General features: G+C 38.5%; 2 protein-coding genes, 4 long non-coding RNA genes and 1 pseudogene across 15 annotated transcripts; 4 read left to right on the forward strand and 3 right to left on the reverse strand.

Moving 5' to 3' along the window:
- Positions 1–262,337: 262,337 nt before the first annotated feature.
- On the reverse strand, positions 262,338–264,867 carry LOC125753925 (uncharacterized). Its single transcript, XR_007406833.1, has 2 exons — positions 264,653–264,867; positions 262,338–262,779 (listed from the first exon to the last, which is right to left on the reverse strand). It is a non-coding gene; the product is annotated as an uncharacterized LOC125753925 (long non-coding RNA).
- A 63-nt stretch (positions 264,868–264,930) lies between these two features.
- LOC118352662 (uncharacterized) lies at positions 264,931–267,851 on the forward strand. Its single transcript, XR_004810153.2, has 2 exons — positions 264,931–265,316; positions 267,126–267,851. It is a non-coding gene; the product is annotated as an uncharacterized LOC118352662 (long non-coding RNA).
- Positions 267,852–306,229: 38,378 nt separating this feature from the next.
- Positions 306,230–306,388, forward strand: LOC112672656 (U4 spliceosomal RNA; annotated as a pseudogene).
- A 38,056-nt stretch (positions 306,389–344,444) lies between these two features.
- SORCS1 (sortilin related VPS10 domain containing receptor 1) lies at positions 344,445–859,401 on the reverse strand. Of its 5 annotated transcripts, none has more exons than XM_025467145.2 (27): positions 858,829–859,398; positions 667,167–667,234; positions 582,425–582,524; positions 531,175–531,333; positions 514,589–514,662; positions 488,381–488,445; positions 473,009–473,127; positions 470,425–470,514; positions 464,063–464,242; positions 455,420–455,566; positions 447,638–447,740; positions 447,302–447,378; positions 445,149–445,240; positions 443,701–443,808; positions 441,853–441,970; positions 439,873–440,003; positions 438,374–438,487; positions 425,656–425,827; positions 405,293–405,479; positions 397,519–397,652; positions 395,237–395,360; positions 388,477–388,589; positions 385,635–385,766; positions 375,864–375,963; positions 359,281–359,386; positions 358,998–359,158; positions 353,834–357,180 (listed from the first exon to the last, which is right to left on the reverse strand). In XM_025467145.2, the coding sequence occupies exons 1-27, from the start codon at positions 859,396–859,398 to the stop codon at positions 357,116–357,118; spliced, it is 3,609 nt and encodes a 1,202-aa protein (XP_025322930.1). In that variant the 3' UTR covers positions 353,834–357,115. The 5 variants fall into 5 exon arrangements, with proteins under 5 accessions (XP_025322934.1, XP_025322930.1, XP_025322932.1 ...); XM_025467147.2 differs by having other exon boundaries at positions 353,834–357,449; XM_025467149.3 differs by lacking the exons at positions 353,834–357,180; positions 358,998–359,158 and adding an exon at positions 344,445–344,625.
- LOC112672621 (histone H1.8-like) lies at positions 570,738–571,968 on the reverse strand. The gene is made up of 2 exons (XM_035707618.2): positions 571,950–571,968; positions 570,738–571,324 (listed from the first exon to the last, which is right to left on the reverse strand). Exons 1-2 carry the CDS (start codon positions 571,966–571,968, stop codon positions 570,747–570,749), a joined length of 597 nt encoding a protein of 198 aa, XP_035563511.1. The 3' UTR covers positions 570,738–570,746.
- Positions 809,176–818,063, forward strand: LOC112672306 (uncharacterized). The gene is made up of 3 exons (XR_003144178.3): positions 809,176–809,483; positions 815,496–815,846; positions 817,737–818,063. It is a non-coding gene; the product is annotated as an uncharacterized LOC112672306 (long non-coding RNA).
- A 192,174-nt stretch (positions 859,402–1,051,575) lies between the features above and the next one.
- LOC112672308 (uncharacterized) lies at positions 1,051,576–1,137,403 on the forward strand. Of its 6 annotated transcripts, none has more exons than XR_004810172.2 (7): positions 1,051,576–1,051,727; positions 1,051,998–1,052,286; positions 1,053,359–1,053,426; positions 1,067,525–1,067,589; positions 1,078,468–1,078,546; positions 1,079,598–1,079,646; positions 1,080,389–1,080,475. It is a non-coding gene; the product is annotated as an uncharacterized LOC112672308 (long non-coding RNA). The 6 variants fall into 6 exon arrangements; XR_004810170.2 differs by lacking the exon at positions 1,051,576–1,051,727 and adding an exon at positions 1,051,738–1,051,897; XR_007406689.1 differs by lacking the exon at positions 1,051,576–1,051,727 and adding an exon at positions 1,051,738–1,051,897 and having other exon boundaries at positions 1,080,369–1,080,399.
- Positions 1,137,404–1,146,993: the final 9,590 nt, after the last annotated feature.

The following is a 1,146,993-nucleotide window of genomic DNA, read 5'->3' on the forward strand; positions in this document are numbered from 1 at the left end:
TCACCTGCTCCATGTACCAAAAAAAAAAATGTTTTGAAGCATAAACAGCCCTCATCACCCACACTGACAAAATATAGGATCTGTCATTGGTTTATCTGTACCTAAATGACAGGCAAAAAATACAAAAACAGATTGTAACTAACCTATTACATTATATTACCTGTTCTATTACACTGTCTGTCTTAGGGACAACAGTTACAGTGTAACTTTCAACTAATCCTTGGTTCTCACTAGATCTGTTTCCTTTCATATACAGAACAGAGAGAGGGAAGGGCTAGAAGCCCCCTGTCATTCTTTATTTGTAAGCATTACCCAGTGTCTGCTTTGTCAGTTGCATGACCACAATATAGAAAATATATTGTTTTCTCTACTGGAAGTCTGTTTATTTCATGATTATTCAATGGTAAGAGAAGAGACAATGAAATTCTGACTAGAAGAACCACATCGTAGAGTAATGACATGGTTTTTGGTGGGTGCTCTAATTTTTTAGATTTTAATTTCAAAGTATCTCAAGCCAAGGACGAGAGTATATCTCTTTCCTGAGATGGATATATAAGAGGCAGTGAAAGTTAATAGGGATGACTTGTTCCTAAAATCCAGAGGCCAAAGCCACATCTTTGCACCATACTCTAGCTGACGAACAAAACATTTCCCACAGCAAATACTAAATTTAAATAGAGACTGAATATCTGTTTTCATGCTCTTGACCAAGCCAGGTATCTGTGGTTGAAAAGTAAATTAAGATTGCCTTTAAAATAATCTATTTTCAAATCTAAAATGTGGAACAGACTCTAGAAATATAAATATCCATATGGAGTAACCAAGATAAACTATTTAAAGTTATTTTTGTCCTAGCAAATATGGGATATACGGTCACTGCAACCAAAGTGGACAAGCCCCTTCTCTTTCTACCCAATGGAATGTGTCTGCGGTCTTCCTAAGAAGCAAGTTGGAATAGAGAGACTTCAGGACTAATCAGATTTGGTAGGCACAATTTGCTTTCCTGTTCATACCTGGGAACAAAAATCAGACCTAAATGGACTGATCCAGAATTAAAGACTTTACAAATCAACAGTATAAAGAATGCCACCTTGTTACTGATCTATGTGAAGCATTTAACTATGCTATTTTTTTAAAGGCATTAGTGGATTTACTTGGCTTTTAGAAAAGGCTTTTAACAATGGAGGTTGGTTGCAGATTTCTACTTTGATGCATCTTTATTAAAAAGGCTTGAATTTAGACATATCTAGAGAGTGCCACCTTGTGGACAAAAGGCAGTAGAGGTAGGTGGAGAAAAGCTCATACAGGATGTGTAAATCTTAACTGTTTGTTCCTAATTGCTGTTTTATATTAACCTCAACAATACAAATAGTTCTTCAATCACACACAGAGACTATAATCTACGAAAAAGTGGTTCAAATCAACCTAAATATTATGCGTAAACCATCCCCTCTGTTTTGTTATTATGTGGTTATTATATAAGGAAAAATATAGTGCATTACATTAAAAAGGAATCACAGGTGCACATGTATTTATACAAAATGTCACTTTGGTGGTTTGTCAAACACACAGAAACAAAGTCAGCAAATCTTATTTAAGATTTAAGTACTAAATTTACCTCTACCCTCACATTTTGATCACTCAGCTCATCCTCAATCCCACATAATTATTAATTCTCAGGTACTTCGATTGTAAAACAGCATAAACATTGCATTCTTTTTATGAAAGAATAATGTCATTATAAAGGAAAGAAAATACAGTACTGTGGTGGGTTTCCATTGGTGGCAACCTCTCATTCAATGCATCTTGTTAACATTATGCAGCTTTAATGCTGAAAACAAACACATCACAATTCTGGGGATAACTGATTTGATCCGGATTTTTATAATCTGCAAACACTATACTGTCTTTGATTCTAGAACGATAAACTGGAAAGATGTCAAATATAGCCAAATCCTTTCAAAGAAATGTTAGTATTACTGTATGTCTATAGCTGTTTATACTTTTTTGATATCTTAAGTTCAACTCTAAATATTTGACTGCTTTGGGCTCTTCAAAAAATCAAATACAAGGACTTGTTAGTAATTATAACAAAGAAATCAGTTTCTTCCTTATTTACCAACTATTTTATGGATTCTGATTAAAAAGATAGTAGGTAAGTCAGCTGAACTCTATTCTAGCCTCAAATAAAAAAAACATCTGGAGATGTATTAGGCTGATCTGTCTCATTAAAGAAAAAACTGCTTATTTCTCTTTGAAGTGTGCACACTTGGTGTCCTCTCTTCCCAAATACCCTAACTCTGAGCCATTGTACATCCATGTCTCCACCTGTCCTGGCCAAGTCCCACAGGTACATGTCACAAGGGAAGGAGTCAGAGAAGGGAGTTTAGTTAGGAAACATTTTCCAACGTCCTTACCATTTATCCTTTTATCTTTCCGTCTCCTCCATGAAGCCATCCTTGATTTCTTTAGAATTCATCAATTTCCATCCCTTTAAATCTCTGTACATCTTCATCACACCATTAAACTCCTAATTACATAAAATCATGTTTCGCCCTCTTATTGTTTTACAAGTGCTGATCTTGATCTCCTGCTAACTGGTGACCAACTTGAGAACAGGGATCCTGTATTTTATTTTTTTCCAAATCCTGCACAGCATCCATCACAGGACTGAGCACAGCCAGTGTTCCACAAATATTTTAAATAGAATGAATTTGGAGTATGGCAAGGCCTTGTCCTTGTCCTGTTGAATATTTGGGGAAATAACTTAGAAGGCCAAGAAGAAAAGCTTTTCAAGTTTGCAGATATCTTTAGGTTGGGAATGAGAACTCATAATCTAGTGATGGAGACAGTATGCATTCAATTAATTTATGTGTAATCAAGTACTAGAGATATGAAAAAATACTGCAGGGGAATTTAGGATGGAGAAACTATGTGCCTGAGCCCAGAAATACTCAGAGAGGATGTCTGAGCTGGGAGAGAAGGGCATTCTGAAGACAGGTGGCAACTACAAAACAAAAGAACAAAGTGATCCAGAATTATTTAAAGAATTGTACATTTGAATGGCAGAAATGCATGCAGACAGGTGAGCCTTGTAATATACTACTCCAGGAGAAATTAAATACAGGTTATAAAGAGCCTTATTTACCTTACAAAATGCTTTAATTCAACCCATGGATTCTGTCCACCACAGTGTGTTTCCAACACTATCATTCTAAAATCCTTCTTTGTGTCTTGAATGAAATGTTAGAAAAACCACTTAATTGGTCTCCCTACTCCCAGGATTTTTTCTATATAATGAAACCTCCACTCAGTCTAATAATACCAAGGCACTTGTGGTTTCTTGTTCCTATCAAATTGAGAATAACCTCTCCAACAGTGAGTACTCTCTGCTGTAGGATCATGACCTAATATCCTGCACCATCTACATGATTCCTCATGAGACAGTCAAATCCAATTTCCCCTGGCACCCAAACATATTTCAGATTTTGGATTTTTCATATTTTCAAATTACTCATGGCTTTCATTTTGTTTGAAATACCCATCTGCTTACGAAATTATACCTCCTTCAAGTCCCACCTTGAGGGATAAAGTTGACATAAATCATCCCCAGAAACTCACTATACCATGGGACTGCTACCTCCTCTGAATCTTCGGACCTTTGTTTATGACAACTGCACATACACTTCTTGTCCTATGTAGGAGTTATCTGTGTTCTTATCACATGAACACCTTATCAATCTCACCTTGTTCTCTCCTTAAAGGAAAATATGTGGATTATAGTAATCTACGCAGACCCGAAAACAGTTGGTATAGCATCTTGCTGAGGTCAACTGGCAGCATTGTACAATTTTGTCTGTTTGCTTGTGTTTTTTTTACTCTTGGTCATAGCGTGATGGGCGCTGTGCTAACACCAAGGATGTGTTGCAGGACTTGACACCATAACCTCCACAGAGTTCACATAGAGAAAGTGCATCATGTATGTACTTAATAGCATAATGCATAAAAAGGAATTGAGAAAGCTAATAGAACTGCTTAAGTGTGAGTTCATTAAGGAAATAGCAAGATTTTGGGGGTCTTACTGCAGAGGTCTGGTCCATGACTGGAGTGATCCCAGGTAATTACATAGAGGTAGAGCAGTGAAGGGGATGAGGAATGAGCAGATCCAATGACACTCCCTACCAGGATTCAGAGACTGACTAGAAGGGCCAATGAAGCCCTCCCCCTCCTTTTTAAAAGATTTTATTTTATTTATTCATAGAGACACAGAGAGAGAGAGAGGCAGAGACACAGGCAGAGGGAGAAGCAGGCTCCATGCAGGGAGCCTGACGTGGGACTCGATCCAGGGTCTCCAGGATCATGCCCTGGGCTGCAGGCGGCGCTAAACCGCTGAGCCACAGGGGCTGCCCCAATGAAGCCCTTTTTAAAAACAGAGCAGTGATTTTCTTTATGTTTACAAGGAAGCACATACTCTTGTAGAAACTTTGGGAAACAAAAAATTATCTATATAGAATTTTTAAAATCTGATTATTTGAGATTGTGTTATATAATGTTTTAACCCTGTCTTTTCTTACCTAGTAATATATTGGGAAGATTTTTCCCATGCTTATTAGATAGAGAATAAATAAATAATGGTTCCAGGGTGCTGGGTCTATGTACCATACTGTGCACCATAACTTATTTAACCAATTGATTTGGATGACTTCATTACTTCTGGGTTTTCAGCAAGGGGCAAACAATCTGTTGCATTTTCTAAATTGAATTAAATGGAACTCAGTTGTCAGGGGAAAAACTATGATTATGACTACTTAGACTCAGCTCAAACTTACCTCAAAATAAGTTAGTATCATGGAGAATATTTCTGCCTAATTTTTCTCCTTTTGTATTCTGGAAATATAACCAAAGAAGACATATGATGAGAACCTACGTTGATGGGGTGTGTGTTCTTCTGTAGTGAAATCAGCTGTTCATTCAATTACCTTCAAAGACAACCAACCCAAAGCAAAGATCTCCCTGAAGAGAAAGTGTACCTTATTTCCCTATTAAGCACCAGTGGCTTTTCCAAGATGGGCCAGAGATAGGAAGGTAAAGGAGCAGTTGCCGAAGAAGTCACTGGAAAAGTGAAAATTTGTTCCTATTGACACAAGTTTCCTTCTCTGAGGTTGTCTTGTTCAGAAAGGAGCACATACTAGTCCATGAGCAGGTTCCTTTATCTACATCTGGGTGTCATTAAAGTACACCTGTTAATATCCACTTTGACTAACCAGTGTAGGATTTGTAAATTAATAATAATAAATTTACCTTTAAAATTGATGAGGAAGGGATGCCTGGGTGATTTAGTCAGTTAAGCATCTGCCTTTGGCTCAGGTCAGGATCCCTGGGTCCTGGGATTAAGCCCTGTATTGGACTCTCTACTTAGCAGGGAGTCTGTTTCTGCTTCTCCCTCTCCCTCTCCCCTCCCCCACCTCGTGGCTCATGCTCTAATAAATAATATCTTTAAAAATGACGATGGAAACCTAATAATTAATATATTTGCCCGAGTTTGCCATCAGAAGATTTTTTTTTTTTGGTGGAATAAAATTTCAGTTCTATCTGCATGTGGATGCTCAAGAAGCACATTTATAGATGGAAGGGGGTCAAAAAAAAGGTTAAAGAAAGACACAACCTCAAACTTATCTTAATAGTGGATTTTATGATTCTCTTAGAGTCCCAATATGTAATCCTATGTATGTCAGATCAAGATATATATAGATGTAGACATAGAGCTACAACCCTATGTACAAACATAAAATTGAGTACTTAGCCATAAGTCAAAAAGATGTGGTAAGTGTTTTATGTATATTGTGTCACTTAATTTAGCAACTGAAGGAAATTATCATACCCTTCAATCTCTGATGAAGGAAATGAATCCTGGATTTGCCACTGACCTTACAGCCAGCCTATCTAAAACCAAAGACCACATTCTCCTAGTACTACTGCTAATAGTACTGATGCTATATTTACACTGTTCACTGTATCATTATCATTTATTTCATACTTAGCATCTATTTGTTGAGTGTTTGCATTACGTTAAGCTAAGCAATTGATATGTGAGATTTATTTATTTATTTATTTATTTATTTTTTAATTTTTATTTATTTATGATAGTCACAGAGAGAGAGAGAGGCAGAGACACAGGCAGAGGGAGAAGCAGGCTCCATGCACCGGGAGCCCGACGTGGGATTCGATCCCGAGTCTCCAGGATCGCGCCCTGGACCAAAGGCAGGCGCCAAACCACTGCGCCACCCAGGGATCCCCTGTATTTATTTTTTTAACTTTGAAGTGACCCTTGGACTCCGCTCTACTGGACGCCACTTGCTTGGTTGTTTGATTGTTTTTCTTTTCTTTGGGGCACTTCCTCTTCCCTAGTCCATGAGGTTCTTGTGGGGCTGCCAATAAAAGATACTTGCTCTCCTTGATACAAAGGCAGGTATGAGGCTCAATCTAGCACAGCCAGGTTCTCTCCTCCAGAAATGAGAACAACATACACCTGGAGAGGGATGATATTTGGAGTCCAGTCATCTGTTCAGAAACACCTAGCTCTGCTGTAGTTCTTGCACTTTCCGACAATGCTTAGTTGCTCAGTCCTCCCTTTGATTTTGGGGAATATCCAATAAAAAATAACCTATTTTTCCAATATAAAGTTTGATTCTTGTCTCTTGCATTCACATTCAAATTACTACTCTCCAATTCACAAATGAGGCCAGTGAGATGCAGATATAAAACTGTGATGGCAAGATGTGGAGGGGACAACCATAGACATTCACTCAACTAGTGAGGATTTGAACACTGCTCAGGCTGACTCCCAGGCCTGCACTTAGTTGTGCAGCTGTGTCTGCTCACGCTGTACCCAGCCCTGTGTCAGAGGCCTCGGGAGGAATCCGATAGATTTCACAAGTTAGAGGAGACTGAAGGACACTGAAGGATGTATCCTCTTTGGATTAGAAGCAGCTGCATGATGCATCATCTTCAGCATGTTGTCAGGCAGAAGTGTGGAACGGGCACAGCTACCACCACCCACATGCTCAGACGGAGGTCTGTAGACCACCTGCCAGGCTGGATGCCAACTTGGATCATGAAAAATCTGTGGGTTCCAGGAAGGAGCCAAAGTGGTTGGGGCAGCTGAGGAAACTCAGGGGCTGAGGACATGGCTGTTTTACCAAACAGTATGGAAATATTTTGTTCATATTTGTTTTGTTTTTCAATTACAGATGTGTTCATTCCAGCATGCATGGGCCGAGTATCTGAGCTGGGTGAAAGGTGATCTTGGAAAAGGCCCAGAAAGTCTCCCTTGAGACTTCTGTCTCTCAAGCTGAACTTGCAGTAAGGAAGAAGCTGTTAAGGATGGGCAGAAGCTCAAGCTGTCCTTCCCAGAGGCAAATTCCTACTGCCCCCTACTGCCTCCCCTCAAGGCCATGTCTTATAAATAGCATTTTACTTCCTGTTTGAAACTACTTCCCTAGAGACACACACCCTTCTGTGCCACACAGATTCCTGGTGAAACAGACTATGTTTCTATGTGTTTGCCTTCTATGTAGATATAGTTCAAATAGTGCAAGGTGTTTTCTAATGTCCGAATAGAAGCCACGGTGCTGGCTGAAGCTCCCCATGCCTCTTAAGAGGCCTGTTTAAAATATACAACTCTTGCTTGCATAAGAAGGCAGGCTCACACCTTCATTCTTTTCCTCACTCATTTCTCTCTTGGAAATAGCAAATAGCTTGTTCTTCCATGAGGCTCTCTGCATGACTTCCCACTCTCCTATGTGATTTTCCTCCATAAAACTGTTAACTAGTGTCAGAAACTAAAGCAGATGAATAGGGCCTGAGGGGACGGCATCCAATGTGTTGTGCTCCCAGACATCTTCATTACTTTAATTACCTAAAGTATATATATATATATATATATATATATATAGTTTGGCAGGGTAGGAATCTTATTTCTCAGCCTACATGAGGACAATGGCTGGGAGATAGGATTCCAAAGCCTGCTACTTGTAGATTTCCTTATTTATTTTTTCTAGGACCAGACCAAATGACTTTGATGTGTATATGGTATATATCCCTTTAAAGTGGCTTAGGGGCTGGGCTTTGGACCCCCTGGGGAACTGAGAAAGGAAACAGCAATGATATTCATTATAGGTCTAGTCTACTATGTACTGTTATTCCCTTCAGTGCATGGTTATGACGTAGCTACTAGGTGTCAAGCAGTGTTCTAGGTACCAGGAATGCAAGAATGAAAAGATAATCCCATTCCTTGGTCTCATGAAGCTGATGGATTATCTGGGGTAGGAGGAATAGGAAAAAGTGATCAAAACCAAATACATGTACTATTTCTAGAAGATGAAAAAGAGAAATGTGAAGAACTGGGGGCAGAATATTTCAGGACTATAAAAGAATATAAAAAGGCCCTAAGGTGGGAGCCAGTGTGGCATAGTCAAGAATGGCAAATAACATGAGCTGAGCAGATGGGACTAGCATCATATTTGACAGCCTAGCTCTGCCACTTACCAGCTGTGTGAATTTAAAAGAATCATTTCACATACCTCACCTCCCATTTCTACATCATTATATGTGGTTAATAATACTTCCCTTACAAGGTTTTATAAAGTTAAGTTTCAGAATGTAAATTGACCACTTAGTGCTTAGCAAATATAAGGATAAAAATAAATGGCATTGTCTCTGACATCGTTATTAATTTGTAATATCTTTCCTTGTCTTCTATAGTATCCTACATTCCAAAGCGAATCATTATTCTCTAAATGTGCTATTTTTCTAATATGCTATCCTTCATCCTGAATGCCATACACAAAACACTCCCCACTGCCATCTTGCCATCTTGCCATCTTTTCTACCATCCTGCTCCCAAGTTCTATCATTTTTGATGGCTCTTGGATGGCTCTCTCTTAGCATCTGACAATCATGCTGATGTCAGCATTGGTTCATGAACCAATGATGAGGTATATTACAGATCTCAGCTTAAATTCATATTGTCTTATCAATGTTAGGCACATCAGGGTACATCTCAAGGTTCTACGTGGTCAGGGCTCCCAAGGTCTTTTTGCATGGGACTTGGTTAGGAAGGTAATGCCCATTCCAGGTAAGTAATAGGATTTTTATTTTATTTTTTTCAGTGTTAAAGCATTTTTTATAATTATAGAAAAATGTACTTCAATAGAATTTACCATTTTAACTATTTTTAAGTGTTATTGAGCACATTCACATAATTGTACAATCATCACCACCATCCATCTCCAGAACTTTTTCATCATCCCAAACTGAAACCTCCTACCAACTCAACAATGCAGTAAGTCTCCATTCTCTCCTGTCCCCATAGCCCCAGGTAACCACTATACTGCTTCCCAACTCTATGAGTCTCACTGTTTCAGGTACATATAAGTAGAATCATTTACTGTTTGTCCTTTTGTGTCTGGCATGTTTCATTTAGTGTAATAGGCACAGTCTATCCATGTTGTAGCATGTTTCTGAATTTCATTCATTTTCAGGGCTGAATAATATTCTATTGTATGTATTTGCCATATCTTGTTTAATCATTTATCTATTGATGGACAGTTTGGTTGTTTCCACCTTTTGGCTATTGTGAATAATGCTGCTAAGAACTTTTGTGTACAATACCTGTTTGAGTCCCTACTTTCAATTCTTTCATGAAAATATCCAAAAGTAGAATTGTTGTAACATGTGGTAATCCTTGGTTTAATTTTTGAGGTTTCACCATATTGTTTTCCACAATGACTGCATCATTTTATATTTTCACCAGTAGTACACAAGTGTTCCATTTTCGCATGTTCTCTTTTTTTGTATATATTTTTTTTATTGGAGTTCAATTTGCCAACATATATTATAATACCCAGTGCTCATCCCGTTAAGTGCCCCCCTCAGTGCCTGTCACCCAGTCACCCCATCCCCCTACCCACCTCCCCTTCCACCACCCCTTGTTTGTTTCCCAGAGTTAGGTGTCTCTCATGTTCTGTCTCCCTTACTGATATTTCCCACTCATGTTCTCTCCTTTCCCCTTTATTCCCTTTTACTATTTTTTATATTCCCCAAATGAATGAGACCATATAATAATGTTTATCCTTCTCCGATTGACTTACTTCACTCAGCATAATACCCTCCAGTTCCATCCACATTGAAACAAATGGTGGGTATTTGTCATTTATAATGGCTGAATTAGTAGGATTTTTTATACAGAAAACTCATTACAAAGATGTGGGAGAAGTCAAAATATCAAACAGTAGCCCAAGTCAGAAATAAGCAAAAGCAGAAAGTCACAATAACCCTTGGGCTGGAGGGATCATGGGAGGAAATAGAATCACTAGAGCCCAGAGACTGGTTACCCTCAAGGGGCAGAAGTGGTGGGAGGAGGGGCCAACAGCAGACTATAGTTCCTACTAGGAACAGTGCCAAGTCAGAGAGTCAAACATATCTGAGGCTCTCCTTTTCTCAAGTTCAGGCTCTTGTCAGTGTTTGCTGTTGGCTAAAGCTAGCTGGAGGCCAGGTGGAAGAAAAGTAGTCTGGGAAATAGTTTGTAGAGTTCCATCTCCTGTGATATGGGGTGGAGCAAAGGATGGATAAGTGAAGCACTTTGGGAACAAACCAACAGACAGCAGAGAACAGATCCCAGGGCTGCCACACTATATAGTACACATCACAACCTGAGCATTAGCACACATAGGTGCTTTGGAAGGAGAACAGGTACCTAGGAAACAATTCATCAGCAAACAAGAGTCAGATACACATACCCGCTGAAGGAGAAGAATGATCTGTGAGGACTGCACACTGCCAGACATTCAGCTTCTCCCAGCCTGAGCTTAGCCCCAGGACAGAAGCCTGAGCCTTAGGAAGGCCAGTCTACAAACCAAACCTGGAAGAGTTGATTAATTACATCTGTAAAGTATTAAGAGTTTCAAGCCGTGCTGGTGTAAACTATGAGTAACAATGTGACACAAGGTACATCTGTGAGATTAGCTCCATGTTGGCAGAAATTAGAGTGATTTGGGGCATAATAAACACTAATCATTCTTGTAGTAAAAAAATTACTGCTCTCCATGGATACCTTAATGCCCCAGACCTTGACTGCTAGACACCCCAGGGCAGGTACCAGCAATATCATCAACACAAGCAGTTTTATTAGATTCCAGCTGTAATGTCCACATAATTACTTGAACCAGACGTAAATGTCAGATCATCAAATTGAACTGGATCAATAAGGAAAAAACAAATAGGAATACACAGCTGATAAGGGTTGTTCATGAACTAATGATAATACATATCATAAATATGTTATCTGAATACATTATAAATGTATATATGCATGGTATATAAATATGCATTTTACAGAATTCTCCTTCATTGAATTTAAGACACTGTATATTTTTAAAGGTTTTATTCACTCATTTGAGAGAGAGAGAAAGCATGAGCTACAAGCAGGGGAGGGGTAGAGGGAGAAGCAGACTCCTTACTGATCAGGGAGTTTGATGCAGGACTCAATTCCAGGACCCTGAGATTATGACTTGAGCTGAAAGACACCCAACCAACTGAGCCACCCAGACTCCCCAAGACACTATATATCTAATTCATATTCTAATTTCAGAGATCTTAAAATAGAAAAATGCATCTTAGAGTCAATGAAACATGTAATATATATCTAACTACATATACAGATTTATAATAAATAACCGTTGAGGGTTTATATCAGGCACTACACACCAAGAGCTTTTACATTAATTGATCTTTACAGCAAATCTGAGGGAGAGTAAGTGCTTTATTTCCATTTTTCAGAGGATGAAAGTGAGGTTAATTAAATAACTTGCCCAAGGTTACCAAACTATTAAGTGGTGTGGGCAGAATGCAGATTCCAAACTCTGTTTACACTACTTCTACATGAGACACTTTTAAAAAAGATTTTATTTATTTATTCATGAGAGACAGATGGATTGAGACGGGGAGAGAGAGAGAGAGAGAGAGAGAGAGAGAGAGAGAAAGGCAAAGACACAGGCAGAGGGAGAAGCAGGCTCCACACAGGAAGCCCGATGTGGGACTCGATCCCAGGACTTCAGGATCATGCCCTGGGCCTAAGGCAGGCACTAACTGCTGAGCCACCCAGGGATCCCCTACATGAGACACTTCTTGAGAGCTTCCAATAACTTAGAGTCTGGGAAAGACTTTACAAAGAGGATATAAATCTGATAATAACAGATTGAGCTGCTTAGACTTTCTGCTTTCTTATAGTGAATCAGTAGCTACATTCATTGGACCTGTGAATGTGTGTGTGTGCATACACACATATCACACACATTCACACCATGATGTAGTCTAAGGAAAGTTGGATTTCATGTAAGTCATGTCTGTATTTTGTTGGTGGGCCTGGACTATGTATCTCTCATCATCATATACCTCACAACACCCATTCCTCAATCAGTGCCTCAGTAAAGGTTTTCTCTGTAAGTTAATAAGTTAAGCTTTTGTGTGCATGTGGTGGTTAGGGGTGCATTAATGCTGGGCACAGAAGGTCAGAGAGACATTTCCTAGTTCAATCAGAACCTAATCAACATAATATGGGTATAAGGAGAAGGAGATGCCAATTAGAAGGCTGTATCTTTTTTTTCTTTTTAAAGATTTTATTCATTTATTCATGATATATATAGAGAGGCAGAGACATAGGCAGAGGGAGAAGCAGGGTCCCTGTGGGGAGCCCGATGTGGGACTCGATCCCAGGATCCCGGAATCACACCCTGAGCCAAAGGCAGACGCTCAATTACTGAGCCACCCAGGTGTCCCGAGGGTTAGATCTTTTTTAATTATACTGGGATACTTGCAAAAAAGGGGGGCTGTCTCATACATTTTTCACCAGCTAAAATGATAAAATATTGATTCAGGACTCACAATTAATCCTTATAAGCCAACCAAGCTTTTAATAATTCAGTCCCGTCTCTCAGTGGTCTTGTTTGTTCCCTCCCCATAGCTGAACAGAAATTGCTTTCTGGAAAGATGGGGACCATTTTTACCCAAGAGCATCAGCTCAAATTCCTGTAATTACACATCATGGTAAATATTAACTCACTCTAAGTGCTTCGCCTCATTCCCCAAACATTTTTTAAAGCAGAAACTCAGGCAGTTCTTTTCCTTCTGTACCCACTTGAAATCCGTTTTCTTTTGTATGTTCATTGAATGTCTTCTTATTTTGACTTCTAATTAGCTCTGAAGCCTTCTGAGTTACAAAATACACTGTAGCTTTCAAGATAAGATATAAAATTACATGTGGACAGTCTCTCAAAAGGCTCCATATTGAGTAACAGCAATCTAAAACCCTGATTCTGTCATCAACCTGCTTTGAGAATGTTAAGTCTCCTTAGTAGGACTCAGTCTCCTTATTTTAAAATGTAGGACCCCTCAAGGCTCCAAAACTTTTTTTTTTTTTTTTGGCTCCAAAACTTTTGACTTAAATAACTTGCTTAAAGCTAAGTCTAATTATTCTATCAATTCAGGTACTTACAGTTCAAGTAAATTCTGTAGATCTCACAAAATAGTGGAGGCAATATCTTATCCAACAAAAAGGATTTCTTATTTCAATAGAAAAGATGCCAGATATGAGGTCTTTCAATTCCTAAAGATTACTTTTCTTTTGGTGATATGGTGTTTACTCCACCTCCAAAGTAAATTCTTATTTTAGCCATGTGCTCAGTATGTTCTATTGATATAACAGTCATTGCAAACACACACATGTTAATTTTTTGTTTTTGTATTCTACATGTTTTAGTTGGCAGGGTAAAAACACAGATTGTCATATAAATTTTTATGCTTACAATCCCCATCCAAGTGTGTCAGTTGCATAGGCACAGTCTTGGAGGGAGGTCTCCAGATACTGGAGTTAAAATATTTTAAATCAAGCAGATAGAATATTCCACCTCTGTCCCCTAATCTCTAAACTTCTGCAGTTTCTTCTCTTCTTTCCCTAATCATATTCTTATTTTCCCCCATTCTTTGGTTCTGTTTTCTTGCTCGGACAACTGCAAAACCCAATGATGAGGCAAGGTGGCTAGGTTGGAAACTTCAGTTTGAGCCTGCCTTAGCTACCAGGAAGTAAGACAAGTTGGGGTTCAACTTCAGTAATGATACACTCTTTCAGGCTGACAATCTACATTATTACTTTCTCTTTTGCCTTGATCCATTAGATTCACCAATGAGCCTGACTTTTTTTTGGCTTTCTTTTCTTATATATATCCAAATATCTATCTTGCTGTAAGTCACCTCAAATTATTTGCAGAGGGGAAAAAGCAAGTCTAGTAAATGTTGTGAGCCATTTCCCTAAGTAAACTACAGCTCAAGTAATAGACTTACAGAAAAGCCAACAGGGAAAAGGTTCAGATGTAGTAATTAGATATAGTAATTATGTGCATCAATTTCCTAGATAAAACCCCAATGCATTTAAATAATTATATTGTATACATATTTTAAATACTAAGAAAATCTTCCTTCATCTCTGACCTAAGAAAGTATTATGAGTGTCCTATTAGTAAGGCTAAAATTGAAGAAAAATAGGATGGTAGTTGTAGTCCTGACAATTTTCAACGATATCTATCAATGTGTCCACAAGGCCTGGATTCAGTCTTGCTTCTGATATACATTGAGATGGTCAAGTCATTCTGGTATATTAAATTCCAAGTTTGTTCCTTCATTAGTAAAATGGAGATAACAAAAACCTTGCATTTGTTTTGAAAATTAAATGAAAGAATATATAATGCTTGACTGAGTAATGACACAGCTGGTAATTGTTACTGCTACTACCACCATTTCCTTCTGGGTCTGGTGCCTGACATCAGGACAAGCATATGTGCCAATTGCTGCCCTTTATTGGAACTAAAGCCCGTTTTGCCTCCTCCCTCAGCTGAAGGTCATTGATCTTTTCAGGAAACCTCTCAAATTCATGTCAACCCTTCATCCAGTACTGGTCTTCTCAGCAGTTGATACTGTGACCTTGCAAATGGTAAGAAATGGGTAATTAGCCATGCTCTTAAGTCATCCAAATAATCTTACCAGTCACTTTAATGTGGGGTGATAAAATTTGTAATTTTTATGAGGCTTACCCTGCAGATCCTAACTATAAAATATGCCACAGATAGATAGTGGATAACTGGAGAAACTGCTACCTGAGATTTAAAATACGCCCCTAACAAGCCCAGCTCCACTCCACCAGCCATGCTTCAGAATCACAGAGAATGAGTACCAGTGACAATACAAACATCCGTAGAAAGAGGACTCCTTTACCCCTGCTCTCTTCTTGCCCTTATTCATGGTTTAAGATTCTCCTAAAGTAGCCTCACACAAATACCATCAAGGTCTAGTGGTTAACATTGGGCAAAACAGAGTGTGTATCTCAACAATTTATTATCAAGGCCATTTTCTCTTAATAATGGACAAAATCCATCAACAGCTCCTTTTAGTTTTTATGAGTGTAGATTATAGCAGAGACTTGAGACATTCAGACCCCTGACTTGGATTTTCCTGGTATTTTCACCCTTGACATCACAGACCTTTTTTTTTTTTTTTTTTTTCCTTTTTTAGGATCTAGTCTAGATGCTTGTTGTTCAAAGTGAAGCCCATGAACCAGGAGCATCAGCATCACCTGAGAGCTTACAGAAATGCAGAAACTCAAGCCCTAGCCCAGACAGAAACTCAAGCCCAGCCCAGACCTGCCAAATCAGAATCTGCATTTTAACAAGATTACAACTGATTTGTATTCACATACAGAAATGCACATTTTTGGGTCATGTGTCATCATTTTGAAATGGGGCCAGGACAGTGGTTCTCATAATGTGGTCCCTAGAAAAGCATTATCATCATCACTTGGGAGAATGTTAAAAATACAAATTATCGGGGCATCTGGGTAGATCAGTTGGTTGAGCATCTGACTTGATTTCTGCTCAGGTCATGATCCCAGGGGGTGTAAGATCAAGTCCCACGTGGGGCTTCCCACTGAGTGTGGAGTCTGCTCGTCCCTCTCCCTCTGCTCCTCTCCCACCTGCCTCTTTCTATTAAATCAATCAATCAATCAATCTTTTAAAAAAAATACAATTTTGAGGGGCTCCATACCTACTGAATTAGAAACTCTGGAAGAGAGACTCATTAATCTGTGTTTTAACAAGTACTACAGGTGATTCTAACATAGGCTAAAAATTGAAAACCTTTGCTCAGGGGGAAATACCAAATTTATAGTACGCTCATAATCTATTTTCCACAGATTATGGATCAGAGATGGGCTTATGACTCAGACCTACACGATGAGCACATTCAGGGATAAGAATGAGACTGAAACGGTACACTTTATTGCAGCTGAGATCTCTCTTGTCTAAATACAAATCAAGGTACATGCAATTTGCAGCCAATGTGAGTGAAGCCAGATTGAAAACTCAAACTGTATCCCTGGTGATAGGTGTAGATGAACTTTTGGATATTAACTACTTCTGAAGCATGCCCTATCTCCTGACTTCCATTCACATATGCTAATGTGTTCCTTTATACGTTGAGCTCATTTGCAATGGATCACCTCTTCTTTGAAACATAGAAAATCCTGGCATTTAAGGTATCTCTTCCATCCAAGGGAAAAATCAGAAAAAGATAATACCTTTGATGAAAGGTTGCTCAACCTATATTTTCAAACCTCTAGTGATCAGAAATTCACCTACTTCAACGACACTCCATTCCAACATCCCAAAGACGATTATTAGAAATGCCCTTCTTATATTGAGCTGAAGCCAGAGAAAAGTTATATTTACAACAACCTAAAACACCTGATTTCCTCAAACAAGAAACAACACTTTAAACATTTGAAGATACATCTGATGCTACCCTCTCTTCCTAAGTAAACATCCAGATTTCTTTTCCACCATAAATGATTTTGAATGCCCTCACCATCCTAATTGCTTGACCCTGAATACTTGGAGCTTTATCATGTTTTCTTAATTAGTACTTTGCAAACGAATGCTGTAGTCTCTTTCTTGGAACAGTGGATTGAAGCATATATTAGGGAATTTGACTCTTCATGTTGCTGCCAACCCATATTTGTGAGGCAGTGATTCTCAATTGAGTAGGAGAGAGGTTACCAAAAATCCCTCGGGAGATTTTATACACCTCTGTCACCCCTCACAGTTACTCTTGATTAAAAACCAAAGAAGTTTCAATCTGTTTTATAATCTAGATCTGACACTTATCACTCTTCTGTTGCAATTGTTTCATTGATACTTTCTCTTTGTGGTTATTTGCAGCTTCTTAGCCAGTTAATTCAAACTTTCCTTCCCCACTTATCCTTAGCTATTCTACTTTAAGGCTTAGTTTCTACATTTATAATATGTGGATAGAAATCCCTTTCTCTTGGGATACTGCAAAGATTCAATGAGATTTATTATATGTAAACTGATTAGTTTCAATGTCTGGCATATATTCAGTGCTCAATGATATCTTGACTTAAAAATAATATCATGAGGGCTTTCATAAACTGATCTATATATATCTTTTAGTTCTTGTATCCTAAATTCCAATCATTTTCAATGTTGCATAACGTTTATCACATGCATATTTTCTCTTAATGCTGTAGTTTACAGTCCGATACAATACTAGCCTTTTCCACATATATTTTGTATTCTATTTTCACATATATTTCTATTCTACAAGAAAATTACATTATGCACTTGTCTACAGTTTCTGCAGACTAAAAGATGGTACCTCACAATGATTAAAATTCAATTTCACTTCATCAGATGAGACAGCTTACTCCAACATTATTTTTTTTATCCCAGCTCTGTCATATGCTTTATTAATTATATCTTTTCTGCCATCATTCTTCAAGCCCTAAGTAAATAGAACTCTGATAGTACAAAGTTTCTCATATTTAGAAGCTTATCCTCTAAGAAAGATGGAATCTAGTCTAAGAATAATGGCAAAGTAACACACTAACAAGATAGAACATATGTACATGACAGAATAAATATATTATGATGACTACACAGGCACTATATGGAAATCTGGATAAATAGAATTATCAGAATAGGAAAATCTTGGAAGGTAACTTAGAAAAAACCAGTTTTGAGACAGAACTTAAAGTATCTATTTGATATGGACCAATATAAGAGGAGAGAAGGGAATTATTGCAGGAAGATGTTTGGAAATGGTTGGAGGCAGGGATGAGCAAGTTTTATATTATGGAATTAAAGTTGATATAAGTCTTTATTTTCCTAAGGTAAGTAAACACTTTTGTTTGGATTCTCTATTTCTGTTTGCCTAAATTTTCAGAAGTTCTGAATACATAACACTAATTCATAGGTGAATCTTTAGCATATGCTAACCATTTTAGAGATGTCTGGTCTGGAATGATATGTGATTGGTCCACATTAGGAATTTGCATTCCAAAGAAAAATACTGCCAAGGCAGGGAAATATTTTATCCAAATCTTTGGAAGTGAAGAAAGGAGAGAATTAAAATTATGATTAAAAAAGACATTTACATGTTTTGCTCTTTTGATTAATCTTCTCTGTATTGTATGAATACCCACAATATGCAATGTACCATCTGGAAAATCAAACACAGGAAAGCTGCCGGGATACTGTTTTATAAATCTCTTGATTCCAACATTTTCTGGTCTCCAAAGTATTATAAAATAGACATAGAATCAGCGGACTGTCTTCTCTTTTCCAATTTTCTGACTTATATAAACTAGTTTCTGTTATGAATTTTGGGCTGTATCTGCAATTCCCCAAAACATCCAGATTTAAATATTTTTAAGCAATTACTTAAATATGGTACAAAATGATATCAAATCTTTTCATATTCAACATATTTCTTATTAAAAAATCATAGTGGGTAACTAATTTGTGCAAAGCTCTACTAATTGCCACTGGAAATTTATAATGCATTAAGAGTGCTAAAACATGTACACCATTATCAAAAATGCATGACAGTATTGGATAAGAGATAAGAAATTCAATTTCCAATCACTGTCGTTAAGGAAATCATTGGGAAAGAGGTGAAATTTGAATTATGAGTGGGTAGAAAAAATAGTATGATTGAAGTTGAGGAAGACTCGCCAGGCAATGCAGATGGCAGGAGTAAGATGCTATCTTGTTAACTGTGAAACATTTTTGTGGATTCCTAGCAAAATGAATTCAGATAAACTAGGTAGGTCCTCAAATATCAGATAGTCAAAATTGGCAATAGACCAATTATCTTCTAGTTTTGCATTTAGAGTGTGCGTCTTGTTTGGCAGGGCTCTTTGTTTATCTTTTGAATGACATTTATCTCAGAAGAGCAGGGAAATATCACTGCTTTCTTGCCCTCCATATACTATGCCAATTACGCCATAAAATTAGATTAGATACATAAACATCTAAAGCCAAAACTAAAAATATATTCTTATTTATAATAAAATAGTGAAATCTTCACTTAAGAATAGAAAAAAAAAGAATTATTAACTATTAAAACCTCTGATAACTTGTGACAAAGATTTCACTCAACTTCCTCTTTTGTGTCATACCATTTTAGATTGAGACATGGAGTATAGTAAACACTCCTAATTTAGAAATCAGTTCCTTGAGATAGAATTCAGGGAAGCACAATTCCCAAATCAGGTTATTTTTTTTTTTTCTGAATTAAAATTGGACCAATCTACAACCAAAACCATCAATTAAGTTCTTAAAATAATTATGTCAGCTAACGAATGCATAAGTACACAATATCAGAAGGCTCTAAATCAGTAACTGATCTTAATGCACAGTAGAAAGTGTAACAGGACAGTATTCTAAGAAGCTGGTTCTATGTGAGTAGGAACCCTCTCTGCAAATTTCAGATATTTAGACTACCCAGACTTTTATTCCGAGGTGTTAACAAAGACCAGTTGTGTGTGTGTGTGTGTGTGTATGTGTATCTGTGTGTGCATGTATATGTGTGTATAGAGAGAATATTAAATAACATATAAATATTAAATGATATTTTGTGTAGGTTTCTGTGTTCTTTATTCTTATTTCAAGGTATTTGCTCTTTTAATGAATCAATTGTTATATATATTTTATCTGCATAACTCTATATTATGTTCTAATTCCTCTCTTCATTCCCAGCATATAGATATAATTAATATTAATTGTCTAATGCATATCCTTCCACAGTAGTTTTCTATGTACATATATATGCATAAGTGTGTTTGTCTTTTTCTTGTTTTTTTATGAACTAAAATTATACTATATATAAATATATATATATTCTTATGTATATTTTCTCCTTGTTAACAGATCAACACAGGCAGACATAACCTGTTTTTATTAGTTGCATTCTGTTTCATAAAATAAATCCCTACAACTTCTTCAAATATTTCCCCTATGATGGACATTTTTTTCCACAAGTATTTGATGTCACAGTATAGTAAGAATTCTCATAAACATGTCCTTAGATACTGATATTTTTATCTCACCATGGTAGATGACTAATTAGGGGATTGTGGAAGCAAAGCAAAGGCATTAAGATTATAGATAAGGCCATTTTACCATCCAAGAATGTGGTTGTAGAAAATCATACTCACACCAGTAATCTATGATAGTGCTTTTGTCACTACACTTCTTCATCACTGCGTGAAATTAATCTTCTCCATTTTGCCACTGGGGGGAAAAAATGACACAATCTCTCATCTTGCCACTGGGGGGAAAATACAACATATTATTTTAATTTGTGATTGACCAGAAATTAGTGAAATGGTACAACTTTCCATTTGCTTATTTCACATGTGCATTTAATTTCTTGTGAATTTTACATTCATTTATTTATTTATTGTCCAAAATTTATTGTCCACTTTTTCTCTTAAGATATCTGTAGGCCTTCATATATTAAAGATGTTAGTATTTTGTCTATTTTATGATATCCATATTTTTTCTCTTCAAAAAAATCTTTTTACTGTTTTTGATTAATTTAGCCACATAAACTGCCTAACTATAAATGTTATCTAATCTTTCAGGTTTGTTTTCTTGCTTTGCTTTATACTTTATGGCTACTCAAGTTTGTGCTTCTCTCCACAAAAGTATTCAAATATTTTCTTATATACATTCATATACTTTATATTTAAAGCTGTAATACATTTTGGGTGGTGTGTGTGTGTTGCCTGTGATATGTGATTAGGTATACTTTTACATCCTTCAAATTGAATAATTATATCAATTAGGATCCTGCCTGTCATGAAAAAGATGGTGCATTCAAAAAGACTAGAAAGCTTAATAAAGAAACTACTGATAAAGGTGAGGTGAAATTGCAGGAAACCAATAGTGAAGCACCTTTCCTTTCTTCTACCTGGAGCATGAAGGACAGGAAAGTCAGGAGGACAGAGTGGGTTACCAGAACCCTGCAGGACAGGGATGAAGCCAAATCACAGCCCAGCAGGGAGATACATGGAAGAATAAATACACCAATACTCCAATAAGTATTCCTTCCACTCTATATTTCTCTCCTTGGTGCTTTTCTTTGGGTGAACTCTATAAGAATTCATAGAACAAGGGGTGGTCTGATGGGTGCAGTTCACAGCATTGATCTAGCTCATCAATTAGAGAAGTATGGAGAGAGGATCCAACCTGGCAGCTAGTACTTACAGGCTACTCCTGAGTACTTAAAATACACTAGTCGAAAAAGATGCCATGTATACAATAGATATTGATGTCAAAGAATTAGTAGGAAAAACAAGCAAAAGAGAATGCGTAATTAATAACCATTGCATATTGAAATGGTAATATATTGAATTAAATGAAATATGTTAAAATTAATTTGATCTGTTGTTTTCTTTTTCAATATAGCTCCTATTTTAAAATTATGTATGACTTATAGCAATGATATAGACAAATAAATGGAGAAAACCCAATTATTATAAAAAATCTGTCTCTTCCACACAATGCAAGTGCTATTCCTCACATATATTAAATTTCCCTTTAAAATTTGTTCTTGAACTCTGTATTCTGTTTCGCTGATCCCTTATCCGTTTGCCTATCTCTATTCTAATAACATAATGTTAAGATTAAAAACGTTCTCTAGAAAATTCTAATGTGAAAGAGATACAAATGCTTCCTCACTTTCTTTTTTTTCTTCCTTGTTTCCTACCAATTTCCGTATATAAATATGTATATATATATACATATATATATAAAATACACATAAAATATATATTAGTTTATGTAAAACTGAAATTGGCCTAGTATTTTCTTCTCCCAAAAATATCATTTGGTAATCTGAATCAAAGCATATTTAAAAAATCTGGTAACAAATTTTATATATATATACATTTGGAAGGAAATGGAATTTTTAAATTGCTAATTTGTACCATTTGGTGAAATGATTTGTTACTCCATTTATCAAGATCTTGTTTAATGTTCTTCTGTATCATTTTATAAATTTCTTTATGTTACATGTTATATAATTGTTATTAAGTTCACTTCTAGGTATTTCATACTTTTTGGTCATATTTTTTTCCCATTTTTATTCTTGACATTGTTTAAATAAAGAAAACTATTGGGATTTATAGATTTATCTTGTAATCAAATGACTTATTACTTCCATATATTAGGTTCACCTGAGTATTTTAAAAGCACAGGTATGTTATCTATGTTTCAAATTGATTTTCTTTTACTCATGTATTGACTATTTTCAATTATATTAATTATATAAAACATTTAGTACGATGGTGATTAGTAGTGGTATAGTAGCCATCTCTTTTCTCATCCAGATTTCAATGAGAATGGCTTTATTATTTCATCTTTAAAGGTGATGTTTGCTATTAGTTTTGGGTGAAGAAATTAGATTAGGTATATGTGGTTTCCTATTATTTGTGTTTTATTCAAAATAATTACTTTTTACAATGAATTTTTGTTCTCCTTCAACTTATTGATATAGTTATTTAATAAGTTGTAGGTGTTATTTTTACTTTAATTTAAATATACTATTAATATTTTGATATTATTCATATCTTACCTCAGATTGATCAATGTTGGCATTCCTAGGATAATCCCAACTTTCTCATAGCATCCTATTCCTTCAATATATAATTTATTAATATTTATTTAGCATGTTCACACCTGTATTTATAAATTAATTTTGTCTGTAGTTTTTGTACTGCATTTCCTAGGTTTGACTAAAACAATTTGGATTACTTATAAAATTACCTGGGGAAATCTCTAGATTTTTCTTTGGTATGGAACTATCAGAAGTATAAATCATCTTAAAATCAATTCTTAAGGGATGCCTGGGTGGCTCAGTGATTGAGCGTCTGGTCTGCCTTCAGCTCAGAGCATGATCCTGGGGTCTTGGGATCAAGTTCTGCATTGGGCTCCCTGTAGGAGTCTGCTTCTCCCTCTGCCTGTGTCTCTGCCACTCCCTGTGTCTTTCACAAATAAATAAATGATTAAAAATAAATAAATAAATAAAATAAATTCTTATGTAACTCTTAAGAAACTTATGACTCCTAAGCCCATCTGAACTTGGCACCTTTTAAGTTGTAATATCTTAAAAAAGGTTTTGAAATTTCCTTATGCTGATTTGTCTGTCATTTTCCTTAATCAAAGTGACAAAATCACCCTTTTTTATCAAAGTTTAAATATATTTTTAAAGGGTCATTCACAATATTACCTTTAACTTTCTGTAATTTTACATAAATCAGGTTAAATTTTATTCTTAATGTTGTGTTTTTCTTTCTTTACCCAAACCAACCAGCATCTCAAAGAGTAGCTAGCTATTCATTGTATATAATATTACTGCTTTCTTATTTCATTAATTTCTCTTTCTGTCTTTATTAAAAAGTCTTGTTCAATTTGGGGGGCTTAGTTTTAGTTTCATTTTACTAGTTTCTTATTAGTAATAACTTGCTCAAAACTTTCTTTTTTTAATTAAAAAATACTTAAAGCAAAAGTATTCTTCTGAGTCTAGCTTAAGTTAAGCTCATGTTTTACTATGATTTGTTACCTTCATTAATTCTAGATAGTTTTTAATGCTGAGTTTATCATCACTGTGATTAGGAAATACTCAGAAAATTGTTTCTTAATTTTTTAGGGTAAAATTTGTTCTCTTTTATTAATGTTTAGAAGTTGTGTGTTTATTTTTTCATTTTTGGTATGTAGTCTTATTGGACTGTGATAAAATGATTTGGCCTATGCAAAATCTTAATAATTTAGAAATTTAGATTTTCTTTGTTCCTAACTATACTATATTAGTGAATTTTTCTGTAAATAGTCCATTGACTTAAGAAAAGAATATGTATGTATGTGATCTCTTTGAAAATACTTGTATATTATTCAAATTTATGTTTAATTTTTGCCTACTGGATTTATCAATTTCTGTAAAAGACACATAAATAACTCCCTTTATGTATTTTGCTGCTATAAGATTTGGTACAAGACAGTAATGACCACTATATTACCATAGATTTTTTTTCCCTTTAAGATAGAAAGTTGTGGCTTTTTCTTTTTTCTTTTTTTTTTGTGTGTGTGTTTGTCTTTTTCTTTAACTTAATGTAGTTAGTATTAAATAAAGCATTGATATTAATAAAGCCAATTTCTTCTTTACATTTACAGTACATAGCTACAGTAAGTACAAGGTATATATTAGATATATATGTTTGTCTGTAGGCATGTGTTGATTTTAAATAAATTTTTCAACACTTTATTGAGGTATAATTGCTAAACAACTACACACACTTTATGCAATCTGGTGAGTTAGTACATATGCAAACACTTGTGATAACATCACCATGATAAAGATAATAAATGCATCTGACACCTTCCAGAGTTTCCTTGTGCCTCTTTCTTTTTTGTTCATGTCAAAAACACAGCATGAGATCTATTCTTTTATAAATTTTGGAGTCCATGATACTGTGTTGTTACTGTAGCCATTGTGTAGTATAGCAGATCTCTAGAATTTATTCATCTAGCATAAGTGAAACTTTATACTATTAGAATAACATTCTCAGTTCCCCCACTCCTCAGCTCTTGGCAGCCACTCTTGTATTCTCTGCTTCTTTAAATTGGACTATTTTAGATAACTCATAAAGTGGCAAAGGGCTCGACAGATGTTTCACCAAACAAAACATACAAATGGCTAACAGGCATATGAAAATATGTTCAACATTATTATTTTAAGTTAACTTTTCATCAAAACCTAACATTCCTAAAAGCTCCAAATCATAAGGGCACAGCTTGCTAAAAACTTTTATGGAGTTACTATACTTTTGTAACCTCCAACAAGATTAAGAAATACAGTATTTCCAGTGTCCAAAAAAACTAAACAGACCTTGTTTCTGGTTCCAATTATTTCCCTTTAAATAAACATCTTTATGTACGTACTTGGCAAGCAGACTGTAAGGTGCCCTTCCCCCCCTCTTCTACTCTCTAAACCAATGATCTTGATTTACTTCTAACCAAAAGAAATGGTAAAAGTGATGAGATGTCACCATCTACTAGGTATATTATATGTGACTTCGTCTTGCTAGTGAGTTAGCTCCACAGACTCTTTGCTGGCTTGACAAAGTGACTATGTTGGGAAAACCCACAGGTCAGAAATTAAGGGCAGCCTCTAAGAACTGCAGAAGTCTCTAGGACCAGAGGGTGGCTGTCAGTTGACAGACGGAAGCCATATCTCTCATTCCTAAAAGGAAATAAATTCTGTCAGCAAACTGAACAACTTTGGAAGCAGATTCTTCCCCAGACATAGCACCAGAAGACAATAAACTGAGTAGATAGATACCTTGATTCCTTCTTTGTAATACTTAAGCAGAGGATCCAGCTAAGTCACTTGAGCTCTGAACACACAGAAAATTTGAAATAATCAACATGCGTTGTTTTGGTTCTCTAAATTTGTGGGAATTTGTTATGTAGTCATTATATATATATCTCCCTATTCTGAATAATATCACCATAGTTTTGTGTGATTAGAATTTTATATCAATAATTTAATTTAGTGATTTAGTGTGTGGTCATTTGTATTTGGGTTCATTTGCTCAGCGTTATGTTGCTTCTGTAGTTCTTTGGTGCTTTAATATATATAAACATTAGATTTTATCTGCATTTTCTCCTTGTTTTTTGATATTGTATTTATTCACGAGAGACACAGAGAGAGAGACAGAGACATAGGCAGAGGAAGAAGCAGGCTTGCTGCAAGAAGCCGGATGTGGGACTTGATACCCGGACCCCAGGATCATGCCTTGAGCCAAAGGCAGATGCTCAACTGCTGAGCCACCCAGGCATCCCTGTCTTTGTTTTTATGGGAGCACTGGCCTATTATGTGGCTCTCCATATGTACCTGTGGTCAGTACTCGTTACTTTACCAGTCAGAGTGAAAGCGGGTGACCAAAAGGACTCATAAGGAATACCTATTTAATTGGTCATCTTTCCTGATTCCCCTCCATTTTAGTTTATGACTAAATTATAATGTATGCTTTTTATCTTTGAATTTTTGTTTAAGTTTGAAATTATGCAGACAAATTAATCTGTAATTCAATTCACAATTTTAATATTTTCCCAAGTTATTTTGAGTGAATGCTACTTAGAAATCCTGGTTATAAAAAGCATTTTATTTTGCCACTAGCTAACATGGAGTGTTCTCTTAGAGCTGTAAATGAGCTCAATATTCATTATGCAAATGACTAGAACCAGACAAAATTAAATGGGTTCAGTTTTGTGGCATCATTTCAGGGATCTAATTCAGGGGTTTCAGGCCTCTAGGCTAAGGGAGTCGTGTTTAGCCATTCTTGAGAAATAATAAAACATTTTAAAGAGAAATTTCATTGTGAAGTGTCTGACCTAAAGAGAGGAAGGGTTGCAGGGAGATGGCGCTAGGAAGTGATGTAACTCCATCATATACTGCTCTGTGCCTGAAGGCGACTTTCATGGTCTATTCTGCTGTGTTTAGTTTGGTGATCAACTATTACCCCTCACATGGTAAGGACCAATTATCTATTTTTATCAGCTTCCTGATGAACTAACAGGGAGATACATATTCTCATGTATTTACTTTTTGAGAGATGGAACAAATAGAAAAATGTTCCTAGCATACTTAGTACAAAACTAAATCTAAGTACTATTTCTGGCTTTGCCACCAAAAAGCTGTATATCTTTGAGTAAATAACTTCAGCTTCCTGGCTCTTCATTTCCTCCTCAATTAAAATACTGTTATCATGCTACAATTAGTAATAATAATGATAGAAGAGAGATGGATGGACCAGACAATCTCACAGACAACTAAAACCTCAGGAACTAAGATGGAAAGATTATTGAGCACAATCTGATTCATAGGCCTTATACACTCAAGGGTGGAAACTATGCTAGGTAAGTTAAGTAACATCTCATGGGACTAGCTAGTGACTACACCCCAGTTTTCTTGGATTCAATTTTTTTCCATAATATTCTAATTTCTAAATGTATTTAAGGTTCAAAAAGTCTTTTTTAGATAACATAAAAAAATCCAAAAGGATCTGCAAAGTAATTGGCAGCTATACTGGGGGGCAGGGGGAAACGTCTGGAACTCTGTGAGTGAATAAAACAAGTTAATCAAAGAATAAACATTTCTGGTTTAGGGATACTATGTGGAAAATTCTATGCATTCTCTTTTCTTATTCAACAGTGCTGTACCAGACATTAACTCCAGCACCCCCAGGCATATGTAAGGATCAGTTGTAACATAATAATCCTAAATATGGCTTAACAAATCGAAGTTTTGACAATAAGGAGTGCTTCTTCACCAATTTCAAAGAAACCAAAATGTTTTGCCAGTGATTTTTCTCACTTAAAAAATAAGTGAATGGGTAAAAATAACAATGAAATTAGATTTTATGTTTAAGAACATGCTTTCAGATATAATATCATTTATTTATCATTTTATTATTATTGCCAGATATAAAATTCATCTGCATTTTTCAGATGGAATTTTGCCTCTATTTTTGTAGCATCACAAAGAAAAACAGGGGACCCCCTATAATTGGCTCAGAACATCCAAATAAGTCCAACTCTTCAGAGAGAGCTGTAATTATTTTGATGAGGTTGTCTAAACAACCAGCCATCCTGTCTTTGCAGGATTAGATATAAAAGAATCTGTTATTTCTCTAATTCCTTCTGCTAATCTCAAGGAATTTTTTCCAAATGGGAAGGAAAAGTTCATCACTTTTCTTACAAGCTGTTTTATAAGTACTATTATCAAAAGAATTGCAATTTCAAAGTAATCAAAGATGTACTTTAGCAGAACTAACAAATGCTCAAGATTAACATTTCATTGGGTTCTTAGAGTACCAATGCATGCAGCTTACATGCAGCTCACACCTACCATAACTAGCCTCACATCCCTAATTCCCTCAAATTTACCCAGAAAAATCTTTTTGCTGCTGGGTGTTGAGACCCAAAGATAAAAACCAAACAAAGTCAACTGCTGGTATAAGCCACCAGAAGGACCCTGAGGAAATCTGCATCTGTCAGGCAAAGCCTGACCTCACTTTCCCAGATCCCACTCATGGTATTATTTTGACAAATAGCCATTTTCACTATGCCATGCTTTATATGACATCCAGCAATGTTGGTATATGTCTGAGACTTTTTCCTGGGCTTCAATGACTATTTTCAAGTAACTTTGACAGGGCTCCTCAGCCGTTGTTTTGGAGACAAATCAGAGAAAACGATGTCACTATAAATCAGAGTGGATTTTGGTAGAACATTAGGAAGAACGTCTTATTTGCCTGGGATAAAAAACAGTAATGAGGGACTGGTGAACACTGAAAATCTTCCAGAGTAAAAGAGACAAGCTCCATTTCAAAGTAAGCCTGAAGGTAGGGCTTCTATCAAATGGTCTCTTCAAATTTTCATCTGAGAAGATAATAGTTCATTTCAAGTATTACTTCTCAGCATATAAGCCAGAAACAGGCTCAAAGAAGAGCCTCATGGGAGGATTGTTTCTTTGAGTAGTGAAAAGTCACCTGCATTGCTTTTAAAGAGTTTCCAATCTTGTTCTCAAGTCCATCCCCAAGATTTAGCCTATCCCAGTGTTCAAAAGAGATTAGCTGAATAAAATTGTAAAGGAAATAACCATTGTCTCTTATTTTATGGTATCTCAGTTCTAAAAAGGTAAGTGATTAATCCAAGGCCACATAGCAAGACTTGAAGCTCACTCCAATTGAAAAAAAAAAAAATCATGCTTTAGCAGAGCAGTGTACGGAGGAGAAAGCCTTCCAAGAAGTCTCCATATCATACCTCCAATAATTCAGGCCTGGAGTGTGAAGATCAGCTCTTTTTCCTTTAGTCTTTGCTGAGGTACTTTCTAACCAGGCATTCAGGAAAACCTGATATTGGCAATAATTCTTTCTCGAATCTTCCTTTATCAAAACCCAACATCTCATTAGCCTATCGAGTTGGCTGCTCACTTTCACTAATTAAGGTGGTTTTTTTTTTTCTCTTACCCTAAAGAAATAATAACCAGCTCCTTATTTGCATTTCTTGTGAAAAAATCTTTCGCTTAAACCCCAGCTTGCTGTATGTGAAGTGCATGTATTTTCGAACCTGAGAGTTAATCATCACCCAATTATCATCTTTGGCGTTACTTGAGAATTTGTTTTTCCTATTTTCTCTACACCTGATTTATCACAGAGAACAAACTTGTATAAGGGCATTGAGTACGCATTTGCCATATATTTATCAAGATAATAAAGAACATTATCCAGATGGACTTAGGGGATGAATACAAAACAGGCAAATAGTTAATAGAGTAAGAAAATAAATGAATATTTGGACATTTTGCAGCATTGAGTCTTAGATGGGAAAAGACTCTAAAGGTCATCTCATCCCTCTGTCACTTGGTCACTCTATGTATGCTTGCAAACACCAATTTTAAATCTCTACCATTTATTCTAGGTTTCCCTCTGTCTTGTCCAGCACACCAACTTACCATAATAGTTTGCCTGGTGGGATGAGCCAGGCACTTATCCCTGGTATGTTTTTACCCTTAATTCACTCTTGTAAAGTCAAGGTTTTGCAAATGTTCATTCACTCTTATCCTTGGGCACAGAAGCATAAATGCCACAGTGAACTCCCTAGTTCAGGACATTCCTTCCAACACCTGCTACTATGTAGACCCAACCCCAACTCATCATGATAACCCAGATCTGCTACTTCCATCAGTATAGTGACCCTTTCTTATGCCTGTTCTTCTGGCATAAGAAATCCAAAGCCACTAGAAAGAAGTTATAACTTAAAATTCAATAGAACTCTTGACGTTTCTAAAAGAAGCATTCTTTCTCAAAGATCTACAATCAATAATTTGGCAAAGCTTAAGGTCTGGAGGACAGAAAGCATTAATTCTATAAACACATCATCAGTAGTAAAATGAGAAGACCCAATCCTACTTCCACTTCTTTGTTCCCAGACCCATATATACTAGCTATTATGGTCAATGTTGATCCATTGAACAGACTGTATTTTGGTGGTCAGCGTCCAAATCTCCAGGATATTGCTCTTGAACTATCTCCTTAGCTGAATTTTTATTTTATTTTTGTTTTTTTTAAAGATATTATTTATTCATGAGAGACACAGAAAGAGAAGCAGAGACATAGGCAGAGGGAGAAGTAGGTTCATTGTGGGGAGCCCGATGTGGGACTCCATCCCAGGACCGCAGGATTACAACCTAAACCCAAGGCAGACACTCAACCATTGAGCCACCCAGGTGCCCCCTTAGCTGAACTTTTAATAATGCATTCTACTGTTCTGTCTGGATGAAGGGATTTATGGTATGACCAATGTATCTGTTTTCATGAACTCATTGTTCATAGTCCCTTTGTTGTAAAAGGGTCCCTTGTTCTGGAACAATGGTATGTAGGCTACTATGATAATGAGTTAGGTATTTTTTAAGTTCCTAAGTGGTAATGGTAGATGCACTGCTGATAGGGAAGGAAAATCCATAAATGCAGTAGAAGTCAATTCTTTCCCTTTCTGAGTGGAAGGAATCCAATTGAAGTGACCTACCACCATGTGGATAACTGGTTTTCTGGAGGAATTATGCCATATGGAGGGATCATCCTTACAATGGACCTAATTTTCAGTGCAGTCTGTGCTGTGGCTTCAGAAAATGAAAATCTCCTTAATAGCTGCCCCAGAGGCTCTCTGGCTTTAGTGTGCTTTGAGAGAGCAGTTGGCTGCCCTAAAGCTATCATCATCTTTGTTCAAGTTTTCCAATAAAGAACCAAATGAATTCACATTCTTTAAAATTATCATTTCCTCCACATCATTCAAGCCCTCGGCTACTGCATAGCCAGTGCCTTACATTCCACCTGCACTTCATTCTGATTACTCACAGCAAAAGTCCCAATGATAATGACACCATTGTCACTAGTCATGAGATCCTTGTTGTCATCAGATCAGGGAGTAAATCTAACACCAAATTCCCATCTCCTTTTTAGAGCCACCCCTAATTCCAAATTCCACTGTCCTAGTCTGCCCTCTCACACAATGCAGGGTCTAATGTGAAGAGGTTTAAGCTATCATTTTATCCAGAGTTCTATCCCAGGGAGCAGGATTGAGGGAGAGAAAATTGAGGTAGGAAGCAAGGAAGGAACAATATGAGAATGTGTTATAGAGTCAGGTTTGTGTAACAAAATTCTGCCCCTTGACCTCAGTGGTATGGTCATAGTTGAATTCTTGACCTATAATATATCATTGACAGACTTCCTCAAAACCTCTCTTTCACTCCAACCCTTTTCCTACTTGTGTTCTAATACAAAAATAAAATGTGGTCTATAGTTAGAAAGAATACAGCAGAAGCTCAGAGTGAAACAAAGACAAAAGATAGAGGCAGAGAAATGCTTTTTCCTTATAACCTAATCTCTAGAGTCCAGAAACTACAAGATAACCAGTTTTCTGTCAAGGAATTATACTTCATTGCTTGAGATAACTTTAACGAGAATCTGATACAAGAGGGAAAAAGCCCTAAGCAACTATTTTCTATTCATGGCTAAAGTTTGTCTCCCAGAAAACTCCAGACCTTGGCTCTCTATAGGATACTGGTGAATGAGGACAGGTGAAAGAATTAAGTGTTTGAAATTATTTTATGCACCTTTTTTTGGGAGTTGGCTTGTTTCCATTTTTGTACGACATAGGGCAGATTTTAAGTTGACCTCCATGATTCCTGCCTTCTAGTATCTGCACCTTGGTGAGATCCCCTCACTTGTGTAGATGTTAAACCTGGAACTTGCTTCTAATCAATGAAATGTGGCATAGGTAAGGGTCATTATATAAGGATCTAGTACCTATTTTGCTAGAGTGTCTAGTTCTCCCTTTTTGGCCTTGAAAGAAAATGTTGCCATGTTCTAAGAGGGCCTATGGTGAGAACTGTGTGACAAAGAATATAATTGGTCTCTAGTTGTGAAAGCAGGCACTGGTCCAAAGTCAGCAAGAAGTCTGGGACTTACATCCGTCAACTGCAAGGAAATGAATCTTGCTCACAGCCTGAGTAGGTTGGAGGTTATTTCTTCTCAAGCCTAAACTCCAGACGAGAATGCAGCATGAGTACCGCATGCATTATAGTTTTATGAGACACTAAGAACCTTGCTAAGCTGTACCAAGACTCCTAACCCGAAGAACTGTGAGATACTTTATATTTGTTGTATTAAACTTCTATGTATTTGATAATTTGTCACACAGCAATGGGAAATTATTATATATAAGAATAGACTAATTATTGAAACCATACTATCAGAATATAACTGTGACCTGGGTCATTGGAGAGGAATATGAAAAAAGAGTATTAAAGTCAAGGCTCTTACTATGTCTCCTTAAGTCACTCCTTATGGTTAATTCCAGATGCCATCTCTTCAAGGTTGGGATTCAGAGCCACAGTGAAGTTCTTAAAGAAGAAGATATTTGCTCATCATGACTCTTACACTTTTCTCCTATGGACTCCCTTGAACAAGTGTGAAATTTTTTTTTAAGATTTTATTTATTTATTTTAAGCGAGAAAGTGAGTGAGAGAGTGTGCACAAGCAGAGGGAGGAGCAGAGAGAAAAGGAGAAGCAGACTCTGCTGAGCAGGAAGCTCAACACAGGGCTTGGTCCTGAGACTCTAGCTAGCATCATGATCTGAGCAGAAGGCAGACACCTAACCAACTGAACCACCCAGGTGCCCCAAACAAGTGTGATATTTTTGAAAAGAAACAAACAAACAAGCAAACAAACACCTTACTCTTCCTAGAGTGTGGATCAATAACCAATTTTAAAACCAAATCACTAGGCCTGGTTAGATTTTTTTTTTTCAAATAATATCAGTGACAAAAGATGCAAAAGGACCAAACTGTCCAGGTAAGTGTACACTCAGGTGATACCAATGGTGTCACTTTCAATTTGTCAGAAGTAGGAATGTTCCAGGAGATATGTCTTAAACCTTTATGACTTCTTAAACTGAGCACAAGGAAAAGAATAGGTGATCTTTTTTCTAAAGGACTTTTTTTTTTTTTTTTAGATTTTATTTACTCAAGAGAGACACAGAGAGACAAAGAGAGGCAGACACATAGGCAGAGAGAGAAGCAGGCTCCATGCAGGGAGCCTGATGTGGGACTCGATCCAGTAACTCCAGGATCATGCCTTGGGTGGAAGGCAGACACTCAACTGCTGAGCCACCCAGGGGCAGAAGACTTTGTTTTATCAGAAGGTGTAGTAACACAATCATAGCCTTTGTGAGCTTCTTATTAGAATTTAGGCTGAAGTCCCACTGATGTAGCTTTGTCCTTCACTAACTAAGGGAAACTGAATGAAACATATAATTCCTTTAACACACCTATTTAACGTTAACAGTTTTTATTTATTTATTTTTATTTGTTTTTTAATTAATTTATTTTTTGGTGATACTTTTTAAATTATGCTCTTGTGACAAGGCTTGAAAGAGAGGTTATATACTGATTAAGACCAGGACTTTTGACATCAGGCAATCCTGTATTTGATGTAAAGTTCTAACTTTTGTTGAGTCTGTGTCCATGAGTGATTGCCTTAACCACACTGTCAACTTGTGGTGTGTAACATGGACATTTTAATTCTACCCTTTCCAATTGTTATGAAGACTAAATGACATAATGCAGGAAAGCACTGAGTCTAGGCTGTTCTATATAGCAAATGTTCAGTAAATGTTATCTAACGTATCTAGATAATATATAGCATACCATGAATGTGATATTTAGTTCCTTTTTCTATATACTTTTATCACCCTTTCCTGCGTGCCATTCCTACCTTAATGTTCAGAGATAATTCTTCCAGAAGGTCCTGGTATGCCATAAAGTTGTAAGAGACTAAATAAAAAAGGTGTTCAATCAAACATCCTCTGAACATGTAACCCCACTAAAATCTAGAAAAATGGTATGTCCAAATTTTCAAATTGTTTGGAGAATTAAGTATAGTGTTTAAATTTCTCCTTCCATTTCGCCTGGAAACTATAAATGCCTATATTCCAGTACAGAGTAAGTGTCTATGATGTGTATGTTATTCTCCCAAATACCACGTGTAATTAAAAAAATGGAAATGGTTTCCTGACATAATTTTATGTTCAATGGAGTTGAAGAAAACATTTATTCAGTATGTCAAGGAAAAATTTAAATGCCTAAATTATAGGTGAAGAGAATAACTACCCCATTTGGGTTTTATTCATTTGTTTGCCTTAAAAATTTCTGAGCTCTGAACAAAAAGCCTTAACAAACATGAATACAGTTGGACCTCCCACTATTTTTTAGAGGTCCATGGAAAATGGAGGATAGGGAGAGCGATAAACTGATGTAATATTAATATAGAAATTGAAAAATTGCCATAGATTTTTAAAGATTGATGATGGAGATAATGGAAATAGGCTTTATTGTATTGACTGAAAATAGAATAAAATGCCAATATTCCAGATAGATAAGACAGTGAATAGTGAGCACTTGATTAAGAAGTATATTACCACCAACCTCCTACTTTTCATTTGAGAAGAAAAATGAATCATATAGCAAAGGCAAATTTTGAATATCTCATGGAACATTTGTGGTTAAAGATTTTTCATGTTCCTCATCAGGATGTAAGATATACAAAAGTGTTCTTAAATAACAATTTTTAATTAGAAAGTTTCAAACTGTTTTTCATGTACGTGAGATTTATAGCACCTCAAAACAAAGTAGTAAATTAAAATATCATTATCTTTTGAATGGTAGAAGAAGAAGAAAATGAAAGAAGGAGGCAAGCTCAGAATCTATTAAATCACTAAGTAGCTCGCTGGCTTTATTGGACCATGGTAACAGATCCTTTTTTTTCCCCCTTGCCCAACACATTTTTCTGTTTCTGTTCTTTGGTAACTCACAGAGTTACCTTTGATCACATAGATTGGCAGGTGAGTCAGGTCTGTGGACTCATACAGTGAATAGGACATGGGACAGTCATTCAAGTCTAGAAGAATCAATCAGAATTTATCTCCTGGTTTGACACATGGGCCCTATGGAAAGAAACTCCTTCTGCTGCAGCTGCTAAACTGGAGCTGACAATGGTTATACATCTATAATGTTACGAAAGTATTGCTCTAAGTAAAAGGAAATGACATCAACACATCGCGAAGTTGGAAAAAGGAGAGATGAAATATGAATAGAGTCAAAGAGACAAAGAGAGAGTCTTCTGGAATGGTGTCCCAGATTGCAATCCTTTAAAGCCTAATTCCTACAGAACCTTCTTCATTCTACTAATTTCTCAGTATCTTTCTCAACTTTATGAGCCCTTTCTTCATTAAGCTACCATGAATTGGGTTTCTGTTCATTGCAACTGAAAGAGTATTGATGGGACAAGAATATACTTTAAATATGCATTCCACTAAATTCTCTGACATCAAAGAATTTCACTTTACTCCAGGATAGCAGAAATCTAACCAAGTATGATCTCCAGTATGAAAGAAGTTAGAAATTTTGAAAATCTTTCTACTAATTCCTTAAATTTTAGCACACATCTCACATTTACACACTATACTTTTCCTCAGAATATGTTTCTCTCTCTGACTCACTAATCGTAAGCGTAGAAACTTCTGTATAATTATATTTAGATGTTCAGAATGATGGTTCAAAAGGCTAAGAACAAGACAGAATTAACTCTTAAAATGTTTATAGATTCACTAAACATAAAGTCCCTCAATGAGTAATTTACATCCTAAGGTAGATGAAAGGATCACACTAGTTCTGTAGATACTGTCATTCTCAAATTAAACCATACAAAGACATAAACATGAGAGTCAAGGAAAGGGGAAAATAGCTTTGGGAAAAGAGCCCTATTTGTGTCTTGGTTTCCATGGAGTGATAAGAAAGCATGTTGTAATCAATCAGCACACAGCTTGTGGGGAAAGACTCTAGGTTCAAAACCTGGCTCTGCCTCTCCATATACAAACCACCTAAGTCAGTTGCCTCACATGTAAGACAGGGCTAATACTACTTACCCATGTGATATGATCACTGAGAGGACTCGTTATCTACAGGATCACTACAGTACTAGAGAACACTTACTAACTCCATTTTTGTCCTCCTGCCTTGGTGCCTGGGAGGCAAATCTTTGTGCTCTGGGCAACCAGCCTCGTCCTCTGGCTTCCAATTAGGTTTGTGGTCCAGAAGACAGCTCTGCAGGAGGGTAGAAGTCACAGGAGAAGTGAGATCTATGTATATACCCCTGCAGCAGCCCCCTGCCAGGCCACAGATAGGTCACAGTGCAGTCCTCTACCAAAAGGCAAGTTGGTACTGAGTGGCCCCCTTCCACAGCCACTGTTGGCCAGGTTCCGGTAACCTCACCCAAATCTTACTGCTTATGAGTCTAGCAGCTTCCTTCTGTTGCTGACTCTGGAGTACTTCACCCTCCCCTGCTGTATCCCCTTAATTCTGCTCATGTTTTTGTAAATAGTCCTTCATTAAACTCTCTAATAATTCCTTTTTGGTCTGCTGTCTCTTTCCTGATGGATCCCTGAGCAACATACACTTAAGAAGGATGTCCATCATGCAGTCAATATTAAATAAATGTTACCTTTTATTAGAGAAACACAGTGGCGTCTATTCTTATAAATTGAAAAATCATCACAAGGACAAAGAGTAAGATTATAATTCAAGACTGAACAGGAGCAGAAGGACTACTTCATTCTAGAAGCAGTGCCAGCATGATTGCTGCTTGTAAAAAGCAGGCAAGCCATGAAGATTGAGATATGCAGTAAATGAGAATTTCTGAGTGAAAAAGAATAAGTAGTTTGTTATGTTAAAGTTTTAAAACACTACATTCTTTTATTCCAATAAAACAAAATGCATGAGTAACAAAAACATAAACAAAGAACCATTTTGAAAAATGTTATTCTAAATTCTTTTTGAAAATAGGCACACTGGAGTAGGGTTAATTTTTTTTTAACTACACTGACAAATACTCTTGTATACTCAGTTATATAACTTTGCAAAGATCTTAGAGGAAAAACATAAATCCAGAGTAGGTCTGAAATCTGGATTTACCACATGATGACAATTATGCCAATTTACCTTAGAGAACATATCAAAAGAAAGGATTACGGAAGTAAGTGGTTGCAGAGGTTTGCATCTTTCTTTAAAAACTGGAGGGAAGTGAATGCAATGAATGGTAACACTGTTATTTGTAGAAGAAATAACAAATGACCATGAAAATGCAGATAATCAGGATTCATGCGCTCATATTCGGTATATTTAAGGAGGTGGCTCATAATGTACGATGGTATAAATATTAGAATTTTAATTTATTAGAATTTTTAATTCCTTATAAGCAAAGATAATTATGCAAGTCCTTTAAAAGTCTTGCCGTCTATTTTTAAAAGTTGGATTGAATGTTATCAACATCTTACTAAAGGGAAATTTCCTAAAAGTAGAAAGAAATGCAAGACAAAAGTGCTGGTTTGTTTCTGTAAGTCTGCCAAAAGGATTACATATTTACAAACAGAATATTTTCTATTATTAGGTTTTTAGTATTACTGCAAAAATTCAATGATTTTTCCACTTAATAGGGGGAAAAAACCCCAAAACCTTCCTATTCCTAGAGAATTGTTTCGTCAGTGGTAAAGAAGAAAAACGACAGAAAGAGAGAGAGAGAGAGAGGGAGAGAAATCATAGTCTTCTCACCAGAAATCATTGCCAGGGTGAAAAGGTAATATATTTCATCTCCCAGTCTATTACAATTTTAAAGTTTTTATTATTTTTTTTCTTCTTCACGCTTCTTTTTTCCAGCTGCCTGTTTTCTCACCAGCTCTTCTGCATTGATCAGATGTCATCGCTATTATTCTCTCCTGTTAAAGGTGACGGATGTTTCTAGGATATTTGCTTTTGTTCTTTATGTTTTGGTAAAGATAATTCAAGCAGCCTCTCTTTAATCAGATCAAGTTTAAGGTAAAATAGGGACAATGTTCTACATGCATAAGCAATGGGGATAAGCGGAATGGAATAGATTGAAGGTAGCATTTAAACTTACAGAGACTGGTTTTTATAGGGCTGCTCAATGAACTGGTAAGCTATTTGTGTGCTAAGCATCCTGTGAACTAAAGTAGCCTTTTCCTATTATGCTCAAGTGGGGAAAAATAACTATATATTCAATGCTAACTATATAATACAACCTAATAGAATCTTCCTCTGCAAAGTACTAAAATTAGATATTGAGAGCTATTGGAAAAAAAAATCTAGAACTATTCCAAGTCATAATGCTACTTTAATAAAACAGGAGGAAGAAGCTGTTAGCAGGATATTAATTTAGAAACCATGTTTGCTCATAGGGGCCTGGCTAATGCTTCTCCGTGACCAATTTCTACTCTATTAGATTCAGATCATTCTCTCTGTGTTTGATAGCGAAACTTAGTTTAGGCTCTGGGTAATGAAGTAAAGGAAGAGAAGAACGTCAAGTCTTCTTCCATGAAAGCTGAATGGTATTTTCTATATAAACACTTGAAATGAAAAATGACAAGTAACATCATGCTGGCATTAGAATTAGCAGGCTTCAGTTTGTGCAATTTGCAGCAATAGAGGAAGATAAAGGCTTGATAATAGATTGGGGATCTCTTAAAACAGGGAAAATAGTGAAAAGAGGTTCTGTTTGGCATCTTACTTTCCTGCCTTGTTGGCATGTGAAGTAGGATGGTTGCAAATTAAACAACATGTTTGGTGGTTTATACCATTCCAGACTGAATTTCAATGTCATTGGGCTGTGAATCCTTTCCTAGATTTGTGACCACTCCATCCTCACATTATCTCCCTCTCACACCTCCAGGGAAGAGGAAAACGTGTGCGTGTGTGTGTTTAAGACTTAGTGCAATAAAAGACCTTTAAAACCAGCCAATATCTAATCTCTCATAAGATCACTTTATTAAAAACATATTTTCCTTTTATGAGCACCAATCTTCCCTTGGATAGCTTACATGCAGGCTGAGGCTGGCAAGGCCCTTTGACTGAGTGGAATTAAAGGTATTGATAGCTATCTCAAGTTGAGGGGCATTGGACTGGTCATTGTATCCCTCAATATTTGTCAATTTGACTAAACTTCCAATGTAAGAAGCCTAATTCCAGAGAGATTGCAACTGCCCTGTGATGAGAATTATCTCAATATTGTAAGAGCTTTCCTTTGATTGGAGCAGATATCTAAAAGCATGCAGCCTAGAGCATGGACTATAAGATAGGCAATGGGGGAGGGGAGGAGTCAGCAGAAAGGGGAATGGGGAATAGGAAGCAGAAGAAAAACATTCATCTATTCCATGTTCAGTGTACATATGCTGAGCTGCTTGTGTGGCAGGTGTTCCACCTGGACGCTGATACAGAGGATGGACACTCAACAAGTAGATAGGCCCCCATCCTCACTGAGCTTTCATTCAATGAAAGGAAACAAACAAATAGTAAGTAAATGAGATAATGTCAGAGAGTGAGAAACGCTGGGGGTAAAGTAAGAGAAGCATATTGTGGAGCATTCTGGGGGTAGGGCAGGAGGGATCACTCCCCTTGAAATGACCAGATATAACCTTTTTGGTGAAGGGGCATTTGAGTTGAAATTTAAAGGAAGAGAATGAGCCACTCTTAAAAACTACCAGGGAAAGAGAGTTTCAGTCAGATAAACCTCAAGTGACGATTTTTCCCCCTCCAAATTCAGAATGTCAAAAGAAGACAAGACGGTGTGGATGAAATTTAGTGGGGAGAACAGCAGGAGATAAGCTCGGACAAGTGGATAAAGCCAGATACAGAGTTTCAGACATTATGTTAAAAAGATTGATTTTATGCTGAACTGAATGGTGAGCAATAGGAGACTTTGGAGCGGGGGACATGAGTCAGCCTGGGCTGTCATAACTGAATACCACAGACTGGCGGCTTAAACAGCAGAAATTCATTTTCTCACAGTTTTGGAGGCTAGAAGTCTAAGATCAGAGTGCCAGTAGGCTCGGTTGCTGGCATAGTTTCCTTTCCAGACTTCCAAATGGCCTCTTCCTTGCTGTGTCCTCACATACCCTTTCTTCTGTGCGCACATACTCCTGGTATCTCTACCTCTTCTTATAAGGACACCAGTCCTGTTGGATTAGGGCTCTCAAGACCCTATTTAACTTTAAATCCCCCCTCACAGGCTCTATATTCAAATAGTAAGAGTTAGGGTTTGAACATATCAATTTTGTTGGGGGACCCAAGTAAGTCCATAACACGTGGGCTGGGTGGTCTTACCTTCTACTTGTAAAATATGCCTCTGACTGCAACGTAGAGTTCAGATAGGGGAAGGGGTCACAGCAATGGAGAAACCAACGCATCTTCTGTACTTTATGCTAATATTCCCCAGAAGCCTCATCGTTGTTAGAAATAGGTAAACAAAGAGGAAGACTTATTAGCTGTTCATGTTTGACATGAAGGTCAGGGTTCAATCCAAAGAAAAGAACCTTGGATATACTCAAACAAAATCCACAAAATTCTTTTGTCAGTTTATTTTCCTCTTGTGGTAAGGATTGTAAGGTCATAGTTTTTCTTTCTATAAATTCCAAGAAAGGCCCTGTTGGATCATCAGCAACAATATCAACATTGTAAAAGCCTCATAGATCAGAAAGGTCTGGCATGCCGTTGTCATTCTATCAACCAAGAAGTGATTTATTGTCTGAGCCCCATTTACTGTGGTCCTTGCAGAGCTAGGATGATGCCTCCTACACATATTGAAACAGAGAATTATTTTCCTAAACCACACCCAACTGGAATAGAAAATGAGAGAAATAGGATAGTAATAACAGCTATAAAATTAGAGCCTTTGATGAATGCCACTAGATGTTTCAAAACATCATTGCCTTGAACCCTGAGGACAAAACTAGGAAGTAGGTATTATTAATCCAGTCTTAGAAATGAAGAAAGCGAGACTTAGAGGTCTGAGCAACTTGTCCAAAACCACAAGATAAGTAAGTTTGGAGCCAAGTGCAAACCTTGATACATCTCAAAATCTTGATTCTGAGCTAGTGTAGTGGTACATACTGTACACATCATTGGGGTTTTGCTTCTGAAATCACTCAATGCAGCAAATGTTAGCAAAGTTCTCCTAGATTTGAGATGATCACAACTATATATGCAGGCTGTGAAACAAGTTCTTGCCTATCCTGATTAAACAATATATAAGCATATTTTATGGGTACATATTATTGTATAGCTTATGGAGTACCTCAACATAAATAATCTCACTTGCCTCTCACAATCCTTGTGTGCCTGTTAAAAACTGCTTGTTCTAGTTTATATCTAAGAGAAGAGGCTGTAAGAGTCTAAGTATTTAACCCATGGTCCTACCACAGCAGATTGGCAGGGTTTGAATCCTATGGCAGGATCCTCTCTTGTAGGCCGATGTGTTTTGCACTGATCATAGTGTCCATCCTATAGCACCTCCCCACACCCCTGATCATCCGTAGCCCTCTCCCTTTATACCTGCTAACTTCGGAACACATACAGCTTACCAAAACTGAGCCATGGAAAGAGTGAGGCCTAGGAAATAGGAAAATATTGTTTGAATTCCTCCTGCCCTAATGACCTCTTTTGTGACCTTGGCCCTTTACCTAACTTAAATTACTTAATTGCAGGGGCACCTGGCACAGTCAAAAGAAGATGCAACTCTTAATCTTGGGGTCTTGAGGTCAAGCCCCATGTCAAGTATAGAGGTCATTTAAAAAATAAATAGATATATAGATAGACATAGATATAGATAAATAAATAGCATTCTCAATTGTAAAAGCTTCAAACATTAGGAATTTCCACCTTCTATAGAAAGTGGTTTTTCTTTTTTGTTACATTAGACCACAAAATGTCATTTGCCAGCCTTATGCACTTGCCTGGCATGCACTCCTAGTGGTATGCTGGAACAAAGCAGCTTAGGCTGTGTAAATGATGGTAGGAACACTTACATATACCTGATTGTGTATTGACATGGAAGGATGTGCATGACGAACAGGAGACATGGCATGATCTTAATTCTGTTTTTTTTAAGTGTCTATAATCTCATATGGGACTCTAGGTACAATAAGAAAATACTGCATTCCTCTCTCCTATTTGAAGAGCACTGTTCTTTTTTTTTTTTTTAATTTTTATTTATTTATGATAGTCACAGAGAGAGAGAGAGAGAGGCAGAGACACAGGCAGAGGGAGAAGCAGGCTCCATGCACCGGGAGCCCGACGTGGGATTCGATCCCGGGTCTCCAGGATCGCGCCCTGGGCCAAAGGCAGGTGCCAAACCACTGCGCCACCCAGGGATCCCCTTCTCTCCTATTTGAACACCCACCCCGCTTGAGGCTGGTTATACCCCTAAATCAAAATGTAATATTGAATAGACTCTATAGCTTATCCAGTCACTCTCAGAAAATATTACTTTCTTATTGCCAGAAAAATCTCATTTATGTAATTAAAATGTTCAGTGTCATGTAGTGGTCAAAATTTTGAAATTCATTTAAGTTGGTACCTCTCCCCTCTGTAAATGGAACTCACCCTGTGAGGAAGCCTTCACTGAGAAATGCTGGCATAGGTATTATCTTCTCTCTTTATTGGAGACCCTCCTCTCTTCTGCCTCCACTTCTAGAAGGAGACAGGAAAGCAATAAGGAAAAGTCTTACTAACCACTATTAATGCAAGTGCCATTTGTTTTCTCTAAACCAGGTAACTACAGTCAATTCATTCCTCTCTGGGGTCCTCTGTACCTTCTTAAGAAATATCTTCCACTGAAAATCTTGTAACTACAGCTCTGTAGACTCACAGAAATATACCTCCACTGGTGGAATTGGCGGGGGGCGGGGGGGGGCACAGCCTCGTTCTTCAGGCTAAGGGCTCCTGAGTCCTCCCTGTGACTCTCTCAGACCTTGCCAGGCCTGCTCTCTCTCACTCATAGTTCTTATCTCATCAAGTGAAAACTTACACATTTGTTCTGCCATTTAAAAAAACGTGATTGCTTCTCAAACACAGGCTCCCCAAATCTCTGCTAGGGCCACTTTTGATTTTCTCCTTGAGAGGAAGCTTGAGGTGAAAGCAAATTAATTCTTCCATCCCTCAAGGCATGGAAAGAGGGAACTCACAATTTTCTCCAGAGGAATCCTTTCTCTAAACTCCAGCATTTCCTTTCTTGGCCTTTTCAAAGTCTTAGAGGATGGAGATGGGTGCTCAACTGTTGAAGCTTCATAATCAGCTAGTTCTTCCAAGTTCTCCATTGTTCATTGAGAGACTCACTTTGAAATGTGAAGTTATTGACTCTTACAGCCACAGTGGAGTCAGAATATTTATAGTCATGGAATATATTGACAAGGATATACAGCACTTTATAAACAGAGGTTATATGTTTGGGGAGTGGATTTAGATGGAAGGACGTTTTCTGTACAATTTGCATTTCTTCCCATTGAAGATTGATTGTTTTATAATTAAAAAATAATATACTTTTTAAAAAATAGCTTCTACCTCAAGAATTTTTGTACATATAGAGGGGCTTAGCATATACATAAATCTTTGTTAAATGGTAGCCATATTACTATACTTACTGGTGTTATAATTATACATTTAGAATATACTTACTGAGCACTTCTACACAAGGCGTTCTGTAAATTTCTGGGGATATAGCAGTAAACAAGACAAACTCATTTCCTGCCCTTGTTTCTGTAAAGGGGGCTGGGGAAAATCAAATAAATAAATAAATACAATGATTACAAATCATAATCAGAAAAAAAAAGAAACAATAAGGAATTGAGAGAGAATTCAAATGATGGGGGTGATCATCTGCTCTCTCTAGGATGGTCAGAAGGCTGCTCTGGGCACATAGATTTAAAGTGAGACCCAAAAGATAAGAAATGTGGGGGAAAAGCCTGGAGAGAAACATTACTCTTGGAGAGAAGAGCATTTCCCAAGGCAGGAAGTAACTTTCTATGTTTGAGGAACTAAAGTAAGACCATTATAGTGGCTGGAAAATAATAAGCACTGGAGACTCTGATATAAAATGATAATGAGAGAGAGAGAGAGAGAGAGAGAGGCCCCCCAATATACAGCCCCATGAGCCAGGGTCTCATCTGGACTTCAATCTAGGTAGTTTTTTTTTTTTTTTTTTTTTTTTGGAGGAGTGGAGGTAATCCATTATAGCATTTCACAGGATATAAACCTGAGGTGACCCAATGCAAGAATTCCTGTGCTCCAAAATCATAAAGGTTTATTTTCCTCATCCTTTAACTAATAGGATGCCTTATGAAGACAAAGGTAGTCAATGTTGTGTTGACTGTTTTATCCCCAGAACTCATAAAATGATCTTGCATAAGTTAAAACTGCAATCAATGCGCTCTGGAGGAATAAATGAATGATGTGAATACTACGTAGTGACTAAATGTTTGAGCTGTGGAACCTCAAAGACCTGGATTTGAGTTCCGACTTTGCAAATGTATAGCATGTGTGGGCTTGGACAAATACATTTAACACTTAGAGGTAAAGGCTAAGGGAATGATGGGTTCCCTGAAAGATGGCCTCCCAGAGAAGGAGCTGGTCTCCTACAGGGAAGGACCATTTGAGAACTGAAACCTGCTCCATGGAAGCTGGCCACTGCTGGGAGCATTGGACATACAATCATGGCCACGGCTGTGAGGCCGTGCATCATGCGGGAGCCATGTCACACAGGGAAGGGACGGGAGTCTCCACCAAGAACCAGGGAAAGGGAGACTGTGACCACACAGCTGCAAGCAATGCTTTGACTCCTGCTCCTAGACATGCGTGGGGAGGGGCCAGGAACAATCTGCAATCTGGGATGCAGGAATAGGGCTTTGGAGATCAGAGATCTACTACATCATAACAAGACCACCTCTTCCTCTTCAGCAGCTGAAAAGCTCCACAATCTGTGGCCACCGCTCCTCCCTGCATGTGACACCCAGTCCTGCCTAGATCCCTGTACCCTGCCCAGAGCACAATGGATAGTGAGTGACACATACCTTTGTCTGCCTTTGAACTCATTTCTCAGCAAACACTAATCCTAACCTGGGAACTGCATGCTGTCCCATCTTTCTTCCTCCTTTACCTCTTCACTACTTTAAGAGTCATTTCTTATCAGTAAAATACATATAACAATATTATCAACTTCATATGGTTGTTCCGGTATTAAACCAGACAAAGCAGGCAAAGAGTTTCGCACCTTACTACCAAACTTGTTTGTATTTATGATTTGGATATTTTTTCAAAATGGATTTTTTGCATCAATTTTGATTTTTTAAAATCTTGTTTGAAAATATTATTTATCCTGGTGACTTACTTTTTTGTCATTTTCTTAAATTTTGCTTCTGAATTAGTATTGTACTTGCCTCACTCTAGTCTCAACCCTGGCTTAGGTATATTAAACACTAAATAAGTATTACACATTGTTTTTTGTTGCTGTTGTTATATTTTATTAGTAGCTTTTACCTCTCTCCTTCTCCCCCTTTCATGCCCTGCCCCTCAACTTCCCTCTTTCAATTTCTCGGGTTGTTCCCCTTCCTTCATACACCCACATGCTCATACACACACATGCATATGCTGCAAAAAGCTACCATCACAGCTGCATGGTTATTTATTGACATAGAGCTTCATTTCTGAAAAATGAAAAATGTATAGGACATTCATCATAGACAGCCCTTTCATTTTTAATTACTCCCTATCACAGCGTACAGACACCTTGTTTTATAAAGGACTCAATGCTGAAACTGCTGCATAAAAAAGCTTTATCTGTCACTAACGTGCTATTGCTATAAGCCACATTTCTGTTTAATCTGATCAACAATGTCAACAATTCTAGGATTGTATCTCAGGAAATAGGCACAGATTTAGAGCTCAGCATAACCTCATATAATGCCCAACCTGAGAGAGTAGTCATGGAGAAGTTTCTTGACCCCCATTGGCACTCTTGAAGGAAGGCAGTGACCAGATTAGGAGGAATATGCTTTAGGGAAGGAATTGCAAACAGCCTCCCTATGCATTAAAAAAAATGTACATACAGGTAAGAAAATGGCCATTTATTTTATATCCATTTATTTATGGATTTCATTAATTTTGCCTACATGATTTTAAAAATATCAATAATTAATAGTAATATTTCAGCAGCTATGAGGTTTAACTTTTGTTCTCCACTAAAATTGCATGCTAATGTTTTCTGGCATATTTCATACAAAATTTTTGGTAACTATGGTCATTGCAAAGACAGCACAGTGTGGGGAAGAAAGGGAGGAAGAAGCAAGAGAAGAAGAAAAGAGAAATGTAGAGGTAGAAGTGGGTGCTTATAAATAACAGAACATTTGAAAATCAGTTTTGGTTTTACAGAGAATAGACCTAGTCCTAAAATAAATCCGGGAGCATTAAAGTCAAAATTGTAACAAAAATGAAATGTGAAAACCATGCTCAAATGCAAGCAATGATACCTGGATTTTTGTGCTTCCTGCTAACAAGGGGTTTTCACTGATTGATTGCAGAATCTGAATACTGGCTGAAATCTGATTTAAAAAAAAATCTGGGAAGAATTAGGATTAAGGCAAACCAAAGACATGTGGGATCACTTTCAATTAAATGACCTACTGAAGAGCAAGAATTAGAGTCTTGCATATGCTGGCAAAACATCCTGATCATCTTAAAATAGGTGCTGTCTTGAGAGCAGATGGAATTTATGAAGTCTTTCATTGGGTGTTGTAAAATACATCTTTCTATTATCAGGTTCTATAGAATCAGAGAGTACCAGAGGGAAGAGAGGCTTTCATGAATGATTAAATAATCAAAGGAAATAAAATGAGGATGAGCTACCAGCAAACCCAGGAGGGACATATTATGGGCATAATAAAAGCAACCTGATATAAAATCCTTGGGAATAGTTGCCATTTGGGTTTACAGATAAGTGGGGGAAAGAATTAATGCAATTCCTGAAGTTGCTGACTTTCTCTGGACCCTACATGTGAGCAGTCTCTCTTAGGATCCTGTGTATGTAGTCTATTCAGAATGGAATTCTTTCACTCAGGATACTGTGAGTCTGTCTAAAATGAATGAGACTTCAGATTTCACCAGTGAAGAAAATATTTCTAGTTTTATTTAGGGAAATGCTAAACACCAGGTTGATTTACAATATGTAACGGGGTCAAGCAGATTTTGTTGTTAAAAAACTGTGTTTCACCTTATGTTCACCATCCACAATTTATATGTATCTTCCCTGACCCCAAAGTGACATACTATGCACTGTTTATAGGCTAATAACTAACCCATAAAAGGCATCATGTGTTCTAGCAAACTTCTAATAAAAAATAATTGTCCATAGACAGAATAAGTCTTAGATGTACATTTTAACAGAAAATTAATTCTAATAATTTGAGTTTTGAAGACTTAACAAAGACAGTATTTTTAAATTGAATATCCTAATGAAAGCGACAGCTGGCCAAAGCCATAATATGCTATTTTTTAAAATATTGAGAGGTAGTATCTTTTACAGTAAGTTAAACATTTTGTATAGACTACATTTTTGGTATATTCTGTTACAATACTTAAAAAATTTAAATTATCTCCAAATTTACCAGTGAGTAGCCCTGAAGGATATATTCAAGCATACCCAACCTCTTGATTATTGTTTAAAGCATAACAGGAAGAGAACCACTAATAGCTCATAGTTAGACTCCCATTAAAATGTATCTAACTAGAGAGCCACCAAATCTAGTGCCCAGCTGTCAGTAAGGCAATTACAATCCACCTTCATAGTTGCCATATAAGTGAGGAAGAATAAACACTATTCTGTATATTCATTTTTGTTTGTTTTTAAGTGAACCCACAGAACCTTATTTAGTATCCTAGTAAAAGACATAAGGTGATTCTTTCCAATATTTACCAGGAAAAAGCAATGCAAGGAACAATATAGTCTTCCAAATTAGGAGGTGAGTGCTGTGGGCCTGATACCAGGAGGAAAATATCTCCGTCGTTTGGAGAGAGACCAATTCTGAGACCCATTGTAAACCTTATTATGCCACTGTTGTAGAGATAAATGCTTACCACAGAGCGGTTTTTCTTCATCCGTAAACATGTTACCAGAGATCAAAGACATTGTCTCTCCTTTCAAAAGTATTCAGGACCCATTGGCATTTGGATATCATTGTGATGGAATAGCTCCAGAAAGACACAGAAATGAGGAGCTGTTATTTTTTCCCCCTGTATTTTCTGAAACCTTCAAACAAAAGTGAAAATAGGTGGGAAAAACCATATCCTCAAATTCACTGTTGGAGCCATTTGCTCAGATCCCACCACCCCCAGGGATTTTTCTATATCAAAAGAGAGAGCTTATGTTTTGCTGGGGTGGGCTTGAGGGTAGGGAGAAGGCAAAATGCAAGTTTAAAGAGTATTTTCTTACATCTAAGAGGCAGCATCTGAGCTGCTCTGCCAGAGGGACACAGGCTTATCCAGGTGATATACAGAGTGCAATGCAGTAACACAGGAAGCAATGTTTATCACAGCTCAGTGATATGCAGACCTGGGTGCTACGGCTTAACTGAAGGAATGGAGAAGTCTAATGTACCCTTCGGAGATGTGTAGGGGGAGGGTGAGAAGGAAGGAGCAAAATATAAACCAATAGGATTGGTCTAGAAAAATCTAGAAAAGTCAAATTTGAAAATGATCCAGGCATCACAATTAGGAATTCTTTCCCCCAGATTTCCAGGTCTTTTAGTGATGTCAGCCAAGGACTTCAGTCAACCTGAAAATCCTGGAAATTTAATCTTTACAGAGTAAAACTGAATATATCACTGCTTTGTTCAGAAACCTTCAGCGCTGACTCAGCCATTTGACCATTAATCAAATACTTGGCTTGACATCCCAGGCCTTGAACAAACTGTTCCAAACTACCTTTCTTCTCTTTACTACTGTAAGCTCCAGCTCTACTCTTTTTTCTATAATTTTTAGCTTTTCATTCCATTGATACTGCATTTTGGCCTATAATATTCAGTTCTTCTGCCTAAGTGCGAAGCTGGCCCAGCCCAAATGCTACCTCTTCCATAGATCACAAGATTTCCTCCAGCAAGAAGCACGTTCTCCTCTTTGCTGCTTCCTTCATTTGCTCTGGGAGAGTCCACAGGATGGAGAAAGAAAAACACAGGATATAGAATTAAACTGGAGTGGAATGGACTTCGCAAGCTACTGAGCATGTCATCTTTGACATTTCAGTCTTGCTTCGTTTGTGTTTCCTCATCTTTACAATGGGAATAGGGAAGCTCCCAGTCTTCCAGAGTTGCTGTGAGGAGTGAGCACAGTAACATGGCCAGAGTGCTAGCCTAACTGTCCTTCCGAGTTCTTCCCCACAGCCCCCTCCCGTGTAAAGCCTCCTTCTGGAAAAGAGTTGTTGAAGCTTACCCTGTGGATCCAGCTCCTCTCCATGTTCAATCTCTGTCTCTATTCTTAGTTGTTTTTTTTTTTTTTTTAATTATTAAAGATTTTATTTATTTATTTATTTGAGAGAGAGACAGACAGAAATAGCAACAAAGAACACAAGTGGGGGGAGAGGGAGAAGCAGACTCCCTGCTGAACCGGGAGCCTGACAAGGGGCTTGATCCCAGGACCCCGGGATCATGAGCCGAAGGCAGACACTTAACCAATTGAGCCATTCAGGCAGTCCTCCGTCCCTAGTTCTAAGCCAGGGCCATCCAATGAACTTCACACTCAATATACCCCAAATTAAACCTATCATCTCTCCATTGCCTTCCTCCAAATCTGTACATCATTTTGCATGACCCATTTCTCGGGATTCTGACACAAGTGGAATCATAGAGGAAACAGGCTCAGAGAGAACCAATCTGTCGGAGAACACATAGTGAGTAGAATATGCACTCATTGAAATTAAAGGCCTTATTTTTCTTCCTGAGGGCTGTATGTCTATGTCACAGATCATACAGTACCAGGTGCTTTGTAAATGTTTTCAAATAAATGAATGGGGGGAGGAAAGACTCCAGACCTCTCAGTTCATTATCCGGTGGTGTTTCTATTACATTATGCCATTAGACTTCCCGTAGCTATTTTCTGGTTATATTCTTTTCTCTGGGCTTCTCTGGAGAGATGAGGGCAGGTGTTGGCACCATTCATAGACACCCTTTCAGTCACGAAGTCTACTCTCTTGGAGTGCCTTCTTGCAATACGAGCATTCTGACATGCTCACTTTTTTACTGGTCATACGTCAGTGGGTTTAATTAACTTTTTTAAAAATGGCACTAAATTTTGTTTCCCCAGGATGGAATATGGACTCTGGTGGTCCACTGCAAAATCAATGTCTGTGTCTGGATCTTTTATAAAATATATAGCCCCTAACATTGTCTTTCAGTGAGTGATGCAAATGACTTCCTTTAGGTCTTTAATCATTTTGGGATGATAATACCTCTTAATCTAGTCATTGCTGAAACTCTGCTCACTAAAGAAACTGGTTGTGCAAAGAATTGTCCCCCATGGGGAACAGGCAAAAAATCTCCTCTATGTCACACAAAATATAGTAGCTGTTTACAAATGGGATACCAATTATTTAGTGGAAATTACATACCAAACACTTTGTTATCAATGTTTTAAGCTTATAATGCAAAAATACTGTATGTGGTATCTTGATAGCACTTGTCCTTCTAAGCAAAGGAGGAAACCCTCCCAAAGTATTCCCTGGACATATCTGGGGGTCCTTCATGGATGTTTTTCAGTGCCTATCAACCTTTCTTTTACCTACAGTTACCAGGAGGAATTTTCCCTGTCCTTTTTCCTTTCTTCAAAATTCTAATCACTAATATGGCTGCTCAAAGATGCCCCACAGCTGCTTCTACTAATCATGAGAAAACCAATGTCTGTGCTGAGAGTGTTGTATTTCTATGTTCCCAGAGCTTGCAATCCCAGTGTCACCAGCTCAATACTGGGTCCCCTGCAAATGGGTTGCTCTGTAATGTATGAGTATAATCAACCTAATACTCAGGAAAGCCCCATTTAATTGCTCTTGTATTAACTCCACTTTACAGATGATTGAACCAGAGGTAAAGAAATTTTCCCAAGTCACAAAGTTAATAAAGTGTTAGAACCTAGATAATACCTCCAAGTGATTGGTACTCTCCAAATGGCATCTGAATAGTATTACTGAGTTAAAATCACTTTTAAACTCAAACCATATCCTTGATGATATATCACATGAGGAGGTACACTTACACATATACAAACATTTTTTGTGCTGTAGGTTTAAGCACCAAATTTGAGTTTTATTTATTTGGACTCTGTCATAATGAGTACTCAGGAAAGACAAAGAGATGAGAGGGAAGATATCATTGGAGGGAATGGAGGGAGAGAGAGAAAGAGAGAATAGACCACAGCAATTAGCAATGAATTTAAGTACTCTTGTTAAATCTTTTGGAAGCAGAGTCATAAAGTGGAAAGGCCCTGAACGTGTGGCCAGAAGACTTGAATAGCTCTCTGGCTATAGGTCATCATTGTTTAAATCTAGAGAAGCCAGATTTTTGGACTTTAGTTTTTTCATTCTGTAATGGAAAGAAGGGTGGCATTGGTCATATATTTTTTTGGGTTCCTTATTCCTCTGGTACTGTATGATGCAGAATCAGCAAATACACACATGGATATTTATGCCATACACACACACATTCACTTACAAATATGTCTTAGTTATTTTTCTTTGTCAACATTTTAAACTGCCTCCTGGTGCAGAGAAATAGGCAGGCTCTTGGAAAACTTCTACCCATTTGAAAGGCAGAGTTAGATGCATATAGAACAGCTAGAAAGGAGAGTGGCACAAGTCAAGGAATTACCTCTGGCTTGTGAAATTTAAGAATGTTTTCTTGTAGCAATGACCTTGAGTCTTAAAGGTCTTACCACCACAATCTGAGAAATGAAATCTCAACACCTGCTGCGAAGAGTTCCAGTGATCCTACAGAAGGATAAGGACTTCTGTCCGAACTATTCACATATAGATTCTGGGTCTGGGTCTGCACATGCTCTACTCACAGAAACTGATTCGTATCCAGATCAGCCTGCAAGAGTCTGGGAATGGTGGTTTCAAATTTTCTAGGCTCTCCAAAGATAAAATAAGTAGAAAGGAGACTGACACACTCGATGCAACACATGATACTAGGTTCAACAATCATGATACTACTACACATGATAACTAGGTTCAACAATCATGGTATGATATGAACATTGCCCATAAACATTACCCTTGAGAATGACATAAGTTTCCCCATGGTATTATCACTTTATAAATTCAATACAGTCAGATTTACTTCAGTCAATTTTACAAAGCAAACTCTTGGGTTCTAGTTCTGCACTTGTATCTTTAGTCACAAGATTTTTTTTTCAATAATTACTACCATACTCAGGGACACAGAAGGTTAAAATCTGCAAGGAATTGAGAGCAAGTAAGTCTCAACATTCAGAAAGTGAAATGGCGGGATAAATAGCTTCAATTTATGTATTATTGTTAATTTACTATTATTATTATCCTGTCAGTATAAATGCATTTGTAAATTCTAAATGCTCATTAAGTTTAATTCTAGTGAATTAATTAAGTTTATTTTGTGTGTCCTGGTGCTATGCTCAGTACTGAGACCATTATAGATATGTAGCAAGCATGGATCATAACTTCAGGGAGTTTGCACTTGGCTTGGAAAAGAAGCATGAGTACATATATGCGAGCTAGAAAAAGCAAAGTAAATGGAACACACAGATTTGCATTTAGGGAGTTCCTAGAATGGGGAGTGGGTCCCTTTTAACCAGGAGAAGTTAGCATCTGAGATAAACAAATGTGATGATATATGGAAATGAATACATACTTTATAGAACTTTTGCCTCTCTGCATGCAAATAATCAGATTTCTATTAGTGTAATAAAACAGTACTTACTTTTCCCTTAAGAGTCAATTGTAATATGTTTTTCTGATATTCATCTGACCAGACCTGCAGTCGATTATTATTTGCCCAGTGGCATCAAGATAATTTTTAAGATATTAGTTTTTTTTTTTACTTAGGGTATTTTCCCCTTTATCCCTATCTTCACCCCTACTACAGGCTATGCAGGTTTTAGTGTTTTCTTGTTTCTAGAATTTTATAAGTATAAAGTAAAAGCTTCAACGTTAAATGTTTCCTTCCATTCTTTAAACTCAGGGCAGAGAATGTTCTCGGGGTACTGCAGAGGAAGGGGGAGAGCTCAACCTTTGAAGATGTAAGAGGAGAAAGGGAGATTTTCCCTCAGCCAAGTAGGAGTTAGGGGTCTCCGGGGTTTTCATTTCTGATTCTGGACATCAATCCAGTGTGATGGTGAAACACCTGAAAGGTAACGTTGGACAAACTTAAGGAGGCTAATCCCTGGCCCCTTATTCTTCCAGACGTGGTAAAGCATCACATGTCAGCATGTGGCATGGGATCCACGAGCCAGTGTTATTCCATGTAGCTTGTGGGCTTGAACGATAAGGCCAACAGCAACAAGCATGACAGACTGGAGATTAGAACTTGCTGGATTTTCCCAGAAGCACATAAACCTTCCATGGATGAGTGAGATAGAATTCCCCACCCGTGTTCTCTTGCATACTTGAGTTAGGGAACTAAGTCACATCCACCACATACATTTCTCCAACAAAAGTAAATATTGATTTGCAGCTCTGTAAATGAGAAAAAAAATATTTGCAAAGGGAGCTGTATGGACTTAGAGACAAGGAAAATAAAATCCTGCTGACAGATTTATCTCTAGCTATTGCAGAGGAGCATACACTGGACCCAACCACTTCAGGGAACATGAGCTTTCTCATCTCATTTTATCTCTGACCCGTTGTCAGACATCATTTCATTTCCACAAAAATGGGGAGACTTTTATTTGCTACTGTAAAGTTTCCCTAAAGCCATTCTGCTTTAATCAGAACCTCAGAATAGGGAGAAAGGTCAGAGGATGATTTGGATCTATGTAGTCCAGTCAGCTCAATGCACAAAGGCGTGATTTTAAGTAACAATCCCATTTTGGAAGTGTGTACACAGTTCTGAATCGCTGACATGAAAAGTTTTTTAAAAGTCTGTTGGATTTTTAGTATTTTCCTCTAAAGTAGGAAATGTCAGGTACATAATATAGGCCTTGGTTACACCGAAAGAAAGAAAGAAGAAAGAAAGAAAGAAAGAAAGAAAGAAAGAAAGAAAGAAAGAAAGAAAGAAAGAAAGAAGATTGTTTTATCAATCTCATATGCTGAGGTGGTTTCTTAATTCATTTTTTACACTGAAGGTCTGTCTGGAGAATACATATTAGATTGAAGAGACAGAATTAGTTTTGATAACTATAAATTCCTATAGCAGAAACAATTTTAAAAGGATACAAATGAATTTAAGATAGGTTATTGATCATGATTTTCAATTGTGAGTGGATACTTTTTGATAAGCAAACCTGTTGAAGACTACTTTAAAAACAAGACAGTAAGGAGCTTCACAACTCAGCCAAACTTATCTATTTAATTTCAAATAGATTTTTTAAAAAGAAAATTGTCATAATATCTAATGATTCGGTTCCAAGTCTAAGAATACAACTTTTAGGGGCAGCCTCATGGAATGATTCAAATATGCCATATCGTGATTAATTCAGAGAGACATAAAGACAAGCTCCTGAGATGACCCAGAAAGTAGCTAATCATAGTGAAAGCATAGATGGCGAAATGACTTAAATAATTTAAATAATGCTGTTTCATGGAATATGTGGAAAAAGTCATTAGGACTTAACATCTCATTAAATGAGAAAGGAATGTCATAGCACTGATTCTTTTGAATTTTTTTAATGTAAAAGTATATGTTTGCATACTTTTAATCAAAGAATGCAAGGTAAACAGATACTTTGCATTTTTACATATTTTTTTAACTTGTTTAGATTATCTATAGCATATAGCCAAAACATCAAACTATTTAATAGGATCATTTTTCTCACCTCACTTCAATATGAGGTGCATCTCTTTGAGTGTTTGTAGTTCCTTTAAATTTTTCATAAATCTCTAGTCAGAAATAAGATATTCAGATACTTTACACATTAGGGATATTCACATTTTTAGTCTTTCCTCACTGCACGGCATCACTCTAGCAAATGGTGTCTATTTTATGGTTCACTATCTTTTGACTTCTCTCTTCCATGTTTATCCGACACAGCCTACATCCAAAATCAGGCTATAATGTAGACAACTCCCACACTATCATAGTCAGCAGGGCAACACTGACAATGAAGGAAACATGCATGAAGAAAAGTAAAAGTAGCAACCTCATAAACCACTGCTCAGGATCTCAGGGTGACAAGGCTGGATTTAAGGTACACACAGCTAAGGAAGGCCAGAGAAAGAGAAAGTCAGGAGATGGGGACTGACTGCAGAGCTGATTGGAGATAACAGTCAGGATTCCTCAGAGGATCCTGAAGCCACAGCTGCTTCCAGTCTAGCCAATAGCTTCTTTATCATTTCCAGTTATATCAGAATCTTATGTTGATATAGAGTTGGCAAGTATGTTTCAAGCTGCATGTTAAATTCTAATTAACTGGTAATGAATTACAGAACTTTTAGGAGCAGGGAAACACTGTATCCCATTTTGTTTGGACATTCCTATTTCATGTTTTTTTATTCAAGCATGTTTATTAAAAGCTATTACTTTGACTCTCATAAGAATCCTAGTTTTAACAATCAATTATGTTTTCACCTTATCTACGAGGAAGGAGTTGAGTCTTCTTAAAGTCCACTGATCAAATCGTGAAATCTCCCTAGGGTTAAAAGTAGTTTAAAAAGCTAAGAAAGTTGGCAGCATAGCATATGTACCTTGTGTTTGTCATGTCCATGTTAATGGATGAGCCAGATAAAAATACTTTGTTTAGCTAGAAGAATAAGAAGAATCAAGGAAATAAACAATATGGGGAGACAACTTGAAAACATATTCTATATTGATATATATAAATAATATTTTTTAAATGTGATATGGTAATTAGAGTAAGTGCTTAATAAAAGTTTAATATCATTTTCTGGTTTCATTGTAAGACACATTTTTTTTCAAATCTAACACTATTAAAATTAGGAAACATCCTACAATTGATGAACCCTTGTAGTTTAATTACTGTAATATTTGTTCCTATTGCTACATAAAATCATAATGCATTGTACCTGTCCTGATTTACTTTCTCTTTTAACAGCCACCATCATCCATTTAGGCTCTGGTTCCTATAAAATTCTCCCTGGAGTGACCCTTAATGAATGACTTGAAAATGAATTTATGTAGAAGGAATTAAGGTGACAGAGTAGTAGGGAGAATCCTATGTTTTCCTCATCCCTCGAATACAGCTGTATAAATATCAAATCATTCTGAACACCCAAAAACTTGATTGGACAACTAAGAGAACAAATTGCACAACTAGAGGGAGAAAAGACACAACATCATGGAAGGTAGGAAGTGCAGAGACATGATTTGGGGAGAAAAGAATTGCAGGTGCTGTGGAAGGGAGGGAGCCCTGATCACAGAGAGGTGGGAGGGAGAGAAAGAGAGAAAGGATTGCACAAGAAAACACTTCCCCCAAACTACTGACTGGGAAGATGAGAGGGGCTGATTATCGAGTTTTTACAACCAGCAGAGCTCAAAAACTGAAGTTTTAGAAGTCTGCACAGGGGTCAGTATGGATCCCAGCAGGTGCAGTAGTGCTCCTGTAGAGAAGAAGGGCAGAGGCAAGGGAGTAGACAACATGATCTGAGGATCCCCTGGACCACATTGGGAGAGACAGTTCCCCTTTTTGGAGTGCATTTGGGAGAGGTGGCCCTGCCCCTCAAGGGACGAAAGAGTCAGTGGCCACCAGTGTGCTGCTCCATTCATCAGCCTAAGGGCAGAGACATCTGCTGACAGCAGCTAACCTGGGAACCAGCTTTTTGCTGCACTTTACTCCAAACTTCAAGCATCTGTGCATTTGTGCAGCTGCCTTCTGGGACAAACCTGCACCAGTCCTAGAGCAGTGAGATTCTCCTCCAGACAATCAGCCTGAGTCTATGCTGTGTTGGATCCCTAAAATTTGGAGTTTTGAAACTCAGCCAGTGTGCCTGAGGTAAAACACAGGTGCACTGTGCTACCAGGTGAGCAGATGGCTAAGACACAGACAGGATGAAGGTAGGGATCTGAGGGATGTGTGGAGGACAGGAGGGGAGATTGTTCACTAGACAACAGTGGGCACAAACTCCTCATTCTAGGTACAAGAGAGCAGGTTGGCACCATTTTTATGCCATACCTATCAGCACAGACTTCAGTGAGCAGCACAGTGTTCGTAGTATAGGTCAGAGCTGCTTACACCAAGCCCTCCCTCCTTTACACTATGCAGGTGCTTTTTTCCTAGGACAAGTGTGCCTGAGAGCCAGAGCAGCAGCAGGCCCCCTCTCCCCAGAAGACCAGCACAAACTTCATGCATGTACCAAGTCTACTGAGCATAGAGTGTTGCCAAGTTTCAGCTCTCCTGAATATAGGATCCAGCTTATTTTAACAAGTAGACCAAAGCTTGTTAAAACTCACTTCACATTGGACAAAGTCCAAACACTTCCATAGAGCGAGTGGCATATAGAGGGCTGACAAGAGGGAAAGAGCATCCAAAGCACAATAGTAGAGTACATGCATACACCAGAAACACTTTTTAAAGCACCAAGCACTGCACAGTGTATGACTTCTTAATAAAGTCATTACTCTCAGGAGCAGGAAACATAATGAGCTTTCCTAACACAGAAAAGAAGACAGAGACCTAGACAAAATACCAAGACAGAGAAATTCATTCCAAAAGAAAGAAAAAGAAAAGGCCATGCTCAGGGAACTAATAAAAAAAGATATAAGCAATATGCTTGATCCAAAATGTAAAACAACAATCCTAAGGATACTAGTTTGCCTTCAGAAAAACATACAAGACACCAAGGGATCCCTAACCATAGAGATAAAAGCTCTAAAAACTAGTCAGCCTAAAATAAAAAATGCTATAACCAAGATGTGAAACTGACTAGATGTAATGACCACAAGGATGAAAGAAGCAGAGGAACAAATATGTGATACAGAGGACAAAATTATGGAAAATAATGAACCTGAAATAAAAGAGGGAAAGAAAGATAATCAATCAGGAATGAGACTTAGGGAACTCAGCAACTCCATAAAGCATAATAAAGTTTGTATCATAGGGGCAGCCCGGGTGGCTCAGCAGTTTAGCGTTACCTTCAGCCCAGAGTGTGATCCTGGAGACCCGGGATTGAGTCCCACATTGGGCTCCCTGCTTGAAGCCTGTTTCTCCCTCTGCCTGTGTCTCTGCCTCTCTCTTTCTGTGTCTCTCATGAATAAATAAATAAATACAATCTTAAAAAGAAACAAACATTTGCATCATAGAAGTCCCAGAAGAAAAAAAAGAGGGGAAAAGGGCCAAAAGGTTTATTTGAGCTAATTATAGCTGAAAGCTTCCCAGGGAAGGAAACTGACATCCAAATCCAGGAGGCACAGAGAGCTCCCATCAAAATTAGCAAAAGCATGCCAACACCAATGCATCTCATGGTAAAATTTGCAAAATGCAGACATAAGGAAAAAATCCTAAAAGCAACAATGGAAAAGAAATCCATAACTTACATGAGAAGACAAATAAAGTTAGCAGCAGACTTATCCACAGAAACTTTGCAGGCCAGAAGAGAATGGCATGATGTATTCAAAAGCTGAATGGGAAAAATATGCAGCCAAGAATACTTTATCCAGCAAGGCTGTTACTCAGAATAGAAGGAAAGATAAAGAGTTTCCCAGACAAACAAAAACTAAAGGAGTTTGTGAACACCAACCCAGCCCTACAAGAAATATTAAAGGGGACTCTTGGAGTGGGATAGGAAGACCAAAAGTGACAAAGACTAGAAAGGAATGGAGAAAAAGCTCCAGAAACAATGACTTAACAAGTGATACAATGGAACTAAATTCATATCTATCAATAATCATTCTAAATATAAATGGACTAAATGCTTCAGTCAAAAGACATAGGGTATCAGAATGGATAAAAATACAAGATCCATCTATAGGCTGCCTACAAGAGACTTGCTTTAAAACTAGAGACATCTACAGACTGAAAGTAAGGGGACAAAGAACTGTCTATCATGCTAATGATTTCAAAAGGAAGCCAGAGTAGTAATTCCTATATCAGACAAACTAGATTTTAAACCAAAGATGAAGAAGGGCACTATAGCATCAAAAGGGATCTATCCAACAAGAAGATCTAACAACTGTAAATATTTATGTCCCCAACTTGGGAGCACCCAAATATATAAATCAGTTAATAACAAACATAAAGAAACTCATTGATAATAATACAATAATATTAGGGGACTTTAACACGCCACTCACAGAAATGGACAAATCATCTAAGCAGAAAAACAACAAGGAAATGGCTTTGAATTACACACTGGATGAGACAGACTTAACAGATATATTCAGAACATTTCATCCTAAAGCAGCAGAATACACTTTTTTTTTTAGTGCACATGGAACATTCTCTAAAATAGATCACATCCTAGGTAACAAATCCACCTTAACAGATACAAAAAGATTAAGATCATGCCATGCATATTTTCTGATCCCAACACTATGAAACTCGAAGTTAACCACAAGAAAAAACTTTAGAAAGACAACAAATACATGGAGGTTAAAGAACATCCTATTAGAGAATGAATAGGTTAACCAGGAAATTAAAGAAGAGATTTTAAAAATACATGGAAGCAAATGAAAATGAAAAAACAACAATCTGATACCTTTGGGATGCAGCAAAAGTGGTCATAAGAGGAAAGTATATAGCAATACAGGCCTACTTCAAGAAGCAAGTAAAATCTCAAATACAAAACCTAAAATTATACCTAAGGAATCTAGAAAAGGAACCACAAATAAAGCCTAAGGCCAGCAGAAGAAGGGAAATAATAAAGAATAAGAGCAGAGATAAATGATATAGGAACAAATAAACAAAAACTACCATAGAACAGGTTAATGAAACCAGAAGCTAGTTCTTTGAAAGAATTAATAAAATTTTTAAACTCCTATCCAGAGTCATCAAAAAGAAAAAAGAAAGGACCCAAATAAATAAAATCATAAATGAAAGAGGTCACAACCAACAACAATATAATTATAAGAGCATATAATGAAAAATTATATGCCAACAAACTGGGAAATCTGGAAGAAATGGATAAATTCCTAGAAACATATCAACTACCAGAACTGAAGCAGGAAAAAATAGAAAATTTGAACAGACTCATAACCAGCAAAGAAATTGAGTCAGTAGCCAAAAATCTCCCAACAAATAAAAGTCCAGGGTCAGTTGGCTTCCCCGGGGAATTCTACCAAACATTTAATGAAGAACTAATACCTATTCTTTCCAAACTGTTCCAAAAAATAGAAATGGCAGGAAAACTTCAAAACTAATTCTATAAGGCTAGTGTTACATCGATTCCAAAATCAAAGACCCCACTTAGAAAGATGAATTATAGCCAATATCCCTGATGAACATGGATGCAAAAATTCTCATCAAGATACTAGCAAATTGAATCCAACAGTACATTAAAAGAGTTATTTACCATCACCACGTGGGATCTATTCCTAAGTTGCAAGGGTGGTTCATTATTTGCAAATAAATCATAAACCACATTAATAAAAGAAAGGATAAGGACCATATGATTCTCTCAATAGATGCAGAAAAAGCATTTGACAAAGTACAGCATCCATTCTTGATAAAAACCCTCAACAAAGTAGGGATAGGGGGAACATAACTCAAAATCATAAAAACCGTATACAAAAGACCCACAGCTAACATCATCCTTAATGGGGGAAAACTGATAGCTTTTCCTCTATGGTCAGGAACAAAATGGGGATGTCTCTCCTTACCAATGTTATTTAAGATAGTAAAGGAAGTGTAGCCTTGGCAATCAGACAACAAAAATAAATAAATAAATAAAAGGCATCAAAATTGGCAAGGATTAAGTCAAACTTTCTCTATTTGCAGATGACACGATACTCTATGTATAAAACTTGAAAGACTCCACCAAAAAAAAAAAAAATATGAGTACTAAAACACAAATTCAGCAAAGTCATAGGATACAAAATCAACATACATAAATCTATTGTATTTCCATACATTGATAATGAAGCAGCAGGAAGAGAAATCAAGGAATCTATCCCATTTACAATTGGACCAAAACCCATAAGATACCCAGGAATAAACCTAATGGAAGAAGTAAAATATATACTCTGAAATATACAGAATACATATGAAATAAAACGAAGATGACACAAAGAAATGGGAACACATTCTATCTTCCTGGATTGGAAGAATAAATATTGTTAAATATTTAACAAATATTGTTAAAATGTCTATACCGCCCAAAGCAATCTACACATTTAATGTAATCCGTATCAAAATACCATCAGTGTTTTTCACAGAACTAGAACCATCCTAATCTTTATTTGGAGCCACAAAAGCAATCTGGAAAAACAAAAGCAAGGTTGATGACCTTATAATTCCAGACATCAAGCTATATTACAAAGCTGTAATCATCAAGACAGTATGGTAAAAAAAATAAATAAATAAGATAAACACATAGATCAATGGAACAGAATAGAAAACTCAGAAATGTACTCACAACTATATGGTCAACTAATCTTTGACAAAACAGGTAAGAATATCCATTGGAAAAAAGACAGTCTCTTCAACAAATGGGTGTTGGGAAAACTGTATAGCAACATGCAGAAGAATGACACTGGACCATTTTTTTGCAACATACACAAAAAATAAATTCAAAATGGATGAAAGACAGAAGTGTGATACAGGAAACAATCAAAATCCTAGAGGAAAACATACACAAAATCCTAGAGCAACCTCTTTGACCTTAACCATAGCAACTTCTTACTCGACACATCCCTGTAGGCAAGGGAAACAAAAGCAAACACGAACTAGTGGGACTTCATCAAGATAAAAAACTTAAAGTGAAGGAAACAACAAAAGTAGAAGGCAACCTATAGAATGGGGGAAGATATTTGGAAATGACATATCTGATAAAGAGTTAGTATCCAAAATCCAAAAAGAACTTATAAAGATCAATATCCAAAACACAAAAAATCCAGTTACCAAATGGGCAGAAGACATGAATAGACATTTTTCCAAAGAAGACATACAGATAACTAACAGACCTATGAAAAGATGTTCAACATCACTTATCATCTGCAAAACAGAAACAAAACTATGATGAGATACTACCTCACACCTGTCACAGGAAACACAGAAGTTGTAAGGATGTAGAGAAATGGAAACCCTCTTTTACTCTTGGTGGGAATGCAAACTGGTGCAGTCACTCTAGAAAACACTATGGAGGTTCCTTAAAAAACTAAAAATAGAACTACCCTATGATTCAGCAATTTTACCACTAGGTACAAACACTAGGTGTTTACCCAAAAGATAAAAATACAGGTTTGAAAGGGGCACGTGCACCCCGATGTTTGTAGCAGCACTATCAACAATAGCAAAATTATAGAAAGAGCCCAAATGTCCATTGACTGATGAATGGATAAGGAAGATGTGGTATATATATAATATTACTCAGCCATCGAAAGAAAGGAATCTTGCCATTTGAAATGAATGTATGGAGCTAGAGTGTATGATACTAAGTGAAATAAGCCTGTTAGAGAAAGACAAATACCATATGATTTCACTCAGATGTGGAATTTAAGAACAGAGATGAACATAGGGGAAGGGAAAAAAGAGAGAGGGAGGCAAACCATAAGAGATTCTTAATTATAGAGAACAAACTGAGGGTTGCTGGAGGGGAGGTGGGCAGGAGGATAGGCTAAATGGGTGATGGGTATTAAAGAGGACACTTATAATGAGCACTGGGTGTTATATGTAAGTGAGTAATTACTAAATTCTACTCCTGAAACAAGTATTCCAATGTATGTTAACTAACTAGAATTTAAATAAAAGCTTGAGACAAACAAACAAACAAACAAAAGGAAGTATATTTATATTCCTTGGTTTACTGCAGGACATTTTCTGGATCACACCTTCGTTTGGACTCCTCCCTATACTAGGCAATGATGTGGACAGCCTCTCAGCTCAAAAAAAGGCAAGGAAACAGAATCTTCTCTAAGCCTCCAGCAGGAGAGACAGTCCTGACAACACTTTGATTTTGGCCAGTGAGACCTGTGTTGTATTTCCGATGTGAGAAGTTTAAAATAAAGTATTTGTGTCGTTTCAAGCCACTAAGTTTGTGGTCATTTGTTACAACATCAATAGAAAATGAACACTCTTCTTTCTGCACTGCTTAAAGCCCTTCAGTGGCTACCATTGTACGTAGGCAAAGTTTAACATCCAATTTGGCATCCAGGATTTTGCATGATCTACCCTGTGCCCAATGTCTGTCAACTCCCCTTTCTGTCTCTGCTCTGGCCTTCCTCAGATGCTCATGCAAACCAGGCTCCTTTCCTCTCAAGCTTTGGCAATGCTATTTCCTTTCCCTGGAACACTTATCCCTCTTCTTTTCTGTTGGCCAACTAACTTCAACTCACTTTCAAGTTCTAGTTTAATATTTCATTTTTCCTTAGGAAAGACTATCATGATTTCCAGACAGCTGAGCAGTTCATCAAACCTGATAAAAATTTAGGAAACCATTATATGTGATTTAATGTTTTAAGTCTCCTCTGCTAAACGGCAAATTCTGTGAGAGCACAAGTCCCCATTCACGGTGTTCATTCTTATGAACCTAAGCCTAGCATAACACCTGGCACAAAAAAAAAATATTTCATAATTGAATGATAAATTCTATGAGCTGACACAGATGAGATTAACTTGAGGATCAAGGAAGTTAACTTGCCCCAGATCATGCAGCTGGTAAGGAGCAGATCCAGGATTCAAAGTAAAGTTTTTTTTTGTTGTTAAAGTTTGAATGCTTACCATAAAACACTCTATTATATTGCTTCTTATAGGCTTGTAAAGGTGAACTTCTGAGCATAATAAATATACATATAGAAATGTATAAAATATCTGATAGGGCCAGATAGAGAAGATATCTGGTATGTAAGCAAACAGCTCACAGAAAAAGAAAGATAGGAAGTAAGTACGTGCACTCATAGAAAAAATACATGGGTGAAACAGACAATAGCACGATCATGAGAAAATGGCACTCTGTCCTCACCTGAAATGCCAGAATTTTAATCAAGTGAAAATAATTGATTAAATTTCTGATGGTCTCTCTGATTTTAAGATGCCTTCTCAGTATAAACAACATCAACAGTGCATTGACCTGATTTTTCAGGCCCCATGCCCTGCTATGGTTTTATTAAATGCTACTGAGAAAGTTAATTTCCCTAAATTATTCAAGTTCAACTCCTGTCCCTGAAAACAAAGTTATCCTGCCTAACCATTAATAAATTGGATGAATGTTAAATAGCACTTTAATTTTGTTTCATTAATGTTCATTAAACAACCAAAAAAGGAAGGAAGTTGATTATGTCAAGCTCACAGGTTTTAATTAAAATGGAAAGAAGCAGGAGCTCCTAATTTGCAAACACAGAGCTTCAGACAGCAAACAGATAAGTTTACTGTGCACACCACGGGAAGAAAAAAATTAGCGGTTAATTAAAACCTCAGTCATTTAAAATGTCTGTACCACAAACACAAAATGCTACTTTGCATCTTCCCATAAACCACCAAACTCTATAGAATGTTTTATATGAGGAATCTTAAATAGTGATGATGCATTTTGTTATTGTACCTTGAATCATATGTACTTGAGTACCTAATGGAGGCAGCACATTGGTGGAAGCTGTACTTGCTAGGAATCAGAAAATGTGGTTCCAGTTCCGACTTGACTTTTATCTGATTCATGGTGCGATTTGGAATAATAATGTCACTAAATCTTCCTGTAACTCGGTTTCCTTTACCAGAAAAATGAAATAATAACGTGCTCTTAAAAGAGTAGTTGTCTTTTTAATTTGATTTTTATTTGCTTGTTTGTACATTTTGGCAAATAGATGCTGGGGCTGCATTACACCTGGGTTCTCATCCAAGCCAATTCAACATCAGGAAAGAAAATACAGAGACTAGCTCACTTTGTCAGCTTGACCCTTGAAGAATCTGATTCAGATTCAAGGTGTCAGCCTGTCAACTCAGAGGCTGTCTAAAAACCGCAGACTTCGTTTTATCCTTACTGCCCGAACAGACAAAGGAAATATGCAAACTTTTCAATCCTGTTTCACACAGCCAAGGAAAAACAGAAAAGTTATGATTCCTTGCAAAGTAACTACTTTTCAGAGCACGACAGGTGAAAATACTCTATGTTACAGATGCATTCAAGGGAAAAATAGTATATAATTTGAATCCCATTTCAAAAGTACTTGGAGAACTTGCTATTTAAGAAAGACTCACAAAGAACACATGAAAGTATAATTTTTTATATATGTATCATATAGTCTATTTTGCTTCTTTTAATTTTATCTGCACCTTAGGTGTACAGAATTAAATAATTAAATTAATTTAATTAAATTATTACCACTCATCACTAGCCCTGGCAGTGTCCTTCTATTTCATTGCATTATTTTCTCTCTGTTTCTCATTCCTCCTGCTCTTCCCCTCCTTTTTAAAGGTACTCACACTAGTGTTTTTAAAATATATCTTTCCAATTTCCCTTCTGTGTACCTATTTAGATATATGCGTATCCTTGAAAAATATATGGTGCTAACGTGCAGTTTTAATTTGCATAAATGGTGCTATAAATCTTATTCTTGCTTTCTTTTCTTATTAACATGTTTGTGAGATGTAGCCTAACTGCAATAAATCTGGTTCTTTGCTTCTGACTCTGCATCATATTTTATTTTATGTGTATAACATATTTTATTTAATCATTCCCCTGGGAATGGGCATGTAGGTTGCTTCCAACTACTCACAATCGCCATCAAAAGAAAAGAAGTTGTTATAAAGAAATTTTGTACATGTCTTTTTATGAATTTACACAGGCTTATTTTGGATATAAACTAGGGAATAAGTTATTAGATTTAATGAAATTATTTTATATATTCAGCCAGTCTCTTCTTCAGAATGAATGGACAGTTTAATCAGCCACCAGCAATTCACAAGAGCTTATAATAGTCTCAGTATTAATATTATATTAAAGTAATATTATATAATATTGTAATTATGTAAATTTTACATAATAATTTATTACATTTACATTATATCCACATATATAGTTATGTTTACTTAATTTATATACTTGGGTACATATTTATATCATAATAGTCTCAGCATTAATATTACATTAACATAATGTTGTAATTATGTAAATTGTAAATAAGTAAAATTACATAATATGTTATATTTGACAACTTTGTAATTTTGTCATTTCTAGAGTTAAATTATCTTTTGCTCAAAATTGTCTATTTTATCATAGTTATATAGAACATGATCATATTTCTTCAGATTGTGAGATTCCTGCATGTTTTATGTGTATTTCTCACCTGTAGTTCATTATTAACTACAGTTCTATTTTTCTAATTTTAAAACAATTATATTCCTGGAAAAATCTACTGGTTCCTGATGTATTAGTTTAACATATTATTTCTTCAGTTAAATTAATTTAGAACTTTTATACCTATATTTAAAAGTAAAATTGGCCTATGATTTCTCTTCTTGTAGTACTTTTAACTTATTTGGGTATTGAGATTATTATTAATTTCATGAAAAAATAAAATTACTTCCTTATTTTGCTTTTCATAACCTCTTATTAAGATTGGGATTATTTGTTTCTTGAAAATTTAGCATAACTCACCTCTAAACCAGATTTGGTCTTTTTGATTAAAATGGTATCAGAGCTTTCATTAGTAATTAAAGTTTTTGTTGTTTTTATTATGTGATTCACATTTTTATATTATATTTAGCCAATTTTGGCATTTTGTGTTTCATGAAACATATCAAATTCATCTAAATTTCAATATTTATTGATATGTAAATTGATAAATGTCTTAATTTTTAAATCTATAATACATGTAATTATTTAAGAAGAGAGAAAAATGTAAATAAATAGAAAAGAAAGAAGAAATTAATAAGGGAATGGGGCACCTGGGTGGCTCAGTTGGTTAAGTGCCTGCCTTCAGGTCAGGTCATAATCCCAGTATCCTGGGATGGAGCCCTGGTTCAAGCTCCCTGCTCAGAAGGGAGTCTGTTTCTCCCTCTCCTTCTCCCTCTATCCCTCTTCCCCCTCTTGCTCTCTTTCTCTCTAAAATAAATTGAGAGATAAAATTTATCTCTAAATAAAATATTCAAAATAAATAAATAAAATCTTTAAAACAATTTTTAAAAAAGAAATTAGTGAAGGAATATATTGTTGACTATAGTGTTTTATCTAGAACATGATTTTTGAACCTTCTATGTATTTGCTTATTTGTGTTTGCTTGATCTATTACTTTTAGAAAAGGATATTTTAAATTATTGAACTATAATCATTCACTTACTTTTTTCTAATATAGTTCTGTCATCTATTATCTATGAATTTTAAAATAGTATTGAATACATATACATTAATTATTTTTATGTTTCTATTTGTATTTTCTTTTTCATCTACTCTTATATTATATTTGATTGGCTCTTAAAATTCCTAGCCTGAATTTCTTTGAGTTTACACATTATTTTCAAGTAAATTAAAAAATAATTGTTTAGCTAAATTTTTTGTATAACAACATTAGTGTATCTCAATTTTTATTCATTTAGCAATCTATCATGTGACTAATGAGTTGAGCCTATTTACAATCACTGATATATTTGATTTATTTCTGTGTCTTATTTTGTATTTTCTACTTGCATTGTCCTTTTGTATCTTCCCAAATCGTCTCCGTTTCTGCCTTTTAAAAATAGATGTAAATTTTTTTCTGTAGATAAAAAAAAAAGTTACTCTTTAATTTTTATTCTTTAGGGGGTTCCTCATAAATGAAAAAAATATTCCCTATTAATATCCCTTTTTAAAGATTTTATTTATTTATTCATGAGAGTCACAGAGAAAGAGGCAGAGACATAGACAAAATGAAGAAGCAGGCTCCCCACAGGGATCCAATGTAGGACTCGATCCGCAGACCCAGGATCACATCCTGAGCCAAAAGCAGATGCTCAACCACTGAGCCACCCAGGTATCCCCCTATTAATATCCTAAGCTCAAGAATATTTCTGCTTCCAAATTGTAATCATAACCATAAATCTAACATACTCTCTCCTCCAGTCCCTTTATCCCTAATATCCTCTCCCACAACCACGGTATAGAACTTTAGTAAAACATGATCTGTTATGTGGTGAATTGTATCTCCTTGCCATTAGGCTTGGCCTTATTAGGCATAGGAATTTGGACAAGAAACTAAATGTGCCAGACTGAGTATCCTCATTTGTAAAGTGTTAACATTTTATTCATACACCTACCTCATAAGACTTTTTGGGCAATCAAAGAAGAGAAATTGATTCATGCACAGGGATACACATGTAAATAAGGTTGGATGCCCAGGGTCATATGTTAGCTGGTAATATGGATTGACTGTCTAGCTTCTCAAAGAAGAGCATAGGCACTTGCCACACACAGCAAAAATATATTGATGACTGTACTTGTTTCTTTAAACCTAGGGCACTGCCCAAGAAGGCAGTGGCTATGCGAGGCAATTTGGCATTTTGAGTTTGGGCAGCACCATAAAACTTCACCTACTTCATGTTTTTCCATGATCAACATACTAGTTTCTCATTATACTTTAAACATATCATTAAAACCAAAGCATGCGGCAGCCCAGTGGCTCAGCGGTTTAGTGCCACCTTCAGCCCAGGGCCTAATCCTGGAGATCGGGGATCGAGTCCCATGTCAGGCTCCCTGCATGGAGCCTGCTTCTCCCTCTGCCTGTGTCTCTGCTGCTCGCTCTCTCTCTCTCTCTCATTAATTAATAAAATCTTTTAAAAAATAAAAAATAAAAAAATAAAACAAAAGCATGATATCTGAGAAACTAAGTCTTTAAGACTTACATACTTTAATATCTCAGATAATTCCAAATAAAAAGCTCTAGACATTTGGGGAGTGTTAAAAATAAAAAAGTATAAAAGAATGATTCTCACTGTCCTTTTCCTCCCCAGACTTGGCTGACATGTAGAGAGACCCATCTACATGTCCTGGATCCATTCCCCACATGCCCTAGGCCCTAGGATCTGCTGTTATGATCACTAATTGAGCACTGCACCCACAATAAGATGGACTTAAAAACAGGTCCTCATAAACCGTGAAACAGACGAGAGACAGTTTTCATTTGGAAATTTCTGGATTCCGGCTACATTGAACATGGTCTAGATAGGAACATACATACATACACCATTGGCAGACATATCCTATTAGCTCTCTGAACTCCTCTCAGAGAAGGTAGAGGGGTGCAGCTAGGGAAGGGCAAAAACAGACCCTATAAAGCCTGGTGTTTAAGGGCCCAGTACCTCAGAAATAAGGGTATTACTCATCCCAGGTTTCTCTAGTATCATTTTAGTCACCAACTCTGAGAGGAATTCTCTCCAAAATCATTTAGCTTTTATTTTGTCACCCGTGAGGTAACTTAGTGAAGCAGCTCCTCTATGTAGTGTAACAGATAACCTAAGGTGTTTTATTTATTCATTGGTACCTGATTTTGACATTATGTCTGAAAATTTTGATTCAGTGGTTCTGATAGAAATATAGATAGATAGATAGATAGATAGATAGATAGATAGATAGATATTTAAAATCTCATATACTGTTCTTTATAAAACCACTTTATTGAGGTATGACTACCACACAAAAAGTTGTATCTATTTAATATATAAAACTGATGAGCATGAAAATAAGTATGCATCCATGAAATCTTCACCTTAAACTGTGTCATAAATATATCCATCACCACAAAAAGTTTCCTCTTGCCTTATTTATTATTTATTTATTTGTTTATGTAAATATTTAACATAAGACCTACCACTTTAGCACTTTTTAAGTATACTATACAGTATTGTTAATTAGAGACTTCACACTTTCTGGTAGATCTTTCTAGAGATGTCAGTTGGACATTTAAAAACTTGTTAAGAGGGCAGACGTCATGGTAAGGGTTCGTTTCACACACACACACATACACACACACACAAATGGACACAGCAATCTTCTGGAGGTGATGAATATATTTATTTCCTTGATTATGGTGATGGTGTCACAGGCATATGCATGTATAACTCCTCAAAATCAAAATAAGCAGCCTCATAAAAATGTGAATATTGACCTGGTGTAAATTCCTTATTTTAAGTATAACTCAATTAAGCTGAAAAATTATAATAAAAGCATATGACCTGTAAAGTTCAGACATTAACGTTTTTTAAAATGATTACAAGTGGTCAGAAGTATAGTACACTTTGTGGAATTTAGTACCTCATGAGATTATCACATTAGAAATTGTAAATTGTGAGGCGCTATATAATATTACATAGGTTTAAAAAAAGGCCAATAGGTTACACTGACACTGAGATAGAGTGAAAAGACAAAAAGGTATTGAACCAAGGGTCAAAAGAATCAAACTAAATTAGAGTCAGAAAACAACCACTAGCTTTTGACTTTTCTAAGGGAACGCAATTCACTTTCTGCATCAAGTTCCCTCTGTGAAATGAGAGATTGAGAGATTACAATTAGATCATCATCCTCCTTTTATTCCTAAAATCTATATAATGAATAAATAAAAAGTCTGCAGTGCTGTATCATACCAAAGTCAAGTGCCCATTCCTAAGCCATTCTCTCAATTACAAGAATCTCTGTGTAAGTTACGGAAAAAAATGGACTTCATCTTAAAGTAGTCTACCTCATAGGATTGAAAAGGAGGATTATTGATTAGTTGCTCTCAATAAACTAGTCTCAAATGTGGGATTTGCTAGGGACAAAGTCTAATTATATTTTAATTGATCTGTCAACCAACTCAAGTGAATGTTTTTAAATTCAGTAGATACAAAGAAACACACATGTAGGAATTTCATCATGCTCTCCCACTCCAGTGTTTCCAGCTCTAGAATTCTATTAGAATTCTGAATTGGACTTTGGACTTTACAAGGAAAGGTAGAGTGGTGAAAGCAACACCTGTGAATCACAGGGATTGGCTTCTACCTGCTTCTTGCTGCTTGGTGAACAAAGGAATTTACTTACACTGTCTAGGCTTCTGTGTCCTGTGTTGAAGGAAATAATGGCAATCATATTCGTAAGAAAAGAGGTTCTCATGAAAGACATAGTGAGAAATAAATATAAAAGTGTTTCAAATTATTTTTTAAAGCCATAGACATTTATACACTAATGATGACATTTTGAAACCTGTTTTAACCCAATCTTTGCTCTCTGGGTGAGGTCAGGCTTAGATACGTGTCTGTTGGGAAAGGGAGTAAGAACAGCAGACAGAGAAGCATTAAAATAGTGCTCATTATAACTAAAAGTCCAACAGTAGAAAGGAGTCACTGTGATTAAAAAAAAAAAAAATAGAGGAATGCGATCACAGATTAGCTGATTTTAAGTGTTTGTAAAACATCTGTTTGTTAGCTACCGTTTTCAATCATTAAACAAGATGTTTGTTGTCCTTTCATTTCCATAAAACTCTATTCTAATAGAGTGCTATTGCATGTAAAAAAAAAAACAAAAAATTCATGTTGTTATGCATTTTAGATAACATTAACCCTACATATGTATATTTAGCTGCATATATATATATATATATACACACACAATATTTCATGGCACATGAAATCACAGTTGAATTTGGGTTATATGGAAGTAAGATTCTAACAACCAAGAAGAAAACTGGAGGTATAGAACAGGTTTGTGTGTTAAATACAAATGTGCTGTGAAGGATAGAGAGACAAACAATTTTTATTAAGCATTTACCATTTGATAATTCACCAAATCACTATGCCGGATGTGTTTTATACAGTATCACATTTTATTCTCCAACAAATATATACTTGTAGATGATTCTGAGATGTGCCTAAGGTCACAGAACTATTCTAGTACATATTGTTAAATCTGAGATTCGAACCTCTTGAGCCCATCTGATGTCCAAGGTGAGAACTTTCCTCTCCTACTGTGCTGCATTCCAAAACATATATCAGTTACCTTCAGTACTTTATGTCCCTGAACTTTCCCTTTGCCTTTTTCCCAACCATCTTTAAGAAGAAGTAAAGGGTATTAGGGAAGAATGCTGTCTATTTGAGTTAAATCCCTTTATACACTTTTTGACCTTTACCCTTTAATTCACCATGATGCTTATCCTCACAGACAAGCTATTTGCTCATGTTTCTGCATCTTGTCATCAGAAGTAGAAAAGTTTTGTGACAATTAGGACATTTAGCCACCAAACTTCCAGTCCCTGTGAATCATACATTAATTAGTGCCAGACTGGATACAAATTGTCAAAATACCCAGATGAATTGCACAGATGCTGAGGCTAATCAACACCTTATTTTACTCTCGATCTATTGAACAATGAGGTTAACTATGTTCCATTAAAACTTACTAGATTGAGAAATGTACCAATTTAATGTAGCTATTGAACCTGTCATCTTGTATTCTAAAGAAAGGCATTCTTACTTCTTCATTGTTTCCAAAAACATTTACGCTTCGATCAAACTAGCAATGGGGCAATACCCTCTTTCCCCTTCACATCAGACACAGTTCATAGACTTATCTTTCAGGGCTCTGGGTATTTTATTGAAAAACTTCTCTGTTGTTCTAATTATCTAGAAGAGCTCTAGATTCTATTATATATCAAGTCATTAGATGGATGAATTATTCTCAGAATTATGAAAGCAGTGAAAAAGTACACTTCTCTAGCAGCTATAAAACAACTTTTTAAAAAAATACTTTATTTATTTATTCATGAGAGACCCAGAGAGAGAGAGAGGCAGAGACATAGAGTGAGAAGCAGGTTTCCTGAGGAGAGCCTAATACTCCATCCCAGGACCCCATGACCATGACCTAAGCCAAAGGCAGACGCTCAACCACTGAGTCACCCAGGCATCCCTAAAACAACTTTTTGATAAAAGAAAACAGTACAACTCTCTGAACATGTTGTTCTCTTTTTCTCAATAACCTAATAAATGCAACTCAATTTGTTATTTAAGTATACACATTTTACCCCATATACCAAAACATTCCAAAGAAAATAGGTATACAGTGGATAACCATAGCCAATTATGAGATTCCCTCAAAATTAAGGACTCCGAGTTGAGGCTATGTATTAGTTACGGATAAAATGGATATTACTTGGAAGCAATGAGATGGGATTGACTTGCATCAGAAAGGATGCCTTATAATGCAGATTTAGGGGGAAAAATTGCCACTATTCCACCTGTCAAAACAGAATGGCAATCTGAGAGAGCCACTTCACACATTTTCCCATTTGGGGTGACAGCTGATTTTTTGTACAGATGGTAACACTTCCTTCATGTATAAAGTCATCAGCCACTCCTGCTAGAAGGGAGGCACCTGCCATTTTTCTACTAGCATCTAACACTGACTTCTCCATATGCTGCAGAAAAGAATTCACAGACTCTCTTTATGTGGCCCAGTGGCTTTCTAGACTGATAGAGGGAAGTTAAACAGCTGAAATTGTCCCCACACAAAGTTGATGTCATCCTAAGAAGTACTGACAGTGGAAGACCAGGGGGGCCAATGGAGTCATAATAGGCATAAGGTAAACAGAGTTACATTTTTTTTATCTTAGTCATCGATTTCCAACATTAATGTTTGTGAAAAACAGTTTTATGAAATAATAATTCCAGAAGATACTCAATTAGAAAAGGTTTAACTGAATTCGTAAATATGGAGAATACTCAAAATATATAGTTCTCTTGTAAATACACATGGTACTCTAGCCTATTAAGGTACTGAGAGTTCTAGAGGGTTTTTAAAATTTCTGTTTACCTTTTGCTACCACTTATAAAATGTTTTTGAACACAGAACTTTTTTAAAAAGCCTATAGAATTATTTTCTACCACAGATAGCTGTATTATCTCATACAATGCAAGTATTATACGTAATTTCTATATACCAGTCTCACGTTATTCATGCAAGGACATTTGAACCTACCTTCCCTCAAATTATACAGAAACTTTGTCTTCAAATAAGCTCCATCACAACAGAGATTTTTTGGTTTTTTTCTTCTTTCTCTATCATTGTATCTTTAATGTTTAATGGAATTTTTGACACATTGTAGGTGTGTCATAAATATTTATTGAATGCATTGTAAGGTCTTCTTGCCATTGGTCCTACTTATTCTCATTCCTTTGTTTTCTCCTTCAACATCTAAAGCTCTCTTGGTCTAAGTCAATTTGCTTGGCTTTTAGCTCTCTCACCTTATCTGAGTTTGATTTTTGGGTCTTCTTTGTAAGTCATCTAACTGAATCTGACCCACTGCTTTTCCTGACCCTATTCCACCTGCTTTACTTGACTCACGTTCTACTCTGACCCCTGAAACCTGTGTCATTTCTCTGCATGCTGATTCTTGTTTTGCAGTTCTGACTTCTGTTCTGATACCACCCCCCTTTAGTTGTGAATACACAGAACACCATGAAAGTCAGAACAAGAATGAAGCTCACCCAAAGAAGATAGGCCAATTGGACTTGGAGACACATCTAAGTGTCTCAGTGGTGTGGGTCAGAAGTTTCCAGAAGAGTCTGCAGTCTAGAACTCCCAATAGGGGCTTATTGAGTAGTGTGTCAATAAGAAGTAAACCAGTGCCAATGTGCAAGTTAAGGAAGCTGGACATATGATAAGTTTTAATATAAGAAATAATCATATCCAGAGAAAAGAAACTAATTTCAATTGAAATGAAAATTAGCTTTTACCTACCATGTGCAAAGTTGTCAGGAGAGCCTACATGAGTAACAAAGGGGATACCAAAATAACTTACAGCTTAAGTCTGAAAGTGTCTTAAAAGCTTGATTCTTCCAGAACAGGAAAAATCTCCTATCATGTAGCAATTTGTTGGGCTAGATGTATGGCTCCAGGACCTTAACTCAATCAAGTAGAAATGCCTGATGGTTATGCCTTTTTGTTCTTCTAATTTTTTTTATTTTCTTTTCACAATGAGAAAAAACATGTACCAGAAATCCAGAGAGGCGCCACTCCATTCCCACCATACCCACAGAGACTCTCAGTGTGAGCCAGTGCCAACTGCTACTGCAGACAATAGTCAGTGTAAAGGAACATGTTGGACTGCTGCTTTACGAAGGCGGTGCAGTCAGAATAGAATAGAGCCTTGAAAACATTTCTGTCCTTCTATAATTCAGGCAAACTAGATGCTGAAACATAATTAAGGTTCAGCCTCATTTCTGTTCCCTCACAGAATCAAGCTACAATGAGAGACATAGAAGCAAGAATAGAAAGGATGATTGGTACCCTGAGGTGGCATGAATATAATGAATTAATTTCCCTACAGCATTCTTATGACTAAACGTGCCATGCTGAACGTGGTGAGCCTGTGAACAAATGCCAGTCATTCCACAGCCGCCCCAGCTCTCTTATTATGTTTAAAATAGAGTAACTCCCATGTGCACAAAAACATATGTATGAGGATGTTTATTGTTTTATTGGTTTTAGTAGCAAAGGATCACAAACAACCTAAATGTCTTTCAGTAGGAGATAGGATAAATAAACAATGGTACATAAATGGAATAATCTACAATATTAAAAATCATTGAATAAATTTGTGATATGCTATTACTGAGAGAAAAAGGAAGGCATAGAACATTCCCCAAAATGTGCAAGTATTTTTGTATTTTTAGCATATACCTGTGTGTATTATATACATATAAACATATTTATGTATGCGTGGTATCTCTTGGCAGATGCAAAAGAAATGGACAAACTGTAACCTCTGAGAGAAAGAAAATTTTCAGTGTATAACCTTTTGTACTTACTTTTATTAAGAAAAATAACCCACCCAAGTCAGACACCAACATGTATATCCCCTCTCAAAACAAAAAGGAAGAGAAGAAAGGAGGGCCATACATCACACTTCCTTTTAGAATGTCGAATGTTTGCTGTCATGATTAATCCATCTTACATTCTACATAGGAGGAGTCTTCAGCCTAGAGTGCAGGCCAACAGAGGATTCATGAAAACTAAGAAAACTAAGTGAAAAAAAAATGAGTGTATCTGCTTATATCTGTTTTTCCTCAGGAGAGGGTTCAGAGCTTTCATCACATTCTCAAAAGAATCTAATAACTAAAAATATGATAAGAAATACTATTCACCTTAGGCAGACTTTAAAGAAAAGCTTTTGTCAAATTTTGTCAAATTTTGCCAATTTTTTAGATGACACATAATATTATTTGGTAAAATAGCCATGTGGCATCTTTCCCTGGCAGCATGATAAATATTCATCTTTTTAAGTGAATACCATTTTTTGTAGTTTGATCCCATAGTTCTGTGATTTGAATTTATAACAGTGATGCTCTGTGCTTTTTAAATGAGAAATCACAGACCTCTGTGGTACTTGCCAGCTGGCTACAGATTCCTTGAGGCCACAGAACAAATAGAACACACCTTTGGGTAGCATCCATTCTACTCAGGAATTGTAAACTTGTATTTTATAGTAGAACAAAGTTAAGTTGATTATGTATTATTTAAACTTATTTTTAAGATGACACTTAAGATGAAAAACATTTTATGTACCAGGGAGGGGTACAATTCTTGGCTACACTCTCAATACTTCCAGCTTTTGTGTTCCTCTACAGTAGTTTGATGAAAGCTTTTGAAAAGGTCCACCTTACATTTATTAGCATCCTACAGTCTACAGGGCATTTCTGTTCCTTTATTCTGTCCTTACTTTCATCATTCAACCCTTGAGTAGATGTCAGGCACAAACATACAAAGTGTTTGCCTTCTTGAAGTTAATATTCTAATCTAGACACATCATTTCCTTGGAGCAAGCATACAAAGAATATTAAGTCTGTAAATAACTGTCCTTACCTAACAGTAATTAAAAATAATCAAAAGACAAAACCTGATCAATTTTTACTGCTTTGTAACCTAATAAGGCCTGAGACATGCTATTTCCTCTATTTACTGGAATTTGTAATTTCTTAATTTATGTTCTTTTGGTTGTCCATTCCTCTAACCTAATAAATCAAAATATACATGATATTATAAAGAGAGGAAGACTTCCATCCTAGCATGAAAGAAGTCACCACTCCATCCTAACAAGAACTTAACAAACTGAAGAATCAATAGCTCTTCATAGATCCCCCCGAGAAGTGAGATCACAGGGCAAACCAATGCCCTTAAAACTGAGAAGACACAGGTGCACACAGAGAATTACAATACAACCACAGTAAAAATTCATGGATAGAAATCTTTCTGGGAATAATTGCTGAGACAGGAAACTGTGACTATAATTGACAAATTGCTGGACACTCAATGTGGACAATTCTGAGGGTAGGAACTCCAGGAGGATCCAGTCACATGTAGGGCCCCACAGTTCTGTTAGTTTTGTTTCCAGGAGCTTTACCAGGTCCTAAGAGCATAATCTGACACAAATCCCCTTATGCTTCTGGCAAGGGGGGTTGGGGAAGAAATCGTTTTGTAATATGCCATAGTATTCTGTTTTTCTAACCAGGCATACCCTCAACAAGAAAGACAAAATACAAAACAAAACAACAACAAAACACTGTATTACTAGATACTAACCCATTATCATTTACATTAGCAGCCAAAAAATGAAATACTTGGTATAAATCTTAAAAAGTATGCACAAGATCTATATGAGGAAAATTGTAATACTCGGTTGAATGAAATGAAAGAACTGAATAAATAAAGAGAGAGTCCATGTTCATGCTTAAGAAAACAATATTGTCAAGACATTAATCCTTCCCAGCTTGGTTTAGATTCAATATGATCCCAATCAAAATTCCCTCCAGTTACTCTGTATATATCTGAAACTTGATTCTGAAGTTATAGGGAGAGACAAAAGATCAAGAATAACAAATACAATATTAAAGAAGAACAACGTCAAAGGACTGACACTACCCAACTTTAAGACTTATGTAAACCTATACTAATTAATATGGTGTAGTATTAGTGAAAGAAGATATAAACAGATCAGTGGAACAGCATAAAATTCCCAGAAACAGACTTACATAAGTATAGTCAACTGATCTTTGACAAAGGCAACAAAATACAGCAAAGGTAATGATGCTGGAACAACCAAACATCCATATGCAAAAAAGAAAAGAAAGGAGAAGAAAGGAAAGGAGAAAGGAAGAAACAGAAAAAGGAAGAAAGAAAGAAAGAAAGAAAGAAAGAAAGAAAGAAAGAAAGAAAGAAAGAAAGAAAGCAGGAAGGAGGAAGGAGGGAGGAGGGAAGAGAACCTAGATATAGATTTTCCACCCTCCACAAAAAATAACTCAAAATAGATCACAGACCTAAATATAAAACACAAAACTATAAAACTAGAAGATGACATGGGAGAAAACCTATATAACCCTGTGTACGGTGATGACTTTTTAGATCTACCACCAAAGGCAAGATCCATGAAAAAAGAATCGATAAGCTGCACTTGACTGCAATTAAAAACTTCTGCTCTTCAAAAGACAAGGTTAAGAGAGTAAGAAGACAAGCCACTAATTGGGAGAAAATATTTGCAAAGATACATCTGATAAGGGACTGTTAATCAAAATATACAAAGAATTCTTAAAAATAATAAGAAAACAAATTACCCAACTTAAAACATGGCCAATAGACCTGAATAGGTATCTCATCAAAGATGTAGAGATGGAAAATAAGCATATGAAAATATGTTCAACATCATGTGTCATCAGGGAATTACAAATTAAAACAACAATGAAATATCACTACACACCTATTAGAATGGCCAAAATCCGAAACACTGACAACTTCAAATACTGGCAAGGATGTGGGAGCAATAGGAACTCTCACTTATTGTTGGTAGGAATACAAAATAGTATAGCCCTTTGGAAGACAGTTTGGCTATTTCTCACAAAAATAAACATAGTCTCACACTAAGACTCAACAATTACTGCTTGGTATTTACTCAGTTGAACTGAAAGCATGTTCACACAAAAACCTAAACATAGATGTTTATAGCAATTTTATTCGTATTTGCCAAAACTGGGAAGCAACCAAGTTTTCCTTCACTAGGTGAATGGATAAATAAATGGTGGTAATCTGACAATGGAATATTATTCAGTGCTAAAAATAAATGAGCTATAAAGCCATGAAAATATACAGAGGGATCTCAAATGAATATTTATTAAGTGGAAAAAGCCAATCTGAAAAGGCTACATACTGTATGATTACAAGTATATGGCATCTGGAAAAGGCAAAACTATGGAGACAGTAAGAAGGTCAGTAGTTGCCAGAGTTGAGGGATGGAGGGATAAATAGGCAGAGCAAAAAGGATTTTAAGGCAGTGAAACTATTGTGCACCATACTATCAGAGTGAATACATGTCATTATACATTTGTCCAAACCCATAGAATGCATAACACCAAGAATGAACTCTAAACTACGGACTTTGGGTGATAATAATGCATCAATGTAGCTTCATCAGTTTTAGCAAATGTACCATCTAATGTGGGATGTTGATAGTGAGGGAGGCTGTATTTGTGTGGGAATAGAGGATATATGGCAACACGATACTTTCCACTCAGTTTTTCTCTGAATCTAAAAAAAAAAAAGGTTATTAATTTTAAGAGAGGAAATATGGAAACTACTCTCAAAGAGTCCAAGCAATTTTTATATGCGTATGTCTGATTTTAATTGATGGACAGAAAAATTAGCCCTTTCAATCAAAGAGTTTCTAGTGGAACAAAAACATTTGGTTAATCATATAGAACTTGGTAGAAAGTACATCTATTGGTACAAAGTTTTTACTGCTTGCTATAAACACAGAGAATCTAGTTAATTATATGCAAATAAGCCTCACTAACAAACACCTAAATAACTCAGCCTTGTCTTCATTAAGCTAGAAGATATAGTACATTTCTCAGGAAATTAGACAAGGAATATTAATCAAAGATGCTTGTAAGCCCTAATGAGTTTATTGATTGTTGACCTTGATGCTACAACCAATGGCAGAAACCCCAATGACAAGAGTTATTTGAGCAAGCAAATCTGATCTTCGAAAATTTAGAATAAAATTTGTTGTTCGTATTTGTGATACCTTGTCCAACACTTTTTGTGCAAACTTTCTTTGCAGAGAGAAAAATCTATATTCAATGTTGCCCATATTGTCTGCTTTGCGCCCAAAAACCATGAACAATTTCTATTTCGCAGCAATCTAGAGAGCATTTGTGGCTAGGAGAGCTAGAAGTTACTCTGTGAGCTAAGGGCAGAGGAAAAGAGCAGGCAGCAAATAAAAGGCACAGAACTGAGAAGCAAAACTGAACTTCTTCATTGCTGGCAGTTGACCTTGAAGCTGATTTCTCCCTTACGCCTGTATTCTCAGAATTCAATAGCTGCTTTTCACGTCCCCTTGGCTAGAGCGGATGGAGAGTATATCTTGTCACTAATTGGGCTTAATGTTGGCTAAGCACTTCCAACATCGACAACAACTCCTGAAACATGGCTGCCTTTCTGAACAGTAGTTGCTTGGTTACTTTTCTGTAATAAAACACTCTGTTCTCTACCAGCTGATGACTTGATTGAAAGTTTCAAAGAGTAATTTAGCCCTTGTTATTTTCCATTGTAAACTCCAATTGGGTCTTTATCCAATTCCTTGATACGATTGATTTATTTCAAATAAGATTTCCCATGTTCAAGCACCACAATTAGCTGCTGTCACTATTGATCCTCAAACCCAGGGATTTGTACATGGCTTCAAAGTTGACCACTGACAGTTTAGCACCAGTACATTAAATCTAAATGGAAAAAAAAAAAAGAAAGAAAAAAGCTGAATGAAAAGTGAAGACAGTGAAGAATCTTCTGGGAAAGAACTTCCTTGTAATAGTGCTAAAAGTAGCAACCATGAGTAAAATGTTCATAATGTAGTAAAACATTATTCTATGAACTTTATATGTGTTAACTGTTTTAATTCACACAACAATCCAATAAGGAATTACTCTTATTATCCTCATTTTTCCAGTAAGGAAACTATAATATAAAGAGGTTAACTGCCTGATTCATAGATATACTAAGTGAGAGAGCCAGGATCTAAACCAAAGTAATCTGGCCTTAGAATTTCTGTCCTTTACCAGTGGAATCTACAGCTCCCATAGTTGATATTGAATGAGTGACATTATTTTTTTTAAGATTTCTATTTATTTATTCATTCATGAGAGACAGAGAGAGAGAGAGAGGCAGAGACACAGGCAGAGGGAGAAGCAGGCTCCATGCAGGGAGCCTGATGTGGGACTCGATCCCGGGTCTCCAGGATCATGCCCTGGGCTGAAGGTGGCGCTAAACCTCTGAGCCACCCAGGCTGCCCCGATTGACAACATTATAATTAATAACGCCTGCCAGTTCTGATAAAATAAGTGTCTTTCATAGGTATCTCCTGATGCTACAATTCTGTGGTCCTTTACTTGTTCCAAGCTTTGAAAGTGAATTGACTGATAGTGATCATATACCTAGTAAATGGGAGAATCAGAAACAGAACTCAGATTCTCTTTGTGCTTTACTCAAGCTCTACTGGGCATGTAGAGGTTGAACCATTGTGATATTTGATTATTTTTTATCTCCATGACAGTATTTTCTTATGGTTCAATCTAACGTGTGAAGATAACATAAAGAGACAGAATTCTCTGTCAATAGAATGATGAATGACTAATTTGGGATAAATGTTCCTTAGTTTGAAGAGTTAACATCTTGGGTAAAGCAAAATTCCTCATCATCAAACTTCCTACGTGCAGTGTGTGAATGCCAGAACCTTTGCATCGGAATCTGCTCTGAATGAGCAGATTCACCTGTCCAGAGGCAAAAGTAGTTATTTGAGGTCTTATCTTTCTGAATTATTGATTTCTTAAATAATACACTCTCCACAATTGTAGGACCAATGGGTCACCAGGTAGTTGCATGGAGTTTGTTCTTTTGATTGTCAACTCATCGAATGAAGCTATGTGATGTGGATCTATGTGTCACAGTGCTTAGACATGGTTGTAGGACAGAGCTTAAGGTAGACAGCTCTCACCTCTTCCTTAACTCACAACCAGTTCTCCCTCTGATTTCACAGAAGAAGAAGTGTGAAGTTCTCACATTTTTTATAGCCTCCACATATCTGAATCTTCTTGACAGGAATGACTATGCCATTAATCTTTGAATTCTCACATGTAGGAGATTACACTTAGTTAGCAACAATAAAAGCATGAGAATGAGGGCATGGATATATGTTTACCTCAATAAATTCTCAAGTCTCCTTTAAAGAATTCCTATGCTATGGGCCTTTCTTCTGAATTTCCCGAAGATCTCATACTAAATACAATAACATGTGAGATTCAGCTGTGCTCATTGATGGTTCTTTTTTTTAATTATTTTATTCATTTATTTATTTGAGAGAGACAGAGCCCAAGCAGGGGGAGGAGCAGAGGGAGAGGGAAAGAGCCCCAAGCAGACTCCATGCTGAGCACAAAGCCTAACATGGGGCTCCATCTCACAACCCTGAGATCATGACCTGAGCTGAAACTAAAAGTTGAATGCTTAAACAACTGAGCCACCCAGACACTCCATTTATTGTTGTTTTACTTCTATTTATTCTTCACTGTTGCTCATATCACATAGTATTATAATGGAATTGTTTTGATGTATATTTTTTTTCTGTCACTCTGATTGTTTTGAGAATAAAGGACAGGTCTGATCAACGTTTCTGTCTCTAGTACAAACCCAAACATATTTGCCACAAATACACACAATGCTTAACCATTTAGTTAGTGCTGAAGAGAGGACTTAAATTTAAGGTGAAGAATGAGGGATGCCTGGATGGCCTAAAGGTTGAGCATCTTCCTTTGGCTCATGGAGTGATCCCAGGTCCAGGGATAGAGTCCCACATCAGGCTCCCTGTAAGGAGCCTGCTTCTCCCTCTGCCTATGTCTCTGCCTCTTTCTCTGTATCTCCCATGAGTAAATAAATAAAATCTTTTTTAAAAATGAGGTGGAGGATGAGTAAAAGACTGACCGGTCTTGTCCTCAGACAAGTCTCTGAACCAAGAAAGAGGAAGGCGTTCATTTGAAAAGGCATTACTTTTCTATTTAGATTAAATGCAACTGGAATTTTCCATAAGCAAACATGACAGGAAACCCATGGGATCTGTCCAAAATATTGAAAGATTCCAGGGAACATGGCTACAGAAAATGATGGGAATAAAATTGCTTCAAGTTTGTACTTAAGTTCAGATCTTTTCATATACTGACTATAGTAGGACACTGTGATCAAACATGGCCAAACTTTTACACACAATTTCTGAGAAGTATTAGCATGTTTAGTTTATTAAATAACAAGATATAGACCAATATTCTGACACGCATAAAAATAATTGTGAGCATCTTTCTCCCAGGACAAACTCAGAATACCTGCCCATCTTTTCCAATTCCTACTTTAACTTGTGAAGGAGGGCAACACATAATCGCTCCTTGAAAGACTATGCTATGAATAATAATTTATTAAAAATCACTTGGCAGAAGTGTTACAGGGTAGATTTTATAAGAGCTATTTTTAAAACCCATGCTCATTTTTTTTTGTGTGTGCTTTTCAGCTCTGCATAAAAGGCTTGCAATAACTCCACAAACCTCATCTTCTGTCTACAATATAAGTGGTTGCTATTGAGAAGGTCAAAGTTACAGTGGCATTTGAGACTGTTTTGTAGAAAAGCTTCTTTTAGAGATACAGGCATATTTTGCTTTTATTCATCTGTGGGGTTTTTTGTGCTCCTTACTCATATCCATAAAAAAAATATATATATATATATCTTTCAAATTCAGGCCAAAGGCTATTGGTAACTACAGGTCTGAAAGGGAAAGAGGTGACTATACACAGGTACCCCAAAAGCATGAATAACAAACTATCTGAATATTCTCTTTACCAGGTCATCACCCATCAACATGGTACATAGAACCAAGGGATTATAAATTTAAATTTACCAATTATGATCTATGTTAATAATATATCCCAAACTATGTTTAAACTACTAAGCATTTATGAGAATAATACTAAGGAAAGTAGAATTTTTTTTTCTTAAACTTGGCTAGACTTTTTCTGAATTTCATAAATTAAATACAGGATAGGTTAAGGGGTCAAATACTTTGAGAACAAAAATCAGGACTGTTGCTTTTGTTTTGGTTAAGACGGTACAGAGTAATGGTGAGAATGACAGGTCCCAGGATCAGATTCAACCTGATTTCAAGTCCTACTCATTGGACTTAATTAGTTGAGACACTGGGCAGAATGTTCACATCTAAGCCCGTGTAAAATTAGGGTAATAACAGTATCTCATTGAAGGCGGCCATATGGTTCAAATGATGTAGCTCTTGTAAAGGGTTTAGCATAGTGCCTGCTGCAAAAGAAAGGATCAACAGATGCTAACAACTGTTCTGTTATCTGACACTAGGTAAGAGTACACACATCAAGCCAGAAATAATGGTGTTCTCATCACTCTTAAAAATTTCAAGAGAAGGAAAGAACTTCTATCATATGCCATCTTCCATTCCCATGGGTCAATTTGCCCAACTCCACCTCCACATCCTTCTCAATAACATGACAGCCAGTACTTAAGATGCTTAAGTCATGTTTATGTGTGTGATTTACTCCTCAGTGTTTTGATAGATCCTGCCAGATGCATAGTTAGAATAGCCAAGTATTGCATGTTTAGCATATGTTCTGCACAGAGTTAAAACTTTAATATAGTTATACTTAGTCTTAGAAACAGCATTTTGAAATAAAATAGTATTAATCTCATTTTATAGATGAGGAAGTTAATGTGTAAACATGCTCAGGGGATCCCTGGGTGGCGCAGCGGTTTGGCGCCTGCCTTTGGCCCAGGGCGCGATCCTGGAGACCCGGGATCGAATCCCACGTCGGGCTCCCGGTGCATGGAGCCTGCTTCTCCCTCTGCCTGTGTCTCTGCCTCTCTCTCTCTCTCTCTCTCTCTCTCTCTCTGTGTGTGTGTGTGACTATCATAAAAAAAAATAATAATAAATTTAAAAAAATAAATAAATAAACATGCTCAGGTGTTTGCCTCAGGTCCCCAGAACAAGTATGAGGACTTCTAATACAGTTTTAGGTTCTGAAGGCATTGAACTTATCACTATCTTTGATTCCTTACAATCCTCAGCTTCTTTGGAAATGTTGTCCAAACCTATCGGAAGAATTCCTCATTTAATCTGTCAATCAGTCTACAAAATCAACAAGCATTTTAAGAGCCACATACTCTGAAAGCAGAATGTTAAAGATTTAAAAACAATGAAGGCAACACGTCTATCTTCAAGAAATTCTTATTCTTTTATGTTCATGATTCAATATGTAGTTAATTTTTAAAATTTAAATAAGAAAAGAATACATATTCTTTGTATTATAACAAGGGATTATAACACCACTTAGAACATTGGGATTATTATTAATAATTGCCAACCTTTTGCAACATCACCTATAAATTAAGTTCTTTACAAAAATTATGCCATGCAATTCTTTCACCTAACCTATTTTCATTGAATAGACACTATTATCATTGCCTTTTATAATTATAAAAAAATCATGAGGGCTTAAATATGTTAGAAAACTTGCTCATGTCCGGTAACTAATAGGTAGCAAAGTTAAGATTTCAGGGTGATACATTGAATTTCAACTACAAACTTATTACATTTAACTAAAATCCTAGTAAAACTTACATGCTTTAGGATTCAAACCATTATGTATTTTTATTTCTATCTCCACATCTCTCAGTATAGGTGTATTATATGTTACAAATGTTCAACAAGTATTTGTTGGAAAAATAATGGGTAACTATTACATGAACTGCAATGACCCTAGGGTGAATTCTGAGAAGGCTATAGAAAAATCAACCATCTGTGTCACTGAAAAATAATTTAACTGAAAACAAATCAAGGGATTCAATGAACAATGAATGATAATATAGTGTAATAGTACTTTCCACAAACCCTCAAGCCACTATTAGTTGTTAAATTTATAAACTGTAGTGATAAATTGCCCATAATTATCAATCATCAATCCATACCTTTCTTTCTTGGAATCAAACTATATCTCCCCCATTTACCTAGAAACAATGGTAGCTATAAGATGTTTTTTATCCCAAGGAGGATGCTATTACTGCATTTCACATTTGTCATAGAAAAATGAGACACCATTCCTCAGAAAAAAAAAAGAAATTAGCATAATCCATCCCAGCATAGGATTACATGGCTATTCCCAGCATCAGCTGGTACAACCCAACCCAGGTGAGACTAGCATAACCCACACAGCTGAGGCTATCAGAGCCCACTCACAGAACAGAATGGCACAACCCAACTCAGTCACAGGACTGAACATCCCCATCTAACTCATCCAGGAAGAAGATTGGCAATACTAATTTCACAGTATCCCTGTGTGAGCACAGTATCCCAAGGAGAGTATTACCTCTCCCAAAATGAAATCAAGTGACCATTCAGCTGAAAGACATACTATGTGATATTTGGGCTTTCAAACTCTAAAATCATAAACTAATATAAAATCAAATCATGATAGGATTCCATCATATGATATATTTTACTTCTACCTCATCCAATGTGAAGTTAAACTACAATAGCTAAACTTGTACCCCTCTCCTTTGATGATGATAAGGAAGTCAGTTTGAAATTCTAAGCAAACAAGCCTTTTTTATTCCATCTAAAAATTCCAAAATGTCTGTTGGTTGCAGCAGGCTGCATACAGAAGAGGGAACAAGAGAAATTATCTCTAGGAGCTCCCACACCAAAGCCCTCCAACTCTTCTACATTCTAATCCAGTTAAAGGGAGTGAGCTAATGGTCATATAGCCACTTGGTGTTTGCAATGTCTTGTTAAGAGTTTTGAAAGATGAAAGCTTAAGTAACTTTACATGAAACAAAATATTTGTGTGTGTGTGTGTGTGTGTGTGTGTGTGTATGAATGCCCATCAACTTGGGGTAATTCGGAAACATGAGTCTGACCCTGAGTTGAAAAAATTGCCATTGTTAGTAAAAGACAACTATTGCATGAAAAAAAAAATCTGTTGTTTGGTACTCTGCTCTGTTGATGATTCAGAGAAGTAGCCTAAACCCTAAAAAGGGAATTTCTGTACCCATGTTGTGATATGGTGAACGTTACAAATAGCAAAAACAGGATTGGCTGTGAGCCCACCTGTAACCTGAAGAAATGCACAAAATTAATCCACCTGTTATAGGAATCCAGATGCATATATGAAGGGAAATGCTGCAGGTAGTTATCACCAGTGAGGGACTGACTCCCCCTGCTGGCTATGCAGGTAGTTCATACACAGGAGTCCAGGATTTAAATGGTAGCTTCCCAGTGCTAGGACTCTGTGTTTGGCCTCTTTTCTGTATACAGTAAAGCGAGGGAGGGGGCAGAGAGTGTCTCATCTGAAGACAGAGATCACTCCTGTGTACATTCAACCCAGAAAACACAACCTAAGGTACCTGGATGACTTGAACCTAATCTCCTTTTTGCTTGGGAACTTCAAGTGGGTCTCAATATGGGGAAACTCCTTCACCTGGTATGAAATAATATGGTGAATCCCCTCATGGAAATATTTGACAGGCCGAGAGGGAGTCCAGGAAGATATCAGATATACCAGCCATTTGGTAGCAAAAAGTGTGGTAGAAGGCAAGGGAACTGGTCTGGGCTTCACTGTCACTAAAGCCCTTCTCAGATTCAGGTTTTTGGTCCTATCTTCCTAAGACACTGAAAATTTATAAATAGTGTCAACTTTTTAAATGGAAAATTGTTTCAATGGAGATTTTAAAGCACCAATGTATTAAGTGGAAAATTTTTAAAATTAACTCAATTTGCATAACATTTTCTCATCTTATAATGTGAATAACTCAAGAAATGGGACACCTATACCTTGGTTTATATTGACCATGAGATGCTGATTGTAGGATTTGTACATTATCCTTTGCAAACTTGTATCGGCTCCGTTTGTACTTTCTGTTAATGTTTTTCTCGTTTGTGAAAGAAATTCTTTTCTAATACCAATATCTCAGCTTTTCGAACATGACTGGCTAAAAGATTCATGTTCATTCTTAAGTTAGTGAGGTAGAAACAGGGCTGATAAGAGGAAGAACTGAAGAACTATTATGTGTCAGTTCCAGGATCAAATGCAGGGACACACTTAACAGTGCCTTGGCGAACTCAAATTTAGGTGACTCTGCATATTATCCATTTTCATAAGGAAGGCTGCTCATGTACAGCACAATGTATCCTCTGAGGACCCTGTTTGAACAAGATTACATCCAGCTGTTCCATTTGGCAGAGATAGGGACGTATCTAAGTGTCCCTGCTCCAGAGTGACCATAGGAAGCTCAAGCCAGGGTTACAGCCTTCTCTGGCTGCCTTGCAATTAGCTAATACAAAAATCTCCTCAGTCAACTCACAAGCAAGCAGTAAAAACAGCAAAATTCTCTGTTTTCCTTCTTTTGGCTTGTCACAGAACCAAGACGCTGGAAAAAGACCAAATCTGCGTAATATCACACATATTATTTGGTACTTCTAAAGAAAGTTTGCAACAAATGTTTCTATTAGAGGGTCGCTAAAAGGTACGTGCTCATTGAAATCTTGAGGAGAGGGCCTGCATGAATCAAGAGATGCTTTCTGGCTTTGGAGAGGCTTTGTCACAGACAACACCAATGGAAACAGAGCTTACCCGCTGATCCTCCGACAAGCTGAGCAAGGAGAGGCTCCCTATCTCTATGCCTACCCCGCAGACTAGCTTTCAGGCATAAAGCACTAGGGCTCCTACTGCTTCAGGATAAAGCAGATCAGATGCTAATGCTTCTTGTCTGTGTACAATGTCTCAGAACATGTTCCCATAGAAGGGAAGCGGCTTTCAGCTCAGAGAAATCCGGCTTTATCTGCTCTGCTGCAGTGTCATTAAATGAATACACTCGCAGAGGTGATAAAGGAAGGAGGTAAGGAGAGGGGGTAGAAAGAGATGCAAACTGATGAATGAAAAGTGAGCTTTCAGGCTCAGTATACAACATCTGCCTGTGGTCAAATGAGGTTTGAAAAGTAGAGAGGACAGGCAACTGCTCACTGGGATAAGTCCCTGAAGAGGGAAGATACTTCTTTAACCCCAAGACATCACTGGCAGGTAAAAGACCCTCAAATAAATACAGCTAATCCTCAAACAGTATGGGTTTGAAAAGGACAGGTCCACTTATATGTGGTTTTTATTCAGTTAATATAATACAGTACTGTAAATATATTTTCTCTTATGATTTTTTAAATACAGTGGGTATTTTAAGATTTTTATTTATTTATTCGTGAGAGACACAAAGAGAAAGGCAGAGACATAGACAGAGGGAGAAGCAGGCTTCCCTCAGACAGCCTGATGCAGGACTCGATCCCAGGACCCCAGGATCACTACTTGAGCCGAAGGCAGACACTCAACCACTGAGCCACCCATGTGCCCCTCTTATGATTTTCTTAATAATATTTTCTTTTCTCTAGCTTACTTTATTGTGTGAATACAGCATATAATACATATAACATACAAAAAGTGTTAATCAACTGTTTTAGTAAAGTCAGCAGTAGGCTCTTAGTAGTTAAGTTTCGGGGGAGTCAAAAGTTGTATGTGGATTTGTGACTATGTAGGGTGTCAGTGCCCCAGCCCTGCCATGTTGTCCAAGGATCAACTGTATTTGAAAGGATCTGAATTAAAGTCTTTAGTGTTTGCTGAAGGATTGCAGAGATTACTTAATTCCGCTGCTTTTAAAATCAGTATGTTTGAAATGCATGCTGCTAGATGAACATCTCCACCAGAATCACTTGGACTTTAATTCAGCTATACAAATTACAATCCCTGGGGTAGAGTCCAGAAGGAAGGCCCCAACCCAGGCACCCAGGCCTGGGGGAATATTAGACATCCTGATGTTGGATATCCACTGCCGCAGAACTTGCAGGGAGGATTTATCCCTGAAAAACTATTGGATTGTCCCTCTTCTGAATCTGGCCATTCATGCCCTGCATCTTTCCGAATTTTTTATTGCCTGATATCTTTTCCTTAATTTCTGTATCTTGAAATTGCTTGTTTAGATATATTTTCCTGATATGTTTTCCACCCTATGTTTCCAAGTGCATCATTGACACCAAAACTACCCTATGAGTTTCAGGTCTATCCTCGCAGTGCCCAGGCCACAATCCAGAGGGGTTCTTTTTTTAAAATATTTTATTTATTTATTCATGAGAGACACACACACACACAGAGAGAGAGAGAGAGAGAGAGAGGGGCAGAGACACAAGCAGAGGGAGAAGCAGGCTCCATGCAGAGAGCCCGACGTGGGACTCGATCCTACGTCTCCAGGATCACGCCCTGGGCTGAAGGTGATGCTAAACCACTGAGCCACCCGGGCTGCCCTCCATAGTGGCTTTTAACAGGATTATCTTCAGAGCCTGCCTGACTTGGCACTATTATTCCTCTAAGCCTTCAGAGAGGTTTCAGCATTAAAGAGTACCCCTACTCCCATTAGAGAGACATTCTTATTAATGGTGAGCAATTTAGCAATATTTATGAAACAAGATTTTTAACTATATTTACTTATCCAGTAAATACATAATTAGTGACATACACTAAGATGATAGTATTCAATCTATAATGGCAAAAAATTGAAAGCAACTTCAATGTATATTAAGTAAATTTTTATATTCCAAATAAATGAATGATATTAATATTTAAATATATTTGCCATGTAATATGAAGGGAAATCTTTTTTAAACAATGTTAAATCCGATCATTTAGTTTGGGCTCTACAACTTCTGTTCCCAAAGCTACCAGTGCCATTAAAAAATGAGAGTAAGGGCTCCCTGGGTGGCTCAGTGGTTTAGCGCCTGCCTTTGGCCCAGGGAGTGATCCTGGAGACCCGGAATCAAGTCCCACATCGGGCTCCCTGCATGGAGCCTGCTTCTCCCTCTGCCTGTGTCTCTGCCTTTCTCTCTCTGTATCTCTCATGAATAAATAAATAAAATATTTTTTAAAAAATGAGAGTAAGAGTAAAAAGGAGAGAAAGGAAGGAAGGAAGGAAAGAAGGATGAAAAGAAGAAAGGAAGGAAGGAAGGAAGGAAAGAAGGAGGGAAGGAAGGAAGGAAACTAAAATTTAGAACAGGCTGTAGGGAAGAAGAAAAGAGAGCAGGAAATAAAAATTAATAAATAAAATTTATTAAACGCCAAAATAGGTAGAATATGATTCCAAAGAGTTCATTAAACAGGCTGTCACTCAGCCCCCACCAGCAGGCCCCAGAATGCTCTCACCTACACGTAATTCATAAGGGACTCAGTGAAGTCACTGGCCTAGCTGCTGGACATGAAAGAGCTCTAAACTATGAGCATTGCCAAAGGCAGTAGAATTTCGGAAAAGAAATCTCCCCTCCTCCCCACAAAAAAAAAAAAAAAAAAAAAAAGGATAAGAAAATAATGCAGTTTTTGGTGTTTGCCACATAAAAGCAGGTTTTCCCCTGACCTAACACTCTAGTATAAACATGGTTGCAGGAGACAAATTGAATAATAGCTGTAGAAAATTCAACTATGAGAATGAGTCTTAGACCACAAACAGAGGTGCAAAAAATAGAACATTCTTTAATTTTTTGTATTGCACTAAATTTCTATTTCAACCCTTCCTCTGCCAAGGTATAGGAATACCAGATCTATTTCAATTTATCTGCCCTTCACAGCTTTTTCTCTCTACACTGACTCTGAATACCAAGTCATGAGGCCTCATCATGCTGTTAGTTCAGCTTGTCATTGTTAAGTCATCCTTTGTAACCGTCCACAAAACCCCTTTATATTAACCAGCTTTTTCTATTAACTTTGTGCCATTCATGGATACAAAGGAATCTTCCTGACACTTCTGGGCCTTGCTATGCCCTGGAAATATCTGCAAAACTGCCTAAGCTCCATTTGTCTAGGCACAGCAGATAGTCATTTACTTTCTAGGAGGTCTTAAGAGTTACATGTTGGGACACCTGGGTGACTTAGTGGTTGAGCTTCTGCCTTCAGCTCAGGGCGTGATCCTGGAGTTCCGGGATCAAGTCCTGCATCAGGCTCTCTGTGTGGAGCCAGCTCCTCCTCCCTCTGCCTCTGTCTTTGCCTCTCTCTGTGTCTCTCATGAATAAATAAATGAATATCTTTAAAAAATAAAAATAAGGGTTAATTACATTTTAAATATTAAAATTTTAAAAATATTGACACAAGATTTAAATAGACATTTCACCAAAGATGTACCAATGGCTAATAAGCACAAGAAGGGAAGCTCAGCATCATCAGTCACTAGGGAAATGCAAATTAAAACATTAATGAGACAATGGGGGACTAGGTGGCTCAGCTGGTTAAGCATTTAACTCTTGATTTCCGCTCAGGTCCTGATCTTGGGGTTCTATGATCAAGCTTCGCTGTCTGGCTCCATGCTCAGCAGGAAGTCTGCTTAAGATTTTCCCTCTTCATCTCCCTCTGCCTTCCCCTCCCCCCCACTCTCTCTCTCTCTACTCTCTCTCTCAAATAAATAAATAAATCTTTTTAAAAAAAACATAATGAGACACCACTAGAGTGGAGACGATGATAGTAGCTCATTTTAGTTTTAATTTGCATTTTTAAGATACTGATAGTACTAAATGTCAGTGAGAATATGAGGAACCCAAAATTCTCTTATACTGCAATTTTGGAAAAAATTTGGTAGTTCCTCAAAAAAATAAACATGTACTTCCCATACTGCATGCCTACAATTCCACTCCTACATCTCTTTTCAGAGATATGAAGACATATGTATGCACAAATGTTCATTGCAGCAATTATTCATAATTGCTAAAAAAAAATGTTTGTCAATGAATGAATAAATGAAATTTAGGATAGCAACAAAATGGAAAACTACTCGGTAATGAAAAAGAACTCATTATTTTTACAAGCAAAAAAAATGTGCCTTCAAAAATGTTCCATGAAACAGAAGAAGCCAGATACAACAGATGATATGGTGCATGATTCCATTTATGTGAAATTTATTTATAAAGACAAAACTATACAAACAGAAAGCACAGTAGTTTTTTCTTGGGGCTAGGATTAGGTGGAGAAATGACCTTAATACACTAGAGGGAACTCATTTGTGTAATGAAACTCCTCAAAAACTAAATAGAGATGATGCATGTACAATAATATAAATGTATCAATAATAAATTATCTGTACATTCACAATGCATAGAACATTTAGATAAAATGGACAAATTCTTAGAAAGACTCAAACTACTTAAACAAACTTCAGGAAAGAGGAAATCTGAATAGACCTATAAGATATAAAATGCTTAGGAGCACCTGAGTGGCTGTCAGTTAGCATTTGCGTTTGGCTCAGGTCATGATCCCAGGGTCCTAGGATCCAGTCCTGAGTCAGGCTCCCTGCTCAACAGGGAGTCAGCTTCTCGCTCTCACTCTGCCCCCTCTCCCTCCTTCTGCTAGTGCTCTCTCTCTCCCTTTCTCTCTCAAATAAAATAAAATATAAATATATAATATAATGTAAATAAGATATAAATATTTTATTTATTTTATAAATAAAATCTCTGAAAGAAAGAAAGAAAGAAAGAGAAAGAAAAAACTGCCTAAGTTAGTAAATAAAAAAAAAATTCTCTAAAGAAAAACCCAGAAATAGTGTCATTGGCAAATTCTATCACACTTTAAAAAAAAGAGAGAGAATTAACACCAACACTGTACAAATTCTTCCATAAAGCAAAAAAGGGAACTCTTCTCTATTCGTTTTTTTAAGATTTTATTTATTTATTCATGAGAGACAGAGAGAGAGAGGCAGAGACACAGGCAGAGGGAGAAGCAGGCTCCATGCAGGGAGCCCGATGTGGGACTCAATCCTGAGTCTCCAGGATCACGCCCTGGACTGAAGGTGACACTAAACCTCTGAGCCACCGGGGCTGCCCTCTATTCATTTTCTGAGGTCAAGTATTTGGACTTACCAGCCTCCCAACTATGTGAACCAAATCCATAAATCAATTTCGGTCTGTTTTTTTCTCTCACATTCAATATATATATATATATATATATATACACACACACACACACACACACACAACAGGATATAAATAAATATATATAATATACATACATATACATACACACAGAAACATATTAGCATAGATACACATTTGTATGTGTATTTTTCTGATTATCCTTTTTTCTGAAGAACCTTGAGTAGCATAATCCCTTATGAATATAAATGCAAAAATCCTCAACAAGTATTAGCGAAATAAATCTAGCTATATATAAAATGATTATATAGTATGACCACACACGATTTATCCTAGGTGAGGTTGGTTCAATATATGGAAATCAATCAATGTAATGGAGCATATTTAATAAAGGAGAAAAACTCACAATGATCTCAACAGATGTAAAAAAATCATTTCACAAAAATTAATATTCTTTCATTATAAATACACCCAACAAACTAGAAGTAGAAGAGAACTTCCCCAACACGATAAAGAATATGTATGAACAAATACATAGCTAACATCATATTTAATAGTGAAAGACTAAAACATTTTCCTCTAAGATCAGGAATAAGATAAGAATGTCAACACTCATGAGCCATTTTAGTTCAACATTGTAGTGGAACACTAGTAGCATCCAAGTAGAGAAGAAAGAAGTAAAAATGTGTCTAATCAGAGATGATGTGATATTGTATATTGAAAATCCTAAAGAATCCACACACAAAAAAAGGTATTGAATCTATTAAATGAATTCAGCAAGATTGTAGGTTACCAGAGAGAGAGAGAGAGAGAGAGAGAGAGACATGGAAAAAGTGATGATACAAGAAAGCCAAGGAACAGTAGCAGGAGAGAAGTCCTTGAGTAAACAAGAAACAATGGAACTTAGAACCTGAGTGTCAGATCTGGCTGGTCACACATACAGAGCAATGAGAAGAAATACCAAGAGTGTGAGTGCGGTTGTATAAAGGTTGGCAGATTCAGTGGTGGATGATGATGCTTTTCTTTATGACTTCATCAAAAGTGCAGGGATCTGGTGGAAGATATGAGGTTTAAAGAAAGAAGACAAGTAAAACATTCTGGGAAGAGGGAAAGTGATCTGTCTGGGGAAATTTAGAAGAGTATTTGGGCACTTCTGATAAGTTCTGAGTCCACACTTTAGATTTGTTGTTAAAAATTTAAATTGAATCCTAGCAGTAAGGTTATATGATTTCTCTAGACTGCTTTATGGAAACAAAAACAGAGTAGGGAGAGTTAGGTTTAGGAAATATTGAACTTTTGTGAGATGCATGGTGGTAGGAAGGGTGCAAGGGAATTGAAAGGAAATTAAAAATAAATGACAATGATGGCGGACTATGGAAACTAAGCTTGGTAAGAGGGACTGCGTGCATACACCAGGAGAGAGTGGAAAATGATGGGGGAAAATGGGTGAAAAGTTCATGTGCAGTTGAGCTGTTGTCATGGAGGGAGTAAAATAAATGAGCAGAAATACAGGAGGTGGTGGCCAGAGACATTTGAAATTTTGGAGATGGTATCATTATTACTAGTGGTGTGTAAGCAATGAATTTAGGACTAGATAGCCAAGGTAGGATGGTAAAAATATGAGAGCCCAGGGTGTACTAGAGAAAAGCCCATTACTGCCAATATCACCAAGAATTATTTCAAATTATGAGTCAAAAGAAAATCAGTGAACCGGGTGCTAAAATTGCAGGATTGGTAGATGATAGCAATAAGAAGGAGGAGTAGGTAGTCAAGGGCAATGACAAGCCCTTTATAGGAACAGGAGTTTTTGAGGAAGAAAGATCTAGAAATTACTCTTAGAATCAAGAAGTAATCCTGGTTCTGGAATTTGTGGTATAAGAAGTATACAAGTAAAAATACAATACAACTTCATAGAGCTGCAAGTGAAGCCATGGATTCAGGATGGATTCAGTATTCACAAGAAAGATACCAGTAACTTATACTAAACAAAGCAGCAATAAAATATAATCACCCTAAAAAAAAAAAAAAGAAGAAAGAAAGATACCAGTAACTGAAGAAATTAAAGACATGGGGGACTTACATGCTGACAGATTATGAGATCCTGAGGGTTTTGAGTCTTTGAGGGGAATGAGGTAAAGTGTAGAATGGAATCAAATTGGGGTATATACATATTCATATGGGAAATAAGCCTTCTATACATAGAAATATGGAATTCTGGACTTCCCACAGTGATGGAGGTAAAAAAAGAATATAAAAATGGTTCTTTCCAAATAATTTACCAGACAAAGGTGGAAATATTCTAATGATATCCTCTCCTAGAGATTACCTGAGATAATAAATCATAGTCTTCGAGTCATGACATGGGTTAGTGGTTTACCAAGAAAAAGAAGACCTAAGGAAACACATTGTTTCTTATTAAATGATATATGATAGCCAGGAAGAACATGTGAGGTACTAAAGCTTCTGTCTACATTCAGAATTCGTTTTTAGTAAATCACCCTATGTCAGCCCTGCAGAAATGAATCTGTGCCCACTGTACTTACAAAACTACCTTGGATTTTGTGGAAGAACTCTGAATCTTGATGATTTGATCAGCCATTCCTTAACTGGGAAAGCCATGGTTTTACTCTTTCTCTATTTTTTTTTTTCATGAGCCTATTCCCTTGCATGTGGGTAATGCAGAAGGAACAAACTGAAATTAGCATGGCATTTTAGCAAAACAGCACTGGTGTGCTTAGTGCAGTCTATGAAATTTAAAGAGGACCTAAGTAATTGGGCCGTGGAGTCCTAACATCTCCTCCACCTCTCCTCCTAACACATTCATTTTCAAATGTCAACGTTAATACTTTTCCACCTGAACTTGCTAAAATGGTGCAGGAGGATTATAACCTTATCAATAAAGTCAGAATGAAAAAAAAATGCACTGCAAGATTTAATTTTCAGATCCCATGAATTTCTATTGATTTGGGAGTACACAGCCAAGAGTAGTGAGAAAGTAATCTGCAATTTGTATCAAGGATGCCTATTTCAAATGCCTTTGTGTTCCCAAGCTGTTATATCGCAGAAAAATGGTAACCCTGCTGATGGGAAAACTCATGAGAACCTTCCTAGATAATGTATTTTCCTAAAATTAGTTTTAAATGTGAGAATAAGAAATAGTGATAACCTAGTAATGCTGTGAATGTATATATATTTTTTAAATGTAAGTGAGGCAGTGAAGATTAAAAAAAAAAAAAAAGATCACATTCAAAATGACCTTACAAGAAAAACTTATATGTGGAAGAAAGGTTTTCTTGTAATTGTATCTTAGAATTTATCCTTCAGGCTTTAAAAGGCCAATTATTAGAATTAAATAAGAACAAGTAAAAAAAATAACTGCCAAAGAAATAATTTTGCCTAGAGATATGGCATTGTATATTTCCATGTGTGTCTGACTTTTCCAGTTGAACTAGAATAAAAGCAGATGAGTAAATTTAGAGACTCAAACAAATGAGGATCATGCAAATAGTTGCTTCAACAACAGTGTTTACTCAGTTTCCTTTACAATATCTAATTTGGGCACTTTTACTTCTAGATCAAGGGTAAACAGAACAAAGAGTGGGAGCAAATGAATAGTGATGTTTTCTTCCTCATCTGCTGTGGGAAGAATACACAGGCAGCAAAAACATGGTCTCTGCCAGCAGAGAACTTATCCTCTACTTGCAGAGAACTTATATAAGTATACACATAGAAATCTAAAAGTTGCTCGAGAAAGTTCTTAGAGTTCAACATTGCTCAGGGTGAGTTGGAGGAGGCTGTGGTCCAGAAGGGAGATTGCCTTAAATGAGTGAGGGCACATGGTCTAGAGAGGAAGCGTTTGAGTCTAAGAATTTGAACAAAGCCCAGATAATGAAAACCTCAGGTACATAGGATACATCACTGTTTCTGCTCAAACAGCAGCTTTGCCTTAAATTATACATTGGTATGCTTGGATTTGACAAAATGAAAACATGTTCTTGATCTAATAAGTTATTTTGAAAACACCTTTTTTTTATTTGCTAACATCATACTAAGAAAATCAATATTTCTCTGGAGTCTCTTAAAAAAATAATGTCTAAGAATTTTTTGTTCTTACAATCTTTTGGTTTATGGAGTCCTTTGACCTTAAAAATGCAGAAACACATACAACCAAAATGAATTTTGCATACTTCTGGATAGTTATGGGTTCCCTGAATCACTGGTGGATCAATACACCAGGTTAAAAGTCTATAGATTGCAATTCAGTAGTGCATAGTTTCTGTAGAAAACACAGACAAATACAATGAAATGCACAAATTTCTCTCTCTGAAAATTAATATATTAGGTTTTATGAAGAAATGTTTATATTGATTAATATATTGTCTTTCCCTCTAGTATTTTTCAAAGTATTTTTATGAAGGATGTGAAACAAATACAAAATAGATAGAATAGTATATATGAATTCCCATACACCTATCACCTAGCTTCAACAATTATGAACTCCTGGTGAACTATGTTGAATCTATGCCCCATCTACTATCTCATCATCCATATTATTTTGAAGCAAATCTCATCTACCATATAATTTCATTCATAAATATTTTAGTATGTATCTCTAAAACATAAGGACCATTTTCAGATCTAAGAACAATCCCTCTTTATACCAAAAATACTTTATTTCTTAATATAATCAAATTACAGCTGTTTTCAAATTTAGCTGTCTTAAAGAAATCTTATTTTTGCCATTTATTAGAATCAGGATTCAAATAATACCCTCACACTGGGATTAATTGACACGTGCTTCAAATCTTTTTTTACTCTATATTTTCTCTCTCCCTTTCCTCTGTCTCTGTCCTACAATTTATTAGTCAAACAAACTAGGTCATTTTTTCTGTGGAGTATTATAAAATCAAGATTTTGTTGACTATACTCCATGGTAGAGTTTAACATGTTCCTTTGTTATCTATATTTCTTATAAATTAGAATTTGGATCTAGAAGCTTGATCAAATTTGATCAGATTTTAAGTCTTTTTTAAGACTGTTTTATAAATGATGTGTTTTTCCATTAGAAAGCAGAAAATATCTGATTGTTGCTCTCTCTTTTTTCCTTTAAGAGTTTTATTTTATTTTTTTATTTAAAGGGGAGAAGAGCAGAGGGGGAGGGAGAGGGACAAGCAGACTCTGCACTGAGCACAGAGCCCAATGCAGAGCTTGATCTCAGAACCCTGAGATCACAACCTGAGCCAAAATCAAGAGTCAGACGCTTAATTGACTGAGCCACCCAGGTGCCCCCTCTCTCTTTTTTAATATAGGCAGTCTTTGATGTTGAATGTTTAGACTCATTTCTTGATTAGAGATTGAAAATGTTTAGTATTTTAACATTAACATTCATTTTTATTCATTATTTCCCTTCATCTATTTGGTTACTCAATTAGACAATGGCACAGCAAACCAGCATAAATTCTGGACTCTTCCTTTATTTAGCACTTTCCAAATGATGAACTGATTTCTACTATATTTTAATGATAAACATTATTTCATTAAGATCTACTATTTAATCAGCAGGAAAATGCAAATTAAAATCACAAGAAGATACCGCCTTACACCTGTCAGAACAGCTAGTATCAAAAAGATAACAAATAACAAGTGTTGCTGAGATATGGAAAAATGGGAACCCTCATCTACTGTTGGTGGGAATATAAATTGATGCAACCACTATGGAAAACAGATTTTTCCTCAAAAAACTAAAAATATTATATGAGGGGTGCCTGAGTGGATCAGTTGGGTAAGCATCTGACTCTCAATTTCGGCTTAGGTCATGATCTTAGAGTTGTGAGATGGAGTCTTGTGCTGGGCTCTACACTGGACATGGAGTGTCCTCAAGATATTCACTCTCCCTCTCCATCTGTCTCCCCCCTCTCCCCACCCTTTCTAAACAAACAAACAAACAAACAAACAAAAAACATATGAATCAGTAATTCCCCTATTGGTTATTTACCCAAAGAAAGCAAAAACAGTAATTGAAAAAGATATATACACTTCTATATTTATTGCAGCTTTATTTACAATAGCCAGAATATCGAAGCAACATGATATTGTTGCTATATTCCCCTGATAGATGAATAGATAAAGATGTGGCATATGCATACAATAGAATATTACTCAGATATAAAAAAAGAATGAGATCCTGCCATTTGTGACAATATAGATGGACCTATATTAAGCGAACTAAGTCAGAGAAAAACAAACACCATATGATTTCACTTACATATGTATCTAATAAAACAAATTAACAAGCAAATAAACAAGACAGAATCATAAATACGGAGACCTGGTGGTTCCCAGAGTGGGGGGTGGGGGGTTCAGGGGATTGGCAAAATAAGTAAAGAGGATAGAAAGGTACGTATTTCCAGTTATAAAATAAGTAAGCTATGAGGATGAAAAGTACAGCATAGTATAGTCAGTCATATTGTAATAACATGGTACAGTGACAGATGGTATCTATACTTATCACAGTGAGCACAGCATCATGTACAGAACTATCAAATCACTGTATTGTATACCTGAAACTAATATAGTATGTCAACTATAATTCAATTAAAATCAGATTTAAACACATTTGATATGCTTTAATTGTTTCCTGTTGTTCTCTTTATAGAGGATCAAATTCTCACATCATTGGCCAATTTTTTTGCCTCTTTTTTTTTTTTTTTATAAAAAAAGATTTGTTTGTTTTTAGAGAAAAGAGAGAGAGCACAAGCAGGGGGAGGGACACAGGAAGATGAGGAGGGGGAGGGGGAAAAAGAATCCTCAAGCAGACTCCTGCTGAGTGTGGACCTTGATGCAGGGCTTGATCCCACCAACCTGAGATCATGACTTGAGTCAAAATCATGAGTCAAAAACAAAACAAAACAAAATCATGAGTCAGACATCTAACCAACTGAGCCATTCAGGCGTTTGAGTGGGAGCCTCTTAAAGTTGACTCCTGGGTGGTTGTGACTTGACTCTTGCTACTTCCTATAAAAATATTTTTCTCATAATAGGAACGCAATGAATAAACAAAGAAAGGGAAGCTGGTTATCAGTCAGTAGTCACTAATTGAGCACTTACAATTTGTAAGCTTAAATTTAAGGACATTACAGGAGAATACAAAGACATTCTTTGACACTTTGAATGAAAAATAATTGTGGAAACAAAACATACAAATGTGGATTTTATAAATGGTGATGCCTCCTTGAACTGAAAGGTCAGAGCCCAATGAGAGGTACAGATAGCAGGTACCATGAAGTTAAATGAAGAGATTTCCAAAGCACCAGAGTGCAAAGTTACTGCTGCCACCCTTCAAACTACATCCAAGACAATCAAGGAGCCCCAGTGACAGAATGGTAAATGTCAGGTTTGGCTTTTGCTGAGAACTTGTGTTCTATCTGGTAAATGTGTAACTCTGTATATAGTTTCTATCATCAATGAATGTAAAACATTCAGCAGTTTCCTCACTATTTTGTTTCATTCTCCACAAGGTTGTGTTCACCTGTATATGGAACATATGTTCCCTGAATCTATGCATTTGTATGATATCTAGTAATTAACAATGGTCCATTTCTTTTCTCTAGTAATAGACTCTACCTCCAATTAAGCAATGCTCATTCGAGAAAGACCCCAGCCAGTCAATGTTGCGAACTCAAATGAGAGCAGATATATGTCAGTATGGGAGAGGCAACTGCTGATCTAATATTATTAAATAATATACTTTTTAATGCAACAGCAATTTAAAATGAGACTGTGTCTCATCTTTCACTGATTCCCCAAAGGCCTAGACTAATACAGTAAATTGTGTAGAGAAATTAGGCGCTAGGCTTACTAGTCAGGACGTGGAAAGAGATTGTAAAAATGTCCATACTGCCTTTACCTTACACCCCCCTCAAGAATATAAAAGGCTTTAGGTGGGAAGGCTAGAAGGGAAAGGGCAGTGTTTGAAGAAAGATATTAATGTTACTTGCTGTGTGTTCTTTCTCTCCAGAGAAGAGGAGATTGGAGGACTTTTCAATCACCCTGTGCCCAACCAGATAGGCTTCAAGGGAGTCTGGAGTATTCACTGCATTTCCTCAAGTGTGGGGATTTGTGACTTGGCTTCTGATGCACTCCTGAGAAAAAATGGAAGTGACAGCCTGGCCACAACTGACAGAGCAAAGAGAGAGAGGATTTATTTAGAGAGAGCAGGTACTGTGCTATTTATATTGCCAACCATGAGGGAAAGTAGAGGCAGACTTCCTCAATTCAAATTAAGACAGAAGGATTGCAGAAGACTGTTCAGTGACCCTGAAAGATACCATCTGGAATATAAGGACCATGGTGACTTGTGTTTGCCCCACACTTGGGTGTTTAAAGTTGAGAGTTTATGACTCCGGAACTGTGGAGTATGGAGGGCTGTGTTGAAGATCAAGCTGCCTTTTCCTTCACATTTTGTAAAGTAAAAATCTGCATATTTTCTGGAAATTTGATGTGGAACCCCAGAAAGTGAAGTGGACTGAGTTCTTCAATTCCTACAAAAGAACACAGAAAAAGATAAAGGGGCTCCACTTACAGCAAGTGGAAAGTGGGTCATAACTAACCAGACAAAGGAGGTACAATAATCAGGAGGAGGAAAGGACCCAAGCCTTGAAGATATTTAAAGAACTTGCAAAAATGTCTCTGAAGAAAAGTCATCTTTGGTCAACTCATGCCAAGAGGACACTGACACTAGACTGCATCTGTACTAGCCATGTAAAGCTTTACACTTCTCTCCCTAAACTCTCCTCCCCTAGACCCAACCCTGGAGGAGTACAGATCAGCAGCAAGCCAATGGTATAGGTAGTGAATGAAAAGAGGAATGAAGCCAACCAAGACCCCCTTCTCCACTGCAGTCTTCCAATCTTGAAGCATGCTGGATCATGGGAGGGGAAAAGTTTTAGCTTTGAAAAATTTTAGAGTTGTGACATCACGTCATTAATGCTTGAACATGAACAAAGTTCTTTTTATTGTCTCAAAATAACTGAAATAGCCAAGAGGTCTGCCTGAGATTAATCCAGAGACTGAGGAAATGGGGAACCATAAGGCAAGTTAGTGGGAAAAGGCAAGGAAGAATGACGTTTTCATGATTGCACCTTAATTAAGTTTAGCTCTTTCCAAAATCTGGATATGTTCAACTATTATATCCAATGGGTAGGAAATAAAGGACAAGTTCAAGGAGAAAGCATAATGCCTAGTAGATGGCTCTAACTGTTCCCAGAAATTCCTAATTTAGGCCATATGTGGTAATGATATTTTATTAGACATATAATCATTCAAACTTTCATCATCTACTGTATGCCAGGTACTGTTTTGAGTTCTAGGGATATGACAATGAATAAGACACATGGACCTATCTTTTAATAAAGCTTAAATTGTAGCAGATGGAGATATGATAACTTAAAAAAATAATGGGGTGCCTGGAGGCTCAGTCAGTTAAGTGCTCGACTCTTGATTATCAGCTCAGGTTTTGATCTCAGGGTTATGAGTTCAGGCCCCACATTGGGTTCCTTGCTATGTATGGAGCCTACTAAATAAATATATAAAAACACAAATAAAAATTAGGAATTTTAAATTGTGGTAAATGTTACAGAAAAATGACAGAGAAATGTGACAGAGAGTAACTGGCATGTGTTTGTGGGGAGGGAGGGTTAACAAAGCTAATCATGGAAAATCTCTCTCAAGAGATGATTGATGAGGTAAATAATGAAGAAGCAAGACAGGAAAATCTAGACGATGGGTGCTTTTAGTAAAAAGAATGTCAGATATAAAAGGCCCCAATACAGGGAAAAACAGGGTGCAAAGAAACCTATAAGTCTGAGGCAGAAGAATTGGAGGGACAGTGAAATAAAACTGGGAAAGGCAAAAGGACATAAGATCTTGCAGACCACAATAATGCTATGCTGAGTATTTTTGCAATGTCAGAATTAGGGGTATTATGCAGACAAGTTACGGAGATTAAGATTACTTCAGATCACAATATGGCACCACACATGTGACAGCCTTTCGAAATAGAATAAACCATGAAACATGCCCTTGTAAATCTATGAATAAGCAATTGCTTGCTGCCACTAAGCACCATGTGACTCTTGAAATCCTCCCATTTCCATGCCATAATTACCATTGACACAACTCAAAGCATATCATCATGTATCTATGTGCCATGGACTTGCTGAGGCATGAACTCCAGCTAGAAAGAAAACCATCTACCTCAGATACACTCTCGCCTTGTATCACACAAGTTAATTTCTGACATTAGTAGTGAGGAGATGAGTTCCCAAGGTATCTCAGACAAGCTACTGGATATAGTTGTCTACACAATGAGGTTGATGAGTTAGTTCCTAAAGCATTCAAAGAACCTCTCCATCGAAACTTTAATTCTAAGATAATTGCTTTATTTTTTTTTTAATTTTTATTTATTTATGATAGTCACACAGAGAGAGAGAGAGGCGCAGAGACACAGGCAGAGGGAGAAGCAGGCTCCATGCACCGGGAGCCCGACGTGGGATTCGATCCCGGGTCTCCAGGATCGCGCCCCGGGCCAAAGGCAGGCGCCAAACCGCTGCGCCACCCAGGGATCCCAGATAATTGCTTTAAAAGTATTCCCTCTCCATCAGAACTTTTTGCTGGGGTTGTTTTAAAAGATCAGTCATGGTAGGATGCAATATAACTATTATCTTCAATAATCCCAGAGTCTATGCATCTTAATTGTAAAGTAAATACTTTTTAAAAAGTTTTTCTATAATATTCAAAATCTCATTCAGAAGTATATATGAGATATGTATGTGATATATGTTATTTTTAAATATATCTTTATATCTTTTCATAGATTGTAAATATATATAGATGTGAATATATATATACATACATATGTATATATATTGCCCTTGCACAACTACAAAATGCTCTTATAAGCTCATTATGAGACAAAATCAAGATATACCTTACTATGTCTCACCATAGGCAGACATACATATCTCCCCTACTCCCCAAATCCCTATGGAAGGATGAAATGCAAAAATACCATACAGGATTAGTTGTGATTGGCAATGTACCTTCTAAGAAAGACAGATTAAGACTTAAAATAAATCACCACCAAGAAGTAAGCAAAATTCTCCTAAACCCCAGACTTGTGTCTGCAAGGTTAGTGGTTAGAAAAGTCTTTGGACTTAGTCTGTTGTTGTATTTCACATAGAATTAGCTTGAAGACATCTAGAGAGCTCTGCTGTAACTTCTGAAGCTCCTTGAAAATATTTTAACTTAATCTCCCAACCTCACCCAAGTCCCAGTAAATTTCCTAGGGAAATAAGCCAGGAAAAAAAAAAAAAAGATATATATATCTTTTTAGCATGTAGACTTCTTCTTCAATACTAGAACCCCACTCCCCAAACTTCACAAATTTTATATCCATTAGACAATAATAGCTCCAGAAATGTAGAGAACCTAATGGCATGAATCCCTCTACAGGGGACTGGTGAGGGATCATTTAAAGTTTACTATGTTTGGGCAGCCTGGGTGGCTCAGCGGTTTAGCGTTGCCTTCAGCTCAGGTTGTGATCCTGGAGTCCCAGGATCCAGTCCCTGTTGGGCTCCCTGCATGCAGCCTGCTTCTCCCTCTGCCTGTGTCTCTGCCTCTCTCTGTCTCTGTCTCTCATGAATAAATAAATAAAATAGAATCTTTTAAAAATAAATAAATAAAGTTGACTATGTTTGAAGTCTGTGTGGGAAGTTCATCAGCTGTTTGTTTTAACATCTTAATTCTTTGATTCCTTTCTGACATTCACTAAAATTGCATCAGTGCTGGAAACGGTGCAGGCATTTGCATATCCAGGTTATAGTCGGTGGGGGTTTTTCAATAGCCAGTGAAAGTGATTTTACTACTGCTTTCCAAGCAAGCTGAGCCCAGGGTCCTCTAGGACCAGGGTCATGCCTGAAAGCACTGCGAATTGTGCTGGTTCTCACCAATATTCTAGTGACATTATCCTTGATTTCCTTTTTGTAAAATAAGGAATGCATAGAGTAGATGCTCATTAAAAGTTCATCTCCTAAAAAAAAAAAAAAAGTTCATCTCCTCCCACTTTCTTAACTGAGATCTTTCTACTTCTGGGAATCTCTAATTGGAATGCCAAGACAGACTAGTAAGGAACCGGTGTTGATGGCTGCCCTTATATCCAGAATACATTAATTTTTTTTTTAATTTATGATAGTCACAGAGAGAGAGAGAGAGACAGAGACAGAGACAGAGAACAGGCAGAGGGAGAAGCAGGCTCCATGCACTGGGAGCCCGACGTGGGACTCAATCCCGGGTCTCCAGGACTGCGCCCTGGGCCAAAGGCAGGCGCTAAACCGCTGCGCCACCCAGGGATCCCTATATCCAGAATACATGGTACAGCTTTGCACGATGCCTGTTACATGGTGGTTACTCCATTGTTACCTATTGAAGAAACATGAATAAATCTTTTAGACAGTTGGCACCATTTTAAACATGCAATGCTTTCTAGCAAAATAATAATCCACAGGATGTGTGTTTCCAAATTAAAATACACACCTAATTTTTCATGAATTCAGCTCAACAATATACATGAAATGAGCAAAGGTAGGGTAAGACACAGATAAGACCTGATTATAACCCTCACAGAATCTGCAACTACATCGGGGAAACAGACATGTTAAATAAAATGTGTAAGGTGGTAGGATGCACACCACTCTAGAGATAGTACAGCAGCAGAATGAAGAGGGAAATCTCAGCTTGTGTGGCTCAGGGAAGGTTTCTTAGAAGAAAGGGGCAAGTGCCCAGCAGGCAGATCAATTTTGGGGCAAAGGCACTGCAATCACAGGAGACAGCATGTGTCAGGACACAGAGGCATGATAGCATGGTGCATTTGAGGATTCTAAGTGGTTTACTATGGCTGAAGAACTGAGAGGCATGTTTTGTTTGTTTCTGATGAAGATGAACAGATAGAGGCCAGGACACAGAACTTTTTACATACAGAATTTGGAGTTTACCCTAGAGAAAATGAGGAACCATTGAAGATTTCCCAAGCTGGGCCAAGATACTGGTAGATTTGGGTTTTAGAAAAATCATATAGTAACTAAATATACATAGGAGGTGGGTTAGACAGGAGTTTGAGAAATTAGTTGCAAAACTATGGGTAAACATAGCATAATGTAGAAACTTGTCAAATCACTATGTTGTATCCCTAAAACTAATGTAACATAGTGTGTCAACCGAACCTAAATTAAAATATATATTTTTATTAAATATATTATTTATTAAATAATATTATATTTTATAAATATTAAATAATAATTATATTTATATTAATTTATAGATTTATATAAATAAATATATTTATTTATATTATATTTTAATAATATTATTATATTTTAATATTATTAAAATATATATTTATTAGTATATATATGGGATATAATTATTTTAGGGCAACTTCACCTAAAATGCTTTTTACTATCTCCCAATATAGGTTATCATACGACTTATGATCTCAGAGGATGCTTTTCAGGGTGAAATTAGGTGCCATCAATAATTACTTGAGAATAACAGAAGTAAACCAGAATTATCCCAACAAACCAAGACATGTAGGATGATCTTAAATTTAGAGTACCTCAGGTACTTAAATGGCACTGTTTTCTTGAGGGTCTATAATACCATAGTTTTCATGCATTGCTTTTCTTGTCTATTGCCCTCACTGAACTCTATGGTCACTAAGGAGGGAGTATCTTTCATTATATTTCTAGTCCCTAATATTGTACCAGCCCATGTGAGGTTCCCAATAAATTTGATTGAAGTTAACTGAAAATCAGTGAATTAGAATTTAATTGTAATTGGAATTAGAAGAGTTGATACTGGATTGCATCAGACTGAAAGAATTTTTCATTTTGGTTATTGACATTCTTGCTCTTGGCTACAACCTCCATTCAATAAATGTCCTTAACTTCTCTGAAACTGTAGTTTCTAGTCTGTAAAATGATGATAGGTATTTCCGACTTTCCATATAATGCAGAATATCAGATGAGACAACAGATGGGAGAATGCTATGTACATATCAGGGTTAACTAGCTTTTTTCCATACACTATGTTCCTAGAACATGATTTCTTTCTTCTATTCTCCATAGCCACTTGCAGAGATAGAGCAATTACAATATCTAGTCAATCAGAAAAGAATTGGGGAAAATTATTTTTTCTCAATTTTGCCTGTTAGCCCCCTATCAATTTTGTACTTTGCTAACAAAGCAGAATGCCTTAGATTTTCTTACACTTTAGAAAACAGTAATTCTAAAAATCCCAGCAACTTAATTTCCCTTCCATTAACATCTATTCAACCAAAACTACAAACTAATAGTCATTACTGTTTTTCTCACCAGAATTCTAGATATAATTTTTCTTCACAAATGAAGTGTCTGACTTGCAAGGAAGATTACAAGCAGTGCTTGTAATCCCTGCTTTGTTTTCATACTCTAAGAAACAAGGGTCCCTAATCAAGCCAACTAGTTATTTTTGCTTTCAGAGAATGAAGAATATTTTTTTAATGTTAGTTTGAGGCTGTAACAAGACCCATAAAACCCTAATGCAGCTTAAATTTGATGGGTGTGATTAGTTTTATTTATTTTTAAATTTCTATTTACCTATTTGAGCAAAAGAGAGCAGCAGAGGGAGAAGAAGAAGCAGACTCCTCACTGAACAAGGAGCCCAACATGGGGCTTGATCCAAGGATCTGGAATCATGATCTGAGCTGAAGGTAGACCCTTAATCAGTTGAGCCACCCAGGTGCCCTGATAAGATTAATTTTAATGTTAAAGTTATTCCAAACAGGACTGGGGTGGGGTAATCTGTATTCACTTAAAGAAAAATACCAATACAGAAATTGGAGTTACCTTTTGAAATATCCTCATTTGAGGGCCACCTGAGGGGCTCAGTTGGGTAAGTGTCCAACACATTAGGCTTGGTCCCAGGAACCTAGGATCATGACCTGAGCTGAAGTCAGACAGAACCAACTGAGCCACCCAGGTGCCCCTAAATAAATCTCTTAAAATAGATAAAATAAAATATCCTCTTTTGATTTTTTATCATGACCTAAGATTATTTTAGCTAACAGTTCTCCCTACCATGTCTGACAGTCTTCAACTATAGATATTTTGCTTATTATGGTGATTAAATTACTTTAAATGGCCAATCATATTCTCCTACATTTCTCTTCTTTTAAATCATCATGGCTGTACGGTGAAGGTAATTAATTAACTCTCTGGAATTGGAGAAGTATTGACCAGATACCCCAGTAGAGCAAAATTAATATTTACAAGGAAAGAGGCCAGAATGGAGGTCCTGTCCATTTTTTTTTAACTGTTGCCAATTAGGTAACCAGCTCTTAATATCTAAGTACTACTGTCCTGCAGAGCTCTTACTGACTAAAGACCAAAGGTTCTGGCTCAAAAAGTTTTTATAAACTTTAAAGACAAGACTGATCCTTGCTTGTTTGGTTTTATAGCACTGGAGATGAGGGTTAAGTCCTCAAACCTTCCTCCACTTAGAGAAACAAAGTGAATAAGAGGTCCAAAATCTTCTCTGACATTTCACAGCACAGATGGGGAAAGGAAGAGTAAAGGGGAGAGGAAAAATTAAAATAATCTCTTCAAAAGTAGATTTAAACTCTACCACTCAGATATTCTATGCTAAGCACTATAATTTCTTTCAGATTATTTTATAGGCAGGTGTCATAAGGGAGGGTGGTAGACACTCCAATCTTCAGGAACTGATGTTCTTCCTCACTGAATAGCAAAGTCTGATCACCTATAGTGAAGAAAGCCTTGTACTGTCTGGGAAGAAACATATGAAATGAAGAACTCATCTCTGATGTCATAAATTTTTGTGATCCTTTAGAGGAAGCACATATACACAGGTATGACTTTTGTAAACCTCTACTGAATTAAAGGCAAAAATTCATTCATGGTCAGTTGTGTTTTTTTATGGTCAGTTGTTTTATATTTAAATTATTTACATTAATTGGGGTATAGGTGGGAAAAATCACTATTTTTTTTTACCAACAAAGTCACTACCTATGACAGGTGCTAATTCCAAATGTAAGGATACAAACTGGCTTTGAGATGTATTGACTGAGAACAAGATTGAGATCCCTAAGATCTTGACTTTCGTCTAGGCTCTGTTCCAAAAGGGCTGTGTGACCCTGAGCCAAGGCATTTCTCTTCCTTAGACTAAGATGGTCACCTAGGGAGATAGAGATTACATTTTTACATTCTTTGAATTCTAAAAGTCTGTGATACATTGTGCCAGAGGACCATGAATATCAGTCAATATCCAGGCTATCATATCTTGTTAAGGTATTTTGGTGCCATTGATTTACTGCTTTTCCCATATTAGGGTTGCTTGCAGGAGGTGGACTATTCCTTCACAGTTTAGACACAATTTAGGATCCCCTTGTGTTACACAATATTCCTGCATGATTAAATTTTAAGTAATGTTAATGGGTAAAATTCTAGATGTCAGAATACTGGGATCAATATATAAGAACTTAGTCTTCATTATTTCTTTAGGGGAACCATAGATAAGAGATCTCCAAGGGAGAGCTGACCTTCAACTTCATCTCTACATATACAACATTTCAATATTTTGAATAGATCCAAAATGCAAGCACAAAGAATATTTTCATTTTCCATTACCATGTGTGAAACCAGATACCTCTTTAAATAGAAAAACTACTTTGGAATTCTGTTTGCTGGCTGTGGATACTGATTAGCTCTCTGCGGAAGAATTTTTGTTTCAAGTATAAGAAGAAAAATGCTTATTGTCACTAATGAGTACTTCCATATGGGAATGATAAAGATCCCTATTACATTTGGTCCTTAGGCTGCCCAAAGCCTGGGCTATGTCCTCTGAAGTTTGAGGGTGAGACTCCAGGCTGAGGTCTGCAGTAATTTAGACAAAGCATTGGAAATGATCTTAGCCATGCTAATACAAATGGGTTTAATTGAACCATTTGGTTTAAGGGCCAAAGCAAATCAAATATTGTGAGATGTTTCAATTATAGTGATTGATTCTCTTGAAAGAAAGGTTTCATATGCAATAATTTCATTCTATGTTCCATTTGCTTCTCTGAGCTCTTAGAAAACCCATTCAATGTCAAGTTTCCTTGCTATCATGAAGGGTAATTAGATCTCACTGTGGTATGGATGACAAGCACCATTTTATTGCAGCACACGTTTACCTGACTTATATATGTGGACAGGGTATCCAATTTCACCTCTCTAGAAGTCGTCCTCAACCTATGTTGCAGATAATTCACTCGGATAAAGGAGAAAATATTAACATATGCTTGTATTTATTTAAAATCAAAAAATTAAAAAAAGTAAGTTTTACTAGTATTTATATTGCTTCTATAGTTGCTGTTATGGTTACTGGTACACTTACCCAGCATATGTGATAAGAGATGTCCTGAAAGAAAAGGTGACTTAAAAAGTGAAAAGATTTAAACTATTAAGCATTTACCCAAAGACTATTAAAAACACAAATTCTAAAAGATATATGCACCCCTATGTTCATTGCAGCATTATTTACAATAACCAAATTATGGAAGCAGCTCCAGTGCCCACTGATAGGTGATGAAAGATTTATATTTATGTATGTATGAACATATACATACACAGCAGAATATTACTCAGCCATAAAAAAGAATGAAATTGTGCCACTTACAACAACATGGGTGGATCTAGAGAGTATAATGCTAAGTGAAAAAAGAGAAAAACAAATACCATATAATTTCAATCATATGTGGCATTAAAGATACAAAACAAACAAAGAGACAAACCAAAATCCAAACTCTTAACCACAGGAAACAAATGGTTCTCTGGTTACAAGAGGGGGGGTGGTGTTGAGTGAAATAATTGAAGGGGAATAAAAAGCACACTAATTTTGATCAACACTGAGTAATAGAATTGTTGAATCACTATATTATATACCTGAATATAACACTGTATGTTAAATGTACTGGAATTTTTTTTTTAAGTTAAAGGATTTAGTAAAGGCACTCTAAAATCCTTGTTTATGTTCAATGTTTTGCAACTTAATCCATTTATGGCTTTCCAGTTAAGACAAATAATAGGGAAATTAACTGATTTTACTAACTCTCACAAAGTATCTGTGTGGCTTGAAAAATACATAGAAAGTCATTGGGGATTAAATAAAATATTTATAATGTAAGCACAAGCAAACAACAAGAAAATAGCAAAGGACACTTCTCAGAACTAATTTAAGTCCCCTCCTCTCCACTTTTTACCCTGTACCTGATGTCTAAAATACTTTACCTAAATCTCTATTATTCCAAATTAAAATTTTCTTTGACAACCCCCTTCAAATTCCATTCTATCCATCATACCTAAACTTCTGATTACAGACTTCCATGGATTGACACCTCCTTAGCTGAACTCAGAGCCTAAACTGCCAGTCATGTTCCTTTGATAATTAAATAGGCAGGGCCTTATGATAGTTATTCTACTGTTATTTAACAATGAGTTTTTGCATCTTCTTTCTCCAGTTGTGATGGAGTATATGAGTTTTGTGTTCCCCATTAAAGGACTTTCTGTCCAATAAAACTATGCAATGAGGAAATGTTTTATATCTGCACTGTCCTACGTGGTGAACATTGGGCACAGGTGACTTCCTGAGCACTTGAAAAATCATTAGTGCAACTGAGATTTTATTCAGTTTTAAATAATTTCAATGGAAACAGGTTCATATGCCCAGTACCTATCATATTAGATACCCTGAATCTAAAACATGGTCTTCTTTATATAGTAAGTGTTAATTTTTACTCCTTTCCTTCAAAGACAAGAAAAGCCTCACTCCGTTACAACCTATGCCTCAGTGTCCCCCAAACTGAAAATCTGATATCACTTATTAGTGAATCCTTTTCCTTACTTGAAAGCTGCCTTGCTTCCAAGTCACTGAGCAGTTTGGGAGCAAGTCTTAATTTGTCACAAAGATTCTACTACATTCAGCTTTATATTTTTCACTATGTAGATGATTTTTGAGAAACTATTTAACTCTCAACTCTCTTTTCACTCTGAATCTTGACCTTCCTTTTTCACATGTTGCACATGCAAAAACATTTTAATATCCACCTCATTAAAATGTGTAATTGGAAATAAAAGTATGGATCAGCCACACACACACGCAGAGTATTTTTTATGACGTCATGATTCAGTTCAGAATATCTGTGCCTTTTTTCAGAATAAAAATGATTTCTACATTAACATTCTCACATCAATTGGCTATCATCAAACCACAAGTTCACAAGTTCACAGAAATTAGACAGTAAAGAGAAAGGCCTCAAGCAAGAGAGGGTAAAAACCAACTTAATATTTTCTCATTTTAATTTTTAAAAAGTAATAACACAGATACGTATTGTGACATAGGAAAATTTGGATGTATATAAACGAAAATGTTAATGGTAGTTTTATCTAGAGGGTAGAATTTCTAATGGCTCCTTTAACATTTTCATGATTTTCAAGCATACTAACTTATAAAAATTGAATATATTTTGCATGTGTAATAAAAACACTCATAAAAATAAAATAATGAATGCATACACATTTTGTAGTCTGGTATGTTGATTATATATCAAGCTATTAGGAATTTAGTTATCTGATACTTTGCATCTCACTTATTCTCTGATTTCAGAGGTCACATCTTTGGACATATTCCTCCAATCTCCTGAGGAAGCTCACACATGGTCACAGCACATCGGCCTTTTGATTCGAGCATATTGCTGAAGCAGCTGTGCCCAGCACTGCTCTCCACTGTGTCACCAACTCACTATTTTCCAAACTCTTTCCTAAACTTTTCTAATCTAGCAAGTCTTTAAATCTCAAATAGTTCCTGGTCATTCATCTTGGACAGTTTTCTCTACACTTGTACCTCATAGTCAATCACTGAGCCCCCATTATAAATGGTTTGACTTCCTGTCCATTTGTTCTCAGAGCCATCCCCTTCATTAGCAGGAAGGATTGAAAGAAAACCACAATCCAAGAGAAACAGATGCAGTGAGCTGGAACAGGGAAACTACAGCTGTGCCATTACCACATTCATTTATCAGTTCATTCCCCAAGGTCACATTTGTGGCTACATACCAGATATTTATTCCATATCTAGGGAATGATAGTGAGAGGGAAAGACCCAAGTGTCTGCCCCAGTGTTTGACTCTGGTTGAGCCATGACACTTCTCTAACTTGTGCTCTCTCTTCTGCTCTCTAGGGCTTGGAGGCTCTCAAAGGTCCTCTTTAGCTCTATATCCCATGGATTTATACCTTCTTTTCTCTCTATTAAGAGAGAAGTATTTCTCTCAGATAGAGAAGACTATGCTTGTATCAACTCTAAGACAAAAACACAATTATGGGGAAAATAGAAGGGGAAGAGGAATGTGAACTAGAGAAGCTTCTCTTACTGTGTGTCCTGTGAGAGTCCTCCATCATCTCTAGGAATAAATGTAGCAATGGTAATGACATTTCCTGTTAATGACCTCATAAATATTTTTACTATCTTGTCTTGAAATGCTAGCCATTACTGAGTCAAGTTAAAAGAAAATGAAGTCATCCCATGATATTTGATATCTGGCTAGGATAATGGCCAATGCTGTCTAGGAACAGGACCACATACTGTGTATTGTTTTTGTATATATTTGTATTCTAGAGTGCAATGGCTTCAGTTCAACATGGATATCTAAAACTTTGCATCTTCTGGTCCCATACCTAGATACAGCCTTCAATTTCTATTTGCTTGGAATGTCCATGTGATTGAAAGTATAGTTCCCACACAGGTCATTAAATGAATTTCTCCTTGCTGAGGCTATCATTAACAGACCTTGATTGTCTGTGTTGCAGTGTTAAAAAGTTAACGGTCATATACATGTATCTCAACAAATCAAGTTAATGATCTGAAATGTTATGACATTGAGCAAAGTGAGGAATAAGGGGTTAGAATCACACACATAAAATATGAAAAATGTTTTGTGGTCAGGCAATCTACTCTAATTAAAAATAAACTATTATAAGTACACTATCATGAGATTTAAAATGAAATGCAATGAGGAAAATCTTCCCATGCCTCATCAGTAATTAATTGGTGCTCTTTTAGTGAAATACGGAAGTATTGAAGGACCTGCCATCTCTAAATAGTGTGATTAGCAGAGCCTGGTCTGTAGACAGCAAGTCTGCTGTAGTTAGTAAACTGCCCCTTACTTACAAAGTGGTTGTTTCTTGGTGGACATAATTCTAGAGATGTTACTGCATATAGAAGGATTTTCAAGACATTTTGTTTTATGCTTGTTGTGTAACTTCCCTTTGATACCCCCTTAAGAAAATCTTCTGTAAAGATGTACATGATCGTTTCAAATCTTTTGGAGTTGTTATGTGGCCATTTGTTTGTATCACTGTGTTGAGACCAGACCATTTCTGTGGTGAGAGCAAAACAAGCCAGTTTTATTTAGATTACCCATGAATGTTGGTGAGGTGGAACAATGAAGTACAAATTGCAGTACTGACTTTTAAGTCTAATATGCAAAACTTACAAAATATCTTTCCTATTGCCCTCTGAACAGTAATGATTTCTGATCTGAAATTAGATGCAAACAATTCAGAAGAGTGATTTTATTATTACCATCTGTTCCTAGGGTGTATTGGAGACTGTTTTTTGTGCCCAAATCCATTTCCAATCATTTCTGACTACCGTACATATTTTTTCCACCCCAATCCATAGAGGGTTATAATTTATGATTATTATTAATTTTAATAGCATGAAATTAAATAATGTAAAAGAATACCAATTAAGAACATTCAATTTCAAGGAAAAGCAAATCTGACTGCATTTTAATTTTGGCAAAATAGCTTAAGGATTTGATATTTCAGAATGTCCTTTATTTGCACCATTCTTTTTGGCTCATCTAAAATGGATTTTTCAAATTATTTTTTGAAGTGACTACAACATGGCCCTTTATGTCAAACGTCTTTATCTGGAAAACTCTGACAGACCACTTCTGTCTTAGGAAGACATGACATGACGGAAAGTGGAATTTTATAGACCTGAATTCAAATTCTGACTTTAATTTTAAATTTTCAATCTCTTTATCTTTTTAACTATGCAAAGCAAGGCATGTTATTTAATTTCACTGAGACCCACTTATCTACAAAGTAATATTTTTAAGAGTATTAGATATATAGATTTACATGGAGACATACATAAATCTGAAAAATATAATTTTTTGCTTCTCAGTTCAAATTTTTTAAATTCCAAGAACTACTTTTTGTTCACAGAAAATAATATGGTGATTCACTTTATCTGATTTTTTTTTTTACAATATTACTCTAATAACATTATCTCCTTTGCTATTTGGGTAATATTTTTCTTTTAGTTCAGAAGAATTAGGGGGATTTTTTTCTCTTTTGTGAAAAAAATTTTCTCCTTCCAAAAAGGAAATCGCACTGATTTTGATAATCCTCTACTTGACATTAGCCATTCTGAATTAGCAGCTGAGCTACTATTTTTCTGTAGCTAGATTTGAAGTTGCCTGCAGTTTTGTGGAACCACTTTGCACAGCAACATAAAAATGTATATTATATATTATATTTATATTATAAATATAATAAATATATAATAAATATATATTTATATATGTTATATAAATATATAAAATATAATAAATATATAATATTATATAATATATATATACTACCTATATATATATGCACTTGAAGCTCTGAGCATGTACCTGATCTTTCCATGGAGCATTTTATAATTTTATTATTTAATTGATCTAGGGTCAACACATATTTGGTCAGTAAGCAAGATGATGTTACAAATGTCTGTTCCCCCTATTCATACAATGTAGGGGTTCCTAGTCTGTAATAATCTGGATCTGAGTAACCAGTAGTACAAATCAGGATGGGGTGAGGGTAGCAAGCCAAGAGGTAAGCCATTAAAATGAAGGTAACTTCATTAAATCTACTTTATGTACATGGCTATCGACCTCTGCTCCTAGCAAATATCTAGATCTTAGCCAGACCTAATAACACAGACCTTAATAATACAGACCTGTATATCCATTTCACCAACTTATGCAAGAGACTATTAATTGCTTTGAAGGAAAAGTCACAATATAATCAGCCTGAGATTATGATGAAATCATCTCTCTTCAAAATACAGGATGTAAAAATGTAACTCAGTGATTGAGTCTTGTTCCATATAACTCTGAGGTAAATAGGTTTCCTATGCCTTGGGGTAAAGACGACGAATGAGAGAGCTCAGTTGCAGGACACGTAGTGGGGTGCCTCAGATAATTCCAGGGCATAATCTTAAAGTCAACAAAAGATATGTCAAGCACAACTTCATTCCTGGCTTGCCTACAAACAACTGGCTAAGTACTTTCTTGAGAAGTCTTAAACTGTTTCCTCTATTATTTTTTTTCTTCAGAATCTTAGCAATAAAAAATCTTATGTATCTTCCAAAACAATTTGGGTCTATACAGATGCAAGTGTAGCAATTATTCCCCTTGCTTCTGGAGGGATTAAGGGAGAAAGTTTTAGAAAGCAAATAATCAAACATAAAAACGTAATTTTATGTATGTATTAAAAAGACAACAGTGGTGTTTATTGCACAAATTACAGAAAGTAAAATTTAACAAAATCTGTGTGGCTGGGGAAAGAGGCAGGTTTTGTTTTCCAGTGGTAGATGGTGGATGGCCATATCATAATCTGGAGGAAAGTAGGTGGTTTTTTTGGTGTTGAGATAGATTGGATTAACCAAATAATCCCATTACAAGACAGAGCAGAAGAAGAATATTTGCTTGCAGTGTAGTAGTCCAAAATAAGTGTGCAAGCCTCAAGAAACTACAAATATTTGTCTTGTGAGGATACAGTCTCAGGACCCTACCATTAAATTAGGATGCACCCTCAGTGCATCACCTATGCCCCAGCTTCTTGTGATGCTTTAGCACATTAGTTGACAGTTCTTTGCTCCATTAATGAATCACTCATGACAAAAATAAGTAGAACTGAAAGTAATTTTTAGATGGCCTGAGAGTGACTTTTAGTCACTGTAGATGTTTTGCTTTAGAATTTAAGAAAGCCTTCCCTGCTGCATTGGTGTGCTTGAGCTTGTTAGTAATGGAGGGTAGTTGGAAGAAAGGCAGGTTGGGGCAAAGGGCTCCTGTCCTAAGAGGAAACCACCTGTGAAAGGAAAAAAAAAACCCCAAAACCATCTGTTATTCTACACCACTCTGAAAATAGCCCTCCACCCTTTCCCACATAAACAACTACTAGATCGTTAGATGAGCACATGGACAAAAACCTGACGAGGTGACAGGCACATGGAGGGCTAAGCAGCCTAAAACAGCCCACCAACATTTGCATAGAAACCCCTAGACTTAGAAACTCCAAAGGCAACCGTCCCAGGTCTCCTCCCTCCTTGGGAGTTTTGTACTGCGGCCCAATAAATGTTGATTTTCTGCTCACCATTCTTCATCTGGTCTACCTCTTCATTCTTTGAGGTGGTGTGACCAAAAACAGAGGGCACTAAAGGAAAAGAAATCCTGAAACATCAGGATCAAACTTCTATTATCTTATTACCTTTCCATAAAATGAAGATAACAACACCTTCCTCAAAAACATGTCATCAGACATGTTAAAAGACACCTCCAACTACTTTCATTTTGACCTCAGTTTGTACTTCTAATTAAATTCCTCTTTCCAATTTATCTCTTAACTCAGGCAAAAGACCCTGTGGGCAAAGCATCCCCTGATGGGAAGCAAAACTACCCCCTTAAACAATAAGGACTTGAGCCTGAAAGTCCCCGCCCATTATTGACTTCAAGATAAGGATAAACTTGACCTTCACTTCCCACCTGCTGTACCCACTGACCTTTGTCCCACATTTTCCTTATATACACCAAGTAGCGTTTTTTGTACTTCAGAGATAGTCTTTGAAACCACTCCAGTCTGCTGTCTTCCCAGGGTTGGCCTCACTGGAACAAATCCCATTCTTGTTTCGCCACCACCTGTCCCTCTGCCTTTGGATTTTGTTAGCAGTGAGTCTGTTTGGGACCCCTGGAGCCAGGCACTCTTGCACCCTTGTACCCCAGTGACAATGTGACAGCAAATGTAACTCTGCCCACCTAGAAAAATCTCCTGCCACTTTCCAACAGCTAAATGTGTTCCTTAGGATTGCATTTTAAACAACTCTTGTGGACTAAAAATATATTTGTTGGTTTTAAGAATACCTATTTGGATCAGAGACACTAATGATGATACAGGAAAAACTACTTGGGAAAACCAATGATGGCAGTTTTGTTTTGTTTTTTGTTGTTGTTGACATTTTTTAAGCACCAAGGAAAAAGAATAAACTAAGTATTTATGTGGGTTTTTATGCCCCCAATAATCAATTTTAAAAAGGTTCCACTTGTGAAAAGTTTTGGAGAAAGCGAACGCATTTGGGCAATGGCCAGGAGAATTTCAGTAAAAGTTTGAAGAACGAAGCAGAGAAATAAAACTAAACAACTTATTTTTTTAAAAAGACGTAGACAGAGAAGAATAGCAGAATAACAGTAAATGGTATACCTAAAAATCAGTTTTTATCAAACATTAAAAGGTGACTTGTGAGTTAAAACAATAACAAATATTTACCCAAATTTCTGGGAGCTTTTCCAAGCTACTCTACAATTTAGAATTGGTGGGATTTTACTCCTTACACATTTTTTTAATAAGTTGTTAGTAATGAAAATAATATATTATTGTTATTTTTAATCTCACAATGAATCATTTAGAATGAGTTCTCCAAAAATAGCTTCTATTACCTCACATTAAACAAACTACTGACAGTTATTATTTTGAGAACCAGCATATGCCCTTGTACCGACTGTTCTGTAATAGAAAAAAAAATATTTAAATTTAGAATACGAAATTATTTTTTTGGAACCAGGTGGCTTCTGGTATAAAAATGAAACGAGTGTTCAATGCCGCTTGGGGAATTACAGAAGACAAACATAGGATGTTAGCGTAAAAGAGATTTTGGCCACCTGCGTTTTGCAGATGAGGTTATTGAGGCCCAAAGAGATAAATTGTCTTCCAATATGGGTACTTAGAAAAAAAAGAGAGAGAGAGAGAGAGAGTAGCAAAGTAATTGCTAATCAAATTCAAGAAAACAAATTTGAATCAAAGACAAAGCTGAGAATAGAAGGAACTGTCACAATTATTAACACAATCAGCCTTTAGAAGTCAGAACCATATCTATGCAAATATGAGGCTGAGTAAGGGTGGTGGGCATTATAGATTGAGTAGAAACATTAGCTTCTCTGCATGGCTCTGAGCAGAAATAAAAGAAACACAGATTTTTCTCCATAAATGTAGAAAATGTTTGACTAATCTCTGATTGCTATTTTGCCCCTATGGTCCTACCTATTATTAAGTTTCCTGGCAAATCAGATTCTTTCATTTGCTTTGGCTATAATCATATGAATTACAGGTTTCATTTAGACTCATCTCACCTCTCCCAGTAGGAAATATCCTTCTGTCATTTTCACCAGACAAAAATAACATTTGTCAATATGAATAAGGAATCAAATATGCTCAATTACACAGTTGATCTCTATGGACATCTGAGAACCTTGTGCCTTGCCCAGAGCTGTGTCCAGATGGAAAAATGCATGATGAATATTTGATTTTTAGAACTTCCTTTTGGGTAATATGCACACGATAGCTATCAAGACCTGTTATACCCCGCATTCTGTTATCAAAAACTACACCTTTGCCTCCCTAGGCTATTAATCTTCCTGAGACCTCAAAATTGCTGAACAGTATTCAAACTTGAAAATAGATTATTGGTTTTGTAAGAAGTTTCATTTCCCATTTATTCTGACATTTCCATTTCAGCCCTGCATTCTAAATGACTACACAAGAAGCTTAATGAAAACACTTTTAGAATCTAACTAGCAAGGTGGACACACATGTACAGGTATGGTGCATACTTATTAAAATCATTATGAGGATGAAGGGGAGACAGAGGAATGGCCATTGCTTTGTACAATCTATGGCCAGATGGGACTCCATGCCCTTGTACCCTTGTAATGGGTGAAGTTTCTCAGCGACTTGTCTGAAGCCCTATAAATTAGGAACCAACTTATGTATCACCTCCTGCAAAAAGCTTCTCAAATAATTTACTTTTATTTTTTATTTTTTTAACGATTGTATTTATTTATTTGAGAAAGAGAGACAGAGCATGAGTGGGGAGGAGGGGCAGAGGGAGAAGGAGAAGCATGCGCCATGCTGAGCAGGGAGCCAATGTGGGGCTTGATCCCAGGACCCAAGGATCATGACCTGAGCTGAAGGCATTTGCCTAACCGAGTGAGTCACCCAGGCATCTCAAATTCTAAATAATTCTCAAAGGGACATTTAGAGGTGGGTAGTGGTAGAAGGGAAAGCATAATGAAAAAAAAAGGATACTTCAGAAAATAGGAATGAGGTAGCTTATTTTCCTTATGCAAACTACTGCTTGTCTTATTAAATGTGTGTGTTCTACAATATGAAGCAGCTCACAAAAGTTTTTAAATAGCCCAAGGATTTAAACATTTAATGACAGAGAACTGTTAACCTAAGCTATAATCTAAAACCAAAGAGAATGGTTCCTTTCATTTCTAAGAATTTAGAAGCAGTGAAAGCCAAACCCTATAGGAAAGTAATGAGCTTCACATTTTGTGCATGTATTTTTACAGATATCCTTAAGGCATGAGAATTTATCCTTTCACCAGAGACTATAATTAATATTTCAAGGCTGAATTAGATCTGTTCACCAAAGATGGAACAGAAGACCCCAAGGAAAACACTGTTGGGAGGAGGGTGTATAAAAAGACAAGATACGGTCTGAAAATGTACTTTAAAAAAAGTATGGGAAGCTTCGACAAGAAAGGAAAATGCTGCCAACTTTTTCCTGAGAAAACCTAACAGAAATTCCTGTCCAGGTCCCTTTTGCCTGAGGTAAATATTTAAAATCTAAATGCAGTATATTCCTTTTGGAGGTAGACTATCAAATCGCTTGAGAGTCTTTTTTTTTTTTTTTTTTTTTTTTAAGTCTTTGAATATCACACACAGAACCAAGCAAATCCAGAGAATAGTTTAAAAGGTAAAGTTTTCCCCTATAGCCCAAGTTAGTCTTCCCAGGCCTCCAACTTAACGTAATTCCCCAGTCCATAAGTAACAAAACAGATGTCTAAATACTGATTCACAAGAAAAAAATCAATCCCCCGCAGGCCAACTCTACCCTGGAGATAGTTGGTTTCTGCATAGAGTTCTTATATTTAATAACCATTTTAGAAATAGCTTCAGATAGAGAAAGCAATTAGAACCCTGGCATCTCAGAATAAGGATAACCTCTTCATTTAAAATAGAATATACCAAAACTGACATAATTCTTATTTAAGTCCTTTTCATTGACACTGTTTTATTTGGCTCTCTGAGCTCATGGTACATCCACAACTGGCAAACTATAACCCATGGGCCAGATCTGGCCTGCTGACTACTTTTGGATGGCCTATGAATGGAGGATGGTTTTTACATCTTTAAACCATTGAAAAACAGTGAAAACAAACAGTATTTCACAGCATGAAAAAATTATGTGAAATTCAAATAGTATACCTAAATAAAGTTTTATTGAAAGAGTTCTGCTCATTCATTTATGTATTATGCATGATTACTTCACTCTATAACAGCCAAACTGAGTAGTTATAACAAAGAATGTATGACCCACATAGCCTAATATAGTCACTATCTGATCCCTTACAGAAAAAGGTTGCTGATCTTTGATCTACAATTCTGATTTTCTGGAACAGAACTAATTTTCAAAGTTATCTTCTTTTGTGAATGCATGTGTCCTAATTGTTGGATAAAACGTGTGCTAACTCTAAATCTTTATCTGTATGTTATAAAATGACTTGACTCTCAAAATAATCAAGTTTGTGACATTAAGTAGGCACCAAGAACAGGAATTTGTTATATACTGAGTGAGCCCTCTTTCACAATAACACCCTAGAGAAGAGTCCAAATTTTGACCCATTTTCATCTAACACCAAATGACTGGGAGTCATTCATAGTAAAACACCCATAGGAATGATCTGTGAGTCAATTCATTTAACAGCTGTGTTTAGAAAATCATCCACATTCTCTCGTGTTTGGACTTAATCCAAAGAATGGGACAGTTTCTACCCTCAAAAAAACTTACAACATATAGAAGAACACCTAAGATGAGAAATCACAGTAAGTGTCTGGGTAATAAACTGATTCTACAGTTTATATGCCATTATGGGAATTTTTTATAGGTTGTTGGCCAAATAAGGAAAATAAGCACAGAATTGTTAGTGTTTTATGAAGACAGGTTGGCCCAATTTAAAAACAGCCATTTATTCCAAATTTGTAATCTTTATAATTTGTTAAAGTTAAAAGTCTTCATTTTATGAAATAATGATGATATAATTATAGGAGATGGCATTTTTATTTCTATTTTTTTCTGTTAGTCTTATGTATTATAATCTTCTATATTAAGCATATGTCCAAAGCCCAAAATCAAAATTATAATTAACAATCATAACAATAATATAAAAACTCATGAAATCCTGAAGTCTGGAAACTACTGGTCTGGATGGCAAGACTAGAGTGTCCAAGAAATACAATAGTTGGTAAGGCTCAAAGGTGAGTTTGGTGTATTCAAATTATCCAGAATCATGACAGTCAAGTGGAAATTTTTAAATTTAATTTGTAAGTCAAAGGGGAAGGCATTAAATTTTTGCATTAGAGAATAATATAATTAGAGCTGTGCTTCAGGGTGATAAATTTGGCAGCAGCGAGGATGGGTGAGTAAGAGACTGGAAGTGGGGTATCATTTAGGATAAGATGGTCCAAATGAAAAGTAATGAAGTCCTGAAACTGATAGTGACCACAGGAGTAGAAAGGAAAGAACAGAAAGCAAAGATCAGATACTTATGGAGTCAAACTTGACAGGACCTTGTGACAAACTAGATAGAAGAAATGGGAGGACAAAGTCAAAGAAGATGCCATAGTTCAGAGCTAGGCAACCAGGTAGACATGCATGCTATTAGAAACTGCAAATGGTAAAAAAGAAACAGATCTGGGAGAAATCTAAATGCAATATGAATTCTAAAATAAAGAACAAAACCTAGGCTAGATATAAGGCATAGGGTATGGCCACTGGAAATATGAATTTGATTATGTAAATGCTGTAACACTACTGTGGCCTCTTCATTATAATTTCTGCCCACAGGAACAGAAATCTAAAGAATTGTATTTCCAAAAGACTATGGCATTTTACAAATTGAAGTAAACAAATACAGTGAGAGCTATCCTTCCTTAATTGACAAAGTACCCTAGAGGAAATGTAGATCATAAAAGTTGAGCATCTTTACAGATTCCTTAGTTTTCTGGACATGCTAACAGCTCTTTAAATTCCCACAAGAAACCAGCACTTTCTGTGTATATGCTGCCTGGCTCCATCAGCTACCTATTTGGCTCAGAGAAACAGTCTGTGTGCTATAGTATAAAACTATCACTCCCACTGCCTAGTTACCAGCACCTAAGACCATGGATCATAAATAATTCTAACAATTCTAAACTTCAAGAATGTAATGAATTATGAGCTTTTCATCAGAAGACATGAGGATCAATAGAAGCAGAAGGTTTCTAGATAAGCACATTCCATAATTACTGCTTAGGACTGAATAAATCAATTTAATACCACACTTCAGAAAAGTTTTCAAAATGTATTTTCCCCCAGATTTATTAGAGTAATGCTGTATTGGTTCATGGCTCCATCCCATCTCCTTCTTAATATAACCTTTTAAGGAAATTTAATTTCTACTTCAAAAGGAGTTACATAAAACATCAATTCTCTGTAACTGGATTTGACACATTTCTGTTTTATTTTTTTCCCCTGGAGGAGATGAATCAATCATCCAGTTACTTCTCAATTTATCTTATTTTTTCACTGTGCCGCTAACTTAAATTTATCAGGCTTATTTTGCAATTAGATAATAAATAGGTATTTAAATATTCTTTACTTACAATCTAATCGCCTAGGTAATGAGGCTGAAATAGACTGCATGATGCATGACAAGCTAGCCACTTCTTTCACATTTAATAAACCTTTTTTAGAGCAATTAAAAATGCATACTTACTGATCACCTAACCAGTCTACAATACTGTAAATAATTGAACATTTTAATGCTCAGATCCAATAACTGTAAAAAAAATTATTTGGGTTATTATTTCTGTTGTAAGAGCACATTAAAGATTAGCAGAGACCATAATTCAAATGTATATATTTGATTTGTGATGAGTGTGTTTGTATTATAGTATATATAATTAAAAATTCACTTGTCTTCTAAAGGATTGTCTGCAGCATATAAAATAGGATTGTTTAACAGCTCAACACTGCAAAATGCTTCAAGGTTAAATAACTGATGATGTTTTTGAAAGTGAAAAAAGAATATTGATAAAACTAGTGCCATCAAACTCTTCAAGGCTTTCTTATGTTCTTGTCAAATGACTATTGTATTTGTTATTTTTAAGTGTGTAGGACTTTTAAAAAATATTCTATAAGAAAATAAAATGAGAAATCTATGAGTATACAAAGTAAAAAATAATCAGGATAAATATCAGCAAGGTCTTGTAGAAGAGATCTTAGTTATTAAAGCAAGTTGTCAATAATGCCCACAGAAATTCTTTTGCTATTGAATTAGATATTAAAGATCTATGAGCCAAAGAAGATCAAGAACTCAGAGTGAAAGGGGAGTTCACTTTCACTGAAATAACAGTGAAATAACAGAGCTTGGTAGTCAAAAAACTCCTTCTTACCCAAAGACTTGAAATGGAAGGAATAGCAAGTGAAGGCTCTCTCTATCTATCTTTCTCAGTCCAAAGGACCCCACAAAGGCACAACCTCTCCAAACCAGGGTCCTAGGCCATATCATTATAACTCAACCCTAAGAAAAATCAGAGCATTTGGAAGCGAATGGAAAATTGGGGGGACAGGGAAAGGTAATCAACATAGTTATAGAAATAGCTCTTTTAGAATTTTCAATCAGGCAAGGATTTTTTTCTAAGCGAGATGTTGAAAGAAACATTTGGGGAGAGTGTCATATTGCTTTGTATCATGTATTTTTTTATCCCTGACAGTGTGAAGCAGTTCCTCACTCTGTAGTTTGTTTTATTTTGCTTTATTCTGACAAGCAATTTTCAGAAGACGATGATTTTATTCTTTAATTATCAGGGCTTTTTAAAAAATCTTACTTTTTTTGTTAATCATATATTGAATAAAATAAAAGCCTGGAAATGGAGTAGTGATTCTTCATTCTTTATGAAATGTTTCTAATAAATAAAGAATCTGGTATTAAGAATACATCGTGGAATACCTGGCTGGCTCAGTGGCAAAAACATGCAAATCTTGATCTCAGGGTTGTGAGTTTGTGCCCATATCAGGTGCAGTGATTACTAAATAAATAAATATATTTTTTTAAAAAAGAAAAGTTCCCATAGCAAAACAAAGATACAAAATAAGAATTTTGTCTAACCTTGGAAGTATTAGCCAACATCCTGAATTTTGCTGGATTAAAAAAGAGGCTGGTCCTTCAAAGCACTATAAAAAAGGCTTTACTACTATTTAAAATATATATATATTTATTTATTCATGAGAGACAGAAACAGAGAGAGAGAGAGAGAGGCAGACACAGTCAGAGGGAGAAGCAGGCTCTATGCAGGAAGTCTGACATGGGACTCGATCCTGGGACTCTAGGATCACGCCCTGGGCCGAAGGCAGCACTAAACCACTGAGCCACCCAGGCTGCCCAAAAAAAGGCTTTAGAAATCAAGAACTTGAATTAAATAATTAGTAACTCACAGAAGTTCTAACTACAAAGTAACATATTCATATGCATTCCAATTTTCATTCTCTTTCTTTCATATTTTACATTAGATGTGATGATTGTTAATTTCTGAAAATGACACTTACCAAAACAAGTGAAGGCAAACAAATAGAAAAAGATGGCTTTGAGTTATCAATGTCCCAGGGATTAAGGTTGTAATTGGAGTTAAGGACCAGTTTCTACCTTGAAACACTTACTAAAATTGTGTTGAGATTGATTCTAAGCATGAATTAAACTGGAGGTTCTCTTTTCAGATACTCACCTGAAATAATGAGTTTCCCTCCCCTTCTCTGGGCCTTTGTACCATTAGCATGGTTAGTTCAGGGTGACTTTTCTGCCAATATTACAAGTGCAACTAATCTTACCAAAGGGAAGATATGTTGAAACCTTTTCATTAAATCACATGTCTGCTTACAACATCCTTCTCAGCCACAGTAAACAATCTTCCCAGGGAGAGGAAAAACAGAAATAGAAAGAGAGGAACATCTTACAAGAAGGTTTCTGAACTCCAGACACACTGGTCCTTCTTGCATGGCTGCTTCTGACTCTGCACTTCATTTAAGCTCTCTTGAGCCAGGGTAACAGGAGCAACCTGCTCAGTACACAACCTAGTCAGCTCAGTAATTTAAAAGCTTTGTAAGTACCAAAAATAAAAAGCTTTAAAAATAATAAATCTAGAAAGCGACAATCGGGAGGAATCACATCCCTTTAGGGAACAGACTATAACCAGAATAATCATTGTTTGGAAGGGACATCTACAATAGCCCTAGTTATGAAAGAAAAGCAAAAGAAAAAAAGAAAAGAAAAGAGAGGAAAGGAAAGGAAAGGAAAGGAAAGGAAAGGAAAGGAAAGGAAAGGAAAGGAAAGGAAAGGAAAGGAAAGGAAAGGAAAGGAAAGGGAAGGGAAAGAAGAGAGAGAGAAAGAAAAGAGGAAGGAAGGAAGAACGGGAGGAAAAGAGGAAGAAACAAAGAGAGGGAGAGAGAGAGAGGGAGGGAGGGAAGGAGAAGATTCCCAAGAAGTCACACTGGTTAAAAAAAATTGAATGATTAACGTACAGAAAATTCTTCTTTAGAGGGTTTTAGGACACTCTCAATGGAAAATTCCAATCTGACCATAGTAGCACCCAAAAATATTTTAACTTGTATATATTTAGATCTCAGGTTCTGAAAAAAAAAAAAAAAGAAAGAATTAGAGTGAGCCTGAATTGTTCTAATTATTTTATAGAAAAATATTATTTTATGATATTTTGTGTCATATTATTTGTGTTCCTTTTCTACAAAGTCTTACCCCTACTTTAATGAGGAGGGGAAATGCAGTGCAATAACGTAAAGTATTGGTTTGAGGGGATCCCTGGGTGGCGCAGTGGTTTAGCGTCTGCCTTTGGCCCAGGGCGCGATCCTGGAGACCCGGGATCGAATCCCACGTCGGGCTCCCTACATGGAGCCTGCTTCTCCCTCTGCCTATGTCTCTGCCTCTCTCTCTATCTCTCTCTGTGACTATCATAAATAAATAAAATTTAAAAAAAATAAAAAACCCTTTAAAAAAAAAAGTATTGGTTTGAAAGTCAGAAAAGCATCAGTTTCATGTTCAAATCTCCTTTTTCTAGCTATGGAATCTTAGGAAGGTAATTTAGCTTTTCATGCTTCAGTTTTCTCACCCTTAAAATGATAATAATAATAATAGTGATCTAAAAAAATTTTTTTAATTAATTGTGGGTCTTAAATGAGATAATGTAGATGCTTCCTGAAATGGATATGTTCAATGTTACATATAATTCTCATTCTGGTTTTTTTTTTTAGATTTTATTCATTTACTCATGAGAGACACAGACAGAGAGAGGCAGAGACCCAGGCAGACGGAGAAGCAGGCTCTATGCAGGGAGCCAGGGAGCCCAATGCGGGACTCGATCCCCGGTCTCCAGGATCACGCCCTGGATAGAAGGCGGCGTTAAACCGCTGAGCCACCCGGCTGCCCGTCGTCATTCTGCTATTGATAGTAAGATTTTTACTGTTGAAAATTTACATAACCCTCATACTCCCTAGGGAAAATATATTATACTATGTAAAGAAAATAGAGACATCCTTAGCTTCAGGTTCACATACCATAACTATCTTAATATTTTTCCCCTCCATGTTGGTTTAAAAAAGGAATATTGGTATTTGGGGAAGGAATTTCTGTACTATGACTGCCTTTCCTTATCTGCATTAGAACACTTTTAAATACATCTTACAGTAAAATGGAAAATAAAATAAGGAATATTCAAATTATATTTATCAGGGAGAGGATTAGTGGAAAACACTCAGACCAAGTGATACAACTGCAAACGTGTGAGTGGCAACTTGACCTTCCTGAGACAGGAACCATTAAGAGAAAAAAACCAAAGGCTCTTTTTAAATAAAGTTCTGTGAGATCTCCATAAGTAGACTCTTTACAGACTTAGTGAATTTCTGTTAGTACTCAAAAAAATATTTTATTCATAGTCCAAAGGCACCATAAAAATCAAAAATTCTCGGACTTGAGAAGGTCTTTGTCCAACCTTGAAAGGACATTAAGAATAAATCAATGCCTGTCCTTGCAATTTTATTTAAATTGCAAATTCAAATCTCTCTTCAGTACAGGGTTTTCTTTTATTTGTTAATGTTATCCTTGCTCTAGAAGGAGAATTCATGAGTCCAAATGCTCTACCTGATGGGTAGACAGACGTCTCCAGAGGTTACTTGCAAGAGTCAGGGCAGAATAAATCTGGAATCAATCCACGTCTGGAAAAATTTTGGAGAAACATTTAAAGATTTAGTGTTTTCATGGTCAAGTTCAGATCATTGCCATTTCAAAGCTTGTCCTTGATTGGCAGTGTAGCTACCTCTAAACAGTTTTCATCTCAGGAAAGGATAAGTAGGTATAAGGAATCCATCAAGGCTTCAGTTACTACTAATGCTGCAGAGCTGGAGACCTGAAGAAGTTTCAAGCAGTAGATTGTAAATGTTGCAGAGAGACCCATCTATGACCATTTAGTTCTGCCAGTCAAGTCCACGGTCCAGAAGCAGAAGAATCTCTTTAATTTCTACCAATCTCATTTGATAGATCAGGTAACAGCAGAGAGAAATGGACCACAAAGGACTTTTTAATGATATACAACGATAGGAATTGAAACAGTCATTTAGTCACTCCTCCAAACACCTGACGTTTATTGAAAACGTGCAATATATGTCACCCAGAGAGTTTATAATCTACTAGAAGACAGATGTGTAAACATCTAATTACGTAAGAAAGATTTTTGGAAGTGTGGTTATTAACTGACTACTGCCTAGGGCTGTGGCATGGCTCCTAATTAAAAAAAAAAATACATTCACATTACCACCAAAAATAATAAAAATGAAATACTCAGGAATAAACCCAATAAAAAATGCACATGTCTTTATAGAGAAAAGTGCAAAATTTAAAGTTACTTTCCTAATTAAATTAATTAAACCAATGCAAATTATATTAAAATCTAAATAGATTATTTCATGAAACTTGATGAATCTATCTCTATCTACCTTTCTATCTGGCTTGCTACCTAGCAACACAACACCAAGAATAATAAAGATAACCTTGAAAAATAAGGGTGGAGAGAGAAAACTTACTCTACTATATATCAACATTTATAACATCATTGTAATTAAAATACAGGATAGTGTTAGCAGAGAGATAGACAAATTGACCAGTAACTAGACAAGTAATTACAGAAAGAAAAAAACAAACCTCATGAATCTATTAATATTTCATTTGATATCTTCTTTATTATATCATTTAACAAATATCAAATTATATATTATTTAGAGGTAGTATTACTTAATAATGATGCTGAGATAATTACTCATATGGATCTGTACTTTAAATGGTACACAGAAATAATTTCCAGACATATTAAACATCTCTATGTAAAAACAAAAAAAAATTTTTTTGAAAAGAAACTGTAGGAACACATTTAATGACCAGGACATTGAGAAAGACTTAGAAAGACAGAAAAAAGTGTGAACTTTAAGGGTAAAGATTGATACATTAAAATAATTATGTAAAGGTAAAACATTTTTATAATAATTAAATAAAACCCTGCAAACAATTTTAAGATGGTATCAGCAACACACAAAACTGACAATGTTTTGTGTTTAGGATATATAAATCTCTTTCTCCCTCATACCTTATAAATCAATAAAAACTAAATAAAATAAACAAGGAATATGAATAAACAATTTACATAGGAGAAAGCACTAATGGCCAGGAAAAAATGAACATATGCTCAATTTCACTGGAAGTCTAAGAAACGAAAATAAAAACAATAATATATCATGACCATAAGTCTTTCTTTTTGTCTTAAATCTCAAAATGCCACATATTGCCAAAATCACAGAGGAACTAGAATTCTTACACTCTATTGAAGGGAGTGTAAAGTGTTCTAAAACTATTATTAAAAAGTATTCTAGCAATATTGTGTAAAGCAGAAGATAATAGAAGTTCCATCTACAGGTAATTCCTTTCCTGAAAAATTTTAAGGAATGTTCAGGGAGACATATGAAGAATATTTTTCATACCATTGTTTTCAATAGTGAAAAAAGAGCCCAAATATTTATCACAGGAGAGAGGATAAATATATTATGGTAAAACTTCATAATGGAGTACCACATAAACATTAATGCAAATGACCAATATCTCTATTTATACCTACACCTATATCATTACCTATTGGCCTAGGTAAATCTCCAAAAGTAATTTTAAGTAAATAAAGAAAGTTATAGATTGGAAATATACTATACATATAAAATGTAACAATGGAGAATATGTGACTATACTACATATTTTATAAAATATATGTTAAAATGCCTATATATTTTGTTTTCAAATTATAGAAATGTTTATGAGGAAGATAAACAAGTCCAAAAAAGAGATTACCTTAGGAGTAAAAAAGAAAATATTGGAAAAACATACAAAGACAGGACCAACCATACCTATAAAGAGAGAACAAGAATAGAAAGCAAATGTGCAAGCTATATTTAAAATGGAAAAATATAAGATGTGTTAAAATTGGGTGATAGGCACAGGTGCTGGTAACATTCTCCAAACTTTCCCTTATAGTTGAAATAATTCACTAAAATTACTTAAGAGGTTGACTCAAAATTATTAAGAATTTCTAGGCTAAAATATTTGAATTTGAACTGCTTAATGGGAAGTCCATGAAGGTTCTTAAATCATAGAGTAGCTAAATAAAGATCCCAATTTCCTCAGCTTAACAGCAGAAAGTTTTCATTTCCTGCAAATAATTATGATCAGCCCTGACCGATTTTTTGAACTCACATAAAGAGCTGTATTCTTTACATCTGTACTTGCATGTTCTACCTCTAAACGTCCCAGATAGAGTTCCTGGACTTCCTACTAAGGTGTGCTTCTCCTTTAGTCTTCTCATTTTCAAATAATGGCAATCCCATTATCTGAGTTGCTTTAAAAACCTTGGAATCATTTACCACACTTTTGTTCATTTGCCCCATCTTCAAATTGTACCAGCTCTAAATCAAAATATGCTCAGGTTCTTAGCATTTCTTAGCACTTCTATTACTTGTACATTTCTTCCAAACCACCATCTCTCTTGCCTTGGTTCTTGAAATGACCTCCACAGGGGTCCCTCTATTTCTATTCTTAATATTTTATATGTTAAAACAGATCCAGAATTATTCTTATGAGAAAAATAAGTTAATTTCAACACTTTACTTAAAAAAATCCCCACTACCTCCCTGAACTGAATGCCATGGTGTCACTCAGACATCTATCTAATGCAGTAAAAGCACATTTATTTTCCCAGCTGCTGGGAGCGTGGGCTGCTAAGAACTTATATCTGAGTCTCTTTCCAGTAATTGTCTTTGGCCAAAGCAAGGAGCCTCACCCAAGCCTGGACTCCCTTCCCAGAAGCAGCTCCCATCTAATGGCTGGTTAATGTATGTGTACAAAGGTCCAGACTCTTTTGCCTCAATTTGGAACTGAAGGACCCACTTAGCTCTAAACTTCCTCATATGATTTTTGGAGGTTCTATTGCAATTACATCATGGTTCAACTTCTCTCTTTGCTAAGTCCCACTTCCCTCACTTCCTTCAGGTTTTCTTCCAGAGAGCACTCCCCTGTCGACCTCCTGTTCATCTCTGCTTGCAAATCCCTGCACAATTTGCTTTCCTTCTACTCCCTTGCTTCTTTTCCTTTACTCTCTCCCTCACTCCTGCTCCAACCCACTGGTCTGCTGGACGTTTCTGGGAGGTACAAGGCACAGCCTTACCTCAGAGCATTTCCACTCATGCTTACCTTTGCCGGGAATACTGCAGAAATACCTTACTCCTCTGTCATAACCTTCAGCTCCCTGTGCTCAAAGTTTACTGCATCTTATTTAGAAATTGTAATCCTCCTCCACTGCCCGACTCCCACATCCTATGCCCTTTACTTTGCTTTTTTCCCCCACATTGAATTCATCACAATGTTATATCAATATATCTTATGTGTTTAATATCTGTATCTCCACCTGGAACAAAGATCGAGGGCAGGGGATTTTGTAGCTGCTCTATTCCCCAGGGCCCAGAACATGACCTAACTAACACACATTGAATGAATCAATGAATTAAAGTGCATTCAGGACCAAATTAAAGAGGATATTCGCATTTCAAAGAAACTTCCAAATGATTCTATTTCCTGCCCCAAATGTTTCCATTCCTCCTCAAATAAGTGGTTCTTTGAAATAATATCCTTACCCCAAGTACACCACAAATGCTCCTGAGAAGGTAGGAATTGGTACCCACCTGGGAAAATATAAGTAAATTTTCATTAAATCATAGGTTCCTAAATGGATTTTTTTCTTTTTGTTAAACTAAATTTTTGTAATAAATAAGATTATTCCCCTTACCTTCCCAAATATGGGGGTGGGTAAGGGAGAGGCAGAGGAAGGGTTGATTTTAAAAGAAGTCCCACATCACAGTCTTGAGTACAAGGATTGAAGCAAAGGATGGCAGAAGTTTCAAGGCTATAAAAGTGTAATGAAAGCAAAGATCCAAGCTTACTCCTTACTAATGGATGGCTCACAGGTCACAAAGTCATCAAAACTTACATTGCTTACTCGGCATTGATTTAGATATTCCATACAAGAAAAAAATTACCTCCCCAGAGTCTCTTTGATAAGATAATAGCAATATTCTGCATTTTGAATACATTTAATGCATGTCTAAAATGATTTTATATCCATTATCTCATATGATCTTCACACAAAGTCACTAGCAAAATCAATAGGACCAACTTTATTCCCATATGACATCAAAGGACAGTCAAACACAAAAGCTTTGTTAAATGTTTAAGATCATACTAAATTCATCAAGGACTTTGAATCTTTCTACTAAATATATTGTTCCTTACTGCTTTCTGTTAGAACTGCTGAGCTCTGAAAAGGGGACTGAAAAGCTCCAATGGATAATTATGAATCTAAGATCAAAAGGTGTTTTCAGGTTTGTGTCAGAAAAGATCTGTTAAAAAAAAAAAAAAAAAAAGCAAACTATGAAGACATTAAAGAACTACACAGGAAAAACCATAAGCTCACAGTGGGACGGGAAATTTTTTTTAAAAAAGGCCTTTCTTGACAGGAGATATTCAGTACAAGTAAAATTGTCATTTATTGCACATTAAAAAAGTATATCCCCCTTTGTTTTGTTTCTAAATTACAAGTAACATCAGTCACTGGAGAAAAGCAGTAGAGCAGAATGTCTTAAATCCCCTAGATTCAATAAAATTCTTAATTGGTATAATTCAGAGTACCCTCCCCTTAGATTTCTTAAAATCTCATTTTATTATAATTGAAATTTAATCAACATGCAGTTCAGATTACTTATACTTGTGAACAAGTTATTAAGACAGTGCTTACAGGATACCATAACTACCAGTTAGTTAAGTAAAGGGGGGAGAAAAGGCAAACTCACTCTTAGTGCTCTGGAGAAGAAATAACAGTGGCTTGACTCAGAATTTTATTTTTAATGACTGTGTGTAGGTAGAATTTAAATCATTTCTCAATTATCTTCACTCATCTGCCTAAGATATAACAAGCTATAATTTCTTTGCCACAAATGTATCCCACCAAGTGAATATAAGTTTGTGAAATACTCTACAGCATTAGTCAGGTCAGTACTAAAAAATATCCAGTCCTACCTCACCCAATAGTCCGTGATTACTGTTATCATCATGTGTTCAGCAAGCATTTAAGTTTTTGAATAAATAATTTTTAAAAATTGAGGAACACTGCTAACAGTCCACCTTGTGAATGAATATACAGACATCCATATAAAGATAAAACACTGTAAAGAGAGAAGAAAAAAATCTATGATGGACAAGGGAATGTTGGGCTTTAGCTGTGCCATGTGGTTTTTAACCACAGGCCACCACATTCTTGGTCTATTGGAAAATTAGTATGTACGTGGGTCCCTAATTTCTACCTCTAGTCTAGACCAGCATTTATCAAACCATTTATGGTAAAGGAAAATTGTTCCTTTTTCTTCCCTTTCAAATCCGCCACTGATGGATATTTTTGTAAAACACAGTAAATACATAGATTACTAGAAAAATGAAATAAAATGCCAAAAATGTGTTAAACTCAGCCCTTTTTCATTATTAGATTCAAAAGGCATAAAATTGCCCTGGCAAATTGCCATAAAACTATTTAAACGCTTATGCTCAATTTTGGTACTTATCATGGACTAGCGACAGTTTGAAGACTGACAACTATCTGAGGAACACCTACCATATAGCACTAATATGTTGCTTAGAGGTCATAATGAGAATGTTAATGGTGATAGGTAAGGGTTATGAAAGTCTTACTACCTGTGAGACTTCGTGCTAAATTATTTCTACACATTCTTAAATGGAAACTCGGGCTACTCTCATAGTTGAGCTATTGTAGATAATGCTGATAAACATAGGGGTGCTTATATCTCTTCAAAATTAATGTTTTTGTCTCACCCTCACCTTTGATGTCTAAGTCTTTGGCCTACTTTTAGCAAGAATCTTGTTTGATTCAGAAAGAATCCTCCTAAGATCGAGGTCTTCTCTTAGTGATTTTCCATCCACTGGGCTTCTTGCTCTGCTCCTTGTCTACAAATTCCCAACTGTCTTCACTGTACTTGGATTTGAGCCTTATCTCTCTCCCCTATTATGATAGCTTTGAACAAGGTCTTCCTTACTGTTGTAATAAGTATCAGAAGAATTATTTTCTTTAAATGAAGGTAAGCCTTTCTTACCCATAAACCTCAACAAGCCTTACAAGGAAAACAAAATGTTGAATGTGTATTTTAAGTAAATCACATAGGCAGTACACCAGGGTGGTTAAGAGCATGAGCACTAAAGACAAACTGTACCATTTACTGGCTATAGGACTTTGACCAATTCTATGTAGAAAGCACCTCTATTCTTCATTCATCAGTAAAATGGGAGTGTGATACCTCATAAGACTGTTGTTAGATATCAAGATGTATAAAACGTGTACAAAATTGCCTATCTCAGAGTAAATGTTTCAGTGTTAGTTATTTTTATTCTTATCACACTCCTACTCAAGTAAGGGTTTTAGATATCAGGTATGAAATGTGATACTCTTGAAAAGTTTTTCTTATTGTATAAAATCCTGCTCCATCTTATGGATCATTCATCCATAAATATTACTGATGAATACTCAGGTGCTCTAAAAATCACCAACATTTTTTATCCTTCATTTGGATCACTTATTTCAGGGCTTGGCTAAGGAAAATGTATTTTTAACCAATTATTGATTTTTACTGGGTATAAACACAGGCATTTTCCTTCTTGCTATATTCCCATAAGGAAAACCAAGCTTCAGAAAAGAAAGCTTGCTTCAAATCATTATATTAATATAGTGGCCCTTAATAAAGGGGAAAGGAGAAAAAATGAGTGGGAAATGTCAGAGAGGGAGACAGAACATGAGAGACTCCTAACTCTGGGAAATGAACTAGGGGTGGTGGAAGGGGAGGTGGGCAGGGGGTGGGGGTGACTGGGTTACGGGCACTGAGGGGGGCACTTGATGGGATGAGCACTGGGTGTTATTCTATATGTTGGCAAATTGAACACCAATAAAAAATAAATTTATAAAAAAATAAATAATCTAAAAAAAATAATATAGTGGCCCTTTAAATATTTCATAGTACATTTTAGCCTTTGGTTACATTACTTAAATTCCTAACTAGAGGGGCAATTTGCACACTTCAAATCCCTGTCAATTGCAGGTGAGAGGAAAATATACCACATAATTACTACTGACCAAGAAATAACTTTATTTGCATAAATGGACATCTTTTGCATATTTGTATTCCTTTTTATTATGGAGTCACATGAGTAATAAAGTTGTAAAGGGCAAGAGGAAAATTGTCTCTCCCCACAGATCTCCCAGGGTATTACCAGAGATTCTGTGATAGAGCGTACCTACTCTTTGAGAGAAAGAGAGAGTGTCAGAAAGTTTGTCAAGCTTCCAAGGCCACTGAGCCAGATGGATGCATGACACATTCTATCATTTTGGCAGCCAGAGGCATCTCATGATGTCCAGGTGTAAAGGGAGATATTTAAACCACACTTGGTACCTTTCTGAAAAAGTCTTCATGCAACCAGTACCACAACCAGTACCATATATAACATTACCCTTTCAAACTCATACCCTAACACATAGACACATATTTGCAAGTCTAGTAAAGAACAGATCACGGCAGGACTTATTTCAGAATTCACTATGTCTTTACTATTTTCTAAACTGATACTAACCTCCAGGATGGCAGAAATCACCTTTCCTTTAGCTGTACATCAACCACATTATCAAAGCTTGATGCTTTGTGCCCAGAGGCATTCAATATATATATATATAATTTAGCCAATTATTGTTCATCTCTAGAACCAGAAATGGTGTGTTTATTTAGGGAAAAGGGGACTTTGATGACTTAAAATCTTTATATAAATAAAGATAAAATGTACATTATTTCATTATATTAGTAATCATAGCTCTGTGAATACAGTTACACAGAGATGGCTTTAACATAATCAAGGACAAGAAATAATTGTCTCCTCAGTCCAAAATGCCAACATTTTGCAAATTATGTCACAAAAATCACCATAGAAACATGGTTTTTTTCTTTCCCAAGACCAATTTAAAGGAGGAAGTATACTGTTCAGTTTCAATAATGCAAGTGAGTAGAATTTGTCCTTAAAAGTCATGTTGAAATTGTTTTTAAAGTTTGCATGACTGTAATTACCCTGGGGCTGAATGTTGTAAACACAATCTATAAAGCAAAACAAAACAAAATAAATAGAATTAGCCTCACTCCTCAAATGATTATGCCTTCTGACTATGAGGGGGGAGGATTTCTTTTTTTTTTAAAAGCACATTCCTCTTTAGATTGCTAAACAGAATAGCTCATTAGAAGGACTTCTCCTAAACAGAAATATGGAAATCTAATGGTCTCCTTTTAAATAAAATAAAAATTGAAAATAGATAATGCGGTGGATTTTTAAAGTGTTTATCAGAGAAGGAAAATTGAAGTAATGAGGTCCTAATATGTTTTCTGCGATATTTAAGATTTAATCCATATCAAAAATAAATAAATAAAAATAAAAAGGTTTAACACATATCCAAAGACTCCCTTTTGCTAAGGCTTTATGCATGTATATATGTATCGTAAATCATCAACAAAGCTTGTCTTTGTAGACTGTATGATAGAAACCTATGATAGATATAAGTTTATCATAGATAGCTCTATGATATAGAGCTATTTGGCTAGCTCAGTAGAATCCAGTTCCCACTCTCTTCTTATGAGACCATCTTCATGAATCTGAGCAACTACGACCCACTCAAAATTGGGCTGGTTTCTGGTTATACTATGGTGGCACAAAAATAGGCTAAGTCATAGATACCTATGGAAATAAAGAAGCCTTTGTCTTCTTTAAAAAAGAGGTGAGAAACCAGAGTCTAATATCATCAAAGGATTAGAGTGAACCAGCCCTACCTCACCTAATGATCTTGGAAATATCAACATATATGGATGAGAGTTAGGGAAGAACTATTGACACAGGAATGCTAAAGGAAATGGTAAAAAAAAAAAAAAATAAATAAAGGAAATGGTTTTGTTTTCTATTATATCTACCTGTATGTGCAGCTAATACAAACAGGTAAAAATGTCATGCCAGTATTAGAGGTTCTAAAATCTATTATTCAAGGCAACTTAGCCCTAACTTGTGGTCCTCCTACAACCCACTCCTGTAGAATAATGTGTACAAATTTTATTATATTCAATCATCTTATAAATATCTGTTGTGCACTTACACTTTAGCAGACACTATGTGAAACACAGAGAATAACCCCTAGTTGCTCAGAATCTCATGGTAACATGTCTAAGGAAAACAATTGTGGTAATAAAAAAAAAACACCCTGTTATGTAGAAGCACACATAAGTGTGTGTCAATTCCTTATTGTCAATTCCTTATTGAAAATCCATGGAACACTTCAACAGACAATCAATCGATGTATGTATTTACAAGTTGAAGAAGAGATGGAGGATCTGTGAAGCTTAATAGTTTAACTCTCCAGATTAAAGCCATCCATGGATTCTTATTGCTCTCAAAACTAACTTTAACACCTATTAGTAAAGTACTTAGGGTCTACAGAATTTGTCTTCTCATGATTTGTTCCGCATTATCACTGGATTTTATCCAGTATGTTTTTAGAATATGCATTAATAAGTATTTATTATGCTTCTACCATGAACTAAGAATTGTGTTAGGCCCTGAGAGCACAATTGTGAATCAAAGAAACATACTGCTACATGGCATCTAAAGTCTAGTGGGGGAGAAAGACAATAAGCAAGTGAATACCTAAATAAAATTATGCTATATAGAAGGTGTGATGAAATAAAGTGGGAGTTAGTCCAGGGATAGGAATTGGACTTACTGAGTAAGCAATACTTAAAACAGAGATCTGAAGCTTAAGAAGGAACTTACCTTGCTAAAAGTCTGAAAAACATATTTCCAGTCTTAGGGAACTGTTAATATAAAGGTCATGAAAAAAATATAAAAATAAAGGTCATGAAATAGAAATTAGTTCACTGTAACATTTAAAAAAAAAGTAATATTAGGAGGGAGGGGTGAGCTCAACAAAACAGAACTTTTTAGGTCCCTACTAACAACAAGGCATAAAATAATATGCACTGTATTCTTTCTCATACTGAGATTTCGCACATATGGTCCCCTCTGCCTGACCTAGTCTCCCTCTCCCGTCTTCACCTGCTGTTAGTCACTGATATGAGAGACCAGGTATGAATTCACTTTTGCATCTTCAGGGCTTGCTTATATTATTCTGTTCCATAATTGAAGAATGGAAATATGGCAACCATCCTCTTGCTTAATAAGACCTTGAATACACTGTAGAAAAATCTCTTCTGAATTTTAGTGAGAACATAGCAAATAATATTAAGATCTGATGAAATAGGAGGGAATTAACTCAAGTTTGAGGAAGGAATACACCTGCCCTCTTTGAGAAATATATATACTATGTATATACATATATATACACATATATATACATATATATATATACATATATATATACTCTTTACTTTTGAATTAGCAAAGTCTAATTCTTTACCTTTTGCACACTTGGTATTTTAAAATCAATATTTTGGTCTTGATCTATCCCACCACTTTTGAAAAAATATATATAAACATAGGTATATTTCAGTTTTATAATGTGAAAAAAATGAACACTTTTGCATTAAGTCACCAAGGATATTGAAGAACACCAATGCAGATACAATTCCAGTGAACACTCAGCCTGTCTCTCCTTCATGAAGATGATTATTGTTTTAATTATGAATGGGTCATTGGTTATTATATAGTCTATAGGATGCACGTTACAATCTAATGATACACTTCTAATGATGCTGTCATGGTACTTACCACCAATGAGAATGTATCCATCACTGCTGTTATTGTTAAGGATATCCTTAACACATTTCACAAGGAATTCCCTAACTACAAGATGAGTCTTCATAGAGCAAATTTCCAGAACAACTGGTGAGCAGAAGCATCACACTTTCTCAGTGCAGAGAACTCCAATTGTGCAAAGGGAAAAGGAGCCAGTTGCCATGAATAATGACTAATTAGGAAAATTTTGACAAGGGTATAATTTCAATTGGTGATTTTCAGCACTGAGATAATTTCATGCTTTGTGAAAACCATTTGGTGAAAAGTTAATTCAAATCTAAACTTTATTTTTGTAGGAATTCAGTGAAATTGATTTGACATTGGCTAATGGTTTTTTAACAAGCAATCAAGATGAGAGGCCTTTAGGGAAAAATTTTTAAATCCCTCTTTTTCTTGGTTTGCTTATCTCCTTTTTTCTCCTATGATCATTTGACTCTTAACTATAGAGAAAAACTGATGATTACCAGAGGGGAGGTGGGTGAGGGAATGGGTTAAATAGCTGAGAGGATTAAGAAGGGCATTTGTTGTGATGAGCACCAGATGTTGTATGGGGGTGTTGAATCATTAAGTTGTATACTTGAAACTATATTATATAGTATGTTAACTACCTGGAATTTAAATAAAAACTGTAAGAGACGCCTGGGTGGCTCAGCGATTGAGCGTCTGATTTTGGCTCAGGACGTGATCCCGGGATCCAGGATCGGACTCCCTGTGTGGAGCCCTGCTTCTCCCTCTTCTTGTCTCTCTCTGTGTCTCTCATGAATAAATATAAATAAATAGATAAATAATAAATAAATAAATAATAAATAAATAACACTTTGTGAAAATCTCTTTTTCCTATGTGATATCTCGGTAGTATCAGAAAAACTTTCACTGCTATCAATAATATAAAAAAACATATAATTCAATCTTGGCTAGATGGGTGTGGGAAAAAGCCTGTATATTTATTTAACCTTATTCACTGTTCTACAAGCAGAACATCTGTAAACATTCATTTGATTTAACTTATGTATTTGAAAATTTCAATTTACTACATTTAAGACAGTCTTTGAATACTTAAATGTGAGATAGATAAACCTCTTTACAGAATTTGGCATCCAAAAGTAATATCAAATTCTATACAAATTCTCTACTTCTTGAGATATTGGAAGGGAATTGTATTTTTAAAACTTGATCCAGCTAATGTAATTATTCTTCCCTTTGTAGCAACTACTTTCAATGACAAATAGATCATTTTAAATCCTTTAATGCAATGAGGATTGTGATGAACATTAAAAAATTCACAATTCCACATGTGATTCATATTCTATGCTGCAAAATACCCTGTAAGAAGTGTTTTAATCAACTAAGTAAAGAAATATTGTAAGATCTATTCATGCCCTAATAGAACAGGAATTGACAAATATTCTATAATTGGCCAAATAGTAAATATTGTAGACATTGTGGGCCATACAGTCTCTATCATAACTATTCAGTGCTGCTTTTATAGTTCAAAAGCAGCCATAGATAATAGGAAAAGGGGTGTGTTTGTGTTTTAATAAAACTTTATTTACAAAAATAGGAGATGAGGTGAATTTGACCCATGGGCTAAAGTTTACCAAATTCTCCTATATAGGAATAAGAGATAGTTTATATTAAATATGTTATAAAGGCGATTTTATCATATTGAAGCCATTAGCTTTTATACAAGCTTCAGAAAGGGCCAGATATTAAATGACATTTCATAGTAATATTTCATATATATCTGAAAGCAGGTCTCAAAGCAATTAGTAATACTTTGTAGCCATTTGTGCTAACACACAGTAAAAATATTGCTTTAAAGTTATTGCAGATTTTTAAAATAATTTAGATCATTCCTTATGCACAATAACTCAAAAATGCACAGCCAACTCCCATAAAGTCTACTTCCACAATCATTCAGATCTGTTCACTGCTCTGTATCCCTACAGTGGCTCACATCATCAGCATCATCTCCTTTCTTGACCACAGAAACAGTTTCCTAACTTCTATCCCTGAAGTCAGTTATCCATTTTGTTACACAAGTCCCTGGCAATTCTCCATTCAGTTGCCAGAATGATCTGTGATAAATGAAAATCTAATCATATATTTTCTCTCCTGTTTAAACATTCCAAAGCTTCCAACTATGTTCAGGGTAAAATTGTATGTTAAGGTGGCTTGCAAAGTCTTAGCTTGATCTTGCCTGTCCTCTTGAGCACTGTATTCTTTCAACTCATCATGATCCTTTTGCTTAAAGACATTTGCACATATGGTTCACTTTGCCTAGACTTCATTGGTAAATAATGATCTCCCCACCAAGCTCCATGAGAGGAAGAGTGGTAATGAATATTTCAGCACTTGACCCAGGGCTGACATAAAATAGATTGCTGATATAATAGGTCCTCAATAAATATATGTAAGCCATGAATAATTGAATGAATGAATGATATTCTAGAAGATCTATTTAGACATTTGTTCAAGATACATCATAGTGGAAATGGGGCAAAACCATTCATATTGCTCTTACCCATGGTTAATTATATGTATACTGTTGTTTCCTAGTTTATATTTTTTTTCTGTAAAATCTTATGAGTTCCTTTCCCTTCCCCTGCCATATAGTATTTCAATCAGCTTTCAAAATACCCAACTGAGATTTTGTAACTTTTTTTTTCCCAGACCTCTAATACTAATTATCAAGTAGGATCTTTCATTCCCTAAAGCATTCCCAATCTGAGATCCTTGCAGAGAGTTCAGAATAATGGAAAGCTGGACACCTTCCCAGGTCTTAGATTCAACCCGCTGATGGCTTACAGTTATAAACTATTCAGAGAAGCAAAGCTGTTAGATCAATTTGTCTTGTGGAAGTTCTAAGACAGTTGGCTCATGAACACTTTCTGATATGTTCAGCAGTCTACAGCTCTTTTGCTGAGTTGACGAGAGATGTGATTTCCCAGATGTTAAAACAGCTGTCATATTCACCCCTAAGGGATCACAGCAATTGCTAAAGTTTTGCATTTTTTTTTTACCTTCTGGATGAAATTTGCAAAATGTTTGAAACTTTGCCCTATAAGAACTGATCTTCAGCATTAAATGTTGCTACAAAGCCTCTTATACATTTGTGAGCTGTGTGGGCGCAGTTGTGAAATTAGGGTAGAAAGGTCACAAATGAACTTGGGATAGGATTTGTAGGGGATACTTTTATTTCTTGATGCAGTGGACTGAAGAGTATCTTCACTTCAAAATTCAGATAAAAGCCCAGTATTTAAAGAGGGTGTATTGGGGTGGCTGGTTGACTCAGTCAGTGGAGGATATGAGTCTTGATCTCAGGATTGTGAGTTTGAGCCCCACATTCAGCACAGAGTTTACTTAAAAATAAAATCTTTTAAAAAAATAAAGATAGAAGGCCCACTGGAAAGAAATTTGAAGTGCCAGAAAGACACTAATATGTATCTGGGGCTCAATGTATCTTCAAATCCCTATGCAAGTCTGAATATATACAATCATAAGTTAAATATTCTTGATTAGGAATCTAAGTGCATTCAATTATTTTTAACAGTTTCTTATAGCATCTTTGTGATGATAAGAGGAGAGGAAATATATATAACATATATATTCAGATATATTTATATATAATATATAATTATAGATATGTTATATCTATATAATATATATATTTATTTATATACATCTGAATATATATGTTCACAAATATTTTTGGAGAAAACAGAAATCATATTATCAAAATACCTTATTTTGCCAATAATTAACTTAAATAAAAATATGAAATGTTAAATAATTTGCCTAATATCACTGAACCAGTGGCACAGTCTGAACTAGCAACTAGATATCCTGATTAATATCTAAGCTATTTTCCATTATATCACACAGATAGTTGTATTTTTAAAAATCCCTTCAATTCTATCATTTTGCAAATAAATTCTAGTTGAATTAAGATGCATGATGGTTTATTTTTTTCACTGTACTTTAAAAATTACAACTCTAAGTCTCATGCAACTAAGATTTCCTTCCTCTTGTCTCAAGAAACTGAATAAGAGTCACATATTAATTTATACTAATTAGATGCATTTGACATCCAAAGGAATAGAAGCTTTCAAAACATAAAGAAACAAGAAAAATAATTCTACGTATTTAAAAAACACACATATATATTCTTTTCAGAAAGAAAGATTTTTGTGCTAAACCAGAATGAACAAATTGCAAAATAAAAACCTAGGGACATTTTACTCCAACTAATATTTTATCTTCAAATGCAGTTTTAGACATTCCTGCCTTCTGGTCTCCTGAAACTAGGACAGGTTACTTACAGTAAACCACCAGGGTAGTTCCTAAAGCCTCCAGCTCTGTATTTACATGTACAAAGCAAGCATAAACTTACATATATAAAGCAAGCAACATCCAAAGGGATGTTGAACAAAAAAACATTATTTTCTTGTGAAGACAAAAAGTGACATAAATGTACATCAACAGGTTCTATCTACATAAAGGAGAAAAGTTTTAACATAAGTGGAGGTGACTGATATAATCCCTACTGTTAGTAATTACAGTAATAATGACACTAATACTGCCAGTAATTGTGGCTATGTTTTCCATTTTGCCCCAAACCGAAAGAAGTTTTGACATATCTACTTGCTATATGGATCCTGTGCAATGGAGCAGCTGATAAGGATCCTTGTCCTAAAGGGTGAAATGTTTTATACTTTGTCACACAATTATGCAGTCATACATTGATTCATATCCTGAGCTGAAGGAAGTGATCTAGAGAAAGGACATTAATTTATGAAATCTCTTGGATTAGGAACTCATCCCAAAAGGGCATTCAGGACTGCAGATTGAGCACTTAACCCAACCAGAAGCTCCATATTAGGTCATCTGAAGTCAAGATGGCACAGTTGCTGATACAGAGTGAATACTAATAAATAAAACTAATATTCCAAGTTGGTACAGGTGTTTTTTTAGATTATTTCATTTTATTTTCACATCAACCCCTAAATCCAGGTCAACATGGGAGAAGACAAGCTGAGGGATGAGAATGACACATTGTTAGAAACTGCTTTTGGGTTACAGAGATGTTCTGGATGAAAGCTATTCTTCTGTAAGGTATCACTGACGAGTTACTGAGGTCACTTCCTGAGCTTCTGGACTTCATTACTCAAAGTAAGTTCCTCCCCCTAGACAATCTCTGTCTTCACCATCTGATAGAGCCTAATTCTGTAGAAGAAGCTACCAGTGAGGTATCTTGAATACATTATGTCAGAGAAGACATTGAATATGCTTGGGAAGAGGGAGTATTATTGCACTGTCAACTTTCTACCCCTTAACCTTGTTTAGTGAACATGTTAATCACTTTGATGGAAGTAAATGTCTTTCTCTTCATAAATGTCTAAAATTCAGGAGTATAACTTATGTAAGTAGGCATTATAACCTCATGTACCTGCCACTCTTCCAGTTTGTCTGAATAACCAAAGAATATTTTGAGAGAAAACTCAAGGTCTAAGAAAGTTGAAAACTCAAGACTTTATGAATTGACTGGTCTTTTAAGGATATACTTAGAAATGGCTGCTGTGTGGTTTCTTTTTTCTTTCACTATTTGTGGACAGAGCTGAAAGCAATAATTAGTTATGGTCAATACATCATCACATGCCAATAATTCCTATAATTGAGAAAAGCAGCTCAATACATTTGAAGGCAGTACCATATTATAAAATGTACCCAAACTGCAGAATGTCATAACACCATCAAATAAGAGCACCACATTGTAATTCTTGTCCTTGATAATGGTATGATGACAATAGCATAGCTGCTTTCTTTTTATCTCAAGAAAAGTAAGAGTTGAACTATAAAAGATCCAGAAACATAAAGTAATTCATAAGTCTGGATACAACATTTACAATGAAGAGGTTTCACATAGAGGTTCTAAGGAGGGATAAAAGCTAGGACAGACTTAATCGAGGGATTTAACTTTGTGAAGGTCATACACTAACATGGCTTCTGTGTGTGCTCATTCTCATTCTCTCTCTCTCTCCCCATGATTTTACAAAACTATGGGCTAAAAATTACTTTCTCAAATTAAAGGCCTAACATTCAGAGAAGCTGCACTGAAGAGTTTCTGTAAGCAGTATGTAAGCAGTATGTATTTCAGAGTTAACTTTGGTAGATGACCTTGGGGATATGGTATTCAGGATTTCCTGATTTGTAATGCTTAATTTTAGAACCTGGAGGGACTTTAGATAATTATCATTTATCAAGCACAGATGATGAGCTAGGCATTTTATTTAGATTATTTCATTTTATCCTCACATCAACCCCCAAGTCCCTGAAGACTATTATTATTTCTATTTTAAGGATACAATATACAAGGTTTGGTGAGGTCAAGTGATTTATGCAAGAAAAGATCTATGACTAGTGGAATTGAACTCCCCTTTGAGGCTTTAAAGCCTGTACTTTTAGCTTTTGTCTTTGGGTATCACTTAGTCTAACCCCTATTCCTTCCCCTAGGAAAGATTTTTTTCTTTTCAAAAATAAGATTTTGAAACATTACATAATTGACTAAGGTCATATGACAAGTTCATGATGGAAGTGAAATGGAAATTAGTGCTATTAATTCAGAACAGTATCCTTCCAGTCACTTGATGTTATGGCTTTAGTTTAAAGGACACGAGTGCCTGCCAGGAGGTCATGTGGCATAAATCCTCACCTGGTAGGTGATCTTAGATAAGTCAATCAGTCTTTCTGTGTTCCATTTACTTCGTGTTTAAGATGACGACATTGTGCTGTTAATGAAGACTCTTACCATTTCTAAAATGTGACACTTCTGTTTCTGTGGCCTATGATGCTAATGTCAATTTATGTAGCAAATGCCTCAGCTACGATCTCAACTTTGAGCAATAAAATCAGTAGAGTATGATTTCTGGGATTATAGTCATGGTCTAAGGACCCCAGACTCTAGGTTCCAAACTGAGCACCATTTCCTAATTATGAGAACTTGGAGAATTTCCTTAACAGTTCTAAATCCCCAATCTCTGATTTGTAAAGTGAAATCAATCATCCCTACATCAGAGGGTGGTAAGGTTTAAATGAGATATCTCACACAAATTCTGAAGAACTGCCACTCAACAAGTGGCAAATGGTGATGTGAGGATGTTGACAACAATGGTGAGGAGGATGGTGACATTGAGATGTGTCATCCAATAATTACAAGGCTTTTAAGTCTGTTTTTATGCTGCTAACCATAACATAAATTTCTTCCCAGTGTGGAGATAATCTTTTATAGTGATGTTCTGCAAAGACTTAAATTAAAAAAAAATTCTAGATGGAGGTGAATGATTGCAGTTGTAATTAAGGCTGATAGAGACAGAAGTCCTAGGACTAATTTGACTACATTCTCTGTGTCTTGGTTCCCCCAATCTCTCCTTCCCCTCATATCCTCTCTCTCTTCCACATCCCTCCATTCTTTTATCTGATTTAAATGGATGATTTCCCTAGCAAAACAATAATAATGAATTTATGAGGGGATCTGAAGTTATACATAAGATATGTAAAATTATTACAAAATATCTAAAATTTATACACTCTTAGAAATATTTATATGTATGCATTTGTATAAAATTTCACTCAAATGTTAATATATCTGTATTATGGAATTACTGGTGATTTTAACTTTTTTCTTTATAAATTCCTGCCTTTCACAAATAAGTCTGCATTACTTCTAGTTTATTAGGGAGACTTTAAATCAATAAAAGTCATAACGAAAAGACTAGAATTAATCAAAATGTCTTAATGCCTATTTCTAGATGACAGGATTAAAGATGTTTGCTCTTTATCAGCAACTGTTTTCTAAATTTTCTAGTTGAGTGTGTATCTTTTTAAAATTATTTTTAAAGCATTTAAAACCACATACAAATACTGTATTATAATTGGGTAGATTTCTACCAGTATTCCCCCACTTGATTTATGGGCTTAAACAGCTCCACCTGAGACACAGGGACATCTTCAAACCTCAAAGAGGTTTCAAGTTGTTTGACAGTAAGCAAGTTATTTATGTCTCCCTTTCCCTTCCTGGGTGATCTAAGATAAACACATCCCTTTCAGAGTGATCATGAGGATTAACTGAGAAAATATACATGGAGTGTCTGTAACAATACTTGTCACTCAATCAACTCCAAAACATTAGCACTACCCCTGATCCAACATGCTCTCCGACCTCTGCTGCTGTCTACAGAAAGAAGACAGAAGCCTTCAAGCCAACAAATCGCTATAGAATTCAACCTTCCCTGGAGTCTCTAGTACATCTCTGCACTCCCATCCCATTGTAACCTGTTAAGAGTTCTGCAAAAGATCATAACCATTAAGATGACACCACATAATCGAAGAATTACTGTGTAAGTTAACAAAGCCGGTATAAATGTCTTCAAAAGCACAAATAGAGAGTTGAATTATGATCCTGAATCAAAGAACTGTTTACCCCTGTGCTTCTTTTCAGGCTTAAGTGCAGGACAATTTGTCTACACAGAGTGGTCTCAATGCACGGTTGCTCTATCAGTACTGTGCCCTTCTCCAATGGTGTGGCTTTGAAAGGAATTGCTTTGGGTAAAAAACATCAATTCACTACACATTTAAATTTCACACTGTTCTTTCATCGTCTCTGCCACATGAATTCTACTGCTCCTTGTTTACTGACAAACCAAAACAGCAGAATAAACTTAAACTTGGATCTAGCTTCTCAGTGCGAGAAAAACTTGAGACTTGGGGCTGTCATCTCACCTGTATCCAAATGCCTATTTGATTGGGAAGATGCAAGTTCTACCACAAACTTCTTGCTAGAAATCGTAGTGCTACTAAATCAGAAACTGCAGTAACTATTTTGCTGAGGCCAAAGGCAAAGCAGACATTTTCCCCATAGCTGATTATCATGGGGTGCATCCCAGGTCCCAGTATATAGAAGGCATTTGACGTTTATTTGGATACATGGGAAAATATACACATAATTAATAGTAGGTTCTCATTTGGATTTTAGTTTCTTGAATAGTGAACATTAAGTGTTACTAACCACCTGCTCTATACGATGTCTGAGCTTGGTATTCTTAAATCTATAGTTTCTATTTGAGAGGCAGTAAGGCTGGGAGCATGGGGTGCTGCAGAGAAGGGGAATATAAAACCCAGTAATAAATGAAAAAATGTCAGAACTAAATAATTGTCTCAGGAACAATTTTCAGGAATTATTAATAATTACATTATTTTGCTTATTATAGATCAGACATTTTAGTATTTTATTATTTCATTTAGTCTTCCCACACAATTGTCTTCCATTTATGACTAGTGTTTCCATTCTGCAGATGATGGAACAGTTTTGCTGTTGATAAACAAACCATAATCATTTTATCATTCATTTTACATTTTATTATTTATGGGAATGGTTTTTCATGGCTTCATGATATCTCAGATCTCTTTTGGGAGGTTCAAAAGCTGGGTGATTCGAGAATTGGAAGATGAAATGCTCTGGAGTCTTTCATCCTCATGTCAGGCTCCATGATGACTTACAAACCAATAGGCTTGTCTTCCTCAAAATATGTCACCTTGGTTTTGGCAGACTTCTCACCTGGTGGCTCAGGGCTCCAAGAGCAAGTATTCCAGAAAGCAAGGTATAAGCTGCATCATCTTTAATGACCAAGCTTCGTGAGCCATATAGAGCCATTGCTTTTGGTTGAAGAATCATAAGCTACCCATACTCCAAGGGAAGGTTCATAGCCCCCACTACTTGATGGGAGGAAGATCAAAGACTTTGAAAACTATTGGACATCAAGGAGTTAAGGAATATGGCATGTTTCAGACATGGAATTGGGGCCTAGTTCTTTTAAATTCAATGCACAGGCCATTGGTCTTCTACTCACATGGCAACCTAAGGTTTTCATGGAGGATATTTTTGGGATCAGTTTCAACAGCAAACAAAAAAAAAAAGGTATGGGGAATGTTGTAATTAACTTAATTTATTATTTAAGAGGGTTCAGTTTATAAGGTAAAATATTCCCCCCAAAACCCTTTTGTTATGTACATCTTCCAACAAATCCTTAGAGGAAAAAACAAGCAATAATGGTGCATTACAGCTCAGTCTGCCTGAATTATAACAAATATTGAGTTAATGAAGTCTGAACTAATCAAGTTTAATGCAGCAATAATTGTGCAGTCCCAGTGAGAGAAAGAAGAATGGTCATTTAGGCTTTATTTGATTTTAGAAGAGTATGCTGTGGCTTTCAAGATACTTGCTAAGCAACTAAGGATGTGCACATGCAAAACCCTCAATCCAGTATTTGTCAGGAAGACAAATGTATCATAGTTTGGAAGACTTTCACTGATGAACTCTATAGAACACGGCTCTAATAAAAATCAGAATCCACTTCTAGACTTGTGGGTTATTTTAATTGCTTGAGAAATCCAGCTCAGGGTAGGCAAATTTGTTTTATAAGAGATGGATAGTAAATAGTTTTCACTTTACAGGACATCTAATCTCTGTTGTACCTACATAATTCACCTGTCATCACCCCCAAAGCTGCCACAGACAGCACATAAACAAATAGGAATGTCTGCATTTAGTAACACTTTATTTACAAAGACTTGCAACAAGCCAAATTTGGCTTTTGGGCTATAATTTTCTGATCCTTGTCCAAACCTTTCATTTTACAAGTGGGAAGACTGATTTTCAAATCACTAATCTGAAAAGATACATGCACTGAGGCTCAAGGACCACAGTTTATTCTTCCATTGAAACTAAAAACATGGATGAGATAGTAGAGATCTAAAAAATATCAATATGCCTGATTTCCTAAGTCATAAATTGTCCTCTGAGTTTCATCATCGTCAATAAACATTTATTGAATATCCTCCTGAATGCAAAGTTCTGTTCCTTGCCTTTGGCTTGTCAAGTGTCCCTTTAGCTAGGTTATATTCACTGTACTGTTTTGTTGTTGTTGTTGTTGTTGTTGTTGTTGTTGTTCTGTTTTCTTGCCAAAGATATTCAAAACCCCGTCAAATTTCATCAATTTTCAGTATGCAAGTTTGAATTTGTTTAATTTTCTTATATTGAAGTCTCTAACATTCTTTGAATCTCTTTACCTCTACTTTATTAAAGGATTCAGAAAACCAATGATAGTGGCCTGTTAATGATGTCAAATCTCCTAGCTATTAGCTGTCAATATTTTCTACTCATATCAAGCATCAAACATCTCCATCTGAGCATCTACAAGACAGAGATGTTTGCACTAGCCAGGGAACAACCATCTATTTCATTGCTCTGGCCCATGTCTATTCTTCTGAGAATCAACATCTGAAAACACAATAATCTTCCAGGTGTATGCTCCACTCAAGAACACTTGACAAAGAGTGATGAAGTGTAGTTTTGCTCTTCAGTGATTAACTGTATCAAATAATAAGGAAATATTTCTATCCTGGCTAATTTGTGGGGGAAAGTGAATATATAAAAGAATGTGACAGAGACAACATACAGATAGCTAGCAGACACATGAAAAGATGTTCAGCTCATCAGCAGGGAAATGCAAATCAAAACTACAATGAGATACCACCTCACGCCTGTCAGAATGGCTAAAATCAACAACACAAGAAATAATGAGTATTGGTGAGAATGTGGAGAAAAAGAGACCCTCATGCACTATTGGTAGGAATGCAAACTGGTGCAGCCACTGTGGAAAGCAGTATGGCGATTCCTCAAAAAAATTAAAAACAGAATTACCAAATGACCTAATAATCCACTACTGGATATTTACCCAAACACAACAAAATCACTAATTTGAAAAGATATATGCACTCCTATGTTTACTGCAAAATTATTTACAATATTCAAGGTATGAAAGCAACCCAAGTGCCCATCGATAGCTGAAGATATGTTATAGATACACAATGTAATATTATTTAGCCATAAAAAATAATGAAATCCTGCCATTTGCAACAAGATGGATGGATCTGGAGTGTATAATGTTAAGTGAAATCAATCAGAGAATGACAAATACCATGATTTCACCCACATGTGGAACTTAAGAAACAAAACTAATAAACAAGAAAAAAGATGCAAAAAATTAGAAAGGAAGACAAACAAACCATGAGAGACTCCTGACTCTGGGAAACAAAGGCTTCAGAAGGGGAGGTGGGTGGGGGGATGGGGTAACTGGGTGACAGGCATTAAGGAGGGCAGGTGATGAGATGAGCACTGGGTGTTATACTATAGGTTGGCAAATTGAATTTAAATAAATTAATTTTTAAAAAGATAAAAGATACAAATAAAAATAGATTTTTAAAGACTTATTTATCTGAGAAAGAGAGAGTGGTGGGGGAGGGGCAGAAGGAAAGGGAGAGAGAGAATCTACAAGCAGACTCCTCAGCTTGGACTTGATCCCAGGACCCTGAGATCATGACCTGAGCCAAAACCAAGAGTCAACCACTTAACCATCTGAGCTACCCAGATGCCTTGCCCCAAAATAGATTCTTAAATGTAGAAAACAAAGTGGTGGTCACCAGAAGGGAGGTAAGTGGGGGGGTAGATGAAATAAGTGAAGAGGATTAAGAGCATATTACAGTGATGAGCACTGAGTAATGTACAGCATTGTTGAATCATTATATTATAAACCTGAAAGCAACATAATACTGTATGCTAATTATTCTTGAATAAATAAAAGAATGTGACAGTTTAGAGTAAACCATCTTTGTGGGTATATTGCCTTTCTTAAAGTCAGGTAGAGATGTATAAAAGAAAACTTTGTCTTTAAGACATAATTGAATAAATAGCTGAACTCTGTTTTGCAGTCTTTGGGGCCAAAGAGGACATAAGCATCAGCAGATTAATTGCTGATACTTCTGATAACCTATTTATGTTCCATCTATTGAACAGAGGAAATGACCAAAACTCATTAACTTGGCATTCAAGGTACCCAACATGCTTACTTTAGTCTTTCTTTTAGTCAGTTCTACTGTCTGCAGTTTTTTTTTGTTTGTTTTTTTTTTACCAATTCTATATTTACCAAACTACTTTTTGATATGTCAATTCACTATTTCTCTTGTCTGTAATTCTCTTCCTCCCTGTCCAATATCTCTTAAACTTTTACCCTTTCTGGAGGATCTTCCAAATGTCTATTTCATCATGGGATCGATCATTCTTGATCCACCCGGCTAATGTTATTCATCCAGGTAACTTCTTCCATATTTAACTCAGAAATCACATTAATACTATATTTGTTACAATATTTAACACACACTGTTTTGTATTGTAATTGTTTATATGGATCCTTCAAGATTTTTATTTTATGCACCTCTGCATCTTATTCAAACACAAACAGCTTCCCCCTACTATAGATAATTATAAATAGTTTAAGGATGAAAGGATAGTTGGATAAAGACATTTTGAATTTTGCCTCAGGGATTCAAATTTTGCATTATTAATCTTCATAATGACATTGAGAACATCTCTTGTATATGTTAGAAAGAGATGTGAAATTTAATTTTACATTTATTTTTTAAATGCCTAAACATACTCTATCATTTGAGAACACAATAAGACAACTCCTTGTGGGGCACCTGGATGTTTCAGTCAGTTAAACATCTGACACTTGGTTTTGGCTCAGGTCATGATCTCAGGGTTGTAAGATCAAGCCCCACATCAGATGCCATGCTTAGCAGGGAGTCTTCTTGGAATTCTCTCTTCCCCTTGGCCCCCCTGAAATAAATAAAATCTTTAAAATAGAAAAGACCACCTCTCTCAGAGAATGAGCCATGTCCCAAGACACTTATAAAATAAAAGAAATTATAAAAATCCCAAAACTAATTTAACCCTAGAATATATTTTATATTCTATAAAAAATGTACTCAGTCATGACTAATAACTAAAAAAGATTAAACTTTGATGAATTTTATCTCTCTCCTTTCACACAACACATCATCTCATTTACTCCTTTTTCTTTTATATATGGTCCATTTTAAATCTACTCAAATTCCTCAAGAAATTGGCAAATTTATGGTAATAAATAATATTGTTTCATTATTTGGGAACAATGTTCTGAAGATAAGATTTTTAATATTTGATCTAATAGAACTCATGCATTTTTATTAAAGCCAACCAAACATTGTCTACATTGGCTGGGTTTCATGTAGATTTCAGTGGCCATGTCACCACATAGTATTTCCATCTTGCCTTGATTGAAGCTAAGCCCATGTCCTCATCAGATTATTCTTAATATAAGAAGGAATTTAAATGTTAATGCCCACAACTTGTAAATAACTCTGAATCTACCTGTCCCCAAGGAAGTTTAAAGCAAGAGTTTTGTCATTTATTATTAATCAAGAGAGAGTTTGGGGTTTTTTTCTAAAGATTTTTTATGTATTTATTCATGAGAGACACAAGAAAGAGAAGCAGAGACGCAGGCAGAGGGAGAAGCAGGCTCCCCACAGGGAGCAAATGTGGGACTAGATCCCAGATCCCAGGATCATGCCCTGAGCCGAAGGCAGATGCTCAACCACTGAGCCACCCAGGTGTCCCAATCAAGAGAGAGTTAAAGTGAGAAAGTCAGAGTATAAAAAAGTCATGGATCTTTCATGTTGAAGACAATTGGAAAAGTTCAAAACCATAAGAGAGAAAAATGCAAGGATCCTTGGAAACAATTCTTGCTAAAGTAGCTTTGGTTCTGGCTGCAGTTTTATCCGAATGATGTACAGGATATTAGCTGACTATTGTATAGTGAAGTGGAGAATACTCTTTTTTTTCTGGAACTAAACAACTGATGGTAAATAGACCCATTTTCAGATTGCCTACCAGAGCCACAGCCCCCTTCTGTGTAAACTATCTCACCCACAGCTCCTATTTATTCTTTGCAAAACCCCCTAAAGATTCTATGACCTTGTCTTATCCCCAAGGATGATGGGGTTCTAAGACAATAATACCCCAAACAGTAAACTTTCAGGTTATCAGGTGAAGTGTTAGAGTCCCCCCCCCAAAAAAAATAATGTTCTGAGTCAAATAGAATCTCAAGAATTCAAGCTAAAATCAACACAGCAGAAAATCAAAAAAGCAGAAAATTAAGCTATTAGCAGATTGAAGGATAATCAAAGAATACCTTAAAACAGAATTTGATCCATGACAGTCCTCATATGCCAAAGCTGTGAATGAACCAAAGTTATAAGCAGCAGCATGAAGGAAAGATCAACAGTATATGGCAAGGGAAAGCTATCAGAAAAGGAGAGAACTTAGACATTTCAGTGGTCCCAGCGTTACTGAATTTCTTTCCCTCCTGTTGGTCTGTCTTGTCAGTTGCATCATATTTTACTCAGAATTTAGATTCTATAGTGAGTGCATACAATATACACTGAAGACAGTCATCTTTTCCCCTGAAAATTCATTGGGAGAAATGCCACTACAGATACTAAAGTATCTCTTTTTTCCCCTTCTTTTTCTTCTAGCTTTGGAGCACATCATAGTTTATTTCATTGAGTACCAGATGAAGTGACTATCTTTCAGAGGAAATTGTATGTGAAAAATATGCTTTTTTAAACATCATAATCTCCTCAGGGTTTTATGTGATATTCTTGCTATGAGAGAGAATGACCAAGGAGACAGAAGATTCCTATCTTCCAGCTCATTCTCACTCCTGGGTGTCTATTTTTTAAATGGAGCAGTCACAAGAATGCCCCATACATTCTGAATGTTCCACTTCTCTCCCCTCTGAGAAAAGCAAGTACAGTGGAATTTGCACAAATTGACAATGCCTACCTCAAGATGTGCCCTGGGTTATCATACATGTGTAGCTTCCTAAATAATCCTGGTGCTTTAAGTAAAATGAGAAAGCCTCAGTCCCTTGCAACCAAAAGAATCTAATAGAATGGGAAAATCATGTGGTTTATCACTTTATCTTCTTACAGAGAAATAGACAATCAAATATCTAAAATTAGCCCTGTTCGTAAATCATCAAGTAGAATTGGAAAGTATGTAGCCTAAAAAAAATGCTATACTTCTGAGATGAAAAATCAATAAGCTAGCTTGTGGTTTTATTAAAAATAACCCCTTATTTCTAAGATGGATTTGCCCATTATTGGATAGTCACTTCTCTTCCATTTCACTTAGCATACTCTACTGGACAAACCATGTGCTCCCCCCTCACCATCCTTTTGGCCCACCTTGTATTCTAATCACTGCTGTAGCAACCAGCCTCTTGCAGGTGTAACTACAAAGCATCTCACCCAGGAGCGCCACTGCTCTGGCTCTTTGCCCTTTTGCCTCTTTGGCTTTGCAATGTTGGTATTATTGGATAGCTTTGGAAACCAACCAGCACTCACGCACATGCAGACTAGAAGGGAAAAGGAGTTAACATCCCAATTAGGTGGGTGGAGGGAAGTGCCCAAAGATAAATTTCCCTTTCTTCTTTTCCTCCAATGAGTAATCCTGAGGCATATTCAATGTGTTCCTTAGTCCACATCTATACAAAAACTTTCTCCTTTTTCCTGATTTCCTCTCTCCTGCCTTCCATTTATGCTTCCTGAAATCACTTCCCAAAATAAACTACAACATGAAAGCTCTTGGTGAAGCCTTGTTATCCAAGAGTCCTCAAATTAAGACATACCCCAAAGTATGAGAGAGGATATGGAAGACAACTATCTACCGAGAATATACTATGTATGGGATGTTCAACATGTGTTATGTCATTTAATCTTCTTCCCAGTCTTATTGGTTGGGTATTAGGACTTCCTTGCTTCTCATGAGATAGCTGAGATTCTCAAAAGTAATCGGATTTGCAGAGGTCACACAGCTAATTAGAGATAAAATAAGGACTTTAAATAATTTCTCTGATTCCAAACTCATCTTCTTTCCACCATTAACAGAGTCTCCCTGTTATATAAATGAGCCAAGGTTGATTTCCACATATTCATCCATTGGTAGTTTAGTTTCTCATAAGAGACTGAGACTCAATAGATCAAAAGCCTACTGGCATCAATTTCTTTTAAACACATTGTTATTTTAGACATTACCTAAATAAGCAGATTTTTATCCACTTAGAGTCTGCCTACTTTGCATACCCATGAAACTTTACCCAACATATGCTGCTATAGATAAACCCTATGGCTGTGCATACCCCAAGCTGCTGCTACCTTTTGCATATTTCTAACTCAGAGACTTTCCACCATGCTGCTGAGCAATGTCACCCATTACCTAGATAGATATTAAGCCTCCTCTCTTATCCACCTCTCCTGGGAGTTCTTTGCCCTGTTTCCCTTCCGAGTGGAGTTCCTCCTCCTAAAGTCTCTATGTAGTCTTTTTTTTCTTAAGTCTTTTTTTTAAGATTCTATTTATTCATTCATTTTTTTAAGATTCTATTTATTCATTCATTAAGAGAGGAGAGAGAGAGAGAGAGAGAGAGAGAGAGAGAGAGGCAGAGACACAGGCAGAGGGAGAAGCAGGCTCCATACAGGGAGCCTGACGTGAGACTCCATCCAGGGTCTCCAGGATCACCACCTGGGCTGAAGGCGGCGCTAAACCGCTGAGCCACCCAGGCTGCCCTCTATGTAATCTTAGGCTGTAAGAGATTTCTGCACCTGCAAACCTGTCAGAGGGTCACCAAAACAAACCTTGTGTGTGCTACTGCCACCTCGTGGCCATATATTTTTGGGGCTCCGTTCCCAATTCCTCAATGTCACACACTCTGTTCTCTAGCTTGACTATGCTTCCAGTCCCTCTGGCTAGTATGATAAAAGTTCCCCTTAAAAGTCAAAAGTGAAATTGTGGAGTGACAAAAGCAACACTTATTTGAGAGAAAAATGAACAAATCTATAAAATGTATTATACAATTTTAAAGCTTTTGTGCCCAGTTTTGGCCCAAATCTAAAGTATTTTATTCTATTTTATATAATGTATGTTACTAATTTTCATAAGGCTTATGTGCTAACCAAGATTCAATCCACTTGATTCAAGGACATGAGCTGGAACAATTTAAGACCTTAAACACTTTTATTGCCATCAAAGTTTCCAAAATATTCCAAAATGTCATAAGGTTTTACAACCTGACTTGAGTCATGATAATCCTCAAATTACTTATCACAAATAAGAATAATTAGTGTATGGATTTAGAATAAAAGTGCATCCAAGGAAATTTTGAGTATGTTTTGGTTTATCACAGTGAATGAACTTATGACTAGAATCTACTAGATGAGTGCCAGGATGCTAAATATCCTGCAGTGCATGACTGCATCATCCAAAAGTATTATTCTAAATCCTTCATGACTTTTGAATATAACTTATTTTCAAAGACTTTAATTCTTCCTCATTTCTCCACTTCAAGATTTCACAATTTCTCCTGGCATATTTTCCCTATTTCACATAAGCATTATCTTTCCTTCTTATATTATACTCAAATCTAGTTGATTGATACTTAAACCGATACAGTTTTATTCTAACCTGTACTCATATAATTTTATTTTAAATTCCTGACTGTCTCCTATGGAAAAGCTTCAGATCTTTTACATCTAAATTAGTTAATTATAAGTGGTGCTACTATTATAATCTAATATGATCATGCATAAGTATTTTTATACATGTAAATTTGTATTTTTCTCTTTCCTCTTATTTATCCTTCATACTACAGGGTTTTATATTATTTTATTATGTGTTTAAGTGGGTTATATTATTTACGAGTATCATTTTGTGACAGTAAATAAAATATAAAAATATTTATAACAAAAAAAGGGAGTAGTTGGATCTGGTAGGTCTGAAAACCACTTTTAGAGTCTATTAGAAAAAGATCATCTTGGATGCCTGGGTAGCTCAGTGGTTGAGTGTTTGCCTTTGGCCCAGGGCGTGATCCCAGGATCTAGGATGGAGTCCTCCATCAGGCTCCCTGCATGGAGCCTGCTTCTCCCTCTGCCTGTGTCTCTTCCTCTGTCTCTCTCTCTCTCTCTCTGTCTGTCTCTCATGAATAAATAAAATCTTAAAAAAAAATAAAAAGGCCCTCTTACCTCTTACTGGCTGTTGGCTTAGTGATTGTGTGTTCAAATATTAAATTTGAATGCTGTCACGGATTTTTATATGCAAAAAAGCATTCATGATATTTGTTTCATTAGAATGAGTTTAGGTTGAAATGAAATAATACATGCCAGGGTGCTAGGCTCATACAGATAGTCCTTCCTACACCATAGTTTCAAATTCTACATTAAAAAACAGATGTTCACTCTTAAATAACAACACAAATCACCCAATTTTTAAAATAGGCAAGACATCTAAACATGTATCTTGCCAAAAAAGATACACAAATGGGAAATAAGCATGAGAAAATACTTAACATTACTCGTCATTAGGGAAATCAAATTAAAATGATGAGATATCCCTGTAGACCTATTAGAATGACTCAAATCCAAAACAAAAAACAAAGAAACAAACAAAAAACCTGACAACATCAATTGCTGATGAGGATACAGAGCAGTGGGGACCTTTTATCAATTGTGGGAATGCAAAATGGTACATCCACTTTGAAGAACAGCTTTCGGCAGGCAGTTTCTTACAAAGCTAAACATGGTCTTACCTACAATCCAACAAATGTACTTCTAGTTATTTACCTAATTTTAACCTGTTTCACACATAACTGTGTAACTTAGTATTTACAAGCAGCTTAATTCAAAATCACTTAAAAGTGGAAGCAACCACAAGATTCCTTCAATAAGTGAATGGATAAGCAAATTGCAGCACATCCACCCAAAGGAATATCATTAAACTGATTTTTTAAAAAAAGCTCTTAAGTCACCAAACACATGGATGACATTCAAAAGCATATTGCTAAGTAGAAGAAACTGTTCTGAAAGGGCTACATTATCTGATTTCATTTAGATGACATTCTAGAAAAGGCAAAACTATAGAGACAACAATCAGATCAGTGGTTGGCAGATGTTAGATAGGAGAAGTTTGAAGAAGTGATGCACAGGTTGTTTCTCGAGGTAGTGTAACTATTCTTTTTTTTTTTTTTAAGATTTCATTTATTTATTCATGAGAGACACACAGAGAGAGAGGCAGAGACATAGGCAGAGTGCGAAGAAGGCTCATGCATGGAGCCCAATATGGCACTCAATCCCACATCCCGGAATCACACCCTGAGCTGAAGGCAAATCCTCAACTGCTGAGCCACCCAGGTGTCCCAACAGTGTAACTATTCTAGAGAATAGTGTAATGGTGGTGGTACATGATATGTGACATTCACCAAGACCTACAGAACTTTACAGCACAAAGAGTGAAACTTAATTTATGCAAATTCTTAAAAATCATTTAAGAGGGCAGCTCCAGTGGCTCAGTAGTTCAGCGCCACTTTCAGCCCCAGAGTGTGATCCTGGAGACCCAGGAACTAGTCCCACGTTGGGCTCCCTGCACGGAACCTACTTCTCCCTTTGCCTCTCTCTCTCTCTCTCTCTTTCTGTCTCTCATGAATAAATAAAATCTTTTTAAAAAAAAGAAAGAAAGATTTAAAAAAATCATTTAAGAAGTCGGGGCATCTGAGAGCAGAATGCAAAATATGAAAAAATCTAAATGTATTGAAATGTATGAAACAATCTCATTGAAGAGGATGGATGAAAGGTGTTGATAGAATTAAGGGAAGGAGTGGACTCTATAAGACTAAAGGCAAAAGAAACTCTATTTAAGAACTATACTCCAGCTGAAAAAGTTGTTTCCCATGGAAATATGGCCTAACAATTCTGAAACCACTCTACCTATTGTTAATGGGTTGAATTGTGTCTCTCCCAAGGAATTATGTTGATGTTGTAACCCCCAGTATCCGTGCGTGTGACTTTATGTGGAAACACAGCTTTTGCAGATGTAATCAAATTAAGATGAGGTCATCTAAAAAAAATTAAAAAAAAAAAAAAAGATGAGGTCATCTGGAAGGGCCCTAATCCAGTATGACCTGCTTACCTATAAGAAGAGATGAGATGCAGAGATAGGGACAGAGGGAAGACAGCCACATGAAGACAGAAGCAGAGATTGGAGTTATGCTATCTCAAACCAAGGAATACCTAAGATTATTAGAAGCTGGAGAGATGGGGCACCTGGATGGCTCAGTCAGTTAAGTGTCTGCCTTCGGCTCAGATCATAATCCCAGGATCCTGGGATTGAGCCCTGCATCAGGCTCCCTACTTAGCAGGGAGTCAGCTTCTCCTTCTCCCCCTGTCCCTCCCCCTGCTTGTATGCATACTCTCTCTCTCTCTCTCATTCTCTCTTTCTCAAATAAATAAATGAAATCTTAAAAAACAAAAAACAAAAAAAACAAAAAAACAAAGCTGGAGAGACAAGAAAGGATCCCTCTCCTAGAGGCTTTGGAGGGAGTATGGTCTGGTCAACATCTGGATTTCAGTCTTGTAGCAACAAAGTAGAAATGTATTATAACCCCATAGTGTAAAATAAATATCCATGAGTACACACTAATATAAATAAATACATGGGGGAAACAACAAGAGAGAAATTACAAATTTCCCATGCAAAAGAATTCCAAGTAATTTATCTAGGTAATTATCCAAATTTGGATAATTTATCCAAATAATGTATCCACTTTTAAGGGGGTTTAGCTTAACTACCCATTCTATAAGTAACATTCAAGAAAACCTAGGCACAAAGTCAAGCCATCTCCTAGATCTTGGCTACTGGCTGTGCTTTGTCAATGTTTGTGACTTAAAGTGATGATATCATGTGGCCTACAGATAAAATAGAAATGCCTGCTCGTGGAATGTTCATTTGAGTCACTTAAGAGTAAATATGGCATTGTACGTCAATTCCAAACTTATTGAAGCACTATCACCCAGTAAAATGGTGTTAGTAATCAATATTTCCTACATAGAACCTATTACGAACTATCTCCATATAAACCTCAATATAATAGAGAAAGTTTCTTGTTTAAATCAGCTAGCCCACCTCGGTAGTTGGGCAGACAAGCTACAATTAATGTAATAGAAATCTTGTCCTTATTTATCATCATCTCTGCTTACCCACATGGGTAATTATAACAGCTTTATTTCAGTTTGAAAGGATTGTGTAATATGGAAAAAATTCAGAGAATTATTATACGTCTGTGTACTTTTGTTTCCAATACCATCTGGACAAGCTCTAATAATGAATATTTTCAAACTCTGGAGTCTCCAAAATATATGCCATCATCAATGCCTTTAAACGTGTAACAATAATGTAATCAAACAAAAGCTAGTACCACATGAGTGTTTCAAGTTCTACCTCCCTTTGCCCATTAAGAGTAATTTTGGCTTGACTCTCAATATCCTTTTCCCTGCCCCCAACCCTACATTTCAAGAATGGGATTGGGAAGAAGACAAGAGACTTCTGGAGGGCCTTAGGGAAATTATTGTTGCAGTAACACATTCTATCTCATGGTGCTCCAAAACCCAAGGAAAGAACTTGCGTCATGTTCATGTTGCCCTTGGTTTTTAGATTGTTTTATTTTTAAATCTATTGCATCTATGAGAAGAATCAAAGAAGCAAAATGAAACATTTGCTGGGGGGTGGAATCCCAGTTTTACTCCTCATTGGTTACAAAGGCTTCCCTACTTCCACTACATTAAAAATTATGGTTAGCTCAGGTGGGAATATACCTGTCAATATTTGATTCCAGCTCCTTCACTAGTTGAGATTTAGATCCCAAATTTCTGGCTTTTGGCTAAATTGTTTCATCTCTCATTATCTCACATTCCTCATGTGTAAAATGGAGATAATAGTAGTGCATAGCTGATAAGACTAGTAATAAGAAAGAAACTGTATAACCTGTGTAGAAACAACAGGATAGAAACTGTATAGTAAGCACACAAGAAATGTTAGCCAAGATTACATTTTCCTTTATATCACTTCTCAAAAATTTTCTCTATCTCATTGTTTTGTTAAAGCTTTTTACCTGTAAGGAAGTAAGATATTTATATTAAACAAATATGTATTTCTTTTGTAATAAATTTGCCTTTATTGGGACAGCTAAGTCTTGAAAGTATAGTTAGAATGTTCAACCCAACGTTTGTGCCATTATATTGATTCCTGCTCCTGACTGGCTACAAAGATGATATATTTTGTATTCAGCGAATATAAAATGTAAAATAACCAATTAAGAGACATATCTTAATTTAAATAAAGGGCTTTCTAATTTTCTTTGCTTTGATGAAATGATGACACCCATCAAGTTGAACTCATGTCTATGATGCTTAATACTTCTGATGTAGGCTGGCCACCGATACAGAAAGAAAATTAACCCAAATGGAGCTGTCACAAATGGTTCAGCCAGCAGCAAGAATACTCTTTGAGCTGAAAAATCAGCCAATAGGGAAAATATACAACAATAAAAATATCTCTCATCATTTAGATCTTTTAAAAAATATTATTAACTTTACAGAAGCAGCTGAACCACAGTCTGCACCCAATTGCTGACACTTTTTTCTAACCATATTGAGAATCCTTTCTCCCCAAGATATGCTTTTGCATCTTACCGCTTTGGGGAACCAATGAACGAAAAACAGTATTATTTATGTTAATTGTGCTGTGAACTGTATTAATAAAAGAGTTTAAAAAACATTTGTGATATTATGCATTTAAATTCTGTCTGTATCTTCACCCTTCGGTGACAGCAGCATTTGCACAAATGGTAGAGGACTGAAAATAAATTCATTTTTTTGTGACAAGCTTGCAAATGTGAAGGAGAATATTAATGGCAAAGCATGGACGAATGGAAAACACTGAATTTTCACAAAAGAAAATTTCAAGTAGCAATGCACCCAAGAACAGAATTTAAGGGTAAGCAGGTAATTCATCCAGGTGAATTTCTATAAATTAGGCCTGCAGTAATGCAGCTGCCCTTGCTTAAAATTGAGGGCTACCCTGAGTGTTACTAAGGATATTAACAATTGATCTCTTCTTAACTCAAAGAAAAACAAAACAAAACAAAAAAATTCTAAGTAAAAAATCTTCCCAAGGTAGATGTATAATTAATAGTAGCTCACAGGAAGTAGAGGAGAACTCATTAACACTGTTCATACTTCCACTTAAATAGCTAGCATTCTATAGATGCCATTGGCTTCCATGAGTTGTATGCGATAATTATTTAAATAAATAATCTCAATTTAATCTTATAATAATCCTTTATGTAAGAAGGGCAAATATTATCTTTCCAGAGTTAAGAAAACAGACCGGAGACGTTGTGATTTGCCCAGGTTGACAGGCAGCTATTCTCTGCATTCAGACAATTAACTTTGTGAGAACAAACCCTTTCAGAGAAAATCCGTAGATACTGCTAAATCAAGTCTCTCAGGTTAGTCAGTCTTCCATACATTTACTGACTAGTAACATTTTATCTGTTTCAACAGAGATACTTTCTGCCATATACAGTATACTTCTGGCCTCATCACTATTGCTACATAACAATATTACCACAAACATAGCTGCATAAAATGACACACATTCACTATCTCACAGGGTCTGTAGGTCAAAAATCTGAATATGATTAACATGGATCTTCTGCCTAGGGTCTCATAAGGCTGCAATAAAGGCTAATTTGTCTGGGGTTGCAGTTTTACCAGAGGATCAACTGGGGAAGCTTCTGCTTTGTAAGCTCACTCATGCCATTGGAAGAATTTAACCTTTTGCAGTTGTAGAACTGAGGGCTTCAATTTCTTCCTGACTATTGACCAGAGGCCATTCTCAGTTCCTAGAGGTCATCTATGGTTCCCTGCAATATGGAATTCTCCAACAGGGCCACTTGCTTCCTCAAAGCAAGCAAAGGAGGGAGAAATTCTAGCAAGAAGAGCACTACAATCTTGTGTAAATCATATAATCACATACAAATAATCATGCACATCCTCTCATTTATCATCTTCGACTAGAAGAAAATCATATGTGTGGTCCACACTCACGGGTAGAGGATCACATAACAGTATGAATACCAGGAACCCGGAATCTCTAGGGCTACCCTAAAAGCACATTTGCCACAATCATTATCAACTTATCCAATGATATGAGTTATTCATTGTATTTTTGCCCTTATGAAAAGGTTAGAAAAAATTTAAGTGTGCTGATGTTACTGATAACAACTATTAAATATAACAATTCCATACAAAGCTAGAAACTGTTATATAAATATTAAGTCTGCCAGGTGCTATAGTTTAAATTGAAATGAAGAAAACAGGAAATTAAACATGTACAAAGTTCTAAATATATATTGACATGGTATCTTAAAGAAAATTGGGAATTTATAATTTGTTGTAGCTCTCTTAAAACTCTTATAAAGTATAAAGATACAGTTTAATTTTTGTACAAATTTCATACAATTACACATACATTCACTGGACGTGAAAGCATTGCTTCTAGTTAATAAGTGGCCAAAAACTCAAAAGTAGATTCTGCAATACTTACTAGAGGTTTTTTCATCTCAAGGTTTTACTATCAAAGCTTAGATCTAATTATGGTAATGCTGCTTAAAATTGTCCAAAGGCTTTCTGTTGCATATAAAATAGAAAATCCCTAATAGTGCTGCAAAGAAGTGTAATCTGATTTCTGTTCATCCTCCCCATACTCTTACCTCAACACTGTTGGCTTCTCATATAACCTACACCCTTGGTATATATCACTTGGGCAGCAATGAATGCTCCTTCATCGCTCTCTGGTTAATTTATCACTTACTAATATTGCAAGTAGGCTTTTCTCAGTAAAGGCAAGTTATTTTGTTAGTTCCTTGTTTAAGAGTGATGTTCCTTTCCTTTATAGAATTTATCTCAGCTCATAAGTATGTACTCATTTAAAAGATGCATGGTTTGATAAATGCCTTCCAAGCCATTAGAGCAAAAGTTGGTAAAGGCAGGATTCATCAAGTCTAGTAATGTACATTACTGTATCCTTAGTGCTTGGCATTGTACTCAAGACATACATGATCAGTAAATATGCTCATAGATGAATCAACCAACCAACTGACCAATCTATCAGTGATAACCAATGCTTTTACCCCTTCCCATCTCCTAATTCAATCTCTATTTTTTGCCCCATTGAAATCATTGATTTTTCTATGTACTTTTATTTTTTTAAGATATTATTTATTTCTTTGAGGGACACCTGGGTGGCTCTGCCATTGAGCATCTGCCTTCGGCTCAGGGTGTGATCCTGGAGACCTGGGATCAAGTCCCACATCAGGCACCCTGCATGGAGCCTGCTTCTCCCTCAGCCTGTATGTCTGCCTTGCTCTGTGTGTCTCTCATGAATAAATAAATAATTAAAAAAAAAAGATATTACTTATTTCTTTGAGAGAGAGAACATGAGCAGGGGGAGGAAAAGAGGGAGAAGCAGATTGCCCACTGATTAGGGAACCCCAGGTGGGGCTCAATCCCAGGACCCCAAGACCATGACCTGAGCTGAAGGCAGACCCTTAACCAATTGAGACACCCAGGTGCCCCTCTATGTACTTTTAGAAGTAAACCATAACCCATTATTATTATTATTATTTTTTAAGATTTTATTTATTTTATTCATGAGAGACAGAGAGAGAGAGAGAGGCAGAGACACAGGCGAGGGAGAAGCAGGCTCCACGCAGGGAGCCTGAAGTGGGACTCGATCCTGGGTCTCCAGGATCATGCCCTGGGCTGAAGGCGGCGCTAAACCGCTGGGCTACCAGGGCTGCCCCATAAACTTTTTTTTTTTAAAGAACTTTATTTTTTTTTTAAGATTTTATTTATTTATTCATGATAGACAGAGAGAGAGAGAGAGAGAAAGGCAGAGACACAGGCAGAGGGAGAAGCAGGCTCCATGCCGGCAGCCCGATATGGGACTCGATCTTGGGACTCCAGGACCGTGCCCTGGGCCAAAGGCAGGAGCCAAACCACTGAGCCACCCAGGGATCCCCTAACCCATTTTTAATATGTAAACAGGATGTGGGTTTTTGTTTTGTTTTGTTTTGGAGAATAAAAGGATGTGATTAAAACTTTGAAATTACAAGTACTTAAGAATTTTTTGGGGGGGTGGGGAGGTGGTCTATTTTCAATGACGATTCGGCATTAAGCTTCTAGAAAGAAGAAGGTAATAGGAGGGAAGTGTCTAGAAGGAAGAAGATACCGGAATTTCTTGTATCAATTTCATCATGGGAAAGTAGGGCCCAATCTTTTATCTTCTGTAGCTTGCAAGAAAAAACTTTTGTAATTGGGGGGTGGGGGTGGCTCTTGTTAAAGTCTTTGTTTTCTCCTGAATTTTTTGGATTGTAGTAAAGTAGCAAAATCTATTTTTTAAGAAATAAATTTCCTGAAAACTAAATATAGGAAGCAGTCCTCATGGAAATTAAATATCTAAAGAGATTCCACTTTTTATATTAAAAGGAAATTTTAAAAGTAAAAAGAAACAAAGTTTTGTATCATGATCTCCTATTTAATCAGCAATTACATTCAAAATCAGAAGAAAGAAATTCACAGTGATTCTGAGATGAGTCTGCATGATTTACCCATTGTTATTTCATGCCAGTCTTGACATGGAGATTTAAATCTTAGAATAAATGCTGATTGTATACAGATCTCGGATAGCCACTCCCTCCTACATTCTATAATAACTATTTCAGCCGAGTTTCCCATTTGCTAGCTCTATAAGCGAACTACATGGGTTCTGCAATTGCAAATTGTTTTGTTGACCAGACTTAAGCAAATATGTGTTAAAATCAAATGAGTACATCACATGGGTCTTTTTGGATATCCCCTTTAACCTCTAACGAATTTCTGTAGAGAAAATTTGGTTAAACTATCTCCATTAAACCCAGGATGGATGTTGCAATCAAAATCACAAAGAGTAAACACATCTGCTATATAAAAGGAAGCAACAGTGTCTGGAATCAGCTACCCTTTTCTCCCTACTTCTGCTGCACAGAAAACTAGAGCAAGACACACTTTTCCCCAAAGCATTAATGGTACACTTAATCCAAAGAAAGAAGGTTCTTAAAACTTCAAATTGATTTTAACATTATTTTCTCTACACATAGCATCTCTGCTAAATTTCCCCCATTGTAACAAGACATTTGAGTCCCCAAACCATTTTTTATGTCATTGTTCAAATCTTCTATTATCAGTATTATTTGAAGTGAATGCCTAGATTTTAATGGGAAATGTTGCAATTATGTCTAAGGTTTTTAATCTCTTTGTAAGTAGGTTGAGCTTTAAAGAAATCTAGACACTTTTCATAAGGAAACAGAGGATTTATCTTCAGAGAGATCAATAGGGCAGAGCTTTCAAGCTGCCTCTAGTTACAAAACAGAAAGAAGTGTGAAGGCCATTTATTCGGAGCATTTGTTCCACACTGGGTCAACCAAGCCCCAAGCACCTGTTTTCTCTATTAGCACACACAGTGCCTGAATTACCCTGATTATTGTCTCAATTCTTCCTTTTACTTTGCCTATGGGGACAGTCTGCCAACATTCAGGGCTTCAACCAAGAATGACAAAAACCCACAGGAGGCTCCATTTAGCTCTTGCCAGCCAAGGAGAGAACTGGAGCAGAAATATGAGCTACTCATTAGACTTTCCCAGCCTTTATCTATCCTTCAAATGTATATTATAGGTCAAATCACATAATTCACGTCAACTGTCCTCTAAGGCAGCTATTTTAAATAGCACCCAAATTTCCAAGTAAATGAGAATTTACTGAATCAAAGTTCCCGAATCTATCAATAAGGTGTTGGCAGTTTCAGGATGGAAAGTATCACTGAAACCTCAACAAGAAATGCATCAATGGACCTGTTTTGCTAGATTCCAAAATATGTGACTGCGGGATGTGGGATATGTGGGCTTGAAAAGTACACAGTTCAGCATCACTTCCATTTCTACATCCAAGTAGCTAAGAAGAGCCCATCCTGCCCAAAATGTGGAGGCAGTTAGATAGGAGAACAGGCTATAATGACATACATGGGGGTGCCTGGATGGTTCAGTTGGCAGAGCATGTAACTTTTGATTTCAGCATTATAAGTTTGAGCACTATGTTGGGTGTAGAGGTTACTAAAAAAATAAACTCTTTTAAAAAAAGGACATACATGACTTTATTTCTGTCCCTGCCTCCAGCCTATATTTTAAAAGAATACAATTTGATTAGGAAAGGAAGGGTACATATACAAATGCTAAGTAAAGGATTGAGGAAAAAGAACTTTAAAATCAGATCAACAAAAATGGTTTATGTGTTAAAAGAGGGAGAGAGTATTTCTGCAGAGTCAAATGGCAAAGTAAGATATCAGAAAGACTTCAGAGAAGTGTACCTGCGAAGAATAAATTAGGAAGAAAAGGGGACACATCATGAGCAAGGTATTCAAAAAATCTGAGCATCTTTGAATGTGATCATCTTCATTCAGTTATAGTAAATCAAATAAGTAATTTTTTTAACAAAAGACTTTACTCAAATAAAGAATGAATTTAGCATTCTTAAAGTTTGCTATCCAGTGCTAACAAGAATAGAGTGATTACTTTTAACAGCTGTAGGAAAGACTAAGCATGAGAAAGACAAAAAAGAACAAATGTCCAAACTCCAAAGAACTGGTACACTAGTTTCCTTATGCTGTTTAACAAGTTATCACAAACCTAGTAGCTTCAAATAACACATATGCATTTTTTTACAGTGTTAGAAATCTGGGTTCAGTATAAATGGGTTTTCAGCTCAGGGTATTACAAGGCTACAGTGATGGTATCAACCAGTCTGTGATCTTTTGTAGAGCTAATGGTCATCTTTCAAGTTCCTGTGCTTTTGGGCAAAATTTAGTTCCTTATGGTTGTAGGACTAAGGACTTTGCAAGGGCTTACTCAGTTCCTTGCCATGTGCACATCTCCATAGGCAATTCACAACACAGCAGTTTGCTTCTTCAAGACTAGCAGGAGAGTCTCTCTCTCCAGCCTGCCAAGATGGAGTCTTAGATAAGCATTCCATCATCTTTGACATTTAACGCAAGCAATGACATCTAATTACCTTTGCAATATTCTGCTGGTTAGTAATAAATTACAGATCCCATTCATACTTAAGGAGAAGGGTTTATACAAGGGTATGGATCACTGAGGCATCGCCTTACAGTATGCCCAATCCCACAAATGGAAATAACAATGATATCGACCTAAAGGCACAACTGGACACTTCTATTTGAACAAGTATGGACTATGGTAATTCATTTTCTTTCTGTGTTTATAAAGAATAAAATTTACACACAGTAACAACCTTAGACTCAGGCAACTGGACACTGTCCTGGGTCTTATGCTGTTGAATCCCCTCTTATGGCACTCTCCAGCTCTGTCCCTCCATTTAGGAAGGGGGGAGCGTGTGGGGCCAAAGAAATAAACCCAACTTGAGCTTACATATCTGTTTTATGCTGCCCTCTAGGTACTTGAGTCTGCAGAACTCCCTAGCTGAATAGCACCAGGCCTGCTTCCTATAGCATGTAGTCCTTTTCCTCAGTCTGCACTACAAACCTAGAGCACCCTAATGATGTACATACCTGTAAATCCTGAGAGTTAGTCAAGAGGTGGCTCTTTCCAAGAAGGCACTGGCTGACAGGACTGGGACTTATGGTCTGAGGTCTCCACAAACATGCTCCTGGATCTCTACAGTACTGCCTGGAATGAGGGGAGAGAATTGAAACTATAGACATTAGATGAAGGACTCTCCATTTGTTCTCTTTCCCTGTTATCAGTGGGCCTGTTTACATATACAAAACAGAAATCCCACTTTGACCAGGTAATTTCATTCACGCTCATGGTGTGAAGTGACAGCCGACTCAAATATTTTCACTCTATGGTGAGTGAAGAATGGTCTCTTGAGAAGTTGAAATAAAAATGCTACCTCATCAATAAAAGCAAACACATGAAAACAAACAAACAAAACCTCACAACTGTTCAGGGGAAAAATAATTCCCATAAGGTAACTGATACTTAAATGTTTTATACCATGCATTTTTTAAGGAAGTGAAAGGATATATGAGAATGAATTTAGACTCTTATGATATAAAGCATAAGAGATACAATAAAATATTGAATATAAAACTCAAAAGAGATACTGGAGAAAAATTTCTCAAAAAACACATTAATTAGATATACTGTTCAGAGATGAAAAAGACATGTCTGACTTGGGGCTTTAGTGCTAAGCACATGTGCTTTTGTGCATCCTCTATTACTAGAAGAATGCAAGAGTATCAGGTATTAATGCTACCCCTTGGAGGCTGTCCTGCCTGTTTACAATATGGTATTGGAGAGGTTTGAAAACTCAATAGCTCCCTTCCAAGTTTTCGGTTTCCAACTTCATGGCCATTCCAGATAAACATCTGTGCTTCATATCGTGTGCTGGGCACATTGCTACTGATGTGATATCAAATGGCTTTCCCTCCATCTGTTGCCTGCTGATATAACACTTGATTAAAAAAATTTTTTAAAGCAGTTCAGTCAAATCTCCACTTCCACAACATTTGACCCCTAAGAGGAAAGAAAATCTGGGCGAGAACTCACTTAACATTAATAGCAAAATGAATTTGCATAGATTGGACTTTTTGTAAGTTATTATCATTTAAGTGTCTTGGGAGGTATATATAATAATTGGCCACAGTTTTCACTTATTATATGCATCCTCACGCTGAAAACTTATGGCAGAAAATACATTTAATAAAAAGCCACAGAGAGTGTAGGTGTGTATGCATGATGTTACACAGAATTATTCACTCCTTAGCCTATACCCTTTTTTCTTTTACCAGGAGTATTCTGACAATATAGCTGGGTCACATCTAAAGAATAGTGAAAGTTAAGAAGATAAAGTCGAATGTGGTTAAACTTTTCACTTTAGTCTCATCAGTACCGACTTAACCGCCAGTTCAGCTTGCCAAACAATTTTTTAATTAAAAAAGTGCCAATAATTTTTTTCATGAGACCCATGGCTTGAAAGTTTGTTTCCATTAATTAAACAGAACCTATCTACTCTTAATATGATCATTGTTTATTACAAAGGCATATGCAATTGCTAATCAATGTCCTTCAATATTCTGATACTACTTATTTCTTGTAGCTTGAGTTCTCCAGAAGTATTTTTTGAAAAAGAGTTAACAGGGGAAATCAAGCATGAGAAGGGGTGAAAGGGCAATTTTTATTGTGTAAGCATTTGGAAGGCAAAATTTATAAACTGATTTGCATAAGAAACAGTTTTATGATAATCTAGCATCAGAGAAACAGCTGTCACAGATCCAGAGAGAAACACAATTATCCATTATATATTCTTGCCTCCTTTGTCATAAATTAATTGGTCATATACAGTTGGGTTTATTTCTGGGTTTCCTATTCTGTTCTAAAGGTCTATCTGTCTGTTTTTATGTCAGTACCATACTGTTTTGATTACTATACCTTTGAAATAGAGTTTCAAACAGGAATAGTGATGACGCCAAATTTGTTCTTTTTATTAAAGTTTGCTTTGGGTATTCTGAGTCTTTGTAGTTCCATATAAATTCTAGGATTCTTTTCCTCTCTATTTCTGTGGAAAATGCCACTGGAATTTTGACAGCAGTTGTATTGGATCTTTAGATCACTTTTGGTAGTATTGACATTTTAACAATATGAATCCTCCCAATCTGTGAACATGGGATATCTTGCCATTTGTTTTTATCAACTTCTTTCATAGATTTTGGCATAAAAATATTTCACCTCCTTGGTTAAGTTTATCCCTAAATATTTTATTCTTTTTGATGCTATTGTAAATCGGATTGTACTTAGTATCTTTTTTGCATAGACTGTTCTAAGTCATAAAAATGCAACCGATGTTTGTATATTGACTTTGTGTACTGCAAGTTTATTTCATTTATTAGTTCTAACAGTTTTTGTTGTTGTTGTTGTTGTTGTTGTTGTTGTTGTTGTTGTTTTGGTGAAGTCTGTAGGATATTTTATATACAAGATGTCATCTGCGGAGACAATTTTACTTTTCTGATTTAGATGTCTTTTATTTAATTTTCTTGATTAATTGCCCTTGCTAGAATTTCCAGGACTATGATGAGTAGAAGTGGTGAGAGTGGGAATACTTGTTATTTTACTGATCCTAAAGGAAAAGTGTTTAGCTTTTAACCATTGAGTATGATGATATCTGTGGGCTTGCCATTTATGACCTTTATTACGCTGATGTACATCCCTTGGTTTTTATTATTATTATTATTATTATTATTATTATTATTTTAGAGAGAGAGTGAGTGCAAGCAGAGAAGGGGCAGAAAGAGGAAGAGAGAGAGAATCCCAAGCAGGCTCCAAGCCCAACTCAGGGCTTGATCTTAAGATCCTGAGATCATGACCTAAATTGAAATCAAGATGCTCAACCAACTGAGCCATCCCAGGCACTTCTTTCCTTTATTTTTTAACCAGAATATTTCAAAAGTTAACACTTGAAAAAAATACTCCTCTCATCATAAAGAACTAATCATCCAATAAAAAACAGTTACAAATTTAAGCAATTAGAGGTATATCATTCTCTGCATTTATCTCTATTATAAACCTATTCTTTAAAATATCACTGTAGATAATTTTTTAAAGATTTTATTTATTTATTCATGAGAGACACAGAGAGAAAGGCAGAGACATAGGCAGAGGGAGAAGCAGGCTCCCTAGGGGGTGCCTGATGTGGGATTCAATCCCAGGACCCCAGGATTACAAACTGAGCCAAAGGCAGATGCTGAACCACTGAGCCACCCAGGTACCCCTGTAGATAATATTTTTTTTAAAAAAAGGAAAAGCTCATTTTCACCAGTGATATTGAGGTATGTTCAATCTATCTTTATCAAACTCGTGAGCAATCTTTAAATCAATGCTATCAATTGAGGTCAATAGATTGCATGTTATATATGATAGAAACAATTATTCTCCTTAGGGGAACCTTGTTATTTAGAGCTTCTGCATCCATTCTCCAGGAAGGACTGGCAGCACACTACTAGTACTCACTGCACCTTCAGTATGTGAGGCAACGCTCACTTTGTTGGAAGAATTCAGTTCTTTGCAACTGCCAGAAAAGGGCTTCAGTTTCTTGCTGGCTGTTGGCTGGAAGCCACGCTTACTTTTAGGAGCTGCCCACAATTTCTTGTTATGTGAGAATTCCCAAAACAACCACTTGCTTCCTCACAGTGAGCTAAGAAAGATTCCAGCAAGATGGGCTACTATTTTATCAGGTATAATTATTTACATCCCATCTTTGCTATGTCCTATTGTTGAAGCAAGTCACTGGTTCTTCCCACATCCAAGCAAAGGAAATCATGTGATAGCATGACCAACAGGAAGTAAGGATCATGGGGACCACCTTAATTTCTGTCTGCCACATAGGGGCAGGGCAAATATTTGTTGAAGTGAACCAGTTCCCCCCCCCCCCCCCCCGCCAAAGAACTCTGCCTCAGTTAGTCCTCAAATGCAAGATCAAAATGGGGGTAAGAAGGGTTTTAGACATTACATGCAAAGTTAGGGAAGTGAAGATTGGGGAGAGGATGGAGACATTAATTAAAACGTGTAATTAGAACTTTGGTTTGATCAGTTTAAAATATTCTATTCCCTCATGTATTTATCTATATTATGTACACTGTTTAATTCAAAGGAAAAAATGCAAAATACAATGACTAAGATAGTTTATAAGGATTTCTGAAGATCTGCTTCTGTACCCATTTTCTCTGAGCACATCTGTCAAAATACCGTTTCTATCAGATGAGGTAAAAAGACTTCTGACATTTCAAATGCATCACCCTAATCAAATACTCATCCTCCCGATTGATTTCAGAGAATGTGTTACAGACCTAAGGAATGTTCCAAATGCCTAACGTTTCAAGCACAATAGACCAACCTGGAAAAAAAGTTAGGGATAAAACTAAGAGGCCAGGGGTTTTAGATCAGGTGCCTTCATATTTGTCATGATAAAGGCAGGAACTTGTCCATATATGTTTTTGGAGCAAATGAAAGCATATATCTGTGCAGGAATAAAACAACAACTCTTTGAATGACACATTTTAGTTTTGCTATTTGTAGTGCCAATTCAAAAATTGTCTGGGGCAAAGGAGAAGCTTTCTGTGTAAAACTTAAAACTTTCATTGGTCAGAAGATATGAGCTGCTGGTCTTCCTAGACTCTAAACTGTCATGGTAGAGTGACTGTACTGCAGATACTAGGTTGATAACATTTACTCTATTAAATATGACTTAGAAAAAGTAGTTTAACTCCTTTAAAACCCAGTATCACTCTATAAAACGAGAATATATGTCTATCATTTCCATAGTCAGCCAATTGATCTTTAAAGACATTGTTTTGGGATGGGACATCTGGGTTGCTCAGTCAGTTAAGTGTCTACATCTTGGTTTTGGGTCAGGCAATGATCTCAGGGTTATGGGATCCAACCCTGAGTTGGGCTCCTTGCTCAGGAAGCAGTCTGCTCAAGATTCTCTCTCTCCCTCCCCCTGCTAGCACACACATGCACGCACACACATTCTCTCTTCCAAATAAACAGATCTTTAAAAGATAATAAAATACAAAATAAAGGCATTGTCTGGGAAGCTTATTTAAAAATACTGACTCACCAATCACTCTGCTAGAAATTGAGACAGCAGGATGGGCTGATCTGAGAATATGTATTTTTTTTAAAAAAATTTTTCCCCAGGAGGTTATAATGTAGGTTTGGAAACTGCTGATCATTAAGTATATTTTATAATCAATACTTTGTGATTCTCCTATCAACAGACTACCAGGTCTTACAGGTCTTAGGTAGAAATGCTAATCATGAAAGTGTGAACCCAAAGGTTGACTTGATTTAGAAAACTAAATTATTGGTTCTTATTGTAAGAATAATGAGAGGATTTCTGGCTGATGCAGAATTTGCCTCCATTTTAAACTCTTGTTATTTATTTTAGGTTGTGATTACTCTCCTTTATTTACCCACACCATAGACTATTTGTGTCCCCCCAAAATTCCTATGCTGAAACCTAATCTTCAATGTAATGTTATTTGGAGGTTTGTTCTTTGGAAGTGCTTAAATCATGAGGGTGGAGCCCTTATGAATGGGATTAATTAGTGCATTTATAAAAGAGACTCCAGAGAGCTCCCTGTCCTCTCCTCTGTGTGAGGACACAGCACAAAAGATGGTTGTCTACAAACTTGGAAGTGAGCACTCACCAGACACTAAATCTGCTGGCACATTGATCTTTGACTTCGCAGCCTCCAGAACTGTGAAAAACTCATTTCTGTTGTTTAATAAGCCACCCAGTCTATGGTAATCTGTTACAGCTGCCTCTAAGGACTAAGACAATCTATTTCAAAACCTTAACTTCCGGTCAGTCATCATCATTTTTCTGAAGGAATACTTCATCTTACCTTCTGTTTTATTCCTTGCCTACAAGTTCCTTGTCACTTGGAGCTAATACTTTTGTACCAGGTATTCCAGCCCTAGTTTATTTGCTTTCCACTTTGATTCACAGCACGTACACAAAGAGGATGCCAAAACTCCCACTATATAATTTGGCGTTCATAGGATCTGGGTTGCATTGTACCTGTGGCATAGGTATGGGGGGATCAAATGGACAATAAGAAATGTTAGAACAAAAGGAAAAATGGAAATAAACTTGAAACCTACTAAAGTGATGGAAACATACTTTCATATATGGAATGATGATCTGAGTTTATGAAACTCGATTCCCCTTCAATAGCTTCTGCTTCTCTACACACTTCAGGCATTACCCTTTAGCAAATGCAAAGGGTTTTTGCATTTAGACATTTTATTTGGTAGGTAGAATAATACCCTTCCCCAAATATGCCCCCCTTCATCATAATCTTAGAAGCTGTAAATGTTACTTAATATGCAAAAGGGACTTTGTAAATATGATTAAGTTAAAGACCCTGGGATAAAAAGATTTTAGTGGATTACCTGGGTAGGCTGACTCTAATCTCATGCATCTTTAAAGTTGGAGAACTTTTGCTATAATTAGAGAACCAGAGAAATGGCAGCCTAAGACCTCACTTGCTATTATTGGGTTTGAGAAAGAAGGAAGAGGGCCATGAGTCAAGGAATCCAAGATCTCCAGAAGCTAGAATAGGTGAGTAAACTGATTCTCCTCTACAGCCCCAAGGAAAAATGTAGACCTGCCAATTGCTTTATTTTAGCCCAATGAGGACTTTTAACTTACAATTATAAACACAAAATGTGTTGTCATTTGTGTCTTAAGCCTATAAGTTTGAGGTAATTTGTTATAGCAGCTAAACAACAACAATTTACCACCCAATAAAATGCTCACCATTTCCCTTGAAACTTCTTCAGCTGACTGGTAAACAAAGAGTGAATACCTCCTCCAAATACTTTGCTTTCTGAAGTTTTGCAACTTTGTTCACAAATGGTTTAACCATTTGTGATTTCCCCACACTCTTTGCCTCTCCATTTGATCCTACATTTCCTTTAAATTCCAAAGTCCTACTTTATTAACCTTGCTCATATTACATTAAATGCTGTGTATGTTATTTAAATATTCATAGCACTGTATTCACCATTAAATTCACTTTTTTTATAAGCTTATCTTGTTGGTACTTTTGTCAGTATTTAACTCTTAAAAAATATTCTTTAAAAGGCAAATTCTATCTCATAACAATTTAAAATCCCAATTATGCCCCAAAGGGAGATAGAGTAGCTCTGTATTTAAATACTATAAACATTTGCTATAAAACCCATTCACCTGGAGGCAGAAGTCTAATTTAAAAAAACAGCTATTTAAAGATAAAGATGAGAGAAAAAATATTTTATGACAGCTACTTAACCAAAAGGGGAAGGGATGATGAATTACTGTTATATAATGCTCTAGTCAAAGAGGGGAAGTGTGCTTGAGAAATGGTAAAGCAAATGACAAAGACCTTGACTGGAAATTCCATCTCCTAGAGAACAAAGCAATCTAGGAGAGCAGTAGTTCTCAACCAGTGTAATATAACTGCTAACAAGACATGTGACAATGTCTGGAGACATTATAACTGGAGGAAGGTGCTACTGTCATCTGATGGACAGAAACCAGGATATTGCAAAACAGCATGCAATACATAGGATGGCACCTCACAACAAAAACTTATCCAGCCTAAAATTCAATAATGTTGAAGTTGAGAGATTTTTTTAAGAGACACAGAGAGAAAGAGAGGCAGAGACACAGGCAGAGGGAAGAGCAGGCTCCATGCAGGGAGCCTGACGTGGGACCTGATCCTGGGACTCCAGGATCATGCCCCGGGCTGAAGGCAGGCGCTAAACCCGCTGAGCCACTCAGGGATCCCAAGTTGAGAGATTTTGATGTAGAGAAACTGACTTTGGCCTAAAAAGGAATATTGATTGGTGAAATAAAAGTGGCATAATTTCACAATGGGCTTTGAAATAACAGTTAACTGTGAATAAAATTAACAATTTCCTTGTTCAGCTCTCATATATGTGGCTATCAAATGTCTAACATGGATTTTCAAGGAGCCAAATTTTTCTATATTTAGGTCATAGGAGTGATTCCATAACATTTCACACTGGAAGGATGTTGGCTTGAGAGGATTGTGATGTTTTAAGAAACATAATTTGAAGTCACGGGTATAAAAGGTACCAACACAGGGAATGTAATTTAATGGTATAAGAGCATTGTATGGGGAATCCCTGGGTGGCTCAGTGGTTTAGCGCCCTCCTTCCGTCCAGGGTGTGATCCTGGTGACCTGGGGTCGAGTCCCGCATCGGGCTCCCTGCATGGAGCCTGCTTCTCCCTCTGCCTGTGTCTCTGCCTCTCTCTCTGCATCTCTCATGAATAAATAAATAAAATCTTTAAAAAAAAAAAAAAGAGCATTGTATGGTGAAAGGTGGCAGCTCCACTTGTGGTGAGCATAGACTACTGTATTGAGTCATTGAATCACTGTGTTGTACACCTGAAACTAACACAATGTGTATCAATCATACTTCAATTTTTTTAAAAAAGGAGAACATATCATTCTAACCATGCAATTGTAAAGCACCTCAGTGATATAGAAAAAAAGAAACCAGGGTGGTTGTGTAACAAAACCCGTAAAAAGATCAAATGAATGAGGAAATATAGAGACAATATAAAAAATGATATCATGACAAACCTTGATGACTATTGTCAGCAAAACCAAAACTACTTTGTAAAAAGCATTAAGAAATGAGAAAACATCAATTGTTTTAATGTCAGTGATTGAGAAAGATACACTTGAGCTATTCAACACCTACATTTTCTGCCTTTTCTGATAAAGAAAATTACATGCAAGTAATTGTGGTAAATGGTTAGGGAAGGTCTAAAATGGGTGAGGAGACTAAACAATATTATAACAATTGCAGTCTGAAGGACTGCATCCTGGGATGCTGAGGGACCCAAGTGAGTTTTCCAGTCTAAAATCAGGCTCTTGGAAGAATCATATAGAATGGGAATGATGCAAAGATACTGGAAATGGGCTGATGTCTTTTCAAGACTCAGAAGGAAACAGGTAGAGTTTCAAACTTCTCACAGGCAAACTTTATGTCATTTCCAGGAAAAATTCAAGAAAGATGTTTTAATGGAGTGGTGTGTGAGCATTGGGAGGCAGAAATGGATTTGTTAAATACATGAGTAATTGAAAATGAGCAGTCTCATACTAATCACATTCCATTTTTTGTAGAATTGAGAGATAGTTAAGTTAAACATTGTACACATGGGATAGCTGGGTTGCAGTAAATTTGGAAATCTTTTCTTGATATCTATGTGTAGTATATAAAAATGAGTTTGAAACAAGGAAAATTTAGGAGATTCATAATTGATTAAAGTTCCCTATTTAAAGAGTAGCGCCTAAGGAAATGACTCCTAATTGGGCTTATCTCAATCAATATTTTAATCAGTGATCCTGCTGAAGGTGTTGGAGACCCTATTTATCAAATTTGCAGAGACATAAGCCTGAGATTATTATGACTACAATACATAAAATTATCAGGATCTTAAATTAACTAGATGGAATCTTAGAAAAAGAAACATAGTAAATCTTCACAAATTCATAGTGTATTAGGGTTGGAGAAAATTTTAGTTGAAATCTTCTTTTGTAGGCAAAGAAAATAGGCCACAGAACGTTAACTGTAAGTAGTTCACATATGGCTTACAGGAAAGCAGGAACCCAATGAGTTTATAGGAAGATAAAGGGCTGATTCATTTAAAACATGCACATACAGCCACAATAGGGATGATTGTCTCAAGCAATTATTTACATTTCAATAATTTACAAATTATTGAGCTAGCAAATATAGCAGAAACGAAACAAACTATCAAAAATCAAAAGACCTACTGCATCCTATTCTGCATAAGTAAAGCTATAGCTATTGATGACAAAAAGGTAACCAGGTCCAGATTTCTTCCCTTTAGTTTCAGTACATTTAGGAAGTGTACTATAGCTATTTACAGACACTAAAAAGAGAAATCAGTCTCCCTGTATACTGAGGTTTTGTTTTTGAAAAAATGATCTACATGGGACTAAACATAAAGAATGCCTTTGTAAGGCAAACAGATGTGCTGGGGCGGGGGCGGGGGAAGAAAATTAAACTTTATTGTTAGCAATGCTTATTATAGAAATGAAAATACACTATGATACCCTGGGTTCCTGGGTAATGCCAATAAAATGTATGTGCTGGCAAAAGAACTTGCTGTCACTACCAGATAACATCAGATCAGATCGAACAGAAAGCCATGGGCTTTTAAAAAGTCTTCAGGTAAGAGTGTTGATAAAACAAACAAACAAAAACAAATTAGCAACTATTATGATCATGAACAAGTACCATCATGATATGCCGTAAAAGAAATAATTTCAAAATCAAAAAAGTAGGACAGGGAAATATTAAAGAACCATTTAAAATTAATGGCAATAGCATTAAGAATTGACAACGTTCTCACTTTGCTATAAACCAGTAAAAGTAGCACTGGGAAAAAGTTCTCTATAATCTTCATACCCCCTACTCAAAATCATACTGTCTAGAATAATCATCTTAAATGTTTTGGAAATCATATCCTACCATACTGGACATAGAAGACCTTCTCTGACAGAGGGAACCATTCATTAAAAGTCACGACTGTCACTCACATTATGTATACTTGAAACAATTCCTGAATTGAAAGATTTACCTCCCCTCATACAAATTTCCTAAATCTCTTCAAACCTTGCTTGCCCAGTCCTCAAAGTGAGTGACATGGTTGGCAGGCAAAGGCATTCACTTAGTATCTGAAGGAAATGAGATTATGCCTCCCTTCAAAACCCCTTAGAACCATTTCAGTTATTAGAGATTATTTTGTTATTATCAGTGTTGAAATGTTTTCTATGGTAAGAGAATGGCAAATGTTACATTAGCTACAGAATTAGGAGTTTTGCCCAGACTAATGAAACTGAAAATAGTTTTAAAAGTCAGAAAAAGCTTTATGTTGTAAGTAGATGGCATAGAGCTGTCAAAATAAGAATAATTTTGGAGGGGATGGTTGTCGGTGGGAAAGGAAAGAAAAAGAGTTTAAGAAAGAATTGTAGCGGGCAGCCTGGGTGGCTCAGCGGTTTAGCGCTGCTTTCATCCAGAGTGTGATCCTGGAGACCCGGGATCGAGTCCCACGTCCGGCCCCCTGCATGCATGGGGCCTGCTTCTGCCTCTCTGTGTCTCTCATGAATAAATAAAATAAAATCTTTAAAAAAATAAAAAAGAAAGAAAGAATTGTAGCAAATTGCATAATCCAAAGGAAGGCTCTCTAGATCCACTTTCTCCAAAGTACTAACTTAATTTGTTTCTGGTCTGAGCATCAGTTGGGAATTCACTTCAAAAGCATGATTTTACTTATAATTAGAAGCTTATTACACTTTATGTGTAATAAGATAGCTTATGAACAACCACTTAAAAAAGGGACTGGTAATCTTTTATTACATTAAAGATCTCTCCTAGGAAAGAATTGCCAGTGTTCATTCAATGTTGATGCCACTGCAGGGCTAGTATTTATGCAGAATTGTATAGAAAGAGCAGATCTCATTTCATAAGTATTCTTCTTGAAAAAATATAGGGGTCTCCCATAGAGAAGCCCCACGTCGTATATTATTCTTTTCAACCTAAGTTCTAAATATATTTGCTATCTGCAAAAAGAGACTAACTGGAGTTTAGCCACTGAGCAGTACATAAGGACCTAGTTACACAGCACTGTCTTGGTAAAGGCGGTCAACTAAGTCTCATTTGAATTTAAAACTTGAAATGACTGTTCACTCGAAATTACATAAGATTTGATTGAGTTACACATTTCCATCCTTCATGCTCAGTGTATATGTGTGGCAATGAGCCATCATTCCTTATAATAGACCTTCTGTATCCCTTGCTACATTTTTTAATTATAAAAATGGATTCTATAATCTGTTATGGTCTAAATATTTACCTTGTGTGAGTACGAATGATCATTCCAATTCTATATTTATGCGGCACATTTTGTTTCCCTCAAAAATCACATTACTTCAATTCAACCTGCTAACATAATTAACTAGCAATCATTAGCCCCCACATCTTGTACTCAACTCACTTAAACAACTTATCCCATAACACTAAACAGAAAAGCCCTGGGAACCTCTACTCAGAAACGAAGAGATGCTACTTCTCTCCCACAAATAACATCTTTTCAAGCATGTATAGTGTCTCTATAATCACACGCATGATATATTGTCTGACAGAGTGAGCTGTTTTTCATGCATCATTCCAAACCATGTCATCTTAAGGGCATCAACTTAGACTTCTTTGAATCTCTGATATACACTATAACGTATTTGGCTTAAATGAGTATGAAAATCAGTTTGGCAAAAATACACCTAATTATTACTGTAAGATAAGTAGCTATCTAACTTCTGGAAAATTGCAAAATGGGATCTGTTTAATGTTAAGGTCCCAAATATTAAGTGACTTTTCCCTTCAAAGAGTCAAGAAAACTCTCATTGGTAAGTACTGACATCCTAAGTCACATGGCTGCCCTGCTCCAAGTTCTATCAGAAATGGATAGAAACTTAGATGTGATGGATTCTATTTGAGTGAAATAATGACACAAAAGAATATAAACTCTATGCTTCTATGTATATAAAATTAAAAACAAAAACAAAAACAAAAAAACCTAAACTATTCTATGTGCCAGAAACCAGGATGGTGGTTGGTTGCCTTTGGGGAGAAGTTAGAAAAGGATGATTGGGAGTGGTTTCTAGAATGCAATAATGTTCTGTCTCTTGATTTTTGTGGTGGTTACATGGGTGTGTTTATTTCATAATAATTCACAAAACCTTTCATTTATAATTTGTGAACTTTTTGTGAAGGTTAGATTTCATTACAAAATTTAATATACACAAATGCCTAAGCCTACTTCCAACCAATTAAATCAGAATCTCTAGAGATTGAGCCCAAGCACTGGTAATTTTTCAAAGCTCAGAGTGCTGATTATGCTTTATTTGCTTCCCCACTCCTGGCCATTCTTGGATTTGTACTGTGGGAGGCTTACAGCTAAGAACTGCCTTACCCAGCCCCCTTACCCACTGTCTTACCCACCCCCCAATGGATTTGGGAATAGGAGAAATCTGGAGAAGAGGAAGGATATTATAGGATTCGTTCCTTCCACCATGCTGTCGTCCTGATTGACTGTGATTCTGGGTATGGCAGTGTTTCCTCCAGTGACCACGACAGTGACTTTTACTGGGCTCAAATTATACTCTTCCTTTCCTTTGCTTCATTGGTCTAGGTGTAATAATGGCATCTGAGAAGCCTGGCTCTTGTAAAAAACCTATTTGTGAATTTTCAGGTCTGACCATAGGCAATCACAAGTGCTTTTACCTGGATGGGCCTCATGGGGGAAAGTTGCCCTGCCCACACTTGACTTCGTATACAACTAATACATTCCATGCCCTGGAGAGAGTGGAAGGCAAAGGCTCAGGCCTCTCTGGTTGGACATGTTCTTAACACATTTGTATTCCTATGCCTTGTGACTTCATTCCCAGGTCTCTATCTGGGGCCTGGGGCATAGGTCTTCTTCAGGTGCTTCCACTGAGACTCCTTGGGGGAGAACAGAGAAACCCTGAGATGTTTGCCCACCCTATCTCAATACCTAACCCTTCATTCCTAGCCCTTCTCACTTACCCACTCTCTCCCCATTTCTCCCCAACTCAAGGGTCTATTAAACTGCCACAGGCTTTTATTTGGGGCTCCCTCAACATTGAGATGACCTTCACATCCAGGCTAACCTATTTGACTCTTGACTGGAGTGCCATTCCATGTAGAACAACGGAACACCGAGAGTCTAGATTTTTTCTGGTTTTAGATTTTTGCTTGTCTTACCATCTCAGTCAACTGACTGAGGCTTAACTCTCATTCTTGGCTTGTTCCTTTAATTGGATACTCCAACACTTGGCAGTTCAGCTCTCCCTCTCTCAGCTCAAGGGAGCTCCTGACAGCACGTTGCTGCTGATACTGCTAGAGGCTTCACTATCATTTGGTGGTTCTCATAATCCTGCCCACACCTCTGTAAATAATAACTTTATTGAATTCTTTTCAGTTATTCCCATAGAGCATGCCATGTATCCTGAGAATCTAAATGATACACTACCTGAACAGTTCCAGTGTGCAGTGTTGAGCAGTACTGATGGAAAACTTATGTGCCATTAGAAAGCATAAGCACTTGACCTTTGCATTTGTTTCCCACATCTCCCATAACAAGGTTTCATAAACTGGGCAGTAGTAGCAGCATGAATTTACTGTGTCAAAACTTTGATGGCTAAGAGTCCAAAAACCAAGATGTTGGCAGGGCCATGCTCCATCTGAAGCTGCTAGGGAAGGATCTGATCCATACCTCTTTTCCTAGCCTCTGGTAGCTTCTTGGCTTATAGCAACATACATCCAGTTTTCACATGAGGACTCTTGGATCTCTGTTCAAGTTTTCCTTTTTCTTTTTCTTTTTTTTTAAGATTTTATTTATTTATTCATGAGAGACCCTGCAAGACAGAGAGAGAGAGAGAGAGAGAGAGAGAGAGGCAGAGACACAGGCAGAGGGAGAAGCAGGCTCCATGCAGGGAGCCTGATATGGACTCAATCCCAAGATTCTAGGATCACGCCCTGGGCTGAAGGCAGGCACTAAACTGCTGAGCCACCCAGACATCCCAAGTTTTCCTTTTTCATTAGGGCACCACACATACTGCATTAGGGGCCCACCTTTTTCTAGTATGGCCTTACCTAAACTAATACTATCTGCAATGACACTATTTCCAAATAAGGCTAAATTCCGAGGTGAGAGAGGTTAGGACTTAAATATATAAATTTTGGGGGTGCACAATTCAATCCACAACATCCCTGTAAGGGAAATGAACTTCTGTTTCAATGTTGTTGCTCTTACTTTTCATTTCTTCCTTTGGGAAAATGATCTTAGTAAATGTGGTTCAAGTGGTGCTGATACCACTTACTGACTCCATGTAGAACAATGACCCAAATATGATTACTCAGAACATTCCATCTGCTGGGCTAAATTGATCATTAGTTCAGGGATGGCAACTGACTCCGGAGAGACCAGTGAGAGGAATCCCCCCTCATACTCTAAAGCAATCAGAAAAAAAAGTAAAGGTCCGAGAACTATCAAAGCCTAGAGCTGCCAGTGCCCCTCTTTGTATGTAAAGAACTTGTCTATAAAGGAAATAACCTTGAATAAAACAACTCCATTGCTCAAGAAAAGCACTGCTATAATGATAACATTTGAACTCCAGTACGGTGAGGTATACCTTCGACTTCCAAATAGGGGAACCAACAAAAATACTCTAGGCTTAAATTAATACTCTAGTGTTTCTTTTTTTCAATGATGTCCAAAACAAAACCAAGTCCCAAGCTCCAGGGCTTCATCTAACTTCCATGCAAATGACTAGATCTGTGGGTTGTTTTCTCAGTATCAGAAATCATTTGCACACCTCTTTCTTGACACTTGTAAACAGCATAGTCCTCATATATATACCCAGGATGACACAAATAGGTGTCAATTTTAAGGCATTGGTTCTAAAACTTTAGTGAACTTCAGTATTACCTGGAAGGCTTGATTTAAAAAGAAAAAAAAAAAAAAAAAGGAGAGATGGATTCCTGGTTCCTGTCCTCAAAATTTCTGGTTCCATAGATTTAGGGAAATTCTTGAGAATTTCATTTGTGACAAATTCACAGGTGATGCTAAAGCACCCAAGGCTGGTGATCCAGGAACTACATTTTAAGAGCTACTGTTTCAGAGAGATCATTTAGGTAGTAGTTTGGTGGATGGAATAATTTCAGCCAGGAGAACAGAGGATTATATTACCTTTATTCTTCTTATCAGTTTTAAAATTACAACTGATTCAACGAAAATGTTATTTGGTATCTGGCATCATATAAGTGTTTCTCTTTTTCAGTGATGTCCAAAACAAAAGCAAGTCCCAAGCTCCAGGGCTTCATCTAATTTCCATGCAAATGACTAGATCTGTGGGTTGTTCTCTCGGTATCAGAAATCATTTGCACACCTCTTTCGGAGTAGTACTTCATTGCTACTAAACTGATGAAATTTTCCATAGCAGAACTCAAGCTGTAACAAATCCCTTGAGGCTAAAGGAATCTATTATTACCTAGCATCAACACCAACTGAAAAATGTAATCACATGCTGCCTGTTCATGTATGATGGATCAATTCTGACACCAGGCACTCACCTATGACCTCTCTAATGTGAAAGCATTCCTCCAGGGATATTCATTTCGATGACAACTTTTCCTGAACCTTAATAAGGTCAAAGTGTTTGATCAGTGAATATATTTCTGGATTCAATATAGTATATACTTCAATATAGTATAGGCTCTCAGAGAAGACAGGGGAAAGAATGTAATGACTAAGACTCCAAATTCTCAAAGCCTCAACACTCAGTGGCCTGGTCCAAAGGATCTAAGATCTAGGAGCATAGTACTGACCTAGGAATCTAGAGACCCACCTTCCATAATGGTTTTAGCAACAATGGAATGGATTACCTTGGACAGTTACCTAACTTTTCTGAGCTAATCTGAAAAGACAATGAATTAAAATACTTGAATTCTATATTTTCTTTTATCTCTTTGTGTTCTGCCTATGTATAGTTTTGATTCCAACTGGAGAGGTGACATGCTGACTTGGTATCTCATTAGATAAAGGGAAAGCAGGGTAAGGGAGTTCAGAGAAAACCAAACCAGATCTGGATTCAAGCACAACTGGCTCTGAATCATGGCTCTGCCACACAACTGTATAACCCCAGATATATTTTCCAAATCACTGTGAGTTAGAAATTCCTCATCAGTAAAACCGAAGTAAAAATACTTACCTTGAGGGTTCTTATGAGGATTAAAGATAATATATGCAAAGTACTATGCATGAGTTTTCAATCAAGGGTCGTATAAATCACTTGGCATCTTAAAGAATTTCTGGAAGTAGAAGCTTCTGAATGTGGAACAGATTTAAAAAAAAAATAAAATCCAGCAGCATCAGGAACCAGCCCAATAGAGTAGTGTTTCTTTGCACTGATGAAGCATCCAATGTGTGCTGGGTTTGACCCACATTGGCTTTCTACCTTCTGCTTCTGCATTGCCCTGAATTATTCTTGCTCTTCAGTTCTAGCTTTACCTTGGCTTCATTTCTATTTCCCTGTAATGGCTAGCACCTGTCTCTATTCTCTCCAGCTTTGGACTCCTCTTTAAATGAGAATTTTGGTGCCTGTCACTGGCTCACAACATGGCTGCTATACCCCTCCATTCCACCTAAGCCTTAGTTCTAATATGCATAAGGGTTTATGTAACCAGTATTCTTAATAAAAATCAACTAAAATGAAACACTGTGTTTGCAGCTTACTGATTCCTCAGTGCCAGTATGAAAGCAAAAGAGCAAAATTGCTGCTATGACAGCAGCAACAGATAATGGAAATAATCAGAAAAGCCAAAGCAAGACTGGAAAGGAGCTTTAGAGGCAAAGGAACGGGTGCCCACAGGACAGTGCTGTGGGCAGATACCCATTTCTAAATTTAATGGTGAGAGACAGAGACATAGATCTCCATAGAAAAGATTATATCCTATAATAAATAACAAGAGACTGGCATTCCCATACCCTGGTAACCAAGACAAGGACAGGTTCTGCAAAATCACTCTAAAGCTGATAAGACTTTGAACATCTGAATGTAGCAGTCACTCTGGAATCACCAAGCCTAATGTTGCATTTCTGATAGCTATAAACAAACTAGAATTATTCAGCAGGGCAGTCCAAATGTCTGAGCCACTCCTAAATCGGCCTAGAGGTAGGAAGATGATCTTAATGATGTATGACAAGACTTGCATTACAAAATCATTTCAATTACTGGACACGTTAAAAAAACCACTTTGCAGCTGTTAGAAAGATTTACAAATAGACTTTAAATACATCTAATGGAGAACAGGCTTTAACCTTCCTGTTCCAATTCTAATTTCACTCTAACCTTTGGAAACAAGCTGGAGAACTGATCCAGGGATGAAGATAGGATGTTCTCAGGGAAACTGGGATGAAACAGAGGCAAATAAAGCCTTCACCAACTGAGAAATACTTCCTTATCAGAGTCACATCAAGGACCAGAGGATGTCTCATTATTTATGTTGCAAATTGCACCAAAATCCTAACTCAACTTAAAAACTTCACTCTCTAGGCCACTAAAAAACTTCTTAGAGACCCTTCCATAGAATTCTCACTGGAATACTCAACTCTCTGACTGCCTCCACTGAACCTGTGCAGCCTTCCAAAGTGCAAGCTCTGTGTTTAAACACGAGGTGCATTTTTACTTATCACAGGTAATTTACAGAATTACCCTTTAAACTGGGTAATAATAACATTAATAATAATGGTAAAGAACTGCACGAAACCTAACTCTCTGGATTGTAAACTAGAAATAAAGCCTTCTAATGTAAATTTGTTTTGAGGTTTGACAAAACCACATTCCTCAAATGACTGATTCGACACATTAGAATAAGAATAGCTCTTATTATTAAGGGACATCCTCAGCTTGAATCACACTGCATTATTGTTCTCCAAAGGCATCAAGGTTTTGCTTTTTGATTCTCACCAAAAAGAGTGCCTTGAATCTTCTCCAACTACACTGTCTACCTAAGTTTTAAGATCTAATTCAAGTCTCCAATCTTCCATGTATCTTCTGCATACCCAAAACATATTGATTTCTCACTTTTCTGAACCATCAAATTCAATGATTCTTCTCATTTTGACAATTATATAAACCAGTTTGCCCTATTCAACTGCTTCAACTGAGCAAACCAGAAATGAATGTTTGAGATGATAAAATGTTTTGTGTATTGTGTTGTTGTTTTTGTTTGTTTGCTTTTTGAGTAGAGTTGCCACACAATATTACATTAGTTTCAGGTGTACAACCTAGTGATCTGACCTGATTTTTAAATCTCTTTGTTATTCAAGTCCCAATGCCATGAGATCCACAAAGTAGTGTAAAAAGATAATTCTCAATTATATATCTACATTTAATAAATATTTTCTCACCACAAAGACAGCCATAAATACAACTTAAAAACCAATACAAGTTAACTCATATTGTAAGCATAAAAATGAACAGGATATTAAATCTGTTTTCCTTGGTTGCAATTTATAAGTTCCCATAACTAAATGCCAGGAATAGGGACAGCAGAATAACACAACCTGGTCTTTGTCTGTCTACTGGGCCTGTTTAGCAGAATTCTCACTGTCTTTGAGGTACCACTATGGTATAGAGATCCAGGCCCCCAGCCTATCTTGAGGAAGATGGAAAAAACAGAAAGGAAAACTTATCTCCCAGCAATCCTAACAAAAGCCTTATTCATCTTATTGACACTGATTACATGCATATCATTAAACCAATTACTTCAGCCAGGGGCATGTGATATTCTCTTTGGCCAGAATAAGAAATATACCCACCCCTAGGGCTGTCAACTTAGACTCTACAGAAAACCTACAACCTGAAAGTGGGATAACAAGATGGTTCTCAGGAAAGCTGAAGCACTGTTAGAAGAAGAGTGAGCAGTTCTGGGTCATATAATACAATACAGGTCTCTGCTACAGATGCCCATTTACTTGGTTAATATTTAAATCTGTAGATATGGAAACCCTCTAAGTCTCCACCTTGTACTTTCTTTTTTATTTCCTGAAGAAAACATCCATGACTACGTTGTATAAAATTAAGAACAATTCTTTGAAGAGCCACAGTTCACTGAGTTTTCCCCATTATGTGACCTATTGATTTCCCCAGATCATTCAGTGGTATGACTGGAATTCCTAAAGTCCATCTGCCTGGGCTATGATTAGGCCAGAGAGGAGATCAAAGGACAAAGTACCAGTCTGATTTCAATCTTCCCACACAGAATATACCACAGAGCTTTGGAAGGTCACGAACAGTAAAAAAATAGTCTTCCACTATGAAATTATTTTTCTTTCCACTAAGCATCCTGTAAAAACAGGATGCTAAGAACCATAGTCATTATGAATTCTCATCTCCACCCCATATTCTCAAAAGCAGATTTCCATTTTGGTTAATTACATGCTGCTGCTGAAAATATTCAATTTAGGGTCCAGTTTTCTCACTCTATTTTCAGTCACACTTTTGTATTGTGATTTATTTACTCTAATTCAAATCAAATTAGATGTTGTTCTTATTTCTTCAAAAAAAGAAAATAAACCCATGCACTACAAAATGTCAGCAATGTTGTAGAAAAAGAGCAACAGCTAATATTTACTGAGAACATACCATAAAGCAGATACTGTTTTAGTCTCAAAAGATAAGGGCTCTGCAGGGAATGAAAATAGGGCAATATGGTAGAAAGGATGACATAGTCAAAGGAATTTTTTTTTTCAAAAGGCTATAGTAATGTTGAAATATCAATGTCAAGAAAGATAGACAAGGCTGAATAAAGGGAAAAAGCATTTCAGAGAAATTAGTGCAAAGACACTGAATATTTCTGTCCTCCCCAAATTAATATGTTGAATCCCTATTGTAATGGCATTTGGAGGTGGCCCACCATGACACTATATGAGAAACTGGGCTCTCATGAACAAGAGTTTAGTTTAGTACCTTCGTAAGAGGACAGAAAGCAAGCTCTCTTTCCATCATGTGAGAACATAGCAAGAATTCAGTTATCTACAAAGCCGGAAGTAGGCTCTCTCCAGACACCATATCTGCTGTCACCTTGATTTTGATATTTTTAGCCTCCAGTTTTCTGAGAAATAAATATTATATAAGCTATCCAGTTTCTGGTATTTTGTTATAATAGCTGGAACTGACTAACACCTTGAAATGTGACCAAGGTCGATGTGTTGAAAATAAAAGAAGTAATTTGTGTGTGTGTGTGTGTGTGTGTGTGCGTGTGTGTGTTGTTTTGGGGTTTTTTCTTGATTACATTATACTCAGGGAAGACTAGAATGAAATGAGTTCTGAGACTGGTCAGAGGCCTGGTCTTGTAGAATTCTGTAAATAAGAATAAGGGGTTAGATTAAAATTTGAAATTCCATCTGAGGGTTTTATTTGCAGCAACAGAAGTCAAATTATCTGTAAGTTTTTTAAAAGACTTATCATAGAAAGTATATAGAGAAAGGGTTATAGTAGAAGAAATTGAAAGCCAAATATTCATTCAAGATAAGTAAGCAAGATAGGATGATTATTTGGATGAGAGCTATCACAATAGAGAGACAAAAGTAGGGATGCCTGGGTGGCTCAGTGGTTTAGCGTCTGCCTTTGGCCCAGGATGTGATCCTGGAGCCCGGGGATCCAGTCCCACTTTGGGCTTCCTGCATGGAGCCTACTTCTCCCTCTGCCTATGTCTCTGCTTCTCTCTCGCTCTGTGTGTGTCTCGCATGAATAAATAAATACAATCTTTTTAAAGAGAGAGAGAGAGAGAGGCAGAAGTGGATGAATACTTGATACAGAAGTAAAATTAAAAAAAAAAAACTTTGGTAGTGGATCTTATATGGTAAAAGGAGGAAAATGTAAGGCCGAAAATTATTGACATAAGCAACTGGGTGGGTGATTTTAATGTTTACTTGAATGGAAAAGAATACAAGACAAGTAGAGTAAGTCTAGGCAACAATCGAGAATTCTAGTTCATAACTTTTAAGCTTGAGATGTCTATTAAATATCTAAGCAGTATGATAAGTAGGTACTTACATATACTGGTGTAGCGTTGAGAGAATAGATCATGCTGTGACTAGTAAATTTGAAGGTTCAGGGAAAATAGATGCCATTTATAAATAAGAGGCTAAGTTTATCTAGGAAGAATGAGTAGTTAAAAAAGAAAATTACCCCATGGTTTATCACTGAACCTGGGACAATGCAACATTTGAAAGTTGAAAAGAGGAGTAGTTAATAAAGTGGGTCAAGAACAAGAGGCCTTCAAAGTAGAAGAAAGCCAGGAGAATGTTCTGTCACAGAAGGCAAGGGGAAAGATTTTGAGGAGTAGTGGAATCACCAGCCATGGTTAGTGTTTATGTAAGTTTAAGATAAAGAGAATTAATTATTGAATTAGCAACATAGATGTCTTTGATAGCTTTGGGAAAATGGTCTCAGTGGAGTGGCAGGGATAAGAGAACAATCATAGCAGTTGATAAAAGAATGCAAGATGATCATGTGGAAATAGCAACCACATCCCACACTATTAAGAATCTCACAAAAAAGGAAAATTTTAAAATAGGTATTGGTAACAGGAAGTCTGGTAGAGTCCACAGAATGCATTTTAAAAGAGGAAATATTTGAAAATGGTTTTGTAATGATATGGGTAACTAACCATGGAAGGGAGAAATTGGTGCTCGGGAATATGTGTATAAAGCAGGAATGAGGCCCTTGAGCACAAGGGTATAGATTCAGGGGTCCAAATGGAAGGGTCAGCCTTGTCTAAGAACAGAACAATACCAGTCATTGTAAGATGAGAGTTTCAGAATGAGTGGAAACTCAGGTAGGTCATTGGTAAATGTGATGGTGGAAAGATGAGGAAGTGTCTATTGATTTATAAGCTCAATAAATTATGAGGGAAGTTATCAGCTGAAGGTAAAGAATTATTAAAATGGAGGACACTTGAGGAGAGCCAATAAGGTCATATATAGTTGTTTGGAGAGTGGGAAAATATACATAGTTGACATGTATAATAGGATGTCTGGAGAATACTGTGTTTGTGTTTAAGATAGAAAATGAATAGAGTAAACAAAATCAGTATTTTAATTATTCTTCACCAATCCTTGCCATCCCCTTATAAGCAGGAAAGAAAGCAATGTTTTGAAGTAAGTCCATTATTTCTGTAACAAAGATATAAGCCACGAAAAACCAAGGAATGGGGATCCCTGGGTGGCTCAGAGGTTTAGCACCTGCTTTTGGCCCAGGGCGCGATCTTGGAGTCCCGAGATCGAGTCCCACGTCAGGCTCCTGGCATGGAGCCTGCCTCTTCTTCTACCTGTGTCTCTGCCTCTCTCTCTCTCTCTGTCTATAATAAATAAATAAAGCCTTAAAAAAAAAGAAAGAAAAACCAAGGAATGTTTTCTCAATAAAGGACAAAAAGTTGTAAATATTGACCATCCAGAGCCAGAAGATACTGATAAGGGAACACTGAACTTTCAGAGCAGAGAGAAAGGTAGGAGGCTCCATTGTACACAAAGAGTAAAGCCTTTCCCAGAAAGTAACGAGCAACATGCAGGACTGAAGATTAATATATTAAAGGAGAGTGAAGCTTCTTGCATCTACTAAGAAATGACAACCATACTAGCAGTGTGTACTTTTTATAGTGATTACCTAGCCCACAACTTCTGTCTGGTATTTTCCCCTGCTCAACCCAAGGGATGGGATCCTGCAGCCTACTTGCCCTAATGATCTTCTCTCCATGGTCCTTGCCAATTCACGCAGAGATGGATATCTCATCCAAATTGGTCAATCCACTTTGTCTTGGTTATTTGAAGATTTTATTTATTTATTTATTTATTTATTTATTTATTTATTTATGACACACACAGAGAGAGAGAGAGGTAGAGATATAGTCAGAGGGAGAAGCAGGCTCCTCACAGGGAGCCCGATGTGGGACTTAATCCCAGGACCTGAGATCATGACCTGAGCCAAAGGCAGATGCTCAACCACTGAGCCACCCAGGCATCTCTGTCTTGGTTATGTGAATCAGGATTAATTGCTGCTTATCATTGGCTCATCATTTGGGTTAGACTTGCAAACTCAGGACCTAAAGAAAAAAGGAGAAATGCTGATAAAAAAGCAGTCATGAAACTGTTTCTAGAAAGGAAACTCATTCTTTCAATATGTTTTTGTTTTTGAGAGCTTTATAGCCCCAAGTTTCAGGCCTCCTCAGACTTGATTTCACTCCCTAAACTAGGGTTCTGGGAGGAAGTCCTACATTCTTATGATCAAGTCTATTCCGTGGTTAAGCATTTTGAGTAGGTTTTTGTAATTTGTAAAAAGAGATAAGGCTAAAATTGAGCTTTAAGTACATCAGCAATAATAAGACTCTCCCAAAAATCATAAGATATGATGAGGAAATAAAAGCTCAGTGTGGACTGCCACGTGCTTAGTCACAGGATATAGAGAAGAACATAAGTAGAAATTCAGGTTCTATCAAAACAGGACTCTTTTCTCAGCCATATTCAGCTGAGAGATTTCATCTGCTACTTAATTGGGAACAATAAAAACGCAATATTCCTCTCTATAAAATCAAAGTTGCCTTAATCAAGCTAATATAGAAAATGTAGCACAATATATATACTTATTCAACTATGTGGATTCATGCAGTCTCAATCTTTCTGTTGTTTTCTTGAAGTTCTAAACACTGAAATATTTTCTAGAAAATGTTAAAGATAAATAACTCAATGGAATGGCTTTTTCATAGATATGATTCTTATGGTCAGAGTGGATAAAATAAGATAAGCAGTATATCTGGAAAAGAAATATTTAACCACACATATCATTTTAGATGCATTATGAGTTGTATTGCAATTAAATATTGAGATGAATCCTGGCATCTTGGAAGAGACATGGGAGAAAAAGTTCCAAGGTAATTGCCATTGCTGCCAAAATCTGCTATTAACTGAAACTTGCTCTTTGATGTCAGCATGGATGCCTTGGGAAATGCATAGGAATCCACCATATTTTCCCTACCAGGTCTCCCTATACCTTGCATGTCACCTTTCTAATCAAGAACAAAGACAAGACAGACTCATGAACAAACTCCAAAAACAGGAAACAGAAGTTTTTTTATTTTAACATTGTCAGTACTCTGTTGTTTTGGATTTCATCCATGGAGTCTGTAAGAACTTTGGGAATTCTGCTAGTTTTTCTCATTTGCAGTTGTTTTTTTTGTTTTTTGTTTTTTGTTTTTTTTTAATCTCTAAGTAGATTTAGTTAATCTCTAGTAGTCATTTGTGCTTTTACAATTTATTATAATCAATGCAGAATTTCAATTTACTCAACTCAAAGTTGGCAATAAAAATATTTACTCAATATCTACCTTAAAGGTTTGCTACTATGTAAGCTACCAGAGTGAATCTTTTAAGCAAGGATTGGCATTTAATTGAAAGCAGAGAACTAAACCTTTATTTCTATTTTAACTATTTTAATGTTTCGTATGAGCCTGCAAAGATGGACTACTTAATCTTTTAGTCAATTTAAAAATCTATACAAGCAAATGAGTAATAAATGTGAAGGGCACTGAATTGATTCAATTCAATTTGACAAACATTTATTGAGTAATTATTATATGCTGATCTGTGCAATAGGTACAGACTGTGAAATGTTCCCAGATCTTGAGGTGTTCATAATCTTGAAGGGAAAGAGTTTTATAAGGAAATATATATTAAGGAAACATACTACATAAGTCACATAATACATTAGTATATAGATATATGTTTACACGTGAATGTGTATATAATTTCAGGTGAAGATAAAGAATGGTTACAAATAGATAGGTAACAGGAAGAGGAGGTGGATATTCTAGCACGGTCAGTCAGATGAGAATTCTGAAAAGGTAACATTTTTAAAAGATGCAAATGAAGTGAGCAGGTGAGCCATTTGAAGATGTAGTGGAATAGTGTTCCAGACAATAGAATAACATGCTGCTAAAGTACAATCAAGTCAGTGTGCTTGGGAAACCATGAAATGGCCAGTGTGGCTAAAGCAATATGAATGGGGAATAGGGCAGGAACAGTGGTAAAGGTGGTAAACCAGGACCAAAAAGAGAGTTTTCAGTCACAGAATTTTATTCTGAGTGTGATGGGAAACCACTGAATGGCTCTGAGAAATTAGTAACATGATGTGATTTTTTTAAAATGTCACCCTAGATATTGCTTGGAAAATTAATGTGAAGAGGGCCAGGAATAAAACTGGGAGGCCAGGTTAGAGATCAACATAACCAGCTAGCTCAGAGAGAATGTCTGCTTGGATTAGGGTGTTAATAGGAGAAGTGGTCAGACTTGGGATAGGTTTTGAAAATAATGCTCATGCAGCTTGTTGATTGGAGATGTATGTGAAGAATCTAGAATGACATGCTGGCTTTTTACTTGAACAAGTCATTTAAAAATAGAGCTTAAAATTCTATGAAAGGAAAATTTGTGAGAAAATTAGTAAGGTATGTTTGTCAAGGATGTATCAGAAATTCTGCTTGGGACATATTACTATCAAGATATTCAGTAGAAGATGTTGAATCTGCAACTGGATGCTCATGCATGGAGCTCAAGAGAGAGGTCAGAGCTAGAAATAAACTGGAGAGTCATCAGCAAATGCATGACATTAAAAGTCACAAAACTGAATTAAATCACTTTTGGAGTGAGTATAGCATGAAAATAAAGAATAATGAGTAACTAAGATTAAATGACATCATGTATGTAAAACAGAGCCCAGTCAAAAATGACTTTAGGAGTTTGGGCATTGATAAAGTTATGATCTAGGAGGTTTAACATAAATGATGGAAGATACATACACACACACACTGAAAATTCCCTATACACCTCAACAGAACAAAATAGTTACAACTTTTTGTATTGTCCTTTACTATCTTTTTTCACATATCTTTATATTTTTTTGTAGAACTATAATAATACACTATATAACTGTTTATTACTCAGATATGTATCATAAGCATGTGACTCATACTGAATGAAGGGCAAAGAGTATAATTTCCACATGATGGAAGAAACTACAGCAAAGAGTTCAATAAATATTTGCTAAAGTAGTGAAAAAGTAGGTGTACTCCATATCCAGTCTCCAAGTCAAAGTTCTATTTATGAATCACTAAAGGAAAAAAGGTCAGAATTGCCCCCTATACTCATTCAAACTCCTTAGGAATTGGAATTATTATTGGAATACTATTTTCTCTTTGAGCAAATGTGTCACAAAGTCACAAAGGCAAGATGGCTGTGCACATTCCTCCCAGCTTCCACATGACTCACTTCATTTAAATAAAAACATATCATTTAACTGTGAAAGTAGAGCCTCCTAATCCAGGTATTTTGCTTTGCACCCCCATTTGCTTTGTAAGAAGATCTCAGGTGTGTAAGAGTAGTAGAGATCAGTCCATGTGACACTGAAGCATTTTCCAAGGAGTAGATTAGCACACTTGGCACATGGCCTTACTAACATTGCTTATAGTAAGTTGCTTTTACTAGGGAAAATTAAAGGGAACTCTCCCTGGGAGAACTATTTTAGATAAAAATATCCCTTGTGCTATGAGGATACTTAGAGAAATCTATGGTACTGTCACTAACTGATGTCATTCCATATTGATAACAGATAATTTTCTCAGGAACCCAAACCAGAAAGACTGTGTGTGTGTGTGTGTGTGTGTGTGTGTGTGTGTGTAACAGTTCATACTAACTAAAAGAATGAGAATCAAGTACGACAATGACAAAATTCAACTGACCTCCCAATCTGGAAGAAGCTCAGATCTGCCAACAAAGCAGGGGAGTCATAGGGATGCTGGTATAATTAAATAAGCAATGAGTCAGGGCAATAATCAACATAACATAGGGACTTGCCACACCAAACATATTGGGAGAGGTTCTATTGACGGAGGATATGACACCAAAAGACAACAAGAGTAGACAAGATAGAGGCCAATGTTTTCAATGAAGTCTCAGTCTTTTAAATTATGGGAGTGAGAAAGACCTGGGCTTGAGTCCAGCTCTTTCATTTACTAGTTGAATGACCTTGGCCAAGCAAATTCTACATTTCAGTTTCCTCATCTATAAAGGGGAATGGTAACAATACCCAGTTTATGGAGCTGTTAGGCGGTTTGTAATGACAATGCAAGCACAATACCAGGCATTTATTAAAAACCCAATAAAGGTTGGTGGAAGTGGTGGTAGCAGTCCATGTTCAATAAATGTGGTGCTGGTCTAGGAACTGGACTAAATGCATTTAATCCTCCTAATAACCTTATGAGATAAATGCAGTCATTTTCCGCCCGTAGCACATGAAGAGACTGAGGCACAGAAACCTAAATTAACTTAACTGTGGATCTCTGGCTTACATGTAGTCTAGTGAAACTGAAAGCAAGGCCAGATGGCTCTAGTATCTAGGCTCCTAACAGCTAGGGCATGGAAATAACACCAGTAGATCTATAGAAGAGTAGTAGTTTATTAAAAAGAATTAATATCATCCTTCTTTAATAATACATTTAATAATTCATTCATTTATTCCTAAAATGTAAAATAAGTATTTTCTTCCTGTCAGACACTCTGTGACATTTAAACAGCAGTGACTGTTCACATTAGCCTGAGGATATCCATATTGCATACATGCACTGGGATTTGAATTCAAGCTCTGCTGGTGCTGTGGGACATGGGGAATGTTGCTTAACTTCTGCAGCTTCAATTTCCTCTTTGGTGAAACTTCATAGCATTGCTATGAAGACTAAATTAAAGAGGATAATCACATAAGACACCCAGCATATCATAGAGTGTGTGATAAACGTTAAGCCTGCTGTCATCTCTCTTTCTTGTAAACTAGTTGGGTTGATTTGTAACTATATCTGAAAAGTTAAACCAAACAATGGAAGTTTAGGGATACCTTAACATAATACATGCAGTTTCAAATTTTTTCCTTCTGTCTTTCCTTCTGCCCGTTTTCCTTCCTTCATTGTGTTGTCTACCCACTCCATGTACTATATAACCAATGCATACCATGTCTTGTGCATAGCACCAAGGATATAACAGACAATAAATATATGATTAAGTGCCACACTTAGTGTTCCAGAGGGAGAGATCACTCTATGCCGAAGCGATCAGGGACAGTCTCACACATAAGGGTTTGCTCTTGAGGATGAAAGGCCTGGATAGGGAATAATAGTCTAGGGTAGGGGGTAAGGATAGAAAAAAATTAATTAAAAGCCTGAATGTGTGAGGTACTTGCTTGTCAGTAAAGGGACATCATTTGGCTTAAAAAAACAGCTCATAGAGGACAACCAGTATAATGAATCCCCCCAACACTCCTATGGAAACGTATTTTTAACAATAACCTTGTAGTGAAACCCAATGCATAAACCAGATATGGTTGAGGTATTCTAACTGAAGTCAGAGGGAAAAGTCCAGAGATCTTTCCAGGAGCGTGTCTCTAGCTCCAGGACATCTATGAAGATTCCTTAGCAATTTTTAGAATAAAATGTAAAGTAAAGAAAAACAAAATCTCCCTTAAGAGAGTAATCAAAGTTTAAAAATTCATCTAGGAACAGCCTAAGGAGAATTGAGTGCAAGTCTGAGGAAGCTTGTACACAATAGAATTGAATGTAAAATTTAAACAGGAAAATAGTATAATGAAAGTCATGTTGAGGAAAAATAACCTGACTTAGATGAACAGTCTGACTTGGGGAACTAAAATGTTGCCTGCAAGGTGATTAAATGGATTTTACTACAATCTAGTTTTAAAGCACCCTAAGATTCATGGAGGGAAATCAAGAAGGTCTGAGTCGTAATAAGGATCCAACCACAAATTTGCATAAAGCTCTAAGTGTCTTCTTCAAAAAGGAAAATGGAGCCCTCCTACTATTTTCTCTTCACTTTTGAAGTGTGAATGAACACTTTTGTGTATGAAATCAAACACATGAAACCATTCTTCCATAATGATTTCTCAGATCCACGACGATGTGAACCTCCCTCAGTAGTTTATATCTTTATCCATAAATCCAGAATCTCAAATACAGGCAAAATTGCACTCAGTAAAGTAGCATTTGATTTTATTCAAAACGTTTCTCATTGAACAATGCTAATAATCTGTTGCTTTTAGATTGATAGTGCTGATTGGTTTATCTCTTAAGGAATTCAAATAAAACCTCTGAGGTATTTTCCCAACTTATTGCTATTCTCTGTATGGACCATGTAGTAGGTAGAATAATGAGCCCTGATAGATGTCCATGTTCTAATCCCTGGAGCCTTTGAATAGGTGACTTCACGTAACAAAAGGAAAATTTTCTGTTGTGATTAAGCTAAAAATCTTTAGTTAGGAGATGGTTCTGGATTATCTGAGAGGCCCAATGGAATTATAAGAGCCCTTCCAGGGATGCCTGGGTAGCTCAGTGGTTGAGCGCCTGCTTTTGGCCCAGGGCGTGATCCTGGAGTCCTGGGATCGAGTCTCACGTCCGGCTCCCTGCATGGAGCCTGTTTCTCTCTCTGCCTGTGTCTCTGCCTCTCTCTCTCTCTCTCTCTCTCTCTCTCTGTGTGTCTCTCAAGAATAGATAAATAAAATCTTTTTAAAAATTTAAAAAAATAAAAAAAAAGAGCCTTTCCAAGTGAAAGAGGGAGGAATAGTCAGAGAGAGAGGTGAGATTGAAAGCTAGAGCCACATTTATTCCAACTGAGAAGAACTTCATTGGCTACTTCTGGAAGATGGCAGGGAGATTACAAGCCGAGGAAGGTGAACAGCCTCTAAAAGTTGAAAAAGGAAAGGCTATAGATTCTCTTCTAGTTTCCAGAAGAAACAAGGTCCTGTCAACACTTACATGTTAGCCTACTGAGAAACTCATTTTGTTCTGATCTTCAGAGCCCTACGATTAAAAAAAAAAAAAAAAAAGCGTGTTGTTTTAAGCCACCAAGCATGTGGTAATTTGTTGTAGCAGCAATAAGAGACTAATACAGAACAATCTCAATATCTAACTTGAAAGATCTTTTACTAGAGAGAAAATCTTGAAGTCAAAGAGGCTCATTGACTTGTTCCAAGATTATATTCTTAAAACATCTCTTTTCTGGCCATTATTCTTAAAATTTCCCAATGATTAGCTATGTCCTCAAGTATTCAAACCATCTTGAAAACAATACTCCGAGGCACTAATCAGTTGCATGTTTATGAAAAAAGTAATAATCCTCTCTAGATTTCAATTTCAATTTCTTTAAAACAAGTTTAGTAAAAGCACCCACTTCAAGGTTTTTCTAGGGGAAAGGGAGACTGAAAGCAAGAACTGTATAACTTAATATGTTCATCTTAAAAATGTGTACATAAGAAATATAACTACTCTGTATTAGACATTTTCTTAAACTCAAACAGTACAGTCAGGGCCTCTATGTCAAGGACCTCACAGTCTTACACATTGCAGATGTTCTATCAATATTGGCCCTACGGTGTTAGCATATAGTAAGTACTTATAATGATGACATTTAGCCAAATTTTTGTGATGTTGGAGATAGTAAATGTCAGTAAATATTTACCAGCATTGTTGGTAAATATACATTTAGCTAATAAAGACATGGTGGATCACTCAATAATTTTACACAGTATGAAGTATCTTAAACACATGCAAGGATACTGTAAAAGTGTATCAATATTTTCTCCATGATTACACATAACTCATCTAATTATTGAAAATTTACTACAATATGGTCTGTGTCATGGTGATAGTAAATCCTACTATAATAGTTATTCTTGGCTTAAAGTCCTCTGAAAAAAATTCCTTTGAGGTTGTAGCATACCACGAATTGTCTTTTCTGGTCCATGATGTTATGCAGAAGTATGAATGTATTATCAATGTGCACTAATGCTCAAATTAATGAGCTGTAACAGCTTGTCTTATATGTCAAATTGACATGAGGCAGTTAGCAAATTCAAGGAAATTTCTAAGCAAAAGGGAGATCCTTACTTCACTCACCTCCAAATTTTTCCAATGTTCAAGTCTCCCCAGCAACAGCAACATGCATGCACTCCATAGAAGCTGCAAAATGGAAAGAGGAATACAAATAGAGTGGTATACTGTCACTTCAGTAAATCACACCAGCCTTGAAGGCTGGGGAAGGTAGTAGGGCAAGCTGGACTTTCTTGAAGACAAGATTAAAGTGCAGTTCAGGGAAAAGTCACTGAAATGAATACTTCATATTCGAAGGCAACATATATTTACAGAAAATGAAATCTTGGTTAAAACATTTTTGAATCATGTCTAAGTGTTCCCTATAAACTAGAAAGATTTTGCTTGATTTACTTGGTTCAATTTCTAGGCTTCTTCCCTCTCTGTGTTAATGGCAAGCTATCAATCATCAAAGCTGTAATCAGATTTTGCAGAAGGCCACCGGCATCATTTTCAATCATTTAAACTTTGCCAGCCTGCCTCCCTTCTTTATGAATCACAGAGATTAATGTGAAAGGATTTTTAAATGCATTTTAGAAAAATTAGCAAATTATGAGTGTTCTTTAACTCACAGCTCACCATTTCACCAGGCATTATGCATAGTCTTTATTGTGGCTTCTAACAGCTTTATTGCTGGGAGGAAGAAAAATAGCAAAGGCATTCTATACTTAACGTTGGGATGGCTCTTTGGACAGATAATGCATATATTCAAAATAGAAAGCTTTAGATAAATGTGCTTTGGCGGTTATATTTTTCCTCCAAGTGATTTTCCTGAATAAATACCTCCCAAAGTAGTCTATGGTTTAAATAGAAACTTTTTTTTTTTTAATCATGTAAATTTTTTTTTTCTTTAGGCTGGTCACCTTTTGAAATTCACAGACTCTTCAGGTGCAAGAGTTTTGTTTCAAATTAAAAAAGAACATTTTTAGATTTCAACCATAATGTTTTATTTTAAAAACTTTTTTGATCCACTGAAATCAGATTTGTTTTCCTCTTTATGTAAACACTGCATGTTCATTCTAAAATAAGAAATGAAAGAATGAAGTAGAGCAATAAATTTAAAGTGACCTAAAATCCCATCAGCATGGTATCATCTGTTAATTTTTAGACAGTTATTACATATATGTAGATTTATTTTGATCTCTTTATTCTTCATCATTCCTTCTCTTTCTCTTATTTTCTTTTCTTTTTTTTTCTTTCTCTTATTTTCTTAAATATTTTCCCTTTTGTCCTCATACTTCAATACCCTCATTCTCTTTGTTCTTCCTCCTTAAAACTAAAGTTAGCAGCTTGATGAGTTCCTTCATATTTTCCCCAAATTCATATAAAACATACAAATAATTATATAGAATATACACATACATATGCACACACACAGCAAGCAAAAAGTCAGCAAAGATATACTTGAACACAACAATAAAAGCAGTCATTTGGATATAATCAATATCTATAGGCTAATTAATCTAACAATAGCAGAATACACATTCTTCTCAAGCTAATACTAAATATCCACCAAGAGAGACTCTGGGCCATAGAACATACCATAACATATTTAACATATTTAAAAGAAATCATGCAATGTCTTCTTTCAGACAACAATGGAATTAAACTACAAGCCAGTAACAGAAAGACGACTGGAAAATGTCAAAATATGCAGAGATTTAAAAACATAAATCTAAATAACACAGGAGTCAAAGAAGAAATCTCAAGAGAAATTAAACATTTTTTAATTAAATGGAAATGAAAATGCAACTTATCAAAATTAGTGGGATGCAGCAAAAGCAGTGTGTGGAGGGAAATTTATAGCTTTGGAGGTATATTTTAGGAAGGAAGAAAGGTCTAAAGCTAAGCATATAAGTTTCCACATTGGGAAACTAGAAAGAGCAAATGCAAACAAGTTTAATCACTAATTAATAACTTTCCAAAACAGAAAACACCAGACTTTGATGGGTTCACTGGTGAATTCTACTAAACATTTAAGGAAGAAATTATTCCAACTTTCTAAAATCTCTTAAGGAGAACAGTAGCAAAAAGAATACTTCCTAAACTTCTGAGGACAGTATTATTTTAATACCAAAACCAGACAAGAAATTACAAGAAAACTACATGCCAATATTTCTCATGAACATTAATGCAAAACTCCTCAACAAAATATTAACAAATCAAGTCCAATAATGGATAAAATGAATTATACATTATGATTAAGTGAGCTTTAATCCATGAATATAAGACTGTTTCAACATCTGAAAATCAATTACTATAATCATCATATATAGAAACTGAAAGAAAAATCACATAATCCTGTCCAAAAACACAGTAAGAGAATTCAACAAAATCCAACAGTGATGCAACATAAAAACAAAAAACAAAATACAAACAAATATTAAAAACTAAGTAAACTAGGAATAAAGGAACAATCCTCAACTTGATAAAGAACATTTTAAAATCGTATAGTTAAAATCAAACTTGCTTGTAAGAAATTTGCACTTTCCAGCTAAGATCAGAAACAAGGTAAGGATGTCCCCTTACACCACTTATTTTCAACACTGTGCTGGAGTACAAATACCTAATGCAATAAGGTATAATGGCGCCTGGGTAGCTCAGTCAGTGTATTGTCTGTCTTCAGCTCAGGCGTGATCCCAGGGTTCTGGGATGGAGCCCCATGTCTGGTTCCCTGCCCCCTAGTCTGCTTCTCCCTCTCCCTTTGCCACTCCCCCTGCTTGTGCTCTCTCTCTCTCACTCTCTCTCTCTCTTTCTCTATGTCAAATAAATAAGTAATATCTTTTTTTTTTAAAGACCTTTTAGGTATAGCATCAATGGCAAGATCTATGAAAGAAATAACCGAGAAGCTGAATTTCATTAAAATGAGAAACTTTTGCTCTGTGAAAGACACTATCAAGAGAATGAGAATACAAGCCACAGAATGGGAGAAAGTATTTGTGAAAGACACATCTAATAAAGGACTGCTAAACAAAATAGACAAAAAACAAAGCTCAACAATAAGAAAACAAACTAGATTAAGTAATAGGCCAAAGACCTTAACACATACTGCATCAAAGATAGACAGATGACAAGCATATGAAAAGATGCTCCACATTATATATCAAAAGAAATACAAATTAAAATAACAATGAGATACTAGTACATACCTATTATTTTTTTTAATATTTTATTTATTTATTCATAGAGACACAGAGAGAGAGAGAGAGAGAGAGAGAGGCAGAGACACAGGCAGAGGGAGAAGCAGGCTCCATGCAACAAGCCTGATGTGGGACTCGATCCCAGGTCTCCAGGATCACCCCCACCCTGGGGTACAGGCGGCGCTAAACCGCTGCGCCACTGGGGCTGCCCTAGTACATACCTATTATAATGGCCCAAATCTGGAATACTGAAAACACTGGTGAGGACTTGGAACTAGAGGAAATCTCTTCATTACTGAAGAGAATGGGATTGGAAAATGGTACAGCCCCACTGACAGACTGTTGGGCAGCTTCTTAAAAAACCAAACCTACTATTACCATATGATCCAGCAGGTGTGCTCCTTGGTAATTACCCAAAAGAACTGATTACTTATGTCTACACAAAAATCTGCTCTTCATATTTATAACAGCTTTATCAATAATCATCAAAATTTGGAGGCAACCCAGATGTCCTTCAATAGGTGAATGGATAAATAAACTATGGTACATCTAGACAATGGGTTATTATTCAGTCCTAAATTCAAATGAATTGTCACATCGTGAAAAGACATGGGGGAACCTTAAATGCCTATTATTAAATGAAAGAAGCCATCTGAAAAGGCCACATACTTTATGATTCCAACTACATAACATTCTGGAAAAAGAAAAACTATGGGCACAATACAAAAATGAGTAGCTGCCAATATTTGGAAGAGTGAGGAAGCAAAGATTAGGAAGAGCATGAAGTTATTTTAGGGCAGTGAAATCTTATGATACTATAATGATAGACACATATCATTATATATCCAAACCCATAGAACATTCAACACCAAGAGTGAACTCTAATGTAAACTATGGACTTTGGAGGATCATGACATGTCAGCGTAGTTTCAATGATTGTAACAATTGTATAAGTCTGATGGACGATGCTGTTAATAGGAAAAAAAATATTCATTTGTGAGGGTGGATGTATATGGGTAATCTCTCTACATAAAAATGCTCTTAAATAGTCTTTTAAGAAGCAGTTTGAAGGATAATTTTGAGTCTGTGAGTAAGAGAAATTAATTTGTTTTTGGATATATAGTGAGGCCAGAGAGCCATTGTCTTAACTCAGTGTTTGAAATTATTCAAAGCTTTGTTTTATTCCTTTAAGAGGGATTTCAATGTCCAGTTTGCTTCTATTTGCAGGAAGTAGCACATCCAGTTTCAAAGCTTAGGTTGCCTATTAGTGTCCTTTCTACTTGGTGGGCAATGAATTCTAATATTTTGTTTTCCTAGATATTGTAAAATTATTTAAAGCTCTGCTTCATTTCTCAGCCATGATTTTTACTTTCAGAAATCACAGGGATAACCAATGTTTAGAAATTATCTCAAAGGGAAAAACAGCACCAGACAAAGTCAACTTTTAAAAAAAAATTCCTTTGTCTTCTAAATTGGCTCAACAAATTAACAGTGTCTTTGATACCTCTCTCGTTCCTTCAAAGAAATTCCTATTTAATACTTGATTTAGTTTAATATTAGTTCTTAGCGGGAAAGCCTGTCTGAAAAAAAATAAATAATCTGGAAGCAGTTTCCTTTTGTAAATTTTCCCTCCATGTCCTTGTTCATTTTTTTTCTTTTGGATCAGTTGCCTTCCAAAATAAATTATTATTTATTAATATTGCATAATGTTTAGATCATTTTAATTAGCATCAGTAACTATACCTTTCACAAGTGAAGAAAGCTTTGCTTTCCTTTTAATATTTTAACCAAAAATATTTAATGTTTTCCTATTTGTGAAATACTACACAAGGTGCTAGGAATACAGTAAGACAGTGAGTGTGTGTGTATACATACTATATATATATATAATATATATATTATATATATAAATATATATTATATATAATTATATATATGTCTGTGTATATGTGTATATACATATATAAATATATATATTAGGGAGCTACTATATATGTCTGTGTATATATGTATAGTAGCTCCCTAATATATATATTTATATATGTATATATATGTATTTATACACATATATTGACATACATACACACACATATACACATATATGTATATTAAGTGGAAAATGCATAACCCTTATTCATATTTCAGCCAGCTAATTCCTGGCCTGTATGTGCCTTTTCATGACATATCCTTCCTAGATTTACAGAGCTCTCTTCTGAAATACTATTTCTTGAGCATTCAGACTTAACTTGTCGGGAAAATTTCTGCAGAGCAGCTAGATAAACCTTATGTATTTGAGGGTCTTTGATTTATTGTTTCTTCAGTTTCAAGGGGCTTCTCAAAGGGCACTTTAAAATTAGTATTAGAATGAAGTGTGCCCTTGGAAAAGTAACTTTTATACACAGATGGACCATCTGTCTTTGTTCTAAAGCAATATCATATAAGCATAAAATAATCTTCATTGAATTCTCTTGGACCATATAACATTCTGGACAACTGAAAAGACTCTTTCCTGGAATTAGATATGGAACACTGCAGAATATTCCTGGCTCTCTTTGGTTGCAGGAGTACATTATGTGCTAGGGCCAACACTTTTATGGCTCAAGAAAGTCATGATCTGCATCATCTGGAGTTCAGAAACTTGTTTAAATATTTCGGAGAAGAAATAAATTGTAGGCAAAATATGATATGAATGCTAGCATGCAGGAGCTCATCTAAGACATTGATAGTCTCCCATCTCATTTGTTTTAAGGATAAATCTATTGCAAATAGAAATCCAATGCTTTTAACAGAGTAGATGCTGACAATCTAAAACTAAGTGGAACAAACCGCCTCCAATACATTCATCAGTCAGTGATCATTATTATTTCATTTTATCAAATTCCCAGAAATAAACTTGAATTTAATTCATAGAACTTCAGGAATCTGCTATTAGCAGAGTAAAAGCAGCAATAACTTGATCTTACCGGGTACATTATTCACTGCTATAATATGAGCTATTTGATACCCAGACTTTGAACTTCATCTCAAACTAGGCATTTGATGAAGTTAAAAAGAAAAAAAAAATGAAAAATAGTATCTTTGTTTACATATTTACTATTTTAATAAGAAAAAAATAGAAAATATTGGCAAATAATTTTTAAACGCTGTTTTGGGTAGATTTTAAATTATGGAGTCTATCTTGAAGGCTAGGATTCAGTTTGTTAAAGTTTTGGCATCGTGTAGAATACTTACCCTTTTTTTAATCTCAAAAAGTTGCTCAAAAACAAGAGGATTTTAGGTAGGCTTTAGAAGCCACACGTGGTAGAACCCGAAGGATTTTCTACATGTCCACTTTGGCAAATTGCCACATTCTCTTACAATTGCTAAAGTTAAGAAAGTAACCCAAATTGGTGGAGCCCTTCCTAGGCCTCAAAACCCTCCCCTCTTTAAATGAAAGTTTGTTAATCCAAACAGCACAATTATTTTAAAATGAGTTAATCAGAGGGTGACTATGTCAGCAATTTCATCAATCTTGTGATAAGGTAGCATCACAAATGGCCCCTCAATGTCATTTAGTCGACTCCATTGTTTTGTTCATAAGGAATCTGAACCCATAGATATTTGAAAAGTCACAGTGATCTAAGTAAAAGGAAAGATTTTGTTCCATTGTTCTTAGACTAGGACTCTTTCTACTCCAGTACACAAGCTTGCTAGCTTGAGCTAGCCCAGATTTTAAAATTCCATGCTGAAACTTCCATTACACATTGCCCATCCACAAATTTGAAATGATATTGAGAAACTATGCTGTTTCAAGAGATTTTCATAAGCTAATAAGATAGAAATAGATTAAGTAATTTCACCTTAATGTCTAATCTGGCATTTCTCCTAAAACCTGTTTGTTTGTTTGTTTGTTTCTATCACCATCAGATTCAAATACAGTTATAAATAATTTTTAGAATTACTTGTCTGGTGATCCTCTGGGTCCTGTCAATGAATTGGGATTCTGAGAACCCAGGAGGAATAATCTTTATATTGTCACATACTTCATGGCATCATTTATTTACATGACTTACAGCATAAACACATTTTAAAAGGAGTCATTATGAATTTTCCAACATACCAAAGAATAGTTAAGTAGTCTGTGTGACCTATCAGCATATTTGGACAGGGAGGGTGGGGTAGTGGATAGGATCATGTATACCATGACATGTAAATGTTCACAGGCCTATGTGGTTTTCTTCAGAAAAATGAATTTCACCATTCCTATTCATTTTCATGCAATATTTTAATTGTGATAGAAGCACAAAATTGTATAATGTGAGAAGTAATCAGTTATGTACTACTCTTTCAAGAAGCCTACTGAAGATTTTTAATAATCACAAGATGACATGAAAATTTCTGCTCTATAAAAGCAATAGAGCTCTTTTCTCTTTGACCTCTTTCATTTAAATTTTACCCAGAACTTCTGAGGTTAAAGGAGAACTTACAATTTGTCCTTTTTACCTTTTTCATTAATAGCATACTATTGCCTACATATTGAGTCCAAGGCAATAGTTTGGAAATATACAAATGTAGCTCTCATTTTAAGTGAACAAGAAGAACTGTAATTAAAAAACCTAGGCATCCAAAATGACTGCACTTCATAATTCATTCAAGAAAAGACATATCCTCACTACTCTACTATTGTATTGTCCATGGCTGATTTTTAAAATCATCAAATGGGTATTGAGTCTTTGCCATGTCCCAAACATTGTGCTTCCCATATTCTAGTAAGAAGAGAACAACAATGACAAAAAAAAAAAAACATATAGCATGTCTAGGGGTGGCACATGAGAAGGAAAATAAAGCAGGAGAAGGGACACTGAGAATGAGGCACTATGTGGGTGCTATTTTATATACAGTCATGGGGAGAGAACTCTCTACTAAAGTGTTATTTGAATAGAGTTTGGAAGCCAATGGAAGAGTGAATCATGAATATGTCTGGAAGAAGAGCATTATAGAAAAGAAAAATACAAGTGCAAAGCACACTCCCTGAACTGGGAGTGTGATTAGCATGTTAGAGGAAAATAATGGAGACCAAGGTAGCTGAAGAGGAATGACTGAGAGGGCAAGTGGCAGGGCATGAGGTAGGATAGATGCTAGGGGTTAGGTCATAAGACTTTGACTTTTTCTCTAAGATGGAAAGCCATCTGGTTTTGAAGGGTTTTGAGTATAGGGTTAATAAATAATGGCTGATGGAGGCATAGGCTAACCAGATAAAAGTGGAAACAGGGAGCCAAGTTAGGAGTCTACTGTAATGATCTGCATGAGAAATATGGCACTTGGCCCAAGTAATAACTGAGGAACATATGGTCTATTCTTTCTCAGGAGGCCTTCCCTAACCTGGTAGACTCTACCTACTCAAGCAGCCTTCTCTCTGCTGAATCTACCACCAAGAACTTCTGGAGTCTGCCACATTCTCTTTCTCCTCTCTAGCCTGGACCATCACCACTACTGTGATGAGCATGATAAGCACTGAGGTGACTCTCAACTCTATTCAAATATTTGGAGACCTAGGGAAGCTCACAAGTGCAGATTATTAAATTCATTCTGTTCTCCCTATGGACATCCCCCCACCCTCTTTTAGGTCTGCTTGGGTCTCACATTATTAGGTTTCTTCCAGACTGTAGGAGAAAGCACCTGTGCCACTGGTTTTCCCCTCCACCCATACCTATAGAGAAGGATACATGTATGAGCAGCTCTTCTCCCCTCCTTCCTTTTAAAAGGAACAAAAAAGATAAAAGAGGTAACTTCTGGGATAAAAGGCTTAACTTTTGTTTAATGATCTTTGTGGCATATTATTGTAGTTTTTAAGTAGGAAGAGTTTGCCTAAGTATAATAGGAATGCTTTTTCTCTAAGGGAGGAGAAATACAAAGATCTGAGTCTGAGCTTTGTTCTTTGTTCTTTACAGACTTGCTAAAGACAACTGATGGCTTTGTTAAAGAAGTCAGATATCTACTTTCTCATTATTTGGGGTAAAACATCCAACAATTCAAACCTATTGACTAACTTGGTTCATGGTTCATCTTTCTTAGAGATCTTTTGATCAAATATTGAAGTATTGACAGTCCAAGACTATTATGATATTGTCATCAACTGAAAATCAAGAGCTCACAGTTGTCGTCCAAGGATTTAGTGAAAACTAATAACATTTATACATCTCTCACTCTTTCTCAAAATTATTATCTCTAAATATACTATAATTACTTATACAATTTGTGGAAAGGCCATAATAAGCTTGTGGAAGCTTACACAAAAAGACTCATACCATGAAGCATATTTTTGCAGTCAGCAAAAAGGATAGAGTAAGGATCAAATTCAAATCAAATCATCTCCCCTATAAAAGCAACAAGAACACCGTCAAAAACAGAATCAAAACTTTTTAGAACTCTGGAGATTAACCAAAGGTATGCAGCAATCTGGGGAATGCTTAGTACAGAAAAACAGCTGACTCTCAGGAAGAACTCCAAGATTTGTGGCAATTTAACTTGCACTATTCCCAGGTCTACCCTCCCCAGTATCCTTGAAAACCGAAAGTCCATAGTCACAGTAAAAAACAACCAGGAAAAGACAGAACAGTGTTAGAGCTACTTCAAAGCCCACTTTCCATGGGTTTCTTATTATTTGACCTGTCTTTTGGCTTCCTGGAATATCACTTTTGCCAAAAGGACTTTATTTTACTGGACTCAGCATACACAATACAAAAAGCCTTTTGTCCCAAAGGAATTTTTTGAAAACTGTATGTAATTGTTAAACATTAAGGCTGCCTAAAATTCTTTAACAGGGTAAGTAATTGGCTAGCCAAAATTCTTAGTAGGAAAAGCTGAGGAATGAAATGTCCATAAGTGGATTTGAAAAGCTCAAAAATAGTTCTGGGAAACTAGGTCGTGCATATGTATTAGGCTGTGAATATGCTCAGTAAAGACCTAAGAAGGCCCTGAACTCCCACTTCTGGCTAATCTTGAGGCTCTGTGCAAGCAGAAATTGAAGTTTAATAAGGAATTGTAAACTGTCTGGCTGAGTGAAACACCAAACCCACACATGGATGTCTTAACAAAGACTAAGAGACTTACTGGCTCCAGACATCAAAGAAAATACCTGTCCAATCATTGACTATTGAGCCAACAGAGCAAAGGCTTTAATGACCAGAGATGATAAAGAATACAAAAATCACATAATTTTAAAAAGTCAATAAACAAACAATAACAATAAAAACAGGAAATGAGAAGAGTCTGATTTCCAGAATTGACACATTATACTATTTAAAATGCCCATTTTTCAACCAAAAAAAACCCAAGTTTTGCAAGTTAATAAGAAAGCATGTCCCATAGAGAGAAAAATACAGCAACCAATAGAAACAGAACCTGAAGAAGCCTAGACATTGGGTTAACTAGAAAAAGACTTTAAATCGGGTGTATTAAGCATCTTTAAAGTTCTAAAGAAAACTGTGTCTAAAGAAATAAGGGAACTACAAAAATGTTATCTAACCAAATAGAGAATACCAAAAAATATATAGAAGTCAATTAAAAAATATGGATTGTGGAGTTCAAAAAGATAATAACTGAAATGAAAAAATAATCACCACAAGGGCATAACAGATTTTAACAAGCAGAAGAAATAATCAGCAAAATAAAGACAAGTCAGTTGAGATGATCCAGAGTGAAAACCAAAGTGAATGAGAAAACTGAACAGAGTGTTAGAAATCTGTGAGATACCATCAAATACCAATATATGCATACACACTCTGTAGTAATCTCAGAGCACAAGAGAAAGGATCTGAAAGAGAACTTAAGAAATAATGGCTAAGATATGCCAAATTTAATAACATTAAACCATGTTTCCAAGAACTCAACAAATTCCAAGTAGAGAAATTCAAAGATCTCTATACCTAGACATAACATAATCAAACTGTTGAAGAAGAAGAACCTTAAAAACAGTAAAGGAGGGACATCTTTCCATGTACAAGGGTGTGTCGATAATCAACACCTGATTTAACATCAGAAATCATGGAGACCAGAAGAATGTGACGTGACATTCAAATTGGTTTAAAAAAAAGCTGTCAACCTAGAATTCTATATAAAACCTAATTACCCTTTAAATATGAAAGTAAGGGATCCCTGGGTGGCGCAGTGGTTTGGCGCCTGCCTTTGGCCCAGGGCGCGATCCTGGAGACCCGGAATCGAATCCCACGTCGGGCTCCTGGTGCATGGAGCCTGCTTCTCCCTCTGCCTGTGTCTCTACCTCTCTCTCTCTCTCTGTTACTATCATAAATAAATAAAAATTTAATAAATAAATAAATAAATAAATAAGAAAGTAAAATGAAGAAAACATTCTCAAATAAAGCTAAGAAAATTTGTCCATAGCAGATCTGCCATAAAGAGGCAGATTCTTAGGAAATCTAAGTAAATTCTTAAGAGTGGAGAGAAACAAAGACACTATAATAAATCCCCATAAACAATTAATAACACTATTAAAATGATGATTTAGGTAAATATAAAAGACAATAAATATCTCTTTGATTGTAACAAGTTTTTTTCTATTTAATTTAAAAAGATAACTGCATAAAGTACAAATTATATCTAGAATGATGTATATACAATGTACAAATATGCAATTTATAAGACAATAACACAAAGAAAGTAGGGAATGGGGGCTATCAAAGGGTAAAATTTTGCCATATCATTATCATTAATCATAATCCTCAGAGAAGCCACTATAAAATAATTTTTTCATAATATAGTAAAGGAAATGAAAAGGGAATTAATATAGGATGCTAGAATATATACATTTAATACAAAATAAAGTAGTAATGGAGAAATAGATATGTGAAAAAATAGAAAATAACCAGTAGCAGATATAATTATATTAAATTCAAATGAATTAATTATACAATTATATTATTAATTATACAATTATAATAAAGAGATTGGTACAAAGGTGTTTTAAATGATCCAATATATACTGATTCAAATACACAAATAGGTTGAAGGTAAAAAGAAGAAAACATATACATACCATGAAACATCAACAGAAGAAAATTTGGAATGGGTATACCAGTATTGGACAAATGGACATTAAGACAAAATTGTTTTGTAGGGACAAAGAAAGGCATTTTATGATAAGCCTAGCAACCTGTTTAGAAAATATGTAAGCCTCTAACATAAGAGTCCCAAAATACACGAAGCAGAAACTGACAGAATTGTGAAGTGAAGGGAGAAATAAACAATTCAGTAATGATATTTGCAGACTTTAGTACTACAATAATGTATTGAGTGACAAGACAGAAACGAACTGTCAAGATTACATAAGGAGAAACCAAGTCATGTAATGAGGCCAATGTTACCCTGATAACAATACCAGACAAAGATTTAAAAGGAAAGCAAAAACAAAACACTAAACACCAACTTTCCTCATGAATATTGCCACAAAAATTCTCAATAAAAATAAAAAACCTAGAAACCCAGAAACACATCAAAAACATACACCATGACCATGTGGAATTTATCTCAGGAATCCCAGACTAACTCAACATGCAATTAATTAATAAAGAAAAACCTACAGGATTAATAATGGAGAAAACTCAATACAAAAAAAATACAGAAAAATCATTTGATAAAGTCCAATATACTTTAATCAGAAAAGCTTTCCACAGACTGGGAATAGAACTTCCTCCACATGAAAAGTTATCTAAGAAAACCCATAATAGGGATCCCTGGGTGGCTCAGCGGTTTAGCGCCTGCCTTTGGCCCAGGGAACGATCCTGGAGACCCAGGATCGAATCCCACGTCGGGCTCCCGGTGCATGGAGCCTGCTTCTGTCTCTGCCTGTGTCTCTGCCTCTCTCTCTCTCTCTCTCTGTGACTATCATAAATAAATAAAAATTTAAAAAAATTAATCTTTAAAAAAAAAAGAAAAAAGAAAACCCATAATAACTATATACTACATGTTGACAGACTGAACACTTTCCAAGATCAGGAACAAGCCATAGATGTCCATTCTCACCACTTTTATTCAACATTGTACTGAAGGTTGAAAAATTAGGCAAGAAAAAAAAAAAAAACACAAGATATTTTGCTATTTTGGAATGGAAAATTATTGCTATTTGCAAATGATGTGAACTTACATGTAGAAAATTCTAAGGAACCCATCAAAAAAGCTATTAGAACAATAAAAAAGTATATCAAGTTGAAGGATAAAAGATACAAAATTCAATTGTTCTTCTATATATTAGAAGTGATGAATCCAAAAATGAAATTTGAAAAATAATTCTTTCTGAAATAGCATCAGCAATAAAATACTTATGAATAAATTTATCAACTCATTCCTACAAAATAAGAGTAGTTTAAGACATACACTGAAAACTGTGAAATGCTGTTGAAAAAAAAATAGTGAAGTCCTCGATAAATGGAAAGACTTAATGTTGTTAAAATTGCAATACATCTCAAATTCACTATCAAAATTTCAATTGCCTTTAATTTTTTAAAAATTTTTCTTTTTTCACTTTTTAATTGCTTTTTTGCAGAAACTGACTGATCCTAAAATTCATTTTGAAGTGCAATGGACCCAAAATAGCCAAAACTTGAAAAAGAATAAAATTGGAGGACTCTCTCTACCCAATTTCAAAAGGTACTACAAAGCTGCATAATCCAGATAACAATAGTACTGGCATAAGAACAGACGTATAGATCAATGGAATAAAATTGAGAGTTGATAGACTGGTAGATAGTCAGGTAATGAGACAGATGGATATCCACATGCCCATGATCTCACAGAACCATTTATATATATGTGTGTGTGTTAATAATGTATACTGCTGTCAGTATACAGTTGACCCTTGAGAAATACAGAGGTTAGGGGTGCTGACCCTGCAGACAGCTGAAAATCCATATTAAACTTTTATTCCCCCAAAACTTAGCTAATAGCCTTATCAATAATGTAAATACTTGATTGACACATATTTCTTATAACACATTATGTACTATATTCTTACAAGGCTAGTAAGAAATGTTGAGAAAATAAATTTGCAGTACTGTATTTATCAAAAAAAAAAAAAAAAAGCCGATGGATATGTAGACCTGTGTGGTTCAAACCTGTGTTGTTCAAGGATCTACTGTATTATTCTTGAAATACAGGTTGAGGCTATGACTGCAAAAAATGTCCCCACCAGGTAAAAGTATATGTAAACTTCAATAGAGTCATTTTACATATAAAGAAATCAGCCCTGCCAAAGAATGTAAGTGCTTCCATGCAATTGATAAAAATCAACCTAGATGTAGGGACTACTGGGTAGCTCAGTGGTTGAGCCTCTGCTTTTGGCGGGGGTTGTGTAATCCCTGGGTTTTAGGATTGAGTCCCATATCAGGCTTCCCCAGGGTTGCCGGCTTCTCCCTCTGCCTGTGTCTCTGCCTCTCTCTGTCTCTCATGAATAAGTAAATAAATTTTTTAAAAATCAACCTAGATGTTGATCCAACTAGACTTATGAAATTATATTTTTTCTTAGTATCATCTGATAGTTCTAAATAGGCTTTATTAACTTTTCTGCAGTTATATCCCCAATAAGTGTAGAAAATAAAGTTAGCACTATCCTAGTAAATACATAAAGAAAAAGTTAAATTATCTTTTTAAGAGGCAAAATAAATATAATTGGACAGAGAAAGCAATGCAGCAATCTTTCTGATAATTGGACAATCTTTATCTGTATGCAATAATGCAGACCTTCTTCTTTACCAACCAATGTGCCTAATTGGCTTCTACATTATGTGGGCTACAACTTTCCTTCTAGCCACTGATTGGAAATATATTATATCATTGTCCTACTTTAAAGATCGAGACACCTGCCTTGAGCTATAACAACTGAACAGTGAATAACAAGGCAAATAAATTATCAAGCCCCAGAAGCCTGGCTTCTGTAATGAAGTCCTTTGTTACTTTTCAAAAGTAATCCTTGGGATATGCAGAATGGGAAACAGTACTTTTATTGATGAGAAATGAAGATTATTCTCTTTCCTATGATGAAAATTTATGAGAATGGCAAAAAAGGAATTGCATAATGCCAATGTGTTAAACAGAAAAGTCTTTTCTCCCCAAAGTATGCTGTCTGGAGGGAAAAAGTGAAAGTTCGTTTCCATAAAGCCCACGGCTAACCCAGAAGATTAAGATGATGTTGCAAACTTAAATTGCTATTTCTTAATTACATGGTTCAGGTAAACAAATGTCAGCTAGGATTATTTATTAGTTTAAAAGCCCCCCTGAGGTCTTTGCTTATTTTAGTCTTATATCACTGCATAATTAATTACCACAAATTTAGTGCCTTAAGACAAAACCTTTTTTCATAGTTTCTATAGGTCAAAAGTCTGGATATGGCTTAGCTTAGTCCTCTGCTCTGGGTCTTAAAAATACTATAATTAACAATTCACTGGGACTACATTCTCATCTGAAGGCTTGATTGGGAAATAATTAGTTTCAAACTCAATCAGGTTGTTGGCAAATTTCTTTCTTAAGGTTGTATGACTTGAGTCCAAACTTTTTGCTTATGGACTAGAAACCATCCTCGACCCCTAGAAGCCATGCATGGTTCCTAATGTCCCCTATAGTATCTTACCACACAGACTTCTCCAACATGCTACTTACTTCTTAAAACCTATAGAGTCTCAATCTGCTAAAATGGAATCTCATAATAAAATATAACATCCCATGATATTTTCCATATAACATAAACTAATTAGGGGAGTGAGACCACACCTTTTTCATATTCATAGGAAAAAAAACCCACAAGTCCTGCCTACACTCAAGGGGATCACACAAGCCTAAATACGTCAGAAGATAGGGATGGTTGAGTATAACTCTATAGTCTGCCTACCACACTGCTCTTTGGCTACTTCAAAACTCGAAAACTTATTCCAAAGACCTAGAAGTCAAAAAAAATCTATCCTCAAAATAAGGCAGACATTTCTGGGACTCATTTTATGCTTCAATAACTAATAGGCATTACTTCCTTCAGGAATACCACTGCAATAACAACCAGTTAATTGGTACCGACATGCTGAAACACTAATTTCCTCATCAACACCGCTATTGGTTATATCCATGAACCTCGCATCAAAACTCCAGTGATAGGAATACAAATACCACTCCTAAATAGTGATCAATTTAAAAGATAGCAACCACAAGCTGCGGTGTAATCTCCCATGGGAGGATGATGTGTGTATCCTTATGCCTTTGTATTCTGGGCATAACTTCCTTTTGATTCTAAAACTAGTAGGCTCAGCTCTTGGTGCCTTGAGGACCCAATTAATTGAAGGCCAAAATAGAACATTCTCTCTCATTTTTTTTCAACTGCAATTACCTGAAGCTGAAAACACATGCACCTGTGGTATCCTAGGGATGAGTAGAACCATACCTGTCACCTGTACACCTGTAAGAAGGCGAAAGTCCAGAAAGCCCCACAGGTGCTTGTCTTGCTTTAACAATATTTATATATGCTTTGTCTTCTTTCATTTTGAGGGACTAAATTATGCATCAGACTCAGGTCTCGAATTGATGACAGGTTGATTCAAAAGCAAGCATTCATTGCTGCTTTGACCTAGCAGTGAATCATTTCCAAAGCAAATCTCAGTTCTGGCAAAATTGATAAATTCTTAGGGAAAAAAAAAGGCATGAAGGTCTCAGGTGGGAAAAATACAGTTGTGGACCGAGGGGGTAGGGCAGCTTTGGTTTCCAGGAAACACCCAATGTATTCATAGGTATTTGTTTTCCTTTGTAATTCTTGAAACTAACTTTCCAGGCTGACCTATTTGAAACAAAGAATTAGTCCCCACTGGCATTTAAGCACAGGTCATTATCTTGTTAATATAAAGCATTTTAAAAGATCTTTTTTTTTTTAACCTCCCTTGCTCATTAAGAAAATAAAAAGGATGGTAAAATTGTTCTCTACAGACGTCTCAAAACCCACTCCCCTCCCCCTGCAAGCAGCCTTCAGAGGTGAACTCATCTGCTCAATATTTTCATCAAACACAAGCTTGTGGGTGTGGGGAGAGGTGAGATAACTCCAGAGAAGAAAGTACCTCCTGGTTTGGGCGGGAGGTAGAGTGAAATGAGAGAGGGGGATGTAAAAGGATGGTAAATGGCTTAGAGGCACAATAATATATTTCCAGTGTTTTTAATGAATTGCATTTTAAAAGATGTCAGTTCGGTAGTTCTCAATCCTGGCTGCACATGAGAACTACCTGGGGACCTTTTAAAAATGCTAATACCAGGGCCTAATCTAGACTAATTATACCAGCATCTCGAAAGGTGAGGCCCTGGTATGAGCTTGATTTGAAAGCATCCCAGGTGATTATAATGTGCAGCTATGGTGGAAAAACCTCTGCTTCAAGCTAGAAAATATCAATTTTGTACGAACACACATGCCTTCCTCTGTGCTAATTCTCTTGGGCTACACTTGCAAATGCTGGGGCACATCCACAAATCATCACCAAGTTCTCTGAGGTGGTGCTCTGAATAATTTTTTTGAGCTTTCAAAATTATGATGCAATCCTCTTGACTGATCTATGATTCATAGGCTTTTAGAAACCACTGCTCTAGGCTGATGATCCTGCTTTTTTCTTATTAACCAATAACCATTTGGGGTTTAGGATAAAACATTGTCTTGGAAAAATTGTTATTTACTAGACTCACTAACGTTTATGTCCTATCAATTTTGGGCTTACATATACATAGATACATAATACTTGGTTCATGTCCACATATTACCAGCAATCTGGGAAGCCTCTTATTTAGTGGTATTGATGGGGGAACAGAGGACTAGCAAAGGACAAAGCATATTGACAAATCCTCGAAACAGGCAGAGTGACATTTCTCTATGGACTCAACTACCTCTATGTTAATACTTTGCTAAGGGCGAAAGGCAATCTTAGCCTGACCTCCAGGGTCCTGTAAGTCTACTTTAACATATAAAAATTCCTTGAAATTTCCTTTATCTATAAACCCCCCAAGAAACGTGTTGGCAATCATCCTCCAAGCACATGGCCCACTGATATACATCGGAAGGGTCTCAAGACTCAGGTTTTATTAGATGGTAATAAGTGACCTTTACCCAACAATAGTTAGCCCCCTCAAGGATCTGGAAACTTTGCTTCCAAAATGCCTATCCTCAAACCCCTCCCAACTCCCAGGTATATAATCAGCCACTCCTCACAGGCTTGGGGCAGCATTTCTTCCTGCCCATGGATCTTGTCCCCATGCTTTAATAAAACCACCATTTTGGACCAAAGATGTCTCAAAAATTCTTTCTTGGTCATTGGCTCCAGACCTCATCTATATTCCTCATCAGTATGAGTTATTGCTCCCCCATGGGGAGCTAGTGAAGTTAGATAAATCCCACATAAGGAGTACACATAAGAGGAAGCTAAGATTAGAGATACTAATGAAAGAAGTATGCAGAGAGGTGTTTACAGAATAAAAACAGAGAGATAAAAGATTAAGGTACCTTGGGAAATGGTAAACATGTTATGCTGAGCCATAGGGTTAGAAAATACTGAAAATAGAGCCCAAGAGATGATTGAATGCCAGCATTTAGGGTTTATATCCTAGAGGCAACAGATCATGGTGTAAGTTTATGAGAACGTATTCACATTTATTAAAGTGGACAATAACAACTAACCACAAACAGGCACATTTTGTGACTAATTATTGATAGACCTATTAGCCAAACATGAGATGAATATCTATAGACTTTGTGTGAGTCAATTGGACATTTATTCAGCATCCATATTGTCTATGTACTAGCTTTTTCCATCTGCTTCTTGTCATATTTTTGCAAAGCAAATATACATACACGTGAACACATGCATAATTCAATGTGAGGTGAAAAAATAAATTCTTTCTACATGTTGCTTGTCCTCTAAAAAGGATCATGCCAAGAGGGTACAATAAAAATATTCAAAATTGTAGCTTTGGGGATTTTAGTTTCATTCTAGTAGCACTTAGCAGTGTCATCTTAGGAAGATTGCTTCCAATTCAAATAGTAAATTTCTACATATGCACACAGAGGTGGGGGGAAGTATGAGAGGGAGACAGTGGTGAAGGGGGGTGAGAAAGAGAAAGTCTTTAATATTTCCAGGATTATATGGCATAAATGTTTTATGCCTTAGTGGATGTACCTAGATACTCTTCAATGAATAAACCTTACCTTCCTGCTAACAGTAAGATCATCAAATATCTATTTTCAAGCGAGTTATTAGAATACATTTGAGATCAATTGGCTGACAACATGATTATTCGCAGTTTGCCAAAATTCAGCCTTTTCCCTCACAATGACCACAATCTAAAACTCTGAAAAACATATACAGGTGCAAAAAAAAAAAAAAAGAAGGAAAAAATAAATACCAACTGGTCATAATTGATCATAGCACATCTGTAGAGCAGTCTCATCCTATTTCCAAATTAAAACCAAGCTATTTTCGCTACATTTAAAGACTTCTGTATATTTACCATGGATTGAAAAGCAGCTGTTACTATCTTTCAAAAATTGCATAAAGCAGATTAAATGATTGCTTACCACAGTGATAATTTTCAGGGAAAAAAGTGGGGCACCTGGATGGCTCAGTTGGTTAAATGTCCGACTACTGATTTTGGCTCAGATCATGATTTCAGGGTTGTGAGATTGAGTCCCATGTTGGGCTCTGTGCTGGGCATGGAACCTGTTTAATTCCGATTCCAATTCTCTCTCTCCCTTCCCCTCTGCACTTCCCACCATTTCTCTCCCTCTCAAAAAAATAAAGAAAGAAAAATTTCAGGGAACTATTTTTTAAATTGCATCATAATTAACATACAGTGTTGTGTATGTTGATATAATGATATAATGATTCAACAGTTCTATATATTACCCAGTGCTCATCATGATAAATGTACTCTTTAATCCATCACCTAGTTCACCCCCCCACTCTGATAGCCATCAGTTTGTTCTCTATATTTAAGTCTCTTTTGTCTCATTTTTTTTCTTTCTTAAATTCCACATGAGTGAAATCATATGGTATTTGTCTTTCTCTGACTGACTTATCTGACTTAGCATTATACCCTCCAGATCCACCCATGTTGTTGCAAACAAAAAGATTTCATTCTTTTTTTTTCTCTTTTGTGGCTAATATTCTATTCCACACTCATACACATATTACTTCTTTATCCATTCATTTATCTAGGACACTCGGGCTTCTTCCATAATTTGGAAATAATGCTTCAATAAACATAGGGATGCACATATCCTTTCGAATTATTGGCTTTGTATTCTTGGGTAAATATCCAGTAGTGGAATTAGTGGATCATATATATAGTGACTCTATTTTTAATTTTTTTGAGGAATCTCCATGCCGTTTTCCACAATGGCTACACCAATTTGCATTCCCACTAACAGTATCCAAGGGTTCCTTTACAGAGAGAGAAGAACTTTTATTCTATGTATAGATATAAAAAGATGTTTCATATATATATAAAAGTTATATATGTAAAAGATGTTTTATATATAAATATATATATATATAAGTGTTTTTAAGCACTTTCTTACTTTCAGGCACTCCAGTCTCATCCTGTATGTTTCTCCACAGCAGTCCTAGAATCAGCCATTTCTCTAAGGATCTAAGTTCCTTTTAGTGGAGAATGGTATTAGAAACCAAATTCTGCATACTAGGGGTGCTCATCATTGTTCCTGTGGTATCATTTCTTTTAGGCCTTCTCAGCTGACAGAGCAAAGAATTGTTCATGTAGGTATTAGTCCATGTGCATGCATCTACCTATATAGATGTGTTTCTATGTAACCATCTCTATTTAAAACTAAATCTAAGTTCATATCAATGTCTCCAACTCTAACTTATTACCACAGGAATCATTCCTGCCACCTCTTCTCATCTGTAAATTCCCATTCTAGCAGTGAGAAACCTAGTTCGCATGAGGTCATCCATTTATTTAATTGTTCAATTCTGTTGTATATGTATTGTAGTATCAGACTTGTTAATTTATATCCTTCTGAGAAACTTTCTCAATGGCATACAGTACTTGCATACAGTTTCTTTCACTTGTTTTTTACAAACTTCATTTCCAAAGTTATTTGTGCTAGCACTTTCCCCTACTGCCTCAGGGAACTGCTTCATATTTTTGTAATACAGATTGTTTTGGTACATTTCGCATTCCATCATGAAATCCCTCCACTTTCTATATGATTTTTAAAATTTGTATACAGTAAGGTTTATGCTTTGTTATAAAGCTCAATTTTGACAATTGCATACTATCATAAATCTGCACTTATTATCACACAGAATAGTCGAAGCACCCTAAAAAGTCCTCTGTGTGTCATATACTTAATCCCACTCCCTCCTTCCAAATTCGTGACAATCATAAATTTTTTTAAACTGTCTTCAGGTTTGCTTTTTCCAGGACATTAGCTATTTAGAATCATATGATATCTAACCTTTCTTGTGGTCTTCTTTTATTTAGGAATATCCATCTAATATCCATCCATGTCAATTCATTACTTGATAGTTCATCCATTTTTATCACTGACTATTCCATTGTAAGGCTATACCAGTTTGCTTATGCATTCACCTATTGAAGGACATCTTGATTGCTTTCAGTTTTTGGTGATTATGAATAAAGTTGTTATGTGCATACATAAGCTTTGTGGCAAATGTAAGTTTTCAAATCAGTTGTGTAAATACATAGGAGCACAATCTCTGCACCATGTTATAAGACTTTATTTAGTTTTGAAAGAAACTGACAAACTGTCTTCCAACATGGTTGTAAATTTTTGAATTCCACCAGAAATGAATTAGAGTTCCAGTTGCTTCACATTTTTGCTAGCAAAATGTTTGCTATTTTCCTTTTTAATTCTCATTTACTCAATATGTTCTTCCTTCTTTCTTTTCTTGCGATTAATATGTTGAAGAAACTGGATTTTTCTTCTCTGCTATTTTATGGATTTTTATGATTTGCATCCCCATATTTTTCTGTCCCTTATATTGTTTGGAATTGAATATTAAATCTTGGAGTATTATCAGATTTACATTTTACTTTTTGGCAAAAACACTTTATAGATTGTTTAATATGTTATCTATTGCAACCAAAATGGTCACATATAGTTTTTGGTTGACTCTTTTTGTGACCTTAAGCTTGATCAATAAACTTAGGTATAGTCATTCTGATGCATCATTTATTATAGTCCTTATCAGTTTATTTTGTAAATGCCTTGATCTATTATTATCAGTTGTCTCCCATTTTTGACCAGTGTCCCAAGGGAAATTATTCTGACTTCAGTATTTTCCACCTCTTAGTTCAACTTCTTATCAACTTTGCTGACAAGTATTAATTTTAAAATAACAAAAATTTGTTATATATTTTTTTAAGATTTTATTTATTTATTCCTGAGAGACATAGAGAGAGAGAGAGGCAGAGACATAGGCAGATGGAGAAACAGGCTCCATGCAGGCAGCCCAATGTGGGACTTGATCCTGGGACCCCAGGATCACGCCCTGAGCCAAAGGCAGACACTCAACCGCTGAGCCACCCAGGCATCCCCAAAAATTTGTTTTCAAACTATAGGACACTCATTGGATTCAGATATAACCCCCTAATGGGATTTTTTTTTCATGGCCCACTGTCCCATGGCAATTCTATACCTTCCACCAATTTTACTTGCTCTACTCTTTAAATAATTGTGTCATTTTATGTCCTCACTTTATCTCTTTTGGACCACATTTTTGCCTGACAGAACCGCCTCTAAAGTGTTTCACATCATAAATCACCACCTGAAGCTCTTTCATCATTCTTCTCTTTTCTAAACTGCCTCTGATTTATTCATTTGACATCTTTCCATCAATGTATTACCCCAAACCCAAAGCCATATTATAAAAGGACAATTAAAATTGACATCTATCTCAAGGGATTATCTTAAAGATGAAAGGAAAATATATATATATATAGTTCCCATAACATTTTTAACACATAATACTTAAAAATTGCTTGCTTTTAAGTCCCCCAATTTTATGACTTTTCTCAAGAAAACTTCATATATATATATATATGAAGGAAGGAAAGGAAGAAATGGCCACTGTGTACAGGTCTCACTGGCATCACTAATGTGTTAAATTTTTCATTCTTCTAAACTGGTAAGAGTTTCTAGCCATAAAATTGTCTCTTTGAGACCTCAAATGAGGTATTAAAATTCAGTTTCTCTCCAAAGTGGGGGAAAAAAATTAGTTTCGCTTTAAACCCAAATGAATCAGAATAGCTTACTCTTTTCCAAACTAGATACTTTGCTGTTGATATTTTACTGTTTGAGACCTTAAGTAGTTTTCCACCCACAGGCACTACTCATTTTCCAGAAAATTTGAATTGATATAAATTTCACTAGAGACTATCACATATAATAAAATAAAAACATATTACAATCACTTCCTTTCCATAGTCTATTAATTTAGTAATCCTATCAAAAAGCTATTAAATTCCATCTGTCAAGATTTTTTTTTATAAACCAATTCTATTTATTGTTCATGATTTTGTTACCTTTGAGAGGTTTTTACAGGTTCTTCTTTTTAATAGTTATCCCATTATTGAAGGATTTAAGTTACATTCACTGAACCATAATTACCATGATAGCAGTTCTTTCTACCCTGGAAAATTGATACAATGTTGGCATTCAATTTTGTCATTTCCCAGTTCTCAGTAAATTTTCATAAATAACCATCAGCAGTGGTTCAGTAAGTTTTCAACAAAATCCATTAACACCTTAGCTGGTAGATCATTCAGACCTTGCACGCTTATTTTGCCCAAGTGTACCCTTACCTGTTTTTAATCAACAGCTATTTTTGAAAGTATTATGTTATATTGAAATCTTAGAGTAAGAATAATGATTTTGTGTAAAGTAATTTCTTTGCATGAAATATAATTCTTGTATTTGTACTGTACAATAAGAGTGCCTGTATTCTGAGGATAGATAACATAGGTAGGCTTATAACAAATAGTTTGTGGTTTGTATTTAGAGAATATCTCCTCCCTGGCTATGAGTAGTCCAACTTATACTTTTCCCTTTTGGTTGTATGGAAGATATCCGATTATGCCAGCAAAACATCTTTAGTCTGAATTTGAAAATAAATCACATTTATCCAAAAAATATAAGGAAATTTTACTAGGCTAGATAGCAATCTGCAAAAGACAGAAGCTTACAACTTTACCTCCAAAATCTGTGAAGTGATTGGAAAATGGTTCTTTGCAGATAGTATTAAGGTAAGGATCTCAGGATGAGATTCTAATTTAAGAGTCCATATAAGAGAAAGAAAGGTGGGGGAAGGAGACCTGAGACAGGAATACAGAGGGCAAGATCACATGGGGACTGAAGAAGAGATTAAGTGTGTTACTATAAACCAAGGAATGCCAAGAGTTTCTGGTCACCAAAAGCTGGCAGAGAGACATGGAATAATATTCTTTCTGAGCCTCCAGAAAGAACTAATCCTGCCAATACTTTGATCCTGAACTTCTAGCCTCCAAAACATGGAGAGAATATATTTCTGTTCTCTTTAAGCTAACCATTTTGAGGTAAATTCTTACAACAGCCATAGGAAATGGCTACATATCCTTTGGGAAGAAATGATAAAACTGTGGTCAATAATATTTAAATATACAGTCACTTCTCAGCCTTTTGGCTCAGATCAAGTGTAACAATATCTAAATATACAAATATATTTTTTAAAAGATTTTATTTATTTATTCATCGAGACACAGAGAGAGAGAGACAGAGATACAGGCAGAGGGAGAAGCAGTCTCCATGCAGGGAGCCTGACGAGGGACTCGATTCCAGGTCTCCAGGATCAGACCCCGGGCTGCAGGCAGCTCTAAACCGCTGCGCCACCAGGGCTGCCTTACAAATCTATTTTTAATCAATTTATGTTCAAGTAAAAGTGTGAGGTTATTTTTTAACTAGAATTTTTATAAAGCTGATACTTCTTGGTAAGAGTTCTTAATTTCTTTTTTTTTTTTTCCAGAGGCCTTTTTACCTACAATCCAACAAACTCACCTTGAGGGTAAATTGGAAAGGTGGATCTTTCCCGAGACTTGGCTAACATTATTTGTGCTCAGAACCTACTACTTTATCCATAGAAAAATAGGATTAGTGAGGGATTTGAGTGTTCAGCTATTTGTTGCCCTTACTAGGTATTGTCACAATTCTGATCCTTACCCAATAGACTTTAAGAGAGATTGAAAACAAATGAATACTTGCAAAACTTTAAAAATTATTCTATGGAGGAAAAAATGAAGGTCTCAGTTGAATATCATTGCTCTATAAAGAAACTAAAATATTCATAGATCCTAAGTTGCATGTGTTTTACTGCAAAGTAGTAAAGTAACTCATCCAAAACTATTTTTCTAAGTCTTTAAAACAGGTGAAGTCATCTAACTGGTTTCCAAGCCAAGGCACTTTCTTAGAGCAATAGTTTTCTCTTCTCATGTATGTGTGAGAATCTAGAAAACCATGTTGAAACTAGTATAGAATATTTTAAAAAACAAAAATTTTAACATGCAGTGATGGCAAAGGCACAAGGAAACTTCCAGATGGATAATGGACTTGAAAGGGGAGATGGAAGATCTCAATGAGAAAACAAGAAATAAATCTATCATCTATCTATCTATCTATCTATCTATCTATCTATCTATCTATCTATTTATGAGGCAGGGCGGGAGGGGCAGAGAGAAAGGGAGTGAGAGAATCATAAGTAGACTCCACACCCAGCGCGGAGCCAAACACTGGGCTTGATCTCCTGACTCTCAGATCATGACCTAAGCCAAAATCAAATCGGACACAACCAACTGAGCCACTCAGGCACCCCTCAAGGAATCTATTTTGAAGTGACCTGTGATGAAAATTTAATTGTTGTGGACAAGACATAAGATCACCATTCATCAATAGGTTAAGTGAAAAGAACTGAAGAAAACATCTACAGATGCTCAATAAAACCTGCAGACATAAGTTCATAAAGTAGTGATGTTTACTACCATGACACATCATATATACTAAAAATGAAGATATAGAAAAACAAAATGCCATACGGCTATAACTAGAATTATGTTTAGGTAGGTAACAGAAATTCTAAAACAATGGTACTTTAAGCAAAATAAAAATCTGTATTATATATACATATATTTTTAAATCTGGTTGATCAGTCCAGGGCTGGTGTGTTACTTTGTTTTTCGAAGTTTCCAGAGATCCACATTTCCTTTGGTATTCTACTGCACTGTCAAAAAGGAATGATCCACATTTTTATGACCCAAGATAGAATTTGTATGGTAAAATGATCAGCAGTATTATTATATTCTAAGGTACAGAGTGGGAAAAAATGAGGAAAACAGGCCAATAATGCCTCACGTCTATCTCTTAGGAATTTCCTCAAGATTGATAGAGGATATGCTTATATTTCATATAGCTGCATGGAGGTAGAACTTATTGTCTTTATTCTAAGCAATAATGGCCTGTCAAAAAGTTATATTATAGGGGTACCTGGGTGGTTCAGTCACTTAAGCATCTGCACTCAGCTCAGGTAATGATCCTGGGGCCTGAGATTGAACCCTCAGCAGGGAGACTGCTTTTCTCTCTCCCTCAGCCCCTCCCCACCCACTCATGTTCTCTCTTATGCATTCTCTCTCTCTCTCTCTCAAATAAATAAATAAAACTTTTTTTAAAAAAAAGTTATAGAAGAGATGAATGGTTAGATAGTAACATATGACATATATAAACCCTGAAATAAGAGAAAATATTTTTCCAACTATCTATCACACATATACTAAAATTGACTAAAATAAAATAGATTCTCCAAAATAAAAGTAGTACTCTATAAGTTATATTCAATACAATTAAAACTTAATCTCAAATGATAGGAAACAAAATCTCCAATTTAAGAATAAAGAAAAATTATAATTGCAATAATGAAAACCTATCTCTGAGCAGTTAAGGTACAGATCAATAAAAAAATTATAGCTTTTAATATTTACATTGTAAATAGAAAGTGACAAGAAAAAATTAAATAGTAACATTTAAAGCAAAGAGACAGCTGGACTGGCTATATTAATAGCAGAAAAGTAGATTTTAAAAGATGAGAAATTAAATAGGATAAGGAAAAACACTGAATAATGGTAAAAAAAAAATCTGCTCTCCAAAAATAGGTAACAATGTCAAATGTGTATCCACTTAATAACAGAGTTTCAAAATACATGGAGCAGAAATTGAAAGAACTGAAGGGAGAAATGGACAAATGTATAATTATAGTTGGAGGCTTTAACACTCTTCTCCCCATAATCAAAAGTAGATTGAAAATTAGCAAAAATATAAAACTGAGCAACATCAACTAATAAGATTTAATTGATATTTATAGGACACTCAACTAACAGCAAAACACACATTTTTTTTCCAATTGCACATGAGACATCTACCAAAATAAATCATATTTGGGGCCATAAACTTTAACAGGTATAAAGTATTTGACATCATACAAAGTATGTTTTCCTAGTATATGGAATTAACCTAGAAATTAGTTACAAAAAGATAACAACGATCTGAGAATATTTGGAAATTAAGGAATATATACCCATAATCTATGCACCTGTGTGAGTCTCATGGGTTTTAGAAAATATTTTCAATTAAACAAATATGGAAGTACAGCATGTCAAAATTTGTGGAATGCTACTAAAGCAATAAATAGGAAGAGTTTGATAGCAATAAAGCTTATATTAGAAAAGAAGGGGGTAGAGGAAATGGGAATATATTGGCCAAAGGGTACAAAGTTTCAGTTACCCACGATGAATAAATTCTAGAGATCTATTTTACAGCACGGTGATTATCGTTAGCAATATTATATACTTGCAGTTTGACAGGACTACTGATATTAAGGAATCTCACTATAAGAAAAAGAAGTAACTAAGGTGATAGATATTTTAACTAGCTTAATAGTAGTAATCGTTTCACAATGTATACATTTATCAAAATATCCAGTTGTACAACTAAAATGTAAAGCTGAGGAAGGGGGGAGTTTTCAAAGCAATAATCTTATTTTTTTTCCTTTCAGAGTTTTTATTTAAATTCCAGTTCACTAACATATAGTGCAATATCAGTTTCAAGTGTAGAATGTAGTGATTCATCATCAAGTGCCCTCCTTAATACCCATCACCTATTTAACCCATTCTCTCACCCACCTCCCCTCCAATAACCATTGGTTTGTTCTCTATATTTAAGAGACTATCTCCTGGAGACACCTGGGTGGCTCAGTCATTAAACAGCTGCTTTTGGTTCAGGTCATGATCCTGGGGCTCTGGAATCAAGCCCCCCGTCAGGCTCTCTGCTCAGTGGGGAGTCTGCTTCTCCCTCTCCTTGTGCCCCTCCACCCATCCTCAGCTCCCTCTCTCTCTCTCTCTCTTTTTCTCCTAAATTAACAAATAAATTTAAAAAGAGTCTATTTCCTGGTTTGCCTCTCTTTCTCCCCCCACCAAGGTTCATCTGTTTTGTTTTGTAGCTTCCGTATATGAGTGAAATCATATAGTATTCGTCTTCTCAGACTGACTTATTTCATTTAGCATAATACTCTCTAACTCCATCTCCGTCATTGCAAATGGCAAGATTTCATTTTTTGATGGCTGAGTAATATTCCATTCTATACATATGCATAACTGCATGTACACACACACACACACACACCACACATCTTCTTTATCCATTCATCAGTCAATGGACATTTAGGTTCTCTTCATAATTTGGCTATTGTTAATATTGTTTCTGCAAACACCAGGGTGTATGTTCCCCTTAGAATCAGTATTTTTGTATCCTTTGGGTAAATACCTAGTAGCATAATTGCTGGTTGTAGAGTAGCTCTATTTTTAACTTTCTGGGGGAACTTCCATACTGTTTTCTACAGTGGCTATATCCCACCAACAATTCCCCTTTCTCTGCATCCTCACCCATAGCTATTGATTCCTGTGATGTTAATTTTAGCCATTCTGACGGGTTTAAATGATAGCTCATTGTAGTTTTGATTTGTATTTCCCTGATGATGAGTGCTGTTGAGTATCTTTTCATGTAGCTGTTAGCCATCTGTATGTCTTCTTTGGAAAAATATCTATTCATGTCCTCTACTCAATTTTTATTTGGATTATTTCCTTTTTACATGTTCAGTTTGATAGGTTTTTTTTTTTTTTTTAGATTTTATTTATTTATTAATGAGAGACAGAGAGAGAGAAAGAGAGACAGACAGACAGAGGCACAGGTGGAGAAGCAGGCTCCATGCAGGGAGCGTGACGTGGAACTGGATCCTGGGTCTCCAGGATCCGGCCCTGGGCTGAATGCGGTGCTAAACCACTGAGCCACCCAGACTGCCCGATAAGCTCTTTATATATCCTGGATACTAACCCTTTATCAGATATGTCATTTGCAAATATCTTCTCCCACTCCAAAGGTTGCTTTTCAGTTTTGTTGATTGTTTCTTTTGCTGTTTAGGAGCTCTCTATTTTTATGAAGTTCCAATAGTTTATTTTTGCTTCTGTTTCCCTGGCCTCAGGAGACATATCTATTAATAAGTTGCTACAGCCAATGTCAAAGAGGTTACTGTCTATGTACTCCTCTAGCATTTTTATGGTTTCCTGTCTCACATTTAGGACTTTCATCGATTTTGAATTTGATTTTTGTGTAAGATGTAACAAAGTGGTCCACTTTCACGCTTGCATTTTGCTGTCTAGTTTTCCCAGCACCATTTGTTGAAACAACTGTCTTTTTTCCACTGGATATTCTTTCCTACTTTCTCAAAGATTAATTGGCCATAACTAATGGGGTTCCTTTCTGGGTTTTCTCTTCTGTACCATTGATCTATGTGTCTGTTTTTGTGCCAGTACCATACTGTCTTGATCACTACAGTTTTGGAACATAACTTGAAGTACAGATTTGTGATGCCTCTGGTTTGGCTTTGCTTTGTCAAGATTCCTTTGACTATTTGGGATCTTCTGTGGCTCTGTACAATTTTTTTTACTGTTTGTTCTAGCTCTGTGAAAAACACTGGTGGTATTTTGATAGGAACTGCATTAAATGTGTAGATTGCTTTAGGTCGTATAGACATTTTACCAATATTTGTTCTTCCAATCCATGAGCATGGAATGTTTTTTCTATTTCTTTATGTCTTCTTCATTTTCTTTCATAAGTGTTATATAGTGTTCAGAATATAGATATTTTACCTTTTTCATTAGGTTTATTCCGGGGCATCTTATTGATTTGGGTACAGCTATAGGTAGGATTGATTCCTCTTTACAATCAATATTTCTGCTGCTTCATTATAGAAACACAGTAGGTTTCTGTACATTGATTTGTAGTCTGTGACTTTACTGAATTCATTTATCAGTTCTAGCAATATTTTGGTGGAGTCTTTTGGGTTTTCTATGTAGAGTGTCATGTCATCTGCCAATAGTGAAAGTTTGACTTCCTCCTTGCTGATTTGGAGGTCTTTTATTTCTTTTTGTTGTCTGCACAGACTCGCACTTCCCCTTCTATGTTAAATAATACTGGTGAGAGTGGACATCCCTGTCTTGTTTCTACCATAGAGGAAAAGCTTTCTGTTCTTCCCCATTGAGGGTAATATTAGCTGTGGGTCTTCCATAAATGGCCTTTATGATGTTGAGGTATTTTCTTTCTATCACTATTTTGCTGAAGGCTTTTATCAAGAGAGGATGCTGTACAACATCAATGCTTTTTCTGAATCTGTTGAGAGGCTCATGTGGTTCTTATCCTTTCTTTCATGAATGTGATGAATCACAATGATTGATTTCTGAATATTGAACCACCCCTGCAGCCCAGGAATAAATCCCACCTGATCGTGATGAAGGATTCTTTTAATGTACTCCTGGACTTGATTTCTAGTACTTTGTTGAGAATTTTTGTATCCACGTTCATCAGGGGTATTGGCCTGTCATTCTTTTTTAACAGGGTCTTTTTCAAGTTTTGGATTCAGGATACTGCTGGCCTCATAGAATGAGTTTGGGAGTTCTCCTCCCGCTTCTATTTTTTTGGAGCAGTTTGAGAACAATAGGTATTAATTCTTCTTTAAATGTCTGGGATAATTCCCCTATGAAGCCATTTGCCCTGAACTCTTGTTTGTTGGGAGATTTTTTATTACGAATTCAATTTCTTTGCTGTTATTGGTCTAAGTTTTCTATTAAAACATAAAAATCAGTAGTTTATATATTTCTAGGAATTTATCCACTTCCTTCAGATTGTCCAGTTTGTTGACATAAAATCTTTCATAATATTCTCTTATAACTGTTTGTATTTCTGTGGTGCTGGTTGTTTTTTCTCCTCTCACATATGTGATTTTATTTACTTGGGTCCTTTCTTCTTTCTTTTTGATAAGTCTGGCTTGGGGTTTATCAATTGCATTAATTTTTTCAAAGAACCAGCTCCTGGGGCACCGGTGGGGGGGGGGGGGGGCTCAGTGGTCAAGTATGTGCCTTTGGCTCAGGGTATGATCCCAGGTTTCTGGGATCGAGTTCCGCATCGGGCTCCCCATGGGGAGTCTGCTTCTCCCTCTACATATATCTCTGCCTCTCTCTCTACATTTCTCATGAATAAATAAAGTCTTAAAAAAAAAAAAAAAGAACCAGCTCCTGATTACATTGATCAGTTCTGGTTTTTTTTAATGTTTTTTTTTATTTGTTTATCATTTATTTCTGCTCTGATGTTTATTATTTCCATTATCCTGCTGGCTTTAGGCTTCATTTGTTCTTTTTTTAGCTCCTTTAGATTCTTCCATAGGTTAAACTCTTTGAGATTCGTCTCACTTCTTGAGGTAGGTCTATATTGTTATATACTTCCCTCTTGTGACCACTTTTGCTGTATCCCAAAGGTTTTGGACTATCGTGCTTTCATTTTCACTTGCTTCCATGTATATTTTTTATTTCTTCTTTAATTTCTTACTTGACTCATTCATTCTTTAGTAGGATATTCTTTAACTTCCATTTATTTTTTCTTGTATTTGACTTCAAGTTTCATAGCACTGTGGTTAGAAAATAAACACTGGATGATCTCAATCTTTTTGTACTTGGTGAGCCTTGATTTGTGACCCAGTATGAGATCTATTCTGGACAATGTCCCATGCACACTTGAAAAGAATATATATCCTGCTGCTTTAGGATAAAATGTTCTCAATATATCAGTTAAGTCCATCTGGTCCAGTGTGTCATTCAAAGTCACTCTTTCTTATTGATTTTCTGCTTAGATGATATGTCCATTGCTGTAAGAATGCTAAAGTCCCCTACTATTATTGTATTCTTATCAATGAGTTCCTTTATATTATTTCTATATTTGGGTGCTCCCTTTTCGGGGCATAAATATTTACAATTGTTAGGTCTTCTTGTTGGATAGTCCCCTTTATTATGATATAGTGCCCTTCTTCATCTCTTGTTATAGTCTTTGGTTTAAAATCAAGTTTGGGGATCCCTGGGTGGCGCAGCGGTTTAGCGTCTGCCTTTGGCCCAGGGCGCGATCCTGGAGACCCGGGATCGAATCCCACATCGGGCTCCCGGTGCATGGAGCCTGCTTCTCCTCTGCCTGTGTCTCTGCCTCTCTCTCTCTCTCTCTCTGTGACTATCATACATAAATAAAAATTAAAAAAAATAAATAAAATAAAATAAAATCAAGTTTGTTGGGGGACCTGGGAGGCTCAGTGGTTGAGCATCTGTCTTCAGCTCAGAGCATGATCTCGGGGTCCTGGGACTGAGTTCTGCACTGGGCTCCCACAGGGAGCCTGCTTGTCCCTCTGCCTATGTCTCTGCCTCTCTCTCTCTATGTCTCTCATGAATAAATGGATAAATAAAATCTAGTTCATCTAAGTATTGCTATTCTAGCTTTCTTTTCATGTCCATTGGCATGATAAATGTTTCATCATCACTCCACTTTCAATCTGCAAGTATCATTAGGTCTAAAGTGTAGATAGCATATGGATGGGATATTTTATCCATCTGACACCCTATATCTTTGGAGTGTTTAGGACATTTATATTCAGAAAATGATTGATAGTTATGTATTTAGTGCCATTTTGTTACTTGCTTTGCCATTATTTCTGGAGTTTTTCTCTGTTCCTTCTAGTCCTTGTCACTTTTGGTCTTTCCTTTTCACTCAAAGGGTCCCTTTAATATTTCTTGCAGGGTTGGTTTAGTGGTCATAAAATCCTTTAGTTTTTGTTTGTCTAGGAAAGTTTATCTCTCCTATTCTGAATAATAACTTTTCTGGATAGAGTATTCTTGGCTACAGATTTTTCCCGTTCAGCACATTGAATATATTATGCTATTCCTTTCTGGTTTACCAAGTTCCTGTGGAGAGATCTGCTGCTACCCTTACGGGTCTTCCCTTGTAAGTTAGAGACTGCTTTTAGGACTTTTTTTTATCACTAAATTTTGTAAATTTAACTACATTATATCTTGGTGTTGGCCTGCTTTTGCTAATTTTAATGGGAGTTCTCTGTGCCTCCTGGATTTGGATCTCTATTTGCTTCCCCAGATTAGGGAAATTCTCAGCTCTTATTTCCTCAAATAAGCCTTCTGCCCACTTTTGTCTCTTCTTCTTCTTCTGGGATTCCTATGATCTGATTGTTATTATATTTTAAGAAGTTGCTGAGTTCCCCAAGTCTACTTTTATGATCCATCATTCTTTCTCTTTTGCTCAATTTTATTATTGCCCATAATTCTGTTTTCTGTATCTTTTATTTGTTCCTCTGCTTCTTCTATCCTTGTATTCATTACATCCAGTCAGCTTTGAATCTCAGTTATTGCATTTTTCATTTCTGCCTGATTTTTTTTTTAGCTCTTTTATCTCTGCAGTAAGGGTCTCCCTCATGTCTTCCATACTTTTCTCAACCTGGTAGGTATCCTTAGGATTGTTGCTTTAATATCTGTATCAGGAGCACCTGGGTGGCTCAATTGGTTGAATGTCTGCCTTTGGCTCAAGTCATTATCTCAGGGTCCTGGGATCAAGCCCCACATCAGGCTCCTTGCTCAGTGGGGAGTCTGCTTCTGCCTCTCACTCCACCCTTCTCCTCTGCTCATGCTTACTCTGGCTCTCTCACTCTTTCTCTCCCTCCCAAATAAATTAATACAATTAAAAAAAATCTGCAGCAGGCATATTACTTCTACCTGTTTTGATTAGATATTTGGCCATGACCTTTTATTTGTTCTTTTTTTTTGGTATGACTTCCTCCATCTTGGTATTTTGTCTAGGTCTCTTTCTTCTTTGGTGTGTTAGAAAATCCTGTTATGTTTCCTGCTTTATGAAAAAGTGGTCATATAGTATCCAGGCCTATGGCTTCATAGTGTCTCATGTGTGCTCCATGCATTCTGCTTCTGTGTTTTGACTGCTCTATCCCTTAGGTCAGTCCTCTGCAGAGGTCTTCCTTGCCTGCATTAGTCAGTGTTTGGACTAGAGTGTGGTGAGTTTGAACCAGATGTGTTCTGGTCTGCTTGTTAAATGACACCTGATGCTATTTCCACTAGAATTGAAGCTTCGCAGAGGCTATGGTCAGTAGACATGGTGCATGAGGGTGTTTGTGCTGGTCTAGGGAAAGGTACTCGTACTTAAGCACACTTGCCCAAGAAAAGCAGTACCAATGGAGCACAGGGGGCAGGACTTGGTGTGAGCAGGTTAGGCAGCCAGTGTTGGCACTGTGTGGTTTCCTGAAGTTGGTTTATGCTGAGAGGTGGGGGATGGAAATGGCACCAGCCATCTCTTGTCCCCAGAGAGAGGAATCCATGCTTGCTCCTCTCAGGGAACCCTCTCAGAAGAGAAATAATTCCTCTTTGTGCATCTTAGGTATTTTTCAGATTTCTGTTTTCACATTGTATGTCTCCATGTTGTTTGCCTACCTAGAGCAGCACAGTACACTTTGGGCTCTATCTTAGCCAGGCTGGTTGAGTTTTAAAACTCCAAATTTTAGTGACCTTGTATGGCAAGGACCTGTGCTTGTCTTCTGGGGGAAGGTCTCATTATACTGGGAATGATGCAGGTTTGACCCAGAAGGGCAGTCATGCCAGAGCACAGAGGTGTGGAATTTGGAGCAAAGCAGGCTAAACAGCAGTGTCTGGGTTAGCCACCCTCCGCAGATGTCTCTGTGCCTATCAAAGCAATAATCTCAGATTTTATCTTAAGAAATAAGAGAAAGTAGAACAACATGAATCCAAAGCAAGGAGAATAAAACAATGAAGTATAGAAACTAATGAAATTGAAAAATAGATTCTTGAAAAGACCAGTAAAATTGATAAACCTCAAACAAGACAAGACTAACTAAAGAAAAAAAAAACAACAAAACAAATTACTCCTATTAAGACTGAAGGCAAACTATTACTAGAGACTCTGAAATATTAAAACCATAATGAAAGAATACTAAAATAACTCTGTACATTTGATGAATTAGATGAAGTTGTCCAATGCCTTGAAAGCCACAAATCACCCAAACTCACTCAAGATATATTGGATAACCTGACTTTTCCTGTAATTGTTAATATATTGAAATGACAGTTAAAGTCCTTCTAAAATAGGAATCCTCAGGCCCAGACAATTTCACTGGTTAATTCTACCAATAACTAAATATGTCAATTCTACATGAACTTTTCCAACAAGTTTCAAACAAGAGAATATTCCCTACTCATAACGTAAGGCCAAAATTAATGATACCAAAACCAAAGGGTACAACAAAATAATGCTACAGGTGAATTTATCTTATGAAAAGATTCCAAAGTCCTTATATTCACTAATATAAGTGAATCAAATTTAGCATCATATAAAAATAATACATGATGACCAAGTAGAGTTCATTTCAGAATGCAAAACTGATACAACATTCAAAAATCAATGTAACCTAATGGAATATTATTCAGCCACCAGAAAGGAAGAAAACTTACTATTTACATTGATGTGGTTGGAACTGGAGGGTTTTATGCCGAGCAAAACAAGTCAGTCATAGAAAGACAATTATCACATAGTTTCACTTATATGTGGAATATAAGAAACAGCACAGAGAATCATAGGGGAAGGGAGGGAAAATGGAATGGAAAGAAATCAGAAAGGGAGACAAACCTTGAGAGACCCTTAACTATAAGAAAAAAACTGAGGGTTGCTGGAGGGGGGTGTAGAGAGGGAATGGGATAATTGGGTGATGGGCATAAAGGAGGGCATGTAATGTAATGAGCACTGGTGTTACATGCAACTGATGAGTTACTGAACTCTACATCTGAAACTAATGATGTATTATATGTTGACTAATTGAATTTAAATTAAAAAATCAATGTAATCTACCACAGTAATAGTCTAAAAGGAGAAAAACTATGTAATCATGTCAGCTCATGATAAAACTTTTGACAATTCAATATTTGTGATAAAATTTTCAACAAACCATAATTTCTAAAAAAATGATCAAGAGCATTTATGCAAAAGAAGAAGCCTACAGCTAGCATCAACCTTTGCTATAAAAGACTTAATATTTTTCTTCTATTATCAGTATCAAGGCAGGGTTGTCCATTTTCATTGTTACTAATCAACTTTTTATGAGAAGTTCCAGCCTAACAAGCCAAGAGAAAAAAAAATAAAGGAATACAAATTGGAATAAATAGGTGTCCCTATTCATAGATGACATGTCTACCTAGAAAATTTCAACAAATCTATCAAAAAGAAATTTCCAGAACTAATCTGGGTTTACCAAGGTCACAAGATGCAAGGTCAACACAATTAATCATATTTCTATACACTATTAATGTATAATTATATACTGATAGTAAATAATCTCACTTAAAATAGTTTCAAAATATTTTGTTATGAATATAAGAAAACATCTAAAGGATCTACATGCTGAAAACTTCAAAATGCTGATAAAAGAAATCAAATGATCCAAATAAATAAAAGGATATACTATGTTGGTAGATTTGAAGATTCAAGGAAGTTCAGAATCTGTCAGAAATCTACAAATAGGTCTAGATATCTTAAATTCAGTTTCTCATATTCTCCTTTCTACCTTCTGTCCAAATTCAAGTCCTGATCATAAAAAAAGGCAAGAGAAAAGGAAGCCTCCATAAAGTATTCTGCAACTTCTTGTGATCACTGACAGATGTAAAAGGGTTGCCCTTGGTTGGATAAGGTCAAGTTAAGAGCTTTGGAAGCATTTGTGAAACAAGAAAATCGATAGTTTTGTGTATTTAATGTCTCATCTGCAAGCAGAGTCACAGAAGAAAAACAATGCCACTTTGGATGTAGTGTTCTAAAGGAGATAAATCCTTTCAAAGGATCTAGTTGGAGGTATACATTATCTGAGAATTGGCAATTTAGCACGAGCTGATAAATCATTTCACTTGACTGAAAAACGTGTAGAGAAGAGGTGATAAAATGGCACCCAATCCACACTCTCTTGATGCGCATATTTTACTTGGATGACTGATGGCTTTTTTCACTCCTTCTCTGTAACATAAATTTAATGTACTATTTCTGATATGGGAAGCAATTTTTTTCACTCACAATTCAACCACGTTGAAAATATTAAATGTCAACAAGTTTTGTCATTGTTGGTTTTCTCTGGTAATAGTAACGCATTTCCCATGTGGTTGTCCCACATCCAAGTGGAACATCCCCACACATTCACTCTTGGCTTTACTTCAACATGCGAGTATAGATCCAAAATATATCTGCAAGTAAGAATAATTCACAAACCCTTATACAATCTCCCTTTACAATAGAACTCACATTTATTATGCCCTTTACATTCCATCCCTTGCTATCTTAACTCATGTCCTACATGCTCCTGTCTTATCCTAATACAAGTCCCTTAAGAGATGTTCCCAGTCTTCTTTCCCAACTCCAATGCTATGCTAGATTGTTTTAAAAGATTTTATTTATTTATTTGAAAGATAGGGAGCCCAACCTCACATGAATCCTAAAACTCCAGGATCTTGGCCCAAGCAGAAGGCAGATACTTAACTGACTGAGCGACCTAGTCACCCTGGATTTTTTTTTAAACACTGTTCTATTAATAGTTTTCTCTCTTCAAATTAGTGGTTCTTTATTACTCTTTTAATCAATCAACACCAATGAATACATTCAAAACCCTCTGTAATCTGGCCAAAGTCTGTCCTATATACACAAACATACTCTACACTCAGCCACACTGAACTATTTTTCATTTCCTGAACAAATTAGATTCATCTTCATAAGTTACTGATATACATAAAGTTCTCTCCCTTCTAATTTAATCGTATCTACTTAAATGCTTCCCCCATGAAGCCTTCTCTCATCATTTTACAGATAAAGGTGATCTTCTAGGTCTTATTATTTACATAATATTTTCTATTTAAGTTCTGTGATAACTACTGGTCAAACATCTAACAGAACAAAATTATTGCCCATTTTCTATCCCTTAATGATTACAAAGGTCCCGGTCTCCTTTCTAAATCTAGGGATGCTTAGTCTATTTCTGGTACACAGAAGTATTCACTAAAAACATGTGGAAAGAGGGAATATAAAGTCAGCCATGATATATCTAGATTTATAATACGTATTTCCCTCCTAACACATAAAATACTTAAATTTAATAATTATGTCTTTGTTTTAACAAATTTTCTCTCACAGAACACCCATTTTAAAGTACAGATCCCACTGGGAGAAGAAAAAGATTTCCTGATATTTTTTATTTATCAGATTTCTATTTTTGATAAAAATTGTGTCCCTTCATAGAAGAGCTCTTTAGAGGTATATGAAGGGGATCTGAACTCATAAAGTGAAGTCCTGAAGACAAAGGTGTCTTGGCTTTGACACTAATGAGAGGTGTGGTGTACAATAATAAACAGATATTATATAAAATGAGTAAGGAGGGCTAGAGAGCGATAAAATGTTAACCCATGAAGGAAAATAATAGCAGAATTAAGCGTTTAAGAATGGCACATAAAGGGAGTATACTAAAAATGGCAGTTGTGCATTTGAAACAAATAATCTTCCCCAGATAGTAGGAAATGGGAATTTAAAGAAAGCTAATGTTTACCAAGTTCCAACCATAAGCTATGTACTTATATCCATTATTTTATTTGGTCTCCATGGAATATAGATATCACTACCCTCCTTATATAGAGACAAGAAGTGATATTGATATACTTTTTAAAGCACAAGCTATTTGGGCAGCCTGGGTGGCTCAGTGATTTAGCGCTGCCTTCAGCCCAGGGCCTGATCCTGGAGACCCAGGATCAAGTCCCACGTCGGGCTCCCTGCATGGAGCCTGCTTCTTCCTCTGCCTATCTCTCTCTCTCTATCTATCTGTGTGTGTGTGTGTGTGTGTCTCATGAATAAATAAATAAAATCTTTTTAAAAAAAATAAAGCACATGCTGTTAGAAACGATGTAACAAGGTTTTGAAACCAGTTCTGTCTGATGTTAATTCTATACTCTTTTCAGTATATCACATTGATCTAGCAGAGGTTATTTTTCCAGGATAGCTTAATTTAAGACATGACTAAATTGTGGTACATTAAGATTAGGAGGAGGTAACTTTGTATAGTAGGCATTAATAGCTGATGATAGTACTCTGAGTTCAGATTCTGCATCAGCAGATCTAGGAGAGGCCACTAAAAATAAGAGTTCTTGGGGCACCTGAGTGGCTCAGTCAGTTCAGTGTTCAGCTCTTGGTTTCAGCTCGAGTCATGATCTCATGGGTTGTGGGATCAAGCCCCACCCCAGGCTCCACAATGAGTGGAGCTTGCAGATTTTCTCCCTCTGTCCCTCTTCCCACTCTCACACACACTCTCTCTCACTCAAATAAATAAATGAATCTTGAAAAAAAAAACAGCACCAAAAATATAATAAGAGTTTATTGTGTATTAAGCTTATGGAAAATTCCTAATGTCGGTGACTTTTTTAGCAGAAATGAAATGAGCACTGTGATTGCTGAGATTCTCTGGCCTAGAAACTATGTCAACATCAACAACAACCAGCTAACCTAATGAAAATTCAAACTCATTTATTCTTAAATAACACTTTTTAAACAAGGACATCTGGAGAAATCTATTATGGAGGCAATTTTTTTTATACACACTTCAAAACTAGTTCACTACAAAACTCATTATGAGAATTTACAATAATCACTATTACTCAGCACATTTTAAGGGCTGAGCACTGGACCAGACTTTTAAAATATATCATCCCTAATTAAGTCTGGTTAACATTTGCCGTTCTTTCCTGCCTAGATCAGCAGGGTTCATTTGACAGATCACTACGAGCACAAAAGTGTTCCCTTCTTCCCCAGTTTGTCTCTTTATAGCTTCTTCAAAACCAGTACAAGTATTTGAAGAGGGCCTTACCAAATAGAGGATACTCTGCAGTCAGAGCTACATGCTATCCACCAGAAATTCCCATATGGTTTCCTTGAATCCATTTGTAAGAAATTAAAGAAGCAGCCCTGTGGCAGCCTGTAGAGGTACTTGAATTAGCTAAGACACCACCTCTGAATAGTTATTTGGCAATTACAGAATGTATGGCAATTAAGAACTGGGCCTATCAGTTGACTAATCAGTTTCCCTTTCATCTTTCTTTTCTTTGGGGTGTATATCAAATTTATCAATTCACATTGCTTAAAACATTCCTGTGTATTGCCTGTTTTCTTAGAATGTCTAAAATACAAAATGTCTTCCTGACCTAGCATCATTCTACTTTTTCAACTTTATCTTCACCATTCTGTCCACTGCTTACACTGTCCTCATTTTGTTGTTTAGTCTCTGCAGCCATTTCTTCCACTATCTTCACTTCTTATTCTATCCGCCTAGAATATTCTTTCCTCATTGCTTCTCAGGCTTAGTCTTCCCCTGGTAGGTCTCAGATCAAATGACACCAGCATGCCTAATGATAGCTCTACCTTACCACCCTGGTTACTGCCTTCAGAGACTGTATCACAATGTCTATTAGCTTTTTTTCCTAGCTTACTGCAATTCTCACCATACTAACATTGCATTTCTCTCATAATAGGATTCTTTTTGATTATATCATTAAGTATGTACTGAGCACCTATTATGTGTCAGGCACTCTTCTAAGTGTTGGACATGTAGGAGTAGACACAAAGTCCTTGCTCCTAAGTTTATATTATGGGGGCAGGGGTTGGTGGACAAAATGCAATCAATTCTCATTATTAAGCAGTAGTTACATTCTATAAAGTCACCACAAACACTGAATCAATGAATACTTAACCATTGTTCCTAAGGGAAAAGAGGTTAGATACCTGAAAGCCTCTGATTACATTTTCATCAAGCAATCAATACATACCTTATTTTATGTGTGTTTCTGTTTAGAAACACCTTATTTAATATATATTATCCATTCATTAACAGTGAACTCATAGCAAGCAACTAAACTAAGCTTATCTAATACAGGTATTTTCTCTTTAAGGAATAGTAGAGCCACTTAAGTGATTTTAAACTGTGAACTCACCAACAACAGACAAAAATGAGAAAAATCTGGCACTAATCAACTACAAAGACAGTTGTTTACAGTTTGAGAGCTGAAGTAAGAAATCAGACCATCAGGTTGTCTGACCTCAGCTAGGACATGCATGCATCATGCACTCCAATTTTTCACCACTTTGCACATGTCTGTGAATGGCCATGAAAATGCTGAAAGTATTGATTTGGGAATTACAAACCCATTTTATCAGGGGGAGAATTCACAAATATGTAATCTGTGAATAATGGAAGATCAACTATAATTACAGATGATTGCAAAGATGAGAAATACTAAGAAAAATTTAAAGGCAGAAAAAGGAGAATGAACGCATTAGTCCAGGTGTCTTAGTCAGGGAAGGTCACCCAGAGGAAGTAAAATTTCAATAGTCACTTAAAATGAAAGACAAATTGTGCAGGTATTTGTGGGGGAGAATATACCAAACAAAGGGAAGACCAAGTGCAAAATCTGGGGAAGATGTGCTTAGAGTTGGAGGTGGACAAGGAATAATAGTTTGGGGCAAGGGGTGGGGGAATGGTGAAAGCAAACCATGTATGAGGTCACGATTGGGCCTCTGTTACCTAGAACAAGATGGGAAAATCCCAAGAGAGTTTTGACCAGTTATATCAAGTTCTAAAATTTTTTAAATGTCCTTGCTGGCTGCTCAATGGAAAATAGAGTCTAAGGGTCAACATTGGAAACTGAGACCAATTGGGAGTAAGTACAATATGCCAAATAAGAAAATTTGATGGTTTAATGTAGCCTAAGAGGAGAGATAATATTTAGAAGCCATGGAACAGGAAATATATTTCAGGTTTGCCATTAATAGAATATATCCTAGACTGGATTTAGGGAAATGCAGTGAGATGGAATGAGGGAAAGAAGGAGGGAGAATGATTACAGAGGAGTGCAAGATTTTTAGCCAGATCAACCAGAATGAAGTTAGCGGATGGAGAAGGGAAGAAGAATAATAGACTGGAAGATATATGGATGATGAGAGGGGAAAAAATTTCCATTGTTGCAGTTAATTTAAGTACCAAGTCATCAGCCCAGTGAAGAGGTCATCAAGGAGATAGATACCTGAAGTTCAAGAAACAGGTCCACAGGAAAGATCATTTGTGAGTCAACTCTTTATACATGACATTAGAGCCATAAGTCTGAGGAAATTGACTAGGGAGTGCCAAACCAGGAGGTGTGAAGAGGTCAGAGGACAATGGAACACAAGTTTCAAGAGGGCAGAGATCTTATCTGTCTTATGCCCTTAAAACCTATCATCATTTTCAGGGCACCAGGGTGGCTCAGTTGGTTAAGCATCTGACTCTTAATTTCAGCTCAGGTCATGATCTCAGGGTTGTGAGATCAAGCCCCATATCCATCTCGGTGCTTGGGTGTGGAGCCTGCTTCAGGTTCTCTCTCTCCACCCTCTCCCCCCACAAAAACCGAACATTTCAGTGTCTACACAAATATATCCTCAGTGAATGTTGAATTATTTGAAAATACATTAATATTTTGTGTCAATAAAAATATATACAATTTCTTTTTTATTTTGCTTTTTAAAATATCCTGTAAATATATTTTCCATATAGAAAATATGTATGTAGAGAAAATATGTCTGTAGAGCCAGAAAGAATAATTCTGCAGTAGCTAAGACCTTTGGATTATGTTTTTTCCAATAATTTCATTTTATTTTAACAGAATTCATATATTCTTAGGCCTTGCTTACTGTTCAGAAGAAATGGTTTCTATAAATCTAGGTTGATGATTAGGGTAAAAAAGAATTGCCTCCAAAATGTCAATCAAACAGAGGAAGTTTATTCTCCTGTTTGACTTTCCACACCCACTTCGAAACTAACAGCTTTCTGAAATAACAATGGTAATTACTGTTGTTGTTACCAATGTTGTGAGCTGGTACAGAAGCAATTTTAAAATGTTAATTCTTATGTTGGCTCATCAGCATTTCATCTTTTTTCAAAGGTTATCGTATCCTCCTAATTGAGCAGCCTTCTCTGGAGAATGAGCCCATCTGACTCATCATTAGAATACAGCCTGAGAGGCATCAAAAGGAAAAATAAAAGAGACAAGGCAGCACCAAGCCCTGTTGTAGCCTCTTCCCCTATTGCATTGTACATATCAGAGATTTAAAATTTCCAAAATAAAAGTGCTGTCTTGAAGATTTTGAAATCAGAGTACAATGATAAATCTCCCTGCCCTTGTCTGTAAATTTTCTTGTGCAGCTGAGCACTTCTCAGCATAATCAGGACTTGTATTTAGTAACTGCGTTTCCAGTTCAGACCTCAAGACTGAATTACTTGCCCGGGCCTACTCACTTTGAAGAAAGGTCCCCATTCAGAGCCAGAGACTTAGTCTAAAGTTCTACTAGCTTATACATAGCAGCAGAAGCGCAAGCTTTTTTTTGTTTTTAATCAAGTGTGGTTACTGATTTTGGTCCACTTATAAGCTCTTAGTGAACAGTATTTTATTCGTTTACCCCTGAATCTCATGGCAAAGCACTCTTAAAATGTCAAATGAATGTATGCTTAAACTAGCTGTATCATAATTTCACTTTGGCAGTTCTGATTTCTCCAAGAGAGGAGTCCAGTTAGCATTATCCAATAATCCCTAGTTAATCAAGCATCTCTGATGAGATTACAAGAACAAAGCTAACAACTTGAGACAGGTGGACATGAGGACTACTTATTTCAATGAGTTCTTGAAATCGTGCCTTGACAAAAGCCACTTTTCCTGATGTCAGATGGAAGATGAATAAGATATCATGTGTCTTCCTAGCTATCTATATCCTGAGACACAGGTGCCTCTGAATGGCTCACAATTGCCTTAATTTTCCATTCTTGAACAAATAAATATCAATTAAAAGCACTATTTATATGCTTTGATGGAATATGTGCAAATGTGTTGTCATGGGCATTATCATTTCATGGTAAAGGCATCTCTAACCCGTGGCACTATCCTTAGTAAGGATTCAACAAAGGCCTTTTACTGCTTCGAGTAAATACAGCATCAGAAGATCTAAAATATTAATATATCCTTTCAAATCAGCTAAGGATGAGGGCGTTCCTCTGAGTAGGAAAGCCAAGTGGGAATAACAGACTCTGGGTAGGGCATAAAGGTGAAAGTAAACGTTTGCACTCAAGTGAATTACAGATAAAATGAACAGTTGATAAATTTTTAGGTGCAGGAAATAAGTGGTGAGCTGTCTCACAGAGAAATTGCTAGGAGGGGAAGAAATCCAAATATGGCCTTATAAAACTGCTCTAAATCTGAACCATAGATTATCTTTACAGGAGCAGCAGGACCCTGTGTTGTGTAAGCCTCACTAACTGTAGGGCTCTCATTTTATGTCCCTCCTATTGTTGCTTAGTATTTAAAATAATTCTTTTTGAAAATGCTAATCTCTCATGGATGCACTATTAGAAGGCTAAGAGAGGCTGGGTATAGTGATGGTAACAAAAGTAAAAGTTAAGAGAAGGAAAACCCAGTGCCTACTTGGGGGGCTTGTTACAAATTCCTATTACTGGCCCTCCCTTCAGACCTACTAAGTCTGAATGCATGAATAAGAAAACCCAGAAACAATTTTTTAAAAACATCCCAATGAGTCTCCAGATCATTCAATATTGATCCTTAACTTGAGAGGAAGTTACAACCCAGAAATATCACCTTCATTACCTTCTCTTTCTACCCAGCTCACTACAGATTCTTTTCTGCGAGATATTCTGGGTTCAACATTTTCTTTACATAGATTTTTTTTCCGGAGTTTTTTCAATGGATCTTGATTTCACCACATTTCTATCAATAGTAAGAATTCTAAGCCTCAAAAAAAGTATATTTGAACAGCCCTTTACCTAGCCAACATCCACCTATCTTTTGAGACTCAATTCAGATGTCAATTTCCCCCCTAAAACGTCCCCTATCTCCCACTAAATTAGGTACCCCTCCTCCATATTCCTGGAACGCGCTGTATTTACCACCGAGACACTGTGTAGTACTGAGATGTACAAATCATCTATGTACTTGTCTGTTTCTTAAACCGAGAGTCCTCCGTATCAGATTTTGCACTATTTGTCATTCATAGTTTTACCTTCAGCTTCTCAAACAGCACCTGGGACATGGTAAGTACTCAATAGTGTTGGTTGAAAATAAATATGCATGCATAGATGCAAGCATGAAAATACGATTCTGAAAGAATCATTGGACTAAGCAAGCCTGAAGCTGCAATTTTAGGAACTAGAGCTCCAATTTCTAGTTGACACTTAACAACATAGAATTACCTAGGAAACAGATCAGATTATTGGAGTTCTAGGACCTTGATAAAATAAAATCTAGTAGTTATCTTGTCATGGCATCTATTTCCCAAAGCAACTGAAGGAAACAACCAAACCCATTATTCTTTTTTTCTGGTTCCAAGATTACTAATGTCTCGGGTGTTTTACCAACAGCAACTAACATGCTTTTACACCAAATGGGTTTCCTATTTGCCATGAAATGCAGACTGGAAAATACAATTAACCAACTAACAAATATAGAGTAATAAAAGAAGAACCAAAGATACTGGGGAGAGAAACTCCAAACTGTTACTCTACCATAGGCCCCTTATGCTTTTAGAGTATGCTACCTGGCCAAGATGGAGAGAGATTTTCCTACCAAGGTGAAATAAATGTTACGGCCACATACATATATACTAAAGCAGTACACTTAACTGTATACAGTCAGACATTTAAGAAAAAGTATTTTTCCTAGTGTTAAAAGGTGGGGGTTTTTTGGTTTGTTTTGTTTGTTTGTTTGTTTGTTTGTTTTACATGGTATGAGGTTAGATTGTACTAGGAGAGCAAGTTTTCAATGGAGGGCAACTTTCTAAGCTCATTTCCAATGGATGGCCTCAGATTCACTAGCTCAGACACTAATGAGCTATAGTCTAGCTGCTTTCCCACAAATCACCAATTAAAGGTAGCCTCTCATTGGTCGAGGTACAGCAGAAGAAAATAAAACAAGCTTCCCTAGTACCAGTCTGCTGAAATTAAGTGGGATATAGATTGACTCATGGTAGCTTCTATAAAAAAAATCCATAAATAATGTCTACAGAAGATCAAGATGAGAAAAATGGCCTAAGTCATCTAGCTGACGATTGCCCCTTCAAGACTCTAATTTTTCTGCCCTAATTTAACACTAGAAAAACATGTAACTTTATCCAGTGCATAGTTAAAACATTTTCAAACTCACTATAACGATTCTGGTTTTGTTTGATGGTTGCTTAATGGCATAAGGGAATCAGACTTTTCTTTTTTAAATTATAGTTTGAAGGACCAAAATTAACTTGTATACTCTTAGCTCTAAGACACATATTCCTCTTCTGTGATGTCCCCCCCTTCAAGTGAAAATTTTAAGTCAAGCACATAATAGGATTATAGCTCCCCAAAGGAAAGCATAGGGCCAGGAAATCTCATTTTGATGAAGAATCTCAGGAGCACCTGGAGACCCATTCTCTAAACTCTTTTTTTTTCTATTTTTTTTTCTAAACTCTTTCTAACATGTTATGTTATGTTGTTATGTTTCTAACATAACATGAAAATGAGTGCCCTCGCATAACTACAGATCATTAGTAGATTAGGAAATCATGGGGAGAAACCAACACTAACCATGCACATAAACCACACCGTGCAAAACATGATTTATCTTCCCCTCAAAATGGAGGCAGCTAAGTGATACAAATGGTAGATTATTCATAATTCTAATGCCCCATCCTTCCATAGTCACTCATTTTTCATCCATTCTATATAATTCTATTGAAATCCAAAGGAAATTTTATTAATATTGTCATAGGCAGTGTTTTAGAGGGCTTTTTAACTACTAAGCAAAATGTTAACATACCTATAATCTCATTTAATCTTCTCAATTTATAGGACAGGAGTTCTTCGCATCCTCATGCTTTCCTTCATTTTATTTTTATTTTGAATTGAAAAGAGTACACAAATGATAATATATATATATTTTATTGGTGTTCAATTTGTCAACATATAGAATAACACCCAGTGCTCATCCCGTCAAGTGCCCACCTCAGTGCCTGTCACCCAGTCACCCCCACCCACTGCCCACCTCCCCTTCCACCACCCCTAGTTCGTTTCCCAGAGTTAGGAGTCTTTCATGTTCTGTCTCCCTTTCTGATATTTCCCACTTATTTTTTCTCCTTTCCCCTTTATTCCCTTTCACTATGTTTTATATTCCCCAAATGAATGAGACCATATAATGTTTGTCCTTCTCCGATTGACTTATTTCACTCAGCATAATACCCTCCAGTAAATGACAAAATTTTTAACAGAACAAAGAAAAATACAGTAAAATGTGATTCTTTTTACTTATGATCTATGGTGTCCCAGGCAACTTCCATAGTGGAATGATTACAACCAATTTTTTATTCTCCCAGAAATATGCAAGAAAATATATTTTTCATGTAAATGGGCAGACACTGTGCATTACATTTTACAGATTGTTTATAATTAACTGCTGATTTTTAACATCCTGCCTTTTTGGCACATGAAGCTCTATCAGACTCTTTTCAATGGCATCATAGATTAGATGTACCATTTCATCTTGATAGATGCCCAGCACAATAAAAATACAATAAAAACAACTTCTTAAAAACATATTAGCTAATTTAATCCTCATAATAACACAGTGAGATAGATGCTATTAATTTCAATATATGGATGAAGAAATAATCTTGAAAGATGAATAACTTATCCCAAGTCACAGAGGTAATATATAAAATCCATGTACTTAATCATGATGTCTGAGTAGGCATCCTGTTTATTTTCTCTCTCCTCTCTTTCTTGCTTTTTCCATCACTCCTCCCTACTCCTCTATCATGCACACATATTACCAGTTATTCTCTTATGATGGTTGGCCAGGTGTGTGGGCAGAGCTCAGTTATGTTAAGTCCAGAGTCAATGGGCTTCCAAACCTTAAAAGAGCCCCTCAAGAATGAATTGCATTGATACAAATTCCATCACACCTTCCCAAGAAATTCTGCTACATACCTTATTCTTAGTAGAAGAAGTCACTACCTATAGCTCATCTCCCTGCATTCTCCTCCCTCCTCCCCCATCCTTTTGTTCTAACTATCTTTAGTTGTGGTCAATCCCATATAAAAAGTAGATACTTTTGATTCAGAAGGAAATAAAGATACACAACCATGAAAGCAGATCTCTTTCTTATCAGTAAGATGCTCAATTTCCATTTTGTCTGCAATCAAATCATTAAGTTGTTTTGACTTTTGTGTTTTATTTCACATGTTAATTTGCTTTTCTGAAGATGTCAGATGTAGTTTCTTCATCTCTGAAGCTCTTGCTCTTCTCTGCTGGTCTGTCCTGTCAGCATCCAACTCTACATGGGACTGGTTGTAGTAGTTCCAAAATGAACCTGACAATACTCATAGCTATGAGGTAACTGCATCACACATTGCATCATACCTCTGGTTTTCCTGTCCTTGACTCCTAGAATAATACCCATTCACCAAATGACCAATGTCAGATTGGCAGAATGAGTAGGAAACTAGGACTGTGAGGAAATAGTATTAACAGTAAGAAAAACTAATAATAATTGAGAATTTACTATAGCCAACTATGTGTATGTATTAGTTTGCTAAGGCTGCTGTACTGAAATGCCACAAACTAGAGGCAAAAAAAACTTGAAATGCATGATCTCAGAGTTTGGAAGGCTAGAAATCTAAGATCAAACTGTTAGCATGATTGGTTCCTTTTCAGGATTGTAAGGGGCAAGGGCAAACTTTGGTGTTTCTTAGCTTGAAGATACATGACCCTAATCTCTGCCTTCGTGTTCAGAGGCTCTCTGTGTGCCTATCTCTACATCCAAATTCTCCCTTTGCATTAGAAAACTAATCATAGTGGATAAGTGCCCTAAAGAATTATTTAAACTTGATTATCTCTATCTAGACTATTTCCAAATCAGGTCATGATCTAAGGTCACCTTCTTAGGGGTTAAGGCTTCAATATGCTTTTTTTATTTGGGGGGAGGGGCACAATTCAACTCATAACATTGTATTATCAGGGCAGTCCATGTGGCGCAGCGGTTTAGCGCCGCCTGCAGCCCGGGGTGTCATCCTGGAGACGCAAGATCGAGTCCCACATCGGGCTCCCTGCATGGACCCTGCTTCTCCCTCTGCCTGTGTCTCTGCCTCTCTCTCTCTCTCTGTGTCTCTCATGAATAAATAAATAATAAATAAATAAATAAAATATATAAATAAATATTTATTTGAATGTTTATATATAAATAAATAAATAAAATCTTTAAAAAAAAGTATTATCAAATTTTAACTACTCTTGAGAAGTATTATCATCCACACTAAAAAAACAAAAGCAAAAACCAAAAAAAAACAAAACAAAACAAAACAAAAAAAAAACACAGTATACTGAGACTTAGGAAGATTAGTAATTTACCAAAGGTTATACAGAACATAGTAGGGCTCAGACTTAACCCAGGGCACATGAGTCTACATCCTGAGTCCCCAGTCATCATGCATTATTGTCTCTACATATAATAGTTTCCTCTTGTGTAGACTTAGCTGGGCTAATATATATTCTCTAATGTAGCATCACCTGTGCATGCGAGGGTATCTTTACTCCAAAAGCATAATTCAGTTCAAGTAATATCACCCATTAATTTTATCTGTTTATTTCAGAGATGAAATTCTGAGTGACTACTGCCAAAGAGGGTTCACTGTTATCCACAAGAGAAGAAAAAATTATGCCTTATTCCTAAACTGCAAACTGCTTTGATGGGCAAAAACTTTTACCACTTAATACTATTACATGTTAATTGTGTGCCAGCTCTAGTATGAGTATGTCTAAAACAAATCCTTTTGTCAACCTTCCCTTTGTTTTCAGGACAAAATCCATAGTTCTAAATATGAAATTTGAAGATTTGCTTTTTTCTCTAGACTTATCTTCAGAATCACCTAATATGTGTTATCTCCAAAAACATGACTTTGCCAGAAAGAACTTTCCCCACCCCATCCTGCTTTCCCTTCCTCTCAAATACCTCAATGTCCAAAAGGCTGCTCATCACTTCAGAATCACATCTCTTTTTATCTCCTTCAGAATGTATTTCTTGACCACCCCCAACCCCTCACCCTCAACATCCCTGATGCTAGGCTAGATGATCTGCCACAGGGCCTACTTTGAGTATATCTCACAGATTACTGACCAGACATAGGTATTTATTAGCTTGTCTGTATCTTTTACTTGACCATGAGCATCTGAAAGACTGGATCCATGACTTCAGGACCAGATATTCTAACTTGACAAGGGGTCATTACTAAATAAATGTTATAAAAACTAGGCTCAAGTTCCTATTAACTGAAGCAGCTCTGAACACCTAAGAATATTTATTTTCAAAAAGGTAAAAAAATATCACTAGTAGCAAAAGATCAGTATATTGAAAATTACATGACATTGATGAAAGAAATTGAAGAGAAATTAATGGCAAGGTAACTGGTGTTCATGGATTGAAAGAATGGTTAAAATACCTGTATTAACCAATGTAACCTACAGTTTCAGTGCAATCTCTGTCAAAATTCCAATATCATTTTTCATAGTAATAGAATAATCCTAGAAATTTATATGGAACCACAGAACACCTTGAATAGCCAAAGCAATCTTGAACCAGAAGAATGAAGCTAGAGGCACCACACTTCCTGATTTCAAATTATTTTACAAAGCTAAAGTAACCAGAGCAGTATGGTATTGGCATAGGCCAGTGGTACAGAATACAGAGCTGAGAAATGGATTCACACATATACAGTCAAGTAGTCTTTGAGCAAAGGTGTGAAAAAACAAAAACAAAACAACAACGACAACACCACAATGGGGAAAGATGTAAAAAAAAAAAAAAAAAAGTGAAAACATCATCAATAAATGGTGTTGGGAAAACCAGATATCTAATATCCAGTTTTAAGAATTAAACTGGACCCACATTTTACACCACTTACAGAAATTAATTTGAAATGAATAAAATTTCAGATGTAAAACTAAAATTCCTAGAAGTAAACATAGGAAGAAAGCTTTTTGACATTGGTCTTAGCAATAATTTTTTGGATGTGACCCCAAAAGCATAGTCAACAAAAACAAAATAAGCCTACATCATATTAAAAAGCTTCTACACAGCAAAGAGAACAATCAACAAAATAAAAAGGCAACCTACAGAATGAGAGAAAACATTCACAAGCCTCCAATAAACGGTTAATATCCAAAATATGTATGGAAGTCATACAACTTAATAGCAAACAAAAACAAAAATTAAATGATCTGAAAGTTGAATAAAGGATCAGAATAGAAATTTTTCCAAAGATTATATACAACTGGCAAACAGGAGAAAAAAAAAACAAAAAACAAAAAACAAATGGCAAACAGATGCATAAAAATGTGCTTAATATCTCAAATCATCAGGCGTATGCAAATCAAAACCACAATGAGATGTCAGTTCACACTTCTTAGGATGGCTTTATTCAAGAAAAGCAACAGATAAAAAATATCAATGAGGATAAAAAGAAAAGGGAAGTCTTATACATTGTTGAATGGGAATGTAAATTGGTACAGTCATTATGGAAAACAGTATGGAACTTCCTAAGAAGTTCTAAAAATAGAACTGCCAGATGATCCAGTAATCTCACTTTTGGATATATCCAAAGGAACTAAAGTCAGGATCTTGAAGAGACACCTGTACACCCATTTTTATTGCAGCATTATTTACAATAGCCAAGAAATGGACACAACCTAAGAATCTGTCAAAGGATAATGGATAAAAATGTGAGATGACAGATTATAGATAATGTAATATTACTCAGCCAAAAAAAAAAAAAAAAAAAGAGTAAGATCTTGCCTCTTGCCATTTGTGAGAACATGCATGGAACTAGAAAGTATTAAGCTAAGTGAAATAAGTCAAAGAGAGAAAAATACCACATCATTTCATTTATATGCAGAATCTAAAAAATGAAAAAAATGAACAACCACAACAACAAAAGACTTATAAATGCAGAAAAAACTGGTGCTTGCCAGAGGGGAGGTGGGTGGGGGGAAGGGCAAAATAGGTGAAGGAGATTAAGAAATACAAACTTCCAATTATAATATAGTCATAGAGATAGGGCGCCTGCTGGGTGGCTCAGTCTGTTAAGCAACCAACTCTTGATTTTGGCTCAAGTCATGATCTAAGAATCATGATATTGAGCACCACACTGGGCTCTGTGCTGGGCACAGAGCATGCTTAAGATTCTCTCCCTCTTCTTCTGCTCCTCCCCCACCTCATTTGCACCATCTCTAAAGTATACATATAAAACAGTCACAGAGATAAAGAAAGATAGGACAAAGAATATAGTTAACAATATTGTAATAACACTGTATGATTATATATGGTGACTATATTTATAAGAATCAAATAATGTATAGAATTGTTGAATCATTATGTTGTACACCTGAAACTAAGACAACATTGTATGTCAACTGTTTCAGTAATAAAAATTTTAGGGGCACCTGGGTGGCTCAATTGGTTAAGTGCCTGACTCTTGATTTTGGCTCAGGTCATGATCCCAAGGTCATGAGATCTTGTGCTGGGCTCTGCACTGGGTGTGGAGTGTGCTTCAGATTCTCTCTTCCTCTCCCTCTGCCCCTCCCTCCCTTCCTACACAGTGCGTACTCTCTCTCTCTCTCTCTCTCTCTCTCTCTCAGAAGAAGAAGAAGAAGAAGAAGAAGAAGAAGGAGGAGGAGGAGGAGGAGGAGGAAGAGGAGGAGGAGGAGGAGGAGGAGGAAGGAAGGAAGGAAGGAAAGAGAGAAAGAGAGAAAAAGAAAGAAAGAAAGAAAGAAAGAAAGAAAGAAAGAAAGAAAGAAAGAAAGAAGAAGAAAGAAAGAAAGAGAAAGAAAGAAAAGAAAGAAAGAAAGAAAGAAAGAAAGAAAGAAAGAAAGAAAGAAAGAAAGAAAGAAAGAAAGAAGAAATTTAGCAAAGGCAAATTAGAGAAAAAGAAAAATGGGGAGAGAATTCATGCCAGTTACTTTCTAACTTCATTGTGCATATGCTTCAGAGTCTTCCTTTCGGAGTTCTTAGGTGAGACAAAGACATTTGCCATTTTAATAGGCATCAGGAGTGACTATTATAAGCACTAAACTCAGAATAATTGCTGTAGGCCTTATAGTGAGTTGATAACAAAAAAAAAAAGGCAACACAACTATTGCCCCCTTTTTCTTTTTTTATTCCTTTTCAAGGCATAATGTTATAATTTAAAACAAGAGCAGATTCATTAGTCATTCTAGCTGCATGATTTTCTCCTTGTCACACATCTCCACTTTCCTTTGTGCAAAGCCTGGTTAAGTCATTCCTCCTACTTCTAATTCAACACAAAGCCCTTCCTGAAAACCTGAGCTTCATTACTTAATTACATGTCATGGGGGCTCTGATTGAGAAATTCATCCAAAGACATTTTATTAAGTTGTCTTGAAATAAAGAAGAGTTGTAGCTAAAGACATGAGTTTGTAAAAAAATCAGGTAATGAATGCAGGAAACTACCTCCCATTTCTGAAAAGCAGTATAAAAGTATCTTTCTTAAAGATGATCATAATTAGAATTTTTTAATGTAAATTTATTCCTGGCCTCAATAGAAAAGAACCATAAACACAGATATGAGAGCATTTGTTCAAATAGTTCCATCTCAAAAAAAAAAGAAAAAAAGAAAAAGAAAAAAGAAAAAGAAAAAAAAAAAGAAAGAAAAGAAAAGAAAAAAGAAAAGAAAAGAAAAGAAAAAGAAATCTGACCCTGTGTTGGCAAACTATCCAAGCTTCCACCTCTTAAACACCCTACAAATTCTCTATCTTTAAAGGGTGTTAAAATAATCAAATCTATTCCCTGGATGAAAGATGCTGCTGCCATAAAGTACAAATGCTGTGAGAAATCACAGGCCCCAGAGGGTTCCCCTGTCTCTGGTGGTTTACTAGTTTTATCACATTAACAAATCACTTAGTACTTACTCCAGGTCAGCGATATTATCTAAAAGGAATTTCACATCCAGAGATTTAAGAGAATTAGGAACTCTAACAACCTCTCTGGCTATACACCCAAAGTAAAATGAATCATCTTTCAGGAACTGAAAATGACTTTAGGAATAAATATAACCCTGGTGGAAGATTAAAGCCTATCAAGAGAACATGTTGGCTCCATACCCAAACACTCCACAACTACTTCAAGAACTTTTGCCCGTCTATACCACAACAAGCTGGCCCTTCTCACTTTCCAAGAAGTGTGTTTAATCTCTTGATACAGAATGCTGGAGAGCTCTCCAGAGTGGATTTGTGGACCCCTATCCACTTAAGATTGAAATGTCATCAAGACACTTAAGATTTATACCTTGATGATTTGAACAGTTCTGAAGAATTCAATGTTACCTATTTTGTAAAAAAGAGAAAAATAGGAGTTAGCAGAGTATAGCATGCAAAGGGACTTCTTAGTAATAAACTAAATTAGAGCCATTTAAAGATATTGAATATTATGTGTCAAGAACTGTTCTTTTTATGTATCAACTTTCTTCACACTCCTGACAACTCTAGGAAGTAGGATTATTCCATCTGACTTTGCTCAGAGGTACGAGGGGTTGAGCAACCTGCCCAAGAGCATACTACCAGTAGTAGCAGAACAGAAATTCAACCCGGTAGGCCTGATTTTCAAGCCCAAATACTTAACCACTGTGTATAGTGCCTCTGCCTACCTCTCATGAGTGCCCCAGTATCCCCAACTCCTTCATAGTAAAGGAATGAAAAGTTAGTCTTCATGAAGATGAGATTTTATAGAAATTGCAAACTATTTCATTTACAAAGGACCCCGAATAGGGCTTGAGTTAGGAATAGATTTTAAAACTCCTCTGCCAAAGTCAATGTGAGCTATTTTGAGCTTTAAAATAATTTTCACTCTTGAAGTTTTCCCTCGCCTATCTTCAGAGCAGTATTTGTAGTTCTGAGTTTTGACAGATACCCAATGAGCCAAAATTCTGTTGGAGCAGCTGTTCTTGAAGCATTTCTAGATTGACTGGAACCACGAGACATTGAGTACACCCTATTTGTTCATAAGCATTGAAAATGGAGGCTGTTTGTTGCTTAAAATCTCCAATGACAGTTGATCAAAATTTACCAGTGTGATATATGTGGATGACAGACTTCTAGGCTTTTAAATTGGTTTTCTTGAATTACAATGCACCTCGAGGCCATCCCAAACACTAATAGTAGCTAGCGAATTTTTTAATATATAATGCAAACAACGGTGAATATTTGTCATCATGTGAACCAGAAAGTGCTAATACCTCTATATTCCAGATGCTCCAGATGGATGGGTTTATTAAATTCTAACGGTCTCCTTTGACAATCTGGCATGGAGATTTGACTATAGAGTTAAAAGGTTTTTCTGGCCATTGTGTTAATGGGTAAATGAAATCCCAAGCTTGCCAATACTGCATCTGTGTTTCAAATTATGATCTTCAGTTATCTTAAATTCATGTTCAATGTGTATTTTATAATTATTTGAATGAACTTAATTAACTTTTCCCCCTATTATAATTTTGGTGAATTCTTTGCTCACAACATTAAAGTGCTATTAAATTCACGTGTAGCCTACTATTTCTGCCAAACATATCTTTCTTCATACCAGAATTTCTCAGACAGAAAGAAACCCTTCAGCATTATAGTTTGGTTCAGCAGGTGTTCTCAGGAAGTTCCCAGATTGAAAGACATACAGGCTTTTCTCTACAATAAATTCAGATAGGATAAATCAGAATTTTATAATCTAAAGAAATATGGAAATGAATCTAGTTCAGAGGTCTTCAAATCATGCTCAGTGGAATTCTATTGTTTGGTAGATTAGCCTCAGATGCAAAGCCAATTTCCCAAGGAATGCACAACCTAAATGTGGAAAGAACTTGAATCTCAAATTATATCATGGAACCTACCCTAGGACCCTCTACCTCTGTATTTCTCATCCATTTTGAGTGGTTTCTTCTGTGACCCATCAAAAGCATCCTAACTGATATTCCCTCTAAACTTCTATTGTCCAATATAGTAGCCACAACTCCTGGATGTGAGTAAGATGTACTGGCCAAAGCTGAATACTCATTTGAACCAAAACCATAAGAGCTCCACTTTTCCCTGACATTTAGCAGTGCATGTGCACACACACACATCACATATTCAATTTCTTAACTCCCTGTTTCATTAACAGATTAACTCAACTTTTAAAGGGAAAGAGATTATCATACAAGTTCTGAACCTCAATACAACAATTGTCAAATTGAAAGAAAATTAAATGGAAGCAATGTAAAATTCTCTCCAACCATTCATCAAGCTGCTCTAAGGATTGGTTATTAATGCTCTTAACTTGCATTCTGATATTAATGCTGTATTGGGTTTTGTTTGTGCTTTCTTTTCCCTAGCAAAAGGAATATGTGTGGTTTCTTTTGTGAAATTTCCAACATAAACCAAATATGCTTTTTCTACTAGCTTTATGTCTAAGAATACATACTCTCTTGACAACTCAAGTCTTGAAAGTTCATCAGGACTATAGTTCCTTTGCAACTATACTTTAACCCGTGTGTGTGTATATCAACACACCACATATACATCAAACTATCTGATTCAGTTTGCATCAAAATGGCACATCGTTTTGTGACAATTTCTAATTTGCACTACTTGTTCAGGTGAAAGCAATCTTCAGAAGAATTAATATGTGCATGTGTGTGCTAAACTATGTTTTACTCCAATTAAGCATGTGAGAAGCTCGTGCTAAGATCTCCAGTTTGTAGTCAAAACACAGTTCAATAAATTTGCTAAAACTTTCTAGATCTGTGTGGTTTCATCATTTGTTATTATGAATTTTGCCTATGTTTTCTGCTCTGCTCTCTTTTCTGAGGTCTATGCTCAGAGCCTTCTGCTTTGAAACAATGACAACATTTAAGATGTTGCTTGATTCAATTCCAGATATGTGATTTGAATAATACCAGTTAGCGGTCCTACTGTGCTTTAGTTTTCAACAAGTTTCTTTCTATACTTCCTCATTTACAAATTGGACGTAAGAACATATGTCAACAAGAAGTGACAGGACTTTTTGCCCCCTCTGTGTTTAGTTCTCTAGAAAGGCAGACTATTCCCTAGAGCAGTGCTGATACGATCCCATGATCTAGGCTTTCAGATTTTCTTCCTATTCTATTTTACTGACTACTTAAGCACACTCTCATCTTCTTGGAGAAACTGGGAAGGCAGATGATCAGTTAGTACATCTTATATGATCACACAAAATCCAACTCATTTTGAGTTGAATTCCTCAATATTAAGGAAAATAACTCCTAAGAAATACCAAGGTGGGGCAGCTCCAATGTAGCTCACTCATTAACACAATAACATCAAGGACTCGTGTAATCTCCCTTTTCCCCTTAGCCATTTCAGTCTGTTGGCTCTGTCTTGACAGTCATCAAATGGGTTCCACAGTTCTAGATACAGCTTTCAGATAAAAAAAATTTCAACAGAAGGACAATGGTCTTTGTGTCTGTTATTTCAACTAGGGCAAACTTTCCCAGAAGCCTTTTCCTTGCCTGCCATTGGTCAGAATTCTATCATGTAATTATTTCCAAACACAGGGAAGGAAAGAGGAAATTACTGGGAATGGCTTAGTTGGATATAGAACCACACTTAGAAGAGTGAATTCACAAGAAAAAGCATTGTTTTATTAGAATCTACTGGAGAGGCAACTGGCCATATCTACATGTCCATTGAAGTGTAGAAGGATAAAGGCAGTTATTGTGCTTTTACTCAGTAGCTCAGAATTCATGTCCAATTGCAAACTCAGCAAAAACACACCAAAATACACTGAAAAAAAAATGTACAATTTCTTAAATCATTCAGAGTAACTAGATTAGGCCAGTCTAAAGAAGGTAGGGCAATGAATTCATTTCAAATATGGCATGGTTATAGTCATATTTTCCTAATGCTTTGTAAGTCAAATCTGAAGAAATATGCCAAACATCCAGAGCTGCTCTAAGAAAGAAGCAGCACCCAGCTGCTTAACTGTGATCCAAGGGGCACTGCAAGTCTTCTCCAGGGCAAACACAGCTCCCCAAATCCCGACCATCAGGGACTCCAGATTTCTAAAAAAATGCAAAGAAGGCATCTTCAAACATAAGCAGTATCAAGTTGAGAAATGAACCTCACTCTTTATCTCTATGTACATTTTAATGTGCCCTGCTCCTGAATATAATAAATTTGCAACATATTTTTTTAATGTAATGCTAAAGTACAAGGGAGAAAATGTGGTTTTCATAAATATTGTGGAAACATCTAGGGAATGCTTGCTGTATTGGGATTATTAGTTTTTCAACAGTGTACAGTTTTTATAATGATGAAAAATTAAAGTATAAATCTGACTATCATCCCATTTAGTTACAGACCAGTATCACACCTATGTACTGTGTAGATACCTAATACTACTGGTTTTATGGTTATGCCTAAGGCTGCCATCAGCCAAGGGATTCTGGGAAAATGAAGTAGTGCAAATACCCACTTTTCCCCTTAGTGTAATTTTCCTTGTGTACAAGAGATAGTCAATGATCTAATGATCTGTTACACAACCAGAGCCTTCTCTTAGCTTTCACCCCCTGTCAATTTGTCTTCTGACTTACTGGGAAAAGAATTTCTTGAAAGAATGTGTGAGTTAAAAGAGCAAATGTAGGAGGTCAAATCTTTTTTTAATTCAAGAGTAATATTTTGTAATATCTAGGGGTCTTAGTGGATCATAAGCCACCTAGCTCAAGTTGACAAATCCTTTTGCAATTCAAACTTAAGTCCATTTACTCACAGGGTTCAGTTCAAACTTAAGTCTATTTATTCACAGGGTTCAAAGTCCTGTTTAAGGGAAGAGTTTGAGCTAAACCAAAAGAACCCTTAATTTCTGCTATTAATCATTCCCAGGCACACTTAAGACTAGCTCATAACAGTACATTTTTAAATTTCAAATATCATTAACATCCTAAGTATTATTGATTTTCCTACTGTTTGCTAAACCAGAACTTTTTTTGCTTCCCCAACAGATTCTTAGAGCAGAAGGCAGCTCTGAGGAACTTAGTCCATTTCTCAATTCTAATTATTAAACTTGACTCTATTTCTAAATCCTCCCTAAAAGTGAAATTTTTAGCTAAATCTCTATATCATTGAATCTCTAAACTGTTACAACCGTATTAGATACAACCAGAGATCCTTTTTCTTTTGGAAACCAACCCGCAAAATCCATTATCAAATGCCAGATAAATGCTGCCCCACTGTTTTAATTAAACCAACCAAATTAATTAGTTCCTTGGGTATCTTCTCACTCTAGTCACACGATGCAAAGGTGATCCACTGGGGATATTACTGAGTGTTGTTGGTATACAGAGTGACTTCACTCAGTTTAAGGTCCTAGAGGAACTAATGTTCCAACAAGAGGTCAGGAGACTCAAAATAGTCATTTACTTAGCCATTACTGTTTATTACTTATGTCTACCCTCAGAGCCAGCAGCTGGGCAAACTTGGGCCTATTTCTTCATCTATACAATGAGAGAGCTGCTCTATATCAAAAGCTTCTTCCACCTTGAAAATTTGATAGTTAAATGAATGATAACTGGGACACCTGGGTGGCTCAGTGGTTGAGCTGCTGCCTTTGGCTCAGGGCATGATCCTAGGGTCCTGTGATTGAGTCCTGCATCAGGCTCCTCTCGGGGAGCCTGCTTCTCCTTCTGCCTATGTCCCTGCCTCTCTCTGTGTCTCTCATGAATAAATAAATAAAATCTTTAAATAAAATCTTTCAATAAATAAACAAACAAAATGAACAATAACTGTATCTGCCAAACTAATCAAAAATTGGTTTTACAAACAGTCATGGAAATATTTCTGAACAGTGAGGATAAAGGACATTATCAAAAATGTCTTCAGGAAGGTTTCCTTAGCTGACATTCTAGGAGACCCCGGAGACCATGGTCATTTGCACACCTGTACTTCAGGCAGATAGAGCAGTAACTTCTACAGAGTTCTTTTATAGTTTTACCAAGTTCTTCCATGCCTGTCGCACTGATGGACTCTCAAAATAAGCCTGTAAAGTAAATGGTTCATGTTTCCCATTTCACAAGTAAGTAAATTTGACTCAGCTAAAAAAATAATAATTTACTCAAGCCTTAACATTTGTACATGGAGAGCAGGGCTAAGGATTTTGCCATGGCAACACATTTAGAACATCAAAGATGCTCCCTGAACTTCATTGTGATGGCAGAGACTGTGTACAGCCCTTCCCCTGGTCTGGGTGCCAGTATATCTCTGATGATCTAGCTCTCTCTTGTTTGCTAAGTTGTCATGCAATTGAGGGATATGGCATTTTCCAATATCATCTCCCCATTAAATAATGCAGGCCAGGTCTCCACTTCTCAATGTTTTTTGTCTCTCAGTAGTTCTTTTTTTTCCCATGTAATTACATTTTTTATTTGACTTTTTTAGAAAGATTCAATTCATTTACTTATTCATGAGACACAGAGAGAGAGGCAGAGACACAGGCAGAGGGAGAAACAGGCTCCCTGCAGGGACCCTGATATAGGACTTGATCCCAGGACCCCAGGATCACAACCCCAGCCAAAGGCAGCAGCTCAACCACTGAGCCACCCAGGTACCCCTATTTGAAGTTTTAAAAGAGTATTATATTCCCTTCCTCCTGTATTTTCCAATTTATTACAAATATGTGGAAAATATGTGTTTTTACTTGTAGTTGGTTACTTTAATGAAATATCTGCTTATTCTTATCAGTTTTAATTTTGTACACCTTGCTTTTATTCTATTCTTTAACAAAATAAGACCAATTTATTGTAAAATAAATTTATGCTTAGTATCAATGAAAAATGCTAAAAGCAAATAAGAAAAATTTAAATCCCATTCATGGTAGTTCCATTCAAGTTACCATTAATGGAAAGATAAACTTGAAAAGTATTTTGATATATCATGATACAAATTTTCTTTCCACTTCTTTTTTCTGTGTCTTCATGGGATATATTTTTTTAATTTCTTTCTGCAAAATTGGAATTCTATAGCATATACAATTCTATCTTCCCATGTTTGCTCAATATTCTTCAGGTCATTTCCTCATGCCGTTTCAATGTGTTTTCAATGACTATATATTTCAATGAATGGATATAGCAAAACTTAATAGCAGTAAGTGAGTTGAATAGTGGTCCTCAAAAAGATATAGTATAGTCCGATCAGAAACTCTGAAACCTGAGAATATTACCTTATCTGGAAAAAGGATCTTTTGGTAGATGTTATTAAATTTGGGATATCATCCTGGATTACATAGGTAGTCCCTAAATCTAGTAACAAGTGTCCTTAGAAGGACACATACAGAAAAAAAAGGAGGTAACATGACCATGGAGGAGGCAGAGAATGGAATGATACAGCCACAATTCAAGGATTTCCATCAGCCACTGGAAGACAGAAGATGCAAAACTCAAATTCTCCCCTACAGCCTTGCCCACACTGATTTCAGACTTCTAGCCTCCAGATTGAGAGAGTTCTGTTCTTCTAAATCCCCATGCTTGTGGTAATCTGTTACAGTACCCATATCCAACAAGTACAATGGCTAACCTAATATTGTTCAATGTTTACACTAGTTTCAATCTTAAAACTATAAATAACACTATAGTCTGCATTCATCTGATTTTGCACTAGATTGTAACTGCTAGATGAGAGTATATGAAAAGGGTATGAACAGGGTAAGATCATTTCCAGAGAAGTTGTACATACAACAAAATGTACTCCCAAAAGTCATAGATGATGTTCTCTTTTCACTGTAACCTTGTCTATAACATATAATGTAATTTCGCACATTTGATGACAAATGTTTTGATATTTTAATTTAAAATACTTTAATTATTGGCATATTTGGATATGTTTTCATAAGCTTATGAACTATATTTATTCTTTGATTTATTGTTATTTAAAGTCATTTCCTTTTGGGTTGTTTATACAGGAACTCTACGTAGTATTAGTGTACTAATACTTTGCCTTGTAAATGTTAGCAAATTTGATTTTTGATTTGATATTTCATTTGATATTTCATTTCATTCTTTCAATTTTATCACGATTCTATCATAATTTATGCAAAAAACTTTTTCCTTTTGAAGTAGTCAATATTATGTTATTTCACCATTTTGAAGACATGAATATAAATGCATATTTCACACTTGCATGATCATATCTTGCTATTGGAGATACTTGATCCAAAAAAATGAAATTGAAACATACCCCAAAATAGGTTAATGGGCTGAAAATTATGCATTTGTGTGATAAGTTTTGGTTTAGCCTGAAAAAGGGAGGGTGTTTACAGGTAACTGGGAGCTGCATGGTAAACCAATTAACAACATGATGTGGAAGCTATTTTTAGCTGAATGAACCCAGTTTCTGACCCCTGTGAAAATAATTACAGGTACCAGCTTTCATAACTGTTGACATGTTTTGAGACATGCGGACACAAGCAAGACAGTCTCTGGAGAAGAGCTATCCTCCCCTTTCTGCATGGATTCAGCAGCTCAAACTATCAGGAGGCAGCTCTGGAGGCAGATCTGTTGCTGTCTCACAGGAGAATGTGGAAAGAGTGGCACTCCTGTGTCACATTCCAGTGCGTTATTGGTCATCAGGCATCATTTGAGGGAGAGAGTTATCGACACGGGAGAAGAACGAAACTAGATGCTCCATGGCATGTGCAACTAACCGATGGGCTTGTGAACACATGCCCACAAGATTTTCTAGGAGCTGAAGGTCCTATGGAGACATGAAATGACAAGATGGAGCCAAGTTTGTGTCAGTTTCACCTAAATTTAGCAAGTCCTAGGGAAGTTTAACCAGTATGAACATCGTTCCTCTAAGGACCCCTCTCAAACTCCAGCAAAGTGAGAAGAACAGGAGTTCTTCCTGTATTGGCCAAGTGTCTCCAATGTTGACTAGAGAAATGTTTATTTAACTGCTAAGATGTCTAACTGTCCCTACAAAAATAAGGAAGTATAAAAGATCCAAGTATGGGAAGCTGAGGTCCTGCCATAAATATTTACACATGTAAATATTATTACATCAATTCATAGCATCTCTTGAGACAATGCAAGATATTTCAATTGAACAATTCTACAATTAAAAAAATGTTTAAATTAGATGTAAATACGGGTCTGGGTATTTTTCCCCTTATTAAATCAATAGCTATGTCTCTTCATTTTTTATTTTTATTCAAGAGCACATTTGATGGGGGGGGTACTTCATGCAATTTAGAAGAAAGGTTCTGTGCTTTCTCTTTATTCAGGAATAGCACAAATAATATTCATTTTGATTTTTTTCTTTTTTTTTATAGTAATATTTTATTTTTTTATTTTTTTTTAATTTATTTTTTATTGGTGTTTAATTTACTAACATACAGAATAACCGCCAGTGCCCGTCACCCATTCACTCCCACCCCCCGCCCTCCTCCCCTTCTACCACCCCTAGTTCGTTTCCCAGAGTTAGCAGTCTTTATGTTCTGTCTCCCTTTCTGATATTTCCCACACATTTCTTCTCCCTTCCCTTATATTCCCTTTCACTATTATTTATATTCCCCAAATGAATGGGAACATATAATGTTTGTCCTTCTCTGACTGACTTACTTCACTCAGCATAATACCCTCCAGTTCCATCCACGTTGAAGCAAATGGTGGGTATTTGTCATTTCTAATAGCTGAGTAATATTCCATTGTATACATAAACCACATCTTCTTTATCCATTCGTCTTTCGTTGGACACCGAGGCTCCTTCCACAGTTTGGCTATCGTGGCCATTGCTGCTATAAACATCGGGGTGCAGGTGTCCCGGCGTTTCATTGCATTTGTATCTTTGGGGTAAATCCCCAACAGTGCAATTGCTGGGTCGTAGGGCAGGTATATTTTTAACTCTTTGAGGAACCTCCACACAGTTTTCCAGAGTGGCTGCACCAGTTCACATTCCCACCAACAGTGTAAGAGGGTTCCCTTTTCTCCGCATCCTCTCCAACATTTGTTGTTTCCTGCCTTGTTAATTTTCCCCATTCTCACTGGTGTGAGGTGGTATCTCATTGTGGTTTTGATTTGTATTTCCCTGATGGCAAGTGATGCAGAGCATTTTCTCATGTGCATGTTGGCCATGTCTATGTCTTCCTCTGTGAGATTTCTCTTCATCTCTTTTGCCCATTTCATGATTGGATTGTTTGTTTCTTTGGTGTTGAGTTTGATAAGTTCTTTATAGATCTTGGAAACTAGCCCTTTATCTGATATGTCATTTGCAAATATCTTCTCCCATTCTGTAGGTTGTCTTTGAGTTTTGTTGACTGTATCCTTTGCTGTGCAAAAGCTTCTTATCTTGATGAAGTCCCAATAGTTCATTTTTGCTTTTGTTTCTTTTGCCTTCGTGGATGTATCTTGCAAGAAGTTACTATGGCCGAGTTCAAAAAGGGTGTTGCCTGTGTTCTTCTCTAGGATTTTGATGGAATCTTGTCTCACATTTAGATCTTTCATCCATTTTGAGTTTATCTTTGTGTATGGTGAAAGAGAGTGGTCTAGTTTCATTCTTCTGCATCTGGATGTCCAATTTTCCCAGCACCATTTATTGAAGAGACTGTCTTTCTTCCAATGGATAGTCTTTCCTCCTTTATCGAATATTAGTTGACCATAGAGTTCAGGGTCCACTTCTGGATTCTCTATTCTGTTCCACTGATCTATGTGTCTGTTTTTGTGCCAGTACCACACTGTCTTGATGACCACAGCTTTGTAGTACAACCTGAAATCTGGCATTGTGATGCCCCCAGATATGGTTTTCTTTTTTAAAATTCCCCTGGCTATTTGGGGTCTTTTCTGATTCCACACAAATCTTAAAATAATTTGTTCTAACTCTCTGAAGAAAGTCCATGGTATTTTGATAGGGATTGCATTAAACGTGTATATTGCCCTGGGTAACTTTGACATTTTCACAATATTAATTCTGCCAATCCATGAGCATGGAATATTTTTCCATCTCTTTGTGTCTTCCTCAATTTCTTTCAGAAGTGTTCTATAGTTTTGAGGGTATAGATCCTTTACATCTTTGGTTAGGTTTATTCCTAGGTATCTTATGCTTTTGGGTGCAATTGTAAATGGGATTGACTCCTTAATTTCTTTTTCTTCAGTCTCATTGTTAGTGTATAGAAATGCCACTGACTTCTGGGCATTGATTTTGTATCCTGCCACGCTACCGAATTGCTGTATGAGTTCTAGCAATCTTGGGGTGGAGACTTTTGGGTTTTCTAAGTAGAGTATCATGTCATCGGCGAAGAGGGAGAGTTTGACTTCTTCTTTGCCAATTTGAATGCCTTTAATGTCTTTTTGTTGTCTGATTGCTGAGGCTAGGACTTCCAGTACTATGTTGAACAGCAGTGGTGAGAGTGGACATCCCTGTCTTGTTCCTGATCTTAGGGGAAAGGCTCCCAGTGCTTCCCCATTGAGAATGATATTTGCTGTGGGCTTTTCATAGATGGCTTTTAAGATGTCGAGGAATGTTCCCTCTATCCCTACACTCTGAAGAGTTTTGATCAGGAATGGATGCTGTATTTTGTCAAATGCTTTCTCTGCATCCAATGAGAGGATCATATGGTTCTTGGTTTTTCTCTTGCTGATATGATGAATCACATTGATTGTTTTACGGGTGTTGAACCAGCCTTGTATCCCAGGGATAAATCCTACTTGGTCATGGTGAATAATTTTCTTAATGTACTGTTGGATCCTATTGGCCAGTATCTTGTTGAGAATTTTTGCATCCATGTTCATCAGGGATATTGGTCTGTAATTCTCCTTTTTGGTGGGGTCTTTGTCTGGTTTTGGAATTAAGGTGATGCTGGCTTCATAGAACGAATTTGGAAGTACTCCATCTCTTTCTATCTTTCCAAACAGCTTTAGGAGAATAGGTATGGTTTCTTCTTTAAACGTTTGATAGAATTCCCCTGGGAAGCCATCTGGCCCTGGACTCTTGTGTCTTGGGAGGTTTTTGATGACTGCTTCAATTTCCTCCCTGGTTATTGGCCTGTTCAGGTTTTCTATTTCTTCCTGTTCCAGTTTTGGTAGTTTGTGGCTTTCCAGGAATGCGTCCATTTCTTCTAGATTGCCTGATTTATTGGCATATAGCTGTTCATAATATGTTTTTAAAATCGTTTGTATTTCCTTGGTGTTGGTAGTGATCTCTCCTTTCTCATTCATGATTTTATTAATTTGGGTCTTCTCTCTCTTCTTTTTAATAAGGCTGGCTAATGGTTTATCTATCTTATTAATTCTTTCAAAGAACCAACTCCTGGTTCTGTTGATCTGTTCCACAGTTCTTCTGGTCTCGATTTCGTTGAGTTCTGCTCGAATCTTTATTAACTCCCTTCTTCTCTTGGGTGTAGGATCTATTTGCTGTTTTTTCTCTAGTTCCTTTATGTGTAAGGTTAGCTTTTGTATTTGAGTTCTTTCCAGTTTTTGAATGGATGCTTGTATTGCGATGTATTCCCCCCTTAGGACTGCTTTTGCTGCATCCCAAAGATTTTGAACGGTTGTATCTTCATTCTCATTAGTTACCATGAATCTTCTTAATTCTTCCTTAATTTCCTGGTTGACCCTTTTATCTTTTAGCAGGATGGTCCTTAACCTCCACGTGTTTGAGGTCCTTCCAAACTTCTTGTTGTGATTTAGTTCTAATTTCAAGGCATTATGGTCTGAGAATATGCAGGGGACAATCCCAATCTTTTGGTATCGGTTCAGACCCGATTTGTGACCCAATATGTGGTCTATTCTGGAGAAAGTTCCATGTGCGCTTGAGAAGAATGTGTATTCAGTTGAGTTTGGATGTAAAGTTCTGTAGATATCTGTGAAATCCATCTGGTCCAGTGTATCATTTAAAGCTCTCGTTTCTTTGGAGATGTTGTGCTTAGAAGACCTATAGAGTATAGAAAGAGCTAGATTGAAGTCACCAAGTATAAGTGTATTATTATCTAAGTATTTCTTCACTTTGGTTAATAATTGATTTATATATTTGGCAGCTCCCACATTCGGGGCATATATATTGAGGATTGTTAAGTCCTCTTGTTGAATAGATCCTTTAAGTATGATATAGTGTCCCTCTTCATCTCTCACTACAGTCTTTGGGGTAAATTTTAGTTTATCTGATATAAGGATAGCTACCCCTGCTTTCTTTTGAGGACCATTCGAATGGTAAATGGTTCTCCAACCTTTTATTTTCAGGCTGTAGGTGTCCTTCTGTCTAAAATGAGTCTCTTGTAGACAGCAAATAGATGGGTCCTGCTTTTTTATCCAGTCTGAAACCCTGCGCCTTTTGATGGGGTCATTAAGCCCGTTCACATTCAGAGTTACTATTGAGAGATATGAGTTTAGTGTCATCATGATATCTATTCTGTCCTTGTTTTTGTGGATTGTTCCCCTGGACTTCTTCTTAAAGGGGAATTTTAAGAGTCCCCCTTAAAATTTCTTGCAGAGCTGGTTTGGAGGTCACATATTCTTTTAGTTGCTGCCTGTCTTGGAAGTTCTTTATCTCTCCTTCCATTTTGAATGAGAGCCTTGCTGGATAAAGTATTCTTGGTTGCATGTTCTTCTCATTTAGGACCCTGAATATATCCTGCCAGCCCTTTCTGGCCTGCCAGGTCTCTGTGGAGAGGTCTGCTGTTACCCTAATACTCCTCCCCATAAAAGTCAGGGATTTCTTGTCTCTTGCTGCTTTAAGGATCTTCTCTTTATCTTTGGAATTTGCAAGCTTCACTATTAAATGTCGAGGTGTTGAACGGTTTTTATTGATTTTAGGGGGGGATCTCTCTATTTCCTGGATCTGAATGCCTGTTTCCCTTCCCAGATTAGGAAAGTTTTCAGCTAGAATTTGTTCAAATACATATTCTAGCCCTCTGTCCCTTTCGGCGCCCTCGGGAACCCCAATTAAACGTAGGTTTTTCTTTCTCAGGCTGTCGTTTATTTCCCTTAATCTATCTTCATGGTCTTTTAATTGTTTGTCTCTTTTTTCCTCAGTTTCCCTCTTTGCTATCAACTTGTCTTCTATGTCACTCACTCGTTCTTCCACCTCGTTAACCCTCGTCGTTAGGACTTCTAGTTTGGATTGCATCTCATTCAATTGATTTTTAATTTCTGCCTGATTAGCTCTAAATTCTGCAGTCATGAAGTCTCTTGAGTCCTTTATGCTTTTTTCTAGAGCCACCAGTAGCTGTATAGTAGTGCTTCTGAATTGGCTTTCTGACATTGAATTGTAATCCAGATTTTGTAACTCTGTGGGAGAGAGGACTGTTTCTGATTCTTTCTTTTGAGGTGAGGTTTTCCTTCTAGTCATTTTGCTCAGTGCAGAGCGGCCAAAAGCAAGTTGTATTGGGAAAAAGAGAAAAAGAGAGAGAGAAAGAAGGAAAGAAAAGAGAAAGAGAAAAAAAAGGGAAGAAAAAAACGAAAAAAAAAAAAAAGAAGAAAAAGAGAAAGAAAAAGAAAGGAGGAAAGAAAGGGGGTGGGGGAAGGAAACAAATCAAAAAGCAAAAAAAAAAAAAAAAAAAAAAAAAGAACCACGGGGAGTATCTTCTGATTCTGTATACTTTAAGTCCTTTGGCTTCCCCTGGAACTTGTCCGTCTAGCTGGTGTTCTGGGGGAGGGGCCTGTTGTGCTGATTTTCAGGTGTTAGCAGTTGGGGGAGCTGCTCTGCCCCCTGCCTGGTGCAGGGCTCAGTGGGGTTGTTTACCCCGTGAGGCCGCAGGAGGAACAGCCCCAGTGGCGGGGCAGCTCTGGAAACCTGGATTCAGCTCCGGCAGGAACTCCGTCTGCAGGGCCTGGAGGCTCCGGGCGGGGCCGCTGATCTGCTCAGCTGGGGCAGGAGCGTCCTCGCTGTCCTGGGCCCTCCCGGCCTCTGCCTGTCCCGGGGGAGGCGGGATCCTGGGCTGTGTCCCGGCTCCCTGTGCTCCGGAGCCTGCGCTGGTGGATTCGCGCTCCCGGGCCGCGCAGCCCCCTCCGCGGAGCCGCCCCGGAGCCCCCCCGAGCTGCTCCTGGAACCGCGCAGGCCCCTCCGCACGGAGCCTCTTCCTCTGCCCGAGCCCCCCGAGCTGCTCCCGCCCCGCAGCCCCCTCCGCGGAGCCGCCCCCGAGCCCCCCGAGCTGCTCCTGGTCCCGCCGCCCGCGCTGCAGCCCTTAGGGAGCTCGGCGCACTCTCCCGGGGCGCAGGTGTCTGTTAGTGTCCCCGGAGCCCGAGGGCATCCCCGCCCTCCTGGGTCCTGCTCCACCTCCCCGCGAGCCCCTTTCCGCCCGGGAAGGTCGGTGCAGCTCCTGCTTCTCCCGGACGGGGCTCTCCTGTCCTGGGGACACTCGCCCCGGCCTCAGCCCGGCTCCTCGCGGGCCCCTCCCCTTGGAGGCCTTTTGTTTCTTTATCTCTTTTTCCCCGTCTTCCTACCTTGATAGAAGCGCGAACTCTTCTCCCTGTAGCGTTCCAGCTGGTCTCTCTTTAAGTCTCAGGCCGAATTGATCGATTTTCAGGATAATTTGAAGGTTTTCTAGGTAATTTGGTGGAGACAGGTGATTTGGGGACCCTACTCTTCCGCCATCTTGCTCCTCCCTTCTTGATTTTTTTTCAACATCAGAATTAATCACCAGACACTAACCTGTGACATTCTGAAAACAGGCCACTCCACTGTGAAAGTGTTCTTTCCAGATAAAAGATTACTATTGCCTCCCTTTTTCTGGCAACTCAAAGAATATTTTTAAGGGAAAAGTCTCCAAAAAAGCCAATGAAAAGGAGGCTAGATTTTCTTTCCTTGCATTTCCTGAATTATCTAGGTATTTTAAAGCCAAGAAATTTTTGTTTATTGGGGACTTTTAGTGGACACCAGTGGGAGATTTTTTTTCCCAAATGAAAGGCATAGTTAAAAACACAGACAGCTACATGTATTTGCCACAATATTGAGATCATCATTTGCTTGAGATCTTGTTCCCATCTGTTAGAGCAAACTGGTTTCTGGTCAACTTCTCATGCTTGCCAAAGACAGAAATAAACTAATTTTTCTGCAGTTTACATCACTGATCATTTCCTTTGTAAAATATCTCCACCTCTTTGGCACTGAATTTTCCTTCTCCCTCTTCTAGGGCTTTGGCTGTTCTTTCTCAGTTTCTATCACTGGACACTGTTATTTCTACTCACAAGATGCAGACATTTTTCAAAGTTTTATTTTCAACCTCTCCTTGTATTCCCTCCCCATCTCCTCCCCAGTCTCTCACTGGTCTCATGTGTCCCCAGACTTTGGCATTCACCTCATTGTGGATAGCTGCAATGGTCTCTAGCCACATTACATCCCCACCTACCTGTTAGACAACTCTTCAGAAACCATGCAAACAAACCTCAACCTCCTTTACATGCATTATACTCCCTGTTTCAGTTATAGCACTACCTTGTTCCTAACCACCTGTGCTGGGAATCCCAGAATCCCAGCCATTCCTGACCCCTCCCTGCTCATTCATTTTCCTGCCTAAATACTCAGGAGCCAAATCTTTTACATTTGATCCCAGTAGGATTTCATAGTTGTCCCTCTAGATATATTTACTACTTAAAACAAGATTATATCTTATTAAAATGACCATGACAGTTACAATCACCTGTCACAACTGGAACCCATATTTCCTGTACCTTCTCCCAAACAAAATGGGCTGATGTTCTGCAGAATTCCACATTTGTATACATTATACAAGTGCCTATTAGGCAACAACTGCCTGCTGTGTAATGTATAGAAGCATAGACTTCTCTCTCTCTTTTTTTTTTTTAAGATTTTACTTATATATTCATGAGAGACACACAGAGAGAGGCAGAGACATAGGCAGAGGGAGAAGCAGGCTCCCTGTGGAGAACACAACACAGGACTCGATCTCAGGACCCCAAGATCACTCTCTGAGCCAAAGGCAGATTCTCAACCACTGAGCCATCCAGGTGCCCCAGAAGTGTAGAATTCTGATTTCATTACTGCTCTGCACAAGTTCCCTATTACTTTCATCCCTGGCATATAAATCTTTCCAACAACCCTATTATATCTGTCCATCTGTCTTTCCCTACTGTCGTTTTTTTCATAGAACTTTATTTCTCAAAAAGAGGGAAGAATCTAAAGTATTAAAATAACCCTCTAATTTTTGTTTTGGAGGGAGAGGGTATGATGACAAAATAGTTCATATAAAAATTTCAAGCATAATTGCTATAGATCCTTCATCTTGGGACTTGTAGCTCCAGGTTCCAACTGCATCCCCAGTTAATGCGAAATCTTCTGGGTCTGGAGAGGCACGAGCAACTGGAATGCTGCTTTATATTTACCCCACAATAAATATAAAAAGTCAGTCTTCCCAGTGGAAAAGATTCAGTCCACCTTTGCAACTGTTTCTAATGAGAATGCTAAAAAGAAGAGCTTCCCCTCTTCTAAATTCTTATCTATTGCCTTACTTTTATTAAAAAAGGACTAATTTTCTAATGCATCCCCTGTGGTAGGTTAAATTCTAAAGAGTCCTCCCACCCCAGATTTCTGTCCTCTGGTTACCCAAACACTTATCTCGATACTGCAGGAAAACTTTGCAGATGAATTACTAATCAGTAAATATGAATCAGCTGATTTGCAACTAGGGCGCTTATCTTTCATTATCCAGTTGGGTACAATGTAATCACAGGAGCCCTTAAAAGGAGAATGGGGGGCAGCCTGGGTGGCTCAGTGGTTTAGCACTGCCTTCAACCCAGAGCATGATCCTGGGGACCCAGGATTGAGTCCCACATCGGGCTCCCGGTGCATGGAGCCTGCTTCTCCCTCTGCCTGTGTCTCTGCCTCTCTCTCTCTCTCCTCTCTATATTCTCGTGAATAAACAAATAAAATCTTTAAAAAAAAAAAGAAAAAAAGAAAAAAAGGAGAATGGGAAAGCAAAAGAGTCAGGTGGAGAGATAGGAAGGATGAGGAGACAAGCCACTCACACCCAACCGCCACAGCAGGAGACAAGGGAGGCCAAAGGCAGCCTGAGAGGAGGCTAGTCCACAGCTGACAGCCAGCAAGGAAAGGGGACCTAAGATTGCAAGGAATCAAATCTGGCCAACGCATTAACTGAACCTGGATGTGGATCCATGTCCAGGGCCTCCAGAAAAGGACACAGCTCTGTCTTCCCTTACTACAGCCTTGTGAGATTCCAAGCAGAAAGCCAGCTACATGAGACTGCACCTAGACTTCGACCTACACAACTAGATGGTAGGTGGGCATGGTTTTAAACCACTAAATTTGGGATAAATCATTTGAGATAGAAATCAAATACATCACCCCCTGCATACACTGCTTTCTTTCTGCAGTGGATTCTACTTTCTAAACTGAGATACTGCTCTGTGGCCTAGTTACAGCCTTTCCACTGCCACATTATTGTCTAGAAATGCCTCGGGCCACTCACCTACGCCCAAGCACCCCCATATAGATTTCCCTCTTCACAGTCAATGTTGCAGCTGGACCAGCCCTTGTGCTTCTTATTATGATTACAAGACACACCTCAGCCATAACTATCAAATAAATGAAAAACAAACAAACAAACAAATCTTATTACACAGAAGTCCTGGAGGGTACGCTGTATACCCGGGGCCCCATAGCAGGGTGGAAGGGAGAGGGAGCCTTCGCACGCGCATACAGCATGCAGGCCAGCATTCTGCTTTTATGGGAGGCCGGTTTCCTCAGGGTTTCTCAAGTGCACTCTTTATTGGTGAATGTAAAACATATGAGTGGGAAGGGAAAACTAGCAATCAAATGGTCAGTTACTGCATCAACCAGAGATCTCTAAAACAGAGAAACGTCAGTGGAGGAAGCCTGGCTGTTTTTCTAGGCCCATATCTGGCAAAGTGTGTACTGGGGATAGCTGTGTTGGAAGTGGATGCTTCCTCTAAGCAATCAAAAGCTTAATATCAGGCACTTGTGTTACCAAAAATAAATAAAAAGCAACTGTCAGTTGCTTGCACCAGATACTTTCTCCTTGCTTCCCTTGTCTCCCCACAGTCTGATCAAATCTTACCCTCCCTTCAAGAGTACTGCTATCCTACTCATGAAGTCTTTGTAAACATGAGGCCTCTCGCTGCCTCTGTGACATCACTTCCCCAGCATACTTTTTTTTTTTTAAGATTTTATTTATTCATTCATGAGAGACACAGAGAGAGGCAGAGACATAGGCAGAGGGAGAAGCAGGCTGGTGTCAGACTTGATCCCAGGACCCCGGGGTCACACCCTGAGCAGAAGGCAGATGCTCAACCACTGACCCACCTAGGTGCTCCTCCCCAGCACACTTAATACTACTTTCAAGACACTTATTTACTGAATAGGACAGTCATTTAATAGTATAGTTATTTAAACAAACCATTATTTCCCCCTCTAGATTCAAATATATATGAGGGCAATCTGAATTCCTATTTTCTCTTTTTCTCTGTCACCTTTTGCTGTGTAGCAAAAACTCCAATATCTTAGTGGCTTAAAACATTTATTCTCCTGCTCTTGATCAGGTTAAAAATAAATTAGCTGATCTCAAATGAGCTCTGCTGGGGAGTTGTGCTTTTGCATAATGGGGCCCAGCTGTTCTAGGATACAGTCTGGTGTTGGGCATGGATCTGCTCTGTGTATGTTCATCTTAGGTCTAGGCAGAGGGGGAAGTATTCCAGCAACTTGCTTTATGTGGCAGATTTAAAGACACAAGAGTGAGTTTGACAATACCCACGCATGCCATTCTTCTGCTTCCATCACATCCATTAACAACTCATTTGCCACAGGAAGTCACATAGCCACCACCAAAGGGAAAGAAAGTATATACACCACCACATGCCAGTTATGAGTGTAGATGTAGAATTCTATTATAGGGAAATGAAAAATTGGAAACTTCCATTTGATTTACCTAGGTATTCCTCATGATAATACCTTTATTCTTCCCCCAACCAATATAAATAAAATATTTAACACATAACCTTCTGTTATGTTAGGTGGTCAGGAAGGAATTGACTTAATCTCTCCTTGTGAGCACAGTTCTTTTCTCCATATCTGCTCCCTTCCTGATCACTCAAAACATGCATTCCCTTTATCATACACTTACATACACTTGCCTATGTTCTGTTAAGCATTCAGTTCATTTATGATTTTAAAAATTATTTCCCATATATATGTTTCACCTCCCCAGAGAAGTGACGAATTCCCAAAAGGCAACTCTGCTTCATTTGCTTATTCTAAGGCTCCCGCACAGTGTCTAGCCAAGGGCTGAATAAAAAAGTAGATATCCAATATGTTTCTGATGACTGCTATTTCACAGTAAAAATGATGGCTCTTCTCTGGGAATTTTCAGAATCTGTTCCCTGCCTTACTATACAGAAAACATCAATGGTGTTCATCTCATTACAAACGTGAGTGTCAGCTTTAGCTGTATTTCATTTAAAGGTGAATAATGATACATAAAAGCTTCCATAGAGCCTTAAAAAGCTGTTATGTGACATTCCCTGCCATTCTGAGCTTGTTCTGTCAGAGTAACTGACACTGTTATTGAAATCCCCACTGGTAGAGAGCACAACTGTACTGTTGAGGAATTAAAGAAATTATTTCTTGTAACAAGTTATTGGTGATAATCTTATGCTACTATTTGTTTGTTGGACACTGATATTGAGTTGTTGAGGCAAGGCAGCAAGGAAGGAAGCACAGGGGTTGGGAAGAGTGTGAGTGCTGTATTTGATTACATTCTACAGGATGGAAGTGAGGGCAGGAAAAGCTCTTCAGCACTCCTTTTATGCAGCAAGGTAATCTCATCTCCTGACTTCATTATTATTCATAGATATGCCTCTGACAGGTTAATAAACCATTGCAAAAGGCTTTGGCATTGTAATCCATGCTATTAGGAAGAACCATGACATTAGAAGTTAAGCTGAACATGTTTCTTAAAGACCTCCAGCTATTTTATGCCTCAGCAGGTGACTGAGTCATGCTCTGGCTTCATCACCACATCAGCTGATACCAGAGGTATTGGCACAATAATTGCTTTGGTAGATGCATATGAAAATGAGTGGCTCTCCTTAAACCAGAAGAGCAGAATCAGATGTGTGCAACGTTCACAGCAATACATCAAGGTCACATGTTCAAATTGACTTACATATAGTGTAATATGATAACATTATATAGGCCTGCAGCTACTATGGAATCAGAGAGAGAGAAAGAGGGATTTAATGAGTGACTGCCTGCCCACTAACTTCAAAGTTTCAAAAGGACAGAAACTCTATAAGCATCTTTATGTTGGAGATTCTAGAAATCATGCTACAAAGTATATAGGAGTTAATGCCGCCGCCACGTATATTGCATTGACTGGTGTTACAATGGCTTTAGGCAATCAGTTAATCTCTCTGAGGCTCTAATGTCTCATCCATAAAATGGAAAACTGTCTTTTTACCTGCCTTCTCTACCTCCTAGTATTGTTGTGAAGGTTGCATGATGTCATATTTAGAAATGGCCCTGTAAACTTGAAATAATCACATATAGAGATCGATGGTTAAAAGTTTGCATTTATAGGAGAGGCAAATAGGATACAGAGAAACTGACTTTTCCAAAGCAAATATTTATTGTTATCTGTATATACTTATCAGATAGCAATAATAATTTTTAAAATTGCTAGCACTTAGTGGAAATTTACTAATGTGCAGACATTCTTAAGCCTTCTATATTATAGTACCAAAATTAATCTTCTCAGAAACAAACTACGAAGTAGCTACTGTTATTATCTCCATTTTCCAGATGCAGAGTCTCAGAGATTTTAAGTCACTTTTCTAAGGTTATACAATTAGCAAAAGGTGGGGCCAGTATTTGAACCAAGAAGTTTACATTCAAAGTCTCTACTTGCTGAACAAAATTACAGTAGTATTGTTTTTACAGATATCCAAGATCTGCTTTTAATCAATTTGTAAGAGTTTACTGGGTGTCTATTATGAAAGCTAGAATAGTGCTTTGTACTTTTTGGAAGTCCCATAAGGAAATGTGACCTTCTTCTCGGGCTATTCATTCTTTCTCCTCTGGGTCGTTTATAGAAATTTGGTGGTGATGAATTTGTTTTATTTTGTTGTTTTGTTTTAGTGTGTTTTATTTTCCTCATAGCTCTGTCAATCAGTTTGCTGAGTATTATATCTGAACAGTAAACGAGCTGATTCATGGATCAACTGAACATGAGCTGATTCACATTGTCTGTGAATCAACCACACTGAACCCTGACTTTTCATGCCACAAATACCTTAGAAATGAAGGACCTTTCCGTCAACATGAAATTAATCACCAAGCTAAGCTAGTAGTTTCCCTAGATTAAAAATACATTGTGATTTCTATGCAAGTCTAGTAACAACCTGCCCTTGCTAAAACCACATTTAGTTTTTTTAAAATATCTCTCCCTCAAAAAAAAAAAAAAAATCTCTCCCTCTTTCCTTCTGTGTCTCCTATTTCTTTTCCTCTTTTTCTCTCTCTTGCTCTCTCTCCCACACATACTCTCTCTCTCTCTCTCTCTCTCTCTCTCTCTCTCAGCAAATTTCTTGAAGTGAATTGCTTTTTGACTAAAAGATTTAGGCTTAATCCTATAGATCACACTTTAGCTTTGTTATTAAACATCTGAAATATAACCTCCTTTTTGGTGAGGGGAAGTCTCTTATACTTAACCCCTGCCTGTTCCCTTGCCAAAACAAATGAGAGAAAATATAAGGCTAGAGAGAAATATTTCTGCAGAGTTGCTCATAAAGTTGAAGATTGCCAGGAAGTCTTAGAGGACATTGTCTCTCTTTTATTTAAACACATGGATTAGGTTAGTTACAAAGAGTCAGCCGCACCTTACTGACTTCCCCTGCTACTGCATCCCAGGCTGGGCTCCTGAGAAATATGTTATATAAGTATACGGGAAGAATTATGTTATATAACTATTAATATTTCTGCTTGACAAAGAATGAAAAATATATATCAAAGTGACACCAAGTGGCTACTTTGCAGATTGGCCATGAGAATTTTTGGCATAGAACTGCACTTATAGGGATATCCAAATCTGTAATATTCTCATACACTTTGTTTTGTAGAAATCCTAAGTGTGCTAAGTTTTCTAAGTAAGTATGATACGTAGAGTAAACCACTGTTGTCTCTACCTACTTAATATTTCACTCCAATTTTTGGACCAAGATCACAGCTTTTATCTGAGGAATCATCTTTCCTCCTTTATATATGTTATTGGTGGGACTTCCCATCAGGGACCCCAACATACCTTTTGGTAATGTGAATCAGGCAGGGCTAATTCTCTGTCCCCAGAATTTATCTCTTGAGAGGAATAATGTAAGGACAAGAAATGGATGGAGCTGATCACTCTAAACTCTTAGAGATCTAAACCAACTTTCCGTTAAGTCTGGTTATTTCTATTTAGAAATTGTCCTTTTTAAGATCTATTTATTCATTTAACTATTTTCTGTCCTTGAAGTGCTCACATCTTCTTTTGATTTTCTCTACAAGCTTTTGTCAAATTTAAAAGAAATTTAAAACTAAAAATCTGGACTTAGTAAGGAGAGGCTATTCAAAAGGAATGGAAAGGGATTGTTTCAATAAGGAGAATGCTCAGACCATAAAATATCCAAGTGTTCTCAAAGGTTGGGCAAAAACATTTTCTTTTATAGAGAGGAGTAAACAAATTTAGAAAGAATCAGGCATAGAAAAGTGAGGGGAAAGGCTGGTTTGATGGATAGATTAGAGAATATTTTACCCTAAGAGTAATCTATTCCATGAGGGCTGTCAAGCACAAGTTGGTTGAAGGTTCAAGCTGAGGATGGGCCAAAGTTCAGGGACCTGGGGAAGGAAAGAAACTTAATCAAATTTGATGAATGACCCATTTTGTTCCAGATGATCAGTGGGGATGAGCATTTCAGCTCATCCTTTAGGAGGCAAAAAGAATAGGAATTTGGAATGTTTTTATCTGGTCTTCTCATAAGTAAACAAGAAGGGTATCTGTGAGTCTATTTAAGTTCTATGGGGATGGGTCACTCTTTAAACTGTTTCCCAGAACATAAAAGGATCAGAGGATTTCCTAAAAGTCATTGTTTTCCAGAACTGCAGAAGTCCTGTGAAATTCAGTATTGTTAGTTTCCATTGCGTGCAACAAAAAAGTAGAAAATAATGCACTACTTTAATTTCCAGATTATTTGATCTAGAGTTGCCATTAATTTCTTATGTCAACTGATGTCTGGTGCAGGAAGGATAGAAGGGAGGGAGGAAAAAAGGGAGGAAGGAAGGAGGGAGGAAGGGAAGAGGGAAGGAAGACAAGCATGCTAACTTTAACCACATGATGCAAGCTGAAGAGAATGACTTTACCCTGGACTCATAAAAGGGTATATTACTCACAATCTAAAAAATATGCAAACCTGCAAAGGCTAGCAGAGACCCAGATTACTACTTTACATGCTTTATCTAGCCTGAGAAATCTTTGGGGACATTCTGACCATCTCTTTAGTGCATCTCAGAAAAAAACTGCCAAAAGTTTGCCTTGTGTATTCATTCTGGTGTAAGAACTACACACACATGATGTAATGAATTTCCCCAAATGCCTCATCCCCCAGAATATGAAAAGAAAGGACATGAAGTGTGAGATACTTTGATAATAAAAAGACCTTTCCTCTTGAGTTCATTTCCTAGTCTCTGCTGCCAAGCCTTGCAGAGAAGATATTGTAAATTTTTCAGTATCATTCTAAATAGGATTGCATGCTAAAATAATCCTTTAGAAAATCTGGTGGGCCCATTGCATGATGATCCATAATCACTCTAGAAAGAAAATGAAGAACAATTTAACATATCCTCTTTCTTGCAATAAAGCATATCACAATATAGTATCTTCTTGGAAAAAGTGAGAATATGAAAATCTCATCACTACTGCTTTGACCACCATTGTAGATGGTAATTGATCAGGGAAGAGAAAACTAATAATATTCAAAGAACCATACAACATCAACGTATTTTTTAAAGGAAAGGGAAATAATCACACTTGGCTCAAAATACCTATAAGTGCCTCATTAAAATCTCAAAAGTACGTTATGAATTCCCATTTGTCCCCTAGGACATGACTTAATTATTCCTGGCTTGTAAGTGTTCATCACCTCTTTATGCCTATTTTAACCTCTTTATGCCTGTTCTATGAAGTTCCATCATGAACAACAATCCGCTTCTCTTAATAGCACCTCCTTTATAGAGCACATCATTTCCATTTATCTGCTCTTGGACTGTGTGTTAAATCCAACTAAATCAATTTTAACAAGCCCCTTCTTCAATTCTGAAGAAGCAATTAGCACCCAGTGATGTCACCCAAATTCCGGTAATTGTGAAGCAAATGTCTTCCATCTTTTCTCACAGGTTTTAAAATTCTGACAACTTGGCATTACTGATCCATTTGCAAATGGAATTTAATTTGTCTTTTTTAAAAAGTCCCATTTTCCCTAAGAAGTGTGAGTTATATAAGAAAAGAAAATATCCTGACACCCAGAGAAATATCTATGAAGTATCTTGGCTTTTATGCCACTCCTGCCTCAGAGGCATTCTCTTTTTAAAGATGGGGACCAATTCTCAGAGAATATGGTATCCGATTGGCCTTCCATTCATCCCTATATTGATTTGTTGTGGCCTAAGTGAAGGATCTTCACTACTCTTCTTTCTGGTTTTTTGCTCCCTTAATTCTGGTCTCATTACATTATGCTAATCCTCATCTTGCTGACTTTGTTGCCTATTAGACCACATGCTGAAATAATCAAAACCCTTCAGTGTCTCAATGTCATGGACTTCTTGTTTTCCCCTTACTGAATCCCTCCAATATCATTTCAGGCTTCCAGATGACTGCAAGTCTCCCTTCTCATCCCAGCCTCCCCTATAGGAAATGTCATGGGGATGACAGTGAGCTCTCAGAAAATGTGGTGTCTTTGGTTATTTAATAGAGACCTTGTACACAAAGTTCCCATTATTTTCGAGAGGAGGTAAATTTGGTTTCGATTTGGGAGTGGATTTCAAGTTGTCTCAACTCCACCTCTAGAGCAAGGCCCAGAGTCTAAAAGCATGTCCCCATGTTTGAATCTACTTTCATTATTATTGAACACTTAATGCCAAGTAAGACTGGAAGATGAAAGGAAGAGTAAAAGGAGCACAGAGAGGACTCCATACTTCCCCACCTACACTAACAGTAATAGTCCAGTAGGGAAAGAGAGAGAGAGAGAGAGAGAGAGAGAGAGAGAGAGAAGAGAGAAGATTTTAGAAAGCGATCATTTTGAAAAACATGAGTTTTCAGAGATTCTTTGGATAAAGCAATGAAGGGAAACATAGCTGGCTCATGAACAGACCCCTGAGAATGGTGGGTCTGCATGCTTTCTGGGCCTCGGAGCCTTAAATCCAACCCCCATACTACCTGTACTTGTGCATTTTTCTTCAAACCATCATTGCATACTTTGGGTTAAATCATTTTTTAATAGAAGTGCTTCAAGGAGTGTTGTCATTCCAGTAGCAGCTCTGACTTTAGTGTAAATTCGTTGTTTACTTTTCCTTCACAAATAGGTTAGACCAAAAATACTGAGGAGACAGAACATGAGAGGGATATATACTCCTGGAGCATAAAGTACCTTGAAGAGGAAAGTAGGCACAGGTTTAGAGACATAAAAGCCTGAGGTGAAAAATAGAAGGACAAAGAACTATAGAGACACAGGATGCTTCCAGAACAGCTCTTCTTAGTTTGCCTGGGGTCAGCCATCTGCTCTGGAATTGGAGAGAAGTTGTACTCCTTTCTTTTTATAATCTCTGCCCTCGTGTGCTTTCTGTTTATTTGCTTTCTACCTTCTTTCTCTTTCACTTTCAACTCATCCTCTGCTCTCCTTCTCTTCTTTCCCTGTCTTGATTCTTTCACCCAAAGGTTCAAAAACCAAGCCACTATTATGCAGATTGAATTGCATTATAAGATAAATCAGTTTGGAGTTCTGCTTTGACAAAAAAAATATATATACAACCCATCAATCTGAAGAAAAAGTATTAAGAGTTTGTAATAACCAAATTACAATCAGATTTTGGGACAAAAAGAGTGTGCAAATTGGGTCTTGAATTCTTCTGTTTTCCAAGGCACAGATTACACATCCTCTGATTTTTAAAATTTTATTTATTTATTCATGAAAGACACACAGAGAGGCAGAGACACAAGCAGAGAGAGAAGTAGGCTCTCCGCAAGGAGCCCAATGCGGGACTCAATCCCAGACTCCGGGATCACGCCCTGAGCCGAAGGCAGAAGCTCAACTGCTGAGCCACCCGGGTGCCCCACATCTTCTGATTATACTGATCCCGATGGAATGATTTTCCCAAACATAGCTGACTCTGAACAACATGGTCCGCGCCTCAGCTCCAGGACAAAAATGTTAGAAAATTATTGAAATATAAGAGATCAAACACACTTTTTTCCTTCCCAAAATTACCACAGCTTTGACTGTTTCTGTTGACTATAATCATCAGATGTAATTATGTTAGTACAACTGTATCATAAATACTTCCCTGTTTTTGTTTTATTGAATTTGCTTGGAATCCATCCAAAATACTTTCTATTCTTGATCACTTCATTACAACTGCAAAAGAACATATTCAGGGCTTAAATCCTCTGCCCTGAGATTTTGTGCATGAACATTATGACCCCATAGGTTGGCCAGAGATGAAAGAAATAGACCTTTCCTTTATAGAGAAGCTAATTCAGCAGAACAGAGTTTTTCCTCCAAACGTAACATTTCTACATATTGTTGGTTACTTCATGGGTATGTGGCTATTCTTGACTTTACCCCATAATTAGATTAAATAATAACTGCTGATAACCCTTTAGCTTATCAAGGTTTAAATTCCTATCATGTAAGCCACATTACTAGACAAAAAAGTGTAAAGATCCAAAAACTCTAGAGCTACAGCAGTATTCTGTGTGCTAGTGTTTCAATAGAGAGTTACAGGTGTGGGTCCCTCCTGTAGAGCTACTATCCCCATTACAACGCATTAGGCCAAATCCTGACATTAAGTAGCTTCTTTCTTCTCATCCTCATTTAAGCTTTCCTACTGCCATTGAATTTTTATCTACAACCACAGAGAAGTACAATTTAAACCCACAATTTCATTTTGGTCATTTTATAATTAACTCTTCTGACTCCCACAATAAACTGGCATTACATAAAACAGACAAAAGATAGTATTATTCAGGAAGAGGTATTAGATCATAGGAATTATAAAACAATGCCATTTATTCAATAAGGTAAATTTCATTGTGAACTAACAAAAACATCAAGATAATTTTACCACCATTTAAGAACAAGTCAGCCCTTAAAGAGCTAGCAGATGATCCAGCTTGGATTTAGAGGTCTTCGTATCATCTTGTTGCTTCCTCTAGGTCCTTCTTGGTGCCCTCTTACCTATTCATTTAGGCAAGCAAGATGCATCCCACCAATAAGATGCTTTTGGAAGTGCTGTTTAGAGGGCAGAATGAATTTATGCAAATCAAGGAGGAAATAAGAATACAGAATTTGTGTTTAGCCTTACCTACAGAGGTCTATTTATCTCTAATCTCTGGCAGTCGGACTGATAGACTTACCTGCAGATTGACCCCATAAACAAAGTTCAATTCCTCAAATGCTAAAAGAACCTTTTCTGTTTAGAGTTTCATCTCTGGACTGTTCTTTATACTTTAGTCCTATTTATGCAAGTCAGTTTAAATGTCCCTTCCTGGACTAACACAGATCGTATGGCCTCCTGATAAACTCTCAAAGCATCCTCTGTGTTTCCTGGTAACAACCACACATTATAATAAATTCAGTTCATAGCACAGCACAAGAGATTTGAAGAGAAGACACTTTCAAGCTGGCTTCTAAAATTAGACAACTGTCTTCAGAGTTTCTCTGAGTCCTGTAAGGTGTGGTAGCCTGCCAAGTGGCACTGTCTTTGAACATTCTGTGGTCACTATGAAGTTCTCCAAACACTCATGATGGATTCATTTCCACCTTTGGCCCTTGGTGTCAGTGAACATACATGAGAAAGAATTTCACCCAAAAGTGGAGTTAAGTTCCAGGATGGGCTGGGCACACTAAAGAAGTCTAGTCTTGAAGGAGAGAAACAAAGAAAATTCCCCATGTGTATAAACAGTGATGCTGCAGAAATGAACAGGTTAAATCACAAGGACAGAAGGGGATAGTGATTCCAAAACTGGTGTGAGACTCTCTCTTTTTTTTTTTTTTTAAGATTTTATTTATTTATTTGACACAGAGCACAAGCAATGGGAGTGAGGGAGGCAGAAGGAGAGGGAGAAGCAGACTCCCCAGGGAATGGGGAGCCTGATGTAGGAATCCATCCCAGGACCCTGGAATCATGACCTGAGTTGAAGGCAGATGGCTGAGCCACCCAGGCACCCTTACCACATCTTTAACCCAGACTCTGCTTCTATCAGTTGAGGCCCCTGGACAAATATCTTACGAAGATGTGATTCTCTCTTTCTGAGGACTAACTTTCATTTACAACATATACTGTTTTGGGGGAGAAGACAGTAAATATATTATCAGATTTGTCACAAAAGGCAGTTGTTTCTGCTCTCTGTCACATTTGATATCACCTCTTACGTACTCCATTCAGTTACCTGCTTTTGTTTTCATTTTTCAAGGAGTTTTCTGGCCACTAAATAATTGTGCCAATCAGCCCATTCTTTACTTAGAGTTTCTAGAAACGTGCCAGGAAGTGAGTCCTAAATTCTTTTGGCTGTAATTTCCATTTTAGTCTCTGTCTACATGGCTTTCTCTTGACTATTAGATTCATCTCTGGGTCCTGATCATTTCCTTATTCCTTTCTCCTTAATTACTATTGCTGGGACTTAAGAAATTCCTAGCTAAAACTCCTAACTCCACCTTTATTTATGGATTAATTTTATGGTATCACACAACATTTTGTTAGGAAGCTTTTCTCCCAAATAATAACATTTGTTGAGTCTTCACTATGGAAACAGGCACTGTTTTGAACATTTGCTATGTATTCACTGATTTTATCTTTATAGCAATTGTGGTGAAAGAAATCTGTATTCTATAAATGAGGATACTGAGGCACAAATGCAGCTAGTAAATGTAGATTAGGATCCAAACCCAATCTGTCTAGTTTCAGAGCCCAAATCCTAGCTTCATCATTTTAATAAAATTTAAGTATTATTGATGGGGTAAATATATGCCAGCTCTATCACAAGATACTTACAACAGAATAGCATTTCAGACAAAGTTAAGATTCAAATATAAAGCTTGTGTTGAAGTCACTTAATTATCAATTTAAACTTCTGAAATATAAATTAGATTATAATAGAGCTTAATGGAAGGTCTTGGTTTCATTATTTAGGGACAATAATTAGAGTCAACAACAGAATGGCTCCTAGAAGATCAAAAACACAAGCAAAGATTTCCATCGATGTCTAGTGTTGTGGAATGACTATCGTATTTAGTGTCATGATCTGCATTTAATTTTATCTCCAACACTTAACTACTTGTATGATTCTTAAAATTTTACTTTTCTAATACTCCATTTCCTCATGGCACTGGAAACTAATGTTTTGCTGACTGTCTACCACATGCCAGGCTCCCTGCTGGTGCTGTATTTGCATTACTTCATGGAATTGTCAAATCTCTTGGGTTTAATATAGTCTCCATTATCTAGGTTGGAAACTGAAAGGTCAAAGACTTTAAGTAACTTGACCAGAGACAATATTCAATAGTATAGCTAGATTTTTAATCTAGTTCTGCTTGGCTTCGAGATCTTTAGCTGGTACCATATCAACTTGGAGAGCACGACCTTCAGAACTAACTAGCTATTTCCTCAGTCTCAGGTAGCCATGGACAGGGCTTCTCCTACCTCTCCTTGGTCAGGGGCTGACCCTGATAGGAAATATGGCATGAAGAGAAGAAAATTCAAAAGTCTAGAGCATGTTAATATTCAAGACAACACTTTAAACTTTAATGCCAGCATTCTTTTTTTTTTTCAAAATGTTAGATTAAAATTTTTTTTTTTTTAGATTAAAATTTTTAATCTAATGACACTCAGAGAACAATTAGACTTGAAGTACTTTTCCATTTCCTGTATTTGTTTAACTAGATTTCAAGAATAAATAGAGATTGTTCATACTATTACCTGATCTCTTGTCAGCCTTAGATTCTACAGATACCAACAGTCAAGGTTTATAATTTCAAGACAAACAATAAACTGGTAATGTGTCTCAAAGTCTGCCTATTTAAAAAACTGTACAAACATTACATTATAGGTTACATTATAATACAAAATGCCCATCTGTATCTTAAATGCTCACCCCAAAATATAAAATTGTACTTAAACAATGAGCTAATTGTTATCATTTAAAAATCATGTTTTTCTGCTATGGCAAATAAAAGTTAAGAATAGTTTAATGATGATTGTGATTTTATAATTGTAAAATTAAGAAGTTTCAAGATATCCTATGATGTCGAGTTTATTGATAAATTATAATGGAAGAGACTTTAATACTTGCTAAATCAAAATTTAAGAAAAAAACATATTTAGTAGATATTCTCCAAGAAGCAATTGACCAATGCCAAATAATCTTAATTTTACTTTACTATAAAGAAATAATTGTGGTCAACATCTTGCTAATAGGCACACCGTAATTCAGAGTTCTAAACATCGGATGTTCTACTGGAAACCATAAAGACCTCCTCACCTATCCTCCACCTGGCCTTTGCCCACTTATCCTCCACCTGGCCTTTGCCTTTTATAGGTCCCCTTGACTTAAGTCTAGAGTCAGTTGTCCACTGAACCCCAACACAGCCACCAGAGTCTCTTGAAACCACCATCATCACTGCACATGATACACTCTATTATGATATAATAGAGCTCCCTGTATAATATTATGTATAATTAGCCTCTGTATAATATGTACCCTATATAATATATTTCTCTGTTATGTGTAATATAGCACCCTATAGCATATTTTCAGGTCTCTGATGACAGTTACTATATATTATCTATCACCTGCCTCAACCATTCTAATCAGAGATGAGCAACTTATAAACTATCAGTAAATTTTTTCAATGATCATAGAAGCCCCCTGAAAATACATTCATAGAGTTGAGGCATCTAGTTTGAAATACATACCATTAACATTATCATGTATAAACTATCTATCCTAACTTAAATACCACAAAACTCTGAGAGTCTCAACTAAATATTTACCCAGAAAAATTTTAATGTATCCTTTTGATTCTCTCTTTATTCAGGTCATCAAGAACATAAATGGAATACATATGCAGAATATAAATTTATTCTATCTAAACATGATATTCTAAAAAATGTGGATATCTCCTTAATCAAAATTAAAGAATATAGGGCTCTTAACACACTCATCAGACACATGTATCACAAACTGACTGTGATCCTTTCTTTGCAACATTTAATGCAGAGTTTAGGGAATTATTATCCAATTTTTAGGTCTCCTATTTATCCACTGAGGTAATTACTATAAGGTAATTACTGTATTATTTAAAAACTATTCCTTGATCTTTTGAAAGCTCTAGACAAAAAGATTATTACCTATAGAATTTTGTATAGAAATTAATACAATAATATTTCCAATAATATGAAGTCCTTATTAATTTGAAATACCACTAATTCCAATTTTTTTCAGAATTTGAAATAGCCATGACCAGAAATTAATTTGTAGTTTATCTTTACAAACCTTATGTAATCACACACATAGACATAAACACACATATTATATACACATTCAACAGGATAATTGATATTGACAAAATTATAATATTAGAGTAAATATGAATAATACAAAACCAAATTACTCCCTTTGGATTTTCCTAAAACCTGCTTTTGATCTAGCTACACAAGAAAACATATCTGTGGCAGAAAATTAGGAAATTAAGAATTGTCACCTCTTTTCACCTTCAGATAGATTGGACTATTGGTATTTCAGTTGACATCATTAATATGTATATTTAGCTGAGTTCTTTTCAGCCATCTCTAACTTCAAGATATATTTTTCTCTTTGATTTCTTGTGTTTCACTCTTTTCCTTATGTCATATGCTAACCAAGTGTTCATGTAATTGCTCTCAAGAACTGCAGGGGAAGGGTACTTGTGTGGCTCAGTGGTTGAACGTTTGCCTTTGGCTCAGGGCATGATATCAGGGTCCTGGGATTGAATCCCACATCAGGCTCCCCATAGGAAGCCTACTTCTCCCTCTGCCTGTGTCTCTACCTCTCTGTGTGTCTCTCATGAGTAAATAAATAAAATCTTAAGAAAAAAATGCGGAGGAATAGGAGGTAAGTTATGGCATTTTAATATAGTTGACTAGACAGGATATAAGAGAACATAAAGTGGTGTTAAAATAGTAAGAAAGGATGTTATTAACGCATTTAAGAAACAGGCAATGATTATAAAGACCAGGGTATCTAAGAAAGATTTCATGGAGAGATGACATGAGGTTTCCCTTATTGATCTAATAAATCAATGAAATTTTAGAAAATAGACAGTAAAAGTAAGAATCATTTGTACAATCTTCTCAGAGGAAGAAAAACCAGAATTCACTGTGAGGGGGAGAAAAAAAAGGGCAAATAAGTCCAATAGTTTGAATAGGTCAGAACCAACTATGGAATCATGTGTGCCACATTTGGAGGTTACATAAGACAAAAAAGTACTTTGTCTTTGCCCTCACGAATCTCATGTTTCTATGGAAGAGAAAGCTAAGGAAATAGTAATGTCAACAATAATTATGTGGCAATATAATAAAGGCTATGGTCAAAACACATTTGAGTGCCATGAAAATACTAGGAGATGAGAGATTTGCTCTGCCCAACAACTGATAGGAAAGTCACTGATTAAAGCATTTCAAAGGCTAGTAGATTTTTGACATTGTATGTGTCTGGCATCCATTCACCCATATATCAATAACTATGCTTGTATACTAATAACTGAAATAAATGTTGTTGTGTGTTTTTTTCATTTGTTTGTTTTCCAGCGAGAAATGATCCTTCTTCTACTTCTATCCCAAGTTTTGACAAATGACCCATGCCTGGTCAATTAGATGCACTCCATGACACTAGTTGGAGTAATAGATTCAGAGATGGGCCTGGGAGCCAAGCCAATGAAAGGCAGGTGTGGGAATTGCTGATTATGCTCGGCTGATGAGACAAAGCCTGGAGCTACATATACTTTCACAAAGTGGAAACCTGCTTAAGAATACAGCCCAAGAGAAGGACAAACTGATATATGGAGACAAATAGACTAAGTTCTAATGACATTACGTAAGGTCCTGAATACAGTTGTGAAGAAAGCAAACTCCAACGTGGGCTTCTCAGGGGCATGATTTTGAGAAGAGAAGGTGTGCAAGAAAGTCCCTTTTGCTTAACCCCCCCCCTTTGAGTTTTGCATTCAGCAAAGAGGAGAAAATGTTGAGTGTTATAAGGAATTAATGATGAGCAGGTTATTCTCAATGAAGAGTCAAAAAACCAAAAAACTACACATTAGCCCAAGTGAACAAAGAAAGAAATTTTCTGAGAGAGCCTGTGGTTTTAAGATACTATGACCAGCAACATGTGATTATGTATTTTGCTTTCGAACATACCCACCAATCACAAGAAACTCTATTCCTCATTCTGTGAAACATCACCACTAAACTGATACTGTTTGTGCTGATAAAAATCCTCTTAGAGACTTTCCTTTGTTTGTTTTGTTTCAGACACAGAATTTTTTTCTCTGTGCAATTTCTCTTATTTTCATTGACATGCCAGCGGTATGAGAGAGAGATTGGTGTGATTCCACTCATTGGCACCTCCTGAAATGAAAGCTGCCACATAATAATTACTGGTGAGAGGGTGCCTGGTTGTAGAGTCGCCAGTTCCAACAAAATAGAAATGAGTTTTACTTAATCTCCCTTTTCAGGAGGCTATTTGTCTCATTATAGAATCTGGAAGTACCTTTTTTTTTTTTTTTTTTTAAGGGAACAGGATGAAGATGCAGTAAGGATTTGCATGCTTTCATTGAGTAGAGAACTAGAAATTGTTCCTGAGCTGGAAAACTATTCAGCACTAATAATACCAGAGGGAATGAGTAAAGATAATAAAAGGTATTTGTCACTATGAAATGCAGTGTCTTTCTTTAATCGGATTGTAAATCCCCTCTGGGAAGTCTAAAGGTACCTTTAGCCATCAACACAATCTGGTTAGTTCAATGAAACAACTGGTTATTTAAAAAGGCTCCCTAGGAGGAGCCTGCTTCTCTCACTGCCTATGTCTCTGCCTCTCTGTGTCTCTCATGAATAAATAAATAAATCTTTAAAAAATATAAAACTAACTACCTCAACAGCCACTGTTAATGGGACACTGGAGCAAGCCATGGTTGTGGTAGATTATGGGGACAATTATGCTGACATTACTTACTGATGGTTTTTCAAAAGGGCTAGAAAATGAAACAAAATTGAATAGAGCTGCAGAAAAAAAAATGATTATACCAGCATCAGCTTCATTAACACAATCCCACAATGTGTTCATTGTAAATAGAGGCTACCAAAATGCCAAGTAACAACTTCTGAATTTATTCCAACCAGTGATTACTAACTAGTTTTGTAAAACTGGGTGTCAAGGAATTCATGAGTTCAGCTGCTCTTTTATATGTTTTGCTTTTGTCTCTTTTGTCTTTTTTGCTTTTTATTTTATTTATTTATTTATTTTTTTGAGGGTAGCAGTTGTCAGGTTGTGGTCATGGAACAGTGGAAGATTTAGTTCTGCCATCCTAGGTAAAAGGTCACCATGAGGAGGACCATCTTACAGATCATTTCACCACAATCTATTGTCAGCATCCATCTCATTTCCTAGGCTACTTGTGGGCATAGAACGAAGCTTAGCAAAAAATAAAGATAAAATAAAAATAAATGCAGCTTTCTTCAAACAGGTCAGAGTCCTAGAATAGCCCCACATTGAGCTCCACACTCAATGGGGAGTCTGCTTAAAGATCCTCCCTCCCTCTCCTCTCTCTCAATCGCGGTGACTCTCTAAAATAAATAGATGAATCTTTTGAAGAATATTTGATTTCTTCACATTTTTGGTGTCCATTCTCCTTGAGATAAGTATATCAAATGTATCAACTATGAAATGAGAAAACAAAAAACAAAATTAACTAGCTTACTGTCACACACAGATCTGATCTAAGAACTATTAAGTAAAACTCTCCCCTTAATGGAGACAGGTTGAGAAAAACACCTTACCCTATGCATACAGTTAGAATACATTAATGATTTGCACGAGTGAATTAGGCTTCTTGCATAATCAAGTCTATCCTTTATCATTTCCTTGCCCTGACCAAAATCTTGAGTCAACAGGAAAGAATGAAGTAGTAGTATGCTCCACTGGAAAACTTACCCATAGTTTCTCATAGTTATCCAATTTATGGAATTATGAGGTTCCAATTTGGTTTTGATTAATTTTCACATTTCCATGTGTCTGCAAGATAGCTCCGCTCTGAATACCTCCAACAGAACATGGTCAAATGAAATCAACCACAAATCGACTACAACTTCACTGCAAATCACCTCTTCAAGACTTCCCTAGGTTTGCTAATGACTCCACTATTTAGAAAACACTGATTTAGACTTTTTATATTTCTTGCCATTCAACCAAATTCTCCTTAATAATGATGTTAAACTTATCAAGACTCTTAAATCTGTGTTCCCCTTTATATTTCTGATGCATTCATGATAAGATTCTCATAGCTTCTTAGCTGGAAAGCTTAACTGAGCTCTGGTTTCCTCTCTCCCGTTTGAATCTACCCAACATTCCACGGCTCTACTTCCAGGAACATGGGTCCCACCTTAGTTCAAAACTTCCTATGACTTCATTTACGAAGGCATTAGGCCTAAATAAAATAATCTGTGGACAGAATTATTAGTATACTGTTATGAAACTGACAGGCCTGCCACCACCTTTGCCTTATTTCCATGTTTTAGCATTTTCCCCCTAAAAACCGGTAAAGAATGCCTGATGTACATGCATCTATAATTGTCTTCTAGAGCTGTGTTGCACTAGACAAACGAATAAACAAAAATTTGTTAAAGGCTAGATAATGGTTTCATATTATTTATGGAACAGTAATAATTCCTACACAATCCTAACCCTTTGCCAGACAATGCTCTAAAAGCCTTACTAAATTAACTCATTTAATCATTACAACTCTATGAAATGGGTAGAATAAAGAAACAATACCATAGTTCCCTTTTTCCACTGTCAGATTAATCTTTCTAAATTGTAGCTCAAAACATACCATCACCTTAAACCTTAAATATTTCTCTGTTGATTTATAAGTTCAACTACGTAACGTGGAAATCTGAGTCCTGGATGTTCTGACTCTAAGCTGCCTTATCACCTTCTACTCCACCAGCACAAGGCCACATCAAGGCCTCCTTCCATAAACACATCTCCTGCTTCCCTACTTCCACACCTTTTTCCAACTTCCTTCCACTACTCCCAAATCTGCAAAATGAAATTACATTCAGCCTTCATCCACCATTTTTTTCTACCAGTTGTTTTTCTGAAGATTTTAATTAACACGTTTCTAAGTGATTCTCCTTCCTCAATACCTAATATAGCACTGCAAATCTTTTAGCATTGATCACTTTACCATGTTCCCTTCTGAAATATAGCAATTTATGAATTTTTTTTCTCCATTGTGGTGGAAACTCATTGAAGACAAGTCTGTGCCATTTTTTTAAATCTTTTTCCCCCCGAGGACAATGTGTTGTGCCCAAGATTGCGAATCCGAGAAGCCACCAAGGAGCCGACACCGATGCAAGCGCACAAGGGTTTATTAGCAAGCTCGAGCTTGGGTCCAAGTATACCCGACACAGCAGAGCAGGGACTTGGACCCCGAAGTGGGTTACAGCTGGTTTTTTTATAGGCTGGTCTAGGGGATTTTCAGAAGGGATGGAGGAATTTCTCAAGTTCTGTTTACATTTTGATATGGGGCTTTCAAGGGCATTGAGCTCTGTTCTCATTCTAATATGAGACTTTCTACCACGGGTGTGGGCTCTGTTGTCTTTCTGTTATGGGATTACCTGACATTGAGGACATTCTGCAGTTTTCCTCATAAAGTTCAGCTCTTATTCACAGGGGCTTAAGATGGCTAACTTGTGCTAATGCTAAACTTGAGGTGGAATGGCCTTGATTTTTCTCGGCCTCCACAAATGAGTATAAATGATTAGAACAGCACCTACTATATGGTAAATGCTCAATATAGTGAGGTATTATTAGCTAGAGAAACTACTGAATTTTCATGAGAAATTCAGCAGCACCATGGTCCCTTTGTCACCAGCGAGATCCCAAAACCTGATGTGTACTGCCTACCTGCTTGTACTTACTGACGTTTGTCCCACATTTTTCCTTAAGCTCTGATTTCCAGCTTATCTCTTCACTCAAGCAAATGAAAACCAAAACTGTCCCCGAGGGCTAGCAGTGCTCAAACAAGACTTTCATATGAGCCAGACCACCCAGACCAATTTGAGCTTATTTCCTGACTCACATCTGTGAAGATGAACCATGGAGTGACCTAGAATGACCACCAGCTACCTTTAGCTCATTATAATACTAAAATCTCCATTCCAGATAAAGATTTCAGCCTCATTTGCATAACATACAGTCAGTATAGACAGGTTTCCTTAAGACACATGCAGGGCCTTTATGCCTGCCCCTACATTTGATAACAGGGCTTCCCTATCTAAATATTCATCCTAACCCTAATAAAAGGAACCCCCTTTCACCCTTTCTGGGGGAGTCACAGCTTTGGAAGTCTGTCTCTGTGATCTCATTTGCTGCAAATCAGATTTTCTTTGTGCAACAACACCTGGTGCAGTTTCTGACTCACCAAGGTGTGAACTCACATTAGGTCAGTTACACATTGACTTACATATGGCTATTCCCATTTTAGAAGTGAAGAATCTGTAGCTCACACAGACTAAATGGGGTTCTCACATTTTACACAGCACACAGTGGCAGTGCAAGCAAGGTTTTGAACCAAGATATTTTTTACTTTAAAACTGTCTCCAGCTAGACCCCGCTGTGGTGCCTAAATGGGATGTCTCTCAATCAGATGTGGGCCCCCAAATGTGGAGCGATGATCCAGTGGAAGCTGGTGGGGGAGAAAGTGGAAGAATCCACCTGGAGAAGAACAAAGGAGATAGAAGTTTATTGAATACACCGCAAGGGAGCTGAGGGCAGGGCAGCAGCAGAGGTCGTGAGTTGAGATCAAGAATCAGATGCTTAACCAACTGAGCCACCCTGATGTCCCTTGTAGGCTTTTAAAGGGGGAAGATGAGGAGGTGGGGTGCTGTATGAAATTCTCCTTTTTTGGGCCTGGTTGTCCGTAGCCCATGAATCCATGGGTATTTTGAGGAGGGGCACACGATGAGCCCTTTCTACATTCCATTGCTCAAGGCCATTTGCCTGAAAGTGGCTCCACACCCAATACCTGACCTTTTTTTACTGCTCACCTGCTTGTACTCACGGACATTTGTCCCATGTCGTTCCTTAAACTCTTCTTTCCAGATTATCTCTTTATTCAGTCAAGAACCCTGTGCGCATAACACCCCAGGATGGAAATGGAAAGCATCCCTCAAGCAGTAAGGACTCCAGCAGGCAGGAAGAGCTCTGGTGGTCCAGGCCACTCAGACTAGTTGGAATGTAACCCCAGACTCACACTTGTGCAGACACACCATGAAGTGACCTCTAGAATGACCAACAATTACCTTCACCTCATTCTAATACTAAAATCTCCGCCCAAGGAGGAGCACAAACCTCACTTACAGAACATACAAGGTACGTGTAGGCACGTTTCCTCAAGGGGCACACATGGCCTTATGCCCACCTCACCTGCCGTGACTAGGTTCCCCTTTCTAAACTTTCACCCTAACCCTCAATAAAAGGCACCCATTCCACCTCGCTCAGGGAGTTCCAGCTTTGGAAATCATTCCCTTTGTTCTCTCATTGTCTGCAGAGAAAGTTTCCTTAGGGCCACAACTCCACCTGGTGTGTCTGTGACTTACCAAGGGGCCAGCTCACATTGGTTCATTTACAAAACCAATGCTCTCTTCGTGTATTTTGCTGTCTGACAACACACATCGGTTAGGTTAGTGCTCATGTATTAAGTTAATTATGGATTCTGAAGCTAAAAGTAGGATTAAGGGTTGCTGATCCAAATCCTTAATATCAGGCCAAGTGTGGCTTGTTAATGCTAAAAAGAAAAGCACAGGCCTGAAATGAGTCATTTAAGCCAAGTCCCCAAACTGGGGCTTAATACCTAATCAAAATTTCAACCTCCCCAGAAGGGCGGTCTTAACTGGCCAGGAATTTCCTTTTTAACACCAGTGAGGTAACCTGTCACATTCCTTACCCCCACCCTGACCCCCTAACAGCTGGTAGACCTGACAGATGAGGTCATCTGCATGGTGACACCCCTTTTCTTTTCCCCTAAGGGACATGACCTTGTCTCAAACAATCCTTCCTTTTTTTTTTTTTTTTTTTGTTATTTTCTTGCCTCACCTTCCTTCCTATAAAAACCTCCCATTCCACACAACTCCTTGGAGTTCCCCTCTACTTGATAGATGGGATGTTGCCTGATTCATGAGTCAATCTTTTTTTTTTTTTCATGAGTCAATCATTAAAGCCAATTAGATCTTTAAAATTTAGTCAGTTGAATTTTAACATAGCCTTTCCCAATTTTCCGACCTCAGCTGGACATCCTACAATTCAACTCAATTCTGACACCGCCCGGAGACAGCCTCTGATTCTGTGGATTATGGGCTCCAGTCCCACAGGACTGCCTCACCCTCCCCTTTAGATGCCAGTCACAATCTCAGGTCCTTACCTGCGCTTCTGACCCACCAGCTATAGATTGAGTTTCCAACGACCCCCTCCTTGGGTTTGATTAATTTGCTAGAGGGGCTCAGGACTCAGAATAACATTTTATTTACTGGATAATGGTTTCTTATAAAAGGATATAACTCAGAAACAGCCAGATGGGAGAAAAGCCTAGGGCAAGATGTGGAGGAAGGGCAGTTTCCACGCCTCTCCTGAGCATGGCACTACCCAGGTCTCATTTTCATTAACCCAGAAGCTCTCCAAACCCTGTCCTTTTCGGATTTTATGGAGGCTTCATTACTTAAGCACAATCAATTAAAGCATAGGCCATTGGAGATTGATTCAAACTCCAGCCCCTCGCCCCTCAGAGGTCTGGCATCCTTTGGTGCATTCCAAAAATCACCTCATTTACATAACAAAAGACACGGGTCTGCTCATCATTTAGAAAATGCCACAAGTTTCAGCTCTGTGCCAGAAATGAGGACCAGATATCTACTTCTTATTATAAATCACAATTTCACGGTTGTATATAAAGTTTTACAGGGATGCAGCCAGACCCCTTCGTTTACATATTGTTTATGGCTGCTTTCATGGGCAGTTGCTTAGTTATTACAGAGCTGTACAGTTGTGACAGGGCTTAAAATATTTCCCATCTGGGCCTTTACAGGAAAAAAAAAATGCTGACCTTTGGTCTCTGTCAGTGATTCTCAACTCTGTTGCATATTAGAATCACCTACCATCGGGTTCTCCTACCTCTAGAGACTCATTACATTGCTCTGGAGTGGGAATGTGGGCATTTATGGTTTTTAAAAACCTTTCAGGTGATTCTAATGTGCAGTCAGGCTTAAGAATCACTGGCTAGGAAATGCTTTTACAAGCTGATTGTGATAACAATCAAAACCACTGGAGACAAAATTAGAAAATATGACCAAGTCCCAATTCAGAATTTTGTAATATGCCTGGTTGGTAAAGATACTGGTATGATTTACTCAGTGATTGCATGAAACTCGCAATGTATAAGCACTAATTTTCTGGCCCTGATGATAAAGCCACTGGAAAGCAGAGAGAGGAGCCCCATAATAAAGTCTGGGATGAGTCTAACACCTACTTGATTTCCCTAAACAAAACTACATTTTATTTCAGACGATCAGACAAAGGCAGTTAATTAGAAGATCATTTATGTCTTGATTAGAAGTCTTACTCTGTGAACAGTACAGAATGCCATTTACATTAAACACAATTGAAACAAGAGGAACTCTACTTCAGTGCATTTGTATTATTGATCATCTACCTAATCGGCTTATAATTGTAGCTACTGTTGTCATATTTATAACATAATGAAGAATAATTCTTTATAAAGAATAGGCCCCCTACACACAAACACACACACAAACACACACACAAACACACACTCACCCTCCAGTCCCTATTTATGCAGAAAAGTTTATAAGTCATGCAATCACAATTTTTTTGGCTGTGAGTATGTGGAGGGGTATACGTGTGTAGGTGAGAGAGAGAGAATCACCTAACAACACTATTATGATATTCTATAGCTTGTGTCCTTCTAATTTTATAGAAATGTGGTAGTCCCTGTGAATTACAAAAAGAGATCCAGGGCAGCCCGGTGGCTCAGCGGTTTAGCGCCGCCTTCAGCCCGGGGCCTGATCCTGGAGGCCTGGAATCGAGTCCCACGTTGGGCTCCCTGCATGGAGCCTGCTTCTCTCTCTGCCTGTGTCTCTGCCTCTCTCTCTGTCTCATGAATAAATAAATAAAATCTTTAAAAAAAAAAAAAAAAAAAGAGATCCAAAACGGAATCAATCTGTGAAGAGAATTTCTCTAGAGTTTCCATACTCACTCATCTCCTAACAGATACTTTCACCCCAATACTTCCCACAGAGTTTAGGGAGTTCATAGAAATGTAAACTATTAGGAAGGATATTCAGAGTACAACACAACCAGAGTCTGGAATTTACTATCCAGTGTCATTAGAATGAGTTATGGTAGCCAGAGAGAAATCATGCCAAAAGCTTCCCTACTCACTGTGAAAGTATTTACAGTCTTGCTCATCACTAAGACCTATGCCCCTAAGATCCTCACAGAGAGTTGGATCCTGTGTCACTGAAAGAGAGGGGAGGCCACAATGATAATGGAGATGATAATATTAACAGAAATCATTTCCTTCCCCTTAACCCTCCCTTCCCCCCCACCCCCCCACAACCTGTATGCAAGGAACTTCTACTGCTCAGAGGTCAAGGGAAGAAATAATATACCCTTCTTCCTCTCTCTCTGTTGGAAGAGGGATCACTTATTTGATTGGTGAGACCACAGAAGGACTGCAGTCACTGGTCCTTACTTCTCTCTCAGGCAGCACTGATGTGTTAAAGGCTGACTGTGTCACCTGAGTCTCAGAATCTTGCCCTTTTTGTGCTTGATAAGGTGTGAGGCTGGCCACCACCTTCCACAGATCCAGTTAGGTGAAAGTGTGCTCTGCAGATGCAGACTCCTTCCCTACCCAAATTTTAGGTTTAGAGAGGAGAGAGGATCTGTTAGGAAACCTAGATTCATGTTCCGGCTATGTTTTTGAACCAGAAGAGGCAGAAATAAAACTGGCCCACTGATTCAGAATTTGGAGTGGAAATGCATGTAATTAACTAGCAGTTTCAAACCCCCAACAATACCGTTTGAGGTGTTTACTATTCTTCCCATGATTCAGGGCACAAGTTCTTTATAATAATCCTATGAGGTCACTCAAATAGGTACTTGTTTCAAATCATTTTTGAAAGTCTGGCTATCCCTTGTCAATGCACTCATACATCTGCTGAAGAATCTACAGCAACTTATTTCTCCGTCTGCCTATCCCTCTACCACACCTCCAGCAAACTTATTTCTTTTGACAACATGCATTGATTATTATTCCAGAGAAGTTCTCAGTCCCTTAACTAAGCATGAGGAGTCACGAACTGCTTTTAAGAATACACCTAGATGTAGAAAGTGGAAAATAATGGGACTGCCAGTTTCATTCTTTAAATAAGTTATTGACTTTTTCTACCATGTGCCAGGCACTGGAGATACAGAAGCAACACATCTGCTGTCTCTACTTTCAGAGACATCATGTCCAATGCTTAAAGTTTAATGGTATGTTATCTTGACCAATCATTGGATCTTATACAAGTCCCATCTTGTGCTTTTGTTTCCCTGTTCTGTGCTGCCCCATGATGGTCCATGTGGTACCTTGAGAAGAATAATATGCTGATATAATAGTACAGCTGCAGAGAAGAAAGGCAAGAGCAAAAGCCATTTGGGGAACTATAATGGGAGTTCTATTTCTCGTTCCTCATCTTTGCTTTATTCTAAGTAAGGATGTGAAGGGGATTTTGCGGAATCTGTTCCTCTTCTTTGCCAGATCACAGAACAAGAAAACTACCCATCAGATGGAACAAAGCAACTCATTCATCCTCATGGCAACTAATGAGAAAAACAAAGAAAAAAAATTATAACTTCAAGTAGGAATAGAGTACTAGAATTTAATAAGCTTTTAAAAGCAAAAATTATTTCTCTATTCAACTGTCTTAGAGAAGAATTAGCTAAAACTAAAAAGTAAATAAATAACGAATATGAACAAGACTGAAGATAGTAAATAGCCAGAATTGTTTCAAATTACTACTGAACATTTTTTTAGAGATGGCCCTGAAGCATCAAAGACTCCTTTAACGATGCAGCAATCAAATAAACACAATTTGCACAACACTCTGCATTATTAGTATTTTAGTAATGAGAAGCACTTTTCAGAGATTGGTTCTACATTAACATACTGGAAGGCAGATGGTCATCATAATTTTAAGAACATCATGAGTTAATCTTGGCCGTGGCTTCCTTCAAACATTACAAATCACGCAACTTTAAAATCTGCCAGTTAGGGTGCAAATTGTATCTTTTATGTTCTTTTTTTTTTTTTTTTTAATAAGCTCTAAAGTTTTCTTCTTGAAGGAATTAATCAATCTCTCACGGATTGTGGAGCAAGCACGGAATCTGGAAGAGGTCTGCTCAGTTTGGGTAATTGCACTGAACACTGTAATCTTCACTAACTTAGTCATAAACATTGATCTGATTTTTGAAAAGAACTAGAAGACAACCATCAAATTATATAGGCCCACAGTACGTCGGCATGTTAACAGTATATTAGTGCAATTTTGGTTTTGGTGGTTGTTTCCTTTTATGTATGTTTTCCTTTATGACTTTTATCATGACATTCTATTTACAGTTTTTAAAAATCAAGTCTGAAATCACCAACTGCTCCTTCTCTAAGAGCACACAGAAATGTAAAAAAAAAAATCTATTTTGGAATCCTAACGCTGCTATTTCTCAGCTGAACGTCTTTGGAAAAGTGACTTAACTTCTCTGAAGATTTCTCATCTATAAAATAAGAATAATAGTACCTACCTTAAAGGTTAGCATAAGGAATAAAGAAATTTTATAATATTCTCACTTCTCCAAGCAGCCCACATCAAACCAATCTTCACAGTAATTCATATATTTCAGCATTTTCCCAACTATTCTTCTCTGATATGTGTATCAGTTCTCATGGAAAAAGGAGATAATTTTGCTGAAAGATATTTTCATTGCTGAAAAATGCTAGAAAACAAATTATTTATGGTTCTCCCACTGAGTTCAGGTTTTAGGCTTGAGATGTGAGTTTTGACCCTGGAGTGGTAATGGTTAATGGCTGCCAAGAAATGCTGCTGGCCTCTAAATATATAATCGTTTACCCATGTGAATTATCTCCTCATGTTTGTTGAGAGAACAGTGCTTACCTGAAATGCTGCAGTTATCATAAAATCATTCTTCAATAATACATTCTGGGTGAAGGGGGATATATCCGTCAGACAGGATTCTCAGGCCATAAGATTTAAGTAATCAAGTCAAGAAATCAATGGGTTTTATAGCTCATAATGGATAAGTTCAACTTTCACTTAAATAACCTGAGTAGCTAAAAGCTTTTGGTAATTTTCTCATTATAAAATTCAGTTGTTTAAAGACAAACTGTTTTTCTAAAATCGACCAAGCATATTCTATAAATCGCAGTTCTGGCACCTTGCTCTTACAACCCCATATAAATACCTTCCTTTCTGAAGTAGATTTTGGATTCATAGAATATTCATTTGTGTGCCTGGACACTCCATCAAACAAACAAACAAAAATTCTGCATGATTAAACAGAATATATTGTTCTGCCTCTGTATTTGCATAATAAATCAGACCCACACTGTGGGTCACTGAGTGTTAGTTACAGCATCTAAGAAGTTGTACCTTCAGCCTAGCTCTCAATTTTCAAATTAAAATAATTTTAAAGGGATACAAAGTTTCCACATTATTGAATTGCAAATGAGTATTCAAGAACATGTGAACTATTTTAATATGAACAATGCAGCTATGTGATGCCAAAGTAAATAATTCTATCCATTACACGGTTCAGGGTTTGACCTACTATACAATGGCTCATATAGCTACTTTTGAGATTGAATACTCTATTAGGATAACATAGATATAAAATTCTTTCACAGTCCAGACTCAAGTATCAACAATAGGATGTTTTTGCTTACATCACTCTGTGTTCCGCTTATTGCCTGTTTAGGTAAAAAAAGGCCATAGTATCCTCAATAGAGGTATATATCAAGAAAACTGGACTCAAGTCATAACACATTCAACTACTAAGTGTTTAATTTTTAAGATATTAAAATTGAAAGTAACAATGATCCAAAACTGATCTTCTTTCTGTTCGTAATTAACTATGTAAAGCATAATATGTGAAAAAATGTTATTCAGGGCCTCTGTGATAGTATGGCAATTGAAATCTATTTTACACATGGATACTTGTCAACAATGAAGAAATATCTTGAATGTAAAACATACAACTAATAATAGAGCACCTCTATATTAAAGTGGGTACTTCCAAGTTGGAAGCTAAATTATTTCAAGGTTTCAGATTTATCTGATCATGTCTGAAATGGGTAAGGAAGGTCCTCCAGAAGTCTATTCATATAATGGATCCAATAGCTTTCTGAGAAATATCTAATCTCAAGAGAAAAGAGGGTTGAGCATCATTAAGCTGGTCCAAGAACAATAAAATAATGCCAAAGAAGAAGAGTGGTCTTGAGTAGAGAAGAGTATTGATCACTTACAGTTTTATAATCCAATTTTCATGAATTTATGTCTGACAGTTGAGTAGATTGGTTAGAATTTTTTTTAAAATCACTAAAAAAAAGAACTGTTTTATTGAACTTTGTGAAAATATTAAAGAATTGAAGTAGTTCTACATTGTACCTGGGAAACACAGTAAGTCAAAAGTAGGGGAATGGCTATCATCTCTCTTGGTCTTATATACGTGGATGTGAAATATGAAAGTTCGTGTGAGTGAAGATATAGACCAGAGAAAGCAGGAAAGAATATAGAACATCAATAAATTTTTGGTGGCCTTAACAGAAGACAATGGAACAGAGCAGAAACAAACAAACAAACAAACAAAACGGATAAAACAGATAGGACAGATAGGATGCCCCTGGAAAATGTGGTGTCAGCTTTGCACAGTGGCAGTATTGTAGCCAATGAGGTTTATCCGAGGCGCGATTATTGCTGATTGAAAATGTGATGTCTATTTGGGTTGAACTACATGTTTGCAACTTTTCTCCCTCTGATTTTATAATATACAAACAGTATAGGAAAATGAATAGAAAAGACACATATTAGAGCAAATATAATTCACTTCTGACCTTACGAAAATCAGGAAGAATTAGAGGAAAATGGAGTTCTTGTAGGTGAATACAACAAACAATAACCACAACAAAATCTTATTACTGATATAGTGATCTCATGTTTACTCTTAACTGGGATAATCTCGTTAATTTCATATGTTTACCTTAGCATACTGTAATTACCCTAAATACAATTCTCATTGCACTCATTGACTTATTCCTTGAATAAACCATTTCTCCCTAATTACTTAGAAGTCAGCTTTTCCTGTCATGTCTCTATCTGCAAATATAGGGAGTGGCACCCTAGAAATATGAATCATGAAGCCAACACAGTATCTAGACAGTCTCAGATGTATTTGTTCTTAGTTGAGCGCTGATGATTCTTGGCTTACTTTTTCCCCCCTTGAATTTCTTTAATACATACTACAGCAGCCTACCTCCTCCAGAAAAAGTCAACACAGTGATTAATACTGACCCTTGGGGTATAATTTCATGTCATTAACAGAGTGAAACCAACAGCAGTAGCAAAGTGATGCATTTTTTAAGCTTCTCTGCTCAGCCCCATTTCTATGATTTTTAATATGCCATTACAAGTCAAGTTTTGTCATTTTCTCAGAAAACTGAATGTCTGGGATGATATTGCCTTCATTTATTGTTGCTCCAACAAATATTCATGTCTGCAATGTCATCAGACAGGTCCCTAAAAATTGCACCACAACAATATAACACAATTGAGTTTGGTATTTTGGTATAAAAGACATCAATGCCAAGGCATTATAAAAGGAAGAGTCCTTTGTTTGAAAATTGTATAGGTAAAATTAGTTAGGGATTTGAGCTGAACATTTTAAGGCAGAGTGCATCAGCTCCGTATCTTTAATCAGTTTCTGAACATTTGAATCCCCACAAATTGCATATTACCTGACACATAACAGATTTTCGAGAAATGTATATTGAATAAATGAATGAATAATTCCTTCAATTTTGAGAGTGCAGGAGAGTTGCAAGTGCCTAGTTTCATTAGACTAAATAGCCTCTCTAAGATGGACCATAGAGGATGGAGTCAGATGACTGGTAGTCATTATGTCACTGCTTGATTCCTGGCACCAGTCACTTGGGATTTATCTGGTTGGTTTTCTTGTTCATTCTGCACCTACCTGTCTGTCCAAATCCCATGCTTCGTCATTGTCTCCGCCATTTCACTCATCTGACCAAAGCTCCTCATTCCCTATTGCAATACCTGTGAATTTCAATTCCTTTTCTTGACTTTTATGGATGTCTATGATTTGTGGCCTATTGTACCCCATTTCCCATCCTTCTCTTTCCAATGACTTTATCCTTTCCTTGTCTTAGTGTTCATGCCTTACTGATCCCATTCAACAACCACTCCTATCTCTGCAATTTACATCGTAAAGCTCTCCATTGTTACAAACACTCTTCCTTTCTGTCCTTTCAAATGCTAATCAGTGTTCAATACTTTGATACAGGGCTTCTACGAAGTCTTTTCAAACTCATTGATATCTCATTAACCTTTCAGTCATTCACTGTTCGTTTACTATGTGTTGAGATATAAAGTTACCAGCTGCCAGGGATGCAAATACTAGTATAATGTAGGTCCAAGTTTTGAAATTCTTATATTTTATTTTTTATTTTTTTTTATTTTTTATTTTTTTATTTTTATTTATGATAGTCACAGAGAGAGAGAGAGGCGCAGAGACACAGGCAGAGGGAGAAGCAGGCTCCATGCACCGGGAGCCCGACGTGGGATTCGATCCCGGGTCTCCAGGATCGCGCCCTGGGCCAAAGGCAGGCGCCAAACCGCTGCGCCACCCAGGGATCCCAAAATTCTTATATTTTAATGGGAAAGATGAACATGTAAATAAATGATTACAATGTAGAGAGATAAGAACAAATCTGAATATATACAGATGGCTACAGGAGCACATTTATAATTCTTAAATGTCTTTCACATACTTGAGACACATTGTATATTTATTGCCTTGTCTTTTGATGTTGTATATGCGTTCAGTATGGTTTTCAGGACATGAAGCTTGAGGACAAAAACAATGTCTGATTTTACTATGTTTGTGTGTTCTTCCCACTGCTTAGCATAAGGATTCTTACTTGTTGATTTTTCTTTTCTCCCTGTGGTTACCTAGATTTATAGAAATTAACAAATTGACAAACAAAACTATTATTTTTTGGCATCATTCTTCAATATGTTCTCTTTTAAAAATCCTTTGATTTATACAAGGAGAATAAGCAGATAATTCATACAAGGAGAATAAACTAGAACTACAAGTATAGAAAGATACTCACAAATTATTAAAGTTTTGTAAGATAAATTAACGGGTTATCATTTGATACAAAATTTTATAGGTTTAGAATATTCTGGGTTATATATTACATAAATTATACTATATTTGTTGGTAAATAACATCTACATTGTACCTGGGAAACACAGTAAGTCAAAAGCCACCTGGGTAAAAGCCATTTAAATACTAAGGGTTTATAAGAAATCTAGAGGCATGTATAGCACCTCAAGAATTCTGTCAGAGAGTCATTCATTCATTCATCCCACTGGGGATTCAGCAGTGAACACAATCATTGTTATTCTCTTGAACATTTATTCTAGCTATATTGGGGTTTGGAAGTAAGAGACAAGTGGAAATAGATAGGTAGACAGGTGGTTAGATGACAGATAGAAGAGAGATGCAAATACTAGTATAATGCAGGTCCAAGTTTTGAAATTCTTATATTTTCAAAGAGAGATGAGAGATAAAGAAATGTAGAAAGACATATGTGTATAAATATATACACATAAGCATACACATACATATTAGAGCAGGTAGTGATAACAATTAAGAACAATAAAGCAATGTCATCTGGGTGGCTCAGTGGTTGAGTGTCTCCCTTTGGCTCAAGTCATGATCTAGGGGTCCTGGGATCGAATTCCATATCGGGGTCCCTGCAGGGAGCCTACTTCTCCCTCTGCCTATGTCACTGCCTCTCTCTGTGTCTCTCATGAATAAATTTTTTAAAAAAGAACAATAAAGCAAGATAAGATAGTTTGACATTTCTAACTTTCTACTCCTCCATATTAGTCAGCAATATCTCGATTCATGTTCACAGGATGACTACAGCAGTATCATTCACTCATGTGATAGCTTTTTTTTTTTTTAAGATTTTGTTTATTTATTTATGAAAGACACAGAGAGAAAGAGAGAGAGGCAGAGACACAGGCAGAGGGAGAAGCAGGCTCCATGCAGGGAACCCGATATGGGACTGGATCCCAGGTCTACAGGATCAGGCCCTGGGCTGAAGGCGGCACTAAACCACTGAGCCACCCGGGCTGCCCATGTGATAGCTTTTAATAGAGGAACTGTAAGAATAGAGCGGGGATGGGTAGATCTTTTCCTGAATCTTTCCATTGCATAGGATGTTTCCCAGAATTCACTCAGCCAGCCTCCCCCTATTTCTGGTCAGGCAGCAATGAGTCACATGTCCTCCCCTACACCAATGATTGAGAATGGTGGGAATATCGTGACTGGCATAAAAATGGTTCATCCTCTGGAGCCACACAAGGGGTGCACATTCCTCAAGCACCATGCTCAGTTTGACCAAATCAGTCCTCTGTTATCAGGGAAAGGAGGAGGAAGATGGCTTTAGAGGAAGTCAAAAAATATTGCCAGTCACAATTAATTTAGAAAGTTAAACTGGCTGCCCAGAGTCACATGGCTATTAATTTGCAGAGCTCTAACTGGAATCCAAGTCTTTTGACTCAGGTCTCAGGGCTTTTTCACTACTGAGCACACTGTAGCTCCCTGCTGTCTTTTTCTACAACATATGCACACACAGCTAGCCTAGTCACGAACTAAATGTGTGTGGAAGGAACAGTTGAATGCAGAGAATATACTGAATAGAAACACTATCATGTTTCTCCAGAATGTGTTTGGGTTTTTTAAAATACATTTCCGTTTTTCAATTGCCTTCCTAAAATGTGTACACAGAACTGAATACAGTGCTGAATTTCAGGGGTTTTCTTATTATAAAACAAAGGGTTAAACCTTACAATTTCAATGGCCTCTCAGCTTTATGTCCTCTAAGTGAAGATGTATTCTTACTTTCCCCAGGGAAAAAAATTCTTATTCCTAATCAATAGATCTCTAAGGACCTTAATATTTCCTAAAAATGCATTATTTCAGTCTCATTATAAACAAATTATTAAATAGCTTACTTTTTCAGAGGGATACAGCATTATAGGAGCTTGCATCCTAGAACAGGAACACGTATTGAGGTAGAGAGAAAACACACATCTCTACCAGGACCATTTTTCAGCTAATCTCATTCCATACCAATTTCCCGTTGGCTTTCGGCTTGACTTTCTGTACGTGTAAGAGATTTTCTAAAAAAGTGGATAGACCCTGGACTTCCCATTTTACCTCTATCACTAACTTGGTAAGTGGGCTTACCAAGTCATGTGATCACTTATAATCTCGATTTCTTTCCTTTAGAAAGAAACTAGCTGATCTTTCTTGTTGACTTTTGGCTAAGAGCACATGTGATTTTTATATGTGATAATAAATACACAGTACCCGGCACATAGCTATCATTTATTAGTTATAACTACTGTTTTTAATAATACATTGCAGTTTTTATGTCTATAATTTTACTTTATTCCTTAGTAACTTAGTTTTATCCACTAGTCATGCCTTACTGGATCATTTCTAAGAGCTTAGAGAGCAAGAAAAACAACAAATTATTTCTTTATTATTTTTGCTTTGCAGATTTCTTGATGCACAGCAATTAATAGTAAATATATGTTAAGTTAAACTATCTACATATGAATGAATATAGTGCTTGCTGTGGACCCTCCTCATAAAGAAATGATCAATAAGTAACACCAAAACTCAAAAATCTTCTGAGTTGATGGTCCTAAAATCGTAGATTTTGAGTAGCTATGAGTCTTATAAATGATATAGAAAGCCCTAAAAAATTTCATTTTTTCCAATTAAAGCTAAAATAGGGATAAATAACAAAAACTGATATGAAGTATTTTCTCAATCTGCAAAGACTGAGGGTTTTTTGATATAAAATTCAAAGAAGCTAGCTAGTAGAACCTCTCATTGTGGAGGCCGAGAAAATTAAGGCCATTCCACTTTGAGTTCAGCGTTATCACAAGTACAGCTATCCCAGGCCCCTGTGAATAAGAGCTGAACTTTACCTTACTTCAGTTACAGGAAGAAAACAGCTTACAGCTTAACATCCTAGAAAGCCACATATTAGAATAAAAACAGAGCCCAAGCCAAGGGCAGGAAGCCCCTATTAGAATAAGAACAGAGCTCAATGCCTTTGAAGGCCTCATATCAAAATGTAAACAGAATTTGAGGAATCCCTCCACCCCTTCTGGAGGTCCCCTAGACCAGCCCTTAAAACTAAGCTGAAACCCACCTCCGGGTCCAAGTCCCTGCTCCGCTGTGTCGGGTACACTTGGACCCAAGCTCGAGCTTGTAAATAAACCCTCGTGTGTTTGCATCGGTGTGGGCTCCTTGGTGGTTTCTCGGATTCGGCACAACATTCATGAAATGTTGGACAGAAAACTATCAGATTTAGCCAAGGTATTTGAAATGAAGTCCTGTGTGGAAATAGGAGGAAGTACATTAATCCGGTTAAGTCTTCTCTTATTTTATGCTGGAAGAATAAAAATTACTTTTATCAAAAGTATCCTTTGATGTTGATGGCAGTTCAGTTGCCCTCCCAAAGCAAAAGTTCAGTGTGGGGGTTGGGGAGGTGGGGGGGTGCGAAGTTTATATTTCCCATTCAATTATCTCCAAGGAAGACATATGAAGCATATATTTGCATGAGTCTAAAACACCAGCCTCAGGGAAAGAAACTGAAGCCTATCTGCTTGTGAACAATGGGCTGCATTTCATGCTTTGTTCTAGCAGGCAATGGACTTTATTCAATCACTGAAGAACAGTAGCTAATTTTCCCTTCCAGTCCCCAGGGCACACTTGGTATTAAGTGAAAACAGTAAACTGGCATATAGAAAGCATTCAATAAATGGTGGAGAACTTCTTATCTAACCTTTGGATCAGCCCTATTGAAGTAGGCTTTATTCTCATTTCATAGATAATGAGATGGAAGCTCAGGTATATTATATACATTTGACATCCAACAGACCTGGATTTGAATCATAGCTTTGCCATATTCTAACCCTGTATCCTTGGGCAAGTCTGTCCTCTTTCCACTACTCCGTAATAAGTCCATTTTTTCCCTCCAACAGACAATTGACTTCCATGGAACTCATATTTTGTGAACCTTCCACATCTACCACCCGATCTTTACTTTGAACTCCATGGAGTGGGTACAGACCCGCACTGAGCTCTCTGGATTTATTCTCAACACTTCAGGATGCATAACCTTGCTCTTACACTGTTAGTGCCAAGGGGATTTAGAGCTTATTGTTCTGCTTATGGAAAGCTTAAACTTATGGGCTAGGGCATTGTTCCAGCTTTTCATAAATGATTTGTCTTTTTGATAAAATTTCATCTGATAATTCATAAAAAATGAGGAAAAGCCATCACCGCAGGGCACCTTGGGTAGATCAGAGCCTAATATCACAGAAACTTTTCTCCAATCTTTTTAGATCATCAAGCTAAATAATGGATCTGAAGTTTTCCGATGTCTTTTCTGCCGTGAAGTTTAAATTAGATGTGGTCTCCCCTGGGTACCATTCAAAAGAGTCCTAATGACAGTGTAAAAATATTGAAAGAAGCTAAACGAGATTCTTTTATTTAAATATACATAACTATATATGTACTAACTTCACTTGATTGAAATGAAAAGGAAAGAGCTAACTTCAGTGTTAATGTCACTCTCTCATTGCTTGACTTTATATGTAAATGCCAATAATTCTGAGGTTTTGCAAGATGGATATTTATAATTACTGCAGATTTCATTAGCTAAAAAGCCAGCATTAGAAGGTAAAAATTAGATTTTAATGAACAATTCTTTGGAAGGATGTCATGAATTGGTATCTGGAGGATATAAGCACAACTTAAAAATCAAGCAGATTAAATGAGTCCAGAAAGGACTGTCTAGAATAAAGATTAAAATAACTTCAAAGACAGGCCCCTCTTGAACCACTTTTCCTACCCCCTGGGGAAAATGACACAGTAAGAAAAGAAATAAGAAAGAATAAGAAATGTAGGCTTTAAAAATGTAATTTGTGTTTTAAGGCTTTTTATTTGATGGGGAAAATTTCGGTTGACAATTTTTACAGTTGTGATTTAACACAGCAAATTAAAGGGTTTGGCAGCAAATAAATAGATTCACAATGATTGGTGCTGAAATTCGATGGCCTTCCACAGGATATTGTCCAAACTCTGCCTTGTCAGACTTCATGAATCCAGCAGCATCTCGGGCGAGGTTAATGATCAAAATAAATTTAGGGTATGGGCTTTGCAATCAAGCCGAGCCTGGGAGGAGAAGATCTTCTGCTGAGGATGATAGAAATAATAACAAGTAATATTGTTATCATAGCCAAATGCACAGAGCAGTTTTCTATGCCACATACTGTGCTGAACGTTTTATATACATAAAGCATGTTTACTTGAAGACATGATTTAACAAGGAGATTGAAGAGCCGAAAAGTAAGGAGAACCTTGCTTTGTAGTCCTAGTTTATTTCTGTTGAGTATTGTGTATTGGGTCATAATAGCTTCACATCAGTTAGACTTGAAATTGCATTTATATTTTTAAAATAAAGTTTTTTTAAATATAAGAAATGGGAAAAGAACCACCTCTATCTATGCAGTGGTAATCATGAAGCAAGAGCATTTTATTCTAGAAGCTAACACTTACTTATAAGAAGTTATGGAATCTCTATGGCCACCTAACAGTATGTGCTTGGCAATAGATTATAGTGAGTGTGTGTTACTCTGGCAGAAGACTGAGAATTATAATTCAGTCTAGGTAGTGGGCCAGTAATTCTCAGCTCACACTCATGGCCATTCATAATCCCCTTCCCTTTTGCTAAAATACATCTTCCTTTCTATGGTCTCATTCGGAAATATCTCTATCTCCTGTGATTCTTATTTTATAAATAGCAAGGAAAGGAGATTCTTTATGGCTCGGTCTTTGATTATTCACAATTCTGTCGTGGGCACTAATGGCAAATCATTTCAAAAACTGACCCCGCTTACTTGTTTGAGATATTCTGGCCCTTCTGGAAAGTTCATGTTTGGTGTTGTTATTATTTTTGTGGAAGTGTGTGTGTGTATGTGTGTGCATGTGATGATTAGTGAATGGAGTTATAATTACAACAGGGAGAAAACAGAACATGTTAGCTTCCCAGCCTAGCCCTCAGGTATCTTCTATTCCTCTGCAGATCCTACTTACAAAATAACTGGGCTATTCCTGGTATTTGCTACAAGATAGTCTCTTCTGCCACGAAACCTCTTGCTTGCCCAGACCTCTAGTACTTTCAATATCTGTCCACTGAAATAACCTATATTTGGGGGGTGTAGGTAAAAATGACACCATGTCTGTCAAGTCATCCATTAACTGTTAGTCAAATTTTCCATTCTAATACCAAAACCTAATACCAATCCCATGGAACTCCTCTATATGATACATCGCTAGTCATGCACTTTCTCTTACCGACTAAAAGGACCTTGAGGATGGCATCCATGATTTATATGTCTTTATCCTCATCATTGCTCCTTATTCAGAGCTCTGCATTTTGAACACATTCAATGTTACCCAGTGATATATACCTAAAATAAAATTGAAGTCCTATAGAATTCTGTCCTTCACAACTCCATTAAAAAAAGAAAAAAAAATGGTTCCTATAAACAAGAGGAATTCCTTATTTCGTTCTGCAAACCTGGGGTCAAATGCAAAAACTTGGCTGTCAGATTACCCATATCAAATCCCAGTTCCTTGTCTGGGCAAGTTACTTCTCTTTTCCTTGGTTTCCTCATATGTGAAGCGAACTTGATAATAATAAAACTGATTATTAACACCAATCTTATAGGGCCATCAGAAGGTGTAAATACATTGTTACATATAAAGTACTTAGAGGTGTGCTCACCCAGCATGTGGTATGTGCTATATAAGCATTAACTGCATTGCTATTATATAGATGAGAGATTTCAAAGTCTCATCCACAGACATCCACAGGCTAGATCTGTCCTTCAACCATGCTGTGTTTTACATAACACTGTTGTTAAACACAATAATTTTTAGTTTGTTGCCAACACTTAAATAGGATATTTCACATTAAACCCAGATTTCTGGATTTCTTTGGGAAATCATGGAAGGCTTGGTTAACATTGAAACCTTTGTTTACTAAATGGAAAAAATTCAGCTGGAAGCATGTAATCTCTGCCCTGTGTAGGCAGTACAAGTGTTTTCTAGCATTCTAGGCTTCACAGCTGCTTGTGATTCTCTACCCAGGATCCTGAACACCACATGCCATTCCTCACATCACACCTATTCTGAGACTTTTTTACGCTATCTAGCTGGAACATGTGGGCACTGGATTTAAAAGTCTGAAATTTAAAAATAAATAATAATAATAATAATAATAATAATAATAATAATTTGGGAATACATGACTGATAATCACTTCTACAAAATGACAAGCCCTGGATGTTAATGTTACTATTGTAATAACTATGACCTTGACTGTCTCTACCATTGCTGCTCCACGTATACTGAGTACACATTATTTACCAGGCACTGTAATAGATGCTTTACATAAATCATGTCTGCTACTCATGAGAAACTTGCAAGGTAGGTAGCATTAATTTACTTATTTTATAACTGAGGAAATGGAAGGAAGCTCAGTAAAATATAACCACTTGCCCAAGGTCAATGATGTTGTCAGCAAGGAAGCACAGGACTACCAAGCTCCAAACTCAATTCTTTTCCATCATATTCACCTATCTTCCTCTTGTCAATCTTTCTGGTCCTCTCCCACAATATTTATCTACATACCAAGGAAGACCAAAAGAGGTTAATTTTAGCTTTATTGTACATGAGGAATTAAAGCATAGACTGACCCCTAAGGAAGAAAGAGACAGAAATGAGTCAGCATTGCCCTGGGACAAATGCAGACCTGGTTTCTCTATTAGAAGTACTATGTAGGGCAGCCCCGGTAGCTTAGTGGTTTAACGCCGCCTTCAGCAAGTGCGTGATCCTGGGCATCGAGCTCCCTGCATGGAGCCTGCTTCTTCCTCTGCCTGTCTCTCTCTCTCTCTCTCTCTCTCTAATAAATAAATAAAATCTTTAAAAAAAAACAAAAACAGAAATACTATGAAAATTAACTCAGAAAAAGATTTTGCCATTATCCATAGTAGAGCCTCTTCCAATTGAATCCTCTTCCAATTGAGACAAAAACCTTTAAAGATATAATTTTCCAATTGCTAATGCTCAGCCCTATTTTAGAAAATATAAAACTTCTGCTTTGAAAGCATAACAACTCATTTCTAATGAGGCAAGAAACAATGTATTTCCATTAACATTACAAACTGCGATGGGTATTTCAAGTAAGGGAAAACTCACTACATGTATAGTGAATTAGTTATCCATTATTCATTCTCATTAGGATATATAACAAACATTTTCATAATTTTACCAAGAATAATTTTCAGTTGCTGGTTAATTTTTGTTTACAGCTTTATTGAGCTCCTTGGAGCTCAAACTATTATTGTTTTTCTGGATCATTTGTAATATTACTAGAAATTATACTTTATGATATCTGTTGGAGAGAGGAACCATTTTCTGCAAATCCTGACTACCTTTTCTGATTCTCCAAGAAGCAAAGTATTCAACGCCATGCTTTAGTTTCAGAATCAATTACTCGAGGTGCCCTGAAGTTGTTTTCTCTACTTCTCTCTCTGGATAAAAAGGAAAGCAAGCTATGAATTGCCACAACAATTGTATGGCTGCTCTGATGTCCAGTTATCAAATCATATTTATGCTGGATTAATTAATAATATTTTCAAAAGATAACATTATATGTAGATGAGCTGGATAATGTTTAGGAGAAAAGAAACAAACAAAATATTGAAATATTGCAGGGATGGGACACCTGGGTGGCTCAGTGGTTGAGCATCTGCCTTTGGCTCAAGTCATAATCTCCACCCTGGGATGGAGTCGTGCATCAGGCTCCCCAGAGGGAGCCTGCTTCTCTTTCTGCCTATGTCTCTGTCTCTCTTTCTCTGTCTCTCATGAATAAATAAATAAAATCTTTTAAAAAAATATTGAAATATTGCAGGGACATCACTTAGAGACCAATTCCTGCAAGCTCCAGAATAATTAAATTCAAAGAGTTCATGAACTCTTGAATGTTGATGGGCATTCCACCATGGCAGTCACTAAATAAATTCACCCAAATTATTTACAAATAAATGAGCTTTTGCTTCAGAAAACAGGAAAACTATATATATCAAAATTCTTTATACTTGTTCAAATTTCCATGCTTGCTATGCTCTGAGCAGGCGTAAAAGGAAGGAAAACCCTAATAAGTAACACAGAGGAAGAATCCCTTGATCTCTATTTAAATGACAATGAGAATTGATAGCCATAAGCAAAGTAAACAAGTGACTAAGCTCTGAGTTCTATTGGAATTCACCTGACCCTTATTCTGATTTTGCTAACTCATTCTACAGTAATTGAAAATGTCACAAAAATAATTCCTCCCTTACTATAGTGTGAGATTAAGCAATTACTGTAAATAAGGAATAATCAAGTTCAACTATTTTAACAATAAATTGTCATAATGCTGTTTTTAATCTATATGTACAAAATAATTTATCATTTATATAGCACCTTCTCCCTTGAATATGTCAACACATCAATCTGGTTTTCTGTCTCCTGCAAGTTTTCAATCATCTTTACATGAGCAAACAGTCACATTCTAAGGGAAGCAAACATCCTAATATATTCATGCTATTATTGTTCCTTGGAAAAGATCCAGAGCCTCAATAAGGCAGTGATTGGAAATGCACAAAGTATTTTAATATCCTAATTATTTTGATTTAACTTCCTCTAATAGTTTAAATTGATACTGAATTTATTTAGAACCCATTAGGTTTTTTTTTTTTTTCAACAGATCATAAACACAGACTGAACTTAATCTCAAGACAAAATTAATTATTCATGCTTCAAATTGCCAATACACTTTCCAAAAACCTGCCACCCCCTTCTGCATTCAGGCTTTTATTTTAATTCTTTTTCCATTTTAGGAAAGTAATTACTGGCAATGTATATGTCATTCTGAAGAGAAGTGAAGCTTTCTACTTACTGATCTGAACACAAAACAGACACTCAGAGCCACAAGGAGAAAAGTTAGTAGTTGTCATCAATTCGAGTTCATTATGACAGCCTACCATCATTCCCCTGAAGCTAAGTTACCATGTAAAAAGGACAGAAGTTACAGGAACCATCTCTCCTGCATTAATAACGGGAGAATCAATTATTAAATTATCTCACACACTACGGAAGACTCAAAGTGGTGTTTTCAATGAACACAGCGTACATCTTTATAAGTTAATTCTCACCTTTTGTTTTTTTTTGCTGAGTTCAAATGGCTGTTTTCAAGAGGAGTAGGTGTTTGATTCGATGAAAACATTACATATTCAGACTTAATAGCCAACTATGGCAATCCAAATCTTTTTGACCCCTGTTTTCCCAAACATGAGTAGTTAGATAATTATAGCTACGATTAACCAAAAACCTACCAATACCACAGATGGTGCTAAGCATTTCACATGCATTATTAATCCATTTCGATTCTCAAAGAATCTTATGAGATTAAGTTCTATTAGTATCTCTATTTTACAAAGGATTTTTAAAAATCTAAAAATCAGGAAGGTGAAGCAACTTGCTCAAAATTCTACAAATTGTAAGCAACAGAGCCAGGTCTGTTTACCTTTTAACCCTGATGTGAATAACTACATCATGGTGCCTCTCTGCTACAGGGGCACGTGTACATTTAATTATTCATTCAACACTTAACGCAAGACATCCTTGTGTAGGGCTCTGGTATATGCCAGAGGCTATGAAAAATACCAAGATGGTTAAGACATGGCCCCAGTGCTCAAGAAACTCCTAATGTAAGAAAACAGGAATACTTAACAAATATATGTTTTGTTTGTAAGAAATGAAATTGGTGATTTTGAAGAAAATTAATTTTTTTCCTTAAAATAAGAGATAGCCAATAATGTAAATAGAAGAAAGTTAAGAGCAAGGGCATACACCATCTAGATCCATGAGGCAGTATCTAGACATGCAGCCCTGGTTAGCCCTGTCACTCACATCAGCATTACCTTGGCAAAATCTTTGACTCTTGGCCCAGATTCCTCAACTGTGAAGAAGAATTACTGATCAAATTAAAACAAAAACAAAAACCAAAAAAATACCCAAAACATACTAAAAACCACTTAGGAAAAGAATACAACGTGATCCAATTATGGAATGATATTATCTCTAGGTTCAGGGACACTGTTCATTTCATCTCTGTCTTCTCTTGTAGGGGACAAGAATTGCTTTTAAAAAGCTGGAATGCTGAATTGTTTTGTGTTACTTTCTGGGTGAAGGAAAGATTTTTTTTTTTTTTTTTTTTTTTGGTCTATTTTTTCTTTCCAGGCTCATGTTCCTTAAGCAGAGAGGGTCACATCAGAGATATTACCCACAACCCAGGGCAGAGAAAATGGTGACATAAAAGACAAATAACAGGATGATTCAACAGGCCCATGCTTCTTTTATTCCTATAGAGGTAACAAATAGAGAGTAACTATGCACATCATCTGTCCTGATATGGGATGTAATCTATTTCTGTGCTTGCCTTTCTGGTATTCTGAACAACTGCCCTGGTGGGCCCTGCTACAATGCAGGACCAGCATGCCAAGGATATGATCCCAGTAGATTTGACTTTGGCATAAATTATAAGCTTCCTGAATCATTGAGCTCTCCCTTTCCTTTCCTTCTTCTTCCCTCCAGTGATTTACCCTTCTCTTTCACATCCTCATCTTCACAACCAACCTCTTGTTCACTTTTTTGCCTCCCATGCTGCCTTCGTTGGCCGGAGTTTGACTGTTAATGAAAATCTCTGAAGCTGACTTTTGACTCTAATACTTCATAGCTGCTGTAAGTTTAGGCTGGTTACTTAGAGATCTATCTATCTATCTATCTATCTATCTATCTATCTATCTATCTATGAGCGAGAGAGCCAGCAGGGTGATGGACAGAGGAAGAGGTAGAAGGAGAGAAGCAGAGTCCCCTCTGAGCACAGAGCCTGAGGTGGGGCTATACCCCTTGATCCATGAGATCACCACCTGAGCCAAAATCCAGTCAGATGCTCAATCAACTAAGCTACTCAGGCACCCCTGGGCTAGTTACTTAAAAAGTAGTAAGGTATCTTTATTCCTAAAATGGGAAATATATAGTCCACTGTAAGAATTTAAACAAGCTAACATAGGTAAATGTATTTAGCACAGTGCTTGACACATTAACTTGTTCTATTTTTGACAGCACGTCTAGAATTTTTTTTAGGTGTGGCTCTCTAATTCAATTTTAAGGATAAAAATATATGAGCTATTCATTTTTGTATTCTCCATAGTGTCTAGTAGAGTGCATTCATATAAGAGGTGCTCAGTAATATTTTTTTGTATGAATAAACGAATAAATAGGTGAAATACTTGGTTCCTGGAGTATAGCCTATGGCAAAGCTTCATCTAAATATTTTACTTGTTGGTTCTTCTGCCCCCATAAAAGTCTGAAATTTGGATTATCTCCCAGCCTGTGAACAGTTCCTTCCCTTTTCATATTCCACTGCATGAACTACTCAGCCAGGATTCAGCTCTCAGCCCATTGTGGCCCATTAAGAAAGGACAAAACTCACACTGGCAGTGCTCAGGCAGTTAGGACTCCAAGATACACAGCAGAACAGGAGTCAGGGCATTTGGTGGATTGACAAGAAGATACATTAACATTTTAAGAGTAACTTTGAGGCAAGTGTGCAAAATAATGTAGTTACCAAACACTCAAGATATTCTTTCTAGAGGGAACAAAGCAGTCTTCTCTTGTATACAGATCCTGCCCCTGCTAAGACAGAGACATGTCATGGAAATCATCCTGACCTGAGAGTGAAAGCAGGAAGACTGGAATTCCTGAATGGCTTTCTATGAGCTTGGGGAAATGACTCCTCTCTGCTGCACAGTTTCCGTTGTGCAAAGGAGAGTAAACCAGATGTCCTCTCAGATTCATTCCAAAATATACAGTTGTGTGAATATAAAATGTATAACACATATGATAACGAATAACATAATAAGTCAGACCAGCATGAAGAAAGAGGTGGTTAAAAATAGGAGAAGTAGGAGTGCCTGGCTGGTTCAGTTGGTAGGGCATGCAACTCTTGATCTCAGGGTTGTGAGTTCAAGCCCCACAATGGGTATAGAGATTACTTAAAAATAAAATCTTTAAGAAAAATAGGAAAAGTGTTTTGAAGTCCACTTTAGAAAAATAAAAGCCCCATTTCAATGGATCACGTTCATACAATTCAGTCAAGATTTAACATTATCAAAGAGTCACTTGATTTGGAGTCAGAATATAAGGGACAGAGGAAAAGATGTTAGGTCCCAAGTGACACAAATTAGAGCCCATTTTGAAATAGTGCAAAAGATAACCTTTTTTTTTCAAAAAAGTTTAAAAAGTTAAAATTTCTATTGAACTTAGAGAAACAGTGTACAATATTGTTCTTATAGGTTTTTGGGTAGAGCAGGTAATGGAAACAGGCTTTTTTTTTTTTTTTTTTTAATCATTGCTATCCCAAGGAATGTGAATTCAAGGGTAGGTATCTGAATTTAAGCAGTTCCTATTGTTTAAAATCTGGGAGCTGAAAATTCTTCATATGAAATTCAGATAGGAACAATCTAACAATTTTCTATAGTCATCCCAGGACCCTTTGATACCCATCATCCTCCTCACCTCCTCCAACACCCACACAGACCAAGTATCCCTGTCTCTTCCAAAGAAGATGCTATAGGGGAGAGGGGAGGATAAGGCAGTGAAGGAAGCTATTTTCCATTTGTAACTATTTCCCAACAATATGCAAACGTTCCAAGTTGCTTGGCAGTATGCTGCACATAAAATTAAATTTGAAGTGCTAATTTGGCACAATTTTTTATTCATAACACCAATTCTCAACATTAATTTTGACATGTCCTTTTTTTTTTTTTTTTTTTTTTAAGATTCCAACTGGAACTGAAAAAAATCACTTGGCGAAAGAAGTATCTGGTAAGAAGTGTGAAGTCCCTGCTTCTGGCTACAGGTGAGCTGTGTTCCCGCCTGGGTAGGTGGGAGCTTCTTATTAGGCTTAGGAGCCAGCTCTTACTCTGTCTGCCATTGATTCCAGAAAGCTGATAAATGGCACTTATTTCTTACTCATGACCTAGTTTGTAAGCTCATAAATCACTGTGAGCACTCTGAAATTCATTTGCTGGAGCCTCTACTTGATAAACCAGAGTTAGGTACCTACATAGGAGAGGTCAGGAAGTCTGCTCAGAGATCTGGGTTTGACTCGGAGAGGCTATTAGGTTGAGAAGTAAGTCATTTCTGTCATTAAACACTGGCCAACTGGAATGTTTAGCATTAGAAGTGTATGTGCATGGTTGTGGCCAAGGAGGGGGGTTGTTTGTGCTTGCAGCACAGAGGAAGTAAGGGCAATGCAGAGGGTAGTTACGTAATAACACTAAAAATCAGCGTACGTAATGAATCACCCTAGCCTGTGTCTTAAACTAGTTTCCTGACCCATAAACTCCAAGCCTCCCCATATCACCTCTCCATATGGTCTTTTCCACATCTGTATTCCCCATGTATTAATTAAAATTCTTACTTATATTTCTATTTTCAACTCAATATCTGCCTCAAGTCTTGTCTTTAAAAATATCAACTGTGAAATTAAGAAATTTATGTTCTGCCTATATATTTTATAATGTATACAAAATAAACACAGAACTACTAGAAGTTTTTTAAAAATGATCTGTGTGGCATCTGAAATCATGTATTTCTCATTAGTAAATTGTTTACCACACTCTGGGAAATTGCTCTAGAAGATTCACCATCAGTGACATTAAAGGTCAGAGTACTACAAAAAAGCAAAGTTCTTCATGAGTGTTTTTGCCTGTTGTACTACTAAGACCAAGTAACCAAATGGAACACTGCTGGGATTATGTTGCAGAATTCAGACTTGCAAGGGGCCTCTAGAGACTTAAAATCCAGCTGAGAAACTTTAATAGATAAGACTCCTAGAGTACATTAGTTAATCCAAAAGAAAATGGTTTATGATTGGAAAGGCAATATACCAACACAGAGCAGTGTTACCAATGAAGGATTTTAGGCTATTGAGAGAAATTAGCTCAACGGTAGTTCTTTTACCTTTGGGAGAAAGTGAGAGGCCTAAAGTTATCAGCAGTATTGCAAATGAGTCTTGGATCAAAATTGGTTATAAATGACTTTCTAAACCACACTATATTGAATTCATTTAATTAATTCACTTAGATTTTTCACAGTGGAACAGGCTTGGCTTATAGGCACAGACCTTGCTCAGAATTAAAGGTAGAACAGAAAGGATGAGGCCCTGATTTTACTGAGCATCATGTATTGGGTACGGTGGCTCTCTTGGTCTTTAGGAACTCCTGAACTCTAGCCATTTACCCTGCTAATTGTGCTTACTGAGCTTGGAGTGAGATCAAAGTGCTATAGGCAAGTAGCTTGGTCATGCTCTATTAGCCCATATCATAAGAAGTCTTGTGTAAATGGGAGCTTTATGCCACAAGCAGAGCAGAGGCAGAATGTAGATGGCTTGGTCCAACTCAGCTTTAATCCTGGGAAAAGTCTGTATGCTTGCTCTAGGGTCAAAGAGGAAACAGAAGAATATTCCTGAAAGTGCTAAAGCCATTAGTCCATACAACAAATTTTACTACAAAGACATGGATGATATTTGGCTACATGAAAGCAGAATATTTCTGATCATAACTATATTTTAAAATGGATTTGTTTTGATTTTTAAAATTCAACTTTACTCTTTTAAAATTCAAAGAAATATTGTTATCATCTTCATTATAATGCATTATCTATAATGTAACATAAATTATATGCAACAAAATGCACTCATTTAAGTGTATAACCAGAAGGGTCTGAGCTATGTACTTGTGAAACTAACATCGCAATCAAGATAAAAAATATCAATCACACCAACTTTATCTTCCTATCAACACTTCTCTGTGGATTTATATTTTAAATGGTTTTATTGTAGACAGTTTACAGTTGGCACTCCCTTTGTCCAATTTGAAAAAAATCTATGCTTTCAACTATAATATCTATATCATTTAAATTTATGATTTTCAAATATGAATAGGATTAAATCCATAATCTTTTGTCTCCTATTTATCATGTCTCTGTTTTTCCCCCCTCTCTTTTCCCTTGCATTTTATTGGACTGAATTATTCTATTCCACCTCCTCTGTCAGTTTAGTTGGTGCTTCAGAGTTTATAATATGCATCCAAAATGTAAAAATGTATGAGCCTTACTGGAATATTCTTTAATTTTCCTCTTCGTGTTCTTTGAGATATTCTTGTCATACATTTTTCTACATATATTATAAACCCCACAATGCATTGCTGTTGTTGTTTTAAATGGTTGTCTTTTAAAGACACCTAAAAATGATGGAAAATAATTATTATATTTATGATTTGTGGTGATCTTCATTCATTTATATAAACTCAGGTGTCCCTCTGGTGTTATTTCCTTCCACCTAAAGAACTTTTAAAATACCCTCCATGGTATGAATCTGTGGGCATGAAATTCCTTCAGCATTTGTTGTATGAAAATTTTTCACTTCACCTTAATTTTTGAAAGATCTTTCTTTTCATGGTCGGATATAGAATTCTAGGTTACCAGATTATCCTCACAGACACTTGCCAGTTTGGCTCCAAGATCTTCTGATGTGCATACTCTGTAAGACATCTTCAGTAATTCTTACCCTTGTTCTGCATTTCCTATGTCTGTTTTCTCTGTGGTAATTCTGATCTTTATTCCTCTGTATTTCAAATGTCTGTTAATATCCTGGTGCTTTCATGTTATTTTTCCTTTGTCACTCTTTTTTATCCATTTGATTATGATGCCCCTTGGTATGGTTTCATATAATCTGTGTGTTATAGTTTGCATCAAATCTGGAAAAATTTGGTCATTATTTCTTCAAATATTTTTCTGCCCCTCTCCTTTGTTTTCTGAGACTCAAATTCTATGTATGTTGTACTAAGTGGTATTGTTCCATAGGTCACTGAGGCAGTGTTCTTCTTGTAGACTTTCTTTTTGTCTCTATGTTTCAGTTGGGGTAACTTCTAGTATTCTTTGTTGAAGTTAGATCATATTTTCTTTTGTAATCTCTAATCTTGTATTAATTCCATGCTGTGAATTTTTCAATTCAGATATTTTTTATTTCTAGATGTACCATTGGTTCTTTTATATGTCATTTCTTTTTTTTTTTAAGATTTTATTTATTTATTCATGAGAGACACAGAGAGAGACAGAGACACAGGCAGAGGGAGAAGCAGGCTCCACGCAGGGAGCCCAGCGTGGGACCCAATCCCAGGAATCCTTGGGCTAAAGGCAGATGCCCAACTGCTAAGCCATCCAGGCATCCCTATATATCATTTCTTTTTATCATGCTAGTCTTTAAAAATTTTTGCATAGCCATAAAAGTTGTTTTTACATCCTACTGAGCTAGTTGTATTATCATTTGTCCTTTCTGGATTTTTTAATGCAGACTTAAGTTTTTATAACAGCTTTAGATTCACAGCAAAATTGAGAGGAAGGCACAAAGATTTTCCATATACTTCCTGCCCCTACACATACGTGACCTCTATCATCGATATCCTGCATCAGAGTGGAACACTTGTTACAACTGGTGAACCTACAGTGACACATCATTATTACCTACAGTTTATAGTTTACAATATAGTTCACTCTTAGCATTGTATATTCTATAAGTTTAGACAAATATATGATGGCTGGCATGTATCTACCATTACTGAAACATACTAAATATTTTCATTCCCCTAAAAATCCTCTGTGCTCAATCTATTCATCCTTCCCTATCCCCAAACTTTGGAAACTACTGATCATTTTACTTTCTTTGTAGTTTGCCATTTCCAGAACCCCATATAGTTACAATTATATAGTAGGCAGCATTTTCAGATTGACTTCTTTCCCTTAGTAATATGCATTTAAGATTCCTCCGTGTTTTTTCCTGGCTTTAACAGCTCATTTCTTTTTTAGCATTGAATATTTCATTGCTTGGATGTACCATAGTTTATTTATCCATTCACCTATTGAAGGACATCTTGGTTGCTTTCTGGTTTTGACAATGATGCATAAAGCTGCTATAAACATCTTGTGCACGATTTTTGTGCACATATAGGTTTTTAACTCTTTTAGATAAACAACAAGGAGTGTGATTGCTCAATCACATGGTAAGAGTATGTTTAGTTCTATAAGAAGCTGCCAAATTGTCTTCCAAAGTGGCAGTACCAATTTGCATGCCCATCAGTGATTAATGAGAGTGCCTATTGCTCCACATCTTCTCCAGCATTTGAGGTTGACATTCTTCCATATTTTGGCCATTCTAACAAATGTGTAGTGAAATCTCATTGTTATTTTAATTTGCATTTTTCTGATGACAAAGATGTGGAACATCTTTTCGTATGCTTATTTGTCATATGGGTATTTTCTTTGGTGAAGTGTCTGTTTGGATCTCTGGTCCATTTTAAAATAGGGCTTTTTGCTTTCTTATTCTTGAGTTTTAAGACTGTTTTACATATTGTGGTATCAGTCCTTCATCAGATATTCTCTCCCATTCTGTGGCTTCTGTTTTCATTCTCTGGACATGGTCTTTCTTTCACAGAGCACAAGTTTTTAATATTAATGAAGTAAGTCCACCTTATCAATTCTTTAATGGATCATGTCTTTGGTGTTATATCAAAAAATGCACTGCTGTGCCCAACTAGGTTTTCTCTGAAGTTATCTTCTAGGAGTTTTATGGGGTTTTGTGTTTTATGTTTAGGCCTGTGTCTACTGTGAATTAATTTTGTTAAAGGTGTATGGTCTGTGTCTAGATTCATGTTTTTGCATACTCATCTAGTTGTTTTAGAACAATTTGTTGAAAAGACTATTCTTGCTCTATTTTCTTGTCCTTGTTCCTTTGTCAAAGATCAGTGGAGTATATTTATGTTATGATTATATTTATGACTATGTGAATTTTCTTTTCTTTTTTCCTTAAGATAGATTTATTTATTTATTTATTTATTTATTTATTTATTTATTTATTTATTTATGATAGAGAGAGAGAGAGAGAGAGAGGCAGAGACACAGGAGGAGGGAGAAGCAAGCTCCATTCCAGGAGCCTGATGCGGGACTCGATCCCAGGATTCCAGGATCGTGCCCTGGGCCAAAGGCAGGTGCCAAACGGCTGAGCCACCCAGGGATCCCCACTATGTGAATTTTCTATTCTCTTTTTTTTTTAATGGTCTTTTTTATTATTATTATTTATGATAGTCACAGAGAGAGAGAGAGAGAGGCAGAGACACAGGCAGAGGGAGAAGCAGGCTCCATGCACCTGGGAGCCCGACGTGGGATTCGATCCAGAGTCTCCAGGATCGCGCCCTGGGCCAAAGGCAGGCGCTAAACCGCTGCGCCACCCAGGGATCCCCTCTATTCTCTTTTATTGATCCATTTGCCCACTGTTTTACCAACATTACACTGTCTTGATTATTGTGGCTTTATAGTAAGTCTTGAAGTCAGGTATTATCAATCTTCTTACTTTGTTTTATTTATCAAAATTGTGTTGTCTATTCTGGGTCTTTTGCCTTTCCATATAAACTTTAGAATAACTTTGTCAATATCCACAAAAGAACTTGCTGAGATTTTTATTGTGATTGCTGTGAATCTATAGGTCAATTTGGGAAGGATGGACATCTTGATAATATTGAACATGGGATATATCTTCATTTATTTAGTTCTTCTTTGATGAATCTGTTTTTAATTACTAGTCTTTCTCCTGGTTACGGATTGCCTTTACTTGCTTTTTGACTTGCCTGGTAGTAGCTTGATTTTGTGGAAATTATATTGCTGAATGTCTAGAATTAAAAGAGCACTGGGATTTATTCTGTCAGGCGGTTATTACTTGTTGATCCATATGATCCCTTCATGGGTATGATTTAAGTTCGTTTTGTTTTGTTTAGGTGGGTCTAGAACTACAGTAGCTTTCACTTCAGGGTAAGTTCAGCCTTCCTCCTACAATATAAGATATTTGGAATTCACTCATTGCTGTGGGCATCACAAAGGACTCTCCATTCTGGATGGTTGAAGCTTGAATATCTCTTTACCCTCTGTGACATTTGAGTCTGGTTCACCTTAATGTTCTGCGATCCTTATTTGTTCATCTCTTTGGTTTCATGCTGTAGAAGGGTAGCTTATTACTTAATAATTACTCAAGAAGGGATGTCTGGGTGGCTCAGTGGTTTGGCGCCTGCCTTCGGCCCATAGCTGATCCTGGAGTCCTAGGATTGAGTCCCACATCCAGCTCCCTGCATGGAGCCTGCTTCTCCCTCTGCCTGCTTCTCCCTCTGCCTGTATCTCTGCCTCTCTCCCTCACTCTCTTTCTCTCTCTCTCTGTGTCTCATGAATAAATGAATAAAATCTTTAAAAAAATAAAATAAAAAATAAAAAAAATAATTATTTAAGAAGATCCTTATATAGATTTCTAGAGTTCATTTTTTACATAGCTCTGTTTCAGAGTTCTATGTACACTTCCAGAGGCCTCACCCTCGAATTTTGATCTCTATGCCCTCCATTCAGCAAGTTTACCAGCCCCTGTTCATTCACTCTTCCCTGTAGCATTGTTCAAAAATTGCCCCAAGAAATTTATCCAGGGAAATTGTAGAACTCACCTCATTTATTTCCCATCTCTCAGGCATTATATTACAGCATTTCCTAGTGCCCAATGTATGAATTAAGTCAGTTAATATATTTTGCCCAGTTTTATAGCTGTTTGTGGAGGTTTTTGATACTTCATTATGGCCAAGAATGAAAGGAATCCCTTTACTTCCCATATGTATTTTAAATTTTGATGAAGTTGAGTATGTTCACAAGATAGTCTGAATTTTCAACTTTCTGAATCTCATATAAAACACTGAATTTTGTATTTATGTCATGCCAAGTAGCTAATAAACCATAGTCTTTATCTTTTCCAAAGCCATAGAGAAATTCCATTGTTAGAAGAGAATAAAAGGAACATTTAAGTTAATCCTTGCATGATATCTGGATGACCTTCTACAGAATTCTTCTGTCTTATTAGGAGCTTATATCTGAACATCTGTAATGGTGTGGAACTCCATTCTTTCAGAGGAATCATATCCCATGGTAAGACAGCAGTGTTACAAAATGCCTTCTTAAGTGAGCCTAACTTCTTTCCTCTTGTACTTTCCAATATCTGACCTTTTTGCCAGACACTAGAATCATCTGGAATGTAATTTTTTAAAAAATCATTGATATCGTACCTGCTTCCAAATCAGATTTGAAGCAGTATATTTAGAAGATACGCATGGCAGATATTTGATGGTTAAGAATAGCTCTCAGGTCCCTTAGGCATACTCTAGCCCAAATTAAGCATTCCTGGTCCCTCAATTATTTCTCATATGAATAGAAAATAGAGCCTTTATAAAAGACAATGGAGAGTAGAATGGTGGTTGCCAAAGGCTTGGAGGAAGGGGAAAATGAGAAACAGATTTCATATCAACTTTATATTCAGTGAATATAGAGTTTTAGTTTTGCAAGATAAAAAAGTTATAGAGAACTGTTATTCTACTGTACTGTGCACTGAAAAATGATTAAGATGGTAAATATGTTATGTATTTTTTGCCAAAATAAAAATAAATTACAATGGATCCATGTAATAAAAGCAGTTAAAGAAATAAACAAAAATAGAGATCTCTTCCAAAGCTCATGGTGATGTTTTCATTCTATAGGCATAGACGGTAGATCTTATCAATGGACATTGTCAAATCAAACTTTGTTTTAGAGATCTTTTGAATCGGCAACAGAAAAGAATAGGGAGTTCGGATCATGGCAGGGGCTCCAAGAATGAGGGAATCAGTTAAGGCAACTAAGTCTGCAGAACCAAAATTGCAAGCTCTACTGTTGCTACTATACTGACCAGGGATTTAGGGGGTTTTATAGTAGATAAAAATCAACATTTTGACTTCAACTTAGAAGCTGACACAGAGCCAGTGTAAATTAAAACATTAATGTCTGGGCTTCTGGGTGGCTCAGTTGGTTAAGCTACAGACTCTTTTTTTTTTTTTTTTTTAAACTACAGACTCTTGATTTCAGTTCAGGTCATGATTTCAGGTCCTGAAATTGATCCCCGCATTGGGCTCTGTGCTCAGTGGAGAGTCTGTTTGCCTCTCTGCCCCTTACCCTGTTCATGCTCTGTCTCAAATAAATAAATAAAATCTTTTTAAAAATATATATAAAGTTAATGTCGTGGGCTGGAAGTCAGCTAGCTAGCTCTGGAATAAGCTACACACTAGATTCAGACCAAGGAAAGCATCTGTGTCATCCACAAAGTGAGTTTACCTTTGAGCTCTTACTGTGACAAGCCTCGTCACTGAGTCGGGCCACATGACACTGCACACCATGGTTCTGTGGTCTTTTGAGAAGATTCTGTTGTTCTGTCCATGCAGCATCCACTTCTCTCTCATCTAGTTTGAGCATCTGATTTTCATTTTGGAAACTCCCAATCTTAGTATATGGATGATGCTGACCTACTCCCATACTCAACTAGACAGACAACCTGGGCCTTGTCAATAAGTGAATTTCTGGCTGTAGAAATAGATTCAGGGATTGCACATAATCTGAGCAATGACTATAAGACTCAAATTTTCTGAAATTACTGAAAAAATATATTTCTTCAGCTACAGTTACTAAGCTAAAAGAAGATAAGTTTCTAGAAGCCATTGGAGAGACAGAGAGTGAAGTGGAACCAAGGGACAGGTAAGTTCCAGGTGACACTTTTGGACTTCTGGATTTGGCTGTGCCAAGTCCAGGGGTTTGAAATTCCCTTTTGTGCCTAAGTCAGTCTGAGCTGGTATTCTGTCCTTTACAATAAAGAGTGATTTGAAAATAGTACTACACCAAGTGAGATTATTCCATAGATGTTTCTACTCATTCCATATGTTTGTAACTCATGCCCCAAATTAGTTTATAAATTCCTAGAGCTCCAACAGAAGGGCTTGCTCTCCTTTGTTATTTATCATAATGCATATCACAATCCCTGGAACATAATAGATAATAAATAATTGATGATTAACTTCTATTTCCCTCACCATCCCCACATTAATTGCATTATTCCTGAGTTTGGAAGTTCAATGTTTTTCTTTTTTAAGACTTTATTTTTCATTTATTTGAGAAAGAGAGAGAGAGAGAGCTCAAGTAGAGGAAAGGGAAGAGGGATAGGGAGAAGCAGACTCCTCACTGAGGGGGCAGTCCTACTTGGGTCTCAACCCCAGCATCCTAGGATCGTGATCTGAGCTAAAGGCAAACACTTAACCAATTGAGCCACCCAGGGGCCCCTCTGGGTGTTTTATTTATTTTTTTCTTTGTTTTCTTTCTCATGAAAGTGAAACTCTAGTGTATGTCTTTAGAAAATGTATTAGGTTTTTCTTTTGTATCAAAACCAAGTCCCCCAGGAAAAACAAGCAAACAGGCACAAGAATAAAAATCGATCTCTTTAGACATCTTTATATCTCAGTACACCGTCTCTCTGCCAAAACCTAGATGATATGTTTTAGAACTTCTATTGCAGACACGACCTAAACATTGCTTTCTATGTTAGGGATTTAAAGATTCCTAACCATGAGTATACCAAGTCTTCAAACGTGCTGTATGTTTCCATTAAATGCTTTGAATATTTAAGATTAACATGCTTCATTTTCTTATATCTCTAGGAATAAGTAGGAAGTGATAAATGGATATTTTAATATCAAAAGGAAAGAGGGCCTTGAACAAGTAGATTGCTTGAATCATAACTTCAGTTTACCTATTGGCTACAACAGGTTTTTTGAAAAAAAAAAAAGAGAGAGAGAGTGAGGGAGGGTGAGGAAGGGAGAAAGAGAGGAGGGAAGGAAGGAAGGAAAGAAAAAAGTAAGGAGAAAGAAAGAGAAGGAAAGAGAGAAATAAAAAAAGAAAAGAAAAGAGAAAAGAAAGAAAGAAATTACAAAAGACATGGTAGTTGTCTTAGTGATTTAAGCAATATGGTGGTGGGGGCAGGAAGGGTTTGTCTGGTCCTATTCTGGTGATGTGATTGAGAGTGTTAGATTGTAAGCTGCTGGGGTTTGAATCATCACTAATTAGCTGTATCACTTGAAGTAAAATAGTCACCTCACTGTGACTTTATTTTCTCCTCTATAAAATGCATTCATCTTAGAATCTACCTCAGTGGGTTATTATGAACATCAAGTAATCCAATACACATAAAACTTGTAAAACAGTGCACAAAGTAGGCTTTCAATACATGCCAGCTTTATATTACAGAGGAATGTAAGGATGAGTAAAGGCTCTTTGCATAGGGAAAGAAAATCCTCCTTAGTGAAAGATGATTAAAACAAGGAAAAAAAAAACAAAAAACAAAAAACAACCAAAAACAAATAGAACAAACAAGCAAAAAAAAAAAAAAAAATCCTCTCATTTTCTACAGAGTGTTCTTCCTTTCTTTCCCTTAGTGGGTGGAAAAAGGCAAGACATTTCTGAACACAAATAAGCAAGAGCTACGTTTATATGGGTAACTCCTATAATCTTCCCTAGTTGCTAAGAACTTCAGTGCTGATGCCCCAGATTGGGGAATATCATTTCACGTCTATTTTGATGTGCCATGTTTATTTTCTCTGTTGGTATCTTAAAAGAATGGTAAAAGTCAATATTGATGGAAACTGTGTACATTTTTCTCATTGTTTTGGTAGTAACATGCTATTCACTAGAGGGTAGAGAAAGATTCGTTTCTTTTAATTTGAGTGCAATGGACTAGTGGAACAGGTAGAAAAATAGGTAACCCATTTGGGCAGGGACACCCCCAGTGTCCCTGTGTGTTGGAAGAGGTCATTGAGAGGACATGCCTGCCAGTTGACCAGCAAGCTAACCCTGTGCCCCTTTGCTACTTCACTTTGCTCAAACATGGGCACTGACTGATAATTTGTAGAAGTGGGGCTTAGCTGCTGGAACTCATCCTCCAATTTACTACCAAAGAGTCAATCTTTGCCCCTTTCTGAACTGAGCCCAATAACAGCATTGCCTTATTCATTTATCCTCAAATTTACACTTTGCTGCTTTACTGCTTATTTACAAATCCAGAGCTTGCATTTCCTTTCTCTATTGTTTCCTTTTCTATTTTACTGGGGGGAGACTATAAGACTAAAAAAGTCTTTTTTATAAGACTATAAAAAATGATGGAGAAGGAATTTAAGGTTTTTCTAGGAGACAGCATTGTGTAGAGTAGTTTTATTCAAATTTAACTTTTAAAGACACACACACAAACAACATTTCTTCCAAGTCATTGAGATTTCAGTTCATATCCCAACATAAGAATCATCGATAGGAGGGAGAAAAGAAGAGACATAGGAGTTATCTACTTCAAAATCAATGGCTAGGATTCTCTTGAATTCCTACATGATTTTTTAAAAAAATTGGCATACATTAAGTTCACTTTCATTCATTAAAGTTCAATGGTTTTGAAAGATATACAATGTATATATTCACAATTGCAGTATTGGACAGAATAGTATCACCTTTCTATTCAACCCTCCCTCCTCTTCCCTAGAATCCTTCGCATCCAGTTTTTTAAATATTTTTTTTAATTTTTATTAATTTATGATAGTCAGAGAGAGAGAGAGAGAGAGAGAGAGGCAGAGGGAGAAGCAGGCTCCATGCACCGGGAGCCTGATGTGGGATTCGATCCCGGGTCTCCAGGATCTCGCCCTGGGCCAAAAGCAGGCGCCAAACCGCTGCACCACCCAGGGATCCCTGCATCCAGTTTTTGATGATTATGAATCAAGCTGCTATAAACATTTGTGTGCAGGTTTTTGTGTGGACATAAGTTTTTAACTCATTTGGGTAAATACCTAAGAGCCTGATTATTGGACATATGGTAAGGCTATGTTGAGCTTTGTAAAAAACCGACAAACTGTCTTCCAAATGTCTGTACTCTTTTGCATTTTCATCAGCAATGAATGGGTGTTCCTGTTGCTTTGCATTTTTGCCAATGTTTGGCATGGTCAAATGTTTTGAAATTTAGGCATTCTAATAGGTATAAAGCCATATTTCATTACTTACTTTGCAATTTCCTAATGACGTCTGATGTTAAGCATCTCCTATGCTTATTTCCCATTTGTGTATATTCTTTGATGAGAGGTCACTTGAAGGCTAGGGTCCCTATTTTTGTGCTTTTGTCATCTTTGGGTTAAGAAGTTTTCCTTAGAGTCTATATTTGCAGTTCTCTTAGCTGCAATCCCCTATTATTATCCTGCAGCCTTGTTGGTATGGGGGTTAAGTGTGGGGAGTGAGAAACATTCTTTGTCCCAGACTTTTAGTGGATCTATGTTCCTAAGCTGTGACCTCCACAGGGCTGCTTAGCATTTTCCCCATTAGGTGAATAGGAAAGCTAGAGATGTTTGGAGTGGGGGAAAGCCTCCAAATCCAGCTCACTGAAGGTTCTGATAAAGTACTTTGCTCCTGAGAGCCAGCCATTGTTATGAAGATTCTGGGGGTTTCCACAAGGATTACTTATCCTACCTCTGGCAAAGTCACGGGAGTATCTTTCTTGGTTCTTAACCACGAGAACCTGGAAGTCAAACTCAAAAAATTGGGGGAGCCCCAACTCAGCACCCCAGGAGTCTCTTCAACGATTCATCAAAATTACCATCAAAATGTTTTTACCATGTTATGGCTCTCGTGGATTCTGCTCCAAGTAAGCGTGTTTTGGCTATGACTTTTGGGGTTCATTTGTTCATCTGTCTCAACACGTTTGGGGTGGTAGTTTGCCTGTGACTTCCGTTCTCTGATAGGTCAAAGAAAAGCCTTTGTTTCAGTTTGTTGAAAAGCTTTTGTTTCAGTTTGTTGAGGTTTCTGTTGCTGTTGTATGGATGGCAGTGACAACTTCAAATCTCTTTACAGGTCAGAGCTAAAACCAGATGTCTATTTCATTTACTTCATTCTTAGAAGAGCCCTTTGATGCAGTTTTCCCCATTCCTACTTCCCCATTTCCTACAAGGAAAATAGTTTTGACCAGGGCAGCTGGTAGCCTCGTAATCAATCCAGAGCAATTTGCACACTCAGGTTTCAGGGTTCGAGGCCAGTGTTCTTTGCAACACACTTTCATCTTCCTCAATACTTTTGCAAAACAGGCTAATTATGCATTTGTTCCATCAACAAATGTTCCTGCATACCTAGTGTCCACCAGTATTCTCAATGCTCTGCTATAGCAGTGAACAAAACAGCCAAGGATTTCTGCAAAGGGGCTCACATTCTAATGAAGGAGATAAATGATGTAATTTATTTGCCTTATTTGTGTTTTTATTGGTGTTGTTTAGAGAGTTATATCATAAGAAAAATAAAGCAGGGAGGATTTTAGACAAATATGTTGATTATTGGCTATCCTTCCGATGGAAAACTGGGTTTTATGTAACTGATTCATAGACACTGTAAGTATGATTTATGTTAGAACCTGCCTTCACATTTTACTGGTTCAATCATTAATTGATGAGTTAAATGAAATATTTGATATCTGTTAATTTGATGTTGTATCGCTCCAGGCTATTCAAAGAAACTGAACCAATAGGATACATAGACACACACACACACACACACACACACACACACAGATTGAGAGAGAGAAAGAGAGAGACAGAGCAAGAGAGAGAGACTAAGAAATGGAGAGACAGAGAGATTATAAGGAATCAACTCATAAAGTTAGGAAGGCTGGCATGTCCAAAACCTGGAGTGTGGGCCAACAGGTTGGACTCAGGAGAGCTGTTGGTGCAGTTCTAGTTTGAAGGACAGCAACCTGGAGATCTAGAACTGATGGTTCAGTTCCATTTTAAAAGAAGGCAGCTTCTTTTTATGCTAGTCAAAACTTCAACTGATTGGATGAGGCCCACCCACACCATGGAAGGCAACCTGAAGTTCACCAATTTAAATGATAATCTCTCCAGAAACATCTCCCAAGTCACACATTAAAATGAAGCATCGTGGATATTCATATGAAGCTGAAAGGTTTTCAAATAAATTATCTTTTAACCATCACAAATATTTATATGAAACAGAAAGGTTTTCAAATAAATTATCTTTTAACAAGAAGGATAGGAAGTGCCAGCAGTAGTGTTGAAATTTCAGAGAACCCCATTGAGATTTAAGTGAGGCAAGTCCTATAGAAAATTAAGGGAAGGACATTATAAGCATTGTTGGAGTTTATTTCTCAAGGAACAGGGAATAGGCTAGTGTGGCTGGAGCAGCAAGAACACAGAAAAGTGAAGTGGGGTCAGAGTGGCAGATGCAGAGTCAGATCACAGACCATTGAAAGGACATGAGATTTTGATTTGAGTGAAATAGCAAGCCGTTCCATGGTAGGAGCAGAGAAATAATATAATTTTATATTATGATTTTATTGATATTATTTCAATGAAAGTAGTCCTAAATGGCAGAAAGGTAGGCACTATTTCAGACATGTCTCAGATGTCCTTTGAACTGAAGTTCAAAGCATTTAAGTGAACTATTAAAGGTCACAAAGGTAGCAAGTGACAGCCAGATCTGATTTTCTTTCCTTTCTCATAATATGCTGATGTACAGGTCGTTCTGTACCTTTTAATGACCTGCAGGGCCTCCAGGTCATTATTTGGTCATTTGGGGTAATGATTATTAGATCTATAATTTTGAATTCTCAGAAAGGAGAATCAAATTAGTCCAAATTTGAAACAATCCATATCTTCTTTCCCTTTTTTGTGAGCTCCAGACTAGGATTTATATGCTGTTATGGAAACCATTCCTACCTTCTACTAATGTTCTTTGCTTAAAAATGTCAGCTTGTTCATTTTCCCAGATTTCAATCTACTTAGTGATATAAAGAAACATGTTTTTCCCCTTTCCTCTAGAAAGGAAGGTAAGAAATATTTCCCTGGATGATGCTATTACAATATTCAACAGCAGGTCCCTGGAGAGCAAGGATAATTCAAAATCTTAAATAAGATATTCAATTTGAGATTAGTTAAGTGGCTATTTGGCTAAAAGGGATTTGACAAACAAGAAGCACTTCTATATCTTCAGGTAAAGGAAATATTCAGTTGGATTTAATTAGCAGCGGGATTTTTCTGGCACCTCTCCATTATGAACCTTCAAGCATTGAAAGGATAATTAAAATTTCTGCAGGTTAATAATCGCAATAAAGTTTCATTTTAAAAATGAGGATTCTAAGCTCAAGTGTAAACACTGGTGTGAGATTCCCAAGGGTATTTCCTCCAAGATCATAGTTAATATACAGACTGTAGTCAAGCATTTTATTAACAGTTGTGGTCTTGATCAATTTGCTTTAAACTCACACAGCTTTCAAGTCCTGTAATTTTAGGCTTGGGAGAACATGCATCGTGAATAATGTTGGCACTGAGTTTCTTCAAAATTTCCCAATAAGCACGTTATCCCCAATAAGTACAGAAGAAATATTTACAGTTTAGAAGAGTACTCTTTCTTTGTATTGTTTTTGTTGGGATTCCTTTGTAGAGAGGTGGTGGCTCAGGACCAAGAATGCCATTGACCCAAATCATCATGATGTGAGAAATAGGAGTGTTCTAGCATAAAGAGGTAGTGGGTAGCTAGTCTTTCACTATGAAACCTCATTTTACATATTCTGAGTGTGGGAGGACATGCTTCTACCTTCTTTGTCCTTTTATCTCTCACTGTTCTTATCCCTGGTTGATAATCTACTACTAGATGACAGGTATTAGAAAGTTCGTTCTTTCTTTTTTCTTTCTTTCTTTCTTTCTTTCTTTCTTTCTTTCTTTCTTTCTTTCTTTCTTTCTTCTTTCTTCCCTCTTTTCCTTCCTCCCTTCCTCCCTCCCTCCCTTCCTTCCTTCCTTCCTTCCTTCCTTCCTTCCTTCCTTCCTTCCTTCCTTCTTGCCTTCCTGCCTTCCTGCCTTCCTGCCATCCTGCCTTCCTGCCATCCTGCCTTCCTGCCTTCCTTCCTCCATGAAGAATGTGAGTGTTCAAGGCAAAAGGTTCATCCTGGAGAAATATTGCTGCTGTGAGGTGAAGTCAGCCCTGGTGAAGGAGTGATGGAAGGAAGGAGGGAGAGACACTAAAAGAAAGTGAGCTGCAGGTGGACATGTGACACCAACAGAAAGGGACACAGAGAGTACAGGGGGAAAAAGCTTTCCTCTGTCCTTCGGGATATTGTGAAGAGTACTAGAGGCTTTCTCAGAGTACACTGTGCCTTTCCACAGTTAGAAGCCATTAAGTGTAAGTTACCATATCTATTTCCAAAAGTCTAAAAGAATGTCTTATATATACCCATTCATCGCTTAGTTCCCTCCAATGATATGCTGCAAGCAGCTCATACAGATTCATGAGAATCAACTGTCAAATTTTCAGGAATTTTGTGAGTCAACTCTTAAACCACTGATAGCTTATAATTGGCTATGATGGATTTATTGACACTGTGAAGTCAGCAAATGCTGCAAATCAGGGACTGCCCTCACCTACACAGAGAGCCGGATGAAACCTTTTTCATCACAGCACTAAAGTCTTGCACTCACTACTTGACTCCATAACATGTGGGTTTGCCTCCCTTTCCATCCCATTTATAATCCTCCTTTAGATATCACAGAAGACATAACTTTCAAGTACAATGTCCCAGACAGTCCACATCCTTCCTGACTTCTCAGCATTTGCGAGTATACTCTGACTCCGCCTACCTTTCTTCCCACAATACTGTTATCTCTTGGGTCCCATGCAGTTCTGAACTCTCTTAGTTTCTACAGCTTTCTTTCTTCTTTCCTTCCCAGACTCATTCCTCATGAGTCTGAACTTAACCGTCTGCATTCTTTCTTCCTTGGTCAACTCATTCATTACCTGGTTTATGTTCCTCCTCAGTGCAGATGATGGCCACATTCACCCCTCTATCTCAGGCTCACTGATTAGTTCCCGATATTTCAACAACTTGTTGATGTTTGCACATGGACGACCTGCTGATAATGCACACTCAGCCTTTCCAAAAACAAACACACTATCTCCCCATCTTTCTTCTGCTCATTCTTAGACTTTTTTATTTATCCAACAACATCATCATCAGACCAGTCCAGTTTACAATATCTGATGATCACATGTAATTTATAAATAAATAAATTGAATGTCTTTCTTCCTTCCTCCTTATATAATTTATTGCATGCTTTCCTGAAATCTTTCTTCAAAATGTATCTTGCATGTGTTGCCTCTAACATTTCTCTTACTGCCACATTGTGTTAGCTAAGATCTGCTTGTTTGGTCCCTTTCACTACTGCACTGGTTTTCTGATTTGTTTTCCTGTCCCAGACACCTGTTGGGATGGGAGACACCAGGTATAAAGTAGAAAATCTTTGGTCATTCTGATGCTCAACTACTTATATTGGTTTTAATTTGGGTCCTTAAATTACTCTCTTTCTCTTCAAGAGATGGAACCTAATTATACTCCCCTTGAGTATAGGCTGGACACAGTGACCTACTTCTAATGAATGGACTAGAGCAAAAGGAGTAGTATGAGACTTTGGGGACCGCTCATTAGAAGTTCCAGGCTTCCTCCTCACTCATTTTATCCTGGATCATCCATGCTAAAGGATGCTAAAGTCAGCCTCTATGTCATACAGAGAAGTCATTTAGGAAGCCTTGTAGAGAATTCCATGTGATGAGAATCTAAAGATTTCTGTATCCTCCAGCCCACTCAAGTCCTGGCCAAGCGCCTGATTGCTACCTCATTACTGCCTCACTAACTATTCCTGGATTCTTGCCCCTTGAAGATTGTGAGACAATAAATGTTTGTCATTTTAAACTGGTAAATTTGGGGGTAATGTCTTATGCAGCAGTAGATACCTAAGAGACTTTCTGTCTATCACTCTATTCCAAAGCAAACTTTGGAATTTACTGCATGCTTAAAAGTAGAATTCTGACTATGCCATATTATTGTTGAAAATTTCCAAAGGCTTTAGATATGAACTTTCTACTAGACACAAGTCCTGTCTTTTTTGTCTGGTATTCAAAGACTTCTACAATATATCACCAATTCAACCTTTAAGCTGTATATCCCAGAAAACTCACTACTGGAGTCCATATTTCAGCATATCTGGAAGATCATCCTCTCTGTATAATAGGCTCTGTATTTCCTATCCCATTCCTATTCCTACAGAGGAATGTAATGGCTTTGTTAGGATAATTACAGAGACTTTTAGCTTCACCATCTTTTTAAAGCTTCCTCATTGAGGAAATCCAGATATTAATGCTTAAGTATAGCAGAAGGATAGAACTTTGAAGGAAGATGAGGACTAGAATGTACTTCAGGCTATCTGTCCTTTTGCAGTTGAAGACACTGGAATTATTCTGTTTTACTTGGTCAGGAGTGTGACTCTGTCCTCTTTCGCTGCTCTTACCCTTTATTGCCTATGGCTTGGGTTGATCTCTCAGGAGCTGCTACTTTTTGGAGTACCCTGTCTAAATATCCATTGCCTTGACTCCTACTTGATCATGACACTTTGTTCCAACCTCCCAAATATTAGAGAATTACTCTATTCCCAGTTTGACAGTAGGAATGACTAGCTTTTGTTTTCTTCAATAGCCAATTTCTAATTCTATAGCTCTTCTACTTAGACTTATAATTAAATTCAGTTCAGCATCTTAGTTTCATAAAAAACAAAATATCCAACACACTCTCTCTCCTTCTCAGAGGGTCTCCCAGACACCTTCACCCTGCCTGGAGGTTTGAGAAACAATATAAAAGCGGTGAGTCTCCCCTCCACCCTTCTGGAAGCTTCTCCCCATATATGGAGTAATGGCTTCCTGGAGTTGATGATGATTATTGCATGTACCATCTGCCTAGAAACATTTCTCCCTACTCCCTCTCTTTCTCCCCTGCTCTTTTATCTTGTTCTTGCTTTCAATTTGTAAATCTTTATTCTCTGCCTTTTCCTTCTCTCTTGTTTAAGTGCCATTCTTCATGCTTTCACCTGTGGAAAATGTGCTTCTGGAAAAAGAAAAGCCAGTTAGTATTTTTAAATTTTAGTGAAAACGATACAACAGGAGTTCAATCCTTGTGGATGAGCAGCTGCTGTTGCAAGGGCTGATGTTTTTTACTTCTCCTGCTTGGTATCTTTGGGTTCGTAGAGGGGATATCTCCAGTCCTGATGTGCACTGCCCCTTGAGCCATCTTGATTTACTCATATGAATAAATTAAGGCCTATTTTTACTCAATTCTCTCATGAGAACAGAGTTGTCAGGTGAGCCAGCCATCCAGCTATACCTTTAAGGTGGGCCATGCCTTGTCAATCCTTCTCACCCCCTGAAGTATCAGACTCTGCTAATTTTATATCTGGAAGAGGAAAAAGAAAGGTTATATTTGGTTCTTCAAGCCGGTTACATATTTGTGTTATATTTCTTACACAATGAACAACTTTCCTATATGAAGATAATTCCTAGAAAGGGGCAACTTTCCTATATGAAGATAATTCCTAGAAAGTTTCCTTCAGACAACTGAGGGTCAAGTGGCTTGCCAAGAAGACCAAAAAGAAAGGAGAATCAAAGGGACAAACAAGAGTTTACCCAATTGTCATACCAGTTCAGAGTCCAGGGAGTTACACTGATGACATGTGATGAAATTAATTTTATGTGTCAATTTGGCTCTGGTGCCCAATTATTTGGTCAAAGACAGTTCTAATTGCACTGTGAAAGTTATTTTTTAGTCATGATTAACAATGAAATCAGTAGACTTTGAGTAAAGCAGATTATTCTTCATAATGTCAGTTGGCCTCATCCAAACAGTTGAAAGCAGTAAGAGAAAAGACTGAGCTCCCCAGAGGAGAAAGAAATTGTGCCTCCAGATTGCCTGATGAATCAAGACTGTAACATCAACTCACCAGAATTTCTAGCCTGCTGGTATGTCTTGCAAATATCAGACTTGCCAGCCCCAACAACTGCATGAGCCAATTTAAAATCTCTCTATATACATATCCCATTGGTTCTCTGGAGAACTCTGATTAATATATGACAATACTGCACTAACGCCATGCTTATCATCCATGACCTGAAATAATCAGGTAAAGGAACATTTGGCACATTGTATTGCTACCAGTACTGCTATTACTAGATTTCCTGGCCAGCATTTATTGAGTTCTTACTATATACCAGACTGTGCACTAAATATTTTCCATAGATTATATTTTTAAACCATACATGACTCATTTGAAGTTGTTGTACACCTTATTTTGTACAATTGGATTTAAAGAGAAAAAAGAAATGAGAGTAGAGGAAGGGCAAGGAAAGAAATGAATCACTTGCCTATGCCACAGTCATTTAAGAGGAAGATCCAGTACATAAGTCCAGATTAACTCTAAATTCACATTGATACCAGTACACTGAATTTAGAGGCAGGAAAATCCATTAGTAACTTGTGAATTGATGCTCTGATATTAGGGACTCCAAGCACATCGACAGAAATCCAGTTTAGTAATCCTATTTACCAGCATTACGACTGCAATTTTTAAGTAGCTGGCCCTCGTGAAAATGGGTTACACCTGAACTGAAAAAAATAAAGATGAACAGTCTTCACCAAAAGATAATCCATAACTCAAACCTCCAGATTTGTAGGTTTCTTTAGAATAATTGAAATATAGTAGGTTCACACTCCACTTAGTTTATTTATGTGGCAACTTTGGAGCATCAGGAGTTTTACATATGTGAGGTTTTATTAGTTTTCATTTTAAAATAACTAAACTATATCATTGTAAATGCCAAAATATTTTTTAAATTATTGTCAATGGGTTTTTCGAAAATACACTATACTTGCCATCCCCTTCCTCCATAAAGAGACTCTGAATAATACAAATGCATCTTTCTGATGTAGATCATCATTATGACTATATATCTTTGTTCATAGAGACACCTTCCAGAACTAAGTAATGATGTACTTAGAATTTTTTCCTCGGCACTAAAAAGCCCCAGGTGTCTAAGATTTTATATTTTTGTCTACTTCTTATGTTTCAATTTCCTTATACTATCTGCTGGAACTGCTCACCATAGCTGTCAGAGGGTCCTTACTGCCTCTTGCATGCAATGTATCTAAATCTGAAATCAGTATCTTTGCCAAGATCCTCTTTTGCAAATAGCATCATTATTCTCCAAACTCCAAATCTGGCATTACTGTTTAACTCCTTTTTATTTCTTGTTTCTCATGTTTGACATATTGCCAAATCATACTGGATCTACTTCCTCCTATTAATACATATCATTCTCAGGCAAGATTTATGGAAGCATAAATGTTCCCTCCCTTCTTTTCATCCATGTGTTAAAGAGATCATTTGGAAAGCAGAATCAAGTGAATAGGGAGAGTCTGGCCAGAAGCAGGGTTTAAGCAGTCTGAGTTGACATCCACAATCAAGAGTCCTGGGTGGTTGGTACAAGCCAGAATGGAGAATACAAAAAGAGTTACCAGGAGCTTGGGTTTTGCTGCAAGAGATGCCAAAATAATCAGGAGAAGGAGAAAATTGGGACATGTCAAAATGCTTTTGAAAATTGTTGTTAGGGTTATGAATCATTTCCCCAATAATGGTCCTTGAAAGATGCAAGCAAAGGTTAGAATTGCTTTTTAAAAAATTGCTGGTTGATAACAAGGCTGCTGCTTTGGAAGCTACATACCTCAGAGACTGTCTTGTGGTTCAGTAGTTAGATTGTTTGTTGAAGAAATGAATGGGTACACAAATGCTCTATTTTTCACAGATTGGGGGCCATGCCCCATCCTCAAAGCCTGGGTTTGAGGGCAGTCACTTTTCTCACCTCTCCTGGATCCTCTTCTCTTCACTCCAAGGATCTTGGTTGTGTTCTATACAAATGAGGGTGGAAGAAGGTATCACAGAGAAAGGAACAGAGACTAGCAATGTGATATCAGAAAGAGGGTTTAATCTGGATGCAGGAGTCTTTTGCTCTGTTGATAGCTTGCTATGTGTCCATGAGAAAACAGCTGGATCTCTATCAAATGAGGTGATTGGCCAACTTGATAGTCTAACATGATACATAGCACTTAATCAGTGCTCAAGAAATACTTAGAGAATTATTTTTTAACTTCCCTTCTAGTTCTAGAATTCTAAACCTATGATTCTAGCAAAGCAGTTGTGGCAGACATGACTCTTAATAGAGATATCCTCTGAGTGCTGAGAATTTTGGATTCAGGCTGAGTTTTCTGCCTCTGCTTCCCATGAGTGGATGGATGGTGGTCCCATTTGAAAGGTCTCTGAAATTACACAGAATGGGCACGATGATATGGTTAATAAACTATCCTGGTGTTGCTTTTGTTTTGTTCCTAAAAACTGCCTATCACACATTGTACCAAAAAGAGTGCATCTGCATATACAGAGTAAACAAAAGTGCTTGTTCACTAAAAAGCCTTCCCTGAAAAAGAGTCGAAGGTGAGTTGGTGACATGTTTACTGGCTTTATTTGTTACCCTCTAAAACTACACAGAGGTAGGCCCCAGATCAGTGCTGATGGCAAAGAGAGACAAATGGTACGGAGAACAGGGGGGAAAAGGAAGTGCAGACAAAATCTATCTGGGCCTACTAACAGATGAGCAGTTACTCTCATTTGCTTGGTTCTTTCTTCATGTCACTTTCTGGGAGATTGTCAAAGAGATTCAGACATAACCAGAGAATCCATTCCCAGAGGGTTTGGAGAAAGTGGAATCCATTTTATCTCAGAACCAAGACTATCAGGGTTGAAGAATATAGTAGAAGTCTCCAGCTCACTTCTTTAGTCCAGGAGAAATTGTGATGCTCTTAGCTCTGGTTCCCATGTGCCTGGGATTAGCTCTTAATGCTTGTTTTTACTGAATCCCCACTAGTCTCTTGTCTTTACCACATGGCTCAGGCCTAGGTATTTGGCCTTTGCCTCAGCATTTTGCTTAGATTCCAGACCCTGCTCTGTCCTGCTAACAGCCCACTTGAAATGGAACCTAGATGCTCTGATTTGTTCCTGTCATCTTGTCTTTCAGGGTCAGACCTCACCCACCTCCCAAACACGGGTGCTTCAGTAGAGTTTTATTCATAATAGACCTATACTGATGGCTGAGGACACGCAGAGGCCACTGGGATCATAGCCACCAGCTTGGCTTCTAGGATAATCACTGACCAGAATCTTCAAGGACATGTTTCACCTATGGGATTATGCCTAACACAACCTAAGATTTTTATGCCTCTATGGGTACTACATTCAAGTAACAGCCATTCAGCTGGGTCAGTGTCCTTTCCAGTCTTGCTGTCTTTGTCCTTCCCACCTATATCTCATGCTGACTCAGTAGGACATCCCCAACCAAGTAGTTTTTTTTTTTTTTCCTATTTGTAGTAATACTGGATTCTCATCAGTTAAAACACAAAAACAAAACTCTGCTTCCTCAAATATGCTCATACATAATAGAGCACAAGGCTTCATTGTGAGTTATTACAAGAAACTTCTTACTCCATGGGGAAAGGTCATGCCCTGCAGTGAGGTTGCAGAGGCATGAGGATCACAGTAAATAGTCTACACTCCAATGAGCTAAGCCATGTCTGTTTCTATGGTGTACTCTGGGTGATGTATGAGCTCCTGGGTTTCAGATATCTTAGTGTTGGTATTTGGAAAACACTTCCTCTATATCCACTTGTTTGCCAAAATTAGTAGCAAATATCACTTCTTTCCTCTGGGAGAGCTTAGACGGCCTATCTTCCCTGTGTACCACATCAAGTAAGGTCAAAGGAATAAGTCTTCATTTGTGTAACTCAGCAGCAAAGGCTGAGATGAGATTTGATGTGTGCTGTCGAAAGAATGGTAACTCTTCCGGTGTAAACTCTTTCCCACAACCACACGTGGCGCAGGGAACTGAGTAAAGGTACAATTTCTCATTTTAAACCATCTCCTGTTTGTGGCTTACCTGTAGAAGGACTGAGAGGGAAGAGTGGGTAAAGTGGAAGGAGGAGTGGGTATGTCCTTTAGGAGTCCTGGGTTAAAATTCAGACTTTATTATTTTACCAGCTAGATGACCTTGGACATGCACCTTAAACTTTCCAGACACAGATTTCTGCATTATTAAATGAACTTACTACCTTAAAGCATCTGCAGGTTTTAAATCATTTATTCCTTATAACATAGCAGATGTACCACACATCACCAACTTATTCTCTTCTCCTTTTTTGCCTTATTGTCCCCTTGTTACACACACACAAAATTGCCATATCCACCTGTCCCATAGCCCCAACACACTTGTATATAATGCATGAAATTAAGAGGCTAAAAAGAAGAAATAATGCATGTAACACATTTGTAAATACATCTAAAAATTAGGAATGATATACTGGGCAGACCAAGAACGGATTTGTTTCTCTGCCATAATTAAAAACAGAAACCGGTAATAGTTCCCCACCCTTCTAGATCCTGGGAGCATTTCCAGATTATTTTTTGGGGGGGAAAAATCTCATGTTTTTTCGTTATTCTTGCTAGTCCAGCAATTTACCTCCCTCCCAAAACCAAATGCAAATGTGCGAGAGAGATGCATTTTACCAGTTTATGTCCACCCTCCCTCCCTAGATGCCCAGAGATTTAATTCCATAAATCCCCAGGGACATCTATCCAATCCCAACCAGGGGGAAAGCTCTGCAGAGCTAGAAGGAAGAACTGAATCTTTTCTGGGCATTTTTCCAGACAGCAGTTTGGCCAGGCATGTCACTGAGGATGACTGTGTCTTTGTTTTGAGCCATCTGAAATGCGGCACACTGCAGGATTCAGAAAACAGTCCTCCTATCGAGCAGCTTTCTTTTCTTTAGTCCAGTGCATGAGAGGCTTTGATTTAGAGGAGATCCAGGAGCATTTCTAAGCTGTCCAAGCCCCAGGCCTGTCTGGTCTTTGAGTCTCCACCCACCCTTTGGGTCAGCCCACACCACCAATTACCCAGCCACCTACTAACCACAGCGATGAGTTTAAAATATTGCTCATCTTGTAGGAAGCACAGCACAGAAGGAAAAGTGAACTTTTTGATGTCATACAGATCTGCTACCCTGTGATCATGAGTGAGTCATGTTACTTCTCTGAGCCCTCTTTTCACCAAATGTAAAAGAAGAAACCCATTCTTACTTTGGGAACTTGTGTGGATTAAATGAGACAATGACATATTAATAATGTTACAAAAGGCTAGCTGCTTTGTTATTGTCGTTAATATGTTTTTCACTCACAACTTCCTCGTTCTATGCTTTTGCTTCATTCACATCTTTTATGTAACGCTGAACTCTTGGCTTAGGAATTAAAGCCATGATAGCCTTTGGCTCTTTGGGCTTAGTGTTCAAATATATTCACACCAGTGCTTGGACCTAGACTTTACACTATGAATTTGGTTTGCTTCTACCTCTGGCTGTCAGTGTGGCCTTTGTGTTCTGGCCTGGACAATGAGAACATCCTGCCTAGTTATTTAGTGAGCATGTGGTTAAGCCAGTCCCAGCCATTTGTCATGTGCATGCATGTGTGTGTGTGTGCGCACACGCACCTGTGTGTAGCATTATATATTACATGCTGGTGCTATTAGGAGGTAGGGTTGGCATCTTCTTGTGGCCAGAAGATGGTGGGGAGAGTGAATACCTGCTGGTTGAACAATTAACAATACTACAGAAATTAACTCAGGGTATCCTCCAGAAGCGTCCACATTTTTTTTCCTCTAGAAGTAACTCTTCTGTTTACGCATACCCTCCTCCAAATAGTTAGGGTACTGACCATGAATATGTAGGAGTGCGAAATATTCTTCAGAGAGCGCTGGCTTGCAATACTCAATATGCAACCTAACCAACAGGTCTAGACTCACTAATAGGACATGTTTCTGTACGTGTATGGCCTGTAATTCATTACTGTTACTTCATTATTGTGTATGTCTATGGTGGAGGTTCTTTTCCACAGGTATGTACATATATGTAAATATGTATGTATATTTACATTGTATTTATACTTTAAACTTTTGTTAATCATGTAAATGTATATGTATGTATGTAATACCTATACCTATATACACATGCCTGGTAACTTACAGAGCTTAAAGATTTTAAACTTTGAAATTTCATGGATTAAATTGCGAGTATGAGAGTAGCAAAATAACGTTTTCATCTCAATATGAACTTAAATTGAAAAATGGGATAAAATTTGTCTTTTTATGTATAGAAACTATTTTTAATTTATTAAAGGAATTTAATTGAACAATCTTGAACTTTTCTACTATTTAAACTACATAGTAGGTTAAATATATTATTCATAATAAGTAGTTGCATAATAAAATAAGCAAATATAATATAGATTAACTTCACAGTGTATTTCTTGTAATTTTTGGCTAAAATAAAACTTTTTCAACCTTACAACTAATATATGGTCATTTTAGAAAAATTTAGAAAATATGCAAAAAGGAACAGAATTTTCAAAACCTAGAATTTTATGCATTAGAAATAAGCAGTGTTGGGGTGTCTGAGTGGCACAATTGGTTAAGTGTACCACTCTTGGTCTTAGTTCAGGTCATGACCTCAGGGTGGTAAGATCAATCCCTGTGTTGGGCTCTGAGCTCAGCACAGAGTCTACTTGAGATTGTCTCTCCTTCCCCCCTGCCCCTCTCACTCATACTCACTCATATTCTCTCTCTCTCTAAAATAAACAAATCTTTTTTTTAAATTTTTATTTATTTATGATAGTCACAGAGAGAGAGAGGCAGAGACATAGGCAGAGGGAGAAGCAGGCTCCATGCACCAGGAGGCCGATGTGGGATTCCATCCCAGGTCTCCAGGATTGCGCCCTGGGCCAAAGGCAGGCGCCAAACCGCTGTGCCACCCAGGGATCCCTAAACAAATCTTTTTAAAAAAGGAATCAATGTTACTATATTTGAATCTCTCAGCCTGTCCCTCTATATTTTCTGTATAAATTGCTTTTATACTATGTAAAGTCTTAAATTCTGCATGCTTCTAATATCGCAGGAAAATGTTCTCATGCCATTAAGTATTCTTTAGAAAAATAGTTTTAGTGGAAGCATTCTATTTTATTATATGGACATATATAAATTTATCACTAATTAGTTTATAAATACTGTTTACTGCATCCTTTTTCTCTACCTGCAAGCTGTATTCATGCTTCCATTGGCAGGGAAATTTCATGATGCTGTCTGTATGTGCATACATTGAAATATCTTACTCAGGATTGCCCATAAAGTGTTTTTATGATCTAGATAGTTTATTTTTAAATATTTCAACATTTTCCCTGTTTCATTCTTCATAGAACATTTATGTAAATGTCTTTTTCATACTATTCTAACAAAGTTTTGACCACAATTTAACATTCTTTGAGCCAAAGACATTTCTAAACACAAGTAGCTATAGTACATAGAAGCTAAGTGATGCTCTGAGGTCTGTGTAAGTGGTCAGGCTGCTGGCCTCACAGCAAAAATACTCAGGCTGGTGTGATGATAATGAGGATCGGTGCTCTATTCTTTTTTTCCCTCCGAGGTCAAGTTAGACTCTTCCTTCTATCAGTATATCCAAATTACTTTTAAACTAACATCTGAATTACTCTTAGGCATGTGACAAAACTTTTCTGAAGATGGACATTTATTTTAATGGGATTGATAGAGAATTCGAAGATAATGTAAAATTTGTGTGTATGTGTGATTCTGCCAATAAGAAACCTTAATCAGACGAAACTGGACTCTGCTGGATTCAGCTACATAACCACACACACATACCCTTCTAACATCTACCAGCTACCCCCATTTGCCTCACGTGTTCCAGTCCATACCATCCATTTGGTGCTACTGCTTTCTTTTGGATTTCAGGTAACTCTCCTTCTTTATAATAACTCACTTCACAATAACCCATGCCACAATAACTCACTTTACAATGCTATAAGCACTCTAATGCCCACTTTCATAAACCAACACTGGGTCTTTTTCGAGGTGTTTTATCTGTGTATTTTGTAAGCATTTTACACCATGGAAATGTGTTACCATTTTTGTTTCATTTTGCTATAGTCTAAATGTTTGTGTCTCCTCCCAAACTCTTATGTCCAAAATTTCATGCCCAGAGTGAAAGTATTCGGGGGTGGGGCCTTTGGGGGGGTGATTATAGCCTTTACAGAAAAGATGCCAGAGAGCTCCCTTACTCTTTCTACCCTGTGAGGACCCAGGGAAGAAATTCTGTGTATGAGATGGAAAACAAGTCCTTGTTCTCAGACTTCCAAGCCTCCATAACCATGAGAAATAAATGCCTGTTATTTTGAAGCCACACTGTCTCTCATATTATAATAGCAGAATGAGCTAAGACAGGTTTGTATCTTTTTTTAATGTGTCTTAGTATGACGCATTACATATGTGATACATTACATGTGAAGTTAACACATAAGAAAGTTTGTGTATATTGTATGTTGTGTCTTGGTCCCATTTCTTTTCCTAAGCCTTGTGTTTTTATTGTGCTATTCTGCACTGTGAGGTCAGTTTTTAGGAGCATGCATACCACATAACAAAACTAATCATATATACAATTCCTTGGAGAAATGCCTGTACAGGACCATTGTGAAAGCTAATTTTCCCTAAACTCAGAAGCATTTCCAATTGCTGTGCTGAGAGGTCCAAAACTGTTTGTTTTCTTTGAGGTTGATCTAAGATGGACACGGAACAAGTTGGGACAATGTATGTCTCTGAATGGCTGGCTTTTTTTCAGCTTTCAGATCTCCAAGAAGCCGGGGACCAACTCCCCCTCTCCTGGCCCCAACCTTAGTCACTCTGCTCTCTGCTGTGTTTTCTTTGATTTTTACTTATCAAAATTATCTTAATGTATGATAACATTGTATATGTTACATTACATGTTACCTGTTTATTATTCCTACTAGAATATACACTCACAAGGGCAGACAGCTTATCTGCCTTGTTTATAGTTGTATTATCACCACCTAAAGAAGTCTGCAAACACATGGGGATTAACACATGTTTGTATTTTGTCAACCAAAGATTCCTTTTCTGGTGTTTAACATGAAAACTGTAATGCCTATTTCCTTGTATAGGTCCATCCAGAATTATTTTGGGATTTTCCCTGTTATGAAAGTGTCAGGCTTACATGCATTTTCACACTATTAACTTCTAAGAAATAAGTAAACACATAATGATTCAGAAGCCAAACTTAGGCCTTTGTTTATCATACTGTTTTCTAACCAGTTTTTCTTCTTTTTCTAAACTACAATTATTTCACTTAAGTTAATATCTAAGAATAGGCCCCTGAATTCAGCAGCTTGAGTAGTAAGAGAGAGGAAGGGCAAGGATGTTGTTGGCTCTTGACAAACACCAACTGAACATGTAATTAGACGTGCTGGCTGGGTAAGGGGAGTTGGGCCAAAGGCAACTTAGAGACTTGCTCCTGACACAAAGCTGAAAATGAGTTTCAGCAAACATTTATCTAGTGCCCCCTGATGGCAATGTCCAGTGCTAGAGGCTGAAGGAGTAAAATGAAAAATAAAATAAACATCCTTTGCTACATGAATGTAGAATTCGGTGAGAAAGGTGTATAAAGGGGCCCACGTAAACAGATTCCCATTTGAAATACATATTGTTCAAAAGGAAATACTATTTAACTACTGTTTAATGAATTGCCTTTGGACTGGGGGGAGACTTTGGATTTGATGTGGGCTGAACCTTAAAGAGGGGCCATGCCAGTCACCTGCCTGTGTCCTCTCAAGCCATTCCCCACTCCTCTCTGCTATGCTTTGTATTTCTGGAACCTGTATTTATTTCCCAGAGTCCAGTGCCCACTGTCTTGTAGATGGGTTTGGCCGGTGGGAAGCTTTGGCTGAAGGTGGGAGGGCCAGAGCAAGGGGAAGAATAAGTTCCCTCTCTCTATCTCCTTTGCTTGGGCAGCACACAGCAGATTGTAGCTGTGACTTCTCTGTGGTTCCAGAAAGTACCAGCCATGTCCTCCATGATTTCAGTGTCAAGCTGATGCTCCTGGTCCTGGGCTCTGAGAGTATTTGTGTCCTTCTAGCCCAGGGAAGGCACAGGCTCCCCTCTACTGAGGCTCATTTTGGTGTTGCCTCACTTGCTTTGATTTGGCATCTTGGCTCTTCAGTTACTCAAGCAAAAAAATTCCCTGTATTAATTAAATCTCCTCTGAGATCTCCAGGGATGATTTTTGTGTGACTGCCTACAATCTCGGTGAAATAGTAGATAAATTCCTGATGGGGAAGTACCACACAGGCTCTTGTCTGGAAAAGAATGAGGGCCCAGGAGGAAGGTTTAGCCCACAGGAAAGGAGAAGTTCAAGGCTACCTAAAAGCAGGGATTCTCAGACATGCGGAGACCATGTTGTTGAGGCAAAACCATCCTGAGCCTGGTGGGTCTTTGGAAGGCTAAGGAAGGTTCTCTTTCTACAAAAATATCAGGGCGAAATGTTGCCCAAGAAGGGATGCCACCTACGTAGGCAAGCCACAAGGCTAGAGGACTTTGGATGCAGTCCACCTCTTTGTTGTATGGGAAAGTGCTTTGCTCAAGGTCACACAGCTGGCATAGCTGGAAGGAGAACTCCACTCTAATTTCAGGGGCAAAGCCTTTTTGATGATGTCACCGGAGCCTTTACCTCTCCTCCAGTTTTGGTTCATTACATCACATGCAAGTTTGCTCCTTCTGTAACTATAAGATTCTAAACAAATTTGAATGGGTTGATCACATATTAATAATTTCTAATTTTGAGCTAAACATAATAAGCATGTTACTCATTCCAAAGTAACCCATTTGGGGTGGTTTTTAAAGTAGAATAAAGTAATTTAATAAAGCAACAGACATTATGTAGTCAACTAAAATGCAGGTAGAATTCAGGTAGTAGAATATATCCTTTGTTAACAAAACCAAAAACCAAACAAGCAAGCAAACAAAAATAAACCTTCGAGACTGCTATTTACTACATTCTCACACAATTAGCCTTTAAAAAATCCTACAGTTGTATCAGTTCTGTATGAAGACTGCCTGTCATGGTTTGGTTTGAGATAAAATAAACTCCTGGAGGCCAAGACTTTAGAGACATTATCTGTTTAATAAATATGATTGTAAAAGCAATAAACAAGAGCAAGTATACATTACACTACATAGTATTTAACAAAAAAATACATCAAAAAAGTCATTTTAAAATTAGAAGTAGTTCCAATACTATAAGAAAACTTTCTCTCTTTTTTTTTTTTTAAATTGGCTTCCTATAAAAATAAGTTGGCAAATGAGGGATTTCAATGCTCAGTTGGAATCCTGGAAAACACAGAACAGCTGCCAAACACCCCATTGCTCTCAAAGTTGCTGTTTGGAACTTCTGAAAAAAAAGCAAAGCAAACCTCTGCATTTTGGACAGTGAATCCAATTAGGAATAAGGCAAAGGAGAAAATGTTGGTTGGGTAGTTCAAGGTAGAGCACGCACGATTTGCCTTCTGGGATTTTCGGAAAATGTTTTAATATCAGATTTTTAGCTTGCCCTGAATCCACATCCATCCCTCCCCCACCACTCCTCTGGCCAGAAGCCCACCACACTCCTCATTGTATTGTTTGCACCTGCTGTTAGTGAGTCAGTAGGCACTTGGGTCCCTCCCATTTGTAGGCTCTCATTACTACCTTCTCTTTGGGACTGAGCTGGAGTGGCAGAGTGCAGCAGTTCCCAAACTTCTGTGTATATCACAATAAACTGAAGATCTGGTGAAAAAAGACTGCTGGGCCCTACGCCCTGGAGTTTCTGATTCAGTAGGTCTGCAGTAAGGGAACCCCAAATTTGCATTTTCTAATAAGTCTGAGGCGATGCTGATTCTGCTGGGTCCAGGTACCACACTTTGAGAATCACAGAGCTAGATCATAAGAACAATGAGGTCCCCTCTGAGCAGTACCTTGCCTTGCTCATCTCCTACAGGTGGGAGGGAGCTTTGATGAGAGGCACATGAGGATGCTGGAGATGCTGAATAAAGAGCTGGCCATCTGTAATCATGTTCCAAAATGCCAGGCATCTCATGTCTACCTCTATTTTTAATTAGGATTTATATACCCATTTTTTCTCATGTTTTCTCATGTATTCTTCCATTTATTCCTTCCACAAGTAATTTTCTTAATACCTATTCTAGGCAAGGCACTGTGCGAGATTAAGAGGGTTATTCCCTTTTTCATAATTTTCCAATTAAAATTAATTGAATTGCAACTCTGAGGACTCCCTGTAATGTTTTGAGTGAGCCTCTTGGTTTCCAAACATTTTGTCTTCCAGATTAAACTTGGAAGGCTCCAACTGAAGCGGATCGATGAGGATGTTTCCTATGGGATAGGAAGCCTGGCAGGTTGGGGATCAATTGAGTTCTACAAACAGATGGCTGCCTCAGGCATAATCCATTTCCCAGATTCATACTGGGCATCCTCAGCCACAAAAACTTCCGTTTGATTAACTTCTGACTGCAGCTTTGCTACTCTTCCCCTGCCTGAGCTACATAAGGGCAGGGATCGTCAGGATCTTTGGGACACCCCCATTATCACCAGGACCCTGTCATAGACTGTGATTGGCTTGGGAACATGGCCCAGAAGGAGGCTGCTCTCTGTGAATGGTTTTCAAAACCGCTTCCTCCTATATTTTAGAGTGGGCTTTGCCCCATTCATAATCCTCCAAGGACTTCTGCTCAACAGACTTTTGTTTCCTTCTTTCTCTGGGCCTTCTTTGATTATTGCCCTGGGCAAATGGGGATTGTTTATACTCTGAGCCAATCTGCTTTGTTTAGACATCTACCTCCTCCCTTTGAAGCTTACTAATTTTTCCTTTGCCAATACTATGATACTCAGAGATCAGAGAGCACACCTGTGAAACGTCTGGGATCATCCTACATAATCAAAATCTTATCCTAATGTAAGATAAGACTTCCATATACTCTCGTATTTTTTGACACTCTTAAATATTAAATCCATTAACCTGCTTCTTCTTCTGGTTAAAATCAGTTTTATTTTACAAATATTTTTACTGTACTGTGAGAGAACAAATACTGGGTAATAGCAACCATTACAGAAGGAAATTGCCCTGCCACATAGTAACATGTTTGAAACATTTCTCACAAGCATATTCTGGAATCTGCACATGAGATTTTTGTTAAGGTGTGAGAATACCACCATTCATCTGTATGCTTTCTTTCCCAGTGTACATGGCCAGGTTTGAATTGCTTTGCATACATCAAACTCTTTCACACACTTTGCATGTTTCCAGGTGGGACAAGGCAAGGCTATTTGGAAGAGGCAGGTTCTATAGGAGAAGACAAAGGAAACATGGAGCCGAACCCTGCAGGGCAGGATGCAGCCTGGTCAGTGTGCAGGAAAGCGGGCATGCTGACAGATCATAAAGTTGTGAGTGTTCGGGGGGCGGCGGGCAAGTCTGGCAGAGGCTAGGCCAGTATTTAGGGAACACCAAGGTTAATGTCTAGAATTCAGTAACATGTTTGGGAAGAAAAAGGAGGAGGAGTTGAAAGACAACTTGGAGTTTGGAAGGAAGAGGTACAAAGACATCAACAGAATCATGACCACACCTGGGTAGCAAACAAATGGGGAGGCCAGACGCTGGGGCACTGGGATTCTATTTTCTATGTTAAGTTGGGATGGGAGTATAAAAGCTACCAGGGGAAGCCTTGGTGACAGAAAGGGGTGAACAGGAAACAGAGGTCCACGTCTGACATGTTTGCCCCTCCTGCCTGCCTTCCCTACTCTGCCTGCGTACATGGAACTTCACCTGGCTCCTTCTTCCCTGTGGCCACACAGAATGCAACACGCAAGCAGCCTTGTGGCCACTGCTGGCCGCCAGAGCTACCGGAGAAAACTTAGAAAAGAAATTGGCAATGAGGAAAGTGGGACAGAGAAACAGCTCAGGGTTTCACACTCCTGTGCATGTCTTTGTGTCTTATGAAAGGGGCTGGGGTGGCTACTCCCCCCCATCAGCCTCTAGTGCTAAAATAGCTGTTAAATCTAGAGCCAAGAATATTTCCAAAAACACATGCAGATTTCCTTGGCCTCTATATGTTATGAATTTTCTACAAACACGACCGATCAGAAAAAAGAGAGAGAAGAGGAAAGGGGGAGGGGAGTGTTTTTTTCCATTAAAATAGAGCACCTGTACACTGCCCCTCCAGCATGTTCTCAAGGTATTGTCCACATGCACAGGCTTAAAGCTAAAAACCCTTGTTGTCTGTGTCTGAAGAATTAAAAAGTCCCGATGCAGTGAGTGTTTGTTTGTCTGTTTGTTTGGATTTTTGATTGTTTTTATTTTATTTTTGTTTGTTTTTGTTTTTACTGGCGTCCTCCATTCAAACATTTACATAGGTAGGGATTTCTTTTGTGCTTTGATTCTCAGCAACTATGGAAATACTTCCTGGCAAAATAGGAAACAGAACAACAAAGGAAAGAAAAAAACATAAAGTTAGTGGTCATGAAGGATGGTGCACTTGACAAGAGCGAAATTCTTTCCTGATCAGCAGGTCGCCTGTAGCCTTTGGGGGTTTTCCTTAAATTGCAAATTGTGCCCCAGCAGATCCCCGCTTTGGCGTTGAAGGTGGAGTGGCGTGTCTTGCTCTTTGCAATCGGAGAGATGAGTCACCAGGTTGAGTAGAAGGGGAGGGAGGGGAGGGTAAAGCTACTCTCCTAAGAGAAAACGTGTAACACTTACTCATTTAATGACACTGACAATGGAAAGGTGTCAGAGACTGTGCAATGTGCTGCGGGATGCTCCTGGTGTGGGAGGGATTGCTACTCTCATAAAGTCAACAGCACTGTGCTTCATACCCCGTGGAAATGGGATTGAAAACCAAATGACCCACAAAAATGCACTTAGAAGCTTTAGAAGTAAATAGGGTAAACGCTTCTCTGGACTTGAAGACAGAGAAGCCTTTTCTTTTGAACCTAGAGCAATTACACATTTATCACCCTGTCTCCCCAAATAAAAGCAAGCACGCTGTGAACACTGGACCCCAGATGTGGCTCCAGCTGCTATTATTACCTCCGATACAAGCCTGCACTGAAATTTCGCCCAGTGCCGCCACAGTACTCTTCCACAGCCATTGAAAGAGAGGGCCATATTTCCATTTAGGCGCTCATTTCCCCTTCTAAGTAACAGATTAAAAATCTTAGGTAGTGGCCTTCTAGACATTATTTGGTATTCAGACATTAGAGCGAGGCACGAATGGTTATCTAAGGATTTATCCATCTTGGTCAGCAATGCAGGACTTGAGGTGGCAAGATGACAGCTTCAAGTCCTGGCACCAACAGACAGGAGGAAACAAGGGCAGCCATGGATCACAGTGGTGGCTTCACAGCTTTGTCTACTTTCCTGGAAAATTTTCTCTGCCATAGATAGTAGACTTAGCAATTACGCCTGAGACTCTAGACCTAGCTGTTGGGTTCCCAGCTTACTTCATAGGCAGAGAGAGAGAGAGCTCGCTCTAGTGATATATGGTAAGTCCACTGTAAGACTTCAGGATAGGGGTAGGCAAACAGGAGGAAGAAATCTCCCCATCTGCTCTCTCACAGTCTAACTCTCCCAGTGGTCTCCCTTAGGAAACCTCTCTCCTGGGATGTTCTGCAAATTTTATACCTCTTGTCCTCAAAATTCTCAGGTTTCATATTTCCTGGGGGGGGGGGGTGGTGGTGGTGGTGTAGTTTTTAGATTCCAGCTAATTAAAAAAAAAAAAATCCCAGGGTGATCAGCTTGGCCCTCCTCTATTCTGTCTCATGATGTCACTTCTCTACAAGTATTCTAGAGCAATTTGCCCTCCAAAAGAGTTGTCTCGGGCCCAGGCTGCTCTGTCCTATCCTGTCCTTCCCTACCCTGCCTGGCCCTCCAGATCCCCAGAGCCAGCCTCTGAGGCCTATCCTTCTTGTACATTGTTAGAGCAAATGCTCTGCTCTTTGCCCATGAACATTCTGAAGCTCCGTATTTTAGAGCAAGAGTTTTTGCAAAAGGAGGAATAAAGTCACGAGAGAGAGAAAAACAAAACACTACATAGGAGCAAGAAGGCTTTTTTTCCCCCTCCTTATTCCAATGGCAGGAAGCAGGGGGAGAGACATCTTAGCTGTTTGTCTCAGGAATGTTAGAGCAGGAGAAAGTGGTTACGTGAAGCCAGAAAGGGGTTAGATAGAGTCAGCCGCAGACTACCCAGGCTGAACAGCTGATGGCTACTAGGAATCATTTACCTATGAGCTGTGATTCCACCTTCTCATCTATCAGTTGGCCAGGCCTCCTTAGTTCAGTCTGAGGGATATGGGCCCTGCTTTCAGGGTGAATGACCCGACTGACCATCTCTCGTTCTTTCTCATTCTGCATCTGGGCATAAACATTAATCCCCGGGATCTTCCTAAAACATTAACAGACAGCATCATTGCTATGCACGGGAGCTGTACATCACGGCAGCACATGCTTCTGAACCTGTCAGGGAGAGGGAAGGGCGAGGGGAGATGTGGCTGGGGGCCCGCATACCTTTTAAACTTGTAGATGACGAACACGGCCAGCCCCACAAACACCACTGAGAGCAGCATCAGCATGGCAGATCCACTGTGGGTCGGAGTGAGGTCCACCAGTGGGGCTAGGGGAGAACACAGGCACGGTCATGGGCAGAGATGCGGGCATGCCTGACCCTGTAAGATGCTCACACTCTTCATGCAGAGGCATCGTGAGTCCCAGGAAAGCACCAGGAAAGCGCGGCCTACACACACTGATGAGGGTCACCCGGCAGACTTGGGGGTGCATTTGAACCTGTCCGAGCCCCCAGAACGCTCCAGCTGGCCTATTCACCAGAAGCAAAGACCCTGGAGCCAGGCCTGCTCTACAGCATCCTGGCCCTGTGCTTCCAGGCAAGTTATTTCACCTCAATGGGCTTATGTGGTGAGAGAATAACAGCACGGATCTCATCGGGTTTGCGTGAGAACCAGGTGAGTTCATGTACGTAAAGCACTGCTAACAACGTGGGACACACATTAAGTCTTTCATAAGTATTAGCTTTTATTACTATTGCTGCTGCTATTCCTTCTAATCAATATTGATGAGACTATAATTATCACATTTTCCTGTACTGGAATGTAAGCTTTTCTCACACTAAGCAACGCGCATCACCAGAAAAACCAACAGGAAGATTTTTATGAATTATCTGCTCTCACTCCTGTCCTTACACCTGTCATGTGAGACAAAGACCTGGAGAGTAATGGAGCACGCTTATCTTTTCTGCACGCAGGAAACTGATGGCTCAGTGAGTATTTCACAAGCGCAGCCATGGTGGTGCAGGCAGAGGGGTGTGCAGTCCAATATTGTCTCTACAACTTTCCAAAGCCCTGACAGCCATGCCAGGAAGTGCCAGCCTCTCAGATGCCCTAAGTTCTCCTCTTGGACCAAACAGATGTCTTTGCATCCATTAAAGATTCTCTCTCCCTGAGTTTACCCTTAGATCGTAGCTCTCGGGAGCTTCTCTTTCCACCTGCAAATCCTCCCTAGTCTTAGAGTCAAATCTGTTGTGCTTTAAAGACTCTGTTTGCAATTAATTTCCACCCTCTCAAAAACTGACATTTTGCAAAAACAGCATAGCTCAAGCATAAAAGACAAGCCACATGTACAATTAGAAGGCCTGGATGCTGAACTTGACCTTCCACCATTTAAGTAAAGTCTGATGTTTAGAAATATAGGTGACCTCCAAGCACCATTTTCTGTTGTTTTTTTTTTCTATTGAGAACCAAGAAGGCAATGCTCTGGTCACCTGGGTACAAAAGTTCAAGAAGAGGTGCCTGTATACTGATGGACTCCAAAAAGACTCGAGGCTCCAATCAGTGCAACTGGAGAGCATGATCCAGATACCAAATAGTTTTGGTGGGAATGAGGTCAAGCCCTCTTTCTCAGAAAACAGGTTTAGTTGTTTTAGTAGACTGAACTTTTAAGAAGCAGGAAAATTATGCAACCCCTTGATTCTCTCTCTCTCCTAAGTCAAGCAGAGCTTATGCTGTGCAGGGCTCGTGGGTGAGTGAGTCTGTGTGTGAGGAGGCCGCAGGCAGACACCCAAGGCACATGTGCTTCTAGGTCAAAATGAGAAAACAGAAGTGTCTTTTATTTACTTAGGCAAATATGGCACCATCAGCAAAGGAGTCCAGAAATACTTCAGAACTCACACCACAATGGGTAGGATGTCACTGGAGAAAGGGACACCGTCGGTTTTTCATAGATATTATTGCAATCGACTTCCACAAATGGAAGGCAAGGGCTGTGACCTCCACTGAACAGATAAGAACAGGGAGGCTCTCACTGGTTTATGTCCTTCCAGAGCACTCAGAAGTAGGAAATGGAAGAACTAAGACCTGAACCTGAGTCCTATCACAAATACACACCCACACAGAGCTAATTTCAGTGAAGATACTAGAAATTTAAGAATATATTTCTGAGACAGGGAATTAGGGCTCAAACTATAGTGTGAGAAGCAAATTAAGTGACCCAAGTTAAAATATCATCAAGTCTTAAAAGGACTAATTAGAATCCTAAAGCATACACTCCTATGCGTAGGTGATGTGTGTACGTACATAAGCATATGTGTATACACATGCATGCTCCGTGTGCAGGGAGAAATGTACCCAGAACCTGGCTGCAACAAACATCGACCACAGACAATATTATTCTATTTTTATCCCCATCCAGTCCCCACAACCTCAACGGTTGGATTATTCTGAAGCAAATCTTAGCCATCATGTAATTCCATCCCTAACTGCAAAAGATAAGGTCTTTCTCTTGACATTATCACAATACTGTTATCACACACAAGGAAATAAAAATGGGAAGATATTTTATAAGTAATCTTCTGAGGCAAACCCTTAGCTTGATGGGGAACATATGTGGGTTCAGGGAGGGGCCTCTCTGTTTAGGATGGTTGGAGGCAGGTTAGCTTTATTAAGCTAAACTTCTAATTCCTAGCTGCATGTTCTTTCAGAATAAGCAGAGAGCAGTGCTATGGAGTAACCAGGAGGGATACTAAGCCTGCTTGAAAGGGTTGGCATTTGAAATAAATGGAAAAGTAAAGAGAGGAAATTGCTTTGGCCAGGCCCTTGCTACCAGAAAAAGCAAACACACACACACACACACACACACACACACACACACACACACACACACACACTCTTTCCCTTTTCTTCCCTTCATCCTCTTTCTCCATATCACAAGCTTCTGTCATTCAATTTTAAATCATTCCTACTTAAAACATCATCCAAAAACAAGGAACATTAGCACTGGTAAGTAATTAGCATAGTATTTCGGGAAAATGAGCTTCTGTATTCTGAGTTCTGAGGCGGCTGCACCCCCCTCACGTAGCCTCAGAGGCAGGCAGGCGGGCAGGCAGCAGCCGGCAGAGCAGGGGCAGGCCCGACGCCACTGCCCTGTGTTCTGCGGTGCTGCTTGCTCACCTGCACCTGAATATAAGCGGGCCTATTACTGCCGCACACAACAGCAGCTGCATTATCTTAGTGTGCCCGACGTTTAGGTGAGTTTGTGTGTATTCTGCTGAGGAATGGAAACTTGTGATAAATGGGCTTTAGCTTGTTGTGTGGAATTAGCATAAATTAATCCCTCTCCAGTTGCAGCCTAAACAAGGTAGAAGCGTTAAGGAAAGTGCTGAGCAGTTTATTTGCCATCATCCACACACAGAGTAAATAAAGCATGGGCATATCAGTACTGTAGGTGACTCCACATTTCCTTTTTTTTTTTTTTTTTTAAGAGATGGAGTGGGGAAGGGGTGGAGAGAGAGAATCTTAAACAGGTTCCACACCCAGCACGGAGCTGGATGTGGGGATCGATCCTTACAACCCCGAGATCCTGCAGCTGAAGTCAAGAGTGAGATAGTTTACTGACCAAGCCACCCAGGCACCACTAACTTCACATTTCTAAGTCTGGGCCCTGGCACACACAGTTTCTGAAATCCTGGGAGAACTTAGAAATGCAATGAATTATGTTCTATTCATGAGGACCTAGGGTGATTATAACAGCAGCACTGCTACAGAAATGACAATAGTCTTCCTGTGAAAAGTGACTGAAAGATATAGTAGAGTGCTAAATAAATGCTCACAGCCTGTGTGCACAGCAGCAATCTCAAAACGTCATGTCTGGGGTGAAGAAATTGATATGGTCTCATTTTGGAATCAGATTCTGAGTCTGCCACTTGTGGGCTTAAGTGACTTAAATAGAACCTCAGTTCCATCATCTGCATAATGGAGATAAAACTAAGTGCTAGTTTTAGAAAGTTGTGAGAATAAAACAAGATGGAATTTTTATAGCACTTGGCATAGTGTCCAGCACATAGTACATACTCAGTATTTGTAACACTGTCATATCATTGTTAGTCCCAAAAGATGGTGAGAGTCCTATGGTTAAATAATTTTGGAAAGTGGTATATACAGCATTCCTGAGGATTTGCAATCCTCATCAGTAATTAAAAGTTCACAGCTGTCCTAGGGGGCACTTGGGTGACTCAGTCAGTTCAGTGCCTGACTCTTGCCATGATCTCAGGGTTGTGGGATCGAGCCCCATGTTAGGCTCTGTACTGGATGTGGAGTCTACTTGGGATTCTCTCTCGCTTTCCCTTTGCCCACCACCCCTGCCTCTAAAATAAATAAATATACCTTAAAAAAAAAGTTCACAGTAGTCCTGCAGGAAAGAAACTCATTGAACTCTATACCACAGTGTTTCTGAAACTCATATGGCCACAGCCCCTTTGCAGACCAAGGTGACACACAACACGCTTGAGGAAAAGCTTTACCTGGGGTACCACTCTCCCCTTTGCTGCAGCCCTCCCTTTTGTTGAGTTTATTTCCAAGTTGTAGCATCAATAATGTGGTGGCATTAGCTGGTGAAACCATGCTAAAAAACCCTATAGTTCTTTGTATTCACTCTCATTCCATCAAAGGGACTTTCTTGGAGAACTTCTACCTGCATTCTGACTCTGAAACCCTGAACTACATTTTTAATCTATTTCTACATTTCTAATCCAAAAGTTAGTGTGGTCAAGAATTTACAAAAGCAAGTTTTCCAAATCTTGATTTTCTTTTTGGCTCTCCTGCCTCCAAGGCAGAACTATGCTGGGCTTTAGTAACATGCCTTGAATATCACAATCCATGTGGTCTGAAATCTCTTTTTCAGAAATTAAAGTGATATGGGAATGGCACAAAGTTTATTTAGAAAACAGAAAGAACAAAAGGTTTTCATTTACAAAGCATTCTTTCTTGGCCAACAGGCCTTTCTGTCAGTTCAAATCCAAACCCAATCATGACAGTCTTTTTTTTTTAAAGATTTATTTATTTATTTATGAGAGAGAGAGAGACAGAGAGAGAGAGAGGGGGGGGGGCAGAGACACAGGAGGAGGGAGAAGCAGGCTCCATGCCAGGAGCCCAACATGGGACTCGATTCCAGGACTCCAGGATCATGCCCTGGGCCAAAGGCAGGTGCCAAACCGCTGAGCCACCCAGGGATCCCCTAATCATGACAGTCTTAAGGCCTGTCATACCCTTTTGGGATGAAACCATGATCCTGGAGGCCTAACGGCCAGTGTGAGGATTCCAGAGAAGGCTGTAATGACCAGTGAAGCATTGCTGCTGGTTTTAAACTGAAGATGAGTCTTCAAGAACATCCAGTCATAGAGTTTAGGTCACTTGGTCAAGTAATGACAACTATGGGCACCTCGAATACCAAACTTAATTGTAATTGACAGGAAGAGAAAGATGCATTTTAGTTTTCTAGGGTTGAAAGTCAACAAGAAATCCTGTTTACTTTGTAGTGTTTCTCAAATTATAAGTTTACAGACTACCTGATTCAGAATTACCTGGAGAATGTGTGAAAATGCAGTCTCTTAGGCTTCAGTTAAGAAAAAAAATATCTGAGAATCAATACCAGAAATCTGTATATGTAACACACTACAAATGTCATTGTTATGCATACTAGTTTGAAAGTACTACATGTTAGGTCCCACCTACTATTATTCATAAAGCAACCAGTCCTTATTTTTAGGGTATGCCTGACCTTTATGTTCTCGGGGTCACTAACACAAAATGAACAAATAAAAACATACCCCTTGATTATTAACAGTCGCTTAATCTGGTTATGACTTCAGGAGAGCCTGTGAGACTACCTAAAAGCATGTGAAGTCTCCCCCAAGAGAGTGTGGAAAGTGATCACATTGCTGGGTCAATTTTCTACCCTTCTCTATGTCCAAACCTTCTGCAATTTGATTTTGAAGGTTTTTTGCACCAAGAGGTGAAATCTGTTTCCTCATCCCTTGAATCTGGGCTAGTATTATGATATCCTGTGGCCATGGAATGAAATGGGAATGAGGGTGTGCTGATTGTAAGCGAGGCTTCTGCACTTTTGCTCTCTCTCTCTCTTGGAATCCTATCATTATCATGTATGAACATGTCCAGAGTAGCCTGATAAAGTATGACATACCATGTGTAGGAGAACTTTCTCCTAATCAATCTTGTTCTAGAGCAGTGTAGAGCCAACAGCCGCCCATCACCTGGGGCAGCCCAGCTAAGACCAGGAGAACTCCCTACCTAATGACCAATAGCTGACTGTAGACACATAGTGAGCACAGATAAAACCAGGACCATCGAATTAATCCATAGACTCAACGGCAATAAATAAATGCTCCCTGTCAAGCCACTGAATTTCTGGATGGTCTTTGTTACACAGCAATAGCTTACTAATACTGTCTCTGTTCAAAACTCTTCCCTTTCAACTGGGTAAACATTCAATTAACCAATTCTTATGTTTGGGCTCTACATTACTCAATTCTTGCTATGGATCTCTGCCCTCATTGGCAGGGTGGCAGGATATAAGTAAGATAATCCTAACTATTCTCTTCTAAACCACAACACGTTAACTAATGAAAAGGAAGGCTACTGAAATTTATGCACACATTACAGATATAATCCAGGACAGTTCTGGTCATTCTAGATATAAGAAACTCAGTGTCTAAAAGGTAGGTCCTCATAGGTTTTGGTGTCTTCTTTGTCTTTTATATGTGTTCTCCTGCCTTCTGTTTCCTGCCAATTTCTCCGGACAATATGCCTTGCCTTTCCCTTGGGGAACTGTATCTCCTGCATCCAAATTACTTATTACTTCTACTTATTTCCAATGTGATACATTTTTGTACCCTGTCTCTGAATTGTTCATCTGATCATTCCCTCTTGACCATTTCCCACCCAAGAATTTCTAGAAACATCCTCAGGCTGGGCCAACTCAAGACAGTTACCAAGTAGATATTTCAGGCTTTTTTATGGGTCCAGAAAAATCTTAGAAAAAAAAAAAAAACAACGGAAAAGAATCTATTAGAAACTAAAAAGCAACCTCAGTGCTGGCCCCTAGTATATTTATGAAAGCATCACATTCATGTAACTGCACTGGGGAAAGGGGGATGTTTAGGTATTTTGGTACCTATTCTTTCTTGCCATAACACCATAATGGCTTAGCAGTTGTCAAAAGCCACTGGGTCCACATGTTGTGAAAAAGTCTAAATATTTGTGGAGGAAAAAAATATATATATTTATCTGGGGGACAAAAAAGTAGAAGAAAGGAAAAATACTACTAGAATGACTTTACTCACAAAGACTTGTAAATAACTGTGTAGATAACAAGGAAGCCAGAGACTAAAGGGACGGATGAATTTATTGGCCGTGGAAGAATTTCACTAGCACTAATTTCACCCCTAAATGGAAAATGTTATTGCAACAATTTATTTCACTTTACAGTTCAGAGCCTCACAACTCCACAAAGTGGCATCTGCATCCATAATGATGTGGCTTACATTATATTGTATTTTTCTAAGCTTCTCAACTAATGCTAATTCTGCCTTCAAGTGGAAAGGATCCTTCGCAATGTGAAACTGTCAGGCAGAAATCATGCTGTTTCCTGATCTAGGTTGAAATTCTGGTTCCTTATCCCCTCCCACGTTTACTCATAACATATCCAAGGGAAGCAACTGAAGCCCGGAAATATTAATTCTCTAATATCTCTGTGATAATATCTTTTTATTACACCAAAAAAAAAAAATAGAAAAGAAAAGAAATTGAACCAGTCAGCAGCAACCACGGAGGGCCAAGATCACACAAGATAACAGTTTTATTAAAAACCCACACATACCCTTGACAAAGGACAGCTTTCCTAAACCTAAAAGCTTATATCAGGTGACTGCCAGACAGACAGGAGGGGGTAGGAGCAGTTACTGTGTATGTATTAAAAATTTTTTTTAATTCAACCTGGAATTTGAGGCTCTTCCTTTGAGAAATATTAACCTTTCTCATTTTTTATGATATGTATCCAAAACTCTAGAAGAGCAGAGACCCCACTGGAAAGCTGAGGGTGGAAGGGCACCCAGATTCTCTAACACATGCAAAATTACAGGGAGATGCAGATGTATCATTTTCTGCTCACACTAGCACATTAATAGCATCTAGATAATATAATTTGTTCAACTTTCATAAAACTCATGGCTATTCAATTACATCTGCCACTAAGATTCTAGTTCACTCTTTAATCATTTTTCAACTGCCTCACAGTCACAGCTCTTGGCTGCCCTTTGCCATTCATCTAAGTTATGGATATAGTAGATCTCAGATTCAGAGACATGCTCCATTTTTTTCCCCTTCCTCCCACTGTCATCTACCCATTCTGCCAATTAGGTTGGCTCCAGATATGCAGAAAAATTAGATTTTAATGTTTATTACTAATTTCCTCCTACACCTAATATCACAGACCCTTCTTTTTCAATGCATGCCTCTCTTTTAGTCAATGCCCTGAGCTGTAAATCAGATTTATTGCTGGTGAGAGACTTGCACCTCCCCTTGTTATGCAGATGGAGGTGTGTCTCTGGAATGTTCCAATGGAGTGGTTGGTAAACCTGGGGATAGGCCTAGCCGTTTATGCATCATCAGAGGCACTTGTTAAAAACACAGATTTCCAGGTATTATTCAGTGGGATTCAGATTCAGGGTGTGTGCAGGGAAACCTGAAAAATCTCCGTTTTTGCAAATCTGCCGAAATAACCACAATAGAGTGGGGGGCAGGGGAGGGAAATAAAACAACAAGAACAGTTGTTTTATCACTGGAATCATCTATGCTGGTTTATATGGAGTCTTTCCAACCATATCTCTTTTGAGGGAATGATCAGTTCCAGCCCTTCTAGGTCTTCTAGGTCCTCTGTGGAGCAGCCCCTACACTTAAGTTTTAGTTTATCTGTCCAATAAATCACTCCTGTGAAATGCAAATCATCCCCACAATGCTGTTGTTTGTAATTTAGTGTGAATCAATCTAGTTAGGTTTTGTGTTCTCAAATAAGATGCCAGTGTTACCCCTTGCTTGCTGGATGAGCAAGTTCCATTCTTGTACGGAATCTCTCTTCTTCTACCTTGAAAGAATCAACACATTTTTAAGTTACTTTCCCCCATTCCTACTCTCAAATATCATCATTGAATTTATTCATGACCACAGGTCCTCACAGCACACAGATAAACAGGGTGTGAAGTAGCTTGAAAGATTTGTACCAGCAATTAGGGCTTTAATCTATCCACTGCCAGCCTACCCCTCCTACTCAGGAACTTGCTAAAAGGTGGTAAATCAAAGCTCTGAGTTGAATGTGCAGTCTGCTCCTGGGCTCACCTGAGTTTCATCCTCTTATTCCCCAGCCTTGAAGTGGGGTTTTCCACTCTTATGCTTTATGACATCAAACCCAACATGAATCTTTGGCAATGCAAAAAGAGGCTCCTACTTCTAGGTCTCTATTTCTATCAGATAAATTATCATCTCTTGCCTCTTAGGTTAAAAGTGTCTTGTAAAATGCGTACATACTCTGATAAAAAGAGAAATGATTATTGACTGATGCCCAAACTTTTTATTTAAAAAATCCTTCCATCTGCCCCTTCTTTCTTTTTCCATATTCATCATACTTTGTAATTTCAAAGAAGCATTAATGAGAGTTGTCTCACTGGTCTGTGTGGATGATGAACCACAAAGTTTATAATATAAATGAAGTATCAAATAATGGCAGATTTGATTTCCCTGAATTTATCCCTCTCTCTTTCCTCTGCTCATAATTTTCCCTTCAATAGTATACCAATTAGGATATCTAAGGATATATATCTAGATATTCCAAACCATGTCAAACTATGCATCACTTTGTACAGAAACCACATGTGACCTTGCTCTGCCTCTGCTCAACACAGTCCCTCAACCTGGTATGCTTATTTTCTCTTTCTCTCTCTCTCTCTTTTTTTTTTTTTAACTCATATCAACATTGAGGCTCATCTTTATTGAACCTTCTGCATGGGATATTCTTCATCTTCTTTATTTAGAATTAGTAAAGCTTCATGCAAATCATTTTTGTGCCTCAGGTCAAGCCAGTGTGGATTGAGTGAGGGTCCTAGCTCATCTCACATCCTCAGACGAACCAGGTTTTTTTTTTAAAGGAATCACTGCAAAGTGAGGCACAGAGTCATGTGAGGCGTAAGACAATAAATCTGAAATGGACCTCGTCCTTCAGTAAATTCCAAGTTATTAGGGGCAATGAGAAAACTATTGGCATTTCAAGGGTATTTTCTTAATAGCTCAGGCTTGTTCTTCCATAAGGACCTGCAGAGATGAAATGCTCTGCATCAGATTTGAAGCCTTCTAGTGAGTCTTACTGGAAAAACTCTCCCTGGTATGACATCATAGCTCTTAAAATGTAGGAGAGTCGAGATTCATAAAAGTAATCTAAATAAACAAATAGTTGAAGGCCAGGGTAAAATCACGGATGAGGGAGAGCTCTGGGGAGATGTCACAGAAGATGTGAAGAAGGGTCTAGTTTGATGGGGTCAGGAGAGTGCAATCAAAGCTGTTGATCCTGAGCTCTGCCATGAGGTGAGGCTGCTCTCTGACAGGGGAAACACTCCTGCCAGACCAAGGCTGATAGGTAGACTTGCTGCAGTCTCCTTCAGGAATAGCCCTCCTGCAGGTCCTTCTCTCTCCATCTCTAGGTTCTCTTGTTCCAAGACACAGAACTCTAATTTTTCTTCAACCTAGTAATTTCTCACAATGTGTATGTAAATGATTATAATACCTCCTGAAGGGATACCTGACATAAGAAAAACACCAAGATGCATTTTCCTCAGATGCTTGTCGGGTAAATGAAGGCAAGGCTCCCCTCACGGGCTATTTGGTAAGAAAGAGCATGTCATGGAACAGGTTCACAATTGAATAAACGGCACAATTTACAACTGAATAAACTAAAGATGAACTGAGGAAAGGGGATTTTTAATCTCTCTCTCTAGTGGTTATAAACTGATTACATACCTAAATACTTATAAAAGTAGTAGTTACTGAGCACTTAATATGTGCACGTTCTCTGCGAGGTACAATAGTTACCATCATCATCATCAGACAAAATAAGTTTTAAAAATCCATGTGAGTTAAGAGAAGGGATAGATGATATCCAGGTAAGAGTCTCTAGAAAGACACCAGGCAAATGTTGGTGAGTTGAGCCTTAAAATACAAAGAGACTTAGGAGATGGAAAGAGGTGGCTAATGGGGGAGAAATATTCCACTTGGGAACAGCATGAGCAAAGGTATCCTTCAGTCAAAATACCAGTGTTTCTAGTCCCGGACCCAGCTTGATCGATTTCTACTCCTGGGCTGTGTAACATCATGGCCTGTGTCCACTCAACACAGCTGCTTTTAGGTCCCAAAAGCCAAAGAGAGCTATTCCGCTCATAGCCCTCCCTCAACTTCTCCTGAACAGCTTCTCATTCTCACCCTCTTCACATGCAATTTCAAATCCCTTTTTCCCTCAAAGAAAATTTCAGAAACACAGTTATCATGAGTGGCTGGGCTCTCAAGAGGAATTGAAGAGAAAGGGAGAAGCACAAGAATTGATAAGAACCAAACAAGGACAGCATTCTATGTTTACCTCAGTGTAGACACCAAAGCTAATGAATTCCCAGGTAGACCATGGGAGGAAACAGCCTAAAGCCAGTCTCTAATGCCATCCAGACCTAGAAGTGCTTACCTGGTGTTCCCATAAAAGCAAACAGGGAACTGAATTTAAAAAAATAATAAAATAAGGCCAGTAAATTCCTGAAAGGAGACAGTTCTTTTTCCTTGGAGACAAACCAAATTACGCACTGCCTCTCTCACTAGCAACACACTCTGGCTCAAACATTTTTAAAAGAAGGCTGCTGAACATCTGCTGGGCAATTAATGGAATGCAGCAGCGTGCTGTAATAGTCCCTGGGAAGGTATTAGCAATCCTGCTTATGAGACATGAAATGTTGCAAACAGTGGTCCTCTCTCTCTCTCTCTCTCCTTTGCTCTCTCTCTCTCTCTTTTTTTTTCAATTTTTATGTCCTCCTGCCTGCAGGAGGGATGAAAAGAAGGGAAAGGGAGTGAGGTAGAAGTTTGGCATCATATATTCTTCCTCACTGTGTCCTCTTTTCCCCTGGTATCTTCCTCCTCCTCTTCCTAGCCACCCAAATAAGAGTGTGCTGATTTTCACTTACAGAAATTGAGGCAAGTGTCTCTATCCACTGGTCTCCCACCTCAGTGTCCCCCTTTTTCTAGGTATAAAAGGAGAATACCCTCCACAGTCTTAATAGACATAATCTACTACTCTGTTCAAATAGTTTACAACAATCCAGATGGGCCAGGGCTAACGTAGGGGCACTCTCCAGTGGGAGACTGATCCCTCACTTGTTTCACTTCCTCACCAGGGGCATTGAGGAGGGCCCATCTTCACATAAACCTTGTCTTTTGTGGTGAAAGTCAGCCTGAGAGTGATGCTGCACCTTTGTGTGGGGCCAATTCTATCATTCTTTTGAGGAACCTGGCAACACTCAACGCAGCCAATTTCCAATTCCATTATCCTGTCCGCCTTTGATGTCTTCTCCCCATATTCTTCAAACTGGAGCTGATTATTCACATACAAGGCTACATCTACTGCAGGCACTGAGCCAGTCATCATAGGAAGATCAATAAGGCCAGTTATTGAGGTTTGGAATTATCCTGCCAAAAGGTCCTACTATTCCAATAGAGAAGAACCGTGAACAACCCATAATGGTTGGAAGTCAAGGACTTTTCTCACTTTCTCTCAATTGCCTAGTCTAACACTGGGGTTTGGCCTCAACTGCATTTTTATTTTAGTCTCTTGGTAATCCTGCATCATACTGATCTCTGTTACCAGGTGTCTTTAAATCTTAGGGTGTTTACATGAGCTCCCAGTAACATAGCTTCCTTTGGCCACCCTCTTCTTCCCAGAGATCAGAGTACTGCTTCCCAAGTTCCCAGTGATGGAATGAACTATGAACATTAATTGGAGAAGTTTTCCAGATCTTCCCAACTTTGCTATCTGGAACTTACATTGGTGGAATTAAGCCTTCATGGTTATCGGGAATGGACTTTCTTTCCCACATGAAACTATGAATTCCACACGGATGCCTTTGCATGCCTTTGCTGTGTTGGTTTCCCTGGCCAGGCCCTGGCTAAATCAGCTTCAGCTAATTACCACTTTTTTGATCCCTATTTTTCAGCCTGATCTCTGCTCTACCAATGGCCATTATAGGGAAGCTTCCTTAAGTAACATCTGAAATAAGGTTTCAAATTCAGCAAGATATTCAGAACCATCTATAGTGTGTGATGTGAAAGCCAGTTAAATAAAAATCAAGCACATAAAATAACTGATGGAAGAGAAGTATGGCAGGAAACAAATGTGTGAAATGCAGGTGGCCTTCAGAGCTATAGGAGTGAGCTTAGTTCTCTGCCTAATTTAACCTAAGATGGTCCCCTTTCTACCAGAGGCCCCTGGTAAACAGTAGGGGACTTCTTTCTAATAAAATCAAGTTACTCCACAGCAAAATATGTTGTCTGAAGATAGCATTCATTTAGAAACTGACTAGCTGTAAACCAAATTTTGTACTACAAGGGATGGTCTAGTTGGCCACATCCCTTCAAATCCAGAATTCATTATGGAATATCAGGCTCAGTTGTTTTTTACCTCTAAACTGAAAGGGAGCAAGTAGCTCTAGCTATTATAGGAGAGGATGATAGATTCAGTCTGCCACCTAAACAGGCTGGGCTGTCTAATTAGATTAATCAGTAAGTCTATTTAATATTTAAAAAAACCTCAAGTTGTTACTTTGCATTCATTTGAAAAATGTGTCAGTGGCTTGACTATCAGGATGACTACCACTGATGTTTTTGAACTCTGCTTCCTGGGATAGCCAGCTATATGTCATTGCCATGTGTCACCATCATTCACCAAAGACCATCATTCACCAAAGACCACAGGTCAACCTTTTGGTAGAAACAGCTAATCTATATTTTCAAATGCCTTGAGAAAAACTGGCAGCTTTCTTTCATGTCTTAGGGTTAAAGGGTGCTGTCTATGTTTTGCTAAATTGTTTTCTATTTCTCACACCTTCTCATTTTCTTTTTTAAATTTTTAAAATTTAAATCCAATTTGCCAACATATAATACCCAGTGCTTATCTTATCATGTGCCCTCCTTAATGCCTGTCACCCATTTCCCCATCCTCCCATCCACCTCCCCTTCAGCAACCTTAGTTTGTTTTCCAGAGTTAAGAGTCTCTTATGGTTTGTCTTCCTCTCTAATTTTTCCCCACTCAGTTTGATCCCCTTCCCTTATGGTCCCTTTCACTATTTCTTATAATCCACATGTGAGTGAAACCATATGATAATTGTCTTACTCTGACTGACTTATTTCACTCAGCATAATACCCTTCAGTTCCATCTATGTAGATGTAAATGGTAGGTATTCGTCCTTTCTGATGGCTGAGTAATATTCCACTGTATATATAAGCCACATCTTCTTTATCCATTCATCTGTTGAAGGACATTGTGGCTCCTTCCACAGTTTAACTGTTGTGGGCAATGCTGCTATGAACACTGGAGTGCAGGTGTCTCATCGTTTTACTATATCAGTGTCTTTGGGGTAAATGCCCAGTAGTACAATTGCTGGATCATAGAGTAGCTTTATTTTTAACTTCTTGAGGAACCTCCACACTGTTTTTCCAGAGTGGCTGTACCAGCTTGCATTCCCACCAACAGTGTAAGAGGGTTCCCCTTTCTCCACATCTTCTCCAACATTTGTTGTTTCCTGTCTTGTTAATTTTAGCCATTCTGACTGGTGTAACACTTTCTCATTTTCTTCATGGCATTTTCATCAGCAATACAATTCAGAAAGTAGCATTTGTTAATTTGTTCCCTGCATGGCTTCCTTTCCCCAGTGATGGAAGCTTCATGAAGGTACAGACTATCCTACGCTGAAGACATTGCTTGGTTGAGTTAGCAGGTGCTCAGTAAATGCCTGTTCACTGGATGAATTAGGATGGCAGGCTGGAGAATACAAAATCGGCCCTCCTCAATCTTTCTAGCTCTTAAGAGTCATCCTTCTCAAGGGATACTCTGAATTGGTCACACCTCATTCAAACATCTTGACAGCTTCCCAGAGCACACCAAAGTAAGTACAAACTGCAGCCTGGCATAGTCCACACTCCCCTTCCATATTCCATGCTCACAACAGTGACTTTTAAATATTTGTTTTATATTTTTAAGGCAGTGGAATTTTTTTCTAAACAAAGTATTTCATGAAACCCTAATAAACAAACAAAAAAGATATTATCCAAACAGAAAAGAGGTCAGCAGCTAACCTGCTTGGCTTTCTTCTAGGCCTAGGCACTCCAGAAATACAAAGAATGGAGAATCTCCAGAAATCTCTAGAAATCCAAAGAATGGAGGTGGGAACTGCTGCTATTTCCACTTATCCAGCATCCCCAAAGCCCTGGAGACTTTCATACTCCTTCCTTGGGGTTTTGGTGCCTGAAATGGACTCCTGAGGTCAATCCTTTCCATCCTTTCCCAAAGGCCACCTTCTCCGTGAAGCATTGCTGTATCATTCTGACTACTCACACTTTCTTTCTGCTTTAAATTTCCTATACAACTTTGATTGTTAATAATAAAAAAAGAAGGAAAATAATAGCTTACTATGTGCCAAGCACTACTCTGAGTGCATTACCTGAATTAACTTCATCCTCATGCAATCTCATGGACATAGTGCTCATGCCATTTCTAAGCCTACAAGAAATTAGGTCTCTTCTTAAGATCTACATGGCAAGTAAGTGAGGGAGATAAGACCAATGATCTGGCTGCAAAATTGTAGAATCTAAGTGCTTAAGTATATTGCCTTTCTATATAAGCATTTATTCATTTTGCTCATCAAGATACCCTGCCATTGCCCACTTTCTGCACCACATCACACCACCATGACCATTACCATCAAACTATACCGCACCACAATCAAATTATATGTTTTTTGAGGATAAAGACTATTTCCTATTGGCCTTTGTATTCCATGCAGCACCAGCACTGTACTCTGAAAAATAAGTACTCAATAAATATTGTTAATTTATTATTAACATAATACAATAACATCTATTTCTATACACTCGCAATTACCTGAATTATCACTGAGATTTCTATAGAGCCTTAGCAGGAGGATCTCCCCCGCCCCAACCTTTTCCAGGTGAAGAGACAGAAGCTTAATGCTACTAAGATCATGCATGGCTCATTCAGGATTAATCTTGGTTAGGGCCCTGTGCAACTTGTGAGTCCTACTTAATCCTACTCATTATCTCAAAACTTAAAGAAAGAAAATTCTTCATAACGTAAACAACTGAAAATAAGGTTGTGCAGCAAGATCGGAAAAAAGTTATTTGTAAGGTTAACTTTATTTTTGAGACTTCTGTTGAGATGCAGCATGCCATCATTTCAGGATTAAGTATCTAGTTGATTCCCTGACAGTTTTTGCCAGCGACTAGGTAAGAAATTCACCTTATTCTGCTGTCTTACGAGTCCCTATTAGGGCAAAAATGCCAAGCAAGGGAACCTCCAAAGACTGGTGCTCTTATTTGTCATGAGCGGTGCCATCATTTCATCTATGCTGAAAAGGGAGACTGGGATCCCTCTGTGCTAGAGCCACCAGCCAGAAGCCAGGGACCTGGAAACTGACCTGCTGTTAAGTGGGCTGCGTGGACAAGGATTTGGACCCCGGGCTTCAGCTCAAAGTGCACTGAGTTTTGGTTGAGCTTGTGGATCAGCAGTTCTGATATCTGAAAGAAGAAGTGTTACAATGAGTGCCACCAAAATCGCCATATCAAGTATAAACAAAAATGCTGAGAAATATTGACTGTAGTTACCAAGGCATTCTAATATTATACCTGTGAATTATATAAATGAGTCTTGTATGATTTTGAGTTTTTATTTTTATTTTTTAAAAGATATTTATTTATTTATTTATTCATTCATTCATTCATTCATTCATTCATTCATAAGAAACACAGAGAGGCAGAGACATGGGCAGAGGGAGAAGCAGATTTCCCATGGGGAACCCAATGTGGGATTCTGTCCCAGGATCACACTGAACTGAAGGCAGATGCTCAACCACTGAGCCACCCAGGCATCCCTGATTTTGAGTTTTATTCCAGAATATGCATGCATAATGATTTTTAAACCATCATCTGAGTTTACATCCTCATTGCTACAAAATGGGACAAACTCTTAGTAAACACAAACATTTCTGCTCTTAAAAAGTCATCCTGTGTTTTCCTACAGAAGTCACCCAGTTGTTGTTTTTTTCTTTTTTTAATATTTTTCATTTATTAGACATTCAGAGAGACAGAGAGAAGCAGGCTCCATGCGGGGAGCCCGACGTGGGACTCGATCCCGGGTCTCCAGGATCACACCCTGGGCTGAAGGAGGCACTAAACCGCTAAGCCACCAGGGCTGCCTTCACCCAGTTTTTTGAAAGAGCATTTGTTATACATGGACACTTAAAAGAAGTAATTATGTACAATTTATACATTCTGGTAAGATTTGTATGCATTTATTTTACTTTTTGAGAGCAGACTCCATCTTATTCCTCTCTATGCTTGCTTCCCCATCCCCTAATTGTACCCTGTGGCTTTCACAGAATAGATACTTTATGAATATTTATTGAACGGTAAATATAGTTCCACTAAAATAATAAATTATACAGTTGGAAAAAACTGTAAGCACAGTCTAAGTAATGCATGGGCTGATCCTGGTTTCCTGCTTAGGGACATTAGCTGAGCTGCTCTCCGCTGACACATGTGTACTGGGCAGACCTCTGGCATTCCAGGCCATGAAATATTTAACCCCAACAAAGGGCAAAGAACCATGTTTGGGTAATAACAGCATAAGGACAGGTTTTATAGAAAAGGTAAAACTCTGTTCTGTTCACTTGTCTAAAGTAGAAAATCCAGCTCAATTTTCTTATCCTTCTGAACAATTTCTGAAAAACTATTAGGGAAAACTATACTCCTATTATTTTTCTAGACTCTTTATTTTTAATATTTTATTTAACATGCTATTGAGGTCTAATTAGATGCTTTCTGAGCACCATTTTTTCCCCTTTTATAAAAATTTGTTGAGATTCATTTAGCGCAGTGAGTTGCCAAAACAACACCTTTGATTGATCCTTTTATCAATTAAGCAGGGCCTGACGGGCTTGGTTTGGATGCAGAGAGTCACTGGCAGACCCTCCGATGGGTAATGGAACTGAACTGCCCTACAGATGAACTTCTTTGCTTAACAACAGGAACTTGGGATGACTGGCGGTGACCCGTGGTTGAGCACCTGGGATCCAGTGCAAGCTCAGCATCTCAAATGCTTTCATTTGGCAAACCATGCAGAAAAACAAGGTTGTCACACAATTATGTTGAAAACAACTTTATCCTATATGTTTGGCTCTATATTACTCTTTTTTTCCTGGGCCCTGGGAATCTTCTGGAATGCTCCAGCTTTATAGAGACAGATTTCTAGCACAGACTATGTAGAAAGTTTTTCCTTTGTGATCTCTAAAGTATTGCAATATATAGGTTCTTATTCTATCTTATAATTCAATTGGTAAGGTCTTTACAGGAATCCGACAGGATGTTTGGTAGAAATTAATCAGAAAGGTTTTGGCTAACGAAACAGACACACAGACACACAGTCAGAAATGTGTGTGTGTATATATGTGTGTGTGTGAAATATACACGTTTACATACAAATATATATGTGTGTATGCATATATACATTTATTTTTGCAGAAAAATATTTTTATTCAAATGGGAAAGACTTGTCAGAAGTAATTAAAGAATTGCTCTGTTTTGCTGAGTCCATCATGTGGCCAAAAGGGAAATATGTATTCGCAAGAGAAAGATCTCTCAACTAGTTGAAGTGATATTTATTTCTTATTCCTGAGGATGTTTTTTCCTCAAGTGAGAGGTACAAATAACTAAACCAGAAAGTAGGGTTCGTCAGAACAGCATATTTCTAATTTATAATCTCCATGAGAGTTCCTTGTGAAAAATAATTAACTTCTTGGATTTGTTTTGGTTTATAGCATTGGTTCAATGGATTTATCTGTATCATTTACAAAATTAAGCAGGCTATGCCAAAATAATCTGGTATGTTTCATGTATTTAACTTGCATCAAAGGACATGCAGTAAAGAACCCGTATCTGTGGGAAAGAAATTATGCACAAAAACAAAACTAAATGAAATGTACGTTGCATACAATAATCTCAATTAGAACCATGTAATTCTCTACTCAAATAAACAAGTAGGAAACTGTTGACAGATTTTCATAATTTTAAATGTTTTTCAAGCCACTTGCAGAATTGTTTATTCTGTATTTTTCCATTAGATCATGTGCTGTTATATATTTTATATATAATATACATAAATCTTACATATGCCATATATATCACACATATATATTGAACACGTTATATTTGCAAAGTTGCACATTTCTGTCTTTCTAACATAGCATGTCTTAGGTATTAGGGCTGGTATCTCTACGTAAAGGCCCATGGAGCTTACAGGACATACCTAAGTTTACTCAGTTAATATTTGAAGAGCTGACACCAGACTTCAGTTATGTTTGACTCCTAATCCTGGGGCATTTTCATTAGAAATATTTTCCTTGAACCAGCTGGCAAAAAAGAGAGAGCAAAAGATATGGGGAAGAGGACTGGCTGACCAGGCTTAGGATATAAAAAAAAAAAAAAAAAACAGAAAAAAACCTGCAGCATTTCATTAATTATGCTGCCATCTCTTATTCATCTGTGAGATGCACAACTTGTAACACCAGTCCCATGTCAGCTGACCAGTATGAGCTCCGTGACCAGGCAATTGCCAACCCTATCCTCTGGACTGCCACATTCTGTTCACCAGTCAATATAATTTGCAACATCTGGGAGAGACTTTGGCTATGAAAGGAGTGGAATAAATTGGAATCTGTCAGACAGGTGGCAGCGGCCTAAGTAGGAAGAACAAAACCTTGCGTGATAGAAACTAAGTGGGATAATGTGTGACTGCTGGGACATTGAACTGCTAAAGCCAGTTCAATATATTTATTTTTCTCTCTCCATCCAGGGAAAGTGTGTTGTCTTAGCAAATTTTACGTATCCTTTGTGCTGTGATCCCTCTTCTGCTGCTCACCAACAGAGTCCATTTTCTACTCTCCTTCAGCTAAATAATCATGACCAAAGAAACATGTTATTCTTGGTATCCGCCTACTGGTAGACTCTGCCTGGGACTCCAGTACAACCAGTTCCTACTGCAATTAAAGTACCAGTTAAAAATGCAGTGGGATGCAATAAAAACACTTGGAAAGCCACTATCTGCAGGGCGTAGCAGGAGGGAACAGATTCCCTTCTGTATCCTCTTCACAATGTATAAAATTTAGGTATGGCAATCAGAACAGGCTAGGTTAGGCTGGGGTAACAGTGTTAAAGACACAATTGGTCACATGGTTCTGCTACAGAAGAGGTGCCTGGTGCCACCCTACCATGTATCCAGAAGGAAATGAGCTGGAAATAGCCAACAGCAGTGATGGTTGCCACACAAAGAACACATTTGACACCTTAACAATGTTTAATGAAACCAATAGGAGAAAACACACTCTCAGATTATATGAATGAAGTGTCAAACATTGAAACGTGAAAAAAGAGAAGTTTAAGAACAGAGCAGTTGGTAAATTTATGGAACATATAAGCCAAATAAGTGGTACAAGGTGAAACTCTAGGTGCAAAATGGTCTTTGGCAGGTTTATCAATGATAGAGCTATACTGGGCCAAAATACTAACATTTATCTCTGAGGTGGGCAGGAGGATGCAAACCCTGCTGAACATAAACAGCATTCTGGTGCCACGTTCAGAGATACTTACCTGTAATGACCTTGAAGCTGACCCACTGGATCATTCCTGATCCTGTTACATTATTAAGCTCCTTTGAAATAGCAGTTGAAGAATCTTCCTTTTGGATTCAACAAAGAAAGAACTTTCCCAAATCAATCATACAGCCTAATTTTTGGATTAAATCATGGGGGGGCGGCGGCCAATGGAACAAACACTAATTCTAGTTAACACTAGCTTACCCAGATCCCTTCGTTCTTAGCACAAAAGAATCATCTTGATTAAAGTGACTAAGAAGTTGCCTGGGTGATATACTGAAGAAACACATTGGCTATACATATTTCCTGTATTCCCCATCACCTGCTCTAAATTTCTGTCTCCCTTTGCCATATTCCTTCCAGTCCAACTCTTAACCTAATCTACTCTCTTTCTTTTTTTTTTTTTTAAAGAATTTTATTAATTTATTCATGAGACACAGAGAGAGAGAGAGAGAGAGAGAGAGACAGGCAGAGGGAGAAGGCTCCATGCAGGGAGCCCGATGTGGGACTCGATCCTGTGACTCCAGGATCACGCCCTGGGCTGAAGGCAGGTGCTAAACTGCTGAGCCACCCCGGGATCCCCACCAAATCTACTTTCAATGATAGTTTCCTGCTTTAATGATCTTCCTCATTAACTCCAGAGTATTTCTATGATTCAATTTCCCATGTTAAAAAAATATGAACAGGACAGATTATGTGGGTAATAGTCTGAGATTATCAATTATAGTTCATAATGAATCTTTAATTCCTTAAAATGTCAATTAGACTGTTCCATTTTCATAGGCACCTTTCCTTTTCTCTGGATTTTGGTTGTCCATTGGTCAAAGCATATGGTAACAGAAAGAGCCAAGGAGGAAATTCAATGTTAATGGTTGACAATTTTTTTCATATCTTTTTGTTTCTTTTAAATGTTTTCATGCCCTTTAAGGATTCTGCAAGACAACATGCAGGCTCCATATCTCTCCAGCACAGTATCGCAAATAATCTTGACAGAACATGATGGTCTTTCCTCCCTCCAGGAGAGCCAGATACAAATCTGCTCACCTCTGAGGACTCAGAGAGAAGCACAGCAGTACAGGCCTGGGGGAGGGGGAGGTTGCTCCATACCTGAGCAGCTGGGGCAGCAGGATGCACTAACCCTGATGAGGTCAGCTAAGGGCAAGTGAGTCTTTTCTCACTCCCCAGAGATCTGAAATAAAGACTGGTGGAACCCTTCCAGACAGAGGTCACTTGATTAACCCTGCCCACGTTATCCTGATAACAAGGTCAAGTACTTCTCACTGTGAGGAATTTTCAATTTATTTCACAGACAAGATAGCTTGATCTGAGCCAGCATGGCTTCTCCCCTGGGGAAGCTAAAGGGAGGAGAGCCCAGAGCCCTTTGCAGAGGCCTCACCCTTGCAGGCTTCCAGGCCCATCTGGCTGGGGTCCCTCTTCTTTCTCTGCTGGGGGTTCTGCGTGGAAAGCTTACAAGCAAGGAGCCAGAGCATTAAGAGAGGGATAAGGTCAGCCCTTCCCAAATTCCATCTGGGATTTGGAGTGCGGACCTCGAGGGGGCTGCGGGGAACATTTCCTTCTGTTGTTTGGTTCTGCTTTGCATTCATTTAAAATTTCTGTGGAATTTATTACAGAAGGAGGCAGCTGCTTTTGTCTGCCTGCTGTCTGTTACCTCTCTCTCTCCCCATATCTCTTTGAGGAGCCATATCCTTCTCCATTCTCTGGAGGAACCATGTCTTCTCCATTCCCTTAATTCTGAAGAGGCTTCCTGAATCCCTGACCCAGGCAGCATATAAAACATCTGAGTGGTTGGAGCCAGCCCTCCATCCCTCTGACTACAGGACAGGGTAAGGGATGCCCACTTCACCCAGGTTGGGCCAGTGAGAACCGTCCACCCAGAGCTCTTGGGGTGCTCTCAGGGGAGAGGCACTGCTTTTCGGATGGGGCTGGAGGTGGATTAGACAAAGCCCGGGGCCCTATGTGGCCATCCTTGCCCTCCTGCACCCTGGCTTCATCCTCAGGCATATCCTTCATGTGGTAATAAAGAAAAGAGATGGGGAAAGAGGGAGAGAAGGGAGTATTTGGTGGTATTTTTGAGAGGCTCTGAATTCCCTGAATGAATCCATGCTTGAACTGTATCCTGGACTCCCCTATTAGGTTCGCTCACAGCTTCACTGTTTTTGCTTAAACTGGTTTGAATTGCCTATCAATTGCATCAGAACTTTAAGAAAAAGATACAAAAACTCATAACAAAGCATTTGTCTGGGCAGCCCCGGTGGCGCAGACATTTAGCACTGCCTTCAGCCCAGGGCGTGATCCTGGAGACCCTGGATCGAGTCCCACGTCAGGCTCCCTGCATGGAGCCTGCTTCTCCCTCTGCCTGTGTCTCTGCCTCTCTCTCTCTCTCTGTGTCTCTATGAATAAATAAATAAAATCTTTAAAAAAACAAAACAAACAAACAAAGCCAAAGCATTTGTCCTTTGCTTCCTGGTGCAACAGCCTTGGTATTTTCAGGCCCATGGAAGCAAAGTGGCATCCAGTCCACATCTGCAGCAGGGAGGAGTGGGGCGGCCACGGGCTTGAGTTCCTTGCAGAAACACAGCTAGCGTATCATTCTCTGGAAGAGCCGTGTCACCTCAGGCAATCACTTCTCCATGTCTGGGCCTGAATTCCTTTACTTTAAAGGTGCCGAGTCAGAGAGAAGAGTCAAAGAACCCCCTTCAGTTGAAAACTGCAGGTTCCCAATGGCAGCCGCTGTTTCATAGCATCTCCACACATGGCTCACTTTTATATGTCAACTTTGTTATTGCACGTTTTATATCAGGGTGAGAATATTCGCCACAACAAGGACACTCATTTCTTATGTGCTGGGTTCTGTATTTGTTTGGGTAGAGTCCTATATAAGGCTGATGGACTTGGGATTTCCTTAAACAGATGTGCAATGCTAGCCTGGTAGCTTGCTTTCCTTCATGCTGCAAATCCTCGTGAAAGGTCAGAAGGGTCCCCCTGGCTCCTGTGTGGTCACTCAGGCACACTGCTTCTGTTTCTTGCTGTCCTTGTTCTCTTCTCGATTTTGTATCATTTCATGCAGTCATCTCCTGCCAGCCTCTCTCTTCCAGTATGTGCCCTTAACTCTACCAAATAGTCCCTTTCACAAACTTCACCTTCCCTTTTGCATTTCCAGATATTCTGTTCCTATCATGAGATGGCCACATATATCTCCAGAATTTATTCACCACTTATTGAACATATGTAAGGAGCCAAGTACTTTGCATATCATTTCTTTAATATTCTCTCAAACATCCTAGTAAATGGGAACTATAGATTGTGTCACTTTGGCGAACTTATATGACTTTCCTAATCCTAAATTACTTTATCTATAAATAATAGATACAGTGGATATCAGAGGTGAAACTAGAAACTTGGTTTATATTTCTCCACTACCGTGTTCCATTTTTTGAAAGGTTTTATTTATTTGGGGGGAGGAATTACTGGGAGGAGGAGCAGAGGGAGGAGAAGCAGACTCCCCACTGAGTGTGAAGCCTGATGTGGGAGTTGATCCCAGGACCCTGAGATTATGACCTGAGCTGAAGGCAGACGCTTAACTGTCTGACTCACCCAGGCACCCCACTCCCGTCTTCTTTCTAATAAAATGGCTGGTCTCCAATAATGTGTGCCAAATGCTAAGTCACATAGCCTTCAAACAAGCCAGCTGCCTTCAGAGCTCTGACTCAATGGTTCATCAATGACATCAGGCTGCCTCAGGGACTGTCACTCAACTCTCAGAATGTCTTTGGAGGGGGCAGTCAGATGAGAGAGAGAATGAAGGGAAACAAGAACTCCAGAGAAAAGAATCAAAACAAGATGCATTCCAACACAAGCAAAAGAAGCTTTACAGGACACACCCTTCTTCTTTCCACATGTCTCAAGGGAAAAAAAAAAACCCTAGGAAATATGATACTTCTAGAAAAAAACGGAAAGTGTGAGAAACAGAGATGCACAGATGATGTGATGCCTCAGATATTGGCTGGCTCTAAGTCCGGACTCTCTTCCATCCTTGAAAAGATGATAATCTGGAATTCATGGAAGATCCATATGATTTCTAGAGGAGCAACCATTGTACACGCTCAAATCTGAAGGTCTTGGATACTCATCCACCTCCCCTCCAGTTTCTCAGCAGTGCTGGGATAAGAGGCAATCCATCTCATTCTCCCACAAAGTTGCAGGTGCAGATAAGAATTTGTGGAAAACAATGGGAAGCTGAGTGCCAGAGCTGAGCAGAGTCACATGCAAATCCGAGGAACTACCTGCTGCTGGCTCTTCAATTGCAGTTCACTAGGAAACGGAGTTCAACAGGGCTTTCCAGGGCAGCTTTGTTCTTCATTACTTGCATGTGGAGAAAATTACAGGGGTGAACCTTCTGCCAAGTGAGAGAGCTCAGTTGAAAGGAGGGTGTGTGCTGGGAGGTGGGCCATGCTGTAATTTGGGGTTGTTGTTAATAAGGTTGTCATGGGAGGATCTCAAGCCATCCTTGAAGACTGGCGATCATGGAACTAGATTATGGGCTCATTCTAAGCAAATTGAAAAACTCCACATACTGGAGGGGAAAAAGCCAGTATTTATTCAGTGTCTGAGAAGAATCTTATTTTTAATCTTTCTGCCAGAAAGCACTGAGAAACCAAAATCATGCCGTTTCTAACAGGGTAACCAGACCAGGACTGATGATTTTAACTGAATGGATGATGAAGAGGAAGGGGAAGGAGAATGGGAAGAGGAAGACGACAAAGAGGAAGTATATAATAATCATCCTCACTATACAGCTTAAAGACTCCTTTGAAGGAGGAGAGGGGGAACCAGAGATGGAAGGAGGCAGGAGACACAAATGTGTATGTGCACACACACACGAGCACACACATGCGCACATACACACACAGTCTACTACTCCAGAAGGTGGCGGACATGGAGAAAAGATGGACCCTACACAGCCAGGAGAGGTCGTCTGGAGCCAATATTACTTCGTTTATTATAAACACAAATCAGGTCATCTTAGCATGATGATAATAAAGAGGATTCATGATTTGTACAAAAGTCATACCCTTTAAAAACAATATGCATAGCACATCATTGGATTCTAATGACACTCGTGATGGAAGTGAGAGAAGGAATAAATGGGTTCAACTTCCATGTATTATTCGGCAACTTGCCTTTTTCCCCTGTTAATATCTTGGACAGTTTGTCCTATAGATTTATCGAATTCATTGTAAATGCTCTACAGTGTGGAGATATATTCTGAGTAGGTTAGCCACTGCCTACAATAACCACACTTGCACGTGTTTTGTGGTGAAGCCGTAGTTAGTATCAGCAGACTGTGGATGAGAAACAGAGGACAACAGAGTCGAGGACTCCACAAATAGCCAGCACCCTCACCCTCAAGGCCATATCCTTCAGAGGGGCTCAGAGTTGCTGCTTGCGGGTGGTGAGGCCCCAGCAGGGGGTGTGGCTCAGCTGGCTGTGGAAGCTGAATGTCACCTGGGGGGGACTCACCTGCTCCAGATCTTCAGCTGACCTTTTGTTTTCTCCAGTCGGATCCTGATAGGGTAAGACAAAGAGCTCAGCGGCGGTGGGTAAGCCAGGGAGCACCGCCACCAAGATGTGCTGGCCTGGGACCCCTGTGGCCTGAGGGAGAAACAGAAGCTCATGTAAGTCCCACAGGAAGAGCTGGTGAGAACGCATGGAGTACTCAGTGGGCAGGAGGGCGGCACAGAGACACCAGGGGTGGGGTGTGCAGGTAGGCAGGCAGGCAGGATGTGAGCCTCCTGGATTGGGCCATGACGTGGGGCGAGGCAGCGGAAGCCTGTGCCAATGGCACCACCAGGGGCTAGGATACTGATTTCTCCCTCAGGGATGTGGGTGCTGCATCTCTATTTCTGCCGCAGCACAGATGGCAGATGCAAGAAGGTTAAACAGTGGCTCAAGGCCATCCAGGTAGCGTGTGGTGATGCTGAGTTTGGAACTTTGGTCTGACCACGAAGCCTTTCTTCTTAAGCAGTGCTCTACTGCCTCCCTTCGCCTGACACTTCACATGCAGGAGCCCCTATCACAGCTAACATTCTGTTTTATGGCCCTTCCAGATTTTAAACTCAGAGATTGTATCTGAATCATCCTCATTATATGCAAACCTGTTGACTCAATGACATCTGATTAAGGATTTCATCGTGAAACATCAGCAGAAAAACCCCATTGGATGAGGTAAAGGGAACTGATTTTACATCCAATTCTGTTACACAGTAAAAAGGAAGAAAACTGCAAATAAATTGGCCCCAAGTTGTACCTCTTGTAGGGTTTATTGGAGTCCTCTTGACAGTACGGTACCTCAGGGCTTAAGGAAGTAGCCAATTGTAAATGCTCATCTCAAAGACAGGGTGGGACCCTAGGAACTAGGGGCTGGCTCAGCTGCCTCCTGAGATGGGGTAAACAGGGAGCCTTTGAAGCTGGAAGGAATCGACTCGCTCTACCCTATCATACCCTGTCCTGAGAGATGTTGAGCCAAACTGTTTATTCTGCCTTTATCTGATTATGGTACACAGCAGCCTGGAAATGTTGATGAGCAGTAATTTCTAGCCTCTGGACAGCTGGTGGAAAGGTAGAGGCCCAGGGGATGTGTTCCCTAGGCTACAAATGTGAAGAGAAAGCATCCTGGAAGACGGGTCACTGCTGAGCTAATGCCTGGTGGATAAATCACCCGGGAGAATGGGGCAGCTACCTGGGAGGTCTGTAGGGACATGGATGCCTAAAACACTACAGATGGAAGGAAGGGGACTGTGGACTCATCAAGGGGTGTCAGTCATCTCTCTTGGACAGCACAGGAGAGAAACCAGTTGTCACACCAGGGACAAACAGCTCCAAGGGCAGAAGGATCTATTCTGGGGGGCCTGTAGTCTAGTAGCTGCGTCCCCTTGGGGCCATGGTGTTTAGCCACACAGAGGTGGTGGATGACGAGGCACGAAGGCAAAGGTGAGGTGGCCTTTCCGCAGAGGTGCATGAAGACGGCAGTTCTCCACCCCACAGTTCCACGTATCCCTGTTTCCCCATGTGAGAAACCAAATGATGGCCACAGACTGGAGAGGTTAGGAAACCACGAGGGTAGTCTGACTCCCGGGTTTGACCTTTAACAGTGTGGTTGTGGACAGAACAGCCGAAGTCTCCATGTTCACTTTCCTCATCTGCAAAATGGGAATGATTACAGTGGCTGCGTCATAAGCTACTTCTTCTGTGATTAAATGTGCTGAATAATACAAAGCACCGAGGAGAGGTTTGGGAATACTCTAAGTGTGAAATAAATATCAACAAAGAGCATGGCGTGAGAATGGGGAAGGCTAGCCCTTTGCCAACGGGCTGGATGTAGAGATCTGTTTTCTGAGCAGGCATTATCTGAATGCTTTTATCCCATCAGCGCTTTGTGTCACAAGGCATCATGTGCTGGGTACAGGAAACAATGTATAAAACACCCTAAATTGATTTTCCTGTTAGGCTAAGAAGATGCCCTGGGGAGAGAGAGCTCATCTCTGATTTTCTGGGTTTGTACAATAAATCTGAGCAGCTCCATGAGCAGATATTCTGTTTCTCTGCTCACTCATGAAAGTGGAGTATGTAGGGGGTGATGTGCCTAAAAGAAAGTGTTTTCTCAAACTGTCAGCGATACTTACTCAGACAGGGCTAAGCTTCACCGCCTTGGTGTTCTCCCAGAAACCACAGGGGACCATGTTTTATGTGTTCAATCCCAGTCACTGGACTCAGACCCTTCGCTTCAATTCAATACCTTCATCACTTATCGGCTGTGAGACCTAAGCAAGTTATTTAACCTCTTTGAACCTCAGTTGCTTTGCCTGCAAAATGAGGACAATAATACCTTCCTCTTGGGGCTGTGGCAGGAGAGACATGCCTTTGAAACAACTAGGACAGAGAGAGATGACTGACCATCCAGGGCTGAGTGCTCACTGCCGGCCAGGCTGGAGCCCAGGGCTGCTCTCACTAGGTATACTCACGCTGCGTCCCATCAGTCCTGGGAACAGTGGCGGATTGTACACTTGCTAGTGACCTGATCCAGAACATGCCTTGTGAAGATGACTGTCTTTCTTCTCAAGGCAGGAGGAAAGTTTCACAAGGCACAAGGGCCATGTGTTTGATCCCAGTTTCATCCCTCCACCCAGAGCATCTCGGCTGCATCTGCCCATGCAGGATTGGCCATGCAGACAGCAGGGGGTTAGCCAGACCTCCGGTGGGCTCCAGCCCTTCCCAGCAGTCTTTGCACAAGGCTCCCTCGCCATGCAGCTCTTGGAGGATAGAGAGATGTGCTCCGGCGAGAGAAGAACCTGCCTGCACTCACCTCCACCAGGGATTTTTTGATGACTCGGCTGATGTCCCTCCTCCACTCAGGGATATCAGGGTTGTAGTCGTCCAAGTTCGGAGAGAAGGAGAGGCGAAGAGATCGAAATTCCTCTGGGGATACAACAGGAGGGTGATTATGGAGAGTCCAGTGGTTTTCTCAAAAGTGTGTTACATTTTATGCAAAGCCTTACTAAAGGGCCCTTTCCCTCCACACTCGCCAAAGGGAACCTTCCAGAAGGCAAACTGGATATCCCATTTGAAATCTGCTGTCTGTCCCAGCCCTCATTTTCTAAACCAGAGCCCTAGGTCTGGCCCAGGCCTCGCTCTGCAGCCTTTCCCCACTGGTCCTAGTTCTAGACTGAGCACTCCAGGACACAAGAGCCTCGGAATGCCCCGAATACACTGCAGGTTTGTGACCTTGGCCTCTGCACACACTGTCCCCCTGTACAACACCCATCCTTCCTACCTGTATAACACCCATCCTTCCTACCTGCCCTGCACACATTATTCAAGCTCTAGTTGGAGCACTTCCCCATGGCATAATCTCTCCTGCCATGATGCAGTGTTCCTTGTTATGGCACCACTGTGTTGTGCACATACTCCCATTATCGCTGTATGATTATACCATTATTATTATATGATTACATGATTATAATTATGATGAGAGTCATTCTACTGCTATGTTTTGTTTGAATGGAGTTTTATTTCATGGAACTTTAAACTCCTTCCCTCAAAGAATTTGTTCGTTGTCTCTGTGGCCTCTGAGTCCGTCTTGGTCATCCTGAAAGTAGGATGGGATTGTCAAAGCAGAGGTCCTATGAGGAGAATATGGGAAGCCTGAGGAGCACGGAACACTGCAGCATGGAGAAGCGTTCATGACACTTATGGAAGACAGGGAGGAAGGCTTGGTAACCACCCTGTGGTGTCAGGAAGGCTCAGCAGGACTGGCTGGGGGTCTCTGTGCCCACATCAGTGACGGAGGAGTCCCCTGAGCATCAGGAATGAGTCTGCTTTCATGTCCCTGTAGCATTTAGGTCATTAGCTGGGATCAGCACATGGGAGGAGTGGCCTTGGCCCAAGCAGAGCGATGGGTTTCAGAGCCCAGCCCAGTACCAGTCAGGTCATGTCACTGCCCTAAAATCTGCTAGTGGCTCCACATGGCTTTCAGAATAAAAGCTCAGCTTCCTAACCACAGCTTTCCTAGTCCACATAAGCTGGGCCAGATTTTCTCTGCTACCTCACATCTTGAGGTTCCTGGGTGTAGCACGACCATATCCATCCCCATGCTCTTCCGTGCTGCCGTGTTCCTTCCCGTGTTAGTGCATTTCCACTTTCCCAGATACAGCACAGTCAGCTCCTTCTCATCATCATTCAGTCTCTCCCGGGAGAAACCTCTGCCACTAGCAACCTGAGTTATCCTCCCTTCTGCTACGTCAGACGCCCTTCATCATATGACCCTATCTGTTATCTTCATACTTCTTGCCACTTAACTGATTTTGTCTTTAATGTCTGTCTCCCACACGGGAATAAAAGGTCAATGAGGCCAGGAAGACCATGTTCCTGGCCCCGTGAGATGGTGCCCAGCACATGGTAGGTTTTTGATCATTATCTAGTCATTTAATTAAGAAGTTTGTTAAATAAATAAATACACAAGTTACACTGGAGGCTCTCTGTAATTTATGCATTTACTTATTCAACAAACATTTCTTTCTTGTTTTAAGCATGTCCTCATGCTTCAGTAGGGGCTCAGTGACATCGGCAATGCTGATTATACATTCGGGAAACATAATAGCCCACTTGCGCATTTCCTAACAACGCTAAAGACGTATCAGACACAGGCTTTGAAGACTCTTAAATTATAAGGAGCGTATTATGGCAGTTAGCCTATTTCAAAGGTATATTTTTCGAAGCTTGACTATTTTATGAGATACTGGTCACCTGTGTGAATATCACCGCTTTGGTTCTGGTGGAGAATAATGAAATGCATCTTACTTAGCAGCATGGTCAATGGGAGCACAAAGGTATCACCCACTCAGCCCTAACTTTTCACTTTAAAGATATAAACCAATGTCACTTTCCCTTTCCCTGAACCTCTTACTAAATCATAGAAACTTCACTACAAGGGAAGCTGTTTATCTTAATAAAAAAAAGAAAGAGAGAGAAAAACCATGCAGCTCTCTCTGTAATAACTTAGCATGCCCAATAGCAGGACACAGGCGTGCTATACCTATGTTTACTCAACAAACAGGGGATACATGTGGGAACACTGAAAAAGGTAAACACCAGTGATAAATAAATACATAAATACACACACACATGAAGAGTTGAGCCTTGAACAATGTGGGGGTTAGGATGCCATCCCTCACCCCAGTAGTTGAAAATCCACATTTAACTTTTGACTCTCCAAAAGCTTACCTACCAATACCATACTGTTGACCAGGAGACATAATGATAACATAAACAGTCAATTAACACATATTTTCTATGTTATGCTTCATATACAGTATTCTTACAGTACACTTAGCTAGAGAAAATAAAATGTTATTAAGAAAACCATAAGGAAGAGAAAATATATTTATAGTACTGTACCAAAAACATATTTATATATAATTTATAATTATAATTTATAATTTATATATAATATATATTTTAAAATATATATATTTTATATATATGTATATATATACTTACCAAAAAAAATCCATGTATAAACGATCCTTAAAGTTCAAACCTGTGTTATTCAAGGGCCAACTCTGTGTGTGCATTTGCAACTGCTGAGGCAGATGAATTCTCACATTTACATTTTCTTTTTTTGTATTTAAGAGCAAACTTTGCCGTAAAGCAAAGGAAGAAAATGATACAAACTAGATTTTCTTTCCTACAGTCTGTTTTGTGGGTTTGAGTGGACAATGTTTCCCCTGCCTGTGATGGCCTCACTGTTCCCCTCAGCTTAACTAAATTTTAGACAAGTTTCTTCCTGACTGCAGGTCTCTTACCTCCCTTTACTTATAGCATTTACTTTAGAAAACCTGCAATTGTAAATTCCTTCCCTGTTCTTTTGAGATACACATCTTCTCCAACCCAGGAACATCTTTCTCAGGGACCTGGGAGCCACCTTTTTGAAAAGTAACCATTGAGGGCTACTGGGTGGCTCAGTGGGTTAAGTGTCTGCCTTCCACTCCAGTCGTGATCTTGGGGTCTTGGGACAGAGCCCCATGTAGAGCTCTCTACTTAGCAGGGAGTCTGCTTCTCCCTCTCCCTCTGCCTCTGTGCTCTTCCCCTTTCTCTCTCTCAAATAAATAAAATCCTCCCCTCCCCAACAAAAAAGAAATGTAACCATTAAGAAAGAGAGAAAATTAGTATGGAGGTTCCTCAAAAAATTGTAAATAGAACTACCTATTATTTAAGAACTCCATTTCTGAGTATTTACTAAAAATAAACAAAAATGCTAACTTGAAAAGATATCTTCACCCCATGTTCGTTTCAGCATTATTTACAATAGTCAATATATGGAAATGACCTAATTATCCATAGACAGATGAATGGATAAAGAAAGTATGGTATATACATAGAGTGGAATGTTATTCAGCCATAATGAAAAGAAATCCTGCCATTGGGTGACAACATGGAGGAACCCTAAGGGTACTGTGCAAAGTGGAATAAATCAGACAGAGAAAGACAAATACTGTATGATCTCACTTACATGTGGAATCTAAAAACAAAAGCAAAACCAAAATCTCAGATACAGAGGACTGATGGTTGCTAGAGGTGGGGGTGGAAGGCAGGCAAAATGGGTGAAGGGATCAAAAGGTACAAACCTCTGGATATAAAATAATAAGTCATGGGGATATAATATACAGCATGGTGACTATAATTATTAAGGCTGGATTGTATATTTGAAATTGTTAAGAGAGTAGATCTTAAAACTTATCATCATAAGGAATAAAAGAATTGTAACTACATATGGTGCTGGAGGTTCACTAGACTTGTGATTATTTCACAATATCTACAAATACTGAATCATTATGTTGTACACTTGAGACTAATATAATGTTATATGTTGATTGTATCTCAATAAAAGAGTAAGATTGATATACTACTGTCATGTATGCTAGAAAGGGAGTGGAGGGGAAGGAGATAGGACCTCTGTCTTCTAGAGGGTAGGTGCCTAATTTCCATAAGCACCAATTAACAAACACAGATGATCTAATCACATTGATAATCCCCTCACTCCCATATTCCTCCAGTACTTTTCCACTAGGTCATCCCAGGGTTTAAAAATATTCCTGACTTTGGGAGTCCTGGGTGGCTCAGTGGTTGAGAGTCTGCCTTTGGCTCAGTGTGTAATCCTGGTCCAGGGATCGACTCCAGCATCAGGCTCCCTGCAGGAGCCTGCTTCTCCCTCTGTCTCTGTCTCTGCCTCTCCCTCTGCGTCATGAATAAATAAATAAAATCTTTAGAAAACTATTCCTGACTTTTGTTTTAGTTGAGATCAATCTTGCCTGTTTAACTCTGTGTGATATAATTTGTCTTTAATAGGTCACACATGTCATTAAGATTTTCCAGTAATACATAGGAAACTCTGACACTTCATCTGACTGAAGACAAATTGACGATGTTTGCTCAGAAATTTGGTTTTAGGAGGGAAGACCACTTCCTTGCTTAAGCTTTGGATGAAGAAACTGTTTTTTTAGTGAAGGTAACTCATCTGATAGAGAGTGATCCACTCTTGGAGGACACCTTTCAAGACATTTTAGGAAGAGCAGTAACTAAGCCTGGTGAGGGAGCAAGGTCGTTAGAAATATTACCTCTGGATTCAATTCTAAGGTTCTATTTGTTTATTACAGTTATCTCACATTTTCTCATTTGTAAAATAAGAGTAAATATAGCATATTTCTCATATAAGTCTGCTCAGAGGATTCAATAAGACGTCCTATTTATCAAGTGTTTAGAACAGATGCTGATAAGGCCTTTGTCAATGTTAATTTCTACCACTACCATCACTGTTACTACCAGAGCTGTCACTGAAGAGCAGAATGACTTGAAAGCAGTGATTTCCCACTTCTGGGCTACAATCTCCTATCTGTGAAATGATGGGATGGGCCAGATAAGCCCCCAAACCTTCTGGGTTTAATGTTCTCTCCATGGTTCTGATGAGGTGACTGATAGGTTTAATCAAGAGGGCATGTGTTGGGAATCATCGGTCAGTGCCTGTCAGTGACACCCAGGATATCCAGGAAGGAGAGCCTCACATGGAACAGACATGAGAGCTGGTTAGTGGGGTAATTTCAGAGCATGGGGCCTGTGTCTAGATGGACCGTGTGAGGAGCCCAGCTCCACCATATATGAGCTGGGGCAAGTTGCCTGCCCCACCGAAGTAAGGAGAGGAATAACATCACCTACCCTATGCTAGGGTTGCTGAGAGGATTCAGGTGCATTCCCAAAGCACAGAAAGGAGATGGGGAAGGAAAGAGAAGCGAAAGCTCTCTTCCATTCTGGCCACCTGGCTGAGAGGTCTCCTCACTGATGGGACCTTGTGAGGAAAACCAGAGCCCTGGTTTGCTTTCACTTACTGTTTGGGCTTATGGAGCCTCTTGTAGGGGGCCCGGGTGGGGGATGGGGCAGGAGGAGGTAGGAGGGAGGAGATATTGTGAATGTAACACTTGGCATGGGAGGAACATTGTCCTCAAACTTGTTCAAAGTTGCTTACAAATTACATTTTGAATTTGAAGGTCACGTTGGCAGAATGAGAAATGAAAAAGCAGAACCTGCATCAAGGATTTTGCGACTGGGGCAACTGATTATTTGGACCACTGGCTAGTTTGTCTCTGTCTCAGTCTCTGTCTCATCCTTCCTCCTTTTACTCTTTCTCTGCACAGCATTCATCTTTCTTATATTAAATTCTTGTTGTTTTTTTTTTTAACTTTTCCATGATGCGTAATTTTACATTCTTACTATCCACTAATAATACTCAGTGCAAACTTATCTTCCTGGGCAGGGAAAAATTACCAAAATGAGATCCAATTTGTATAAACTGCTCTTAATCCCTCATTTTCAGCTGGGGATCCTACCTTTCCACTTTGGTAAATTTTCATTTTGTGCAATACTGACTATATTTAACTTCCCCCACTGATTAGAAGATTTCTGTGTAGTTGTTCTTTCAAACTCATATCCCATCTCTGGCAATATGTGACATCTGCTTATTTGGGGCCTCCATCGCTTTTAATCCAGCAGGGTTTGTTTGTCTGTTTTGTGTGTGTGTGTGTGTGTGTGTGTGTGTGTGTGTGTGAGATACATATTTGAGGAAGAGATTTTCAGGATATTTAGATACTGAGAGATTCTTCTTAATAATCAAGACTCTTAAAAGTTGAACTTAAAAAAAAAAGCCTCAATATCAACTCTTTTTTTTTATAATGGGTTTTAGTTATTCGAACACCATAAAAATACTAATGGAATGAAGTAGCTTTACCCGTAATGAAACTCATTCTGCCCCACTTCAGGTGAGTGAGGGTAGAGTTGCCCTATGTGCACCTGAGCCACTTGCAGAAAACAAACTTATAAATGCTCTCGGGGTCTTGTGACCATAATTGTGCTGGTGAACCACATCTCTCCCAGAGGGCGAGACCAGACCTGACTCGGCTCTTTCTCCACTATTCTCCGTTCTCTGGGTAGAGGCCTGGTGGCTTCTGGTACCCTACAAGCACATCGCCTCATCTGAGCTTGGGTCCAACCAGGGCTTGATGCACAGGGGCACTCACCATACACTGCGATGGTCTTTGTGTCTTGCAGGATGGCATTCCCAGCGGACACCTGCACTGTGATGGTGTTCATCCCTTCAGAAGTAAACTTGAATGATATGCTTCCTTCCAGGGTGATCAGAGGCTAAAATAGGTGAGGGTATACAGAGTGAGTGGACAACCGTTCAGTTCCAGAAGAGATAGCCACTAGCTTGGAGCCACCAACAAGCCAGTTAAATTGGCACAGGATTTTCCTGGTGTGTCTCAGTGCAACTGGCTCCATCTGAGCTTCCCCATCAACTCCAGTCCAGGCCAGAAAGGAGCTATGAGAGCCATGACCCCACATGACTCTGCCCATCCCTTGTGAATGTGACACCTTTCTTCTGGTGTCATCCTGATTCAGGGCTGCTGAGATTGATAGGTCTTGCTCACTGGTGGGATAGATCTCATACTCAAATCAGATGAAAACAGGTAGTTCATATTAACCCAGATTTAAGCAAATCTTAAGATTTAAGAAAATCTATAGGCTTCCAGTCGTTCATCTCCAGGGTTTACTATTCATAGAAAATGACAATGGAACACAGCAACCATGCACACCAAGAATGTTCTAGTTGGACTGGAGTGGCCTTGTGTGGCTTGGCCCCTCTGAGAAGCCCTATCAGCAGTTTCTGGAAGTAGCTGCTATGGAAACAAGTACTAATTGGATAGTGGTTTGAGGGCTGGAAAAAAAAAAAAAAAACCCACAACAATTTGGAGTAGTGCCTGTAATATAATCGGACACTGGGGTCCTGGAGGAAAAGATAATTAGCCTATTGACCTCCCTCAACTCATTCCCCATAAACATTTCTTTCCTCTCTTTTCTTAATTAATTTTAAAATCCAAATTCATGTAACTCCCTATATGGCAGAGGGAAGACTAAAGCCCAGCACAAGACATAAGAAGTCTACTCAACATAATCTGTTGAGAATTTGGTTTTCTCCTGTAAGGTCAAAAAACATTTAAAAAGGAGACACAGGAGAAAGTTCTTTAGTATATTCACCTCCTAGCACTAGATTTTAGGCAAATAACTTAGATTTCTCTTCTGTCACTGTAGGTAGTGGGCCCAATGTGGGCCAAATTTATATGCATAATTTCAGAAGAAATAATAAGGAAGCCTTCTTTTTAGAGGAGTTAAATTAGCAGTAGAGGTGAAGAGTTTCCTTCCTCTGCCAGGCATGTAGCAGGTTTGGCATCAGAAGAGATTTCATCTCTGGGCCTGTGCAAAATTATGTCTCTAGTTAAAGCCAACACTCAGCTCTGGGGTAGAAAAAGATTTGTATCAGAAGAAGATGCACTGTATTTGAAGAGCAAAGTCACCAAGTTCAAGAGAGCAGCTCTGCTGGAGAAAGATGAAGCCTTCTAATCCTGAGCAACTCCTGTAAGTGCCCTTTGTGGGGGCTTTAGACTGGACCGCCTGAACTGATATATAGAAGCAAACTAATCCCTGAGAATGGAGGAAATTCAAAACAGAGCTTGCGGCCTGGTAGGAGGGCAAGAAAAATCCCCATAGGTATGGGAAGGCCTCGGATCTGGCCTCCACATGAAGCAGTCGAATGAGGCAGGAGGAAACCACTTCATGTCTGTCCGCCTGACTTTTTTATCTGCACAATGAGGGACTTAGAGTAAATAAGATTTAAGGCCTCTGCTGGTTTTAGAGTTGCTGCTGACTTTTGCTCATGGGGCATGTTTTGGGAAAACATAAAGGGTGAAGTTGAGAGAAAGGAGAGGCCACATGAGGAGGGCCGCACGGGGGCTGGGTTGTAATAAACAAGTCTTTGTTGCTTTTGACCATCTGGTATCCACTGGCTTTTTTCCTTTTGAGGACCATTTCTTAGTCCATGTGGTTCCAAGGAGGCTGACTTCAACACCTCTTCTTCCACCCAGCCCTGGGAAGGCGAGATCACTAATGCTCCATTCTGGGACTTCTTTTCAAACTTCTGTTAAAGCCAGTTTATGTTCTCTGCTCAGCTGTGAGAGTATAAAGCTCAGGCTGCTGCTAAGGGTCTTTGCAAAGGGAAGTCCAACTGGAGAAGAAGGCGAACATAGAGGAAGGCAGAGATGAGGCGTAGAGGTGGCGTGGTGAGACGGGGACAGAGGGATAAAAGGAACACACGGATGAGACTACTGGAGCACTATGAGCCTGCTGTCCCCGAAGCTAGGACTACCCCTAGACTCCTGAGTTCCATAGTCACTTTCACTTCCTTTATTTCCTCAGCCAGTTTGAGCTGAGGTGCCAAGGGATCCTGTGTGGAAGGCTGACCTACCTCGGTGTTGTTTCCGTACCACCACACGTAAGTGAGGGTGCCCACTTGGCTGGGCCACAGCACTGCCGTCGCGTTGACCTCTTTGTTCTTTGTGGTGACAAAGGGAAGAGACAGGTGTACATGCTCCAGGGGACCTGAGGCATAAGAGAAAAGACGAGGCATAGAGAAGGAAGAGCTTTCTCTGCTTCACCTTTCCTGCTCTGAAGAGAATACATATTCATTCTGGAAGTCTCCAAAACATCAGTCATACTCCCTATGGAAGGTGCCAAGGGGCTTTCCCTACCTTAGAAAAAAGATATAATGTGACCCATTGTGTCTCAATATTTTCTATTTACTGATCTTTCTTCTAGGCCTAAAACTTGAGTTATTTATGTGTGAAACTTAAAATAAAATACGAGTAATTTATGAAGTCCTCAAATGAACAGGCATAATATGAGAATTCAAAGGAAGATATGAAGTGTTTCCAAGAGGTCAAACCCATGGTGGTAAACCAGGATGATGAAAACCTCATGGACTGGATGTGGTGACAGCAGGAGCTGGTGGCAGTGGTGGTTACAGCAACAAATCCCCAAACCATTTTAGATGTAATTATTCTTGAGGCTTTGTTGGCATTGTAAAGATCTATATATGTGTAAATCTGTATTTTTATGTATGAGAGCATGTGTGAGTGTCCCTCTGCATGAGTATATGTAACACTACCTGGTTCAAACTGTTTGGTGTTGAGTTCAGCTTGTCCAGGACCACATATGTGTGAGCAAGGAGAGGCAGCTCTGTGGTTCTCAGATGTATTCAACTAAAAAAGGGGATGATTCTACCTATGGAGGCCCATTAGACAGAAGCCTTAATCAGATGCCCAAACCCACAAAGCTATGAGTACCCTCTTCACAGAAAACCAGTAGGGCTCTTCCTCTGACCCCTGGTCTTCCCTTTGAGCTGCTTCTCCCAGGCAAAATGCAGTTTCCTTTGAGGTGAATGTGGCAAAATTCTGTCATCCCATCATTATTCCATGAAGTGGAGAAGAAAGTGATAGCTTTCCATCTGATTTAATCACCACTTAACGTGTTTCCAAGGGTATATACTTTGGTCTTTTTTTCCCACCATATACTCAGCATTGTGCTGAGTAATATCATCCACACCCTGGCCTTCAACTATAAAGGACATGCTTAGAACTCAAAAACCACCTACTTAACTCGGGACTCAATTAGAAGCCAGATGTTGAATAATGAATAAGAAATTCATTATTTCCCCCGCATTCTGTATTCTCCATATCTTGATGAATGAAACCAATATTTATCCAGGGGACCAACCCAGAAGCAGAAAGTCAATCTGGATTCCTTATTCCTTGTCATCCAGTCTATGTTGGGAATCAATAACTTGGTTTCATAAATATCTCTCAGTTAGAGTTCCCCTCACCATCTCCACTCCTTCCCTGGCTCATGCAGCTGGGCTGTCATGACCCGCACAGATCTTCCTGCCTCCAACCTGCCCCCACACTAATAATCCACCCTCTGGCTACGTGTTCAGTGCCTGCATTCCTAAGTAATAGATAAGCTGCACCAACTGCCAGGGTCCTCAGCACCCGGAATAAAACATACACTCCAGGGTGAGAGTAGAGCAAGTGCAAAGACCTTGAGGGGGAGATGGTTCTCCATGTTTGCAGAAGAGAAGAGAGCCTAAGTGACTGCAGTAGAGAGATGGAGGGAAACAGAGGGAGCCAATGAGATCTAAGAGAGATTCAGGACACAGAGCATGTTGTTTTGTAGGCTCTGAAGTATGCATATGTGTGTTTGTCTGAGTAGACACATTATACGTTCATACGATATATGGTGATGACTATGTACCTTTTCATACCACAAAGTGTTGTGAGAGTGATGTTTCTAGAAAGCCAAGTTGATCAGACTACTCACTTGTTCAAAATTAAAATTCCCATTACCTAATAATGATGACGATAGTTAACACATACTGATCTAAAATTTGTGAGACAGAGAACACAGGCTGCAAACTTTTGGAGGGTAAGAGTTTCTCCTATCTTTGGGTATAAAAAGATTAGAAGAGTTCCTGAGATGTAGCAGATAATCGAATGTTTGTTGGGTAGATGATAAAATTTCTCATTTCTGCTTTTGTCTGTGCTTCTCGCTCTTCATCGAATTAGAGGCTTGGTGACCAGCATACAGAACAGAATTGATTTTCTGGCTTATAAGCCATATGATAAGAAGTAGTTGCTCATAAGTCAGAACGGTTCAATGTACTAATAAAAGGGCAGCATTTACTGAGTGATGACCGTGTACCACATATTCTGCTAATGACTCTTTTTACTCTCATTTGCTCCTCACAACAACCTCATGAAGTAGGCACTACTATCGCTTCCATTTAGAGAAGAACAAACAGAGGAAAATGACTTTCCCAAGGTCATGAAGCTAGGAAACATCAATTCCAGGGTGTGAGCCAAAGTAGTTTGATTTTAAAGCCCATGCTCTGGCCAGCTGACAAATGCTCAAAAAGATCTTTCCCATCTTCACAAAAGAGCTATTGAGAGTCAGTATCTACCGATCACTTAAATACATGCCAGGCATTAGCAAATGCACTTTACACATGCTCTCATTTCTTACATGGCTCTTGCTGTTCCCTATCACTCGGTCTGCTCCAGCAGGCTATGCCCTGTTCTCCCCTGCAGTCTTGGCTTAGACACCTCTCTGAGGGCACCTGCCAGCCTTCAGTCTCCGCTCCAGTGACCAGGCTTCTGGAATGTCCTTCCTGTCTCCCCTGATCTGAGTGAATGACTCCGCTAGAATGCAAGGACTAGATAAGCTCTCTTAGACATGCCAGTTCCATTCTAAAGGGGTTCAGCATTTTTGTCTCTCTCACATTAGTATTTAATATTTTTTTAAAGTCAGTCAGAACATCAAAATAAGAATGGTGCCGGTGTGTCCTGTTAATAACAAAAATGGGATCTTTTCAGTGAAATGTGGTCATTAATTCATTCAATAGTTTTGGAGTGTTGCCACATGTCGGGCATCATTCTAGGTGCTCGAGACACCTGGTACTTGGTGGAGGTTATGTATTATTGAGGGAGGGAGGCAGGCACTGAACACATAGAGCAGAGGTAGGTGCTATTTTTGTCTCTCAGGAGGAATGACATTTGAGCAGTGACCTGAATAAACTGAAGGAGTTCACCACATACTACCTGTGATGCTCCAGGATGAGGGTAGAGCAAGTGCAAAGATCTTGCAGAGGAAGTTTGAACAGCAAGAAAGCCCCAGTGGCTGCAGGGGAGAAATGGAGGGAAAGAGTGGAAGCCAATGAGATCTAAGAAGGATTCAGGACATACAGCATATCGGCTTGTAGGCCCTGGAGGATGCATATGTGTGCTCGTATGAATTCATTCTTGCATGTTTGTACATTACACGTTCATTCAAATATGTGCGATTTACTTTTCATATTCTCACCTTGTCCTCTTGTAGTCATTTAATTTTCATGTGTTTAACACACCTAGTTCCTACTGCCCAAAAGCCTATCTTTTAAGCATCTCTTCTATGTGCAGAAGGTGCAGTCTGCACTAAGTGAGTTGTGGAAGTGGAACTCCAGCCCCTGAAGGCCCTCAGCTGGCTGGCTGCACTAAATCCAGAGCTGAACAAGCCAGCAGATGTGGCTCCATCAGACAGGTGCCTGTGATGCACAAAAGGGACGGCAGGTGGCGCTGCATCACTCCATATGAATCTTCCTGGCTAGGTGGGTGAGGGAACTGGGAAAATACTTGTGTGAATTGGGTCTCCCTCCTCTTTTCTTGTTTAGCCTTAATGTGCTACAGGATGCAGCTGATGTTTGTGAGGCTGAACATTGTGTGTGTGTGTGTGTGTGTGTGTGTGTGTGCGTGCACACGTGTATGCACACACGTAATGATTGCTCTGGACTGTAATGACTGCTCTGCCATTTGTTTTGGAGACTTCCTTTGACCACCAAATTAAATATTGTGTATGCGTTACATTGCTGATTGTCTGAAATGTTTAAGAGCGTCTAGAAGAAATAAAAGTAGTTCAAAGAATAAAGATGAGGTCCTAAAGCAGAGTTCCTTAAACTTCAACATACATAAGGATTATACTAAACTGTTCAAGGCAGATTATGATGCATACTTCTAGGAATTCCCATTCAGCAGGTCTGGGAGAAGGCACAGGACACTACATTTTTATCATGTGATTCTGGGGCAGGGGACTCATTAAACCACACTTTACAAAACTCAAGTCTGACATTCTCTGGCCAATATAATAATCATATGAAAAGTTGTAAAGCCACAAAAATTGATCAAGAAAATGATCCATTTACCGTAAGATAGGAACAGAAAGACATCTACCTATGTAGAGAGGTAGTTGGAGAGAAGAGATGGGAAGAACTAGAAAATCCGTATAATCTTTTTTTTTTTTTTTTAATCTCCCATTCTGCAAATTTGCATAGTTTTCAGTGACTTTTTTCTGCAAGACTTGCTGAGGTGGGGTGGCTTTCTGAGCAGAAATCTGCATGTCCTCTAAATTCTACCTCCTGCCCCGCCAGCCAAAGGCAACACTGGCTGCACCACATGTCTCCTTAGTTTGCAAACTAGCAGAGCACAGTAAATCCTATCCCCAAGGACTTTCCAAATGTCAGGCTACAACAGATTACCCAGCCTCCCAGTGAGAAAGGCCGGCCCACTCCTGGAAACATTAGAGCTGGCACATCATCTCCATTTGTTTCTGATAACCTTTGCAAACCCATATTAAAAAACAAAACCAAAACTAAAAAACCCTCTGATTTGGAACGAAGTCACTTTTCTGACCTGGAGAGTACAGAGAGAGCATGCCATCAAGTCAGGCATTGGGGGTGAATTGCAGCAAAAGGGAAGGGGTATTGGTGAGAGAGGCAGAGGGCAGGCTTGACAAAGGGAACCAAGAACTGCTGCTTAGAACCCACTAAATAGAAACACACATGTTATTTTGTGATGGTGGAAAAGCAAGCTTTACTAGTTGACAGATCACAGCATATTTTGCTGGAAAGAACCTTTGAGAAACAAGATGTGTGTTCCTCACATGCCAGGGGAGAAAACCTAAGCTCAGAGAAATGGAGTGAGTTGGCTGGGAGTCCAGGCCAGCATCTGTACCTAACAACTCCCATTCAATTGAGTGTTTGTTTTTTTCTAAAAAGACCACCCAAACCCCTCTCCCCCCACACTGTGGCACCAAAAGTTGCCATGATCCTCTTCAGGTTTGAGGTCTGGGGGAATGTTGATCAATTATAGTCTTGTTCTGACTCCCTGTAAGTGTAAAACAGTGTCAAAGAGAAAGTACTTCTCCAATCTTTGCTTTCTCCATCTGAAAGACATGCTTGTCATGGTAGAGGTGTCAGGTGAGGCAAAGGAGTCCTGCTTTGATACAGTTAGTACAAAAGAGTTAATTCTTAGGCCCAAAGTTAGGCTTAGGAAGGGGTTCCATTATATGAAGTATGCTTATCCAAACACTTAACCTAAGATGAGGCTAACAAAATTAAAATCGGAACACAAAACTTTCCATTATAGATCATCTGCTACTAGGGTGAAAGTCAAACTGCCGAGCCACTCAACTAGGCTAATGAGGAAAAAAAAAAAACAAGAACAAAGAGCTTTATTTCTTTTAGAAGTCCTGGCTTCAGCAACCTCCGATCTTTGTGCTGTTTTCCTTCCCAGGGGTGAGCAAACCTAGCAGAGGGCCAGGGTAGAGAACTAGCCCTCAAGGGATATGATCATTTTTCCAGGTGAGGAAGAATCCAAAGGGTGACCAGGAGGGCAAGGTGTGGATGATCTATGGGAGAGCCTGAGAAACAGAGACCAAAAAGCTGCTGAATTTGAAATCAGTATTCACATACAGTTAGAGTGTGGAAGATGTTTCATACATATGCAAGATATGGAGCAAAATCACCGTAATTCTTCAGGAGAGCAGCTCTCAAACAAAAATCCCCCTTGTAGAATAAGTCAGGATATGACAGGCTGCTATGCTAGGTAGGTGGCCATTCTCAGCCAATGTACTGGCGTTTATGTTGTTAGTTTTGCTACCAATAACCAACGTTGGTGATGTATTTCTGAGAGATTTGCTGACTGTTACTTAGTAAGGAAGATTATTTCTTAGAAAGAGACAACTCCAGAAAGTCCATACAGGTCAGCCCTGGAGGTGAGGGTAGCCATGGTGTCAGCAGGAAGGGAGCCTATGAAATGTGCCCCTGAACCTATGTAGCTGTATAGCAAGTTGCTCATGCTCCTTTAGGACAATCTGCAAAGTGGAGGGGACAAGGCTGTTGGAGATAAGTACTGTCACTGACAACAACCTTAGTGATCAAGAGACAGGCAAACCTGAATCTAAAGCCTGGCTTTGTAGGCTGCAATTTCCTTTTTTTTTTTTTTTTTTTTTTCAATTTCAAATATATTATTCAAGCCCTCTGATGCCCACTGTTCTGGGTAAATGAGGGTTTCTAATAGTGCCTTCTTCATCAGGTTATTTTGAAAAGTGAAATCATACAGGTAAAGAGCTTGCTTAGCTTAAGGCCCAGCACATAGTAATTGCTTAATAAACATTAGCTGAAAAGACGCAGGAGGAACCATGCAGGTTGGGAATCTTGTGAGGATTTGCTTAAACCTAAAGAAGGGAGGATGTGTTTCTTCAAAGCACCTTTGTCATGAATGTGTGGGAGAGAAAGACGAAGAATCACTAATACTGCCGGAATTGTCGGTAATGAACAATTGCTCAGGGACTCCCTAAATAGTCTTGTCCTCCCACTGGACCACCGTAGCTTAAGAAAAAAAGATTCTAGTTGGTATGTTCTATACTCAGTTCAGTGTGCAAGATGCAGGTAAGAGGCATGGAATATGGCCCAGCCTTAATCCTCTTGGTCTAGAATTTAGAATTAATTTGGACAAGGCCATTCATAGAAGGAGCTACTTTCATTTTAGAAGGCCAGCACCCTATCCATTAGGTCACTGGGGCTTCACACAGCTACTTTTATTTTAAAGCAAAGCATTTCTGTAGCAACTGAAACAAGTCCTAAGCCTGTTTGGGGACATTCACACACCTGCCACAAGAGGCATTTGTGGCACACAGTTGTACTACACAGAACTTAGAAGCTGTCACAATCTCCCCATATTTAGTACATCTTTACATTCCTTGATGGGACAAACACTTCAACACTTCTTGGAATTACTTCTAAATGCAGCTCTTTCCCTCTCTCAACATCACCTTCCCTCTAACACCAAACATAACATATAAAAAAAAAAACAACAACAGGAAATACTTTACAAAAAGGAGCAAAAGTCTTTAGAAGTGTTATAAACAGTGAGATGTATCATGAAAAGAGAAGAATAACTAGATGGGTAGAAATTCCATCACTTGCGCTAATTCTCATTGTATTAGATTGAGCCATATGTGAAAATTGTTTTCAAATGGTTTTGATTAAGAAAAAAAAAGGCAAATTCACATGCAATCAGAGAGCTCAGCAAGCTGCTCTGGCCCAGCCCCCAGACCCAGGTATGCAGTCTCGGAGGCCCCTGGAAAAGGCACAGTATGTACAGCGTGCATAATTTCAAGCAACACAAATTCTAGGATTATTCAAGTTCCACTCCCTGACTTTCTTTGTACTTTCTCCCTGCTTGGCTCTCTTCTTCTCCTTCCCCATCTCCTTAGAGATAACTGGTGAGCTGCTTCTAGACATGAAACTTTGGGTTATACTTTAAAAGGATGCAATATTTTAAATATGTCATAAACCAACAACAGTAATAACATACAAGTTACATGTAAGTACAGGACGGCGCTGTCAGAGCCCAGACTGTTGTCCACCTGCACGGTCACTCGGAAAATGCCCACGTTGTGATAGACGTGTTTGATCCCATCTTCCATGGAGCTGAGGTTGACATAAGACACTGCGATGCCATCACCAAAATCCACTTGGATGAGTGTCCTCTGGACGTCACCCTGAAAAACAGCCCACCATCAGAGAAGGGGAGTTGGTGCTGGCTGCCTCCCTCCAGAGGCTGGGGCTTGTTCTGCTCCCTGGCTCAGGGCTAAAGGCAGACTCTGGCTCCCTCCGACAGCTGGGAGCATCTGTCTGCCTCTGATAGAATCTCTGTGACAGTCCCTGGCAGACAGGAGCTCACCAAGATGGATGTTCTCCAAACGTGAAGGGCACCGACATCCGAAAGTTTCAAGGTTTGGAAAACTAAGTGTTTGATAATCAGCTCCAATTTGATATTCAATTTCCCTGAGGCATCTGTTTATACTGTTATCATTCACATGAATAAAAGGTGTCCACACACAGCTTTAGAGATTAAGCTTCCCTTACATGGTCATAGACCCCTTCCCATATATTCAGGACCCCTGAATCCCATTCTTATTTCTGGTTCCCTAACTATGTTAGAGGAAATATAAAAGACACCTTACCTCATACCTGATATGACATTGGACTCAACCCTATCATTATTTAAGACAATGATGGTTAATTCTTTTATACTTTGGTATTTTGTGCAATCAAAATGTTATCATTTTATTCTTCATGGAATCTTAGTGGGGAGAGAAAAATAGGCAATGCTTGCCCATTTTATAGGTAGAGAAACTGAAGTATGGAAAGATTTATTTATTATTTATTTATTTATTTATTTAGTATGTTAAGATTTAATTATCAAAGTTAATACAGCAGGTTAGCAGCAGACCTAGATGTGAATCCATCTCTCTGGACATGCATTTCATTCATTATAGATGGATAAAGCACAGATGGCTCCTCCAGGCTTGAATCCCAGGGTGCCATTAACATGCAGGCTTCATGCAGACTCCTTGGGTCTCAGTTACCTCATCTATGAAATGGGCATAGATGTCTTAACTCAAAGGTTTGTTATACAACATGTGAGTTAATTAGTCATCTGTAAAAATCTGGATCAAAAAAATGACTGTCAAAACCATGCAACTCTAAAAGGCGTGCCATACTCCTTTTACAGCAGGACTGGAATCATACAATTCTAAATTGCCTCCCATGGGAGGCAAGGAGAAGAAGGATAAAAGTCAGCTTTCCAAAATCCCACACCTGTAAAAAAAACACTTTTGGAATAACTTTTGGAGATTGTTGAAAAAGTGATTGTTGAAAAACACTTTTGGAGATTCCTAAAGAAACCAGCTTCCTTCTCATGCAGCCCATCCTTTATCAAGTTCCTCTTGTTTTGTTAGCTTTTCCCATTTTTAGGAGGAAAAAGCCCTAAAAACATACATATATACACACATACAAAAAAAAAAAACCCTTTGAAGTAAAAAAAAGTATTTTCGATTAAGTAAGGTTCATATGGTATCATATTTTTTGAAAAGGCCAAGTTTAAAATGCTGACATTTAAAAGATTAATTCACAGGGAAAGGAAAAGCAGTTCAAATTCTATGAATCTCTGTGACCTACTCTTCTGATCTATGCCCAGCCAAGCATTGTGTGTGTGTGGGGGGGGGGGGGGGCGGGGAGGGGGGTGTACTCAGGGGCCAACTCTCTGGGAGGACATGTCGGGTGGGACAAAGAAACTCCATTCAGAACTACAAGAGCAATGATCCACAAGCCCAGACAGTGTGTAATTATTTGAATTCCCTTCACCAATAAACATAAATGTCAACCATTCTTTCTGACTTGTCCTTCATTTGCACAAATCAGACTGGTCAATTTCTCAGTGCCATTTCTGGTCAGTTCTCCCCTGTTTTCTAGATTGTCCACAGAGTTGCTGCCAGCCAAACCCAGGTACAGGCACAGAGGAAGAAACCACCTTAAAATCTACTCGCATTTTTTGGGACGAGTATCTGAGCAAAATACAGGAATAACTACCTGGGTTAGCCACGGAATAAAACAAGCAATATCATTTCTGAGAGGGGGACGGGTAGTGAACAGGGAAGGAGAAAAAGGGAGAGAGGGAGAGGGAGAAAGGGAGGCAGTGAGGGAGGGAGGGAGGATAGGGAGGAGAGAGGAGGAGGGAGAGGAAGAAAGTGAGGGAGGAGGAAGGGGAAAGAGGGAGGGAAGGAGGCAGGGAGGGGCAAAGAGAGAGATACTGAGAAATAGAGAGCAGACATGACATAAGGGTCACCATGGGCAAGAGCACAGAGGGGAGGCTCACAGGTCAGCCCCCACAAGTGACAGCAGCTACCCACACACCTGGGAAAAGTCTGGCTGGGGCTGCCCTCAAGTCTCCCTGCCTGGCTTTTTCTGTCTGGTATTCACCAGTCTGCTTTGGTGGGCCTGGACTTCGATCTCTTTCCACTACCTAAAAGTCCTCCCAAGCTCTGTCTGGATGTCCACTGTGTGTCATGCTATTCTCTCTGGCCTGACAGTATTCCTCATTATCCATCCTGACAAGGTTCCCCGTGTATGTAGCAGGTGAGAGAGGGGAGTCACAATGTTGGGACTGCTCTAGCAGTAGAGCTGCCTTCAGAGGAGTCATGCTTTTAGAGTCGGTCAGGTATTAGGAAGCTCTGTTGATGTGAATACAGGCCCCTGGGCTTGCTTCTCTGCACAGGAGACAAAAGCATCAAGGGGCCAAGGCAGAGGATTTCATCCCTGCTGTTGCAGCTTTGCCCACTCAAGTGAAACAAACTAGATGTCATGCTTTTGCCTTCAGAGGCTCTCAGGTGCTTCACAAGCCTAACACGGCTGTCAATGCATCTTTTTTGGGCTCATCAGTCATCAGCCTCTGACTTCCTTGGGCTGTAATTATCATCTGAAACAGGGATGGCAACTCCTTTCAGAGAATAGGAAGGAGATCAAAGGCAAGAGAGCCTAAGTCCTAGATCACCATGGATTTCTGGTCATTCATTCATTCATCCAACCAACCAACCAACCAACCAATCAGCCAACTGGCAGATATTTATTGAGTGTCTATCTTATGTCAGGCATGACATGGGAAAATGATGGCAAGTAAATTATAACAAACCAAGCAAAACAGATATGGTCTGGGCTTTCATGAGCTTCTAGACTACTAAGTGAGACAGATGAAATAATCACAGATAAATAAAATGTTTTTACAGGGGAGGATATGAAAGAAAGTACACGGTATTGTAAGTTGCACAGTAGGGAAAGGCAGAGAGCTAAAAACATGATTTGATTGAGAACTTCAAGGAAAGATTCCCAGAAGTTATATCTGAGCTGAGATGATCTTAAGGAAAGAAATAACTTAATCAAACAAAGGACACAAGTGAGTGAGATGAACGTAAGGAGTTCAGGCAATGGTGACAGAGGGAACCAGAAGGACCTATGGCAGAAGGGGGATAGTACAGTCATAGGAAGCTGAAGATAAAGACACTGTGGGAACAGGTTATGAAATCAGACTGAAGGGGAGAAAATGACATTTTAGAAATCGTGGCTGAGTTTCTGATTTTCATTTTCTTCCTAAGAGCAGTAGGAAGCCATTAAAGTGTTTTAAGCAGAGATTTAGCAGAAGATGGCATGATGATGTTTTTAATTCAAAAAGATCACTCTGGTTACAATATGGAGGGTGAATTGGAAGGAGGCCCAAGTATTCTGGGAAGCTAATTAGGGGTAGTTCAGGGTAGATGATGGTAGATTGAAATATGAGTTGCAACAGGAAATTATACGTACCTTCCTGTCAAAATTAACTCCCATAGTTTATTGGTTTTGAAACCAATGAATCTCAGATTTTGATATCATTACCTCTTATAGAAATTAAAAGAAAACATACTGGTGCCCAGCTACCACCCAAGACGCCCCCTTTCCTCAGGGCCTCTGGGGAAGATCTTGGGTTGGTCCTGCTGTGGTCTGAGAAGGTCCACAGCAGATGCTGGGTTGCACCACAGGTTTTGTCCCTTGGGATCAGATTGTAGAATATTAGGTTTTCTCATCATTTAATCTATCTGAAGATGAGGACCACTCAACACAGGCTGATGTGACCACATTCCATTTTGATGTGGGGGCAACACTTCTGTAGGATGTTTTAGGATGCTAAGTGTGAAGGGGGCATTAATGAAAGAAAGAATGAAAGAACTAAACTCGTTTTTAAGTGACTGGTGCATAACTACAAACAAAAGATCCACAATGCATGTAGTCAAGGTTCGTTAACTTCTGCAGGAAAACAAGTTGCTGACTAGTACCCGAGTAGTTTGTATAAACTCCTGGGTGCTGAGATGTGTCCTTACTAGGTGTATCCTCAGTACCTAACACGGTGCCTTCAGGTCACTCTTTCCCATTCAGTAGATTTTTTTTTTTTTATGATAGTCACACACAGAGAGAGAGAGAGAGAGAGAGAGAGAGAGGCAGAGACACAGGCAGAGGGAGAAGCAGGCTCCATGCACCGGGAGCCCGACGTGGGACTCAATCCCGGGTCTCCAGGATCATGTCCTGGGCCAAAGGCAGGCGCCAAACCGCTGCACCACCCAGTGATCCCTCCCATTCAGTAGATTTTGAATACGTATGTCTGCTTGTTCATCCAAGTGCTTTCTTATATATTATCTCAGTTGGCTGTTAGGACTCCAGGGAGAGAGCAAGAGCAGATGTGCTTTTGGTTGCTCCCCCAGGAGAACTGGGACAAAGGCAGGTTAAGCAGGATGCCAGCAGTCCCCTGAGGCATCCTGTGAGGCTGAAGGAAAAGTTTAAGATGATCTGTGGTTTAACTTTATCCATGCAGCTCGGTCCTTGGTGAGCTTCTTTAATTAAAAGTTACTTGTAATACCTTTCAGAGTTAAAGGTGAGAACAAAAGCAAGGCATCACTTTCTTTTCTTGTCAGACTCCATCCCTGGTTTTGACTCTTTCCGCCTCTCACAACAGCTTTGTTTAGAAGTGGAAAGATGGATCGGCATGAACGCCACACTGTATTCTGAGGTCTTCCCTCTAGTGAAGCATATTGTGTTCAAGCCATAAGGAAGACAGAGAATATGGGGAACAACAGGTATTCATAATTCAGTAGTCAGGAAAACGTGCTGTATAATTGAGAGTTACTTTAACTTAATAAATCACAAGTCATCATTCCCAAAATGGCACCTAGGCTGGCAAAAATCTAAACTGTCATATAAAATTTTTTAGACCTACTGCCCTTTTGTCACCTGCCCTGATATAGATATAGAACTGAGAATATTAGCTCAAAAGATGTGCCCAAGAAAAGCACAAAAGCCACATGAAATCCATATGGGGATTCTCCAAGGGAAGCACTGACTTCGGTAATAGAAAAACAAATATATCAAGTGGCCACTAAGGAGCCAAGATTAACCCGAGGAATGGAAGGTGTGTGAACCTATCAGTTCTTGCAATGTGGCTTGGGAGAAAAATGGGAAAACAAATGCTACAGTAACTCAACACTGGCAGCCTCATCCAAAAATGAGACTCCGAGACATTCCTGAAGGCATTATAGACTCACTGCAGATAGGAACGTCAGAGTCGGGGCCCAGCAAAGCTCAGGCTTGCCTCAGACTTCACTGGAATTCAGTCTTGAAAGTGATCTTAAAGTTCACGTAGCAAAAACTACATTGTAGAGAACTGACTTCATTAAAATCCATTTTTTTTTTGTCAAAAACAAAACCACAACAGATAACAATATATGTACTGTGTGTGTGTGTTTGTATGAGCATAAAAGTGCTGGCAAATGTAACCCAGTCTGTTAACACTGACTCCCCGGGGACGGGGGGAGAAGTGAAGTGAGGGGCAGTGAGAGACAGCATGTAGGATTAAAAGAGGGAGGGGGGAAATGAGGGGAACTAGAGAGTTCACCAATTTTAAAAGGAGGGGGTGGTGTTGGGTGGAATACGATATGATGCAAGGAACATTGCAAAACACATTCTATTTCTACCATTACTGTAAATATTTAAATATTGATTAAGTATACGAGAAATAACCAGAAGTAACACAGATTGATAGCAGATTGATGAGGGAATACAACCAACTTTGGTTTTAGATTTTTCTTTTTAATGCTTTTTTGACCACGAAGTAAGATTAAAAAAAAAAATGATTAAGCAGCATTGAATGACAGAAACAAAAATCAGATATTTCAGCCCTTTCTTTTTTCTTTTCTTTTTTTTTTAAATTTATTTATTTATGATAGTCACAGAGAGAGAGAGAGAGAGAGGCAGAGACACAGGCAGAGGGAGAAGCAGGCTCCATGCACTGGGAGCCCGATGTGGGACTCGATCCCAGGTCTCCAGGATCGCGCCCTGGGCCAAAGGCAGGCGCCAAACCGCTGCGCCACCCAGGGATCCCTCTTTTTTCTTTTTTTAAAGATTTTATTTATTTATTCATGAGAGACACAGAGAGAGAAGCAGAGACACAGGCAGAGGGAGAAGGAGGCTCCATGCAGGGAGCCCAATGTGGGACTCAATCCCAAACCCTGGGATCACACTCTGAGCCACAGGCAGAGGCTCAACTGCTGAGTCACCCAGGTGTGCCTCAGCACTTTCTATCTTAAGAGTAAAAATATTTAAAAAAAAAAAAAAAAAAAAAGTAAAAATATTTAGCAGAGTGGGGAGCATGAAGTAAAAGTAACCCACCTATTCTTTGCATACCCTACTCCAGGTACATTTACTTAGTTTAGACTCAGGTTAGTGGAGTCTTGACAAGAAAGAGGAAAGGAGATCACTACAGTACAATGAGCTCTGGCTTTCAAAGAAGAGATTTCATCAGCTGGTAGAAATAAGTTCAGGGGGAGAAGTGCTATCCACCTTGTGCTTTTCAGTAAGACCGACCCTATGGCATATGACTTCTGATATAAAGTATGCAAGTAGGATTGTTCTAGAACATCCCCTGGTGGTCACTACGGGAAAAGATAGAGAACATTTCTTGAAAGTTTACTGTGGCAGAAATATTAACTGCTCTCTACATAGTATCTCATTTAATCTTAACCCTAAAAGATTGCTAAAATTTCCCCAGTCACAAGATTAGTTTGAACCAAGTTCTCCTTAACTCCAAGTTCAGCACTCCTATTTTATTGTCCTCATTCCCAGTGGGAGCTCTTAAAGAATGGATTCACTCATATGTGAAACCAGAAAACTTTTATAAGCTTCAGTAACCAAAACCCTTTAGAGGAATGCCAACATGGATTAAATTCTTCATTAAGTAGTGATAAAAGAGGAGCCCAGTGTAATATGCCAGGCTCTATAAAATTCTGTTAGCTGCAAAACTTGTTTGTAAAGACCCTGCCCCATGTGAATGCTCAACAGAGTGAGAGGACTATAACCAAGAATCAACTGCTGTAACTGTGTCAAGCCTGTTCTTTTACAATGGTAAACTGAGTGCTTGCAGCATAGACAACACCAGTCTATGACAAAAAGTAGCTGCAAATGCCCTATCTTCTGTTCCTAAGCAAGTCCTGGGTCTCTCTGGTATCCTTTTCAAGAGGTGCTACCATTGTTGAAAGCTAAGGCTGCCTCACTAGATAAGCTGGGAAAGTATTTCCTGAATATTTGGTTCAATTCATGCTCGATGGGCTTCTCTTCAGCTTCAAAACTGAGCTCTGGACAGAGTCCCAAGATACTTAGATATTGGCATAATTAAAATTAAAGAGTCAGTCTCTCTCCTTGTCTATTCAGAGACGGTTATCTATAGCATAGGTGCCTCTCTGAAGATGCCGACCCCCCTGCCAAAAAAAAAAAAAGGCAAAAAATGGCAGCAGTGGGCTTGGATGCTCTGACTGGAAGGAAGAATATTCACAACAGTGAGGATGGCAGTGCATACATGGGGTTTTATTTTTTATTTATTTTTTAATTTTTTTATTGGAGTTCAATTTGCCAACATTTAGCATAAGACCCAGTGCTCATCCTGCCAAGTGCCCCCCTCAGTGTCCATCACCCAGTCACCCCAACCCCCCGCCCACTTCCCCTTCCACTACCCCTTGTTCATTTCCCAGAATTAGGCATACACAGGGTTTTAGATTTCACCAGAGAATTCATGTCTGACAAGGTCAGTGATGTCAGAAGACCAGACTATGGATCTACCAAACCACTTGCCTGGTTCTGTATTTTACTTTCTCTAGGATGAAATGCAGATGGCTCAGCCCTTCCTTGAGGACTCTGAGCCTTGAGACTTGCCTCATTAAATATCCAAATACTTCTGCATCTAATGCTCAGACCAAGAATTTCCAACTGAAGAATCATCACAAAATGGTTTAATCCTTCACTTGCAAATGAGCCACACCACTATGTGTTTGAATGAAGAGCGAATTTCCACATTCCTTTTTTATGTCTTCTGTACTAGGTGTCTGGCTTAGAATGGAACAGAACCCATAAGGCTGGAGGAACATTTGGCTTGTGAAGAAGATAAATAATTGTAAGCTGAGGTCTCTTTACTCTATCTAGACAGTGTGGTAGAGAGAGGTCAGAACTTTGACCCATTATGTTTTAAAAACACTTTTTAGGTAATAAAGGACATTACTATACTGTTACCACTACATAGTGACTTTATGAATCAGCTCAGCAGGATTTGGTAGGAAAACTATGGTGCCACCAAATAATAAAAACTATAAAGATGTTTTTGGATGTCCTTAAAAGTCACTGTAAAGGTAAAGTATTCAGGTGTGTAATAAGAATAAGATTATGCTTTTTAAAAAAAGAAAAGAAGGAAGATTGCTTTAGGAATAAACCTATGCAATAAGTTTTTCCTACTAGTAAGATATGTAATGGAAATATGTAAGGTCAATTAGAAGAAAGAAGAAAAAAGAGAAAGCCATGGAGAATTTATAAAGGGAATATAAGAAACACATAAAATGAGGAAAAAGGAAATTCAAAGTACTCATAAGCCTACCATCCAGAGAGATCACCATTAGATTGGTAAATACCACATTAACAGATGAGAAGCATATGAACATGCACACACACACAAACAACACTGTCATGTCATGCTTTCAAAATTTCTAAAGAGCTCTCAGAACTTTTATATCTAGCATCACTTGCTAGACTTAACCAAAGTCATAAGATCTTATCTATGAAATGGATATATGATTTCTTACCCTGGATGTTACTTCATCACTTTTCCAAATTATTAGGTTCTTGAGAGGTCTCAGTGACTTTACAGAGCTCTACAGAGATACTGTACATGGCAGTGCCCTCCAGAAGTCAGGTAGTAAGCTGGGAGTTACGTGCCCTTTGAAATTCACTTTATATTTAAACCTCAATTTCTTTACTTATAAAGATAGGCAGAATGATCATGATCCTAATCATCAAATCTAGTGTAGGTGACCATCTGCTTTTATAATTCTACTATTCGTGTTATGGGTATTATTGAAGATACACTCATATTCCAGCATGGAATAAAGGCAGTTAAAATAATCTCAGCTCTCAGGTGAAGATGGAGAGCTCATTTAAATGCTGTTGGGTGGATGGCAGAAATTTTCTATCACCCATAAATGGTGGATCACACTAAGGATGAACTGATACGGCCCAGAGTCACAGGATAACAAAGGGCAAAGTGCAAAGCCAGAAATCTGAGGTAGTCACATACTTGGGCAAAAATTGTTTTGTTTGGGTGAAGTTCTCATTCTGGGGTGGTGGCCACCCCTCTGGATGGAAGGGGGGCACCAGTGCTGCATGGCTAACACAGACAGGCCGAGGGACTGCAAATCCATCTGAAAATAATTTCCTATATGAAGACGATGACCCCCAGTCCTTGGAATGTGCACTGAACTGAAACTCTCAGAAATAAGCCATGTATCGCTCCTTGCTTACCAAGGGAGGGAGAATGAAGTCCTTCGCAAACACAGATTCCCTAAAACTGTAAAGAAGAGCAAAATGCCAATGTTTGTGGACCAGAACTGAGGAAGGAAAAGCAGGGCCTTAGGAAGAGTTGCTCACCAAGCCAACCTGAACTTCAGCTGCTAGGCCTCTGGCTAAAGACAACCTATACTGCCCGCCTCATTTCCCTCTTTCCTTTGTAACCCGAAGCAGCCAGGGAGAAGAAATGAAGTGGCTCAATTACCTTGCTCGACTCAAAGAGAATAAAGCTGAATGGAGTAAGGAATAATACATGAGAAAGGCTCTTAAGTCTCCACGGCTCATTGAAATCATCTCCCGTTCCTTTGTGTGGAAGACCGAGGCTTCTGAGTCAGATCTGGGCCCGCTTTAGAAAACTCATACCTGCCTAGATGAACAGTGCTTGCGGACTCTTTGTGTAGTTTCTAAAAGCCCTGATTCTCCCCCAGATGAAAAAGTAGGTCAAATTCTTTTATGAATTCAACAAATGAGGGTCTCACAGCAAATTTTATCAAGAGTCATCTTCTCTACCATCCGACGGCTGGTAGCATCCTGCAATATTTATGAAGTGTTATTACATTGTGGTTACTTTTATGCTGCCATAAGTCTTTCAATGTATGTGAAATTACATATCATTGGAATTCATTTAATGAGGACACAGCCTTCACGTTTTAGAGTTAAATCTCACAGAAGAAGTTATAATCATGAATTTTCCTTATTAAGTTCCAGTCTTTGTATGTAAATTGAAGTATTAAGACAATGAGATACAGATCAAAGTTTTAATTTTAGTCCCTTGCCTCAGATTTAATTTAAAAGTCTTAAATTATGCAGCGAATTGCATCTCTTTATTCTTACAGCTGTTTAAAACAGATTTAATTATCTTCTGTAACACGCAGACACTACTTCTGCCTAGCAGTCCTCTCAAATGAATGCCTTCCAAATCGGTTTTGTTGAGTTCTTAAGACTGATTAGGCCCTTTGCCATCCATCCTGTGCCTTCAGGTTCTCACATTGGATTTCTCCAGGAAGCGGAGTTATCGCATTGAAAGTCTATAGGCTCATTAGGTGCTCATTAGTGGTCCAGAGAACATCCGTCTTAAGCAAGTCTCCAGAGAGAGATGCCACCTCTCATTGGATACCTGGATCTCAGTGCAAAATACCTTCGATCAGCTTCCTCAAATGCAGGCGTACTTGGAAAATGTTTGGCTAGTTAGATACAACTCTATGGACCCTTCCTCTCCCCTCTTTGTTGATTTCTGGATCAACTGTTCTTTGCCCTCAAGGAAACAGTGATGCATACATGCAGAGTGTATGTGAACATGTGTGTATGCGTGTTCTTGGATTAGCCATACTGAAGGAGTCTGGGATGGAAGAAATATTGTCTCCTTTGACTTATTGCTTCTGATCAAGGTTCCTTCATTACAGTGCAGGAGAGAACCCTGAAAAAGGGCAGGGATATACTTCCCAACAATGGGGCTTTTCATCAACTTCCATTGAATTATGTGGTTCTCTGGGTAATGGGTGTGAGCCAAGTTTTGGGATTTTGATGGAGTCATGTTATAGAGCCATTTCTGTTACCTAGATGCGGAGGGTGGCCTCTCGTGCTATATTCAGGAAGGGATTCTATCGCTTGCATATGTCAAATCTGCAAAATTGTGACTTGGTTACTGTGCATGGAGTTGCAAGCTAGCATCAGTGTACCTAGCCTTTGATTATCTTCTGTCAATAAGAAGTTCTCTTTTGCTCTGATTTTAGCATGGTTTTCATTGATACTCTTATGTTAGAATTAGGACATGCATTAGTACTGAATAAAGGAAGGGGTTTAGATTTGAAATGAAGACTTTAACATGTTTTGGATGTTATTCACATTTTAAGAGTCTTTCCCTTTTAAGTTTGGGCTTTATCTCCACTCTTCTTGGGGAAGTCTATCCAAATCCACACACATTTATTGAGTTCCTATCAAGGCATTAGTCACAGTGAGAGGAGATGCTAGAGCTGTGACCAGGCATGGCATGATTCCTACCTTAATGATATTTATAATGTTATGGGGGCTGCCAAAAATATTTTTTACAATCTAATGCAATAAATTAAATTTTATTTTTGTTTTGAATGAATATAAAATATTTACTATTTTCTATTTCATGCAGTTAGATTTTTATTTAAAACTTGATAGACAGGAGGGCCTAGTTCATCTAAATACATAATTCCAAAAAAAGAATATGTCTTGAAGGAAAAGTACATGATATAAAATTGAAACTTGGTAAAATATGTGTTGAAGAACAAATAAACACATACACCTAACTACTTGGTGGGACAGTTCATTGCTCAGGTCACTCACACTTCAGTTGGTATGCACAGGAGATGGAGCCTACACAGAGGGGTTCGTATGCACATACCTGGGGACAAAAAAGGGGTGATGCTTCAGTTCCTAACCTAACTCAACCCAACCCCACAGAGAGAAGACAAGTCTATGGGAGAGAGTGGAATTATGACTAAGCCATGAGACACAGAGGCATAATTCTTGCCCAAATGACAAAATATGATACTGACCTGGAGAGTCTTCTGCCAATCAGAATGTAGTGGGTACCTCTTGGTCCCCTTGTCACCTTGAGGACTTACTGCTCAAGGAGTATCAGAAGCTTGGCATTAGTGTCACTACTGCTATGAAAAATTGGCACTAGGTATGGTGGCAAGAGCCAAATGTTATATTCAAAGTAAATTTAGGACTATCAAACCCAAATGAGAAGTAGATTCAGAGATTTGAGGGGGATAATACAGACCCCATGTATTGCCAATGGTATATGTCAGGGGTATTTGCTTTTGTTTTGGATTTGATAGCCTAATTCATACCCAAGACTCTGGAGAGGTTTGGTATACAAGAATGACAAAGTCCTTGAGTGTTGCATTCATATCCTATGTTTTACAGTGTTCTTTAGAATGGATAAAGTAATACCAGATACACAGAAGCCATTCAATAAAGATGTAATTTTGCAAAGAGAAGGAAACCTAGAGAGGATCTGGAATCTCTCTTTGCTGAAATGGCTTTTAATGAACTAATCTCAAGCCATGAATACTCTAAGAAAATCCAGGAGGAAAATCATGTTTTATATATTGACTAGTGTCTAAGAATATAGCAGCAGCCATAGTATAGGCCAGATTGGCTAGGGCATAGATAATTTTGCCGACTCTTTCTATCCTTGGCCTTTGTTACTACCTGTCCCCAGTGAAGTGTTACTAGGGAGCTTAGGAACTACATGAAATTATTTCCCAGAAAATAGTTCTTTCCACCAAAGAGAAGTAATAAAAAGGTAGGATACCATAGAGCCTGGATTTGACTCCTGACTTGATACTTCAGTTGCTGTGTAATCTTAGGCAAGTTCTTTTGCCTTTCTGTGCTTTGGCTGTGCCATTTGTAAACTGCAATGAGGACAATAACACCTACTCACATAGGGTTGCTATGGCATCTAAATGAGACAATCCGAAAAAAGCATTCTCAAACTGGACTACAGTTAGTGCTCAATAAGTGTTGGATATCCAGATTGTTATCACTGTGTCAAATTTCAATGCTCCTCAGCTTCTCAGAGCCACTCGGCTTTCCTTTGTTTTGTATCACTCATTACATGCATCCCCCATGCCTATGTGTAGAATCCCCAGAGGTTAACAGGGAAACAGGTTGTTTCTGTAAGGAGATCTTGTGAATCAGCACAGAATCCCACAGCTGAATGTGAGGTCCCCAGGGCCTCTTGATGGGGGGACAGTCTTTTTGGCTTCTACTCTGCCCTAGGAGATGAGCATCAAGGGGCCAGGTCTGACAGCTGAAGACAGCAGATTTCCTCTCTGCTGTTGTAGCTTTGCCCACTCAAGTGGAATGAACTAACTTGTGATTTTTTTTCCCTTCTTGTGCCCAGAAGGCATGAATTTACACATCTTAAACCAGATTCCCCAATCTGTTCTCACATCACTCAGCCAAATCTGAGATGCCTGATGATCTTTGTTACACAGAAAGCAAAGCTGAATGGAGGAGAGCCTGGCCTCTGTCTCTGGAGGGTGGACAAAGGTCAAAAGTGACCAGGTGTGAGTTCCTGTTTCAGATCTTGCCCTATTGTGTTCTTAGAAACGGAACAAAAATCTGAATTCTGAAGCCTGCTCCAGCACAAACATCTGCTGCTTCAAAAGATCATGTTCTTCTAAGTTATCATAACCAGGTTCCTTTTATCTCTGGGAAAGGGACTTCATATTCACTATACAGGGAAACACAGGGTATAGGATTGGCTCAGAAAATAAATCTTTCCCTAAATGTCCCCAAAGTTTTCTTTCTTTTTTCTTTTTTCCCTAAAGACTCAAATACAAAATGTATAAATAAATGCTATTTGAATTTCCCAAATGAGTTTTAAGTAAGCTTTTGGCTGGGCATAAAAGACATAAAGAAACATATGTAAATTGAATATACAGCTTGATTTTTTACGAAATGAATGCATCTATTAATCAACAAAAAATTAAAAATTTCCAGTACCCCCTTAAACTCCCTGCCACTTCCCCTCTAAAGGTAATACTCTCACTTCTATCACCATTAACTACTTTTGCAGTTTAAATAGAATCATACAATACATATTTTTCAGCCATTTCTTTAGCATAGTAGTGGATATGATATTCATCCAAGTTTTTGTAGGTAGCAATAGTTTGTTCTTTTTCATTGTTCTGTCACATTCCATTTTATAAATATACTATAACTTATTTCTCAATTGTACAGTTGATAAATGTGTGTATCCAGTTTTGATCTCATGAGTAAGTCTGCTATGTATATTATTTTACACACATCTGGTACATATTTGTATTCACTCTGATGAGTGTATACGTAAGAGAGGAAATTCTGGATCATGGGTTGTGCATATATTCAGAGAAGAGTACAGCAGTTAGTAGTCAATGTCAAACAGATTTCCAAAATGGCAGTAATAATCTACACTCCAAACACCATTGTAAAAGTGACTGTTTGCTCCAACAACAACACGTGATATTATTGGTCCTTTAAAATATAAGTCTTCTGATGGGTAGAAAGTAATATCTTATTTTAGTGTTAAGTTGCATTCCTGTGATGAGCAGTGATGCTGAGAAGTTTTTATACCTTTATCAGCTAATTTGGTTCCTATCTTTGAAAAGCCCATTTAAGTCATTTGTGTGTTTTATATTGAGTGGCCAGAATTTTTCTTACTGATCTGTAGAAATCATTTCTAATTTTCTGGTTATGAGTACTTTATTGAAATTATGTATTACAAATAACTTCTTACCCTCCAGGGCTTTCCTTTTTATTTTCTAAATAGTGTATTTTAAAGAAAAGAAATTCCTAATTTAAATGTAGTCTAATTAAACCATATTCTTCTATCTATTTAGTGGATTACGTTTCTTATTTTAAAATAATCTCTGCCTAACCCAATGTCATGAAGATGCTCTTCTGCATTTTCCTTTAAACACTTATGTTTTATCTTTCATAATTAGATTGACAAACCAGTTACAATTACTTGTGTTAAGAGATCAAGATTCATATATTTCCACTTGGATTTTGATGTCATTACACACCTATTGAAAAGATTATAATTGATCTACTGTACTAAAGTGTCTCATTTGTCATAAAGAGTATGTGTGCATGTCTGTGTGTGTTTCTTGACTCACTATTCCCTTTCTTGATCAGCTTATGTTGGATATATACATATATATCACCACACTCTCTTTATTACTATAGCTTTATAATAAATCTTGATATCTGTAATGTAAGCCATTGATTAGGTTTGGTGTTGGGAGTCATTTTTAAGATTATCTTTGCTATTCTTGAGCCCTTGCTTTTTCATATGCCTTATGAACATGTCAATTTTAACCCACAAATATATGCTAGAGACTTTACTGAAATTGCCTTGAATGTAAGATCAATGTGGGGAAAACTGGCATCTTTTCATAATATTGCATCTTCCAATTTGCAATTATCATATATCATATATCATATATCTCTCCATATATTTATGTTTTTCAAAATGTTTCCCAAAAGTGTTGAGTTTTCTGGGTAGAGATATTGAAAATAAGTTGGTAGTTTTGTCTGTAGGTAAGCATTGTTTTTATGCTATTATAAAGCATATTATATATAATAGTATATAATATACAACATATATGGTGTATATATCTATGTGTCATATATATATATATATATATATATATATCGTTCAGAGGATTTATACATCCAGATATATAGACTTACTCTAAATCTAGAGTAATTAAAATGTATTTTAGGGGCACTTGGGGTTTAACGTTGGTTAAACGTCCAACTCCTGATTTCAGTTCAGGTCATGATCTCAAGGTCATGAGATGGAGACCTGTGTTGGGCTCCATGCTGGTAGTGGAGCCTGCTTAAGATTTTCTTTCCCTCTCCCTCAGCCCCTCTGTCCCCTCCCCCACCCCTCCTCCTGTTCCCATGCTCACTCTCAAAATTTTTTTTAAAAGTGTTTTAAATTATCACTTAACACAGGTTTGAGAATCAAAACCAACAGGACAAAATAAAATATCTAGAAATAGATCCACACAGATATGTTAAGTTGATTTAGGTCAAAGATTCATAGCAATTCAGGGTGAAAAGCATTGTCCTTCAAGGGTGCTGGGTCAATTGAATATGCAAAGAGAAAAACATATAAAACCTTGGATTTATTCAAAACAGATTATAGACTTAAAGAAAAAAACTTGTGGTGTTATTTCTTCACAATCTTGGGTTAGATACAGCCTTCTTAAGCAAGCTACAAAAATCACTATTTTATGCAATTAATGATAATATTTGGGTTCATATATACCATTTCAGTACTTATTCTATTAGTCTTGAATATAAGTATGTTCCTTTTTCCTCTTTCCTGCTTTTTCTTGGATTAATGAGGCACATTTAATATTATTCCAGTTTCCTGCCAATAGTTTGATAGTTAAATGTTCTCTGACTATTCTTTTAGCTGTTTCTCTAGATATTAAAGTACATATTCTGGACATGCTGGCATCTAATATAAATTAGTACTTCTACTTCTTCACAGACATTTCATGGAACTTAAAACACCCTGACTCCATTTAATACATACTGAATTATAGTTGTCATGTATTTTAATTCTACACATATTTAAACTCACAGTGGATTATCATTATTGGTCTACAAAGTTATTAATTTCAATTTACCCGCATATATGCCCTCTTTCTTGCTCTTCATTCTTTCCACTATTGTGCTTTTGTCTGGGTTTCTTTTTCTTTATGCCTGAAGAGTTACCTTTAGTGTTTCTTTTTATAAAAATCATCTTATATGACTCATCTCGGTTTCTGTTTGAGAAATGTCTTTATTTTACCTCCACGTTTGTATTTTTTTCCTCTAGCACTTCAAAGATGTCATTCCAGTTTCTTCTGTGCTGCTTTTAAATTTTTCTCTTTATTTTTTGATTTTGGTAATTTGAATATGATACCTAAGTGCCTTTTCCCCCTTGTATGTATCCTGCTAGAGGTTGTGCATTCTCTCCAATCTACATTGATACTCTGATACCTCCTGTCAGTTTAGGAAAATTCTTAGATATTATACCTCAAAATAGATTCTGACTTCTTATCATCCTTCTCCACTCTAGAACTCTAATTATATCTATGTTAGCCATTTCCCTGTTTCCCATGTGTCTCTTATTACTCTTTTCTCTATTTTATATCCTTCCTCTCTTATGCTCCAAATGTTATACTTCCGACTGTCCTTTCTTCCAGTTAACTTATCTTCTATCTGTCTGGGTTTGGTTGACTGTCAATCCATCTAACTTCTTAGTATCAGTTATTTTTTAAAAAAAGATTTATTTATTTATTTATTTTAGAGAGAGAGTGTTTGTGCACATGTGAGTGGAGGTAGGGGCTGAGGGAGAGAGAGAATCCTCAAGCAGACTCCCTGCTGATAATGGAGCTGATTTGGGTCTCCATCCCATGACCCAGGAGATCATGACGAGCCAAAACCAAGACTCCAATGCTCAACTGACTGAGCCACTCAGGTGTCACTTAATATTGGTTATTATATCTTTATTTCTACAACATCCATTTGTTACTCCCTATTACTGATGACTGCTGGGGATTGCATTTTCTGTCTTGACCTATATTCATGAACATACTAATCATATATCAGACAACTGTTCTCTTTTTTGATGCTTTTTTCCTCTTCTTGGGTCCTGTTTCTTGATATATATGTAGTATTTTAAATTAAATGCCCAATATTTGATGTGAAAAATATGTGATTTACATTATTTTCCTCTAAAGAGGATTCATTTTAGCTTCTGGAAGATATTTAGAGTGTGTATGTGTGGGGGGAATCACTAATGCTTTCAGATACTGAAATATAATTCCAGATTGGGTTTCAGCATTTAGAGAACATGATCTGGTTGTCATGTGTCCTTACTCCTAGGATGGAGCCTTCCAGGAGTTTCAAGAATCTCGTGTTGTATTATTTATCAGGGATTTCCTTCTTGATAGTCTCTGAGCTCTAATTTTTTTTCCCTCAAAATGTAGTACTTCTAACAACTATGTATGACTTTTCATCCTTATAGTAACTACTTTCCATTCTGCTTATATCACTTAGATATTGTCAAACAACTCAGAGAGAAAAAAAAATGCACAGAATATTGTACTACCTCTTTATGCTTCTCTTCTCTCTGGGATTTTATCTGACGTCCATTTTTATCTTCCCAGCCTTGAGAGCCTTCTGCTAGTTGTTTAGCCAAGATTTTCTATATGGCCTTCTAACTAGGAATCTGAAATCTGACCTCTTCAACAGTATGATGTATGAATTGGCAAAGTACTTGAGGGGAAATACAGCATGAATTGTTGGACTTGCTATAATGAATTTCCAATCTCTGAAAAAAAGAATTTTGCCCAAATCTTTTTGATACTTCTCTCATGCTCTTCTTCCTTTCTCTCTCCTTCCTCCCTCTCTCTTTTTGTCTCAGAACCTCACTCCTGCTCTAAATATATACATATATATTTGATTTGCTGCAAGCTAATATGTCATAGCCTCAGGCAGAAGTCTAAAGTTTTATTTCTGTAAAATTTGAGCAACTCCAATTAGCCTAAATTGGTCTCTATCTTTCTAGTTCCAACTGCAAAATTTTCGGGAACCTTGTATTTAGAAGAATGTGTGTGGTAGAAAGGCACTTATCAAGGAGATAACAGAAAGGGGTATTAGGTTAGAGGGATGGTTCTCAAAGTGGTCATTGGTCCAGAAGTATCAGCATCATCTGAGCTGTAATTTCAAACTCATTATTTCACAGTTGTTCCTGCTACAGGAATTAAAATACCCATAATGTTGATCAATCCTGACAAAGTAATCCTAAATGCTTCATCTTCTCCCTTTCAAGTGAAACTCCAGAGCCTCTGAAGGCTACTCTCTCCCCCTTGGCTTTGCCCTTGTTTTGTTCTGTTTATTCTTGAAGCACAACCATGACCTATAATCTTGTTATAAATGCATATTCTTGGGCCCCACCCAACCTACTGAATCAGAATCTTTGGTGATGGGTCCCAGAAAACTGTTTTAACATATTCACCAGGTAACTTTCATTCATGCTAAAGATTGAAAACCACTGAGCTATCAGGAGAAGCTGGAAGTCAATGATGTAGATCTTAATCCTGGTATCAGTATTGACTTTTTAAATCCCTTTCTGTTCATAAGGCCTACCACAGTGCTGCCCATATTTAAGTACTCAGAAAACATGGCTGAAAGCAAGACTGTCTGGCTTGATAACTGAGATCATTTAATGAAATTGTTGATCCTTTAGAGAACATCATCTTCCTTTCTAAAATGATAAAGATGCCTATGCATATTTTAAAACATATGGTATAGATTTTATCTTATACACTATCTGAATATTCAGAAATCTCAGAAAATCACAATTTGTTAGTTATTGATGCTCATAATGATATTGCTGAGGTGTTACAAAATTACAAACTCTCAATTCCCAAAGAAAGCATACTCAATTACATTTATATTAGCTTTGGTGTTATGTATGACCAGCATGCTGTCTTTGGAAAAGAAAAGCTAAGACGTCAGGGTGACAGAGGAAGACAGCATTAGTAGCCGTTAGGTTGAACATGTATGTTCAACTATTTTTGGAATACTATTGATGTATTCTGAGAAAACTTTTGGCTGGAAGTGCCAATAAGGCACAATTAAATCCAAAAAAATCTTCCAAGATAAGAAGTGATATATTGAGACTGAAGAAGGAGTTGCAGTGAACTGAGAATAATTGAGGAAATGTGGCAGGGAAGGAGAAACAAGAGCAACAACAACAAGCCAAGGAACCAAAAGCAGAAAGAAAAAAAAAAGTCAACAATATTTAAAATGAAAAAAAAATAATAAAACAAAAACATACATAGACCAAATCTGATTTTCTGTCCTAGAAGATAAAAATGGTTTGGGATCTGGTCCTACCTCTTCCAACTGCACCATGAGGGTAACATTGTGCCCTTGCTCTGCTGTCAACTTTCCATCAGCGGTGACAATCCTCAGCCCCCGTGGGGCCTTCCCAGGACACTTCTGCGGTTTGGCAGTGTACTGTTCTCTTACTCCATCCGTGCAGTTATTGGAAACCACTTTCCTGTACCTAAATGGAGAAAAGCTCAAGTTGTAATCCAGCTCATTACCATTTGGACCACTCCCACTTTTTTTAAGGCTAGACCTACTACTGTGTAGCCCGGAGGGCTATTGGTAACTACACTTCATGGTGCTCTGAGGATTAGAGCTAATTCCTATAAAGTACCCAACAGAAAGACAAATCATCAAAGTAACATATTGGACCTATTGTTAGCACTTTAATATAACTCTTTTATTTAGTCCATCAATGAATCATTTCACTTCAGAGCCATGGGAAATGCACAGCAGTAGAAGACATGGTCCTTGCCCTTACTATGCTTATAATCTTGAAGTGATATATACGGATAATCCAGGAGTTATTTTAAAGGTTATATAACTGAGAGTTAGAATGAGTAACATATATTGCAAGGGAATTTGAAATTCAGACAAAGAATAGATTGCTATGGATTATGTGATTTAACATTAGATTCCATAGAGGGTGCTATGGTCATGGTGTAGCACAGAAAGTTGGCTAAATTTGATAGTTTCTCCTCAATATATTATGAGGGACTGTAATGGCTAAGTACTGAAAACTCATATTAAGGAGACCAGTTTGCAGATTGAATAAATCTTGCCTCCTCCTTTTATTTCTTATTTTAGCTTTACTAGGGGAAAAAAAGGATTATTCTACAAATTTGTCCTATGTAATTTATCAGATTCATAAAAAAATTGGAATTGTGGTTTTAGGACAATTAATCCTTAAGACTTTGAGCTTCAGTGTTGTCGTTCATCATCTTTTTGTGTGGGGTCCACAGTAACCACTCTGTGTACTCATATACCAGACTTCCCAAGCCTACTTACTAGAGTGAGTGTTTAAGCTCAAAGTGGAAGTAAAATCTCAGGTCTTTCCACTCTTCCAGACCCGAAGTTGAAATTTTTAATATCAAGGGCTAGGTAGGAAATGTTCTAGCTTTGCCAGCTATATGGCCTTTGTCACAAGTACTCAACTCTGATTGTAGCATGAAAGTGGACAGATAATGCACAAAAGAATGGAGACAGCTGGGTTTCGGTAAGGCTTTATTTATAGATATTGGCAGTGTGCCATACTTGGCCTGCAGGCTATATAGTCTTCTAACACCTTCAAATCTGGCCAATGCCTTTTCCTCTGTTTCTGAGTCTTACGATCAGCTACCAAAGAGCATGGTTGAGAAAGTCAAATTAAATATTGTCTGGGAAAGTACTTTGGATGCTATGGATCACTACAAGGTCAATTATTAATATTTAATTCACCTCATAGGGTAGTTGTATAAATTAAATGGATTAATGTACACAGAGTATTTAAAACCGCCCTGATGATTAGCAAGTGCCTATGAAATGTTGCCAGTTATTTTTATTTAATATTATTTCTCCTACCTGTTCATAACCTTCATGGTTTCCAAACGTCCTTAGGATAGGTCATAAATCTCATAATCTTGTCCATGAAACCCTCCACAGGCTAACTGTACTTTATCTCTGAATCCTTACCAAGAAGCTCATCTTCCCTTCAAACCTCTCAAACCTCTTGAAAGTACTTATTTTCTTTTGCTCTTTCTGCTTCTGTATCTTCTTCATGCTCTATCAGCTGCCTAAAACTTCCACTCTAAGTTACAGCTTCTCTCCTCGGTCTTTTCCTGACTGTGATAGTAAAATAATAGTGAAATAAAAAGAAGTTCACATTTAGAGAGTACTTACTATATTTGCACTGTGTTAAGTTCTTAGCATGACTTTTGTCAATTATCTTCAAAATATCCCAGAGGGTTCTGTTTAAGGAAGGTATTCTGATTTTCAATTTACAGATGAAGAAATTAAGATTCATAGAAGTTAACCAGTTTTCTCAAGATCACCCAGTCAGGACCCCAGACAATTTGCCTCAAGCATATCCTTGTCTTTAGGCACTACTGTACCATCTCTTTAAATGGAAGGAGATTGCCCCTCTCTTAAACTCGTAAGGGATCCTTTAGATTTATTGATAGGAACCCCCTTATGTCTTGTAGGATTGTCTCCCTGTGTGTGACTATGAACTTTAAGTTCCTTGAGGGTACCCTTGCCCCTAGGGATATGCAAAGCTGACAATCAGGAGGTCCATACTGGGATCACTGTGCCACATAGAAATGCTGAAATATCTGCACGGCAGGTGGTTATTACCACTGCCCTCAAACCCTTCAAACGCCTCACTAGAACCAGCAGCTACTAATCCTTATCTTCAGAGCCCCTGCTTCTCCTCACACTAAGGGGTTAACATCCAGCACATCAGATAGCTTTGAACTCTGCTCCTGCACTAGGATCTCTACCCATTTCAATTGGTCAATATCAAGTCTGAGCATTTTTATTTTATTTTATTTTATTTAAAGATTTTATTTATTCATTCATGAAAGACAGAGAGAGGCAGAGACACAGGCGGAGGGAGAAGCAGGCTCCATGCAGGGACTCGATCCTGGGACCAGGATCACACCCTGGGGCCAAAGGCAGGCACTTAACTGCTGAGCCACCCGGGCTGCCCAAGTCGAGCATTTTTAATATCACTCTACTATTTAAGAAAATCCACTGTAGGGATCCCTGGGTGGCGCAGCTGTTTGGCGCCTGCCTTTGGCCCAGGGCGCGATCCTGGAGACCCGGGATCGAATCCCACATCGGGCTCCTGGTGCATGGAGCCTGCTTCTCCCTCTGCCTGTGTCTCTGCCTCTCTCTCTCTCTCTATCATAAATAAATAAAAATAAAAAAAAAATAAAAAAAAAAGAAAATCCACTGTAGGTGCTTATGAGTGCATGCCGATTAAAAGAGAAAATAATCACAGGTGGGAGAGAAAAGGAAAAAAAAACAAAAGGATATCCGCACTAGAGAATGCTGACATTCTGGCACCAGCAATGGTAGGTAGCAAGAAAATGACCAGTAATGTCACACAACAATTATGGATTCCCACGGAGTCTGTGCATCAGAAACTCCCTGTGTGTTTCAGAGGCAAGGCACCATGCAAACCAAAGGCAGGTTATGATTTTTAATCACTTAGCATCCAAGCACACCTGTGACTGTCTTGACGCTGCTCTAGAGGCATGGGCTCGCCATCACCACTGGCATCATGAGCTGAGCACATTCCTTTTGTTTGGCGCTGTTCCCACCAATCATTGCCCCAGGCTTTCCACCCCCCCCCCCACCCCATCCTGCAGCCACAGTTCTGCTTAAATCCTAAGCACGAATCCATTCCCCCTTCTGCCACAGAGAAGACTATTGGTAATTTTTTTAAAATGCTTATTAAAAAGCATTCTGAAACCATTTTATTTCCTGGATGAAAATGGCATCACATTAGCCCTACCAGACCTGTCCCTGAAATTTAGAAGAAAATTGTGCAGAAATACAGAGTTCATTTACTCAAGTAAGCACACACCTGCTTTTTGCATTACAGAATGGTTCTATTTTCATCCCAGCAGCTGTCCCTGGGTCTGAGTTACATAAATGAATAATGCATTTAATATGTTATTAAATGGGGCCGCTACCTCCATAATAACAAGGCAACTTATGATTATGTTGGACCTAAGCTCTGAATATTACTGGGATGCATTTAGTTGGTAAAGCATTCTTCAATCCGCCAAGAAGAAAAGTGCTTTGTAATGGCAAGGGAGTCTTTGTACAATTACTGAAAAGGAAACATTCTGCAAATGTGCCTTTGATATTACCGACCGCTTATCAGTAGATAGTGTCTTAATACTTCAACAGCCCCAATTTCAGCCATTCTCTTCCTTTCCATCTTGAAACCCCTTTGTCACCTTTTCCTTTTTCACCCCACCTTCTTTGATTTTTCTTCTGTGTTGTCTGTCAGTCTTAAGACAGATGAAGGCCATAGTTTCTCTTCCTGAGTGTTAAAACTGGAAAAAAAAGCCATGAAAGTCTTCATATTCTGTGATTTTAGTATTTAGTAGTTTTGTTTTTCTTGTGATTTGGTGCGGTGGCGGAATATGGATGTTTATGACCATTCACTGTATGTTAAGGTGACAGTCTAGCCTAGCTCAGTGCAATCCTTTCTGTCCTTTACAATCAGTTGCCGGCACTTTTGAAGTAAATGGATGCCAAGATCCTCCTCCCAGGGGTCTTGATTTAATTGAGAATTAATTAAATTATGATTTAATTGAGAATCCTGGGCATTAGTGTGTTTTTGTTTTTGTTCTAAGTTCCCCTGGTGATTCTTGTGTGCATCCACCATTAAAGACCACTGCCCTGGTGGTTACAGCTATAGTGTGTAGAACCAAACTGTCAGAGTTTAAATTCAGGCACTTACTGTATGAACCTGGGCAGTTACCCAATCTTTCTCTAATGCTTTGGTTCTCTGCCTGTCAAATAGGGATAATTACAGAATCTTTTCAATAACCTTAAGAGGATTAAAAGAGATACTGCGTTCAAAAGGACTTCACATAGAGTCTGGTGCATTATTAGAAACTTAATAAATATTAAAATATCAGTAATTAGTTTAAAAGTTAGCATTTAAAGTATTAAACACAAACTTGCTATTACACAGCTAGTTCCCAGGAAAAAAAATGTGGCCTTCTTACTGCCAAGATTATTTTAAGATCAAGTCATCAGACCATGTCAATTTCTTTCTTAGACTCATTCGCAACTTCCTGGGGGCTTATAAAAAAAGGGTCAAGTTGAAGTTTTAAGTACAGCCCTCAATTTATCCTCAGTGCATTTGTCCAGCTTCAGCTCTTTCCCAACATGCTTCCTGAACCCAGGCCATGCTCAAGTCCACAGGCTTTCTTTCTTCCTTTGATTTATTCTTTCTAGAATGCTCTTTCCTCCTGTCAAGCTTTTACTCATTCTTTAAAAATCAGCTTAGAATTCCTGGTTCTGTATAAAGTTGCCTCTTGCCTTCTTAAGAGTAGTTATCAACGTCATGACCATAGGTCTTCTTGTAGTGAGAAGCAGAGATTACTGTCACTGAGCTATGTTATCCCTCCTTTGTGCTCACAATGTGAAGAATTTAAATGGTTATTTTCTTGGATCGTACTATGTGCCTCTGCTTTCAAGGGTAAAGTGCCATGTCACGACGCTCAATAAAACAAAATAAAACAACAAAAAAAAATGGAGCAAGCCTTACAGAAAGAGAAGGGGACTAGCTGTGGATACAATGTATGACTAAGACTTAATATCTTCCTGGACCCAGTGTGCCCATGTTTCAACAAAAGACCTGTGTAGGAACCGTAACACCAACATGCAGAATGAACGAGGTTCCATGGCTGACTGAGAGGGTTCTCCCAGTTTCTCTCTTCAAAGGAACAGTTCTCAGAACTTCCTTTAAAGTGAGTAAGCAACCTTGGGATTAGGAGACCAGGAGGAGATTAAATGAGGGGGAAAAATTTCCCTCTAATAAGCAGGGTGGAAGCACAAGTCATTTATTTTGACTAGTAAACGGAATGTGACATTACTTTGAATGCCAACTTGATGAAACAGGGCATATGGCCATGTTCAACTAAATGACTTAAAATCAAGAATCATGAGAATGACTCATGGAATCCACACTTTCAGACAACGAGTTGTACAACTATTTTATGTAAAGAAATTTTCTTTGTTTTCCTGAGCACCTGTAGTCCTAGGAATCAATACTGAATCACTTCAAATTGGTCATGGATATGTCAGAGTCTGAAGGGATAGCAGAGATCATCCAATACAACCCTTCCATTTTTCATATATGTAAAATCAGATTTTAGAGTTTCCCAAGGTTACATGGGAGCAATTAAAAGCTCTGGGCCTCTGGACAGTTTGGTGTCTCTTGCCACCTGGATGAGAATCATTAATGCCAATACCATTGATGTGGGTAAGAACAGCTATATGAGGAACTAGGTCTCCACATAGTGATATTCACATTCTTTTTTCATTTCCCAACCCAGTGTCATCCCATGAGAATATGGAAAACCACATCTAAGCAAGGTGCTCTGAAGAGTCAACTTCATGGAAACAATTATTGGGTGTCTGCTGTGACACCAAATGGTTCTTTGCTAGAAAACCTCTACAATAGGCCCCTGTCATGTTGAGTCTGTAAATTATGCAAGTGGTTTCCTTTCTGTGTACTTTAAACACATGTGGCGCTTTTAGAACCAATTATTCTCCATGGTGCACACTGACAAATCTTGCTGAGCAGCTCAGACTGAACATCAAAATCTCCTCCAGGCATGGGAGTACGGTCACCTGGGAAAAGACCATCGCCCTCAAAGCCCCTGGAAATGGCAGCTCCAGGGCGATGGCAGGCCAGCCAGGGTCTATGTGTTCTCATGGCTCATACAGAAAGGAGTATGTTTCTAGAAAGCATTTTTAAAACATTCCAAATGTGTGTTGGTAGTATGGAGATTACTGTTTTGCTAGAATTTATGTGTATTTATATATTTTTTCCCAGACCCACTAAATATTCTTATACAAATACTGAAATAATGTTAAAATTTAATGCAAAATTAATGCTAAAAATCTGTAAGCCTCCTGAGTAAATATCTTTGTAGTATATTAAGAAACTAACCCTGAGGAACAATAAGAGCTGTCATTGTACGTTCTTTTAGGAGAGATTAATGGCTTCTCAAAAGAAACTCCACAGACGGAAATTTCTATACACAGACATTTTTTTTAACACATCTAGAAATATCTCTAGCTTAATAGCAAGAAGAAATCTGTCCCCTGAGAAGATTATCTTGGTTTCTTATAATACACCAGCCCAATGCCCACTTTATTTTATATTTACACAATCTTTTACGGTTGGCATGAAACAAGCAATGTCCTAGTTAATTTAGCAACTTAAATTTGCAGCATGTTCTCTGGATCCAAACCGTATAAACAAGATTTAACCAAATATAAGTACAACTAGAGATTGTACTTGTGTATGTGCAAACTGAGATATTTATAGACTCAGATGGAGAAACAAAGAGAAACAAATTTAGGGTAATTTCAGCACTAAAATGCAAGAAAATACACAAATGAACACCGATTTCATTCTATTTGGACAAAATGAACTTATTCAACTAATCAGGTAAATGTGGTATCTGCCTTGAGTGGTAGAGAGGGACACACGTATGTTTTGATGCCTAGTAGTCTCTGATCATGTGACTCTAGAGTGTAGGCTGGTGATTATTTGTTTTATAGATGAAAAAAAACAGGGGCTTAAATATGTCCTAGATCTCAGTACTGCAGTGACTATTAATGTCGAGACCAGAGATATACAATAAAACGATGTCTCCCCTTTTTTTTTTCCTTCACTCCAGAGCAGCTGTTAGATGATGACTATTGGTGATGGTATCTGCATTTTGCAGAGTGACTACCATTCACTGGGCACTGGGCTATCTGCTTTATAGACAGGGCTGCATTTAAGTCAAATCCCAAGAGCAGAGAGCAAAATTTTATAGGTTAAGAGGTGAAGCTATTTGCTAAGATAACAGTAAATGGCAGAAGTCATTTAAGACCCCTACCTGTTTCATTCTAAAATATTTCTCTTTTTCACCAGACAAAATATCCCAATTATACTTCACTTCCTGCCCATAACAGGCTGTGGCCTTGCTCCGTATCAGCCTTCTGGTTTTCCATAGAACGGCGTGGGGGAAAGTGTCAGGGCAAAGGGTGAAAAGAGGCAGGAGCTTACAGTGGAGAACATGGAAGATATTTGCTCACATGTGGTTCCATGCTGTGAACCTTAGAAATCAGATGCCACTGTTCCAAGGACTAAGGACAGGTAGTGCCAGCCACCTGGAGGGACATTTTACACTCATTTTAGCCCTCATTCCAACTCTCTTTTCTAAAACCTAGCCAAGAACTAAAACAAAAGTTGCACAACTGTTCATGTCTATACAGTGAAGCTAATATACATTTTGGCATCTCCTAAAAACAGTATTTCTATTAGGCATAATAATAACCGATGCTAGGCTTTTTCCATTGTGGTGAAGTAAGCAAACCCACAGACACTGCTATATTTACAGGGTAATAAGGTGACTGTGCAGGCAACTATAACCATTTATAAAGTGAGATATTAACAAAAAACAAAAGGAGAAGGAAGGTTTACCTGTGTGCTTTGAACCAAATTCTCAGAAGGAGCTGCTGGGAGATTTGCTTGTTAAACTTCACTGACAGGGGGCGGTGGTTCAATAGACCCTTTCAGTTCAAGATCTGACAACCTGTCTACACCATGTGCTCTGCTGGAAGGGGTGTAGTGAAGCAAGAGAGGTGCTTGGGGGTACCACTGGCGAATGCTCTCATTTGCGGGCCGACCTTGCCCTTGTGATCCCTCTCTATTTCATCCCAGCCTGACACTGATACAGGATCCATTCTGACAGAGCACAGGATGCCTACAGATAGTTCAAACTGACATGGGAGAGACCTGGGGGTGCAGGGTGGCACCTTGGTCTATCATCGACTTCCAGGGACTGGCATTAGGTGATCCTTTCAGCCTGGTCATCTCTTACTCCTTTTGCCTAATGTGACCTTCCTCACTTTGTTACCTTGGGAAATCTCACTCAGCTTTCCCTTATAGAATCCATTGGAATTTGTATTTTAAAGGAGGATGGTGATTACTACAAATGAATCTGTAATGTGTGGGGCTCCTGGAAGTGTGTGAGCCAGAAGCTAGAGTTTTAATCCTTATGGGGAAATATTTGGCAGTGCCTGGATCCTCAAGTCTAGGAAGTAAGAAGTTGGCTAGGTGGGATTTGCCTTACAAGTTAGCAAAAACACTTCTAATTGCCAAAAGAGAATCCAATTATCTTTGTGTTTTTATAACAATTATTATGATATGAGGATGTTAATTGCAACATTGTTTATAGCGGCAGAAAACAGAAAATAACCCAAATATCAATGACAGGAGATGACCGAGCAATACCAGGTACTTTAATACTCTCAAATTAAAAGAAATTAGGGGGATCTCTTGGGTGGCTCGGTGGTTTAGCACCTGCCTTTGGCCCAGGGTGTGATCCTGGGGTCCCGGGATCAAGTCCTGTGTCGGGCTCCCTGTGTGGAGCCTGCTTCTCTCTCTCTTTGTGTGTCTTTCATGAGTGAATAAATAAAATCTTTAAAAAAATAAATACAAGAATTTAGATGGAATAGCCCTATATACTCTGTCTTGGAAAGTTGTCTAAGGTATATTTCTGAATGAAGAGGAAAAAATAATAATATATCTAATGGGAAATGACATGCAAGAACAACATCCCATATTAATTTTCTATTATTTTTTCTTGGCAAGATTATTTGATGGCAAATGCAAAGTGTCTGGAAGCATACACAGCAAAGTGACCGCAGTTATGTGAGCAAAGGGGGCAGGATAGGAGTGATGAACTAAATTTGTTTTTTAAGCAGAAAACATGCATACATTCCTTTTGTAATTAAATGTTTTTAAGTAAAAAAAAAAATAAAAAAAATAAATGTTTTTAAGTGAAAAGCTAGGTGTTTGATGGCAACAGTATACTGGTTACAACATTAAATACTGAGTCTGTGCTTATGAAATGCCACCAAGTCAACACATAGCCAAATAGCCAAAGGGCTTTTAGGGTGAAGGGCTAGAGGGACATTGCATTGTTTTTCAATTTTTATCTATACACTACCTCTTGCCAACTTATAAGTTGGCTACAGACACAGTAAATAGGAATTTGATGGGATGAGACCTTCTTTGAAGATGATTTTAGGTACCTGTACCAGCAAAGGGTCTCTTTACTCTTAATGCAGAATATTTAGAGAGGCAATATGCCCATCATCTTCATATCCATCCCCCTGCCTTTAGCCCTTGGGGCCCTGTGAGAGTGGTCAGTCTTCCACCCATGAGTCCTTTGCCTTTGAGAGCAGGGCACTTATCCTACCTGCTGATGGCTGGAATTTATTATGTCTCCCCTTTACACAAGCTTGCTCACTGATGGGGGTACTATTCTGGACAAAGTCCGAATGGAATAGATGAAATCAGGAGATGTAGTCACTTAACAAAAATTTTGGGGGGTCAGACACTAGCATATCATAATACCCACTTATATGAACACCGCTCCCTAGGGAGTAAGGTCTGTGATTAATAAACATCACTGTATTGACAAACATGTATATACTTGGACACTTATTGCTGAATCACAGTTTTAATTGAAATCTTAGTTTTATGGGGCAGAGATGAAAAATTCCTTTGAGTAGATTATTTATTGTGATTTAATAATCTCTGATGTTTTATTTTAGAGGAGTTAAGAGTTTATGTGAATTTCACATACTAAGTTTACCAAAGGAATGGGGAAATCTATTTAGGGGTAGCTTAAAATGTGTGAGTGTGTATGTATGTGTGTGCGTGTGTGTGTACTCTCAATAAACTGAAGAGTGAGGGTTGCTGCCTACACCCTGCCCTATTCCAGTGACTTGAGTAGCATGTGGAAGAATTTGGACCCCTCTGTACTGGGAACTCCCCTCATCAATACCAAAGAGAAAATGTTATAACTTCCTTGACTGATTGAGTTAGTGGAAAAAAAAATCAACTCAGAAACTAGCAGGAGAGGTTTCCAATGTCCTTTACAATATCTAAACATGCTGGTGCATGCAAGTAATAAAACTTGGTTCTCTGGCTCTCCTTCACCATTAAGCGTACTCATTTCGGCAGCCCCCTTTCTGGTTTTCCCATGGTTCTGCATGGTGAAGGCCTCACCAACCCACTGCTATCAAAAGGTCATTTGTACTTTCCTTAGGTTTTATGTTATGGTGCAAATAAACCACAGCTTATTCCTGGATTCAAAAGTTCTACGAATCTCCAATATCAGAGATAAGAACATTTGAGGGCACAGGTCTGTGCTGTTTCCCTCCTTTACAAGATTATTATATGCTATTTTGCTCATTTTCTTCTTAATTAAGAAAATTTGTAAACATTTCAAGTACAGATGCACAGAAATGGAAATGTGGAAGTCCTCACCCCTGTGCTGCAGTTGGCATGAGACTGAGAACAATTTTCCAGTGGAAAAGGCCTGCTTGGTGAGGCATCCCCCTCCCTCTCTTCCCTCCCCTCTTCCTCAGTTCCTCTGTTTTCACATTTTAAGATCAGGATTTTCAAATATGCACAAATGAGAGGAAATAGTTAAAATAAATACTCCTGGCCCCTTATTAATTTACTTTCAAACATTTTCAATATTTGTCTGTTTTTTTAACATTTTAAAACAAATGTCACACACGTATCCTTAAAAGATAAAGTTTTTTCTTTTCTAGTCAAACCAAAAAACCATTATCATGCCCAATATATAACTATTTTATTAATATAATAAATATAATATGAATGTTTATATTTAGATAAAGCCTAATATCACCTGTGATAGTTAAGCTTACGTGTCAATGTGACTCGCCCATGGGTGCCCAGATATTCAGTCAACCACTATGCTGAGTCATTCTGTGAAGGTTGTTTCTCGTGAGGCTGGCATTTACAATAAGAGGCAGAGTAAAGCAGATTGCTCTCCCAATGTGGATGAGCCTTGTCTAATATGCTGAAGGCCAGAAAAGACCAAAAGGCTTATCCTTTCCTGAGCAAGAGGGTATTCTTCTTGCCTGATTGCTTTCAAACTGGAAATTCATCTTTTTTTTCTGCCTTCACACTCACACTGAGAAACTGGCTCCTCCTGGGTTTTGAGCCTTCTGATTTCAGACAGAACTACATCATCAGCTTTCCTGGTTCTCACACTTTCAGACTTGGACTAGAAACAAACTGTCAGCTCTCTTTGGTGTCCAGCTTGCAAACTTGGACTTGCCACTTCCATGATCACGTGATCCAATTCCTTATAATATATGTGTGTGTGTATAGAATCTCCTATTGATTCTATTTCTCTGGAGACTCCAGATTAATACATCAACTAATCACCAGACCATATTCCATTTTTCCATATGGCTCAAAGATGTCTTTTTATATATCATTTGAATCAGAATCTAAATAAGTTCCATACACTATTTTTAAAGTCTATAAATATCAACTATACTTATGAAATGAAATGTTTTCTTTTTTATTGTATTTCTCAAATAATATTGGATAAGCTCTACAACACAGAACATTAAACACAAGTTTTTAGAATCTGATTCCATTTTTATAAAGATAAGAGTATGTGCCTTAAATGCATCAAGATTGGACACAGGGAGAAAATAAAATACATTTCAACTAATAGCAGTATACTCTTAAAAAGTCAATGAGCTTCTTTGTTCACTCTAGCTTTCACATCTATAAAATAAGAAATGCATCTATGAAATATTTACTTAGTCTTCTTCACAGAGATGCAGTGAGGAGGAAAGGTAGCCTCCCAGAAACATTTCTGAAATAAAGTAGCAAAAAGTGAAGGAATTTATAGATTATCATTATCATGTGCATCCAAGGAACCTGTTTCGTTTCTTTATTTACAACTGAGGTCTTACTCTCAGATGAAAATCGTACTATTAATACAAATCTGTGCTGTATTACTAACATGAACAAAAACAAATACATTGTGCTATAATAAAAAAGGCCTGGTTGTCAATCAAACATAATTCTGGAAGTTTAACACAGGCTGAGAAACCATACAGGTTGACCTCTCAGGTCGCCACCTCAGACACTCACCCAGTACTGTTGAGATAACTCTGTCCTAAGCTGCAGTCCTTTGACAGAGAAGATGGATTGAACCAAAATGCCGGCAGACACTGACCATTGCTGTGTCGCTCATACCCATAGTCACTGTGGGGGAAAGAGCCAAGAGAGACTTTTCAGTAGGTGGCAAAATTACTGGGAACAGTTTCATGGTAGCCCACAGCCAACTTCCAATCTAGCCAATTAGTCGAAAAATAAGAATTCACTGAATCAATATCTTTCCCAAAATGGATCTGTTTTTTTCCCCTGTGGAATATCTGTCAACTAATTACCCATGACAATATCCTACAAAACCCATTTTTAGAAAAGCAAAATTGAAAGCAACACAGAAGCCTGTGTAGACAGAGGCTCAATGACCAATAATTCCAAGTAAATGGCTTTAGGTTGAGAGAGTAGACTATGTTCTCATTAAGAGAATACACAGTATGGACGGTGGTTGGGCCCCAAGAAAGCTGCAATTAGAAAAGAGACATTGGTGAAGCTCAACCCTCAGTGTAAACATCACTGAAACAAACACAGCCACATGTGGCACAATTCTCATTCCTGGTGATGTCTTTGGGGTGCTCTTCCAAGACATCTGGATCTACCACATAGAACTGAGCCAGTTCTCTCCATGCATACTCCATATGCTTCAAAGTCATGGCAGAAAAGGAAAATGTCCTTGAGGACTGTCACGAGCACTCCCTCAAGGAAGTTTCATCCTCATCAGGTAGCATTGTCAGTTGGGACTAACTGCTCTAAATCGTCTCTCGACTTTGGAAATAGTCAAAGACCTTTCTCTCTGTATCTTCTCTTTCTTGCCTCCAGGGGCCTCTGCATGGCCTGATATTCTTGGCTTCTGGAAGATGAACTTGGGCACAGAGGATGACAACAAATTGCATCTCCACATGCACAGACAAATCACAGACAGTAACCAGCAAGCATTAGTATGAATTGGCCCATCTGTGTAATGGAGGTGAGATGCTGGTACACAAGGGTCAGGAAGGAAGAAACAGGCTTGGCCAAGGGGCCTGTCACCAGGCAGCTGGCACTTAGAATTCTGCACAGATCAGCTTGGTGCTGGTGCTGGTTCAACACAGCATGGATAGAAGACTTCAGAAATGCTGCCTACAGGACACCCGATGTTCATTGCTGGGAATTACTTTACAAATGTCGAAGAATGGCAGGCAAGGTCATGTGGGAGACCGTCCAGGGGGTCCTTTGGTCCTGGGTGCTACTAGATATGTGAAGCTAATTACCAGCCATCTTGTGAATTCTCTTTCAGCCCAAAGAAATTCCTAGTGTTTCCATATACGCATACATACGGCTAATACACTATGCTGTCTTCAAGAGGTAATTCCATAAGAATATGAGGCTTGTCACTTCACTCATATGTATATGCTACTACTATTTCAAACCTTAGCTTTCGTTAAGGCCCATGTGGATCTGATACATGGAATGAATCATTCCACGGAGTCCCGGCACAAGCTTACCAGTCAAAATCGGCCTCTGTGCAGACACAGGGTTCAGATTCCATAGCTCCTGCATATTTGCCTTGCATACACTTACGCTCTGATTTTCGCTTCTTATATATCCTTTTTGCTCCCATGATGCACGCTTCCCCCTGTAAGGAGACAAGCATCTCATGCAGTTGGGCACAGAGTTTGGACCTTCTCTGATCCACATTGGGACATTCAGGGAGATGTTTTCTAGCTTTAGTGTAATCTGGACACAGGTAGCCTGCTTTGTGCTACTGGCATTTTCTTTTTGAGGTCTAGAACCTTGGTATGGAATGCAACTATAAAGACAATCCTAAGAAGCATTGAGGGTGTGTCAGAAACATCCTGAAATCTTTATGTATTCGGCAAACATTTACTTGGCAAGGTATGAGGCACCATGCTACGATGGACATACAGATGCCTAAGATTTGAGCTATAACAAATGCATTGCCAACAAATCTATGGTAATTAAGTTCACTTCATCTATAATAAAAGATTTATGCATGTAATCATTTATGAGCATCTGAAAGAAGAGTATTGCTAAGAAATATAAAGATCCATTTTGCTTCGATTTATTATGCCTCTGCCCACACAACTTTATAGCACTTATTTTATGTCCACCTACCAGACAACTGAGAGAACTAAACTCAGTGTTTCTCCACAAGATAAACAAACGCTTTGAATATCACAGTGCCTGTGTATCCCAAAAGGGGAAATAGCAGCAACGTAAATGAGCAATAATTTTATTGTTGAGTCTTCAAAAAGACTATATGATTCTAGCTGATGCAGCCCCAACTGTCAAACACAGCTTTGTGTCTGAGGGCAGAGAAGAGTTCTGTGTGGGCTAGTATAAAACTAGATTTCTTGAGCAAATTCACTTTGGTCAGTTCCATCACATATACATATCTCTATATAAATATATTACAGTTGACCCCTGAGCAACACAAGAGTTAGATGTGCTGACCCTCTCACACAGTCCAAAATCCACGTGAAACTTTTAACTCCCTCAAAACTTTACTGCTAATAGCTTATCATTGACTGGAAGCCTTACTGATCACATAAACAGTCCATGAACACATATTTTGGATATGTACTATATGCTGTATTCAATACAGTAAGCCAGAGAAAAGAAAATCATAAGGAAGAGAAAATATGTTTACAGTACTGAATTATATTTACTGAAAAAAAATATGCATGCACGTGGACCCGCATAGTTCAAACCCACGTTGTTCAAGGGTCAAGTGCACTTAGTCTAGCTTTAAGGATATGATGTGTCACTGTCTGAATATGCTGATGGCTGTGCAGTGGGAATGTCTGCTGTGTCCTTGGAGAGACTTGCAGAATGACTTCCACCCTGGGAAACTGAAGGAGAGATGCTTTCAGCTAAACATTCTGATACAAGCTGATCAGCTGAGGGGCCAGAATGAAGGAAAGCTTTCTATTAATAATTCTGCACCCTTCGTACCTTGGAAGGAGGCAAGAAGCACTACCTAATCCCAGAGAATCACAGGGTGACAAGGAAGGATTTTACTGGCACCTCTCACCAAGTGTAATTTTATTATTTTATGTCTCTGTTTGCATTGCTAGATAAAACTGAAGATCTTTCCTCACCCCTGCCCCTATCCTCCAACCACAGGACATGCTCAGATAAATTCTATTTGGATCTACGTGCTGAGTTGGTATTTCATTTTGCGTTGTAAGTCTAAGCCAAGCACATTAGAATTTTATCTCATTATATCCTAGTACAATAAAAAAAGAAATTACTTCACAACAAGTCATAAATGTTGAGTTTGTTCACTGCTGTGGAACACAAAACGTGTAAGAAAGCAGCAGATGTAACTTTAGATGTAGCCGGAGAGGTAAACCATAGCTGTGAGGAACCCCAAATCCTACACTCACGTGATTGACTGTCTTTCCCCCAACATGCCTCATGCCTTCCACCCAGGACCCTACCTCAGCCCTCCCCCTTCCTACCTGGCTGTGCAGCTGCCAGGGTCTGTAGTCCTCCTCGGCACACCGTCTGTCGAAAATGGACTTGTAGTCCACTTTGACCAGCTGCCATTCAGAGCGGTGGCTGAAGTGTCCAAACACTCTACAGAGTTCACAATGAGAAAAATAATCACAATGGTAATAACTCCAATAGCTAACGTTTGCTGGGCGTTTACCACGAGCTTAGCACAATGCTGAACACATTACAGTGATCAGGTCACTTCATCCTCAAAACACATTTACGAGGAGGGTGACTATTATTGGCTCCGTACCACATATGAGTAATTTGAGGCTCAGAGAATTTCGCTTACATGCAAAACACCAAAGCCAAATCACTAAGAACCAGTAGAGTCAGAACCCAGAATCTAGGTAGAGTCTGACTACAAACCCACTTCTGCATGTTGTACCACAAGAATGGTTGCAAAAAAAAAAAAAAAAAAAAAGAAAGAAAACAATCACAAAGCAATCACAAATGCTGCCTTTTATGTGGTCCAGGATTATATTTTTATGTCCTTTGGCTAATGCCCATGGTTCCTAGTTTCCCTCCAATTTCACCTTCCTGTCAGTCCCTAAGGAGAGTGGGCACTGAGCTCGGTAGTGAGTACTATGTCCTAAACTCGCATTCTACTCTCCTTACCACTCAAACTCGGGTATCTAATCAGGTGTCTGAATCACCAGTCAGAGCCATCTGTGGATAAAAGCCACAAAGTAGCCTTTGCAAGCAGCTTTTTTTTCATCTGTGTTCTACAAATATGGAAACTGATTAAAGACAAATTATGGAAAAAATAGCTAATCTGGCTGTGTGTACTGTGGGCAAAAGTGGAGCTATTAGGCTTATTAAATTTTTGTGGATTTTTTCTATCATTAAAAGGATGGAAGAAAAAATTAGAAAATGTGCCAACTAATTCACTATGATTCTAAAATTTTCATTGATGACAGGGTTGGCTACTTTAAAACCTTCTCTCTCTTTTCCATGTCCAATTTTCCAGGGGAAGAAAAAAAAAACTCTCATAGTTCCAAATTTCAAATTCAAAGCTCATGTTTTGAAACCCTTAAGCAGGCAACTCATTAATCAAGTCTTTCACAAATTAATGATCATCACTTTCCAGACAAGAATGAGTGCAAATACAATTTCACAAGAACAGACTGTTCTCACAGTTTTTCTAATATGCCTCACAAGTGGGTTAGGTAAAGAGCCAGGGAAAAAGAAAATCCTTTGTGGGGTTTTGATCAAGCTCTATGTTCTGCCTTAAAGTGAGATAATTCTTATATGCCTGTGATTTTCTGTATATTGAGTTTACTATTAAAGTTTTAAATGTACAGTTTTATTTTCTATTGAAATAATCAATTCTAATTTCCCTAAGCCCCCTCAGTATAGGAAGAAATTAGCTGTGTCCTGCTGCTGCCAACCCTCAGTGTGGGTGTCCTAATTAGTAAAGAGCCAAGAAAATAGTCACCCACATTTTTCTTTCTCCTTTGCTGAGAAACCTTGAAATCAGATGTACTGACCTTGGTAGCAATTTCAAATCTAACCAGGTTTGCTAAAAGCAACACGTTTCTGGGGGTGTGTGGGTGGCTCAGTTGATTAGGTGTCCAAATCTTGGTTTTGACTTAGGCTGAGTTCTCAGGGTTGTGAGATTGAGCCCCACATGGGGCTCTGTGGATAGCATGGAGTCTGCTTGAGATTCTCTGCCTCTGCCCTTCCCCCTGCTCATGCATGCTCTCTCTCTCTCTTTCTCAAATAAATTAATAAATAAAATCTTTAAAGAGAAAAGAAGAAACATGTTTCCGGATTTATATTAAAATTTGAAGACATCATACTTTTCCACTTACGTCATGATTAGAGTCTCTTCCCCAGGCTCACCCAGAACTCCATCCACAAAAAGTGGAATAGATGTGAAACTATACTTGTTCCAAGATCTCCCTTCATCAAAACTCAACCTAATGAAAGAAGAAATAACAGGCATCAGATCTCAAAAGAAAAAAAAAAAATCCTTTCAGAGGAAAGATACTATCAGCCAGGAGAGAATACATTTTAAAAGTACCCGGGGCACTGTCAAAGTAAGCCTTTTATATGAATAAGTATTCTTAATTACATCAGAAGGTAGAAATACAGTTAGCCAAGTGATTTGGGACCCAGATGTGTTATAACAGCCGTAAGGGGAAAGCCGCATGGAATGGGAATAATAATAAGTCTTTGATAGAATTTTTTTTAATTTGGATATTTTATTAGATCTCAGATCTCAATGTGACCCTTTCCAAAACACTGCAATCTAGCAGCAAGCCTTACTGGTAATTCTGAAGAGCAATGGCCTTATGAGACCTACTTAGATGGACTTGAACCAGCTGCCTCTAAGCAAGCAAACCCTTAGTGGCTTCCCTCCTACACTGTTACGAATCCTAGCTGACTCATTGAGGGAGTGGGTACAGAGGACTGGCTCTCGAGAGTAAGAGAGGTCTGAAACTCTGCTGGTCACATAGGATGTTTCCTTTGCTCTGCCTTTCTCGGTGGATTTCTTCCCCCATGCTAAGTTTCCATTTCTCTTATTTCTGCAGCTTTCCCGTCAGTCTCCAAAGTAACTAACACCAGAGGGAAAATCATGCTTTTGGTTTTGAACAAGCTTGCATGTGGAGAGAGACCCTTTCAAAAACACAGATGAAGGAGTCTACTAGAAACCATTCTGGAAGTTAGGCCTTGCACGTCCATCTGTGTGAGACCTACAGGTAGAGTTGCAGATTGTCACCCCACCTTCTAAAGGAAGCTAAGGAAGTAGGATCAGGGGAAAGGAGACAGGAATAGACATGCCCTGAACTACTGATCTCTGTGCAGAACACATATAATGAATACACGTTAAGCTACTCTTAACTTCTACCCATTGTATACCTGACACACCGCTGTCCCTGTGAATATACCTGAAGGAATAAGGAAGGTACTGGGGAGGGTCTTGACATATTTGAAAAACATCACACAGCAACTCTCTCAGGGGAAGAATCGATCTCAATCTCTCTCTCTCTCTCTCTCTCTCCCCCCTCCCTCCCTCTCTCTCCCTCCTCCCTCCCCTCCTTTCTCCTTTTCATCTTCCTATCTCCTTTCTTCCTTCTTTTGTGAAACTTCAGGCAATATAATCTTATTTTAATAAAGGCAAAGGTATAAATTATGTTCTAGTAGCCATTGACGTTTTACTACAAACACAGTCCCTATCTGATAGCCTGAGTACTCAACTGGTCTTAGCAAGATGGAGCCATCCAGTGCATGACTCATGGGCAACAGGTATCCTTACCAGAGATGTCGAATTGGGAGAGATGTGTGCTTCATAGCAACCAGAACTCCACCCTGATCCAGATACAAAACACTGTGTTCTTCTTCAAAGATCTGCAAGAGGAAAACACATACAGATGGACACATATCCACATCCACACACACTCAGAATTAGTCTTTGTTAGAGCAGAAAAATCCCTCCCACAATAGAACAGGGTCTCCCAAAATCTTTGGAAAGACGGTTGCACACAATGCTTCCTAAGGTGGGCTGCACATACCACTGGAGTTATATAAAATGACTTTAGGTGTGACACAAAAGAAATCTGAAGAATTAATAGTTATGTATTCATGTTTATATTCCCATCTTTTTTTTTTTTTGCAGTAAGTTTTGTTGATTCCCACTGATGACCATGTCAGAATACTGGGTAGCCATTATATTGTGTAGCATCTGTAGAAGGAAGAAATCTTAGAGACACTTTACTCCAACATTCTCAATTTTACAGATGAGAAAACTAAGGTTTAGGAAGATGTGACTTGCCTAAGGCCATACATATAGTAACTCACAGAGCTGGGACTTGCAGAATTACGATGTCCTTCCCAGAAGTAATTGTTTCAGAGTTTCCAAGTGTTACAGAGGAAAGTTGTTCTTGTCTAATTCATAGATTCTCAACCAAGCCAAAAAGTAATTCTGATCAAAGTGGAATCAACTTTGGGTAGATGTGTCATTTAGGTTTTTCTCCAAATGTGGAGAAATCAATTTGAAGTCAAGTGGAAACGGGCTGCAAACAATTTCTGTGTCCTCTCCATAAAGGATGTGTACTCTTTCCTCATAATTGCACTGTTAGTATTGGCTTGTCTGTGGCTACACTACAGACATAATTATTTTCCCCGTTGTTTACCTCTTACACCTAAGGTGTTATCTCAGGACTACAGATGTTGAGAGTTCTTTACTTGGTTTAGGGTGCTGGGAGAAACAAAATGGGATCCTGGCTCTTGAACTATTCCCCAGAGGCAGGTTAATAGTGCATGTACCTACATATCTCCAAGATCAATAGCCCTGAGGTTTCTTTTTTTTTTTTTTTAAGATTTTATCTATTTATTCATGAGAGAGAGAGAGAGAGAGAGAGAGAGAGAGGCAGAGAGAGAAGCAGGCTCCATGCAGGGAGTCTGATGCGGGACTCGATCCCGGGACTCCAGGATCATGCCCTGGGCTGAAGGCAGGTGCTAAACTGCTGAGCCACCCAGGGATCCCCAGCCCTCAGGTTTCTTAAGCAAATTTCTTCCCTGCTTCTCTCTCTCGTTAAATCATGTGAATCACACCGAGGACCTATGAAGGTTCTGAAGCTAGGAAATGGTAACTGGCCATAACACGGACATCTCTGTCTAAAATTTACAGCAGAGTGTTCTCATTTCTGTGTGATTACCTGTGCATTAGATTTCAATTTATGGTGCTAGTTATTGTATGATAATTAAACGTCAGTAGGTTATTAAAATATATTTATTGAAGTGTAACAACCATGCATTAGGCACATATCTTGTTATGATTGCTAAACCTCATTAAATGCCTGTTTTATAAGCTATGGGTATCTAATTTTCATTTAGAAGAAAGAGAGGAAGCATTTAAGCTAAACACATTGGTTTAAAGTGATTCCATTTCTACCTTTCCTAACATATGCACCCTGATGGTTATTACTCTGTCTTCTGCACATGAAATTTAAACATTTCAGGATACCACCTGGGTAATGGCTGTTTCTGTGTCACTGCATTCCTCTCTACTCTGACTCTAAGGCAAGGGAAATTTATGGAGACAACCCAGTGTTGGGTATATAATCTACCCCCTAGGCCCCATGTTCCCTACATAATAACCTCTTTGGAATCCTGATTTTCTTGGAAAAAAAATCAGTTAGATTCAATTTGGTTTCATTGTCACTTATAAACTTTCTTAGATACAGGCTCTGAAAAAGGGTCATTTTTATTGAAGGACAAAAAACAATCACGTTGCATAAATATCTGCTAAACTCAAAGACTTCTTTAAGACTCTCATAAAACAAAATAGGAAAATAAACACATCGATGAGCTTTAGAATTTACATAGGGTCGAATGAGTTCCCAGAACTTAACCAAGTTAAACAATGTTTATGTCATTTAAACACCTCTGCCCGGGATGCCTTCTTACCTGCCTCCAGGTGTTCCCTGCATCTGAAGAGACAAACATGCTGATGTCGCTGTCTGATAATTCAGAACCAATATTACCTAGAGAAAGCACATCACCATTAGTGGGAGAGATTTTTGCAAAAGCTTACAATGGGCTATACTGGCAATCTACGCTGCCCTGAGATGGGCTGAGACTGTAAATATTATATACGAGCAGGGTTTTTCAGTATAGTTGCTTCAGTCAATAGTTGAGGCAACTTGCAAGATATTTTTGCTTGCTTGTTAAGTTCCCAACACAGATATCTAGATTCTTAAAATAAATACAATTTCCAACAGCAAGCCAACCAGGCAAGCTTACCTGAAGCCACTATGATGCTGGGAGCTGTGTCTCGGCTGGCAATGATCCCTGACGTGTAGGGATTCTCGGAGACCTTAAGGTGGAGGTGTAGTGAGCAATAGGGCTGAGAAGAGGAGAAATGAAGGTCATAAAAGCTTATAATCTCAATGGTCATTTAAAGTCCAGATTCAGAGGATCCAGTCATTCATCCAACCATCCCATCTAGCTATCCATCCATGCACTCATCTTCCATTCAGCAGATAACTGGTGTCTGCTAAGTCTAAGGCAGGTACCAAACTGGGGAATGAGGGAGTATCTTCATTTTGAGTCTGATCTACTGCCTTGATTGCCATTTGGTCATTCAAGTATTTTAGTACTCTATGTGTAAAACGGGGTTATGAAAGACTTACATTGACTAAAATTTGGTCTCTGCTGTCATGAAGTATTTAAGATTTTTCTACTGAATATCATAAAAAGAGACTATTGCAACAGCCATAAGGTCAGTAAAGATGAAATATGAAGTTCTACAGGCTGACATGACTATGTCCAACTTTGGATCAGGGAAGGCTTCAAGGAGAAAATGGTGCCTGAGGCAAAGACCAACCAAAGACCAGATAAATAATATTTCAGGCCTGAGTGATATCAACAACAAAGGAAAGAAGCAGAAGAGTTTAGACATGTAAGACTGAGGAGGAAAAATGGGATATCAAGTCAGGAAAAAAGTTTTGGTCAGGCTGGGAGGGCTCTGAAGAAGTCAGCAGGCACCTCTTGGCCACTGTCCATTGGAGACCTTGGTCTCAATTGTACAGAAGAAGCTGTATGGCATGTGAAACTCTCTTAACATCTACCAGGCAATCAACACAGTATCCATGTCAGGGTATTATCAGAATCAGTATTATTCAGTATAAAAGTCAAGCTTGTAGACAAAATGCACTAGTAATAACAATTTAAATGAAAATTTAAGGGACTTGTTATCTGTGTGCAAAAATCTCGATCAAATTCTCTGATTAAGATATCAACAGTTTTCAAACACAGGATAATAAATCTTATATAAATTTCATTTAAGATAGTTCTGGTACTGAGTTGTCAAAAACTACAAGTTTGTGTCTGAACCCACATCTCTTTTCATCTCTCAAAAAGATTATTTTCTAATCTTATCGGCTTGAGTTTTTGGAATCACCAATGTATCTCTGTTATTACTTTCATTCTGTTCTGTAGGTCTCAGCCGGCAGATATTCAGAGAGCTACAGAGATACAATGATTAAATTTATATGGGATAGAGTAAATGACAAACTAAAAATGAAGCTCAGGAATAAGAGCAGCCAAAATACTGGTGAAATGAAACAGTAGATCGAAACAGGGCTATTCCCCACTGCCAACGTAGAGAGTAAACTCTCAAGGGATAATGAGAGTAATAAATGATGGGTTTGGCCTGAAAATTTCATGGAAAGCTTTCCAAAAAGGAATTTTCACTTATAATGTTTCATAAAAGTAGGGAAGACTGCTACTATAAAAGACTCAGTTGGACCTAAATGCTTGGCTTCCTTTTGCCCAAGAGGAAGACGGGAATGGGCACTGTTATGTTTGTGGGGGTTCTAGGACAGTGCTGTTCTACTGACAGACACTAAGGCAGGAGAAAGTGGAGATGTCAAGCCATTTCTCCGTGAAAGTTTTCCTGACAGCTGCAGCCTATCAGAATCTCCCCTTCTCTGATTTATCTGAACATGTGCAATCTCATATTACCTATTTGAGGTATGAATACTTTTAACTCCCTAAGAGATAAGCTCTATAATTAAAGAGAAAACATCAAGTACTAATATGAATTATCTGTGGAACCTAGCATCAAATCTAAAAAAAGGCAGCCAATAAACGCTTGAAATATCAAGCAATGCTTTATGCAGGACCTGAAAGACCTTTGTTGACTATTTTACTCAGAACAGTGCTAGAGGTAAGTTGGGCTAACTTATAAACCACATAATCAGATTAATGTGGAGTATTTCCATGGTATTCCAAGAAGTACATAACTCTTAGAGGATTAGCCTTGTCACATGGGCTTCCTGGAGGGCCTTTTGTAACACAACAGAGCAGAATATCCTCAGCTAAGGGAGCTCCCGGTTTGCAATCTTGAGCCAGATGCTTGCCACATACTTCATCACTTAACAGCTTAGAAGATTGTGAAGCTCAGTTGCCACCTGACCGGATCAAGGATTATTCGATATAGGGTGCTTGCCATTACAAAGGAAAGACGGCATTTTCAATTGGCCATCTCAGCACTGCTCTGTGGCTATGGCTTTCAGGGGCCTGAGATAAATTAATTTGAGAAAAAATATACCAATTCGGGCCATAGCAAAAACATTAGAAGTGCTCTTTTTGGTGCACTTTTTTCCTGCACTCTCACATTTGCAGTACTGGATTGCCCCCAGCTGGTATGAGGAGAATATTCCCTGACTTTTTTTTTTTTCCTTCCATTTTTTTCAAGGCAGATAGTCTACATCAATGCTCAAAGAAAAACAATGTTAAGTGATTCATCTTTACTTTTTTGAGTTAAACTTTTGTACTCGACCAGTTTTGGAGATCTGTCAAAATCAAGTCACCAAAAATTATAATGGCTATCAAGCCACTGCAAATTCCTGTGGGACACCACTGCTGACAAGGCTCTCTAATTGTTATACATACATTGCCCAGGCAGGGGGCACTCCACCTACCTCTCCTTTCCTTCCTTCTCTCCAGCCTTCTTGCATTCTTTTCTCCCATTACCAACCATGTCATAAATATCTGAGTATCTTTCCAGAGTTATCTCCCATTTAGGAGAGTCAAAGTACAGCTTGTCGCAAAGGCAGCTATGTCCCTTATCTTTCCACATTGAGAAAATGCAGAACTGTCCACGGAAACCACCAGGACCCAGCAGCTGACTTACAGAGAAGGGAGGGAGCAGCATGTGTGTTTGGCAACTGCTCTTTGTGTCCTTGCTCAAACCCAGTCACGGGGCATGGCACATCATCAACTCTTCAATATCAGGAGCAACTAGATCTTTGTCTTTAATCTTTTCACCATCAGGTTTTGAGTTTGAGGATCTGAGGCAAACTAAGGACTCTATCCCAAGAAAAAAAATACATAAAGGCAAATGCACACTGAGTTCTGTGTTCAATTTCAGGGAGTTCGCAGACTTCCTGAAGCCCAGCATGGATCTCTAGGTCCTAATTACCTTTCTCTTGCCTTATTCTTTTCTTTCTCATATTTAACCAGCAAAATCCTTTGGCCACTGCTAGTGCTCACTAAATGTCTGTTGGATTTAATTGATCCATTCATTAACTAGCTACTGCTTTCCTAGCACTGTGGATGGCCAACAGAGAATTACTAAATGACAGGAGATGTGCCTCCCAACATGAATTAAACATACAATAAATTAAAAAATAAACAACAACAAATTGTTAGATTATTTGAGAATCAGCTTCTCATTCTACTTCTTCTTTTTCCCAACCTCTTGCTAACAGCCTTTAAGTCTTCATGGTACCCTTATCCCTAGGGCTCCTAATCTGAGTATTACACTGAAAAGCCAAACCGAACCTTTTCTAAATAACAAGGCAGCAGCTAAAGTCTTAAATAGTATCCTCCAAAACCACTCCCTGCACATACACATTTGCTGTTTATGGCCCTGAACTGGAGCTAGAAATCCATTCGATTTACAGTACAGAGTCAATGGCAAAGAAGAGAGAGGGCTCCAGGCCAACAGGAGGAGTCTGGGGCATTCAGCTCCACACCAATCCAACATACATGCAGAGTCACAGCCTGTGCAAGCGAGTGGAAAACACAGTCAGGAATCTCCTGGGGAAGCGGGCTGCCTAGCTCCAACAGAGAACCGTCAACTGAATCCACAAAGAAGTCACTGCCTCTCTCCACAAAACACTATGTTTTCCCTAGGGACCCAAAGAATTTGACACAGGCTCAGCTCGCATCTTGCCTCTTGGGAGCCCAAACCAGAGGCTTTGGAGGCAGGTGGACCATGACCTGTAATACCCCATCTAAGTGTACAATGTACTCTTCTGAGAAAAGAAATCCTAGCTGAGCCCTCCAGGCAATCAGTCTAAAAGTCCTAAAAATACAGCCGCAAATTACTCTGGATGTCTTATTTCTCTAGAATACATTGTACCAGGGACATTCTGTTTGGGGCTGTAATTCTGAACCTGTTCCACAGTTGTAACAGCCCTGCTGGAAAAACTGCTTTCTAATCACTAGGCTGGGCTTTCAGTGACACTGTCCCTTTCCAAGTGCTCACAATCTAAAATCACTTTTTATCTCTTCTCTGCCACCAGCTCCCAAGCCTAAAGAAGGTTTTTAATGGTCCGGGTCTCCTATAGCTCAAAGATTTACTTTCCTATTTTGTGTCTTTGGCAGATTTTTATAAGTGATTTCGGTCCCTGCCCCTCCCTCTGCCCCCCCACTCCTTTTGCCATTTCCTTTCCTCAGCCTGTTTTGTAAAACTCAGATTGAAAGTACATCAAACAGGGTTAATGAGGGAGGCAGGCCAAAAGACTCCTGGGTACCATACATCTAGAGCCCATTAATTCATCTTTCCTGGATCTTAATGAGCCTACTGATTTTGTTAACTGAAGGGTCAACCTGAGCCTCTGAACTTCGGAAGTGGATATTATGACAGATCCCTCAGTGTGGCTGTCAGTGGCAAGGGAAAGTTTCCACTGAGGTCCAAATGTGAAACTGAAACTACACCTGTCAATGAAGCATGGACTTTAGACAAACAATACTCATAACATCAACACACGCTGAACACCTGCCCCGCGGCATGAGTGATTCTTGAGCTGATTCTTTGCAGTGGCCAGAAAGACGGCCACAGTACCTCAACAGAGCTCACATTTTATTTTATTTTATTTTATTATTTTTTTTTTTCAGAGCTCACATTTTAGTAGGAGGAGGGAGACAAGACAGTCAACAAACATCTGTGCTGATTTCAGAGAACTAGGAGGGTCATGGATAAAAAAGAATCAGGCTAATACCACCATAGAGGAAGCTTAAGAAAGTCTCTGAGATTAAGGTAATCAGGCAAGGATCTGAATGCCAAGAAAAAGCCAGACTAAGGAAATGACATTTTAAGAGAAATAATGGTGAATGCAGAGCCTAAGACATAAAGGAGCGCAGTGAGCTCAAGGAATGGAAAGAGGTGGTGTCCTCCCAAACAGTGGCTTATGTAAGGGAGGAGGGAGAGAGGCTGGAGAAGCAGGCTGAAGACGGTCCATATGAGACCTCGAAGGCCACAGTATAGTACCGAAATTTTATTCTACCTTAGTAAGAAAGTCATTAGAAACTTTAAGTAAAGGAGGGATAAAATCTGATTTTTTAAAGCTCAAGTTGATCTCATTTACATAAAATTTGAGAAAAGAGAAATCCAACCTACAGTAAGGAAAGCGGATTTGTGGTTGTCTACAGCCGGGGGTATAGAAACTCTGACTGCAAAGGGGTGCAAAGGAATTTTTGAGGGTGATGAAAATGTTCTATCTTGACCATGGTAGTGGTCACATAGGTATCTACATTTGTCAAGATTTGTCAAACTATACTCTTAAGACGAGTACTTTTTTGATATAGTTTTTCGGTTTTACCTCAGTAGAGTTGGATTACAAAAGAAAAGATCTCATTGGCTGCTGTCTAGAGAAAAGACTGCCGGGTAGAGACAAGAGGACCAGTTGGGAGTCTGTCACTGTAGGGCAGGTGGGAATGATGGTGGCTTGGATTAGGACAGTCTCAGTGGAGATAGGTAAGCAAGCTGCTACTGCATTTATATTTTGGAGGCATGGCAGTAAGACTTCCTAAGCACCTGGGTGGCTCAGTTGGTTAAGCATCTGCCATGAGCTTGGGTCATGATCTCAGGGTCCCAAGATCCAGCCCCACATGGGGGGGGTGTTCTTGCTCAGCAAAGAGTCTGCTTCTCCCTCTCCCTCCACCCCTCCCCTGGCTTATGCTTCTCTCTCATGCTCTATCTCAAACAAATAAAATCTTTAAACGCAATAAGAAGCCTTCTTAAAACTGGGCTGGAGGTAAAGCAGGAAGCACTACACTAAGTGCTTTGTGTCTGAGGCATTTCTACTGACTCATTTATGATGCCAGAGTGATCACAGGCAAGCCTGTTTGGGTGCTATGGTTAATTCTCTCTCATGGGCATTTAATCTCCAAGTGCATGGTGGGATGGAGGACCACATTGAAGCAATGGTGCATCTCATGCTTCTTTGGCTAAATACCATGATGCCTTAACTTGGAATAGCTAAACTAGGAAGGTGGCTCTGTTTTTTAAAATGCTACTGAACAATGCCTTGTATAGAGTAGGTATTCAATAAATAACTGTTACATTTACTTGCTCTGTCACTGGCTTTGTGCACTTACTATTACAACTGGCTTTTTTTCCCCCCCGGTACATTACCAGTAATAAGGATGGAAGCTGAGTGGGAGGCTGAATTTTAGACTGCTTCCCTGATACACAGTGACAACTGTGATATCCTTTGCAACTAATAAGGTCAAGCCATGGCTGCTGGCATCTTCTCGAGTAGGAGGGTGACCTGCCTACAGCTGTGTGAGATGAACCTGCAAAGTGACTGTTCAGACTTCATGGGACAAAGCAAGCTGAGTGTGGATAACATCAACGTTGGAATTGTATGAAAACTGTGAACGCTGATACATATTCGTGTGTGTGTCCACAACCAAATCCTTCAAACTAAAACTAAGACATCTCCCCTCAAAGTTTACATACAGATCTCTCCTTTAGATAAACTGTTTCACAGAAATTAGCACTTAGGTATACTTTGTTTTGCAATTAATCTCTTCCTCCCCTCCTTCTGTGTTCACTCAGTATCTATTCACACATCAAGCTTGGGGCAGCATCAGAGCTACTATGAGGAGTGAGATGTGGCCCTATTATCTCTCATTAGTAATCTAGTCTCTTTCAAGAGGACTGAAAACTCCTTGAAGGCAAGACTCAACTCTGATCCCCTTCCTGGACACCTTCATATAATAAAAGAAGACCATACTTCAAAGCAATGGTCAGTAAGATTTTCTTTTTTTAAGGGCCAGGTAATAAATACTATAGGCTTTATGGACCATACATTCCTTGCCATGTCTATTCAGTTCTGCCATGTGGGCAAAAGCAGCCACAGTCCATTTATAAACAAACATGACCATGTTCCAGTAAAACTGTACTTAGAAAAACAAGTGGTAGGCCATATTTGCCTCCCAGGTCATATGGTCTAACAACCCCAGCTATACAGAATGAGACACAGATGAACAGAACGTATTACAAAGAGTATATATGAGGGTTTGGATTAGTTCTTATCCTTGTTTGAGGCATAAACGCCTCTGAAAATATGATTAAACACCTTTGCTGGAAAACACATCTACAAAATTTACATTTGCTTTCAGTTCATCAATTCTACAGCTGAATTTATGTATCAGTGGATATATAACAAGTCATTCATGGGAAAGTAAGGGTGCATATCCCCAACATAGATGGAAACTATCACATTCTCCCTTAAACTATAACTTGAGGTCCTCAATAGAACTTGGCTGTAAACTCAGAATCCTTGATGTGATGCCTTCCTTAACCCCCTCATGCCCTCTTATCTTTCCAGTACATCACAAAAGGCAGCATAGTGACTCTTGCACACACTCTGCCTTCATGCTCAGTTCTGTCCCCTTTTGTTCACCAGTTAAACAACAAGCCTTGGAACCACCTTCATCTGCTTGTTTAGTATCCACTTTCGCCCTCCAGTGTGTGCAACATTCTTCTCCAAGGTGAAAACTCACCAGTAAGCAGTGCACAGGGTCCCCCCTTAGATCCGTGTCCGGCGCCTGCAGCAAACGCCAGTCTCGGCCTTTGTTATATGTGATGAAAGTCTTCACTTGGTTGTCAATCTTCTTGTTAGCCAAGAACATTCCCTTTATCCCTGCTACCTGGGAAAAATTGACATGGCTGAAAAATACATCAATTTGAGCTAGGATACATTGGTTTACTTAAAAAATAAGCATACTGTCAAATTCAGCTGTAAGGACTTGTCTTAGCGGAAAGAGAGGGTGAGGCTGGGGGAAGAGGGGTAATGCTGAAGTATAATGACTCCCTGAACTGTGGGACACAAAAGCAATAGATCTATGCCCCTTACAATGTGGCAATTCTATTCTAAGTTTGATGGAAGCTTCTTACTTTGTCTAAGGTAGGTTTGTGATAGTTCGCAGTTGCCTGGAGTTAAAAATCTGGTGCTTTCAGTTCTGCTGCCTGGCAAATGATGCATAAACAGGGCTACTTTAATTTTATGTTAGGCATAGCACCCATGGACTTAAATACTTTATTTTCTTTAATCTTTGTAACAATTCTCCTAAGTATGACTTAATTTTTTTTTTTTTTACATATGAGGAAACTGAGGCTCATCCAGGTAAAGTGACTTCTCCAAGGTCATGCTACCTAAGGTCACACAGAGAGTAAGTGGCAGACCTGGAATTTTAACCCAGAGCTGATGGCTTCATAGACTATGCTCTTAATAACTATCTAAGTCGTTGAGCTATTTACAGCCTTGGGCAATTGAGAAAGGTCAGTTTAAAGCTCATCATCCAATTGCTATTGCTTTTCCCCCTTTTTTTCTTCTGTAAAAAGATGGCTCTATTAAGCCATGGAAATACACTGAACAAAAGAGAAAAGCTTTTAAAGGTAAGAAGCAGTGGTTTCCCTAAATTGTCAAATCATTCCCTCTTCCATTCCTGTAACACTTGTTCGATGTTCCCACTGTCAAGAGTCCTTATTAATTACTTGGCTCTGACAATATGATTGCCTTCTCTCTTCCATATTTGAGGAAAGAGGTAAAATTGGTAACTTGACAAAACCGTGTGATAACAAATTGTTAGTTGTGTACCATATTTTTCAAGAGTCTTTGAGTGTATTAAATACTTCATACCTATTTTACTCTACTTGGAATTATGACAGCCCAGAAAGACTGGGGGCCAGGGAAAGAAGGATTTGAATACATGCAACAGTGCAGTACAGGCCATCTCATTCAATTCTTAGTAACCATGAGATAGAGTTACCAGCTGCCACATTTAAGGATAAGGAAACAGGTGAACTTAGAATGAGTGGCTTTGTAGAGCACAGATTGGGAGTAAGTGGATAAGCTAACAAGTATATTTGAACCCACTTATCTCAGCCTTTTAGAGGAGAATATGAAAGTTTTTAAGCAAAAGGATGAAAAAATAGCATGAGTCAATGCCATTCACCCAGCACTATGCTCAGGGCCTCTGGCATTCACTACAAACCTGCCTGACAGCTACAGCCCAGATTCTATGAATGAAGAAACTGTGGTGTAGACAAAATTTAATTGCTTATGATAGAGAGTTGGGGTGCACATTCAAATCTGTCTGATTTCCGGTGTTCTTTTAACAAACACAGCTCTGAATTTCTCAACTCAGAGGTTGCGTTTCGATCAACAGAATATGTACATTTTACCTTGGCTTTTGACACAGTCAAACCTCATTAGTTTGTACCTGCTGATCTGGCATATGGGATAATTTAGAGTTGGGCCAACTTTGCATTCCTTTGGAATGACAAGTTTGTTAAGCAAATAAATGGTATAAACGAGTAGCTGGGAGGAATACTTTAAACTACTTAGGAAAACAAGCCTCTTTCTGGGCCATCGACAGCAAGCCGACAGTTTCTTATGCATTGTTGATCCTCAACAAATGTGGAAGACATAAATTCCAGGAGCACTGTACCTCCCAAGGATGGAACGATAATCAGGAATAGTATTTACTTATTCACTATACCAGCTCCATAAGGACTGCTCACCAGGGAACCCCATATTGCTTTTACATATGTTCCAGAGGCTGTTACATATTTAAATATGATTAAACTGCCAGTTCTTTAAAAACGAAATTTCATAAATCATAATTTTCACAAAGTCATACTCATTTTTCCCTCTGCAGCATACTCGTCTGTGAGAAACAACGCTGTCTTAACCATTCAACACTCTAGGTTACAATAAGTACGAAAGAATGAAATTATTACCTATTCCAGTAGTTCTGTTGCCCATTTTCCTTCCTGCCCTCTCCCTCTTTTGGCAAGTGTGTCAGAGCAGGGTTATACGTGTTTAGGAGCTGGTTCATTTGATTTGCAGAAGCTGTGACTTTACTGGCCCCGGCTGCTTGGCATTATCAAATGCCACTTGAGCATAGAGCTGCGCTTTGTAATTCATCTTTGGCAGCTTGGCCTTCAGGTTTATCTTGGGGAATAAAAACTTGCCAAAGCTGAGGAGGCAATGTGTGACAATAGGGGATGAGCTGGCATGGGTCTGCTTATTTTCCTTTTGCGGCCAAGGCACTTTATCTGTGAAAATCCCATTTGTGGTGGCTTTTTATTTTTCTTGCTTTTTTTGGTCTGGTCTGCAAAGATGGTCACCCCTGCTCCTAAGTTTTCTGTGCCGTCAGCTGCTCCTTTTGCTCCAGGCCTGAGAAGCCCATCTTTGTGTTTTTGTGTCATGGTGCACCTCTATGCACAAGGCACTTCCCTTAAGGGTTTTTTTTTTTTTTTTTGTGAGGTCTCACCTGATATGTCTTGAAACTTCTAGCTTCTTGCTTTGTATGTAACTTTGGAAATCAAGGAGCAGCATCAGTGCCCCATATGTGGAATGTGTGTGCACATGTATGTGTATACATAGGTATAAGGTCTGGGGTTCCACTGAGGATGGGGGACGTTTATGTTACCAGATAACCTCCCTCAGTATTCACTCTATGTGCATATTTGTGTGGAATGGAGCGGGGGCTAAGAGATGGCACGGGACTGGAAAAAGTAATAGTCCTCAGGAAGATATTCACAGTGACACAGATTTTGAGGAAGGTACTCCTATGGGAATACCACATCTTACTGTTGCGAGTTTGTCTTCTTTTGGGGGAAAGACCTGTTACCTTTTTTTACCTTTCTGAATTCTTCAGAAAAATGCTGAGGGTGTTAAGAAGCCACTTATTTTTCTTTGCCTCTCATATGGGGAGTTTGATTCCAGAAGCCTCAAAGCTAATTAGTTATTATTTCTTATTCTCTAATCTCATATGAGCCAAAATAACATTTTGGTTAGATGTTAAACATGAAGTGTTACAGCTCAGAGCTCAGGCCAACACAAAGCACATCAGCACACTTACTGTGCCCTAGGATGATAGCTTCAGAGTGTCGCCCTCTTCTCTTTTATTTTACTCCCCTTGTTCACATGGGCTATCTCCCATTCCCTTGAATAACATGCTGATATGTCTCTACCTATTCACTTCCTTTTTTTTATATGCATCTCTAGAGGGTGCTTGTCTGTCCCAATCTTTCTTTCATATCCTCCATGCAGAGGCTAAGCTGGGAAGACCCCTGAACAAGAGTTTCTACTTGTTTCTGACTCTACTGCTAATTGAGAGATGATCCCTCTTACCCTCTTGATCTCAGACCTCGGTGTCCATCGAAAGATGAATGGATAAAGAAGATGTGGTTTATGTATACAATGGAATATTACTCAGACTTCAATTACAAATCCAAAGTGTCAAAATTTGAAGATAATAAAAATTATGAATCAATAAGTATGGCAAGAAAGAGAATATATCTGTGACCATAATTTCTTTCGGTTCTGGACATAGGATATTTTTATGTTCTAAAGAGAGGATCGCAGCCAGAAGAGACACATACTCAGAGGGAGAGGGGCCAGGGGTGCCTCTGCAGTCAAGGAGACCACTCCCTCTAAAACGTCCAGGTGTTATTTTCTTCCCTATTTCTTCCCTTGCATTCCTCTCCTACAGAAAGAATAAACTTAAATGTAATTCGATGGTACATTCTACATCCTATAAGAAACATGCCCTGGAATGGAGAGCATTTTTCTTCTCTACCTCCTATGGTGGGATTGTAAGAAGCACCTTCCCCCAAGAAATCAAGGTGTAAGTAGGTCATCATAACTGTTGAGCTTTATCTTTTAAAGAGGGGGAACTCATAACATGCAGAAGACACGATGTGTGTAACTAAACATGCACTGCTCATTGGTTATGTCTTCCATGATGCCCACTGTGCTTATTCATGTATGTGCACATTCTGTGCATTCCGAATTTTCCAGCCAAGTGGCTTCACTCCCAACACAACCCTTTCCACTTGGCTGGGGTGAACTGTCATTGTCCATTAAGCCAAAGTGCTCTTCATCATCATTAATTAATATTCCCTTCCCAGAGGAGGGAGGATATTGTCCAAAGCTGTCAGACCCCCTCTCATCATCCACACCAGACAAAAACACTAGGAATCACACGTCTCAGACACACTCATCATTGTCTCCTTTTCTCTGGCTACCATCAAGCGTGCTGTCTTCTGTTACCCATCCCACGTGATGCCATTGGAGCATTTGTGCTATTCAGGAATGACAGAATTTTAGGATGCTTGTTTCTAGGCTTCTCTTATGAAAACACATCCACCAGACAAAATTGGGAGGCACAATGATAGCACTGCCTGAATTTAGCTGTAAATGCAGACTTAGGACTTGGGTCAGAAGGTGGTGAATAGGTCCAGAACTATCATTTGTGGATTATGTTTATGTTGGCTTTTTGCCAAGACTGTTTTCTTTTTCTTGTCTGGTTTCTTCTACTTTTGGTAAAGTCTAATACTATTTATCCTGTCCTTCAATGGCCTTCAGTCTTAGGGCTATTACTGGACCACAATCAAATACAAGCCCAAATCTTTCCAGAGACACCAATAGTTTGTTGTTATGAGTTTGCATACTCTAGTATTTATTTATTTATTTATTTATTTATTTATTTATTTATTTATTTATTTATTATTTATGATAGTTACACACACAGAGAGAGAAAGAGAGAGAGAGAGGCAGAGACATAGGCAGAGGGAGAAGCAGGCTCCATGCACTGGGAGCCTGACGTGGGATTCGATCCCTGGTCTCCAGGATCGCGCCCTGGGCCAAAGGCAGGCGCTAAACTGTTGCGCCACCCAGGGATCCCCATACTCTAATATTTAGATACTAAATCTGCCACTTACTAGCTTTATAATCTTGAAAAAAATGGTAACATTTTCTGAGTCCATTTACTTATGTTTAAAGTGGAAGTAATTAGAGTCCCAGTATCATAAAGTTATTATAGGATTGAATGAGATAATTATGGAAGGCTCTTTACACAATACCTAGCACATACTGGCATCCACAATTTTATATATTGTTATAATCTCTCATCAACAAAAATCACTATCCAGCATTTTTGCTCTTTGGCCACCTTTCTTGGCTCACATTTCTTAACTCTTTCAATGTGGTCCATGTTCAGTGACCAAATGACACTGAACAAAATACTCTGGTATTTCAATAATTAAACCATGTAAGATGGTCACTCAACACTTTGTCCCCAACATTCCCTATGTTATTACATACATACAAGTACTTCTAGGGCAGAGAGAGCCATATTTGTTGTAAAGTTCCAAAGTGTGATGTGAACAAAATTACTGAATTTAATGAGAAATCTGCTTCCTTTTGGATTTCCCACAAAGACTCATCAACAATACATATCCTTGATACACAGACTCACACCATTATGTATTATATTACACAGTCTGCCTCTACCACAACAGCTTAAAGAGCGCACAGGAATGACAGGTAATTGGCATGCAGAAGGATACAAGCAAAGAACTCACACCACTCCCCTCAGTCACCCCTAAATATGAGCAGACGTGCACTCCATATATTCTATCTTTGTCACTCCTACCTCATATGTTGCTCATCTATGCTCCTTATTAATTCATTTATGGATTTTCTTACTTTTCATTTATCTCTAAGCACTCATCATTCATTGCAATTCTACTGGGAAATTCATGCTGGATGGCTTTCAGCTTCCTGCTAGCCAGAACAATCAGATTTAAGGAACATTTGTGCCAGGTTCCATGTCAGCCAATACTCTTTCTATCTAGGTAATCAGCAGATACGGCACCGCCGTTCTGATCACATCAATTTCAATTCAAGTTGCTGCGAACTGTCAGGCTAATAAAACCAAAGACTCTTCTTCCGGGGTCCTGGGATGCAGAACACCTTTACATAATGCAGTCACACCACTGCTTATAGTGATGATAATAGGAGCCAACAGTTTCCCTACAGATACTCAACTGCAAGAGAGACATAAAAGGAAAAACACAAGGATTAACCAAGGAATGATTTGCCATGTCCAGAAGTCACCCTTTTTCCTCTTCTCATTCCATACCTGTTAGCAATGTCTGAATTCAGAAAACCATTCATGGAAACAGATGTATATAACAGAACATTGCAAAATCGTTCCTGTCCAAATATGTCATCTCTTTTATCATCAAGGGACTAATTAGAATGGTCTTTGTTTTGGCAGAAAACAAAGTTTATCTCCCAAAAAACTCTTCCACAATAACTTGAAAAGAGGGGGGAAGTTATTCTCAAAAGGAAAAATGCAACCTGAAAATCAGAAAATGTTTTTGGGAGAACAAGGACAGAGTCAAGGCCAAGGTAGCAAACCAGGTGATTCATCCGGGGCAGCTGCTTTGACTTATCAGACTCTTGAAGCAAGATATTTCCATTCTAAGTGCTGGGATATGGCGCAAAAACACATGGAATTTCAACAGAATGCTTAAAATTTAAATGTTTGTATGACATTTACAAATGAGGAAAGAAGCATGGCAATTTACACTTGTTTATAACAAGATGACTAGTTGGCATTAAACGATGTCCTATGGCCATGCTAAGTGCAATACAGGAAGAAACAGAGATCCAAAATATTGGAAGTGTGTTGGATATTTAAACAATGTGGGTAGATTTTAAGACTATAAGAATAGAACATTATATTGGGGCTTAACCTCATTGGAATATAATATTAATTATGCTATCTATAATTTGTTGATCATTGATGCATTTCTGGCACTGTTCATAATACATACGGTAAGAAGATTAACTTAAGTAATCCTCAGAAATTCTATCAAGTAGATACCATGTATAGCTCCATATTTTAAACAAGGAAACTGAGGCTTGGAAATTCTTGGCTTTGTCTCTAGAATACATACATCTGGTGTAGCAAGGATTTAAATCCAGGCAGCCTGACTCCAAAATTTATACTGTAAATCACAATTTTATCCAACATAAATTTGAAACTAAATCACCAGAATATGTAAATGTTTTCCAGAATACATGTTCAGTTTGAGGCTGAGATATATGATACTACTATATTTATCTAGAACCTGGACAGAAAAAGAGTGGAAAAACCTTGTGAATGTGTAAAAAAGTTTGCAGTAGATTTTTCTAAATATATACAGACAGACTATGTCTAATGCTAGTTTGGGCTTTGAATGGAGCATATAAGTTTGTTAATATAACTTTATATATACAAAGAAGTTTAGATACTAGAAGATAATCCCCAAGAGCTCCTAAAGGAGAACGGGGGAGTTGATAACATTAAATGGAATTACAATGATAGGTTTAAATTATTAAATGAAATTGGTTCCTTTCTTCAATATAATTCCCTTGCTTCTAGTTATATAAACAACTTCCTGACTTTATGAACTTATAATCAACCAAAAGATAGCATCATTAGGACTGTACATATTTGAATCGGTTTTAGATGTTTTTTTTTCCAGATAGGATATAAGTAAATGAGTACATTTCCCAAATTCTGAATACATTTTGTAATGGCTCATTATAACCCATTATAAATCCTTCAGAGTGCAAGATAAGACTGACAAATGGCTAAAATCCATCCTCAAACAGCAGCTTTCTTTCTCCCTAGCTGTGCTTTAAATGGCATTTGTTATGAAAGCTAACCGTTCTAACATAAATGATTTTATTTTGTATCCTGGTCATTTTGAGAAACAAAGGTCCATAGTTGTTTTAGGGAAGTTGTTTTTTTGTCTCTGCCTCCCCCCTTCCCATTTAGGAGAGAAAGACCTAACACTTTGCTCTCACTCACTGGCCATCTGAGGAGATGATAATTAATCAGTGAAAGTTATCAGGTTAGAAAGGTCCAATGGCTTAGGAAAATAATTATGTGAGAACATTAAGTGATAGACAAGTTAAATTCCCTAAAAAAAAAAAAAAAAAAAAAAGAAGAAGAAAAGAAAGGTCCAATGGGAGCATCTTCTAGTGCAATGCAAAGATGTCTCCCTCATGCTCACTGGCCCTTTGCTCACACTATGACACCCTGTTTGCCCACTCTCTCCAGGTCCCGAGACATCATGGCCTGTGGATTTCATCAAAAAAGGATGCCTCCCAGAGGTGATGTGTGGATTGTAACTTAACCAATAAAAATGTTCTACGAATCCTCGCCTCCCCCAAATGAAATGAGGCCACATAAGGAATTGGACTTAAAATGACGGAGGCAATGGCCAAAGGCAGGCCTTCACCTGCCGGCCCAGACATTGTAGTGGCTCAGGACCACACACACTTCGTGACATACCTCATAGAGGTCGATCATGATGTTGCCCTCTGGACCTCTGCTGCTCTGAACATTCTCCAAGGCCAGCGTGAAATAGACCCCACGGGTGTCTGAGATATAGAGGTTGTATGTGTCATTCTGGTTCCATTCTTGAACCGCTGCAAACACTTGATTCTCATCTGTGCTGATGACATGCATGTCCTGAGGACAAAGAGAAGTGAAAAGGATGATGAGGTTCGTACATTAACATGGCATATGTCCAAAGAGAGCAGAATCTCGTGAAGAATACCAGACTAGGCTCTTAGGCACTGTCATGGAAGGTGAAAATTTTCCTTTTGCATATTTGTGAAATAATAATTAATAAGGAAAGTGTTAATCATATATTTCCTTTGTTATATGTAGGGTTAGGCAGTAAGATCATGAGAAAATAGGGCAGAGAGATGCTTGGTAGCTCACTTATTATTTAGTTACCTCATTAGATAACTGAAGAATACTTTCAAGTGTGCATGACTTTGGAGAATCAGTCATCCTGATATTCTTGCCAGGCACAAACATGGTACATGTTCAGAAAGCTTATGTGGGGCAGAAATGAGGAAAAGTTGGAGAAAGAGAGAGAGAAAACCAACAAGTCCTGCATCTCTCAGTGTGGTCCCTGGGCCACCAATGTGGGCATCACCTGCAAGCTTGTCAGATACACAATCTCAGGCCTCACTTATTGAATCAAAAATCTACATTTAAATACAATCTTTGTGTAATTCATATGCACATTAAAGTTTCCAAACCATTCCCCCAGGCTTAGCACCTCCCAGAAGCCCTTGAGGAAAACACTTGAGAACCCCAAAGCACTAATCTTTCAGGTCAATAAGTGTTCAAGGACTTAGTGGTTTATCTAAACCTTTACTCTGAGAAGTTTAGCAGGAAACCTTAAGTGAGAGAGGGAAAAAGTAGCCTGCTTTCAGACTCTGGTAGTCCTGGAGATAAAAACAAGGCAAAGGTAACGTGGAGGCAGTGAGCAGGCGTGGGGGAGTGGAGGAGGCAGGGGATGAGTCCAAATCCTTTCTTCCCCATCAAAACTCCAGAGAAGTGGATGTCTGGCGGGGAGGATAACACAGACCAAGGCTTGTTGTCTTCTGTGCAAATGCTTTGGCAGCCGTCTACTGCCTTTGCTCAAGGCAGTAGACACTGGTATAACTTTCAAAAACCAGAAATCAAATCAAAACATACAACAGAATTACATGTAAACACAAAGAAAGAAGAGCAATAAGGAAAGATTCTTAGCCCATGTGTAGCTTTAGTACTCAAATCTTCCCAGATGGATCATCCTCCACCCTTGAAAAGCTTCAGGAGATCTTTCAATCTTCTTTGGCAAGAATTTCAGTGCTAGAAAGTTCTACCTAACTTCTAACCTAAATTTCTCATTGTAATACATGTCCGTGTTCTCTCAACCAAACAGTCAGCAATTCAGGTTGGAACCTGCTCTAAACACAGAGGAACAAGTCTTTTCCTCCTTTACCATGATCACAGTGAACTCCTATGATCCCAGAAGGAAGAAGTCTTTATCCAAAGAGTTTTATATTCCTCACCCCTACTTGGGTCTTATGTGCCATACTTTAGTGTTTGGTAATGATTTTATAAAAAGAATACAGAGCGGGAGGCCAAAAATGAATCCTTCCCATTAATTCAATGTGGATCAATAATGTAAACTTATGTTTGGTATGGAAGTTGGCCATTGCTTATATCAGCCAAATGTTTATTTCCATTTCTTCTAATAATGGTAGTTGATGTTCTTTGAAAAACACCCTTATGACTCTCAGACAAATTTCCTCCCTGTACTTAGTCTTTGCTACTTTTTTCTATCCTCAGCACCAGAAAAGCTTGTTGGCCTAGCATTCAGGATATTCAATATCCTTGACCACACTGGTTGGATCAGTGTTGGGTATGCAACATTAAGTCAAGAAGACATAATTCTAGAATGATACCAGTATTATCAATAAGTTAAAAAAAAAAAAAGTCTAGATCTGATGGAGACACATCTTGGAGGGGAGGCAGGGGAGGCAAGGGATGAAACCAGTCCTGAAGAAAATAGGCTCAAAAGGGAGATAGGTCACATTCTGTGAATGCTTTTGGATCTTTGATTGTGGACAACTAAGAAGCCTGCTGCACCTGTAAACCTTTCAGTTAGAGAGAACAGTAGAACACAATGGTTAAAAGAATGGACCTTGAAGTCAAACTACCTCTGCAACATAGCTATGTGAACTAAACTCTTTGCCTCAGAATTTCTACCTGCAAAACGGATAGCAGTATGCCCTCCATGGAGTTGTGAGGATTAAATCACTTACTAGGTGTAAGTGATTAGCATTATAATAGTGCCTGGCACAGAGTATCTGTTCCATCCATGCTACTTATTTTCAGTTACATAAGCCCTTAAATCCCCTTTGTTGATTAAGCAAGAGTCATATGGCCTTTCTGTTCACTGCAAATGTTGGGGGACTGGCTAGTATACCTAATAAGAAATAGTTCATGCAAGTATTTTGGTTCTTTCTAACAGAGGGAGTTAGCTATAGAAATTAGCCCAAGGGCCATTCAACAACTGAGGGCCAAACTTTCTATGGGTCCCCACTTCCTAAAGGACAAAGACCCAAATCCTTATTCTGGCATTTAAAATCCTCAAATAACTGCTTTCAATTCACATTCCCCCACCAGTAGGATGCAGTATCTTCCCTGAATTCAAGTTAAAATATTTAAGCACAGATCTGGCCCCCCACAGACCATGGACAACATACCTATTGCCCACCTCTGTGCCTTTGGAATGAGTTTGTGCACTGGTGAACCTTTGAAGTCCAGGTCACCACAGATATCTTAATAAATGCTAGGGACAAGAGTGCATCAACTATATTATCCCAACTCATATAAATCTTTATTTTGTAGTTTTGGAACCAAAACACAGGGCTTCAAGGTCACTTAGAGAACTAGTTGAGTAACAATAACAGATTCAAATGGCCATTTCTAGATAAGGGCCAAGATCAGATCTCTCTCTCCATATAATCTAATTACATTGTAGAGACTTAAAAAATGTTGGTCTCAGATATCTTAATTGAAAGATCTGACATGTTTAAATGTCATCTTTCTTTCTTCTTCTTGTCTACATTCTTCTCCATCAGGAACATATGCTCTTTCTACACAGAGTGACACTTTATGTTGAATATTTTTACTAAGACACAAAATTTTAAAATGAGAAGTGACCTTTGGAATCTTTTACTTGAGTGCTTTCCAAAATCTGTTCCATAGGACACCAGCATTGATGGATTCTAATAGACTTTTTTTTTAATGGATCCCTTTGTAAAAAGCTTTGATTAATGCTGAATTATATAGTTTTCTTGCTCACAGGACATCCTAGAGCTTTTGACACCAGTGACCTACAGATACTCTTGAGGCAAGGGACATAGAATGGAGTTTATTTTTTTCTTAAGCTTATTTGATCATAGAACCAAATTTTTGTGAGGCATCTCCAAGGATATTATATTCAGAGTAATGTTTACTTTAATTTAAAAATATAAAAACTAAAACAACAAACAGACAAAAAACAGAGAAAGAGAAATTGATAAGCCAGTCTAAGGCTTCAAAGCAGGTTAGCGACAGATGCAGGGCTGGAATCTGGGCCTCCTGCTGTCAGCCTCTGCACCACCCACGCCCCTGTTCCCATCGATCCCCCACCACACAGACAACTAGATCCATACTGATAATAATATTACCTTGCTTTTATAGAGTATCTGTCCTCCAAAATGCTCAAAGCACTTTCATATGTATTGCCTCATTCATCTCCCTTGAGTAGCTCAGAACAAGCTCCAAATAAGGTAAGGGAAGGAAACTGTCACCAGGACTCCCAGTCTGGGGGGCCTCATGCTTTTAACAGCAGCAGCGGCATTAAAGTCTCCCCATCCCCCTGGTACCATATTATCATTATCATTATTATTATTATTTTTTAACACAGCTCAAGGTAACCATGGTCTTTCAAGAGTTGATACAATGGCAGTGAATGATTACAGAAAATTTGAAGATGAAACTGTGGTTTGTCTTAATTCCTTTGGTGGGTACGAAGCTTTCCAGCTAAGGCAGCCCTGGCTTTGATAGAAGGCCATGGAAGTACAGGCACTTTTCTGGCAGATCACTCCACCCAAGCTGGGGCTATTCTTTGATGGTGTAATGGCATTGTAATAAGGCATCTCATTGCCTTAAATAATAAACACTTGCTTGGATCACATAATACATTCATTTGCTCTACTGGCTCCTATTTTTCTGGGGAGAAGTGAAATTAATCATTGCATTCTACCCTCATACCTGGGATGAGACTAGTAATGGAGGATGCTCATCTGGTATAGAAAGGGGAGGGGACAGACAGCAGATTCAGGCTCAAAGTACAACTTTTTCTTCCAGACTGGCTGGATGTCACTGAGGGCAAGTGTACACAGTGATCTGTGTGATGGTTATGAACAAGCAATGCAAAGTATGTGTTTCCTAACACTCTAGCAACAGATCCAAAGATGTTTCTTTGGTTTTAAATGGCCATTTCCAGGGCTCCTTATGTCCATGGGACTTTTTGACGGCCCTGCAGTATATCAAAATTTGTGTGTGTGTGTGGGGGGGGGGGGGGATCTGCTATCTTAATTAAGCTATTAATTTATTTCAAGAGAAGAAAAGTATAATACAAAGGATGCCAGTTTAGGAGCTCAGGAGACTTGAGTGTTAGCCTCAGTTAGGCTATGAACAGCATTTGGTTTAGCTGGGACTTATTCCACACAAAGAGTATATTCCCAGGAGAGAGAGCACAAGAAGAGTGACTCAGATCTGCTGCTTCCTGATTGGGTCTCAATTCCCACACGCCTCTTGAGCAAGAGCATCTCCCTGCATTGACTTTAATTCTTGTTTTTAAAGGTATAAATCTTGCAAGCTAAACTACTGCATTTACTGATCAATCAAAGTAATAGCAATTTATTTCAGCACTCAAGAGGGGGGCGGGGACCCAAAATGGCTCTGTTGGACTTACTGAGAAGGCATGATCATGTCCCTCATGGACCTTCCTAAAAGATTATCCAGGGTAATTTTAACAACACTCAAATTTAGCTTTACATATGGACTTTACCCAATTATCATCTAAGGCACAACTCCAAAGTTGTAAGTGCTTGTCTTTTTGGAAAACATTTTAAACTGAATCAAGAGCAGGGAGCATTTAAATGTATACAATCACAGACATATAGTTCTGGGCAATTGCCACTGTCATTAGTCTCTTAGTGGCTGAAAATAGTAACTGCTATCATGGATATCCTCCTTTGGAGTCAACAGTGCAATTTAATGTGTGCTACTATTTCGAATGAGCTGGCATCTCAGCCCACCTTACTACTGCTAGGCTTAGGGGCAGAGTGATGGCCAAGAAAGAGAACTCTGCCTGGCGAGGCCAGAGCAACTGGTGACCATTGGCTCTCCTGGAAGAGGAGACCTGTGAAGCCCTTGTTTTATATCTATCACATGATTTTCAGGCAGCTAGCTGGTGTTGGTCCAGGACAGCATACTACGAAGTTATGGATAAATACACAAGATAAGGAGTCATGAACATTCAATCAAAAAAAAAAAAAGTTCTCTATGTTCTCTGTCCAACCCAAAGATTTCAAAGCTGAGCTACAGCTATATTTAAACCTACACTGTCCCTCTCCTACAGCCATATATACCTCCCTTGTTCTAAGATAAGGCACAATATATTAACTATTTCAGACCACAAATACACAGCTTTGAGCTACCAAGTCAGTTTGACCTCCACTAGGTGGCGCTCCGTATTAACGCAGTTCTTCAGTGTTTCTGGAAAGACAGCCCAGGGATGTCAGCAGTTGAGAGGGTCTTTAACTTTCGTCTGTCATTATTTTCAAAGGAGTAGGTCTTTGGGGAAATCCAAAAAATTAGCTGTGCCTCAGAACTAAGTCAAAGAGTCTCATAAATCCTATTGAGAGAAAAGGCAAAAGTTGGATGCCACATAGATGCACCACCTCTCAATAATTAACAACAATAAAATGAAATAGAAATGTATTACACCTGTTTTACTGATATAATGTGTATCCAAAGCCTATTTTCTGCCTTGCTAGAATACCCATACCTTCTACTTGAAAATATTTACTACTGAAAAGTAAAAGCAAATCAGTTAATCTATTCAGACGCATCTATAGCAAGAATTAGAGAGAGAGAGAGAGAGAGAGAGAGAAGCTGAAAAATAGTCATAGGAGATGAGAAGAGATAAATGATTATGAGAAACTGAAAGGGTCCTTGGGAAAGGGGTGAAGGCAAGAATATGGGAATTGGAGAAAATATGGAAATGAAGAAATCCATTTAGGTCATACCTTAGGCAAAGCATATTTGGGCAGCTTCATTTGGGCAAACGCATTCCTTCGGTAGGACACGTAGTAATGTGGCCGTCCTCCTGATGTCAGCTGGATGATAAACACAAAAGTAAGAGGAGCTACTCTAACAGTTACAGGCCATAGAAAAAACAGCCGTGAATGGCAGGGGCTAGCTGCCAACCCAACAGTGTGCATGACTATTGTGGACAAGTGTAAAGAACTAGAGTTCCATTCAAAAACAACTCATACAGTGTATGTGAGTTGGTCTGAGGCCCAAGCTAAACCCATAACATGAAAATTTAATTCTTCAGTTTGCACTGTGGCTCAGAAGCCAGGCAATATTTTCAGTGTCTTTTCTTTTTCTTCTTCTTTTTTAATGATATAAGCCTCAGATGATATTAACTTAATGTCCATCAGAAGTCTCTAGCTGTCTAGCCCAAGACTATGGACGTGCAAACAGGTCCCCATGCCATATAGGAAGGAAATGGCCCAGAGCTGGAGCCTCTCATCTCTGAACATTGAATGCCATTTGATGCAGTCACACTAATGACCATAAGTATGTCTCAGACACGGCACTGCAGCTGACACATTAGATGGAAAGCCAGCCAGGATCGTGGTCCACAATCATTATAAGAGCTCTATCTCCCAGAGGAGAGCTGTGAGCCACCTCCTCCAAGTCTGCCCAGCACATATAGCCCAACAAACCCCGTGGGTGCCAGGGAGGGCAAGAAGGAGTGTGGTCTCCATCTCAACATGAGCACTGTTTAGTGCAGGTAGTGTCAAGGGCTGCACTGCCAACCTCTCCTCTTTGTAGCCACTTTTTTTTTCCAGCTTCATTGAGATATTATTCACATATATTTGTTTTAAGATGTACATATGATTTGATACACATACATACTGCAAAATGCTTATCACCATAAACTTAGTTAACACCTCTTTCTCCTCATTTAATATGATATTTTGTGCATGGTGATAACATTTAAAATCTACCATCTTAACAACTGTCAAATATATAATACAGTGCTGTTAATTATAGTCACTATGCTTTACATCAGATCCCCAGAAGTTATTCATCTAATAGCTAGAAATTTGTCTCCTTTGCCCACATCTCTCCACTTCCCAATCCCTATCTACTATCTATTTCTATGGGTTGGTGTAGCTATTCTTAATCCATGTAAGTATCTGGAGTTAGAGTATCAGCCAGAGTTCACATACTTAGATTGTGTCAATAAATGTTCTGGGCGAATGTCCGTCAGATTCACAAAAAGGTGACCAGAAGTTATCATATTCACCGATATGGGGTCAGATAACCTCCTAGTCTCTGTGATGGGTTACAGGACCACATTCACAGTGGCATGGGTAGAAAACATATGACACTCTCATTGCAGAATTGATTCCCATTTGTAAGTCATATATGTGGATTATAAACCATTATTAGAAAACAGAAAAGGTTCCTGGGAGAAACAGTGATAGAAAAATGAATTATAGATAGAAGCAAAACGTGCTTCCATTTTAATGTCACTTGATAATTGGGTGCTGAAGTTATCAGAGTACTCATTATTCATTTCCCTAAAGAAAATTGAAATATGTGTGTGTATGGGTCTGTATAATCATTTGTGAAACATTTTAAGAGAACATAAGCTGACGTTGGGCATTTTGAACATCTGCTTCCTCAAAACATGAGACTGAATATTCTGAATTATGATTTCTTGTCCAAATAAATAGAATAGTGTTTAGAATATGTCTCAATCATATTGAAATTGTGTGTGTATATATAGTGCACATGTGTATAAATATATAGATAAGTAAATATATATATAAATATACAAACTATATAAACTATTTAGCAATTGTACTTTTGTTACTCTTATTATGGGAAGCAATAAGTGAAGTCTGTCCAAACTTAACTAATAACTGAAGCATTATCCAAACAAACCTAGAATTTTCCTTAAATGCTGAAAAGAAGCAAAGCATTCTTGCTCCCTGTCTCTTCTAACCACTCAACCTCAAAAGGTTTCCCACTCTCTTCAGGGGTGAAAAAGCCACCACCTGAGTACATCTCATCTCCTCTATTTCTTATCCTAATCACAGTCAGAGCATGACAATAATGGCTGATTACTCTCCACCTCGCCTCTGCCTCCCACCACCTCCAGCTACCCCACAGCTTCCTGTTCCCATCTATTTCTCTATTTTTAAGGTGAGTATTGGGGAACAGGCTGATTGGTTGACTGTTCTGATAGGAAGAGACTGATGCATCCGCTCAGTCCCATGAAGGCAGAGGAGGGGGTGAACAGAAGTGTGCATCATTCTGAGACAACCTCCGGACCATTCGCAGTGTTTCCATGACCCCGTGTTGATAAAGTCCTCCAGACGTTGCCCAAAGGAGCTAATTAGTATTCTGTGAGCATAGAAGCTTTGACACTCAGTAATGTTCCTTTTGTCAAAGAGATGATTTTTTTTCCTCTTTTTTTTTTTTTTTTTTTTTTACTCGTAAGGGGTGTAAGCAGGCAAAGGAGGCTGCATTAGGGACCAAAGCAGGAAAGAGAAATGTCTGAGACAATCAGCAGAAGTGGATCTTTCATACCTGAACAAACACGTAATCATCCTGGACAATCAAAGAGTCTGGGTCAATGTAGCCTGGGAAAGGCTTATTTCTGTTGGCCTCTGTGCAGTTCTGCATTCGGCAAGTTAGGTACTGTGAATCTGAAAAAAAAAAAAATGGGTAGGGGGGATGTATACACCCAGTATTGGACTCGGAGTGGACATTTTCCATTTCCCTTGTCATCTCCAAGTCTTTAAACCAACCCCACATTCTTTAAATGTATTATTCTTACCATTATTATTGTTAAAAGTAGTGTCATTATTATTTTACTCACTTTCTAGCAACACCATCACCACCATGCCCCAGTGCCTCCACCATATCTTGCCATCTTGGAATACTAAATTCTCATTAATTAATTCTCCCCTCCCAAACCTAAATGAAAACATTTTTTAAAAACTGGCATTAATACTTGTGATTTTTGTGATTATTATTTTGCATTTGTAGGCTCTTCTTCCACACTCTGACCTTTGACCAACAGGCAGGAAAACATGGACATACATGTAATCACCCAGTCATCTCATGAAAGAAATGCACTGTTATAAACAGGAAGATTCCATATAAGATAAAGGCTTTTCTTCTATTAATAATTGCAAGCGAGACAGAATAGAGAGGAGATTCCTGACCCCAAAACTCTGTTCTCTTTTTACAGATGAGTAGACTAAGACCCTGAATGCCACCTGAGACTCGACTGCAGATGGTAAGCTATCAGTTATAATAACTCTTATGTAGATTTGATATCTATTGGTGGAAGTACATTGTATCAGGGAGGCTACCTTGGTTTTTCGACTACAACTATTCTGACCTGTCTAGCTGTCACTTCTTTACTTAAAACTCCTTTTGCCTCATTGCATTTAAAATAAATTCAAACCTTACAGGACCACCACTCCAATTTCTCCACATGCCAATCTCTTCTTCTATCTGTGATTCTTCTAATCTGGCCTCCTCTATGTTTGGAAATGGTGCCAGACTTCCTACTACGTAAGAGACTTTTTATTTGTACTCCCTCTGTCTGAAATGCTTGTCTCCAGGTTGCTCACAAAGAAAGTTCTAGATTTCAGCCCACTATTACTTTTGAGGGTCTTCCATGATTAGTATTTTATTAATTACTACCACATACCATTTTATTAATTCCCTTCATGGAACTTATCACAATATAAAATTATCTCCTCCTTATTTATTTCTGTCTTTCTCCATTAGAATATAATCTCCTTGAAGACAGTAATGGGTCAATAAGTAAATACTCATTGGATTGTGCCTCTTGATTGAAATACATATTTTGAATGAAAAATAAAGCTGTTTCACTCTTTTTTTTTTTTTGATGCTGAATGAATGGATGAGTTTGATTTTAGGACATCACGATATATACAGAAATCCACTCTTCCAAATTAAAGGAAATCAGGAGATGAAGACTTACATGAAATGGGGTAGGCAATAGTATTGCATTGGATACAAGGATTCACAAATGACTTCCCTTGGGGAAATTTCCCGGACCATCTTTACCTAAGGAACTTGGGTAAACCTACATTCTAGAAGGAGGACCACTAGGGAGCAGTATGCACATTTGCTCCATCTGACCAATGACTGCTGTAATTGCTGATAAGGTCTTAGGAGACTAGAGGAGAGCTTTACCTACAATATTTCTTCATCCCACTGCCATTTGTGGGGATGGGATGGCTCTGAAATACTTTAAGATGTCTAGTCCCAGTGAAACCATCTCCAGAGGTAAACTAAAGAAGAGCCATGTACTCACTCTTACTTACCTCTGTTTTCAAACATTCTTATAGTTTTATTTTTGGGCATAACTCAAGATCTTTCTCCTTGAAGACAACTTCTGTGATTCAGTCCTTCCCTATCACTATAGCACACAAAATCATTACCTCACAATTTCACACTCCATCAGATCCTTCTACAACTTTTAATAGACTTCCATTTTTCTAAAGGCAGCTTGGGGTCACAGAAACAATGGACACTGGCAGCTGGGAGACCTTGGCTTGAGTTCTGGGTTGGTCACTTACTAGCTGTATAGTTCAAAAGAAATAATCTCATCTTCCTGTCTTGCCACCCTCATCCATTAAATGGAGATGCCAGTTAATGTCAACTTTCTTATAGTTTGGCTCTAAGAATTAACTGAATTAATGTATATGCTAAATGTTCTGAAACTCAAATGTGTACAAATGTTAGTTGTTATCAATAGTGGTAATATTCCTATTCATTTCACAATGATTAGATCAGTTTGGGGGCCATAGTAAGTCCTTTAAAAGGCTAGTTAAATTGGATTTGAGTACTCCAGTTATGTTTCTGTATCAGTTATGTTTCATTGGTGACCTGCCCAATATCCATTGCTCCCAGCCTCTTTGATGGAAAAGCTAGTACTGGATTTGTTGGCCTGTCCTTCCTTCTGTGTGACTGGCAAGTGCTCATATGCAAAGATTAATCCTTTTAGGTCTACACCCATTCAACCCATTCAAGGTCTTCCAACTGCCCTTGCCACTGGTTATTTCAGGGAAGGGCATTAAAATCTTGTTGTAGTAAATAAGAGAGGGAGGGAGGTCTTTTAAGGGGTTAAAGGGGAGGGACCAAGAGCTGCAGGAGAAGACTCTCTTCTGCCTCTCTAGACACTGCACCCAATGTGATGCTAAGGACTGCTCTAGCCTTCTTTTTATAGAGAGGAGCCAATCTTATAGTTGAGCTTACATAATGAGATTGCAAAGAGATGAAAAGGACCTATTTCCTGATGACACTGAGTTACTGATTGTACTGAGCCCAGAGCTGCTCTTTCTCTGTGCGTTTTATGTGAGATAATGAATAAAAACAATGATTAACCAAACTGAATCAAAGGTTCTTGATTAAGAGGTCTTGGTCTTCAAATTACAAATACAACTTCCAATCAGGATTTCTTAGATTGCCACCTAATGAAGACTTCCTAATAAATACACAGTGCTTATTTTATTTGTAATGGAGTCTAAGAGTTTCTTTCTTAAGACTTTAACCTCCTTTTCAAAGGTTCTTGAAGAAGCATAAGATGGAAAATACAAAGATCCACTTTATATAACTCAACTATTCAGAAATTATGAATCTAAGGGATTTGGGAAGACAATAAAAGAATGGGGAAACTAACATTTGTTGAGCATATATGTACCAGGTACTCTGAAGCATGTTCACCTTTCTTTCATACATTTAATCTTCACAGTACATAAATATATCGACTAATTTTTTAGATAAAGAGAATGAAGCTTAAATGGATTATGATTTATAGAAATGGCATAATGGATTTCAAACTTGGTTGGCCCCAAGCCTTTTATTTCTACTACTCTATGTTGTGTGAAAAATGTCAGTGAGTTAGGGTCAATTTTTATTAATTATATTTTGTCTTTGATCTAATAAGTATCAATGCATATACCTAGATACCAAAAAAAAAAAAAAAAAAGATCAGCGAATTTATATTTTTTTGTGGAGTAATTTGGGAATATGGATCAAGATCCTTGAAAATGGTATCTTTTGACCTCATGTTCATTTCTGAAAATTCTACCCAAGGAAAAAGATTTAGCTATTTCAATATTCATTAGTGTTATTTATAATAAAGAAATAAAAGTGAATGGCCAAAAGTGGAGGAATGATTTTTGAAAACTTCAGAACATGCACAGTTTGCTATTAAAGAGCATACTGGTATTTAGGGAAGTGCTTAATATATTTCACATAGTAAAAATAGGTTAACAATTAATATTGTATGAGTGTTAATTTCTTAGTTTTAAAAAACAGATTTTAATTGTTCAAGATGTAAACATTAGGAGAAGCTAGGTAAAGCTGTACTGTCATGGTAACTTTTCTGTTTACCTAAACTTATTCCAAAATAAAAGTTTTTAAAAAGTAGGTTACCAAAATATGTGCGTATCAACCTGATTTTGTGAAAGTTGTATATATAGATATCTACATATGTATGTTTGCACTGGAAAAATGAATAAAAGATATATATGAGATGTCAACCATAGTCTACACGCAGTGCTGTGAGAGAGGGAGACAACCTGTGTGCAAATCCCTGGTCAGCATCTCTCAGCCAGAGCCTGGAGGGGGCTTGGTCTACAGCGGGCTTGTGAGATCAGTTTCACAAAAATTAGAGAATCATCTCTAACTCATCGACTTTTTATCTTCCTCCACTCACCATGACTCATATTGAAGTGGAGCACCATGAGCAATATGTGCAATGAGCCTGTTTTTAGGCAAAAAAAAAATACAGAAGGTTCAGCTGGATGACACAAGGAAAGCCTCAGAAAGAGGTCTTAAAACCATTTCTTGCTTAGAGTGGCTCAAAGTGAAATTTGCAAGCTGAAGGGGAAATGCACAATTTTGAGCTGCCTGTCCCTGGTAAAGAGCTCCTGGTTTGTTCTCTTTCTCCTTCTAATGGAAATAGAAAGAAATTGGCTGCACTTCATAATGAGGGACCAATCACTCTTAGGCCCCTTGGGGCTTGCTGTAATAGCATTAAGTATGATGAACTCTTTCCATATTCAATTCTAGTGAGTGTATGATGCGATTCCATAGGAAGTATCTTGTAATTTGGCATTAATTAACGTCAATTAATGCATGCAACTGCTAGACTCTAGAATTAATTTCATTACTTTTCCCACACAGATGTTTTCCTTGCCATAGGTAATTAGGGCCCTGTGCTGCTCTTCCCAGGCATTCTCTCTCTGTGCAACAGCTGCTGCTTGGCGTAAGGCAGCTCCCACCCCTGCAAAATCTGTGATCTAGGGTAAGGCTGCCGTTCAAAGGCTAGGCTTTGAGCAGAGGGACAGGGCTTTAAATGCAGGTTCAAGGCCTGCTAGCTTGGTAAACCTAAGCAGTCACTACAGGTCTGTGAAGGCTGATCTGTAAAATGGGAACAGGTGCGAGGCATCCTGCAAGCAGTTGTGACAACAGGAGACTGAAATCCTGAAACCCACGGAGTCCAGGGCTGGGTTAGTCAGTGCTCCAGTAACGGCAGCTCTGGCTGCTACTGAAGCGCAGGCTCTTTGATCAGCAGTACTGCCCACTGTGTCTCATGGGAAAAGACTGCAAAGCGCTCCCAGACGCTTCCATCTGACTCAGTATATTTCTTCATCAATGTTTGGTTTGGGTCAAAGACTTTTAAAGTAATTTTTTTAAAAACACCATGAAAAAAATATTCTCCTAGCATAATTAATAGCCAATGGTGTGAGGTCACAGTCAGTAGGCAGAACCGGAACATAAGGAGGGCTATGGGGAGGACCCAGGGATGTGCGGGTGCCCAGCACACAGGGCCAGCCAGCAGTGCCCATACCACTTTGCAAGTATGCCCCTCTGTTGGTAGTGACATTCGGGTCCTAGGTCTATCTCCACCACACCATGTGACTCAGAGAAGGCCACTTACCAAGTTAGGCTTCTGATTTTTTTCTCCATGTAATAAGGGTTATTAGAACTTTAGAACTCAAAAAGGATGTTAAGAATCAGACATTACTTTACCATCTGACAGGTCTTTATACTATACCCCATTGAAACCTGTCTGCTTCCCACCTCTGCCCCAACCAACAAACCTCTGTGATGTGGTTGGTGAGTCTGTATCTTCAGGGTGTCAGGGTGTCTGCTATTTCTAAACAGCACGTTCATTCCTGGCTGACACCCTATGTGCATTCAGATGGTTACTCTGGTTTGAATTGCCCTTTCCTTGCCTGCCACCCTGTCCAAATACTTCCTGGGCTTTCTTCTGCAGAGTTTTTCCTGAGGCTCAGACTGACCTCTCCCTTCCCAGAATCTCTCCAATGACAGCAGCAACAGCATTAACCTCCAGAATAACCAGAACAACCTCTCCTCTGGGCTAGGAGCCATGCTAAATGGATTGCATGCTTTTTTTCTTTTAAACTTTGTAAAAAAAAATCCAGAAAGTGGTACTTTTCACAGATGAAGAACTCCAGATTTATGGATGAGATTTGTATAAGCTCATATGCTAGTAAATGACACAGCAAGAAATGCATCATAGATCTCTAGGACTCTACCACTGTGTCTATCCTTCAACAAATATTTATTTAGCACCAAATCCTTTCACGTACCTTAGTATTGTAAAAGTTTCATTTTAAACAAAACCATAAGCTCTGTAGGCAGTCACGAGAACTTTAAAACTCTCCTCATCCTCCACTAATTTTCAACCTTGAAACAGGGCAGTTTTTAAAGCCCATGTATCTGTATATATATCTTCCTTTGGTCTTTACGTTGTTCTATTATTTGTTTCAGAACCTTCATATTAAATGTTCCCACCCAGCACACACACACGCATGCGTCGGTATGCTTGTGCTCACATACGCTTCATTACCATCAGGGTTCTTGAACCCTCTGTGACATGTACCAGTTAGAAATTGACATCTGCAAAGCTGAAATTCCAGCTGTGGCCCCTGAAGAGATTAAGTGCAATAAATTTCTGTAGAAATGATAAATTTAAGATCAAATGTTCTCCTTTGACATAATGAGATCATAGCATTTCTTTCTTCTATGTAATCTCTTGATTCTGGTCCTGTATAACTTTCTAAATGTTGTCTTTTGTGGTTAGCCTTCTGATATTCAGGAGGCCATGATTACTACAGGAAAATGTCTGAGATCTTAAATTTTTTGCCAAGCACAGGATTAGGAATTAGGGACACGAGAGAGAACAGAAGGACATAATAATAGAAATACAGAAACATCACTTGCCAACTACAATGCAGTGTGATGATTGTTTTCAGGAAGGAGCAGGTGCTGTGAGCTCACAGGTGAGGGACACCCAAATTTATACCTCTCCACAGATGGTCTACCTTGTGCCAGGACTTCTCCTGTGACTGCATAGACTGCATCTATTTTATTTTGTATCACACAGAATTGTGGGCCTGGTATGCCTTCCTGGCCTACAGTACTTTTGGGGATAGAGACCACTTTACAACTCACTCTAGAGCACCTGTGTCGGGGTACAGCACCCATGGAAGGCTTCATGAAGGAGCTGAGAAAAGCCTGGAAAAATTGGAACAGTGACAGGGTAAGTGATAAGGATGAGTCCAGAAAGAAAGAACAGTGGTGAGAGCACAGAGGGATGAGGGGGAGGGTGTAAGATGTGTTTGGGGAATACTCCCTGTCTGTTCTGTGAGAGAGCCACACTGGAAATTCAGTTTAAGTTGAGAACAGACATAAAGTTATCTAGACGATCATACTGAGCGCCATGAAGAACTGAGAAGCACATTTGTTTGAACAACTTTCCAAATTGAGTTAACAAAGACAGGAAGAGATTGGGGGAGGGTACAGGAGGGAGGCATAGGTAGGAGGTGGGGAGCAAATGGTAGGAAAGAAAGCAGGAATAAAAGTGGGAAGGACAGGGAGAGGAAGGGAAGAAATGAAAGCAGTTTGGTGCATGGGGGAGAAACACAGAAATTTTTCCAGGGTGTTTTTGGGGGAAGGGTGTACAGTATTTATTTCGATGTGTTCACATGTTATATGGTCAATTTCAGGATAAAGAGTCAGTTTAAGGGATTTTCTCTGAAGCAGGTGGGTATGTTCAATCCACTGTTTCTTCACTTAATAACTTTCGTTTTTAAAGATTTTATTTGTTCATTTGAGAGAGAGTGAGCGAGAGAGAGCACAGGCTGGATGGAGGAGCAGGCTCCCCACTGAGCAAGGAGCCCAACATGGGGCTGGATCCCAGGACCCAGGGATCACAACCTGAGACAAAGGCAGACATTGAACCACCCAGTTGCTCCAATAACTTTCTATTTTTATCATCCTCAACACCAAACATCATACTTGGAACATGGTAGATGTTGAACTAAGACCAATAAGGTACAATTTCTGCCTCTCATGGTGGAATAAAAAAAGATGACACACTGACCTGTCCTCTCTATATTCCAGCTTCTCTGTATTCCTGACCTTTTTGTTGTACCCTGACCCATGCCAAGCATGGCAATATTCCGTATCATTTGCATGTGCTGTTCCATCTGTCTAGAATGCTATTCCATCAGGCTGTCTCCCTTACTTCCATAGGGACGTGGCTCAAACATCAAATGCCACCTTATCAGAGATTCTTCCTTGACATCCCCTCCACCTCCATTACTACTCCCCTTGCTCTGCTTTGTTCTACTTCCTGGAACTTACTACCACTTGGCATGATACACTCGCATGTAACGTCTTCCCTAACTACGAGCTAAACTCCATGGGAGTGGGGCCTTTGCAATGTTCCCTACGATCTCTCATTCATGTCTAGGACAACACCTGGCACAGCACACAGGTCCAACAATATCCGTTGAAGGAATGATGATTAGCTTTGGGGTGAACCAGACCTGGCTTCAAATTCTAGCCCTGAGGCAATGGCAAGAACATTTAATCACTAAAAGCCATGTTTTCCTCAAAGTTACGATGAGAAAAATGACAATAGAGCCTATTAACAAAAACCAGTATAAGTAGTACAGCTGAAAAGTACCTAGTGAGTAGGGATGATAGGAAAATAATGTGTGATACTAGCATCATTGTTGCTTAAGAAAATACAGAACAAAGGAAGGAAATGTATGCATAAGTGTCAAGATCTTTAGGGCACCTTCTTTTTTCTTTTCTTTTTTTTTTTTTTTTAAAGCAGGAGTGAGAAGCATGATGAATTTTCCAGATGCTTGGAAATTGCCACACATGTTATACGGACTAGAGCTACTGTGTCCTGGGGGATCCTGGAAACCCCAGAGGAATGCAGATCTCTGTCATAGAGTGAAGGCCCAGGAATAACAGATTTCTCTTGCACACCTCTGTCCTCTCTTCTGCAGCCTGGGAGGAAAGGACACAGTCCTTCTCACCGCTGGCTGGGCACACAGCATGCAGGGCAAAAAACCTACTCTGAAAGTTGCCCAGGTGAGCCCGTGGCTGCATGTCCCTGTCAGGTTTTCATTGCTGTGTGGGGAGGCCTGTATTATCATGTTTCATGCTTTTCTGGTTGGTTTTCAGGGCTGTCTTTAAGACTGCTAAATTAGGAGAGGCCAAGCTGAAATCACTAATAGTTGAAATCAAATGGCTTTTGCAATATGAAAAATGGGGTCAGAACGTGATGGCCAGGGAAAAAAGCCGAGTGCCAGGTGCCGGCTGCAGGGACAGTCGACAGGGGAAAGGTGCTTGTTCAGCATGTTGGGGAGTAGTAGAGAGTGATCAGAATCTGCAGCTGCCCCAAACTTCTAGCCTCTGCCCAGGCCCCACCCCACAAACTATTCATAAATAAACCGACTGAAAAGAAGGTAAATGAGAGTCACGAAATGTGGAGTCTAATAATGCCAGTTGGTTGGCTAGTGTTGGAACCTTCACTGGCATGGGAGCAGCCAGTTTGATATTTTTTAGATTTGTATAGAAATGCCAAAGTGTTCATCTTCTCTGGAATATGAAAGAGATTTAATATCTTTTGAAGGTGCACTGATAAAGAAATACAAATAGCCAAGAAAAATAAATAAAATTTCTTAACGTCATTCACAATTAAGTAAACCCGAATGAAAACAGTAAGGATATAGTTCTTTGCTCATCAAATGAGTCATGCCAAAAAAATCTTTGATAATGTCTTGGACTATTTATGGCTTGCAAACAGGAGCATCCTTATACTGACAGTGTGCAATGCTACAGTCATCTCAGAGGACAACGTAACAAGGTCTACTAAAATTTTCAATCACATACACTCTCAGACCCGGGGATTTGCCTTCAAAAATTTCTCTTTTCAGCTCTTTTGTGCTCACTGCCTGCACAAATTTGAATGCTTCCTAGACCAAGAAGTAATCTGTGTGTATGTGTATGGATGTATTAGCACTGTGTGAGAGAGCCAAACCTTTACAGGTCTATTAATGAGAGAAGGGCTAACGAGAACATAGGTGACAGCACAGTGGGGTTTTTTGTAGTGAACAGTCATGAAGTGGCCACACTTATATGTGCTGATATAGAAAAAATTTAATTTGCTGTTATGTTCACCAACAATGAATTTGGCCTAACAGTTTTATAACATGAACGTTTGCTGAGTGTGTACATATGTGTACATGCATACATATTCACCTGGATAAGCCCAAACAATTTTGGAAAAAATACAGAAGAAATATTTTAAAAAACATAACTACCTCTGGGAAATGGGAATGGAGGTCAGGAAGTGGATGTGACTTTTCACTTGATGCACCTGAGCATGGCTTATCCTTTTAACTGGCATCGCTGCTACTTTTGATGTTATAAAAGTGATCTATTTTTATAGGAAGAACTGAAAGCACCCTACAGGTAACATATTGAGGCCTGATGAGAACTGAGGTCTCCATCACAGCCCCTCGGCAATGCAGTCACACTCCCCCAAGCCCAGGGCTGCACTCAATATGGAAGTTAACCGGAGCGCTGGAAAATGGGAAGCAGAACGGGATATGCAGTTCTCACCCAAGATCAGAATTTGCAGGACGGTGGTTATATAAAGTTGTGAATCTCCTTTGATTTTTATTTCAGCTTGCAAAATGCTAGTCTGTGGTTCATTTAAGCAAGAGTTTTTGGGCAGTCATTTTCACAGTTGGTTAAAGGGCCAAGGTTGTTTTTCCCCAGTGAAAGAGATTAGTCTTTGTGCAAGTGGTTACAAGGTTACTTACTCATGCAAATAGACAATGAGCTCAGTAATTGTCCCCTGTCCCCTCTCCATGCTAGCATGGATCACCACCAGTACGGAAACAGTCATGTCACTGGCTAGGCCTTTCATTTCAGAGGTGAAAGGGAGGAGCAATAAAGGTCAAACGTGGTACTGCAGGTTTTCTTGCAAGATGATATTTACAGATGCGCATAAATATAGAACTATGCATCCCTGTGTAATTGCCATGTGAAGAATTCTGATTAAAGTTACATTCTTTTCCCCCAAAATCACATATATGTAACATGTAGGACACGATATCAGTGAGTTAGTGAGGTTCTTAACTTCTCCATCGGCCCTTCAGGACTCTGCAGACCCTATGGTGAAAGTCCTTCTTTAAGAAGACATGCTACACAGATAAGGTTATGTATTAGGTCAACAAATGGGTCAGTCTCTGAGCTTTGTTTGTACAAAGAACCAAAATAAAATGAGATATGGCTTTTCACAAAGCTTTTAACCCAACGGTTGATCAACATTTTCTAACTACATACATTATGTACATATACACAAATGTACCTGTTTTAGGTGAATCAATAGGATAAAGGTTTCCTTTTTACAGTTTTAATGCAATGGGTAGCAGTTTTAATGTACTAGGTACATATGATGCCCGAGTGCATGCACATTCATAAACACACACAGATACACACACACACGCACACACATACTATCTAAACAATAAAATCTTTGTCTCCAGGATGAGGACCTGTCAATTTGTCCTCAGTTAAAAGCAGGGGCCAATAACAAATGCCACATCCAATAAATATGTTTGAAATTTTCCAATAATAATTCCTGTGATTGACTGCAATTGAGGTTGCTCTCCCCAGCCCACCTCCCAAGGCAGAGAGGTAATGCAAGGAAGAGTAACATCCTTGGCACACTGTAAACTACTAGACAGTCAGATCCCAGAGCACAGGGGTAGAAATGTCTGTGGCAGTCATAGACTGTCACAGAGCAGGACAAAAGCTCTTTCCAGAACTTACCTGCCCTCTGCTATGGAGACTTCAGTGGAAACAGAAATCAATTATAAAGTGTAATCTAGGGAAATCTGAAATGAGACTAAAACTGAACTTTGAATAACAAGCCCAGATATTTGTAAGCCACCCTATGAGGATGAGCCAAATAAGAGAGAGAGGGATTTTTCCTGTGTCAAAATAACAGAATTCCGGAATCCATTAAAATCAGAGAGAAATTACTTATTCAATGTCAGAAATATTGTATTTTGACATATACCCTATTAGATGTATGACCTAGAATATAAACAATGGGCTGCACAGACTTAAATTTTGTCCTAAATAATACTGCAGGGATAGAAATACAAGAAGGATCTCAATCAGAAAATAGAGAAGTAACACACGGACATTGGAATTTCCTGCAGCAACTGACCAGCCTGGAACCTGAGTTTAATAAATACGGTCTCCTCTACATACACTAATACCTTACTACTCTGATCAATCTGCTCTTTCCTTCTTTCCTCTTCCTCTCTGTTTCTTTGACTGGTGTCCTGGTTATCAAGTACCTTGAGGAAGAGGAAGAAGAAGGAAGAGAGAGAGGGAGGGGGAGAAAGACAAAGAGAGGGACTGGGTATGATACTGAAAAAAAAAAAAATATATATATATATTTTTATACCCAGTCAGGTCAGGCATTATGCCTAGATCCTTTATTTCAATTGGTAGGTAATTTTTTTTTCTGTTTTGTTTTGACAGGGATAACTTTTCAAATTAAATCCCTTTATTGAATTTTCACTCTTGGGTAGTTTCTGAAGATGCTGCCTTTGCAAAAAAGTAAAATAAAATAAATAAAATTAGAACTGATCTATTTCATGCCATGTGAAAGCTGAGCCCAAGATGACAGTTTGGCATTATCAACCTTCATGGCTGCAGGGAGCATAGGAATAATGTCGGGTGAAAGAAAACGTGCACATCAGAGTAAGCGAGGGACTTATTGTTTTCAGGATGTGGGGTTATGTGATTAGATGCCACAAGCCAGAGCAGTATTATCCCCAAAAGTTTAAAAATGAAAGCAATCTGGGATGTTGCCAATTCCATCTGGAGCTTCCTAAACAAGAGGTGCAGTCATGGGAGACAGACCCTAAAGCTCTTTCATTAGTTTTTTGTTATGGGACTTGGTTACTCTTGAACATGTTCTGCTGACCAGCAGCATGGGCTTCGCTTGGGGACTTATTAGGAATGCAGACTCTTGGGTCTCTATTGAACCAGAATCCACATTTTAACACGATCCCTTGTTGAGCCATGTTATGTTCAGATGTGAGGCGCAATGCCCTAAAAATTTCCGACAACTTAATAAGTGACTTGTTCAATTGGCCAACTATGTATTCACTCACTCAACAAATATTTATTAAGCTCCATCTACACGACCCTGTGGCACATGCTGGAGACATGATTATGAACAAAGATACACATGGTCCCTTCTCTCCTAGAACCTGGAGGCCAAGTCATTGTAATTAATCACTACAGATGGTCCAGATATAAACACCCATTTCTATTTTTTTAACTGGTTATGTGAAATAATTTTAGTCTCACATAAAGGCTGCAAAAACTAGTATAGAGAGTTCCCCTGTACCGTTCTCCTGGCTACCCCCAAAGGTAGCATCCCGTATAACCATAGAATGAAAGCAAGCAAAATATGAATTGTTTTAGACTGAGAGTTCAATAAATGGATTGTCCTGAGAAATGGATGCCTTTTCTGTTTTTGATATTATTCTACAGTTTTTTGCAACTTTCCTGTGAGCCGAAAATTATTTCAAAATAATAAGTTAAAAAAATAGAAATGGATGTTTACACCTGAACCACCCATAGTGATTAATTACAATGAACTGGTCTGGGAAGGGAGAAGAGAAGAGGACAGTCCATGTGGAAGAACCAGCAGGTATCAGAATCTTGTGGTGAGACAGAGGGCCCTGCATGTTCCAATGAGAACAAGCCTACAGGCCTGTAGACAAGGAGTGAGGAGAAGACAGAATGAGATGAGCCAGGAAACAGGCAGGTACTGATTATGCCGGAGCTACAGGTCAAGGTGAGAACTTTGACCAAATGTCATGAATCGTTCTGCCTAAGGAAAAGATTGCTCTGGCTCTTGTGTAGTAAAAACTGAATTTTGGAATCCAAGATAGCAGAGTCAGTTCTAGAGCTGAAAGGGTTGCCACCAGAAAGAACCCACTGAAGGGGTGGCTCTAAACTTTCAGCACATTCTGTGTCAGGCACAGTGCTGCACATAGTACATATGGCAGTCCCACCTGAGTTTATTTTTATTTTTTTCCCACCTGAGTTTAAAATGGAAAAGGTGAGGTCAACTTGGACCCTGATCTGTCCCCTCACTGATTCTGCCAAAGAATATATTCATTCCCCAAAGGGGGAGCAAAACCTCTGGAGATGAAAATTTTCATGCCCTGTGCATAGTAATGAAGTAGATGTGGTTTCTAGAGAGTTTGGAGCACAGAGGTGACCTGCTTCTTCATGCGGTAAGCTGGTAAGGGATAGGTATCTTCCGCTTTTGCATTCAGATGAGCTGAGGGCAAGTGGACAGGAACAAGAGACAGTGACAATGAAGTTATTGGACTGTGAGGGATATTTGTGAAACATAAAGTCTCAAAATTAGATTATCACCTTCTGGCTCAGTGCTGGACCCCCTCATTGGTCTGGGCTACCTGCAGATTGTCAATTCTCCTTCTTTTCTCTACACTTGAGACAACTTCCTCCTCCCAAATGCCATCCCTCTAGCCTTTCCTCATCTCACCTCTTTTTCTTCTACATGGTTCCCCTTTTCTCTTTCTTTGAACCCTTTCACCTGTGGTGTCTTATCTTAGGTCTGGCAGATTCCTCCCCTCCTTGGCCCTTCTAGAGATCCTCTGGATCAAAGAAGAAGAAGGAAACATATGAAGTTGCTGCTGTTGTTTAAATATATTAAACTTTCTATGTTTTGGTTTCCTCTTCTGAAAAATCAGAAAAATAACCTACAAGTTGTTGTGGGGATTAATTGTGATAAAATATATAAAGTGATTAGCATAATTCCGCATATAGGTAAGTGCTCAGCCAATTTTTAGCTAGGACAGGAATCACTCTGATTAACATTTCATTTACAGATGGAGAAGCAGAGGCATGAAGAGTTTAAGTAGCCTTTTTAAGTGACTAATTTTTCACAATTAGTAAGTGAATTTTTGAGTCCACTGGACATGGGTTTGGATCCGGGACCACATTTTTTCTGTATCATGTCCCCAAAAGCTGCAATGTCCATACAAAGTGCAGGCCCTACAGCAGCTCTGGCTAAGAACTACTGAGATGCCACTAAACCTACTCAACGGATGCTTCCCTCTACCTGTTAATGATGAGGGATGGTTCTCTTGTCCCTGTCCTTTCCAAGTGCTTTGTGACTTTCCAGACAAAACATGGAGACACTGCCTAGACCGTATCTGATAAAATAAGGAAACTAGAAAAACAAATCCAAACAAAACGGCAACAATAACATAATAATAACAATAGCTACAAAAACACTTCAGTAGTAAGAAATTGGGGTGTTTCCCCCAAACCTGGAAAGAAAAACACCTTGATTGGATAAGTAATGTTAGAAATCATTAAGACAATTCTGGATGACTAAGGACTTGGATTATTACTGCTGTGATTTTCCTAGACACAGACACAGCTCATGGCAAATTGGTAAAACTAGCATCACTATGAAAATCATGGGGAAGTTGAATTACTTACGACCATCTACAGTTCTGGCCTCGAGATGCACAAGGTCTGGTTCCTTATTTGACCCCATTACGGACCTAAAAAATGGAGAAACAGGAAAATGAATACCAACATTAATGACTTCACCATGTGCCTCAGAGAAACTCAGCTGAGCCCCTGGCCTACTAACATTCACAGAATTCAAACACCACAATCCTTGGAATACATCTACTGTATTTATTTATATGGTCTGACAGTAAAATTTCCACTTCAAATAAAAACTATAATGGAACCTTTATTTGATGAAGGCCAGCCCTAACTCTGACAAGGATGTTGTGTTATTAGCTCAGACTTGCAAATAAGTCCAACACATGGCATGTGTGTCCTCCTGTGACAATCTCACTGACAGTATATTAAACTTTCAAGACTTATCAGGCAAATTCCAGGCAGGCTGCTTTAGCTGGGTGACTTGAACAGTGATTTACATAGCAAGCTAATCTAATTAATTTTTCCATTTGAAATGAGGGCAGCCCCTGTGGCCCAGTGGTTTAGCACCGCCGTCAGCCCAGAGTGTGATCCTGGAGGTCCGGGATCGAGTCTCACATCGGGCTCCCGGCATAGAGCCTGCTTCTCCCTCTGCCTGTGTCTCTGCCTGTCTCTCTCTCCCTGTGTGTCTGTCATGAATAAATAAATAAAATCTTTAAGAAAAAAAAAGAAATGAGCAGTACAATGTCCCTCTATCCTACAAACTAAATCCATGTAACCCCACCAATGCAGTGGGCAGTGTGGCACAGGGTGATCATTCTCTGTATTGTTGAACCAGTGTGAGGAAATGCAGATGCACCTCATTTAATGATACATGCCTGAAACTATATGTGTAAGTAAAATAAAATAAAAAGCAAAATAAAAGTCTATTTTGAATGCCTTGGAGGCACTTATTATTTAGTGTAATCTTGCAGTGAGCCATATTAAGTAGAAAATAATTATTCTGTTACCTGAGCTATAATAGATAGTCAAATGTTGAATGAAAGAAGGAAGGAAATGAACAGAAGGAGGGGGTATATAATGGTCTGTGAGCTCTTTGAAATAAGTAAATTAATCATTGTCCTAAGGGCATTCCTAGCACTCTTCTTATTTGAACTCATTTTCTCAGCTCAAAGAGTCTGAAGCATAGCTAGCTTAGTCTCCCCTCATCTTAAGAAAGAAGACCCCTAAAGGCCCTATTATCACTGTCAGTAACTTTTCTCTGATTGATGCATGGCCTGAATTTCAGAGTCTGTGCTTGAAACATTACACCCTGCTTTCTTTTTCCAGGCAGCAGAAATGGCCTAATAAGGATTTAATAATAAACCTAATGGGTTTAATAATTTTACTCAAGGAGACAGGGGCCCAGCCCTTGGCCACTTCACATCATTGGAATCTGAATGTGGGCAGTTGGTGACATTTTGACCATCACTTCAGTCAAGTACTAGAGCACCTGTTGGTCTAGGGATGGTGGTTCTCCATTTCCCACACAGAAGCACTGACTGGATCCATAGGCGACCTCTTCTGACAAAGCCACATTCGTGATATTAAAGAAAACAAGCTCCCTAAAAACCTTCAAACTAGAAATTGCAGCACCTGTTTTTTGTAAATTATTAATGGATAGTTACAAACTGCTCATCTCTCACCATGCCTGCTACCCTTAGTTTCTTCCTTAAAATGACTAGCACCTATGATGCCCAGGAGAAGGCTAGCATTCCAGAGGCACATGTTAAAAACTAGCATGCAGACCTATCTGCTTGGCTAATGGTGAGTGTCAATGGGAGACCAAATAATTACTCTGCATTCGCTTGCATCTTTCCATGTGCTCATGGCCCTGAATCAATAATAGCAGTTGGCTCTTAAGATCTTTTGTTATTTCTAAAGACAGGATGTGTTGTTTCATGTGATGTTTCTGCTCTTATCAAATCACAAAAAGAGACAGGAACAAAACCGAGTCCCTTGTTTCTCTGGAGTCTACTATGGCTAACCAAATCCCCTTACCCTGGCCATTTTTTTTTCCCATCTGGAGTAAAACAACTACAACAAAATAAAATTTTAAAGTCAAACTACAATGTTTCCAACAACTTTTATTTGCTACTAGGCTCATCCCTTTTCCTAGTAGTCTGGGAGGACCTCTAGATCTGCAGTCACAGATCATAAAGAATTATTACTGCTTTTACTTCATGGCCCTGGTAAATTCTCAAAAGCTGAAGCCAAACAATGCTAAATGTCTGCAGAGGTGCTGGTTTTAATGGTCCTGTCATTGACCAGACACCTTGCAGAAGCACATCACCGCAGTTGACCACAAAGTATCATTCTCTAGCCTATTTATACATTCTACTTGTGGCCCTGGCGTTCAGCGGTTATCTGTGTATATTATGACCAATTATTGTGCTTTGCTTACTAATGGTGACAATAATGGTAACAGGTGGTTTGCCACGGGTTGGCAGGAGGAGAAAATGGGGCAGGATGGTTAAAGGATACAAACTTTCAGTTATAAGATGAATAGGACCTGAGGATGTAATGTACAGCTAGATAAGTATAATTGATAATACTGTATTGTATAACTGAAATTAGTTAGGAAAGTATAACTTTAGCTTAGAAAGAAAGAAAGAAAGAAAGAAAGAAAGAAAGAAAGAAAGAAAGAAGAGAAAGAAAGAAAGAAAGAAAGAAGAAAGAAAGAAAGAAAGAAAGAAAGAAAGAAAGAAAGAAAGAAAGAAAGAAAGAGAAAAGAGAAAGAAAAAAGGTAAATATGTGAGATGATGGATCTGTTAACTCAGTTGTGGAAATCCATTCACACTGGATATGTTTCTGAAATCATCACATGGTATACTTTGAATATAATTTTATTTGTCAATTACACCTCAATAAGGCTCAAAAATAACAGCAAGTTAAAAGTGCATAAACATAAAATTTAATCCAAAATGTTCCCCTGATATCTTCTTTTTGCAGTGAGAGCTTAAGAATGTCTTCAAGTATCTGTATCCATCATGACAGTAAGTCTGACTTTTGGTATTAAGCACAAAGGGTTGGACACCCTTGCTTTATGCTTTTAGATTGCCCTGTATATATGTATTCCTGTCATGGTTCATAATGGTTTGCTCGATCTCTTTGCATAAATGCCCCTTTTACTTTATTGAGCTCCCACAATGCAGGTGCTCTGTTTTATTATCACCAAATTCTCTGTGCTTACTAGAGCATAGAGATGAATGTTTCCTCAGTAAACATATAGACAACATTTTTACACTGGTTAGTATCTACTATAATATCTGATATATTGGGTTATTCAATTCTGGGACTCAAAAAGAACCTCTCTGCAGTATGAGATGAAAAATTTTGATCCAGGGTCCTTTAATTATATAAGAAGGCAATAGGTGGCTGTATCTAATATATCTTTATATTGCCTGTGTATTTGAGAAAATGAATTCCCTTTTTGAACTAATTTTCACAGAAGGGCAGGGAAGTCTTCATGTCTTAGCAAGTGTGTGTGTGTATTTAGGGTCTTTGGAATTCCCTTCTACCCTTATTCTACCTTCTTAACCCTTTTTAAAAAATGTTTTTGTTATTCTGTTTTTTTAATTTTCATGTATACAATAAAATAATTCAATAATCCTATACATCTTTCAGTGCTCACCAAGATAAGTATATTCTTACATCCCTTTATTTCACCTATCCTACAGTCCACCGTCCCTCTGGCAAACACCAGTTTCTTCTCTGTATGTAAGGGTGTTACTTTTGGGGGCACCTAGGTGGTTCAGTTGGTTAAGCAGCTGCTTTCAGCTCAGTTATGACCTCAGAGTCCTAGGACTGATCCCAGGGTCCTGGGCTTGAGCCCCAATTGTGCTCTCTGCTTAGCGGGGAATCTGCTTCTCCCTCTGCCACTCCTCCTGCTTGTGCTCTCTCTCTTTCTCTCTTTCAAATAAATAAATAAGATCTTTTTTAAAAAAGTTTTTTTTTTGTTTCTTTTTTTTTCTTTGACATTTGTTTCTGAAGTTCTACATATGAGTGAAATCATATGGTATTCATCTTTCTCTGACTGACCTCTAGATTCATCCATGATGCTGCAAATAGCAAGATTTCATTTCCTTTTTTTTTTAAGGCTGAGTAAAATTCCATAGTATACATATACCATATATTTATCCATTCGCCTACCAATGGTAACTTGGGTTGCATTCATACCTTGGCTATTACGAGCAATGCTGCAATTAATTTTTAATTGTCAGAGTGGCTAAAATAAAAAGTATAAGAAATACCAAGTGTCGGCAAGGATGTAGAGAAAAAGAAATCCTTATGTACTCTTGGTGGGAAGGCAGGCTGGTATAGCCACTGTGGAAAACAGTGTGAAGGTTCCTCAAAAAATTAAAAAATAGATATGATCCAGTATACTGGATGTTTTAATCAATAAAACAAAGCTAAAATAAGTCTTCCTAGAATATATATCTTAAAGCACTTAGCAGATCCTTTGTAGATAGCAAGGGTTCAGAAATGTAGCAGATTTCTTTCTTCTTTTTTTCCTTTCTTATTTTAGGAGGTAGATAGGAAATGTAAATATTCACTTGAAAATTTTTTATTTATTTATTTTTAATTATTTTTTTTACTCACTTGAAAATTAAAGCTAATGTTGGTAATAAAAATTTTTTGAGATTTCACGGGTCCCCCGTTAGCAAATATGATTTATCAACATGATTTATCATCATAAATCAAAAGATAAAAAAAGAGTCAACCGCCCAGAGAGCAACTATATGAATAAAATCACTTTTTTATTCAGTGAAACATTCCAAGCCCCTAATATATGGTAAGAATAAGGCTATGGATTCCCTGTTCCTAAGAACTTTTGAACTAAGGAGGAGCTCCATAGTCACCCATGAAACAAAAGTTTTCATAATCAAGGTGTTCTTTGAAGACCTAGGAGGAATCATCTTTCACTTGCAGATAGAAACCTGTGGGAGAAGGAAGGGCCAGGACTCCTTTACAGTAAATGAATTCCATCTTCAAGAATATGCAATAATATGATCAATGGACAGAAGGAGTGGAAAAACATTCTCCTTAGAGATGAATAGCAAGTAAAGATGAATCTGCAGGTCAGAGAGAGGATGGCGCATAAAGGCATCTACTAGCAAGTCAACAGGTCTAATGCTTTCAGAGCAGCAGTAGAAAATAAACATTAGGCAGAGGTCCAATCACAAAGCATCTTGTGCATCATTCTAATGTTTTTTATTTTATCCTACAAGCCATGAAATATTACTAAAGTATAAGTTAAATGGGCAAGACTATATATAGCTAAAAGGAAGAACTTCTGGCCTCATATAAGTGTAGGCCTCCCTGTGCACCTAAAGCATTAGGTGAAGGCCCTCAGGCCATGCTAGATCCAGCTCTGTTGTTGAAAACAAGACAAAGCCAGCCTCACACATCTATGTTTCCAGTATCTTAAGTTGCTGTTCCCACAGAGGAGCCATTTTTGAATAAAATCTAAGGACTTCTAGAGTTAAGAATGCAAATAAAACAATCACTCCCTGATATAGTGCACCGTGATATTAGCAGTGCAACATCAGCCTTCTGAAATGCAATCAGCCAAATGCAGCCTTTGTAGATGTTTTCTACAGAGAAACTCAGAAATGTCACTAGTTAATCATTCTCTTGGCATTTTATCTGAGTTTATACCAGTTTAATATAGTGCTCAATAAATGCTGCAGAGCCACAAAATGTCCTGATATAGATAACCGCAGAACAAGTATTAAAAAATAAACACCGTGACGGGATAGCACCTATTTATTCAGATTTAGAATTGCAGTTAATGGTATATGGAAGAAGGAACAGGGATCTGCAGACTAGCAGAGGCTGGGGAGCTGGAGACACCTGCCTTCTTTTTGTTTCAAAGGAGCATGATATTCTCACAAGCTCTCTCCATAAATGAAGCCCAAAGAAGCAAGTGGTTCTATCTGCCCCAGAGAGAAGCAAAACCTGTCCAGGTATAAGTGGCTGGCTCTCTAGATTTCCTCTTCTGTAGCCAAGAGTTTCCCCTTCCCCTGGCATCATAGGCTGTCAAGACAAAGATCATCAGGAAAGTCCTGGTGAATGCAAGAACTCTTATTCTAGAACAAAGCAGCTTATCCTGAGGTCTCATCTCCTCCCCATGCAGGGATAATGGGCTAGAAAAAAAAATAATAAAAACCTGCCTAGGGGAATCCCTGGGTGGCTCACCGGTTTGGCGCCTGCCTTCAGCCCAGGGCGTGATCTTGGAGTCCCGGAATCGAGTCTTGCATCAGGCTCCCTGCATGGAGCCTGCTTCTCCCTCTGCCTGTGTCTCTGCACTCCCACCCCAGGTCTCTCATGAATAAATAAATAAAATCTTTAAAAATAAAAATAAATATTTAAAAAAAGCTGCCTAAATGTGTCGTTTTAGCCTCTCTCTCTTAATCCTAAGACATAGGCTTGCTTGATTTCTTCTGGGATCCACACTGTCACAGTGGTTTCCCAGAACAAAGATAGCTGCTACAAATAAATAGAATGACTAAAAACAAACAAAGAGATGCTTTGTTTCTTAAATGCATAATGGCTACTGAGAATCAGCAGGGCCAATATCCACAGGAACAACAAATTCTGCATTTTGCCATCTTTACTCCCTCAAACTAGAAGCCTAACTGTTGAATTATATGATGTCTGCAACAAAGTGTATGTGAGTGTGCATGTGTGTGTGTGTGTGTGTGGGTGTGTGTGGTTATAGGAGCAAGGTGAGGAATGGGGTATCTGACTCAGAATGAAGGCATACATAAAGCTCAGGAAGGTAGTAAGGGAATAAGGATGTTTGTTGAACCAAGTGTATGGTGGAAAACAAAAGTGACAGTTGCAAGAGCGATACTGAGCAACAAGCAACATGCTTCTTCAGACATCAGAAGACCAGATCTAAGTCAGTTGGACAAGCCATTCTGCTGCAGTACTGCCCCTCCCCCCACTTTCCCTTTATTTTAATGGCTTTACTCCCAAAACCATCGATTCATTTCCCATTTTCTTATTTCCTCACTGTTTGGACCCATCTCCTTGCTTTCCTTGTTCCCTGAATACAGATGAGGGGATCTAGAGAGGCACCAGGGAAGATGACCAGATCACCAGTCCAGTCCTCAAACAGAAATCACAGTGCCAGTGAGATACAGAGAAATATACTGAAAATGATCAAACAGTTTGGGATTGAGGTGAAAGAGTAGCTCACAATATTTTTAAAAATAAGGTTTCTTTTTATCTTTTCAAACTGTGGTGTTATCATACTCTATGCATTTTTTAGCAACTTGTTAATTTTACTCTAATCCATTTTAGAGACTGTTCTATGCCAGAACATAAGATTAATGGGCTAGATCTCTAACTACTTTATTGCAATTTATTAAATGAAAATATCCAATTTGTCTATCTATTGTCTATTGATTGACCCAGAGCAAAAGTGCATAATAAATGAAAAAAAGCCCTGGAAACACACAGACAAAATTCATAATAGTAGCCATCTCTGAGAGGTTTTGGAATTGAGGGTGACAAAGAGATCATTATCCTTATCAGTAATTTAAAATTTTTTACAACATATTTACACATTACTCTTATAATTAATATTAACAAATCTGTACTATTACGAACAACAAGAAAGTTTCTTCAGTTTGGAAAACAGTCTGAGGAGACATATCATCAACGTGTGTGGTCACAAAAGGATAGAGAGAAGGAACGAGTGAAGGTAGGATGGAGAGGAGACCTGAAATATTCTCTAATCTCAGACTACTCACAACTCTGCCACTATCTTCCTATGAGTACTTAGAAAGCTAGTGCTGTGTAAGAGCTATGGCAGGGAGAAAACAATGCTAAGGACACCAGGAAGTGTGTGTTTGTGTTGTTCTTAAATTTGGAGTGAAAGGGAAAATGTGTGGACCCACATCAGGCTTAGGACCAGAGAGACCATGTTAAGAGAAGACAGGAGAGGAAAGAACATTACCACTTCCCCTTTCTTTCCCTTTCTGTCAAGGACAAAAGTCTTCAGACTAGAAGGTAGAACAAACCAGCATAAAAGGATTGAAACCTGAACATTTTGCTGCTGGAGAGAATTTGGCCCAGGGAAATTATTCTCTATTAGGGTATTCCAAAAACAGTAATATCCAAAGTTTTAGTTTGAACATACCAAGGAAGAAAAACAAGAATGAGACATGCCAATATATGATGACTTGTTGGCTGTAAGTTGAGGAAATGTACGAGTGTGCTTATGCTTTAATGTAAGAAAATATACACAAAATAGAAAGTAAAAATAGCCAAAAAAAAAAAAAAAGCCAAACCCCACAGGAATTATAGTATCTTCTCCCTACATCTCAATGAATCATTTTCTACACCCCTGGCGCACTGCTGCAGCTACCTCACCATGGAGACTATTGCTCTAGACTGTGGATTCATGGGTTATCCTTAATATTTAGCACTCAGAAGTGCAGACAACTGATTCTCAATTAAGTTTTTTAATGAATGAATGAATGAATTCAACAAATATTTATGACTACTAATAATACGCAAAGGCAATTCTAAGGTGCTGAGGGCTTGGGAGTAAATTAAATAGAGGATAATGCCTGTACTTCATGAAGCTTCCATTTCCATACAGAAGGTAGGGAAGGTATAAAAAAACATAAATATATATCAGGTGGTGATAACAACATTTATTGAAAGTTGTGTAGAAAAAAATATACAAACTATAAGATGGTTTAACTACATCAAAAACACTACTGTCATATGGTGTTGATCAAAGGCTGGTGTCCATCTGTTAAGTGTAGAATCGATATCATACAGGGCTTGCAAGGCTGTGCCCCTGTTGGCATCCTGCTCATCAACTGTCAACAACTTGGATAAGAATATCTATTGTGTGCCTACAAAATTCACACATGACACAAACTGAGGAAAAATAATGACTAGATAACAAAGGTGGTGGTAGCTCTAAAAGCAAGTCACTTGCCGAAGGGCATGTAGCTAATAAATGATATAATCAGATTGGAACCTAGGCTCTCTAATTTTTCTACAGCTCCATGTATCATCTGTAAAAAGGATAAAATAAATAAGATTATTGTGAAGGGTACAAGAAAAGAGTAGGTGCAGCATCACTATTATCAACAGTATGAATTAAACGGTCCTTTAGAGATGAAAAGTCTCTTAGAGATGAAGTAGTCCAAACAGCACATGTCACAATTAAGGAAGTCAAGGCTTCAAGACAATAAATATCATGTCTGAGGTTACACCACTCAAACAGCATCAAGGCTAGAAATACTAAGCCAGGGACACCTGGGTTGCTCAGCAGTTGAGTGTCTGCCTTTGACTCAGGGCATGATCCCCAAGTCCTGGGATTGAGTCCCACATCGGGCTCCCTGCATGGAGCCTGCTTCTCCCTCTGCCTGTGTCTTTGCCTCTCTCTGTGTGTGTCTCTCATGAATAAATAAATACAATCTTTAAAAAAAGAAAGAAAGAAATACTGATCCAGGTTCATGACTCCCTCCGATGATCTTTCTTCTCACGAAAAATAATTCATTTCTCTTAACTCCTTAGTGTCTCCACAAAGACACTGTTGACTCAAAAGACAATGTGTATGTCTTATACTGGAAATACAAGGAGAGATGATGGGAACAATTCAGATAATTTGACATCCTACAAGGGTCATGGGCTGCTATGGCTTGGTTGTTTGTGTCTCCCCCAAATTCATATGCTAAAACCTAATTTCCAAGGAGATGGCATTAGGACGTGAGCCCTTAGGAGGTGATGAGTGCCCAAGTGCAAGAGGCCAGAGAGGGCTCCCTTGCCCATTCTAGCATGGAAGAACATGGCAAGAAGGTAACTAACCATCTGCAACCCAGAAGAGGGCCTTCATCAGACCCCCATCATGCTGGCAGTCTGATCTTGGACTTCTGGTCCCTCAAACTGTGAGAGAGAAACTTCTGTTGTCTATAAGCCATCCAGTCAGTCTGTGGTATTTCGTTAGAGCCACCCACACGAACTGAGACATGTGTGGTGGGCATTAGGTTTGCATGGGCCTACGCGTATTTGAGAGGGTGCCATGTCTTGGAGTCTGGAAATAGCTTGCAAATAAGTTTAGTTTAGATCCTCAAATATCAGAGCCTCTAAGTGTGAAGGAGGCTTCTCTGCAGTTACTTGAAAATAACTAATAGATTTAGACCCTTGTGAGAAACACAATGTTAGTCTCCACACTAGACTGCCAGGTCCTCAGCCCTCACCAAAGGCTTGTTTAACCATCCTCGAATAGCTCTGCTCTACTTTTTCCTTCTTTCTTTCTTTCTTTCTTTCTTTCTTTCTTTCTTTCTTTCTTTCTTTCTTTCTTTCTTTCTTTTTTTTTAAATTTTATTTATTTATTCATGGAGACACCAGAGAGAGAGCCTGATGTGAACTCGATCCCAGGACTCCGTGATCATGACCTGAGCTGAAGGCAGATGTTCAAGCATGAGCCACCCAGGTGTCCCATCTCTGCTCTACTTTTTGAGCCTGTTATGAAACAAACACATTCTTTTGTTTTGTTGTATTATAGATACTGCAGAAAAAAATACCCCAAGAGGCTCTAGCTCACAAGCCCCTCAATGTAGAAGGGAAAGTGACCCAGGCACAGTAGAGATAGTAAAGGAACAAGGACAGAATCTGGTTGGATAATGAAGAAATCAGATTCATCCTCACAGCACGGGCCCAAGTTCCTGGGGTGTCAAATGGCAGCTACTCTCCTCAGTACTCTGCTTATTTACAAGGAATTTCTAGAGTTTTGAGTACGAGGTATGCAGAGATTTGGAACTGGGCAAATGTCGTGATGATAAAACCTGTGAAAATACCTTGAAGGCCGTGCTAGTGGCCTTGGAACTCATATTTAACTGCGTGGCCAAGGAAACAAATGTGATTATGGAAAATGAGAAACACCTTCTAATTTTGTTTAAAAATTCATACTCTGCTAGTGATGCAAATTCTACAGTTCTAGTCAAAAACATCTTACAGCAACAGAAAGAGAAGAGAGAGAGATAGGGAGGGGAAGTTGGAATGAAAGGAAAGGAGAGGAAGAGGAGGGAGAGGCTATGAAAGAGGAGATGAGGAAGAGAAGACTTGAAGAAAAGAGAGGTAGATGGCAGGGTAGAGATGTGATGAGGATGACAAGAGGGAGAAGACAGAAGAGATTCCCTTCTAGCTGGCCATGCTGCAGGTCACATTCCTGTTGGTCTTCCCCCACCACCCACCCCAAATTCCACCAGCTGGGAAATAGGCATATATTATTCTTATAATTGGCATAATTTCTTTTTTTTTTAAAGATTTTATTTATTTATTCATGAGAGACACAGAGAGAGAGAGAGGCAGAGACACAGGCAGAGGGAGAAGCAGGCTCCATGCAGGGAGCCCGATGTGGGATTCGATCCCAGGACTCCAGGATCATGTCCTGGGCCAAAGGCAGGTGCCAAACCACTGAGCCACCCAGGGATCCCAAGCCACCCAGGGATCCCCATAATTTCTTTAAAAAACACTGCTTTCAGGAATCTAATCGGAAAAACAATGCATTTTCATTTAAAACATAATGGAAAGTGGACCAAAGTATAAAAAAGGAAAATAAAACATTCACACTGTCCTTCCATCTGGAAGCAGTCACCTTTAACATTTTGTCATTGATCCTTCAGAGTTCTTTTTTATGTTTCTGTAGGCATTCCTTTTTAAAAAAAAAAAACAAAAAAACAAAACAACTTTTGTATCATACCATCAGCACAGCACAGCAGAACATACTATAATACTGGAGCAGACTATTTTGCCAGCTGTACAATATTCTGTAATTTACCTAACTGATAGGCTGACCATGGACTATCACTCGTGTCTATCCATAATACTGTGCTGGTTATGTTTGTAGGTAAATATTTGCATATCTCTCTTATCTCTCAGTTTTTCAATAGGCAGAATTATTAAAAGAGGGAATTTTGCTAATTCAAAGAGAATGAACATTTTTTTAAGACTCCTGATAAACTGTCCAACTGTCCTCCAGAAAGTTTACATAAGTTACACTCAGAAGAGCACATGAGTGTCCATTTCCTAAGCCTTCACAAGGCTAAGTATTATCTTCTCAAAAAACCTATCCCTTTAATAGATTAATAAATGGCATAGCATTTTAAAAATTTAATTTATTTATTCATGAGAAACACACAGAGAGAGAGAGGCAGAGATACAGGGAGCGGGAGAAGCAGGCTCCATGCAGGGAGCCCGACATGGGACTCAATCCCGGGTCTCCAGGACCACGCACTGAGCCGAAGGTGGCGCTAAAGTGCTGAGCCACCCGGGCTGCCCAATGGCATAGCCTTTTTAATTTTTATATCCTTTTAATTTTAATTTCCTATTTGTGAGATTCAACCTTTTTATGTTATTTTTTTCTTTTATAGATTTCCTGTTCATATTCATGGGTCTTATATCTACAGAGATGTTTTTAATCAAGTTTTCATTTATAAGAATGACTGAAATGTTTAGGATATTTATCCACTTCTTGGGCTGTCTTTTTCATATATATATATTTTAATTAGTTCATTTGGAGCCTGAATTGTTTGGGGATTTAATTTTATTTTATGTAAAAAAATTTTTAAGTAATCTTTACACTCAAATAGGGCTTAAACTCACAACCCTGAGATTAAGAATCACATGCTCTTCTAACTGAGCCAGCCAGGCACCCCTGTTTGGGGAATTAAAATCGCTGTTAAACAACAGAGGTCAGTCCTGTTTCACAGAGGTTTGTTTTTTGATGGGGAGCAGAAAACCTTGCTTTTTTCTTTGGTTAGGACAAAGAAGATAGGGAAAGGGGTGTGTGTGTGTGTGTGTGTGTGTGTGTGTGTGTAATGGTGAGTACCTCCAAGTCGCCCTCCTGAGGGTGAAGGTGGTGTGAGGTGCCCAACTGAACAAACTGGGGGACCCCAGAACTACAGGTTCAGGGGTGAGGAATCCTCTGCTCTAGGACAAATAAAGGGACTGCATCATTAGGAAAATCCATTTTGTTCTGAGATCTTCATCTCAGGTCAGACCCTAAAATGTTCCTCTAAAAATAATTTTATTAGACAGCAATATCTTGCCCTTAATTAGCAGGTAATGCCTTAATGGCATACTGGCATCTAACAGGGATTGTGTGCCTATGAGCTCAGAGTGAGAGCACAGAGTTCCCTGAGGTGAAGAAGAGACAACAAACATAATCCAGAATTGGGCTTACTCACCATTTTTTCTGGTCACTTTGTTAGCTGAGCAACTAACCGATGGCATAAATAAGTAAATGGTCAAACGGGACAATTATTCCTTACAGAATTCCAATTAATACATATATAAGAAATGATAGAAATAGAAAATTTCTATTAGGACACCAGAGAAATCATTGCTGAAGGCAAAATTCACTGATGAATATTGAAATTAGTGAGTGAAATGCATAGCTTTACAGTATCCCTCCCAAAATATTTATTAATTATTGTAGTGCTTTTAGCATATGTTCATATAATTTTTGATACTCTTCCTGCCAGGAGTTGGAGATTAATTCTCCTTCCTTTGAGTATGTACTGGACTTAGTAATTTGCTTTTAACCAATAGAGTACAGAACAGGAAAAACAGTAACTCTGCAATGGAGAAACCTAGCAGATCCCACCTTAATCAAGTGATCAAGGTTAGTTAGCATCACTGGTAAAAAGACATATTGATATTTTGCACTGTTTGATATGATGTCATAAGAAGGGCACATCATTTCTGTGATATTCTCCCCAACAACCTATAATCCTGTAAACATGAGAAACTATCAGACTAACCCAATTTGAGGGACATTCTAAAAAATATCTGACTAGTACACTTCAAAATTGTCCAGGTCATCAAAGACAAGGAACAACTGAGGAGCTGCCACAGATCTGAAGAGACTTAAAGATATGAGAAATAAGTGCCATGTGGGGTTCTGAATTGGATTCTGGATCAGAAAAAAAGGGATATTATTTAAAAATCTGGGGGAATCCAAATAAAGTCTCCAGTTTAGTTGATAGCCTTTTAGTACTATTAATTTCTTAGTTGTAAATAGTGCTCCACAGTCATTAAAACATGTTAACTTAGGAGAAGCTGACTGAAGATCACATGAAAATTCTGTCTTATTTTTGCAATTCTTAATTGTAAAATTACTTTGAAATAAAAAATTAGGGAGAAAAAAATTATACCCAAATCTTTTAAGGTTATACTCAATTACACCAAAAGTACTACAAGTAGGAAAGTGACCTTTTCTTTCTATTTTTCCTAAATCATTGTCACTGCATGGAATGGATGGATCACGTCATTTTATCATGTAAAAGCAGGTTTAAAACTACTGTAGCATTTCAGTTGCTGTAAGTTTGTGATTCATAGATTTCAATAATCACAACAAAGAAAGCTATTCTAAAAAAGATAATATTGGAAAAGTGGCTCTTATTATTGAGATATTCTCACTATTTGTGTAGAAATAGAAAACAATGTGGACAGCCAGGAATTTTACTAATTCTGGGCTGCCCTCATTACTATAGGAAGAGCCTGTTGCAGCTGACAACATAAATATGTTGGCCTAGGAACTGATGCAGTGTGAGGGTGAATGGGAAGGTGTGGCTGAAGTGGCTGTACGCTGCATCTGCCTTGGGTTCCTCTCTCTTAGGCAACTTATTTTCCTTGGCTACTGAATTACTCAGGAAGGCTAACTGCTCATAAGAGGCACATTCTAGAAGAGCTAGTTTGTTCCCTGGGTTAGTGATGCAGAAGCTATCCCAGGCACATAAATATTCTAACAAGTTTCATCCTGTCACAAGAGAGTCACAAAATTGCTCTGTTCAGCACATGATAATGGCTCTGTAATTCAATTATTGGTAGAATTTGTCTTCTGGTATTTATCTGCCTTAAACTTTGGGCACTCATGGAAAACCCTTTACCATAAATTTCATCAATGCTGCAGCAGGTTCTGTCCTATACCTCAGGGTACATCTTGCCATGCCTGTGAAAACCTTGACAGCTTTCTCTAAATTATGGAATTGCTTTGTTTAGGGATGTTGATGTTTAAAGTGCCAGAGCCAAACAATAAAAAACAGTGGGACAGATCCATTCCCTCTGGTTATTGTCTTTAGAGAAAGAGAGATCTTGACAGACAGAAGACAAAGTTCATTCTCAATCCAAAAGACTGTTTTCAGCCATTTATCTAGAATTGTGAAGAAGGGATTCCTGCAACTCATAGGAGGTCAGATATGATAGCCTTAAAGTTTTCTAAGAATCCTAATAACATTTTTAACACATTCATGAAAACATCTGGGCTGGTCATATATGTGGATTCACTAGTCTCAGAGTTGGTTTTAGGATCTTTCTCTGCCCACTCCACCTCTCCTTCCTATCTAGTCAAATAAGCCAATTTCTGGGTCTTCTCTACCACTGTTTAGAATTTACCATCCCGTATCTCATCAGTTACCTACTAAGACAACCTTATCTAATCTTTGATTTGAAAAGTAGATATCTATAGTTACCTCAATCCCCATATTCATTTTCCAATTTTCACATATTCAATATTTATTGAGCACCTACTCAATTTCAAAATGTTCATTTTTTTTTCCATTTGAACATTTCTTAAATCAGTAGGTACCTTACAATCATCAAAATAATAACGTTTAACTGGCAGGGTTTTTTGGACAATACACAAAATAAAAGTGTATCTTCATTCAATGGGATTTTAGAGTTGATGATATATGGTATGTGCCAGGCAGTGTTCTAGGTACTTCACTCTACTAGCTCTTTGATCAATTTTTTCTCATCTTTGTCCTATCAACAGACAAGTCCCTCTCCTTAGAAACCATTCCCCAGGAACACTGCTATCATAATTTAATATGGATATATATTTGTGCAACTATCTTCTTTTTCCTTCTCCTCTTTCCACTTCTCAGTGTTTCAACATGTGTTAATAGAGGCTGACCTTACATCTCAGTGTTTTGAATATAAAAAGGGGAAGCATGACTCAGCTAGAAGAGGATTACCACTTGAAAACCATGTGACATATGCAAATTTTATTTATCTTTTTGGGGAGGCATTAATCATGTTTTAAATTATTTGGGAGACAATCCCATTATTGTAGGTGGAAGCATAATTGTGTTTTTGTTTTTATTTGGAGATTATATATGGTTTTACAAGCTGCACCAGGTACCAAGTTTTCAAAGGATAGACTGTAGTGATCTTATACTGGATCAGCTTGGCCAACCTACAATTGTATTTCCCAGAGTCTCCATTTGTTTCAAAGTAGAACTGACCAAAAAGAAATACATGTGAGGAGTGGAAGACAGGAGAGGAACAGCAGCCAGTTCACTCTGAAGGCAATGTAGAGAGGCAGTGACAAAGTGCTGGCAGGTCTCCATCTGTCTTTGCTCTTCCCTTCCCAATTCCCGGTCTGCCTCCTCTTCCAGGCCGCAGTCTTGTGCCCTCAGGCTGCAAGCCAGATGGAAGGCTGCAAACTCAGATGGGGGGAGGCGGGGTTCCACTGTAGTTCCATCTCAGCAGCTGCAAACCCCTTGAGGGTAAGGGCTTCTTTTAATGCATACTGTTTCCAGTATGTTTTCACAGCCAGGAGTTAGATCTAAAAATTACTCAATTGATATAGATTAAATGAACTGAGTAACAAGGGCTTTTAGGTAATCAAGAAGCTATAAAATTAAACACTGCATTGATTTATTCATTGTTCCTGATTCTGGGGCAATAGAAAGGTAAAATATGTGTTTGCATTAAAAATTCCCATCTGAGGGGCAGCTGGGTGGCTCAGTTGGCTAAGCACCCGACTCTTGATTTCAGCTCAGGTCAGGATTTCAGGGTCGTGAGATGGAGCCCTGTGTGGGGCTCCTTACTGGGCACGAAGACTGCTTGATATTCTCTCCCCATCTGCCCTTACCCCCACCACTTACATGTGCTCTCTCTCAAAAAAAAAAAAAAAATTCCCATTGAAAATATAAATTGTGACACGGGATATCAGAATGAGATGACTCCCATATTCCTGAAATGAATGTCCAATTCTTCCTTATTAACTGTCACTTAAAAAGGACTATATCCTCATCATGTATTGCACGTGTCTAGAGTTGAACCCCAGTTCCCATTTTAATCCTGACAAGTAGATAAGGAAGACCACAGGATGACTGATACACAGATGAAGACAGTAAGGCTTAAAGATGCTAATTAAATAGCTTATTGTCACACCCCTTGAAAACAGGATTCTAACAAAGTCATTCTGTCTCCAGAGCTTTCACTGTTAAATACTAAACACCATCTCTTACTGGCTTGAAGCAACACACAAAGGTGACCTATGACTAAATGAGCAAGAGAAATAACATACTCAGGTGCTGTATAAACCCACAGGCTCCTGAACTTGAAGGCTAAGTGAGGTCTGATCTAGGGCATAAGTCAATTTCTCTTAATATTCTTCTAAATTAGGAAACCATGAAGAAGAGGATTTTTTTTCCTGTCTCTCTTGTGCTCCTTCACTCCCATTCCCTGCACTCTGCTATCACAGCAGTTGTTAGTGGGAACCTGGAGAAGTGACTGAGTCTCAGCCGCTCGCAGATGGAGGAGCTGCAGCCCATGGAGACAGGAAATCATCAAGATAAGGAGGACAGGGATCAATGATGGCCATTAGTGAATGAAGGCTATGGGAAAAGCGATGGGCTCACACACTGTAGCAGGGGGAATTTAACTTAATTTGTAGGGAAAATTCGATCATCATAGGGAGAGATTACTAAGTGGAGGAAAGTGCAAGCGGATTAGAAAATCGCGCTCACGGGGAGATCATTAACAGAAAGAAAAAAAGTATAAAACATCAGGCCTCTCAAGGATAATGAAAATTCTCTTATCTAGCACGCGCAGCACAGGGACAAGAAATGCCCCGGTGCAGCTCCAGGGATGTGATCTGAGGAATGAGTTCCCACCACTTCTCCCTGCTTCTGACCCAAACCACAGGCATGAGTTCAGCTCACAGGATAGGTGGCCAGGAACAAGAGAAGACTGTCTGGGAGGAAGAGGGAGAGTATTAAGAGAAGAGGAAATCAAGTCAATACTCCGAAGAAAGGCAGGTCCAGGGTTCTTCCCCTGAACTCCATGCTCTTAGCTGTGTAAAGGATCTGCCAGTTGGGGCACTCTGGGCAGCAGTCACTTTGTCCTTGCTTAAATGGATTTCATTACCCTTAGGACAGCCTCTTGGGTTAATCAACTGCCTACTGCATAGAAAAGTGTTCCTTTTACTGATGTAGAGTTCTTCCCCTTTAATATATCCTTAGATGGGCTGGGAGTCTAACCTTTTTCATGCTGGAAAGAAAGATAGGTCATCTACTAATGGCTCTCTGATGTGACAAGCAAAGTCCATTCAAGATGTGTTTCACTCTGAATGTGTATGTGGGTTTATGTGTGTGCATGTACATACATGTGCATATGCAATGAATTTCAGTACTGTGTGTGTGTGTGCATACACCAAGTGTCTACTATTCCATTTACTGTCATACAGATGATAGAAAGATATTAAAGACAGGTCCTTAAGGAATTATCTATTAGCAAGAGAGGAAGTGAGGAAATAAAAAGATATGCAGAACATACTAAGTGCTAAGTTATCTAATAATAATTATGATAATATGTCATTTTTTCATTCTCAAAAAGTGCCTTGTAAGAAAGAGACTGAAGCTCAAGGCAGGTGAATTAGTTTCTCAAGATTGCCCAATTAGTAAAGAGCAAAGCTGGAATCTGAAACTCAATATGCTGACTCTCAGCCTGTGCTCTTTCCACCAATCATATATATAGACTTACAGTACAACACATATAAGTTATGATGCACTGAGTTTTATTTGTGACATAAGCACATTTAAATTCAAAGAAAGAGATTTGTTTTGCCTACAAAAACAAGAAGCATGAATTGAAGAAGGTTCCAAGGGTAAAGGCCATAAAGATCCACTATTGGGATCCTAATAATGGCAAAGATCCTCATCCATTGTCTTTGTGGTCAAAACCAAAACTATCCTAACACATAGTAATTGCTAAAATTTAATCTCTGCTAAAAAACAAAATAAGGACAGTTTATTCCCAGGTAGGAGTATTTATAAATAATCATAGAGATGTATAGATTGGTTCATAGACCAGTGCTTCGAATTATTTACCTGGCCTTAAAAAAATATTTATCTGGCCTTTTGGGAATTTAGCATATAGAATTAGGAGTATGGGGTGGGAGAGGTCAAAAAACTGTGCACTCAAACTCAGGTGGCAAGAATCTAGTTATGTTCTGACTCATTATGCTGTAAGCAATGAGGAATCTCATTGCAATGTTTGATCAGGGAAATGTTTGATCAGGGAAATGCTTACAAGACTCCTGAGGCAGTGGTATATGAGGAGAGGAGGGCTTTTTCACTATCCTTAATGAGCCAGGGTAATGCGAAGGAGAACAGAAGAGGAAGTGGGCAGGTGTAACTTCACAGAGGTAGGAGTGATGGGGATTAGAAACATGACATTTGAGATGAAGAGAACAGAGATGAATATGGTTCAAGTGCTAAGGGTGGGACACAGGGTATACAGAAATACAGAAGCCTATAAATAAAAATCTGATTCTGAAGAGTGTGAGATATTCTACTCCCAGCTCAGCATAAAATCGAAAGCTAGTGATGGTGTTTGTTGAGAAGTTCACTGCAAATAAAGGGAATACCTGCTTTAGAGCTTTAAGTGAAGGATGAAGCAGAGTATCTTCAAAATTCAAAAAACAGCCTTACTCCCTTCCAATTACAGTACACCTAATTTTCTAGTTATTTTGGTAATGTAGAATTTTACATTTTTATTCTACTTCACTAGTTTATTCTATTCTATTTATTTTATTTTTGTAATATCATTAGACTCCAACCCTTTTCCACCTTGCAAGACATGGGGAAGGAAAAGTGCAGAAGATTCTCTTGTGGAATCCATTACAACTATCTGGGGAAAGAGAAAAGAATTACAGACAGTTCACACCACACCGTCTCTGTCCCTTTGGTGTGAATGGCTTAGAAGTCTTGAAGGTGCCATGCTCAATGGCCAGCACAGCTGAAGGAGGAAGAAGAAAGGTCACAGACCTGCTGTATATACAAAAAACTACCAAATAACAAGGAAAAAAACAAAACAAAACAAACACCTCTCACTGGCCCAGCAGCAATATTCAACGAGGACTTGAGCAGTGGTAGCAGTTTGAGTCAGAAACAGAGAGAGAAATTGCCTTAAGTTCTGAAGTGCTTTCTGGCATGGTCAGATAACACCAGCCAAAGTTTATGGATCTGTGTCTTCTGCCTGAGGTTAGGTGAGAAAACACGGGAGAGGGATGACAGGCCAGGTATAGAGACAAATGTGACTTTAATGATTGGGCACAGGGCCCAATGGGAGTGAGGCCAAAGGAAATAAATGCCTGCTAACATAACAGTTCTGAGGAAGAAGAAAGCTCTGTGGAGCAGGGTCCTCAGCAGAGCTTCAAGAAAGCTGGTGCTCAAGCCAGGCTTTCTTGGTCCCTAGCACAGTGGGGCTTGTGAAGGTACACGGAGGCACTATGGTGTAATTAAACAACACAGTCTCTTCAGCCAGTCATATCCCGGTTTATTTATTTATTTTATTTTTATTTTTTTTTATTTTTTATTTTTTTCATATCCCGGTTTAAATTCCATCATCATAACTGATGAGCACATAGCATTAGTCAGGATTATTTAACCTCTCAGGATTTTACTTTCTTACTGATCTTCTTACTTCTTCTGGAGTAAAACTGGGAAAAGACCTGCTGCTAGAGACCACCAGGAAGAAAGCCTGCCTGAGGGTAAAGCTACCACCAAGGAGGGCGGAGTTGACATATCAAGACAGATCAACTCACTGAGCATCCGAAATGAGTGGAGACTGGATAAAGTTGGACCTTTTGACTTTCTAGATACATGAGTTAATACCTCTTTTAAAAAACCTTTTTCTTTTTTGTTAACCAGGTTGCATTTTTCTATTACAGATAAAAAGTTTTGATGACTAAATTATTTCAGGTCATTGATTTGAGGATTGACTAAAACAGCGTATGCAAGGCGCTTAGCATAGGGGTTGGCACACAGTAAGTGCTCAATAAATGGGACCTCTCGAAGATACGGAAGGGAGAGTTATTCATATTGGCTGGCACTGAATCATGGGAATGAATGATAATGTGTAAACATGCTCAGAAGCACTGAGTATGGACTTGCAAGTATTCTTGTACCTCTCCGCTGAACAATACAGCTGTCACATGCCTGAAACAAGACTGGCATTCTACAATACAATAGTTCATTGTTGAGTCAACTCTTAATTTTCTGTGTGTGAATTATTCACAGAAAATATATAATCACCATTCAGTTGTCCCTACTTCCAGCCAGTCCCCTTTTATGTCAGAACAACATAATCAATAAGGTAAGTCTGAACCTATTTTTAATTAAGTGAAACAGCTCTAAGGTTGCCTTGTCTTTTGCATAGATAATAGATTGCTGAGAGGTTTATAATGAAAACTGCCTTCCATTGCTTTGTTCAAAAGTTGAAACAGATCCCAAGAAGGACACATTCAGCAACTGCTAATAGTGAATTTGGCTTTTGGCAGGACCTTCCCTTATTCAAATATTTTGGATACCACTGATCATCCAACTCTATGCCCTTGTCAAAGTCAAAGCAACACCTTGGCTCTTATCTATTGAACTGTTAAACTAACAGCTATTATTGGGAGATGCAGGTCAGAAATAAATCTTAAACATAGAGCTGATTTTTACTATTGCAAGCAAGGGCCATGGGCCCAGACAGACCAAGTTTCAAAACTTGGCTGTATCATGCATTATGTATGTTATGTTGGATAAAATACTTCACTTTTCTATTTTATCAAATTGAGGCTAAGAATCCCTATCTCACAATCTTGTTATAAGGATCAAAGGACATGATTTATCAGGTGCCCAGGTCATTCTATAACTTAAGCCGCTGAGCCACCCAGGCTGCCCCAGTCATTCTATAACTTAATAGAAATCCCCATTATGGAATTTTATTTTGCTGACACTTTGTTCTCCCATCTGTACTTTTTTTCCCTAATGAAAATCTATTCTCCCTTTTTATGATAACAGAATCCTGTTTTCTCCTTCTTAGTAATCATCTCTCCCCTAACCTTGAACCATGCGGTTGGACTAGGACTCAACCTCATCTCCTATTTCAATTCCCTGACCTACATGAGTAGTCTACCACCTTCTATAGCCTTGACCACTCAGATTCAATCTCTGGAAATATAAGGAAAGAGGCAGGTTGGTTATATGGGGCTTCTAAACTGTTAGAAAGTGGACTAAAGCTGATAATGTCCATCATTGCCACAAATGAGAAAACCAACCTGAGGATAAAGCCAAGTAGGGGGAAAACAAAACTAATAGATATAGAAGGTCAGCCACTAATAAAAATATTATTACTATTAGTCAATGGGCATTTAATACAATTCTTAGGTTCCAGTCATGTAAACACTTCATGAGAAACATCTCATTTAATGAAGTAGGTATTAATTATCTTCACATCACAGAAGTGAGAAAAACAACAACTGAGGTACACAGGAGTAACTTCTCTGTGATCCCTTACTGAGTAAATGGTAAAGCTGGACTCACACCTCAGTATCTCTGAGCCCCTTAATCTCCAGGCTTTAATTCCAGTGTAACTGATCTCTGACATAATAAAGAACAAGACTGCTATCACAGTTAAATAAAAAGGACACCTACTCTATTAAGTGTAACATCGTACTAAGATGTGTTTTATAAACTGCTATATAGACATGTAAATCAGTTTTAAAGACAATATGAACTCCTTGGAGGAAAGTTCATATTTATGTTAATTGTGGCAGTGCTAATAGCAACCACTGTGATAACATAAGAATAAGCTCTTATGTTCCATAGTTATTTTCCAATTGCCATCGACTAGTATCAGAGATGGCATTGCTATTGCCACCCAAGTAGGTATTTCTCAAGTGGACTAGGTGATAAAGGAAAAGACATGAATTCATCTTCATTTTTCTCTATGGGAAATGCTATGTTATTACCTAGAGTCACTTACACCAGAAAATTTATCACTAGAAAAGTTGCCTCCATCCTTCCACACCCCCACAACCAGGCTCCAAGCAAAAATTATTAAAGGGGGCCTCTTTTAATTAAGCTTGCTGAGTAATCCTAGATAGCCCCATAGTTCCTGTGTAATTTGAAGCAATTGGTTTCCAGGAGTGAGTCTAATAAATATTGCTTTGACTGACATCTTTGCTGCCAGCCTCAGGAAGTTGCTCAGTCAGAAATACAGACCATGTGGCCAGAGATCAAGAGATTTTCATCAACAGTCATGTGTACTGTGCAATTTACAAGGTCTCATGCCTCTCTGGAAAAACTAACAGAGCTTAAAGAACCCACGGGGGCCATCTGCCAAGCCCAGTTGGAGAGAGACTCATGCAGGCTTGGTGGCCAAAAGAGCTTCGGGTTTTCTCTACTCATCTGCCTGAATGGGTTGGATTTCCAGTGGCTCACAACTCCAGCCCAGAAATAAAGGCCAAGAGGCAGAGGCAATGAAGTCCATTGATTTAGCAGAGCATGGACCTTGGAGCCAGACTGCCTGCATTTGAATCCTGGCTCTGCTATTTTCCGGCTGTGTGACCTTGGCTAAATTAGTTAACCTCTCCATGCCATAAGTTTCCCATCTGTGAATGATGATAATGCAAGGCTTACTTCATTAAATTGTTAGGGGAATTAAATGGCTTAAGTTTGAATCATGCTTATCACAATGTTAGGGGCTTGAATGGGGGAAGATGTGTCTCTCTGTTCCCAAAGGTAGAAGGAGGGGCATTATTCATTTTATTTAACAGACAGATTAATCAGAATTCATCCACAAGCATTTTTATAAAGATAAAGATATTAGGACATTTGGTTACAAGGGCTTTGCTAATCAGGCTTTCAGATAAAAGACCCCTACTCAAAGAATAGATAAGAATGGAAGCAATTAGCATTGGCCAAAGCAAGGATGAGGTCTGTTCACTTCATAATGCTGTGTATAAATAAGACCATTAGTGAGCTACAAAATATTGTGTACCATGTACACTTACAGGGGAAAATATTCTCATCTCAATTTTGTTTTTTGTTTGTTTGTTTGTTTGTTTTTGGTCCATCTTTTTAGTTAACTTTTTTCTTTGTTTCTGTTGGGAAGAACACATGTCCATCTAGTCCTCTGTGAAGTGGAATTTCCTACTTTCCTTGGTTGGGTCCACAGGCAATTTCAAGTCACTTGGAAGCAGAACTTGAAAGACTTGCCCCTTACACTTTCTCATTGGCAAACTATCCACTCCATTTCCAGGTTAAATTAGGTGGACCTTATTCATTTATTTTAGCCCTTCATTTGTTTATTTTCTGAAGCCTTTCTTTGCACACATTGCACCAAGTAAAGACAGAATGAGAAAACAAAAACAGAAACAAAAAACATGGTCCCTCTTTCCATAGAGTGACTTTATAATTTATGGGCAAAATATACAGAGATGCAAGGTGTCACATGAATAAGTGACAGGATGAGCAAGAGAGAAAGAGAAGAAATGTTGACCAAAGATGGGAGACTCAGTGACAGCTAGAGTGGAATTCCTAGAGAAGGAAGAGGCTAAACCCCGGGAGAAAGGCTCAAGCCAACGCAATGGGAAAGAGGTGAACCGCTTCCGTGCCAACAAAAGCCTTCTTGAGTTATAAATGTCTCTTTCTGATGGGAGAAAATAAGGCATCTTTCCATATAGAATTCTCTATGTGTTATCTTTGAGCCCATTTGTTTGCAAATGACTCGCCCTTTACTTTTTTGGGTGGTTTCACCAGCGTTTTAAGACATTCTTCTAATGCAGTTTCTCTAGCTTTCTACTCCCATGGGGGTTTTTAGGGCAGCGCTTGAAAATAAGAAATATGAAAATGCATTCCCCTTAGAAGTGAGAGAATTGGGGTAGGTGTGGGGAGCTATCAGGGGCCTGTAAGTCCAAAGGCTCATAAGAGGCAATGTGATTTCAGGAGGAGTAAAGGGGAGACACCTTTCAGAGTTGCAGGGAGCCTACTGGCCCCTAAAAACTCAGGGTTCCAATGATTCTGAATGATATGGACATGAGATATTGAAACCTTTGTTGGAGCTAGTTCTTATAGTACTGTTTACACAAGCAAAAGTCTAGAAACAACCTAATGTCCTTTCCATGGGCAGATTAGGTCAAGGAGGGTAGAGTCATATGTTTTGGTAAGGGTTAGGCTATAAATTCAAAAGGGAATGATAGGTACAGTCAAAATTACACTAGAATGCTTCTTACTTTGTTCTTACTGTCCCAGGATCTAGGCCTTTAGAAACTCAAAAACCCAAAGGAACTTATATTATTCCCTTTCTTTTCAGCTGTGGCTATGGGTTCCCATGGAAGGAAGCCACGTCTAGTTTAAATGGGGGGATGGGCCCAGGTGGTAAAGAAAAGAAAGAATATTACTTTCTTTTGCTGTTCCTCTGTTGTTCTCCCCCATGTGCAGACACAGCAAGAAGGCAGCCCTCTGCAATATCCTGCACTATCCTCTGAAACATCTTGCAATATCCTTTGAAATATCCTGGTCTTCACCAGGAACTGAATCTGCCAGCACCCTGACCTTGGACTTCCTGGCCTCAAGAACCATGAAAAATAAATGTGTTGTTTATGCTGCCAACTCTAAGGTATTATGATATAGCAATCCAACCTAAGGAAAAAAAATATATGTTTGGTAATACATAGAACATTTATGGAAAGAAATAAGAAACTAAGAATGCTGGTTGTGCCCCAATGAGGAGACGTGAAATCAAGGAATGGGAGGAAGATCTTTTAGACTAGTAAGATCTACTTATCTACACTGAAAACCCTTATTTTAACTTGTAAGATATGTAACTGTCTATTTTACAAGTCCCATAAAAATAAAACAAAACAAAGCCCTTGTTACAAAGCCCTTGTTGTTCACGGTTCTACAGGATCTATTTTGGGCTTACTGAGTAATCTGTGGCACAGCTTTAACATTTCCTTGAAATATTGACTATTCCAATATCACATACTGCCCTAGGGCAATGTGGGCATATCTCAATAAGGACAGATGTCACATGACAGATCTGGGTGAGGAAAAGACCCCAATGCTCATTTACTAGGTGATCTCTTAGTGGGGTACAAAATAAAATGAGACTTACCAGTAGAATCTGTTTGGTACGACCCCTTCCTGGATAAGCTGCCACCTTCTCCCAAATTCAGCAGAGCTGTATAACTGTAGAGAAGAGAAAATACTTAGCATCATGACCCCATGGCACACCAAATATACAAATATTAGTTCACTGGATCAATAACAATAAATAACAACAGCAATAGTATCTATCATTTGTTGAGCACCTGCCATATGCCAAGAGAATGATCCAAATATCATCACTACTCCTCACATCCATTTTGCAAGGTAGATGTTAGTATCTCCACTTTACAGCTGAGAAAGCTGAAGTTCAGGAAGATGATGTGATTTGCTGGAAATCATATACCCTCTAAACATTAGAATGAGCGGGGATTCATCCCCTTTTCTACTTGGTGACAAAGTCATCAGCACCACTTGACCTATCATATGTAGATCATTGTGCAGAATATAAAGAAGTGCAAATTGGAGATGTGGCTCTCCAGGAGTAGACAGTATAACCTGAACTAAAATAATGAGAAATGCACGTGGCCACAAGTGACAGAGGAATGCCAAGGAAGGAGAATCAGAAGTCAGACAGGGATGCTTCACAGATGTGTGCAGATTCAGCTGAGATCTGAATGAATGGCAGCATTCACACCAACAAAAATGGGACAGGCATTACAAGAGGAGCAACGTGGGCCCGAGGGGTTAGATACACAGGGATGGTATACAAACAATCCTGGCTCATCTAAAGAAGTGTAGATTGGAAATGTGGGAGGCAGCTTGGAAAAAGGCTTTCAAAAGCAAGTTAGGGAGATAGAACTGATCCTGCAGTCCAGAGGAGCCAGTGTTGGTCGTTCCAACAATAGCCAGAGAAGCTTCAGGCTATTCCAGCAGCCCTCATGGACTACACCTTCCCTGTGATCCAAGTGCTTCCTATGCGTTATTTCATCTCATCCACACCCCATCCCTGTGATGATATCTGAAGTTATTTTACAGAGAGCTCTACAGCTGTTAAGAGTTTAAGTCCACATGTGACATTGCTTCAATACTCTCCGAGGGCAATGGTCATGAGACAGGGTTTAATGCTCCACATACTCCATCCCGTCCAAACATGATTCTTCTTTTACATCCTGCTCTTTATCATGGCTCATTCCACATCTCTGCTGTTCTCCAATAATCTTTACAACTCCATGGAAGTGTCCTCTGATGGCAGCCTGGAGATTCCTGCAGCTCCAGGTATTCTGGTTCCCATGGGCTACTACTGGCTACTGATGTGATAAATATCATTTGGAACATCTCCTTTCTATGTGCCTGATCTATAGCCCACTGACGCCTCCAATCTTCCCCCAGTGCATTCACCAAATCCCACAGTGAATGGATAATGAGTCATACCATACTGAGTACCATGATTACCCAGCCTTGTCCTCTCCCCAGCTCCAGCACTCAGTAAAGGGTCAAATGACTCACCAAGTGATTCGCCAAGGTTGCAGATGTGCCGGGCAAGTCATAGGAACAGGTCAGCTCAAGTGAGTATTTACCAATCCTTGAAAGACGCTACCTAACAACATTGTGTCCAATTGGATTAAAACATGTTCTGAAGCCAATTTTTTATTTTCAAAGCTGAAATACGTGATTAACTAAGCAAGCAGCTTAATTGGCTCTAACTACACAGTATTTGGGCATTTGGTCAAGGAGAATTCGTGGCTTTTTCTTTCAAGTCTTACTATTTTTGTCTTCTTCATCGTGCCTGGGTACATTTTATGCTTGATTCCTTTTAAGAGTGCCAAGGAGAGATGGGGAGGCAGTTCCTCTCACAGAGATAACAGAGGATGAGACAACTCACTCCCTCTTAACTCAGAACCCAAGCATCCAGAGCATGCACATCTTGCTTCTTATTCACTAGCATGTCCTAAACTCTTGGCATTTGAATACAGAGACTTGTAGAACAACAGCAAGCACCCAGTCTGGGAGGGTCGGCTTCTTGAAACTCTCCCCTTGCTCTAACTTTTTTTAAGCTCAGAGCTGTACTTCTTCCCATGAGTTTAAAGAGAATAGAGTTCACACCATTCTGTGTGCCTATGTCTATATATAAATGTATGTTAATATCTATATTTATATATGAAGATTTATGCAAATGTAACAGAATCAGGATGGCTTGATATAATAACAATTCTGTGCATGAGGCTGGACTCATATATGTTGAAAATCAAATATTAACTCTGAGGGCTCATATGGTGACACCAAGGAACTCAATCCCTGCCCCCACATAGCATTTATCTTTGGGAGGAATTATTAGGTGCCAGCATATGTGTTTGTGTGTGTGTGTGTGTGTGTGTGTGTGTGTGTGTTTTCTCAATGTCTTTTTTAATTGATCCCCCTAGGCTTGGATTCAGAATCTCTGGACCAGTCAAGTATGTCCCATGATATTTGTTTTTATCCTCTTCAAGGGGCTGCTTTGTTATTTGTGAGCATCCAGAGGGCCCTCAAGCAGTAGGTGTATCAAACAATCCAATAAACCAAGCCTCTCTCATTCTACTCGGTGACATTCTTTTCAGTTTTCTCTCTTAAAAGGTATCTCTTGGTGCTGGTGAACTCACCTCACTTTCTCATTCACACCTGAGCAGACTTCCTGTGCTGTGTCTTCACTGGTGTTACCCACTCTGGCTGAGGTGGCTTCAAGACTTGCCAGTCTTCTTTTTTTAGGTCCAGAACAAAATATGCCTTTTCTATGAATCTTCTACATGCTAAAATTCCCAGTGGCCTCATTTTAGAAGTTCTATGGTTCAACAGATGGTATCAAACTACAGGCCACATATTTATACTTAATTTTCTTAGTAACTTTCCAAGAGAGCCATCTATGAATGCAAGGCAGATATTTCTTCCTATCTAAAGTCACTCTAAAATATCTGAGACTACTCCCTGCCCCTTTTATAAGACTATAAAGCTTACAGGGATGGCGAATTATTTCCTTCTAGAAAGCAGCTAGAACATAATAGATGGGCAAGGGGGAAAACATATCAATTTTGTGACATACAAATTCCCTAGTGATGATTCTATCTAGTAAAGTATCCAGGTCTCCCAATGGGTGGACAACGGCAACTTATCAGAGGATTATGTTTTATTTCCATGGGTCCATAGTAGAAGCCTATTCCTAAGAAACAAACAAATGAACAAACCAGAGCTATAAATATCAGTACATTTGAAACTTCCAAACATTTGGAAGCAGGGTCCCCCATATCTACCCTTGGCCAAAGTTGCTCTATTTACACCACCTACTATTTCAAATATTTTCCCCTTATTGTCCAGCCTAGGGTCATACCTAAAGGAGAAAACAGGAACTCACAGTCACTCAAGCTAATGTGTTAATTAAACCTTCAGAGTCTGACAGCAAAGTTCTCCACAAAGAAGAGAAAAGGATCAAAGCCTTTTACCCAATGACACTGTCTCAGCCGCCAGTAGAAGGCTTTTCTTGCAAAATGAGTCAATGTCCTTTAATAAAAATCACAGAGTTAGCAGCACCTAAATAAGATTTATTTCCCTCTCTGTCTCTGGCTCTAAGGTTTCTTTTGACTGTCAGAACACAGACCTGAGAACTATCATTACTGTATGTCACATCAGAGAAAGCAGAGCAGCTTTCTCCAGCAATGCTAAAGGGGGAGGGGAGGAGGAGGAGGAGGAGGAGGAGGAGGAGAGAGAGAGAGAGAGAGAGAGAGAGAGAGAGAGAGAGAGAGAGAGAGAGATATCAGGGAGAGGAAGATAGAATATATGAATTAGTTTTAGGAGGGCAGCATTCATCTACTAACCTCTGCCATAAACCCCAAAATGCCATTCTTGAAGGGATTTTGGTATTGTTTTTATTGGACTGTGGTACAAAATATTGGGGAACATTTTCGAAGTAGAAATTTCAGAAAGGGAACAGGGAAAGGACTCGTTGCCTAAGAATGCAAGGCAGAAAGTCCTTCTTGTCTCAAATCATCCTAAACTATCGGAGACCACTTCCCTGCCTCAGTAAATAGAACATAATGAGCACAAACCCAATGCTCATCTATGCTCAAGATCTACTGTCAGCCTCAGGGCCTGACCCTCCACTCTGTCATTATGCTAGTCCCCGACTGTCAATACTTCTCCCTCCTGCCAGGCTCTTCTCCTGAATGGTCTCTCTGTTTCCTCCTTCTCCTCCTCCTCCCTCCCTCCCTCCCTCTTTCTTTCATTACTTATATTTTTTTCCTCCTTTAGACATCTCTCACATTGGCTTGTGTTCTTGCCATCTGCCTTTGTCTGCTCTAAGAAGACTACAGATAAAAATACAGTTAATTGCAAAGGATGCAATGGCAAGGGTTAGTTTTGTTATGAGCTTTTAACCAGTTGTTCAGCCATCCCTGGTACCATCCTCAGGAGGCTGCAGAGCTGCAAGCTGGATCAGGAGCACTGGCTCCGAGGGAGGGGAAATTGGGATGCCACTAGGAGACAAAGAGCTTGGGGGTGGGAAAGACTGAGATTCATCAGCCTTTCTCAGCATTCCTGATCGACAGCCAATTAGGACTGGGTGGGAGAAGGGAGGCACGAGAGCAGCTGTTGCTAATGCCCATTTTCCACCTTCTTCTCATTCAAACGGTGGTTGAAACCCTAGCAGAGTAGCAACTTTCTTTGAAGAGAAATTCAACTTCCTTGTGCTGATGGCAAGAGCTCATACTCATCACTGTCCCTGCAAAGTCATCTTAATGTTTCTAAATCAGATCAATGTAGCCCCTCTTTTAACATCAGAGACAGGTACACATTAGGGATTTTGTTCTTGGCTAGGAAGTTGGTACAAGGACACAATTTGGTAAAAAGGAAGAGTGATAACATCTTTTAAACCTTTGTTTGATGGGACTGAATGCTCTCCCCATAAAGCTTCTCATGGAGACTTTCTCAGTCAGGAGGCAGGTCCCTGGGTTTCTGCCACACTGACTCCTTAGAGGCTGCCATATTGACAACACGTCCTGCTGTGGGCACTTCTCAGGATTGCCTGCTCTCTCCTCTTTGCTTCTCTGCCCTTAACATTTTAGAGGCAGGAGGCCTGCAAATTGCACTTCTTGAGAAGGCTGACAGAAAACCTTGCCAGTTTTATTTTACTTGCTCATCCTAATACTGCCCTGGAGGATGGCCTGGGTACAAAGCACTCATCTACCTCCTGATTCTCTAGTTCTCACTGCTGTTACTGAATTCTTTTTAGGAAGAAAGAGATGGTACCTTGAGGACTTCAAATGAATCCCTAACACCAGGCTGGAGGCACTGCAAATATCAAGCTCTTTCTTCCACCAGCTTCAACAAGAAGAAAGAGAATCCATCCACAGAAATCCCCAGTCTTCAGAAGTATGCTCTGATGCTCTGGTTCTATAGTACAGGAGAAGGCCTGAACTCACTCTAAGGGAAAAACACATCCTGTTGTACCTAAAACAATTTAATAAAACTTCATTAAGTGCTGGCCTGAGCAGTTTTCTTTTCCTTGGCTGGTAGGTACAGGGATAGAAGGTGAGAGAACCATGATGGCCATCACAGACCAGCTCTCCCATCCCAAACAGATGAAAATTCCTCAAAGAAAGAACAACAACAACAACAACAAACCCAAAAACAAGAAAAAAAGAAAGAAAATTCCTCAAAGAAAAGGCTAGCTTATCAGGGAACATCACAGACAATATATAATAATAATGTGTCACATTTTGTTCAGAGTCCTATGGTGGCCTATGTAGGAGAGGAAAAGGTGGGTATCCGACAGAGCGTTCAAGGTAGACCTAGGAGTATACTTAAAATTCCTTAAGATAACTATGTGGAAAAAATTGTGTTCCAGAATGAATGGGTCGGTCTGAGCAAATAAACAGAGCAACAAAGCTTAGGGTAATGTTTTTCTTCTTTTGTGAATGGCAAGAGACCCAGCTTAACTGGTCTGCATGCAGAAAAGTGAAGTGGGAGCAGAGGCTATAAACAGAGCCTGCATCCAGGCAGGACAGATGCAATCCTACCAGAACTTACGGGGAGCTAATAGAGATTGGATCCAAATGTCACCAAGGTCCAAAGACAAGAGCATCAAGGCTGCGTATTCAGCCTTTGCTGATAGACAGTAAGCAGGAATGATGACACATCGCTGGCTTCATCAATTTCTCCTGTGGCTGGATTTGTCAAATCTGTCACTGGCCATTCCCCAGCTGTCACTGAAGTCTGTCGCATGCCCCACAGTTGGGTCTGGCACTTTGAGGCAGGCTTGGGGGATTAGACATATGGAACTAGGGCTATCTGGGAAGAAGGGTCCGTCCACATGTGACCAAGAGCCACTTTCATCTGTGGATACTTCCCATGCACTCAGATCTGGAGGTACGTATAAAAAATTATCAGATGGATCCTGGTCTTAATGATTATCTAATATAGATGGAGAAATAAATACAAGATAAATAAAATAATTGGAAGCTGAAATCGGATGTATGTTACCAATCCCTCAATATCAATGAGTAGCTCTCAATAGCCATATGATCATACCATTATGTAAATGCACAGATGATAAAGCTCAGCAGTTCTGAAACAGAACTGGAAGATAACTGGAACCATGCCTCTGTAAGATGGACGCATCAGGACTGTGAAGATGGGAGGGAGGAGAGACAGACTGGTGGGAAGGTGCCACAACAGTGTGGAGGAGAGGCGAGTGCCTGAATTAGCTAGAGCTGATGCGTATGAGGAGGAGGGAAGGGGACATCATTAAAAAATATATACAAACAGGGATGCCTGGGTGGGTCAGTGTTTGAGCATCTGCCTTTGGCTCAGGTCATGATCCCAGGGTCTGGGGACTAAGTCCCACATCAGGCTCCCTACTGGGAACCTGCTTCTCCCTCTGCCTAAGTCTCTGCTTCTCTCTCTGTGTCTCTCATGAATATGAATATATATATATATATGTATATATATATAAATTTTATATTTAAAAATAAAAAAGAGGGGATCCCTGGGTGGCTCAGCGGTTTGGCGCCTGCCTTTGGCCCAGGGTGCGATCCTGGAGTCCCGGGATCGGATCCCACATCAGCTCCCGGCATGGAGCCTGCTTCTCCCTCTGCCTGTGTCTCTGACTCTCTCTCTCTCTCTCTATGTCTATCATAAATAAATAAACAAACAAATAAATCTTTATAAAAATAAAAAAGACATCTGACCAGAAGTGGGTCCCTTCTCCTAGGCAGGGTGAAATTTTACATGCAGACTCCACTCTATCACCTGGGGTGCGGGGGTGCCTAGGAGCCAGACAGGGGTGCTTTTCCTCTGGCTCACAGATCCCCCACCCCTTGCTTCCTCTCTCTTGTGATCTTCAAACAACAGTCCTCCCTCTGCTGTGAAATCAGCTCCTGAAATGGGTACTGCAGCATCTGTCAGAGGGAAGAGTGGTAGGTGGGACAGGGAAGAGATTGTTAAAGAAAAATGAAAAAAAAAAAAAAAAAAAAAAGACAATTACAGAAAATTTAAAAATCACACTGATTTTCCTAGAGAGGCAAATGGCTTTTTTGCTTTTTGGTTTTTGGATTTATGGTACAATGAGGATGGACTGTGAAGACATTCAGATATAGGCTATAATATGGCTCTAGCAATCTCTGTACAGGCCATCTGAGAAAATTGTCTTAATTCCTTGAAGCCTCAACCCCAAATGCTAAATGGGCATAATACTATCTCTAATGTGTGCTCTAAGAATGAAGTTGAGGGGCACCTGGGTGGCTCAGTCAGTAAAGCATCTGCCTTTGGCTCACATCATGACCTCAAGTTCCTGGGATTGAGCCCCAAGTCAGGCTCCCTGCTCTGTGAGGAGTCTGCTTCTCCCTCTTTCTCTGTCGCTCCCCTTGCTTGTACTCCCTCTCTCTCTCAAATAAATAAATAAATAAAATCTTAAAAAAAATAAAGTTGAGCAATCGATGTGAAATGCCTTGCAGAATGCTTGCTACAGTGGTCAATTCTAGTACTCTCTCACTCATTTCTGCTATGGATTATTGCCTTTGGCATTCACTGACCTCAGACCTTGAGGGAGGAAGGAAGGAATGACAGGGAGAAGTAACCGACACTGCCCTCTTCTTCCAGACTTCCTGGAAGCAAGGGAGGGTCCTAGACAGAGCTTTCAATTTCCCAACCTCTAAGGCTAAATATTTTTTATCATGGTCTTTCCTAGAGCAACTGAAGCTGTTTGGCTTTGAATCTCAAGTCTTCTAGTCCTGGGTTATTTTCTCATCATACCTGGTTGGATCAGCCAGGGAGGTGTTGGGGTTAAGCACGTCAGGAGAGTGAGAGCCTCGAAGGTCTGTATTGGTGCCTTTTCATTTGGTAATATTTTATATTAAGAATATAATTCAGTAAAGGAACCTGGAAATTTTAGGAGGATATGTGACTTCTGGTTTTTCTGCTCGCCAGCTATGTGATCTTGGCCTCTGGGTCCCTTGGGGCAATGGCTGTGCCATTTGCAATTTGTATTTACAATATCCTGGTAGGAGACTGGACAAGAAAACATTTTTAGTTTTATTTTTTAAAACATGAAAACCATCAAGTCATAAATTTCACAAAACGTATTTACTCACAAGGCCAAGCCTTCTTCCTCCCAAAATCACTCTCCATTTTTGGCAACACCATTGCTTGCTACCACTCTTGTCATGGAGGAACTCAGAAAATCCTAGCATTATTCGATTTCTAAAAGCCCCCTACCCCCCTTAGAGACAGGTCTTTCCAGGTATCCCATGAGCTTTTTAAGAAAGAGATTCATGTTCTCTTATGAGATCAAATGTCCTTCAAACTCTCCCAGATTAGTGCCTGGATTAAAAAGGTTTCATAATCCATTCAGACAAGTGCTAGTAGAACAGATCAAAAGAGCTGACTAAAGAGTTGTAAGCGAAAATATAACTCTCTTTCAAAGCTTAAATAGCTACCAAATAACATAATTGTGCCTGTTCAAGCCTTAATCCCATTGACTTCTTTATAAAATGTCCATTTTTCCTTATTCTTGTAGCCCATTCCATTCAAACTGTTAGGAACAGATAGATCAAAGTGTCCCAGGTTGCAAGTGAAAAATAATGATACAACCTGATGAAACAAAGTATCTAAGGTGAACAGAGGCTTCTCTTGTTTACATATGATGGCATTTCAGCTTGAGAATGTTTTATAAACAAGCGTTGGGGATGACATTTAGCAAGCTCCCTGGTTTCCACTCTAATTGCCAGTTTTGTACTTGGATACTTAAATTATTTACATATTCATGAGATTAGAAATCAGTTCTGACTTTGGAAAATTTCAAGCACATGGAAATCCTACCAAATCAGCATGTAATATAATGCTCAACATATTTCTTATAAATAACTGAGGGCTTTTTTACCTAATGTAGTGCCTTGGGGAAACAGGATGGCATTAGGTAGATATCAGTTTCCTAAGTGTGTGTGCTTGTGCAGAAATTATTTGAGTATCTCCAGGGGGCTGAATTTCAAGGATCTATTTATTTTTTATGTAAATCTTGCCCTTTTGACATTAAGGGGCTGCTAGGTCTATTCAGAAACAAACAGAGTTACTGTGAAGACAAATGCTTTAATATTTAATAGTTTACTGTTATTATAATCAATATTTTCTGAGTACTGTGTATTGGTTTTTCCTTTGCTTCATTCGTTTTGGTTCCATGGTACCTTTTAGTAATTGAACGCTAAGAGGGGATTTGACATTGACTAAAATGTCTAGGACTTCAGGTGGGAAGACACTACCACTAAGGCAGCATTGTGCCTAAATTCAGCTATGCCACACCAGGTCAGCTATCTCTCAGGCCTTTGAAATAATGCATTAGCTGGCATCTCCACGATGCTTGCTCTGTACCAGGCTCTGAGTTAAGTGTTTCATGTATGCCATGTCCGCATCCTCACACCATCTTGTAATGCAGGTATTGTACACTTCATCGTTGGAGAACCAACAAAATGTCAGTGGCCTCCTGGAGGTCCCCCTAGCCACTGACAGGGCCTGACAGAGGAGAGAGCTCATGCTCTTACTTGCCTTGCTGTATCATCTACCACCGGTGAGAAACCAATATGACTGAGTTTTGGAAAATGCTGACATTCCTTTTCTCAAGCAGTCAAAATCTCCCAGGGAATTCCCAGCATCCAAAGGTGCCATGATCAGTAATAGCCTTCTGTTAGGACCCAGTCAGGAGAAGTGCAAAAGATGAAAAAGGAACGGAGGGAAGTTGTTTTTTTTTCCCCTCCTAAGAATGGACATGAAACTAAAAGTATTTTTTTAATTTACTTTCATGCAAGTTACTAAAATTCTATGGTATGCTCTCAAACACACTGGCAGTATAATTTTCCTTTTCTATCAATATATCATTTTAACTCAAAGTCGGTCTTCAGTCACACAGAGAATGCCAACTGTTAGTATTTAGAGTTTCAAGAATCTGAAAAAGAGACCCCTTATCAAAATGTGTGCTCCCCCTTTAAAGTCACGTTTTGGTTTTGTGTGTATCTTACACATACACATAAGTGCCAAAATATTGAAGGTGAGGCTAACATGCAAGCCTTAGGATCTCTTATTTCTTTTGTAAACCGTGATTTGGAATGCAGAGGAATCACGCAGGTCCTCAGGTGATACCACTTGTACTGCCAAATCACAGAGCTCCAAAATAAATGAAACAACACACACTGGTGAATATCTCAGAACTGCCACAAAGTAAGGGGGGCCCACCAAACTATCTCAAAGGTTTTTTCTTCTCTCCACAGAACTGACCACCCAATTTGGATGCATTTTTTTTTAATTCACAAAATAATTTAGCATCTCTTAAAATAAAGCAGACAGGGAGATCCATGAACAGGAGAAAAACAAAGACGATGGGAAAGGCAGAAGGGATACAAAACTGACTGGGGACCCATGCAAGGCAGCAGGTGAGGTTTATCTGCCCTGCACAGTTTGCTGTTTTACATTTTTGAGTGAGTTATAAATACTTGAAAAAAAGAAAATATCACATTTCACATGAAGCAGGATTCCTTCTCTTGAAAAAATACAAAAGTCTGGTGACACTGGGCGAGCCATCCTCTGTTGAACGGCAGGCTGGAGCTTCCCAACACCTCTCCGCCCCCGCCCTTCTGAATGTCTACACAAACACCTGCTCTCCACTTCCCCACAGCTCAGACCCCACCACTTTGTTCAGTCTGATTTCTTGCTTGTGGGAGGGGGAATTAACATTCATGGCCTCGCAGGACCTGGACATCCACAAGCCTGACGACAGGAAGTATATTGCACAGGACCAGGAAAAAGGGGTCAAGGGTGGCAGGCTCCCTGGCAGAGCTTGGCCAACCTGGATAAGCAGAGCGAGGGGGCATCTCCTCCCCAGATGCTCAGGAAACTTCCTGTCCCTTTCATGACATTGCAGACCCTCCCCTTCATCAATTGTTCCCCAGGCATGCCCCCAATGGAGAGGCCTGAGCCCAGTGCCAGGCCATGGTGGCCTGCAAAGCGGAGGTGTGTGCATATCCTTATACTTTTCTCCTCTTTTTCCCTCAGTCACATCTGCGTTTTGTTTTCTCTCATTTCCAATGTTTCCCAACACATCATGTTTAGTGAGGTGTTTAAGGCAGAATGAGAGATGCCGTTGGAGGCAATGTTTTATAGCACAGTTTGTACACTAGTTTATTGCCAAATTAAAATAAAGATGTAATCTGGCAGGCTCAGCCTGCTGCTAAGCTTTCCTTGGGTGGTTTCCTACACGGAGGCAAGAAAGTGAGAGGAACTCTCTCTGGTTTCCATACCTGCTCGATATCCACCGGCAAAGAAACAAAAAGGAGGCACAGAATGCTTGCTTCGCCTACTGCTTAATTACAGAAATAAAAAATAAATAAAGGAAAGAGAGATTTTGGTGCTCCTATGCTAAATGCCGTGAGTCCTTCATAGTGCCCACAGTGACTGACTGCTGTTCTGTAAGAATTCTAAGCAGTGGGACTTTATGGGACCAGTATCACTTGGCCCATCTGACACACAATTTCCATAATGTCTATAATGTTTATTTATTTATTTTTTTGGAAATTCCGAAGCTTTCCAAAGGCACAGCCTCACATGGACTCTTTAGAAGCCAAGGAGGCTACCTCCTATGTCTATACTGTATAAGGCTCCAGACAGGAGCTTCCTACGTAGCCAGAGTACTTCTTTCTGACTTCAGAGGAATGAGGGCTCCTAATCTCCATGCCCATTCAAGAAAGCTTTTACCTCTTGGCAACCGGCTCGGCATTGAATATCACAGACAGATTTCTCTCAGGAAAAAAAAAAAAAGACTAAAACATCAAAAAAAAAAAATCCTGATTTTTTTGAATTCTGATGGCATTCATCCATATGCATTTCTTGCTGATTAAAAGTTATTTTTCTAAAAAAGTCTGATTTCCTATGGAATTGATGGCCAGTAAAACTCTATCTTGGGCCAGAAAGGACAATCTGCTCAACAAAACTCTTTGAGTCCTTTAGAATGCTTACATCAAAAAGCCTCCACTGGGTATCGAGGCATTCAAGATGAAATGCAGGCAGAGCAGAACACCACAGCCCATATGGGCTCCATCCCGCAAGCCAGAGATCCAGACTCTGTCCTCAGGGCCTTAAAGTCTCCTGCATTGAAGGAGAGAAAAAGCCATGGCAGGGAAATAAGGGAAAAACACAGTTGGCAAAAGAGGGAGAGTGTATACACAAAAGAAGGAGAGTGTGTATGCAACAGAAGGAGTGTATGCAATAGAAGGAGAGTGTGTATGCAAAAGAAGGAGTGTGTATGCAACAGAAGGAGAGTGTATGCAACAGAAGGAGAGTGTGTATGCAATAGAAGGAGAGTGTGTATGCAAAAGAAGGAGGGTGTGTATGCAACAGAAGGAGTGTATATGCAATAAAAGGAGAGTGTGTATGCAATAGAAGGAGAGTGTGTATGCAAAAGAGGGAGAGTATGCAAATGAGGAAGAGTATTATGCAAAAGAGGGAGAGTATGTATGCAAAAGAGGGTAATAGGGATGCAAAAGAGGGAATGTATGCCTCAGAAGACAATGTGGATGGGACACAAGGAAACAGGGAAGAGAGGAAGACCCCTCTGTTCACAGGCGAATCTGAACAAGTTGCCACCTGAAGAAGATTCTAAGAGACAAAACCTTTCGCTTGAGGATTCTGTTTGCCATAGGTTTGTACAGAAAAGCATCTAGTGAGCAAGTACAAGCGCTGAGGCAAGGGCCTTAGCTAGGAGTTCTGCCGCAGTAGCAATTGCTGTGTCACAGAAAAACTGATGAGCAATCCTTACATGAAAGAATAAAAGTTCATTTTTCCCGGGCAAATACAGTTGCTGGCCTGCCGACCTTCCTCAGTGCTCACTGCTGCATCTCGTCAGTGGTAAACACGCCATGATTCATGGGTGATTGCCACCTATTATTTCCAGATCACTGACCCACCTGAGTGGTCACAGACCCTCTCAACTTGACTTCCGGCCAAAAGCACCAGCCAATGGCTTATCTGATGGCTGCAGCCCATTCCCCTCCCAGCAAATGCCCCTCTCCTTCATTCTGTGATTCAAGCCCTGAACCAGGGAGTACTTTAACCCCGATTTATATTAGAAGGTTATTCACAATTTTTTTTTTTTTCCCAGGGTGATTTTACCTTCATTCTTTCCTGGAAAAAGAAAGCTCAGCAGAAAGGCTGGTTTCTGCCTATCTGCTAATCTCAAATTGTCACACGTCAAATTTCATGTAAGCCTTCATTCTATTCACTGAACTTTGACATGACTACTCAATACCAATGAGTGGTATTTCCCTTTGGGGAAACTCATTAACTTCTAAGGTGTGTGCTAGCTACATACCTACAAGGACTGTTAAGGCTTCTTCTAGCTCTATGATGACAGAATTCATTGGCTCTGTGGTCACAGAGGATACTTTTTGGTCCACACCAGGACTACAATGATACCATCCTAACTGGTCTTCTTGCCTTTTTTTTTTTTTTTAAGATTTATTTATTTATTCCTTCAGAGAGAGCAAAGAGAGAGGCAGAGACCCAGGCAGAGGGAGAAGCAGGCTCCACGCAGGGAGCCCAATGTGGGACTCGATCCTGGGTCTGCAGGATCACACCCCGGGCTGCAGGCGGCGCTAAACCGCTGAGCCACCGGGGCTGCCTGTCTTCTTGCTTTTGACCTCATATTACCACAGTTCATCCTAAAATCGCTACCAGATTAACCTTTGTAATCTATACCTCTGAACACACCTTTCCACTGACCAAAATTTTCACAAGTCTCCTAAATACAAAAACAAAACAAAACAAAACAAAAACCCCAAACTTATTCTGTCTTGTAGTCAAACAGTCAAACCAATAAAAAACAATCAAGATCAGATTCCGAATATATACACGGAATTAATATTACTAGAGTTCAGTTTCGGCCAAAAGGACATATTCCCAACCATGTAAGCATGGTTCTTCTTTTATTATGGTTCATGGCATTCTTCTTGTGTAAAGTATGACCCTCCAAACAGAATTATGACATATATTCTTTAAGATCAAAGTGAAATCATTTCATAAGATCTCCATCTCCTGAACTTTGGGCTGCCAATTTCATATAATCCATCCAGCTACTTCAACTGGGTATCTATTATGTGTGAATGAGGGCACTGCCTTTTTGGCCTCTCTTAGACTACTGGTGAACGCATGTACATATATCTTCTCTTCCCACGTGGATAGAATGCTCCTTGATAAAGTTATTTCAGACCAACAGTTCACCACGATGAGCACCTAAAACAGATGAGCACCTAAAACAGATGAGCACCTAAAACAATCTCATTGGGTGTACACCCTCAAGTATGCTTAACTGTACACATCCATTACAAAGCAAAGAGAGCCAATCCCAAGTACTGTTCACCAAGTACTGTGGCTGAGTTGGGGCCACAACTCGGATGTCTTCACTCCTCCAAGGTTATCCACTCTGCCACAGTGATTGTGGGGGGCACTGTTTGAAGTGCTGGGACATGAAGGGTTACACTTCTGGGCATCTCCTCTAGCACAACTGCAGAGGTGCAGAGTTTTCACTTAGGCAGGTAAATCTGGCCCTCATCATGCCTCTGGGGAAAATTAACCAACTGTCAAATAAAATATAATAACCCAGTGGATTAAATGACTAATACGCTGTGTCCTGAGCTGCTCAGCCTTGCCTCTGGTAACTGCACCATCCTGGACAGATGCACTGTGGCTTGACTCCAGAAATGGAATTGTACATTCTGCTGAAAGGGGAGGCAGGCTGCTTAAGAGGAAAAAAATACTAATTGTAAATCTTTTCTATTTTTAGGCCCAATGTGCATTTTACTTGGCAGTAAGGACAGCATGAATAAAATTCCAATCCTAAGTATTTGAATTTGGTCCCTCCAAAACGTTCATATCACTGTAGAGACCTTGAAAGGTTGCTTCCACCATTCCCCTCCTTTCAGGAAGAACCCTGCACATCTAACATCTTCCCAACAGAAACAAACAAACAAACAAAAAAACCTTTAATACCCTCCTCACTCACAAAAATCTAGTATTTCTTTTAATGTATGTAATTTCAAGCAGCCCCGGTGGCTTAGCGGTTTAGCACCACCTTCAGGCCAGGGTGTGATCCTGGGGACCCGGGATCGAGTCCTGCATTGGGCTCCCTGCATGGAGCCTGCTTCTCCTTCTGCCTGTGTCTCTGCCTGCCTGTCTCTCTCTCTCTCATTAATAAATAAATAAAAAACCTTTAAAAAAAGAATTTAATGTATATAATTTCTAGCACAAGATTCCTATAAAAATAATTTGCAGGATAACTTCACTGAATCATGCACTTCACAAAGAGCATTCAAACACTGCACCTATTTCCGGTAAGCTATAGTCTGATATTTGCCTGTGAATATTTTATGTCTTTAACTATATTTGCTGTTGCTAGTCTTATGTTCCACCTGAAAATTTACATTTCTTAAAGGCAGGAGTGAAAGGTATTTTATAGTGTATCTGTAGTATAGAGTACATAATATATTTAATAGTACGTATCCCATAAAATATATACACATATCACACAGACACACACACGACTTCATTCAATGCTTTCTTAAAAAGTAGACTTCTCCTTCTATCCAATCACCAAGAGCAGACAAATCTTGAAACTACTTGATTCTGAATAATATCATCTATGGACATTATTACTGCTCCTCTGGCCATTTCTCTCACTGTTTTAGCAAACCCCTAAGTTAGTGCTCTTCACCTTCTCTTGTCCTTCCGTAGAAGGCTCTGAGAAAAGCAATGGGTCCTTTATCCAGAAAGATGATCACATTTCCACATGCACAAAACAGTCTCAAAATCCAGGGGGGTTGGGAGCTCCTCATGGTCTGCAGCATCTAGCTTGAGAACTGCTTCTCCACAATGCCTTCCTTAGTGTCAGGCTTTTCCCTTATATCCTGTTTCAGATGTTGACACAGCTCCAGCAAGCACCCTGAGATCCTCCCCACTGCCCCTGACCCCTTGGCTCAGAGTTCAGGCTACCACACAGAACAAAAGTCACCACTGAGAAGAAATGTAGAGATCATTAGCTAGTGGTCTGTTCTCCAGAAAGCCGTGTACTGTTGTCTCAAACAAGGTAATCATGCTCACCTTTTGGTCTTGGCTGTATGCCAGAATCCAGTCCTCTTGCTTGGGGTGGAAAAGTAAGCTTTGGATATAAAAGTTCAGCCGGTACTTTTGATAGGTGGCCCCTTCATCTGAGCTGATCAATAAACTGCTCTCAATCTCCGGGTCTGTGAGTAACATAATCTGCAGCCAAGAATTGTTGGGGAAAGAAAACAACAAAAAGTTAAGTTTACATTCTACAAAACTTAGAAACAAGCTAAAATTTTGGAAAGAGAGGAAAAAAGAGCAAAGAATGTTCAGTCAAACAAGGACCTTGACTCTGCCGGTTTGTTTTCCTGGACAAATGCCATGAAACTACTTTCTCTAAAAAAAACCTCAAAGAGGCAGAAACAGGTGGAAGGAAGGAAGAATTCATAGAGGAGTGCATTTTATTTTCCTCTATGGGGCTCCTTGTTTTTTCCCCAAGGTCATTTCCTTAATCTAAAATATATCTCAGTCTTCCCCCTAACCTTAGTCTTCTTTTTTATTGTGTCTTGTATACTTTTCATTTTGGGAGAATAAAAGAGCAAGACTTGTCACAGTCTGTTGTGATTAAGGTGGAAAGAAACAGAAATAGGATGGGGTCCACCAGTTTCTCTCTTTTACTATATGCCCTCTTATTCAGATCAGTAATACTCTCATGTCATTCTATCTTTGGTCTGATTTTCTGAGTCTTGACTCAAAGGCTGGGCTTCCTAAAGCCTTCTCTGGAAATTGTACAAAGGCCCCTTTAAACTTTTTAACCTATTTTATAATTTCCTTATTTATTTTGCTTATCATCTACATACTCCCTAGTAGTACATAAAATTCCATGAGAATGGCGGGATTGGACACTTCTTTCTTTTTTTTAATAATAAATTAATTTTTTTATTGGTGTTCAATTTGCCAACATACAGAATAACACCCAGTGCTCATCCCGTCAAGTGCCCCCCTCAGTGCCCGTCACCCATTCACCTCCACCCCCTGCCCTCCTCTCCTTCCACCACCCCTAGAGTTCATTTCCCAGTTAGGAGTCTTTATGTTCTTTTTCTCCCCCACAGGTATATTCCCAGCAGCTAGAGTAACGTCCAGCATATTTTATAGACTCAATAAATATTTTCCAAATGAATGAATAAGTAAATAAATGAATGAACAAAAAGAGCTCTCAGAGTAGTCACATGGAACTAGAAAGACACCCAGAACAGTCTGAGTAGGTACGAATGGGAGCGCCATGGAAAGAGGAGCAGGATGGCCTTCTCAATCGTTAGCCTACTTACCAAAGAATATGCTTTACATGTGTACACATTCACACCTTCAGAGGCTTTGCACTTTCTTGTTAGGACAGTTAACCATGGCCAGAGTGGTGTGAACAATCCACAAAAGGAACAAGATGGAGGAGCTGCCCTGACTGCTTTTTATTCTCTCATTTTATGCCTCTAGGAACGTGTGATAAAGTACCTCATTCCCGACTCTCTGCAGGTCTGCTTTCACTCACTCAAAGTGCACACCTAATGCCTCCAGACAGGTGGCCTTAATGCTACCCACTGACTTCTTCCCCATCAAGTTATTAATTGGCACTTTCTGAGTTTGGTTCAGAGAGGCATGAAAGATGTGCTTAATGTGTGTCCATATGAAGAGAAATCACTGCAGCCCAGGGTTTAAAGATTGCCAGCTAAGGATGTAATAATTCCAGGAAAAGAAGAGAGAGGAAAGGAAAAAAAAAAAAAAATAGAGCCACGTCACAAAAGATCCACATGCCAGACAAACACACGGAGCTTTCTCAAGCATTTGGAGGCAATCAGATTAAAACCTCAGAATAGTTAGTGTCATCTTTGAAAGTGGTGTCCTGTCATTGCAAATGGCACATGAAGAGCGCATACCAGACACTCTCCGAATGAACTGTGTTTATGTAACCCAGGAGGAATTCAAGGTTCCTTGCCATTCCTTCAACCTGCCCCTTCTTGAAGAGGGGAAAGGGATGTGCTGGAATGAGGGGAACACTGGCTGTCAGCCACACTCCAGACAAGATGAAAAGCACACATGAAACCGGAGTCTAATTGCCTCATTCTGTGTTCCAGGGAAGCCACTGCCTTACCAACCAGAAATTCTGACAAAGTTATATAGGTTTCCCTGTCTCACATTCACCAGCGGACAGTGTTCTCTCATCAGATGGCTGAGACAGAACCACCAGCTAATCTACTAAGTACAAAGTCACGTACCTTCCTTAAAATCTAGTGTATGCATTAAGCAAGGATGTTCAGATGGCTCCTAAATTTACAAGAAAACTTCCAGGTGATTTCATATTTATTGGCACATAAAAGCTGCCATTTTCCAAATAACAAATAAGCCATCAAATGATCACATTGCTTTGTGTCTCCAACCACAATTAACAATAATATATAACAACCTTTTGCCACTACTGCCCAAAAGTAATTTCCATGATAATGTGAAGCGGTTCAATTTTATAGAGCACCCATTGTCTCAGGCAAGGTGATTTTTTTTTCCTCCTCTGATATTCTAGCTCCCTGTTAACCAAAATATGTTTTCCTTTCTTCCCATGAGTGCAGATTTCACCACCTGCTTCTTCTGGCAAAGTATTTCATCAAAATAAAAACAGTAGGCCTACAGAATATCCTCAAATCAAGCTGATTTTCATGTGTCATCTAAAATCTTTTTGGGGCCCCTGGTGGCTCAGTTGGTTAGCATCTGTCTTTGGCTCAAGTCATGATCTCAGGGTCCTGGGATCGAGCCCTGCATTGGGCTCCCTGCTCAGCGGGGAGTCTGCTTCTCCCTCTCTGTTTCTCTGCCTCTCCCCTACTCCCTGCTGATGCTCTCTCTCTCTCATATGCTCGCTCTCTTTCTCAAATAAATAAAATCTTTAAAAATAATAAAAAAATATCTCTGATACTCATGTATGCTCTAAATCATCAGACTATATGAGATATTCTGCTTCCAGATAATACTGGATCAGGGAAGATAGAACAACACAAGTATTTTTAAACATACGGATACTTAATATTGAATAAACAAAACTCATGGCTTCCTTTATTTTTATTCTGAGTGCTGAAAATATATAGACCAAAATGTCACCTTCACTCTACCGTCCTCACCTGAAACCCTCTCTCTGAAAATCTGTAGAGGATGTCAGGAAATTCCCCCCTGTAAAATTTATAGATGTGTCTGTATTACATAAGCTTTCCAGTGGTTCCTCTCTCAAATCTCTGCTCAAATCCACGCAAAACAAACAGGTCAATCTGGATCCATTTTTATTTAGCCATTTTTTATTGCACAAACTTTGTAAGACTGCCAGCAGAATTCAAAATACAAGAAAAATAAATTGTTCATGACCCTATTCCTTCAACAAGTCAAACTATATGTGTGCTTCCCTCTACTTCTGTATTCACATCTATATAATATTATGGATGTAATGGGTTTTTTTCCATTTAATGTTATGACCTACGTTCATTTGCAACTGAACCATAAACACACAAGTGCCTGTACACACATGAGTATGTACCACTGTGTACAATGTATTTCAATTACTTAATCACAGCCTTCAACATAATTAGGTTACAATCAGTGCAGTGGCTGAATGGCAATGAGTACTTAAGTTATTAACTGAATAAATGAAATTTTATTATTTCAGTCTTTAAATTCAAATTCTTCGGTAATTTATTCCTACATAAATTGGGTTTGTTGTGTCCTTTTGAAGGTTATTAAAAGTAAATCAAGTTAATAATAAGGAATTTAAGCAAGTTCTAAACAGAAAATGTTTAACCTATTTGAGAAAAAAGTAACAACGTAAACATAAATGTGATCTAATTTTTAGACATAAATGATGTATTTATAAATAAAGTCCTATCTTCTGCAGTAGGTGTTCTCTTGGGAAATATTATCAAAATAGTACCTTCAAGTTAGTGAATACTCCTAAGAAAATAACAGATTACATTTCTCAGAAATGTTCAATGATCCCTGGTTTCGCTGGTTTGCCTTGGCTCTCTGCCCCCTTCTGGTTTCTCATGTTTAATCCTCTGCATTCTAGAATATGATCAGAAAGTGAATTTTAGGAGGACCAGGTAAAAGGCATGAACCTAAACTTCGTGCAGTTCCTCCAGTGAACTCTCTAAGAGGGATCTTTGTTTACCTGTCATAAAGCTTGGTCCACAGTAGGTCCATCCATCTTTGTAAATAAATGAATGAATGAATGAAAAAATCAGTGAGTGACTAAGTCCTCTTCATACATGACTTTGGCTGAAAGCAGCCCATGGATCCCTGTGACACTGAGAGTCTAAGTTCTCTGGAATAAATCCCTGCTGTCATACTTGGAGGCAAGGGGGGTGCAGGGAGAGGCAAGGGGAAGAGTGTCTTTAAGAGGAAAGTAATTATTCTCTGTTCAGATCAGCCTATGAGTGATTAGAACCAGTTTGCTTATGCCTTGCAGGGTGTGCAGACACTTCCCTGACTGCATCTGCAGATGAATTGTTTTCCATAGAAAGTCAATAATGGCGACACAGGCTCCCGCCACCCAACCCTAAGCAATCATTCATCATCCACTTTGGGAGAGGAAAGAAACTTTATTTGCTTTTCCTAGAGGTGACAAATGAACACGAAATGCAATTTATGGATTTAAAATATGTCACTTCTCCCTTTTTTTGGTATTAGTCCTTCTGACAACTCAGTGTCATCAGAAATTAAATGCATCTTTACTCTCTTTGACTTGCTCCAGATTCAACATATGGCTACATGACGTAATTCTACAAAAGGCTGCCTGGCAGTCTTCTGATCCTTCTGGGTGCCTCCTGAGGACACTCCTCCCTAAGGAATACTGCCATGGTTTACCTTTCCAGATTCTTTTCCTAGATGTATTGTTTTTGGAGTTCTGTCACTTAACCTCTTTGGATGAGGTGGGAGATAATCAGGAGTGGCTTCACCACCTGCAGGAATATACCTGTCCTACCATTCCTTTGGTCCTAAAGCACAGAGTATTTATTTATGTGTGGCTCATTACTTGTTTGCTCATTTGTCTACCCCTTGTCATTCATGGACTGTGATCACGAAGTGGCAATATATGGGGGATATCTCTCTCGTGCTTTGCTTAAGGTGTAACTCAGATCCAGATGCCTGTATCACAGGTACATAATAAATACTTCCATAATGATAATTACAATGACAGAGAAAAATAGCGATTGCAGCAATTGGGCACTCCAGTTGTCTAACACCACTATATTCAAACAAGAGTCTATCTATAAACATTGTATCAGGCTATTTGCAAACCTCTGGCTTCAATATTAAAAACAAATTAAGTAAAATTGAATCAGAGCAAGCAAATAATTTGCTGATCAATGTAGGTGCAAAAGCTGCTTATTACCAATGTGAGCTGAGTATTTATCAGACAAGCAGAAGATGAGAGCTATAAGCGCTTATTAATTGACTACTATTTGGAGGACAGTATTAGGGAAAGTTATACAGGATCCTAGAATGACCCATGAAAAGGAAATCACTGAACTATAAACAATAGCAAAAAAGAACAGGGAAGTGATTAAATAGAACAAAAAAAGTTCAAATAAGTAAACACTGATAGAATCTGTGGAAAGGTAGACCTAGTGTGCAATCACTTGCCCTAAATCCCACTCTTACCCACCCCCCCAAACTCAGTGAGGCCCATCTAATGCACAATCCATGTTCATTAACACAAAATCAGGTCATTCAATACTAAGAGACCAAGAGAATGTTTGGGCAACAGACCATCTACTCATGACCTGAAAGCTGAGTCAAGGAAATTGCTGGGAAACTTTGGCATCATATTCTAAAGAGTTTATTCTCTGAGTTTAAACTTTTCTTCCCTTCTTAATGCAGACCCAAAGGCTTTGACTTCTTAGGGGGAAAAAAGAATTTTCAGAAGTATATACAATTTCAGTCCTTCACATCTCTTACTAAAGCCTTGTCAGAAAACTCTACCTATTTATTATTACATAACAATAAGCTACACTCGTTTTGCCCAACCCTATAGAGAACACAGAAGAAGAATAAGGTTCACCAGGAATGACATTGTATGGGTTACATTCCTTGGAAAACAGTTCAAGAAAGAAAGCTTTAAAAATCTTTCTTCTTAGGGTGCCTGGGTGGCTCAGTCAGATAAGCATACAACTCTTGGTTTTGGCTCAGGTCACGATCTCAGGATCTGGGGACTGAGTGCTGAGTAAGGAGCCTGCTTAAGGTTCTCTTTCTCCCTCCCTCTGTCCCTCCCCTAAAAATAAGTTTTATTTCTTTTTTTTTACGATTTTATTTATTCATGAGAGACACAGAGAGAAAGAGAGAGAGAGAGAGAGAGAGGCAGAGACACAGGCAGAGGGAGAAGCAGGCTCCATGCAGGGAGCTTAACATGGGACTTGATTCCGGGTCTCCAGGATCAGGCCCTGGGCTGAAGGCGGCGCTAAATCGCTGAGACACCTGGGCTGCCCCTCTTATTTCTCTTAGAACTAATGAACATAATCCTCTCCTTTGACTCAAGTTCGAGAATCTCAAACTAAAAAACACCATTTCATGGTAAAACTACTTCCATTACCATAGATGAAACTGACCCTCCCACAAAGGAAACCTATGCTCAGGTATGTATTGCTGTGAATGTCTGTACGTTTTCAGAAAAGACAAAGAAAGAATGTATGTTTGGCGAAGGTCATTCCTGTCATGAGAAGAAGGAAAAACACACCATAAATATGTACTATCATCATAGAAAATAACACAGGAATATTCCATGCTCATGGATTGGCAGAATTAATATTGTGAAAATGTCAATGTTACCCAGGGCAATTTACACGTTTAATGCAATCCCTATCAAAATACCATGGACTTTCTTCTGAGAGTTAGAACAAATTATTTTAAGATTTGTGTGGAATCAGAAAAGATCCCAAATAGCCAGGGGAATTTTAAAAAAGAAAACCATAGCTGGGGGCATCACAATGCCAGATTTCAGGTTGTACTACAAAGCTGTGGTCATCAAGACAGTGTAGTACTGGCACAAAAACAGACACATAGATCAATGGAACAGAATAGAGAATCCAGAAGTGGACCCTCAACTTTATGGTCAACTAATATTCGATAAAGGAGGAAAGACAATCCATTGGAAGAAAGACAGTCTCTTCAATAAATGGTGCTGGGAAAATTGGACATCCACATGCAGAAGAATGAAACTAGACCACTCTCTTTCACCATACACAAAGATAAACTCAAAATAGATGAAAGATCTAAATGTGAGACAAGATTCCATCAAAATCCTAGAGGAGAACACAGGCAACACCCTTTTTGAACTCGGCCACAGTAACTTCTTGCAAGATACATCCACGAAGGCAAAAGAAACAAAAGCAAAAATGAACTATTGGGACTTCATCAAGATAAGAAGCTTCTGAAAGGGAGTATAAGGGAAGGGGGAAGAAATGTGTGGGAAATATCAGAAAGGGAGACAGAACGTAAAGACTGCTAACTCTGGGAAACGAACTAGGGGTGTTGGAAGGGGAGGAGGGCGGGGGGTGGGAGTGAATGGGTGACGGGCACTGGGGGTTATTCTGTATGTTAGTAAATTGAACACCAATAAAAAAAAAAAAAAGATAAGAAGCTTCTGCACAGCAAAGGATACAGTCAACAAAACTCAAAGACAACCTACAGAATGGGAGAAGATATTTGCAAATGACATATCAGATAAAGGGCTAGTTTCCAAGATCTATAATGAACTTATTAAATTCAACACCAAAGAAACAAACAATCCAATCATGAAATGGGCAAAAGACATGAAGAGAAATCTCACAGAGGAAGACATAGACATGGCCAACATGCACATGAGAAAATGCTCTGCATCACTTGCCATCAGGGAAATACAAATCAAAACCACAATGAGATACCACCTCACACCAGTGAGAATGGGGAAAGTTAACAAGGCAGGAAACCACAAATGTTGGAGAGGATGTGGAGAAAGGGGAACCCCCTTACCCTGTTGGTGGGAATGTGAACTGGGGCAGCCACTCTGGAAAACTGTGTGGAGGTTCCTCAAAGAGTTAAAAATAGACCTGCCCTACGACCCAGCAATTGTACTGTTGGGGATTTACCCCAAAGATACAGATGCAGTGAAACGCCGGGACATCTGCACCCCGATGTTTCTAGCAGCAATGGCCACGATAGCCAAACTGTGGAAGGAGCCTCGGTGTCCAACGAAAGATGAATGGATAAAGAAGATGTGGTTTATGTATACAATGGAATATTCCTCAGCCATTGGAAACGACAAATACCCACCATTTGCTTCAACGAGGATGGAACTGGAGGGTATTATGCTGAGTGAAGTAAGTCAATCGGAGAAGAACAAACAGTATATGTTCTCATTCATTTGGGGAATATAAATAACAGTGAAAGGGAATATAAGGGAAGGGAGAAGAAAAAGACTCCTAACTCGGGGAAATGAACTAGGGGTGGTGGAAGGGGAGGAGGGCGGGGGGTGGGGTGAATGGGTGACGGGCATTGAGGGGGGCACTTGATGGGATGAGCACTGGGTGTTATTCTGTATGTTGGCAAATTGAACACCAATAAAAAATAACTTTATGTTTAAAATAAATAAATAAAAAATAAAAAAATAAAAAATAAAAAATAAAGGAAAAAAAAAAGAAAATAACATGGGGCCTAACTCCAAAGATGGATATGAGTTTCATCTCTGCTATATATCATTTATGCCACTTTGAAGAGCTCATAGCTCACCGAATCTTCTCATAAGCCTGTTTTCTTGTTGAGAGTAGTGATACTATAAAAAAGTTTACATTTATTGAGCATCTGTTGTGTAACAAACACTCTACTAAACCTTTAAAATATTACTTCATTAAATTGCTTAAAAATACTTCAGGTAGATATTACGTCCATTTGGCAGATGAGGAAATGAGGTGATCAGTTCAAGGTCATACAGCTTGTTAGCGCTAAAGCTATCTATGGCGTGCACTGCATGGGTTTATATGTAGATTAAAGAAGATCACCTGTGTGAAAGCAATACTAAGTTTTGTGCTCATGTTACTATTTTTACTTCACAAAGAATGGCACATTTAGTGCTATATGGTTTGCAAAAATGTGATAGTTGAGTTTAAGAGGGAGGAAGGGGAGAGAGGGAGGGACAGAGAGAGAGAGAGAGACCATATTGCAAATACTTCATAAAAATATTGCCTAGATGGGAAAAGTAGGTTGGCAGTAAGGAATTAGGAGCTAGGTAACAGAGACTTTCAAGAACAAAACGGCTGGTATGATAGTCCTGAAGAAATAAAGACAGTTTTGGGTTTTCCTTTTTTTTTTTTTTAACCTTTAAATATAAATCTATGAAACCAAAATACCCAAACCTGCTTTTACACTCAGATTTTTCACAATGATCCTGGCCTTCTTTTCCTTACCCTTCTAGTATCTCTTCTCCATAAGATTGGTTTTATAGGTTATAAAAAAAAAATGACAGGAGTGAGCAAAAAGCACTGACTTAATAATAGCCCAGGTAGGGAAACAAACATTTCTCACAACAGAATTCTCCAAGAAATTTATGCTAAACCAATAAGAATCATTCCAGTGCTGGTTTTCTAGGACACAGATCATATCACTAACTGGCATCTAAAAACTGAAGTCACTTAGGCCAGGGAAATAGCTATTGTCATACTAAGGGGATAGTAGAGAATATGGCATATTCATTAATGCTTAGCATTGTATCATCTGGTTTTTAAAAATGGCATTTTAGAGGAAGAGAATGATGGACAAAATTGAGAAATATTTTTAATCCTGTAGCCACTATGGAGACTGATTAGATACCTTGAGAATATCTGAGCTTCCTTAAAAATCCCAGCATTATCCCATAGCCTCTGCTCAAACTCAATCAGAACACACATCCATAGGCAGTACAAGTCCCAGAGTAACTTCTCTCTTAAATCCCCAAAGATCTATAAATGCCAAAAGGTTACATCATTTTAAAATGTTAGCTGCTATCAGAAGGAGCAGCAATGCTAGGAGAGGCGGACATTCATCTTCTTTGCTCATGGGAAACTTTACAAGAAATGAAGTTCATTTAATGATAAGAAATCTCTTTATTCCACCAGAAATGATAAAGGAGAAGAGGTGGGGAGGAAGAGAGAGCAAGAAAGAGAATCCATCGGTATATTTTAACATTGATTTAGGTGAGGGACACACCATTTTTGGTTAAATCTCTAAGTTGAGCATTTGATTTTAGAGTTTGAATAAATGTCAAGTTGAAAGTTAAGAGAATGAAAAGAAGAACCCATAGGAATGAATCTCTTCTAAAAATTAGTGAACAGAATGTACCCACATTCTTCATTCCTTGCTTTACTTGTACCATCATCCTGACAAGTATGTTTTAGTTCTACTTACTTATATTAATGCTTCATGGTAAATGGGCAAATATACCAGGGTGGATCAGGGAAGATTAATGAAGTCTCAGCCACATGAGACCTTGCTAATGCGTTTGGCTATTAAAGCTTTCCTGAGAAGACTGTGGAGACCACCAGGGGTTTCTCTCAAACAGGATTTGCAGATTAGTGAAGTGAGAATCGCCTCTGCAGCTCCTCTGCAAAGCTCCCAGGAAGATGGCGCTGAAGGGGAACATCCAGGGAGAAGTGCCTCCTGTTAACAAGGAGCTCTGTTTCATATAAAATTTTTTTTCTTAGTTCTTCAATTATTTAATGACAGACACTGATCATTTCAAGTTGCTTTCGAGGGGCAGAAAAGAGGGAGTGTGTGCTTAATTGACACACCCCTGAGTATAATTACATTATCTGCTGCTTTTCCTCTATACTTTCTTCTTTCCTTTGGTCAGAGCAGGTGATATAATAGTGTAGTATTTTAAGAAGAGGATTTTTTTTTTCATGATTGCATTTTCCATGAAGTTCTATATCTTGGGTTAATTCCATCTCAAATTCATATATCATAAATAACAGAACTGATACAATGTATTTAAGAGGAAAGGACCTCAGTCCCACTTATTGCTGTGTAACAAACCCCCTCATAAAAGTGGCTTAAGACAACTATTTATTTTGCTGGTGGTTTTGTGGGTCAGGGATTCTGGAAGAGCTCAGCTGGGTAGTTACTCTCAAATCCATGTGATGTCAAATGTGGGGCTGGAACCAGAGGTTCCACTTGCAAAATGGCTTCTTCACTGCTGTATTTGGCCTTAGTCTCTCTTTCCCTTTCTACATAGAAGGACATTCTCTCCATGGTCTGAACTTCACAAAACATTGCATTTTTCTGACTCTGGATTTCTTAATTGGTGGCTTCCTTAAAATGTTGAGTGTCCTAAGGGCAAGTATTTCAAGAAACTCATATGGAAGCTGCAATGCTCCTTTTGACCTGGCTGCAGAAGTCCCAGGACATCCATTTTGCCACATTCTTTGATAAAACAAGTCACCAATTCTCAGCTAGATGTAAAGGGAGGGGAAAATCCCTTTTTCTTAAGGGAGGAAAAACAAATATACACGCATACAAAAGGGTGGCAAGGATTAGTGGCAGCCATTTTGGAGATACATAATGACAATTATTTACTGTGCAATTTGCCACTTACAATTAAAAGGAGGAGGGTATGATAAAAAGTATGTTATTATCATTATATTCAGTATATGCAAGGTGTTGTGATCATAGTATACCTGACATAGAGATGATGCAAGGTGTTGTGATCATAGTATACCTGACATAGAGATGATGAAGTTGTCAGATTTTTCATTGGGTTTCAGCTACCTTAAACTTTTTGAAGGCTGTGCAGTCTAATCTGATATCAATTCAAGGTGAATATTTATTGATAACAAAATGATTTTTATTGTTAGTCAGTCACAATCAAGAGACCCAAGGTCAAGAAATTCCAGGCTGTGGAATTTTAGGGTACATAAAATACTCAGATTAAATTACAGAAGGATAAATCTGTTTAATTAATCTGTCCATTAAAGTGTATATAACTAAGTCTTTATTAAGGGAGCCTATATCTAGGTGTTACAATGTCATCATTTGATTAAGGATCTGGTACTTTTTAAAAAAGGTTTCTTAAGAGCAAAATAGTCATGTCTCTATGTTCTCAACAAAAGCATCGCTATCAATTACAATATAACCTAGCAATTGAAAACAGGATAACTTCTGTTCTCTTGGGCCTTAAAACAAAAGCAACAATGACAACAACAACTGAGGTTTAGGTAACCTTGTACCAACAAAAACAACAAAAGGGAACTTGGGTCTGAGGGTGAATGGTCATATGGGAAATGTGTCCCAGAAACATATAGAAATTTCAATTTTTATCATGGCGCAGGTCCGTGTAAAATAATCCAAAATTTTATTTTATGTTTTTTATTTTATATTTGTCCTGCTACATAACTCAATTCCTATCAATACTATGTCAACCCTATAAAACACTCATCTGCTCCAAGGTACTACCAACAGAGAATCTACACTTTAAGAAAATAACCACAAAATCAGCTCTCTTGACTTTGGTGGTATTTCTTAGCACCCTGATTCTAAAAAATGTGTTTAGGGGTGCCTGGGTGGCTGAGTGGGTTAAGCATCTGACATCGGCTTAGGTCATGATCTCTGGGTCCTGGAATAAATCCTCAGGTTGGGCTCCCTGCTGAGCAGGGAGTCTGTTTCTCTCTCTTCCTCTATTCCCCCCATCCATGCATGTACTTGCTCTTTCTCTCAAATAAATAAATGAAAATTTTTTTAAAAAAAGAGTTCAGAAAGAACCAAAATTTTGCCTTCATAGAACCTCTGTAAACAACATGATTTTTGTGTGTCTAAGCTAATATCATTTATGAGTCTTGTCATCACAATTGCTCAAAAGTTAGTACCCTTAACAATTAGATTGATTCTTAATCAAGGTGCATCCCACAATCCAATTATAAAAGAGCCATTCTATGTTGTGACTGTACAAAAGCATTTTTAGACTGAGATTCATATATATGATGACTTGAATGCACCTATAAAGATACCATCATTTAAAAGTTGGCTGATGTTGATTTAGGAGGTGCTTTGACAATATGACAGTTCACAGCTAGTTTGGCTTTCTCTGAATGAATCCCAGATAGGGTGAACATATGTCAGAGTTTGTCCAGGACAGTCCTGGTTTAGTCATGTTGTATCGTCATAAATATTATTCCTGACACTCAAAAATGTACGGTTTGGGCAGTAAATTATAAGTCAACCTTGACCTGAAGTCACTTCTTTATCTGAAACCCTCAGAAAAGTCATTCCAAAAGCAGGTAGCTGAGCAAATTAAAAACAAACAAAACAAAACAAAAAAATCAGTGATTACATTTAATGAAAGAAAAAAAATCTTCATATTCACAGATAGACCCACATCCTCTTTAACAGAATATAGGGGGTATCATTGACCTTTCTCTGAACCTCAAGGGTCATGAAAATATATCTATCAATTCATGTTACTATAATATAGTAACACTTTCTGGAACTACGAGGTATGCTAAGCTCTCCACTGAACATGAAATAGTTCTCTGAGGTCAGATCACTCTTTTTATCCCGTTCCCAGCCTTTCCACTGTCAAACAGGGTCCTGCTAATTTAATAGAAATCTCTCTTCCACCTTCAATCTAAATAATTCTTCCAAAGACAGATTTATTAAATTACGAACACATGTCCAAAGTAAAACCTGTCTTAAAACCAATTTGGGGCACCTGGGTGGTTCAGTTGGTAAAGCCAGGCTCTTGATTTCAGCTCAGGTCATGATCTTGTGGTCATGAGATGGAGCCCTGTGTCAGGCTTCACACTCAGCAGGGAGCCTGCTTGAGATTCTCCTTTTACCTTTGGCCTTTCCCCCCCAAAATAAACAGATAGATCTTTTAAAAAATTATATATGTTTTTCTAGAATTCTTACTCAAACATGTAGATCATCAAGTGAAGCCTCACCTGTGAAACAGTGATTGGCTACTTCACAGTTCTTAGATATTGGCGACTTACGCTTGTGTGGAGCAGCCTGTGAGACTGAGCAGTTCTTCACCTATCATGGGCTTTTCCTCCAATGGCCACACTTACAACTGTCAGGCCGCAACTCAGTCTTACTACTGGAGAGCCCCTCAAACCTTCCTCAATTCACAAACAACTGGTCCTGGACCTAATTCCTTTAATTCAGAGTAAAAGGATGAAGACAAAGAGCTCTCCTAGTGGTAGGAGTACAGGTATTTAAGCTATGTTGCAGGTTTCTAGTTTTTGCTAAATATGAATGTGCCGATGATATAATAATTTTTTTAAATTACTCATCTTGCTTTAAAATTTAGCTTTTTTTTCAAATATAAGCAAGAATTAACATGTATTTATTATAGTAAACTTTGAAAAATGACCCCAAAAAGTCTTAGGGAAAAGAAAAATCATTCAATCCTCACTATTCAGAGATAATTTCACCCATGTTTTGATATTTCCTTTCCCAATCTTTGTTCCTATGTGTATATAGACACACACACATATATAAAAGGGAGGGAGGGAAGAAAGGAGGAAAGGAGAGAGGGAGAGAGTGAAAAGAGATTTATATAGCAGGAGAATAGGCTTATTTTTTAGCCTGCTTTCCTCACTTTAAAAATATGCTGCAAGGGATCCCTGGGTGACTCAGCAGTTTAGTGCCTGCCTTCAGCCCAGGGTGTGATCCTGGAGTCCTGGGATCGAGTCCCACATCGGGCTTCCTGCATGGAGCCTGCTTCTCCCTCTGCCTGTGTCTCTGCCTCTCTCTCTTTCTCTCTGTCTCTCGTGAATAAATAAATAAAATCTTTTTTAAAAAATTAATTAAAAAAAAAACTATGCTGCAGACATTTTCCAGGCTATTACATACCCCGTGATAGCCCATGTTTTATTGGCTACACAGAATTTGATTTTATGGATACGCAACTATGTAATTAATCCTTTATTAGAAGGTGTCCAAACTTCACTAATATAATCTTATGAACCAATGTATATTAATATTTCTGCACATCGATTATTAATCTTTTAGGTAATTTCCTCAAAGTAGAATTTATGTATAAAAGAATGTGAATTCTGTAAATCCTTTTGACTCATATTACCAAATGTCTTCCTGAAAAAGAGAGTAGTAATTCATCGTTCCTTGGCAGGGCTTGGGACGCACTGATCACCAACATGAGGTTTTTTTTTTCTCTCTTCTTATAATGTTTCCAAAGCCGACTGGGAAAATGTCATATTTTGCATCAATACACATTACTAATGATACTGAATCTTTCCTTCCTCCCTTTCTTCCTTTGGTCATCTGTGTCTAGTCATTTGAATATCCTCATTTGGTCGACTGCCAGTTCATATTTTTTCTCTATTTTAAATCATGATTCTGTCTCTTTTTCTTATTGATTTGTATAAATTGACATTCCGACCTCATTGTCTATTTATAACAGTGCCTAATGTGTTTTTATACACGTTTATACACGTTTCCTGTCCTTATCTAAGTTTCTGGAAAAAACAATGGCGTATTATTATGCATATATTATACACACATAAACACGGGTGACCTCAAGTGAGTATTTCAAGTTTGAAGACAAGTTCCTAAGAGATTAGAAACTCGACACTGCACAACATTTCCCTAATTGTGTTCCCTGAATAAAGAAGCTGCAGGAAAACATTATCTTTCCATTTTTCACTCTCCCATCAATTCACAGGCAAACCTTTCTCCTCATCCATTTATTGTAAATTGTAAGATGTTAAAAAGTAGTTTACTTACAAAGAAATTCAAATCTGGTAAACTACTGTTTAAGGAGACTTTATACATACAAGAAATTTTCATTTAAGCATGGTACAGCATTTACAAATGTGAATTGAGGTATTCCACCTGGAACCTGAAGCAAACTTCAAGGGAGTGAATTTAGGCAGGGAACAGTATGATGATGTCACTAAGATAATTCCAGATCATTTTTGGCATTTCTATGGCTCACACCTAAGGACCTAGTTCTCAGGTTGCAACCTAAACATTTAGACCACAGGATAAGCAGACCTCTGAACCAGTGAGTAAACTGGTCCAAGCTGGGTTGAGTATTAACCAACTCTGTCTCAAGCATATGAGAAAATATAAATTAACAAATTTTCCTCTTTGATACAATTTACATTCAAGTCATAAGTGAAGCACTAAATGGAATTATGATCTTATTTATAGGATATGTCTTTTTTAAAGATTTTATTTATTTATTTGAGAGAGAGCACACATAAGCAAGGCAGAGGGAGAAGCAGACTCCCTGCTGAGCAGGAAGCCCAATGTGGGGCTCGATCCCAGGACCCATGACCTGAGCCGAGGGCAGACACTTAACGGACTGAGCTGCTCAGGTATCCCTATGGGATATTTCAATAAAAATACTCTCAATAATTAAAATTCTTACAATCTCTTTTCAGGCATTTTGATAATAGAAAAATAGGACTTTTAGGATATAGAATTTTTTTTTGAGAGAGAGAAAATTATCACTCTTTTTGGGATGGCCAGATGCTTATCATTCAACCATTTGTTTCTTCTTCTTTTACTCTAATCTATTTAATTTTAGTATCAAGTGATAGCTGCTACTGTACTTAAGACTAGGAAGTAAATGACGAATTAGACACTGAATGCTGTACTAGACTGAATTCTTCTGGAACCCGCTCTGATACAGATATGACGGGCAAAATTCAGTGGGAACGGTATAGGTGCATAGGTAGGTACTGGTAGACACAAAGTAATGTGGAAACAAAGAGGAGCACTTCTGTTCCTGTTCTTGGAGTGAGGGGAGGAGCTACAGAACACCTGGCACTAAAAGTGGTTTTCAAGGCCATGTAGGTATTTCAGAGAAGGGGCAGGAAACATTTTGTGGCAGATAAGTCAGCCTGCAAGGACAGAAAAATGTGAACAAGTGCTACATGTGCAGGTAATAGCAAGTTCCTCAGTATGGCAGAAGTTACATAAAGCAGTCAGCAGCCATGGTGAAAGAGCTTTGGTAGTCACAGAAAGGGATTTTGACTTCAACAGCGAGAGAACCTATTTATTCTGAGCAGTCCATTCAGGTTCAATACGGGAAAATACAGGAAACAGAAAAACTATGGCTCATTTAGGATGTTCACCTTGGAAGTAATAAAGAGGTTGGATTAAAGAGAAGAAAATAGAGAGTCAAGGAACTCACTTAAGAGGTTATTGCAATGGTTCATCTAAGAAAAGTTTGTCAGGAACATACTCAGACAATCTTAGACCTAATAAGATTACCCCTAAAGCTAGCCACTTCCACAGGGATCCTAATCCACTGGGATTCCAATCATACTTTATTGTTATTTCCAGCCAAATTTATAAGTATTGGAGATTCTGAAAAAGATTTTTTAGAAGCACACCACTTGGGAAATTACAGCAAAGGCTGACAACCAACACTCTTCAAGGATCTAACAGGAGGGGAGAATAAACATATGTCTCCCCAATTTAATGCTTGCCAATGTAAATGAGCACATGTGCCTTTTTAGTGTTCAACAAATTCCTCAATCCCACAGAATGTGGAATTGCCACAAAGGAAACCATCAGGATAAAAAGGATCATTTCAGTGAGAGACTTTTTTCTTTGGCAAGTAGCACAATGAAATGCAGAGGTTAAAACCCCCTGGTGCAAGGATAACTCTGACAAGCACCCACGTTCTGTTTGGTATAGAAAATATTAGCCCAAAGAATACTGTTGATCAGCCAATTTTCCAATCACATGCAGATTTACAGAGACCCTATTCCCATATGGTCATAATCAACAAGAGCTTTAGAGCTGCCATCCCTGGCAGGGGTCATACATTTTCCAGTTTAACACAGCCCACATCATCCTTGGTTGCCTTCTCAACACCAAAAGTTGGCCTCTGTTGGTACTTGTCATTAATATAAGAGGAAAAAAAAAACAGCATAAACTCAGAGCTAAAAATAAAAAAAGAAGTACCGCATCCTTGTTGCTGCTCAAAATGGGACAACAAACAACAGATTGGGAGGACAGGGAGCTCATTAGACTGAGGATATTCCTCACTTCCCCCAATTCATATGCTCTCTCTCATTTTTCTTTCTTGAAATACAGTGCCTGTGCTCAAAAAGTCCCTTGTCATTTAACTTATCTGCAATTAACTGTTCAAGCTAACAGGTATTCAAATTGAGCCTCCTGTAGGAACTGGGAACCCAGGCTTACCTGAGGTCCCAGTTAGGCTTCTTATGAGTTGTGTGACCTTGGGAAACCACTTCTTATGTCTAATCCTTTACCTCCATGGCTATGAAAAAGGGCTAAAAATGCCCACTTCACAGAGTAGGTATTTATGATGATTAAAGAGGGCCAAAGCAATGAGCACAGCATTTTCTTAGCAAAATTGTTTTAAATACTTAAAAAAATTGTTCTATAAGTCTGAGGAATACTAGCATAAAGAAAAAAAAACAATTCTTTTGGTTTACGAAAGTCTCTAGAGAGCACATCATGAAGCAAATGTGGGAGATCATTTGTAACATCTGCCAAATGGATGAGAAGACAGAATGTGTTCTTGTTCATGGAGCTTCTCAAGAAATAGGGCTCTGGGGATGCACTTTGGGAAGTACTGGTCCACCATCTACATTACTGGCTCAGAGAAGACATGTCACAGTTGTTAGTCCCCTCTTACAACTCTCTCTCACTTCTGTGGCTTTAGATCACTCTCACTCCTTTCAAATTTATCTGTGAGAACAAAACCCAAAGTAATCAGGATGGGAACACAGAGGGACAGATCAGGGGATGCCTCTGGCTATAGATGTGGAGAGAAGCGCTGGCTTTGGTGACCCTTCGTTCTGGAAAGATGATCAAATCTGCATCTATTTGGAATCCTTAGAATAATGGACTTTTCTGTTATCTTCAGCATTTGTGGGGAACAAGGTGTTTGCTAAATGCACTTGAGTTACCCAACATGAGGAAGTTAAAAAAAAACTGCTACAATTATGGGACAAGGAAAGAGGTCCACTGTTCCCAACTAGGATGCTCTGTTAAGGTAGTGGAGCTGCAGAAAAGATCATGGGGAAATGCAGCATAGGGCTGGATGGGGAACTGAGTTCCGTTTCTGCCACTATCTAGTTCTTAGGCATTGGAAAAGTCACTTAATGTCTCTGAGCCCAAATACATCCTCTTAAAATGCTGGGGTTGGAACGGAAAGATAGTTTCTAGTATTTCTTTTGGTTCAAAGAGGTATGTAATTTTGTATGTAATTTTTCTAGGGTAAAAGGTACATTCTAGTGAGATTATGGGCATATCAAATTCTAGTGAGTCAAATCCTCTATACCTATAAATGGTATTACCTTTTCCAAAAATATCATTCTTCATCTTTAATTGATCTTTTTGGCACTAGATCTTGGCATTGGAGTCTTAATTTTTCCCCTTATTTAGTAGAATGTATAAGGATTGCCTGTTATTTCAAAGAACCCTGCGCTGTTTCTTTGTGTTAAGTGAAGAATTGCTTAATTTACACATTGGCAGTTCAGGTTTTCTGAAATCAAGGTAAACCTATGGTACCAAAAACAGCCGAAAGAAGTGTGTGCTAAATAGAAGCTTTAAATTGTGGAAAGTTCAGCAAGCTTCTAAATCTAAGATCACAATTTTTTAAGAAGATGTATATCTTCTTGACATACAGCATTTCTCACTAGTCCCTTTATCAAATTTGTTTTCTCCCTGAAGGTAAATTCTAGTGCTGCCTTCTCCCCATAAGTCCCATCCCACTCAGGCTCAGTTGCCAATGATACCTATAAGATTATATTTACTTCTTTGAGCTAAAATGTAAAGGTCACTCTGTTTATTAAAGCTCAGCCTTGAGGCTAAATATTTTTCTTCACTTTTCCTGGGGTAAAGGAAGGAGCGAGAGACAGAGAGACAAAGAAGCATGGGGAATAGAAACTTTTACTGATTAATTGATCAGAAACTGAGTTCCCTGGATTCTAACCAAACTTAATTTGGCTCATGCACACTTGAACCAGAATTTTTGCTTTGAACCAAGAATAAATCTTACATATAAGAGATAGCACCTTTCTTTGATCTGATAACCACTTTTCTCACTGATATATCACCTTCGCTCTAAGAGATTCAGTAAGATTACCTACTGGGAAAAACAGTGCCATTTTGTTCTGGCTTTTTTTGCCTGCATCTAGTGCATTAAACACCTCTGAGCATTTTGGAATTCACAGGCAATAGGATCCAACCTAAATTTCCATTTTTCAAATATAGCATTTGGCTAAAGGATGTTTTGCTCTAAGACTGATTGAAAAGTAAACTGCATGATGCTGCTAACTCTTGGGAATCTTGACCTGAAAAACACCCCATCTTTTCAGTTTACAGCACTCTACTTAGGTGATTTTCATGAAAACTGCACAGATTTGCTTCTAAGCTCTGAATACGACCCTTTTCCAATTTAGTCTCTTGCTGGGGAGGTTTTTGGCTGTACCAGAATATCTGAAAAACAGAGGATAGGAACAAACAACCAGGTGCATCCATGAATTTTTTAAACCAGGTCTGTTGGAAAACATGCAAAACAAAACCCCTCCAACCACCCTTGGGGTAAAACATCAATCCGAATATTATCCAGTATCATTTCTGTTATGTGTCTACACCAGGCCCAGACAGATGGCCAAATTGCTTTTACCACCTTCAAGTCCCAACTGATGGCTTTTGCAGGCTGGGGTTCTGACTGAGCAGTTTGGACACCCAGGAAAATAGAACATCCCCAGAGTGGTACAAGGATGTAGAAAGAGGGCAGCCCAGGTGGCTCAGCTGTTTGGCACTGCCTTTGGCCTAGGGCCTGATCCTGGAGACCCGGAATCAGGTCCCACATCAGGCTCCCTGCATGGGGCCTGCTTCTTCCCCTGCCTGTGTCTCTGCCTCTCTCTCTCTCTCTCTCTCTCTCTCTCTCTCTCTCTCCCCTGTCTCTCATGAATAAATAATCTTAAAAAAAAAAAGGATGTAGAAAGTAAAGCAGTCATACTATCTTCCAGAACACACACACACACACATTTTTTTTTAAGGTATAGTAGTCATAGATTGGCCAAGAAGTAAAGCTGCCCGACACAAAAAAGTTTATTTAACCTTTCTTTAAAATATGAGGTACCATTTCTTAAGGGTGATAAAAGGAGAATTGCCTTTGGTCACTTTATTTTTCCATTTCCTGCATGGAAGCTTACAATTCCTAGATTCAGGCAAAGATCTATATGACTCAAGGCAAAACCATTACACACATTTCCTCAAATGTCGCATTGGCAATAGGGATCAAGCAGGCCTTAGCACAGAGCATGAGAATCAACTGCCAACTCTATTTTGCTGCAACTTAACACGGACCAAGCTTCTGATGGTGACACCCTGCTGCAACTGGATGCATTATCTCATTTGTAATCGACCTACAGTGAGTTGTGTCTCCCAGCACTTTAGCTCTAAGCTAAGGCTCCAATCTCTCAAGCAAGAAATGATTCTGTTAGTGAACAATTAAATGCACAGATAGGACTCACATACCATGGAAACTAATGGCTCATTTCCATGAATCATTTTAAAAATAAAAACATATTCCCTAAATAATCCCTATATAAAGCCAGTATATGACTGAAAAGCTCCCTAAAGGTTGGTATCTCTGTTTTCCAGAACATTTCTAGGACTATAAGCAGAATCATATATAAGGGGTTACTGTGTCTACATGTTCTAGTTCACCAACAAACTACTAACACCACAGACTGAGAGGCCAGAAAATAAACCAGTTCTCAACATTGAGAAGAGAATCCCCTATGGTCTCAGCAGGTGGGGCTGGGTGACGTTCCTCTGTGCTTCGGAACCACACTAGATGTAATGCTATCCCCAAACCAATTGCTCATTGTTGTTGCTTTACTTGTATGTCTTTTTCTTTTTAAGATTTTATTTATTTATTCATGAGAGACACACACAGAGAGAGAGAGAAGCAGGCTCCATTCAGGGAGCCTGATGTGGGACTCGATCCTGGGACTCCAGAATCACACCCTGGGTGGAAGGCAGACGCTTAACCGCTGAACCACCCAGGCGTCCCACTTGTGTGTCTTCTTTATCAGACTGGGGTATCCGCAGCCGACTCAGAATCTTTCATCTTCCTCTAGCGCCTTCTGCACAGTAAGTTGTTAATATTTGGTGATAGAATGGACAGGAACAGAATTTTATTTCATATTTTAGGATAATTTATTCACTACTTAACTCGTAAGTGTTTAAATGAGCACTTTATATTCACATATTATTACACTCCTTAATATATGTGGCATTGTTTCTAATTTTAAAAATAGCAGCTGGGACAAAGGAAGAAAGGAAAAGAAGAAAATGAGGAGGGAAACAGAATAGGGAAGAAAGGGAGAGAAGAGGAATAGCAAAAACATCTCTAAACAGAATTGTTTGAGGTATTGAACTAAATCTCTGTACGTGTGTTATGTATTAACTGTAAGTAGACTGTAATTTTGATGTTTTTACTAATTTACGAATAATCATATTAATAATTAAATATCAATAGCCCTTAGTACATGCTGCGATTTGTTCTAAGGGCTTTATATATATTAACTCATGTAAGCCAATAATTCTAGGAGGCAGCTCCTATTAGTTTTATCATTTTACCAATTAATATACTGAAGCACAGAGAGGTTAAGTGACTAGCCCCAAATCATACATAATAGGTGTTCAAAGCCAGATTTAATGTAAACATCTAGTTCCAGAGTAAAGTTTCCACCTATTATGCTATACAGTCTCACTGTGAATTTATAAGCATTTACCAAGCACACTCAAAGATCAACTCAGTCAGGCACATAAGGAGTAGATAATGTCTAAGTCACTGTCTCCTAACACCTTTTACCTTCAGTTCCTTTGCTGAGTATATATCATATTTTTAAAATAGAAAGTAGCAATCTGAGATTAAAGACAAATTCTAAAATGGGGTGCAGATACTGCAGAAGAAAAGTGTTGGAAGAAATGTTTAAAGATGGACTAGTCATAGAAAGCATCATGAGGCAGGTAAGGTAGGTTTGGCCTCAGGGGGATTTGCCTGGAGAGAAGATAAAGAAAAGCATGCATAATGGAAGAGGTGCTCGATAAAATTTGACTTTAAACAATTAAAAAAGAAAGAAGCTGTAGGAAAATGCTGGTTTAAATGCAGATGAGATAGGAAGGAAAGAACCATCTATTGATTATTCGGGGATAATCTTATTCCTTCTGATAAGGACTGGGCCACTTCCTTTTTCACCTGATCATGTGCATGGGCCTCACTGTCTGCAACATGAGTTGAAAGCAACCTAGAGCACAAATCTTGGGCTTATACCTTTGTTCACTAGAGCAAAGTCATCTAGTTTGCAAGACTTAAAAGGAGATGCTTAACCAATGTGCCAATAGATAAAAACTCTGATTTGAGAATGAGATGTAGTCTTCTTGATGAACCAGATTTGTTTTTAAAGATTTTTATTCATTTATTCATGAAAGACACAGATAGAGAGAGAGGCAGAGACAAAGGCAGAGGGAGGAGCAGGCCCCATCCAGGGAGCCAATGCAGGACTCAATCCCAGGACCCTGGGATCACAACTTGAGCCAAAGGCAGACACTCAACCACTGAGTCACCAAGGTGCCCCTTGATGAAACAGATGTAATGACACAATCATTTCTATTGATCTGCCTTTACAAGGAAGTATATTTTACATTATAAAAGGAGCACACACCTGGGTAGAGAATATTGAACAGTGGTGAAATATGCAAGATTGGGGCACTGAACTTACAAGTATATGTATTACAGGAGGCTATATACTCATTTACCTACGTGTGCACACACAGAAACACACACAACCCTGACGCCTGGCAGTGATCTACATTCTCCTAATAATTAGTATGTTTTAGTGGTTAGATTCTGTCCTCTTGATAGCATGGCCAAAGGTTGCTAGTCAGAATCCAAGCTGTTCTAGCTACTGGTAACTCTCAGTATCTCTCCTCCAACATCTATCAGCTCTTTAGGCCTCGTTATCTCAGTGACACATCTTGGCTTATCTCCAGCTAGTATATTGTTTATTGATTGATGTGAATAAGGCAAGGAGAGTAGAACATTCTCTGAAAGTTATGAACAACTGATAAAAGAAGTTCTGAACGCGGTATCTGTAGAATCCTAAGAGCCAAGGGATGCAATGAGATAAATTACTGTGCATCTTCTCCTGGGCTCCCAATCTAAGCTTGCAGCAGAGAATGGCTAGAGAAGGTTTCCTATTACAGTTGATTTCTACAAGGACATTTTTCATATCAAAATCTCCAAACTTCTACTGTATGGATGATTTGTGTGAATGAAACTGACATGCAACCATTGAACAATCAGCCTATCTTACAGGTTAAATTTGAGGAGGATATGGGGCCAATTTGTGGAGACTGTCAAAAAAACGAGGGTATTTAGAAACCTGGTATTTCATTAGAAAGAAGTCTGCGATGCCTGCGTGGCTCAGCAGTTGAGCCTCTGCCTTCGGCTCAGGATGGGATCCCAGAGTCCGAGGATCGAGTCCCACACCAGGCTCCCTGCGAGGAGCCTGTTTCTCCCTCTGCCTGTGTCTCCACCTCTCTCTGTATGTCTTTCACGAATAAATAAATATTTAAAAAGAAGAAAGAAAGAAAGAAAGAAGAAAGAAAGAAAGAAAGAAAGAAAGAAAGAAAGAAAGAAGAAAGAAAGAAAGAAAGAAAGAAAGAAGAAAGAAGAAAGAAAGAAAAAGAAAGAAAGAAAGAAAGAAAGAAAGAAAGAAAGAAAGAAAGAAAGAAAGAAAGAAAGAAAGAAAGAAAGAAAGAAAGAGAAAGAAAGAAAGAAGTCTGTTGGCAAGGCACAGGTATGTCAAACAAATGGAGGGGAGAGAAAGAGCGAGAAAGTACTTGTCATAATTGCTGCATCAAAGAAAATGTCTTATTCACAAAAAGAGGACACTGTGCCTAGAGACTAATTCTACTAGATGCCATATCAGCAGGAGTTTGGAAACATAATTAGCAACTGTGTGTATGGAAATAATTAATCCCATGCTCTTGGGGAAAATGTATGGTGAAATGTTGTCTTTCAGTAGAGACAACTGTTTTGGAATCTGGACATCTGGAAGCAATGCTGGAGGAGGAGAGACTTTGAGACCAGTGATGTCGGGGATATGCCTGCATGCTTCTTGTATGCCTTCTGAGACAAGAAATGAAGGAAGGGTATGCTAGCTACAGACACAAAAACCCGAAAAGAATTATGTTTTAGGAAAGCAAAACATCCACAGATAGCCTTGAAATCCCATTGAAATCTAAGGTCAGGTACTACTGTTCTCAAATTCAGAGGACTTCCTGTTTAAATCACCAGGGCAAAATCCTTTCCCAGAAGTCTCTAAGTAAACCTTAGGTATTTAAAAAGTTTTATCAGTAGGAAAAACCTCAGAATATGTGAAGGACAATGTATGAATGTGGGAATTCTTGAAATTCAGGAGGGTGCAGATTCCACCTGCCTTCTGCTTTTTCAACTAGGACTTCACCGAATAAAACAGTAATTTTATTCCTGGTGTTCTCGAATCTCAAGTTTTCATATCTCAGTATGCTTGGACTTTGACTCTTTGATCAAGTGCCTGGTTTTAGTCCACATACGTACTTCTCTGTCTCCTGCAGACTGCACACTGTAGACCAGTGTTTCTACTAGGTAGTAGGTTACATTAGCTAATTTCTCTTAGACTCAGTTGCCTGGGAGATTAGAAACGCATCCTCTTTTTCAGAGGTTGCTGCCTTGGGCTCCTAAAACCGTGCTGTCTTCACTCCTGCCCTCTCTGACTCTCCAAAATACATATCTGATCATGTCCATTTCCTACCTGAAATTTTCAATGTATTTCCATCCCTTTCAGCATGATATTTAAACTCAATTTTGTACACAAAACCTTTTATGATCTTATTCCTGCCTCTCTCTTTAGCCTTGAATAACTATTTCTGCCATAAACTCAAAATTCTTGTCACAAACTGTCTTTGAGCCTGTGTGTTCTTTCTCACTGGTGTTTGACATGCATACTTTTAGCTGGACATACTTTCTCACTTCCCCTAATTCTTTATTTTCTTAATTGCATATGGGCATCTCTACCCTTGGAATACCTCTCCTGACCTTCTGCCTACCTCAAATCCAGATCAGTACTCTCCATGGGCTTTTATTTAAGGAACCCTGACCTGTACGTGGCAAAACTCTTAGAAGTTAAATATTTACTATATAACATGCATATTTTTTTTCACTCGAACACAAACAATGGAGAGGATGTATCTGCCCATCTTATCCTATACTTTTGACTGTTGCCTCACATACAGACGTTCAGTAAGTGATGGCTGAATCAATTAAAGAGCATGGCCTTGTCTGTGACAGAGCTAGAAGCTTGACACATGCCCATAAAACCTTGACAAGTATAGCTGAGTGGTCTGAATGCCATTAGAAGACCTGTGATAGAATTTGTCTGCCTTCTTCCAGAAATATTTTCTAATGCGCTTTCGAGCCTATCATGGACATCCCCACATCAGAGTGGGAACCACATCAAGTCATCTAGCCCAGTGTCACCAGTAGAATAATGAGGTGTGATTTGGGTCATAATCCATTTTCAATAGAAGGCTCCTACCCAGCCTAGGAATGCCGTACTGATGGAAGTTGCTTCCCTCAGATCGTGGTGCTCTGACATTTTCATTCTGGAGGTCAAAGGAGGATGAAGTACATGCAGGAAGACTGTTGTTTCTTTTTTTTTTTTCCACTCAGAAGGTACCCATTTCTTCTCTGCTTCAAGTACACAGGTGACTGTACTCTGAAGATCCTATATGGACCTTCAAATATAGATACCACTCTAGCAAAGCTACATCCTAGAAGTTTGGGTGAATCAAGCTAAGGTTTCATCCTGATGTGTCAGTGATAAGCAAACAGCATTGTCTGAAAGTGTTATGGGACAGGAATGAAAAGCCAGGCAGAGAAAATTTATGTCATTTGGAAAAAAGCACCTCGTTCCTAGAGAGCTATTACAGGTAAGCAAAGCATTAGGTCTTTCTTTCTTTCTTCCTTTCGTTCTTTCCTTTGTATGTCAAGTTTTATTTAAATTCTAGTTAGACAACATATAGTGTAATATTGGTTTCAGGAATAGAATAAGAATTAGTAGAATTTAGTGATACATCACTTATGTATAACATCCAGTGCTCATCACAAGTGCTGTCCTGAATCCCCATCACTCATCTAGCCCATCCCCCACCTACCTCCCCTCCAGCAACCTTCAGTTTGTTGTCTATATTTAAGAGTCTCTTATAGTTTGCCTCCCTCTTTTTTTTTCTTCCCCTATGTCCATCTGTTTTGTTCCTTAAATTCTTTTTTAAAATATTTTATTTATTTATTCATGAGACACACAAAGAGAATGGCAGAGACATAGGCAGAGGGAGAAGCAGGCTCCATGCAGGGAGCCTGATGTGGGACTCGATCCCAGGACCACGGGATCACACCCTGAGCCAAAGGCAAACACTCAACTGCTGAGCCAGTTCCTTAAATTCTATATATGAGTGAAAATAAATTCCTTATATATGAGTGAAATTCCTATATATGAGTGAAATATATGGTATTTGTCTTTCTCTGATTGATTTATTTCACTTAGAATAATACCCTCTGGTTCCATCCATGTTGTTGCAAATGTTAAGATTTCATTCTTTTTGATGGCTGAGTAATATTTCATATTTACATATATGTGTAAATATGAAATATATATATTTCACATCTTCTTTATCCATTCATCAGTACTAGTTAAGAGGGACACAAAAGTCCTTCACTTTCATAAGAAGCTTATCAAAATATTGTTTCAATTTAAGCCTTTATAAAATTTTCATTTCTTTCCCATTTCAGATTTGAAAATTCCTTATGAAAAGTTGCAAAATGGGGATCCCTGGGTGGCTCAGCAGTTTAGCGCCTGCTTTCAGCCCAGGGCGTGATCCTGGAGTTCCCGGATCGAGTCCCACATCGGGCTCCCTGCATGGAGCCTGCTTCTCCCTCTGCCTATGTCTCTGCCTCTCTCTCTCTCTCCCTATCTCTCTCTCATGAATAAATAAAATCTAAAAAAAAAAAAGAAAAGAAAAGTAGCAAAATGAAAACCTTAACAGTGTAGCTATAGGAAATTATTTATCCAAGGATGGACTTTTTTTCCCCATACAGTGAAGAGAGGCAAGCAAAGCAAGCTAACCACGACAAAAAATAAAGAAAAAAAAATCAATCAATAGAGGAAATTTATATATCACAAGTATCATAAAGAAGAAAAGCATATTTAAAGTTCATATAATGGGGCAGCCCTGGTGGCGCAGCAGTTTAGTGCCACCTGCAGCCCAGGGCGTGATCCTGGAGACCCTGGATCAAGTCCCACGCCAGGCTTTCTGCATGGAGCCTGCTTCTCCCTCTGCCTGTGTCTCTCCCTCCCTCTCTCTCTCTCTCTCTCTCTCTCTCTCTGTCTGTCTCTATGAATGAATAAATAAATAAAGTCTTTAAAAAAAATAAAGTTCATATAATGAAGGAAATAACAAATTTAGAATATTTTCTTTAATAAGGTGAGAAAATAATTTTGAAATGTTTTTAAGTAAAATTAAAAAGGCACTATTGTCTTTTTTTTTTTTTTAGAGATATAGAGAGAAAGCATGTGTGTGAGCACATGGTGGGGGAGGGGCAAAGTGAAAATCTCAAGCAGGCTCCACACCTAGTACAGAGCCTCACCTGGGGCTTGATCTCACCCTGAGATCACGACCTGAGTGAAATCAAGAGTCAGATGCTGAACTAACTGAGCCACCCAGGTGCGTTAGGCACTACTGTCTTCTAAAAGATAAGCTATAGTTACCTAGAAAATCCACTTCACTAGACCACTGAAATCCCCTAGCATGGTGCACCCACAAATAATACTGAAATATCTGGATCTCTTCCTGAACATATCACATTATAGCAGACCCAAGTACAGAGGTATACTCAGAATTAAAGGAGATGCTCTAGGAAAGAACATCATTGTTCTGAAGATAGATAATCCATTCTATGGAATATGAATGCACTAAGAAAAGAGAATTCATTTATATTTACTTATGCAAACTAGCTCCAGTTATTCAGTATTTTCAGAATGACCTTTCACTGATGCCCTAGGACTAATGTGCAAACTATAAATATACAAAATTGAATTTTAAAACCATTTGTATCAACCGCAAGATCCAATTGTCATAACCTTTACAGCCTTCCTCAGAACTACAGATTTATCTCTCCCCAGGCCTTCCGAAGGATTTGAAAAAGTTGTTTTTTTTTTTTATCTCAATATATAGCATTTAAGTTTATTCACTGTAATCACTTGCTAATGGACATCATTGCTGCAAATTAGACTACAATGGTGTTTAGAGATAACAAATCAATTGGTTAGATTAAAGGATATTATCTAGCAAGTTTCAGAAAGCCTGATAAGGATGACAAGGCACTAACTGTGGAGATTTTAAAGGATTAACTTACTACTGGAAGAGGTAAGGCTTGGAATCTATTACCTTCAGGAACCCCATGCAGAGGCCAGAAGCTACAAATTACTACTTAGTCTTACAAAGTAAAGGTCAGGTAAAGAGAACAGATTGTAGTAGACATCAAAGGAACTAGAATATGTTAAGTAGAAAGGACCCCATGGCATTTATATGAGATCTTAACGTTACTATCCATTTAACTCATTTAAAAAAAATCTTATGCTATTTTATTCCCACATGCCAGGAAGATAAGAAAAGTTGCCCAAGGCCACGCAGCCTATTGACTGGCTTGTCAGTCAGAGTTCTCAATAGTGAACTCAGCCATCAGAAACTGATTTATATGCCCATGTGACATCTGGGTATAGCATTTATTAGCTTTTTTTTCCTGGAGAGATATATAGAGATATCAATTATTATTATATACATATTTTAATAGTTTATATAATATCTTATATATATATATATAATTCACTTATCATAGTAATCTAAAGGAAATAGAGAAAAGAGTGTTTCTACACTAGGGTATTCAGAACAACACTGAAACTACGAATTTAAAGTAAGCAAAATCCTGTGGGACTAGAGCCCATCTGATGGTAGAGGAAGCCCTTTAAATAAAGCGGACAACTCCACCTTCCCCATTACCCATGACAAATGCATAATTGCTTGGCTCTTTTCAACATCGTGTCCCACTCACTTACCATCATGCTATAAGTGGAGCTGAGAAACTGTATTTTAATTTTCATAGTCCTGAACAGAATATCAATAACGCCATGGGAGAAAAGCACATATGTTTACCATCCTTCTTTCCTTGGAAATTCAGCACAATGAGATTAACTCAAGGGACCCCAACTTGGTTTCCCTTCCTTTCCCATCTTTCTCTTTAGATTACTCCCGTAGCCGTTTAGCTTGTACTGTAATGTAGGTCAATGACACTCTCAAAAGGCATTCCACTAACACCATGATCCGCTTTGGAGCAAGAAAGATGAAAAAAAAGGAGGCAAAGGAGAGAGGGATTCCACCAGTAAAAAGAATGCGGGTCTGGATTAAAAGAAACAACAACAAAAACGGTCTCTTCCTAATGTTTGTGGTCAGGATAGAGACCAAATAGCAGCACTGAATGAGGCGGTGCCCCTCTTGAAAATGTAAACTTCTCTAGAAATGGCACTGAAGACTTGATATAGTAAACTGTTTCACTGACTTAGCACTGGGATGGTTTTGACAGCCTGCTCCTCACCTCTGGGCTCAGATGTCGATTTGCAGATGTTTGTAAGAACAGTGATTTCTCTGGGGCATCCCTGGGTAACTCAGCGGTTTGGTGCCTGCCTTCGGCCCAGGGTATAATCCTGGAGTCCTGGGATCGAGTCCCACATCAGGCTCCCTGCATGGAGCCTGCTTCTCTCTGTGTGTCTCTCATGAATAAATAAATAAAATCTTTTTTTTTTTTTTTAAAAGAACAGTGATTTCTGGCTGTGTGGTTTTATAGGCTCTTTAATGAGATGGAAAACAGAGGTCCTGACCACTCAGAGCCATGGAGGCTCCCCAGAAACTTTCTGCAAGGGTAAGTGATATCAACAGCAATTGCCCTGGCCAGATTCCATTCCAACTAATTGTGTTCCACCAGGCACTTTTGTAACAAAAGCCTCTCCCCATGCAGTCTTCTTGGGCTCCTCTGCCAATAAAATACCAACTGCTGGGCTCCAACTACTTTTGGGACAAAGCAGTTTCTGGAGCTCGTAAGTGATGCAGAGAATATGTACGGTGTGCCCAATCACCACAGCTCCTCTGTCATCTGCCGTGATTCCCTCATTAGTTTACAATGTCAGAGCATTCTTTAAATCTTCCCATTTGCCAAGTTCCAGGCTCAAAATTTTTCTCTTCCCAAGAGTCCTTCAAAACCCTGCCTGTTGGGATTAATCATACCCACCCCCAAGTTTCTTCCTTGTGGTATTAATACAGTGTGAAAATGCTGGATTTAGTTCAATAAACATGCATCCCTTTGTGTTTGTAATTTCCTGATCCTTGCCCCTGTGCAATGAGCTAAGAGGATATGTGCTATTATCTCAATTCACAGATAAAGAAACAGTAGCACCCAAAAGTATGTGGCTTTGCATGTACATCAGATGAGAGAATATTTAAGGCAAAGTGATGAGAGGATGTCTTTTGTTAGATGGAGTGGTAATTAAAATCAGAAGTGTCTCTGTCTCCAACCCACTTGGAGATCTTTGTTCTCTTTCTGAAATTCCCTCTACTCTGTAGGTGGCACTTTCACAATTTTGCAAAAACCAAAGCACCCCTGCCAGTTGTGATCACAGAGCAATCTGCTTGCTACTTTTTTTTTTTCTCATGTACATTTTTCTCCATACCTCAAGTGATGCCTTCTTCACTTAATGCACAGTTTCCTTCCCCATCATTTTTCTAAAACACTGACTTGGGAGTAACTATAAAAACATTGATCTTGTACACCTGAACCTCAGTTCTGAAATATCAAACTATCTTTCATATATGACTGCATTTTACTCTTTTAATAATCCTGAGGCAGAAGAATTGGTACTTTCTCCATTTTCCAGATAGAAGATGTTTGGGATTCTATTACTAGTTCTGAAATGAACCTACTATACAACACAGAATGAATGATTATAATCTCTCTGGGCTTCTCTTTCCCCAAGACTGGTGCTACTAGTCCATATGTGTCTAAAACAGGACCATCTGCACCTTGCAGTAAAAGTGCCCTGAAATAGCAAGTATAGTGTGTCTTACACACACACACACACACACACACACACACACTGGAAAGAATTCTCCTTTGCAATTGCACTTTTAGTTTTTCCTATAAAAGGCGCATCAGAATTAAATGTCCAATGGCTTCTGACTTCACAAAAAGCAAAGCTGGTACTTTGAAAGAAAATGATACAGATCTTGAACACAGTACTCTGGAATATTCACTATATACTTTGTCACCACACCCCTCCATCCATGTCATCTTCCCTATTGCACAGAGAAGTATATCCTTAAGCACACACACTAGTATCGCCAAAGCTGGGATATAGGGTGGAGGTTGGTTGCTTTGAGGAGCCACACTTTGTTTTCTTAAGATTTTATTTATTTATTTGAGAGAGAAAGAAAGGGGGAGAGAGCACCAATGGGCTAAGGAGCAGAAGGAGAAACTGACTCCTGGCTGAGCAGGGAGCCTGACAATGGGCTTTATCCCAGGACCCTGAGACCATGATCGGAGCCAAAGGCAGACACTTAACCAACTAAGCCACTCAGGCTAACCTCATACTTCTTCTTTTTTTTTTTTTTTTTTTTTTTTAAGTTTTACGTATTCTTTGAGAGAGAGAACACCAGCAGGGTGAGGAACAGAGGGAGAGGGAGTACCAGACTCCTCCCTGACCAGACCCTGAGATCATGACCTGAGCTGAAGGCAGATGCTTAACTAACTGAGCCACTCAGGCACCCCTAGGAGCCACACTCTTAACTATCCAGTCAACATCGCCTAAAAGTCTGTGGGACAAAGGTACCACTTCCCCTGATTTATTCTGCCTATTTTCACTGTCACACTCAGTAATCACACTGCTTCTTGTTTTCCTTCAGGACTTAAGAGCTAACCCAGAAGAGCAAAAGGAAATAAAAAGGATATTGAACCTGTTCAGAGAAAAGCTGAGATGGTTTTGAAGCAGTTGTCCATTTTACTGCGAGTTGTAAAGAAAACAAGATATGGGATTTGAGCCAAGTCATCAGACTCAGATTCAATCTTTGCATATTTTTTTTTTTTTTCCGAGCCAAGGCAAATTTTCTCCCTTTCTTTCTTTGTTGCCTGCTAGCTTGCTTGCTTTTGGGGCTGGGAGTGGGGGACTAGGGAGAGACTATGCAGGTATACAATCAAAAACAGACAAATCCCTCCCAGACTAAAAGTCTACTCCAAGTTCTTGGACATCAGAAATGAATCCTGACCAGGGGGCTTGGCACAGAGACAGCAGGTGCCAAGGATGAAGGAACTTACTCTTCCCCTGCTGATATGCTCTGCCCCCATGCTGCCCTCTGGAGAAGACAGCAGGATCCCATCTGCACTGGTCTCCCAGAAAGGCCCTCTTGTGCCAGGAACTCCCTCCCAGCCCTACTCAGCCCCAATTGTCACTGCAAGAACTTGAAAGACATGACAGCCAAACTGCAAAATGGAGATGAGTGACAGCTAAGCTTTGGCAATGCTGAGGCAGAGAAAGCTGAGCTGCCAAGTACAAAGGAAAGGACTGGAAAGGGGGCACTGGGTGGTATCTAAACCATTTATTCTTTCATTCATTCTGCGGCCTTCAGAAATTCTCCTTCAGTATTAACAAGATCTCCAGAATCTGTATGGTGGGATGATATGAGCATCTGTGCATTTGTGTCTGTCTCTTTTTCCAACTCACATTGGTCCTTTTCTTCCTGTTTTTTATTTCACTTATCTCATGTTTGTGGGTGCAGAAGGGGAGGCATCATTGGAGACATGAAAAAAGAAGTACTCATGTTCACTACCATCCTTCTTTCTTTTAGGAGCTGGGGGGAGTTTAAGTTCAGTGATAGGTGAGGGCTCACACATGCATGCTGCCTTAAAACTACGCTTCCGTTGACCCAGACATAAAGCAACGATAACCCCTCCTGTCACTCATCTTGCTGACAATGACACATGTTAGAATTTATTACGAAATCTGTTTTTCAAAAAATACCTGCCATTTTTTTTTTTAATATTCCTCTCTCTTGGGCTCTTTGAACAACACTTTTTATCTAATCACCCTGTGTGGGCTGCCTGTGTTTCATACTAACACAGAGCCACTTGCTGTGCAAAGGAATGAAGTCAGAACCCTGGAATAATGGAGCAGAACTCTCAAAAAAGTAAAATTTCAAGAAGCCCCCTCCCTGAGCTAAACAAATATGTCTGAAACACCATAACAGGAGCCTCCCACAGCTCTGCAAAGTTAAATAACTAGTAAGCAGCTTTCTGCCCTAAAGTGACTAAGAATTATTTATTCCAAGCCCTACTTACTTCATTGATGTGGAAGAACAGAAGGCCAACTTACTACCTGCATCTTGTGCTTTCCTAATTTACCACTAAAGATTCCTAAACCCATGTCCTTGGGTCTCAAAACTGCCCTGGGTGTGTGTCTACGTGCTTTTGACCTTTATCCCACCCAGCAATCAAATGCATAAACACTTGTCTTTCTGTGAGGGCAATGATGAACCCAGTTTTAATGTCAAAGGGACAAATGCAGAGAAAATAGTCTAATTTCACATCAAATCTTCCACTGTCCAGCAGAGGGCGGCTGGTTCCAAACACAAAACTTGAATACACTTGTGCCACCAACGCCAAGAGAAGAGCCATACCTACTTATTTTACTTTTTAAAGAAAAATGAAACTGAGAGAGTCACTGAAAAATGATGCCTTACTGTTAGTACGGCTATTCCCTGTTGGACAAAATGTAGCCCTGGGTCTGTGCGCAGCATCACAGGGACACAGAGAGGTGGTACCTGCTGGTTAACATGCAGATTCTCAGGGCTTGTGACCCAGAATCTACACTTAACTATCTTTCTCTCTAGATGATCCTAACATCTAGTATATGCAGAGGCTGAGGAACTTCAGAACTAGTCTGGCCACTTCATTCCACAGATTCCTGAAAGGCAGGTGGACATTTTTTAAGGATTTTTATGTATATCAGGTAACAGACAGCAAAACGTTTAAGCTATAGCATTCTGTACAAATGGCTTAAAACCAGAATCACTGTTACCGCTCACTTCCTTGAGCAGATGCAGGGTCCTGCATGTGCCCTTATAGGAAATAAACTGTGGCTCTAGGGAGAAGATACTCTTTAGTTAGTATGTAGGGAAGGTGAATATTAACTTAAAAGCTCAGGAAAATCTGCACACATGCTGCCAAGTCCATGTGCAGTTACCAGCTACATGACCTGGACAACTCACTTTTTTTGTTTTTAAGGGAGATCACACATGAACAGGGGTTGGGGGGATGGGCAGAGACAGAAGGAGAGAAAGAATCCCAAGCAGGCTCCGTGCCCCATGGGGAGCCTGATGCAGGACTCGATCTCATGACCTAAGCCAAAATCAAGAGTCAGACACTTAACCAACTGACCCTCCTAGGCACCCCCGGAAAATCCACTTTTTGAGACTTACTTTTCTCAAAGTTAAAATGGATTTTGTGGTCCTTTCCCTGCTGATTTTAGAGTTTTGTTTTGTTGGTTCTGTTTCTGCATCAACTATCCTCATACATGGGGATGTTCTCAGTGCGTCTATGCATATCCTACAGGTGACAGTTTGCTGTACTCACTGATTTGAGAAGCAGGAACCATACATTTCGATTACTTCTTTGACAAGTGTGAGAGTCTGGGTTACTTTAAACACTACTTAGAGCTCCAGAGGCAAAGGAGGATTTCAGGTTCCAATTCAGGTCTCGTTGAAACAACTTTTTTTCTAATACTTCTTTTTACATCTCTTTCATAATGTGTATTCTTTCTTTTGTATAAAAAAAAAGTGAAAAAAAAGTGAAAAAATAAGTAGGGGGGATTCAGAAAGCTTTTTCACTTGGGCCCATGTGTCATATCTTAACAGGGTTTGGTTTTGTTTTGTTTTGGTGTGGCTACTATAGAGGAAATTGCTTGAAACAAGATCTCTAAGGAGTTGAGAGAAGTAGTAGCCACTGCAGAGACAGCTTGTGTCTAGAGATTTAGTGATGGTATACTTCAAAGTTTAAATGCAATGATGGAGTCACAAGGTCTAATCAAGGATGCCTGGGTGGCTCAGGAGTTGAGCATCTGCCTTTGGCCCAGGGCGTGATCCCGTGGTCCTAGGATAGAGTCCTACATCGGGCTCCCTGCATGGAGCCTGCTTCTCCCTCTGCCTCTGTCTCTGTCTCTGCCTCTCTCTGTGTTTCTCATGAATAAATAAATAAAATCTTAAACAACAACAACAACAAGGTCTAATCAGAGCCCATGATTAAAGCTATACAAGGGGAAGAACAAGTCCATCCCAGTGTGTCCGGGCAATGATGCTAGAACCATTTCTCAGATGTGATTTCTCCAAGGAGCACCCTTTAGGATAATGGAGTCTACTTCTCAGTAGATCCTGCACCAAACATTAACTAGTTGGTTTGCTCTTCAGGTCCCTGGCCACAGGTGTGATGGCAGGATAGGTGTGTTTCTGATATGCATTCCCTCTAGTGGAAAATAACAACCCAGGGTCAACAAATACACATTGCGAGTCAACCAAGGCAGCCTACTGGGCCACCAGGAAAGCTTAGAGCCAGCATGAGGAATAGGGCCAGTGACAGGACGTCATGGCATCGTGGAAAAGCACTGTGAGCATTACTCTGTCCATCCTCCTGCCAGAAAGTTTCCTTCTAAAAAAAAAAAAAAAGAAAAGAAAAAAAAAAAAAAAAGGAAGTTTCCTTGGAGTCCTTTTCAGATTTCTAAAAGTATCAGGTTTATCCTGTAAAGCTGTCAGGCTATTATCATGAAATGATAAGCAGGAAGCTGAATGATTTTATACAAGCTGACTTCAAATGTGACATATGGTTTGCCTTTACATTTTCAGTGCACTTTGCATTTTATCTGAGATTATATAATTCATATTTTAAACATGAAATTTATTAAAGGTCTGCAGAGGAATCAGCACTTAGTCTCAAGGATATATACTATTACAAAGTAACCTCCCAGACAAGACAACTGGGGCAGTATTTAGGAAATGGTGAACTATGATGGAAAGAACACAGACCAGAAATGCAAGACCTGGGTTCCAGTTAAAGGTCACCAGTCACTAACAAGGTCTCAGATATAAAACACTAAACCTCTCCTCTCCATCCAGTGTTTTTGTATGCATGAGACACACACACACAGTTTTGTAATCATGCTGAAAATATATTCTGTGTGAAATACATAAGGTGGTCTTGTTACTCTTTTACTCTCTCTTCCATACAAATGAGCTTTGGAAAGAAAGAGACCAAGAGAGAGAAAATATGGAAGGAAGGGGAAAAGTTGAACGGGAGGAGTGAGGGAAATGAAAGTAGAAACAAGCTAAGCAGTGGGAGATAGGTAATATCCAGTTTCAACACGCTCTCCCCTACATATTTATTTGAGAGTTCTTTGTAATTCCCCCGAGGTGGGTTTGCATCGGAGGACCATAATGAACCATGGATGAAAACTTTGTATTTGTAATAAATGGAGCCAAATGGTTTGGGTTTGATAATCTTGTGGGCTTTGTCCTACGAGTTTAACCAGGTTCCACTGGTTTCTGGGTAATGGAATGCTGACAAGGATCTCCAGGGAGCCAGATGGCTTCCCATTTGCCGTGTTACCCTCCCAGACTCTACCAAGGCCTGCAGGGTGGGAAAAGTGAAATGTTGGTGGCTCTTGGGAAATTTTAAGCCCTCATATAAGTATAATCTTCACAAGTCTATAAAATTTCAAATAGTAAAGAGAGGAGAAAAGAGGGAGTATAATATAACTTTAGGAACCATCCTTTCTGCAGATCAAAGAATTAATTGCATTCTCACAGTCTGGCTCACACTAGCAGTGTGGGGACAAGGTGGGAGGGAGAGGCTGTTTCTACAAGAAGAGGACAGTGCTTTTCTTCAAGCTTTCACTTGCTTAGCTCTGGAATTTTAAATTAAACAGGGAAAGGCAAATTTCAAGCTCCATTTACTTTAAGCAAATCGGGACTTCTTGTCTCAATCTGAGAACAGAGACTTGTTCTTGGGCCACTTGTTCCTATGTTTACCCTCTAGCCATTTCTCCTAAAATAACTGGTTCGCTAGAATTTGTCTTCAAACACCCTTAAAATGTCAGCATCATCATACCCCCAGCACACAGAAGGTGGTGATATAGAAGAGTAGAGTAAGTTAGAAAAGAGGTGCTATGCCTCTGAATACACTGCCATGTTTGTTTCCCCAAATTAGCACATCTTAATTTGCTGGTCTGCCAGAAAGAGCAATCTTTTTATGACGAACATCTGTGATCTCTTACAAACTACTTCCAACTCTAAACACCCTGATCTCATAATTCATTACAGAAAGGAACTTAAGTTTACATAAAAGGCTATCGTCCTAGCATTGTGCTGGTAACACATATAATATGACATGTAGAGGGCCTGGCACCTAACTTCCCTCAAGCTGGGGCTTTGGACTCTGTCAGCTAGCCATGGAGCAGGCCCAGCTCTGTTTAGGGCAGAATGACCCTGTAATTAGCAACAAATCACCACCCCAGAATAACTGGAGAGCTCTGCTGATACATACATCAGAAAGAAACCTGTAGGGAATGTCCCAAATTTTGCCAAATCATACTATTTATTTAAGGTCCTCCTTTGTGTTGACACAAAAGGTGATGTAACTGAAAACTCTTGTCCACTCTGATGGTCTGCGTCTTCTTCCAGAAGCATGCATGTGCAGGTCACTCTCTTCTTGTTTGGGGAAGAAAAATAAGAAGTTGACACTAGGAAGAAGGCATCCTACCAGTTACGCTGGGCAGGGAGCCAGAATTACAGGAAGCACTGCAGGAGTGAATAGCAATAGATTTTAATTGGTGCCTGGGGGTAAAGGTCAGCTCTCTTAGAACAATGGGCATCTATGGTGGTAACTGACTGAATCCTCCGTGGGAGTTTGTAAATGTCAGCAACACACTTCCAAATGGAAGCACAAAGGGCTTGGGCCCAAGGAACAATGACAGCATTAGCTGGTGAAGAAAATGCGTAAGTCTGTTGGTTAAGTAATGCATTCATAAAGCACAAGGGGGTGGGGAGACACACAAACATGCCAGTAACATAAATTCAAAATAAAGTAGATCGCTTCCCATATCAGACAAGTGCCTTCCTATGATTCAACATCTTTTTCCTCAGCACGAGTTCGTTTTCTGTTTTTCTTTTTCCTGGACATCCTCTGGAATTCAAACACCACGCTTACCTGAGTCAAGCTGGACGGGTTCAGCTCCTAAAGCTACATCCATCCTAGTGAATATTTTTTTTTTTTTTTGAGGGGGAAAAAAGCCCTTATTGATAAATAGTTTACAATGAAATAAATAGAGTGACCGTTTGTTGGGGAATAAAAACAGAGGCAGGTCTTCAGTGTCTCCACCCCAGCTCTAGCTCTCAGTCTCTGCCTTCCTACTGGCCAGTTTGGATGAGGAGGCCTTGATGGGCATGCCAGCCCTCCTAGGGCCCCTGGGGGCCTCTGTCTTCCTGGCCAGGTGTTCAGGCAGCATCTTAGACCTGCCACCATTCGGAGGAGCAGCAGCCTTGGCTTTAGGTCCCTCCTTGGCCGCATGGGCAACGACTTCTTTAGGGACACGGTTTTCCTTCTTGGCTGGAGAAGCAGCACCATTCTTGCCCTTGGGGATGGTGGATTTTGAATTCCGACTCCCAGCTTTTGTTTTCCTGTGGGTCTCACCACCTGGTTTGGGAGGAGCAGTCCTCACCTCTCCTGGCTTCCTGGGTCCCCTTTTCACCTTGTCCTTCTTTGCCTCCTTTGGCTTCTTGGGGACCTTCTTCTTGCCCTCGATGGGTCTCCTGGGGGCAGTCATGGTGGAGGTCTTCCTGGGTTGAACTTTCCTTTTATGCTTGGGAACCAATTTGAAGCTGCCGGTGGCCCTCTTGGCCTTGGAGTTGGTGGGCCTGACAAGGAGGCCGCGGTGCATGCCAGTGGAGAGAACATCAGTAGTTTCTCAGAAGCTCTGGCTATTTTTTGTCTCAAGAGAATGTGGATCCCTTTTAGAAAGTAGCCATAGGGGAAAGATGAATTGCTAGTCACTGGAACACCAGAAGCCCCTCCTGACCTCCTGCAAATGCTACACTGTTTCTCTTGTTGCCTGGTTTCACTCTATACTTCTCATTCTCCTGTCATCCCCCAAATTCACCTACTGCCCTAATCTGGGCTCTCTCCTAAGCATTCAATAACTTTAAAGGAACTATATTTTTGAAATCAACAATTAGGATAAGCAAAGGAGCACTTTAGGGAGCACTTTTATAATGCAAAAGAGTAAGATGTGTAATATATATAATCAAATTATTAAGATTTCAGGACATGAAAGGTGTAGTACCTGCACTAGTGTAAACCCATGCTCATCTCTACCTACACACCTCTCCCTTCACTTTCCACTTTTACAGGCAGCACCCTGTTTTATGCATGTTTGTATCTCTACAACCTAGTACTAAATGTTGGTTCAACTAAATTATACTCTTCTGTTGTGAATGCCACGACCCTGTGTCGTACCAGTCCGCTTCACTAAGCGACTTAAGCCCCTCTCATGCTGTTTTCCTGACTACCTCAGACTACATTCCTTTCTAACCTCTTAGAGCCTTTGTCATTTGTACTATGCAATCCATCATCTTCTGTCTTGCACTATTCTTTAATTGCGTCCCTGCAGCAAGATAGTAAACTCTGTAAGGGCTACATTAAGGTTCATACTTTTTTTTTTTAAATCATTCACCAATGTGCTCGCAAAAAACTGGGCACAAGCCAAGTGTTCAATAAAATGGGTCAATTGATTTCTAAAAATTGCACCTCCAAATCTCATCAGTAGTTCTGAATGATCAGTAGTTAACTTAAGATAAATGCTGAATTTATCAATAGCAATCAATTAGAATAAGGTAATATTTTCTTTTATTAATTCAATCTTAATAATGTCACTATTGCCCATTTGTTGATTTTATAAGACAGAAAAAAAAGTTTTAACAATTGAAAAGACATGGTGTTATCATTTTAGAATTACAATTCAAATGGGGCATGAAGGCATTTTTTTGGTCTAATTAGTATAGCCAGATATAAACGGAAATTAGCATATTTTAAGAGTCAAAATAGGCACATGCTTATTCATTTAATATTTGCAAATCAATCAAAGTTATGTATGCACTGGGGTCTATGAACACTGGTTTCTCACTACACACGCACTGAAAGACAGTTTTCATCTTTCTTTTCCCTTCTCCTTTGACAAATATTTGCTTCTCTGTGAAGCCTTCATTGAATCCCCAAAGATAGAGTTCTATGTACACAGCTATTATGATACATAAGTTCTGTACTGTAGTTGACTGTTTATACATTCATCTCCTCTACCAGGCTGCACAATCCTTAAAAGAAAGGACAATGTCTTATATTTTTATTCTACTTCCTACTTCTTAAAAAGACCTGGCACAAAACAGACATTTAATAATTTTGGTTGGTTTGACAAATGACAGCATGCCATTGGAAAGGGATAATAGTGGTAACGATGAGACTAACATTTATCGAATGTTTCCTATGTATCAGGCACTGTTCTCTGCTTATTGTGATTCTTCTCCTAACTACCTTATGATATTGACACAATCATTCCATTTTATTTTAGACACGAGGAAACTGTATCACACAGAGTTTAGTTAATAACACACAAACCAACAAATAAAAGCTGTCTAAGGGCATACAACTAGTATGTGGCTTGGCTGGAATTTAAAGCCAGGCAGCCTGGCTCCAGGATCCATTATATGAACCACTACACCACAACTAATGACTCCACCAGGCAAAAATTTACAATGACCATCTTCAAATAACAAAGTGTAGCTCCACAGTGACTGCAAGTAGGTGCTGAGTGGGTACACCTGCCAAGTGTAGAAATTACAAGGTGTACACTCAAATAGGAGAGGCCATTACACATAGGGATAGGGAGTAGCTAGGAAAGATGGCATTAAAAGGACAAAAGTTCATTAAGTTGTGGGCAGCAGCAGTGATATTTGAATCTGCCTCTGGGGAGCTGGAGAGCCTTGATGGAGGCCTGTTACTCCCCCATACTTGAGTCATAATTGTGTTTTCCTTTCTGGCAAAACCAATTTCGGCCACAGCCATCAACCTCCTTTACCCCTCTGCAAGCACCGAGGAAGAACAGAGAGATAAGGGTAAATTGTGCTCCCTCTGAAAGTCTTAATAAGTTCCCAGTAAATTAGCCCTCCTCTCCCTGAGAGATCTCAAGAGATTCTTAATCTACTGTTGAAAATATTTATGATTTGATTATCTTTTCTTCTACCTTATGTCTTTACCCTGCTCTTTGCATTAGCTTTCTCTCATCACTATTTTGTTACTTTAAATGCTTTGTGATTATCTCTGTCATCTTCTCTCTTGGTTCAGTATCTGTGCCTTTCCTCCTATACATCCCTTCTTTTCTTATCAGTGAGGTTGCATATTTCAGATGTTTCCCCTTCCCTATTCTTTATTTTTTGGACTCCTCCACATCACCCTCTTCTCCACTACAAGCATGCTCATTCTGGATGGCAAATGCTGTCAATCAAGGCAATACTTAGTATTCTAGTCCCCAAACACACACACACACACACACACACACACACACACACACACAGCCCCAAGCAGCCAGAAGAGATTTCTCTTTTGCAGTCATCAAAATGTATATCCCATACAGCAGGCCTTTCCACCTATGAAGATCTAAACCCATCTTATTATCTACAAATATTAATATTTTGTTCTGCAAAATTTATGTTAAGTAGCTGACTTAGGAGGTTATGGAATGAGAAGTATGTTAACAGTTGGGGACCCAATAAAATGGGAGGCAGTTGCTTAGAGGAACAGAGGGGCAAAACCATCAAAAGAAGATTTGGTTAACAGAAAGGTCAGGTCAGAAGAAGGAATGTTTAAATGAAAGCAAGTTAGTCCCCAGGCTTGTGGTGTTCTCTTAATTTCTCCAGGGGTTAAAAAAAAAAAAAAGTGGTTTTATTAAAGATTCATCGATATTGACTTTGTTTTTCCTGACAGCACCAAGAGAAAGCTTGAGGCAGATCTGATATATTGGAGTGAGACATCCCCACCCTAGTAAATATGGCAATTTCCTGTAGCGGCCGGCATTCATCTCCATCCATCATGAGAGCAGCTCGGGCTATTCACTAGAAACAAATGTTCTAGATACAGTATGTCAAACACCGGATGATGGAAACCTCTGAGAAGCCACAGGGAGTATGCTGGAAGCAAACAGACCAGAATGTTGAAAAGACCTCTGACCATTTTCCACAGCAGAGCGTAACTTGGAACCAACCTGAAATAATGCATTTGACCTTCATAAAAGGGTAATGGATGGGCATTTAACATTAGGCCAGCCAGACTTCAGAGAATACAACTTCTAATAAGGACAGATGATGAGGCAAAAATAAATTTTAAAATAGGCAGACAGAAAACGAAAAAAAAAAAAGAAAAACAACAAAAAACTGTTCCCCACAGAAGGTTAAACAGATAGTCTATTGTGCGTATTTGAAGAATGATCAGCCTCTGATACAGGCTTCCTTTCCTTTTTGAAAACTTCTGTTCATGTGGCCACAGAGGCAACCTGCCTTTTCAGACCCAGCCAGTGGTAGAAGAAACATGCAGTTTCTGGACTGGTCTTACTTCATAATATTTGGAGAACAATTCAGACTATATTTATTACTTACTATAACAATTCAGATATATTTATCCTGATTAGCTTCATTTGTTTAAAAAGAACAAAACCAAAAGACAGAGTTCTAAATTTTCCCCCACTGTGTCAAAGAAATACTACCTGATGCCAACCAGAAAGCATTATCAAAACTTAGAAAGGTTGATCTATGGATCTGTCACCATTCTACCTATTTGTCTAGCTAGCTACCTGCATATTTTTAAAACATGACTGGGACTAATAAACTCTGAATTTTAAGAGTAACATCCTATAAACTTGATCTTCATCAGATATAACTTTTTAAACAGCATCTCATGATTAATATTTAATGTATTAGATGCTGATATGTAATAGACACATCTTACAAATAAGGAATAACAAATATGTAATGTTAATTATGCAAGAAGCTTCTTCCCAACAAAAAAGTACTTAGCACTACTTAATTCTACATGAAATAAAACTGTAATCTGTTACAAAACTGGATCAGTTCTGAGAACTGATATATTATTTCATATATTTACTAATATGTAAATAGTTTATATTATAAACCTATTTTTTTTACATCAGTGTTACACAGATGAGATTCAATAAAAATCAACTAGGTACCTACTAAACTATCATAATGTCCTCAAATCAAAAAGCTTGTGGTTTTATTCACATTTACTTATGAATGTTATCCCAGGTGCTTTGACTTAATATAATACTGTACAAGGTGCATGGCATTCCAGGTATAGTTTAATATACAGATGATCAGGATGGACTACATCAGTATTTTTTCCCCAACTGTGCCCTGTGGAGCCCAGGAGTCCCAGAGGGCTCTCCAAGTCCATGTTGTGGGTGATGAGTGACTTTGTTAGTGGGCATTGTCCTGGCACTTGGCCCATTTCAAGCAGAGTGCTTTGCACTTATTATTCTGTAACTTGTTTGAAACCCAATGGCTAGGATGACTGTTGGAAAATTACCCAGAGGAAAAAAAAATGTACATGCAGCATGTTTTCTTGGATTTGATTTTCTTTTTGAATGCTCAAGAAGAGAACAGAACAGAGCCTGATGGACTCAAACAGTATACACACTCAACTGTACCCAGGAAGGATCAAAGGAGATGGTCTTTCCCTTTAGCCATCATTGCCCAGGTTAAGTGTAGGCAACTTTGGAAAATGCCACTTCCTCTATGTCTCTGAGTTCATGCATTGCACTTCTTTATGAATGAAATACATGTTATTTTTAAAAGATGAGAGGCAAATGCATGATCTTGTGTACAAAGGGACAGATGAAAGAGTTAGGGTGGAATGAGCAACTGCGGAATGTCTGCCAAGGGAAATGTCATGTACCCCCTTTGATGTATTATACAATATGCTAGTTCCCCTTGGCCTCGCCAGATAATGTCGAGTGAGTGCTATGCAAAGTCCTGGCATTTTAAATATTAATCATGCTCTTCTTGGCTAGAAAAGATAAAATTATACATTTTGGCCTAGAAATGACTAAAATCTACAGGGATTTTTACTATCCTTATTTATTCACTTGAAAGAATTAATTTCATAATTAGAGAAAATAAATGAGTCATAACTGGTTTTACAATGTACTTTGCTTTTCGAGTACAGCCTAGGAGCCCCAAACTCAATCGAGTTCAGGTTAAATCCTCGGCAATGTGTTGGACACCTACTATACTCCACGACAGGGTGCTTGGCCTGTTACAGCCGAGGAAGCTGGTGAAGGAGGACCTTATCCCTCTGTGACCTCTCATTCTAAATGAGGCATTAGACAGGCTCAAAGCCAACTCATCATGAGTGAGAGAAAAGTGCTAGAAAAGAGAAGCAGATACCTGGAAGATCGGAGGGAGAACATCTGACTAATGGAATTGATTAGAGTTCGTGAACCAATGGTTCACCTTAAAGGTCTAATGACCTCAGCTTTTCTTTCACCAGTTGTCTGTAACATCAGGCAAGTCACTAAACTCTAAGGACTCAGTTTCCATGTCTGTTAGCTGAAAAAGAAGAATCTGAATACCTGTGACATCTTTTCATTTCTGATTCAATGATTCCATATTTTTCCTAAGAGAAGTTGGCAGATGCTATCAACCACACCTTTTCCCTGTTCCCCAAAGTCACCCACTTTAAATGCACGCACGTGCGTGCGCAAGCGCGCGCACACACGCAAACACACACACACACCTCCTGAGGAAATGACAAGAGGAATTAAGCATGACCTGGATATAAAGAGAAGAGGCAAAGAGTCAATAATCAAAAGCTTATTTAGAAAGTGCCACATACAGTAAGGTAATTAAAACCTAAACATCTGGAGAAAATGCAAACAGTGTTTAATGCTGGCCTGTACCAAGAGACCCACAACAATGATCAATGTGTCTGAGAAGCTGGGGTCCTGTTTATAGGATGAAAGTCTTGGAAGGCTCTCTCAGCAGGAAAAGTATTAATTAAGTGGCAATAACAAGGAAAGGAGATGAAATTGGGGTACGAAGGGGCACAGGAAAAATAAAGAGCAAATACTCTCTAGGTTTCTTCTTTGCTGAGAACATACTGCATGGAGAGCACAAGGAGAGAACACTGACATGAACTGGATGGTCCAAGTTTTTAAAATACAAAACACTTTTTTCCCATCTTTTCTCCCCCAGTGAATTCAACTTGGGTGAATTCCAGTTGAGGTTTTGCATTCTTTAATCCTTGAAGATGTTATATCTCACCTTGGGAAGAGAGGCCAGCTACAGTCAGTTGGAGGTAATAGGAAAGGTATTGCTGACAGACACACCCAAAGTATTCAAGTTTTCTTTGTAGGCAGAATAAAAATAAACTCAGTGAGAATTTAATATTGAGACTAAGACTTCAGCACTGATTTTATTTGTCTTTGTTATATTTGTATTAGTTCTGTCCATCACTGTCCCAATCCCAGCTGCTCATTTTCAGGTTAAATCATCCCTTCTCATGGAAGATTATATGTATGGGGACAATAAACCACATATTGACACCAATAAGCCTTGGGATTTATCAGGGACCCAGGTGAAGAACGCTCTCCTTTGGAGACACGGTGACAGACAGCTAGCCTTCCTCTCCTCTGGCACTAGGATCCTCTTATCCTTGTTCTTTTGGCCCACCTCATCTATCAGAGGCTGCGTGTATGATTCTGATGAAAAGGGGGCTGCATGAGCTCGGATTATATCCGGGAGTAGGCTTTCTTTGTCTCTTAGTCAAAATTTCCTAGACTGGCCTACGATGAGATGACAGTTTTTACTGTAACAGACATATCCAAGGAAAGCCACTGTCATTTACAGCAGCTTGCAGAGAAATAGCCAATGGATGATCATTAATTTAAACTGTAAATAAGGGCCTGTTTTGTTCTGGACTCTGATCCCAGTCATGCCCCTAACAAGCTGTCTGCAAAGCCAGGGCATGATGCCCGCTGTTGGAGACACGTTGATTGAAGAACTGGGCTTGTCCTCACAAGCAGCTAAAAATAGCAGTAAGCATGTGAAGGCAAAACAGGTTTCTGGGAAAGCAAGGCAGTTTCCCCGATGTCACTTTTATTCCAGTTGCTCCCACTGATGTGAAAAGCAGAGAGACATATCTGGTACAAAAGATGTTAACTTGCTAGATAGCACCCTAGGGACGGAAAAGAATTAATACAACCCCAGAAAGGAGCCTGCCTTTTCACTGGAGGACGCACAAGTCCTAGGAGAATTGCAGCGGACATGAACTTGAGTGCCTTTGTCCTGCATAATTAATAGAGCCTGATACTTCTTTCTTTTTTCTTCTTCGTTTTTGCCTTTCTTTCTTTCTTTCTTTCTTTCTTTCTTTCTTTCTTTCTTTCTTTCTTTCTTTCTTTTTCTTTCTTTCTTTTACATAAACTCTCATTGATTGGGGGGAAATATATTCACACTTTAAAATGTTGTACAGGTACTATCTCTTTGGTTCAAGTAGGTCCCTTTGAGGGGGGAGTACATATTTCATGATGATAAATTCACCTCATAAGTAGAAAAACTGTACACAAATATACTGCTATGTCAACTTTATTGATTTTTGCACCATTGTAAAGACCTTCATCGTCCTCCAATATTTCTTAAATCTATCAGCATCTCAGAAAGTGACCCTGAAGGCCTCATTTATCTGTACAGGAAAAGATCCCTTCGCTTAGGTTCACCCATAAACATTGTGATTTAAACAGCTCAGGCCCACCTCTGCTTCTGGAAGGTAAAAGGCACAAAGAAAGCTGTTCTCTCACAGTCATGGGCAAGGACTTCTCTTTCTCGCGAAATAGGGTCTGCCAAGTTTTAATTTTAGCTAAATTCCATGGCCAGTGACTTTTCAAAGCCTTGCAGATAACTGGACTAAAAATGTAGCCTGGGTGATGCTGGCACAGGAAAGTGAATGGGTTAGAATGCAGGGCTCCTTGCTATACTCCCTCTAAGCTTTCCTTCCCATCTTAGGAGCTGCATTTGGACTTGAGAATCTCAAGTTTCAAGCACTGCTCTGGCAAACTATCTTTTTAAAAAACATATTCCTTTTTTAAAAAACATTATTTATTTATTTATTTATTTATTTATTTATTTATTTATTTATTCATGAGAGACACAGAGAAAGAGAGGTAGAGACATAGGCAGAGGGAGAAGCAGGTTTCCTGGACCCCGGGATCATGCCCTGTGCCAAAGGCACTCAACTGCTGAGCCACCCAGGTGTTCCTATTATATTCCTTTCTAATAGCATCAATAAAACAATGACTATCACTACATTAGAGTAATTCTAAGAACGATTTTTAAGGTCTCTTCCAGCTGGAATTCCTTTGTTTTTGCCTCTATCACTTTACAAATAGAAAAATGTAAATGTAACAAAGTCATCTGTTAGGTGGAAGCAGAGTCAAAGGGCCTTTTAATGACAAAAAGGCATATTGCATTTATTACTAGAATACAAGACCTTTCAGGGTACAATGCTGATTTATTTCTCTTTGTATCCTATGATACCTACAGATTGTTGATTGTTAAAGGAAATTTATTAAAAAATGTGAAACCAGAGGAAACATCAATAGGGAATTGAAAAATTGAGTCAAAGCTAACAAACATAACTGAATCGTATTACAAAGCTTACGGGTGTAAGTCCTCAGTTTAGGACTATATACAGCAGGTCAAATTGTTCAGATGTAACTACTGATAATGGACCAATAATTAGCCAGTAAGAGGAAGAAGGAACATTTGGTCTGTATCTCCACATTTGTGAGGTTGACATTATCGAGCTATGCTGTCCAATACTGAAGACATCAGCCACAGGTGGTTATTTACATTTAAGTTAATTAAAGTTAAATTAGATTTAAAATCCAGTTCTTCAGTCACACTAGCTATATTTCAAATGCTCAAAAGCCATAAGTGGCTAATGTCTAAGGTACTGGGCAATTTAAATGAATATTTCTATCATTACAGAAAATTCTACGGAACATTGCTATTTAGGGAAGATGATCACAACTATTACTTCTAATAATTATATGAAGAAGGAAGAGGAGGCAGATGAGAAAAAAATAAAGAGAAAACACTGATGAGCCTTAGCTGTTCTGTGCTAAACACTTGAAATGCCTTATTTCATGTAATAGTTACAATTTTTCACGTGGGGTAGGAATTATAATTATCCTTAGTTTAAATTTGATGACACCGCTTGGAGACATTAAGTAAATCACCATAGTTATACACCTATTAACTGGTTTAGCTGGGTTTTCACTCATACCATCTGACATCAGAGCCTATGCACAGCTGCTAAGTTATACTGCTTCTATGAAGAACTTGAAACGGTTAGGGCCAGAGGCAATGTTACACTTTGCATAAGCAATTCTCAATCCTAGATGCATACAAGAAACAACTGGGGAGCTTGCTCAAGGTACAGTTGCCTGAGCTCTAATCCAGAGCAATGGGGGGTGAGACCAGGGCTTGCACATTTGGGAATCACCTAACAGTGCTTTGGATGTGCAGCCAGAGTTAAGGAATGACCACTCAGAGATGTTCTCATCCACCTCCCGTAGGTCAGATAACAAAATGAAATACCTACCCAAGGTCACTAACAGTAACTACTGACAGATCTGAAATGAGAACCTAGATATCACTGCTACCATCATAAAAGAACAACAGCTTAGGACATACCAACACTTCTGTCTTTCCTGATGGATACTGTTATTTCATGTAATTCACACAATAGTTAGAAACTCTATGTCAGGGATCCCTGGGTGGCGCAGCGGTTTGGCGCCTGCCTTTGGCCCAGGGCGCGATCCTGGAGACCAGAGATCGAGTCCCACATCGGGCTCCCGGTGCATGGAGCCTGCTTCTCCCTCTGCCTGTGTTTCTGCGCCTTTCTCTCTCTCTGTGTGACTATCATAAATAAATAAAAATTAAAAAAAAAAAGAAACTCTATGTCATAATTCAGAATCTGACGATGCAAGTTTATAAAACCAAAGAATGGATGTAGTGCCATTTTCCTCCTGAGACAAGGATAAGTCTTTCTCATTTAAAAGCAAATACTGTCGGGTACTTGTGTGGCTCAGTGGTTGAGCATCTGCCTTTGGCTCAGGTCCTGATCCTGGTGTCCTGGGATCGAGTCCCACATCAGGCTCTCCATGGGGAGCCTGCTTCTCCCTCTACCTCTATGTTTCTCATGAATATATAAATAAAAAAATTTAGAAAACAACAAATATTGTCTTCCTTGAGAAAATGACATCTCTCTCTGAAGAGGAGGTAAACTCTTATACCAGAAGCAGTATAATGCAGAAGAAACAATACAACTGCCAGCCAAGAAGCCTGAATTCCAGCTCCAGTTGCACTTGTAACTCTGCAGTGGGGCAAACCATTACCTTTCACTGAACCTTAATTTTCTCATCTCTAAAATTAGGGTGCAGTATATGGTAATCTCCAAGGTTCCTTCCATATGCTTCCTTCCTGACATTTGTGTGCAGGCTGAATAAACTTCAGAAAGCAAATATCCAACATGCTACAGGAGGACACATTCACCACAATTCTAGTTCATCTATTTACTCATGTCAAGGGAAAAGAGGGGACTTCAGATGAAAACCCCACCTTTTCCTCCATCTTGTCAAGGCTCATTCTGATTCTCGTTGACTGACTAGTCAGAGCTCTGACATCCACTCACAGAGACCCATTCCTTGGAGCTGCCTTTCAGAAATGATAATGATGTGCCTGCCTCTCACCCTCCTACATTCACAGCTGTTGCTCTGAAAATTAGGAGGTGTCAGGCATCTCACCACCTTAATATCCATCAACTTATCTTCACACCTCTAATCCCGGTGTAACCATAACAGATTTTTTTGTAGCTAGAGAGGCTGGCCAAGCAAGACAGGAATCACGTCATGAATAAGCAGCACGTTGAATATACAGGCCTTACCTTACGCTTGTTGGTAGGACACACGTAGAGATAGCTTAAAATTGTTTTCAACCCAACTTTATCATTCAGCTTCTCATAAGTTGTTCCGTAATCAGTTGACCTATAATTCAAAAGGAGCATTAATGAGGATAGAAGTATACGTCATTTGGCTGCTTGTCAGCATAATACATGTTGTACATAGTAGAATGGCTCTCAGGAGGTTTCTAGATGATTCATGTAGTATATAATGATGCTTCATTATGTACACAGTAGCATCATGTGAGTGGTTAACATTTGCATTTAAATTGAATTGGTAAAAATTAAAACTCCATCTCTTTACTGCTCCTTAATGTACGTACATGGCATACAGGATGTGCTTAATTTTAAAAGATTAAGAGATGAGGGTGTCTCTTGAACTGACCACAGAAATAAAGAGTTTTTATGTAGATCTGACATTTTCAAACTTTTGCTTTATCTTTGACACAGTGGGAAAGCAGGTTCTCCTAATTTATGTACAAATTATGTTTTCTTTCATGAGTCATAGAATAAATGGCGGGCCAGTCCCTTCAAAGGTCATTTAGTCTTCTCCTATTATTTAAGAGTAAGAAAACATCTTAATAATACATGAAATTTCACAATCTTACTCAGTGGCCTTTTCTGGTATTAACTAACCTGGAGATAGGAGGACGTTACTTCTTGGAACTGACCCTATTTCTTTTTTTTTTTTGGAGTTTCATCTTAGTCTAGTCCTTGGTCAATAACTTATTAATTCTGACTGAATCAATGGGCTTTAATCACCATTTCTATCAAAGTTCATTTCATATTTCAAAATTGTAATCTCATTAGATCATCATTACAACTATGTATGTGCAGGAGGAAATAGTATCTGTATTTGAAGAAAGTAGTTGACAGAACATAAGTGACCCATTCAAAGAAAACAGCTGGAAAACTGCCAGCTAGCATTTGAATCCAGGTGTTCTGGCCCTAAACACTGTGTTGCTTATATATTATACCCCAGTATTTCTCTTGTTTATGTTTTAATTTAAAGGAAACATACAATTTCCTCTTAGCCTTTCTTTTAGATATGGGAGATCCCAATTCATTTATTCATTCATTTACAACGCAGAACTCCTAAAATGTACCAGACCCTACGCTATGTACCAGGATACAACACATTGCTGCCACTCTCAAAAACCTAACAGTTTATTTGAAGGGCAGAAATAAAAGGCTATAACGTGTTAAAGTTCAATGCTATAGATATGAATTAACAAGGCTTAGAAAATACAGTTGGTTTAAATACAAACACAAAAATGTAACTATTTTAATTCATTTCTGATATTGATAAAAGTACAAATTCCTACAGGCCATAAAGACTATGCAGAAGAAGTTTGTGTTAACAACCTCATCACCATGAATTAAGAATATATCCCGGACCAGGCAGGGGAGCAGGAAAGCTGCATAAATAACATTTGATCCTGCAATTAAGGGATTAAGAATTTAATCTGGCTGGAGATCCAGGTATTTTCCCCCTAAAATTTGTATTTATAGATAATACATAACTATATAATAAATGATGTAATAAATTATATATAATTTTATAATTGTCAACACTTTATAGAATTAAAGTGATGCTCCAAATCAGTAAACATTGGAGTGTTAGGTAAAATTTCTTGAAGAACTACTACACTTGAAAATGGAAAATGGGTAGGGCTTTAGGAAAGGGAAGTAACCAGAGCATCATGAACTAGAGGGCACCATGTGTTACCCAAATATTAGCTGGCTTTCTTCTGGACCAGCCTGTGCTCTATCACAATCAAACACACTTTGGCTTAATAGCCAAGGATATTTGAAGAGCATTCAAAACTTCCACAGGAGATCTTATCCATGAACTACAACAGACTTCTTTAGATCCTCCTTCCATGTTCATCTTTTTCCCCTCAAACTCATGCAGATGTGAAATTTCCCCTGTCTAAGAAATATCTGAGACTTCCTTCTTCACTCAATCCAATCCTGGTGTTTTACTTATTTTTCCCTCACTCCTACTCTGGCCTCACTAGGTCAACTTTCTCTCCTTCCTGACTTGCAAGTCTCTGAAACTTCACTAGCCTTTCTCTAGCTCCCTTCATTTGATAACTTTTTCTAATCTTGATTCTAAACAATACTTACAAGTTCAGGAACAAAGAGATGCAAAAATCTATCGGGGGGGGGGGGGTGGCAATGGGAAGAGGACAGAGTGTGCAAATACTGCCACATTGACAGATGCTACCAACCATAGGTGGACATCAGCAGGACTGTGTTGGATTATGAGAGAATGGTTTAATTCTCCTAGTAGGATAATGGGCAAGAAGGATAGAGAAAGAGAAACCAGCCCATGGTGGGGGCGGGGGGAGGAAGCAATAATGAGTTTCTTATCATTTCTATCAATGTGATCCTTGAGCTATTCAATGAATACATTTACATTCAAAATGTATACTCTACAAGGGCAAATGAGGATGACTCCATAAGGATTTTATATGGAATCACTTTCATGCTTGTGTGTGTGTGTGTAGCTCATGACAAGATGTTAACAGAGTGATTAGATCAGACATACATTAGGAACTTTGTTCTCAGAGAGCTTCTGATATGTTACTGGATACTTTCCCCATATTGTAACATCACGAGCCCAGATTCTTCAAGCTGTCTGGCACCATTGTTTAAAGCCAACTCTCGCCCCTTGATTTTTCAAAGCTCAGAAACTGAATCAAAACTTGTTAATTCTCAATTCCAGAAGAGCTACATGTTTAAACATTATGGCATTTATAATAATTAACAGAGAAAAAAGGATGGATTTCCACATGCCCCAAATGGCACAGACTAGCAGTTGTCCAAAGTTGTCCCACAAAACTATAATTAGATAGAAGGCTACATGCATCATGGGTAAAACTAACAGTCAGCCAGGATATATTGATTCAAGGGTAGAGAAGTGAAAATATTTAATATCTGCAAACCAGCTGGTAAATAGTTACTGCACTAAGTTCTCTGAAGAGCACTTCTGCCAGTCTTACCACATGGCCTCTCTCTTGGAGAACTCCTAGATTTCCTCACAGTCTAGCAACCAAAAGATTGAAGGTTGGCACAGCTGAGGGCCTTAAGAAATTTGCTCAGCACTAAGAGGAGCACCTGCTCTGATTGGTTAGTGCTTGTGCCAATCAGCCTAAGCCCCAGTGGAGGAGACAGTGACCTTGGAGAAGTTACCTCACCCTGGAAAGCAATTCCTAGTGCCCATCTGCAAACTCCCCTTCCCAGATAACAGATGCTTCCAGTTATCCTTGCATGGTCAACGGTGGGAACTGCAGCCCCCTAGGGATCTGGGCTCGGAAAGAACGGATGAGAGACAGACAGTTGAGCAGCAGGCTGACTGGTGAGCCAATGTACTGGCTGTTAAATATTTTAAGTATCATCCCTAGGTATAGGGGAGAGGAGTGTTATCCAAGATCAAAAAATGTTAGGAAATGCTTGATAAGGCAAAATTTAATGTTCCTCTACTTCAGAACTTATACATTTTATTATTTGCATATACATACACAAATTTTATTATTTTAATATATGCTGTGAATATATTCCATGCATATTCCATGAAGCATTTTCCAAACATATTTGATTACAGGATTCATTCTTGAGGGATATCTAATTAAATTAGTGTTCTGAGCAACATACTTTGGAAAAGCATATCAAAGACCAAAAAAAAAAAAAAAAAGGGCAAAAGAAAGATTATGAATCTTGGTTTTATAAGAATAGGGGAACAAAAAAATATTTAAAACAAATCAAATTTGCAAAGAGAAATGCCAGCCTATGTTAACCATAAAGTGATTGCTTTTGTCAAGACAAAAAAGAAAGAAAGAAAGGATTCTTAAAAAGATATGTCACACACAAAAATGTATTTAAGATGCATTTAAGATGCAATACAAACAGCCTTGAATTCTCAACTTGTACCATTTTTTATATCATTCCGAAACAAACATTTTTTCAGGTTTTATTTACAGGTTGACTTATATACAGATGGAAAACAGGGTTTCTGTCAACATCTATGCTGTGCAAGAAAACACTGAAAGCTTAAAAAAATAAGCATTTCCAGGAAAGTAAATATGCAAGTGACTAAATTATGGCATTCATGTTTTTGCTTTCGATCCTTAATCCTTACACTACCTTTTTATTTATTTATTTTTTAAGATTTTACTTATTTATTCATGAGAGACACACACAGAGAGAGGCAGAGACATAGGCAGAGGGAGAAGCAGGCTCCTTGTGGGGAGCCTGATGCGGGACTCGATCCCGGACTCCAGGATCACACCCTGAGCCGAAGGCAGATGCTCAACCACTGAGCCACCCAGGCATCCCTCCTTTTTTTTTTTTTTTTTTTTAAGATTTTATTTATTCATGAGAGACACAGAGAGAGAGAGGCAGAGACATGGGCAGAGAAGTAGGCTCCCTGCAAGAGCCTGATGCAGAACTCAATCCTTGGACCCCAGGATGAGCCAAAGGCAGATGCTCAACCACTGAGCTACCCAGGCATCCCCTTACACTACCTTCTTTTTTTTTTTACACTACCTTTTTGCAAACATATTTTAAATAGTGACTTTTAGAACATTTATATCTTTATTTAAGTATTTACTATATTCATACAGCTGAAACAAGTTGCCATGATGGATGGAAAAACCACGTCCACTGCATGGCACCACCTACCTTCTAAGACTTTGGGCTCTCTTTCAGATGGCAGTGTCCCATCACACTCAAAGAAGGGATCAATACAGAGCATGACTAGTTTCCACAGGGAGTGGCAGAAATAAAAATGTAATTGTGTTTCCACTGCTATAATCATATACCATCAAATGAGATAATAGATAAGCACAGAATCCTTTGTAAACTAAATTAATCCATAAAGAGTACTAAACACAATGACTGGCATGTAATAGGCAATCTTTAAATGATAGCTTTTGTTTATCACTAATTTTTGTCTTGATTATTTTTGGTATCCTTACCCAGCACTTACTGAAACCCACAACATGAACCCACAAAAAATAATTTAGATTTGGCTTTTTTAGAAGAGAAAATATTCATGAAGTTACTACCATTTTTAAATGTAACGAAATCTAGTCTATCACATATTTTTTAAAAGATTTTATTTATTTATTCTTGAGAGACAGAGAGAGAGAGAGGCAGAGACATAGGCAGAAGGAGAACTAGGCTCCCTGCAGGGAGCCCGATTTGAGACTCGATCCCAGGATCCTGGGATCACAACCTGAGCCAAAGGCAGATGCTCAACCTTGACCCACCCAGGTCCCCCTAGTCTATCACATTTTAAAGGATATGTGTCCTAGTAGCTTTGTGTGGGCCTTGAACTGGAGAGGTAAGGGTAAGAACTGGAATTTGAGAGTGAACGATTCCACATTTTGCTTCTATAACAAGTGTGCTAGGATTTCCTGAATGCACTATTATGCTTAGGAAACCTAACCAATAATAAAAATTAATGTTTATCCAGGTCCTTCCAATGTGATCTAAGCCCTTCACAAGCAGAAGCCCGTGAGATGGACACTGATATTAGTCACAGGTTACAGACAAGGAGGAACCAGGAGTATCATCCAGGCCACAGAATTCGGAAGATGCAGCCCTCAAGCAAGCTGCCACTTGAGAGCTTTCATCCTTAACCTCATGCTGCGCTGCCTCTTTCAAAAGCCACATGAAAAAAAGGAAATATATTTACAAAATCTAGTTTAGCGTTTCTTTGTCAAAGGAATATGAAGTCAAACTGTTTGAAGTTTTACATGGTGTAGACCAAAACCTGGCTTTTCTGAATATCAGGTAAAAGGACAGAGGGCCTGCCAGAGAGAATCTGTCATAAGAGAACCATCAGCAGAAACTGTCGCAATGTGGTAAGAAGAAGGGAAGGTAGGTCTTTCATCTGGTCTACCATAGCTCCTAAGAAGGCTAGAAATATGGAAAAAGTAAGTGGGTTAACTCGTTAATTATCTGATGATGCCTCATGAAGATTATCAAGATGTCACAGCTTCACAGAAAGAGTCAGTACTTGAGGTCAAAGAGAACCAGACACAGACACTCACATGCAAGGTAACCAGTCAATCCCCTGGGTCCCTCAACAAATAAACTTCAGATGTGCTTTGGACAAATCATATCAATGATTTGTTTTTTTTTTTTTAATGATTTGTTTTTTATCTAATAAATTGGTAACATGATAGATGCCCAACTCATAATCCCTCTGCCTTTTCTGCCTGCCCCCACCCCAGCCCACTCTAGCTGTGCTAATCCGTGTGTCTGGAAAGCTCTTTCCTAAGATGGTCTCCCTGTTTCTTTCTGAACATTGGTCATCCTGTATGAAACAGCATCTATCCCACACCTCCAGCACATTCAATTCTCTTTAGCCTCTTCTATTTCCTCTATGCATAGTATTTACCCCCATCTGATAGATTTCTACTTATTTTCTGTCTTCCCCCCTCCAGAATGAAAGCTCCATGAGAATAGACTAGAAAAGATATCTGTTTTGCCCACCACTGTCTTCCTAGCTCTCAGAAGAGTGCTTCAGACATAGCAGGCACTCATACTCTGCTCTTCACTGACTGGCTAACCTGCTGGAAGCTTGCTCTTCTTGTATGGCCAGCTGGACTTCTACTAAATCAAAATTAAGAAGCCTGCATAATCTGGCAAGGATTACTACAGTCCCTGCTACTAGCAGATTCAATCAGCCATGTGGGGTGAAGTGGGACTAGAGCGGGGAACATGTTCTACGCTCCTCTACTTTTTAATCAAGAAACCCCTGCCTAGCATCTTAGACTATTCTAAGTGCCAGAAGGGTAGTGGACATATGTTTGGTCACCCCCAAACCCCCAGGTCTCAGGACACATCATGTGTGTTCTCCACCTGGCACATCAGGTGTCTTCTCCATATGGAAGGTGAATGAATGCAGAAGCCTAATGGACACTCTTTCAATCAAGAATGAGCTAGGCCACTTCTTCAAAAAGGCTTTAGAAAGTATCCAGTAACTTGACCTCCTCTTCCTCTACCTTAGGACCCCAGAGAGGTAACATACCCTACCCCATACACACCAAGCCATACTGCCAAGATCACAGAACAAAGACCTGAGCTGCAAAAGGGAAGGAAGCTTGAGGAAAGGAAGCAAGGAAGCACTGGGGCATTACTTAAAGCAGTGCCAGTGAGAGGTCCCGAAAGCAGGACAACGTTTTCCTCTAAATCAAGCAGCTGTGGCTTCTGTGTTTTGTATCTTTCCTAAAATCATTAAGAGCACCCACTTTCATTGCTCCTAGTGCATTTGGCAGCATAAAAATAGCTTCCGAAGCCAAAGGCGCATTAGCTGCATCGCAGACACTGCTCCTTAATAACTTAGGATGCATGAGGTTAAAGCAGTGAGAATAATTTAGGGTTTGGAAAATGTTTGCGAGTGAGTCGACATTTAAATAACTTCATTATCATTCATTGACAGATTTTTTTAACCTGTCAGTGCAATTGATATTTCTATTACCATGTTATAACAAACCCCTGCACATTTTAAATACAGTCACCAGATTCCATTAGTCTACCCACTGTCAAGAAAATATCTCCAAATCCATTTTTCATAATACCTCAAGAATATAATAGGCAATCTACATCAAACGATGACGTGGAGCTGAAGGAAATTGTCTCCTGCTTTCTAAGGATTTTGCTGTGAAATACGTTTGCCTGTCAGCCTAAACATATAATTTAAACGTGCTGCTGAGACGTTATGGTGCATCCTGAGCTGAACAAGCTTCCCTCTGTTTCTTGGATACCCTGAGCTTTTCAGGTTAATTTGCAGAATTAGAGAGAAGGGGGTTAAATAGTGGGCTTAGGGAGAGGCAAATCGATATGATAGAAAGGTATTCCTACTCTGCCACAGGTCACAGTATTTCCAATTTGTTTTGTAATTTTTTTAAGTATTTTTTAAATGTAAGCTATGGGTGCCTATGTGTCCACAGGTTGTAAAAGTTCCCGCTCATCTTTCTGGTCTTTCTGTGCCTCTGTCTTCTTTTCTTTGTTGGATTATCATGTTGTGTTCCTGATGTTTCTCTCTAGTCACACAGGGTAGCTGAGATAAGAACCTTGAATGCATTTGACTGTGACTGTGTACTACTCCACAGAAAAGGTGGCATTGTAGTCCACAACACACTGCCACGTGTGCCGCGCATTTCCACTGGAGGTAAGACTGTTCATCTAGAACACAGAGAATACCAAAGATGGGGGTTACTTTTACCTCTGAAAGATCGTTCATTAAGTATAAAAATATCTAAAATCTGCACTGATTCCTGGATCTCTAACTCGTTTGCCCAAGAAAGGGAGGGCAAATAATTTATTTTTTTTGAGGCTTTTCTTAATATCTTTTTTAAATAAATTTATTTTTTATTGGTGTTCAATTTGCCAACATACAGAATAACACCCAGTGCTCATCCCGCCAAGTGCCCACCTCAGTGCCCGCCACCCAGTCACACCCACCCCCTGCCCACATCCCCTTCCACCACCCCTAGTTCGTTTCCCAGAGTTAGGAGTCTTCCATGTTCTGTCTCCCTTTCTGATATTTCCCACTTATTTTTTTCTCCTTTCCCCTTTATTCCCTTTCACTATTTTTTATATTTCCCAAATGAATGAGACCATAGGTTTCCTTTTTAAGGGAAGTTTTCTTTTTTGGGAGCAGGTACAGGGAAGAGTATTATCCTTAACTAGATGATGTCCGCGACTTCCTTCTCTCTCTCTCTCTCTCTCACACACACACACACACACACACACACACACACGCTTGTCTGTCTCCAGCGTCTCTATCTGTCCTTCCACCTCAGTGCTCTTCCAAAGCTGGGGCAGGCAGTCACCATCCTGCTGCGGCTGGAACTTCTTGCAGGAGCAAACTCAAGCTACCACCCGCTCTTTCCCACAGGGCCAGTTGCTTTTGTGCCTCCAGGGCTTTACAAGTCCAACATCCACTGCTCAGCAGACAAGCTGGTAATGGCGAGGGAGGAGGGGACTTCCTCCTTTGTATCTTTCAAGAGTTCACTCCATAGTCGCTTTCCCTGGGACACCTCTCCTGGCAATGCTAGATGTCTAGCAGTCTTCACTCTTTCTTCAGTAACATCCCAGATCCCTGCACGTTGTATTGAAGCTGTCGATGCTCACAGCTTTCTGTGTTAACAGACTATGTTCTCTGAAGGCAGGACTAGTTCATATTTATCCTTTCACCCTTCTTTCTGCCTGCTTCTCTATTTCAAAGCTGGACTCAAATATCCCTTCCTTCACTAACTTTCTCACACCCCTCTGCAGAATGGAGCTCAAAGTCATCTGAATGTCTCCTACATTGTTTTTATACTCTTCTGTGTATGACCTTTTCCGGTGCTGCTCTCTGTGTCTGCTACCACCTACTAGAGAGGACGGTGCATTTATGCTTACTCTTCTCTCTCCAACATCGTAGCTGCTTCTTGACATCCGGAAGGGGCTCAAATCATGTTGCTGATTGAATTGAACAGCACTTCTCTTAAATGTTCTCCTCTGTTATTACAGAATATAATTGGAAAAATTTCACATTGGGTGATTGCATTTCTTTTTTGCAGGGTGAGGGGGCAAGAACAGTTCAGGGCTCTCCTATGCTGAGTTTATGCCAGGCAAGAGTCATTATGAGAAATATAAGAGAATTTAGGGGCTTACTTAGGAAGAATTCATACAAACATGTATGTAAAATGTATTATACATTATTAAAGTATTCTGTATAACTATAGCAATGGAAAACATAAACATTTATGAGTTACACAAAGATAAATTTGTGGGGGCATGTCTATTCAGCTTTACCAAGGGCTCTCTCTTCTGATATGATCTGAATCCCCTGGAATTAGGGATCTAATGCATAGCATGTCCATCCTCATGCTGAGGTCACATCTTCACAGGCTACATTACCCCCCATTCAGAACTGCTTGCCAAATTACTTATGAATAATAATAGTGAACATCTATTGAATACTTAAAACATACCATACTCTGGCTGAGCACTTTACAAGGACTGGCTCACTTAATTCTCATGGCATTCCATGAGTTAAGTACTTGTATGATTCACATCTCCCAGATGAGGAGATCAAGACTTTGAGAGGATGTCTGACTTGCCCAGTGCTATATGGCTGCTCATTGCTTCATGGCAACAATGAGTAGAGTCCGATTCACACCCAGGCAGTTAGTCTCTGAAGCCCGGATGCTTAATACAGAGATGTAGTGGCTCATGCATTGAAATTGTGCTCTTTATAGAACGAGAGTATGTCTGGAAAAAGGAAAAAAGATGGAATTTCCCAGCCAAGCACACAGAACTTAGATCACCTGCCTTTCAAACAATGAACCACCACTATGTATAATATCTGCCAGTTATAATCCTAAAGTCAATTCTGTGTTTGAATGAGGATCCCCCAGGCCAAGCATCTAATAAACCAAGACTCAAAGGTATTAATGGAACTAGGGAGCACTATGGACATTCCTTCTGGTTGTGGAGAGTGCCGGGCAGGAATTGGAATATGTATATATAGCCTGTGTTTTACCATCCTTGTCAGAAAATGAATTTGAGCCTATACATGCTTATTGTCACATGTGATTCCTGCCAGAGCACTTCACTCTCTTACATGACACCGTGTTTGGCTAAAGAAGCACTATAATTGTCCTGCCTGGGGAATATGCAAACATTAGTGAAACTTATTGAATGAAGCCTATGTCACTCAGTCCTCTTAGCTTATCAATCAGAACATGCACGTGAAAACGATGAAAAACATTTTCTGGAAGCATAAGCAACTTAAACATTTAGTGGTGACAATAGGCTTTACTTGGTTCCCTGATTTTTTAAATGATCCAATTATCATCAGGTGTGGAAGTTCTCTGGGTATCATGATCTAAGGCCAAATTCTTAGGGTTTATCTCCCATGGTGGAGGGAACCTCAGCCCCATATGATGGTACATACCTGAGCTTTTGCTACCTTCAGTTTTCAAAAAGTTAAGTGAATGAAAAATGAGTGAGATGCTTCCTCATATATAATTGGAGTGGACTGGTCTAGCTGATCTTTAGCCTTGTTTGTAATATTCTAGAATTCCTGTAGCTGGAGGTGTTTGAGGGAACTCTACATCTATAGGGAAGCCTATAACACACTTCTGAGAAGCAAAGCTTAGAGAAAAATACCATGCCAAAATTGTAGGAGACAGCCAGGGGCTGAAGTGTTGAGATGGAGGTATATCCTTTGCTTGTTACATCCTATCTATTTTCTTCTTCGTTTATTTAAAAGTGAAATGATTGAGTCTGGCCAGAAAATATGGCTTGTTCGTTGTTACATACCACTGCAATATCTTATAATATCACCATTTTTGTGTTCCAATTACTTTCAGGAAAACTAAAGATTCTAGACCATTAGAACTTCAATAAGGTCTTAGAGATGATTTAATCTCTATTCAATGGTTTTCTTTCCTTCCTTCCTTCCTTCCTTCCTTCCTTCCTTCCTTCCTTCCTTCCTTCCTTCCTTCCTTCCTTCCTTCCTTTTTAAGAAGTAGAGAGTTTAAGCCCTACTCTAGTTATACATTCAACATATAGGAGCTATCCTCATTGAAACACCTGTCCTCTGCTCCAACCCACGTCCCCACCCATACATATCCTAGTCTTCCTCTTTTAATAACTCTAACATTTTCACACAACCTCTGCAGATCACTAAAGTAGTTTCCATACAATGGAATAGGCCCAACTTTATAATTTGCAGATGAGACACTGAGAGTCGGGGTAAAGCAAGTCAAGCATTAGGTTAAGACTGGAGTCATGAAGAGAACCAAGGTTTTCTGATTCTCGTGCCAGGACACTTCTCAGAATTACAGGTTATCAAATATGCAAAAACTACTTTCATCTCCTCAGAGAAGAAAATTCACTTTATAAAGCCTATCCATCTTAGAATGGATTAATACTATAAGAAAGGAATGTGATACAATATGGGAAAAAAGCCAATGCTCCTCCAAAATAAAACACACAAACAAAAAACCACAGAGGCTTAAATGTTTAAGGAACTTCTACCAGTGTACTTTGGAATCATACCAAACTGAAAATCATGGTGACATGTGGGAAAGAGACCAGGACTAGAGCTGGTAGTCAAAGGGGATATTAAAAATTTAAAAATTACATATAATCCTTACAGAGAATGTATTACAGCATCCTCATGGAAAAGATTAAACAAATAAACCAAAAAAGCCCAGAAACACTTGTATCATTGATGCGTGCCCCCTCCAGTCTGCATGCAGTGATACCTAACTGACCTACGGGCAAAGTCCCTTCCTCAAAATCTGGATCGTTCGGCCGACTAGGGACAGAGTTGTAACCTATACCATCACTCTAGGCCACAATAACATTCATCACAAGTACCCAGGAGAACTGCCAGGTCCCACTGTCTTCAGATTTTCCAATTTAAAAGCAAAGTAATCTAGGAAAAACTAGCAATGCCATCCACAATCTTAAAACAGTCCCTTCCCTTGGGGCGTCTGGGTGGTTCAGTTAGTTAAGTATCTGTCTTCTGCTCAGGTCATGATCCTGGAGTCCTGGGGCCCAGTCCCATGTGAGGCTCCCTGCTTGGCAGAAGGCCTGCTTCTCCTTCTCCTGCCCCTCACCCCCTTCTCCCAGTTTGTGCATAGGAGCTCTCTCGCTCTCAAATAAAAAAACAAAATCCTTGAAAAAAAATAGGCTCTTCCCTGAATTCTTACATGCTTCAAGATGAACACAGGAGAAATTAAAACACTCAGATCCTTCTTGGCTTACACATTTCTGTGGCATAGGTGGTACCTGAATACTTGGTAACAGGTGGTACTAAATGTTCACTGAAAGTCCAGGCCTGAGAATTCCTAACCAGGCATAATGCACAGCTTCTGTGAAGTTAATCTAATTATTAGAAATAGAGTGTAGCCCAATAGCGCCATGGTCCATTCATTCACTCGTTCAACAATTATTTATATTATGTTGTGTCTCCAGGTTCCAGGCATTGTTCTGGGCCCTGGCAACAAAAGGGAGAAAGGAAAATAAAATACAAAATTGCTATTTTTGTGGAGCCTAAATTCCAGGGAGAGAGACAGATCGTAAACACATACATAAATGTATAAATAATTTTTCAGGTGATGATAAATGACATGAAGGAAAAGCAAAGAGCAGGAGGACAAAGAGTGAAGATGGGGTGTGCTACTTTACATGGCATAGTCAGAGAAAGGCCACTTTGATCAGGTACTTTAGGAAAACAGGAATGATATCAAGTGGGCAGGTATGTATGGTGAGAAAGAGTATTACATACAGGCAGTGAGGAAAGCAAGTACCAGGACATTAAATTATGTGCAGGCTCAGAGTGTATGATTCTTGGACAAGAGATGAGCACACCTAGTGTGGAGGCTATAAACAAGCAGAGAGCAATAACAGACTTGGCCACTTTATGACGACAGCAGCACCTAGACCACACTGAGCCTCCTACTCCATGTTAAGCCTTTGGAAGGTTCTGAGTGGGGGAAGCATGATATTAGTAGCATCTTCACAGCACAAAGGTCCTGGATTCACATTTGGGAGTTTAGCTTCCCTGTCTGTAAAAAAGGGGTAAAATGGTATCCATTTTCATTGGATTGTTGGAAGGGTTAAAAGAGATGCTCCCTGGAAAGTTCTGTGTGTAGGGAGCCTGATGCAGGACTCGATCCCAGGACTTCAGGATTATGCCCTGGGCCAAAGACAGGTGCCAAACCACTGAGCCTCCCAGGGATCCCCTTGTAAGCAGTTATATTGTAGTTGGTAGTTGGTTTAAGAGAGTTTGCTTCCAAGGAACAGAGTTAGAAGATATAATCTGGAGGTCCAAGGGGTGAAAATTATATAGAACATAATAGATCACTGACTTACAGCTACTTATCTGAAATCCCAAAGGAAGGGAAGAAATAGAAAAAATATAAAGGGAAGTAAGATGTAGCATGATTTCTACAGATCATTCTCCTTTATAGAATATTCCTAGAAGATATTTAGCAGGACACACTGATAATGATGGGGCCTTTGTAATTTGTATGTCAGACTTCAGGGAATGAAATGCTATATACTTGAAAGCAGATCTCGCTCTCAGAACATATTAAAAAACACTGCTTGATGGAGGTGAGTGGGTAGCATATTATTTTAGAGAACTCAGCTTATTTCTGACTAGAACCTAGATCTGATTCCATGATCCAGACTCTTCCTAAAATATTCTGGTCCCACAGCTTATTTCTCAACCCCCAAAGCCACTCAAATTAATTTTCTACAGACATCTCTGCTTTTTACATTCCTACTTTTTCAAACTGTAAGTCTCTCCTTCTCTCAAAAATAATGTCCTCTAATTCACCTCCATTAAGTACCATTTTCAATTTTCAATAGCTAGCTCCAGTTTTTAATTGCACCAATAACTCCTTCAACTCAAGGCCTTTATACTTCTCTCACTTCAGAACATTCAGTGTTTATATGTCTACCTTACAAGAAAAGCAATGAAGGGTCGCCCTTCCAAGAGGAGTCAACGCCAGGGCTTGTCACAGTAATGGGCTTTGAAGTTGCCAATGCAGGCTTTGCCAATGACCTGCTGAGTGACCTTGGGCAACTTGCCCAACATCTCTGGGCTGTTCTTTAATAATGCTGATTGACCTCACAAGGTTGCTGAGAGGAATCACTAATCAACCTGATTGTGAAACACTTAGTCAATAGAGCACTTTATAAATATTTACTAATACACAATGAGCTCATTGCATCTGAGAGCCAAAGAATTTGCATCATCAGAGAACACACTATCTGGACCCCGAAATAATAGTCAACATTTGTGCCTGAAATGGCTCTTTTCTCTTAAATACAAGTCTACTAGCATTTTGGGGTGGTTTAGGTTTCTTAGCATAAGTGAATGGAGTGAATCTGATCAGTGAAGTTTTAGTTACCTACTAAGCAAAGAAAACAGTGATTCAGGCAGCCTGGGTGGCTCAGCGGTTTAGCACCGCCTTCAGCCCAGGGTGTGGTCCTGGAGACCTGGGATCAAGTCCCACATCAGGCTCCCTGCATGGAGCCTGCTTCTCCCTCTGCCTGTGTCTCTGCCTTTTTCTCTCTCTCTCTCCCTCTCCCCCGCCCCGCCCCCCTCCCCGTGTGTGTCTCTCATGAATAAATAAATTAAATCTTAAAAAAAAAAGAAAACAGTGATTCTAGCCCATTACAGCAGTAAAATGATATGCAGGGGAAAAATATTTAACACTCCTATAATAAAGTGTGAGTACAACTGAGCTTATCACTCAACAAATCAGATGAACTGGGGACAATATATGACAGGCACTGCTAGAGACTGGGGATGAAATATTCAATAAAACAAGAAGGACCCTAGTCTCAAGGAGCATATATATATATATATACATTTTTAAAGATTTATTTATTTATTTATGATAGACATAGAGAGAGAGAGAGAGAGGCAGAGACACAGGAGGAGGGAGAAGCAGGCTCCATGCTGGGAACCTGACATGGGACTTGATCCCGGGACTCCAGGATCATGCCCTGGGCCAAAGGCAGGCGCTAAACCACTGAGCCACCCAGGGATCCCCGGAGCATATATATTTTTAACATAAGAGACAATCAATCCCACCAATAATATTATTTGATACCTTATTGTTTATATAAGTTCTCGGATGAAAACAAAACAGGTTAGAGGTGCCTGGGTGGCTCAGTCAGTTATGTGTGCAACTCTTGATTTTGACTCAGGTCATGATCTCAGGGTCATGGGATCAAGCCCCTCATGTGGCCTGCTTAAGATTCTCTCTCTCCCTCTGCCCACCCCACCCACCCCATGCTCTCTTTTTCACTCTCTCCCTATTCCCCTTAATAAAAAGAAAACAAAACAAAAGAGGGTATTGCTATAACAAGTGATAGCATGGCAGCTACTTTAATTTGGATGGCTTTGGAAGACTTCTCTGGGCGGATGACTTAAGCTGGGCAGGGAAATGCGTTTACATCTGAAGCAGAAGAGATTACAGGTTCAAAGGCCTTAAGGTATATTCAAGGGACCAAAGAAAGTTGCACACTTACAACTCAGAGGGTGATGAGTAGAGAGAGGCAGGCAGGGGCTGGATCAGGCAAAAAGCCTTCCTTGGAGTATAGTGTAAGAAGGTTGGGTTTTCTCATTTGTGACATGGGAAGGCACACTAGGAATGTGATCAAAGACATGACAGAAACAGACATTTTTTAAATGGTTATTTTGACTGCTGTGTGTAGAATAAACTAGAGAAAGGCAGAAGTAGAAAAAGCAGGGAGTTAGTTAGGAGATAAGGGTGGCTTACACAGAGGACCCAGATCATGAACCATCCTTAGGCTTCATTTTTCAGTGAGGAATACTTGTAGGCCATCATCAATTTATCAAATGCACCAGAACATAATAGCTCATAATTATTTCTATTAACAATTTCTAATATTTTCTATTTGTTATTTACATTTTCTAGTTATAACTTTTTTAGTTTATGCTTTTTAGTGTAATCCTGATTCAGTACATGAACCCTCCCTTTTCGTGTAGGACTAGGCAACTCCTGTTATGTCTGATTACAGATACCCTGTATGGGATGTGGCTTCTTTGACATTGAGGGTGCAGTTTTTATAATCAACATGAATAATTCAGCAGTGTATTAGTTGTGCTCTACTATTACCGTTTACTTCAACTTGAACTATAGTTTGAGAGTTATGGACTTTTTTTTTTTTTTTTAATCAGCAGAAGCTCATCCATCACTTTGCGTCCAAGGGAGCTACCAGGTTATAAAGTTTGCTATTTATAGCAACAATTGTGATTCGAAATGAGAATCAGTATTTTGTTCCCCTGCCATCTAACCTTAGGTCAAGCACAGGATCTACAGATGGAATTTTACAGGAAGTGAAATGAAAGCACATAGCTGGAGATTAATGCCAGAGAAAGTGCTCAAGGGAATGCACTCTCTGGCTGCTTCCCAGAAGAAAAATGGTCAGTAATGTGGATTGTGTGTCAAAGCTACACAGAAGGGTGGCAGAGAAATGATGGACAGGATGCCCCGGCATTTCTACATCAGGGTGCATGAGCCTACTTCTCAGAAAATGAAGGATGATCTCCCAAAACTCTGTTCAGAGATTGGCTTGGGAGAGAAGTCTCCAGGACTTGTTAAATCTTCAGTTCTTTATTGAGTATCATTCATGTGGTTAGCTGAGAGCTATACTTCCCTCCCACATTGCAATGTAATTTCTTGTGTCTCTTGAAAATTATCACCACTAGCAGAACCCACTTAATCAGTTCTTCTATCCTGTACCCAAAGATGCGGTGTCTTCATTAAGAGGGTTTTCTAGAGCAAGCTTCCCCTGGACAGAGACACTTTGCACAGTGCCCAGCATAAGGCCATCAGTAATTAGGTATTTATCTAATTTTTTTCTTATACTGATGAGGCTAATGAGAATCTGCTGCTATTTTCATATCTCTGAAGACATTTCAGCTCTTGTTTGCTTTAAAATGTGTTTGAATATCCTGAGAGAGACCTTTTCTTTTTGCCACAGCTGGGTTTTTATACAAATTATGAATAATAATCTTCCCAAAAATTCAGGGAACAAAACTCAGGTTGCCTAATGGGCTTTAGGAGAAGATTCAAACACTGGCCTATTTTTAAGGAGGTGACAACTCTACACAAAAAAATGGATAGAGTCCTCAGGAAAAAAAAAACCCACAGACAAAGTCTGGTAAAGAGTGGAAAATAAATAGCTTATCTACTGATCATGAGAAACTTCTGGGACCTGATGGACTAGAATTCTGGAGAAGGACTAGGGAATATATAGATTCTGGAAGAATCTAGTTCCTCTGGAAAGCCAATCTCATCTTGCAGATTTAAGAAGCACTTACACACTAAAGAGGACTCATCTGCTTCATGCAGAACCCTGCTCTGGTGCTGTGGTGCAGGGAAGAGAAGCAAACAGAGAGAGCATGCCTAAAAAAGCAGAGGCTTCTTCCATGGCACCTGGCAAGGTACTCTTACAGATACTTTCTTATTTTACAGATGATGAAAACAAGGCTCCAAGAATGGAGGGAACATGTCCATACTAATACAACTGATAATGGGCAGAAACTTGTTTCAAATGCCAATCTGACCTCTACCTTACACTCTGCAACATACAACCAAAGAACAAACTGAATACTGCAGGTCTCCCTGACCCTCACTCCTTACCAGTGCAGATCCCTACAGTTAAATGTTGTAAATAACCTAGGGAATTTGTTTTTGATGTCACTTTGCTAGTAGGTCTCATCTTGGGTGCCACCATCTCCCAGGGGACCCTTTGTAAATTTGTGGGATATTTGAAATGGTCATAATGAGATGTTAGATATCACTATACATAATTTTCAAATATTACACTAGTTTTTCCTATAGCTGGAAAAATATCTCTAGAGTGAAACTCCATTTTACGTATAAACATATATGGCTTTGAATTTTTAAGATATGCTAAGTTTTACAGACCCTAACTCCCATTTATCTCAAGGGAAGATTATATTCTTTTTCAAAATTTTATTGAAAACTTTTCCAAGAGCTGTTGACCATTTCTTTCCTTTTTTTTTTTTTTTTAAGATTCCATTTATTTATTTTAGAGAGATGGGGGTAGGGCAGAGGGACAGAGAGAACCTCAAGGAGACTCTGTGCTGAGCGAGGAGTCAGACACGGGACGGGATCTCAGAACCCTAAGATCATGATCTGAGAGGAAACCAAGTGTCAGATGCTCTACTGACTGAGCCACCCAGGTTCCCCTCACCATTTCTAAAATCACATCATTGACAATCCTGCTGCTCATGGAACTTGTGTTGCCAATCCTACCCATTTGTATCAGTCTTCAAAATACTCTTCTTTTGGACAACTTGACTTCTTATAGTGTAGGATCTCTACTCTTACATATTAAAAGAAAAAATATACTCACTTATACATTACACTTTTACCGTTTATATTATAGACAATCTATTTTTGTTACATTTTAATGATGTGTGTGGGTGATGTGGTAGGTAGACTCTTGTCTCCCCCTCCAAAGATGTCTTTCCTGATGAATATGTTAGATTGCATGATAAAAGGAACACTGCATATATAATTGAGGTTACTAATCAGTTAACCTTAAAGTAGGGAGTTTATCCTGGATTATCTGGATGGACCCAATCTAATCACATGCACTCTTAAAGGCAGGAAAAAATTAGGACAAAGAAAAGCAAAAGAGTAAGCCAGAGTAAGCATCAGAAGGATACGAGGTGCCATTGCTGGATTGAAAATGGAGAGGCTGGGATCCCTGGGTGGCGCAGCGGTTTAGCGCCTGCCTTTGGCCCAGGGCGCGATCCTGGAGACCCGGGATCAAATCCCACATCGGGCTCCCGGTGCATGGAGCCTGTTTCTCCCTCTGCCTATGTCTCTGCCTCTCTCTCTCTCTCTGTGACTATCATAAATAAATAAAAATTAAAAAAAAAAAGAAAAGAAAATGGAGAGGCCATGTGAGAAGAGATGTGTGGTCTCTAGGAACAAAGAATAGGACCAGATGATAGCCAGCAAAGAAGCAGTGGCCTACAGCCTCAGACCTACAGCTTCAGGAACTGGATTGATCAATAACCTGAATGAACCTGGATGAGAATGCTACCCCAGAGTCTCCAGGGGGCAGCCCAGCCAACTGCCACCTTAACTTCAACCTTGTAAAACCCTAAGCAGCAAGTTCACCTGGTTTCTGATCTATAAAGCTGTGCTTTGTTAAACTGCTAAATTTATGGTAATTTTTTAGCAGTAATAGAAATCTAATACAGTTTCATGTGAGATTTTTTTTTTTTTTTCAGAGAAGGATGGAGAGAAGGGGATGAGGGGGCAGAGGGCGAGGGACAATCCTTAAGAACACTCCTCTCTGAGCATGGAGTCTGATGTGGAGCTTGATCTCACAATCCTAGATCATGACCTAAGCGGAAATGAAGAGTCAGACACTTAACCGATTGAGCCACCCAGACACCCTGGAGATATTAGTTCTAATAAGATTGATAATGATGGACTTGGTGGCTAAAATGGTTGGAATGCAAAGTGCAATCTGTATCCTTATTTGGACCCTAGGAGAAATATTAATCAGGCTCCAATGCAGTCCAAAATGAAGTTTTTGTGTGCAAGAGCTCTGTTTCACTTGTTATGTAGGAGTGCTCTATTCCTTTTTACAGAATTATTAAAAGAGTCCGCCATATTCTAGTTGAAATATTAACTAGACTAGCCTTAGAACTAAAGAACTACAAAATAATATTTTTATGTAAAAAAAAAAAAGAAAGGAAAAAGAAGAGTAGATCTATAAACTTAATTGGGAAGTATTCTAAGTTGAAGAGTTCCTAAGTCTTATGTCACTGAAGGTATTAAAAGGTTAACTCTCTAAAGGACAGTGTGCTGGATATTTATGATGTAGGGTAGAAGAAGGAAGCCTGTTAAAAATTCAGATCCCTGGGTTCTCTTCCTCAGAGCTTCCAGTCCAACGGGTCCTAAAACTACTCAAGAATCTTTAACTTCAAAAGTTTCCTAGATTTAGAACAATCTATTTTGGGAAAAGGTTCAGAGTGTTTGAAAGTCTATAGTATAAACAAAGAGGAGGCTAACAAACAAGTAGAAGGAAGAATGTGGAACAAAAGTATCAAAATTCCTCTTTGTGGGAAGGCACAGATCAGTGCTACCCTAAGAACCAAGCAGCAGCCCCACTTACCAAAACAAAGTAAATCTATTCAAAAAGGAGAGCAAGGCCCAATTACTTTTGAACAGAAAGTCTATCATGGTCCAGTGGAAAGACCGGGGTTTGTGGAGATGGCTAGACCTTTATTCATGTCCCGAGTGATTCCCTCACAAGGTGACTCTAAGTATTTTCTCCATCTTCAAGTTTTAGTATCTCTCTCTGCAAATGAGAATGATGTCTAACCCTTAGGGTGGTGCTGAAAAGGAAAAGAACTATTATGATTTTTGGCACACTGTAGCTATTAAAGAAATATCTTTTCTTCCGTCTGCTCCCTGTTTGAAACAAAAGTTCCAAGGGTGATAAATATATTTTAAGTTGACTAATCCCCACCCCTGGTCTTTAACCTTTTCAGAGAGAAGAGCTTGCATCCCATTATTTTTTAAAGGCCAAAAAAGGAAATGCATTAACATCTCTTGGTCATTTGTTCCAGTAACATCATTTATACCAGGAATGCCTTCTTCAGATCCTACCTCATAAAACTCAAGCATATTTTCTATCCACAACATGTACTCATGGAGAAGAGAAAAATTAAATTGAGACAACTCAACTAAAGGTAGTTAAAGACCAATGGGCTTAACAGCAAGAGCTGAGAAGATTAAAAACTGCTGCCACCCTACGAATTTACCATTCTTAAATAGATTTCTTACCTGGTAGCCTGTCAATCCCCAGTGGATTGGGAATAATTATGGTGCCAGCTGCCCTTTCATATGCCTGTATTCATTCAACCACATGTACTAAACATTTGATTATTTGCCACAGGCCCTGTAAATACCTTGGACACAGAAAGGAATATGAATCAGTGCAGTTCCCTTAGGATTTCTAAGGGAAATCTCATGTAAATGAAGTCTAAGTTACTATCAGATACTCAATAGAAGTAGTAAATGCCTAAATTCTCTGCCTATAGATTTACCGTAGTTACTCCTGGGTTGTCTGTGTATCATTCTCATCTTTAACAAGATTCCTGTAGATGGCTTGTAGTTCATCTGGTTCTACCAACCTGACTCTGGGCATATTGTTAACAAAATTGTCTAGATCAGGGTTTAGTAAACTTTTTTTCTGTAAATGGCCAGGCACTAAATATACTCAGCTTTGTGGGCCAGAGTCTCCCTTGCAATTCAACACACAGAGGGGGTAGCTGTGGTCCAATAAACCTTTACTTATGAAAATACACAGTAGGCAGAATTTGGCCATAGATTGATGACTCTGTTCTAGATTCTTTAAAAAAAATATTTTATTTATTTATTTATCAGAGAGAGAGAGAGAGAGATAAAGCGAGTGCACAAGCAGAGGGACTGGCAGACAGAGGGAGAGAGGCAGGTTCCTAAGTGGGGGGACTGGGTCCCAGGACCCCGGGATCATGACCTGAGCCAATGGCAGCCACTTAACTAACTGAGCCACTCAGGCATTCCTAGATTCTAGATTCTTTAAGACTAGAATTCCTAGTTACGGACTCAGCTTTTTTATTCTGAGATTTTTTTTTTACAGTCTCTCTCTCTCATCCTCTCTCTCTCTCTCTCTCTCTCTAGTGGGATAGGAAGGGAATGACAAAACAAAACCAAAAACAGCAGTTCTCCTGATAGAAGGTTTTCCTAAAGAATTTTAATAAGAATGGGATAAATAACAATTTGCGTTATCTGGAGATGTAGCCCAGGGCTGAATTTGGAGCTCTGTACTAAATGACCCCTTGATGACTGCTGTGGTTGAATGATTCAATTAAAAAACAAACAACAACATTCAAAAGACAGCAAGATCTTCATGGACTCAAATTCCATTGTGATTATAGTGAACAACTGTCACTACGTATACATTAAAAATCATATCACTCTGCCCACAAAAGCCAGATGATATGCAGAAATAACGGCTGAAAGTCTCAGAAGTGGTCCAACATAAGGTGTTCTAAGCATGCTGAGGAGATATCTAGCCAGCCTGCTCCCTTTGCCATTTGTAGAGTCATTGACATTTCAGAGTAAGCAGATGTCTTTCAATTTGATTTGATTTCAGAAGAGCCACTTGCCACCAATCTCAGATATGTGTCTGATCTACATAAGCATGTTATAAGCCCTAAGAGTACCTCTGAATGAGGGGCGAGGTTCCTAAGTTCAGAATATATTATCAGCAATATTAATAACACCTTCAAGGTTTGTTTTTTTTTTTTTTTCCTTTTACCCTTTGAAAGAGTTTTCAGATCTCTTTCATCTAGCAGGTTCTGTCATGCTCAAACATTGAATGGGACACACAGGAGCTAAAGTGGACAATCATGAAAAATAATTAGTAAGTCTATTAAGCAATGAATGATCTCGGTTGCATCTCTGTTACCAGCTCCACTCGTTTCTTTGTCTTAAGCTTTTCTTACTTGGAGGAAAGAAAATGATGATTATTTCTGACCATGACTCTGTCCCGCTTCAGTGTCAGAGCAAGACAAATCTGGGGTGTTCACTGTTCTTATATTTTGGCATCTCTAATCAAGGCACAAATTCTTGCTCAAACTTCACAGCACACCCATAGCTGGAGATCTGAGCCGATGGATTGTTATATTCCCTGCTGAACACATCAGCCATTTCTCAGGCCACATCTCTAGAACACTGGTTCCTCGCCTTAATTCTGTGAGCTACACAGGATCTAGGAAAGTTGTCAAAACTTACCCCTCCTTCCCTGATTCCTCTCCTCTTTCTCTCTCATTCTTTCTTTCTCTCATTTGAAACGTATTTATGAGACTGCTACCATGGGCTAGGAGATGTGTGGCTCTTGGATTCCAGTGATGTCGAAAACTTAGCACTCCATCACTCATACAAGATTGCAAATAGTCCAATACACTCACTGTGGAATGAAGAACTTTCTTGCCCTCAAACAGAGTTGCAAGACAATACAAGAATATCCACTTGGCAGGTGAGGCACCTTAACCTTCACATCCCTTTTTTTCCCTTGTCTTTTAAATTTATGGACACCATTTAGGGAGATCTCAATTCCCATTAATAATATGTGCAATTGATCTACATTTAAAAGAATTTAATCATGTCTTAGTGACAAATTTAGCTTAAAGCAGAGCTTCACTTAGGACTTTCAAGTAAATTTCTGTTGAAAAGGTCAATTTCTAACATTTGTCAGTTAAAGTCCATACTAGACAAATTAAATTTTCCTCCACTTGTCTGGAGCACAAACACTTTCAATACTGAGTATCACCAGTGGTTGTCAATTAGGAAAAGCACCCAAAACAACAACAGAGACTGAGAACATTTGTTTTAAGACCTGGATATTCATTTATTTATTCATGAGTTAGATCTTTTTTCATACCAAAAAGCTATCTCAAGATGATAATGGAAAAACAAAACAAAACATTACCTTACTGGATAATTAAAATCATTTCAATGCCACAAGCACTTGAACATCTATTATTGAGGGAAGAAGTAGAAGGAGGTTTAAACTCTCACTAAAGGTTATGAATTTCACTAGGGATACAAAAGCACATGAACAACTGGAAATTAATGTGTAATCATCATTAGGGACAAGGTTTGCTAAAATTATGGTCCTCATGTTATGCTGAAGACAGAGTTTTTGGACAGTCAAAAAAACTTATGTTTTGGATTTCTGGGAAAGCTTTATGGAACAGACAGGATATCATAAACAGGCACAGACAGGCAGTGCAAGTGATCAAATGGTTTGTTTTTTTTCTTTTGATTTTCAATGTTTTCTAATTTATACATCAATTATTTTATCAAAAATGTAATAAAAACTTTAAAGAGAGAGGAGAAAAAGAAAGAAAAAAAAAGAACATATTTTTTTTTCACTTTCCTCAGGTCAGTCTCATATCAAATAGGACTGCACATCCTGGTTTCTCTGCTTTTTTTGGCCCTGGATTATTAAATAGTTCATAATTTACTCTAAAGGAAAGGACTCATGACCAAACATCTAAAGATGATTTTTGTCCATGAGGTCAGCAGCAAGAGGCTGAGATTTGGCAGGCCTTACAAAAAGACTGCATTCATTGTTCCAGCAAGTATGAGCAACTAATAAGGCTATCTTTCTTTTTTTTTTTTTTTAAAGATTTACTTATTTATTCATTCAGAGAGAGCGAGAGAGAGGCAGAGACACAGGCAGAGGGAGAAGCAAGCTCCATGCAGGGAGCCCGATGTGGGACTCGATCCGGGGTCTCCAGGATCACACCCCGGGCTGCAGATGGCGCTAAACTGCTGCGCCACCAGGGCTACCCAATAAGGCTATCTCTGAGCACCATTTGGGGGGAAAAGTAGAAGACAGCCTCAGGATAGGGTAAACAGACATGCTTGTTGTGCTGTTTACATGTTTATTTTCTGATAAAGAAGAAGACAAGATGTAGCAGCTGTGAATTTTTCTTGTTGTTTTGTTCTTAGAAATCCTTAAAATCAACTGTTACACACACACACACACTCTTCTGGTGTTGAGTGGCAACACTAACTAAGCTGTCCCAAGATTATAGAGGAGGCTGTCTTTTCCAAGCACCCTGTGATTACTATCGATCTGTTCAGCTCATTGCAACTCAACCTTACCAGACTGGTCATTGAAGAAGGATGGATGTTATTAAAGATCCTGAGTAGCTGCTCTGCAGGTATCATTCATTAGAAGTAAACTAAATGTACTGCTTCCAAGCATGCAGAAAGATTATGTAGCAGATCCATTCCCCTTCCAGAACCTAGAACCTATAATATCCAAGAGCACAGACAGGTTTAAGTGGAAGCACCTACTCTCAAAGTGTGATGTGGAACCTCAGCTTTAGTAGACAATACAAATAAATGAGCAAAGCCAGGATTAGAGAAGTTGGATCAGAACCCAGCAGTTACTTATTGAGCCATCATGTGTCCAGGGCTATTCCAGACACACTAATCAGAGAATGTTTAGAAAGAGATGACACAGGAAAGCTTTACGACCTTGAAAACAGAGTGGTCTGTAGAGAACCAAGTCAAAGACTTCTGAAATAAAGTAGAAATATCACTTACAACAGGCGTAACAAATAGATTCATAAACACAAATAAAGTACCAATATTAGTCGCAAAGGAGAGTATTAATGCTAATTCATACTAATAGCAATTAATATTGATCAACAATCATGATTATGTTTCAGTAAGTCCAATAAAATTAAGTATATTGTTAAAACTACAGAACAATGACAAGGTAAAATGAAAATGAAGTCAGAAATGTGTTAATTTACACTATTTGGGGATAACATCACTAATTCAGGAATTATTTACATAATCACTTTTTATAGTATTCTGGGTTAAAAAGAATAAAGAGATGAAGGTGGCAAAATCACAACTGCCATGCAATAATGTTAGATGGATTAAAGGGTTATTGGAAAATGAAAAATGTTATTACTGTGCACAGAGTTCATGAGACTAAATTCGAATAAAACCTCTCAATAAAAAAGCAGATGTGAAGTTCTTAGCATGTAGTAGGCTTTCAATAAGTGGTAACTCTTAGTGGGACAAATAATTAGGTTACAAAATGCTTGCCCATGTGACAGTTACACAATCTAAAAAAAAAAAAGGATCTAGTGTTGAGCACTTTAGAAATTTACTTTTTTTAATTAAAACTTTTTAATGTAAAAAAATTCTAAATTTACCATCTTAACCATTTTTAAGTGTGATACTCAATAGTCTTAAGAATATTCACATTGAAAAAAAAAACAGAATATTCACATTGGTGTGCAACAGATTTCCAGAACTTCATCATCTTGTGAAACTGAAACTCCATATCCGTTAAAGAACTCTCCATTTCTCCCTCCCCCCAGACTCTGGAAGTCAACATTCTACTTTCCGAGTTTCACTATTTTAGATATATCATGTAAGTGACTGAGCAGTATTTATCTTTTCATGACTGGCGGTTTTATTTTTTATTATTTTAAAAATATTTATTTATCTTTATTTTAGAGAGCAAGAGTGCACATGTGGTGGTAGGGGGCAGAGGGAAATGAAGAGAGAAACTGAAGCAGAATCCATGCAGAGCAGGAAGCCCAATGTGGGGCTCAATCTCAGGACCCTGAGATCATAATCTGACCCAAAACCAAGAGCTGGACACTTAACTGACTGTGCCACCCAGGTGCCCCTATTGTCTTTACTTTAAAAAAAAATTGTTTTTTAAAAGATTTTACTTATTTGAGAGAAAGAACAACAAAGCAGGAGCAAGGAAAGGGGCAAAGGGAGGGCAGAGGGAGAGGGACAAGCATGGAGCTTGGGAGGGAGGGAGCCCAATATGGGGCTCAATCCCAGGACCCCAAGATCACAACCTGAAGTCAGATACTCAACTGGCTGAGCTGAGCCACCCAGGCGCCCCTTTTTAAAAATTTTAATTACAGTGCAGTTGATATACAGTGTTATATTCGTTTCAGGTAAACAATATAGTGATTCAGCAATTCCACATATAACTCAGTGCTCATCAGGGTAAGTGTCCTCTTAATCCCCATCACCTATTTCACCCATCTTCCATCCACCTCCCCTCTGATCATCATCTATTCTCTATAGTTAAGCATCTGTTTTTTGGTTTGTTTTTTTCTTCTTTAGAGATTTACTTTCTTAAGTTATGTCCTGTAATGTTTAAATGACTATAATACTCATTACAAATGTCTTGTTTCCTAATGTGGGGGCAATTTACTGCACAACCTGTATTTCTATGTACTTTCTCTCACATACAGATACACTATACCCAAAGATGGAACAGCTGTGCAGACAAAGCCACAAACTATGTGCTCACCAACACAGTTTTCTGTTGTTTCCTATATCACAGACCAGCTCCTTCGGCCTTCATTTTATCAACTATAAATGATGACGGTGTTGGCTCATTCCCACCTTCCATGGTGTCACAAAGTGACACAGAATCTGAGAATGTTCTTTGGCTCCTTAGAAGAAAACACAGGAAACACAAATCCTTTTCCATTCTTTGGAAACTGGTCTGAGGCAGTATATATTCTATTCAATGTATGGGAAGAATAAAATGTTAGTGACCTAATAAAGGGGTAAAGCTTCTGATCTTCTAATAAAATCAAGCTCATCACAGCTTGGTTGACAATTAGAAGTTATCTGCAGAAGGTATCTAAGAAGGTTAGAGTTCTCCCCCTTCTCTTTTTTTTTCCTCTCTTATGGTAGAAACGGCACTGAAAAGAAGTCAGAAGATGGAGGCTAAGAGCAACATAGAGGAAGTAATCAAGACTGACCTGTTTGTCACAGACTTACCTGCTCACTCTGGGGAATCAATTAGTCTTGGTTACATACTTAAACTGAGGGGAGTAATATTTTCTCTTGTTGGCCTCACAGATTTTTATTCCATGACCAATGCAAGTGTCACTTGAGTGATGATCCCAGATAGAACTAATCTATTCTCCACTGGAATGAAGGTCCTCTTTGCATACAAAATGAAAATACAATCAGTGATACAAACCATGGAATGATGTCTCTTCTCCTCAATAAAATTATAAGCTTAAGGTTAGAAGAACCCATTCTAGACCTTGCTCCAAGCATTGTGTCAGGCCCTGGAGGAACAGAACAGAACTCATATTCAATAAATTAACTACAGGGCAGCCAGGGTGGCTCCGCGGTTTAGCGCCGCCTTCAGCCCAGGGCGTGATCCTGGAGTCCCAGGATCAGGTCCCACATCAGGCTCCCTGCATGGAGCTTGCTTCTCCCTCTGCCTGTGTCTCTGCCTCTCTCTCTCGCTCTCTCTCTCTCTGTCTCTCACTAATAAATAAATAAAATCTTAAAAAAAATAAATTAACTACAGATGTGAAAGCATCTGGAAAACTTGAAAGGATTTAAAATTATAAGGTGCTGTTTTTAGGGAGAGGCCTATGTGCAACAAGAACAATGGGAGAATAATTACTTTTAAAACATCAAGGTCATTCCAATAAACTCTTTCCCTGGGAGGTAGTTTTTTTTTTTTTTAAAGAAAGAAAACCCCACATGCTTGTCTTGGTGTTATGTATTCAGAGATTAGATATAATCCTATAGCTTCAGAGAATGTTGGCAAAAGTCAAGATGTCACTCTGCAACAGCAGGCTGAATTCATCTTGGAACTAAGCCCCATTTGCTGGTTCCCTACATAACCCCAGACATTGGCAGAAAGCCTGACCTCCTTACATTATGACTTTTGGTAGTTCTAATGGGTAGATAACCTGGCCCTGGCCCTGCCAACTCGTCCTCTGCACCGGGGAACCAAGAAAAACAGACCAAGTTTCAATGCACCCCAAGTGCATGCCACAGCCTAGGAGCAATGGCATCATTCCCTGGAGCTTCTTAGAGGAGCACAGAGTCTCACACTTCACGTAAACCCAATGAAAGAGAACCCCAGGTGATTTGTATCCACAGTAAAGCATAAGAGGCACTGCCTTTGACCTAACTTTATACTAGGACAACCTGCTCTTCCACTATCTTTATACTGCTGTTTCTCAAAGTGCACTATGCAAAGGACCACCTTCTAGGGTGAATTATCTTGGCTGGCGGGTGGGGGGAGTTATAAAAATACAGATTTCTGAGTTCTCCCAAATACTTACTTAAATTGCTGTGTGGGAAACAAAAATCTATCTATATATATTTTTTACCATTTCTTTCATTTTTTGTGATATGATTGACATGTAACACTGTGTATGCTTAAGATGAACAATGTGTTCATTTGATACATTTCTTAACAGCAGCAATCTAATTTTCAAATAATCACTCCAGTGATTCTGAAGTCCAATTCTGGGGATCACTGCGTTATTTTTCGATGGAGACTGGTTCTGAAGACCCTCTGCTTACTATATTTCTGTCCTATCTTCCTCTCTCATTCAGAACTCTGACATTTAAGGTTGTATTTCTTCTTCCTTCTAGTTATACAGATTGAACCTTTTTTTCAATCTCTAAATCATCTGGGGATTGTTTTCCTCTAATAAAATGGCTACAGTCCTGATTAAGGAATGTGATAAACCTGCTGTCAATTACCTTAATTGATCTGACAACCTGATTAGACCCAGAAAGGGGAAGATCTCCTCAGTGGAGCCTTATTAAAAAGGAGAAAACAAAACAAAGGCCCATGTAATTAAAATGTGATCGCTGGTGATGAGTATGTAAAATCAGCCCTGAGAGTCATTAATGATGGGGAAAACTTTTCTAAATGGCATCTTAGGCAGACAAAGGAACACAGGATGGTCAAATAAATCAGTGGGCTACTCCTAGGGGAGAATGCCGAACAGAAACAGAAAGGAATTTTCTCAATTCTTAACTCACCAGTAGTTTTGAAATTAACAAAATCTACTCTTGGCTTCAGGAGGGAAAAGTCTAGTTACTGTAGTTTCTGGTCATGTTTGGGGCATTAAGGAGAATGACAGTTATTGGCACCACTTTGGTTATATGATACATATATCAAAATATTGATATAGTTTTTTTTTTTTCCTGCAACTGTGTTAGAAGTAGAATCTTGCATCCATATCTCAATAGAAGCTAAATAAACTGTCCTATGGGACAGAGTTCAGAGCATCGATGCCAGGTCATAGTAACCATGACTGTTCCAGCAAAAAGGCAAGCACTTAGCATGTGCACCAGATTCAAAGATAATTCTTTTAGTAATACTTATGGTCCATTTTCTTCTCTTACTCTCAGTGGAAAACATCTAAACTTTTTCCACATTTGGGAAGATGCCACACCTTTAGATAGAAAGGCAATGTGGTGAGTGTGTTATTTTACACAACAAAAATATCTAGGTCCCAAGAGTGCTGAGAAATAGAATATTATTAGCTAATTAGGATGAACTGTCACACTGGAGTGTTTGATTAAATTAATTAATCAAGCTGATGATTGGTCTGGAGGGGGTAAGAAGCTGTTTTTACACAGTGCACCTGGTAAATTGTGCTATTAACCAGTGGCCCCATAGAAATTTAAAGAAAAATTATTTTGGGATGAGAAATAAACAAGTTAGCATAAAGTTGACAGAGTGATCACAATGAATGACAATGTCTGTGTACAGTAGGTGCCAAATACATGACTGAGTGAATAGATTTGAATTTATAGTTCCTTTGACCCATATCAATACACTAAAGAAATCATAAGTTTCAATTTCAATCTTTAAATTGAATATAATGATTTCCTCTCTGATGATTACACAAAATAAAAGATTAAAACAGACCAAAAAGGAATCACATCATACACTTTTGTCTTACAGTTTCAATTAAACCAATCCAACTATCCTTTATTTTTGTAAAGACATAAAGGAGAATTAAAAGACCTCTAGCTTTGACAATCTTCCAAGCCTAACTCGCTTCAGATGCATTGTTCTTTCTTTTTCTTGGGTTCCACAGATAAACTATTTCTTCTACGGTAGCTTGCCCACTTTGGTAAGGATCAACACTGCCTTAATTCTGACCAACTCATTCCAAATTTAACACTCAGTGCCGAACTACATTTACATATGAATATGCTTGACACCACACCTTCTCTGCATCCGTGGGCAAGTCTTCCTGGTATTTTGTACCCTATATGCAGGTTTGCTACTAGGCTAATCTGAAAATGTGAAATTGAAGAAATGTACCAAGATTTCCCCTGTAGTCAAGTCAACCAGGGTCATCAATCCTTGGTGACCCTAGAATTATGCAGCAGTTCAAATAGGATTGCAACTGTGTTCTATTTCTCAGATTCAAAAACAATATATTACTCTAAATCACCTAGAGTTTTTTTAAAAAAAGATGTGATTGTTTATGCATTTTAAATAGTCCATAGACGGGGGATCCCTGGGTGGCTCAGTGGTTTAGCGCCTGCCTTTGGCTCAGGGTGCGATCCTGGAGTCCCAGGATCAAGTCCCGCGTCAGACTCCTGGCATGGAGCCTGCTTCTCCCTCTGCCTGTGTCTCTGCCTCTCTCTCTCTCTCTCTCTCTCTCATAAATAAATAAATAAATCTTTAAAAAAAATAGTCCATAGACAATGTCCTCAACCATACCATAGCTGGAAAAACTCAGGGTCTGTGTCACTGTTATGCTCTACAGAACACCTGACACAATTCACTATTCCACACCAGCATTTAACAAAGTGCCCCTTTGTTCAAAGCCTTTAAACTTGAGTAACAAAGGTAGTAGGTATATGTGTTGGGACTTCATCAAGGCCCATGGTTCATCCATTCATTTATACATCCACTCCAATTATTCCAGTCTTTCAAGGAGTTTCCTTCAGGAAGGATGTAAATATAAATAAGGATTATCCCTATCCTTCTAGGATTCACAGTGTCTAGTACTGACATTCTAAAGGGCTTTACATAAATGAAACCCCATATATTATATATCGAACTCCAGGTTTCAAATTTTAAAAATTACTGTGTTTTATATATACTTTGCAAAACTTCCTCAATAAAAATTACAGGAAAAACAAAAACAAAACCCATTTGAAAATTTTATCAATTGTCATTCTCCTACCCTCATCCAAGGACAGCATTTTTGTCATCAGTTACCAAATATGTTCACATTCAATGAATACTCTAAAAAATTATAATGCATAAAGTCAACAAAATGAATGAGGAACAGCTCTTTTGATCTAAAATATTAACCTTAGCTCAGATTTTAAAATGGTACATTAACTTAAAGCTACTTACCTACTGTTCTTCTTTTCACTTTTTGCCTAAAAACTCCATGAGTGCAAGGGCCATGTGCACTTGTGATCATTAACGTGTGATCTGCCCCTAGTTCAGTGCCTGACACATCCTGCTCTCACTCATTATTTATGCAATGGATACAATGAATTAAAGAATGAAATAAATTAATGCAATATACCTTACACACAGAAAATTATGAATATCCCCAAATAGTCTTCAAATTAAAAGATGCTGGTATCACATGCTGCATCGAGACTAGGGGAAAAATAAGTAGAAAATCAATGCACATAATTGTAAAGGGCCAGGAAGGGGAATTTCTCCTCCCTCTAAAAGAATCACAAGAAAAAAAAAGAAGTGGGAAGAAGAGGAGAAGGAAGAGTAAAGGGAGTGTTCAGCTCAAAAGACAAACTAAACATTTTTATTCAACACTTCACAGTCTTCCAAAATGGGTAATTATCTCCCAGCTCTTTAGGCCAGCAGCATGAGGTTGAATACATCATCAGTTCTGATATAAAACATGAGTTTGCAAGTAAACAGGAAGTTTATCTTATAAAATGGGGCTTTTTATTTGCATAGAAGTTCTTCATTATTAACAGCGATGGACTTTCAACTACTCCCTACAGCTGTGGCTCTCTCCCTGACATATGGAGCTTCTTAAAAGGAAAAAAAAAAACACAAGTCAGGAGGATTTCTCAGCAAATTCAATTCCTTTTATTTTCCAGAGGGGCAGGGGTAAAACAGCAGGTGGCAAATTCATTTTTATCTAATAACATTTGATCATGTGATATATTTTAGTTCCACAGTCAATATAACTTAATGAACAGCAAACTGGGAAAATCTGTCAGCATGCAGGGAGTTAGTGGGGCATGTGTGTGTGTTTGTGTGTGTGTGCGTGCATGTATGTGTGTGGATGTGTGTGTGCATGTGTGCACAGATGAAGAGCAGGAAGGCTTTTATGGTGAAGGTAAGGGAAGAAGAAGGCTGGTTTTACATGGTCTGTATAAAAAGCCATTTATTTTAAAGCAATTAGTTCCAATCCATGTTGAAACCAGTCTAAAGCAATTAGGTTGGCAAGAAAGACCATCCTTATTAAGTGACATATGGTGATCTCTGGCCAGGTCATTAAAGGATTGGACTTACAAAAAAAAAAAAAGAAAGAAAGAAAGAAGAAGAGAAGAGAAGAGAAGAGAAGAGAAGAGAAGAGAAGAGAAGAGAAGAGAAGAGAAAAAAAGAAAAGAAAAGAAAAGAAAAGAAAGAAAAAAGAAAAGAAAGAAAAGAAAAAAAGAAAAGAAAAGAAAAGAAAAGAAAAGAAAAGAAAAGAAAAGAAAAGAAAAGAAAAGAAAAGAAAAACGAAACGAAACCCTGGGAATGACAGCAGCAATGCTAGAGCCCTGCAAGGTGGGATTATAGAGATTGTGGAATAAACCTAGGAAGGAAGGAAGGAAGGAAGGAAGGAAGGAAGGAAGGAAGGAAGGAAGGGAGGGAGGGAGGGAGGGAGGGGAAGGGGAAGGGGAAGGGGAAGGGGAAGGGGAAGGGGAAGGGGAAGGGGAAGGGGAGCAAAACAAGGCAGGCAGTTAGTTGAGGGAGCTGTCAATCTGACCCTTCCCACCAAGAAAAATAGTTGCCCATGAGTTTCAAACAAAGTTATACCTAGTTTTAGGTACGTGTGAAAGTAGCAAAACAAAGCTTTCTAGATACGTAAAACAAAAGTGAATTGCTGTTTCATCACGTTATTAACATTATGAAGAATCCCCAAATCTAGAAGAGCTAAGAGCTATGGCTGGATTCAGAAACGTGTAGTATAATCTCAGGCAAATTGTTTTTCACAGGCATCAGTTTATCAAGCCACAGAGTAGGGATTATCTGACAATGTGTTTCATACAGCTATTGAGAGATTATGTGAGTCTTTTTTTTTTTTTTTAAACATATTAGCTGTCCTCGTAACAGATACAATCCAGATATCATCTGGGAGCCTTCCTGATAGGGATCTCCAGGTAAACTTGATGTACCTGAGCCTTTAGAATGAACCCATTTTAGTTCATTTGTCAGTAAAGTCCAGTTCAGATCCCAATGTTAGATGTTTACTTGCTGACCTTCCCCAAGTCCCTCTTGGTCTTATCTCACATACCTTTGAAGCACGTATTTTGAAATCACCGGGAGCTCTAAAGAAATGATGAGAAACAGCATTTTACTGATCCCCATCTACTCTAGACACAAATTCTGTACATGGTCTGTGACTTTTGAGTAGTTTTTGTTTAAAAGATAAAATGAGGGCAGCCTGGGTGGCTCAGTGGTTTAGCACTGCCTTCAGCCCAGGGTGTGATCCTGAAGACCAGTGATGTAGTCCCATGTCCGGCTCCCTGCATGGAGCCTGCTTCTCCTTCTGCTTGTGTCTCTGCCTCTCTCTCTCTCTCTCTCTCTCTCTCTCTCTCTGTCTCTCATGAATAAATATATATGAATATAATCTTTAAAAAAATAAAAGATAAAGTGAAGTTGGTGAAAAATTAGATAAATTGCAATCTGTGTTCACTGTGGGTGATATTCTAAAATGGTACAACCATGGAAAACAGTATGGAAGTTCATCAGAAAATTAAGAATAGAATTATCATGATGACAGAAAAAGAATTATATAGGATCACCATGATTGATGATTATAATGATCTCCTAATCCTACTTCCGGTATATATCTAAGATAATTGAAAGCAGAATTTCAACGAGATTTTTGTATACCCATATTTATGGTAGCATTATTCACAATAGCCAAAATATAAAATGCAAAATGCAACCCAAATGTCCATCAATGGATGAGTGGATAAACAAATGTGATATGTGTAAACACACACACACACACACACACACACACACATACACACACTGGAAAAGAAAGAAAATTCTGTCCTGTGCTACAACAGGGATGAACCTTGAAGACATTTCCCTTAGGCAAATGAGCTAGTCTTAAAAAGACAAATGCTGTATGATTCCACTTACTTAACTAAGCATTCTAAAGTAGTCAAATTCACAAAAACAGAAACTAGAGGGGTGGTTACGGGGGGGGGGGGGGTTATGGAGAGGGAAGAAAGGGTAGTTATTGTTTAATGAGTATACAGTTTCAGATATGCAAGATTAAAGAGTTCTGTTTTATAACAGAACTGTAAACTTAAAAATGGTTAAGATGATTAATTTTATATTGTTCTAATTGTAAATTATATTATATACAAATTTTATTATAGTTTTAAGGAGATAAAAGTAAACTTAGCAAACATACCAGATCTACGCTCTCTAGAAACTTTCCCTAAATTAAAGCATCCACCCATAGTATTAGATATTAAAGCTGAACCACAGTTTACTAGAGTTTAGGAAAAAGGTGAAGTAACTCAAGGTCACAGGCTCCGGTGTTCTGGTGTCCTACCCACTCCATTTCCATTGTTCCTGCCCCACATACCATTTTATTTGTGAGCCTGGGCCCAGAAATGGCAGAGAGGTTTGAGGATATTTGGTTGCCCTATGATTGATCTGCTGTTTGCTTTTCTTGACCCTTTTTCTATCTTTCAGTTTACCCTTACACTATGGCCTGTAGAAAACGGAATGTACCTTTTTTCTATTTATTTCTCCTTGGCTTGAAATCTTAGTATTTGATAATCCCATCATAAAAAATCAACTTTTGTAGCTGGACCGTCCTACCACCTCCATACCACTTCCACATTGTAAATTTGCCTTCGTGTGTGTATGTGTGTGAGCACTTGGTTTGACTCCAAGTCCATTCTTCCCTCCCAACATTCAAATTCCTGTATAGGAATTATCTCCACACCACTGAGAAGAATCTTGAGAGGGATGGTTGAAAGCAGGTGTCTTCTCTCTGTAGAATTCAAAGGGGTTGGAATCCTTTTCCTTCCACTTTGTAGAGCCATAGAGTGATCCTGTAGCCAAAATTTAGCCAGTAGGACACACTAGCACAGGGTTTCGAATTTTAAGTAAGAAACATATGGGTGGAAGAAACAACTGAGTTTGGACATTTGCTATCAGTATCCTGACCTGATGGAACTGAAGTCCCTGTTTTTCAGACCTCTGGTGCAGGTTTGGCTACCATCCACTCCTAGGCTGGGACATCACCCCTATTGATTCTGTGAGCACCAGTTATCCTACAAGTAAACCCTCCTTCAATTAATTAGACAGAGTTAGTTCTTGCTGCTTGCAAACAGAAAATACTACTTGACAATGTTTATTTGCACAAATAACTTCAAAAGAGCATTGTTGTGGCCAATATCTTAACAAACTACTAGAGCCCTGGGAAAGCCTCTCCTCCCCTTGATTCTTTTAAGGCCCGGTTTTGAAAATGTCTCCATATTTCTATTTCCACTCTTGTTATTTTGCTCTTCAGATTTCTTTGAACTCATGCTGACCAGCTGGTTCTACCTACCAATGTCCCAAACACTATTAAACTCACCTATAACACTGAGCCTGTTGTTAATCAACCTCCCATCTAATTAGATGTCTGACAACCAAACTCTTCAGCAAGATTTCTGTTCTTCTGTTGGACTTTCTATGCAGAAGTTTTATAGGTAGATTAAGAATTGGTTAGCCGCCCACATCCATAATCTTCCTCTGATTATTCACAAAAGAACCACCATGTGAAACATTCCAAAACTTGTGTGGCACGGGAAGCCACAGTCCTAGTGTCAAACAAATGGCTACTGTCACTAATCAGAAGATGACTTTTTGTGTGGGGTGCTGGGAGTTGCCTCTCAGGGTGCAGATCCGAGTTACTCAGGTGAGAAGATGTGGGTGGTGTGTTTTACAAGAGCCAGGGCCAGTCTTGCGAGGAGTGAAAGACAGGTAGGGCTGCTAGCCTGATTACATCATTCATCTCACTCTCTTTGTTTTCTCCTCCTTATTTTTCTCCTAAGAAATGGTTCCTGATTTTATTTACCATTCTGATGGTTTCTTTCCCTGTTATAGGCCATATATTTCTGCCTTCTTCTTTATTATCACCTTTTACCACAAACCTTAACCACCAATTATTTATATTCTGTACCCAGTTCAAAGGTAAGGGACATACTGCATGGTCTTAACTACTCTTGTCATAGTGTTGTTTTAATTTTTTTACTTAATTTATGTCCCTTATTTTGTGGATTAACTCCTTTTACACTAACACAGTCCTTAAGGAGACATATCCTTTGCTCCTTATGTTGTTGATTTCTCACAATATTCTCTCCAGGTGCTAAGGGACCCATTCCAAAGTTCTATTGGTAGGTGAGAGGACTGTTCGATTGAGAAGCCAGGGTTAAATCATGTTGGTTTGTTTGTTTCTTCTACAGTAGTTAAAAACCCACCCTCTTCCAACTCATTTGCTTTTTCATGCTGTGCTTGAACCCAAATGGCAGCCATGAAGTTCTCTGTATGGATTCCCTACTGAGCCCTGAGAATTTCACAAAGTGGGTTTGGCAAGAAAAGTGAAATCGGCTCCACTGACACTGATGATTCAAATAGGCATTGAAGGGAAAGAACGGTGGATACCAAAGAAAGAAAGCAACACCCTATTACATCATCCCATCATCCATCCCCTTAATTATCATTTTCTCTCTCCAGCATCCACTTGATGGGTGGCACAAGCATGTAGTCAGTTGCCTAGTCAGAAATCTTGAAAATCATTCAGGGCTGTTCTACCTCACTTACTGGACTCCCCAACCCTCGTAACCTAGCTCATAAGTTTTTTTTTTTAAGTTTTTTTTAAATAAATTTATTTTTTATTGGTGTTCAATTTGTCAACATACAGAATAACACCCAGTGCTCATCCCGTCAAGATTCTTTTTTTAAGTTTTAATGCTACTATAGTTAACAGTATGTTACTGTTAATTTCAGGTGTATAATACAGTGATTTAACAATTCTATACCCTACTCATTCTCACATCCTTTTGATTCCACCCTCATTATCACCACTTAAATCTATTCTGCCGCTAGGGCTTACTACTTTTTTTGCTATAATTTCTGCAGTTTTCCCTAAACCTGGTCTCTTTGCTTCCAGGATCATGTCTGTACAAAGTATCATCCAAATAGCACTCAAAATGCCTTCTTGTAAAGTTTTTCCATGACCCATTAAGACTTTCCCAAGATTCTAACCATTTCCTTCACCAGGTCCTCTATGGCTTAGAACTAGTATGGCCCTCTAGACTCAACAACTACAACTTGACTAAATGAATCCTTCCTTCCAGGTATATGGAAGTACTTGTAAATCCTTGGCCAAACCATCTTATTTCATTACCCCATGCTTTTACTCATTATATAACATAATGAGTAAAATAAATATAATAAATATAATAAATCTATATAATAGATTTTCTCCCTGGGCTATCCATCTTCTTCTTCTTTAAAAGGCTTTCACCCATGGGATCCCTGGGTGGCGCAGCAGTTAGCGCCTGCCTTTGGCCCAGGGCGCGATCCTGGAGACCTGGGATGGAATCCCACATCGGGCTCCCAGTGCATGGAGCCTGCTTCTCCCTCTGCCTGTGTCTCTGCCTCTCTCTCTCTCGATCTCTCTCTCTGTGTGCGTAACTATCATAAATAAATAAAAATAAAAATAAATAAAAATAAAAAAATTAAAAAAAATAAAAATAAAATAAAAGGCTTTCTCCCACTCATATCTCAAAAGGAAGCTCAGAGGTCACTACTACTGGAACCACCCTCCAAACCACTCACTAAATAGATGTGACTTCCCCTTGCAAGTTCTCATAGTTGTCTCTCCCAAAAATTTTCATCAAACCCTGATTTTGCATTTGAAATTGTCTACATTTATCACACTGTTGGCTTACTCTACGATTTATAATAACTAGATTGTGAGCTGCTTGAATCCAGAATCCATGTCTTAGTCATTATATCCCCAGTAGCTTTCACAGTGTCTGGCAACAATGTTTATTGACTAGGACTGAAATCAGAAATTACATTGCTTGTGTTTGACATAAGGCATGCTGATCACAGCAATGTTCAGGAACAGACTGACTGACTATCCAGGGATCTGTAGTCTCTCTGGTACTGGATATCAGCTAAGCTGCCAGTCCTCTACCCATAACTCCTTGGCCTCACCACTATAATGTTTTCATAGCCCTACTTCCAACAGCCTGTGGCTTTTCTAGGGTTTCAGGAGCCCTCCATTCTAGCGATTGCAGAGGCAGGCAGGAGGTGCCAGGGAATTAACACCCCCTACAGCAGCCCTCAAAGACTGATAAAAGTTGGTATATAAATAATCTAATTCCCTCACTCCTTATATAGAATAACTCAGGGGTGTGAGTTCTACACTGACTTCCAGACTTCCCTGGTGAGATTAAGCTCTAATCACCCACAGTGTTGACTGATTTGATAATGTATGCTTTATTGTACCCTTTCTATGCCAGTCTCACTTTCCTACTGTCCAAATTTGGTTTCTAGGAATTATCTCACAATAAATATCTTGCAGTAGAATCCTACTCTCAGAATCTGTTTCTGGGAGAACTCACCTAAGATAGTTTCCAATACAACTTCTTTTTTTTTTTTAGTTTAAAAACAGTTATAACTCTATGAAGTAGGAACTAATATCATCAGTATTACACATAAGAGAAACCGAGGCATAGACAGTTTAAGCTTCCATTCAGTTTAGAACATGTAACTGAAAGGACAATGTACCTTAAGTAAGATTTCACGGGTTTTTCCCCGCCAGTTTTTTTTTTTTTTTCACTAGCCCTTCTAGTATCTTTAAGTAAAAAGCTTACATAGCCGTTGCTGATGGTATCCTCCAACCAAAAGGCTGCTCTCTAGACAAAGTCTATAGCACAGCACCTATAGAGTGGCAAGCTGAACTCTCTCCCTAAAAGAATATAGGGCCAAACACAAAGATCACTTTTCAGAGTCTTGGGAACAGTGTCACCATCACAATGATTATCCAGGATACAAGAGATGCATTCACAATAACTAGAAAGCACCCCAATGAAATGCCAAAATACACAAACATAGTACACAATGCAGTACATGAACCTACAGATTTTTAAAATGAAAACCAGACAAGATGGAAAATTATGTAATAGATACACATTTACCTACAACATGAAGGAAGAGAACAAATTTAAATACTCAACTTCAATCAAAGATACACAAAGTTTTAAAAATGAGACCTTACTATTCTATTACAAAATAAGCAAAGATTAAAATAAGATAATGTGCAATGCTTGTGTGACTTTAGTAAAATAGGCACTTGGTATAATGTCAGTGGAAGTATAAACTGGGAGAACATATTTGAAAATTAATCTGGCATTTTGTAATAGAAGCCTTAATAGAGATCTTGAAATGTGACCAGTAATTTTAAAGTCTCTAACATTTAATATTTTCCCCTATAGATTTGCCTTACAGATGTAACTCCCATACACATATACAACAAAATATATCCTAAAAAATTACATTATGACTTATAAGAGCCAATTTAAAAAATCACCTAAATGCCAATGAAGAGAAGAAAAACAAATAACTACTCAACCATATGTTAGAATAATTAAACATTAAATTTTGAGGTTTTGAAAGCTACAGAATGGCACAGAAAATAATATATAAAGCTTAAACAGGTGTAGGACTTATAATTTAATAAACACTATAAGCTTACTTTTTTAATGTTAATAAACCTAATAGGGATCCCTGGGTGGCGCAGCGGTTTGGCGCCTGCCTTTGGCCCAGGGCGCGATCCTGGAGACGCGGGATCGAATCCCACATCAGGCTCCCGGTGCATGGAGCCTGCTTCTCCCTCTGCCTGTGTCTCTGCCGCTCTCTCTCTCTCTCTCTCTGTGACTATCATAAATAAATAAAAATTTTAAAAAAATTAAAAAATAAATAAATAAAAATAAACCTAATAAAAAGACAGGAAGAAAACATCAAGTGATTTATAATTACTATAACTGGCAATGGAATTATGGGTGACTTATTTTCTTATCAATACTTATGAAATTTCCAAACTTTCTGTAATACACATGCATTATACTTATGTGAAGTTATTTTAAAATATAGATTGGCTACGCCTGGAAAGCAGATCTATGGATGGTTATCCCTGCATAACAGGATATCAGGCATTGAATCAAGAACAAGTACTAGCAGGTGAAATAAAATAATTTACATAGCATTCCATTTGTCTAATTCATTCTTCAAATTTGGGTGGTGCATGCCTCCTTTCTCCTTCTGTTTTAACGTTCTCAGTCCTCAAGTCCACCACTGGAGAGTCTTGTGGTGAATGGGTATGTGCTAATCCTAAGGGCTCATGGACCCCAATGAAGGCATTTGTTTCTATAATTTCAATTATGGCGATGACTGACAAGCATAAAAAACAGCAAAGCCACGGAAGGCTGTGCATCTGATAATGAGCTGTTTTCCTGAATTAAGAAAAAAGATGTTCACTCTGATGCCAGTTGTTTCTTGTCATTTCTAGGAGTTGCAACAGAACAACTGTTAGAAAATAAAAAACACAATCCAAAACAATCCTGTTTCAACTTGGCTCTGTAGTGATTTCCCACACCATCATCTCTTAGTGCTTTTGCCTAAAATTTCTGTAAATTAATGAACATTGTTTATTTTGGAAGATCAAATTGACCCAGCAGGACTTTCTTAGAGACAAGAGAGACAAGAAAGAATGAAGATTTTGAAGAGAAAGTAACAACTGAACCAAATGTATTTTTAATTACCTTTAAATTACACTAATAACAACATTCTCAGTGGGACAAAGAAATCAAATCCTACTTACTATGAGATTCCTCATTAGCTTGGGAAAAGGTTTCCTTTCTTCATTTGTTCAGTTTTGTCTTAAGGACTGGACTATAGATATACAGCAAATCTTATAAATTCCATCAATGGTTATGCAAAAGACTATATGGTTTTATTTGCCAGCTGACTGGTTTCTCTAAGGCAGGTGATGGGGTTGGCATTATTGCCATTGCTTGCCATATAATAACTTAGAAAAATCAGCCTTTTTCCCCCAGCCCTAATGTAGAATCTAGGAATGAGAAGTCTTAGCTCTAGGAAAACAAAGCTTCTTTTTCCTTATGGAAGAAGCAGAGAGAAGTGAATCAACATTGCCAAAGTTCACATATTTGCTTTTGGAATCATGGATATCATCCAGCTCCTTTAAATTTCTTCTTGGAATATTTTCAATAGTTGATACAGTAAACACATATATATATACAGCTCTGCCTATCCCCACCAGTCTCATAGGCAGCCAAGAAATTTGATGAAATTTACCAAATCAAGTAGATTTACATCAACTTTAAGATTTAAACTTGGTCTTAAGATTTAAAGTTTTAAAAAATCTTACTCAGGGCTTATTATGTGTATGACATACACGCTCAGGTCTATTTTAAGACATATAAAAGAACCCCAAACATTTAAGAAGGCCTTCTAAGAGCTTACTTTCTAATGGAGAAGAGGATATTCATATTCAACAATGGCTTAACCCCAGAGAGAGGAGAAGCAAGATATGCCAGAGAGGAATACATCTGAGGACCACAGTAGTTTAGGGATGAGACAAATCACACCATGGGGCTTGAGAAGAAAGTAATGGTAAAGCATCCTGGGTATTTACAATGATACTTGCAATAGATCATTAACTGTTTTTGATAAAACTGTTAGTGGCATCCATCTCTCTCTCCCCTCCTTTGTACAAACCTATAAAATCATAGAAAGATCCACAGTCGTAGAAGTTGAAAAATAAGCTAATAAGTAAACTGTGAAACTTGGAAAAAGCCTACCTAATCATTTCACAGTTGGGTCCAACAGAGTGGAACCCTTGTTGGCCAATTTGTATGTAGACATCTGGTATAAAATAAGGAGGAAAGGTGGGGCCTGTGACTTCTATACTGTGCTGTATAATTTGCTAACTTCAAGAAGTAAAAGTAGATTATTAAATAATTTTTTTAAAAAGAGCAATGTTATAATAAGAAAAACCAAAAACACTCTCCAAAGAGAAGTACTGAGTGAAAGAGAAAATAAATTTTTCTCTACAGACTAATTAGAAAATAATGAAAATGCAAACACTATTATCAAAACATGGGATATACCACAACTCTACTGTGCATTTAAATAAATGCTTCAGCTCAAATGCTTTAATAATTAAGTAGTTTAAATGAAAGCAAAAAAATAAGGTAATTATTAAATTTAAGAGGGTAAAAAAATGACCATAATCTTTACAAACAAATGCAAGAGGGAAATCACAAAAATAAAGGTGAGAAAGGATAACTTAGAGAAGAGGAAAATATTAAAATTTCTCAATAAATCCAGGAGTTGCTTCTTGGGAAACATAATTACTATATGAATATTAGGCATTAATAGGTGAATCTGGTGAATTTATTAATAAAAAATCAAATAGATAAAACTGGAGAAGGAAAAGATAAATGCCATGTTTAAAGAACATATGAATTTCTTTACTCAATGTAATGTTGATATATTTGAAAACCAAGGTCAAATAAATATATTTCTAAGAAAATTGATATTGCCAAAATGTAATAAAGAAAAATTTGAAAAGCTAGAACTTTGGGGCAATATATTTTTTTTAATTGTAGCATACTTGATTTGACACACAATGTTATATTGGTTTCAGGTGTACAATATAGTGATTTGACAATTACATGCATTATGAAATGCTCACCATGATAAGTGTAATTATCATCTGTCACCAGATGATATTATTACAATATAATATTATCGACTACATTCCCTATGCTGTACTTTTCACCCCTGTGACTTATATGGGGCAGAATTATTAAAAGGTAAAAACTTATTTGTGCTCCTTCCATATCTTTCCCCTCTTCAAAAAAGGCTACAGAGTAAGATTATTTTGCAATATATATTAAAATATATATGTAATTTTTACTCCACATTTTATAATTAAAATGGTCAGTTACAATGGAAGAGGAAATTAATTTGAAAACAAGTTTAGTGGTTCAGGACTGGTTTTCCAATAATTCACTAACTTCCATCAAATTACTCTACTTCTCACTTTGTTTGCCTGTAATACAAGCACTGGTTCACATATGCATGAGTGTATGTGTTTTTGTGTCAGAAGGAGGACTTATAGTGAATGCCAGCCAAATCCACTATCAACTGTGAAGAATTTGAGTTGTGAAGCTTCAGAATGCTTTAAAATAACCTCACAATTTGTTATTAGTAACCTCTCATAATTTATTGTAAACTCTTTGTATGGTCTCTGAGGTTACAACTAACTCAATTTCTCTTGTAACCTAATTTCGTCTATCTCACATCAGCACCTCTCTCTCCTTTGGGGAAACATTTGGGTTCAACAACTAAAAGTTGTAATAACAGGTGAGTCTGCTTTAAATATGAATGTGGGAGTCCAGAGTTGGGAAATCCCCATTCTGCTTGGATCTCAAAGCCTCTTTAAATCAATAGCTGAGCACACGACTGAGGGATGTGCCAAGTGACCAACTTGCCATAATGTAAAAAAATCAGCCTCCAGATACGATGAAGGGCATATGGGCAAAAACAAAACAAAACACAAAGAAAAAAAATATTCATCAAGCCTTCTTTCAAGCTAGTGGAATGACAAAAACTGAAGAAGAATGATAATACTCATTTTTGCCAAGTGTATAGGGAAACAAGCACTCAAATAATTTGGCAGGTAGTTGTATATTCAGTGTAACTATTACAGAAAGTAACACATTAAGTAAGATTCACATTATTTTGTGTGAATCTTTGCAAGATTTCTTCATTATTTCCTAGCAGTGAAATTGCTAGGTCAAGGGTTTCTATCCCAGTATTACAAATTATAGTAACACATCAGAAAAAACCTAATGTCCAGCAATGAGGGCACTGGCAAACATATTTTATAAATCCATTACATGAATATGAATATTATCATATATTAAAATAATGATGTAGATAGGTATTTATTGATATGGAAACATGATTAGTACACACTAAAATGACAAAAAAATAAAGGACATAAATCAACTATATTATGATTAAACTAGCTTTCTATTTACACCTACTCATACAGAAATGAAGCAGCATACATATACAAATATCAAAAGGTATTATCCTAGAGTACTGAGAGACAGATTTTATATGCTCCTATTTTTCTAATACTTAAGGAATAAATGTTACTCTGATAATCAGAAAAGTAGTCAGAGTATTTCCATTTTGATAACAAAAATAAAATAGAAATATCTATGAATAGGGTCAAAAACAATAATGCCACATGTATAGAAACTCAATTCACTGTAAGTATAGTCCTGGTTCCAAATTTCCTAGGAAAGCTTAATTAACAGCCACAGACTGCTGTCCTTTCTCTGAAGTACTGAAGGTATCCATAATTTTTCTCTCAAAATATGCAGCCTTAATTTTTTATTCGACCACTTCCTCTAAGGAGAGGTCAGCCTACAGTGGTCAGCAATCATAATTTATAGGCATAGATTTACATGTCTCCACACTTGTCTCTGCCCCCCAACTCTTTTTCAATTTTTTAAAGATTCTATTTATTTGTTTGTTTGTTTGTTTATTTATTTATTTATTTATGAGAGACAACAGAGACAGAGAGGCAGAGACACAGGCAGAGGGAGAAGCAGGCTCCATGCTGGGAGCCCGACGTGGGACTTGATCCCCAGACTCCAGGATTGCGCCCTGGGCCGAAGGCGGTGCTAAACCGCTGAGCCACCCAGGTGTCCCAGTCTCCCCCCAACTCTTGAACCTAGCATGGCAGCTTATCTACTGTTATACCAAATACCTGCACCCCCCCTCACCATGGTCAGGTAACAGCTCCAGAGGACCTCTGAGCCTATGCTAGTACTCCTTGTCTTAACTCCCAGTCTCCCCCCAACTCTTGAACCTAGCATGGCAGCTTATCTACTGTTACACCAAATACCTGCACCCCCCCTCACCATGGTCAGGTAACAGCTCCAGAGGACCTCTGAGCCTATGCTAGTACTCCTTGTCTTAACTCCCCAACAGTCTTAGAAATGTTACATGTTTGGAATAGGTGCTTTTACACTGAGTAGTACTAAGAAGTTTCATGAGCATACAATACACAGAATTCAGATGTTAAGCCTGATGCTGATATAACTTGCCTATCAACACTGAAGGTTTCCAGGAACCCCTAGCATTGATCCTCTTTTATTCCAATGAATAATTTTGTCCTTTCTATGGACTAGCATGGTTGATAGGGGGAAGACCTCTCTGCTTTAGCTGTATAGCTGAAGAAGTTCACTGTGTAGTGAAGTCTGTTCCCTCTGAGAGTCAAGCTGGATGCATCTTAAGTAGGATATGCAGTCTGCTGTTTGCCAAGGGCCCCCTAGGCCATGGTGAACACTGGAGGGAACTTGAGACAGAACTGCTCCCTTTGTATCCCTAGAATCCATCCCAGGTAGGTAGGCGCACTGCTCTGCTTCTCCTAGTCAGCTCCTGGGAGGTTCATTTACAACTTCAAAAATAATCCCGGACTGCATCTAGGGAAACCACTGCCCTAAGAATCTTTAGGCTCTACCGCTGCCCAAATCCTGTCCCTTCAACCAACTTTAAACATTCCATGAACTCCGGTTTTTGTTTTTGTCTTCATGGTACTTGTACCCTTCCTGTCTGTCTTCCTTGCTCCTTCAGATGCTTTGGAGGAAATGTGTGCCCATCTTCAGGGGTCAGTTTTTCCCTAAGATGCTCACCTCGGCTAATCACGTAACATTCACTAGGCAAACAATATCTTGCTATCTCCACCCTCTTTCCTCCCAGACTGTAGGGTTCTAGCCCTCTTCATGTTTGGGAAGAAGGCTCTGACACAGCCTTTTGAAAATCCACAGAATACATGGTCTTTGAGGACTGCATTCAACTTTATGCTGGCTGCATGGCTGCCTTGCTTGCTCTCAATCCATAGCTCTCATACTGAGGACCCTCACTGACTTCACTGGGGTGAAAAGAATGTATTTCCTTTTGTCATGAGTCATCACATTTTTCTTGCAAAGTGGCTATAGGTACAGAGTAGAATATAAAGCATAGTAAGAGAGGGACAGAGAAAATACACTCAGGAATAAAAATTGAAATGGAGAAATGCAGACTCACACATGTACACACAGTTACAGAGACAGAGATTCTTTGCTCCCAGTCCATGGCATCACGTCAACTCTGAAATCCACATGCCCATGTCTCTACTACACCTCTGCCAAGAACACACGGATATGCCTTTTCTAGTGACTACGCACTATTGTATAAATTGGAGGTGTTAAAGTGTGCTTGTCCATCCCGTTAACAGTTTAATCTCTTTACATTCTCTCGAGATTTTTATGCATTCTCAAAATACTGCATTTTCAAAATTACTTCCAACTCCAAACTGATCTCTCTCTCTCTCTCTCTCACTTATTAACTCTAGTCACTGCTCCTTTCATCTGTGAAATCCAGTCCTGTTTGCTTGGTATTTCTCAAAGACACACACGCACACACACAACACACACACACACACACACACACAGAGACCAAACAATACCTATCCACATTATACATGTGCAGTTATTGCTACAAGCCAGTTGCTGATTTGTGGGCAGTTAAGTCTCCAGAGCTTGGCACAGTGGGAAGGAAATCATGCTGCATATCATGGCAGGAAAAATGACTTTAAAGGTTCTTTAGTAATTTTTACTCATACCTACTTACTGGCATTTTTTTAGCCACACCATCCTGCTTTAGCAAAGTAAAACAGCTTTGCTAAATACATAATGCAGAACAATTCTGTTCTCCACAGCCTCTGCCAGCAAACTGAGCTGACCCTGCTCCCCTTTGCATATGCAAAGTCTATAACTGGTTGAGATGCAGGAAAGTAGTTGAGTACTGGGCTCTGGATGCCAGGAGCCTGGTTTTCTACAGTGTGAAACCAGGGTAGGCTACTAGACAACTCGTGCCAGTCTCTACATATAAAATGATATGGAGGTAAAATAAAAGGATCTATGTAGGGGAAGGATATTGAGCCACAGGGTTGCATGAGGCGTACAAGAGATGACACAGGAAAGGTGTTCGTCAGACACCTGGCACAGAGCAAAGCCTCTTAAGGGTTCACCCTAGACAGAGGGTCATGCACGAGTTCACATCCTGACTCCTCCTGCAGGGAGCATATATTACCAATGACATCAGTTACTACAACTGTTTTTTCATGAAAGGCAAAAGAAATTATAGTAGAAGCTGTAGTAAGTTGTTTTTGGACTGCACAGTTTCTCTCTATTTAACTTACCCAATGATTATCTACTGAACATACACACACACACACTGATGACAGGTCATCTGTGGGCCACCACTGGGGATCCACCCCTATCGTTGAACCACATGTGCTATTATTCATTCCACTTTTCTTTTTTCTTCTTTAAATAAGCTGAACAATTTTTCTTAGTCCTGATCTAAGCTGACAACCATGACATCATAGGTCCAATGTGCTATGAATCATTGATTCACATTCATAAAATAAGTCGCAATAACTAAGATTTTAAATATGTCTATCCACGTCCCAACTATTATAACTGTCTGCATTTGGAAGCAGCATCACAAGAATTGATTTATGTACCCCAATATCATCTGGTATATTCTCATCCTGTGCCTTCGGGTAAATCATTTAAATTCTCTGAACCCCACTTGCCTCACTTGGTCCAGTTCCCAGGTATCTTATAAAGGTTAAGGAGAGGAACTCCTGGGTAGCTCAGCGGTTGAGCATCTGCCTTCAGCTCAGGGCATGATCCTGGAGTCCCAGGATAAAGTCCCAGATCAGGCTCCCTGTGGGGAGCCTGTTTCTCCCTCTGCCTGTCTCTCTGCTTCTCTCTGTGTCTCTCATGAATAAATAAATAAAATCTTCATTTAAAAAAGGTCAAGGAGAAAATGTGTGTGAAAGGGTTTTGTAAGCCGTAAAGCACTGGACAAGTACATGGTGTTTTCAGTTGCTGTCCAAGAACTACTTTTTGTTACTGATAATATCTGTAGATTTTTATCGATAGCCATCTTTTCTTTCATCCATAAGCTCCCTGCTTTATATCTCACTCGGGATCCCATGAACAAGTACACCCCAGCCAGTGGCACATTGGGATTCCCTACTGCAATAGCTGATTATTGACATCACCTTTGTAGTCCAGTAATAAAAGCTACACGTCTTTTTTTTTTTTTCTCTTGACATTTTTTAAAAGACCTATTTATTTGGGAGAGAGAGAGGGAGAGCACCACAAGTGGGGTGGGGGAGGCATGGCACAGAGGGAGAGGAATAGAAATCCTCAAGCAGACTCCCCACTGAGCACGCAGCCAGAAATAGGGTCTGATTCCAGACCCCGAGGTTATGACCCAAACTAAAAATCAAGAGCTGGAGCTCAAATGACTGAGCCATCCAGGGGCACCTTGACATTTTTTTTTTTTTAAGTCACAAAGTCTTGGCCCTATTCTCTCTACAGATTAGTGTCATGACATCAGTATAAGGGAGTCAGGATCCTGGCCTCAGTATCAGGCACTGTGGCCTGATGAAGGATGAAGGATGGAGAAGCTGACCCTATCAGCACTGTCAGTATCCGCAGTCACAGTAAAGCTCTTTGCATTTCCCAGCCAACCCAACAACTCTTGGTCTTTGCTCATTTCTCTAGGATAGTGGTTCTCAATCTTGGTTGCATCTTAGAAATCACATGGGGAAATCATTACTGGTCTCAGCACCATCCCAAACTGATTTAATTAGGATCTCTTGGTAGATGCAGGGGATCGGGTATCTACCTATATTAAAAGTTCCTCACGTGGGCAGCCCCGGTGGCACAGCGGTTTAGCGCTGCCTGCAGCCCAGGGCATGATCCTGGAGTCCCAGGATCGAGTCCCACGTCGGGCTCTCTGCATGGAGCCTGCTTCTCCCTCTGCCTGGGTCTCTGCCTCTCTCTCTTTCTCTCTCTCTCTCTGCATCTCTATGAATAAATAAATAAAATCTTAAAAAAATTAAAAAAAAAACAAAGTTCCTCAAGTAAGAAGACTGCTTTGGAACCACTGCTTTACATTAACCATAGCTAGACAGTAAGGCTGCATCTACCAAGCATGGAGAGAAGTAGGAATGAAACCCAATTAATGTGCTTACATTGGCCAAATCCTAGAAGTCAGAATAGCCAAACAAGAGCAGAACAAAAACAAGCAAAACATAAGAGCAATGACATGTGCCAATCTGCCTGCACTGCTTTTTCTCATGAGATGATCCTTTTATTTCTTGCACAAGAATATCTTGTTAAATTGTAGGTGCCTGTTAGTACTACCTCTAACCTACAGGAAATTAGAGTCTCTGGGGGCCAGAGAATTTGCATTTCTGCAGCTCCCCAGAGCAGCTAAGTCCACAAAGGTTTAGAATCACTGCTCTCTATGCGATTACATGAGAGAGCTGCTTAATCCCTTCTGGGCACTGTAATCCTTTTGGGGTTCTCCATTCTGGTTGCACAAGCAGAACTGAACTCTTTGAGCTTTAAAGTCTACTCCAGGCATCCAGACGTGGGATCTACACTGCTGAAGTTTTTAAGGCTTCATACAGGATTCCAATAGGCAGTCAGATTATGAGCCTCTGCTATAATGGCAAAACCCCTGGGCAATGAAAATGACAAGAAATGCAGTGACTACATTGCCAAAGTGCCTTTTTCTGGGGCCAGGTGTCATTACCAAAACACACTCCTCTGTCAATTCTCTTTAGAATGAGAAAAACAAAAATCTCCTTCCTGTCAATTTGCCTTTTGCACAGAAGGGAACACAAATTTAGAAAGTATTTAAAGCAGCAAGCACTCCGAATGTCCATTATTCAATGCCGGAACCAGAGGCTCCCCAGGCATTATTAAACAAATTGATGAACACTGTGGCTGGATTTAGAGGGAAGAAAAATGCTGCTGGAACTGAAATACACTGATTCTTCATCTAAATGTCTTGTAAGTAAAGATCCAGGAACTGACTTCATGGATTTTCATGCAGAGGCGATGGTATTTACATCTGAAAAGCCCACTTCCATTGCCTTTACAGTTAGGCTGGCCATTGGGGATTCAGAGAATGAGCACAGGATGAAATGCAACTTAATTCTGTCTATTAAGGAGAGAGGGGTGTCACAGCTCACCCCCTGGCCTGTGCATGGCGAGGCAGTTATTATGGCCTGAACAAATGAAAACCCAAGCCAATTACTGCTTCAACCTCCTGGTTTACTTTTCAGTAGGACTTTGAAGCATGCAAGATGGAATGCCGGTTCTTGTCTGGTTCATGACATAACACAGAGGGATAAATCTTGAGGGCAGGATGAAGCCCAATGAGCGGGCCCCTCTGTTTCTAGTCAGTGGATGGCTTCTAGAACTGGACATTTGAGGGACAGAAGCTCAAGGAATCTTCTTGTGCCCAAACCATATTCCCTTAGGTGACAAAAGGGAAAAAGAAGAGCCACCTGCCACTCATAGAGAAAAGAAAATGCAGGTGGAGTTTCTGCTCTGCTTGTGAGTCCCTCCCCAAACCTAACAAACCAATGCACACACCAGTCAAGAGGAAGGCAGCAATGAATTCCTGTCTCTCCTAAGTCTGTGATTGGCTTCAAAACACTGTCATCAATCATCCTAATAAGCACTTAAAAAGTAAATCAAAGGCTATTAAAACACTTTTGACACTGAGCTTGCTTCCTCAAGCAAACCATAAATGCCCAGAATTTACAACATTTGCTGGGGAGAGGGAGGAGGATGCTGGGTTTTAAAAACAAATTTATTAGCTTGTTTCTTATACTGTTTTTCCCCCTTTCTCCCCTTGGGACAGTAATAAACCAAAATTGCTGGCTGCCATAACAGACTGCTAAATGCGTAGCTAAGGTTCATACCATTATCTAAGCTATTCTGGATTTCAGTTGGGGGGGGATTCAGAAGTACATGCCAGCAAAAAGCAACAAAACACTTCCTTTCAGCTAAGGAGGCCTAGGGCTACTTGATCAACTACTTGAAGTGTAAGGCAGTGAAATAATACTCTGCGTTACTCCTTTCACTACCAGAATTCCAGGGGAGAGCCAAGTAGGGCAGTGAAATAAATTGGGATAGATGGCAGCCATCCTCTGTCATTAATATGCAGAATGAACTGGGGTAAGCCATTTATCCTCCCTGGACCTAAATTTCTTCAACTGCAAAAGGCATGGATTGGTCTAGATAACTTTGAAGATCCCTTTCCAAAATACAGTCCTATCATCCAATTAGCTCATTAGCCAGCACAGCATTAATCAGCTACTTCAGGGCTTATATGAATGGCTAATGTGAGATCTCAATTCTCTTCTCTCCAAATTATGCGTGGTAGATGTGCTTCCCCTTCATGCTGGCATATCTGATTTCCAACCCCTCATGTTTTTTCCTCCCTAGGCATGTGTTCAATAATTAAGCTTGGATTTTAAACTCTCTTTGGCTCCTTGATTTGCTTCAGAATAGCAATGCTGTGTGCCTGGGTGGCTCAGTTGGTTAAGTGGCCAACTCTTAAGTGGTCATGATCTCAGGGTCATGAGATAAAGCCCTGAGTCAGGCTCCACACCAAGGGTCTCTCTTTCTCTCTGCCCCTACCCTCTGCCCTCTTAAAAAAATAAGTAAAACTGTGATAGCCTCTGCAGAGAATAGACTGTCAGCTTTTAAAATTAAGCAGGAGCACGGTGGTTGCTTATCTGCATCCCCAACCTCTTCTCTGAGCTCCTCCATGTGAGAACTCCTGCATGTGAGCACCTGCATGTGAGAACTCCTCTTGGATACCGCAAACATACCTCAAAAGTAACTTTTCTAAAACTAAACCTGTGACCTTCTTCCCCAAAATGGATCTGGCTGCAGAGCTTCCCTCCCTCAGTGATTGGTACACTATCTATGCTGTTACGTACTTCAGACACCTAGCCTTCATCCTTGACACTCCCATCTCCTTCAATTGGTTTATCCCCAAATTTTATACTTTAGCCTCCAACCCCTGCTGAACATTTCTTGAACATGAACAAACCAATGCATGTTCCTACCATCAAGACCATTTTAAGGGGTGCATTACTCCTTTCCTGGTTTTCTGCAATATTTTCCTACATGAGTTGGCCGTACTTTCTCCTGGATCTTCCAAAATGCATAGTTGTCCATTTCTTCCTATCCCCACCGAAATCCACCCCATTTTCTCCACACCTTCCCTACAGGTGGGTCTCATTACATACTCTACAATACCCCTTCCATTCCAGTCACACTGGAGTTCCTTCAGTTTTTCTTTCAGGCCATGACTCTTCCCTCCACATGCCAGTACCTTGGCTGAGGTCTTTCTGCTCTTCCTTTCCATCCCACTTCACCTGGCCAACCTGTATATGCCTCTCAGTCACCACTTCTTCAAAAGAGTCTTCCCTGTCATTGTTGTCTAGATAGAATCCTATAATTATAGGTTTTTTAGAGGACAAGTATCCATTCATTTCAGTATTTAACTTTGTGAATACTTTATTTATTATTTTAGTGGAGTCTCTCCCACTAAACTGTACATTTCCTGAGAGCTGAGAACCATTTCTGATTTTGCTCCCCAAATATTTCAGGGTCTAGTGCATCAAAGACACTCAAACACATTTGTTGAGTGAATGAAGTAGATAGTTCCTGATAGCAATATGTTTTATCTTTTTTTTTCCATCCCACCAGCAGTCAATCCCAGGTCCACATCTCTGCTTCATCTAACTGTATGACTTTTCCCTGCTAGAGAGCTTTTCGACAAAAGTTCCCCACACCAATCCCTTTACAAACAACGGTCTGCTTTCCTGAAAGTTTCATTTTTTTTCCTGTCACTCACATACAATGTCACCAAAGAAAGGACTCCATTTAAAAAGCACTCTGATGATAGTCCGAGTTCATCATCTCTCTCGTCTTGCTTTAACCCAGGAAGGCCAGATTTTTTGTTTCCCTTTACAAACCAGATATGCTTACTTCTCTCTCCAGATCATTGACTATAGATCTCCCTGCCCCCCAGACAGCTTCCTATTTTTTCCTCTAGATCTTTCCTTCCTGGTGACCCTTCCCTGTATTTATTCCTCTCTTCCCTGAGTTCTGACTGTCCTAACTGGCTTGGCTGTATCCAATCTCTGTGTTCTCGCACAAAGTGCCCGCATTACTCACAACCGGGAGTTTTTTCCTGCCTCAGGGCCTGGGGCCCCATTGCTCTTCTGTTTGCCCCCCTCCCCCCATCTTCACTTCTCACCTGGCCAACTCCTTCTCAGCTGAAATACCATCTTCCCAGGGAAGCTTCCCCTGATCGCCCAACCTAATCTTCCTGCTATTCTAAGGACAACACTGATTTGCCTTCCCATTATGAACCATCTCATACACTGAACGATCTGTAGGTTTCCCTTTATACTATGTGTCCTCCTCAGTACATTCTATGCTTCTCAGTACAGATATTACCATGACTACTAGTAATGCTAAAACCTTGCAGATTCCCTGGCAGACAGTAAGTGCTCAGTAAATGTTTCTGGATGTAGCAGTGTTTCAACTAAGGACATATTATTCTGGGCTCTGCATTAGTTCTCTAAATCTCTTGAGGGCAGAGTTCCTATTTCCTCCCCATTTTGTACCTCCCATGGTGCTAACTTCACATGAAGGTTAGGCCAGGGTTTGTCAACTCTGGCACTGTTGTTGCCCTGGGCCCACTAATGCTTTGTCATGAGGAGCTGTCCCAGAGACTGCAGGGAGTTTATCAGAATTTTCAGCCTCCGACTACAGATGCTAGTAGCAATTCCCACCCTCAGCCATACCAACCAAAAATGTCTCCAGACATTGCCAGATATCATGTGCGGGGAAAATCCACCCCTCAATACCCCATTGAGAACCACTGAGTTAAGTGTTTAACTCAATCAAAGTTGATTAATGGATTGCAAAGCAGCCTGGCATTCTCTAGGTTCTAAAGGGTCCCTCAAAGTCTGGAGGAACTGTTCCACTTCAGCCAAGGAACACAACAAATATCTAAAAATACCTGACAGCTCCCATGAGTGGTGCTCACTTCAAGGGTTAGAGACTGCAGCCAAATTGGCTGGAGACCTATGCTAACTTCTTCCTTAGTAATTGTTTTCTCAATAGATACAGTTCATTTTGAACATCCTTGGAACACTAAGTGAATTTATATCTTGTTTACTATTCCCCGAACTCACCAATTAAGTTTTCATCATTGTAACTACTTTTTGTATTTTTTATCTTCCTGTTCACTACGTCCTCCTGAGAGGTAAGAATCTGCACCTGTTTTATTGCAGTGCCTTCTGCCAGATACAAGAGCACCTGAGTAAAGTGGCTTCTTAATAATGAAGATTTGGTTGAACTTTGCCATTTGCTGTGCATTCTCATGTATATTATCTCATCAAACAGCTGAAAGACAGAGACACACAGAGAGAGGGAGACAGAGACAGACAGGGACAGAGAGAAATGAATAGGATAATCAGTGGTTTATAAGCTATGAACAGGAGTGAAAAACAAGTAGTTAGTCCCTACCAGAAGTTTCAACATCTGGGCTCAGATGCGAAGAGAGGAAGAGGCAAGGCTGGAAAGTTTTATACTTAATTTTAGTGGCAAATGAAAAGTACTAACAGTGACTACCCTGGAAATTGTATAATATGGTACATATTTTAATGCCTTTTGTAATACTGGCCACTTAAACACCTCTTTAAAAGGAGTGGATGGAAAGGGAGCAATGCTCTTTCCATGGGGAGAAGTTATGTATTTGCTAAATTTCATACATTAAGTACCAGTGTGAGGTACATTTGATTTATTTTTTTTATTTTGATTTATTTATTTATTTATTTATTTATTTGTACTTTTGATTTTAAATCTTATATACTTTCCCATATGATCTCACTGACTCTTATAAGGACCCTGCCTAATTTTACTAATTTCTCATGTACTATCCTGACAGCTGTGGTCATTTTTCCCCCTATACTTTGAACATGGTCTGCCTGGGAAAAGAGTATCTGTGGAGACCTCTAACAGGAGCATGTATGGATTCCTGGAGAGATTACACATTGCTTTATAATTTGAAATCTCGGTTTAAGTGCCTTGGCTGGATTCTGATAGGGGTGTGTGTGTGTGTGTGTGTGTGTGTGTGTGTGTGTGTGTGACTCATAATACCATCGAGCATGAAGTGAATAAAAAGTAAATTCCCTGAGCTATTTGGTTCAGGGGATGCTTAATGGTGTTACATAGTAAATGTCATGAAGCTGCAAAAAAGCAGGGTAAGATTTTAGCTCTCACTTAGAGCAAAGAGGAAAAAAGAAAGAAAAAAGACCCTCTTTCTTCTATACATCAGGAGCAGCAGAAGATGGGTAGAATGACAGCATATGTGCTGCCTTGCTCGGGACTATCCCAATTTATTCCTGTTGTCTCCACATGATTATTCAGCGTCTCCTCTCGAAAGGGTTGCAGTGTCAAAGCTAAATTATATAATCATGCTAGATATGGCTCCAGGTTCACAATGCACCTAACTAGGTTAGTATATTACTAAGTTTCATGTATTATCACATTTTAAATAGTTGTATGCTTCCTCCTGTAGGTTGTATATGACACTGGGTAGGTTTAGGGACTAAGTGACAAGTTCCTCCCTTCTCTTCAAAGGCTAAAGTCTCACTTTCCAGCCAAGAAGTTTTGTACTCCCACCACTGCATGCCACAGAACAACAGCCAGTGCAGAGAGAAAGGCAGACATGAAGCAGGACGTAAAGAGACCCCACCCCAGCCACTTACTGAGACTCGGGAGGACATCCATATCCACACGTACATCTGTAACCACAGCATTAAACAAACATGACTAGGGTCTCAAAACATGGTTTTGTTTCTTCCTCTCCTTAAATTTTATTCTTTGGTCAATCTTCCCTGGATGAAACCCCGGAGCTTTCTGTTTATTTTAATATAACAGTCAAAGTCACTTTAAATCCCACATGCTGTCTTAATTCAGTAAATAAATTGTCCAGGTGAAGTGAATCAAAAAGCTATATTTGGATGTATTAATTCCTCTCTCTTCTCCTTCCCCTCTGCCTACCTTCCTGCCTCCCACCTGCACCTCCAGGCCCCATTCTTCCTGCCCTGAACTCCCCCACCATTCAGGCTGACACCTGCATTGTGGGAGGGAGCCCTTCAGCTCGCTGAGCAGTCTAACCGAGCTCACTGAACTCTCCTTCCAGAAGGGCAGGAGAGGAGGCGGTGAGGAGGTAAGGGCCATTCTATCTGCCGGGTGGTTTCCAGCACTCTGGCCACAGCAGATGGTCAAAGTGACGCTCCCTTTGGTGAGGGCTTCACAGCATCCAGCTGCCCCTCCTCTTACATTCCCAGGGCCTGGACAGTCGCATCTCCAGTCAAAGTAATAACTGGAGACCCTCTACCCAGTGGGTGGTCATCTGGAAGCCCCACTCCACCACTTTTCATTTTCCCATCAGCAGGGTTTCCTTGCCCCTTTGGACAGGCCTCCTGAACAAGAACCAAAAGGATGCCAGTGACTCTTTCTCCTGTATGGTCCTTGCTAAACACTCCCCCTTCTCAGACCCAGGGCACCAGAGCAGCAGCTTCCTCTCTGACCCACCATCTCACAGGCCAGTGGTTCCTGCTTCCTGCTTTAGACCCTCTGGGCAGGAGTCATGCCTCAATCCAGAAACCATTTATTTCAGCCAAGAGTCAGGGGCCAGTCTTCCTATCTCCCAATTTGGGGAGTCTATTCCTCCATCACCCTGTCATGGCGACAAGAAGTAGCTCAGTGCTCTGACAACTCTTTCTCAAGAAATCCTCTTCATCCACCTCCTCGCACGTGAGTCCTACTGAACGCCTCTGCCTCCTGATCCTCACCAGGCTCAATGGATGTGACCAGCACCGACCTTCCGAAATTTACAAAATAGGGCTCAGGGTACCCACCTGACAAAATTCTCTCATCTTCCTCACCTATTCGTATATTCTCTATCCCACTTCTCTATTTGACCAAAGGGTGTGAATGTCCAGAAACAGGTTGCAAATACCATTTGTCTTTTAAGTCAGTACAAGGTGCCAAGGTTAAGAGTGAGGTGGACACTCCCCCCACCCCAACCCCTGCCTCCTCAACCATGAACTCTATCACACTGGCACTTCAGCAGAAATTATACAGAGTCTGGCAATGATAAACTCTTTTTGAGCATTACCATGAAGGGTTTAGTGCCCAGGAACACAAAACCAAGTTAACAGGCTGACATCCCTTCTCTACCCATTAAAAATTCAATCTGAACAATGCTTATTTCTTTCTCTGTTGCCTGAGTTTCTGGAAAAGCTCTCTCTAGGGTCTTACCTCATACAATCCAAGCACCTTACTCCCACAAGGGAAATCTAAGAAATTGCTTTCCTGTGTGCTCTATCTTATACTGAGTTGAGAAATCCCCTCTGATCTGCTGAACTTTTGAAGTCCCAGAAGTAGAAAACACTAAGAAATATATAATAAGGTCAAGAATCTGAAAATGCCACTTGTAAATGGACAGTCGTATTGAGTAGACAGGTCTCCTCAGGTGGTAAACTTAAGGCTTAAGAAAGAAAAAGGGATAAGTTACTTTGGGCACTTTAATTTTGTGCCAGGGACAAAGTTTTTATATCCTTTCCATGTGGCATGTGCTCAAAATGCAACCACTCCTGAGCACTAACGCAGAATCTCAACAGAATAAGAAATTATAGGATTGCCTCACAAGGGACATGGAAGATGAAACTCCTTAGCTTCAACTCAACATGAAGACTCCAGTAGGTTCTGCCATCTGGAAAGATCCCCAGATCCCCTTTGAAGGGCTTATAAGAGCAAACAAACACTACAAACAGATAAAACTGTTTGTTGATCAGAAAGGCAAAGCTTTGAAACCATCAAGTAACAGAATTCATCAAAGACTTTTTTAAGTTCTATTTTTTAAAAATAGGCATTATGTTATTTAAACCAATTTTAGATTCATAGCATAATTAAGTGGAAAGTACAATGACTTCCTGTATCCTGGCCTCCAACATGTAGTCTTCCCCACTATCAACATTTGCACGCAAGTGGTAAATTTGCTGCAATGGATAAACCTACACTGACTTTTTTCATCACTCAAAATCCATAGTTTATATTAAGGTTCAACTCCTGTTGTTATATATTCTATGGGTTTTGCGAATGTATCTAATGACAAGTACCACCACTGTAATATCTCACAGAATAGTTTCATTGCTCTAAATACTCCCTCTTTTTCATCTATTCATCCCTCCTCTCCTCCCCAAATCCTGGTAATCACTGATCCTTTTATAGTCTCAATAGTTTTACCCTTTCCAGAATGGCATATAATGAGAATCATGTAGCCTTTTCAGATTGCCTGCTTTTGCTCTGAAATATACACTTAAGGTTACTCCATGCCTTTACATGGCTTGATAGCTCACATCTTTTTGGTGCTAAATAAAAATACATTGTCTGAATAAACCACAGTTTATTTATCCACTTACCCACTAAAGGACATATTGGTTGCATCCAAGTCTTGGCAGTTATAAATAAAGTTGCTACAAACATCCTTGCACAGGTTCCCTCTTGTTGGCCCAAGCTTGCTTACTGATATGTAACTGGTTGAGACCCCAGGACAGGAGCCAGGGTCTTTCCCACCCTGAAGAGCAATTTCCCCTTCACTGTTCCCATCATTTGGAAATTACTTGAGAGAAGAATGTTTGAGCCCAGTTTGTGTTTCCTTTGATGTCTAGATAACCTGAAATTTGTTCATGTAGCATTTCACATATAATTGCTTCAAGTCTATTTCTGTATTTTGGTGATGAAATTGTTCCTTACCAGCAAAACAACAATTTATTTGGGTAAATACCAAGGAGCAAGACTGCTGGATCATATGGTAAGATTATGTTTAGTTTTCCATAAACCTGCTAGACTGTCTTCCAAAGTGGCTATGCCATTTTGCATTTCCAAAAGCAATGAATAAGAGTTCCTGTTACTCTAAATCCCCCCTACCATTTAGTTTTGGTGGCATTTTGGATTTTAGCCATTCTAGAAAGTATAAAGTGGAATACAGTTGTTTTAATTTGCAATTCCTTTATAATAGATGATGTTGAACACCTTTTCATATGGTTTTCTATCTGCATATATTCTTCGGTGAGATGTCTGTTCATATCTTTTGGGCATTTTTAAGTGGATTCTTAGTTGTGAGTTTTAAGCATCCTTTGGAAACTTTAGAAAACATGCCTCTATCAGATACATCTTTTGCAAATATTTTCTTTCACTCTGCAGCTTGTCTTCTCATTCTTTGGAAAAGGCTTCTAAAGTGAACATCTACTTTTTCATTAAAAATCATATGTTCCAGTAAGAAATGCATGAGGACAGAAATATCTGATTCACCGCTCAATGATCGAAAGGGATCTTTTAGCCTACTGGATATGATAATAAGACCCCATATGGTAAAAAATAAAACAAGCACAACAAAATCAAAACAATTAAAAAAGGCTCTGACACTTGTTAATATTACGAAAATCCCAGAAATTTCACTAGATAGATATAACATGCTCACTATACACCATCTATGTAGGAGCTGTTTTTGAAAAGGTATGTAAAAGGCAAAAGAGAAATTTGAAAAGAAAGCGTAAGAACAAGAGGATAAGCAGCACAGAAGAACTCTGTTAAAGCAGTTGCTCACCATGCTCTCTTTTTCTACAGATGTTCATGCTGCTGCCTGATATCCCCTGGAGTGACTAGCAACATAGTAATCCTCTACTCATTTTTTCCTTTTACATTTAACTATATTTTGTCTTGTTTTCATTTTAAGGTAACATGATTGTAAAGTGAATTGACTTTTCTTTTTGCAAAAACAGACCAGCCGAATGTATTCCTTGAGTAACTTTCCTATCTGTGGTTTTGCAATCTTTGTTTTGCTTTCATCAAACTTCAGATGCTTTGATTTATGCAAAATAACAATTATTTTACTCCCTCATGAGATATATTTATGCTAAAGAAATACACACTTTCTAAAACATCAATTTCAAAATGTTAAAAATTATACTTTTACTCTTCAATCCTATGGCATGTATCATATCGTATGTGCTAAAATGTCATTTTGCAATCACTAAGTCCTTGTAAATTAAAATATCAAAATTCTGGCAGAATGACTGATTTGGAATAGGCAAAGCCTCATAATTCTGGATAAATGACTGTCTTCTATATGGTTTTCTGCTGTATCCCACAAAGGTCCCCTCCCCAATCCTGTCTTCCTCTGCACCCAGAGCAGCCTCAGATGTCCCCCAGGGCCTATTGCTGGCCACTACTCATGCTATACATACTGCATGATTCATTTTCCACAAAGCACAGCATTCACTCTCTGCTTTTGGACTCCTGGATGGGACCACCACCACACTTAACTCTGCTGTCCCTGAAGCACAAACTGAACACCCAAATTACACTGGCTCCCTGCTTAGCATGAAATTGACTTGAAATACAGATGCTAATAAGCAGCCCCTGTTGTTGGCCTTAAGCTTGCTTACTGATATGTAACTGGTTGAGACCCCAGGACAAGAGCCAGGGTCTTTCCCACCCTGAAGAGCAATTTCCCCTTCACTGTCCTGTCATTTGGAAATTACTTGAGAGAAGAAGAATGTTTGAGCCCAGATAATTAGTGTTTCCTTTTATGTCTTGATAACCTGAAATTTGTTCATGTAGCATTTCACATATAATTGCTTCAAGTCTACTTCTGTATTTTGATGATGAAATTGTTCCTTCCCAGCAAAACAACACAATACAAAACAACTGCCCTATATCTTTGGGGGTAATACTCGAGCCCAAGGGACAGTGTGTTCTATGGAGTAGTAAAGCCAATGACAGCGCTAAGATTTTCTTGATGATGGAAAGGAGATGCAATTACAGGTATATCAGGCTCTCTAAAATAGGTGTATCCCTGGAAATTTGTGCACAAATCTAATGTTTTATATAAACACATTACCTGGGCTCTGCTGTTAAAAATATTCTGAAATAAAACACTTTCAAAGTAAAAAAAAAATGACTTAAAAAAAAGGTAAACTTCCTTGTTGATATCTCAAGGCTCATAATGTTATCCATCTATGGAGAACACAGGATTAGATATGGAGACAGAAAATACATTCATTCTAACACATATGGTGATATGTATACTAAGACTTCTATTCACCATAGCATTCTTCATAATAATGAAAAAATAGCAACAATGTAAATATTAATCCAGGGATTTACTATTTTAAAGTTAAAAATACTAAGGTAGATCCATCTAATAAGCTACTACGTTGCCATTAAGAATAAGTATTTTTTTTAAAAAAGAATATATGGGATCCCTGGGTGGCACAGCGGTTTAGCACCTGCCTTTGGCCCAGGGCGCGATCCTGGAGACCCGGGATCGAATCCCACGTCGGGCTCCTGGTGCGTGGAGCCTGCTTCTCCCTCTGCCTGTGTCTCTGCCTCTCTCTCTCTCTCTCTCTCTCTCTGTGTGACTATCATAAAAAAAAAAAAAAGAATATATACATATTTTTAAATAATGTGTGTCTTAAAATACTGAATAGTCAAAGAGAATTGAATTTTAATACTGGCTTGCCTTCTTGTCTGACATCTAATACTAAACAGCCACTTTACCTTTATGAGCCTCAATTATTTCATCTAAAATGTGGGGATTTAAAAACAACCCTGAGTGGACTGTTCTGGGACTTAATGAGAATGGGAAGTACACAGAAGTATGCAGAAAATGATAAAGTCACCTTTTACGGAGCACTTCCTGCTATCATAAGATCAAACCATTTGTAGTACAAACTGGTCAGAAATTCACAAGCTCATATGGCTAAAGCTAAAAAGAATACTAGAGAAGATAGGATACAAAAGCAGACTGTGAAATCTCACCCAGAAGCGTAAGCAGGTACACATTGGATAGTTACTTCTAAGGTCAAAGAATTATTAAAGAATGGTACTGCTATTGAATTGATATTAGATGAAAAGTCTTTTTTTTAGATGAAAAGTCTTAATCTATAACCATTCTTTCCACAAAGATATATATATATATATATATATATATATATATATATATATATATATATCTATATCTATTGAGGAGACAATGACTAAAGGTTATGTCAGTCATAGCATGCGTTACTAGGAATAGAACATAAAATTAAAATATTATATGGTACAAGGTTGTAGCCAGGGTTCTTCTGAGCTAGGTAGGTAGATGGCAGAAACAGTACAGAGCACGAGGGAAGGCAAGGGCCTGTCCCGGCTGGGCCCTGGGCTCACAGAAGCAAGGGCCCCAACTGAACATGGGATCTGGCGTTTCTTTGTGTTGTTGTTGCTTTAAGATTTTATTTATTTATTCATCAGAGACACAGAGAGGCAGAGACACAGGCAGAGGGAGAAGCAGGCTCCCTGCAGAGAGCCTGATGTGAGACTCCATCCCAGGAACCCGGGATCTTGCCCTGAGCTGAAAGCAGACACTGAACAACTGAGACACCCAGGCGTCCCAGGATCTGGCATTTCAAGTGTCCATGGACAGAAGTATTCCATTCTTCTGGGAGGAGGCTAGAGGAGTAAGGGAAAGGAAGGCTGCCCTACACAGAGGAAAGGAGGTGCTAGCTTCCACCTACCCACCCCTGCCCCATCTCTACTTTTTCCCACTTCAAATGTTTTCCTAAAGTGACTGTGATTGTGTGTATGTGTCATTTTATAGGGAAAAAAGAACATAAGAACATTTTCTTTTACTTGCAGTTGCATCCAATTAAAGACTACAACTAAAATATACTGATGATGAGAAGCATCAAAATACCCACAGGACAAAAGAAATACCCACAGGAAAGCCACAGACTCTCACAGGTGAGGTATCAATGGCTCCTTCTGTGCTGCTTTGTATCCATGAATATGCTTCAGTGGTTAAGAACCGCTTCATGTTCAAGGGTGGCTTAGCCTTAGAGGAGAGACTTAGAAGGGGATTACGATTATATCAAAAATCAGAAGAGAAAAAAAAAATCAGAAGAGAATGAATTTTTCCAGAACAAAAGATTTCTAAAATCTTCTAAAATTGCTCTGCCTTTTTCCATCTCCTTCCCACTATACATTATATGTATGTCTCCTTGTAACAGTTAATAGAAAAATTCAAATCATAAAAGAGAATGAAAAATACCCTGGCATATTAGAATAGAAAAAGATGTGAATTGACCCATTAGAGAAAACTGAGATCCTCAGAGATATGATGGAGTGTTTACTTTCTATCCCTATAAAAATGCCTTTTTAGAAGAGAAAAGGCACTGTTTCTTTCTACCTCTTTCCCTCTCTCTAATAAAGAAGCCACACCAAGACAGATCAGACCCCTAATCAGCTTCTGGAAAAGTAGATCACCCAAGAAAGGCTATTTTGCAGTCTTTCTGGTTCATTTTCCCTCCATTGTTTTAGGATGCTTGGTATATGGAAAATCAAACTCTGTCACTTATGCCGCTGTTCTCGGCTGGATTTTGGAGCAATCAGCAAGGTTTCTATAATAAACAAATGAGTACATACCCTTGCAAAGGTATATGCACACGTGCACACACACACACACACACACACACACACACAGAATAATCAGAACACTCAGTTACCGAGATTCCAGCCAGAAGGTGGAAAATAAATAGTGTACGGTCATTAAAATTCCCAAACTAATAATTTCAAGGATGGTATAAAATGAATGATTGCTAAGAGAGAAGGAGTAGAAGTGCTCCCTCTGCTTAGGCAAATTAATTAATTAAAGGGTTAAGACTGATTGGTTAGAAAATTATCAGGAAAGGTCACTCTTAACAGAGTCATTATGCTCAGAGTAAACAGTTATCAGCTTACCCTGCAAAATAAGTGGCAGGGCTGCTGTATATCTGAATACAAATGATTTGCCGAACCCTCTGCTAGCCTTGCCTCATTTTGCCATGGGAATATGCAGAAGCTGGCATGTGCAGGTTTATGCATGCATGTGTACATTTGCACATCTCATTATAAATCACTGTCTTTGTATTAAAAAGAACGGACAGCTCACACACATGGCATATATATATATATATATATATAGGAAAGCTCTACCTACATCCCAAGTGCTTAGATCAGATGTGGCTTGTTTTGTGTTCTGCTTTTTCTTAGAATCTGGAAAGACATGGTGGTTCTTAGAGGAGGAAGAACACCTGTTTTGTTTTATTTTGTTCTTTAATCACACTGTTAGTCAGGTAAGGTTCCTAAGAGAAATTTCTATTAAAAGTTTAGGATGCCTAGTGTCCTGATGCTTCCCATGACCTCCACAATTCATATCTGCTCCAAGCCTTGGTAACCATAGACAGATGTGAGGGAATCTGCCTTTCAAAGATAGGATAATCTCCACCCATTTCAACAGAGCTTTGCAATCAGAATTTCCTAGAGTTGAAGTGTGGTGAACCGGGCTAGGTGGTATACAAATGCAGATACTGTGGCCTTAACATCTCCACAAATTATAGGGGCATGATCCTGGAAAAGCCACATGTTGTAGGGTAGGATCCTGGGAAGACTAATACGGATTTCTTTCCTACTTCTGAGAAGACCTAGAATTCCCTATTCTGCTACTAGTCTCCTGGCAAACTCTGAAGGCACAATTAATATTTGGGTGGATTCACTTAGATCCTACCTAGAAAATTCCAGAAATTTCCTTTTGGATCTTTATTCATTCATTCAGTTGGTCATTTAATTTTAATAAGCCAACTTTATGTGGCAGGCACTCTAGTCAGCAAGGGACACACAAAGCCACGTTGTCCTACCATCAAAGGGTTTACAGTAGAGGCAAGACAGAAAAGTGATGAAATGCATCCAGTGAGATAAAGCTCAAAGCAGCTGCAAGAGCCAGGTCTCAGAACTCATCAGGGAGAGCGTGGAAGGGGGCGGAGGGGATACTTGGTAATAAAGGCAGAAAACTCTGTTTTACCATGCTGGACTCCAGCGTGAAGTTCTTTCTCTGAAACTTGGCAATCTCCCCAAGTGCACAAATACAGATGTTTGCTTGTTTCTAACTCCTGAACCGGAGAGCCACCAGCTCAGAGGCATCATCACGGGACAGCCTCCTGCGGTTTTCATGGATCATGCCTTATGAATAATGGAAACTTTCAAGAATGATTTTGGTTTAAGATCAGGGATAAGCCCTTTTTGTGGGGCTGTATATGTCAGCACTCTGCCCTGGTAAATTATCTGCAGACAGCATAGTCTATCAAAATGAGCACACCGCGGTTCATTTTTTCCTGCCTGCCATGCTGTTTATTAACTGCCACCCATTATTTTAAAAACATTTCTGGAATCAAAGGTAAGAGTAAAGAGAGAAACAAAAGGGTGATAAGAGATAAATGCACTGCAAATCCAGAATGCATGTGCTAGTGAGATAGGACAAAAGTCTGGGGAGAAAATGTAAATTCTTCCAAAAGAGCAGGAATAGTCAGAGGCTTGCACCAATTCAGGAGGCTCAAGAAATACAGGGTGTGGGGACAGTAAGAGTCATAGTCTGGGGGTGTTCTCATGGGAAATGATGTGTCAAGCAGATCAGCTTGATCTGATCCCTCATCTCTGGAGCAGTCACATTATGTGAATTTGTGCCCGCCCCCATGCTCACTTAAAAGCATCCTATAACACTAATATATTCTACAAGTATATTATTATTTTTGAGAAGTGTGTGACATTTTTTGAAATATCTGGAGATACCCCCGGGTTTTTAAAAACAGAGTAGAAATCACTGCCTTGAGTAAAAATGACTTCACATGTGGCTGCGGATACTCCCCTGATACCATTCATTTGGCATCTAATCACCCTTCCTTGAAGCACCTCACAGCACTCCTGTCACCCTGTGTTATTACTAGAAACCTGAGTTGTTATTTCACTTTGTCACTGGGTGACAAAGCAAAGGTATATGTTGCTGCCTTGGAGTGATAGCAATCTTTTCCTCTAGTCCTCAGCACATGTGTGCGCGTACTGTCTACTAGATGACTTCAGTTAGCTGTTTAAGCAAAATGACACATTGGTAGGACTCAGGAACCAAAGCGGAGCAAAGTGTTATCTGTTCAAGAGAAACAAAGCAACATAGTTTTGAAGAATCCAGACAAGGTTTTGCTCTAAGGACATCCTCATCACACACCCAGAAGGAGCCGGCTTGCTCTGCAACCCACAGAATCAGGAGTACGTTCAAGGTGAGCACTCCCCTGTAGCGGCAATGGCAATATTTAGCTGGTTTGTGCCAATACAGTTGGGAAGCAAACACTTCAATAGGAACTAGCCTCCAATTCAAGCTAGCTTTCCAGGGCTGCCTCCTCATTTCATAATGTTATGGAACAATTACCGATAGTTGGGATTCTGAAACCAGTCTGAAACCCAGGCCTCTGCAATTTACAGCATATCAGTGATCTTTGTCAACATTAATTTTCTCCATCCTGATTTACGTGTTTTCTTTCACACTACAAAAGGATCTATGTTTATGATTTACATGGAGAGCACGGCTCTGTTTCAGGACTAGATGCAAAAAAGATTATACTCTTAATGTGGATGATAAATTTGCATCCTTGTTAAAGTAGAATATTTTAGCCATGACAAATGCCAAGATGGGAGAACATGTTCACTGAAACTTGGATGCCCAGAAGTAATTGGCAACATTAGCAAGCAGCCCAGTCATGCAAACTCCAGGAAAACAATGGATCAAGAGTTCATTGATTCTGTGTGTCTCTCACACATTAAAATCACTTTGGTAAATAAATAAAAATCAAAAAAAAAAAAAAAAGGGACCCCTGGGTGGCGCAGCGGTTTGGCGCCTGCCTTTGGCCCAGGGCGCGATCCTGGAGACTCGGGATGGAATCCCACATCGGGCTCCCGGTGCATGGAGCCTGCTTCTCCCTCTGTCTGTGTCTCTGCCTCTTTCTCTCTCTCTCTGTGACTATCATAAATAAATAAAAATTAAAAAATAAATAAATAAATAAAATCACTTTGGTAGATTTTATTTTATTTTTTTTTATTTTTTTATTTTATTTTTTTTTGGTAGATTTTAAACTACCTATGTACCGGGCTCAGTCCTAAAGATTCTGATTCCATTAATTTTGGGTGGGGCCACACACATACTTTTAAAAGCTCCCCCAGGAGATTCTAACATGCCCAGGATTAAAAGCAACTGGCTATGAAATATACTGAGCATATTGCCAGGCATATGATTAATAAAATAGAAACTAAAATAAAAATCAGGGATTTATTAATTCATTGATTCATTATAGAGATACTTATTGAGTACTATGTGACATACAATTTTCTCTGGTCCAGTGCTATAAGGCAAAAAAAAAAAAAAGTTGCAAGCTAAACTTATTCTCAAGGAGACCCAGATCTAGTGAATTACGATGATACTTAGTTGCATCTGGTGGCGAGGTTGGGAGGTGGGGGATGGGGGGACTGCCAAACTGGAGGAAACACAAAGGTCAAGTTTTCCAATCCAACTAACTACAGACAACTTTCTCCACAGAGCACTTTACACTTGAAGAACATGGCGACCATCATGATATCTGGTTACCAGATATTTACGGAACCCTTAACTAAGGAAAGCATTTTTAAAATCCTCATTGTACAAATTTATAAAATTGAGGCTCAGAGAGGCTTTTCAGTAAATGCTCCTAATTCTTCCCCTCTGCCTTTACAATCATACCTGAGTTTCAGTTGTTCTACCTCTTAAAATGTGACAGGTTCTTTTTAATTTTTTTTCAAGATTTTATTTATTTATTCATGAGAGACACAGAGAGGCAGAGACATAGGCAGAAGGAGAAGCAGGCTCCCTGCAAGGGAGCAAAGGTATATGTTGCTGCCTCAATCCCTGGACCCTGGGATCACAACCTGAGCCAAACGCAGAGGCTCAACCATTAAACCACCCAGGTGCCCCAACAGACAAGTTCTTAAAATTTATTAACTCCTTATTGATAGAATTATTATTATCCTCAGCAGGATATGGAAATCAAGGGTCAAAGACGTAAGGTGATTTAAGCAAGGTAATTCTTTGTTTTCTATTATAATAATTTGGGATATAGGTTTTCTAATTTAATGGCCATAAAGTCAACCTGCAAAACCAGAGTGAGTTTGCCAGCCTCTACCTCTAATCAACTAGCAATGAACTATAATGGAGACATTTAAGAAAAAAGATTCCTAAAAAAAAAAAAAAAAAGAAAGAAAGAAATTCCTAGAATAAAGGTACTAATATTTCCTCATTAGCAGTCCAAAATATATGAGGCCTATTTGGGGCAACAATTCTTAGAGATATGGAATGCCAAAGCTATACTGAAAAACAGAGTCCATCTAGTACATACTTTTCTTCTTGTAAAGGAGGAGCCTGGGACTCTGAAATAAAATGATTTGGCTAAGATCACCTAATTAGTAGGAACAGTGCTAAGATGAGAGCACAGGATGTGTTCATACCAACTTTCAAACATGCACAGGAGAGACTATTTACTTTCCATGGGACTGACTAAAGTATTGATCTAACAGATTTAATATTTTGATGTATCTGCAAAAGTTTGAGGAAAATCTAAGGACATAAAACTTATTCAATTTTCACTTAGAATTTCTAACTTTTTTTTTTAAAGATTTTATTTATTTATTCATCAGAGACAGAGAGAGAGAGGCAGAGACACAGGCAGAGGGAGAAGCAGGCTCTATTCAGGGAGCCTGATGTGGGACTTGATCCCAGGACTACAGGATCACGACCTGAGCCGAAGGCAGATGCTTAACTGCTGAGTCACCCAGGGGTCCCGAATTTCTAACATCTCTAAAAAATACTCTGAAACATAAGAATTAAATTTAAAAACTGGCAGCCTGTAAGCTCTGTTTTTTTGTAGGTTTGTTGTTGTTGTTGTTATTGTTTTGGTTTGTTTTGTTTTAAAGTTCTGTTCTTTTGTATACACACCTCTGATTGGACCATATTTGAATGTTAACTATGCTTTTCTACCTCCTGAAAATCTGCAAAAGTGATCTTTGCAGTATGATTCAGGAAGTTAACTCTTCTTAAATGCAGATTTCCTGCCAAAAATCTCAACTCCCCTCTTTTCTAACTTTCAGCTTGGCCTCAAAGCATCAGCTGTGACATAGGCATTTCACCAAGCTCTTTCCTTCCTTTTTTTTTTTTAATTAAGATTATGTATTTATTTATTTATTCATGAGAGATACAGAAGGAGAGAGAGGCAGAGACATAGGCAGAGGGAGAAGCAGGCTCCATGCGGGGACCCTGATGTGGGACTCCATCCCAGGTCTCCAGGATCACACCCTGGGCTGAAGGTGGCGCTAAACCGCTGAGCCACCTGGGCTGCCCAGCTCTTTCCTTCCTATGTCTACTTGCATCCTGGGTCATATATTGGGCTACTAGTTGCATGATTTTCTGAGGCACACCCACAGGATGGCTACTAACTCACAACACCAGGATCCTATGCCCAGAAAAGAGCACAAAACTGAGATGAAAGGCAGTGAGGAGACACTCAAGTCCATGACAGGAGACTAGATTTGGTGAGTGAAATCTGAAAGCACGTTTCTCTTAGCCCTGGTGCAACTTTCAGAGGCTTGAAAATAATGTCTTCAGCCAGAAGAAAAGAATAAAGTACAAAAATACTGTTGATAGAGGGAACTTACATTTAATGAGCCCTACCATGCATCTGGAGCTTCAAAAACATTGTTCCTCATAGCAAACTAACATGAGATATACTTGGAGGGAATAAGGTTTTCATGGATATTGGGAAGCTGGAAGCAGAGCAATTGTTCAGGGATTTAATGAACCCCAATTTCTTCCATAGATCAGATGTGGCCAGGATGATGATAGATTTGCCATTAGCCCTGGAGGAAAATGAAAACTTAAAAGGAAGCATCAAATGCAAAGACTGTTGCTGAATATAATGTAAGCCTCAACTCAAAAAGCATCTTGGAAAATCAGAATACTGGACTTCTCAGATATGGTAGCAGACTATCTTACCCAGGCAAAATCACTAACAGTTCTTGGTGATCACTCTATTTTTCATAAACCTCTGCCCTTGGTTAAATACAATAAAAAACTCAATCTAATTTTAAATTAGCATATGTGTGTTCCCTGAGAGGAATGAGGACCCAAGAGGGTAGTTACACATCTTAAGTCTATCTCCTCCACGAGGATAAAGAATCCGTAAGAAAGGAAGGGCAGCATTATTTCCAGTGGCTACAGAAACTGTTGGTGACAGAAAGTGTCAAATCAATGAAGAAGGCTAGCCCACAAACTAGAGGCAAGAGGAACCAAAATCCACAATCTAAATCTGCTCTAGCCTCTGAGGCCTATTTCAGGGCTTATCACACCCCACATCCATCAGTTTGATGTCTGCCACTATAAACTAGATTGGATTCTGTACCTTGACCTTTGCCCAACTACGGTGGGTCTCTGGAATAAGAGAAATTGCTCTAAGTTTCAGTCTGAATATACTCTGCAGAGCTATCTGGAAAAGATGAAGAACACAGATGAATTAGTGCTCAAGAACAAAGGTGGCAAACTGATGTACCGCACTGGCTTGCCAAGCTAAGCTAACCAGGACTATAATGGAGGCAGCATTCTTAGCTGTTCCATGCTGACTGGAGTCCAGACAGTAACAGACTTCAGTCACCCCCTTCCCCAATCCCAAATGCTTCTTGGTGATTGGAGGGGCAATTGTATCACGTTGGTTTTAAACAATGAATAAGTAAGCAGAGCCCTTTTGAGTAAGGGTGTTTTAGTTCTGTAGATACTCTGAAGCTGACCTAAATTAAAAAAAAAATAAATATATATAGTAGATATAGGCAGAGCCCATAGAATCATATGTCATCTCCGCATCAAGAGCATCAGCTTCTTTGCAGAACTGGGGAAATTAGAGGCCAGACCTCTATCAAGAATGCAGCAGTAACTAGAATCACCTGATGTCAGCAAAACTCTGATCGCTATAGGCTGGGACCCACTGTCACCCTGTAAAAGTATAGTGTCCATGGTATAACATTCATTTAAGTTTTGAAGAGACAGGTTGTTGGGATTACTTTCTGCAACCCAATAAGAGGAAATGTCCCATGCAATATAGAACGAAGAGGGTGGTTTAAATTTGATACTCCTTTGAGCTCAGAAGTGATAGATTCCCAACTGAGAGCAGGCAATAATAAATCAAGAATGGGTGATCTAGGAAGATGGGAAATTGAGAGAACAAATTTCATAATAAATCTAATCAAGTTCTAAGGATTTTCAGATGGAAAAATCTTGCCCCACCAAGGAAAGGAATTTATGCAACTTATTTATAGGCATGGCTAATCCAAGTCCCCAATTATTTCCAAGCATATGGAATAATGCATAATGCAGCAAGTATAAATTTCCCAATTAATGTGGTATAGAGTTGGGATGGAGAAAACAGACTTTTGTCAAGTCCTTTTACTTCTTTCAAACTCAAAGTGTTAAAGCTAAGTTCACACTGGCCTGATTCAATGTTCTTATTTGAAAGGGGCGAAGAAGCAGGACACTCAAAGATAAATTCTTTTCAAAAAGCTCTTTTAAGTCCTGGTCCCCAGAAATGCTGGCAGAAATAAATATACATTTTTTTAAAAGAAAAAAAAAAAGTCCTGTGCCTTTCATGAATTGATTGCATCTCCTGCTTCTGCAAGCTAAGAAGTCATAATCCTCTGCAATCACAGATTGTTTGAAGCCAATAAACCAAAGGTGATGACCTTGCTAATACATCCCAGCAGGAGGAAGAAATAAAGCCGTGCTGAGGAATAACTCTTCATTCGGCACACCATTTCCCTTTGGAAAGAGGAGCATGGAGCCGAAAGTGCCCCAGCTTGATTTATGGATGAACAGTATTTCAGAAACCTCACCTGAACCAAGAAAAAATGTTTTCTAAAGTTCACCAATAATGCTGCGTTCATTCCTCTTGTCCTATGACATGCAGGGCAAGCCCCTGCTCCTGGATACCAGCTTTGTTGACATGTACAACACCCCTGGTCTCTGCTCACAGGGAGCCTGCTCTATCATGATTGCCCCATGTCCTTCTACCTAGAGTTAATTCTCTGGTGACAGCACAGCATGCAGCACTCAGGATCAGGAATTCAAACAGGCCTAACACATATTTGTTTTGAAACAACTCATGCTAACAGAAGGAAATGCAACCAGGAGACATGAATGGGAATAATTTATCTTCCTTTTACTATCATACCAACTCCTGACACTCATGGAAGCATTGCTATAGACATGTGGTATAACAGTATCAATCTACATGCTGAAATCAAATTAATATTTGTCACCTCCTTCATGTGCAACGTCAATAAATTATGGCAAGAACAGACATTTGAGTTCAATGACCGAGGGTAGTTAACCTCTGATTATCTGTGATATACAGTATGGGACAAGCTTTACACCAATTAATTAAGCCCACAGGTGACAGCATTTTTTAAAAATCTTCTTTCCCCAAAATATTTGTCCTGGTGCCCCTTTTAATGAAACACATACTATAGGCAAAGAATTGTGCTTGGCACTGGGGATATAAAAGAGAATAAGATGACAGGCAACCTTCCAAATATTCCCAGTAAGGGGAATAAATATATAGAAAGTACTTACAATTAAAAGTAATGTGTTCAAAAAGGAAAAACATGTATGACAGTTAAGAGTTGGCACAGGAGCAGTAATTTATTCTCTGTATGAAAGGGAGTGGTCAGGGAAGGGGTCACAGGGAAGAGAGAGTCCCTATGGGGTTCAAAGCCTGGGGCCTAGACCCAGAATGCCTGGATTCATCTCTTCTCTTCATACCTTTCTCATTCATACCCTTATGACTCTGTGTACAAGCTTTCTCATCTATAAAATGGGTATAATAATACCAACGTATAGCATTATTGGAAGAATCAACTTAGTCGATATGTATAAAACACTCTTACAGAAGTTCTCGGCACATGGTAAATAGCCAGTTTAAAGGGCTATCATTATTATATATTAGGTAAATTGAATATAGAAAAAAGTATTTCAAGCAAAAACAACCATAGATATATAAAATCCAATGTTTTTGCTTATTTTGCATTATTTGCTGAGTGTTTAGTAGGTGATACACATTTAACATAATTGTCACCATAATCCTATAAGATAAATACTATTACAACTCCTTTATTTTCTGAGGAGGAAGTGGAGCAGAGAGATTAAGAGACCTCCCCACCACCTCAGAGATAGTAAGTGGACAGAGCCTGGATTCATGCTTAGGCATTTCAATGTCCAAGCCCAAGCGCTGACCTGTTTATGGACCAGGCTTCCAAGAGCACTCATTGTCTGGAAGAACCTACATACTTGTAGATCACCATGGTTAGACCATATAATGATCATCCTTTATTGAGAATCCTAGTAAATGAAGTGATCAAACTCAAGGAATATGGTTATCCAAAGAGATGGGAGAAGCCAAATACAACATCAATTTAGAATCCAGAAAATTAAAGTCCCAAAGCTAGACTTTTAAATATAAAAGGAACAAATCATTGGGAAGGGTTCCGGAGCAAATTATGGGAAGGAAGAAAAAAGTGAACAAAAGAAACTCAACATCATTTCAATATGACATCTTAACTGGTGTCTGTCTCTGTCTCTTTTTCTCTCTCTCAACAAAGTTCTGACAGTGTCCACCAGATGTGGTTAGTACACAAGCCTTAGGTCTTAACAGTAAAAGCTGCCTGGAGAAATATCTACCATAACCAGATCAGAGGAGGCTGCTTAGTATTGCCCAAAGATGTGGAGGTAAGTTGCCACTCACAAATACCTAGGAATATGGGGGACCTGACAAGCAGATCCAGCTGTTCCAAACACACGCAGAAAAATAGCAGCTCCTTCTCCTACAGCGCTGAGTGGATTTCTCAACAATACCTTTAATAAAAGGCTTTTCTGATAAACTCCTCCCGCTCTACTTCCTTTTCACAAAGTCCCCTGGGGGCTAGATATGTACTAAGTTTAATAACATAAAAAGTCACACTCCTCTGGATATTATTTCTTAAGTATTCTGTAAGCTTTTAACACTCTTGGATTGGGGGTCCCGCTGTTCCACTCTGTCCTCCTCCCAGCCCCCAGCTTCATCTACCTCTGTAACCTCCTCAGCTCCCTCACCCTGTTGTCTTTCTTCAGCATCTCTCAGGAACTACATAACCAACTGCCTTCTTGAGTATTACACAGGGTTCACTGCAGAGAAAGCACAGCCTATAGCCACAGTGGGGATCTAAGCACGCCCAGCATTGCACCTGCAGGCCCCTGAGCCATCCTGCCTCATGCCTCCTCAGTACCTCTTCCAAATTCTCGGTCTTCTTCTCAAGTCTGTTTCTCACTCGCCATAAATCCAAATGTCAGGAACCAGGAGTTAACCTGGTCTCCCAGGAAAACTGATCTATGTGTGTCCCACTCTGGCCTCCTTGCTTAGTAAAAGAAATGCTCCCCCTGCGCTCACCCCTCAGCCCATCCTGATCTACCATGGCTAGATAATCCCCCTTATAAGCTCCCAACACATATCTTTTCTGCCACTCAACCTTCTACCAATTTGATTCATTCTGAGATTTTTTTTTTTTTTTTACATTTTCAACATCTTTCCACTGATTTATTCTCCCATAAAACATAGCCAGGGGTGCCCTCTCTCTAAGAAAGGAAGATATTTCTTTAGTCTATGACCTCCTTTATGGAAAATTATGTTTCTTCCTTTATTTCTCTTCACAGCTTCTTCCTTGGAAGAGTTGTTTCCATAACCTTTTCTCATTCACCAGTTATAGGTGCTCAGTAGACATCAATAGAACAGGTGTATGCAGTACGTGACCTCATCATCTACTATCTATCCAAGACAACAGCTGGAAAGTCATTGTAGAAATGTCTCTTCCTCTCACCTTCTCACTCATCCAACTGGTCCTGTTCATTTTCATTTTATAAGATTTCTTAGAATCACCACCCCCACAACATCCCATACTCTTATTTCTTCATGCCTTCTGCCAAAAGACAGGTCCTTTTCGTGTCTTACTTTACTGACTACTAGCCTCATTGGTCACCAGTCTTGCTCTTTCCAACTGAATCCTTAATATGATACTATGATAATTTTTTTTCCTAAAAGTCACATTTCATCGAGTCTTTCCCTTGCTTTAAACTTTCAATGATGCATTACTTCCTCTGGGATAAATGTTAGAATACCTAGCACAGATGAATTTGAAATGACCCATTTCTATTTTTCCAATATCATCTCCAACTACTCCATCCATACACAGACTATACTGTGATCTTGTGTAGTCTACTTAAGATGCCTTGTCACCAGCATGTAAAGATGCCTGGGATATGGTACACACTCAAAAAATAAATAATTAGCCTCTTTTACTAGCCCGATTACTTATTCATCGAGAGTCAGATCAGGTACCCTTTCTGAAGTTTTCCCTTCCCCAGCCCAGAGTATGCGGTGCCGCTATTATGGTCCTTGACACATTAATCTCTAATTTATTTATCTGTCTCGTCCACCAGACTGTGAGTTGCTTACGGGTGACAATCAGATCTCATTCATATCTGGATTCACACTATTTAGCAGGATTCCAGGTTTGTACTTATTTATACATTCAGTTAATTCGACAAATCTCTCTTAAATGGCAGTTTGCCAGGCACTTTCCTGAGCACTTGAGATAAAACAGAATGTGGAAAAGATAAAGTCTCTGCCCTCAGGGAGCTTATATTCTGGCAATGGGCATTAGACAATAGACAAGTAATAAAATCATTACAGGGCACTACATGTACTGAAAGAAATACACAAAGATGTGTGGTAGACAAAAACAAGGGCCTTCTTTTAAATAAGATGGATATAAATAGCTTATTAGAAATAAGGTGGTATTTAGGCTGAGATCTGAAATAGGAGTTGTGTTGCCTGAGTGAGACTATAGGTTGCTACATATGATAATTAAACTGTGCATCTTCTGAACTTATTTGTGTCCAGAATAGAGTTCTGTACTCAAACACTGGACTAAAATGAGAATTAACATTCTAAGTACTTCCTGTGTCTATAACTAGCTTTGATATTGGAATGTTAGTTGCTCTGCTTTCTCTAGTAAAAATTTCTTGTTTCCTGGGCTCATAATGAGAAAGTTACAGGAACATCGGGGCAATGATTGCTTTTCAGTGTATCCAATCCATTACTTGCTAAAAAGAGAAATGAAGGACTCAGTACATACAGAACCAACCATTGAGACAAATGAAGAGTGCAGAGGTCCAGCCCGAGGCCCGACCCTCACAGAGATCTCAGGGAGGTCTAGAGTCTATAGGCAGAATGTAGCCTGATCCTTGCAGAAACGGCCTCCATGTGGGTATTCCAGAAGATTTTGTCAGAATTGAGGAGGCCAACAAGCATTTATGGTCCTTCATGGACATAACCAGGTTTCCAAAGTTGAATCTGGGCTTTTCCCACTTGGCACTGGCTGTTCTTACTCCTTGATCGAGTGTGATGGCATTTCACAAGATCATGCACCACATTATTCAAAACAGTATCTCCCATGTGGATGACATGAAGTTAACTATTTAGGATATAAACAAGCATAAGACACAGACCCAGTTTTCAGAAACCCTAAACCATTTCTTAATATACTCCTTCTAAGCAAAAAAACATTTAATGATATTTAATATGTGCCAATTTCTATTTTAGGTGTCAAGCAAACAAAAATAACTAAGACATGGTCACAGTCTTTGAGTTTCCAGGCCAGTATGGAAATAGATGAATGTTGATAAGAGCTCGTGCATAACTTGTGTGCTGCATTGACCACACTTCTATAATCACCCGCTGAGTGCTTGCCCTTCACTAGATTTGCAGTCTTTGTAGGGAAGAAACAATTTCTTACTTGGACTTTTTTTCCCCAGTGTCTGCCTAGAACAGTGCCTGGCACAGAATAGGGGGCTAGTCAATGTTTTTTAAACTGAACCAAATCAATATTTATCTGATAACCATCCTAAGACAAAGACATATAATGAGCTGCAGGATTAATGAGGAAGGAACAATTTACCTTTGCCTGGGGCGGGGGGCGGGGGCAAGTGGCAACAGGAGTTCTACAGAGCCACAGAGCAATAAACATGAAAAAATGTTCAACAACACTAGTGGTCACAGAAATTCCCAGTAAACCACATGAAGATCAACACAGCATTTTCACTGAAAAGCCTAGCAAAATTTTCAAGTGAATAAAATTAAAATCTTAAATTCAATTTTTAAATAGAAAATCTCCAATGCTGGTGAAATCACTGGGAAATATATAATCTATTACTGCTTGTAGGTGTGTGAATTGTTCCAATTTTTTAAAAAAAGTCATCTCAGGTATCTATTACCATTGTATATGCATACGTTTTTGATACCACAGTATCACTGTTAGGACTTTAGAGTATGTTATAGCAAGAAAATTACCACCATGTAAGGACATGATTACAAATATGTTTATTGAAGTGCCACATGTAATAGCAAATATAGTGGACATGAGCTAAAGATCCATTGGGTAATGGGGAGGCAGTGTGGCACAGGCATTAATAGGATCCTTCCAGGGTCCATGTCCCAGCTGCACGATGCTGGGCACATTACTTAACTTTCCAAGCCTCACTCCTCTCATCCGTAAACTTGGGATACTAATAGTACCTGGTTTATAGTGTTGATAGGAGGGTAAAAAGCACTGAGAACATTTCCTGGAACACACCAAGCACTACTTAAGTTAGGATGCATACAACATCCATACAATCCGATTCTTATAAACCTGACTTTGTCTTCTTAATATATTCAACTGGACAGACATCCATGACTCATTGTTAAGTGAAACAGGTTATCGGAGTTCTGTAAATAGTTTCTCCTAGTTTCTTAAATGAACAAAAAACTGATCCTGACATACATATATATATATATATATATATATATATATATATATATATATCTCTGTTGACCTTTTTGAGTTGGGACATAATAATATGGACAGAAGCACCGAAAACTCTTTAGCATCACTGACCTCAAGAAAGCTAAATCTGTGTGGGGAGAGACTATTAACGTTCTTATTTGTCCCCACATTGTTTGGCTCATTATAATAAGCATATATTACATTTTTTTTCTGATTTTTAAAAAAATACCAAGAAGGTTTAATACAATAGTCTCATAACTCCAGGAGCGACAAGCAACTCCATGCGACACAAATATGGGGAAGGGAGTGAGACTTAGAAAGCTAAAAAGAATCCAGACTCCAGAATCCCAAGCACATCCTGATCCTGCTGGGGAGCTTGGCTCTCTCCTTGGGGCCCCTGGAAAGGCGCTAAACATTTGCATGCACAGGGATGAGTAACATCATCAGAGCTGTGTGACATGAAGAGTCCCTCTGTGGGGAAATTATCATACTCTAGCTTGATTCTTTTTCTTTTTTTTAGGGTGGGTATCCCTGTTTATATCTTTAGTTTTGTAGGTGACTGAATGCTAAATTTTGTAGCAATGCATCCTTCAAAGCAGGGACTAACAACCTGTCCCAAGTTGCTCTTTGCTATTCCCCTGGATGAGGAGGGGGAAGGCAAGAGGGGACCAGCCAAGGTGTATCCACCACAGGGCTGGCACGGTCACAGACTTCAGGTCAGCTTCCATCAGCCTGAACCCCAGGAGGCTCTCCAGGGAGCACTGTCTGCTGCCAACCCCACACAGACACTGCCTCTAGGCACTCACTCTAAGAACATTCTCTCCACAGAGACTCCACGGGAAAGCCTCTCTTGATAATTGCTATGTGTCACACCCAAAGGAAATAAAGCTGCTCCTGTGACAAGGAGACAAGGCTGGGTCCCAGAGTGGAATCAAACAGAAAGCCTAACCATTCTCACTACCTTACACATGCTCCTTGTCCCCAAAAAGCAGGTACTACTGTTTGAAAAGCTCGTAATTTGGAGATGTGCTCAGACACTTGCTTGTGTTTCACCTCAATCTGAAATGGTATGCTGGGTCTGAAGAGAAGAAAGCCCTATCAGCCAAGCTCTCTAAGGACGAGGCACTTCAGGCTGCCTGTCCCTTTAAGAGTATCCTTTCTGTTCCTTCCAGAATTGCCTAGGGCTTTCTCACCAGCTAAGCCTCCCTCAGCAAAGTGCTGATTACCCCAGAACTAGAGGGGAAAAAAAATGAATATATTTCTTCTCAGAGATACTGTATCTAGATTTTGACATTTTATTTATCTCAACCTTTAAGCTTATCTTGCTCCAATATGGTAAAACCACCAGCAATCCCAACCCTCAAAGCTTAATCCACCGTATAGTGGAGAAGATTCTCGGAGCTGTAGTTAATTGTTCTGTGTCAGACCATTCCCCTTTCCTCTCAGTTTGAGTTCCTGAGTGAACACCACACAAAACAAAACAAAATCAACAACTTGCTCCAAGATTAAAGGTATAATCAATGACAAGACCATCTGGGAGCAAAAGCTCATTAATTTAGTGCAGCAGCATCTCACCCTGTCATCCAAGGCTTGTTGATCCAGCAAGGTGTAAAGCCCTAGGACATCACTGCAAGGTCAGCTGCCTCTTGGCCTGGTTCCTATCCCGACACTCTGAGGCATTTGCCACTTGACCCCGTCTCACTGTTCAGTGGGAAAAACTTGGAAAGAATAAGGACTCATTTAAAAAGTGTTTGCATCTATTTGTTGGACAAGAAGCCATTTCTCTGTTACCCAGTATTTTTCTGGGATAGTAAGAAGCTGCTCAGAATGTCACAGTGCTTTGAAAACTCTATTTATTTTGTATACTTATGATTAAAGTTTTGTTTGCTTAGGGACGCCTGGGTGGTTCAGTGGTTGAGCATCTGCCTTCAGCTCAGGTCATGATTCCAGAGTCCAGGGATCAAGAGTCTCTCATCAGGCTCCCCGCATGCAGCCTGCTTCTCCCTCTGCCTATCTCTCCGCCCCTCTTTCTGTGTCTCTCTGAATAAATAAATGAAAATCTTTAAAAAAATGTCTTAAAACTTTTTGTTTGCTTATTTGCTCAGGTCCAAAAAGAGTCACTGGAAGGCAGATGGGACTCCAGAAGACAGGTAAGTGGTGAAATGGCTGAAGTTTATTAACTAACAGCCCCATAAGTGTGCGGACTATTATTTACTAATTGTATGACCTTGAGCACACCATAAAAATGAAGTAAGAGGATGCATTACTATACGTGCAGCACTTAACTGTGTGCCTGGCACATAGTGACCGCTCAATAAAAGTTAGTTTTTATTAATGTTGTCATCATCATCGTTATCAGCAGAATCATCGCCGTTATCATTAAACCAGAAAGGTGCCGGGTTTAAGGATTTAAAGTCTGGTTGAGGAGAGAAAATATACACATGAGCAAAGTAAAGAAGCAACACTTATCTCGCGTCTTTATTACACTTACGGCTGTATGACAGTTTGTCTGTTTATGTAGGATTTATCTTCTTCTGGGATCTAGCAGCTCCAGGTGGCTGCAAAGCTCCCGCTCCCAAACAATTGTAGAAGGCATGTTACATACAAGTACACTTATCTCTCACTTGAACTGTCCACAGGTCTTCGCCCTCTCTAGACAATGAACACTCGAGGGACAGTTAGGGCTTATGCACTCTTGATCTATGTACACCCCACGTTCTCCTCCCTGGACCAGAACAATGTAAGACCTAAAGGAGTTCATCAATACATCTTTGCTGAAGAAGTGAGTAAGAAAGAATAGGACATTATAGTATTCACTGGTCTGTTCAAAAACAGATGCTTACCGAACATCTTCTGTGGGCTAAGTCTAGTGCTCTGTGCTGGGGATGTAATGAGAATACCTGAAACCTGGCTGGTCCCCAATTTTTAGCAGGGTTTCTGAGACGAAAATAAGAGCTGACACAGGAGAAAATGAGTCTACCCTTGGCACTAGTTTTCTCGAAGCAGGGCTAACCCAGACCTCTCCCTTTCCTCTTCTGTATTAACACCCCCCAAAGAGATCCCCTAAAGACCAAACATGGCATCATGAGCTACCCTAAAATGCAAGCCCTATCAAAGCATTTATGAAGCATTCTGAATATTTCTCTTTCTCCTTCCCTCTTTTCTTTTCTAAATTATATTTTCATTAAGGCATGGGTTCCTCTGTCAAAGCATTAAAATGATAGTTCTAATGATATAAAGCACCCACAGTAGTTATTTGCCACAAATGACACGTGTAACATAGGACATATACAACACTATTGTGGATATATCAAAGAACTAAATACATGTAGGTATATTATATGTGTATACATGCATGTGTGTGTGTGTGTGTGTGTGTGTGTGTATGCATATTTATGTGTATATATCCTCCATCGAAATCCATCTGAAGACTGAAGGGTCAGCAGATCATTCCTGCCACACTCTCCTCAACTTAATAGCTGAGGGATGTTGCTCCTTCAGAAGAAAGCCCTGGTATTACTGGAGTGTGATGATATTTTTAGTTTATTAACTCTCCCCCTTAAGATGAGAAAAGAACATTCTCCCTAGGCTGGGGCACCATCACAGTGCCCCACGAGAGGTACAGGAGCAGTCTAGGGCATGCTGCGCCTCGGTCCCCGGGGCACGCCCTTCCCGCTGCTCAGGCTGAGACTTACGGCTGCTAATAGCCTCTGTCCCATTGAGACAGAATTGCCTATCTTTTAATTTTCTAATATGCCGACTACACTTTATACAGCAGATGCGCTGAGGAATAAAAGCTGGCTTTGACTTTCATGTATGTACATACATTAAAGAAATCTATCAAAAAAGCAGAAGCTTACTCAGAGTCACAGAGAATCTGATGAAGGGGTCCTGAGTTTAAACAGAGCAAGTGTCAAGCCCTTCATGCATTAAAGAATCACACTTTGTGAGGCTCCTACCAAACTTCCCACACTTTAATTTAGTTACATCATTTCCTTGGGGTAGAAACTCTGCATAATTAACCTTCTGGTAGGGGGAGGAGTTCAATAATCTAAACACCTCCCAACAAGCACAGAACAGGGTTCCATCCTTTTCTTTGTTCTGCTGGGGTTTTCCTAAAGCACATTAACAATTTATTTGGGGCTTCTTATACACAGTGGGAAGCCTAATGGAGAAGTGCCATCAGGTTAAAACAAAATTTAAAGCACAATCCTTTTGCAGGGTAGATTCCTTTAGGGTGTGGAGTCCATGACCCTCCTCTGGGTGACAAGTGCATGGCCCTAGGGGGACATGGCCTTGTAACCAAATTGCTACTATTTTGCAACCAAATTGCAACCAAATTGCTCTTATCTAAAGCCAGTGCAGTTACTCCTCCACCCCCACCCCTACCACCAGTCACTGTTCTCTGTAGCAGGGATATACCTCTGACACAAAGGGCAGACTGGGGTCTTTCTCTCTAGACATTAGCCTGAGGGCCCACAGCTAATCACTCCCGGTCATATTAACTGACAGGTGAGGAAGATCCCCTGATCTCATGAGGAGGACAGCAGCTGGCTTGTGTCTGCCCAGACACTACTCCTAGCTTCTCTGTTATTAGTATAACCTCTCCCACTTAGTCTGAACACACAAGTGTAGGGTGATTGATCAGAAACAATATTCAACATATTTAAACCACTGCTATTACCAGGGCACTGACCGATCAGACTCCGGACTGGATACCAACTCAGTGATCACTGAATATTACCCGTTGGGTCATCTCCATCCTCTCCCTGGCTCAGGGATTGTCACAAGATCCTGGCCTCATCAACCAAGCCCCTTCTGTGCTTGAGGTTGGTTTGGGTGTGGACACATGATGTAGGGTGGCAAAGATCCCATCAGGATGAGACCAATAAAGCAGATGCTCAGAAATAGAAACAATGGAACATATAGTTCCCTAGAACAAAAGGAGAGAATAGCTGCCTGGATTTCTGAGGACCTTCCTGTCCCTAGTTTCAGCCCAACTGCACATTTGTGCTGGTGTTCAATGAGTTAGCCTGATCCTAAAGGATCTATAGCATTCATCTGAGAAAGAATTTATTGCACAGCCTAAATGTGTGAGGTAATACAGTGTGAATCCCAAAGACAAGGGCATGTATGCAAGTGTGTTTGTACACCTGTGTGCCAGTGAGCTGAGGGCCAGGAAGGGAAGCCGTGGAAAAGCTACAGGGGTAGGGTGCTTGGGCACCACAAACCCAGAGGTGGTGTAGATACCCTTTCTGCAAAGTCACCTTCATTCTTTTGCTTCTGCTCCAATAAGCTCACAGATCAGTGAGAACTGCAGGTAACAAAATGCATAAAGTCAACTTGAACAGTTTAGCAAAAAGACCTGTGACCCAAACAAGGAGTCTATAAGAGAAGTAAGGATCTGGCCTGCCTGGAGATAAACCCCAACCCATGACTAAGGGGAATGGCAAACAGATGAGGTGATGACAGCACAGACCCAAAAATCTTTGCCTCCAGGAAAAAGGGAGTGTGGACCAGCAGTCATGGGTGTCATGTTTAAGTAACACAGGGATCGTTAGCTCACTTTATCTACATACCTCCAAAGCGAGCTCTCAGTGATGCTCCCCAGGTTATAGTCATAGAGCTTTGTCAAAATGAGAATCACCTGAAGGCAAAAGAAGAAATCATGGTTAGTCTCAAACAATTACAATCTCATAGAACTGAAATGGCCCAAGGGAGGACTTAGGACTCCTCTAATGGGTGCTTAACGTAACTGAATGAATTGTTAGGGCATCACTTACACTGACTGGAGAGGGGTTTGCTAGTGCCTTCCTCTGCACACTCAGGCCTGATCCTCTCCCCAACTTTCTCCCTCTGTCCTCCAGGAAGAGTTACCTGCCTATCCAGGCATTCCTAACCCTGGCAGGCTTAAGGCTTTTGGCAAAGGCTAGCAGAGCTGTCAAATATGCACCCTGTAAAGGAACCCCTGAGCAGATGGTCAGGAGAGAGGAAGGTCAGTGATGTAGGTCCCAGCCCTAGTAGCTGTGACACACTGGGCAGGTTGCTTACCTTCTCTGAACCTCAATATCCCCACCTATTAAGAGGGCGGGGCAGTAAATGCTATCACCCAGAAAGGCTTGCTGTAAGAAGTTAAAATAGGTAATAAATGCTCTTTGCATGGGGTTCTTACATGTCAGTCCCTTCCCTTTCTTCTCCTTTGTAGGCTTTATCAGTTTCTTTTGATTCTCCAATTTCTGGGAAGGCCACTGGATGGAATCCAGAGGCTTCCAGGAGGGCCCAGCAAGAACATTTCAACAGGAACATATTTATGTTTTACGGGTTCCTGAAGCTTACCATTTGGGGAACCCTCTGTAAGGAACAGAATATAAACACACCAATTCAAATGTTTAAGACAGGTCCCAGGACACTGACATTTCAGCTTCATTAGCTTCACAGCAAATCCTTTTCTGATTTGACCCCACTGCTATTCTCAACATCACTCAGAGGAACTCCAACTATGTAGTTCCTTCTCTCAGCATTCAACACTCCTTGAACATTTATTGGGAACCCAGGATTTCGCCTGATGCCCGAGGAGAACATAACTACAGATGAGGCCTGGCAGTCTATGATCCAGTTAGGACAGGACAAGCTCATCAAAGAAAATCTAGGCTGACGGACAGCTGATCTAGCTCTCTTCAGTCCCGCGGACACTCATGCCCACCATGGCAGCTTGAAAAGGCTGCTTCCTCCAGCAATTGCAGTGATGACCAGGGTCCCCGTTCCCTGGAGTGCATGAGCACCAGGACGCTTGGGAAGATTCCACAGAGGAGTATGTTCCTACCCAGTGAGTTCTCATCCCTCACTCACTCTTCTTATGTAAGGACAAGAACTTAATGGGTCTGCTCTGTTTTCCGTTGAGATTTCTACTTCTCTCCTGCCTCACATAACCGAGGACATTTGGCCCAGTCTTGCTGTTTCCAACTCAGCAGAAAAATGTTGACATCGACTTCCAGGATTTTCCCTGAAGGCCAAGGGATCAGTTCTAGTCACAGTGAGCACAGAACATTGTAACCTTGAATTCCAAGGCAGCAAGCTGCCAAGGAGTACGGAGCCCTTCCAAGTTCCACTCTGCTAGCACAGGGCTAGATTTACTGAAGGCACAAGCATCAATGAGCCGATTCCAAACACTTCTGTCACAGCAAGCAAACTGGAACTGCACAACCTCAGGTTTGTCCCAAGTTCAAAGGAATTAAGAACTAAGGTAACCCAAAGACAGGCAGAGATCTGAGGACCTGTGTTCTGAGGCCACCCCTTCTCCTGAAACACCGTGCAGGCCTTCCTCAAGGACCTGTTCAAAACTTGCTTCTTTAGCAAAATGTGAGCATGTGTGAGGTACTGGGCACCCTACAGGTGCATCAGATGGTGCACCTGTGGTGGGAGCATATGCTTAACAGGTCTGCGTGCCAATTAAGTCACTCTAAGTGCTAAATTTCAATCACCGCCGTCCCAGGATCGCTGATCAGTGACAGCGGGGTGGCTGTTTGTTGGAAGACACAAAGTGACGTTGCCACTCTACCTTGGTATGATTTTGCCAAATAGACCTATAAATCCCCCACCAAGAAAATGGGGGTGTGGGCAGAAAGCATTTCTCGGTAGTAGCTCTCTTGATACAATACAGCAGTAAACTCAATAATGAAGTTCAGCTGGGCATAGGCGGCATCTCCCATCCATCTGATGAGGGAATTCAGAAGAGCCCAGGAGAAGGAACCCTTTAACCCAATAGGTAATGGTCTGGAGCCCGTCGCGTGTGCGTACACACACACACACACACACACACACACACACACATTGTTTAAGCAATTTTCAGGCAGGTGGGCAGGGAGGTAAAAATCCACTCCCTGACTCTTCTCCAGGGGCTAGTAAAACGAAAATGCCACTGATACACTCAGGCAGTTTATCAATACTGCGCCAGAAGAGGTGTCCTTTCTGGCATTCCAAAGTATATCTGCTTGAATCAATCTCATCTTCTGTTTTCAGAATGAGAGCAAGAAAGAAGGGAGGACCACTAACCTTTAGTTATGTCTCCAATCGATTCCTTGCAATCTCTCTCCCCTTCTTTTTTTCCCTTCACTGTCTATGTGCATTATTTACCCCCACTCCGGGATAGTGATGCCTCATCGTATTAGAGCTGGTTTGTTGTCGTCTCTTGGCTTTTCTGTCCTGGTTAATTAGCAATACTATATAATAGAATTAGTACCTGTTAAAGGCCCATGACCCAAACTACCAGTATCAGATGAGAAAAAGGGGAGAATGCAATTGCCTCCCTATTCAGGTCCCATTGTCTACTAGTTTTGTGCATTTTTAAAATTTAAAATGTAAGTGAAACTTTTTCATCAAGTGAAATGTTATATGTACTTAAAATACATAAATAGTAATTTATTTTTATTCTTTCAGTAAATAATTTCCATGTATAGATTTAATTCTATGAGCCCAACTGCATAGAATTTAATTATAAATCCAATCAATGAGAGCAAGGCTGTTTTGATGCATACACACACAAAATGGAATACTCATCAGCATCTTGTTTCTTTCTATGCCTCATTTTCATTACATAGTACCAAAATATCCCTGATTCCAAACAGTAACTGATGACCACTCGGTAATAGCTTTTTTACATTCCCTTTTAGATCTTAGGTACTTTCTTTAAATTGCTGTAATCCAAATATCAATGGCTTAACCTCTACCTACACTGTGCCAGGACCTCAGCACCATTATTTCTGAGACTTTCCGCATGGTGTGTCTGAAGATTCCTCAACCAGTCTGGGAGCCACTGTCACCACATGCCATGTGTCCTCTTCTTTTGCTGTGGCTCCTTCCTGACATATCCACAGCTTACCAAAACTACTGGGGGGAATGTCACTTTGTCCATATGTGTAAAGAACATGTTGAGGCTAACCCACCAAGTTGTTATTTTCAAATCATCCATTCCTTAGATGGCAAGAGTGTGCCAGAAACAGTGCCAGGGTCTGTGCAGGGATGAATGAGGTTCTTCAGGGACGTTATCACGGGCTTCCTCCCTAGGACTGAGCTAAATTTACACTATCTGAATTCACAAAACTATTACCCTTTTCCCAGAGTCTTCCAAAGCTCCTACTGAATAATTCCACCAACTCCGGTTCACCCACCCCTCTATACGTAGGTGCTAAGAAGCCATCACATTAGAAAAATGTGGTATATATACATGTGCACAATGGGATGTTATTTAGAAACTAAAAAGAAAACCCTGCCATTTGTGTCAATATGGATGAAGCTGGAGGGCATTTTTCCAGGTGAAATAAGCCAGATAGAAAAAAATATGTACTATTCTGTAACACTTATATGCGGAATATAAAACAAATAAAAACTGATTTCACAGAGACAGAATGTAATGGTGGTTGTTAGGGACTGGGAGGGGATTATGGGGAGATGCAGATCAAAGGATCTGAAGTAAAAACTTTCAGTTATAAGAAGTTCTGAGGCTCTGATATACATCAAGGTGACTATAATAATACAATAGTGTCCACTTGAAAGTTACTGAAAGATATTAAGCATTCTCACCAAAAAAGTAAATAACCCTCCCTCCACCCAAAAAAACAGAAAAACAAAAAACCCAAGAGAGACAGAGAGAGAAAACTATGTAAGGTGATGGATGTGTTAATTATCTCGATCTTTACAAGCATTACATGATATCTAGATAGATAGATGGATAGATAATCTCAAAGCACTACATTGTCTACCTTAAATATATACAATTATATTTGTCATTTACTCCTCAGTAAAGTTGGAGGGCAGGAAGCAAGTATCACAATGGACCCTAGGCAAGGAAAATGTCTTTCCCCTCATCTAACTCCAACTTCCCTCTGCACTGGGTTACCAAACAAAAGCATTCATAGATGTAAACAGACACCAGTATACAAGTGGCTATTAACAGTGCTCTCGGGATCCCTGGGTAGCACAGCGGTTTGGCGCCTGCCTTTGGCCCAGGGCGCGATCATGAAGACCCAGGATCGAATCCCACGTCAGGCTCCCGGTGCATGGAGCCTGCTTCTCCCTCTGCCTGTGTCTCTGTCTCTCTCTCTCTCTCTCTCTCTTTGTGACTATCATAAATAATAAAAAAAAAAACAAAAACAAAAACAAAAACAAAAAAAAACAGTGCTCTCTTGCGAAGCAGAAAAAAGCCAGCCAAAAATATTTTGTTGTAGCAAAACACCAGGACAAGCCTTATTTCCAAGTGTGCATTTGATGGTCTTAACATGATAGCAACCTAAGTTTACGTGTGGGCAATCTTCATTATGGCCAGTATTTGTACATATGACACCTTTGAAGGTGCCAGCATGTTTTCCTTAATTAACATAAAAATATAATTCAGAGGGGCATGTGGGTGGCTCAGTGGTTGAGCATCTGCCTTTGGCTCAGGGTGTGATCCTGGAGTCCCTGGATTGAGTCCCACATCGGGCTCCCTGCTTCTCCCTCTGCCTATGTCTCTGCCTCTCTGTGTCTCTCATGAATAAATAAAACCTTCATATATATATGATTTAGAAACCAAATCCTGAACATTTAAGGAACCCCTAAAACCTGATTTGACACAATATATTTTTGAAAACGTGTATTAATTACTGGACCAACATTTATTCCACACTTCCCAAGTAGAAGGATAGGAATTCTCCTTTCCTTTTCATAAGGAAGGAATATAGTATACTGACTTTTCCTTTGCTAACTTGTCTTTCCCCTCATCTAACTCCAACTTCCCTCTGCACTGGGTTACCAAACAAAAGCATTCATAGATGTAAACAGACACCAGTATACAAGTGGCTATTAACAGTGCTCTCGGGATCCCTGGGTAGCACAGCGGTTTGGCGCCTGCCTTTGGCCCAGGGCGCGATCATGAAGACCCAGGATCGAATCCCACGTCAGGCTCCCGGTGCATGGAGCCTGCTTCTCCCTCTGCCTGTGTCTCTGTCTCTCTCTCTCTCTCTCTCTCTTTGTGACTATCATAAATAATAAAAAAAAAAACAAAAACAAAAACAAAAACAAAAAAAAACAGTGCTCTCTTGCGAAGCAGAAAAAAGCCAGCCAAAAATATTTTGTTGTAGCAAAACACCAGGACAAGCCTTATTTCCAAGTGTGCATTTGATGGTCTTAACATGATAGCAACCTAAGTTTACGTGTGGGCAATCTTCATTATGGCCAGTATTTGTACATATGACACCTTTGAAGGTGCCAGCATGTTTTCCTTAATTAACATAAAAATATAATTCAGAGGGGCATGTGGGTGGCTCAGTGGTTGAGCATCTGCCTTTGGCTCAGGGTGTGATCCTGGAGTCCCTGGATTGAGTCCCACATCGGGCTCCCTGCTTCTCCCTCTGCCTATGTCTCTGCCTCTCTGTGTCTCTCATGAATAAATAAAACCTTCATATATATATGATTTAGAAACCAAATCCTGAACATTTAAGGAACCCCTAAAACCTGATTTGACACAATATATTTTTGAAAACGTGTATTAATTACTGGACCAACATTTATTCCACACTTCCCAAGTAGAAGGATAGGAATTCTCCTTTCCTTTTCATAAGGAAGGAATATAGTATACTGACTTTTCCTTTGCTAACTTAAAAAAATGTATCCCAGAGGAAGGGGGATGGAAGGTTGATGGACATCAATATATCTCCCATCCCACCCCTCACCCACTCCCTGAAGAGGATACACATATTCCCCGCTCCCCGCCCCCCGCCGCCCCCCATGAGTAGTCTCTCCTAATTCTTTAGTAGCAACTTGGTAGAGGGCTACTGAGGATCTTTTTAAAGGAGAAACTTGTCTAATAATCTTACTATTCTTCTTAAATGATGAATTTAGGTTAGGGTAACTGTGGCAGAACTTGTGGATATTTAGGGAGACCTGAGTTCTACCAGAACCCTTGGCCTGGCCACTGCCCTTCACCTCATCTCATCTTCTCTGAGAAATCTTAGAAAAACAAGACCTGTCCTTTCATTTTTAAATTATTAATGATTTGCCTCCTTTTTTTCTTTGTGTCCTATTGTAGAAGTAGATTCTAATCCCAAGGAAAACAGAAGTGTGGCCTTGGGCTCTTCGACACTGAGCAGTTTGGACTATAAGATCCTAAAGTCTCTTCTATTCCTGAAGGTCTATAGTTCCAAATCCTGAACAATGCAGATGATGACACAGGCCCTAGTCTATAAAACAAGGCATTTTTTTTTTCTGTATTTCTCTCAGTTATTATTGATTCAGGGCTGGCCTGGGCAGGTGTTTTTGTCATTGTAATACTGAACTCATCCATACTAACATTCATAAATTCTACCTACCTGGGGTGGGCCACAGTCTAGCTTGAATGAGCCATGGCAAAGCCCCAATGATGATGCCAGTAGGTTGGTTCAGGGGCTAAATTTGGCTACCTCCATCTTTTCTCACCAACTTCCAGCATGCCCTGGTGTTTCCTCATTGCCCTATCTCAAATGGCCTCTTCTCTGCTTACTATAGTTGCTTGCAAGAGACCAGTTGTTTAGATATTTTTAAAGATGTGGATAGAAGTGATAAGGCACAAAAAATTATAAGGTCTGACGAGATCTGGAACAATCTTTCAGGGGACTGAAGAATTGGATACAATGTAAGAGGAGTGTTCAATAGCCAGCACTTTTTTTGTTTTGTTTTGAGTTGTTTTCTTTGCACTCCAGTTTTAGGGAAAAGAAGCAAACTTACAACAGTGGTTTTCCTAAAAATATACACACTCCAGATTGTGTCTTTGGCTCAGAAAGCATTTATTCAACTTTCTAACTTAAATAGAAGTTCTCATTCTTTAGAATAGCCATGAATTCTTTAAGATTTTGATCTAATAAAATCTATGAGCATAAAACAATAAATAGAACTTTAATGATATCACTGATCTCCTGAATCCTAGGGGGGTCATGAATCTAAGAATAAGAATCTCCTATAATTCCCAGAAAATGAGAGCTTTCTTCAGAAGAAAGAACATGCAGCTCTAAAATTCTACACATTTAATTCAATAAACATTTATTAAGCCTTCTTAAGAGGCAGGGATTTAAAAAAAAATCTGTGCTGTGAGGACACAAAGGGAGAATAAGACTCGGTACTGGGCCCTGGAAGCTCACAGTCAAGTAGAGAGGCAGCACTGTACACAGATGGTTACACTAAGGGAGACAAAGGTTTAAGTCAGAGAAAAGTGTTTAAATCTCTTAGGGAGCATGAAAGAAAAGTATAATAAGGTAGAGATTCTTACAAAAGAAGACCACCGAGACAAATCCCAGAAGACGTGTGTGATTCTGATGGTGACAAAAAGCCATAGAGCTGGTTTCCTAAGAGAAGGGAACATGAGGATCATAGTGCAGAGGTGTGAAAGCTCACAGAGCAGTCAGAAGAGACAAAGTCTCTGAGTTTAGCTACTGCTTAAAATATGGGTAAGGACACACAGAGTATCAGGATAGAGAAATACATTTGGCTCTAACTGTGGAGGCCTTAATGATAGGATGGTGGCATGCTCTGCCAAAACAAACAAGCAAACAAACAAAGGCTTTGAAATCAGAAGAAGACCAGACTTTGAGGCTTGGTTTAGCCACCTTATCTGTTAGAATGTCTTTGGCAGCAAGAAACAGGTCACTAAAGATAACTCAAGTAATAAGGGACATATTGTCTCATATAACAAAAGGTCCACAGTCTATGCAGTTCCAGGACTAATAGAGCCTAACAACACTATCACGCATCCACATGATGTACATATTTCCTCTCTGAGAGTTTAATACTTAGCTCTGTCCACCCTCATGTTTGCAAGGTGGTCATAGCACTTCTCTGTAGCATGTGCAGACACAGCTACACTCAGCACAAAAAAGAAGGACCCCTAGTGTACATCTGCTTTGTGTTTTTAAATTAGAAAGGAAACTTGCCCCAAAGCCCTTCCAATAAGATCTCTATGGCTTCAATGGCCACTATTCAGGCACATGCCCACATCATGGCTTCAGTGAAAGTTGGAAAAACAAGAAGGGCAGAAGTCTAGAGATGGACTTGCTGTTTTCTATGGTAAGAGATGGGCTCTGCCAGTAAAGAAAAAGTGGGTAGTGGCTGCTGAGCAACAACTTGTAGTATCTGCCACTGTCTGACCGCAAGTCACTTAAATACTGAAAAGACTTATTAAAAATAAACATAGAAAAGGAGACAATGTTATCTCTCTCCTTAGTCTTTTAGAAATGCGAAAAGCAAACAATAGAAAGTTGAAAAACTCTGTGAAATGTTAAAGTACTCTGTAAATATAAGTAGTTGCTATTACTAATAACATTTAGCATTTACTGGAGGCCTACTCTGTGAGCCAGGCAAATTTCATTATTAAGGGTATTTCAAGTAATTATCTCTCTCTCTCTCTCTCTCTCTCTCTCTCTCTCTTTCTAATGAGGAAATTGAGGCACACAGAGGCTAAGTAATTGAAATTATTCAGCTGGCAAGAGGTGGACAAGTTTAACTCACATTTTATATAGACTCTTAACTCACTGCACTGTGCTTCATTATCCCCAAGATATGTTGTCCCAATTGAGTATTTCTGCTACTAAAGGCCAGTCAGAACTAGTGAAGGATCCTTACTTTCCATCCAATTCAAAAGTACTGTAGACCTGTTATCCATCAGACATGGTACTGGTCACAGACTCCTCCTTTACTCTGCCTTCTTTCAGACATTCCTTGAAAATGTCTTCCTTATAGGAGATAAACTTGAGTTTTAATTTTTTTTTTTAGTTTTAATTTTTTATTGACCTTAGGTCAATGGCATTTTCACTTGTCATTTTTAATTCATTTAAAAAAAACTTTTGAACCTTTGTGAAATCCATCATTAGGGGATGATCCTTCTATTTTTTTTAAGATTTATTTATTGATTGATTTATTGATTGATTGATTCATGACAGACATAGAGAGAGAGAGGCAGTATGTCTCTGGCAGAGGGAGAAGCAGGCTCCTCCAAGGAGAAGGAGCCTCATCTGTAACTTGATCCCAACCCCGGATTCCAGGATCACACCCTGAGCCAAAGGCAGATGCTCAACCACTGAGCCACACAGGCCTCTGGATCCTTCCATTTCAATCACAGAAGTAAGTGGCTTACAGATCAGAGACAATGAATGCATGCACATCGAACTGCAGATTTCAACAGAATAGCATATAGAATCTTCATTTTCTGAAGATGTAAGTGAATGTGTAATTGCATTCCATCTGAGTCATCAAAGGGCTGAAAAATCAATAATAGCTAAATCGGATTAAGAGACCCCCAGAGGGGAGCTGAAAGGTTGATATAATGGTGTGTATAACAACCTCACATGGGCATCTGAAGTCATCAGGCAGAGGTAATCTAGCACACACAAACACAATCTGAAAAGAAAAACCAAAAGAAAAGGTGGGATGAATTTGGGGTGTGAGGCCAGCCAGAAAGCAATAAGCAGATTTTTGCTTCTGGAGAGTCCTTATTCCCAAATGGCCTCCATGTTTTCTAGGAGCCCACACATCATTTAATATAATGTTTATTTATGTAATATCCTCTGGACGACACTGAAATGGTGTGAGCTACATGGCTACTGGACCTCCCCTACTGGACCTACTGGGAACTTAAAAAACCAGATAGCCAACAGTGATGCAGACATAGGGGTATAGGTAGCTGACTCAACATGAGGCACAAACTGTAGAATATGGAATGGCCCTTTTGGAGAGTAGAATGTTTTTAAGTAAGATTTGCTATATTCTCCCCTGACTCTGTTCCCCCCTAGAGGTCATTTGCAGCTAAGATGTGTGGTGACTGATTGCACATGAGCTGTTGAGCACTGTCCTCTCAAGGCAACTCACATCTCTCTCCCCTTTGTCTGCTGAAAGTCAAGTTCTTCCCTGGTGGTGACTAGCAAAGAAATGCATGTAATAAAAGCCTATTATACTCTCTTTCTAGAGCCATGTCATTATATTTAGAAAAAAAATCCAATGGACCTAAGTTGTTCTTTGATGCAAGTTTTGAAAAGAGAACTTGTTTTTCTATTCTTCAAGGTGAGGGCCAGTATTAACTTAAAAAAAAAAAAAAAGTCTTCTCTCCAAAATCTGTTAACTTCACAATGTTCAACACTTCAGTCCTACAGATCCTTCTTTCTCCTCCCCCTCTTCTTTTTTTTTTTTGAATAAAAAGGAAGATAATTCCCAAAGCATATATCCATATCTAGTGGATGTTAACCATTTCATATCCTCCTTCCTCCATTTAAGTTACTTTGCCCTAAATTATACTCTGTTTTAACCATCTGCATTATACCAGGGGAGCTGGCGAGATGCTAAATTAAATGATCTCTTTTTTTTTCCTAGAAAAAGCCTGATACCAGTATCAATATAACCCCCAAAGAGAGCCAAGATAAAACGATATCTGAGGAAAATGCATATTTAAGACAAACCTCTCTGTAGAGGGAAAGTAGGACAGAAAAATCAAACAGACCTGGAGGGATGCCTGGATGGCTCAGCAGTTGACCATCTGCCTTCAGCTCAGGGCGTGATCCCGGAATCCGGGATCGAGTCCTGCATCAGGCTCCCTGCAGGGAGCCTGCTTCTCCCTCTGCCTGTGTCTCTGACTCTCTCTCTCTCTCTTTCTCATGAATAAATAAAATCTTAAAAAAATAAAATAAACAGACCTGGAGAGACCTAATGGTAGAGCTTCAAGATATGAAAGCAAATGAGGCTAGAGAGGATGGGGAGAGAATCAGACAACTCAGTGAGTTGTTTGGAGAGACATAGTTCAAGGAAACCACATAGAATACCCAGTGCAATTCCACTGTTTCATAAAGAAACAAACCATGTACATGTTCTCCTCATTCCTCTCCATATTACTTAGAAGGCACCAGATGGACCATCTCCCTCTGACTTAATCCCAATTTGAATTAGGTCACTTGGTACTTAGTTATAGAAACACAAATAAGGAGTTGTAAAACAGTAGGAAAATATTTCTTGCATTGTCTTCTCTCTGGAAATCTAGAAAACAAAGAGAGGAAACTCCTATGTCTAAGTGAAAGGGGAACAACCTGAGGTTGGCCAGAAAGGGAGAAGAAATGGAGAAGTTCCCTTTCAACTTCCCTGATACACTCACCTGAGGAATAGAGACCTCAAGGCTTTCGAATCATTCTGTGTCTGAATTATAGACACTATCTAAATATTAAACTCTCCTGATGTGAGAACCCATGCACGAAATGAACACACCATTAAGCAGCAAACTGTGTGTTAATGATGAGGGGCCCTTCTGTTCTTATGGTTTCTTCTATTAAGCTTCAATACAAAGAAATGAACCAAGTCATTCCTTTTTTACTTTTGCATATTGGTTTTTATGTTGTTATTAGTAGATCTGAAGAGGTTAACTCAATTTTTTTTTTTGTTAACTCAATTTTTAAAAATATTCTTTTCTAAGGTTAACACAACGTACCAACAGGAAGCTAATAAAGATATGCATCTTATGGTGATCCAAGTGTCAGAAGATGAACCTCAATAAAAATGGAATTAAAAAAAATGATAACACAGGCTTTAGTTTTTTTTTTCATTTTCTCTTCTCATTTGCCATATAGTGAAACTAACAAAAACAAGAATAAAAAATCAGGGACAGTTAATACAGTAAGTTCAATTATTTTCCTTTACCTTGGTAAAATCATAAGATGAATCAGGGAGGAAGAGAAACATTTTACTCTCTTTTAAAATGATAAATAAATTAGCAATAACAACTGACCTCTATTAACAGATCTTTTGTTCGCCTTGTCTGAGTGTTAAGGTGTGATGGGACACAATTTGCCCAAGAGGAAATTCAAAGCTTAAAAAAAGCTGGCTTGAAAGTGAAATTTAAATAACATCTTGAAATCTCAAGTAAAATCTATTAATAAATAATAAAGGTTTCTGTCTGAGGAAAGAATCCTATAGAAGTTAAATGATTCTTATGCATTTCTTGTCATTTAATCACAGAACCCAAATGCTTCTATATGACTCTAGTTCTAATTCTCTACAATGGCATCTAGATGACTGGTGGGTGGTTTATAAAAATATTTAGCATTTTTTCACTCTTTTAAAGGAATCTTAAGACAAAATTGGAAAGGACTGCAAAGATCATGTAACTCTAACCACTTCATCTGACAAATGGTAGAGGTTATACTTTTGGAAGAATCTGTTCTTGAATAAGGAGCTTCTGAGAGTAAGGAATAATCTTAACATACCATATGCTGACTCGGAGCATGAAGCAGGAGTTCCTACGTACAGAAAGAAGAACTGCGGTGGGGGCTGGGGGTGAGAGTTGCAAGAAGTCAACTGAGGACTACAACCAGTAGCATCAGGCCTAGACTACAGTTTTTTGAGGATGAGAGTCATACAATTTTAGGGCCTCTCTTCAAGATACAGAATAAAAAATCATGAATAAAATGAGGTTTAACAGTGAACATTTATGAGAATGACAAATTAGCTCACAACAAATTACTAGTGCCTAAAAAACTCTCATACTTTTCTTCTAAGATACCTTTAGGCAATGTGGCAAAAATGAGAAGATAGAAATGTTTTCTGATTGCAACCTAGATTTTCCTCTGCACCTGAAACAATCTATGATTCCCCCAAATGTCCAGCATGCGCTGGAGCCCATGCCTGGGCAAGCTCTCAATTCTGAGCTTCATCAGCTTCACTATAAAGCCACCTTTGAATGGGATTCTAAATTATATGCTCATTAAGCCCTTTTCAATGGAGCTATCCATTTCAGCAGTCCTGGGCTATAAATTCAGAGACAGACCTACATCTGAACTCTGTGACACCGAGAAAGCCAACGCACCTCTTCGAGCCTCAGTCTCCTCTGTGGTTACACTACACATTTGTAAGGCCTCATCCCATTATGATACCATCCAATGCCAAATACTTCAATCTACTCTATCTGCAGTATTGACAAGCTTAGTAAATGTTATTGTCATTGCTCAGGCTAGAGCTCTGAGTCTTCCTTGACTCTATCCCCCAGGTTTTCTCCCCAAACCTAATCAGTCATTAAGCCTTACAAACCTTTTTCATTAATCTCATCCCAACTGTTCTGGCCTACTGCACTGCCTCTGACATTGCCACCAGCCTCTTGTTTTGCTTCCCTCAAGCTATGCTCTGTACAGCTACCACTGTACTTTTTAAAAAGCAATATTATTTTTCCCCACTCTTCAAAACAAACATCTATATGTCCTCCCATTGATTTTAAGTTTAAATTTCAAAATCTGACCTATAAGGCCACATGCGACATGGCTCCTACATGCACATTCAAATCACTCTCCTTCCGATACTCCTTTATTCTCACAACTGCGTGTAAACCCAGACATAACATTCTCTTGCTGACCTAAAGATCTTCAATACTTGTTAATGGTCTAACTGACTGTAGTTATATTGATGATGGACTTTTCCAGGCATAAACAACATGTTCCAGTTACATGAGCAATTATTGTAGCAAGTGTGTAGAATAGAGTGGGATCAAAAATCTGAGTAATTGGGCAGCCCCGGTGGCTGGGAAAGGGGGTGGCATGTCACCCTCAGCCCAGGGCCTGATCCTGGAGGCCCGGGATCAAGTCACACGTCAGACTCCCTGCATGGAGACTGCCTGTGTCTCTGCCTCTCTCTGTCTCTCTGTCTCTCTCTCTCTCTGTCTCTCATGAATAAATAAAAACATATTTTTTTTTAAAAAATGAGTAATTGTAACACAAGAGCATTGCTATTTTATGAAATTCTAATCTTAGGAATGATATTCCAAACACTTTGGATTTCCTCTTGGAAATTTAGGCTGATTAAGGGATTAAAGGCTACAGACAATTCAACGCTACCGTCTGTCTTTTGGGAGGGCTTGGTAGTTGTAAAATGTGCCTATGCACCAATCCAAAGATTTACTGATTTTTCTTTCCTTTCATTCAAAAGTGTTAGCTTTCATGCACAGATGTGCACGATACCTAAAAGTTGGCCAGGAACTATAGAGGCCTACTTCCCATTCTGAGTTTTTTCTATTCAGAAATGGACAGCTCTGGATAAATACAAATATATCAGGGTGGACATTTGGGATCAAAGTCTAAATTCCAGATCTTTCAACTATTTCCTACAGGACACTTAAAATCGCTTCCTCTGTACCATGGGACAAAGCCAAATCAAGTCTGTATGGATGGGGACCTAAAGTTAGAAATTGAGAGGGCTAGATTCTGGTTACAGAGCCAATTTTAATTATTTGTATGCTTAGTCAGGTTACCACTCTTGCCCCCTTTTCCTATTGAATACGAAATACATACGAAATACATAAGGTCTACTTTATGGGATACTCCTTAAAAATGTTTTTGTCACTCTGCTAAGCATTTTGAATAATATAATCCTATGTATATCCTTTTTAAAAAGATTTATTTTATTTTATTTTTTTAAAGTTAATCTTTTTTTAAAGATTTTATTTATTTATTCATGAGACACACACACACACACACACACACACACACACACACAGAGGCAGAGACACAGGCAGAGGGAGAAGCAGGCTCCATGCAGGGAGCCTGACGTGGGACTCGATCCTGGGTCTCCAGAATCAGGCCCTGGGTCAAAGGTGGCACTAAACCGCTGAGCCACCCGGGCTGCCCCAGATTTATTTATTTTAGAGAGAAAGAGCAAGCATGAATGCACTTGAGTGGGGGAGGTGCCGGGGTAGGGAGAGTCTTCAAGCAGATTCTGAGCACAGAGCCTGACATGCGGACAATGAGATGATGATCTGAGTCAAAATTGAGAGTCTGCTGCTTAACCAACTGAGCCACTCAGGCACCCCAGTCTATGTACATTCTTAACTATCTTATGAGGCCTGAAGCCAATGCCTCTTTTTTTTTTTTTTTTTTTTTTGGCCATTTCAGATGGCAAAAGAGAGTTTAAGGAATTTGTCTGATATCATCAGCTAGCACATAAGTGTGAGGTTGGTATTTGAATCCAAATAAACTTACACCAGAGTTTAGGTACTTAACCACCATGCTACATGGCCTCTTTGGAAAATAAAAAACAGAGCTTTATAGAGTTTCAGAGTATACTTCTTGCTTTCAATCAGCCTGCTGCCAAGCTCTATCTATCATCTATCTATCTATCTATCTATCTATCTATCTATCTATCTATCATCTATTTGGTTGTTTATCCAGGCACTGTCCACAATCCATATTTGTTTTTCTAAATGCTACTGGGAATGCAAAAAGAAAAAAACAGATAACCTGCCCTCCTTGCACTGTAGCTGACAAGGCACTCATGGAGCTGAATGCTTTAGAAATGTAGTACTGTGGGAATAAAGAGAAGGGAGCAATCCCTAGCTGGATATAAATGTTATCTTTTCAAGTTCTTACAATAAGCCAGCTGCTTAACGAACACAGTATGTCATTTAATTCATTTCACAATGGTGGGTGATAGTATTTGTGACTCCCACACAGGAAATGGGATGGCCTGGGGCATGGGTCACACACACGAAAACTTAGATCATCTTGGCTTCTGATCTGGAGCTTGCTTAAGGGGCTGGCCGAGTTAGCATTTCCACCATCCTGTGCTGAGGGGTCATCTCTGTGTCTCTCCTGCTGAGACCTCAGTGGACTCCACAGGCCAGTGACCCACATCTCTCCTCACCCACCAGCAGGTATAAAACATGGAGGGGTCATGGTCAGAAAAGAGGAGAGAAACTTCCCAAGAATCTGCAACACCATTTCTCTGCCCCCTCTGCTAATGAAGGAAACTGAGTCACTCAAAAGTCCCCAGCTCAAACACGGGCAACAAGGCTTCAGTAAAAAAAGGTAAAAAAGACTAGAAAAGAATTTTATCTCTGTCCCACATGGGAGCTCAGTTGCAAAAATGGATTAGTATGTCACTGCTGCTTCTATCTTTTTAATCCCTTAATCCTAAATCAAGACACTAGTGAAATTTAGAAACCCAATACTCTGTCTGCCCTCAGAAATGCAAATATCCCAGGAAAGAACCCAGTCCCCCCCCCCCCACCCCGCGGCCCCATGGCAGAGTGGGCCACTGTGAATGGCCCAAAGGGGGTGTGTTGTTCACAAGGCTGACTAGGAGTGTGAGGGGCTCTCGGCCCTGTCAGTGGGCTTCAGGAGGTGATTCAGAGGCTCTGGGGGAAGGAGAAGTGCACCTGCAAGACCTCACCGCCTGGCTGCTGTAGGAGGCTAGAAGTAAAAAAAAAAAAAAGAAATCTATTTTCTTGAAAATGGAAACTTCTTTAGATTTCCTCCTTTTTTTTTTTCTTTAAACTGTCCAAGATTAATGTGGCAAAAATAAAATGCCCCACAGGCTGCTTATTTTGACGCTTACTACAGCACATAAAAGTGAAGAATTAGCATGGAATGAATAATTTATTTAGTGCTTTACTGTTGTTTTAAACAAATCACTTCCATGAAAGCAATGTGTATTCAAGCAATAAATCACTGTTTAGCACTCTGTCGTGAGGAAAAGATACCACTTGGCAGAATTATTGAATGATAGTGCCTGGCGGGAGGCAGGGACCATAAAGATAAAGGTGATGTCCTTGCACTTTGTTTGGGACTTCGAAGGAGGTTGGGTGTGAGTGAGATTAAGTAAGGAGACCCTTCCCTTTATTCGCAAGGTTTAAATGAGCATCTACTTCTGCTAATGAATCTGATATTATGACTAGCAGGGCAGAATTTATTATTACTTCAGAGCTATTGTTATTTTATTAATGCCATAGACCAAGCACGGAACCTAATTGTCTGGGATACACTGCTGAAATAAAACAGTGAGTTCCACGCCGCCCTTGAGTTGATCGACTCTGAGGGGTTTCAGACCACTTTACACAAACAACATGGTAAGTATGAAGACAGTGGTGAAGATAGTGGTGCACAGAAAATGAATTTGCAGTAGGGGGATGGGAATCTGAAAAGATTTTTTCACCAAGAAGGGGCTATAACATTGTATCCAGAATTTGGTCTAGCTAAGGGAGCTAGAAAAAAGGAAAATAATACACTATGAGAGTTAGGTGGGAGGAGAGGCATGCAAGCATGAAATGCACATGGTATCTGGGTGGAGAAGGTGTGCTTGAGGTGGTGCAACTTGGTGAGGTTGGAGAAGGAAATGAGAGAAGGAGATCAGCAGGGATGCAGGATGACCTTCACAGACCCTGTGTAGACACTGTGCCTTCTCAGTACATTGGCTTGGGAGACCACAATCAAAAACCAGGGTCAGCCTGCAAGGCAAGGCTGTGAATGCTGCGCTTTACTGGTCTTGCTAATTAATTACCAAATCTATCTGTACAGGAACCACAGCAAGGCAGACTGGTTCAGGCCAAAAGAATGATCCTGGGGCTCTCCTTCCAGTCAAATCAGGAAGTGTAACTGCTCTACTGCCCCAGCTTTATGCAGTTCTCAGAATGAAGTAATAATCTTAGTTTTTGTTGAGGAAAGAAACAAAGCAGTTCCCAAAGGGCTAAACCGAGATTACAAATTTTGAAATGTCTTTCTTTAAAAAAAAAAAAAAAAACAATGTCACAAACATAATCTGAGGTCAGACGCTTAAAGCTGAGATGCCGAGATGCCCATAGCCCTCCATGACTTCTGGCAACTTGTGACAATTAGTACAGGTTGGTAATTCCTGTCACTTACAGTGCAGAAAGCTGACAGCTTGATGTTTACACATCTGAAGCAAGAGCAAAAGCCTTCCATTCTATCAACTGCATCAAAGGCTTCTGTGGCAAAAACCTTCATCTCATTTCCCTCTGGCTTAAATAGTAATAATTAATAGCATGTCACCCTCAGGGAATTTAGAAAACCAGTATTCCCCGGCCCTACTTTAAGTGGTTTAAGAAAGAATAAAATTTCAGCCTCTTTTAGATAGTTTCAACTTTGCCAAAAATTTGCTGAAAGCTGAAAACAACACTTCTGGCCACTGGAGTGAAGGTGACAGGAACTGAGAAATGTCACGAATTTGAAGCTTCTTGTCACCTTAATGATATTTGCTTTTTTTTTTTTTTTTTTAAACTATCTTGGTGTCAGCATTTTATCAAGCTCAGACAAAACTCAAAATGTTGTTGGCTACTAGCCAACCAGAAATGCTTCACCCTCAGGAAGAAACTAATCAATGAACAACCATCTACTGAGTGTTCGCTATGTTCAAGACAGAACCGGTAGGCCCTATGGGAGACAAAAGGATATAAAACGTAATTTCTGCCACCCAGGAGTTTACGATCTAGGCAGAATCTGATTATCACTCTCTTGTTCAGAAACATTCAAGGTTCCCTTGCCTCAATAGGACTAAATTAATTCCCTCTTCTTTCAGGGGACATGGAAGGTCCATTCTATGTAACTCTTTTCCCCTTTCTATTTTTACCTGTTGCTACTTCTCCTTGCAATCCTGCCTTCCTGACCTCCCTGCTATTCTTTGAACCACCATGAACTTTCAGGCTTCTGGGGCTTTCTCAATTTCCAATACCCAGCTCAAATGCCATCTCCTCCATGAAGCCATCCCAGCCTCTCTGAGCAGAGTCTGTGACTCCATCTGTGCCTCTTTAGTGTGTTTTAATTATGGCCTGAGCACACCATTTTCATTACTTGTTTATCTGTCTCTTCCATTAGGTTATCATTTAGTTGTCGAATTTTTAAATATAATTTCTTGTGTTCGGGGCACCTGGGTGGCTCAGTCAGTTAAGCATCTGCCTTTGGCTCAGGTCATGATCTCCAGTTCTAGGATCAAGCCCCATGGCCCGGCACCCTGCTCAGTGCTTCTCCTTCTCCTTCTGCCCATCTCCATATCCCTCTCTCACACCGTTTGTGCTCTCTCTTGTTCTTTCTCTCTCAAATAAAATATTTTTAAAAGTTTTAATAAAAATATAGTATCTTGTGCTATGATGGAATATGACATAAAAGAACTCCCAGTACATGATCAATGAATAATTATACAATGTACAGACATACATGCTTAAAAATGTGAGTCAATTTGGAACAAATGGAATTATTTATATGTGGAAGCCCACTGCCATCCTTGATACAAAGTTGATTCTCAATAAAAATTAGCTTGGTGAGAACCAAACACCCACTGAATATCATAGTTTGAAGAATGATGGACTATAAATTATATTGCTGGCAGCACATTCTCAAAAGTTCAGACTTGGGGTGAGCATGGTATATTTGTGGTTCATCAATTAAACCAATCTGACCAGAGATGACAATGATGTTGAAAAATATGGCCAACAAGCACATGAGAAAATGCTCCATATCACTTGCCATCAGGGAAATACAAATCCAAACCACAATGAGATACCACCTCACACCAGTGAGAATGGGGAAAATTAACAAGGCAGGAAACCACAAATGTTGGAGAGGATGTGGAGAAAAGGGAACCCTCTTGCACTGTTGGTGGGAATGTGAACTGGTGCAGCCACTCTGGAAAACTGTGTGGAGGTTCCTCAAAGAGCTAAAAATAGACCTGCCCTACGACCCAGCAATTGCACTGCTGGGGATTTACCCCAAAGATACAGATGCAATGAAACGCTGGAACACCTGCACCCCAATGTTTCTAGCAGCAACGTCCACAATAGCCAAACTATGGAAGGAGCCTCGGTGTCCATCGAAAGATGAATGGATAAAGAAGATGTGGTCTATGTATACAATGGAATATTACTCAGCCATTAGAAATGACAAATACCCACCATTTGCTTTGACGTGGATGGAACTGGAGGGTATTATGCAGAGTGAAATAAGTCAATCAGAGAAGGACATTTTATGGTCTCATTCATTTGGGGAATATAAAAAGTAGTGAAAGGGAATAAAGGGGAAAGGAGAAAAAATGAGTGGGAAATATCAGAAAGGGAGACAAAACATGAAAGACACCTAACTCTGGGAAATGAACTAGGGGTGGTGGAAGGGTAAGAGGGCGGGGGTTAGGGGTGACTGGGTGACGGGTACTGAGGGGGGCACTTGATGGGATGAGCACTGGGTGTTATTCTATATGTTGGCAAATTGAACACCAATAAAAAATAAATTTATATAAAAAAAGAAAAATATGGTTTGTAAAGATAAACTAATTTTTCAATGGTCTCTAATGCCAGGTTGAGAAATCTCTAGAACTCTGTGTGTGTCTACATGGTAAAATATGGAGAGCAATTTAAGATTTTGAGCACAGAGATGACACACATAATACTGAAGTTACAAAGCTATGTATTTTAAGGCTGAAACCTATGTAAGAAATGGATTAGCAGGTATCATCAAACTTTTTCTTAAAGAATAAGTGTATTAGGCTTATGAGCCACAAAATGTTTGTTACAACTACTCAATTCCACAGTTGTGTCATGAAAGCAGCCATAGACAGTATGTCTACAAATGGCTGTTCCAATACTCTTTATTTAAAAAATCAGCCGATGGGCCAAATTTGGCTCTCAGACTATAGTTCACCAACCCCTGGATTAGAGCAATAAGTGGCTGAAAGTCAAGGAGACGTTTAAGGGTCTATTTAAATGTGTAAAATTTTGGAGGCTTATGCCAGAGTGGTAGGAGTAGAAATGGAAAGAAGAGAACAAAAAGAAGAGAGATTATAGTGGGTTGGGGGGGGGGGGGGGAAAGAGGGACTAACCGATGCTATAGGGAAAAATGAGCAAGAATCTAAGGTAGCAATTCTTTAAGGTTTTGAGAAAAGAGGACCAAAGGACTAGAGGTATCTTTGACAGAACAGGGTCTTCTGTGTTAAGCATTGGGGAAAAACTATCCTCAAAAGTTTGGAAGAAAGCAATGTGAAAAGATGCATATATGGAAACTAGAAATGTGAGATAATAAAAAAAATTCTACAGAATTCTTGTGCTGGGGGTACTTAGAGATTACTAAAATTGTTAAATTAGTCCAAATATGCCATTTGATAGTATAGCAGGGGAGGAAGCATTTAAATTCTAGATCATTAAGCAGAGGACAGTAAAACCATTGCAGCCCCAAACCATGGTTTATTTGTCCTACACAATACTGGCTCCCACCAAGTCCTAAAAATGATGTGGATCCAACTGCCAGCACTTAAATATCAGGAATTTATATGCTTAACTGGAATTCTTACTTCTCTTGAAAAAAAAAAATCAGAACAATCTAGCAATATTAGGTTCACATTCCTATACAGCAAAATTAGCCAGCAGGATATAGCAGTTGCTCCTCCTTATAAAACATGAGTTCTTCTCTCACTAGAGCAAAATCAATGCCATTACTCACAGACACCACTCATGTGGTGCTAGTGAGTCCTGATTTCAAAGTCTGGGCTTTGGAGGCAAACTGCCAAGGTGGTGTTCTGGCTCGGCCAATTTCTTATGGGAGGTAACCTGACTTCCATAAGCTCCAGTTTCTTCATCAGGAAATGTGGAGTAATTTCAGCTCCTTAGATGCTCTCAGAATTATTGTGAGGATTAAGTGAGATATGTAAAGCACTGGTACCTAGCAGTCCCTCAAATGTTAGATATTCTGATTATTATGATGAGGGGAAATAGAAGCCCAGAGAGGTCACGTGAATTGCCCAAGTCTGCATTCAGTTTGTGACAAAACCAGTAATAAAATTCATTCTCATGACTTCAAGGCTATTTCCAATACTCTAAAGGTATTACTACAAGTGCCATTGGGATGTTTGAAAAACCTAACGAAGGTATGCCCGCCCTATAGCAAGAAGCAAAAGTAAAAGGAACAACTCAGATATGATGATGGGCCAGTATGATGAACCATTTTCATGGGTAATATCCAACAAATGTAGTATACTGGAACAAACGTACAATACACATGTGTGTCTGTAACTTACTTTTTCTCCCCCCAAAGCCACATAAAGGATTTCTAAACATTTATTCTACCATTTGTGGCAGAGTAAAAACCAACCCACAGCTCAAATCAAAGTTTGGTGACTTTTAGCTGCGTTCTATCCTAAAGAACAACTGTCGGTAGAAAGATTAGCAAAAATACCCTGGAGCTACTTTGTCCTGCTTATGAATTCTAAGTCCCTGTCTGTTTCAAAAGTGGAGGAGAAAAAGTGCTAAGTCAACCAACTTCAGCTAATTAGTTCTTTCTATTTGGTGACTGTAAATCAATGACAAGCAAACTTCTAATACTTTCGCCCTGGCCAAGAAGTTTGCTGCCACTCACCATCCATCACTTCTGCCTGTAAGTGGCCTTGCTGAGCTCTTTCTAAATGGCATCCAGTTCTCTGGTTATATGCATTCCCTCTTTTCTGCAGCCCACAAGAAAATATGCTGGTCACAGCTGTTTGTAATAAGCTGAAGGCTTTGTGAGACCAATTGTAATGCAAAGGTCATATTTTCTAAGCTGTTTATAGATTGCAATTTGTAAGGTTATAATGTCACATGCTGTCAATAATTCAAGGTGGAGAATTACAACTGTTAATAGGTCATCAATTCTTTATTCTTCTCCTTCAATGTTCATTCTCTTGAGAGATTTAATTTGTTTCATTAAAACATGATTCCTTGAACTTTGAACTAAAGGTTTCATTTGTTTATGAGGGGAAAAAAAACAGGGAGGTTCATGGTAAATAATTCCTTAAGTTTCAAGGGATTTGAACAAATCAAAAGACCATGGTTAGGCTAGGATATTCATAAAGTCTTTTTTTTCCAGGAATGCAGTGATCCAGAAGATGTCTTTATGTTGTCAGTATATGAGAGGCTTAACACTGGCCTTTCCCCCACAACAAAAAATAAAATAAATTAGGAGACAAATGTTGCCGAAATGCACCCAATACTAGCAGCTAAAGGAGTTTCAAAATGTTTGCAAGAATGCATCTGCTCTAACTGTGGGCTGCCAGGAATCTGTCCAAATGCTTCATGAGGAAGAGTAAATAAATCTGAATTCTAGTGAGATTGTGAGTTCTGTTATTGCACCTGGTTTTTTTGGGGGGTGGGTGGGTGGATGGGTAAAATTTTCTTTGAGTATCTCATAAAAGCTATGGACACTAGTTACACCACTTCCAATGAACAATGGCTATAAACAAAATTCTGGGGCAACTTTTTGAAGCTCATTTATTTAATTCTGGGTAAAGAATGTCATCAGTTTTAGAAATGCAGATATTCTCATACAACCAATGTACCTTCAAAACAGAAGATAGAGGCAGACAATGTAACCACCTCCCTAGGACACTTATAACCTCAGAGGATTCAAAGGAATAATTGATTTTTCATCTTTGAGTATTCTATTCCTATCTCTAACTTTAGACTGGGCATACGAAAAAAGCAGTGCTCAGAAAAATAGCCAGTTATCCAAAGAGAAGACAGGTAGAACAAGGCTCCTCATTACAGTTCAAAGGGGCATTTAGCAGCCTGCTTGTTTTGCTGTTTGTTGATTTTTCCTGTCACCTCCTTTTCTGTAAATGTATTCTCAATTGCTTGATTCTTCTGTGTCCATTAGGGTTTGAAACTCTCATGGATATCCTCTGAGAAGCTCAGAAAACACTATGAGTACCAAACATTCATGGAGGGTTACTGAGCTTCTGACCTCAAGACCCATATAAGCCCCCTGGCTTTCATCATGTTTGTAGACTTCAAATCCCAAGTTGGCAAGAGTCAGACATCAATACATTCGCCAAAACATGGTAATTATTTATCTAAGGAATTTTGTACCTGTAAATGGTCAGGTATAATTAAAAGAGATAGAGCATAGTCTTGGATTAGATTATGTGTAAGAGGCTAAACTGGATTCCTTAACTACAAGAAAGGCCATTATTGAAATTAGATCAAGGAAAATGCAATCTTTAGATTCAACCATGACTTAATGCCTAAGACTCTCACAGTGCTGACTTGTAAGAGTAACATTAATATATATAAAACACTAGGGGAAATATATATTTATATATATATATATGCCAAATAAATATATAGCTAAATAAATATTGATATAGAGGCATTGCTGGCAAAATTGTGCTTCTGTCTTCCAAGCTAAGGATCATGCTTTTTCAACATACTGTATATTCATTAGCCAAGACAGCTAGGCTTGAAATTTCACAGTATGTTAGTCCATGGAATGTGGAAATGTAAACAGAGAACTGTGCCCAGTTTCAAGGATGAGAAAACTAATTTAGATTTTAAGAGGAGTGGGGGGAACTTTTCTTTCATCAAACTATTACCATTTCAGAAATCTATCTGAACTCACAGTTAAGAAAAATGTCTTTTCAAGGCACTCAGTTGTATGTTTCTTATGGGTGTAATTTTGCTCCCAGTCCCTTAAAGAGATCAGTACCACAGGTAAAATAGACATAAGACAACAATCAAATATTCTAGAAAAGACAAAGTTCTGGTTGTAGCTTACCAGAACTGCATTTTAACATTATTGGAATATTATCAGAGTTTGCCTAAAATTTCCCCATTATATGTTGATCTCCCAGTTTTAATTTTTTTAATGACATAAAATAACCAAATAAAGAACATTTGATTATTCCTGAAGACAGTCTATGGAGATTTTTTTTTTAATAGGAGAGGTCTTATTATGTATATTTTACACCATGAGTGCCTAGCTTCCTGGAACAGGATCATTATAACTGTTGGTCAAATGAATGAAATACCAAAGGTGCTACTAAAAAAGAACATTCAAACTTGTGCTAACTTTTATTCAACAGTATACAGCTTATTGCCTAACTCAGAATGATTATATATCTAGCTAAAGTCTGATATTATTTTCTCGTATAATCCATCCTTGAGGCAGTGGGCAGAGTCTTGGAAATCAGAGACAGTGTTTTCTCTCTCCATAAGTCAATGGGGACCTGCCAAAAACAGCACTCCTTTTTTTTTTTTTTTTTTTCCTGTCATGTAAGAGGTGGATATGGTTATCTATTCAAGTAAAAAGTGCTTCCTGCTTCCCAAGGATTTACTACGGCCTTTTTGTCACCTCTAGAGTTCCATGAGCAACACTGCCCATCATCTTTGAAACCAGACTGTGACCACTTTCGCAGCCATTCTTACAAATAGTAACCACTGGTGGGCATTTATTCAGGTTCATCCAGTGCTTTGCCATCTCTGTGCTTGACTTCACCACAAACTTTCTGATTGAAGAAATCAATACAAAACAGCAGCAACAGCAAGACAGAAGCACAAGTCACCTAAACACCAGCAATTGTGAGGAATACCCCAGTAGGGGAACCAACGGAAAGATTCCTGTTACCTCTGAGTTGTCCAAGACCCTAATAACAACTTGCAAAGGTCACATCTAACTTTGTGTTCATATGCAGGGTGATAATTATTAAGAAAGATGACAATTTGTTAAAGACCAGCTGTTAAAAAAATTTTATTTTATTTTATTTTTTTTATTTTATTTATGATAGTCACAGAGAAAGAAAGAGAGAGAGGCAGAGACACAGGCAGAGGGAGAAGCAGGCTCCATGCACCGGGAGCCCGATGTGGGATTCGATCCCGGATCTCCAGGATCGCGCCCTGGGCCAAAGGCAGGCGCTAAACCGCTGCGCCACCCAGGGATCCCCTGTTAAAAATTTTTAAATGCAAGAGTTAATGATTTTTGCCAATGTCTGGGTTAATGGAAATTACCAACGCATTTTACGTAACTGGAGTAGAATAAGGGACTACATATTTAAACAGGATGATACGGTTTTTAAATATTTATTTATTTGGGAGACACAAAGAGACAGAGCAGGGGGACAGACAGGGAGGGAGAGAGAGACAGAGAGAATCCTCAAGTAGATCCCTGCTGAGTGCAGAGCCCAACAGTGAGATCATAACCTGACCCGAAACCCAAGAGCCAGACTCTTAACTGACTGAGCCACCCAGGTGCCCCCAGGATGATGCATTGCAATCAATTATAAGAGAATCCTAAAACAATTCCCACTAAAGCATTTTTTCAAAAATCAAAAGGTGAGATTTTCAGAGGATGTAATAAGTTATATCTGAGAGTGATTATGTTTTTAATCAATTGAGAAATACTTCCAATGACACAAGCTTATTTATTAACAAGTAAATTGCCTAACCAATGTCTCAAGTATTTGTCAGATTTCCTTGCAAAGCTTTAGGCATAGCTAACCCAATTTGACTTTACAGAAATGACAAAGTGATCAGCATTCCTCATTATAAGAATTACTATTCTTGCCATCGTTCATGTTGTACTAGAAAGACATGGAAGGGAATTTCATCTTCATAGGTACACATTTAAAATTTATTTCAGAGATGCTTTCAATACTGAAGCTTCATGGACACATGAAAACAATGAAAACATTAGCAAATGTGAACTACCTTCTTACGCAAAGTTGTTTAAAAATATGGATGAGGGATCCCTGGGTGGCGCAGCGGTTTAGCGCCTGCCTTTGGCCCAGGGCGTGATCCTGGAGACCCAGGATCGAATCCCACGTCAGGCTCCCGGTGCATGGAGCCTGCTTCTCCCTCTGCCTGTGTCTCTGCCTGTGTCTCTGCCTCTCTCTCTCTCTCTCTCACTGTGTGCCTATCATAAATAAATAAAAAAAAAATTAAAAACATGGATGAGCAAATTTTCAGACTTTTATGTTTTCCATACATGTCTTCCAAAGCCTTAGAAGTGGAAACATGTCTTGCAAGTGGAAACATTGAATGAAATAGTTTAAAATTCCATGGGAAATTATAAAAGGCCTTTGATTTAGAATTAGAAAGTGGATTTTTCTCTCTCATAAAATATACCCTTATGTATATTCATTCCCTAGAATACCCAGAATCATGTATACTCAAAAGCACTCTAAATGCCTGGAAAGAAGAAAAGAAGTGAGCATTTAAAGAGTGCCTCTCATGGGGCCTTATGTTAAGTCTGCATCTTCTATTATTTCATTCAAGCTTCATACAGTCTTTTGGGGTTTCTATGGTTACTGACAATCTTACCGATGAAGAAATGTGACACAGGGTGTCCCTTTCCCCAAGGGTTCAGTCATTAAGGATCAGAGCCAGAATTCAAATTCTGGGTCTTTGTTCACAGATCTAGCATGTTCCTTCCACATCCTTGTATTCTAACGGCAATCATAACAAAACAATTAAAAGTTTCTTAAGAATCAGCTCCATATTAGATAGCAGCTTTGTCTAAAATGAGTTTTGAAACACAAATAATGTTTTTTAGCAACTTGGCTATGATGCGGCTAAGTGGTTTCCTCTGTATCTATCATACTTGGGGTTTGCTGAACTTCTTAGATATTTAAATATTTTAGTCAAATTTAGACATTTAAATATATAATACATGTCATATATATATATATGTCTAAAGACCTGTCTTGAAGTTTATTAATCTTTCCTTACACTCTGTCCAATCTTGTCCAATATGTGTTTTCATTTTATATAGTATTTTTTTCCATTTGGGTCTTTTTTTGATAGTTGCCATTTTTCTTCTTCTCAGACCTCCATCTATTCTCTCAGTATGACCACCTTTTCGCTTAAGTCCTTGAACATATTTATAAAAGCTACTTTAAAGTCTTTGTTGTTAATTCTAACAACTAGGACATCTTCAGGTGGGTTTCTCTTGACAACTTTTTCCCTTGACCATAAGTGACATTTCCCACTTTTGTATGACTAGTAACTTTTTAAGAGCTTAGACATCATTGATGCCAGATGCTATGTTGCAGGGAATTACATTGTTATCTTCTTATGAAGGTTTTTTTTTTTTCTCTCAATAGGCTATTAAAAAATTACTAACTGGTCACCTGAAGCTTGTGAAAGCTTAGCTTTACACTTTATCAGCATGAAGCAGTTTATTTTTTTTTAAGATTTTATTTATTTATTCACGAGAAACACAGACAGAAAGGCAGAGACACAGGCAGAGGGAGAAACACACTTCCTGTAGGGAGCCCGATGTGGGACTCAATCCCAGGACCCCGGGATCATGACCTGAGCCGAAGGCAGACGCTCAACCCCTGAGCCACCCAGGTGCCCCGCCATTTCCCTTTTAAACTCAATTTCAAACATTTGGAAGCTGACAACAGTTCCTTGCTTAGGTTCAAGAAAGCTTTTTATTCTTTTCTGATTTTGTTCAAGGTGGTTTTCAGGGCCCCCTTTAACAAAAAAGTGATAGAAACAAAAACACACTAAATGGTTAGAGCAAGGCCATTTCGGCAGACTCCTCCTCCTTTCCTCTGGCTGGATCACAGAGGAACATGGGAAGCCGTCAATCTGCCATTTCTTTCCATGCTCGGTGAGTTTGCAGCATCATGTCAAATTAAGTCATCAAAGGAAGCAATGGGAAAGGCAGACGTGGACTTCTTTCTCACACATCAACTTTGGAAAGTACCTTTATTCTATAAAATGTGAGTCATGCCATCCCCACATTCATGTGGGGCAAAGGCATTGATGGTCTAAAGTAGTGGCGGGTTCAAAGTTCTTGTTCATTCAGAGAGGTGCCCCAGGAAGGGCAGTATCCATGTCTCAGCTGACAGGAAGGGTGGTGGATGGAAAATACCTCTGTTTACCGCTGATTAGGGTAAGGCTACTTAGTCCTAACACAGAGTTAGAGGGTTGATAACTGTGCCAGGCCTTCAGCTCAAGTTCTGTGTATCCAAGAAAATCTGTCTACTTCTGGAGAGAATCTCATTTCTAGGGAACCACTTGGGTTAAAAAGTGGGTAATCATTTTAATTTTTTTAAAAGACTCCTTTGCAAAAGGGCATCCTTTTAAGTGTAAAGTAGGACAGCTCCTAGGAAGCTTTTGACTGCTTTTCCAGAATCATACATTAGCGTGATGCCTAGGTATCAGTAGAGCAGGAAAAATGCATTAATATTTAACACTCATATAGCAGTATAAATGCTTGCAGTGCTCTATAATAAATAAAACCAGGTCTCAAAATGTGCCTTTTTAACACAATTGTAACACAAAAATATCTTCAGAGTTTGTAATAACCTCCCAGGGGAAACAGCCAGAAGTCCCATCACGTAAAACTGTAGTATACTGAGCAAAGTGGAGGAGACTATTCTATAAAGCACAATCTTGTACTGATGAGACAAGGATCAAATGTCCCTAGGAGGGGCTTTTTCCCCTTCTGATTTAAATGATGTTAGAATATTGCAAGTGCCTTCCCTAAAACTCCCCTTCAGGCTGTCTTTCTCCCTTGGCAGTACCCTCATTCTGTCAAGCTCACTAATAGTAAGCAATAACCTTGATGTATGGAGAGTTAACTCTTTCTCACTTCTTTTCTCTACTGCCCATCTCCAAGCCTCATCTATTTCTTGTCTCTATGCAGCAGGACACTGCTGATATTTTAAAACTCAACCATAATGCAGTTTCCCTAGCAGAGCCCCTCCCCATTATCCACCATCACAATCCTCTCTCTCTTATGTCAGAGGATGTCTCAAGTTGAACAATGGGCACTGGGTAGGCCTTCACTGACATAATCCATTTGAAGTCAGAACTTCTCTTTGTGTGCACATCCTTCCTTAATTCAGCTTCATCTAAATTGCTCTTACTATTAAGGATAATTTATTGAATAGGTACAGAAAGGGTCACCTTGTAAAAAATCCTCTTGTGATGAAGACAGCTCTGAAATGGCACATAGTTTCCTTTTTAAGAACATCAGCTGAGAAGCCAGCAGTTAGGAGGAGACAGTCTTCTTAGGTCTCTTCAAACCTAACACATCTTATCCAGTCAAGGCCTGACTGATGCAAACATTCATACTACTCTGAAAACCAAAATCCTTCTCACAGCTTAGGATGTCTACTACATGTTTCAAATTGCTCTTTCTTCAGAATGAATGCTGCTTGCTACCAATGTCTAGTGTATGGTAGCACAGATCACAAGGGTAAATGGAGACCAAATAGTTGCAATTAAGAATAAAAGGATTTCAGGAGATTGAAAAGAACCTAAGTTTTTATTTGCCACTTTCCGTTTCTACCTATATCCTATCCATTTTGCATGCATGCACATTGCGAATGCAATAGGTTGACTTCCAAAAGAGTATGAGTAAATTAATTCCTTAGAAAGGAAATTAAAAATGCAAAAACGATTGTAATTCTATCAAAAGTTTTTAATTTAAAGAGATTTATGGGGGGGTCCCTGGGTGGCTCAGCAGTTTGGTGCCTGCCTTCGGCGCAGGGCATGGTCCTGGAGTCCCGGATCAAGTCCCACATTGGGCTCCCTGCATGGAGCCTGCTTCTCCCTCTGCCTGTGTCCTTGTCCCTCTCTCTCTCTCTCTCTCTCTCTCTCTCTCACTCTCTCTCTCTCTTTCTGTCTCTCATGAATAAATGAATAAAATCTTTTAAAAAATAAAGAGATTTATGGACATCTCTTTTAATTGAGGCAAATTACCCTTCTGCAAAATGAATAATGACCTCTTAATTTGTGCTTTTCATAGTATAATTGTTGACAAAATAAGTTTGCTTTAAGAAAGTCTCATCCATAGCCAATGATTACTGGAGCTCAGTTGTTCTACATCATGGTGAAAAGAAAGCTGTCACTTTTTCACCTGTTCAGTATTCCATGAGCCTAACTAATATGACTTATGTTTAGCCATTTGTCAAATACCAGGTACAGCATAGAACTTTATGTTCCATTGCCTTTGACTTACGTTTTATATTTGACATGTAAGGCCCTTGGGATACAAGAGAGCTTTCCACCCAAACCAATGCCTACTCAGCATGTGTTCTAGAAGCAAGAGTGTTATTTCAGATTTCTCGTTTCCTGGTTACAGGACTCAAATGGCTCAGTAATTCTCCCCACAGTGATGTGTTTGACAAGCTGGGTAGGGAGATGGTACCCTCATTCTGTCCTTTTCATTCCTCAAGTATATGAAATCAAAACCTGAAACGAGAACATGTTTAGTTGGATTTAACAGGTGAGCTAGGCTGAAATGTTTGAAAGTGCACAGATCTTAATTGTAGTGGGCAATTCAAACTTGAAAATTGATTTTCTCAGAACATATCTCTGTGTGAGTCCTCAACGTATGCCTGCCAGCTTTACTGACAAAAGTACTTATGCCTTTTGGAACAGAGTCAACAGAATCAAGGAAAGGTGAATCCATGATTTTCAGCCTTGAACATCACTAATAATTATCTATCTTTGATTAAAAAATCATTACTCCAGCAGAGCTGGATTTTAAATCCCAAGCAGTCTATAAAAAATGCTAGAAGGGGTAAAGAAAACAGAATACACAGAGAGAAGGAGAATGGAAGAAGGAGAGAAAGAACAAGAGAGAGATGAGAAGGGAAAAAGCATAAAACTGAGGTTGTATAAAGTCACTTTTGCATTTTCTATTTGTAACTTCATTTTAAAAGTATGAAAACGTCTCATTAATTTCTACGTTTAGAATCTGATTCTGATGGTAAAAGTAAATTAGTCTTTTGGGTCTTTTTATCTCCACTTCTACCAGTGACAGATCTGAAAAAGACGAAATATTTTATGCAATTAAACATCGTATGTTATGATGTGACTCAGTGTGAATACTATCTCAATAACTTAGTATGAAGAAAGGTACAGAGAATAAAAAGGTGAAGACTGAGCAATCAGCACAGGATCACAATGGATAGCCTGTAGGATGCCTGCTTGTAATTTGGTTCTTGGTACATCTTTAAAGAACTATAGTCTGTGTGGGCTTTAAGAAGCACAGGCATTGACAAAGGAGCCCCTGCTCTGTATAGACTCCCCCAACATTCACGGTGTTCCTCCTCTCATTGTCATGATAATGAGAAGCTGGAGTGGTCTTCTGTATAGGCTCAAACCAGGAAAATAGAGGCTGGTTATGGACTCACTAGCAACAGATTATAATAGAGTGAAAAGTATAATACATTTATCACAGTATTTCCAAGATGGGAGAACTATAAAGCAGTTTCTAATGATTTGTATCCCAGATTCTTTTACTATGCTTTCCTGTCAACACTAAGACCTTGCTGGCTCCTCACAAGGCTTTCATGTTGGGTCAAGATGCTACTCCCTGGGCCAAGGTTCTAAACACATACTTAGTTCCCCTTGGAGCTGGCAACTCTTCCCATGTCTGGGTGCTAAAAGCAGACTATGCACTTGCTTTGATTTGTGACACCAACTTCACATGGTATTTTTGATTAATATAATCTCAAAGCATCTGTCTTACTATTTATCACATCCATTTCACAGATGAGAAAAATTGAGGCTCAAAGAAATAAAAGATCTGTCAATGACATAAGGGAAATGATAGAGGCTGAACTTTGGATTATAATGCTTGATGCCTAGAGGAGTGTACAAGATTTCCCCTTTTAAACAAATAGTTTCTTAAAGCTAAAAACTAGATAATATTTTGTTTATTCTGTAGCAAATATGAGTACCAGGCTGGCATGGTATCATGCCCCAGCACTCACAGTTGAAGCCATCTGCACTTTACTTGAATGTGCAGGGGGGAAATGTTCTTTTCAAAGTTAATAATCAACCAAGTAAATTTTATTCATCCAAGGATATGATATGAAGAAGGAGAAATAAGATATATAAAAGGGGAAATGAGAAACAAACACATTCTTAATTCATGTTTCTGATAAGAAAAATAAATATACTTTGTTATAATATGGGGCTATTAAAACGCTAATTAAATATAGTCCCAAGGAGTTTCAGGGAACTGCATGATACTGAAATTCTTCTACCTACAGAATTGATGTTTTTTTGAGGTCAGCTCTTTATGGAAAATGACCACAGCATGACAACAATCCTTAGAAAATATGCTGAATGTCTTAAAAAATAGAACTAAAAAAATATATAATCAGGTATCCATATCTCTACCAGTATGTTACTATTCAGTATGTAATTCCATTCTAAGTAATCAGAGAATTAAAAAAAATAGGATTATATCATATAAATAGCAAATAAAGATCACAGAGATATAGTTATAGCAATTGACTCTATTTAAGCCAACAGATATTTTGGGAAAGGATTCTGAAACCATTTTTTTAATGAAAATGCTATCAATTTAAATGGCAATTTTGATTTTAGCAGTTGATTAAAACTATTTTAGACAGAAGTATATGCCAGTGAGCTGTTTTTGCCTTGAAGTAAAAGTAATAGTTCAGATTCAATTTAAATTTTGCTGGCAAATGTGCTATTTAGCATTATTCAAATGTAAAAATACTAGTGAAGTTTGAACAACTTGGCATATAACATTTTGAAATGGTCCTGAGTATTTCTGAGGAGAAGGGTAAGATGAAGAGGCCATAACTCATTTTTTAAAAAAGATTTTATTTATTTATATTCATGAGACACACAGAAAGAGGCAGAAACATAGGCAGACGCAGAAGCAGGAGGAGGAGGCTGATGTGGGACTCAATCCTGAGACCCCAGGATCATGACCTGAGCCAAAGGCCGATGCTTAACCACTGAGTCACCCAGGTGCCCCTGAGGCCATAACTCATTGATAGCAATCTGGCTAAGAGTTGACAAATATTCTAGACAGGCAGGCACCAAAATGTGTTTTGCCCCCTTTCCATCCTTTGAGCACAGAAAGCGAAGTAAACCTACCAGTCCATCTCCTAAAACTCAAATAGAAACCTTGTCAATAGAATGGCTATTAGTAATACCTACCAGATGTCTACCAGAAGGGTGTGCTATAGGCAATGTAAAATTTTCCACTGAAGCACAAATTTTTCACACAAAAAACCAAAACTGAATTATCTGAGCTAAAACTGGAAATGCAAGATCCTCAGAAATCAGTGTAAATTCCACATTAAAATCACATGCATAACTTATCTCAGGCAATACCCCAACTACCACCTGCCTTTTTTTGGTATCAAGGAATCAAAAGCTTATTGTTTTCAGAGCTACAATTTTCCTATTTGCAAATGAGGCATCCCAATGGTATAATAGCAGACTGACAAAGTGGTGATCATTCTGGATGATTTGACCGGAGCGTGTCACCTACATAATATGACTAGCGCTGACACTCTGGGGAGATGATAAGACCCAATTTGTAAGGAACTTAAATTCAATGTCTCTAGCACTCAGGGAAACTTGCCCAGTGCCTATATGACAGTTATAAAGGAATATCTATGATGTTTTCTAAAAATGAAAAAAATATATTTAAAATCACAAGAGAAGCATATGGGACTCCATTTCCATTGCTATTTTTTTCTTGGAGTTTTTCATTTAGGAAAAAGGAAAGAGTAGGAGGAATGCATAAAATCCTTTTCACATCCTTTTTTCCTTATAAAGAAAGCTTCACCAGAATAGCCTGGTGCCTTTAAGGTGTGGGATACAGTGTCATGGCTGCAGAGCTGGTGCCACATAAAATGATCCTCTGATACTCTCGTTCACAGTAATTTTAACTACCTGGGGGCAGGAGCTATGAATGATTTGTCTTTACACTCAGCACAATGCCTGGCACACAGTAGGTGTGTTATAAATCATTGGTGAACTCAGCTTCATCCTGAGCTCTCACTGTGGGTCCACCCTCACCTCTGTTCCTCAGTCCTGTTCCTGATTGTCACTGCTTCTGAATTTCTGACTCATTTTCCCACACTTACCGCTTTGCCATGTTCTTAGAACTTCCCTGCTGGCACAAATTCTCTGAATCTGACCCAGTGCTTTGCTCTTTGACTATAGCTAGACTACACTCTCATAGATATGCTGACACAGAGCAATCCCCAGCCCCCAGTAACATAACTATCCCTATTCATCTCATGTCCCAGCACTTTACGCTCATGCAAAGAGGGGCATGTTCCAAGCCCTCTGAAGAGAAATTATAACCAGCACGGAGAGATTTCCCTTATTCAGGAAACCTTCCATAGGGCATCAAAAGTCAGAGGAATGTGTGCTACTTCTACTGAAGGTTTTTCCTGAATGTCTACATAAAAGCTCAAGAATATGATTTGGCCATTTTTGCAGTAAAAAACCATAAGTGAATTTGAAAATGTGCTTCTACTTGGTGAACTACCTGTCTCCCCCACACTGAACAGTGCCCCTTCTCACTACCTCTTAGCTGCCCACTTCCCTTGTTCATTAGCTGCGTGGGTGAGAAAGGGAGAGAGACCATTTATTCTGGTCACTTCTCAGAGATTCAGCAGATACTTACACTGTCTGCTTTTAATTTAGGAGAAGACTTCCCCTGCATGAAACCTATGAGCAGCCTGGCAAATGTAAGTAAGAACAGAAGCCTGATGTGCAAAACCTCCTTGTACTGATAATGTCAACCCCCACAATTCCATAGGTACATCCTAACACACGCATTCACACATGTTCATAGCCACTGCCTTCACAGGACTTGTCTGCCTTTTATTAAGATGTGCCTGAGCCACGGGGCCTAGGGCTTTTGATGCAAAATAACAGCAACAAGAAGCAGCCGAGGTTGTGAAAACCCATGCCTCTGTAGCATTAGCTTAACAGCAGGCTGGCCTGGTTATCTGAACTACTGGAGTCACTCGCGTTGGCCTTTCTTGTCATCAGGATTCCCAACCTCTGGCTTCTTTCATGTCTTTAATGTTCAATTAAGAAACACATTTTGCTTTTGCAAGGAGAGCTGGGTAGGGGTGGGGTAAAGGAGCAATTGAGCACAATTTCATCTCAGGCTCCTTTTCTTTTTAAAAGTGTGCTTTAATATGACAGCCAGTCTTAAACTACTTTTAAAGGCTGATAACTTGACCTGGAATAAAAATAAGCTGTATTAGATACTTTCACATACAATGTTAAAGTGGAATGGCCATTATCTTTTTTACATTAAAAGAAGGGCAGGATGCCATCCTCTTTCATTTCTCCAGTAAATCAAATTGAATTATTCATTAGCACTAAATGTTTCCAAATTCCCTCCCTCTACACACATACCATTACCTCATTTTGAACAAGGAGTGGTTTCATCTCTTTTAAAAACGACCTCTCTGATACATTGAGCTCCTAAAGTTTTGGACTCTGCAAAAATTAATTTTTGTGGTTAGGAAAGCTAAATGTCTCTTGAGTAGAATCAGACGGTAAAGACAATAAACAAGCAATTAAGAGTAGATCCTTGTAAACTGTTTCTCGGTTCTCCCATTTGTCACTGACTATACAACTTCGATGCTGAATAATTCCTGGGAGCTGAGGTTGGCAAGGAATGACTCTAAGTAAAATCTTAAGAAATAACTCGTAATAAAACTTCATTTGGTAAAACAGGGGATGCCTGGGTGGCTCAGCGGTTAAGAGTCTGCCTTCGGCCCAGAGCGTGATCCTGGGGTCCTGGGATCGAGTCCCACGTTGGGCTCTCTGCGTGGAGCCTGCTTCTCCCTCTGCCTGTGTCTCTGCCTCTCTGTCTCTCCCTCTCTCTCTCTCTCCTCCCTCCCTCTGTCTCTCATGAATAAATAAATAAAATTTTAAAAAAAACTTCATTTAGTAAAACAAAGGCAGGTCCTCCAATGCCTTCCCAAAAGCCTGTGTCAAACAACAGCTTTAGATTTAACGCTCTCCAGGTTTAATAGAAGCACACGAGGAATGCCCAGCACCTCTAGACCACTAAATACGTACTTATATACACATATATTCCATCAAACACACAAACTGTCAAACACAAACCCTGATACACACATCCACCATACATACATGCTTCCAAACACACATGATGGTACATACATCCCCACACACATCCCATCACACACACACCCCATCATACACACATATGCTGCTGAACATACACATGCACACCACCATCACCTCCACACTGAAATCACGCCTCCCCACACACATCCCATCACACACACATAAACACACAACCACCCTCACAGACACACCATCAAACACACATGCAGCCACACATGTGCACACACACGTGCAAACACACGCACACCACCACCACTACCAAACACACACACTGATACATGCACACATACAGATATAGATAAACATCGTATTTCCTCTCTAACATCAGATCTGCAGGCACTACGGTCTATATTTCATATGGAATCCCATCCCTGGTCTTCTACTCTGATCATTTTGCATCTGCTGTGTCCTGTTTCATTAACAGGAGCTCATCAGAGCCACATCAAAAAGTGAAGATGCATTGTTTCTATTACCATTTATAGCACCATTTGTTTCATTTAAGAAAATGTGCTTAGTCCCTGGCCTTAAATTACACAGCAGAAACGGGATTCTAGAGTTCAGGGCACATATTTATTCTCCCATCTCTTCACTTTGTCAGAAGAGGAATCACTTAGACTTGACTTGTGAGACAAACTGTTTCCATTTGCACCAGCAGAAGCTCAGCTCTTTCAGACGATAACAGCTTCAGGGACTTCTAAGCCATTCTTATTTCCAGATGGGGCAGTAGCCTCAAGAATAACACCTCCTTAATTCAGGCCTTACAAATTCAGCCAAGGGCTCAGCCTAAATCTTACTTATGTATGATGAAAATAGAATTTCTCAGGTGCAACAATAGGGAAAGTTGTATTATCTTAACTGTTGACGCCAGAATTCCTCTTGGATTCAGATCGTGGGTTTTGTTCTGTTTTCTGTCTTCTTTTATTCTATTTGTTTATTCTGTCAAAAGATCTCAGCAGATGATGGCTGGTGGGGACACTTGGAAGTTATGGGAGCAATCTAGAAAGGGGCAGGTGAGGAGGAGAGAGGCATGGAGAAGGAAGAAAGAAATAAAATCCAGGTCTTGGTGAAGACCTATATTCCTGGGTCCCCCCTTTCCACTCCTCGCCCCCAAATCTTCACATAAGTCCACAAAACTCACAACAATTTGAAATTGCCGATTTTTTTAAAAAAAGGTTTCTTTACTGTAGAAAGATTTGTATTTTACTGTGTGTGGTGCACACCCAGGAACTCGCCGCCAAAGTGGTCCTGAGAACACACTTCTACCTTTCTCCCTTAACTGGCTTAAACCTTGGGGACTTCATTAACTATAGGAGTCAATTTCACCTCAAAATTCAAATTTTAGGGGACACCTGGGTGGCAAAATTGGTTAAGCATCCAACGTTTGGTTTCCCATCAGGCTGTGATCTCAGGGTTGTGAGATCAAGTCCTGCATCAGGCTCCATGCCGGGCATGGAGTCTGCTTAAGATTCTCCCTCTCCCTTTGCCACTATCCTCTTCTCGAAAAAGAAAATAAATCTTTAAAACCTTGAATTTTAGTAAGCCTAAAGCTAATACCTATCTTACCCAACATGAGAATTTAGATTTTACAGGTAATATGGAACAAATACATATCAATTAAGAAATGATACTCCTATTTTTAAGACCTTTTCTCAGTACTTTGTTTGCTTTAGAGGACCCATGGAATGAATGACATGATTTGGTTCCTGTGCTTGAGGGGGTTACTACCTAGTGGGGGGATAAGATATGGACCTAAGTAATTATACAGATCTTTCTCAACTTAAGATGGGATTATGTCCCAATAAATCCATTGTAAATTGAAAATATCCTACGTCAACAATCCATCTGATACATTTAATTTACAAAACATCATAGCTTAGCCTTACCTACCTCAAATATGCTCAGAATACTGACAGCCTCTGTTTGGACAAAATCATCCAACACAAGCCTATTTTATAATAAAGTATTGAACACCTCATTTAACTTACTGAATTCTTACTGAGAGAGAAGGACAGAACGTCTGTACAGATATAAAATGGTGGCAGGTGTATCAGTTGTTTACCCTGCTGATCATGTGGCTGACAGAGCTGTGGCCGCCTCACCCAGCATCATCACAAGGATCCCACCATGCACTGCTGGCCCCGGGAGAGATCCAAATCAGAATTCCAAGTATAGTTTCTACTGAATGTGTATCACTTGCATGCATCATAAAGTTGAAAAATCATAAATGTGGGACAGTCTATAATCTGAGGCAGAATAAGAAGTCCAGTGGGAACACTACGCCAAGAGAAGGGTAGGAAAGGAGGATGTCAGAGAATAAGAAAAGAGCATTTTTTTTTTCTTTTAAAGATTTTATTTATTTATTCATGAAAGACACAGGCAGAGGGAGAAGCAGGCTCCACGCAGGGAGCCCGATGTGGGACTTGATCCCAGGTCACCAGGATCACACCCTGGGCCAAATGTGGCGCTAAACTGCTGAGCCACCCGGGCTGCCCAGAAAAGAGGATTTTATTTGTATGCACAAAATTAGTGGGAAGTAAGGGAGAAGTTATTTGAGTTTCTTCCTTAATTATCTCAATATCTCTCACATTACATTTAAAAGTAGTAAAAAAAGTCTCACCCCTATAAGGTAGATCACTCTGGAGTGACCAGCTCATGTCTTAAACATAGGAATTCCTCAAAATTAATGTTGAATTGAAGCCCAGGATGAAGGTGATCATAAACACAGGCAGACATGCAAAAAGGAGCAAGGTGTAGACAAGACATTTCAGAAGTCTAATTTGTCTGGAATTTAAGATGTGTACGGGGGAAAAGTGCAAGAAAACTGAGGTTATGTGGACAAGGACCAAATTTGGAGGTGTCTAAATAGAATTTCATTGTTTTCTGAGGCAATGGGAAGTGTGCTCTATATTTCCTTCACCCAGAAGCCTCCCAACACATTTCAGGCCAGGAAAAGCCAGTTCAGTAGTCTACAAAAAAGCCAAGCCATGGACGGTCACACTAGGGTTGGGATAACAGGATAGACACAGAATTTGGCTGTTTATAAGCTCAGGCTGTCTTCAAGTAAGCTTTACAACTTTTAATTAAGCATCTATGTGTGCCCTGGCTGAAACAGTTAAATTTGGATCTAAAAGAATTCATGTCAAACTGTTATTAGTGGTTATATTTGAGGTTTGACTTGAAAGAGAAGGTTTTTGTTAACCTTGTTCCTCATATAATTTATTTTCCTTTGACTTGTGACAGTGGTAAATGTGTCACTTTTATGATACTGAAGGAAAAAATTCCAAGAATACACCAATTTTTAAAAGGGAGTTACATAGCAAATGAACACAGCAATGACTACTGGATCTGTATGCCAAATCAGAAAAAAGAATGGCCCTGAGCAAACTAAGAATCATCTTTTTTTTTTAAGATTTTATTTATTTATTCATGAGACAGACAGAGAGAGAGAGAGAGAGAGTTTGTGAGAGAGAGAGTCAGAGGGAGAAGCAGGCTCCATGCAGGGAGCCTGACATGGGACTTGATCTCCAGTCTCCAGGATCACACCCTGGGCTGAAGGGGGCGCTAAACGGCTGAGCCACATGGGCTACCCTAAAAATCATCTTTATCTCATCATTAAAGCAGGCCCAGGAGCATCACCACAAATGGTGTTAGGCTCCTAGTTTGTGGTTTTGAATACAGCCCCAAGTAATAAAGACGTGTTTCAATTTAAAATGTTACATTTTTCATGCTTCTCATTAAGTCAAACTAATATCTCTCTCAATAATTCTGAATTAGTAAAGTCAGACTATATTGGAACTAAAAAATAATTATGGACCGAGTGAACCTTCCCAATCTCCTTTAATTACTGTCAGACCCAGGCCCTGGGAAGCTCTAACCTAAGACTAATTTAGGAAGCCATGAGGAACAGGCACTCTTTGGCACCCCTGGATGCCCTGCCTCCCTCCCTAGTTGCACCTTCTTCCAGCCCAGGGAGCACAGGCTGAAGCAGAAACTGTAGCTAATGAATCCTCATTTCCATAGCTACAAAAACCTGGGAGAATTTAAGAAGGCACAGTGCAACTTTCCTGAATATGCTGGGTCACATGAATTGCATGTATGCTGGCATTGTCTACACATGAACTAAGACAATTATGTTTAGTAAATCCAGGCCACATTCTGTACAAAGAAACTCATCTATATCTATCAAGAGCTCAACAAGTAGGTTCCACTATACTCTCTTCATAACTTAATACACCTGATTTTAAATCCTAGGAGAAATAACATGGGTTATTTTTAAACTAAAGGGTAAAGGTTCCATCTGGCTTCTGTCCCACTATTTGCTGACACACATCATTCAGTGTGGCGGCTGTCACTGAGACTCCATTAGGACACTGGCATTCTAACAGAAATCACCATAGGGTTGTATTGCTCAGCCCACCCACTTCTACAAAAGGTTGTTCTATAAAAGCTACCTACATGCATAAATAAAATATCTACCCTTTGCATTTTTTTCAATGAAATAGCAATAGAAGAACACATATATCTTTGCAAACCTAAAGCAGGTGTACAAGTAGAGATCTATCAATTACCTACCTACATATTGATAAATTTGTTTCCTTAATCTATTAATTATTTAAGTAAATATCCAAGGGGGAATATTAGATGTTTTATTGGTGTCATTTCCACATATAAAATCCTAGCTAATCAAAGGGTGCCATCACACTACCCTGCACTCCTCAGGGTCAAGAATATTATCTGCAGTATCTGTGAAATGCTGGGTGGAGCTTCTGGCCAGCTAAGGAGGATGGCCGACTAGGAGGGAGGCTGTGTAGGATGAAGGCCATATCACAGAGAAGATCCCACCTCTCACTCAGGACCACTGTGCCTCTCAGTATGTAATTAATATGGCCCTAAAAATTTTGGAGGAAGGAAAGTAAGAGAGGGGGAGGAAGGAAGAAGTAGGAACAGGGAAGGAGGTAGGAAGAAAAATACAACTACAGAAACTCACAATTAAAAGGCAACCTATCTAACTGTAATCAATAATTCTGTATTGTATACTGTAAAGTTTCTAAGAGCAGATCTCAAGCATTCTTACCACATGCACAAAAAGAATTGACTATTTGAGGTCATAGATATGTTAATTATCGATCTTGGCAATCATTCCACAGTATTTATGTATATCAAATCATCACATTGTATGCTTTAATATACACAATTATATTTGTCAAAAAGGCCTATGATTCAATTATACTTTCTATTCCCTAATCTATTTTAAATGTATAATTTACCAATGTTTCCATTATAAATACATACACAAGCATTACACCATAATCCCCATAGTGTTTCATTGTATAAATAAACCAATAAACCTTAATGTCTTTCCTTAGTAAACAAACAAACAAAAAAAGTGTCAGTAAATGATTTACCTGGTGATACTTTCAATACCATTAAGTGTATTTTATATAACTCTGCATTAAAAGCAAAAGTTAATAAAGAGGTTCTTAAAACTTCCCTCCAACTTAAATAAAAAATACATCCATGGCATATTCCTTTTTAAAGCTAAGAAACTACTACTTCTGTGTGTAATAAACTCCCATATACAAACATGGAATTTTAAACAGGCCACTACAATCATTCTCCGGTTTCCTTCTTTGGTTAATTCCTAATTATTCTTCATAATTCAGTTCAAGTGTCTGATTTTTTGGGAAGTTCCCCTTAGACTTCTCCTTTACAGGTCCATACATCAGGTTACAGGCAGGGCAGGTAAAAATGCAGAATATATCACCCCCATTGTAGTCAAGGCATTTGTAAAAGATGAAATCAATAAAATCCCATAAGTATGCTGGCGTGTGTGTGTGTGCCCACACACATATGAGAGAGAGTGATACTTTCATGCAAACTTCAAGAAAAGAATGTGTCTACACATACAAAAAAAATCCTAGAATATTCATAGCTATTCCAAAAAATCACAGATACAGCAAACGATTCTAAGCAAATACTTGAAATATGGTCAAATATAGGCATGTAAAAGTTCACCACAGTATTATTTATAATAGAAAAAAAAAAGCTAGGGGGGCCTGGGTGGTTAAGCATCTGCCTCTGCTCGGGTCATGATCTTAAGGTCCTGAGATCAAGCTCGAGTTGGGCTCCCTGCTCAGGGTGGAGCCTGCTTCTCCCTCTCCCTCTGCCTACAGCTCCCCCCGCTTGTGCTCTGTCAAATAAATAAATAAACTCTTAAAAAAAAGAAAAGAGAAAAAGCTGAGCACCATACAACCTTTGAAAATAGAGGATGATTACATTGCAGAAATTTCATATAATGTTATAACAATTCATGTCAGAAATTATGTTTTTTTGAAAGGTACTTCATGAATAAAGGCTGAGTAGAGAATTTTAACTGAAATATATATGAATTTTTAAAATTGCATAAGCATTATGACCCCCAAATTGTATTTACCCTTGCTTTGTTTCTATATGACTAATATATATGACTCCATATAATATGTATTAACATAGTTATTTCTTGCTAGAATTCTAGGTAAATTTTTAGTATTTTTTTTCCTTTTTCTGCTTTTCTGTACCTTATGTATTTTCTACAATAAGAATGTTTTGCTGTGGTAATCAGAGAAAAAATGTTAATGAGATGAGGTCATAAAAAGAAAGAGAATGGCAAAATAGGCATACGATCTCGGGGTATCTTCTGACACTGAAACTGAAGCTATGTCCCCTTTTTATCTATCTGTTAATACTTAATGCTAATTATCTCAGTAAAGATTTGAATTAGTTAGAATTAATAAATATTCCAACTTGTATACCATTATGATTGAAAAGTCTATCAATTGTCCATTCTTGATTTTGTGGTAATTTGTTTTTGGCTGGGGTGTGTAATCTCAGGCTGGATCTGGGTCCCCCCCTTCATATGTCCATTATACACTGCATATCGGTTAGAATATATATTACAATGAGTTTTAATTACTTACTTTTGTATCTCGTATTAGGTTTTCAGTTCACTGAACACTGTGAACTTTCATTCATGGACTCAACACTTATTGACAACTTATCTCACAGACCCTGTTCTCGGTCCTGGTGATAGACCAGTGGGTGGAAAGAGACAGAAAAGTCTAACTTATGTTATTTTTCTTTGCATCCCAGCTCACTCTGTCCTTAACACTTAATAGATATTCAACAGACATTTCTTATTTCTTATTCATTTCTAATGAATGAATTAATTAAAATATATTAAATTAGAGCAACAAAAGAAGAGACAACACAGTGACACACTATATAAACAATGAAGAAACTAAGAAGCCCAGGAGGGTAAGAAGCAGAACTCAGAAGAATATCTTTGCAGAAAGACAAAGAATTTGACTTTGAAAAAGAATACATGAAAATATGTTTCAAATTATGTTCCATGGAACCCCAGACTCTTCTGTTACTCTCATTCCTTTTAAAACATTTTCAGTATTTTTACAGATTATAATTAAAAAAACAAACTTCTGTACTCCAATGTATTCTACAGCAAATACTAATATTCCACAGGCAATCAAAGTTGTTCATTTTTCTTCCAGGTTAAGCCATTTACCTATGTTAACCTCAGTCTAAACATCTCCTGTATTCCGTGTGTAATTATTTGGAATTTCTTGTACAGATTCATTTACTTTCAAGGCGGTAACTCTGTTGATTAGAGATGGTCACAAATTCTTTGACACTGCTTCCAAAAAGAAGGAGTCCTTGGCTCATCCCTGTGAATCTATGTAGGTCTTTGTCAGCTTTGAATAGAATACAATGCAGCAGAAGTGATGCTGTGCCATGTTCCAAACTAGGCCTTAACAACCTGTCAGCTTCCATTTCCTGTCTCTGGAAATACTCTGTTTTGAAACCCAGTCTGCATGCTAAGAGGAAGCCCAAGAAACCCTGCAGAGAGGCACCAATGAAGAAGGAAGGCCCCTGGCTGAGTTCCCAGGCAATAGCCATCACCGTCTTGCCATGTCATGCATGTAAGCCATCTTGAAGATAGATTCTCCAGCCCCAGATGAGCCTCACTAGTTGATACTACATGGCAATACCATTGCCAACCCTGCCCAAAATGCAGATCCATAGCCAAAACAGGTAATATTGGGGTTTTAGGCCATAATGTTTTATAGTGGTTAGTAACTCAGAAATAGCTAAGTGGAATATTCTATATAACTCTTTAAAAAAGATTTAAAAAATCAGACCTTTGCTGGTTCGTTACACAGGAGTATACTAAAGTGAATGAACCACTTCAGCACATCTGTACCACATCTAATTGAGTACCATTCAAGGCTCAGGCCCTTGTCATAACTGATAAGTGAGCAATAACAAGTGAATGAATGCACAGTTGACCCTTGAACATAGGATTAGGGGCACTGATCTCCAAGTAGTCGAAAATCCATGTACAATTTGTGACTCCCCAAAACTTAACTACTAACAGCCTACTACTGACCAGAAGCCTTACCAATAGCATAAACAGTTGATTAACACATTTTGTATGTTACATGTATTAAATACTATCATTTTATAATGAAGAAAACTAGAGAAAACTAGAGAAAATGTTATTAAGAAAATCATAAGAAACAGAAAATACACGTACAATACTGTATAGTAAAAATTCCACATATAACTAGACCCATGGAGTTTGAACCCATGCTACTCAAGGGTCAACTGTATAAAATATTCTTATAGAATTTCAGTGCTTATTTAAGTTTTAGGCCTTCCTATAACTATTATAAATTTTTTGTATGTTGTATAAATTTCAAGAATATTTTCTTTAGTTACTGCATGTTAAGTTCTTATATTAGAAATGTTTCAATACATTTACAGATTTTTTAAAATTAGAATAGACTGCAATAGCATTGATCAGTTTCAAAATGTGATAGCAATTTATACTAACATGATTCTTTGACTAGTGTCAATGACAACTTCAATAGTACATAAAATAGCAGTGCCCCCAATATTTCATAAAGTAACTCATAAAAGTATAGTACAATAAGCATTTATCATTAATTTCACTTTTTAAGGTGACAAAAGTCCCAACCCTCACTGTAATTTATGCAGTGCAATTTTGCATTTCAGTATTTCAGCTAAGTCACAAGGTCATTTTTACACAAAATACAAATATGCATCCTAGATTCTCTCAGAGCCCATTAAATGTGTAAATGTCATTAAAGAGATGAATGCAAAAAAAATCAAATGTGGTTTTTGTGATGAAAACACAGTTGTGGCATTGTCCAATATGAACCGCTTCATCAAATATAAAGGAGGTGTGCCCACAACAAACAAAAAGCGTATTGATACCTTACCATGATGTTGCAGTATGTAGTCTGAGGAAACAGATCATGTTAAAAAACAATCAGAAACATTATTTGATAACAGGGCAGAGATGGAGCTGAGAAATAGAGATAAATCTGTCCAAAGTCAGGTTATTTAGGAATGTGAGAATCCAACTGTAAATGAAAATGGTTATCATAGACCTCTCTCCATTTTGCATATTTAGGTAAGTTGTGAGCAGGCAAAGAGATATCAGAAATATTTGTTTTTTGATTATTCTGTTAATCAACTGGAACTCTTAAGGGTCTGGATCAGTTTTGTTTTCTTAAGAGAGAGAGAGAGAGAGAATCTTTAGCAGACTCCATACTCCGTATAGAGACCAATGGAGTTTAATCTCATGAACCTGAAATCATGACCTGAGCTGAAACCAAGATTCGGATACTTAGCCAATTGAGCCACGCAGGTGCCCCGGGGTCAGATTTTTAAACATACAATGCGGTATGGCAAAAATGCAATCACATCTGTAGGGATGCTGAGAAAACAATAGGAAAATCTGTAAAACATGATGACCCTTGTAAAAGCTAGTCCCCTAATATGTTCAAGTAGCCTTTGTATTTTGCATGGGGTAGCACCACCTTTTACGATGCCATCTTCTATCAAAATTCTGTTGGATGATGCATTGTATACTGTTCACTAAATTACAGACATTTTAAAACTATTTGGGCAGTGAGTTCCAATTTTTACTTTTTCATTGGAGTTCTACAGCTCTTCTGATTGATGCAAGGTTCAAGTATGAATATTTCAAGTGAGACAATTTTTTTATTTTGTTTCTCTCAAACACAGATTCTTGTGAATCTTGTTGAAGTTTTTAGTAAGTAGAACACGCTCAATTTGGCAATGCAGGCTATAATGTTTTTGAGCTTACAAACTATGGACAAAGGGACTGGAATGCAATGGAAATTTAGTTTGTAGTCAGCATGCAAAGCAAAATAAAATTTTCTGTTTCGAAGTGCTGAGTCACTGAGAAACTTGCCAAAATATGCACAATTAAAAAATGATTGAAAATATCACAATCTCATAATATACACACAAGTATTTTGCAACAAAAAGACTTTAAATTCACTGAGGAACCTATTTTTTTTTTTTTTTTACTTCTTTCAATTGGATTTTATCTTTTTGGAGACGTAAATAATTATTAAATGATCACAGTGATTCCTGGCATTCAGTGGATTCAACTAGAAAGAAAACAGGAGGAAAGCAGAAGTACATTTTGAAATTGAGACTGCACTGTTAAAATATTGTTACGTCATGTAACTACTTAACTGTGTGGGCTAGTGTATTCCCATTTCCAGAAAACTGCACTAGCATCAACAACTACAGCATGGAACATATTTCTAAAAGCAGTAATAATCATCCATAACATCTGTCTTCAAATTTTTGTTCATCAAAATACCCTTAATGTTTAAGTTGCAGATTTTATAAGTACATGTAAATCTGAACTTATAAATTAGTTATGTGAAATACTATTTAAATTTCTTGATAGGATAGAGTAAGGAAGATTTCACAAAAAGTCTCATTATTACAATGGGCTCCTAGCTAAATAAGTTTGAAAATCCACCGAGCCAGAAACATTTCAAACAGCTACTCCACAGAACAGGATATAAAAGAAAACTCTAGCCATACTTGGTCATGCTCCATTGATCTGAGGCCTAGTTACCTGCTCACAAGGCTGAGCACTTTTCCCCCAGTTTTCTCTGAATGACTCTTGAAAAGAAAATGCCATTCAGCTACACATCCTGCGTTGGTGAACATTCATCACTCAACTCATCTCTCCAGCAGATGTGTTTATCCACAGTTCTGGATGTCAAGTACTGTGGCATCAGTTTCTATCAGGCTCTTCCCTTACTGCCAAGCACAAAGCTTGGAAAATCAGCCCAGCTTCGAGAATTTAGTAGGAACAGATGGAATAATAAAGTTAACCTCAGGGCTGTGGTCATTGAGGGAGGGCTCATATCTCTGAATAAGTCAGATGTTGCTTTTCTAAAGCAGACCTCGAAGTTCCGGTGGCCACAATGGGCCATGGAAGCTTCTATTGGCACAGTGGTCTTGCATCTTAGTTTTCCTAACGTATGGAACACACCTTGCAGATAATGTTTTAGCTTTTTTCACATCAGAGCTTTCAAATCAGATATTCTCACCAGAGACAGACACACAATGATGTTGCACATACACCACCAGAAAATGCGTAAGTCAACCAAACCATATGGAGCCGAGCCTTATTATTCTGTGACACCCTGTGAGATCTGCCCAGCATGACAGGTCCAGTCCTACACGCTGGGCTGGACAGAGGAAAGGAGGCAGGGGAGGAGAAAAAAAATAATTCTGCCCCAATCACCAAGTAATCCAGATAGGTACCACAAATAGCAGCTCCTTATATTCAGGGCTCCACCTTCTTGGCAATGGATAAAACAAAGTCTCCTTTTTTAGGGTTGGTTTTGGTTCTACTCTCCCTTTCACAGATCATCATCCACAGGGGTAAAACTTCCAATTCTTATTTCTCAAGCCACTTTTCACTTATTCAAATGTCACCTCCTGTAGGAAGAACGTGCTCATTGGAAGTCTGTGAATAAGGGATCAAACTCCCCAAGAACAGATGATAAGAAACAAGACCTTTTCCATGAAAGAGAAAAGCAAGTTCATGTTTTCTTAATAGAAATCCTTGTAAGCCTCAAACAATCATTCTCCTTCCCTTCTGTAAATGCTGTATCCGGGCTTCTGCCCTGCGAGCCACCTGATGATCACTCCTTTCAATGCTATGTGGACTCCCATCCAATCTCTATGGACACAAGGTTTATCTTGCAGCTAGCCACAACCTCCTGCAGCATTCCAATTCTGTGGAGATCCTGACAACTCTCCACCTCTTAGAAACCTGGTCCACGGAGGTGTTTAAAGATTGATCAGATGATGCAACATAATACAGCAGAGAACATAACAGAATGTTCTATCTTTTCCCTGCATAGCTCCCACCTAGTTATTTCTGCCTTCTCTCAACACCAAAAATCATTGTCTGCATGAGGGGTTCTCAGTCCCCAGGCTTCTTCAATGTATGACACAGAGAACCAGTTGAGTTACCATTCTTGGAGTATTCTGGGTCAGAAGACACTGGATTGAAAAGGCAAATCTGTTCCCTGATTTCACTATTTCAACTTTATGATGACCAGTAGGATAAGGGGACACTCATTTCTAAAAGGGAGAATAATCACAAAATATGTGTATTGTTTCACCTGCTTTCTTGGCAATGTTTAACATCAGAGGCAGTTGTCTGAGGACCACGCGAGCCCCACCCACATGGATCCGGCCAGGCCACAGAGAGTGAGTGAGTGAACTGTTACTGCAGGGGGTTTGGACTTTGTGAATTCTTACACAAACCTGCCTAAAAGTTAAATGGGGATACCTGCTTGGCTTCATTTGTGCACCTGCCTTCCTTACCCCATATCATTGTTTAGCTGCAGGGAATAACCTGCAGTATTGATCCAGTTTCATTTCTCACACTCCCTTGCTGACTTTTTAGCTGGATATGTGTGGCATACCAATAGTGAAACTACAGTGTAGTATTATGCCAAAGCCAAAGTCTTGACATTGGACAGGTTTGGGGGAAAAAATCCAAGCAGGGACACTCACCGCTCATAGGAGAAATAGTGGAGATGATGACAGTATTAAACACACGAGGTGTTTAATAATAAATAACAATAATCACTAATTTTTATTTAGTTCTTACTATGCTAAGCACGTTCCACATATTAACTTGTTTTTCACAAGAACTTTGTGAGAAAGACAGTATCGTTATCCTTATTTTACACGTGATAACTAAGACCTGAAGAAGTTAACTAAACATCCTGCACAGAGAGACAAAGTTACTTGCCTAGGGCCACACAGTTCATTGTGGAAGAATCAAAATTTGAACCGAGACAATCTATTTCCAAAGTGCATGTACTCTACCACTCTTTTAAACGTGAAAACTGAATGACCATTAATGGAATGATTGTTAACTCCCCATGATCCCTTCTCCTCCATCCCTGCCTTAATGTTATACTTCTCCAAAGATACTCTATGACTCATCATGTTTATGTTTTTACTTAGAACATTTTATAGCATCTATTCCCCAAGCTCCTCTCTCTCCCCATTTCCCTGCCCAACTCCTGTAAAATAGTAAGGTTGCATGTCAAGTCACCACGTGCAATAAGAAGCCTGCACCTGCTCCTTCCAGCAGGGTTGCTTATTCCTCCTCTATAATTTCTTAATACTTCTTCATGTCTCTGCCATTATCTGTCAATGTACCTAATTCTGTGCCTTTATCAGGCCCCTAAAGAGCAAGGAAGGAGCATTCCATACCCCAGGGGCTTGCAGAGTACCTGATACAAAGTAGGCAGCTCATTAATGTTGAATCAACGAACAAGAAGTCTAGCTACTGTCCCCTGGCACTCGGGGAGGCTCCCTTCACAAATGTTAAACTCTGACTGCCTCCAGTAGGTTTGGAGGAGGGCAAGTTGCGGAACCTGTAAGAAAACTTGTGTAACTCACGTGGCTTTTAAGCCAGAGCCCAAGCCTTGCTGAAATTCAATCAGAAGCCTCGCACAAGTTACAGTACATGGCATGAAACTAGGTAGGAACTCCACAGAGCACTGGAATGAAACCTGCCACCAGGAGGAAGGCAATTAGTTCTGAGGTAACTGGAAATCACAAGTAGCCAGCAGGAGACTGACTCACTCTAACTTTGAAGGGGCTAAGAAGAGGCCCTTATCCAGGCTTCCTTTCACTGCTAGCCTCCTCAGCTGGCACCAGCACTGGGATTGACACCAATAATGGGCTGTCTGGGTATTTACACATTGTAATTAAGCCTAGGTGGAATCTGAAGGGCTCTTGAGGATTATTTATGAGAATGCAGAACCACCTCAGCCTGTAGGCTCCCTTGGCTTGTGGTCAAGAAGACAGCATTAACTAAAACATGGACTCCATGATGACACAGTACATTTCCTCCAGGCCACCTGCTGCCAATGTTCCTGACCTCCTGGTGCTACAAGGATGTAGGTCCAAGTTGAAGATTTTGCTTCCAACTGGCTTATCAGGGCGAAAAGGTCTGGGAAAATGTGTAACCCATATAACTCTTGACTCCCGCTCCTGCTAATTCAGAACCTCTAGATTCCCACAAAGAAGGCCCACTTGGTTATTTCCCTTCGTCCTTGAGGGGCAACTCGAATGTGCTCATTAAAAGAAGGGGAGGAGGGGGAGAAGGAAAGGAGGTGAGGAGGAAGAGCATAAAGAGAAAAAAGGCAGTTGAGTGGAGGAAAAAGGAAACATTTCCATCACGAAGCATCCACTTTCTTCCTCCCTTTCTCTGGCTTTTGCTTAGTGCTGCAGGGCATTGGGTCCCACCATTCATTTCAATAAATATTTCGTAGCTGTTAAAATGCTTCAAAGTGTCAAAGTTTGGAAAGTTTTTCTGTGGCAAACTGTGAGACTAGGGAATGCCAAAATGCTTCTTTCTGTCTTAGGGTCACATTCAAAGGGGTGCTGAAGTCCAGCATGATGTAGGAAAAGATGTTAGGGTTTGAAGCCAATGGCCAAGAAAGAATTCTTGAGATGTCTTTGGTGCAAAAGGTGATTTTATTAAAACATGGGGAGAGGATTTGTGGGTAGAAGGAGCTGCATCGAGGTCACAAGGAGGGGCCCATTACACATTTTCAAGTTGGGAGGGGGTTAGAGAGAGTGAATATAAGTCTCTGAGGAATTCTGAAAGTAAGGTCTCCAGGACCTTGAGGGGGCTAGTTATTGTTAAAACTTGAGTCATGATAGATGTATATCGGTGTGGGCCGTGTGCTACATGTACCTTGGGGGCATTTAGAGGTAAAGGAAATTTCTAAAGGAATGTTTACATGTTAAAATAGACTTACAGGGTTCTGAGGGTTGGGCCAAGTTTGTTTTTTGCCCTAGACAAAGTATTAACACCAAGGCAGTTGAGTCCCTAGAGAAATGTCACTCCACCTGTTTCGAGGACTTGTCCATGGGCTGTGAGTAGTAAGGAAATTTAATAAATTTCCTTCTGCCTTTGTTTCCCACATCACAGAGCACTTGCTTTCTGATACCCTGTAACACTGGTTCTCAAAGAGTGGGGCCTGGACCAGCAGCACCTGCACAATCTGGAAACTTGTTAGAAATACAAATGGTCTGGCCCTAGGCCAGTGTCGACAACAAAACAGAACAGTAGGGTTGGAGCCCTGCAGTCTGTGTTGTACAGAATTTCTATATAGAAAAAAAAAAGTTTTGGGATGCCTGAGTGGCTCAGTGGTTGAGTGTCTTGGGGTCCTGGGATTGAGTCCTGCCTGCATCAGGCTCTCCACGGGGAGCCTGCTTCTCCCTCTGCCTATGTCTCTGCCTCTCTCTCTCTCAGTCTCTCACGAATAAATAAAATCTTCAAAAAAAAGAAAGAAGAATAAAAGTTTCATTTTCCTTCTATCTTGCATTTTCCTTGCCTCTACGACACAGCAGTGAATTCCTAGGGGAAGAAACTGCCAGTTTGGTCAGAATCATCCTTTCCTACAAACACTGAAGCAATATATTGCTGGATTAAAATGCCATGTTTAAGATTAGGATGGGTTCTTTCCAGGAAGCTCCTAAGAATCTCATGCACACCAACTGATTTTCTAGAGCTGCCACACTCTTTTGCTAGACTCCCACACTCTTTTGCTAGACTGTCCTATATATATATATATATATATATATATATATATACACACATACATACACACACACACATACATACATATATATATCACAGGTAGACATGGATTGGGCTTAAGAAAGAAACTTTTCATTCATTCACTTCATTCTACAAATACTTGCTGAGCATCTACTATGTGCAAGGTACTACTCTTCCCTTGGGATATAATAGTTAATACAGCCAACACCTCTGCTGAGGTGGACAAAATGACAATATAGATGACCCTTAATCAGAAATATGTTAGATTAGGTCAGAAAGTGACAAGTGTCACCATCCTCACACATACACACACCCACACACAAACAGAACAGGGCAAGAGGTTAGTAGTTCTAAGTTGAACTACAATCAGGTTTCATTGAGAAAGTGGTGTTTAAGCAAGGTTTGGAAAAAGGTAAGGGAGTTAGACATGCCAGGAATGGGGGAAAAACATTCTAGGCCTAAGGTACAACCAGTGCAAAGGCTCAGAGAGAGGCAGAAGCACCCTTCACTTGAACAAGGATAGTTCTCTTGGAATCAAAATACACAGAACTGACGTGCTATATTTGAAAGTAATATATAGACTTTGAAATAATATTAAAATAATAACCATAATAATACCATACCATATAATACATGGCTCCCTGGTCTCTGAATGAACTATGGTCTTAAACAATGAGGACAGATATTTGGCATGGGATCTTCCCTATTATCATGCAAATGTGCAGGAGTTAAGAATTTCATTCTTATCGTTTCTGATTGTAGGTGACAAATTGATGAAGGTCTCAAAGAAATAACTCTGACAGGAAAATATCTAATCATAACAGAACATAACAGATGATTATAAAATAATAATATGGGGATCCCTGGGTGGCGCAGCGGTTTAGCGCCTGCCTTTGGCCCAGGGCGCGATCCTGGAGACCCGGGATCAAATCCCACGTCGGGCTCCCGGTGCATGGAGCCTGCTTCTCCCTCTGCCTGTGTCTCTGCCTCTCTCTCTCTCTCTCTCTCTGTGTAACTATCATAAATAAATAAATAAATAAATAAATAAATAAATAAATAAATCTTAAAAAAATAAAATAATAATATATATATACACACACACATATGTATATATATTTTTTCTTTCTTTTTTTTTTTTTTTAAGAGAGAGAGGGAGAGAGGGAGGAAGGGCAGAGGGTAGGGAGAGAGAGAATCTTAAGCAGGGCCCACACCCAGCACAAAGGCTGGCAAGGGACTCCATCTCATAACACTGCGATTATGACTTGAGGTAAAATCATGAGTCAGACGCTCAATCGACTAAGCCACCCAAGTGCCCCAAGAAGATCCAAGAATATCATAAATAGCAAGGAAAATTTAGAGGACTTACACTACCAGATATTAGGATTTTCTGTAAATCTGTAAAAATTAAACAGAGTGAAAAGGCTAAATCAACAGGAAAGAACAGAGAATTCAGAAAGAGGCTCAGAGTGATAGAAATGTGATTTGTAGCAATGGTGCACTGTAGAATAGCGGGGAAGAGATGGTCTTTTCAATAAACGATGCTGGGTCAACTGGATATATCCATATGGAAAAAAAATAAATCCTGACACTTAACGTGGATCATACACAGAAATCAATTCAAGGTGGACTGTAGATCTAAATGTGAAAGGCAACACAATAAAATTTCCAGAAAGTAATTTAAGAGAGTATCTATCTGACCTTGGGGTAGACAAGTAATTTCTTAGACAGGACACATAAAGCACTAACCAGAAAGTCAAGAAATGGTAAACTACTTTAAAATGAGAAACTTCCTCTTATCAAAAGAAACCATGAACAGAGTGAAAAGGAAAACAAGGTGTCAAGTGGGAGAAGACAGTTGCAATATATGTAACTGATAAGGGACTTATATCTAGAATATATAAAGAATTCCTCAGTCAAAAGGAAAGACTGCCTAACAATAAAAAGAGGGCATGAATCAGGAGTTTACAAAACAGGAGAGCTAGGTGGCTAATAATCATTTAAAAAATTCTTGACTTTATTATTCTTCAGGGAAATGCAAATAAAGGCTGTCATGACAGACCTAAACATACCCCTGAGAACAGTTAAGAGCAGAAAGACATAAAAATATAGAGTGCTGGTGAAATGTGGAGCCACTGGAACCCTCCTACACCACCAGTGCAAATATGACTATTGATTTCATTAGTTTGGAAAACTCTCTGGCAGTGTTTATACTAAAAGTGAAGAGTGTTGAGTGCCTGGGTAGCTCAATAGGCTAAGCATCCAACTCTTGGTTCCAGCTTAGGAATGATCTCATGGGCTGTGAGACGGAGTGTCACACAGAGCCCCTTGCTCCCTAGGGATTCTGCCTGAGATTCACTTTCTCTGCCTCTCCTCCACTCACACTCTCTCCTGCTCTCTCTCGAGTACACTCTCTCTTTAAAATAAATAAATAAATTTTAAAAAATAAAAGTGAACAGTGCTTACTCTATAACTCAGAAATCCCATGGCTACAGATATCCAACAAAAATTCATATATTTGGATACTAAAAGACAGATACGAGAATGTTCATTTCAGCATTATTTGTAGAAACCAAAAACCAGAAACAATTCATATGTCCATGAACGGTGAAACTGATAAATTAATGGTGGAATATTTATACAATAGAATATTACAATCAGTGAGATGAGCAAACCCCCCACTACATGAAACAAATGGCCATAAATCTTAGAATCACAACTCCGATCCAAAGAAACCAGACATGGAATATAATACAAGGTGTCTAATTCAATTTACAAAAAGAACGAGAATAGGCAAATTCTAAAATAATCTACTGAGTCAGAAGTCGAGAGAGTAGTTGCTTTGAAGATTAAGGTGGGGACAGACCCGGGTTCCTGGCATGCTGGGAATGCTCCATCTGTTTACAGGGGAGATAGTTTTATAGGCACATTCCCTTTGTGATATATTCATCGAGCACTGAATTCATGATTTGTACTTTTTTATGTGTATATGTGATATTTGAACAAGAAAATAGATTTTCAAAACTGAAAGAAATAAAACACAGGTGAGGACAAAGCAGTTTGGCAGAAAGAACACCAACCAAAAAAACAAAAACAAAAAACCGGAGTTCCAAGTTTTAGCCCCAGCTCTGTTACTTAATAGCTGTATAAATTTGGGTAACTCACTTCACCAATCTCAACTTTGATTTCTGCACCTGTGAAGGGGATCCCTACCCATCTCACAGGGTAGTTGTAAATACTAAATGAGATCACTGTGAACTGTTCTATAAACTCTGAAGCAGAACATAAATATACAACATAGACTAACAGGTAAATTGTAGATTTAGAATATAGATCTAGATTATAAATAGAAACTTTTAATAAACAGACTTTTTAACATTCAGATTTGTCATTATGACTACTGGTTTGCTATTGTTGTTGTTTTAAAATCTGAATAACTTGCAACCCTGGGCTCAAATCCCTGAGGAAAAGAGTGTACGTGAGAAATACCTGCTCCACTTTCAATGGACCATATATTCTCAGGCTCACCAGAGTCTCCACCATTCATTTTTATTGCAAAACTGGTCATTATAGGAATAGGAGTCTGTGAACCACAAAACCCATTATTATAAAGATTGTGTTTTAACTCATCTAAAACAGAAAAGGCAATCGGTTTGCAGAATTCCAGACTGAATTAGGGTTTGGTCAGGGTCTGCTGAAGGGAAGCTTGCTCATTCACTCTGCCAATCCCTTCTCCTGCGCTATATACTTCAGTCTCTGCAGGCTCCTTCTAGAAGTCATCCCTTTTAAAGTCTTAACAGCCCAAGTGGGGGGAGTGCCATTCAATCAAAATGTATCTCTAGCATTTCTCAAATGCCAAAGGCAAGTACAGATGGGCTGTGCTTTCTGTTCCAACAGCAGGATCTGTCAGCCATGCACCACGTGTGGTATGTTGTACCAAGCCCGCTGGGGTGTGACTCTGCCCTTTTGGAACTTAGGATCTACTTAGGGAGGCAGCTCCAACACAGGAATCTGTTGGACTGACAAGGAAAGTAAATGCCAGAGCAAGAGCTACAAACAGAGTGAGTGCTCTGGGGTTCCAAGAAGGAGCAATCACTGTAAACTACAGAGAAAAAAAAAAAAAATCCAAGAAGGCTTTTTATAAGTCATGCAGTCATTGAGGATATGGACCCAAAATTCAATAAGCCAAGGCCATTCTGTTCCCTCTTCCTATAGAGAGTCACCCCATGTCCCCAATGGTGATAACCCCTGAGTTGACGTCAATTTGGGATGAGTGCTTTTATCTCAAATTATCTAAGTCACTCTGCCCAGACAAGAATGACTAAAAAGAGCCATGAATAGGACAAATGCCTTTACCTTTAAGCTAACAAATGTGCAGCCTCTAAATCTCAGAATTTCACTAATGGGCTTAAAAAAAAAAAAAAACTCTTTTGGTTAGAATTACATGTAGTAAATGGACTGCAGTATGGAATTAAAATAATCCCCAAATGACCTGGCCTATAAGATTTTGTTCAAAACGGATGCCCTGATGTGCTGCCTAAATTATCTATCTTCTGTAATGCTGGGAGTGGAGGAAAAAAGGAGGATGGTGAGGGAAATGTCTGATGTTGAGACCTTTGACTTTTGTTCCTATAGATGGTGGCATATCCAAGACCCAAAACAATTCTTTATGAGGAAACCTGTTTAGACTTAGCATTCCTACATCTTTTTGTGATTAACACCATTAATTAACACTGATGGAATCAATGTTCCTCAAAAGGCACTTTAGGGAAATTCTGTTCCAGGGCTTCTTTTTTGTACCTAAGCCCTCAGACAGTGTAGAGAACAAATGCACTGAATCCCTGTGTTATGTCTTTCCCCTGCACATTTAGAGACAAACCTCTCTAATGGAATTCGGAAGCTGTGCAAAATTTCAGACTTTCGATGGGGTGGTTGATTCAGAGAAAGCAATTCTAAGGAATTCTGAACAACAGAGGGCAGTCATCTCTAGACTTCCTAGGTAGGCAGAAGACTTTTTTTTTCTTCCCCTGGGGAACTAAACTCAACTAAATGGACTTTATCCCTCCCCACTTGACCCTCTCTGCATACATATAATACACACTGTAAGATATAGAACTTTCATTTGGGTAACTAAGCTTTTTCTTTTCTCCATTAAATTTTTTTTAAAGATTTTATTTATTATTTATTCATGATAAACGGGGGGCGGGGGGGTGGTGCAGAGACACTGGCAGAGGAAGAAGCAGGCTCCACAGCGGGAGCCAGACGCGGGACTCAATCCCGGGACTCCAGGATCATGCCCTAGGCCAAAGGCAGGCGCTGAACCGCTGAGCCACCCAGGGATCCCTCTTCTCTATTAAAATTAAAAAAGGGAAGAACATCCTTATATTTATCGAGTGTCTATTGTGTGCACAATGTCTTACATACAATATCTCAAGGAAACCTCACAATTAAACGAAGTAGATGGGTAACAGACCCAGAGAGCATGTGTTGCATGTGTAAGGTAGCAGAATACCAGTCTAGATTAAAGCTGAGGGCTGGGTTTGTGCATGCACATGGGCACATGTGTGTGTAATTCAACCAGTCAGAACAACACAGCAGTGGGTCAGACTTCAGGGGGCCCAAACCCACTTGGTAAAAATACAGATTCCTAAGCCCCACCCTCAGCGTTCTGATTCAGGGAGTGGGGAGAGAGGAGCACAAACACCCCAAGAAGTTCCCCTCAGGTTCAGGAGACCACACTTGAGACACTTCTCTTCAAAGTAAGGAATAAGGAAGGGTATGGCCTCCAAAACCTGAGGTCTGTGTTTGAACCCTGATACGGCACAGACTCAGAGAGGTCCAGTGGCCTGTCCAAGTTCACGTGAGCTGTGTCTTCAGGAGAAGGAATGCAGTAGCAACTACCTGCAGTGGTACTGTGAGAGTTATACTGGATGATTTATGTAAATCACTGTATCCAGAGCACGGCGCATTTGTGGCTACCATCTCCTGAGCTCCGCTGAGAGCTACAGGCCAGGCAGCTCGCTCACTCCAGGTCTTCTGGTGTCCGTAGCACACTCTTTCACCTACACACAAGAGTTCCCAAGAAACTCTGGCCTTCCTGCCACAAGGAGAGATGATCAAGGGCCCTTGTTCGCTCTAAGATTAACTTTTCCATCATTTTACGCCACACTCTGTCCCCAGAAGACCTTTCCAGGGTTTAAATTGGATGCATTATAGCATTTCAGAATCTAGGCAATTATCTACCTTTTCCTCCGCCACCCCGAGGACAACCTAACTCTAGAAACACGTGTTAGGAAGGAATAAGTGTACAAAAAACATAAAGCATAGTTGCGACATGAGAATTTTTGCAGTCTCAGAAAAACAGTAACACACAAATTTAAAAAGCCAGGATACTGTAAGAGTATAGATAATGCATACAAGAGACTAGAAGGTCTAGTGAAGCTTAAAACATGGAGAAAGAAATCTGTTCTAAAACAAGAAGTAGGGACCCCTGGGTAGCTCACTGGTTGAGCATCTGCCTTTGGCTCACGACATGATCCCTGGGTTTGGGATCGAGTCCCACATTGGGCTCCTTGCAGGAAGCCTACTTTTCCCTCTGTCTGTGTCTCTGCCTCTCTCTCTCTCTCTGTGTCTCATGAATAAATAAATAAAATATTTTTTAAAAAATAAATAAAACGAGGAGTAAAACCTCAAGGAAGTCATGGAACTTGAGTTAAGCCAAGACGGACAGGAATTTGTTATTGTAGGGAAAATTCAAAACATTTACAAATGAGAAGAAAATATTATAATACCTTACTTCTCAAAGCTTTCAAAAGTGTGGTCAGAGTATCAGCACATCAGTGTCACCTGGAGGTTTGCTAGGAATACAGAATTCCATGCCAACCCTGGATTTCTCAAGTCAGAATCTGCATTTTAACTAGACCATCAAGTGACTTCTATGCATTCAGTTTTGAGAGTTTGGAGTATAAAAAGCACCTACCATCTAGGTTCAAGAGTCACCCATAGGCTGTCTTGTTGTATGTGTACCTTGACTTACTTTCTCACCTTCTTCCTGAATTATTTTAAAGGAAACCCAGTATGCCCTATCATTTCATCGGTAATTATTTCACAGGGTACATTTTTTAAAAGGCATGGTCTCTTACAAAGAATAATAACTGTAAGACATTTATAACTGTAAGACATTTGCCACATCTAAAAATATAATAATTCCTGAATATCATTAAATATTCTGGAAGCATCTGAATGGGTTAGGAAGAGAAAGGATATTCTATTTTGGAAGATTCTGCAGAGATTAACCTAGCCTGCTCGGAGCCGAGGGATAGTCTTCTCTGTAGTGGAGAGCTTGTGAAGCTGAAAAATGCCCACAAAATTACCTGATGCAAAGCACAGTATGTCACTACTAGTATGAGTTATGGCAAATGACTTTTTGCCAAGTGTTACGTAAGGAAAAGGGTAACAAAACCAGAATCAGGAGGGGTACATTGTTATAATGGCTTACCAAGGGAGCAGAAGGGACTGAAAATGTTAAAACTAAAAAACAAAACAAAACAAAAAAACAAAACTAAATAATCAAAAAACCAAAAACTAAAACTAATATTATAATAACCCAGTGAAAAATTCTAGATAAAACACAAAGATTTAGAACCACTGTCATAGTAGTCTGTCTAAAAGAAGGGATCAAACCTAAGAAATGCCAGCTTGGGTATAAATAACTCTTGAAGGCTCAAGCAGACCCCAGATATGTGGCTAAAAGTTGTAGGAAGACTTGTTTTTTGTTTGTTTGTTTTTGTTTCTATTTTTAATTTTTTTTAAAAAAAGATTTTATTCATTTAATCATGAGAGACAGAGAGAGAGAGAGAGAGAGAGAGAGAGAGAGAGGAAGCAGAGACAGAGGCAGAGGGAAAAGCAGGCTCCATGCGGGGAGCCTGATATGGGACTTGATCCCGGGTCTCCAGGATCATGGCCTGGGCCGAAGGCATGCACTAAACCGCTGAGCCACCCAGGGATCCCTATTTTTAAATTTTATTTATTCATGAAAGACACACACACAGAGGCAGAGACACAGGCAGAGGGAGAAGCAGGCTCCCCATAGAGAGTCCGATGTGGAACTTGATCCCAGGTCTGGAGGATCATGCCCTGAGCTGAAGACAGATGTCCAACCACTAGGCCACCCAGGCGTCCCTCGTAGGAAGACTTGTAAACTCAGGGAGCTTCCAAGAGTCATTCCCCTCAACTGAACCAGGTAACTGAAATTATAATGTAAGCCTAACCATGAAATGAATGATCATGAACTATTTGGGGGGGTTTAGGTGAGACAGAGGTGTGGCAGTATTAAGTTTCACAATGCTCAGTATATCTTAATACAGAGAATATGAAGAAAATCAGGTATATTATAAACAAGACCTTCCAAAACCCAGTTGATTATAGAGTATAACAAAATGGTTAATTTCTTTTAAGAAAATTTATTTATTTGAAACAGAGGGGGGGAGGCGTAAAGGGAGAGGAAAAAAGAATCTCAAGCAGACTCCCTGCTGAGCACAGAGCCTAATGCCAGGCTTGATCCCCAGAACCCCCGAAATCATGACCTGAGCTGAAATCATGAGTTGGCCATTTAGCTGATTGAGCGACCTAGGTGCCCCCAGAATGGTTAATTTCTATGTTTCAAGGAATACCCCAGGGGGAATCTCAAAAGCATGGCATGTTTCAGGAAGGTAAACTCTGGGAGAAGAAGATTAATTTCTGGAGTACCCTAGATATCAGAGTAAGAAGTGGAACTTAGTGCCACAGGCAGTAGGAAGCCATGGGAGTCTTTGATGGGATAAAGAGAGCCCCTGAGGGAGGTGCATCTGACAATAGCAGTAAGCAAGAGGGAGATCCTAGAAGTAGGAGGGCCAGTGGAAGGATTGCTGAAATAACCCATGCATGAAGAGATAAGCCCTGGAAGGGCTGAAGGTCAACTGAATGTCAGCCTTGAGAGTTACGTCAGCCTCTCTTCAGACAACTTAACAGCCTTCCTCTCTCCCACCCAGGACCCCATGGTTGCCAACCTAAAAATCTACCATCTGCTGCAGGAATGTGACCACCCACATTAAAAGGAAATCTTGAGCACTGTGGTGAAGAATAAATGACTCCAAATCTCTACAGACTTTCAAATGAGTCTGAGCTAAACTTCATTTATACACTGAAATGTTTCTGAAAAGTTTCGCACGATAGAGAAAAATGTTATTCAATGAAATTTCTTTTACAGTATATCTTCAGATGACTAGAGCAATGGATTTCTTTGGAACAGCAACAGGTTTGTTTGTAGGGAGTACCCTGATAAAATTTGAAACAGAGGCTAGCTACCCCTAAAACATATTTTTTCCAGATGGGAAAAGAGACACAGAGAAAGAGAAGAGAAGAAGTGAGGAGGGGAGGAAAGGGAAAGATTAGGAAAAGAGAGAAAAGAGAAGCTCAAGCATGGTGGTGAGACAGTACCCAGTATGAAGTGTCACTTCCCCAGGACCCATCACATTGGTAGTAAAGTCACCAACACACAAGACAAATGATGTGGCTGGACATGTACATCTCTGGGTAGAAAGATATAGAAATGAATTAAAAAGCTGAATGTCAGCAAACCAGAAATCTAGCTTATATGCACAATTAAATGTCTGTAAGTCATCTGTGAGTGCATGTCTTAGAGGAATCTTGAATGAGTCCTCGAACAATAGGAATAACTCATGCCCGTTTGTCTAGTTGACAATTAAGGTGCTTGACCATCAGGTTCTCTCATACTGTGGTGGTCATGTAACTCCTCCCAGAAGGCATGGCAAGCAAGAGAAAGCTGGGTTGCATGATGTGTAAAATATTTACTGTTTAAAATAGGGCTGGGCATGGGGTAGGGGAGGAAGATCTGGAAGCCTTCCAGCACCTGGCTGAGTGATGTGCCTCCTCTCACCTGGATAATGATGTTGTCAAGGGCTGACTGAGGAATGAACGGGGTGATGGTGTCTCTCCATTCCTCACTAATATCCCCACCAGAGCATCCATTTTCTCATTGACGATCTCCTTGACACTGACTCTATTTACATGGCATCGGGATTAATCAGCCAGGAGTTTTTTAGCTGCAGGAATCAGGCAATCTGTGTAACTCAGCATGGCAGCGTGACATTATCACCAGCTAAGCAATATTCGTTCTGTATGATCACCATCTCCAGGGAACTTGCTGTGTGATAGGACGTCAGGTGCTGAAGTCATAAACCATTACGCTCATCCCCGAGCAGCCGTATGACACCTTTCCTCAAGGACGGCCACGAAAGCCACACAGTGGATCCTCCCTGATTTATTAGCAGGATCGGCAAGGGCACTGCAGAAGTTTCAATCACCCACTGCCGCAGGGAAAGGCTCCATCCTCAACTCCTCTGGCAGGTCCTTATGTACAGAATTACCTGAGACCCAAACACAAGCCACCGGCTCCATGGCAAATGGATTTCTGTCAAGGTACCAAAACCACTGCATCACAATTATTTGTTGGCCTGTCCGTCATCCTTCAGTGAGAATGTGAACACTGGTGGAAAGAATAGAGACTTCTTTGCATTCTCAGTTCTCTACCTGGTGTCTTGTAAAGGAAGTTCTTAAACTATGTTTAGTGAGCAAATAAAATAATGAATAAATGAGTTTTGGCAAAGGAGGGTAAGGTTATTTTACCAAAGGAAATATAAAATTGGGAGTTAAATTTACTCCTCTCTTTAAAAAAGTATCCCTCACAAATTGAACTAATTGGAAAGTTTTGATGGGAAGGGGTTTGCTAGATCAACTGACCCCTGCGAAGTAGACTGGGGGCCTCTATACCTTTACCTTGTAAAACTATTCAGTTCAAAAGGAATTTCAAGGTTTAGGCTAACATATATTAGATGGTGTGGCATTAATGTCTTCTGACTATCCTTAATGTTGAATTTCCCATCTTTTCCTCAGGTGAAACAGCAGACGGAACAGAAAAAAAAAAAGTGGGGCATATTTCAGGCAGGCTCCCATCTGCACCACTTCCTATCTCTGTAATTATGACAATGTGTCGATTGTCCTGGAGCCTCAGTTTCCTTATCTGTCTAGACCACATGTGATTGTAGTGCCTACTTGACTTTAAGTGAAATACCATGCTGAGTGTAAGGGTTTGAACATATTGCCTGGGGTCTAAGAAAGCACTGTTAATCTGTGTTCTTGAGAGAGATTAACAATACCTGGTTTGTGTGAAGGGTTGGCTGTATTGACTAAAACCTCAGGAAATCCTTTACAACTCAACTAACCATTGTTAAAGCAACCAGCCAACCAACCAACCAACCAACTGTGGGGAACAGGACTGTGAACTGTCTCTCTCTTTTTTCTTTCTTTTTTTTCTTTAAGATTTTAATTATTTATTCTTGGGAGACACAGAGAGCCAGAGTCATAGGCAGAGGGAGAAGCAGGCTCCCTACAGGAAGCCCGAAGCAGGACTCGATCCTGACACCCTGGGATCACAATCTGAGCCGAAGGCAGACACTCAATCACTGAGCCTCCCAGGCATCCCTAGAACTCTCTTAAACACGTGCTACATCTACTGGTGTAGCCCCAAGGTTCTCATCTCCAAGCAATTCTTTTTCTGTCTCTCTCCACTTCTCTTCACTGCAGGGACATAACAGATTACATACGCTTACTTCTAAATCAAAGAAGCACATGAATGACCTTTGCCAAGTCACTTAACCTCCCTTGGCTTCTCTTTACTCTTTGTTAAAATGAATCAGTTGGACCAGAGAATCTCTAAAGTCATTCCAGCTCAATGGTCTGTGATTCTAGGAAATGAACACTCATAGTTGCTAGATAACAAATCAAGAAGTCAGCCCAGTTAAAGATATTAAGCAAAATGAAGTCCTATAATTTTCTTAACTTTGCTCTAATGGGAAGAAGATTAATGTATATTAAGCCCATAGGATGAACAGACATTCTGCTAGATATTCTCATAAGGGATTTCAATCAATTGTTATTCATTAAAGCAGATTCCCTAAGGCAAGCTTGAAATTTAATTTTGTTTTTATAAGAGAACGCTTGGGTCATTCACTGGCAAATTGGCATCTTTGTGTAATACTGGGAGAGTGCCATAAAGACATATGCATTCTGGTCAATATTCCCTTCCAACAGTCAGGGAGATGGGTTGATTGGTTTGGGAGCACCTTAGTCAGGAAAAGTCACACTAAATCTACCTATTCCCCTGGGCACCCGCAGCTTCCTTACCATACACTACTCAGGCACTCAACTGCAAAAATCAGTCTGCATCTCCTTTTCCCTGCAATTCCCTCAAACCACAGTATGTGGTAGACATGGACACTGAATGTTAGCTCACTCACTCCCAGCAGAACCGCACAATTGAGGGGAGAGCGTCTCCATTTTAAGCTTGTTTCCTAAATGCTCAACAGTTCATTGAATTAATCCAATAAAGATACACTGAACTATTATTTTCTGTCAGACCAGAACTAAGTATGTGAGATATGGGATGAGGTAAAGAAAGTATGCCTTTGATTTGACAGACATAATACAATTAAGGGTGGGAAACAGACAGTAGTCAAATAGAAGCACATACAGTTTCATGTATACATATACAAACAAACTCATTCTGTCTCTTTCTCACTCTTACCCAAGTTCTATGCTGGTAGGTGGGCTTTTTATTCTTGTATCAGAGAATTACTAGTGTTGAAAACATAAGTGACATCCTAGGCAGGATGAACAGCTTGTGTGACGTCTCTGAGGCAGGAAGGAACATCATAGCAAAGGAAGAGCTGATAGAAGGAAGGTGTGTTTGGAGTGCAGCTAGTGAAAAATAGAGTCATGGAAGATAAGCTTTGGAGAGGTATACAGGTCCAGAGAGGATTACCATGGCATGGAAGAATTTACAGTTCTAAAACTATCTGAACCATTTTGCCACTTGAAAAAATGAAGAACATCAATAACATCAACTCTATGCTGATTTTAGTCTTAAGAATTTCTCTTTATTAGTCAAATGCCAGTTCCCACATTTATTACTACAGATGAACTCAGACAAGTCTAATAACAATATTATTAATAATAATGGTGATCATTTATTGCGAATGCCTATAAACCTGGGTGAAGTCCTCTACCTACATCATATGATACTTTATCCTCCTCTCTACACCATGAGGTAAGTGATATTTTGATCCCAAAGGTCACCGATAAGAAAACAGAATTAAATATCTTGTTTGAAGACATACAACAACCATTACTAAGTAGCTGAACCACATCTAAATCCAAAATCTGTACATTCCAAAGTCCACTGTGCTTTTATCTATGTCTTCTCTGTGTCTCGGCTCTCCATACTTATAGCTCTGTTATGCAAACAAAGAGAAATCACAAGTATAAAGGTATTGACATATATTAATAAGACTTTTTAAAGATTTTATTTATTTAGTTGAGAGGGAGAGAGAGTGTGAGTAGGGAGAGAAACAGAGGGATAGGGACAAGCAGACTCTACACTGAGCAGTGGTTCATGACATGGGGCTCAAGCCCAGACCCTGAGATCATGACCTGAGCCAAAATCAAGAGTCAGATGCCTAACCAACTGAGCCACCCACCTGCCCCAATAAGACTCTTTTAAGTCCAAATTCACAGAAGTGAAAAGGCAACTTTAATTACTCACTATTTTTCTTTGTTTGGAGGGATAGTGAAAGTTTGCAGTAAAAGCATATTCATGGCCAAACTCAATTTTGAGCAGAAAAAAAAAAAAAAAAAGAAAAAACAACTTTGCTCAATTAATACAATAATCACTTTAAGGGCAAAATTCATTTTTACATTATACCAAAAAGATCTTAAAAAAAAAAACATAAAAAACAGAAATGAACATAAGGGAGAAAGATAATACAAGAGAAAAGAAAAAGTGACTGATAAAAAACTAAGGGAAAGGCAGAGAGAATCATGAACATGGAAAGGGCACAAGAGAAATGCCAGGAAGAGAAGGGCCACAACGTGGAGACACACAGGGGGGCACTGAGTCTTATAAGTATCTTCTATGCAATTCACCTGAATCCCAGAATCTTGACTCTCATTGGATTAGAAAAAAATTAGAAGGGTAACTACTGCTCTCAGTTTTCAAACTCCTCTTTTCTCAGAAACTGGCTTGTTTCTTATTGGGAAAGCTAAGCCTACCTGGGGGGGGGGGGGCATTATCACCTAGGCTGAGGCAGATGTCTGAACACACGAAATTACAGCATTACAGCACAACTGACAAGTGTTCCACCTCTGGCTGAAAATATTGATATAACAATCTCTGCTTTCCCTAACCCTTGAGGTAGGAGATCATGAGAGATCATGAGAACGATCGGCATATGTCAACAGTTTCTCTTTTCTTTCATTGCTAAGCTACCTCATTTGGTTCCATTAAAAAGTAACTTTCCAGTGATCCTTCCCAACCCCTGCCAGATTTTTTTCCCCATTTTTAACACATTTTTTCCTAGCCATGGCCTATAATACTCATCAAATTAGCAATCCGAAAGCAATTGATCATGTCCAGAGTCATTTTAGGAATCAATGCCTATGGCCTGGAGGCACAGAGTAATATAATTTGGCAAACTGCCTTGAATGACTTTATTTCCATTCTTATTGAAACTGATTGACTTTTTTTGGAAGGTTTCTGTGATGCTGGTCGGAAAGAAGAACTCTGCATTAACAGCCTCAAAATGTGAATGACACCCTATCTCCATTTAGTCCTGGCTTTCAGGTAAATTATGTTTAACTGCTTAGAGACCATTCTCCGGGCTTCTCTCTGACACCTGAAAGCATATTTGTGTTCCATACTAGCCTCAGCCTCTCTTCTTTCCTCTGGTTCTCTTGCCCAACTTTTCTGCACCAGGACCCTATGTAGCTCTGCTTTCCAAAGTCAGAAATCTGGACTAACTCTGATATGTCATTCTTCCTCATATGTTATTCGATCACATTCAGAATCTCAGACCTAGGCACAATTCAGTGGTGCCAACAGAGAGAAAGGACAGCCCATCCGAATCAGTGGCAGCAGTATTTGCAATGTTTAGATAGACCCAAGAGCAGAGCCTCATTGCTTCTCTGTGGGACTGAGCCTCTGAAGGATTGCATTCTGTTTTTTTTTTTTTTTTTTTTAAGGATTGCATTCTGAATTGGATCTGTTACTCAGAGCTGCATTCCAGACATATAAATACACTCAAGACACAAAGACATACATATATTAGTAAGGACTCTTGTGGTTGCAACAATTAACAGACACCAGATGGAACTAGATTAAGCAAAAAAGAGAAAATAAAGGAAAAGTTATTACATGCACAAAGGGGCATAGCATGTATTGAAAGCCTTGGGGCTGCAATCAGGCATGAAAACCATGAAGATCCAAGGAGGACTCCTCGTCCATATCTTTTCTTGATTTCTCTTCTATGTGAATGCTTTCCCCTCTCTTTCTCCTCAGTCCACATGCTGTGTGGAAAATGGTCTCCCCAGAACAATCAGACTTTCTGTTAGTTGTACAAATCAGTTGTACAAATGGCTGGTCTCCCTCAGTCCCTATTCCAGTTTCCTAGAGTGGAAAATCACACTGATTTCAACCAGCCTTAAATGATGAGAGGTAAGTCACTTACCATAAACAAGCCTGCTAGGAACCTCCTCTTGTTGCCCTGCAGGCATGTGGAGATGTCTCCAGAAAAAAAGAGGTCTTATGAGTTCGGTAGTTCTTCACAATGTCCAATGTCAAAGTAAAATGGCAACAGGACTATTGTTACTTGAAATTGTTCTGTTAGAGGCAATCGACACTTAAGCCTCTTGCTGACCCTCACCCTCGCTCAGGACACTTCACACCACATCACTTCTTCAAACTCACTGCTGCAGCCATTAATAAGGAAACAAAAATCAACCACTGGAAGGATTTTTGTCACAATCACTACCAAACCTGTCGGTCACAAAACCTGCCAACACAACAAGCTCACTGTCTTCTTGTTAAAGGGAGGCCTGGGTCCAAGAACCAATATAATATGACATGCCCTTCTCTTGCTTCCCACCAAGCATCGGTCTCACTGCTACAAATGGCAATGATTTGACTGCTGTCCAGAGCACAGCATGGGCTGTGCAAAGTGTTTGGTTGCTATAGCCAACAGGTGATGGTGAAGGCCTTAAACAAAAAGTGACTTATCTACAAGTAAACACTAATGTCTATGTGCCAAGAGCTATGCTAAGCTCTTTAATTAATTAATAAATGACCATGCAATAATTCAATATAGTAGGGAAACTCTCATTTTACAAACAGAAGAACTACAGGTGAACAAGATTAAATACTCCTATTCACAGTCTAAAGACAGCCCCTAGGTTTAGCAGTTGCTTCTTCCCCTCTTTGAGGTATATGAAGTTTTGGCTGCTTTTCTTAAATCTTTACCCCCACTTCCTTATTTTCTAAGTTCTGCTGTCTATAGTACAAGTGGATTTTCTGCTTCCAGGAGAACTTTTCAGCCATGTACAGTGAAGAAGCCTGGAGCTGGTAAGCCTCCCAGATAATGAAATAGAGTTAGGAAAGCCAGCTGCATGTGGCACATTAATCACTCCTGATGCTCTGGGAGAAGTGAGATACAATTATAAGTCCGTTAATCCCCCAGCTCATTGGTAGTGGGTTTGGGAAACTGATAATCAGCATCATAAACACATTTGGAAAGAGAGTTCCACGGGACAGCTTGGAGAGAAGAGAGATAGGCAGATCAATTCAACAGGAAAATCTCTTATTTGTCACATCTGGAAGCACCGTGGCTAAGTCTTAATTAGTCTGTGTAGTAAAGAAGGTCTCATAAACAGAACCAGTGAGAAGGGGTAAGACGGGAGCTTGAGATGGTTGAATCAATGTGTCCAGTTGGCCTCCCTCCAAGGATCAGAGGAGAGTGGAGAGTGGGGAGCCCAGAGGCTGCTTGAGGAAGTGTGGCTGAGAAGCATTTAGGAGCCTACTACCTTTCCTTCCTTTGTACTTCGATGTAAAACAACGATAATGATTCTAATGAAGAAAATGGAACCTTCTCCAAGATCCATTCAGAACCTGAAGGATGGAAGAAATACCGGTCTCTCTGAGGGGGTTGGATTACCAGGATGTTGACGCCTATCTTTTTTTTTTTTTTTTCCCTACCAGAACACCATTCATGGTGTTCTCCCATAAACACCAAGTTTTACCATTTTAAAAATAAACATATTGTGAGTTATCTATTTACTCATTTGTATTAAATATATAAAAATGTTAACCTGACTTCTGAATCATTTTTATAAAAACTCAGCGTAACCCTCAGCATATTAAAGGAATACCTGCCAAAAGCTGAATGATTTAGCTATTGTGTGTAATTAAGACCACAAATATACATAGACTTTCAATTGGGCATCTATATTATATAAAAAAAGAAGCAGCTTAGGCTATTTATTATCACTTTTATGACCCCAACAACTCTCTACAATAAATGGAAGATATTGCTGTTCATAATCGCTGGGTTCCCTGAAACTTTACAGATGTCAAAGCTGAGAGTCTGCTCCAATGTTCCTATAAGCCATCTTAGAACATCTTGTTTTGGTGAATTCTTCCAGAAGAAAATAATCTTGACATATAACATTTTGAGGGAAAGCACAGGGAATGAGGTGCTTTGCTCACCAAAATGTCTCTTCCCAGTAACAAAAACAAAACAAAACAAAACAAAACAAAACCAGAAAAACATACCAAAAAATCCCCCCAAAAACCCCTTCAAAGTGAACCCAGTGACCGAAAGCCCCGTCTTTGGGTAACTCCATAGCAAAACCATGCTTTGGTAGAAGAATGGAGTAAACACCTCATATTTATTATTATTAACAGATTAAAAGTCAATCAGGATACTATGTATGATGCTTTATCATTGCCAATGAGGTTTTCCACAGATTACACACAGGGCTCACTGAATGATTTCAAATATCACCCATAATTTGGGGTTTTCCTCATTTAATTTGCTTTTGCCTGTCAATGGTATCTCAAGTCGAAGTTATTTCACATTTGAGCATCATTAAATCTCTAATGTGTGTCTGAACAGACTGACAGTTAAAGGAATAACCCTTCTAGAATTCTGGACCTCTTAGTGCTTTATGTGGATGGCTTGACTTTATCCTCACAAACTTCCTATGAAACCGACATTATAATTACTATTCCCATCTTATACTTTATATCTCAAAGTCATATTTACTGTAAATGGCACAATCAGGATTTGAACCCAGTGTGATTTCTGAGAGTACATGTTTATATTGTGCCAAAATGCTGTACCTGCTAGGGATAGAGTGACTTTAAAAGCCAGCCCTGAATGCATTTTTGTTTAATGTAGCCAGCATAAAGTGAAAGTGTTTACTGCTTTGGTAGTAAGAAAGTCTGGGTTTTAGGTTCCTTCATTTTAGACAAGTTCAGGCGCATTCAGGGTAGTATGGCCGTAGACAGGTTCCCTCATTTTAGACAGCACTTGGAGTACTTTGGAAGTACAGATGGGGAACCTTGAACCAGAGCCAGGATATTTCATATTCACACATGTACACACACACATACAATTATGTTGAGGAGGGTGTTACTGATACATAAATGAACTTAAATTCTCTAGCCCATCATGCCTGTAGGTGACCTCATCAAGTTATTTAGGTTGTGGGATCCCTGGGTGGCGCAGCGGTTTGGCGCCTGCCTTTGGCCCAGGGCGCGATCCTGGAGACCCGGGATCGAATCCCACATCGGGCTTCCGGTGCATGGAGCCTGCTTCTCCCTCTGCCTGTGTCTCTGCCTCTCTCTCTTTCTCTCTCTGTGACTATCATAAATAAATAAACATTAAAAAAAAAAGTTATTTAGGTTGTTTGGCCTAGAGATTCACTGTTTCTCTCTGAGCTGGTTCCACATGACTGTTCATAATGGTGATTTCAACACAAGTGAGAACTATATCTGTTAGTGAACCACAGCTTCAGACCTGTGATTGGAGACCGCCTTAGGGAGTATTTCCTCCTTTTCTACATCTCCTGAATACTCCCTGCTGAAATACCTAGACCTGCACCACCCAACTCTCATTCAGGTAAAGGAAATCTCTTGGTTAGGAAAACTTCAAGTTCTAAAATATTTAATTGGGTGTTATATTCACCCTCCCTTATTGTTCAGAGTTCCATTTAAAAAACAAGGCTCCACTTTTGTTAGTTTTCTATCTGATCACTTATGTTTTTAAAATTAGGAACCAAAGAAATGAAGCCAGTCATTCAATGGGTTCAATGATTATAATATGCTCCCATGGTGACACAAGTCATGTAACCAACCTTAGTGCATGAGGATACACTAGTACACAGCCTCCTAGAAAGGAGGAAGGAGTCTTTGTGCTAATTTTAGGACTCTATTCAGCCCAGGTGGTAGCTCAACAAGGATTAAATGACCATAATACATTTGCATTTTCTCTCTGGCTTCTGGACCCAAAGAAGCTTGAATAAATATTGGCATATTTTATAAATGAGTTTCAGGAGTAGGGAAATCCAGTGTCTTTCTCATATAAAAATCATTTCCAGGCCAAACTGTGGGGAAACTTGGTACAATTCTCAAAATATTGAATATTATATTGTTATTCCAGCAAATGACTCCTCTAATTCTTATAACGTCCCTTTGAGGTAAACACCAGAAAAGGATCATTAGTCCTAATTGCTTCAGCTGGAGAAGCTAATGGGAGAAGCTTGCTCATCAGGTCCAAAATAAAATTTTAAAAGAAGGAACTTTGCACTTGGTTTTGAGGACACTTTATTCATGGGTTCATTCTTCTACTTAGCTATTTATGGCCAGGTGTCACCAAATAAAGCTATAGAGGAAAAAGAAAATTTGTTAAAAAGTACCATGTTGAGACTTCAGATGCTTCTCTAAATGGAAAAACAAAACAAAATACAAACAAGTTTCTCCTAAAGCTGTAGAAAATGCGTAAGGGGGAGAAAAGGCAAGGAAAGGAAAGTGCGCATTTAGCAAGGTAGGGTAATGAATCCTGGACTCAGACAGGAGTGAGTTCCACCTCCGAGTTAGCGGCTCAATAACTATGGTCCCCATGGAGGCTGCTGAAATTCTTTTTGTTTCTAACTGGTAAAATGAGGGTGAGAGTGAAAGTATAATGTCCCTGAGAAGGGTGGGCCAGTGGTGTGGATTAAATGACAATGCAATTTTTAACATTCCCAGGTGCATGACACACATTTCAAGGGCAATAAAGGTCATAATTGTTAGTACTTCTGTTAGAAATGGAACATAAACTTGTATGACAGACTCTTATGCTCCAAATAAATATCTACCATCTATGGGAGGAGAGTCAGCCTCCCATTGGCTCAGTCAGCTACTTATAGTATTTGATAGAATGCTCTACTTTCCAATCCCTGCCAAGAGGTCAGCACCGATGGGTTCTTCTTTTGAGAACCTTGAGGACCACAGAAAGAAAGACCAATATTAAAACATGATATGTCTAGATGTTTAAAAAAAAATGCTGAAGACAAGCCACAAGAGTTTATGTCAAAATAAAGAGGAATCATTTACAAGATCAAAACAGAGATAAACTACCAAACACACTTAAGCTAAACAGTATGAAGGTAATCCAAAAAGTGTAAAATAAAAAGTATCCCAGACCTCTTTATCAATTGACTGAAAATTCTGGCCCTTCTTATTTGTTCTATAGAAACTTCTAAAATTTCAATGTATCAAGAATATTTTAATATTCTCTAGCATGGGCCAAAGTATCTTAAATTTATCTGGTCTGATTATTTCCTGGTTCTCAGAATAACTGAGCTCAGCTCATTCTTGCTGGAAGAGTTGGAAGCAGCCTTCCCTCCTCTCTGGATCTCCTCTGGGTTCAGCTGGGAGGCATGGGGTGCTTTTTCGACTCAGCAGCTACCAATTTACCACCTCCTAAGAGCTCAGCAGCTGATCTACTTTTTAAAGAGACCAGACAATCTTCCACCACTGCAATTTATGTTAAATAAGCTAAACATATGACCACAATAACTGAGGGTTAAATAAACACATTTCTTCGCAAGATTAAGAACATCTGGCCAGAATTAATTGTTGAGCTTGAACATCCAGGAAGCCAGTAACCAAGTGACAAGGCTTACATCTTTTCAAGAATTCCTAGGTCACTATCATCCCTGCATTAAGCATGTTGCACAACAGCCAATGATTGCACTGTTGTCTACATGACCCACTCTATGGAATGTGTGTTGCTTTAACCAATGGCCCTTTTTCTCCCCCACTTTTTTCCATGCCATCTTAATTTTCTCTGGGTTGCTCTCACATCAGTAAGAACCTCAGTAGCAATTTTCTTTTATTGACTTTGTGTTTCACTCCACGTTTCATTATGCCAGATAATAACTGCAGAAATACTGTACTGTGGTACACTGGGATAGAACATTTGGGGATTTGCTCTTTAGCATATATGGCCCGAGACTCGGGGTCAAATTTCTTCCCTGACCAGCTGGGTTAGTCCAAGAAATATACCCTCTGCCTTTAGAACATAAAGTTCACCTTTGTTTATTAAGACAATACAAACATCTTTCTAAATTTAGCCAAGTGACTAGAACTCTCTGAGCCCCAACAGACTCTTCTGTAAGCAATCATGCTAGTATAAGCATGTATCTCATATACATGGGTAACCCTACCTGAGCTGTTACAAGGATTAAGTGAGAACACTTGACAGGAGTACCTGACAAAGAGTATGTATTTAATACGGAATTGTTATGAGCAGCAGCAGCAGCAGCAGCATTATTTTAATGTGAAAAACTAATGAGACTGATGAAAATTTTAGAGGTCAAGTGGCACTCATCAAAGGTGGAAAAGCCCATAGCTTTTAACCCAGCAGATCTACCTCCTGACATCTAGAGAAATAATCTCATATGTAGTCCAATGCTGTTAATATATTATTTGCAAAGACAAAAACAACTCACATAACGTAAATGTCCACTATTGGTAAAATTCTTAAATAATCAATATTCTATTTGTACAATGTAATACCATGCAACAGTTGAAAAGAATAAGATAGATCTACATGTATTCACATACACACAAACATCTATAAAGTATTGCTAAGTGGGAGGGAAAATGCAAGTTCAGAACAAGTGTGTAGTATGGCATAATTTGTATTTAGGGAAAGGAAAAAACTCTACTAAAATGCAGCATATTTTACTATAAATATTCCTATCTGATGATTCATCCAGGAGCACGTGGTCCCGTCTAATGCAATGAGAGGCAGCCACAGACCCGTGGTAAACGCCATTGGGAGAGAGGGTCTTTCCCTCTGCTGTGGCTTAAGCCCTTCGTGACTGTAGGCTATCTTGGCCACCTTTTGAAAGATCCTGGCTAAGAATGAAACCTACTTGGAGAAATGTCCAGATGAAAGCTGGGAAGGGAGATTTCTGATGACTAAAGCACCAGGCTCCAAGGGGGCCCGAAGCTGATGTAGTTACAGGCATGGTAACCCACTCTGCTCTGGAGTCAGGGGAGTCCCAGTTGTGTTATTCATTTGCAAATGAAATACACTTAGACTTCCAGCTCATTTTCCTTCCTTTACACCCATGGTTTTTAAACATTTTTAGCTCTACATTCAAATAGAATTTTACATAAAAGCCCAGTAAATCCAGCTATGCAGTGAAAAGTGAGAAGGAATGAGATCACAGACCTCAGAAGCCTTAGCCAGCAGGGCTGGGGGACTGTGTTTCAAACAGCACTTTCAGAGTACATATCTATGTTTCCCTTGACAAGCCAATTAACCTTCCAATGCCTCGATTTCTTTATCACAAATGGGAATAGTAATATGTTTCCTATCTACCTTTCAGGTTTTGATAGAAAAGACCAGCTCTTAAAGCATTCTGGAAAAGTGTAAAGCTTTTTAAAATTAAAATCCTTGTTCAGGTTTCAAATCTGAGTCCATAACAAAGATTCATTAACCTTCAAATGCATCTTCTCCAGCAAAGGGATGATAGCTTCCAAAAGTTTCCAATACTGTCAACCCTGAAGTACAGCAGACTCTTGAGCACACCCTCTGTAATTATGCCTGTAACAACCACACTAAATAAGAAGGTGCTGACAAACCAGATAGCCACAGATCTCTCGGTGTGGTTTAGAACTTCTACCTATAAATTTCACTCTGTCTTTGTGTCTGGTGTAATCATTTCTGGCATTGTACTGGGAAAAATTACCCAGTAACTCAACAAAAACAAGAATGATGAACCAGAATGATAACAATGCAGAGCTCTTACCTGACAGGAAGGGGCCTGATACTGAATTCTAAGACACACACCTCCAGGAGATTCACATAATCTAGACTTCCAAAGAACTTTGGAAATCATCGAGAGCTATGCTGGCAAATAAGTGTTCTCTCTGGTGCTAACTCAACTTTCTTGGTAGTATTTTACAAGGCCATCCTAGGGCTGTGGAATCTCTGCCCTCAGCAAGCCCTGAATGCTGCTGTGTGTGGGAAAGCTCTGACTCAGCTCAGATGTCCACTGTACTAGTGGGACAGTGAGGACTGACCATTACGCAGTGATGCAGTGGTGGGGGGCAAGAGCTCCACATTGCAGATGCTATGGCTATCCCAAATTCAACGTGCTAAAATATTTGAGCTAGATTTCCCAAGTATTTTCTCAAATACCCCCGGCTTCTAATTTGTTCCTCTGCATCATCTGTCACCCTTCAAATCAAGAATCAAAGGAAGCAAAGAGGGAGGAAAAAAAAGGAAGAAGAATCTACAAGACAATCCGATTTGATAAGAAAATCTTTTTCCAGGGAAATATTGGGACCTGTGGATTCTTAATGATGAAAATCTGGTCCAGGCAAAGATCTGGAAAGCATATAAGGAGACAGGAAAAAAAAAAAAATTTAGCATGTACCCAGGGAGGAGGACTTGTGTCATAGGTCCTTTCTATCACAGTTTCTATTCAACCCGCGGGTTCCATGTTGGAAAATGTCTTACAACATTGCCTTTGCATTTGAAAGGTTTCTGTTCTCTCTTGCTAGATGAAAAGGAGATAGAGAAACTGAAAGTACCCCATGAAGGATGCTGGTTTTGCTCCTTTTGCTGTTCCTATTCTCACTAGGACCGACACTTCCACCTTACACATGCTCTGTAGAACTGATAATGCATGTTTTCCTTGTAAACAGCAAGGAGTTAATAATTTCCTTGGTGTCTTCTAGCACAGTGGACAACATCTAAGAGTGACTGGGTGCACTTGTCATGATGTTTTCCAAGACTTCTTGCACCAGGGTGGAAGTGACTTACAGAGGACACCTAAACACTCACTCTTTGTTCCCAGCTACCTTAGAAGACACATGCACTGGATGCCAATCCTTGATTGAAACTATAGCCCCTAAGCTGAGACTCACTTTTCTTTCCTTTCTGAGTCTCCCTGACACTCTGTTTGTATCTGTACTGTCTTCAAAAACTGTTCTCACTTCCTCTCAGCTTATGTTTGATTTCTATCCTGCTTGACGCCAAGAACCCTCCTGGCTAGTCCTGCGGGACCCGGTCTGGGTCCTCAGACTCAGCCAGCCTGCATCAAAATGATGCTCTTTCCGTGAAGACATAAGGGAAATAGGAAATAGCTGTATCGAGGTTACAGGAAGAACAGCTCTCCAAACACATGAAGCATCGTATCTTTCTTTAAAATCATTAACAAGGTAATGAATATTTCTTACCACTCTTCTTCCCTTCCTTCCATGGCCCCAAAACTTTCTAAATATATATTTTCTCTATTGCCTTAAAATGCTCTAAGTTCTCACTGCTATCAAGCCACACTCCTCACTGCCAAGATCTGGCCCTATCTAATCCCTCCAGCCTCATGTTTCATACAGAGCCCCCTTTGCCCCTGTCCTTCCACAACAAACTGTCTGTGACATTTACAAGAATTGACGATTATATTTTTAGTTGTAGGATTTTATGTTTCATGTCTTTCCACCTACTAGTGTAAAAAGCTCCATGATATGTGTCTTTGGTTCAGTAAATATTCAATGAATTGAGCTGAACTATCTCTCCAAAAGCCTTGCTAGTTCCTGTCTCTGGGCTTTGATAGTGCTGTTTGTACTCAATTTTAAATTCCACAAGTAAGGAGTGCACAGCTTGTCCCTTTTTATATTCTCCCAGATAGGCACTCACACTTTGCCACACCGGCTTCCCCACCTTTGCCCGCTCTAACAGCAGATCGCACAGCATTGGTTCCTTTCTAGTTTTTCTCTTCTCCCCCTTGCTGGAGAAAAAGAATGAAACAAAAACAAACAAACAAACAAACAAAAAACCTGATGATGGAGAATTGTTTAGTCAGAATGAAGTCAGAAGAGCCTTCATTTTTAACTGTTTTCTTTAAATATTTTTCCGGTAATTTTTACCTTGCTTCCTAATCTCAAACTTATCTAACCCAACACACGCCTAGCTATTTTCTCATTTAAAAAGAAGAAAAAGAGGGATCCCTGGGTGGCGCAGTGGTTTAGCACCTGCCTTTGGCCCAGGGCACGATCCTGGAGACCCGGGATCGAATCCCATGTCAGGCTCCCGTTGCATGGAGCCTGCTTCTCCCTCTGCCTGTGTCTCTGCCTCTCTCTCTCTCTCTCTCTCTCTCTCTCTCTCTCTCTCTCTGTGACTATCATAAATAAACAAAAATTTAAAAAAATAAAAATAAAAAGAAGAAGAAAGAAGGAAGGAGAAGGGAGGAGGAGAAGGAGGAGGAGGGAGGAAGAAGAGGGAGGAGGAGGAGGAAGGAGGAATTAGAGGAAGGGGGAGGAGGAGGAGTTAGAGGGAGGGGGAGGAGGAGGGAAGAAGAAGGAAGAGGAAGGGAGGGGGAGGAGGAAGGAGGGGGAGAGGGAGGAGGAGGGGGGAGGGACGAGGGAGGAGGAAGGAGGAACAGGGGTAAATGTACATGGTATTTTGCAACTCTTCTGCTCTAAACTTGTCTATATATCACTGACAGGTGATTATTTTATTACCACAGCTCTGAGTAAGCCACCTTTCTGTCTGAAACTTTGTCATTAAGAACTGTCTGCAGGGATCCCTGGGTGGCGCAGCGGTTTGGCGCCTGCCTTTGGCCCAAGGTGCGATCCTGGAGACCCGGGATCGAATCCCACGTCGGGCTCCCGGTGCATGGAGCCTGCTTCTCCTCTGCCTATGTCTCTGCCTCTCTCTCTTTCTCTCTCTGTGACTATCATAAATAAATAAAAATTAAAAAAAAAAAGAAAAAAAGAACTGTCTGCAAAAAAAAAATAAAAAAAAAGAACTGTCTGCATTTTATATCATGTGTGTACATGAGAAGGAGGAGGAGGAGGAGAAGGAGGAGGAGGGGAAGAAGAAGAAATCAAAGTGCTGGCCTAACACTAGCTAGATTCTGTGTTTAGTCTTAAGGATTTAAATAAATAAACAAATCTTGTGTACACACACACAAACAAACATAAATAAGAAATGTACTCTACTTTTGAGAAAGGAGCATTGCAAGTTATAACACAATACGAAATAGGCACTGCTCTAAAGAAACAAATGTTCTACTCGTAAAGGTAAAGTCGCGACTAAACAAATGCAATAATGTGTCACAGGTGGTATATCAGCCATGTGGGCAGGGCACAAGGAAAGGAGAGGCTTTTATACCCAGGGGTCAACACAAGCTCAGGACAGCATCTGGCATTTGGTAGGAGCCTTTGAGAGACAAAGGAAACGCAAGACAAAGGAAACGCACAGGTCTCTGAAAGAAGGAGATTTGGGTCCAAAGAGAAGGCTGAGCACTTGAGTAACATCAGGTACTTCAGCATGGTTGCAGAATGAGATGCCAGGCTTTGAGAGGTGTCAGACCATATTACGAAGGACAGTCGGTGTCAGGTTAAGAGTTCAGCTTTATCCTATAATGGACGACTACTAAAGGAAAGGAACCCTTTTGTTAGGACAGTGGCTATAAGCCCATGTGTGTGCATGAGATTTCTATGCCTCACACACTGTGACTTGGATCCAAAATGCCCGAGGCCATTAAACTGGGCCTAAGAAAATGAAGGTCCATTAAAAGGGGCCCTAGTTAACTGCCCCTGGTGGTTCTCATGTAAATATTCGGAAGCTGGTTTTTCTCATGCAAGTGCTCTATTTTTTTCCCAAATCCGCTGCAAATATGAGACTACAGCTGCCACTACTGACCAGAATGAAAAGGTCAGTGAAATGCATCTGACCTTTCCCCATGTTCCTACTGGAGAAGCGGGAGGTATTTTCAAAGTCTGCAATATCTGTCTTGAAGTCCATATTTGTAGTCTTACGGGGCATGAACAACTTTGGGTCTAGCAGTGCACACAGGATTTTAATTCAGCTAATCATCCATTCTCCACAGAAAGGAAGAAGCATCAACCAACTCTAGAGGCACAGTAGCAAGAGTTCCTAAGGCTCACATTAGTTTTAGAGGGCCAGGGCAAAGTTTTAACTTATTTTAAAATCAGAAGAAAAAAGCAAGTTTTAGCTCAAATAAAATTTTTAAGTAAATAACATATATTTCTCTTTATTTAATTCAGTCATAAAGTATAATTTTAATATATTTTTAAAGAGAAACAGGCTCCATAGGCAAAGTGACTAGAGCCCATAAAAGTCCATATGCAGCTCAGAAAGAGAGAGAGAAAATGCAACAGGTTGAAAAAGTCTTAACAAAACATCTGAAAAGTGGAAGAGCTTTGATTCTAGGGAAGCAATCATCTGCCTTTCTACTAAATTCCTATATTAGTTATTGGGATTTAAAAATCCTTGCAGAAAAATGCAATCTTTAATTAGGATCAGTCTCCCTTGACGCCTCATAACACTTTGGACAACTATTTATAGTAGAAAGTGCAAGAAAGAGCATTCAGCAAAGTTGGCTTGGTCATCTGTCAAACAGTCCATAAACCATTATGGTGGCTGCATATTTGAATTTCATAGGGTTTCTGGAAAAGGCCCATCTGGCATTCAATGTTATTTTAGACAGAACCCATATGTCACCAGAACAAGTAATTAAAAACCAAAAATCAAAACTATTGTAGGTGACGTCAGTAAATGTACATGGTATTTTGCAATTCTTCTGCTCTAAGCTTGTCCATATATCACTGACAGGTGATTATTTTATTACCACAGCTCTGATTAAGCCACCTTTCTGTTTGAAACTTCATCATTAAGAACTGTTTGCATTTTGTCATGAAAATGTGTTATTTTTATAATCAGAAAAAAATGTTTTAAATATACATATTTTAAAATTGCTCTTATATTCAAATTTCTCACTTGGCTTACAAAGCCCTTCAAAATTCAGCCACAAGGAAACTCGACATCTCTCTTTCAACAGTTGCCCATCTCTTTTGCGTCACTCTAGCTGAAATGGGTCATGCGTTACTGTAGTGCATTGCCTATACTTTCCCAACGTCGTGTCCTTGCTCATGTTGCTCCCTGTAAATGGAGCCCCATTTCCTACCCTTTGCTCTGGGTCTTTCTCTTTTTCAAAGCCCTTTGACACTGTACTCTGCATCTCTTATTGGCTTCCTTATTTCCAATATTGTTTTAACTATTTTTAGGATTCCCTATCTCTACCATCACACTGAAAGTGCATGATAAGAAATGAGCTATTAATACAAAGCAGTGCATCTAATTGATGCTCAGTCATCCCAAGAAGCTCTTCACTTACTAACACAAATACCCTTAGCCTACCATTTCACTGTCTTTCTGCTTTTTCTGTCTTATTTTTCTTCATAGCACTTAACACCATCTGAAATAGTACAGCCTGCATTTATTTATTGTCTTTCAATGAGGTGTAAGCTCCATGAAAGTAGGAGCCTGGTGTTTTGTTCACTGTTGTACCTCCAATGCCTGGGACCTTGCCTGGGGTATACTGTTTGCAAAGTAAATGTTTTTTGAATGAACTTATAACTAATAGGCTCAAAATAAATATTTTATGGGGTACGTGAAGGTAGAAAAATGTCTTATGACCTCTGGAATTGAGCTATATCTTCTATGTAAGTTTACTTAAGTGCAACTTCACATCCATTCAAAATGTAGGGGAGACAATGTTTTGGATAGAGTAGAAAAGTAATCTGTACTAGGTTTGAATGAAAAGCCATGGAAGGGATGTAATGAGCAAAACGAAGGACAGGTTTTATGGAGGAGGTATTTTGACAAAGCCACACAAGGCCACATTTTATAACAGTAACAGAGACTCTGTGTTTGAAAACCTATATTAAGGACTCTTAAAATAGGCAAAAAGGCAACACAAATCATAAACACATTATAATCTTATCCAACCCAAGAAGATCACACACTTTAGGCATTTCAGAAGTCTGCAGATATGGAACCTGAGGGTCAGAGAGCTGCCTTTATACAGAGAAAAATAGATGGAATGATAAATTACAGCAGCTTCGAGTCTTTGATAAGAGGAAGGCACCAGTAGGTTGGGAACCTATGACACCACTAGTTGGCCCAGCCAAGGGACCCCCATCCACGAACTGAACAAATACCTGTTGAGCATCTGTCAGTGTCAGGGACTCCACTGGGCATTACACGCACAATAAGACAATGAAACGGATAAAGTTCACACAGAATTCACAATCTAGCCTCCCAGTACACTGTCCTCTCCTTGAGTCCTTCCTGGCACAGAGACAACAGGATATATTAGGTGTGAGGCAGAGGCATTACAGGCAAGGCAGGGTGGCCGGGAGCAGAGTCAGGGATAAACACGCTAGGGCAGGTGGTCAGCTGGTTGAACCCAAAACTACAATCACCTAAGGAGACACCTATTTCACTTCTGGCTGAAAACCTGCAGTGTGGGCAGCCCGGGTGGCTCAGTGGTTTAGCGCCACCTTCGGCCCAGGGTGTGATCCTGGAGTCCCGGGATCGAGTCCCACGTCGGGCTCCCTGCATGGAGCATGCTTCTCCTTCTGCCTGTGTCTCTGCCTTAAAAAAAAAAAAACCTGCGGTGAATAAATCCTAAACCATACTCATTTTTACATTTCTATTAATAGGAAAATCCATCATCTATAACATAAGAAAACTTTCCCCTTTGTTTTTTTACCAAGCATTGAAGTATGTCTTTAATGTATTATTCAGGTTGGGCAATGATTAATTAATCAGAACCCTTTTGTACTGGGAGAATAGAATAGGCTCTTGGCTAAATAACACCAGATGCTCCAAGTTAGATTCTGTCAAGAGGATGACAGTGTCAGACATTATTGTTAATTATGCAGTAAAAATTACAAGAGTCTAGAAATGAATCTAGATTTTTAGGGAAAAGATTTTTCCAGTACTTCTGGCCTATAGAGGATATTACTGAAGTTCCGGTTCTGACTAATGGCTTCTATGATGAGAGACTAATCAGTAAACAAATGCAAATGCAATATGCCTCAGTTTAGGATTTTGGCTTGAAGCCCATTTAATAAGGGATATTAGTGTATGAAATCGGGTTTGGGGATCCCTGGGTGGCGCAGCGGTTTGGCGCCTGCCTTTGGCCCAGGGCGCGATCCTGGAGACCCGGGATCGAATCCCACATCAGGCTCCCAGTGCATGGAGCCTGCTTCTCCCTCTGCCTGTGTCTCTGCCTCTCTCTCTCTCTCTCCGTGTGACTATCATGAATAAATAAATTTAAAAAAAAAAAAAAAAAAAGAAATCGGGTTTGTTGTTCACAAAGTACACATATATATCCCAAGAGTTTCAAGAAACCTGGCCCATTAACACATGCTGCTGTGGGAAGGGGTCTAAGCAACCAGAATCTGTAAGTTTTTTTTTTTTAATTTTTATTTATTTTTTGATAGTCACAAATAGAGAGAGAGAGAGAGAGGCAGAGAAATAGGCAGAGGGAGAAGCAGGCTCCATGCACTGGGAGCCCGATGTGGGATTCGATCCCGGGTCTCCAGGATCGCACCCTGGGCCAAAGGCAGGCGTCAAACCGCTGCACCACCCAGGGATCCCCAGAATCTGTAAGTTTTAAAAGCTAGCCTAAAGGAGAGATTTCGTCAAAACAAATATATTTGTTAATCAATCTTTCTGAATCTTAGATATTGGTAGATTTGGCTCAATCGCTGATGCTTACATATAAGGGTCATATATTTCCTTTTATTCTGCAACTTGCTAGCCAGGGCTGACAGGCTTTCAGAGAAAATGGTCACTTTTAAACACTTGACAGAGCAAATCCAATGTGAGGTATGAATCAATCAAATAAGAACAGGAATATAGGCTTCGGCCATAAGAAAAATTCCTTTTCCACAATCAGAAGAGGTTGATTCCTGTGAGGAGAAGAATCCAAGGCATTGCTTTCTGATTTTGAAGGATGTATTTTGATTGCAGAGCAGTTCAACAGAAATCTCAGTGATAAAAATGCCACTCCATTTAGGCTTTATTTCTCGAACCTTCTAGTCCAGTTGAATAAAAGGAGGCACAAAATGCTTTTATTGGAACCTCTCCTCAAAACTGAGTTCTGGATAGAATTCAATATGCTAAGAGTTCATCTTGTCAGCAGTTGAACCAAAGATCCTGTGTATATCCAAGAAGTGTATCAATGGATAGCTCAGTCCATTGGGACTGGGAATCTTCTTTTTAGAACCAAAAGCACCACCTAGATCCACTTAAGGACTAGATAATATAAAAGCCTTTGAAGGCTATAGAGCAAAAACTCTACTATGCCAAAGAAAAGTAGGGTGAATTTTGCCATTCCTCGGGCACCATCTTTCCCTCCACATTTTTACAATCTTAGTGAGTAGTACTTTTTTTTTTTTTTAAGATTTTATTTATTTAAGAGAGAGAAAGAGAGACAGAGTGAGAGCACATGAGCAAGCAGAGGCGCAGAGTGAGAGGGTCAAGCAGGCTCCGTGCTAAGCAGGAGCCCAACACCGGGCTTGATCCCAACACCCTGAGAACATGATCTGAGCCAAAGTCGGACACTTAACCTGACTGAGCCACCCAGGCAGCCCTCAATGAGTAGTATTTATTTATTCATATATCCTTTCAGTCCTGTAGTCACTACATCATTTAACATATACTATGTGCCAGGTCGCATGTGAAATAAAGATAGGTTTTTTTTCATTTCTCCCTGCCACAAATAGCCACTGAGCACCTATTATGGATCAGTTTTAGGTATCAGGCATATGGCAGTGAGTGAGAAAATCAAAGACACTGTTCTCAAGGAGCTGGTAGTTTGATGGCTGGCAGCACAAAGTGAATGAAATAATAAGAAGTTTTCACACTTGGGCTGGCCTTGTGTTATGAGGATAACAAAACAAGGCACAGCGATAGAGAGTACCTGAAGATGGAATAGTACTTTAGACCTTTCCAAGGAGCTGGCATTTTTTCATCCATGAAAATATCTAGGGGATGGCAAGAGTAATAGCAATTGCCCAAGCCCTGAGCTGCAAGCCATTCTGGCATGTTGAATGTAGAGAAAGAGCAGTGTGTGGCCAGAGTACTGAAAAGGAACTTACAAGAAGCTCACAGTCCCGTGCCGAGGTTCTAATGTGTCTTTACTTGTCAACACCATCGAACACATGATGAGACCTGTAGACACTTTCCCCAGAAAAACACCCAGCCAAGCTCACAGGCATACACCAAATATTTAGTATATTATCTCAGAGGGTTTGAAGCCCACCTATATGTTTACTAGAGACTCATGGGCTCTTGATATAGAAGAAAGAACCATTTTCAGTGCTATGATGCTGCTCTTAAAATTTGATTCAACCAATCCGTATTGAGCGACATGTGTGCAACAAACATTTTCAGATACATAATTATTTTTAACTTTTACTAAAGGAACTAAGAATCCCAGAGATGCAGAAAGTCGTTCAAAACTCGTTAATCCATCAAAGGGCTGGAATTTGAACCAAATTATTCTGACACTAATCCTATGTCTTGCCAGTATTCTTTCTCTGACCTAGAGATGAAGGAAACTGTGGCCACAGACTTTTCAAAGACATAAATCACCTCTGTGCTCTGCCTCACTTTGGTCTTATGGACTACTGATACTGCATAAAATTGCTTTGCAAAGTCACTCTAAATGGACTTTTATGTGCTAGCCTCTGCCTGGCTTGGATCCTTTTTTATTCATGCTTCAATTGTTGCTCCCAACACCTACAAATTTAGTATCATCCGCAGGTTTCATTAGCAAGCTGCTTATCACAGCTCTTCCAGGTCATTAATGGAGCTGTTAAATACCTCTGGTCCTGACCCACCCCTGCAGACACCTGCTGGTTACAGGACAGATTCATTTTTCATTTCGCAGCAGTTGGGAATCTACAGACCACCTCAGACATGAGGATGATATTTTAGTCCAAATCAAGGATCATTTTCAGATTTCAAGATCTGTCCAGTCAGCTGCATCTTAGTTAATCAAGTCCACCAGGTAGGACTTAATACTTCTTAGGAAAGTGACCATATAAATGAGCTATTAACCATGATATTTTTGAAAGGGGCACCATGAAAAATCATCCAGAATAGATGTAAACTGTAACCCTCCAGGACAACTTTCCTGGATGTATGCTCACCTTAGTTCTCTGTATCTTCAGATTCAAGTACCATTTACTGAGCACCCACTACTGGCATGTATAAACACATATATAGATACAGATAGATAATAACACCTCCTTAATAATGCAAAGGCATACACTGAATTCCAGCCTCTGCAACCAAGAAGCACTTTTCAAAACAACAGTATTACAGAAATCCTAAATCTGCTTCTAGAATCCCATGGATTCATTTGTCTTCACCCCATGAATTATTTTTCAGCTATTTGTGAACTTCTACCCTACAATGAGAATTTTTTAAAATCTGATTGTGTGGATCATATTGTAGTAGAACAGGCCTTTTTAGAACATCAGTGATAGAAAAAGGCCTGAAATCCGTATCTGCAGAACATGATTTTCTTCCCCATTGAACTCTATAGGAAACTCTGCAAACAAAGGAACTCTTGCCTCTCCCTTCTCAGCATTTTTACTGCAACGCATACAGCTCAATTTATTTTAAGGACATAATCAGTACAAAGCAGGAATCAACTATTTTCTAGGTGTGGTGAAATCTTGAGGCAATGACACATCTAACTTGGGAGTACATTTTCTGTGTCCGTTAAAAGCCTACCCGCAAAACCCATCACTTTTTCCCACTTAAAGCCATTCAATCACTCATTCAAATGCTTAAGAAACCCTGTCCCAAGCCAAATTCTCCTATTTAAACTCCTTAATTGTGATTTCCACTAGCAGAGTACTGATGCATTAGTCTCCTCAAATATGTAACCCCCCCACTTAAATTTTAAAATGCATACTTCTAGGGAAATCCACTTTACACATTTATGATTTATTATCTTAAAATAAGAACAGCTTTTAGCGGGCTTTTTTCCATTACTGGAAGCCTTTAAACATCTTTACTTCTTAAAAAAATTGCAGAGCACATTTTACTACAGGTAACTGAAGTTGGACAGGGAAAGGTTAAGCTGGTAGTTGAATATGAACTGCAGAGTGAGCCAGATATGAATATTTATACTTTACCATTTGTGTATTTTCTTTTTGAATCAGAAAAACACTTTTAGTCAAGTGACTCCAAATGGAAAAGAAGGTTGACTTGCAACTTCGAAGAGCTACAATATTTGAAACGCACACATGGATAGTCCTCCTACAGAGTTTACTGAAAATGCTTGCAAAAATCTGCCTGGGGCAAAAGAAGAGGCAAATCAAATGATTCAGAAGTTGAATAGGTTTCATTAAAAGTGAAACTGAGCAGAAATCCTGGTGTTTCATAAAGATTTTGGTGTCTTACCATCACTTGTAGGAGTTTGCAAGAGTCCCTTCAATCACACAAGTTCACCTCCTGCTGCACATAACTTGTCTACATTTATGAAATGCACACACCTGTTTGTCAAAGAGCATGTCTATACAGAGTCCCTACGGTGCGCAATCACCATTCAGATGAGTAGTTCTCAATCCCCGTTGCACTTTAGAAGCCCTTAAGGGAATACAAATGTCGATACCTGGAACCTACTCCAAACAGAGACCAATATAATTGGTCAAGAGGAGGCTACCAGAATCCTTAAAAGCTCCCTAGGTGACCTTGATATCCATCACATGTTGAAGACCTCTCACTTAGGTGATATTTTGAAATGCCTCAAAAAATGGTCCCAGAAGAATATGCACTATGGTGCAGAAAGAGAAAGCAGAAAGTGGAAACCTTCATAACAGGTAAGATGCAAGTAGAAAAGTGAACTTAAATATTTTTTTATTTTTATATCTTCAGGGTGATAGAGGTGATGATACAGTGATGAGCAAATATAGTCAAGGGCCCTGAGACACATAGAACTCTAACTGCAATAAATTTTGAAAAAGAAAAGATGCATGGTACTAGGAGAGCGTGCATTTGGGGGCTCTGGCTAGAGGATATCCTGAGGAAGTGTCGACTGAGGTCTAAAGAAGAAGAAATGTGTCAGGTGAAGAGGGGAGGGTTCTAGACAGAGAGATCAGCATGTATACCTTACCTGTGTGACAGAAACAGCGGGGGGCCCATTCCAGGGACAGAATGAAAGAAAGTCTGGCTGGAACTCAGTGCAAGAGAAAGACTTGAATTGAGACTCAAGGATAACCAGGGAAATGTCACATTCACAACTCTGCTAAAAGACTAACATGATAACTCAGGGCAGGGGGTGAAATGGTTTGGGTAATTGTCGAGAATTCTACTCCTTCGGATGTTTATTAATCAATGTCCCAGTGGTAACAGCTGGGCAGGAGCTCTGCACTGACCAAAGTGGGTTTGGGGTTGCCAAACTCAATCCCAACACTTAGGAAATACTATCTTACATGAGCAAATAATTTACCATCTCTTTGTTTTATCCATAAAATACCATAAAGTGTGGAGCCTCCTCCTAGTGCCTACTAAGGAAAGATCAAGTGAGATCATGCCTGTTGAGCCCCCGTCACTAGGGCAAGCCCAATAAGTGTTAGCAATGTTTACTAAGACTCACAAGAGCCTGCCATGTAGTTGGAGACCAGGTGCGACACAGCCGCCTTGGATCCAACAGAGAACGCACTGTGGACCACGGAGGAGCTGAAATAAAATGCACAGAGGAAAAGGGCACAGATTCTGAATTGTGGGACTAGAGAAGACTTCATGGGGAGAGAAGATGTCTGAGAGAAACCTTGAAGAACAAAGAGCATCATCTTCTTGACCCCCTCTGGTTTATTTCACCTGTACCACCAGCTCTTTCATCCCTGTTACCTTCTGTGTTCTAAACAAGAGCAAAGCAGTAGTATCCTTTCATGTTAAGCCAGGATGCAGGAGAGAAGCAGAGATCTGGCCCAGGGGAAAGAGAGATGGGCATAAAAGAAGAGTTGGTAAGTTCAATGTATACAGGAAGGATTTAATAAAGGAGGGCACTTGTTACATGTCCAAAAATTTCCTGTTACTTATAATGAAGATGACTTTAACTGATACCATTTTTATAACTATACAAAAATTATTTAAAAAATACTTTTTAAAAGTAGTATCTGCCTACATTTTTTGCACTCCACCAGTGGGCAGGGAATATTGCTATGAGCCTATTAGCGCTATTGTAAGTGCACTCTGTTCCATCTGACTTGGTGACAAACTTGTTCATTACTACACAAAGTTCTGTGCTTGTTTTCCTACTGGACAGAAGCAATGACAGTTTGCTTCAAAGGGAAGAGAAATCCATAGGGGTGACAGGAGACTGAGAAAGTAACACAGCGAGACATTATCTAATTAACATCTGGAGTTGCCTCATGGTTGCTTCAGAAATAGAGAAGATATCAGGACAGGCCTGGCACCAGCCTGCTTCAGCATGGGCTGTATCAGGACAGAAACGAGGAGAAATACTCCCTTCAAGGGAGCTGCTATCAGACCCGATCCGTAACTCCCTTTTCTCTTCTGAAGGCTGAAGTCATCCATGAGGGATTACTTTGAGAGATTACTCTACTTTACACACCCCCTTTCGACAATTTGCGCTCCAGCCATGGAGAAACAGAGCTATTTAATTTCAGAAACCAGTAGTTTCTTTATGACATTTGGCAGAAAAGAATGTCAGAAGTTGTAGAACTAGCTCCTTATAGGCACTGGTTGTTACAGAGTACAGATGTCTGGGGGACTTTAATCACTATAAACAGCCCATCTACCATTATAAAAAATGTGCTCAGGAATGGGAAAGAACCTCATAAAGGAGCCCAGATGAAGTGATGTACTCGTATGGTTCAGTGAGCTGAGCAGTGGGTTAGGACTCAAGAGATTCCAAACCACCACCATGTCCTGGAAAAATAAGGCATTTACCATACTCTGCTCTTTTGCCTCATTGGGAAAGCACAGGGCACGACCACCACCCCACCTTGCAGGGTGCACGGGAGAAGGGCTATGGACCATCAGTCTGGGTGACGCAGATAAAATATCCTGCCTCTGCCACTGAGCTTTTCATTTTAATTGTTCTCTGCCTATTAGTGGGAAATAGAACGATGTTCCATGTACTCCAGTGGCACAGAAACTTGAGTTTGTAGAAGGAAATGGCTCACGAGGGCAGGAGAAAACAATCTCCAATCATATACTCAACACGTAACCTCTGAGAGCTAATTCAAAGATGTACAGAAAGCAGAATAAATTGCTCTTTTTCAGTCAACTCATTTGTAAGTGACCAAGGGCAAGAGGGCAAGAAATAAGGGAAATAAATTGATTCCATTGGCTAATGCGCTGGTGAAATTTACTGTCTCCTTACCCAAACTTTTTCCAGGCCAGAGAGAGAAAGCTGGGGCTGTATTTCTAATCTTACTGTTTCCTTATAATGACTATCTATGGCCCAATCACGTAGAGTAGGTTCATGTCACTAAGAACCACAATTAACTGATAGACCCATAAAGGAATACATTATATGTTCAGTTTATTGTTATTTTCTATTTATGCCTTTTCTGTTTATTTCTCTTTCTCTGTGTGCTGGGTGGCTTCCTTGTCACCCTATGCTCAAAAACTTTAATTATCAGCTCCAGCACCCAGTCTTCACTTCCTAAATCCTCATGTTTGACCACTGACCTCTCCGTTCTAAATGTCATCATTAAGACTCCAAATAATATGACTGAAATAAAAGAAAAGAGAAAAGCACACCACTAGAGCACAAGGGACACAAAAAGGCTGAAATCCCAATCATTCATTCTCAAATAATCAGTGTGTAGAATCATTTTGTGAAACAGATGTATCCTTCCAGATTTAAAAAACTGCCCATGAGTTTCTTGAACACAAGTCTCAACTTAAAGTGATCATTATAAAGGCAGTCAACATATTCTTTCTTACACACACATAAACACAATTAGGTAAGTAAGTTTAATTAGAAAAAGGAAAAAAAATAAGAAAAAGGAACCCATTAAGATAATGGGCTATCTTTTATATAACAGGCATTACAAAATATTATCCTTCTCTGCCTCTTGGGGTTATGTCTCCAGTCATGGCTCACCTTCCCAATCCACATCTCCTGCAACGAGAGCCCAGCTGCTCTCAACTCCTAAACCTGAACAAAGTAATCTTGTTCTCATGTTTAACTAGAGTTAGGTATAGAGTTTCTGTCCATGAGCTGTAGATGTCTCTCCTTTTCTTTATCCCTACCTCTTCCTCCCACCCTCTCACTCTCAAAATCCAGGTTCTTACAATGTCTGATAGAATAAGCTTCAGGATCTTATTTAGCTCATAGATTCTAGCATTTAACAAGGGCAATAAGAGAAAAATATATTACATTTTAGATGAGATTTTCTCAGTTTAGAAATTCCACATTCCACATAGTCCAATTTTAAGTTACACACTTAAATGTTACATGAAAATAGAAGTATACTACAGTTGACACATTAATACCAATGCTTCCACCAGCTCCCTTGTCCATAGACTGCTATACCCTCACAGGGCAGAAGAGGCAAGGGAACTCCATGGAGCCTCTTTCATAAGGGCACTAATCCCATCCAGGAGGGCTCCACCCTCATGACCTAATCACCTCCCAAAAGCTTCACCTCCATATACATTAGGTTTCAATGTATGAAGTTTGAGGGGATAAAAATATTCAGGCTATGGCACTTCAAATGAAAGAAACCCAGTTGATTTGCAGAACATTTTTGTTGCTTGTTGATGGATAAAAAGGACACAGAATCCATTACAATGCAGCTATTATGACCCAGGAATAACAACCTTCCCATAGTGGAATGTGGCGGTTGGACCTAATTCAAAAGTGAGACATCTAAAGTCAACTTTTATTCAAAGAGACAGAAAAACAGAGATTGCCGGTTAATAAATATTCTAGCTAATTTTCATTTCTATTTAAATATTCAACATGGATTTTTATTTAAATATTCAACACGGATTGTCATTCAAAAATATAGAATGTGTTAGATTAAGAAACAATAAAATTATCTTGGCTGCAATTTTCTTCACTGATTCAGAAAGGGCTTCAGGTTGTTTGCTGTCCTTTCTCAGGGAACAAGGGCTCCCAGTTCAGAGTGATTGAGTTGGAATCCCAGCCCTGCGACTTACAGTGGGATTTTTGCATCAGCAGCTCACCATCACCATCTCTGTGCTTCAGTTTTCTTATGGCTAAATGGAGATAATAATACCTCATAGGGTAATAAATTTGTATAGAAAGAACCATGCATGGCACACGAGAAACCAGAAAACAAGTGTTAGCAATCACATGTTAGCAATTGTAAATGTTAAGTATTGTTACATTCAAGTGTGGGCTGACAGAATTTTGGTTTATAATTCCAGTTGCCTAAGATTTTCAAGTAGGACAGTTACAGCACTAAAATCTGAATCTGTTTGATATCAAAATGGCATTGAAGTAAGCACAATTTTTCAACTTTTCAGTGAAAACTAGGGAACTCACCAAGTGTAAAAGCACACTGCTAACAGTGGTACCTGTTTTTTTTTCCTTCACATGTCGAAACTCTTCCTTGTCATGTGTCTTATGACAGAAAACCAATATGCCATTTTTGTTTTCATTGATCTGAATTTATCTCCTATGACTAATGTCTGTATAAAAATTCCTTAGCATAATCTAAATCATCTCTAACACAGAACATAAAACCTGTCTTTGTGGTTTTCTCACTGGAGCCTAGGGTTACAGGCAGGCCAGCCAATGAGCTCAAAACAAGGGACTGCACTCCACAGAGCTAGCTCCTACACCGTGAGGGCGAAAGCAAATCCCACGCACACATTATAAAGACACTCTTTCAGCAAAAGTGACAAATGCAAACAGTCTAGTTTTGCTGAAACTGTGACATGATATGGCTATAGTTTCCCACACAATCTTATTTTTCAGTGTTTTCTCTTCCAAGATAAGGACCTTAAAACAAAAGCAATTACTTTGCTATGTTTTACACTGTTTAAAGGCATTATCTCTGGTTGAGACAGCCTCTATGCGGCCTGATAACTGCTCAGATGGTAGGAGAGATGTTCAAAATCCCAGTGAAACAAGAAGCTCAGATTTCCCATGAGGTCATAAATGACAATGGAAGCGAAAGTCTCAGAAACACTGTGGATGTCAGATTCAAGGACCTGCAGTCCTGCTGTTGTAAAGAATCCAGGGGATTCTGTATAAAAGATGGGCCTGTTTAGTGCTTTGACTATGAGCTTTATTGCGAAAGGACCTTCGGACCAGTCGGATGAGTCGATAATGAGTTCTGTAAAATGAAAGGGACCTCAGAAGTCCATCTGGCCCATCCTCCGGCTATCAAGCAGGCTTATGCTCCCAAAGCACAGACAATGGAGATAATATTTATTTAATGTTTTTGGATGTCAAAAAAAAGTAAATTAAAACAAACAAACAAACAAAAAACCCCTCAGTAATCTACTCAGACTCCAGAGTAGATGTTCTACCAAATGAAATAAAATTCAATTATGAAGTATATCAGAATACCAGAGATTTGATTATCATGAGGGTCAAAGAATGCTTCTGACAAACACAGTGATCTTTAATTTATTATTTGTCTTCATACACAGAATCCTTACCAGTGATGGAACACAGCTCTACTGTAACTCAAAATGCCCTGCCAGACCCTGCCTTGCACGTGCATACACCACAACTATACTTGTACACATGGTCACTGCAGTATTAAAGTGTAGACAGCAGGATGGAAACGGCAACAAGGATTTAGAAAGTCTGAGGTCAAAAGCAAACAAACAAACAAACCAAAAAAGTCTAAGTTCTACCCCCGTCTTCCATGCTTTTATCTATAGGACTCTCAGTAATTTATAATCCATTCACCTTATTTTTTTTCTCATCTGTAAAACTGGGATAATAGTACTGAGGAGGGTTCCTGTGAGGTTAAAATTCATTAACGCATGTGAAATGCCTTCAAAGATAACAAAGTGTCCACTGAACCAGGTTTCATTGCTCTAGTTTTTATTGTCCTGTACTTGGGGAGGTCTCAGAAGCTCCAACCTGCAAATGCAGGCTGCTAGGCTTACTCTGTCCTCTGCTCATACAGGGTTGTTCCTGCCTTATAGTCCCCAGCAGGCTCTCAGCCCTTGAGCACCCCCTTTTGATCAAAAGCATCCCTGCGTATCATGAAAGGAGCTGCCCAATTCAGTATCTGTGCCAACAACTCTTTTCCTTTACTTTGTCATAATTGTGGCCTCAAGCCCCAGCTCACAATTCTCCCCTCTCTGACACTTCCAACTATGTTTACTCTTAGACAATACATTTTTAGATGAAAAAAATTACTGAATGTAACTTATTTCATTCTTCTCTTATTGCCTCATGTTTGTCTTCCCTTTTTCACTAGATTTATAAGGGGCTTAGAAATCATATTTTATAGATCTTGGAAACTAGCCCTTTATCTGATATGTCATTTGCAAATATCTTCTCCCATTCTGTAGGTTGTCTTTTAGTTTTGTTGACTGTATCCTTTGTTGTGCAGAAGCTTCTTATCTTGATGAAGTCCCAATAGTTCATTTTTGCTTTTGTTTCTTTTGCCTTCTTGGATGTATCTTGCAAGAAGTTACTGTGGCCGAGTTCAAAAAGGGTGTTGCCTGTGTTCTTCTCTAGGATTTTGATGGAATCTTGTCTCACATTTAGATCTTTCATCCATTTTGAGTTTATCTTTGTGTATGGTGCAAGAGAGTGGTCTAGTTTCATTCTTCTGCATGTGGATGTCCAATTTTCCCAGCACCATTTATTGAAGAGACTGTCTTTCTTCCAATGGATAGTCTTTCCTCCTTTATCGAATATTAGTTGACCATAAAGTTCAGGGTCCACTTCTGGATTCTCTATTCTGTTCCACTGATCTATGTGTCTGTTTTTGTGCCAGTACCACACTGTCTTGATGACCACAGCTTTGTAGTACAAACTGAAATCTGGCATTGTGAAGCCCCCAGATATGGTTTTCTTTTTTAAAATTCCCCTGGCTATTCGGGGTCTTTTCTGATTCCACACAAATCTTAAAATAATTTGTTCTAACTCTCTGAAGAAAGTCCATGGTATTTTGATAGGGATTGCATTAAACGTGTATATTGCCCTGGGTAACATTGACATTTTCACAATATTAATTCTGCCAATCCATGAGCATGGAATATTTTTCCATCTCTTTGTGTCTTCTTCAATTTCTTTCAGAAGTGTTCTATAGTTTTGAGGGTATAGATCCTTTACATCTTTGGTGAGGTTTATTCCTAGGTATCTTATGCTTTTGGGTGCAATTGTAAATGGGACTGACTCCTTAATTTCTCTTTCTTCAGTCTCATTGTTAGTGTATAGAAATGCCACTGATTTCTGGGCATTGATTTTGTATCCTGCCACGCTACCGAATTGCTGTATAAGATCTAGCAATCTTGGGGTGGAGACTTTTGGGTTTTCTATGTAGAGTATCATGTCATCGGCAAAGAGGGAGAGTTTGACTTCTTCTTTGCCAATTTGAATGAACTTATTAAACTCAACACCAAAGAAACAAACAATCCAATCATGAAATGGGCAAAAGACATGAACAGAAATCTCACAGAGGAAGACATAGACATGGCCAACATGCATATGAGAAAATGCTCTGCATCACTTGCCATCAGGGAAATACAAATCAAAACCACAATGAGATACCACCTCACACCGGTGAGAATGGGGAAAATTAACAAGGCAGGAAACAACAAATGTTGGAGGGGATGTGGAGAAAAGGGAACCCTCTTACACTGTTGGTGGGAATGTGAACTGGTGCAGCCACTCTGGAAAACTGTGTGGAGGTTCCTCAAAGAGTTAAAAATAGACCTGCCCTACGACCCAGCAATTGCACTATTGGGGATTTACCCCAAAGATACAGATGCAATGAAGCGCCGGGACACCTGCACCCCGATGTTTATAGCAGCAATGGCCACGATAGCCAAACTGTGGAAGGAGCCTCGGTGTCCAACGAAAGATGAATGGATAAAGAAGATGTGGTTTATGTATACAATGGAATATTACTCAGCTATTAGAAATGACAAATACCCACCATTTGCTTCAACGTGGATGGAACTGGAGGGTATTATGCTGAGTGAAGTAAGTCAGTCGGAGAAGGACAAACATTATATGTTCTCATTCATTTGGGGAATATAAATAATAGTGAAAGGGAATATAAGGGAAGGGAGAAGAAATGTGTGGGAAATATCAGAAAGGGAGACAGAACGTAAAGACTGCTAACTCTGGGAAACGGACTAGGGGTGGTAGAAGGGGAGGAGGGCGGGGGGTGGGAGTGAATGGGTGACGGGCACTGGGGGTTATTCTGTATGTTAGTAAATTGAACACCAATAAAAAATTAAAAATAAATAAATAAATAAATAAATAAATAAATAAATAAATAAATAAATCATATTTTAGGGGTGCCTGGGTGGCTCAGTTGGTTAAGCCTTGGGCTCAGGTCATGATCCCGGGGTTCTGGGCTCCCTGCTCAGTGGGGAGCCTGTTTCTCCCTCTCCCACTCCCCCTGCTTGTCTTTTTTTTTCCCTCTCTCTGTCAAATAAATAAAGTCTTCTCAAAAACCATATTTTAGTTAATTTTATATAACCAATAGACCCAAATCAATGCCTTAAAAATGTTTACTGAATCAAGTACTCACCTTTCAAATATACCTTCTCTTTTTTTCTTCCCAAGTTAACTCAAGAAAATGTATCCTCTGTCTCCATTCCACCTAGATACATCTGAGAGTAAAAAATAACAGTAATCTTCCCTGACAAGTATAAGAGCTATGCTAGTGATGTATTCCATCAAGAAAAAGGCAACTTTAAGGAAAATTAGATGTAAAAATGAACCAGTTCAGACTCTCTACCAAGTAATCTAATGATACTTAACCCAAATTTTCACCACTTATTACCTAATCTATTTCAGGGAGCTAGGTATACAACTTAATAACCAAAGGGTAAAAGAAAAATAACTTGTTCAAAAACATCCATAATGGAAGCTTAGCACATGGAAAATAAATTTAATAAAAGTAAATTCCCAAGCAAATATCATTATAACATGATAGCGAAAGACTACATATCTAATTAGAATGCTTACTTCCAACTTATAAAAGGCAAAGAATAGGGCAGCCCGGGTGGCTCAGTGGTTTAGCGCTGCCTTCAGCCCAGGGCCTGATCCCGGAGATCCTAGATGGAGTCCCACGTCAGGCTCCCTGCATGGAGCCTGCTTCTCCCTCTGCCTGTGTCTCTGCCTCTCTCTCTTTCTCTCTCTGTTTGTCTCTCATGAATAAAGTTTTTAAAAAAATAAAATAAAAGGCAAAGAATAAAATTTTAGCTTATTCATGATTTTTGTTATAGTAAAACTGCTAATAAAAACACCATCCACACTGTTTTTCAACATCCCTTGTGTAAAGGCTGATGCAATACATTTCATTTAGATTGCAGTACAAGAAAAAAACTTTAAAAAACCAACATGGTTTCCTTATAAGACAGTAAAAGCTCCATAATTCAGTTTTCCTTTTTGCCTTTTTTGTGGGCAGTGCAGAGCAAACTCCAGGCCTCGAATATAAAAGCTTTCTTTACCTGGGTTCTGATGTAACTGTTTTTTCACGCTTTTAGTAATGTGGCTGTCTTATTTCATTCATATAACTTATTATTTCATTTTACCTATCATATAGTGTAAAACACCTTAAAATTAATTGAGACACAGAAGAGTAATCTGTCCAAAACCACACACCCTGCAGGACACATATATATCACTTCAAATACTCCTCACCATAGTTTTATCAATATTAACATTTTAAAATGGATTAATATCTCCATGATATCGTTTTCTGGTACAGATGAGCGAGGTAGGTGAAATTAATTTGAGGAGGGGGCTCTTTGGGTTATAATTAGAACTTAAAACACTGTCTTCATTAAAATACTCATAGAAACAGGAGATGTAATGTTAAAACACCACAGGAAGCTAAAACTATTCATCACCAGCCTGCAATAGCTCAGAATAATTAATACAGCCCAGCAGAGACATGAGGTCTGGATTTCAGGGTCAAGAGAAGAGAAGGTAGTTGTTCAAACACTTCACAGAGACTACCACAAAAGGAAATGTGGCCACACTTAGGAGTGCAGGGGGACTGATTTGTAAATCACTTGGATTTTTTCTTAGTACCTCTTCTTTCTCCAGTTCCCAAGAATTCCACAAGGTCAGTGATAACACACCCTGAAATGTGAGGTCAGTGGTAAGAAGTAGTAAGAGTTTTACTGCAGTTCAGTGGTGTTTGCTTTTGTTATTTCAAATAATTCATTCCGGCGAAGGGAAAAATTCCATAGTGCTTGTTTCAAATTATTAAGGAATGAACATCCTTTCATAAAATCAATCAGACAGTAGAAGTGAATGACCTTTCCCTGAATGACTGCTAGACACTAGGAAAATGGCTAGAAGCGCTATGTGTACATAATCATTCTCACGTTTGTGTATGTATGTGTATGTAAATACCTATGTGTGGATACATATGTTGTTCTATATATTTATGTAAATGTGTGTGGGCATATAATGAAATGCACCAAAACATTAGGGGTTATTTCTTATCAGTAGAAAAATGGGAGCTTTTGTGTTCTTTTTTATATGATTCTCCATTTTCATACTTTCTAAAATGAGTAGACAGTAGTTTTATAATAAAGCCATATTAAACTTTTAAAGAAAATCAAGATACTTAAACACTATTATTATTTCTATGAGAGGAGAGGAGAACATTCCAATGTGACCAGCAGCTGAGAAAGTTCTCCAGAACTAACCATGTAAGATCATCTAAAACCTAGGGGTGCCTGGGTGGCTCAGTTGGTTAAGTATCTGCCTTTGGTTCAGGTCATGATCTCAGGGTCCTGGGATGGAGCCCCACATCAGGCTCCTGCTCAGTGGGGAGTCTTCTCCGGCCCCTCTAATTCATGTGGACACTCTCTTTCTCTCCCTCCTCTCTCAAATAAATAAATAAAATCTTTTTAAAAAGACCATTTAAAAGCTGGCGGCTTTTTCAATTCTGGTTAATAAAAAGTAACCATGTGCACCATATGTAGAAAATCAATTCGCAAACACTAGGATGTGTGACACTCATAGATGTTTAACATGATTTACTATCCATGTGATAATTTGAAAGGCAATCAAAATCTCATGGTACCTCATGGTCATAACAACAAAAAATAAATCTTCATTGACTGTGAGTCTAAAGCAAGCCAATCCTCACTGACCATGATTCTAAAGTAAGCCTGGCTATGAGTTTTCATTTTGCATTTTTTTAAAAGATTTTCTTTATTTATCTGAGAGAGAGGGACAGCATACAAGTGCGAGTGGAGGGGTGAGGGAGAGAAGCAAAGGAAGAAGGAAAGCAGATTGCACTGAGTGCAGAGCTGCCATGAGGCTCAATCTCAGGACCCTGAGATCATGACCTGAGCTGATACCAAGAGTCAGATGCTCAACCCACTGAGCCACTCAGGTGCTCCCTCATTTTTGCATTCTTAATAAAAGGAATTTGGTTTTATGTTTATCGCCCCCATATTATAAACATACGAATGTAGATGGCAAGATTTTGATATCAATCCTTACTTAGCTTTCTCATACGATAGTTCATAGTCCAGTACCTAAATGAACTTGCAACTTCTTCCTCAGTTCTCCACATTCCCATTTAAAAATGGAAACTCACTGGAAATGTGCAAAAGTTCATAACAGTAACTCTTTGGCTGCAATGAAATTTGAGTGAATTTTAAAACACTTGAAGTAAATGAAGAATGGGAAGAAAATATACCAAGCTTAACATGTTCAGTAGAATTCAATAGTTGCTAAACCTCAAGTTGAAAGACATTTAACAGTCTTCATCACATCCTCCCTTCACTCTCACTCCATTCACTAATAGTGCTTGTTCACAGAAGTTTAAAATTCTTATAGGCAGCTACCCGTGGCTTTAAACTACCCCCCCCTTCCAAGTAGTTTAACTCATTTCTACCATTTAAATAATTGTCTTGGCTAATAAAGGAAGAGATTAAATAAGGCACCAGCAGCTGGGGCTTCCATCTTAGACTCCTACACTGGGAACTGGAAAGGACATTAAAAATTATTATTATTATTATTACTACATTTAAAGATTTATTTATTTATTTATTTATTTATTTATTTATTTATTTGTGTGTGTGTGTGTGTGTGTGTGTAAGAGAGAGAGAGAGAAAGAGAAGCAGAGACACAGGCAAAGGGAGAAGAGGCTCCACGCAGGGAGCCCGACGTGGGACTCGATCCCGGGACCCTGGGGTCACGCCCTGGGCTGAAGGTAGCGTTCAACCGCTGAGCCACCCGGGCTGCCCAAAAATTATTTAGACATATCTGTCCTACCCTTACCTCCCCTAACCTCCACAATCAATTGATACATTTGTCTTGATTGATTTTAGGCCTTCAACAGCCTGTTGCTCAATGCTATACTTTTTTGCACGTGAGGGAGACGTACAGGAGAAGCAGCCCCACTCTGGCTCATAGTTAACAGCTGTTCCCAAGGAAACAGCGTATAGGGCAAGAAGGGATAACCGCTAAAGTGACTTCCCTCCAGGCTGCCTGCATTGAGCTCCAGGTAATGTACACAGTCTGCCGTACACTGGCCTGCACTTTAAATGCTGGAATTTTATTAATACTTAATCTCTTTGAAGGTGTGTTTATTGAAAATCTATCCAGAAGTTGAATCTGCCTTCCTGATTCTACCCATCCCTTGGCAGACATGATTCCTCCCTCTTCTCTTACTGACAGCAATCTTTTATTGTTGATGCACTGGGTTATGTGTTATATTTCTGTGTAATCATACCATCTCTGTAAGCTCTGTTCACAAGACTTCACTATTCACCCCCAGTGGTCTTGATACAGATTAAAAGGAAGTAGTAATTCTATAGTGCTATTTTTGCAAATAGCTTCCGTCTTCCAGACAATCATGAATTATCATTTACTGTGATTCCCATTTAACAGAAGATGAAATCGAGTCTCAGAGTTCTTGCCTAAGGACAACATCTAAATGGTGGCAAAGCAGAGTAGTGAACCCAAATAAAGGCAGCACCACTTGGTTTTGAAATCCTAGAACTGTCTGTAATTTGAATGAGTTTTCTCTTTCCCTACCAATACCATGAATCACAAGAAGCTATGCATACATTCAGTATTCCTAACTAGCATGTTCTGACTTCAGGCCATAAGAATATATCAAAAAACAATAATAAAAAGACCAATGGTTAACATTTAGTGAGTGCTTCAAGTTTCTAATAACATAATCTCATTTAGTCTTGTCAGAAACTCTAAGAATAGGTACTATTATTTCCCTCATTTTACAGATAAGAAAATCTGAGGCTCAAACTCAAATTTAAAATGTTGCAGAGACAGGATTCAAATCCAACCTGTTGATTTTAGGACCCAAAACTTAACCAACACCTCCTCCTTATAAAGAAAACAGTTTCTCTCAGCCTTCTTAAAGCAAGTTCTCACTCCTAGGGGAGACTGTACCTTTGAAGAGAAGTAGAAATGTTCATGGTCATTAATATTTTTATGACTTTTCCCCCCAAGTCCTAAGTTTATCTCAAATCAATCTAGATGGCTGATTTTCTCATTCTGTATGAAACTGAGAGGGCATCTGTAGCTCGGAGTCCACTCTAGAGTTCCAGCATCACAAGCACTTTCTATTACCATTTAGGCATGAAATAGCTTCTACATTTCACTCTAGAGTTTTCTCCATACTCTGTATTCTGAGAGCCTCAAATCCCTTCAGGCAGAAAACTATGAGTTGCTACCACGTTCATTATCCATCAATCGCTTTACCAAATAAAAATGTTTTAGAGTGAAATGAGAGTGTATTATGCAAACCACAAGGAAATCTGGAAATATTACTCAGTATCTTTAGTCTTCCTTTTCAAAGATAATAGTTATCTGAAAGTGAAGAGCCAGCCATCTGCTACCAGGCTCCACAAATCAATCTATTGCCCAGACACTGGAGACCCACCCACAGCTAGAGAGAAATGAAGTTCAGTGATCAAAAGTCACTCTGTTAAGGCTGATTAGGCTTTGACTCTTATAAGATTCAAGATGCCTACTTTGTTATAATAATTTAATCATTTCTATCACTACTCTCTGAACACTAGTGAAATTTTTCTAGGGGCAAAACACAAAACAGGATTGGGTCCTTTAATAAGATTAAGAGAGATAAAAGGAAGAAGAATAGCGTGTCCCCAACCATTTAAGTGGAGGAAAGAAAAAATGACAGATTGTTGACTTGTTGCCACTGGGATATGAAAAAATCTGTTTCTGGCCACAGTTGGGCCCTCTGTAACATAACCTTGCTTACCTAATTAGCCAACTCTAATATTAGAAATGTGGGGTTAATACAGAAAATTTCTAACACCTACTACATTGGTAAAACTCTAAAGAATTGATAGGGTAGCATGGCTTCACGTGAACTGGGCTGAAACTCAAGATCATTCTTGGGATGAGGCAGTTACAGGGATTTTAGCTGTGGGATTTTGAGGTCATTCCCCCTGGGCTCTGCCAATCATGGAGTCATCTGCTCTGTAAACGTAGCCTGCTTTCTCTCCTACCACTGACTGACACAGTTTCCCTGGATCCAAGTCCAAATCCTGGGGAGAAAAGCAGCTACCTGGCTGCCCATCTGGGTGACCATCTTCTGATGGTCTGAGAGAAGGTCGCATTGGCCTCCTACACTTGTCCTTTCTGCCAGGTGACTGTCAAGAACATTTCCTCTGAAATGGGGTATCAATTAGTCTAGCACTCCAAAGCATCTTAGTATATTTTTTGATATCTATATAACTATATTAGCAAGATGTATGCAATGTTGTGTGCTTTTCAGGCAGAGGAGGTGTGAAATCTGGTCCATAAATAACACCTTTTAAGGAACTATTAGTTCCCTTATTTTATACAAGATTTAATTCATCATTGTGAGAGGCATATTACATGGTGCCTAAGAGCCACTGGAATCAGACTGACTGAGTTCAAAGGCCTGTTCTTTCCATTATTAACTGTGTTACCCTGGACAACTCACTCTACCTCTGTGGTCCTCACTCAGTTTCCTGATTAGTAACAGGAAGAAAATAAAGACCCCCTACTTCATAAAGTTGTTATAAGGATTAAATAAAGCAATATGTGTAAAGTGCTTAGAAAGTATCTGGCAGGGATCCCTGGGTGGCGCAGCGGTTTAGCGCCTGCCTTTGGCCCAGGGCACGATCCTGGAGACCCGGGATCGAATCCCACATCGGGCTCTCGGTGCATGGAGCCTGCTTCTCCCTCTGCCTATGTCTCTGCCTCTCTCTCTCTGTGACTATCGTAAATAAATAAAAATTTAAAAAAAAAAAGTATCTGGCACATTTAGAGCACTACTTTGAGTGTTGGCTATGATGACAATGAAGATAATGATGACAATGATGAGTCTAAGCCCCTATCACACAAACCTGTCAAGAGAAAAAAAAGGAAGAAAAAAATAGAAAAATCCAGCTTTTTGCTGCCTCCATTGTAAGCCAAGATATAGAATGATTTTGTTAGCTTTCTTTAGACCCCATCTCTCATTTCCTCCCCAAGGTCTTGCTTCCATCGTAAGGGTATTACTGAGAAACAAAACAAGGACTGCCTTGCTTTTTAGTGACTATAATCCTCCTCCCCTCCCTAGCATGGAGGAATCTTTTTATCTACTCTGGAGAACCCTGTTACCACAATTCCTGAGTCTACTGTGGGCTTGGGCTTTTGTAAAGAAAGGCCTGGAAGATTTGTAAAGCACATTCATCATGTTTCTTACCAATTTCATCACTGAGGCAATTAAGCAGCAAGCACACTACCTGTCTGAACTTGGTGAAACAGTACAAGGTAATAAGAAGAGGCAACAGTTTAATTCCTCAAAATATGATCGAGTCATATATGCGTTATACTTTTCAAATCTTATAATAAACCACGAAGAACTGGTTACTTAAGTGGTTAGTGTTTTTTGTTTTTAGGTTAAGTAACTAGTAAATATTTGAACAATCATTACTTTAGGCACAAATCAGTCTGACTCTAAAGCTTGAGGTTTCATGTTTTGTTTTTCTTCTTAGCTTACTATGGTCTTTCGTGGTGGGGAAGAGTGAGTGGGCATTATCCAAATACAACAATAATTAACTACATATGAGACCTAGCTGGTGAGAGAACATACTGCTAGCAGATTCCCAATAGTGCCCCTAAGGCACATACTTATATTTTGTTGTTGTTGCTGTTTATCTCATCTTTCTGATTATAAACTGATTTCTTAATCTAAAGAGTGTCCAGGACTTCAGTTTGACACTGTAGATATAGCTACTGATGAATAAGCACCTCCTGAGAAGCTAACGTGGTCCAGCTGAGGAAATTCTCCAGTGTGAGCATGGAGGGATCTTACCAGGGAAAGGGAATGCAACCAAAAAACTGCAAGATATCCAGGCTGACTCCATCTGTATCTCTGACATGTTGTTTCCAGAATTCCATTGCAGATTAAATTTTAAAAAATCATAGTCTGTCCCTAAAAATCTCTTTTGTATTAGGCAAGTCCTATACAAATAAGTTCAAATAAGCAGTCCTTATTTGAAAGAGGCAGGAGTACACAATTTAATGTCTTATGCAATGATTCTCTCTATGCAAAGCATTCATTTTTATCAATTCTTTTTAATTTAATGAGACGTAATTCACATACCCTGAAATTCATCATTTTAAATCATACAATTCAGCGAGTTTCAGTATATTCACAAAGTTGTGCAGTCGTCACAACTACCTAATCCTAGATCACTTCCACTATTCCAAAAGAAATCCCAAGCCCCTGGTGAGTCACTCCTTTTTCTCCCCTCCCCCAAGCCACTAATTTATTTTGTTTCTATTCTCTATAGAATTACCTAATCTGGATATTTCATATAAATAAAATTATATAGTGTACAACCTTTTGTGTCTGGGTTTTATCACTTGGCATGTTTTGTGTTCATCCATGTTGTAGCATTATCAGTACTTTATGTCTTTTTAATGGCTGAATAATATTCCAAAATAATGGGTTGGCTACCTTTTCTTGATCCATTCATTAGTTGATTGACACTGTGTTATTTCTACATTTTGGCTAGTAGGAATAATGCTGTTATGAACACTCACATACATTTGCCTATGACTATTATCTTGTGTATTTACCTAGGAGTGGAATTGCTGGGTTATATGGAAAGTCTACACTTAACTTTTTGAGGAACTGACAGATTATTCTCTACAGCAGCTGCACCATTTTACACACCCACTTAAATGCCTCTTTCTTCACTCTGAGAGAATGAGAATTAATGAAAAATAAGAGAGCAGAATTGCAGAATTGAAAACCCAGTTGTGAGTACTTATTCTCCATTTAAAGCATCTTTTCCTAGGCTTCCTACTGTGCTCAGATATGATGGATACAAAATCAGCCTCAAGAAAGACAATTTACTTTCCCCTCATCGTTTTTTTTTTTTTAATCTCTCTTTTTAAATCCAGTCTACCAACTCTCAGAAGGCATGAGTAATACAGAAAAATAATACATGGTTTGTCATGATTGCATAGATTGTTGGAAAATTCTAAAAAAAAAAACCCTCTAATCATTATTACTTACTTAATGATGATACTAAATATTTTGGATAATCTAATTCATATATGCATTTATATATGAATATATATACATATATAAAGGTATATATTTATAAATATATGCATTTATCCTGTGAATATAGGCTACATAAGGAGAGTAATATAAATCTTACAATGATTATTTTTTAAAAAAAGTCTCATAAACGAGGCTTTGCTATTGACCTTAGTTAAGTTATCGGGAAGTTGTTTTTTTTTTCCCCCTTCTTGGCATCTACTAAGTGTTAACAGTGAATAATGCAAAAGATGCAAAATGTAAACATTTACTTTGGCTCTATCCAGTCTGAGGTCAGGCATGCTAGAATGACCAGCACAAGTCAGAAACACAGCCCATCTGGCTCAGAATCATGCTGCCAAAAGATGGAGCACGGACCTTGGCAGGGAAGAGGAGTTGCTCTTCCCAACATCAGCCTCAAGGGCAGGAAATATACTGCTAGACTTTTTATGTGGTTATTTTTATTTATGTTCATTCCCAAAATAATTCTAAAGGCTTTAAAAAATCCACCTATATTTTCCTTCCAAACAACCCCATTGCAACTGTGTTTCTTAAATTTTTATGGGTCAGGGCTCCATGAAAAATCTACTGAAAAGAAAAGCTTGCGCTCAATTTTTGCACACCACTGAAAGACATTAGGTGAATCCCCTGCAACCTATGAACCTTCACAGAGACACCTGCCTTAGAGGGAGTCATTTTACCTCTGTGGTACTGGCTGTGGGCAGAGACTAAGGTTCCCATGGAAAAGTGAGACCTCTTTCATTTAAGTAGCACTGCAGGCACCACATCCCTGGAGAACCAGATTGGTACGCTTCCTTGGCTCTAAGTATACAGGTACTTAGCAAGCCACCACCCAACTAGCATTTACCAACTGGCCTCACTCCAGCACTGCCAACACAGGTGCATGGACCCACTGGCAGCCCGTGTACCAGGTGGAAGCCACATCACTTATCTCCACAGGCAGAATTTCAAGCGAAGATCTGTGAGCTAGGTATAAAACTGTGAACTAGGTAACAATGACCATGGCTAAAGAAAACTTAAAGCTATCATGAGGTGAGTAACTGCAGCAAGCTGAGAGGAAGATGGGAAGAGGCTCAGAAACTCATACCCTCAAGAAGCACAAGCTTAGCTTGTGGGGCATCTCTAAGGGGCACCATGACGTTGGCTCTTGAAGTGCTGGAAAAATCGCAGCTGGGTTCAGCTGCAACTACAGGAAGGCAAGCACTCTGGCTCCTCAAGTGAGCAGCATTGCTCCTGGTAACCCAAAGACAGGGGAACCAAAGGCAGCAAAGGAGTGGGTTGGCCTCCCTTCCCACCTGCCGGTTTGCTCTAGCGCCCTCTATGGGCAGAGCCGAACACGGAGTCCCAGGGAAAGCAGAGGGGCAGTTAGAGGAGGCCCCACTTCTTCCCACAAACCACGGAGCACCGAGGGATAGCTTTGGAACCAATAATACCAGGTAAGCCACATTCTGCCAATGAGAGCCTTGAGGATTTTTTTCATTTTCAAATCAGCAAATAAGTTTCTATCTTCCTAACCCATACAGATGCCTTAGAATGCCAATCACACTACAACACGCACTGAGCACCTGCAGATGCCAGAGTGTAATTTAGTTAATCCGTACTATTTCATTCATCTCTATAACTTGAATTTCTTTCTCTCTTTATATATGTATATTGAGTACATTTAATATAGACACACATATATAGATAGACAAAACCAGAAAAAAAAAAAAGAGTGAGCACTTAGTCTTGCATAAAGAAAGAGAAAGGAAATGAGGGGCCGCCTGGGTGGCTCAGTCAGGCCTCTCACTCTTAATTTCTGCTCAGGTCATGAATCCTGGGGTTGTGAGATGGTGCCGGCATCAGGTTCCACACGCTCAGCGTGGAGTGGGTTTGTCTTTCTCCTTCTGCTCCACGCCCCACCTCTTCCTCCACCTCTCCCTCACACATACACACATAAATAATGAAATCTTTAAAAAAAAAAAAAAAGAGAGAAAGAAAATGAGAGCACATGCATTATTCAGATCAATTCTAGAGATATAATACTCATTTCTAAATCAAACATAACAACAAAAAGGAATTAGCAAGACCAGGGAAGTTTGAGTAATTGCCCCAGAAGCCACATGCAGACCTGACCCTCAACCCTAGGCTCTTAACTGCTCCATCTACAATACTATTCAAAGCCAGTAAGAGACACACCAGATCTCTGTCTTTAAAAGGCCACTTCCCTAGTAGGGCTCTCGGCGATATTCAGTGGCGTTGACACAAAGGCCCGTTGTGCCCCAGTGCTGCAGGGTTACTAGAGTTCAGTGGGCTAGGAGAGCACCGGGACACTCTGTCTACTTGATGCCTGCTGTGCTCCTTCTAAAGCCCATTTACTGTATGGTCTCAATTACTTTTAATTACAATGAGCTACTGCTTCAATTACATGTAGCACAGATATTCTTATATAATTCTTCCCTAAGGATACCACTTTAAACAGAGGAAAAGATTTGGAGAGATGGGATCAGCCAAGGTGGAAAGGCCATGAGTAACAGGGTAAAGAGATGCAACTAATTTTCTAAGGAGCATTCACCTGACGTTTACAGTTCTTTATAAATACATGAAAACTGTAGCAAAACCGTGAGGAAAAAATCTCCATAGGCATTCATTCAGCACGTCTATTCAATAAAAAATATTTATCCAGTGTCTATAACTTGCCATACAGGGATGAATGAGGTATGACCACTATCTTCAAGGAGCTTACAATCCAATGGAGAGTAGGGACATGAATTCAACAGCAATCACCATTTTTTAAAAAGATTTTATTTATTCATTCATGAGAGACACAGAGAAAGAGAGAGAGAGAGAGAGAGGCAGAGACACAGGCAGAGGGAGAAGCAGGCTCCATGTAGGGAGCCCGACGTGGGACTTGATCCCAGGTTACCAGGATCATGCCCTGGGCCAAAGGCGGCGCTAAACCACTGAGCCCACTGGGCTACCCCATTTTTTAAGTACTAATACTTGCCAGTCTCTGTTGAAAGTGCTGAACATACACTGAAATACTCACCACACCTTAGAAGGCAGATATTCTTAGTATTTCCATTTTACAGATAAGGAAACTGAAACACAGAAAGTTGAAGCTATTTTGCCCAAGTCAAACTGCCAATTATTGCTCAAAGCAGCATTTAATTCCAGGAATTCTGACTCCAAATCCTCTGTGCTCTCCTGGGCCATACTGCCTCTTACAATGACAACAAGGAAATGCAAAATGTCATATAACATTCTGGACACTTAGGGGCTGGAGAAATATCTTCTAAGTTGAGGACCAGGTCAGATGGCATGGAGAGGATAATATTTAATCGGGATTGGGGGCTCTTAATAACATACATTCTATAATGGTTTTCATCGATAGTGATAACTCACATTTCTTGTGTGTTGAATGTTAGGCAGTAGTCAAGGCATAAATATTCAAAAAGGGGTAGTATGTAACTGTAAAAATCAGCCTTATTGAATAAATCTTCAAAATAATCACTAGAGATTTTATCAACTGGACAGTTTATCTTTATAACTAATAGAATATAATAAATTTTATATGTTAAAATAGAGGGCTTGACGTTCTGATACCACAAACCAGTAATGGTGACTCCTCAATTAATCCCAACTCAAGAAGCCACTTCCTTTTTAGAAAGCAGTATGTTAACAACATGGTATGGAAGTAGGCAGGTTTTGCTTTGAACCTCCAATCTTATATGATGGGGTGCGTTGATCCCTCTGGACCTCAGTTTACACATCTGCAAAGTAGAGTCAATGCCTTCTTTATAATAAATGTTCTTGGTATACAGAACTCAATAAACATTACCACCACACAGAAGAGAGACTGTTAATATTCTCACATGATAAACCATGAAGATGACCAGAAATCCCTAAATTCACAAATATATAATACTTCTTTGGGCCCCTGAATTCCTCCATTCATGTCTCTAAAATTCACACCCTTCCCATGTATAGCTTTATACGCAAATAATCTAGCTTTTTACCTTTTAGTAAAGTTCTGTTTGTTATACAGAGGACACCTTTTGCCCTAGCTAGAGAACTTAGTAATATCTGTTCTTGAGCCATTCTTGCTCCCATATAAATCACATGTTAGATCTGTTTCTATCTAGAACAACCACAGCTGAATTCAGTTTTTTACTCCTCAGTTGTCTCTACAGTTTCTGTTTTCTGGCTAACATTTCTTAGCTTCACATTCACTTTATCATTGTTCCTAGCCATATTGGCTGATTTTCTTCTGATGCCCGCCCTCTCACTTTTTTTTTTTTTCCAAAAAGAAACAAAGCTCTATTACTTCAAAAGGGTCACACCACCAGGAAAAGAAATTAAGTATGTAGAAAACAGCTGGGCTTCCTGATTAACTAAAATGATTTCTTGTACAGTGCCTGAATCTCAAATACTCACTTGGACAAAATTAACAACTATCTCATACCACAGGCTTCTAAGGGTGGCTGCAAGTTGGTGATATTGTAATATCTAAGTCTGTTGTTGGGTTTTTGGCACTGTGTTTAGCAGAACACCAGGATGGTGAGATACTCTGAAAAACTTAGGCCATAGTGAAATAAGTAAGACAGCCTTCTTGGTGATTCACAGTGCACACCAGCGTTTTGAAGTCTCTGAAGTCCTACAGTCAAGACATCTACTTAATATTGCATGAACCAGCATATCCCAAACATATTTGACTATGGAAGCCTTTTTAACAGTTTTGTTAACACATATTAATATCCTATAGCATTGACATTCCTCGTAGCAATCTCCTCTAAACAATTAGCACAGGACCCCCAGTGAGTTCAAAACTATTGGTACCCAGCATACTGCCCATGTTTGAACAAGGTCTAATTCATTCATCCAACAATCATTTGCCAATAATGAATAATATATAAAGGCAAGTTGTTTATTCCCCTGGTTCAGTCTGAGCATAATTCACTTTCCTTTTCAGAGTCAACACTTAATGAGCCCAGTGACAGGACTTTTGAGAAAGCACCATAGAGTTATTTGTAAAGGAAATAGAGGTCGGTATTTTATTTTGGTTCCTGCTGAGGTGAAGACCATGATAAGGAGGTGTTCCTGCTAGGTGTTCCCTAGAGTTTATTTTTCTGATTGCTCTGACTGTGGTAGGTTGTTATTCCACTCATATGTCTGGAGCCATTTCTCATAATACTGTAGGTATCTGGGACATTGGTATAAATGAAAGATTTGAGGGGGGAGGAGCAAGATGGCGGAGGAGTAGGGTCTCCAAATCACCTGTCTCCACCAAACTACCTAGAAAACCTTCAAATTATCCTGAAAATCTATGAATTCGGCCTGAGATTCAAAGAGAGACCAGCTGGAATGCTACAGTGAGAAGAGTTCGCGCATCTATCAAGGTAGGAAGACGGGGAAAAAGAAATAAAGGAACAAAGGCCTCCAAGGGGGAGGGGCCCGCGAGGAGCCGGGCTGAGGCCGGGGCGAGTGTCCCCAGGACAGGAGAGCCCCGTCCCGGAGGAGCAGGAGCTGCACCGACCTTCCCGGGCGGAAAGGGGCTCGCGGGGAGGTGGAGCAGGACCCAGGAGGGCGGGGATGCCCTCGGGCTCCCTGGGACAGTAACAGCAACTGCGCGCCCAGGAGAGTGCGCCGAGCTCCCTAAGGGCTGCAGCGCGCACGGCGGGACCCGGCGGGACCCGGAGCAGCTGAAGGGGCTCGGGCGGCGGCTCCGCGGAGGGGGCTGCGCGGCCCCGGGAGCAGCTCGGAGGGGCTCGGGCAGAGGAAGAGGCTCCGTGCGGAGGGGGCTGCGCGGTTCCAGGAGCAGCTCGGAGGGGCTCGGGCGGCGGCTCCGCGGAGGGGGTTGCGCGGCCCGGGAGCGCGAATCCAACAGCGCAGGCGCCGGAGCACAGGGCGCCGGGACACAGCCCAGGATCCCGCCTCCCCCGGGACAGGCAGAGGCCGGGAGGGCCCAGGACAGCAAGGACGCTCCTGCCCCAGCTGAGCAGATCAGCGGCCCCGCCCCGGAGCCTCCAGGCCCTGCAGACGGAGTTCCTGCCGGAGCTGAATCCAGGGCTCCAGAGCTGCCCCGCCACTGGGGCTGTTCCTCCTGCGGCCTCACGGGGTAAACAACCCCCACCGAGCCCTGCACCAGGCAGGGGCACAGCAGCTCCCCCAACTGCTAACACCTGAAAATCAGCACAACAGGCCCCTCCCCCAGAACACCAGCTAGACGGACAACTTCCAGGGGAAGCCAAGGGACTTAAAGTACACAGAATCAGAAGATACTCCCCGGTGGTTCTTTTTTTGTTTGTTTGTTTTTGTTTTTGTTTTTGTTTTTGTTTTGTTTTGCTTTTTGATTTGTTTCCTTCCCCCACCCCCTTTTTTTCTCCTTTCTTTTTCTTTCTCTTTTTCTTCTTCTTTTTTTTTTTTTCGTTTTTTTTTCTTTTTCTTCCCTTTTTTTTTCTCTTTCTCTTTTCTTTCCTTCTTTCTCTCCTCTCTTTTTCTCTTTTTCCCAATACAACTTGCTTTTGGCCACTCTGCACTGAGCAAAATGACTAGAAGGAAAACCTCACCTCAAAAGAAAGAATCAGAAACAGTCCTCTCTCCCACAGAGTTACAAAATCTGGATTACAATTCAATGTCAGAAAGCCAATTCAGAAGCACTATTATACAGCTACTGGTGGCTCTAGAAAAAAGTATAAAGGACTCAAGAGACTTCATGACTGCAGAATTTAGAGCTAATCAGGCAGAAATTAAAAACCAATTGAATGAGATGCAATCCAAACTAGAAGTCCTAACGACGAGGGTTAACGAGGTGGAAGAACGAGTGAGTGACCTAGAAGACAAGTTGACAGCAAAGAGGGAAACTGAGGAAAAAAGAGACAAACAATTAAAAGACCATGAAGATAGATTAAGGGAAATAAACGACAGCCTGAGGAAGAAAAACCTACGTTTAATTGGGGTTCCCGAGGGCGCCGAAAGGGACAGAGGGCCAGAATATGTATTTGAACAAATTCTAGCTGAAAACTTTCCTAATCTGGGAAGGGAAACAGGCATTCAGATCCAGGAAATAGAGAGATCCCCCCCTAAAATCAATAAAAACCGTTCAACACCTCGACATTTAATTGTGAAGCTTGCAAATTCCAAAGATAAGGAGAAGATCCTTAAAGCAGCAAGAGACAAGAAATCCCTGACTTTTATGGGGAGGAGTATTAGGGTAACAGCAGACCTCTCCACAGAGACCTGGCAGGCCAGAAAGGGCTGGCAGGATATATTCAGGGTCCTAAATGAAAAGAACATGCAACCAAGAATACTTTATCCAGCAAGGCTCTCATTCAAAATGGAAGGAGAGATAAAGAGCTTCCAAGACAGGCAGCAACTAAAAGAATACGTGACCTCCAAACCAGCTCTGCAAGAAATTTTAAGGGGGCCTCTTAAAATTCCCCTTTAAGAAGAAGTTCAGTGGAACAGTCCACAAAAACAAAGACTGAATAGATATCATGATGACACTAAACTCATATCTCTCAATAGTAACTCTGAATGTGAACGGGCTTAATGACCCCATCAAAAGGCGCAGGGTTTCAGACTGGATAAAAAAGCAGGACCCATCTATTTGCTGTCTACAAGAGACTCATTTTAGACAGAAGGACACCTACAGCCTGAAAATAAAAGGTTGGAGAACCATTTACCATTCGAATGGTCCTCAAAAGAAAGCAGGGGTAGCCATCCTTATATCAGATAAACTAAAATTTACCCCAAAGACTGTAGTGAGAGATGAAGAGGGACACTATATCATACTTAAAGGATCTATTCAACAAGAGGACTTAACAATCCTCAATATATATGCTCCGAATGTGGGAGCTGCCAAATATATAAATCAATTATTAACCAAAGTGAAGAAATACTTAGATAATAATACACTTATACTTGGTGACTTCAATCTAGCTCTTTCTATACTTGATAGGTCTTCTAAGCAAAACATCTCCAAAGAAACGAGAGCTTTAAATGATACACTGGACCAGATGGATTTCACAGATATCTACAGAACTTTACATCCAAACTCAACTGAATACACATTCTTCTCAAGCGCACATGGAACTTTCTCCAGAATAGACCACATATTGGGTCACAAATCGGGTCTGAACCGATACCAAAAGATTGGGATTGTCCCCTGCATATTCTCGGACCATAATGCCTTGAAATTAGAACTAAATCACAACAAGAAGTTTGGAAGGACCTCAAACACATGGAGGTTAAGGACCATCCTGCTAAAAGATAAAAGGGTCAACCAGGAAATTAAGGAAGAATTAAAAAGATTCATGGAAACTAATGAGAATGAAGATACAACCGTTCAAAATCTTTGGGATGCAGCAAAAGCAGTCCTAAGGGGGAAATACATCGCAATACAAGCATCCATTCAAAAACTGGAAAGAACTCAAATACAAAAGCTAACCTTACACATAAAGGAGCTAGAGAAAAAACAGCAAATAGATCCTACACCCAAGAGAAGAAGGGAGCTAATAAAGATTCGAGCAGAACTCAACGAAATCGAGACCAGAAGAACTGTGGAACAGATCAACAGAACCAGGAGTTGGTTCTTTGAAAGAATTAATAAGATAGATAAACCATTAGCCAGCCTTATTAAAAAGAAGAGAGAGAAGACTCAAATTAATAAAATCATGAATGAGAAAGGAGAGATCACTACCAACACCAAGGAAATACAAACGATTTTAAAAACATATTATGAACAGCTATACGCCAATAAATTAGGCAATCTAGAAGAAATGGACGCATTCCTGGAAAGCCACAAACTACCAAAACTGGAACAGGAAGAAATAGAAAACCTGAACAGGCCAATAACCAGGGAGGAAATTGAAGCAGTCATCAAAAACCTCCCAAGACACAAGAGTCCAGGGCCAGATGGCTTCCCAGGAGAATTTTATCAAACGTTTAAAGAAGAAATCATACCTATTCTCCTAAAGCTGTTTGGAAAGATAGAAAGAGATGGAGTACTTCCAAATTCGTTCTATGAAGCCAGCATCACCTTAATTCCAAAGCCAGACAAAGACCCCGCCAAAAAGGAGAATTACAGACCAATATCCCTGATGAACATGGATGCAAAAATTCTCAACAAGATACTGGCCAATAGGATCCAACAATACATTAAGAAAATTATTCACCATGACCAAGTAGGATTTATCCCTGGGACACAAGGCTGGTTCAACACTCGTAAAACAATCAATGTGATTCATCATATCAGCAAGAGAAAAACCAAGAACCATATGATCCTCTCATTGGATGCAGAGAAAGCATTTGACAAAATACAGCATCCATTCCTGATCAAAACTCTTCAGAGTGTAGGGATAGAGGGAACATTCCTCGACATCTTAAAAGCCATCTATGAAAAGCCCACAGCAAATATCATTCTCAATGGGGAAGCACTGGGAGCCTTTCCCCTAAGATCAGGAACAAGACAGGGATGTCCACTCTCACCACTGCTATTCAACATAGTACTGGAAGTCCTAGCCTCAGCAATCAGACAACGAAAAGACATTAAAGGCATTCAAATTGGCAAAGAAGAAGTCAAACTCTCCCTCTTCGCCGATGACATGATACTCTACATAGAAAACCCAAAAGTCTCCACCCCAAGATTGCTAGAACTCATACAGCAATTCGGTAGCGTGGCAGGATACAAAATCAATGCCCAGAAGTCAGTGGCATTTCTATACACTAACAATGAGACTGAAGAAAGAGAAATTAAGAAGTCAATCCCATTTACAATTGCACCCAAAAGCATAAGATACCTAGGAATAAACCTCACCAAAGATGTAAAGGATCTATACCCTCAAAACTATAGAACACTTCTGAAAGAAATTGAGGAAGACACAAAGAGATGGAAAAATATTCCATGCTCATGGATTGGCAGAATTAATATTGTGAAAATGTCAATGTTACCCAGGGCAATATACACGTTTAATGCAATCCCTATCAAAATACCATGGACTTTCTTCAGAGAGTTAGAACAAATTATTTTAAGATTTGTGTGGAATCAGAAAAGACCCCGAATAGCCAGGGGAATTTTAAAAAAGAAAACCATATCTGGGGGCATCACAATGCCAGATTTCAGGTTGTACTACAAAGCTGTGGTCAGCAAGACAGTGTGGTACTGGCACAAAAACAGACGCATAGATCAGTGGAACAGAATAGAGAATCCAGAAGTGGACCCTGAACTTTATGGGCAACTAATATTCGATAAAGGAGGAAAGACTATCCATTGGAAGAAAGACAGTCTCTTCAATAAATGGTGCTGGGAAAATTGGACATCCACATGCAGAAGAATGAAACTAGACCACTCTCTTTCACCATACACAAAGATAAACTCAAAATGGATGAAAGATCTAAATGTGAGACAAGATTCCATCAAAATCCTAGAGAAGAACACAGGCAACACCCTTTTTGAACTCGGCCATAGTAACTTCTTGCAAGATACATCCACGAAGGCAAAAGAAACAAAAGCAAAAATGAACTATTGGGACTTCATCAAGATAAGAAGCTTTTGCACAGCAAAGGATACAGTCAACAAAACTCAAAGACAACCTACAGAATGGGAGAAGATATTTGCAAATGACATATCAGATAAAGGGCTAGTTTCCAAGATCTATAAAGAACTTATTAAACTCAACACCAAAGAAACAAACAATCCAATCATGAAATGGGCAAAAGACATGAACAGAAATCTCACAGAAGAAGACATAGACATGGCCAACATGCACATGAGAAAATGCTCTGCATCACTTGCCATCAGGGAAATACAAATCAAAACCACAATGAGATACCACCTCACACCAGTGAGAATGGGAAAAATTAACAAGGCAGGAAACAACAAATGTTGGAGAGGATGTGGAGAAAAGGGAACCCTCTTACACTGTTGGTGGGAATGTGAACTGGTGCAGCCACTGTGGAAAACTGTGTGGAGGTTCCTCAAACAGTTAAAAATATACCTGCCCTACGACCCAGCAATTGCACTGTTGGGGATTTACCCCAAAGATACAAATGCAATGAAACGCTGGGACACCTGCACCCCGATGTTTCTAGCAGCAATGGCCACGATAGCCAAACTGTGGAAGGAGCCTCGGTGTCCAACGAAAGATGAATGGATAAAGAAGATGTGGTTTATGTATACAATGGAATATTACTCAGCTATTAGAAATGACAAATACCCACCATTTGCTTCAACGTGGATGGAACTGGAGGGTATTATGCTGAGTGAAGTAAGTCAGTCGGAGAAGGACAAACATTATATGTTCTCATTCATTTGGGGAATATAAATAATAGTGAAAGGGAAAATAAGGGAAGGGAGAAGAAATGTGTGGGAAATATCAGAAAGGGAGACAGAACATAAAGACTGCTAACTCTGGGAAACGAACTAGGGGTGGTAGAAGGGGAGGAGGGCGGGGGGTGGGAGTGAATGGGTGACGGGCACTGGGTGTTATTCTGTATGTTAGTAAATTGAACACCAATAAAAAAAAAAATAAAAAAAAATAAAATGAAAGATTTGAGTCATGAGAGAAGTTAGTGTGTTTATCCAATATATTTAACTCCTTTGTGAAAATTCTTCTATTGGAGCACTCTCATTTGACATGCATCCTTTATCTGTTGTGCTTCTTCAAGATGAAAGCAGCATGTTGATTATGTACATCTGTTACTTCTAATAACCCTACCTCAGAGGGATTTGCCCTATTTTTTTTTTTAATTTCTAATCATGCTTTTCTTCCCTCAGACTTTCAGTCTCTGATGACCTACAGTTTCATGTGTTCCTGTTTCATTTTTCTCCTCTGATGATTTATTACTTTTTCCCCTATGGTCGCTGTGGTCTTGCATGTGGTTTAGCCGTGTTTCCAGTTTTTAAAATACTTAAACATTTAATTAGGTAATCAAATTCATAAAACTGAATACCATTCTTATAAACACTTTTAGCTCAAATCAGGTGGCATAATGAATGTTACCTGCTGCATAAATTCTAAATTCAGTCTCAAATATTTAAAAAATACATACTTTAAAATCATACCATTCTTATAAACTGTTCCTATTTATCTACCACTAGTTATTGTCAAACAATGGGCATAATTTTACTGTAGTAGCTTCTGGGTGCTTATATGAAAAGAAGTATAGGATAAAACTTAGGAAAACAGGGATGCCTGAGTGGCTCAGGGGTTGGGCATTTACCTTTGGCTCTGGATGTGATCCTGGGGTCCTGGTGATCAAGTCCCACATCAGGCTCCCTTTGGGAGCTCCCTTCTCCCTCTGCCTATGTCTCTGCCTCTCTCTCTCTCTCTCTCTCTCTCACAAATAAATAAATAAATAAAATATTTAAAAGAAAAAGGGAAACATACATAGAGATCTTTATGTATTCATTTACTAATAACTGAAGTTGAATTTGTTAAAATATAAGCACTGTATTAAGCACTGTAAGTGCCACATCTTAATTCTCACAATAATCTATTTTTAGCTACCATTATTATATACATTTTACACTTGAGAGAACTGAAACGAAGAAGAGTTGAATAAGTAGGTCAAGGCCACATCGTTGTGTACCATAGAGCTAGATCTCAAACTCAGATCTCTGACTTCAGAGCCTTCTTTTTTTCCCATGATGCCTTGATGCCTCTAGAAAATGACAACTGCCCTCTCTATTCTACCTATAGCAAGAAGAAAGGGAGAGGTTTAGATGAGAATATGGCAATTAGGGGAGAAGGAAACATTTAGGAAGAGAAGGAGGGTGAGAATTTGGGACATCAGGAAACTCATTTTCAATGATTTTGCAATTCCAAAACACCATTTAATGCCTGGGAAACTTATGGCTCTCATCTGTTCAATGTAACTGCTATTCCTAGATCACATACAATTGATATAAAGTGTTATGTGAGTAAAAGTGAAATAGAAAAACTTAGAGGAAGCCCAATGTTAGTTTTGAAATGTTTTTCCTTCCTATGTGATGCGCATTACTCTTGTAAAATGTTTTAGGACAGTGGTTCAAGTTGATTAATCCTATCAATAGAGTCTTCCAGTGTAACAATTTTAACTTTTCTTAGAAGGCCACACTGCTAGATAACTTACAGCCAGAAAAGGGGGTTCCACCCTGGAGTAGTAGAAGTATTTAGGATAAAAAAAAAATACTCTTTCAATTCAAACTAGTTCTAGCTCAGCTTGCAGAGAATTCAAAATCAGATTAGAAACAAGAGTGTGATTTATTACCCAAGGGAGGGGAACCTGTATCTGACACTAAATCGTGGGGCAGGGACTTTGCATGTGAACTCCTTATGTGTAATAGTCTTGTCCAGGTCCCAGACTACAGTGTTCTCTGGCAGTGAAAACAATTACAAACATAATGAATGCCTTTGGTCTAGACACACCTCTTCCATTCAACCCAGTCCCCAAGGATTCCCCCAGTACCTGATCTTCTCACACAAGCTGCTCTCCGCATTTTTTTCCAACTGTGTTTAGGAAACTTCTTCCCAGTTGAATTACCTAAACCTTTGTACTTGGTCATTCTTCCAGGACCACCACGGATATTGACTATCCAAGATCATTCTCTTCTGAGCTTCCAGAGCTGTAACATCCCCTATCTCATAATTTAGCACCAAACAGCAGTAAGATCATTCACAGTTTCACAGTGGTGGTACTTATGTAAAGTATTGACCACAAGACTTAAATTCATTGAGCCCAATTGCCACATTTGACTATACTGTATTCCCCGTGAAATACATAAAAGCCTCTCGGGAGTTAATTGGTTGTAAATGGTGGTGAGATCCTAAAGGACTACTCTGAAGGAGATAATACCTTTCATTATATACAGAGTTTTCACCCTTCTCTGGAAGAGTTCCACAGGTGTGTCAACACAGATTCTACCTGGAATTGGGTCACTGGTGTTGAGTCACTAAGAACTACACATAATTAAAGTAGCCATGTTCTATAACATTGGCTAGAATGGAGGGTTGGCTTTGATGCTTTATGTGTTCTTAGCACTTAATCCTGAAGGAAATATCAAGGAAGTGAAAAATTGTCACTTGTTCCAACAGCCACCATCACTAAAGATTCTTTGCTCCATCTTTCAGTGTAAAGCAAAGAGTAAAGAAAGAGAAAGATTGCTAGGTGCTAAGATATCAACTAATTAACCCTCCAACAAAAATTTTCCCCCTGATTCTGGAAAACAGATAATGAAAAAAATGGAGGCAAAGATTTTCTAGAAACAAACCAGGAAGGTCCTGTGTGAGAAACCCATTCCATCCTACTGGCATCCTTGGTGGAGTGACAATTCCACCAAGTGCTGAGTAGAAGTCAGCACAGATGCCACACAAACATTGCCAAGGGGAGAACTCTGAGTTGTCATAAAACCTGGATTTACTGGCCAATAATGAAGGTATCTTGGATGAACCCCAGTGCCTGCCTTTGGCTGGCTAACAATTTTCCTCATGAGCTGCTCCCATCTAAAAGATTAATAAAATAAAATGTATGATGAAAACAAAGAGAGATTTAGTTTTCAAATTGTAACATAATTATGCTCATGCAATCCAAATAATTCTCACCAGCCTGAAACTCCTCAGAGACCCAACTGAATATATTACAAACACTCTGGTCGTAAAGACCATGTTTCCCAGCAATAAAATTGCTGCAATAAACATTTGGGTTCCTTTCCATTTTTAGAACCATTTTGAACAACCTGCTTCTAATGTATTTTATTAGCACCCTCAAAGTCTTCCAATGAATGACAAAACCCCCAGTGGTGTTTTTGAGTGGCTGACACTAAACAATAATGTTATTTTTCAGTGTGCAGTCTTCCCACTGCCAAGTAAGAATTTTCTCTCAGGTTCCCCAGTACTAAATCTCTCCCTCCAAGATACCTTTTGCAATCCACAGGCAACTCATAAAATGAGATGATCTCCCTTAAACCCATGTCATTTCAGCATTAGCCAGAAGGGATTCTGAACACCAATAATGCTTCCAATTTAAAGACAACTTGCTTCCATGGATTAAAAAAAACATACTCTGAGCAACTACCCACAATCCTTTCTCCAAGTCCCTGTGTCTAAGTAATAAGATACTTACTTATAGAAAACTGTCTTTAATCAAACAGTACATCATTTTATAAAGAGCTTTGCACATGAAGGATTTTTGGCAGTTCTGTAACCAAAGAGTTAAGAAATTACTACACTGCCATCAGAAGAAGTGCTTTGCATGTAAGGGCTAAAAGTTGCCCCACTGCAGCAATTAGAAAAGCAAATTCGAATAAATTCCCCTCTTTATTCATCCTTAAAACCTGATTATTAAAACAGTACAAATAATACACAATATCCTAGATCAACTGTAACCTGAAGATACTGACTGATCTCAATGGCTTACAAAATACCCTATTTAACACAGAATCTTTTAGAAAATTCAAAGGCATGGTTAGTCCCCAGGGTACTATTACGCACCTAGAGCCTTATCTTCATTCCCTCCATCCATCTTTCATCATTACAGCCATTATTCTCCTTAGAAGACAGTATGTTAAACACATTACTTTTTTCATCTCATTTTAGTCTTATAACCTCATGAAGTATTATCAATATTCCCATTCAACAAATGAATCCACAGGGCCGTTTGGAGAGGTCAGTCAACCTGATCACAAAGCTAGGAAGTATTCTAGACACAGTTCAAAGTCCTTCTGACTCTAGAGCCTGTACCCCAAAGCACTTTGCCAAGCTATCTCATTAATCATTCCCTCTCTCTTCTACATGACTCCAATCTTACCATAACTTTACAACTTAAAGGATTATGAAATAATCCCTGAAATTCCTGAAGTAAGTCCCAGGTCACTGAGTCACAGTCTGACCCCAAATAAAATTATCTAAGTTGAAAGCAGCTTATGTTTCTTCACCAGGAATCTTAAGTAAGTCATCAGAATAGAAAGTCAATTTGATTGCTTCTCATCTATCATGTGAACAGAATGTGAATTCGGGGACATGGCTACCACTGTATGAAACCACTGTAGCATTGACCCACGAGGTTTGCCATTTTGAGAGCTGTTCTCAGCTACCCCATCCCCATGTCTGCCTTATGTGGGTGAAAGACTCAACAAGATACTTCCTTCAACGCTGCTTTCTCCCTTTGCCTTCTATAACAATTGATTCCAGCTGCATTCAGAATAAGTTAATCACATGTTATACATTGCCTGCCCATGGCTACCCTTAGTCCATTTCTAGATTAGCAGAGTTTTAGACCTAGTGAATACATAATGACACAAAGAGGAAAAAAAGGACAATATATGATGGGAAGAAAAACAGATTAAGAAGAAACAATATGAAGGACATCAACAAACAAAAATCAAGAGCTATGCAACTCTCATTGGCCCCTTCTGTAGCTATCCAACTCATGATGATAAACATGACCCAGAAAACCACTGAGAAGACTTCCCAAAGCAAAACACTGCTATAAATGACCTGGACCAACAGGAAAGCACTAGAAAAAGATCCTCTCAGTCTTTCAACTCACAACAAATATACATGGTTATGTTTCTATGTCAGTGAAGAAAAAAACTCCCTTTAAAACTGATAAGAGGAGATCCCACAAAGAGACAGCAGCACTTTCCCATTTGGCATGTTTGAAGTAACAGTGCAATTTCTAAATTGTCAAATTTGTTGTGAAATTGCACAATTATCCTTCATTTTAATTTCAGGCTTTGTTTTTTAATCACACCTGCACTCCCAGAAACTCTCAGAGCAAAGATTTTCCTGTTGTCAAAGCCCAGTTTCCCAGCTGTCTGAACAGAGCCTCATCTGCCCCCAGGGGCTCTGAGGTAGAATTAAAATGGCCTCAAATGTTTGAAACTTTACTTTCACTACTCTTTAAGAAAAGCTTATTCTAATTAACTTATTATTAGTTTTTTTACTTTATAAACATTTCTTAGGTATACATTTTTTCCCTTTTTCATTTTAGATACAGTTCTGTTCAAAGGTGAAGAGGTTGGTTTTTTGTTTTTGTTTTTGTTTTGTTTTGTTTTTTACTACACAGGGAAGTAGATTTTTTAAATAAATAAGGTCCTTAAAAATCATCTAAGAGCTGGATTTTCTGATATGACAAGGTATCTATGGGAGTGAGATGCTTAAGTATTTAAAAGAAAAATTTTAAAGGAGATGCTCATTCCCACCAAGGGGTCTTGGAATTTTGGTGAGCATATTTGAAGAGAAGAATATTTAAATCTAAAGCAACATCCTATGACATAAAGTCTCAGACTACTGTTAATCTTACAACATATATTTCAAAACAGACTTCTGGTTTTGTTTCTTTTTTTTTTTCATTAGACTTTCAAATGATTTTATTTCATTTGCCAGTTTTATTTTTTCTCTTATTTTTATTCCAATCCCATGTCACATGCTTTTTCATTAACACCCTTCTTCTTGCCTAAGACCCAGCCATTTAAGACAAGAGTGTCATGGGTCATACTTTTTAAATTTTTTAAATTCTTACTCTCAGAAAGCTTAGCAGTATTCATAACTGTTTTTGCAAATTTGAGTAATCCTTCAAATCAATTACTTCCTCAATTCTAGGAAATGGGACACATTTTTAGAAGATTCCTAACCTATCCTTAGGCTTCCAAATGAGTCACAACCTCTTTCAGTGAAAGCTTTTCTTGTCTAGACAAGGGATCTACATCTTTATGAGAAAGAGGCTGAATAGGCCTCCTTCTGGGAACACTGATAGGAATTGGGCAACCCTGGCATTCATTTAGATTCTGACTGCAAAAGGATTCTATTAAGGGTTTGGAGGTGACACTAGCACCAGCACCTGGCCTTTTGTCCTGCCATTCAGGGCCCACTGGAAAGAGAGGTGTTGGATACTCTGGATGAATATGATATATCCTCCCACATTCTATACTTTTTTCTATACTTTTAAAAGTATATACATCTAAAACTATTTGGTATTCCTAATGCTAATGTAAATTTCTATAGTAATGGAATAAAAAGTTGTAAATGAACAAGAACTATACTATTTTTTTTTATTATCAGAAGCCAAATCTTCCTGTAAGCCATAGCCTGCATAAGCACAGACATCAGTATGTGTGTGTGTGTGTGTGTGTGTGTGTGTGTGTAGGTATGGACAGAGAAGGGGTGCAGAGAGGGGACTAGAAGGAGAGGGAGGAAGGGGGGAATAAAAATATCACACTGAATTTTCTGGTGTGAAAAATAGGACTTGGAGATTTGAAATATATTTTCATCTATTAATGGTCAGTAATAGTCTACAGCAGAGTTACTAATGCAAGCTAATCAAATGTACTCTTTGGCTTCTTAATCTAAAAAATAAATAGAAGTACAATAATGCATTCTTTGATGGATTTCTCAACGAACTTCCTGCCCCATAATGAGACCAAGTAAATGCTATGAAACCACAAAGCCGAATTATTCAAAAGATATTGTGACTTCATCTAAAAAGAACACAGCTTCCAAAATTATTTGGGGGCTCTAATCTATGCCATTTCCTGAAAAAATAGTGGGTCTATGGTTCATGAGATGCTTATTACAAGCTTATTACAACATTAATGATCCACCTCATATAAACTCAAGGGCATATAGATTTTCAAAATCTTTCCATCTGAAACTGTGTGCTCATCTCTCAATACCGGCATCAGGTCTTAATGAGGGGTTAGAGAAGCATGAAGCCCTCAACGCTTCTGTTTTATTGCAGAGACCTCAGGTTCCAGATACATAAAATCTTAGATACACAAGAGGCAAGTCCTCTAACCCATTCACATTTGAACAGAACAGGGAGAGAGAGAGATAGAGACAGAAATACCATTCAAGGTCACTCTGACTCTGGGCTTTTCTAAATCATCATATCTTATATAACTCTGAAAATCACATTGTCTGAATTTTAGGAAAGTCCCATTTGTCCATAGGTAATCACATTTAAACACAACAACAAACAAAAGCTGGCCAGAATATCAACATGCCATATCTGAGCTCCCCAACATGGGCCTCCCCAAGTTGGAGTGACTTACCATGCAGAGTTTAATTGTTAGTCTTCCGCGAATAAATGTGAAATTTAATTCCAAAACACAGAAACATGATTAAAGCTCATTTTATAGTTTGTCCTTTATGGATAATTCGTGCCGTGTTTTATTTTATTAAACTCTTAAATAATTTATTTACTATCAAATAGCATCCTAATTAGAGACTACAGTAAGGACAACATAATGTGACCATGGGGAAATGAGGGTGAAAAAAATGCCAGGGGCTATTTTGAAGGGAAATAGGGCAAGTAAATCAAGTTCCCTAGTGCATTTGCTCCATTTCCCAACCCCGAAAATACACAAGTTTGGTGACACCCAAATGTATGTCACGTGCTGAAGAGGGATCTTAAAGATCTTACTTGGCTGCACATTGTAGAAATAAGAGCAGAATCCTTTGTAACAGCTATACAATGTTTTTCTCAGGAGGAGTTGACAATAAGCATTTTGTATTTATGCCGAGGCAATTGCATTACAGACACTAGCTCTACGTTTTACAATCACTCACAAAGCAATTGGAATTTGACAATAAAACAAACCAAGGCCTTTTCCCCATTACGAAACAAATTTCTAAGCTGCATTGTTCAAAAGAAGAATGTGATTGAATAAAGAAGTTCAAAGCCTGGAAGTGACTTGGGGTTTAAACCACTTCCACAGATGCTGTCAAAATAAGAATTTTCAAAGCTTGCTTTCAGAGTGAAGAGAATTCAGGCACCAGAGAAGCATCTGAGTAATCTCATATAAGCACAATACCTTGAGGGCTCATTGCTTTCTAGACACATATAATCATTTAATAGCTTCACTATTCATAAAGAAGTCCTAATCCATTGTGTCTTGTAGTAAAACCCAGCCAATACCACAAAAAGTCCAAGATGTGAATATACAGATGCAAAATTAATCCACCCTCAAAACTCCAATGTGAGTAAATGATGTGTTTAATAACACAGATGGATTATTTGGGGGGAGTCAGGGGTGTCTAAACTCATTAAGAGACTAAAGGTTTTAATAGCTAAGAGAAGTTAACATGAAGTAGTTTAAAATGTTGAGGTATTCTGAAATGTATCCCTTCAGATAAATTTATCTAATTAAAAATAACACGTCAGAGTGGAAAGACCATGAATTAGGAATCAGATAGGTCTAGATTCAATATTTTGACTTGGTCTCTTCTAACTGTGTGACTTTAGGCAGTAATCAATCTCTTGGGTTTTTTGTTTCACACTGTAAAAAAAAAAAACATAACGAAACAAAATTATTGAAGTAACATGTATATCACTGTTCTTGGGTCGATTAAGTGACTTACCAGCATGGTTTGGAAATAGAGCACTACTAGCATGTCATGCTATTTAAGTCCACCTAGAAAATAATTCCCTTAATCAGAAGAGCAGTAACTGAGAAGCACAAAATTTGGATTTCATTTTTATTCCTCTGTGGCTGCTTCTCTTTGTACTTTAAGGCTTGGTCTTGTTCTTGATAATGACAAATAATTATCCTCTATAAAATTTAAGAAGCCCAGTGCACTTAACCTGCCACCATGTGGCTGGCTGGCTGGTTCTTCAAATTTGGAGCATTATCAATGGATTTAGAACAGCCTTTCCCACCAAGTTTTTTTTTCCCCCTATAAAACATGGCACTCCATAGTGACACTAGCCAGGCTGATTTTATCAAGCAGCTTCATCTTTGTTCCATACACTCAGTTTTCTTGGAGAAAAAGATGTTTTTATTTCATAAATAAAAAGATAACACAGTATAATGCAAATAACCTGAAAGACATGTATATTGGTTCTATTACTTCCTAGCTGTAAAATTGGGCAAATGTTTAATATATCTGAATAGCCCCTACATTTTCTCTAAATAATAATCTTTAAATTGTAAAAACTGAATTTTTCATAGACATATATACAAAACTATAACTATACATATAACTATATATTCAAGCCTAATTCCTGGAGCCTGGTGGGAGCTCAATACATAGTAGTAGGGATGATGAAGATGATGACAAGTTAAAAATATGAAGCGTAAGATTACTAGACCCTTATACAGGCAGGGCCACCAAGGAGTCAAATGTTTGAAGAATAAACATTTCATTCATCATGAAGTCATGGCAACAATAAAATGAAGAGTGGAGGAGGGGAAAGATAAATATTAGAGATTCCTGTCTCCAGAAATCTTCCTTATTAGCAGCTCCTTATAGACTCCATCTCTTTCTTTACTTCCTAGAGTTTCTCAGTTGGCTGCAGTTTAGGTAATTGACTTGCCCATTAAATTTCTTCTTATTATTTTTTTAATGGCTGGGTTCTTGTTTAGTTCCCTAATCTTTTCACCAAATACCATACATAGATTGCACTGGTGATAGTAAAATTCACCTTTTTATCCATGAGTCTCAGAACTGTGAGACAAGATCAAGATAAACATTAGAGGCAAGCACATCACCTAGGAAACTCAGTGATGGACAAGCTGCTTTTTATAGTGGTTATTGCACTCACTGCATTTGGAGGCAGCCTCTGCTTGAGACTTTGGTTTTTTCCTGGTTGGGTAGGGCATGAATGGCACTCTGGTTGTCTGTATAACAGCTGGATAGTCCTAGGCTGCATTATCTTTGATCCATAGGGAAAATAGTATACCTGGATATGGCAGACACAGAGATGTAATGAAGCAGGTCATGTGTCTCCTTTTCTCAGAAAGTCAGCCCTTACAGCCAGGCCTGGGTGATCAGTGGCCTTCTGCCTCTAACCTTCTGGACATAGTCATGTATAATGCAGATGCAGAGTTGCCATCACACCAGTGGTAGGTCTTAGAATAAAGTTCCAGGACAACTTCTACTGCAGCCTCTGGAATTGCCAGGGTTCCCGCTTTTCCTGGAACTTTCTGGTTCAGCTCTTCCTGGCTTACTGGAAGGAGATGTGTGTCTCTTTTAACTAGTTCCCCCTTTATCTAACTAATTGGATAAAATTACTATTAATGTTACTACAATTTATTATTGTCAACTAACATTAATTGCTGCTATTAACCGCACTCAAATTGCAATAGGAGGCAGACTCAGAATCTCATGACATGCAAAAGTCATTCATGAAAAGTAGTCTGTAATAATCAATGGCTAATCTTTAAAGCATCAATAGGTATAATCACCTAAAAATCACATCCCTATGTTTTTCATGTGAGTATATGGCAAACTTTGCCATTTTTTGAGCATTTTACTCATTAATTTCATTTTATTGGCATCTTTGTTAAGAGTAAAATAAGGAATAAAGCCAAAGTTTTCACAGAGTAAATGAACAAATAGGCCGATGTTACTTGATGTGAATATTTATTGAAGTTATCAAAAAATGGCATAGATGTCCTAGTTTTTGTGTGATTTCTACCCAAATAATACTAATACTGTACATGGTCTAGTACTCTGAGCTTCAGGAAAGAGTAGTCTAAACTAATCCATGCACATGAAAATCTCTCTTGTTTTAACACATCCTGCCTACTCTGAGGACTCACTGTGTGTCCTTCTCACTGCCTTGTTCCCATCACTAAGTGCAGAGTCAAACCTTGAACAAGGGCTCAAACTGGTTATTATATAATTAAGTTAAAGAGAGAATAAATGCATGAAGTAAAGAGGTAAAATAATCTAACAAAATTACAACAGGATTCAAGTCTGATGCTATCAGGAAAAAGCAAACCAGTTCTCCCAAGTATAAAATGGATGCAGTGCTGTCACCTCTACACCTTCCCAAACCCATCTCTTATCCATCTAAGGCACAGAATGCAGAAAAATGGCACAAAACTAAATTCAAGTTACTATAAGTTCTTATAGCCTTAAAATAAACCCACCAAAATCTAGCAATACTTATTCTATCCATCTTTACAATCTTTAAAAGGGCTCTATGATTGCTAAGGCTTTTTTCAGACTTAAAATCCTCAACAGAAAACTAGGAAAAATGAATCATCCATAGAACCACCAGATCCCTTAAGTCTGTGTTTACTTCACTTCCTAACTCAGCCAACAATGACAGATCGAAAAGAGGTAAAGAGCCCGGATGCATTCCATGGAGAGAGGCTCAGGAAGTGAGCCTCTGGGGTGAAGAAGTCTTCTTGATCTCCATCCCTCTCACTCACAATTCCTGTTAAGGGGAGGAGGAAGAGCATCAAAGGCATTCTCCCATCAACCACCTGTCACAGTCTATCCACCTCTAGAGAGAACCCTGTGGAAGCCTAATCAGGTACTATGAGGGAGGAAGTAGAGAAGAGAGAAAATGGAATGAAAAGCATCAGCTTCCAGTGACCATGTAAGTTGGAGAGAAATGATGGATTTCCCTGGTTTCTGTTGTTGTTGTTTTTAGCGTTGTCTCCATAGAAAGAGTAAGCAGAGTAGATTTGTAATTTGGGCTGGGTCAGTGCTTTGCTGACCTTCCCTTTCTCCTGTGTAAAATGATGGTAGTAGTAGTGATGATGATGAAGGTGACGATGAGGACTAACAACAATATAAATACTTTCTACCTTCCAATACTTTTAATGATATTAAGAGAAAGTATGCAATTACTTTACAAAATTTAAAGCTGTGGGTGACTGCTAGTTATTCTTTTCCAACTGTGCAGAACCAACACTAAACCTGGATGCTTAGTGGGGTTGGGAAATACTGGGCATGGGAGAGAAGGTAAAATCATAAATAATAGTAGCCTCATTGACTACACACTTAATTTGGAACAAAGTCTTGATGAAGCAAGGTTCTGGAAAGGTTGGCCAGTGACATTCTGAGCAGGGATACAGAACCCATGTGTGTCAGACACACAAGCCAAGCTTTTCATTCTATGTTCTCCTGCCCTTTGCTAAACCCAGATTTCACAGCTGAAATTATATGAAGAAACACTGTCAGGAGAAATCCTAAATATAGGATTGATGGGCCAAAACAACATGGCCAGAAATTTATTCTAAGGTAAACACATAAGTGAGCATGCGAGCCTGCAAGCATGCATGTGCACACTCACATGTACACCCTAATCTGATGAGTGGAACAAAAGGACAGATAGCCAACACCTAAAAGAGAGCAATCATAAGGGAAAAATGTATTCCCTCCATGGGGTTTCTAGAGGTTAAAGTAAGGGAGACCCAAGCCTTCTTGTATAGTGCAGCTTGGGAAAACACCAACCAAAGCAGTTAACACAGCCATCCTTTACCACAGTTGTCACAAATCTTGTCCCGTAGCTGCCTAACCTAACTGCACTACTAATCCCTTCCCTGCCTGTGGAGTGGAGCTGGGGAGTGGCCCCATCTGAACTTTCTCTGATAAATTCCATAATCCTCACCACTTATTTATGAGTCTCCGGCATTAATAACACCGATGTCTTAGAATTCCAAGTGAACACTGCTCCCACTCCCTTTTTTATGGAATCAGCCTTGTGATGATGACAATCCATTGTTTTATCACTCAGTGGGGTTCTATAAACAGGAGGGGGATGTCAGAAGTTAAGATGAGACATCAATTTCCATTTCCGGCAGAATTCTGAAGTTTCTAAATCTGTGCCTCTGGTCTTCTGACAATCCTGCAAACTCAGGAAGATGAATGAATTGTCCTTTTAAAGTCATCTTTAACAGTTTAAGCAAGGGCATGGACTTGAAATTCCAGAGACTGACTGAGTTTATTTGTTGCTAAAGTGCCAGGTGGACAATAAGTCACTGAGATTCAAACACCTTTAGCAATAATGCTCACTTCAGAGACCCCTGCCTAAAAGCATCTGAATGTTAAAGATCTAGTAAACACTGGAGACCCCCACCTGCTTCTAACAGCTGAACCCTGCTGCCTCAAAGCATAAATGGTCCATATGGCTAAATATTTTCTTCAATTCGTTTTACTTTTTCGGATGGTGAAATGGAAAAACCCAAGGATCCCCCCAATAGCCAAGTAGCTGCCATATGGTTTCATGACCCATCACTCACTTTCTTATTATTCTGTCTTTGTGTTCAAGTGAGCCCTCAGTAATGCCATCAGGATGCACAACTCTCTGAGCCTCACTGCCCGTGAGAGCACTTACAAGGCCCAAAGATGCTGGTCAATCCAAGGGAATTAGGAAAAGAGCAGCAAGGATGATTTAAAGTATTGAGAGTTGATTTATGAAGGAAGATGAAAAGCTATCCCACTTAAGCCAACTGTGGGAATGTAGTAAAGGGAGAACATGCACATATCTGAAGTACAGATATGCTCCTACATAGAAGAATTGGAAGCCATGCTAAATGTAACTTAAAAAAAAATGTGAGCTCAAGAAAAAAGAGACTCACTGACTGTTAGATACATCCTCTGATAGACTGTAAGATGCCAAGAACACTTCAAGAGTTGATGTCCAAAATGGAGGTAAGCTACCTTTGCAGTGAAAAGCCAGGATATTAGACTAAGATCCTTCAGCAGATGGCTGTTTATGTCCATGGAAATGAGTAGTGTTGGGCTTCACTTATCTAGGAAGTAGGAACAATATCCTCCCTATTGCAGGATGAGAGTTATGGATGCAGCACGGGGCTTGGTACACACTAAGCATTGAATGCAGGACAGCTATTCATGTTGACTCATGATGGTATCATCCTCCCTGCCTTGGATAGGAGAGGGCTGCAGTCCAATACGTCTGCCAGGCAAATGGCTCCTAAGATCTCTCATTCTTCCTACTGAATCACCACTTGGGAACCAAATTCGTACTACATAATAGCAAAGAACTGGCTTGAGAACTAAATTAGGTGATGTGAGAGACCTATCGCAATTTTCTTTTTACACTCTGTTTTTGCAGTAACCATAAGATGCCAAACGTGTGTCTTTGTGCCTTTCAACTTAAGAACTGAGTGTAGGACTCAAAAAACAGGAGGCTCTGTATTTTACTTCTAAGCACCTACGCTAGACAAATCCTGAAAGCAGTGAAAGCTTTTTGGAAAATAACCCCAGAAGCATGGGCTGAAAACAAACCATGAAAAAGAAAGAAGAAAAAAAAAAAAAAAAAACTAAATGCTCTGTGATTCCAACTTTGCTTTTCTCAAGTTCAATGATAAAAGTAACCATGACAATAATGATGTCAGGTGACAGTTTGAGTTTTTATGAGCTAGGCACTGTTTTTGTTGCTTTTCATGTCATTTCTCATATAAACCTTTTAAAATCCCCATGTGGCTTAGGCTTTAGCAGAATTCTCTAGGATTCCATAGTTAGTAAGTACTTAAACTACAGCTTGGACCCAAGCAGCCTGACCGCAGAGCCTGTGTGTGTGTGTGTGTGTGTGTGTGTGTGTGTGTGTGTTGTGTGCTTTCTTCTGATTTTTCCCCCTTTGTTTTGAACCATAATGCAGTACTGGCTCCCAAAATGTATGAGTGATTTCCATATACATATCCAACACTGTGAGCACCTTCCTCATTTAAATGCTGCATACCTGGTCTGAACCAGCTGTCACTTACTTCAGTTTCTGAAATAAATTCCTGAATGGAATCTCTTCCTTCTACCTTTCACTCCAGTCTACTCTCAACTAGAACAATTCTGTTGAAAAGTGAGCCTTTTGTGTCACTCCTTGTTAAAGATCTTCCCTTGGATCCCCACCTCCCTCAGAATAAAAGCCACTTTCCCTACTATGGCCTCCAGGGCCTCACACTGTTTGCCTACCACTACCACTTCCTCATCCCTTTCCACTCTCCCCTTCACTTGCTCTGTTCCAGCCACTGTGTCTCCTTGCTCTGTCTTGAACACACCAGGGTGATTCCTGCCTCAGAAACTGTCCGATTGCCATGCCCTTGCCTAGACCAGTGTTGCTCCAGATGGAGACATGGCTCATTCCTAACCTCCTCAAGATGTGCCAACTTTCATCACTGTATTTAAAATTATAGAAAGCCCTGCTTTTGCCAGATTTCCTGCCATTCCTCTGGCTTTATTTTCTCCATAATACTGATGACCATATAATGTCCTTCATATTTTGCTGATATAGTATATCTTTTCTATTTCCTCTCTAGAATATCAACTCTATGAGGGAAGGGGTTTTTTCTTTTATTTGGTGCTATATTCCTAGCCACTAAACAGTGACGCATGGCAAATATTTGTTGTAGAATGCATAACACATAGGCTTACTATAAGGGGTTTCTGTCAATCATATAGAGAATCTTTAGTGACTGGGAAATCTTTTCTATTAAGTATTCTCCCAAATTGACATTTGCTCCCATCTATTACTAAAGTTGGCTAATATTCTTAAATATTACCTAAATTATATTTTTTAGCAATTTTTTTCCCTTAAGCAGTCCTTCTTCCTTAATAATAGACCAAGAGGTTAAGGTATATAACTCAAGAGAGGGCACCAGTAACAGACTAGAGAATTTCATTATTCAACGTAAATTCCAAAGAATTATTTTTTTTCCAAAGCCATAGCCTATACTAGTGTTTTAGAGCCCAAGGCATTTGATTGGCAATATTTAGATACAAAAAATAAAGAGGTTGTTTTTGTTTTTAATTTTTTAAGAAGTTTTTTTTTTTTTTTTTTTAAATCTGAAACACACACACACACAGAGGCAGAGAAATAGGTAGAGGGAGAAGTAGGCTCCCTGTGGGGAGCCTGATGCAGGACTCCATCCCAGGACCCTGGGATCATGACCTGAGCTGAAGGCAGATGCTCAACCACTGAGACACCTAGGCACCCCTGTTTTTATTTCTTTTAAAAAATAAGTCTCCATGTATCAATGGTTGGTAGAATGAGAGAGTAGGGTAAGCTTTCAGCATAAAAAAATACAGGAGCAGTTTGCCAGCTAAAAAAAGAGAAAGAGAGAGAGAGAGAGAGAGAGAGAGAGAGAGAGAGAGAGAGAGAGAGAGAAGCATTTGGCCCAGATGGAAGAACACTGAGAATCAAAGAAGCAACATGGTTAGATTTAGGTATGGTCCCTGACACAGCCCTTCCCCCCTTGGAGAGAAAATCTTCAGTTAGGAAAACAGCAGGAGTCTCATAGACAGGTTTGGTGATCTGTGGGTAGTAGGAAATCCATTTCTTTCTGGGAATGGGAGAAGGCAGCCTTTCACGGTATCTCACATCAAGGTGGGGTGCCTGCATGAAGGGATGTGGAAACTACCCCCTGGCCTCATGTAGGACACAGATGTTTCCTAAGGGCACCGGCTGGTCATCAGGCAAGAGGTGAACATGCAGAAGAATTACGGTAGACAGTCCAAAGTAGGGATTAAATGGCAGCGAAAGTCACTCTTAGGGAAAAATATCACATAAGGGGCAGCCCAGGTGGCTAGCAGTTTAGCGCCGCCTTCAGCCCAGGGCCTGATCCTGAAGACACAGGATGGAGTCCCACATCAGGCTCTCTGCATGGAGCCTGCTTCTCCTTCTGCCTGTGTCTCTGCCTCTCTCTCTCTCTGTGTCCCTCATTAATAAATAAAATAAAATCTTTTTTTTTTTTAAGAAAAATATCACGTAAGTAAGCATGGAGATGAAGGCCTCCTCCACCAGAGCAGTGATCTCAACATGTAACACACAAAAAGATAGCCCACTGGAAAAAGGACAGTCTCTTCAATAAATGGTGCTGGGAAAATTAGACAGCCACGTGCAGAAGAATGAAACTAGACCATTCTCTTACACCATACACAAGGATAAACTCAAAATGGATGAAAGATCTAAATGTGAGACAAGATTCCATCAAAATCCTAGAGGAGAACACAGGCAACACCCTTTTTCAACTTGGCCACAGCAACTTCTTCTAAGATACATCTAGGAAGGCAAGGGAAACAGAAGCAAAAATGAATTACTGGGACTTCATCAGGATAAAAAGTTTCTCATTCATTTGGGGAATATAAATAATAGTGAAAGGGAATATAAGGGAAGGGAGAAGAAATGTGTGGGAAATATCAGAAAGGGAGACAGAACGTAAAGACTCCTAACTCTGGGAAACGAACTAGGGGTGGTGGAAGGGGAGGAGGGCGGGGGGTGGGGGTGAATGCGTGACGGGCACTGAGGGGGGCACTTGACGGGATGAGCATTGGGTGTTATTCTGTATGTTGGTAAACTGAACACCAATAAAAATAAACTTATTTAAAAAAAGATAAAAAGCTTCTGCACAGCAAAAGAAATAGTCAACAAAACTAAAAGACAACCTACAGAATGGAAGAAGATATTTGCAAATGACGTATCAGATAAAGGGCTAGTTTCCAAGATCTATAAAGAACTTATTAAACTCAACAGCAATGAAACAAACAATCCAATCATGAAATGGGCAAAAGACATGAACAGAAATCTCACAGAGGAAGACATAGACATGGCCAACATGCATGTGAGAAAATGCTCTGCATCACTTGCCATCAGGGAAATACAAATCCAAACCACAATGAGATACCACCTCACACCAGTGAGAATGGGGAAATTAACAAGGCAGGAAACAACAAATGTTGGAGAGGATGTGGAGAAAAGGGAACCCTCTTGCACTGTTGGTGGGAATGTGAACTGGTGCAGCCACTCTGGAAAACTGTGTGGAGGTTCCTCAAAGAGTTAAAAACAGACCTGCCCTACGACCCAGCAGTTGCACTGTTGGGGATTTACCCCAAAGATACAGATGCAGTGAAACGCCGGGACACCTGCACCCCGATGTTTCTAGCATCAATGTCCACAATAGCCAAACTGTGGAAGGAGCCTCGGTGCCCATCAAAAGATGAATGGATAAAGAAGATGTGGTCTTTGTATACAATGGAATATTACTCAGCTATTAGAAATGACAAATACCCACCATGTGCTTCAATGTGGATGGAACTGGAGGGTATTATGCTGAGTGAAGTAAGTCAATCGGAGAAAGACAAACATTATATGGTCTCATTCATTTGGGGAATTAAAAAATAGTGAAAAGGAATAAAGGGAAAAGGAAAGAAAATGAGTGGGAAACATCAGAGAGGGTGATGGAACATGAGAGACACCTAACTCTGGGAAATGAACAAGGGGTAGTGGAAAGGGAGGTGGGCGGGGGGGTGGGGAGACTGGGTGACGGGCACTGAGGGTGCACTTGACAGGATGAGCACTGGGTGTTATACTATATGTTGGCAAATCAAACTCCAATAAAGAAATATACAAAAAAAAAAAGAAGAAGAAAAGAAAGAAAAACATTTTCCTGGAGGTTACGATACTTTGCCAGATTTTGGAACGCTTGCTTTAGGCCATATTCGGATTCATTTCTAATGCAGGTTATTCCTAGCCATTGATTAACTCAATGACACATTTGCAAGTACCTAAGCCATTCAATTATGCTATTTTGAAGAAAAGAAAAATGTATAAATAAAAGATTCAAATAATTAAAAAAAAAAACCGAAAGGAAAGAGAAAACAATTGCTCTCATCTATAACTACATCAGAGTCAAAGTCAACACTAAAGACAAGGGGTGATGTTCTTCAATGGAAGTGTGTAACCACCAGAGGCTGAATGATACCTCTTCCCCATGTCAGGGTGCCTCATTTGTCCCCCGAACTCGTGGTTGGTTTCCCTGAACCCAGGTGAAAGAGCAAGAGAGGGGATGAGTTAAAAACTCTGAAACAGTATCTCCCCCAGAGCTTTGGAGGATTGGATTTAACCTAAAAGACGCAGACTGAAACTGAAAGTAAGGGAGATAAATTCAAGTGGCATATGAGTATTCCTTCCTGAGGCAGAAATGGGTGCTGGTGAGCAAGCAATATTCAGTTATGGAAAAATAAAGTTCTATTTCTACCCACCTAAGTCACAGTGTATAAATTTTAAATCCACTCTATATGTAAGGGCCAGTGATTTATCAGTGCTGAGTTTTACAGTAAAATAAAATTTTAGAAAGTTACCAAATGGCAGAAATAATGGGGAATATAAAAGTTAAAAAAAAAAACTTCTCATACAAGGAAGTATGATAAAAATGATTCAGCTAAAATATTTTAAAGACAAATATGAAAAAAACAGTTATGTGCCCTATTTACAATAAACCATATAACCCCAACATAGTTATTTCCAAATGGTGTGTGGGATTCAATATGCATAAAAACCCAAAAAACACACTTTACAACTTGCCCAGGAATTTCCCTCTTGTATTTATGAAACCCTCACTGTGGATTCTATTTCCCTCAGGCTAGAAACAACCATCACCATTATAAAATAAACTAAATTGACACAGTTACTTATGTTTGCTAATAGATGAGTTACATCTTACCCAGCGTTTGTGGTCACCTTCTATGTAGATAATATATAGCTAAGTTAATGTTGTACTGGAGAAGCAACATATAGACAAAGTTATGTCTCACCCCCACTTAAGAAAGGAGGAATAACAACCTGAAGGCTTTGTGCATTGCTTTAATAAATGTTTCAAGGTAGCAGGAACTGGCCATGAGGTAAGCCAGATTACTAGATTCAATTCAATTCGTGTTTGCCACATATTACTGCTATGACTTTCAGCTACTTTAATGCCTTCATTTTCTCTGGATAAGTGCTCAAATAGCTAGGGAATACACAGCTTATATATGTAAAGAACACAGCTTACCATGTTATACTCTCTGAAGATTTACTAAAATCATCAATATCCTTAAAGAAAAAATTACAATCAGAAATTCACTCCTAACCCAAGATTCTTTCCATGAACTCCCCCCCACACACACACACAATTCCCATTTTTATCTTCCCTCTGATTTTCCCCCATTCACTTTTCCATGCTATCTCAACACTAATTTTCCCCAACTCTCATACTTTATTAAACAACTCATGTACTTTAAAAGGAAATAATCTTTCTTGGTTTTGAGATCTGTGCCCAAAGACAAAGAAGCATGCACCACTCTCACCATATCCACTTGTGATGAATGTAAAGTTCTAGGAAATGACTGGTCAGTGCTAGGATGTAGTCTTCAATCAAGGAACTAAATTAAAAACCCTCTGTGCTCAGAGGATAGATTTCATGAACCTAGGCTGATAAAGTCTAACCTAGCACTTTATATTATACAAGTGAACCAGAAATGGAGAACTTAGAATTTCCGGAATCAGAGATGTTTGACTGTATCCCTTTATTGCATGCTATTAAGCAAATCATCTATTCACTCTGGGCCTCAAGTTCCCTATTTGCAAAATGAAGGCAAAAAAATGGCTGGATAATTTCCATTTGTCTCTCTAGATTCTTTGCTACCTTCCCTCTTCAAGCTGTCTGCCAAAAGATGCTGATATTGGGGCTGCATCAACTGGGCTCCTTTGTCCTGTGGATTCTGGCTGGGCCAAGGAGAGGAAGTGGCAGGAATCTCAAGGCTGGAGAGAGAGACCAAAGTTTTTGTTCCTCTCTCCTTCCCATCTGCCTCTCTCTCAGGCCATTGATAAGCAGTGGCCATGTTCCTCTGTGCTTAAAACTCTCCTGTTCTCTGCCTCTGTCACTGCTACGGCTCCCTCTCTATTCTGACCACTATATTCTCTCCTTGCCTCTTTAGGACTAGAGGTGACATTTGCACGCTCTTGTTAGTGTCTATGTGTTTCCTCATTGCTTATTAGTTTTCTTTAACTCTGACAATAAGTCTTGAATGGTCCCTTCATTAAATATTCCTCTATTTGCATTTGAGTGTGCCATCTCTTTGCTGCCACAATTGACACATAAAAAAAGTCTACATCATTGAGACACTGTAAAAATGACATGAAACAAGGGAAAATGCCCCATTCTGAGCCTGCTGCAGTTAGGTGATCAATGAATATCTGTTATATCCTACTGTGAAAGCATTTTCTCTTCTTTTCTTAAGATTTATTTATTAGAGAGAGAGAGAGAGAGAGAGCATAACTGAGTACACAGAAGGGAAAGGAAGAGGGAGAAGACGAGGGAGAGGGAGAAGCAGACTCCTCACTGAGCAGGGAGCCCGATGAGGGGCTTGATCCCAGGACCCCTGGATCATGACCTGAGCTGAAGGCAGACACTTAACTGACTGAGCCACCCAGGTGCCCCAAGTATGAAAACATTTTCTGCCAAGCAGTATCATGATAGGACTTTTGTCTGTGCAGATCAGGTCCTGTGTCATATGTAGATGGTCATTAGGTAAGCTGCAGAGCAAACAACTTTTGTAACAACTGCATTTTCTGGCTACTTCTCAAGTTGTTCTTCACATCAAGTTAGACAACTTTAGGCAAGCAGTTATGATATATCTCCTTAGGCCTTTCTTTGCCAGCTTGTCTATATTTCTTTCCATCTTTCCTCCCAAGTCAATCCATTCCACCTCTAGGCAATCCTATGGCTCTTCTTGGAACATCTAGAGTGCCACTTAGCAGATACTGAGGGCTCAGAAACAACCACCATTTCCCAGGATCTGTTTGCCACCCTAAAGAACTAGTCCTTTTTCTGAATGTAGTGTGGTTAGCTCTTCCTATGGTCTAGATCAATAATAGTATGTTTTGGTTTTTTCCCCCCATAAGGTTTCTAGGCTAACTTCATCAGTTATAAGAATAAAGGACCTGGCATATGAGTGGGTATCATATGTCATACAGTATGTCCACTTAGAAAATGTATTGTTTTCTGCTTGTGCTCACCTAACACCTTGTTTGCAGATGATATCATTTTAAAAGGAATGAGGGAGTTTAACTAATTCCTTATAGCATAACTCCCCACTTTTGAATGCCTTTTTCCTGGAATTGAAGTTAGTTCCTTTGAGATATCAACCTGAAGCTCCAGAGTGATAAGTTAGATCTACTCTTTTTTTTTTTTTGCAGTTATTTTATTTTTTATGTATTTTTATTTATTGATAACCTTTACACATGTAAACTTTCTTCCATGAGATCCTCATGCATTACCCTTGGGAAGCACTTATTAATATTTTTGTTTTCCAATTAAGAAAACTAAAAAGTATTGTTAGACCCAAGATTCCTAAGAACATGGTAGAGACAGGACTAGAAGTCAGATCTGCTGCCACGAAATTTCATTCTTTTTCACTAACTATTCATGAAAGACCAACCATGTGTGAGATATTAAGTTAGGACCAGGATAGCTTTTGCACAAAAATAAGTAAGATATGATGTCCATTCCATTAAGGAAGTTTGATACAAAATGTTTTCTTCCTTTCTTAACTACAGGCTACATAATATATCCTCTGTATTTTAATTTAGACTCAAATTCCATCTCCTCTTGAGGGAGGAACTACTAAGAAATACAAGAGGTATCCACCTCCAAAAACATGACCCTTTCCAGGGCAGCCCGGGGGGCTCAGCAGTTTAGCGCTGCCTTTGGCCCAAGGCCTGATCCTGGAGACCCAGAATCGAGTCCCATGTCGGGCTCCCTGCATGGAGTCTGCTTCTCCCTCTGCCTGTGTCTCTGTCTCTCTCTCTCTCTCTGTATCTCTCATAAATAAATAAATAAAATATTTAAAGAAATAAAAATAAAAAATAAAGAATAAAACATGACCCTTTCTATAAGCAGGTCCACTGAGCTCCTACTCAATAGTTAAACATTATTCCCTAAAGTTAAGAAATGGTCTATGTGCCATACAGTTATTACAACCACTTGCCACATATGGCTGCTTAAATTTAAATTAAGTACAAGTAAATTTAAACTAAGATAAAAGTTGTTTCTCAGTCACTCTAGTTACACTTAAAGTGTTTGTAGCTACATGTGGCTAATACCATATTGAACAAAGGAGGTTTGGAACATTTCTGTCATTGTGGAAAAGTCTACTGAACAGTGCTAGTATATGTTTGAAATACATTTTCCTTGAAACTACTGAACCAAAGAACCACAGAATCACATAATAAAAAGCCATAAGGACATTATAGATGAAAGTATTCTAAATTCATTCATTCATTTGTTCTGTATGGATTTAACAATTATGTATTAAGTGCCTACTATATGCCAAGCATTGTACTTGTAGTAGAAGATATATTTAGCAAAACAGATTTAATTCTTGACCTCATTCATCTTACAGACAATAAAATATGTAATTTCAATAGAATGTGATTACTTACTGCCCCTCTAACTTTGCTGCAATCACAACAAATGACAACTCTATTACGTTTACATGTATAAAGGGGAACAAACTCTTTTGTCTCTTGAGAGATTACAATCTTTCTGAGCCACAAAGAACCCTCTACTAACTAAAGGGAAGTTTTCTTCTAGACATTTCTGTAGGTTATTGAGGTTTGACCTTAATAAGAAGCATTTACGTCTATTTACCTCATAGAGATTAAAATATGAGTCTTTCAGACATGGGTAGATTTTATAATCTGTAATAATAGGTAACTAAAAGATCTCTTAGGCAGGCTTTATGATAGCATCAAAGTGATGTGCCTAGGGATACAAGAGAAGAGAGCATTGAGAATCTCAAAAAAAAAAAAAAAAAAAAAAAAGCCTGAAAATCGGCCTTTGATTAGGTTGGCTTAAGTCATCCTATTTAGTAGAAGAACATTTCTTCTATTCAAACTAAATATTACTCAGAGGAGCAAGTACTAGTTCTAACCCACGACTTTGGTGTTTGTGGGCTGAATCTTGATCACTCCCTCTTGGCATTGTTTTAAGATCTAACTCCTACAGAGGATTTAAGAGTAAGATCAAGAAAATACTCATATAAGAGTAAAAGTTTATCTGACAAGATTCTTAATGTTATTTTAAAATTATCCCTCCTTAAGAAAATACTTTTTTTTTCTGTTGAGAAATGCACATATATTCTTGAATGAAAGCAGTAACTTCAAATTTAAGAATGTTAAAATATTTCTAGAAGCAAGTCTTCTGTGGACTAAATGTGTGTGTGCTTATGTTTGGGAAAAGTTGATTCAATTCTCTTTAAAATAAAAATAACCTGAATGTCGCTAAGCATGACATTGTTCAGTTAATTACGAGTCTCATTACACCCTATCAACTTTAAGATGACCCATTTTGTACAGAGACGTAACCTACTCAGTCTCTTTAGACTTTTGAATATGCAAGTCTTAGTTGACCATGATCTATTTGTTATCTTTTTTCCTTGCTATGGAATATTCAATGTCTTCAACTGGATTGGACAAAAACAGACAGGAAGCTTTCCTTTATAGATCTTAAGAGACCACATATATCTTGCTCACCATTTTGCCCTGATGACTAGAGAATGCATCACAAATAAGTATTTGTTACATCAGTAAGTATAGAATCAATGAATACATGAATGGTTAACAACAATCACTGCATTTTAGACACGTGTCACTTCATTACTTTATTATTTTTTCAAACACTGTGGATATGAGAGAATTTAAAGTTCAGAGGGAAAAACTTTCTCCTGCAAACCAACCTGCATATCTTACTTCTCTGGAGCTGGACATGAAGAGACCTATGAATTCTGAAAAGTCAGGGGAATGAGTAAGGTATTAGGGATGTGGGCCAGGAGAGCAAAAATAAGCAAGTTGTATCAAGTGAAGCCTGGTTTCCAGCAGCAGCATGGTGTCAAATTGTAAGTTGTTCATACTTTTAATGGTATCACCTCTTTTGAGTTACACATAAAAAGGGAATCTAACTAGGATTTGTTAAAGGTTTTTTATTTTGCTTCCTATATCTCACCGGGCATTTCATTAGGGTTTTACTTCTGTTCTAAAAAGAAAGAAGAAAGAAAGAAAAAGTCTTGAAAAACCAGAGGAGTCTGAGCATCTACCATTAGATGCAAAGCTAGGGACTGGAGTTCTTTTACCTAACTCTGCCTTTTCTACTCTGACAACTGAAAAAGCTAAAAATGCACACACAATTAGAGGGTCAAAGAAAGAATACATACACACTAAAGAGTAGTGCAAATCTTTACATTTTCTGAACATAAAGATGTTCTGTGGTCATGGTCATTATAACGCCCACCCTACTGACGAGTCACATATTGCCATAACATTGCTTCCAAATGTTTGCTATCAATCTTCCCTCTTTGGTGAAACAGCATCAAAATGGTGTAGAAGCACTCTCTGCCTATTGTATGTCCCCATACCTCTCTCTTTCCATACTCTTGACTGGGCAGTTGTTCAATGTCACAATGAGCTCAGGAGAATATGATCAGAAGGTACTGTATGATTATTATAATTCCTTAATCCCTATACCTTGACAGAGTTGCATTATTTAAACTCGGGTATTTTGATTTAACCTGATTATAAGCAGAAAGAGAATTGGGTCTGCTCTGTAATTAATCATTTCTGCATTACGTTTTTCACAAAATACAAGAAACAAAGACCATTCTAACCCAGACCCTGATGTGCAAATAATTGGCCTGGCTTGGCTTTTGTCATTGTAGAGGACAGTGGCCCTAAGGTTAATTAATATATGCTTTCTAGAAAGACACACAACACTGTAAGTCCTGCCCATCCTGAAGCCCTGGTAAATTCACAGAGCATGCCTCACTTTTGTGTTCCTTCCTTTTCCCTACAGCTTCCCCTACATAAACATTCTTTGTCCAAAAAATGCTGGTTTTGATCTTCCTCCTTTTAAATACCATAGAGTGCCTAAGGCTTCAAAACTACATGTTTCTTTGCTCTTGGTTCAATATGCTCAGTGGGAGAAATTTGTCATCGGAGTTGTTGCTGTTGGAGAAATATAGAAATCTCCTTTCCCCTCAGTCCCCAAAGCATCTGTTGCCTGGACTTCTGTTTGTATTAATGAAATATGCCATCTGCATTGTGTAGGCTTCTACATTTCAGTAGGAAGCAAAGAGGGGAATCCCAAAGAGTAATCCATTAGCCATATAATGCCCCCTTTGTGCTCCTTCATGCATGACTCAAAGACCAAATGCTCCTGACCACCTGTGACCACTGCCATGCACACCATTTTAAATCAGGACAAACTCAAGTTCTAAACATGCCATCATTTCATTCTGAGCTGACTCATAATCCACTCCTTTGTTTGGAAAAAAAATCACAGAGTTTTTTCCTCTCCCTTAATGGGTGGTGGCTTAGAACCCCTTTAGACACAAATGACAGAAATCTAACTCTATTAAGCTTCAACAACAAAGAAGCTATATTATTGCCCATGAATCTGAGAAGTTTAAGGAGAGAATCTTCAGGTCTAACTGCTCCTGGTGCCCAAATGTTCTGGAAATAGCCTTTTCCCATCTATTAGCTCAATTTTCCTTGCTGTCACATTATACTCAAATTCTCATCAGGCTTCCGTCCTTTTGTTCTGGGTTAATATCTGACCTGTTTCACAGCCATATTATTCATTAGTTCCAGCAATAATATAGAAATTGAGTTTCTTTGGCTTGAAAGGTCTGGCTTTGGTCACCTCCTCTCTTTTGAGCCGGTGTTTCCAGCCAAGAAGGATGCTATGCTCACATTGGCAGAACTCAGTCATGTGTCCCTCAGGATCTGGAGTGTGGGATCTACTCTACTAGAACCATATGGCCTGAGAGTAGGGAAAGGAACACCAGTGTGACATTTCCAGTAGAAGGAATGTTTAGACAGACCAAAAGTAAAGGTGTCTACTCCAGAAAGGAAAGCCTAAAAGACATTCTAACACTTGGCATTTTGGAAAATGATTTAACCTCATCTCATCACAGGACTGCAGAGTCCTTTCTTTTGCTTACTCCCTCCCATTCCACCCCTTTACAAAATCCTCTAAAGATGCCGAGAAATTCCCTTGGGATATCAATTACCTTTTACAGGTATTAATTACCTTTTAAAAAGTCATATCTGAGTGCAGGTTTCAAGAAAGGACAGGTCAGGAGTTAGTGGCCAGACCTAAGAAATAGGGAGCTGGCAAGCATGAAACAACCTTAGTTATGTGGGAGATAGACTCATCAGGGGCAGAACCAGAAAAGCCAAGGATGACCTGAATATCAGCAGTATATCCAAAAGAACCAACCAGGGAAAGAAATGCTGGACAGAAAGCCCAATTTTATTTCTCAATAATCAACATATATCTTCAAAGTATAATAATACTAATACTAGCAAACCATTAATTTGTATTGAGTGAATACTATGGATCAATCACTGGGCTTAGCATACCTAGCCTAATGAGGAAACCAACTGTGGGGATAAACATAAGAGTGGCCCCAATGAACTATTTGGAGACTCACGGAAGTGTAAGGACAGAAGGTGATATCTCAGTTAAGATGTGAAGGACACTGTAAAAGGCTGAGTGAGAGGGAGATTGATCTAGAAAGTTAACACAGTATATAAAGCTCCTGTGATAGGTCAGAGAATGCAGAGATCAGGAAAGAGTACTTCTTCATGGCTAAAGCACCACGTGAAAAGGGCAGAAAGAGGGGAGAAAAGAGTATAAGGTATTCAGAAGGATAGAAGGGTAAAAAAAAAAAAAAAAAAAAAAAAGCTGTGTTTAATTTGGATTCTTCTGACCCCCGGGACAGATCAAATCAAAAAAATGGTTATGCCTCTGCTGTTGGATACAGATAATGAGAAGTTAGGATTAGGATCTCCTCACCAAATGCGTTCTCCTATTACCATGTACATTCAGATGATATAAATGAGACTCACTCCTAGGACAGCTTTATGCTGGACAAATTCAAACATCACTCCACATTTGACAAGAGCAAGATGCTTTTCCCCAACAGTGAGCATGCAATTGGTCAATCCAGATACACAATAAGCCCCTAATCTTGGTATTTCCCAAATCAGGCACATTGCCCAGCATATTACAAGCTCCGTAAGTATATATTGAATGGATACTATGGGCAGATGAGTACAAAAGGTATTTTACTGGAATCAATCCAGACCTGAGAACTACCTATTTACTCTGTACTTACTTAGCCACTCTTCCACCAGCCATCCATCTAAATATTGAATGCATTATAAGACAAAGCTGTTATAGCTCTTGAAGGAAATGGCTCCTGCAGAGTTCTGAAGAAAAATCACACTCAGCTCACAGTATCAGGAATAAGAAAGACTCTGAGGCACCTGAGTGGTTCAGGCAGTTAAGCATCTGACTCTTGATTTGGGCTCAGGTAATGATCTTGGGATCCTGAGATCCAGCCTGCATTGGGTTCCACACTGAGCAGGGAGTCTGTTTGAGATTCTCTTTCTCCCTCTCCTTTTGCCTCTTCCCACTCTCTAAAATAATTAAATAAATCTAAAATAAAGGAATAAGACTGTTCTCCTTAACCACAATTCTTTAACCAAATGAACATTGTTAATCTTATAAATGCATGTGTATAGTTTTGTTTTAGCTACTAGAAAGTTTATAGTAAATGTAGGGGCATAACCCATGAGTTGAACAGAACTATACTGTATACAAAGGCTCATGACAGATTTGTTCTAGGACTTGATCATTTTCGTCCACTGACTTACTTAATATCCAAGGTCCGTTCTTTGATTTAAAAATTACCCCTTATTCCATAAGGTTGCAAGGGACTTGATAAAAATGTATATAATATAAAAGGATAAACAGATCAATGGGTGACTACACAAGTGAACTGATAAGTATGTACACAATACTTATTAATTAATTACCTTAAATAAGGTTATTAAGACCTTATTAAGTAAGGTCTTTATGACTTTGTCCACTTTCTTTTAGTTTTTCAGGATATCTGCAATACGAACAACATTCTTCTCTTGTAATAATAACCATATAGTAAGCACATATCAGCATACTGATTGTTTCTAGGCATCTAAAGACATGTGACTAGACGTGGGCAATGTGTAGTGACAAGAAGTGATATATATGGTTTCCAGATCAGAACACTTAATTATAATGTGAGATCCTCTGTGGTTTTCTTCCCTAGCCTCAAAATGAGAAAGTTACAGGTGGTGAACTCCTCTCAATGTCTGGGTCCCTTATGCAGAAGAGAGTCCCCAAATGACTTACACTTGTCACATAATATAAATAAGATACACACATGGCCTGTTCGAAGCTTCTGATAATTCAGAGTTGCTTGTTATTGCAGCATCAGCTAATCTGTCCTGCTATATACCTTAATGAAATGTAGTATACAGCCAGTGAAATGAAAGCAGGAGACAATCTTCCAAAGGAGCTGAATCTGCTAGTATAGGAAGTGAAAGAAGAAGGTAAAATAGCAAAAGTTTATTGTGGCTTTTGAAATTGTGCAAAAGAACTAGGAAGAGTTCAGAGATGTATGACCAAAGTTACTAGGATGGACACAGATACAAACAAACATGAGAGGTGCTATTATTGTCCACCTGTAGATTTGTGTGGCTTTGTACATTTCATATACTCAGCTGAGATATACATCTGGCTTTAGAGAAAGGATATGGTTTATATAAGGTTTGTATTTGAATGGTCACTAGCAGAAATCCAATTAAACCCATTCAGAGAATTATACAGCAGGAAGACCTTACTATGTCTCAGGCCTTGAGAAGTTACCAGCCTTGCCTGGCCTTGATTTTTGTTTCATTAGTAAAATGGAGAGAGCACTGTGCCTGTCTTACAGCATTATTAGGACAATAAAATAGTCCAAATAAATCCTTGACCAGAATACAAAACAAAACAAAACTTCAAGAATTGTTAGAAGCCTCTTCAAACTTTTCACTCTACATATGAAAAATCATATGTGCAGAGAGGTTAACCTAGTTGCCCATGTCCCAGAACTGGTCAGGATAGCTAAGAAAAAAGTCTTACAATTACTTACAGGTGCTGGGTACTTTTTATATTTCCTAGAGACCAAACAAGCAGATCTGTAACAAATTAAGCCAAATTAATTTTAGACAGGTAACATAATACGTGTATTGATCATCAAGACAATGTAGCTGGGGAAAATGAAGGAATCTGGAGAGTATCTGGGTATGGAGTTATCCATTGAGATCCAAGACTGATCACAGCTACCCCAAAACCTGCCACTCAGCAGAGCTCTTTATGGTCTCTTCCAGTTCATTCTACCTACCTTTTCAGAGCAAAAAGCATATGCCATCTAGGATAAATACCTGGCTTTTAATCATGGCCTACTTTATAACCTATCTCCTTGTTATCATTGTTATTAATTCCACTTCATATTGGCATTACCTTTGCAAGTGAATATATTTTGTATCAGAAACAAATAATCAGCCAAACTCTTTAAGGGTAGGTGTTGGATGTTGACTACCTTGCATCCTGGTATATCTAATAAAACACATCACATACTGGTAGGTCATAAGGTATTTCTTATAGTGTTATACACATAGAAGGCACTTAATTTGTATTTGCTGAATGAATAAATAAATGCATGAATAAAGAAAAAAGTAGTAAAAGAAACTCTCCTGCCTATAGCCAAGTGCCTGGGAGAGATGATTATATAGTGCTATATTATTCTATTCTCTGATGGTAAGAGTCTGATTTAGACTGGAAGATTCAAAGTAAGTAAGAGGCCATTCAGACTAAGCAAATCACAATAGTGATCCTTATTAGTTTATAGAAAGAGACCAAAGACTTATAACATGGGTCACTTGAAATAGGGATAAAGCAAGGACCCAGCAAATTCACAGCAGTAAGCAGTCTCATAATGCAAAGGATAACCTAATAGATCTTTTCCACCTGTTATTTCTCTAAGGGAGGATTCTTTCCATGAGACCAGAGATGACTAACTTGAGAGGCAAAGCACGACTGCTTAAACCAGCCATGCATCACCGGCACCGAATTGCTACAACTGAAAATACGAAAAGCAGGCTAACCACATTCAAGAAAACCCATTTAATTTCCATAGAACACCCCTTCCTGTAACATGCTCCTTGTAGGTAAGACCACAGTGAGGCTCCAGAGCAAAAAGCAGCAAGCACTGATCTCTGTGGAGGGGTGGAGGAAACCTGGCATATGATAGCTTTGTTTAAGGGTTTATATGAAGAAATGAACAGGACGAAGAGCAAAATAACCAGCACTTTGACAATGAAGTTCAAATTAGAAGGTAATATGGCACAGTGCAAATCACAAATGTCTTCGGAGCCAGAGTATTTAAATTTATAATGTGCCACTTGCTGAATGTGTGTGTGTAGTCTCAGACAGGTTACTTCATTTTCCTGAGCTTCATTTTCCCTTATAAACTAGAGGCAGTTTCTCAGAATTGCCATGGGATGACATGAGGTCAATCATAAGTGTGTCTGGCATATAGTAGGAGCAAGTAAAATATAACTCCTTTCTGGCTCTCCTCAGACATTCTTGATTCAACAAACATGTGTGGCATGTTGAGATGATCCACAAAATGCCCAGATTTCAGTGCAGCAGGAGTTCAGAGCTGAGCTGACCACAAGAACATAAGCATTCTCCCTGCTTTCCATGAATTAGGCTTTCACAGTGCAAGATCCATACAATGATGCGTTTGGGCTGATGCTATCTGGCTTTTCAGGTGTTTCAAGAAAAATACAACAGAAAAGGCTAGATGGTGGCTGTAATCACCATATCGTTTAACATATTAATAGTAAAATGGTTGTGATTCAACCACATTCTAAAACACCATCCTATAGTAAAAGTCGCCTGCTATTCTTTTTTTTTTTTTTTAAGAGTTTATTTATTTATTCATGAAAGACACACAGAGAGGAACAGACACAGGCAGAGGGAGAAGCAGGCTCCATGCAGGGAGCCCAACGTGGGACTCGATCTCAGGTCTCCAGGATCAGGCCCTCCTGGGCCGAAGGCGGCACTAAACCGCTGAGCCACCTGGGCTGCCCCTCATGGTATTTTTTTAAGTAACACCATGGCAAATGCCTATGAAATATCATTTAAAGAAAAGACAAAACTGTATAGTGGCATATACAGGATGAAACTAGTTATTTAAAAAGCAACAAAAAATGCATTTTATTTCCCTTTATGTGCATTTCCATACACAACACAGACACTATCTGAAAATAATACGTGACGGTTCCCTTTGGCAAATGAACCATAGTTTGGGCACAGACCAGAGAAAACCAATATTTTTATCCAATTGTTTTTTAATCTTATACAGCAAAAATTTGCTCATGTATTATTTTTATAACGAAAAAAGGAGATAAGGAACTGAAGGCAAGCACATCTACATGCAGACATTGGCTGGTGTATGGGGCCTGTGCCGAGGGGAGAGAGCAACAACTGGATGCCTCCGTGAATGCAGATGTGCCGGGCTGCACTGAGTGCCAGGCTCGACAAGTGCTGCAGAGCCTGGTTCTGGCCTCATCTGCTCCAGAGGGCACAAAGAGGTCATCTCATCAGGGAAAATATCCTTTCAAATTACATCCTTGTTTCCATCTCTCTGTTCTGGTCCCTAAGCCCAGTACAACAAAGTGCCTGCTTTTCCTGACCTTGGTCAATCCTGATATTTCTTCCATGTGTTGTTTTTTTTTTTTTTTTCCCTTCAAGTAAAACCATCAGAAGTCTGTTTTTCATTTTCTTCCCTTTTTTTTCACTATTCAGAATGAGAACTGCTGAGCACAAAGTAGCAGGAGTTCTGCTCTAATGTCAGGGTTCTGCTTCTCTGATCACTAAACCAGGAAAGGTGAAGAAGCAGCTACTCAAATTAATTATAGATAAAAATAGGACATTTGACTCTGTGTGTATGAGAGAGAGGGAGAGGGAGAGTACCAGAGAGAGGGAGAGGGAGGGAGAAAGGGGGAGAGAGAGAGAGAGAGAGAAAGAGAGAGAGAGAGAGAGAGACTGAAGAAGGAAAGAACACAAAGTCGTATTAAATGATTCATAAATGAATAGCTAGCTATAGATTCTGTTTTTTTTTATTGAACAAAAGTATTGATACTGACATTGATGACACAATAGCATGATACAGCTTTAGGAAAACCTCAGAGTCTAAATGTCTATCATCTCTTTACAGGTTAAAAACAAAGAGAGAAAAAATCCTGTCTCATGGTCCAAAGTGAGGAACCGATTTAGCACTTGTCTTACAGCCTGAATTTGCAGCTGGAGATAAGCTCTGAATTGGGCATGAAGAGAAACAGGAGAGAAAATTCAAGTTGGAATAATGCTAAGTAAATCCTCAATGTCGTTGATGTCGTTTGAGACATTGTTAGAGATGCACAGACAGTATTAGTCATTTTGACATGCCCCTTTCTGGTCATTGTTACTGCTTTCCCTCATATCCAAGATGAGAAAAATATAGTGCTTTACATCCACAATTTCCCCTCTCTCTTTTTCACTTTTTTTTTAACTTCTAAAAATTATGGGGCAGAAACAAACTGGCAAAAAAAAAAAAAAAAGAAAAGAAAAGAAAACAAGCAAACAAACTGAATGTTTAATTAAAGAGCCAAAGCAATTTCCAACTTAGAAGTGGGCACATGGTGAAAGATTCTAAAAAAAGTTGCAGCTCCCCACTAAAAAGTGAAATAATTGGTCCTTACATTCACAGTTTTCCCACAAATGATGTGGAGTGCTTAGAACAGATGAAATAATGCACATATGGTCACGAAGCAATATGGCAGGCAACCATACTGCTCAACAACCAGGAAAAAAGAAATATAAATGGGCTAGAACTATGTGAATGTTGATTCTTGAAAGTAGGTCCAACTAGAGAATCTTGAAATGAATAAATGAAAAGCCACAGGCAGAACTTTGAGAGCAAGCAATATAAAACATGTTCTGAACTCATTTTATACCCCAGCAATTAGCCCAGAACCCAGCCCAGGAGGCACACCCAATAAATACAATGGGTCACAAATTAATGCCAAGATTATAAACAAGACTGGGGTTTGTCCAGAGTTAAAGATGATGTTATTGCTGGATAATTTTTAGAATGTGTAACTCAAAATGCGACAACCTCCTTCTACCTATAAGATATAGCTTAAAGTTTAAATGTGAGTGCCCTGGAGAAGGCAAATAAGAGTTAAAGTCTGTGATTTACCATTTTATGAGCTGGGTGATTTGAACACTTTACCCTTTCAAAGATTTAGTTTCCTCTTCTGCAAAGTGGACCCAGCACTGAAACCCACGGAGTGAGGATTCAATAATATAATGTGTGAAAATTGCTTTAAACCAGGCCTTTTAGTGTCGGTGCGCTTATGAAACACGTGTCATTGTTTTTTGTCAAGCATAGAAACTCCGAAGAGAGGAGATGTGTGCAGTGGTCTCAATAAGCATGGCATGCTCCAAGCTGCAGCTCCCAGTTCTGACCGCTGTCTGCCCTGTAGACGAGCCTCTATTAAATGCACCTAAGTCCTACTCCCTCTGCAAGTCTGATTCCAATGTTAGGATCATGCATGCAGTGGGAAACCTGCCTAACCGAATCCAGGATGGCCAGTTTTGAAATGTACATTTTTCTCCCAAACTGGGGACTTCTTCAGCTAGCTCTAAAGTGTTCATAACTGAGTACAGAAAACTGCAAAGAAAGAAACCGTATCATTAATAGTGTCCACTCCTCCCTGTCTACTTTGTCTTGGGAACCGGTAGCTGGTCTGACCTGAGCACTGGTGTAGTTACCGGTAGTGGGAAGTACAAGACAACAAGGTAATCCAAACTAAGAGTCCGTGATCCATCAACTCGAAAAGTTACGTTAGGACAAAACTGGAAAAAGGAAAACACGCAAACCTGGTAAAGAGTGTATAAAAAGTGTGATTTTCTCTTTACGAAGCTCACAGGGCAGACAGCGGTTCTCCGACCAGATCACGGAAACTGTCGCCTTTTGGTCGGCTAAATGCAACTGTTGAGAGCTGAATTCTCTCTTACTGCCCACTGTTCCCAGTTTTCCCAAAACAAAGATGCCCATTTTCTTTATTTCCAGAAAGGTCCAGAAGCTTTGCCAATTTTCTCAGCCAGAAATTTGCATGGATTATAGTGATATTAGGCCATTTCAACATGAAAATTGCTTTGACTGTGCCACTGGAAGTTGGGACCGACTTACAGCATCCACCTGGCTGTGGATGCTCTCAATAGAAGGGCTTCCGTAGAAATATTAGATCAGAAGAGCCTGCCTCTCTGGATCTCCCTCTTAACCAATGGCACAGACAACTGATATTGTGCTTCATTCACACTCCCTAGATCAGTCTGATTTTGTTACCAACGTAAAATCAATCAATTATGAACTAATGACTAATCAAAATAAATCCATTCACCCAAAGCCCTGCGTATCACAATACAATTAAAATCAAGCTATAATTCCTCCAAAATTAAGAGTTAAGGGACCTACAGACAAATGCAATGACAAGAAATTCAATATAGAAATTATCATTATAGGAAAATCTGCTGGCATCTAACATGTAGATTCAAAGATTTTTGTGTGTTTAACTTATGTGTTTGCTTTGGTCTTTCCTGGTGTTTGTAGAACCATTTCACAAAATTATGTAACAGAGCTGCTAGAAGGAAATCACAGAACATTCTCCAGTTTATGGAAGAAAAACAAAATAAAACAAAACACAGGTGTTCTCAAGTACTAAGCAGTTTACATATCACTGAGCATTAACAAAGCTGGACCTAAAATTCAACATTCTTTGGAGGTGTTTTTTTCCTTTTCCCAACAAATACTGCAATTTGTTTCTTAGAAATTGCTAGTGAGATATACACAAACGTGCCCTACACAAGCATCAGGAAGTTTCATTCAGTCCCTTAGTCCCAAGAAGCAGTATGTCAAACCCTGGCAATATCTTCCCAGCTACACTCTGGAAACAAAGCAAAGAAGGAGATGTAGACACTTGGTCACTGCTCACCTGTCTTCCCGGTGGTGGCTATATAGTCTTTCTATTCAGAAGACGTGACTTAATGTGTTTTGAAGTGGGTTCAATCTCTGAAAATCTGGCAATTAGGACTGCATGGGAAGGCTGGGAAGCTAATAATAATGGTGAATAAGGGGGAAAATAGGCTTCAAGCTACCTTGGAAATCAGTGTTTCTTGGTCATAACAGGAAAACTAATTCAGTGCCACAGACATCTGGTTGCTTGTGTCTTAATTGAATCACTCAGTTGTGTGTGTTTTTTTTTTTCCTCCTCTGTGCTAATAACTGAAGTTTAATGGGATTTTAACATTTCCAGCAAGGTGGCATACATCCCCAGCTCTCGCAGAAAGGTAATTGACCAAGATTGTATTAAACCATCATTATGGGAAATGCTTCAGGTCCCAGAAGAAAGGCTACCAATGCTTCTAAATTGGAATGTTCTTCCTTCTTTCATCCCTAAGGTGATTTGCCAATAAACTAACATGTCAGCAAATGTCTATAACACATGATTAAACATGATCCAATCTGATTAAATACCTATTTAAGGTCACATTTATCTCTGCTTGACTTTATTATCTCCTCTTTGACCTACATGTCCCTTTTCTTTCCTTCTGGTCTATGCCATTGCTTTGGAAGAGTCTCTTGAGTCACACCACATTCCTCTTCATTTTAAGCTCATTTTAAGCCTGACTTCCTCCAAGGAAACCAATGATCACTTGACCCTGTCTAAAACAAAACAAACAAATGCTCCAATGCCTGCTTCTAAATTTAAAAAATGCAATTAAATAAAACACTTAGGTCATCAGCCTAGAAGAAGCTGACATCCTAGGACTTCTAGGACTCGTGGTCAGCATCTTTAAAAATTTCCCTGTACCACTCAGAATACTATGGTTCATAAACAAGAAATATCTTAGACAGGTTTCTACTTTATCAAATTTCTTAGACTCTAGATTATAATAAAATTTTAATGAGAAACAAAAATAATCTGACCTCCTGTGATGTTTAAGAGAGAAGACCCCTGTGATCTTTTGCATTCCACTAATTTGATCTAAACCATTTTCAGCCTCTGGGATGAAATCAGAAATCTTCCTTAGGACCTTTTCCCTGCATGTGTGTGGAGTGCCTGGGTCCATGTCTTGAGCCTCATTATGAAACACCAATGAGAAGTGACACAACAGTTCTTCTGCTCATCACCAGGGTACTTCTTTTGATGGATGGGAATTTAATCTCCTCTAATTGTGGGCATTTCCCTGCATCCTAGTTATGAGGGAGGATCTGTGACCTCAAGATAATTGTATTAATGAATCAATTCCGAGCAGAAGGGACACAGTCTGTCCATGACAGAAAAAAAGTCTAAAAGATTTGTTAGGAACTAATGAGCAAATGGGAGAATATTTATAAGCACTCTGCTTGCCATAAATAGCAACAGCGAGGGAACAGCATACAACTTAGCACCATGGGCAAGTAGCCTTTCCTTCCCCAACCCTCTCATTTGAGCCCAGCAGTGGTTAACATGATTTACAGATCTTTGGTGGCTTCGGCAGCAAATGAGATGCCAACCTCAATCCTGTTCATGACAGGCCGATTATTCAGAGGAGATGTGTAATTGCAAAAACTGCCCATGGTACATTGGCTCTTCAAGAAAGCTTGCTGATAATGAGCCAGATCTTGCCAGGTAAGAAAAATTACCTGGTTCAGGATTCTATGTTGCCATTTAGGGCATTTCTTTTCCTTACATTTCTTGGACCAATGAATGTACTTTCATTGGATAGAGCTTCTGCTTTTAGTGCCATGATTCAAATTCAAATTCCTGAGGATGTATCTGCTTGACCCTGCAGAGGTTCTAATCCCATCACTACTTTGGTTTTTTTTAAGAAAACATGTTATTTGTAGGCATTTCTTTGTAACTAGTATGTCTTTTCTTTCATTTTCTTAAGTGCCCACATGTCATTTCTGGGTATCTTCTTTATTTTACTTTCCCACATGGCATAGCTTTGCCTACCATCTGATTAAGTATCAAGGTGGTGGGAAGATGGAATTATTTTCCCAAAGGCAGTAGAGGCAGAGGCAATTCAACAACAACCTCTGATCATGTCTTCTGTATGCACCTCATGCCTTTCTGATTCTCTGTCACCTCACGTATGCTACCTTCCTGTGTAAGTGATTTCCCCTCTGCCCTCATGCTCAAACTCTGCCTTTCCAATATGGTTTGGTTCAAAGCCTGACATATTGCTTGATTTCTTCCAACTGGTAGGTTGGAGTGGGTCCTCCTCTGGGTCTGATGGCACACTGTCTTATACGATAGGGAGGTGGGCAAATATGGCCATAAAGACTGGTTTTGGACGTAGGTACACCTGGGATTAAATTTTGCCTCTTTCATTTACTAACTGTGTAACTTTGGGCCAAAAACGTGTCATCTTGGCACCTTTTCCCACTGTAAAATGGGGACACTAAGAATGTCTTCAGCTGTTTCAAAGACTGAATAAAAATAGTTCTGCAAAAGAGCTAGGAAAGTGACTGAAACTCGGGAAGTTCTCAACAATGCTACTTTACTTCCTATCGTTTCTACTAGACTATAAGCTCTTCGGGGTAAGTGGATAGTCTTACAAATCTTCACAGGCAGCAGAAAAATTCCACAACACTTGCATTTCTGCTCAGAGGTATTAGTTTCTTCTTTCAGATGAATATAAACTAGGTTAAATCATGCCCTATGTAAGGAAGAACTTCTACAAATGCAACAAGAGCCTCAAGCGTCCTCTGGGAAAACAGGATACAGGGCTGAGAATATGTACCATACTCCTTTCAAAGTTAGGAAAGCCTTCCAAAAGCAAGAATGAACTTCCACTGGCATGGACAAGGTAAATGCACAGGATAGTTAAGATTTTGGAATCACCGGGCTTGTAAGTGGTTGACTCTATCTCTGCCATCTACCAGTTGTTTGGCTTTGGACAAGTATCTCAAGCTTGTTGAACCTCAGTGATCTCTCCTGCAAAATGGAAGTAACAAGGGTGCTTTGTGAGGATTAAATCTAACAAAAAAAAAAAAATCCATATAATGTGCCTAGCAAAAAACAAACAAACAAACAAAAAGAAGCAGACACACAAAAATCTTAACCACAACATAGGAGATTAGTAAATAGTTGCCAATATTATTTTTCTAGGACACATTTTCCTGGCTGAGATTTCATTAATTCTAACATCCCTTTAACTTGGAGATGGAGCATTTCTCATAGTCTTCTCCTTGCTTCGTAATGGGGATTAACATTAGTTCTCTGGCATTTCTCCATACTGCCCTTTAGCTATCATCTCAGTAGTTGGTAAAGTTTCCTGAGTTTTATTCTTAGGGGGTGCTACAATTTCTAGTAACCACGCTCCCAGACAGAACACGTTTCATTTCATTTGTACAAACTTGTTCTGAAGATGGTTGCTGAAAACAGATCATACTTTCTAAAGCCCCTTTAAGCCAATAAATTATTTGCAAGTAAGGATGCTCCTTCCCATCACCTGTCTCCAAACATGAACTTGTAAAACAGCAAGGCGAGAGTGAAAGTTTCCTTTCTGATTCAAGATGCCAAGCACAAGTCCGGCTGAGCAGGCTCTTCGGCTGGTTGCTACTGACAGCAGCCTGGGTGAGATCGTTCTGAAGTACCACATGCATGATAATAGCTGTCTAGATACAGCAAATAGATATAAGCAAATGAATGGTCTTGGAACTGTCTGCTGTCATTCATTTAAAAGAGAATCTCTTGGCGGCTGACTACCTTTGTTCAAAAATAAATTTAACTAGAATTTAGTTGCCGTGGGATGAAAGAACATGGAATAAATCAGTCAGGCTCAAGCAAGAGCTGCCATTTCCTTCAATGGGAAGAGAAATACAGTGATTGGGCTCCACTGGACACTGGCATTAAAAGGAGGGAGGAAAAAGAATGTACAAACAACCCCTGTTATCAAAGGCTCCGTATGATCTTGAATGATAACACAATTGCCCTTGTTCACTAGGGAAAAACCAGGTAGAGATGGATTAACTTATTAATTAGGAAAATGTTTCACATAAACATGATTCACATTTTTCTATTTTATCCACTTTTCCCAACTTACCATTTCATTTGAAAATGGGAGGGCAGATTTGTCATCTTATATTCAAGAGGCTCCTCTGAATAAGCCCTCCAAGAGAGATCTCCTCTCCAACTGTTCTTCTAATTCTCCTTTCTCAGAGTCCCTAATAACCTCTTTGATGCTTTGGCTGTAATTTTTCTTCTTTATTGATTTTAGTTTTCTGGTCACTAGCACTACTGCTATTGTTGGGTTCCACATGAGAGACCATTGATCATTTTCTGAAGTTCACAAAAGCTCTGGCCTGCTCAAGTGGGAGTTTCTGTGGGTGTCAATGTCAGTTTATTTATTGGGGATGGAATTATCTTGTTCTGCATTACAATGATCCCATATCCTGTAACTATAGCAGACAATAATATCTTCAGGTATAACCAAGATTTCTGTATATTCTAAAAAGAAAAGACCAAACTATCAGGGAAGAAGCGATGAGTTTCACACACAAAATAGGACTGATTAGAAGGAATCCCTGTTTTATGATCCTGAAACTGAGACTTCACATGGTGAGTCAAGAGAATGCAAACGCTCTCACCAGAACTACCAACAGTGAGGAAATCTGGGAAACCTAGTCATTTGACAGCCCTTAGGGGCAGAGTAAATTTTTCAAAAAAAGTTGGATGCTTTATTTTATGGCTGCTTTTATTTGCAGAAGGAACAAGTTGACTGCTATAGAGTTAGACTACATGGCAACCAATAATCAGCACTTCCTGAAATCAAGCTTGATACTTCAAATATCTTTAAAATGAAAAATGCAAGGGGATCCCTGGGTGGCTCAGCAGTTTTGCGCCTGCCTTTGGCCCAGGGTGTGATCCTGGAGTCCTGGGATCGAGTCCCGCGTTGGGCTCCTTGCATGGAGCCTGCTTCTCCCTCTGCCTGTGTCTCTGCCTCTCTCTCTCTCTCTCTCATAAATAAACAAAAATAAATCGTTAAAAATTTTTTAAAAAAAGAAAAATGCAAAAAAATCTTTAAGCACTGACAAATAACTTGAAGAGGTAAATTAATTAATTAAAATTTTTGAGAAAGGGAGAGAGAGAGGAGGTAGAGGGACAGAGGGAGAGGGAAAGAAAGAATCTCAGCGCAGAGCCCCAAATGGGGTTTGATCTCACAACCCTGAAATCACGACCTGAGCCAAATTAAAAGTTGGCCATTCAACCAACTGAGCCACCCAGGTGCCCCAAGGTAAACTGTATTTCCTTTTATTTTTTTTTTAAGATCTATTTATTTGAGAGTGAGTGAGAAAGCATGGGTGGGGGGGGAGGGGGAGAGGGAGAGGGAGAAGCAGACCTCCCACTGAGCAAGGAGCCCACTGTGGGCTCAATCCCAGGACCCTGGGATCATGACCTGAGCTGAAGGCAGTTATTTAACTGACTGAGCCATCCAGGTGCCCCAAGGTAAACTATTAAATGATTAACCATAAACCCTCCAAAGTCTACCCAGAAGAACAAAGACTGGAAATAATTAATATAGAGTTGCAAGAGTAAATCAACATCATAGTGGTGGCTTCTCATGGCTGAGAATTCCTTTTGTGCAATACAGAAACATTGACATGACCATAAAAATACCAAGATCTTAAGATTTAGGACCTGTCTGATATCATTTTCTACTTCTAATTTGGCCCTTGTACAACATGAAGTTGAAAAGATTTCCTTACAGACTTTGAGCCTAGAGTTTTTTTCAAGGTTGTTTCTGTCAACCTGAAAGGGCTAGTTTTTATTATTATTATTCCAAAATATACATAAGATTTATCATTTTAGGCATTTTTAAGTGTGAAATTCAGTGGCATTAAATGCATTCTCAATGTCTTATAATCATCACCACTAACTACTTCCAAAAGGGTATCATCCTCCCAAACAGAAACCCTGGACCAATAAAGCAGTGATTTCCCATTTTTTTCCCTCCCCTAACCCCAGTGACCTCTGTTTCACTCTCTGTCTCTACGAATTGGTCTATTCTCGGTATTTCATACAAGTATAAAGGGCTAGAAGCTGAAATCACTTTTCAAGGCCTCCTTGTTGCAAACACCACACATAAGTTGCCAGATCCTGGGCACTCTCTCCTGCTCCCTACCCTACTTATTCCAACTCTGAGCTATCTTGCACTTGAGCTCTTAATGCATGCCTGTCCACTGGCATTGGCATGGCCATCATGACTGGCACGTCCCCTCCCTTAGGCCTATTACTGAGATCTTAAGATCACTTTTCTGTCTTAGGTCCTCTGCCAATTCCAGCTCCCCTGACCCCTACACCTCCCTCTCCTATAACTGATTTACCCACTGCAAAGCTTCTTTCAAACACTGCTGATCCCCATGGTCTGGCTTCAACCCCTCTCAGGGATGTTGTGGTATCTTATAAAGGGCACCTCACACTTTTATCATTTAGAATGTTTCTAGGCAGATTCTATACTACGCAAAGGACACCACCATGACGATACTTTATGACTGAGTTATCTCCCATCCATTATACAAACTGGGCAGTTGAGGTACAATCCTAGATGAGAAAATCCTCATCTTCCTTGTCCACTCCTTCCTGTCCCCTGTCCCCAGCCTCTTTCCAATGGGTCTGCTGTTGAGCCAAAATAGAAAATTTGTTTTCTATCAGTGTTTCTTTATTGAAGAAGAATAACGTGGTAAAATAAAACCTCAGTAAGTAATCCTCTCAGACTCAACTGAGCTGGAATGTATGATAATTCTCTTTTTCCTCACATTGAACGGCTTCCAATGTTGATCTCCTGCTCCCCCACCTTCTCTCCTCCTCTTATACTCCCCCTTTCTCCCCTTCATCATCCCCAACCCTCCTCCATATCACCTTACCAGGGTCAAGTTTCCGTAAACTCCAGGAAACCCCCATTACATCTTCCTATAACCAAGCCTTTCCCCATTTACGGGAAACTTTCCATTTTTTTTGGACCCAAACATACCTATTCTAAAACATCCAGTGAGAATCTGCTGTGTTCTACAAAGCACTATCCCACTCTCTCAGTTCTCATTTCCCATGCTATATGTTCATTTCCACAAGGTAGCATTTAACTTTTAAATTTGTTAACATAAGTCCTTAGTTGTAGACTCAATCTCCTTCAAACCTGGAGTCATTATATATTATTTATGTTACATATCCACCATGGTTCCTAGCAATCCTTAGCACACAGACAGTAGACAACAAATACTTGTTGCTTGATTGATAATTCAGTCACAGCTGGGCTGAAGCTTATCTCCTTACTGTCAATGAAATAAAGGGCTTGCTAAGCAAATTAATACTGTAAACAGAGAGAGTTTGGCCTACTTTAATGTGAAAATCAACACACTATTTTAAGCAGCACTTCCGTGGCTGCTTCCATTCAAAGAATCAATGTGCTGATTGTGATTATTGTCTGTTGGTTAAAGCATTAACAAGATTCACTAAGATTACAATCTTCAACAGCCCATGCTGTTCCCCTAAGCATCCAAACACGTTTCAGCTATTATTTCTTCTCTGTCATATATTTTAAGAATAAAATCTAGGAAAATGAGTCCTTGCACAGCTTACTTCCACATACACATGCCAGCTTTTTCTTGGCTTTGAAAAAATAGTCACACTTTTGGAAGAGCCTTAGAGCAGTTTTGTTTTGTTTTTCCCTTGTCAAGAATATAAGATGTTTTTAAAGGGGCCAGACATTTAGACAGCAGGACAGACTTTGTGGGAAGAGTCCTTCAACATAGCCCTGCTGCTTTCTTCACATCCTTCTTTCTGCATCTCTTTGGCTACCCTTGGCATCTGAACATGACCACAACTTTTGAAAATCTCCAATATCCCAACTCCAGGAATTTGAAAGCCAGGAAAGGGTCAAGAACAGAATGGAAATCCTTACTGGATCCCCAGATTTCAGCTCCAGTTGAATAACTGTCATTCTCTGTCTGTTGCTATCTCTGCAGCAAACATGAGCAGCTTACTCCGCATCCTTCCATTACATGAGGGAGAGCTGCTGAAAGGGATAACTAAGGAGTCCCACAACCTTCGCCACAGGTCGCCACAATTTCTGTGTGAGTCATTGAGATTACCGTTCCTGTGCGCTGCTGCTGCTGCTGCTACTCCTAAAAATAATAAAGAGGTCAGAGGCATGTGGCTTCTGGGCAAAGTAACTGGTCTCCTTTCACCCTAACAGGAGAGATGTGTGTGGTGGGGCCGAGATGTGAGGAAGGAAGAGAGCAAATGGTGTGGGTACGATTCATCCCATAAAAGTACAGCTATCATCTCACTACAATGTTTTATCACTTTTAGACTTTATACTATTCTTCTTTTTGTATATTTTTTTATTGGAGTTCAATTTGCCAACATATAGCATATCATCCAGTGTTCATCCCATCAAGTGCCCCCCTCAGTGCCCAGTCACCCCATCCCCCCACCCACCACCCCTTCCACTACCCCTTGTTTGTTTCCCAGAGTTATGGTGTCTCTCATGTTCTGTTGCCCTCACTGATATTTCCCACTCATTTTCTCTCCCTTCCCCTTTAATCCCTTTCACTATTTTTTTATATTCCCCAAATGAATGAAACCATATAATGTTTGTTCTCTGATTGACTTACTTCACTCAGCATAATACCCTCCAGTTCATCCATGTTGATATACTATTAATCCTTACCACCCAGTCTTCCCTCCCTCCATCTCTGACTAGAGTGGATCATTGAAGATGACATGCCATCAGTCTACAATAGTTTCACGCTGGTGGACAATGATGTGAGGGGTAGGTGGAGTGGGCTATGGGAAGCTCAGCAGGGGCTTCCATGATTGTTCCCTATGGGGAGCTGTGAAGGATTTTAAGAGGAGTGACAAAATAAAATCTTTGAAAACTGAACTTTGGCTCATGGTGGAAAATTTGGAAAGGAGATGGAGTTGCTTTGGAAATCACACTCATGTTCCCCCACATGTAAATATGTACAATGTATCTTTGATTGAGGGTCCTGTCTTGTTTACCACTGTAAACCCTGTACTGAGCAGAGAGACCAATACACTGTAGGTGCTCCTTGAATATTTGTAAGTTGATTTCAAAGAGTGAAAAGGGGGGCCATGAGAAAGAACTATTATACAGTGACAGGTAAGTCTTTGTTACAGTGAATTTATTCTGAAGAGAGGTCTTCTGCTTCCTTTAATCATTGCATGCCTCTCCTAGGACTTAGCACAATTATAAGATTTTCCGTATTATTGCAGAAGGCTGCAGACTATATCTACTCACCCAACTTGGCACTGACTGCAGTGCTTTGCACACAGTAGGTAAAAAATTAAATGCACTGAAGCATAGCTGTAGTTTAATCTTTTCTAATTAAGCATTGAAGAAGTAATAGTGTCATACACCCGACCAGGATTCCCTTCAACAAAGGAGAAAGACATCCAAATGATTACGTGGCCAAACAGAACTTTAATTGTATAAAATGAACAGAAGTCATGCAATAGTACTGATCAAACTAGCCTCCCCATCCAACACCTGCCAATCCATAAGTGCTCCTTCTAAGAAGCTCAGAACATGCATTAGGAGTTTCCTAATGGCTCCAGCTATAAGTGTATCAGATTAATACTGTATTCTCCAGAAAGCAATATATCTCCCGCTGTTCTAGAATAAACAGAAAATTACCATGAGACAACATATATTAACATATCCAGTAAAGTACCTGGCAGGTAGGGGATCCATGACACTCCACAGTCATTGTTGCATTTGTGCTTCTTTTTCAAGTATTGTTAAAAATCACATGTCCTTTTGTAAAATGATCCCAGGTGAGTTTTAGAATCAGAAACCAAAAGATAGGTTAGATACGCTACTAAAAGCAAAAAAGAGAGAGAATACAGATATTACATATGGTTGTTATAGCAACCGAAAGCATATCTGATCTCCTCATTGGCCCCCACCCTTTGCCACAATCCCGTTTGCAGATAAATAACCTCTGGTTTTTCTTTTAAACTGCCCATCAGGACAAAAGGAAAAAAAAAGTAAACTGTGGCCTCTGTTTAGTAGGAAGGATTCTGAAATCATAAGGGAAAAGAGAAAAAGAAACAGAAAGGCTGAAAGGAACAAACAACTTGAGATCAAGAAAGTGGAAGCCAGAAATTTGTTTATGCAAAACTTACTGGAGTATTTTTCATTAGCCTTTTCATAGGAGTGGCCGGCAAACCCATATGCAAGGACAGTGCAAAGAATCCTGCCTTGTCTTCATGCAAATAATCTGTTAGAATCTTAAAAATCAAAAGGGGATGAGAGAATAGAATACAAACAGCAAATCTTTATTTCTTCTGATCAAATTTAGAGTTCCAGACAGCTTTCAATGAAAACAGAATGCATCAAGTCCAGACTGAGTCAAAGCTTGAAAGCCCTGGGTTTCATTAGACAAATTTGGGGCTGTGACTGTCAACCTTGGAAGCATAAAAAATATACTTCAGCACCAGGCTATGTGATAATACCATTTTAGTTCTAGAAAAACCACAAGTGTCACCATCAGAGGGAGACACAGAGATCTCAGAGCTTGGGGTGTAGGTGAAAGAACTGAGTCTCAGAGAGGGAATGTGACTTGTCCAAGGTCATAACTGGTAAGTGCTAGAGCTCAATTAATACTAACACAAGATGCTGAGATATAGCAGACAGTGTTCTACACGCCTTATAATCATTTAGTCATTGTGTCTGCCTTTATTATGATGTCCATGTAATATATGAACAAACAGACATGGAGGTTAAGTGTCACGCTCAAGACAACCCAGCTACTAAACAGACATGTTGAGATTCAAGTCCATGCCATCTGATCTCAGGGTTCATTTCTCTTAGCCTCTTTGCAACACTTCCTCTCCTCAGGAACTGCTATTTGCTGAGTAAGCCACTCAGCCATTCCGTTTGTCCTTGCCCTGCACCCAAACAGAAATAGATAGGAGGTCAAGTTTCTAATAAAACAGTAATATTCTCTTGGCCTTTCCATACTTCCACTTGCCCAGTGCACACTGGCTGCTTCCCTATCTCTATACTCCATTGAGCCTCCCCGTTCCTTTCTTCCCATTTGCAGAACAAATCTGGGAGAACCAGTCAGTTCCATCTAATTCTATTTGGGAACAAATTCCCTTCAAATCACTCCACTAGACAAGTCTAAGACCATGGTCTAGCCATCTCTCTTAATGCAAAACCATGTCCAGTGTTCCATTTTGAAAAGTAAGTGTTAATCAAAGGAAGAATCTAGGGCTTTGTGTTCTCAGGGCTCCTGCTGTCTCCTGCCAGGGAAGCCTTGCATTCTGTGGTTACCAGCCTGGCCCTTCAGTCATCATTCCTCCAGCCTGGGAGCCAAGTACAGAAGGAGAGGGCTGGGAAGTAGGACTGGCAGAAAGGACAGAGTGGACCTGGGTTGTTGCATGGGTAGTAGATGATGCAGGTTCTGAGGGAGGTGTGAAGCCCACTGCACTGATCCCCCTCAATCCCTAGACATTCTTGCCCTGGAGGAGCTCTGGAAATTGTTTCCTGCCCTGGATGTTAGAAGATACATTCATTCTGCCTGGACTGCATTCCTCTAAGCTGAATTTCACTTCTTCCTAAGTTTCTTTTGCCCCCACTAAATTAGGTTAAACCTCCTCTATATGTGCTTTCACAGAATGCATCACACTTGTTGCAATATTGCTCTTTACAAGAATGTTCATGGCAGCAGTATTTGGCCCCAAATTGGAAACTACTCGAGCACATATTATGGGGAGAATGGATAGATAAATGGGGGTTTATTCACACTGTGGAATACTACAAAGCAACAATAGTGAACAAACTACTACACTATGGAGTAATGTGGATGAATGTCATAAAAGCAGCCAGTTACAAAGAGTGTATATGGTTTGGTTCCATTTATATCAAGTTCAAAAACAGGTAACATCATCATTATCATTATTATTATTATTATTATTATTATTATTATTATTATTATTATTTTGCCTTTAAGAGTAATATAGTGATTACCCCTGGTGGGCAGTGACTGAGAGAGAGCACAGGGCATTTTAGGGTACTAACAATATTCCATTTCTCGATCTAAGTGCTAGTTATACAAATGTGCTAACTCTATGAGAATGTATCCATTATGAGTTGCGTGTGTCATACTTCAATAATTTCTTACCAAGAAAAAAAATTAATACTGTTCTGTATTTGATATCTTTTTCTACCTACTAAACTCTGATTTCCATGAGGGCAGGGGCCATGAGCATCAATTTCATTACAGGACCTCTGTCTCCTATTATTATGTTCCTGGAATATAATGAGCTCTCTCATATGCCTGTTGAATGAGGTATGGAATAGATGGATAAACAGTTTCTTTTCAATTCTTATTATCACAAAATAATCAAAGCTATAATCATCTCTCCCAGGTCTTGATATTTGAAATTTTTCAGGGCAAAATTCCTATTTGCTTTGTTACTGTTGAATCTCCTGTTCCTGGTATGGTCCCCAGTACACAGTAGGTGCCCAATCAATATTCTTTAAAATAAAAGAATGAACGGTTGACCTCCAAAATGATCTTTCCATCTCCAGTAATTCTTTCTGAACTTCATGTCTGATCACTCTTATTTTAATGCAACTGTCTTTAGGTCATTTTTATCTATTTACTTTTAAATATTTTATGTATTTATTAACAAGAGACACAGAGAGAGAGGGGAGGGCAGAGACATTGGGCAGAGGGAGAAGCAGGCTCCATGCAGGAAGCCCAATGCAGGACTCGATCCTGGAACTCCAGGATCATGCCCTGAGCTGAAGGCAGATGCTCAACCACTGAGCCACCCAGGCGTCTCTAGGTCACTTTTTACTTAAAGTATTAACTTATCTTTAATGCCCATGAGAGAAAGATAAAACACTTAGTGTCCAGGATCCAAACTAGGTTTGCAAATCTATTGCATCTATTCCTCATGAGGATCCATCTTTCCACAGAGAATGTCTTTTCTCCTTCCCAACCTGCCCTGACTGCCTCACCCCTCAGTCACCATGTCTGCCTATAAACTCCTTCCAAGGTTGATGGTCTACACTACTCACCAAGTTTTGCCAGTCCCTCCTTTTAAGATGAGCAAATAGAAACATCAATTCATATTTACATTTTACTTCTCAAGTAGACCAGGCACATTCTGAGAATCATGTATCTTTTTTGAAATCTTAGACATTACTTTTAACATTAAAGATTACCAGGACAATTTGATTGATGGTTCATGGGTACCTTTCAGCATGTGCAAAAACACATCCTTTAATTTCAGATTCCGCATTTAAAACAAAGACCACAGTTTAAGCAACAAACGTGCCAGGCTCCTGAGACGTGGAAACCTTAATGCCTCTATTTGCTCCATGCTCTGTGCTGTCTTTGAAAAGACTAACTCCCATGAAGAGGCCAGACAAGCATTCATTGCTACAAGACTCAGTCCTAAGGCCAAAAGTGTCCCTTCCCTACACTTCCCACTCTTTTCCTTTTCTCAAGCCACACAAGACATAGCTTTGCATGAGAGAGAAATTCCTTTGGTGCCAAACACATGAGGGTAAACAAAATCCATCTCCCCTGGCAAAGTTTCTCCAATCTAATTTGTGTAATTACCTATCTCCCTAATGATGTGCTTGTTTACAGATTAAAGCTATGAATCTAAGCACAGAAATAAGATTAAATCTTATGAATTAAATTCTCATTTGCTTAAATCATCTGGATATTCTTTCTTGAAAAGAAATTGCAGGTAGAAAGGAGGACATTTAAGTTGCTGGTTTTAGAAAAATACATACAAACATAATTTTTAAAATTAGACACCAAGCTGATAATAGGCAGAGGTATACACTTAGTCTTAGCCTTGCTGATGTAAGATGAGCTTATCTGGAAAGCCTGGGGGTGGGGGAACCAAAACAAAATACAATTTCCATTATTGTTGTTTATCCTTCTAAAATCTTTCCAAATAAAGTAAGGACACTCCCACCTAGACCCTGTGGTCTGCCCTTGAAATCAGTTGGTGACTTAGCAGTGAACTCCCAGTAAATCCTAGCAGACACAAATGAGAGGGCAAGGAGAGAGAGAGAAAGAGGAGAGGAAAGATAGAGGGAAAAATGGAAAGTATACCTTTAAAGGCATAGTCTGGCCTTCACACATATACACCAAGACTTCAGAATTAGCGAAGTCTGCATGCATGAGGCTCTTCCATCACCATCCAGAACATAAAATGTAATCAATCCTTATGGACTAATCTTTTGGCAGGATTTTTTTTTGAACTATTTCTAGTGATGGCACAGTCCTTTCTGAAAAATCTGTAGTCACCGAGACATGATAATAATAGCCCAGACATAAAGCTAAAAATTATAACTGGCAGGTATTCGGAATCTCCACCCACCTAACCCAGCACAAAGTGCTTCATATGCATTCTCTCATTCATCTCTCACAACACTTCTGTGAGGTCACCATTATCAACCCCATTTTGAATGTGAAGAAACTGAGGGGTAATATATTTTTTTTGGATCTGACTTCAAAGGCAATGGCAATGAAAGCAAAATAAACACATGGGACCATATTAAACTAAAAAGCTTCTGCACAGTGAAAGAAACCATCAACAAAATTAAAAAGGCAATTTTCTGAATAGAAGATATTTGTAAGTACGTTATCTGCAAAGAAGCAAATATCCAAAATATATAAAATATATAAAGAACCCAGACAACTCAATAGCAAGTACAAAACCTATGCAATCAAAAAGTAGTCAGAGAGTCTGAATAGATATTTTTCCAAAGAAGACATAGAAATGACCAACAGATACATGAAAAGATGTTCAATATCACTCATCTGTAGGGAAATACAAATCAAAACCCAATGAGGTATCATCTACACCTGTCATAATGGCTTATCATTAAAAAGTCAAGAAATAACAGGTATTATTGGAGAAGTTGTGGAGAAAAGGAACCCTTTTACACTATTAGTGGAAACATAAATGGGTAGAGCTACTTTGGAAAATTGTATGACGGTTCCTTAAAAATTACTGGATGAATATATATATATATATATATATATATATATATATAATAGTTTCTTTATTCATTCATATATATATATATATATATATATATACACACACACACACACACATACACAATGGAATATAATTAACCAGACTTACTGTGGTGACACTTTGTATGTGATGCTATGCAATATTGAATTTTGTTGTACCCTAAAACTACTATAATGTTATATACCATTTTTACCTCAATAAATAATGAAAATAAAAAATGTGCTATGTTAAAAGTTGTTAAAATTCAAACTTCTAATTTCATGACATGCAGTTTAGTAAGACTAAATAATTAATCAATAATTCCATACTATCATTTTTGTGGTTTGCTTCTTTGTGGCTGACTTTTAAGTGTTGAGTTTTCAAATAAATGAACATATATTCATTTTTCTTAGACCATGTTGTCACAGACTGAGTTAAAGCTCTGAATGTTCTCAGTGAATGCTTATAATGTTACTTTTTAAGGAAAATGCATTCTACAATTGCTTTAAGTAGAAACTCTTCTGTTATAAAGGTCTGTTGTCTCATCGACCTTTGTGATATGGGAAAAAATATATATATGCACATATGTATATATTCCTGTAACGAATTATCAAGACATCTATAGGTACATTCTCTCAAAGGTCTTTCAATGTCCCAACAGCTAACATGTGTGGTACTTAAGTTTGGACTAGTATTGCTCAAAATGCTTTGCATGTATTATCTCTGGTAAGACTCAGAGAAATCTAGGTGGATGTTTCATTTTATGGGTGAAGAAGAGAATCTCTTGGAGAGAGTAAGTGACCTATCCAATGTTGCCCAACTAGGAAATGGCAGAACCAAGAATCCAAAGAATGGCAGAAGCAAGAATCCAAACCAAGTCCAAATTACATCATCAGTATTTTGAACTCTTTGTAAAAATCAAAAGCATCCACTCTGAAGTCCTTCACTGCAAAATTTAGTTTAGTTTCTACAGTCTTCAGATTTCTCATCTGTAAAATGAGGGCATCAGATGAAATGACCTCAGAGATCTTTCTGCTTCATAAGGGACCCAACACTTAACAACGCTCAATTACCAAAATCAGACTGGTGGAAAAGGAAGGAATAGAAGTATCTAGCAAAATATCCACAGGCACTCAAATTGAGTTCCCAAGAACCTGTACAGATAATCCTTTGGGAAAACTTTTATCTTGACCACTTTTCCAGAGACGGACATCATAGAGGGGAGAGGCTCAACCATATTATTTAACATTAGAACAAATTAAAATTATTACTGTCACCTTTAGGTAAAAACATAAACTTCAACATTTCCTCTTTGAGACAGCTGTTCACACTGTTACAATTCTCCAAGCCAGAACAAGCTGAGAAGGTATGCAGTGTGCCCAATAGGGATTATTGGACTATTTTTTCAAGAAGGTGGTAGTTATGTAATGCAGACTTGCTTTGGGGCAGGGCTCAGATCATTAACTCAAAATTGTTCCTGGCTCTTTATCATGTCACACAAAGAGGTTATTATTACTGTTTCTTGTCTGTGTGCATGCAAAAGTCCTAGGTAGCATGAAGTGGTGACGAGTATAGGGCAGAGGAATCCCTTGGGTTCCTAGTTAAGGGCTTAATTGGGTCTATTTTAGAGGCTGGCTGTAGCAAAGAGGAGTTTTCGCCTTTGATCACAACTCCCCAGATGCCTGGCTTCATGCTGAATACAGGAGCTTCCCCGGTACAGTCCCTGTGGCAGGTCCTGCACTTAGGGAGCTATGCTGAGGCAGCAGTGTCACTTTCTGTCTTCAATACAATCTCCCATTGGCTTCACTGAACACAGCACTATAAAAAACTCCAGTGTTCACCTTTCTGAAAAATAGCCCCATTCTTTCCCCTGACTTGCAACACAGTCCTTGACAACTTAACACACTTAAATAAAGCTTGATTCTAAGGAGACAGAAAAAGGATGGTGGAGGAGGAAGAGAGATCGGGCACCTTGTATTATCCTCCCCTGCTTTAGTCTTCCAAAGCTTTCCCATTCAACTTTGGGAAAATGGATCCTGGGGTAGCCCTCTCATTTGCCGCCTCCCAGGGACATTCACCATTGTCTTGTGGTGTTCTGATGTAGCAGAAGTTTGGGAGGAGGAAAGATATTAAAATGTGAGCCCAGGAGATAAGGATTCTAGGAGAGCTCCCACCGAGGACTGCTATCATGAATCCTACTGGAGGTTGTGTGGGAAGCTTGAATTTTGTGGGATAGAGAACCTGCACTGCAAGAAGCAGCTAAGGCCATTAGTGCTATTCTTACGAAAATTTCCAATCATGCTCAGAAGAAGGCATTTTAAATCATCTCATTAGCTGACATTTCTCAAGCATTACCTGTGACAAGGGCACTACATTAGGCACAGGGACTAGAGGAATATAGATGTCATCTGTTTGTTAGAACTGCCTAAAATTAACTTGAATATTTACTAAACACCACTTGTATGCTCAGCAGATTTATCCATAGCCTATATTTATATACTACCTGTTTAGTGAGCTATATTAAAATGTTTTAGCATGGTTCAAATCCATACTCTCTATCCCTACAAAGTCCTCTCAATCATTAGTACTTGAGAGTAAATTCCAGTTTCACCTGTGGCTCCTCTCCCAGGTCTTCCTAAATACCATTTCAAATCCTTCTTACCATTAGATCACAGGTAGGATCACATTTATAGGTCTGTAGAATGGACAAGATCTTGGCTATTGCCCTGTCTGACATTTCCATTTCAGAAGGGAGAAAGTAAACCCAAAGAACTAAAATGAGTCACATCAGGTATCCAGAAATTTATGATGGAAGTAGGGTCACACCTGGGCTTCCTGAAGTCTACCACAGGTCTCTCTCTAGCTGGCTTCTGGCTTCTTGCATTGCTGAGGTCATACATGTTATGTTTCCAAAGATGAAGGCTGAAGTAATAACAGACAAAAGGTATCACTATTGATCACACACATTTTGTGACACACTGTGTGTGTTGGCCCTGCCCTCTGTAGTGTTATATTGAAAAGTTATGTGTAAAGGTCATAAGGCACATATTAGCACCCACAGTCAGGTACTCAGCTGTTCACACAGTGCCTCACAAATGTGCTCAATGGACTAGTGAGTTCTGTAAGGAGCTTTCTAACCAGGCCCACTTTCTCCAATGTTTCTTCCATCCAATTCATTATCACCATGTTTCTTCTTCCAAACTGAAATGCTGATCATATCACTGCCTAAAATGTTCAGAGTGGTACCCATTCAGAACATAGTAGGTTTGGTTTAAAAGACCCTTAAGGATATGATGGTTTGCTTTGCAAGACCCTTCAGGATATGATGCTAGCTTGCTCCTCTGGCCTCATCTCCTTCCTGCATCTCCTACACGATGCCAGTGGCTCTCCCTACCCTTCATGGTCTGTCCCCTCTGGGACCTCTGAGCTGCCACATGCACCAACCCTTGCTGCTTCACCTGAAAATTCCCATTTATCCTTTTTATTTACCAGGGACATGATGTGTTACCTCTTTTTGGAAGTTTTTGCTGATGTCATCACCTCACCCATCGCCTTTCTGGCTAGATTATTCTCCCCTGTAAATACCTGTATATGGCACTTACCAAAAGTATTTTAACTATGTATCTTCCCCCTTAGACCGTGAGCCACTTGAGAAGAGGACTACTTCTGTATTCTCAGCCATAATAGAAAATTAAGCACGTGTAAGGTTTGTGTGATGCTACAACAAAAGGCAAAAAGTTAGAAAATATAAAACAAAACCGGAAGGTAACCCAGTCCATATTTTCAACTATCACTCTCTCCTTCCTCTTATAAGCTTTTATTAACCACAGATGATGTTCCTGAGTATCAGAATGGTCAGCTACAGAGCTAGGCACACACATTGGCCCCATCTCTTCATATAAAGGGATATACCCACGTGGAGTATTGCCTGAGTTTAAAGAGAACATAATCCTGCAGCAGTTAACTTGTCTCTCCCAAACAAATAAGAGCCCTTGGTCTTGCCCAGGTGGGCATGTAGCAGTTGAGCGGCTGAAGCCCACAGCAAGAGCTAGGTTCAGCACTGCCTCACAGGGAACAGCTCCACCTGCTGAATCCCTCCCTATTTCTCTCCCCATTCAGCACAGCGTTCCTCTAACCTGCGTAGCTGTGTTCACATTTTTTTGAGAAACAGTAGCTTCAGAGAGGGGAGAAAGGCATTTTGCATTCAGTTGGAGGATTATAAGGATATATGTGTGACAAATAATCACACCACTCCTTGAAAAAGAGAAAAAAAATAAATGGTTACGTCAATATGCCAAGACTTTCTGTAGGGCCTCCTTTAAAGAATTAAGCTATCAGGGTGCATGGTGCTATTTAATCTACCTCCCTCTTCAGCAAGGTGGTGATAATCTCTATCTTCCCGTGGATAAAGGGGGAGGTATGAAAGCGTTCTGATTTCTCTACTCATATCCATCACCAAACAATGTGATAAACACCGATGTGAGTGGGAGGTGGTGTTAAAACACAGGCAAGCAATGAGTAAAGCAGATTGTTTGGTAGGAAAATCATGGGCAAACACATTAGGCATTTCTGGCTGGTACAAGATATTTGAACTACCAGGGATAGCGAAGTGAAAGTTGCTGAATTAAATCACCTACAAGAAAATGAGACTGGAGAAAGGCCAGAAACCAGCAACTTATGGGAAGGAAACATTTTGTCAGTCATCCCAGACAGGCATATTGCAGAAATCGTCTCGTCTAAAGGATGTGAAACTCATTTACTATCCTGGTTTTCTGTCTGGACTGCAGTCCAAATATTGCATTTTAAGAAACTCTGTCCAACAAAAAATCACTGTGCAGGAAAATTAAGTAGCACGCACCAAGTGTTTTAACAAAGAAAAAGAATAGGTCTTAACTAGAAACCCATGATTTTGCAAGCAATTTAGCGTAAGTAAAATGTAAGCAGACCTAAAAATAAGGAAGTCCATTAAAGACACAAAAAAGTTGGCTATAGGGTAGTTTTAATAATAGATCAAGGTCAGACAATTCAAATGTGTTCTGATTGAATTAGGGCCACTTAGCTGTTAGGATGAAATACAGAAGTTGCATACAACACTATCTAGTTTAAACAGTCCCTGATTTAGAGAAAGAAATTAAGGACTCCTTCTTAAATAGAAAGTAACATTCTTCAAGTAAAACAAGGAAAACTACTTCAAGAAGAAATAACCTTAAAATTTTTGCTAAATAACTGTCACTTTAGGTCTACCTTTAAAAAAAGATTACATTTATTTATTTGAGAGATAGTGAGCACACAAGCAGGGGGAGCAGCAGAGGAAGAGGGAGAAGCAGGTTCTCCACTGAACAGGGAGCCTGACAGGGGCTCAATGCCAGGACCCTGAGATCATGAACTGAGCTGAAGGCAGATGCTTAACTGAATGAGGCACCCAGGCTCAGCTCTACTTTTAATTCAGTGCTATAGCTACTGCTGCATTTGAAGCAGTTTTATCATTTTTTCCCATCTATAGAGAAAATGTTTGCTTAATCACATAACTCAGGCAAGTAGTTTTGTTTTCATTGAAAAGCAGCCCTATAGTTTATTATATACCTATATAATAGAATTTGCCTCAAACTCAGAAAACAAAGCAGAGACACTGAACAAGATTGTCCAGTTATTGGTATAAGTATGGCTGATGATTTAGATATGAAGGCAGAAGCAGAGATGTGTATGTGTTTATAAACGTCCTTCACACCCACACCCACACCCAAACACTAATATGCCAAAGTCCATGACAAAGAGAACCCCTAAGTGTTTATATCTCTCTAGACAAAGATTTCTGTGAATACATTTTAGCCATGACAACCAGAACTCTACCTGTTGCCTAATAATGTTCATATCATTAAAAAATGTTTCTCCCACAATTCTTTTCAATTAACTACCAAGGAATGAGTAAGCCTTAGGAGTTCTGAAAAGTCTACCTCTCAAAAGGAGTCCTGGATCATAATCTTTTAAATCCTACAGAGAGTCTATGGATGAACCACCAAGCTCTAAGTACATGAAGGGTCAAGACAATTACTGATTTAATCATGAACAAATTCCCAGAACCTGGCATACACCTAATATGCATTAGGCACATGATAAATGATGATTTACAACTTGAAGAAGTTGAAGCTACTTAAAGATGAAATATCATAGTGTCCCCAATGCAGTAGAATATAATGGCAAAGAGCTGAGTTTTTTAAACCATTAGCTGTCTAGATTGAAATCCCAATTCTACCTTTTGCTATCCTAATGACCTTGAGTGGGTTATTTAACCTCCCATTTTTCAGTTTCTTATTTCTAAAATGGGGTAATGACATTGCCTACTTCCTTTTGCTGATATGTGTCTTACCAAGAATAGTGCCCGGCACACTGTAAACAGTAAGCGTTGGTTATTATTTTATCAACTTTTGCCTAAGTTCTCGATACATAGCCGTCCTTACCTACCTTTAATTGAAAATTGAATTCCCACTATGTCCAGACTCACTTGGGAAATCCACTAACACCTTCGGGTCACTGTGCCTGAGAAAACATGTCCGTTAATCCACAATTCTTTTCTCATTGTCACAGTGCTCTCAGTTCTCAGCTGTCTATTATTACAATGCAATTTTATTTCTCACAATGCAATATGCCCTCACCATTTCTCAAATGCTCTGGCCTTGCTGAGACTTCTGTATCATGGGGGCTGGTTCTCAATCCAGCTCCTTAAATTAGGAGCATGAAGTTATTTTCTCCCTCAGGCCTGAGGCAATGCTAGCCCCTACCAGCCATCAGCACATCCTGGCAGCAAGAACATCAGACTTCATTAAGACACAGCCCTACCCCACCTGCTATGAGGAGGCTGTGACTCCAACACAATTTGATTTATTTGGTTTGAATCTATGCTCTCTTTCTTGATCTCTCTCTGTGTGTCTGTCTGTCTAATTTTGGGTCATTTTACTTGAATTCTGTGGATGAGCCAATTCAGATAATTTATACTTCATGAATCAAGACAGTAAAAATATCCAGGTAGCCCAACATTAGGTGTCTCAATGTTGACCAGTAACCTTCCCTATCAAAAAAGGCCAATAAAATGATCCTATACTGCTTTAGTGTTCTGATATTTTAGTTTTAAAAGATTTCTTTGAGAGAGAGAGAGAGAGAGAGTGTGTGTGTGTGTGTGTAGAAGACGGAGAGAGACAATCTCTAGCAGAATGCCCACTGAGTGCAAAGGCCAACAAAAGACTCAATCTCAAGACCCTGAGATCACAACCTGAGTGGAGATCAAGAGTCAGACTCTTAACCAACTGAGCCTCCAGTGTTCTGATATTTTAAAGTATATTTATCAAGCACCTCCTATTTCTGATATTTTAAAGTATATTTATCAAGCACCTCCTATGTGCCAAATACTGGTACATAAAAATGAATGGTACAGAGCCTTGTCCATTGATTGGAATACAAGCCCGGGCTTAGAGAGAGACATGAAGAGAGTAACTTGGCACATAAGATCTCTTCTCATAAGATTTAGGTGTCTCTTCTTCTTGGAAGTGTTGAAGAAACTCTCACCAAGGAGTTGATATCCAAGCAAAGACTTAAAGAATGAAATGGATTTAACTGGGCAAAAGCATGACTAATTAAGTTTCTAAGCAGAGGAAATCGCGTGACTTCCTCTCTTCCTAGGGACAGAAACAGAAAACCAAAGGTCCACGCTGGAATTGAGAATTTGCAGTGGCTAATAGTGTGTATGCCTGTAAGGCAAGAGAATCAGAGTCAAGCGACCACCCTCAAGTAACATGCAGGTAACAATTCTGGTATCATCATTGTGCTCTGCTACTCACACACTCTCAAATCTCCTCAAACAGGGGATGGCAAACCTTTCCCAAAAAGGCAAAGAGCATAAATATTTTAGATATTATGAGCTATGTGATCTCTGTCACAACTATTCAACTTTGTCATTTTATGTTTCAACTTTGTTCACTTTTGCACAAAATCACCCAATACACAATATGTAAGTAAATACATAGGGTTGTGTCCAAGAAAACGTTATATCAAATAATTTTCAGGTATCACAACCTATTCTTCTACTTTTTATTTTTCTCAGCCATTTAAAAATGTAAAAACCATTCTTATCTCGTGGGCCATGCAAACACAAGTTCAGGCCAGATTTGGCCCATGGGTCATAGTTTGTTTACCCTGCCTTAAACAAACTACCTCAAATGCTACATGTGAAGAAGATAAATTACTGTCTCTCCCTCAAATGGTAATTAATATAAGTGTTGCTTCTTTACAGATATTTTCAAGACCTACATTCATTCATTCATTTTTTTCTTCCAATATATTATTTAAATTCAAGTTAGTTAACATATAGTGTAGTATTGGTTCCAGGCGTAAAATTTAGTGATTCCTCACTTACATGTAACACCCTATGCTCATAACAACAAGTGTCCTCCTTAATGCCTATCACTCATTTAATGCATCCCACTGCCCACTTCCCCTCGAGCAAACTTCAATTTGTTCCCTATAGTTGAGAGTCTCTTAAGGTTTGCCTTCCTCTCTGTTTTAATCTTATCTTTCCTTCCCTTCCCCTATGCTTATCTGTTTTGTTTCTAAAATTCTACATAAGAGTGAAATTATGTGGTATTTATCTTTCTCTGACTTATTTCACTTAGCATTATATACTCTATTTCCATCCACGTCATTGCAAGATTTCATTCTTTTTGATGGCTGAGTAATATTCCATTATACACATCTTTATCTACTCATTAGTCAATGGACATTTGGGCTCTTCATAATTTGGCTATTGCTGATAGTGCTGCTATAAACATTGGGGTGTATGTGTCCCTTCAAATTACTATTTTTGTATTCTTTAGATAAATATCTAGTAGTGCAATAATTGCTGGGTCATAGAGTAGTTCTATTTTTAACTTTTTGAGAAACCTCCATACTGTTTTCCAGGGAGGCTGCACCAATTTTCATTCCTACTAATAGTGTAAGAAAGTTCTCCTTTCTCTGCATCCTTACTAACATCTGTTATTTCCTGAATTGTTCATTTTAGCCAATTTTGACATGCATGATATGGCATCTCACCGTGATTTTGATTTGTATTTCTCCGATGATGAGTGATACTGAGCACTTTTTCATGTGTCTGTTAGCCATTTGTATGCCTTCTTTGGAGAAATGTCTGTTCATGACAAGACCTACATTTAGTTTGAGCAAGAGGTACTTGGGTATTTCCTTAGTTGATGAGCTTTTAAGGCAAATACAATTTTTCCTTCTCCTTTTCCTAAGATTTTAATCTAAATTAAATAAATATCAAGGAAACGCTTACAGGAAATGAGGCTTAGGTGACTCACAGAACTTGTCTTGTCCATTTAGGCTGCTATAACAAAATACCACTGACTGGGTGGCTTATTAATAGCAGACATTTCTTTCTCACAGTTCTGGAGCCCAGGGAGTTTAAGATCAAGACATAATAAAATCCAGTGTCTGGTGAAGGCCCACTTCCTGGTTCCATAATTGGCAGCTTCTTGCTGTGTCCTCACATGGTAGAAAGGGCAAGGGAGTTTCTTAGGTCACTTTTATAAAGGCACTAATCCCATTCATGAGGGTTCCATCTTCATGACCAAATCACCTCCCAAAAGCCCTACCTCATTGAGGGTTAGGTTTCAACACATGAATTGCCGGGTGGTGGTGGGGGGCACATTCAGACCACAGTAGAGTTCATCTTACACTTTGGGGATAGTCATTCATATGTCACAAGGCATATTTATTATTAGCTGAAAAGCACATTTTCAAGTCATTTCTGTCTGAATATGATGAAATTCCTGAGTCATTGAATTGACTACAGCAGCTTCAAAAGTCTAGGCAAAAATTCCTTTTTTTTTTTTAAGGCAAAAATTCCTAAGTCACAAGTCCGAAAGCCAGATCTGGACTTTGCAACATCATCTTAAACCACAGTCTGATTTAGAGTCATGTGCACAGAAAACTCAAAGACCACAGAAATGTCCCTTCAACCACTCATAGGCTGGTGAGCCAATGCTGAGAGCACATCGCCCTTTATCTCTGACCATGCCTTTCCTTACCTGCTATCCTTTTCTGTTCTTTTTTCATTTTTCTTCTTTGTGTACAAGAATGAAGAAAAGGGATCAACCAATTAAAGGCTAAACTTATTCCTATATATTTATATATATATTCTTCCTCCTATTTGTAAGTTATACTAGTTCAGTATGGATAACACAGATATGCATTCTCTTACTGCCTGGAATAATAGTGCTATCCTAAGGGCTGATCATCGAACTCACCCTAATGCACCCAGTTCCCCATACAGATTTGGGAAGCATTCCCAATAAAATGACAGAAACACCCACTTTTAACTCTTTAAAGGCAGAAACATATAGAATAGCCCGGAAAAAAATCCCATCACTGCCTAATCAAATTCTCCTGTGTATAGAGAAGATAGCCATAAGATTTTGTGTTTGTGTGTGAGAGTGTGTGCATCTGTGCACATAAATGTACTAGCATACATGGGTACACAAAGATTCGGGGGGAAAATTTACCCTTTGGGAAAATCAGGTTCCTTTTGTTAGTGTGAGTTCAAGAACTTAATAGGACTTTTTAAACTAGGGACTCTAATCTGATATTTAAACATATTGTAAGCCTTGGTTTGAAATATCTTGGGCACAGAGATGACGAAGAAAGAGAGTGCCATCCTTGTCACACCATGTCGACTGTGCTAACAACCTAAAATGAATCCAAGACCTAAGATCTGGGTAGTTTAAAATAGGCAGGACTAGTCTTTCCTCCTGCCTGGTCCTATTCCGTCTGCGAAACTCCTCATCTTGTATAAAGACCAGCCTAAATGTCACCTCCCTTTAAAGCCTTGCCTCCCACTCTCAGGAAAAATTAGTTGTTCCCTGTTCATCTTTGCTCCCATAGCACTTTGAACAAAACTCTATTACAGCTATTATGTACTTATCATACTAAATTGCAATCTATCTGTTTATGTGTCTGTCTATTTCCACCAGAATATTCACCCTCAAGGGTAAAGGTCAGGTCTTATTCATCTTTGTATTCTCAGCACTCAGCACAGTGCTGACACAACAGCCACTTAAAGCATGTTTTAGTATTTTTATTATTAAAGAAATGCATGCCCATGTTAAAAATTCAAAACAGCACAGACTGGTATAAAAGGAATGGTTAAAAGTTGCCTTCCCAGCATCCAGACCATCAGTTCCATTTCCTACAGGAAATCACTCTGAAGACATGCTTAAAAATGGATAAATACTACATGCACCCCTTCCAGCCCACACCCAGCTGACCAACATGCATGACTCTCAGAGCTGCCACATACGCAAGAGTGGCTGGCTTCACTGGCAACATGACAGGGCTGGGTAGGAACCCCCACCCAGGGCAAAGGCCAGAGAAGTGCTGTCTCTACAGGACAAGGGTGCCATCAGACTAGGACTCAGTTCTACTCCTGCACTCTTTGGGTTGATAGTGAATTCACTCCACCCACTGACACATTTTCCTCTCTATTTCATCTCTTTCTCTCTTTCTGTGATTTATTCCAGTGCTTCCGTTCCTCTGTTTATAATTCTGTCTTTGTCTATCTGCCTTTCTGTCTCTGGTCTGTCTGTGTCTTGCCTCATCTTCTCCTTACCCTGTTCCTTCTTGGTCTATCTCTGATGTCTCAGTTTTGCTCTATGTCTTTCTCTCTGCTTTTGTAAGGATCTCATATGTCTCTCCCTCTCCCTCTTATTCTCTCATTCCCTCCAGTTCTCTGCTTCTACTGTCTCTCTGTCTCTTTCCTGGGTTTCTTTCTCTCTCTCCTTGTGCTCTGGATGTTCTTCCACTCAGCTCTCACAATCAGTGAACATCTTTACAGCAATGTCTAATATTCCACTTTTGAGAGCAGAGATGTAAGTGTTGTACATGTTCAGTGCTTCAGCCTCAGTGAGCATATGGAGACGCATGGGGATGCACACATCTATTATATCTGTGCTCGTATGTACATATATGATTTAGAGACGGAGACTGAGCTCAAGACAGAGACTGAGATTTAAAATGAAATCCATGCTCTTTTATTGGAGACAAGAGGCTACCAGAATTTCTGGCAGGGGTTGGCAGTCAGGTTGGTGAAATTACCTCCAGATCTCTCGTTCTGGAAGCAGCAAGGGGGTAAACAAAAGGCCTGGTAGCCCCTGCTGCTGCTCACTCTGAAGAGAGACACAGAGTGATCTTGCTGCTTTTCAAAAACCCTGGGCAATCGCTTTCTCCCAACATCAGTGATTGGAAGCAAATCAGGAAACTTGAACGTGGGCTCTTTGTTTCGTTCAGTTGCCGGGAATTCAGTTCTAATGAGGCCAAGTTCAAAATCTCGCTTGCTCACTTTTGTTTTGTTTTTTTCCATTTTTCAAATAACTTTAAAAAAATAACTCAAGCAATGCATGTTTATTGAGAAACAACAAAAGCAAAACTATGGACAAGTGAAAAACATTACCTATAAACCCAACATTCATTATAATCACAGAACATTTTGAATCACACCCTTCCTCTTATTTTTTTAACAGAAGTGGTATTTTACAGTATATAATAAATTTTTTAAAGTACTGAGCCCCTCCCATGTGCAGGTATATTTCTAGGGGCTTGAGATATTTGACGGAACAACACAGACCAAAAAACCCCGATTTCATATGGCTTATATTTGTACTATTTTGTAATCTATATTTTTCCCTTCCCAGTATTTTTGTGGGGGTTTTCCAATTCAATGTATATATTTACACAAGCAATCTTTTAGTGCCTGAATATTCTACAACATACATGAACAACATCATGGGTTGTTATTTCTAAGTGAAAAGCCATCTTCCCCATGGAAATAGCAAATAAAACACCATAGTTGCTAAGGTCTGGCCCCTAAAATGTGCCACATTGGTGCAAAGATTATTTCAAGCTGAAAATAATCAAAGCCCAAAAGACTTAGGGAAGAATTTTTGACCTTCTTCCAACTGCCCAAAAAAATTGAGATGGAGGACCTGCTCCAGGAAGGGAGCTATCACCATAGACAACATAGTATAATATGAACTAGGTGTGGGAGACAGGGAGGAAACTAGCAAGGTCTTTGTTAAAATTGCTCTCTGTGTCCTCTTGTTTCCATATAGAGCAGAAAGCATTTTGTTTACCATACATTTATTCTTTTTCATCTTCCTGTGAATTGTCCTCCTCTGCCCTCAAGTCTCATACCCCTTTCTCCTTAGTTGAAATGACATATTTATTTATACCCATCTTTGGAATCTCATGTTTATGTGGATTCCCTACATGTAAGAATTAAATTTTATTTTCTGTTGCTGTGTCTCATGTCAATTTAATCCTTGGATCAGCTAGAAGAACTTTTTTTTTTTTAAGATTTTATTTACTTATTAGAGCATTTACACATGTATGTGCATGAACAGGAGGAGGGCGAGAAGGAAAGGAAGCAGATTCCTCTCTGAGCAGGGATCCCAGGGGCGGAGCTTGATCCCAGGATCCAGGGATGATGACCTGAGCCAAAGGCAGATGCTTCACCAATTGAGCCACCCAGGTGTCCCTAGCTAGAAGAACTTTGAAGGACAGAGGAAATTTTCCCACCACCACAACAACAAATATCTAGTAAGCAAGTTGTGATACTGTGACTTTTAATAAGAAATGTATATTTTATCTTCATTTCACCTCTGGCACCAAGACCCTTGAAATTTCCTAAGTTGTGAGAGAGATGTGTTAATGAGAGGACTATGGACCACACCTAAGGATGGGGCCCGGTTGAAAGAACCACCAACCCCCTGATTGGAGGGCTGGAATTCTCAGTCCTACTCTCTAACCTCTGGAAATAGGAGAGGGACTGAAGGCTGAACTGATGGCCCATGGCCAATGATTTAATCAACCACGCCTATGTAATAAAACCTTCATAAAAACCAAAAGGACAGGGTTCCAAAAGATCCTAGGTTGGTGAACATGTGGAGATTCAGGGAGAGCAGCATGCTCAGAGAGAGCACAAAAACTCCAGGCCCTTTCTCCACACCTTGCTCAAAGTATCTCTTCCACCTGGCTATTTCTGAGTTATATCTTTTGTAATAAACTGGCAATTTAGTAAATAAAATGTTTCTCTTAAGTTCTGTAAACTTCTCTAGCAAATTAATCAAACCCAAGGACAGAGTCATTAGAACTTCTGAACTATAGCTGCCTGGTCAAAAGCAACAGGAGACACCCTGGCACCTGAATTTGGGAGGTGGAGGGTGGCAGTCCTGAGGGACTGAGCTCTTAATTGGTGAAATCTGATGCCATTTCTGAGTAGATGGTGCCAAAACTGGCTATACCACATCCTGCTGGTGTCAGAGAATTGCTTGGTGTGGAATCTCCCCCTCCCCAACACACACACACACACACACACACACACACACACACACTGGAAATTAGGTCCAGAGCCTTATTACAACTATTCTGTGCAAACAGCCAGAGACATTGAGAGGGATGACAAAAGAGTGATAAAGAGTCCTGGACTTATTATAAGAAAACAAAACTGGAATGGAAGAATGAATGTAACTGCAGAAACAGAAACAATATCAAGGGACACCTGGTCGGCTCAGGGTATGATCCCAGATCCTGGGATCAAGTCCCACACCGGGGATCCCTGCAGGAAGCCTGCTTCTCCCTCTGCCCATGTCTCTGCCTCTCTCTCTCTCTCTGTCTCTCATGAGTAAATAAGTAAAATATTTTTAAAAAGAGTATTTTGGAGGGTGCCTGGGTGGCTCATTTAATTAAGCATCTACCTTCAGCTCAGGTCATGATCTCAGGGTCCTTAGATGGAGACCCACATCAGGCTCCCTGCTCAGCAGGGAGTCTGCTTCTTCTTCTCCTCCCCGTCCCTCCTCCAACTAGGCACATGTGTGCACTCTCTCTCTCAAATAGACAAATAAAATATTTTTTTTTAACGAGCACATTTTGGGAAGGGGAAGACCTTTTGCTTTTAACCCCTCAACTCTCCCCCCAAAGACCCCAAAGCAAAAGGATCTATGGCCCATAATTTTGTGTCTCAATAGCCTCTGCTACTCAGGTTAGGGAAGATGACTAGAGGCTCAATCCATTGGCTTCAGGACACAACATGATTAGTTGGTGGTCTGATAACATGATTCTTATCAGCACTTTCTTTAGAAAATGTTCAAGTTGTCCATACTGTCACTCTAGGTTCATTAGCCAGAAGAGAGACACCAAATAGCACATCCCACGCATCCTCCCAGAATAACAGAAGACATGTATTAATAACCCCAGGAGAGCCACTCATGGGGACCGATGGCCCTTAAGGCTTTGATCAAACTGCATCACGAAACAGTTTATTACCAAGTAAAAAGTATCAGGTTACTGCTCTGAAATCAGGTTAGGACAGGGAAAACCCCGAGGTGGGGTGCTTATGCCAGGAGTTCCCCTACCATCCCTCTTCACTGACATGTGAAGTTTTCTCTAAAGAAACTCAGAACTGAACCCTTACAGAGGGTCAATGTGATCAAAGAAAAAGCTTTGGAGCCAGAAAGGGCAAAAATCAAATTTCAGCTGTGCCACCCTCTGGCTGGGTGACCTTGGGCAAGTTCCTTAAACCACAACTCCCACAACTTTAGAAAGAGGACAATAATACCTCATTTGTATTATGGTAGTGGGAGGATGGACTGAAATAATGTGATACTCTAGAATCTACTTACAGGGAAGCTGCCCACTAAATTGGTGGTTATTTATATTATTATGAAGAGGGGCTTCTATTATAATCAATATACCTTATCTGGCTCTAGAGAGCTATCATGGTGTTCAATCAATTATCCTTTGCTCACATCCCCATCCCCACTCTCAAAGTCAGAAGAAGTAGAAAAGGCAATAGCTGGTAACTCAGTTATAATCCTTGAGCAAATAAAATCCATGAGTTTCAATAGGCATCTTTCATTTTGACTACTCCTGCCCACAAATGTTGACATGCTAGCTTCCCTTGCCTGAGACCGCACTTACTATTATTTTAAACTACATGTTCTCTACATCCAACAATTAAGGAAGGGAAGAGGTGTCTATGCCCCTCTCATCCCCCAATCCGCCCCTACAACTAGCTCAGTTATAAGTAATCTGACCTCTGAAGTCCATTATCAGTGGAATATGGAGAATGGGTCTTTGCCAGACACCTTGCTTGCAGAAAGTCCCATCATCTCTCTTTGGGGTCCCCTTTGAAAAGTTTAAACACTGCCAAGGAGCATGACTTTTTATGAGACCACTTGCTCTGAAGCCCAGCATAAATAATTTGAATAGATGGGCCTAGAACTCAGGAGCTCCATGGCAAATATCCACACTTCTTCCCACATCGGCAAACATTATAGACACAGGTGCACAAGCTTCAGGCAAACAGAGAGGCTAGGATGCAGCTGTGTTCTAACTCTTGCCTGTGGAAAGCCAACGGGTGGGCCGAACCAAGAATCAGTCATAGTGTGATAAAATGCTGTCGGCAATCCTCTTCCACTAACTGACCTGCTTAATAGCAGTGCCTTGACTTCCCTACCTGAGAAATGTAGATGATATTTGTCTTTCCTATCTCATAGGCCTGTGGTGAGGGGGGAAAAAAAACTGAGGTAGGGGAAATAATATTCCAATCTTTGAAAGCTGAGGCATTTTGCAAAGGAGATGGCTATAAGTGATCTAAAGCGGTATAACAACATTCAGGAGTGCTATAGAAACAGACACAGTATCTTTTATACACATGGAAAATTTCACTTGGGATTTCCTAAGAACATTCATGTCCTTTTACTCTCTACTTACAAAGGCTCTGTTCTTGTCTTATTGCTCAGCAAGAGCCCACCTCTGTTTCTTGGCAACCATTTGACAATTCCATTCATCCCACCTGAGCAGAGCCCTGCCCCTCCAGAGTAACCATCCCACCAGCATGCTGTCCGGCTCCACCTCACACTGACCATGCCTATACCCTGCCATCCCTGTTGGCTGCTGCAGCCACACCATTTTTGCTAGTTTCCTCTCTAGGACACATGGATGCATTCTCCACCCTTTCTAGCCAGAGATACAGAAGAGTAATGGAGACATCCACAAAGACAGGGACAAATATTTTACATATGTTCAGTGACTTAGCATCAGCTGGCTGGGAGCCAGATTAACCTACCCTATGGGCAGCCCGTCCACTGATGTTTCTGACCCTTTGGGGAAAACTGTGTGTGGCAAATGTCTAGGTAAAAATGAAACAACGATGTCTCCAGCTGAGATTTAACGTTCAAATAAAGGCAATCATATCTTGAAGTGGACATACTGGTTTTATTTTCTTTTGGGGCTTGGATTATACCCAGAGTCACTGGAAGATGAATGTGTATATCTTTGCTTAAGGAATATTTTTAAAAACTATTACTAATATTAAAACTTCAGTTAAACCTAGTTTACATTTAATGTAGGCTCATTTCTTGGAATACACAGTTTAGACATCTCTATGCTTTCCCTTCAGTTACACTATCCATTCAGCTCCAAATATCCTTGTAATAATCTCCATCTCTTCACCAAAATCTACTGTCTCAAGGTCCACTTGAAGCACCTGCTCTGCAGTGAGGTTTGAAGACCACCCCAGTTTATTGATGTCTGATCCTCTTCCGAACTCCTATAGCTTGCTGTGCCCTCAGGGACACCAAGCTTCTGTCTCTTCAGGGGACTCTTTGGGTACAAGATAGAAAGGGCTCCGAGGGCACATCTATGTGCACCACTCCACACATACCTCTATTCTCAGTGTCTAACAAATATTAGGACTCAATACATGTTTGTAGAATTAAAAGTAAATATGGTAATTTGTGTAAGCTTCTTAGCACAATGCTGCCACAGGGCCATCTCTCCTTGGAGGTGAGCAATTGTTCTTTTAAATAAATTACCAAAGAATTATTAATAAATAATTCCATCAGCTTTTGTGCCTTAGTCTATGAGTTTCGGTGGGGGGGGTGGTTCTCTATAAAAAAATGTGGCTAGAGTTCCCAGAGTCAACATTCAGATCATTTCCTCTAGAAAACCCCACTAGCTATCTTAAGAGAAGCTAACTTCACAGTCTCATCCAAAGCTTTTTTTTTCTTTTTTTTTTTTTTTTTTGTTCAAAGATAGAAAGTTCCTTAACAGGAAGCTGTGATACAGTAAACATAATAAATTAGGTTTTTAGGTTTTGTTGCAAATCCGCATTGAAATGAATGCCTGCTTAGATCTCCAATGTTTTGATTTCCTATAAATAGATATACACATAAACCTTAGAAAAAGGAGGAATCATGTGAGATGAAAGGCTTGTTCTCTGTAGGTCATGGGTATGGGTCATTGTGTCATTTGTGCATCCCCAACACTCCGAGTGCACTTTACTTAAATGTAGTAGATAAAAATATCCGCAGGCTGAACAAACTAATAAATGAATTTTAACCTGTAAGGGATTTCTGTCATGCTCTGGTCTGTCTGCATCCTTTTAGAGAGGATGAAACTGAGGCCACACAATTTTAACAGGATACATTATGACTACATACCTAATTTTTTTTTTATGATAGTCACACAGAGAGAGAGAGAGAGGCAGAGACACAGGCAGAGGGAGAAGCAGGCTCCATGTACTGGGAACCCAACGTGGGATTCGATCCCGGGTCTCCAGGATGACACCCTAGGCCAAAGGCAGGCGCTAAACCGCTGCACCACCCAGGGATCCCCATATCTATTTTTTTTACACAGTCAAGACTGTAACTCGGTATTCTTCTCTGCCAATAGAGTTATTTCTGCAACAAAAAGAACAAGTAGCATTTATTAAGCATTTACTATATATCAGCCACTTCATATATGTGATGTCAAATCTTCGGGAAAAGTCTGCAAAAGACATCCTATAAAGTGAAGCTCAAAGAATTTAATTGCCTTGTTCAAGGTAGAGTGTGGCAAGCAGGAGAGCTAACATTCAAACTCAAATTTGCTTCCAAACCCACTGCCTTCCATGTCACACCATATTAACGTTCATTAATAGCATAAAGCACTGATCAGAAGGAATTATGTGGGCTTGTGAGGGAAAGCTAAAATCATTTATCATTTTACTTCATAAAAAAGGTAAAAAAATGTTTAAATGTACAAAGCAAGTGTTTATATACAACCTCTCTATAAAATCAGATTTGTAAGTAACTTAGAAAAGGAATCTATTCCTGAAGAACACCAGATCCGAGAGCTGAATGATGGCAGGTTACCTCGTGCTCAATGAATCACCAGGTGCAGATTCCATGTCTCACTAAAGATGAAGAGGTAGGCGGATAAGAGAACAACCAAATCACTACTTAAGGTAAAGAGTGCAATGTGACAGGCTCATGTTAAAGTCCTTGCTTTTCTACAAGGAGATGGGGCTGCCAGCTAAGAAAGTGCCCTCCTCCACCATCATCTGAAATCCACCCCAAGAGAGGATTATTTAAAATACCGACTCCCAAGAGGTTTGAGTTTTTCTGTCCTACCTGAAAACCTTAAAGACGGGCCAGCCACTCTGTGATGTTTAGAAGCCATATCACTCAGGGTGCCAGCCCCAAACTGCCACTGACCTTTGTTACATCTAAGTTAGCTTCCAGAGCCTCATCTTTCTTCTCTATGTAATGAGAATAAAAATATCAACTCAGGACAATTTTTTTTTTGAAAATTAAGTGAGATGATAAAACGTAGGGCAACTACCCCAAACCTGACTCAAGTTGGGACTCAGTTTATTCGCTAAGGTTAGATGGTAAACGTCAAGTGCCAGAACAACTGGAAGCAGAGAGGTAGGTGGAAATCAACCAGGCCATCATCACGGTCCATACAAATCCAGCATTCAAGTATCATAATGGCAAAATACAAGTAAAAGCCTCTGTTAACAAACCTTGTAACACCACTGCCAGTGAGAAAAGGACAAAGCAATGAACTGAAATATTCAAATTGACTCCAGCATAAAAATATGAAAAATAGATATTAACACTTGCCACTTACTTATTAACCTACCAAGGATGCTGTAAGGGTTAATAAGTGTAGCACTTTGAAATTTCTTGGAAATAAAGAATAAACACATGCCCCATCACACATGCATATATAGACAAATATGTATTTTAACAAACTGAGGATTACGGTATAAATTTAGATCAGGGCACAGCATGCCTAGGATGAGTAGGGTAGGAACAATATGTTCTTGCTTACGACACCAAGCTCATGACAAATGATTCATACCCAGCACCTTTCATGCCAAAAGATCCCCCCAGGTGTTCCACCAACTCCAGCAACACTTTCCATCAAGCTAGACTGCAGTATAGAGGAATCACATCACTCCCACGGATGAGGCAAAACAGTCATGTCTTTACACAACTGCACAAGTCCAACAGCGGAGGGGGCAGGAAGGAGAAGGGAAGGAGGCGAGAGAAATATCCAGAATTCCTCACAAGTTTGACAGGCAGCCTATAATTACCATACATCTACACCTTTAATGCAGGTGTTATTGTCATCAGAAACCCTACTTAGCAAGGCTTTTAGCTAAAGGTGAGAGAGGTTCAGAGGATGTGTATTGCCTGTGGCCCTGAGTGGGCTGGGGGCGGATGGAGTAACTGGGGTCTGACATCTAAATGTGAAGAAAATGAGAGCCCCAAGATGTTCTCCTCAGGTTTAAGTTAGTGGATTTCTTGCCCTGGGGAGAAAGAAGCCAAGTGCTGTTGAGAGATCCAAACAGGTGTCCAGTACTTGACGGTCATGACGCACTCATGTGTAACCTGGCAGGTGACGAATTGGCATGGGCCCTATCTTGGGGATGAGGAAACTCAGACTCAGAGTGCAATCAACTTGCCTAGATCAAACCACACAACAAGCAGAACTAGAACTCAAGTCCCCACACTGCTTTTCACATCACAAAGTTGCCCAGAAAACTTTTTCTGCCTTCCTTCAAAAACAACGGTTAAACTTTGTCTCTCCTGTGAATCTGAGCCAGCTTTGTTTCATGGGACCTGGATAAAGACTATTGCTCTCCCTCTAGCAGCTGCATATATATACTAAAACCCCTGCAATTTGTGTGTAAACAGGCAGGGATGGGGAGCAGGGGGGTTCTTTAAAGAATTAAATACTTCAAAGGGTAGAAATCTCACTAGCAACATGCTTTGAGCACTCAAACCTTGAACATGCACTACCTTGATTATCTGCTACATTATCTCAGACATCCCTGCATATTGCCCATCCAAGCCCTGACCCTAATAAGTCCAACTGAGCTTATAAGCATCATTAAAAAAAAAAAAAAAAAAAAAAAAAGGCTGGCAGTGCTTGGCGCCATTTCTTAAATGGAGCTTAAAATTTGCCAAAGATGTACTCTCCTTTTCCAGCTCTTTCCAAGATCTTTCAAGAGATGAGAACTAAAGTAAAGGTCTAATGGATGAGTGATATTTTACAGTTCAAATTACATTAAAAGCCAGAAATATTTTGAGTCCAATGTCCTTTACTTCTTGATACAACAAGATATAATATGTTTGATGTGTCTAAAATCTCCCTTAAAGCCAGAAGCTTTGAGTTAATCACATAAAGCAGTGTGAAAGTTATTCAATCGGTTTAAGAAGATTCAAGTTCAAATTGGGGGATTAATTTTAGTGGTTATGATATGAGAGATATGATGGTTAAGGTAAGAAATGAGGGCAAGGGTCTCCAGAACGTGAATGGAAAGAATTTCAGCTTCAATTATTTGATTAAACCATTCCTGAGAACCAGAGAAAACCATAGCCTCCGTCCGAGACCTGAATTGTAGGGAAAACCTTGCTGATGCTCTCAGGACAGAGACATCAATGCAAAAATACTATTTATCATGGTTTGCCTTAATGCAGTTTATATCTATAGACCCAAGGAACCTATAATGACAGACTATGATTTTAAAACGTTCACAACTTTCATTAAAAAGCTGACAATGAGCACAACTCACTCAGGCGGCGCTTCCCGGGGAAGGTTTCTGGCAATGACATCACAACTAAAAACATTTTGAAAGGGACCAGGCTGCACAGACTGTGCATATTACAAATACTATAATGTCAATAACCTGATGGAAGCTGAAAACTCTGATTTTTTTTTCTCCCCATTTTACCCATCCTTGGTTTGCATGTTCTTCTCGTCTGCTTAACGGCAGCTCAGAGAACTTTCCACACTTTTAAATTATCTTCGGTTATTACCATCAAAGCTAGATCTTTACTATTTCAGCTCATTCAAGTTTCCCAGGTGCGCTTTTAGCTGGAAGAGCTACCCCAGATTCCAGACACACGCAGGCTTTTCTAAAAATCTAACCCCCCCCCTCCCCCGCGACGTGGCCAAAGCTCACCGACCTGCAGCCACTCTCCCCAGTGTCACCCTCCTGGGATCCAGCAATCCCTCTGGTCCCCTCATAAAAGGGACATCTAAGTCTTTCTTTGTACTCTTCTTCTCTAGAGGAGGTCAGGCAATGGGGAAGAACAGGGGGTTGTTGTCACTGGGATATATCTGATCTTCCTGGGACTGATCATGCCGGAGAACAACCACTCATTCACAGGCTGGAAAGCCCCAGCTCTCAAAACACACTGGCTGGTGCTGTTAGAAGATGCTGGAGAGTTCCCTTCCTGAAACTTGCATCCACTTGGGCCCCAGAAACAGAGGATACATTAAGGGCACCTTAGTGTCCACTGCATATCTCTTCCTTATGGGGAAGATGGGGTGAGGAGCTTTGCAGAAAAATTAAAAGCTTACAAATAAAGTCTTCTCGATCTCGCTTGTGCTCACCCTTAAGTCTAGCAAGTGAAGGCAAAGTCACTTAAAGGAATGTCATCCTGCCTGGAAATTTAACCCATTCACCTCCACATTCAAAACACTTTCCCACCCCGCGTCCCCCCAGGTTTGCCTGGTTTTCAGCTCTTTACAGCCGAGGAGACCAGGAAATGGGGGTTTGCGTGTCCTGTTTGAAGCTTTCGGGGAGGGGGGGTCGGAGAGGACTCTGATGGTGCCACGGGTCTCCTGGTGGGTGACATTAGCTCCTAGGGGAGGTGGGCAGGGAAGACTTTAGTTTGCAGCATCTCTCAAGTCCAGGAACCCCAACCCCCCCGCCCCCCCCCCATCTCTCCATCGGATCGCACAGCCCGCCTTAACCCTTCGCCTCTTCCGCCCCCTGCCCCCTGCCGCCCCACCGCCCCATGAACTCACGCTGCTGTTGTGGCCGGACCAGTGGACCATGGCTTGGTTGTGCGCGGAGTCGCCCGTCAGCGCGAACGTGGTGCTGGTCAGCCTCAGCTCCTCCATCCGGAAGCGAGTGGCTCTGTCCGGGTCCCGCTCCGGGGTCCCGGGCTCGGGCCGCGCTCCGTCCCGCGGCGCTCCCCGGGGGCTCCGGCCCGCGCGCCCTCCGCCGCCAGCCTTGCCCCGAGCCGCTTCCCTGCGCCTCCGCCGGCCCGAGCGCGGGGCGACCTCGGCGGCCGCGCGGGAGCCGGGGGCCCGCGCCAGGGGCAGCGCTCGGTCCCCGGGGGCCACGGCGAACAGGGGGCGCCCGAGGAGGGGCAGGGGCAGGGGCAGGGGCGGCGGCCCCCGGCGAGGGGCGGCCCCCGCGGCCGCGGCCGGAGCCGGAGCCGGAGCCCAGCGCGGGGCCGGGCCGGAGGGCGGCTCGGGGCAGCGGGGGGCGCCGCCGCAGGCGCCCGGGGCGCAGAGGACCAGGAGCCCCGCGCCCGCGAGGAGCGCGCCCAGCCGGGCTGGGGAGCGGCCGCCGGCGCCAACTTTTCCCATGGCGGGAGCGGAGCGCGGCGGGGAGCGGGCCGGAGCGGCGGCGGCGGCGGCGGGCGCTCAGGACCCCAACTCCATCCAAGTTGGGGCGCGCGGGGGCGGGGGCGGGGGCGGGGGGCGGGCGGAGGCGGCGCGGGGCAGGCGGCGGCCGCTCGCCGGGCCGGGCTGGTGCCGAGCGCGCTTCGCCCCGAGCGAGCCGCCGCCGCGCGGGGGTGGAGCCGAACTGAAGTCGCGGGCGGCGCGGGCGCGGGCGCGCGGGCGGGAGGCGGGCGCGAGGCGGCGAGGGCGGGGGCTGCCGGGGCTCCGGGCGCCGCGTCCCGCTGCCGAGCTGCGCGGCGCGGGCGGCCGCGGGGACTGGAGGCGCCGCCGACCCTCCCCCTGGGCTCGCCGCCGCCGCCCGCTCTGCGCCCCCGCGGCCGCCGGCTCCGCGCTCGTTGCTGCCCCGCGCGCCCCTCCCGTGGGGGCGGCCGCCGGGCTCGGGGCGCTCGCGGCGCGGGGGCTTCCTGCTCGCGCTGCGCCGGGTCCCGCGGTCCGCGCCGCCCTCTCCCCCCTCGCCCCCTCCCTCCCCGTCTCCTGCAGCAGGTCAGACGAGGAGGCTGGGCGGCCTCCCGGGCTCTGCCCCCTTAGCCTCCGCGAGTGGGCATCCTGACCCCAGCTGAAGCGGAGCCCGCGGTCCCAGCCCGGGAGATCCCGGGAATGCAACGGCAGAGGATGATGTAATTAAATGACCGTGTGCGTGTGCGTGTGCGTGTGCGTGTGTGTGTGTGTTTGGGGGATTCTCCTCTCAATTACTACGCTTAGATTCCTTCCCGGACCTCCTAAAGCGCTCGCTGTGCTCGAATCCGATCTTCCCGCATCTTGGTGGGCGTCTATCTCGGCTTCCCTAAGAGACCACTAACTCTCCGAGGCCAGGGATTGTGAGCAACTTGGAACAAGTGGCCGGTTTATTTTGTTTGCCTTTTTTTGTTTTGTTTTGTTTTAATCCCCCGCTCGACACACTGTCCTATGCGGTAGGAATATCTGTCAGTGGTTAATTCAATAAATACATATTGTGAGTCTGTTAGAGGTCTGTGTGCAAATAGATACAGGAAGAGAGGCGCGGTGCTGTATTTAGTTGGTGTCTTTTGTGCCTGGCCCAGAGCTGTGAGCACGTGCCTGAGGATTCTTATCAGCAAACTTCAGGTCTGTGCTGGATGCTCGGCGGCTAGTCTGCTGTGGGCCCTCAGACAAAGTGGCAATCTCTCAGCTTCCTACGCTTTAAAATTAAACGGTTGCATTAGATGACCTTTAAAAATCCCTTCCACTCCTAAAATTCTATAATTGTATGATTATAATGTCTGCCCAGCCCAGCTCCCCTGCTACTGTTCAAAAGTTCAGATGAAGATTTATAGCAGGTGAATGAATGGGCTTTGAAAATTACAAAGAATTTCTCAAAATCCAAGCCTTTTTCAAATGGAAAGTTTGCTTCTAAGGGTTGAAATACCTTCAAATTTCTTTGTAGTCTTCATGTGCCTAAGAGCACTTCCCTATGGCATGGTAGCTATTAAATTATTCAGTGCATATTTACTGATTAGATAAATGAATGCCACGCAGAATAGTACAATCTTCAGTTTATAATTACATTTTTTTTCATTCTCACACTTGCATAGGTAACCACACTGAAAAATCTGAATTCTGAGTTGGTGATGGGGCCAACTTAAAAGCAGCAGTGATAATTATTCTTCAATTAATGATACCCTTTTTGATACTGTTCAAGAGGAATTTCCCTTATATCAATTCAACCCAGAGCTGTGTTGCACAAACAAGAACTTAAATTCTTGTTCTTATGCCCAATCCAAGAAATATGCAATACAAGGGGGCAGACTACTTAGTCATTAAATGTGAGTACTTAAAGACAAAGATGACCTATTTGCCTTTAAGGGAAACGCAGATTGTTCTTCCAAAAGCACCTTAACCACCCAAGCCTGGATCCTCCTAAAAAAGGAACACTGTCTGGCAGGCTTCAAGGTGGAGAGGAGAGCCAGAGGCCCCCCTCCTCCCAAAACTGCAAGTGCTCTTTGTTAAAACCCAGGGCAGCTGTTTTCCTCTCCTAAGAAAGGTTTTCAGAGCTTTACAGGATTGTTTGCTTAATGCCTTCTTTCTATGCCCTGCTAACCTCCTTTCCAGTCTGGATGAGTGTGTGAGAATTCCTCCAAGAGTGGAAAAGACAGATGAAAGAGTCAGAACCTGAATAAATTCCCATCCAAATATAGGACTGGAAAATGCAAAATGGAAAAAAAAATAGTGAATTCAAATTTTCTGGGCTTAGTCTATTACTGTCTTACCAAATTTAGATTGGTTTGATTTTAAAATGAAGTTCCACCTGAAGAATTGGTAAAAAGCTGATTTTTCTTTCCCAAATCATTTACAACTCTCATCTTCTAAAACAGACCCATTACAATAATCTGTTTAAAATGAAATCATTTGCAATCCATTTGCTGAGAATTCATAGAGGGCAGGCGCTTTTTAAATGCCTGATTCTAATTACTCATTTGAGAAAAATATTACACAGATGTGGGTGAAATTGGCTCCAAGAATTTTTTTTTAATAAATTCATTTTATTTCTTATGTCCCTGATCCCTTGTCAACAAGCAGAAAAGAAAGGTACCAGTAATTCCCTAACCTATTTTCTTTTTCCAAAAGACTTCAAGAAATGGACTAATCATGGGCAAAAGTGGGCTAGGCTATTTCAAAGTATTTCCAATGCAACAACTCACCAAGGAACCCAATAGATTTCATTAATGTACTGCATGAAAAATGGGTTATTAGGAAAATAGTTGCTATCAAATGCCAGTAGAGAGCATAGATCTGTAATTTCAATAAGGAGTCTTTTCATTGTCCATATGAAAGATAAATATGCCATCACCTAGTCTGTGGCCATCATTTCTCACCTGGACTAGTGCGACAGCCTAACTGCTCTCCCCATTCTGCAACTGCTCTACTCTACCTCATCTCTGCAATTATCATCTCCAAAGTGGGGCACAAGTACCCAAATAGTACCACAGATAATTCATTGTGTGTAGGAAGAAAACAGCCTTGTTAATATTTAATTACCAAGTAATATATAAATGTATGTTTTATCTATGCACAGAAAGAGAAAGAATATGAACATTTTGTTCACATGCGAGTTGGTGTGGCATGATCAGAAAAGTTCAGATGACTTGCCCTGCAAAACTGTCAAAGTGATCTTTGAAATGTATATGAAAATATTATTCCTTCCACTATTTGAAAATCTTTACCGACTTACCATTGCAAACAGAATAAAATCCAGGTGGGATCCTTGCATGGCCAATTAGGCCTGCAAGAGGTGAATGCTACCACATTTGGCATCTCTCTCCCCCCTCACCCATATGCTCCAGCCATTCTGGGCATCCCTTCCTCCTATGTGCCAAGTTTTTTCCAACTCATTCAATTTTGCATATGCTGCCTGGAATTCCAGTGACCACATCGACTTCGCATGGCTGACTCCTCTTCTTTGACATCTTCACTTTAAATGTACTTCCTTGGAGAGACTTTCCCTGACTCCCTATCCAAGAGGAAATTCCTTCCACATTTCCTGTGTCAGTCCCCTATTACTTTCTCCCTAGCATACAGGATAGTCTTCATTTCATTTCTATTTGAGTACTTTTTGCTAAAACTCCCCAGAAGACCATATGTAGACGTGGAACACATCTCCTGTATTCATCTGTTCTTTCTCCAAAGCGTCCTTCAGTGCCTGACGCATTGGGAGCACTCGATAAATAGTATTTGGCTGGCTGAACCACATGGGTGTAGCAGCCTTATCTGTACAACTTCCAGTATTAACACTTGGTCAATAGATGTGTACCTGTGCCAGAAAACATGCTAAGCATTTTACATGTATCATCAGCTCATTAATTAATTGATTGATTATTTTCCTACAAAACTCATCTCAGCTAAGTCCTATCATTGTTCCCGCTTCACAGATCCCTCTACACAACTATGCAGTCACATAGCAATTCGGTGCAAGAGGAAAACTTCAATGATCTTATTCTTAATATGGTCTCAATTTTATGCAATACTACTTTTTCTCCAAGTCCAACTAATAACAGATGATGTTTATTGGTGATTTATTTTGTGTCAGGCACTACAATTAGCACTTTGGATAATTTCTAGTAATGTTGAAGAAACACTTTTGAAAATAAGTTGTTCAGGTTGAAGATAAAGTTTGTATTCTCCAATTTATATATTGCTTTTATTTGGTGGGGGTGGGGATTAACGTTAAAGACAGTGGTGTATTCACTATACACATAACCTTCCTGCATGAGTTACAGGAGCTGTCACGTTGGTTTCCTGTCTTCTCCTTTCCCTAGATCTTTCCATATCTAGTGGATAACTTGGCTTCAGCTGCACTAAATCACATTATATGCTTTGTCATTAGAACAATGTCTTTTAATAGCTCTCAAAATACTTGGCTCCCCTTGGATACCATTGAGACAAGGTGTCTTGCACTTCAGATCAATTACATGAGGAACCATAGGAAGAAAGTGAGGGAGAATAATATGCAGACTCTTCTGATTATGTACCAAGGGGATGATGGGACTTTAAAAAAAAAAAAACTGCCCTTTAAAATACTTTCAGGTGTCAACAAATACTGGCCTGGGTCTGAATCCAGAAATTGTATCTCTTTTCATATTCAATTTAAGTCATTTTAAAGAAGGGCTTAAACTCTCTTATCTGTAAAAATAGGTCTAAGATTATCTACTTTACCAATAAGGATGTTGTAAAAGTTAATTCAACTTCATATACCTCTTGGAGATAACAGTACAGCTTTGTATTTATGTAACTCCTATCTCATCAGACCTCTAAAGAGTTTTTGGGTTTTTTTCCCCTAGTTTAATAAATCTTGCAACAGCTTCAAAAGGTAGGTAGGGGGCAGTTTTTGCCTGCATCATACAGAACAAAAAGAAATTTATCCAAGGTCATTTGAGAAAAAACTTAAAACTGAATTTTGTTATATTTCACCTGTACCATTTAGTCCAAATTTGCACCCAATTTGTATATACATGAATTAAAATTCCACATTGTTTTTGTTTAGCTACAGTACATTACGTATACAATCATTTCAGGTTTCAAAAGAGAGTTTATATAATTAAATAAGAAGAAAAAAGCATGAAATAATATCATTGTCATTGTGTGAACTGATATGTGCATATATATATATTTCCCATTTAAATAGTCCTACTTAATGTGAAATAGATAAAGTGTGCACTATGACTAAGTAAGTTTATTTAGAGTGGTATTATTAGAATTTTAAAAATATAGTTTTACCAAAAAGTCTTAGAGAATGTATTTAAAAATTATTGTAGTCTTAAAATGATCTAGAAACTATAAAAAGTAACTTCTATCATCTCTCCCCTGTCCTCCAATTGTCTGTTAGTCCGACATAAAAAGGCTTTATCATATTAAATCACAAAACCAGCTTCATAACACTTTTTTTTTAATTCTAGTCTCCTTGAGAGTACAAATAGTAAGAAATGAACTGTGTTGGACCTACATTTTGTTTCTTTTTTTCTTTGGGAGTACTAGGTAGAGGAATGAAGAGAGAGAAACAGAAAGTTACTCCCCAAGTCATTAAGGGCCACTGAGATGACAACCAAAAGCTCTCATATCACAAGAAGTCTTGGATTATTTCTGCCTCTTTTCCATAGAACTGATCCAAGGATGAATGAGGTTAACATTGAAGCCAAATTCAGTAGATTTCTAGAGCATAATATTCTAGTAGAAATACAACTCCATAAAATGTACAGTAGCCATTAAAAAATAAGATCTTTGGGACTTCTCTCTCAGAGCACAAGAATAGCTTGCAAAGAAAAGAAGGAAACAAATCAAAGAATAAGTAGTACGGTTGGGTAGACATTAACACTTTACGCTGCTTCCCATTTCTCTATTTGATCTGGACAAAGAGTAGCCCAGCCCCCAAGAGTTCAGATATCCCCAACGCTATGTTAATCTCTAATCGGCGGAGCACGGAATGGAAGGGAAGAGAAATGATCAAAGCCCAGAGTTTATTGTGCCTATCAGACTCTGCTGCTTGGAAGTAGCGCAGTGTGGGGCTTAAATTCCTAAATTTTGAAGTCAAGATCCTAGTTTTCAATCAAGTCATGCCACTTATATGCCACTTACTAACTGTACAAGATCATTTGACTTTCTGAATCTCAGTTACCTAATCTGTAAAGCGGACATTCCATTACCTTCTACAGGTAAGGCTGCTCTATGGCATGTAGGAAATACACAAATCAGAGCAAAACATGTTAGCTGTTGTTAGAGTTATTTCATAGTTCAAATGTCACCTTCCACTTGACACTGTTCTCCAGCATGCCTCCCTAGATGAAAGATAAGAAGTTAAAATACAGACAAAAATAAATTCATTTCCTGTGAGAAATAAAATAAAATGTAAAGGCCACCATACCGATAAAATATAATAAGAGAAGTAGAAAACAGGGGTTGAAACTCAGACGTTTTGTGTTGTAATTAAATTAAAAAGATGAAATGAACTACTGCCTTCCTACATCTTGTCAGACCTGTCTTGTCTATGAATCATTGTACAAGGAATCCGCCCTTGAACTTCTCAAGCTTCTAGGATGTAAACAGTAGATTGGTAGTCTGAAAGTTTGACTATGTACTTGAATTATTCTTTGCAATGTGGAAAATCTACTTAAGAAAGGTCAGAGGGAATCCCTTATTTAATACATCATGGAGTAAATACATGCAATTTATCATGTAGAGATATCCTAGAGTCTGAAGATGTAAGCAAGCTTAGATCAACACTCAGACACAGGTCCATAATTGTTTGCCTTGCACAATGTTACTAGGAAGTACTCAGCCAACTACCTTTATCTGATCAGTTATTATTACCAGGTATGGCTTGGAGTCACATTGTGGGTAGAGGCTGATTCATTCTCTAAAATCGGATGTGGTCCTAGATATGGTGCTGTGAAGAACTCCTGTCTAAGAAGGCGACTGGTTTAATCTGGTGCTACGTGTCTGCTATCTAGATGCTGGACTTTTTCTTCAGAGGTCCTGCACCAAAGTCTTTTATTCCATTTTTCCATCTCCTAGTCTAACTCCCTGGTATTTTTAGGTTTTGAAATTACCTTACCTTACCTACTTAGATTCACGTTATCTACTTCTGTTTCCTTGGTATCTGCTGACCATGGACTCAACTCTGAATCAATAGCCTCATGGTACCTACCAGTCATCTTTTTTTATAACCTAACTCTTGGTCCTTGTATATCATGGCCTCTGCCATTACCCGAAAACCCTAGCATTTCATTAGGAAATGTTTGGAATTTACCCATTCACTTTTAAGGGCTCTTATTATGGAGATTATCTTAAAATACATATTTTGGTGCTATTGTTTTAGTGCTAAATAGGTAGCCAGTATCTATTTTGTATTTTCTGTCATCCTGCATCTATTCTGACATTATATTATTGTTATTATAATCATCTGTCTTACCCATCCATCTTCTTCATCAGGCTGCAAACTCCTGTGGACTAGGGGTCCTGAATGTCATATTTATCTCCTAGCCTTAGTATCCCACCCAATGCAGGCCCAGAGTAGACATTCAGTAAGTTTGTTGAATGAATAAATGAATGCCAAAGCTGATGTTCTCCTACCTTTAATAGGCGTTCTTTTTTTTTTCCCCAATAGCTTTTCTTAATATTGTCAGATAATCATCACTAGGATGAATCACAGCCACCCACCACAAATGTCACATAAAGCTAAATTTATACCCAAGGCAAAAGTTAAATCAATAAATAAGCAATTACAAAATCATTAGCTGAAATGTTAATGTCTTCCAACCTATCTCTATTAGCTACAACTTGTTTGAAGGGAATCCTGCCCCTAAAAATGACAACGCTTTTTAGCATTTAACATATATTTTAATTTATTTTATTTTATTTTATTTTATTTTTTTAACATATATTTTAATAGATTATTTTAAAGTTTAACCTACATCCACAAGAATGTCCAAATCTTAACAATATTGTTCAGTGATTTTACTCTTATGCACACACATGCATGTGCACACACACAAAAATAGAATTATTTTCCAGAATCACAAAGGCTTCTTGAATGTTACCAGTCAATAACACCAATGTGCATCCACTTGACAAAGAAATGCCTTTTCTGACTTCTGTCACCAAAAATTAATTTTGCTCTTCTTGAACATATTTAATAGAACCAAACAATATATATTCTTGTATCTAGGTGTTATAATTCAATGTTATATTTGTGAGATTTGTCATCCATATAGTGTGTACTAGTGATTGGTCCATTCCATTGCGGTGTAGTATTCCAACAGTATGAATATACAACCATTTATTTTTTCATTCTGCTGGTGACACATCTTTAAATACCTTCCCCTTTTTGGCTATTATGAATACAGTAGCTATGTGCATCACTGTTCATGTTATTAAGTAGACATAAGCACTCACTCTCTAGGATAAGTTTTTGGGCCTAGAATCAAGAAGTCCTAGGAAGACGTGTTTACTTGTACTACATAGTACTGGTTTTTCATAGTGTTTGTTCCAAATAGCAATGTATGAAAGTTCCAGTAATTTTACAACCTCACCAACACCTAATTTAAAAAATTTTTTAGCGCTTCTGGTGAAAGTTTAGAGGTATTCCATGGTCATTTACTTTATATTTTCCTAAAGAATAATGATGCTGAATATTTTAAAGTATTTATTGGCCATTTGAATATCCTATTATCTAAAGGAGTGCTTGTTTTTACGCTTTAGTCACTTTTTAAAAATTTTATTTATTTATTTCAGACAGAGTAGAGAGAGAGAGAGAGAGAAAGAGAGAGAGAGTGAATGAGCAGAGTAAGGGGCAGAGGTAGAAGTAGACTCCCCACTGAACAGGGAGCCTGACATGGAGCTTGATCCCAGGACCCCAGGATCATGACCTGAGCTGAAGGCAGATGCTTGACTGAGCCACCCTAGTGCTCCCAGACGTTAGTAATTTTTAAAAATATTAGGTGGTCAGTTTCTCTTATTGATTTGTAGAAGTTTTTATATAACTCCTTTCCTCATATGATTTACAGACAGTAGTGATAATTTATATATAATGTCCCAATCTGTGGTTTGCTTTTTCTATATTCTATTTTCTGATAAATAAAAATTCTTAATATTTATGTAATATAATTCATCAACTACTTCAAAACTTTTCTTTATGGTAACTTTTTTCTTTTTTTTTTATTTTTAGTTTAAGAAATCCTTTCTTACCCCATATCCATGGATGTATTCTCTTATTTTTCCTATAAACTGTGCTGTTTTACTTACCAATTTCTGTCTATAATCCATCTACAATTAATTTTTGTGTGTGCTATGAGGTAGGGATGACATTTCACATTGATTCATATGGATACCAATGAACCCAATTCCATTAATTAAAAAGACCATCCTTTTCTCACTACACTGCTGTGACATAATTACTATAAATCAGATAACTGTATGTGTATGTGTCTGTTTCAGAGTTTTCTATCCTGTTAATTGATCAGTTTGTCAAATTTTGTGCTAATAAAATACTTATTAATTACTGTAGTTTTATAATAAATCTTGATATCTAGTGTGAAGTCCCCTACTTCATTCTTCTAGATCATTTCAGAACTACCTTGTCGATTTTGAAAAGTCTAGACATTTCATGGGGTTACATTGCATGTATAGATCAATTAGGGATAAATTAACATTTTAAGAATGTGAGGCCTCCAATCTGTGAATATATTATTTTTCTCTCTTTATGTAGACGTTCTTTCAATTGTCTCAGCAATATTTATTAGTTTTGAGTATAGAAGTCCTGCACATCTTTCAATAAATTTATTCCCAGGTATTGGAGGTGTTTTGTGACTCTGATAAATATTATATTTATCTTAATTTTCAATTGATATTTATTAGTCTATATAAATGGGATTCTTATATTAATTTTGCACCTAGTAACCTTATTAATTTTACTTATTAATTCTAATAATTTTGAGAATCTTTTAGAATTTCTATGTGTCTAATGATATCATGTGCAAATTGAATGTCTTTTTTTCCTTCAAATATTTCTGTCAAATACTTATTTATGTATTGCTTATTGCTTCAGAAAGGAAGCCAAATATGTTGAATAGAAATGGTGGCAATGGGCTATTTTATATGATGGTATTGGGCTCAGAAAATCAGGGGGAAGATTTCCTTATTTCAGTATTAAGTATGTTTGGTGGGGATTCTTTTGCAAATGACAATATCACAGTATTTTCTTAATTCATAGTTCACTGCCTTTTTAAAAGCCATGAATAGGTTTTTGAATTTTATTACATGCTTTTTCTGAATCTTTTGAAATAGTCATATATTTCCCTCCTTTGATCTGTTGTTATAAATTGATTATGAAATGTTAAAATAATCTTGCATTCCTGGAACAAACCACTTGAAAAAAATCTATTATTCCATTACGGTGTGAATCTGATTTGCTTATATTTTGTTGAAGGTCTTTGCAAGTATATTCATAAGGTGTCTTGTCTTTTAATTTTAATTTCATATAGTATTTTTGCCAGATTTTGGAATCAAGGTTATGTTAGCTTAATAAAACAAAATAAATGTTCTCACTTTTTCTGGGATAATCTGTGTAAGGTTGATGTATTTTCTTTCTTATGTGTTTGGGGAAAATAACCCTAAAAGTGGCCAAGGCTTGGAGTTTACTGTAGGGGAAAATTTTATTTATGTACACAATTTCTTTTGTATATATAAATATGCATATTTTAGAAATAAAAATAAATTAAAATATAAATAGTTATAAATTTTCAATCTAAAACAATATAATCTAAAATAAAAAATATATATTTCTTTTTGCATTTATTTTGGTACATTGTATTTTTTCAACTAACTTATACATTGAATCTGAACTTTCAAATCTGTTTCATAAATTAGTTTCTATTACCTCTTATGCTACTATTATTATTTTACTATTAGACTTATATTAATGTTCCCCTTTTGATTCTTGATATCTGTAATATTTGTTTTCTTTCATTTTTATTCATCAGTCTTTCAAGAAGCTTATCAATTTTACTAATTGTTAAAAACAACTGGCTATACCCATTTTCTATATTTTTCTTTCCTTTTTTCACTTTGGCCTTAATTTACTATTACTTTTTTGTTCTCATGATGTAGGAGCTTGTATTATTTTTTCCAACCTTTTTCACACACACACGTAAACTTAAAACTTTACACTTCCCTTCTAATCACTGCTTTAGCAGCATCTGATAAGTTTTGATACACCCTATTCATGATCATTCACCTTAAAATATGTCCCAATTTCCATTATAACTTATTATTTTAATTAGCTATTAACATGTATCATCTTTAATTTTCAAATGTTTGTGTTTCTCTAATCACTGTTTTTTTTTTTTTTTTTAAAGACTTCACCTATTTATTCATGAGAGACACAGAGAGAGAGAGAGGCAGAGACACAGGCAGAGGGAGAAGCAGGCTCCATGCAGGGAGCCCGACGTGGGACTCGATCCTGGGTCTCCAGGATCACACCCTGGGCCGAAGGCAGTGCTAAACCGCTGAGCCACCCGGGCTGCCCCACTGTTTTGTTTTAAATGGCTACGTTTCTTCCTTTATGATCAGAAAAAAATACTGTATATGATTTCAATTATTTGAAATTTGTTAAAATTTGCTTAATGGTCTACTCTGCAATCAATAATGATAAATGTTCCAAGAACACTTGAAGGAATGTGTTCTGCAATATTTATATTTGGTGTTCTGTATATGTTACTTAGATTAAGATTCCTAATCATGTTTTCAAATATTCCATGATCTTAATTTTTTGCTTAGTTTTTACTTACTAAGAGAGATATACCAAAATTTCCAATTCCATTTATGTCTTCTTGATTTTTAAAAACTTGTTGTTATACTTTGAAGGTATTTTATTAAGATTAAATCAATTTTGAAATGTCGTATCTTCCTTTAAAATTCATCCTTTTATCATTTTGGGTTTTTTTTTGTTTGTTTTTTTTTCTTTTATCATTTTGAAATGCTCCTCTGTCTCTAGTATTATATCTTGCCTTACAATTGACTTTGTATGCTGTTAATACAGCCATGCTTGCTTTTTATTTTTTTTTTTACAAAGTGTTGCATTGCATTCATTTTCCATCCTTTCACTTTCAATCTTACTGATAGTTAAAGTCTTTTAAAACAACATAGGTTTTTTATTCTGCTTGTCATTCTTTGCTTTTTTAAAAGTAAACATCCTTAAGATTTCTCCTATTTTTTTTCTTATAGTTTTAAACTTTAGATTTAATTCCATGAAATATTCAAGTTAATTTTTGCATAAGGTGTGAGACTTAGATGGAGGTTCTTTAGTTTTTTATTTTGTGAATGTTCAGTTGCCCCAGCATCATCAATTGAAAGCCTATCCTCCTTCCATTGAATTGCTCTTGCACCTTTGTTGATGAAATGTCCGTTGCTTATATTCTACTTGGGTTCTTTGATTTTCTTCTTCTGTGGTTGAGATTTGAGAGTTAAAATATTTATATATATATATTTTCAGATACTCATCCTTTTACAGATGTATAGTTTGCATCCATTTTCTCCCACTACAGAGCTTGCATTATTAATAGCAGCCTTCACTGAATAAAAGTTTTGGGGGGCACCTGGGTGGCTCAGAAGGTTGAGCATCTGCTTTCGCCTTGGGTCATGGTCTCTGAGTCCTGGGATCCAGCCCTGGGTCACCAGGTTCCTGGCTTACGGGAAATCTGATTCTCATTCTCCCTGTGTATTTCCTTCTGCCTTTCCTCCCTGCTTGTGCTCTCTGTCTCTTTCTTTCTCAAATGAATGAGTAAACATCTTTAAAAAAATAAAAGATTTTAATTTTGTGAATATCCAATTTACCAATTTTTCCTTTTACGAGTTATGCTTTTTTTTTTGGTGTCAAGTTTAAGAATTCTTTCTTATCCCTAGATTCTTAAGGTTTCTTCTATTTTTTAAGCATTATAGTTTTACACTTTATGTTTAAGTCTATGATATATTTTGAGGTATTTTTGGATAAGATGTGAGTCTTAAGTTGACAAGGCTATCTTTCCCCCATAAGACTTTGCATCTTTGTCAAAAATTAGTTGGGCATATTGATTTTTCATTTCTGAGCTGAACAGGGCTCTGTTCCATTGATTTGTGTGCCTACCTTCCATACAGTCTTGATTACTATAGATGTATATAACACATCTTGAAACCAGGTAGGTCAATTCTACTTTGTATTCTTTTTCATCACTTTATTCATTTTATTTTATTTTTTTAAGATTTTATTTATTTATTCATGAGAGATACACACACACACACAGAGAGAGAGAGAGAGAGAGGCAGAGACATAGGCAAAGGGAGAAGCAGGTTCTATGCAGGGATCCTGATGTGGGACTCGATCCTGGGACTCCAGGATTATGCCCCGGGCCAAAGGCAGGTGCTAAACCGCTGAGCCTCCCAAGGATCCCCTCACTTTATTCATTTTAAAGCAGTATTCAGTGTACAACAAAATTGAGATGGAGTTACAGAGATTTCTCATAAACTCCACATATACATAGCCTCTCACATTATCAACACTACTCACCAGACAGACACTTTTTTTTTTTTTTTTTTTAACCAAGCACAAACTTACATGACATTTTGTAACCACATAAAGTCCACAGTTCACCTTAGGGCTCACTCTTGATGCTATACACTCTATGAGTTTGAACCATTTATAATGGCACATTTCCATCCATTAGTCTAATAACAGAGTATTTTCATTGCCCTAAAAGTCGGCAATGCTCTGCCCATTCATTTCTCCATGATGCTGGATCTCTGGCAACCATAGAACTTTTTACTGTCTTCATAGTTTTGCCTTACCCAGAATGTCATAGACTTGGAATAATATAGCATGTAACATTTCCATACTGGCTTTGCTCGCTTAACAATATGCTTTTAAGATTCCTCCATATGTTTTCATAGCTTATTAGAGCATTTCTTTTGAGTTCTGAATAATATTTCAATGTCTGAGTATAGCAGTTTATGTATCCATTCACTTACTGAAGGGCCTTTTGGTTGCATCCAAGTTTTGGCAATTGTGAACACAGCTGCTGTAAATATCCTTATGTAGGTTTTTGTGTAGGCATAAATTTAAACTACTTTGAGTAAATACAAACAGGCATGATTGCTGGATCATATGGTAAGAGTATGTTTGGTTTTCTAAGAAACTGCCAAACTGTCTTCCAAGTTGGCCCTATCATTTTGTGTTCCCAGCCAGCAATGTATGAGAGTTCCTGTTGCTCCACATCTTTGTCAGCGTTTGGTGTCATTGGTGTTCTGTATTTTGGTTATTTGAAGGTGGGTTGTTTTAATTTGCAGTTTTGTGATGACATATGATATGGAACATATTAAACTTATTTGATCTCTGTATATCTTCTTCAGAGAGGTCTCTGTTATGATTTTGCTCACTTTTGTTTGTTTTCCTATTAAAAATTTTTAAAGAGTTTTAAGAATGTTTTATATATTCTGTATGGCAATCCTTTATCAGATGTCTTTACTTCCAGTCTGTGACTTGTCTTTTAATTCCCTTGACTTTTTCTTTCATAGAGGAGAAGTTTTAAAATCCAGTGAATTTTAGGTTATTAGTCATATCTTTCATGGATTGTGTCTGGTTTTGTATCTAAAAACGCATCATCATACTGAAGGTCATCTAGGTTTTCTTTTATGTTATCTTCTAGCAGATTTATAGTTTTGTAGTTTACTTTTAGATTTATGATTTGTTTTGCATTGATTTTTGTGAAGCATGTAAACTCTGCCTAGATTCATGTATTTAGTTTTTGCTTGTAGATGCTCACTTGTTCTAGCACCATTTGTTGAAAAGACTATATTTGCTGTATTGTATTGTCTCTGTTTCTTTGTCAAAAATCAGTTGACTATATTTATGGGAGTCTCTTTCTGGGATCTCTATTTTGTTTCATTGATCTATTTGTCTATTCTTTTGCCAATATCACAATCTTTTTTTTTTTTAAAGATTTTTAATTTATTTATTCATGAGAAACACACAATGAGAGAGAGAGAGAGAGAGAGAGAGAGGCAGAGACACAGGCAGAGGGAGAAAGAAGCAGGCTCCATGCAGGGAGCCTGATGTAGGACACGATCCCAGGACTCCAGGATCACACTCTGGGTCAAAAGCAGGGAGCCTGATGTAGGACACGATCCCAGGACTCCAGGATCACACTCTGGGTCAAAAGCAGGCGCTAAACCGCTGAGCCACCCAGGCATCCCTGTCTTTATTTTATTTTATTTTATTTTATTTTTAAGATTGTATTTTTCTATTTAAGAGAGAGAGTGTATGAGCGGGGTTATGTATGGGAGATGGAGTGGGAGAATTAGACTCCCTGCTGAGCAAAGAGCCTGATGTGGGACTTGGTCTCAAGACCCTGAGATTACCACCTGAGCTGAAGGCAGATGCACTAACTGAGCCACCCCATACTGTCTTGATTACTGTAGCACTATAGTAAGTCTTGAGGTTTGGTAGCATTAATCTCCCAATTGTGGTCTTTTCCTTCAATATTGTGTTGGCTATTCTGGGTATTTTGCCCCTCTATATAAACTTTAGCATCAATTTGTTGATATCCACAAAATAAGGTGCTAGCAGTTCAATTGAGATTACATTGAATCTACATATCAAATTGGGAAGAACTGACATCTTGACAATAATGAATCTTTCTGTCCATGAACATGAAATATCTCTTTATTTATTTATTTATTTATTTATTTATTTTTATCTCTCCATTTTTTAGTTGTTTATTTCATTCATCTGAGTTTTCCTTTTTTCTCATACAGATCTTCTGCATATTTTGTTAGAATTATATCTGAGTATTTCATTTTGATGGGATGCAAATGCAAATGGTATTGTTTTATATTTCAAATTCCACTTATTAATTGTTAATATATAGGAAAACAATTGCCTTCTGTGTATTAACCTTGATTCTTGCAACTTGCCACAGTTGCTTATTAGTTCCAGGTTTGTTTCTTTGTTTGTTTGTTATGGTCAATTCTTTCAGAGTTTCTACATAATTATATCAACTGTGAACAAGGACGGTTTTATGTCCTCTTTCTTGATCTGTATAACTTTTGTTTCATTTTCTTGCTTTATTGAATTAGTAGAGACTTTCATGTGATGTTGAAAAGGAGTAGTGAGAGTTGACATCCTTGCCTTGTACCTAATTGTAGTGGCAAAACATTGAATTTCTCATCAAGTATGATGTTAGTTGGAGATTTTTTTGCTTTATAAAGTTGAGAAAATTTCCCATTGAGAAAATTTCCCTCTATTCCCAGTTTACTCAAAATATTTGTCATGGGTGAGGGCTGGATTTTGTCAAATGCTCTTTCTACATCTATTAATATGATCATGTGATCTTCGTTTATACCTTGTTGATATGATAGATTACGTTAATTGATTTTCAAATGGTGAGTGAGCTATGTACAACTCAGATAATTCCCAATTGGTTGTGGCATATAATTCTTATTATGCTTTTTTGGGATTTGACTTATTAATATTTTGTTAATAATTTCTGCATTTATACCTTTATCCTGTCTCCTCCATTCTTCTTCTAAACCCATCTATTGAGTTTTACATTTTAGTTATTATATTTTTTAGTTATAAAATTTTCATTTGGTTCTTCTGTATCTTCCATTTGCTTTGTTTTCTATTTATTTGTTGATATTTTCTATGTTTACATTTATTTCAAGCGTGTTCATAATTGTTCATTGAGGCATTTTAAAAAAAAGATTTTTATTTATTTATTCATGAGAGACACACAGAGAGAGATAGAGAGAAAGAGAAAGAGAGAGAGAGAGAGAGGCAGAAGGAGAAGCAGGCTTTATGCAGGGACCCCAACGTGGGACTCGATCCCAGGTGTCCAGGATCAGGCCCTGGGCTGAAGGCAGCGCTAAACCGCTGAGCCCCCTAGGCTGCCCTGTTTTGAGGCATTTTTTGAGGAGTACTTTAAAACTGTCAGGTAAAAATAAATAAATAAATAAATAAATAAATAAATAAATAAATAAACAAACAAACTGTCAGGTAATTCTAATATTTCTGTCATCTTTGCTTCTAATATTTCTGTCTTTGCTCCTATTGCTTGTCTTTTTTCATTTAGATTGTGATTTTCCTGGTTCTAGATATGATAGGAAATTTTTAATTGAAAATTGGGCATTAATGATATGATGTTAATTTTTTTAAAAGATCTTATTTATTTATTCATGAGACACAGAGAGAGAGAGAGAGACAGAGAGAGAGAGAGAGAGGCAGAGATACAGGCAGAGGGAGAAGTAGGCTCCACACAGGAGCACTACGTGGGACTTGATCCCAGGTCTCCAGGATCACACCCTGGGCCAAAGGCGGCACTAAACTGTTAAGCCACCCGGGCTGCCTGATATTATGTTAATTAAACTTCTGGCTTAGTTGCTTCTTCCCAACAGAGAAAAGGGACTGCTGCCTCATTACTGCCGGGCAGAGGAAAAATTCCACATTGACCCTTAGTCTCTTTGAAAGTCACAAGAGTGTCTTCTTCCTTATGAATAGCAGACAGGGTTAGAGTTCTGGCTCTCCAGCGGGTTAGCACTAATACCTTGCTGGCTAGGAGACGTAAATTCTTAGGGCTGCTGGCTGCATAGCCTCAACAATACCCCGTGACGGTTGCCTTGTTACCACTGGACAGTTGTGAATGTTCTGTTTCTCCACTAGACCTCCTACACACTGCCTCAGAAGGCAAAGAGAGGGACTCCTCATTACCTTCAGTACACGTGGAAGTCTAAGCTTCTGTGGTCTTCACTGTGGGGAAGGAGTACCTTACTATTGCCTGGCAGGGATGAAAATCTTTGCTCCCTATTTTGTCTTCTCTACACCACCCAGATGGGTGGGATTTCACATACCTTGTCACAGCCTGGCAAGGATGGAAGTCTAAGGGGCACCTGGGTGGCTCAGTTAGTTAAGCATCTGCCTTTAGCTCAGGTCGTGATCCCAGAGTCCTGGGATCAAGCCCAGCATCTGACCCCTGTTCAGTGGGAGTCTTTTCTCTTTTCTTGCTCTCTCTCTTTCTCCCTGTCAAATAAATAATTAAATTCTTAAAAAAAAAAAAAAAAAGAATGGAAGCCTAAGATCCCCACTGGGCCTTTGTTGACATGGTTGAGGGAGAGACCACAGGTAAGGATGTTTTTGTATGTGTTTTTTTTCTGTCAAGTTTGGCTTAAGTAGTGCAGTTATTGACTAAGTTTGTGTCTTGCTTGCCTGTACCTTTCCTTGTCCTTTGGCTAGAGAGAATAGTCTTTTGTTAGGATTTTTTTTCTGTGACTAATGGTATTTTTAGGTTGCCAGCTTTTCCAACGTGAAGTCTGTGATACATATGGCAAAAAGAAAACCCAGGAAACTTGCCACCGTATTGTTCTCCGGGCCTCAGGGTACCCAGCTGATCTGCCTTCTTGTTTCCACTTTTGAAAATCATTTTCTTTGTGTAATATCTAATTCCCAGTGTCCTTACACGGATCACTGAGAGGAAGAGGGAAAAGTATTTCTACCCCATCTTCTCAGCAACTTTCTTTAATGTATAGAGAATTTAGTATATTTATATTTTATATTTTTTGCTATTGCCACATAGTCCTGCATAAAAAAAAATCCTTCAAATCATTAACTTAAAGCAAGAATTATAAACAACAGTCTTTAATTCTTAGTCGTGCATCTGCAGGTTGGCTGTGATAAGGTGATCTTTGATAGTTTGGCTGGGCCTGTGTAAAGGAGGCATCTGCATAAGGGCTTTATTGTTTGCCATCCCCCTTGGGTCAGTAGGCTGTCTGAGGTATATTCTTCCATTATGATAACAGAAGAATGAGAGAAGAAGCCCAAGTGTGGAAGTATTTGCCAAGTCTCTTCTGTGTATTGTATGCTATCATCTAATTAGCATCAGCAAGTTTCATGACTGGGTCCAAAGTAAAAAAATCAAAGATGCTCATGCTATCTTCCATGACATCAATGCAAGGCATGCAACCAATCTAAGACTCCCAAAGCTCTAATTAAGTAATGGTATCCCATGATATTCTTTTGTTCTTGATGCTATATTTCACTCTTTTTTTTTTCTTGCCAGTTTTGGAGAGTTATATTGGCCAGTATCTCTTCAAATATTGCCTGTGAGTCTTCCTCTCTTTATAGAATGCAATTAGAAGTGTGTTGAAACTGCTATGCCCTTTTCTGTGTTCCTATCTTTTTTTTCCCCCAAGCATCAATCTGACCATATTATTCTGACATCATTCCCTGTTAAGCATAGTCTGTTCTTCTATTACATCCCCTTATTGAATTCTTAGTTCAAAATTAACTTTTTTTTCAGTTGTAGACTATTTTTTATAGCCTACAGGATTTTTTGAACATTATTCATTTTTCCTCTATTTTTTAGAACATATTCATTATAATTATTTTGACATGCCAGTTTATGTGACTCATCTGTGGGTCTGTTTCTATTCTCTCTTTCTCTGCCTTTCTCTCAGTATTTTAGTCCTATTTTGTTGCATACTGTGTACTTTTATTTGCATCTCAGACACAATATAATTATTTAGATACTCTGGGTGAATTATCTTTATCATACTGTATAAACATTTATTTTGGATGATGGATAGAATACACAAACTTTATCTGGGTCAGATTTGTTTTTAGAGTTTGTTAGAACTGCTCTATGCCAGTTTTGTCCTTGTTACTATGATATGACAGCTCTAGGTTCTCAAACAAAACTAGGGAAAGGACCACTGTACCTTGATGGCTTTTTTTTAAAAGATTTTATTTGTTTATTCATGAGAGACACACAGAGAGAGGCAGAGACTAGGCAGAGGGAGAACCAGGCTCCCTGTAAGGAGCCCAATGTGAAACTCGATCCCAGATCCTGGGATCAGGCCTTGAGCCAAAAGCAGATACTTAACCACTGAGCCACCCATATGTCTCACCTTGATGGGTCTTGAAGTTCCACTTTTGTTTCCCCAGAACTGTATGATGACTGAAATCACTGTGCAGCTCAGCTCTTTAATGTTGAAGCAGCTACTACTTTCTGCTGCTTTCCTTGATGTTTTATCTTGAAATGTGCAAATCATGAATTTCCAAGGGTAGATTACATACATTTTATTTTACTCTGTTTCCTATATCTGTAGTATCTTTTCTTTAAGTCTTAAATCCTTTGTCCATCCTAAATTTAAGCTTCTCTCTCCTTGGCCCAATGTGACTGCTACTTTGTTAAGGAAACTATTCCCCCAAGCATGAACTGATAAATGGACTCCAGAGTAAAAACCTTGGAATATGGTGCTAAGCTCATTGTATGAGTTGTAGCCTCTTGAGTCCTCTGTGCATAGTTTATTTCCAAGGCCTTTAAAATAGTCATTTTATGTTATCACCTAAATTTTACAGTTGTTTTCAACAGGGGGATTATTCTTATTCAAGTTCTTATACCTTGGTTATAATCAGAATTTTAAAATATTGTAGTGCTCTTTTGTTTTTGTGTGTCCACTGGACCCTTTAAAATACATCACTGGATTTTAGTCATTGCCAAAAAGATTATGACATTTTTATGCTGGGAATTTTTTTTTTGATAGACAAGATTATAAAAATTCTTGGCTGTTGCTGTCACCTACAGCCCTTGGTTTTGAAAGAGCTAATTGGAAGAAAGAGAATAATGAGAAAAATGAGAAGATTGTAAATAAAATGACCTGTGAACTGTAGTTGTAGTTTTTTATCATTAAAGATGGTATGTTTTGTACTGCTAAAAATAAGCCTTTTTCTTTGGTTGGCAAATAATTCCAAAATGATTAGAGACTTTAATTTTTAAAGAAAGGCATTGTTTTTTCCTTACTTCTAAAAACTGGAAAGAGCAACAGAAATGCCTAACACCTCAAGACAGTTTCGAAATGTCTACTGACACTTGTGCAGTAACAACTGGGAACTTGTTAGAGATGTAAATTCTCATGCCCCACTCTGGACTTCCTAGATTAGAAAGCCTGGGGGTGGTGCCCAGCCATCTGTATTTAACAAGCCCTCCAGGTGATTCTGATTCATGCAAAAAACAAAAACAAAAAACACATAACTCATGCTGGTGGACCAGAGGCCACACTTTGAGAAACACTGTCCCAGAATACAATATCTGGCATATATAGATGCTTATTGAATAATTGAGTAAATAGATGGATTGATAAATAAAATCAATCATAGTGCTAGATAGAATCATTTGTAATTTGGAAACAAAGGTCCTAACTCTATGACACTAGGCTCAGAGATGATGGGAGGAAGGATTACATTTATTACATTTTATTTAATTAGTTAATTAATTAATTATTTTTAAAAGATTTTATTTATTTGAGAGGGGAAAGATCACAATCAAGGGATAAGGGTAGAGGGAGAAGCAGAGTCCCCACTGAGCATGGAGTCTGATGAAGGTTCCATCCCAGGCCACCAGGATCATGACCTGAGTCAAAGGCAAACACACAACTGACTGAGCCACTCAGGCACCTCATTTGAAAATTTTATATGAGAAGTTCACATGTATGAATTTTGTATATCTCCCAAATGTTAACTCCAAGACAGTTCCAGAGCAGAGATACACTGGCATTCTGGTGTCCTACAGTAGTAGTTCTCAGTTTGTGGTCCCTGGACCCAGCAGTATTAGTATTACTTGAGAACTTGCTAGAAATATAGAAACTCACTGAATCAGAAAAAGAAAGTTCACAGACTTTCCAGCAGATCTCAATGCACACAAAACTTTAAGAACCATAGCCCTACAATATGGATTTTAATAAGCTGGCAATGAATCACATGGAAAAGTTAATTACAGGTGATATTTCAACTAAGCACCAAGGTACAAGAGATGGAAAATTCCAAAGTAACTTTTCAATTTAATATATGCAAATATTCAAAGGAAAGTCTTTAGACTACTTCTACAACTTTGGGAACTTTCAGCTGGATACTATATACGTGTGTGTGTGTACATGTTTGTGTGTATTCCTGGGAATATAGGAAACCTAATATATGATTTCTGTGGTCAAAGATTATAGTCTAACTCTTTTAAATGAAATCTTGGTGGTGTTAGAGGGTCTGCTTTGTGATTACTTTGCAATAAACCTGCATTACTCTAAGAATTGGTCAGTACAAAGGATAGGCAGTCTTTCTCTTGGGCCAGTGGCAGGTCATGTGGGAGAATATTGTCCAGCCTAGAGTCACCTTAGGTCATCTGGTAGTGCCACCAAGAGAGTTTAGGAATGAATTTCAGGTCATAGCAGCAAAAAACTAAGGCTCACCCTGGATACTAGGGATTGCTGAAGTTAGGGCAAGCCATTAACCACAATATGATGTCCAAAGTATGAGATCTATAGACAGGGGGACGAATAAAGAAACTTGAATCTCTGACAGCCTCCAAAGAGAAAAATCGGGTCTAAACATTCTCCCAGAGAGCAGAAAAGTAGCTCCTGAAATTACCATTTAAACAAAAGATTACTCTTTTTCCATTCTATTCTCACTCTGGCCCAACTGCTAGGAGTCTGAAACAACCTGGCAAAGGAGGTGAAGGCAGTGAAAGCACAGGTAAGCAAATACAAAAGAAGTCAACCATGGTTTCTTTTCCAACCATGTTTCATCTTCCAGAAGATGCAGAAGCCTGTTTGGGAAGGTGAGAGCTTTTTAATACTAAATCAAGTCCAAAGTTTGCATTAATGTCTTGAACTGGACGTTTGACTTCCTGAATTAGGGCTGGTTTGTTACTTAAAGTGACTCCAGGATATTTTAACTAAAAGAAGTGAGCAAAAATATCATTGACTTGAAGTTTTCATCCAGGGGCAGAAAAACATTATCACAACTGAACACATTTTGGAAAGATGGTGAAAGACAAAAATAAAGTTTTGTTTTGATTATGTCAGGAGTCGTGCTTGCTCAACACACTGGTTACACACAGACTGAGCCTTAAACAATTTGGTTCATATCCAAAAATTCTAAAAATCCAGAGCTGAGCCAGCTCTGTGCACGTGAAGCCTAGTCTACAGCAAGTCCACATGTGGGCAAGTGCCCAGATGCCCACAGAAATGTTGACTGTGAGTTTTATGTTTAAAATAGTTTATAAAGATATGGAGTGATTTTGTAGGGCCAAAGTGGTGTAATAAATATAGATTTCCTGCTTCTGTTTTCAGTACTTTCTTGAAATATTAAGTCTGCCGTTCCCTAGCATGTGATACAGAGTAAACCACTAATTCTGTAGGTCTCAGGTTCTTCATCGGTGTTCTAGAAGACTTGGTTAGATAATTTTAAATATTGGCAGTTATGATTCCATGACATCATGAAAACAAATTAAGGTGTGAAATATACATTTAGTTTAAGCTTTTGGTATTAGCTCGAAATGAGATCTTTAGCAAGTCTCTTGATTTCTCTATAATTCCTTTACCTGTAAAATGCCCGCCTTGCTTTCCTACACGTGGCTATGCAATTCAAAAGATGTTGGTATTTAGAGTAACACCCTCCAAAGATGTCCATGTCCTAATCCCTGGAAACTATGACTCTATCAATTTACGTGGGAAAAGGAATTTTGTGTATGTGATTAACGAAAAGACCTAGAAATGAGTACATTATCCAGGTCTGCCTAATGCAATAACACAGGTCCTTAAAATCAGATAACCATTCCCAGCTGTAGTTAGATGGGACAATGACCATAGAAGAATGATCAAAAAGATGCAAAGCTGCTGGCTTTAAAGATAGAGAAACGGAGCTGCAAGCCAAGGAATGTGGGAGGTCTCTAGAGCCAAAAATGGCAAGGAAACGGCTTTTTCCCCATAGCCTTCAGAAAGAAGCACCATCCTGTGATGTCCTGATTTCAGTCCAGCAGGACCCAGACTTTTCACCTCCAGATAATAAATTTGTATTGGTAAGCCACTACATTTGTGGTAATTTGTTATGGTGGCCACAGAAAGCTAATAATAAGGTAAATATTTTTAAAAGTTCAAAACCCTGTGCAACTACAGGCTCTGGTGGTGATAAAGATAGATATTCTAAAAGGATGTGAAATGAACATTGGTTTAAAAAAATGCTACTAAGAGTGGGGAAGAAATTCTAAAGGTTATCCAGAGAACCTGCTTCTTCCTCCACCACTCATTCTCCTTCTTATCCAGATGGCATATTCTTTTCTTAAAAATCTCATGCACAGAGATTCAGCAAATACTCTTAGTCACCAATTCCAGAAACTCACCATTTTTATTACTGCAAAAATCATTTCATTTTAATTAGGACAGATTTTTTAAAGCGCGTAATTATTTTATTCTTAGTTATGCTACCATGAAGAGAAACAATCTTTTCTAACACATTAATATGGGCAACTATTCCCACATTAAGTAAGCTTTGAGCTAATGCCAAATATCTTTTATTCTCATTTTTAAGTAACGCCTGCAATTTGTTTTGATTTTGGGATTATTCAAATCATTCTGTATGTGGTGATTATCATAGTAGTGTCTTTTCTTTTAAATCTCACCCTTTTAGTCTAGGGGATGCTGCACCTGGCACTGCATGCAAATTGCATTTCTCTTCTGTCTGCCAGCTTCTTGATTGGCCCTACCAGCAGGGGGAGCTAGATGGAGTCTGTTAAGAATGACAAATGAACCACCACAGAAACTGTTCAATCCTGACTGTCATTTCTGTCTCAGTAGTGAGTTCTGATTTGCTCCCTAGAGCTCCTTCAGAAATATCAGCACATCTTCCTTGGAGATCTGAGTTCCATCTTGATGAGTGTGCTTCTCTAAGATTCTGAAACATGGCTTCCAGTCTACTGGTGCCTTCTCCTCAGAGAGCTGAGTGTCTGCTTGTTGGGACTTCTCCTCTTCCAACCTCTTCCTTTTGTTCTCCCAGGTCCTAGGGGTGGTAGCTGTACATCAGCAATCTCTTTTGCCTTTTGCTTATCTAATATCTGCTCAAACATGATACATTAAATTTGTTCCATTACTGTTTGGTGAGCTGCTCTGTATCCTCATTGGAACCCAAATGATGCAGAAATTTGTGGTCCCAGGAAACAAACCCTTGAAGATGACATTTTTGGGGTTGGCTTGGCTATGTCTTTGGGTTTGAATGCAGTGCTGTACTCCTTGAGATAGTAATGGAGTGCTGGTAATCTGCGGCATTTAGTGGTATAATATAAAACAATTAAATTATCACCTATGGTTCTGATAAAGTGCTCTCTGAAGTAAGACATATGGGAGATGCAATGCTTGCTGCATTGGACTATAATGACAAAGATGATCGCATGAACTTTGGTGTGGGGTAACTTCTTTTGAATGTCTTGGAGTGCTTAAAGAAAGAAATGACAGATTGAGGTAGCTACCAGACAGAGAACCAGTTCTGAACTCATGTTCAGCTGCTCACCACTTAAAAATCAATACTTGAGAGAAGCTATGCCGGGAAAGGAAAGGTTGCCTTAATCATGAAGCTGGCAACCTGGGAAGATGGTGGACTAACATCCCAAAGACCATCTTCCCCATCTAGGTGAAGTCAGAGAGTTTTAAAGGGGGAAGGCATGGAGGAAGGAAGGGAGGATATGTGCAGCATTTGAACAGGTGCTTCGGCAGTTAGTCATATGTGGACATGATCCTGAAAAGACCTGCTGGCATTGGTGGTAGATGTTTTCAAATGTAGTCAGGCCTTATTTTTTGGGAAGGTTTGATTGTTCATTACTTGAGGCCAGTGGTTTAGAAATCTGAAGGAAAGTAGATTAGTTTTCCTACAGAACAAGGGACTGAGGTCAGTGAACAAGGAGGGCATAAGCTTGAAGCAAGTTAACTTTAAAGACTGGTTGAGTGCTGTCACAAGGTCACAACTAAGCAACCAACAACTTCTCTGGTGGCCCCTAAGAGTAAATCTTATTCTTATAGCCACAGAGTTAAGCTCAATAAATCCAGACACAAACATTAATTGTGCAAGTCACAGAATTACAGCTTTCGCTGGATTCAGAGCTTTGCCAAGTATCTCACATGAAAGTTAGGACATTTACTAGAAAACAATTGGGGTCATCATTTGGAATAGGATTATATAGGTGAATTCAGATGAAGCTAAAATCTTGATTCTCATGTTATTTTGAGTCCCTTTTGCCAACTGATACAGCCTACCTTCTTGTGTCTGAGGAGTCTAGTTATCTTTGTCTTAAATACCTTATAATTTCATCTGGGGTGTCGCCTTACAGGGGACTGTCTATTATCCCTAAGTTCTACTATATGCCCACCTATTATTACCACTAGAATCATAACTTAGAATCTTAGGATAATATTTTAGAATCCTCTAAGACAAAAGCTCAAAATTTGCTTTGCAGAAAATAGCTGTACTCCTAAAAATGATCAAGATCATGCTAATTTATACCAGCAGAAATCAGGGGCTATATATGAGAATGGATTCTAACAGCTTCTATGGTAGCCCCTTCAAGATAAAGGAGGCCCTAGTATAACTCTTGATTACATTAAATATGTTTATATAGATGTATTTACCAGAAATTCTGGATTTACTATTCACCAATCTAGAAGAGTTTAGAACAATTTCGATGGTAGACTAAAATTTGAACTTAATGGTTTCTCTCATTTAAGGGGATTGAGATGCCAGAACTTCCATGAATAATGTAAATAATGTAAATGAAGGAATAATGTAAATGAAGGAATCCAGAAGTTTAGAGAGGTAGAAATGTGGACAAGAATTAACATTGGAGGCATGCATTTCATCACATCCCCACTACCTCCTCCAGGAGTGCCCAGAAGGTAAAAGATTGACTAAGGCATTGAGGAATACCTTAATGATGAAAGCATTAGTATTGGTATGAGAATAGGAAATAACTCCCTGATTTCAAAGGAGATCCTAGGATCAGAGGAACAAAGGACAATTGGGAGTACATAATCACCACAGACAAGTTCAGAATATTTACCATAATCAACTGTAAGGATATGGTAGAAATCAGACTATTTTTACGTATAGGGAAATTTTGAGTTCACTAATTATTATGCCTTTAGGAAAAATAGATGGTTGATCTAATAAATATTACTTGATACACATTAAAAAGAAAAAAAACCACTCTAGTTCTGGTGGTTTTTAATTACCATCATGGAGAGGCACCTGGGTGGCTCAGTTGGTTAACCATCTGCCTTTAGCTTGGGTCATGATCCCAGGGTCCTGGGATTGAGCCCTGATTTGGGCTCTATGTTCAACAAGGAGCCTCCTTCTCCCTCTCTCTCTGCTCCTCCCACTGTTTGTGCACACGCTCTCTCTCTTTCTCTCTCTCTCTCTCTGTCATGAATAAATAAAATCTTATAAAAATAATAGCCTCCATCATGGAGCATCATGGCCAGTCACCCAGTTTTTAGATCATAGCCAGCTCACAACCCCGGAGCGGTTTGACTAGTGGCGTCATTGCTTCTTAGGAAAAGGGCCTGCCACACTGCCACAAATATATATGTAAATATTCCTCCAACCCTTCAAAGGAGCATGAGGCCCTTTGACAAAGGGAAATGGGAATACTTAGCACTCACCAAGATCAGTAGACACTGTATTTGATCTGACAGTAATTTCTGGGAATCCTAAATGTGACTATGATCTACAAGTTAATTAGAGGACAATGGAGTTTAGGCAATAAATGAAATTTTAAGTCAAATTTGAATTAAAATAGGCCCAGCATTTTTGTTGATACACTCTAATATATTTTCCCACTGCTTGAGTAACTGTAGTAGACAGACACAGCAAATGTAAGAATTTACACATTTCTTTGACCATTGACTGAAGGCCTTTGTGAAAATGAAAACTAAGTGGGAGCCCCAAGAGTTTCCCGTCCCTTACCAGAGTAAGAAAGAATCACACCATTCCCCTATGAAGACTGCAAATTTAGTGCTTCCATCAAATACTTGAAATATTCATGAATCCTAATACCAACCATACCTCATTAGTTCTATTCAACCCATGATAAAGGAATAAGGATCTCCAATGTCATTATCTTAAACTTCATTAAGTGGCAACTCCAAATAGAGCTGCCTTTCTAGATAAGGTAAAGTAACTTTCGGAACAAATGAACACATTTCCTGGTACCTAAAATGCAGCCAGCAAAACTTTTCTTCCCCCTCTATACCCATTTGTAAGAGATCCATCCATTGGAAGCAGTTCTATTCTATCTCACAATTAATCTTCAAAAGGTTGCCTCATGGCAACATTAAATCTCATACTATCTATCACTCATATTTTAGTCTGCAGAAATCCCGAAGGTCTTAACGATGCCCACTGCACTGATGATGTTGTGCCAATAAGACCAGAAAAGATAATAGCAATTATTTCTGCTGTTTTGGAAAAATGCATGCAATCCAGATGGAGATGAACTTTATGAAGGATCACATGATCTTTTTTTTTAAGATTTTATTTATTTATTCATGAGACACACACACACACACACACACAGAGAGGCAGAGACACAGACAGAGGGAGGAGCAGGCTCTATGCAGGGAGCCTGACGCGGGACTCGATCCCGGATGCCCAGGATCACACCCTGGGTTGAAGGCGGCGCTAAACCGCTGAGCCACTTGGGCTGCCCTCATATGATCTTTATGAAATATCTGCAGGTCCAGTGAAGTCTGCTGAGTTATGCCCTCTGAAGTGAAAGACAACTTGCTTCATCATGCATTGATACAAATACATAGAAGGCATGGTGCTTAGCAGAACTTTTCATATCTTATTGGCCAATCATTCATATTTTCATATGCCACTCTGAGAAATGCACGAAGATAGAGACATGTCAGCTGTCCAGCCCCTTTCCCTTAGTAGTGTGAGTTGCAGAGCCACTGGGGTTGACCTCCAAGCTCCTTAGTTATGACCACTGGTCTAGAAGCAGCCATGGATCAGTGGTCTTGGTCCCAGCTCTGCAGGAACACGCTCTGAGCTTTTGAGGTATGTGTGGTAATCAATCAGTAGTAGGTCCTCCTCAAAGACCTGAGATCTGGGACTGGGTGGCTCAGTGGTTGAGTGTCTGCCTTTGGCTCAGGGTATGACCTTGGGTCCTAGGATTGAGTTTGCATCGGGCTCCGCGCGGGGAGCCTGCTTCTCCCTCTGCCTGTGTCTCTGCCTCTCTCTCTCTCTGTGTCTCTCACGAATAAATAAATAAACTCTTTAAAACAAAACAAAACAGACCTGAGATCTAGCTCCTTCTAGCCACTTCCCCAAACCTGTACGTTTAATAATCCCAACTTCTCTTCACTGCCCTCCAAAGGCAGGAGCTCTTTCCTCAATCACTGCCTCTGCCATACCTCAGATTCCTCTTTTTTAAAAAAATTTTATTCAGTTTTCTAATACCTGGTTAACAATATATTATGTAAATTCTTGCTGTTAAAATAGAAGGTCTTGGTTCCACCCCCTTACTGGAACTTGACTGATAGTTCAATGGAAATATGTTTGTGAACTGAACTTTCTCATTCAGAAATCATAGTAGAAAAATGTTTCTAGGGATCCCTGGGTGGCGTAGTGGTTTGGCGCCTGCCTTTGGCCCAGGGCGCAATCCTGGAGACCCGGGATCAAATCCCATGTCGGGCTCCCGGTGCATGGAGCCTGCTTCTCCCTCTGCCTGTGTCTCTGCCTCTCTCTCTCTCTCTCTCTGTGTGACTATCATAAATAAATAAAGAAAAAAAATATTTAAAAAAAATGTTTCTAAAGAACAAGAGGAGACAATTCACTATTCATAGTGTTAAAAGAAAAAAAAAAACCTAATAATGATATTGCATGTACCAATTTCTCTCATCTAACATCTTCAGTATTGTATATATAATGTCATGATCCCACAATGGCTCAGTTTGCTCATTTACATTTTTATTTGATCCTATATTTTGCTATAAAGTCCCTTTAAACTATTCCTAAATTTAAAAATCTCAACAGTTGTTCTCTAGAATTTTGACACAACTGGGTCTCCTTTCTCTCTTGTATCTGTGACTTCAAATTCTTTCAGCCAATAAACAATAATACAATAATATTTTCATCATCTGAATTGTCCCCTTATAGCTTTTAGGCTAGAAAAATAAAATGTAATCATGAATGCATTTGTTTTTTATGTCTTAGATACCTCTCAGAGGGTCTTAATTTTTATCCAACCTCAATATGTTTCAATTTTTGTGGGTTGATGATAGTAGTTGCTTGCTGTTAAAAATTTTTTTAATTAATTCCAGGTGGTATTTTGGCATATCCGTGTGGTATAATATTGCTAGTATTATTGTTTGTTTAGTGCTTTCAGTACTATAATCCATAAAATATGAGGATATACCTGGTTTCCTGGCTTTCAACTTCTCTTTTTTTCCCCTCAAGATTCTCTTTCCTGTTTCTAATGTGAAGGAGATGGTGATGTCTACTGAAAGCCATGAAAGCAGTAGGGGTATAGCATTTCCCCAGGTCTTTCTTGCAGACCTGAGCCTCCATGATGAGGAGGCAATTGTATTCACTTCTCTTGTCTCCACCGCTAAAGGCTCTGGCAGTAATTCTTAGAACTGCGCTCAGAAAATTCACGGAATGTAATTATGACAATAGGGACCACCTGCTTCATGGAGTTACCATTTTAAAAAGTGTGAAATGAGCTGAAGAAAAGAATTTCAGATATTCAGAATTGCCCCTAGATTGGCACTTAAAGGAGTAAAGAAAATAAATAATTTTGTGAAGTGTACAAATGTTACTTTCCAAACAAACAAACAAACAAATAAAACAAAACAAAAAACCAAAACAAGGAGAGATGAGAGAGTTATGGGGGAATCCAGATGGAAACAGATAACTAAGCAATCTAGAAGAATCATTTTATACACTATTCACACACACTTATTTTTTCATTCAATTTGTTGGAAATGTGTCTATGACTGAGAAGGTTTGACTGATGCAGCACAATAAAGAAAATCAAAGGGAGTTAAGTTTGAAGTTGAATTGGAATGACTTAAACTATGGAAGTGTGTACCTTCTCTGAACCAGAGAGAATACACAGAGTGAGAAATGATAAGAAATGTTCACCACAGCTTATTATTTAGGATAATCGAGATTGGTGATTAAATGTTTAAGTTTTGAGTCACACAAAGGTCAGAAATTCAGTACAAATTCTCCAAAAAATGTTCCCTGTTCAACATTTTTAAGAAAGATTTTATTTATTTATTCATGAGAGACACACAGAGAGAGACAGAGACATAGGTAAAGGGAGAAGCAGGCTCCCCATGGGAAGCCTGATGGAGGACTTAATCCCAGGACCCCAGGGTCATGACCTCAGCCCAAGGTAGATACTCAACCATTGAGCTACCCAGGCACCCCTCAACATTTTTTTAAAGGTTATATTTTGTTAGGATAACTCTTAAGATGTTGATAAAAAGATGTTAGAGGAAGAAGCCCTACCCTGGACCAATGCCAGGCAGGTCCCCTCATTGAAAAACTTGTTTTTACTGCATGGGTCAACATTATAATGTGTATAAACACATTATAATGTGTTTATAATGTATAAAGAGAATGGTTAACTCAACTTTCTTCTTCTGATATCTAAAAGAAAAAAAATCTATTGTTATAACTCTGGTTTACTTACCTGGAAAGTAGAGATTATAATAGTGCCTATATTATAAGATTTATGTGAGAATTAATGGTGATCATTCCTTTAAATCATGATGTACTATGTGTCATGCCTGGTACATAGAACTCTCTCAATAAACATTAGCTATCACTATTATTATTTGTAGAGAAGGAGTTGTACCTAACACTTTTCTGACACAGGTCATGCAGAACACTGCTTGGAGTTCTTCGACTAAAAGTAGATTAATAGTGGGCACAAAATCTTCTCTAGTATATTAATCATATTCTCAATTTTCTATATCTTATGACATTTTGATATTTTGGGGGAGCCTTGCTGGCTAAGGAGAAATTGTCCCTTCCAGAGCTAACTACTTCCTCAAGATAGTAAACAGCTTGTCAGTGGCCTGCCTCTCATATAGAAACCAACCAACCCCAAGTCCATACCCTCAGTCATCTTTTTTATCTGACTTCTGTACACTAAGCCAATATTTCTCCAGCCCTAAATCAAAGCAGGGGCAGATACCAGATAATTAGGGACAGCTTCCATGCACCAGAGTCCAGAGGAATTATTCAAACTGGCCAGTCCTAAGATGTTTACCTTGTCCTGCCTTGTCTTTCTTACAGAAACCCCAATAAAGGCAGTGATCTATGTATCTACCTTGCTCTTTTCTGCCTCTGATTGACACTGGTTTTTGCTTCTGTGACCTGTGTGGTGTGCCTTGCCCCTCCTTTCTAGGGAAACTACAAGTGACATTAAATTTGTTTTTCAATGACACTGGACTCTCCATGTCATCACTTGGTCACTTCTTTTTTGTTTTTATTTTCAATATTTTTTAGAGAGAGAGAGAGAGAGTGCACATAAGCTGGGGGTGGGGGGAGGAAAGAACAGAGGGAGAATCTTAAGCAGGCTCCATATCCAGCACAGAGCCAGGTACAGGGCTCCATCTCAAAACCCTGAGATCATGACTTGAACCAAAATCAAGAGTCAGATGCTTAAGTGACTGAGCCACCCAGGCACTCCTACTTGGTCATTTCTTTAAATTAAAACCCCACAAGTACACTTTGAAATACCCACATTTTTCATCAAGAGGTGTGTTCAAGTCCCCTTAGACATTTACTCAAACTTGATCATATGGCTTGCCTTGGGCAATGGGCTATCAGCAAAGTCAGTCTTGACAAGTGCACATTAGCATGTTCCCTGTTGTGAGGTTGTCCTGAGATCTTCATGCCACATGGAAGCTGATGTCTCCTACTGGCAAATGACACACATCATAGAGAACTGAGGCAAGCCAGCCCATAGGCAACACAGTGACAGACAGGTGAGTGAGGTCCTGTGAGACCATCTGCCTTTCATGCCATATCTGATTTCAACTGCATAAGTGAGCCCAGTGATCTACAAGTGACGTCAACATAAGAACTGCCCAGGAAACCCACAGTATAGGGAATAACAGTAAATCATTGTTTTAATTAACTAAATTATAGGTGGTTTGTTATATAGCAATAGAGAAGAGAAACACAAAAGCAACTTGTGATGAAATTGTATGGGTTAGTAAATGCCTTCTATATACATTCATACCAACACACACACTTTTTCTACATAATAACCAATTAATATGCAATAGGAGACAAATTATGAAAAATTCTAAAAAAATGAAAAGGTATATAAAAAGACAAAAGCATCTTTTTATTAACCAACATCACTTTGGTTACTAGAAGTCAGGAATGGGATTAGCCCACTTGGGTAACATAGAACCTTGTGCCAGACCTTAAGGATATATAACAGCAATTTCCCTCAAAGTGTTGTTTTGAGGTTTAAATGAAATAAAATACAGAAAGCACATAGTTCAGTACTCAGCATATGTTAAAGAATCTAGTATGGCAGCCACTATGATCCCATACCACTTCCCTGAGATAGAATTATGATGAAATTCTTATAAACCAACAATAAGAAGGCAAGCAACCCAAATAAAACACATGGACAAACAAATCAAACAGATAATCCACAAAAAAAAAAAGATAACTGTATTAGTCACCTTGGGCTGCCATAACAAAAAAAAAAAAAAAAAAAAAAAAGCACAGGTTATGTGACTGTAACAATGAAAGTTCCTTCTCACACAATTCTGGAGACTGGAGGTTCTAGATCAAGGTGCTAGCAGGGTTGTTAGTATCTGGTGAGGACTCTCCTCTTGGGTTGCAGTTAGGTAGTTGGTTAATCACTTCCTTAGAGGCTTTATTTCCAAATACAGTCACATGTGGGTTAGGTCTTCAACATATACATTTCATGAGGATACAAACATTTAGTCTGTAACAATGTTTCAATAGACAAATAATCTCATGAAATAATACTGAACATGATTTTTGCCAGTAATCGCAAACTAAATCCTCAAAGATGCAGTATGTCACATATACCAAAAGGGCAAAAACAAAAAAACACCAGATGTTGGCACTGACCTGGTGCAACTGGCATTCTCAATCATTGATGGTAGTACTGACAATGGAAAATTATTAGAAAGGTTCCTTATAAAGATAAACATGAATATACTCCTAGGTACTTGGCTAAGATAAATGAAAATAAGTGTCCAAACAAAAGTGCAAGAATATATATAGTGATCTTATTTATAAAAGTTAACAACTGGAAACATGGGAACAACCTAGAAGCACATAAACAGAAGACTATATAAACAGGTTGTCATGTGTTCAAATAATAGAATTATACTCAGCAATAAAAAAGCATATATTACTGGTATATACAGCAACATGATAAATCTTATAGCATTATATTAAGTGAAGGAAGCGAGACACAAGAAAGCACATGCAGTATCATTTTATTCATATGACATCCTAAAACAGGCAAACTTAACATTCAAAGAAATATTTTATTTGGGTGGAAGCATGACTGAGTGAGTGAAAAGGGGCACAAATGAATTTTCTGAGGGTGATAAACATTTATGCATTTAAAAAATTCTTGAATTTCACACTTAATGTTTGTGAATCTCATTGTATAAGCATAAACATTCTACAAAAATGTGGGCCAAAAGAATCATAAATAGATAACTGTATCAGGTTTATTTTTGTTGATGGTATGTTTGCTGTTATGTGACTACTTCCATGTATTCTAAGATTGAGCATTTGAGTAACTTTATAGATAGTAATGGGAGCAAGGATTTTCATTGTTAGAAAAGGTAGTTACAAATGTGGAAGAGGAGAATACTTTAATACCATATTGTGTTAGATTGAAATGAAAAACACCAGTATGGAGAAACATATCTACAGATAGACCACACAGATATTTAGTAGAACGTGCCCCTGCATGAGCCTAGAATGCCAGAATGTAGTCCTTCCACGATACTGCAGCGTCAGCTTTATGACAATTACTAAATGGCTAGCTAGAAGTGGAAGCCAAGCCACCTATGGAACTGTTTGGAAGCTACCTACCTGCGTCCTGAGTGGTCCCACAGATCTGTAAGCCCCCATATGGCCTGCATGCTTTGATGACCTCCTGTCTCTGCTTGCTCTCTGGAGAATGGTTTATTGTTTACCCAATAAGTCCAAACCAGCTCCAACCTGGCCAAACCAGGACACTTATCTACTTTCTTGTGGGATGAACCACACCTTCTTCAAAGAGGTCTGAACTTCTTCTAAGTTTGTACTTTCATAGGTACTCTCCCTCTGCCTAAAATACCACATAGATTTTCTTTGTAGTTATAGTCTAGTATTTACTCTTTTATCACAGCTAATAACTCTTTATTTTTTTAATTTTTATTTATTTATGATAGTCACAGAGAGAGAGAAAGAGAGAGAGAGGCAGAGACACAGGCAGAGGGAGAAGCAGGCTCCATGCACCGGGAACCCGATGTGGGATTCGATCCCAGGTCTCCAGGATTGCGCCCTGGGCCAAAGGCAGGCGCCAAACCGCTGCGCCACCCAGGGATCCCCTAATAACTCTTTATGTTAAACTTCTCCTATTTAACTTTCTAGTATTTTATGTCTTCTGATACTTCTACATGATCAAAACTAACACCATCAATATTGGAACTAAATGACATATTGTAACCCTTAATATGATGTACTGATAGAGACACAGAATTTTTTTCCTGCCATTTTCTGCCAAAATTATATAATTGCACTTAATCATAAGGAAACACTAGATAATCCTAAATGATGGGGCAACCTAACAAATAATTGACCTTCAAAAAATGCCAAGGTCAAAAAAGAAAGAAAGAAATACTGAAAAAGTTTTTTCAGATTAAAAAGGACCAAAGAGACATGACACGTATACAATGCTTGATCCTTCATTAGATCCTGGACCTGATGAAAATATATCTATGAAAGATATTATTTGGGCATTTGACATAATTTGATTATGGCCTGAGAATTAGTTAATAATATTGTATTGTAGATCTCATGATTTAAAAAATTGTGCCATGGTAATGTCAGAGAATAAACTTTTTAGGAATTAAACATCACAGAATTTGAGATAAAAGAATACAATGTTTCCAATCTGCTCTCAAGTAGTTCAGGAGAAAAGTGTGTGTGTGTGTGTGTGTGTGTGTGTGTGTGTGCATATATGCATACATATAACACAGATCAAATGTGACAATATGTCTACAGGTTGGAGATTTTGGATTCAAGGTATATTTTTCATGCAATATTTTTTTTAACTTTGCTAAGTTTGAAACTATATAAAAGTGAAAATTTATTTTTTTCTTATTTTTTATTTTATTGTATTTTTTTTAGCATTCAAAATCTTTTTAATAACAAGGCAGAATCTGGGGTTAGTTTTTGCAGCCTCGGCTGGCCCTGCAGCCTCTGGCACACTAAAAGTGAAAATTTAAAAAAATAAGTAAGCCCAGGGTCTGGCCTGATATAAGTCCTGAACCAACCTTCTTTCACTGCCTTCCTGGAGGATGTCCTATACACTCTGTCTCCAGACCCAGGATTATTTTCACTAGACACTAGGCTTGGCCCTGCTCCTACCTTTCCTGATTCCCTCTGTATTTCTCTCTTTTTCTACCTGCAATGGCTTTTCTCTTCCCTCTGATGAGCTAACTCCATTTTCTTTCATTTTGTTTCTTTTCTATTTTTTAAATGATTTTTTCCTTCAGCTAAGACAGCAGAAGAGATGATTTATTGTACACGTGTTACATTCAGCCACAAATGAAAATGGAATAAGTCCCAAAAGTCACAAGTCCAGGGCGAAGGATCAAAAAGAACTGTTTCAGTATGAGTGAGGAGGGTCTCTCAAAGGTGGTCATTATGATCAGACAGCAATGGATGGTCTAGATCCATTGATTCAAGTTGTAGAAAGTAAGCATGCGGTCCAATAATTTATACCGCATCTCTGGCCTCTAGCTTTCCTTATTTCTGCTCCTGTGGCTTCCATGGATGCCCAAGCTAACAGTTCATTTGGACCTCTGCATCATCTTTCTTCTTTTCTACTTCAGCCTGTATATTTGCTTCTTATTCCACTTGACTTTTTGGAGAGGTTTCCAAAAAGATGGCACAAAGGCTAATAATAATTTTTATTTTCAAAGCCAAATTCAAGTCCATATTATTGACATCACTTAAAGTGTCTTCCCAACTCCCCAGCTTAAAACACACTAATCTGTCTTCTATCCAATTTTATTACATTCTCTATTTTATACCTTGGAACAATAGTCCTAATGTATCTGAAATGCTTTTATCATCTTTATTTTGGAAGCTCTTATGCTCCACCACATAACTGTAGCAGAATCCTTAGATCTATTTGATCTCATAGCTTGGCTGCACAATTTATTACCTGTGCGACTTGTGGAAGATGCCTAACCTCTCTGTACGCCAGTTCAGTCTATAAAATGGGAGTTATGGGAGTAATGACAGAACCATATTCATAACGTTGGAAAATCAAAGAGGGTGATGGATGTAAAGTACTTAGAACATTGTTCTTCATATGGTAAATGCTATGGAAATATTCACACTTTTTTAATAAGGCACAGGGCCTGGTATAGGAAATAGATGTTCATTACTTCCTTATTAATAGGTTGATTGATTTAGGTACTTTATTTTTTCTTCACACTATGAACTTTTAAAGTCCATATCACAATATTTATATTAGCTCTTTAGAATAATTATTATATTAAAGAGTCAAAGATTTTCTTATGCAGGTAATGAAACAAACTAATAACAAACCAACAAACAAAGCTAGCCTTGCTCCTCTCGTAGTATGTTTCTATGAGAAGAACACAAAACTAACTGCTAAAAAAACAGAAATGGAAAAGAAGCCCCTTATATACAGTAATTGACATTCATTGTTATTTTTGGCTATTTTCACACATTTTAACACTTGGGATTGAAATCGTTTCAGCGGAAAAGCTCTCAGTTAAGAATCCTGGATTTATGTTTATTATTAGCTTGGCAGCAAGGAGACCTGGCCCAGCTTTTAAGAAGCATGTTTTCCTGTAGAATCAAGGCAATGTGGGAAGATGTGCCTCAAGTTAGGGGTCTCAGAGACTATTCTTAATTCTGTTAAAGTTAAATTCAATATATTAAGCATCTACAACCTGCTCTAAGTACTTCTAGGAGGAAATCTCTGCCTAACTTAATGTCTAAAGTGCGTTATACCAGGCATCATGTGACATGATTAATCTGAGAGGCAGAAAGATTTGAGGATTTAGAGGAGACAACTTAGAACCACCTAAAGAGCAGTATGGCAAAAACTCAGTGGGTGTTAATAGTATGACCCCAAAGTTTGGGAGGGGTTTCAACTGAAGAAAAGGACAAGAAAAAGCTAATAATTTGTGTTTGGATACACAAACATGGTAGAACCAGCAAATAATAAGACTGTCAAGAGATGGTATGTTTGATTTAATTGGGAGGATAGAAATTAGGAATAATAGACTCAAATATTTAATTATAATGTCTTTGGCACATAAAGAATACTCATAGTTAAGTTATAATCCAAACATCATCTCATGGACCATGTAAAGGTTATTAAAATCATGATTGGATAAGATCTTTATTGATTAAGCTACATATCAAAACAGATAGGTCTGTAGCAAGAACTAGAAGTTCCTAACTGTATTGGGTATCATACTCTAAATGATAAGCAAGTGCACTTTTTATTCTTTATAAAAATAATGCCACTATCCTATGCTCAATAAGTCATATGCTCTGAGATTCTGCAGGGATGGTGGCACTCTGCCAACTGGTCCTCTATAACAAAGACCCATATTCACAAAATGACCATCATACTAAGAGTCTGGGACTTAGCAACAATGTGAATGAAACTGGTTAGCCCATGAGGCCATGGGACTCTGCCTACCAGATTGCCTCTGAGCTCTAGTCTCCAGTTCATGCTGAATGAAATAACTAATGGCCAGTGACATAAGCACCATACTTTCAAGTAACTGGTCACATAATGCTGACCTTTTCTACATTATTTTTTCTTTGTTATTTTCACTAAAAAGATAATACCTCTGCAGGGTAAAAGTCAAGTGAGGGATTAGGCTGCCAAGAATATATTTGGATTGATTTTTTTTTTTTTGCCCTTTTCTTTTCTTTTTTTTTCTTTTTTTTTAAATTTTTTATTGGTGTTCAATTTACTAACATACAGAATAACCCCCAGTGCCCGTCACCCATTCACTCCCACCCCCCACCCTCCTCCCCTTCTACCACCCCTAGTTCGTTTCCCAGAGTTAGCAGTCTTTACGTTCTGTCTCCCTTTCTGATATTTCCCACACATTTCTTCTCCCTTCCCTTATATTCCCTTTCACTATTATTTATATTCCCCAAATGAATGAGAACATATAATGTTTGTCCTTCTCCGACTGACTTACTTCACTCAGCATAATACCCTCCAGTTCCATCCACGTTGAAGCAAATGGTGGGTATTTGTCATTTCTAATAGCTGAGTAATATTCCATTGTATACATAAACCACATCTTCTTTATCCATTCATCTTTCGTTGGACACCGAGGCTCCTTCCACAGTTTGGCTATCGTGGCCATTGCTGCTATAAACATCGGGGTGCAGGTGTCCCGGCGTTTCACTGCATCTGTATCTTTGGGGTAAATCCCCAATAGTGCAATTGCTGGGTCGTAGGGCAGGTCTATTTTTAACTCTTTGAGGAACCTCCACACAGTTTTCCAGAGTGGCTGCACCAGTTCACATTCCCACCAACAGTGTAAGAGGGTTCCCTTTTCTCCGCATCCCCTCCAACATTTGTTGTTTCCTGCCTTGTTAATTTGCCCCATTCTCACCGGTGTGAGGTGGTATCTCATTGTGGTTCTGATTTGTATTTCCCTGATGGCAAGTGATGCAGAGCACTTTCTCATATGCATGTTGGCCATGTCTATGTCTTCCTCTGTGAGATTTCTCTTCATGTCTTTTGCCCATTTCATGATTGGATTGTTTGTTTCTTTGGTGTTGAGAAAGAGAAATTAAGGAGTCAATCCCATTTACAATTGCACCCAAAAGCATAAGATACCTAGGAATAAACCTAACCAAAGATGTAAAGGATCTATACCCTCAAAACTATAGAACACTTCTGAAAGAATTGAGGAAGACACAAAGAGATGGAAAAATATTCCATGCTCATGGATTGGCAGAATTAATATTGTGAAAATGTCAATGTTACCCAGGGCAATATACACGTTTAATGCAATCCCTATCAAAATACCATGGACTTTCTTCAGAGAGTTAGAACAAATTATTTTAAGATTTGTGTGGAATCAGAAAAGACCCCGAATAGCCAGGGGAATTTTAAAAAAGAAAACCATATCTGGGGGCATCACAATGCCAGATTTCAGGTTGTACTACAAAGCTGTGGTCATCAAGACAGTGTGGTACTGGCACAAAAACAGACACATAGATCAGTGGAACAGAATAGAGAACCCAGAAGTGGACCCTGAACTTTATGGTCAACTAATATTCGATAAAGGAGGAAAGACTATCCATTGGAAGAAAGACAGTCTCTTCAATAAATGGTGCTGGGAAAATTGGACATCCACATGCAGAAGAATGAAACTAGACCACTCTCTTGCACCATACACAAAGATAAACTCAAAATGGATGAAAGATCTAAATGTGAGACAAGATTCCATCAAAATCCTAGAGAAGAACACAGGCAACACCCTTTTTGAACTCGGCCACAGTAACTTCTTGCAAGATACATCCACGAAGGCAAAAGAAACAAAAGCAAAAATGAACTATTGGGACTTCATCAAGATAAGAAGCTTTTGCACAGCAAAGGATACAGTCAACAAAACTAAAAGACAACCTACAGAATGGGAGAAGATATTTGCAAATGACATATCAGATAAAGGGCTAGTTTCCAAGATTTATAAAGAACATATTTGGATTGATTTGAAATGGACTTTTCTTTTAGAATCGGATATGACAATTTAACAAAATGACTGGCAAACAGTTAAAAGGGAAATCAGTGAGGCTTTATGAATATTATTCTGCTCTTTTACTTAATATTTTCCTCTTCTGTGAACTTCTACTCTCTTCCTTCCTTTGTACCTAAAAATGGTCCTAAAAATGTCCACATTAGTTCTAAATTCCCAAATATTGGTTCTGATCCAAACCAATATTTTTGGACCATATTGCCCTTCTGCTTATGTGCTTTCCATATCTTCTGAAAGCTCTTAGAATAAAGGCCCTATAGTACAGTTAGGGGCTGCATCATCTGATGTCACCCTTCTGCTATGGACTTACCCCTCATCACATTGACTCCACATATATTTGTTCTAGTTTCACAACCCTTCTTTCAGCAGCTGGTAGCTTTCCACATGGGCATTTGCACATGCTGTTCCCCATGCTTGGAATGCTTAGCTCCTCTCTTCTTCACCTGGTCATGCCCCATTTGCTATTCGGGTCTCAGTTTAAATGCTTTTTTTTCAGGGGAGCTCTCCCTGACCTTCCTGATGAGCTTTCATAAACCCTCATATCTTCACATGATGCTCTTTCTTATCACTCATCACAGCTGTGAGTTTCCATTTCTGTGATAATTTGCCTAATATCTGTATTCTCTATTAGATTCCTATAAGCCTATGAGGGTAGGAGCAATGTTGTTTTCCTTCATATTGTATCACAGAAACCGGCACAATACTTAGCACATACTATTTGCTTTTATAAATAACGTTCTATTTATCTTATAAATACTGATCAAATACCATATAACTATACATGTGACAACTGCTGAAAATGAAAAAAAGTAAAGAAAGAATAATGATTATAGGCTGTAAAGTAGAATATATCAAGCAATATATCATTATAATATAAAAAAGTAAATATAAACTTTTTATTTTTTTAAAATTTTTATTTATTTATGATAGTCACAGAGAGAGAGAGAGAGAGAGAGGCAGAGACATAGGCAGAGGGAGAAGCAGGCTCCATGCACCGGGAGCCCGATGTGGGATTCGATCCCGGGTCTCCAGGATTGTGCCCTGGGCCAAAGGCAGGCGCTAAACCGCTGCGCCACCCAGGGATCCCTATAAACTTTTTTATAAAGGTAAAAGTTAGTAAAACAATTTCAATATTCTACAAAGGAAAGTTTTTTGTATGGTGTGTGTGTGTGCACATGCGCCAATTGTCATAAACTTATGGCTTCAGAGGGACTACACGTGCATTTGTGTAGCAAGAACTAGAAGCACTGAAACAGTAGTGTGAAGAGTGTTTTAGAGGTCTAGAAAATGCAACTTGGGGAAAATAATTATAACTATAAATATTTATAGATAGATAAAGCTATAAATATACATGCTTGGAAATACATCTAAAGGTGTCTACTTAAATTATGTGTCATTGCATGGCATAACCATACTATATCTGGTAAAGAACTGTTAGATCATCTTATCTGTATGGAAATAGTAGAGCCAAAAGACTGAATGATAGCTGAAAAAGAATTTTACAAACTAGGCTTATTTATGTCATTTCAGAAGTATCTAGAAAACAGTTTATTTCAGAATGAAAAAAAATGTCCAAATAAAAATCTCAACTTTTAAAGAAAGATTTGTTTTCACTCACATGCTTGAAAGCATCAATTTGAGTGTTTGTATCCATGATTTGCTCAACTGTGGAAGGAATATAGTATATGACATCCGCCTTAGGCATTGGATTGTAAATATCTCATGGCTTTATAAATGTATCATGATTAAGTGTGTTTTAGTAGTCAACTGAATAATGTTTTACAGCATCAAAATGAAAAAAAAATTTTTTGTCTTTATTTGAGAATACATCACAATGTTCATTTTACTTCTTACATATGAAGACCAAGCCCAACGTTCTCCTGGTGATACCAAGAGTGAGAGTCGTGAGTTGTGATTTGCAATGCTTTCCTATTCTAGGAGGAAATGTTGTAAAAAATCTAATTACAAATCCTCAGCTAGGCCATACATTTGTTTCAATACCTACTGTCTACAGAATAATGGAAAAGATGTCCACATCCAAAACCCTGGAGTTGTGGTTATGTTACCTTATATGGCAAAGGAGATTTTGGAGATGTGATTAAAAATCTTGAGGTGGCCTTTGAGGCAGAAACAGGGATCATAATTAGAGAGACAAGTTAGAAGATGCTCTGCTGCTTCCTTGAGAATGGAGGAAGTAGTCACAAGCTAATGAATGCAGGCAACCTCTAGAAGCTGGGAAAGGCAATGAAAAGGATACTTTAGAGCCCCTAGGAAGAATGCAGTCTTGCCAGCACCTTGATTTTAGTTCACTGAGACTCTTTTCAGACTTCTGATCACCAGAACTATATAGGATATTATTTTTTTTGTTTAACTATTAAGTCTGTGATACTTAGAGATAACTAAAACAGGACACTAACTAGGATACTAAAACAGTAACAAATGATATATATTTGGTATCAGTTTTAATTAATACATTAATCATGGATGAATAAATTAATAAATGAAAGAATTTTGTTACAAAAATCAAGCAAGCAATTAAAACTCAACAAATATTTTGAATACTTATTATCTCAAGGGCTTTTTTATTAGCCAAGTATACCTATTTTTAAAAAATATTTATTTATTTTAGGGGGGAGGGGTAGAAAGAGAGAAGGATGGAGTGACAAACTCTCATGACTCTGAGATCAGACCTGAGCTGAAACCAAGATTGGGGCTTAACTGACTGAACCACCCAGGTGCCCCCATTAGTCAAGCATATCTTCTTAGCATGTAACTTGGTTTCCCAGGCCCTTGGAGATATAGATGTTTGCATTGTACTCCTAGTTCCATGTCCTGTAGAAGTCTAAATTCCTCTAAAGGAATATAGCATTCAATAGAGGTGATAAAGCAAGTTCAGAAAAGATTATAATATAGGAAAGAAGTAATGTGGCTACAAAGGTTTGGGTGGGGGAGGGAGGGAAGGACAGAAGGAGGGAGGAAAAGAGGGAACAAGAGAGAGAATGAATATGAATGCCCCGTTGGAAGAACTAGAGGCTGGTTTTTAGAAACATGGCATGTGAGGTAAGGTTTCACCTGTAAAGGGTGAAACCATTACAGAAAAAGGAAATAAGATGAGTAAAAATGTGTTTTTAGGAAATCATGGGGAAGGAACAGAGGAAAACTTGCAGCTGTGAGAGTAAGATTGGAAAACAAGCAAGAAAAGCCAATTGAAGACCCTGAAAGCCAAATTCAGGATTTTGTTTTTTATTCTGTGGGCAAAGTAGAAATTACTGCAAGTCATGTAACATAAATTGCTTTTCTTATCCCCTTGTACTGCTGTCAAAACAAGCACTTCTGATTTCCTTGAGGGTGCTGTTAAGGAGAGAAAACCTACCAGGTTCCAACTTCTCTTTCCAATATCTCACTTCTGGATGAACCTCCTAAAGCAGAGCAGAATTATCTATTCGGTGAGAGTAGGGATTTACATGCATGCTTGGGCTGTGAAAAATATATTTCTCAGGAAATTCTTCAGTACTTTGTGTCTCCCTCCATCTTGACAGGAAATAGGAGATCATAGCGAAGAAGAAGAGTGTTAGTGTGACCCATACTCTGCCATTAGGTGTAGCCCAGGACTGAGTTTTAGTCATGGAGTGTAAACAGAGGGATCAAACCATTTCCAGAAATGGCCCTTATAAGGAACTCTCATGCTTACTCTGTTGTTCCCCTCTGGCGGGGTGGGATTCACAAAACTACCACAATGACCTGGAAGGTAACATGCTGAATATGGCGGAGCCTCCAGGTTCTCTGCATTTCAGAAGGAGATGTGAACTTGTATTTGGCAATCATTCGATAGCCTGTAACAGAGGGAATAGGTAATAGTTATCATTTCTCACCAGAACTTCCTTGGATCTTCTGCTCAGTGGAGGTGGGGGTGGGTGGGGTTGAGGTTTCAGGTGCCAGGGATTGAATCATGAGAAGTGGGTGCTCTAATAAAATTACTTTCACATTTATCAACTAGTATATCCTCATTTACACAGGAGGGCTGATATTATACTCAACAGAATGAAATTGTGAAAAGCAAATTCAATATGAAGTGGTAAAACATGATCTCTTATATGTAGCAAATATTTACTCCAATGCTCCGAAAGACTCCCTTGTGTTGAAGAACCCCTGGTGGTCATATATCTATTTGTCATTTGCATCTTATAACTAATTACTCTTTCTTAAGACTGACCCAGATGACATTACACTTGAAATCTGCTACTTGGTTCCTTCTAAGGTTACCTTTGGCAAAGGAAAATATCAAGCGTCTTTCTTAAAGAGCTCTCACCATTCTGATCCTACCTATCATATTCTAGTCCCACCTCCTCTATGAAGCCTTCAGTGATAGCCTTTCTTCATACAAATCTCACTACTTCCTGATTACTCAAAGCATTTATTGCCTGAATTATATATTTTACTTAGCAACATTTACTTTTTATATATACTATTTCAGGCTCTGGCTTCTTTTGAAAAAAAGTAAAGTTTAAGTAGTTATATAATGTATTTTGAAATATCTTTGGTGATTCTATAAATATACATAATATACATTCCTTTCTCCTACAATTTAATTACATCACTATTTGCTTAGAAGCCTTTGATGGTCTCTCTGGCTGATTTTTTGCTGACCTCTAATTAGCCATTCTCCACTGATTTTTTGGGTCATATCCTAATTATTCAATCTCCTCTTCTTAGATAAAATTAGAGGTTTAGTTCAGCATGAAACCATTTCCCTGCCTTCCTTGTACTTGGATATCACCAGGAGACTAAATGAACTATTTCCCAGTTTTATCTGAATGCTCAATTAAGACAGAACTTGTATTTTCTTTGTTGAATAGCAGTGTGGGAGAGTACAAAAAGGAGCATGATTAGAAGTCATGCCATCTAGAACCAGATTCATCCACTTGTAGCCAGGTGTGAACCATTTGCCTAGGATAGCTTCAAGTTACTCAGTTGTAAAACCGGGATAACAGTATCTACTTTAAATTCTTCTCATTTGTGACTGGTCAGCTGGTATGGCCAGGTATTTCACAAGCATCATGCATTGCAGCTGTAGGTCCACAAAAATGTCAAGCTAGAAACACCTTTTAGAAATTATGTATTCAATATTGTCATTTCGCATATTAAAAATTTTCCTTTCACATATAAAAAAATACTGTCATTTCACATAAAAAAAAAAAAAGGAACTGACCAACATCCAACCAAAAATACTCTGAGGCCAGGCAGGTTTAATGATTTGTCCAAGGTCACATGACCCTAAGAAGCTGCATCAAAAAACCCCTCCAGCTTCCTGACTTTGAGGCTGGGCACTTTTAAATGCACCACCCTCTGCTTCAGTCCTAAGGCTCAGTCAATCCTTTGTCCTTTCTCCTCTTTCTGGGAAACAAACAGGAGCGAAAACTGTGCCTCTGAGTCATTTATTGAGCTAGTTCACTCGGATTTATCTCCAGTCTGGCCACTGTGTGACCTTTCCTGAATTCCATTCTCTGGGAGTAGGAGGGAAGCCCATCCTCCCCGCCACCCCTCCTCCCTGCATCCTCTGCCCAGCTTGTATCCTTGGGAATTCTCTCATTCTGTCAATACCACTTTTAATGCACCAAGCTGGTGTTTAGGGTAATAGCCCATCTGAAGTTTATGAAACAAAAGATTGATACCAGCTTTATAAAACTCAGGCAAATGCAATATCTTTTCTACATCTTGTTATGCCTTTAATTCTAGGAACCTTTATACTTGGGCCTACTGAAAAATGATATAATTAGAAATAATAAGGGGAAGAATGAAAACAACAATTAGAAATGTCTTCCTAAAGCCACCATTTTTGTTAATGTTCTCTCTTTATTGATTTGGTGACAAGGAAAGGTATACTTACTACTTTCTCCAGGTTATAAGTGTATTTTCTCTTTTTAAAAGAAACTGAAAGCTTCTGAGTATATGGCTTAAATGTCAATGTGTTGTTTAAAAAATACCTACCTGACTTATGCACTGGAAACATGGAATGCCAAGATGCATAGCCACAGCTAATCCATTCTTCAAACCAGGAGTGATTTTGTGAAAAAGACATCATTTTTGTAAAAGCCAACTTCCAGAAATTAAGTCAGTCACATAACTTTCTAGGAGTTTATCCCAGTTCATGTAGCAGGTTATTATTTTTTGCTCATAGAGACAAGTAGCAAATAACTCCTATGATTCAGTACCACTAAAAGTTGTTTTTTTATCTTCTCTAATTAACAAGCATGTAAATCAAGTGGAAAAAGTCATCATAAGTAAGTCACCTATACTCTTACCTTCAGTTTTCTTTAGCGGTAGGTCTTTTAAAATAAAAATTAAATTAATTCATTTTTTCAGCTTTGAGATGTAACTGACATATTGTGCAAGATTATGGTGTACAATGGTTTATTTGATATGTATTGTAAGATGATTACCATCAAAACATTAAAATTAGAACACTGAGGAGGATTCATTTCTCTTAAGTAGAGAAATACTGAGAACTTACTATGTGTCAAGCTCCATTTCAGGATTTTGAGCAGGGAAATTATACCATTTGATTTATCTTTGTTAATTAAAGTTCAGATTAACAAAAATTTGTTGATAGCCTATTGTAATTCAGGCCATAGGACAAGTCCTGCGAGCAAGACAATCAAGGAATTTATCATTTATGGCCCTTGCCTTTGATGAGCTGACAACCTAGTTGAGGATTTGACATGATAAATATGATGGTGTCCAGAATTGATCAGTTTGGGGGTGTCTGGGTGGCTCAGTCAGTTAAGCATCTTCCTTTGGGTCAGGTCATCATCACAGAGTCCTGGGATCGAGCCTCACATCAGGAAGTCATCAGGCAGAAGAGAGTCTTCTCCCTCTGCCCCTCACCCTGCTCATGCTCTCTCTCTCCCTCTCTTACTCTTTCTCTCTCTCAAATAAATAAATAATATCTTAAAAAAAAAAGAAGTGATGGGTAGGGAGTCAGATGAACAAGAGATGGATTTCCTAGAGGAGATAATCCTTAAATAGCTCTTAAAGAATGAAAAGACTTGGGAAAAATTTTTAATGACATGGAGAGTTCAATGTTGCTGTGTGGAAGCTAAGCTTTGTTTATGTAGTTTCTCCTGCCTCAAATTTTTTTCCACTTTCAATCTTGAGCTCCCCATGTACATCTTCTTTACTCTCCACTCTTGATTAAAATACTACTTATTTGGGCAGCCCCAGTGGCTCAGCGGTTTAGCGCCGCCTTCAGCCCAGGGCGTGATCCTGGAGACCGGGGATCGAGTCCCATGTCGGGTTCCCTGCATGGAGCCTGCTTCTCTCATTGCCTGTGTCTGTGCCTCTTTCTGTCTCATGAATAAATAAATAAAATTTAAAAATACTGCTTATTCAAAGAAACTTTTCTGATGCCTACAGGAAAAATGTATAGGTGTCTCTATTGTGTGTCTAATTGTCTCTAGACTGAAAAGACTTTGCAAGTATCCATACCTATCTTATAAATGTTCCACTATGTTTCATAGCTTGCATATTGCCAACAAATCTTCCACTGCCACTTCAAATTTCTATATCTGAACTCAAATATCACTTCATAAGGTTTGGCTTGCTAAATTTATTAGGTGTCCATAACTACTACTTGTAACACCCCATTATCATTGACCACTTTCAGTTTAATCAATGGTCAATGTCCCTTTATTATACTCTAGTACCTAGCATCTCAGACCTGAGAGATCTTAAAATTCATCTCTAGCATAATTTACAACTCCAACTGCACATTAAAATACAACAGGTACCATTGAAATACAGCAGACAAACAGTGGTCTTTTATATAAACAGAACTGATTTCAGTTAGCTATCCATATTTGAAAAAAAAGTAGCTTTGACTCTTGCTTCAAAACATACACAAAAATTATATATAAGGGCTATATATGAAAGATAAATTTATGTATGTATGTATGTATTTGTTTATTTATTTTAAAATATTTTATTTATTTATTCATGAGAGACACACAGAGAAGCAGAGACATAGGCAGAAGGAGAAGCAGGCTCCCTGCAAGGAGCCTGATGCAGAATTCAATCCCAGGACCCTAGGATCACAACCTGAGCCAAAGGCAGATGCTCAACCACTGAGCCACCCAGTTGCCCTGAAAGACAAATTTAAAAGCTTCAAGAAGAAAATATTGGAGAAAACCTTCATAATATTGAAGGTAGCAAAAATGTCTTACAAATAACACAAAAAGCATTAAACCATAAAATGAAAAATGTATGATTTGGTTGTTGGGGTGGACGCAGAGATTTTACACTTGATCCCCCTATGAGGAAGGACTTGTCCCAACTGCAGGGAGGGCTGTCAGTGGACTGTGTTCAGCTACCAATCAGCTTTAGGGACTTCCTCAGGTGCAGAGAACTACCTTGCCCAAGGTCATGCTCTTCCAGGGTCAGATCAGTGAACTGATCTAGTCAGAGGCACAAAAGTTCTGCCATTTTGGCTAACACAAGACAACTCAAAGAAATTATATATGTTCTAGAGCTGCTGTGGTCAGCTGAGACTGTTGGGCATGCACACCATCAACAGACATTTTCTTTTCTCTTTCCCATCGGTGTTGGTCCAAAGGACAGTCTGTAAACATCCTGAACACCAGCTCTCTCAGAACTTGCTGTCTAGAGAACTCAAACTGTTAGAAGTCATTCAAACTAAGAAATTCTATTCATCGAAAGACATTGTTAAGAGTCACTAACTGCAAGAAGATATTCGCAACACATACATCTAAAAACTGTCACACATTAGGGTAAATGAAGAACTTCTACAAATTCATAAGAGGATGACAATTGCATTAAAACTGAGAAAACTCAAAAACACACTTTACAAATAGAATACCCATAGGGCCTGTAAACATAGATGAAGGTATTCTATTCTTATCACAAGTGAGACTAAAACAGACAAATAGACTGCAAAAACAAACTGTGAAGCAAAGTCATATGCTACACACTCTCTAGAAGACCTAAGATCACCATGACTGACAATGGAAAATATTTATAAGGATGGGGAATAGCTGGACAACCCATATATTGCTGGTGTGAGTTAGACTGGCTCAACTACTTTGAAAAATATTTCGGTCCTTTCTATTAAAGGGAAATACAGAGCTACCACCCTATACGCCAACAATTCCTCTGCTAGATATACACCTGAGAACAGTGTATTTTCCAAATGATTTGAACACATATTTTCATAATAGAACCATTTATTATATGCATGATTTTGGAAACAACTCAAATATCCATCCACCATAACGTGGACTAAAACTTATGATGTATTCCAAAAATGGACTACTTTGAAACAATAATAAATGAGTGAGCTGTACAAAAAATTTATGGATAAATTGTGCCTATTTAATACTAAGTAAAAAACCAATTCAGAATAAGACATATTGCTTGATTCCAGTTATATTAATGATAAATGATCTATGGTGCTGGAAATCAACATGGTGGTTACTTTTAGGGTATGTGTATGGAGGGTATTGATTGAGAGAAAACCTGAAGGAATCTTCTTTAATGGTGGAATTGTTCTATTGTATTTTTTTTTCTATTGTATTTTTGATGCAGAATGGAATTACATAGGTGTATATACAGTAAAAATACATTGAACTGTACACTTAAGATCAGTTCACTACATTGCATATAAGTGATACCTCAACAATAACAAAAAGAACCTGGGGTTATATATGTAGCTCCAGACTCCCCACCCTCCAGAGACTGATTTACTTGGTCATCCTTGTCATGGGTTTAACTTCAGCAAGCACCCCTGGTGATTCTAATCTGCAGCCCATGTTAAGAACCACAGATCTGATGATACTTTCTCATGCTTCAAATTATAAGGAAGTCAGCTCTGAGAGTCAGGTAACTTACCCAAGGGGACATAGAATAATCTGATTAAAGCCACAACTGGCTCTGGAACCACACATGCATCTAATGGTTAATATTGTACTTTTGATCACGACCACCCGGAATTGCCTTTTTTCTCACGTTATCAAGACACCTCACATAATGCTTTCTGAACCCTCTTCCAACCCCCCCCCCCTTCACAGGAGAGCAAGTATTCCCTTCTCAGCCTTTCCCCTTGGTTGCACTAAGTCTATTCTTATGTGCTCAGCTTTGAGGGACAGAATTTGTTTTCAAGCAGAATTAAACTACATTTCACAACAGAGATGCTTTCACTTGTCTGGATTTGCTAATCAGCTGGCTGTAATCCCAGAGATGTCCATATTGGAAAACGTTTACAAGGACAAAGCTTCACTGGATTGTCACTGTCTCTGGATTTTGTGAGGATTGAAGGAAACAACACAAATAAAGCTTTTAGCAGAGTGTGTTCAACAAATGGCCATGATGATAAGAATAATTGTACTACTACTAATGATGATTATAATTTTTAACATGAGCACAACACAGTTATAAGCCTCAGTAAATTTCACATTAGTACCATACTTTGATCTAACACTGTGTTCCAGTTTCACTAGGTGACCCAATATATCCTTTAAAGCATTATTTACCCCCAAACCAGAATTTAGTCTACAGTCAGGTATCACATTTAGTTGTCACTTTTTAAAAAGATTTATTTATTTTAGAGAGAGAGAGAGAAAGAGTGGGGGAGGAGGCCAAAGGGAGAGTCTTTAGCATTAAGTGTGGAGGCTGACGTGGGGCTTGATCTCGTGACACAGATCATGACCTGAGCAGAAACCAAGTCTGATGCTCAACAAACTGCACCACTCAGGTGTCCCAGTTGTCACATTTTTAGCTTCTTTTAATCTGCAACACTTACACAGCATGTTATTTTTTAAATAACATTAACATTTTGAAATAATAGAGTCACCTTGTCCCATTATTAATAAACTATTACTCATTTTGTGTTTGCCTGATGTTCGCTCAAGATTCGATTCGGATACAAATTCTAGGCTACAATACAGGATGGAGAAGCCATGTTTTCCTCCAGGTATCACAGCTGAGGCACATGATGGCCATATTTCCCTTGTTAAGAGTGTAAATTTAGATCAGTCAGCCATAGTATTGTCTGATGTTTGCACTGTATAATTTTTTTTTATCCATTGCAAGTAATCAACATTTGGTGATTTAAGATAATGCAAATATCCTGGTTCTCATCAAAATTTCCTCTTAGATTTTGCATCCATGGGTGCTTTTTGCCTGATCCAATTTATAACTGAAAAGTAGATTCACATACTCAAGTTATTCCAAACATATTTTAAAAGTTTCCAATAACTGAATTAAGTAAAAATAAAAATCCTTCAGTGTTTGCATCCACATTGATGACACTAATTCATCTTCTTTTAGAAAAATTAATTTGACTTGGAGGCAAAAGTGCATCCATTTCAATACTACATCTGTCTGTGTTATATACATTTACTAATTCTTGTGTCAGGGTATCCTTACAACATAAAATTCAAAGGGGTATGATATAAAAATTGAAAAGCAACTCCAAGGTATCTTATGCTTTTGGGTGCAATTGTAAATGGGATTGACTCCTTACTTTCTTTTTCTTCAGTCTCATTGTTAGTGTATAGAAATGCCACTGATTTCTGGGCATTGATTTTGTATCCTGCCACACTGCCAAATTGCTGTATGAGTTCTAGCAATCTTGGGGTGGAGCCTTTTGGGTTTTCTATGTAGAGTATCATGTCATCGGCAAAGAGGGAGAGTTTGACTTCTTCTTTTCCAATTTGAATGCCTTTTATGTCTTTTTGTTGTCTGATCGCTGAGGCTAGGACTTCCAGTACTATGTTGAATAGCCGTGGTGAGAGTGGACATCCCTGTCTTGTTCCTGATCTTAGGGGAAAGGCTCCCAGTGCTTCCCCATTGAGAATGATATTTGCTGTGGGCTTTTCATAGATGGCTTTCAAGATGTTGAGGAATGTTCCCTCTATCCCTACACTCTGAAGAGTTTTGATCAGGAATGGATGCTGTATTTTGTCAAATGCTTTCTCTGCATCTATTGAGAGGATCATATGGTTCTTGGTTTTTCTCTTGCTGATATGATGAATCACATTGATTGTTTTACGAGTGTTGAACCAGCCTTGCATCCCGGGAATAAATCCTACTTGGTCATGGTGAATAATTTTCTTAATGTATTGTGGGATCCTATTGGCTAGTATCTTGTTTAGAATTTTTGCATCCATGTTCATCAGGGATATTGGTCTATAATTTTCCTTTTTGGTGGGGTCTTTGTCTGGTTTTGGAATTAAGGTGATGTTGGCCTCATAGAACAAATTTGGAAGTACTCCATCTCTTTCTATCTTTCCAAACAGCTTTAGTAGAATAGGTATGGTTTCAGCAAGAGAAAAACCAAGAACCATATGATCCTCTCAATAGATGCAGAGAAAGCATTTGACAAAATACAGCATCCATTCCTGATCAAAACTCTTCAGAGTGTAGGGATAGAGGGAACATTCCTCAACATCTTAAAAGCCATCTACGAAAAGCCCACAGCAAATATCATTCTCAATGGGGAAGCACTGGGAGCCTTTCCCCTAAGATCAGGAACAAGACAGGGATGTCCACTCTCACCACTGCTATTCAACATAGTACTGGAAGTCCTAGCCTCAGCAATCAGACAACAAAAAGACATTAAAGGCATTCAAATTGGCAAAGAAGAAGTCAAACTCTCCCTCTTCACAGATGACATGCAGAAGAATGAAACTAGACCACTCTCTTGCACCATACACAAAGATAAACTCAAAATGGATGAAAGATCTAAATGTGAGACAAGATTCCATCAAAATCCTAGAGGAGAACACAGGCAACACCCTTTCTGAACTTGGCCACAGTAACTTCTTGCAAGATACATCCACGAAGGCAAAAGACACAAAGCAAAAATGAACTATTGGGACTTCACCAGGATAAGAAGCTTTTGCACAGCAAAGGATACAGTCAACAAAACTAAAAGACAACCTACAGAATGAGAGAAGATATTTGCAAATGACGTATCAGATAAAGGGCTAGTTTCCAAGATCTATAAAGAACTTATTCAACTCAACACCAAAGAAACAAACAATCCAATCATGAAATGGGCAAAAGACACGAACAGAAATTTCACAGAGGAAGACATAGACATGGCCAACAAGCACATGAGAAAATGCTCCTCATCACTTGTCATCAGGGAAATGCAAATCAAAACCACAATGAGATACCACCTCACACCAGTGAGAATGGGGAAAATTAACAAGGAAGGAAACCACAAATGTTGGAGAGGATGTGGAGAAAGGGGAACCCTCCTGCACTGTTGGTGGGAATGTGAACTGGTGCAGCCACTCTGGAAAACTGTGTGGAGGTTCCTCAAAGAGTAAAAAATAGACCTGCCCTACGACCCAGCAATTGCACTGTTGGGGATTTACCCCAAAGATACAGATGAAATGAAATGCCGGGACACCTGCACCCCGATGTTTCTAGCAGCAATGTCCACAATAGCCAAACTGTGGAAGGAGCCTTGGTGTCCATCGAAAGATGAATGGATAAAGAAGATGTGGTCTATGTGTACAATGGAATATTACTCAGCCATTAGAAAAGACAAATACCCACTATTTGTTTCGACGTGGATGGAACTGGAGGGTATTATGCTGAGTGAAATAAGTCAATCAGAGAAGGACAAAAATTATATGGTCTCATTCACTTGGGGAATATAAATAATAGTAAAAGGGAATAAAGGGGAAAGGAGAAAAAATAAGTGGGAAATATCAGAAAGGGAGACAGAACATGGAAGACTCCTAACTCTGGGAAACGAACTAGGGGTGATGGAAGGGGAGGAGGGTGTAGGGTGGGGGTGAATGGGTGAAGGGCACTGAGGGGGGCCCTTGACGGGATGAGCACTGGGTGTTATCCTGTATGTTGGCAAATTGAACACCAATAAAAAAATAAATTTATTATTAAAAACAAAACAAAAAAGAAAAAGAAAAGAAAAGCAAGCTCCAAACTTATCCACAAATAATTTTTAATATTTTTGGAATTTTTGAAGTCCATTTAAACAGTTAAAAGTGGTGCATTGGATTCAAGTTAGAAAAATGTGTAAAATGCTTTTTGGTTTATATGAAAGTTTTAATTTCAATAAAAATGATCACATTTGTCTAAGTAGTTCACCAATAAGCTTTTCTCTCCCTTGGATCTTCAAATTTAACTTTTTCATATGTGGTATAATATCAATGAGAAAAACATATACTGCATTGCCAGATTTGTTTTTGATTACAGAATATTTGGCAAATATTATTGCTATAGACTAAATGTTTATATATCCAAATTCAGATATTGAAATATTAAACCACATTGTAATGGTATTTGGAGGTGGGACCTTTGTGAAATGATAAGGGTGAGATTAGATCATAAGGGTATGACTCTCATGATGGATTTAATATTCCTATAGAAAGAGATAGCTCTTGGTCACTGCCCCACCCCTTTTTTTCTTTCTCTCCTATCTCCTCCTGCCATATGAGGATACATATACCAGGAGTCAGTTGTTTAAAAGCCAGGAAATAGTTTCTCCTGGGTACCCCAGTGCTGGTCCCTTGACCTTGAGCTTCTAGTCTCCAGAATTTTAGGAAAGACATGTTTGTTGTTTAAATCACCCAGTCCATAGTATGAATTATAGCAGCCCAAACTAGACAATTATTTTTATTTTAAAAAAATCTTGGATTGGAAAAAAAAAAATCTTGGATTGGAATTAATATTGTACATCTTGGAAATACTACTTCATGACTCAACCAGTTAATATTGACATACAACATAAAATTAATAAATTAATTATTCTTTAATTCTTAGAAAAGTCCTACAAACTGGTTATGATTTATGGCTTTTGTACTAATATAGTGGGAACATTTTAACAACTACATCTATGATATTTTTCATATTGTCTGCTTAACAAAACTGTGCACAAATTATTTCAATATATGTTATTCAGTGGAATAACAGTCTCTCTTTTAGGGAAAATAGTGTCTTATTTTAAAATCTAATACATCTGGACTTTTGACCTAGCATAACTGGAGTACTACTTATTGTGATAGAAACAAAATTTTTAATATCAATCTAAAATTCTCCTTGGACAGATGTGAAAGATTAAAATATATCTGTGCTCTGAGTTTATTCTTTTAGGCCTTAAATTGACATTTACTTGTAAATTTGGGAGCCCTTTGAGGTAAAATATATCTAACATATAAATTGGGCCATGTTTCTTGTATCAAACTAACCATCTGAAGCTAAAGGAAAGTATTTGCAATTTTTCAAATTTGAATCAATTTATCTTTCACATTGCTAGAAAGATCTGGTATATTATAATTACTACTTGGTGATTCAATTGGAGAACTTTAATTTTGTGAAAAATCTTTTCTAGTCTGTTTCTCACAGATTATCAGCAAAATTTTGTAATTGAAGTGATAACCTTTCCATCTAATATGTGTGTATGTGTGTGTGTGTGTGTGCATGTGTGCGCACTTGCAAGCATCCATACCTTTCTATAGTAGGTAGAAGTTACAATTTCAGGTCCTTTAATAGTAATTTAAAAATTTGTTGTTGGATGTTTAACTCTGATTTCAGTTGACTAATTTTGATTGACTTTTTTATGACTTGAGAAGAAACTTCTTACCAAATTCACCATTTAGTTTCTGAGAATGTCTCTTAACACTGTTCACTTTATTACCTTAATTTTTTAATACAAGGAACAGATGGACTTTTTATTTTACTCCATTTCAGAAAATTACAACTGCCATTCAATATGAAATTTATGACATACTTTCTTCCAGTTTTTTTTTTTTAAAGAAAACTGCTGGTGTCGTTCTGCCCCCACTATATTCTGCATTAGTGCCACATCTACAAATTAAATACTAAATTTTGTTCATACTTATTTTTAAACATGAAAAATAATTACAGTGTAATAAATATAACATGTTCTTGAATCATCTACTATAATTCACATAGGTATCTCTTAAACATTCAAAGAAGCATATTATGTTACATCGATGGATAGAAAAAAAATCCTTCTAATTAAACCAAACTGCTGATACTGCTTAGTGGTATGTTTATGGAATAATGGAAATTACAAACATTAAATGAGCACTATAACAAAATAATATCTATGTGCTTCACTCTTAAAGCAAAATGCTACTGTCCCAGAAAGAATGATAAGATGGTGCTTCACACACATACAAAATTTATGCTGTATCCGTTTTAAAATTTAACTTCCAATTTAAGTTCACTAAACTGAAGCAAAATTTAAAATGCTGTTTCTAGGTTGCACTAACCATATTTCCTGTGCTCAGAAGGCATGTGTAACTAGGCGCTACCATATTGGATGGTGTAGGAGAGGGCCTGATTCCATGAAGGGGACACTTACCCTAGTAGACACATCATGGGTTTCACTAAACTTAAAACTGTTACTACTGTCTGATAAGTTTGGTTTCCTCATGACAGTATACCAGAAGACAAAGAAGGGAGGTGCTTTTTGATAAAAATCTTCTTGAGGATACAGGAGTATTTTATGCTACAAGAAGGTGGTAGTGGGAATATGCTTCACAAGTGAGCCATTGGTATCTCTTTTTTTTTTTTTCAGAAAGAGGAAGAGATAGAGGGAGAGTGTAAGCAGGGAAGAGGGGCAGAGGGAGAGAGAGAAAGAGAATCTCAAGTAGGCTCCACACTCAGTATGGACCCTGACATGGGACTCAATCTCACTACCCTGAGATCATGACCTGAGCTGTAATCAAGAGTGGGGTGCTTAACTCACTGAGCCACCCAGGCACCATTTGCTGTCTCTTGATGCTTCCTTAGCCAGGTTTCCCCCTGAATAAGCAAGTACAGTAGATACAGCTAAAAATATGAACACTAACTACCGAGGGTGGATGCCTCAGTAATTAGGTAGGTATGATGCTACATGATAAGTCATCCAGACCAACAGAAGTACAAGGAAAGGTTAAGTGGAATGTGAAATGGATCTGCTAATTTGGGGGGTCAGAGAGTATGAATATCAGTTATATCCTGGAGATTAACTGCAACAATAGGTGCTGTAGCTTATCTTGCTAAACTTCTTTTTGAAATTTGAAAGATATTGAACATATCTCACTGACAGCACTAATTGAAGAAGTGTGAAAAATGGAGACAAAACAGACACATGAAACTACACTCAACATCACTAATTATCATAAAAATGCAAATCAAAACCATAATGAGATACCACTTCATATCTGTCAGAGTGGCTAGTACCAAAAAACCCCATAGGAAAAAAAAAAAGAAAGAAATTCTGGTGAGGATGAAGAGAACAGGAACCATTGTGCACCCCTGGTGGGAATGCAAAGTGGTGCAGCCACTATGGAGGTTCCCCCAAAAACAAAAATAGAAATATCATACTATCCATCAATTCCACTTGTGGGTATTTATCTAAAGAAAATAAAAACACTATCTCAAATAGGTATATGCACCTCCATGTTCATTGCAGCATTATTTATAATAGCCAATATATGGAAATAATCTAAAAGTGTCCTTTGATGAATAAATGGATAAATGGTGATATATATATATGTATATATATATTAATATTATTCATCCATCAATAAAAAGATTAAATTTTGTCATTTGCAACAACATGGGTGGATCTCAAAGGCATTATGCTAAGTGAAATAAATCAGAGAAAGGTAAGTACCATATGATCTCACTTATACATGGAATAAAAAAAAAATAAACTGAAACAGAAATAGAAACCAAGTTTGTAGATATAGAAAGAAGATTGGTTGGTTGCAAGAGGCAAGGAGTTGGCCAGGAGGAGAGAAATGGGTAAACTAGGTTTTTTTGTTTCATTTAAAAAACTGAATAAAAATTTAAAAAATAAATAAAACATAGACCATAATTCATGTAAATATTTCTGTGCATAAAACTTGTTAATCTCATGACTCATCTTAACTTCCTCTGTAAAACAGGATACACAAGACCTGTCTTGCAGACTGTGGAACTTGTGCTTTACTGAAGTCCCTAGCTCAATCCCTTGCATGAAAGACCCTTAGTAATTTTTTTTGCTATTATTATTATTATTATTATTATTATTATTATTATGTGCCCTATTTCCAGGGGTATTGAAGAGTTATTTATTTTTAACAAGTAAAACCAATCAAGTACATCCATGCCATGCCAAGCCAAATTAGAACCTGAGGCAAAGGAAAAAAAAAGTCATACTGATCTTGTCTTCATTTAAAATGTTGATATCTTGTCATCACTGTTTTTGCATTGCTTTTTGCTATAAAATATTGAGCTAAAGTATCTATTTTGACTATTGACTTTTTGGTGCCCCCCTAAATTTTGCTTGGGAGGCCTCATTGGCCTCGTCCCAGTGATGACCATATTCTCATTATTGTATTGATGTTTTGATGTTTCTGTTCTTACGTTGGATGTTGTGCTGTGTCTATATTCTCCTGATTAAGCCCTGGAGCAATCCTTTCCTCAGAGGCTGAGAACTACTGGCAGATTTTTGCTCCATCCCTTCCAGAAATCACCCTTCATGAATGGCAGCTCTATTGTCCAGATCATGTGGCTCTTCCTGGGGGACATACAGCAATAATGACTGGAGAATGTGAGATATAAAGATCCTTGTCCTGATTGGAGATAACTCTAAAGGACCATCAGAGTTTCTTGCTGGACTGGTTCAGGTCTTTTGCTTGACTCTCTCCTAGCTCAATTTCTCCCTTTCCCCAATTTTACTTCCTTTACTTCCTCCATAGGAGTTGATTCTGAGAGCATTCCCTAATACGTTTCCTTTACCCCCAATCTCCATCTCAGAATCTGACTCCCAAGAATAAAACCTGTGACAGTTGGGTCCAGGAGTGATCTGAGAATTCAGGTCTCACAATCAGATTTGGGAGCTGAAGCATCAATTGGAGGCTGACAATGGTGTTTATGCGGAACATGGATAGACCCTGGTGCAAGACTGCAGTACAATTTTAAAACTTTGACAAAAAACTGAGATAATACTGGAAAAAGAAATGTACTAGCAGGAGGACGATATCCAGGATTTGAGTAACATTGGGAACTGGAAACAAAGGGATGCTGTTCCTGGAAGCAGTAGATGCTTTGAAGAAAAATTATAAAAGGCTGAAGACCAATTAACCAACAATTAAAAGCAAAGAATGAAAGCCAGAGGACCTTGCTGATGGCATATAAAGAGATTCATATCTCCTAAAGCTGGATTGCTGACAAAGATGAGTACAGTTCTCAGAACTTAGACCTCCAGAACTTTAAAGAGGGCTGGATTTCCCAGGCCTGAGAAGTTTCCCAAGCCAAGATCAGGGTCTTATTTGGGAAGGAATAGAATCCTGGAAAATGGGATTGGGTTGATGAACTAAAAAAGTGTTGATTCCTTAGATTCCCTCAAATTATATATGCTGATGGAAGTATGCCATTTTTCCCACTTTCTATAGAAGTGCTACCCTGACCCCACCCCTTACTTGAAGACTATGTAGACTCCTTTGCCTTGCTAGATAGAACCTCCACTTTTGCCTACTAGGTGGATAAATCGGGTTAGTACACAACATAAGCCAGTTAGTAAATGCTATGATTATTAAAGGAAGGAATGAACTATATTCTTAAAGAGCTGTAAGACCTACTAACCATATATAGGCAGGAATTCGGACAGTACATATGGAACAAGATTCTGAAGGTGTTGGATCAAGGGTTACAAAATGTGGAGCTGGATTTTGGAGTTTATTGATATGGGTATACTCTCTCAGGAGTCAGAGAAAGCAATGGTCCTTGCCTTATCAAATAGAAATGCCAGTATTTTTGTGGAAGAAGGACGATGAAGGATTCAAAAGGCTCAGAAAAGTGAATTTGTTAGAGTTATATACCATGTAAGTCTTAAAAATCCACAAGATGAATATTTTTCCTTGGGAAGACTTGAAAGACCATCCACTTACCAAAGCAATAAAGAATGTGCTGGGGAGAAGGAAATCAGCTCCACTGAGAAGCTCGGAGACTATTACCCTCTCTTATCCTGTGTTATTATATAGTCTGAAGAGACCGAGGCCATCTGGACACCCTGCAGAGCATCACAGTGATGAACTTATTTATGACATTAGCTGATCTGGCCAGATAAGAAAGCAGTGACAAGTTCACTGGAGGACTTGGTAAAAGGCATGCACTTCAAAGAATGGGAGATAAAGCCCATGAATATTCAGGATCTAGCTATATTAGTTAATTATTTAGGATCCAATGAGGCATGCCAGGCCATCACCTCCAGAGGACAAAATATTGCATCTCACAATACTTATCATGAAGAAAGAAGCACAATGCCTAGTAGACCACTGACCTTTTGGAGGCTGTACATTCCACCTTCAAGGTGGCCCAGGGCCTGATCCTGGAGACCTGGGATCGAGTCCCACGTCAGGCTCCCTGCATGGAGCCCGCTTCTCCCTCTTTCTGTGTCTCTGCCTCTCTCTTTCTCTCTCTGTCTCTCATGAATAAATAAATAAAATCTTAAAAAAAATAAGAGTACTGTACTGACCCTCATATTAGGTCACAGAAAAGGCATCAGGAAAGGATCCTGTAGCAGGACCAAGCTCTGGTGAAAGCAGCCCTGCTGCTCGGTATATAGGATCGGCCATCTCCTGAGTATTGGAGGTGACTGGCAGAAAAAGATGCTCAGTAAATTCTGGCAAGCATTCAGTGGTAGATTCCACAATGTTTTGCCCTGGGGTTTTGAGCAAGACCATGTAATTCACAGTATATTTATTAATCATTTTACAATAGCCTTTGGCTTATAGCCAGTCACTTTGGGCCACTTTGAACTGAGAAACCAGCAGGAAAAGAGTCACTATCATGACAGCGGTCGTGATCCTATCCATTGAGAGGAAGTAGAGAGAATGTTCTTGGAGGTGGGGAGAAATATAATTTTCACCCTATTGATCCACAGAGGGGTCTCTTGATACCAATGTTGGTAATTATTAGACAAGTACAATAGCCACATCCTGACAAGTGCAAGTGTAAGTCACCTAGACAAGCAAAAGGGAACATAGAGGGAAGCGATACGTGTTGTGGCCTTAAGACAAGTTGCGGCAGTGGGAGTCACTGAATTCATCCTTCCTCTTGCAAGTTTACACTAAGGAAAGAGGCCACCAGAATCATGAAAAAATGGCTTCTAGAGCTCAAATGAAAGAAATAAATTGGAGTGTCTCATGAAGAGAGCTGTCATGATGCCACATGACCTCCTCCAATTCCCCTGCTTCAGACGGAAACCCTAATTCTTCCAGCTGCCAATGGTTTTGGAGACTTAAGGTTCTGTAACTTAGTATCTACAAGATCCTGCCATAATCTGAATATAAATACCTTCTTTTCTTGGAGTATAATGGAGGTATAAAGGGCCAGCACTCCCTTACCACAAATTGTAACAACTCTGCAGGGTCCTCTCAGTATCCGGGTTCCCCCAGAAGACCAACTGAGTCCTTTATTATGATTTCATTGTAATCCAGTTTCTCCCGAAAATTCTCTCCCTTCACTTCTTCTACACTTGATTTCCTTCTTTCACCTGACTTTGCTCCTTCAAACATTTCTTGCAGAGTCAGCTTCCTAGATGCCCTGATCTTTGGCAGGTCCTATTGGCACACCATCCCTACCTTAAAACTCACTCTCCTATTTATCCCCTTATTTATTTATATACAGATTAAATTGTCTGAGATTCTTATTTTTCTCATTCTCCCCACTGCGTGGAGTCTTGTTTTCTTTATGTGGTACCAATTCTGCTTTTTCAGTTGCATAAACTTGCCCTCTGCAATTAATTCCAAGGTTACTATCCCTGTCTCCAAGGGAAAGTGAGAACATGGTATGCATTTGCCTATTTCAATAATGTCAAACTTCTTGCACCTGATGTGTTTGACGGATTCTAAATTGAGAAGCATCTGAATGGAGAAGACCTGAGCCTTGTAAATGTACTTGTCACCACTGAGATGTCATCCTCAAAGACTGGGGATGCACAGAGGGCACACTGCGTGAGCAAGATGAACAAGAAGAGGCATTTTTGGATTTTGTTTTATGCATCCATAAATAAATAAGCCCAATTCAACCAATGTGGTAGATTGAAATCAGGAAGTGAGGCAAAATATCATCTGAAGTCACCACCCAGAGGAGTTACTCCCAGGTTTTTCTATGTAAAATCATGAAAAGATTAAAAAAATAACTATTAATTCTCTTCAACATAGTCTATTGCTTTCACCCAGGGCAGGCCCACCAGTCATTGTGGCTGACATCCTTTCTCTTCCAGTATTTAGTAAAATTAAACTGTCAGTCTTCATTTCTCCTGATGGCTTAGGACTGTACCCATTTCTGACTAAGAAGATTTTTAAAATATTAATTTTAAAGAGAGTCTTGGTGGATTCAAAGCCTTTATTTTCATATTGACATCTTCAGATGAGATCCAGGATACTGAGACAAAGACATCAAGAAAAATGAAGGTTGGCAGCATAAAAGCAGAAGAAAGCATTTTCCCTTTTGTTGACTTGACATTCTCTAATTTGGAAACTTGGGAGAGATCCAGGCCCAGAAATGGCCTCGTTGTTGCTGGGATGGGATATGGGAGGCCTGTCACTGTGCCCTGAGATAAAATCAAATAGACTATAGATGAGGAGGGCCCTTCCCACCAGAGAGGCAAAGGAGCAAGCAGAATGAGATCACTCACAGAAGTGGTCACCTCCCCAACTCTTTACCACGGGCATCCCTACAGGCATATAGCTCATCCTTCTTATGGTTTCAGCAGCTCAAGTTACATCACAGAGTGTGCTTCCTGGATTCAGGAACTGACCCTGCACTCTGATCAACTGGATCCTCCAAATATAGCAACATAGACTAGATGTACTTAAAACTGGAATTGGGGACACATGGGTGGCTCAGCGGTTGAGCCTCTGCCTTCAGCTCAGGGTGTGATTGTGGAGTTCCAGACTGAGTCCCACATCGGGCTCCCTGTGAGGAGCCTGCTTCTCCCTCTGCCTATGTCTCTCTCTCTGTGTCATGAATAAATAAATAAAATCTTAAAACAAAAATAAAAGAAAATAAAACTGGAATTGTACACAGTCATCTTCTCACCAAATCTCCTGTTCAGCATGACTTTGGTGAAATTGCCCAATAGGCATGTTTGCTATTAAAGGCCTTCTGTTCCAATTTCTTGTTTTTTTCTCACCTCTCATCTTCTCATTTACACAGACACCCAGGGTTTTCTGTAAGCCCAGCCTGACCCATACTCAGTTCTTGTGAAATATTGTGATATTCCCTGACTCAAAACCACATCCCTTCACTCTCCTAATATCCAATTTTACATTCTCTAATTATATCAGAAAATGCTACAGTTACTAATCAGTTACACTTCCATTGAGACCAGTTTATTTAGTTAAGGGTTGGAAGAAGGAAATACATAACAGAGATTCAGTGCAAGGTAAAAATAAAGTTTTATCATTTATGGAGTATCTATTTTTTAAAGAACAGCACATTCTAACCAAAACTGAGTTCCCTAAAGACATATATGTATCTCATTCATGTTTCTGTATCCCTTAGTATTTGCCACAAATTGTTACTGCAATCAAATGAATTAAAGTCACTAAATGGAACTCCATGGAATATACTCCTTCTGTATTTAAATACATAAGCTTTTGGTTTTTTAAAAAGATTTTATTTATTTGAGAGAGAGAGAGAGCGAGTGAGCGAGAGGGAGAGCACTTGTGCACTAGTGGGGGTGGGCAGAGGCAGAGGCAGAAGGAGAAGCAGACTCTCCACTGAGCAGGGAGCCCAATGTGGGACTCCATCCTAGGACCCTGAGGTCATGATATGAGCTGAAGGCAGATGCTTAACCAACTGAGCCACCCAGGTGCCCTCAAATTGTAAGCTTTTGGGTCAGAAAGGCATAGGCTAGTTTCTGGCTATCATGTACTTGAAATACATTTTGTGGGCAAGTTATTCGGTACTGATGAATTCCAGTCTCCTCATCTATAAGATGGACATAAGAACATTACCTGTCTCACAGTGTTGGCATACGGATTACAGAAATTCGGAAGGTGCTCTTCATAGTGACATTCACATAGGTAATGCATGTTGATAATAATAATAATAATAGTAATGCTAATGTAAATAAGTGGATTCTATTTCTCATGACTGCAGACTCAGGGTTAATTTAGTGTAGTAATTCTCAACTATTTCTTTGATCTATTTGAACTGCAAGAAAAATAAACTTTTGTTTTAAAGATTCTATTTATTTATTCCTGAGACACACACATACACACACACACACACACACACACACAGAGGCAGAGACACAGGCAGAGGAAGAAGCAGGCTTCACGCAGAGAGCCAACGTGGGACTCTATCCTGGGTCTCCAGGATCAGGCCCTGGGCTGAAGGCGGCGCTAAACCACTGAGCCACCTGGGCTGCCCAAATAAACTTTTAATACTTAAATTCTCATTATTGTTTTATTTAATTATTGTTTTATTTCTGTGAAAATAAAAGGGAGTGAGATGATTATACTCAAAACTGTTTAGAATAGAGCAGGAATCAGCAAATTTTTCCTGGATAGGACTAGATAGTAAATATTTTGGATTTTGCAGGAAGCATATGGCCTCTGTTATAACTATCCAGCTCTGCCATGGACCCATAAATGAATGGGCTTGACTGTGTTCCAATAAAACTTTATTTACAGAAATAGGCAAAGACCTGAAGAAAGTAAAACCAGAGGAAAACATTGAGGTAGTGAAATTCAACATTGAGGGATGCCTCATTCAAGTGTTTTCCATCTAGCATCCATGAGACACCGTGGTATCCTTATAATAAACTCTATTCATGTGCTTTAAAAGGCCAGAAAAATAACATACACACACCACACACATACAAATAGAAGAAGCAGTCGGCTGGATTTGGTCCCCAGGCTATAGTTTGTAGAGAACATTAAAGGTTACAATAGAGTAGGTGAATGAGTGAATTCACTATTGTTTTCATCAAGAACTGACAGGCGAAACTCTCAAGAAGGCCATTCTCTCCCCACACAGAGATAACCTAGTTATACCAGGGAAAACACTTTGCACAGAGGCTACTAAGACATACATCGCAAGACCATCGTAGAACATGTAGCCAAGGTGAATCAAGTCAATAACTAATGTTAGCAACTTGTCAATCTAGTGTTTTAAGTTTGTATTTCTTTGTTGGGAAAATAGCTGGTTAGGAAATCAGTTACTGTGGCAAGCTTCCAATTTTAGTCCAATTTTAGAGTAGAGAGTTTTGCTGGGTGTTGTTATACAGGCAAATAATGAGAGAGAAGCCAGGGAAGGAAACGTTAACTCTTTATCAATGTGAGTTGTCCCACAGCTGGGGTGTCTTCTTTCGTTGGGTTATTTACAGAATATGTGTACAGCAGACTTAACTACAACGTACAATCAGCCATTGGGAAAAACTTGCCCCATTACAATGGAAGAGAGGGAAATGGGAAACCTGAACTCTAATCATTGATGGCACTGAAGAGTGACCTGGGAGACCTCCAGCTATGCCACCAAACTCCCTCATCGTTCCCCCTGCTTTTTCAATTCCACTTTTTAAAAAACAAAGGCTTTAAAATAAATCTGCTAGCTCCCACTTCCAACCAGAAGTCCCCTTCCTTTTTTTGAAATAGAAAATCAATGGCAAAAACTGTCACCAACCAAGAATATGAATATGACTAGAGCAATCAGAATGAGACCATCTACACTGGGCAAGATTCCATAATCTCTGACCAGTCTCTGAGAATATAAGAACTGTTTTGAGCAAATTGATTTTTAAATGTTGCTTACACATAAATGTATATTAGTTCAATCTGAGTCTTATGATAATAGATTGAACATGAAAATAAATTACCCAACACTTCTTACCTTAGCTGTAATAGCTTGTATATGACCTAAAGACAGTACTGGGGTTGGTTTTCGGCTCTTAAAAGTTTGAGAATGTGGATGTGCACATAAATTGCCAAATAAGCCCAAACTGCAGAAGCCAGTTTATCTGAACTTCCAGAAAATCATAAAGGACATTAAACTTGAATGAACATTACGAGAACTGAAACTCAGCTTGAATTGATGCATTTTCATTTCAATTGCATTTGATTATTCTTGTTATGTTATTACTATGTTCATAACTGTTACGATTTGTCAGTACAGAGTGATTTCTTCCCCAAAATAACATGGCTTGAAATCAAGACTGTCAATGATGGTTTTCTCTGAGCACCCATTTTAGAGGTAATTGGTCAGGCAGTATTTTACTTAGGGAGATCAAAGTAGTATGTTGGTCAGTTTTTGAATACTTGTAATTGAGGAGAAAGATCACATAGAAAAAGCATGAATTTGAACTTAAGCTCTGTTTTCAAATAGTTGCATGACCATGGGGTGATGCTGCAAATCACATAATTAATGCCCCTGGCCTCTGCAAAAGGTGTTACCTCTGTTGAAAATGCCTCCCAAAAAAAAAAAAAAAAAAAAAGAAAATGCCTCCCTTCTTTCTCCAAGGTCTTGGAGAATTCCTCCTCTTTCTTCAAGTTTCACCTATAATAGATATTCCCTCTGATTTTCCTCTGTAGAGTTGATTACCAACAATCATTGAATAATAATAATAACAATGACATGACCTTTATTATTTTCATGCATATACAATGGTATGTGTTATTAGGGTTCCTGAATCATTTTGTACTTCAAGTTTCTGTTTTTCTATCCCTCTTCTGCAGTACACTATTAATTTCTTGAGGGGAGGAAAGGTTCTTTGCTCAACTTTATGTTTGTAGCATTCATGGCACTGATGACAGAGTAGACATTTAATAAATATTAATTGCATATGTTTTTACTTCTGAACAACAAGGATAATGGTATTTGTATTTCCATCTTACAGAGTTGTTACAAGAATCATATAAAATGATGTGTATGAAAACACTCTACAGATACCAGAAGTTATAGTGATCTCTTAAGTAGGTGACCATGATCTGTATGGGAATCACAACCATGCTCATTAATACCACTGGTATCTGAGTGTAGTGAGCATTCAGGCTATTACTTCACCAACTAATCAAGAATATAAAAAAAAATCTAACTTATCCTTACCAAACTTACAAAAATCAGTAAAAATCCTTACAATATTAACTTTTATTTTCAAACGTATTCAAATTGCTTATTTGAATTTATTGCACATCTCTGTTTTAACAAGAAATAATGTTTGTTTACAAAGGTACTTAAGTGCACAGAAATCACCCTGGAAAGCTCAGCCACAACATTTAAATTCCAATATCTTCTACATTATCATCACATAGCCTGAAATTTGGTGAGCTCAGAGTTAGATTATCCTCAAAGGCATTAAATTGAAGGAGAAAATTCTTCCTGCTGCAGCTCCTCCCTACCTCACCCCCATAACAGACTGGCAATTAGTTCTCTTCTATTCCATGATATATTCTAGTCTGAAAATTGTTCTTTGATTAGAAACTTATGGGCCAGCAAACTTATATGTATTTCTTCAATAAATCTTAAAATTCATAAGTTTAAAAAATTCATAAGTTTATTTATTGATGGATGAAATTCATGACTTTCTGGTCAGCCAGCATCTCAAAAATGTGTGATTGAGTTAGGTTGACATCAGTCATTGAAAAGTTTCTCTAGTTTTATTTTTTTTAAGATTTTATTTATTCATGACAGATACAGAGAGAGAGAGACAGACAGAGAGAGAAAGAGAGAGAGAGAGAGGCAGAGACACAGGCAGGCTTGACACAGGGAGCTAGATGTGGGACTCGATCCAGGGACTCCAGGATCACGCCCTAAGCCAAAGGCAGATGCCAAACCGCTGAGCCACCCAGGGACCCCTGTTTCTCTAGTTTTAAAAAAATCATGCCACGGTCCTTTCTTGCCTTTTATGAGAGGTCACTTGCTTGCTGACAAGCTATTGAAAAAGCTTCATTTAGACATTTTATTCATTATTTTCATGTTTTATTTTTCTTAGTAATTAGATGTATAATGGCAAGATTTGCTTCAAAAGTGGTAAACAACTCTATTTTCTATTTAAGAATGCCTGAGTTTCTGAGGATTAAGAAATGACAACAAGAACCAAGATTACGGAGAAACTTAATACATTCTATTCGTACAGTTGCTGGAAATGCTTTGTCAACTTTCCTCCTTCTGCCCTCTCATGCCCATTAAATCCTACCAGGTACAAAATAAAATTCACCCTAAGTTGTGGCCTTTGGGAGAATAATTCCATAATGAGAAAAAAAAATACAGAGGGCTTAAGTCAAAGTGCTGTCTTAAGTGCTATCTTAAATCAGAATTCTGTCTTAATCCCTTGGGACAGGGAGGGAGGAGCCCCCCTCTCCAGGTAGGTGAATTTACTTGAAAATTATTAAAAGTAAGAACACAATCCTCAGTTTGAAAGACATCAAGGACACATCCCTTGGTTATCAGAAGTGACAACTGCATGCTGCAGAAAATAATTTTTCAGTTCCAGAGCAACTAATCATCAGTATGCTGTCTTTTTTAAAAAGAGTCATTTATTTTTTATTTCAGAGAGAGAGAGAGAGAGAGAGCGAGCATGGGGGGAGGGGAAAGAGAGAGAGAAAATTTCTTATTTTAATAATAAATTTATTTTTTATTGGTGCTCAATTTGCCAACATACAGAATAACACCCAGTGCTCATCCCGTCAAGGGCCCCCCTCAGTGCCCGTCACCCATTCACCCCCACCCCACACCCTGCTCCCCTTCCAACACCCCTAGTTCGTTTCCCAGAGTTAGGAGTCTTCCATGTTCTGTCTCCCTTTCTGATATTTCCCACACATTTCTTCTCCCTTCCCTTCTATTCCCTTTCACTATTATTTATATTCCCCAAATGAATGAGAACATATAATGTTTGTCCTTCTCCAATTGACTTACTTCACTCAGCATAATACCCTCCAGTTCCATCCACGTTGAAGCAAATGGTGGGTATTTGTCATTTCTAATGGCTGAGGAATATTCCATTGTATACATAAACCACATCTTCTTTATCCGTTCGTCTTTCGATGGACACCGAGGCACCTTCCACAGTTTGGCTATTGTGGACATTGCTGCTAGAAACATCGGGGTGCAGGTGGCCCGGCGTTTCATTGCATCTGTATCTTTGGGGTAAATCCCCAGCAGTGCGATTGCTGGGTCGTAGGGCAGATCTATTTTTAACTCTTTGAGGAACCTCCACACAGTTTTCCAGAGTGACTGCACCAGTTCACATTCCCACCAACAGTGTAAGAGGGTTCCCTTTTCTCCGCATCCTCTCCAACATTTGTGGTTTCCTGCCTTGTTAATTGTCCCCATTCTCACTGGTGTGAGGTGGTATCTCATTGTGGTTTTGATTTGTATTTCCCTGATGGCCAGTGATGCAGAGCATTTTCTCATGTGCGTGTTGGCCATGTCTATGTCTTCCTCTGTGAGATTTCTGTTTGTGTCTTTTGCCCATTTCCTGATTGGATTGTTTGTTTCTTTGCTGTTGAGTTTAATAAGTTCTTTATAGATCTTGGAAACTAGCCCTTTATCTGATACGTCATTTGCAAATATCTTCTCCCATTCTGTAGGTTGTCTTTTAGTTTTGTTGAATGTATCCTTTGCTGTGCAAAAGCTTCTTATCTTGATGAAGTCCCAATAGTTCATTTTTGCTTTTGTTTCTTTTGCCTTTGTGGATGTATCTTGCAGGAAGTTACTGTGGCCGAGTTCAAAAAGGGTGTTGCCGGTGTTCTTCTCTAGGATTTTGATGGAATCTTGTCTCACATTTAGATCTTTCATCCATTTTGATTTTATCTTTGTGTGTGGTGAAAGAGAGTGGTCTAGTTTCATTCTTCTGCATGTGGATGTCCAATTTTCCCAGCACCATTTATTGAAGAGACTGTCTTTCTTCCAATGGATAGTCTTTCCTCCTTTATCGAATATTAGTTGACCATAAAGTTGAGGGTCCACTTCTGGGTTCTCTATACTGTTCCATTGATCTATGTGTCTGTTTTTGTGCCAGTACCACACTGTCTTGATGACCACAGCTTTGTAGTACAACCTGAAATCTGGCATTGTGATGCCCGCAGATATGGTTTTCTTTTTTAATATTCCCCTGGCAATTCGGGGTCTTTTCTGATTCCACACAAATCTTAAAATAATTTGTTCTAACTCTCTGAAGAAAGCCCATGGTATTTTGATAGGGATTGCATTAAATGTGTATATTGCCCTGGGTAACATTGACATTTTCACAATATTAATTCTGCCAATCCATGAGCATGGAATATTTTTCCATCTCTTTGTGTTTTCCTCAATTTCTTTCAGAACTGTTCTCTAGTTTTTAGGGTACAGATCCTTTACCTCTTTGGTTAGGTTTATTCCTAGGTATCTTATGCTTTTGGGTGCAATTGTAAATGGGATTGACTCCTTAGTTTCTCTTTCTTCAGTCTCATTGTTAGTGTATAGAAATGCCACTGACTTCTGGGCATTGATTTTGTATCCTGCCACGCTACCAAATTGCTGTATGAGTTCTAGCAATCTTGGGGTGGAGGCTTTTGGGTTTTCTATGTAGAGTATCGTGTCATCGGCAAAGAGGGAGAGTTTGACTTCTTCTTTGCCAATTTGAATGCTTTTAATGTCTTTTTGTTGTCTGATCGTTGAGGCTAGGACTTCCAGTACTATGTTGAATAGCAGTGGTGAGAGTGGACATCCCTGTCTTGTTCCTGATCTTAGGGGAAGTCTCCTAGTGCTTCCCCATAGAGAATTATCTTTGCTGTGGACTTTTCGTAGATGGCTTTTAAGATGTTGAGGAATGTTCCCTCTATCCCTACACTTGATCAGGAATGGATGCTGTATTTTGTCAAATGCTTCTCTGCCTCTAATGAGAGGATCATATGGTTCTTGGTTTTTCTCTTGCTGATATGATGAATCACATTGATTGTTTTACGAGTGTTGAACCAGCCTTGCATCCCGGGAATAAATCCTACTTGGTCATGGTGAATAATTTTCTTAATGTATTGTGGGATCCTATTGGCTAGTATCTTTTTTTTTTTTTTTTTAAAGATTTTTTTTTTATTTATTTATTCATGATAGTCACAGAGGAGAGAGAGAGAGAGAGAGAGGCAGAGACACAGGCAGAGGGAGAAGCAGGCTCCATGCACAGGGAGCCCGACATGGGATTCGATCCCGGGTCTCCAGGATCGCGCCCTGGGCCAAAGGCAGGCGCTAAACCGCTGCGCCACCCAGGGATCCCTATTGGCTAGTATCTTGTTTAGAATTTTTGCATCCATGTTCATCAGGGATATTGGTCTATAATTTTCCTTTTTGGTGGGGTCTTTGTCTGGTTTTGGAATTAAGGTGATGCTGGCCTCATAGAATGAATTTGGAAGTACTCCATATCTTTCTATCTTTCCAAACAGCTTTAGGAGAATAGGCATGGTTTCTTCTTTAAACGTTTGATAGAATTCCCCTGGGAAGCCATCTGGCCCTGGACTTTTGTGTCTTGGGAGGTTTTTGATGACTGCTTCAATTTCCTCCCGGGTTATTGGTCTGTTCAGGTTTTCTATTTCTTCCTGTTCCAGTTTTGGTAGTTTGTGGCTTTCCAGAAATATGTCCATTTCTTCGAAATTGCCTAATTTATTGGCGTATAGCTGCTCATAATATGTTTTTAAAATCGTTTGTATTTCCTTGGTATTGGTAGTGATCTCTCCTTTCTCATTCATGGTTTTATTAATTTGAGTCTTCTCTTCCTTCTTTTTAATAAGGCTGGCTAATGGTTTATCTATCTTATTAATTCTTTCAAAGAACCAACTCCTGGTTTTATTGATCTATTCCACAGTTTTTCTGGTCTTGATTTCATTGAGTTCTGCTCGAATCTTTATTAACTCTCTTCTTCTGCTGGGTGTAGGATCTATTTGCTGTTTTTTTCTCTAGCTCCTTTATGTGTAAGGTTAGCTTTTGTATTTGAGTTCTTTCCAGTTTTTGAATGGATGCTTGTATTGCGATGTATTTCCCCCTCAGGACTGCTTTTGCTGCATCCCAAAGATTTTGAATGGTTGTATCTTCATTCTCATTAGTTTCCATGAATCTTTTTAATTCTTCCTTAATTTCCTGGTTGACCCTTCCATCTTTTAGCAGGATGGTCCTTAACCTCCACGTGTTTGAGGTCCTTCCAAACTTCTGTTGTGATTTAGTTCTAATTTCAAGGCATTATGGTCTGAGAATATGCAGGGGACGATCCCAATCTTTTGGTATTAGTTCAGACCCGATTTGTGACCCAGTATGTGGTCTATTCTGGAGAAAGTTCCATGTGCACTTGAGAAGAATGTGCATTCAGTTGAGTTTGGATGTAAAGGTCTGCAGATATCTGTGAAATCCATCTGGTCCAGTGTATCATTTAAAGCTCTCGTTTCTTTGGAGATGTTGTGTTTAGAAGACCTATCGAGGGTAGAAAGCACTAGATTGAAGTCACCAAGTATAAGTGTATTATTATCTAAGTATGTCTTAACTTTGGTTATTAATTGATTGATATATTAGGCAGCTCTCACATTCGGGGCATATATATTGAGGATTGTTAAGTCCTCTTGTTGGATAGACCCTTTAAGTATGATATAGTGTCCCTCTTCATCTCTCACTACAGTCTTCGGGGTAAATTTTAGTTTATCTGATATAAGGATGGCTTCCCCTGCTTTCTTTTGAGGACCATTTGAATGGTGAATGATTCTCCAACCTTTTATTTTCAGGCTGTAGGTGTCCTTCTGTCTAAAATGAGTCTCTTGTAGACAGCAAATAGATGGGTCCTGCTTTTTTATCCAGTCTGAAACCCTGCGCCTTTTGATGGGGTCATTAAGCCCGTTCACATTCAGAGTTACTATTGAAAGATATGAGTTTAGTGTCATCATGATATCTATTCTGTCCTTGTTTTTGTGGATTGTTCCCCTGGACTTCTTCTCAAAGGGGAATTTTAAGAGTCCCCCTTAAAATTTCTTGCAGAGCTGGTTTGGAGGACACATATTCTTTCAGTTTCTGCCTGTCTTGGAAGCTCTTTATCTCTCCTTCCATTCTGAATGAGAGCCTTGCTGGATAAAGTATTTTTGGTTGCATGTTCTTCTCATTTAGGACCCTGAATATATCCTGCCAGCCCTTTCTGGCCTGCCAGGTCTCTGTGGAGAGGTCTGCTGTTACCCTAAAACTCCTCCCCATAAAAGTCAGGGATTTCTTGTCTCTTGCTGCTTTAAGGATCTTCTCCTTATCTTTGGAATTTGCAAGCTTCACTATTAAATGTCAAGGTGTTGAACGGTTTTTATTGATTTTAGGGGGGGAATCTCTCTATTTCCTGGATCTGAATACCTCTTTCCCTTCCCAGATTAGGAAAGTTTTCAGCTATGATTTGTTCAAATACATATTCTGGCCCTCTGTCCCTTTCGGTGCCCTCGGGAACCCCAATTAAACATAGGTTTTTCTTCCTCAGGCTGTCATTTATTTCCCTTAATCTATCCTTATGGTCTTTTGTTTGTCTCTTTTTTCCTCAGTTTCCCTCTTTGCCATCATCTTGTCTTCTATGTCACTCACTTGTTCTTCCACCTCATTAACCCTCGTCATTAGGACTTCTAGTTTGGATTGCATCTCATTCAATTGATTTTTAATTTCTGCCTGATTAGATCTAAATTCTGCAGTCATGAAGTCTCTTGAGTCCTTTATGCTTTTTTCTAGAGCCAGTAGTAGCTTTATAATAGTGTTTCTGAATTGGCTTTCTGACATTGAATTGTAATCCAGATTTTGTAACTCTGGAATCAGGTCTGATTCTTTCTTTTGAGGTGAGGTTTTCCTTCTAGTCATTTTGCTCAGTGCAGAGTGGCCAAAAGCAAGTTGTATTGGGAAAAGGAGAAAAAGAGAGGAGAGAAAGAAGGAAAGAAAAGAGAAAAAGCAAAAAGGAAAAAGGAAGAAAGCAGAAAAAAAGAGAAGAAAAAGAGAAAGAAAAAGAAAGAAAGAAAAAAAGAAAAGGGTGGGGGAAGCAAACAGAAATCAAAAAGCAAAAAACAAACAAACAAAAAAACCACGGGGGAGTATCTACTGATTCTGTATACTTTAAGTCCCTTGACTTCCCCTAGAACTTGTCCGTCTAGCTGGTCTTCTGGGGGAGGGGCCTGTTGTGCTGATTTTCAGGTGTGAGCACTTGGGAGAGCTGCTCTGCCCACTACCTGGCACGGGCTCAGTGGGGATTGTTTACCCCGTGAGGCCCTAGGGAGACAGAGAAAATTTCAAGGAGACTCCCTACTGAGCACACCGAGCCCAACTCAGGGCTTGACCTCACAACCCTGATTTCATGACCTGAGCCAAAACCAAGAGCTTAAGCAACCGAGCCACCCAGATGCCCCATCAGTATGTTGTCTTTTAAGATAAACAATTTCACATGAGAAATAGGAATAAATCTCAAGGGGAAAAAGTATTGTTATCCTTGAATTTACATTTGACAAAGCATGCCATAATTACACATATTGAAACAGATTCCCGAAGTCCACTTGTTTCTCATCTAATAGTGTCTTAGTCCACTCAGGATGCCATGACAAAATAGCACAGACTGGGTGGGACTTATAAACAACAGAAATGTACTTTTCACAATCCTGAAGGTTGGGAAATTTAAGTACAAAGTGCCAGCAGATTCGGTGTCCAGTGAGGACTTGATTTCTGATTCACAGACACTTGTCTTCTTGCTATGTCCTCACATGGCAGATAGGGTCCCTTTATAAGGCCACTGATCCCATGCAGGGGGGCTCCACACTCATCACTAATCACCTCCAGATGCCCCATATCCACATGCCATCACAGTGGGGTTAGGTTTCAAAGTACAAATTTTGGGGAACACAAACATTCAGTCTACAGCAAAGAGCCACCCATATTTATGAGTCACTGTTAACCTAGTACTTCTAACTATATAGATAGAATCTTCCTTACTGAATGGAATGACTTCTTAGACATAATATATTTTTCCTTGAGCAGATTGAAAGTAAAAACATGAGATGGGCATCAATTATCCCTGGACTTCAATACATCTAGAACACTAGGTTTAAATTAGATTGAGGTAGGGTGATAGCTGCTTGGTTATATTTGAAAATAGAACTTTTAATTTTATTTATGAATTTGAATCAGAAATTAATTCTCTTATGGCAAAGAAATGTGGAGATGATCATTCAAGTGGAAGCTAATTGCTTCCACTCACAGGCTGGGATTCTATTTAAAATAAGTATAGCTATATATGTATTCACACACATACATAGTATATGTAAATGTGTGTATATATACATATACCTAAGGACTTCTCAATTAAATGTCACCAGTGAACAACCAACCAACAGAAGGAAGCAGTGTTCAGTATTACTTGATAAATGTGGTGATGGACACTGAATAGAGAGGGTAGGAAGAGAGGAGCAAGAGAAGAAATCAATGAACAATTCACTTGTTTTGGAAGAAAAAAACCCGTCAGTGTACTGCATGTCTTTCTTTCCCTCAAATGTCTCCTCCACTTTTTCAGCTTTATTGAGGTATAATTAAAAAATAAAAATTGTCAATATCATAGGTCATAATAATACAAATACATAAAAAAGTTGGACTAGTTTATACTCCAGTCAATAGTAGCTGAGAGTACCTTTTTTTTTTTACTGTATCTTGTCAACAGCAAGTATTAACAAATTTTTAAATCTTTATCAATTTGGTAGGTGAAAAATGGTATCATTTTAATTTGTTGCTTGTTTACTCATTAGGTAACATTTTCTTATTTTTTTGCCCATTTATATTTCTTCTTTTGTAACTTGCCTATTCTGACATTTTGTTGATATTTTATTCTTTATTTTATTCTTTATTTTATTCTTTATTCTGATCTGTAAAAGCTTTTTACATTTATTAAAATTACCAGCTCTTTGTCTATAACATATTACCCATGGGATTTTTTATGCCCATCTTGTTGTTTACCTAGGGAATCTTTAGTGACTTTTAAAAAGTTTTAAATTCTGTGATATCTGATCTTATAAAAAACTTATTATCATGTTATCAAGTACAATAATAGACACTCTGAAATTAAAAAAAAGAGAAAGCAGTGTCTCCTTCATCTGTAGGTGGTTGTCCTCAAAAGACTCTGATATAAATGAATGATGGAGTTTGTATGGTATAGAATCATAGTATTATACATTTTATGATGTGTGACATACATAGTTTTTTAAACAATTGTTTAGGAAAACTTGCATATTACCAAAGGGTAAGGTTAAGCACTACAGATCAAAACTCAGATCATTATTACCCCCACTCTATAATCCCACCATATGACCTCTCCCATTCTTTATCACCCTCAAGGTAATGTCTAACATTAGTTATGTTCACATAAACTAGTTTTGACTTTTTTTGAGTTTATATAAATGAAATCTTAGAATATATACCCTTTCATGTCTTTTATGTCTTTTTTAGTTTGTTCAACATTATGTTTATGGGATTCATCCATACTTCTGCATGCAGTTGAGGTTTACTCTTTTCATGTATATTATACTATGTTATAAATACATGACACTGCAATTTTCCATTGTTGATGTACATTTGAGTAGTTTTCTTTGATTAATTTTAAATGGTGTTTGAATGAACTTCTTATAACCCTACAGTTAAAATACATATTATATGGTATACAGAAAACTGTAAGAACTTTATTAAACTGTACTTTGGGTGATGGCAGCAAATAAAGGGCTTTCAAAAAATCATACAGGATTAAATAGGCAGAGGAAGGCTTCAATTAAAACTGTCACCACAGGTGAGAGAGATTGAACTCAACCTGGTTGAATCATAAGGAAAACAAAACAAAGGCAGGACAGTTTTTAACCCTGGGGAGTAGAAAGTACTGGAGGAGATTATGGAAAAGGTTTGTGTATGGCTCTTATTACTCCCAGTGGAACTGGAAGGTAGGCACCTACCCTATTTTTCCCTAATGATTACACTTAAAAGGATGGTTTCCTGGTCTTTGAGAAGACATTCCTGGGCTATAAAACTAACAAGGACCTGGGAGAAGATTTACATCTCAGAGGAGGATAGAAATAATTTACAATTGTAAGTTTTCTCAAGTAAATGTACTAAGAAAATGGAGGGCAGGGGTTTATAGTCAGGAAAAAACCTGTCTGAATGAACCTTAAGGAAATGAACATTAAGGTCATGTTGGTCATAGAACACATGTTAAAATATTACCCAGTACCACTGCTGGTTCATTTAATTTTCATTGTCTTTATTCTAATCTGCATATTGCAAATTGCTTACTATATGTAATGAATATCTTAGTTTATTGATTATTGGCATTTATTAATAGTTCAAATCTTACCAAGGAAAGCCAATGGTATAGAACAAAACCATGGTTCTCTGAGTAACATTGCACAAAGGGAAGAGATACTGCTAAGACCAAATTGACAAAAGATGTAAAGTGAAAGTTTACTGATCATCCTGGGTTCAAGCCAGAGAAGAAAAGCAAATCATTAGCCCTCACATCCTCCAATCCTTTTGATTATAAAGAAGAAAATAGGCTGTTCTTTAAGACGGTGATCATCATGTAAAATATGGGGAAGAAGGGGAAACACACAAAGATGACACTTGTTCAAAATTAAGATGACATTATAATGCTGCGTTATTACCATGGAGACCCTTCAACTCAAGGAATGGTGTCAGTAATTTAGGTGGGTTAATTTCCCACAACTCTCACTTTTCCTGAGAGTCCAACATGCATCTCACATAATTATATACACCTTCTTGATACCCAACATTTTCTTATTCTTAGATTACTTTTTAAAATTAAAATCTACTTTAAAATTTTTGTCATTTTTTTCAATTTTATTTATTAATTGTATTCTGAGGCTCTGTTTTGGAGAATGTACCTGAGTATTAGAAATATAGGACATAAACCTCTTATGAACTTTTTCTTCTTATAAATCCACAGGTACATTTACATCTGTACCAGTGGACTGCAATTGTGTTGCACTAACACCTTTTCTAAGCACTATTAGCAAACCTTCTTTAGGGAAAAACAGTTGGAAAAACTGGTTTCATTTAAAGACAGGTTTCTTTAAGCATTTCTTGGAGACTTAAGTCATTGAGATACTGCAGGAAGGAGAGGTTACATTTTAAAGCATTTCCAATTCCAATCATTTTACTTGAGTAATTCTTTGTGTGTGTATATATTCTATGCATATGTCTATTTAATATATCATAGAACTGATGATATTTTGGTATACATTTATCAATGTCCCCTAATTTAAATGCCTGCAAATACCATGTAGATACTGTAAATGAGTAAGGAGACAAGGTAGGGAATTTGACAAATAGGAAAGATTATATTCATAAAAATGGGCAGTTTCTGCTCTGCTCCTGCTGAGCATATTCTGTATTGGAGAGGCATATTCTGTATGTGGAGAATATGAGGCATGGTATATTCTGATCTTTTGATTTTCCAAGAGAAGATAATAATCCAGATATTTATGTGAAATATTCATATTTTTAAATATTGACAAATAATTACAAAGCTTTAAAAATACCATATAAACCAAACAAAATGATCTGCTGAACACATTCAACCAACCACCTATTATAGCCTCTGAATAACATGCATTTGTTACTTTGTGATCTATTTTGCATGCCATGTTAGAATGATATTTGAGCCACACATTTTTTAATTTTTATGTAATGAAAATAGTATTTTACTGAGCATTACTTATCAAGCACTGTGCTAAACACTGAATTTGTAATATTTCATTTAATCTTTAAGAAGTTATACATGGTTCCGATTTTAAGGCCACAAAATGGAAGCTTTAAAATAGGGTAAGCAGCTTGTATAAAGTCAAAAATTAGTAGGTGGAGGTGGCATGATTGGGGTTGTGCTTCACATTAAACCTGGATGTCTGATCATTAATGCTGTATATTGCTGTAAGCCAGACAATATTTTGCTTATGTCCAATTAATGTCTCTTGTTCTGAGGTGGGATGTAACTTATTCAGGATGGGAACCATGCCTCATATATTGTTTTTCCCCCCACATCTTGCAACTCCCTTTCATATAGAAGACTTTTACTAAATGTTGATTCGAAGCCTTGGTGCTAGGGAATAAGCTCATTTCTTCTTCTTCTACTTTGTTAAAAACACATAGAGATAAGTGTATTATTGGATCTCAAGAAATAAAATATGAAAGTAGAGTAAGATGGAGGTTAATGAACTAGTGTTCTGGTCAGTAACTTTACATTTGAAATATATCTTGAAATGTAAAGCTAAGCACTGTGCTCCTTAGTCTTTTCATTTCTAAATTGGATTAAAAACATTTAAATTAAACAATTAAAAACCATGTTTTCTAAAAACATTGGATTAAAAATTATCACTTGGGATGCCTGGGTGGCTCAGGGGTTGAGTGTCTGTTTTGGCTCAGGGCATCATCTTGGGGTCCGGGATTGAGTTCTGCATGGGGCTTCGTGCGGGAAGCCTGCTTCTCCCTCTGCCTATGTCTCTGACTCTCTCTCTGTCTCTGTCTCTTATGAATAAATAAATAAAATCTAAAAGAAACTCTCACTTTCAGTGACTCTATTTTTTTTTATCATTATTTGGAAATCAAGCTTGAAAATTAACTTTGGCCCAAGTTCCATGCCATTGTATCACTTAGGACACTTTGTGTTCCAAATACTAGGAAATCCAACCCATCGTATCTTAAGCCAAAAGGGAACGTGATAACTCCCAGAAATGTCAAGTCCAGAGACAGGGCTGATTTCAGGTGGGGCTTGAACAACATACCCAGGATCCCTTTTTCTCTCTCTCTCAACACAGTGTTACTCTTGTGTTCTGGCTTTATTCTCAAATGACACCCTCTGAAGAGGGTTGCAAGATAGCTACAGAAGCTCCACAGGTTACATCATTTTATCATGAAGTCCAGCTTAAAAGAGAGAACTTCTTCTGTAGGCCTTGACAGTTGTGTAGGGCCAGTATCTCACTGGCTTTTGTTAGGTTGGATTCATTTGTGAACCAATCATTCTGGCCAGTGAGATTACATCTATTGATAATCTTATACCAGAAGCTTTAAGATCTAGATGGACCCACTTTAGAAACTCTTAGGAGATTTAATTACTTTGGTAGGTTTACTACTCTAGAGAAATTAGGTCAGAATATCTGGGAGTGAGATCCAGGAATTTATTTTTGAAAGTATCCTACTAATTCCACTATAAATCCTGATTTGGCAAATTCCAGTTCATACGACCCAACCCTGGAGATCTGACTAATGCTAACTCATTTCAAAACACATGAGCTGATAATTGGTAAAAGATAATTTCTCAAACTTTAAGCAACTCCTTATCAGAAATTACTTGATGGGTGCCAGACTTAGATAAACGTTGGGCTCCACTATTTTCAATGAAAAAATTTTGGCCTCCCCTTTTTTTCCATTATATCTCCTTATTCTTTCCTATGTGAGCATGAACTAAGCAATAAAAGTACTATGGGTTCCTACAGACATGGCAACTTGAAGGTTGAGAGTTAAAATCTGAAAACATATGGATAGTCAGATCTCTCTTTCAAGAAGTCATTTTGTTGACACTGGTCATGGGTGGACACAAAGGCCTTTCTCTAAAAAGACTCCTTAAAACATTGCCCTCTCTGTGGATTTATCTGTCTATGACTTTCATCCACAATATTCACATCATTCCCATGTTCTCATGAGGTTTATTTCTTACAAATAACTGACATGTGCTCCTGAAGAAAAATGCATCCCTGGTTACTGAAAATGTAAATTATGATTTTAGTTCCAAGCTTCACAGGCTGAACATACTCTCAGGCAGTATAACGTGGCAGAGCAATATAAGACTAATAATAATAATAATAATAATAATAATAAAACAACAATATGAGCTTTGACATAACACCCAGACACCTGAGTGCTTCTTTCAGGAAATATGTACTCTAAATGAGCCCTGTGCTCAAGGGTCTTAGAAATTTCAAATGCCCCCAGTTCTGAGGTACTACTTTGTCATTCTTTCAATGCTATAGCAGATCTCTCATATGCAAAATAAATCCCTTCACAGTCTGGAAAATTCAATGTTTCATACTTGAAGTCACACCTGGGTCTAGCTTTCTATGCACTTTTACCTCCAGCTTCTCTAAAATTCCTTGACAGAGGTCCATCTCCTTTATAATATCCTCTACAGAGATCTTCAAAGATGTAACAACAGATGACAGAAAGAGAAAATAAACTAAGCCCCATGTTATGGCACACACTATACTAAGGATTTAGAGTTAACAATTTCACTACAGCCATATAAGGTATATAGCATTCTAATCTGTTTCCAAAGATAAAGAAACTAGACACAGTGAAAGTAAATAATTGGTTTCAGTTTTACACAGCCAGTAAGTGGAAAAGTTAGGTTTGAAACTTGAGACTTTTTATTATACCAAGTCTTATGTGTTTGCCTACCCAGAAATTCAATAATTTCCACGAAAGTTAAAAGACATTGACTAACTTAAAAAAAAAAGTTAGTAAGTATCTAAGGTTTTGAATTTTTTTTCAGAGTAGTGTCTTGTTCATTGTGCAGTGCCCTGAACCTAGTCCAGTACTCGACACAGACTAGAAGCACATTAAACAATGGTTGAATGAAAAAGATAGGCAGGCAGATGGTGAGGATATTTTTGCTGTGGAAATATGTTCACTTTCCTACTCTCTTAACTCATACTCAAATCTTATAGCTCATTAATCAAGTCTCTGCTTTCTTCAAAGAGTTAGATGTATCCATATTCCTCCTGGAATCATCCAAATCATCTCCTTTTACTTACTCCCAGGCTAAGAGAATAACAAAAAACATGTGTAATTACCTCTTCCTTTCCAGTTTTTACCTTCTGACTCTGCTTTGGCCCCATTGCTAAATCAGTGCTTATAGGAAAATGTATAGCTTTAAATGCTTGCTTTAGAAAATAAGAAAAACCTAAAAAACCTGTAATTGAGACTATCACTTGTGAAGATAAAAAATAAATTAAACCCACAAGAAATAGTAAAAGGGAATAATGGAAATGTAGAAATCAATGACATAGGATAGATTTAAGAACTAGAGAAAATTCAATAAATTCAATATCTGGATTTTTGAAAAGAGTAATATTAGTAATCCTGTGTAGGCCAATAAAATAAAAAGAAATAATACACAAATCACAATATTAAAATGAAAAGCTGAAAAAAGTGTGATATTACAGATCCTATATACATTTGTAGGATAAGTGGACTTATTCCACTTCTGGAGTATTTGTGTGAGACATGTAGATCCATTCCACAACAATTATAATCTCTGAATGGCAATATTCCTCAGCGCCCAGCTTCTCCCTGGGGAAGGAAGGGGTTCAGTCCTGCTTCCAATGCCCCAACATTTCTGTGGGCTTGTCAAAATAACTGGATTCTTTCTTGCCTATCTCAGAGAATTAACATGATCAGTATACTCTTCCTTCCTGGTAGCTAGTGAGAACAAAGATGATATAATGTGATCTAGCATGCAAGTAGTTGTTATAGTTTCTTCCAACTTTATTAAAGGCAAACAGGTAGAAAAACCTAGATCCCAACGTATCTCTGGGGAGGGAAAGAGTTAGACATCTCAAATTAGATGAACACAAAGAAGTCAACACTGAGACTTACTATTATCCAATTGTAAAAAATAAAAATAATTTTGAAGCAGCTTGAGAATTGCCACACTTGAGGGAATCCCCAGATTATCAGTGAAGTTTTTAGCCAAAACTTTTGCAGTCTAGAAAGGAGTGGAGTGATATATACAAAGTGCTGAAAGAAGAACAAGAACCAGTCAAGAATACTATACCCAGCAAAACTGTCATCAAAGATGAAGCAGAGATAAAGGCCTTTCTAGACAAATAAATGGAAGAGTTCATCACTAGACCTGATTTCAAAGAAAGGTTAAAGGGATTTCTTCAAATTAAAATGAAGGACACAAACATGATAGAATAGTAATATGATAGCAAAATATATATAAAACTTGGTAAAGTTAAATATATAGACAAATGAATGCTTTATTAGTGTAACAGTGGTAGCTAAGTCACTTGAATTGTACCATAAAAGTTAAAAGACAAAGTTAGTAAAAATATTTCCCTGATGGCAAGTGATGTGGAGCATTTTCTCATGTGCTTGTTAGCCATGTCTATGTCTTCTTTGGTGAAGTTTCTGTTCATGTCTTTTGCCCATTTCATGATTGGATTATTTGTTTCTTTGCTGTTGAATTCAATAAGTTCTTTATAGATCTTGGATAATAGCCCTTTATCTGATACGTCATTTGCAAATATCTTCTCCCATTCTGTAGCTTGTCTTTTAGTTTTGTTGACTGTTTCTTTTGCTGTGCAAAAGCTTCTTATCTTTATGAAGTCCCAATAGTTCATTTTTTATTTTGTTTCCCTTGCCTTCATAGATGTATCTTGCAAGAAATTGCTGTGGCCAAGTTCAAAAAGGGTGTTGCCTGTGTCCTCCTCTAGGACTTTGATGGATTCTTTTTTTTTTTTTTAATTTTGATGGATTCTTGTCTCACATTTAGATCTTTCATCCATTTTGAGTTTTTCTTTGTGTATGGTGTAAAAGAATGGTCCAGTTTCATTCTTCTGCATGTGGATGTCCAATTTTCCCAGCACCATTTATTGAAGAGACTTTTTTCCAGTGGATAGTCTTTCCTGCTTTGTCGAATATTAGTTGACCATAAAGTTGAGGGTCCACTTCTGGATTCTCTATTCTGTTCCATTGATCTATGTGTCTGTTTTTGTGCCAGTACCACACTGTCTTGATGACCACAACTTTGTAGTACGAACTGAAATCTGGCATTGTGATGCCCCCAGCTCTGGTTTTCTTCTTTAAAATTCCTCTGGCTATTCAGGGTCTTTTCTGATTCCACACAAATCTTAAGATGATTTATTTGATATCCATTGAAAGATGAATGGATACAGAAGATGTGAGATATCTAGTTAGATAGATAGATAGATAGATAGATAGATAGATAGATAGACAGATAGATATACAATAGAATATTACTCAACTATTAGAAACGACAAATACCCACCATTTGCTTTGACGTGGAGGGTATTATGCTGAGTGAAATAAGTCAATCGAAGGACAAACATTATATGGTCTCATTCATTTGGGGAATATAAAAAATAGTGAAAGGGAATAAAGGGGAAAGGAGAAAAAATGAGTGGGAAATATCAGAAAGGGAGACAGAACGTGAGAGACTCCTAACTCTGGGAAATGAACAAGGGGTAGTGGAAAGGGAGGTAGGTGGGGGGATGGGGTGACTGGGTGACGGGTACTGAGGGGGGCACTTGATGGGTTGAACACTGGGTGTTATCCTATATGTGGGCAAATTGAACTCAATAAAAAAATAAATAAAAATAGAAAAAAGGAAATTAGACAATATCTTGAAGCAAATGAAAATGAAAACACACATACTAAAATATATGGGATGAAGCAAAATCAGTATTAACAGAGAAGTTTAAATGGAAAAGGCTTAAAGAAAGATCCAAAAAACATAGAATTTACACTTCAAGGAATTAGAAAAAGAAGAACTAAGCCAAAAGTTATCAGAATGAAGGGAATAGTAATGGATAATATCAGAAATAGAGAATAGAAAAACAGAAAAAAAATCAATGAAACTGGGCTTTTTTTGAAGATAAGATTAACAAGCCATTAGAACAACTAAGAAAACTTTAGAATCCAAATTTTAAAAAAATAAATAATTGAAATATGAGGCATTACAATGATGCCACAAAATTATATATGAACAATTATACAACAACGAACTTGATAGCTAAAAGAGTTGAATACATTCCTAGAAATATACAGATATATAACTGGTAAGGATATTGAATCAGTAATCAAAATCTCCCAGCAAAGTAAAGCCCAGTAGCAGATGGCTTCACTGGCAAATTCTACTGTACAATTAAAGAAGATTAAAAGCAATCCTTCTGACAGTCTTCCAAAAAATTTAGAAAGAGGGAGCACTTCAAAACTCATTTTATGAGGCAAGCATTACCCCAAAACCAAAGCCAAAGACAGTACAAGACAAGAAAATTATGGGCCAACTTCCCAGATGAATATAAATGCAAAAATACTAAACAAAGTATTAGCAAACCAAATTCAATAGCACATTAAAAGGATCTTATGAAAAAAAAAGGATCATATGCCATGACTAATTGGGATTTATTCCTTGGATGCAAAGAGGATCAACAAATGAAAAATCAATCAATGTGATGCACCACATTAAAAGAATAAGGATAAAAAAAATCATATGATTATCTCAGTAAATGCAGAAGAAACATTTGACAAAACCCAACACCCTTTAATCATAAACACTCTCAACAAATTAGGAATAGTGGGAAACTACCTCAATATAATAAAAGCTGAATATGAGAGGACATATTGATGAGAACTAACATCATTTCAACAATGAAAAACTAAAAGTTTTTCTACTACGATCAGGAACAAGGCAAAAATGCCCACTCTTGCCATGTCTCTTCAGCATAATACCATCAATTCCTAAGTAGAGCAAATTAGCCAAGGAGAATTACAAAGAAAATCTGAAAGAGAAAAGTAAAATTGTCCTTGCTTGTAGATGACTTGATCTCATATAGAAAGCATTACAGATTCTACCAACAAACTGTTAGAACTAATAGATCTACTATAGTAAAGTCGCAGGATACAGAATCAAATACTAAAGCCATTTATGTTTCTATACACTGATAATGAAATATCTGAAAAAGGAATTGGAAAAACATTTCAATTTATAACAGTCTCAAAAAGAATCAAATACTAAGGTATGAACCTAAGAAAGTGAAATACTTGTATACTGAAAGCACCAAACATTGATGAAAGAAATTAGATTTTAAAAAAAGAAAGAAATCCCAGTTCATGTAATAGGAGACTTCATATTGTCAAAATGTCTATACTACTCAAAGCAATCTACTGATTCAATACAATCCCTATGAAAATCCCAGGGGACTTTTTATAGAAGTTGAAAAAACAATTCTAAAATTCATATTTAACAACAACAACAACAACAACAACAAAACAACCCTAAAAGTCAAAACAATCTTGAAAAAGGACAAAGGTAGAAGTATAACTGATTTCAAAATATATTGCAAAGCTGCAGTAATTAAAACAGTATGGTACTGGCATAAAGATAGACATACCAACCAATGGAACAAAATGGGGAACTCAGAAATAACCCTATGTATATGTGGTCTACTAATCTTTCACAAAAATGTCAAGAATACATAATGGCGATAGGAGAGTGTCTTCAACAAATGGCATTGGGAAAACCGGATATCCACATGCAAAAAAAATGAAATTGGACCCTTATCTTACATCATAAACAAAAAAATTCAAAATTCATAAAAGACTCAAACACAATACTACCACACAAATAATCCTTATAAATATTATGATTAAGTAAAATAAGTCAGTCACAAAATATCACATATTGCATGATTTCATTTATAGACACATCCAGAATAAGGAAATACATCGACAGTACTTATGTTAGTGGTTGTATAGGGTTGGGGTTGGTGGGGAGAAATCAGCAATGACTGCTAATGGATAGTGGGTTTCTTTCTAAGCTGAGGAAATGTTCTAGAACTAGTTATAATCCTTGTGGATGAACTCTGCAGATATGGAAAAAAAAAAAGAAAAAAAAAACCACCTCCTCCCCATAAACCCACATTAAATTGCATGTTACACAGGGATGAATTGTATAGTACATGAAGCATACCTGATTAAAGCTGTTGTTTAAATGGGAGAATACGGGAGTATTATGAAGAAATGTATACCAATTAATTTGATAACTTAGTTTAAAGATAAAAATTTCATAAAAGACACAAATGACTGAAACTAGGAGATGAAGAAGAAATCCAAATAGTCAATATAGTAGTTAGTAAATGAACTGAATCAGTAATACATTAACTTTCAAAAAAACAAACTTTTGGTGAAGATGGCTTCACAAGTTAATTCTGAGTTCTACATTAATTCTTTCAGAACATGGAATACAAAGAAAACTTCCCCAATACATTTTGCAAGACTAAGTTATCCTGATAGCAAAACCAGATAAAGACGTTACAAAAATGATTACAACCATTTTTCTCATGAATTTAGACAAAAAATTTAAGATAACTTTATAACAAATATAATTATATAATTGATGATATACAACATCTGAGGAGAATTATACCAAGAAGCAAGGTTGTTTTCACAACAGAGTAATAATTAATTCTATTGACCGTATTACACAAAATGAAAGGAGATATGATAGGATTATATCAATATACACTGAAAAAGCCTTTGACACAAATTAACACAAATTCGTTACATAAACAAAGAATAGAAAAGGACTTCATAAAATTGATAAAAGGCATTTATTATTAAAAGTTCATAGCTAAAATCATACTTAAAGATGAAAGAATGAATATAATCTCCTTAATATTGAGAATAACACAAGGTTATATACTCTCATCACTTCTCCTCAGTATATTATATTAGAGGTCCTAGTCATCATGATTCAGAAGAATAAACTAAAAGCACACCATTAGAGAGGAAGAATCTGCCTAACTCTCATTTGCCTTAATTCATAGATTATCTGATAAGGAATTTACAAAAAACCCTCCAACTCCCCTCCCAAAAAAAAACCTACTAGAATAAAATAAAATAGCAAAGTAACCTGATACAAGTTTTGTAATTACTAATGAATTGCGTGTGTGTGTATATATATATATATATTTAGTAATAAATACTTGAAAATAAAAATTAAAAATAATAGGATTTATAATAACATCGAAACATGAAATTTAAGATGTGAATACAGTAAAATATGTGCTTGAACCACAGACTACAAAAAAGAAAATATTGGGCAGCCTGGATGGCTCAGCGGTTTAGCGTCACCTTCAGCCCAGAGCATGATCCTGGAGACCCAGAATTGAATCCGACGTCGGGTTCCCTGCATGGAGCCTGCTTCTCCCTCTGCCTGTGTCTCTGCCTCTCTCTCTCCGTGTGTATCTCATGAATAAATAAATAAATACCTAAATAAATGGAGATATGTGCCATAGTCGTAGATTGGAATATTTAGTATTGTTAAAATGTCAGTTCTGTCAAAATTTATCTATAGATTCAACACAAGACCTGTCAAAATATGAGCAGCATTAAAAAAAGAGAAATAACAAATATAATCTGATACTAATTTTTCATGATACTACAGAAGATTTATAATATATAAAATATTCTTTTTAAAAAAGATTTTATTTATTCATTTGAGAGAGTGACAGAGCACAAGCACGGAGGGGAGAGGGAGAAGCAGACTCCCTGCTGCACTGGGAACCTGATGTGAGGGCTTAATTCCAGGACCTGGAGATCATGATCAGAGCCTAAGGCAGCCGCTTAACCATCTAAGCCACCCAGGCACTCTGAAGATAATCTTGAAAAAGAAAACAACAGAGGAATCACACTGAACTTCAGCAGTTGAGACACTGTCATATTTACATTAAAAATATATATACATATCAATTGAATACATCAGTGAGACCAGAAGCAGTTTGTTTACTCAGTTGATTTTCAGTAAAGATGTCAGATGTCAAAGAATAATCTCTTCATGAAATGAAGCTGGAACAACTGGGTATCTATTTGGAAAACAAAGTAAAACAAAACACTGTAACAAAATACTTTGATCCTTACCTCACACCCAATGCAAAAATTTACTCAAAATGGATCATATAACTAAAATCACACAATATGAAATAAATACAGGAATTTATTTATAAATTTATAAATATAAATAAATAAAATTTTTTTTTTCAAAATTTTCCTTTGGGAGAGCACAAGCAGGGAGAGTGGAAGAGGGAGAGGGAGAAGTAGTTTCCCTGCTGAGCAGGAGGGCTGGATGCAGGAATGTATCTGAGGACTCCGCATCATGACCAGAACCTGAAATGCAGACACTTAACCAAATGAGCCCCTACAGGAGCTCATCTTTTTTTTTTTTTAACCTGTGTTATTATTACTTAATCTTTTTTTATAATAAATTTATTTTTATTGGTGTTCAACTTACCAACATACAGAATAACATCCAGTGCTCATCCCGTCAAGTGCCCCCCTCAGTGCCCGTCACCCAGTCACCCCCACCCCCCGCCCTCCTCCCCTTCCACCACCCCCAGTTCATTTCCCAGAGTTAGGAGTCTTTATGTTCTGTCTCCCTTTCTGATATTTCCCACACATTTCTTCTCCCTTCCCTTATATTCCCTTTCACTATTATTTATATTCCCCAAATGAATGAGAACATACAATGTCATCTTTATGGCTGTGGGGAAATCACAATTTTCTTAGAGAGGACCTTATAGTAAGGAAGAACTGTAAAGAAAAAAAAATTGATTAAATGGGGCTTCATGAAACTTAAGACTTTTTAAAAAAAGATTTTATTTACTCATTTGAGAAAGAGAGCATGAGCATGAGAGAGAGAGAGAGAGAGAGAATGAGAGAGAGAGAGAATGAGCAGGAAGAGCAGAGGGAGAGGAAGAAGTAGACTCTCTGCTGAGCAGAAAGCCCAATGGAGGCTGGATCCCAGGTCCCTGAGATCATGACCTGAGCAGAAGGCAGACGCTTAACTGATTGAACCATCCAGGTGCCCCAAAACTTAAGAACTTGTATTTTATAAAAAGTTTAAAAATTAGCATAGTCTATCCTCTTAGAAGTGAGGGAGTAGGTACCTAGTAGGGTGTTGTGACTCTAAGGGAACACGAGGTAGGGGCTTCTGCAAGGCTATTAATGCTCTCTGTGACTATATATTTCCATAGGGATGAACACATTTTGGATTCCATTTTCCCATCTTTCGCTTTGCTTATATGGTACCATATGTGTAGGAGAGCTGGAGGTTTGGAACTCAGGAATTTCATGGCTCTGCTTATGAAGTTTATTAGTCAAAGGAAGAAGAGAGACATTCTTTCTAATCTTTGTCAACATGGATTTTACTTGTTATTTATATGATTACTGACTGAAATCATGATTATGTTCAAAACCTAAGGAAAGCAGCAATGTATGTTAAACAGTTAATATTTACATAGACACTGTGCTATGCAATTTATAAATATTAAATTATGTCATCTTCTGGAAACCTTGTGAGGTTAGGTCCCTAATTCATAGATAGGAAGTCATTAACTAGAACCAATTCACCTGTTAAATGACTTTATATTTGGTCCTATGTTACCCTCATGAAATGCTTTTTCATTATACTGTATTCATGAAATTTGCTGGCTAAATAACTCAATTCCATTCATGAATAATTAACTCAGACCTGGTCAAATAGATGCCACGTGGCAGAAATAGTAGCAATGAATCAGGCCTATCTCATCCTTAGAAAGTTTTAAGATTATGTAACATTTCAATTCCCTTTGGTAAGTCTTTGGAAAACTCAAAATCCCTGAAACATCTTTGGTTATAGAGGCACAGAATTATTTGGTTGAAACAGGAATTGATAATATTTCTATTAAATTCTTTCCTTTTGGAGCTGAGGAACTTGATGTCCTGGAGTATACAATGCATTGCCCAAAGTGATGTTGGAAGATCATAGCGTTAGTTACCAAATTCTGCCCTCTTGCTTATTCTATTTCCAGTGATAGTTTAGATACAAATTCTAGGTGATGGGGGGTGGGGTGGGTGAGAATGCATAGTGAATCAGAAGAAAATAAACCATTCTAGTGGCATTCCTGACTTTCTTTACCACATACTGAAGGACAGTGAGCATATAATAGACATTGGCAGCAAGACAGCAGGAGCCTGCAGTATGGAGGAGGTGGGTGGACCAGAAGGCAAATATCATTAGCATCGGATGTTGGATGGACAGATTATTGATTTTCTTTTCACTTTAGTCACGATGCACATCAGTAAATAGCACATCGTGTCATGGGAGCCACACTGGAACCTGGCAACGCTGGGGAGAAATAAAGCCTGGAATGGGAGGCTGACTGTTGTGGCAAATGTGTCACGTCCACAAGTCCCTTATGGCTGTTCTTCAGGTCAGAGAAGGTAACTGATTCCGGCATTCTTCCAAGTACTGCAAAGTACCACAGCTTCCTGCCTGTAGTTCTATAGTTTTCTTTAACATTAACGGGAAAAGAAGAATGAGAAAGCTTGGTTATCTCCTTCCTGGGAGGAGGATAGGATTGGTACTTCCATTATCATGTGGCAGATAGAGTGATTTTGGACAGTCCTGAATCCTCAAGTTCTTGCCATGACCTCAGCCCCACATGGCCTAGCACCTGCTGAGAAAACCCAATCCTGGACTCTGTGAGTTTAGATGTCTTGACTTCCATACAGCAGTAATGCTACTAACTTGCACACAGTAACTGTTACCCAAATGTTTTGAGCTCCTCAAACCATCAGGCAAGGAAAGGAGTCACTATCATGGCATATGTCATTGGTTCTGATCGTTGGACGGAGCTAAGATTGCTGTCATAAAATGGGGCAGGGAAACATGTTTGGCACCTAAGTGGCCCAGATGGGAATCTCTTGGTTTTGATGGTAAATGAATAAACATAGCAACCTCATCCAGAGAAAGTCCTTGGCAATTCAGCCAGGACTGAGGATCTGTCACCCAACCTCTACCAGCAAAGAGGGTAGGATGGGAAGAATCTGAAATCCAAGGTAGATGAAAAAGATGAAAAGATGAAAACAGGTATCTGTTTTCTCTAAGAAATACCACAAATATTCTCCTCAGCAGCTCACATAGTGGAAGAGGTCAGGGAGCCTACTAGAATCCTGAAGAAGTTGCTCCTAGAAGGTACAGGACATAAAGAGATCCAAGCGCCCAAGAGGTGTTCTGCAATAGACACAGTGTGTGCTGACCAGATTTAACTTCTCTGGGACTGAGATACTCATTCACTCAGCTGCTGGTAGTGTTAATAACCAACAGCACAAAACTTGGTTTTCCTTCACAGCATTTGCCCCTGACTTTAAAGAGAGCCATCTTGTCCAAGAATCACTCCTCACTTCCTGGAGAAGGCTTCATGCAGAGAACAAAAGATAAAAGGTTAGTAGGGCCTGAAGGATTGGCTGAGGCCATTTTGGGTCCTATATGGCAGCCAAATTCCTCTGCTCGATTCTACATCTTTACTTCCCCAAGGTGTTGATTCTGAGAGGACTCTCCAGTAAACATTGTGTGCACTTCCTCAAAAACCTGACTTGTGGCATCCCCACATTTTCCTCTTTCCTATGTCTTTCATTTTCTTTGCAGTTTCATATTTCTACCTGGGATCATTATTTTTCAGGTTTTATTATATTTTACAGGCAAGTATATGGGCAACAGATTCTTCTAGTTCTGTTCATCTGAAAATGTCCGTAAATTGCTCTCAATTGTGGGACATGTTCTCCTTGGGATAGAATTCTAAGATGGCACATTCTTTATCCCCTTTCAGTACTTTAGATACATCATTTAATTGACTTCTGTTTTTAATCATTCACATAATTAAAACAGCCATCAGCTTATTATTGCTTTCTTGAAGGTAACTCATCTTTTTTCCTCCTCTCTGGATGCTCTGAAGTTATTGTCTTTGGTTTTTAATTGTTTGCGTATGATTTGCCTAGATGAAGTTTTCTAAGATATTTTTTCCTCTTAGGATTCCTGGAGTTTCTTGAATTATGTTTGAAATTATGATTAAATTTATTATGATTTTAAAGAAGGCTAGTATTTCTCCACTTTGTTTTTCACCTAAAACTAATTTCATGCTTTGTATATTTTTTAAACATATATTATGTGTTTTTTTTTATAGTTTCCTTTTTTCTATTTCCTATCAGTTTTGGTCTCCTCCTTCAACTTGGATATTTTACATTTATTTAGGGCTTTCTGCTCTTTCTTTCTGCTCTTTTCTTTCTTTCTTTCTTTCTTTCTTTCTTTCTTTCTTTCTTTCTTTCTTTCTTCTTTCTTTCTTTCTTTCTTTCTTTCTTTCTTTCTTTCTTTCTTTCTTCTTTCTTTCTTTCTTTCTTTCTTTTGAGAGGAGAGAGAGAGGGGGTGGGTCAGAAGGGGAGAAGGAGAGACAATTTTAAGCAGGCTCAATGCCCAGTGTGGAGCCTGAGGAGCAGCTCCAACTCATGACCCTGAAATCATGACATGAGCCGAAAACAAGAGTCAGGTGCTTAACTGACTGAGCCCTTTGCTATTTCTTATATGATATTATACCAAATACTTAATTTTAATGATTGAATTTTTCATTTTTATACTTTTTGATTTGAGCATTTTCATGTTTTATGTCTTTTCTCAAAATTTCTTCTATTTTTTTGAATGCATTTGTTATAATCAGAATTATTTTTCTGGGGATGCCTGGGCGGCTCAGGCCTTCTGCTTAGGGCACAATCCCAGGATCCAGGATCCAGTCCTGGATCAGGCTCCCTGCGAGGAGCCTGCTTCTCCCTCTGGCTATGTCTCTGCCTCTCTCTCTGTGTCTCTCATGAATAAATAAATAAAATCTTAAAAAAAATAATTAAAAGTATTTTCTGAAAAGTCCAATTTATTTAGTCTCTTCTTTGTTATTTTTCTTATTTTACTATTGATTTGATGCCACTCAGTCTTCTTTTTTCCCATATATCAATTAACTGGATGCTTGACTTATACATTAAAAAATAAAGGAATTATGATGTTTTCTTTTTGCAAAGATATTTATATTTTATCAGGCAGGTAGCTGTGCAACAAATAAGCTTATCCTTAAAGAATGGTTTTAGGCTTTATTGATTGATCTGTTTAGTTTTTGTGTTTAATCCTAGGGAATGGTCATAATTCCCAAGGCCAAATCCTTCTCGGGTTTCAGCAGAAATCCCCATAAGTTTGAACTCCAACTTGCATCACCCCTGCTCTGGGTGACAGCAGACACCTCTTCTCTGGTCTTTCATTTATTACCTAATATTTTGTAGTAAGATTGTTTTGTAGCTAGATTTCATGGAGTTTTCCAGAAAGACGTTGGATGTTATTCCATGACTTGAGAATATGTGTTTGTAGATTTTGAGAATTGTTACTCTGTGGTTCTCTCTGCTTCCAAACTTTGTCCCTCATATTGATGTTATCTGATAGCCTGGAGCTTGGTCTCTGACTATTCAGACTCCCCAGTCCACTAAAATTGACACTTATTGCTTGGGATTCTATTCCCTGCACTGCCAACCAGAAAATATCCCAAGAAAAATCAAGAATAATATATCCCTCACTTTGTGTATTATCCTATCTCCAAAGACTGAGGCCCCTCAGGTACTCTTAGATACAAACATCTAACCATAACCATAAACATGCATATATATCTATGTATATGGATTTATAATTCTTTTCTAGGAGAAGATTAATCCACACATTCATAAACTGTAATCTCTGCTTCTCTTGCTAACTTAATTTTTTTTAAAACTGCTGCTTCAATGCATTTAGTATACTGAAATATTTAGTATTCTCTGAATATTGGTCTTACTTCCCTGATTTTACATATAGCATTCCCTCTTTCCTTGATACCTTTTCCTGTCTCATTGACTTTGTAAATCACTACTTATCTTTCAAGTTACTACTGACTTAACCATTCTTAATGGCCTCTTTTCCCACACCAGGATGAATTGTTAGTACTTTATGTGAAACTTGGAAATCTGTCCTTAACTATTTCCATACCATTTGCATAATACATTATTAATCAGATGTTCATTTGTCTGTTTCTCTCCCTAGATTATGAAGTTTTTTCATTGAGAGGGATTCTGTTTTGTACATTTCAGTATCACTGGTATCTGTTAGTATAGTGCCTGACATGTAGCATGTGCTATGTCACTTTTTAGTGGGTTTACTCATGAATATTTTTGCCTTCATCACTATAAACTTCATACTTAGACTGAAAGAGATGAACTTTTGAGCCCTATGATTCATAAAGGGAAAAATTTGCAAGACGGGAAATCTTTGTCACTACCAGAAGACCGCCCAGTAGGAAGTAGGTACTAATCCCAGGTCTTTATGTTGGTTGAAGTACTTGGACACACTAATTTTGGTAAGATTACTGGATCAAATATCAAGTTACCTTTGTAATGCCCACTTCTTATCCACCTATCAAAATGCCACATTGCTATCAATATGCAATGTACTTATTCCACTGGAATAACACCATTTAGTCTCCTATATTGTTCCTTTCTTCCGTATTTGGCAAATACAATATATCCTTCAAGCACCAGACTATATTCCTCCATTCCATGAAACCTCTGTGGACACTCATGTCTCTTTATTTCCTTCTTTGATATATCATCAGGTCTTCTCTGATTCACACTCAATTTGGTTTTGGCAAATTTCCTCTGGGTTTTACATCTCCTCATGATAGACTATGTGTTTCTTGAGAATAGACAGTAGATATTTTATCTTACCCCTGTTTTGTCAAACACTAAAGAAACAAACACACTGGTGAACTTATAGGGTAATCACAAGAAATATTAGTCAATAAAATGTGTAGTCATCTGACTCTTTTGGTTGGGAATGGTACAATTATATTGATTAATAAAGAATCAAAAAAATTAAACAATATACTCATAAGAGATTAATAGCTTCTACCTTATCCAATTTGCCATAACTTTACCACCTATATCATTTGCTTAGTGGTATTTCCTTAAATTGGCTTTAAATTCTTTCATCTATCTATCTATCTATCTATCTATCTATCTATCTATCTACTTACCTACCTACCTCCCTATAAATCACCTATAGAATCTACTTAGCCTCATAGAAAACATGAAAGCATGAGTTGAATGTATTACTTAAGCTTTATTTTTTCTTGTTAACAATGAAAATAATTTTTAAAAAAATCTCTGTCTGTACCACCCAACTTTTCCTGCAAGTTACCAGAGCTAGTTTGTCCATATGGAAGATAAGCTAGTCTTTTTTATTTTTTAAATTATATTTTATGTATTTTTGTTCTTCTCCCTAAGCCCTAGGGACATGTTTTCACTATAATTAGATACCATCCTGGTACCATTCAGCTTGGGGAAATCAATCCAGGCTCTACCATTTACTTTCTGCCCTTGCCTTGCCTCATCGAGCTGATTTCTATACCATCAGTTTTTTTTCTTCCAAGTTTTTATATAAATTTAAGTTAGTTAACATATAGTGTTAACATATAGTTTGGTTTCAGGAGTAGAATTTAGTGATTCATCACTTGCGTGTAACACCCACTGTTCTTCACAAGTGCCTTCCTTAATTTACCATTAGTTTTGAATCCAGATTCTTTCTTCTGTTTAAACCTTTTAGACTCATCACTTTGTTTAGCAGTCTGCCTGGCCTTTTTGATGGGCTCCTTAGCACTTCGACTACAGATCTTCATCCACTTTTCCTGAGCCCAGTCCTTGTTCATCATGCAGATAATATGAGACAGAATCAGAGAAGTATGGCTCAAAAGAGTCACCATTAAGAAAGCCAGTTATGCATTCTCACCCTGCCTAGCAGCAGTAGAAAGAATATTTGGTTATAAATCAAACCCAGGTCTGTGTGCATGTGATCTTCAAAAGTATACTTAATTTCTTAAGCTCAATTTTTTAAAAGATTTTACTTATTTATGAGGGGGGGGGGAGATTGGGGCAGAGACACAAGCAGGCTCCATGCAGGGAGCCCGACTCGGGACTCGATCCCGGACTTCCAGGATCAGGCTCTGGGCTGAAGGTGGCGCTAAACCGCTGAGCCACCCAGGCTGCCCTCAATTTTTCTTTTTAAGTCTAAAAAAATAAAGTGAATTTAATGTAGGGGCTGTAGGGGCTAAATGAAAATAAGAATTAATGTCCTTACTACTTCTAGCATAGGAAAAACTCAATAAAAGTTTATATCATTATTATTTTAATGCTATTATTATGCTTATTAAGTATACCACTACCACTATTTACAATGGGCCTTAGTAGCTGGATCAATTCCAAATACTCCATTTCTTGGCAACTTCTAGAGAATCCAAAGAGTGTTGTCTGCTGACTCACCCTGCCCTGGCATCTGGCTCTCAGCTCTGTTGGCTGTCTGTGTAGGCAGCTGTTTCTTACAAAGGCAAGTCTTTTCTGAGGCAACCATGAGAGCAAGGACCCACAAGACAAAAATCTAGAGAAGTAATTATTTTAATTATTATTTTTTCTGAGATGAATCTTTACTAAAAACCAGAAGCCCAATATTACAGCTATTATTTAGTGGAAAAAAGATATATACAGTAGATAAACAACACTTTGTTGATAGGTCCTATGGACAGGAGACGATGACATAATCTTCTGTTAGGCAGCCCTGAAGAGTTCATCCTTGAAGGACAACTGAGTGGGGATCTGCTTAATTTTTTTTTTATTTTTTTTACTGAGGCACATTTCCTCCTGAGCAATATTTCCAATATTCCAACTATTCAATCCATGTCCACCACTTTGCCACTTTTACACCTGTCATCCATTAGGCCAGGGCTTTGAGGTTTTTGGTGGTTATCCATGACTTACCAAAGGCACCAATCAGCTTCAGGAGACAACAAACTCTTGCTTATAACAGTAGGGTAGTCAAGCATTGCTTGGCCCTTCTATTAACTCTAGTCAATAGTAAGCTATTACTACCCACACAAAGGAAAAGCCTTTAAGTGTTGTGGCCTGATGGTAGTAGAGGTTGAGTTAATAAGGGAGTCAGGGAACAGAGAGCCTTGCAAAGTGATCACAGAGATAAGGTATAATGTTTATTTCCTCATCCTAGTAACATAAAATCCAAGGGAATTTTAATGAGAATTTTTCTGATTGCAAATAGCCAACAGGAATTTCTTCTAGGATACTGATTTAAACATTGCATTTATGTGTGTGGTTATTTGGCCAGGCATATATAGAGGACTGGGCTAAGAGGCAGTGAGTATTTAGCAATGAAACTCATCTGAGTTTTTCTGGAGTTTAAGGTCCCAAAAGCACTTTTAGAGGGATCGGGGATATACTAGAAAGGACACATAGCTTGGGTTCATATATATCTATGTTTGAGTTCCAGCTCTACCTCTTATTGGTCATGCAATACTGAGAAAATTATTTCCCCCATCTGAGCTTTAGGTAAAATGAACAACCTAACACTTAGAAATAGGAAATAACTTCAAATAGAGTTAATAGCAATAACAATACCTATACCTACTTTAACAAAGCACTTTTCAGGATTAAGTGAAAGAATACTGGTGGAAGACCCTGTATTAGTTTATCATTGCTTCTATAAAAAATGACAATATACTTGGGGAAGCTTAAAAGAACAAACATTTATTATCTTACACTTCTATAGGATAGATGTCCAACACAGGTCTCAGTGAGCTAAAGTCAAGGTAGCAAAGTGGCATTACTTTCTGAGGTTCTAGGGAAGAATCCATTTCCTTGCCCTTTCTGGCAACTGGAGGCCCTCAACATTTCCTGGTTCATGTCCCCTTCTTCATCTTCAAAGTCAAGTGGTGGGCCAAGTCCTTCTCTACTGCATCATTTTGACTTCCTCTTCTTGGCCCCTCTCCCATTTTAAGAACCCTAGTGATTACATTGGGCCCACCTGATAATCCAAGATAATCTCCCCCATTTTAAAATCCCTAATTTAGGGACTCCTGGGTGGCTCAATGGTTAAGCATCTGCCTTCAGTTCAGGGCATGATCCTGGATCCCGGGATCGAGTCCCACATGGGGCTCCCTGCATAGAGCCTGCTTTTCCCTCTGCCTATGTCTCTGCCTCTCTCTCTCTGTCTCTCATGACTAAATAAAATATTTATAAAAAAATATTTATAAAAAATCCCTAACTTAATCACATTCACAGAGTCCTTTGCTGTGTAATACAACATATCCATAGGATCCAGGGATTAGGCTGTGGACAGTTCTGGGGAGAAATATTCTGTGTACCACAGAGCTTTATAAAATGCAGATCTATACTCATGACATTATTGGCATATCAGAACATTGTGGTTTGTAACTGAAATTCTGGGGAGGGGTGGAGATTATATTTATCTCACTTTCGCCACTGTCATGGAAAGTCATTTCACCTTTCCTTGGGCCTAGAGGGCTCGATGATAGGGGTGTTGACTTACCTCAATGCTTCGATGCATTTATGTCACATATATAGGATCAGAAAAATTGTAATACTACGTAACACTGGTGGTCAAGCTGCCAGGTGAAGAGATAATGAGTCAAATTCAAAGTTAGCAATCAAGCTTTTTTATATTTAAATTCAGTTTGCCAACATAGAATATAACATCCAGTGCTCATGACATCACGTGCCCTCCTTAATGCCCGTCACCACGTTACCCCATCTCCCCATCCACCTCCCCTTCCACAAAGGCAAGGAGACAAAAGCAAACTTGAACTATTGGGACTTGATCAAGATAAAAAGTGTCAGCAGAGCAAAGGAAACAGTCAACAACAAAACTAAAAGGCAACCTACAGAATGGGAGAAGACATTTGCAAATGACATACCTGGTAGATGGCTAGTATACAAGATTTATAAAAAAGCTTATCAAACTCAACACCTAAGAAACAAACAATCCAGTCGTGAAATGGGCAGAAGACATTTCTTTTTTTTTTTAAAGATTTTATTTATTTATTCATATGAGAGAGAGAGAGAGGCAGAGACACAGGCAGAGGGACAAGCAGGCTCCATGCAGGGAGCCTGACGTGGGACTCAGTCCTGGGTCTCCAGGATCAGGCCCTGGGCTGAAGGCAGTGTTTAAACCACTGAGCAACCCGGCTGCCCTGGACATACATTTCTACAAAGACCTACACATGGCCAACATGCACATGAAAAAATGCTCCGCAGCACTTGCCATCAGGGAAATACAAATCAAAACCACAATGAGATACCACCTCACACCAGTGAGAATGGGGAAAATTAACAAGGCAGGAAACAACCAATGTTGGCAAGGATGTGGGAAAAGGGCAACTCTCCTGCACTGTTGGGAATGCAAGCTGGTGCATCTACTCTGGAAAGCAATGAAGCTTTTATTCTCTTAGGAGACAGCACAAGCAAGAGACAAAAGGAAAAAGGGCCAACTCCCCAGTGATCTATTTTTCCCCTCACAACAGTACCTGGCTGTAAGGAGTATATGTAGACAGTTGACATGTAGCCTAAGTGGGGGAATCATCTCACTGCTGAGAAGCCCTACAGAAAAGGCTCATTTCTTTTCATGGACCCAGGGACCAGAGGAAGAGAGAAGGAGGTGTAGAAGTGGAGAAAATGGAGTAATAGTGAAATATTGGGTATCGCCAATGGCCACTGATCAGGAGGTCTTGGCAGAAGTGCTTCTGGATGCAGCTGCCTGAGCATGAGTCCTCAACTACAGCTTCCTCCAGAAAACTGCAGTGCCCAGAGTGTGCATCATGAAGCCTTCCTGGCAACCCTTGAAAAAGCCCCTGGGGGAAAAAAAAAGGAAAAAAAAAAAGAAAAAGCCCCTGGGCAGGCCTGGAAGATCACATAGGATTTGGGCCTTGAGCCAGACTTCTCGGGTGCTATATGTTTTAAAAAACAAACAACCCCCACCCACAAAAATAAATAAATAAGTAAATAAACAAACAAATAAATAAATAAACTTCAGATGAATTGCTATAATAACTTTACTTTATAAAGCACCTATAAAAAATAGGTGCTTTTTTGGTGACAAGAAAGTATTACTCATCTGTAATTAAAAATGACACTTACAAATTGTAGGAAGTGATGTATAAGTAGGCACATTTGCTGAAATGTTACATACTGACCTTTTCCCATATAATTTCCATAGAATTGCTATTGAATCTGAAAGAAATCTGAAATTAGAACTTGTGTCCTAGATTTTTTTACCTGTTAGCTTATGAGTCTATGCTACTCCTTGATAAAAAAAGGGAGAATCATCTTCCCCTCCCTTGTTTAAGGAATGTGGAAACAGGGAAACAGGGAATCTTTTTGTCTGCAGATACAGTTGATCTTAGCAGCAGCATCATAATTCACCCTTGAGAAAAATTGGGCTAAGGATGGAAATAAATCTTTTATGTTCATTTTCTTCATTCCCATTTGGCTCAAGCTGTGATGTTCCTGGTAGCACATATTCCATGACTTTGTCCAGTTGAGTTTTAAATAACTCAGACGATTGTCCTCTTACTATTCCTCCTGGGATCCAATTCCACCATCAAATGGAGCTGACTGTTCTTGATATGATATTCTTCTGCTGAATTCTGGAAGAATTTTCCTTTACTCAATTTTACCTCCATAAAGAAAATCAATAAGAATACACATAGAAAAGCAAGAGAAGAAAGTGGTAGTGAGATGAACTGGAGCAAGAGAGTGCTTGTTCTGTTTTGTATTGTTTTGTTTTGATGGGGTGGGAGAGGGATAGAAGGAGGTAGGAAGCAGGCTGTACCAGGATACACTAAAAGAAAAGACAAGTTGATGAGACACAAAAATAAAACAGGCCCTTCAGAATGGCTCTGAGGAGACAGCCCAGCCCAGAGTCAATGGCAAGCCCCCTGTCTGATTCTTCCCACTCTGTGTGAAATGAACCTCAAGGTACTGATTTTGGTAATGTCTGTGGATTTGCTGGAGTCTCTGGGTTGTTAACTTCAGATTGATATTTAACCATTTAAAAAAGCAGCACAACAATAGTTTGAACATTTGTGTTGGAGGAGTTGGGAAATCCTGGTGAAGAGATTAACTCTCTTACAGATTCTAATATTGTCACTTATCTGTTACCTTTCCCACAGACAACCTCTACTCCCCTTTCCCATCCTAGAAGATATCCTCCTGTCCATGGGTCTTGGAACTCCGTTCTCCATGGATGCAATTCTTGCAACTAACAACAAGAAGCTGGTGGGTCTCTATTGTCTCCAGAGACAACAAAGCACTAGTTTCTCCCCACCCACCTGTCAAGGTAGTCCTTCCAGATGAGTGCCACAAAGATAAAGGCGTCTAATGATATTCTTCAAGTTGTTTTGTAAAAAGATTTGCAGAAATGGGAATGATATTAAAAGAAGTATTTCTTTAGTGTCACTCCAAAACAGAAATTCTTTAAATGGAATCAAGACCTGCTCTACATTATATACATTTAATGTCAGAGTTTCAAGCCCTCAGGATGCCTCTAATTATATCACTCTCCTGTTTATCTCTCCTCTTCCTCCAGCCCAATGGTTAACCTAGTTTTTGAAAGGGAATATAAGGGAAGGGGGAAGAAATGTGTGGGAAATATCAGAAAGGGAGACAGAACATAAAGACTCCTAACTCTGGGAAACAAACTAGGGGTGGTGGAAGGGGGGAAGGCGGGGGGTGGGGGTGAATGGGTGACGGGCACTGAGGGGGGCACTTGACGGGATGAGCACTGGGTGTTATTCTGTATGTTGGTAAATTGAACACTAATAAAAAATAAATTCATTAAAAAAATAAATAATAAACCTTTCTAAATTTTTACAGGAAAAAAAAATCCTGAACACCATCCATTAGACTCAGCCTGATCTGAAGTTTGAGTTTTCAGTCTCACGTCTACCCTGCATCTTATCCCCATTGATTAACTTTCTAAAATGAGTCACAGCCCTTCATGCCTCAGAGGTCTCAACATGCTACAGTTCCCTTGGCTTTTACTGCATCCTCCAGTACTCGCCTCTTTCCCTCATCAAAGTTTAGTCACTTTTCCTATTATTATTTAATTGTCACACCTTCAGAATAAAGTTCTCTGAGCACTCATACTAAGTCAATTTACCCGTCATGAGCTCTCACAATGCCCTGCACATATCTATTACAGCAGGTAAAATCACACTGTTGTATAGGTAAATATGCAAGTATGTCTTTCCCCTCTATCCTCCCCCATTAGCATGAGGGACCCCTATGAGGACAGGGAGGGACCTTGTCTATTTCCTGGTACAGTGTACATTATGTAGCTTTCTGTTGGGTAAATAACTTTGTATGTTACAATCCTAACTGAGGATGACCAGAGAATAACCATACAGCAACTGCCCAACTTCAGAGACCTTTGGGTGGCTGCTCAAAATAACTGAACTGAATAAGCAAAGCGTTTTCCATGTGGAAACTTGTTTGGTGCCTTTTTAAGTCCTCAAATCAATCCCTGAACATGTACAACCACCTTATAATAGATACCTAGTCTTTTACACAATATAACACAGACACTACTTCACTAAATACTTGAAGCATCCTCACTACTAGTTACATTTCCATTAGGAATTCTGAAAAATCCTCCTTATGGTTTGTACATGTATATATATACATGTTTATGTGTTTGTGTACTTTTTTCTGATTCAAACTGTAAATCTACTAAAATGTGATGACATCTTATTTTGTTACGGCATAAAGTGAATTGTTAAGTAATAACTTATTTAGTAATGTGCTGGATCCAGCTTATATTGGCTTGTGAGAGCTGATTGTGAGCTTCGCTTCCCAATTCTGTATTTGATCATGTCAAATACGTAGCTTGAAGCCAGACATGGTGGGAATATTTACACCAGGAAAATCAGCAAACACTAGAAATCAGGGCTGTCTTCTATGGAGGATTGGTTGTTAAATATTTACCAGAAAAAAACAATAGTTATAGTACCAGTTAAAGATAATAATTGCCTGTATTTTGAGAAAATTCAGAGGCTCTCAGAGAAGTCTACAGTTAGTGGATCACTAACAGTGAATAGCTAACTGTGATAATCAAATTCCTGTATAGGTAAGGACTGTCTTAGAAGACTGGAGGGTCCTATTATTGGTGGGAACAATTCCTCAATTATTCAGAAGCTGAGTGATTCAAGATACAAATAAAAGGAGACTGGCAAATTTAAAATCCAGCATTAGCAGGTGTCAATGTTAAAAAAAAAAACCCACCAAACAATGCTGGTTATGTGGAGAAGAAATCTATTCCAGAGTTATTACTGGGGTGAAAGGGCAGGGATATTTTTAGAAATAAGAGTGAATAAACAGTGTTTGATGCCCTCTGCTAGGAAGACACAGAAGCTTAGAAATTATATAAGAAGAAGCATAAAAACAATCAGTGCACCAAGTATAGGTTGGTAAAGAGCATTCCACAGAAATTGGTACTGAGAGTTGAAAACATCATGAGGCAATCTTATAAGCAGGGTCTCATGGTTAGCACGTTTAGAAAATCTCTAAATTGTAATTAGATATTTAGCAAAGTGTGATACTCCAACAAATTTGTACCACACTTAAGTTGAGTTGCCAAGGTCAGCATCCAAAGACCCAAAGATGGATGACCAGAAAGGGAGAACCAAGTTGAGCCTGGATCTGTGGGGCTGAGGGAAACTGAGCCCAGGCTCCTTCACCCATTAACCCATCCTAGTAGTCTCTTTTCACTTAGTCTCTACTGCACTTATTGCCTGTTTTGCTCACAAGGCAATAAGATTGTGATGCTTGTGGTGGTCATTCTCTTCAAATGTAGCACCTTTAGTCATTCTCTTTGCTACCCTGTGCCTGGCACAAAACATGATGCCTGAAGATGCTTCAAGTTTGAAAATAGTCATTCTTTATATCTAAGTCACATGCATCATTTCACCTATGGTGCCAGCAATCACCAGGAACATCCTACTAACTCTTTTTTTTTAAGATTTTATTTATTTAATCATGAGAGACACAGAGAGAGGCAGAGACAGAGAGGGAGAAGCAGGCTCCCTATAGTAGCCAGATGTGGGACTTGCTCCCAGACCCCAGGACCACGCCCTGAGTCAAAGGCAGATGCTCAACTGCTGAGCCACCAAGGCCAACTATTTTTACATATTTTGTCCTGAATGCTGAACCCCCAACCACACAGCTGTAAATGTTCAGGCCTGGCTACTCCATGTAGACATCCTCTCAGGTGTCATTATGGCAACCAATACATATCTCTCTTGGAGCTAACTAAAGCTTTGGAATTTTTTTCTTTTCTCTCTTTTATTCTATCTGTTTTGAACAAATTCCAGGTGTCAGTGATGCAGGTGGTCCAACTTTGTACACTGCTATGTGCTTTAATTAAGCTTGCTTCTGGATCAGACTTTTGGCTCCCTGCTGAGTGTTCCCAGATCCAGAGCTTGGTGGGGGTTCTGGGAAGGCCTTTCTGTTCTCTTGTTGGATCCTGTAGTGGGTGATTATTGGTTTTTAGAGATACTTGGGCTCTACAGACTTATTTAATTCACACTGATTTCTGAAATCCACCCACAGTCATTTATGTTTATGTCTACTGCTTGTGAAACTTCAGATTTAATATATAAGCACATTATCTGACACTAAGAAGAAGTTAGGGATATATACTTTTTCCATTCTGTCCTTATCATCCTTGTTTTTAATTTTTGTTGTGGTTTTAGCTAAGAAACTAACCAAAGAAATGTGTACGTTACTTTATTTTCTTTTATTAGTTTGGATGGTGAAATTTAAGGTGGCTAGGAAGAGTGTAATTTCAGCCTTGTTACTACCTCACTGAATGATCTCGAGCAAGTCACCTCATCTTTTCAGTTGTCTGCTTCCCCATTTGCACAATGAATAACTCCAATGCTGTGTTGGTTTTAATATACTATGGAGAGACAGCCCAGAAGCCAGAAAGCCGTGGAGAGGGACACAACTGCTTTAATCCACTGGATACTTGGTTAAAGACTGAAGTAGAGATCAGTGGATATTAAAAAGTCAAGAGGCAATGCCTTTATTTTCTCCTAAATAATGGTATATTATCCATAGTGTGTCCATTTATAACATTAATGCAGTAAGGCAAGATAAGAAAAAATACAGGGTAATAAAAAACAGATCTTACAAGATGATACATGCAAATTGCTAGCCATTGTGCTGATCAATTTGCATGTATCTTATTTATTTATTTGTTTGTTTATTTATTTATTTATTTATTTATTTATTTATTTATTTATTTATTTATTCATGAGAGACACAGAGAGAGGCAGAGGCACAGGCAAAGGGAGAAACAGGCCCCATTCAGGGAACCTGATGTGGGACTCAATCCCAGGACTCCAGGATCGCGCCCCGGCCAAAGGCAGGTGCTAAACTGCTGAGCCACCCAGGGATCCCCTCTCCTTTTATAATACAACAGCTCTATAGGTAGGCATTATTGTCTCCATATTACACATGATCCTTAAAGAGTCAAACAATTTGCTTTGTGTCAGATCACTAACAAATTGTGTGTATCACATTCCAATCCAAATCTTTTTAAAAAAAATCTTTTTTTTAAAATTTTTATTTATTTATGATAGTCACAGAGAGAGAGAGAGAGGCAGAGACACAGGCAGAGGGAGAAGCAGGCTCCATGCACCAGGAGCCCGACGTGGGATTTGATCCCGGGTCTCCAGGATGGCGCCCTGGGCCAAAGGCAGGCGCCAAACCGCTGTGCCACCCAGGGATCCCCCCAATCCAAATCTTTAAGTAAGTAACACTGCCAACCCGAGAACGATGGAGACCAGTGCCATATTCTTTAGCAAGTTTCTGGATTTAATACTTGGATGCACTCCAGAGTCCTCAACAGTGTAAGGGAAGATCATGGGAGGTTATATTCCAGGGTCTATGAAATCTGGAGTTTATGTGGTTCGGTCAACAGTGTGCTTTCACTAATTAAGTGGTCTCCTTCATGTCAGGCAGATGCAAGATGGAATAAATATTCTCCTTATCCTTTTTCAGGCAACAGCATCTCTGCCATGTTCACCAACAATATTACCAAAGACGTGATCTTCCAACTTGCAAACCAGTTTTCTAAGAAAATGGAAAGTAGATTAATTAGATTACATGGTGACTGGGTGACGGGCACTGAGGGGGGCACTGGACAGGATGAGCACTGGGTGTTATACTACACGTTGGCAAATCAAACTCCAATAAAAATATACAAAAATTAGATAAATAGTCTCGTGCCCTGAAACAAACAAACAAACAAACAAACAAACAAACAAACAAAAACAAACCCCAAAGACCCCAAAACTATTCTATCCTTAAGCAGTGTTGTTTGTACAGGTCATTGCTATTTGCAAAGATCATCATCTATAAAGTAAACTCCTGTCACTCACTGTTCATTCTTTGGCTTATTGCTTCCCCCCCCCACTCTTATATTAAGAAAAATAATAATCCTGGAGTTAATGTGCTTATTCTATACTCCAAAAGAGGGTATGCAGCGAATGTGTACATAATTGTTATGTTCTCCCAGGAGACTATATATACATGAGTTGTTTGTGTAACATGAGTTATTGACCTATTTTTGGGTGTTTTTCACTGACATTGGTAACATCTGCAAGTGTGATGAAAGCATGGACCCCTCCTGACAACCAGATCCCTCAAAGAAGTCTCCTCTATCATTTCTAAGCTACAGGTGATCTGATCTAGTCTAGTTTCCTATTCACCAGGGCTGGGATGTTAAGGGCAGTGAGGGACACAATATAGAACTTTGCCCTCATTAACTTCCTCCTGTATTTTCTGGTAATGTATAGTTTCAAATTACAGGGAAACCTTTTGATTTAGTGTAAAAGTAAAATTGAAATGTATTTTAAGAATAAGGGAAGGGTCTCAAAGAAGCAGAAAAAAACTCTTGAGGCTCAAGAAGGAAATAGAAGCAGGATAGGGAAAGATGTCAGGAATCAATAGAGCCCTCTGTGCCTCTCACATTTCTGCTTTATGCAGTCATTCTGCTTCATTCTTCTCTTTCTCTGTAAACTGGCTTTGCCCTTACCCCCACATTCAATTACATGGTACAAAGGGCTGTTCTTCGACTCATGATAAAAAAAAATAACTGTTCCATGTCAAAGAAAGTTTTCTGACTTTCATGTGTTAGGTGCTGTGCTAGATTAAATCATTGGTCCTAATTCATTATTTCCCTGTAGAAGAAAAATAACATTCTTACGCTTGTCATGGCTTCACAGTGGGGAGAGACTACTCTTTGGGCTTCAGTGTGTGATGTGCTTTGGCTGATGGGATTTAAATTGATATAATGGAAGCAGAAGCTTTAACTGTGTTCGGAAAGTTGTCTTTTTACACTCCAGTGATCTGCCATTAGAAGAACATGCTCTGGGTAGCTGCTGTTCCTTCAGACTTCAGAATAAATGTATGTGGTGCAGGCATAAATCAAACATGTAGCCTAGAACAGAGCCAGTCTAGGTAAGTCAAACCACAGCCAATGTACAGACTCATATAATAAGATCATACTGGTGTTGCAAGCTGTTGACATTTGGCATGGCATATTTTACAATATTACTGTGCAATTGCTGACTGAGAAAGAAATTGGCTTTGAAAATGATGTGTTACCATAACAGAAGTCTAAAACAGAAGGCTTTGGTACTGGGAATGAATAGTAAGGAAACATTTAGAGGATGCTGGAAAAGTGGTAACCCATGTTATGTAGTGGCAAAATATTTGGTAAATCAATCACCTGTGGCAACGTGGAAAACAGGAGATATTATTAATAAATAAGCCTTCAGCTAGGTGGTTGTGAGTCATAATATTGAAAATGTGAGCTGGTGACTACTAGGTGAATTTGATAAGCTCTAATTACAAAATAAATGAGCACAAAAAGAGAAACAGGAAAAAAGATTTGTAAATGTAATTGAGAGGAAATATATATGGCGCACATATTCCAAGATTTACAAGGTTAAAAAAGGTTAAAAAAATAAAACTTTTAAATTATTTCAAAGTTTTGGGTATTCAAACAAAGCTTTAGGACAAAGTCCCAAACTGGACACTGCCATTAGGAGGCAATCTAAAGGCAAAGGAAGTCTAGGATGTGGTTATCACATTCTTTGTTAAGAATTTCTGGAAGGAAAAAAAAAAAAGAATTTCTGGAAGGATTAAAGTGATCTAAGTGGAAACTTTCAGCAGAACAAAAGGATTCTTAGAAGTACTAAAGGCATGATCTGATAGAAGCTTGATAAACTCTAAGTTTCCTTAATTAACTCTGGATTCTAGAGACAGGGTGAGACATGTCAGAAAAGAATTGTGAATGTGGCTTCTTGACATTCATGTTTTCTGGAACTCAAAAGTATATATTTAGAGTAATTGCAGACTTACATTTCTTACCTGAAGATAGAAAAAGAGCATCTTCAAATTGCAGTTGAACAAAGGATTTCAGGTGAGATCTATTGGTTCTTTAACCACCAATTTTCCCCATCCCTGTGTTTGTCTCATGTTTGACTTGATCCTGGGAACTAACAGACACAGCTGGGTATATTGTGTGAGGCCACACTGCCCAGTCAGAGCCCACACCTTGCCTGACACATCTCTCTTAGACTTGAGTAGAGGATAACACAGTGAGGTAGAGAGCAGCTGGGGCGAGTTACCTACAATTTGCCAAGAGGGAGATGGCTCTAGGTCACAGGAGACTAAAAATCTCAGAATTTTATTGTGTTCATGAAAATTATCAGAATATCTAGGGAGACCTTTAAAATAATGAGTTCTGCATAACTCTGGGAAACGAACTAGGAGGGGGGTGGAAGGGAAAATGGGTGGGGGGTGGGGGTGACTGGGTGACGGGCACTGAGGGGGGCACTTGAAGGGATGAGCACTGGGTGTTATTCTATATGTTGGCAAATTGAACACCAATAAAAAATAAATTTATATTAAAAAATAAAATAAAATAATGAGTTCTGGCCCACAAAATGCAAAACAAATATGGCCTTTTTTATTCCTATATAATCATTACATTTAAAACTTACTGTGTTATTAAGAAGGGTCTTATAAATGTTTAATGTTTCCAAGTAGATTCCCCACTAAAAAGCCTGCCTTGAGGACCACAGGGAATTTGAGTATAAAGAACAGGCAACGAGGGGCTCTCATGTCTACACACCAACACTTCACTGATTTGATGTGCAGACTTTGAGAATGTGATACTCTGGGGCTTCTGCTGGCTCTGTTTACAGAAACCCAGCAGATGTCAATGCTCAGATCTTTGTGCAGGTTAAAGACATCCCTTTTATCTTCAAGAGGAAAGAAAAGGGACTCGCTAAGCCAGTCCAAGTAAGTGTGGTTTGGTCAACACATAGACAGCTGGACTTGGAATCAAGGGAGTTGATGCTCCGGGACAAACAGAATCTTGCCTGTACAAAGCACATGGCTCTTAGGTTTTTGTTTTTGTTCCGTCAGCTGTAAAATGGAGAATAATGAGAGGTAAAACAAAAATGCTCCTGCATCAAGCTAACACAAAAAGGGATCTCTCCCCTTTTGTTGCTTCATTTCCATCATCACTTCCTCATTTATGCTGGTTGTAAAGCATCAGATGCAGCTATGCTTGGCTTGTGTCTATTGATGTTGACTTTCTGAATGTAAAATGTTCCATTTTAGTTACTATTGAGCAAAAAGGCCTATATACTGAAGACCTCACACAGATATAAGGATGGGCTGAGAGCAGTGGTGGTTTTTATATTGTCTTTCTTCAGCAAGATGATCCAAAACCTACCTGTTGGAAATTATATTCTCCCAAAGATATTTTTGACCCCTGCACCATCATGGGACACCCTGGAATATTCTAGCAGGCATCTTTACTTTTTCTCTATTTACCCTCTTCTACCATATCTGTCCGTAGCTACACATTTTCTTCCTTGATATAACACAACACTCCAGTGACTATAGTTGTCAGTGACTTGAGTTTGCACTTGGGGGTTTTACCTCCTACCCAGACATCATACCCCTAAGAAAAATTTAGTAAAGAATAGTATTCTCATCTCTAAGATTCTTCATCCTAGGACTTGTGCCTATAAGAAATGCAGAACTGAAGACCTTCCTGAACCACATTAAGACGAAGCTCCCTAGTTTCTTCTTTTAATAAAGAGTGACTTTTGTATCCGATTATTATTGATACTTTTCGTAAAAGAGTTCACAATATTTTGTTGGCTCAGGCTCCATTAAACCTAAATTCAACCTTTCTGAAAATTCAGTGAGGATGTCCCTCTGCTTTCCTCTCTACTGCCAGGCTACCCAGATTTTCCCCGAGGTTATTTGGGCGGTATCATAGAAAAAGAAAACTGCTCTAGATGGCTATTGCTAGGGTCCCAGGGCCTCACAGGTGGATTACTGTTTTGCGCATTGGATATGAAAGATGGTTAGAGGCACAGAAGATAGAATTCTGGGAAAAAGGGATTATGTTAGAACTAGCAGGAAATAAAATAGGGCCATTACACCCTAAACACGTGGTGGGAGTTAGCAGTAAAAGTACTTGATGGAGAAAAGCTAAAAATCCATGGAAGAGAAAACTGACAATTTACTATTGTAGGGGCACTGAAGACATCTGAGATGGGCAATAGAGCAGAACACACTATCTAAATGACTTGTCTCTCTAGCAGTTGCCATGAGCGAAAATAAAGATTTTTCTTTTTTTATTTAAAAGAAATATGCATTTCAAAGAGAACAGCTAACAGTGTTTAAAACCACTAAGTACTCCAAGAGAGAAATCTGAAGGCAAAAACTATCAATTTTAACTGAAGGGATGAAGTAAGAGAGGAATGGCTTTATGATGACCAGTAAGATTTTATGATTCTTAATGATAGGAGTAGAACCTTTTCAAAAATGCTCCACTAGGCCAGATATTGTGGCTATTTTATGACAAATTCAAAGCAAACACCTGTTGCTTTTTGGATGTCACTGTTGCCTAATCTCAACCACATCTTTTCCCTCTTTTACCCATAATACAGAGGTGCTTGCTTCCCAAAGCATGAGTTAAACTACTGCAAAATACCTTAAGAAAGAACGGTCTGCATTTCCTTGCTTCTTATCACACGCATTTTGTATTCCCATGTATTTGTATGTTTCCTTCTAAAAGTTCTAGAACTTTTTCAGTGCTTGTTTTTGCTACTTTCCCATAAAGTTGCAAGGTCCATGAAAGAAAAAAAAAGGGAAGTAGCAATTGTATTTCTTATATTGCCTTTAACAATAGAATTCGGGTAAATAAATATTTGTTATCATTTCTGAATTATTTTGTTTTAATTGTATCTTTGTAACATTGTTAAAAACTTTTCAGGTATTTTTGCTTTGTCTTCCCAACACAAGGAATATTTTAACAAAAATACATTAAGTTTCAGGCACTTAGCTTATTCATTGTTTGTTCCATCAAAAACTATTTCTAATGCCCACATTTGAGCATACAAATTTGTCTGCTCACTAAGGGCAAGTATAACATCTTCATCAACTCTGTAATCTCCAATATCAAGTACAGTTCTTTGTACAGAGTAGATGTCCAGTTATGTTTGTGTTTTTTTGAAACTATCTTATAATTCCGTGTTCAGAAAATTGGGCATGTAAAGATACATAAGACACAATCAATCACTCAACTCACTGGAAGTGGTAAGATGACTCATAATTTGGAACAATGTAAGAATTTTTAAAAATAGTTCCTTGAAAAATATTGCTAACTACCTCTTTGAAGGTAATAACATTCCCCTATCTACATCACATTATTCAGTGGTTTTTACACAAACACTTCCCACATACCCCAAACATAGAAGAAGCCAAAGCTTAAACAGAAGTATAAAACTTTTATTAACACTAAAGGGATATTGGAATGTAATAATGGAATGTGAAACTGTGGCTTTAATTTATATATCATTTTAATTTATATTTCAGTAACACTGCATATTAAGTCTGATTTAAACAGAACTATAAGCATTTCAACATCCTTAGTCATTTGGATGCATATAAAAATAATACCTGAGTCACAGGCATTTTCCTTTCCACTGTTTTCCCTAATGCATTTATTTGTTGAGTAAGAATGGACAAAGTACAGAATGTTACAGTGTACTAAGAGACATCACAAACCAACTCACAAAGTCTTAGGGGCAGGAATAAAAGCTAACTGATACACAAAGCAAGGAAGTGAAGTTATTATTGCCACATTTTCACATGTATGTATCATGGACCTTCTGTTGCAGGGTTCTGAATACTATAACGTGGATAAGATAATGTGTATGTGTTTTTTTTTAAATGTGTTTTCCTATTTCAGACTAAAGCTGTTGTTTGCTTCAGGTTCTGATTATGCAACATGGCTTCATGGTCTCCCTGACAACTGATAGCAGTGATGACTAATGGTGAAGCCATATTTCCCATGATCTCCTGGGCAAGCACTAGCTTCACCTACTTCAACCCTCTAGTTCACTTACTGTGGCTTTTCCTCACACTGGGTACCACTTTAATTTCAGATTTGGTTAACATCCCACCGATCCATGAATGCTCTATACATGTCCCATCCTCCTTGCTCTTAGACCTGTATTCTCTGAATGATTCAAAGTCCAAGACACCTGATGTCTAATTTATTCCTCTGAACATTCATGCAATTTTGCACACATGTTAAAATACTTGATGGACTCCCATAAAATCCAAAGTCTTGGCTCTGTTCTATACTGTTCTGAATCATATACACCCTCTTCACTCCTTATCTGTCAGTTCATGATTTGCTCCTAGCCCACAAGGCTCTGGCTACCTTGACCTTTCAATCTCCCAAAACCTGAGCATCGGGGCTTGTGACAATTCCATCCCCTCCCCATGCCACAAGTTGCTCTCTATTCTTCACTTGTTCATTTCTGACTTAGGCTTCAATTGTCAGCTTCACTTACACTTAGAAGCAGTCTATAAGGGTGTTTGATAGTTGGTACTCTGTGAAATAGTGACAAATTCATATCTCAGTGTTTTTTTTTTCTAGAAGCTTGGCCTTGGAAAACTTGTTTAATATTTAAAGCTTTGTCTAGGGATCCCTGGGTGGCGCAGCGGTTTAGTGCCTGCCTTTGGCCCAGGGCGCGATCTTGGAGACCCGGGATCGAATCCCACGTCGGGCTCCCGGTGCATGGAGCTTGCTTCTCCCTCTGCCTGTGTCTCTGCCTCTCTCTCTCTCTCTCTCTCTCTGTGACTATCATGAATAAATAAAAAATTAAAAAAAAAAGCTTTGTCTCTTTTTCCATAACATGAAAATAGTAATGTTAAATAGCTTCAGGGATTGTGAAAAATAATAAGATAATCTAAGGAAACTCCTAAAATAGAAATCATAGCCAATTTAAAACACTTTCCGATGCCCTGAGAGACAGACACTATCTATGTAGCAACAAATATGCAAGCAAACAACATAACCAAATTGGAAAATGTCTGTCTCCGTTAACACCAGTTAAGAGGTTTCTTCAAAATGAATTACATAGAATGTGTGGATAAACTGCCATCAGTCACAGTAATTATATTACTAAAAACTTTGCAGGATAAAGCAAAGGGGAATAACTAGGCACCTAGTGGGCTTGACAGTCCCTAAAACACAAACAAACAAAAAAAAGTGCATGAATCGACATGCATTCACTGGAAACTTCAGACAGCTAACTTGAAAACAGCTGCTCCAACTGGAGAGGCTTTGCCGACTCCAAAAGGGAGGGAACACAGGGTGTTGATAGGAGCTCTAACAGGCCTGAGCAGTTTGAATCTCATGAACTCTTAAGTCAGTCAGGAGAAGCTCTCTTTCAGGAAAATCCTTACCCTGAAGAGATGTACTAGATAGGCAGAAGACAATCCACATCCAAATGGAGGAGAGGAGTAGGGGAAGGAGCTTTCAAAAAGAAAATATATTTCTAACATCACACCAAAACAACAGAAGAGGGTACTCAAGAGCCATGAAGTAAGGGGAGAAAACCCTAATTTCTTATGCTACAAATAACAAGAAGATTAAGATGAAATTTTATACAGTCTTATAAGAAAAATAGAGTAAGGAGGGGAATGATAGTCCCACATCAAGGAAAGCATGCCAGAAAATATGACCACAGAAGGGAGATAAGAATTGTAAATATTTCAAAGAAAGATGAGTACAGAAATATAATGGCACAAGATATGAAATATAATATAAACCATAACTAGAAACAGTTGCATATGTATTAGTTCTTAATAAAGTTTTGTAAATAAAATTTAACTATAATTAGCTCAGAAATCAAAATTAACTATGAATGAACAGAAGATTCAATCTTAAAGGACAAATGACTTGAGAGGAGGTGGTAAACCTAAATATACGTAAGAAGATATAGCATGATATAAAAGATATTTCCAAAGAATAACAAAATGTAGAAACAGAATGAATACAAAAAATTCTAAGCAATTTTTCTGAAAGTAAAAAAAAAAAACAGAATTAAAATTACATCTTAAAAAGGTCCGTTACCTCCTTAAAACATTGATCCAGAATATCCAAATTTGAGATGTATTTAGTAAAATTTCTTCACTTAAAACAACAACAACAACAAGAAGTCTGGGTACCCTAGCAAAATTATAACACCTATAAGTGAAAGAAAGTCAATTTATCATCAGTATTGTATAGCGCAACACTTATTTTACAAGGAAATGTAATGACACTTTAAATATTTGTGAAGAAAGAAAATAGAATCCAAGGATGTTATATCCAGTCAAATAAATTTCCAAGTATAAAGATGGAAGGAAAAATTGTCACTAACAACCGTTAACTCAGAGAATATTATTCCCATGAGTTCTTCTTCAGAATTCTACTAAAAAACAAGCTTCAGACCATCAAAAACAAATATCTCAAGAGATATTAACATAAAGGCATGGGAATGGAAAAGGAAAAAATATTGGTCATTTTTTATCAACTAACACTATGTCATTTTTATGTGTGACTGTGCTTTTTCCATATTTATTGAGATAAATAGACACAAATTTTGTTTATTTAAGGTGTATGCAGTGTTGTGATAAATGTATACATTATGAAATAATTACCAAAATCAAACTAATTAACACATCCATCAAGTTACAAATGCACCAACTTCTTTCTTTTGTGGGGAGAAAGCATGATACTTTCCCAGCAAATTTCCAGTACACAATATATATGCTTCACTGGTAGCCACCCTGGTGTACATTAGGTCTTCAGAACATATTCATCTTATGACTGTAAGTTTGTACCTCATGACCAACTTCTCCCTGTTTCCCCCACCCTCCAGCCCCTGGTAACATCATTCTATACTCTGTCTTTATGTGTTTGGCATTTCTTAGATTTCATACAAAAGTGAGAGAACATGGGCACCTGGGTAGCTTGGTGGTTGAGTGCCTACCTTCAGCTCAGGACCCTGGGATCCAGTCCCGCATTGGGCTCCCCACAAGGGAACTGGCTTCTCCCTCTGTGTATGTCTCCACCTTTCTATCTGTGTCTCTCATGAATAAATAAATAAAATGTATCTTTTTTTAAAACGTGAGAACATGCTGTGTTTGTGATTCCGTGTCTGGCTTATTTCACCTAGTGTGATGTGTTCCAGTTTCATCCATGCTGTTACAAATGGCAGGATTTACTTCTTTTCATTTATTAATGATTGAATAGTATTTCATTGTTTCACCAAAATATTTCAAAATATTTCAGCATTTCTTCAAAATATTCAAATGAAATAAAACAGACAGATACAATTACCAGAGTAGTCATAGTGGAACATATCTGCAAGCATTGGGAGAAGACGGGGTAGAGATGTGGAAGAAGAGAAGCCTTCCTGTGTTGAGTTTGTAAAGGCAGCCGTTGTGCTCCAGCTAACCTGCCCTCTCCTCTTGGCCAGCAGTTGAGGTCTAAGGGGCTAACTGTGGTGGGAATCCAAAATTGGAGGCAGGGAGCCAATTCTTGATAAAACCAAGAATCTGAAGGATACAGTTCAGGAACCAAGCAAGACAGCAGCAAACAGGAATTATTTTGTCAACATTTTCATAAACATTTTTGGGGTCTTCTCAAGTTCCCTTAATTTGTGAATATGTGCATAGCCCACAAGAATATAAAGTTGTTTTACAGTTTCACACTTAGCTTCAAAAATGTGGATTAAATTATAGCTAAAAGAAAGGTATATTCAACAGTTTTTGTTTTCTAGAGAAACAAAAGTGTGTGTGTGTGTGTGTGTGTGTGTGTGGTCTGCTTTTAAGGAATTGGCTCATGTGATGAAGAAGGCTGGCAAGAGCCAAATCTGGAAAGAGGGCTGGTAATCTTGAGGCCTCAAGTTGTAATTTGAGTTCAAACACAGTTGGCTATCATAGTTCTTTCTTTCTTGGAGGTAGTCAGGGGTTTATTTATTTATTTATTTATTTATTTATTTAAATTAGGGTCTCAACAGATTGAATGAATATCTCTCAAATTATAGAGGGTAATCTAGTTTAGTAAAAATAAACTGACTTAAATTTTAATCTTATTTAAAAATTTCCTTCACAGAAAAATCTAGAATAATGTAACATTGGTACCATGGCCTAGCCAAAATTAGGCTTTTGTCCTTCTAGATCATTTACCTGATCATTTATTATCAGGTAAATGATCACTTATCATATAGAACTCACTGCAATATTTAATCCTTTGATTTATTTTTTGTTATTCTTACTGTTTCTTGTCCTTATCACCACTTTTACCTTGCTAGGTTCTATGATCCATTTGATTATTCTGTCCTACAAATACAACAAATTGTTCAATCCTTTCACCTCCATTGTACTCAAATGGAAAAACTCAAGTCTGGTTAAACCTTCTTGTCAATTACTGTAAAAATCTCCATTTCCAGTTCTGACCTTCCCTACCAACAGCACCTGCCTCCTTAGCATGTCCATTTAAGTGAAGGGCACTACAAGTTTAAGATGACCAAACTGTAACAATTGGCTCCTTCCATAAACTACTCTTCTCCTACAGTGTTTGTGCCAATAAGAAAAGCCAACCTTTTTTTATGCAATTGCTCAAGCTAAAATCTTGATTCTTGAATTTCTTTTCCCCCCTCAAATACCACCACAGACACATTACCAAATTCATTGACTTTTTTTTCAATTACCTTGCTGACTTTACCTACTTTCCTTCTACTTCTGCTACTATAATATTCTACATAAAATAATTATCTCCCACGTGGAGTGTTAACAATAGTCTCCTAACTAGTCCTTCTGATCCTACCATTGCCTTCATTTTTTCCTTATCCATTTTTCACTTGGCAGCTAAAGTGATCATTTTAAAAGTGTAGATGAGTTTATGTCATTCTCATACTTAGCCTCTCTAATGCAATTTCTCATGCATTGTTAGTGAATATAAAATGGCATAGCCACTTTGGAATATGGTTTGGCAGCTTCTTATGTAGTTAAACATGCTTACCACAGGACTGAGCAATGACCCTCCTGAGTGCTTATTATAGAGAAATGAAAACATTAAATACCTATATACAAATGTTCATAGGAGCTGTATTTGCAATAGCTAGTAGCTAGAAACAATTGAGAAATCCTTTTTTCTTTTTTAAAAGATTTTATTTATTTATTCATGAGAGACACACACAGAGAGAGGCAGAGACACAGGCAGAGAGAGAAGCAGGCTCCCTGCAGGATGCCTGATGTGGGACTTGATCCTGGGACTCCAGGATCACACCCTGAGCTGAAGGCAGATGCTCAACCGCTGAGCTCAACCTCACAAATCCTTTAATGGTTGAATGGATGAATGCACAGTGATATAACCATACAATGAAAACTACCCAGCAATAAAAATAAACTGCCATCAGTTGATTGATACAGGCAACAATTAGATGGATCTCAAGGTATATTAAAATGTCTGACACCATTTTAGATGTTTGACATTTGCCTCTTTGAAACCCACACTTCCTTTTCCCCTTTGGTCTCATATGTGGGCAAGCTGATAAGAAAGCTTGGATTCTTTTTCCTTCGGTGCTGGTGAAAAGTTCAAACCACACAAACCCTGGTGTTTTTTTGGGAATATTCACCACAGTCCCACTTCCTGACCACAGTGAAAGACAAAGGTACTTTCCCCTCCTTGCTCTCTCAAGATACTTTTAAACCTGTTTTGTGGACATACTGTGATTTCTCCACAAAGCTTTGTTATATTAGAAATTAACACTTTTGAGATGCCTGGGGCACAATGGGTTAAGCATCCGAATCTTGATTTTGGCTCAGGTCCTGAGATCAAGTCCCGAGTCAGGCTCCACACTGAATGTGGGAGTCTACTTGAGTTGCTCTCTCCTTCTCCCTTTGTCCCTGGTGCTTGTGTTCTGTCTCTCTCAAATAAATAAATCTTAAAGAAAAAAAGAAATACATTCTTATATGTATTTGTATATATACTTATATATAAAAGAAAAACATTTTATACCCTGTTGGTAAGTATGTGGCATCTAAACTAAATTATGACTCCAGACCATATTTTGGATCAAGTGTCCTTTTCATCTCTGCAAGATGACCACTAAGAAGGGCATTATGTTGAGTGAGAATAGCTAACTATAACAGTTACCTAGTATATGACTCCATTTATATGACACTCTAGAAATGACAAAATTATAATGATAGCTAATAGATCAGTGGTTGTGAACATCAAAGGGTAACATGAGGTAGTTTCTTTGTGGTGATTCAATCATTCTATATCCTGATTGTGGTGCTATTTATCTGAATCTATATGTGTGATATGATTTCATAGTAAGACACACTTACCCACACACACTGTGCATGTAAATGGATGAAATCCACTCTGTAGTTAGCAGTACTGTATCATTGTCAATTTCGAGAATGTACTTGTAAAGGTGTTTTCATTGTGGAAAGCTGCTTGAAAGGTATACAGGAAATCTATACTGTTATTGTAAACTAACAACTAAAATAAATATCCATATAAGAGTTCCTTTCCAATGATTTATCTTCTAACAGTAAATCTGGAAGTAAATCTTGAGACTCCTACAGGTTCTGAACCTGTTTTCTTTCTTGATCTCATCTTCTGCTCTTCCTCCCTCTTGCCCACTGCTCATCATATTGAGCCTACTCTGTTACCTGGAATATGTCAAGCTTGTTTTTATTGTGTGTTTTTATTGTGTAGCCTTTAGGAGAGCTATCCCTTGCAGTCTGGAATTTTTTCCTCTTAGATTTTCATTTAGTACTGGGAAAACCATGTTTAAAAAGCATGTGAGATACCTGGGTGACTCAATCGGTTGAATGTCTGACTCTTGATTTTGGCTCGGATCACAATCTCAGGGTTGTGAGATTGAGTCCCAAGTTGGGCTCCACACTCAGCATAGGGTCTACTTGTCCTTCTCTCTCTCTCTACCTGTGTTTGCTCTCTCTCTCTCTCTCTCTAAAATGAATAGATAAAATCTTTAAAGAATTAAAAAAATTAAATTATGCAAACTTCCAGACTCGTGTCATTTACAGTGCAGGGGAAGTGATGGCCATTGAAGAAATGATACCAATAAGAAACAAACCATATGTGCTATAGGAGAGTGGCACATGGTGCTATAAGCACTAATAGGTGGGAAGCCTGACCCAGTCTGGGGAGGCAGGGAAGACTTCCATGAAGGAGTAACCTTTGAGCTGAAAAATGGACGGTAGGCTGGATTTAACTATATGAAGAGTAGAAGAGAGTTCCAGATGAGAGAAGAACATGTGCAAAGTCTCTGTGGCTGGTGAAATGGTGATATGAGAGGGAAGGGGAAAATCATAGGTAGTAAAATATAAGCCAGAGACCTGGGAAGAGGCCAGAGTGGTTAGGATCTTAGAGATATGGTCTCAAGGGTGATTTCAGTGGGCTCCACAGATTACAACCTGCTGTAAGGCTAGAACGTAACCAAATTCCACTCAGTAATTGATTCTTTTGGACTGGAATTTAAACACAGATGGAGTGAATGTTCATGACATCTTGGTGTAAATGGTGTTTCTGAGAACAGATTGTATGAGGAGAGAGGTGGATGAATTATCCTATGAGAGCTTTAACTGAAGAAAAGAGAAATATTTGGAGGCTGCTTCACAATTTGGCCTGTGGTGGCCCTTTTAGAAATGCCATGGTAAAAGCAGGAGAAAATTCTCTTTCTTGGCCAAACCCTTTCTCTTCTTTGGAGGGCAAGGAGCTCACGGATAGTTCCTGTGAGTCAGGGAGCAGCAGTTCCAAAGCTCCTGCTCTGTGGTCAGGAGAACCAGTGAGGCCAGGCCAGTATGACATGGAATGTCTGCTGAGCTGGACCTCCTGGCATCTGGTTATTCATTTCCATAAATTATAGGACAGGGAGCAGGTATCTCTTAGAGATATTGAGTATTGTTTGATAATAAGAGTGACATTAGATATGGGCCTAGTTCTCCAGAAAGCTGAGCAATTGAGACACATTATGACTCCACATTTGAATTTCCTCTGTCTCTCAAAGTGCCAGTATTTTTTTCATTCATTCCTGCTATCCTTAATCTTGCTTTCCTGTTTCCTCCAATCTTCATCCTGCCCTTTTCCTGTATTCTGAAAAAAGAGAAGCTTAGGTGTTTGGTAACTCAATGCTCATTGTACGTCTCACAATCCCCTGGTTTGACCATCAGCCTCAGGCTTCTAAATCTTAAAGATGATCACTGTCCATGGGCATAGGGTCATTGATGTTTTCAGAGGGTAACTTTTTCATTTAGCCTCATGAAACATAAATCTTGTTTTCCCTCATAGCTCATCCAGTATAACTTCTTTACAAATCCCTGATCCTTTATAGGTTTTGGGGGCTCTGATTGCAATGACAAAATTCATAACCATCTCCTGAAAACCAATGGCAGTGGCTGTCCCTGTTAACTTGACCTAGACCCTCCAGTTCAGTGGGATGAGCTGGCAGGAGGCCAACAGCTCACTTTAATGAGCAGGACATATTTTCTAGTGATTGATCACTTCCTCTATAAATTAAGGAAAAGCACCTTTGCTGAGGCCAATGACTTATTAAGAAGTCTTTCAAGCAGTAAATCCCCTCTCTTTCTACATTCTCTGGGCAGTAATGGCATCATTTAAGTCACAGAGAAATACAAGACTACCCTTTGTTGAGGTGACCCTTTCTTAAAATGCAAAATTTTACTTGCTAAAGCCATGGCAGGGAAAACTTTGGGCAGGGTCAGCAACCTCAATCAGCAGCCATATTTCCCTCTGTTATCATTTTAGCAGAGAATTTTATTATTATTATTACTTAAGTGTAATTGACATACAATATCCTATTAGTTTCAGTTGTGCCTTCTAATGATGCTATATTTTTATACATTACTAGATTATCCCCACAATGAGTCTATTACTCATCTGTCACCATACAAAGTTATTACATTATTGACGATATTCCCTAAGCTGCACAATACATCCCCATCACTTACTTATTTTGTAACTAGAACTTTGTACCTCTTAATCCCCTTCAACTATTTTGACCACCCTCGAAACCCTCTTCACTCTGGTAACTAGCAATTTGTTTCCTGTATCTATGAATATATTTCTGTTTTGTTTGTTTGCTTTGTTTTTTAGATTTCACATGTAAGTGAAGTCATATAAGTATCTGTCTTTCTCTGACAGATTACACTTGGCATAATACCCTCTAGGTCTACGTTTCACAAGTGGGAGGATTTCACTTATTTATGGCTTGTATTCCAGTGTGTGTGTGTGTGTGTGTGTGTGTGTGTGTGTGTGTGACATCTTATTTATCCATTCGTCTATCAGTGGACATTTGTTTCTATATACTGGCTACTGTAAGTAATGCTTTCCTTAGCAAGGAATATTGAGTGATCTAGACTGGGATCCAGAGCTGGGTTCTTTGAAAAACAAAACGATGGTGAAATGACAATTTAGAATACCCTGTTGGATAAATTGAAATATATATAGGTTTTATTTGGTTAGGTTTTGATTTGGGCAAGAGTATATTTGATTGTTGATTGATACAAAAGGGACGAGCAAAGAGAGCAGAAAACGGAGAGAAATAAATGGTGTATATTTTTTCCTAATCACTTATTTCTCTTATGGTCCCTGGCCAGGGAGAGCATAGGGAGACAGTGAAGGGTCTATTTTAATGAGGGATCTGAGTTTGTGTGACCCAAGTGTCAATCTGGGGCTGAAAAGACAACATGCTTTGTGGAACTGGAAAAGGACCACTTCCCCTAATGCTTTATGGTACTCCCTTGTCCTCTTCAGGACTGATGGATTTTGGAGCATGGGGCCTGGCACTCCAGACAGGCATTGGTGTCCTCACAAGACTGAAATGGAAGACGAGAGAAAGATTAGAACAGACATGTTGGCTAATAAATGGAGCATTCCTGGAAAATCTTAGAGATTCTTCGGAGGGTTCTGATGGGGTACTTCACTTACTTTATTTTCTTATAATTAAGTAACATTGAAGACTTGGGTGGGATGAAGCAGAGTTTGGGGTACTAGTGTAGAAAGAACATAGGCCAATAACTCATCTAGCATATGTAGTCAGTAATACTAAGTAAACCTTTGAATAAATTCTTTTTTGTGGGCCACAATTTCATCATCTTAAAGTGAGCAATTTAAGGTTAAAGATATAATAGCCCATTCCAGCTCTGGGATTCTGTATCTTTCCGCACTTCTCAGACAAAGGCATACTTGAAAATATTAACAGCATTCAGATTAAGCTGTTTTCATGCTCAAAACTTCTCAGTCTCTCACCACTGCATATGGAATAAAACCCAAGTATGACTCATTATCTCAGGATTTGCCTGATCTGGCTCTTACTTCTCTTTCTACCACTTCCCTGTAAGGTCACTGTGCTACAAGCAGACTGGGTCTTCTCTGGTCTTTAAATATTCAAAGCTCATTCTCACCTCTGGGCCTTTGAACTAACTCTCTCCTCTGTCTGGAAGTCTCTTCCCAGAGATTGTCTCACAACTGGAGTCCCTCATCATTTAGAAATAGTTAGTTGAAATATTTATCAAAGAAACTCATCAATAAAATTGTATCCCCCACCCAGCATTGTGTTTTAGAGTTTCCAGTTTTACAGCACTTGGATTTTATAATCATCTTGGTTGTTTGTTTATTCATTCTGACTCTCCATCTTTAGAATTTTAGTCTTTTGAGAACTGGAACATTGAATATCTTAGGACTTTGAACAGTCCCTAGTTCATAGCAGGTGTTAAAAATCCTTTAGTTAATGCATCACATAAATGAATAATAATGCAGCATCCTGATTATTGACAGTACAAGAGTGTCTCATGAGCAGTTGGATCTGGGAAGACTTGAAAAGGGAGCCTTCTGAACTTAGCTCAGATTTGGGGCTTTTGTTTGCTTGTTCTATGTTTGAATACCGGTATAAGAAAGAAGTAACTTCTGCCCCGAGATTCCAGCCAAAGTGAAATCTGAAAACAAGGGAAGGCTTTGAAATCAGGTGGGTAAAAGTAATGTTTATTGACTGCCTACTTGACCCACACAAGGTACATTACTAATTTTACCTCCTTTACTCTTCAGAACAAACCTGTCCTACAGATGTTTTCTTTTTTTTTTTTTTTTGGCTACAGATGTTTTCATGCTCATTTTTCAAGTGAGCAAACTGAGATTATATTTTTTAGAGATTTTGTTTATTTATTTGAGACAGAGAGACAGAGATAGCGACAGATAGCATGAGTGGGGAAGAGGCAGAAGGAGAGAGAGAAGCAGGCTCCTTACTGAGCAGGGAGCCTGACACTGAGCTCAATTCCAGGGTCCTGGGATCATGACCTGAGCTGAAGGGAGATGCTTAACTGACTTAGCCACTCAGGTGCCCCAAATCTAGACTCTGAAGCAATGTCGCTTGTTGAAGTTTCACAGCTAGTAATTAGCACACTGGAGATTAGAAGTCAGGGAAACCCAAGCTTTGAGTCTCTGTTAACTAGCCTCTCACATACTCTATATGTTTCTGCTACCCCTGAAAAAAATCTGTTTTGTAACATTTTAGGCCCAAGTAATCTCTGTCAAGAAATGCAATTTGCTTTCTTCTACTTCTGGCAGACAATTGAAAGAAGGGAGGTGTTGTCTTTTAGAGGACACATAAAATCAAGGTCTTTGCCACTTATAGTCAATAAAATCTTCACGATGCATTTTCCATGGCTGTTCTGGATAAATTCCAGTTGGAACAATTAGTTTTAATGCCTTTAAATGTCCCCAACACTTTAGGTTGCTTAGAATATTCCAAGTGTCCAGCTAATTTTCAGTACATTACTGACTGTGAACTGTGAATGTCAACTTCCTCCAAACCCCAGAAGAGAACACATTCCAAGGAGAAAGAAATGAATGTAGTCAATGTATTATAGCAAGCATGAAGGATATAAACTCATGGAGGGAGAGAGCGAAGAAGGAAGATACCAGAAAAAGTTATGAAAACTAAAAAAGGAGTAAAATATAATCATTATAAGTATTAGTAATAATAATAATAATAATAATAGAGTTTGCTTATTATATTGTAGGTAATATTCTATGAATGTTTAATCTATCAGTTTTTAAGAATTAATTCATTCACTCCTCACAATGATCCTATGAAGATGGTAATATTATCCCCATTTTGCAGATGTGTAAACTGAAGCATAGGAAATTTATTTTATTTTTTTATTTAATTTAATTTTTTATACACTTATTTTTTATTGGTGTTCAATTTCCCAACATACAGAATAACACCCAGTGCTCATCCCGTCAAGTGCCCCCCTCAGTGCCCGTCACCCAGTCACCCCCACCCCCCGCCCTCCTCCCCTTCCACCACCCCTAGTTCGTTTCCCAGAGTTAGGAGTCTTTATGTTCTGTCTCCCTTTCTGATATTTCCCACACATTTCTTCTCCCTTCCCTTATATTCCCTTTCACTATTATTTATATTCCCCAAATGAATGAGAACATATAATGTTTGTCCTTCTCCGATTGACTTATTTCACTCAGCATAATACCCTCCAGTTCCATCCACGTTGAAGCAAATGGGGGGTATTTGTCGTTTCTAATGGCTGAGGAATATTCCATTGTATACATAAACCACATCTTCTCTAACCATTCATCTTTCGATGGACACCGAGGCTCCTTCCACAGTTTGGCTATTGCGGACATTGCTGCTAGAAACATTGGGGTGCAGGTGTCCCGGCGTTTCATTGCATCTGTATCTTTGGGGTAAATCCCCAGCAGTGCAATTGCTGGGTCGTAGGGCATAGGAAATTTAAGTAACTTGCTCTGAGTCATTTATCTATTAGAAATGTGAGAAGGGATCAGAAACCAAATGCACTGAATCCAGGGTGTATAAACAAAATGATACAAAATATGATGATATGATCTATCTTCAGTATGTTTCTTTGGAATAGAGCGATGAAGACATAATAGTTTTCCTATGTTTATGATGCATTGAAGAAGTCTCCCAGCCTCAAATATCTTTCACTTTGATCTATCAATGATAAACTTTCTTCTAAGTTGTTTTTCATTGTGATAACTAAGATATAACTTCCCACTTCACTGCAAACACTCCATAGTTTGCTTTGCATATTGGATATTTCTGAGTTCTCTCTCCTCTCCTCTGGGTTCTAAAATTCAATGAGGAACTAAAAGGAAACTTGAAATGGAGAACTCAGCTTTAGAGAAGAGGACCATCAGAACTTTCTATTCTTTTCCCTATTGAAATGGACTGAACCTCTACCCAGTGACACAATAAGAACCTGGGAGAATGGTGGATTTACTCAATCAGGTCTAGCCTGATTTGCTCACCAAATGGGCAAGACTGCCAAAGAAGATCCTCAGGGCTTCTCACTCCATAGATCATGTAGGGTAAATTGTCCTACCAGGGACAATTTGCCAGGGTAGATAAATCACTCCATGTATTCAAAACAAGGGTGAAGGAAGGAGCCACGGAGGATGGGAAAATTATTTTCACAAACTTTCCCTCATACATCAAAACAAAAAAGCAGGATAAACAGTACTTCCCATGATATCCACCAGTCCTTTTCAACTGATACTCATCTAAAAGAAGAAAGCAGTGAAGGGACATAGGACTAAAAGAATGTATTGGTGTAGAGGAACTGGTAATGTTCCATACAAATATATCAACTGGAGAGGGATGGACCATGCATGCATCTTCTCTGGGTGTCTAGAATACAACAAGAAGGCAATATTTGACTGTGATACATATGCCTGTGATACCATGTAGAAGAGAAGGTTTGTAAGAAGTGGGAAAATCTTAAGATAAACTTAGCTCCTTCTTAATTCTACTGTTGGCATCTCACTCTAGGGTAAAAAGTAGACCAACAGGATCATAATCGATTATTAAAAGTAACAATGAGATTTTTGTATTTTTCTAAAGAGCAACCAACATTTAGTTACTTCTGTGTGTGGCTACCGAATACATCTGTCATAACAATCAAATGAACAGCTAATCTAGTTGTTAATAATGAAGATATTCATCATAGTATTGTTGATATATTTGCTAATTTTCGTGTCAGGATACCCAGAATATAACACACAGCTCTGCAATATTCCATTGGCCGTCTGTGATAATTAATTGCAGTTGAGTACAAAACTTGAAATATTCCAAGGTTGTTTACTACAGTGTGAATGAAAACAAGCTAAAGTCAGTATTGTTGATGCCATTAAACATTACTCATATAGGAAAAGAAAGCTATTATGAATGTAGGAGAGCCAATTTGCCTCATTGAAAACATATTGAGCTTTCCTTTTCAGAGAAGATTTTATAATCTCAAGTGGTGAATCATTTGACTATCAAGCATTGCTCAGAGATTTTTTTCTTTTAGAAATTGATATGCATTATCTTGAGATTATGCATGGATTAAGGACAATTAGCACTTTTTTTTCTAGATTAACATTGTCACCAAAAACCTTAGTATTACCATCTTGATGAACTCTTTTGGCAGGGCTGATAATTTCAGATGGGTTAACGTGGCCACTCCATGAAATTATAATAGTGTATTTTGATGTTTGCAAGCTAACAAATATTGAAACATTAGCTTTTCTTTCTCTTTTCCTTGATTTATGTGGAAGATGTGAATTAATTTCACACTTGGTATCCCAGTTAATGGGGAGGGGAGTATGTGCTCTATCTGCGCAATTTCGTAGAGAAGGTGGGATGGGAAATTATTTTTGTTTTCTCAATACATGACCACTAGAAGTTCATGTAATAAAAAGGCACTAGGTAAAGCCATTTTATTTTTATAAACATTGTTTATAAGTAAACTTTGACTTTTTTCTGCCTAATTTTCTTCTTTTGTTTATCTTTGAACCCTGACACGGACTATAAAAGGATTAACAAACAAAGAAGCACAGAGGGATCCCTGGTTGGCGCAGTGGTTTGGTGCCTGCCTTTGGCCCAGGGCGCGATCCTGGAGACCCGGGATCGAATCCCACGTCGGGCTCCCGGTGCATGGAGCCTGTTTCTCCCTCTGCCTGTGTCTCTGCCTCTCTCTCTCTCACTGTGTGCCTATCATAAATAAATTAAAAAAAAAAATTAAAAAAAAAAAATTAAAGAAGCACAGAATGTCAGAATGTTAAGGAGCCTGGGAGACTAGCTGGTTCTGTAGCTTAAAAAATCCTCAGTGATCCAAGGTTGCAATTTAAATTGGCAGCAAAATAGAAATTAGGACTCAGTTCTCTGGGTTACAAGATATTTCTATCTTGCAGTTCTTTTTGGAATACTTCCTGAAAGGCAAAGTAGACAAACATGCATTTATTTATGGTGCTAACCCTACTGTGTGCCTAGAAGTGTGCTTTGGCCTTGGGGACAGAGTTGTGAGCAAGATAGACACAATCCCTGTCTATGAAATAACAGGCAAGACATTAAGATATTGAACATTATTATAAATAATGTATTATTTATATTTTAAATATAATCAGAGTCTATTGAAAGGTCGAAAGCAAAAGTTTGACAGGGTCAGAAGTGCATAATAGAAGGCTCTTGCTGGCTTCAGGGTGAAGAACTGTATAGATGGACAAGAGTGCTGTCAGAGAAAATGGCAAAAGGTGAAGAGTTACCACATCGGAGATGGAAAATGTTTGGGAAATATTTAGGAAGGTGAGGCCCTAATTTGCCAAGGCCTAACTTGGCAATGGGGATGAATAAAGGGAGGAGTCAAAGGTAACTTCTCATTTTCTGAATTGAGCGGGTTTGTTGGTGGTGTTGATTTTTACTGTGTAGGGAAAACAGTGTATTCAGTTACACACCCAAAGAGAGATAGCCACTCAGCAGTGAGAGGTTAAAATTTTGGCAGAAGTCTATCATGCATCTCGAAGACCAGATTCACCTCTGATGAAGTATCAGCAGAAACGGCTCCTATTTGGGAGGGTTTACACATCACCTGAATGGAGTCTTTGGTGCAAATTAGAAAAGGTCACATTTGTAGGAGAGCAATTGCCCCGTTAGTGTGAAGAAATCTCCATGGGTGTCCACCTTGGGAAGTAAGGGACAGTGGCTGATAGCCTGGCAAGAAGAGTAGTCACTGTCTAAATTTTAGCCCTGTTCTCTGTGTTCAGGGAGGCTTTTTGCAGTGTTCTAATTCTGCTCAGAACAGGGACCACCTAGTGGGCCCAGCCTATGGGACACAGCACTGTTTTTCAGACCATCCCACTTACAGTTTCTGTGAGATTAATATAGAACATGGAAGGATGGAAACAGAGATTATGAGGTTATTCTGCTGCAGACTCCAACTTCACCAGCTTCTTCTTAAGGAGGCTCTGGCAATGTGTCTGGGAGAGAAGTCAGGGGCACTTTGTTTCAAGTGGCAGTTCTGCTCCAAACATGTGCAGAAAACAAAGCCATTCTTCCTTCCTCAGATTACATGGATCCTTATTTCTCTAGTTTTATTAGAGCTTTTAAAAAATGTTATTTGTTGGGATATGGTCTTTGCTTTCTGGATGCTTTTTCATGTTCCTGTAAACATCCCTGCCTCCCTAATTTTGTCCCTGAAGGTCAAAGAAAAGATTTGGGAGCACAGAAAACAGAGTTCTATTATACTTGTTCTGTCAGAAAGTCAAGAACAAATTGGGACAAGAAGAGCTATGGCTTCTAAATATATAGGACCATTTTCTGATATCTTTGGGGAATTTGGCAAAGATCTCATCTAATTTTCTGCAGTGAAACTCAAGTTGGCTCAATGTGTGATGTTTCTGTCCGTGCTCAAGAAACTTATAGCTCTTGTTGCCAATTCTATCCAGTTTAGGATTCGTTCCTCTGGGCAGCCTCATTTCTTCATTGCCAGATTTCTTTGTCAAATGTATATTTTTAAATTTCTCCTTTATCTTAATAGTTACAACAAATAATACGTGGATATTTCTGGAAGAAAGCTATAAAAACTTTAGCAAGCCTACGTGAAAGAGACTGGCTAGATGCTCATCAAACCTAGTTCATCTTTATGGCTAATGTCCTGGCATGGGATTCACATCATGCAGGGTGAATTCTAGGCTGTGGCTTCTCCATCTTCTTTCTGTTCCCTCATTCTCCAGTTGTGTGATCATAGTGAAATTTCCAAAGCATGTGTTGAACATAGTGGGGCCAAAACCCAGAAAGCTGTGATCTCTGAGCCACTCAGGGGAATTTCACAGTCAGGAACATCTATGTTAGATTTTTCACATAGAGTATAAGAGAAAGAAATCTTTATTGTGCTAGGACTTGGAGACCTATTTGGGGATCATTTGCTACAGAGATAGTCTATTTTGTTATTTCAAGGTTGAGAATATAAATTGATGCTGTATATCAGACTCTCACCCTTCATTAACTGGACAAAATTTAACCTTACCCCCGAAAAATAAATTATTAATAGCAACCAAACAAAGGGAAAGGCAGAATAAAATTCAGTGGCTCTCAAACTTGTCTGCCTATTAGAATTTCGTAGGTAATTTAAAAAAATAAGGATGCCCTGATCCTACCCTGGATCCATTAAAGCAGATTTTTTGAGAGATGGGAGCTAGGTATTTGCATTCAAAACAATTCCCAAATGAGTTTGACATGCATCTAGTACTTAGAACTGAAACTGATAGTCTTCAAAAACAGGTGCACAGGAGAGAAACAGAAGATTCTGGAGGAAAGCAGGGAGCTACAGTGACACTTTGATTCTTAAATGGATATCCACCACCCCAAACAGTCTTTGTCATGACAAAATTCTGAGAATTCTTATTAGTGTATCTAACTGGGAAAGAAGCACCCTTAATATTTATGGTTCCCACCTCTTTTGACTTAAGAGAATTGCAAACTGATAAAAAGGGAACAGACTGCCTACGACAAATGTTGAGATTTCAGGGTGATACAACACACTGGTCTGCAGACTTGATACATGTCCAAGGATTCCCTCATCAAAGTAAACTAATGAAGAAAGGAAAAGAAAGAAGGAAGCGAAAGACATCACAAAAAATAAAAACAACTAGACCTAAATGACAAACATATTTCAAGGAAAATAGGGAAACTATTTATAATTTCTTCATTTTATGTCACTACATAAAAATAATTTTGATTCAGTGAAGATTGAAAGACCAGAGAAAAGGAAGACAGAAGGAGATAGAACAGAAGCTGCAGATCTGAGTAGAAATTCAGAATGAGAATAGCCAAAATAAAAAAAAAAAGAATGGACAGGGGGTGGTGGAAGGGGAGGAGGGCGGGGGGTGGGGGTGAATGGGTGACGAGCATTGAGGGGGACACTTGACAGCATGAGCGCTGGGTGTTATTCTGTATGTTGGCAAATTGAACACCAATAAAAATAAATTTATTATTAAAAAAAAGAAAAAAATGAATGGAGGGATCCCTGGGTGGCTCAGAAGTTTAGCATCTGCCTTCAGCCCAGGGCATGATCCTGGAGACCCAGGATCGAGTCCCACGTCGGGCTCCCTGTGTGGAGCCTGCTTCTCCCTCTGCCTGTGTCTCTGCCTCTCTGTTTCTCTCTGTGTCTCTCATGAATAAATAAATAAATAAATCTTAAAAAAATGAATGCAAACAAAAAGTAAACAATAGAAAATTATTGGAAGAAAGTGTAGGTTTAAACTAATTGCAACAGAAGTATACATAAAAAAACAGAACATGGGTGCCTGGAATAAAATATATCCTGAATTTTAAAAAATGAGAACTATATCTAAATATTGAAAGATTATAAAAAATGTTTCATGAAATCTGATTGTAAAACATACAAGCTGCTAGTTAGGCTCCTGAGCATCAGGAATAACCCTAAAGATATGTCTGACATCAAAAACGTAAAAAAAAAAAAAAAATCAGGTGGGCTTCAGATTTCTCTACAGAAACAATGTTCGGAAGACAAAAAGGAGTGATCCAAGAATATCCAAATACAAAGGCAACAGGCAGGCAGTCTCAAAAATGAAATATCTCAGAGAACAAAGTACCCATGAATCCTTCTTGAATTCAAACATTCTAATGTTCAAATCCTGTGATTTAAGGTATTGTAAAAACTCTCTCAGGAGCAGATAAACTGTGAAAATGTCTTATGGTGGGCAGTTAATAAGTTTTATACAGAAACTATATCAAATGACACACAAAACAGCCTTCTGAAGAAAACTGAGGGTGGAAAATAATAACGTAACTTAAAACATGAAAAGGGAAAGGTAAGGCATGGGTGAGCAGTCCGCTACCCTCATCCTCCACCGGGGAGCGAAATGATATCACATTAAATTGAAACAGAATGTTAAAGAGACACGTTATGCTGTTACCTCATTTTCTCCCCCTTAGTCTTTTATTCCTTAGCTTTAAGTTATAAATTTGGAACTATCTCTATGGTAATGCTTCACATGTTTTAAATTTAAGAATGACTTTAGTTTACTATCCTTTGCTAATTTAAATAAAATTTAAATTAGTACTTTATTTTCTCTTTTATCTTATTTTATTTAAATTCAATTAATTAACATATGGTATATCTTTAGTTTTAGATGTATAGTTCAGTTATTCATCAATTGCATATAACACCCAGTGCTCATTATATCACATACCCTCCTAATGCCCATCACCCAGTTACCGCATCCCCCACTCTCCTCCCCTCAAGCAACCCTGTTTGTTTCCTAGAGTTAAGAGCCTCTTATAGTTTGTCTCCCTCTCTGATTTAATCTTATTTTATTTTCTCTCCCTTCCTCTATAATCCTGTTTTTTCCCTTAAATTCCTCATGAGTGAAAACATATGATAATTGTCTTTTTCTGATTGAGTTATTTTGCTTAGCATAATACCCTTTAGTTCCATCCATGTCATTGCAAATGATACAATTTCATCCTTTTTGATGGCTCAGCAATATTCCATTGTGTATATATACCAAATTTTTTATTTATTTATTTAAAAAATCATCTATACAGTATGAAGTCATACTTATATATACACATGACTTTCTTCTCTCTGTATATACTCTTAATACATTTCTTAAGAGGGGGGCGGGTCAGGATGGCAGAGGAGTAGGGTCCCCAAGTCACCTGTCCCCACCAACTTACCTAGATAACTTGCAAATCATCCTGAAAACCTACGAATTCGACCTGAGATTTAAAGAGAGAATAGCTGGAACACTGCAGAGAGAAGGGTTTTCGCTTTTAACAAGGTAGGAGGCGGAAAAAACTAAAGAAGAATCCAGTGGGGGAGGGTCCCTGCGAGGAGCCAGGCTAAGGCCAGGCTAAGGGGGGGCGGGGTGCTCCAGGTCAGGAAGACCCAGCCCCGGAGAAGCGGGAGCTTTAAAACTCTGCACCTGGATTCTTCCCGGAGGGAGAGGCGCTCAGCAGGGAACCCGGGCAGGAGCAGGAGGGGCAGCGGGGCCTCCAGGCTCCAAGGGGTCACTAACAGGAGGAGCGCCCGGGGAGAGCGCCCCACACACCAGGGCCCATCTCGGTAACGGGTTGGAGCGCCCAGTGGGGCCTCGGGGAGAAGCCGGGGGGCAGGCGGGGGCTCCGGGGGAGGGGGTTGCGCCTGCTGCCTGCGGGAGCCGTGGCCCCGGGAGCGCGATCCCAGCAGCGTAGGCCCCGGAGCCCAGGGCACGGGGGACACAGCCCAGGACCCTGCGCTCCCCCAAGACAGGCGGAGGCGGGGAGGACACAGGGCAGCGAGGACTCTCCTGCCCCAGGCGCACCCGAGCTGTGCAGGTCAGCGCCCCCCGCCCCAGAGCATCCAGGCCCTTGCGGACCGGGAGCTGCGGGAGTTACTGCGGGAGCTGACTCCAGGTCTGGGGAGCTGGCCGCCGCCAGTGGGGTTGTTCCTCCTGGTGTCACCCTGTGCCTGGAACAGAGCTGGGCTGCCAGGGAACAGGGACCTCATAGGGTAAACAGCTCCCACTGAGCCGTGCAGCTGGCGGGGGGCAGGGGGCAGGGCAGCTCCCCCAGGTGCACACACCTGAGACTCAGCACAGCAGCCCCTCCCCCAGAAGACCAGCTGGAAGGACAGGGGAAGAGCCAGGTCTTGACCGAGCAACGCTGGAAAGCTCCAGGGGAAGTAGAGGGATTTACAGTATATAGAACCAGAGGGTACCCCTCCTTTTTCTTTTTTCTCCAGGACAACTCATTTTTATATCAGACTGTAAATTTATGATACTTTTTCTCTTCTCCCACCTTAAATACAATATTTTACCACCTCTTCATTTTTAAGTTTCTTCTTTTTTGACTGTCATATTTCTACAGTTACAGGTCCTAGATATATTTTCCACTTCTAGATTCCCTTCAGCATACTCAACTTAATTTTGAGAGATATACAAGATATGTTTTTTTGTTTTGTGTTTTTTGTTTTCTCTACCTCATTTTGTTCTACAATGGTGGAAATTAATACCTTCTAAAACATGACTAGCATGCACCCAGAACCAAGTTGTATACCGTGCTGGTTAATTTTGTGAGATTCCTCATTCCCATTCTCCCCCCTGTTTTATCTCATTTATGTTTTGGTGGTCAATGGTGGGGGCCTCTACAAGTATTTCTGGTTTATATAACTTTCGGGCTGAGCATCTTCTAACATACAGAACTTAGTATACTCAGAAACAAGAGGACCACCCTCTAGAAACCCTCAGGTAGACTACATTCTCCCTCCACTATAACTTAGTAACCACCACCATCTCCCAGCGCCCCCCTTTTCTCCTCTCCTTTTTAAAAAAATTTTTCTTTTCTTTTTTTTTTCTCTCTTCTTCTTTATGATTCCTGGCCTTTTATTTTTTACTACTTTGTTTTACAATTTTTCACTTTAGTGGTCCTTTTGTTTTATTTTGTTCTGGTCTTTGTTTTCAATTTCTGGTCTCTGACCTCAGCAGAATCATCAAGGATGAAATTTACTAAGGTCTTGGTTGATATTCTTTTTTTTTTTTTTTTCATATTTGTTTTTTTTTTTTATTGGTGTTCAATTTACTAACATACAGAATAATACCCAGTGCCCGTCACCCATTCACTCCCACCCCCCGCCCTCCTCCCCTTCTACCACCCCTAGTTCGTTTCCCAGAGTTAGCAGTCTTTACGTTCTGTCTCCCTTTCTGATATTTCCCACACATTTCTTCTCCCTTCCCTTATATTCCCTTTCACTATTATTTATATTCCCCAAATGAATGAGAACATATAATGTTTGTCCTTCTCCGACTGACTTACTTCACTCAGCATAATACCCTCCAGTTCCATCCACGTTGAAGCAAATGGTGGGTATTTGTCATTTCTAATAGCTGAGTAATATTCCATTGTATACATAAACCACATCTTCTTTATCCATTCATCTTTCGTTGGACACCGAGGGTTGATATTCTTGATGCAGCCTGCTCATACAGCCACTCTGCACTGAGCAAAATGACTAGAAAGAAGAACTCACCACAAAAGAAAGAATCAGAAACAATACTCTCTGCCACAGAGTTACAGAATTTGGATTGCAATTAAATATCAGAAAGCCAATTCAGAAGCACAATTATAAAGGTACTGGTGGCTCTGGAAAAAAAGCATAAAGGATTCAAGAGACTTCATGACTGCAGAATTTAGATTTAATCAGGCCAAAATTAAAAGTCAATTAAATGAGATGCAATACAAACTGGAAGTCCTAATGATGAGGGTTAATGAAGTAGAAGAAAGAGTGAGTGACATAGAAGACAAGTTGATGGCAAGGAAGTAAGCTCAGGACAAAGTGAAAAAAAATTAAAAGACCATGAGGAAAGGTTAAGAGAAATAAATGACAGCCTCAGAAGAAAAAATCTATGTTTAATTGGGGTTCCAAAGGGTGCCAAAAGGGACAGAGGACCAGAAAGCATATTTGAACAAATCAAAGCTGAGAACTTTCCTAATTTGGGGAGGGAAACAGGTATTAAGATCCAGGAGATAGAGAGGTCCCCGCCCCTAAAATCAATAAAAACCATTTAACATTTCAACATTTAATAGTGAAACTTGTAAATTCCAAAGATAAAGAGAAAATCCTTAAAGCAGCAAGAGCCAAGAGATCCCTAACTTATATGGGGAGAAATACTAGATTAACAGCAGACCTCTCCACAGAGACCTGGCAGTCCAGAAAGGGCTGGCAGGACATGTTCAGGGTACTAAATGAGAAGAAAATGCAGCCAAGAATGCTTTATCCAGCAAGCCTCTCACTCAGAATAGAAGGAGAGATAAAGAGCTTCCAAGATAGGCAGAAACTGAAAGAATATGTGACCATGAAACCAGCTCTGCAAGAAATATTAAGGGGGACTCTGTAAAAGAAAGAGGAAGCCCAAAGAAATAAGCCACATAAAAGGGAATGAATAGATATTATGATGACACGAAATTTATATCTTTCAATGCTAACTCTGAAAGTGAATGAGCTTAATGATCCCATCAAAAGACACAGGGTTTCAGACTGGATAAAAAAGCAAGACCCTTTTATTTGCTGTCTACAAGAGACTCATTTTAGACCTAAGGACACCTACAGCCTGAAAATGAAAGGTTGGAGAGCCATTTACCATTCAAATGGTCCTCAAAAGAAACAGAGGTAGCAATCCTTATATCAGATAAATTAAAGTTTGTCCCAAAGACTGTAGTAAGAAATGAGGAGGGACACTATATCATACTTAAAGGATCTAACAAAGAGGACCTAAAAATCATGAATATCTATGCCCCTAATGTGGGAGTTGCTAAATATATCAATCAATTAATAACCAAAGTCAAGACATACTTAGATAATAATACACTAATACTGGGCACTTTCTGCAAATGACAGATCATCTAAGCACAACATCTCCAAAGAAACAAGAACTTTAAATGATACACTGGACCAGATGGATTTCACAGATATTTACAGAACTTTACATCCAAACACAACTGAATACACATTCTTCTCAAGTACACATGGAAGCTTCTCCAGAATAGACCACATACTGGGTCACAAATCAGGTCTTAACTGATACCAAAAGATTGGGATTGCCCCCTGCATATTTTAAGACCATAATCCTTTGAAACTTGAACTCAAACACGAGAAGAAATTTGGAAGAAATTCAAACACGTGTAGGTTAAAGACCATCCTGCTAAAAGATGAAAGGAAATTTTTTTTAAGATTTTATTTATTTATTCATGATAGTCACAGAGAGAGAGAGAGAGGCAGAGACACAGGCAGAGGGAGAAGCAGGCTCCATGCAGGGAGCCCGATGTGGGATTCGATCCCGGGTCTCCAGGATCGCGCCCTGGGCCAAAGGCAGGCGCCAAACCGCTGCGCCACCCAGGGATCCCAAGATGAAAGGAAATTAGAGAAGAATGAAAAAGATTCATGGGAACTAATGAGATTGAAGATACAACCATTCTAAATCTTTGGGATACAGCAAAAGCAGTCCTACGAGGGAAATACATAGCAATACAAGCATCCCTCAAAAAAAACTGGAAAAAACTCAAATACACCAGCTAACCCTGCACCTAAAGGAACTGGAGAAAGGACAGCAAATCAAACCTACACCCAGTAAAAGAAGACAATAATGATTCGAGCAGAACTAAATGAAATAGAGACCAGAAGAACTGTAGAACAGATCAACAAAACCAGGAGTTGGTTCTTTGAAAGAATTCATAAGATAGAAAAACCATTAGCCAGCCTTATTAAAAGGAAAAGAGAAAAGACTCTAATCATGAATGAAAAAGAAAAGATCACAACCAATACCAAAGAAATACAAACAATTTTAAAAACGTATTATGGGCATCTATATGCCAATAAATTAGGCAATCTAGAAGAAATGGATGCATTTCTGGAAAACCACAAATTACCAAACCTGGAACAGGAAGAAATAGAAAACCTGAACAGGCCAATAACCAGGGAGGAAATTGAAGCAGTCATCAAAAACCTCCCAAGACACAAAAAGTCCAGGGACTATGGCTTCCCAGGGGAATTCTATCAAACATTTAAAGAAGAAACAATACCTAATCTACTAAAGCTGTTCGGAAAGATAGAAAGGGATGGAACACTTCCAAACTCATTTTATGAGGCCAGCATCACCTTAATTCCAAAACCAGACAAAGATCCCACCACAAAGGAGGATTATAGACCAATATCCCTGATGAACACAGAAGATTAAGAGGATTATTCACCGGGGATCTCTGGGTGGCTCAGTGGTTTGGCGCCTGCCTTTGGCCCAGGGCTTGATCCTGGAGTCCCGGGATGGGGTCCTGCGTTGGGCTCCAGTGTGGAGCCTTTTTCTCCCTCTGCCTGTGTCTCTGCCTCTCTCTCTCTCTCTCTCTCTCTCTCATGAATAAATAAAAATATTTAAGAAAGCAGATTATTCACCATGACCAAGTGGGATTTATTCCCAGGAGGCAAGGTTGGTTCAACACTTGTAAAATAATCAACGTGATAGATCATATCAAAAAGAGAAAAAACAAGAACTATATGACCCTCTCAATAGATGCAGAGAAAGCATTTGACAAAATACAGCATCCATTCCTGATCAAAACTCTTCAGAGTGTAGGGATAAAGGGAACATTCCTCAGCATCTTAAAAGCCATCTATGAAAAGCCCACAGCAAATACCATTTTCAATGGGGAAACACTGAGAGCCTTTCCCCTAAGATCAGGAACACGACAGGGATGTCCACTCTCACCACTGGCATTCAACATAGTACTAGGAATCCTAGCCTTGGCAATCAGAAAACAGAAAGAGATAAAAGGCTTTCAAGTTGGAAAAGTAGTGAAACTCTCCCTCTTCACAGATGACATGATACTGTACATAGAAAACCCCAAAGACTCCACTCCAGGATGGCTAGAACTCATACAGCAATTCAGCAGTGTGGCAGGATACAAAATCAATGCCCAGAAGTCAGTGGCATTTCTATACAATAACAATGAGACTGAGGTAAGAGAAATTAAGGAATAAATCCCATTTACAATTGCACCCAAAAGCATAAGATACCTAGGAATAAACCTAACCAAAGAAGTTAAGGATCTATACCCTCAAAACTACAATACTTCTGAAAGAAATTGAGGAAGACACAAAGAGATAGAAAAATATTCCATGCTCATGGATTGGAAGAATTAATATTGTGAAAATGTCAATGTTACCCAGGGCAATTTACACATTCAATCAACCCTATCAAAATACCATGGACTTTCTTCACAGAGTTGGAACAAATCATCTTAAGATTACTCAGCTATTAGAAATGACAAATACCCACCATTTGCTTCAACGTGGATGGAACTGGAGGGTATTATGCTGAGTGAAGTAAGCCAGTCGGAGAAGGACAAACATTATATGTTCTCATTCATTTGGGGAATATAAATAATAGTGAAAGGGAATATAAGGGAAGGGGGAAGAAATGTGTGGGAAATATCAGAAAGATGAGACAGAACGTAAAGACTGCTAACTCTGGGAAACAAACTAGGGGTGGTGGAAGGGGAGGAGGGCGGGGGGTGGGAATGAATGGGTGACGGGCACTGGGGGTTATTCTGTATGTTAGTAAATTGAACACCAATAAAAAATAAATTAAAAAAAAAGAAAAAAAAAGGAAACTAATGAAAAAAAAAAAAAGATTTGTGTGGAATCAGAAAAGACCCCGAATAGCCAGGTGAATATTAAAAAAGAAAACCAGAGCTGGGGGCATCACAATGCCAGATTTCAAGTTGTACTACAAAGCTGTGGTCATCAAGACAGTGTGGTACTGGCACATAAACAGACACATAGATCAATGGAACAGAATAGAGAACCCAGAAATGGGCTCTCATTGCTTTGGTCAACTAATATTCGACAAAGCAGGAAAGACTATCCACTGGAAAAGGACAGTCTCTTCAATAAATGGTGCTGGGAAAATTGGACATCCACATGCAGAAGAATGAAACTAGACCACTCTCTTACACCATACACAAAGATAAACTCAAAATGGATGAAAGATCTAAATGTGAGACAAGAATCTATAAAAATCCTAGAGGAGGACACAGGCAACACCCTTTTTGAACTTGGTCACAGCAACTTCTTGCAAGATACATCTATTAAGGCAAGGGAAACAAAAGCAAAAATGAATTATTGGGACTTAATCAAGATAAAAAAAAACTTCTGCACAGCAAAAGAAACAGTCAACAAACCTAAAAGACAACCTTCAGAATGGGAGAAGATACTTGCAAATGACCTATCAGATAAAGGGCTAGTTTCCAAGATCTATAAAGAACTTCTTAAACTCAACAGCAAAGAAAAACAATCATTTAATGCGCAAAAGACATAAACAGAAACTTCACCAAAGAAGACATAGAAATGGCCAAAAAGCATATGAGAAAATGCTCTGCATCACTTGCCATCAGAGAAATACAAATCAAAACCACAATGAGATGGTATCTCACCTCATACCAGTGAGAATGGTGAAAATTAAGAATACAGGACACAACAAATGTTGGAGAGGATGTGGAGAAAGGGGAACCCTCTTGCACTGTTGGTGGGAATGTGAACTGGTGCAGCCACTCTGGAAAACTGTGTGGAGGTTCCTCAAAGAGTTCAAAAGAGAACTACCCTACGACCCAGCAATTGCACTGCTGGGGATTTACCCCAAAGATACAGATGCAATGAAACGCCGGGACACCTGCACCCCGATGTTTCTAGCAGCAATGGCCACAATAGCCAAACTGTGGAAGGAGCCTCGGTGTCCAACGAAAGATGAATGGATAAAGAAGATGTGGTTTATGTATACAATGGAATATTCTTCAGCCATTAGAAATGACAAATACCCAGCATTTGCTTCGACGTGGATGGAACTGGAGGGTATTATGCTGAGTGAAATAAGTCAATCGGACAAGGACAAACATTATATGGTTTCATTCATTTGGGGAATATAAAAAATAGTGAAAGGGAATAAAGGGGAAAGGAGACAAAATGAGTGGGAAATATCAGAGAAGGAGACAGAACATGAGAGACTCCTAACTCTGGGAGACAAACAAGGGGTGGTGGAAAGGGAGGTGGGCGGGTGTTTGGGGTGACTGGGTGATGGGCACTGAGGTGGGCACTTGACGGGATGAGCACTGGGTGTTATACTATATGTTGGCAAATAGAACTCCAATAAAAGATTATACAAAATAAAGGAAAAAAATCAGCATTTCACAAAAGATGAAAATAGAAAGAAATTTCTTAAGAATAATAGCAAGTTAATATAAAAGCTAATTTCTGGGTGGCATGACATGAGGTGTTACTTTTATTTTGTGTACTTTTCCACATTTTTTGAAATATTTATAATAACCATTATTTCTACAAATGATAAAATGGAAGCAAAAAGCAGTAGTAAACTGTGGTTACTTGTCAGTAATAGCCATATGGATACTTACTATTTTCTCCTTTTTTCTGTATTTTTAATTCTCTCTTTTTTTAAAAAAAGATAAATAGCTAAAGTCTCCTTTGACTACATTTGAAATCTTTCTCCTTTCCTAGAGATAGTCACTGTTACCAACTTGTTGTGTTTCCTTTCAGATTCTTTTTTAATGCATGCACTAACATACTTACATATATAGTTCCATTTTTATTTGTGTTTATGTAATATTTTGTTCTATTACTTTTTCTTTCAAATTGCTAAGTTACAAAGGTCATTAAAAGCAGGTAAAGATCTACCTTATTCTTCGAACTCTGTTTAATATTTCATGATACAGACATTCCACAATTTAACCATTCCTTCATTCCTTGTCATGTAGCTTGTTTCCGGATTTTTGCAATTTGAACAAATGCTAAAATAAGCAACACTGGGCCTGCCTTTTAAGCCACAAGTGTCTTTCTCTAAGGTAGATGCTGAGAAATGAAAATGATGGATCATTAGGAACATAGACTTTTTTTTCCCTTCGAACTACCATCCAAAACATCTTTACAAATTTATATTCTCATTGGCAGGATCATACCTTTCTAAATGAGCTGTTTCCATTCTCTTATGCTTACTCCATGTTACCTCCCTACTTCAGTTCACATTTTGCAAATCTTATATTTAGAATGAATTGACGATCTAGTAAATGTCTGTGACTCAGTCTCAGTCTGTGTGTGCACACATGAGTGTGTCATGGTCTTGTGGGAAATAGAGAAATACTAATAAATAATTGAGCCATTAGAAAAATAGAAATGAAATGATCACCTCAAGTTTTAGAGTATGTCAAAGCATGTTTGAATTGTGCTAAAAGACCAGAGAGTGTTTTCTGAGTATGTCTGGATGATGAGCCATCTGTTAAAAAAAGAGATTTGAAGGACATGGGTTGTGATCTCGAAAACTGCTAGGGACCAGGGAAGGAACATAAATAGGTGAAGCTGGATAAGACTGATAGCCTAAGAGAGAAGATAATGTCTTGGCCTTGTCATTGGGAGACAACAGGGAGAGGTGAGTGAGCTAAGACAAACTGGAGGGCTCAATATCTATGTAGAATTTCTGAATTTTTATAGATGAGATATTGATTTGAAAAATTTTTATGAATACCATATAAAATACTCACAGATAATCACTGGCCCTATAAAACTTATTTTCCAGTTGTTAAGTGTGCCACTGCCTTGTATTCTTCTGTGTATCTCTTCTTGCCCTGCTGCAGAGGACATGAGCATTTGTTCAATTCTGCAGTCCCACAAGCCATCAGTTCTCTGGCTTCTCCACTTCTCACAAGAGGCAACAGAAACCGTACGTATTATTTTTGATGAGAACAAAATTCAGCACTTCTATCTAAGGATTTGAATTACATTGATCACCATAGTAACTAGACAGAAATACAGTTCATGTCATATATTTGAAAATAATATGGTGCAGAGGTCATTCCTGGGCAGAAAAGAGGATGACAAAGAAAAATGTAAGATTTAAGTTTTTTGTAGAACAATGCATACAATTGAATTACATAATACCAGTTTTACATCATTAAGAGTTCATTTTATAGTGGTCGAAAATGAAGTCCAGAGAAGTTGTGTGGCTTTACCAAGGTTATTCAGGAATTAAAGCTGGGGTGTTACTTTCTGTTTCCTAAACCCAATGCTTTGCTTTTTCTTTTTTCTGTTTTAAGTAAATTGTTCCTCCCATATGCAAGAGAAACTTATTTAATGACAATTGGTCTTGTTTTCAAAAATCTACTGGGCAATATTGCAGATAGCGCTCTGTTTGGTGGTCTTCCAGAAGCCAAGTTTGGCATAGGAATTTTATTTGGGAGGTGATTCTAGGACACATTGGTAGCTACCTGAGGAGGGGGATATAGGGAAGAGGAGGCAGTCAATAGCATGCATTGTTAAGCAAGGTACCATTTGGTGTACAAGGCTTACATCTTCGGAGAACTGTTGAAGCTGGTGTGCTACATGTGTCTCAGAGTTACTTCACCCAAAGGAGGGGAAATCATTTGTAATTACTACTATTACCCATTTGTTGAATTTTGCTCATCATTGGTACTGACTGAAATGTTCGGCACATGAGACATGTAGGTATAGCTGGCAGAAGTACCGAAAGAACGCTTTGAAGCAAAGACATGCATATGATGGTAGGAGAGCATGGTTCAGAGAGCAGAAGCTGGGCAGCACAGCCTCCACTACAGTCCAGTTTCTGGTCCACGCATCCAATCAGCAGCAGCTTAAATGTGCTTCATCCTGTCACGAATACTTTAATGCACGGCCTATCACATGATTTCTGCTGCTGCAGTTGTCGCTAAGGCACTCACTGCTCTTCAACATCTCTCTTCTACCCGGCATTATAAAATCCCCTTCAAAGTCATCCAGCCCATGGCTACTCTAGATTGATTAGTCTGTGTCATAAACCAGACCAGCATCCCTATGGGGTCTGATCTATTTGTCATGCCCTTACTAAACTCCAGTTCTAACTTCCCATTCATGGTTATAATTGTGGATAGAAGAACCAAAATATATCCCAGTGAATACCCTAAATTACAGACATCTCTTCTGTCCCATTATGTAGCAGCAACCAGATCTCATGATAATTGGGAAGATTACCACTACCAGAATAGCAACTCTTTTCTTTGCCTGCTCATATAACAACAATAAGAGACCAAATGACCAACAGCAGCTATATTCTCAAGTTTAAAAGAACTTTTATTTTATCCCTTAGCAGAAGCATTCTCAGCCTGGAAACTGAAATCCTAATTCAGCAGAGAACAGAGTCCCCAAATTCACAAATGCATTACTGAAAGTGCTGGCAGATGGACCCATTCCTAAGTTCACCTTCTGGTTTCCCACTCCTGGTTTTCATCTATTAGGGAAATTATCCCATATAATAGCTGTTGTCTCAAAATATGAAACAAGTTTTAAGGGACAGCATCTGAATCTCTCAGAGAATCATTCTCACGTGGTGCCTTAGATAAACTTTTAGGAGGTCATTTCAATACTGTATTAACTGGTAGTGTCTGGGGGTGTGTATATGGTTATGATGAATGGATTCCAAGGTCATTTGCATTTTTTGCATCTCCTTCAGAATGGTAAAATGGACACAAAACTCAGCACATATGGGCAGCTCCAGTTATGTATGCATTTGACAGGCGTGGTCAGGTCCTTAATACACACAAGATGAGGTAACATAGGACATAGTGCTTTATTCATTCATTTGTTCAATCATTCATTCATTAATATATTTTACTTCATTCATTCAATTAAGTGAACATGCATAGTAACCTAATCTTACATGCAAAATTCAATACATTTTTCATATGTAGTCACCTGGGTAAACATTGGACAATATCAAGGTATAGACTATTTCTAGAACACGACAAGGTCCCCTGAAAACCATTTCAAGTTAATACTTCCACAGAAGTAATGTTCTTAGACTAAAACTTAGATAAACATATAGATAATTTTAACCTGTTCTTAAGCATCATATAAACAGAATCTTACAACTTACGCTATTTTGTTTCTGGCTTCTTTAGCTAAACATGAAGTTTGTGAGCTTCATCCATGTTGTTAGGCATATAAATAATTTGTTCTTTTTATGAATATACAACAATTTACCCATTCCAGTGTTAATGAGCATTTGTAATATTTCTGGTTTAGGGTCATTATGAGTAAAGTTATACTTATATTTTGGTGGCTTTATTTACTTATTTACCTTGGGTATGTTCCAAGGAATGGAAATCTCGAACTATAGTATAGGTATGTTTAACTTTAATGAATTCTACAAAGCAGCTTTCCCAAGTGGCAGAATTAATTTGCACTCCCAGCAATATTCAAAGGTTCTGGTTGCTCCCATTTCTGCCAGTATTAGTATTTTAAGTCTTTCTATTTTATTCACCTGGTGGGATTTCAGTGGTATCACATTATGCTAATATTTGCATTGCCATGATAAATGGTGATGTTGAACAACTTTTGATGTACTCATTAAGCATTTGACTATCCTCTTTTATAAAGAAACTGTTCAAAATTTTCACCCATGTTTTAACTGGGTGTTTTGATATTGTTATTACTGATATTTGAAAATTATTCATGTATTTTGGATATAGAGTTTTTTGAAGATATATTCTATTATCAAAAATACTTTCTAAGTCATCATTTATCTATATCTATTTCCCTATTTCTCTGCCTATTTCCCATTTATCATCATAATTTATCTGTATCTATCTATTACAATGAGTGCATTTGTCACTTGCTCAAAAAATCCTTAGGTTCTGAAGATATCATCTTATATCTTCTAGAAAGATTTGCATCTGTAATTTTCATAATTAGGTCTATGATTCATCTCTAATTATTTATATTAGGACTTAAAGATATGGTCCTTATAAATATACAATCGCTTCCCCATGATTTAATACAAAGCCCATCCTTTCCACCATACTACTATACAGGGACACCTTTTGTCATAAATTATAACTTGCCCATTATATTTTGATCTATTTTGGGAGTCTTTTATAGTCTATCAGTCCATTCGTTCATGTTTCTGGCAATATAACATTGAAGTAACTATTGTGTTTTATAATAGGCCTTGACATCTGGTAGCATAATTACTCTTTCTTTGTCCTCAAGATTATCTTGAGTCTTATAGGTCTTTGTATTTCCCTATAAATTTCAGATCCAACATGCTTTCACCTTTTTATAAATCAGTATCATAATTCTCAGAGGAATATTTTGAATCTATAGATAACTTTGAAGAACACAGACATCCTAAATTGTTGAGGTTTTTGATTCACTGGCATCAATTATTTCTCAGATTATTTAGTTCTTTAATTTCTCATAGCAGTATAGTTTGCAGAGTAGAAGTATTTTCGTAGATTTATTCATAAGTATCTATTTTTATTCTGTGGTAAATATAATTTTTTAAAACTTTGTTTTCCATTATTTTTGACTACTTGTGTGTAGAATTATATTTTATTTTGTTGTTGAATAAATATTCAGAAACTTTGTTAAATTTGTAATTTTCATAGTTTGTTAGATGGAAAATACTACAACACAGTCTTAAGATTAATCAGTTAAATGAGTTTTCTTCTTACTTTCTGATATTCACAGATTTTATATCTGTCTGCCTTTCTTATATGTATATCATCTACCTATATTATTGGCTTGCTACACTCACTGACACATTAAATACACTCCTGAAAAGAAGCTCCTTTCTATTATTTCCCCCTGTCCATCACCTCTATCTGTCCTCTGAGGGGCTGGTGTCTCTTTTTCCATTATACTGGTCTGAGTTTTCTTTTAGTCTCTCATGTGCTTCATATTTCTTAGATTTGCAAATCTTGAAATTGCATTCTCTTTAGAACCTGTTATTTTTTCTTTCCTGCATATCACTGTACTCCCCTCTTCTCTGGGCTGTTCTCTCCATGGGGAAAACACAATTTTGCAGGTAGTGGATATCTAGACGTAACCCTAAATGAAGCCATGAGGTTTATAAGGAACCCCAGGGCCATAAGAATCATCCTAGAGACAGAGAACTAATTTATCTACCATGGGATCTTTGTGATCATGACAAAGGGAAGGGAAGTGAAGGCTGGCTATACTCCCACCTCACAGGCTGGTAGATTCATCCATCTCTCTTCATTTAAAGTATACTTGAATCTGAGGGTAGTGGGGGTTCCAATCCCTATCTCCAAAGATCTCCTGATGCTTTCCCAATACCTCTCTTCCATAGTCTACCCAGGGTTCACATGCTAATAGTTAAACAATATCTCATTCTCCCAGAAAGACATTTATTCACACTATGAAATACATATGTCACTTGTCTTGCCACTCCTAATACAATTTATCTTACCTAAGCTACTTATTCATACAATGTGTAATTCCCAAATGCCTTGGATAACGCTGTTCTGACTAAATGTTATTTAAAAGCATGCTTTACCAAAAGGATGCCACAAATTATCTATCCTTGGTTATTTTAATTTTATTTTATCATATCTTGGCAATGCATAATAAGCATACATTGGAATAATGAGACATTATACAGCATGGATTAATTACCATGATATTAACAGATTCTGTGGCTGTGATTTAGAGCTAACTATAGCCACCTGGGGCAAAATTTGAAAATAAAAATGTCTGCTATTTTTTCTCCAAAATGGAAAATATATTATAAATGTTTTGCAAATATTGGCTTTATTTTTATTTTTTATGCATTTTCTTTAGTTATTCTAGGAAGAACAACACTAGTCCTAAACAAGAGAAAAAACACAAACTGATGACCTTCTAGAACACAGAAGCTGTTCAAGGGACAACTACAAGTGTCCCCTACACATGTTATTTATTTCTTGGCTGATATTCTTTTTTGTTCTTGTTTTAGTTTAGTGTTTTTTTTTTTTTTTCAGGGAAAAAGAAGTACTGAATGTCTTTTTCAGTTAATCTTTGGTTCTTTTTTTGAATTGCATAGTCTTTCTCCAAATGTCATCTCTACTTGTTAAGCATTCCATCATTCCATCTAGTCAGATGCAGTAACACATTGAGATGCACCAGGATAGTGGTTAGTTATTTGTGCTCTGGAATCAAAATTCATTATTTTAAGTCCCAATTCTGCTATTTACTAGCTCACTTCAGGCAAGTTACTTTGTCCCTCTGAATGTTAATTTCCTGATATGTAACTGTACACAGGCAAATCTATAGTTGCTATTCCCAATTATCCTTAGGGGATATATATATATATATATATATATATATATATATATATATATATAAGAATGAGCTATTATTATAAAACTGCCAATAATGTCAGTACAAAGTTGGCCTCCTTCAGTTTATAGTTTCTCCTCATCCTATATTCTTTATATTTTTACATATATTTTTACATTCTTAAGAGCATTATACTTGATCAATGACAGGGTGATACTAAAGGTGTAAATGAGAGGTGAGGCAGAGGGAGAGGGAGAGAGAGAATCTCAAGCAGACTCCATGCACAGCATGGAGACTGCCCTGGGGCTCAATCACACAACCCATGAGATCATGAGCTGAGTCAAAATTGTGAGTCAAGTACTTAAACAACTGAGCCATCCAGGTGCCTCCCATTTTTAAGTTAGTATGTCAAAGTGCTTCTATAAGATGCTACTTATTTCTTCTATTTTTGTTGCAATTTAGATAGCCACTGAAGGTTTCATTACTCTAATTGCCCAGTTAAAAATAATTTAAACACATTTAAAAACTATTTAAACCTTCAGTTGGATATATGTGTCCTCCAAGAGTTCAACAAAATACCATCAGACTTCTGATACTGCATTCCTTTTTTTAAAATAATAAATTTATTTTTTATTGGTGTTCAATTTGCCAACATACAGAATAACACCCAGTGCTCATCCCGTCAAGCACCCCCCTCAGTGCCCGCCACCCAGTCACCCCCATCGCTGCCCTCCTCCCCTTCCACCACCCCTTGTTTGTTTCCCAGAGTTAGGAGTCTTCCATGTTCTGTCTCCCTTTCTGATATTTCCCATTTCTTCTCCCTTCCCCTCTATTCCCTTTCACTATTATTTATATTCCCCAAATGAATGAGACCACATAATGTTTGTCCTTCTCCAATTGACTTATTTCACTCAGCATAATACCCTCCAGTTCCATCCACATCAAAGCAAATGGTGGGTATTTGTCATTTCTAATGGCTGAAGAATATTCCACTGTATACATAAACCACATATTCTTTTTTTTTAATTAATTTTTTTTTTATTGGTGTTCAATTTACCAACATACAGAATAACACCCAGTGCCCGTCACCCATTCACTCCCACCCCCCGCCCTCCTCCCCCTCCACCACCCCTAGTTCGTTTCCCAGAGTTAGCTGTCTTTACGTTCTGTCTCCCTTTCTGATATTTCCCACACATTTCTTCTCCCTTCCCCTATTTTCCCTTTCACTACCATTTATATTCCCCAAATGAACGAGAACATATAATGTTTGTCCTTCTCCGACTGACTTACTTCACTCAGCATAATACCCTCCAGTTCCATCCACGTTGATGCAAATGGTGGGTATTTGTCATTTCTAATAGCTGAGTAATATTCCATTGTATACATAAACCACATCTTCTTTATCCATTCATCTTTCGTTGGACACCGAGTCTCCTTCCACAGTTTGGCTATAGTGGCCATTGCTGCTAGAAACATCGGGGTGCAGGTGTCCCGGCATTTCATTGCATTTGTATCTTTGGGGTAAATCCCCAACAGTGCAATTGCTGGGTCGTAGGGCAGGTATATTTTTAACTGTTTGAGGAACCTCCACACAGTTCTCCAGAGTGGCTGCACCAGTTCACATTCCCACCAACAGTGTAAGAGGGTTCCCCTTTCTCCGCATCCTCTCCAACATTTGTTGTTTCCTGCCTTGTTAATTTCCCCCATTCTCACTGGTGTGAGGTGGTATCTCATTGTAGTTTTGATTTGTATTTCCCTGATGGCAAGTGATGCAGAGCATTTTCTCATATGCATGTTGGCCATGTCTATGTCTTCCTCTGTGAGATTTCTGTTCATGTCTTTTGCCCATTTCATGATTGGATTGTTTGTTTCTTTGGTGTTGAGTTTAATAAGTTCTTTATAGATCTTGGAAACTAGCCCTTTATCTGATATGTCATTTGCAAATATCTTCTCCCATTCTGTAGGTTGTCTTTGAGTTTTGTTGACTGTATCCTTTGCTGTGCAAAAGCTTCTTATCTTGATGAAGTCCCAATAGTTCATTTTTGCTTTTGTTTCTTTTGCCTTCGTGGATGTATCTTGCAAGAAGTTACTATGGCCGAGTTCAAAAAGGGTGTTGCCTGTGTTCTTCTCTAGGATTTTGATGGAATCTTGTCTCACATTTAGAGTGGCATTTCTATACACTAACAATGAGACTGAAGAAAGAGAAATTAAGGAGTCAATCCCATTTACAATTGCACCCAAAAGCATAAGATACCTAGGAATAAACCTCACCAAAGATGTAAAGGATCTATACCCTCAAAACTATAGAACACTTCTGAAAGAAATTGAGGAAGACACAAAGAGATGGAAAAATATTCCATGCTCATGGATTGTCAGAATTAATATTGTGAAAATGTCAATGTTACCCAGGGCAATATACACGTTTAATGCAATCCCTATCAAAATACCATGGACTTTCTTCAGAGAGTTAGAACAAATTATTTTAAGATTTGTGTGGAATCAGAAAAGACCCCGAATAGCCAGGGGAATTTTAAAAAAGAAAACCATATCTGGGGGCATCATAATGCCAGATTTCAGGTTGTACTACAAAGCTGTGGTCATCAAGACAGTGTGGTACTGGCACAAAAACAGACACATAGATCAGTGGAACAGAATAGAGAATCCAGAAGTGGACCCTGAACTTTATGGGCAACTAATATTCGATAAAGGAGGAAAGACTATCCATTGGAAGAAAGACAGTCTCTTCAATAAATGGTGCTGGGAAAATTGGACATCCACATGCAGAAGAATGAAACTAGACCACTCTCTTTCACCATACACAAAGATAAACCACATATTCTTTATCCATTCGTCTTTCGATGGACACTGAGGCTCCTTCCACAGTTTGGCTATTGTGGACATTGCTGCTAGAAACATCCAGGTGCAGGTGTCCCGGCATTTCACTGCATCTATATCTTTGGGGTAAATCCCCAACAGTGCGATTGCTGGGTCGTAGGGCAGGTCTATTTTTAACTCTTTGAGGAACCTCCACACAGTTTTCCAGAGTGGCTGCACCAGTTCACATTCCCACCAACAGTGTAAGAGGGTTCCCTTTTCTCCGCATCCTCTCCAACATTTGTGGTTTCCTGCCTTGTTAATTTTCCCCATTCTCACTGGTGTGAGGTGGTATCTCATTGTGGTTTTGATTTGTATTTCCCTGATGGCCAGTGATGCAGAGCATTTTCTCATGTGCATGTTGGCCATGTCTATGTCTTCCTCTGTGAGATTTCTGTTCATGTCTTTTGCCCATTTCATGATTGGATTGTTTGTTTCTTTGCTGTTGAGTTGAGTAAGTTCTTTATAGATCTTGGAAACTAGCCCTTTATCTGATACGTCATTTTCAAATATCTTCTCCCATTCTGTAGGTTGTCTTTGAGTTTTGTTGACTGTATCCTTTGCTGTGCAAAAGCTTTTTATCTTCATGAAGTCCCAATAGTTCATTTTTGCTTTTCTTTCTTTTGCCTTCGTGGATGTATCTTGCAAGAAGTTACTGTGGCTGAGTTCAAAAAGGGTGTTGCCTGTGTTCTTCTCTAGGATTTTGATGGAATCTTTTCTCACATTTAGATCTTTCATCCATTTTGAGTTTATCTTTGTGTATGGTGAAAGAGAGTGGTCTAGTTTCATTCTTCTGCATGTGGATGTCCAATTTTCCCAGCACCATTTATTGAAGAGACTGTCTTTCTTCCAGTGGATAGTCTGAATTACTTTTGATTCTGTATTAAGAATCATTAATTTTCTGCACATTTTTGATGTACTCTCTCCCTAAGAACCATCATCTTGACATGAAACTCAATATGTTCTTGTGGTGTTAGTAGACCTGTCAGAGGGTTTTTTGAGTTCCAGAGGGGGCTGGAAAGAGACAGGATTAACACAATGTCTTATACAACTTTCATCGACTTTTTGGCTCTTCTCTCTTCCTTTCCACTTTATTCTTAATTGTTCCCAAGAATTCAAAATTCTTCTCTGTCTAAACTCAGTTTTTCCTCTATTTGACATCTTGGTGTTTTGTACCCATTCACAATGGTGGAAACCTCAGACTGATTTGGGGGCTAGGTGGAAGAAGTAAGGAAATGAATGATATTATATAATACAAAAAGATAGACTCATACAGAGGGATGCCTTAAATATCTTTTTTAATTTTTGGAAACATGTTGATATTCTAAGAAAAGCAAAAAAAAAAAAATATATATATATATATACATATATATATATATATAACCCTGCTAAATCCATAAAAGATAGTGAAGGCAAATAATACCAAAACTAATTGACCTGACTCAGTCTCAAAAGGATAATATAGCTACATTCAAGGAAAAATGAAAACAATTAAAACACCTAAATCTAACTTTTTATACACAGATTTATACTAGTTTGATTATGCATGTTTATTCGGTATGGGAGGAAGTAAACTTGATTCTGCTTTGACTTTAAGTGGTATGGATGACACAATTGTGAAACTATTTCCTTATACCACCCAATTGCACAAATGATCAAAAACTATTGATAATATCAGGACCCTAGTTTCTCACTGTGGACAAACGTAGATACAAATATGTAGTGGAGGGAAGCAATGATAAATTATGTGGGAATGGGCTGCACTGTAAGTTTTAACTATTCTTACTGGCAAAAAGTTTCTCCAAGTAAGAAATGATCCCAGTGTAAAGATAAAATCTTGATTACTGCATGTAAGCCTTGGTCTCTGGGTAAAATACATCAAGTATATGGTCATAACACCCTTTGTTAAATTTATAATGCTGCTGTGTGAGAATTGTCAGGTAGAGAACTAGAGCGTGTCCAGTAATATTAGGCATGGTGTCCCACAGCACCCACCTTGACAATCCAAATGCCAAAGAGCACTTCAAAGGGAAGGGGTCCTATGAATTACGAATCACTGTAAGGAGGAGTAGGCTATTCAGCAGCAAGCACGGGCCATGCCTCATGGAAAAGGAAGAATGCCTTAGTGGGAAAAGAAGTGCCCAGAGTCCAGACAAAGGAACCACAGGGAACAACTGTGTGTGTGTTTGTGTGTGTGTGCATGCCTTTGGGAGATGGGGGGAGAAATTTTTCCTTTACCTTCCCTTTGACATTTTGTTTTGTTTTTTTTTTGTTCTTCCTTTTCCCTGCCATGGTCGTGTTCTTCCAAAATGTCAAGGAAAAGAAAAGAAACAACTATTGCTGCTGTGGTACTATGTCTCCATACCATTTGGCCCTTCAATCTTAATTTTTTTTCCAGGAGTTATCCCTGAACAGATCCAACAGACTCCATATAGGAATACTGTATTCCCATATAGGTACAAAAGCAAATCATTTAATCATCCTTTTAAAAATTAGTCTGGATGTAGGTTGTTGAATTTTGTGACTATTTGAATTAGAATCCCAGGAATGATTTTTCTCTTAAGTTGAAAATGAAAAGAAAAGTGAATAAAAAACAATTAGGATAGGACATTCTCTTTTATTCCCTCCTCTTTATAGATATTATTTCTGAAGTACTCATAGTGGCCCAGACACTAAGTATTTCACACATATGATTGTAATTATTTTACACATCCTATTTAGTTCATAAAATTATAGTACTGGGTATGATTAAGTCATGTGGGAAATAGGACTTAATACTTGTCATAGGATTTTCTAAGCCACCGGTTTCACCTACTCAATCTTTATACCATTGTTCTAGAAACTTACCAAGTAGAATAGAAGTGGAAATTGTGACACTGTTTCCTGATTCATGACCAAAGAAGCTCTAAGAAGGCAGACATGAACTTCCAAGAAAACCATCACACTTATGAAATAATGAGGCCTTGGGATGGCTTCTGCACGTTTTCTCCATGAGATAATCCAACCATATTTATATATAAAAATATATGATAACCATAATTTAAAGATTTTATAGAAATTACTCTTATATAGTATTCTGAACTGCTAGAAATATCTTCAGACTTTCAGGATGTCTTTCAACATATGAAGTATTGTTGTAGATTGCTATGGAGAGGTTTCAAGGATAGGAGAGGCTGGGCTATATTTTCTGAGGATAATTTGAGTTTCAGCATCTAATTTCCAATTCTGTGTTTCTATAATATGATTCACAGCATATCTGTGAGAAAATTGTCAAAATAAAAATTCTTGCATCTATGATTAATTAGAGTTCCTTTCTAGGAACACCCAGTAGGGCCTCTCAATACCAATGATTACTGTTTCAGCAGAGCTGATCATATTACAATATCATAAAATAACGTGTCCTACACATACATTGTGCCTAAAACATTTAGGGGATTTTAGACTGTAAGTTACATCAATATAACCATATTAACAAAGAATAGTAGCCTAATCTATAATGGCATTTAAACTTGAAATTCAAAGTTAGACACCTGTAGGCCATGATATGATGTTACAATAATGCCGTGATATGATGTTACAATGCCCTATAACAAATGCTAGTTTTTTTCTGCTTTTCCATTCTCACTCTGCTGATTAAATCACTTTTTATATTTGCAACATGATTCCCTCCTCCAAACATCAGTTTCTCATGCAATAATATAGTCTAGAACTGGAAAATGAGAGCAGGGAGAAAATGTGGGCTTTCCTTTGTAAATCTTATTTTATTGTGGAGTACAATATACTTCATATTGAATTGTCTTTACATTTAACTGATCAGAGTTAGGTGACATAACCTCTTTTAGATTCAGGGAAGGTGGATAATGCAGCTTTCCACCCCCACCTTCTATAAACATCGAGCATGCAAGTAGGCAAAGCTTGCAAAGTATGACATTCAATAAAAAATTATCAAGCATATAAACCACAAACTGTGTTGAAATATCTGCTAACTGGGATGCCTGGGTGGCTCAGTGGTTGAGCGTCTGCCTTTGGCCCAGGGCGTGATCCTGGAGTCCCAGAATCGAGTCCCACATTGAGCTCCCTACATGGAGCATGCTTCTCTCTCTGCCTATGTCTCTGCCTCTCTCTCTCCATGTCTCTCATGAATAAATAAAAACTTTTTAAAAAAGAAATATTTGCTAATCTGATAAATTAATATCAGGATAAATAAAGAACTCTTGAAATTCAATAAGAAAACAGCTCAGTTAAAAATTAGTTACAAATTTTAAGACTGAGGGAGATTCATGGGTGTCAAATAAGCATATGAAAAGATTTTCAGTATACTTATCTATTAGAAAAGAAAGTCATCATGGAATACCACAGCATAAAAACGTATTAAATTAACAAGACTCACTATGCCAAAGGTTGGTGAGAATTTGCAGCATTTGAAACTCTCATACATTGAAACTGAAAACATCAAATAGTACAAACCTGATAGAAACATTGGACAATTTTTTTTAAAAAAAGATTTTATTTATTTATTCATGAAAGACACCTGGAGAGAGGCAGAGGGAGAAGCAGGCTCTCTTCTGGGAGCCTGATGTAGGACTCCACAGAGGATCCTGGGATCATGATCTGAGCCAAAGGCAGATGCTCAACCACTAAGCCACCCAGATGCCCCGGGGCAATTTTTTAAGAAATTATTTTTACAGACACACACAATATAGTATAGTATATATCTATATCTTATATAGATACATATTTACACATACATACAAGCACTGTGGAATCTTATTTAGCCTTAAAGAGAATAAAATCCTGAATCAAACTTGAGTCTATTATGCTAAGTGAAATAAGTGAGACAGAGAAAGACAATTTCTGCACACTATCTCTCATATGTAGAATTTTTAAAAAAAACTTAAAAGGTCAGATTAATTAAACAGAGCAGAAAGGTGGTTTCCAGGGACTGCAGAGTTGCATACATGGAGAAAGGGTGGTTAAAGGGTACAAACTTTCAGTTATAAGATTAATAAGATCTGAGGATCTAATGTATAACATGGTGATAAAGTTCATAATACCATATGTTTTTTTAAAATATTATTTATTTATTTATTCATGAGAGACAGATTGAAGAGAGAGAGAGAAAGAGAGAGAGAATGGGGCAAAGACACAGGCAGAGAGAGAATCAGGCTCCATGCAGGGAGCCCGATGGCAGACACTCAACCATTGAGCCACCCAGGCATCCCTTAATACCATATGGTTTAATTGAAATTTGCTGAGTAGAATTTAAGTGTTGCTAAAAATAAAAAAAAAAGAAGAAGAAGACGGAAATGTGTAAGGGGATGTGATGGATATGTTTATTAACTTGACTGTAGACATGCTTTCACAGTCTATACTCATATCAAATCATTATGTTGTACAATTTAAATATTTTATCATATTATTTGTCAACTATATGGCAGTAAAGCTGAAAAAAAGAAGTTATATATATACCTACCAAATGATCTAGACATTCTTCCTACTTATGTCTTAAGCAGGATGAAAATGGGTATCCATGCAGAGACTCACACAGAAATGCAAAAATGTTTACAATGGCTTTATTCATAATAGACAAATTCAAAAGCAACATAAATGTTAATCAGCATGCAAATGTATAAACAAACTGCTATATAGCCATACAAGAGCTTGCCACCAATTAATAAAAAAGAAATGACGGATATATTCAGCATCATTAATAAAATTTAAAAAGAATATACTAAGAAGCCAGATATAAAATTACAAATATTTGATTATACCAGTACAAATTTTTAGAAAAGGCAAAGTTATAATGAATGGATGAAATATAGGTAGTTGTCAAAGACTGAGAAGGGAGAGGAGAATTACTAAAAGCTACACAGGAAATATTTTGGAGTTGATGTAAATGGTATATGTAATGATTAAGGTGGTGGTTAAAAAAACACTTATTTATCAAAACTCATTGAATTACACACTTCACTTTAAATTTTTGAATTTTATTATATATAAATTATGCCTCAGTTGAAGCAAGGAAGAAAAGGGAAAATTATTCAATCAGTGGATTTACAAGCTAACTGGACAAAGAATTCGTGAACTCAAAATCTAATCAATTCCAACAAATTCCAAAATAGACTTTTATGAATAATAATATAATGTAGAAGAAAAAAAGAAATCAGAATGTAAGAGCTACATGGGGGCATATGAAAAAGTTATAAGATTAAGAAGAGTCACAGATATAGAAGAGAGAATGGATAATATTTGAAGATAAAATGCTTGAAAAAATATCAACATTACTGAAAGATATAAATCTACAAATTCTAGGAGCTCAGCAAACACTAGACAGGATACATCCATACACACACCAATACAATACACACTTTGGCATATTATGCAAACTATGCTGAAAACCAAAATGAAAGAAATAATATTAAACACAACACAAAATGAATAAAAGACATTATCTCCAAAAGAACAACAATGAAACTAATTTCTCAATACCTGGTTGAGAAAGTAGTCAATTAAAGCAGTGAAGGAAAATAATTTCTAACTTAGAAAGAGATAGTGAAAAAATAATTTAAAAATATGGAGGGTATATGTTCTGTTTAAAAATGTTGACATTCTAATAAAGCACTTGGTAAAGTGATGATTTTCATTAGATTATAATCAGTCAAGTTTACATATAAAGCAACTTGCTTTATATTGTAATCTGTTGTCCCAAACATATCCAATAAAAATTATAAAAGACAACACATTCCTAGAATCAACTATATTAAAATACATTAATTCAAAGTAGGAAAAATTAAAAAAAAAACAGCAAACATAAACCAAATAGAAAATAAAGGCAGGAGTTACAAACTCACTATATCATTAATAGCTTCTTGTAGACATCAAGAAAACCTAGATGACACGCTATGTAGATATAATATCCCCATTGCTTACTTCCTGAACAGTGTCTTAATATTTCCTTCATGGATATAATTTTCTATTTTTTTTGTCCTATTAGCAAAAATAATTTCATGTGCAACCCAGAGGAATAGTTTGAATTCTATTCAGAACTTGGAATGGTAGCCCAAATTCCATATGGAACGTGGAAACTGATTTGATATATCCAGATGACCAATCTTAAAGAAGATTTCAAAAAAGGAAATTTGGCATCTTTTCTTCTCTTACTATATCCAGACCAGACAGAGTTTTAATAGAAGCCTTAACAAGAGACTATGGCTTGTGATATACATAGCAGAGGGCTAACTCTCATCAATTTTATCCATGTAACTGGTTAAAAATTGAAAAAAAAATCTCTGATATCCCAATTTTAGCAATATGGAAAGAGTTATATATGTTTTCAAGTACATTTTCCCCACCAATACCCTAACATGTTTTAAAATTATACTGACAGAGAAACAATTGACGCAGCTTTTAAACTAATGATACAATCCCATGGATAATTTCCTCTAAATAGCTCATAGATGTGAATGAATGAATCATATATCATTGCAGGAAGCAATTTCCCTCAGTGAGCTTTACCTGCTGGAATCTCAATTCATTACAGATTGAGTAAAAGCTTTTATTTGAAAGAAGACTCTGAAACTGGCTCTGGAGCAAAACCTAAACCCTGAAGGGAGACAGCTGTGAATATATTTAGAACTTCTCACTCTCAGAGAAGGCTTGTGTTCCAAACATCTCTCTTTTATGCACAGGAACTTGGTGAAGTATTCCAGTGGCATAAGTGATTTCCAACAATTGTGCACAGATTTTAATCTTCTTAACTTGGTGTTCCTTTTTCCTTATGAGTTGTCATCATCCAAGTGTTGTAACAACATTCCCCTCTAGTTTTATCTCCGTCTTCCCTTCAGTATGGCACAGGTATATGAATGTTTGTAGTCTAGGCAAAGAATCTTAAAAGCCAAATGCCTGTAAGTTCCTAGAAATATGCAAAAAGAAGTTAAACGTAGGCCAACTCCAGAGAGCATTTTGTATCTTTGGACTGCTTTTGAAATGTGTTTAAAGAAATATAAGGCGACTTGCCTTTATACCAGAATTTAAAAGTAATAATGTAAATCTCTCTCCTCAAGTTAAAACAGAAGTTAGGTGCAAAGTCTGTTCACTTTTCATTGCCTAACTGCTCCTTTGCTTGACTTGGTGTTACATCTGTGGGAGGGAAGAGGACAGCTTACCTGAGGAACTTAAGATTCAAGGAGAGAAAATAACTTACAGTAAGATTAAACCTACTCCTCATGGACTCAAGAGTCTACAGTAAGTCTTTTAATGTTCCCTCTTTACAGTCATAATCTGCCTTATGCTGGGTCTTAGGATGAGTGTTATTCTTGTCTCTCCACATAGAACAGGTACTGGACTGCCATAGTAAAGTGCCACAAGCTGGAATGCTTAGAACAATAGATGTTCATCATCTCAAAGTTCTGGAGGCTGGAAGTCTGAATCAAGATGACAGTGGAGCCATGTTCCCTGTGAAGGCTGGGGAGCATCCTTTCCTGTCTCTTCCTACTTCTAGTGGAGGACATGAATCCTGTTGTTCCTTGGCAGGAAGCTGCCATAACCTCCCTCCACTGCTATCATCATGTGGAATTTCCCCCAATGCTGTCTATATAGGATTGGATGAAGTCCCACCCTAATGACCTCATCTTAACCTCATTAAATCTGCAAAGACCTTCTTGAAAATAGGGTCTGTCACATTTACAGGCACTGGGATTTAAGACTTCACCATGTCATTTTGGTGGCACAATTCACTAAGTAACAGACCATATACTCTTTATAGACAAATAAAAAAAAAAGATCCTCTTCTCTTCCGTGTCACCTATGTCTTCTAGTAGTGTTGATCACACTAATATTCAACATTTGGTGTGCTACAGAACACGAACTTTGTTGACAACTGACTTATGGCAGGTAAAAGGACTTTTAGATGAGAAAGCTACTTTGGACAAGTGCATAATACATTTGATGGGAGGTGGTGCTCAAATATATCATATGGTATAACCATTGATGGGAGAACCAGAGAGGTGGGCAGAGTCAGATGATTGGGGCTTTGGCCCTTCTGTGTTTCTTACCTAATTTAATTACCTTGTAACTGTGTTTGTTCATCAATCATAAGAGATCATATCTCTTCTGCCTATCCTACTTGCACGGTATGAATACAAAAGACATAGGGATGTAAAACATGTGTGATGCCATGCAAATTCCCAGGCATGAGTATTAACCTGAGCCTATGGCACCATAATGCTCTCTGGATGCCAGAAAAACTTTAAAGTACAGCAGATGCTATTTGTATTCTCCAGGTCTGTTTTGATGCCCTTTACTATACCTCTGCAATCATGTATGGATTAGCTTTCCTGAGAAAGGCTTCCACCCAGAACTTTCTTCAGAGTATACTGTTGGGCTATTGGGGCACTTTACTTTTATGGAGATCTAGAATTCCAGGGAGTTGTATCACTTTGCTTGTTCCACAGCAGCTCACAACCAGTAAATATTTGGTAAAGGGTGACAAAATCTCAGCTTTCTTTTCTCTCTCTTTATTTTTAAAAAGATTTTATTTATTTATTCATGAGAGACACAGAGAGAAGGCAGAGACACAGACAGAGAGAGAAACAGGTTACTTGCAGGGAGCCCCATGTGGGATTAGATCCTGTAACTCTGGGATTATGCCCTGAGCTGAAGGCAGACGCTCAACCGCTGAACCACCTAGGCATTCTTCAGCTTTCTTTTCTCAATATAGGACAAGTCTGAGTTTTTTAGATGCTAGGACTTCTTGTGAGATCAGATTAAGGATGAGGTTTCAACTGAAAAGGAGTTCTAGTTTGGCTTCTCTTTATTAATGTACCTTCCCCACTCATTTCCTAGTTTCTCCCTGGGAACATTTCCTTACTAAACCTCTCAAATATGCACTCTAATTTTGCAGGCTTCTTTTAGAAAATCTGACCTAAGACAGCTGGTACTTCTAAGAAAAGGATCCTGGAGCACTCATTGGCCAGCTGGCAATGAGGAACCTATTGTAGTGGAAAGTGAGAGTGTTGGTAATCACTGACATGCAGTAGCACTGCAATCCACTAAGGCTTTTATCTCTGCAGAACTGGGGCAGGGTACTGATGGGACGGGTTGTAAGGTATCTCTGGGATTTGAGATATAAGGGAAAAGTGGAAATTATAAGGGCAGTAGAACTGGGAGGTTGCTGCTGAGCATCGCTAAAGTACTAAAAGGAGAACATGACAAATGTGACCAATTAACAATTTAAAGTAATATATGAAATCTTGGTGGTTTACGTGGCAACATTTAAAGTGTCCTTCCCCAGTGGCTAGAGAACAAAATGTAGTGACCACCGAGGACTGGACTTAATTATAGAAGTAGCAGTACCTGAGAGAAGCCTGAATTTGTAGGTTTGGTAAATTTAATGTGCACATCGGGGCCTTGATGGAGTGGGAGTAAGTGGGGGATGTTGGGTTATACTTGTGAACTTCGAAACCTCAGGTTCCCCTGGAGCCCCTGGGCCTGGAGAAACAGATTGCTTCCCCTTGTTACAGGCCTGCAGCTCATCTCTTGGCCAAAGACTGTAGACATTTCAGGTGAAACAGATGCCTGGGTGCCTTGATGGCTCAATTGGCTGGGTATCTGCCTTTGGCTTGGGTCATGATTCTGGGGTCCTGGGATCAAGCCCTGTATAGAGCTCTCTCTCAGTGGGGAGCCTGCTTCTCCCTCTTCCCCTTTCTCATGTTCTCTCTCTCTCTCAAATAAATAAATAAATAAATAAATCCTTTAATAAGAGAGAGAGAGAGAGAGAGAGAGAGAGAGAGAGAATGAGAGACAGATGCCTGCCAAGTCTTTCCTGTGAATATCAGAATAATAACTAAAGGCAAATCTCAATGTGGCCTTACTGGGATGTACCATGCCAGCTAAGAAGAGAGAGGGATTATATTCAGGGATCATACAGTCCTGAATCATATATCCAGGCAGGGTCTGAGAGATTACACCTACTAGTATATTTTGTGTCTATAGGAGCACTCTCTTGTATATCAAGACTTGACACTCTGGCCAGCACCTCTGGAACTGGTTCTAATATGCTTCTGTACTGACTTGTAGAAGGTAGGGAAAAGATAATAGCCCACAGTAAATGTAGTAGAGATGCCAGAACTGCTTTGGCATAGTGTCTGGATAGATAGTAAAAGACTCATAATTTGCAAAGTTAGAAAGGAACTATATAAAACTTGAAAAATTGTCATCTAGCCATGCTCCTCAAAGAGGTCCCCCAAAGACATTCTGACTATGATAAGGAATGTGCTGGTGAGGAAGTCATTGGTGTTAGTGAGAAGTTCAGCCACAGGTATTTGTTGCAGGCCAGAGAGGACAGCAGGAGATAATGTTAGGACGTTGGGTTCCCTAGCATCAATGGAGTTGATAGGGTTTTGGAATAGCAGAAGACAGGTGATAGCACAGAAACATGAAAAGTAAGGTGGATATCATTATGGTAGACATTCAGTGAACCCTGATCTACAAAAATGATGTATTCTTGGGTTTAAGCTAGAAGGGTAGCTGACACGGATTTGAGATTATATATATATTTAAAAGAGATTAAAGATGGATTAACAAAAGCTTAACATAAGCCACACCAATAAAGGGTAGGATGCCTTGCCTAGTTTCCATATCAGAACCAGTTGTCAGACAAAAACACATCATTTAAAGGTTAGGAAAAACCAGCAAAAAACAAAACAAAACAAAACCTTCAATGGCACAGCTAGTGCAACTATAGTGATTCTTTCTAAAAGGGGACTTTCCTTGAATTACCCATCTAAATACAAGTAAGAGAGAGCAAGAAGCCCAGATCTTTCAAGAGCTGCTGGATACAAATGATGTGGGGAAAAAAAAAAGACAAAATAAAAATTAAGTTTCCTTACCACTTACAGCACATTGACAAGTCCTGGAAATAGGCGGAGTAATATTTCTCTAGGAACTCAGTTGCCTCCATGATAATACTTTGCTAAGGACAAGAGGCAATCTTAGGCTGACCCCCCACCCCCCCTCAGGATCCGCTAAATCAACTTGAACATATAAAGATTCCTTTGAAAACTTCCTTTATCTCTACCCTCCAAGATAAATGTTGGTAATCATCCTCCAAGTATATGGCTCACTGGTATACATCTGAAGGGTTTCATAACTGAGTTTTTACTAAACAGTAATAAATGACCTTTTCCTAACAATAGCTAGCCCTCTTGTTTCCAAAACCTTGTTTCCAAAATACCTTGGAGATTTATGCTATCCCTAACTCCCTCCAAACTTGAAGGTATATAATCAGTCACCCGTCACAACCTCAGTGCAGCTTTTTCTGCTCACGGGTCCTGTCCCCAGGATTTAATAAAATCACCTTTATGCACCAGAAATCTCAAGAATTCTTTCTTGGCCTTTGGCTCCAAACCCCAACATTTCCCACATCACAAAGAGCTGGCCTCATAGATATAAAGAGAAACAAAATGCCAAAAATCTCTGTGATGGTTAACTCTTATGTGTTAACTTAGCAGAGTGCAGTGCTTGAATATGTGGTTAAACATTATTCTGGATATTTCTGTGAGGGTGTTTTTGAATGGAATTAACATTTTAACTGGTGGACTTTGAGTAAAACAGATTGTCCCCCTCCCCATAATGTAGGTTGACTTTATCCAATCAACTTAAGACCTGAATAGAACAAAAGCCTGACCTCATCTGAGCAAGAGGGAATTTTGCAATCAGAGTGCCTTCATACTTGAGCTACCACAGTAGCTCTTCCCTGGGTGCTCAGCCTGGATCTCTAGTCTGTTGGTATGCTCTGCAAACTTTGGACATCCTATTGGGTCTGTGTCCCTTGAGAACCCTAACCAATACATGCCCCCTCCAAAACTTCATAGCATATAAGGCCACACCTAGGTCTTTTGACAGAGGTAGCCATATCACTTGTTCACAAATATCTACTTATAATTCTGGGAAAAATGAAATCACTTAAGAGCTGCTGTAGCACAACACTGAGCTTATAAGACAACCTCAAATATTAGGAAAAACAAAATATCATTAGACCTCTGATAAATCAAGAGTATCTGAAGAACAAGTAATCAATGTATTCCTGGCTTGGAATGGAGCCCCATAGGAAGTCCCTTCCTATTTCCCAAATGCATAATTGTGCAAGACAAGATTTTTTTCTTTTCTTTTCTTTTTTTTTTTTTACTGTAACTGATCAGCATGTCCTTGGGTACATAAAATTTGGCTATCGATCTACTTAATGCATTATATTCAATATTCATTGTGACATAACCTACATTCATGACATAGCCTACATAACCTATATTCCCTGTGAAGGCTCAAAAGACATCTCCTTCACTAAGAAATTGATTCATATATTTGTGAGGAGAGCACCTTCAATCTTGAAATTATCTCCATTTTCTCTCCTTTGTAGGCCAGGCATGACCATGGGGAAGTCTTCCAGTTAGAGATGGGCTTTCTTATTTTACTGGCAAAAATGGGATCCTTGAATAGCAGAGGCAAGGTGGTGGAATTTAGGAGCTATAGATAAATGGGCACATTTATTTATTATTTATTATTAAAGCGAGTAAGGAAGTATTATAATCAGGGTCATTTTGAACTTCAGTGGTAAGGCAGTAGGTAGTAGGTAATCTTTTATCATGCAGCTCATAGAATCGATGTGGTTCTTCCTCTTACATTCTGAGCCTTCTTGGTGACACCAAGCCTGCCCAAAGATAAATGTTTAAGTGACAACACTCTTAGATCTGCCTTTCCCCTATAGTCAAAAATCAGAATAACAAAATGCACCTCAGTATTTCCCTTCACTGTATGTTATAAGGAGAAACTAAATCTGCCATCTGCTGTTCCTTTTGTTATGAGCTAGAGTATCTTCATATTTCTTTTGATTACTGCTCTTATTTATGCTTCGCAGCACTGATGACATTTATAGTTGAGAAAGAAAAGCTATTATTCCCCAGAAAGGGGCTAAGCAAGGTCTATGTGGAACTATTTCATAAATAGGGATTTGTGTCTGATGAATCTTGCATGCAATAAGCTAACTATGCTCTACCACTCACCTTGTCCAGATGGCAAAGGCCACAGTCTTCACTTTCTGGCTTACCTGTCCAGGGACCCAAGCCTCTGGGGAATGACAAGTCACTTATTTTTAGAATCACTATCTTTCATGAAAAACCTAATGGAAATCTAAATCAGAATTCAGTGTGGCACCCTATGAACAACCTCTAGTGATTTGGCATTGTTATACACGTTCACACATGATTGGAAGCACTTTTCTTGAGAACTATGGAGACCCAGGGTCTCAGCCCAGTGCTGCCACAAATTAGTCCTTTGACCTTGCTGTTTACCCAAACTAGGTCTCAGTTTCCATTTCTGAAATATGACTAAAGTTTAGAGTAAGAGATCCCTAAGGTCCCATTCTCCTTTGACAGTCTATGAACATAATTTAACAGCAACATGCATATCATTAAGTAATGTACATGCAAGAGGATAATCACATTAGCAATGTTAAGCTACTCCTATGAGTTCCAGATGTCTAATAGGCATTTAACAAAAGAGTAGTATTATTGTTGCCATAATCTGTTTCAGGGTTTTCTATCTGCTGTTTAATGATGATGGACATCTTTGAAAATATGAAAAAAAGTCACATGTATTGCACATTACTCTCTATTTGGTTTTACGGATGGGTACATTTTCTCATTAGCATCACGCAGGCTGTAAAAAATGGCTGCCTGTTTTTCAAATGTATTTGAGTGAATGCTATTCAATGAGCACTCTGCCTCCTCTTTCTCTGCTCTCTGGTATCATTCACTAATCAGCTGAGTGATCTTGGATAAATCACTCCATTTCTCTATGCTTTAGTTTCCTGTTTTACATATTAATAGGATTGGCTCAGACCAGTGTTCACCAAAATGTGTTTGGCAAGACAAAGCAATAGTCACAAGAGTTTCCTGATCAAATAACCTGAAAAAAAATGTACGCAACATCTTCTATATCTATGCTTAGAGAATAACCATTCTCATATTCTAAAGGCTCTGAAAATTCCTGCTGCACAGAAACATACTTCACATTTTTTTTCAAAGAACTTCTATGCTCATTTACTCTCAGAATCCATTATCATTGACTGACAACCACTAATAATGTCCTTCAGATGAAAGGATCTAATATAATTTCTTTAGGATATCCCAAACTTGATAATCTCTTATATTTCTTAATTCATATTTTTCTTCAGATTTATTGAGGTGTAAGAGACAAATACCTTGTACTTCTCTTGTTTTTCTCTTAGCATTTAGAAGTAGGCTTATTTTGAAGTTTGAGCTCAGTTAAAAAAAAAGGTATATATACTGAATAAATGAATGGACAGATACATATATGAAAAATTTTATTTTTTCAGATTATACTTTTAAGATTTTCCAATGAAAATATACAAATATTTATACATTTGGCATAGAACAGCACAAGTACATAGAACAGTACAAGTCATTAAATGTGCCTTCTAGATACCTATGTAGTGAACATCCAAATACATCTCCTTTTGTGCTCAGAAGTAACTATAATATTTAATGCTTTCTTCTTTATGGAGGTCTAATAACAAACATTATTGTTTTTTCATGTTTTTAAATGTTATACAGTTATTACATTGCATTTTTCTGTATTCTTAAGCAACTTTTGCAACACATTATATTAGGAAATAAATACTTTATTAAATGCCTGTTCTGGATGCTCTGATATGCTGCTCAGATTTTCTCTCAGAACTTCCAGAATTGAGCCGGTCATTCTTTCCCTCAGCAACTGAATATGTTGGCTACTGATTGCTCTCAGCTGAGACCCTCTCCATTAGCTCCCTCTCCAAGGGGCACTCTCAGCCAAAGGGATCTGCCTTGTACCTGGTGACTCTTCCCCAGGAGCAACTGCCCACTGAATAGTTGATTAAGATACAAAGGTGTGCCCCCCCCACACACCTGAATTTAGGATGATGAAAAGCTGTCCCCATGTCAAAGCTCCACAAGGGATTGACTGAGGGCTTTGCTGTGACTGCATCACAGCAGAACATCTCCTTCCCTAGAGCAATCCCTGATAAACTTCTGTGAGAAATCCATGACTCAGGGTCTGTTTCTGGGGGAACTTCAACCTTGGATATGCTCTTCTACTGAAGTTTTTTGTTCTTCTGAATAGTGTTCCATTGTGTGGCCATACTCTAATTTATTTACCCATCTACCATTAATGAAAATCTAGATGCTTCCATGTTTAAATAAATATTGAACACTCTTCTGGATGTCTTTGCATGCACATGTGGATAGGTTTCTCTAGGGATACCCCCAAAATAGCAAGGATATTTCTCTAGGGATACCCCCAAAATAGCAAGGAATATCCTTGCTGCCAAGTTTGCCCAAGTGCTGTACCTCAATACCCTTTACCAACCTTTGTTGTCTGTTCAGTGACAGAGGCTCTCCCCTAACTTGATCCAAAAGCACTGCTATTCCTCCACTACAGCTGCATGATCTGAGACCACCTTAGTTACTCAATGTCCAGAGTGTAAAAATTCATTTCTCTTAACAATCAACTATTCAAAGATTTTTTCATTCCTTTTTTTAAAAAAATATTTTATTTATTTATTTGAGAGAGAGGGCACATGTGAGTGCATGAGTCAGGGGAGGGACAGAAGGAGAGGGAGAAGCAGGCTCCCCATTGAGCAGGGAGCCCAACACTGGTCTTAATCCAGGGACCCTGAGATCATGACCTGAGCCAAAGGCAAGATACTTAACCAACTGAGTCACTCAGGAGCCCAAAGATTTTAAATTTCATATACAGTTTCTAATAGAATTGATATTTTGCTTTAAACCCCCCCCCCAAAAAAAATGTGTTTAAGTGTTGTCTGTGTTATAGGACTGTGTGGGATACAATTCATGGGCTCCTACTCTTCCTGTTATCTGACACTCTTAATATCCTGTTCTATTATGCTGTGGGATTACAGCACCCCAAGCAATAATAGTGCTGTTAATATTCTGTGGTCATTGTAACTAACTAGGTTTCAACTTAGTACCTTTTATCTTCAATTTATTAATATTCTAGTGTTCAGAATAAAGTTTATTAAAACAATTTGAACTCCGTAGTAGTCAGGCTATATTTCAAAGAGAAACCTATATTAACTAGTCATTTAAAAATTTACTGCCTGGAATAGCTCACCCTGTTTCAGAGCTGAGGGTATTACTGATATTCCTTTCCTTACTAAAAGTTAATTTTGTCTCCGGAGTTCCTATATCAGTTGGTAATTCCTACAAATAAAGAATTCTCAGAAGAACTGGATTTATTTTATTTTCATACATATTTAAAGATTTTATTTATTTATCCATGAGAGACACAGAGAGAAAGGCAGAGACATAGGCAGAGGGAGAAGCACGCTCCCTGTGGGGAGCCTGATGAGGGACTCATTCCAGGATCCCCGGACCATGACCCGAGTCAAAGGCAGAGGCTCAACCACTGAGCCACCCAGGTGCTCCAATTTTCATATATATTTATACATAGTCTAACCTTTTTTTTTTTAAAGGTTTTGTTTATTTACTTGACAGAGATAGAGCAAGCTGGAGACAGAACAAGAGTGGGGGGAGGCAGAGAGACAGGGAGGGGGAGAAGCAGACTCCCTGTTGAGCAGGGAGCCCTATACAGGGTTCAATCCAGGACCCTGAGATAATGACCTGAGCTGAAGGCAGATTCTTAACCAATTGAGCCACCCAGGTGTCCCTATACTTAGTCTTTTTCAAATAAGGATTTAAATTTTGCTAGAAATTTTGCCTAAAATTTAAATAGATATAAATGTGAATTAAACAAACTATTCTTTTTATCTGTGACTCCATGAGACCTAAAGAGAAGAAACCTCCCTCACCTGAGGGAGGTAGGGAAAATTTAGGGCTGGATCACGGGCCTCCTGATGCCCTGATCATTTCCATTTTGTTGTGTCTTATAGCTACTCTCTTGATCTTCTCTTCAACTGAAATGTAATAAAGAATGCTCTGATCTTTGGAGTGACACTATTTTACTTCTATAGAAGTAAAAGTATGGAGGTCAAGATTATCCAGTTTCTACTCACTTGGGTACCTTCCTTGTCTGGCACCTCTCTGAGAGGGAAATTTTCCTTCTGAGGATAAACACACTTTTTAGCACTTTATGGTTAAAGAGTAAAGTATGAATAAAAAGCTGATTGTAATTTTCTTAACTCATATGATAGAAATACTATATAATGTTTTACTTTATATGAGTTTTCCTGTGGAAAAATAATCAAGCATGTCAATTATGGAAAAAGTATACAACAGTTTATGATCTGGAAACAAGACACATAGACACCCAATTTTCCTGACTTCAAACAAAACCTCACTGTGAACCAGCCTCTGAATTTTTGTTGATTGAAATTTCAGTGTGCAGTGATGCAGTAGGAAGTATTAAAATTTCAGACAGATAAACTGGAGTCTTAATCCCATTTCTACCATATGAGCTAAGGGATCTTAGACAAGTCAGCTCTGTTCTCTAATTCACAGTTGTTTTTTTTTTTTTTTTTTTTTTTTTTTTTACTGGAAAACAGAACATTTACTTATAAAGCTCATGGTAAGGGTTAACAATAATATGTAAAAATAGCTTCACCCAGTTCTTGCTCATTAAAATGCATTGTTAAATGAGAAATACATCTAGAACTAATAATGAGTATTTAATTATTTCCATTGCTCTATGAATATCCCAAATCTATCCTTGAAACTCAGGTGGAAGCTAATATTCTCCATTCTTAGTACCTATCTAAAACATTGGCAAGGGCCATTTCTCATCTCCAGCAGAGAGATTTAGCTGACAGAGTGATATATATTCCATGTAAATAAGAAACTATGAGTATGCAGTCCCTCTAGGAATATTGAAAGAAGGAATCCTCACGGAATTGTCAACAGAAGCCATGCTTGATTAGACACTATTCAGAGAGAGTGGGTATCTATAGACATCCTCTGAGTGGTTCTTACATTCTTTGAATCAAAATGGCAGCCTGAAAACAAAAACACGAATTTGAAAAATATGTATGTACTTTATGTTTGCTGTAGCATTATTTACCAAAGCCAAAATATGGAAGCAGCTAAGTGTCCATCAATAGAAAAATAGATAAAGAAGATGTGATACACACACACACACACACACACACACACACTAGAATATTACACAGCCATGAAAAAGATTGGATCATGCTATTTGTGACAACATGGATGGACTTCTAGACAGTGTCATGCTAAGTGAAAGAAATAAGACTGAGAATGACAAATACCATGATTTTGCTCATAGGTGGAATCTAAAAAAAGTGAATAAGCAAAAAGGAGAATCAGACCTACAAATACAGAAAACAAACTGATAATTGCCAGAGGAGAGGGGGGGTTGGTGGACAGGCACAATGGGTAAAAGAGTAGGAGATAGAGGCCTCCAGTACAGAATGAGTAAGTCATGGGAATAAAAGGCAAAGCATAAAGAAAGAGTCGGTAATATTGTAATAGCATTGTGTGGTGATAATAGCTACACGTGTGGCAAGCATAGCATACTGTATAAACGGGTTGAATCACTCTTTTCTACACTTGAAACTAATGTAACATTGTGTGTCAACTATACTCAAATTTTTGAGTGGCATCCTGACCTGATGGTGCCCCCAACTCTGTTCTCTAATCATTACTGATGTGGGGCCTGCGCAGAGTCCCACAGAAATGTCTGACCACCAGAGGTGGCTCCCTGCTCTGTGTCCATATACACACATGGATCAAGTCACTGAACAGTGGATAGCCACCGTTTATTTTCCTCCTCCTTTTTGTCTTTCTTTTCCTATCTCACCTCCCCTGATGTCACAATTGCACTCTGGGACCACATGTTGGTTAGAGACCATGCAGGAAATCAAGAAACCTTAAAGTGGGTATAAACTCAGAAAAGAAAATCATTAGGAATTTTCTGACTGGAGAAACAACACAGCATTGGCTCACATTTGTGAGCAAAACGTTCATTTCCCACCTTGCCTGACCTGTGATTTCTCAGAGACACAATTCACAGTCCAGAGAAGGGAGATGCTGTAAAAGTTTAGAAAGAATCACAGACTGCTTTTTGCTCAAGAAATTGATAGTGAACTGGGAGCCTGAGGATTTTGAGCTTTTGCTATGTGCAGTCTTAACCTACTGAGAGTTTCATATCTCCCCTCCCCAACTCATTTCCACCCACGTGTATAAAAGAGAGGGCCACTTTAGGACCAATAATTTTCTAAAAGCTGTGCCTCTTCACACACTACTGACTAGTTAAGCTTTCTTTAAAGGGCAGTGGCCTTGGAATGAGAGACTCTGGGATGGATCTCAGGACTTTGACTTGCTCCATAACCTCCACAGCCTGCCTGAACCTCAGTTCTCTGATCTTTGAAACATAGCTAAGCTCCCACCCACAGGATAGTTGGCAGGTATAAATTATGTCTATGAAAATGCCTGGTATATAGGAGGTATTTAATAAGAATTAGACAAAGTTGATATCATGTCATTCTTCTGCTTAAGAGCCTGTGGTGGCTTATTACACTCTCAGGTATGGGCCCAAATTCCTTTGCTTTCTGTTTTCTGACACAGGCATATACAACCACAATTTGTACTTTTGATCTTGGATCTCACATTGCCTCAGTACACATATTACTCTCCACTACCTGTACACCACTTTCTGTTTTATGTGCATATTGTGTTTCCATCCCCCTCAATACCTTGAATGATCTTCCTGCAGGGCTGACCAACTCATGAGTTTATTAACTAGGAATATCATAAAGCCAAAGACACTAGTCATTTCTATAGGTAGATGATATCACCTTAATTTAATCATTAACTTTGCATTTATTCATCTACTTGTTCAATAATTTATTCCCAGAATTATGTACCAGATGTACTGTTGGAAATACAGGAGTAGGTGAGGTAGACAGAGTCCTGGCTCTCAGGTAGCATTTAATCTAGGAAAGGAAGTAGGAGAAGGGAATGAAGCACAGCAAATTGCTTACCTTGACAAGCACCAGCCACCTTCTTGATGGGAGACTTTCAAACATACACACACCCCACATGCACAAAGTAAAAACTATATATATTATATTTACATATGTTAACATTCCACAGGAAACAAGGCACTTAATCAATGCTGCCTTACTTCTTGATGACAGATCAGTTCTATCTGACTTGTACCAGAGAGATGCCATCTAAAAATAAACACCAGAGGTTTTTAGTTCAACTAACATTTCTCTCCTACACCGTAAATAATTTGAGAGGAAGTTGTTATATTAATTATATTTAAACCAAATATATTATTTGTTGGACAATCAGATTTTGAGCATGTTAAAGCTAGTGACATTTATTTTAATGAGATTAGAAATATATGATCACTAATAAATAACTATTTTACCTGAAATTTATTTTTTTAAGGTTTTATTTATTTATTCATGAAAGACACAGAGAGAGAGGCAGAGACATAGGCAGAAGGAGAAGCAGGCTCCATGCAGGGAGCACGATGGAGAACTCGATCCCAGGATCCTGGGATCACGCCCTGAGCCAAAGGCAGATGCTCAACCACTAAGCCACCCAGGTGTTCCTCCTTTAAAAAAAAAAAAGAAAGAAAAATATTTTATTTATTTATTCATGAGAGACACACAGAGAGAAACAGAGACATGGGCAGAGAAGCAAGCTCATTGTGGGAGCCCAATGGGGGACTCGATCCCAGGACCCCAGAATCATGCCCTGAGCCAAAGGCAGATGCTCAACCACTGAGGCATCCAGGCATCCCATATCTGAAATATTTAAAATATGAATTTGTCAAGCAGAGAAATGAAAGGAAGTTATTAAGTATTTTGCTGAATCAACTGGACATTTTGAGTTTTACTAAAGAAGAATAATGGGAACCTAAATATATTTTGTTTAAAATAAATAGCAACAGATAATGAATTTTGGGAAAAGTACGATCTGGTTAGGCTCTTACTACCACCCGTTGCACAATATTAGCTTGGGCTTCAGTGAATACAAAGCTTCTATCTGTCCTCCTTTGCCATCTGTGTGTCCAGCATCACCTCAGCTTCAGCTTAGGACAGAGATCTTTATTTCTATCTTTATTGCCCCTACCCTGGGTGAAGCCACCATCTTCCCTTGTCTAAGCCAATCTGACAGCCTTGCCCAGCTGGTGTCCTTGTGCACCCTCTAATCTGTTCATCTCACTGGGACTAGAGTTTCCCTTTCCAAACACAGATGTGATTATCAGAGGAAGAATACAGTTATGCTTATAAAGGAAAGGGATTTGGAACTCCTAGAACAGTCCTGAGGGGGAAGGTGAAGAACAGACATAGTAGTACAGAGCGTCCAAAGATGGCCAGCTGATTCTGCACTCAGGCCCCTTTTCCTGAAAATCCCCTAAAACCCCCTCAGTGACTTCCCATACTTGTTTGGATAAAAGTGCCTATCCTTAAATGAGCACTCTAAATCTCAATATTATTTTATCACTGTATCCATCTGCACCCTGAAATTGCACAAAATCCTCTCTGGCATCCATTTACAGCTCCTTTTCAGTATTTCAGAGGGAGCTTGCTTCAGCCTCCTTATGACCTTTGCAAGTATTTTCCTTCTGCTGTGAGGAGTACTTTTTATTTGTCATCCCTATCTCCCTTCTTATAAAATTATTTTCTCTTTATCCTTCAGATCTTTATTCCACCATGCCTTCTCAGATAGGCTTTCTCTGAATCCTTTGTCCAGGTCATATGTCCATTCCACATTCCCATACTTATGAGATACTTAACATATTTACATTTTTTTAAAATTTAAGAGCCTTCTCCTGTAATAGACTATAATCTCCAAGCACATCTGTCCTCACCATTGAATCCTATTCCCTAACACAATGGCTGGCACAGAGACCGTATCTCACAAAGATTCATGGGAAGAACGAAACAGTTCACTCTCCTCACTGGTGACTTATGAAAATGAGGACAGTGTGATCCTACTCTAGCGTTGAGAGTGACATGAAGGAAATCGACATTAACATGTAAGTATAACCTCTCTTGGTAACTATTCCCAGTTCTGTATTTATGAATTCAACCCATTCTTTCCAAAGATACATATAATAAGTATCTATACTCCTTATTTTGTATCTATGAGGAACTTACAGACTCTTAAGTATTGACAGAGGGCAAATTTCACTTCTCAGTATAGGGATGAGATACTCCTTCAACTCCTCTTATAGCTAGGATATGGAATATGACCGAGATTCTGTAAATTGGAGGCACCCACACTCAGCTTTGATTCCAGAGCTAGTGAGGCAAAAATCAGAAAGATAAGCATGTTTCAAAGTCCATTTTAGGGAGGGCACCAGCAAAAAGAGCCACTTGCAGTGCCTAGAGCAGTAGTGGTTGCAGTAGTGACAGTTCAGCTCCCTGTTAAGTACCTGAACACAATGGCATCTTCCTGGGGCATGAGGCATGATATTGGCCTTTTTTTTTTTTTTTTCCTGGAAGAGGAGTATTCCTTCCTTCCTTCCTTCCTTCCTTCCTTCCTTCCTTCCTTCCTTCCTTCCTTCCTTCCTAGATTTTATTTATTTATTCATGAGAGACACACACAGAGAAAGGCAGAGACATAGGCAGAGGGAGAAGCAGGCTCCATGTGGGGAGCCTGATGTGGGACTCAATCCCAGATCCCAGAATCATGCCCTGAGCCAAAGGCAGACACTCAATCGCTGAGCCACCCAGGCATCCCTTGGAATAATCATTTCTTATCTCCCATCATCTCTAAATACGTACTGCAGAGGCAAAATTTCTAGTGAGTGTGGCCAAAAGTGTGTTTCTCCTTCTTCCCACAGGTAAAGCAGAGGCTCCACTTTAGGCATAGCAGGCAAAGAATAATAGGACCCCAATTGTTTTTGTGCAGCCCACTCATAGTACAGAGGTTTCATACTGGGAGAGGCAAGCCTAGAAGACCAAAAGCTACTGTCCTAACACAGCTCCCTTCTCGTTAAGTAGGGATAAATCTACCAGAAAAACAGAACACTGATCCTGAGCCTCCAGTTTCCCATCAGTAGCTCTGAGACTTCCCCAGGGTAGTCCTAAAGAGCAGAGAGCCCAGAAACAATTTAGCAGAGACTGTGCCCCTGGTCAGAACAAACCCCAAAGGTTAGTCTCAAAAATGGCTCAGTAAAAAGACTTAAATGTAACTGTCCCAGACTAAGTAGCAATTTATGCCCTAGGGCATTGTCGATAACAATAGGGCAATCCACTAGCAAATAGTGAGGATTAACAGGTGGTGTGATACTAAAAGAAACAGAGGAAGAGACATCTGGAAAGAGAGACACTTGCTAAACTCACTGTCATCCCACATGACTTTGCATATGCCCAATGCAGTGCCCTTTGATGACAGCTTCAGAAGCTTAGTTGTTTTTGTTTTAAACAATTTAGTTTAGGATGATTGGTTTTGCAGCCACATATAAAGGATAGAGTGTTTATGAGATTACATGAATTTATAAAGTACTTAGCATGGTGCCGAGCACAGAGGATACAATAATGTCAGCTGCTCCCCTGAGTCACTGAAATAAACAATCTATAGATGCAATGCTAGATTTTTAAGTTTCTTCCATGCATGCACACCACGTGCTATATTGGATCGCAGAAAAGGAAATAAGGGAAAGTTTGGTTAAACTTTATGGTTATGTTTATGGTTATGTTTGGTTCCTATCTTCTAGGAGCCCACAACATTCTATCCAAACCACCAGAAAAATGTACCCTCTATACACTTCTTTCCAGGAGTTAGCTTCAGTGAAGTCAAACACTCTTTAAACCTAGAATTAATTCCAATTTCTATTACTTTTATTTTTCATCTGATGATTAAAACAGTAAATGCAGAGGGAAAATGAAACTGTCAAACTTAGCTCTTGTATCTACTAATAGACATGGAGAAAATGGTCCTGGTGCTGCTGTAGGTCTTGCTTAGGTGTGAAATTCTCAACATCCAACTGCATAGGACTCTCTCCAGGGCTATCATTCTTCCTCAAGGAAAAGAGATGATGATGGGGAGTGATAAAGGATTATGAATCATTCTTCATTGTTTATGATGAGTATAACAAACAGAATATAATTGCCAAGAACTGTGCCTGGCCCATCAAATATACTCCTTCTATCTTAAACTTTAAGTAAATAATATTTCTGAATAATTAAAAATTATTAGTTACTTGTGTTAGTTTGGTTCCCTTAGAAGCATACCTTGACACAAGGACTCCAGGCAAGGAGTTAATTTAGTTAGGAGGTGATCCCGGGGGGAGTGAGAAGTGAGACAGAGAAAAAAAGAGCAGCTATCTAGGGAAACTTGCCAGAGAAGTTATCCTATCTTTGTTTGTATATATATTATTATACATAAGGGGCTCAATTACATATAATCATTATGATTTCATCTATATTTATATCATCTATATTTATATCCCCATCTCTCTACATACCATATCTATATATCTATATTATATAACATATAATTTTGCCACACATAATCATATATAATATTAAAAACTCTGTTTTTGGATATGTACTATTCTAATTTAAAGTGTTAGAAAAGTGGAAAAAAAGAGGTAAAGCAGATGTGTAAAGGTCAGGTATATATAATTAATAACAGAGGAGAAAATAACCTGAACTTGGAAAATTGTATGGTTTTCAATTCATAGTTATAAATTTATACCCCCAAATCATTGGGATCACACTATAATAAAAAACAGAAAATATCAAGTGTCAGCATGTAGATAATTTGGAACTGATGTGCACTGTTGGTAGAAATATAAAATGGGCAACCATTATGGAAACAGTGTGGCAGTTCCTCAAAAACAATAAAATTATGCTACAGAAATCTCACGTCTGCATATATGTCCAAAAGAATTGAAAGCAGGATTTGAATGAGATATTTACACACTCATACTCATAGAAGCATTATTTATAATAGGCAGGATGTGGAAACACCTGAAGTGGGTGCATGGATAAACAAAACACACACACACACACACACACACACACACACAGGAATATTATTCAGTCTCAACAGGGAAGGAAATCCTGTCACATGCTGCAACATGAATTTACCCCTAGGACATTACCTTAAATGAAATAAGCCAGATACAAAAACACAAATAGGTAAGATTCCACTTGTATGCAGGATTTAAAGTAGTTAAATTCATAGAAACAGAAAACAGAATGGTGATTATAGGGATTGGGGCCGGGGAAAATGGAGAGTTGTTTCATGAATACAGAGTTTCGGTTTGCAAGATGAAAAAGTTCTAGAGACCTGTTGCACAATAGTGTAACATACTTAACACTATTGAACTGCACGCTTAATGGCAAAATAAATTTATCAAATGATATATTTTAAATATGTGCAGCTTCTTGTAGGTCAGTTATATTTCAATAACGCTATTTTTAAAACTGCTTTCCTAGCTAGTTTCTTGGTACTGGATGAGGCCTTGCTTTGCATCTTCTCATCTCACCCCCTAGATTCAGAAATCTTCTCAATTCACTACCTTCAAGACAAGCTAGCTCTTTTTTGGATAGCTCGGGTTATCTTAAAAAAAATCACCCTTATATTGAGCTGAAATTTGCAAACCGCTGACAATTCCCACCAGTATGAGGACCTAAGAACAGTGCCATAATCTTGCCCCATATCAAAACTGGTCTTGTCCTAGCACCACTTCCACCTTGGAACATATCTTCTGTTTTGTGGCATCATTTCTATAACTCCCCAAATATATAAAAATGATAGCCGTACAAATATCTAATTAGGAATCATTTGAAAGTTGGCCAGAATGTTTGAGGTTGTTCAGAAAAGAGATATACCCTCCCTACCTCACACATTCTGTGCGACTACTCCACAATTATATCCTATAAATGAATCCAGAAAGCAGGGTAGGAAAGAGTTCAGGATATGTTTCTTTTTTGGAAACTTATTGAGGAAATCAATAATCCAAAGAACTACAATGGTGTGCAAGAATGCATTTTTGCTAAACTGTCAGACCACAGTATTTTCTAAGTGTTGTCTCTGATTCTCTCATTTAGTAAATCCGTCTCCACCATGAAACATTACTACAAGCAGGGCATGACTTTGACCCTAAGACCTCAAATTTTCCTTCTGTTCTATGCTTTAATAAAATTGGTATACTATCATGTCCTTAGTACTGTAAGTGATAATTAAACTACATCAAGTACTTCAAGCCTTCTTTCCTTACAGATATGAGCTGAGTACCAGTACTATAAATACAATTGAAAAATAAAATCACATCCTCCCTTTACTCATCTCCACTAGAGGTTATTGCTTCCAAGTCTACAGTGTTCATGATAAGGTGATAACATATGCAGTCTAGCATCAAATTTTATTTTTCTCTTTATTCTGGAATAAAGATTTAACCTCTTGAGGAAAAACTTGCAGTTAAAATGAATATAAGAATGTTTTCTCCATGTCAACTCCATGTAGTTCTATTCAGGATAAAATTTTTTCATCTCTTCAATTCCCTACAGGCAGAGATAAATCAAGATAGCTACTAGGTCTCTTTTGTACCAAGTGCATTTTATTATCTAATCTTAAAGGTTGGAAGATGATTTGTACCAAGGTCCAAGAAGTTCTTCTAATTGCAAATGGGTCTGTGCATGTTGAGATGAACTGAAAATGCAATGTCATAGGAGGAAACAATAAAAAATTGAAATTGAAACCCAGAATCTGATCAAAACGAAATACTTTTATTTTTTTTTTATTTTTTTTGGTTTTAGGGACAGTCATCTTGGGAGATATGAGCTCTTATTATCCCCACGTCGACTGGCATGAGATTTTGAGGTGGGGATCATGCTAGAAGGGTCACGCCTTTCACTTCACGTTTGAGAGGAGAATGAGTTTTTTTTTTTTAATTTTTATTTATTTATGATAGTCACACACAGAGAGAGAGAGGCAGAGACATAGGCAGAGGGAGACGCAGGCTCCATGCACCGGGAGCCTGACGTGGGATTCGATCCCGGGTCTCCAGGATCGCGCCCTGGGCCAAAGGCAGGCGCCAAACCGCTGCGCCACCCAGGGATCCCAAAACGAAATACTTTTAAAGGTACAGAGACTCAGTGTTCACAATTTGGTTGAGAATTAGGTATTAGTATCAGGGTGATTTGGTGCATGTTGCATCATCTCTGTAAGCCTCATTTCCCTCAGCCTACCTTTATTTGTGTGAAAATGAATTGAGGAAATGCTTTCCATGGCCCTGGGCAAATGGTTAGTGTTGGTAGCTATTATTGGGAAACAGTTTGTGATGGTGGCTCTAATGTAGGTCTGAAGTTAGGCTGCCCAGATTCGAATACACACTATGAGATTTACAAATGGTATACTCCTGGGGATGTGACTTCTTATAGCTTTTCCTCCTTTTCCTCTTTTATAAAGTAGAATAGTCATATTGCCTATTTCCTAGGATGATGAAATTTAATGAGGTAGTTTGTGGACAGTGCTACAACAATGTCTGACACACAAAAGCATCCACATGTCACTATTATCATTGCCAGCATAGCATTACAAATGCATTTTGTTTCAGGATTAACAAGCAAATATTCAATACAATGAAATAGTATTCATCAAATAATAAACTAGGACATGCAATGTGGAAGAAACTCAGGTGCATCATTCTAAGAATCCAGATCCCAAAAGTTGCACACTGCATAAGTCCATTTATACAACAGCAGAAAGCAAAACTATAGGAACAGGAAACAGATCATTGGTTGCCAGGGACGTGGAGAGGAGAGAGAGACTGATTACAAATAAAGGGACAAAACAAAGGAATTTGGGGGTGAACAAAAGAATTGTTCTGTATTTTAATTGTGGTGGTGGATACAAGACTGGATGTGTTGATAAAAATTCACGTTGGTCTACATCAGAAAGAGCAAGTTTTACTTTTTGTAAATACATTTTAAAAGTCAACTAAAATGATTGAAAGTTTCCCATCTCCAGAATACTTTAGCTCAATGAGAAAAGTCTTTAAAAACAAGGTTTTCGGCTTAAGTTTAAAAAACAATCATATAATAACATATCAGTCTGTTGCTAAAGAAAAACTCTTTCTTCTAAAGACATTTTCAGTACTTTCCTAACTTCTTTGTGGTTGAATTGTTGACTCTCTGGGCTCCAAATACCAGACAGTAGATCCTCAATGCAGCCTCCTGGGTCTCTTACGTTGGGACCAAACTATTAAAACAGAACTTTCAGGATGAAGGGATTCTCAGGTTATGGCATCTCATGCATTTAGTGAATTAGCCATTTTTAATATAGAAGTTCCTAAATTATTAACAGTTCCCAAAGTGATATTTGATGGCAAAAGTAATATCTTTGTGAAGTATTAAGTGATTTTTGTGAAAAAGTAGAATAAGCTGACAGAGAGTAATAATTACACTGTCAAAGAATACAAGATTCCATTTTCTCAAAGCCAGCTATATTGCCTAGTTTCAGTTGCATGGGCTGTCATCAAGAGGGTAAGATTTATTTCTCCTCTAATTGAGCCATGGCAGCTAGTTTTATGCAAGAGATATCCATAGTGCCCACTATTCCAGAAGGGTGCAAAATCCATGGCATTGCTGATGTAGGAGATTATGTACACAATTAAGATAATGGTTTGTGTGCCAATGGGACTAGGGAATAAAACCTTTCCAGAGCTCTGAGATGCTGTTCAGATGTTTTAAAATATAAAACAACTGGTGATTTATTTATCAGCTGGAAGATGAAAAGTATTCTCCTTCCACAATAGTTTGTTCCAAACTGTAAGCTCAAAGGACTGCCCACCAGAAAGAAGATTTTGACCTCTTTTGTGCAATTCTTGTGGTTTGTGTTTCTATGCATTAGGAATGGAGGATGTATTATTAACCCATTATGGTTGTATTAAGGCCTGTGTGTGGCCTATTCTCATAACCTTGGAAATTTCACACATAAATCATTAGAGACGTATAATGATCTAGTGCTTAGAACCAGGGAGCATAGTCAATAGTTACACTGCTCTTTCGATCTGTTACTTGTGTCACTGGAAGGCAGTCTGGCTGGTCTGCCTTTATAGTAACACCACCAATGCTCATTTTTCTTCAATATTGTTTATTGATAGGAAACCTGTAGGGATACCTTGTTTAACTCAGGGAACACACAGAAGCATATGGTATGTCTCAGTCCTAAGGATGCTTCAGAATAGCAGTGGAGAATTAATATTTGTGTTTATGAAAAACTGGAGGACAAAACCCCCCACAATATTATCAACTGTCAAGTGCTGAAGTGAAAATAATTAGATGTGTCAGTGGGTGGCACAGTAGAGCTTAGTTACTCAGAGTGCAGTTTTTAGCATCAGCTTTCCTAGGTCTGAATCTGACTTCTACCACTAACTAGTTGTGTGGCTCTAAGTCAGCTAGTTAAGCTACTGTTTTGTCATCTGCAAAATTAGGATTATATTACCTGCCTCATAAGCTGCGTATAAATGAAATGCAATTCTCCATGGAAAGCCATCAGCACAGTGCCTGACATTGCTCTATGACTGTGGATGACTTCTTATTGCAAATCCTATCACTTACGGGAACTTTGTCACTTGACTCATGTGTTGCATGAACAGTACTTCAATGAACTTCTAAATCAGTTTCACCTATTACCCTTGGCAACACTCTGACCATGATTTCAAAATGTGCTTCTTTCTCATGCTCCTCTCTTTCCATCTTAAATGCTGGTGTTCTCTAGAGACCATTGTGGATTCTCTTTACTTCTCATCTACTTAAGTCTCCCTGAGTGGCCTCATTTACAATGATTCTATAAAGATAAGGCTAGAGATAGGATCTTTGGAATCAATGTTTATTCATATAGTTCACTTGGAAGTCCATATTTTCAGCCCAGAGCTTTCTCCCTAGAGACTAGTATACTCAACTACCTACTGGCCCCTTCACCTAGAACTTTTTCAGTTATTTCCAAGTCAGTCTGTTTCAATAGCTCATCCCTTTCTTACAATAAGTTGAGTTGTCTTCTAGCTCATTTTCCCATTATGTGCTATTTCAACTGACCAAGTGATGCAAGTCATTTAACTAAGGATCATATTCTATCTTTGCTCATTTTCTTCCACATCAAATCAGTCACAGAGGATAGCTGATACTATCTTCAAACTGATTTTTATTTTATTTAAAAGATTTATTTATTTATTTGGTGGGGGAGGGGTACAAGAAGAGAGAGAGACTCTCAAGCAGCCTCCCCACTGAGCATGAGCCCAAAGTGGACCTTGATCTCATGACTCTGAGATTGTGACCTTGGCTGAAACCAGGAGTTGGATACTCAACCAGACTGTGCTATCCAGACACCACCCATCCTTCAGATTGATTTTAATCCACCTTCTTCCTGTTGAATCTCTTCTCACAGCTGCTACCAGGTCACATTCTCCTACCTCAGGCATCCTTCCAGCCACTCCCTGGCCTCCACACAAGTAATGTAGTGGAAGCACTCAGACAATTGCAACAGATATCTGAGTTTCTTCCCCCTAACATTGCCCCTCTACTTCCTTTTTCAGTAAAATAGTTGATTCAAAAATCTTTCTAAGATTCCTACTTAGAATATCTTAGAGAAGTCTTGCAGGTCTTTTAAAAAAGATTTTTTAAATTTATTCATGAGAGACACACACAGAGAGAGGCAGAAACATCAGCAGAGGGAGAAGCAGGCTCCCTGTGGGGAGCCTGATGCCAGACTTGATCCCAGGACTCCAGTATCATGACCTGAGCCAAAGGCAGATGCTCAACTACTGAGTCACCCAGGCATCCCGAGATGTCTTGTAGTTTTTATGAGGAAAAAAAACTCTTCATATTATGGGCCCTGGAATCCCATAACCTCCAAGGATGAGCAAATAGGTTTACTCTCTTTGTAGTTATAGTGTGTGACATGGAGTAGGTTCAAAATAAACATTTTGTTGATAGTGTTAGAGAATTAAAATTCGATTCCTGCCTCCCAAATCCCACAATAGGAATCCTTTACTCTAGCTATAGAAAAACCACTTGCAAGCCTCTTAAATTCCTTGCTGTGTTTTCTGCCCATGTTTTTGCATATGATACATCCACATTCACATTTATTCAATAAAGTTTTATTGAAGAGCCTACTATGTCTTAGGGACTTTGTGAACAAGACTGACACAAATTTTGTCCTTAGAAACACTACAATTTACTGGGAGATAATTAAACAGTTATTTAAAATATAAGGGTAATAGGATTATGTTTCCTACAGATTCAATTTAAAAAGAAAAACAATAACATCTTGAATATTCTAAAAATAGTGTACATTTATTACAGAAATGGCTATGAATTCAATAACATGATGTCTATATTTAGTAATTGACATATAAAGATGTTTGTGAAATATTGTTTGGTAATAAGATCAGGTTACTTAACATGGACTTCCCCACATCTGTTTCACCTTATTTACCACTATTTATTCATCTATCATCTATCTATCTATCATCTATCTATCTATCTATCTATCTATCTATCTATCTATCTATCATCTATTTATTTATTTTAGTTAACTTTGCTTCACTATCATCTTTGCATAAAAATACTCCTGACTATCCCAGTTATCCTGGGGACTCTCATACCACACTAACATGGGACATTTATGAGGCATTTAGAATATTATTTTTGAATAATTTTAGATTTACAGAAGACTTATAAAAATAATAAAGAGACTATCTTGTATATTCATACCTTCAACAGTTATCAACTTCAATTACCCCGGTACATTTGCAAAAATAATGCTATATACTGAGTGATGAACGTTGTTGTTGTAAAAAGATATTGGAGTTCTCGGAATTATTTGTGTATCACAGAACCTACTCCCCATCTCACCCAGTGTAAAGCCTGTCTCAAGTCAGGCACCTGTTGAGAATTTTAAGGGCTCCCTCACCACTTGGGTCAAGTTACTTAAGTTTTTCTTGACTTCAATTAAATATATTTCTATGACAAGTAGTGGTTGGGGTTGCTAGTTTCCAAGTCTATGCTTTCTTAACTGTACTCTACAAGGGGAAGAACCAAGGTCTGCTCAGTAAGTGAGCCTTATCTTAAGAAATAATTGCAAGGGAGCATCTCCCAGTCATTTTTGCCCCAGTCAAGGGCCTGGGCATTTACTTCTTTCATCCAACTCTCTAAGGATATTATTAATCACCAGACATTTTCAGGCTTTTCTTAAAGGTAACAAAAGCAAGTAAATTCGTCAATTGAGGATATTTGAAGGGTCAGTGGATCACATGACCTTGTGATTTTAAGCAAAGCTTTTGAGGAGTTTATACAGTATGTATATTTAATTAGTCCTTTGTTTCATTTGTATATAAACGTTTTAATCAAGTTATTAATTCTTATTTTTGACATTAATATGGAGGTTATCCTGGATTTAGACCTAAATAGGCTTCTGAACCAATCTTTTCCTATGGCCTCTATAAATCAGCTACATAAGCATTTATTTTATTTTTTTTTAAAGATTTTGTTTATTCATGAGAGAGAGAGAGAGAGGCAGAGACACAGGCGGAGGGAGAAACAGGCTCCATGCTGGGAGCTCGAGGTGGGACTCTATCCCGGGACTCCAGGATCACACCCTGGGCCAAAGGCAGGCACTAAACCGCTGAGCCACCCAGGAATCCCCCTTACATAAGCATTTAACAATATTGACCAAGCACCTGCTGTGTGAGCAGCCATGCACAGGTTCTGAGAGAAGTAATCTCAAGCTTAAAAGTTACTTGCCCTTGAGCACAGAGCTAAATGCTGGCAATCACCAGACTCTTGTGAGATTTGGTGTCTTAGTCTGTTGATCAGGAATTTAAAAATCCTCTCTCTACTTCCCAGTGTATTGATGTAAGAATTAAATGAACTAATCAATATTGATAATAACATTAATACTAATAACATAAAACATCTATATAGGATTTTTTATGTGCCAAGATTTCTTTCAAATGTATTCTGTAATATTAATTGATTTAATCAGAAAATACCTGTCAACTGTCAAATATTATAAAATTCAAAGTGTGGTTGTTACTCCTGAGCATGTGAATACATCAAGCAGAAGTTAACTCCTAGAGATAATGGAGGCCAAATAAGCTTGGAGAGATTACTCAGACCTCAGGTGCTAGATTTGGAACACAGAGCTCTGAGATCCTGGGTCACTGTGACACTGCCATCATCTCATTATCATTGTTGTCATTAGTGCCATCAGGATCATGGCTGCCACCATCACACTCTCCATTTCCTATTGCCTACCTCATGTTAGGTGCTTTGTTTCATTTCATCAGCACAAAAATCCTGGTAAATAGGTCTTATCATTCTTATTTTATGGATGATGTAGAGCAAATATGTTACTTATATGAAAGTTTAAAAATTACTAAGTGATAGGACAAAAATTTCCATCAGTACTTGGATGACTTTTCATCAAGTTTCTTTCTAGTACTTTTCATGGCCTTTTGTGCTGGGGAAAGGTGATAATTCTCACCACCTAATTGTAGCTCCAATAATAAGGGCACTAACCATTCTAACTTCCCTCAAGAAAGCTAAAGGATGCCCAAACTAGCAAAGCCTAATGGACATAAGGTAGTCTGTTTTTCTAAAAAAGAATGAAATTTGTCTTAATAAGGAGTAATTAGCTCTCCATGATAGACTTCATAGCATCTACATTTACACTATCATCATTACAATAGCCTTGCAATTATAAAATGCCTCTTCTTCCTTTCTCTCATTTGCTTTTCCCAAACAAGCAGAAATTCAGAATAAGATCTAGTCCTTAATTTTTCTGCCAGCTACTTCATATTTTTTGTCATATTCACATGAACTCTTCAAAGGTAAGAATAATATCTTCTTTTGTATTTTTATTCCAACAACATCCAGCATAGGACTGGGAATATATCAAATACTTCCATCAATCTATTTAATTTTATTAACATTGGGTGTAAGATAGCCCAGGTGGTTCAGCGGTTTAGCACCACCTTCAGCCCAGGGTGTGATCCTGGATAACCGGGATGGAGTCCCACATCAGGTTTCCTGCATGGAATCTGCTTCTCCCTCTGCCTGTGTCTCTGCCTCTCTCTCTCTCTCTCTCTCTCTCATGGATAAATAAATAAAATCTTAAAAATATTGGGTGTAGCATCTGTTTCTCAAAGACATACAGGCATTTGAAACAGAGAATAAAAGGGTAATCCTGCCTTTGCCATGCATTTGTGTCCTTATTGAAAATACAACTTAGCGATTTAATTCTTCTCATTTGAACAAATAGGATTATGCTCCACAAACAATGATTATAACAGTAAAATTATAGACAAATTGCTCTTAACACAGTGCCTTACAAATAGCAGGTGCTCATATAAATATGATCCAATAATATTCAATTGTATCCAAATAAATAGGATTCCTTCCAGTGCAAGGAATACAAATATGTGTCAGCTGTCTTCTCTGGAGCAGACAGTAATAATCAATCATGTCATTTTTTCCTTAGTGAGTCCAACCAATCTTTGGAAATCTTGTCAACACAGAGCGTCATACAACATCTACCGACTAATTGGATTTGATATGTAGGTCATGATCTTTATATTTTCCTTTGTCTAACTGGAGACACCAACAAGGAAACAGATAAATTCAAAACTGAAGAAAAGGAAAGAAGGTTAGAAGATAATACTTAATACATAATAAAAGAAAAGGAAGTAGGTTGAGAATTGCCTGCAAAGATCAATTTCAAGGCAAGCTCAGTGAAAAGAAAATGATCCTATATATACACAGGAGTAAACGGTACAAGGAAACACAGAAAGAAAGCTATAGAATCAATCACAGGCCAGATGACAAAATATTTATAAGCTAAGCCAGTGAATGTTTTATAAACAGGAGGGTAGATTATAATTGCACTGTGGTAAAATTTCTGTGTCCACAATGTGGACAAGGGTTGATTTATGGCATGAATTGAACCCGAATGGTTTGTTCACAGCTTGAAGCAGAAGATAGGTAAGAGGAATTTAGGCCTCAACTAGATGATAGTGGTTGTGGAACTGAGGAGAAGTTAAAGAGACTTGAGAAATACTACAAGGCAAGAAAAGAATAGGTATCATGATTTGTTCGTTATGAGAGATAAGAGAGAGAGAGAGTGAATGCCCAGCCTTAATGGCTTTAACTCCAAGAGCTATGATAGAAACCAATGAATAAGGGCAAAGAAAAAGACAACTGGGTCTTTGTAATGATGTTGAAGTAGAGAACCATTTGATAGCCAGTTGGGGAGGCCCAACAGCCATGTAGTATCGTTTGTCTGAAACTGAGAAAGAGGTTGGAACAAAATCTATACTATAGGATGTATCATAACATAGACTATAATTCAAGCAAAGAGTATAGATAAAATTATTCAAGATGAGGACATGGGGAAAGAAGGAAAATAGCTGAATATTAAACCTTGAGTATACAGTATTTAAGGATATGGGGTGGAAGAGTATCCCTTGAAGGATTCTTAGAAGAAAAAAAAAAAAACTATGAATCATGGGAGCCAGCCGTACAAAGAGGTTAACAAGGGAAGAGAAAAGAAAAACAAAACATTTTTCAAAGAAATCGATGGAGAATATTCAAAAGGTTATATATCACATAAAGAGGTAAAAGATACAAAATAGCAAATTTTAAAAAGAGAAGAAAAATTTGAAGAACTGAGACTACCTGATGTTAAAACTTACATGAGGCTATAATGTCATGTTGATGACACACAAATGAAACATTTCAACAGACTTGAGAGTCCAGAATAGACACAAATACAGTAAACTGATCTTTGATAAAGGAGCAAAGGCAAAATCATAGAGCAAATGAAGTCTTCAACAAAATGGTTCTGGAAAGAGGTGGATATACGACATGCAAAAAGATAAGAATCTGGACACAGACCTTATACTCCTCACAAAAATTAAAATGAATAAAAAAATATAAAATGCAATATTATTAAACTCCTAGGATATAATACAAACAAGAAAATCTAGATGATCTTGGGTACAGTGAGAACTTTTACATACAACACTGGGAGCATGATTCAGGAAAAAAATAATTGATAAGCCGGACTTCATTAAAATTAAAAACTTCTGCTCCATAAAAGAGATTAAAGAGAATGAGAAGACAAGCCATGGCATAGGAAAAAATATTTTCAAAAAGACATCTGACAAAGACTGATATCCTATGCAAAGAACCTTTAAAACTGAACAATAAGAAAACAAACAACTGGATTATAAAATAGCCAAAGATCTGAACAGACACTTAATCAAAGAAGATATAAGAAAAAAGCCAAAAAAGTCTATGAAAAGATGGTCCTCTGGACATATGTCATCGGGGAAATAAAACTAAAGCAAGGATATCTCTCATGGCATACCTATTAGAATGTTCAAAATCCAGAACAGTGACAACATCAAATGTTGGACAAGGGTGTACATCAATAGGAGCTCTCATTCCATGGTTGGTGGGAATTCAAACTGGTCCAGCCATTTTGGAAGACAGTTTGGCAATTTCTTACAAAACTAAACATACTTTTATATGATTCAGCAATTATACTCATTGGTATTTTACTCAAAGGAGTGGAAAACTTGTGTCAGTACAAAAGCCTGCACTTGGATATTTATAGCAGCTTTATTCATAATTGCCCAAGTTTGGAAGCAACTGAGATGTCCTTCAGTAGGTGAATGGATACTGTGACACATTCAACAATAAAATATTTTTCAGCACCTCAAAGAAATGAGCTATCAAGCCACAAAAAGACATGGAGCAAACTTAAATGCATGTCAATAAGTAAAAGAAGCCAATCTAAAATGACTAAATACCTTATGATTCCAATCAAGTGGCATTCTGGAAAAGGTAAAACTATGGAGACAGTAAAAAGATCAGTGGATGCCAGGGGTTGGGAGTGAGGGAGGAGATGAATAAGCAGAGCACAGAGGATTTTTAGGGCAATGAAAATACTCTGTATGATATTGTAATGATGGTTATAGGCATTATACATTCATCTAAACCCACAGAATATGTTAACACTAAGAGTGAGCTATAAACTATGGACTTTGGGTTATCATGTGTCAATGTAGGTTCATCAATCTCTGGGAAATTTCTATACTTTTTGCTGTGAACCTAAAACTGCCGTAAAAAAACAGTCTTCAAGAAAAGTTATCTAGGTAGGTAGATGGTGAAAATTCAGTAATACTCTGACAGCTGGAAATAGGATAAGATAGGGAGGAGGATAAAGATAATTTAAACTGGTTGAGCAAAAGTGAAGGGGAAGTAGACAGTCTTTCTTCACAGCTTCTCAAGCAACTAACGGCTAGTCCCATTAAATCAATGATCCATTGGCAAATTAACTGATTGTAAACTAAACTGGAATCTTCCCACTGTAAATACTATGTTCAGTCCACCACCATGTGCAAGAATATCTCAAACTACAAATTTGGCCCAATTATCTACCATTAAAAAGTTCCAAAATCATATGCTACTGAAAAATGATAACCCACAATCAACATTTTCCAAAACTTTTCAGAGGTCCCCTAGTGAACAGCAGTTGCTTTGTACAAAGAACTGCTAATGTCATTCACGGGTCTGGAACTTGCTATTACTATTTTGAGGTTTCTATTTTGGATAGAAATGTCAATTATATCCAAGTGATTTTAAAAGGTAATTTAGAGGATTTTCTTTCCAAGCTAGCCTCTATTCCTCAAAACCTTTCAACATCACCTTTTTTCCTAAATTGTTTCAGTAATATAGAGCACTTACCTCTTAATAGGACTTTTAAAAATCATGATTATGTGATCAAAGTCTTCCATTAATAACTGGGCTTTTCTTCTTGGCTGCAGGGTGTATGTTCTCTTTCTGCTGCAAAGTAATGTTCCAAAAGTATGAGTATATGCATGGAAATTTGGCTTATAGAACCAGTGTTGGTTGCTGTAAAGCAACTTTGACAACTACTGGACCAGCTCTGACCCACTGATGGCTATTGCTTGTGCCACACAATGTTAGCCAGCACAATATTTCATGTTCTTTTTCAGAAGTTATGAGCATTTACATTCAGGACCCACAACTCTGGATTTCTCTCATCTCACAAAATTGGGGATCTAGTGATACTGAGTTCACACGCTTCCCTTGTAACAATCAGCAGGAGTCATAGATTCTCACCTTCACTATGTCCTCTCCATTTTGTCACTCTCCTCATCTCTCCCTATTTCCCCTCAATAATGAGTTTCAGCGCAGGTTGTCTTTTTGTTGCAATTGTACTCAATTTTCCAACAATGTTAATGGAAAAGTGAAATATTCATTGGTCACACACGTTTAGCAGACTCGGGTAAATTAAACGAGTGCAAGAGAATTACATGCTTCAATAAAAAAAGGAAGAAAGAGAGCAAAGAGAAAGAAAAAGCACATTAATCTGTGGAAGTGGAGACTATTATATATTTACTATGCAAATTGAGAGTAAATGTGTAAAGGAAAACAATTATGCCCAGCCTGCTTCATTTCTGTTTCTGTTTTAATCAGAAGCCAGTGAGGCGATGGAACCCACACAACTGCAGGAAGCCATTGTTGCCACCTCTGGGGTCCAGTGAAAAACAGGTAAGTGGTTGTACCTGTTAAAATGCGGAGGGCTTGGGAGGGCCTGGGAGGGCCACTCAAGAGCTGCAATTAGCCTTTGAGAAGGAACACTCTGAGGGGCACACTGGGCTTTTGCAGAAAAGAACACTGTTTGGGGTGCCTGTCTTTGAAAAGGCATAATGAGGCTTAACCTGCAAAGGCTGGACAATTGGCACACCGGGATGAACTGCTAGTGCTGGAATGTACCGCTTTTACGGGGGTGGTGAAATGTGATGCAGTGATAGAAAAAGAAAGGCAAAGTAGGAACAGAAGGAAAACAGGAACTGAAGTCAAAGAGGAAAAAGCAGCAAGACAGCAAGGAGCAGCTTCTCAGTCCCTGCTCCAGCCCCCGGTCTCCCTCCAGCGCTCTCTGGAGGCGGTTTCCAGTAGTTAGCTAAGCCAAAATGGGGTTTTCAGACACTAACATACAAAATAATATAAAGGAAGGTGTGTTAGACATTGAGAGTCAATAGCTTCATAGCTGATAGAACTACCGAACTGGTCGTTTAAAGACTAGAGCTTGTGACCTCTGCCTTAAGGAGAGTATGGAAGTTTTAGAAACTTTAGATTTTATGTATTGTATTATGTTTTACAATGTTCTCTCACTTTTTTTTTTTTTTTAAATCAGTTGAGTATAGTTCAGCTACACAGTTACAGAAGGCAGGAATGGCAGACATGATCACCTCAATTTCCCATATGAGGAAATGGGACTAGAAGGCCATTCATATGCCAACGTCATATATGTCACAAAGGCAGAATTGGAGCCAGGACATCCTGTCTACCAGCTCATTGGCTAATCACTGTTGCAGTGACTCCTACAAATCCACAGGTAACTGAATCCCTGTAACTAATGAAGTCCACAAAATCTACTGCCTTGGGACAAAGAACTCTGTTGTTTCACATGGCTCATTGTCTCAGGTCAGAGATGAAATCCATTTGTTTGCTGACTGATTTTATTAAGTTCTGAACAAGGAAAAAAAATTGCATCTCCAGTTGAAGGTATTGGATATTTGAGGGAAATTGAACTAAATGTTTCTTGAAACACCAATTTTATGTTTTTAAAACATAAAAACTCTGTTTGTTTTTTTTAACCCTGAAGGAACACAACTCAGCTTACCACCTTAAAGGAACCATGTCTTGGATCACACAATTTCTTCCAGTGCCAGTGAAAAGCATAGCTCTGAGATGCATGGGGATATTCTCCTAGCTTCAGTAAAGGGTGAATTCAGGTGAATTAGAAAAAAGAAAGAAAGAAAAAAAAAGACATTCTTTCCCTAAGAAACTTTATTGCCATCTGCCGGGAAATTGAAATAATAGCTACACAATCCAAGAGAACAACAAGGTGAAAGTCATCGTCTGGACTTGTGCAGTGTACAACTTGAACAACAGTAAGTGGTGACCTCTGTTTTCTCAGACACTAGTTTTATAGACCAATAAAAATGTTATACGGGGAAATGAGTGACTGATAGTTATATCTAACTAGTGTTTGCTTTGTTTTGATTGTTGTACTCGCCATATCCTTCAATAGACTAAAAGGTTTTATAGATTTCCAAACTGGAGGATGACTGCATTCCCCAGAGTCCTAGGCACAACAGAGGAGGAGGAGAATAAATCCTTTTCTTAAGAGACAAACTACAGGGAAAATGTTCTGTGAAACAGATCTGGAACAAAATTTATCTAAAGAAATAACATTCCTCATTTTTCCTATATTCACCATCATTTACTTCAGCTTTGCTAAAAAAGAGGAATCCAATTACATCCCACAGGATGATGTGTTAGTATCTGTTGGGGTGGGCAGGGTCCTTGCCTCTCACTTATTTCTCCACGATTCCCTGAGATTTTTCAGATTCCTTGATCCACACACACATGTGCATATACACATGTTCACAGACAAACATGCATATGGCAAATTTAGCATTTCTGAGTGAGTCTTTTTGTTTTATTTGCCAATTCCCTCCCTCTCTGTCTCTTCTGAAACAGCAATTTCCTAATCAGAGAAGAGATACTGAGGGGAATGTGACATCATTTGGATTATCTCCCTTAGGAAGGCATGGCTACTGAACTGAAATACTGGGAGTGGGGGCTCATCTGACTATTTCTTTTTCTCTTGAATGTTGAGTATTTGCCCCATATTACAGAGCTTACAGGACCAGATCCTTTTGCTCTTCTTTCCTCCTCCCAATGAAGTAAATCTCCCATTCCCAGTCTCCTCATTTCTGATCTGGCAGGTCAATTTAAATCAAGGTCTGAAGTAGGAAGCCATAAACAATTCTCCAATCCAGCTTTGCCAGTAATAAAATGAGGGCACTGTCAACCTAATCTTCGTGAGGTTCTTGTGTTTGATTGCTATCAATTTACTGGCAATGAGATGGTTGATTATAATATTAGCACACTAAAAATTCAAGATAATCTGTTGAGTTCTAACTTCATTATGATTATGAAATCCATTTTGTATCCTAGAAATGTTATGGACTTTCCAATAAAGCCATTAGCTGCCTTATTACCAGAGGGATTACAAAAACAACCAGGTGAGTGCTTGCTAAGTATATTGGAGGGAAGTTTCAAACTTTGGGTGTTGACCTAGGTGACATTTAAAATTGTGTATAACCCTAGGGTCTATTTTTGTAGATAAATTCCACTAAATTTTTATCTCAAAAAAAGCTAAACAAATATTGATGAAAGCCAGGATGGTGTATTGCTCAAGATAATGAACTTGGAATCAGATAGTCTTGTGTTTGAGTTCCATTTCTACCATATTTTTTGATAGCTTGAAATTGCTTAATTTTTGAGTGTCGGGATCCTAGCCTATGAAATGGGAATAAAAATATTACTATATAAAAATATTTTGAGAATTAAATGTAATAATTAAAGATGTATAGCATAGTGCCTGCCACATTCTAAGCACTCAACAAATATTAGCTGTTATTATCATTAGTCATATTATTGAATGTAATTGAAAACAGAAGGAACAATAAACAATTTCCCCAGCAGAAAACTAACAAGCTAGCCAAACAGAAGAGATTTTTGAAAGAGCAACAACAAAAATACAAATATTTTCTTGGCTTGGAACATGGAGATGAGGAGAACGATTGGCACCTCAGCATAATCTGTAGTATTCACCCATGTTTGTAACCTACATCCCTGCTCTGGGTCTTTCCTTCTGCCAATCTATAGCCACTATGCTCTAGGGCCATTCTCAACACATCAAATGGGAGTTATAAAACATGGACCTAAAAAAACTATCAACCATTAGTCATTCATTCCCTTAATACAATATTTATTGATATCTATGTTACAGTAGGCTTGGTTCTAGAGACCAGTTGGAAAGTAGTAGGCTTGTTCCCTGTCATGATGTAATTCAACTTGTAGTTGCAGTGGTGTTAGATGGGGAGATGATATCTGGGCAAATTTCTCTCTCACTCTCTTTCTCTTCTTTCTGAATTTAGCAATGGCAGGGACATCCTTTTGAAATGACCATGACTTTGCTGCTCCTCTCAACAATAAGAGTAGTCTCTTGCTCTATTCTTAGTCTAATTTGCCCATGTTACCTAATTTGACCAATGAGATATTTAAAAAGGTTTCTCACACTGAGACATATAAACTGCTTGTCAGCGGGTCTTGCTATCTCTTGCTGCTACTGGGAGGCCCATCATGTATGTGTATAGAAGTCAGAATTTCACTGAATTCTTTGAACAGGAGTGTGTTGACTGAGAGGTGAAATGACGGAAACTTCTGAAAATATTTTATGTCCTTATTGGGATGGTAGTTACACATATATGTGCATATGTGAAAATTCATATACCTTAAGTATTATATCCACTTGTGCATATTGTCCCTACTCCATATACACAAGTATGTTCATAAACACACACAGTGTGTGTGTGTGTGTGTAACTAGAGGATTTGCCACAAGTTATAAGAAAAATTGGGTGAGTCCAGCATCAACAGAAGTTCGAGATAGGAGTGGTCAACTCTGTCAATGTGGTCAAAAGACTGAGAGAAATGAAAACTGTTCAGGACCGACCAACTTGAAGGTTGTTGATATACTTGAGGGAAGCAGTATTCATGGAAACAGTTGGAGAGAAATCTCATTGTATAGTAGGTGTGTAGTAAATAGGAGGTTAAAAATTTGAGATGATATCATATTTATCATAATGGGGATATTAATATGTGCTTGTATACAGATACTATTCAGGAGACAGGAAGAATTTGAGATAAAGAGAGTGGATAAATGAAGGAGGGGTGTTTTTCTTGAAACATGAGATTTAAGAGAACCTGCCTTTATTGTGTATTATTATTGATCTGCTCTATTAATTGGGGTTTAATACATGTCAGGTGTTAATCCTGTATTAGTCCCATCTATACCTTAATGTAGCACCTAGACCCACCCAACCCCTCTGTAACCCCTGAATGTAAACAAAGAGGCTTGTCATCAAGATCTCTTAGTTCTATGACACAGTTTCAAACTTGAGTTTTTCTTTTCATCTTTGTTACTGCGGGTAACATGCATTGCCAGTTTTCTCATAAACACCATGAAAGATTACAGACAGAAAATATGCTAAAAAGCACACCCTGCCCCTGGCCGGGAATCCAGATTTATCAGTAGAGTGGTTTTAGGGTAGATGTGTCTTTAAAATTCCCCAAAAAGGCCCTCGTGGCTCTTCAGGTTTCAATTTCTCTCTTTCATTCCCACAAACCAAGTACATTTCCTCATTCCCCTACAAAATTGTTTTGTCACTTTTAACATTAATGTAGAGAAGAAATCTGTGAAAGGCTGTTTGCTTCTCTTGATCTTACGGCCTGCCTCAGCTCAGGCATCCTTCAAGAGATAGAGGGGAGACATGGGCTTTACTTTCTGGATTTGAAGGAAGATGAGGTGAGGGAATGGGGAAGGGCATTGGGCAAGATGCTTGGATCTTCCCATTTCAACTGTTTTCTCTAACCTAGATCAAAGAATATTAGACCTGAAGGGGCTTTGGGGATCATTTAAATCCATTCCCATTCATTTACAGATAAAGAAACAGAGTGGTGAGGTGATTTGCCTAAAATATCAGTTAATTATTGACAGAGAGGATCTCCAACCTCCTCTTCTATGCCTGACTGTGTGTTTACTGGGAAAGTAGCTTTATGTAGCTGAGCTTTGATGACCTATAAGTGATGGTTCTCAAACCTGGGTGATCATCGGACTTAGCTATAAATCTTTTAAAAACCTAAATCTCACACCATAGCTTGTGATATTTGATTGTATGTTAGTGTCCCTGTCCTGAAATCTGTAATTAGACAGGAAAGAATTAATATAGCATGCCTGATCTTTGGATAGATTTGCGGGCACGCAGGCCTTTGTCTGGTGTCTGGGTACTCGGACCTTGTCAAGTGCTCTAAGTGATAAGAATACTTTGCCTGGCTGGCATGCCAATCACAATCACGTGATTTCCTTCTAGGAGTCTGAAGCTTGATAGTTATGGCCAGATGTGCCTATGTAATCAATTCCTAATAAAATTCTGGATTCTGAGTTTCCAATGGATATTCCTGGGCATAAGAACAGTGCATGCATTTCTTTCTGCATTTCAAGGGTGGAGGGAGAATGTGCTCTGTGTGGGCTCTTGAGGGAGAGCAAAAGAAGTCCACACATGAATTTAGACCCTGGATACCGCTTGATATATCTTTTCCCCTTACTGACACAGTTGCATATTCTTGCTGTGATGTTGCAATGTATCTTGGCCATGAAAATTTTATGCTGAGTCTCTGGAATCCTTCTAGAGAAGTTCCATGCTTGTGGTGGTTATAGGGCTGCTGAAACAAATTTTTGTCTAAAGTGGTTCCATAAGTAATGACACATTGTTGACAAAGAAAGAGAAACATGTCTTCTTCTGTGTCTTATGAGCAGCCAGGTTTGGAAATTCCTAGAGAAGATGGGTTTGAAGGTCATGAGGAGATACCCTTTACTCCAGCTTTGTCTTTACATAACTTTCCTCAATAGTAAAAGCAACCAAGAACATATTCTCCGTTTGATACAGGCATTTCAGACTTAATAGCTTCAAAAGTAAAATCTCGATTTTTCATTCAAGGTCATCTATGATGTTCTTTCTCTTTCAGTATTTCTGATTACTAATTCTTAATTTTTTCAGACCCAAAACTCTAAAGTCACTCTTAATTCTCTTCTTTTTTTCATCCCACATTAAACTTTAATTCCTAGGGAGACTAATTTCACAATGTATCACAAAATGTGACCACTTCCTCATAACTCCAGCTCTGCCAGTCTGGATCCATGTTGTCCTCTCTCACCTGGACTATCATGGTGAGGTACTGTCATGTGGATTTTCCACCTACCATTGTCACTTCCTGAGGACCGAGATCACACACACTCCATGGTTAACCTATTTGCTCCATGGTGTCTCCTTAAATCAAAGGTCACAGAATATCACATCTCACCTCAACAGTCATCACTGGCTTCCTGTCTCAGAATAAAATCCCAAACTTGTATCACAGCCTGCAGGCCTCTATAATCTAGCCTCAACTATTGCTCTGATAAATCAATCGCATACCTCCCTTTACCATGCCTCCCTTCCAACCGCATTCTCTTTCTTACAGTTTTCATGTCCTCTTACCCAAGTGTCTTTGTAATTGCTGTTCTCTTTGCCTAGAATGCTTTTTTTTCCCCCAAATATTGGCCTGGATCAGCCTCACATCTTGCAGATCTCAGCTCTTGTGATCATAACAGATAAACCTTTCCTGAGCATCCGAAGCAACACAGCTCCCTCCTATCTTGCTCTTACTAATTGCCTCACCTTATTTCCTTTTTCTTCACAGCACTTCTGGACCCCGGAAGTTGTATGTATACAATTGCTTATTTGAATACTGATTTCTTTTTCCTCTTGTTTCTGCTCCCGGCTCTATGTATCTAGGATAGTAACTGACTCAGAGGAGGTGGTGAACAATAGGATAAAGAAGAGAATGAGCTAAGATATAGAAGGTGAGGGGTGACTATCCAGTGAAAGGAGGTGGTCTAGGGAAGGCTTACTGAAGCCAACTCCAGTGTGAATGGGACCCTGGGGAAAGACACAGGAAACTGATTGTTTCAGACACCAGGGGACAAAGCAGTTAAGGCAGTAACATACTACAGGGACTGGACCGAAGTCAATCTCCCTTTGGTCCTTCCCTCTATCTCACTGGGTCATTCTTTACAGTCAAAGATTTTCTCAGTCCTCAATTTCAAGACTAACTGACACAGGGGATTGACACTGAGGACATGGGAACAGCTCTTCCTAGTTTTTGTTCATGCTATGGAGCCTTTGTTAAGTCAGCAAACCTTTCCTTTCCAGGGCTGTATCCCCTGACAGAGCTGGGTTTCAAGGCTGTTCCTCTGGGGTCCTGCAGAGCTACATGAATTGATGAGAAGAATGGCCTTGGACCTTCCAGAGAAAAACAGGAGAAGAAAGCCCATTTCTCTTTCTTTTCCTTTATTTTTTTAAAAATAGGACTCTGAATTCCAAATAAGCCAAGACTATAGAGAAACTTGAAAGTGATTAAAAAAAAAATCTTGGGCGCAGGACCCAAAAACTCCTCAAAGATTGAAACATTTGTTTGAAAGGGACAAAGTGCCATGCATTTTAAAAGCAGAATCACACAAAATAGATCTCTCACTCTCCTTCTCCCCCTCCTGCTGCTTAAGGGGATACTAGGACAAGTGACATTTCTATTACAGATAAAAATATATTTTTAACTATGTTTTGGAGATATTTGCCAGCTGGCCTATTATGGCTAGAAGGGAACTGCCATGAAGAATGAAACTCCACTCAGGTTATTTGGGCATTTGCAAGTTTTGCAAGAAAGACATATGTATAATTATGGAAAGGATATTTCGGACTAAGCTGGTGGGAGCAGGTACAAAAGTAGATGCGCTCAACATCACTTTTTTTTTTTTTCCACTGTTGATTTGACAGAATTTAAACCAGATTGGAAATGTATTAAGATGCAGTTACATTCCAGGAATCTGAGGTGACAATAGCTTTCTTTTTTGGAGTTTTGTAAGTCAACACTCTGACCAATAACAAAACTCATTTACTACTTTATGTAAAGAAATCCCAGGCGGCTCAGTCAAGTCCTGAAAACCAATGTAACGTAGTTTAAAATGTGGGCTGAAATCAGACCACCTGAGATCGAAGTTCAACTGCACTGTCTTACCAGATGTGTACCTTTGAACCACTTACTTAGCCTCTCTTCTTTTGTTTTGTCGTATTTTGTGTTATTGCAATGATGAGATCAGACAATCCCTCTGGAGCTTGTAGAGTAGTTCTTGTCAAATAATGAAGCCCAATAAATGGGAACTATCATTATTATTTATCTAGGACACTAATTCAGTGCTAAGTTAATCACAATCCCAATAAATATTATTCTCCTTTTAAATTTATTACTCAACAAATATTTATCAAATTTTTAATATGTGCTGGGTACCAGCCTATATAACATAGCTGACACAAAATAAAAATGACCATTCCTTCTCTTAAAGGAACAGGCAACAGGGCAATACAGTAAGGTATGAATACATGTTAATGGCATCACAAGCCACTGTATTTATGAAAAGTGCCAAATAGGCTGTATAAACAATATATGCTTCAAATTGAATGGAGATAAAGATTGGTGTGAGCTATGGAGGTACCACTTATGGGAAACGATGTAACTTAGACCTTAAAGGAGAAATACATCTGGTCTGGATAAAAGGGAAAGAAAGTACATTGCACACCTAGGAGGGAACTGAGCAGGATATGGTGCTTGGAAAGGCAGGCTCTTGTCTCTGTACTAAGTTGTCATGGTCAGCGTCAATGCAAAACTGAGGAAAGTAGAATGAATTTGATATTTTAAACTCACAATCAGTACTGGGAACAAGGGTAGAAGACAGAGCTAGACTTCAACCTCTTGCATACTTCCTTTCCACACTAGCCTCTACATATCATCGCCTCCATTTGTAAATGAATCTTGACTTCATTCTCTCTCTTTGGTGGCACATGTTGTGTAAGTCAATGCCATGCACATTTATCTATTCCCTCCTCTGACTTCTCCATGAAGTAGGCATTGTTTCTTTATTCACCAGATGGATAAAGTGGTACTGAAATAGGCAAGTCAACAGCACAAGGTCATAATCTATAGCTAACAGAATCAGGGCTTGAATCTAGAACAGCTCTGTTAGATGCCACGTATGACAAGTTTTTGCTACAGGACTTTCTGGCTATACCACAGAGGCCTTGTTGCCAGGGGCCTGCTACCCACATGCTGTCCCCTTGAGCCTTGGACTTCAGGGTACCCAGGGCATCCCAGTTTGGCATCTTCCTTTGGCTTTATCCCTGGGCCCCTAAATATCCTTTTCCCTTTTTTCTTAGTCAACCATGTGTTCCTTTGAAAACATATACAACCCTGTCTGCTTGCCATTGGCAGAAAAGATGGTTATAGGATGGACCCTTCTAGAATGAATAGCCATATAACACTCACTGGGAAGGGCAATGATGGAACTTTACCGAGAAGAGCTTTAGGATCTGACTCAGTGCATCCCCTCACTTGCTGAGTTCCCTCAAATATCTTCTTAAACACTTTGGACCTCAGTATCTTCATCTATGAAAAAGAGAACACTGCCTGCTGCAATGAGGATGCAATCAGATCATTCATATGGAAGAAATTTTAAATTATAAGCCATTAAACAAATGAAGAGCATTATTATTTGGCAGGCAGACTTGCTGTACAGAAGCAATCAGATTAACAGGAGCTGAGTTCACAAGAAAGGGAAATAGAATAGGCATCCCAAAATATGCCACTTTGGGACCCACTCTGGCATATTGATTATCTTGAATTAAAGTTGCTTAAGAAATAGCAAGCATAAGAAGGACACGGACCTTCCTTTGCCTTCCTAAAAGCAGAAAATAAATCTCTCAAGTGAAGATACCCTTCTTGTATTAGAAGGCAGGGAAACATTCTTATCATCAGAGATAGGGAATTTGGGATCGAGAAGACTATAAACAAACGTTGTATTTCTTCACTAATTAGCTCCCACAAGCCAAACCCCTTTGTTTTGTCAGTTCCTCTCGAATTTATTATTTATTTGTCTATGAAGAATAAAAACTGACTACTTCGCTCACTTCTTTGAGTCTCATACTTTTGGGGCTTCCATACATATAAAATTAATTTTGTTTTTCTCTTGCTAATCTGTCTTCTGTCGAAGAACCTAGAAGGGAATAGGAGGAAAGTTTTCTCCTCTGTAATACCCTAGTGATGCCACTTACTGTTGAGTGGCTTTGTGAATGCCACGTAATCCCTGAGCTTCAGTATCTGAATCAGAAAAATGGGGATTTCAGATTCCTAACAGGGTTCCTGTGAAGATTAATTAGGGTGTTTGCTTAGAATTTAGTTGTTTATTAATCATTCTAATCTTTACCATAATTGATTATTGGTAGGAAATAAGGTATTTATAAAATACAAGTAAATATACACAGAAATTAGAGATGAGAGTGATTTGTTGAAAGGACTTCTGGTCCCTAAAGGACCTTATGAAGGCTCTAGAATAAAGGATTATGCTGTACAGGATGGTTATGCTCCATAGTCTGAGTTGGCTGAAAAAGGGTCAACTGCCTAGGATTTAAATTTCTCTTTAGTGATGGGGTTTTAAGAGACTTGGTAGGTGAAAGTTTATTCACTACTACCATTACTAATATTACTCTTCCCCCTCCTCCTCATTCTATTCCTACTCTTGTCTTGATAAGAACAGGAGTTAGGCAAGTCCATGCTCTTCCTCTTTCAGGAGAAGAGAGTAAGGTGGGTCTGTCTTCATCAACCTCAGCCCGTTGGTCCTTGGGAGAGCAGAGGCAGGAGTGTCTTGTGTGTAGGATGAGCTGGTCAGAGCAGTCATGTGGAACAAGGCCAACAACTTCCCTAATAACTGTGGCACCCACTTCCATATCTGTTGGCTGTACCCCAGACTTACTCAGTGGTTGTGGCCTGGAAGCCTGCTGGCCTGCAAAGGGATAGTCTTGTTGAAACTGAGATTCTAGAAATGATGATGGCAAGAACTAAGTCTTTCTAAGAGAAAGTAGCAGCATAATCAAGGTAAACAGGACACATTTATGGTTACACCAAGGGCTTGGGAACCCGTATACAAGGGTACAAACCCCAGCTCTGCTATTCAGGATCCTTACAGTTCTCTGCACATTATACATGCTCTCCCAGTCTCAGCGTCCTCATCTATTTGATGGGAATAATAATTCCAGCCTTCTGAGCTGCTGTGATTTAATGTGATTAAATAAGATAATGAATGCAATCAGAGGAGTGTTGTGATGGACACACACTAAATGTTCAAATATGAAAGCTATTTATTCAATGTTTTCCTCTTTGGGGAACATAGGCACAAATGCAAACTATATGTTAAGTTTCTGCCTGCTTGTGTCAAAATGAAGGCCTGATTTAGGGCTAATCTTGGACAGGGAAATTTGCTAGAAGCTTTGAGGAATAAAAAGGTGTTTACTCAGTAGCCTTGTCTTTAAACAGCTTCTAAGCCAGTAAAATGTAAGTAGGAAAAGAATGAGTTGCAAAAGGTCATATACATATGGGACCTAAGGAATAGTCAAAATAGCAAGTATTATAGGAATGGGGATGAGTAAATGGAATGAGCTGGGAAAACATTTCCCACAAAAGAATCATTTTTTAAAAAAATTTATTCTTTTGTTTTACAGTTAGTCTGTTGATTACTAATATTAGTGACACCCATATTGTCTTAAGAACTGTGCTAGAGGTCATGTTTGGTTGGGACTTGAAGGGTAAATAGGAAATACATGAAGAGAAAGGGGCAACTGGGATTATTTCTCCCTGGATTTAGTTGACTAAGAGGAAAAAAAAGAATGCTATTCAATTTTTTTTTTTTTTTTTTGCTTTGGCTTTAACAACTTACTGATAAATACTTTAAGTGATTATTCTCTCACTAGTTCTTGGAAAGTAGTTCTCTATCCTAACAATATCTCAGATTCAGGACATTCTTACATGTATTGGGAGTATTATATTTACTTTAAAAATGAGCACTACATATAGTTCCTATCTTGACTGAAGTCATTACTATGCCTATTAGGAAAGGCTATCCGTCCCTGCCCATTATAACTGGGTGTGCCAAACCTCAAGAACTATCCCCTGGCACTGAGCCATTTCTGTTGTTAGTCATGTAAGCAATTAAGTAGGACAAGACATCTGCAGCATGACTACAGTACAACTACTCACCCCCTGAAGCCTGGGGACTCTTCTATTTACTGCTTGCTATAAAATATACTGGGCCATTGGCCATGTTTTCTTCAACTGCAGTCCATAGAGTGTGTAACTGCCATATGGGCTTATCACATCGCTCAGTGGGCCTTGGGGACACACATTGGTAATTCCATGCTCACATTTCCTTCTCTATTCTGTTCAGTGACTAATACCTTGTCTTATTCTGATCCACTGAGTCTCAAGGTTTACTTTTTGCACCTGTGGAGTTATTGTAAACCAACCTGCTTGGTGGCCTAGCCATGTTCTTAAGGGTCTTGTTACTCCTTGCTCTATGAGATTAGGTTCCTCTGATATGATCCCTTCTATAGTTCAAGTTTTAAATTTAACATTTTTCCAATTCTTTCCTCTCTCTGGATCTTATGACATTATTGTGTGATCAGAATATCAAAATCTTACCACTCCAGTTTTATCCTATACTTTGCTTCTTCACATTTCTCCTAAGGTTATTCTACCTAGCTGAGACCTTCTTCAGGTGATTACATGAGGGATTTAAAAAAAAAAAAAAAAGAAAGAAAGAAAGTCTTGATTTAAATCCCAACAACACTACTTGCAGTTTCTTAATATATTAGTGCCTTTTTTTTTTCCTCCCCAGTCAAATGGGTTTAGTAAGAGTACCTAACTTATAGGGTTTTATGAAGCTTATATGAATTAAAGCATGTAAAGCAGCAGTGTCCAGAAAATAGTAGGAGCTCTGTTAATGTTCACCATTATTTTTTTTAAAAATTATTTTCATCATGGACTCCAACTTTGTGAATCTAGCTACCACACAGTTTTTATAACCTTATCACTCACGTACTTTAAAGCATATCTATGGTCTTGTCAGTAAAAAGGAAGGCAAACTCTTATATCTTTGGCCCTCCCAGACCTAAAGCCATCCTAATTCTGTCCTTTGAATACCCTCTAACTTCATGGAATATTTAGGTCCTAATACACATGTCCTTCTTCAAACATAATGCATCCTTTTGTTTCCTTTCAATGAACTTCTTCCTGGCTTTCTTTTTTTTTAATAATAAATTTATTTTTTATCGGTGTTCAATTTGCCAACATACAGAATAACACCCAGTGTTCATCCCGTCAAGTGCCCCCCTCAGTGCCTGTCACCCATTCACCCTCACCCCACACCCTCCTCCCCTTCCACCACCCCTAGTTCGTTACCCAGAGTTAGGAGTGTTCATGTTCTGTCTACCTTTCTGATATTTCCTACCCACTTCTTCTCTCTTCCCCTCTATTCCCTTTAAGTATTATTTATCTTCCCCAAATGAGTGAGCTTTCTTTTCTTTTTCTTTTTTTAAAATCTTCATCCATTTATTATTTTTTATTATTTTTTTTATTTTTTATAATAAATTTATTTTTTATTGGTGTTCAACTTGCTAACATACAGAATAACACCCAGTGCTCATCCCGTCAAGTGCCCCCCTCAGTGCCCGTCACCCAGTCACCCCCACCCCCCGCCCTCCTCCCCTTCCACCACCCCTAGTTCGTTTCCCAGAGTTAGCAGTCTTTACGTTCTGTCTCCGTGTCTGATATTTCCTACGCATTTCTTCTCCCTTCCCTTCCATTCCCTTTCACTATTATTTACATTCCCCAAATGAATGAGAACATATAATGTTTGTCCTTCTCCGATTGACTTACTTCACTCAGCATAATACCTTCCAGTTCCATCCACCTTGAAGCAAATGATGGGTATTGGTCATTTCTAATGGCTGAGTAATATTCCATTGTATACATAAACCACATCTTCTTTATCCATTCATCTTTCAATGGACACTGAGGCTCCTTCCACAGTTTGGCTATTGTGGACATTGCTGCTAGAAACATCCAGGTGCAGGTGTCCCGGCATTTCACTGCATCTATATCTTTGGAGTAAATCCCCAACAGTGCAATTGCTGGGTCGTAGGGCAGGTCTATTTTTAACTCTTTGAGGAACCTACACACAGTTTTCCAGAGTGGCTGCACCAGTTCAGTTTCCCACCAACAGGGTAAGAGGGTTCCCTTTTCTCCACATCCTCTCCAACATTTGCTGTTTCCTGCCTTCTTAATTTTCCTCATTCTCACTGGTGTGAGGTGGTATCTCATTGTGGTTTTGATTTGTATTTCCCTGATGGCAAGTGATGCAGAGCATTTTCTCATGTGCATGTTGGCCATGTCTATGTCTTCCTCTGTGAGATTTCTCTTCATGTCTTTTGCCCATTTCATGATTGGATTGTTTATTTCTTTGGTGTTGAGTTTAAGAAGTTCTTTATAGATCTTGGAAACTAGCCCTTTATCTGACACGTCATTTGCAAATATCTTCTCCCATTCCGTAGGTTGTCTTTTAGTTTTGTTGACTGTATCCTTTGCTGTGCAAAAGCTTCTTATCTTGATGAAGTCCCAATAGTTCATTTTGGCTTTTGATTCTTTTGCCTTTGTGGATGTATCTTGCAAGAAGTTACTGTGGCTGAGTTCAAAAAGGGTGTTGCCTGTGTTCTCCTCTAGGATTTTGATGGAATCTTGTCTCACATTTAGATCTTTCATCCATTTTGAGTTTATCTTTGTGTATGGTGTAAGAGGGTGGTCTATTTTATTCTTCTGCATGTGGATGTCCAATTTTCCCAGCACCATTTATTGAAGAGACTGTCTTTCTTCCAATGGATTGTCTTTCCTCCTTTATCGAATATTAGTTGACCATAAAGTTGAGGGTCCACTTCTGGGTTCTCTATTTTGTTCCATTGATCTATGTGTCTGTTTTTGTGCCAGTACCACACTGTCTTGATGACCACAAATTTGTAGTACAACCTGAAATCTGGCATTGTGATGCCCCCAGCTATGGTTTTCTTTTTAAATTTTTTCTTAATTTTTATTTATTTATGATAGAGAGAGAGAGAGAGAGAGAGAGAGAGAGAGAGAGGCAGAGACACAGGCAGAGGGAGAAGCAGGCTCCATGCACCGGGAGCCCGATGTGGGATTCGATCCGGGGTCTCCAGGATCGCGCCCTGGGCCAAAGGCAGGCACCAAACCGCTGTGCCACCCAAGGATCCCCTGGTTTTCTTTTTTAAAATTCCCTGGCTATTCGGGGTCTTTTCTGATTCCACACAAATCATAAAATAATTTGTTCTAACTCCTTGAAGAAAGTCCATGGTATTTTGATAGGGACTGCATTAAACGTGTAAATTGCCCTGGGTAACATTGACATTTTCACAATATTAATTCTGCCAATCCATGAGCATGGAATATTTTTCCATCTCTTTGTGTCTTCTCAATTTCTTTCAGAAGTGTTCTGTAGTTTTTAGGGTATAGATCCTTTACCTCTTTGGTTAGGTTTATTCCTAAGTATCTTATGCTTTTGGGTGTAATTGTAAATGGGATTGACTCCTTAATTTCTCTTTCTTCAATCTCATGGTTAGTGTATAGAAAAGCCACTGATTTCTGGGCATTGATTTTGTATCCTGCCACACAACCAAATTGCTGTATGAGTTCTAGTAATCTTGGGGTGGAGGCTTTTGGGTTTTCTATGTAGAGTATCATGTCATTGGCGAAGAGCAGTCATAAGAAACCTCCCAAGACACAAAAGTCCAGGGACAGATGGCTTCCCAGAGGAATTCTATCAAACGTTTAAAGAAGAAACCATACCTATTCTACTAAGGCTGTTTGGAAAGATAGAAAGAGATGGAGTACTTCCAAATTCATTCTATGAGGCCAGCATCACCTTAATTCCAAAACCAGACAAAGACCCCACCAAAAAGGAGAATTACAGACCAACATCCCTGATGAACATGGATGCAAAAATTCTCAACAGGATACTAGGCAATAGGATCCAACAGTACATTAAGAAAATTATTCACCATGACCAAGTAGGATTTATCCCCGGGACACAAGGCTGGTTCAACATTCATAAAACAATCAATGTGATTCATCGTATCAGCAAGAGAAAAACCAAGAACCATATGATCCTCTCATTAAATGCAGAGAAAGCATTTGACAAAATACAGCATCCATTCTTGATCAAAACTTTTCAGAGTGTAGGGATAGAGGGAACATTCCTCAACATCTTAAAAGCCATCTACGAAAAGTCCACAGCAAATATAATTCTCAATGGGAAAGTACTGAGAGCCTTTCCCCTAAGATCAGGAACAAGACAGGGATGTCCATTCTCACCACTGCTATTCAAATAGTACTGGAAGTCCTAGCCTCAGCAATCAGACAACAAAAAGACATTAAAGGCATTCGAATTGGCAAGGAAGAAGTCAAACTCTTTTTCTTTTTTTTTAAACCCCTTAAATGCCTAAGACTAATCTATGTCTTAGCACAGTGAATGGAACATTAAAGATTCAGTCAATATTTCCTTAATTTATAGATGAATGAAAAAATAAAGAAAGAAAGAAGGGAAAGAAAGAAGTAATCAAGCATTAGATCTGCCAGGTAAGAATTCGTGCATTGAGCATGAATTAATTTTCTAGAAGAAGATCACAATGACTATAGAGTTTCTTATGGCCCTCATGAAAATTCAATGTTTTATGTATGTATATATATTCACAATTTTTTTTATCTTAGGAGAAACAAAAAAAATCTCACTGGATAATTCTTATTTATGATTTCTTGCTTTTTTTAAAAATAAACTCAGACTTCTCTTTATTCTTTATTTTCTAGAGAGAATAAATCAGAATTGGGTATCATTCCTGGGATTTGAATAAATACGTTTATATATGTGTTTATATCAAAAATCCCTATTTACATATAAGAAAAATATATGCCCAGCTTTGCCAGGGAAGTCCCAGTTTATGCATGTTATTTTGGTGTAATTATTAAGAGCTCCTTCTTTTACTCTCAGAAGTATCTCAGTTTTGAGGAAAAATCATATTTTCATACTAGTCATAAGGAAGTTTTATGATTAAGATTGCATAAGAAATCAAAGAGTCAAATATTATTAACATGGTACAGAATATTTAGCTGATCCATCAAAAATGTTTATTGAGTGTTCTCTGTGTACTAAGCTCAGTATTAGTTGTTTCTTTGAATGATGACCATACAGGAAGATATTGCATCTCACACATCTTCTCTTCCCATTTTTACCTTTATTTGGAGCTGCTTTACCTAGCCTACAGGTGCAGGGTGTTAGGAGGTCAGATAAAAGGATTCAAAACAACTATTTTAGTCCTGATTCTCAGAAATATTACTTGGATTTTCTTAAAGGAAAAGTGAATTTATTGCCTACATAGATAAAAAGTTCAAAGCTATCTCATTTCAGGAATAGTTGGCTTTGGATGTTCAACCAATGTTTTTTTATTTATTTATTTATTTATTTATTTATTTATTTATTTATTTTATTTTTTATTGGTGTTCAATTTACTAACATACAGAATAACCCCCAGTGCCCGTCACCCATTCACTCCCACCCCCCGCCCTCCTCCCCTTCCAACACCCCTAGTTCGTTTCCCAGAGTTAGCAGTCTTTACGTTCTGTCTCCCTTTCTGATATTTCCCACACATTGTTATTGAGAAACTGTGTCTATCTCAGCTTTTTGCTTTGTACCATGCTGGCTTCATTCTTAAGAAAGCTTTCCCTCATGGACAACTCCAGGAGATCCAAACTGACTTTCTTGTAGCAACAAATCTATTAGAGAGTTTTCTTTCCAGTTGGCTCTAGCATGTCTCAAGATTCATTTTCATTGGACCATTTTTGTTTATTAATCCATATATATATATGTATATATACACACACACACAAATATATATATATATATATCATATATAACTGAGAGTCTAAAAGATTGAATATGCTGATTATCCAGACATGAGTCTCATGCCACCTCTGAATATGGAGGACATTGGGGCCAACCAAACCACATGAACTGAGATTGGGACTTGTTTTCTAGGAATGAGGAGCTTTAAAAAAATTAGGACTGGCAAAGCTGGAAGATCATAACCAGCTTATGTTCATTCTGATCAATCTTGCTGCCAACTATTCGATGATCCTGTTTTTGTCACAGTAGACTAATTTCTGTCCATTGTTTATTTTCTTCATAAAATGAAGACTGGAGATCCTGGGGGGTGCAGTCAGGTAAGTATCCAACTCTTGGTTTCGGCTCAGGTCCTGATCTCAGGGTCATGAGATAGAGTCCCACATCAGGGTCTGTGCTCATTTCAGAGTCTGCTTAAGTTTCTCTCTCCCTCAACCCTCTATCCCACCTACTGCACACTCTCTAAATAAATCTTTAAAAAATAAAATGAACACTTATTTCATATTCTATAGCCTGACCAAAACTTTTTTGGCATTTTTAATTGGGCGGGTGTCTGTGCATGTCTCCTCCTCCTCCTCCTCCTCCTCCTCCTCCTCCTCCTCCTCCTTCTTCTTCTTCTTCTTCTTCTTCTTCTTCTTCTTCTTCTTCTTCTTCTTCTTCTTCTTTCTTCTTCTTTTTCTGAATGACTTCTTCAGGTATCACTCAGGCTTTCAGGCTTTTTCTACCTTGAGACTTACCATTTGAAAATTTTCTTCAACCAATCACAACTAGAGAAAGATATGGAGATTGGGAGGATGCATGGAATAGTTATATAGTTATATGTATAAGACTTACATCTACATTTTATTTGTCATAATTTAAGAACTTAGCTAAACCTAACTGTAGAGGTATTGATGATTCAGTCCATCTCTGAGCACAGAAAGAACTTGCACCTTATTCACAGAATCAAATATATGACTTCTGGTTCTTAGGGAGAAAAAAAGAAATCCATACTCCAGTCCAAAAGAGGAACTTCTTTCTTTTTTCTCTATGCCTGAACCCCAGCCATTACTATAGTTCTAGTACTTTGAGACAGGAGACTGATATATTTAGAAAGAGCCACTACTTGTCCAAAGGCTAGATCTCAGATATTGCAAATTGTCAGCCTCAATTACGAAGTAATTTTTGTCTTATCCTGGAGGGGATGTCTCCAGGCCAGGTGAGAGTCTGTTCTGACAAGCCTAACCTTGCATCACAACTCTATCTTCAAACTGACCACATTAATTCTCTTTGTGTTGGTTGTTATTTGCCTATTTATTTATTTATTTATTTATTTTTTATTTTAATGCAAAAGCCATTAAGTATGAACTCTCCCACATTCAACAATTCTTATGGCAATATTTCCAGGCTTGCTTAGTTAACAAGCCACCAATCCCTTGACAGCAATCCCTATTTATCACTCAGCTGTAAATATTGTCTCCAGGCAAAGCTTGGCCTACATGGTCTGAGCCCTCAAGCAATTTTATTTTGACTCCTTCTAAATAAAACTTGAATTACTCAGAGTGTGTGGGTGGGTGAACAGGAAAGAGGAGGCCCACATGAGAAGTAGAAAAAGGAGAAGGCAGAAGAGGAGGAGGGCGGAAGAGGAGGAGGGCAGAAGAGAAGCAGAGGTAAAGAGAGACACAGAGAAAGTGGAGGCTGTCTGCACGGTGGTCTCGGGAATCTTTCAAAGAAGGAGTAGGAGAAAAAGTATATAACCACCTGTTAAAGAATCAGAGAAAGTGAGAAAGTAGAACAGGTAGGAAAATGAAACAGAGGCCAAGAAAGGATGAGGGGAACTCATAACAGAAAGTATACAGAGAAAAGATTATAGAAAAATAGAGGGGTCAGTAAGAAGCCTGTTTAAGTACAGCTCTCTGTTTTCTCATTTCCTCTTTCTCACCAGCAAGAGAATTGATCAGTGAACATCAAATGAGCATATAGTATCGTCTGGGTATATAAGTCTCCTCAAATGCATCTTTTGAGGTGCATCTATCATTGGTGTAATGGTGGGTAAGTGGCAAGTGGGTAGGACAGACTCTCAGAGGGACAGGCTTTCAGAAGTGGAAGAGGTCTGTGTCAGCTGGAGAACTGAGGAAAGGATTCATGGCAGAAATGAAGGTTCAGTGAATCATAGGAGCCAAAGAAATAGAATCAAGGACTGACTGAGGGTACTCTTGGCAGAGAGAGGCAGAGACACACAAAAAGGCTGAACTGGGAAATCTGCAGTACATGATCTTAAACTATAGAAGTATTTGATGGAGGCAGGGATAGAGAAAAAAGAGAAGCCAATGACAGATTTTAAGGAAAAATTGAAGTGAAGAAAAGAAAATAATAGAAATTGAAGGGAAAATAAATTTTAAAAAAGGCACGGGGAGAGAAAAGAACAAATGAGCTTTCAGATGCTTTCACATTTTCTGGGCCTGAATCCCCTTGTTGGGCTAACACAGCACTCCTAGAATAGTTAGCCCTGCCTTTGGCTGATCTAGATCTGTGCCCTTGGTAAGATGCAGAAAGAAAAACTTCAGGCCAAACCATGTCCTGAATTGCAGGCCTGTGGGCAATGGAACAATGTTATACACCTGATCGTGCCCAGCTGAAATGCTGGTGTTAAGACAGAAACAATGATAGGCAAGGAAGTCCACAGTCAGGTTGTATTTCTTTTGGATAATTTTTCTAGAGAAATTTTTTTTAATGTGGCACACTTGACATTTAAATCCTAAAATATAAAATACGTTTTCCTCAATCTAAATAGGATTAAAATACATTTGGGAGTGTGTTATGGCCTAATGGTTTCTAGTCCACTTCATAATTTAAAGTGATTCCTAGTTATAATAATTGTTTGTTGGTTATCAACTTTCATACGAGACAAATGTCATATCCATCAAATTCCTCATCAAAAGCCCACATACCCTAATACCATCTATAGTCTTGGTTTTTCATAACTGGACAAAACAAAAGCCTAACTATTCTTGCCTCATCCTTCACTACTCAATGATTCATACTCAGAAATTATGCTAGTTGAACCACTTTTGGTAACATGAATAATTTCCTGCATCTCCTTGGTTTGTATTCAGGCTGCTTGCTCCTCTAAGAGTATTTGGTCCCTACCCTTTATTCCCCTTCCTTCAAACTCTCTTGCTAGGCTATCTTTTTTCAACCATTCTTTTAAAATTTTTTTTATAATAATAAATTTATTTTTTATTGGTGTTCAATTTACCAACATACAGAATAACACCCAGTGCTCATCCCGTCAAGGGCCCCCCTCAGTGCCCGTCATCCATTCACCCCCACCCCCCGCCCTCCTCCCCTTCCACCACCCCTAGTTCTTTTTCCAGAGTTAGGAGTCTTTATGTTCTGTCTCTCTTTCTGATATTTCCTACCCATTTCTTCTCCCTTCTCTTCTATTCTCTTTCACTATTATTTATATTCCCCAAATGAATGAGAACATATAATGTTTGTCCTTCTCCGATTGACTCATTTCACTCAGCATAATACCCTCCAGTTCCATCCACGTTGAAGCAAATGGTGGGTATTTGTCATTTCTAATGGCTGAGGAATATTCCATTGTATACATAAACCACATCTTCTTTATCCATTCATCTTTCGATGGACACCGAGGCTCCTTTCACAGTTTGACTATTGTGGACATTGCTGCTATAAACATTGGGGTGCAGGTGTCCCATTCTACTAGCCAGTGATTAAGTTAAAATCAGGTTATGAGGGTAGATCCTAATCCAGTCTAACTGCTGTCTTTATAAGAAGGGGAAATGTGGACAAAATGGTCTCATTCTCTCCAGTCCCTATAGCCATTGCCCTCTCCCCAAGAAAAGTAACTGATACATGGACTTCTACTTCTAACACTATAGATTATTGCTGTGTTCAAACCTGATAGAAATGCATATATATATATATATATATATATATATATATATATATATATATCATATACTTCTTGTGTCTGGCTTCTCTTCCTCAGAGTTAGACTGTGATATTCATCTACACTGCTGTATGCAGCTCATAGTTCACTCATTCTCACTGTTGCCTAGTGTTTTTAGATGAGAATATATCACAGTTTATTTAACTATTGTTGAAAATTCTTTTGTAGAGCTTTTGGAGATTTAGAATTTCTATTAAGTAGATACCTGGGAGTAGAATCATTGCACCATAAGAGATGCATGTATTCAGCTTTAGCTGATGCAAAGAGTTTTATTTTTAAAAAAGATTTTATTTATTTATTCATGAGAGACACAGAGACATAGGTGGAGGGAGAAGCAGGCTCCCTGCAGGAGAGCCTGATGCAGAACTCGATTCCAGAACCCCAGGATCACGACCTGAACCAAAAGTAGATGCTCAACCACTGAGTCACTCAGGTGCCCCAATGCAAAGAGTTTTAAATCGTGTTATAGCACATTTATACTCACAGCTGCAGTGAGTGTACCACTTCTTCATTACCTACACTTAATATCATCTGTCTTTATCATTTTAATAATTTGAGTTTGTAGGGGTTTCTCACAGTAGTTTTTTTTAAAAGATTTTTTAATGTATTTAAGAGAGAGAGAGAGAGCACAAGAGAGGGTCAGAGAGAGAGAGGGAGAAGCAAACTCTCCATGAGCAGGGTTTCTGACATGGGGCTTGATTCCAGGACCCTGGGATCATGACCTGAGCTGAAGGCAGACACTTAACCATCTGAGCCACCCAGGTGTTCCCACAATAGTTTTAATTTACATGTCATAATGACATGCCTTTGACCATCTTTTCACATAGTTATTTGACATATCTCATTCTGTGGAGGTGGTTCAATTATATTATCCATTTTCTATTGGGTTTTAGCTTCTCAATCATTAATCTGAAGGGGTTATTTGTATATTCTGGTGATGAGTCATTTATTACATAAATGCATTGCAATTTTTCTCCATTTAGTGGTTTTCTTTTTCATTCTCTTAATGCTGTTGAATGGAAAGTTTTCAATTTTAATGTCTGTATTATTAGTATTTTATTTTGTGGCTTTTATTTTGTGGCTTGTCCCTCTTGTTTTACATTTAGGCAATTTTGCCTTCTCCAAAATCCTATTTCTCTAATTTTTAGAAGGATATCTTTTAAGACAATTTATGATTCATTTCAAATTAATATTTTAAATGCATGGTATAAAGAGGGCTTGTTTTTTGACCTACCTATATATCTATGTTTAATGATACAGGTAGATATAGAAGTATGGGAAATGGACTTTTCTTTGCTTTCTTGATACCTCTTTTGGTTTAAGAAAATATGAATTTAGTCCAGTTTAGCAATAGTCATTTTTTGAAAAAAATATTTGCCTGCCTTAAGATAACAAAGATATTTTCCTATGCTTTTTAAAGGCAGAGTTATTTTTCTAGTTAAATTTGTAATTTGCCTGAAATTAAAAAAAAATATTCTGGGTGGTAGAATACTATATATATATTTTTCAATATGGGTAGCCAATATAGTAGCCTAAATTATTTAAATATCCATCCTTTTCCATTTATACCATATCATTTATGTATAGAAAGATGACAATATAATTTTGGGTCTGTTGATGATTTTTCTATTGTGTTCCTATGGTAATTTGTCAATCCTTCTGTCAATACCACACTAACTCTATTACTGTAGCTTGGTAACAAGTATTATTATTTGGTAGTATAGTTTCTCTGGCTTTTTTTCTTCCAAAAGATTATCTTGGCTTTTTTTTCCTCTTAGAATTCCCAAATATACTTTAGAATCAGTTTACAATTTCAGAGTATCCTAATGGGACTTACAGTCTGTGTTCACTTTATAAAACATTTCCAGGAAAATTAAATTTTTCACATTATTGATTTTTCTAGTTCATGCAGCAAATATGTACACTTCTATAACCTTAAACATTTTATATCAATAACATTTGTGGTCTTCTGTATAGAGTTTTGGACATTTTAAAAAATATTTATTCCCAAATATTTGATGATATTTGTTGCCATGTAAAAGCAGACTGACTTTAAAATTTGTTACATTTCTTTATTGGTGATATGTAGAAATAAAATTAACTTTTACATATGGACCTTACTGCTTTGTCAAATTTATTTATTAATTTAATCTTCTGTACTTTAATACTTTAATCTTAGTACTTAGATATACTAAGGGCATATTCGACATTCAAGAAAACTAGCAGATATTTAAACAAAATAAAACAAAACAAAGCTTTTCCAAACTGATGCCTTTTATTTGCCTGTCTTATTGAAATAGTTAAGATATCCAATAAAATGTTAAGTAAAGGATTATAAAGGGCACATATATATTCCTTTTTCCATCTTTCTGTGGGTAATTTATATTCCACCACTGATAATGATGTTTGTTCAGATTATTTTCTATTTTAATATCTATATAAATCTGAAATGATCTACCATTCTATAATGTTCACATTGATGACTTTTTTCTATTTTTCTTTGGTTCATTTTCATAAGTCTTAATGAGGAATGTTATGTTACTGTTGTTATCAAAGAACTGAGACTTCTACAAAGTCTTATTACATGAAAATATTTTTATGCCAAGAGGGTGTCAGGATTTCTTTGTTAACATTCTTCAAGTGTGGCTTGCTGTTCTTTTATTCTAACTCCTTAAAATAAAAGCTTTACTAAGGGCCGTGGCTCAGAAGTAGATTTCCACCATGACAAATGCCTGAGGCCCTTCACTTCTGAATAGTTCCAGCTTTGGATTCTTCTTTGTTGTCTGAATGTCCTAAGTACACATCTTGCCTGGACTTTCTCTACCTTTTAGAAATGTATATACTGACTTCCTGACCCCTTTAATCTGAGTTTGTACTCAGAGTATGGGTCTATGTTTAGAGTAGCTTAGTGCTTCTTGCAGGAAACTGAATTTCTCACCATGTCATCTGCACATATTTAGTATTATCATAGTAGGAAAGCAGAATATAAATGCTCTTTTCACTTAAATATAAGCATAACACCTACTTCTTCTACCCTCTCTAAACAATGAACTCTTCGATGAGTCTGCACACACACACACACACACAGAGAATTGATGTTAAGTGAGGATGTGCTGAATGTTTGGGATATGCAGTGAATAATTTAATGTCTGGCACAGAAGAAGTACCCCAAATAACAAGAATGAAGGAGTAAATAAATAAAAAACCTGGAAGGATGGGATGATATCTTTTTATGCTAAGATTTATTCATTTATTCAACAAACACATGATGAGTGGGAGACATGAGTTCTTCAGCTTCAGACACAGAAATGGAAGAAGGTAATGCATATATAAATATGCACAATATGTAGGTTCTTTCTTCAATTGATTTCCTGTTCAATAAAAAGAAAATGGCTAACAAATAATACATGGCAACATGAGAATATTACCATGTGACAAGTGTAAAACATGCATGATGGCAACAAGTTTATTCATTAGTGTATAAAATCTTGCATTTAATCAATTTATATTGAATTTCTAATCTATTTGAAGAACTGTGCCAGTCACTGTTAGAGAAAAAGAGGCAAAGTACAGAGTCACCACTGACATAATCACTGGCCTAAAATGGCTTGGCATCAAGCAAAGAAGAAAGTGTATGTCCAAATAAACCTAATATATAAAAGAATATATTATAGAGATAGATAGAAGAGAGACTCAGATAAATCTTATATAAATCTTATATTTTATATGTTAGACTCTATCCATTGATTCTTTAATGCAGCCAGCATTCATTACATCTGGTTTTTCATTAGACATATGTGAGAGGCACTCAGATATGCTACTTATCTGAAAACAAAGACTCTTGCCTGAATATTGGAGGCAAGGTAATTAAGTTTCCGGGAGGCATTATTTGATAGGGTAAGATTCTATATAAGCAGTATGGAAGGGATGAGCACCCCAAGTATGATAAGTGGCTTAAGTTAAATGTACAGGGACAGGGGAAATAATTCCTTAACAGACATACCATCTAATCTGTATGCAGGAGAATTATAAAATAGAAACTAAGACAGGGAACTTAGGAGTAAGGTAAAATTGGCAAGCCTCTTTTTAAGGTCTCAGCCTTTTCATCTGTATATAAAAATTCACTTTAAGGTTATTCTACTCGTTTATTTATGGCATTGAGCATTGTCAGATCATTTCAATTCAGTGAAATCCAATACAATTAATTCAGTACAAATTGATTGAATGCAATAGTACATATATTAAGGAATTAACTTACAGCCATGATGCATGTTTTCTACTAATAGTTTAGCATTAGGTAGGTTGGCTTCTCAGATCAGTCAACATAAGCTCTCAGTCATATTTTTATTCACAGTGACTCAGAGTAACAGAGTGAAACAAAGAACCCTGAGACCTCAGTGTCCATTTGAACAAGATCTTCTCTTGGAGATAAGATGCTCAAAGTCATATTTCCTCATGTGACCAGATCATATTTAATAGAAGAGCATACTTAAAGGAGAATACTTTTGAAGTCAGAACATCACAGAAGGAACCCCAAGTGTTTTCTCTGTATCAGGAAAGAGGCAGGAGTAGGTGCAGAATGATTCATAATGAGAATGAATGCAACATCCCTAGATCCCTAGTGTAGGTATTGTCCAAGAAAACATATTGCCTGCTTTCCTCTCCAAGTTTGGTCATTCTATCAATGGACACTATGACCCCAGCAGAGAAGCATGAAAAACCAATCTATGGTTTATTCAGGTGATCGCATTTTAATTCTAAAAGCTAAATATATTATCTTGACTAGTTGGCACTCAGCTGAAAAAAAAAAAGAATTTCAAAATCCTAGGTTTCATACTTATTAGCCAATTGGAAGTAATAATTCCAGCAAACTTGAACTAAGAAAAATATTTTTAAATGCTCAAAATCTTCACTAATATTTTTCTCAATTATTTCATTGTACAAAATTATATATATACAAGAGCAAATAAAATTTCAAGATAAGCATGAATAAAAACTATTCATCAACCACCATCTAAAAATAACCCTCTCACTCTAAATTTTTTCCTTTTGAAAATGAATCTATGCTATACCTTGTACCTTTTTAAGGCAACAAAATGTGAACCTATTTCTACCTCAATATACTTACATCATTTTAATAGCTTTATCATATTCTATTGTATAGAAGTTATAATTTAACCAATTACCATTGTTGAACATGCATATTATTGCAGATTCTCCAATACTATCAACATGGCTGCGATAAACTCTCTTTACTAACTTTTCCATTTTAATTCCAGTATAGTTAATGTGTGATACTGTATTAGTTACAGGTATACAATATGGTTCAACAATTCTATGCATTTCTCAGTGCTCAGCGAACATTCTTATATTTATATCTTTACACACTTCTCTAATTACATCTCTAGAGTAAATTCTGAGGGTGGAATTATTGGATCTAAAGGTATAAAGTATACATTTAAATTAAAATTTTAACCTAAATGATATTTTTAATGTTCTTTCTTTACCATATGCTAAATCTGTAGCTTCAACTTATTTCATGAGTTGATATAAAAATGTGTAAAGATACCTAAAGTTATACATATGTTCATGTTCATTGCAGCATTATTTACAATAGCCAAGATGTGGAAACAACCTAATTGCCTAATCGACGGATAAATGAAAAAAGGAAGTATTAATATGTATGTATTATTAAGTCATACCAAAGAATGAAATCTTGCTGTTTGCAGCAACATGCATAGTCTTTAATTATATTTTTATGTTTAAAAAATGTGTCTCAGATTTTTAAATAAGTATTTTATATAATGACAAGTGGTATATCTAACAAAAATAGAGGGAAGATAAGCAAAATAAATATTAAGCAACAATCTGGTATATCAATATTGCTATTGCAGAAATTGATTTGAATACCAAGTTTTATAATATATAAGATATCTGTTATGAAGTTGTATGTTTTATACTAATACTTTTTCATCTCAGAGATTCTGATATTAAATAAGTATAGATATGAACTCACTTGTATTTATGAATAGTCACATAATAGTAATACCCATATTTACTCTCTCAGGGAAAATATATTGTGCCCTCCAATGACACTACATATACGGAAATAAAAGTGAAAAAAAAAAGAATTCTTGCATCAAGAATGCTAAAGACAGATCTATTTTGATGACATCTGAGCATTCCACCTAATCTAAGAATTCCTACATCAGAAAACATCTCAGCCCAGGGACATGAGAGATACTCATTTTGAGCCTCACATGTCACTGCATCGCCACAGCACTTAAAATAGTGCTGGAGACATAGGCCTTTGATCAATCATGCATTGACCCACTTAATCCTTCATTTATGCATCCTGGGCTTCAGTTATGAAGGACTCTTTAGGTTTTGTTTTCCCTAGTGGCAGTAGGGATTTAGGAAGCAGCGTCTCTGAATAAGTTTCTAGCAATATAAAGAGTAAATATAGTTAATTCTGAATAGGATCAGATGATTTTGTCTAATTCAATCTCCTTATTTCACATGTGGGGCAGCTCATATGTAAACTTCTCACTTACTTAACTTCTAGCTTACTGAGTCATAGCTGATTTGCAATTATAAGTAGAAGAACCCTTATTACCTGTTCAGTGATGGACAGGATAGTTCAGAGTTTGAAAAATGAACCAAAATGTAAAATCTATCTCCATGATTGAACTTGCTTTTGACTTCAGTCATTTTTATTCCATTTTTTTTTAGATTGTTAAATAGAGTTTCAAAAAGTTAAGACCTTTGAAGAATTTATAAGGTAGGAATGAAATGGTAGTGTTTGTAAAACCCGTGGTACAGGGCATGACAACATAGTTTGTGGCACTTGATCAATGAGGGCTATTATCAATATACTGATTATTTTATTAACATTACTCCTATGACATCAGCTGCCCGTCTTAGTTGGTTTCACATCTTCTAGTTGTCGGATCTGTATTTCCCTTTGTTCGTTCTCATGTACACAGTGGAGATTGCTTTCTCAGCCTCATTTCCATTTCTGAGTCACATCCACTGCCTTGGAAAGTCAACTCCATTTGCGCTCCCAGCATCAGTTCCTGAGCTACTGCACTTCTCCAGGGCTTATGAGTTTTGCTTGTTAGATGCTAAATTACTGCCACCGGAAAGTGACAAGTCTCACTTTGCAACCTTTTTGCCACAATAAAATTCACTCAATAAAAACGAAAGGAGCCATAGAAATGCAAGGTTTGGGGGATCATAAAGCATATATATCTGTTGCAAGCAGTTTGTGTTTATCCAAGTGGCAGCATTCAGTGAATTAATGCTTAAAAAGTAGACAGCTCCTGTTAATGAGACAGATTATTTAGGAAAACAGAACTGTCACTACTGCTTGCCATGTAAAGCAGTGGATTTGTTACTTTTGAATGTTGGCTGCATTAGTAAAAACATCATTTATTCATATTGAGATGTTCCCCAGAGCTGCACTTTGGTTAATAAAGATAAAACCCTTATGTTGGTTGTCAGATGTTATCTTCCTATCCCAGGAACCCTTCCAACAGCAACCTGGGAACTTCTTCTCTGAGATGATTTGCTTAGTGGAGGATCTCCGTGTGTGTTTTCCAGAACTCCAGGTGGGTTTTTTTTTTTTTTCTAAATTGATCTCTTGGGAAACCTCCTATGAGAACCTAAGAGCCACACCTGCATGGCTTGATAAAGCATGGAACTAAAGGGAATAATAATAATAAAAACATAGAATCTCAGGCCCAGAGCAAATTTACACATTTTCAATGAAAATCTTTTGCAGCTTCCAATCTCCTTTTTTTTAACTCTTTACAGCCAAACTTCCTCCTTCTCCTTCATGACTTCATCTCTCCATCACATGTCAATTTTCACTGAAATCAAGAAGGGGCTCCTTGTCATTAAACCAAATAAATAGTTTTAGTTTTTTTTCTACTCTATTAGAAGAATTTGACATTATCAATATGTCCCCGCTTCTTCAAAAACCAGAGTCAATTAGGTTCCATGATTCTGTACCATTCTGGTTTCCCTCCTACTGCTCTTGCTAAATTTATTTCCCTCCACCCGCAGGCATTCAGTGCTGGTGTTCCTCAAGCCTCAGTCCAAGCCCTGCTCTTCCCTCCTCCTATTCACTCTCACCCTCACTCTCACTCTCACCCTCACTCTCACCCTCACTCTCACTCTCACCCTCACTTTCACTCTCAAGGTGTTGGTGTAGGACTTCACCTACACCAACACCTTGAACATTGTCTATTTGCAAGCAACTCACAAACTACCCTGCATCTCTGACTCAGATATCTCTTTGAGCTCTGAACTTCCCTGCCCAGCTGAACCTCTGACAGCTTCCAAAAGATGTCTCAAAGTCTTCACAAATTCTCAAAATGTCTGGTCCAAAGGTTTGAATTTCCTCCCCAAATATAAGTCTCCTTCGAAATCACTGAACATTTTGTTTTCCACAAGCCAGAAAGTTGAGTTATCCTTAAATTATGTCTCTTGTACTTCACACCCCAAACTACCAACATGGATTGTCTACTTTAACTCTTAAATATTGATCATATCTATTTACCTCTTTCTACTTCCAGACCCTAACTCAGGGCCTGAACATAAGGGAAACTCAGAAGTCAAATTTTGAATTAAAGAATCTCTTATTATCAACACTTCCATAAAAGCCTGGCCTGGGGCAGCCTGGGTGGCGCAGCAGTTTAGTGCCGCCTTCAGCTCAGGGTGTGATCCTGGAGACCTGGGATCGAGTCCCACGTCAGGCTCCCTGCATGGAGCCTGCTTCTCCCTTGGCCAGTGTCTCTGCCATTCTCTCTCTCTCTCTCTCTCTCTCTCTCTCTCTCTCTCTGTGTCTCTCATGAATAAATAAATAAAATCTTTAAAAAAATAATCTGAATGGATAAAGTATGGTTAAAAAAAAAAAAAAGCCTGTCCTCTTGCAGAGCTTCAGAATTTATCTCCTCAATCCAAATTTGCTCCACTGTATGAATTCTCCATTTTGCCACTAAGTTGAATACTTTCCAAAAGATCATGTCATCTCCCTTTCCTCAGCTTGAATAATTTTAAATTTTTGATCTTCAAGAATCACATCAATTCATCAATCTCTCTTTACAGACCCCTCATACCCCACACACTGTCCTTTCTCTCCTTGTGACAGCCAGTGGTCTGCTTTCTGCTCTTGACACCTGTTGTACTCTCTGGACACACACCCGATCTTCTATCTGGTCCTCAGTGCTCTCCGTGACCTAATTAATGTGCACTCATCCTTTATGCAAACTCAGTTCTTACTCCTTGAGGAATATTCAGGGTAACCTCACTGACAAGGTCAATCATTTCTATTATACACTCTAACAATAGAGAAATTAAATTACAACTAGCTATAATATAATTTTTCTGTATTTTATTAATATGTGTAACCTCTCCTTAAAGTATATCCCCTAGAGTACAAGTTCATTACAGGTAGGATGCCTGATTATCCTCCCCACTGTATCTCCAGAAACAACTAGCTGGCTATCATTGATAGGATATTGAGATACATATGGTTTAATTTACCTAATCCAATATGAGTGAGTGTGTGTGTATATACATATCTTGACTTGGACAATTAAGTTTCTCTGGAACTCAACTTCCTTATCTATTTATTGGGGCTAAAGTCCTAATATCTAAAGTCTTCTCCTGTCTAGATATTTAATCTCTCTCATAATAAAAATACAGAAAACAAAATTATGCCAGATTTCCATTCCTTATATACAAGACTGGTGAAAGATTTAAAAAAAAATATAACAATAGGGTCTGTAGGTAAGGAGGTGGAAAAACAGTTACTCTGATACTCATGAGATGCTCTTTGGAATAATAGTTGGTAATAAATTTATGGAGATTTTGTCAATATTCAACAAAATTACATGTATCTTCACATTAGTCCAAGAAATCCAATTTCTAGGAATTTATCTGAAGATATATCTCCAAAAATAGAAAAATTCCTATGTAGGAATATCCATTGCCACTTTGATGATAAATGAGAAATGTTGCAGACCTATATGCTCATACAGAAAAGAGGGGTTCAGTAAATTATCATATATCTACATAATGGAGTACAATGCAGCCAGAATAAAAGATTGGGGATAAGAAAAATTGCTATGATGTGGAATAATTTTCAGTATATATAATTCAAAAAAAAATCAAAACACAAAAACACACAAAGAATACCATTCCTTCTGTAAGGTGGGTAAATGAGAAGATATGCTATCTTTTAACTGAACATGTAGAAACACAGAAAAGATAAACTAGAGTTTAATGAAACTGGGTACTTACAGAACATGGGTGAGAAAAATGGGAAGTAGAGAAGTATAGGGTGTGGAATAATGTTTCTCTGATGAGCCATTTTTGAATAGTCTCACTTTTACAACTATGTTCATGTTTCAAATTCTCATAAAAGAAAAATATAAAAATGTACAAGGGGAATACTAAAACATAATACAAATAGAAGCACATTTTGTAAACCATATTTGAGGAAATAATGTAACCACAGTGGAGGAAAAGAAAAAATAGAACCAAATAAAGTAACTTTTCAGTAGATTATGTGCTTTAGTCTAAAGACAAAATTCTAAAATATGTTGGTCTCTGGTTCATAGGTTTCTTTTTCACAAAGTAATTGGTTAACAAATCTGAAAACTACTTTCTGCGTATTCATGGTCAAAGCAAATAATTAACCATATTGTAGAAAATGGGAGCCAGGTTTCTTATTGTCATAAAATAAAGTTACAAATATTGAGAAGGAGAAGGACATTATGAATTCTCTAGTATTCAGTTGAAATTGGAGGTGTTGGTGTGAACTGATGACTTTAATATAAATAGGTAAAGAAATAATTATAGATATTTTTGGTTGTATATGTATGTTCACACAAGATACATGTATATGGTTGTGTATATATGCATGCATCAATATAGATACATTGAGAAATATATATAAATATACAGGTATATATATATATATATACACACATACATATACATACACACACACACACATCAGGGTATACATATTTGTTTGTACATACATATAGCTCCTAGTTCTCTGCACTGGGAGAGACAGAACCTAAGTAGCAATGAGCATACCTAGTGGTCAGATCTTGATTTCTCATACCATCTTCCACTTAAAGAATCTAGGATACTTGACAGAAATGGCTGATTTCAGGCACAGGATGGTAGAGAACTAGATATGCTTAGAATATTATTTTGTGCCATAAGGTAATGAAGTACCTTAAGAATGCCAGCGTCATGGGGCACCACATGCTAAATCTGGTACCATTTGAGCACATCTAAATAATAGTAGTAGAGTTTTTAATCCATACAATAAAATCATAATCCATGAGTCCATTTGGATATAAATAAAATTCTTCCTTACAATAAAAATTTTAATAGTAAATGGAGAATGAATGATGGAATTAGAAAATCACCATTTGGCAATCATCATTATAACTCATTGTTTCAGGCAAAAATCATTAATGGATGCTGAAAATGGTGGGTGAAAAATTGATGAATAAGGGCATATTTGCATTGCTTCTGTCTTAGTCTGCTGGGGCTACTGCAGCAAAATCACAATGATTGAGTTGCCAAACAATGTATATTTACTTCTCACGTTCTACATGCCAGCAAATCCAAGATCAAGGTTCCAACAAATTTGGTTCCTGCTGAGAGTCATTTTTCTGGCCTGCTCATGTCTGTCTTCTTGCTGTTTTCACATGACCAGGGAGCCGAGGGATGGATGAAAGAGAGAGGTTGAGAAGGGGAGGGTGGTTAGTATTTGTCTCTATTCTTATAAGGACACCAGTCTCATCATGTAGGACTGCACCCTCATTTAAACCTAAATCCCTTGGGCAGCCTGGGTGTCTTAGCGGTTTAGCGCTACCTTCAGCCCAGGGCATGGTCCTGGAGACCTCTTTCTCTGTGTATCTCATGAATAAATAAATAAAATCTTAATTAAAAAATAATTAAATTAAATTAAATTTGAAAAAAAACTGGGCAGCCCAGGTGGCTCAGCAGTTTAGTGCCGTCTTCAGCCCAGGGCATGGTCCTGGAGACCTGGGATCGAGTCCCACATCGGGCTTCCTGTATGGAGCCTGGTTCTCCCTCTGCCTATGTCTCTGCCCCTCTCTCTATGTCTCTCGTGAATAAATAAAATATTTAAATAATAATAATAATAATAATAATAATAATAATAATAAATAAACCTGATCCCTCCAATAGGCCCTACCTCCACATTGGGGTTTAGTTCTTCAACTTGTAAATTTTGGGGAGGACTTTGTCAGTCCATAAGTTTCCAAATATATCTTACCAAGATATTTAAAAAGGTGCAGCATATTAACTATACTTTGGAGACACCAAGCGATCGTAATTAATATCACCAGAAATATAATAGATCAACATCATATGCCTTGGGACAAGATACACTGAGAAGGACAGATTACCACTGATGTGGAATTTCAGCCACTAATGATCTGAATTTAGTCATTTGGAAACATCAAGCAAGCCCAAATTTAGGGGAAATTCTATGAAACAGTTTTACAAATTCTTGTTTTGGATTATTCAAAAATATCAGTGTCATGAAACAAAAATTTAAGACTTCCAGATTAAAGGCCAGTAAGGAAATAGAACAACTGACTGGAACAAGTGATCTAAATATTTCCTTTGGACATGATTGGAACAGTGGTGAAATTAAATAATATTGTATCAATATTAAATTTCTGATTTTGATAACTTCACTGTGGTTATATAAAAGAACGTTCTTGTTCTTAGTAATTATGCTCTGAGTGATAAAGGCACATCACATCTGCAACTTATATTTTTTCAGTTTTATTGAGGTACAATTGGCAAATAAAAATTGTGCATGTATAATGTATACAACATGATGGTTTGATATACACATGTCATGAAATTACCACTATTAAGCCAACTAAAACATCCATCACTTCGCATAGTTCATATTTTTTTTGTTTGTGATGAGAACATTTAAGATCTATTTTCTGCAAATTTCAAGTATACAATACAGTATTATTAACTACAGTCACTGTGCTATACATTAGATTTCCCAAATTTATTTATTTTTAAAGATTTAATTTATTTATTCATGAGAGACACACAGAGGGAAGGTGAGACATAGGCAAAGGGAGAACAGGCTCTCTGCAGAGAGCCTGATATGAGACTCAATCCTGGGACACTGGGATCATGACCTGAGCCGAAGGCAGATATATAACCAACTGAGCCACCCAAGTGCCCCTCAAATTTATTAATCTTGTAAGTGAAAATTTGCACCCTTTGACCAACCTCTCCCCATTTTCCCCACTCCTCAGCAACTGACTACCACCATTTACGGTTACTCCAAATTAGACTTTTCTTTTAAATTTTTATTATTTTTTCCCCAAGTTGGACTTTAAATTCCACAAATAAATGAGATCCTGCTTTATTAATCTTTCTATTTCTGGTTTATTTCACTCAGTATAATGCCCTTCAGTTTCATCCATGAGTCCCAAATGGTTGAATCCCCTTTCTTTTAAAGTCTGTAGAATATTCCATATGAGTACAAAATTCATCCATGTTGTAACACCATCAGTATTTTGTATCTTTTTATTACCAAATAACATCCCATTGGGTGTTTATACCTGGTTTTATTTATCCATTCACAAGTTGATGAACATCTGGATTGTTTACAGATTTTGACTATTCTAAAAAATGACACTATGAACATTTACATTTAAGTTTGTTTAAGATGTGGACATCTAATCTTAATTCTCTTTGGTACATACTGAGTGGAGGACTTTCTGGTTCATGTGACAACTCTGTGTTAAACTATTTGAGGAACTTGCAAATTATTTTCCAAAGCAGCTATGCCACTTACATTCCTACCAGCAGTGTATGAGGGTTCCAGTTTCTCGACATCCTTACCAGCACTTATCTTTTTTAGACTTCTGTATTCTGAACAAAGACCTTAAAAATATTTGGATTTATTTGTGCAAGTTTAGATTTTCACATTAGAGTAAGAGTATCTAGATCAGATGTGCTCACTTATGGCGTGGGGGTGAAATGGGGAGTGTTTATTTCAACTTGTGGTCACATGTTTGCATGCAGAAAGGTAGCCCTTTGATTAGCACCTGTGGGAGGTTTCTGCTTCCCTTTTGGACACAAGTGAAAATTAATCCCCTTTTTTTTTTTTTTTTTTTTTTTTTGCGGGTCGGGGAGAAGCATCAAACTCCATGAGCGCAGGTACCATGCATATTTTTTTGTTAATCTGTGAATTTGTCAGTCATAATTGGGACTATTATGATAGATGTAGAAAATAGCAAAAGAAATCAAATCAGGAAAACCTGATTTGACAGGAAAACCTAGGAACCAGAGATATCAGAGCAAAGCAGAGTTCCATGTCCTCAGTAAGGAAGGCTAACTAGCCCCAGAGGCTGGGGCCTGTCAGACTCAGCCTCAGGCAGGAGACCCATCTGTAGTTGCAGGAAACAGTCATCTCCTTCCCAAACATCAAGCTGCCTAGTGCTAAGAACAGTGCAGGTTTTGCAAGATGGCAAGGCTAAGTCAGGTCTAGTCCAGTTCAAATATCAAGTAGAAGGCTAGGCTAAGAGTAAAAGGACTGGTAGACTGATTTGGGCCTGGAAATCTTTTCAGTAAAAGTATCTTCTTACCAGTCAACCAGGTGTGTCCAAATGGAAGTTAAACATAGCAAGTGGAAGCTGTAATAGGTAGTTCTGCTCTCAGGGGCTGCAGGTCAGAGAAGCCCATGTGTGATCAACATAATATCTTTTATCAGACTTCTTTGTTAATTAAAAAATTTAAAGGATGTTGAAGGGACGGGAGATGTAGGATACCTAGTAAAATCCCTTTATGACTATTTTGATGAAAAATCACCTGAATGTATTTTTCTTTAAGGAGTAGTTTTCCCACTATTATAAAATGAGATCCTCACATAAGGTTAAAAGAAGAAAAAATCATAAAGAATAGAGAAAAAAGGGGCTCAGGCTCTGGGCCATGATGGTAATGAGTGTGTAGAGTAGCTTTTCATCATAATCTGCCTCTTCCAAGGCTCTGCCTGGTTATCACTCTAAATGACAAGGGATTCAGATTCCAGAAAAAAAAAAAATTCCATTAGAATGGTGGTATTCATGTTCTTCCTAGTACAAACCACAAAAATTTGAATATGTTATACATGAATATCTTTGCACATAAAACATAAAAGTGAAATAATCATGTAACTGAATATCAATTTAATATCACTGAAATATTCTAAAATATTTTTCCTCTGAATTCCTGTAGAAAACTCAAAGATAATTTAAACATTAAAAGAGATTTTATTGGTCAGCAATATATTTCAAAACTTAGTGAACTGAAGCAACAAGAATTTGCTATTACCGATGAGTCTATAGGTCAGTGGCAAGTTCCACAGGCTTCAGTTGTGCTGGAGCTGGTGTGTCAGCTGGAGGCTTGTTGCTCTGGATTGGCCTTGGCTGGAACAGCTGAGACCTTCTTCCATGCTGTCTTTCATGTCCCAGCAGATTAGCTAGGACTTCTTATTGTGATGGCGGTGAGGTTCCAAGAGAAAGACAGTGTAGCATGCAAAAGCTCTTGAAACCCTGTGTCACATTTCTCATGCATTCCATTGCCCAAAGCAAGTCAAAGGCTAGCTAGCCCAGATTTAAGGATTGGGAAAATATGCACCAACTATTTATGATGATGGGAGGCATTTACACACATCAAAGGATGTGAATGCAAGGAGGAGTAGAGAATTGGAGTAATTTTGTTAAAATCTTGCATGTATTATCATCAGTATTAGGCACAAATGGAAGCAGGTATATTACTAAATATTCTTGTACTACAACCTACCCTTTAGAACATAATCAGCTAATATTCGTGGCATATAACCCAAACATCCATCAGATGATTAAGTTCAATCTCTACATCTCTACCAAGGCAATCTCTCCAAAGATAATTCATCCTGAGTCATCTCTCAACTGAATTGTAGGCCCACATATTGCTGCAAATAACTCTATGTGGATGACCTAGAAATCCTTCTTTGCCAGGGCAGAAAGTAAACACATTATTTCCTCTGTAAAATATCAACATTGAAAAAACCCAAAATTTTGGGAAGTCTTCACAAATGTCTGATGAAAGAGTGATGGTCACATTTTGTTGAATCTGACTCCCCAACATAAGGTCAACAAAAATGGGAATTAGGCCAATTACACAACTTAGTCATGTAAGATTTCAAGTGAGTCTTTTATTAGTTTGACCATATTGATCTTTCTAAAAAAAATCACTATTTTTGATGTTAAGAATACACTATTTAACCTTGATACAGTACAATTTGCAGAGGAAGTTGTCTTCTCCTATCTTTTATTTATATTCAAATCCTCTGAACTCGCTCATCAATCAGAGAATGCACTAGAGGGACAGAATTTTAACAATACATTTTGAATCTCCAACCTTCAGGAATTTTTAGCACAAGTCTCATTTCATAATTTTTTGCTTTTGATTCCAAATTATTTCTGTAGGTCTTCCTCCTGACTGCTCTGGGTTATCTGGCAATTAATGGTGGAATTATTTGTAGACACAGAAGCTTGAGAGGAATCCAGAACTGCCTGCCAATTTGTAGTTTGTTAAAATCTAGCTCTTTGCTTTCCCTCTTATTTGTCTCTTAAAACAAGAGACATATTCCAGTATACATTTCCCTCTTATTTGTCTCTTAAAACAAGAGACATATTCCAGTATACATTTCCAGTATAACCAACTTTCCCTATTTGTCTTTCTGTGAGAGATCATGATTTATAAATAATCTTATTCCAGTATACATTTCCCTCTTATTTGTCTCTTAAAACAAGAGACATATTCCAGTATACATTTCCAGTATAACCAACTTTCCCTATTTGTCTTTCTGTGAGAGATCATGATTTATAAATAATCTTTATTCCAAAAGCACTTCTGATTCCTTTTATTTCCTGTAAAGGGACTTTTTTTTTCTTTTTGGTAGAGGGAATCACCATCTCTAGTATATTTTCATGGCTTATCCAGGAAGAATATGGAGGCATAGAATGGAGAATTTTAAATGGCCCTCCTTTTTTACTTTTATATTCCTGGGCACATAACATTGCGTTTGAGATCTCATATATTATTAGGAAAGATAAACCATTTAGAAAAAAGGAGACCTCTTGCACAGTAATTTCAATAAGCTGTCATTTACCCTAATATTTTTTTGGTTTTATGTTTGATACTTTTTTAATGTAATGATTTATTGTATTGCTTTGACTTATACTTAATAATTTATTACAAAATGAATCAGAATTGATTTGGAGTAAATGTGCATACAAAATAAACTTGCTATTTAAGCTCAAATATGAAGAAAAGGATAGGAGTAGAGAAACATACACATGTATTCCTGGACTCTTCTACACACATATGCACCAGATTTTTCTTAACTAGGATGACAAAGTAGTAAAACCATACTGAAACATATTGTACCTCCATACAATATATAAATATAACAATGACTATATTTATTCTTTTTCTTACAACTACATCCAATTCTTTTTCCTTCAATTCATATATTACAATATTTTATACAAAATATGGGCAAGTGTGCTATTAAGCCTTTTTAAAGCCCACATATTTTGGGAATTGTTATGCTATTATCTCAGCAATGATCATTGGTTAAATTGGTGGAGACTGGTCATGCCTGTTGAGAAACCATGAAATCTCTTGAAACCCACAGAAATTGAGGAATCCTATATCCTTTAGAAAGATATCTCTTTTTTAATCCATGAGCCTTATTAGATTTTCACAGAAAGGTTAGGAAAAAAATGTAAGAAGTCTTTTATGATGCAGAGCTGGGGAGGGTACCAGGAATTCAAGCAGAAAAGATAATTCTTTTCTATCTCCTCCAGGGAACAAAAGCCTTCATCTGTGTGGGAAAGGGTAAAACAAAACAAAACGAAACAAAAAAAAACACTGTTGTGGGGTGCCTGGGTGGCTCAGTTGCTTAAGTGTCTACCTTCAGCTCAGATCATGATCCCAGGGTCTGGGATCAGGCCCCCTGATCTGCAGGAAGTCTGCTTCTCCCTCTCTCTCTGCCCCTCCCCCTTGCTTATGCTGTCTGTCAAATAATAAATAAAATTTTAAAAAGATAAATAAGAACACTGTTGTACTTAGGGCATTGGTGAAGACCTATTCTAACTAAGGGAAGATAAGTGGGCAAAAAATCCCCGCCCTATCCTAGGGAGAGTCAGGAATGAATGGTGGGCTCAACACTATAGCCAAGGTAGGAGCAGGAGCTAGTGCTGTAGGCTATATAGTGTAGGCTAGATTCCCCAAGATCCAAGATACAGTGCTGATGAGGCTGAAGGAGAAGCAGCACTGAAAACACAACAAAATATCTGGAAACCATATACCTCTTTAAATAAAGGATAGTGCTATCTGAAGAATGTGATGCATGGACAATAACCATAGTAACAAAAATGTCAATATCAGTGAAATTTCTAACTACATTAAGTCAAAGCCCATCAATAAAGGACCAAGCAGAAAGAAAACTGTGCCCATTTCTAGGCATAAACTGTTTATCTCTGTATTTACTACCCTGCAGAAAATATCTGGCTTTCAAGAACGAAGCATATAAAGAATGTGAAAGAACACCAAGAAAATAAGCACTACCAAGAACATGGAGGTTAGGATTAACTGATGGGATTTAAAATAATTATAGTTAGTAGGATCCAGATTTTAGTGGAAATGCTGGACAACACAAAAGATCAGATAGGTGATTTCAATCCAGATGGGAACTCTAAGAAACTATCAAATTGAAGTACTGATGATGAAAACCACAATAATGGAAGTGTATAGTGCCTTCCACTGCTCACCAGTAGACAGGACACAGAAGAATAAAGGAAGGTGAAGGTTTGTCAATAGAATTACCAAATGTAATAAAAGCAGAGATACAATAGGACATCAAGACACATGCAGAATATGAAATGATCTAACACACGTGTAATTAGAATCACAGAAAGAAATGGGAAAAATGGGGCTGAGAAGATAATTCAAGAAAGGACTGAATACTTACTAAAAATGACAGACATCGAAAACCAGACCTTAGAACCTCAAAGCACGCCAAACAGAATAAATGCCAAGAACACTACATCTAAGCATATAATGTTCAAACTGCTAGAAATAAAAACTAAACACAAGACATGGGGGTGGGGTGTAGCAGGGACGCTTAACACTTAAGAGTAACAAAGAATTTCAGAAGTCTTGTATGAAAGTATGCAAAATAGAAGGAAATGAATGATACCTTTAAAGTAACGACTTGAAAAACATACACCAAAAAACCAGCACATAAAACCAGAATTCTACACTTAGAGAAAGTAGATTTCAAAAATGGAGAAATAAGGACTTCCTCATACATACAACAACTGAAATAATTCATTTTCATCCAACTTTATACAACATGGGAAATTGTATAAAAATACTTGAAAATCTGATAAATTAAACTTGTTTGATCCATTAAACAACAGGGCAACCCCTAAAAACATTTTTCTGAAACTTCATTACTTAAAAAAATACCATTTACAATAGTAAGCAAGAAATGGATTGATTATAATCCTGCGAAATATTTGCAATCTTCTTGCTGAGAACAACAGAACTGATAAAATAAATCAAGAAGATTTAAATAGGGACACCTGCGACCGAGTCTTGAGTCTGGCTCCCCATAAGGAGCCTGCTTCTCCCTTTGCCTATGTCTCTGCCTCTCTGTCTCTCATGAATAAAATAAATCTAAAAAAAAAATTAAATAAGTAGAAGGCTATACAGTATTTAAGTTGTGAGCAGAATTCAAATCTTTGTGGTCCTAGGACTAAGATCTCTGCTTTTTTGTTGTGTTAGCAAAGTGTCTCTATCTCCTGAAGACCATCTGAAGTCCTCATCACCTTACACACTTTTATCTGAAAACAAAGGTTGGGGTGTCAGGCTGTTCCATGTCTCAGCTGTCTAACTTCACCTTTGCCACAATGTCCTCTGCCTCCAGCCAGGGAAAATTCTCTTTTTAAGGGGCTGTGTGATTAAATTAGGCCCGCTCAAGTAATCTAGGACACTCTCTCTACATAAGGCCCTAACTTCAATAACATCTTCAAGGGTCGCTTTCACCATGGAATAGAAATATTTTACCAGTTATGAGGATTGGGTTATGTACATATTTGGGTGGCTATTCTTCTTACCACAAAAGAAATTAAAAAAATGATTAAAAAAACCGCTAGAAATAACACGCAATTTACATAAACCACAGATACATATATGGTGTTTCCATAGAACTTTTTCAATAATCTAATACATTTTCAATAATCTGATCACAACAGAGGAACAATTATCCAATTTGAAAATAGGCCAACCAAAATTGTCTGAAGTAAAACAAAAAGAGGGAAAAAATGTGAAGAAACTACTCTAAGAACATCTAAGAATCATGGGACAGTATCTTACGTTATCTTAATATATCTGTAATTAAAGTCACAAAGAGAAGAATAAAGGTTTGTTCAAGAAATACTTGAAGTGTTAATGGCCAAGAATTTTCAGAATTAATTAACTGTAACTAAACAAGATCCAAGAAGCTCAGAAACCTTTATTCAGAATTTGAAAAGGAAAAAAAAAAAAACCAAACAAGATCAAACCAACCAAACAGATAAACACACAGACATATCATAGTCAAATTCTTGAAAAATAAAGAGAAAGGAATAACTTTGAGTATAGCTAGAGGAGAAAGAAACATAAAATACAGAAGAAAAAAAAATATGGATTCCTACAGATCCCCTTTCAGAACTTGGGAAACTAGAAAACAAAGCAACATCTTTAATATTTTCAAGGAGTAAAAGCAGGGGGAGCTAAGCAAATAATAATAAAGCTATCTGGTCAGAGTTCTATGATCATAAAAAAATATCTTTCAAAAATAAATCAAGTAAAGGCTTTTTCAAACAAATAGACCTTAGAATTAATTGCCAGAATAATAAGAAATACTGCAGAAATTTATTCAACCATACGATTGTTTCCATATTTGGAGAAGTAAATTTGAAAAGCTTAACTTTTATCCATCATAAAAACTCTCAAATTGAAATTAGAAGAGCATTTCCTTAATGTAATCAAAAGCGTGTATGAAAAACCTACAGGTAACATCCTATGCTGAATGGTGAAATACTGAATGCTTTTTTCTTAAGATTGGAAAAAATATATATATATCACTGTCTCCTCTTATATTCATTATTACACTGGAGGTCCCAATCATTGAAATAAAAAAATTGATTTCATGAACAGATTTACCAAACCTGCAAAACAACTTCTAGAAGAAGAAAATGCATTTAGCAAGATTGTAGAATGATGGTACTATCTAAAAATCAATAGTATTTTATAGTATACTTATAAACTAATGAAATACTGACACAGGTTTGAGTTAAAATTCAGTAAATGTTAACATTTATATATTTAAATATATAAGTCTTATCTAAGGGGAGCAAAAACTAAATGAACATTGAACTTAGTAAATATTTGGGATTAAGTGCAATGATATATGTAAGTTATTTAAATACATCAACAATAAGATGGAGAAAGTTATGGATTTATGGATGGATACATAGTAAAGTAAAATGTTTGTGGCACAATGTAGGTGAATATAGAGAGGCTTACTGTAAGCTTGAATGTAATGATGCACCTACTGAGCAGAAAGTTCAGAGGACACAGAGACATATATTTCACTACTGTATTTGTAATAGTAGCTCTATAAAAACTATGAAAGCAGTGTGACTATTTGTGACTATACTGGAGAGCTCACAAAACGAGAATTACAAGCTCTAAATTTTAAACCCAGTTTAAATCATTATCAAGGAATTAGAGTGCATCTTTGATATCCCCCCAGCATTCTCTAACTTCTTTTATCTGCAGGGATCACTTTACTGATAATTACATGGAAAATCTATTGGTTTATGTTGCAGAATTTTTTTAATAATAAATTTATTTTTTATTGGTGTTCAATTTGCCAACATACAAAATAACACCTAGTGCTCATCCCGTCAAGTGCCCCCCTCAGTGTCCGTCACACATTCACCCCCACCCCCCGTCCTCCTCCCCTTCCACCACCCCTAGTTCCTTTCCCAGAGTTAGGATTCTTTATGTTTTGTCTCCCTTTCTGATATTTCCTACCCATTTCTTCTCCCTTCCCTTCTATTCCCTTTCGCTATTATTTATATTCCCCAAATGAATGAGAACATATAATATTTGTCCTTCTCCGATTGACTTATTTCACTCAGCATAATACCCTCCAATTCCATCCACGTCGAAGCAAATGGTGGGTATTTGTCATTTCTAATGGCTGAGGAATATTCCATTGTATACATAAACCACATCTTCTTTATCCATTCGTCTTTCGATGGACACCTAGGCTCCTTCCACAGTTTGGCTATTGTGGACATTGCTGCTAGAAACATCGGGGTGCAGGTGTCCCAGCGTTTCATTGCATCTGTATCTTTGGGGTAAATCCCCAGCAGTGCAATTGCTGGGTCGTAGGGCAGGTCTATTTTTAACTCTTTGAGGAAGCTCCACACAGTTTCCAGAGTGGCTGCACCAGTTCACATTCCCACCAATGGTGCAAGAGGGTTCCCCTTTCCCCACATCCTCTCCAACATCTGTTGTTTCCTGTCTTGTTAATTTCCCCCATTCTCACTGGTGTGAGGTGGTATCTCATTGTGGTTTTGATTTGTATTTCCCTGATGGCAAGTAATGCAGAGCATTTTCTCATGTGCATGTTTGCAATGTCTATGTCTTCCTCTGTGAGATTTCTCTTCATGTCTTTTGCCCATTTCATGATTGGATTGTTTGTTTCTTTGCTGTTGAGTTTAATAAGTTCTTTATAGATCTTGGAAACTAGCCCTTTATCTGATACGTCTTTTGCAAATATCTTCTCCCATTTTGTAGGTTGTCTTTTAGTTTTGTTGACTGTATCCTTTGCTGTGCAAAAGCTTCTTATCAGGATGAAGTCCCAATAGTTCATTTTTGCTTTTGTTTCTTTTGCCTTCGTGGATGTATCTTGCAAGAAGTTACTGTGGCCGAGTGCAAAAAGGGTGTTGCTTGTGTTCTCCTCTAGGATTCTGATGGAATCTTTTCTCCCATTTAGATCTTTCATCCATTTTGAGTTTATCTAAACACAACATCTCCAAAGAAACGAGAGCTTTAAATGATACACTGGACCAGATGGATTTCACAGATATCTACAGACCTTTACATCCAAACTCAACTGAATACACATTCTTCTCAAGTGCACATGGAACTTTCTCCAGAATAGACCACACACTGGGACACAAATCAGGTCTGAACCGATACCAAAAGATTGGGATTGTCCCCAGCGTATTCTCAGACCATAATGCCTTGAAATTAGAACTAAATCACAACAAGAAGTTTGGAAGGACCTCAAATACATGGAGGTTAAGGACCATACTGCTAAAAGATGAAAGGGGCAACCAGGAAATTAAGGAAGAATTAAAAAGATTCATGAAAACTAATGAGAATGAAGATACAACCGTTCAAAATCTTTGGGATGCAGCAAAAGCAGTCCTGAGGGGGAGATACATCGCAATACAAGCATCCATTCAAAAACTGGAAAGGACTCAAATGCAAAAGCTAACCTTACACATAAAGGAGCTAGAGAAAAAAACAGCAAATAGATCTTACACCCAGCAGAAGAAAAGAGTTAATAAAGATTCGAGCAGAAATCAACAAAATCGATACCAGAAGAACTGTGGAACAGATCAACAAAACCAGGAGTTGGTTCTTTGAAAGAATTAATAAGACAGATAAACCATTACCCAGCCTTATTAAAAAGAAGAGAGAGAAGACTCAAATTAATAAAATCATGAATGAGAAAGGAGAGATCACTACCAACACCGAGAACATACAAACGATTTAAAACACATATTATGAACAGCTATACGCCAATAAATTAGGCAATCTAGAAGAAATGGACGCATCCTGGAAAGCCACAAACTACCAAAACTGGAACAGGAAGAAATAGAAAACCTGAACAGGCCAATAACCAGGGAGGAAATTGAAGCAGTCATCAAAAACCTCCCAAGACACAAAAGTCCAGGGCCAGATGGCTTCCCAGGGGAATTCTATCAGACGTTTAAAGAAGAACCCATACCTATTCTATTAAAGCTGTTTGGAAAGATAGAAAGATGGAGTACTTCCAAATTCGTTCTATGAGGCCAGCATCACCTTAATTCCAAAACCAGACAAAGACCCCACCAAAAAGGAGAATTACAGACCAATATCCCTGATGAACATGGATGCAAAAATTCTCAACAAGATACTAGCCAATAGGATCCAACAGTACATTAAGAAAGTTATTCACCATGACCAAGTAGGATTTATTCCCGGGACACAAGGCTGGTTCAACACTCGTAAAACAATCAATGTGATTCATCATATCAGCAAGAGAAAAACCAAGAACCATATGATCCTCTCATTAGATGCAGAGAAAGCATTTGACAAAATACAGCATCCATTCCTGATCAAAACTCTTCAGAGTGTAGGGATAGAGGGAACATTCCTCAACATCTTAAAAGCCATCTACGAAAAGCCCACAGCAAATGTAATTCTCAATGGGGAAGCACTGGGAGCCTTTCCCCTAAGATCAGGAACAAGACAGGGATGTCCACTCTCACCACCGCTATTCAACATAGTACCGGAAGTCCTAGCCTCAGCAATCAGACAACAAAGAGACATTAAAGGCATTCAAATTGGCAAAGAAGAAGTCAAACTCTCCCTCTTCGCCGATGACATGATACTCTGCATAGAGAACCCAAAAGCCTCCACCCCAAGATTACTAGAACTCATACAGCAATTTGGCAGTGTGGCAGGATACAAAATCAATGCCCAGAAGTCAGTGGCATTTCTATACACTAACAATGAGACTGAAGAAAGAGAAATTAAGGAGTCAATCCCATTTACAATTGCACCCAAAAGCATAAGATACCTAGGAATAAACCTAACCAAAGAGGTAAAGGATCTATACCCTCAAAACTATAGAACACTTCTGAAAGAAATTGAGGAAGACACAAAGAGATGGAAAAATATTCCATGCTCATGGATTGGCAGAATTAATATTGTGAAAATGTCAATGTTACCCAGGGCAATTTACACGTTTAATGCAATCCCTATCAAAATACCATGGACTTTCTTCAGAGAGTTAGAGCAAATTATTTTAAGATTTGTGTGGAATCAGAAAAGACCCTGAATAGCCAGGGGAATTTTAAAGAAGAAAACCATAGCTGGGGGCATCACAATGCCAGATTTCAGGTTGTACTACAAAGCTGTGGTCATCAAGACAGTGTGGTACTGGCACAAAACAGACACATACATCAATGAAACAGAATAGAGAACCCAGAAGTGGACCCTCAACTTTATGGTCGACTAAATTTCGACAAAGCAGGAAAGACTATGCACTGGAAAAAGGACAGTCTCTTCAATAAATAGTGCTGGGAAAATTGGACATCCACATGCAGGGTAATGAAACTAGACCACTCTCTTTCACCATACACAAAGATAAACTCAAAATGGATGAAAGATCTAAATATGAGACAAGATTCCATCAAAATCCTATGTTGCAGAATTATAACATAAGTTGAGTTCACAGATTTTCTTTTTTTTTAAGATTTTATTTATTCATTTCAGACACACACACACACACACACACACACACACAGACACAGAGCACAAGCAATGAAAGGCAGAGGGAGGTGAAGCAGATGCCCTGCTTGTGCTGGGAAGCTGAAGTGGGGCTGGATCCCAGGTCCTGGAGATCACAACCTGGGCCCAAAGCAGATGCCAACCATCTGAGGCACCCCAGTGCCCCTTGCTGCATTTGTTTGCCATAAAGAAGGCATGGATAGAGGCAGAGAGGGGTTCTGAAAAGTTGGTGGGAATAGCTGGATGGACTTGGAGGTTAAAGACTCTTGCAACTTTGAATGTTTCTATTTAGAAACATCATTTTACAATATTCAAGAAACGTAGCCTGTCCTTTCTCTACCTAAAAATCCTATAATAAATTCACTGCTGGAATAGGTAGTGGGGTTTTAATTTCCTGACAGCACTCGAATACACAATTCTGATCTTTTTATTCTTCATAAAATAGTTTCAAGATGTGGTAGAAAAAATGATAATAATTACCCATTTTCCTTCACAAAGTCTTTCTGTTATTTATTCCTTATTTCCTGACCATATTGCAGGGTCACACTTTGCTTAGGAGTCCAGTATGTTAAAAAATTCAAAACTTCCAATTCTTAAATATAGAGATTTTTTAAAAAGTTTATTTATTCGTTCATGAGAGATATACAGAGAGAGGCAGAGACATTGGCAGAGGAAGAAGCAGGCTCCCTATGGGGAGCCTTATGCGGGACTCGATCTCAGGACCTCGGGATCATGACTTGAGCCAAAGACAGACGCTCAACCATTGAGCCACCCACCCACCCAGCCATCTTGACAATCTTCTGATATAATACCAACAACACATGACCAATACTTTTATGCCCTTTTGGGGGTATTTTTCTTACAGTGATAGCAGCTATTTGTAAAGCCAATTGCTTAAATTCAACTCATGACCTTTTTTCAGACCTCCTCTTTTGTTTCCTACCATCACTATTACAGATATGTAGAACAGGTGCTGGCAAACATTACGTCCCAGAGGTTAAATATTTTAGACGTATAGGCTTAAAAGCTATGTGGTTTCTGGTAGAACTAATCAAACCCTACCACTGTTACCACTATAGCACAAAAGCAGCTATGAACAATATGTAAACTAAGGGGCATGGTGCTCCAATATAACTTTATTTATAAAAACAGGTAGCTGGCCCTTAGGAAGAAGTATGCTTACTTCTGATGTAGGCACCATACCTAATAATTTTTAGCTTCTATGCCTAATCAAATTCCTAATTCGAACAGTTCAAGAACTTTTACTGAATACGTGCTATTTATCTGATGTGGTACAAATCTTATTTCCACAGCAAATTTCATCGATGTCTACCACTGTATACTGTTAAACTAATTAAAGAAAGCCATTAGGCTGAGGTATTTTTTTTATTTTTTATTTTTATTTTTTTTGGTATTTTTGATGCTGTTAAAGTCAACCCAAACCTAAGCCTGAGATAACTTAAAGTATAAGATGGAAACCTAAAGACAACCAATCACAAAGAGCCAAGCAGGCTTTCCCAAAGAATACAGCCACTTATGCAAGAGGCCATCAAATAATTTCCTTGATTCGCTTCTCTATTCACCTAGTTCCGCTCAGTGGAGCACTGCTAACCACTTCTGGTTTGGCTGTGCCCAATTCAAACGGATTTTTGCTTAAATAAACTCTCAAAATTTATAATATGCTTAAGCTTTTCTTTCAACAATAGTCTTACAGTCTAATTGTTTCTTCTTTTTCAAGCTTTTAAAATTCCATTTAGTTAACAAACTTATATTAGTTTCAGGTTTATGGTCTCATTTTACTTTACTTTAAATTTTTTTGTATATTTTTTATTGGATTTCGATTTGCCAACATAGAGTAAAACACCCAGTGCTCATCCCGTCAAGTGCCCCCCTCAGTGCCCGTCACTCAGTCACCCCAAACCCCCGCCCACCTCCCCTTCCACCACTCCTTGTTCGTTTCCCAGAGTTAGGAGTCTCTCATGTTCTGTCACCCTCACTGATATTTCCCCCTCATTTTCTCTCCTTTCCCCTATCATCCCTTTCACTATTTTTATACTCCCAGAATGAATGAAACTATATAATGTTTATCCTTCTCTGATTGACTTACTTCCCTCAGCATAATACCCTCCAGTTCCATCCACGTTGAAGCAAATGGTGGGTATACCTCGTTTCTAATGGCTGAGGAATATTCCATTGTATACATAGACCACGTCTTCTTTATTTCAAAGAGTTAAAAACAGAACTATCCTACAGTCTCATTTTAAAGAGCTACCTACTTAGTTGTCTCATTTCTTTCTACACCATCCAGATTGTATTTGTTGACAAGATTTGAAGATATTCTCGCTTGGTATCTCATATTTTGTGCACCACAGACTATGTCAACACAGCCCAATTCATGGTTAAGGGGTGTTAAAAAGAAAACCACAGGCTCCTAAATGAAGTCATTTAATGTTAAAAATGCTTTGGTCAGTTAACCAAAGCATAATATATAATGTAACTGCACTTTTAACTGCCCCAGGAATATAACCTTTAAGCAGCCAAACTGGAAGTTCTGGGTCAACATTGAAGGTACTCCATTGATAAACCCTTCCATTCCAGAGAATGGTGACTGCCTAAAACAATTCAGTCTTTACTAATATCTTCCTTTTCCCTACTCCCTGCATTTAAAAACCTTTCCATCCATTATCTGCAGCTGGATAGAGCTCCTTTCATTTGCTGGGTAGGCTGCTGCCCAATTCATAAATCTTTTAATGAAGCCAATTATATCTTTAAATTTACTCTGTTGAATTTTGTTTTTTAACAAGAGAGAACTGTCATACCACATCTCAGAGGCCATCTGGCTTCCATTGTTATAGTGTTATTACAGAAGAACACAAAACACCTGAGTAAGCATAATTGTATAATACAATTACCTCACTGTTATTTTCAGAAAGGTCATTATCTCTAATGCAAATGGTATTATTTAAAATAGTGAAATGTAATTTTAATGCTCTTACATGAATAGATATGTCATGCATACATGCAATAATTGGCCCTTGTCTCAGCTGTTTATGATTCTGGTAATGTGACACGTTTTTCCCTGGGTCCTGCTGATGGCATCTGCCAGTATCTTCATTTGATTAAAAAATGCTAGATGCAACACTGGATGCTGATTTTTTGTTAATGAAGAAAGAGCCCTAAGATCTGACTTATCCAGAATCATTTTAATTTAGCAAAATTTGGTCTGCCATGGGTTGAAAAAATAATCTGGCTTTCTTACTTCTCTTGTTCTATCCTGAAGGAAAAAAAATAAAAAGGCGAATAGAGTCATCTGATCATCACAAAATGCCCATGCTGCCTTTCTTCAGGCTGAGGAGGCATCAGAAATGACGATTTATAATGGTCCTGCCAATAGTGCCTTTCTTCTTCTGAAACTGGTTAACCTGATCATGTTTGTGCTTTATTTATTCACCACATGCCCTCTCAGTCAGCAACTTTGAGAAAATTCTATAGGTCTCTAAGTGTTGATATACTTTAAATTTGGGCAGGAAGTCAAATTATTAATCAGACAAATACATTGCACTTGGAAAAACTTTTTTTCCCCCAGATTCTTCAACAATTCCCTTCCCCATTATCCCTGTCCCTTGAATTAATTTCATTCATGTGCTACAGAAGGCACTTAGTACTCAGGCGTGGCTTGGAAGACTAGGAACCACAACTGTTCTGTGTGAGGTAGAAGACTTTATAAGAGCCATTGCTCATAACAAGACTTACACTAAAAAAAAAAAAAAAAAAAGACTTGTACCGGTGTTACTATCTTCCTGGAGGCACCTTCTTTCTGTCATTCTGGATCCTCTGATTCCAGGGAGAACTCTTTTTAGTCACAAAGAAACATGCAGCAGGCATTATGTGCAGTGGTTTTCTACTTAATCACTGCATAACCTCAAAAAATATCAATTTCCTCATTTATAAAAGAGCCAGCCCCAATGGAATAGCACACCACTCAAAAATACTATGAATGGAACGCCAATATCATAGTCCACCATTTGTATGTGCTCAATACAAGGTAAATATTTTAAAAGCTATTTTAGAGAATCCTAAATCTGAAAGAGAACTTTTGGAGAACTTAGTCCATTGGTTTCAGTGGCAGGTGGCTACAGCAGAGCCACTGGGCATTGCTTGACCCAAACACAAGTATGCAGGCTTTTCCTACCCCTATTGAATCATATTCTACTATGTTTGCATATTTAAAATCTTCCTAGAGGATTGTGATGAGCAGTTGGATTTGTGCAGCAGTGCCACATTCACCCCACCTTTTAAAGCTCAAATCTCTCTCAGCATCCCTATTTGCTCTTCTAGCTTCTCTTTAGAGATTTTCAATAATAAGGAACTTGCTGGCTCTTGAATAGGTTTGACTGGTGTGAAAAGTACTCCTCTTTTGAAAAACAAAATCTGCCTTCAGATGCTACTTCTAACATGGAGCTATGAAGAAAATTTTAACCCTTTTTCTCATTAAAAAACCCTGAGGTTATTTGAAAAGACTTATCTTCCTAAGTTTCTCTGTCATATATGGCTCTGTTTGCATCCTGACAATCCCATGCCCCAGAATCCCAGCTTCCAGTTTATTCAATTTTGCCAAATATATTCCACTGCTGGAGTTTCAGTTGCCCTTATCCTTACTATTCTCTGATAACTGCCCCCCTTACAAGTTTTTTTTTCTTTTTTGATGCTTTATTCTTTCTCAAAAGCATAGGGCATATGTTCTTTGTTAAACTTTTACAGAGTCTCAGATCTTTTTTACTTATGCAATCTACATATCCTCAATCATAATGTAAGTTGCTCATGATCAAGAGTATGATTTATTCATGTAGAACCCAAAGATCTAGAATGGGAGAGAGATGAAGGCATTAAGAAAACATAGGATGCAAATTTCTGCCCTTGGACCCATTTTAGAGATAAAACATCAGAGATCCTAGTAAGCTAAGGTATTTCCTCCTGTCTTTTAGTTCAGAGGTCATTACTCTAAATGATTTGTGTAATCCATAGAACTCAGGCTAGCATTATGCAGACATATTTTTCTGTTCATCATGGCCTTTTAAAAGATGTTTGAGAGAGGGAGAAACAGAGATAGAATGCAGGATTAGGGGGAAGGCAAAGAGAGAGGCAGAAGCCGACTTCCTGCTGAGAAGGGAGCCCTACCCTGGGCTCCATCATAGGACCCTGAGATCATTACCTGAGCCAAAGGCAGCTACTTAACTGACTGAGCCACCCAGATGTCCCATCATAGCCTTTTCTTAGCTAATTTTCTTAAAGTCAAATATTTCACTTACTGTTCCTGAAGAAAGGTTAAGAGAATTTACAATTTTAACTCAGCATTCCTGCATAGTGAGTGACAAAAGACTGGAGTTTGTAAAAGATTTCAAAACAGAGAGAGTGAGAGAACAAGCATGTCTAAGAGAGTCTTTTTAAAATAGAGTTGAGGCCAAAAGGGAGGAGCAATTTATGCCTTTCCTCATTTGGAGGAACCCATGAGACTTTTGCCAGTTGCATGCCCTCAGCCTGAGGGCCCCTGAATCATTTGCATTATTTGAAAGGTGCCAACTCCATTTGCCAACCCTCAATTACTCGTTTGCATATTAACTCAACCAATCCCAGCTATCCTCTTCTTAATCCCTGTTTTGCTAGGGAACCTAAATGACCTTTGGCCTTAAATTCTGCCCTCTTTGTCTTCCTGGGAATACAGTTCAGGTCTCTAACCTGAATTTGTGTCTCCTGAACAGCAATTCTAATTGCTTAAATAAATGCCTCTTCGTTTAAATTTTCAGTGAATTCTTTCTTGGTTGACAGGGTGAATGTTGCTTGCTCATTTGAGCAGGAATTACATGCTCCACACTACCTGTCTGTACAATGTAAGCATTTAATTTTACCTTACATTCTCTTGTATCCACTTTTATTTTATCACCTTGAACTGTAGGTTATTCCTATGCAATACACAGAAGTGGCATGTGCATACACATATGCTACAGATGTTTATGCATAGCTGAGGTCCCTAACAAGAAAGGTAGTGACATAGCTTTAGTAGTTTAGAGTGGTTTCCAGAATCAGGCTGCTGGCTTTAAATCCCCATTTTAGCACTGACAAGCTCTGCAATATTAGGCAAATCATTTAATCTTCCTTAACATTGTTACTTCAACTGCAAAATGAACAATGTAACAACATTAATTGAGAAGTTCAAGTGAGAAAATGAATGAAAATTTTTAGCTAAGGGTTTAATAAACCCTAGTATCCTTATTTTGTACAGACTGGGCACCAGGACCCATGCCTCCTGAAACCAAAAATGGGGCTCTTTCTATTGTGCCTTCTTTGTATACCTCTTGTATCATGTGTCTCCCTAGTCCATAGATTCTGGAGATTTACAGAAGAAAACCTCATTGAAGCTGTTAATGGGCACCAATGAGCCCCTGAAACTACTCACCATCCGCCCCACCCTGGAGCTTCTTATATAATAAATATGCAGAAGGCTCTATTTGTGAGGCCACCCCATGATCTTACAAAAAGACTGTAAGAAGGACTGAATTCTTTTATGAGCATTTTGCAGCAACTGGTAGGAATAAAAAATGAAAGATTCCACTTACATGATTTATTAGGTGAACGATGGCCTGGGATTACAGCTGATGATTTTCACAAATCCCAAAGAGGGGTACACAATGTAATGGCCACCCGTATATGGCTTTTTCCTGTCACATCATCAGTTTGGAAAATTCACTTATGAAAGACCTGTACTACTCAACATCTCCAGGCTCAGGGGTGTCTTCAAACGTTCAAACGTCATTCTCAACAATGATCCCTGCTACTTCCAGTCTTCACCTAAAAAGAAAAAAAAAAAAAAAAAGAAAAAAAAGGACTTTGAGGGCTATGTGGCTGCGTGGTGAGCAGAGATGTCTTTTCTTAAAGAGCATTTACTAATGATTCAGGAACACTCTTAAAAGAATCAGCTGAAGGTTCCTCATAAACCTTTTGTCAGTTTAGTCTTTCCAGACCCACCTCAGAATAATTTGGGTTAATATGAAAATAAAAGCAAAATTTTCTGAGTCTATCCAAGATCTTCTAAATTGAAACCTTGGCTGGGGCTCCTGGGTGGACTCAATGATTGAGCATCTGCCTTTGGCTTAGGTCTCGTTCCCTGGGATCTAGTACCCCATCAGGCTCCCTGCGGGAAGCCTGCTTCTCCCTCTGCTGATGTCTCTGCCTCTCTCTCTGCTTCTCTCATGCATAAGTAAATAAAATCCTTAAAAATAAATAAATAAATTGAAACCTTGGGAGCAAATCCCAGGAATATGGGTTTAAATATATATTTCCAACCCCCCTAGATAATATTGAAATACAACAAATTTGAGAATAAAGACATCAGGAGTTAGAGAAATATGCTAACGTATGAAGGAAGAATTGGGCTCACCAGAGCAACAAGGGTTATTAGAAACTTAGGTGTAAGGAATGCAGAGTTGTGAGCCCAGCTCTTCGGGTGTGTGGAGGCTGCTTTGGCTCTAAGAATGTAAATAAAACAAAACCAAAACCGTGAGAAATATGTAAGAAGCAAAAACTCCTGTGAATAATACTAAAGTGAATTATGCTCACTTAAATGATAAATGATATATGGTTTCAGTGATTGACCAATGAACATAAATGGTGATGATTTGGGAAGGACGTGGAAGATAAGTCTTAAAATGTGGTCAGGATTTAGACTGGGTGGTTGAAAGAGAAAAGAGATTTTGTGGTGGGAGAAGAAACAATATGAATAAATGTGCAGTTGAGAGGAATACGGGGTTTAGGTTAACAAAGAGCTGAGAGAATGTATTGAGGATAAAACAATTCTGTACATGTCCAAAAGGAGTGATGGGAAGGTCTGAGATCCAACAATTTCAAAGCACATTGTTATGTTTTATAGAAAAGGTCATATCTTGATCCAGCGTGGAGAGCCTACATGTTTTTCTGTAACAGTTGAACGTGCCTGGGCACTTGATCAACAGAATCCCTTACCCCCACAAAGACATGGTTTAGAAATAAATATATGGACCAGTTTCACTTTGGGCAAAGGGGATGGTAAATATATCCATGGCAGAATGAACCATTTGTGACAGCAATATAACCCTATTCAAAGAACAATGGGAGGTGAACAGGGGAAAATAAGTTGAAAGTCAGAGATTTATATGTCTCTGCTTGTCTCTTTAGTTGTGTCTCAAAGGTCCATTCCTCTGCACTGGAAACCTGAGCAGTACCTCTCTGGTAATCCATGTGGGCAGCAGCATCAACCTACAAAGCACAGTTTTATAAAATATTGTTGCTGAAATGGGAACTGGCAGCCTCATTCATTTTAAATAAGACTAAAACATAGAATCACATTCTTTCTCAAGGTTTTAGATTGCATTTAATATTTCTTATGGTAAATCCCAGATCGGTAGGAAAAAAACACAGAAGATTACACTTATGTTCTTGTATATATATATACACACACACAACACACACACAACACTAGAAAAAAAAAGATTTTGCCATTTCTTCTCCCACCCCCAGCCTTGGACCAAGTCAATGGTTCACAGTGCTAGGTGGCTGGACAGCATCTAAAATACACATGGACGAGATTTGGCTGCTAAGGAGTTTGGTTGTGATCCCACTTAAATAGTTAGTGGCAAGGAAGGTGTTGCCTGAGAGAGACCTCCAATTGGCATAAAAGACCTGCATAAAAGACCTGCATAAAAGACCTGCATATTATAGCAAATCTAAAAGCCTTCATAATTTTGGAAAGGTATCCAATAAGGAAAGGCCTTATTTCATGAGTTATTTCCCAACATAGTTTAAAAGAGAATATCCATGTATATACAATGAGTAGATTGTATGTCTGTTATTATTTTAGCCATACAACTTGGCATCCTCCTTCTTTGTTTTTTTTTTTTTAAAGCCCTCATTTCCCTTTTCGCAACTGCCACACCTTTAATATCAAGTTGTGTGTTTTGCTGGAGCTGACCCCACTTCCAGCTCCAGAGAGAGGGATGCAATTTAAGCTTGAATATCTCCCTTGGCCACAAAGTTGAATACACAGGTAGTTAGGGAACCACCTGGGACCAATGAAACTAATCTTAGGATGTGGTTAGGATGCCTAAGAGAAGGACGTGCTTTTGTTTTTCCTCTTCCTCCTGGAATTTCTGTAGCATTCTTTTCATCACAAAATGAGAACCTTGTCTGAGAACGGGGCCAATGCAGAGAAGAAAGTGGTGCCCACATATATAGAGAAAAAATGATGTTGTACTCCTGGATTCATGCTATACCTGAAGATAAACTTTATATTTGATTTTTAACGTATGTTCATGAAAAAAATAGGTTTTATATTAAGCCATTAGGGTGGATGCAGTTACACTGGTAAGCATCAGTTGTATGCTGGCAAATGTTTGTCACTGGCTGTCCAGGCAAGGAGAGGAAGTGGAATGAGGGTGGAAATCAAGTTCTAGTTTGTAGCATTTGGCAATCTCTCTCATGTAAATGCTCTATTATGCTGATTTCAAGCTATTAGTGTGATGCCACTGAACATGGACCTGGAAAGAGATGTGTATAATAGGCTCTTGCAAGTTCATAGGAACTGTCCCTAAAACCTCACACTTTTCTTTTCTCCATCTATAAAATGTTGTTGTGACATGATAATGCTTGGAATATTTCCTCCTTAGTTTGTCAATAGAGGATGAAGAATAACATCGCTATTGAAACTTTAGTAGGAATATATTTAGAATACTTGAAATATTTTATAAATGAAAGGTAAGATGAGCTAAGAACACAAGCATAGAGGCCAGAGAGATTAAAGATGTTTCCACAGGAACAGAAAAACCTAAACACTGGCAGATGTGTATGCCAGTGTTTAGGTTTTTCTGTTCCTGTGGAAACTTGGGAAATCCAGGTAAGTTCTCTGAGTCTCATTTTATACATCTGTGAAGAGGGAGTGTGCCAATACCTAACACATGAGGTTGATGAGATAATTGTGATACTCTTTATGAAAGGGCTTACCATAATGCCTAAAACATGGTAAATGCTTAGTAAATATGACTTATAATTATTATAATGGTTAACAAACCACCCATTACTTTTTCTCTCTTTCTTTAGACGTTCAAATACATGTATAGTCTCGAACATTTAGATCTTTCATCCATTTTGAGTTTATCTTTGTGTATGGTGTAAGAGAATGGTCTAGTTTCATTCTTCTGCATGTGGATGTCCAATTTTCCCAGCACCATTTATTGAAGAGACTGTTTTTTTTTTTCCAGTGGATAGTCTTTCCTGCTTTGTTGAATATTAGTTGACCATAAAGTTGAGGGTCCACTTCTGGATTTTCTATTCTGTTCCATTGGTCTATGTGTCTGTTTTTGTGCCAGTACCACACTGTCTTGATGACCACAGCTTTGTAGTCCATCAAAAGATGAATGGATAAAGAAGATGTTGTCTATGTATACAATGGAATATTACTCAGCCATTAGAAATGACAAATACCCACCATTTGCTTCGACGTGGATGGAACTGGAAGGTATTATGCTGAGTGAAATAAGTCAATCAGAGAAGGACAAACTTTATATGGTCTCATTCATTTGGGGAATATAAAAAAACAGTGACAGGGAATAAAGGGGAAAGGAGAAAAAATGAGTGGGAAATATCAGAAAGGGAGACAGAACATGAGAGACTCCTAACTCTGGGAAATGAACAAGGGGTGGTGGAAGGGGAGGTGGGCGGGGGGTGGGGTTGACTAGGTGATGGGCACTGAAGGGGGCACTTGATGGGATGAGCACTGGGTGTTATGCTATATGTTGGCAAATTGAACTCTAATAAAAAAATTAATAAATAAAATACATGTATGGTAAGTCACTGGATATTGTCTCATGGGTTACTGATATTTTGCTGATCTATCTTCTACTTTTCTTTAAACAATATTTTTTATCAATTTGTTTTCATTATCACTAACCTTATCTTTTGCTTCTCAGTTGGCTTTTAATACCATCAATATGTTTTTCAACTCCTATATTGTATTTCAATATCTTATAATTTCCATCTCCTTCTCTTACAGGCAATTAATTTATCTGTTGATTTTACCTTACGATCTCTCCATTTCTGCTAACTTAACACTAATGTAACTGATAATTTTTTAAATTGACTGTTATTTCTCTTAATCTTCACTAACATTGCTCTGTTTCTTCACATTCCTAGAAAATTTGGTCGGCTGGAGAAAATTGTATACTGGATATGTTAAATTGTAGATTCTGGCTTCAGCTATTTTCTTCTGAGGAGTGTTCACTTTTATTCTAACAAACAATTATTAGTTAATCACACTAAAATTGTGGATTCTTAGGTTTATACTCTGTAAGGGTTTTTTGTTTTCCTGTAAATTTTCCCTTAGTTTTATGAAAACTAAGAATTCTTAGTTCAGGAATCTTGTCTTTATTCCTAAGGCTTAGTTCCTCGGGAGTTTTCATGGGAATCACAATGTTTTTACCACATATACACTTTAGTAGGATTCAGACCTCAGACTCTCCCTCCACATGCTGTGGTATGAGCTCAGCTCTTTCAGTTTTGTACATAACTACTTTCTGCTGGGTTCTTTGAGAATTTTCCCTGTGCAAATGAAATGCAGGGGTCAGCTATGGGTTTGAGAGGAGTTAATATGTAAATTTTGAGGCTGCCCCAACTGTGGTTCTTTTCTTTTTTAGGATTGTTTTCTCCATTTCCAGCCACTATTTCAGCTGTAACCTTTGTCTTCTATCACATCAAACTAGTAACACTGCCGTTTACAACATGAGTTGTATTTTATAGTAATGCAGAGTGCCCCAAGGATAAAATCCATAAAACACAGATTTCACATGATTTTATTTCCTCCCTTCAAAGCTCAAATGGCCTCATGTTTTTGCCTCTTTTTTTTATCATTCTCTCAGACTGCAAGCAGTATTTTTTATAATTTTTCCAGAATTTTAAATTTTTATTTAAGAGGAGTTAATATAAAGTACTTTAGCATTGTTGGAACTGGAATGCACACATTCCCTTTTGATTTCTACCATTTTTAGGATGTGTCTATGTTTCTCATCTGTTACAGTTCCTCCTTCTTATATTCAGGAAACAGCGTATTTTAAAAATATTTTCTCTGGAGATGCCTGTGTGGCTTAGTTGGTTAAGCATCTGCCTTTGGCTCAGGTCATGATCTCAGAATCTTGGGATTGAGTTCTGTACTGGGCTCCCTGCTCAGTGGGGAGCTTGCTTCTCCCTCTGCCCACCTCCCACTCATGCTTTCTCACTCTCTCTCTCTCAAATAAATAAATATTTTAGAAATCTTAAAAAAAAAGTGAGGAACTCTTGGTTTTGGCTCAGGTCATGATCTTAGGGTCGTGAGATTTGGCCCTACATAGGGCTCTGCACTCAGCATGTAGTCAGCTCAAAATTCTTTGTCCCTCTTCCTCCCCTTCTTTTCATCCCCTCTCTCAAATAAAATAATAAATAAATAAATAAATAAATAAATAAATAAATAAATAAATAAATTTTAAAATAAAAAAAAAATATTATCTCTGGTGGTACCTGGCCAGCTCAGTCAGTAGAGCATGCAACTCTTGATTGCAGGGTCCGAGTTCAAGACCCACAATGGGCAGAGATCTTACTTAAAAACAAATAAGCGCGCAAACAGAAATACTATCTCTGGCATTTCTAAGTGATTTAGGGTAGATGAGAATATAGCTTATGCTTAGTTCTTTAGATGAGTAAAAGTTTCTAAATGTAGTCATTGAATTGATAGACATTTGCCTCTAATTGTAATTAAGTATTTTTTGGTAATGAGTTTAATTTATAGAAATGTCAGTTTTTCTTACCACTAGAAAAAAAGAATTCCATCTTTTTATTATGATCTAGTGTCTTTTTTAACTAGTGCCTAAAGAATGGGTCCCTAAGGGTTTTGGGTAGACCAATAACTTCACTTGTGTTATATCTGATAAGCAAGACAGAAGCACGTTTAGGCTTTCCAACAACAGGTGGCATTTTGGGTAGTGTCAAGCCTGGCTTCCTTTTGTGCAAATTCTAGTTGGCTTGTGCTTTTCCAGTAGTAGATGCTTCCCCAGTTATCCTCCGGAAACCTGGGCTTTTCCCCAGCTGTCTCCAACCTGCGAAATGTAAATCACCTTAGGCTGCTAAAGAAAAAAAAAAAAAAAGCAACAATTAAGAAAAAGAGCAGAAGAAACACTTCAAAACTCTACCCTACTGATTTTATGAGAGGCTATAGTTTCTTTCACATCCCTTGTTATGTAAAAGAATGCATCAAACCTACACCAAATGAAACCTACACTGAATAAAAATTCAATTATTCAGACCAGAAGGGAAGCTCTTATCTCAGCTGTGATCTTAATTAAGATTGATTTGAAATCTAGCTAAGAGTTCTCCTTGACATGAGGTAGAGAGTGAGAAAGGTGTGAAGGTGCAAAGAGGACTTGACGGGGTTCAGAATCCCTTTCCACTTGGGATTAGCAGGGGAAAATGATCGTAATTTTATCACCTTCTGATTTGTTTAGGATACATATGCACTCTGGTACCAAAATCTAGACTATACTATGCTATCTGGTTCCTTTCAAATGGAAGTATAAATTAATATTCTTCGGAATTCTGAGTGTTAATTCTGTGTGTTAAGTGATTTGAGCACTTATTCTATGTTTTCAGAGAACCCTTAAAATTTGGTGTTACTATAGATATTTTGTGTTTTCTAAGTAAAGGAAATTAAAGCTATTTTGGAGACAATAGGAAAGAATTTATGATCATAAACACACAGACTGTAGGATCATTGGGCATCCTGGTTATATCTTTTGTTTTACTTTTTCTTTGTGATGTAGCTGATTCAGCTATAGGTGCCCCAACATATGTGAATGTGGTCATATGACTTTTAAATCCATCAGATACATGTGTACATACTACACATCAGGCTTTCTTTTCATTAATTCATTAATATCTAGTTAGCACTTAATAAATGCAGAGCACAAAAGGTAACTTCTTTGGACAAAGCTAGATTTGGTTAGAAGGGATAGCTGTTTATGATTGTGGGAAATGCAAATGGTTCTGGATAGTTTTCCAAATCAAATATTTTCCTCTTGATGATTTTACACTGGAGCCAGATTTTGTCATTAGAGATTATTTCCTGGGGCAGGTGAATGGCTCAGTTGGTTATATGTCTGCCTTTGTCTTAGGTCATGATTCCAACCAAGGTCTTGGGATGGTGCCTAGTGTCAGGCTCCCTGCTTAGTGGGGGGCCTGCTTCTTCCTCCTTCCCCACTTCCTGCTCATGCTTTATCTTGCTATCTCTCTTGTTCTCACATAAATAAATAAAATTTTTAAAAAAAGATTATTTCTCTTGGTTAAGTCATGACTCCTTTGAACAAGCATTCTTTAAACTGTGGTGGCAGTGGGGAACTGGAAATAGGGAAATTACAGTTTCATTTTTGACATGTTTATCTGTAGGTACTTAGATGAATATGTCAGGTGGAACTATTTTCTCGACTAGGGGGACAGAATAGGGTTTTATTCAGAGTCTGCCTATACAAGGCAGCAGAAACCACAAATACTGATATAATTGGTTAAGGAGAGATTTAAGAGGAATATGAATTGATTGCAGTGAACATATGAGGCAGATAATATCATTATATTTTCAAGAGAAAAAAATTAATCCCATGGTATTTACATAATTTTATATAAGTAAGTTATGAGGCAAAATTAGAACTAAGTTCTTCCCTTAACCCAAAAATATTAAGAGTATATATCCTTATTTTTAGACACAGAGAGAGTGTGCATGAGTGGGGGGGCAGAGGGAGAGAGAATTTCAAGCCGACTTCACATTGAGTGCAGAACCTGATGGGGCTTGATCTTACGACCCTGAGATCATGACCTGAGCCGAAATCAAGACTCGGACAATCAACAGACTGTGCTCCGCATGTGGTAAGCCCTATAGAGGCAAGAAAACAAGAGTAAGAGGAGAGCATTTGATTTTCCAGAAGTCAAACCGAGACTATTTTTTTTTTCATAAATTTGGAATAGGTCTCATGATGTCCATTTCCACCCCTCCCTTCTCTTAGAAACTTCATTGTGTTATCTACGAATCATTAGAGCTTTCAATAATCTTCTTACCCAAACTTAGTTCACCTCTTTCCAAGTCATGGTCTGCACAACAATGCCAGGATGGTCTCCTGAAGATGCCAAATGTTTTACTTTTGTCAAGGAGAAAACATTGAATTTTTCAGTCCAATATTCAAGTTTCTCCTTGGACTAGCCTAACCATGGTCTCCAGTTTTATCTCATTCTTATCCCCAGGATGGGATATATATTTTTCCAGCCAGACTGATCATATCTATTCTCCTATTTTCATTATCTATTGCTATTTAATCAACACCCCAAATTTAGATGCTCGAGCAACAACAATCATTTATTGTTATTGTCTCTCATAGCTCTTGGGACTATCTGAACTAAGCTAGGAATACTTAGATAAATCTTCTCATGTAGCTGAACAAAGATGGCAGTTTGAGGTCTTCTTTATTCATATATATGGTACACGAACCGGGAAGATTTGAAGACCTGGGGGATGAATCAGCAGATCTCCTTAGGCATCTGTATTTTCCTCCATGCATTTTCTCCATGTGTTCTCCCCAGGCAGGGTTCTAGATGACAGTTTAGAGTTCTTAAGTCACAAGTGCCACAAAAGAGAGAGCCCGACAGAAACTGGAACACCTTTGATGATTTAATCTTGGAGGTCATGCAGCATTATTTTGCCATATTTTACTTGTTTTAAGCAAAGCACTCAGGCCAGGATATACTCAAGAGTATACTTATCACAGAAGCCACTGGTGATGTCAGACTAGTTTCTTCAGCACTCTTATTTGTTTGTTTTCTTCAACATTTTACAGCATGCCATACTATATATCATTTTGCATATGCATGTCCTACCTCCCTCATGAGAAAGATTTAGTGAAGTCTTAAAGAGAAGAACATCTCTGAATGGATAATTCATTAATTCAGTTAATGAGGGTCATTTATTATATCAATAATGAAAATAGAAATTATTCCATAATTTATAAAAATATAGAGCATTCTAAATTACCTGCAGAGTGGGGCTCTAGTTAAAGGTTCAGGTTTGGGGGTCAAGAAGCCTTAGCTCTAACTTAGAAACTTTTGACAGAGCAAATCCCATGTTCTCCGAGTCTCAACTTTGCACAATCATAAAACTCAAATAAAACTTCTTCTTTGCCAATTTGAATGTCTTTTATTTCATTTTGTTGCCGGATTGTTGAGGCTAGGACTTCCAGTACTACGTGGAATAGCAGTGGTGAGAGTGGACATCCCTGTCTTGTTCCTGATCTTAGGGGAAAGGCTCCCAGTGCTTCCCCATTGAGAATGATATTTGCTGTGGGCTTTTCATAGATGGCTTTTAAGATGCTGAGGAATGTTCCCTCTATCCCTACACTCTGAAGAGTTTTGATCAAGAATGGATGCTGCATTTTGTCAAATGCTTTCTCTGTATATATTGAGAGGATCATATGGTTCTTGTTTTTTCTTTTGTTTATATGATCTATCATGTTGATTGCTTTACTAGTGTTGAACCAGCCTTGCATCACGGGGATAAATCCCACTTGGTCATGGTGAATAATCTTCTTAATGTGTTGTTGGATCCTATTGGCTAGTATCTTTTTGAGAATTTTTGCATCTGTGTTCATCAGGGATATTGGTAAATAATTCTTTTTGGTGGGGAGATTTGGATTTTGTCTGATTTTGGAATTAAGGTGATGCTGGCCTCATAGAATGAGTTTGGAAGTATTCCATCTCTTTCTATCTTTTGGAACAGCTTTAGTAGAATAGGTATTTTCTTCTTTAAACGTTTGATAGAATTCCCCGGGAAGCCATCTGTCCCTGGACTTTTGAGTCTTGGGAGGTTTTTGATGACTGCTTCAATTTCTTCCCTGGTTATCAGCCTGTTCAGGTTTTCTATTTCATCCTGTTCCAGTTTTGGTAGTTTGTGACTTTCCAGAAATGCATCCATTTCTTCTAGATTGCCTAATTTATTGGCGTATAGCTGCTCATAATATATTTTTGAAATCATTTATATTTCCTTGGTATTGGTGATCTCTCTTCTTTCATTCGTGATTTTATTACTTAGAGTCTTTTCTCTTGTTTTTAATAAGGCTGGCTAATGGTTTATCTATCTTATTAAATCTTTCAAAGAACCAAATCCTGGTTTTGTTGATCTGTTCTACAGTTCTTCTGGTCTCTATTTTATTGAGTTCATCTTGAATCTTTATTAACTCTCTTCTTCCGCTTGGTGCAGGTTTTATTTGCTGTTCTTTCTCCAGGTCCTTTAGGTGCAAGGTTAGCTGGTGTATTTGAGTATTTTCTAGTTTTTTAAGGGATGCTTGTATTGCGATATATTTCCCTCTCAGGACTGCTTTTGCTGTGTCCCAAAGATTTTGAATGGTTGTATCTTCATTCTCATTAGTTGCCTTGGTTTTTTAAAATTCTTCTCTAATTTCCCGGTTGACCTTTTCATTTTTAGCAGGATGGTCTTTAACCTCCACGTGTTTGAATTTCTTCCAAATTTCTTCTTGTGATTGAGCTCAAGTTTCAAAGCATTATGGTCTGAAAATATGCAGGGGACAATCCCAATCTTTTGGTTTGGGTTAAGACCAGGTATGTGACCCAGTATGTGGTCTATTCTGGAAAGCTTCCATGTGCACTTGAGAAGAATGTGTATTCAGTTACAATTGGATGTAAAGTTCTGTAAATATCTGTGAAATCCATCTGGTCCAGTTTATCATTTAAAGCTCTTGTTTTCGGATCCCTGGGGGGCTCAGCAGTTTAGCACCTGCCTTTGGCCCAGAGCATGATCCTGGAGACCCAGGATCGAGTCCCACGTCGGGCTCCCTGCATGGAACCTGCTTCTCCCTCTGTCTGTGCCTGTGTCTCTGCCTCTCTCTGTGTGTCTCTCATGAATAAATAAATCTTTAAAAAAATAAAGCTCTTGTTTCTTTGGAGATGTTGTGCTTAGAATATCTGTCATTTGCAGAAAGCACTGTGTTGAAATCTCCCAGTATAAGTATATTATTATCTAAGTATGTCTTGACTTTGGTTATTAATTGATTGATATACTTGGCAGCTCCCACATTAGGGGCATAAATATTCATGATTGTTAGGTCCTCTTGTTGGATAGATCCTTTAAGCATGATATAGTGTCCCTCTACATCTCTTACTACAGTCTTTGGGATAATCTTTAATTTATCTGATATGAGGATTGCTACCCCTGTTTCTTTTGGGGACCATTTGAATGGTAAATGGTTCTCCAACCTTTCAGTTTCAGGCTGTAGGTGTTCTTAGATCTAAAATGAGTCTCTTGTAGACAGCAAATAGATGGGTCTTGCTTTTCTATCCAGTCTGAAACCCTGCGTCTTTTGATGAGGTCATTAAGCCCATTCATGTCAGAGTTACTATCAAAAGATAGGAATTTAGTGTCATCATAATACCTATTCGGCCCCTGTTTTTGTGGCTTATTTCTTTGGGCATCCTCTTTTACAGAGTCCCCCTTAATATTTCTTGCAGAGCTGGTTTGGTGGTCACATATTCTTTCAGTTTCTGCCTATCTTGGAAGCTCTTTGTCTTTCCTTCTATTTTGTATGAGAGCCTTCCTGGATAGAGTATTCTTGGCTGCATGTTCTTCTCATTTAGGACCCTGAAAATACTCTGCCAGCCCTTTCTGGCCTGCCAGGTCTCTGTGGAGAGGTCTGCTGTTAATCTAGTATTTCTCCCCATATAAGTTAGGGATCTCTCGTCTCTTGCTGCTTTAAAGATTTTCTCTTTATCTTTGGAATTTGCAAGTTTCACTATTAAATGTTGGGGTGTTGAACGGTTTTTATTGATTTTAGGGGGGGAATCTATCTATCTCCTGGATCTGAATGCCTGTTTCCCTCCCCAAATTAGGGAAGTTCTCACCTATGATTTGTTGAAATATGCTTTCGGGTCCTTTGTCCCTCTCTGCGCTCTCTGGAACTCTAATTAAACGTAGATTTTTTTCCTTCTGAGCTGTCATTTGTTTCACTTAAACTTTCCTCATGGTCTTTTTTCTCTTTTGTCCTGAGCTTCCTTCCTTGCCATCAAGTTGTCTTCTATGTCACTCATTCTTTCTTCTATCTCATTAACCCTCGTTATTGGGACCTCCGGTTTCAATTGCATCTCATTTAATTGATTTTTAATTTCGGCCTGATTAGATCTAAATCCAGCAGTCATGAAATCTCTTGAATCCTTTATGCTTTTTTTCCAGAGCCACCAGTAGCTTTATAATTGTGCTTCTGAATTGGTTTTCTGACATCAAATTGTAATCCAAATTCTGTAACTCTGTGGCAGAGAGGACTGTTTCTGATTCTTTCTTTTGTGGTGAGTTCTTTCTAGTCATTTTGCTCAGTGCAGAGTGGCTAAAAAATGAGTTGTACTGGAAAAAGGAAGAAAAAAAAAGAAAAAAATAAAGAACAAAACAAAACAAAACAAAAAACAAGGAGGGGTATTCTTTGGTTCTATATACTATAAATCCCTCGACCTCCCCTGGAGCTTTCCAGTGCTGCTCAGTCAAGCACTGGCTCTTCCCCTGTCCTGCCAGCTGGACTTCTGGGGGAGGGGCTGCTGTGCTGAGTCTCAGGTGTGTGCACCTGGGGGAGCTGCCCGCCCCCTGCCAGGTGCACGGCTCACTTGGAGCTGTTTACCCTGTGAAGCCGCTGTTCCCTGGCAGCCCCGCCCCTCCCGGGCACAGGGTGACACCAGGAGGAACAACCACACTGGCAGCGGCCAGCCCTCCAGCCTTGGAGTCAGCTCCCACAGTAACTACTGCAGCTCCCGGTCTGCAGGGGCCTGGATGCTCCCCGGGGGCGGGGGACATTGATCTATCTGCACAGTGGGGGTGCCTGGCGCCCAGGGCAGGAGCGTCCTCGCTGACCTGGGCCCTCCCCGCCTCCGCCTGTCCCGAGGAGCGCAGAGTCCTGGGCTGTGTCCCCCGCGCCCTGGGCTCCAGGGCCTGCGCTGCTGGCATCGCACTCCCGGGCCGTGGCTCCCACAGGCAGCAGGTGCAGTCCCCTCCCCCGAAGCCCCCGCCTGCCCCCGGCTTCTCCCCGAGGCCCCCGGCTTCTCCCTGAGGCCCCGCTGGGCACTCCAGCCCATTACCGAGATGGGCCCAGGTGTGTGGGGTGCTCTCCCCGGGTGCCCCTCCTGTTAGTGACCCCGGGACCCTGGAGGCCCCGCTGCCCCTCCTGCTCCTACCTGGGTTCCCTGCTGAGCGCCTTTCCCTCCGGGAAGAATCCTGTGCTGAGTTTTAAAGCTCCCGCTTCTCCAGGTGGGGCCTTCCTGTCCCAGAGCATCCCCCTCCCTGCCCACCCCCCCACCTTAGCCTGGCTCCTTGCGGGGCCCCTCCCACACTGGATTCTTTTTTATTTTATTTTATTTTCATTTCCTACCTTGTTAGGAGCGCAAACTCTTCTGTCTGTAGTGTTTCATGTGTTCTCTCTTTAAATATCAGGTCGAATTCGTAGGTTTTTCAGGATGATTTGAAAGTTATCTAGTAAGTTGGTGGGGCCAGGTGACTTGGGGACCCTACTCCTCCGACTTCTTGCCCCCCTCCCCCCCCCCCCCGTTTGCTTATTCTTTAAAGAGAGCCCTCCCGCATGCACAAGTCAGGCATGGGATGGGGGAGAAGATGCAGAGGGAGAGGGAGAAAGAGAAAGAGAGAATCCTACACAGGCTCTATGCTCAGCATGGAACCTGACACGAGGCTCAATCCCAGGACCTCAAGATCATGACCTGAGCCAAAATCAAGAGTCAGATGCTTTAACTGACTGAGCCACCCTGATGCCCCTGATACCTGATCTTTAAATAGTTATTGTTCCAATATGTGTTTGTTGAATGAGCAAATGAATCAATATTATTTTTGCCTTATCTCACTTCCCTCACAAGTAACATTACCTGAGCACCTACTCTGTGCTGTCACTATAGTAAGTTCCTGTCCTGTCCTCCATGATTGTACAAACTAATAAGAAAAGACAATGTGAGGATGGCGGAAGAGTAGGGTCCCCATGTCCCCTGTCCCCACCAAATTACCTAGAAAACCTTCAAGTTATCCTGAAAATCTACGAAAGCGGCCTGAGATTTAAAGAGAGACCAGCTGGAACGCTACAGTGAGAAGAGTTCGCGCTTCTATCAAGGTAGGAAGACGGGGAAAAAGAGATAAAGAAACAAAAGGCCTCCAAGGGGGAGGGGCCCGCGAGGAGCCGGGCTGAGGCCGGGGCGAGTGTCCCCAGGACAGGAGAGCCCCGTCCCGGAGGAGCAGGAGCTGCACCGACCTTCCCGGGCGGAAAGAGGCTCGCGGGAGGTGGAGCAGGACCCAGGAGGGCGGGGATGCCCTCGGGCTCCCGGGGACACTGACAGACACCTGCGCCCCGGGAGAGTGCGCCGAGCTCCCTAAGGGCTGCAGCGCGGGCGGCGGGACCCGGAGCAGCTGGGGGGGCTCGGGGGCGGCTCCGCGGAGGGGGCTGCGGGGCGGGAGCAGCTCGGGGGGCTCGGGCAGAGGAAGAGGCTCCGCGGAGGGGGCTGCGGGGCGGGAGCAGCTCGGGGGGCTCGGGGGCGGCTCCGCGGAGGGGGCTGTGGGGCGGGAGCGCGAATCCAACAGCCGAGGTGCCGGAGCACAGGGCGCCGGGACACAGCCCAGGATCCGGCCTCCCCCGGGACAGGCAGAGGCCGGGAGGGCCCAGGACAGCGAGGACGCTCCTGCCCCGAGCTGAGCAGATCAGCGGCCCCGCCCCGGAGCCTCCAGGCCCTGCAGACGGAGAGCTCCGGAGTTCCTGCGGGGGCTGACTCCAGGGCTGCAGAGCTGGCCCCGCCACTGGGGCTGTTGCTCCTGGGGCCTCACGGGGTAAACAACCCCCACTGAGCCCTGCACCAGGCAGGGGCACAGCAGCTCCCCCAAGTGCTAACACCTGAAAATCAGCACAACAGGCCCCTCCCCCAGAAGACCAGCTAGACGGACAAGTTCCAGGGGAAGCCAAGGGACTTAAAGTACACAGAATCAGAAGATACTCCCCCGTGGTTCTTTTTTGTTTTGTTTTGCTTTTTGATTTGTTTCCTTCCCCCACCCCCCTTTTTTCTCCTTTCTTTCTTTTTCTTTCTCTTTTTCTTCTTTTTTTTTCTTCCTTTTTTTCTCTTTCTCTTTTCTTTCCTTCTTTCTCTCCTCTCTTTTTCTCCTTTTCCCAATACAACTTGCTTTTGGCCACTCTGCACTGAGCAAAATGACTAGAAGGAAAACCTCACCTCAAAAGAAAGAATCAGAAACAGTCCTCTCTCCCACAGAGTTACAAAATCTGGATTACAATTCAATGTCAGAAAGCCAATTCAGAAGCACTATTATACAGCTACTGGTGGCTCTAGAAAAAAGCATAAAGGACTCAAGAGACTTCATGACTGCAGAATTTAGAGCTAATCAGGCAGAAATTAAAAATCAATTGAATGAGATGCAATCCAAACTAGAAGTCCTAATGACGAGGGTTAACGAGGTGGAAGAACGAGTGAGTGACATAGAAGACAAGTTGATAGCAAAGAGGGAAACTGAGGAAAAAAGAGACAAACAATTAAAAGACCATGAAGATAGATTAATGGAAATAAACGACAGCCTGAGGAAGAAAAACTTACGTTTAATTGGTGTTCCCGAGGGCGCCGAAAGGGACAGAGGGCCAGAATATGTATTTGAACAAATTCTAGCTGAAAACTTTCCTAATCTGGGAAGGGAAACAGGCATTCAGATCCAGGAAATAGAGAGATTCCCCCCTAAAATCAATAAAAACCGTTCAACACCTTGACATTTAATAGTGAAGCTTGCAAATTCCAAAGATAAAGAGATCCTTAAAGCAGCAAGAGACAAGAAATCCCTGACTTTTATGGGCAGGAGTATTAGGGTAACAGCAGACCTCTCCACAGAGACCTGGCAGGCCAGAAAGGGCTGGCAGGATATATTCAGGGTCCTAAATGAGAAGAACATGCAACCAAGAATCCTTTATCCAGCAAGGCTCTCATTCAAAATGGAAGGAGAGATAAAGAGCTTCCAAGACAGGCAGCAACTAAAAAAATATGTGACCTCCAAACCAGCTCTGCAAGAAATTTTAAGGGGGACTCTTAAAATTCCCCTTTAAGAAGAAGTTCAGTGGAACATTCCACAAAAACAAGGACTGAATAGATATCATGATGACACTAAACTCATATCTCTCAATAGTAACTCTAAATGTGAACGGGCTTAATAACCCCATCAAAAGGCGCAGGGTTTCAGACTGGATAAAAAAGCAGGACCCATCTATTTGCTGTCTACAAGAGACTCATTTTAGACAGAAGGACACCTACAGCCTGAAAATAAAAGGTTGGAGAACCATTTACCATTCGAATGGTCCTCAAAAGAAAGCAGGAGTAGCCATCCTTATATCAGATAAACTAAAATTTACCCCAAAGACTGTAGTGAGAGATGAAGAGGGACACTATCTCATACTTAAAGGACCTATCCAACAAGAGGACTTAACAATCCTCAATATATATGCCCCGAATGTGGGAGCTGCCAAATATATAAATCAATTATAACCAAAGTGAAGAAATACTTAGATAATAATACACTTATACTTGGTGACTTCAATTGAGCTCTTTCTATACTCAATAGGTCTTCTAAACACAACATCTCCAAAGAAACGAGAGCTTTAAATGATACACTGGACCAGATGGATTTCACAGATATCTACAGAACTTTACATCCAAACTCAACTGAATACACATTCTTCTCAAGTGCACATGGAACTTTCTCCAGAATAGAGCACATATTGGGTCACAAATCGGGTCTGAACCGATACCAAATGATTGGGATTGTCCCCTGCATATTCTCAGACCATAATGCCTTGAAATTAGAACTAAATCACAACAAGAAGTTTGGAAGGACCTCAAACACGTGGAGGTTAAGGACCATCCTGCTAAAAGATGAAAGGGTCAACCAGGAAATTAAGGAAGAATTAAAAAGATTCATGGAAACTAATGAGAATGAAGATACAACCGTTCAAAATCTTTGGGATGCAGCAAAAGCAGTCCTAAGGTGGAAATACATCGCAATACAAGCATCCATTCAAAAAGTGGAAAGAACTCAAATACAAAAGCTAACCTTACACCTAAAGGAGCTAGAGAAAAAACAGCGAATAGATCCTACACCCAAGAGAAGAAGGGAGTTAATAAAGATTCGAGCAGAACTCAACGAAATCGAGACCAGAAGAACTGTGGAACAGATCAACAGAACCAGGAGTTGATTCTTTGAAAGAATTAATAAGATAGATAAACCATTAGCCAGCCTTACTAAAAAGAAGAGAGAGAAGACTCAAATTAATAAAATCATGAATGAGAAAGGAGAGATCACTAGCAACACCAAGGAAATACAAACGATTTTAAAAACATATTATGAACAGCTATACGCCAATAAATTAGGCAATCTAGAAGAAATGGATGCATTCCTGGAAAGCCACAAACTACCAAAACTGGAACAGGAAGAAATAGAAAACCTTAACAGGCCAATAACCAGGGAGGAAATTGAAGGAGTCATCAAAAACCTCCCAATCACAAGAGTCCAGGGCCAGATGGCCTCCAGGGGAATTTTATCAAACGTTTAAAGAAGAAACCATACCTATTCTCCTAAAGCTGTTTGGAAAGATAGAAAGAGATGGAGTACTTCCAAATTCGTTCTATGAGGCCAGCATTACCTTAATTCCAAAACCAGACAAAGACCCCACCAAAAAGGAGAATTACAGACCAATATCCCTGATGAATATGGATGAAAAATTCTCAACAAGATACTGCCCAATAGGATCCAACAATACATTAAGAAAATTATTCACCATGACGAAGTAGGATTTATCCCTGGGACACAAGGCTGGTTCAACACCCGTAAAACAATCAATGTGATTCATCATAAGAGCAAGAGAAAAACCAAGAACCATATGATCCTCTCATTAGATGCAGAGAAAGCATTTGACAAAATACAGCATCCATTCCTGATAAAAACTCTTCAGAGTGTAGGGATAGAGGGAACATTCCTCGACATCTTAAAAGCCATCTACGAAAAGCCCACAGCAAATATCATTCTCAATGGGGAAGCACTGGGAGCCTTTCCCCTAAGATCAGGAACAAGTCAGGGATGTCCACTCTCACCACTGATATTCAACATAGTTCTGGAAGTCCTAGCCTCAGCAATCAGACAACAAAAGGACATTAAAGGCATTCAAATTGGCAAAGAAGAAGTCAAACTCTCCCTCTTCGCCGATGACATGATACTCTACATAGAAAACCCAAAAGTCTCCACCCCAAGATCGCTAGAACTCATACAGCAATTCGGTAGCGTGGCAAGATACAAAATCAATGGCCAGAAGTCAGTGGCATTTCTATACACTAACAATGAGACTGAAGAAAGGGAAATTAAGGAGTCAATCCCATTTACAATTGCACCCAAAACATAAGATACCTAGGAATAAACTTAACCAAAGATGTAAAGGATCTATACCCTCAAAACTATAGAACACTTCTGAAAGAAATTGAGGAAGACACAAAGAGATGGAAAAATATTCCATGCTCATGGATTGGCAGAATTAATATTGTGAAAATGTCAATGTTACCCAGGGCAATATACACGTTTAATGCAATCCCTATCAAAATACCAGGGACTTTCTTCAGAGAGTTAGAACAAATTATTTTAAGATTTATGTGGAATCAGAAAAGACCCTGAATAGCCAGGGGAATTTTAAAAAAGAAAACCATATCTGGGGGCATCACAATGCCACATTTCAGGTTGTACTACAAAGCTGTGGTCATCAAGACAGTGTGGTACTGGCACAAAAACAGACACATAGATCAATGGAACAGAATAGAGAACCCAGAAGTGGACCCTAAACTTTATGTTCAACTAATATTCGATAAAGGAGGAAAGACTATCCATTGGAAGAAAGACAGTCTCTTCAATAAATGGTGCTGGGAAAATTGGACATCCACATGCAGAAGAATGAAACTAGACCACTCTCTTGCACCATACACAAAGATAAACTCAAAATGGATGAAAGATCTAAATATGAGACAAGGTTCCATCAAAATCCTAGAGAAGAACACAGGCAACACCCTTTTTGAACTCGGCCATAGTAACTTCTTGCAAGATACATCCACGAAGGCAAAAGAAACAAAAGCAAAAATGAACTATTGGGACTTCATCAAGATAAGAAGCTTCTGCACAGCAAAGGATACAGTCAACAAAACTCAAAGACAACCTACAAAATGGGAGAAGATATTTGCAAATGACCTATCAGATAAAGGGCTAGTTTCCAAGATCTATAAAGAACTTCTTAAACTCAACACCAAAGAAACAAACAATCCAATCATGAAATGGGCAAAAGACATGAACAGAAATCTCACAGAGGAAGACATAGACATGGCCAACATGCACATGAGAAAATGCTCTGCATCACTTGCCATCAGGGAAATACAAATCAAAACCACAATGAGATACCACCTCACACCAGTGAGAATGGGGAAAATTAACAAGGCAGGAAACAACAAATGTTGGAGAGGATGCGGAGAAAAGGGAACTCTCTTACACTGTTGGTGGGAATGTGAACTGGTGCAACCACTCTGGAAAACTGTGTGGAGGTTCCTCAAAGAGTTAAAAATATACCTGCCCTACGACCCAGCAATTGCACTGTTGGGGATTTACCCCAAAGATACAGATGCAATGAAACACCGGGACACCTGCACCCTATGTTTATAGCAGCAGTGGCCACGATCGCCAAACTGTGGAAGAAGCCTCGGTGTCCAACGAAAGATGAATGGATAAAGAAGACTGTGGTTTATGTATACAATGGAATATTACTCAGCTCTTAGAAATCACAAATAACCACCATTTGCTTCAACGTGGATGGAACTGGAGGGTTTTATGCTGAGTGAAGAAAGTCAGTCGGAGAAGGACAAACATTGTATGATCTCATTCATTTGGGGAATATAAATAATAGTGAAAGGAAATATAAGGGAAGGGAGAAGAAATGTGTGGGAAATATCAGAAAGGGAGACAGAACGTAAAGACTGCTAACGCTGGGAAACGAACTAGGGGTGGTAGAAGGGGAGGAGGGCGGGGGGTGGGAGTGAATGGGTGATGGGCACTTGGGGTTATTCTGTATGTTAGTAAATTGAACACCAATAAAAAATAAATTTAAAAAAAGAAAACAGACCAACAGAGCCCTAGAAAATAACTAGAGTCTAGGTAATAAAGAGAGGAACTTAGGACTTAATCTTGAGTTATAAATGACTATCAAGATTTTAAACCTAATGTTGAAGACCAACCGCATTATATGATACATGTTGAGATTATTACGTTCAGTTTTGGCAAACTAATAAAAAATGAGGGCACATGGCCTATAAAGGGAGAAATAGAATAAATACTAATTTTGGGAACTGATTTCTCAGACATATGTAGTAAGATGAGGCTTATATTACTGATTAGGTATAATACTAAAGATCATGATAGAATATGGCTGTATCCTTAAATGTTAATTAAAAAATGTATTCTCTAAAATAAAAATAAAGTTAATATAGTGTCTTAGTAAAAAAAAAAAAAAGAAAAGAAAAGACAATGTGAAGGATTGTGTCTCATATTCAATTTCTAGGAAAAAGAATGATTCAGAGGGATGTTAAGAACTGGGAATGATCCTGACAGTATGTTCACATATTCTAAATAAATGCTCAGCTCAATATTTCAGGATAATTATCCCCATTTTCTACGTGAGGTGATAGAGGCACAGAATCTAAGAAACCAAGTATCTTTTCCCAAAGTCCTCTTAGTTGATAAAGAAGGACTTCTATGACATTACTACATATTCTTTCTCAAAGACTAGAAAATATAAAAACAAAAGAAATGAGAAAATTCTCTGCATCACTTGCCATCAGGGAAATACAAATCAAAACCACAATGAGATCCCACCTCACATCAGTGAGAATGGGGTAAATTAACAAGGCAGGAAACCACAAATGTTGGAGAGGATGTGGAGAAAGGGGAATCCTCTTGCACTGTTGGTGGGAATGTGAACTGGTGCAGCCACTCTGGAAAACTGTGTGGAGGTTCCTCAAAGAGTTCAAAATAGACCTGCCCTATGACCCAGCAATTGCACTGCTGGGGATTCACCCCAAAGATATGCTGGGACACCTGCACCCCGATGTTTCTAGCAGCAATATCCACAATAGCCAAACTGTGGAAGGAGCCTTGGTGTCCATCGAAAGATGAAGAAGATGTGGTCTATGTATACAATGGAATATTACTCAGCCATTAGAAATGACAAATACCCACCATTTGCTTCAATGTGGATGGAACTGGGGGTATTATGCTGAGTGAAATGAGTCAATTGGAGAAGGACAAACATTATATGGTCTCATTCATTTGGGGAATATGAATAATAGTGAAATGGAATAGAAGAGAAGGGAGAAGAAATGGGCAGGAAATATCAGAAAGGGAGACAGAACATAAAGACTCCTAACTCTGGGAAACGAACTAGAGGTGGTGGAAGGGGAGGAGGGCGGGGGTGAATGGGTGGCGGGCACTGAGAGGGGCACTTGATGGGATGAGCACTGGGTGTTATTCTGTATGTTGGCAAATTGAACACCAATAAAAAATAAATTTATTATTAAAAAATAAAAATCATAAATGAAAAAAAAGAAATTTACTATAAACAAATATATTCTGTTAAAATATCTTATGCAACAATGAATACATAATACTGGCTCATATTTTAAAATACTCAAAGATGGTCAGGTTTGAAATATGAATTATAACTCAAATCTATTAATGCTGGGGTAATTTAGAACTTTAGCATTAAAGATTTTTTTTCACTGAAAGCAAAACTCTTTCCCTCTTTCAAGATTCTACATCTTCTCCTACTGTAGCCAGAAGAGACAATTGATCATCTTATGAAGATATCAATATTTGCTCACAATATGGTGATAAGACCCAATTTTTGGTGCCCCTCTGCTCCTGGCAGTAATCTCTATCTCAGGACTTCAATTTTGATAATTTCTTAGCTTTGTAGTGGAGAAAGACGGAGTGCTCAGTTTTGAAAAAACAGGGGTTCTTGGAATCCTATACATCTATAAGTCTTTCAATTCATTTTCATAGCAGATATCATGAGGAATCAGTATATACAAAGCTTCACCCCACTCCTGGACAACTCCTCCTCTCTTACAATAAAAATTACTTGTTCCCATTTCCATAAGGGAAAAATACTTGTTCTCCTGTCCATAAATGAAATGGGCAGAGTATGTTAATAAATATTTATTCATATTCTAGATATTTAATCTTATATCTCTAGACACACACAGAAAGGAAGAGAAAAGGAGAAATATCCTGCTCTTAGGAAACTACTCTGGCAAGCAACCATGTGTGAACTCCTTGAGGATGAGGAATGAATCTTTCTTTTCCATATCTCTAATGCCTAATGTCTAGGTTCAACAATTGCTTATTGAATAAATAAACAAATTATTCAATACCCATTCATTTGACATTATTTGTCATTATATCATTATTCATTTATTTGACAAATATTTATTGAACTCTGTTTGGTAAAGATAAAGGCAAAATCATAATGGTGGAAGAGTAAGCTCTGGGCTAGACTTATATGGGAAGAATTTATCAGCGTTTTCTTGAAGAGGTAGAAAAGCCCACATTAAAGGAAGGAATGTATGTGGCATGGAAGGAGGGAATATTTTACATGATACACAAGAAGCCAGTTTATACAGTTTTATATGAAGGAAAATGTTTCTCTCTACTTCTAGTAAGCATTTTGAATCATCCTTCTGGTAGTAAATACTACTCTTATCTATTTTCCTACTAATATTTTGTTCTATATTATTTCTTTAAATTGCTTTATTATCCAGATTATTCAGCTTTTCTTCCTCAGAAAATTATAGTCTTTACTACTTGCAGTGACTGTTGGATGTTTTTCTGTCATTCTTTTTTTGTAGATAAAGAGTCATGAGTTACAAAGAAAAGTATGAGGGGCACCTTGGTGGCTCTGTCAGTTAAGTGACTCTACACCTCCTTCCCCCACCTCTGAAACACAACAACAGCAACAACAAAATGAAAGTACCAGTATCAAATGCTCCACCACATATCTGTCCCATCAAACTGTATCTCCAATCTTTAATTTCTTCCCATTGCCAAAACCTGTTTTCTTTCATATTAACATAGCGGTGCATTTGTGCTTCCTTTTCAAGGCTCACATTAGCTACATTCTCTCCTGACTGACCATGATCAAACACTTCTCTCTGAGAAAATATCTCTGGCTCTAAACCTAGTCTGAATTAGGTATTCCTTATCCTTTAGCACTGATGCTAATATCAAAAGTTCACGCTTCAGACATAGGTGGACTGAAGGTCTCAAATCATGCCAACAAAAAATCGTGTTTTTTCCCCCAAACTTCTTTGTCCCAATGTTAAACTCACTGTGGAGAAAAAGACTTCATATGCTGGGTTCTGGTCCACCATCTCTGAAAGCAAAATTAGCCTTCTTTGAACTTGCATTTTTTTTAAAGATTTTATTTATTTATTCATGAGAGACACAGGGACACAGGCAGAGGGAAAGGCAGAAGCAGGCTCCATGCAGGGAGCCTGATGTGGGACTCGAACCCAGGACTCCAGGATCATGCCCTGGGCCAAAGGCAGGAGCTAAACTGCTGAGCCACTCAGGGATCCCTGAACTTGCTTTAACAAAAGCGACAGTGAAAGCTTACATTGACCAGAGCCTGAGTTATGTGCTTACCTTTGGAGAACCAGGGTGTAAAGTTTACCCAACTTGAATTTAATAGACAGAGAATGGAAAAAGTGATGAATTCTCAAGAGGATATTGAAGGTGGGTGCAGGGTACAATCACTCAGAAGAAATAATATGTTAAACAATCAGAGCATGCTAGATGGATGAAGGGAGAATAATCTTGAAAGTGGTGGACAAGGCTACTCGAAGCACAACACACACACATACACACACATACACAGAAATACCATCTCTGATAATCTTAGTATTCAACAAAAGAGGGGCTTTCTCCTGTAGAGCTGTTCATTTGGCAACCAACAGGAGGTCTTTTTGCTGAAATGATAGGTTTAAGATTAAATTAAATCTTAGTTTCTGTTGAGAGATGCTAGACAGTACTAGTCATGGAACTGATTTCTGCTGAACAACTACCTCGATGTAGACATTTAGCCAGAGTGTTGTGGACATTGTATTATCTCACCTAATTGGCCCAACCATCTGGACTGTCATCATCTCTGTTTCACAGAAGAAGCAGCAGTCTGGGATATTAAGTGACCTGCTCAGGAATCTCACAGATGGTAAATGTTCAAAAGAGGATTGGATCCTGAGTCTGTATTTGTGAGAGCCCTTGCTTATTACACTGTATCACGGAGGCTGCTTTCCCTGTTCTCTGTTTGGTTTGTGTGTACAGTTCCAACTTTCCATCTGGCATATACACATACCCTCCTTTCTGTCAGTTCTTATATTGTAAACCTTTCTGACTCTAAAACCTGCTGCAGAAAATGAACCCCTTTTCTGCCAATTGAGGCTTCTTTCTCTGATGTTCACACTATCTGGTGAAGCAGCCATGCTAATAATAGGCTGAAATCACATAGCATTGGAAAGCCTGGTTGTTGCCTTTCCCAAGGGGACTGATGTGGAGGTGTACACATACAATCAGCTCTTAGGCAGAATTTTGACTTTATTATGGAGATGTGCTGGTAATAATTTGAAGGCTTGTTTACATGGTCTGTTGCCTACTTGTGTGAACTATTGACCATCTGTGCGTGTTGCCTAGGCAATGGATTGGGAATGAGGAATCCAAGATTTATTTATACTGGTCATAAGCAGAAAAGGGACTTTTCAAAGCAAAGGTTTGATAAAAAATAAATCAGCCTGAAACTGATTCTCTAGATACAAATTACTTAGGGGAGAGAAAAGTGGCCGATGGAAGGTTTTACTAATACTGTAATTTTTATGAATTTGTTGTCCTTTGAAATAAAGCATAAATAACTGACAGACATGAAATGAGACAAACAATGAGTTATAAACACAAATAAGTTCATAAAATATTTACCTGCCGTGAAGTGGATTTGATACTATTTTACAATAAGTATATACAAATACAGCACTCCACTGCAACCAGCTTTCTTTCTTAATTTGTCCCCTAAAAAAAATCTGTTTTGAAATAAACCATTGTTGAGCCTTCCTAGGGACTTGCAAATGTGTTTGCCTTTGTGTTTCTACCCAGTCTTCTCCAGATGCCAGTATCTTAACTAGAGGGTGAGATATACTTGAATCTGTCCTTGTTATTTAGGGTTATAATGGTCACAATTTTTACTATTTTCAAGCCATTCTAAAGGTGCCTATTTAAGAGTAATTACAGCTATCCCATAGGGTTGCTGTGGAGGTAAAAGAAGAGACAATGAGGGATCTGAATCAACTTAGCAGTAAGGCTGGCGTGAAGGAGCACATTATGGACCTAATGAATGTTTCTGACTGTCCAGCATTCAGGGTTCAGTTAGTGTTAATTCCCTACACTCTGGAGCCTGTAAGCATAGGGTTTAACAGCACTAGACTCAGATCTTCTGGCCTAGATTCTCAGTTCTTCTACTCCCTAGCTATATGATAATGGGAACATTACTTCTCATTGAAGAATAACACAGTATGATATTAGTACCTACTTTGTAGGGTAAATAGTAGAGAGAAAAAAGTACGGAGAGAGAGCAGGGAGAGGGTGATTGTGTTGAGCATAGTTACATAAGTTGAGCGTTGATCATATTCCAAATGTCTTCCTGTCAATATGGGAGCAACTGTACTCCCCAGACTCTAGGCTCCTTTGACAGAAGCATAGAAAGGTACACATGTTGGTAATCTCTTCTACTGTAGGAAGAGTCAATAATGTCAATCCTTGCCTTCTTTCCAAAGTCTAGAAAAAACCCTCAGAATTCTTCTCAACACATATTCTAGACAGAACTACTAATCTATTCCAGTGCCTGAGATGTAACCAATTTGCCAACCCCACACTGACAGAATGCTGAATTGCAGCTCAGACACAAGAGTTAAGCTGGAGGAAGAACAGGAAGTTGACTAAGGTGGTCAGAAAGGGGAACAAAACTGGCTTCTATTGCCTGCAACTTGGGCTGAACTCATTTCCTGTCATTCTTTGTTAACCCAGTGTTGTGATTTACAAGGCCTTGAAATTAGCTACTTTTGGAAATTTATCAATTCAAAAGCTAACATAATAAAAGTTTTAGATGCATATAGATGCTTCCATAAAAATGACAGTAGAATTTATCTGTGCAACTTGGGGTATGGAGGAGGGAAAATGCAGAGAATGTCATCTGGCAGTTATTTTTCATGAGTGGGGAAGGATTATGAAATTTATTGTTTCACTTACAGAATGGTTGATTAATCCTCAATGCAGTTAATTATTGGATTAATGCTGGGTTTATTTTTAAGTGAATGGGATTTGGTACATTCTCTCTAGCTCTGGTCCTTTATTTTAAAGGATGTGATGGGAAAAGTCTGTCACACTGACTCCCCAAGAAAATTCTTAGCCTGATGTAAAACAAAACAAAACAAAACAAAAATGTTTTCTGATGGGAAATTGAAATATGGAAAGTGATGGAAAAATCTCTAATACTCTCTTTTGACTGAGGAAAACAATAATCCACCATATTACTTCCTTTGAACTCTTTACAGTTGAGCATTTCTCCTCTAGCATGTTCATTTCCCATTGCTGCTCTTGAAGCAAATCAGTAAGTGAGAGAAACTGCCACTTAGGTACCCCTGTGTAAAATGGGGAACTGTGGGAAAACCTCTTTGGGCAACTCTTGCCTATTTGCATTTTATAGTATCTACTAGTTCATACTATTTTTTTTTTTTGACCACAGTATAACCCTGACCCTCTGGCTTTAGTTGATTGAACCATCCTTTGGCACTTGGTACAAGTTAGATAAATATTGCCTTCTCTCTAGTAGGTGTCTTGAATGCAAACTGGGAGTTGATTTGTCCAGAGCAAGTCTGTGCTTATGTGTGGAATCAAAATATATGCATTTTTGAGTTGAGGGAATCTAACTTCTACCACTATGTGACTTCTGTAGCTGAGAAAAGAGTTCTGTTAAGAGGGGAGAGAGAAAGAGAGGGGGGGAGAAAAAGAGAGGGGGGAGATGAGGGAAGGGAGAGAGAAAGAGAGAGAGAGAGACAGAGAGAGAAACCATGAGAAGTAGAAATGAAGAATATAAAGAAGCTAAGTAGCGATGTCCTGGACTTCTAAAAGTTTTAATATTCTGGGATCTGGAAACTTCTGAAGATGGAGCTGCATGGTTTAGTCACGAAGACAGGTCACAGTAAATCTAAGAGAAGCAAACATTGCTTGTTAAGGTGATTATTTGATTCGTTTATTTTTTTCTGCTTGCCCTGCTTTTTTTACAGGACACTCATGTTAGTAGCTGTCAGCTCTGAACATGCAACAGTTTGCTCTGCTGTTTTTATCCCCATTATCTCCAACCTTTAGACATTAGTTCTGCTGCCAATGAAAGATGTTCCTCAAGCCTCAATTAACATGTCAAAGCAATTTCTGCACCTTCTGATCAGGGATTGATAGTTTTTACCTGGACGATTCATTATCATCCCAATCTTTTTAGTCTAAGTCAAGAGGTAGCATGAGAAGGACACATAGTCTTTCCATATTCTCTTCCCATAAATCATTCCTCTTCACGATTAAGCTGCTCTTTCTAACCATTATGAATAATCCTTACAAGAGCCACAGGGTAGATTTATTATTTCCATTTGCAGATGGGCAAGCTGAAGCTAAGAAAATTAGAATGGCATATCCACTGCAAAGAATTGGTACACTGAATGGCTGGAATTTTAATTGAGGGCTGCCAGTGTCCTAAGCCAAAGCTCTTTTTTAGGACCTGATACTGCTTCTTGTTCTTCCTCAGTATTAAGAACTTCATCTTGGAATCTTTGTTTACCTTATTCCTATGGGATTTTATAAAAATCAATGCCAAGAATGATGTTAAGCAGTTTTGCATTTCATTCTTCATTGCAATCCTAGAATGAATGCATTTATTCACATTTGAAAGATAAGGAAACTAATAAAGAGAGATTAATAAACTTGGTAAGGCCAGAACCATGCATTGTAATGTAGAACATCACACCCAGATATGCCTGATTGCCGTTCTAATCTACATCTCTTGTGCTAGATATTTACTTTTTTCAGGCATAATCAGCATATATTAAACTGGAACATGGCCTAGCCTCATGTCGCTCTCAAGATCAGATGCTTTGATGCACTAATTTATTGAAACAGAAAGGAAAATGGGAAGAGAGAGAGAGAGAGAGAGAGAGAGAAAGGTGCTGCTACCAACATATTAAGAGAGGAAGCAGAACAAGACAGAACACAAATTACAAAAGGAACAAAGGACTCATACAATGAACGAGAAACCTCTCAGGTCTAGGCTATCCTCTGACACTGAGAAAAAACTAGCTTGTCTGATTTTGTATCACATCCCTCTCCTCGCTGCCACATACTCCAGCTCCATGCTGAAAGTAGCTACCTTATAGCACAGTCTCTGATTTTTATTCCTTCCATACTGTTGATGTTCACTTCACATAGATGCCACTTATCCTGCAGGTCACTGAATGATGGATGCAGGCACTGGGATCTATCTTCCTATCTTCTCTGTCCTTTCAATTACTACTGTTTGTTCTCCATTCTAAAGCCCATCCAGCTACCTGGTTCAGGTACATGGTTCACCCAACTTCTTACAGGTCCAGGTCCAGCTCATTCCCATTTTCTGAAACCAATATTTATTAAGGTTAGTGATTGAACACACTTTATCCTGCTGAAGAGCTACTCATATTGAATCTGAACCTTTCCCCAGAGATCCACTTGCCCTTTAATAGCTGCAATCGCTCTCACCAGACCTCCCTACATTCTGAGGATACTTCGGAACGGAGCTGCTGATCAGCTGGGCCCTCAACATACTTCACTCCATCCCCTCCCTACCTGATTCCTGAAACAGCTCCTTGACAAGAAAGGCTACATAGTTATTCTAAGCTCAGTCCTAGCCTGGCTTCAATAAAGATCTGTTACTAGGAAACTTCTCTGTTTTTATGAGTCCCAAAATGCTTATTTAATCCCTGCCTACACAGAACACAAATCTGTTGGGAATAATAAAGGATCAGTCTCATTATAAACTCAAATTTACCTCTATCCAACCCATGGCATCAACTTTTAGGAGTGCAAGTTCTGATCATGAGAAGCCGAAGGTAGTGAACAAAGGTTACTTCCATTTACGATGTGAAGGCAGGCATATCACTGCTTTTTATTTCGGTGTGGGATGGGAGATAGAAAATGTCAGTCAATGGACATATAAAAATAATTCAATCCTGAGGCACCTGGGTGGCTCAGTGGTTGAGCGTCTGCCTTTAGCTCAGGTCATGATCTCAGGGTCCTGGGATCCAGTCCCGCATCAGGCTCAGCGCAGAGAGCCTGCTTCTCCCTCCACCAGTCTCTGCCTCTGTCTCTGTGTCTCTCATGAATAAATAAATAAAATCTTTAAGAAAAATGATTCGGTCCCCTTAAGAATATAGTTTTCTTGGTTGCCTGTCACTTGCCCAGTTCAGTGTTAGAAGGTTCTCTTTCTGAGATGGAAAATGCTGAGGAAGTGAAGGGAAAAAAGAGCAACCCTCGCACAGGCTGGCTGAATATGAAAGAAGTGGAGACACGGGAGGGGTAGAGGAAGAGGAGCAGCAGTTCTCTCAGAAGCAGTAGTTTGTGAAATTACTCCCATAAAAGAAATAATAAACCAACAGTGCAAGTTAAATAGATGACATTTGGTTATTGAAAAATGTACCTCTTCCCAGCTCCTAACGTACTTTAATATTTCTAAATAGGACACAGTGGAACAGCTCTCATTGTGGTTGTTTTGTAATAAATATCCGTGTTCTCCTGATTTACCTTTTGTTTAGAGATCCCAAAGTCTTTTGCTCAATTGTAGTTAAAGTTATCAAATTCTCCTTCATGCAAGAAAAACAACAATGACAACAATGATGGGATTTGAAGTGACACTTGTGGGAAGGGCTGTATCCAGCAGTTCCAGGACACCATCAGGATTCTGTCTCTCATTCTTGGCTGTGTGGGCTCTGCTTAGATTCTCTGAGGGATATTCTCTCTTGTGGTGGTAATACTTGACTTCCAGAAGCCTCATTCCTTAGTGTTCCTCAACACTCAGAAGCTTGGAGATGGTCCATCCATCCACCTCAGTCTTCAAAGGAGCTGTTAATGGGGACCCAGGGCAAACCTTTCCCAGGAAGAAATATGGAACACCCACCCCTTGATTAAGTCATAGCAAAATCCAGAGAGGGGAAGAAAAGATGTCAAAGAGTAACAGTACAGGACACACATCATTTTCTGGAGAATTCTTCCCCAATAAACCGTCATTCCCATAAGTCTAGTCCCTTCTTCCTAATACTGATCCATGCCACATAACGTACATTGTTGAACTTATGAGGTGGTTACTGCGTTTCTCCACCTGAGTGTCTTTGCTTACACTATTGCCCATACAGGAAAAGCTCTTCTCTTGTCCTATTTCCACGAGACCTTCCCTAAGAGAATGCTTAGGTTTAACAGCCTGGAGCACCCACTTTTGTGCTTAAAATAGGATATTTTGTGTTTATTGACATTTTACGTTATAATTAGTTTTTCAATACCACTACACATTTTGTCTTCATCATCCCCCGCATCCAACACATTGCATGTTATATACACTGATTAGAAAAACACCATATATTTTTAATCCATTGTTTAGTGATCCATCATAAGAGGATAAAATACTAACCTGGTATGCCTAGTGTGAAATAATGTCTCTGAAGAACTTACCATTTAGTACTAAAAATCTTATGCACACATATCCAATTTTGTATGACAAATTACTCAAGAGCAAGGGTTTCAAGCCCAGAGGTGGCATACATCAGGCACTCAATATATGCATTTACAGCTTGATCCTAATACCTAGGTTGTGCTACTTTTACCATCTTTCTCATGGTGATAACATATAGAATGACTGCCACCATAAATATATCTTTTCCAAATTTCATTCCTCAAAAATGAGTGGAAGTCTCTTTTTAAATTAAAAAAATAATTTTAATTAATTAACATATAGTGTATTATTTGTTTCAGAGGCAGAGTTCAGTGATTTATCAGTGTTATATCAGTGCTCATTGTATCACATGCCCTCCTTAATGCCCAACATTTAGTTACCCCATCCCCTCTTCTCCCCTCAGTTTGTTTCCAATGGTTAGGAGTCTTATGGTTTGTCTCCCTCTCTGATTTTGTTTTGTATTATTTTTCCCTCCCTTACTCTATGCTCCTATGTTTTATTTCTTAAATCGCCACATTTTATTTGATTTTTGAATATATGTGTTAAGGTTATAGGAAATATTTGAAAGTGTATTAAATAAACATAGGCAAGCAATATATGCAAATTCTTCCTAGAGTCCTCGTTCTGGTTCCAGTCTTTGGAGACTAGTTGAAGATTCCTATGCAGTTGTCTGTGGAACTATTTGCTCTCCTCATCCTTCTGTGGTGCCCATAAGGAAATGATCAGCTGCAACATTTTGTAAATAAATGCAACTTAAAAGTTAGTATGACTAATTTCTATTTCCAAAGGCTTGTTTCAAGGGAAAAAATTTCATGGCCATGCCTTGTCCCATTGTTTGTTGGAAAGTTTAGAACATCAGGATGCTGGCCACTCTGAGTTTTGGCTTTTAAAGGGATTTTTTTTTAAAAGATTTTATTTATTTACTCATGAGAGGCAGAGACACAGGCAGAAGGAGAAGCAGGCTCCATGCAGGGAGCCTGAGGCGGGACTCGATCCCGGGTCTCCAGGATCACGCCCTGGGCTGAAGGTAGGCGCTAAACCGCTGAGCCACTGGGGCTGCCAGAGTTTTGGCTTTTAATTTATGGATCACTCTATTTGCAAATTATATTTATGGATTGCTAAGTTTATTCTTATTTGAAAATTTGAGAATCCTGTAAAATTCATAGGGGTTTAACATAGCAAAAATTGTACATATTATAAATACATGAATACATTATACATAGATATTTATATATGTATATTTAGATGTGTATATATGTATAATATAAGATATATAAAGTTTCTAGTGCAGAAATCAATATCATAGCCAATAGCTTCTTTTTTTTGTAAAATGCAGATTTTACTAGTTTTTAGTATACACACAGAATTGTGCAACCATCACCGTTATTTAATTTTTTTATAATAAATTTATTTTTTATTGGTGTTCAATTTGCCAACATACAGAATAACACCCAGTGCTCATCCCGTCAAGCGCCCCCCTCAGTGCCCGTCACCCATTCACCCTCACCCCTGCCCTCCTCCCCTTCCACCACCCCTAGTTTGTTTCCCAGAGTTAGGAGTCTTTATGTTCTGTCTCCCTTTCTGATATTTCCCACACATTTCTTCTTAATAAGAAATGTTCAAAGCTAAAAATTATATAAGGGGAATATTTTGAAACTATAAATATTGAAATCCTAATGTCATTAAGTCTTTGAGATTATTTTTATTGGATGGAGTAAGATAACGAGACTTGGTTTCAAAGAACATAGTGGGTATTAGTTGGAGCGGGAGTCATCAAGAATGGGGACACCTGATTCTGCCTTATTTCTGGATCTTGTAAAGAATCCTGAAAGGGTTCAGTCATGGATTTCTCTTACTTTGAATTCATGGGGAGAATGGAACTGAGTGGACAAAGTCATGACTTTTGAATCACCTGGACCCAAACTTAACCAAGATTCTATATTTACCAAGTCATGAGACCCAGAGCAAGCTTTCTGCAAATTTCAGAGTTGTTTATGTTTGTTTGGTTTATTTGAGTGTCAGTTATAAAATTAGGATAATTGTAAAATCTCTTACTGAATTTTCTAAGGGGAGAGTAAATAAGGGAATGTATGTCTGATACATCAAAAGCACTCAGTATAAGATTGAAATAATGGCATGATGGTTCCAGATATTGCACCTACAATATGATATACCAAAGAATTTTTAGGAACATGATAAAGCTCTCTGACATCCATCAAAAGAGTTCCACATCAAATTGCATAAAGGTGGGCAGCCCAGGTGGCTTAGTGGTTTAGCACCACTTTCAGCCCAGGGTATGATCCTGGAGACCCAGGATAGAGTCCCATGTCAGGCTCCCTGCATGGAGCCTGCTTCTCCCTCTGCCTGTGTCTCTACCTCTCTCTTTCTCATTCTGTGTCTCTCATGAATTAATAAATAAATAAAATTTTTAAAAAAATTTCATAAAGGTACTAAATCCTAGAAACAACCAATGTTAAAACTAGAAAAAGCACAGTCTATAACATCTTTATTTATGGGAGTTGAATTCAAGTATCAGTAATATAGTAACTGACATGCACGGCTCTAGAGTCTCAGTCCTGTGAATTATATCACATGAAAAATTTCCATGAGTTTCTACCTTTCCCCCAAACACTCCAAGAGGCCTTTTCAATAAGGTAGAACCTGTGACAACACAGATGGAGCAGTACAGACAAAACCACAGGGAGAAAGCAGAAGTGTAGAGGCAATAAGCCAGTTAGCATGCTCTCTGCACTGTGCAGAATATTGAATACTTGACTGCACATACTGGCTATGAGCATAGGGAATATATTCATTTTTTTGAAATTTAAGCCAAGTCAATATGTGACTGAAGACATTTATTTCATGGATTACTAAGTGTTTTCTATACCAGTGGTTATGGGAAAATTTCAGAATATGCCTTTTAAAAAAATCCATCTTCCCAATTATAGAAAAGTAAATCTTGGTTTTTAGAGTAGTTTGAACAATAATAGACACATAGAGATGTCATATACAATTCCAGACATGCAAGGAGGGTCACTGTGATTGACGGACTAGTACCAAAATGCTCCAGCGTTCCAACACACAACATTTTTCAGTGTGACTTGCATAGTCCCATACCTTCCTATTCCCACCATTAGAGGTGGAATTTATTGCCACACTTTTCGGCCCCATTAAAAATCATTTGGTAACTTGATCAGTAGAAGGCAATAGAAGTGATAGTGTGGCAGTTTTGAACTTAGGTCTCAAGAGGCTTTTTCTTATTCTATTCTGATTTTATAATCAAATCTGACATGAGAATAAATCTGAGTTGGTTTACTACAGGGACCACGTGGAGCAGAACGAAATTGTCTTATCTAAGATTATCCTAGCTTATTATTATTATTATTATTATTAATTGAAAAGTGATTCCTTTTCTTGAGAGGCACAGAGGAGGGAAAAGCCAACATCTGTTCAAGGATTTGGGAAGATTTCTCAGAAAGATAACCTTTTGATTGGATATAAGATATCATCAGTCACAGAAGGCCTTTTAGAGAAAATTAAAAATGTGTAATAACACCAATGAACATAGTGTATTTGGGAAATGGCCAGAATATTATTATATGGTTGGGACAAAATTCTTTTTTTCTTTTAAAGATTTTATTTATTTATTCATGAGACACACAGAAAAAGAGAAAGAGAAAGAGAGAGAGAGAGAGAGAGAGAGGCAGACACACAGGCGGAGGGAGAAGCAGGCTCCATGCACGGAGCCCGACACGGGACTCGATCCTGCGTCGCCAGGATCAGATCCTGGGCCGAAGGCGGCGCTAAACCGCTGAGCCACCCGGGCTGCCCTGGGACAAAAATCTTAAATTTTTAACATGACATACAAGAATTTGGATGTAACCTATAAGCAATGAAAAAAACAAGAGAAATGTTTAATCATGGTGGGGATACAGTTTGTGGTATTTAAATCTGACATCAGTGGGTGCAAAATCTAGTTTGAAAAGAGTAGATGTCCCCAGGTATATAGAAATTGGGACTCTAAAAAATGGTGACATAATCTTTCTGATAAAGCCATTTAATGAAGATCCTACTTTGAGCTAGAGAGGAAACCAAGACAAATGCATTTAAGACTTCAGAAATCCATCTTTTTTTTTTCTGTAGCTATGAAAAGGGATGAGGGTTCTGACAATTCACTAGAATACCTTGTCCACTTGCCCATGCATAAATCCTGCTCTAATTGCTAGACAACCTTTACCTTGAAAATAACATTCATGAACTTATCATGAATAAATAAATCATACATGTTGATTTCCCTTAAAACTAATGTAGGTCCTTATGCACTGACCTAAATGTGCTTTCTCCCTTCTTCCACGTTGTGACAAAGCAATGCCTCCTTATGAAATGCCTAAATAAGAATTTAGTCACAGCCAGGGACAGAGACTGAATGTAAGTAGGACACCTAGGAACTGAATTCTTCACTATCAACTGCACTGGGCACTGACCATGAACAACTTTAAGAGTATCATTGAGGCAATATCATCCAGTCCTTTAGATATGAGTTACTAGATAAGTACCTGATCCAATTAGAGATAGTTGAGTTTTCCCCACTGCACAGCTGACAAGCAGCAGAGAACAGAGACTGCACCTTTCCTTGAAATTCAAGATAGAATTGTTGCATGAGCTCCTGAAAAATGGATCCATTTTCAAGCACTAACCTTGTGCAGTAAACATAAAAAAAAATAAGAGGCTCTGCTGGACGTTTTAAGCAGTGCCTCTTCCCTATCCCCTTGGCATTTCTTCCATCATCCCACCTCACATATCCTGTTACTTCCATGATGAATTGAGCAGTCAAGATGCCTCAGCCTATTTCTCTGTTTATTATGGAGACTCCTCGGTACTTGACAAAATGTACTGGTGAAGCTCTGATGACCTCAATAGGCCTCCCTTGCTACTTACATGCTCTTTCATACACAGACAAATGGTGTTAAAGGGTAGTGATGAAGTAAGTGACTTTCTCTGAATGATGGTGCCATGAAGAAATGGAGAATCTCACAGAGAGCACTGGAGATATGTCAGCAGACCTTACAGAAGTTGTTCAGCATACCTGAGCACAGAGGAAAATATAAAAAGTAATGGAGGGTTTGTAAAAGGATGCACACTTACCAAGAAGAACAGTGGAAAAGAAGTGGGTATTCTATTTTTTAAAGCTTTTATTTATTTATTCATGAGAGACAGAGAGGAGCAGAGACACAGGTAGAGGGAGAAGCAGGCTCCCTACAGGGAGCCCAATGTGGGATTTGATCCAGGGACTCCAGGATCATGCCCTAGGTTGAAGGCAGGCACTAAACCACTGAGCCACCCAGGGATCCCAGATGGAAGGCTATGTGTTTTATTTAGGAGTAGAGGCTAGGGCAGAGAAGGACACAAGCTCCCAAGTTGTTTGTTTTATTTTGTTTTGAAAAGGGCCTAGAGGTCTGGGAGTAGTATTAAGAGGGTTGTAGTGTGTAGGGACCTTTGTATATTTGCCTACCTACCTTCTCTTCTCCATTCAGCCTTCATTGCTTCCTCGTTTTCCTTGGTGAAGCAGCCCTTTCCTATTCTGAAAGCATTTGTTGAGTTAGGGATGTGGTGTCTCCCCTGCTTCAGTCAGGGGCTAAAATGTAGCTCAAGAATGTCAGTCAGAGCATCACATCATCTCAGGCAACAATGTTTTTGGGGGGGTTGCGGATACAACCCATTGATCTAAGGCAATGATATGAGGTCCAACTCCAAGGCTTTTGTTGTAATTGACAGGAAAGAAAACATCTCCTTCTGTTGAACTTGAAACTATTTGCTCTCTGTCTGTAGCTGTCTGAGGTCATTGTGCCTGGGAACCTGTTTCAGAATGAAGCTCTGACAAGAAGTAAGCAGAGTGGAAAGATGCAGATGCACTTGAGTGGGATGAGCACTGGGTGTTATACTATATGTTGGCAAATCAAACTTTAATAAAAAAATATATATTTAAAAAAATTGAGACTGTGGATCCAGATTTGCCTAGATTTAATGTTAATTTGGCCAGTGAATCAAATTGTGTGTTTAAACCAGCTTGTCACCTATAAGCAAGAGTTCTAACTCACACCAAGTATTAAGACATTGGTTTTAGGCTAGGTGATCCCCTCACTTCACTCCTATAATCCATACATCATAGCTGAAACAAGGCTCATGTGCAGGTAATTTATTCTGTTAAATATCAGGCAATAGGGGTGAAACGGGAAAAGAGGGAAGGTGAATCCAACAGTGTGTTTTCAATCTTATACCATTAAAAAGTATGGAGAAAATGGGGCTGGATCCCATAAGGGATTTTGTGGAAACCCATGTGGAATGAGCCTTGATATTTTATGGACAAGAGATGGGAAAAGAAAATTGGTTTTTGTCTCTGTAGGTCACAGACCATCCCTTGGAGTTCTAACTTCTACTTCCAGACACAGGTATTAGAAATGGCTAAGTAGTTTCCTGTAGGTGTTCTTTTAAGCAGGGCACAGGAAGTACCTGATAATAGTCCATCCCTTAGGTGGCTCAGATCCACTAATGTTAACATTAAGTCCAACCCACAAAAATATTATTAATCTATGACAAACCATTCATCTCTTCCAGAGACCAGGCTTAGTGTAATAAACTATAGCAAGAGTTGCCTCTTGAAAATGCAGCTGAGACACGAGGTTGAGTTGACAATAAGTGAGTGTTGGGCAACATTTTAAAGCTTAAACCAACAGTCATTATATGGTATTATGGTTCCAATAGGTAGAATAGATGAGTCTGAGATTTTAAGGGTAAATATAGGAGTGGACCTTCTTCCCAACCTTCATGGTAACCATTGGCAATATTTGTCTATCATGTGCCCATAGATATAGAGGTGTCACCACCTCTCTCTTGGCATAATTTGGATTATTGCTATGAGCAGCGAATTGTTTGCTTTTTCCTAATTAGGGAACCCTTTGACCAAGGGTAAAGTGACCAACTTGTCCTAGTTTGCCTGGGACCATCCATATTTTAAAACTGCCTCCTAGAATCCACCTTCATCCCAGACAAATTGGATGGTTTTACAACCCTAACTAGGTAATATGAGTTCCACTAACTGAGGAGTCTGTAGCTGGATTTGGTCACTTTTACTTCCCCAGTTAGCAAAGGGTGCTGCTTCATTATGAAGACATAGAAGACTGTGACATCCAAATAATGTATTTGAATATCTATTGCTATTTCCATGTCCATATTTGACTGCAAATTAATTGAAGTTTGAGTAACTGTGGTCTGATAAGTGCATGTCATGGTGGGCTCAGACCTCTCAGGAATAAGAGAAGTATAACTCAAATTTGCTTAAGAATACAAAGCAACATATTGGCCAAATTCACTATTAAATCTAAGCAAGTCTGAATCCATAGTCAGAAGTGCTGTCAGCTTACGCCAGCACACAACTGGTTGCTCAGCAATTATTAGAATAAAATATGACCTGAGAAGTGGTGAGTTTGGGTAAAAATGGTACACCATAGAGCATACCTACCCATCCACGTATTGAGTACTGGGACAAATGCTTTTCTCTCCATGGTCTTCATAAATGAAATTCCTAGGGCTGGTTTCAGGAGTTTATAATTGCCTACATGTTGGAACATCAAGGAACCACTTTCTTCTCTGTTGCCTGAAAGTCTTCATTTCACTTTGTCAGGATATTCACATATTTTCATGATTAGTGGCTTTTCTCCACCAGTATTGAAATCAATCAATACATTAACAATTTCAACAATTATTTATGATAGATGAAATAAAATTAATTGGAGTCAAGAAATGAAGACATGGCTTAGCATCTCTGAGGTTTAATTTGGTAAAAAAAGAAACTGAAACATGGATATTCAGTTAGTAAATTGGAGAAAAAGGATTGGGTATTGAAGTTGGGAACTCAAAAATACAGGTTCTTTGGGAGAACATAAGTGCAAAGGTGAACCTTATTCTAGGCCTGGGAACAAATGTTCTGGAGCAGTATTTTCAAATTGTAAAAACATGTTGTTTTCAGAGTTGACTTTTGAAGTTTCAACCATTATAAATGGTTCTGAAAATCCAATAGTGATTGATATTTTGTGAGATAGCAAGTTGAATCCTACATGCAAGACATGCAAGAAAGAGAACTGCCCTTAGCTTAGCCTGCTGCCCTGCATGCACATCCAAATACCCGAAAAGATGAAAGGAATACATGGTGAGTGATGGAGGCCTTAGTGTTTCATGAATTTACAGAAAGTGGCTGGTTCCAGAAAGAGAGGTGGAAGCCCATGTTGACTCTGGATTCCTTCTGGAACAGAGGCAGGGGACCTAAGGCAAGGAAGGGTGATATGTACCAAATTAAAACAAGTGATAAATCTAACTGGACATTACACTTGGAAAGTCTCTGAGGCAATTCCTTGGCTGAGTGCAGAAGAGTTCCAGGGTTCATAATGGTGAGTAATGGAGAAGAGAACATCAACACAAATGACTTATAATCAACATCTTTGGAGAAGAGTAAAAGACATGTTGTCTTAATATGATTCCCCCTAAAGCTTCGTATGAGAAAAGGTTTCTGAGAAGGTATTTTTTAGTGTAATCCCGTAGAGCACATATGAAGGACAGAGGAAGTAAAGTGAAGCCAACACAAAAACAAGTTATTGATTTTGCCACAGTTAGGGGTGATTGATCCCAGGCCACTTCTGTGAAGCTTTTGAAATGACTTTCTAAATTTCTTACCCAGGGAATGGAAGGGAAAAGTGTGTGTTCCTAAACCTTTGATGCATGGGTCAAGGGATAGCTCCATGATCACTGATTGATGAACTTTCACATTGTACATGCCTGAATGCCAGATAATCTCCCATCAGTTTCCCAGGCCATAGTGTCATTAAGAAAAAGGTAGGTGGCCTGGACCCTGAGGTTGAAATTGAACAAAAATGATCAAAGTCTGTGTTGAACTCAGAACACAGCTGTTTCTTAAATCAGATGGACCTCTGAGAGGAAGAAGTGTTGCACAGGAGATTATTGATGCATATATCTTGAGATCACCCTTCATTGTCTTATTTTCCACAAGCTTATGCTGATTCTATAAACAAAACAAAACTTGACCAAATCTCACTGATTTGAGGGGGGATGCACACAGGCTGTGACCTTCTCAGGAATGATAGTGCCTGGATTTTTTCCAAGTCCAGGTTTAATCTTTGAGTAGTAAATCATGCCGTTCAAGCTTAGGACCCAGCTGCTACAAAGGCAACAGTGTCAATGAAATAAAATTAACAATGCAGCATGCTAATAAAATGGGGGAAATCCCAGTGTTCCCTATTAAAAAAAAGGATATTAGCCTGACCCATATTTATTATCCTTTTCTGCAAAAAATTAGTTTTCCCAGAAGCTTTTGAGAAGCACACCAACAGTAATGAAGCAGAAAAATGATGGATGTTAAGAAATTAAGGTGCTCCAGAATGGGTTATAAACTTGTACCTCTTTGTTGCCCACGCACTTTTGATGAGCTTGCAAAGTTTTAGACCTCTTTAATTTAAGATGGAGCAGTTTTATTTCTTTCAGCTACAGTGGAAATAATTTCCTTATCTATCATTAGAATGGTTTAATACTTTCATTAATCCACACATCATAAAGCAGAAAGTGATTTTTATACCTACTCCAATCAGTCATTGTGCCTGCTTCAGAATGGAAAACGGTTGTTTTCTGCTGATTCCAAAGATAGACTTAAGGCCAGTATCTTCATGAGCCATCACAATTATAGGGGCAAGACGAGGACATAGAAATGCTGTTGTCACCACCTCTCTCTTGGCATAATTTGGATTATTGCTATGAGCAGCGAATTGTTTGCAAATATATCAGAGACCCTTGGCTCTGTGGAAGTACATAGATGTGGGACACCAGGAGACACCAGGGCTGCCTCAGGGATGCAGGCAATTTGTTTAATCGCATCTATAGGAAGCCTGTAGGGTTGTGGATCTTATCCTTCTGTTCCAGCCCTCAATGGCCAAGAAGGAGGGCCAGGTTTTAAAACAGATAAACAAGTCTTAACATAGGAGGTTTTATGTTCCCTGGGTTATATATTCCCACTGTGCCCAGATAAGCCCCACCTATGTTCTTATTTCAGTAGTCCACTGAACATCTTCAGGATACTCTCTCTCCTCCTACACAGAGCCCTAGCTTTTATATTCAAAATGTGACAGAAAGAGAGAAGAGACATTGACAATGTTGTATTAGTAAATTTATCAGTCCCTGGTGATATGGATCCCAATGGGATTTTTTTTTTTGTTCCAATGGGATTTTTAACATTTAAGGTGATTATTTAGTCCTGGGTAATTTAAAGAGAATAT

Source organism: Canis lupus, chromosome 28 (genome assembly GCF_003254725.2).
Source record: "Canis lupus dingo isolate Sandy chromosome 28, ASM325472v2, whole genome shotgun sequence".
Lineage (NCBI taxonomy): Eukaryota > Metazoa > Chordata > Mammalia > Carnivora > Canidae > Canis > Canis lupus.

Excerpts from the sequence above, each read along its gene's own strand:
- SORCS1 (XM_025467145.2), bottom strand. The coding sequence starts at position 859,398 with ATGGGAAAAGTTGGCGCCGGCGGCCGCTCCCCAGCCCGGCTGGGCGCG. Across the intron at positions 470,515-473,008 it reads ATGATTACGTGTTTGTTCAG|CTGACATCAGGAGGACGGCC; the intron begins GTATGAAAGATC and ends TTTATCATCCAG. Across the intron at positions 405,480-425,655 it reads TCATGGTGCAGTTGGAAGAG|GGTGACGTCCAGAGGACACT; the intron begins GTAGGACCAGAT and ends GCTGTTTTTCAG.